Below are 1,106,162 nucleotides of genomic sequence, written 5' to 3'. Positions count from 1 at the left end.
TCCTTGTCTGTAACTTATATGTGCCAGCCTTCACATAATGTATTATGCTGTGTAGGTAATGTTTCTCAGCAAGAAGGGAAAGGGGAGGGGGGGAGAGAAGGGGGGCTGGTTAGGTTTTAGCAACTCAGCCTGCTACAGCTAGAGATTTCTAAACATCTTTAATATAATAAAGGAATATAATTCTACTTCTATATATTGTATTTACCATCTGTAATAGCAACGCTAATGAGCCCTAGCTCACACCATGACCATAAAATAAACCCAAATGGATAGAAGCCAGCTATACAAGCACATACCTGAGGATCATTTTACTTCTCCTGAAGGAAACTGCTCATGGACCTTAACTAAGATTAAAAGCGTGGGAAGATAGTAAATGATGACAGACAAAGACCATTGGACCCACTCTGCCTGAGTGCCTTATTTTCTGGGTTCCTACCACTTGAGTAGATGAGCATATACATTCCCCTACTTTAAAACATCATCTCTGCCCTTCATCATATTTTACCCAACTTCTCAGTCCTGTCCCCATGACTGCCCCCTATAATGTGTCCCAAGCATGCTCATGGATGATAAAGTTATAAGCATAGCCCCTCTGTGCAGATTGCCCTAGCTATCTTGGAAACTCTATACTACTTAAATCATGCATGCTCTGTGTACAACATCACAGCTTTCTTGGAAGCCTAATGCAGTCATACTGTTTTATGATATGAGAGTTGTTACCTTTGCAGCTCTGTGCATGTTACCTCGGCCTTCTTGGAAACCTAATGCAGTCATACTGCTGATGCTAGGCTTTTAGACTGTGTGCATAGAGAAAAAGAATTAAAATCATAACATTCTAGCTCATTCCACAGTTTCCATGTCAATGGTGGAATATCCTCAAATGCAGAGAATCCAACAGGACTGTAGGATTCCAACCAAAGAGCCTACTGAAACACTCTAGCAGTGGATTGAGTTTCCAAAGGCCAACCTATTGTTCTTCATTGTAACCTTGGCATTCAAGTGTTAGCATCTTTTGATTAAGTGACATTTTAAATAGCGTCTAAAAGACCTACACACTCAAGGCCCCATAGGAGGAAGAGTCAATTTTCAGTCATCTCTTGAGGAACACATTTTGGGGACAAGTGCAGTAGAGCATGAAGGACAGGTCATAGTAACATATCAGCAGAAAAAGACCCAAGTGGTCCATCCAGTCTGTCCAGCAAGCCTTGGGTTTTTTGTTTTTGTTTTTAATAATTTTTAGAGTAATTGTTGTTCTGTGCAAGTTACCCTCATCAACAAGTTACCCTTTTCTTCATCTCCATGATTTAATCCTCTGTGCTTATCCCGAAATGCATTGTATTACATAAGAATTAACATATTGGATCAGATCAAGGGTCCATCAAGCCCAGTATCCTGTCTCCAATAGTGGCCAATCCAGGTCACAAGTACCTGGCAAGATCCCAAAGAGTAAAGAGATCCTATATTGCTAACACTTGGCTTTCCCCAAGTACAGACTTCTCCTCCAGGAACTTGGCCAAAACATTTTTAAAACTAACTACGCTAATTGCCTTAACCACATCTTCTGGCAATGAATTCTAGAGCTTAATGGTGCACTGAGTGAAAAAGAATGTTTTTCTTATCTGTTTTAAATATGCTACTTGCTAACTAGCCTTTGTATGTTTTGAAAGAGTAAACCACTGATTCATATTTACTCGTTTTAATTCACTCATGAACTTTTAGATCTCTATCATATCCCCCCTCAGCCATCTCTTCTCCAAGCTGAACAGCCCTAACCTTTCCTCATAGAGGAGCTGTTCCATCTCCTTTATCATTTTGGTTACCTTTCTCTGTACCTCTTCCATTTCAACTATATCTTTTTAGAGATGCGGTGACCAGAATTGCAGACAGTACTCTAGATATGGCTTACCATGGAGCGATACCAAGGTACTATTACATGCTTGTTTTATTCACCATTCCTTCCCTAATAATTCCTAACATTCTAATTGCTTTTTTGACTGCACAGTACACTGAGCCGATGATTTCAATGTATCGCCCGTTATGAGGTCCAGATATTTTTCCTGGATGGTAACTACTAATATGGAGCCTAACATCGTGTAATTACAATAGGGCCAAATCAGTAAACCGTGCGGGAGAGTGGCCGAGTGCCCGCTCTCCCGACACGCGCCCAGGCCACTTTCCTAGGTGCACGATTCAGGAAGCAGAGGTATGCAAATTAGGGCCCACGGTAAAAAGAAGGTGCTAGGGACACTAGCGCGTCCCTAACGCCTCTTTATTGATAGAAGCGGCGGCTGTCAGTGGGTTTGACAGCCGACGCTTAATTTTATCGGCGTCGGTTGTCAAACCCGCTGACAACCACGGGTTTGGAAAACGGACGCCGGCAAAATTGAGCATCCATCTTCCAACCTGCGGGCCAATTTTTAATTTTTTTTTTTTTAAATTTTTGGAGCCTCTAACTTAATATCGCTATGATGTTAAGTCAGAGGGTGTTCAGAAAAGCAGTTTTTTCTGCTTTTCTGTTCACTTTCCCTGTGCCGGCTGAAATTAACTTCTGCCTTTGGGCAGGCTTTAATTTCTGAAAGTAAAATGTGTGGCTTCACTGCACATTTTACTTTTTGTTTCGCGCGGGAATAACTAATAGGCTCATCAACATGCATTTGCATGTTGCAACTGCTATTAGTTTAGGGGGGTTAGTAGAGCGTTTTCCACGTGCTATTACCCCTTACTGTATAAGTGGTAAAAATAGGGTGTCGAAAACGTGTGGCCAAATGGGGGCTAAAGGTGCACTCAGCCGAGTGCACCATACTGAATCGGCCCAAATGTGGGTTACTTTTCCCTATGTGCATTTCTTTGCACTTGTCTACATTAAATTTCATCTGCCATTTGGATGTCCAATATTCCAGTCTCACAAGGTCCTCCTGCAATTTCTCACAATCCGCTTGCGCTTTAACAGCTCAAACTAATTTTGTGATATCTGCAGTTTTGATTACCTTTTATGTCGTTTCTCTTTCCAGATCATTTATAAATATATTAAAATGGACTGGTCCCAGTAACTGATCACTGAGGCACTCCACTGTTTACTTTTCTCCACTGAGAAAACTGACTATTTAGTCCTACTCTGTTTCCTATTTTTTAACCAGTTTGCAATCCATAACAGGACATTGCTTCCTCACCCATGACTTTTTCATTTTCTCAGGAGTCTCATGAGGCACTTTGTCAAATGCCTTCTGAAAATCCCAAATACACCATATCCACTGGCTCACCATTGTCCATGTTTATTAACCCCTTCAAACGAATGTAGCAGATTAGTTATTTTTTTGAAGGACAGAGTCAAAATAGACTTTTGTTTCAACTAATGTAGTAATGAAGGTCAACAAACAAGCTATAGGTGAGACTTTTGATTTGGACTATTGCCTGCAATTGATTTGTTGCCCTTTTATTTTTGAGTATCTGTAACTGATAGCCAATTTTAGTTACCAGTAAGCTCTGGGTGAGTCCTGTTTCTAGCTAGAGCAATGTAGGTCTGTAGGATGCCATTCAAATTCAACTCCTCCCTTTGAGGGGTCTGGAATGACCGTCCTCCCTGGGAGGTTTTTTTAAGCAGCAACCTAGGGGAAGTCTGCAGGAAGTCTCTTATGGTTTGCTTAAGATTTAGAAGGAAATCGGGAACTTAGCCTTTTTGGTTTTTTTTTCAGGCCCAGATATGAAAAGCAGGTTAACCCAGTCTGTGGAAGCCGACCAGGATTGGAAGGGTTTCCAATCATTCTACTCACTAGCTGATTGGGATATCTCTCTGGGTATATTTTCAGGGGTTTTGCATTTTCTTGGTAGGAGGCCTGATGCGACCCTGTGCACCACCTGCACGCAGGAATTGGGGAACCCTGTTTTTTGGGGCTGCCCAGGTTAGGGATGAGAAGGGAGGTAGTGACCCAGTGCCAGGACCCTCCGGCGTTAAATTGCTTTTTGAGGGAAAAGATGATTTGTTTTGAGCCTCTGCAGGAAGCATTTGACTGCCCCTTCCAAACTGAGGGGAACATCAGGAGCTGCTGTTCCAGTAGGGTTCCTCCCAAAAGGGATCCAAACACCAAGAGATACTAAGAAAACTATGAACAGTGAGTAAAAAGCCACTTGTGAACACTGAAGACCCCCACATATAGGAGTCTTTGCCCTGGGGGAAAGAAGGAGAGGATCTTACAGCTCTCTGTACCAAGAATGTTGCTTATTCTATCCATGGTTGGAAGAGGGTACCTTTTCCACCCAGGGCCTCCATTTTCTACTCCCTGGAGAATGGGGATACTTCTGCACAGATCGAGAGAAAGAAATGTAAAGGGAATAGATTACTTGTGGTACTGAGAAATAGATAAACTGAACCCATACACCCTGGCTTAGCTGCAAGTAAACTTTAATTTTGGACACCATCTTAGCACATAGGGTGGTTTTTACACAATGAGTTCACCATGTGAACTTTCAAATGGGATACTCCTCTCTCGGGGGGGAGGGACCATCCAAAGACACCCTTAGCACTTGGAGCCTGAAAGGATAACTTTCACCCCATCCAGCAAAGTACCCACACCCTGGGGAAAAAGAGTCTATGTCTACTGCTGGCCAGGGTTCCTGCCTCGAAGAGACTATAAATAAGTGCAGGATAGGCACAAAGGGTGGGGTTACATATCCAAAGGGACCAACAAGGCAATCGCCATGCTGTTTTTTTCAAGCCATAATGAAGGACTACCTCTCCAAATGCAGGATACCTGGTCATCCTACCCTGAAGGGCAGTATAACACTCTAGGAGTTTAGGTTGAAAGAGAAAATTCTTTTTCACTCAATGCACAGTTAAGCTCTGGAATTCATTGCCACAGGATGTGATTAAGACAGTTAGTGTAGCTGGGTTTAAAAAAGGTTTAGACAAGTTCCTGGAGTCCGTAAACTACTAACCAAATAAACCTAGGGAATGGCCACTACTTATCGCTGTGCGATAGCAGCATGGGATCTATGTAGGATCTTGCCAGATATTTGTGACCTGTGTTGGAAACAGGATACTGGGTTTGACCCAGCATATATATGGCATTTCATATAATGTTCTTGTTATGTTCTTATGTACTGATTTTAAATAAACATTCCACGTTGCAGGATGTAGGATCCTGTATTGGCAGAGGGCTTCCTGAATTCTAATTTCAATTTGTTTTCTTTTAGAAGGGGGAAAAAAATGTCTTTATCCCACCCAAAGAGGATTCCAGGCCAAGCTCCAGGCCTCTTGCTCTCTGTCTCGCAGGCATTGTTTTTCTCCATGTCTCTGGCTTCTCTTCCTGGACAGCACTTTGTTCCAGGCACTGATAAGTAGGGCGTTCTCAGAGCAATGGAGTCAGTCAGCAGAGGAAGCAATGGAGTCAGTCAGCAGAGGAAGCAGATGCAGTAACGAATGGGACTTTTCTACAGGGCACAAGAAGAAGACGGACTCTGCCAAAGCACACAGAATTTTTTGTGTATAACTGTTAGCATCAGATGAAAGGACTTTTATAGGGTCTCCAAAATTTCTTGTCAGCTCACATGTTTTCCTGCCTTAACTAGAGCAATTTGCTGCACATTAAGACTCCAAATAAAAATTCACCCAGTGCCTGCAACTCGTATGTAACACTGCAGCAAATGTGCTGCTGCACACAAAGAAGTTTGAAAAGAGCACACCTATCTTAAAATCCCTACACTGGCTTCCAGTAGTTCCCTGAACCAAGCTAAAAAATCCTGGTCCTAGCCTTCAGGAGCCTAAATGCTTGTGCCTTCCTCTTCTTGAGCCAATAGCCAAACCTTTATATGCCACCTTGCCCTCTGTGGTATTTGCCACAAGTGCACCTATGGTGCTGATTCTAAGTGGCAAACGCCTCATTAGTACTGGAGCAAGGACTTCTCAAGAGCAGCTGCTATGCTCTCAATGGCAGACTGACAACTGGTCTTGTGGTCAGGCCACTACTGAAAACATGGCTGATCAAAATGCCCTTCTCCTCATAAGATGCCTGACAGTTTACCCCCCTTACTTGTGAGTCTGAGAAACTGAAACAGCTACACAGTGTCAATACCAGAAAAACTGCCCACCATTTATTATCCATGTGCCTTGCTTTATCATTTAGTTCTCATTTTTACTTTATTTCAGTGCATGCGTTATGTATCCTACTGTATCCGAAACTGTCCTTGTTATATGATGACCCTATATTCCTACTCGGTGTGTATTTGGATCTACTGTAATATGCATTGAGCTCTCCTGATGGAAAAGTGTGACATAATTGAACAATGAGGAGGATGATGATGAACAACATCTTTGGATAATTGCTATGTTGATCCCAGCAGAGAAAGTATCGTCGCAGTCTGCAAAGATTCACCGTTGCCTCATAGACTAGAGCTCTGAAATGAGAGAGCTATGGAGATTCTCCAGCACCAGCCTCCTGGGAACATGCAGCTGAAAGGTAAGATCAATACTTAACTTTTTGGAAATATTAAATAATCAGTGCAATAAGGTTGGGAAGGGAAGAAAGAGAAAATATAGGGACAGGGAATGATGGTTAAGGTGGAGCTTTGGGAGGGGATGGGAAGGGCTGTGTGTGGATGGAAAGAGGCATGATATGAAAAGAACAGTGAAAGGATGAGGAGGCTACAGGAGAAGGCAAGAAAACAAACAGAATGGTGGTGGGGGAGGGGATAGAAGTGAGGGGAAAGGTGAAGGAAGGACACAGGGAAAAGAATGGTGAAAGAAGTGAAGATATTAATACAATTCAGGTTACAAGCTGCTTCCATTTTGTCTGAATAAGCCGTGACTGTGCTGGTTTTTACCCACATTGCATTTATGATATGGATTTCAAGTTCTGTAAGCTGGGAGGATGCAGCTGCGAGCTGTTGGTTAGTGGCGATCCATAAATGTAAAAGTACAGCAGGGAGCTGTAAGCATGAGAGAACTTAGGTGAAGAAAAGACAGCTCTTTGCATTGTGCTCTAAATACCAGATGACTCTCAATATGCACTGGGTGTATATAAATTCCTATAATAAACTCACTTATGTAAATAACACCTGGAGTCTCTGTATTTGGAGTCTGCTAAAGAAATACACTTTTATAACTCTTTTTTTTTTTTTTTATTATGGTCTCATCCCCGATTTTAAAAATCTTTAACTGCGTTCTCTGTTTGGATGTCCATGCAGTATTCATGCGTTATTTACATTAGTGTGAATCTTGCATGGGGTTCTGATGAAGATCCACTCTTCAGCAGTCCATGTTGTATTCATACATGTATGTATCAGTATGAAGCCTGCAGGGTACTCTGAACGTTCACGCTTCAGCTTCCTGTGCTGTATTCATGCTTTACATGTACTAGTGTGGTGCCTGCATGGGGCTCTGATGGAGATTCACTCTTCAGCTATCCATTCTGTATTTGTGCTTTAGGAATCGGTGTGAAGCCTGAAGGAGGCTCTGATTGTGAACTATTCCCCAGTTTCCATCCCCTATTCTGATTTACTTTGATTCCTAACAGCAGACTTGATTAGAGAAGAAGAACTTTCTAAAGCTTTAAACACTTGCATTGACCCTTTTGGGTTCATTACCAGTGTTGCTACGGGTGTAACTCCTTTAGCTAGGAACATTGCACGTTAGTAATTAGGGGAAGCATTATTCGGTACAGCCCCTCTCTTTCAGGGAGGTGGAATGGCTTTCCCCCTATGAGTTTATAAAAGCGGCTCTCTCCTTTAGAGAATGAGGCAATGAAGTTTTGGTTTTGGAGTTAGGAGGAGTCAGAAGTTTATACCTCATTAGTTATTGACCTTTCTCTGGACTCAGGTACCACTTGCCTGCAGTTTAGAGGTCGGGACCCTACTTTTCAGTTCACTCTCTGGCTGGTTATGTTGGTCTTCCAGGTTGTTTTGAGGGATTTTTGTTGTAAGAAGCCTTGCAAGATCTCTGGGTTTTTGTTTTTTTTTGGCCTGGAGGAAGATTACGGGGAAGTAATCTGCTCCTTTGCACCCTCATCGAGGACAGAGAATGGTGGTGAATTGCTGCAAGTGTTTCTGATGTTAAGATCAGTTTTGAAAGAAGTCGTTTGGTTACAAAATCTGGGAGGAACATGACAGAACACTGTGAGAGTTGTGTGTTCCAGAAGGGATCTTTTTCCATCAAAGATGAGAGAGAGAGAGAGAAACATTGGGAGAAATGTGAATAAGACCAATTTGAGATCTTTGAGGACCTCCACTTGGCGTCTTCTCCATGGGGAAGAGGTAAATTGGGACTCTGTGCACAGAATGTTTTACCATTTTTACCAGCATTGGAGGGGTTTTTCCTGCCCACACAGAGATACTCTGTCCACCTGGGAACCTCATTTCTCCGTGCCCTGGATGGTGGCTGCTTCCTCTGCCCTGCTAGAAAGAGACCCTTGCACAGATAAAGGAAGGATTGTAAACAGCACAGATAAACTGTGCACAGATAAACTGTGCCATTTACTTAACTAATTCACCTTCAGTAAAGTTTACTTTTGGACACTCAAAATCTGGGGCTCCTGCATATTATTGGCACCTATAGCACTCGCAGTAGCAAAAGAAGTATATCTGACCCAGGGAAACTGGTTACTGTACCATCTCTGTCACTCCGGGCCTTGAAGGAGGAATTCAGGCCCTGGGGAATGACACTTGTGAGAGAGCTAGCATGTGTAGATCTACCCCAACAAACACAAATACTTCTATGGCCCCTGTGGTATATAGTTGTCATTGTAAGCAGTGGTTACCTAAAATGGTGCCTGGGAACGTGGGGCTTGGAGAACAGGGAGTGGCATGTGAAATGTTGGACTTAAAACTGTTTTGCCACTGTTGCAATGTGGCATGCTGTGAGAAAAAAAAACGTGAAACTGCGCACAACGGTCACTGTTCCTGCCAAAATTGCAAGTGCAAGATAAAAGCAAGCAAAGCGATTGGAATAAGGAAGGAAGTGCACTTGCATGTGACATCATCAGCTGGATTAGCGTCGGAACGCATGTAAAGTGTCAGCACGGCCTTGACCATATCGCATGTGGAGCGGCCTGTGAAGAGCGAGCTGCTGCATCAGAAAACGGTGAACTGCACACCTTTACAGAGAGTGAAAGCTGCCTGTTTTGTGATAGTTTCTACACTATGCTGCATGACATCTAAACTGGCATGTTTGAATCCCTGAAGTCTAGGGTGGGAAGAAGCCCTCCACTGCTGCACCCAGAAAATGTCTTTTGTGGATTACAAACTGGTTAAAAGACGGGGAACAGAGAGTAGGATTAAATGGACAATTTTCTCAGTGGAAGGGAATGGGCAGTGGAGTGCCTCAGGGATCTGTACTTGGACCAGTTTTTTTCAATATATTTATAAATGATCTGGAAAGGAATACAATGAGTCAGGTAATCAAATTTGCAGATGATACAAAATTATTCAGAGTAGTTAAATCTCAAGTGGATTGTGATAAATTGCAGGAGGACCTTGTGGGACTAGAAGATTGGGCAACCAAATTGCAAATGAAATGTAATGTGGACAAGTGCAAGGTGTTGCATATAGGGAAAATTAACCCTTGCCGTAGTTACACGATGTTAGGTTTCATGTTAGGAGCTACCACCCAGGAACAGGAACTAGGCATCATAGTGGATAATCCATTGAAATTGTGAGTTCAGTGTGCTGCGGCAGTCAAAAAAGCAAACAATGTTGGGAATTATTAGGAAGGGAATGGTGAATAAAATGGAAAATATCATAATGCCTCGGTATCACTCCATGATGAGACCACTTCTGTGTATAGTTCTGGTCACTGCATCTCAAAGATCTAGTTGCACTGGAGAAGGTACAGAGAAGGGTGACCAAAATGATAAAGGGGATGGAACAGCTCCCCTATGAGGAAAGGCTAAAGAGGTTAGGGCTGTTCAGCTTTGAGAAGAGACGGCTGAGGAAGGATATGATAGAGGTCTTTAAAAACATGAGAAGTCTAGAATGGGTAGATGTAAATTGGTTATTTACACTTTCGGATAATAGAAGGACTAAGGGGGCACTCCATGAAGTTAGCAAGTAGCACATTTAAAACTAATCGGAGAAAATTCTTTTTCACTCAACGCACAATAAAGCTCTGGAATTTGTTGCCAGAGGATGTGGTTAGTGAAGTTAGTGTAGCTGGGTTTAAAAAAGGTTTGGATAAGTTCTTGGAAGAGAAGACCATTAACTGCTATTAATCAAGTTGACTTAGGGAATGGCCTCTGTTACTACTGGCATCAGTAGCATGGTATTTTCTTAGTGTTTGGTGCTTGCCAGGTTCTTGTAGCTTGGTTTGGCCACTATTGGAAACAGGATGCTGGGCTTGATGGACCCTTGGTCTGACTCAGCATGGCAATTTCTTATGTTCTTAAGACAGAGGCCCAAGTCCACAGGGAAATGCTGGACATACTGTGAGCGCTGGATCAACCTCCCATGCAGGCCCCCTGAACATGAGCAAAATGGGTGAGATGAAATTCTTTATCCCATGGGGGAGGATGCACTTGACACTGTGAGGCTGCCAGCTGATGAGGGCGTTGGAATGCGCAAATTGTTACACTCTACAACAGTCGCAGTCTCCAGTGCGGCAGTTGCTCACACTTACTATATTGGGATGCCAAGCCTGGCACTTGGCCTGCTACAGCCATGGGCTATCAGCTGGTGACCATTTTGGAGAAGTTGGTTCAACAGGTACGCTCTGTTTCACTGTCTAAGGGTTCAGACAGGATTGGGGAGTGCAGTATCAAAGCGACAGCCAGTATGGAAGGAGATGATGGGCGAAAAAAAGAGCTACCTGTTTATCCCAGCACGAGAAATGTCACTGTGTTGATCAAAGAATTGTTGGAAGTTTTCCCACCTAAACCTTCAGACATAAGTGCAGTAGTAGACATGGTCCCTGGGCATTAGGGCACCATCGAAAACTGACGGTGCAAAGGGTTGGGAATCGACCGCGAAGTATGAAAAAATGCTGAAAAAAAGGGTACCTACCGAGACAGAAGGACACTGACCGCGAAGGGGGGGGACCTGACGAGGAAAGACACTCGAGAACCAAGGAAAAAAAATCTTTAAATGATTTTGAAGGAGTTTGGAGCTTCACAACCACGAGGCTACTGCACCATGGAAAAGAAGAGACTGAAGAGGGACCTTGTGTGGCTGCTCGGATAGCGGCAGGCTAAGTTTTCCGTGTTGGGTTCCATTGGATGATGTCACCCCACATGTGAGGACTACCATCCTGCTTGTCCTAGGAGAAGGATATTGTACTGCTTGGGGGGTGGCAGGAACAGAGAGGGGGACATTGGTGGGTTGAGGGAGGGGATGATGGTGTAAGAGTTTGTGTATGCACACACGTGTGAGATACAGCATGAGTGGAGGAAAGAGAGAGAGCATGTATGTGTGGGGAGAGAAGTGAGAAAGAGAAGAAAGTTTGTGTACACCCAACACACACACCAATCCACAACAATCTCAGGGTCAGGATGAATGGAAATCCCAAGTTCCCAGGTCTGGCGAGCAAGCCATTTTCTAAAATCCTTATTAGTTTTACTTATTGGGTGTTTGTGTCCATTGTATTGAAATGTATTATTGTTGTTTGGGAAATGTTTAAAAATATGTTAATGAGGTTTTAATTATTAAATATTATTCTATTGGTAGCTGTTTTGAAATATGCATTTTTTTATTAGAATGGTTTTACTATTAATGATTTCTTGATTTTGTTTTATTACTCCTGGGGGAGTTCTGCACACAATTTTAAAATTCTGTGCACAAAAATTGAAAAGTCTGCAAAATTCTGCATACTTTCTGTTAGTCAAAATAACACAATATACAGAAAAACCTTTAAGTAATGAATTTAAAATGTAATACAGAAAAAAGTTATTACATTAAAATATTTTGAGCAGAATGTGCCTAGAAGTACATCCTAAGAATGTCCCTTCCACCCTTTCTCCATGCTCCCCTGGCCAGTCTCCTTTCAGTTTGCCTTCTCAGGCCCCCCAACTCCTCCTACTCCATTCTCTCTCCCTTTCTCCGCTAGGCTCAACCCCTTCCATTCTATCTCCATTCCAGAATTTGACCCCTCTCTCAGTACTGCCCCTCACACAGGGTCCCTCTATCCCTTTCTCTCACACACACAGGCTCCCCCTCTCTCGTGCACATACACACCCTTTCATAGAAGCTCCCTCTTTCTCTCACACACAAACACACACATCCTCCCAAGGATCCCTTTCTCTCTCATGCATACACTCTCATATAGGCTACTATTCTCTCTCTCTCACACACACACACACACACACACACACATTCCCACACATTGGCTCCCTCTTTCTCTCACACACACCCCTACACATAGGCTCTTTCTCTCACAAGCAAGCACCCTCACTCCCTCACATACACACATTCCTTCACAATCTCTTCACAAAGACTCCCTTTCTCTGCACACAAAACACCCTCACTCATGTTCTCTCTCACACATACATAAAACTATCATGCACACACAGCCTCGCAGTCTCTCACACAAGCAACCTCTACACACACAAGTCCTGTGTACGCCGGGACTTGCACCTCCATCTTCGCTGTGAGCAAGATGGGCTCCGCTTGCAGCACACTGGGACCTGCACCATCTTTGCCTCAGGTGGGATGTGCTCTGCTCACGGCACACTGGGGCCTTTTCCCTCTTTGCTGCAGTGCAGCACATCGGGGCCTGCTCTTTCTTCGCCATGAGCGGGATAAACTCCGCTTGTTTCATGCTGGGGTCTGCTCCATCTTTCCTGCAGCAGGATGGGGTCCACTCGTAGCATGCCAGGGCCTGCTCCAAATTCTGTGCAGAAACTGAAAATTCTGCCCAGGAGGGGAATTCTGTTCAAATTTGGCACTCCGCAGTAACACAGAATTCCCCCAGGGTTTGTTTTTTTTTTTAATGTTTTCTGAGGAATGATGATGATGATACTGTATTTCCATTATTGCATTGCATATAGAGACTGGCTTCTTGGGGTTTCTACTTCATTTTTTGCCTAATGTTTCTATTTATATGTTATGTTCTGTTTATACTCTATTTAGTGCATTATCTGGTGGATTTTAAAAGCGCTATGCTTGTGACTCAACCCGATGTGGACCGTGCGGATTTTAGAAACCGTGTGAGTATGTGTGTATCTCCTGGCATGCACACAAATCAAAGAGTTCAAAAAAGGGATGGGTTGTGGGCAGGACATGGGCAGGCCTATTCTGTAACATAAAGTCTGCATGTAAGTATTTATGCGCCCTACCGTATAACTTTACTTCTGTTATAATGGGATGGGTTGTGGGCAGGACATGGGCAGGCCTTTTCTGTAACATAAAGTCTGCATGTAAGTATTTATGCGCCCTACCGTATAACTTTACTTCTGTTATGGACGGCATGTAAATAATAAAATAACAAAAACTAGGCTAGTCAGTGGGGTTTTAAGGGTCGGTGTTGATAGGGTAAAAGGGAGGCAAGTTAGGGGGTTTAGAAAGTCCCCGCCTTTACTGGCATGAACTGGGAACAAACTGGGGAAACAGGAAATTACATCGGCGCGCATATCTAATAAAATCCCTCTCACTTAAGCGAACAAGGCGGCATTTACGCGCACATACATGCATCAATATAAAGTCATGCACATGTACGCATGTATAGCCGATTTTATATCAGGCATACGTATATGCACGTATATACACATATGTTATAAAATCGCTGCGCACCTGTGCACACGTATGCTGGCCTTAAAATTCACTATGCATTAATGTCTGAGGTGAGGAATTCTGCTAATGTGTAGTTTTTGTGTAGGGATCTCTAGCATTCTGGCATGTCTTTTTTTTTTTCTTAATAGGAGGTATATTGGTGTTTTAGAGCCCTGTGTAAAATTTGCAGGGTTGTCTTTTCTTAGGCTTGTTATTGTTACTGTTTTAGGCAGGCTTGTTACAGTTTAAGTGCTGGCAACTAGTGCTCTTTTGGTATGGAAGCTGAGGTTTACTATGTTGTGATGTTAATTAAGGTTACTCGTGGCTTTCTGAGGGCCAGGCCCACACTCAACACATATTACAGTAGGTCTAATAACCATATAGGTTCCAAGTGTCTGTTGTTGGTTTTTTGTTTTTTTTTGCAGTCTCTGGTTATCCCAGTAGTCTATGTAAATATATGCATGTTGAAAGCAATAATTTAATCTCACTGATCTTTTTTCATATAAAATGTTATAAATGCATAATTGTAATTGCTCATTAATTACTGTACCTCATAGCTCATGTTGTAGCCAGGAAGGTGAAGCATGAATGCATATGAAATGAAATGCTATGTGTCAAGAACAATTGCTGGTGACTTGTTGCAGTGAGGTGCTGAGAGCAGAGCCCAGGTACTGGTCTAGATCTGTGTGTCAGGCAGTGATAACTTTTCCGTGGCACGCCTAATGAGGTCTGAAAGCACATCGGTGTGCACATGGCACACTGCGCTAGCTTGTTTCTCAAGCTGATCCTGCCAACGTTGTATGTAAATATCTCATGCATAATTCATATTTTGAAGTTAATTTAGTATTAGAACATTTTGTAATGAGGTTTCTTTTAACATGAATGGCATCTATCTTCATCAATTCTATTCAGGTTAATTATTCAAGCTTCTTTTTGGCACAGTCCTCCAATCTTATAATAAAGGCCACCCACCAAAGCTGATTTTTTTTACCACAATGCTTTCTATACTGGAAACTTGGCACTTTGCAAAGACTTCTCTGCTGGAGTGACTGGATGTAAACACCTTGGTCCCTTTCCTGGAAGGAATCCAGGAGCATCCTTGAGTTAAAAAAAAAAATAAATAAATAAATAAAAGAAAAAAAGTAGATAATTGTTGGCGCCCCAGTATGCAGCCTTGTTGTGAGCTATTTGAGACTAGGAAAGGGTCAGAGAATTTGTCACAATCCTGCACCTTGGCCAGCACCCTATCTCTTTGTGGAAGGATCTGATGATGAAAACAAACTTGTTTGGCCAGTTTCTAGAAGATTTTCCATAGCTCATTGCAGCTAATTGTTTCAAAGGCCTTTGTCAGATCTATAAAGACCACGAATAGATCTTGATTTTACTAGAAGAACTTTTCCAGAAGTGTGTCTTGTAGTGGAGGGAGTTTGTGCCACTGTTAATAAGGTTTCATCAGAATTTGAACTGTGTAAGGGGGTACTAGAATAGTAGGAAGTGTTAAAAGACAGGACTGAGGTGCATTGGCCGAGCTGTTTGTTGGGGTCTTGGTACTAAGAAAGCAAAGGGTGCTACAGGCCAGGCCAGGTTCTGGGCTTGATTCTGCATGCCCAGGAACTTGAAATGCCACCGGAAATGAATTTTGAATACCAGTACAAACTATTATAGGAAAAAAGGACCAAAGAAGATGATAAGGCTGCTACAGCTTGGACTAAATGGCTTCATTCAGACAAACCAGGAACATCTTCGGACCTGGAGAATGCATGTCAACCTGAGTGTGAACATTTCTGGATATCTACACAAAGCACTGAAGATAACGTTCCACCAGATTATTATTATTTTTTTTTTACAGTGAAAGCAAAAATGCATTATTGTATTTCCCATGTCTCTGGTTCTCCAAAGATTCAGCCTCTTTATTTTCCAAAAAAAGCTCAATGATTTACAAAATGGAAACAGCTTAATCCTAGAATATCCAATCATGAGTCATCATTACAGCACATTAACTGCTGAACATCTTGGTAGATTTTTGAGAAAAACTTTTGAAAAAAAATCTAGTGGCCGGAGGGCTGACTGATGATTGCTTGAAACATCATCAGTATGATTCTGAAGTCTCCAAATGGCATCACATTCTAAAAGTGATTCTGCGAGCAATAATTTTTTGTGCCAAAATTAACATAGCACTTTGTGGTTCCTGTGAAAGAATTGGTGATCCAACTTGTAGAGGTTTTTTGAACATTATTGAACTAGTAAGTCAGTATGATAGTGCTTTGAAGGAGCAGTAAGGTGCTGTTTCCTATTTTTCACTCCAGATGCAAAATGAGTTCATTAGCATCTTGGTTTCAAGTCTCGCCCGCACCAAGACTCTCCCACCGCTTGCCAAGATTAGGACAATTCAGTCCCCCTTGGGCCATAGGCCTCATCAAGACCCTCAATACCACCCATGCCCTTTTCCCATTCTATATAAAATCCTGCACAATTCTGTTTATTTCCTTAAGGTCTTTATGATTTAGCCATATTGGGAGCATACGCAGCAGACAGAGCCTCTTGGGAATCTCCTTTATTTTCAGCAGATGAAATCTACCAGTAGGAGATAATGGCAATGATCACCAATGCGATAGAGATTTGGCCATACTTTTTAACAAGGGTTGAACATTCACCTTATAAATCGATGTGATGCCCACAAGTATCTTAATCCCCAAATACTTTAATTCACCCTCCACCCATCAGAGAGATAATTTATCTCCCCAATTCTCCTTTAGGTCGCCAAATATTATGAAGGTTTCTGACTTATCCTGGTCAATTTTTAGGCCAGCAAATTGATCAAAAGCCTGTTGTTACTCCAAAACGTTCAGTAATGATTCTACTGGTTTTGTAATAAAGATTACGGTAGATTAGTACATCGTCGACAAAAGCTACTACCTTAAAGATTTCCCCTCCTTTAGTAAACCCCTCTATATCATTATCCCTCTCAATTTTCCACAGCAACGGGTCTATTGATAATATATAAAGCCATGGCAAGAGGGGGCATCCTTGTCTAACTCCTCTGTGGATCTTAAAGTCAAACTATTTGTATCCATTGGTAATAATATTTAATACTGGGTCTTTATAAAGAAGTGAGATGTTCTGAATTAGCAATCCGAACCTCTGGATTGCTAAGAACATGTTTGGCCAGGTGACTCAATCAAAGGCTTTTTCCATGTCAAAGGTAATGGCCATAACACAAATTTTGTCCCTTTTTACATAAATGCACAGCAGATACCAATTTGGCTATATGGGTACCAGCTGTTCTCCCTTTGACAAAGCCGATGTGGTTGCTAGATATAATGAATGGAAATGCTTGGTTAAGCCTATCTGCTAGAATTTTGGTGAAAATCTTTAGATCATAATTCAAAAGTGAGATAGGCCTGTAAGAAGATGGTAAAATTGGATCTTTCCATGGTTTGGCCAAAACTGTAATATAGGCCTTGCTGAAATCCTTCGGGAAGACCCCCCCAGAGGAGAGTATCTTCATACAATTTACTCATTGGGCCTATCATCTGCTCTTTCAGTAACTTATAATAGTCATAAGAAAATCCATCTGGGCCCGGAGTCTTTCCTGACTTGCTAGTACTGATCACGTTCAATATTTCATAGGCCTGAATCGGTCTGTACAAGCACTCCAATTGTTGGACTGAGGCAGATGGAGATCTTGAAAAAATACATTTTCCTCCCTTAATCCACCTGCTCTATCATCATATCTGGGAACTATCCGGATTTGGCCCGGAGACTCCGGAATTCTAAAAGAATTACTGGGTCTCTGGACCAATACCGGAAATCTCCAGGTGCTGCAGCAAAACCAATCTGCTTGGACCCAGAAAGAAGAAAGGAACAACATTGGTCTTGCGTGGCTGAAAAAGGAGGAACTCGACCATGATTTCTGCCATCTCCGGACCTTTTTAATTCTTAACTTCACTTCCTCGTGACACCACCTGCTCCTGCACAGCCTGTTTCCTGTATCCAGCCACTTGCCCGCCCCATCCTGTTTGCCTTGGCCAATCAACATTGCAATTTCCTGCCCGTGCATCAAACGAGGATAAGAAACAGGCAGCGTCCACTTCCGCAGCACAGGAGGAGAAGGAAGAAGAGATCTGAGAGTGTATGTAGGTGAGTAGGAGAGAGCTGAGTGAAAGTGAGCATGGGTGTGAAAATGAGTGGGCATGTGTGTATGGAAGAGGGAGAGATGTGAGTGTGTGTGTGATGGTGGGAGAATGGCAGAAGTAAAGGTGTAAATGGACATGTGAGAATGTGAGAGACTGAGCAGTGAAAGTAAGTGTGAACATGTAAAAGTGTTTATGAGAGCAAATTTGTGAGCATTTGGTCCTGTCCCGCTCCCCCCCCCCCCCCCCCCCCCCTCGCTAATCCATGGTAATCTCAGGGTGACTGGAAGTCAAAAGTTCCCAGGTATGTCTATCATCTGCATAGACAGTCTCATAAAAGGATTTTAGCACTTCACAGATCTCTGCTTTTTTTGTTCACTATCTTACCCTGCCCAAATTTCAGACTCTCTATGTAAGTTTTCCCCCTCCAGACCCTCACTGCATTGGCTAGGAATTTTCTGGATTTGTTTCCAAATCAGAAGTAGTTATGTTCGGAATGCTGCAACATTTTTTGTGCCCTCTGTTGTAGACATGCATTTAAACTTTCTACAATGTTTTTGACTTTTGTTTTGTAAAGTGCCTTATCATTTTTCTCTTTAGCCTCCACAACCTTTCTTCTGGCTGCAGAATAGTCTTGTTTATAGAGAGTTCCTTCCACTTAAGTAGGATATAATTTCTCCCCTCATGAAAACGTTACTGGCTTCCCTAAACAGTCTAGGTGAATTAGTAAGTTGGACATTATTATTAGTGAAATCGTTCCATTTAGTTTACAAAAACTGCTGGAAGTCAAGGAACCCTTTTAACTGGTTTGGGAATTTCCAAATTATTTTTCCCTTTTCTAGTTCTGATAGCTGGAAATCTGACCAAACAGGTGCATGGTCCATGACCTCCATTAAGCCAATCTCTGCTGATATTACTTAAGAAAATAAATTCTGAGAGGTAAGGATACAGTCTGTTCTTGACATGGAAGTATATGCCCTAGAAACATGGGTAAAATCTTTTATCTCTGAATTCGGGGTTCTCCATATATCCATCACCTGCAATTTTTGACAAAGAAATGAAATTCTTTTCTCCTTGTTTTCTCTCCACTTTCTTGGTACTGGGAGATTAACCTATTAATGGGTCGTGAACACAGTTAAAGTCCCCTATTATCAAACAGCCCTTCTGGTTGCAATTAAAAAATTTTGCAAGTTCAACAAAAAAGTTATGGTCATAATCATTAGGGGCATATAAGTTGCAAATTGTTATTTCTTTACCTTGTAATTTCAAAATAATTATATATCTCCCTTCCTGATCTTTGAATTCCTTTTCAACTTGTAGATTAACATTCTTATGTACAATAATAGCTACCCCAGTTTTTCTCCCCTTTGTTGCTGGGAAGTAGCAAGACCCTACCCAATCCCTCCTCAATTTTTTACTTTCCTCAGCTGTAAGAAGACTTTCTTGGATACAGGCAATTGCAGCCTTATTCCTTTTTAGTAACTGAAGAATTGTCGTCCTTTTAAATCGGTGTGCCTAACCCATTAACATTTAAGGAAGTTATTCTTGTTGTATCACCCATTAACCTGACCTTCCTGCCTAATTAGCAAAAGATTGCTTCTGATTTCCTCTGTGCAGGACGCCCGGCCTTGCCCCACACCACTTCCTCTTAAAATTTATCTCTGAAATGCCAGAAATTGGGTAATTATGAACATTAAAGTACAAGATGTGTAGATCCAACTGAGAAATTGCCCCATGTATCAGACCTTTCCCCGTTCCCCCATCTTTTTCCCTTTGAATCTTCCCAATTCATTTTCCCACCCCAGAACTCTGTGCCCTCTCATAGAAAGCTGGAGATACGTGTGGATGGGTACCCCCCCCCCCCCAACATAGAAATCTAAACATTTCAACTTTTTAACCAAGATTAGAGAGTCTGCTAGTCAAGGAACAAGAAGGTATACATAGTCCTCCTCATCTCATTTGGCCTCTTTTGTAGAATTTGTCAAGCTGAGACCATCCTCTCAATGTGTCTATTTTTATTCCCAAGCAGGCTACCTCCAGTGTGACCCACCGCCCGTCTTTCTGTCTCGGACAAATGACATTGTTGCATGGAACTTGGGATGCAGCCTTTTGGCCTATATCATTCTAATGTCACTTTAATACCAGCCTTCTTGCACCATCTTCTGAAGGATTCTTTACTTCGACAATAAGCCGTACAGTTCCATTTCCTGATTCCCTCTGTTTACCGCAAAATCATACATATCTCCCATACCTTTTCTTGCAGAGGTTAGTAAAAGTCAGTAGAGCAGCTTCTCATGTAGCCTTCTCCTGAGCAAAGCAACCACTTTTTCTTTTGCTGATCTTTGTTTCAGAGGGGTTGTTGTTTTCCATTTATTCAGTGAGTTAGGTCGTGTGCCTAAGTCTCTCAGTCCACATCGCTCTCCCCTCTGATCATCACGGCTCGCCCAGTACTCCCATATCGGGCAGGCCGCGTCACTGAATTCAAATAATAAAAAAAACTAGAAAACAGGAACAGTAAGAATAAAAGATTACCACCTCTAAACTTGAATATGAGGGTTAAGGAGCTTTATAGCTTATTAATAAATGGTCACTCCTTCTCTGGTTCCTCAAACACCTGGGCTTTGTCTTCTGCCCATACTTGGAGAGTCGTGAGATACTGGAGAGCAAATTTTATCTGTTTTTGAGCTAGCATGGCACACAATGGATTAAATGCCCGTCCTTTTGCCAACATGCTAGCAGAGTAGTCTTGAAATGTATGCGTGCTTCATTATATTTCAGCTCTGGTGGCTTCCTGTACTCTTGCATTATCTCCTCTTTATGGACAAAATTCAAAATCTATGCCAGAGTAATTCTTGGCCTGGTGTCTCCTTTTTAATGCCACATCGGTGCACTTGTTCAATTTTGAAGATGCTTTGTAGATTTGGGCAGTGATAATTTTTCTGGGCTCCATTTTTCAAGAAAACTTGACAAACTGGCACCTGAAATCTCCTCCTCTGAGAGCCCAGTGATCCAGATATTATTCCTCCATGATCGATTCTCCGTGTCATTTCTTTTCTCTTCCTGTGCCTTTTGCCATGGTCTCTAACTTGCAGAGTCTGCTTGCCTGTGACACTGCCCCATCCTCCAGCAGAGAAATTCTTCCTTCCACTACATCCAGACGCGTTAAGATCTGATACTGTAGACTTGACATCTGTGATTTGCTCTGATATAGAGAGGGTACCTTTTCAAAGCTGAAACAACTGCTTCCATAAGTTCTGCTATGGTTTCGCTTGACAGGCTAGGCCCCAGTGTGCTTCCCATTGCAGCGGCCATTTTCCCTTCTCCTGCTCTGATTTTTTAAAAATCTTTTTTAGCTCCTTTTAATGGGCATATTGCAAGGAGATTTGTTCATAAAATGGTTTATCAACATAAATGCCACTCTCTCCTTTGAGTTTGTTACCAGTTTTGATTGTTTTTGAAGTCTGATTGCGGAGGATTAGAGAAAGTGGTACCTGGAGCTCTGAGATTTCCATCCTCCTGGGCTCACCACATCACGTGACCTCCCTTGATTTTTTTTTTTTTTAAACTAGTGGAAAATCATCCTCACTCTCAAGTGTAGATCTCCAAAAATGTGCCCAGCACTTGTGTGACTGAACTTGACAGAATTCAGTTTCTGAATGAAGTGGACTACTTCAAACATCAAGTCATTCTCTAGTGATTTTGAAACCTTGAGACATCTGGATATTCTGAATGGTATGGACGAATATGATCTGCCCAAATCATACCCTAACCTAACCTTGGCATTAAGGGTTTTTCTAACTCGACCAGTGACAGCTGCATCTTGTGAAAGGAGTTTCGGCAAATTTAAAATGATCAAGAAATACTTAAGGTCAACAATGGGACAGACAAGACTGTCAGGACTAGCTATTCTGTCCATGAAAATGACAAGATAGAAGAAATTCATTTTGATTCTATTATAAATGATTTTGCTTAAAGGAAGGCCAGAAGGGTTTCCTTATAAGAAAATGTACTGCAACCAACAGTTCAATAATGTAACTTACTTTGCATTATCCTTTATTTTAGTATTTATTTCATTTACTACATCCTTTATTATTTTTTTGTATCTATTCCTCATGTTTCTCAGTTTTATTTTTTTTATCATGATAGTGTTGCATCCGTCGGTCGCAGACTGCTGCGACCTCTCATGCTCTCGTCTTTTTTTCCCTGCATCGTCAATCATTGGGAGAATGGCGGCCTCCGCCAACCAATGCCGACCTCCCTGGTGTCCCCGAGACGGCATGGGCACTGCCGACTGCCATCTTACTTCCGGCAACGTATAGGCACGTGCGCACGCGTAGGGCCTCCTTATGTATACGTCATGGCAGGAACCTCGGGGCGTCCCCTCCTGATGACATCAGCCCGCTAGTGTACTTAAACTGACTGGCCCATTGCTAAGACAAGTTAGCAAGGAGTCCTTTCGTTGTTAAATCCGCTCTAACTTGGATCTTCTATTCCAGAATCTCCTCATGGCATTCAGACACTGAGTACCTGCTCCATGGGGGCTCTTCCGCGTCTTGGCTATCCGCTCCTCAGAGGTGCTATCTGTCTTGGACTTATGCTGACCCGATACTTGGGTATCTCTGCTGGAACTTCCTTGTGTGAGTACCTTCTTCATCTTCTTCAACACTGCTGAAGTCCCCCATGCTGTACCCTATGCCTCGGGCCACTATCATTCTTCAGCATCTCTACTCTATTCACCCTGTGCCTAAGGGTATTGCTTCATCTACACAAGATCTACGGCTTGGTTCCTGTATTACTGATCTCTGCCACCTTGGCACCTACAGTACAGTTTCCTTGGCGTACCCCGCGCTGTGGGCCACTACCAGATCTTCTCATCGTCAATACCATCTTCACTACTTTATTTGCTCAAGAACTGTTTGCTGCATTTCCCACTCCTTGGGTTATGCATTATCTTTTCTCCCTCATAAAGTCTCTCTCACAGCTGTGTCTTATGTTGCCGAGACCATGCTCACCGATGATGAGGCCCACGGGGCTCCTCCCTGTGGGCAGAGACATCTCTCACCTCTGCCTGGGGTTCACAACTTTCATCAAAACCATGACAGGTATTTATTTATATCTCATGTAGCAAGAATCAAGGGTCAGTCCTTATAGAGGATAAAGATCACACCCTTACTGTAAGGATTGTGGACCCTTGTTGCTGTGGGGAGGTTGACTAAACCTACAGAGAAAGCCCTGTAAGTCCTCCCCAACAGCTGGTGGGACTGGGCTGGTGTGAGACTGGTCTAAGGTTTCACCTTTACCAGCCCCTTTTCACTTAGACTGAACCTTTGGGTTCCAGGGGCCAGCAGAACTTAGGTGATAGTCTTGTAGAAAATAGTACAATGGTCGATCCCAGTTGTGGCTAGGGTCAGAGACAGGTGGCAGTTAAGGATGATTGTGGTTCAGGCTGAGGTCGGAGGCAGGCTGTGGTCAATCTGAGAGTCAGTCTGAGAAGAAGCTGGGTAAGGAGGGATGAGGCAGGCAGGCAGGCAAGATGAAGGTAGGATCAGGTGGACAGACAAGGCTGGAGAGATGAAGGCAGGATCAAGGAGACTTGGAGAGATGAAGGCAGGAATACAGCAACTCATACTACCAATGGTAGTCAATCCATTGCTGAGGTGGTGATCTATTTTACATCTGGGGTTTAAATATCCAGTCATGTGATGTTATCAGGGTGTGCCGGGAGGAGCAGCTCCCACCACAGGGCTTACATAGGTAGATGTGTGCATAGAGGAGAGGTCCAGGAGAGTGATGGCAGCGGCATCGCAGCTGCGAGGTAGGCCCCAGCATCGGCGCAGGTGAGTGCACCAGCTCGCGGGAGCAGCCCGCAAGCCAGCAAACGTAACACTTAGAGATTTGAAGGTAACACTTTTGGGACCAGGGCACATGTGTTTACTTACATATTGTAATAGTGTTATGACTTATTGTAAATTAAAAATTGAAGAGTCTTCCAGCAGGGTGAAGGTGCACTTTTTCACTTGGATATAGGCGCTAAATTGCCTGGTGATGGCTTTGCATACACTCTGTACAGTTATATAGATAGTTAAAATTCTGACTTAGTTCATATACAAGACAGGCTGCTTCTTAACACCAGCATTTATTAGATTTAACACAAATACTAAACTTGCAGATAATAACAAGAGAAGGGCAGTGGAACAGTCTTTTAAGCAGTGTTACAGCAAGATTAACTTTCCATGAATATTACACTGAACAAAAAAGTGAAAAGCTGATGCTTTTAGTGGGATTTGAGGCATAGACCTGTTGCATTCAATCACAGTCAAGAAAGAACACCCATAATGCACTGTTTCCCATCTCAGATCCAACCAATCAGTAACTAGGGTACAGATTTCTCTATTAGACAAATACATTGCAATGCTAAGGCAGTTTTTAAGTACTACCCTAAAGAGGCATCATAACATATAAACACTATAAAAAGTATCAATATAACATCAGAGGTCTGTTATCACAGAATTCCTGTCAGAAAACAATGTTGAAAAGTAAAGTATTGGGATCTAAACTAAAATTCCCCTGAAAGTCATTAGGAATGAAATGCTTTCTGGATGTTGGCCATGTTAGAAAACTTGGAGTTTGTTAAGGATGGTAGTTTTTGGCATAGATGTACCTTGAAAACAGTGAACTCATGAATGGAATGTTTTTGATCTTACATTATCATTATATAAACATCCATCACTAGTGGTGTAACAGATTCAGATAACATTATTAGCTTGGCAATTTTATATGTGTGGCTAAAGTTAATATACAGAATAATTAAATGGATAGGAAAAGAAGGGAAAAAATTTAAAAATGAGGTGGCTACAGGATTGGAGGGGATGGGCTTTGATTGTATTATGATTTATTATGTATGCTTTGATGCTTTCAATGTTTTTGAGTTATGATATTGGATATTATGGTGCCATAATTGAGTATTTTAAATGTTTGTTTTATTTGTTATGCTTGTACATTACTTTGATTAGCTGCTAGAATAGATTAATAAATGTGATAAATATTTAGAGATTAAATTAATGTGTTTCTGGAACACTCATATCAAGAATAATTCATCAACAAATTGCCCGTGTATCCAGTTTTATACTCATGGTTCCATAGCAGTTCATTACTCTTTGGTTTTAAATTGCTCATAAAATTTCTAATAAAAGATGTGAACAAATACACATTACCCAACATGGCTCCATATTTTAATATGTCTTCATCAGGGACTTAAAAATATTCAGTTCCCATCAATGTCTTTCTTTCCATCCAATTAGATGTGTTACAAAGAAGAATCTATTTTAGGATTAGGTTGTAATGTTTTCTAGCTAGCTTGACTAATATAATAATAATAGCTGTAATTAAAAAAAACAAAAACCTACATTTATCAAATTGGTTCTAGAGTACCCCCTAACCAGTCACGTTTTCACAGGGAATATCCTCTGGGATAGTAAGGGAATTGCCTAAGATTTCACTAATCCTCTCACTGCATTCAATCTGCTTGTAATGTAGGTATATATGAACAATTAGCTGTTTTGTAATAAAGGACCAGCTCTGCCTCAGATCACACAATATCCCATGCATCATCCCAAGATCCAGCATCCTGACACTATTTTTTTTAAATCACACGGGCATTTCAGGTAACTGGAGAGTGAAAGTAATCTGTACTGCCAGTAACAACAAGCTTCAAATAGAACTGGAGACCATGGTTTACAATACTCTTTTCAGAATACATGCATTAACAGCTGATAAATTATGAGCTGCAGGTGATTTTTTTTTTTTTTAAGGTCTTGAATATTCCAGGCTATGAATGAGGCCCCTTACAATCACTTTCCCCACTGTCAAACCATAGAGGAGGCATCTCTTCAGTCCTGGAGCCCATGAGGGTCACTAGCACTATCTGGGCAGGAGTGGGGGCAAGAGAGACAGCTGAAGGTTAAAAAAAAAAAGTTGTATAAAACATGGGGATTAAAGAAAAGTCAACCAAAATCTTGTTCAGTAGCTTACTGCCTTGTGTGAAACTCACATTCATACTGCAGAGAGAAGAAAGGGCAAAGGGGACCTTCCTCCACCTTCCTAGCGTTTTAAGTCTGGTAGCTTTCAGTGGAAATAGTTTCTCTGTAAAAACTTAAGCTATTCATTAATGTGAAAAAATTAGTGACAAGCTTCTACTTGCACAGATTTCCTTTCCTTCCCTTCTATTGATCTTCATGTGAAGGCTTGGTTGAAAAAAATGGCATCTAATCCGGGTTTCTGCCCTCTCTTCACTGCCTTTCACAAACCCCTTTTCATTCATTTATTTTAATTCAGGAGACAGTGCAAACACAGCAAATGTGGGTTTTGTGGGGAATGTTTTTTTTTCTCTTTCTGTTGAAATCAGCACTGAACGTGAAAAAATACACCAGTGCATGAAAACAGTTAGGCCCTAAAACACTGCTGAAAATGTAAAAAAATAGTTTTTCTTTTTCATCGATCCTGACTTTTTCTGATTGGAAAACTACATTTTATACATTTAGCAAAATTGAGTTGTCTCCGTGTCCTCCCCCTTGTCCTGCCACTCTTTCCCCTGCCTTCTGGTTTTCAACTTTGAAAAGAGCACAGATTATATAGTTATTTCAGGGCATATCCAAGGATGTGAGGCTTTACTGGGTTCCAGGTTAGTGGTGCCATTATGTGCCGCAGCTTCAGCTCAGCAAAGCCAGCCTGTTCCAGATCTTTCCAGGTTTCTCGTGTCAGCTGGCACCCGTCAAACAGTCGGGACCAGGTGGGGTCGTAGATCTGTTGGAAGAAGAAGATCCAGCTGGAAGCATCTCCAGTCACATGTTCCATGAAGTAAAAGGCACCGCCCTACAAAATACAATTGTTTCAGCAATATTTTATTTACTTCCAGACATTTGAAATTCAGCTTTTTTCTAAACTAGCCTCAAAATGTGATGACTGCTAGACCTACAGTGCCATCTTAGTCCAAGGGTAGTATGCCTATTAGGTATACAAATAATACACTTATTCCAGGGCCATCTGCAGTTCATTGCTTCAGTCTCAGCATCGTGAATATTTTTACCACTAGGAAATACACTGTGGAAAGGCCTGGATGAACAGCCATGCCTTTGCTTTCTTCCGGAAGGTGAGGTAGGACGTTCAGGGCAAAGAGGTAGTGTAAGGTAAATTAGTCCAGATTTTGGGCGCATAATAGCTGAAGGCCTAAAGTCTTGTACTGACCAATTTCATGGACGCTAGAGGCAGGGAAGTTTATAGGACATTTAGGAGGATCAGAGTTTAATGTAGGCAGCCAGGACCACCGTTTCCCTCCGCCAACGCCCTTTACAAACTCTAACCACTCAAACATTACAGGACAACTTTTGGAATCAACAAGACCGCAGCGAAAAAGCCTGTGTTTATTTTTGGTGACCCTTTTTGGGACTGAGTTGTAACGTGAGCAAGATTCAGAAGTGTATTTTTGGACTTTGTGTTTTCCCTGCCAATCAGTCAGTAAAGATTTTTATTTTGAACAGAGCTCGTGTTGTCTTTTTTGGAGTGCTTGACTGGTGTACAAGAAGAGCCCCCATGAGTACAAAATCCCAAGGGCCTTGAAAAGAGTGAACTCCCCCCCCCCCTTGAATGAAAACCCCAGGAAAGCCATGGGGCCTTGCATGGTCTGTGATCCTGTGGCATGGTAAATGAGCGGTCAAGGCTTCTTTCAGTGGTTTTATTTACAGTGCATATTAAATACAGCCTATCTGCTTACCTTCTGCAATAAACACAGATACAGTCACCATTCAGATACAGGCTTCACCTTTGGGACAGTAATGTTGCACGGGAGCTGCCTTCTCCTGGAGATCTGGGCCTAGCCTACTGATCTCAGCTGGGCTCTGCCTCTCAAGGTCCTTGTTGGGTCTCACCCACAGGACTCTTGCTGCCCAGGGTCACGCCCACAGAGTTCTCTCTCTGTGGGATTTAAGGTAGTCTTGCATAGATTAAAGAGGGAAAATAGGGTCACTTAATCACATATCCTCCCCCTTAGCTTGAACTCATGGGGGCAAGCATCCTTACTCACCCTGGATCCCATCCAGGGAAGTGGTTTCACTTCCCAACAGGCTCTTTCTGGCCTCCCATCAGCTAAACTGTTGGGTTAGGCTATAGGGTCGTGCTCTCCCCTTCTCACCACCACCACTGCCATTACAAACTGTGCCCTTTGCCCAGTGTCCACTCTGAGTCCTTCAATTGAGTCATTATATAGCTCTAGGTTCCAATTCTCCTCCAGCCAGACTCTCTGGACTTTCCTTGGGTGTTCTAGTGCTGGCTTCTTTTCCAATCACCTTCTTTCAGGAATACACTCTCTCTTTACTGTTGCCAAGGTGCCTTCTAACTCTGCACCATCTACATGTGCAGCACCTCTCTCTGGCCATTCTGCAGTGGCTGACCTTGGGCACCCTACAGCACCTTCTCTGGCCTCTCTGCAATGCTGTTGTCTGGGCTCTCTGCAGTGCCGCCTCCTGGTTCCTCTGCAGCACCCCTCTCTAGGCTCTCTACAGCTTCTCCCTGAGGCTTGTCTGCCACACTGCCTGCCATAGGCTACTTTTGATCAGGCTGTATTACCTCTTTTGGGCCAAGCCGTAAAGCTCTACCATGAGCTCTTGTGTCTCAGTGTGATCCAACAGCTGACTCTCCTTTTCTTTTGGAAGTCAGGTTTCTCTTCTGCCACCTGTTCTAGTGGTGTGCTCACTGGTTCCCAGACAGGTTTTCCTGTCACAGCACCCACAGGTTTTTCTCCATCTTCAGCATCATTGCTGCTTTTATAAATCTCTCCACCTATGTTGAATGATGTTGCATCTAGTACTGACTGTACTCCTCTCATACTAGCAGAGAAGTACAGTGTTGCTGCCTTGCATTCTGTCAATGTAGAGGCCCAGGTAATCTGGATTCTCCTAACAGTTTTGCACTTGCCTCTGTCCTTCCATGAGACTTTGACACAGCACTAGTTAAGCTTGTTGGTTATGAAGGTGCCACACCCTGTTTCAAACACAGTCTCTCTGTACAACTGATTTTCTTTATTTTCTTCAAAGGTAAAAAAAAAAAAAAAAAAGCCTGCCTTTCTAGCATGAACTTATTCACCTTTTTTTTTCTGACTCAGGCAGAACTAGTTTCCTTGGCTTGTTTCATAACACTCTTATGGCTGTCGGCTGTCCCTAAAGCTAGGCCCATTCAAATAATTTTCTCTCTGTTCTAAAACCTTTAGACTGACTTTGTGCTCTTCCTTCAGCCACATTCCTTTTATACTTGCAGTGCTCTTCAGAGCACTCCTGTGCTCTGTACCTTGTTTAGAGCCACAGGCCCCTATGCTCTGTACTCTGTTTACAGCCATAGGTCGTCTTCTCAGCTCTCTGGGTAGGGTGGACAACTACCCAGTTTTGGATGGGACTGTCCGGTTTTCAAGCTAACTGTACAGTGTCCGGAGTGTAAGCTGCTTGCATGGCCCTAGGACAGCCACCGAGTTGTGCTGGTTGCACACAGCCAATCAGAGCTGGTCTGGCATCAGTCCTCCAATCAGCTGCTTCTCCTTTGTCTCAGGCACCTGATGCAGCCACAGAGGTGCGGGAGGGAGAGGCGTGCAGAACCTGTGCCTCCACGCTGGAGCTGAATCCACAGGTACATTTCTCTGCCTCTATTTCCTTTAATCAGTCATGCTGCCCCCACCACTGCCACTGTCCTTCCCCTTCCCGGCCGGGACCTGCACCGCCTGCCACCATGGCTGCCTCTTCAAGACACATGGCTCAGCCTGTCAGAACTGCAGCCTCTTCTTCCCACCTCACTGTGGCTGTTTGTGAAGCTGCTGTGCCAGTGGCAGTCTCTCGGCTATTCACTGTATACTCCTGGGGGGATTCTGCGCAAAAAAATTGAAAATTCTGCAACAAACAATTGAAAATTCTGCACCCACATTTTCTAAATTCTGCAAAATTCTGCACATTTATTTTTCAAAATTACACAATATTTTTTTCAAATTCTTCTGCATTTCAGTACAATCCAGTCCCTGGCAACTTGACACTGCTGGCAGAAGAGCCAATTGCTGCTGGCAGATGAGCCAAGCTGGCAGGGACTGCTGCAGTTGTTGCTAACTTCTCCACCTGAGTATCCCTGCTCACTGTCTCTCTTACATATCAGACATATGCTTTCTCTCACATGCCTTCTGTCACACACATGTTCTGTCTCCCCACATACAACTCTCTCTCACACACACTCTCCCCCATACAGACTCCCAGGTAGACACCTACCCACTGGCTCACAACAAACACAAGGGCTCAAACATACACTCACAGGGCCAGGGCCTGGGCCTCTTCTTTAGCCCCTCTCCCCCCCCCCCTTCTTTCTCTCTTTCTCCCTTCTCTCTTTCTGTCCCCCTTCCCCTCTGTTCCTCTCCCTTCTCTCTCTCTCCCTCTTCTCCTCCTTGCTTGCTTACCTCGAGCGCCGGTGCCGTGCTGCGATGCCCCCACATCTCCGTGCGCCACCTGACTTCCCCTCCCTTCTCTCTCTCCTCCCTCCTCTTCTCCTCTTTTTCCCCCTCTTTCCCTTCTTTCCCCTTCTTTCCCCTTCCTCTCTCTTTCCCCTTTCTCTCTTCCCCTCTTCTCTTCTCCCTTCTCCCTTCTCTCTTTCTCCCCCTCCCCTCTGTTCCCCTCTCTTCTCTCTCTCTCCCTCTTCTCCTCCTTGCTGTTTGCTCCTCGAGCCGCCAGTGCTGTGCTGCGATGCGATGCCCCCACTCTCCGTGCGCCACCTGATGTCGCTGTCCTGGATTGGCCGCTGTCCATGCGCGGCATGCTTCCGGATTTTTTTTTATCCTTTTCCGGCGCGGGAGGAAATCGCGAGGGCAGCGAGGGAGGAAATCGCGAGGGCAGCGAGGGAGGAAATCTGTGCGGCGGCATTGAAATCTGTGCAGCAGGAATGAAATCAGCGGAAACTGCGACGAGTGAAGAAATCTGCGAAGTAAGGGAGGAATTCTGCCCAAATTCTGCATTCCGCAGTAGCGCAGAATTCCCCCAGGAGTAACTGTAGACTCTGCCTTCCACTCTCTCCCGCTGGCTGCTTTAGCCTCTCATCACTATGGGCTGGCAGACCCCCTCCCTCCCCTTAACCTGTTTTATTGTTTTTTTGTTCTACTTCCTCTGCTGGCACTCATCCTCCGTCCCTCCCATGGCTGGTTATTAACTCTTCTCCTGACTGCTGCTGTGGCAGCTGGAACCAGACAAATCCAGCTACCTAAACAATCATTTTTTGTAAAAAAAAAAAAAAAAAAAGAAACCAAGGAGAAACCATCTTAACTTGTCCCTTAGCAAGTTGGAATTACCTAATGTTAAACAAAGATGTAGTGTACTGCAGTGACCCCCTCCCTAACCAGCATCCCCTCTATTTCCTTCTCCCTTCCCAGCATCCCCAGCTCTGAACCCAGTCTCCCACTTCCCTATCTAGTGTTGCCCTGCTTTCCTGAGATTTGTTACTGGGCTGCCCTGTGCCCCAGGCAGTCTCGGGGTGCATGGCTGGTCATGTGGGGTGCCTCCCTGGGAGACATGACTAGCCAGCTGAGTCAGCAGCTGCAGACCTTGTACATTGCATCCCTTCTGACAGTCCTGGCTCACACTCTTTTCCTCCTTCCCTGTCCAGAATCCCTTTGACACTCTGAGAGCATGTGTGAGTGTATGTGGAAGACAGTATGTGCGAGAAAGAGTAGGCGAGGAAGAGAACATGTGTGAGTGTACGTGGAAGACAGTATGTGTGAGAGAGTGGGTGAGGAAGAAAGCATGTATGAGTGTGTGTAACGAAGGAAGCAAGTGTGTTTATGAATGACAGAGAGGGGGTGTGTGAGTGAATGGGTGTGTATTTAAGAGAGAGGAGACCCTCCTACACACACACCTCCTCCAATAATTCACACCAATCTCTGGGTGACTGAAAATCAAACATTCCCAGGTATATAGAGCAGGGAGTTTTAAAAATCCTTATTAGTTTTAATTATTGTGTGTTACTTGATGTATCAGCTGTTTTGAAATACTTTATGGATGTTTGAGGAAATTTAAAAACATATACATTTTTGATTATTGGATGTTCTATTCATCAGCTGTTTTGAAATATTTTTTTCTGTTTATTTGTATGGTTTTACTGTTATGATTGATGTTTTCTATTTCTTGCTTTTATTGTATTATGAGGAATGGTGATGTTTCTGTTTTTCAATTGCACTGCATACAGTCCAGCTGGTTGTAGTTTCCAGTTAAGATTTTGTCTGCACGTTTGTATTTAAACTTTATGGTCTCTTTATTCTGTATTTGGCGAGGGGCTGTCTATGTTCTCCATGTCTGACCGAGGTGAGGTATTCTGTTAGCTTGTAATTTCTGTGTAGGGATCTATAGCAACCTGCCCCATGGAGGAGAGTAGCTGAGTGGCAGGGGATCTCCTTCATTGCCTTGAGAGACTGGAAAGTAGTTCATAGACAGGATTTAACTTTAATGTAAATTTATTAATATTTATGGAAATCAGCATGTAAACACTACCCTTCCCCCCATTCCTCCAGTGTCCAGTCCTGGACTATGGAAAAGTTGGCAACCCTATATCTGGGGCCGATGAATACCAAACGCAGTGGCTAGCACACAGTTTAACACGTGATTGGATGTGCGTTTTGAACGTGCGTCCATAATCCCTGATACAATACGGGGATTAATTAGTTTGTTCAAAATGCACGTCCAAATCACTGCATAGCTAATAGCGCTTATCACATGTAAATTCCATGTAGATAGTTGAGGCTATTAGCTAATCCACGTGATGCAAAAAATTTCCTGTGCAGCCAATGAGCCTACTGCAACGCGGAAAGTTTTATGCCAGCCCTGGGCTGGTGTGAAAGGGCACATTGAAAATAAAGAAAAATTCTGCTTTCTATGATTTCTCCTAATAGTATTGCAGTGATACTAAGAGGAATCAAATAAAGGAGATTTAGTTTAAAAAAAAATAAATTTCTGGATGCCCATGTATCTTGTGCATGTCTATGGTGGTGGCGGGAGAAAACAGACGCTCGTAGATTGAGCGTCTGTTTTCCCAGCCCGCTTGACAGCCACCTCTCCTGTGTGCCCAATGCCAAGGAGTAGCTAGGAATGCATACATTTTCCCTAGCAGCTCCTTTTATACACAACCCCTAATTTAAATATTGCATCGCATGCCCAGGAGAGGTGGCTGGGCGCATGTTAGGAAAACGGGCGCTTAACACAGAGTGCCCGTTTTCTGCGCACAAATATTACATCGGCCCCAGAATTTTAATCAATCTTTTCTTTGCAGACTGCTTTGCTTCAATGTGCTCCCTGAGCCACACCCTTTAAACTTTTCAGTACTGCTTTGCCTCCAAACGTACATGCACTTCTCTCTCAATCTCCCCCAAGACTTGGGATTTCTCTATGCCTTGCATAGAGAAAAAAAAAATCCCAAAACCTGATACTATTTGTGGCACAGTAAATGAGTGGTCAAGGCTTCTTTCAGTGGTTTTATTTACATCAAATATAGCTTATCTGCTTACCTTCAGCAGTAAACACAGATACAATCACCACTCAGATACAGGCTTTACCTTTAGGACAGCAAAGGGGCACAGGAGCTGCCTTCTCCTGGAGACCTGGGCCTAGCCTTCTGATCTGACCTGGGATAGGCCTCTTAATCTCCCAGTTTGGGTCCACTCACAGGCCTTTCTCCCTCAATGGGGATTTAAGGTGGACCAAGCATTTAGCCTCATCCCACACAAGGAAAATAGGGTCACTTCATCACAGACTCTCCCTGAGTGCCTCCACGCCCAGGACCAGAACGGGATGGGGTCTAGAGGAGGCTACAGTGCTAGCTGGGCCAGGTCTTGTCTGGCATTGCTGCCTCCTCTGGACTCCCACTTAACAAGCAGTACAATGGGCCAGATTAAATTGCACTGTGGGCTGTAGGGGTGGCTGCCGATTCCAGATTTTCAGGACAGGATGATCTAGTCCTTGTGTTACCCCCCCCTGCCTGCATGGACTTGTAGTTCTGGTATCCCTATTGATTTCCCTAAGAAAAGCAAGACTACAAGTTCATTCAGGCAACAGGATAAAGCCAGGACTTGGATCAGCCTGCCCTGAAAATCTGTAGCCAGCTGGCAACTCTAGCAGGCTGAAGTTTGGGATACCCTGCTTTACTGCATTTTCGGTGGTTTAGATACAGGGTCAGTGTAAGAAGTAATGTGGTCACTATATTGGTCCACTTAAGAACAAAAGAACACACGAATTGCCATGCTGCGTCAAACCAGGATCCATCGAGTCCAGCGTCATTTCTCCGACAGTGGCTAATCTAGGTCGCAAGCATCTGGCAGATCCATAAAGTAGATACAATAACTGTTACTCGCTCCCGAGGATAGCAATAGTTTTCTTTAGTAGATCTGGATAATTATGTTTTATGGATTTTTCACTCCAGGAATTTGTCCAAACCTCTTTTATCAGTAATCTGTTGATTGACATCATACAGGAAAAACAGAAATAGCCTAAAATATATGATACATATTGTACCTGATCCATACCACATGTCCTGATGCTGTTTAACATTATCCAACGTAGGAAGTGAACCTGCTCCTTCCCAACCTCCTTTTCTATACAAAAACTTTAAATAATAAATAATAATAAAAATAGAATAGTTAGCCAAGGCAGGGGTCAGTTACCAGAGGTCAGTCAAGGAGAAGTCAGATCAGGCAAAGATCAAAATCCAGGCGGCGATCCAACATGGTCCATAGACAGGCAATGGTCAGTACCGAGAGATCAATCCAGGGGGTACTACCAAGGAAGACGCGGAAAAGGAAACACTGGAACAGAAGACACTGGAACAGAAGACACTGGGATAGGAGATACTTGGAACAGGAGACACAAGAGTGACGACCCGGCAAGGGTGCTCGATGAAGGTCCTGCTGGACCAGTGTCCCCACTACCTGGAAAGGAGCCATCGGACGGAACGGTACTCCAGAACGGTCAGCAGAGAAGACGATCCGGGGTGAGCAGCTATCAGGCAGGAGTGACCCATATCCTTAGGGAAGAACGACCTGATTCCAAGGCGAAGGTAGACTGAGCGAGGAGCCCTTATGTAGGGCTGAGAAGATAACTCCCTGGGAGCAGCTTGCAGGTGGGGCCCAGGGAGGATCTGGCCGCGGGCCCTTTAAATCTCCAGAGAAGCCGCGGGTCTGAAATGAGGAATAATACGTTGTGTATTGTTTCTCTGTTCCTAATGAGGAAATGCTGACGGGTTGTGTATTGAACCTCAGACTCTGAACAATCAGAAGACTTCCTTCGTTAAGATATGCATATGCCAAGTAACACATAGATATCAAGCACTGTGATGGCTATGTACTCAGGACTTAAGAAAGTAATACACATCAAAGAAAGGCAGAGGAAATACCTTATATGGTCAAAGAAGAAATGTTGGTGTGTTCAAGATAAGAAAAGGTATAAAGGTGTGACTAAAGCAGATGATCAGTGTTGGTATTCACTTCTGCTAACTTTTTGACTGGACAGCATAGCAGATTGGACATTAGTCCCTACAGAATCTTATCTTGTACTTTATTTGCCTGATTGATTTTATTTAGTTTTTATATAACATTCTGTAGTGCTTTCTTACATCTCTTGCTAATAAAGTGTTTTGCTTAAGTTTAGACTTTTAGACTGTCTGAACTCTATATTTTAGACTGTCTGAACTCTATATTTAAGAAACAGGATTAACACTCCCTGGGAGCAGCTTGCAGGTGGGGCCCGGGGCAGATCCGGCCACGGGCCCTTTAAATCTCCAGAGAAGCTGTGGGCCCGCCCCTAGGAGGACGTTGGGCAGGACCCTGGACAGCGGCCATGCTGCCGCTATAGCAGAGGAGCAGGGGAAGCCGGAGGAGGGCCGCAGAATAGGCTGCGACGTCATCAGCGGCATTCCGCCACGAAGAGGAGATCCGGGGGTGGCAAAGGTGCAGCAGAGGTCCCAGATTCGGCAACCTCTGGGCTGCGAAGCGAGTAACATCGCCAGCGGCCTCCTGCTGCATTGGAGAAGCCCGGCACGGCTCCTGCCATGCCGGCAAGATGGCAGCTGGGCTGCAATGATCCATGGCCTCGGCGGCTCCAGCCGCGAAGGTAAGCGGCCTCCCGTGGCTCCGGCCGCGGGAAGAAGCGCAACACCTCACCTATGATAAGGTACATCGCATAGAAAGGAAAACAAATATGTAAAAAAAAATAATACAATCCCAATGTAAGATACATGCCTCCTCAGCACTGAACCCTCAAGAGAATTAAACCCAAAAAAAGCCTACAGTAGGTGAAGGAAAAAAAACAAAAAATGTGCTTCCCGATGGTCAATCAAAATAGGTACAAATAAGCCAGTTCAGGCATATTATTTGTGGCCCTCCCCTCTAGTAGCAGAAGTCTAAACTGAATAAAACAGTGCCGCTGGAAAAAAAAAAAAGGAAAGAGTCATCCATATGAAGAGTAGAGAAAGTTTATAAAAAGTAAGAAGGAAGTTCAGCCAGAATCAGCACTAAGCCCTTGCAAAAAAAAATCTTGGGCTGCTGAAGCAGAGTCAAAGAAATTAGTCTTCCCATTATAAAAAAACCTTTTAGTTTAGCAGGGAAGAGTAATGTTGATCTGATATTCAAGCTGGCCAGTTGAGAACAAACCGGTGCAAATGCCTTCCTCTTTAAGGCTACCGCCGCTGAGTAATCCTGAAATAGTAAAACTTAGGGTTTTCTGCCGGCGGTATGCCCTCAAAATGGCGACTTTATGTGCAAAGTTGAGAACACAAAATATGACCGCCCTGGGTCTGGACTTATTGGGGTCTCCAAAGATTACAGATCCCTGACGATGGGCTCTCTCAATCCTGAGAGCACCATGAGTGTCCTCCAGCTGCAAGGCCTGTGAAAGTCAGGTCTCCAAGCAAGGCCCCCAGATCCCATTCAGGAACAGATTCAAGGATCCCTATTACTGAAATTATTCCCACGTGATCGATTCTCAAGGTCGATCACCTTGAACTGTATGGAGTCGCATTGAAATTTTAACTGTGCCATATTAACTAGCAGGGAGGCAGCGAGTCTTCTACATCAGAGGTTCTTTGCTCTGCAGTTTGCGGTTGCTGCTGTATATCTGTTAGCTGTGTGCTCACCCGAGAAAGATGAGTGGATAGCTGGAGAAACTTGCCTTCTAGCGCAGCAAGCGGAGCTCATCGGGTCCGAGTTGTTGGGGGTAGGAGCGGGATCAGACACGTCAGCCATCTTGGAGTCGCCGTCTTTTGCCTTCTCTTTCTCCTTTTGCAGGTATCCACAACCCGCTGCTCTGCAGAATCACAAGGGTTCAGACACTGCAGAGGTAGTACAGGCAGGAAACCGAAGACACTGTGAAAAATGAATAAGAGGAGAGGGCCCTCGGAGAGATCAGGCGATGCGTCCGCTCTCCCTCACAGCATCATGTCTCCAAACCTCTTTTAAAACCTGCTATGCTAGTTACCTTGATAATGTCCTCTAGCAACAAATTCCATAGCTTGATAGTGCACTGAGTGAGAAAGTACTTTCTACAATCTGTTTTGAATCTGATAGTTGTTAATTTCATGGAGTGTCCCCTTGTTTTAGTATTATTTGAAAGGATAAATAATGGTCCTTTATTTACCCATTCCATTCCACTCATGATTTTATAAACTTCTGTCATGCCCCATCTCAGCCATCTGGAAGTGGAGGAGTAGCCTAATGTTTGAGCAGTGGGTTACAAAACAGGGAAATCAGTGTTCAAATCCTACTGCTGCTCCTTGTGATCAGCTAACTTTAGACCTGCTATAGGTCATTTCTAGATTATCTGGTTAATTAGCACCAACCATCCAGTTAACTACTTAGCCAGATAAGTGACTTACCTGGCTGAGTAGCATAGCTGAATAGGCAGTGGTGCCACTTAGCCAGCTAAGTAGCATTTGAATATGTACCCCCTTCATGTTTTAGTTCTGTAGTGGATGCCATCAAATCCTGGTAATTTATTACTCTTCAGTTTGTCAAGGTTCAATTAGATCTTACCTGCTTTTCTTCATAGTCCTGACAGACCAAGCTCCACGAATGGCTTGCCTCCTCTGGCCAGCAGATAGAGGCAGAGACCTAAAGCTCAGGGCTGACTTCACTCCCCATATAACAGTCTGTTGCTGTCTTAGCTGCTCAGTATTTCGTGCTATAGCTAAAAAAACCCCCAAAGACAATTGTTAGTTTTGATTTCCCAAATTATCTGTAACATTTGTTGCTCGTGGGGTGTCCCTGCAAGCAGCTTCACTAAAATATATTTTTTAGAGTATGGATATAAATTGGCTCATTAGTGTTCTTTTTTCTGTCATTAGATATTGTTTCATTTGCGGAACACTTTATTTTTTTGTTTTTTGTCTATTCTTTTTCTCACTATTGTAGATTATATATACACACACACACACACACACACACACACACACACACTCCTTTTCTTCCCTTCTTTTGGAACTACCATTCTCTTCCTGGGGTGGGGCAGTAGATTGCTCTGTCAGTACTAAAGGAAAGCCAATTAGCAGGTAAGATCCAATTGAACCTTCCTTATCATCCTGCCAGACCAAGCTACACAAATGGGATGTGCCTAAGTGTAACCATCCCGAGTGGGAATAACTTGGACCTGCTTCTAGGACTTTCATGGTAAATGCTGTGTCCTTTTCTGAAGGTTCAGCCTCAACTGTCTTGTAAATGGACGCAGAGCTACGCTTTCAGCCGTCCCGTCAGGTCTCCACTAGGCCCACTCATGTACACACTGCCCTTGATGATGTCTTCTTACAGGCCATTTATTCTCCGAGGGCACCTGTGACTGACCCAAGTCTGACTGCCTTCCTGACTCATCTGTGTCTTGCTAATGCCACCTAAATGCACTGCGCCCATCTAGTGATCTGAGCTTCCGTGTCTGACCTTGACTTTCCGTTTTTATAATGTCCAGTAATGAAGTCTCTTGACTTACCAGAAACAATATTTTTGGAGAAGAGGGAGCCTCCTGGGCACTGTGATATTCATTCCTTTAGTATCTCCTAAGTTCTTCCTCTGGAGATGGATTCTCTGATCAGTCTCTGAGCTGCTACCCTACTCTGACTGAGAAAAAAGGGGGAGATGGCTGATTCCTCCCTAAGTGAATTCCCTTTTCAAATGAGGGAACATGTGGTATTGATTCCTCAGAAGAAAATAAGCTGAGAGTGTGAGGAGCTTTGTTTTCCTATGTCTCTTGCGGCCAAGCAGAGCCTGACTATATCCTGTTTTGTCTGTGGGTTTTTTTTTTTTGTATTCTGCTTTTCGACACTTCAAGCAGCCTACATCCAGGAACCTGCAGGCATCTCCTAGTTCGCTGAGGGCCCACAACCCAAGTCTGTACCTGAGGCCCCAGAGGGAGGCCTCCACACCAGGGGAGGGGTGGTACAAAAAAAATTGCCTTGACCAAGACCAAAGGGAGTGGTCGTGTGATCTGGTCCCTGGTCCGTAGCCTGCAGCACTAGCTACTAGGTTACTCCCTTGCTCCTTTGTGAACCTTGCACATCAAGCCTTCCCCCTCGTAAGGCCAACCTTGCAGAAGCACCAGAGCTCCTAGGCTTGCTACGTGATCTGCCTTTGCAAAGTGGCCATAATGCCTGTCATTACTTAACCGCCTTATGTTGCTGCTGTTCTTCACAGCCGTGGCTATGAAAGAGCAGACATGGCTCTTCTAGGGAAGATTTATTTGCCTAAAGTGGAAAATGACACCCTTGTGTGCACCTCCTGGCCTAAGTCCAGGAAATGTGTGGGTTTCTGGCTGATCCATCCTTCCAGAACCTGGATGTCAGCTATGATTCTCCCAGGCTATTTGAACCCCCTGGTTCCTAATTTTCCTTCTTGGCCTGGGGACTTGTTCGTCTAAGAGCTATTGGAGTTAACCCAAAGAGAATACCTTTAGAAGCCCCTTACTTGACCCTTAGTATGGCAGAGGCCCCGTCTGCCAGACCTTACACAGATATCTGGAGTCCCTTGTTGCTTTCATTGAGAGTTCTAGGAGCAGACATCTAAACCACATTTGGACATGGGTGTATCCTGGTACTGGGATTCCCCCTATGGTATTATCTCACCCAGAGGTGAGGCTCCCCAAGCTTCTGCGGCTGAATATCCTGGGACCTGAGTGTCCCGCTAAGGGCAACAGATGCCTGCCCAATCTCATGTCATGTCCTAGTTCTGAAGGAAGAGACATAAAAAAATTACTTCCAAATCAGCCCTCCCCGCTCTATTCAGGATTTAGTTGGGGGGAGGGGCACAGAGGAAGCTTCTGGTGAGGGGTCCTCTACTCAGGAACAGTCCACAGAATGTTCTTTTACCAGGGATTCCTGGATACCTGTTCCCAGAGGGACTCAATGACCCCTCTTGACCTTGTTCTAACCAGGAGAGAGGGGGGCCTCTAATAAGGGGAATTGGATTCAGAGGACAACCAACATGGACTCTTACTTTTACAGTCTGGGGTACTGATACACAGACATAAGGGGAAAAGAACAGGATTGCCTCTATGGCCAAGTTCAGAAGCAAAGCATGTCAAGCAGCACTGTCTGAATTTTCAAGACGGCTCCTTACTCAATAAAATTGTTGCTTTGTTTATATATAGGCTTGGGAGTAACCTGCACGGATCAGTAGTTGCTATCCTTAACAGAAACTTGGGGGTAACCTGCATGGAGTGGTAGTTGCTACCACAGGAATCTTGCTGGGCAGACTGGATGGACCATTTGGTCTTTTTCTGCCATCAATACTATGCTACTTTGTCTGACTCCCCAGTGGCGACTCCATCCGGGTCCTTATGTAAGGAGGTTCCAGACCTCCCCCTCTCTGTCAAACAATACCTGCAGGAAGGTTCACTCTGGCCTTCCCCGAGGGATGATGGGCCCAACACAGGAGGATTTGAATCACAAGACCCTCCTTCATAGTAGCCTGGGGAGAGAATAAGAGAGGGAAAGACAGGTCAAGCGGAGTCTCCTTCTATCTAACCTGGCCGGGCATCTTTGAGCATTCCGCCCTCCTCTGCCAGCTATGGTCTTCCTAGCTGAAGGCAAAACTCATTTATTGACTCCAGTTTCCTACCCTGGGGAACTTTTCTCCCTGTGGGAACAAGAATACTGGCTGGTTAAATATAGACAGTCAGGCAGAGTTAGTTGATCGACTCATCTTGCTGAGCAAGATACCTCCAATAAGAACATAAGAAATTGCCATGCTGGGTCAGACCAAGGGTCTATCAAGCCCAGCATCCTGTTTCCAACAGAGGCCAAACCAAGCCACAAGAACCTGGCAAGTACCCAAATACCAAGAAGATCCCATGCTACTGATGCAATTAATAGCAGTGGCTATTAGCTAAATAAACTTGATTAATAGCAGTTAATGGACTTCTCCTGCAAGAACTTATCCAAACCTTTTTTGAACCCAGCTACACTAACTGCACTAACCACATCCTCTGGCAACAAATTCCAGAGCTTTATTGTGCGTTGAGTGAAAAATAATTTTCTCTGATAATTTTCCACACACGTTTTTTATTTTTTACACAGTTACTGACACCCACTGGAAGTGGATTACCATATTTCATCATCCACAATCCTTTTACAGCTTTTGACATAATGAACTTACCAGACCTTTTAGGAAGCCCTCCCCCCATTGAGAAACATAGAAATGACGGCAGAAAAGGATCAATGCTCCATCCAGTCTGCCCAGAAAATTTCCCATGTATCAGTCAGTTTTGTTTGACATGCTGTGCTTAAGGACTTGGCTGTAGAAGCAGTCCCGTGTTTTTTCCTTAATGTCTGAGCATCAGTACCCCAGACTGTAAAAAAAAGTCATAGCTCATGTTGGTTATGCCTGAATCCAAATTCCTCTTTCCCTCCACCCCCATCCCCTCCTTTGAAGCAGAGAGCAATGTTGCATTTGCATCAAAAGCATCAAGACTTATTGGTTAAGGGTAGTAATCTCATGCCTTCTGTTAAGGGTAGTAACCGCTGCTCTGTGCTGCTTGCCCCCATACTCATCAGTTCCCCAGAATGTAAAAGTCGGGGCCCTCGATGGTTGCTGTCTAAATCCAATTCTCCTTTTTCCCTGCTGTTGAAGAGAGAGTAATGTTGGAGTTGCATCGAAAGTATCAAGGTTTATTTGGTTAAAGATAGTAACCACTGCACCAGCAAGTTATCCCCATGCAAGCTTTCTTCATTTCCTTTAGGACCTGGCCATAGAAGCAATCCTGCACTTTTTCCCTTATGTCTGTACAAGCCGTTAAGCCCGTTAAAACGGGCTACATCCCTCTGTCTCTCACCTCCCCCTCATTCTCTCTCCCCTCACTCTTCACCACCCCCTACCTCCCTCCCTCCCTCCCCCACTCCTCCCCCCCCTCCCTCCCCCACCCTCCCTCTCCTCTCCACCCTCCCTCTCCTCTCACTCAGTCCCTCCCTCCCACTCAGTCTCACTCCCTCCCCACTCTCTCCCTCCCTCTCACTCACTCAGTCCCACTCACTCTCACTCAGTCCCCACTCCCTCCGTCCTCTCCCTCAAGTCCCACTCCCTCCCTCCCTCTCTCTCCCTCAGTCCCACTCCCTCCCTCAGTCCCACTCACTCCCTCTCACTCAGTCCCCCCTCCCTCTCACTCAGTCCCTCCCCCCCAGTCCCTCCCCCTCACTCAGTCCCTCCCTCCCACTCAGTCTCACTCACTCCCTCCCCCTTCCCTCCCTCCCTCTCACTCACTCAGTCCCACTCTCACTCAGTCCCCACTCCCTCCGTCCTCTCCCTCAGTCCCACTCCCTCCCTCCCTCTCTCTCCCTCAGTCCCACTCCCTCCCTCAGTCCCACTCACTCCCTCTCACTCAGTTCCCCCTCCCTCTCACTCAGTCCCTCCCCCCCAGTCCCTCCCCCTCACTCAATCCCTCCCTCCCACTCAGTCCCTCCCTCCCCCCTCTCTCACTCACTCAGTCCCACTCACTCTCCCTCAGTCCCACTGCCTCCCTCTCTCTCCCAGTCCCACTCCCTCCCTCAGTCCCACTCCCTCTCACTCAGTCCCCCCTCTCCCTCTCACTCAGTCCCACTCACTCCCTCCCTCTCACTCAGTCCCACTCCCTCACTCAATCCCTCCCTCCCACTCAGTCCCTCCCTCCCACTCTCTCTCTCCGTCCCTCCCTCCCACTCAGTCCGTCCCTCCCTCTCTCTCTCTTCTCCCTCCCTCGCTACTGGCCGCTACCGCCGTCGCCCGCTACCACCGTTGCCGCCGCTCGCTACCGCCGCCCGCTGCCGGTACCGCCGCCGCTCGCTACCGCCGTCGCCGCCCGCTGCTGCCACTGGGCGCCGCCATTTTTTTTTCTGACGCTGGCTCAGATCGACGTGCTCACCCGCACATGCGCGGTAGAGCTGGTCTCTACTGCGCATTTGCGGGCCGTCGGTCAGAGCCCATTTATAAGGTAGATATCAGTATCTCAGACCATGGGAGTCGGGGCCCTTGGTTGTCATCTAAATCAGATTCCTCTCATCCCCCTGCCATTTAATGGGGAGCAATGTCACAGTTGCATTAAAAGCATCAAAGCATATTGGTTAAGGGTAGTAATCTCCATACCTTCTGGTAAGGGTAGTAACCATCAGCAAGTTACCCCCTGCACACTTATCTCAATTCTGTCTTCTAGCCTTTATAGATCCATGGGGGCAGATTTTCAAAGGGTTACGCGCGTAACCCCGAAAACCTGCTCCTGTGTGCGCCGAGCCTATTTTGCATAGGCCCAGTGATGCATGCAAGCCCTGGGACGCACGTATGTCCCAGGGCTTGAAAAAAGGGGCGGGGCGTGGGCGGGCCCAGAGGCCTCTCCACTGCCACTGGGCCCGGGGATCGCGTGCCGGCACTTGGCCGGTGCGCGCAAGTTACACCTGCCCAGAACCAGGCGTAAATAATGAAATAAAGGTGTGGGGGGGGGATTTAGGTAGGGCTGGGGGGCGGGTTAGATAGGGGAAGGGAGGGGAAGATGGGGGGGGGGCCGAAAGAAAGTTCCCTCCGAAATTGGAGCGGCCTTGGAGGGAACAGGGAAAGCCATTGGGGCTCCCCTAGGGCTCAGCGCACGGAAGTTGCTCAAGTGTGCACCCCCTTGCGCTCGCCGACCCTGGATTTTATAACATGCGCGCGGCTGCATGCGCATGTTATAAAATCGGGCGTAGATTTGTGCGCGCCGGGTTGCACGCACAAAGCTATGCCCGTGCATAAGTTTTAAAATCTGGCCCACAGTGTTTATCCCATGTCCCTTTGAATTCTTTCACTGTTTTCTTCTTCACCAACTCCTCTGGAAGGGCATTCCAAGCCTTCACCCCTTCTCCAAGAAGAAATATTTCCTGAATTTGGTTCTGAGTTGTCCCCCTGGAGTTTAATTTCATGACCCCTAGTTCTATTGTTTTCTTTCCTATGGAAAAGGTTCAAAGTCCATAGAAGGGCAAACAGCTAATTTCCACAGGCTGCTCCCTCAATTGCCTCCTTCGCAGGGAGAGTGGAAGAGGAGAGCTCCCTTGTGTCTGGCATTCATCAGCTGCAAGCAGTAGGGTCTCCATACTTATAGGCCAGACTGTCGCGCGCCCAATGGCACCTCTCCAATAGAGTGTGGGAGGGAATAAGGAGATATAGTATGTGTAATGATTGTCTGAATATACATACATACAACCTCTATATAACTCTTTGTAGATTATCTATCTATCTATATATCCACACACACATATCTCCGCATATTTATTGTTAGCACCAATGAAACAGCAAAGAATCGGTTGAACCTGGTCAAACTGGGTACATATACCTTCTAGGCATTTGGAGGTTTGGCTCTTTCTGTTGAACCTCAGGATGTCTCCCGGACCCTGGGGGGGGGGGGGGGGGGGGGGGGGGGTGTACTATAAGGCGCTGTACTTGAAGTCAAGCCAGGTTTTCAAAAATCAATTGCAGCCAAGGCCACTGCAAGGCAGGCAGCGCCCCCTGCCTCAGCTCCAAAGCCCAATCATTAGGGCTCCTAGGCACTTGCTCCACCCCTAACTGCCTTTGCCAGCTGTTGCTATGATACACTCATCAAGGAGATTCTCACAGCTGTGCCAAATCAATGGCGGCAGACCCTGCAATGAGCCACTTTTTGAACCACACATAGATTTATGGGGCGTTTTTCCCCCTTTGCAGTGAAGCGAGAAGATAGACACTGCTGGGATCTGAATCCAGGATCCGCTGTCTGTTAGGGATGGTGCTTTACCCAACTAGCCACCACCCTGCCCCTTACTGAGCCCCCCTCTGATTACCCGATTCACCGGGATGAGTTGTTCAACCAGCCCAAGCCCATCACAGCTGCCTCCCTGCATGAACTGGGGAGCCCACCCAGTCATGCTTAAAGTATTGTGCACACAACATGCTAAAAGAGGTGAAGTGACTGTACAAGGTCACAAGGAGTGGCAGCAAGCTTTGTGTAAGCTTACCTGCAGTGTTCTCTTTCTCCATCTTCGGCTCCTGCCCTACCAGGGAAATCAGTGTCATGACTGGCCTGCCGCTCCTGCCACTGAAGCCGCAGTATTTGCTCCTGGGAGCTGGAACTCTTAACTCCACAGAGTAGTTTCCCACAGGAGGGGAAGGAGAGACTGACCATCAGTACAGCCTTCCTTTTTCAATGAAAGAGCTCCTGGAAGCCCTAGTGAGACCAACCCTCCTAGTTGCTCTGGGGAAGGGAAAATCAGCCCTAGGAGGATGTCCCAGATAAGGCCCCTCCCAGCCCTGGCTGCCCTAGGGAAAGTGACCTTAGGAAGGCCCGTGCCCTGTAGCCACTTTTCCTTGTTTGCTCTCTGTAGCTACAGCACCAGTCCATACATCTGTACATCCTACGAGGCATTGACGAATACTGAGGAGCTAAGGCAGCAGCAGACCCTTATATGGGGAGTGAAGTCAGAGCTAAGCTTTTGGTCTCTGCCTCTATCTGCTGTTTAGCGGAGACAACCCATTCTTGCAGACTGGTCTGGCAGGATGCTAAGGAATCTGATTTATTACATCCTCCATTGCGATATAATTTGTTTTAGTTGCTCAGAATCTCCACCATCACAAGAATGCTATGGGTGTGGGGATGTTCCCGAAATCCTCCTCTGAAAAGACCACAGCAATGAATTAATTCAGTTTTTCTACTATTTCCTTGTCCTCCCTGAGTATCCCTTTTGCCCCATTGTCATCTAGCAGCCCAACTGACCCCCTCACTGGCTTTTTGCTTCAAATGTACTTGAAAATGGTTTTTATTATTAGTTTTTGCCTCGCTGGCAAAGGAGAAGCGAGAATTGATATATTTATGATGGGGTTCATATTCAGCCACTGTGTGGCTTGGTAAGTTAGCTGGATACACTTATTTGACTAACTTAGCTGGGATATACCTGGCTATGTTAAATTTAGTCGGATAAGCTTATCCTGCTAACTTTAGGACAGCCCTGTGACCCAAGCAGAGTTAGCCAGATAAGTTATCCAGCTGACTCAACTCCTTCCCGTTGCACCCATTTCCTGCCCCTGACATATCCAGTTAATACTTAGCTGGATAAGTGATTTATCTGGCTTAAGTGTGGTGCCTGCTGACTCCAGCCAGATATACAGTGTGCCACTTACCTGGCTAAGTTATCCAGCTAAGTACTGTTTTGAATATCAGACTGTATACTGCTAGATTGTCTCACCTGTACTCATTCGAGGCAATTTATAGTATAACATTTAAAACAACACATTACAAAAACAGTTTCTTCTCTTAAAATAATGCCCTAATTATAAACACAATCAGCCCATGATAACAGCAAAATTTGTACAAAACAAAGATTTGTTAAACAATAAATGTATTCCAGATCAAAGATGCCATCCCCGCATATAACCACTGGCTTCCCTATAGCAGGCATCATCAGCACTACCCATATACAGATTCAGAACAGAAGATAGTGTACCAACATCCTAAATCCATCAGCTGTCATAATACCCTTTCAAAGGCAATAGCATAGGCAATATTCATTATGCAGTGAAATATTTATCACACATTTTTTAAAGTAAGGAAAAAATACTACACAGCTCTCTCACAGAAGTAGAACTGATTTGCTCCTTATTTCACCACTCAGTCCTATGAATTCTCCCCATGCTGTCCACTCACCTGTCTGAGCACTCTCTTGGCCTCCCTCAGCACAGCCTCTGTGCTTCTCACCGAGCACAGCACCAGGGTACAGACCACCACATCCACCGAGCCAGTGGCCACCTGGGCCATCTCCTCCCCGGAGGTCACCAGGAAGCGCTCGCACTCCACGTGGTCATTCTCCTTCAGGCTCTTGCTCAGGAACTGCTGAAAATGGGGGTTGGGGTCCACGCAGGTCACCTTGCAGCCCCGCGGGTAATACTGGAAGTTAGCGCCCGTGCCACAGCCAATCTCCAGCAGGGTGAGCCGCCCCGAGGGGCCCACGAAGTCCCCCAGGTTGCTGAACAGCTCTCGTTTGTGCTGTTGCATTTTCTTGTTGTAATCTACAGCGAGTTTGCTCATAATAAAGGGGAAAAGTCTTTTGCAGATGGGGTCCCAGAGTCCCAGGAAATTCAGCACATAGACCGGCAGGGCCAGGAAGCTGACCCCCAGCTGGAGGGCAGCTATGAGCAGTGACATGACTTGGGAGAGCGGGGCAGACTGAGCTCTTCTGGCTGCAGGAGGGCGGCAGTCCGGCTGGGCGAAGCGGATCCTCTTGGCACAAGGCTGCAGGATACTTGTCAGCTTCCAGCCAGGGCTCACAGTCTAAGAATAACGAGAAGTTACTGTTGCACAGATTGGTTGTCCAGGCTGTCCAGTAAGATTCTCCACCCCCTTTGCATGGAAACCAAGCCCCCTCTGTGCTGGGATGTGTGAGGCTGAGTTGTTACGGCTTCCTCCTCCTCCTCCTCCTTGTCCCGCTCCTCCCCCTTGTCCCGCTCCTCCCCCCTCGAAACAATTGCCCTTCTGTACGTTATCGTAGAAAACGAAACATTTCCACCCCTCCCTTTCAATGTCACGAGCATTGTAAAATGTTGGACTTCATTTCAAGTTGAAAAGTGAAGGTTAATCACAGGTCGTGAACCTTATAGGTGCCAGGGTTCATGGGCTTCTGAGGCTGGCCGGGTCGGGGGAGAGAAGGGCACAAGTTTGATAGTATTGTGGGTTATCAGAGTAGAATAATTCTGATGTAACATAATTCCCTGGCCACATGTTACATAAAATATTTTTATATCTCATGCCTGCCGCAGGAAACATAAAATTACAGGGCAGGAGAGGGACCCAGGGAACAGAGACGGCTCTACAGTATTCGAGGATATTTTCTCATAGATGTCTGTGGGTAAATTGCCCTCAGAAGGCTGCTGGGGGGTACCTCTGATTACCCCTTCTTCACTCTGGCCGAAAGAGAAACACATTTTCTGAAATTGAATTTTCCAAGATCTTTCTGCCACTTGCCCCCTATTGTTTTAAAAGGTAAAGAAGGCCATTTCCCTTCCCCCCCTCTCTTTTTCCAACCCTCCCCCCCCTCCCCCAGTTTCCTTCTGCTCCTTTGGGCTTCCAGCTCAATTACCTGGAATATTTCCCAGGTTTAAGCCCCCCCCTCCCCCCACTCCAATAACTCACCCCTCAGTGACAGTCTTCTGTCCATGGTCACAGAGCGAGGAACCCTTTACACAGGCACCTCCAATCTGACCCTTAGTTGTTGTTACTGTTGTGGGCTGGCTGGGAGTTCCTCTCTCCTGGGGACTGGGATGGCTGCCTCCACGGTATCGCCAGCCCTATGTATTCACACCAAGGAACAGAAGCCAACTTCAGGAGCTGAACCCCCAGACCTTTTTTTCTGTGTGCTGGGCCACCAGGATAACAAAGAAGGACCCCCTTCAATAGAGTAATGCCTTTAAGCGACCCAGATCCTGAAGCAGACTAGTGTTAACTGTGGTGCATTACCCCAGAACCATCCCTTTTAAACTGTTAGCTACACTCACATATTCAGAAAACCGAAGGAGGAAGTTTCTCTTTTTTTTCTGCATGCACAGAACTTTTACAAACATCTTTTGCACAGGAAACAGAGCTGTGGTGTGAGTCTTGTGGTCTACCCTTTTCTGCTGTTACCCCCTTGAACCAATGAGAAACCAGAACGCAATCACATCACTAGAAAACCAACGTCAGTGCACCAATTGGGGAAGAAGGGAGGATGGGGTGTGGGGAAGTCTATTTTTGAGACTCTGCATCTGTAACTTGGGACGACTTCGCATCAGACAGACAGTGCCTTCTGGCCACACCACTGACTATACGTTTTCCGGAAACACTAGCAATGGCGTTGTCCTCGGTCTACCAGCACAAGCTAGCAGAGAAGCTCACCATTCTCAACGACAGGGGCAAGGGGGTCCTCATCCGCATGTACAACATTAGAAAGGTAAGGATCGGGGGGGGGGGGGGTGTGAGAAAAAGCATGGGCATGGCTGAACCCTTGAAAGTGATTGTTTTTCCTCACCTCAGTAGCTCTTCCTTTTCAGTGAGATGTAAAAAAAAAACCAAACTGGAGGTGGTAGAAGCCATGGGGGGTGGGGAGCTAGTGATATGTGATGGGGGGAGGGGGTGTTGGAGAGATAAGTGGAGTGAGAGCCAGTGGTGGTGGTGGTGGTGATAATCTATATAAGCTTCAGATGTCATTTGGGAGTCAGTAAGGACACACATGTCAGCAGCATCTGAAAAGGCTTCAGAAGGAGATATTGGCAAGAAAGATATGGCATGCACTGGAAAAAAAAAAAAAAAAGAGAGACCTTTGGGAAAGTAAAAGCAGGAAAATGATCAGGTTTTTGTTTCAAGTAAGTCTCACTTCCAACGCAGAAGCTTTGCTTACTCTAGAGACCTGGAGTAGGCCTGGAAATCCTGATAGGGCAGGTCATTTTCAAAAGCATAGGTAGATGCTTTTACCCCCAGAAAATAGCTTTTTTAATTTGCCTAGCTAGTTATGCAGGTACCCTTATGTGTATATATCCCATTCATGCTAAGTTCACCTGGACTGAGAGGAGTATTTCCTGGGGGAAGAGTTGGGGAGGGCTTTGCATGGGTATGCATACATTTGAAAATTCAAATGTAGGTGTGTAAATGTTATTGAAAAATTTCTGTGGACTAAATTAAAGTGTAGGTGGATGGAGATTTGATGGGATCATTTTCAAAGCGGACTAATGCTCATAAATCCCATTTGAAAATTAGTGTAATTTATGTGCATATTTGCCAGCTAACCTTATGCACGATGTTACAGAATTACTCCCTAAATGCACATCTGAGGATTCCTCGTGAATCTTAATGTGGTGCGGAGTTCTGGCAGCAGTAAACTGGAGTCCATGCCATGCAGACTGAGATAGTTTTCCTCCCGCTCCATTACACGGTACTGTGGCCTCCATAAAATCCAGTTTTCTAGATCTCATCAAACTCACTGACCTTGGAGGAAGGAAACACTGGGCTCGGGCTCCCTTGACCTTTCCAAACACTTCTGTCACACTCCTCGCCCTGCTGAGTCACGTCCAAGTGATGCCATTATAGTCATTTTTTTATAGTGTTATTGGATGTATGCAGTGCTGCATAATAGTGATAAGCATTCAGGTACAAAAGTCCCTTCCTTTAAGACCTTACAATCTTAACAGGCCAATGCAGGTAGCTGAGAGTTAAAAACATTATGCGTTTGATTTCAGTGCAGTTTTAACGCTCAGCTTAAAATATTTTTTAACACCCATTGCAATAATGCTAATGTTATACAAATGCATCGAGAGTTAAAAAATGCGCATTTTAATTCAGGAAAGAGGGGAGCAAAACATCCTTGAAAGGCCATTACTTGGGTAAGTGGCAGGAGCTGCCGCCACCACGTACCCGGATAAACAGCAGCTGCCAGATAGCCAGATAAGTCAGCACTTATCCAAGTATGTGGTGTAGCTCGCTGCTACTTAGCCAGATACTTTATCTGCTGCCACATAATCAAATAAGTCAATATTTATATAGATAAGTGCTGGCAGCCACCACCACTTACCCAGATAAATCAATATTTATCTGGTTAAGTGGCAGTTGCTGCAGGTACTTACCCGGAATGTTCTTGACATATTTCCCCCCCTTTTTAAAAACGTTTTCTTCACTATTTTTTAGTAGCGCTGGAAACTTAACGCTGGCTCTGATCTAGGAGTTAAGTTTCCAGTGCTAAAAAAGGTGTGCTGGCCAGGTGCAGACTCTGTGTCCGGGAGTCCTGTTTAATGCCCTCAGTTGCATGGGATTTATTTCCATTTAGGGATGTGCATTTTCTGCGCGCAAAACTCCTTGCTGCATTAGTAGTAATTTTTTTTGCCTAACTTTCTGTTTACTAATTTTCAAAATATACAAAGTATAAACTTTGCACAGCAATTTGAGAGAGTTTTATAGAAGACTTAAAAAAGCCAATATAGCAATAAAGATAATCAAGTAGTATGTTTTGTGCACAGAAAATGTGCGATAAACTGCAGGCAGAAAGGTGCGTTTGGCTGAATGCATCTTTCTACATCAGCAGAGGCAACAGAAGATAGTGACCTGTCCATGGTCTCAAGGAGAAGCGTGATTTGAATGCTGGTTTTCCTGGTTCCTAGCCTATTAACCACTAGACCACTCCTGCCCTCCCCTGTTTTTTGTTTTTTTTTGTTTTGTTTTTAATGTTATACTTGAAATAATTCTTTTGTAGAGGGAGATGCTGATTCCTACCAATGAAATCTGTGGGTGGGAGGGTGCCTTGGCTATGAGGACTGCTCTCCTCTCAAGGTGAATGGAAAAAAGATGAACAAATAAAAACAAACAAAAAATATACAAATTGATATCTTTTTATTGGACTAATTTACTACATTTCTTGCCTAGCTTATGGGAGGTAATACTCTCTTTCTCAGATCAGAACAGACTGAGTAATAAAAATGAAATTTACCAAAAAATAAAATGAATCCTAAAAGGCATTCCAATGACAGTGTAGAAATTTAGAAACATTGAGGTTCATATTCAAAAGCATTTAGCTAGCTAACCTAGACGTTATCCAGCTAAAAGAATATTTGGGCACATATCCTGCTAAATTCTAGCCAGGTAATAAGTTAGGAAGCTAGAATTTAGCCGGCTATGTTAGGGACGTTCCGGGGGCGTAACTGGGAGGAGTTGAGTTAGCTGGCTAAATTAACCAGCTAACTCCAATTTTCAGAGTTAGTCGGATGACTTGGCCAGCTAAGTCTGGTCAGGTCAAAGAGGTGGATATAGTTAGTTGGCTATCTTTAAGATAGCTGGCTTGACCCTAGAGCAAACAGAGGTCTCGATTAAGCCACTGCAGCTCCAGAAATTGCAGAGAGGTATACAACAGGCACAGTTACTCAAGGCTGCAGGATCAGATAGTCTCCCTGTGGAATTCTACAAGTTATCGCTAGGCCTTATTGGCATTGTTGGGAGAGATGTTTGTTGCACTGGTGGAAGGGGTTCATTTTCCATTGTCCCTTAATGCGGCCCTAATTACGGTATTGCCAAAACTTGGGGTCATATTGGCTTTTTTCTCTGATCAACTTTGATATAAAATTCCTAGCAAAGATGATGGCAGACTGCTTGTCCAAAGTGATTACTGGGCTGGTGGGATGAGAACACATTGGATTTGTGCCAAGGCAGTGTTTGGCATATAGTCTTCATAGAATTATAGTATTTATTTATTTAATGCTTTTTTATACCAACATTCATGACGTTGGTCATATTTATTTATTATTTTTATATACTGACATTTGATCTCAATTGAGATATCACATTGGTTTACATTCAGGTACTGTAGGTATTTCTCTATCCCTAGAGAGCTTACAATCTAAGTTTTTGTACCTGAGGCAATGGAGGGTAAAGTGACTTGCCCAAGGTCACAAGGAGTGACAGCAGGACTTGAACCCTGGTCTCCTGGTTTGTAGGCCACTGCTCTAACTACTAGGTTATTCCTACTCCCTCAATCAAATTGGTTTACAGAAAAACATAGTGTCGTAACAATTGACACTAACAAGAAGAAGAAAAAGTTACAATCAAACAGGGGAGTGGAACTTGGGAGGATGTTAACTAAGAATCTATGAACTAAGTATCTAACTTAGGCCTGGATTTATCAAAATGTGGTAAGTACTGCATGTGATAGCAAAAGGGGTGTGGTTTATGCTAAGTGCCAGACCTGTATTCAACCACTGGGGGACCATTTGTAATGATCCTGAGAGAGAGAGAGAGAGAGAGAGAGAGAGAGAGAGAGAGAGAGAACCTGGCCATAATATCATGGCCCATAGGCAGGTATTTGTATCCCTATGGTAGGCCCACCTAGTAACTCGAGGTGGGGATTAGGTAAGAGTGAAGGGGGTTAGGGGCCACTTTGACATTCTACGTGACACCTACGAACAGAACAGTGGTCTCTTGTGAAGATTTGCTGGCCTTCGGAGTGAGGAAACTCACTCCAAGATGAGATTTGGGCAAGGTTCTCTCAACCTAGGGCATTGTTGGGAGAACCTTGCCCAAATCTCATCTTACCTAATCCCCACCTCGAGTTACTAGGTGGGCCTACCATAGGGATACAAATACCTGCCTATGGGCCATGATATTATGGCCAGGTGCTCTCTCTCTCTCTCTCTCTCTCTCTCTCTCTCTCTCTCTCTGCTTTTCGCATGCGAAAACACCTTACCACATTTTGATAAATGACCCCCTTAGTTAACTAAGTATCTATTGAAAGTAGAAAGAGGCAGCATCTGTACTCTGTATTGTTAAGCTTTGATGCTGAAAAAGCTGTTGATCACGTGGGGTGGGCAACACTTCAAGCAGAAGGGATGGAGGGTTTCTTTCTGGAGATGGTGAAAGTTCTATACAATAAGCCTATGGTTTCAGTGTTAGTCAAAGGAGAGCAAACTCCATATTTTGAGTTGTAAAGGGGCATGCGTCAAGGGTGCCCATTGTCACCGCTACTTTTTATTCTTTCTCTTGAGCCATTACTCAGGAGAATTCAGGTGAACAAGCATTTTAGGTATACCAGTAGAAGGGCATAGTATGCAGAAGTTCAATGACTTGTTGATGCATATAATGAGTTCTTGGAACTTGCTGGAGCCCCTGTTGGAGGAATTTAATGCTTATGGACAGGTCTCAGGGCTAAGTCTTAACTTGGATAAATCGTTAGCATTGCCAGTGATGGATTCTATGAGGGAGGCTTGTGGGGCCGAGCTTCCAATTCCATGGGAACGGGAGACTTTCAAGTGTTTAGTGGTTCAGTTGCACAGAGATCCTATGCAGTTGCATGCAGTGAATTTCCAATGTTTGTTTACAAAAACTAGCACTATTACTCGTAAGTAGATGGACTTCCCTTTGTCGTTAGCTGGGAGAGTGAATAACTATTGTATGGCGCTTTTCCCTAAATGGTTATATTTATTTCAAGTATTGCCCATAAGTTTGAGGAAAGCTGAATGGAGTAAATTAGATTGGCTTATTCATCAATTCCTTTGGCACCATAAGAAACTGCGAGTAGCACTTACAAGCTTAATGAAACCATGGATAGTGGGGGATGGAATTCCCAGATTTAAAACCACTAGTGCACATTCCATAGTCTTACCGAACCCCTGTACATAACTTCCCCCTAAGACCCTTGTATATATGTTATCCATACGTACATAACTTCTCCCTAAGACCCTTGTATATGTTATCCATACAACAAAGAGGATTATTTATTGTGTATATGTTACTCCATTGGAAAATGTACCCAGTTTACTGTTTCACTGTTCGCACTTTCTTCTCTTATTTTTTTCTTTGATTACTTAGAGACCTTCCCTCTTTTTCCCTGTTCATTGTACTTTCGATATTTCAGTTATAATGTAAACCGGTATGATGTTTGCATACTAATATCGGTATATAAAATAAATAAATAAATAAATAAAAGCATACAACATGGCATGTGGGCAATTGGATTATGGGCTCAGATTTTTACACTCCAATGGATATGGAGAGGGCGATTTCCCATTATGATTTAAGATATATTCTTCATGTTAATATGCCGCGCTAACCAATACAGTACAGCATAATGTATTGGTTCAACCCATTATCCAGGCCTGGAAATGGCAATGCATGAAGTTAAACATTAGCAGTAAAATTTTGCATTTCTTGCCAATAATGGGGAATGGAGATTTCTCACTGGGATTGAGATCTCCTCTTTTTCAGAGTGGGCTGCTAAAGGGATTCAAACTATCTCAGAAATGTTGGGAGCAAGAATGGTCCCATTATCTTTTGCTGAGGAACAGCAAAAAAAATGTATCCCCCAAAAGAATTTTTTTGCCTGTCTTCAGTTGAGTCACTATATTCTATCCTTAGACAAGGGAGAATTGCAGAATGAAAATCAGGAGTTTTTGCTAGAGATCTTTGATTGTGAGGATCGTGAAGATCTGCCTAGATGTAGCATTTTCTACAAATATACATTTATAAAGAAAAATGAAAAGCCATTAGACTTTATTAAAATCTTAAAAGGGTGGTGGTTAGACTTGGACTTTTCATTGGCCTCCTCCCATTATCAGAAGTGCTTCGCAAGGATCCGTTCTCTCACTATGAACCTCTCCTTACGAGAGACTCAATATAAATTTCTTATGCGAGCTTTCTACTCTCAGAAACTGTTGTGTCAATGGACCCTTGGACTGGGATAAGATTGGCTCTACCTACAGGGAGGAGCCCTGCAAGTTCTCACTGCCAGCAGGTGGAGCAGAGATCAGTCAGGAGCTTCATCATTACAAGCACACATTCCCCCTAGGTTGACCCTTTGGGTGCCGGGGCTGGCAGGACTTAGGCAAAGCTCTGTGATGAATAGTGATAACATGGTCCAAGGGCCAGCTATAGTTAGGCGTATTGAGAGACCAGACCAGGTTCGAGGCAGGCAACGTTCAAGCATATCAAGAATCCAGGCAAAGGTCGAGGCAGGCAGCGTTCAGGTGTATCAAGAATCCATGCAAGGGTCAAAACCAGGTATCCTTCCGAAGGAGAGGAAGAAAGAAGGATAGGGCAGAGGCAGGCTGGGTAAGCAGCAGGTAAGGCTGGAACAGGCTGGGCAGATGAAGGAAGGGATGAGCAACATCACTACTGGATGCAGCTGGCCCTGTTACTAAAGCAATGGGAGAGCATCTGAGGCAGTCTTAAGAAGGAGGAGATTGATGACATCATCAGAGGATGCTGTGGAGGCTTTCTTGCCGAAGGCCCTTTGAATCCTTCAGTGTTGACACACATGCATGCTAAAGAGGCTGGCAATGTACTGCTGCTGCTGGCGGCATTCTGTTGTGAAGATGCTGCGGACATAACAGTACCCCCCTCTTAGGCCCCTCCTTGAGGCCTGGGGTTTGGGTTTTGAGGGGTACCTCTGGTGGAACTCTTTTAGAAGGCTGGGGTCCAATATGTTGGATGATGGTTTCCATGAGTGTTCCTCTTCCAGAAAATCAGGTACTCAAGCTTTTTGTCTCTCTGGCGGGAGTCCAGGACTTCTTGGACTTCATATACCTTGTCTTCCTCTGAGCAACCTCCTGGGATTCAGGCAGTACTCTGAAGGGCCAGGAAAGTATCGATGGCTTGAGTAAAGAGACATGGAACATGTGAATCTGTAAAGGGGGCAGTAGCTTCAGTTGGTAAGTGACAGGGCCCACTTGTTGTAACACTGGGAATGGTCCAATGAAGCACATTACCAATCGTAGTGAGGGAAGCCGAAAGCGTAAGTATCTGGTGCTTAGCCAAACTTTCTCACCCATTTTGAATTGGGGGGAGCTGGTCTCCTTCAGATGTTGGCAATTTTCTTGACTCATGCAGCGGCCTTTTCAATCAGTACATTGGTTTGCTCCCATAGGCTATGTAATTCTTGTGCCGAAAGTTGAGTTGCAGGTAAAGGGACTGTCATCGGCAAGGGCAATGGAAGCAGGGGTTGCTTCCCATAAACAATCTGGAAGGGGGACGAACCAGGAACTGTGTAAATGAGGTTGTTGTGGGAAAACTGCCCAGTTGTACTGGTACTCATTGACATAGGAGTGAAGGAATGTTTTAAAGTTTCAATTAGTACACTCTGATTGCCCATTGCCTTATGGGTGGTAGGCTGTTGTGTAGCCTTGTATGATGCCAAATTTCTTGCAGAGGGCACACCAGTACTGGGTGGTAAACTGACCCCTTCTGTCTGATAAGATATGCTTTGGTAATCCATGCAGGCGGAAGATGTGAAGGATGAAGAGACATGCCTATTCAGGTGCAGAAGGAAGACTGGACAATAGGATAAAGTGCGCCATCTTGGAGAAACGATCGAGCACTATCCATATCATGGTGACGCTGTTAGAGAGAGGAAGATCCACGATAATGTCAGTCCAGGGTACCCTGGGCTGGCAATGGCTGTAACAGCCCCCAGGATCAGCCATGCAAGGCTTTTTGCCTTGCACAGGTAGGGCACAAGTCCAGCTTCACTTGGGGCCACCAGTAGTGCCGTTGAAGCATTTTGAGAGTTTGTGCCTGTCCAGGGTGTCCTGCTATATGGGAGTCATGGCCCATTTCAACACTTTTTCACACAATCTGGGACAGGTACCGCTGTGGTCAGGAGTATCTTAGGGATCAATTATGTGTCCTGGAGCTTCCGGGACATCCTTGGTCTGGAAGGAGTGGGAGAGAGTGTCTGCTCATTGATTCTTGAGCATGGAGCATATCACAACTCAAAATCGAAGTGGGCAAAGAACAGGGACCAACGAGCATGTCTAGGGTTAAGTTGCTGAGCTTGATGGAGATATTCAAGGTTCTTATGATCTGCATATATGGTGAAGTGATGTTGAGCCCCCTCAAGAAGATGATGCCATTCTTTTAGGACCAACTTATTTATTTCTTTTATTTATTTGACAATTTTTCTATACTGTCATTTGGGGTGCCATCACAACAGTTCACAATTCACATACAGTAGAAAAAATACAATCTTATTAGTCAATTAGTTATAAAATAATAATCAAATATTCAAATAAATATGAATATCCAACTAAAACAATCATAAGAACATAAGAACATAAGAAAATGCCATACTGGGTCAGACCAAGGGTCCATCAAGCCCAGCATCCTGTTTCCAACAGTGGCCAATCCAGGCCATAAGAACCTGGCAAGTACCCAAAAACTAAGTCTATTCCATGTAACCATTGCTAATGGCAGTGGCTATTCTCTAAGTGAACCTAATAGCAGGTAATGGACTTCTCCTCCAAGAACTTATCCAATCCTTTTTTAAACACAGCTATACTACCTGCACGAACCACATTCTCTGGCAACAAATTCCAGAGTTTAATTGTGCGTTGAGTAAAAAAGAACTTTCTCCGATTAGTTTTAAATGTGCCCCATGCTAACTTCATGGAGTGTCCCCTAGTCCTTCTACTATCTGAAAGAGTAAATAACCGATTCACATCTACCCGTTCTAGACCTCTCATGATTTTAAACACCTCTATCATATCCCCCCTCAGTCGTCTCTTCTCCAAGCTGAAAAGTCCTAATCTCTTTAGTCTTTCCTCATAGGGGAGTTGTTCCATTCCCCTTATCATTTTGGTAGCCCTTCTCTGTACCTTCTCCATCGCAATTATATCTTTTTTGAGATGCGGCGACCAGAATTGTACACAGTATTCAAGGTGCGGTCTCACCATGGAGCGATACAGAGGCATTATGACATTTTCCGTTTTATTCATCATTCCTTTTCTAATAATTCCCAACATTCTGTTTGCTTTTTGACTGCCGCAGCACACTGAACCGACGATTTCAATGTGTTATCCACTATGACACCTAGATCTCTTTCTTGGGTTGTAGCACCTAATATGGAACCCAACATCGTGTAATTATAGCATGGGTTATTTTTCCCTATATGCATCACCTTGCACTTATCCACATTAAATTTCATCTGCCATTTGGATGCCCAATTTTCCAGTCTCACAAGGTCTTCCTGCAATTTATCACAATCTGCTTGTGATTTAACTACTCTGCACAATTTTGTGTCATCTGCAAATTTGATTATCTCACTCGTCGTATTTCTTTCCAGATCATTTATAAATATATTGAACAGTAAGGGTCCCAATACAGATCCCTGAGGCACTCCACTGTCCACTCCCTTCCACTGAGAAAATTGCCCATTTAATCCTACTCTCTGTTTCCTGTCTTTTAGCCAGTTTGCAATCCACGAAAGGACATCGCCACCTATCCCATGACTTTTTACTTTTCCTAGAAGCCTCTCATGAGGAACTTTGTCAAACGCCTTCTGAAAATCCAAGTATACTATATCTACCGGTTCACCTTTATCCACATGTTTATTAACTCCTTCAAAAAAGTGAAGCAGATTTGTGAGGCAAGACTTGCCCTGGGTAAAGCCATGCTGACTTTGTTCCATTAAACCATGTCTTTCTATATGTTCTGTGATTTTGATGTTTAGAACACTTTCCACTATTTTTCCTGGCACTGAAGTCAGGCTAACCGGTCTGTAGTTTCCCGGATCGCCCCTGGAGCCCTTTTTAAATATTGGGGTTACATTTGCTATCCTCCAGTCTTCAGGTACAATGGATGATTTTAATGATAAGTTACAAATTTTTACTAATAGGTCTGAAATTTCATTTTTTAGTTCCTTCAGAACTCTGGGGTGTATACCATCCGGTCCAGGTGATTTACTACTCTTCAGTTTGTCAATCAGGCCTACCACATCTTCTAGGTTCACCGTGATTTGATTCAGTCCATCTGAATCATTACCCATGAAAACCTTCTCCATTACGGGTACCTCCCCAACATCCTCTTCAGTAAACACCGAAGCAAAGAAATCATTTAATCTTTCCGCGATGGCCTTATCTTCTCTAAGTGCCCCTTTAACCCCTCGATCATCTAAAGGTCCAACTGACTCCCTCACAGGCTTTCTGCTTCGGATATATTTAAAAAAGTTTTTACTGTGAGTTTTTGCCTCTACAGCCAACTTCTTTTCAAATTCTCTCTTAGCCTGTCTTATCAATGTCTTACATTTAACTTGCCAATGTTTATGCTTTATCCTATTTTCTTCTGTTGGATCCTTCTTCCAATTTTTGAATGAAGATCTTTTGGCTAAAATAGCTTCTTTCACCTCCCCTTTTAACCATGCCGGTAATCGTTTTGCCTTCTTTCCACCTTTCTTAATGTGTGGAATACATCTGGACTGTGCTTCTAGAATGGTATTTTTTAACAATGACCACGCCTCTTGGACATTTTTACTTTTGTAGCTGCTCCTTTCAGTTTTTTTCTAACAATTTTTCTCATTTTATCAAAGTTTCCCTTTTGAAAGTTTAGCACGAGAGCTTTGGATTTGCACACTGTTCCTTTTCCAGTCATTAAATCAAATCTGATCATATTATGATCACTATTGCCAAGCGGCCCCACCACCGTTACCTCTCTCACCAAGTCCTGTGCTCCACTGAGAATTAGATCTAAAATTGCTCCCTCTCTCGTCGGTTCCTGAACCATTTGCTCCATAAAGCTATCATTTATTCCATCCAGGAACGTTATCTCTCTAGCGTGACCCGATGATACATTTACCCAGTCTATATTGGGGTAATTGAAGTCTCCCATTATTACTGCACTACCAATTTGGTTGGCTTCCCTAATTTCTCTTAGCATTTCACTGTCCATCTCACCATCTTGACCAGGTGGACGGTAGTATACCCCTATCACTGTAGTCTTCCCTGATACACAAGGGATTTCTACCCATAAAGATTCAATTTTGTATTTAGTCTCATGCAGGATGTTTATCCTGTTGGACTCTATGTTGTATGTTCATCATAAATCATATTAAAATAAATCATTAAAAAAACATGAAAAGGAAATCCTAGTAAAATAACATTATAAACCTAAAATTACATAAAATGCAGCTTGTTTGCTCGTTGCTACTCTTACCATTTATTTAAAAGCCTGTGTATATAACCATGTTTTCAAATCCTTTTTAAATTGCTTATAATCCTGTTGCAGTCTTAAGTTAGCTGGCATTGCATTCCATACTTGGTCCAGCTAGTGAAATGGCCCTTTCCCTGACCTGTGTAAGACGTGCTGTCTTTATTGATGGTATCGGCAGTAATCCTTTATTAGCTGATCTGAGTGTTTTCTGTGGTGTATGTAATCGTATAGTTGTGTTGAGCCATATTGTATGTTCATCATAAATCAATTTGTGTAAAATACTGAGGACTTTATACTGAATGCTGTATTCCACTGGGAGCCAATGTAGTTCTGCTAATACAGGCGTTATGTGATCTTTTTTTCTACTTCCTGTTAGTATTCTAGCTGCTGTATTCTGCAGTATCTGTAATGGTCTTATAGAGGAATCAGGCAAGCCCAGTAGTAGTGTGTTGCAGTAATCAATTGTTGCGAATATCAGTGCCTGTAAAATCATTCTAAAATCCTTTAGGCTTAATAGTGATTTTAGTCTTTTTAATAACATTAGCTTTCCATAACCTTCTTTAGTCTTTTGTGCTATATGTTGTTTTAGGCAAATTTCATTGTCGATTATTACCCCTAGATCTCGTACCATTTCAGATGGTTTAATTGTTAGGTTACCATTGAAAGTTATTGATGTTTGGGTGATTTTTGAGGCTTTTCTTTCTAAATGTATGAACTCAGTTTTCTCGATATGTATGATAAGTTTCATTTGTGTCAATAGCTGTTTGATTATGTTTAGATACATCGCTGCTAATTTCAATGTTTTATCTAGAGTAGACCATCTTTTACCTGTAAAATCAACTGAATATCGTCCGCATAAAAATAATGGCTAATCCCCTATCCCACTAAAAGGTGGCATAGTGGTGTCATATAAATATTAAAAACTGGAAACTCTGCCAAGAGTTCCTAGTCTCCAAGGGTAGAGGCATCTACCTCCAGAGTGAAGGGCCATGTGGGGTCCGGGTGGCGCAGATGAGGTCCATGGGAAGAGGCTAAGTTTAGAGCTGCTATTGAGCAGGTCTTAATTTGTGTTTGCTTTATGTGGTCTTGCTCCTGACCCTTCCACAGTGAATACCCAACAGAAATATTTGTTAAGCAATTTTGTTTTCTCCTCATCAGCTTCTACATGTTCCTCTCCTTCACCTTTGAGTCTCTCAGTGCCACTTTTGCACTTCCTTCTATGACTAACTTATCTAAAAAAAAGGTCTTGTCCCATTTTACCATATTTGCTATGTTTTCCATTTGAATTTTTGCATTCCTGACTCCCAGCTTCTCCAGATATTGTCACCTGTCTTCCTCCTGCTGCAATCTTTTATAGTTTATGAATGCTAACATTTTCTACCTTACCTTTTCAGCTACTTCTTTAGAAACCACAGCAGCTGCTTTTTCCTCTTTCCTGTATTTATTCTACTAGCAAAAAGATTAGTTGCCCTTATAATAATCTCCTTTTAGTTTTGCCACTGCTCTTCTACTTCCCCTAGATTTTTCTATTCAGCTAACGACTCCTTGAGGTACTGCCCCATTTTAGCAAAGTTAGTTTTCCTGAAGTCTAGGATCCTTGCCTTTGAATGAACCTTCATTCGCTACACTCTAATTGCGATGGAGAAGGTACAGAGAAGGGCTACCAAAATGATAAGGGGAATGGAACAGCTCCCCTATGAGGAAAGGCTGAAGAGATTAGGGCTGTTCAGCTTGGAGAAGAGACGGCTGAGGGGGGATATGATAGAGGTGTTTAAAATCATGAGAGGTCTAGAATGGGTTAATGTGAATCATTTATTTACTCTTTCACATAATAGAAAGACTAGAGGGCACTCCATGAAGTTAGCATGTGGCACAATTAAACTCTGGAATTTGTTGTCAGAGGATGTGGTTAGTGCAGTTAGTATAGCTGTGTTTAAAAAAGGATTGGATAAGTTCTTGGAGGAGAAGTCCATTACCTGCTATTAATTAAGTTGACTTAGAAAATAGCCACTGCTATTACTAGCAACAGTAGCATGGAATAGACTTAGCTTTTGGGTACTTGCCAGGTTCTTATGGCCTGGATTGGCCTTTGTTGGAAACAGGATGCTGGGCTTGGTGGACCCTTGGTCTGACCCAGTATGGCATGTTCTTATGTTCTTATGAAGCACACTATCCGGTGATCACTGGATCCCAGATGATTATCCACTACAACATTAGAGATACTGTCCCCATTGGTAAGCACCGTTACCAGCTGATAGAACAATTCTCCTTGTAGAGAATCCAGGATCTCCCTGACTCTAGAAGACAATGTGGCCAGGATGTCCCAATCAAATTCTGGCAGATTGAAATCCCCTAGCAATAGCATCTCCCCTTTCATAGCAATTTTGTGAATAACCTCAATTAAATATCTTTTCCATTTCTTCGGACTGTGATGGAGGCCTGTATATTATACCAATATAAATTGATGTTTCATTCCCTCTTTCCAGATGAACGCACAGTGCCTCTGCCTTTCTTCACAAACCCTGTGTGAAGGGGAAGGGGAAGTGAGAGGAGGGAGGAATGGGGATGGTGGCTACTTATTTCCTGGTTCTATTTATGAGGTTGTGGGGTGAGAGGGGGTGTTATTTCTGCTTTGCTTCCTCTTTCACTGCCAGCAACAGCTGCTAGATATGGAAGATAATGAAAAGAAACAGATCTGGTGTTTTTTTTATAGTAATGGTACTTATACACAATCTTGCAATTTTGTACTAGCTAGCAATACAATAAACCAGGGGTGTCGCTGGGCCACTGACAGAGGAGCATGTGCCACAATTCAGTTTGATAGTGCCCCAAATCAAGGGCCATGCTTGTGGATAAAGTTAACCAGGGTGACTTTTCCAGGCCCTGTGTTGTGATCCTTTTACCCCCAACCCTCCTTCACTGAGCACGATCTTCCCCCTAGCAGTCCAGGCACAGTCCTTTTCCTCTCCCTTTCCTTCCCACTGGCAATCTGATGTTGGAACAGGTTAGGACTTGTAGTCTCAGGGGACAGGCCAGCTTCAAGAGGAAATAGATACTGCTAATGTTGCAGCCATATGTTCAGGGCCCCACCACACTATGCAGCAATTGGCTATTCCACAACTGGCAGGCTCAATTTATGCCAATGTCACTAACTTTCTCTTTTGTGTTTCTCCTTTTCAATTCCAGACATGTTCCGACCCAAAGTCAAAGCCAGTATTTCTCACAGAGAAAACTATGGAGTCTTCCATCAAATACATCAATAAGAAGTTTCCCAACCTCGACGCTCGAAGCAGCACGGTGAGGAAAGGGTTAAAAATAATTCCTGGTTGTTCAAAATCCCTCTCAAAATACCATCCTTACTCTTGACTACTGTTAACCAGACAGAGCATATTCCCAAATATTTATTTATTTGTTTACTTATTTATTTGTTTACTTATTTATTTATTTATTTATTTATTTAAGGGTTTTTGTATACCAGGATACGTTGGGAACATCATCTCGGTTCACAGATAACTAAACATAGCAACAGGCTTTACATAGAACGAGTTACAAGGTGAACGTTAATAAAGGTAACCATGATAAACTTGAGCAAGTAAAACAATAGGCTATATAGAGAACTAATTACAAAGTGAGCAGCGTTGATATAAGGAAGTAATGCATGATTAGATTAATGACAGATTAAGTTTTATAGAGAATAAAATTGCGACATGTGAGTTAATAGTGGGTAACAATGTATGATAGCGACAAGTAATATAAATGGGGGCTTAAGCAGAGAGAGTACACCTGGAATAAATGGTGGCTGGGAATAAAGTGGGGGGGGGGGGGGAGGGGGATAGGAGGAGGTGAACTAGCTGGGGCATATTGAATAATGTAATAATATTTCAAAGGAGCGAAGAGGAGGTAATAATGAAATTATGCAGGGGGGTTAGGTAAAAGCCTGTTTGAAGAGCCAGGTCTTGAGGTTCTGCATGAATCTTTTATGACAAGATTCTAAGCGAAGGGTAGGAGGCATTTTGTTCCAGAGGGTGGGTCCGGCTAGGGAGAGGGCACGTGCCCTGGTGGATTTGAATTTGGACAGCTTAGGAGAGGGAGTGTGCATTGTGGCAAGGTGTTGCGCCCTGGTGGGTCTGTTGTGATCGCGGATTCGGAGGTGATCTTTGAACCAGGACATGTCGTGATTGTAGGTGGTTTTGTGGATGAGTGTAAGTGTTTTGTAAATGATCCTGGAGTTGATAGGCAGCCAATGAAGGTGCTTGAGGACGGGGGTGATGTGGTCTTCTCGGTGGGCATTGGTGAGTATGCGCGCTGCTGAGTTTTGGAGCATCTGCAAGAGGCCGAGGAGGATGGCATTGCAATAGTCGAGCTTGGCAAGAATGGTGGCTTGCAGGACTGTGCGGAAATCATTGATGTGAAGCAGGGGTTTCAGTTTTTTGAGTGTGTGGAGCTTGAAGAAACCCTCTTTCAAAGTGGAGTTAATGAATTTCTTCAAGTTGTAGTGATTATCAAGGACGACACCAAGGCTTCGCACTTGTTGAGTGAATGTGGAGGGGGGAAGAGGAGGGTGGAGGGTGGAATATTTGTTGCTGTGGGGGGGGGGGGGGGTGAGATGAGGAGGAGCTCCGTTTTGGAGGGATTGAGGGCTAAATAATTGTTGGCGAGCAGGGTGCTGATTGTTGCGAGGGCAGTTTCCCAAGTTTTCATTTTCAAGAGATTTTCAAGAGAAAGATTTTCAAGAGATCTTTCCTTAAGTTGAATAACTGTTATTCAGAGCTCCTCCCTTACTTCACTCAGTGACGCAGGCTTTGGCTCATCAGTGTGGGATGGAATTACGTAATGTGACATGACAGAAGGAGGCATAGGTTTTATAACTCCACAGGTTCTCAGAGATACAGGGGATGGCTGAAAATACCTTGACCAAACTGTCAGCCGTGCTGCTGTTAAGATGCTGCTGGTGGTGTTGATAATCCTCTTGCTGTAATGACATTCATTATCTAATGACATAGCAAATCAGGCCCTAAGAGGCAGATATTCAAAAGATCTAGGCAATTAACTTTAAGGAGCTGGGTGCCTAGATCTGGCAGATTTTAAAAAGGTTTCCTTATCTCAGTGCCTAAATTTAGGTACCTATATTTATAATGTACCCATATCCCAGCCTTTTCTCGGTGACAGAGGGTCATGTGGGAGGTTATGGACCATTGCAACTCCTAATTTCCCGGATTATTCCTGCATTGGCGGGTAGGGTAGGAAAGATGAGCCTTTCAGGGCCCTTAGGGTTTTTCTGAAGGTCCTCTTTAAAAGTTCAACAGGAAAAACACATACTGCCACTGTAAGTGTTCAAAATATACATTTCTACTGCTAAATCTGATTACATGTATAAATCACAGAAAGTACACTTGTGTTTCGTGCAAGGTCAATACAGAACAATAAAGTTTCAAAAAATCAGAGTCTCAATTCTGTGCATCCTTGGCAGTGGTTACTCTTGTTGGGGAAAATCATCCCTGTGCACATCCGCTGGCAGTTCCTGCAAATTTGGATGCAAATCCTGAAATCCAGTTAATTAGACGTTGCTCCTCTGCTGATGCTTTCTTAGAGAGCAATTCTAGAGGCTTTATCCCTGGAAGGCAGTCTTCCCTCGGACTCCCCACCAAGATAATGCTTTACTGTCTTCTTCTTACAGACCTCTTCCTTGGATCTCCATGAAATATTAGAAATTCACCCTTGAACCCCAAGACAAATGTTTCTCTAATCCTAAAAGGCATGAGCACCCTGATGTTGGGCCCCAGGCACCTTCCCAGGGCAGAAAGAAAGAAGTCCTCCCGGAGAGTTCACCCCAAGAGATCTCTCTCTCAGAGACACTGAACCACGAGGGCTCTGGAGTTTTGTTAAAACATTGACACCACCCATTGGGGAATGCCAACCACCTCTACCCCTCCTATTCTGTTCTGACCCATTTATAACTAGGTACCTAAAATGTGGGCAGGGCTAGAGGAGGGGCTTAGGTCCAGAAGTTAGGAGAGTGAATAGTAGGCATAAATTTAGGGAACTCAATTTTAGGTACTTAAAGGTAGGCATCTATTTATTCACCTAGCTTTAGTTCTTTTTTCAGCTTCCAAGCTTTTCTCCTATAGACTTTGAATGGGTGAAAAGCCTTAATAAATCAGGTACATAGTTGGTTAGCTTGAAAGACCAGGTCCATGGAGTCTAACTTCCTTTTGCTGTCAGACAGCTCTCTGTAGTTCGTAATGTGGGGGAATCTTTAAACGGTCCGCCAGTTCTACAGCTCGGAGAAAATGAAAATCCTTCCTTTCCCAACTCAGATGGTTGGCTTAATTCCCTGGATCAGCACTTTTCTACCATCATTTGACTCACTGATCACCTTTGCAGCTACCGGTAGTTTATTTTTCAAAGGTCTTAAGGACAAGCTTTATTAATCATTTGCTCTAGTGCAAACATTGCTTCAGATTTTATGAATGAAGATATCCCAGTAATTTCAATTGGGAAAACAGCTGGGCAAAACTTCACTAAATTTGTCCGTTCCCTCCCCCCCATGAGTGAAATGATGGGGTTGTCATGTTAGCTTGGGTAGCTGCCTTATCTGCCCTGAGGGAGATTCATCCCTGCCATATGCACACAAATTCCTGTGACTCGACTTCTCCCCTAAGATACAGCAGGTTTATTCCGATTTTCTGGGATGAAACAATTACAGGGAATAACAATTTCTTGTTGGTCAGGTCCCCTCCTAGCACACAGCAATCTGAAACAAAATGGAGGAAGAACATAGGGAGCAGCATAAATTACAAGTGCCCCTGAGTGCATGGCAACATGGTGAAATTACCAATTTTGGTGAAACTGCTTAAAAATCATTTAAAATAGTGCTTCCTGAACATTTATCCAATATGACTCCATTTTATCACATGAAATTTCGCATGACCTCAGATGTTCGCCAAAATAGCAGACCTGCCCTCTATTCCTCTCCACCCTTGTTCACCCGAAGCAGGGAAGGAATGGTAGCAGTAGCAGCAGTCAATGTCTGGGGCCTATGAGTCAGAGTCCACCCCCAGAGAACAGCCCTCTAACACAGATTTCCATCCTAACAGGAGGAGAATTTGAGGCCTAAGAGTGTGTGCTGCTTACCTCTGCCAGTTGGAAGGGAGGGCCATATGGAGTGGAACGGGGAAACAGCCCTATTTTTCATGACTCCATCCACTGATTTTGTGATCCTCATTTGATTTTGATTTTGTGCTCGATGACATATTCATGGACTCAGTATTGGGGTAGTTGAACTCTCCCATTATTGTGTTGCCAGTTTTATTAGCCTTTCTAAACTGTGTTAGCATTTCACTGTGTCTTACTTTATCCTGGTCAGCAGACAGTAGTATACCCCTTCTGCTATACTCACATGGTGTTACATTTGGCAGCTTACAGGAGGGCCCCGCAAGTCGACTCATTCACCCCCCGACGTGGCTGGGACCCATCCCGTGATCAGCCCATAGCCTCCTGCTCTGAACCCCACCCAGTGCAGCCCAAGATGCCGCCAGCTACTGCTCCTGCTGCTACTGTCCATTAGACGTGTTCATTGCATAGGTCCGCAGTGGGAAACACTGAGCGGCCCCCTCTTATGAAATCAGGCTGACCGGCCTAATTAAACAAGTGCCTCGCAGTATTTCCTCACCTCAGCAACAGGTCTCCTGCCTTAGCAGTGTTTGTTGCCTTTGGGTTCCTGTTTCCTGTGTTCCTGATTCTTCATTCTGCCTTGCCTCATCCAGCCTTGTCTCATTCAACTTTCCTTGTCTGGTCTTGCCTTGTATTGCCCATCTCGTCCAGTGTCTTCCATGCATCTTTGTCCACCCTTGGCCTGACTTCAGGATCTCACCTCTTGCCTGGACCTGACCACGATTGCCTGCCGCCTGGACCTGACCTCTTGCCTGGACCTGACCACGATTGCCTGCCGCCTGGACCTGACCTCTTGCCTGGACCTGACCACGATTGCCTGCCGCCTGGACCTGACCTCTTGCCTGGACCTGACTACCTTTGTCTGACACATGCCCCAACATTGGCCTTTCTCCAATTCCATTAGCCTGCTACCTGCCCTGGCTTTAGCGTGCCATTGGACTCTTACTCTAGCCACTGCCCTAGGGTCCCACCTAGACCTGCCAGCTGCCGGAACCCAAGGACTCAACCTGCAGCAGAGGCAGCTGGTAGAGATGAAGCTCCAGTCTGTCCCAGGGCGTGTTCGTCAGTTACTGGCGTAGGTTGCATCATCTGTACCGCAGCACAAAGGGCTCACACCCACGTCACCCTTCACAAAATGGATTTTCATTCTATAAAGATTCCAGAGTGCAGTATGTTTTTTTTGTAGATCTTATTTATTGATTATCCTACTTGACTCTTTGCCATCCTTAACATGTAGTGCTATCCCCATCTCCAGTTCAGATATGTGCCTCTGAATTATGGCATGGTCATAATCATTTTGGTGGAAGGGGTGGCCAGAGGAGATTTTCTACATTTGAGTGGAGGTCTCAGCTTGCAGGAGGTACTCTGATTGCAATATTCCTTTCTATTGTTGGCAAATTGTGCTAACTTTTTCGTTCTTTACATTTCGTTTACTGAATCAGATTGATGAAGTACCTTATAAAAAGTGTATTTGCTTTTGATTTCAGTACTGGCTGTACTTTCAATGGAGGGTCTGTGTTTACTCAGTCACTATACTGAGCGGTTCTTTGCTTCTCTACGTTCACAGTAGTTGATTGTTTGTTATCCACCAGGAGCTGAAAATGGAGAATCATTCAGTGTAGTTTGAGACTCCTACAGGCAGTCACAGCCTTCTTGATTTTGTAAGGTTCATGGACCCTATTCATGGGAGGTTGGCTTAACCTACAGGGAAGGTACTGTAGGTCCTCCCCAACAGTTGGCCGGACTAGGGTGATAGGAGACTGATCTGAAGCTTCACCTATACCAGCCCATTTCCCCTTGGATTGAGACCTCAGGTCCTGGGGGCCGGGCAGGACTTAAGCGTAAGTCTCATTGTGTTATAGTTAGTGAGGTTTGGGTGGACCCTTGGACACTGTGGCAGTTGACCTCGCCCACAGGGGGAAGTCCCGTGAGGGGCCACAGGTCAGCCTCAGCTCTGGACACACAACACAGATAGTTCTTTATTTAGACAGTTTGAGAAACCACCAGAGGTGGCAGTAGTGAGTAGATGTTATAGCCCTCTGGACTAGTATTCCCCAGGGCGCTGGAACAGCAATTTCTCTGGTAGCAGTGCTGTAGTGGAGAGAACTGAGAAAGTGAGTACAATAGCACATTCACAGAGTCTCAAGTATGGAGAAGCCCAGAGATAGGAAAAGCTGGCCCTCGAGGAGTGAGTACCAGAACCCTGGAGGTAGAAAGACTTGTTGGCAAAGTACTCACTCAGCGGTTCCACGTAAGAGATGGCACTGGTGCTGGAACGGGGGCAGGCCCTCGAGGAGCGAGTACCTGGTTCCAGCTCTGAGGAGTGGATGATAGTAGTACTCACTGATGGTGTCTGTAGTGAATTCCTCCAAGTAGAAAAGGAGATAGATGCAGGCAGCGGGTCAGGGAACATGGGCCCTCGAGGAGCGAGTACCGGTTACCTGACAGTAACTTGAAAGAAGCAAAGAGACTCCCGAGGAGCGGGTACCCCGTTAGCAGAAAGAGTCCAATAGAAGTTGGAAGGCAGAGTAGCTGGGTACGGAGAGTGAATCCCAACTCTTGCTAACTCAACGGCTAGCAATAAACAGTAGGCTTAAATATCCGGCAGCGTGATGTCATCACAGGGGGACGCCCCTGAGGAACACGCCAATGAGGAAATAAGAATGAGGGCCTCGCAGCGCATGCACCCTAAGGTACCTGGAGAGCATGGTGGGAGGCAGCGCCCAAGCCAGTCCAGGGACGCCAGAGAGGACGGCAGATGGACGCCGCGGCAGCCAGGCGTCCATCAAGAGCAAGAGGAGTCGCAGACAAGGAAAGGTAGGCGGAGTGAAGCCATCGGGCAGCGACGGTCGCAACATGGTGTTGGTAATGGCATAGGTCCTAGTCATGGCTAGGGTCAGAGGCAGGTAAGGGTGGTCAAGGTCCAGGCTGAGGTCAGAGGACGTGGCTGATGAGAATAGTCAGAGTTCAGGCTAAGGTCAATGGCAGGCGACTGGCAAGGATTTTCAGACTTCAATCTAGGTTTGAATCCAGTAGTCAGTCCAAGGGCAGGCGTGGAAGACACTGAGAAGGACGAAGACAACAAGGCTGAAAAGACAAGGCTGGGCAGGAGAGACAAGGCAGACTGGGCTCAGAGAGATGAGGCAGTCTGAATCAGGCACGCAGGAACGCAGGAAGCAGCAACTCATGCTGCATAAATGCAGGCGACCCATTGCTGAGGCAGAGAGTAAGTGTCCAGGGAGGACCTATAAAGGGCTGGGGTCCTGACATCAGCAGTAGGTGCCACTAGGGTTTTCTCACCGTGGACCCTTTAAGAAGGGCTGAGTCTGGCACACTGGAGGAAGGCTGGAGCGGTGGCATCTGGCCATGAAGACTCTCGACGGTAGTGTCCCACTGCATGGCCGGTTGGCCCTTGCGGGTAGGTGCAGCTGCTTGCAGGTAGGCCCCACAAGCCACAAAATGTAACAAATGTCTCTGCATATATGCCCTGAATCTAGTTGCAGATGCTGTTTATGTTGTAATTTATTTTGCGATGACATTTGTAATTACTGTATTGATATCTTGCTCATATGTTTTACCTGTTAGGGTTGAGGGGAGGTAGAATAGGGAAGTGGGTGGTAGAGTTGGGTCAACAAGAGTATTTTAATGTCTATAAGTGATCCACCCTTTTGGTCCTGATTTAGTTCCCTCCGGAAGGTGGCAGGGTCTTATGTATTTTTAGATGGGTTTGGGGGGTGGGTTGTGGACTAGTGTTAAATACCAGGGAATTAGTTTGGAGTATAGATGGGTTGGGGTTGAGGCCTATTTTAAAATATTCTCTTTTGGGGGGATTACCTACCGATCTTGCAGCTGAGCCTCTGGCTGTTCCATCAGGCATGGAGGTGATCATCTGGGGTCCTGTGTTAGCAGGACTTAAGCGGTGTGCCTGCAGTCTATCTCTGGGGATTATCTACCTATCTTGGAGCTAAGCCTCCAGCCATTCCATAAGGCATGGAGGTGGTCATCCGGGTCCTGTGTTAGCAGGATTTAAGCGGTGTGCCTGCAGACTATCTCTGGGGATTACCTACCAATCTTGCAGCTGAGCCTCCAGCCATTCCATCAGGCATGGAGGTGGTCATCCGGGGCCCTGTGTTAATAGGACTTAAGTGGCGTGCCTGTAGCGAGCTGGCGCGCCAAAGGGGCGCACCTCTTCTGACAAATTTCTCCCTTCATCAATATGGGAAAAAAAGAAAGGGGAAGGTTTTTTCAATTCCCCCAACAAATCCACCCACAATTGGACCTTTAGATCAACATTTCACAAGATCAACTGCTCCGAGGGAGAAAAGCGAAATGGAAGAAATTGGAATTTCAGGTGAGCTTTCTCTAAGTATGGGTGGTAGGACTCCTCCCCCTGCACCTCTTTTGGAGTCATCAGAAGGTTTGACGATTTCAGGGACCCCCTTCAATGTAGGCTCATTGGATTTGGTGCTTCAAAAATCTCCTCAAGATGATTGCTTTGTATTAACATCTACTAGCATTCCAACTGTTATGGGTCAAGACTTGGTTATGTTGGCTAATATATACCATCATATTGAAAATGAAAATGCTGGATTGAGGGTCCTGACTCCAAAACCTGTTGCTCTGTCTTCAGAGAATAAGATACAACTACCAGGTGATCCGGAAGAACCAGAAAATGCAACTTTAAGAGACATTTGGAGAGTAGTTTCGTGGACTGAGACTGCTTTATCCTCTACTGTCTCAATTATCTGATTACTCTATAAAATCTCCAATAAGTTCTTGGACCTGGAACACAGAGTAGCTGCAATAGAGGGGCAAATGTTTATTACTAATCAGACCACTAATAATATTCAGTCTGTTTTTGAATCTAACATCAAAGATAGCTTATTTTTACATAATAGAATTGAGCAGTTAGATAATGTTATGAGACATAAAAATGTAAGGCTTGTGAATTTTCTGAAAACTAGATTATTGTCATCTATAGAATTGTTTAGGAAATATATAAATGAGGTCTTACAGATAGCTCATGATAAAGAAATGAAGTTATCTAAATGTTACGACCTTCCGGAATTTAAACATATACAAGGTCCGGGGGGGGGGGGGGGGGCTATGATAATCTAGCCCTAAATAATAGTAATAGTCTTGATGTATCTATGTTCCTTCAAGACTCTCAGGATATTATATCTAAGAGAGCAACTTTGTTGGTCACCTTTGTCACAGATATGGATAAGGATTTAATTTTTAAACAATATTTTAAATTTAAATCCGTGGAATTTTGTGGTCAAAAGGTTTTTGTGTACCCAGATGTCTCCCGTGAAACAGAGCTTTGTAGAAAATTATTTCTTTCTTATAAACAGTGTACTATTTCTCTTGGGGCTACTTTTTTCCTTAAATTTCCTTCTAAATGTTTAGTGACCTACCAAGGGAAATCATATGTGTTCCTCGATCCAGCTCATTTGGAGACCTTTTTGAATGATAAATCTTCTGTAAATATTGAAGATCAAGCTACTTAGCAGGGTATAGTAGTCATTTGTATGTAATACATAGCTGCAATGGTCAATGAAATATTTTTCTTCCTTTTTTGTCCCCCAAGATGTAGGCTAGAATTCTGTTACATTCAGAAGTAAATCCTATTAAGATTCATTCCTGTTATTATATTTCTTTATGAATGTGCAAAATATACCTTTTGTTGTTTATTCATGTATATGATAAATAACCAATAAAGATATAATTTTTTTAAAAATTCTCTTTTGGAGAGGTCACGTGAGGTGGTGAGCCTGGACAGACGCTGAATTCCAGGCTCTGAACGTCACCCCCACAAGATCTGCATTTATCGTTGCCATCAGGTGTTCAATTCAGCACATTTTCTTCACTAGAGATCCCTTACATGTCAATAGATCGCTATAAGCGGCGATCTCATGGGGTAATGCCCATAATAGGTGGAAAAAAGATAAAGAGCTTTCTGGGGCAGGACCAGCCAAAATGGCAGCTGTGACAAATTTTTGCACAAACAGAATACTATGCAGCCATACTGCAAGCAACAAGACACTGCTTATCAATCGCAATGTATCAGGATTTTTCAGGCCTATTCTTTGAAAGTATGTCAACAGAAAAGGTCTGCTCATCTCTAATTTCAAAACAAATGTGTTTTGTTCTATAGTTCTCAGCATGCCTCCACATATGGTATGAGTGCACTTCTATGCTTTCTGACACCGCTGATTCTGCAAAACAATTTTTGTTAAAATTTAAGAAGCCAGATGTGGGGATGTAAGCAATGGCAGGAAGCCCATCAAGTACAAACTTAGAACATCATCTTAAGACGTGTCTTCCCCCCTATCCAGTTTGGAAAAGAACAGTAACAGGCCCATATGAGATTACAGAAGGGATCTGTCTTAGATTTTTCCAATTAGAGAAATAATGAAAGGCTTCAGGGGAGATCACTGGGAATGGTCTTTCCCTCGCTGTTAAATTGGGATTCCTAAGTTACTTGTTATAGAATATCGCTTCAGCAGCGAAGACAATGATCTTCAATTTGGCAGAGGAGACAATGATTAGATTTCACTGGATATTATATTTTGCTTGAAAGGTTTTGGCATTCCTGGATCATAAATTCGAATGCAAAATATCTATGTTTTGCCTGACAGTATCAATCATGCTACTATACAGTGGGTGATGTTTGATCTGGGTAATTTTAAGTCTGATTGATGTTCAATATACATTTTGCAACTGCCATTAGATTACATGATAGGTTTGGGTTTAAGTTTAATCAATCTTTACATATTGTGAAAAAATTCTGAGGAACGTACCCTTTCATGTACTTGTGGAAGACAAGGTGGATGTTCAAATTGGGACATTGTATATTAGACCGGATGGGATGGTTAAATCTTGATAAAGCTAGAACATAGCATTTTTGCTTAAGTTATGTTTTTTTGGATGAAGTTTAGAGTTTTGAGGGGATTTACAATGTGAGGTTTTCTTTTTGCGTAAGGGAAGGGGGAAGCGCTCAAATGCCTTGAAGTGACCTCCAGCTCTCCAATGGAAAAGCAGCTTGTAAAAGGGGAAGGGAGGGGGCATGGGATTGGGGAGTTGGAGAGGTCAGGGGAGGGTGGGTAGGAGAATCAGTACAGGTTACTGGGTACAGGTTCTTGTTGTGGGTAGGGAAGGGGAAGGAACAGGTCTGGTTATCAATATTCAAATGTGGGAGGTGGAGGCTAAGTGGAAAAATAAAATAGCATGAACCTTAACTATGCAGTGCAGTTGTCTCAATAAGCTGTTGATTTGGGTTGGAGAGAAAGGAATGTTCAAGCTGGGGAACATCCTCTTTGGCAAACTTGGAAAGATCAGTGCTCATAAGTGATATCGACAATTAAACTTTTAACATGGAATGTATGTGAGGTAGGTTCAGAGGTAAAGAGATACAAATTATTATGTGCCAGACATTGCTTTCCTTCATGAAACTAGATTAACAGATCAGGAACATGCTAAGTTGAAGCAACAATGGGTGGGACAAGTATTTTTCAGTTTCTTCAGCAACTCACAAGACAGGGGTTGTCAATCAATTGCTGTCTCTTTTCAAAATCAGAAATTAATGCAAGACCCAGTATTGGGGTCCATGTATGCTCCTAACACTTATCAACATATATTTTTTGTAATCTTAATCTTCTTGCACAATACTCTGACACCTCTTATATTGGGAGGAGATTATATTTTTGATCTTGCTTTTGACAAAACACCTGCCAATTTAAGAACTTCTATTTCACATAACTGGGGGGGGGGGGGTAAGCTATGTGATTCCCTTAATTTAACAGATGTTTGGAAATGTCTACACCCAGGAGAAACAGACTTTACTCATGTCTCAAGAGCACATAATACCCTCTTCATAATAGAAGATAATTAAACAGTCCAGATGGACTGCCAGGAGAATTTTATAAGCTGTTCTCTGATGAGGTAAGCAAATCATTAGTGACGATCTTTGAAGTTCTATTAAAAGTTGAAGAAATACCTTATGGGGCAAATAGGGCTCCTATAATAGTTTTATCTAAACCCGGACATGATCATAACCTACCTGGGGCGAACGACCAATATCTTTGCTGAACTATGATATGATGCTACGTGTAATGGCGGATAGGCTAGCTCCCTTTTTAAAGGATCTGGTGAGCCCAAAACAAGTGGGCGTATTGAATGTGTGGAAGATGCTAGCTACAATGGAGTATGTTATCCGGAAGCAAATGAAAGCGCTGCTGATTAGTTTTGATGCCAAAAAGGCATTTCATATGATGGACTGGAAATTTGTATTTGAATCCTTTAAAATGTGTGGATTTGAAGGATCGTTTAGGCAATTCCTTTACTTGTTACACAATAACCTGAGGGCCAGTGTTTTAATGAATGGAGAACTGTTCCTGGAATTGGTTTTTAGTTGAGGTACCAGACAGGGATGCTCAATCTCCCCCCTGCTGTTTGCTTTAACTTTAGACCCCCTGATCTGTTGCATTGGCAATAATGTGAATGTAGAAGGCTTCCACATGCATTCCAGCCATTTTAAACTCTCAGCCTTTGCTGATAATTTATTATTACACATTCTGGAACTGGAGCGGTCGCTGACAACTGTATTACATGAATTTAGACTCTATGAGCAATTGGCAGGATTTAAACTAAATCTTGAAAAATCTGAAGCTTTGGCAGTAGGGGACTGGCCATTATCGCGATGGCAGGGGAATTTTCCATTGAAATGGGCTGATGACAAACTACAATATCTGGGGTTTTATCTACCTAAAAATTTGAATCTACTTTATTCAGTTAACATACATAGACTTTTAGAAGTCACAAAAAAAACCCTTAGCAGCCTGGACTCTTAATATTTCACTTATAGTAGAATATTCTTAAAATGGTACTCCTTCCCAAGTGGTTAAACATGTTTTGGTTACTCCCTCTTTATCCGAAGAAGCACACCTTGGGATTATATTGGACGGCAATGAGACTGAACATATGGAAGGGAAGGAAACCTCGAGTAGCAATAGACATGCTGAAGACATCTTGGGGAAAAGGTGGACTAAGGGTTCCAGACCTTAAACGTTATAACACGGTGGCAAATTTACGCCATGTAGGGGATTGGCTCCAGGGGACCACATATTATATAGACAAGGAGTTTGAAGATGGACTGGTGTATCTCTTTTCTAAATCATATGTAGTACACCTAATCAAAAGTCAATTACCTGAATTCTTGAAGCATCATTGTTTGATCGAGCCGATATGTAAAATGTGGAGGTGATTTCTGGGTAAACTATACTTAAGTAGGATCTGTTCCCCTTTCTTACCCTTAGCAGGTAATGCACAATTTATTTTGGGACTAGACTGTGGCCGTTTTATAGAATGGCAGACCAGTGGGCTACAGCTAGTGAATGAGCAAAGGAATATCCTTTGCTCATTCACTAGCTGTAGCCCACTACAGCTCATTCACTAGCTCATTCACTAGCTCATTCACTAGCTGTTTAAACAAGCATCTGGGAATGCTTGTTTAAACAAGCATTCCCAGAAAGCTAAAAGCAGGAAGAAAGTCATGTTTCAGACTATTCGCTCTCTCCCCATCCCACAGCATATAACTTCACAAAGAGACCAGTTGAAATAATTGAGTCATTTATTTATCTTATACCTTTATAATCATATATATTATATTCAATCATGTTAGAACCTTATAACCACGCTATTTATTTATTAGGTATTATTTATAACTGTCAGCAATATATACTAATTCGTTAATTTAATTAATATGTTCAATGTTTATGTTCAATGTCCAATGTTCAATGTTAATTAATATGTTCAATGTTCAATGTAAACCGCTAAATGAAGCGATAGTTCTTGTTTCTTGTAAACCGGGGTGATATGTATTTTATACAGGAACCTCCGGTATATAAACCCTATAAATAAATAAATAAATAAATATCCTCACTGTTGCTGAGTTATGTGATGTTTTTGATTTGACAGAGATTACTTTCCCTAACTGCAGACCCGCCACTATGTTAGATCTTTGTTTCCTTCTGAATTTACATTGGAACATTTGACATTATTACAGGATTGGTTTGTTACGATCCCCCCTGTTGCTGCGCTACAGGAGGTATCTCACCTTCTCCTCCGGAGGCCGCTTTGAAGCCAGGGCCTCGCCTGGGTACCATCCAGGATTTGCTCCAGGGCCTGGGAGGCCTAGCTGTTCTTGAGGCCTGCCTGTGGCTTGCTTGTGCTTGCTTGGACTTCCTGGTTCTGGCCACGCCCTTCTCCCTAGGGGCCGGCCCGCGGCACTCCACCTCAGTTATAGGGCCCGCAAGGGGCGGTCCAGGTGAACTCCTCCCAGGGAGTTGCCCACATCAGCTGTATAAAAGGACTTTCATTCCACTTCCTGTTGCCTTCAGATTGGGTTCCACAGTTGCCTGTGACCTCTCCCGTCTTTGCTTCGATGGCTCCCTGTCTTGTCTATGAAGTTGCCTTGATGTCTGTTCCTGATGTTGCCTTGATGTCTGTTCTGGATGGTGCCTTGATGTTTGTGCCTGACCCGGTTCCTAATCCAGTTCCTGATGTTCCTACCTGCTTTAGGCTGCCAGGAGTGTAGCAAACCTGCTTTAGGCTGCCAGGAGTGCAGCAACCTTCCTTGACTGCCAGGAGTGCAGTATCCCACCACTTCCTCTTCCCTGCACTTGTCCGCTCCCGCGTTTGTAGGACAGGGTGGTCCGTGACCAGTCCAGCCGTGCTGGCTGTGTAGGGCGCCCTGAGAGACAGTGCCCGTGTCTTGCTTCTGCCCTTGCCTTTGATGTCTTGCTTCAGCCCTTGTCTTGGATGTCTTGCTTCAGCCCCCGTCTGATGTCTTCAGTGTGTGAAGGACTCTATCTGCCCTTGCCTCTGTCCGGCCTGCCGCCCTATGCCGTTACCCAGCGGCAGGTCCGAAAGGGCTTGGAACAGTCAGAGGACCATTCATCAATCAATATAGCGTTGTTGGTTGCCATTGGCGTGCAGGTCCGGCTGAGGGTCAGACTCCGTTCCTTACTCCTATTTCCGTACCTGCCCGGCTCACCATGCCTGCATTGGCTCACCTCCCACGGTGTGGCTTGGGGCTCCTCCCTAAGTCTTGCCGTGGCCCAAGGGCTCACCACCTGCTTTAGAGGCGACCGCGCTCCTCGTGCTCGTAACAACATGGTTTGATATCAAAGATCCTGGGAGACGTCCCCTGTCCACTCTTTATAGGTTACTAACTCGTAATGATCTTGAATGGGATCTTAAGAAGCTTAAGAATAAGTGACACAAGGGAGGACCCAAGATGGCGGATTGAAACAGACATGGTCTCAAGTTGCTCCGCCATACCTGGTTTACTTGCTGATTTTTTTTTCTTCTTTTTAAATATTATGCCACATGAGGAAGGGTAAAGTGAGGATTTATCCCTCAGAGTCCTCACTCCCACCGGATCAATGGGTGATCATGGACTTCATCACTTCCACCCCCAATACATTGCAGGTAAGCCCCGCTGGCAGAACTAGCAAAAGAAGAGTGCTGTTCTCACCTGGGGAAGTGTCTCTTACACCGCCAGACCCTAGGACGTCACTATTAACTACCCCTGTGAGTGTGACCACTGTTCGGGGAAAACCGGATGATTCTGAATGCTCTCAGTCTGAGGGAGGCACCGGCCCATTCCAGACTGGAGGTTTTGTTGGAAACCCTCCACGGGATTTATTCCCAGCGGGAGAGGGGGCAGCTGGGGGAGTCTTTCAATTAGCTCCCCTCGGTGAAGGGGAAGTTTTCTCTGGAACTGTTTCTTGTGAAAATCGAGCTGCACTAGGCCACTTTGGGATTTGATAGCGGGCCTTTCACAGGTCTTTAAAGATCAGTCCCAGCGACTGGACAATGTATCATCGAGATTAGATTCTGTAGCTCGAGACCATCAAAAGATATTATTGGAACATTCTTCATCTTTGCACGCAATGGAAAATGATATCAAGAATCTGCAAGCAGTTAAGGCTTCTATGATTCGAGAGCATTTTGCCACTATCAGAACTGAATCGCTAGAAAACTACTCCTGGCGTCTGACTCTAAGGCTTATTAATTTCCCCAAAGTTTCTGGAGAACCTTTAATTGCTACAGTGAGGAAATACTTCTTGGATATTCTACAAATTTCTTTGGAAAAAGTTCCAGCTCTAACTAAGTTTATGTTTATTCTGTTTAAACAGAAGGGGGATCAATCGTTGATCTCTCCTAATGTAATAGATATGTCTAATTTGACTGCTTTTTTGGAAAATTCAACGGAAGAGGTGTTTGATAGATCTACATTACTGATATCTTTCTATTCACAGCAGGACTTAAATTTAGTTATGAAGCAATATTTTCAACATCTTAATGTCTCCTTTCTTGGAGGCCAAGTGCAGATATTTCCTGACTTGGCTAAATCAACCCAAGAGCGACGTAAACCTTTTTGTGTATGCGACAAGATGCTTTGGATATTGATGCAAATTTCCTTCTTCGATACCCTTGTAAGTGTGTCCTTAAAATAAATGTTAACACTTTTATTTTTTTCAGCCCAGACCAATTGCGAGACTTCTTGGAGGCCAAAAAGAATGCCCGCTTAACAACCCAAGAAAATTCCTAGGCTATAAATATGATGGGGTGTTATTAAAACCGCCTTTTCCAATGTCTATTATTTTACTAATTGTAATGATCTCTTCTATATGTTTCTAGTTCTCCCCCATTTGACTAGTATTTCCATTTTGGAGATAATTTTGTTTCCCGATTAAGCAAATTATGTTTCTTGAATTGTTTACTTCTCCAATGTTGCTGTACAAATTTTGTATATATAAGACTTGTTTTGTTACGGAGGTGGACCCTTAGCCTGAGGTGGAGTTGGCATTACCCATGGGGAAGCCCCCACGGGTCACCGTCAGGAGTTGAAGCTGAATGGGAAGGGGAGGCCAACTGCAGCTTCACCAATACCAACCCTCGTTCCCCGCAGGTTGAGCCCTTGGGTACTGGGGCCGGCTAGTCTTAGGTGGGCCTTCGTGTGGTTGATCCCAAGGAGAATGTCCTAGGCAAGGATCCAGGAAGAGGTGGAGATGCAGGGTCCAACAGAGCTGGGCTAAAGACAGGGCCTGGTTCCAGAAGCCTGGACAAGCTAAAGCAGGTCAGGAGTCAGGAATACTTTAAGTCTAGGCTTGTAAGTAGGCAAGAGCCTAAGAAAGGCCAAGTCCAAAGCAGTCAGCTGGAGGCAGGGTCAGGTTCAAGCTGGAGTCAGGGTAGGCGGCTGGAGACAAGGTCAAATTCAAGCTGAAGTCAGGGCAGGCAGCTGGAGGCAAGGTCAAGTTCAAGCTGAAGTCAGGGCAGGTGGCTGGAGACAAGGTCAGGTCCAAGCAAGGGTCAAAGCCAGGGAATCCATCCAAAGCGTGGTTAGGAACAAGCGAGGGTCAAACCAAGGAATCCGTCCAAAGCATGGTCAGGAGCAAGCAAGGGTCAAAGCCAGGGAATCCATCCAAAGGGTAGTCGGGAAACAGGAAGCTGGAACTGGAGCTCAAGGACTAGAACAGGAACACAAGCCTGGAACTAGGTCAGGTACAGGAACAGGAACACGAAAGAGTAGCAACTAGGCACACAACTGTTCTGGATCTGCTAGGGAGTTAGCAATCTGTTCTGGATTTGCTAAGGAGTTAGCAATCTGTTCTGAATCTGATGCTTGATGGGAGGAGCAATCAGATAGTAGTTAGCAATCCGTTCGGGATTTGTAGTTACATATGAGAGTTGAGGGGGGATCCTTGGACCAGTGGCAGATTACCAAGCCCCCGGGGGAAGATCCTGAGAGGGACCACCGGTCAGGCTCAGAGTTAGGAGACAAACACACACTAGTTCTTTATTAGACAGTATACTGAACCAACAGAGATGGCAGTAGTGAGCTGGTAAGCCCAGCTGGGCTGTAGTCCCTCAGATACTGGAACAGCTATCCCTGGAGGCTGAGCTGAAGAGAGACTGAGATATAGTGAGTAGGCAGGGTATGCAGATGGTAACACTCACACAATGTCCCAATGAAGCCCATGAGCTGGAAAGTATAGTCCCTCGAGGAGCGAGTACCTGGATCCAGGGAAAGCTGAGAGAGAATGATGGTAACTCACTGATGTAGCTGACATAGTTGGTAGTGAAGACTTTCAGGCAGAGGAGTATACGAAGCAAGTCTGGGATCAGGGCCCTCGAGGAGCGAATACTGGTTCCAGACTGTCACCTGAAAAAACAAGGAGAGAGCGAGGCCCCCAAGGAATGGGTACCTCTGATAAGTCCGGGGAGGCAGAGTAGCTTAGGTAGCAAAACCCTTGCTAATTCGATGTGTTAGTAAATTCCAAGACCTTAAGTATCCGTCGCGGGTGACGTCATCTTTGGGAGACGCCCCCGAGGTTCACGCCAATGCCGGAACTTCAATCGGGGCCGCGCCGTGCACGCGCGCCCCTAGGCCTCCAGGAAACATGGCAAGTGTAGCGTCGAGCTGGTCCGGGAACGCCCAAGGACAAGTGGCAGGAGAACGCCGTGGTAGCCAGTTTTCCCGCGGATGGAGAGGGAGGCGCCAGAGAGGTAAGGAGGGCGGAGAGAGAGCATTAGGCACCAACGGACACAACAACAACAGGAAGCATGGAGACCTTTTGCCAAGGCAAAGACCGAATGGCGGAGCCTGCCTTAGGTAGTAAGGCCTGGAAACGTCATCATCCAGGGCTGTGGGAAGGTTTCCCACCGTGGCCCCTTTAAAGTCAGTGAAGGTCCGCGCGTGCGCGCCTAAGGCGGACAGATTGGAACTAGGTGATGGCGGCGTCTTCCCTCGACGTGCATGGGGAGACCCGACTGAAACCGGAGGAAGCTGCAGAGCTTCCGGAGGAACCTGGGAGCATAGCAGGAGCACGAGCACATAGGCGACTGTCTACCGCGATCACGGGAGCACTTCCATCTCCTTTCTGAGGCAGTCCTTTACCGTGGCAGACCCAGGACAGATAATCACCAGATTTCCCCGACAGCCGTGAGTCAGGAAATCCCCGCAGCCGCATTCTCAGCGGGAGACCAGGAAGTGCGTGACACACCGGTTGAGAGCCACTGTTTTAGTCGTCCAGACATATGTTTCATCTTAGTCTTGTAATTCAGGCTTTTAGATCCCTTTGGATTTTTGTTGTGTTTTTATAGATACTTTTCTTTTTCCTTTGTGAACTTTGGAGGGCGCAGGCAACAAGTCCTTTCAAATAAATATATAAATAGATAAAATGGCAAATAAATAAATAGATAAATAGGTGAAGTTCCTGACCAGTCTCGGCACAGGGTATGTCTTCCAGCTGTCAGTGTAGGCCTAGGGAGTTTACTTCTTAAGCTGCACCAAACACACCACAGCAAGAAGGATCCTCTTTCATTTCAACTGCATCCCCCTGCTGTTTTCTGGATTGAACCCTTGTGGGAGCACAAGGCTTGTCAGAGGCTTCTGATGATTTCTTTCACATGGGAATACATTACTGCTTGGTTTCAATGCAGCCATTATTTGTCATGTCTTTATCAGTAAAATGTATGTCCATAATTATTAAAGGCATTTCTAACACTATTAAGCAGAAATGTTTATTGCAACTAATTCGCAGGAATAAGGCTCACCTTACCAAATCTGATCATGAAAAACTCAAAATGGGGTAGATAGGGCAAGTATACTACTCCTCCTTTAACTCACACAGCAGAAGTGTGTAATTCTTAATAGAAAAAAAAATCTTCCTCTCCATGTCAATAGGTCCTTGACTGACTCGGAGGGTAGATGCCTATTCTCAGCTTGCTTATCCTGCTCTATTCAGTTCACCCTGGTTAAAGTCTCACTGACAAGATAGCTCTACTTCAGGTGGGAGCACTATTACTGGGTGGGGATTGAAATGTGTGTTCTAACCCTGCTATTGATGATCATGGACTTAATTGATACCTTTTATTTATTTGATGTCTGGAGGATGCAACGCCCTGATAAGAGGAAGTACACTTTTTACTCCCCTAGACACAAGGAGGCCAATATTCAAAAGCCAATTAGATGGATAACTGAAAAGTTATCCATTTAAATGGTTAAACCAGCAAATTTAAAGACTTATCTGGCTAATTTCTAGTCAGATAATGAGTTAGAGGTGTTCTGGGGAGGAGCGAGTTAGCCAAATAAGTTAACCGACTAACTCTAATATTTGGAATTAGCCATTTAACATGCAGCTAACTCTAATTGTACCGCTGACCTGTCCTAAAGTTAGCTGGATAAACATATATGGCTAATTTTAAGATAGCCAGGTATATTCAGTGGTGCAACCATGCTAGTTAGCTGGATAAGTTTATTTGGCTACCTAGCTAAACTGCTCAGCAACTGAATATTGCCCCTAAGATGTATAGTCGTATTGACTTTTTCTCTCCAGAGATTTTTCTGTTGGTTTATGAGAGTGACATTCTTGCTAGCTCTGAATCTGACCATCATCCTGTAATGTTGGACATTAACTCATCCCAGGGTATCCTCCTGGAAGCTTAATACATTTTTGCTAGTAATCAACACTTTCCCACACTCCTCAAAGAGGTAATTGCTGAATTTGATATGCATAATCCAATGCAGGAATATTCACCAATCTTGCGGTGGGAATCTTTCAGTGCCTACTTTAGAGGCAAGAACATTTCCTATGCCAGTTGCACAAATAGAGAGCATGAGAAATTTTCTCAAAATTAAAGAACTTGAGGGCCAACAGAAAAAAGACTGCTTCATTCCTACTTTGGACTTGGTAGAAAAGAATAGGCAGGAGTTAAAGAACTTGGAGTTCGTTGTAATTGAGAAGGCACTGAAAGTTCTATGAGCATGGGAACAAGTCAGGGCCCTTCTAGTCAGAGCTGTTAAAAAGTGGCTGGGGAGATCTGCTATTTTCAGGATCAAAAATAAAATTGGTAATACTGTTTGTGAGCCTATTGAGATTGAGAAGGTGTTTGTCAGTTGCCACTTACCATAAATCATTTTTGGTTTCCTTAAACCTACCCAAGCTTCAAGATACTAAGATCATTAAACTCATTAGCCCTATACATCTGACTGAGATCCAAAATGCAAGGCTTTGCTAGCAGGGAAAGATCCAGGTCCAGATGGATTTCATATTGACATTTATAAAAATTGTTTGCCAGAATTGGTGCCCTTCCTTCTGGATATGGTCAATGCCGCAAGGGTTTAGAAAGCCTCTGAAAGTGATTTAATAGAAACAGTGATTATCTTAATTCTTTAAAAAAGGGCAGGATGAAACAGATCATAACATATCACCCTATATCCTTATTGAATTCAGATCGCAAGATCCTTATAAAGGGGTTGCAATTATGCTTAGAGTCTTTTCTTCCCACTTCAGTGCATAGTGACCAAATGGGTTTTGTGAAAGGTAGATCCTCCACTATGTACACGCAATGTCTCTTTAATGTCCTGCATATGGCCCAATGGAAAGATTTCTCCAGGTTGGTCACATCCCTAGATGCAGAGAAAGTCTTTGATGGGCTTTCATGGTCTTATTTATTCACTGTACTGGAAGAAGTGTGATTTATAACTTGGATAAGATTTCTGTATGAAAGGCCTGGAGCACAATTGCTGATTAATGTTTCTCTGTACCCCTAATTTGATATTGCAAGGAGCACAAGAATGGGGTGTATGCTGTCTTCACTCTTGTTTGACTTAGCCATAAAGCCTTTGGCAGTGGCAATCAGGCAGCATCCAGTTATTAAGCGGGTAGTGTTGGGTGATAGAAAAAAATAAGATCTCATTATATACCAATGGTGTTCTCCTCTACCTAACTGAAACCCAGAGATCAGGCCCAGCCCTTATGGACCTGTTGCTTGAATAAAGTACTTACTCGGGTTACAAAATCAATTTTGACAAATTGGAGATTCACCTGTTTGGTGGCCATACCCAATCTGCTTTGGTTGCCATACCCAACATTCATGTGTATTTCCATGTGGCAAGGTTCGTTTGTCTTAAAGCTTGGTTTAAGAATGGAGATTACAGTTGATTACCTATAGAAAGAGAGCAGGCCTCCCTAGTTGAACTAACTACTTTATTCTTCTTACTGGCTTCTTCCCCTATGAGCAGTTAGGTCTGCACATACACATATTTTAGGAGTTTGATGACTGATGCAAAGCTACTTTGGTTTGACTGCTGAGCTTTTCTCTTGAATTGCTCCAGTCTATAAAAAACACTTTTATCGAAGTTCAATGGGACATATTTGGTAGTCTTGTCTGGGAATTCCCTCTTATTGGGACATGATATGATCCTTAGTTTATGTATTTATTTAAAATCTTTTATATCTCCCTTTTGATGATCCAGTCTATCTATGTAGATTAAAATACAATATCAATCAACATACAATAAAGTACAAGTTACAATCAAATATTACAATACCTCAAAAACAAAACATATAAAAGAAACACAAAATACAGAAAATAAAATAAAAATCCAGCATACTCACAACCTCATGCTGCCTCATTACAAAGCTTCTCAAAAGCAACTCCAAAGAGATGAGCCTTCAAACGTTTCCTGAACAATTTAATATATGAAATATCCTACAAAATGGCAGGTAATGTATTCTGTAGCAGTGTGGCAATAATAGAAAAGGCACGATTACATGTCTCACATAAATGGAGCATTTTAACCGAAGGAATAACAAGAAGACCCATGTCTTGGTAACGCAAAGTTCTGATAGGATTATAAGGTTTCAATAAGTTCCTCAAAGAACATGACCATCCATTTTTAAAACTTTAAAAACCAACACAAGAATTTTAAACTGAATGTGTTGAGGCATTGGAAGCCAATGCAAGTCAAACAAAACTGGTCTAATATGGTCCCAGGAACGTCCACACACCACTAATCGAGTAGCATCATTCCATAATATACAGTGCCCGAACACTCAAGCAGGAAGGCCAACAAAAAGACCATTGCAATAATCAATTCTTGATAGTACAAAAGACTGCACCAAGGTCTGAAACTCACTTTTGTCTAACATGTAAAAGTAATTTAAAAAAACCCAGATTTCAATACTGCTCTCAAAGGATATTACACAATTTACTTTGGACAATGACCCAATGGTATTGCTACTCTTGGCATTTGCTGAATAAGACTGAAGGTCTAGTGACTCAAATATTATTGGCAGCAAGATGTGAAATAGCTGCTCACTGGAAGAACAAAAACTCAACCAGCAAGTTAGCTGTATATAAAAGATTCTTGTATATTTGCCAGATGGAGAAACTGACGGCAAAACGGCATAATAATGAGAAGATTTGGAGTGTCTTTCAAGCCTGGGATAAGGAAAAGAGTTCCTTATTTTTAGAGAACTAAAGGACTGGGAATAAGGGGAGGGGTGGGATGTATTGGTTTATTTGATTTGTGGTAACAGTTATTGTTTATTTTAAAAAACCTTAATAAAACTTAAATTAAAAAAAAAGCTTTTATTACTAGATTTTTTTTTTACCCATCCTTCAAGCAAGGAAGAGAGAGTGAGCTCTTTCTTATAGTGCACTTTTGGGATGATAGGGGGGGGGTTTCAAGGATTTTCATGAGCTTAGGGAAGAGTATGATATATCTGAAGATTCCCAAAGCTCCTACAGACAACTGAAGGAGGTGCTAGGTAGGCTTTTCGAATGGCTTAGAGGAATTTTTGTGGGAGGCTGAATCTTCGGCCAAGGATATTTCCATTATATAAGGGGGAGTCAAACACACTAAATAGGGCATGGCCACTCCTCGACCTTTAATAGATACCTGGAATGATGACCTTGGCCTTCAACTTGAGGAGACAGTTTGGAAAGCAATTTGGAAAGCTAAACATTGGATTTCTATTTGTATTAGAAAAGTGGAATTCATCTTCAAATTACTCTATCAAACATAATGTACCCCAAACTTTTTCCACAAATTATTCCCAGGTGCTGACACTCAATGCTGGCAGGGATGTGGGAGCAGGGTTCATATGTGGACATATAGTGGCATTATACAAGGGTGTGACAATTCTGGCCTGTTTTATTTAACTCATGAGATCTCTGATATTATTGCAATTCCCTTTCATCTGACTCCCCTACTCGGCTTGCTAGAGAAATAGGAGTGCTGCTTAATACCCTCATAATGCAGATCCATGATAACCCATCTTCTTGCTGCAAGATTCACTATTGCTAAATTCTGGAAGTTTAACCCCTGCTTAGACCATTGGCATGCACAACACAAGGCCACAGCAGATACTGAATACTTGCAGTTCATGATGAAGGGACACAGATTTAAATATGAACAAATATGGGGATGCTGTAGACAATTTTATGGACTGGCCCAATGATTCTGTTTAATTGGAGATTTGTATTGCCTTTTGTAAATGGTGTATTATTTTGTGTATGGCGATATCTGTCACATTCCTTTTTTTGGATGTATTTAAAAATGTTACTACAAATAAAGAGTTAAAAAAAAAGATAAGTGGTAGCAGTAGTAGTAATAATGTGTATTTTTGTTTGATAGCAACACCTGGGTCCTGTGCACAAGGAGAAAACAGAAATCTTGAAAACCCTATCCAGCTATTACCTATCTTTTGTGGACGTCATGGAGTTCAGGGTGAGTTCTCTCCACTGGCATTACAGCTTCTGAGAGGCCGATGTAATAAGCTGTGTCTTAAGTGTGAGCTGAAAGTCAATGCACAGTTTCTTAGTGCACAGGCTAAAGAAAATTTAACTCCCAATACAGTAAGTTAATAGTAGTCCTGGGGAAATTTCCTTTCTGCGCAGCAAAGATGAAGCAGGCCCAGGTGGGCCGCGAGTGGAGGCCATCCCGCTCATGGCAAAGATGGAGCAAGCCCCGGTGAGAGCGAGTGTATGTGTGTTTAAGACTGTGAGCCTGGGGGAGTGAGAGAGAAAGCATGTGTGAGGGTGCATGGGTGTGGGTGTCAGAGAGGGAGCCTATGTGAATAGATTGTGAAGGAGTGTGTATATCTGTGAGAGAATGGGAGCTGGTGGTATGAAAAAGGGATTGTATGTGAGGGTGCCTGTTTGTGAGAGAGAGGGAGCCTGTGTGAGGATGTTGTATGTGTAAGAAAGAGTGTCTGTGAGAAGGGATGTGTGTGTGTGTATGTGTATGTGTGAGAGAGAGAGAGGAAGCCTATGTGTGGGGGGGGTGAGCGAGACAGGGAGCCAGTGTGCAGGGGTCTGTGAGAGACATAGGTAGTCTGCATGAGAGTGTATGCGTGAGAGAGAAAGGGAGCCAGTGTGTGCAAGAAAGAGAGGGAGCCTGTATGAGGGGGTATGTGTGTGCGAGAGAGAGAGAGAGAGAGGGTGCCTATATGAGGGTGTGGGTGTGTATGTGTGTGTGTACATGAGAGTAGAGAGGGAGCCTGTATGAGGGGATGTGTGTGCACTAGAGAAAGGAAGCACACGTGTGTGTGAGAGAGAGAGGGACAGAGGGAATCTGTGTGAGGGGCAGTACTGAGAAAGGGGTCAAACTCTAGGAGTGGAGACAGAGTGGAAGCAGTTGAGCCTAGAGGAGGAGGGGAGAAATAGTGGCAGGTGGAGGAGTTGGGGCCTGAGAGGACAAAGTGAAAGGAGACTGGCCAGAGGAGAAGGGAGAGAGGGTGGAAGAGACACTCTTACAGTGAGCTTCTAGAGAAATTCTGCTCAAAATATTTAAGTAATAACTTTTTCTGTATTACATTTTAAATTGGATATTGTCATATATATTGTATTATTTTGACCAATATAAAGTATACAGAATTTTGCAGAATTTTAAGTTTTGTGTGCAGAATTTTACATTTTTTTGCACAGAATTCCCCCAGGAGTAAGTGTGCAATCACATATGGAGTTTAAGAAAGTGTGTAGACTTTAAACAAGTGCACATGTTTTATGTGCACAAAACATAATTGGCGTGCATAAAACATGATTTATGTTTACAAATCATGTATTATGCACATAAAAAAAAAGTTGTGCTCATAAAACATGTTTTGTGTGCAAAAAATATGTTTTGCAAGCATAAATCATAGGAACAATTTTCCCTTCCTGCCCTCCAGTCATCTTTAAAAATGTTAAAAAGTGCCCTCCTCCCCTCCTGGGGATACAGCTTTCTCCTCTCCCTTCTCCCACCTTTCAATAGTTTTGAAATCCCTCCCCCCCCATCCCACAGGACTGAAATCTCCTCTCCCTCTATAGAGAAACTTTACAATTAGCAGAGTATCCAAGGGGAAAAGTAAAGTAACTCCCAGCTCACAAACTTCTGAACAAAGAGCCAGAAAGGATTTTTTCTTTTTAACTGAGTTATATGAGAGACATCAGGCAAAGTCTATCTAAATTATGAGGAAAAAAAGCATAGCTGGTTTTTTTTGGTCTGGCTCTAACATAAAAGTGACTAAGAGTTCCTGGAGTTCCCTTCAATCAGTAGTAATGACTTGAAAATGTGAGAAAAAATGCTTTGGAAGAAAGCTGGTGTTCGACAGACTGGAGCCTAAGGCAGAAACTAAAGAGAGGGCCAGCTGGGGCCTGTTGCCTTGAAGCTCTGCCTCAATGACATCACTTGGTTTCCCCAAGAGGGTCCCTTGTGGTGCTGGGCTCCTGAGAAACTGACCTCCTTCCCCCTTCTCCCTCAGAACCATTTCCCCTACAAATTGATAAACAATCCACAAAATAGTTAATGAAAATGTATTTATAAGTTCTATAGGCAAAATAATATGAGATCTTGGGAAACTGATAATACAAACATTTCTAAATCAAAGAGCATTTTTATTATTTCCACTTTTCTTGTGGTGGCCAAGCTATCCTTCGTTATTTTTTTTTTCAAGTTAAATACATGGCCAGGGAGAGAATGAATGGAATTTTGTTGGGCCTCCAGTTTCTATTTTAAAGTTATTTTTCAAGTGGCGAACAGCAAAACCACAAAGTCTCAAGTGTAAATTGTGAGGTCCTACTGCTGCCTCATTCCTCTGGGACTTTTGGGAGGAGGCTCCCATCTCTTATTTCTTGGTGGCTGTTTCCGCATTTCCTGCCACAGATGACATGGAATCTCTCCTCTGTTACCCTACAGAAATAATTCATAGTTTCCCCTCTTCCCTTTATATCAGTGGAACACTCTGCTGTGCTCTGCTCTAATGCCCTGCAGCAATCAGTTACCACAGTCTGTGCACGGAATAAGAGGATATGGAATGATCTGACTGGGTGAATGTGCTCTGAGGAAGTGCTGCTAACTTTCTAAAGAAAAAAAGGCACCAGATAAGGGCCATCAGCAGCCTTCATTTTCCACATCAGATGAAATGGGGGAAAAATAGAAAGAAGGTTCAAAAAGATTCCAAGTGGATGGCCTGTCATTTGGAATTTCGGACTCACGTTTGGGCACCTGCAGCTGCTGTCCTGTACCAGGCCCTCATGCTTTGCTGTGCGTATGGATTTACCAGGCCAGTCAGAAAGTAAAACATAAATGTGATTTATGCCCTTTGCAACTGCAGGACCATGTCTACGAGCTGCTGAATACGATTGATGCTTGCCAGTGCTACTTTGATATTGTAAGTATCTTCAAGGCCTAACAGCAGTCAGCCCCTCATTTTACCCTGTTCCATCTGTGGACTGGTAGCAGTTTCTTAAGGAAAGCAGGAACAACAGGCCCATAGAAGATGCAGTGGGGCAAAACCAGGCATCGCTCAGATTGTGCAAGATTGTCTTCAATGGCAATGGATGAGATTAAACTGGGTAGGCAAATTTAATTGTAACCTACTTGGGGGTATTAATCCTGACACAAAGTTTGGGGTTCTTCAGTAGTCAGAGTAGAGCAGATGTTGTTCAGCAGGGTGAAACCATCTGCTGAAATAGCTGACCATTCCCCTCTGTGGACAGGGAACTCCTATCTGGAAGCTATCATCTAGATATATACTTAGTTTTTCACTCCCTTACTCTATCAAGCAGGCTGAAAACTGACGCATTGAAGTCAGTCCACTCCAGGCAAAGCCAGTCATTTGTATTTACATGAAGAAGTTATCTCCACAGGAACAATCAGCAAGATGAAATTACTTCTTAAACTAAGACTGTGCAAGCAGCAAACACATTACCACATTTATTGGCTCTTCTTTTTGAGTAAGCTAAAACAGTTCAAATTACAGATTCTCAAGCACTTCAAGGGTCACTACAGTTGTCTGAATGCCTGCATCTAACTCCTAGGGGCTAAGCAGTTGGCCAGCCTAGGAGTGGGCAGGAGCTAGCATGCAAAGTTGTTCACTCTTCAGCTGATCCCTGCAGATCTGAAACTGCTGATCTTAAGTCTTAAATCTCTAGGAGTCTCTTCATACACACCAATGAATTACACTGTCTCTGAATCTAATTTGCAGAATCCTCCAGCCCACACAGCTATTAAAATGCCAAACACACCCAGCATGTTCATACTACTATAAGAATAAAAAAGACCGCCACAAAACACTTTGGCGTACCTAGTTCTAATGCAATGGTGTTTTATCATTTTTGTAGGGAAGGGAGAACAAGGGCATATGTACCCCTCAGTGGCCTTCTTACCCAGAAGGGATCCTCATTGCAACCCACTCCTCATAGTCCCAGCTGAACCTGCCATACAGAGGACGCCACAATACGTCACCAGGGTTTGCTGTGCAGACAGCATTGCCGACTGTTACTTGAAGAATCTCACTAGAAATGTTATGAAACCAAGTAGACTTAAGAAATAGCCACTACTCATCACTGTGCGATAGCAATATTTACTGTTTGGGATCTTGCCAGGTACTTGTGACCGGGATTGGCCACTGGTGGAAACAAGTCTGACCCAGTATGGCATGCTCTTATGTTCTTATGTCTCCAGACTGGGCAAAATGTAGCTCACCTACAACCGCAGAACAAATAGTGAGCACAAAGGGGAACAGATTTTAAAATGATCTTTAAATGACACTCACTATAATGTATGGCTCTCTCCAGCAGTTCTCCAGTAATCCTTCTGAATGTGCCCATATTCCAAAGAAAGATAATTTTGTAATCTTAAATTTTAAACTTTTCAGACCATTAAACTATAAAGGGCAAATTTTAAGAGCGTTGCTCGCGCTAAAGAGCCCATATACACGAGTATCTGGGCCATGCGCAAGCAATGTGGATTTAAAAAGCTGAAAATTATGCTCATATATACACATGCTTGAGTTAAAAAGGGGGCGGGAAAGGGGTGGAGTGGGGGGGCGGGGCATGGGCATTCCAGGGCGGGGCCAAGTTACGCTCATAACTCTATTTTAAAACCGGCCACTGCAGAATATGGAGACCTGTTAGCTGCTTATATTTACTGTTGCTCCTGATGAAGTATAAATCTGTAGAAATCGGTTTAGGTCTAACATGCCAGGTGGAGGGGGTCTGGGTCAACTTGGGGGGAGTACAGAATGAAGAACAAGATAGACTGGGTAAACTGGTGGACCAGTTGGGAAATCTGGCTATGTCATTCACACAAGCATCTTTTAATATCTGCGTGCTTCAGCTTTAACACGCGCAGGTAACACCTTAAAATTAGGAGCACACACATGTGTGCTAGTCGTATTTTAAATCTTATATGCGTAAATGTGCACAATTTAAAATTCCAGTGTATGCTTGCTCACGCACCCATATGCACACACTTATTTTAAACTTAGCATCCAAGTGCATTGTTGCTGTAGACACAAAAAGGTCACTAATCCAAGTACGTGTTCAACCTGGTCCTCTGCATCCTGCCTTTTATTTTCTCCTTGCATTCTCTCTGTGTGGCTGAGTTCTTTGTGCCCCTGCATGTGCAGGGCAATAAAAGTGGCAAATCTGAGTTGGAAGAATCATCCCATCCCCCTAGCTGGTACCTCAGGGACTCCTCACTGGCAATGCTAGTGCTGCTGCACAGCAGCATTGCTATGGAGTGGACCCTTGGGCTGGCTAGGAGATGATGAGAGGCCGCTTGGGGGGTGGCCCACAGTGGAGTCTGTAGCCGGGAGGTGGATCAAGGCCAGGAGAGTAACTGGAGCTTCACCAGTGGAAGCCCGAGGTCTCCCCAGGAGGAGCCCTTGGGGACTCGGGCCGCTTGGACTTAGATACGGTCTCCTGGTGAAGAAGAGTCCGAAGAGAAGTCCGGGTCGAGGCAGGCGGAGAAGAAACGCAGTCAGAGAAAAGTCCAGAGGTCGTGACAGGCGGCAGAGAAGCACAATGAGGAAACAGACTAGTAGTTGGGGCAGACAGCAGAACAGCGAAGGCCAGAGACGGGCCAAGGATCAGGACGGGCAGCAGACATGGAGCACCAGAAGCAAAGCCAAAGTCAGGAACCAGGCAGACAAGCCGAGAGGAAGCTGGGACTGGAGCGAGGACTCGAAAGCAGGAACTGGAGCAGGATCAGGAACAGCAGGATCAGGAACGCAGCAACTAGTGACTCAGAAGAGTGAACCTCGTTGCAAGGCAAAGCATAGAAGCAGCTGCTGGGTTTAAATACCCAGTGATGTCTGATGTCATCCTAAGGGCCAGGCCAGGGTTTCCCGCCACGGCCCCTTTAAAACCCGAGCCCTTGTGCACGCGCACACCTAAGGGGCAGGGTTTGCAGCAGGAGCTCGGCAGTGTCTCCCTTGTGGAGATGCCGCTGCAGAGAGGCCCAGCCATGGCCTGGGGAAGGCCAGAGAATGCCGCAACTCAGCAGGAGCCGACAGCAAGGCAGGTGAGAGCCCGGCAGCTTCCCGCGGCCGGGATTCATAACAGTACCCCCCCTTACGCCCCCTCCTTGGAGGTCTAGGCTTATCCGGATGGTCATCTTTAAAAATGGTACGGGCCATCCAGTGCTCCTACCATGTGACAGGGGCCGGCCAATGGCACGGATACCCTGTCACATGGTAAGGGCAAAGGGTCATCGGCGCCATTTTGATTAGTGGCAGCCGACGGCCTGGGAGCGGGAGATCGCTCCCGGGACCCCCACTGGACCACCAGGTACCTGTGAAAAGTTTTTTTTGGGGGGGGGGAGCTAAGGGATTAGTTTTAAAAGGTCAGGGTAGGTTTAGGGGTTATTTTTGTGTGCCGTTTTTCCCGCCCTCCCCCAAAACGATAAGAGAACCCCCACAAACAATATTGTGGGGTTTTTCTATCGTTTGGGGGAGCCCCCGATTTCTGATGATTTTGAAAATATCGACGATATTTTCAATCGTCCGAAGCCAGATTCACATCCCTATTGACAGCAGGCTCCCAAGTGTTGTCCTCAGGACCACAGCCTTCCCAAGACAATAAGTATTCCCATCTTCGATGATGGTAGCGAACATCCAACACCTCCCTTACTTGATAGATGGTGTCATATTCAGCAACTGGTTGCGAGGGATCTGGTGGTTTCTCGTGGAATTTCAAGAGAATTAGAGGTTTAAGCAAAGACACGTGGGATACGTTGTAGATCTTCAAAGTACTGGGAAGACGTAAACAATAAGAGACAATGCCAACTCTCTTTGAAACCGTGAAGGGTCTGATAAATTTAGGAGCTAAACGCATTGAAGGGATGTGGAGGTGGATGTGTTTTGTGCTCAGCCATACTCTATCTCCTGGTTGAAATACTGGGGTTTGATGACAATGTTTATCGGCGTTCTTCTTAGAGATGGCAGCTGTTCACTGTGAAGTTGTTGAGCAGATAGTTGAGCCACAGGAGACGGCACTGACAAAGGAAGAGGTAGAAGAGGCTTGGGTTGCCTACCATAGACAAGCTGAAAGGGAGATGTCCCCGTAGCTGAATGGGCATGATGGTTGTACGAGAACTCAGCCCATGGTAATAGAGCACCCAGTTATCTTGCTTGTCCCCGACAAAGGCTCAGAGAAAGGTTTTTAGTGAGTGATTGGTTCGTTCAGTTTGCCCGTTGCTCTATGGATGGAATGCAGAGGTAAAATCCAGGTGAACTCCAAACATTTTGGTCGATGTTCCGGCAGAAGTTCAGCCATCTCTTTGGAAAATACATCCTTGTATTCAGAATATTGCGATGGTAATGCGAGGGACGTAACCAACAAAGGTATACTGGATCGGGGTAGAGCGGGTAAACAGGAGGAAAAACATTGTGGACTCCATGCCGCTCTGGTGTCCCAGTGGATGATAGGAGAGTGCTTTTGAAGCCAAGGTAACCCTAGCACAATAGGGTGGATAGACGTCTCCAATACCAGAAACGAGATCTCTTCTGTATGAAGAATTCCAGTACGTAAAGTCACAGGTCTTGTCGTAGTGGAGACACACCCTGGAAGTAATGATCCATAGATAGAGGAAATTCATAGTGGTGGTTTGCGAGGAAGCACAGAGAGTTGCAGCTGTTGCACCAGGTCAGCAAGAATGAAGTTCCCTCCTGCTCCGGAATCCATGAAGGTGAGGGTGGAGAAGGTACCTCCAGGATATTCGATGGTAACAGGCACTGTACATTGAGGAGCGGGATTGACACAGCCTAGGGACAGCTCCCCGATGAACCCTAGGCCCTGGAGTTTCCCGGCCACTCACCACACTGAACTAGTAAATGGCCCTTGCCTCCACAATACAGGCAGAGATCTAGTGATCGGCGATGTCTCCTCAGGCGTAAGAGGACTATGCCCCAGTTGCATGGGTTCATCACCCTGATTGATTGAGGGGGAAGAGGAAGAAGACATAGGCTGGGAGAAGGCCGGAGCCAGCGTGACTGGCCTTCGGGCTGGTTTTACCTCTTATGCCCATTGTTGGATCCTGCGATCAGTCCTTCCTGCCAGATCAATCAGGCTTTTGAGATCATCAGGAAGATCTCTTGCCGCAAGTTCATCTTTAATGCGAGAGGACAGCCCTTCCAGAAATATGCTGCATGGGCTGTCCTCGCGCCAACCCAGCTCGTTGGACAGGGTCCAAAACTCAACGGCATAATCCGCCAGCATTTGAGAGGCTTGTCGTAATTGCAGAAGTTCCGCAGCTGCGGTGGACTGACGAGCTGGTTCACCAAATACTTGTTTGAAGCTGTGTACGAATTGTTGAAGACTTCCCAGCAGAGGGTCATTACGCTCCCATAACGGGGAGGCCCAAGCCAGGGCTCTCCCATCCAGCAAGGATAATATGTAGGTGGTCTTCACCTGGTCAGAAGGAAACTGATTTGGTAGGAGAGCAAACCGGATGAAGCAATAATTGAGGAAACCCTGTCACTGCTTAGTCTCCCCTGCATAGCGTGGAGGAGCGGGTAGATGAGTAGAAGCCGCTGGTCTGGGAACAGGAGCAGGTGCCGGAGGCGGTTACCACCAGTGGAGTAGAATCCAGGCGGTTCAATAACCTTTCAACGGTACCTGCCAACACATCCCAGCAGTGTTGCTGTTGTTGTAACCTTTGAGCGATACTGGGTATTGCTTGGAGGCCAGAAAGGTTCGCCGGGTCCATGGCCTTGCAAACTGTTTTGGAGTGGACCCTTGGGCCGGCTAGAAGATGATGAGAGGCCGCTGGGGGGTGGCCCACAGCAGAGTCCGTAGCCGGGAGGCAGATCAAGACCAGGAGACCAATTGGAGCTTCACCACTGGAAGCCCGAGTTCCCCCCCCTGGGAAGAGCCCTTGGGGACCCGGGCCGCTTGGACTTAGGTGCGGTCTCCTGGTGAAGAAGAGTCCGAAGAGAAGTCCGGGTCGAGGCAGGTGGAGAAGAAATGTAGTCAGAGAGAGTCCAGAGGTCGTGGCAGGCGGCAGAGAAGCACAATGAGGAAACAGACCAGTAGTTGGGGCAGGCAGCAGAACAGCGAAGGCCAGAGATGGATCAAGGATCAGGACGGACAGCAGACACGGAGCACCAGAAGCAAAACCGAAGTCAGGAACCAGGAAGGCAAGCCGAGAGGAAGCTGGGACTGGAGCGAGGGCTCGAAAGCAGGAACTGATCAGGATCAGGAACAGCAGGATCAGGATCAGGAACAGCAGGATCAGGAACGCAGCAACTAGTGACTCAGAAGAGTGAACCTCGTTGCAAGGCAAAGCATAGAATCAGCTGCTGGGTTTAAATACCCAGTGGCGTCTGACGTCATCCTAGGGGCCGGGCCAGGGTTTCCCGTCATGGCCCCTTTAAAACCCAAGCCCTTGCGTGCACGTGTGCCTAAGGGGCGGAGTTTGCAGCAGGAGCTCGGTGGTGTCTGCCTCGTGGAGATGCCACTGCGGAGAGGCCCAGCCATGGCCCTTGGAAGGCCGGAGAACGCCGCGACTCGGGAGGAGCCAACAGCAAGACAGGTGAGAGCCCTGCAGCATCCCTCGGCTGGGATTAATAACAACCACGTACTCCTTTGATCATGAGGGCCAACCTTTCAAAATGATTGGGGATGCTAAACTCAACATAAATTACCCCCTCCTTGAAGGCACTTGCTCAGTATTGGGGTGCTCAAGCACCCACTGTACCCAAATCGTTGGCACCTATGCCCCTGATTGCTTGCTTTGGCTGACAGCTTCCAAGGCAAGGGTGGAGCAGGGAGAGGGAGCAGGAAAAAGTTGCTCTAATCTCCTTTTCCTCCAGTGGCCTCAGAGTTTATGATGCCCTGGGGAGCTTCTGCTGGAGACAGCGGGAGAGTGACAGCACCTGGGCTGGCAGGAAGCAGCCCATTGTGTGCCCAGCTCCAGCAAACTGCTTGCTGGCATCCACAGGCTTTGGCACATCGCCTTCCTCAGGAACAAACATACTTTTCCTTGACTTTGGTCTGGCTAAAGTAGTCCACCTGAATGCATGAAAAGAATGGTTGACAAATAAAAATGAAAATACATTTTGTTCCATTAACTTAATTCATTTCTTGACTTGCTTTTAAGAGCTAATACTTGCTTCTTCAGGTCAGAATAGAATGAGCAAAAGATAACATTACCAGAAAATAGAAGTGAATCCTAAAAAGCGATAAAGTGATAGTGTGAGTGGGGAGGGGTTTGAAGGGCGATCAGAAGGTGACAGGCAGTTGAATTTTATGATTCATAATGAGATAAGAAACCTATATCTTTGAGTCCTTTCTTGTCAGTTCTGAAGTGTCTGATCTTTTTACTTCATTCTTGGGTAGTGAGATTCTAAGTCCCGTTCCCCCCCCCCCCCCCCGGCCACCCAAAGAAATGCACTGGAGTTAGTTTCTGGAGAGTAGAAATAGAAAAGGGGTCAGTTTTGTGCTAGCTCTGACACTTAGAAATGGCAGTATAGGGTAACAGAGCAGGGGCCACCAAACTAGAGTCATCTATTTCATCCCTCTACTCACTGTGTGATATTGAGACAGTTAACCTGCCTCCGAACAAGACTTGAATTTTAAGCTCTTTGTGGTAGGGACATTAGTAAATGAGGGTGCATGCAGCAATATGTATGCCAATGGTGCCACATGAATATAGTAACACAATAAATGTTTTCATGCCCACAGAACATAAACTATGACTTGACTAAGAACTATCTGGACCTCATGGTGACCTACGCCTCCGTCATCCTGCTACTGTCCCGCATAGAGGACCGGAGAGCTCTCATCGGGATGTACAACTGTGCCCACGAGATGCTGCAGGGAAGCAGGTGAGACCCTGCAGCAGTTCTCAAGGGACAGGCACACAGATTTTGCTTTGGTTGGATACAGGGTCCTAGGCGTGATGCCATCCGCCATGTGTTTATGTCATCAGTAACCCCAGAAAACACAGAGATCAAGAACTTCATGGACAATTGTCTTTTCAACACCAGAATGGGTTCCCTCCAGAGCAGGGTAGGGACAGGGCATTTTTTTATTTTACAGAAAAACTCTAAACCAGAAATAACTTGCTCAGATTACGTGGAGGTGGATGATAACCCTAAATTTTGCGTGCAGGGGCAAAGTGTGTGAGGGAAGCTTGCATTGCTGCTGTGCGACCTGTATCTGTTCTGTGTTTGGACTAGTGAGATATAATAAGGAGCTGGATAAGAATGCAGCACTATAGTTTTAAAATACAAGTGTGATCAAAGGAATTCTGTCTTTATTTAAATAATTCTTTTTTTATTTTAGTGATACTAACTTCCCTCGGTTGGGGCAGATGGTGCTGGAATATGAGAGCCCGCTGAAAAAGCTTACTGAAGAGTTTGGGCCACACACCAAGGTGTGACATTCTATCCGCGATAGGGCAGGTATTGTTGGTGGGAGGGGGTGAGGCAAAAGGATGGTGAGCTTGGAAGTAAACAGGGCATTTGCCCAGGACCCTCAAAGCAACAAGGAACCTTCATGGCAAAGCTAAGTGACATCATCCAGCTCACTCAGAGCATCTGCTACTAGCTGGATCCAGGGAGAGCTTCTATCACTGCGGGTGGCCAGCCAGTGCCCAAGTGTAGAAACTGGCACACAAATTTTCTAAATGTTTTTATACTCCTAGGTTACGGGGCCTGCCCAGAAATGAAAGGGGTCATAACAGTGCTCTTTCCCTGCCCTTGGAGAGAACCTGAGTTGCAGGCCGAGGATCTGGGAAGGGGGCCACATGGAGGTGGCAGAGATAGGAAAAGAAGAAAGGACCCAGGATCAGGGTGTGGGAGAGAAGGGGGAGGACTTGAGAACTGGTTGGGAGGAAGGAAAAGGGAACAGACATGCTTGGGTGGGGGGGTGGGGAGGTGAAAGGTCTGGGATTGGGAGTGAGAGAGGATGGACCTGTGATAAGGGGAAAGGAGGGAGAGGACCCCAGACCAAGGGGTGGGGAGAAGGAGGGAGAATAGCTGGGATTGGAGGAGTGAGGGGAAAAAGAAGAAATCCCTGGATGAAAGCAGTGTTTCCCATCCCTGCCCTGGAGGCATGTCTTGCTATCCAGTTGGGTTTCAGGATTGCCACAATGAATATGCATGAGACCTATTTGCATATACCGGTTGCCCAGTGTATGTAAATCTATCTCATGCATATTCATTATGGATATCCTGAAAACTCGACTGGTTAGGTATGCCTTCAGGAGAGCGTGGGGAAATAGTGGATTAGAGGGTGGGAGGGAAAGGAGGGAGAGGACCTAGGATTCGGGGAGGAGGAGGAGGACTCAGAATAGCAGATGTGGTGGAAGGGAAACAGTAGACCACAGACAGAGGGACCCAAAAGTGGTAACAATATCATGTCCTGTTCACTTCAAGCTGAAGAGTTTACTTCTCCCCATTTCAGAGATCTTTTTCCTATGTGTGGTTAACGTAGTGGTTCCCACCACTTGGCACTGAGAACTCCAGTAGGTTTTCAGGATGTGCATGTGCTTTAAGGTCTGTGTACTGGTTAATTTGGCTTTTTGTTGTTGTTGTTGTTGTCCTGAGAACCAGGCCTGTGAACCACTGCTCTGAATGATGACTTCCTTATCTATATAGTAATAGAGTGTCATTTTTGTGCAAACAATATTCCAGCACTTCCTATCATTTGTCTGATTTGGTGGAGTTCTAATTTAATTTGGTTTTAAAAGAATAAATGCTGTAGTTTTGCTGAGAAATAATGTTTTTCTTTTTGCAGAACTGTGTTCCAAAAAATCTGTTACAGCCACTATCCTCAGTGCACCCACTGATGGCGTGTGTGTGCCAATGAGGAATGGAGTTAGTCTTAGTGTTATGATGTGGCCCTCTGGCCACTTCTGGGAACCCTTTTGGACTCGTTCCTCCCTGGCTCATTTTTGTCAGCATGCCTCTATGCAGTACCGTTTCTTCCTGGACTACTGGCTCCCAAAGCCCTGGTCTTTAGCTATCAGCTGCAGGGTTTAGACCTTTGCCTGACCCGACACCGTTGTCTCTTTGTCAGAGGCTCCTCTTGGTATGCCAAACAGCAAGAAAATCCTTCCAGTTTCAAGGTTCCTTGGTCCTCCAGTTCGCAAGGCCTTCACGCTCTCTTCTTTTCCAGACTTCCTTTTCTCCCACGCTGCCATGGCTTTCGTAGGCTTGTAGGTATGAGGCTCAGTCCCTCTCTCTCACAAGGCTCTGCCCAGGGACTCCCTTCTGTGCTCCTGGGTCTCTCCTTTTTTTCTCTCTCTCTCTCTTTGCTGATCTTTATTGGCAAGCTTTCTTCTTTGTCCCTGGGCTGCTGTGTTGTGACTGGCTTGCCTATTTCCCTTATCTCTCAGGTATGGGCTATATATATACCCCATAACAAGCCTCCTCCCATTTTGGGAATGTTTTAGCGTTACTCTCATGAGCAATGCCCCCTCCTTCCTGGGATAGGAAGTTGGATTTCCAAGTTCTCTCTCTCCCTGGTCGGTGCTGAATACGAAAATGATCCAGCTCCATTTAGTTGCTTTGCTTGATGCAGTTTTCTAACCCAGGGATCTAGGCACCTAGGTCTCTTTGTATATTGACCTCCTCATCCCTTAGCTACTATCAGTCGCCATTTTGTTTCCCAGCTACTGACTAGTCATATGGGCGGGCCAACTTGTTTGACACTTCCCATCTTTGTGTGTCTCTTTGGTTTTTTCTCGCTGCAGGTGGTCACGAATGCCCTTCTATCTCTGTACTTTCTCTACTGTCGAAGGAATCAGTCTGCAGAGCAGTGGCGTGGTGCCCAGTTACTCAGCCTCCTCAGCAACCCTGCTGCCATGATCAGCCCTTCCTTTTCTGATACGGTGAGTCAGGTCACCCTAACCCTTCCCAATGCCAAATGACAAGCAGAATCAGGGGAAGAATGAGGGATTGGTATTTCAGGTTTGTATGCTTATATGATGGGGGTAAAGGGATAGAGACTGACTGGTATCTCAACAAGCAGCATCGAATAAATCTTAATGAAGTGCAGGCACTGGAATGTGCAACTATGAGTGTACTGTAACTATGGCTCCTCACAATGGTTCCAAAAGGAGATTAGTGTGAGGAACAATGAAAACAGTCCATTATGAGTAAAAAATCATGAATATTAATCCAAGCAGCGATGCACAAAATTATTATTCAAATTTTCATACAAGCAATGGTGCACAAAATATCGATTATAATTCAAACATCAACTATTAAAGTCTCAGCATCAATGATTCAAGAAAGTCCACAGTAGTACATTCAGGTCAAACTACAGGCCTAGCACTAGCAGTTGTGCCAACAGTGCAGTTGCACAGGGTGGCACAGCCTGGGGGCAGCAGTGGCAGCCATGAAAGTGAGGGTGCCTATTCTGCTGCTTCTCCTCCTGCTGGACCCGTGGTATTCAAAACTTGTGGAGCTAGCACTTCCTCTATGCTGATCTCGTGCATCATGAGATCAGCATATTTATTTTTTATTTGTTTTATTTATTTATTTACATATGTTTATATGCTACAATTCATTACCAAACAATGTTCGAACCAGATCACAACATTCATATAAATAACAATCTTATAATCTTGTAAATAATAATAAATAATTATTTATAAGAACATAAGAACATAAGAAATTGCCATGCTGGGTCAGACCAAGGGTCCATCAAGCCCAGCATCCTGTTTCCAACAGAGGCCAAACCAGGCCACAAGAACCTGGCAATTACCCAAACACTAAGAAGAATCCATGCTACTGATGCAATTAATAGCAGTGGCTATTCCCTAAGTAAACTTGATTAATAGCAGTTAATGGACTTCTCTTCCAAGAACTTATCCAAACCTTTTTTGAACCCAGCTACACTAACTGCACTAACCACATCCTCTGGCAACAAGTTCCAGAGCTTTATTGTGCGTTGAGTGAAAAAGAATTTTCTCCGATTAGTCTTAAATGTGCTACTTGCTAACTTCATGGAATGCCCCCCAGTCCTTCTATTATTCGAAAGTGTAAATAACCGCGTCACATCTACTCGTTCAAGACCTCTCATGATCTTAAAGACCTCTATTATATCCCCCCTCATTTAATGGTGATTAAAAGCCTTATTTAAAAAAAAAAAAACATTTTCAATTTTTATCAGTAATCTATCAGATCTCTAAAGGAAAACAATTCAATAATGTTGATGCTACCTGAGAAAAAGCATGATGTGAGGTTTGCTCTAAGCACATCTCTTTGGCCCCAGGGATCATTAACATAAGAACATAAGAAATTGCCATACTGGGTCAGACCAAGGGTCCATCAAGCCCAGCATCCTGTTTCAAATAGAGACCAAACCAGGCCACAAGAACCTGGCAATTACCCAAACACTAAGAAGATCCCATGCTACTGATGCAATTAATAGCAGTGGCTATTCCCTAAGTAAACTTGATTAATAGCAGTTAATGGACTTCTCCTCCAAGAACTTATCCAAACCTTTTTGAACCCAGCTACTATATCTTTTTTGAGATGTGGCGACCAGAACTGTACACAGAATTCAAGGTGCGGTCTCACCATGGAGTGATATAGAGGCATTATGACATTTTCCATTTTATTAACCATTCCCTTCCTAATAATTCCTAACATTCTGGTTGCGTTTTTGACTGCTGCAGCACACCGAGCTGAATATTTTAAAGTTTTATCCACTATGATGCCTAGATCTTTTTCGTGGGTGGTACTCTTAATATGGAACCTAACAACGTGTAACTACAGCAAGGGTTATTTTCCCTATATGCAACACCTTGCAGTTGTCCACATTAAATTTCATCTGCCATTTGGATGCCCAGTCTTCCAGTCTTACAAGGTCCTCCTGTAATGCATCACAATCCGCTTCTGATTTAACTACTCAGAATAATTTTGTATCATCCGCAAATTTGATAATCTCACTTGTCGAATTCCTTTCCAGATCATTTATATATATATATTGAAAAGCACCGGTCCCAGTACAGATCCCTGAGGCACTCTACTGTTTACCCTTTTCCACTGAGAAAATTGACCATTTAATCCTACTCTCTGTTTCCTGTCTTTTAACCAGTATGTAATCCACGAAAAGACATTGCCTGTTACGTAACGGGTGTTTTAGTGTGCCCTTGGGCCTCAGCCCGACCCCAGACGGATCCAGGACCGAACCGAGGGTTAACGGCGTGTCCCAGCATGGCAGACGGTCTTACCCTCTGCCAGGCCTGCAAGCTCCCAAGGCCAACAACATGAAGATGTTGGAAGTTGAATGGTCCTCTGACCATTCCGAGCCCTTTCGGACCTGCCGATTAGATCGGCATGGAGCAGCAGGCCTGGCCTGAGGATAAGGGCAGACGGGCCTTGACATGAAGACATGACACCAAGGTCGATGCTACGGCATCGCAGACGAAGACATGACACCATGGCTGATGTGGACGGCATCAGAGACGAGGGCTGGAACAAGACATGACACCAAGGCTGTTGAAGACATGACACCAAGGCTGATGTGAAGATATCACGGACCAGGGTCGATGCAATGGCATCCCGGACCAGGGTCGATGCGACGACATCAGAAACATGAAGAGGAACTTGACGAAGTCCAGAGGAGACGAGAAATTGGGCAGAAGGACATTGGCACTGTCTCTCAGGGCGCCCTACACAGCCCACCTTCACGGGCGGACCCAATGGGCTGGTCGCGGACCACCCTGTCCCACTGCGCGCCCTACACAGCCCGAAGAGGCTGGTCACAGACCACGCTGAGAACGGGACGAGCGCAGGGAAGAATCCAGTCGAGGTGGAACTCCGACGACGGAGTCAGATGTCGCCCGAAGCACCACAAAGGCTGGCAGGTCATGAAGCTCAGGAGCGCAGGGACTGAGTCCACTGCCAGCATCTCCCACGACGAAGAAGCGTCACCTGGAGATCCACGGCCAGCAAAATGGAAGGCTCAAGAGCATTGAAGCAAACACCAAGAAGGGCAGGACACCAGGAGGTGAAATACCAGGAGACGAAACACCCGGACACCTGGACGAGGACCTCAGGCACGAAGACTTGACTTGACATGACATGAAGATGAAACGATGAGGAGCTCCATGAAGAAGACTTGACGGAGCTCTGGCAGGCAGGAGCCTCCAGAGTGAAGTAACTCCGATGCAAAGCAAAGGCTGAAGTGACGGAGCAGGCCTTTTATAGGGCTCAAGCAGGAAGTCCAATCAAAGGTGGGCCCAGCACACTTCCTGTGTCTGGCACTTTAAATGCAGCAGAGAGGCACGGCCGCATGCCTAGAGGCAGGCAGCAGAAACTTGTGCAGGTCCGCGGACAGCGGCCTGCACAAGTAGCAACGGGGCTGGGCCTGGAGGCAGGCCCGAAGACGGCAGCGGCTCCAGCCACTGCAGGAGGCCCCGGGGGTGGCTCCAGCCACTAACAGACGTCTGCGGCGGCTCCGTGCCACATGAGGAAGAAAGTTTGCGGCTTGGGCCGCAATAAAGGCAGGCGATACTGGCGGCCTCCGGGCCGCGAAGGGCAACAAAGTCTGCGGCTCCAGCCGCGCTGGAAGGCCCGACGTTGGCGGCGTCCATGCCGCATCGGGTGAAGAGAGGTGAGCAGTGCCTGCTCGCAGGAGTTAGCTCCATGGGCAGGGTTCCATAACATTGCCTCCTATCCCATGACTTTTTAGTTTTCTTAGAAGCCTCTCATGAGGGACTTTGTCAAACACCTTCTAAAAAATCCAAATACACTACATCTACCGGTTCACCTTTATCCACATGTTTATTAAGCCCTTCAAAAAAAGAAGCAGATTTGTTAGGCAAGACTTCCTTGGGTAAATCCATGTTGACTGTGTCCCATTAAATCATGTCTTTCTATATGCTCTACAATTTTGATCTTGAGAATAGTTTCCACTATTTTTCCCAGCACTGAAGTCAGGTTCACTGGTCTATAGTTACCCGGATCATCCCTGGAGCCTTTTTTAAATATTGGGGTTACATTGGCCACCCTCCAGTCTTCAGATACAATGGATGATTTTAATGATAGGTTACAAATTTTAGCTAATAGATCTGAAATTTCATTTTTTTAGTTCCTTCAGTACCCTAGGATGCATACCATCCAGTCCAGGTGACTTGCTACTCTTTAGTTTGTCAATCTGGCCTACTACATCTTCCAGGTTCACGGTGATTTTGTTCAGTTCTTCTGACTCATCACCCCTGAAAACCATCTCCAGAACTGGTATCACCCCAACATCCTCATTAGTAACAACTGTTGATTAGAGTTGATTATTCAATGTGCAAATGTTACAATTTTAAATTAAAAACATGACTCAATAGGGAGCCAATGTAACTCTTTTAAAACTGGGGAGATGTGGGAAGACATGGGGCAGCCAACGATCAATCGAGTTGCAGCGTTATCAATATCTGCAACACCCGTATATAACATTTTGGAAGACCTACAGAAAGGACACTGCAGTAATCTAAACAAGATAACACAAAAGCCTGCATCACCATCCTGAAATTGTTCATGTCAAGTACACATTTTAATCTCCGAAGACACAAGCAGGTTCTCATTCATGCACACACATCCAGGCAGGTTCCCAATCACACACAGACACCCCGGCAGGTTCCCATTCACTCTCTCACACACACACCCCACCCAGGTAGGCTTTCATTCACACACACACACACACACACACACACATACCATCGGAAGCAGACAGGGGAGCCCATGCTGCTGCTTCTCCTTGTGTGCCAGCCTCTGTGCTAGTTGAATCCCGCGGGGCTAGCACTTCCTCTATGCTGATCTCGTGCATCGTGAGATCAGCAAAGAGTAGTGCTGGCTGCCCGTGGTTTGAATACTGAACGCTGGCACAGAGAAGCAGGAGAATGGGCTCCCTCCTTGCAGGCTTCCTCTTCATTTTGGCTGCTGAAGGGATGGGGTCCATCGGTGGTCTTGCGGCCCTCCTCCTCTTCTTGCCCATTGTCGCCCCCTCCGGGTTGCACATCTGGTAGTGCTGGGCCTAACTGCGGGCCTTCCGCCAAGTGGGATGGGATCCCCCGGTGGCTGCAGGGTCTTTTCTTGGCTGGGGAGGATAGGATCCCCTGCCCCCTCCCAGTCACCCCCTACAACATGGCACCTGGTGTGACAATACAGGAGTCAATATTCAAAAGATTTAGGTGCCTAATTTAAGGAGTTAGGAGCCCAACCTGGCCTCTTTGAAAACTGGCTAGTTCTGAGACCTACATTTAGGAGCCTAGGGCTGTAGGGATGGTATTAGGGCAGGCAGTAAAGGTTATGTCCTGAGCACTAATCTTCAGCACTAAGCACCTAAATCTAGGTAAATGAGTTGCAGATCTAAAGTTAAGAACCTAAGTTTTAGGTGAATTTTCAGCTGAAAAAAACTGAAGTTCCTAAAGCCAGCTGAACACCCCCATACATTTATGTGCCGTGTGGATGCAACATTTTTTGATCATTAACCCCATGATGACTGTGGTTACTGACCATGCTTGAGATGGAGTGGCTGACCATGGTATGTGACAGCACTTTGTAGTAAATGACTGTGGTTAGAATTGTCTGAGCATTGTGTATTTTTTTTCCCTTCCCCTGGATTGTCATGTAAGGAGAGGAGTCAGGCAATCAGGAGGAGGCTAGACTCGACGGACCTCTTGTTGTCCTTCAGTCTGAGTGGCTGTATAACTATGGCAGTGGTGTGATGGTGCTTTTTGGCTGTGGTGTGACAGTACTCTGACTGTGGTTTGAGAGCTTGAATCCCAACTTTGCCGCTTTCACTGTGATGCTCGGGAAGTAACTTGACCTGATTTCTGATTCCCTTTTTGGTTCCTTTAACCTGTCTTACCTTTGATTGTAAGCTCTTTCTGGCAGGACCTTTCAGCCTTTATTTTCTATGTGCACATGGTATAATAGTCCTCTCCTTTGTGGTCTCCCCAGATGCCCTGTGAATACCTGTCTGTGGAGGTGATGGAACGATGGATAATAAGTAAGTTCCATATTACTCTGCTTCTGGATCCCTGTCTGTGGAAATCACTTTTTAAAACTGCACAAATTTATGCTAATAGAAAGCTAAAGAGACAGATGTTGCCAGTTCTCAAAATCAATCCAAATCAAGGCACATTCTGGCAGAAGAGTGGCCTTGTCCGCTCGCTCGTTATTACTGGCTAATCTCTGCAGCAAAGAGCTCCTACAGGCTGCATGCTCAGAACTGAAGATTTTGTGAAGGACTTTATAAATTCTTGGCTATGACCTTCCTTACCTAATTAGGCAACATGCAAGTACAGCTTACAGACACAGGTTCTGTTTTCTTTGCTGCCAATATTGCTAGACAGTACATTTTTAATTTCTTTCTCTCACTGCCTGCAGTTAGTTTGACAAAATGCAGCCTCCGGGGAAAATTCTGGACATGGCTATTGGTCCAGGGGATTTAGAAGGAAGCCATAAAGGATGGATGAGTTCTACTTTAATCCTTCCATCATCTTCTTTAGAAATTAAATTTAGCTTTCTTCCATGGAGGAGCTCCTTTTTAAATAAAGCAAAGAAGCAAATACAGCAGAATTTCCTTCAGGGTCAATCTCTGGCTCAGACTTAAGGGAGTCCACACTGCACAGTGTGCTCATTCTCCAGGGTTCCTCCTTTCATGATCTTTCTTCACCTCTTTTATTTTGGTCTATTTTTTTCCCTTTGCCTCTTTCTTTTATTCAGTAGAATCATACAGGGAACATTCTAGGTCACTTTGTCCTAAATTCCCCAGTCTTCACCAACAAAAAAAACCTCTCTAGGAATTCATTGCAATCTCTTTTGAGACAAAATTATTCTTAGCTTCTTCATTCAGCATTCAGCTCCATTGCCCTATTGGTCCTGAAAAAAACCAGATCCGTCATAGGCTATGGTACCTTTTTACTGATCCTATAGAAAGTTTGCTTATCATAAATGGTGTTCTCCATAGATAGCAGGATGAGATATGAATGATGTCATCCGGTGGCACCGAATGGACCCCTCTTTCTTAGCTAGTAGAACTTTTGCTCTACTGAGCATGTGCAAGAATTCCCATTTCGGTAGTGAATGTAAGCCTCTCTGAGTTGATTTTAGAGCTAATTCTAGCTAGGCAGTTGACTCTCCAGGGAGGAGGGTAGGTATTAAGCATGGATAATTCATCCTGCTATCTACGAAGAACACCTTTTATCGTAAGCAAACTTGTTTTCTCTTTAGACAAGCAGGGCTGAATTAGCCATGACATGTGGGGAGCTCCAAGCAGAGGGTTGTGATGGAGTGTTTATTGAATGAGCAACCCAGACCTCACCAAGGAGAGTGAACAGGCTACACAGAACGGCTCATCCAAATTTACTGTCACTTCTTACCAGACAGTAATGGGACAAACGGAGTGTAGTGACAATCATGTTGTTGCTTTACAGATGTCTTGAAGAGATACAAATTAACCACTGATGCAGCCATGGATCTACCATATGTATTTGTGTATAAGTCAAGAAATTTAAGTCTCAAAATTCTTCATGAAAAACAGGGTCGCCTTATCCATGGGTCAATGGTCTGTTCACTCCTTCCCTCCTCCCCCCCCCCCCCCCAGGCTATCCTCGGTTATTCATTCCTTCTCTCCCTCCCCAATGCCTATCCCTAGTCCATTCACTCGTGGGTTGAAGACACAACCAAAGCAGCTAGAAAGAAGCCAGTGGCAGTAGGACAGCTTCCACCCTCCAGATCGCTTAACTCACCCACTGCTAGCAGGACAACAATGGGAGTTGCAGCTGCTCAGGAGTGTCCTCCTTCCTCCCTTGTGGGGTCCCGGTGTCGTGCTTTGAACCATATGATTCTAAGTATGCCAATCAGGCCCTGGCAAAGCAGACCTGGGATAGCCATAGGGAAAGGATAGAAGTAGTGAGTGACTGGAGATAGCCATGGCAGAGGGAGGGAAAGATGAATGACTGTGGATACCTTCAACTTATCCTTGAGTCATAGCAAATTTCTTAATTTTGGGGCCAAAAACTACCCTCGACTTATCCATGAGATCAATTTATACACAAGTATATATGTTAACTTGATGAGTCTTGATTAGCCATTGATGCAGCCATGGATCTAACTTGATGAGCCTTGATGGTGTTGTTGCGGGCGTGGACCCCTAGGCCAAGGCAGAGTTGACACTACCTGCAGGGAAGAGCTCTACAGGTCCCCACCGTCAGCTGGTGGAGCTGGCTTTGGCAGAGGACCAACTGGAGCTTCACCTATACCAGCCTTGGTTCCCCTTAGATTGAGTCCTCAGGTGCCAGGGCCAGCAGGTCTTAGGCACAAGCCTCTGATGGGGAGATGAAGATCAGTAGTCAAGTTACAAGCCAGGATCCAAGCAGTCTGAATCAGAGTCAGGCTAAGATCTGGGTAGACAGAGTCAAGTCAGGCAGTGGTCAGGGCAGACAGCATTCAATCGTAGATGAGAAGCAGGCAGTGGTCAGTTGCAGGCAGAGTTCAATCGATGTCAGGTAAGCCAAAGTCAGAGCCAGAGATCTGAGGGCAGGCATGACGAGTAGGCAGACAGGGAGGCAAGGAACAGCACAAGTGGAGGAGAAGACACTGAAGAACCAAAGACTGACCACGAAGACAAGATGAAGGAATTCGGGAACAAGGACCAGGAACTGACAAGATGAAGACCAAGAACACAGGAACAAAGACCAGGAGCACACTGAGGCAACTTGCTTCTACCAAAGTAGTCGACCTATTGCCGAGGCCCTGATGAATGGGAACAAGACTCTTTTAAGGATTGATGGCAATAATATCGTAAGTGGGCCCTGCGCCATGGGCCCTTTAAGTTACAAGCAGACATGTGCACACCTCCCGGGACCCCCACTGGACCACCAGGTACCTGTTTTTGGGGGGGAGGGAGGGTGGGGGAACTAAGGGATTAGTTTTAAAGGGTCAGGGTGGGTTTTTTGTTTATCGGCTCGGGCGCAGCCGATAAACAAAACCGCGATCGGGCCGGACGAAAAAAACCCCACGATGTGAATCGGAACCGGAATCCGAACCGATTCCGGTTCCGATTCACATCTCTATTTCAAAGTCCAATCATACCAAGCTTCCCTTCAAGGGCTCGCATTTGGCAGTGAATTGGGAAAAAAATGGCAAGTAAATGGAGAGAAACCCAGGTCCCTCAGTTGCCAGAGGACAAGAACCTGTTGCCCTGTCTTTTTGTTTGAGTGGTTGCTCTTGAGGCTACCAGCGTTTTTGGCCTTATAGGGGAGGTTCTTCCTAGCAGTCCCATCCTTTCCACAGATCTCAGTCCTTTCTTCCCAAAGGAACTCAAAAGAATGCAGGCTCTGGAGGTGGAGCTCCTCAGTCTTCCCAATGAAGGTTAGTGGGCTCACTTGTTGGTGCAGGAGACAGGTGGTTGTCTATCCTGTTTTTATTACAGGTTGGTCCAGATTACTTTGGATCAATGGATTCTCAAAGTGATTCGAGATGGGTATGCTCTGGAATTTCTTCACATTTTTCCAGATGCCTTCATGGTCTCTCCATGCAACTCCCCTCAGAAGAGAGTAGAATTGGAAACGACATTACAATGGCTTTTGAACCTGAAAGCAGCGAATCCCATTCCTGAATCGCAGAGAAATACAGGCTGTTATTCCATTTATTTTGGCATGCCCAAGAAGAAAGGGTTGTTTGGCCCATACTGGATCTCAAGGGCGTCATCTGATGTTTATGAGTCACACATTCCAGAGTGGAAACAGTGTGCTCTATCGTAATGGCAATTAAAGCAGGGGAGTACCTCCTGTCTCTGGATCTCTCGGAGGCTTAGCTGCATATTCCCCTCCATCAGGAACATTGGGATTCCTCTGATTTGCTATTCCGGATCATAATTACCAATTCCAGGCCTTGCCTTTTGGGCTAGCCATGGAGCCCAAGACCTTTTCCAAGATGGTAGCAGCAGCTCTCTGCAAAGAGGGCATTCTAGTTCACCCATATCTGGACGATTGGTTGATTTGAACCAAGAACATGGAAGAGAGTCTTTGTACTTCCCACAGGGTGGTTTCCTTGCTACAGGAACTAGGCTGGGTGGTGAATCTGGCCAAGAGTAATTTGCAGCCGCCTAAGACCCTGGAGTATCTCAAGGTTCGATTTGATACAAGGCAGGGCAGAGTATTTCTGCTGGAGTCTTGGATCCACACGTTGATGCTGCGAGTTTGATCCCTGCAGAACTTTGTTTATCTGACCATGTACTCTTATCTGCAGGTCCTGGGGTTGATGGCTGACACATTAGAAGTGGTTCCCTGGACAAGAGCACACCTCTTTAGCACATGTTGTTCTTCTGATGGAGTCCACAGTCGCCGAACTTTGCAGTGAGGCTGCTCCTCCTGTTATAGGTGAGATCTCAGTTGGACTGGTGGTTACAGACAGATCATCTCAGGAAGGGAATTTCCCTGACAACACCGGCTTGGGTGGTACTCATGACAGATATGAGCCTCTGGGACTGGGAGGCTCACTGTCAGGAGTTGGTGGTATAAAGGCGCTGTAATGCAGCAGTGGAACATCAACAAACTGGAGGCACAAGCGGTTCAGTTAATATGCCTGCAGTTCGCCAAACGGCTAGAGCTGCCTTTCACCTAGCTGGAAAGGACAATATCAGAGCTGATTTCCTCAGCAGCAGAAACTTGGACCCAGGAGAATGGGAGCTAGTGGACGAGGCCCTTGGCCTACCACATGTAGATCTGTTGGCGAACTTCAACAACGCAAAAGTTCCATGCTTCAGTTGCAGGCAGGACCCAAAAGTGATGGGAATTGATGCTCTTGTTCAGGAATGGCCATGCGGCACCCTTCTGTATGTGTTCCACCCTGGCCTCTGGTAGGTTGGCTGGTTCAGAAGATTGCAAGTCAAACCAACATCATCCTTTTAGTGGCTCCGGATTGAGCTTTAAGGCAATGATATATGATCTCCAGAGACTTCTGGTGGGCAATCCCCTCAAACTACCATATTGGACAGATCTGTTAAGTCAGAGGCCCATTCTGCACAAGGATCGGGATTGATTCTGTCTTATGGTTTGGCCATTGAAAGGGCTTGGTTGTTGAAGCAGGGTTTTTCGCCTGCTGTACTTTCCACTCATCTTTGAGCCTGGAAATTTTCTATTACTCTAGCCTATGTGAGAGTTTGGAGGATCTTTGAGGTCTAGTGTTCTAAGTGAGGTTCTCAACCACTCAAGGTGGATATTTATTTGATTCTGGAATTTTTACAGGATGGCTTACTTAAGGGTTTGGCCCTTAACACCTTGAAGATTCTAGTTGCAGCCCTGAATTGTTATAGGGGGAGAGTCAATGGAGAGCCTTTGTCTTCCCATCCGGACATGTCCCGTTTCTTGTAGGAAGTGAAGCATATTCACCCCCTGTTGCAGCTTCCAGTGCCTCTGTGGGACCTGAACTTGGTCCTTGAGGTTTTTGGCAGGTCTGACTTCAACCACTGTATACTCTTTCCTTACAGACAGTTTTTCTGGTAGCAATCTGTTCGGCACGTTTGGTCTCTAAGCTCTTTCCTGCTGTGAGCCTTTCCTCTGTATGACTCCGGGTGCAGTTCAACTTCGGACTATGCTTTCTTTTTTACCCAAAGTGGTTTTGGAGTTTCCTTTGAATCAGTCCATTTCTCTGCCTGCCTTAGACAGGGACAGAGATGAAGCCGAGAACCCATTTTTGGCATTCCTTGGATGTCAAGCGTTATTTACTGTGGTATCTGGGGAATTTCTCCAAACTCTGTTCGGAAGTCTGGTCACCTGTTTATGCTCCATGCTGGAGCTAAACGGGAGCTCCAGCAACGCGGACAACGATAGCCCGCTGGGTTAAGAAGGTCATTACAGCAGCCTATATGGCTGCTGAGGTTGCCTTGCTGAAACAGATTAGACTGCACTCCACAAGGGCTCAGGCGGTGTTGTGGAAGGAATTTTGTTTCTTGCTGTCTGCTGAAATTTGCTGAGCAGCAACATGGTCATTTTTGCACATCTTCTCCAAGCATTACTGCTTGGATGTTAGGGCTAGGTAGGACACCGCGTTTGGGCAGGTGGTTTTACTTAAACTGCTGGTAGCCTCCTGCCCTTTTTGAAATTAGTTTGGGTAATCACACTCTTTGGGATTGACCTACCTACATGCTGAGGAAGGAGAAACTATTTCTTACCTGATAATTTCCTTTCCTCTAGTAAGGGTAGGTCAATCCCTCACCTGACCTCAACTGCCGATGTTTACATTTGTGGTTAGCCTTCTTCAGGCAAGCTATGCAGAGTATGATTCCTGTGCTTCGTGGAATTCTGATAAGTGGCTTCTCTAGCCCTTAGCCTTCTAGGTATGTTCCTTCTTTTGGCTGAGTTCAGTATTCCTGTTGTTGCGAAACATGAATGGTTGGCTGTTGATAATAATGTTCAAATATAATCTGTTTTGTCTACAGTATGGCTTTTCCAGAGAATACTGGTGGTACTATATAGCCATGACATCAGCTTTTGCTCTGTCTCCATCTGCTGGCAGAAGTGTATAACCCATTCGTTGGGACTGGCCTGCCCTTACTAGAGGAAAGGAAAGTATCAGGTAAGTACTAATTTCTCCATCTGGAGCATGGGGTGTAGTCCTGGCCAATAATAATAATGGGAAAATCTTGCATATGTGTTTTTTTATTCTAATTTTTATTTCATTCATGAATAGGTATTATTGGGTAGAGATCTGAAAGTTTCTTTTATTTAACAGTTCCTGCCATTACAGTAAATCAGAAATGCTGCTGGACTGATCATCATCAGAACTTCATGCAGGTGTTACATGGTTAAATGTAAACTGGGAATGCATTACAAACAGCTGAAGTGGGAACTTGGGGAAAGGAATTATAAAAATCAGGAAACGTGGCTATAATAAAGGGCATTTACCTTTTGTTTCCAAAAAGAGTTGTCAAAACATATGAAATAAAATGTAATAGGTTAGAAACAAAGAGACCTAGGAATAAGATCAGGAAAAGAGTTAGTTAAACAAAGAAAGAAGCAAGTTGATATATTGAAGACTCTTGGTAATCTGCTGCTTTAAAAGGAGCCTGAAATCTCACTCCATAACTAGTCGGTGGTCTCTCCTTTTCTCCACAGTTGGCTTCCTGTTGTCTCATAATGCCCTTAACGCTAATCCGCAGTGCCTGGAGCTGTGGAAGATGGCACTGCAGAGCTCGCTTTACATCACCCTCCTCCGGGATGAGACATTGTACATCCACAAGGTCATAGAAGACTTCCTGGGAAATATGAAGGGGTACGTGTGCTTTAACCCTGCCAGAGAACACTTCCAGGAGCATCTGCATAATATTTAATTACTAATGTATGCAATATATATGACACCATCAGTGTTCAGAGCTACATACGTCATGTATAATGTACAATCTATTACCAACTCCAAAGCAACATTGGCATACAAGGTGCTCTAGCAGATAATTCACACTGTTACAATGTCCCAGTCTTGAAAAGCTTATATAAGTTTGGGCATGGAGAGGGTTAAGAGTGAAATTTTAAAAATCTGTTGTAAGTTGGCTGTCTGCAAATGGCCCATCCTTTCGGCAGTTAAATTATGTGTGGGGATGAACAACATGCATACTTCTAACTGTGGAAAAAGTAGATGGGATCAGAGGCAGGATTAGATCATGGGAGGCAACAGCAAGCGTGGTTTTGCATTTTCAGAACTATGTGCATTATTTTGAAGAGAAAAAGTAGCTGCAGGAAAAGCAGATGCAGAACCCTCTCTGGTACATTTTTTCTCCCCAGGGTACTTTCCCTTTGAGAGCTGCAAAGTCTGCAGGTAAATGTACCTGTGAACCATGCAACTCTGTAGGCTCCTTTGAAAATTCTCCCCTAGGTGACTTGTGAAAGGCAACAAGGTAAGCAGTGGAATGGATTAGCATTTATTAATTTTATTTATTTATTTATATTTTTATATTCCGCTTTTCACACTTTTTTCAGCACTTCAAAGTGGATTACATTCAAGTACTGTGGATAGCATTGTAAGTCCAGACTTAAGAACAGGGCAGGTGAAGTGACTTACTTAAGGTCAGGCACAGCAAGCAATGGAAATGGAATCTGAGTGCTGGTTTCTGTTTATGACTGACTCGTCCTCACTGCCAGTCCTGTCTAGTGCTCTTCCAAGTCCCTCTCTGAGCTTAAAGGTCACAGCTGTATTACGCTGACACAAGCACTCCATGCTCATTATCTAGTGCAGGGGTTCCCAAATCCAGTCCTCACAGATCACTTCACCTGGTTTTCAGGATATCCATAGTAAATATCAATGAGAAATAGTTGCAAATATTATGGTCTAAAAATGAGGATAATTTGTATACTTTGGATACTCTGAATACCAGATAGGTTGGGAGTTTGGACTGGACTGAATTGGGGGACCATTCCGCAGGCAGAGAACTACAGTGCCTTCCAGTGGTAGTATGAGACAGATAGTGCTAAAAGGAAACTATATTTCTGAATACTATTGACCACTAGAATCACTAGAAGATCATCATGCAACCCTCTTTATCCCTCAAGAGCTGAAAGTGCTCCTTCAGCAGAGCCCCAGCCAGGCCAAGGAGCAGGAGCCAGTCATGTTATTTTTTAAGTACATCTCCATGGCAGTCCAGCTGGAGCATGAAATTCTGCTGTGGGAAGGTTCGCACCTGGCTAGCCCTCCTCTGATACTTGGGCTTCCAGCCTAATGGAATCTGCTTCAACTGCATTTATTCATTAGTAAATAATGCTCTCCAGATAGAATCACTAGCCCCAATTTTGGTGTGCACAAAAGCAAAATCAGTTTTAAAAAATACAATTATTACTTAACGTGAGCAACAGACTGTCATGTAACACCTCAGCGCCACTCCTAATACCCACTCAGGGTAATTCCTGTGGACACCCAAAGAGTCCTGCCAAGTTCAACCCATGTTTGCCTGCACCTACACACGTGTTTCTACTCTGGTAACCTCACACCCACCAACTGGGTCTCTCTTGCCTCTGGCAAGTTCCCCACCCACAAGCTATCCCCTGGTTATTTCTAAGGACACTGGGACCCCATACAACCCAAGGGTCACACAGTTCCTAAATACACCCACAGACCAAATACAGAAAATACGGAGATTTTGAATCAATCCAAGACAGGCAGAGCTAACAAACTATTGAGGGGACAGTAAACAGAAGAAAAATTGATTTGCAATTAGCAATAGATACATTGTTTAATCCTCTTTATTGTAAGTTAGCTAAACATTTTCACTACTTATCAATGCCTGAGAAGCTTTACGAAATGTGCTATCCATCAGAACTGGAAAAGAGTGTCGATACACAGATCTGCTCTTTCAATACTCCCAGCCTAGACTACAGAATTCTAGAGACTTAAGGGCTAGTTCTTTGTCTGAATGGCCAGTCAGGGCACAAAGTACTAGCAATAGCTCTCTGACCAATGGCCTTCTTATTAGTAATAGTTTTCTAGTCAGTGGTACTGCAGGATGTTACAGCTTCCCTGAGGATACTGGGATATGTATGCTGTCCAAACCTCATTCTGAGTTAAGCCAGCATCCCACGTCTGTTTGATTTACAGTGCAAAGATCAAGCATCGCCTGCAGGACAGCTCAGAGGAAATGAGCTGTCTCTGGGGAGAAAACACAAGACCTAAGGCAAAACAAGAAATCACAGTGTACACAAGAAAGCTGTTTCACCACTTAGACTTTTTATGAGGCAAACTTAAATTGAAAGCTTGTAACCACTGTTTCTTATTGTTTTTGTGGTTTAATTTGCCATTTTTTTTTTTGTTTTATGTTTTTAAATACAAAGACCCAGTTTTATTGCAGGTTCCTGCCAGTGATTTTGTTGGGGGAAATGGGGGCATTTTTTGTATGCTGGCTCTTCTTTGCCGAAAGATTGGCCTGTTTTTTGCCTACCTCCTTCTTCCCCCATCCCATGATCCTCTGGTTAATCCTCAGGCCTTCCCCCACCAGCAGCAGAAAAGTGGTGTTTATCTGCATTTTCTTTCTCCAGCTGGATTCAGTTTTACAGTTTAAATCACAAGACTAGGGGCCACTGTGTAGTTCAAACTGCAAGACTGAAACCAGTCAGTAGAGGAGGTGAGCACAGGTAAGTTGAGCTGTCTAGGGGGTGGGAAGGAGGCCCAGTGATGGATCAGGGCAAGTGCAAGGATATTAGGTGTCCAAGGCAAACTTTACAGACTTGCATACCCTCTGTCTCCCCCAGCCCTGCTCTTGAACCCACCTCCTCCAGCCCTCCACACACACTCAATTAAAAATTATACATTTATATAACAGATTTTACACGAAAAGGCAAAGTACAGACTTTTGAAATAAACATATCATTTACCACATGATATTATAATTACATGCGCTGCTGTGGTGCCAATTAGAAAACCCTGAAGAAAAGCAAAAAAAGACACTTGGAGCCCATATGATATTTTGCCTATTGTAACTTGTGTTGAGTGTGATCTTGGCCTCCAGAAAGCCTTGAGTAACTAAATTGCAATTACAATATAGTAAACCTCCCATAATACAACAGCACTTATTGCCAGCAGACCAACAGTAACAAACCTACCTTTAAAAAGGCACATCCTACACCAGGCCCTAAAACTCCTAACCTCCTATTGGGAAAATAGAACAAGTCAGGCTATTATAGATCCGTATACAAAAATGAGATACTAGTAGAATAACTCACCTCAGTCATACATGGAGAACAAAGCAAACCCTCACTAAATATAGAAGAAAAGTGACCATAAGAGAAATGTTATGCATAGGCACCTTCATTTTCAATTTTTATTTTATTTTCCCTGGGAATTTAACAGTGTTTATTACAACAAGAATACAAATTTATATTTACCTGGAAAAATATCTCCCATTTTTTTGTTGTAAAACTGATAAACTCCCAGGAAAAATGAAATAAAAACTGATACCAAGGCCCCTGGTAATGCACTACAAATGTGGTGTAATTGGTGTTTAAGAATGTCTTTATTACTCAAACTATTGTCAATCAGAGTTCATTTTTAATTAGCACAATGAAGCATTAAGGTTATCTGAATTTAGAGATTTTAATGAGTTTTATCATTTAAAATATAATTGATTAATATAACAATTATTTTAGTGACTTAGACATTTAGCTGCACTTTCACAGCTTCTAAATTAGCATAACACATAATTTACCAAAAATTTGATAAGATTTAATTCAGCAAAATTACAGGCTATCTACCCCTAAACTAAGAATAACTTCAGACCTTCTTAATGAACAGTTAATTTGTTCTCTCACCATGCTGGTAAACAGCAGGAGAGGGCTAGGTTCTCTCTGTGAAGACATCTGCATCTGTGTTCATTCATGTGCAGATCTGGAAGGCTCAGTACCTGGGTGCAGGCATCTTAGGTTAGCGTCTATTCAAATACCAAGATCAGGCAAGGATGCAAGGCAGGCTCATTGATCTGGTTCTGCGATTCATTTTTATTGGCAGGAGCTCTTTCTGATGGCAGACTTTTTGCCTTCTTTGTTTCACTTACTTTTATGGAAGTGAATAGGCATAGTCAGTGCATATGGATGAGAGCCAAGCACAACTCTGATTGGAAGTTTCACACTTTTTGTAAGAATTGAAGAGTTCATGTGTGCATAGAGAACTGCATGGTCTCAAAATACATTAGAGATAAGAATCCTCCAATCAGTATCTGAATGCTTTGTTTCTATCAAGCCTGATGTTGCGGGTGTGGACCCTTAGGCTGAGGTGGAGTTGACGCAACCTGCAGGGAGGAGCCCTGCAGGTCCTCACTTAGAAACATAGAAATGACGGCAGAAGAAGACCAAATGGCCCATCCAGTCTGCCCAGCAAACTTTCGTACTTATTTTACTCATACTTATCTGTTACTCTGACCGCTGAGGTCAGGGCCCTTATTGGTAACTTTTTGGTTCCAATTTCCTTCCACCCCTACCACTGATGTAGAGAGCAGTGCCGGAGCTGCATCAATGTGAAATATCAAGCCTAAATGGCCAGGGGTAGCAACCGCCGCAATAAGCAAGCTACTCCCACGCCTATTTGTTTACCCAGCCTGTGCAATTTAGTCCTTGTTGGTTGTTGTCTGAATATACATCCTCTTTTCTTCATTCCCTCCTGCCATTGAAGCAGTGAGCTGCGCTGTTTATGTATTCAAAGTGAAGATCAGGCTTGATTGGTTCAGGGTAGTGACCGCCGTAACAAGCAAGCTACTCCACGCTTATTTGTTTTTCCAGCCTGTGCGATTTAGTCCTTGTTGGTTGTTTGGATATAAATCCTCTTTTCTTCATTCCCCCTGCCATTGAAGCAGAGAGCTGCTTGAATATGCAATGAAAGTGAAGCACCAGGCTAATTTGGTTTGGGGTAGTAACCGCCGCAACAAGCAAGCTACTCCCACGCTTATTTGTGAATGCAGATCTTTTTCCTACATTTCCTCTTGCCGTTGAAGCATAGAGCAATGTTGGAGTCGCATTAACCTTATGAATGTTTATTGAAAAAGGGAAGTAGCCATCATTCCCGCAAGCCACCCCCATGCCTCTTCTCTTCATTTCATTTCACTGTCAACTGATGGAGCTGGTTGAAGCTGGAGCTTGGCCAATACTAGTCCTTATTTCCCTTATGTTGAGCCCTTGGGTGCTGGGGCCAGCTGGACAGGTGCAGGCCTCTGCGGGGGTGAAGATCCATCACATAGAAGACGTTGCAGGCCAGTACAAGAAGAGAACGGAGTCAGGGCAAGCAGTGGCCCAGGCAGGCGGGAGGTGATCAGGGTCCAGTTCAGGCAGTGGTCAGTGGCAGGCAGAGTTCAGTCAGAAACGGTAAGCAGGTGGTGGTCAGAGGCAGGTGGAGATCAAGCAGCATCAAGGTCCAATTGGAAGACAAAGCCAGAAGTCCATCCAAGGAGACAGAGAACGAAGAGGAGGGAGGACTAGGATCTCCACAAGCAGGGAGAAGACACTGAAGATAGATGAGGAGAAAGACTGACCACAAGGAGGATGAGAACTCAAACAGATCAGACTGTCACACAGGAACCAGGAACAGGACACAGAACTCAGGAACACTGTCAGGAATGAAGAACAGTAGGAAGCAGGAACATATGGAGGCAACTCACTACTCCAGAGGAGTTGACCTATTGTTGGGGCAAGGGGAGACAAGAGAAGTGGCTTCTTATAGATCCAGGACTGTGAAGTCATCAAAAGGGGCCGTGGGGTTCTCCCCTCCTCAGTTGCTTTAAATTCAGCAGGGAGACACACGCGTCTATGGCGGCCATGTTTCATCAGGCAGAGCGGTGTCAGCTGGTGGTGGGATAGTTTCTGGCAGCATCCAGCCACAGAGAGCGGTATGCCGCAGAAAAGGCTCACTGCGCCGGGACGCAATGTTACAACCGGACCAGGATAGAGGTGAGCTTGGAGGTCCATGGGAATAGCCAGCAGACCACTGAGCATAACAGTACCCCCCCCTTAACACCCCCTCCAGAGGCTTTGAGTTTGCAGGGATACAGGCCATGAGGATTCATTCGGACCCCTACACGTCTCATGACTTGAGAGGTAGTTCCTACAACCAAATGAACCATAGATGAAAGAATTGTCTCCTCTGGGCTGCCTTGGCCAAAGACAGGTCCCACAATTGGGGTAGGATTGATCTCGTTTTATTTCAGGATCCAGGCTGGCATGAATAGACAGAATCATAGACTTCTTATTCATCTCTTGCTGAAGGAGGATGTGCAGGGCTCATATCTCGGCATCTTTCTTGGTCACCCAAGATTCTATTGTTTTCTTCCAGGCTTTCACGTGCAGGCCCTCTTTTGTCCCAATTGCTATTTTAAATGTCCAAAGACAATTTTAAGGGTATTCTCCTGAAAGTACAATGGGGTAGTTTGAGTTCCTTGGGTCTCTCCTCTGGAGGTTGGAGAGTCGGGAGTGAGGAGGCCATGACCATCGAGTGAGATGAGTCATTTGACTTCAAACAAGATTCTATGCACCTGGTCCCCAATGAGTGAATTCCGTTGAGGACCAATTGAATTGTGGCTGATGTTTTCACAGCCATGGCAGGCCTAGAATGACTGGGCTCATGGCTCTTCGGAGAACATGGAAACTAATGGTTTCCAAATGTGCGGGTCCTACCCTTAACGTGAGAGTACGGTCATGTGAGACCACCATTCCTGGAGGGGGTCTCCATGGATGAATGAACATGCCAATGGTGGTATCAAAGGAATTGTGAGAATTTTGAACCAGTCAATGAGCTCCTATTGCACAAAATTCTCCCTGGTACAGGAATCCACTAAGCTTGGATGGTAAAGCACAATGGAGGTTGTCTCAGGGAAACAGGAAGACTGGGGAGATGGTATAGCCAGGCCAAGGGTCACTTGCTTCAGGACTTCCGGACATACTACGGTTCCCCTTCTCTTCGAGCACTGAGCTAATAGGTGACCCAGAGCTCCACAATAAGAGGTAAATTTTAAGACCCGCACAAAAATGGCGACTCGAGCGCATAAATAGGGGAATTTTAGAAGATGCGCACACCGACACAATTACCTGTTCCCCATTCGTTCGCAGTTCGCCCCAGTAAAGAAGAGGACTTCTAAACCCCCTAGCTAACTTGCCTCCCTTTTATCCTATTAGCCCCAACCATTAAAACCTTTTTGACTAACCTAGTTTTTTTTGTTACATGACTTACATGCCGTCCACAGCAGAAGTAAAGTTATGTGATAGGGGACCATGGCGTGTGCTTGTGCACGTAAATACTTACACACAGGCCGATACAGTAAGGAGCAGTAGGAAGAGCTGCGTTAGTGCCGGGCACACCCGCGGCTGCCGCATGCACAGTCCAGCTCACCTACCGCTCGATACTGTATGTAAATAGCTTGCAAATGCAAGCTGCGTCTAAGAAGCGTCCGTGAAGCGTTAGGCCCGCGCAACCCATTTTACTGTAATAGAGCGCTATACAGTATCCTGGGTGCGCTGGCCTAACGCTTCACGGACACGCTGGTATCTGTCATTTCAAATGTCATTTCAAATGAACATTTGAAATGACAGGTACAGGAAGTGGATGGTTCTCCGACGCTCGGGATTGCCAGTCCTCTCTCCCCTCCTCCCGAAGCAAGCAACGAAAGCGGAAAAAAGCGAAAAAAGCGAAAAAAAAAAAAGTAGCAAGAGAGAGAGGGGGAGAGAGGACGGGCAATCCTATGCTCGGGATTGCCAGTCCTCTCTCCCTCCTCCCGAAGCAAGGCACGAAAAGCAGCCTTGCTTCAGGAGGAGGGGAGAGAGGACTGGCAGTGTAAAGCAACGAAGCGACTTACTTTTTTTGCAGCCCCCCACGCACAGGGGCCGCTTTCGCCCGTGCGATGCGTCCATCTTCGCGGGCAGCTGGAGGCAGGGGAGCCGCGGTTGTCTTCGCCGATGTCCGTCTCCGGAGGGGGGCTGCAAAAAAAGTAAGTCCGCTTCGTTGCTTTACACTGCCAGTCCTCTCTCCCTCCTCCCGAAGCAAGGCTGCTTTTCGCGCCTTGCTTCGGGAGGAGGGGAGAGAGGACTGGTAATCCCGAGCGTAGGATTGCCCGTCCTCTCTCCCCTCTCTCTCTTGCTACTTTTTTTTTTTTCGCTTTTTGATTTTTTCCGCTTTCGTTGCTTCGGGAGGAGGGGAGAGGACTGGGGCTGCCCCGGAGACCAGCACCCATGGACGCGGCCAGGGCAGGTGAGCGGGGGCTGGGGGAAAGTTTGCCGCCTACCCTTACCCCTGCCTCTAACTCAGGGGTAAGGGTAGGCGGTAAGTTAGCAGGTTAAACGCGCAGCAAAATGGCAGGGTAAAAAAGCGATAGTCGGGGCGCGCGTTACTGTATGGAAGGGAATAGCTAATTCGATCGTTTACATGTAATATGCATGCCGCGGGCAGAAGGGGTTACCCAGTGATTTAAGGACGCAGTAAGAGTAGGTTAAAGGGGATAGTGTATCGCAGGTTGGACTAACACGGCCAAAAAGTGGGTAGAAAGCGGGTTAGGAGCAGGGTAACCGTAGCCACACTTTACTGTATTGACCTGACACTGACTTAATTTTACAGACTCAGCCCGCCCATGCCACCCAAGCCCTGCCCCTTTTTGGATATTTGTGATTTGTGCACATAGCAGGAGATACGTGCGCACCCTTGAGGGTTTTAAAATCCCTCCAGCATGCACCGGGCAGAGTCACGCATGTATCTCTCGGCTTTGGTGCAGATAGGGGCTTTAAAATCTACCAGTAAAGGCAGAGGCCTAATTGACAACTTCAATTCTTCTCTTTGGTGGAGAGATGGGACCAACCCAACTGCATGGGTCATCTGGTAACACCCTCAGTGGCAAGATGGGGTCATGCATGGGAAGAGATGATGTCCTGGAGAGAGCCTTTTGTGCCAAACGTGCTTTTTGGGCCCGCTCCTGGAGTCATCTATCATTTTCCTCTTGTGGCTTATACAGGCAGGAAAAAAATGGAGGAGCCATTGCCATGGTCCTGCCAGCCGTTGCTGTACCACCCTGCCCCCAAAAACACTGCTGTTCTAGGCAGCCACCTTGTCTGCCTAGTTTTACCACCAGCCCTGCATGAGATGGATCATGAGATGGGGAAGAAAGGTCTTGGAAATGGGTGCCGGAGGAAATTAAGCCAGGGGACATCTTAGGAATGAGGGGGAGAGATCCAGCTTTTTGTGTGGAAAGCTACCTTTTCGTTGGAGGCTTGCTTTTTTTTTTTTCAGTCTTTCTTGTGTTCTTTTTTGGGACCACGAAAATCAGGTCTCTTGCCTATAAATCCCTACATGTGTTTCCTTGACTTATGAGCAGGTGTCACTATGCTGTGATAGTAGGAGCAGGGATCGCTGCCTGCACTGCACTCCCGGCCAGGGGCGGATTGGCCTATCGGGGGATCGGGCATCCCCCGGTGGGCCGGTCGCTCCCATCACGTGATTTTTTTTTTTTTAAACTTCCTGGCCAAAGACAAGAAGAGGGTCTGCTGGCGCTGCGGCCCGAAGAGAAACCTGCAGGCAGGGCCGCCGGAAGCACTAGGCCTGGGCCGCCACGAGCAGTGGTATCCCGAGGGGAGCCAATGCCCCCGGGTGCAGGGAGGCTCATGCGGCGCAGCGACAGGCAGATGGGCAGGGCCGTGGTGAGGCTCATGCCACCACGGTCCAAAGAAAAAGATCGCATTTAAACGCTCTGATGCTCCTCCTCCTTCCTGCCTGTGTGGCCCTGGAAGTAAACGTTGCCGGAGCCGCGTGGGCAGGAAGGAGGAGGAGCATCAGCGCGTGCAGAAGAGGAGCAGCATGGCCCGAGAAGAGGAAGAGGCCCGGCAATAGGGCCGCTGCGGCTCGAGAAGAGGAGGCCCAGAGGTGAGAGAGAGGCTGAGGGTCTGTAGAGTGTGTATGTCTGTGCGTGTATGAGATGAGTTGAGAGATTGTGTGTCTGTGTGTGTATGAGATGAGTTGAGAGATTGTGTGTGAGTGTGAGGACCTGAATGTTTGCAAAGACAGCATGTGAGAGCCTGTGTGTATGTGTGAGAGAGACAGCATGTGACAGTGAGAGCCTGTGCTTGAGCAAGACAGCATGTGGGAGTGAGAGAGAGCCTGGGTGTGTGAGAGTCAGACAGCATGTGCCAGTGAGAGACTGTGTGTATGAATGATTGTATCAGAGACAGCATGTGACAGTGAGAGCCTGTGTGTGTGTGTGAGAGAGACAGCATGTGACAGTGAGAGCCTGTGCTTGAGCAAGACAGCATGTGGGAGTGAGAGAGAGCCTGGGTGTGTGAGAGTCAGACAGCATGTGCCAGTGAGAGACTGTGTGTATGAATGTTTGTATCAGAGACAGCATGTGAGAATGAGAACCTGATTGTGTGTTTGAGGGAAGAAGATGGAGAGAAAAGAAATAGAAAAAAAGACAATATAAAAGGAATTGAAAAAAAAAATAAGAAAGGGAAGGTGGGAAAAAAAAGCCTGTGACCAATCAATTAGAAAACTAAGATCAGACAGCAAAGGTAAAAAAAAAATTACTTTTTAGTGATTGGCACATGTAATCTTTGGGAATGTGCAAGAATAGCACTTTCTCTATGCGGATCTCACAATATATGAGATCAGTATGGAGAAAGTGGAAGCCCACGGGGCCTGCACAGAGGAGGCAGCAGAATGGGCTTCAGTGCCAGTAGCAGCAATCGGCACCTCCCCAATAGCCACGCGGCAGCAGTGACAGTGGCAGCAGAGGAATGAGAGAGGCTCCAAGGTTGCTGGCAAAAGAGAGGGGGGTCTGCCTTTAGTGTGTGCATGTGTATGAATGGGAGTCTGCCTGAGGATGTATGTGAGTGAATGCATGGGTGCCTGCCTGGGGGTCTGTGTGTGTGAGAATGAATGTGTGGATGCCTGGGGGATGGGAGGAGGGGTGGTGTGAAAATGAATGGAAGCCTGCCTGGGGGTCAGTGTGTGTGTGTGTGCGTGTGTGTGTGTATGTGAGGGAGCCAGTGAGTGTGAGAGCATGAGTGTGTATGAGAAAATCCAAGGGAGTAAGCGTTATGTGTGGAGGGGGAGAGAGTGTCTTAGAGCCTGAGAGTGTGTCAGTGTCAGTGACAGCGAGAGGTTATGGTGGATATAAAAGCATGAATGTGTATGTATGTGACAGTGTATGTGTGAGAGAGAATGGACATGTGAGTATGTGTGAGAGAGAGGATAACCTCCTAATCCTCGACAATATCAGGGAGCTTGGAAATCAAGAGCTCCTACAGAAGGGGACAGCAGGGGCTTTTAAAATCCCTATTAGTTTTAATTATTGGGTGTTATTTGATGTCTGCTCTTTTTGAAATATTTTATTGGTGTTATATACAAATTTTTGAAAATTTCCCTGAGTTAAATTACTGGAGGTTCTATTCATCAGCAGTTTTGAAATATATATTTTTAGTATGATTTGCCTATTGTGATGTTTTATAGTTCTTGATTTTATTGTTTGATGTTTTATGAGGAATGATGGTATTTTCTGTTTTTCCATTGCTGCATTACATACAGTCTAACTTGTGATTTCCAGTTCAGTTTATCTGTGCATTTCTGTGTATATTTTATGGTCCCTTTATTCTGTATTTGGTGACTCACCAAATTGTATGTGTAATTGGGTACCCATGGGCCAGTATGGAGAAAAATCCCCCGGGCCACTATTTTCCCACAATCCGCCCCTGCTCCCAGCCGCTTCCAGCACAACAAGCATGAGCACATCTGGGTATAGTTCTGCTGTTTAGATATGGTAAGGAATACAAGTCCCAGAATGCCCTGAGTGTGCATTTACAGGTCAAGACTGGTTCAGTAGTGTCCATCCGTAGATAAGCGGCTCTATACTCTAATGCAGTGAAAGGGCAAGAAGATGAGACGGATGGATACAGACAGAAAACAGCATTTCTCCATGCTATTGAATCATTGAAAGATGGGGTTGAAATGGACTTTGTGAGATCATCTCGTCTATGCCCTGCCTGCATTCTCTGTTAGATCAAGATTCAATGTTTTCTTACTCTCTCTCATTTCAGCTATTCGAAACGAGTGACTGATGTAAAGGAGTGCAAGGAAAATGCATTGGTTAACAGGTAAGAACATTATTTATTTACACATCATTTTTATCCTGCAGCATCCACTAAAAGTGATTCAAGGTGGTTAACAATTAATATAACACACAGTAAAACATAGTCAAAAAATACTTATTATTGGTTTCTTATTCATGTTCTCATTATTATCTTATTCTTTGGTCAGACAAAGGATATTATTCTCCCAGACAAATCTGCCAATGCACCTCACTCCCGCTCTGCAGCGCCCTCTGCTGTTCCAGTACAGAGACCCACACACAGCTTTGTCAATGCACCTCACTCCTGCTCTGCAGCACCCTCTGCTATTCCAGTACAGAGATCCACACACAGCTCTGTCAATGCACCTCACTCCCGCCCTGCAGCACCTGCTGCTGTTCCAGTACAGAGACCCACACACAGCTCTGTCAATGCACCTCACTCCCGCCCTGCAGCGCCCTCTGCTGTTCCAGTACAGAGACCCACACACAGCTCTGTCAATGCACCTCACTCCCGCCCTGCAGCACCCTCTGCTGTTCCAGTACAGAGACCCACATACAGCTCTGTCAATGCACCTCACTCCCGCTCTGCAGCACCTGCTGCTGTTCCAGTACAGAGACCCACACTCAGCTCTGTCAATGCACCTCACTCCCGCACCTGCACACCCTCTGCTGTTCCAGTACAGAGACCCACACACATCTCTGTCAATGCACCTCACTCCCCCTGCAGCGCCCTCTGCTGTTCCAGTACAGAGACCCACACACAGCTCTGTCAATGCACCTCACTCCTGCTCTGCAGCACCTGCTGTTCCAGTACAGAGACCCACACAGTTCTGTCAATGCACCTCACTCCCGCTCTGCAGCGCCCTCTGCTGTTCCAGTACAGAGACCCACACAGCTCTGTCAATGCACCTCACTCCCACCCTGCAGCACCCTCTGCTGTTCCAGTACAGAGACCCACATACAGCTCTGTCAATGCACCTCACTCCCGCTCTGCAGCACCTGCTGCTGTTCCAGTACAGAGACCCACTCAGCTCTGTCAATGCACTTCACTCCCGCCCTGCAGCACCCTCTGCTGTTCCAGTACAGAGACCCACACACAGCTCTGTCAATGCACCTCACTCCCGCCCTGCAGCGCCCTCTGCTGTTCCAGTACAGAGACCCACACACAGCTCTGTCAATGCACCTCACTCCTGCTCTGCAGCACCTGCTGCTGTTCCAGTACAGAGACCCACACACAGTTCTGTCAATGCACCTCACTCCCGCTCTGCAGCGCCCTCTGCGTTCCAGTACAGAGACCCACACACAGCTCTGTCAATGCACCTCACTCCCCCCTGCAGCGCCCAGTGCAGGAAATATTGTATCAGCAGCACTCTAAGGTCTGAAAGCTGCGTCATGCCTCTAAAAATGTTTCATTGAGCACGGAGATTTACATAGAACCTTCACGTCGCTGATTTTTCTTTGATGTGCAGCACCGTAGTGAATCTTTAATTGACTTGCTAAAAGTAAAGCAGATGGCATTGAACAGATGAGAGCAGTAACTCACAGCATGTTCTGCACAGTGGTCACTTTCGCCGAGATAGACGGATATTCCTGAGGGGTGCCATCCGAGAGCTACAGACAATATTAGCCGACCAGCCAGGACTCCTGGGGCCAAAGGCAAGTGCTACTGTACCTGAATTGTAAATCATCTTGAACTTGGAAAGGGGAATACTTAAATTTAAAATCCAAATCTAGGTATCCTGAGATTGCCAATACTACATTAGCATGTGGATGGGAATTAGTACAGCAGTGTTCTCATATTTGCTCAACATCTTAGGTAGCCTTTTTGTTGGCTTCATAGTATTCTCTTTGGATCCTATTCCTAGTTCTTCGTTCTCGCATGTCACAATATATATATATATATATTGTCACCTTTATTTTAAACTTTTTTTTTTTTAAATAAAAAGTGGATTCCCTTAATTATGAGCCTACCTCAATGCTTTTAAAAGCTGTGTTCTCAGTTGTAAACTGCTCCAAGCATTTTTGTAATGAATGCAGCAGGATATAATTCTAAATAAATAAATCCTTCTGAAGGACCACGCTTCAGCTGTCTGTACTGTATTCATGCTTTACATGTATCAGTGTGACATTTACATGGGGCTCTGATGAAGATCTGCTCTTCAGCTCTCTGTGCTGTATATATGTTTTACGTATCTCAGCGTGACACATGCATGGTGCTCTGACAATCTTCTCTTCCACCGTTTGTGCTGTGTTCATGCTTCACATGTATTAGTGTGATGCCTGCATAGGGCTCTCAAGATCCGTTCTTCAGCTGTCCGTGCTGTATTCATGTTTTACACACACACACACATATATATAATCACTGTGACACCTGACAACAGCGATCTGATGGAGATTAGCACAATTGTGCTCTGGATCCATTTGCATTTGTAAGAGTGGATATGGTAAAGTAGGAGAAGCATGTGAAACTTTGCAAACATCCCTTTGAGAATGAAATGAATTTTGCCTGTTCTGACTGCCTTGCCTCACCCTCATCCATTTTTTGCCCTCCCCAACCTTCCTGTGCTTTCCTTAATCTTTCCCCGATCCTCCTGATTTTCATTCCCTCAACCTGCATTCCTACGTTCGGACTTTCTTTACAGGGCTAATGCAAGGGTATTGCATGCCCTAGGCAAACCTTTAGCTTTGCACCTCCTCTCCCCCCAACTAACTTTTAAGTCTGTGGGATAACCGAGCAACTTCAGGCTGGAGACATCCTGACACATACGACTCCAGCCTCTTTCACAAAAGGTTCTACTTTATTCTTTATAACAATCAGCAAACAAAATAGTAGACTGCTTACCTCTAACAATGTACACACCCCATTACCTTGTCACAGAGAGGCTTCAGGAGCTCCTTCTCCTGGAGACTTGAGGGCCTCCTGATCCCAGCTGGGCTCAGCCTCAAATTCTGCCCCAGCAGGGTCCCGCCCACAAAGTTTTAAGGTGGACCAGGTATCTAACCTGGTGTTGCTCAGGTTAAGGGGGGATAGTAAGGTCACTCCTTCACATACCATCCCACTCAGCTTGAACCCATTGGGCATGCGTCTTCACTCACCATGGATCCCATCCAGAAAAGTAGCTCCACTCCCCAATACACTCTTTCTGGCCTTTTGCCAGGTAGCTACTTGGTTGGGGCTATAGGGTTGTGCTCCCCCCTCCTCTAGCTAAGGTTATCCCAAATACTACCATTACCACCACCCACTGGTCCTTTGCCCAGTGTCCACCCCCAGTCCTTCAACTGAGTCCATCTGTCTCTCTGAGTTCCACTCCTTACCTGACTGGATTCTCTGGACTTTACTTGGGAGTTTCTGTGGTGGCTTCAACTCTTTACTATTTAACTATGGCATCTTCTGACCCCTCTGCACCATATTCACCTGCAGTACCGCTTTCTGGCCATTCTGCCATGGTTACATCTGCATACTTTGCAGCACCTCCCTCTGGGCTTTCTGCAGTGTCTCTCTTGGGACTCCCTGCAGCGCTTCTCTCTGGCTCCTCTGCAGTGCCTTTCTCTGGCTCCTCCTTGCTGCCTCCCTCAGGCCACTCTGTGCTGCTTCCCAGAGACCACTTGATACTTTCTCTTTCTGGGCAGTCTTTGTTACCTCTTTTAGGCCAGGCTGTCAAGCTCCACCATGAGCTCTCATGGATAACAGCCACAGTCTCTGCAAGTTCATTTACCTGGCACTTATTCTTTTCACTTGCATTCAACTCTGCCTGTTCTTGTAATTCTGGCTTTGTGATTCTGGCTTGTCTTTTGCCATCAGTTAAGTGGTGTATTCCTTGGTTCCAGGTTTTCCTGTCACACCATCCACAGGCTCTGCTCTGCCTCCAGCACATTTGCTGTTCTTTTTTTTCCTCTGCACCTTTGTCCCTTTGAAGGGGAAAGCGTCCATCAGCTGCTGGGTTTCTTATGGTTCCAGCTTTATTTCTGCCGGCTTGGCAATTATGGATGCCCAGGTTGCGTCAAAATCTTTACCAGCATTGGCCCAGGAAATCTGGCTCTCATAGTACACTCTTGTAATTCCAAGAGGAATTGAACTACAGCTTGCATTTTGCCTTCCTTGTTAATCAAAAAAATTTCTCTGCTCCTCCCTGAGCCACAGACTTTTACTTTTCAGTGCTTTGTGCCTCACTGCAGCATTGGTTCTTTAGTAGGCATCACACCACCATATACATCATTTTCTTCTCTACTGTTTTTTCTCCACTGGAGACTTCGGTTTCTCTCTGTGCCAAATGTACAGCAGAAATTTCACTTTTGACACCATATGTGGGATAGCCAAGTAACTTCAGGCTGGAGACTGCAGTCTCTTTGACAAAAAGTTCTACTTTATTCTTTATAACAATCAGCAAACAAAATAGTAGACTGCTTACTTCTGGCAGTGTACACCCACTATTACCTTGTCACAGAGAGGCGTCAGGAGCTCCTTCTCCTGGAGACATGGGGGCTTCCTGATCCCAACGGGCTCAGGCTCTTATCCTGCCCTAGCAGGGTCCCACCCACAGAGCTCTCTCTCACTATGGGGTAGATTTTAAAAGGGTGCACGTGGGCGTACATGTGCTCGCGATTCCCAGCGCCCGCACATATACTCCTGATTTTATAACTTGTGCGGTTCGGCATGAACAAGGGAGTGCACGCCAAGCCGTGCTGCCTTCCTCCGTTCCCCCTAACCTGACCTTCCTATCCCTTCCCCTAATCTTTCCCTCCAACCCTACTCTAACCCCCCAAAATGTTTATTTTACTTTCTGCGCCTACCTCTGGGCAGGCGCAAGTTGCATGTGCCGGCCAACTGCCGGTGCATGATCCCCAGCACAGCGGCAAATGGCCGCTGTGCCAGGAGCCGCTGACCCCGACCCTCCCCACCCTTTTTGCAAGCCCCGGACTTACGTGCGTCCCGGGGCTTTATGCGCACCACTGGGTCTTTTTAAAATAGGCCCGGTGCGCGTAACCTTTTTTAAATCTGGGTTTATGGGTTTTAAGGTGGTCCAGGTTAAGGAGGGGTAGTAAGGTCATAGACCAAATCTACCCTCCCCAAAATTGTCATAATTCAACTGGACAATCATGACAACCCCTATCACCAATTCTCCAGGAACAATCCTGTTTCTGATCTTTGCCACTTCCCCTCGTCCCAGATATTGGCACCTTAGGCAGTTGCCTAGTTTGTCTAATGGTTAAGCTGGTTCTGCTTCCTTAGCTCTCCCTGACTTCCACTTCCTTTCCCCAACCTATCATTGTTCTCTCTGATCTTATCTCCCCTCCCCACACTCTGGGGCACTTTCTCATTTTTTTCTTTTTTGCTTCCTAGGCTGTATTTGCATTCATGGCTTTATCCTTTGCCGAGATGAGATTAACTGGCTGGTGCGGCACGCTGAGAACGTCACCAAATCCAAGACCCAGGAGGATTACGTTGATGTGTAAGATATATAAACCTTCCATCAACTGGTAACAATTCACATTGTGATGGTAAAGTCTTCGGTGACCTTGCCTGTCCCTGATCTCTGACATTTTGACATTAATCCATTTGCCAACAGATCCCTGCTTTAGGTTAGACTCCAAAATTCCTGTGCAGTGAAGAAACAAATCTATGTTAAACATACCTTGGCAGACAATTAATAGATATGATTCAGCGATGACCATCCTTCTGTTTGTTGACAAACACAGTAACAGTAAATGACTGCAGATAACAACCAAAATTGGCCATCCAGTTTGCCCAGCAAGGTGTTTAGGGTTCTAACTGCCACTCTGTGCAAGTTATGCCCATGTCTTCTGTTTAGGATTTTAACTGTCGCTCCTTTCAGGTTACCCCTTGCAGAAATGTTACACCAAAAGTTTCCACACGTTACCCTGTTTCTTCACTTACATCCTCTCTAGCCACTAGGGATCCTCTGTGTTTATTCCATGCCCTTTTGAATTCCATCACCGTTTTTGTCTTCACCACCTCTTCCCAGGTGAACTGTTACATTTTCGAGGTGTTTGGTGGATTCTTAGGGCAACAGTGGTAGTGACTCCCTTGGGGAGGAGCCCTGCGGGGAACTGTAGCACCAGGCTAGACTCAGATGCACAAACACAGAGATAATAACTTTACTATGCAGCTTGTAGAGCTCACCAGAGATGGCAGTAGAGAGGAGTTTCTGTAGCAACAGTCTGGGATCCTCTGCAAAGGAGACCCGTCCCACAATGGTGGTGTAAGGCTCCGATGCAGGTATTCAGTGAGGAGCTGTAGGTGAGACAGACTGGAGATGTTATTACTCAATCTCTTGTAGCTGTAATGATAGAGTTACCAGCAGGCAGAAGAGTTGGTAGCAAGCAGCAGGATAGACAACACAGGCCCTCGAGGAGCGAGTACCTGGATTCAGGATAGGCACCTGGAAATAAGCAAAGGGCCCCCGAGGAGCGGGTACCCAAGTTAGTAGAACCCCGGAGGGTGTAGAGAGCTTCCAGAAGCAGCGAGAAGCGGCAGAGCAGCTTAGACCGGACGGATCCAATCCTTGCTAACTTAATGGTGGTTAGCAAATGGGCAGGCTAAATAGTCGGAAGCATTGACGTCAATCGAGAGGGACACCCCCAAGGTTCGCACCAACACTGCAATAAAGATGTGAGGCGTGCGCGCATGCCCTAGGAGGCCTTCAGGTAGAACATGGCGGGACGCCGCGCCATAGCCGCTCAGGGGACGCCGGAGGGTGCGGCAAGGAGACGCTACAGGCGTCATTCTCCTGAGGCTGGTGGAGAAAGCAGAAATAGAGGTGAGGCATGTAGGACAAAGCTGTCTGAGTCCGACGGATGCAACAAGAACATTCTATGCATCTATCACCCTTTCCGTGAAATATTTCCTGAGGTTATTCCTGAGCCTTGGACAACAGCTCAAAAAATAACCATATTCTAAGTTACTGATTCTGTTGTCTTATACTTTTAACCGGTAAATTAACTGTGAATAGGAAATCTCAGAGCAGCCTCATAGAGGCAAACCCAAACATCTCAACCATCCAGAGACTCTTGAAGATTTGTCAGCTGCTCCTTTTTTGTTTTGCATATTTCTTAGCCACAGGCATTCCATTTAGTTCTGAATAGGCAATGGAGGCTCCCCATTTAATCAGAATGGAGGGGTGGATACTCACCGGGGATCAGGAAGAAGAAGCGCAAGGCATGAAGAAGCCAGGTATGGTCAGGAGTAGCAATGGTCAAGGCACGAAGAAGGCTGGCGTGGTCAGGCGTAACAATGGTCAAGGCACGGAGAAGACAGGCGTGGTCAGGCGTAGCAGAGATCAGGCTTGGAGAAGGCAGGCAAGGTCGGAAGTAGCAGAAGTCAGACTTGGAGAAGGCAGGCAAGGTCGGCACCAGGAGGTCAAATCAAAGGTCAGGCGAGACAAACGAGGAAGCAGGAACTTGAAGACAAACTGGAACACGGATCAAGGAAGCACAGAGACAACTAGTACTCAGAACCAAACAGGGAACCGAGGAGACCTGTTGCAAAGGCAACGCTTCAGTGCGAGGCCTGAGCATTTAAACGCTGAAGGATCTGACGTCAGCATCTCGGTCCGCAGCCAGGTTCCCACTGCGGGCCCTTTAAAAGGTTTACTGATGCGCATGTCTAGGGAGGGACGCAGCGCTACTGGCGGCATCTCTCCGCGAACCCAGCGGAGAGGCCCGACGGATGGAGGCATCCTGGATGGAAGTCCCGGGAAGTGGAGCAGGGCCAGAGGCGCTGGCGGGAGTCCGAGGTCGGAGCCGGCGGCCCACTGCCACAAGCAACGGGGAGCTGGAGCCTGAAAGTTGCTTAGAAAGATGAGAGGGAGGCATCGCGGGGCTGCCGTGGACAGCAAGCGTAACATCCAGTTTACATGGTTACAAGCAACTGTTATCTAAAGCATTTATAACCAATTGTAAAGTGTCTGAATAAATCCACATTATAGTCAGGGTTCATTTTGCTGTCATGGTAGGCTATAATGTTAGCTTTTGGGTAGAACTGTAACACACTGTCCTTGGTAGCTTGTGCTTTTGATCTCCCAACATGTTTCATTCCAAATAAAAACTGCCTGTTGAGGTTGCTAACATCAATACTATCCAGATCAATCACATCCAGGTTGGTGAAGCCCATCAGCACCACGTTCTTGAGGAGTTCCCAGCCGATCTTGCCATACCCTCCCCCCCCCCACACACCACCACTACCACCACCAGAAGCCAGCAGCTGGAGATGGCGTCCACCAATCTACGAAGAGTTGGTGGTTGTCAATCTAAGGTCAAAGGAACATTTTCCTTCTACTATAAAAACACTGCAGCTCAGTCTGCTAACTGAGGTGCCAATGTAATAAAAGCCATGCATTAAGACTGTACTCTGAAATTCAGCACAGTTTAATGCACACACACAAAAAAAATTAACTCCTGATGCAGTAAACAAATGGTATGTTAATGTATCAGGAATCTAAAAAGTGCGCAAATACAAAAATGTGCGAACAAATCTGAGTTAAAATGTGCGCTCAGCCTTTGCATAGCCTAGGCACACTTGTGGGCAGAATCATGACGTATGCGCACAAAACAAGCACAAATCATTGTTTTGTGCACAGAAAAGTCTCTTGTGTGCACAAAGCATGATTTGTGCTTGTTTTGTGCACATAAGTCATGCGGCAAGAGAGGGAAGAGTAGAACATGGGGGATGGAGACTGCAAGGGAGGAAGTGAGAGGACTTACCACTTAAGGTAAGGCCCTGCAGGACTACTGTCTTCTTCCCTCTGATGTAAATCTTGCAGGCATCTTTCTCCCAAAAAGGATTCCCCTCCCCCATCCAGCAGAAAAATACGACTTGTCCTTTTTTGGATGGGAGATCCTCAATTTCTCTGCCCTTTTTGGGAGGAATCTGTGGCCAGCAATGCTTTGTGCTTAGGAGGGAAGGAGAGAGTAGACATGTGGGGATGGGGGTATTTTAACAATTTTTAATGGAGAGAGGAAGAGGAAAAGAAGATTTATGCATACAAATCACCTTTTGTGTATATAAATCCAGAGTGCCTGTCCCCTGCACCGGAACTCTCAATCAGCCCCACACACTAGCACTAGCACCAGAAACTTTACTCCAAGGCCGACCAGGAGTAAAATTTCCAAAGTTAACAGAATGCGAGTTAAGCCAGCCCAGCTCTCTGCACGGGGTGGGGTATTATCTAATACTGACATTAACATGGGGTTTGCATCAATGGGTGCTAATCTGCATGCACAACTGTGGGTTAAATTGTGTGCTCTGCTGAGTAGGAGAATAAAACACATCAGACCCACCATGAGCACATGGAAAAGGATGGCTATTGTGCCTGAATGGTTCACCCACCATCTTTAGTCCTTATCTTTCCTCTCTGGATTACAACAGAGTCCATTCATTTTCCCATTAGCAGGATGCCTTGAAGAATCATGCCTTGTACTGGGAATACCTGGCTCGTATGGGCTACTCTTGGAAAAAAGCCTTCCACTTTTTGGTTTCTGTTTCAACTGTGCCCCACCCTCTTAGTTCCGCATGGAAGAATTCACCACCTAAGGAGGACAAGCTGCTTCCTGGCTTTTCTGGAGGCAGTGACTGTATCTCCATTTCTCTTCCTTGGCAGGAACATCGCTGAGCTGATCTATTACATGGAGGAACTGAAAGCCCTGATGCGCCGCCACCAGGGGGTGATACAGAGATATCATATCCAATACCTGTCCAGGTTCGATGCCCTGGTGCTGAGCGACTTCATCCAGGCAAGCAAAAAAGCAGAGTGTTCTTCATTTATAACATTGACAGTGAGAATAATGTAAGAGGTGACTGGATCTCCAATTGTGCATAAAAAAAATCTGTAACTGTATCAATGGCATCTAGTGACGTGGAAGCAGGAGATTAAAGGGGGCACTCTCAAGAACATCAGAATGTGATTGGGGAGGGATACACTCTGTAGAAATTTGCTTTTTGTCATTGCATTTCCCCTGAATTTTTAGCCTTTGCGGTGTCTCCTTTCAAATCTTCTCTTCTACCTTTCCTGCCCATGTTATGCACCCAAAGTGGGAACAGACACTTTATTTCTCGGTCCTGGCCGTTTCCTCCTGCTTTTGAAGGTTCCCAGCTGGCCTTTGTTGGGTGACAGCACAAGAAGCCTTTACTCACAGCTTCCTTGGGTTCTCTCTCATTCCCCACCCCATCTCCACCCCGTCCTCCTCCCACTTTAGTTCAGACATTGCAGTTATGGTCCTCCACCAGGGGCCACAGATGTCTCTGAATTGTGGTAAGCGTAAGCGTGGGCACTGTGTCTGGCCACTAGGCTTGAGTGATGGCTGAAACTCCCTCCCCCTGGGGGTGGGTTGTGAATGTTAATTCCATAGTATTCACAGCCCAGGCTGGTCCAGGGAGAAGATGCCGGGCATGGGAATCCGATCTGTTTCTTTCTCATGAGCCACCAAGCTGGTTCATGAAAAGGAGAAATTACTACTTACCTGATAATTTCATTTCCTCTTCTGAGGGCAGGCCAATCTCCACCTGTGGGTTATATACCTCTACCAGCAGATGGAGACGGATATATAGAAGAAACTGACGTCAAGGATATATAGTCTTGCCCCAAGATCAGCCCATCAGTATTTTCTGGAAAAGCCAAACTGTGGACAAACTTATTAAACTCAAAAATGATTATTAACAATCAACCACTTATGCTTCCAAACAATAGGGAACACTGAGCTCAGCCAAAAGACTAAACTTATTCACTAAACTGATGGGCTGGTTAAGCCACTTACCAGGCTTCAAACGAATAGCAGGAACAACAATCTGCAATGTCCGCACCAAAAGGCGATCCAAAGGTAAAAATGCAGCAGCCAAGGGCGGGTCAGGAATTGGCCTGCCCTTATTAGAGGAAAGGAAATTATTAGGTACGTGGTAATTTCACCTTCCTCTGAATTCAGGCAGGCCAGTTCCCACTAGTGGGATGTACCAAAGCTACTCCTGAGCAGGGTGGGAGGTTGCCCGCCATCCAGTCAACTCCGCCTGCGCAAATGCTGCAGCGTCCTCCCGAGCCTGAACATCCAAGCAGTAATGCTTAGAAAAGGTTTGCAAAGATGACCAATAATCGAAGTTCTGACCACGATACCACTTGAACCTTCATGGAATGTGATCTAATCTGCTTCGGCAAAGGAATCTCTGCAGCCATATAGGCGGCCATAATGACCTCCCGGTCATCCATATTAAGTGGGCCAGGGGTGCACGCTCAACTTCCTACAAATCAAACAAAAGTTTGTGTGGATGTTCTTTAGGGTCTCAAAGAAAACCATACTAAATTGTTCACCTGGATCTCTACTGGTTGGAGGATGGTACTCGGAGGTCACCTCCGAGTACCATGCTCTGCGCAACCTAAATTGGCCATTTCCTGTTCGTACCCCAGATCAGTCCAGACAAGTGGGTTTTGCATCCCTACAGCAGATTGAGACAGAACTACAAACGTTGCGGCACCGCTACATAACCGAGAGTGCCACCTGCAGTCCCTCAGTATTTCTGTCTCCAGCAGATGGCAGAGGTGCAAACCTGAGGTTAAGAAAAAAGAAAGAAAGAAGGGACAGAAGAAGAGAAGTCAGAAGACACTCCCTGAGGTGTTTAGGTTCCTTCGTGGGCCATCCCTTAGGTTGAGCCGGGTGAGCGCTGTGTTGTCAGGCCCTGATCAGCTTTAGCCTGCAACAGATACAGGGGTCTGGCAGCCAGGGGTCTTGGTTCCCTCTCATCCCCTGAAGGCTCCTTCCCAGAGGTGTTGCCAGCAGCAGGGAAGTATTCCTGTTTTGCTTCAATTTCTTCCTTTGCTGTGGCTGCTGTTTCTTTAAAAAAAAAAAAAAAAATTTTAAGTGTTACATTTTTCTTTCAGCAGCAACCGCTTGGGCTGTTTCTGATTTGATCATCAAAACTGTCTTCAAGGTAAGCAGCTGCAAAGAAAGAGCATGCAGCAGCCAAAAGGTCAGATCTGCCAAGAGTTCCAGGATCAGATTAAGTTCCTGTTATGACTGTCGCTGCCCGACGTCTCCACTCCGCCCTCCTAACCTCTTTGGCGACTCCTCCCGCGGTTGATGGATGTCTGGCTGCCGCGGCGTCTTCCTGCCGTCCTCTCCGGCGTCCCTAGTCCGGCTTGGGCGCTGCATCCCGCCATGTTGTTCTGCTGCCAAAGGGCGCGTGCGGCTCTGCTTCTTATTCCTTCTGTGGCGCGAACCTCAGGGGCGTCCCCCTGTGATGACGTCACGCATCCCGGATACAAAAGCCTACTGTTTGCTAGCTAATCGAGTTAGCAAGGGACTCCTTACGGATGGGATTCGCTCTCCGTACCTAGCTACTCTGCCTCTCCTTGTTGGACTTACTTTATCGGGGTACCCGCTCCTTGGGGGCCCCTCTCTTTTCTTTCAGGTCGCTATCTGGAACCGGTACTCGCTCCTCGAGGGCCCATGTTCCCGGACTCGCTGCCTGAGCACACTTCTGCTTGGAAGAAACCGCTGCCTACACCATCAGTGAGTTACCATCTATATTCTCTCAGAGCTGTTCCCTGGAACCAGGTACTCGCTCCTCGAGGGCCTGCCTCTATTCCAGCTTCTGTGTTACCTTCTGGGAGGAACCGCTGTGTGAGTAATCAACCAACAAGGCTCTATACCAGAACTCTGTGTGTGCTCCACTGTACTCTCTATCTCAGTTTCTCTCCACCACAGCACAGCTATTGAGGGATCGCTGTTCCAATGTCATGAAGGACTACAAGCCCAGCCAGGCTTCATCTCTACTCACTACTGCCACCTCTGGTGGCTTCTCAACTTTGTTTAATAAAAGATAATTCTGTGTTGTGTGTCCTAAAGCTGAGCCTGACCTGTGGCCCCTCAGGGGACTTCCCCCCATGGGCGTGGTCATCTGCCACAGTGTCCAAGGGTCCACCCAAAACCTTACAAACAATAACAGTTCCCACAGAGGCACTGGAAGCTGCAAAGGAGGAAAAAGATGCTAAACTTCCTTCAGGAACCAGGACACATCAGGATGGGAAGACAAAAGCCCACCATTGACTTGCCCTCTGTAACAAGTGAGGGCTGCCACTTGAACCTTCAAGGTGTTAAGGGCCAGTCCTTTATGCAATTCATCCTGTAAGATTTCCAAAATTAAAGGAATATCCACCTTGAGAGACTGAGAAACTCGCTCAGTATACCAGGACTCAAAAAATCTCCAAATTGTAACGTAGGCCAGCGGCATAGAAAATTTCTTGGCTCAAAACAAAGTAGAAATCACAGCAGGCAAATAACCAAGTTTCAACAGTCTAGCCTTCTCAATGGCCAAACCATAAGACAAAATCGACCCAGATCATCGTCGTTCTGTTTTTCTCCTTTTTTTTTTTAACAGGCAATCACTTTGTAGGGAAATGCATATCCACCATCTGCTAGATACAGAGAATACAGGTGGGCTGATATCGGGGCAGGACTGTATATCCTTGATGTCAGCTTCTTACTCTATCTCCATCTGCTGGCAAAGGTGCATAATCCACTGGTGGGGATTGGCCTGCCTGAATGCAGAGGAAGTAACTTTAAAAAAAAAAAAAAAAAAAAAGCTCCTTCAGAATAAGAAGCCAGTGGCTTTGCGAGGTTAGCAGTTAGCAGAATATATCATGGTAGATATCCCATTCTCAACATCAGGTGGTCTTTCTCTTTCAGAACCTGACTGTCTGCCCCGAGGAGGAGTCCATCATTATGTCTTCGTTTGTCAACGCTCTGTCTTCCCTCAATGTTAAACAAGGTCATATGTGTTTCTTATTTATCTCTACGAGGACAAGTTCAAAAAATACTCCTTGCTTGGAATGGGTCAGAAAACTTGATTCAAACTCTTATAAAATATTCATTAGAGATTTGTTTGAAGGGTCTTTCCAGTTGTAAGAAATGCAACATTTTGTTCCAGATACATTAGATGCTCTGTGTAATGGCTCCCTGTGGAAAACTGTATGGGAAGGAGCAAAGAGAGCAGCCATGTACATGATGAGAAATGGAAATAAAAAATGAGAAGGGAAAATGTGGCAGTGGAGTTATTGAGTTCCTATTTATGCTCCATGTTAGAGCCATTCCTGTCTCAGATCTTGCAGACAATATTAAGACAAAACAATTTTAAAAATTACATTCTTCAATAAAGGATATTTTTTCCTTCCTACAGTTGACAACAAGGAGACGTTTGAGTTCATGGCTGTGAGACTCGACTGGTTCAGGCTACAGGTAATATCCCATCACTGGGTGAACATGCTCAAGGGGACCGACATGAGTCACCAGTGCCTGACCAAAATCGTTACCATTTTTCAATACTGCAACGCCACAGTTGCTGACCATGGCTGGGAATGATTGACCATGATCTTACAATAGATTGTGGTTGCTGGTCATTGTGATTGCTGATAGTGGTGCAACAATATTAAGGCAAATTTCAATAAATGCTTGAGCGCCTAACTTATTGGGAGAAGCATCAAACCGTGGTAGGACTCTAACGGGCGTTAAACAGCATATATTGCATAATATAGCCCTATTGGGGCAATATTTAGCAATATATGTGATATTTTGCATAATTCTGCCCAGATTCTGTTCCCTATTACTATGAGCTACTTTGCATGTGATTTGCATGTATGAATAATGCAAATACATACAAAAAGCTCATTACTAGGCCATTCTATGTAAATAATTTATTGCGGCTGAGTTAGAAAGTGGTCAGCAGCGATAAAATAATAACACGTCCTAGGGAATCATTAAATGTAGCACAGGACCCTAATGTGGGTCCCAAGGCTCCCGCATTACATTTAAAGGGCCATACAAAATTGAAAAAGTGCCACAGCAAAAAGACAAAGTTAAGCAGGGTCACAGCTGACCCCAACTCAACCCAGGCCAACACCCAAAAATATTTCAAAAAGAATGACTTCCATTATGGTGATGGTCCCCCATCCCCCAACCCTGTCTTCACAAAATAAATTGCTGCTCCCCAGCCCCCTTTCTGAAAACATATGGACTGTGACTGCTCCCCCACCCCAATAGAACCCCAAAATTGTTGGGGATATAGTGACATCCTTTCCCAAATGAATTTAGAAAAGCATTGGTAGTTCAGTGGAACCCCCCCCCCCTGACCATCCTCCCACACCCCAAACCCCCAAATACTTTTCTGGATCCCACAATGGGGCCTGGGGCGATGACTTGACCTTGCCCCTGTCATGTGACTGGGCATCCCCCCCCATGATAGTTGGACCCCCTCCCATGAAAAAATATCGTGGCTTGATTTGGGGTAGTAACCGCCGTAACAAGCAAGCTACACCCATGCTTATTTGTTTTACCCAGACTATGTAATTCAGTCCTTGTTGGTAGATGTCTGAATATAAACATCTTTTCTTCATTCCCCCTGCCGTTGAAGCTGGATATGCATTGAAAGTGAAGTATCAGGCATTTTTGGTTTGGGGTAGTAACCGCCGTAACAAGCCAGCTACGCCCCTGCTTTTATGTGGATGCAAATCCTTTTTTCCACATTTCCTCTTGCCGTTGAAGCATAGAGCAATGTTGGAGTCGCATTAACCGTGTGTATGTTTATTGAATAAGGATATTCATCTCCAGGTAGTAGCCGTCATTCCTGCAAGCCACTCCCATGCCTCTTATCTTCATTCACTTTCAATTGTGGTAATCATGGTTACCCTGCAACATCCAGATTGTCAGGTCTGGTTAGTGCTGTTTTAAAAGTGAATTGCTCAGGACATTCTCACCAGCTTAATTCAATTGTTATTTGATGTGACATGAACCACCATGACTGACAAGGACTGGCTGCCATGAGCAGCAATTTATTTTTATTTTGATTTTTTCTATACCGGCATTCGTGATAACATCACATCAAGCCGGTTTACAGTAAACAATGGGGTAATAACTGGAACAGTTATTACTGGAACAGTTATTACTGGGGTAATAACTGGAACAGCAGCAATGGTACTGTTTCTCACCCATGGCCACAACCATTGCTGAAAGCAGAACTAAACATGTTTCAGCTGTGCTGCTGCCACTGGGGTTGCAAAATGATAAAACCATAATGTAGGAGCAGGGACTACAGAGATCATGTGGCAGGTTATGACCATGACGCATGGACACAGTGAACATTGCATTTTACAAGGCTTAGTGATGGTAGTAGTTCTGAGAGGTTATGACAATGATGCATGGACACAGTGAACACTGCGCTTTGCAAAGCTTAATGATAGAAGTAGTTCTGAGCCCTTCACCCTTTATCTTTTCTCATTCTCTGTCAATTCACCAGGCCTACACCAGTGTGTCAAAGGCTCCCCTGCAGCTACGGGATAACCCGGACCTAGGAAAAGTCATGAACACGATCATGTTTCATACTAAGATGCTTGACTCCATCGAGGAGCTGATGCTGGAGACATCAGACCTCTCTGTCTTCTGGTTTGTATCATTATTTTCATGTTACTCTGTTTTTCTTGCGACAATCCATCAGTCTGTTTCTGTAGCACCTGCCACAGATGAACTCTTAGCCATGGACCTCTGCTCAGTATTTTACCCACATTAATAACCCTACCCAGGTGCCCTGGCAATCTTTCCACTGGTATAGTTTGGTATAAATACTCCTTCAAACCAGGTTCAACAATTTCAGGAACTCCTTTCCACATTAGTGTGGACCATTTAACAGAAGTGATACCATTGTGGAGGCAGTGATCACAGCCCCCAGGGGAAGGGAGAAGGGAGTCTCAGCCATTGCATAACTGATGCCTAATGGCTAGGTTCAGGGTGCATGTCTATTGGCCTCTGGGAAAAAAATAGGAAAAAAAAATTGTACAAACCATACACTGTGCAATATTTTAAAAGTATGTGGCTTGTAGTAACACTTGCCCCGAGTTTGAAGTTGTTGGACCTTGAAATTCTTTGCTTGGCTCTCCTGCATCCCTGGAAGTTGCTGTGATTGGAAGGAGGCCACACGTGACTTCACATGTGAATGTTGCATGAATCCTTCAGATGCCAGTGTGATTTGTGACTTCAGGTAGCTATCCACAAGGGTGGACTGGGAAGGGTGCTGTGCTCCAAACCACATGCTGCTCCACAAAGGGGCAATGCTTGTACCCTCTCCCAGGGCATTGGAGAAGATGGAGGCTTTTCCAAGGAGCAGAGTCTAAATGTGCCACTTAGCCTCTTTAGAGGAGTAGTTAACAGTACACTCATTTAGGAAAAACATAATGGTATACTGCCCTCACTTTAGGCACAGCTCTCAACATAGTTTGAGTTGCTTCTTCTGGCTACTAGCACAGTCCATAAACGTACACCATCCAAATATATCAGCAATAGCTTAGCAATTGTGCATAACAGGGGCTCTAGGTGCTCAGCATCCTTGGTTTCTTTGACTTATAGTGCTAGCCTTGGTTAAGCTTCCATCATGCTGCTTTCCAATAGCAGATTTGCAAGCTCTCTCCCCTTCAGTACTGCTTCCAGTCAGCTTTCCCCCCATGTACAGCCTCTACCTTTCCTCTCTCAGGCAGCCTACAGACTGTCCCTTAAACTCCTTTAATTGGGCCTGCCCTACACCTAACTGCTGCCAAAAGGAGCTCTGAACTCACCCTTGAGCCCTGTGTCAGAGAAATTTCTCTGTCTCCAGCAGATGGTAGAGGTGCAAACCTCCAGTCTGAACTGTTTGATGAGAAGATCAGGAAAATTTGGTTCCCTGAGAGGTTAGATTCCTTCGAGGGCCATCCCTTGGGTGGAGCAGGGCAAGTGGGGGGTTGGTGACCCCTGTGCTGATTCAGCCCTTTTTTTGGCAGGGAGGGTTGATATCCAGGGGTCCTGGTTCCCTCACTCCCTCTGGGCCCTTCACTCCCTTTCTGTCCCTGGCTCTCCTTCAGCACTCTGCCTCCAGAAGCAGGAAAGTGTTTTATCTGTCTTTTGGCTGAGCTGTGACAAAAAAAAAAAGCTGAGAAGTCAGCTGTATTTGAAAAGGACCAGGGCTGAGGCAGTGATAAGTGCCTGAGTTGTTTTCCTGCCGGGAGGCAGGCAGGAGGGGGCGGGCTGAATTTGGCCATGTCGGTCAGGGCTGGGTGCTGCTGTCCTTCAGCACCGGACATCTGTGGACAGCATCTTTCAGTGCTTTTCTGACAGCAAAGCCTATTTTTAGGCCTGACCGCGTGTGTAGAGCCCATTTTTAGGCCTGACTGCGTGTGCAGGCCCGACTGTGCCATCATGCCAACACCCGCACAGCGCGGCAAGTTTTGTTGCGGCAGCGGGTTGAGGCGAGGGCGACTGGATTCAGCCTCCTTTTGTAGGGAGTGTGAATCAGGGGGTGCTGGGACGTCCGTGGGACCCCTGGGGGGTGGCAAGGACGCAATGGCGGCGGGGCCAGCTCTGGAGACCCTTGGGGGGGAGTCGGGGAAGATGGCGGCATTTTGTCAGCATTTTGTGCAGGGACTTAGGCTGCCAAGTTGGAGCCTGTAGACTCTCCTCCCACGCTTTTTCCTGCTATGCAGGATCCTGCTGGTGGCAGAGAAAGGGGAGAAGCTCGTGGAGTGGATGCTCAGGACTCTTGCTCCTCAGATCCGGAGGAGTTTTCTGCAGATTTTGATCTACTCCTTCATAAGGCTTATTTAGCCAGGAAGGGGTTAGGGTCCAAGCAGCCACTATCCAGAAAGCCCCAGGTGGGCAAGAGGGCTAGGGATTGGGAGCCTGTGGATGCAGGTGGGATCCTGCGCTCGTCGAATCTCAGGCGAGCTGCGTTGGAAGAGCTGTCCTCGGAGAAGACGGATGATCCTGAGTAGATGCAGGGGGTCCGGTGGGTCTGGGCGGAGACCCTGTGGGTACCGTGCGAGACCCGATGCTGGATTCAGTGCAGAACTCAGTGGATATACTGGGAGATCCAACGCCTGAGGAGGTGCTGATCACGGAAGGTGATGATCCGTGGATAGTCCGTCTGTTCTGGAGGGAGGAACTGGGTCCGCTGATTAAAGTCACCCAGGAGGACTCTGATAACGAGGGAGTGAACCTAGTCCTGGAGGGATTAAGGGGTCCACCTAAGGCCTTTCCGTTGCCAAAGATGGTGAAGAAACTGGTCGATTGGGAGTGGGAATCTCCCGAGCCAGGCCTCAAGTTTGCAAGGGCGACAGTGAAGTTATATCCCTTGCTGGAGCAGACCTTGGTGTCATGGAGAATCCCCAAGATGGATGCAGCGGTGGCTGCGGTTACCAAGAAGACAACAATTGCAGTAGCGGGGGTGGGGCGGCCTTTAAAGATGTCCAGGATCAGAAACTGGAGATTCTGCTCAAGAGACTGTTTGAGGTTTCAGCTTTGAGACTTCAGGCAGTGGTGTGCAGAAGTTTGATGCAGAGAGCCTGCCTATGCTGGGTGCAGAAGGCGCAGGACAAGCGGTTGGGGTCAGTGGCTGAGTCAGTGCAAGCAACCTGTTTGGAAGCGGGAGTGGCCTATGTGGCCAATGCTTTTTATGATATGATCTGAACATCTTCAAGAAGTATGGTCTCTGTGGTGGTGGCATGGAGGCTCCTGTGGCTGAGAAATTGGTCAGCGGATGTGTGGTCCAAAGCCCAGCTGTCAAATCTCTCTTTTAAGGGGAAGCTCCTCTTTGGGGAAGACTTGGAGAAACTTGTGAAGCAGCTGGGGCAGACAAAGGGCAATAAGTTACCTGAGGACAATAAGGGCACTTGGAAGCCTTTTCCGCCGTGAGCTCGTTTTCAGGAAGCCCGGAGGTTTTGTGCGGGCAGGAGCCCAGGATCGACATTGTAGAAACAGGGTCCTGGTAGAGAGCAGTCCTTTATCAATCAGCGCAGACCCTCAAGAGACGGTGGTTCTCAAGGGAGCGGCAGAAGCAAGATTGGGCAACGAAGGCGTGTTGGTCCGCTCTTTCCCGGATGCCATTCTCGATCTGTAAAAGGTCAATGCAGTGGTTCATTTCTTAAAAGGGGCAAAACATTTGCCTCCTCCTGTTAGGAAGATCTGTCCAGCATGGAATCTAAATTTGGTTCTTCGGGTGTTGTATGGTCCTCCTTTCAAGCCAATGTGAAGGGTATCCTTGAAGGATTTAACCCTGAAGGTTGTTTTCCTGGTGGCTATCTGTTCGGCTAGGCAAATATCTCAGCTTCAGGCGTTGTTGTGTAGGAACCCTTTCCTGCATTTTTCGAGGATGGAGTTTCCTTATGCATGGTTCCTTCTTTTTGCCTAAGGTGGTATCTTCCTTTCATCCTAACCAAGTTGTGATGCCGGCCTTTCCAAATTTGCCACTGATGATCTGATGGCGAGGGAGCTTCGTTTACTGAATGTACGTCGGATTTTTTTGCGATATCTCAAGGTGACAAATGCCCTTCGGAGGTCTGATCATCTATTTGTCCTGTTCAGTAGGGCAAGGAAAGGAAATAAGGCTTCCAAGGGCACTATTGCTCGATGGTTGAAGGAGATGATAGCTTCCGCTTATATTTGTAAAAGCCAGTCATTGCCAGATAGTTTAAAAGCACATTCCACTAGGGCGCAAGCAACCTCCCGGGCAGAGTGTCAATTACTTTCCCTCCAGGAGATTTGTTGAGCAGCAATGTGGTCTTCTCATCACAATTTTACCAGACATTATCGCTTAGATGTGCGGGCGCCAGAGGAGGTGGCTTTTGGGGAAAGTGTGTTGCGCACAAATCTTTCGAGTTCCCACCCAGCATAGAGGGACTTGGGTACATCCCACTCATCTGGACTGATCCAGGGTACAAACAGGAAAGGAAAATTGGTTCTTACTGCTAATTTTCATTCCTGAAATACCACGGATCAGTCCAGAGATCCATCCCCTTCTGTTCGAAATAGTTCCTCGCTTCTGGATGTTGCGGTGCTGGTAGTTGATATGCTCAGAATAAGGAATAGTTGTACATAGTTGTGTATGTGTTATCTGTTTGGTCAAAGGGGCCTAGTTTTTTTTTGCAGGGGGCTGCAACTTTATTCTCTGTTTGCTCTATCCTTTATTGGGGGGGATTTGCTTACATAGTCATCTTGGCTTGGGTACAGGTCCATACTGAGGGACTGCAAGTGACACTTTCAGTTATGTAGCAGTGCCTCAAGGTTTTGTTCTCTGCCTCCATTTGCTGGAAGGGATGCATAAACACACTCGTCTTGACAGATTCGTGGTACTGCAGGAACGAAAATTAGCAGGTAAGAACCGATTTCCCATTATAATGCTTCCCTGGAGTTGTCCTTTCAACTGAATTTACAAAATCTCCTCCAAGGGCTCTGCATGCCCTGTCATAGTCCACAATCACAATTAGTAACTTGAGGTATTACTGCTACCTCAAATAGTTAATTTTTTTCTTTTGGTTTTTTTTTCTTGACGTTGTTACACCTCCCCCCCCCCCCCCCCCCACACTTCTTAAATATGTTTTTGGTTTTCTGCAGCTTTCACATTCGCACCTTTGAGAAGATGTTCTCACACACCATGGAGGAGCCCTCAGCTTTACGTTACTCTCTCTCTTTTCCTATGGCCTGTGCACACTTTGTGAACTGCACCCATGACATGTGCCCCGAGGAGGTCAGTAATAGAATTTGAGTTGGGGGGGGGGGGGTGTCAAAGAGTAGCAGTCCTGGTTTCAGAGTGGCTTTGGATGGGAGAGGGTTATTGTTTGCCTGCAAGGTACATTGATAATAACATAATCATTTAGATTTATATAGTGCCTTTCATTAATGGAACATCCATGTGCATCAGCCACACCGGGGTGGAAGGTCTGGCTCTCAGTTTCAGCACCTAATCTCTGAAAAGGCAGCAGGAAGATGAGGAAATATTATTACAAATTTACAGCTCAATCCCGAGAGTGCAGTTTTCAAAGGCAATGATGCATGTAAATGAGCAGTTTGAATATTGCCCTCCCTCAAGACAGCTAAACGTAGGCGGAGCATTCCACAACGCATGTAAATTTTTTTGCGGCATTTACAGGAAATATTCCCAAGGGGGGTGTGTTTAGGATGAGGGAGAAAAGTAATACGCATTGATCTGCATTTTCAGTTCCACACTAATTTTTTAAAAAACATTATATAGCACTAATCCATTGTCCTAGAAGGCTTACAAATTAAAACATTCATATTTACAGTAAGACAAAATAACATACATGCGGATACTCTTGCACCCCTGGAATGCTTCAAAGTAGAAGGATGCACATGTTTTGTCTTTGAAAATTGGTCAAAAAACTGAGGTTAAAAAGTGGCCTGTGTTGAATTTGTCTCAATGCAAGAGATAAAGGGCCCGATTTTGAGCGCTGGTCAGTTAAGTAACTTAGCCAGCTAAGTCAATGGCTATGCCGCTGAATATTCACCCATATCTAACTACTTAGCTGGATAAATTACTATCTATGACTGGTCTAACGTATTCAATTTACTTAATCATATAAGAGCAAATATCGCTAATTATCTGGTTAAGTTAACTGGAAAAGTAGTGCCGCCCTGATCCACCCACTGCCCACCTACACATTGACCAGCTAAAAGCTGGATAAGTGGCTTATTAGACTAGCGGCCACTGATTTTCAGCAGACTGCTAGATTGCCGAATAAGTCCTACTTATCTGGCTATCGAGCATTGAACGCGCTTTCAGTATCGGGCCATAACTTGACAAGAGAGAGGCAGTGATTAGAGCTGAGGGCCAGGGAGATAAAATGATTCACCCTAAAGGTGCATAAAGAACCCTTGTCAAAATGGAGTCTGAATGTAAGTACCAGGACCATTTCCTGTCCATGTAGCTCAGTGAGGGGTAACAACTGGACCACTCCTCTTCCCCATCGGTATACTTCTTTTCAATCAGTCTTTCCCACACCCAGTTTCTCTGGCTTCTGACCCATGTGAATCTGTATGGTTTGACAGGTTGTAATATAGATTTCTCTATTTCTAGGGCTTCAGTACCACTGTTCAGATTTTTGGACATGTCACATGATCCATCTTTTCTTAATACATTTGGGCTGTGTAAATCCCAGAATCAGTTTGTGCATGTATAATTCTTACCACACTGCCTAAATCTACTTCTGGATGAGGCCCTCAGGATGTACAGGGTAGCATTTCCTCAACCTTCAGCATCACAGAGAAAAGTTAGGGTCAGACAGGAGTATCGCTTGTGAAAAGATAAATTTACACAACCATTCACAGCCCCTTTCAATCAGCTGTTTTCTACATTAAAATACAGAAAGTGGTAGTGATTTAAACTTTAGTGATGGCAAATATTTGAAATTTCAATAAAGAGCACAAGAAAACATTTTTCACAGAAAAAAAACCTCTAAGTCAAGGGGTTATGGCATGAAGCTGGAGGGAGACAGGCTTGGAGGAATGTCTGAAAGTGTCACAGAAAAGTAAAACAGTGCCAGAATTCAAGCATGCCTGGGATAAATACAGAGGTTGGTAGTCAGGGCAAGGGAGGGAGCTGACTGGAGATTGAGCTGGTTCTGTTAGGAACACTGGGTAGGTCCAGAGATGCTTTTCTACTGACACTGATTTAACAGTTTAAGAGTGATCTTTATATTTCTGATAGAAACTGCATTGAAATCTATGGGGGGAAGATGAAGTTGATGGAGGTGGGGAGATGGAACATTAGTGCTCTTTTGTAACCAAGCACTGCTTTTTCTCTCTTGGCAGTACCCCCACCTGAAGAACTGTGCTCTTGGTTTGTGCAACACTTTCCTGGAGGAGATTAGCAAGCAAGCATGCAACTACATCATGGACATCTGTGCAGAGCAGAGCAACCTCAGCAGCCAGGTAAGCCATGTCCCATACAGAGTTTAGGGAAGAATCATTAAGAAAACAGGAAATGAGGTGAAAGCAGATCTAAAGGGTATGCTGCAAGCTGCCATGTCTGAAGACAGGCTTTGGGCCATGTCTGGTTTTAGAAACTGCATCACAGTGCACTATGGGATTTGTAGTTCTGGCCTAAAGTTAGGGCTACCGGATGGCTTCAGGTCATTAGGAGCAGGTTGTTATTATTTGTGCTCTTTTCCTCTATTGCCAACTCCACTCTTTCCACTATGGAATTAGAATTTAAGACGTCTTCAATTTGGGACGTCTGAGATTCTTGGATCTCTAATTAGGCCAGCTAGATGAGTGACACAGTAGAAAATGTTTTTAAGCTAGGCTAAGAATGCTGTTTTTACATGCTGCTGTTTTATGATATAACGTTGCAATCATGTGCTGTCTGGATTCTAGGGTAATTTTAGATTTCCATTAGGAGCATAGCTAGAACAAAACTGAAAGGGATGAAAAACAATTTTTTGGGTTGTGATAAAGAAAAACATCATATGATGCCTTCCACAAAATGGAGCATAAGGGATATGTAACCTTGAGGCCTAAGATGGCTGATAAGGGATACATGACCTTAAGATCTAAGGAAGGGATGGCGAACTCCAGTCCTCGAGTGCCACAAACAGGCCAGGTTTTCAGGATATCTACAATTAATATGCATGAGAAAGATTTGCATGCACTGCCTCCATTGGGAAAAAATGGGAAATAAATAGATTATTGGGTTGGGAATGGTAGACCGTACCCCGATTGGTTAGGGGCATAGCAACTGAACATTAGAATATGATGCCCGGAAATACATAATGACATTGCAACATATTGATTGGTTTTGAGATATATTCAATTAAATATATGATTTATAAACTGAGTGTCAGTGCTTAGAAATTCAGAATAGCTTTAGGGATTGCCACTGGTTCTCTTTTGATATCTTTCACAATAAAATAAGAAAAAGGGAAATTTTGGTCTGATGTGAAATTTTTCTTTTAAATTACTTTAATTTGGACATAGCCCATAACCGTTAGCTGGTCTCCTGGAGGACTAGGGGGCATTCCATGAAGTAGCATGTAGCACATTTAAGACTAATCGGAGAAAATTCTTTTTCACTCAACGCACATAAAGCTCTGGAATTTGTTGCCAGAGGATGTGGTTAGTGCAGTTAGTGTAGCTGGTTTCAAAAAAGTTTGGATAAGTTCTTGGAGGAGAAGTCCATTAACTGCTATTAATCAAGTTTACTTAGGGAATAGCCACTGCTATTAATTGCATCAGTAGCATGGGATCTTCTTAGTGTTTGGGTAATTGCCAGGTTCTTGTGGCCTGGTTTGGCCTCTGTTGGAAACAGGATGCTGGGCTTGATGGACCCTTGGTCTGACCCAGCATGGCAAGTTCTTATGTTCTTAACTGGTTCTGGGGGACTTTTCCCTTAAAAAGGGTCCATTTTGGTAACAGAAACGACACCATCTTGCTGTGCTGCATGCCAGAAGCAGCCTTCCTGAGCTGGGTGCATCAGGGCCCCTTTCTGGTCATATTCATGACTTGCCTGGAAACCCACCTTTCTGAGGTTGCTTTTAATATTTCAATTCTGGCTCTCCTTGATCATATAGCCTTGTTGATTTTAAGCATCTTTACTATAACAGCAAATTCCTGGTCTCTTATTTATTCTTGTCGGAGTGTCTTGACCAGACTGTAAGCTCCAAGGAGTTGGGACTGTTATATATATTCGTGCATTGTTATGTGCGTCCAGTCCAGTAGCACTATAGAGAAGCTAAGTGATAATATTGCCCCCCATTGCATCTATGGATTTGTGCTTACAACTGCATGATGAAAGCTCACTTCCTGCTAGTGACCCCAGCTGGCTTCCTTTTCCCAGGGCTGGTTAAGCCAGTCCTTCTTGTACTCTCATTGCATTCCTGGATCTATAGCCTGGTTTTCTCTAGGGAAACATATGCAGTGGGGTAAAACCAGCACTGAATCAACCCCTGTCTTTCAAAAGTGGAGCCAGCCAGTTATGTTGCTTCCTGCCCTATCTTTCCCAATCATAAACTGTGCTATGCCTCCTGTCTGTCCGTTTCTTTCCAGCTATTGCCCAAGCACTGTGCCCGAACAATTAGTAAAGCGAAGAATAAGAAGCTACACAGAGCGGCAGCCAAAAAGGGAGAGGTGGAGAGTGAAAAGCCAGGGACGGAGAGCCAGAGGAAGAACAGGAGTCTGGTGACCAAGTATGACCCAGATCTATCTAAAATAACAATAAGAACAATTGGTTTTACTTTGTCCCTTTCACTGAAGCAGAATCCCTAAAGGAGCCCCTGTCTGGTTTCATGAGAGCATTAGTGTGGTCAGTACACGCTAGATGGTAATAGAAATGCATGCTTGGTGAGTGGAAGGTGAAACTTGCAAGGATTGCAGTCCAAACCTATATCAGTCATCTCAGGAGGGCAGCCATCCCTAAATCTGCTGCTGCTTCTATGGCACTGCATTGATTCTTATGCTATTCTAATTCATTTGAACCTAAATTTATTTGCAATGTTAGTATGTTGATTACAAATGAGTGCAAAAAGGTTAAAATGTTCAACCAGTCCTTCAGCAGTCAGCAACAGCTGAGAACTATGTACATCGTCAAAAACTTAGATAGTTCAATATTTGAAGGTATCTAGCTGGTTAACTTGTAAATTATCTGACTAAATGCTAAATTCTGAATATCTCCAGCATTAATTTGTCTTCAGACACATAAGCGGCATTTTGGGAGTGTTCTGGGGCATAGCTGAGAAAGCCAAATAACTTATTTGGTTAACGCTGATATTTAGTCTGCTAGTGGCAATAGAGTGAATCTGAGGGCCTCGACTTTTTCGGGCTGCAAAACTGATGAGTATGGGGGCAAGCAGCACAGAGCAGCAGTTACTACCCTTATCAGAAGGCATGAGATTACTACCCTTAACCAATAAATCTCGATGCTTCTGATGCAACTGCAACATCGCTCTCTGCTTTGAAGGAGAGGTTGGGGGCTGAAAAGAAAGAGAAATTTGGATTCAGAGACAACTAACACGAGCCATGACTTTTTTACAGTCTGGGGTACTGATACACAGACATTAAGCAAAGCACGTCTAGCAGCACTGACTGATACACGGGGGTAACTTGCACGGCGCAGCAGATACTACCATGGGAAGCCTGCTGGGAAGACTGGATGGAGCATTGGTCCTTTTCTGCAGTCATTTCTCTGTTTCTATGAAATTCAGAAAATTATTGAAAGCAGAACTTTCATAGAGCTTTTGCAGAGAATGATAGAGAAGTGTAGAGATAGCCATGGGTGAGCATGTGCTGGTATTTTGTTGCAGATTTAATGATTTGTGGTGTTTTGTACATTTTATGAATGTTTTATTGTAATCCGTGTTTGAATATTTTTAGATTATGTGGAATATAAGTGCTTTAAAACAATAAATAAATAAATAATGAATATTTGGCTGCGTGTAGATGTGGGTCCGGGAGGTGCATAAGTTATCAGAGCAACGCTGGATTCACGAGAGTCGGATGCCAGTTCCAAACTCCTGGTTGTTTTTTCAGATTTGGGGGCTTCAAGCAGGACAGGAGGAGCGGGGTGATCTTGGTCAGGGTAAGGAGGTGGGAGTAGCATCAAGCTGCAGGGCTTGCATTATCTCATTTTTTTCATTTTGGGAGGCAAGGAAGGGAGAAGAATGCTTTTTGACTAAAGGCCTGCAACGTGGGGGCTCAGGGAAGGGGAATCAGCCATTTCCACTGTGCTGGGGGATCAAGCCGCGAGGCCCACCTCCAATCACTGCTTAACCAGTAATATTCTTTCAATATCGCTGGTACGTTAAAATATTGGGAACACATACCCAGATAACTTGGCAACCTGTCCAATAATATTCACACCTAGCTGATGGAAACTATCCTGCTAACTTAGCTGGATAAATTATCCACTCAATGTTTTTTTTAAATTGATCTAAAGGGTAATATTATGTTTTTCACTACCTTAATTGTAAATGAAGGTCACCCCCCCCCCCCCCCCCCCCCCCCCCCACCCCCCCCCCCCCCCCCCCCCCCCCCCCCCCCCCCCCCCCCCCCCCCCCCCCCCCCCCCCCCCCCCCCCCCCCCCCCCCCCCCCCCCCCCCCCCCCCCCCCCCCCCCGCATTTGCAACCTGCATTTTGAAGTGAATTGTAAACTGAAGCAGCCCTTATCAAAAATGTATTTTTAAATAACATCAAAAACATTTGGCCCATTACATCAACAAGTGCAGTGTGCTTTCATTTCAGGAGATTGTTGTCCAGCAAATGACGGAAGAAGTCATATAACAATGTCACTGCTCAATGTTTAGAATCTTTTACTTCCTGCAGAAACTTCCTAATCTTACAGAGATTATTGTCCAGATTCGTAAGAATGATTCATTGTAATGCCTGGCTGACTGCTGTAGCCACATCGTGGCCAACCTATACTTATCCAAACCATCGCTTTTAGAAAGCTCTCCTTGGGCACGTACACGATTTCTGTACATATGGGCCACGCGATGAGAAACTTTCTCCGGCACCCAGTGATGACTTCAGGCTTGCCCGGGGGTTTAAACGCCAGTGCCACTCCATTCAGATGCCTCAGCAAGAGATCATCCTGCATTCAGCCGGTGTTTATTGCTAGTTCTTGTTCCTGCCTTGTTCAAGTCCAGCCTTGCCTCCTTGTCCCAGTTCCTGCCCTGCTCCTCTGACCCTGCCCTGTCTTCCCAGTCCTGTTCATTGCAAACTTGGACTGCCTGCCTGGATACCGACATTGCCTGACCGCTGCCTGCTTTGACCCTCTGCCTGGATACTGACCCTGGGACCACTCCTCTAGCTGTGGAAATTCTCCTAGGTCGTGCTGACTTCAGAACCCAAAGGCTCAACCCACGGGGGAAGAGGTTGATAAAGGTGAAGACTCCTTCACTGCCCCAGCCAGTGGCGTGCCTGCCTCATGCTGGCGTGAACCCAGCCTCATGACCTGGGCAGTAACAATTCTGCCGCAGTCCAAGAACTCACACCCCGTGACACTCATTGAATGTCATGTATCACAGCTAAGTGGCATAAAACCTGCTGGCTGCAGTACAATCAAACAAAATTTGAAAAGGTAAAAACTGGCAGGCCACCAAGAAAACCCTCAATAGCCCAACTACTACAGAAAGAGCAATTCACACGATCAATAACTCCCAAGCCTAGTAGGAACGTTTGCGTCATTAGTGAAGAAGAAGGAACAAGAAACAAGCCTCTCTTTAATACTGCAACCAATCAAATTAATGCAAAATTTAAGCAGTGGGAAAAGGAACAGAGCAATGATAGTCAATATTTATTTATTTATTTGCTTTTTTATACCGACATTCAAGTCAAAATATCACATCAGTTTACATTGAAAGAAATTGTCATCAAATACTAATTCAGTGATTCCCATCCTTTTTTGTGTCACGGCACACCCGGCACAGGGTTCACTTCGTTATAGCACACCATCATCTTCTCTTCCCTCTCCTCGCACTTCTGGCATCATCACATTCCCTCTACCTTTACCCCCTGGCATTATCACTCTCTCTTTCCTTTTACCTGTTACACTCCACTCTCTTTTTACTACTTTGGCTCCATTGGGCAAACTTGTGGCCTCTGCCAGCTACCACCGGCCTCCCGGCCTCCTTTCCAGGGCCTACCTGAGCAGCATGGACGTTGCCGATCGCCATCTTACCCTTGGGGTTCCCTTGGCGCGCGCGTCTCCCGACCTGCTTTAACCACGTCATGGCGGGAATCCTCAGGGACATCCCCATCAGATGATGTCACTCACCTTCGGTATTTAAGGTCGCCAGCCCAGACAGCCGGTGACGAGTTCACTTGCTGTATCTACCTACTCTCACATCAGCGTTGTTCCAGTTCCTGATTTCGTGGTGTGAGACTATCGGCTACCCGCTCCTTGGGGGCCCTTCCTTGTCTCTTGGCTATCCGCTCTTCAGAGAGCCTTTCACCCGGACTCCTGCCTGCCTCGCTTCCCAAGACTTTCTACGGAACTACTACTTGTCTTCAGTCACTGTGAGTATCACGCTGTGGAACCCTGTGGTGTTATCTACGTGGGAATCCTCTCCGGTGTACCCCGCTCTACGGACCATTGCCGTGACTTCATCTGAGGAACCATCTCAGAATTTTCTCTGCTCTGCGGACCCATGCCACGCTATCACTGGAGGGACCCTCGCTGGTGTACCCCACTCTGCGGACCACTACCGTGATTCTCCACAGAGGGACCCTCTGGTGTACCATCTCTACGGACCCAGTGTAACTTCAGCGACTGTAACTATCTCCCGACATTCCCGCTCCTCGGATAGTGCCGCAACTATTGCCTGACTCCAGGCTACCGAGCTGAGTCTGAAGCCAGCACCTTCGCTGTTGCTCCGTGGTCCGCCTCCTGGGGTCACCCTCTCTTTCTCCTTTTCTACCTCTGCTGTATTTCCATCCCACAGCTGAGACTCCGCCTCCTGACGGTGAGGCCCAGCGGGGCTCCTCCCCCTGGGCGGTTCCATCGCACACCTCGGCCAAAGGGCCCACATACTTACAAATCCTAACATTACCCAACCCTGCACCATCACCTTCTTTTCTCATCCCTCTACCTTCTATCCCCCTGGCATCATCATCATCACCTTATCTTCCCTTCCCCCCTCCTCTCCTCACTGGCATCATCACCTTCTTCCTTTCCCTCTCCCTCTACATCCCCTGGTATCATTACCACCTTTTGTTCCCTTTCCCTATCCCTCCACCCTTCTGGCATCACCACCACCTTTTCTCTCTCTCTCTTCCTCCAACCTTCTGATGACATTGCCACCTTATCCTCCCTTTCTCCTGATATCATCACCTTCTTTCCTTTCTGCTGCCCAAACTCTCTCCCTTCACATATTGGCATCATTTCCACCTTCTCCCTCCAGCCTCTGGCATTATCACCACTTTCTCTTCCGTATCCCTCCACCCCGTTAGCACCATCATCACCTTAATCTTCCCTCTCCTCTGGCATCATCACCTTCTTCCCTTCCTTTTTCTCTCCCCCTCCACCCCCTGGTATCACCACCTTCTCCCTTCACCTCCTGGTGTCAAAAACACTTTCCCGATTAATATGCAAATGGATAACATCGAGCTAGGGCTAGGAGCAGCTCCTGTATCTCCTAAAAAAAAAAATCTTCTCTTTTTCTGGTCCTACCTTTAAATTTACCAAGAGCTCTCGGCAGGACTTTAGCGCTAGTAGCCCCTGACTCTCCTATTTCCCTGAACTCAGCCGGGGAGAAAATGTTCTCCTCTTTGTATATCCAGGTCACTCCCTTTTAAAGTGCCCTACTTATCCACACTCAAAACAACCTGCTTGATTAGGGTTCCCTGAACCCAGGGATTGTACTGAAGCCCCTGCCTCTGTTATATAAAGGAAGTTTCCCCTGACCTCCTTACCCTGGCTTCCTATATTTGTTTCTTCTAACAATGTGACAGAAAATTGTTCTCCTTTACTTCTTGGAAAACCATCAACTTTTGAGGCATTATACTGACTCCTACTGGTAGGTTTACCACTGAACATCTGGCTGCTCCTGTATCCACTAAAAGATTATTTCCTCTTTCTCCGGTCCTACCTCCAAATTTACCAAGGGCTCTCGGTAGGACCTAAAAGTAAGTAGCCCCTGACCCCCTCAATCGCTGTCATTTTCCACCACTGAGAAAACTTTCTTCTCTCAGCATTTCAGGACCCTCTCTCTTAAAGTGCCCTACCTGCCCGCAATGAAAGCACCTTGCCCGATTAGGATCCCATCCTTCTCAGGCTTCCTGGTCGAGGGGATCCCATCCCTCTCGAACCGGGTGGGGCGAGGGGATCCCATCCCTCTCAACCCCCTTATGCCAGGGGTAGCGAGCCCCTGGACTTTTATTGAAGTTTCCTTGCCGGGAGTAGCGAACTCCTGGACTGAAGCTTCTTTCTCTCTGGCCTCGGGATCCCATCCCTGTTGCCCTGTTCCTCTAGCATTCCCTTTTCCCAAAGGAGCCTTTTTCCTGTTTGCTTTCTTGCAGGCAAGTAGGGTGCTTTTTCATTATCTCATTTACCATAATTTGTGCTTTCTGTCTCTGTTTCTCTTCCTCCCTCCTTACAAACACTTTCTGTGCTTCTTTCATAACTCCTCTATGGGTGCCTCCCTCAGGGGATACAGGGGTCTGAGTTCGCTGGTCGTTCTGATCTTTTATCTTTTCTCCTAGCCCTAGATTCCGGAGCATCTGGGAAAGATACTGCTCTATATCCTTTAACTGCTTTAATTCTTTATCTAGCCCCGAGGCACCATGCCAGTGCCTTTGTTCTTTTTGCCTTTCCTGTTCTCTCTGTGCCCTGGCTGCAGCTTCTTCTACTGCACCCCAATCTACAGGACGATTCAGTAAAAACACGGGAGAGCGGACGAACGCCCGCTCTCCCGGCGCGCACACTGGCCACTCGCCAGTGCGTGCGATTCAGTTTGTAAATTAGGTGGTGCGGTAGAAACAGGCAAAAGGAGGTGCTAGGGACACTAGCGCGTCCCTAGCGCCTCCTTTTGACCCAGAGCGGTGGCTGTCAGTGGGTTTGACAGCCGATGCTTCAATTTTGCCGGCGTCGGTTCTTGAGCCCGCTGACAGCCACGGGCTCGGAAACCGGACGCCGGCAAAATTGAGCGTCCGGTTTTCGACCCGACAGCCGCCGGCCCATTTTAAATTTTTTTTTCTTTTTTCTTTTTACTTTTTTTACTCTTCGGGACCCCAACTTAATATCGCCATGATATTAAGTCGGAGGGTGCACAGAAAAGCAGTTTTTACTGCTTTTCTGTGCACTTTCCGGGCGCCAGCAGAAACTAGTGCCTACCTTGGGTGAGGGGAAGAGGCACTACGGAGTGCATACATTGGATCTAACTGTGGCAAGTGATCCGGGGGGTCCCATTTCTTTCCCTCTATTTCCCAGGGAGGGTCATTTTAGGAACTGCTTAGGCTCTGATAGTTAATGGGCAACATGTGGCATATTCTGCCTCTTCCTGAGAAAACGGTGTTTTCCAATTTATATACATTTGTTTATTTATTATTTAAAAATTTTGTATACTGTCATTCGTATAAATACATCATAATGGTTAACAAAAGGTAAAACATAAAACACAAGGTATACATCGAAAATTATAAATACAATAAAATTCGTACATTAAAAGGGGGAAAAGGAAACCATTGTCTAGAAAGACAGTATAAGGCATAAAATAAGATTATAGATCTTAATACCTTATTATTATTAGTCTTTTCTTAGATTGGCTGAATAGGCTTGTTCAAAAAGCCAGGTTTTCAAGGCTTTTAAAAAAAATTTTAAACTTGATTTCAAGTCTTAGTTCAGCTGGCCAAGGTGTTCCAGAGAGTGGGTCCCTGCAATAGAGATAATTCTCTCACGTACTAAAGTAAGATGGGCAGTATTTATGGTAGGAATCTGGAGTAATCCTTTATTAGCAGATCTTAAAGTACGGTGAGGGGTATGTAATCGAATGGTAAAATTCAGCCAGTCATTTTTTTGGCAGTAATTGCTTTATGGAGCAAACAGCAAGTTTTGTAAAAAATTCTGTGTGTGATTGGGAGCCAATGCAAATTTATCAAAATGGGCGTAATATGGTTGCATTTTCTGCAGTTTGTCAGAACTCTGGCCGCGGAGTTCGAAGTACCTGTAACGGGCATAAAGTGGTTTGTGGGAGATCCAGCAGTAAGGAATTGCAATATCCAAAGAGGAGAAAATTAATGCTTGTATACAGAGCGAAAGTCATTCATCTCAATGTCTGACATAACCAATTCTCAGCTGCCCCATATGTTGGCCATAACACTGCCAGCTGTTTTAGACTCTGTCTGGGCTATTTAAAACAACAATATTTTATCATTTTCTTTTCATTTTTATTTCTTGTACAAGACCTGTCCTCCCAGGACCCTTAACATCCTCCCCTATCTGGAGGAATGTCTGAGGGGTCTTCCCAAGTCCGGCCCCCTTTCTTCTTATCTCTGGCCATTTTCTTTCCCATTGTGAACTCTCTGAAGCCCTCTAATCTCCACTCCCATCGTAGCCATCTCTGGATTTCCTCCCCGTGTCCACGCAAATCCCTTCACCCTTCAAGTTTCACAATCCCAACCAACAAGGTAATACTTAATAGTCATTTCTCTTACCTTGCTTCGTGCACGAAGTTGCCCAGTTGAAGCTAGCTGTGCCTACTTGTTGTCCTTTAAAATTGGTTCACCAAGTTCACTGCCATGGGACCATTTGCCAGTCCAGACACCGACCCTGGTACCGACTCGAGGACTGTTGAATATGCAACAGGACGTTGCCAGGTTCTTATGGCCTGGATTGGCCACTGTTGGAAACAGGATGCTGGGCTTGATGGACCCTTGGTCTGACCCAGTATGGCAAATTTCTTATGTTCTTATGTTCTTCCTTCCCTCGGCAACCCGACCTTCGGGTAACTGGATGGCTCAAATCCCGGGCGAGCCCCCAAGCTGTTAGAAATGGTATTGCATCTTTTTAGAAAAATTATATAGTGAACACAAACGTTTGGCAAAACAATTAGTATTTATTGTACGACTTGCAAGCCCGGGTGGCTACTGACCGTAGGCACACATTACATTGATCATTTCACAGATTAAAAACCCTTCTTCAATCCCTGCGGTCAGCATTTTAGCTGTATCCTATTTCTTGCCATGTGTGGCAGGCTGCTCTAATTTGCTGTTTCTGCACAAACATTTAAGCAAACAATGGGGGTTCACAGAGGGGTTGCTTCTCAGCATTTTACACTTTATTCCTCAATACTCAGCAAGACTAAGAGGAGATTTCTAAATTTGACATTTTGACCTCTGACGGCTCCTGCAGAAAAAGGGAAGTGCGACACAGGCTGGGCAGTTTTTGGTTCTACGCCTCTTGTTACGGAGAGGCCTGTATTTCTTTGCTCTTGGGATCTAACATGCCTAGACAATGGTTTCAAGCATCAAAAAAGAGTTTATGGAGGTATTCAATACCAAGCCAAGAAAAAAGGGGGAGGGGATGGGGGGCTAATCTTGTGTCTTCCACTAGTGCTTCTGCCAGGAAGAGATATGCGCCCCCTTCCTCTTTAACTCTAGCTGTCTGCTCTAGCAGATGCATTCTGTGGTTTACTAAGGAAAAAGGGAAAGGGAGGGAATGGCTCAATCTATCAGTGTTTTTATACTGTGTTTAACAGCAGTGTAATGAAATTGCAGCATGTATAAAAATCATTAAGATTATATTTTAATCTCCTGCCATATTATTGAAATAGCAGCACCTGGAGTCAATTCTCACACTGGTATCACCACCACCTTCCCTTCCCTTCCCTCTCTCTCCACCCTTCTGGTATTATCATCTTCTCTCCCCTGGCATCATTACCACCTTCCCTCCCTCCATCCACTGGCATCATCACTTTCTCTTCCCTCTCTTCTACTCTTCTGGCATCAGCAGCACCTTCTCTTCCTCTCCCCTGGCAATCATCACCTTTTTCCCTTCCCTCTATCTCCCCCCGGTATATCATCACCTTCCTTGCCCTTTACCCAGCTCCTCCCTGCCCCTGTCATCATCACCTTCCCTCTTTCCCACCCTCTGGCATTATCACTTTCCCTGCCCTGTTTCCACAACACTTTGTGATACATTCATCTCCCCTGCCCCCGGCCCATTCAGCTATTGCTTCTTCCTGTCCCTTTTCTCTCCGGAGCTAGCAGAGATCTGAGCAGTAGGTACCTGCTGCTCCTGCTTCCTCCTCTGCCGGCTTGCCTCTGCACCGATAACAGCATGAGGCCAGCATGTCTGGCAAGAGAGAACTGACAGAGAGGGAAGCAGCAGCAGCAGAAGCAGATAGGCGCTACTCTCTGACTCCCTCTGCTGGTTGGAGGACATTCTGCAGGCAGGAAGGAAAGGAACAAGGCAGACTGCTGGCGGCTCAACCTTCCATACCCGGCTCTTCTCGCCGCGCACCTGCAGGTCAGCCATGGCACACTGGTTGGGAAACACTGGTCTAATTTTCAAGCTAATGGATAGATATATGATGGCAATCAGTGCAAAATACCCCAAGTGTTATAATGACATCTACAAGTCTCACAGAACAAACACCAGATCGTTCCTCCACATCTGAAGACATGGTAATGTTTGAAGGCATTGCTTTTACTGAAAGCATGGACCACATGAAAGAAGCAATGAAAATTGTTAAGGATTCCGTTTGTATGTTCAAGGTGAGTGAAATAGCCCAGGAATACCTTAAGCTTTAAGAAATAGCTTAAAGCTATTCTAGTGCTGAACGTAATGAAGATACTACACACCATACAACTATGATTTCATGTTTTGGCATACTTCCCTTTTCTAACACCATAGAAAGATGGGAAAGAGTAAAATTGTAAATAACAGCAGATAAAAAACAAAAAAGCCCATCTAGTCTGCCCAGTGGAAATTTTATGTACATTTACCTGAAGTAGATCAAATTCCACATGGAATCCAATCCCTGTTCCCACTGTGACTCCTTTAGGGTTACAACTGCTGCTCCATGCAGGTTACCCCCCATACCTTCCAGGAAGCACAATTCAGCCATATTATTGCTGACCCAGGCTGCAGCCGTCACTAAGCGAAGGCTGCCCAGTGCTTCATTACCATTCTCTTGTGATTAGGGATCCTCTGTGTTTATTCCATGCTTTCTGAAGTCTGCCACTGGCCTTATCATCACCATCTCCTCTGGGATGACATTCTAGGCATTCTCCACCCTGTCTGCGAAAAAATACCTCCTGACATTGTTCCTACATCAACCCCCTTGGAACAGTGGTGTAGCCAGAACTGGTTGGTTTTTTTTTTGAGGGGGGGGGGGATGGGGAACCAAGGTTAACATGGGTGGGTAGTAGGCATACAGGTGTAGGCCCTAGTAGTTGTACTCTTATCAATAAATAATGCATTACAATGCACCCGACAATGGATTTCTAAGCTGCCTGCAACAGTCATCATGCATCATGAGTGATGCTTTAAAATATTTAAATTTAATTATTTCAAGCACTTACTGACATTATAAAATACCTTATTAATCTGTATTTATTTTATATTTATTGCGGTTTATAAATTCCCAATATCATGTAAAAAGTAAACAAAGAACACTTAACAGAAATATCAAATCCAATCATGTAATAAAACAAATATCAATGTATTATTTTATGAATCCTCTTTCAAATACCATAGGGCATGATTTTCAAAAGCATTTACACTCTTAAAATTGGATTTTACTTGTGTAAATGCACTTTACCCATGGAAGTGGGCTTTGAAAATTGCTACAATCCTATTGGTCAATTGAATTGTCCATAGGATTTACCTGCGTAAGTGCACTTTATCACAGCATCTTTTTATGGTATGCGTTTCCTCCTGCCAGCCTCTTAGAAAGTGACTGCATCCACTGGGACATTGATAGAACCGAGTCACTAGGCTCAAATATCATCAAATTCCTTTAGAGGCCATATTCAGCTGGCCATGTCCGTGTCCAGTCAAAGTTGTCCAGTTAACTTTATGCATTCAGGCTGAATATCTGATCTAAAGGTAATTGGACAAACTTGGTGACAGGTTGCCCAGAAAAAATGTAGACAGCAGGGTGGGGTATTTTAAATGCCAAGGTTTGTCCTGCTGACTTCCAAAATTCTCCAGACAGACCTATAAATATGGATCTGTTAGCACTGTGGAAGGAGTAACTACAGACATATAAACAAAAATACTTACCTGTACATACAAATGCACATGCATACATGCATGCATGCCCTCATACTTGTGTCACTCTTATGCACATTCCCTCTCACATGTACAGGCTGTAGGGTGACCAGGTGTTTTGCTTTATAAGGGACAGTCCTGGGTTTTTAAGAAACTGTCCTAGGTCCTTCTTAAGCAAGATAAGGATGCAGAATTGTCCTATTTTTAATCTGACCATACATGGAAAAAGAAATTTGACTGAATTTCATGCATGATCCAGAAGGGCATATATGGGATTTTAAAAAGATGGTGCGATGGTCGAGATGGTACGAAGCATCATCATCCCCTTTCCTCTTCACTCTCAACTTCCCTTCTGCTTTTTTCTTCTGTCTCCTTTTCCCTTCTGCTCCTTCCAGATTCCTCTCCCTTCCCCACCTATCCCCTCTTCCAATTACCCTCTTCCCTACATACTCCACCTCCATCTCCCACTTTACGATCTTTCCACCTCCTTCTCCTTCCAGCACACTCACAGGTTCCTTAATACTGAATCTGGAGAGAGAGAGAGAGAGAGAGAGAGAGAGAATCTTTATAGTGATTTCCTTAATCTTGTCATGTGCTTGGGAATCTTGGACAGAAAAAAAGATCCAGGCTGCCCACTGATAATTCATAGGAAGACAGATCTAACGGTTCTATTGTATTTCTTTTTGGTTTTGTTTGTCCCCCAGCCTGGACAAGCTCCATGTGAACCTATCTGAACTCTCCTTGACCTTGAGCACAGTCTCCAGCCTGAGTGTATTTGAGCACATCGTTACGCCCACAGAGTACTTGAGCCTTCACCTGGAGATGCGCCTCAACAGGTACCTTAATCTCATTCTTCTGTCTTTTTCCTGCTCAGCCTAGGTTTGTAAGTGGTAGTATGCTTTTGTAGTCTATTGATATTTTTTCACTCTTTGGTGGAGCTTTTTTTTGGGGATACAGCCTAGGTTTGTGGCAGGAGCTACGCTTGCTGTCCATGGAGCCTCACGGCTGGCCTCACTCACCCAACGCCACACCATTGCGGCTGGGCCAGCCCCGGGCTTCCTGATAGCGGTGGGGATCTGCTGCCACTCTTCTTCACGGTTCTGAGCCACCAGCCCAATGCCGCTGACTCCTGCTTCTTTGTGGCCTGGGTGCCATTGATGCCTTCAGCCACTGACGCCTTCAGCCATCTGTGGCTGGAAGCCACAGCCAAGTTCCTTCTCGCGGCCAGGGTGCTGCCAACGCCTCCAGATATTTGTGGCTGGAACACCGCTCCTGCATCCGGCGTCCTCCTAGGCACGCACACATGCCCGTCTTCTAAATTTAAAGGGCCCATGGTGGGAAAAGCCCACCGTGGCCCTAGCTGATGACATCATCAATCCAGGCCTTATAAGGCTGGATCCTGCCTCTAGCCTTTGCCTTGGAAATAGGTCTCCTCGCTTCTGAGTAGTGGATTGCCGTTCCTGAGTTCCTTCTTGCCTCCTGTATTCCTCGCCTTCCTTCTTCTTTCCTTGGACTGATCTTGGCTTTGACTTCAGACTGGACATCGACCATGCTGCTTGCCACAACCCTTGCCTGGACCTTGACCACAAGCTACGCCGCCTACCTCAAACCTTGCCTGTGTTACGCCCGTGGGTCGCAGTCATCTATCTGCAAAAGAAAGACGTCATCGGCAAAGATCAGGTCTTTGCATGTATTGTGGCCAGCCAGGTCATGCGGTACCCTCCTGTCCACTCTGTCCGGAAAACTCCCAGGCCTAAGATCCTCCAGAGGAGTCCTCCTAGGCCTGACCACACTATCTCCTCCACTAACACTACCTGTCTCCATTAACGCGGACACCTTAGTGTTTCATACTCTAGCTCTGGTCGACTCCGGGGCCGGTGGGAACTTTATACTCAGACAACTCGTGGAACACCTACAAATCCCCACCGCTTGGATGCCTACACCCTTGCTACTGTCTTCAATTCACGGTGAGCCGTTACCAGGCGAATTTACTTTCTCCACTACGACAATTCAACTTTGCACTGGGTCACTACACATGGAGACCATTCCCTGTGGTGCTTGGACTGCCATGGCTACAAATGCACACACCACAATTCGATTGGGAGCACCTTACAACTATCCTAATGGGGCAAATCCTGCTATGGGAAGTGCTTAGAAGTCGTAACTCCTATGCCTTGTCTGACGACTACCACTTCCCTTCCAGGTCTCCCCCGGCAGTATTCCTCTTTTAGTGAGTGTTCTCCAAGAAAGTGGTATACACTCTACCACCTCATCGCTCATTTGATTGCGCCATAAACTTGTTACCCAATACCGTACCTCCCAGAGGAAGGGTGTACCCACTTTCTCCTATGGAAACCAAAGCAATGTCTGAGTATATACAAGAGAATTTGGTGAAAGGCTTCATCCAGCCTTCTAAATCTCCCACTGGAGCTGGGTTCTTTTTTGTGGGAAAGAAGGATGGTTCCCTTCAGCTGTGCATAGATTACCGCGGCTTAAATGAGATCACCCTGAAGGACCACTACCCATTGCCATTAATCTCTGAGCTTTTTGACAGGCTCCAAGGAGCCAAAATATTCACTAAATTGGACCTCAGAGGAGCATATAACGGTCAGGATATGCCGGGGTGACGAATGGAAGACCGCATTTAACACCCGCGACGGCCATTTTGAGTATTTGGTAATGTTGTTTGGCCTCTGCAACGCCCCAGCAGTATTTCAAAATATGAATGAAATCTTCAGGGACATGCTTTACAGCTGTGTAGTGGTATAACTGGATGACATTCTGGTTTTCTCGCAAGATCTACAGAGACATCATTTGAATGTCGCCGACGTCTTACAAAGATTGAGAGACAACCAGTTATATGCAAAACTGGAAAAATGCTCCTTTCACCAGGAGTCTGTTCCCTTCTTAGGCTATGTGGTCTCCAGCTGGGGGTTCCAAATGGATCCACAAAAAAACAAGAGTATCCGGGATTGGCCGCAACCCACAGGTCTTAAGGCACTGTGAAGATTCTTGGGTTTCACTAACCACTACAAGTCGTTCATTCACCATTACTCTACACTGACCGCTCCACTCACAGCCATGACTTGAAAAGGAGCCAACCCCTCACAGTGGTCTCCTGAACAGTGACCACCTTCCAAGAGCTCAAGGAGGCGTTTCTCCAAGAGCCGTGCTTGTACCACCCGGATCCCCGACGACCCTTCATCATCGAAGTGGACGCTTCTGACGTCGGCGTTGGTGCAATCCTTAGCAAACACTCAGCCAATCATACCTTGCACCCATGCTCGTTCTTCTCCCGACGCTTCTCCCCTGCCTCTACCTCCTTTACGCTTCCTCTGTCAGTTCTCTCACCGGCAGCTCAGAAGACAGCAGAAGAGCTGAAAAAACTCTGGAGCCATATGCAGCAGATGCTGCAGAAAGCGGGCCTAAAGGCCAAAAAATTTGCTGACCTCCACTGTAAATCCTCACCGCAGTTCAAACAAGGAGAGAGGATATGGCTCAGCACCCGTCATATTCAACTCCGAGTTCCATCGATGCAGCTCACTCCTTGGTACATCGGGCCATTTATAGTGTTATGACAACTGGGGCCAGTAACATATCAACTTTGCTTACCCGCATCCTCGAAGATATATAATTCCTTCCGCATCGCTCTCTTAAAACCCCTGATACTCTCATGGCCCTCTCGGAAGACGCCTCAGCCACAGGAGATTGCCTTTGAGAGTGATTCCACGTACCAGGTATGGTAGTTCTGGATGTGAGAAGATGTGGCTGGAAATGAGAGTATTTCCTCTCCTGGGAAGGATACGGACCAGACGAGAATACCTGGGAGCCTGCCTCCAATATTATAGATAAGAACCTGATGAAGCAGTTCTGCACCTCCCATCCCAGGAAGCTGAAACCCTCAGGAGGGCGGCTTAAAGGAGGGGGTACTGTTATGCTTGCCGGCCACAGATCCTCACTCATCCAATACTACACCATTGCAGCTGGGCCAGCCCTGGGCTTCCTCATTGCGGCGGGGAGCCACCACCACCGCTACCGCTCTTCTTCGCAATCCTGAGCCGCCAGCCCGATGCCACTGACTCCCGCTTCTTCACAGCGTGGTTGCTGCCGATGTCTTTAGCCATCTGTGCAGCTAGAAGCCGCTGCCACGTTCATCTTCACAGCCAGGGTGCCACCAACACTTCCAGGTCTTCGTGGCTGGAACATCGCCAACTTCCTCCTGCACCCAGTGTCCTCCTAGGCGCCCACATGTGCCCCTCTTCTAAATTTAATGGGCCTGTGGCGGGAAAAGCCTGCAGCCCTAGCTGATGACATCATCAATCCAGGACTGTATAAGGCTTGATCCTGCCTCAAGCCTTTGCCTTGGCAATAGGTCTCCTCGCTTCTGAGTAGTGGATTGCCGTTCCTGAGTTCCTTCCTGCCTCCTGTGTTCCTCGCCTTCTTTCTTTGCTCAGACTGATCTTGGATTTGACTTCGGACTGGACATCGACCTTGCTACAAGCTGCCTGCCTCGACCCTTGCCTGGACCTTGACCACAAACTACACCGCCTGCCTCAACCCTTTCCTGAATTTTGACCACAAGCCACACAGCCTGTCTCAACCATAGACTGACCCCGACTGAGAGCTTGCTGTTCATTCCAGACCTCGGCCTGAGCGCCAGCTTCATTTCTACACGAGGACTCCCATCGCCGCAGAGACCCCACCTAAGTCCAGCCAGCCCCGGCTCCCAAGGGCTCAACCTAAGGGGAACATGGACTGGTAGTAGTGAAGCTCCAGATGGGCCTCTGCTTGCCATCAGCCTTACCTACCAATGGTGGGGACCTGTGGGTCTCCTCCCCACCAGTAATGCCAACTCCCCCTCGGTCCAAGGGTCAACCAGCATAACAGGAGCAGACAGTGGTACCTTTTTCTTGTACCAGCATTAAGAATTATCCAAAGATGTTGTAGTCCATAAGTTGGCAATGATTTTAGGTACATCACTGTTGCAGGAGTGGACCTTTGGACCAAGGTGGCCATGGTCCGAAACTGAATGGCATAATCCATTAAGAGCCAATTGTTCCAATGAGGGTGTAGAAGGTCCTACCTACTGTGGCAAGTCAGCCGGATTTGTCAAAAATGAGTTTGAAGGCCTTGACAAATTGTTGCTGATCTTTCAGAAGGGGATCCCCATGCTCCCACAAGGGAGAGGCCCAGGCCAAGGCTTTCCAATCCAGAAGAGAGAGTATGAAGGTAGTCTTGACAGAATCATTGGGAAACAGTGCCAGCTGGAGGAAGAAGTGCATGAAACATTAGTTCAAGAACTCACGGCACGGCTTCAGATCTCCAGCTACTGGGGAGGAACTGGTAGGTGTATCATGGGCGAAGCCAGTATGGTTGCAGGTGCTGTGGCAGCTGCAGGAGGCAGAGAAGCAGCTTAGGCTGCCGTTGCACCCAGGCAGGCACTGAGTTGCTCCATGGAATCCGCCAGGAACTCAAGAAACTGCTGCTGCTGCTGGATCTTGTGTGCCAGGCAAGGAATGGCTTGGAGGCATGAAAGGTTCGCTAGATCTATGGCCTTGGCAATATGTTGCAGAAGTGGACCCTTGGACCGAGGTGGGTTTGTCACAACTCACAGGGAGGAACCCTGTAGGTCCCCACTGTCGGCAGGCGGAGCTGGCTGGAGCAGAGGCACAGCAGGAGTTTCACCAATACCAGCCCTCGTTCCCCTTAAGTTGAGCCCTCAAGTGCCAGGGCCAGCTGGACTTAGGCACGAGCCTCTGTGGAGATGTTGATCTGTCACGTAGGGTGTTACAGGCCAGCATGGAGAGAAGCGGAGTCAGTATGAGCAGTGGTCGGGGCCAGCAGCAGGCAGCAGAGACTGGTGCAGGCTGTGATCAGAGGCAGGCGGAGTTCGTTCAGTGTCGCGGTTCGGGCAGAGGTCTGGGCATGCAGAGTTCAAGCAAGTCGATGAGCAGGCAGTGTTCAAAGGCAGGCGGAGGTCAAGCAGCATCAAGGAACAATCCGAAGTCAGAGCCAGGAGTCCAATCTGAAGTGGCGAGGAGAGGAGGAACAGCAGGACAGATGAGATGCAGAAGACAGACGAGAGAAGGCAGACCAAGAAGACAAGAATTCAGAATAAGACCAGACTTGCGAAGGAACCAGGAACAGGATACAAGAACTCAAAGACACACAGTAGAACAGGAATCAGGAGGCAAGGATCAGGAACCAGGAATGCAAAGGCAAATCACTACTCCTATTGCTGAAGTATCCGAGGAGCCTTAAATACGGGGTGGCTCCTGATGTCATCAGAAGATGCCGCGGGCAATTTCCCACCACAGGCCCTTTTAAAAGTTCTAACCACCAATCATTTCTTGCTGTGTGACTTTGGGCAAGTCACTTAACTTGCCCAATGTAGATTGTAAGCTTATGGGGTAGAGACATTTGAACCATAAAGATTATTTCATATAGTGCTGTGTACACTTCAGCTACATAAACAATGATAATTACTTATTACTTTCATACTTGGGTGCCTCAAGTTCATGGGAGTCTTGTCTTCCCAGCTTGAGGATTAAAACGCTGGGTCATCAGGCTAGCCGTACCTCAGGGATACTTCAGTGCTTCCCCATTACACCTCCCCTTCAGTAAAGCTGTGTCTGTCTCTGTAGAGCCATTGTCTGGATGCTAAGCTACAACCAGAGCACAAAGGAAATCCGACGTCCATCGGAGGTACTGGCCAGCCTGGGTGCATACATCACCACCGTCCACTCCCTTGCGCACCTGGCGAACATCGATGTGAGCCACGCCATCCGCAGTGCCCTCCTGCAGCAAACCCAGCCACTGAGCTCCAGCGGGGAGCAGACCATCACCACAATCTACACAAATTGGTAAGCGGGGGGGGGGGGGGAGTTGGAAGTGGAGCAGGGCAAGGGGAGATGCAGCCCCCATTGTCTGCTGAGAAGGGATAGGAATGAGCGGGGGAGATGCAGACCCCATTGTCTGCTGAGAAGGGATAGGAATGAGCGGGGGAGATGCAGACCCCATCGCCTGCTGAGAAGGGATAGGAATGAGCGGGGGAGATGCAGACCCCATCATCTGCTGAGAAGGGATAGGAATGAGCGGGGGAGATGCAGACGGTGCGTTAGGAGGAACTTTCTGACTGTGAGGGTGAGTGAGCAGCAGGAACATGTTACCAGTAGGAATGCTCCGCAGACTGTGGCAACAGGGACTAAGATCCATCCCTGCTAAGTCGGGTCCTGTGCAGCTACTGCTGCACCTGCATCTCTGTTGCTTTAGTTTGCATGGTTTGTTTTTTTTTCTGCTGCACCAGAGCTGTGAAGAAATGTTTCCTGCTGCACTGTGGCCCTGAGCCATTCAGATTTTCATTGAAGAGGGCACAGCACGTAAAACCCATTTCTATGTCCAACCCGCCAAAATGGGTTCAATTTAGCCAATAATGCATATATTTTATAAGCAGTTTTATACCTCCAAAATTAACTCTTTAAATAAGAAGTTAGATTAAACATACAAATAACGTTTATCTAAACTGCAAAAAGATTATACAGATTGATATCACTTGAAAGCCAATATACTTTTTATCACCGCAATTCATATATTTAGAACATCCCCTATACATTTTGTGTGCTTACAAAATATTTCATACACTAAGAAAGCATAGATAAATCATAATAATAGAGATAGACAGTAACAACACAATACACCATTGATTTCTATAAACATCAATAAAATCTCTTCCATTTCAAATTCTCCTTAGAACTCTTCAGGGAACTTTTGGTTTTCTCCCATGTTCTCCCAAATCTTCTTTAAACTACTTCCCTATATGAAGAACATCTCTATAAAGCCACAGCATATTCTTATGCAAAAAAAATCCCGGTTATCAAAACAATCCAAACAGAAACACCCTTTCACAGTCCCATCTCTCCTCATCACTTGGATACATTTTTCTGAGGGCAATTGTGAATAGCCCCTGTTGCTTGTGGTGTGTGTGGCCACTTTTAGCCCAGGTCACAATGCAGTCAGTTCTGTTCCCCTTTAAAAATGAGCAGCCTCAGTGTCTGTGCTCTAAAATCGTCTGTTAATGTCATATCCCCTATTTATGCAGGCACCTGAGTAGGGGGCAAAATATTGCACTTGCATTAAAAAAAGTGAATGTCTGTACACCGCTTTGCTAAACCTGACTTAAACATACCCAAAGGAGCCTTGCCTCTAAATACAGCCAAAGGCACATGCACTTTCATCTGGGCAGAGGGCAGCGGCTTTCAGCCAAGCCATTCTACTTGAGCGGGTGCAGTGGAAATGAGGGCCAATCCCTGATCTGCAGACGCACTGAAGCAGGCTGATTTTCTGGACAGCTCTGATGATCATGCATGAGATAGATTTGCAGTACCTTATTCATTTTTTTAATGTATTTAAACATTTAGGACATGTGCTGATCCAAAGTTCTTGGTGGAGTACAGAAAAACATAGATATTAGTAAAATAAATAAGACCAAATATCATAAAAGCAATAAGGCAATACATAATAAGCACATTACATATCATAAAATCAAATAATAACATAAAACAAATAAAAGCTGAATGTCTCAAACATTCTGCAATCTTAAAATACTATGTAAAAGAACATAAAGGCTACCATAGAAAACACCATATAAAAGCTTAAGGCCTACTACCTCCAGAGAGAGCACTAATATAATATATTTGCTGCTAGATTTCGCCATATGCCTGTGCAAACAGATACATTTTTAATGATTTTTTTAAGGTATTTAAACAGAGGATTATATATAAATATTCTGGTAAAGCATTCCAAAAAATGTGACCAGCAACAAAGAATGCCCTGTCATGTGTCTCCCCCAAATGCACAGAGTGGAGGGAGGGTTTCTCCAGAAGGCTAGAATGAGAAGATCTTAATACACGTGAAGGCTTATAAATACGTAACAGTGTATTAACCCAGGGGGAAGTAGACTGGTTCAAGAGTTTATGAATGAAAGTGACAATTTTATACCTGAGTCTGAACTGAATTAGCACCCAATGTCAAGAACAAAGAACTGGTGTGATATGGTCCCGCATCTTGGAACCTGTCAGTGTTTGTGCTGCGGAGTTCTGATCTATCTGATAAGCCCAAAGGAATGATGCTGGGAGACCAATAAAACGTGATTACAGTGATCTAATTCGGTAAGCACTAAGGACTGCAATATAGTATGAGAATCAGGTGGATGCAGTAAGGGTTTAAGTCGGTGGAGCATCTGCAGCTTAGAAAAAGCAGCCTTAACCACATATTTAATGTGGGGACACATAGTAAGATGGGTGTCTAAGATGACACCCAAGTTTTGAACCCGAGAAACAATAGTAATTATACAATCATCAAACATGATGGAGGAGGGAGCTTCAGGTAAAACAAAATGGCCTATTGTAATACATGTTGAGCGTGGGCTTGGCCTTCAGAAAGCCATGAGTAAAATTAATAACCTCCCATACCAAACTAACTGCCAGCACTCAAACAGTAACAACACTACCTATGAAAAGACAACACTACAAATATTATACTAGGTCAAAAAACACCAATATACCTCTTATTAGGAAAACAGAATAAGCCAAGCTGATATAGAATACTCACCTCAGTCATAAATGCAGAATACAGACAGACCTTCACCAAATACAGAATAAAGAGAAAAGTAAAGTAAATAGAAATGTGCAGACAAAAAGTGAACTGGAAACCGCAACAAGACAGACTCTGTATGCAGTCCAACAATGGAAAAACAGAATCACCTCCATTCCTCAGAAAACATCAATAAAATCAAGAAATATAGAAAATGTCAGTGATAGTAAAACCATACTAATAAAAAGAAAATTTCAAAACAGCTGACGAATAGAATAACATCCATTAATTGAAAATTAATTTAGAAATTTTTAAAGATTATCCAAATAAAATATTTCAAAACAGCAGACACATTAAATAATACCCAATAAAACTAATAAGGATTTCAAAATCTCCTACTCTCCATTCTTGGGAACTTTTGATTTCCAGTCACTCTGAGATTACCCTAGATTAGTGGGTTGGGGGTCACACAAACTTTCTCCACTATCTCTCACCTACACATACAAACACACACACATGCTCTCTCTCTCACATGCTTTCTCACACACCCTTCCTTTTTCTCCCACATGCTGTCTGACACATACTCTCTCAAACTCTCACATACACGTTCTTTCCTATATGCTCTTTCACCCCCACACATGTTCTCTCCCATGTGCTTTTTCACCCACATGCTCTCTCACCTACATTCACATGTTTTCTCTCCCACTTGCTCTATCACCTACTCATACCATCTCTCTCTCACACACACATATGCTGTCTCTCTCATGAGTTATTTTTTACTGTACAACATTTGATTGGTAATCAAAAGATCCATACATTTCTTGTAGTAGTATCCTTTACTCTACACATTGCGATGAAGTTGCACAATTTTTCCACAACAAAGTGCACAATTATGTAATAACTTTCCCTCAGAGGTATCTGTTGCCACTAGACTTTCCCACCCTGAAGATGAGACCTTGGCAAGCGTTTTCTTAGTGTCGTCCAAGCTGGTATTGCTGGTAGTTGGTAAAATTAATAATTCTTCTTGCCCCCTTGTTCAACCACTGTTCTAAAATTTCTGCGCAATGATATTAATGACTCCCTAGCTAGAATCGGTAATCTTTCACTTGAATCTAAGGTAGTTCCTCCGCCTTTTAAGTAGGCCTCAGACCTGGCTTAAGAAAAGATCCATTGTCATTGTTGAACTACAATCCTATTTCCTCACTTCACTTTTTGTCCAAAGTCCATGATGTAATCATATTAGAAAAGACTAATGATTTCTTCAATGTTTATGTAATACTTGATCGTCCACAATCTAGTTCTCATAAACACTACAATACAGAAATATTGCTTTTATCGTGTTTTGATACCATTTAACGTGGGTTTGATAGTGCTACCAGTTATATCATGGTTCTCCTGTTATGTTCATGGACCCTTAGGCCGAGGCAGGGTTGACATAGTCTACAGGAATGAGCTCTGCAGATCCCCACTATTGGCAGGTGGACCCGGGCAAAGCAGAGATTCAGCTGGAGTTTCACCTTTACCAGCTCACATTCCCCTCAGGTTGAGCCTATAGGTTTCAGGGCCGGCAGGTCTTAGGTGTTGCTGATACCTGGCTAAATAACCACCAATTATCTCATCCTAACTATGATCTATTCCATATTCCTCAACAAAAAAGGAAAGGTGGAGGCCTACTAATAATCTGCAAAAAAGAAGTCAAATTAACACTAAAGAAAATCAAAATTGACCCTCCATATGAAGTAGCTATCTTAAAATCAAAACAAATTAATAACGGATTGGTATATTGCCCACCTGGCTTACTCCAAAAAGATTGCTCACCCATTATCGAACTCTTCATAAAAGAATTCCGTACTTCAGAAACAACAATAATCTTAGGAGACTTTAATCTACACGTAAACATTTCACCAAGATCTCCTGCTTGTGATTTGTTCCTTGAGGCAATGGAAGCCTTAGGATAGACTCAACACATCTCTGAAGCCACACACAAAGTTAGCAACATACTTGATTTAATATTCGCAAATCCTTATTACTACAGAATAAGTACTAAATACAAGACAATTCCATGATCTGACCACCATATAACAAGGCTGATCTCATATATAAAAAACTAATAACTAAATACTCTGAGATGAAAAACAACATAACATTCAGAAAGAAAATAAAAATAGAAACACTAACTAAATCATTAGAGATCAAATTTATGATTTAAAGATAAACAGCTGCTACGATGCATTTAATTCATGGGAAAATATGATCAAAGAAATTGCAGATGAACATAGCCCCATACAAACAAAAACTATAAACAAAAATAACGAAAAACTGAAAGAGTCCAAAAAATTATTAAGAAAACTAGAAAAAGATGGCGAAAAAACCCTACTGATGAATCACTTAGAAGATACAAATCTCAGCTATCCCATTACAGAACACTAACAAACAAATCAAGAAATGAATATTAAGCAAAACAGATACATGGTATAATTTTCGACTTAAATCTTCTGTTTGAAACTGTTAAGAGTCTAATTAAAGACCCTTCTTCACATCATATAGCGAACATCAATTTTACATAATCTTCATATAATGATTATGCAACAGCACTAACAGAAAAAAATCAAAATGCTGAATCAACAAATCACTTATTCCTACCCTCTAATAGGAACAGAAGATCCATCTGCACAAGATAAATGGTCATCATTTGACAGAGTATCAAAACTGGAGAAAAGCAAAATTATAACCAAACTAAAACCTACTACACATCCTCTTGACCCGATACCAGCCACCCTTCTAAAACAAGTAAACCAGACAGTAAACCCTACAATCACAATGCTAGTCAACCTCACCCTTGAGGACGGTTATATGCCCAAAGGACTAAAATAGGCAGCTAAGCTATAAAACCAATTTAAAAAAATAAATGTGGAAGACCTGATGATTGGAATAACTACCGCCTGATCTCCAACTTAACCTTCATTGCTAAAATACTTGAAAAAGCAGTCCTTAACCAACTGGAAAATCACCTTGAAGATAATAACCAATCCTAACCAATTTGGATTCTGGAAAAACCACTCAGCCAAAACTTTTCTTCATTCCTTAATAGGGATGTGAATCGTTTTTTTGACGATTTAAAATATCGTCCGATATATTTTAAATCGTCAAAAATCGTTAGGGCCACGATACAATACCAATTCCCCCGATTTATCGTCAAAAAATCGTAAATCGGGGGAAGGGGGAAAGCAGGAAAACCGGCACACTAAAACCCCCTAAAACCCACCCCGACCCTTTAAATTAAATCCCCCACCCTCCCGAACCCCCCCCAAATGCCTTAAATTACCTGGGGGTCCAGCGGCGGTCCGGAACGGCAGCGGTCCGGAATGGCCTCCTGCAATTGAATCGTGTTGTCTTCAGCCGGCGCCATTTTTCAAAATGGCGGCGGCCATAGACCAACACGATTCGACTGCAGGAGGTCGTTCCGCACCCCCGCTGGACTTTTGGCAAGTCTTGTGGGGGTCAGGAGGCCCCCCCAAGCTGGCCAAAAGTCCCTGGGGGTCCAGCGGGGGTCCGGAAAACGATCTCCTGCCGTGAATCGTTTTCCGTACGGAAAATGGCGCCGGCAGGAGATCGACTGCAGGAGGTCGTTCAGCGGGGGTTCCAGACCGCCGCTGAACGACCTCCTGCAGTCGATCTCCTGCCGGCGCCATTTTCCGTACGGAAAACGATTCGCGGCAGGAGATCGTTTTCCGGACCCCCGCTGGACCCCCAGGGACTTTTGGCCAGCTTGGGGGGGCCTCCTGACCCCCACAAGACTTGCCAAAAGTCCAGCGGGGGTCCGGAACGACCTCCTGCAGTCGAATCGTGTTGGTCTATGGCCGCCGCCATTTTGCGCCGCCATTTTGAAAAATGGCACCGGCTGAAGACAACACGATTCAATTGCAGGAGGCCGTTCCGGACCGCTGCCGTTCCGGACCGCCGCTGGACCCCCAGGTAATTTAAGGCATTTGGGGGGGGTTCGGGAGGGTGGGGGATTTAATTTAAAGGGTCGGGGGTGGGTTTTAGGGGGTTTTAGTGTGCCAGCTCACGATTTTCACGATTTTCACGATACTTTAAACACCCAAACGGCAACAATACGATTCCCTCCCCCTCCCAGCCGAAATCGATCGTTAGGACGATCGAGGACACGATTCACATCTCTATTCCTTAACTGATCCCATTTTACAAGGTTTTGACTCAAACAAATCATACTGCCTAGTCCTAATTGATCTAACAGCTGTCTTCAAAACTACTGACCATAACCTGCTATGCCAACAGTTAAAAAACATCGAGATAGATGGAAATGTACTAAAATGGTTCACCTCTTTCCTCGCAGATAAATCATTCCAAGTAAAACTTGACAATTACTTGTCCAACAGCTTCCAAAGCACAACTGGTGTTCTACAAGGATCAGCACTATCAGCAACATTATTTAATATCTACATGCTGCCCATATGCAAATTGCTAACTGACCTGAGTTTAAACTTCTTCCTATATGTGGATGATCTACAATTCTATATCTCTCTCTAACTAAATTGTTTGAAAAAACATCTCAAATTTCTGAATATATGACTAAAATAAAAGAAAAACTAGCTCAATGGAAACTCTCAATGAACTCCCAAAAAACTGAAATAATTTGGTTAAGCCGCAACTCACAAAAAACTATACCCTCAGGAATAGATCTCGGATGTTGCCAAGTAACCCCTGCAATCCAAGTGAGAGATCTAGGGGTCCAAATCGATGAAAATTTTACAATGAAAGCCCACATAAGCAAAATAATTAGATCTGAGGAGTTTGAGCCGATTGAAAACTCTACTAAGCACAACAGATTTTAGAACAGTTTTACAATCTCTCATTTTCTCAAACCTCGGCTACTGTAATTCATTACTTCTAGGTCTTTCAACTAGTTACTTAAGACCCTTGCAACTTCTGCAAAATGCCATGGCTAGACTATTATCTGGAACAAGAAAATTTGACCATAACACCTCAATTCTGATGGCTCTGCATTGGCTTCCTGTGCAGTCAAGAATATATTATAAAGTTCTAACTGTAATACACAAGAGCATTAACCTGAACAATAATGATCTACTAGGAATAACATTTAAACCTCACATCCCCCAATGAACTATCAGATCACAGAACAAAGGACTCCTAGAAATTACGAACTTAAGAAGCTCTCATCTAATACTAACTAGAGATAGAGTGATCTCAGTCATCGGCCCAAAACTATGGAATTCCATGCCAGAAGAACTTCGAACACTAACAGATAAAAAGAAATTCAAAAGCGACTTAAAAACTTGGCTATTCAAAAATGCCTTCTACTTGTCTGAAACACCCAGTTCCCTATGACTCAGATAACATTAATAATTGAACAATATCCCCCCCCTCGCTCACTCTTTAATCCAGCTCTGTTTTTATGTTAGAAGTCTACCATTGTATTACTTCCATTTCTATGAATGTCTATCCACCTTATAACACTCATTTTATTTATGAATGATTTACCTGTAAACTGTTATGAACTAGTGATTCTCACATGGAATGATGGCATATAAAACATTTAAATAAATAAATAAATTTGCTGAAACTGATCCAAATTGATTATGAAAAGTGCTGACGCTGATATGTATCAACGGGGATCATTGACAATACCCTACCAGCTGGGTTTGCCTAAGGACCCCCAGTCAGTTGATTGCCCTACCCTGTAATTGTTGGTTGGGACTGCCTGAATTTCAAGACTCTTTGGAAACAGCTTTCAGCTGATGTGTCCTGCCATGCCCCTGAGGAGTCGGAGTTTCCATTAGAGGACCCTGATCTCTTCAATAAGGACTCTAAGAATCGGCCACTGAGTTATTTCCTGATGACGTTGAGTGGTCCGCCTGTGGTGAGCCTCTCCTTTGGATTTCTTTCTTTGAAATTGCCGCCCTCTCTGACGTCAGTGGGAGGAGCTGGGACTGCCACAAAATCTGTACGTCGCCGGCATACAAGCTGCCGCTGAGTTATTTCCTGCTGAAGTTGAGGGGTCCGCTTGTGGTGAGCCTCTCCTTTGGATTTCTTTCTTTGAAATTGCCGCCTCTCTGACGTCAGTGGGAGGAGCTGGGACTGCCATAAAATCTGCATGTCGCCGGTGCGATGCCACCAGCGCGACGTCAAAGCCGCGCGCGGCTAAGGGGCATGCGGCTTTGCCCGGCTTCGCCGGATTGGAACGGAGTGGAACGGCTTGGTTATTTTTATCAGCGGTTTTGAGATCATTGGGAAGATAAGTAACAGTTTATTGTTAATTGTCAACTTGAAATACAATCACTACTGGGGTAATTCTATACGAATTATATTTGCGTTATACTGCTTTAGTCTTTTCCTTCTTTCTTTGCTATGCCTCATATAAAGAGGAAAGCAAAAGTGAAAGAGTTTTCTTTAACCTCTACTCCAACTCTACAACTAAATCAACCTCGGATAGTGGATTGTTTTCAAAGAACTTAATTTACACCGGAGGAAGTCGCAGGTAGTTCGGGCCAGGAGCAGGAGCTGAACTCCCAGACATGTGAAATATCTCTAAGTCCCGGTGCTCCAGCAACACCAGACCCCCCATCTGGAAAGATAGAGCTAGATCCTGGTAATCAGGACTTTAAGATAAAAACAAGTATCACTCTGTTAGATTCCCAGAAAGAAGCTGAAGGACTAGTAAGCATCTTGGAGAACCTAGAAAAACAAGGTTCCAGGGAATTGAATGAAGTATTTACCTCCTTTACAAATGAATTTGGAGGGACATCTGTGCAGAAAGGAACTGAGAATCTACAGCAAACAAGGATTCTTAAGGATTTTTCTGTAATTACCCCCAAAAAATTTACAATTGAAGAACTCAGGACTATGTTGATTATGATGCAGAAATCCATAAATAGTCTTACAGATACAGTACAGGAAGCTTTAAATAAAAACACACTGATACAGAACAAGATAGAAACAATTAACAATACTGTTAATTTGTTAGAAAAGAAAGCAGAAGATATTCAAAAAATACAGACTACTTTAATAAAATCAGAGAAAATGCAAGAGGATAAGTTTGAGATGTTAGAGAATCAGTTTAGGAAATTTAATCTTAGGGTGCTAAACTTTCCTAAGATACATTTGGCCTCCCCAACTGATGTATTTAATAGTTATCTGAAAAATATACTAAAATATTCAGAGTCAGCTATTCCTATTTTGTCGAGGATTTATTATCTCCCGCAACCTCAGACTCTAGATAGTAATCAAAAGCAAGAGAATCCGGTTGAAACAGATTTTAATCTTACTGATTTTTTAGAAAAATCATACGAGATGAATATAGAATCAAGGGCAACCTTGATAATTCAAATTTCTTCTCTGCTTGAACGAGATTCTGTACTGAGGTTATACTTTAGATATCAAAACCAGGATTTCTATGGCCAACGCATCAGGATCTTTCCTGATATAGCACGTACGTACTACTCAATTAGGACGAAGGAAATTTATAGCTATGAGAGCTGAGGTACTAGATAGAGGGGCAAAGTACTTCTTAAGATACCCTTGTAGGTGTCATATTAGTTATCAAGAATCGAGATATATTTTTAATCAACCAGATCAATTGCGTATATATCTTGATTCACATTCCTAGATTCTGCATAGAGCTGGAAAGAAAATGTGTTTGACGAAGGAGTTTAGACAATGGTATAGAATATGATTATTTCTTAATTACTGCTTCATTTTAAGTTACTTAATAATCAATTATCTCTGATTTCTTTATATTTCTTAATGGATGTATATATAAATCTTGATGAGAACTTCATATAGAACTGCATAAGAGATATTTACCAATATACATCTGTATAATTATTATTGTAATTCATTTATAAAAATGCAAATAAAAATAAAATAAAAAAAAGAACTCTAAGAATCATAAGGCATGACAGCAGCGCTGTCAGGACAAATACACTTATGCTGCTAACTTAGAGCCACCTGGGGAGGAGGAGTCAGAATTAGAGGGAAAACAACCACCTGCCCCGAGTGTTTTACTGGGCCTCTTGGAGTGGGAACGGCCTGATCCGAGGAACTTTAGGTGGGCTCAGAGGGAGGATGCATCCTTAAAGTGAACCCTCAAACAGGTACAACGGGTGGACGGGAGGATAGTCCCGGGGGCACAGAGTGCAGACTCTGTCCCACCCTATTTTGCAATGAAAGGGTATTTATTGTACAGAGTCAGAAAGGGGAAATGGTAGGGGAAGTAGAACAACTTCTGGTGCCCAAGCTCTAACAATAGTAGGTTATGTAGTTAGCACACAGTCACCTGCTGGGGGCCACCTGGGGGAGGAAAAGACCCAGGAAAAGATTCTAGCACAATTCTATTGGCTGGGCCTTCATAAATAGGTCCACTTGTATGTCATTCCTGCCCTACCTTTCAGCCCATAAAACCTGCTGGGGTATATTTTTATTTATTTATTTATTTATTTATTTATTTAGAACTTTTCTATACTGGCATTCAAGTGAATATCACATTGGTTTAAAATGAACAGGGGTAACCAATAACTTTAGGAAATAAGAAATTACATGTAACGAAAGGGAGCTAGAACTGGGGGGAGAAAGGGCTGGAGTAGCAAAGTCAGGTGCATGCGAGGTATGGTAACAAAATCGAATGTTAACACTTGTTTACGCTAAAAATAACCATTATTTACAATATATACAGTATATACAATCTGCAGGGGAGGAGGTAGCTGAGATGTAGCCGGGAAGTAGGGTCTGCGAGGTTAAGTGAAGGCTTGAGAGAAGACCCAAGTTTTAAGGTTTTTTTTAAAGGTTTCGGTACAGTACAGTATAGGCAGCATCTTTCATATCCATGCCAATAATCAAGACCCCCTTTCAAAGAGTGGGCATGGATCTTGTGAGGCCACTGGAAAGAATGTTTCAAAGGAATAAGTATATCCTTGTCATATTGCACTATGCCACAAAGTATCTGGAGGCAGTGCCATTATGGAACATGAAGACCCTGGCAGTAGTGACTGCCCTAATGGAGGTGTTCTCATGACATGGGCTACCCAAGGAGATCCTGACAGATCAGGATACCCCTTTTGTCTCCAAGGTCATGAAACAACTCTGCACCTTGTTCAAAGTAAAGACTTTCCGGACCTCAGTGTATCATTTGCAGACAGATGGCCTGGACAAGTGTTTCAATCAGATGCTAAAACAGATATTAAGAAAATATGTGACTGAAGATGGGAGGAACTGGGACATACTACTACCCTACATGCTGTTTGGAATCCACTTAGTACACAAAGCTCATTTAGGTTCTCCCTGTTTGAGTTATTATATGGAAGGAGGCCAAGAGGAATTCTGGATATAACTCATTAGACCTGGGAAGAGGAAGCGAATCCCAGACAGAACATAGTGGGCTATGTGCTCAGAGTACAAGATTGCTTAAAAAAGGCTGGGGAGGTGGCTCGCCTGTGTCTGGAAAAGGCTCAGAATTCTCAAGCTCAAGCTTATAATTGCCCCATAGTCCAGCGAGTATTCCAAATGGGGGACAGGGTCCTTGTCCTCCTTCCATCATCAGAAAGCAAACTATTAGCCCGTTGGCAAGAACCCTATGAAGTTCTGGAGATAACAGGGCTTATGGTCTACAAAACATAGCTCAAATATACCACATAAACCTCCTGAAGAAATGGGTGCCATAAGAGTGGCATGGTTTAGAATGGAAAATTTGGCCCAGTAGTCGGACTGAAACTTGACCAAGCCCAAGTACCCTTCGGAGATGAGCTGACTACCATACAGATAGCAAACTTGAAGCAGTTGGTTGAGAAAAATAGAGATCTTCTTGAACCTGCCTGATTATACCCAACTGGTACAACATGATATTATTATGTCTCCGGGAGTGGTGGTACGCCAGTGACCTTATTGGATCCCTGAGGCCAGATGTTGCGTCATTAAGACCAAAGTGAAGGAGATGCTCCAGCTCGGCATAATTAAGGAGTCCAACAGTGACTGATCCTCACCCATCATATTGATGCCAAAGCCAGAAGGCAGCATCAGGTTCTCTATCAACTTCAAAAAGGACAGTGAGATCTCAAAACTAAACGCCTATCCAGTGCCATGAGTGGATGAACTGAATGAGCGTCTGGCATCCTCCCAGTTCATCTCTACTCTCGATCTTACCAAGGGATACTGGCAGGTGCCTCTTACGCCTTCGGCGAAAGAGAAGACAGCATTCTCGACACCCGCTGGGCTGTTCCAGTTCACAGTACTCCCGTATGGCCTTCAAGGTGCTGCCACCATTTTTCAATGGTTGATCAACTGCTTGCTCCATCCACATCAAAGATATGCCGCCATCTATTTAGATGACATCGTGATCTACAGCCATGACTGGAAGACTCTTGTTAGCCAACTCCAGGCTGTATTAACCAGTCTGAAGAAAGCAGGGCTGACAGTTAATTCCAAGAAGTGCTTACTAGGTGGGCAAGAGGTCCAATATCTTGGCTGTACCTGGAGGGAGGGCAAGGTCCATCCACAGACCCGAAAGATCGAGGCAATCACCTGGGTGCCAGTCTTGCAAACGAAGACTAAAGTGAGAATGTTTTTAGACCTTATGGGATATTATAGGAAGTTTATCCCTAACTATTCATCAGGATATGCTAGAGACATAAAGTTCCTGGTTGTAATAAACAACTACTTCATGGAACAATTGGTTCAGGAACCAACAAGAGAGGGAGCTATTTTAGATTTAATTCTTAGTGGAAAGCAGGATTTGGTGAGAGAGGTAATGGTGGTGGGACCACTTGGCAATAGTGATCATAACATGATCACATTTAAACTAATAACTGGAAGGGGGGCAATAAGTAAATCTACAGCTCTAACACTAAATTTTCAAAAAGGGAAACTGATAAAATGAGGAAAATAGTTAGAAAAAACTGAAAGGTGCAGCTTTAAAGGTTAAAAGTGTTCAAAAGGCATGGACTTTGTTTAAAAATACAATCCTAGATGCACAGTCCCGATGTATTCCATGCATTAAGAAGGGTGGAAAGAAGACAAAATGATTACCAGCATGGTTAAAAGGTGAGGAGAAAGAGGTTATTTTAGTAAAAAAAAAAATCCTTCAAAAACTGGAAAAAGGATCCATCTGAAGAAAATATGAAAAAGCATAAGCATTGTCAAATTAAGTGTAAAACATTGATAAGACAGACAAAGAGAGAATTTGAAATGAAGTTGGCCGTAGAGGCAAAAACTCATAATAAAAACTTTTTAAATATATCCGAAGCAAGAAACTTGTGAGGGAGTCGGTTGGACAGTTAGGTGACCGGGGGGCTAAAGGGGCTCTTAGGGAAGATAAGTCCATTGCAGAAAGACTAAATTAATTCTTTGCTTCCATGTTTACTAATGAGGATGTTGGGAGATACCAGTTCCGGAGATGGTTTTCAAGGGTAATGAGTCAGATGAACTGAACCAAATCACTGAGAACCTGGAAGATGTAGTAGGCCAGATTGACAAATTAAAGAGTAGCAAATCAGCTGGACTGGATGGTATGCAACCCAGGGTTCTGAAGGAACTCAAAAATGAAATTTCAGATCTATTAGTTAAAATTTACAACCTAACATTAAAATCATCCATTGTACCTGAAGACTGTAGGGTGGCCAATGTAACACCAATATTTAAAAAGGGCTCCAAGGGCGATCCGAGAAACTATATACCAGTGAGCCTGACTTCAGTGCCAGGAAAAATAGTGGAAACTATACTAAAGATCAAAATCACAGAGCATATAGAAAGACATGGTTCAATGGAACACAGTCAACATGGATTTACCCAAGGGAAGTCTTGTCTCACAAATCTGCTTCATTTTTTTGAAGGGGTTAATAAATATGTGGATAAAGGTGAACCGGTGGGTTAGTGTATTTGGATTTTCAGAAGGCATTTGACAAAGTCCCTCATGAGAGGCTTCTAAGAAAACTAAAAAGTTATGGGATAGGAGGTGATGTCCTTTCGTAGATTACAAACTGGTTAAAAGACAGGAAACAGAGAGTAGGACTAAATGGTCAATTTTCGCAGTGGAAAAGGGTAAACAGTGGAGTGCCTCAGGGATCTGTACTTGGACCGGTGCTTTTGAATATATATATTAATGATCTGGAAAGGAATACGACGAGTGAGTTATCAAATTTGCAGATGATACAAAATTATTCAGAGTAGTTAAATCACAAGCAGATTGTGATACATTGCAGGAGGACCTTGTGAGACTGGAAGATTGGGCATCCAAATGGCAGATGAAATTTAATGTGGACAAGTGCAAGATGTTGCATATAGGGAAAAATAACCCTTGCTGCAATTACACGATGTTAGTTTCCATATTAGGAGCTACCACCTAGGAAAAAGATCTAGGCATCATAGTGGATAATACTTTGAAATCATTGGCTTAGTGTGCTGCAGCAGTCATAAAAGCAAACAGAATGTTAGGCATTATTAGGAAGGGAATGGTTAACAAAACGGAAAATGTTATAATGCCTCTGTATCGCTCCATGGTGAGACTGCAACTTGAATACTGTGTACAATTCTTGTCACCGCATCTCAAAAAAGATATAGTTGCAATGGAGAAGATACAAAGAAGGGCAACCAAAATGATAAAAGGGATGAAACAGCTCCCCTATGAGGAAAGGCTGAAGAGGTTAGGGCTGTTCAGCTTGGAGAAGAGACAGCTGAAGGGAAATATGATAGAGGTTTTTAAAATTATGAGAGGTCTTGAACGAGTAGATGTGAATCGGTTATTTACACTTTCGGATAATTGAAGGACTAGGGGGCACTCCATGAAGTTAGCAAGTAGCACATTTAAGACTAATTGGAGAAAATTCTTTTCCACTCAATGCACAATTAAGCTCTGGAATTTGTTGCCAGAGGATGTGGTTAGTGCAGTTAGTGTAGCTGGGTTTAAAAAGGTTTGGATAAGTTTGTGGAGGAAATGTCCATTAACTGCTATTAATCAAGTTGACTTAGGGAATGGCCTATGCTATTACTGGCATCAGTAACATGGGATCTTCTTAGTGTTTGGGTACTTGCCAGATTCTTGTGGCCTGGTTTGGCCTCTGTTGGAAACAGGATACTGGGCTTGATGGACCCTTGGTCTGACCCAGCATGGCAATTTCTTATGTTCTCACATAGCTACTAGTAAAGAAAGAACCAAAGAAGGTCCAGTGATTGGAGGAAGCGGAGAAGGCCTTCAGAGCCCTGAAGGAGACTATTATTCTTAATCAGCCTGAAATTCACTGAACTCTTCATGGTGCAAATTGATGCCTCAGAGGTCAGCTTGGGGGTCGTCTTGGCCCAGAAGGATAGCCAAGAACATCCTGTGGCATACATCAGCTGGAAGCTGACACCACATGAGAGACTATACTCAAATGTTGAGAGGGAGATCTTAGAGGTCAAGTGGGCCTTAGAGGCTATATGCTACTACCTGCTGCTCATAATGGACCAACAGTTGCTCTTACCGATCAATAGGAATAAGGAATCCAATGTTAGAGTAATGCGGTGGTACCTGATTCTGCAGTCTTTTAACTAGCGGATTCGACACAGGGGAGGAAAGGAGAATGTGAATGCAGATTTCCTGTCACGAAAGTTGTCCCTTGTACAGGCAAACATTCATCGGGCAAGGCTGAGTTGAGGGGGAGGTATATGAGGGAGTGTATAGGAAACTCCCTCAGTCTACCTTAAAGGATGGGCACAGCTATCCCACCCGGTCCTACTTAAGGGTGAAAAACCGCAGGGAATTGGGTGAAGAAGGAGCCCTTCCTCAGAGCATAAAACCTCAGGGCCTGGAGGCCCCAGGGAGCGTGGAGAGAGTTCCCATATGCTAGGATGTGTTATGTCTGAAGAGTAACTGTTCCCTGAAGCTAAGGTGAGCTGTACTATTGGTTTTGAGACTTGTAGCTAAGCTGTGCTCTTTGCTTGTTGCTGTTTTCACATAAAGGGTCCAATGCAATAAAAAAGCGTGGAAAGCAGGCGCTGACTTTTCAGCGCCCGCTTTCCTAACGCGCACATGGCGCCCGCAAGGGGGGTGCCATGCAATACCCAAATTAGGGGGTCGCGATATCAAGGAGGCACATGGGTAGCTTGCGTGACCTTAGCGCCTCCTTGCTAATGAGACTATGCCCTATCTAACCCACCCCCCTTCCCCTACCTAAATCCCCCCCACCTTGTTCGATGCAGTAAGTTGCGTGCGCTGGCTGGCCAGGCCCCAACACAGGCCGCTGTGTCGGGGCACTCGGCCACGCCCCCGGACCGCCCCAGACCGCAGACACGCCCCCCTGAACACGCCCCGGAAACACAGACACGCCCCCCCGAACCGCCCATTTTAGCAAGCCCTGGGACTTACGCGCGTCCCGGGGCTTTGCGCGCGCCGGCGGCCTATGCAAAATAGGCATGCCGGCTCGCGAGTGCCCTGTGCGCGTAAATTTTAAAATCTACCCCATAACTTTTACAATAATGGTAAGGGGGGGTTTAGATAGGGCCGGGGGTGGGTGGGTTAGGTAGGGGAAGGGAGGGGAAGGTGCAGGGGGGAGGAAAGTTCCCTCCGATTTCGGAGCAGCCTCGGAGGGAACAAGCAGCGCGCGCAGAGCTCGGCGCACGCAAGGTGCACAAATGTGCACCCCCTTGTGCACGCCGACCCCGGATTTTATAAAATACGCGTGGCTATGCGCATATCTTATAAAATCCAGCGTACTTTTGTTTGCGCCTGGTGTGCGAACAAAAGTACGCACGCGTGCTGTTTTTTAAAATGTACCCCTTTATGCGCAAAACCCCAGGTTTATACTAATTAGTAGCCTTTTAAAAATTACCCTGCAAGTGAGGGGGGGGGGCGGTGTGCACATAAAATGCCACACACAAGTTATTTTACATGTTCTTTTATGCACTTTACAAAGAGGTATTCTAGGGAATGAAGTTGGAGCAGAGACAGGATTTACTTGCATACTTTCAACATTTGAAGTATGCGTGCAATCATACACACACAAAGTTACACCTTTTCCTAAGCAGGGGTAAATTTGTGCGTGAACGTCTGCACTAGTTTTGTGCACACGTGCACATTTTCAGAGTATTTATATGCATTTCTTCACTTTGGATGTTTGGCACTAAAGTTTGCGGGTAAAAAATCTCCCCCAGACTTTAGCCTATGCGGATTGCTTGAAAATGAGGAATCTGCATGCACATCCTGCCTGTATGTCTCTAAGCACCAGGTGGCACTGCAGGACCATATTCAACTCGATTACTTGCAGGACAGAGGAACCTTCAAACAGGAAAGATCCCCGCTGTGCAATATCCTCCCTGCCACCCCTCTCTAAAATTGGTCCTGATGGCATTGCCCCTTTTCTTCCACATTTGTAAGCTTCAGTGCCCTGGTGATGAATTATTTTAATTTTTATCATTCTTCTCAATTTACTGCTTAACTGAGGAGAGAGGCTTTGTGATTCTCAGTGCTATGTCTAAAGTAAGGTTACCAGACGGCTCTTTGAGACAGGGAACGCGGCTGAGCCAGCCTTGCATTTCATTTCTTTTATTAAAATTTGGTCTTTGGAATGGGGAAAAGGCGAGAATTCCTTTGAGGATATTGATGCAGCCCATAGCACAAGGAGGTTTAAACTGTCCAAACCTGTAACTCTATAACTTAGCTTGCATGTTAAGCCATGTAGCAGATTGGATATGTGATATTTCCCACTTTTCAAATCGGGAATGTTTACAGAGTTGGTTTGGGGTGATTTCTTTAAATGTATTACCTTTAATTGACACGGGGCAAATCCCAAAATACTTAAGATCTCACTTATTGGTAAACTCTTGCAGAAAAGCTTTGACATTGTTTTGTAGGATAATACAGTATAAAAGCAGGGTTTCGTCTTGTATGCACTCCTGTAATAATCCACTCTTCCCTCCGGGTGTTGATGATAACACTTTCTAGGGTTGGTATAGGAAGGGGCTGAAAAGCATTCAGCAATTATTTGTTGAGAATTCTAACGTTATTCACAGTTTTCAAGAGCTACAAGAGAAGTTCTCTCTCCCCACTAAGGAGATTCTTATGGGAGATAAGGTAAAGAAGCCATCTGTAACTATATATATTAAAGTCTTAACTACCATAAAGTCTACAGATGAGATTATAGAGCGGTATGATAAATAGAGTAGATATGGTCAGCTTTCCATTTGTCACTGAAAGAATTCAAGTTTTGTTTCATTCACAATTATGACATTACAGAAAATCCCATGTCAAGAGAAACACAATATAAATTCCTACAATAATTTTACCTATTGCAAGAGAAAGCATATAGGGCCAAGTTGGGTACTTCAATTTTGTGTCTTAAGTGTAGTAAGGAGGAAGGAAATTACTTCCATGGTTTCTGGATGTGCTGAGAAATTCAAAGATTTTCGGAAAAAGTAAGGGAGTTTTGCTCCATTCTATTAAGGGTATCTATTCCGGCTGATCCACATATTTGGTTATTCGGGATTTTCAAAGATGTAAACAGATTTAGGGCCGAGTAAAAAAATGGTTTATAGAAAAGATAGGACTACTAGTGAAGAAAGTAATTCTATCCTCATGGTTAAATAAGAAGATCCTGCAGCTAGCCCACTGGCATGCTAGAAAGGTGAAAGTGCTCACTTTTGAATATATCAGAAAATGGCCAATGAAATTGACATGTCACCCCCAAGCAGCAATACAGGAAGTGGAAGGAGAAAATAAAATCAGTCACCTCAGCCAACCTGAAAAGGTGACTAGGAAGTGCAACAAAACAACAAAACAAGAGAGGAATATTGGAAAGCGAAGACTACAAATGCTCGCGGTTTGGGCAATAAAATCCCAGACTTGCAAGCCCTAATGGTGGAGGCAGACTTGGACTTTGTTGCTATTATGGAGAATATGGTTCACGGATTATCATGATTGGGATACAGCTATACCGGGCTATAACTTGTTAAGGAAAGACAGAGAGGACAGAAAAGGGGTAGGAGTAGCTATTTATATCAAAAACAATATCCAAGCAACTGAACTGCAAGGAATATGGGGTAGAGAAGAAGCATTATGGGCCATCCTAAAAAAAGAGGACGCTGCAAACATTTATTCTGGAGTGGTTTACAGTAGGGATGTGAATTGTTTTTCTGACGGATGAAAATATTGTACAATATTTTCTAATCCGTCAGATATCAGGGGGTCCCCGAAAGCGATAGGAAAACCCCACGAAATTTTCGTGCGGTTTCCTTATCATTTTTTGGGGGGGGTGAGGGCGGGAAGAAAGGGCACACAGAAAAACAACCCCCAAACCCACCCGACCCTTTAAATCAAATTATTTAAAATCTCCCACCCTCCTGACCCCCCCCAAAACTTTTCTAAAATACCTGGGGGTCCAGCGGGGGTTCCGGGAGCGATCTCCCGCTCTCGGGCCATTGGCTGCCACTAATCAAAATGGCGCCGATGGCCCTTTGGGAGATAAGGTAAAGAAGCCATCTGTAACTAAATATATATATATTAAAGTCTTAACTACCATAAACTCTACAGATGATAATATATATTAAAGTCTTAACTACCATAAAGTCTACAGATGAGATTATAGAGCGGTATGATAAATGGTAGATATGGTCAGCTTTCCATTTGTCACTGAAAGAATTCAAGTTTTGTTTCATTCACAATTATGGCCCGTGCCATTTTTTAAGATGGCGCCAGCCATCCATTGCTCCTACCATGTGACAGGGGCCGGCCAATGGCACCGATAGCCCCTGTCACATGGTAAGGGCAAAGGGCCATCGGCGCCATTTTGTTTACTGGCAGCCGACAGCCCGAGAGCGGGAGATTGCTCCCGGGACCCCCGCTGGACCACCAGGTACTTTAGAAAAGTTTTGGGGGGGTCAGGAGGGTGGGGGATTCTAAATAATTAAATTTAAAGGGTCGGGTGGGGGTTTTTTCTTTGGCTCAGGACAGCTGAACAAAGGCGCTCAGAACCGCGGGCAATGAAGGTTTCCCTCGGTGGTTCTGTGAACACGATACTGGAAACGAGTCCAGTACCGATTCACATCCCTAGTTTACAGGCCTCCGACTCAGTTGGAAGAACTGGACAGAGATCGGGTCAAGGACATCCAGAAAGTGGGAAAGAAGGGAGAAGTGTTGATTGTTAGAGATTTTAATCTGCTGGATGTAGACTGGAGTATTCCTTCTGCGCAATCCCAGAAATAGAGAGAGATAGTGGATGCCCTGCAAGGGGCTCTGTTCAAACAGATCGTAATGGTGCCCACGAGGGAAGATTTGATACTCGACTTGGTGCTCGCTAACGGGAATAATGTCTCTAATGTCCAGAAGGGAGCCCACCTCAGCACTAGCGATCATCAAACGGAATGGTTTGATATTGCAAACAGGATGCAGAGAAGTCACATAAAGACCCTGGTTTTGAATTTCAAAACTACAGACTTTGTCAAAATGGGGAAGTACCTGGAGGTAGAACTAGAAAACTGGGAGAAAATGGGAGATGTGGAACAACAGTGGGCCAAATTAAAAGGAGCAATTACAAAAATAACAAATCTATATGTTAGAAAAGTAAACAAAATTAAGAGAAATAAGAAATCAACCTGGTTCTCAAAGGAGGTGCCTGATAAAAACAAAAAGTACAGCGTACAAAAAATATAAAGGATCCCAAAAGGAGGAACACAGAAGTCAGGCGGAAGAAAGGAATGCCAAAGAGCTAAAGAGAGGTGACAAAACATTTTTCAGATATATCAGAAAAAGGAGAAATGTCCAAAGTGGTATAGTGAAACTAAAAGTTGACAATGATCAATGTATGTAGAGAGATGAAGAAAAGGCAGAAGTATTAAACAAATACTTCAGTTCGGTGTTTACTAAAGAAGACCCTGGAGAAGGACCATTGCTGGTTGACAAGACCATTGGTGGAAATGGGGTAGATGAAACTCCATTTACAGAAGAGAATGTATGGGAAGAACTAGGAAAACTGAAAGTGGATGAGGCCATTGGGCCAGATGAGGTTCATCCCAGGTACTGAGGGAGCTCAGAGATGTGCTGGCGGATCCGCTGCATGATCTGTTCAATAGATCCCTGGAAACAGGAGTGATTGGAGAAGAGTGGTGGTGGTCCCACTGCACCAGAGTGGTAGTAGAGAGGAGGCTGGAACCAAAGGCCGGTTAGCCTCATCTCAGTGGTGGGTAAATTAATGAAAACTCTGCTGAAGGAAAGGATAGTGAACTATCTAGTCAGGAGGATTGCTGGATCTGAAACAACATGGATTCACTAGGGGAAGGTCCTGTCAGACAAATCTGATTTATTTTTTTTAGTGGGTAACTAAAGAATTGGATCGAAGAAGAGCGCTCATTGTGATCTACTTGGATTTCAGCAAAGCTTTTGATACAGTCCTGCATAGGAGGCTTGTGAATAAAATAAGAAGCTTGGGAGTGAGTGCCAAGGTGGTGGCCTGGATTACAAACTGGTTGATGGACAGAAGACAACATGTGATGGTAAATGGAACCTACTCTGATGAGAGAGCAGTGTTAAGCGACGTGCCACAAGGCTCGGTGTTGGGACTGATTCTGTTCAATATCTTTGTGAGTGACATTACGGAAGGGATAGAAGGTAAAGTTTGTCTATTTATGGATGGTACTAAGATCTGCAACAGAGTGGACATGTCGGAGGGAGTAGAGAGAATGAGACATGATTTAAGGAAACTTGAACAATGGTTGAAGATATGGCAGCTGGAATTCAGTGCCAAGTAGTGTAGATTCATGCATTTGGAGTGCGGTAATACAAAAGAGCTATTTGTGTTGGGGGGGGGGGGGGTGAAGGGCTGTTGTGCACAGAGCAAGAGAGAGACCTTGGGGTGATAGTGTCTAGCTATCTGAAGATGGCGAAGCAAAGTGACAAGGCCAGAAGAATGCTGGGCTGCATCGAGAAAGGAATAACTAGTACAAATAAGTGAGGTGATAATCCCCTTATACAGGTCCTTGGTGAGGCCTCACCTGGAGTATTGTGCTCAGTTCTGGAGACCGTATCTCAAAAGAGGCAATGACAGGATGGAGGTGGTCCAGAGAAGGGCATCCAAAATGATAGGTGGTCTCCATCAAATTACTTACGAAGAGAAGTTGTAGGACCTAAATATGTGTACCCTGGAAGAGAAGAGGTGCAGGAGAGATATGATACAGAGCTTCAGATACCTGAGAGGTTTTAATGATGCACAATCAACAACAAACCTTTTCAGTGGGAAAGAAATCAGTAGATCTAGGGGTCACAAAATGAAACTCCAGGGAGGAAGACTCTGAACCAACGTCAGGAAATATTTCTTCAAGGAGAGGGTGGTGGATGCCTGGAATGCCCTTCCAGAGGAGGTGGTAAAGACAAAAACAGTGAAAGATTTCAAAGAGGCATTGGATAAACACTGTGGATCCCTAAAGGCTAAAGGATGGAAATGAAGACATGAGTGCATGGGAGTAACTTGCTAGGGTGGCAGTTACTACCTTTAACCAATAAGCCTTCATACTGTTGATGCAACGCCATCATAGGTCTCTGCTTCACAGCAGGGGGAAAAGAGGAAAAGGAGAATTAGATTCAGACAGCAAGCAGCAAGGATACTGAATTTGGCAGTCTGGGAAAAGAAACATAGGGGTAACTTGCTGATGCGGCTGTTACTATCCTTAACCAATAAGCCTGAAACTCTTAATGCAAATCTAACATTGCTTTTTGCTTCTATGGCAGAAGGTAATGGGGAATTGGACTCAAACAGCAAGCAACAAGGGCTCTGACTTTGACGGTCTGGGAAACTGATAAGTATGGGGGGTGACTTGTATGGCGCGGCAGAAACTTCCACGAGCTTGCTGGACAGACTGGATGGACCATTGGCCCTTTTCTGCCATCATTTCTGTTTCTATCACAGCAAAAAACTGTTCAAACAAAAAATACAACATTATGATGGAAGTTTGCAGAATTTTATGTCCCCCACTGTACGGAATGTGATATTGACTTTGTAATCTTGAATATGTAGCAATGCTTTTGTAGTTTGAAATCTGTTTTACACATTTGCCAATAAGTGCTTGATGGAAGCAAGAGAAAGTTCTGGGATTTTTATCCTACTTACACTAAGAGAAGTAGAATTAGGATTGTGCCTCAAGTCCAAGTGATGGGCAGGGTGGGGGGAGGGAGGAAGAGAAACCATGAATATACCATAATTAAAAGAAATTGTGTATGTACATCTTTGGTTTATTACGATAAAAATGATGTATTGGGTTTGCAGTTGTATTATTGTATCTCATTGTTTCAAAATACAATAAACAAGTTTGGAAAAAATTTGAGATCCTGCCTTTAAAATATATTATCCAGGTCGTTGAAATGTAAAAAAAAAAAAAAAAAAAGAACATTCATAAATCAATCAAAATAGACTTAAAAGTTATTAAAACAATCAAAATCATGCAAAACACAAAAGTTTCTAAAACAAAATACAAACATATAATACACCAGTCTGCATTGCTTATGCCCTCATTGCATCTATGGACTTATATTTCCAATTTCTCCAAGTCTCAATGAATTGAAAAAAAAATTCACTTTAAACGCCAGAAAAGCTGAAAACGAAGGATCATAAGTTCAGCATCTCGACAGCCAGGCTCAGCTGGGCTCACAGTGAGACAATACATGAAGCAAAACGCTTTTGTCGACTGATATTTCTGAAGAAAAGAGCTGCAAAGCAGCAAAGGCATAGTTTTTAGAGGTCGGCACAGCAGAAAGATCTCAAAATCCTTTCATAGACATGTGCGAGGCAGGCTGAGTGGCTCAGTGGCAGCGCTGTCTGGAGGAACCTGGGTTCAGATCTTCCACTTCCCGAGTCAGCCAGGGGGTGGAGGAGCGGCACACAGGCTGACCCCAGTCCTGGTTTCTTCGGAGCTGGAAGCCCAAAACAGCAGAAGGAATCTGCCAGATCAAAAAAAAAAAAAGAAAAGAAGAAACAGTTATGTGTCAAAACCTGTGCAAGTCAGGATGTGTCACTATTACTTTAAACAGAGACAAAGGGCCTGATTTTCAAAAAAATTTACACACTTAAAAATAGGGTTTACAGGGGTAAATGCACTTTACACATGTAAGTGGGCTTTGGAAAATTGCTACAATATATGCCAGTGATTGGTCAATAGGTTTTACCCATGTTAAGTGCACTTAACACAGATAAATGGCTTTTTAAATTTGGCTCAATAGTAGTTACATGTACAACTGTCATCTTTAAGAAGCTTTGCCTCGGCAGCCCCGGAGGGATGTCCCAGACAACATGGCTAATTCAGCCTGCTTATCTGTGGGGGAAAAGTGAAGATTTTCTTCCTTGAAGCTTGATAAACTACCAATGGGTTTTATTTTTTGACAGGGGTGTGGCCAGGCACTTGTGGTGATGTCAGTTCACAGCTTGCTTTCATCTCCAATCCATCTAACAAAATCAGGACCTTCGAGTCCCTGAATGTAGTGGGGTTAAAAGCAGACCTGGCTCAGTCTGTACCTGAGGACCTAGAGCTGTCTGTTTGCCTGACTGTTCAGGGGTCATCTCAGTGGGAGAAAACACTGCACCCCCTCACCTCCCTGCTCAGCACGTCCCTTATATCCAGAATGAGTTTGAGTGATGGCACTCAGTCAGCAGTGAAAATCTGTCCCCCACAAAACAGCTTTTCTCTCTTATTAACATCCCCGATTAGTTGCTTTACCTTAGGGATTCCCAAACCTGTCCAGATGACCCCGTAACCAGTCGGGTTTTCAGACTATTAGCAATGAATATTCATGAGACTAATATGCATATACTAGATAGCCTGAAAACTTAACTTAATGTGGCGTCACTGGGACAAGATTGGAAAGCCCCACAGGGGAAAGCAATACCAGTTCAAGAGCCACAGACTTCTCTAATTTTCAGGGTAACTACAACATGCAGATCAGTTGAGCTCTTAGACCAAGAACTCTGGTCCTCATGGGCCGCAGCAGGTCTGGTTTTCAGGACTTCCATAATAAATATGCATGAGGAAGATTTGCAGGCACCACTTCCATTATATATAGATCTTACCTCTTGCATGATCATTGTGGATATCCTAAAATCTAGGCTTGTTTCTGGCACTACAAGACTGGAGTTGTCTACCCCTGTTTTGGACTGGGTAGCCTGAGAACCAGGTGCGTGATAGAAATTTTTGTCTTCCTGCAGTACCCTAATATCAAATGGCCTGGGGCGTGCATGGTGCACATGAGGATCACTGCACAGGGTTTTCCAATGCTGTGAATATGCACACGAGAGAGATTTGCTTGCTGGCACTGGAGACCCAGCACATGCAAATTATCTCATGCATGTGACTATTCTGAAAGTCCAGCCAGTTGGCTGTGCCTCCAAGACAAGTTTATAGAAACCTCAACGATGTGCATGATGGGTAGGGAACCTTCATTCTCAGTTTTTATTTTATTTTTCCCAGCTGTTTATCAGAGTTTGTTATACTGAACAAAAAAAATAGGAGAAAGTCAGTGGAATAAAAGAGTCGTTTTTTTCCACTGATTTGTTTTTCTCCTTTTTTTGTTTGTTATAACAAATGCTGATACATTCCCAGGAAAAATAAAAAGACAATTAAAAGGAAGGTCCTTAATGACGGGGGCTCAATGGTTCTCAATCTCAGCTTGTCGGGTGTTCAGGCTGCCCATAAATATTCATGAGATGCATTTGCATACATCGGCCTAGCCCATTGTACCCAGTGAGGACCATATTCAAAAGGGTTTGCTGGCTAACGTTTTTGGGGTTAATCAGACAACCCTGACGTCTACAATTCCCTCCCCCCCCCCCCCCTACTCACTGGCTAAATTTTCCTCTGGACAAAATTTAACTGGATAAAAAAGAGGCAATGCTGAGGTCATTCCCGGGGTGTGATTTTACTTTGTCCGGCCAGTACTAATATTCAGCAACGCCAGACAAAGTTACCTGAGTAAGTAACTTTCTCTGGGTAACTTTAGACCCAGATATTCAGCCAGTATGGCTTCCAGTTGTCCCATTAACTTTGTCCGGTAACCACTGTCTGAATATGAACCTCGGTGCCCTTCTCCTGCATATTGGTCAAGGGCAGCCTGAGCTACAACCCGGCCGGGTGGGCCTGCAGGAGCAGTCTGGGAAGTGCGGCTCTGAACGCGGCACCTTGGCTTTGTGTTTAGGTACTTGGAGAGACTCCTTCGGCAGGTTAGCAGTGGCCTCATCATCCATTCCCCGGCCGTGCAGAGCTTCGTGAGCGTTTCTCAGGATGCCAGCGGGGACCAGACGTTCCGGGCCGAGGAGTATTCAGATGTTTTAGGTGAGTGAAAGACGGTCTGACGAGTCAGAGCCATTGGGATAAACATAGGAATTGCACTAAAGACAAAAAAAAATAAGAATTGCATTTAAAATGGAGAGGAGGGTTGGGGGGACGACTTTCTCCAGCATCTCCCATCCAAAGAATATCCCAACCATGCGGTGCAATCAGAGTTCCTCAGAAATGTGCAGCCATCTCTGGCGTGCATGATCTTAGCAGCACATTCAAACACTAGAGACGCTCCTTTCTTTGTAACCTTTGGGAAAGGGGCCGTCCCACATCTGTAAGTAGATGCTAATTATGATATCATGTAGAGGTGGGGAAAATTGAGGACAGCTTAGGATCTGGGTACCCTGGCTTCTCATATCGATGTTTCCATTGACTGGGGTTCAGTCAGTCCCTATTCTAGCTCAGTGGTGTTCAAACTGGTCCTCAGACCCCCCTCCCCTCCCCCACCCACTCATTTCTTCAGGATATCCCTCATGAATATGCACGAGATAGATTTGCATGCACACATATCCTGCCTCTAGTGTATGCAAATCTATCTCATGCATAATTCATGAGGGATATCCTGAAAGCATAACTGGCTGGGGGAGAGAAGCAAGGACTTATTTGAGCACCATGAATCTAGATCGGATTCTCAAGCCAGTCCTCGGGACACACCTAGCCCAGTCAGGTTTTCAGGATATCAGCAATAAGGAAGTAATTTTCAAAAGGATTTACACACGTAAAACTGTGCTTTGGAAAATTTGTTACTTTTACATGCATAACTCCTTTGACAATTCACTCCTAAGCATGCAGGCGACAGATTAGCATGCACTGCCTCCATTGTATGGCAATCTATCTCTTGTATATTCATTGTGGATATCCTGAAAACTGGACTGGCAAGGTGTGTCCTGAGGACTGGGTTGAGAGCCCATGATCTAGCTCAACTAAACCATATGTACAAATTCAGGGGAATAAATGAAAAAGTAAGGACACTTCTTAGCCAGTAGGTGACCTATGTGAAAGGAGCTGGTGGTCACAGTTCAGCTCCCAGAGGACAAGTGTTCACATGGTTTGAATGGCACTCACTGTCACCCTGGTCTATTCATCGGCCCTTCATAAAATATTTATACATGCCTCATTTTTCATTCTCATTGTATTGTTGTAATTTAAGTACGGTTCTCTGTCTAAATTAGTAATCAGTACTTGGAAATCTCAAAATCTCCTTTAGAATTAGGTAATTTGTTATTTATTCTGTGTTTTTTGGCCCAGCAGTTTTTGTCCTGCTCCTTTTGGGGTTTCTAGCTTAATCACAGCCTGGCCTCTACTGGGCTACAGTGCCATGAGCCTTCATTCTCGGCTGCGCAGGGATTTTCCCCTATTCCCCTCCCAGCTCTACCCAGTACTTGAGTGGGGTGAGGGTGAGGGGTGGGGGGGGGAAGGTACAGACCACACTTCCGGCCAGACCCCAACCGATGTGGACCCTAACTTTATCTGCTAGATATCACCTACTGCCACTCCACTACTACTTATTTCTATAGCAACATGGCACAGATGCACATAAAACAGTCCCTTCTCCATACAGCTTGCAATCTATTTAAGATAAACAGGACAAATAAGACTTATGGAGATTCATTTATTATGGAAAATGGGTAAAACCAGCAAGGGTATGATCAGGAGAATTGGGGGGGGGGGGGGGCGGTGATTGGAAGCCTCAAAAAGGTGAGTTTTTAGGCTGGATATGAATGCAGCCCAGAGAGGGAGCATGAAACACTGACTGAGGAAGTCTTTTCTAAATGTACGGAGCGGTAAGATGGAAAGCACGGAGTCTGGAGTTGATGGACAAGAAAGACATAGGTAAGAGTGACTTGCCTGATGAGTGCAGTTCGCGAAGATGAATGTTGAGGAGCTGCAGGATGACTTAATCTGTAGGCGAACAAGGGGAATTGGAATTGTGTGCTGGAATGGATAGGGAGCCAGTGCAGTGACTTGAGAAAAGGGTCTATATGAATGTAGCAGTTTTGGTGAAAGATAAGTCATGTAGCTGAATTTAGCAAAGATTGTTGTGGAGGGAGATGGTTCACTGGAAAACCTGTACAGAGTAGGTTGCAGCAGTCTATGAGGGAGGTGATGAGAGTATAGATAAGGGTTTTGTTAGTATGTTTAGAAAGGAAGGGACAGTTTTCATGATGTTATATAGAAAGAAATAACTCATTTTATCAGTTTTGGGCATGTGTAGAAAAAGAGATGGGGGCTGATGACGTCAGCGGCTCGAGTGGCAGCCTAGCCTGGAGCTCCTGGCTATGCCGGATAGCATCCAGATAATATCGTAGCCATCCCTCCACCTTTTGATGCGGCTCCAACACCAAGCTCACCCCCGAAGGCTGCTGATGGCGAATCGGGCCCCCAAACCCGACTTTTGCAAGTTTTCCTACCAGAAATCGGCCCGGGAAAATTCTCCTGAAAAAACAAAATGGCCACCGTGACGGGAGAAGCGATCTCTGAGGCCTCAGCTGCAGCACCGGCACTCCCCGATTCGGAAATCCCTACTCGGGGTGAGTTTAAGGCTTGGTTTGGGGAGCTCAGCCACGATCTCAATTCTTTTAAATCTGAGATCCGTGAAACGGTGGGTGAAATGAAGGAGGAACTGTGTGAAATGGGGAGGAGGCTTTTTGAGTATGAAACCCTCACTGAATCTCAGGCAGATAAAATGAGCTCGCTGCAGAATAGCCATAAGGAAATGGCTAGTGAAATTCAGCAACTCTCCTCCAAACTGGAAGATTTAGAAAACAGGAATAGGAGGGCTAATCTGCGCTTTCGGGGCATTCCTGAGACCTCTGACTTTGCTAACTGTGTGCAAGTTATTACAGAGCTTTGCACTGATTTATTAGAGCAAGATGCAAACCAAAATGCTGCAGGCTCTGGAGGGTCTCTAGTGGTCAAGCTGGAACGGGCTCACAGGGTCCAGGGTCAGAGAGCTCCTAATCAACCCAAGGATGTGATCGCTTGCTTCCATGATTTCCCTGTGAAAGAGAAGATCCTGGCCCTGGCGCGCCAGAGGGGGAAGGTGCAGCTGCAGGGACATGATGTGCAAGTCTATGCTGATGTTTCCCCGACTACTATGAAGAAACGCCAGGCTATGAAACCTATTACTGCTGTTTTGATTAAAGAAAACATCCGGTACCGCTGGCTCTTCCCCTTTGGCCTCAGCTTTACTGTGCAAGGTACAACGCACAAGGCACAATCCGTGCATGAAGCGGCGGGCATCTTGAAGGACCTTGGCTATACTGTGACGGATTTGCCGCCATCTTCCTCGCCACGTGCCGACCGCAAGGAGGAACCTCGCTGGCAGCGGATGGGAAAGGGGGGAAAGAGACTGCGACGCACCCCGGATCCAGATATCGCGAACAGAGCCCCTATATGATCTGGCTGCTTTGGCTCTGAAGGCTTTGACACTGTTTCTTGTTAAGCCGCACCGGACGTGGAGGGTATGGTTACTGGTTATATGTTTGATAATATGCTGATGCTGCCGGGTGGGACGGCACCTGGGACGCTGTCTTCACTCACCCCTAGATAATGGGGGACCCAAGAGATGATTGTGGTTCCTTTGGGAGGGGGGGAGGGGGGGGAATGGGGAATAGTGGGGATCTCCTCTCTGGGAGTGCATTGCCTTGTTGTTTACTGCCCGGCTCACTGAGGGCTACGTGCTGCTTGGTACTATGTTTAGTTGTCTCTTGTTTCATGGGGGGACCTCTCCTGCTCTTATCTCTGTCTGCTCTATATACGCTGGGGCACTTGAAATGCACCATCACTTGTCCGGATGGCTACCTTTAAGGTACAGTCCTTTAATGTTAAGGGACTGAATACGCACCGTAAGCGTAAATTACTATATAAAGATCTGCAGCATGCTGATATTGCGATTGCTTGTCTCCAGGAGACACATTTAAAGCGGCGCTATGAGCATTTAATGAGCTCTGCCCTTTACCCGCATCAGTATTGGGCGGCTAGCTCTAAAGCTGCTAAATATGCAGGTGTGGGGATTCTATTTCACAAGGACTTTGCTTTTGAATTGCTTGACAGTGTTGCTGACCCTTTGGGTAGATATTTATTGCTGGTCCTTAATATTGCTGGGGTCTCGTATACATTGCTTAACGTATATGCCCCCAATGTTCACCAAGCCAAATTTTATGATGCGCTGGTGAAGCTGGTCCTCTTGAAAAAAGTGGGTCACTTGATGGTGATGGGAGATTGCAATCTGCCCTTAGACCCTGGTCTTGATTCCTCGGGGGGGCGATGTTCTACTTTGAAAAGAGACCGCAATAGCCTCCTTGCTTTTTTGGACCACTTTCAGCTGGTAGTTGTGTGGCGCTTTTTGCATTCCACCCAGAGGGATTATACTTTTTTCTCAAACCCCCATAACCTATACACTAGGATAGACTACGTTTTTGTGGATAGGGGAGTGATCCAAAATGTGCGCAAAGGGGTTATAGAGTCGATCACGTGGTCCGATCATGCTCCGGTGTGGGCTGAGCTGACTTTCCCTAATTATGACAAAGGCCAACGCTTTTGGCGCCTAAACGATAGCTTACTTGACAGTGACTCCTTTGTGGATCAATGTCGGTGGGTACTTACAGATTACAGTTCTCATAACCTTCACCCTGACATTTCGCCCATCACTTACTGGGACTGTTTAAAGGCAGTGCTTAGGGGGACTTTTATAGCTCGGGCCTCTTGGGTTAAAAAGGAGACCCAGCGGGAACGTTTGCTCCTGACTGCCAAATTATTGGACTTAGAACAGCGCCACAAGCAAACCCCCACTGAAGTGCTCCGTTTGGCCTTAGCTGACTACCGATCGCAACTTGGGGCGCTGGATGCGGCCAAAATTGCGCATGAGCTGGAGCAAACGGAACAAGTATACTTTGAAGGGGGCAATAAAGCGGGGAAGTTGCTTGCGCATAAGTTGAGAGCCAAACGCTTACAAAACACTATTACTAAAATTGTAGGTGCTCATGGTGCACCACTTACCTCCAATGATGCGATCCGTGACTGCTTTTTACAATTTTATTCTGCACTGTATTCCCATAACCACTCTATAGAGTTCAGGGACATACAATCCTTTTTACAGGACACTCCCTTATCCCAGTTATCAGAGTCCGCCAGGGATACGCTAGACAAGGATATCTCAGAATCTGAGGTGTTATTTGCCATTAAGCAACTTAAGGCTGGCAAGTCCCCGGGGCTGGATGGGTTTACTGCCCGGTTTTATCAATGCTTTGCCGGTGATTTACTTACCCCACTTTCGGCCATGTTTAATGCCTTGCGACACGAGGGGGTTTTGAATCCTAATTCTAATGTGGCGGGTATAACGATCATTGCAAAGCCGGGACGGGACCCTACCAAGTGTGGCTCTTATAGGCCCATCTCATTGCTGAACATAGACCTCAAGCTTCTGGCTAAAATTCTGGCTAACAGGCTTAACGGTTATGTAGCACAACTCATTCACCCGGATCAGGCCGGTTTTATCCCTGGTCGCATGGCGTCCGATAATGTGCGGAAGTTGTTGGATTCCCTCTGGTGGGTTAAGCGCCATCATATCCCCTTTCTTTTTATGGCTATGGATGCGGAAAAGGCCTTTGATTTGGTTCACTGGCCTTTTTTATTTCAAGTCTTGCATACCATGGGTTTTGGGCCTTTTTTCATTACCTGGATTCAGAAATTATATGATAAACCGAGGGCCTGCATTAAGGTAAATGGGGGCTATTCCCCGTTCTTTATTGTTGAGCGGGGCACCCGCCAAGGTTGCCCGCTCTCTCCATTACTATTTGCCCTATTTATAGAACCTTTGGCCCAACGGATCCGGTTGTCGAGGGACGTGATGGGCATTAGTGTGGGGTCATATTCCTCCAAGTTGGCGATGTTTGCTGATGATGTCATTCTGACCCTTGCGGACCCTCAGCAATCGTTGCCAGCCGTGGTAGAGATTATTAAAACCTTCAGTCAAGTGTCTGGCTACTCCATTAATTGGGACAAAACCGAAATCCTTAATATTACGTTACCGGAGGACCAGGCACGGGATCTGAAAGCCCGTTTTGCTTTTAAATGGGCAAAGGAGAAAATTAAATACCTAGGTATATTTATAGGGGCTCATTCTGATGTTTTTAGGCTTAACTATCCACCTCTTCTCGCTAAATTGTACAGGGAAATGGAGGAGTGGAATCGATACCACATTTCGTGGCTGGGACGAATTGCTACTTTTAAAATGAACATCCTGCCCCGGATTGGATACCTTTTCCAGACCATTCCTTGCGTCATACCAACTGCACTGCTTCTCAAGTGGCAACGCAGGATTATGAAATTCCTGTGGCAGGGGAAGCACCCCAGGGTGGCCCAGAAAGTATTGTTTCAACCTCGGGTGCGGGGGGGCCTTGCAGTGCCTAACTTATTACGGTATTATGTTGCGGCTCAATTACGAGCTGTTGTTGATTGGCACAGAACCACCGCCCGCAAACCTTGGGCGATTCTGGAGCAGGAACTTATCGGGCCACACCTGCTGACTAATATCCTCTGGCAACCTCCTAGCTCTGGGCCCAGATTGGAAGGCCTACCGGACACGATTCAGTGTACCTTACACCTTTGGTATAAATGGAAGCCTCAGGTGGTGGGGTCCAAGGTGGGGTCGGTCCTTTTTTCCCCCTTTCACTCTGGGTCATTCTTGGGGGGTACAGCTCCGCAGGTCTTTGCAGATTGGTTGGCTAAGGGTCTTTATAATTATAGTCGCTTCTGGGAGCACTCCTCGTGGGTGACGTTCTCCACTCTCCAGGCCCGGCATGACTTACCTCAGGGGGATTTCTATCGCTACCTCCAACTAATGAGTTACGCAAGAGCGACCCATATTTCCTGGGATTTACTCCAGCCAATTGGTCTCTTTGAGAATTTCTGCCGAGCGGCTGACAAAGTACAGCACTTAATGTCCAAAATTTATAAGCTGCTCCTTCAGGGTATGGGAACGCACCCAACATACCTGTCCGCCTGGGAGGCTGATCTGGGGTCCCCGCAGGGTGACGACTTTTGGGACACTATCTTTACAGTGGGGTGTAAGGGTCTTATCTCAGCCTCCTACTTGGAAAATAGTTTCAAACTCCTTTATCGGTGGCATTATACCCCCGCTAAACTCCATAAAATTTATTCCACGGCCTCGGATCGGTGCTGGAGGGGTTGTGGGGAGCGAGGTTCCTTTTATCATATGTGGTGGGAGTGTGCTGCTGTTTCCCAGTTTTGGCAGGGACTGGCTGTGTGGCTTTCAGACATATTGCATGTTTCTATTACTCTAACCCCCATAGTTGCCCTGCTTAACTCAGACTATCCACAGCTCGACACGGCCTTACAGCGTTTTGTTAGATTGGTGGTCACCTCTGCTCGATGTGAGATAGCTTTACACTGGAAGTCTCAGGGTGTACCTACATTATTGCAGGTTCAGTCACGGGTGGCAAAGGTTTGTACCCTTAGTAAGATTACGGCGCACCGTCGGAAACAAATAGGGGCCTTTCAGCGTACCTGGTCTTTATACCTAACATGGCAACAACAACAGAAGACGATATGATTTCCTTTTATGTTTGATTTTCTCTTATGTTATTTGTTCATACTACCTTTGCAGGAGCTCCCAGGGATGGTAGGGGAGAAGGGTGGGGGGTGAGGGGAACAGAAGGGGGGGGGATATGTTTACACAATAACTGAGAAAAGCAGAGAATCTGTTGTAAGTCTTTATTGCATCTATTCTACTGTCAATTTTGTTATTGTACATGCTTCACAGATGCTGTATGGTTTTGTATTGTCGGTATTATCTTTCTCTAATAAACCTTAAATTTCAAAAAAAAAGAAAAAGAGATGATCCCAAGGTATCAGGGTGTGTCTGGTTGCTAGCAAATCGTACATTAGAAAGAGATGCACCGGGGGCGCTAGAGAGCATAGGTGGACATGGACACTTTCTATTAGAAATCTGTCAGCAGCCCCAATATTGTCCTACAAAATCGGTGGCAACTCACTTATCCCTGAAAGATACGATGATATAAAATGATGGGAAATGTTAACAACCAGAAGGATGAGGAATTTGATGGAAAATACAGATTAGATTATAGACTATTTTAAAGAAGCAGAAGAGGCCAGAGAGCATAGTAATATAGTAATGATGGCAGATGAAGACCAACTGGTCCATCCAATCTGCCCTTCAAGTTGCTTATGGTAGTAATTGCCACTCCATGCAGGTTACCCCCTTGCATCCCTCTCTTCATTTCCAACGTCTAGCTTCTGCAGATCCACAGTGTTTATCCCATGCTTTTTAAAATTCATTTACTGTTTTCATTCTCACCACCTCTTGTGGGAGGGCATTCAAGGAATCCACTACCCTCTCTGTGAAGTAGTTTTTCCTGATGTTGGTTCCAAGTTGTCCCCTGTGAACTTTCATTTCATGGCCCCTAGTTCTACGGTTTCCTTTCTAACAGAAAAGATTTGGTTCATGCATCATTAATACCTTTCAGGTATCTGAAGATCTGTATCATATCTCCCCTGCACCTTCTCTCCTCTAAGGTGTACATATTCAGATCCTTCAGCATCTCCTCATACGTTTTCTGATACAGATCCCACACCACATTTGTCGCCTTTCTCTGAACTGAAGACAGTATTCCAGAAGGGGCCTCACCAAGGATTTGTACAAGGACATTATCACCTCCTTTTTATTACTAGTTATCCCGGCCTCTTTGCAGCCCAGCATCTGTTAGGTTTCAGCTCCTGAGGAAAGGAGGAGTTAGCAATCTTTATGCTTTGGCTCCTGTGGAAGAGGGGAGTTAGCAAACTGTTATGATCTACTCCTCAAGAAGGGAGGAGTTAGCAATCTGTAATTAATCTGATCCTGCGGAAGGAGGAGTTAGCAATCTGTTATGCTCAGCTCCTGTAGAGGGAGTAGTAAACAATCTGTTAGGGTTTAGACTGCGGAGTAGCAATCTGTTATGAATCTGTTGCCTCAGACTCCTGATGGAGAAGGGAGTAGCAATTTGTTACCAGCGGAGTGCTTGGAGAGGGCACTCAGCTGTAGAGGAATGTAGATAGGTGGATCCTTGGGCCGATGGCAGATGACTGCGCCCCCCGGAGGATATCCTGAGAGGGACCACTGGCTAGGCTTGAGTACGGAGACAGACACAGATAATTCTTTTATTAGACAGGTTAGTAGAACCACCAGAGGTGGTAGTAGTGAGCTGATATGCCCAGCAGGGCTGAAATCCCTCAGGTACTGGAACAGCGATCCCAGGGTTGAGCTGTAGAGAAACTATAGACAGTGAGTAGACAGGTTATGCTGTGTTCATAGCCAGAACTGGATTACAAAACTCACATAAGGTCTTTAGGAAGCTCAGTAACTGGAAAGGGTTAGGCCCTCGAGGAGTGAGTACCTGGTTCCAGGGAAAGCTCTGAGAGAGCGATGGTAACTCACAAATGTCTGTATCTGTGATAGCTTCCAGGCAGTAGAGAATCTTCAGAGTGTTCAGGAACATGGGCCCTCGAGGAGCGAGTACCGGTTCTTATCTGCAATCTGAAATAAAGAAAAGAGAGCGAAGCCCCCGAGGAGCGGGTACCCCTGGTAAGTCTGACGAGGCAGAATAGCTTGGGAGTAAAGCCGAAGCAATCCCCCCTTGCTAACTAGATTCGTTAGCGAATACTGAGACCTTTTATATTGGAAGCAGATGACGTCATCTCAGGGGATGCCCCTGAGGTTCGTGCTCTTGCTGGTACATCAATCGGAGCGCATGCGCGCCCTACATCATCAGGAACATGGCGGATCCGCAGCGTCATGCTGGTCCGGGGACGGCGGAGGGAGATGACAAGAAGACACCGTGGCTGCTAACCGTCCATCAGACCTGGAGGGAGTCGCCACAGAGGTAAAGAGGGCGGAGTGAGGTCGTCGAGCAGCGACGGACGCAACAGCATCCTTCTGTCTTAGTTATCACCTTGTCACATTGCTCCAGGGACTTCAGATTGCCAGACATCATTACCCAAAGTTCATCTCCTGTCTGTGCACATTAGTCTCTAACCCCCATCGCTTACAGCTCTTTTGGATCACCCCATCCCAGATGCATGACTCTGCACTTCTTGGCACTGAATATCAGCTGCCAAACCTTCAGTCGCTCTTTGAGGTTTCTTAAATCACTTTTTCATTCCTCTACTCCTTCAGGCTTGTCCACTCTGTTGTAGTTCTTAGTATCATCCACAAAAAGACAAACTTTACCTTCTGTCCCCTCCGTAATGTCACTCACAAAGATACTGAATAGAACTGGTCCCTAAACTCAGCCCTGTGCATGTTACTACTTAACACTGTTCTCTCCATTTACTATTATACACTGTCTCCTGTCAGTCAACCAGTTTGTAATCTACTCCACCACCTTGGCGCCCACTCCCAAGTTTCTCTGTTTATTCATGAGCCTCCTATGCGTGACTGTATCTAAAGCTTTGCTGAATTCCATAAGAACATAAGAACATGCCAAACTGCGTCAGACCAAAGGTCCATCAAGCCCAGGATCCTGTTTCCAACAGTGGCCAATCCAGGTCACAAGTACCTGGTAGGATCTCAAAAGGTTGATAGATTCCATGTTGCTTATCCCAGGGATAAGCAGTGAATTTCCCCAAGTTCACCTTAATAATGGTTTATGGACTTTTCTTCCAGAAACTTGTCTAAACCTTTTTTAAACACAGCTACACTAACTACTTTCACCAGCCATGAATTCTAGAGTTTAATTATACATTCAATAAAAAAATATTTTCTCTTGTTTGTCTTAAATGTATCACCTAGTAACTTAATTGGATGTCCCCTGGTCTTTGTACTTTTTGAAATAGTAAACAACTGATTAACATTTACTCGTTCCATTCCACTCATTATTTTATAGACCTCTATCACATCTGCCCTCAGCCATCTCTTCTCCAAGCTGAAGAGCCCTATCCTCTTTAGCCTTTCCTTATAGGGGAATCGTTCCATCCCCTTTATCATTTTAGTCACCCATCTCTGTACCTTTTCTAATTCTACGATGTCTTTTTTTCAGATGCAGGGACCAGAATTACACACAATACTCAAGGGGGCCGGCCTGCATTCGGACACGGGTTAAATAGGCGCTAATCCACCCCCTAATGCAATAGGGGATTAGCGCCTATTTAATGCGCGTCCGATGCGGTGTGAATGAGATAGCGCTCATCACATGCAAATGCATGTGAATGAGCCTATTACTCATTCACTCCGCATGCAAAAAGATAAATGTGCGTCTCAGATGCTCATTTATCGCTCTGCTATTAACGCCTCCTGGGGGGGGCAGCGCAAGGGTCGCCTAGGGCGCCCAATACCCTTGCACTGGCCCTGCTCCAGGGGCCTGTCTAACCCCTCTGGGCCCTGCTGTCTTATCCCCAGCTGAAGGGAACCTCCCTGACCCAGACTCCTTTGCTAAGTAATGGGCTGATACAGTAAAAAAGATGCGCAATACAGTAAAAAAATTTATTTAAATTAGGCTCAGCGGTTTGACAGCCAACGCTCAATTTTGCCGGCGTCATTTCTCGAGCCCGCTGACAACCACGGGTTCGGAAACCGGACGCCGGCAAAATTGAGCGTCAGGTTTTCAACCCGCAAGCCACGGGCCTATTTCAATTTTTTTTTTACTTTTTTAAACTTTCGCCATGATATTAAGTCAGAGGGTGCACAGAAAAGCAGTTTCTACTGCTTTTCTGTGCACTTTCCCGGTGCCCGGAGAAATTAGCGCCTACCTTTGTGTAGGCGCTAATTTCTGAAAGTAAAATGTGCGGCTCGGCTGCACATTTTACTTACTGAATCGCGCGGGAATACCTAATAGGGCCATCAACATGCATTTGCATGTTGTGGGCGCTATTAGGTTCGGGGAGGTTGGACACGCATTTTGGACGCACTATTACCCCTTACTGAATAAGGGGTAAAGCTAGCGCGTCGAAAACGCGCGTCCAAATGCCGGCTAACAGTGCGCTCCGTCGAAGCGCACTGTACTGTATCGGCCCGTAAGATCTTAAGGAGAACCATGCCAGATAACTATGGCCAGTTTTTTAAGGTGTTCTGAGGGAGTTTCTTATAAACTCTCTCACAGATGCCCAGTCTCACAGTCTTGCAAGGTTCTCTTGCAATTTCTCACAGTCCTCTTGTGATTTAACAATTTGAACAATTTTGTATCATCTATTTATTTATTTAAAATTCTTCTTGCCCACAACTTCACAAACATGTCCAGCTCAGGTTATGTTACATTCATAAATTCAACATAATAAAACTAACAGACACGATAATTCATTTGACATAAAACAATAAAATCCCATCATAAAAACATCATGTGTCAATTAAAAGCTTCTTCAACTATTGAGTGCCCTCTGATCTCAGCGATCGTTTAGGAACATACAGCTCAATCAAATTTCTTAACACACAAGGCTCTTTAACAGCTTAAAAACAATTGTCATCAATCTAAACCTCACTCTCCACTTGACTGGTAGCCAGTGGAGGTCCCTCAAGACCCGAAGTAATGTGCTCTCTTCTTGAGAGCTCAGGCAAAACATGAGCAACTGAATTTTGCACTCGTTGTAAGGCCTAAGTATAAAGTGATACAATAATCCAGATGGCTAAAGACCAGAGCCTGTATCACTGTGCAAAAAAGATCTTGAGATTAAAAAAAACCTTTTCAGCGGTCTTGAGCTTATAAAAAGCTACTTTAGTTACATGACGTATCTGTTGCTTCCTTGTCAGCTGAGAGTCTAAAAAGACGCCCAAGCTTTTTACTTCTGTTTGAATTGGCAGGTACACACCATCACTCTCCTCAACCGCAAAGTTAGAAACACCTGCAAAGCCCTTACCCACCCACAAATGTTTTGGGTTTTTTTTATATTAAGGAATAGAATAGATGGTGATCATTCAGCCACTCTCTTACCCTATTAAAGATATTCTGTAACCTAATCTCTGGAAACTCGCCCCTTGGACCACAAGACAAGAAAAACTGAACATCATCGGCGTACATAAAATATTTTACCTCTAGCGAATGTAATAATACACCGAATGATGAGAGGTAGACATTAAACAGTACCACCGAGAATGCAGACCCCTGGGGCACTCCCCACTGACTTCTTCACCATGAAGAGCACTTAGCCCCTATCTGAGCCCTCCGTGTTTTGCCTGTAAGGAAGGACTGAAACCAATCAAGCACTGTGCCCCGCCCCCAAGCCATACAGAGCCAGATATTTAAGTAATGTCTATCTTTTTAACCAGTTCTCAAGCCACAGCGGAACATCGCCTCCTATAACATGACTTTTTAATTTCCTCAAGAATCTCTCATGAGGTACATTGTCAAACGCTTTCTGAAAATCCAGATACACTTTATCAACTGGCTCACCTTTACCCACATGTTTATTCACGCCTTCAAAAAAAATGTAGCAAATTGGTGAGGCAAGATGTCCCTTGTCTAATTCCATGCTGACTTTATTCCATTAAACTATATGTTCAGTAATTTTGTTCTTTAGAGTACTTTCAACCATTTTTCCTGGCACTGACGTCAGGCTCACCAGTCTGTAGTTTCCCTGATCGCCCCTGAACCCTTTTTAAAAACCACTGTTACATTGCCCACCCTCCAATCTTCGGTTCCAGTACGTACCCAGATCAGTCCAGACTGCTGGGTTTTGTACCCCTGCCATCAGATGGAGACGGATAAAGTTTTATTGAAACTGCTATATAACCTGCAGTCCTTCAGTATTTTTTCTGTCTTTAGTAGATGGCAGATAGAACAAAACCTGCAGTCTGAAAAAAAAAAAAAAAAGGAAAGAAAGTAAGATAGAGGATTTCATGTGGGAACCTCCCAGGGAGTTGTAAGATCCTGGTGGGGCTATCCTCCTTGGTCGAGACGGCCAAACAGGGGGTTGGTGACCCACCCTTAGCTCGCTCCAAGTTCTATGGGGCTGATATCTGGTGGTCCAGATCCCTCAGCTCACACCAAGCAGCAGTGTGATAGGCTGGTGATCCTGTCCCTTCCACACGGATGCAGGGAATTATTTATTTTTGTATTGTTCTTCCTTTGTTCGTCTGGTTTGGCTTAGGTTTTAAAAAATAAAATAAAATAAAAATAAAAGTTTCTTTTCCCAGCCAATGAGCACGGGGGAGTTATTGCAGCGGACAGGTTTCTCAATCCTTGTCTTTTTTTTTTTTTTTAACTCTTCATTTATAACATTTTATTAACAAAGCATTTCAACTTTGTAAAGAAACAACAGGACAGATAAAGAAACAATAAAAGAAAGAACCATATTATTGAAGAAAACAAATATCCTAAACTTTACTAAGAAAACAATATACCAGGAAGGGGCAGAGAGAATAAGGGAGAAAAAGGAAAAAGTTAGAGTAAAGGCATTAGCTAGAGCAGGGGTCGGGAACCTTTTTGGCTGAGAGAGCCATGAACGCCACATATTTTAAAATGTAATTCCGTGAGAGCCATACTAACTACAACCCCCCACCCTCCTGAGCCCCCCAAGACCTACCAAATTAATTTACTACAACCCCCTTCTCTCCTGACGTCCCCCAAGACCTGCCAAATTAATTTACTACAACCCCCCACCCTCCTGACCCCCCCCCAAGACCTGCCAAAAGTCCCTGGTGGTCCAGCGGGGGTCCAGGAGCGGTCCGGGAGCGATCTCCTGGACTTGGGCTGTCGGCTGCCAGTAGTCTCATATAGGCTATACCTGCCTTCTAGCCTGAAGATATACAACACCTTTCATGTTTCCTTGCTAAAACCCTTGGTCCTTTCTCCTTTTTACTGTAAACCCCCAGAATCAGCACCTGTGGTTTCCGAAGACGACCAGATCTATCAAGTCAGCGACATCTTGGATGTTCGGTACCATCACAGAAGGTGGGAGTACCTGATCTCCTGGAAGGGCTTCGGTCCAGAAGAGAACACTTGGGAACCAGCTGTGAATACTCTGAATAAAACCCTTCTCCAGCAATTTCATCAAGCTCATCCTGACAAGCCTGGTCCTTCTGTGAGGGGGCGTAAGAGGAGGGGTAATTTTGGGAATCCTGCCCGCGGTCCCCTGCAGCCGGCTCCCCTTACCTGACCCAGCAGGCCCCGACACAGAGTACCGCCCGCTGGTGGCTCGAAACGGCTGCTGTGCGTCCTGGCCGCTGCAGGCCTCCCACGCGGTCCAGGACACCGCCAGCAGGCTTCCTGCGCACGCCTCCCTAGGCAGCATGCGCAGCACCTGCCACGTCTTAAAGGGGCCATGGCGGGAAACCTCGGGCCGGCCTCCGAAGATGACGTCAGACGCCCTGGCTATTTAAGTCCAGCTCAGACCAGCATTCTCTGCCTTGGCAACAGGTCCTACTTACTGAGTGTGTGTTGCTGCATTTCTGTTCGTTCCTGCCTATTCCTGAGTTCCTGCCTGCTCTGGTGTTTCTGCCTGTTCCTCGCCTGTGGTTCCGCTGCCCCTGGCTCCTTGCCCCTTGGATGGTCTTCTCGGTATCGACTTTGGCTTGGCTTCCTGGTTTCTCTTTGTCTGCTGCCCGTCCTGACCCTTGGCTTGTTCCTGGCTACTCAGAGTCTGCTGCCTGCCCTGACCCTTAGCCTGGTTCCGCGTTCAGCCTGCTCTCCACTTGCCCTGATGTCTGGACTGCCCACGGTGCTTCTGTACTCAGCCTGCCTTGACCTGGACTTCCTGACACCGTCTTCTCTGCTGGTTCACCCTGCACCGGGAGACCCCCGCCTAAGTCCTGCCGGCCCCGGCACCCAAGGGCTCAACCTGAGGGGAACGGGGTTGGTATAGGTGAAGCTCCTGCTGGGTCTCCTGGATCTGAACTGCCTACCGTCCACGAGGTCCCCTGGGGGTCGTACCTCGGGGATGTTATCAACATTCGTGCTGGCCCAGGGTCCACACAGCTAACAGCTGTGGCCTCTCAAAGTTCTGTTGTATGTCTTCCCTCCATGGCCTCCGGTGGGAAAGGTTATTCAACGAGAAGAGAGGTATCTCGGTCACATGATTTTAGTGGCTCTGGAGTGGCCACGCTTCCTTGGTTCATGAATCTTATCAACATGACCATAAACGGGCCCCTAAGGTTCAATCACTGGGGAATCTTCTTCATTAGGGCCCCATATTTTCAGACCAGGCGGTTCATTTCTGTCTCGCGGCTTGGAGTTTGAGAGGAGGTACCTGTCGCAACAGGATTATCCTGAGGCAGTTATCACTATCTTTCTGCAGGCCAGGTGGACTTCCACATCTTTATCTTATGTTTGAGTCTGGAAAATCTGAGTCCTGGTGTCTGGATCGGGATGTGGGAGCTTTGCAGGCTATGGTATTGTCCTTTCTGCAGGAGGATTCAGTTAAAGGTTTGGCCTTTAATTCACCGAGGGTTCAGGTAGCAGATCTCTCGTCTCTGGAGGCAGGTACACGGTGGTCCTTTGTCCACGCATCCAGATGTTGTACGTTTTCTTCGAGGGGCAAAGAACTTGCGACTTACGGTGAGGAAGTTTGTCCATCTTGGAATTTGAATCTGGTGCTTTCAGCCTTATGTGCAGCTCCTTTTGAACTGCTGAGGAGAGTGACTTTAACTCTTAAGGGGTTTTTCTAGTGGCTATTTGCTTGGCAAGAAGGATTTCAGAGCTACAGCCTTTGTCACGTCAGTACTCTTTTCTGTAGATTTCAGAGGCAGGTGTGTCAAAGGTGGTGTCAGAATTCCATATTAACCAGACTGTGGAACTTCATTCTTTCAGACCTAGATCCCTGTGCTCTTCATGCAAGGGAGCTGAGGCTTTTGGATGTCCAGCGGGCATTGTTGAGATATCTGAAAGTAACTAATAATTTTCATTCTTCAGACTACCTTTTTGTGATTTGGAGTGATCCAAGGAGGGGACGTCAAGCATCCAAAGCTACAATTGTGTATTGGCTCAAGCAGGCGATCGGTTCAGCATATATTTCTAAGGGTCGGCCAGTGCCTACAGGTTTGAGGGCTTATTCGATGTGTTCACAGGCAGCTTCTTGGGCGGAGGCCCAGCAGGTGTCCCCGCAGGAGATTTGCAGGGCAGTGTCTTGGAAGTCATTGCACATTTTTGCCAAACACTAACGAGACTTTCCAGGTCCCACCCAGTTTGGGTACGTACTGGAAAGGAAAATTGGTTCTTACCTGATCATTTTCATTCATTTAGTACCACAGATCAGTCTAGATACCCGCCCATGGTAAGAAGGGGGAGAATCGTCAGTTCGGTTTGTCTGTTGGTTTTTTATAGTTATTTCAGAATTGTTAGCTGGTCACTATGCTGTTGTTTTTTGCTGGGGTTCCTTTCCCAGGGACACCACCTTTCTGTTCGTGGGGTATAGGTTGGGCTGTTAAATTTCGTTGATTTATTCGCATCTTGGCTTGGATACAGGTCCATACCAAAGGGCTGTAGGTGGCACACTTGGTTATATAGGAGTTTCAATAAAACTTTATCTGTCTCCATCTGCTAGCAAAGGTATAAAACCCAGAAGTCTGGACTTATCTGTGGTACAAAAGGAACTAAAATTATCAGGTAAGAACCAATTTTCCTGTACCATAGCTGATTTTAATGATGGTTTACAAATTACCAATAGTATATCTGTAATTTCATTTTTTAGTTCTTTCAGCACTCTGGGATGTATACCATCTATGTCTTAGTACATCTTCCAGATTCACTGAGATTTGTTTCATTTCCTCTGGATCATCACCTTTAAATATCATTTCTGGCATGAGTATCTGCCTTACATCTTCCTCAGTAAAGACCAAAGCAAATAATTCATTCAATCTCTCTGCTACGGCCTGGTCCTCCCTTAGAGCCCTTTTTACCTCTCAATAATATAATGGTCCAAATGACTCCCTCTCAGGCTTTTTTGCTTCGAATGTATCTGGAAAAGTTTTATTATGAGTTTTTGCTTCCACAACAAGTTTCTTTTCAGATTATTTCTTTGCCTTCCTTATCAATGCTTATGCTGTTTCCTGTTTTCTTCATTCAGATTCTTTTTCCATGTTTTGAAGGATGTTCTTTTGGCTAGAATAACATCTCTCACCTCACCTTTTAATCCTGTCGGCAGTTGTTTGGCCTTCTTCCACCTTTTTTAATGCATGGAATACATGGGTCTAGGCTTCCAAGATAGTGTTTTTAAATAACGTCCATGCCTGATATAAAATTTTGACGTTTGCAACTGCTCATTTCAGTTTTATCCTAACCATTTTTCTTATTTTATCATAATCTTCCTTTTGAAAGTTAAATGCTATCGCAGTAGATTTCCTTTGCATCCTCCCTCCAGTTATCAAATCAAATTTGATTTAAAGAACCCACGGTGGCAAAACCCTTATGGCGCCCATAGATGACATCACCAGCCCTCACTATAAGAAGACAGCCTGGATGCTCACCCGATGCCTCATCAACATGTCCAGCTATGTTCAGTAGTACATGTTGCTTCTCATTTTCGTTGTCCTGCCTGTTCTAGTCCTCGTTCCCCAGCCTGTTCCAGTTCTGACTGCTTGACCTACTCCTGCCTTTCTTGCCTGCTTCAGTCCCATCCATTCCTCTTCCTTTTCCTTGAATGGATACTTGGTTTTGACCCTTGTCTGGACTCAAGTATGGCTGATTGTTGCCTGCCTATGACCCTAGCCTGGCCTTGGACCACCTCTCCAATCATCAGCAGAGACCCTCACCTAAGAACTGCTGGTCCCAGCACCCAAAGGCTCAACCTGAGGGGAATGTGTGTTGGTAGAGTTGAAGTTCCTGACTGGTATCTGCTTTCCCTGGGTCCACCTGCTGACTGTGAGGACCTGCAGGGCTACTCACGGCAGGTAAAGCCAGTCTCACCTCAGCCCAAGGATCCACAGATACAACAGTTTGCTGAGGCCATGGACTTGGCAGGCTTGACTTTGCTGCAAGCCATCCATGGCATTGCTTGCAGGACCAACAAAGTGCCTTGGAGCTCCTGACCGCAGTGATGGACTGCCTCACCATGCACTTGGATGCCCTGGACTGCCGCACATCTCTGCCTGTAGCAGTACCGCTACCTCCTCCAGTGCCCAGTCGACCTGTTCCTCAGCTGCTGGCTCCTTCCCGGTATGCAGGTGATACCAAGCAGTGCTGGGGATTCTTCAACCAGCGCAGAATGCACTTTCAGTTGCAGGCTCCATTTTCCCTGACGACCAAGTTAAACTACGTATATTCTTTCCTTACTAGACGGAACAGCACTGGCCTGGTCTTCCCCACTCTGGGAAGAAGGGGAACCCATTCTTCTTGATTTCCAATAGTTCATGGAACATTTTTGCTCTGTCTTTGAGTAGTCAGGTCAAGCAACTGCAATGGTTTCCAATCTACTCCACCTTCGCTAGAGCTCCCAAACCCCAGGCGAGTATTTGGTGGAGTTTAGGACTCTGATGTCTGAATTAAATTGACTGGAGGACTGCCTGGTCGCCATCTTCCTGGAAAGTCTATCAGGGAAGATTAAGGATGAACTTGCCACCAGGAAGCTCCTACTTCATTAGAAGTCCTTATTGCCCTAACTAGCAAGATAGATAGACACTTGCAGGAAAGGCTCCAGGAGACTTGCCCGGCACACAGAAGCATCTCTTTGGCACCTCGCTTCCAGTGCCTGATCTCACCAGCTACTGCCATGCCCCTAACCTCTCCTTCTTCTCCAGAAGAACCAATGCAGTTGGGTCATTGCTGTCTAGCCCCAGAAGAGAGACTCTGTCACAGGCAAATGGCCTCTGTCTCTACTGCACAGCTCAGGGCCATCTCTTGGATCACCGTCCCGAGAGGTCAGGAAACATCAATGCTGAGGGTCATTTGGGGAAATGACCCTAGGCCTCATTGTTCCGGCTCCCTAACTCCTCTTGCCAACCACACTGGAACTGGGCCCAACTTGTTCCTCCTCCCAGGCCTTAGTGGATTCTGGCTCAGAAAGAAACTTCATTTTACAAGACTTGGTCAACCAGTTGCAGATCCCCACTGGCCAGACGACTCCTCCACTCTGATCCTATACATCAGTATCTTGCACCCTGAGAAGATCAGCTTGCATGTTATCCCTAGAGCCATTAACCCATTATACTCGACCTGATGTGGCTCCAAAATCAACCTCATTTTGATTGGACCACCTTGGAGCTCACCTACTGGGGGCATGGATGTACAGACTTCTGATTGTTACCCGTAGAACAATCAGTCAAACATCAATAATACTCAAAGACAACCAGAAAATTGAACTAGCAGAAAAAGTACGTAACCTGGGAATAATAATAGACCCTGAAATCAATCTGAAACAACACATATCACTAAAAGTAAGGGAAGGTTATGCAAAACTCATAGTACTCAGAAAACTTAAACCACTGCTAACTCAAAATGACTTCTGAACAATACTGCAGGCACTAATCTTCTCCAGCACAGATTACTGCAATGCCCTTATGCTAGGACTACCTAATATAACATTAAGACCACTGCAAATACTTCAGAACACAGCAGCTAGAATACTAACTGGAAAAAGAAGGAGGGACCATATAACTGAAACCCTAGCAGAGTTACATTGGCTACCAATTGAACACAGAATTAAATAAAAACCCTACGTATCATTCACAAACTAATTTATGATGAGAAATCAGACTGGTTGAACACAGCATTACGGGTACACACTCCACACAGGAACCTCCGCTCAGCAAATAAAGCACTCCTAACCATTCCATCAGTTAAAACAGCAAGACTGACACAAGTGAGAGAAAGAGCCCTATCACTAGCAGGACCCATAATCTGGAACACAATGCCTCCAGAGATCAGGCTACAAAGTGATCTCAAGACATTCAAGAAAAACCTAAAAACATGGCTTTTTAAACAAGCATTTTACAAAGAGACAGGAGAATAGAGAGAAATATTTCAGGAAAAGACAGAAAGGCACCGACATACAGTCCTTAGGACTATATAGTAGATTAGTCTACACCACACCACAATAAACCATAACTATAATACTATGTGTAATAAAACTACCGGTGTAAGTACCTTGGTACAATTGGTCATGAACTACTTCGCTAAATGACTATGTCTAATGATATATTGTAACCGAACCTTTGACGGCACCTGTTAGAATGTACTATTGTACACTTTTACCTACATTAAATATGTGCCTACATGTAAACCGTTGCGACAGTATTTAACTTAGCAACGGTATAGAAAAGTTTTAAAATTAAATTAAAATTAAATCTTGCCTGGTGACCGTGGCTTCCACACTTCTGGGACTCCTACCGCAATATGCAGATTATAAAGATGTCTTTTCCAAGAAGAGTGCTGAAGTCCTGCCACCTCACCATACAGCATTGGGCAGCATTGGGCTCATTCCTGGAGCTACGCCTCTGCAGGGCCAGATATACCCTCTGTCTCCACCAAAGGCTCAGGCCATGTCAGCCTACATCCAAGAAAATCTGCCCCGTGGATTCATCCCGCCTTCCTCTTCTCTGACAGGAGCTGGTTTCTTCTTCATTGCAAAGAAAGATGGATCTCTCAGACCATGTATCAACTACCATGGCTTGAATGCCATTGCTAGGAAAGACAATTACCCTCTGCCTTTAATAACCAAGCTCTTTGATCACCTAAAATGCGCTAAGATAGTCATGAAACTGGACCTCAGGGGTGTGCAACCTCATCCAAACAAGGTTGGTGATGAATGGAACACAGCTTTTAACAGCTACGAGTATTTGGTCATGCCCTTTGGGCTTTGCAATGCCCTGGTGATTTTCCAGAAAATGGTCAACAAGATATTTTGCGACCTGCTGTACACCTGTGTGGTCGTATACTTGGATGGCATACTGATTTTTTTCCCAGACTTTGAGCTCCCATCATAAAGATGTTCGAACCGTCCTGCAGCTCCTTTGGGAAAATAACCTCTGTGCCAAACTGGAGAAATGTCTCTTTGAGCAAGAGGAACTCCTCTTTCTTGGGTATATGGACCCCTCCAAGGGTATATGGATCCTGCCAAGGTAAAATATGTCATGGAGTGGTCTCACCTGGTGGGGCTCTAAGCCTTACAAAGATTCCTGGGGTTTGCTAATTATTACTGCCAGTTTATTCTTAACTAATTCTCCTTGGCAGTTCCCCTTACCACACTTACCTGCAAGGGCACTAACACCAAGGACTGACCAACAGAGGTTACCAAGACTTTCCAGAAATTAAAGGATGCCTTTGCTCATGTACCTTGCCAACACTACCCGGATCCCACACAGTCATTCATTCTGGAGGTAGATGCCTCTACCTTTGGGATAGGGGCTGTCCTCAGCCAACACAACTCTGAAGGGGTACTTTGTCCATGTTCCTTTTTCTCCAAGAAATTCTCCTTTGCAGAGTGCAACTACAGTATTGGAGATCGGGAGCTCTTGGCAGTCAAGTTGACTCAACATCGGATCACCATTTACACAGACCACAAAAGCCTTGAATATCTACATCAAGCTCAGCAGCTCAATACTAGACAAGCCCATTGGTCTTTGTTCTTTACCCGCTTTGACTTTGAGTTGTGATATTGCACTGCACTCAAGAATCAATGAGCAGATGCCCTCTCACATTCTTTTCAGACTGAGGACATTCTGGAACCTCCAAGGCATATCATCGATCCTGCTAAGATACTCCTGGCAACAACGGTATCCATCCATCCAGGTAAAGTGGTAGTACCTTCCAGATTGCACAAGAAAGTGTTAAAATGGGCCTATGACTCCCATGTAGCAGGATACCCTGGATGGGCACGAAGCCTTGAACTGCTTCAATGGCACTACTGGTGGCCCCAAATGAAGCAGGACATTAAGGTCTATGTCAACTTGTGTCCTACCTGAGCACAGCAAAAAGCTTTACATGGCCAACCCTGGGGGCTGGTACAGCCATTAACAGCTCCCAGGGAACCCTAGACCCACTTGTCCATAGACTTTATTATGGACCTAATTGATCGATTCTCCAAGATAGCACACTTTGTCCCATTGCCTGGTCTACCTTCCACCCCAGAATTGGCACATCTTTTCACCCTCTACATCTTTCGCTTACATGGCTTACCAAATCATATTCTATTGGATAGAAGAGTCCAGTTCACCACGCGATACTGGTGCTCTCTTTGCAAGACGTTTGGTAGCACGCTTGACAATACAATGACCTATCATCCACAGAGCAACAGGCAAGTGGAGCATACTAACCGAACACTTAAAACATTCCTTCACTCTTATCTCAACGAGCGTCAGGACAATTGGGCCATCTTCCTGCCAGGGGCTGAATTCTCCCACAACAATCACGTTAGCATAGCCACTGGCTCTTCTCCTTTCCAGCTGCTTTATGGGAAACAACCTCTGCCTCCACTGCCACTACGCGTGACAGTTTTTTCAACTGCAGCTCAAATTTTGGCACAAGAATTATATGATCTATGGGAATAAACCAATCTATTGACTGAAAAAGCTACCATGCAAGCCAAGAAGATGGCAGATGCCCGAAGTAGGCCAGGTCCCCAATGCAAGACAGGTGAGAAGGTTTGGCTAAGTACCTGACACTTACATCTGTGGCTTCCCTCAATGTGTTTGGCACCGTGCTTCACTGGGCCTTTTCCAGTGTTACGGCAAGTAGGCCCTGTCACGTGTCAGCTCAGGCATGCTGCCTACTTTAAAAATCCACAACATGTTTCACATCTCCCTTTTCAAACCTGTAGTGCATTCTTGGCCTTCTAGAGTGCTGCTCAAACACCAAGAATGTGTTGCTGATGGAGACACAACATACAAAGTCCAAGAAGTCCTGGATTCCTGCCAGAGGGGAAAGAGAATAGAGTATTTGATCTCCTGGAAGAACTATGGCCCAGAAGAAAATTAATGGGAGCCATTGTCCAACATATTGGATCCCAACCTCTTACAGGACTTTCATCAGAAGTACTCTAGAAAACCCAAAGCCTTAGAAGGAGCTTAAGAGATGTGGTACTGTTGTGTTTGGAGGTCCACAGGCTGCCCCTGTGAACCGCTGCCCTTACCTTCATGGCTGGGCTGGCCGCACTCCCTCGTGGCACGGCAGGATGCCGCCCACACCTTCCTCAACGCAGCTACACAACGCCATCCCCCACTGGCATGGCAGGATCCTGCACGCCAACAGGCCCCAGCTCCTGAAGGAGCTCCGATACCGCCTGAATGCCGTCATGCTCCTGACATGGCTCTGACACAGCCTGAACACCGCCATGTTTCTGCTCCTCCCTGGGGTCTCCATAGACATGTGCACATGGCACACATCATCTCTTAAAGGGCCTGTGGCAGGAAAAGCCCTGCGGCGCCTTTTGATGACATCAGGAAGCCTTGATTATATAAGGATTCCCTGGTCATCCTAATGCTGCCTCAGCAAAGGGTCTCCTGCCTAGAGCAGTGCGTGTTGCTCCTGCATTCCAGTTTTCCAGCCTTGCCTTGCCCAGCCTATCTTATCCAGCCTTGCCTTGTCCAGCTCATCTCATCCAGTGTCTCCTCTCTGCTCCTGTCCTCGTTCATCCTGCGACCTGATTTCCTGGTACTGACGCCTTACCTTGGACCTAACCATGCTTACCTGTCGCCTGGACCCGACCATTGCCTTGGACCTGACTCGTTTGCTTGCCACCTGCCCCGACCATTGGTCTGTTCCCTGTATCTCCAGCCTGCTGCCTGTCCTGACCTCGGTAGTCCTAGAGGCAGCTCTGTGTTCCTGTGCCCATCCCCTAAGCAGCTCAGTCCCTTGGACTGAGCTGCTTAGGGGATGTCAATAGATGCTTTGTGGAATGCTTTGTGGAGTCAATGCTTAGGGGAGTCAATAGATGCTTTGTGGAATGCTTTGTGGAGAAAGCTTAGACCCACAGCCTAGCCCTGGTGACATGGAGCTCTATGCTGGACCTTTCATATATATTTTTTTAAGTTTCTTCCCAAGTTTTTCAGGTGACATCATGACGCATGCATCATTCTACAGACCCTCAGCCTCCTGAAAGTTGGAGAGGGGTTGCTTTTATGTCAGTCATACCAATCCATTCCATATCAAACAAAAAAAAAAAAAGAAAACCTCTTGCATCGACTTGCAGCCCTTTTGAAGATGACCCCTGTAACTAGCTGCTGCTAAGACCCCCTCATACCACGCTTTCTTTGCATGGTGCAGCATCCTAACATTGGTCTTCCCATCCTGTTGCCATAGTAATGGCTCAGGCCTCCGTTCTGTGCAAGAGATGTAATCCCTGTCAGCTGTCTGTAATCTACAGGCGTATGGGGAGGAAGGGCAGAGAACTTGGACCCTCACCCTGCCACTGGGTTCAGCATTTCCCACTGGGGTACATTTTTTGGCTGTAGGCAACCAGAGAAGCAGGCGGGGGGGATATGGAAATTAATCCTCGTGGATCTGAGAGCCCCGGCCAGGATGTTACCAGTAAAGAAGAACTGTATTCAGAACAGGAGCTGCCCTGGGCTCCTCACCTCTTTTGGATCGCCTCTCCACCTTCACCCCTCCTTGTAGCAAGCCCGGAAGCTGCCAGGGACTAAACAGAGAGAGAGAGTGTTCTTGGAAGTTATAGGTCAGGCCTCTTGGAAATGGCCCGAACGTCAGACCTGCTGGGACACCTAATGAGAGAGGCGGCCTGTGCCTTAGACAGAACACCCCCCCCCCCCCCCCCGATGGGACTGCTTCCCATTACTTGTGGAAGTTAATGTCCTTTTTGACACACCACATTTGAAAGGTTTTAAGAGGGAGAGTGAGAGGAGGAAAGCCAGAAAGTGATCTTAGTTTCCCCTTTGAGTAAAAGTAAAATTTAAAAGGAAGAAAATAGAAAATGAACATTATCTAGTCTAAAGAGAGAAAAAGAGATTAGGCACCTCCACTGCTCGGTTCACTGGTTAAAATCACAATTATTGCAGAGCGGTAACAGACTAGGAAGCCCAGGCTGTGTTTCTTCCAAACTGCAGGTCATGATAATCACTAGACGACGACCGTGCCTTCCGTAAAATTAATTTTCCTTGTCTATAGCTCCTGCTTTTCCCTTGTCTGTCCCCCCGTCTCTTCTCAGCAGTTCCTGTAGCTCTTTATTGCCCTCGCTTTTTTTTTTTTTTTTTTAATCCCGCCTGACTTTCTCTCTCCTTTCCATGGCTCCTGTACGGTTTTTTTTATTGCCTCCTCAGCTCTCTCCTGCTGCCCCCTTCTCTCCAATCGTATGATTAAGACCAAACATAGAGGAATGCAGTTAGTCTGACATTCTGTCTTGTAGCTGGTGCAGCGACACACTGTGCAAAACCGGCGCTGTGACATTACATTTAGTGTGGCAGAGATTGAATGGTTGCGGGACCCAGGGTAAAGCTCTGCTGCAGCAAAACTGATCTTGTGGGGGGGGGAGGGAAATGTTGTCTTAACACCTCAGTGTTGCTAAGAGAACAGTTACTACAGAATGCAAGCCTGTATTACAAGCCCTATTAACCACCGCCATGCTGTGCCATCATACTATTCAGACTCAGCATAGACTTAAAAGAACATCAGTAGCTAAAGAGGGTGAAAGCTGATGGCGAACCACAGTGACAGTGTTGACAAACCCTGGTCAACCGTTTCCGGACCAGGTCAGCCACCACAGCCACAGTATGGTCGCGACCGGTCTGTCACCTCAGTCTCGCAGTACGGTTACCTCATGTTATCCTGATCCCTGTGTCCTCGAGGCCTAGGGAAGTATACATGGGAGAGTATAAGCCGGTGCTTCCCAACCTTTTTTGTGTCGTGGCACACCTGGCATTGAGCTCACTTCATCCTGGCACACAAGCACCTTCCCTATCCCCCCCACCCCTCCACTCCTCCAGCATCATCATTCTCTTTTCTTTCTCTCCCCCTGGCATCATCACCTTCCCTTCATTCTCTCACCCTCGATTCATAACCTTTTCTCTTCCCTCATGTCCCACCCACTCAAATCATCACCAGCTTTTCCCCTATCTTCCCTCTCTCTTCACGCCACTGCAATCCTCATCTTCCCTCCACCACCCTTGGCAACATCACCTTCTCTTGTCTTCCCTTCCCTTTCTTTCCCCTCCCCACCATCTCTGATGTCATCAACTTCTCCTCCTGTCCCTCTCCCCCTATCCCTGAGCATCATCACCTTCTCTTCCCTTTCTCTGTACCCCCTGCTTCATCACCTTCTTTTCCCTTTTCTTTCACCTCTATCTTCTGCATCATCACCTTTTCTTTCCTCTTCTCTCCCCTCATCCCCTGGTATTATGACCTTCCCCTCCCTTCTCTCTCCCTCTACCCCATTGGGCCCCAACCCTGTCCTGGGGGCTCACCAACCAGTTGGTTTTTCAGGATATCCACAATTAATATGCATGAGAGAAAATTTGCATGTTGCATGCAAATGTTCTCATGCATTGCGGATATCATGAAAAACCCAACTGGCTGGTGGGCCCCCGGGACAGGGTTGGGGACCAGTGCTCTACCCCACTGGAATCATCACCATCTCCATCCCCTTCCCTTTCCTACCCTCTCCTTCCACCCTTCCCCCAATATAATCTCCATCAACCTCTCTCCTACCATCTCCCCTCCTTGGCATCAGTACTTTCTCTTCTCTTCCCTTCCCTTCCCTCTCCCCAACACCCCCAGCTTCCTACCAATTTATTCAACTGCCTCTTCTATCAGCACTTACCTGGTGAGCTTTTTTCTTCTATGCCTGTTTCCCTCTGTAATCAGAACTGCATGGGCCCAGCAGACTTGTGAGCCTACAGAGTCCCCCATGCTGTTTCAACTGCGGAGGAGAGCCAGCAGAGGGGAAAGCAGAAAGCAGCAGATAAGTGCTGCTGTTTGACTTCCCCTACTGGTGGGAGGATATCCTGCAGGCCAGCACGGGGAAAGAGAAACTGAAGATTGTAGCGGAACCCCAGAACTACAGCTACTGCGCAGCGGTTGGAAAATGCTGCTCTAACGCCTGGGGAACCCCTAGCTCTGTTGAGCGTTCTACACTGTTCCATTCCCGACTTGGTCAGTCAGATAACAGGATGGGTGTCTGTATTCTCTTTTCTTTCCTCCCCAGAAATGCAAGCATTAGCTGAGCTGCTCGGCCCCTATGGAATGAAATTCCTGAGCGAGAACCTTTTGTGGCATGTCACCTCACAAGTCGTTGAGTTAAAGGTATGTCCCCACCCTGCACCTCAGGGCAAGCGGTGTATTTGCGATGGCTAATTTATGTTATGTTTGTTTTGGTCATTTATTTGTCACCGGGGACTCATGCACACTGGTACCTCCTTAGAGCATCCGTTGAGTTTAGCCTTCTTCAAACAACTCACATTTCAGAAATGACAGTCTTTGTGTCGATCCAGAGGGAGGTAGTTGCTACAAAACTTCACCCCAACTGCATAAAGAAAATCATGCCCTCACAACCTGAGCAAATCCCTGGATTATCACCTATTGTTTGACATGCAAATAAACCTAAAATAATCTCAACAAACCTGTAAACCCAGAAATAATCTTGTACCGCTAGGAATTTAGGCAACTATAGTTAACAGGCACAGAAAGGGGTTGAATTACCTTAGCACAAGTTTGAATCTTGTGGGCAGTTGTGCATTGTTAGAAATGTTTCGGTCAGCAATGTGTTTCAGAACTCAAATCAGCCTCAGCCTTTAAATAACCTTGAATTACTCTTCCCAAAATCTTATTGAGCGACTCCTTTACTCCTGGCGGGATTCTGCGCAACTGTGCGCAATGCAGAATTTGTTCAGAATTCCCACTTAGTGCAAAATTAACCCTTTTGAGGGCAGAATTTGCAAGCAGCTGCAGGAGGAAGATAAGTAGAGCTGGTGTGGCTCTCTCTGAAGAGCAAGGCGCAACAAGCCTTCAGGATGAAGAGGAAGAGGAGCTGGTGTTGTCATCTTCCTGCACTGGGGGGGGCGGGGGTCTCAGCTAATGTGAGTTAGGTGGCACTCAGACTTCCATGCTGTTCTCACAAAGACTTTGACAACAGTGCAGGATTTCAGGTGCAGCAGGGCTCACACTGTTTGAGAGCTGCATAGTGCAGGAAGATGACCAACTGCTTTGCGGTAGTGCCTACATCACAGGTCAGTGAGCAGAAGAGAGAGGTAAAGGAGAAGAGCTAGTGGAGGCAGATGGGGGTAAGAGAGATTGGAGTTGAGGTTTGGGGGATGGTGGTGAAGAGGGTATGAGGAAAAGAGACATGTTGGGTGGAGAGATGAGCCGAGAAGAAGCCTGTTGAGGAGAGAGAGAATGTGTGGGAAGGAGGAACAAATGTTTTGGGAGAGATGAGCTGGGGTGAAGGGGAGAGGGCATTGAAGGGGTGAGCTGGGATGTGGGGGAGTGAGGGAGTATGAGCTGAGGAAAGAGAAGAAGGGTCTGCTGACTTCTGGTGGCTTTTGATTTTCAGGAATTCAAAATTTGGTAATCTGTGGAGCCCAAGAGTAGCTGCTGGCAGCTCTGATTTCCTTCAGCTGTTGACATTTGTAGTAACAACCATGAACACCAATGTGTTGCCGCAAATATTGCCAACTGCAAGAAGTCAGCACTGCCTGCAGTGTAGTGCTTCTCTTGGACTCTGTGGACTGTTAAAGTAAAATCCCCCAAAACCAGAAATCCTAGTTATGGGACACTATTACTGTCCTCCAGAGGGAATTCTGCACCAAAAACTTTAAAATTTTGCATCTTTGAGTTAGAAACTTTTTTCTGTTTTGAAGTTTAAATTAATTACTCTTAAAGACAGCCATGTTTAGAAAGTATTACTTTTATTCCCTGTATGTACCCTGATCAGTCCAGACTGCTGGGTTTTGCCTCCCTTCCAGCAGATGCCCTGTAAACACCTTCATACTTCCTCCCAGCTGATGGTGTCAGCAGTCTCAGCAAGACGGCTTTTCTGGCTTGGCAATTGGTCAGCAGATGTGTCCTCCAGGTACAAAAGGAGTAATATGTACAGGTACAAGAGGAGTAATATGTACAGGGGTCGAGAGATTATTGACGTATACATAGGTTATATTATTGACATCTATATACATTGGCAAATTGACATAGGTTATATTATTGACATATACATAGGTTATATACAAAACTGTATAAGCATGTAGTAAATAAGAAATTGAGGTGAGAAGATGGGAACGGTAGAGCTATGTGTCATATTATGTGCTAAAGGTTAGGTGTGGGGTTTGTAAGTCCTTAGAGGGTATGGGAGTAGGTCCAGTGGAGGGGGTGTTATTCAGGTAGCCCCAGACTGGCCCCGGAGGCCCTGATTCGCCGACCTAGTCAACCTCGCAATGAACTGACATCCTACGACTGAGTCATCTTCCAAACTGCTGCGGCAAGGACCTATATTTTTCGGCCACGTGGATCGCCTTTGTCTAGCGGCCTGGCTTTTGAAAGGAAGCAGTAAGGATGAAGGGCTATCCGGAAGATGCTATTTCTACTCTGCTTTGGGCCCGGAAGATCTCTACTTCTTTAACTTATGTCCGAGTCTGGAAGGTCTTCGAATCTTGGTGTCACGAGCAGAGAGTCTTTTCCCCAACAGTCCTCGGTGGCGCAAATGATAGCTTTCTTGCAGAGTGGGCACAGCAGAAGATTGTCTTGCGGCTTTGGGATGCCTGAGAGGAAAGCTTTATGGGGCATCGCTAGCGGCTCATCCGGATGCAGTACGTTTCCTCTGAGGGGTGAAACGCTTGAATCCCCCTTGTTCAGCTGGTATGTCCATCTTGGAGCCTTAACTTGGTGCTAAGAGTCTTGTGCGAAGCCCCTTTTGAACCTCTTAAGAAGACCACCTTGAAGGATTTAACTCTGCAGATGGTGTTTTTGGTGCAATCTGCTCAGCTCGGAGGGTGTCAGAGCTCCAAGCCTTTTTGGGCAGGGAACCTTTTTTACAAATTTCTGAATATGGGGTTTCCCTCAGAACGTTTCCCTCCTTTTCTACTGAAGGTGGTCTCAGCTTTCCACTTGAACCAGTCAGTGGAGCTTCCAGCTTTTACCGATGTCGAACTGGATATGCCGCACGCTAGTGAATTGAGGCATCTAGATGTTAGGAGGTCCCTCTTACCTCGAGGTTACTGATGCCTTTCAGGTATCCGGTCATCTTTTTGTTCTCGGGAATGGTGCTAAGAAGGGGCACAAAGCGTCAAAAGTGGCCATAGCTTGTTGATTGTAGGAGGCTATTGCTTCCACTTATATTTGTCATGGACATCCTGTCTCTGAAGGTTTGAAAGCACATTTCATAAGGTTGCAGGCAGCTTCCTGAGCAGAGTGACATTTGGCAGGGCGGCAACCTGGAAGTCCTTACACACCTTTGCCAGGCACTATCATTTGTATGTCCAGGCTCTAGAAGTTGCCAGTTTTGGGAGCAGTGTCATTCGAGCAGGACTGTCAAGGTCCCGCCGCAGATAGGGAAGCTTTGGTACATCCCAGCAGTCTGGACTGAATTGGGTACGTACAGGGAAAGGAAAATTGGTTCTTACCTGCTAATTTTCATTCCTGTAGTACCACGGATCAGTCTAGACACCCACCCTTTGAGAATGGACACAATTCTTCTGAGAGTCCGCTCAATCTGTCTTCATAACTGTTGCGCTTCCCGGCCGCGTCCGCTCCACAGCCGGGCCTGCTTAACTGGCCCGACCGTCCACCAGCTCCACCCTGAGTCCCTGCACTGCTCAGCCGCGGCTTCCACAGGCGTCCCCGGCTCCTTCACGGCCTTTCTTGTCGCAGCTGTCCTTGCACTGGGGCTCGGCGTCCTCCTCAGCGTCTGCCCGCCCCCTAGCACGAGCGCGCGGAGCTCTTCCCAAGTTAAAGGGCCAAGCGCGGGAAAACCTTGGGCGGCGCCCAAGTCTGACGTCATTTGAGCAGGGTATTTAAACTACAGCTCAACCCCTAGCTCATTGCCTTGGCAATCGGGTCGTACACTCCGGTGTGTCTAGTTTGCCTTCCAGCGTTTCCTGTTCCAGAGTTTCCTGTTCCAGTGTCTCTTGTTCCAGCGTCTCCTGTCCAGCGTCTCCTGTGTCTCCTGTTCCAGCGTCTCCTGTTCCTTTGTCTCTCCATCCCTGGTAGTACCCTCCAGACTGATCTCCTAGTACTGACCATTGCTTGCTCCTGACTATTCTTGATTGCTGCCTGGACCTGACCTCTGCCTATTCTCTGACTACTCTTGACCGCTGCCTGGAACAGACCTCTGCCTGGACACTAACTACTTCCGGATTGACTATAGGTACTGACCCCTGCTTCAGCTGACCATTCTGAACTACTACTCTGGCCTTGATCCTTGCTTTCCATTCGGACTCTCTGTTCTGGCCTCCTGTGACCGCTAGACATTCTGGTTTGGACATCGACCGTGCACCCTTGTTTGTGGTGGGTACTCGTCTGCACTTCCGCTCCAGTAGATCCTGCGAGGCCCACCTAAGACCAGGCAGCCCAGGTAACCAAGGGCTTAACCTAAGGGAACCCCAGGTTGCTATTGGTCTCCTCTGTCTCCTCCTGTGCTCCGCCTCCTGGTGGCAGGCGCTCTCCGGGTCCGACCGGAGGGCCGTACCAATCCTGAACTAGGCCAAGGGTCCACCTCCAGCGCAACAATAATCTTCTTTTTCAGCTCCACTACAGGATCCATTTTTTTCTTATCCTGATCACAGGAGTTCAAATGTACATAGTTTGCTCATTTTTTCTTGTCCTTGCTTGTCTTTCTTGTTGAATGATTGAAATACATTTTCTGCTTTGAGAATTCTAATACTGAGGAGAGGCAGGTGCTACACCCAGTTAAGAGGGGGTGCTCTCGAAGTTTTTCTCTGTCTCCATCTGCTGGAAGGGAGGCAAAACCCAGCAGTCTGCTGATCCGTGGTACTACAGGAACGAAAATTAGCAGGTAAGAACCAATTTTCCTTTATTTTGGTACATATAGAATGCTAAATTTTGAAACGTGCGCAGAATTGGATTTTTTTTTTGTGCACAGAATTCCCCAGGATTACTCTTTGTTCCCCATTATTATTCTTTAGAATTTGTGTAAGCTTGCATAATACAGCTGTGCAAGGTCTTTATGTGATCACCTTGAGATTTTAACAATGGCCATCCACAGGAAAGGCTGCAAAATATCCTTTTACCATTCCTGTCCCTATTTGCACCTACGGGGAGCATTAGTAATTGAATTTCACTTTATCTCTGTTGCATTCCATCCTGTGCAATAGCTGACTGACCGGTGCTTTGGATAAGAGCATTATGCAGATAATTAATAAAAATAATGTGTGTTTAATGTTTGGGGGTTATTGGTTTTTAGTGATCTATTTTGTAACTGCATGTGTAATAAAGGGCTTGGGAAAGAGTTTTTAGCTGTAAAACAATTACTCTTGGTTATCTTAACTAATTATGGCGCACAATCAAGAGCCAGCCTCAGGCAGTTTCACTTGATATAGAACAAATTCTTATATGTATAACCTAATGTTGTATTCTGGTAAATATGCCAGAATTGCTGCAAGTCACTTATTCGTAAAACGAGTAAAGCTCCTTAATGTCTTAAGCCATGATTCATAAGTAGTAGTATATTTTTTATCCTGTCCGTTTCTTCCTGCTCCTTTGGGCTTCACTGGAATCAGCCTTAACTGAGCTATAGCACCATGAGTCTTAATGTGCAGATACTTGGGAATTTCTCACACACCCCCCAGCACCACCACCAGCATTTTATAGCCTCCTCTTCTAGCCCTATCTAATCTAGCTGTCGCAGTGGATTTCTTTGGCCAGGGGGCCATAGACTGTGTCCTTTCAGAATCCAATTTGCATGCATCAGGAGACTGGCTGGCTGGCTGATAGGTGGCGCTGTTGTGCAATAGCCGAGGCTCTCTTTCCTGCCCCAGGAGTTGGGAATGCTGCCTCCCCTGCATCCCCAGCTCCAGCTAGCCTGAGGAGCAAAAGCCCATCTCGGGAACTGAGCCAAGGACTCCCTGTAGCAGAGTGCAGCATTACCACCGCTCCAGACCAGATTCTTGAGAATTATTACTGAAATGGTTTGTAAACTAAGGGGGATGCTGCTTTTCAATAAATCTGCTTACTTAAGATAAGAAAAAACTGTGCCAACAGATGCCACAAAAAATGAAGAAAAACATATTTGTTTTCAAAGCTATCAGCAAAATCAAATCAATGAGGTTACAGACGATGCAATTAGAAAGTAATTCTGAGGTACATATTCAAAGGCTAGCTGGCTAAGGAAGGTAGCTGGATAAAAGCTATCTGGTTAACTTAGCTGGAATTTTCAACAGTACAGCTGCAGTGCTGTATATACCCGAATACATTTTTAGTTAGTCAGATAAGTTTATCTGGCTAACTTTAGATCTGCTGAGCAGGTCTAACATATCTGACTAACTTATAGGGTCATTCATCAAAATGCGTTATGGCGTTAATGCACGCAATAACGTATTAACGCATGCATTAACGCCATAGCACATGCGATAATCATGTTACCGCACGGCGCAAATGCAAATTTTTTTGAAGGGGTGGGGTTTGGGCAGGATTAATTAAAATGAGGGCCAATATCGCACCGTGCAATAGCATAATGCATGCTATCACATGTTTTTTAACACTGGAAATAACTACACCTTTTCCTGTTGTTAAGCTATGCGATATGCCCAAAATGGCCAGAACGCAATTTGCGATAAATATTGAAAATTGCATTTTGGCCATTTCTGGGCTTGGAGAGGGAGAGGGGAGAGGGAGTGGAGTGGAATGGAGAGAGAGAGCTTCTGGGGAGGCCTTCACAGTGTTCAACTATTTATGTCTCTATAGGAGGGCCAGCTAATAGCTCAGTAAACCTTGATGAAGATTTGATGTCATTTAGAGTGAGGAAAGTCTACTCCTGGGGGAATTCTGCGCAAAACATTTTAAAATTCTGCACACAAAAACTTAAAATTCTGCAAAATTCTGCAAACTTTATATTGGTCAAAATAACACAATTTACATGACAGTCCTGCTCTCTCTCACCCTCCCCTCCCCCTCTCCTCTCTCTCACACACACACACACACACACACACACACATACACTTTCTCTCTCACCAGGGCCTTCCATCTTTGCCATGAGCGGAGCACACTCTGTTCGCGGCACATGGGGCCTTCTATCTTTGCCGCGAATGGCACGCCGGGGCCTTCATTTTTGCCGCGAACGGAGTGCGTCCCACGGCACATGCAGGATGCGCTCCATTTGCGGCATGCCGGGGTCTCCTCTGCTATTTTCTGTGCAGAATTTGGCAATTCTGCACGGGGGGGAGGGAATTCTGTGCAAATTCTGCACTCCCCAGGACTAAAAGTCTCACAAAGTTGAGATTATTTCAGTGTTCTCTCACCCTAGATTGATAGTACTCTATTATAGAGTTCATCAAGCTAGGGCGAGAGAACATTGTAGAAATATCATCTCTGTGCGACTTTCCTCACTCCAAATGACGTCAAATCTTCACCGAGGTGTACTGTGCTGTTCAAACGTCTCACTCTGCCAGTAAAACTGGCCCCTAAACCCTAAACCACCACCAACACCTCACCTTGAGCATTTTGATGAATCTAGGGGTTAGCCAGATAAGTCTCATATTGTAGCTCCTATCCGTTATACCTTTGTCCTGCCAACCATTTAGCTGCTAACTGCTTAGCCAGATAAGTAGTTATCTGGTTAAGTGGTGGCCGCTGAATGCAGCTGGATATTTAGATGCCGCCACTTAGCTGGATAGATTGGAACATAGCTGAATATTGACCTTTCTGTGACTGGTGAACCTTGCTTTGGCAAAAAGTGTCGCTGCGCTACAAAAGCTAGGCTAGGCAAAAGTGAAAGGAAATTTGCATCTATTTTCATGTACAGGAATTACGGTTAATTGCAGCGGCACAAAGTAATTATTCCAGGTACTTTTGCCCTGTGGATTTATAATTACCAAAGAATTATTTCTAATGCCTTAGATGCTGCTCAGTGGGAACGCATTGATTGACCCAGGCTTTGTGCTTTCCTATTCTTGAGATCATTAAGTATGAGCATACTGTTTGATGATGTCAGAAGACAGCTTGACAGTCATGATATTGAGCAGCAGGAACTGGGAGGGTAAAAAAATACAATAGGAAGACTGAGTGTGACAGCAGGTGCAGAACCCAAGCATTATGCATTTCTGCAAAGTGACTTTAAGTGCTGTGGAAATGTGCAGAGCTGAACCAGCATGGCCAAAAGTGTGTCTCAAGGAGAAGGAGTCAAGAAGTGCGAGCAGTTTTAGAAAGCACTGTGCCTTGTCTGGAATTCAAGATTTCAGTTCTGATTTCAATCCAGAACCTCAAGTTGTTCCAAGAAACATTCTAAACATATAAAGTCAAAAGGGAGCTATGGGCAAGGCCACCTTCTTAGTGGAGGAGTCGGAAATAGAAAGCTAATCAATGAGTGTAACAATACAATTAGACATGCTTCTCCTTCTGCTAACTCTCTCGGGGTCGGTTCCACTCTTATCTCCCATGTAGGGTTGGGAAGGTCCCAGGTCATAAACTTCTCCCTAGGAGTTGAATTTTTATTGCTGTTTGCAATGTTAGACTGCTCCAGTTGGGAAAAAATAAGGACCTAGGAATTCTAATATTATTATTATTATGAAGTTCTAGAATGCAGCCAGAATGCACAGGAAATGGTCAGATAATGGAGAAAATGATCTTTTTCTTTCTGGATTCTCTTCTAGAAACTAGTGGTGGAGAACATGGATACCCTTGTCCAGATACGGTCCAACTATGATAAGCCTGAGCAGATGGTGGTTCTGCTGTCCAGACTGACTTGTAAGTGATGTACTGACTGGATACCGTCCAGGATGGCTAGCATCATTAATACCTTCTAGAAGAAACTGGTTTTGTCCTAACTATCACAATGCTTCTGCTGTCTGGGAATTTAAGGGACACCTGTGATAGCCACAATGGTAGGCAATTCTGTGACCAGGGCTGTGACTTTTAGAGAAGTCTGTACTGCAGATATTCAGTCTTTACAGAAGTCCTGTGATGCAGACATGTCACTTTTAGAGAAGTCTGTGACCTAGTCACAATTTTTAGGGGAGTCCCATATTTTCCAATAGTTTTATAATAGTAGACCTAGGAAGAACAGGCTGGATAGCGGGGGCCCGGATCGATATATCTGCAGAGTGGCATACTTGGAACAAATATCTCTGTATCTTTGCCCTTTAATTCCTTGAAACCTGGATTGTGAGTTTGTCAAAATCCCACAAGCGTATCACAGGGTCTCCTCAAAACATTCATCTAAAATTAGTGATACTTCCAAATGTGCCTCATGCTGTGGTGCTGAGGTATTACAGCGGCTTCATGGTGCACATGCTCAGGCAGAGAATGACCTGGCCAGTACTTACATGCTGAGGGCTGTTGGATCACCATGGAACCTAATCCTGAGGTCTTTCTTCATTCACCCTTCCAGCCCAAGAGAACTTGCTGAAGAGAATGACCATCATTGGTGTCATTCTGTCTTTCCGCTCCATGGCACAGGAAGGTCTCCAAAAGGTGGGTAACATTAGTAGAAGAAGCTGGAATAGATGTATAGTGCTGGTCGTCGGGATCAGGATGGTCCAGGTCTGGGTTTAATTACATCACATCCACATAATGTCTGGTCCTTATAGCTCTGATTTCCGTTCTTTCTTTTACTCATCTGTCACAGAGTGGCTTGGGGTGAAGAGCTGGGGGTGACCTTCAGGGTCAGTTTTAACACCATTTTCCTCTGCCTTTTTCGTTTAGGAGCCCATCCTTGGTTGTACTTTCTGGAGCAAAATATGAGTTTGAATACTAGCTTCAGACACTACATAATGGCCCCATATAGGTCACATGATAAACCAGCCCTGTGCTGGGCTTTATGCCCTAGGCCCAACTAGGTATGTGGAGGGAAAAGGTGAATCCATATGGGATTATAGCTATGACAAGAGGTTTTTGTTTCTATATTGGCACGCATTGAGCCGTGCCATACTACTTTTAAAGTGAAACTCAAGACTTGGCTCTTCCGTCAAGCTTTCCCAGAGAGCTAAAAGCAAGAAGAACAACAACCATCCTTGCCTTACAGCAATAATCTAATGTTTATATTACTTCAGTTATATGTTTCCAAGTTGTGTTCTAAGTTGATCTTAGTTGTTTTTCCCAATAGATTGTACTTTATTATATATTATCCGTTCATTAATTCGATATGTTCCATGTAAACCGCCTCCCCGGCGATAGTTATTTCTGTTAAATGTGAACCGGAGTGATATGTATTGTATACAGGAACTTCCGGTATATAAAAACCAAAAGTAAATAAATAAATAAATTATGAGTTGGATGTCAGATTTAAGATCCACCCTTCCTCCACCTACTCACTGACTGTCAGTACCTATGGTAAAGATCACCCCTGTGTGATACTGCTGGGTGAGACAGTAAGTGATGAGGATGTGATACGGCAGCAGTAGATATTTGACTTCTTTGGTGCATGACTTTTATTGGCTGAACTCTCAGCCTGCTCTGGTAATGAAAAGATTTGATTCCATGATTTTTAATTGGATTGGCTGACTGCGATGCCTTTATGTTGACTTACGGTATGGAAAGGCACACTGGAGAGATGTTGGGAAGCTAATAATGATTTCCCAACAGATACATCACCCGTGATTCCTTCAGTACCTGTTCACCTTTAAAAACACTCTTGTCTTCATCACCTGCTCTTGGTTTATTTATTTTGCCACTGGAAAGTGTGTCTAACGCTTATAGATATACATATTAAATGATTTAATATGACTGGATGAGCATTAAGCTTTTGGTATCTAGTGCTTCATTATTTGACCAGCAGGTGGTGCTAGTATGGTGCCAAGAAACCACTCACATTCTCCAGTGATTTGAGTGCTACCTCAACAGCACGCCTAATACTAGCTTGACTGAGGAGCTGGAGCCAGGTCTGGGAATCAGACCCACACCTCCAGCACAGCAAATGACTGATTAGAACACATAAGCAGCTGCAGTAACAATACTCCATACCTAAGCATTTGGGTAGGTCAGTCCCAACGAGTGGGTTATGCACCTCTGCCAGCAGATGGAGACGGAGCAAAAGCTGATGTCATGGCTATATAGTCCCGCCCCTACATCAGCCCGTCATTATTCTCCGACTCCAGCAGATGGTGGACATGCATTTCTCGTCAGGGGATTGCCAGTGAGATAAAAAAAAAGAGAAAAAAAAAGAAAAGAAGAAAGAAGTTAGAAAGGAGATGTCTGTGTAGCAAAACTTGCCGCCTGAGCTCATATCGTGTGATCCCTCTCTCAGTATAGTGCCTCAGTCCAGTAGCCTTGACTGGTGTGGATACAAATTTCAATTGGTGGTTGCAGGCTGAGAGACGGCTCGGTGGTGAAGGCTTTAGCCCTCTCCTCTCGCAGCCGGGACCTGTTCCTGCTCTCAGTCAGGGAGGGCTGAGCTCAAGTGAAATTTTTTTACTTTAAAAAAAAAAAAAAAAAGTCAACGACAGGAAGAAAGCAGGAGAAGGGTCTGTTTCCTCAGTGTTTGGCTGTCCCGCTCACATCTCTGGGGAGTTCTATGAGGTGAGGAAAGAGTGCAGGCATGGTGGGTTGAGCAGCCGCTTGGCTAGGCCCCACTTCCAGGCTTCTCCTATGTTGGGTGTGCAGTAGGCCATGGGGTACTTTTGCATGCTTTTTTGCTTCAGACCGTCGGCGCACATTTGCACATCTGGGTGTGCGCCCATTCTCGTTTGTACATACAATTGGGCATATTTCCTTCTTCACGTACATATGTGCCCAGTTTAGGTGTCAGTCCTGGGTGTCCAGTAGGATGAGCGGCCTAGGCATGTGGGCTTGTGCGCACATTTTTTGTTCGTACATATTAGGCACTTTTGTACATGCGGGAAAGCTAGGTGCAAACCCTCATTGGACTACCTGCTTATAGCATGGCACCCGCAGCGAAAAAACCGAATTGCTTATCTATCTTCTGTGCGGCCTGCCAAATTAGAGCCATTTAGCCCGAGCTTTCTTTAAGCCTGTGTCAGCGCTGCCTGGATGCTTGGGGAGATTTGCCTCCTTCCAATTTTGCCAACAATGGCCCATCTCCTTGGTCTGAGGGGAGTGGGGCCGAGGGAGACACTGCAGGGGTTTCTTCACCTCTGATTGGTCCATAGGTCAAGCCCTCAGGGAAAATTGGCACGCAGAACATCAGGTTCGGGCCTATGGAACCTGGAATGGACCCGGCCTCATTTTCCTGGGTGGAATTTTTCCAGGGATTGCAGACATTTTGACAGGGCTGGTCTACTGAAGCGGCAGTTCCTACTAAGGTAGGTCCAGGCGCTCCAAGTGCTCCTCCTCCTGTCTCCATGGTCAAGCGCTGTAGCGCAGTACTGTCTGACGGAGCTCAAATGCTGGGGGATCGGGATGATTATGATTATGATGGTAGGGGCTCTCCTGGTGAGGAAGGGGATATCCCCCCAGATTTGGAGCTATATAGAACACTTCTATGTTTCTTTCAGAGAGATGAGTTGCCAGGTCCTACTCCTTGGGGATGCAGAAGAAAGACCCTATTTTGGTCACCATGCACAAGGTTTCTTGTTTCTTTCCCCTCTTGGATGTGATCCAGAAGTTGAATGATCTGGAATGGAATGTGCCAGGAGCATCCTTTAAATGAGGATGCATCTTAGCAGCTCTATACCCCTTAGATCTGCAAGTCAGAGATCAATTACATTTCCCTAAGGTGGATGCCTTAGTGTGTTCTGTCACAAAACATACCACCATCCCGGTAGAGGAAGATGCAGCTGTGAACGATGTTCAGGATGAAGGATTGAGAGTATCCTGAAGCAAGCCTTTGATGCAGTGACAATGAACTTGCAATTTGCTTCTTGTGTCTTAGTAGCATGGACTACCTTGTGGCTTTGTCAAGGGTCTAATGGTATTGGGTCTGATCTTGGGCCTATAGTAGAACCAGGAACCACCTTCTTGGCTGATGCGGGCTGTGACTTGGTATGCACAGCCACCAGAGGAGCAGCTTTGGGTTATTGTCACCAGGCAACAGCTGTGGCTGTGCAACTTGTCCGCAGATTCTATTTAAAGTCCAATTTGACTAAGCTTTCAAAGGCTCACTCTTTTTTGGCAGTGAATTGGAAAAAATGGCAAGTAAATGGGGAGAGACCCAGGTCCCATGCTTGCCAAAGGATAAGAAGCCAGTTTCCTGAGTGGCCGCTCTCGAGACTACCGGCATTTTCGGCCTTATAGAGGAGATTCTTCCCAGAGATCCTGTCCCTTCTGCAGATCTCAGTCTTTTTACGCCCGAGGTCCTCGAAAGGATATGGACTCTGGAGGTGGAGCCCCTCAGTCTTCCCAGTGAAGGTTTGTGGGCTCACCTGATGGTGCAGGAGATAGGTGGTCATTTATCCCAGTTTTATCACCTTTGGGTCCAGATTACTTCAGATCAATGGGTTCTCAAAGTGGTTCAGAATGGCTATGCTCTAGAATTTCTTCACATTCCTCAGGATGCCTTCATGGTCTCTCTATGCATCTCTCCTCAGAAGAGGGTAGAAGTGGAAGCAACATTACAACGGCTATTGATTCTGAAAGCGATGATCCCTGTTCCAGAATCATAGCAAAATACGGGCCAATATTCCATTTATTTTGTTGTGCCCAAGAAGGAAGGATCATTTCATCCCTTACTGGCTCTCAAGGGCTTCAACCGACATCTCCAAGTCATGCATTTCAAGATGGAAATGGTGCACCCTGTCATAATGGCAGTTCAAGCAGGGGAGTACCTCACGTCTCTGGATCTGACAGAAGTATATCTGCATATTCCCATCCGGCAGGAAAATCAGTGGTTCCTCTGATTTGCTTTTGTGGTATCTTCTTGGTCCTTGAGTTTTTGGCAGGTCCAACTTTTCGACCGCTGTGTACTCTTTCCTTGCGGCTGCTTACTTTGAAGACAGTTTTTCTGGTAGCAATCAGTTTGGCTTGTCGGGTGTCTGAGCTGCAGGCTGTTTCCTGCCATGAGCCTTTTCTCCATGTAACTCCAGATGCGGTTCAGCTTTGGAATGTGCCTTCCTTTTTGCCCAAAATGATTTCGGACTTTCATTTGAATCAGCCCATTTCTCTGGGACAGGGACAGAGATGAAGCTGACCACCACCTTTTGCGCTCCTTGGACGTCAAGCGTCATTTACTGCGCTATTTGGAGGTGCCTAAGACTGTTCGGAAGTCTGATTACCTGTTTGTGCTCCATGGTGGAGGTAAGCATGGAGCACCAGTGACGTGGGCAACATTTGCCTGCTGGGATAAGGAGGTCATTACAGCAGCCTATGTGGCTGCTGAAGTTGCCTTACTAAAGCAGATTAGACTGCAATCCACAAGGGCTAGGGGCAGTATCATGGATGGAGCTTCGTTTGTTTTCACCAGCTGAAATTTGCCGAACAGCAACATGTTCATCTCCTCAAAGCTTTACCACTTGGATGTTAGGGCTAGGGTTGATGCCTCTTTTGCACAGGTGGTTTTGATTGGGCTGCTGACAGCCTCCTACCCTTTTCAGGATTAGCTTTGTACATCCCACTCGTTGGGATTGACCTACCTAAATGCTTAGAAAGGAGAAATTACTACTTACTTAATAATTTCCTTTTCTTTAGTGAAGGGTAGGTCAATCTGAGACGTGTCAGTGGTTGCTGGATTTGGATTTTGTAGTTAGCCTTTTTTAGGGTGAGTGATGCAGAGTATGATTCTTGCTCTTCGTTGATAACTGGTACGTGGCTTTGCTAGCTCTTAGTTTTCTAGATATGTTCATTCTTTTGGCTAAACTCAGTGTTCCTGTTGGTAGGAATTATGAACGGTTGCCTGTTGTTAATAGTATTCAAGTTTAATCAGGTTTGTCCACAGTTTGGCTTTTCCAGAGAATACTGGTGGGCTGATGTCGGGGCAGGAATATATAACTGTGATGTCAGTTTTTGCTCCATCTCCTTCTGCTGGCAGAGGTGCATAACCCACTCGTTGGGATTAACCTACTTTTCACTAAAGGAAAGGAAATTATCAGGTAATTAGTAATTTCTCTTTTCTCCTCTTCCCCTCCTCTAGGTCTTCTCTGACCACTGCCCGTACTTGATGGGCCCCATTGAATGCCTGAAGGATTTTGTCACTCCAGACACAGATATCAAGGTACTGATTCCTTTGTTCTTTCTGCAGGGGAGCAGATCCATATTTCAGACTTAGATTTAAGAATAACTGGGATAAGCAGAAAAAAATTATGAAATATGCTTAGCACTCAGGATGTTAGTGCAGAGTAATACAATTTTTAACCAGAATTAGAACATGTGGCCATCAGCTTCAGTCACTACCTGGCTGTTTATAATAAACAGACATATACTGTGCTATAGTCATTCACAACCTTTCTGTATCTCACCCCTATGACCGTCATATCCATTCACTCCCCATTTCTATATCTCAACCCATGACATCCCTACTTCTGTATCTCACCCCATGACACATCCCCATATCCTTTTATTCACTACTTCTGTATCTTGCCCCGTGACACGTCTACTTATCCATTCATTCCCCATTTCTGTATTTCACCCCGTGACAAATTCCCATATCCATTCACTCTCCACTTCTGTATCTCACCCGACACGTCCCCCAAATCCATTCACCCCACACCTTCTGTATCTCACCCCATGATACATCCCCATATCCATTCACCCCCACCTTCTGTATCTTACCCATGACACATCCCCATATCCATTCACCCTCCACTTTCTGTATCTCACCCCATGACACATCCCCATATCCATTCACCCCCACCTTCTGTATCTCACCCCATGACACATCCCCATATCCATTCATCCATCACTTCTGTATCTTACTCTGAGACACATCCCATATCCATTCAGCCCCCACCTTCTGTATCTCACCCCTGTGACATATTCCCATATCCATTCATTACCCACTTCTATATCTTATGCTGAGACACATCCCCATATCCATTCATTCCCTATTTCTGTACCTCACCCCGTGACATATCCCTTCTTCTGTATCTCACCCCGTGACATGTCCACATATACATTTATTCCCCATTTCTGTATTTCACCCCATGACAAGCTCCCATATCCATTCACTCCCCACTTCTGTATCTCATCCCGACACGTCCCCCAAATCCATTCACCTCCCACTTCTGTATCTTACCCCCTAAGACACACCCCATATCCATTCACCGCCCCCCCCCCCACTTCGTATCTCACCCCGTGACATATCCCCATATCCATTCACCCTCCACTTCTGTATCTCACCCCATGACACATCCCCATACCCATTTACCCCACCCACTTCTGTATCTTGTTAATTGTATTCCTTGTTAATTGTAACTTTGCCTTATTCACCTCTATTGTTATTTTCCTCAGTTATTGTCTTAGTTATCCCCTTGTTCTTTGTAAACCGATCCGATATGGTTTTACTATGAAGGTCGGTATAAAAAAGTGTTAAATAAATAAATAAATAAATCTTACCCCGTAACATATCACATTATCCATTCACCCCACCCACTTCTGTATCTCATCCTGTGACATATCTCATTATTCATTCACCCCCCACCTTCTGTATCTCAACCTGTGACATATCCCATTATCCATTCACCCCCCCCACCTTCTGTATCTCACCCCATGACATATCCCCATATCCATTCATCCCCCACCTTCTATATCTCACCCCGTGACATATCTGCATATCCATTCACCCCCTACCTTTTCTATTTCACCCCTGTGACATATTCACTTATCTATTCATTCCCCACTTCTATATCTCACCCCTGTGACATATCCTCATATCCATTCACCCCCCACCCTCTGTATCTCACCCTGTGACATATCCCATATCCATTCATTCCCCACTTCTGTATCTTACCCCGAGACACCCCCCCCATATCCATTCACTCCCCACCTTCTGTATCTCACCCCATGACACATCCCCATATCCATTCACACCCACCTTCTGTATCTCACCCCGTGACATATCCCCATATCCATTCACCCCCCACCTTCTATATCTCACCCCGTGACATATCTGCATATCCATTCACCCCTACCTTCTGTATTTCACCCCTGTGACATATTCACATATCTATTCATTCCCCACTTCTGTATCTCACCCCTGTGACATATCCTCATATCCATTCACCCCCCCACCGTCTGTATCTCACCCTGTGACATATCCCATATCCATTCATTCCCCACTTCTGTATCTTACCCCGAGACACACCCCCATATCCATTCTCTCCCCACCTTCTGTATCTCACCCCATGACACATCCCCATATCCATTCACACCCACCTTCTGTATCTCACCCCATGACATATCCCCATATCCATTCACCCCCCATTTTCTGTATCTCACCCCATGACATATCCCCATATTCATTCACCCCCCCCCCCACCTTCTGTATCTCAATCGTGACATATTCTCATTTCCATTCATTCCCCACTTCTGATTCTTGCCCTGTGTAACATCCCCATATCCATTCATCCCCCATACACACTTCTGTATGTCACCCCGTGACATATCCCCATATCCTTTCACCCCACCCAGTTTTGTATCTCACCCAATGATATATCCCATTATCCATTCACCCCCCCCCCACACACACACACACACACACTTCTGTTTCACCCCGTGACATATCCCCATATCCATTCACCCCCCACTTCTGTATCTCACACCGATGACATATTCCCATATCCATTCACCCCCCACCTTCTGTATCTCACACCGGTGACATATTACCATATCCATTCACACCCCCCCCACACACACACACCTTCTGTATCTCACACCGGTGACATATTCCCATATCCATTCACCTCCCTCTTCTGTACCTCACCCCTTGACATATTCCGATATCCATTCACCTCCCACTTCTGTATCTCACCCCGTGACATATTCCCATATCCATTCACCCCCCACTTCTGTATCTCACCCTGTGACATATTCCCATATCCATTCACCCAACCCTCTGTATCTCACCCCGTGACACATCCCCATATCCATTCACCCCCACTTCTGTATCTTACCACGTGACATATTCCCATATCCATTCACACCCCACCTTCTGTATCTCACCCCATGATATATTCCCATATCCATTCACCCCCCACTTCTGTATCTCACCCCATGATATATTCTCATATCCATTCTACCCCCACTTCTGTATCTTAACCCGTGACATGTTTCCATATCCATTAATTCCCCACTTCTGTATCTCAGCCCTGTGACATGTCTCCATATCCATTCACCCCCCCCCCCCCCCACACACACACACTTTTGTCTCTCAGCCCTTTGAGACATCCCCATATCCATTCAGTCTTATAGCTCATCTCTTTGACACATTTATGGAAGGCAGATGCATGGAAACTGTCGTAAGACTGCCTGTGTCTTGGTTGCAGCCTAACATCCAGGTAAAATCTTGGTCTGAAAATTGCCCTCCCTTAGTCTATCTTGAAAGACGACCAGAGGTGCACGCAGACTCTTAGCAGGACTGCAAGGAGATATCATCAGAGCTGTGCTGAGGAGGAGGGAAGAGAAAATAATGTGAACAGATTGGATCTTCATATCTACTTGAAATATTTTCCACTGAAATTTTGCTCTCACTGAAAGCTGGTACGAAGTCCACAATTACTTTCTACCTGTGGGCAGTTTCAAAGTAAAATTAAGCGTGTACTTTCCCTTTGGAAATTAGGTACAAGATGTGTGGGTACAACATACCTACAGACATTGCACCTTGTTGGGGAAATTGAAAATTGTTCCCCATATATGACTATTCTTATCTTATCCCACTGTATGCATGAAATTGTAGTTCTGATCATCCTAAGAAGAGCAGGATCAAAATTCCCTGCATGCAACAGGGCAAACCCGGGATTGGGTCCATGTGATTAGCAGAAACGGAGCTAGTTGGCATCTCTGAGCTTTCTAAAGCTTGAAATCAACTCTTAATATTTTCTGAAACCTCATCACTAAGCATTGCTGGGTGTTTACTGAAGCCCGTACTGGCCCACAGTGACCCCAATGGGTTGCTAGCTTTTTAGCATTCCGGTTCTTGTTCAGCGGGCTTTGTGTAAGCCTCCATGACCGGTCATTCTGGAGTTCCAGATCCAGTTAAAGGCAACGGGGTATTAAGAAATCGCTCAGTGATAGACTGGGAACATCTTCTCCAAGAACAGGAGTGGGTATGAGAAGGGACTGCTTCTTACTTAATAACCTGGGCTCTGAAGGCTGGTGGTTTATTAAGTCTCTCATGTGCCTCCTTGACATATTTTCCCATCAGCCGTCACTTAAGAGCTGCAAGGGCTGGACTCATCCAGCACTGCTGAACTTTTTAAACAGGTTTTGAGAACACGCCGGAGGGGAAAAAAAATCAGTCATGCATCGTCTGTTTGGACACCTTAAGAGGCAGAGTGTTGACCCCGATGGGCTAGGTTTCTGCTTCACCTACCTTTCAGCCCGTGAGCAATTTTCTGCGTTATTCTTTTGAGGAAACACAAGCAGCTGGTTCAGCAGCTCCAAGCTGCACCTAGAGAGGGTCGTTCTCCAAAGGGATTTCTGCGGGTAAAGTAGTGCTTTACCCACAGAAATAGCCCTTTAGAAAATTGTGTATCTGCATGTATAAAATCACATGCACGCGAACACACACTTTTATGTGTGCACTTTTAAGCACACAGGGGAGAGGCGTTCCAGATTGCAGAGTTGGGCGGGTGTTGGGCCGTAGGTGCATACTTTTTGATTTTTAAAAAATATGCGCTTTAATTGTCTCAGCAAAGCTACCACGCACCGAGTAGCAGGTTCAATTGTGTGCACGTTTGCCAGGATAATTTTCAAAGCAGGCTTCACTCACGGCTAAGTTTGTTTTGAAAATTGTTACAACTTGGCCGCACAACAGACTGCAAATTTACGTGGTCTATGATAAAATTACCTCCTTAAAGGGATCGCCTGGTGAAAGTGAGGCCCTGCTTAAAACCATCCTTCCTGTCAGACTTCTTCATTGTGTGAGCCACAGTTATATTGTTAGTAAGGTTGAAAGGCGATCAGAGGTGCATCGAGTCCAACCTTCTTCCGACTGCCTGGCACCTCTCATCTGGGGCTGATGTAACAAGCTGTACTGAAACTCAGTGCACAGTTTCTTAAAGCACTCGATAAAAACAATGTTTAACTCCTGATGTAGTAAGCCAATGGTATGCTAATGCATTAGGAGTTGAGAAAGAGGTGCACTAACCCAAAAATATGCTTTAAAAAATTGCTTAGTGTGCATAAAAACTTGATTTATGCACACAAAGTCACTGGGGGCTGCCTGCCCAGCCCCAGACAGCCACTGGTGTGGAGGAATAACTCTGTGGCCCTCGTGGATTGTGAGCAGGCTCGTTTGCAAGGCCAAACTGGGCCAAGGATACCTTGAAAAAAACACAATGTTGACATCAAAGTTGTGCTCCAAAAGAAAAAATTAGTTTACCTAAAAAATAACGAGTTCAGCAACACAAACAAAATTTCATGATTCTCAGTCCAGTATAACTGAAAATGCAGAAAACAGTACAGGCCTCAAAATCACAGTCCACAAACATTTCTCCAAAACCGGATCTTCTTCTTTTCACCCTCCCAGTTCCTCTGCAGTCCCAGAAGCAAAACACAAAGTCACTCTTTAATAGTTCCAGTTACTCATGACAATTCACTCATCCACATGTTTTAAGGTAGACACAGCTTCCCACGCAGACACCGCACTCTTTTCTGGTCCTGCAGATCTCCAGCACAGTCCATGTCAGACTTTTTTTGACAAGAAAATCTAAGGAACACATTGGTGGACAAGTGCATTTTGATCCAAATAAGGAAAGATTTTTTTTTTTTACTTTATTTTTATTAGAATTTATAACAACTTCAACAAGTAACTTGTCGACAGAAATACAGCCAGCCCCAAGAATACAAGTTTTCTGGCATATACTCTGAAAAACGTTTCTTCTCTCCTGCGAGGCTCTTACTTCATCTGGAAAGATCCAGACTCATTGCCCCATAAAAGAAACTTGGGCTTTTTTAAAGTTTTACTTCATTATGTAATTTAGATCTTGTTTGAAAACAAACAAAGCTAGTAGCATAGCTCTCTCCCATTCTTCTAACATTGATTTCTCCAGTAAAAAAGTTAAATCCAAACTATCAGGCGTAACTGGGTCTGCATTCTCAAGCTGCAACTATCCACCTCCAATTCTTTTCTTAGGAGGAGGGATCGATTCTACAGTTACTCCCATAACCTCCATCAACTACTTCTTGCAATAATTCTGGCTGCTAGGCAGCCCTCCCACCAGCAGAGACCTTCACCGAGCCATGCTCACACGCACTCTAGCTGCTGCTTTGATGCCCACACGACTCAGCAAGCTCAGCCCTATTTAACCTTGCCTCTCCCACAACTCTGTGCTGAGTCATTGAGTCACTTTGGTTCTTTGCTTTGGCCCATCTGTCTTCCTACTGCATGGCCTCTGTGGCCTTCTTGTTTCGCTTTCCCTTGTGGCCTCCTTGGCCCTTTTGCCTTGCCCTGTGGCCTCCTTGTCCCTCTTGTTTTGTTCTGTGGCCTTCTTGGCCTTCTTATCCTGCATTGTGGTCTTCAGGCCTTCTAGTCTTACCTTGCCCTGGTTTGTGGCCTGTTTGGCCTCCTTGTCTGTAATTTCCTTGTTTGTCTTATATGTGCCTTGCTATGCATTAGTCCTGTTTTCCTTTGCTAGTTTATTCCTTGCCTTGTTCTCATGGTCCTGTCTAGTCCTAGTCTTGTGTTGTCCAGTTCTTCCTCGTCTGTCCTGCCCAGTCCTGTCCAGTCCTAGCCTTGTCCTGACCAATCCTAGTCATGTACTGCCCAGTCATTCTTGTGGCCCCTGCTCCTTGTGGGCCTCCAGTTCCAGCCCTAGTCTAGAGTTCTTGCATTGCTTCCTGTTCCATCTTTCATCCCCAGCTCCTGCCTGTTGCCAGTTCCTATCTGCCTCCAGCTCATGTCGTGGTCTCCAGTTCCAGCCCTGTCTTCATTTCTCGCCTTACCTCCAGTCCCTACCTAGTCCAACTGCCACCATTCCAGAAAGTTCTGCTAGCCCCCAGAATCTGTGGGCTCAACCCAAGGGGGAGGGGGCTGGCCAGGTAGAAGATCTCATCCTGTCCAACCTTGAAGCCCTGTACTGCTCCTGCAGGGGGGATTCCCAGTCCCAGTCGGCCTGTCCGTGACACTTCTTAAACAGATCTCTGAAGGTTCAGATGCCTGAAAATTTTCAAATTGTTCCATTTTTCTTTGAAGCAAAACTTTTTTTTAATAATTTTCAAACTTAACATTTTCACATCTTTAATTTCTTTAGACAAGGCATCTATCTTCCCTTTGTATTCCCTAGTTGTTGAATCATCACGCTCAAGTGTCATTTTGTCCACTTTTTGAAAAAGAAATTTTATAGCTGAAGAAGACTTTGAAATTGAAGTATTGAGCCTTAGCAACCAGCAGCTTCTGTAGGAGAGGAGAATTTCTAGGCTGCCCAAGGCCTGACAGCCCTTCCACAGCCTCTGATGGTTCAGCAATTCTCAAATGGCGTTTCAGTTCTTCCATGGCCTGCCTCTTCTCCACTGTGCTTTCTCCCACATCTCTGGCAAAACAATCAATCCCAGAGACACCGACAGCGGGGTAGCTCCCTCCTTGATAGTGGCGACTACATCATCAGATAGCACCGGAATTGAGCTCCTTCTCGTGTTGCTCGCTCTGCACCCTGAGGGACGCGTTACTGGAGGGCTCAATGATGTTTCAGCCCAAGATGAAGTAAAACGTTTTAAAAGTTGAATCACGACTGAGCCCTGCAGACTCCAGATGAGAATCACGTACACCGTAGGAGCTGATCTTCTGGGGACAAGAGAGGGGCTTCAGGTCCTGAGGGATAAACCCAAACCCTCCCTCATTCCCGCGGCAGGTGCCACTTACCTCAGCCTCCGCTTCGCGGCAGGACGCCGCCGATGTCGTCGGGGCCTGCCCTGAGGCCCAGTTCCAGCTTCTGCTACAGCAGCAGCATGGCTGCTGTCCAGGGTCGTGCCCCTTCCTTCCTAGGGGGCGGGCCCGCAGCTTCTTCGGGATTTAAAGGGCCCGCAGCTGTTCCGCCCCGGAGCCCCACCTGCAAACTCCTCCCAGGGAGTTGCCTTCTTCTGCCTATAAATAGGCTGCCTGGTCATTCAGGCCTCACTTCGGCAAGGGGCTAAGTCCTCCCAAGGACTCCTCATCTACAGCTCCTACCCAGGCATTTCTGATCTTCATCCATGGATCTTCTTGTATCTTCCTGGTCTCTGTTCTGATGTCCCTGATGTTCCTGATGTTTCAATGATGTTCCGTGTTGTTCCTGATGTTCCATGATGTTCCTGAAATTCCTTGTGATCCCCAGCCTTATGTATCTGGTCCTAATGCTCCAGGTCCTGTAGGACCCGTGCCTCTGGAGATTCCTTGCTTTTAATCCGAGCTTCCAAGTTTTTATCTTCGTCTTTCCAGTCCCGACTCCAGAGGATCCGAGGGGTCACTGCAATCCTACGCTGTGAGACTTCCTGAGCCTCCCGCTCCTCTCGTGGTCCACGACCAGCCGCCCGGCTGTGTAGGGCGTGTAGGGGACAGTGCGGTTTGCGACCAGCCCCACGTGCTGTGTAGGGCGCCTGAAGGTTTTGCTCATCCCTCTCTGTTTCCTGTTTTCATCTCAAGCTACGTCTGAGTCTTCATTCCAAGCTCCATTGCCTTCGGCCTTCTCCCACTGTGACCTCTGTCCGACCTGCTGCCTCTGCTGCACCCCGTGGCAGGTCTGAAAGGCCTTGGAGTAATCGGAGGACCACTCAGAGACCACCATTGCGTTGGTGGCCTAATGGGCGAGCAGGTTGGTGGAGGATTCGAGGCTCCTGACTCTCAGACTTGGACTATCCACACCGCAAGGGCACACACTCTCCTCATCCCACGTTGGAGAGCTCCCAGTTGCGCTCCATTCCATCGTCAGCGCAACAAGACCTATACAGGGGCAATATCACCTCCCTTTTTCTGCTAACCACTCCCCTCCCTATGCACCACACATCTTTCTGGCTTTTGCCATCGCTTTATCCATCAGCTTGGCCACCTTAAGATCATCAGATATGATCACCCCCAGATCCCACTCTTCTGTCATGATTAGAAGAATTCCAATACTGTATTTCTTCCTTGGGTTTTTTGCAGCCTAAATGCCTTACTCTACATTTTTTCTAGCATTAAATCATGCTCTGAAATGAGATCCAAACTCCTCTTTTATTTTAACAATACTACTGACAAAACTCTCACAGCTAGCTGTAAAGCAAATAGATTGGTGTTAAAACATGATTCACTCCCCTGAACCAATTTAATAAGTCTGTACATTTATGCTTCATCCTTTTGGTATCTCACTTCCTGATGCAGCCATTCTGAATATTATTACCCCATGTATCTTTCTCATGATAAAGCCCACAGTACTTGTAATTCCTTTGCAGTTGGTTCTCCTAGAGGAGCAGGACATCAACTGGTTTGCAACATGGACCCTCCTTAGGCACTAGCAATGCTCGATAAGGAGCTGGAACAGCTCACATGAGCAGCATTTTATTAACTCAGTTTCGTGAAAACTTTCTAAAACTACTTCACTGACCTCCCAAAACCTGTGCAGGGCAGCTCTTCCTCTTTCTTCACCAACTCAGTGATTTCTGAGCATAGTACAGTCAGCTAAGCAATACCAAATTAGACCTGTGAGATCAGGGTGACTGGATCCTGCCACTTAGCCATGGGTTACACTAGTACTATTTGAAAGGGTAAATAACCGTTCTCTGTGAATCTGATTCACCCCACTAATGACTATATAAACCCCCCCCCCCATCATATACCCCCATCTTCAAGCTGAAGAGCCCTGGCCCACGCAGCCTCTCATCACAGGTTAACCGTTTCATCCCCTTTGTTGACTTTCTCTGCAGCTTTCTACTTCTGCTATGGCTATTTTATTTATATTCTGCTTTTTGACACTTCAAAGTGGGTTACATTCAGGTACTGCAGGCATTTCCCTATCCCCAGAGGGATCACAGTCTAAGGGCCTGATTGACTAAGACCTTTCTCCCATTCTGCGTCTATGGGAAAAATTCTTAGTAAATTAAGCCCTAAGACCCATATTTATCATTTTGCTATATTTATATAACAAGCATAGCACCCGTGTTAAAAGAAAGGGGGTGTGGCTAGGCAAATTTCCCATCTATAGGTATTTACCACAAATTGCGATCGTGGTACTGGCCGAAAATATTTTTTGAGAGAGAGAGAGAGACTCAACATAGCAGAATGGGTCAGTTTACTATTTATATCAGTGTGATAGGGGGACCTTTACACTCGAGGTGAGGAAGGCTTGGGGGGGGGGGGGGGCAGTTTAAGATACAGGTATGTACAGCACAATATACACCTGTCAAGATTTGGTGCCATTAGACACCCCTTGCCCGAGTTTAAAATTCCCCGTCACACTGTGGGGGAGTAGGAGCTCCTGAACAGCTTCTGAGAAGTTGTGTGCACACTGCAAAAGCAGACAGTGTTGTGAAGTTTATTCTGCTGTGTGAAATTAATAAACTGAAATTGCAAGAGGAAAAGCTGAAGTCAAGGTGTTTACTGCTCCATCCCAGAGGATTTTGTTCGGCCAGTCCTCTCAGTGCCATCATATGGGCTTTTCTCCTTACTCCTCCTCAGCCAGCGCCATTCAGGGAGATTCATCAGCCTCTGTCTTAAGTATCAAATTATATTGCATGCTGAGACCTTGCTTGAATGTAAGGTGCTTGAATGTAAGGTGCTATATAAATCCAAAATAATAACATCCTTTTCATCCAAAACACTCTTTTACTGGATTACAGGTGGCATTGGGTATCTTTGAGTTGGCGACAGCAGCGGGCATTCCCTGTGACATAGACCCTGCCCTGGTGATGGCCCTGTCCAGTCTAAACACAGGTATAAAGTGTAGCCTCTGTTTCGTAGGCCTGCTATCCGAGGGTGGTAGCCGAGCTTCCAAGTTCAGACTCCTGGCCCATGCACCTCAGCCTTTCTGTGGACCACTTTTAACTGGGCAATGATCATAACAATTAGCCTGCCCATGAGGGGGCCGATGCAATACAGTGCGCTCAGCCGAGTGCAATGTTTAACTCGTGGTTGGATGCGGGTTTTGGGCATCCACAACCCAAAACGCACATTGGATGCGGGTTTTGGGCATCCACAACCCAAAACGCACATCCAAGACCTGTGAAGCTAATTGTGCTCATCACATGCCAAAGGCATGTTGATGAGGCTATTAGCAATTTTCCCCTGCTTTGAAAAAAAAGAGTGTGCCCGACGTGCACATTTTTACCCTCAGAAATTAACTCCTGCCCAGAGCAGGCGATATTAAGTCAAAGGAACCAAAAGGACCAGAATGTTTAAACAAAATTTTTTTTAAGTAAAAGTGTGCCAGAGGTCAGGTTAGGACAAGGGATGCTCATAAAATTGAGTGTTCGTTTTCCTAACCTGCTAACAGCTACTTCTCCTGGGCACCCGCTGCCAAGGAGGTGCTAGGGGTGCACATTTGTCTGAGGCACCTCCTTGGCAGCGTGACCCCTCGTTTAAATATTCGATCACGTGCCCAGGTGAGGTGCTGAGCGTGCGTTAGGGAAGCTGAACGCCCGTTTTCCGCAGAGATTTATTGCATCGGCCCTGATGAGTGCTGTTTTAAAGATGATCTTATCACTCCAAGCCAGAAAGGACAGGCAGGATCTAGCCCTGGTTTTTACCTTCATTACATCCACAGAGATATCATTCTGAAATCCCTAGGAAGAGCAGGACGAAGACTGTATGCATCAATGGGGGTAATACCAGGAATGACTTAGTCTGTCCCTTATGACATGGAACAATCTGATCATTTTATACCACATCAGTAAACTACAGAGTCCATCTTTCAGATTAACCTTGGTTATGGCCAGCTGCAGTCTGCACAGGACCCTGAAGTCACTCTCCCTGTACAGGATTCACTGTAGCGTTGGATGAAGACTGTGCTGTGATTGGTAACAGAGGCTGCGTTGTGATGCAGTGGCTGGACAAAACTGCCAAGTGTGTAACATTGCAAATCTTTAATTTGACATAAAATGCTGATGACCCTTTATATAGCAACATTTCAACCAGGCTTGCCATCTCATCCCAAGTCAATTGAACAGGCAGATCCAGTCCTGGATTTTCTCCATGGGAATTCACGCGTGGATTTGTAGAAAAATCAGAAAGAGCGCCATGCATGCAGTGGGGCAAAACCAGGACTGGATCAGCATGTGCAGCAGACCTGGAGTGAGGAGGCAAGCCTAATTTAAATTGCAGTTGTGTCTGCTGGGGATCTAGCCCAGTGCTTCTAAACCCAGTCCTCGTGGCATACCTAGCTAGTCAGGTTTTCAGGATATCTACAATGAATATGCATGAAATAGATTTTGCATGCACTACCTCCATTGTATGCAAATCTATCTCATGCATATTCATTGTGGATATCCTGAAAAACTGTCTGGCTAGATGTAACCTGAGGACTGGGCTGACAAACACTGCTCTAGCGTTATGTGATATTAGAAACACAGCAGAATCAGGTTTGGTCAATGTGAAATACCAGAGGGCTCTAGGTATTGCACAGACAAGCTCTGTGTCAGGAGTGGCCAGGTTTGGTCCTTGAGAGCCACAAAAGGGCCAGGTTATCAGGATGTTCTCAATGAATATGCATGAGATAGATTTGCATGCAATGGAGATATCCTGAAAACCAAACCTGTTTGTGGCTGGCAAGGACCAGAGTTGGCCACTCCTGCTCTGTGTCATCAGGGACAAATTGAACCAGTCCTGCTTTTACCCCTTTCCGTCAATGAACTGACAGTGTCCTGCTGTTCTTACAGACATTGGCACTTCAAGCCCAGCGCTTCCCAAAACTGTGCTGGTGACCCCACAGTCAGTTGGGTATTTCAGGATATCCAAAATGAATATGTATGGGATAAACATACCGTACATACTTTGAAGAGCCAGCATTTACCATATGCATATCCATTATGGATATCCTAAAAGCCCACCTGGCTTCCCACAGGTTTGGGAAGCCCTGTACGAGCCCATAAATGCAATGAGAATAAAACTAGGACTGGCTCAGCCTGGTCCTTTAGGAAACAGAGCTTATTCCCAACTCTGTGGCTGAGGAAGGGATCTCCAGCTTCCCTTTCCTGGTCACATGGTTACCAGATGACTGCAGATATATATGGGCTGGGGAGTTGTGAATGTTTTGTTTGTATATATGACCCTTTTTTTGGATACTGTGGATTGTTGTACTCCAGGGGTGGCCAACTCTGGTCCTTGAGTGCACTGCCTCCATTGTATGCAAATCCATTTCATGCATATTCATTATGAATAGTCTGAAAAACTGGACCTGTTTTTTTTTTTTTGGCTCTCGAGAACCGGAGTTGGCCATCGCTTTGCACACCGTCATGGCCTTCTTTTGTCTGGTATGACAGGATACAGTATATAAGAAATAAATGAAATCATCTAGGGTAGGCTAACTCGGTCCTGTTTTCACGCCACTGCATGCACAGAGATCTAGTTCTGACCTTACAAGGAGGACTGCGATTGTGCAGGCAATGGGGGTAAAACCAGAATGGGATTCGCTTGGCATGGAGTCTTTGGGCAACTCCAGTCTGTTACCATATAACTGTCTATTGTCAGTAGAGAGAGGCTGAGCCGGTCCTGGTTTTCCTCTTGCTGCATGCACAGATCTAATTCCTTAAGAAACTAACAGCCTGTGCCTGCAAAGGATAGAAAACTAGCACTGGCTCAGCCTCTCTCTACTGACATGGATCAATATGGTAACCCCCTTCCACTCTTACCAGGACAGATAAATATGTGTACAACACTGCCAGTAATTCTAAAACAGATACGAGTTCATATAATACTCAGCTTTCCAGGTCTAAGCATTGTTTCCAAATAGCCCATATGCATGAATGAAAAGACAGAAAGAAAAAAAAAATCTCAAACAAAAAAAACAAAAAACAGACGCAGCCTCATCCATCAAAGCATTTGGCTGGCTGTCAGCGCTGGAGATACCCTCCCACTCCCACTGCAGAAAACAATTGGCAGCAGGCAGGAACAAAGCTCATTACAGAAATCTCTCAGTGGCTGTAATTGTTTCCCTGTCTCCTGCAGACAGCACCTCCCCCGAGGAAGAGTACAAGATAGCCTGCCTGCTCCTCGTCTTCCTGGCCGTGTCGCTTCCCAACCTGGCAATTGATCCCCTGTCTTTCTACAACATCGAAAATGACGGTAAGGGATGGCAGTGACCCCTCCACATACCCCTACGCCCCCCTCACCCACCCACATGCCCCCTTCCTGCTGGCGCTGCTCTGATGAATGAGTCTTCCGCTCTCATCTCTCTCCTAAAGAATTCCAGGGAAGGCTTAGAAGCGAGACAGAACGGGTACAGCACAGGGAGCAGCAGTGCAGGCTTCCCTCATACACACAGTGCTGAGTGCCCCACCACTGGATGGGTCTAAGAGCCCAGAAGATTTGTACATTTTGGTAACTGTGAGAGTCTGAGCTAAAAAAAAAAACCAAAAAAAAAAAACCCACTGAGAGCCATTTCAAAGTACGTGAGTGCCATGTTCCAAAACAAACCTCCAGGCTGGCATCTGAAGTGCCTCTACCCTTGGGACAGGCCATGGTATAAAGTGCCATGGCAGGAGAGGGTAGGTGGGGGGGGGGGGGGTGCAGCGGAATAAAAAAAGAATTCAAACCAAACGGCTTGACTCTTGTCTCTCTCTGCAGGATACGGCAACAACATCCAGTGCCTGGCGAAAGCCATCATTAATGTGTCAGCAGCGCTGTTCACCAACTACAACAAGAACATCGAGGCTCATCTAAAGGAGTTCCTTATGGTTAGCTGAAATTTAATAACAATTAACAGCAATAATAATAATAACGTTCAGTGTTCTTCATCCAAACAGAATGCCAGCTTGCTTCACCACCAAGTAAATCAGCAACATATCTGCAGCCACTTCTGGAGTGAAGTGCCTTGTACTACATTTCTAGTGTTGCACTCTATAAAACTGTCTAGAGGGGTGAAGGAAGGAGCAGTGGCTTTATTCTTATTACAGGAAGAAAACTGAGGCACACAGAGTCTGTGACAGAGCTGGGATTAGAGTTCAGGCACAAGGAGATAAAGTGACTCATCTTAAAGTCACATGGTGCCAATAATGGAGTGTGGATAAGAAATGAAGCTGAGAAAGAGAAAGGGATCATCCTAAAACACACAAAGGGACAGTGAAAGAGTGGGGAGTAAAACTGAGGCAAAGGCAGAGAAAATCACTTGCTCAAGGTCAAGCTGCAGAGGGCTTCTAATTCATAGTATAATGTTCTAATTACTTGCCCACACCTTGCATTATCACTTACGCCCCTACGTTATTTCTGCTCATAGATCTTGTGGATTCTAACCATTTTTCTGAGTCTTTCAGAGTTGTGTTTTATTTAGTTTAGAGGTGGATTCTTGCTGCTAACATCAGTTTAGATTCAAGTTTATTTATTTTATTTATTTATTTAGATTTATATAATTCCGCTTTTTTGCACTTTTTTCAGTGCTTCAAAGTTTCGGGTACATTGCAGAAGCTGTGTACAAGCCTCCAGAGGCCGGTGTGACTTGCAACAGTGTGATTCTTTGGTTTATCAAACCAGAATCTTTTGTGACTTCCTTACCCAACCCCAAATCCCACCTCCCACAAAATAGAAAATATTTCTGTATATTGCGTGCCTGACACATCGATGATCAGAGATGTGAACCGTGGGGGGAGACAGGCCATATCATTCTGTATCAATCAGATCCTGAGTTTGCCTTGTAGTCTGAATTGTGATCTGCTGGGTACAAATACAAAAATCCAAAAGACGCTTGAGTCACTTACTGGAAACCATGAGAATATGGCAGGGACTGGATCACTCCACACTTGCCCTGTCTCTTATATGCTTCCTATGAGCACATGCTGCTTGCCATCATCAGAGACAGGATACCAGGCTAGAAGAACCATTGGTCTGACCCAGTATAGCAGTTATATTTTTTATTGTTGGAAGATTTAGAGATTGAAAGTTCTGGTTTACATTTCCCAAATGGCCAGGATAAAACTGGGAGTCAGGGGCTCTGCTGAATGCTGTCATGCAGTGGATGTAGGTTTGTGTAAGGAAGGCAGCCCTTGCTGCTGTCAGGGGGATAGCCCTCTGGCCCCTCTGTAAACCCTTTCAGACTGACTGTAGGCAGTATGGACCCCTGTATGGTAAAGTAACCAAAGAGCCACACGAAAGGACCCAAGTATTTACCTTGACCACAGGCAGAGAGACTCCAGCTCCACACACTGAATGAAACAGGCAGCAAGCAGTATAGTCAGATAGAAGAACCAGAGTTCAAGTAGGCAGCAGACAAGCAAGCTCCAGGCAGGCTAAATAATCTTGAGCACATGACATCCTCATTGGGGCGACTACCCAACTCTTCCGTCAGAATGCGCAGAATTGTACACACAGGTGCGCACGCATGCCCTATGCATCCCTTCGCTGGGTCCTAGTAATGCATGCATCAGAGCATACAATGGCAGCTCCTGCCGCTCAGTGAGTGACTGAAGCCGAGAAGTCTGGGAAGGCAGTTGAATTCTAACAGTACCTCCCCTTCAAAGGGGAATCAGCGAAGAAAATCCAGGATTAACTGAGGCGTTTATAGACTAGACACAGGCTCCCAGGAGCTCTCCCTGGGCCCACAGCCTCTCCAGGCTAAGAGATACTGAAGTTTTTTTCATATCCTTCAGACCCCTATACGTCTCTTGGCTTGGGAGGTGGTTCCTGCAACCAAATGATTGGTTTTGTCCTCTAGTTCATGCAATTCCGGGGACTAAAATTAAGCCGTAGATGAAGGGGATGATCTCCTCTGAAATGCTTGGGCCAAGGGCCCAATATAGGTGTAGAATTGATTTCCTTCTGTTCAGGATCTAGGCTGGCAGGAACAGATAGAATAAAAGACATCTTATCCTTCTTTTGCCGAAGAAGGGTAAGCAGAGCTGCTTTCTCTTCATCTTTCCTGGTAACCAGACATTCAAACCTTTTCATGGCATGGTTTTCTTTTTCCAGTCTTTCACGTTTAGCCCTTTCTTGTCCCAGCTGTTCTTTTAATTGTCTGAAGACTATTTTAAGAGTATTCTCCTGGAGGTAGTGTGGGAAGTAGTGTGAGTTCTTCGGGATTCCCTACCAGAGGTTGGAAGTGTTGGAAGTGTTGGGAAGGCAGAGGTCACAATTACCGGGTGAGCCCTGTCATTGGAGGCAATACAGGAATCACTGCAACCAGGGCCCTAATGTAGAAGTTCTGATGTGCCGGAGTCAGGGCAGGTCCAGGACAATCGGGCTCACAGCTTGGGAGAGTACATGGAAGCTGATAACCTCCGAATGCAAGGATTCCACTCATAGAGTTAGAGGCACAGTGGATCGAGTCACCTGTCCTGGGAGAGGTTCCCCATATATGGAGGAGAGTGCCAGCGAAGTCATCAGGACTGTGGGAATCTAGAAGCACTTCACCAGCTCTTGCCAAATAAAGTTTTCCCCGGAGCTGGAGTCCACTAGGGCTCTAATGGAGAAACGTATGGCGGAGTGTTCTTTGGAGACCAATAAGAGGACTGTGGAGTTGAAGTAGTCAGGCCTAGAGTTACCTACCCAGGTGACTTTGGGCATGAAGAAGCCTTCCTTCTCTCTGGGCACTGAGCTAATAGATGACCAGGAGCTGCACAATATAAACAGAGGCCAGACTGTCAACGTCAAACCTTTTCCTCAGGAGACAGACAAATTCGACCTAACTGCATGGACTCTTCTGGTGACAAAGTTACACAGATGGGCATTTCAATCGGAGCCGGGGTTTGAAGAATCGATACCGAAGACCTGTCTCTTTTTTAGGGCCGTGCGATCCTCGTAGGCCCTCTTCTGAAGGTATCTATCAATCTTCTCCATAAGGTCAAAAAGATCTTCCAAGGAAGATGGCAACTGCTGGGCCTGCTCATGGAAGCGAAGGTCTAGCCAAATGGCCAAACGAATGAGCTCCTCCAGTGATTTAGGTATTTCTTGCTCTATTAGCTTATCCTTAATGGTCTCCGATAGACCCTGCCGAAAAATAGCTACCAGGCTGTCATCATGCCACTGTAGTTCCATAGCCAATTTCTGAAATTGAATTGCTTACTCTCCCATGGTTGAGGAAACCTGGTGAATTTGTAAAAGGTCAGCTGCAGCCAAAGATGTTCATAAAAAATAAGACAAAAGTCGTGGAGGAATCGAACTAGGTCTTCCACAATCGGATATTCCCAGCAGAGAGGCCCAGGTGAGTGCGACTCCTCCCAATAGAGATAATATGAAGCCTTCGTAGGTAGGGAAGAAGGCTGCCTGCAGGGTGAAGTGCATATGGTATTGATTGATGTAGTCTTGACATTCTTGTGGGTCACCGTGATACCTTGGTAGAGGAGGTAATCGCGGAAGCATTGAAGTAGGGGGTGCTGAGTTTGGTAATGGAGGAACTACAGTTGGTGTTGCTAATGGGGAAAGGGAATCCATCTAGGCTGCCAGTCTTTCCAAAATCCCCTGTTGTTGCTGGATTTGTTGTACCAAACCAGGAATGGTGTGGAATGCGGCCAACTCTGCCGGGTCCATGGTCTCACTGCAACCAACTACATAACAAGGTAACTGCTCGTTATGAGGATTTTTGTGCGGGTGCCGATCCTGAGGCAGCCTTGAGTTCTGACTGCCTCCCTAGGACGGCTCCCGTGTTTTATTCTTTATTTGTTTATTCAAACCAATTTTTGTATCAAGTTTTCTTTGCTTTTTACTATATTGTCCATTACTCAATTCTCCCATCAGTTTACCCGTCTGGCGGACCGACCCTTTACCTTCTATTTCTTGCAAACTTATGTTCAATTGTTACATAACAAAACATATAGTAAAAAGCAAAGAAAACTTGATACAAAAATTGGTTTGAATAAACAAATAAAGAATAAAACACGGGAGCCGTCCTAGGGAGGCAGTCAGAACTCAAGGCTGCCTCAGGATCGGCACCCGCACAAAAATCCTCATAATGAGCAGTTACCTTGTTATGTAGTTGGTTGCAGTGGTATAGCACAAGGCAACGAGGTTAGTTGATATATAGGGTCCATGGTCTCAGCAAACTTGCTGGTGTCAGGGGCATAGCCCTCCGGCCACTCTGTAAGCCATTTTGGACTGACTGTAAGTGGTGTGGACCCCTGTGTGGTAAGGTAGCCGAAGAGCCGCATGGGAGGACCTAACCTGAGTATCTACCTTGATTACAGGCAGAGAGACTCCAGGTCCACGCACTGAATAGAACAAGAAGCAAGCAGCAGAGTCCGACCAAAGATCCAGAGGCCGGACAGGCAGGAGACAAGCAAGATCGAGCACAGTCCAGGATTGATACAGGCAGAATCCAGAACAGTACAAGGTCGAGGCAGGCAGAGGTGATATCCAGAACCAGGCACACACCGATCAAATCAAGATCCAGCACAGTCCAGGATTGATACAGGCAGAATCCAGAACAGTACAAGGTCGAGGCAGGCAGAGGTGATATCCAGAACCAGGCACACACCGAGCAAGGCAGGGGCCAGAAACAAACCAAAGAACTATGGAGTCCAGGTCCAGGCAGATTTAAGTAGCCTTAAGTGTGTGACATCATCACTGGGGCAACTACTTGACTCTCCTGCCAGAGTGCACAGAATCGTGTGCACAGATGCGCACACATGCCCTATGCATCCCTTTGTCGGCTCCTAGTAACATGTGCATCAGAGCATGCAATGGCAGCTTCCTGCTGCATAGTGAGTGTCCAAAGCCAATGAGCCTGGGAAGGTGGCTGAATTCTAACAGTCTGCGTCTCAGGTCAGGTCTTCCTCTCCCTGGGCCAGCCAGTGCTGTGGTTGCCGCAGAGACAGTGTTCACAAATCCTGGGAAAGAGGGGTCTCCCAACTATTTCACAACAGTGATACCTAGTGGCCAGTCCTAGGGCCCACAATTGCAGAGTTCTGGAAGGAGCAGATCTGATCTTGCAATCAAAACCAGGTCCTCGACATGGCAGTAGTGCAGCCCTTACCACTAAGCTGTCAGGACAACCTGTAAACACCATTTTTAAAACTCTGTTATAAAACCTAGCAGGAACAAGTGTTCTGTATCCCTGGGCTATTATGGATCTCCCTGTTCCCCAATTTGAATAATTCATTCTTGGCAACAGCTTCAGCCCTGGAAGAGATATTTGCTAGAGTCGAGGCATCAATGGATAGATAAGCACAGTGTTGTGTGCCAGTTCTCAGAGACTGTTTCAGCATGACACAATTCTCCTGCAGTTGCTTGTAATTACAATTCATGGGAAGCACCCGAGGAGCATCGGGAGTGCAGTGGTGTGAGTGACACTAATGAGAATTACAGTCAGCCGCGATGAACTGGGAATACTGAGAGGATGCAGTCAGATAAAGCCGAGGCTGGGGTCTGGCCATTTCCTGCACCCTGGAACTTTGTGTATCAAGCACGGGGGCTAGAAACGAGGCCATAACCAGAAAACCGTATCCACGATGGAAAGTTTCAAAAGCTCATTTGGCAAGAGATACCCACACCGTATCAGTAACAAAGCATACTTTGTTAAAACCAAGCAGGTAGTGGTGCAGTGTGGATGCCTTCATTAGGCTGAGGAATGTCTGCAATCTTTCGGGATGGCTGAGTCCCTTCCTCAGGCAATGTACTGCTAATGAAGCTGAAGAGCCTTATGTAGGACAGACTGTGAATACGGGATGAAGATCCAGTGCACTGGGAAACATCATCCATATGTAGATGGAATGCCAGGGATTCTGCTTGTTGATTAGAGATTTGCTGGTGTGAGACAAAACGAACAAGTGGTGAGAATGGTGGATTATGATACTCTTGCAAGCATCTGAGCCCCTGCTGGGTGTCTGTAATCTTCCCTCCAACCCCCAGAGGAAACAGGAAGTAAAATATGCAGGGAGGGAGTAGGGGAAGATAGTTGCTGGCCAGCATAAGTAGGGTGGTCCAGTTTCCTGCTTATATAGATCCTGTTTTTTGGGGGATTTTTTAAAGAAATTGTCCCATATCCTGCCTAAACAAGAACAGGAAGCACAAATGTCCTGTTTTTCAGTGTGGCCATATACGAAAACAAAATTTGACTGAATTTCATACATGATACACAGGCAGGCCTAGAATTTAAAAAAGGAAAGGTACACATGGTGGAATGCATCTTCATTTCCATACTCTGTTTCCCCGTAACTCTCATTTTCACTTCTCCCTCCCACCAACTTTGTATTTTGTCCAGGTTCTTCTACTCCTCTCTATCATGCCTCCTCTGCGGTTTTTCTCTGCCTTCCTCTTTTCAACCTTCCCATAGATACTGGACCTAGCCTTTTCCCATCCTCCTTAAATTTCTTTCCATCTTCCTCTTTAAGATTTTTCCTCCATCTCCTCCTTCTCCACTAGGGTATTCTCTATCTCTCCACAACTTTCCCTTAGGTTCATCTCCATTTCTCCCTTCTGCTTAGATTCCTCTCTCACATTCCTGCCTAGGTTCCTCTACAGACCTCTTGAAAGGGGTAGGCAAGATGGGTGACAGCAACAAGCCAGACGCCGGGAGAGAGTGCTTACACGCCATGCTACCATTTGAAGTCACTGGAGGAAGCCGCTGAGGCTTCCCTTGCATTTCTTCTGGCTCCCTCTGTTGTTGTCAATATGTGAGCAGGAGCCATAAACAACACAAGTCAAGCTGCAACCCGAACTTTTCAGCAGTACGCCATCAAAAGCCAGCCTGCAGCTCAATTAAAAGTTACTGTTGCATCAGCCCACAGAACACCAGTGAGAATGAGAGAAAGAGAGAACGGCCTAGCACAGAAAAGCCCCCTTGCTAGCCAGGCAGCTAGTTCATCCCAGCCCACTTGCTAGCCCAACCAACCAGGATAGCTCAACCAATCCTTCTGGGGAGCGAGAGCAAGTAAGCCAGCCTGTCAAGAGAGTAAGAGATCCAACCGGTCCAGCTGCTTAATCCGTCAAGACAACCAACCGAAAAGACACGTCAGAGAGAGCCAGACAGCCAGTCTGCCCATCTTGAGTGCAAGAGAGAGTCAGCCAGTTAGCCAAAAAAGCACACCGTTAGAGAAGTCGAGAGAGAGAGCCAGCTAGCCTGTCTGGAGAGAGAGAGTGAGATGCAGACCGTCTGTCAGGAAAGCGGGAGTGAGCCAGCCAGCCAGCCAAAAAGACACACTGTCAGAGAGAGAGCCAGCCAAGTAGCTCAGCTAGTTAGCCAGCTCATTCAGTGAGAGAGCAAGAGAAAGCCAGCCAAGTAACCCATTTAGTTAGACCAGTCATCCAGCCAAAAAGATGCATCATTAGGGAGGGAGTGAAAGAGCTAGCCAGTCCTCCAGAGAGCCAACTGAAAAGAAACTGAGTATCCCACCCCATTGTAAGAGAGAACTAAAATATGTTACTTATTTATAAGCTTTTGATATTCTACTTTTCCTAAAGTAGGCCTACAATGGATTGTATAAAATAACAAGGTATTGAGTACATAAATAATAGATACATAGAGATATGATATACTGTATAAGGTAGATTGAAAGTAAATAGATAAAAAGTAAGGTACATTAGTTAGAAATGAGGAAGTAGGAGCAATAAATTGCATATATGTAGTAAAGAAGTAAGTTGGGCACCAGAGACTTGAGAGATATTAAGAAACAGTTGGATAGAGGTAGCCTGGAAATTGGCAAATCTTGTATGATTCATGGTCAAGAATATAAGAACTGCCATACTCGGTAAGACTTAAGGGTCCATCAAGTCCAGTATCCTGTTTCCAACAGTGGCCAATCCAAGTCACAGGTACATGGCAGGATCCCAAATAGTAGATTCCATGTTGTTTATCCCAGAGATAAGCAGTGGCTTTCCTCAAATCTGCCTGGTTAATAATAGTTTATGGATTTTTCCTCCAGGTACTTGTGCAAACCTTTTTTAAACCCAGCTATGTTAACCGCCTTTATTACAACCTCCAGCAATGAATTCCAGAGCTTAATTGTGCATTGAGTGAAAAACTATTTTTTCTGACTTGTTTTCAGTGCTACTTAGTAACTCTATGGAGTGTACTAGGTTTTTAATTTTTTGAAGTGATTCACATTTACCCTTTCCACTCTACTCATAATTTTATAGACCTCTATCATATATCTCTTTAGCCGTCAATTCTCCAAGCTTTAGTCTGATCCAGTATGGCAAATATTAAATCATCCAACAGGTGTGTTGCAAAATAGGTAACAATGGTCCAAAACAAGCAATTAGACAGGAAAAACATTCAGTGATTCCAGTATGCCAAATATTTATTGAGAAGTCAATCCCTGACTTCCTGGAATCCTGGAATCATTGAATTGTTTCCCTAATTGCTTGTTTTGGACCATTGTTACCTATTTTGCAACACACTTCTTGGACTGATTGGCTTATAGTGTGTTTGCTCATTGTTCCACACTCTGTTGTGGCTTTATCCCAAATAGTAAATCATCTCCATTAAATACTGTTTCCAGCACGGGTTTCCCCAACATCTTCCTCCATCAACACTGAAGCAAAAAATGTATTTAGTCTTTCCACTATGTTGCGAGCGTGGGATGCGGCCACTTGCTCAAGAGAGCGTGAGCCCTTGGATCATGGCGCAACCTCAGGGCAAGGCTCCAAGGAAGACACCGAGAGATGCGAGCATATCCAGGCCTGGGCTGAACTTGGAGCTCTCAGGCCTCCGTTGAACCTGCATGCACGGAGTGAGACCCAACAGCGCAATGCTGGTCTCTAGGGTAGCCCTCTGGCCATTCAATAGCCCTTTCAGAACTGCCACTTGGGAACTGCGAGCTCGTCAGGACAGATGAAGGCTGAGGACAGGACATGGCATGACAAGGAACTTGGACAGAGACACTAAAGGCTTGGAACTTGAATGAAGACTTGGAAATTGGACAAAGACTAGAATCCGAGGAACATGGATGAAGGATATGGAGATGAGGAGCATGAATGAAGGCTCAGGTCCAGGAAAGAGTTCAGCTTCCCGGGGCACTGCAACTCAGTGTGCCCTACACAGGTCCCTGTGGGCTGGTCATGGACCACACTGTCCCGCTGCGTGCCCTATACAACCTGCACAGGTTGGTCGTGGACCATGCGGGGAGCGGGACAGGCTCAGGACTGATACCAGGACATACCTTGGAATGAGGATCATGGCTTGGAATGATGAACAAGGAGATCCACTGGCTGGACAAGCTGCACGAGCCCTGGAACTAGGAACATGACTAGGAACTTGAGACTTGACTTGAAACATAATTTGGAACTCTAAAAACACAGATGGATTCCAAGGACTTGATCCAGCGAAGACGGACTTGGAAACAGGCCCTGTGCCAGGAAGAGCCCTACACAGCTCCCCCTGGGCTGGTCATGGACCATGACACTGGCACACCTAGAGGAAGAATGAGGGAGAATCCAGAAGGCTGACCTTGGAACGAAGACCAGGACATCAGGAACTTGATTGAAGATTCAGACGAAGCGAAGATTCAGAAGACTTGGACGAGGAACTGATGAGAGACCAAGAACACAGAACAGGCAACTTGAAGGAACTCCAACGAGGAACAAGGAAACCAGGAACATGGAACATGAACAGGAACAAGAAGGTCAGGAACATCCAACGAAGAACATGAAGACCATCAAGACAGGAGTAAGACCACGGAAGACCTTGCAGGATGAAGAGCCATGGACGACGATGAGGATCCATTGTGAAGGTCCCGAGGAATTGGCAGAGAGCCCTTTTATAGGGTTGAAGGACTGATGAGTCGGTGATGTCATCAGCAAGGGCAGCAGGACTTTTCCTGCTGCGGGCCCTTTAAATCCAGAAGAGAGGCGTGCATGCCTCTGACATCTGGTGCTGAAGGAGGATGTCGGCGGTGTCCCTAGCTGCATCGAGGGGCCTGCATCGGCGACATCCCAGCAGCGAAGATCAGCAGCAGCAGTTCCCCAGCCCCAAGGATGGCAGAGGCAGCAGCAGTGGCTTGATCAGCGAATAAAGAAACGCCGGTGGCACTCGGGCCACAAAGAAGCAGGCGTCGCTGGCACCAAGGCCGTGAGGAGCTTATGGCAGCAGCTGCGGCCCTGCCGCGAGTGAATGCACAGGACCGGTGTCCTGCCAGCGGAGGTGAGAGGCCACTCACGGGCTTGTCCCGTGGCGGCATAGCAACATATCCTTTTTCCATTTTTGAAAGAAGCTCTTTTGGATATAATAGCCTCTTTCACCACACTGTTTAATGATGCTAACACCGTTATTGGGCCTTCCTTCTGTCTTTTTTAATGTGTGGAATATATCTGGTCTGGGCTTCCAAGATGGTATTTTTAAACAATGTCACCACCAATGTCTCAAAAACACTATCTTTTTATTATTCTATATTATCACCATCATAATAGGCACAACCAGTTCATGACTTTCATTGCCTTTGAATAATGATTTGGCAGATATAAGTAATGTCCCAGGAAAAAAATGGTTTTTTACATTTTTTTTTTTGTGCAAATAAAAGGACTTATCTTAATGTTTTACTTCGGTTAGTTCCATCACCTCAACCTCATCCGCGTTTCAAAATCATGTTTCTGCATTAGGGAGCCAATGCTAAATATCTCTCTGTGAATTATATTTTGTACATCCTTCAAATCTCAGCATCTTTTGTCATTTTAGTGCCATTTTATTATTTCTTTTATTGCTATGGTTTGTTAATAATTGTGCTGTTCTGTGCTGCATAATAGCTTAATTTGAAATATATTAAAAACAGATGTGTTTTGTCTGATCACTCATGTTTTCTTAAAATGCTACACATCTTACAAATTCTGCCAGGGGTGTGTAAACTTATGAGCACAACTGTATATGTGCTGCTGGGTTCTGGAGTAATTGCAACTGTCTAAATCTAATCCCTGCAATCCTGATAAAGGGCACTACAATAATCCAGCCTCCCCAGCACAAGATCATGTGTCACCAACATCAGATCCTTCATTTCCAATATAGCCCATAGCTGGCGGATATATCTAAGGGCCATGAATGTACTCCTGACCATCTGAGATATCTGGGCATCAATTTGCGCTTGAGAGCCTAAACAGACACCCAAACTCCATACTGCCTCCTTCAGCTGCAACCCATATCCTAAAACTTGTAGAAAGATGCAACTTTTCTGGGTGAAATATCTTCACTATAGAGATGAACCATGTACCAGTAGTACTTCCAGCTGTCCAGAGCCAAATGAAGAACAAACAGAAGAAAACACTGAAGATTTCTGAATCTGACGAGATATTAGAGGAAACTACCGACTCATTATCATCTGTTATTAATGAAGCAAATTAAATTTCACAAACAACTGAATGTCAGTTCTTCTGATGGTGAAAATGAAATGATGAAATGACAAGTCGTGTGACAGTGTAGCTTAATCTGCTGAACTATGGATTTTAAGTACAAGGTATACCCTGCTTTCCATGCATCAGATCCCTCCTTGTTGCCAGTAATCATAAATTCTGCGCTGAAAGATTATTTTGTTTTGAAAGGGCTTAAAAATCGATACTGATATGTTCTTTCCATTATACAATGGAAAAACACTGATTTTCCATCAACCATCTTGAAAGAAAGCTCAACAGCTGAGAAAATAATCAGTCTTTGGTTCATTTTTTTTATAAGATGTACTGTTTTTGTTGTAAACTATTTAAAAGGAGATTCCAAACTGCTCCTTGCACAATCTGGGCTATAACAATTGGAAACATATATCCAACTATTTGAAGCACCATGAAAGGTAGTCAAGGCATTTTGAGGCTTATTCTCAATGGCAAGAAGCTGGGAAAAAGCCTCAAACTTGGCAAATTCATTAGTGCCCAACTCCAGAAAATTACTGCTGTGGAGACCCAACATTGAAGGAATATCTTCAAGGATCTTACTGCTATTATGCAATCTCCGTCTGATTCTTACTGATGGCTTATCCACTGAACACAATGGCAACTTTCTTGGCTTGGTCCAGCTCCTTGGCCATTATGATGATATCATTTGTGAACTCTTGCTGTCCCGGGCAGCTCCCATTACTGTAATTTGGAATCTCAAATTGAGTTGATTATCCTAATGGTGAAAAAAAGACGAAAGAAAAAATATGACATAATATAGGCTTTTCTCAAGCTATAAGTCACAGTGAACAGATATCATGTACTATGAGATGTATTGATAATGAAGGAGGTGTTGTGTCCTATGTTAAGGAACATTTCATTAGATTCAAAAATGTTTCCTAGTCCATTGTCAAAGTCAACACCAAAGCTCTGATAAAGACTTTTCAAGAAAAAATAAGCATCCAGAATTGCAGAGACCAATAAGAACATAAGAAATTGCCATGCTGGGTTAGACCAAGGGTCCATCAAGCCCAGCATCCTGTTTCCAACAGAGGCCAAACCAGGCCACAAGAACCTGGCAAGTACCCAAACACTAAGAAGATCCCATGCTACTGATGCAATTAATAGCAGTGGCTATCCCCTAAGTAAACTTGATTAATAGCCGTTAATGGACTTCTCCTCCAAGAACTTATCCAAACCTTTTTTGAACCCAGCTACACTAACTGCACTAACCACATCCTCTGGCAACAAATTCCAGAGCTTTATTGTGCATTGAGTGAAAAAGAATTTTCTCCGATTAGTCTTAAATGTGCTACTTGCTAACTTCATGGAATGCCCCCTAGTCCTTCTATTATTCGAAAGTATAAATAACCGAGTCACATCTACTCGTTCAAGATCTCTCATGATCTTAAAGACCTCTATCATATCCCCTCTTCAGCCGTCTCTTCTCCAAGCTGAACAGCCCTAACCTCTTCAGCCTTTCCTCATAGGGGAGCTGTTCCATCCCCTTTATCATTTTGGTTGCCCTTCTCTGTACCTTCTCCATCGCAACTATATCTTTTTTGAGATGCGGCGACCAGAATTGTACACAGTATTCAAGGTGTGGTCTCACCATGGAGCAATTATAGAGGCATTATGACATTTTCCATTCTATTAACCAATCCCTTCCTAATAATTCCTAACATTCTGTTTGCTTTTTTGACTGCTGCAGCACACTGAGCCGACAATTTTAAAGTATTATCCACTATGATGCCTAGATCTTTTTCCTGGGTGGTAGCTCCTAGTATGGAACCTAACATCGTGTAACTACAGCAAGGGTTATTTTTCCCTATATGCAACATCTTGCACTTGTCCACATTAAATTTCATCTGGCCATTTGGATGCCCAATCTTCCAGTCTTGCAAGGTCCTCCTGTAATGTACCACAGTCTGCTTGTGATTTAACTACTCTGAATAATTTTGTATCATCCGCAAATTTGATAACCTCACTCGTCGTATTCCTTTCCAGATCATTTATATATATATATATTACAAAGCCCGGGTCCAAGTACAGATCCCTGAGGCACTCCACTGTTTACCCTTTTCCACTAAGAAAACTGACCATTTAATTCTACTATCTGTTTCCTGTCGTTTAACCAGTTTGTAATCCATGAAAGGACATCGCCTCCTATCCCATGACTTTTTAGTTTTCGTAGAAGCCTCTCATGAGGGACTTTGTCAAATGCCTTCTGAAAATCCAAATACCGGTTCACCTTTATCCACATGTTTATTAACCCCTTCAAAAAAATGAAGCAGATTTGTTAGGCAAGACTTCCTTTGGGTCTTGCCTAACCCTCCGAGGCCGCTCCGATTTTGGAGCGGCCTGGTGCACGAACAAAAGTACGCCCGTGCGTACATTTATAAAATCTACCCCATAATTTCTACTCAGCCAGCAACAGAATGAAATGGCGCCTCTTTTGCAGTCTGCAGTTGGCTGAACTCTTCAGAGTCTTGCTTCCTGAATCAGTAAGAGTTCTGATTCGCTGTAACTAGTCATACGACCTCCGATGTAGCTTCACTACTTCAGCGTGACTGAGGAGGGAGGGCCAAATCTCTCCCTGGTGAAGTTTATTCCTGAAATCCCTGGCTCTGAAGAGATAGCAACTGTTGCAATAACAAGTCCTGTCTTTCCTCAAGACAGTTCCCTTGAATTTATTGCATCCTTTTCTTACAGCAGGGACTGCCAGCAGATTGTGCATGCAATCCTTTATCAAACCCATGAGGCTCAATGTAGCTGTCCAGTAGTAATTATTGTCCATGCACTGCTCAGTCCCTTCAACAATATAAGCTCACAGGGCAGGGACCTGAATTATAGCACCCTGTCACATTATAATTAAGTCATTTACAAATATACAGTTATGCAGTGTGAAGTATTTGTGTGCATAGGATAGATTTATGAAATATGTATAGAAGTATGACCAGTTACATAAATTCTGCCCATGCAATCCCCTGCAGTGCAAGGGAAGCCCAAGGAGGAAGCAGACCCCACTTGCAGCCACTCTCAGATCCTTCTGACGTGGATGCACCCTCTTCCCCCAAAAAGCTGGGGGCTTTTTCTGAAATTGTTACTTGGGAGCGCTTTAAACTTGTGCCAGTGTATATGACCATATAGCTTCCAAACAATTGTGTTTCTGAGTGGCCAATACATTTCCACTAAAATATGATGCATGAGGGACGCAGATATTTGAAGCTACATTAGGGTTCCACTTTGTCCGGCAGCTGCCTTGTTCCCCTCCATCTTTCCCTCCTCTCCTTCAGGTTCCTCTTGAGTTTCTCGGGGCACAGTCCTAGAGGCAGAGTAAGCGGCAGCAGGGCGTGTGCTGCTTATTGCGTCTCCCACGCTGCTCGCCCTGCCGTCTCGCTGCCACTGAGCTGACTGCTAGGGGGGAGAGGAGGGGAGGCAGAAAAAGGTCAGCCTTTTAAAATGGTGATGCTTTGGTAAGGCTTTTACCAAGGTGAAGCCCTGCATTCTGAGAGTGCGTCAGTGACCCCTCTAGGCCTAAGTGGCTGCGCAACGTGCTATTATCATGCTGACAGTCAGAATGGGAATTGGGCTGGCCCGATGGCAGCACCTGCGCACTGCTGTTCAGGAGAGCTGGGTTCGTTTCCTGAGGCTGGACTTCTGATCTTCAGGCCAGGGCTGGGGCTGCTGCGATTGGAAATATCCAGGAGGCAGGGAGCCCGGGTGGTGGCTCTGCAGCAGTTCCTGGTGGCCAAAACAGAGAAGCATCGGTGGATTCTGTGGGTCAGTACCTCTTGCCCAAGGACTTTCACTCTGACTGCCAGGCTGAAGGAAGAGGGGAGATAATTTAGGGGGAAAACCCCGATAACCTGCAAACAAAGGTTGGAGGCGCTGAAGAGGGTTGCTAAAGATGGCATGCCTATTCTGAGCAACAGAAAGTTGCAAGGAAATAAATAGCAGTAAAGAAGGAAACTGAACTTTTATGGGGGTGATTTTCATAGTCATTTATACAGGTAAATCGTCCGTTTGAAAATTGAATCTAAAAGTATGCACTGGGTTCCACGCCAGGTGGACTGTAGTGACGGAAGTATTTTTTTTTTTTAATGAAATTGTTTTAGTTGTTCCCATCATTACAGGAGGGCTATTTTATTAAACAGTAAATAATACAGTGTTTCCCAGCCTTCTCCTGGAGGCACAGCTAACCAGTTGCTTTATCAGGATTGCCACAATGAATATGCATGTGATACATTTGCATACATTGGAGACCCAGAGTATGCAAATTTATCTCATGCATATTTGTTGTGGCAATCCTGAAATCTAACTGGCTAAGTGTGCCTCCAGGAGAGGGCTGGGAAACACTGCTATAATATATTGTGTAGAAGTTTGCTGATATGGTCCTGCCACTTGTTGATGTGACAGATAAATCGTAGCCCCTGTAGGGATTTTCCATAATCGATGTGACCCTGTTATGGATCTTCATGCAAAGTTGTGAACTGAAGAGTCCCCTCTCTCTGTCTTGCTCTTTTTATTTATTTATTTATTTATTTTTTACAGCTGGCATCTGTAAGCCTCTTGCAGCTCGGACAAGAGACTGACAGGATGAAATCAAGGAACCGGGAGTCCATCATTCTGCTCTTACATATGGTGAGTACCAGACAGGGGAAAATGGCAGCGCCGGAGCAGACTAGCATTCCACTGAAAGTGGTGAGAAGGGAGGGGAAAAGAGTGAATGAGAGGAGTGCGTGAAGGGAGGGGAGGCAGTGAGGGAGGAGGGAAAAGGAATGAAGTGAAAGGAGGGGAGGGGGATGGCTAGTGAATGGGATGAGTGGAAATGAGAGAGAAGGGAAAGGGAGGGAAGGGGATGAGTGAGAGAAGGGAGGGGAAGGGGTGAGTTGATTGAAGGAAGGAAAGGGTTGAAAGGGCAGGAGAGGAAATGAGAGAAGAGTGAGTGAGTGGGGAAAACAGGGAAGTGAATGAGATGGAGGGGAGGGGGTGTGTCGCATACACACTTCAGGGGGCAGATGCATGGGAAGGGGAAGCCAGGGAGCAGGGTCCTCAGGGGTGTGGCAGGGTTGCCAACTTCAAAGAAATGTAAAAATATTATTACTGACCCTCTATCTAGCACATCCCCGGGAATCCTGTCCTCTGCCTCTGTTTCCCAGGACCTGAAAGCATCCAAAGGGCCAGATATGCCCCCCCACCTCACCCACTCAGCAAACTCCCAAGGGGGACAACCACCCCAGCCCTCCTGGTGATTTCAGATTTGCTATATGGCCCTTCCCTTGAAAGGTTTAGGGACTCCTGGTTTAGGGGATCAATAGGTGAAGCAATGGAAGATGAGTCTGATATATAAAAAGCTACTCTTGTAGGTGCTGGCATTCACTATTGGCATCCAGAATCGCAAATGACTTAAAGATAGCCCTTGACTGTACTGAGATTAAAAAATTCAGAAAAGATTGAGGAACATCTGGAACAGATTATTAGCAGACATGATAGGAGTTTAAAACAAGGGCAACATTGAAGCATGGGTGGGCCAGGCACAAAGAGACCTTAATGAAAGGGCAGAGGGAGGAGGTACAGCAAAAATCCAGCAGGGGATGAGGCAACGCAATAGGCAGCATCAAACGGGTGACTGGCTGGAGCAAAAGGCCCTTTTCTGCTGGCACCATCTACACTGCGTAGTGCGTACAGCACATTTCTAGGTGATGATTTTTTTTCTCTCCTGATCCAAGGAAATGACATCAACCGAGCTGTGGGAGACTGTAGATTTAAAAAATGGGGGAAGCTGCTGAGACATTCTAGATGTCATGGCCTTTTTTTTTTTTGTCCCTTAGCAATAAACAGGATTGCCTTTGTGGTTTGCACAGTCCCAACGGGTGGATTTCCATCCATAGTGGTCAGTGAACTTCTCATGGATCTCTCCAGGATCTCTCTGTGTTCTTACATCCAAGAAAGCTTCAAAGTTTACTCACCACACAGAAAACCATACACATATATATATATATATTTCATTCTTCAAATATAAAGCCGGAGACACAATATATGTTTCCAGCTTTATATTCGGAGAGAGAAACTGGATAGCAGCAAAGCAATTTAAATGCAAATGCTTCAAGAGAGAAACAGCAAATGAGTAAGGACAGCTCTTGTCATCCTTATTTGGGAAACAGGAGGGAGAGCCTGGATTTAATGTCAAGGAGTTTATCAGCTCGCTTAGGGCTTTGAGATGGAAAAAGTGGCCTCAGGTCCCAGGGCTCTGTTCATTCAAGCCGCTGGCCTTTTTGTGTCAGATGTGGTAAGGCAAGGAAGCAGTTATTGTGCTGTCAGCAAATTTTATGTAATTTTATTTATTTATTTAAAAACTTTTGTATACCGTCATTCATAAAAATACATCATAACAGTTAACAAATGGGTAACATAAAACACGAGGTATACATCGAGTATTATAAATACAATAAAATTCTTGCATTAAAGGGGAAGGGAGACATATTTTTTTAAAAAGCAGTATAGGCACAAAAACAAGCTTCGGTCTTAATATCTTATTATTAATAGCAAAGGAGGAGAGGTTTTCCTTATGGTTTTAGTCCTGTGATAAGAGATGGGCAGCCCAGGCAGAAGAGACTTGCTCTCCCTTCTCCTAAAGGTGTTTCGTTTTTCTGCCCAGTTGTGCCAATCTATATGTACGGGCTCCATGGGGTATTATAAGGCACAGAACAAAACCAGGTGCTCAATAGAACCTGATGGGCATTATTCTCATTTATAAAATGTTACAAAAAATGCTCAAGACTTCACTGAAAATTAAACATTTTTTTTTGTAAATAAAGTTTAAAGAAAGATAATAAGTAATAATATCTCCAATATGTTGTTAACATGAATTTTCACTGTAAACTGAATTTTTTCTTCTGCAATAGAAACCTTGATTTAAAGCAGCAGTATGATGCAAATTGTTGTTTCTTGCCTCTGGTTGCTTTTTTGTTTTTATTCTCCGATTTCCTTTCCATTTTTCAATCTCAATTCATTTTATTTCTTCTACTTGATCCTTAAAAAAAAACAAAAAAAACATGTGCACTTGTCTTAGCGAAATCTCTATTGAACAATCTCTTATCCCGAGTCCATTCTTCAGCTGTATCCGTACTTCACATGGAGCTGTGCATTGCTTGCACGGAGCTCTGACAATGACTGGTACGGCAGAGTCACCTTATCTTACCACACAAATGAAATAAAAGGGGAAGATTAATTGTTTTTATGCATCTACTAATTGCAACTGAATTATTTAAACAAAAGGTTAGTATTGTTTCTGCTGTGAAGCCTTTCCAGGTAGCACTGCTAAGCAGGGCAAGATCTGTAGGCGATGGCCTGCCTTTCATAGAATAAGCTCCCGTCACCAGCAATCTGCTGCTCTGTATACAGCTCAGCAAAACTGGACAAGTGATCACAAAATACCAATTTATTTTTAGGGAAACAAAATAGTTTTCTGATTGAGTGAAGGTTGGTTTTCAGGTGGGATTAGGATGGGGTGACCATCTGGACCCCGGATGTTCAGGAACAGGCAAGTCGGACCAGAAGGTCGGGAATTTTAAATTCTATTCTTGTTTTCAGAGAATTCTTAATAGGAAAAAAAAAGCATGGCATGAGGAGTTATACTGTACATTGGACTTAAATCTTTCTTCTAAAAGTGTAACTGTAAAATCTAGTTCCCTTAGTGCAGCCCCTTTTCCATGGACAGATCATGTTCTAATTCTGTTTGATCTGAATATGTCAGTTCCTAATAGACAATCACATAGCAATAATGTACAATATAGAGATCTAAAAAAACTCAATTTAGAATTGTTAGCGGACACTTTACTTGAAAACGCTAAGACACTTTAAGTGAACAAGTCGATTCATCGAATAAGGTCCTATGGGAAGCCATTGATAAAAACTGCCCCTTTGATCACTAAACAACATTCTCATCCTAATGACCCATGGTATCACCCAGGACTTAGATTGTTAAAAAGACACTGCCATGAATGTCTGTTAAGGAAAAAAAACTTTATTAAATAAAATAAAATGGAGAGAAGCCAATAAATCAATCAAGTAGCCATTCTAGCTGCTAAGAAAACTTTTCTCTCTAATTAACTTGTTATGGGAGCGCTGAGGGAGCGGTCCCACTCGAGGGGATTGTGTGCCCTTGAGCTTCGGCACAGTCTCAGATGAATCCAAGAAGCACCAAGGGTAGGCGAGGCATGTCCCAGCATGGGTGGAAGCTGACAGTCCAACCCTCTACCAGACCTGCATGCTTCTGGAACCAACAATCATGATGTTGGTAATGAACAGTCCTCCGACTGTTCCCAGCCCTTTCGGACCTGCTGCTGGAATGGCAAGAAGCAGCAGGCCGGACTCCGGATGAGGGCAGACGAAGGCTCAGGACAAGGCACTGGAAACGAAGACACAGGAAGAAGGCACTGAAGACAAGGACTCAGACGAGGCAAGGTTCAAGGTATTCAAGGATTCAGACAGTAATTTATCTTCTACCTTGCCATGTAGTTTTCTCCACTAAACTCCTTAGTTTCCTCACAGTACCTGAATGGCACCAAGTAAACTCCTCTTCTCCCTTCCAGTATCAGAATGAGACTCCTGTTACTCCTCTTCTCCAGGTCTCCAGTAGATCATCATGGGGTCCATCCCAACTCCTTTCTCCCTTCTCTCCTTCCTCTCCTCTGAATGGCTGTAAGACATACTGACGATCCACAAGTTCCTTCTCAGAGAAGAGAACCTCTTCATTTTAAGGTTCAGGAACTTAAAACTTGAATAGATAGGGAGGGTGGAATAAAACTCCCAAATCTACAAACAACTGAAAATCTCCATGGAGGGTCAACAACTTAAATCAATTAGAAAAAGAGGGGACGGGCCTGACCATGCTGCCCCTCAAAAGAGAAACAGAAAACTCCACACCCTAAGCCGGTGGCCTGGCTTTATATATCAGAGAAACTTTCCAAAAACTCTCTTCCTTCTGGGGGAGCTATACACCCACACTATAGTTATTATGTGTCCTCCTACAATGGTTCCTGGTAGGAATCCAAGGGATCTCTACACGAATAAATAAACAAACTGGGATTTTTATTTTTTCAAAGGCAAACAGTGGCCCTTAGTAGTGGAATTGTCCTTAAGTGTAATAGCCAGAGTGTCTCAACAGACCTGGGGTGCCAATAGCGTAGAGTCGGTGATCTCAACAGATCCTGCCCCTGTTAGTGAGTTCAGTGAGCGTGGGAATGTGTTAGGAGATTTGGCACTCCCCAGTGGGAGGTGCCGCAGGGTTGATAAAACTGTTGTGCCCATGTGACAAATTCAGAGGGAAAGAGAGCCCTGAAAGGGAGTTAGAGGGATACCCCTGGCGGGGCCTGGTCCCTCCACAGGGAGTGCTGAGAAGCTGAAGTGTTCCTGTTTGGAGAAAGCCCGGGTGCTCAGGCTTTCATTTGAGATAAGGAAGGAAGAACTCTTACTGACCTGGGAAGGTGCTGAGGCCCAGGATCATGGTTGCCAAGTATTCAAGGAAGGAAGAAGTGTCTTGGAGGGATCCCTGAGAGTGTTCTAAAGAAGTGTTAGGTGCCTGAAGGGCCAAGAAGGATTGCTTCAAAAGCAGAGTGATGTGAGAGGATTGTCCTTTGGGGGCTTCAAAGAGAAACCACCTGCCAGAGGAAAGTCTTACAGGGTTGCTGACAAACCAAAGAAGTCAGCCAGATGCTCATCTGAGTGTAAAAAAGAGAGAAGTTCCAGAGGGAAGGAGAGTTGCATCCTGACACAGGTACTTGGGGAGGGTTAAGAGAGAAAGGTTCCTGCCCCAGACAGCTGTTTGCTATTGAAAGAGGCTGAGGTTTGTAGGGTTTTTTTTATTTGGGACTTTCTTTTAATGTCTGGTGCACTAGCCATTGGTGTAGCACTGCTTTTGGATTTTGTCTTTCCTGCCATCAGCACCAACAAAGAACTCTCATGTTTTATCAATAGCTGTGGTATCTGTGCGGTGTTTTTGGTACCTAGGCTGGGCTAATGAGCTGAAGAGCCTCGATGATGAGAAACCCCCCCAAGGGCCTTGAAAGACAGATTTCTTACGCCACCGTGCAGGAACTCCATGACGTCACAGGGCCAGTGCTAGGTCACAAGCCTCCCTGTCAGTCCCTGTGCCCAAGACCTGATCAGGGCAGGGTCTACATAAATGTTTCAAATAGTTGGGATGATCCTGGAGAAGGCTGGAGATTGATTCGGGAGTTCAAGAATTTGCACATTTTTCAGTTAACATTTATTTATTTTTATTTTTGCTCACCTGCAGATCTCAAATGTCCCATGTATGGATGAATGTGGAAAGGGTATTTTTTTAAGTGTTTTTTTGCCACAAGAACATTGAAGGGAGGACTTTGGGGGGAGGTGTCATGTTGTAGTGAAAATGTCGCCCCCTTGGCAGCTCTGCTCCAGGACATGCTGTCTACTACCTGTTCACATCCTTGACCCACTTTTTTTTTTTTAAATTGTATGATTATTATTTTTTCAGATTGTGGAAGAGTCCTCCTTCCTCACTGTAGACATGATGGAGTCCTGCTTCCCCTATGTACTGCTCAGAAACTCCTACAGAGAAGTGTATCGGGCCTGCATCATGGCAGCTGCAGCCACCGGCTGAATACAGTAATAGATGCTACTAACCTGCCCCTCTGGAAACGCATCTGTGTGAATCGGGGACTAATATAAAGACTCCTGCCGTATAAGCCATGCCAACTTCTACCTTAATTCCAGTTGGGCAAGCCGGCACAGGCATGGCTAGAGGCTTCTTACTTGTTCAGGTGTGTTAGGGAAATTCTGTCTCCTGAAAGGCCCTGGCATAACTCTGTACAAATGGCCCCTATCTTCTCTCCACACATCTCAGTGTTTTCTGAGTCTACCAGACAAAATAATGTTTGCTCTGAGTCTCCCACATAAAAAAAACAAACAGTAGGTTGCTTTGAAAATGTTGATCATGGCACAGTCTGTCCCAAAAGTGTATGAGTTCTGAGTTGTGCTTTTATTTGAATGTTTAGCTGCATCTGTATCGTATCACAATTTAAAATGCACCAGCTAACAAATCCCAAAGATACAAGAGCGTCCAGAATTTGAAGAGTTAACTGTTTTTGATTTCCTTATGGTGATGCATTTACCTAGGTCATGTTGGTTACCTTTATACCTTTCTATCATGTTTATATAGTCATTTAAGACAAATACTAATAAAATAAGACAGATTGTTTTATGCCTGTCTGTAACAGCTAATGCTGAATGAATAAAACATTGACAGTTTTCCAAGTATCTCCTGTCATTCTTGCTAAGTGTACACAGTGAGCCCAGTAATAGGATGAAGATGTGAATAGGAGAAGGAAAGCAATTAGGTTAAGACAGATCCTGTTTGGATCTTCTACTAGCTCAGTTAGAGGGAAGCTGCTCCTTTGACTCAGTGCTAGAGTTTTTTATTTTCTTGTGAGTTCAAATCCCAGCGGCACCAGCTGGAAAAAAAAGAAGTAGAAGAGTACCCTTCTGGTGGTAGTAGTAGGATCCTAAAACTGTCCATAGACAAAAATGGTGGGGCATCTGGTGCTAGGAGTGGAATAGTATCCTAGTGGTTAGAGTAGCAGGCTATAAAGCAGGATGCAAATCCCGCTAATAGTCCTTGTGACTTTGGACAAGACACTTCAAGTCTATTGCCTCCTTTACTTAGGGACTGATGCAATAATTCTGTGTGGAAAACGGGCACTCAGTGTTGAGCGCCCGCCTTCCTAACGAACATCCAGCCACGTCCCCTGGGCATGCGATCAAATATTTAAATGAGAGGTTGCACTGCCAAGGAGGTGCTACGGACAAATGTGTGCCCTTAGTGCCTCCTTGGCAGCAGGTGCCCAGGAGAGGTGGCTGTCAACGGATTAGGAAAACGGAGGTTCATTGAGTGTCCCTTTTCCTAACCTGACCGCCAGCACCCTTTTTTTTTTTTTTAATTTTCTGGTCCTTCTGGTTCCTTTGACTTAATATCGCCACAATATTTTGGGCTGCTCAGAAATTAACGCCTGCTCAGGGCAGTCTTTAATTTCTGAGAGTAAAAATGTGCGCATTGGGCGCATATTGTTTTTCAATCGGGGGAGAATAGCTAATAGCCTCATCAACATGCATTTGCATGTGATGAGCACTATTAGTTTTGCGGGGGTTGGACGCGCGTTTCAGACGCACTGATCTCCTTATAGAATATGGGCAGTTGTCCAAAACCCGCATTCAGCCATGGGTTAAACAGTGCACTCGGCTGAGCGCACTGTATTGCATAGGCCCCTTAGAATGTAAGCCCTGTGGGGACAGAGAAGTATCTATAGTACCTGACTGTAATCCCCTTTGAAGTAAAAAAAGGGCAGAATATAAATTCTTTTAAAATATGGTACAGTGATGTTACTTAAATACGCTTGCTATGAGTAATGGTGGCTCCATTAACCATAGCTGTAGTGCCCCTGCTTTCCTAGGTAAGAACATAAGAAATTACCATGCTGGGTCAGACCAAGGGTCCATCAAGCCCAGCATCCTGTTTCCAACAGAGACCAGGCCACAAGAACCTGGCAAGTACCCAATCACTAAGAAGATCCCGTGCTACTGATGCCAGTAATAGCAGAAGCCATTCCCTAAGTCAGCTTGAATAATAGCAGTTAATGGACTTCTCCAAGAACTTATCCAAACCTTTTTCAAACCCAGTTACACTAACTGCACTAACCACATCCTCCGGCAACAAATTCCAGAACTTAATTGTGCGTTGAGTGAAAAAGAACTTTCTCCGATTAGTTTTAAATGTGCTACATGCTAACTTCATGCTAACTAGTCCTTCCATTATCCGAAAGAGTAAATAACTGATTCACATTTACCCGTTCTAGATCTCTTATGATTTTAAACACCTCTATCACATCTCCCCCTCAATCGTCTCTTCTCCAAGCTGAACAGTCCTAACCTCTTCAGCCTTTCCTCATAGGGGAGCTGTTCCATCCCCTTTATCATTTTGGTCGCCCTTCTCTGTACCTTCTCTATCGCAACTATATCTTTTTTGAGATGCGGTGACCAGAACTGTACACGGTACTCAAAGTGCGGTCTCACCATGGAGCGATACAGAGGCATTATGATATTTTCTGTTGTATTCACCATTCCCTTCCTAATAATTCCTAACATTGTTTGCTTTTTTGACTGCTGCACCACACTGAGCCAACAATTTCAATGTATTATTCACTATGATGCCTAGATCTTTTTCCTGGGTGGTAGCTCCTAATATGGAACCTAACATTGTGTAAATACAGCAAGGGTTATTTTTCCCTATATGCAACACCTTGCACTTGTCCACATTAAATTTCATCTGCCATTTGGATGCCCAGTCTTCCAGTCTCGCAAGGTCCTCCTGCAATGTATCACAATCTGCTTGTGATTTAAACTACTCTGAATAATTTTGTATCATGTGCAAATTTGATAACCTCACTCGTCTTATTCCTTTCTAGATAATTTATAAATATATTGAAAAGCACTAGTCCAGGTACAAATCCCTGAGGTACTCCACTGTTTACCCTTTTCCACTGAGAAAATTGACCATTTAATCCTACTCTCTGTTTCCTGTCTTCTAACCAGTTTGTAATCCACAAAAGGACATCGCCTCCTATCCCATGACTTTTTAAATTTCTTTGAAGCCTCTCATGAGGGACTTTGTCAAACACCTTCTGAAAATCCAAATAGACTACATCTACCAGTTCAACTTTATCCACATGTTTATTAACCCTTCAAAAAAATGAAGCAGATATGTGAGGCAAGATTTCCCTTGGATAAATCCATGTTGATTGTGTTCCATTACACCATTTCTTTCTCTATGTTCTGTGATTTTGATCTTTAGAATAGTTTCCACTATTTTTCCCAGCACTGAAGTCAGGCTCACTGGTCTATAGTTTCCTGGATCACCCCTGGAGCCCTTTTTAAATATTGGGATTACATTGGCCACCCTCCAGTCTTCAGGTACAATGGATGATTTTAATGATAGGTTACAAATTTTAACTAATAGATCTTAAATTTCATTTTGTAGTTCCTTCAGACCCTAGGATGCATACCATCCGGTCCAGGTGATTTGCTACTCTTTAGTTTGTCAATCTGGCCTGCTACATCTTATTTATTTATTTATTTATTAGTGGGTTTTATATACCGCTTATCGTTTGGAACATCTGATCAGTTTACATTGAAACAGTAAATTCAGCAACAGGCTTTACAAATAACTTATAGTAAAAAACAAAAGTAGTAGAGGGACGGGGGAGGGAAAATCTTCCAGGTTCACAGTGATTTGGTTCAGTTAAAAAACCTTAGTAGTAATTGAATGCTCATGTTACCATAGCCAGGATTGCTATCTCACCTGAGGTCATCCAAAGAGGCTGAGCCAATCTTGGTTTTATCCTGATGGATATGTAGGGACCTTGTTTTATGTTACACCTAGCTTAAGCCCCAAGTTAGGATTTAGGAAGAAGGAGTTGGCAGACCATCCCTGGCAGTCACTTCTTGTGAGGATGCCTTGGATTAGTCAGCCAGCCTGCATAAAAGCAGGTAGTATACAAGGAGCAGTGGTGGTAATTTTTGTGTTGGAATTTTTGAAAAGCGGGAAAGTGGTGCAATGCTCCCCAAGTTAAGCCCCACAGCCTGATCCACGGGAAGACACTTGTCCAAGGCCAGTACATCCTAGGTCTGGAAGAGTGATTTAAGAAGAGTTTTCTTTTTGGAGCCTGGTCATATCTAGAAAGATTATATCCCCTCTCTGTGGGAGGTCAGGACAGGGTGCTGGTGATTCCCTGCTGACCAGCTAAGGAGAGACGTCACTGACCTAGCAGAGAAGAGAGGAGCAGTTTTGAGCTTTGAGAAGACTGGTGCCTTGTTTTCGGAGGGATTTTCTGCCACCAGTCCCTGCCCACAGAGAAGAAGAGACTGGATTTTTGGAAATTTGTTTTTTATGATTTCTAACTCCAGAGGTCCAGAATTAGCATCTAGGAAAGATAAGGAAATCCAAGTCCCCACTAGGAGCCCACATGCCACCACTGCAGGAGGGTGGTGGACTTTCACCTAGTGATTGCCACATAAGGGACACCGACACAACCAAGTGGGATTGAGCCTAAGGCCCTGGAGGTTGAAACCTCCTCCCCGCTAGAAGAACCCCTGCATCCCAAGACCATTAGACTGTGTGGACTGGGAACGCAGGACAGAGTGGGAATAAAAATGGCCCGGGAACAACCTCGTGCTCCTGCATTCCAGATGACCACTGAAAAGGGGGGTTATGCAATCATGGGTCTGTAGCTCTGACATTCTCACTGATTTCCCTATGAACAATGAGAGCTACAGATCCATGCATGCACTGGAGCAAAAGCAAAACTGGTTCAGTCTGTTCAGTTGACTTGGAATGAGGTGGCGCACGTGAACAGTTTCTGCACATCAATTTCCTGCATGTGGAGTTTAGGCACATAAAGTGTGCATATGACAAAGGACACAGATGGACACCATCGTCCGGTGCAGAACGCGTTGATTGAACCGGAAGCTTGAAGGAGCAGGAGGAAACTGCTGAGCCAAAAAAACTAGTTGTAAATGAGACCTTTTTAATTAATGACAATGCATTTGTGCCTAGTTTTCAAAAGCCATACTCCCTCCATCTGCTGAGTACTACATGAGCCAAGGATGATGATGTCTGAATAGACAAGTCAATTGTTGCTTGGATTTTAGCTTCAAAGCTGTGAAGCATTAGGAAGCCAAAGAATGGGTGTGGGGACTCCAGGTCATTCAACACTCCTCTCCCACCTTCTGGAGGGGACGTGAAGAATAAAACACGAGATGGAGTCTGACCTGCACTATTGCAGAGGGACGAGGAAATGGACACATGAGATGATCATTATCTTCCACCATGGACTGCCTTTCTATATACCTTTTAATATTGGAATGTACTTGGTATCTTTGAAAAGTGTACTTGTTACAGTAATATATTATTTATTCTATTTGGTACATTTGATAGCCTGCAATTTCCAATAAAACAACTGAATAAATAAAAATAGTTTACGAGAAAGACTTTCATGGAAAGGGCAGGCAGACTGAGTGGGAGCCTGGCCAGAACCACCCCATTGCAGAGAAGATACTCGGTGGTTAAAGACCTGCCCATGCATTACATGAAAATTAAAGATTCTGGGAGTTTTTTTGTAGCTGTTCTCTGTAGGCTTTCTTGTCATTTAACAGAATAGCCCTCCCCCCTCCCCCAGTAAAGATAATGGCAAGGATCAGTGCAGTCTTTGCTAGAGATAGCTGTACAATTTTAGGAATGAAAGTATGTAGTCAAACAATCCCAGGGAATAGATATTGATGTGCTTACAATTGAAATCACCTCTGTACAATGCAGCAACTTGGGACTTTGCAAATATAATAACTAGAATTTGAGGTTTTGCAGCCCCTTTCATCCAAACAGGATCCCAAAGCAATTTACAGACATATACATGCAGGTGGATGTCCTGACAGCACATTTCTGAAGTCTGGACTGCATGACAATGAGGAAAAGGAGAGAATAAACATTTATTAAAAGTATCAAATTATTTGGCGAGGGAGAGGGTAAACTGAGACAGACCGAGCGAGATAAAGTGTCCTGCCCAAGGTCACAGAGAAGTCAGTGACACAATTCGAACTAGAATGAGTCTAAAGGATTTAAAAGCAAATTGCATAAGGGTCACAGAAAGAAACAGTGGAAGACAGGATGTGAACACATGTCCTAGCAGTTCTCCTTACTTGTAGGACCGTCTTGCTGCATCCACAGGGCAAGGAAAGCTTTAAATTACGGAGAGCCATGGTAGCCCATCCTGTCACCTTTCCTGAAGAGGGAAAGGGACCATAGTGTGTATTTCTGAATCTCTGTGTAAAGGAGTGGCCCTATACACCCCCTCCCCTCCTTTAACCTGAATGAGACAGCCTGATCACTTTAAAACCTATAGGGACTGATGCAAAACACTGAGCGCACTGTTTAACCCATAGTTGGATGCACGTTTTGGATGCGCATCCACAACTCCTTATGCTATAAGGGGATTAGCGCATCCAAAACGCACGTCCAAGCCCCTGCGAAACTAATAGCACTCATCGCATGCAAATAGATGTTGATGAGGCTATTAACTATTCTCCCCAGATCCAAAAAAAAAAAAAATATGCGCCTGACCCGCACATTTTTATGCTCAGAAATTAACGCCAGTCCAGAGCAAGCATTAATTTCTGAGCAGCCCAAAAAGTGTACAGTTTTTCTGTACATCCTCCGACTTAATGGCCTACTTAGTCAGAGAAACCAAAAGGTTTAAAAATAAAATTAAAAAAAATAAAATGTGCTGCTGCACAGGTTGGGAAAACGGACACTCGTAAAATTGAGCGTCATTTTCCTAACCTGACCGCCACCTCTCCTGGGCACCCGCTGCCGAGGAGGCGCTAGGGGCGCATATTTAACCCTAGCGCCTCCTTGGCAGCGTGACCCCCTCATTTAAATATTCAATCTCGGACCCAGGAGATGTGCTGGACGCGCAACACTAAGGGGCGGATTTTCAGAGCCCTGCTCGTCTAAATCCGCCCAAATCCGGGCAGATTTAGGCGAGCAGGGCCCTGCGCGCCGGTGGGCCTATTTTACATAGGCCTACCGGCGCGCGCAGAGCCCCGGGACTCGCGTAAGTCCCGGGGTTTTCGGAGGGGGGCGTGTCGGGGGCGGGACCGAGCGCAGCGGCGTTTTCGGGGCGTGTCGGCAGCGTTTTGGGGGCGGGTCTGGGGGCGTGGCTACGGCCCGGGGCGGTCCGGGGGCGTCGCCGCGCCCTCTGTACCCGCCCCCAGGTCGCGTCCCGGCGCGCAGGAGGCCCGCTGGCGCGCGGGGATTTACTTCTCCCGGAGGGAGGCGTAAATCCCCCGACAAAGGTAAGGGGGGGCTTAGACAGGGCCGGGTGGGTGGGTTAGGTAGGGGAAGGGAGGGGAAGGTGAGGGGAGGGAACGGGGGTAGGCTGCGCGGCTTGGCGCGCGCCGGCTATACAAAATCGATAGCCTTGCGCGCGCCGATCCAGGTTTTTAGCAGATACGCGCGGCTCCGCGCGTATCTGCTAAAATCCAGCGTACTTTTGCTTGCGCCTGATGCGCCAGCAAAAGTAGGCCAATTCGCGCTATTTGAAAATCTACCCCTAAGCGCCCGTTTTGCGTGCTGATTTATTGCATCGGCCCCATAGAGGGAGAGAGTGTGTGAGCAGGGCCCTGCTGGGCAGAGTAAGAGGCCGAGCCCAGCTTGGAATAGGAAGTCCTGGGTATCCAGGAGAAGGCAGTTCCTGAATCCTCTCTGGTAGAAGGTAATGGTGGAAGTACACAATCCATGTATTTGTATGCTGATAAAGTGATAATTGTAAATAAAGCTGAAATTAGTAAGAAGAAAGGATGGAGTCATTGCGGTTCCTGCCTCCAGTCTAAAGCAGTTACTCAGCTGTCCCACACTCTGGGGCCGATGCATTTACTGTGCGCAGAAAACGGGCGCTCAGTGCTGAGCGCCCATTTTCCTAACGCGCGCCCAGCCACCTCTCCTGGGTACGCGATTCAATATTTAAATGAGGGGTCGCGCTAAAAACGAGGCGCCAGAGAAAAATGTGCATCCCTAGTGCCTCCTCGGCATGGGGCGCACAGGAGAGGTGGCTGTCGAGTGGGTTGGGAAAACGGACGCTCAATCTATGAGCGTCTGTTTTCTCCCGCTACCGGCATAGACACGCACAAGATACGAGGCCTGGACAATGTATTTTGTGTGTGTATTGGGCATCCAGATTTTTTTTTTTTCTTCAAAAACTTTTTTTTTTTTTTTTTTAACTAAATGCTGCTTTATGTGGTTCCTCCTACTTAATATTGCGATGATACTACAGGGTGGCCCATGGAAAAGTAGCCCACCTCCAATACCAGTGCCAGGAGGCAGGCTACCTTTCCATGGGCCACCCTGTATTAGGAGGAATCTCAAAAAGCAGGATTTTTCCTTTTTTTTTCAATGCATCCTTAAAGTGTGGCATACCTTTATGCCAGCACCAGGGTGGCATAAAATTTGCCACATTGCAAGGGTGCATTGGCCATGTGGAAAATTTATTGGATCATGGGGATTACAAGAATTTACATGTGATGAGTGCTATTAGTTACACGGTGATTTGGATGTGCGTTTTGGATACACTGATCTCCGTTTTGGATCGGGGTTATGGATGCAAGTCAAAAATGCGCATCCAATCGCATGTTAAGCCGTGCGCAGCGGCTAGCGCACGGTATTGCATCGGCCCCTCTGAAAGTAAGTGTTTAAGGGTTAAAAAAACAGAGGTCGGTGATGTGGGCAGTAGCTAGAAGGAATTTCTTCCGAGAGACAGTACTGTCAGTTGATTTCCCAGGTGTATGGAAACGGACAAAACTTGTTCACGCCCTGTTAACTCTAAATGTTGGCATTTGCTCACTGTCACAGCCTCTGGGGACATCGACACCAGTGCCGTCTTGCCACTGCCTGTCCAGCTCCCACCTCGCCTCCTCTTCTGCCCTGGCACCCAGCCTGCCGCTGTCTCCGAGCAGCCTCGATCCCTGGAAGGAGAGCCCGACGGCAGGAGGGGGCACGGCTCACAGCCTTCTGATTTCCAGTGTTCTGTAGAGTTTTCATTAAGGCCTTAATGGCATTTAATAGACAATGCGGTAACTGCTCAAGCAGCCCGAGCTTTATTAACAAAGACAGTAATAAACTCAAATGAAGTCAGATTAATTTCTATACTGATGGGTCTCCTTAGGTACTTCAAAATGAATTTCCTTGCCGTTTAGCAATAACAGAGCAGCCACTGGTGTAGAAGTGCTGCGCATGGTATTATGCAGAGACACTACTGACCAGAGATACTCCCTGTAAAGGGCTTGCTTTGGATGCCTGGGGGATTGTGGGGAGGGTAGGTAAGTGTGTGGGGAGGGTGGGGGGGGACTCCTCCTCAGAGATGCCTGACTTGCACACCTGTGCTCCATTAATGGCTGTGTTTGAAGTGGGGACTGCAGCGGAGTCTCCCAGGAGCACCCTGAAGGATTTCTTTTCACACAGCAGTGGGCACATAAGGCAAGCAGAAATCAAAGTCCGACAGACCCTCCAAGCAAGGATGATGGTTGGTTTTACATGCAGTAATCCTTATCTGATGGCACTAAAGTCTACGGTGGTTATGGGAGGTGGAAGGTGGTATAGTGACAAGAGAGACTTAATACAAAAAAGATGCAGTTGAGATGGGAGTATCTGATTCGTTAACCATGAGCTTCTAATTCATCATTTCATTACTTGTTTAGAATTGTGTTTAGAGATAAGGACAGCAGGAAGCCCTTGCATGACTCAGCTCCCTTCTGGTCCTTCGTACCCATCAGTAAGATCGTAGGAATTTGGGCCAGTGTGGTGGTGGCTCAGAGGCAAGTGATAAACCACTGCCTTGTGGGAAAGCTGTGTCTGATTCTTGGGCCAGGCTTCTGCTCCCTGGGTTAGCCTGGGCTGGGAATGCTGCGTGCACAGCATTTACAGCCCCTGGGGGAGGGCAGAGCATGGGGATGAGGAAGCCTCAGCCATCACTCAGTGCTGCCCCCTAATATCAGTCTTAGGGGCCACGTTTGCAGGGTGCCAGAGTCTGTGGCCTCGTACCAATGATTCCTTGTCCTACGCTCCACCAGTCCAGAAACCACGTGGATATTGTCCCTTGTCCACCAGTGCTTGAGGCAGAGTTGTAAACTGTTTTGCTGACATCATGTATGTATGTCATCTATGGAATCCCAAATAGCCAGTGATCTCTGCTTCCAGCTTCTGGAAGGTTAGTTGTAGTACAAGCAGATCAGATTTTTCAACGTAATTTGAATTCTTTTTATTTTATCTACAATTTAGCCTGATATTTGGGTCTTTATATTTGGTCTGTAGCTTTACCTTACTTAAAGGCCAAGCTCCTGCAGATCAGCTCTCCTGCAATGATGCAAGCCGCCCACTGATTAACTGACGCATATTTAATTTCGGGTGAAAACTTTGAGTCTGAGCTCAGCACTCCTACTTTGAAAGAGAGGGGCAGAATGAATTTCGTAAGCCTTCCTTGTTCAATCCTTCCCGTCGGGTAGGATGCAGGGAGTTTGTTTTTGAATGAAGTTCTGGGTTTCCCTGTGTTTGCTGGGTTGAGGCTAAAGTCAGTTTTGCCTCTGTTTTCGAAACAGTATCAGTGGTAAGAACCCCTCCCTTAAATGGAGTCAGAATGCTCCTCAAAGGCATCTCTGCCTAAGATGGGAGTTTCTAATGAATCAGGGGCAGGAAAAAAAGGAAGCGCTAAGCATGAAAAAGCCCATTTTAAATAATGGCTCAGCGGCTGCTAGGGATGCAGCGGCCATTTTGAAGCCATCGTGTGAATCAGCTGCTGTGAGCAGGGGAAACTACCCTTCAGCATGGAGCTCTCCGAAGTTGTACCCAGAGCACGCTTTGCACATGAGCTCTGCAAATGATGGAGAGGCTGCAGAAAAGGCTGATTTTTCCCCTGAATATTTTAATATCCTGCATCAGACATTTCAAGCTTTGCAGAACAAGGGAGATTCAGAAGACACTGCTGCGAGATTTTCTTCAGCACTGTTTGGCTCTAAGTATCAGAATAAAGGGAAGACTGAACCTGAGGAGCCAGGTCCAAGTACACAGCTTGATATTTATCCTCCAGTTTTCCTGGTAGAAGAGGATTTGAATGTTAGCTCTTCAGGATCCTTGGAAGAGGGTGAAATTTGGGGGGGGGGGGGGGGGGGGAGATTCTATTAAGCAATTCCATAAGGAAGAAATGCCGGCCCTGATTTCACAGGTAATGTCAGCTGAGAGAAGGGTGGAGGAATACCCCAAATAGGACCCAGTTTTAAAGGGTTCATGCAGATCATTGTCTTCTTGTCACTTACATTCAGAAACTGAGTCTATGATGTCTGAATGGGATTCTCCTGAAGCTGGTTACAGACGCCCAAAGGTTTTCAGCAAGCTTTACCCACTGCCTACAGAGTTGCAAGATTGTATTTTTAAGATGCTGAAGGTGGATGCAATGGTCTCAGCAGTGGCCAGGAGAACCTCCATACCCTTAGAAGGTGGGGCTGCCTTAAGGGATACACAAGACGGAAAGATTGAATTAATTCTTAAAAACATATTTTTGGTAAATTCCATCCCATTACAGTCAGCTATATACACTAGCTATGTGGCAAGGGTGTCCCCACCATCGGTAAGCGAGGCCGGAATGGTGCAGAGACCCCGCAGGATCTTCACCACTACCAGCCCACGTTCCCCTCAGGTTGAGCCCTTGGGTACTGGGGTTCAGCTGGACTTACATGCCAACTCCACCTTGGGCAACGGGTCCACCCTCCAAAACATAACAGTAGGGAATCTTGGTATATCCTTGGACGATTAGCTGGTTCGCAGCAAATCTTATGCAGAGGGTTTGTATTCAACCGACAAGATAGTTTCTCTGCTTCAAAGACTGGGATGGATCATCAATTTTGGAAAAAGCCAATTAATACTCTCAAAATTTAGAGCATTTAGGTGCCCAATTCAGCATTCAAGAGGGGTTAGGAACCTTATCATGGAAGAGGATCTCAAAGATAATTGTGCAGGTGAAACAATTCCAAAATAAGCAAACATCTAGAGCATGGGCACATGTTCAGCTGCTAGGAAAGATGGCCTGGACGCTGGACTTAGTACCACGGGCAAGAGCTCACATGAGAACACATCAACTAGCACTGCGTACCCATTGGAAAGTACGGTCTCAAGTTTATGATGTCCGACTTCCTCTTCCACAGGGAGTAAGGGAGAGATTGCATTGGCGGTACAATCCTGTGAATTTACAAAGAGGTTTTCCATTGGAGGGCCCAAACTGGATTCTCATCATGACAGACGCTAGCTTATCAGGCTGGGGAGCACATTGCCACAGTTATTACACTCAGGGCTAATGGACCCTGCTAGAAGAGCAGCAGTCAGTAAATCAACTAGAAACCAGAGCAATATAGCTGGTTCTTATTCAGTACCAGAATATAGTCAAGGGTCGTGCAGTGCACATTCTCTGCCACAATTCTACAGCAGTAGCCTTACAAACATGCAGGGGGGGGGGGGGGGGGGGGGGAATCCAAAGTCAGGGAATGTCAGGTATTCTCTTTGCTTGGGGAGAGGAGAATTTGTTCCAACTCATTGCCCTTTGCACTGCAGGGCAAGAGAATGGCCAAGCAGGATATTTCAGCAGGAACAGGTCAGACCCCAGAGAATGGGAACTGAATCTGAATATATACTAAATGATACTGAGGATGTTTGGGAGATCTGCTATTGGATTTAATGGCAGCAAGAAAAAATGCAAAATCCCTAAGATTTTACAGTCGCCGAAAAGGCTATGGCCGTGAGGCCATAGATGTGCTAGCTCAAACTTGGCTAAAGGAGGGGATGCTTTATGTTTTTCCTCCGTAGCCACTAATAAGTCGCATAATAAAGAAAACGGAGAAAGAACGTTGATGTGATGATGGTGGCACCAGGTTTGCCTCGTAGACCATGGTATGCAGATCTTCACAGAATGCTATTAGACAGTCCTCTATGCCTGCACAACAGGGACCCATTCTGATGGCAGACCTTTCTCATTACTCTCCTACTACCTGGCACTTGAGATGGCAAAGTTGATTAAAAGAGGATACTCTCCTTTAGTTATTAATACATTACTGAAGTCAAAGAAGTTATCCACTTCTCTAACTTACACAAGAATATGGAGATGTTTTGAAAGTTATTGCACAGAAAACAGTTGCTCTCCTTGGTGCTCTCAAATTTGCGATATGCTATCCTTCTTGCAAAGGGAGCTCGACAAGGGACTATCTTATAAAACTCTTAAGGTGCGGTGATTTCCTGTTTTTGAGGGGAAAGTAAGAGGCATGTCGCTGTCAGCTTATAAAGACGTTGCTCATTTTCTGTAAGGAGTGACGTGACTGAAACCTCCAATCAGAAAGGAAGTTCCATGATGGAATCGTAATTTGGTTATACACGCTCTAAAAGTGGCATCTTTCGAGCCAATAAAACATGCTACTTTAAAAGCTCTGACTTTGAAGGCAGTTTTCTTGATGGTGATAACTTTGGCGAGAAGCATTTCTGAATTACAATCGTTATCATGCTGCTTTTCATATTTAAGGTTCAACAGGGAGTCAGTGGTCTTGAAACCTGTCCCATCATTCTTACCAAAGGTGATTTCAGCTTTTCCTGTGAATCAGAAAATTATTTTATCTTCATTTAAAAGAACAGATTACAAGGGGTCAGTGGACGCATTATAGCTTGTAGATGTAAAAAGATGTCTTTTGAGATATTTGCTGGTAACAATTATAGAAAGTCAGACTGTGCTCTTTGGTGGCTCACGAAAGGGTGAGGCCACAATTAAAGCTACTGTTTCTCACTGGATTAAGGAAACTTTCAGTTCAGCTTATTTATTACAGGGGAAAGGAAGCTACATAGGGTTTAAAAGCTCATTCAACCCACACGCAAGCTTCCTCTTGGACTGAGTTTGGAGCAGTAAGTCCCCTGGATATTTGTAAAGCAGCTACTTGGGCTGCTAAGCATTATAGGTTCAATGTTTATGCCACGCAGCATGCCCATTTTGGGGCATCGGTGTTGAAGGCAACTTTAAGATCTACCCACCCCTAATATATGGGCTTTGGTACTTCCCACATATTTCTGGACTGGTGGAGCACAGAACAAGGAAGGAAAAATTAAGACTTATCTGATAATTTTTTTTCCTTTACTTATGCTTCACCATTCAAGAAGCCCAACCATCAAGCAGCTTGAGATAACTATCATCGGAAAAAGATTGGGATAGCTACCATCAGAAAAAAAATGTTAAGGAAGGATTAAACAGAAATGTTAGTTTATGCCTGTTATTTTGGGCAATGTTATCTGTTTATGCCTGTTATTTTGGGCAATTTTAAATTCTTCTAACACTCTCTTTTCAATTTAAGAGTGCTTGTGTTTTTTGTTTGTAATTTATTGGATATTTACAATGTTTAATCTATCTAAGTGGAAAGGATTTACGTTTGGCTACAGAGCTGTTTACATGAGAGTTTAATGGCCTAATTTAAGGTAAGCTGTGACAGGAGAATAGTGGCTATTTGGGCTTTTATCTTATGTAGATTGTTTTAAAAATGTAAACAGTTGTGATGGCATGTCTGAATGACTATAGAAAATTTGACAAATAAATACATTAATTTCATAGATGATCTATATACATGATGTCATCAAAAGAATTTACAATTCTGCCTCCAAGCGCTGGACGAGAGACAAAACCCACATGTTTCTTAACTGGTGGAGCATAAGTAAAGGAAAGAAAATTATCAGGTAAGCCTTAATTTTTCCTTGTTGCTGCAATAGCGGAGCTGAGTTAGAAGGAAGATATAAAATTAGGGAGAAAATCCCTAGGTAGCTGTGAATTAAGCTGTGTTAATGGGGAGCGGCCTTGACTTGGGATACAGCCAGGAGGACATAGGGGGGCAGACTCTGGCTGTTTACCACAAACAAACTTTATTTACAAAACAGAAAAATACAGAACAAAAGGCTGCTTACCTTTGCAGACATTATAGCAATTCAAATTTCAAAGTCCTTAAACACAAGTTATATACCTGTACGATGGCTTCCTGCCTTCTCCCTGGGCCCCCCCTAATCCTGCTAGGCCCTGACTTCTTATCCCCTGGTTAAGGCACCGTCCTGGGACCATAATCCCTTATTAAACTGGTTCTTAAAGAGGACCAGCAGGTACTTTAAGGTGTTCTAGGTAATGTCCTATATACTCACTCACATAAGCCTTATTTGCCGTATCTCAATTAAGGCTGGTACCAACTGAATTAGAAGCCTCCAAAAGAGCAGAAGAAAAGGAACATTTCTGGGCTCAAAATATGAAAAAAAAACAACGCATGATTTTAGCTCTAGAGTGGCATATCCCCCCCACCCCTGCCACAGTATGAAGTAAGCTGCAATTTAGTGAATTTTAGGATATGTATTATAATTTGTAATAAGTTAAGTTTTAAGTTAATGATGTATGTATATTTTATTTTTGATGAAATAATGTATTTTATTTGAATATTGTAAGCCAATGTGAAGGTTTGGTCCATACACCGGTATAGAAAAATGTGATAAATAAATACCATCGCGCAGAGTCCTGCAAGAAAGAGATTGAATCCTGCTGGGATTTCCTAATTGCGGATTACAGCTTTGGATGCTGAAGCTGCAGCAATGTAGCATGTTCTGCAGTGTAAAGGTCTGATTGATAAACACAATGTGTAATGTGGAAAACTTGAGTTTCTGAAGTGCAGGATGTGGGACCCACATGGATACAAGCTGCTGCCTTTTTCAGCCTTTAAACAGGCATTTCAGATTCTGTGTACAGGGCTACGCTGTTTGGGATTTACCCTGTGTTCTACATAAAGTAACTTTAAACAAGCAGGGATCTTCGTTAATAATGAAACCATTTTTGCACATCATTTATCATGGGGTATAGCAGCCAACAGGCTTGTCTTAGTAACAGAAATCATATAAACTCAGGGGTGGCCAATGGTAGTCCTCAAAGGTCACAAATAGTCTCAGGATACCCACAATGAACCTCCACAAGATATATTGACATACAATGGAGGCAACATTAGGTTTGCCAACTGTCTTTTGTCCCCAGACTGTACCAATTTTTGGGGTACTGTACTAGCATCCGATCCTTGCCTGCAATTTATAGTGTACGATTGGTAGCTACTCTACATTCAGTATGCATTGGATACATTCATTTTGTGTCTCCTACATAGCTGAGGCCATAATTTAATCAAAGACCTAAAAAATGTTTACAAAACAGTAGTTTGGCTCCTGGGCTGCTAAGAAAACCTGATTTGGAGTGAAGAAGTTCTCAAACAAAATGCTCATGATAGGAGGCTCCAATATGGTAGACTCAAGAGTGACATGACAAACAATTTCTTCACAGAGATGATGGTGGATGCATGGAACAGCTTCTCAAAGGAGGTGTGTGACACTTTCCCTGGTTCGACCACCGTCTGCTTGCATCCGTTCCCAGGTCCAAACATTGACCGAGCTTCCCTGGTCCCTTGGAAACTCAAATAGCAGTTTAAACGTATTTATCTTAAAAGTCCCCAAGTGGGATTTGCACCCTCACCACCTGGATGGAAGGGAGATGCCTTTCCCACTGAGCCAACCACTGGCTTCAGAAGTCCCTCTCAAAGTTCAAAAGTCCAGCCCCACTGGGCCTAACTGCCACCTCCCTCCGTACCTCTGGGACCTCAACCCTTCCCCAGAGGTACACCCACCCACTGGCAGTTCTCCAGGCAAAGTATCCTTGTCGTTCATCCAACAACAGAAGTCCCTGCGCTCACCTTCCTTGTGATAGTTGCTGCAGTCCTTCACACGGTCAGGGAATGTCCAGCCTCAAAGTCTCCCAGAGCAGACAGGAAATCTGATCCTTCCTCCTCAGTCCCCCGCAGGAGACTGAGACTGTTCTACTTTGGAGTCCTTTTTATCCTGTGGAAACTCCTCCTCCTCTGCCAGCTGATTGGTTCCAGGGAAGTCCCACCCTTAACCTCCCACACCTGTGGTTCTTCTGTCCTTGTAACATCCGGGGGAAGGAACCAAGGGAGGTCTCTAGCCTGGTGTTGCTGTATTTTCCTTCCCCCCCCTTCTAGAACTTTGGTTCTAGAGATCCAGTCTAGCATAGTGACCCCGTCACAAGGTGATAGAAGCAAAAACAATAACATTTCAGGAAAACAAAGGACAAGAACAGAGGATCATTAATTGAAAAGAAGAGAAGGGAAAACCAGTTTGGGTCTATGGGCAGACATCTGCTATTATATTCTACGTTTCTGTGCTTTTCTAAGGTGAAGAGAAATTTGTGAAACATTTCACAAATTTCACATTTGTGAAAACCCCATCAGCAAAGATATTAAAGAGCATCTCCAATGGTTCAGAAATTTGATAGTTGGAAATTGGCAACCCTAGACAGCGAATGCAAATATGTTTCATGCATCTTCATTGTACAGATCCTGAAAACCTGACCTATTTGTGGCCCTTGAAGACCAGAGTTGGTCACTCACGGCATAACAGCACAACTTGTCCACTGGGGCAAGCAGTAGTATTCTTATTATGTATATGTCTTTGCCATAAAGGCCTGTTCCTTGCTCCAGTACCCGCTCCAGTCTCCTGCTCCTTCTACCCTTTGGACAGATCTCCCTGGCTTTGACCCTTGCTCAGACCTAACCTTGTCTCCAGCCACCTGCCCTGACTTTTGCTTGAACCTGACCTTGTCTCCAACCGCCTGGATCCTTGCTTGGACATAGTTTTGTCTTTGGCTTTGCCTACTTACAGTTCAAACTTAACTTTGTTCTTAACCGTGCTGCCTGCTTCAGTCTGTCTGGACTTTGGAACCCAGCCTCGTCTTCAGTTCTACCTGTCTTGCGGTTTGGACTTGCCTCTGCTCCAATCAGTTCGACCTTGCATCTTGCCTCTCCTCTGCTTCCTAGCACCCTGCCTTGGGCACCTGCTCTGGGATCAACCACGCGGAGGCCCAACTAAGTCCAGCCGGCCTCGGTACCCAACGGCTCAACCTGCGGGTAACAAGTGCTGGTATTGGTGAAGCTCCATTTGGCCTCTGCTTCCCGTTTGGCCTCACCTCCCGACAGTGGGGACCCGTGGGGGCTTCCCCCATGGATAGCGCCAACACCACCTCGGGTCAAGGGTCCACCTCCGCAACACTAACAAGAGTTTTATTGCATAGAGTCCAACAGGATAAACATCCTGCATGAGACTAAACACAAAATTGAATCTTTATGGGTAGAAATCCCTTGTGTGTCGGGGAAGACTATAGTGATAGAGGTATACTACCGTCCACCTGGTCAAGATGGTGAGACTGACAGTGAAATGCTAAGAGAAATTAGGGAAGCTAACCAAATTGGTAGTGCAGTAATAATGGGAGACTTCAATTACCCCAATATTGACTGGGTAAATTTTGTTTTTTCATGTTCAGCCTATTGTTTTTGGTTACTGTTCTTGGTTCAGTTCCCCAATTCGATGTAAACCGATCTGATATGGTCTCTACCATGAAGGTCGGTATAGAAAAGTGTTAAATAAATAAATAAATGTATCATCGGGACATGCTAGAGAGATAACATTCCTGGATGTAATAAATGATAGCTTTATGGAGCAATTGGTTCAGGAACCGACGAGAGAGGGAGCAATTTTAGATCTAATTCTCAGTGGAGCACAGGACTTGGTGAGAGAGGTAACGGGGTGGGGCCGCTTGGCAGTAGTGATCATAATATGATCAAATTTGATTTAATGACTGGAAGAGGAACAGTGTGCAAATCCAAGGCTCTCGTGCTAAACTTTCAAAAGGGAAACTTTGATAAAATGAGAAAAATTGTTAGAAAAAAACTGAAAGGGGCAGCTACAAAAGTAAAAAATGCCCAAGAGCCATGGTCATTGTTAAAAAATACCATTCTAGAAGCACAGTCCAGATGTATTCCATACATTAAGAAAGGTGGAAAGAAGGTAAAACGATTACCGGCATGGTTAAAAGGGGAGGTGAAAGAAGCTATTTTAGCCAAAAGATCTTCATTCAAAAATTGGAAGAAGGATCCAACAGAAGAAAATAGGATAAAGCATAAACGTTGGCAAGTTAAATGTAAGACATTGATAAGACAGGCTAAGAGAGAATTTGAAAAGAAGTTGGCTGTAGAGGCAAAAACTCACAGTAAAAACTTTTTAAAATATATCCGAAGCAGAAAGCCTGTGAGGGAGACAGTTGGACCATTAGATGATCGAGGGGTTAAAGGTTCACTTAGAGAAGATAAGGCCATCGTGGAAAGATTAAATGATTTCTTTGCTTCGGTGTTTACTGAAGAGGATGTTGGGGAGGTACCCGTACTGGAGAAGGTTTTCATGGGTAATGATTCAGATGGACTGAATCAAATCACGGTGAACCTGGAAGATGTGGTAGGCCTGATTGACAAACTGAAGAGTAGTAAATCACCTGGACCGGATGGTAAACACCCCAGAGTTCTGAAGGAACTAAAAAATGAAATTTCAGACCTATTAGTAAAAATTTGTAACCTATCATTAAAATCATCCATTGTACCTGAAGATTGGAGGATAGCAAATGTAACCCCAATATTTAAAAAGGGCTCCAGGGGCGATCCGGGAAACTACAGACCGGTTAGCCTGACTTCAGTGCCAGGAAAAATAGTGGAAAGTGTTCTAAACATCAAAATCACAGAACATATAGAAAGACATGGTTTAATGGAACAAAGTCAGCATGGCTTTACCCAGGGCAGTCTTGCCTCACAAATCTGCTTCACTTTTTTGAAGGAGTTAATAAACATGTGGATAAAGGTGAACCGGTAGATGTAGTATACTTGGATTTTCAGAAGGCGTTTGACAAAGTACCTCATGAGAGGCTTCTAGGAAAACTAAAAAGTCATGGGATAGGTGGAGATGTCCTTTCGTGGATTGCAAACTGGCTAAAAGACAGGAAACAGAGAGTAGGATTAAATGGGCAATTTTCTCAGTGGAAGGGAGTGGACAGTGGAGTGCCTCAGGGATCTGTATTGGGACCCTTACTTTTCAATATATTTATAAATGATCTGGAAAGAAATACGACGAGTGAGATAATCAAATTTGCAGATGACACAAAATTATTCAGAGTAGTTAAATCACAAGCAGATTGTGATAAATTGCAGGAAGACCTTGTGAGACCGGAAAATTGGGCATCCAAATGGCAGATGAAATTTAATGTGGATAAGTGCAAGGTGATGCATATAGGGAAAAATAACCCATGCTATAATTACACAATGTTGGGTTCCATATTAGGTGCTACAACCCAAGAAAGAGATCTAGCTGTCATAGTGGATGACACATTGAAATCGTCGGTTCAGTGTGCTGCGGCAGTCAAAAAAGCAAACAGAATGTTGGGAATTATTAGAAAGGGAATGGTGAATAAAACGGAAAATGTCATAATGCCTCTGTATCGCTCCATGGTGAGACCGCACCTTGAATACTATGTACAATTCTGGTCGCCGCATCTCTAAAAAGATATAATTGCGATGGAGAAGGTACAGAGAAGGGCTACCAAAATGATAAGGGGAATGGAACAGCTCCCCTATGAGGAAAGACTAAAGAGGTTAGGACTTTTCAGCTTGGAGAAGAGACGGCTGAGGGAGGATATGATAGAGATGTTTAAAATCATGAGAGGTCTAGAACGGGTAGATATGAATCGGTTATTTACTCTTTCGGATAGTAGAAAGACTAGGGGGCACTCCATGAAGTTAGCATGTGGCACATTTAAAACTAATCGGAGAAAGTTCTTTTTTACTCAACGCACAATTAAACTCTGGAATTTGTTGCCAGAGGATGTGGTTAGTGCAGTTATAGCTGTGTTTAAAAAAGGATTGGATAAGTTCTTGGAGGAGAAGTCCATTACCTGCTATTAAGTTCACTTAGAGAATAGCCACTGCCATTAGCAATGGTAACATGGAATAGACTTAGTTTTTGGGTACTTGCCAGGTTCTTGTGGCCTGGATTGGCCACTGTTGGAGACAGGATGCTGGGCTTGATGGACCCTTGGTCTGACCCAGTATGGCATTTTCTTATGTTCTTATGTTCTCATGTTCTTATGTTCTAGGGCCTGGTGTAATATGTGCAGTGCTGCCTTTTCATAGATAAGGTTGTTAGGGTTGTTTTGGTATGGGAGGTTTACTATATTGTAATGGTAATTCTGTTTATTCATGGTTTTTCTGAGGGCCAAGCTCACATCCAATACGCACTGAAAAAAGTTGAATTCCATAGGAGTTCCAAGTGTCCTTTTTTCAGAGTTTTCTGGTTCGCACCACAGAAGTGCAAGTAACTATGTATGTTTTAAGTGTTATTTTTGCCTGAGCAGACTGTACTTTTTCATGTAAAATTTATTATAAATGCATAATTTAATTGTGTGTGTCTGTAAAGGGTGTGGGATTGTGTGTGTGTATAGGGGGGGGGGGGGGGGGGGCGTGAGTGCAAGCCTGTAAGGTTTTCCTAGGGTACCTACTACCCTTTCCTATCCATGGGTTCTGGGCGGGGGTGCGTGTCAATTTTTAAAAATATAGATATTTAGAGGGAGCTGGGCTTTATTTGATGGGCCCAGGACAGGCACTGAATGAATTGGGGGGGGGGGGGGGGGGGAGCACAGTAATATTTTGCACAGGGCAGCAAACAAGCTAGCACCGGCCCTGTCGCTGCTGGACTGTATGTACATAACTGTCTGCCTTTGCTAGGAATAGTAGGATTCAAGATCACTAATTGCATTTGTGTCCACTCTCTCACTGCATTGCACAGGTTTGGTTTAGTTACACAAGAAGGAGTGCATATTTTTTTTGTGTTTACTACGATGTGGGCAGGTCTTTGAACAGGCTCTTGTTTAGCCATTGCAGCTGCAATGGTATTTTCCTGAGAACCTCATCTCTCCTTTCAAGATTTACAAAAAGGTTTCTGTACTTTTGAAGAGAATATTAGTTAGTGAATTGTAACTGGTAAATTTGCACCTTTCACAATAGATTTAAATACCCAACCAGCTGCAATTCAAAGTGAATGTTGCAGGGCATATCGAATTGCATGGAGTTCTGCATCCTGGGTAACAGTGACATTACACACTTAGTGCATATGATGAACTTTTTAAGAATTCCGCTAATCAGTTGTGGTATCTTTATTTCTGTCGGATGACAGTTTTCTTTGGTTAGAAGAATCTCACAGATCACAGAACTTCATCTCACTGTCACGCATATTCACTGTGGATATCCTAAAAACCTGACTGGCTGCAGGACAAGCTTGGGAAGCCCTAGGATAGGTGGAAAGGGGCAGTGCTTCTGGAGGCAGGCTTACAGATGGACAAGGGCATGGTTTCTCAGACCTGTCCTGCTGACCCCTAAGCCAGTCAGGTTTTTGGGATGTCTACCATGAACATGCATGAGATAAATGTTCATATACTGGGTATCCAACATAACTAAGGTCCTTCATTTTTGATTTAAACCGATTTTCACCCATAAGTTCACAGATTTTTTCAAAGGTTAAAATCGGTTTAAACCAATTTTCCACCCAAATTTGATGCGACTTGAAGAGCCTTTGGGTGCCGGAGCTGGCAGGACTTAGGCAGGGTCTTTGCTGATGGCAGGAGAGGTCCGTTGTAAGCTGGGTCATAGGCAGGTGGCAGTCCCAGACAATGGTTAGAGGCAAGCAGTGGTCAGGAGAGTCCGAGGTTCGGGCAATGGTCAGAGGCATGCAGTGGTCAGTCGTATCTGGGGTCCAGGTTGAGGTCAAACCAGCTCTCTGTCCAAGGAAGGAGAAGAGGGATGGTTAGGCAGGGCAGGCAGGCAAGGAGAAGGACCAAGCGTACAGCCTGATTGGATTGGAACAAAGACTGAAGACAAGGCTACAACGAAGACTGGAATGCTGGAAGCAATACACTCTGCTAAGAAGTAGTAGCACCTGTTGCTGAGGTAGTGAGGGAAGGAGTGTCAGCCCTTTATAGGGCTTTATATTTAATGTGATTATCCAGCGCCACAGGGCTTTTCTCGTCACTGGCCTTTAAAAGGCATGAGATCTGGTATGCACACGCCTAAGGAGGAGCTCATCAAGATAGGGCCAATGGCATCCTGCTGCATGAGGAGTCTGTGCCTCGTCCCCATCAGAGAACAGCAGCCTGCCGCGTGGAGCACCAACAGTGCTTGGCCGCGTTAGGAGCCAAAAGAAACGGCCCAGTTGGAGAGGTGAGTGCAGCAGTTCGCGGGGGAAGCCCCCGGACTGCCACATGTAACAGCCCTACCCCCTTCCCTCCCCCAAACAGCCAACATATGCCTCACACCTTCTTTCGACAGCAGCCATGCTCTCCTAGAGGAGTTGAGAGGAGCCGCACAGGCTCCATTCTGTGTGACCTCATCTCTGTGCACTGACTTTCCTGGGAGAAGAGTTTACCACTGGAATGGGACTAGAACTGAAGCAATGGCCAGAGCAAAGCTGCGCAATCACCCACCCATAAGCAGCTGCCCTCCCCCCACCAGAAAAACTTCTCAGTAGACTCCCTGCCTCTCTGGCTCTGTGCAGGGCTGCACTGCAAAGCATGGGTACATGAGCATGCTACCAAAAATGGGGGGAGAAGAAGCCTGAAGTCACCACAGCCAGTAAGGATGAATAATGTTAGGGGGTAGGGAGAGAGAGGGGGAATTCTGTGAGGGGTAAAGCTGGGGAATTCTTTAGGCGTTAGGGGTGGAAAGGAGATTTTTGGAAAGAAGGGAGAAAATGATAGGGCAGAATGAGAGTGGGAGAAAAAGGGGAAAATGCTGGGGAGAGGGGTAAAAGGATCAGGATTACCTGAATCATTTGAGGGGAGGTTGTATAGGCGGGTTGGGAAGAAATGGGACATTGGGAGGCTTCTCCCATAAAAATAATGAATAATTATTTTTCCATTGATTTTCTCCTGTTTTTCTCCTTGTCATAAGAAATCCTGATAATTTCCCTGGAAAAATAGAAAAAAATATAAAAAAACCCAAAAATGAAAGTTCCTAAATGTATCTCATGCATACACATGGTGGATAGCCTGACAACCTGATTGGCTGTGGGGCCAATAAAAATTGTTTTTGAAAGCCCTGGGCAAGGGAATATCTTGCACTGGGCCGTGATCTTGGAGATGGATGGAGGCAGGTTTACATGTCTGTTGGAACAGGGTACTTGTGGACATTGTCATGCAGGCAGAAAGAGGTACATTACTTTTTCCTCATTTCTTTACGCCTATAATGCAGGAACATTAAGCGAGACAGAAGAGCGTGCTGTGCTGCAGCAATATGAAAACACACCGAGGAAAATGAAACCGAGCAGGAAATCTATTATTGTGGGAGCCTGGCACACAGCACGTGACAGACCACAGGGGCAAGCCAAAGCAAAGGCCAGCACTGCCAGTGGCATATAATCTTAGAAACATGGTAGATAATAGCAGGAAACAGCCATCCAGTCTTCTCAGTGATTATAATATTGGGTGCCAAAATAATGTACTCGAGGAAAGAAAATCCCAGCAGGACTGATCGTTTCTCAGATAGGAGGGATGCTGAAACTTATGTCAGCTGGCATTAGTAAGAAAGGGGTGTGGGAGATGGAGGATAAGCCCTCCCTTAGGTTTCAGGAGAAGGTTCAAGAACAGATAAAGAAAGGAGAGAAGCCTGCCTGATGTCGCAGAGTGAGTATGTAACCCCTCTTGGGGCACATAAAATGATGAGCGGTTCTGACACTGTTGAATTACTAAGTGTCAGGTGCTCAGGATTTTAGAATTCAGTAATCTGGGTCATGCAAATGGCAAAGTGGACATGGGCTACAGGCTGTGGAGTAGGTTGCTCCTCTTGGCCTGGTCAGGGATATTGCTCCTTGGATCTCCCCTCTGTGAACCCTAGTCTCTCTATTTGTCTCAAGAACTTCGTTGCTGACCGCCCAAGGCATGTCACAAATCACAAACTGTTGTGGATCTGCTCCCCCAGAAGGGTGGAGCTAGCAATCTGATATCGATTAGCTCCTCCCGAGGGGAGGAGTAGCAATCTGTTATGGATCTGCTTCCCCAGAGGGGAGGAGTTAGCAACCTGATGTAGATCTGTTCCTCAAAGAGGAGGAGTAGCAGTCTGTAATGGAATCTGCTCCCCCGAGGAGAGTAGTCAGCAGTCCGATGTACTCTGTAGATGGAGTTAGTAATCTGTTGTGGGTTGGCTCCCCACAGAGTGGCAATCTGTTATGATACCGCTCCAATAGTGTAAGGAACGAACAATTAATGTAAATTGGTGAATCCTTGGGCCGATGGCAAATGACAGCGCCCCCAGGAAGATATCCTGAGAGGGACCACCGGCTAGGCTGGAGTATGGAGACAAACACAGTTCTTTATTAGACAGGAAGTAGAACCACCAGAGGTGGCAGTAGTGAGCTGATGTGCATGGCAGGGCTGAAGTCCTTCAGATACTGGAATTGCGATCTCTGGATTGCTGAGCTGTAGAGAGAGACTATAGGTAGTGAGTAGACAGGGTATGCTGGATACATAACCAGTAGTAGATGATACACTCACAATTGTAGATATCTATAATGGCTTCTATGCAACAGAGAGTCTTCAGTATATTCAGGAACAGGAGCCATAGGCGAGTACTGGTTCCTATAAGCAGTCTGGAATAAGAAGTCACAATATCTGTGTATGAGATGGCTTCTGGAATAGAGAATCTTTGGAGGGTTTTAGGAACATAGGCCCTCGTGGAGCGAGTACCGGTTCCTATCTGTAATAGAATTCAGTGTTCACGTCTGCGATTGCTTCCAGGCAGTATGGAGTCTTCTGAGCATTCAGGGACGTAGGCCCTCAAGGAGCGAGTACCGGATCCTGTCTTAGCAATCTGAAATCAAGAAGAGAGAGCGGGGCCCCCGAGGAGCGGGTAGCCCTAGGTAAGTTTGTGGAGGCAGAGCAGCAGACAGAGAGATGTTCTTCTTCCTATTCCCTTGCTAACTCGATTTGTAGTTGCAAACAAAGACCTTTTAAATTGGAAGCGGATGATGTCACTACAGGGGGACGCCCCCGAGGTTCATGCCCTTGCTGGTACAAAGTCTGGAGCGCGCGCCCTTACATCATCAGGAACATGGCGGATCTGCAGCATCAGGCCAGCCCGGGGATTCCAGGGAGAAGCGGCGAGGAGAAGCCGCGGCAGCATCTGTCTGTCAGACCCGAAGGGAGTCGCCACCAAGGTAGAGAGTAGAGATGTGAATCGTGTCCTCGATCGTCTTAACGATCGATTTCGGCTGGGAGGGGGAGGGAATCGTATCGTCGCCGTTTGGGTGTTTAGAGTATCGTTAAAATCGTTAAAATCGTGAACCGGCACACTAAAACCCCCCTAAAACCCACCCCCGACCCTTTAAATTAAATCCCCCACCCTCCCCAAATGCCTTAAATTACCTGGGGGTCCAGCGGCACACTAAAACCCCCTAAAACCCACCCCCGGCACACTAAAACCCACCCCGACCCTTTAAATTAAATCCCCCACCCCAAATGCCTTAAATTACCTGGGGGTCCGTAGCGGCGGTCCGTAGCTTAAATTACCCCCGGGTCCGTAGCTAAATCGGGGGAAGGGGGAGAGCAGGAAATCCGGCACACTAAATCGTGGTGTCTTCAGCCGGCGCCATTTTGCAAAATGGCCGCCGCAAAATGGCGGCGGCCATAGACCAATACGATTCGACGCAGGAGGTCGTTCAGGACCCCCGCTGGACTTTTGGCAAGTCTTGTGGGGGTCAGGAGGCCCCCCCAAGCTGGCCAAAAGTTCCTGGGGGTCCAGCGGGGGCCCTGCAGTCGATCTCCTGCCGGCGCCATTTTCCGTACGGAAACGATTCGCGGCAGGAGATCACTCCTGCCCTCCCCCTTCCCCCGATTTACGATTTTTTGATGATAAATCGGGGGAATTGGTATTGTATCGTGGCCCTAACGATTTTTGACGATTTAAAATATATCGGACGATATTTTAAATCGTCAAAAAAAAAACGATTCACATCCCTAGTAGAGAGGGTGGAGGGAGGGCGAAAACAGGCACGAACGCAACAGTGTGGTAGCTTAGACTTGACAGTCACCCTGGTGTCCTGCCAGTGATGTTTCAGCCAATCTACTGTCCTGGTCATCACTGATATTTGGTGATGCTCTCCAACTACATCAGAAAGTCCTTCTCTTGCTCCATGAAGTGCATATTGTGTTGACAATGCTTCTCTTCCAGCTGTTGGCTGCTGGTTTTCACTTGCTCATCACTCCCAGATGATGACTGGTGCGGGTCCCTACCTTCATGAGCACTTCTCTCACTGACTTTCCCATCCCCTCCCTCTGACTTCTCCATCCACTTTCTTTTCTTCTCCCCCTCTTAACTGTACCATCCACCACATGCATGCCACTCTCTTCCTGCCCCATCTCCCCTCCTTGGCTACACCCCACTGACCATGCAGCATACTCTTCCTATCCTCTCTGTCACCACTTGCCTGCAGATCATGTTTATCCATTCCCCCACTTGCACTCCTAAACACACAAGTGGACAAAAAGACAGACAATCACAGACCAATAATCAGATGCACGGAAAGATTCACTCAGGAACACAGAGAAAAGACAAAAGGATGGGAAACATCTTTTTTAAATGTCCTAGTTTTAAATTTGATTTAAAAAAAAAAAAAAATATATATATATGCAGTGTGGCTATGTACCTGTTTTCAACTTGTGTTTTTAATATGTATGATATATTCCGATTTTAATATGCTTTTAATACGTTTAATATGTTCTGATTTCAAATGTGATTTTAATAAAATTATGTTTTTAAAGACTGACAGGTCTGATTCTTTCTTTGGTGTGACTCCATTTTATCGCAGGCATGTCATCCTCTGGCCCAAGGAGGCACAGCCTATGAAACCCGTGACAGGCTGGAGGTTTCCACTCCAGATGGATAACTATGTACCACTAATCACACCACAATTCTGCTCAGATCACTTCTATCAACAAGTAAGGAACATTGCAGTTTTTTCCAAATTAGCATTGGATTTTAACACCATTTTTTACAGTTTTTTGCATCTCGGCTTTAGCACCAATTTTGGAAAGCTTTATGGGATTATCGCAGATTTTTAGCCCTGGTTTGATTTGTATCTCATTAGTTTATAGCATCTTGTGGGCCCGTGTGTTTTTAAAGTACGTGGTATGAAAAATTGGTGCAGGTTACATCGGCCCCACACTTCACAACAACAACAACAAAACACTTTTCCTCCTATGAGGCCCAGATTTAGTTATAGGCAGTTGCCTAGGCAGGGGACCAAATTATGAAGGTGCCAGATATCCAGAACAAAGGGAAGTGCAATTGTGCATAGGAGGCGCCTACTCCTGCTAGTTATGTCAAAGGGGCACTGCTATGGCACTCTGAGACTCTGGGGAACGTGGGGGTGAGGGTGAGAACAGAGTAGTTTACCTGTAACAGGTGTTCTTCAGGGACAGCAGGAAGTCAGTCCTCACAAGTGGGGTGACATCATCAGATGGAACCCAGCACGGAACTTTTAGTTCAGAGTTTCTAGAGCTTTGACCATGCCATACTACTACATGTCCCTGCAGGGACCTCTTCAGTCTAATCCCTTAGTTTATACTTAAAAAAAGCCAACTCCAAGAGAAGGCAGGTGGGTTTTGTCAGGTCTGACATCCTGTTGTCCTTGGAGAATACCTGTTACAGGAAAGCAACTCTGCTTTCTCCGAGGACAAGTAGGATGACCATCTTCACAAGAGGGAAATCCCTAGCTACAGACTCTTCCGAGCAAAAAAAAAAAGAGGAAAAACCCAAACTGAGCCAACGGGCAACAACAGCAGCTGGCTTTGGTGGCAACGTCATTTTTTTCTGTATATTTGTCTTTTATAGGAACAGTCTGAAACAAAAACAATGGGCCTTAGGAGGAACAGAGTTGGGAATCAAAGAGATTCCTCAGGATAAATTGTCTGACACTACTGGCACTTTTGGAGTCCTTGTCCAAACAATAATGGAATGTGATTGTGTAGAGAGGAATCCATGACACAGCCTTGAAGATCTCCTCCTTGGAGACCAATTGTAGATAGGCTTCCGATGCTGCCATGGCTCTGAAACTATGAGCCTTGACATGACCCACCAGTTTCAGGTCTGCCAGGGCATAACAGAAGGAGATGCAATCTGCTAGCCAATTTTATAGAATGTGTTTGGCAACAGCAATCCCAGGTTTGTTGGTGTGAAAAGATAAAAAAGCTGGGTGGACTTTCTCTGGGCTTCAGTCAGCTTCAGGCAGAAGATCAAGGTTCTTTTGCAGTCCAAACTGTGCAGCTTCCATTTGCCTTTCTGGACATGAAGCCTGTGAAAAAAATGTTGGAAGGACAATTGACTGATTAAGATGGAAAAAGACTATGGAGCTAAAACTTATATAAAATACCGGAGTAAGGTTAGCACCAAAACACCCACGCTACAACTGGAGTAAAAACCCATGGTAGGATCTGCAAGGCTTATCACATCAACCCATCCGTGTTGTGTGAACCTGTGATCCTTTAAGTATCAACATTTTTTTTTAAGTTACCGGTATTCTTTTCTGAGTGCTGGAACCCCACACTAGAAACAAAGATGTTATTATTGGAAGATACCTTTTGAATGAGTCTCTCCTTAATCTAAGGTGTGGATTTGTGAGAAGCATTTATCTGTCAACAGAGGAGTGGGATTGAAAATGGGGGAAGTAGTGTTTTAATGGTGTTGCTTTCCCTGTCTAATATGAATAATATAGCCCTTGCCTCTGGGCCATGTCTCTATACCACTTGTTTGACCATACTTTGCTTATTTGAAGTCACAGAGGTTGGTGCTCAACTCCTAACAAGGTATCGGAAGCTCTATCATTTTATGTACTTCAAAAAACAGAGGTTACAATATTCAATCCAGAAAAAGAGAAGAGGAACGCTATGTTGGCAATACAGGCCAGAAGTTAAAGATGAGAATAAACCTATACAGAAGCAAAATAGCACATAACAAAGGAACACCAGGCAACACTGCCATTGGGGGGGAACATTTTTAGGGACCAGACCCACTGCACCAGTGACCTTATGATGGGGAAACTAAAAGGGAACAAATCAGGAAAGTAAGACATCTGAAGTTAAAATAATGAAACACCTCACTATTAACATAAAAGGATTTGCCAGAGCTTTGGATTTTGTAACTCACTACTAGGCATAATTTCGTCTCTCTCCACTAACATATTTCCTTCTTCCCTTCACACCACCGTTGTAAGGTAATCTATGAGTCACTTGTATATTCAGGCAATATCATCTTTTGCTCTGACTTGCTCATTTTGGGGTAGATTTTAAAATAAGCGCGCGCGCGCGCGGCCTACATATGCGCCCGCTATCCGGGGCGCGCGCATGTATGCCCGATTTTATAATATGCGCGCGCAGGTGCGCACGTTATAAAATCGGGGGTCAGTGCGCGCAAGGGGGTGCACAATTGTGCACCTTGCATGCGCCGAGCTGTGCTGCCTTCCCCCATTCCCTCCCAGGCCTAACTTCTAACCCCTAACCTCTAACCCCCCCAACATTATTATCTTCTCCTTTTGCACCTGCCTTGGGCAGGCGCAAGTTGTACGCGCCGGCAGCTTGCCAGTCGCAATCCTCCGCCCCCAGTCCGCCCCTTTAGTAAAGCCCCGGTACTTACACACGTCCCGGGGATTTACGCGCGTAACCCTTTTAAAATCCAGCCCTTTATTTTGACCTGAGGAAGGGAATGTCACCTCCTTCAAGTTAGTCAAGAATTGGATTAAGTTTTCCCAGTGGAAAGGTATCACCTATGGCATTTTTGTTGTCCATCGACCTTAATTTCTTTGCATTCAATTCGCTGGAAATTAATCCCTGCAATTATGATTATTTTTTCATTTATTTGCTATTTCTGTAACCCTTCTGACGGCCTGCTTCTCCGCCATAAATCCTTTTTATTTAAGGAGATAAGAGAATTGACTATAAATTACAAATGTGTAGACAAAAACTGAAATGGAAACCCCAAGAAGCCAGACTCTACATGCAGTACAAAACTGTAAAATAAAAAAGCAATACATTTCTTCTATGCTTAAGCCAAGTCCCCATCATCATTCTTGTGGGGAATAAGGGGTGTTATGTTGGTGCTGCCAAGCTCCTGTCATTGTGCTTGTGGAGAATGAGGGGTGTTTTGTTACAAAATACCCACCCCTATCCACAAGGACAGGAACTTGGTGTCCCAAATTAAAAAACAGAAATAGGATGGCAGAAAAAGACCATATGGCCCATCCAGTCCGCCCATCCCGGGGCTCAGCATCCATAGTACACAGTGCTGCTCAGGCAGCAGCAGCAACTTGCACCACCAACCTGAGACCAAGGCTCAGGCAGCTTGCCAGTCTCTTGTGGCAATTCTCTTCCGGTTGCTTGCCTGCTCCCATCTCCCCTTGAAATATGACTGCTTTATTGAGATCATTAGAGCTGTTTACAGGGGACTCAAAAGGGCATTTCAAGAGCTAAGTAATGCGGAAGGGGCCAGACGTTTACCTTCCCCCTACAGAGAGGTTTGAGCTAACACCTGTTGAGAACTGAGCAGATATTCCTTTGCCTGAGATGTGTGCCTCTGGGACCCCGTCCAGACTTATCCGTCTGGAATTTATATTTCTAATATTCTGTAGCCTTACAGCTTTACAAGAACTGAAAAGAACAGCTCCGGCTCTCTCAAAACTTCAAACTAAAAAGCCACACAGATAGAAAGGGTCACTTGCATTTATGGAAGTGGAAATAAACCATTACAGCAGGCTCTAGATGGTACATTGCTCTTCTCCACACTGTGTTGACCTAGCTACTAAGCCAGACTCCTTCATAGAGATCCCAGTGTGGCCTTGCATGTGAAACTGGAAAAGGCACTGACTGTGTCGCATGTTGTATGGATTCACAATATTAGATTAGTCCATGTTTTATTAAATTAAAAACAGCATTCATTTTTCTTGTCTGGATACATGTTTTGTCAGCAGTGTTTGATACAGTTGCTTGTAGCCCCGGGCACACTAAACTTTTAACCAGTATGACCCCATTATACACTTGAATATTCGCATGACCCCCAAAAAATGCCCAAAACCAAATAAGCAGGGGTACATTCCACTCACCCTCACTGCACTCCAGATGATGCTCTCTCAATATTCACCCCCTCCAAAGGACTTCCTCTCCTAACCTGCGCTCCTCCAGTTGATCCTCTTTTACATTTCCCAGCTCCTCTCACCAGCTCAGCACACCTTTTCTCTCTCACTCTGTTCAGCCCTTTTTGCATTCCCCTAGTTAATCCTCCCTCATCCCAAGCCCTTCTTATAACCCCCAATTCTGTTATCTCCCTCTCACCCCATTCCCTTCTCACTCTCATCCCCATCCCCTCCTAGTCTCACCTCCTCTCCAACACTTCCCTACCATTTCCCAGCTGATCCTCTCTCAAGCCCCAGCTCCTCTCTTATATCGTCCAGACAATCTTCTTTCATTTCCTCTCTCTCACACCCTTCACAGCCAATCCCTCTCCAGTTAAACCAACTCTCAAATGCCTCATGCATCTGATCCTTTCCTTGAAATAGTCCCTTCTCTAAACATCCCCAGTGCCAGTAGCAACATTTCCTACAGGCAAAGGCCAAAGTTTGATGACAACTGGTGAGAAGAGAGGGTACTCTGATGACAAGGGCAACCTTTTTCTCTTGGGTGGATGAAGATGCAGGCCCCACCCTGTCTTCTACTACTAATGTTTCTGTTTCTGGTGCCTGAATAAAGCTGCCATTTGAGGCACTTGTGACCCCAGTGATCCCATTTGAAGTCCCAACCCACAGTTTGGGAAACCCTGACCAAGTCAAAGTAAGAAGAAAGGGCAGGACATCCTAGTGCTTCTGGCCATGTGGGTGCTAGCAGAGCCATGAAAAAAAAGGAAAGATTTGCCCTTACAAGAATAGAGAGGATGCTAGCTCTACATAGAGCAGATCCATACTCCAGGATCTCCACGCTGTTTTCAGGAAAGTACTTTTAGCAGGTCCAGAAGCATTAGTAAATAAATAGGTGCGATATATTGGAAGGAGGGGCATGCAGGAAGATATATTTCTTAAGAGAAGTCATTTCAAGCAAAGAATGCCACTGATTTTACTCAACAGTTCATTAGCAATTATATCCTTGCATAATTTAAATTTGCTTTCCACTATGTTTTATTCCCAACTGTAAGTACTTTTTAAAGGATGTTACACATTTAGATATATTTCTGTATGTTTACTGTTTTATTTGTTTGATGTTTTATTACACTTTCTACCATTTTATAGGTTACTGTATGTTTCCAATGATGCTATGCGCTATTTTTTTTAATTTTTAATTTATTAAATTATATCATTTATTACAATGAAACAATCCAAGAAAAAAGGAAAATATACATATCATAAACATTGAAATATATCCATACATTAAATCTTATTAGCCCACGTCTAGAGGGAGGAGAGAGAGGACAAGATTCACAAGTGTGTCAGTTAGCTTTGTTACAGCCACATTATACCCTTCTAACCAAATTAAAATGTAAATACATAATCACTTAGAAAGCGATCTAACTGCACAGGATCCAGAAAAACAAATTTATTATTCTGATAAGTTATTAAACATTTACATGGAAATTTAAGGAAAAAGCTAGCACCTATATCTAAAGCTCTTTGTTTAAAAGAAAGAAAGTGTTTCCGACGGGCTTTAGAAGCCCTGGAAACATCTAGAAAGATCTGAATTTTTTTGTCCACAAAAAGCCAGATCATTACACTGAAAGTATTTATAAAAAAACAGATCTTTATCCTGCTTCAGTGAAAAAGAAACCAGCAAAGTAGCTCTAGTTAAGGTATTATCTATAGAGTCTTCTAGGAAAGTGGAGATACCAGGACTCTCCAAAACATCCATTTCCCCTTCCTGAGCAGGAATCGCTTTCTTATTGGGAAGATAATATATTTTTGAGAAAACAGGAATCTTATCTTCATCAAAAGATAATATTTCACAAATATACTTTCTGAATAATTCTCTAGGTGAAAGTAATCTAGAGAAAGGTAAATTTTAAAAAATGTAGATTACATGATCTCATTTCATTTTCCAACACCTCAATCTGATTATGAAGAATAAGATTATCCTTAATAAAGTATGTACAAGCAATTTGCAAAGGAGCAAACTGAGAGTTGAACATAGAAATAGAACTGTCCACACTTTTAATCCTAATATCCTGATCTTCAAACTTAGCTCTCGTTTCTACTGAAAAAATATGAATCTGAGACATTGAACTAGACATCTCTTTATCTTCCCCTAGCAACCAATCTCCACATATCTAAAAGAGTAACATTTTCTGGTTCTTCAACTCCCTCAACCAATTCACTCATAGAGGGAATTATTGAGGGAAAAGGTACTATTGAAGGAGTACCTTCCAGTGCCAGTGATGCTAAAGAGGTTGGTCCAGGTGATTTTCCACGTCAGAATTCCCTACCGCCTGTAGAGGTTGAGAGGTAACCAATGGAGTGACAGTAGTAGTCCTAAACACAATCAAATCTTCAGAAAGTTGCACTGCAGCAGGTTGAAGGGGTGGTTGAGAGGGCCCAGGACTTAAAGATATCCCTGAGGGTGAATTAATCCCCATACAGTCCCTAATGGATGACTCACCCACACGAACAATGTGGTCATCCATAGGCCCATGCCTTGCTGATGAGGAAGATACAGGAGAGAAGGTCCAGGTTTTAGATTTCCTTTTTCTCCCCATTTCGCGCCTAGGGGCCGCCCCTTTGGCACGCGGCTTTGGCTGCATACCGCAGGGCCCTGAATTTGAAAATGTTCCAGGCGCTTCTTGATGATGTCGATAGGGCCCGACTAGGGGATGAAGCCTCTCCCTCTTTCTCAGAACATCAGCATGAGCGTGAGCACCAATTCATCCAAGGGTCCTTCCAGCACATAAGTCCTTCCTCTCCTCCCCAACCTGTGCACCGCAGGGCCCTGAATTTGAAAGTGTTCCGGGTGCTTCTTGATGACGTCAATAGGGCCTGATTAGAGGATGAAGCCTCTCCCTCTCTCTCAGAACGTCAGCACCAGCGTGAGCGGTGATTCGTCCAATGGTCCTTCCAGCACACATGTCCTTCCTCTCCTACCATGCACCAATTTGTTTCTATGCTATGTAATGCTGCTTTGAACACTGGAAATGTGGCTTATAAAATAGTGAATTGAAAACTGAAATTGAAAAGGCGACTTTTGAACCACCAATTACCAAATGAAATCAACTGTAGGGGATATTAATGTTACTTAAGAGAAGCACTAAATGATGATATGTGCATTATGCAAAGGGTGTGTTTTTAGGAAATATGCTATTTTTATCTTCTCTTTTTCCCATTATTTCTGACCTCTACACAGAGTCTAATCAGGAACCAGCTCAGAAGCAATCTCAGGGTTACTCTCTGACTGGACCCTGCAGGAAGATCAGGGGCAAAAAAAGAAATAATAATAAAAAGTCAACAAAATGACCTCTCTTTGTCATTGTCTGCAGGTGTTTGGGGATATAATGCCTTAATGTTGTCAGGGCACTGCTGCCAGTAAGGTAGTAACTCCAGGACAGGAGCAGCACATGATTCAGGAATAGGGCAATACAGGATCTTCTGCCTGACCGGCTACCTCCCCCTTGGGTTGAGCCTGCAGGATCTGGTGGCCGGCAGGACTTAGCTCGAGGTGCACTTGAAACAAGGGTACTGGAGGGCACCCACTAAGGCAGAGCTGGCTGCAGGATACAGAAAGGTACCCACAAGACAAGGAACAGGGAGTGCACCAAAGAGACAGACAAGGGAATAGGCAAGACAAGAACAAGACTAAACAAAACATAAGACATGACAAGGACAGGACAAACAAGATTGCCAAAGGCAAGGGCTAAGGCCAAGTAAGCAAACACATAAGGCACAGATAAGGAAACAATCAAGGACCAAGAAGGTCACTATAACAGGGCCAGCACTAGGAACTCAGGAAAAGCCAAGGACGAAAACAGAGGCCATAGCCAGGAAACATGGATCCAGGATGAGGCAGGGAGCAGTGCATGAGGCAGGCTTTAAAGCAGGGATGGCAAATTCCAGTCCTTGAGGGCTGCAAATAGCCAGGTTTTCAGGATATCCACAATGAATATGCATGAGAATGATCTGCATGCACTGCCTCCACTGGATGCAAATCTTTCTCATGCATGCTCATTGTGAATATCCTGAAAACCTGGCTTATTTTTGGCCCTCAAGGACTGGAGTTCGCCATCCCTGCTTTAAAGGTATGGCAGTGTTGATTTGTGTGCCTTCGTGTTAAGCCTGTGCAGCTTCGACTGCGGCCCATTGAGTGCTCCTGTAGGATGGAGGGTTGCACTGCAGTCAGGAATCTCATGAATGTGACATGGTTTATTCAGCTGAAATCATCTTGGGGAAGGAAAGTCAATCTTAGTTCAGAGGGACTCAACTGTCAACTCTGTGGTGAATAAACCTTCACTGAAGAAGTCTTGTATAATGGAAAACTTGGCTGTTTTCCATTATACAAGTTATTCCCCTGGAGTACCTGAACTTGTCACAAATAGGCAAATTGATGTCATCTTTGAAGCTGCTTCAAAAAAAAAGACCTTTTAATCTTGAAGAAACTTGATGATCCATCATTATTGTGATAATGTGACACTACATCAGGTCAAAGGTGGAACCGTGATATCAAAACAAGCGAGCACCTTTATTAAGACAATGGTGATGGAATTCTTTGCAAAACAAGCCAGGAAGGGAACAGACATGGAGCATCTGTGGAAGTAATTAGTTTGTGATGGGCTGGAGGTAGGAGGATTGTGGTTTTGGCCTCTACCCTTTGTGAGAGAGGGGTTGGAGGTAGGGCTGTATTTTGGTAATGTTGTGTTACGATGTGTTTCATACTTTATCAATTTTACTGAATTTGATATTTGTATTTTTTAATATTGTAAGCTACCTTGGGTTCTTTTGGCATAGGGTGACATATAAATGTGAAATGAAATATCTTAATTTCCCTGGTTCCTATGCTGCACATCATTTTGCACCTGAGATTCCCTTATGTGTGTGAGAGTGTCTGGCACAGAAAGCTGACCCACCTGATTGAAGGAGGGCACCATTCAAGTTTATCATGAAACTGAGTGATATGAGTTTGTAGTCTAGAGGTGAATGGCTCTGCTAGGTATTCAGATTTGTAAAGCTTTTGACTGATAGAAGTGAATCTCTGGGTCAGCACCTATCACTAACTTTGGAGGTAGAAGGGATGCTATAACTGCTCCCTGATTGGTGAAATTCTTGGCTTCTGTGAAAACATTCAGTCTGATGGATCCGACTACCTGTCCTGCAGAAATGCATGTGGGCAGCTTTCAGAGTGTGCAATGTCCGTGCCACTGTGTGCGTGCTGCAGGCAGGCACACAGAGTGTGCCTGCCTGCAGCACGCACACTTTTCTGGGATCGTTCCAGCAGCCTCCTCACATCCATGCAGTTTCTTTTCATGTCAGCCTTGGAGTCTTCATCTATTTCTTTTTTTTTTTTCGGGGTGGGGGGGGGGAATGTTGCCATTGGATCAATATGCAAATGAGGTTTATATCATGAGCCCATCAGGCATAAAATTACTTTAATAGTTAACGCTTATGCCTAGAATCAAAATCTAATGTTACTTAGTTTACATTTCAAATCAGTCTGCTACTGAAGCAGCTTTCAAATGCTAATGTGTAGGACTCTGGGTTTTTAATTCTTTTGTTTGTCTTCAATAAGGCTGATAGCATTCACAGTACTGAAAAACATCTCTGAAGGTGTCCGTACAGGGCCACAGTGAACAAATAACTCAAGTCATAGAAGTATAGTATAGTAGGAAGTTCCACATCAATCAGCTTCACAAACCACAAACTAATGGATCTTTGTGACTTTCTATGCTTATGATTTTTAAATGGCTGAAGTCGTTGAAGTCTCTGCCGGTAAATGTGGTGGGAAAGAGGACATTTTTTATTCAAGTAATGTCTTCATTGCAAACAGCCTGCCTGCTGGCATAGAGGAACAGATGAACCATGTCTTCCGTTGTAATTACTTTTTTGCTATCTACCTCAAGTAAAAGAATTCTTTTGGGAACAACAATCCAGAGTGCTGTGTTTGTTTGGGTTTTTTTCATTTGTTTGGATATCAGCTGGTGTGACCTGTGACTGTGCTTCTCCACCAGAGGGCCCTGAAGAAAATTCTTCTCCCCAATGGACAAGAACCCCTTTCGCCCGTTTCACATTTATATAGACTCAGTCAGGACTACAACTTATTATACTATCCTTTTTCGCACAAAATAGTTCCACTGAATTGTAGATTTCTACTTTGTACGCCTTGTTTATCTAGTCCTACTGCCCATGGAGTTGTAATTTCCTTAAGAACACATCGATGATGGAGACTGATTGTGGGTTTCCTAGGGTTTAACAATGTTGTGTAAACCAGAAGCAGACTCTACTTTCAAGCTAAGATCAACACCTGGCTCCTGGTTATAAGAAACAAGTGAGGCAACCCTGACTTTTCTGCTCTTCTTTCAAAAAAAAATTCAGTCACTCCTTTATGAAAAGCCTTGAAACAGGAGTTGAAAAACTCAGGATTGACTCAGCGAGAGCTGCCAAGTACAGGGGGCTCTCAGGGAGGGCAGCAGATGGCTCTGATTTTTCAGGCTATCGCTGTCCCCAATGGGACGGTCATCGGATGTATTTGCACACATTTGTAGTCACTTCTCCGGCAGAGGGTCCCTGATGCAGGGGCTACTGCAAAGTCTCGAGCCTGTCTTTACTCTTCCGGACTTCTACCACCCTCTTTCACCAATCAGCCTTGGGGGACAGGGCTCTCCAGCGGGGAGAAGGTCTGAGTCTCCGGGGCTCTAAGGTGCTGTGGTGGGGGAACCAGGCTGCAATATTCACTCTCACTCCTTACTCAATACTCACAGTGAGGGGGCTCTGCCGATCCAAAAGGGCACACTTGAATGAAATGCTCAAGAGTCCAAAGATGGAGTTCAAATAATAAAAAGGTTTACTTAAGCTTGAAAACTATCTAGGCAATGATGCCAAAAATCATGAAAAAAAAATGAGGAATCTACAAATCATTAACAATTAGGTTTCTATGTCCATAGTGCCTCTTTTGATGACCCTCCTTCTCTCAACTGCGTCCTGGTCCAAAAAGCCTTCCCCAATAAGGGTAGATAAGTTCTCCTCCAGTTCCAACATTCACCAGTGATGATGGAATAACTTTCAGTCTATTTTTTCAAGCTGGGGAATCTCCAAAGTACTTTTCAAAAGTCTCAAAAACTTCAATCTGTCTCCCACCTTGCTGTTAACTGGGCACAAGATGCAAAAACAGGGATACAGACCTTCCTTCCGGGGGGGGCAGTCGTCCTCCTGTCAGGAACTGATTTAAAATATCAAAAACCACTCTTTAATCTTCTAAAAAAAACTCTTCAGTTTGACTAGATCTTAACAATCTACTCAAAATCTCCTCCTCAAAACACTTCTCTTTACTGTGAGATCCAAGATTGATCTCTTCACTGTACCACTAACCCACTGCAATCTCTCCTAACCCTCTGAGTATCTCCTCCCCTTTGACTCTCTGCAATTGCTCAGTGGCCATTTATACCACCTGAGACCCATCCCAAAAAGAGAATGCCCCAAAAGCTGGGAAGTGCAGAATATGCAAAATCCCAAGATTTGGGGAAAATGTTGGTGCAGACTTTAACCCCCAAAACATTTTAGTCCAAACATGGCTAGTGTGCATAACTTGGTTGCCCTGAAAACCAGACCTGTTGGTGACCCTCGAAGACTGAGTTGAGAACCCTAGCCTAGAAACTCAGCTTTATTCAGACAGACATTAGTCCAGTTTTAGCTTTCTATCACCCATCCTCCTGATGCATTTTGGTACTGGAAGGGCTGATTTGAAATGGGAAACATAGGACAACAAATATCACAATCAAGTTAGTTTAAAACTTTTGAAATGACCATAAGCCTTTCATCAGGAGCAGGGCAGCTCTGTCTGCTTTTTCGTTTTGTGAATTCTCCCTCCCTTTAGCAAGGGATCAACTTCCAGTCCCTGCTTAGCACTGACTCATTCGCTGCAGGGTTGGGAAACACAGATTCTGAGATGGAAACAGAACCAGGTAGGCCCTAAAGGGGATCTCACCTGAAATCAACCAGTCCACAATCAAGCAGTTGTGTTCCAAACAAACTAGATTTTATTGAGAAAAATAAAAAAAAAAAGTCAGCATACACAAATGGAGACAGTCCAGAGTACAGAATCACAAAAGGAAAGTTTCTTAAGTTCCAAAAGTCACAAAAGGTTGCACACATTTCCTTATGCATCTTAAGTCACTTTTCAAAGCACATTGGATCCCCTTATTCTCAAAATGACTTGACTCTTCAGATCTCCACAAGAAAGTTTGAGAATTCTCATCTTGTACCAAAAATACTCACAGATGGCTGGATTGCCAGGAACCAGCCCTCTCCCTGTTGTCCAAGGGCTGGATCTTCCTGTCAGCCCCACACCACGTACAGGAAGGGAATCCCCTCTCCTACAGATCCCAAAGGGAGCTCCCCAAGGCAGAGAACTGCCTCTTCCAAGAGGTCTCTTCACATCACTCCTCAGATTCCTCCTTGTAACTCCTCGAGTCACCATTTATATTCTTCCTCTCCGATCCTATCAGGTTTAGGAGATGGACTCACCTTGTCACTCCTAAGTGACCGCTGCTTCTTTGGAATCTCTCAATGCTGGAATATTTCTCTGTATCTCCTATGGGGAAACATAACCTCCTCTACATTTATGACTCAATTTCAAGGTCACCCTGTGGATTTACATAAAACAATGCAGTGAGAATTAGCCCAACTGCTACATGCAACTGCAATTATCGTCTGTAGCTGCAATTAACAGGCTCCCTGCTGTAGGAGGCTGCAGCAACCGCACAAGGCTCCTGTTGAGTCGGGGAGGGAGGGGCAGGGGGTCCCTGTTTTTACCCTCTCAAGCCTCTGGGCTCCCCCCCTCCCCCAAGAAACCTCTCGGACTCCTGACAGACTGTGGTGAAACAGTTTAATCTTGTGATGTTGATGCTGAGCCAAGAAGCCTGACCCTATGAAAGTCTGAATTCTTCCACTGCAAAAAAAAAAAAAAAATTATCAATCATTTAATTATTAATCATCTTAAATTAAGCTTCACATTTCCTCATGCAAACTACCCGTGAGAGGACACGTTCTTTTTCAGCAATATTTTTAGCAGCAAACATCTCAACATAAATGAAAACAATATTTATTATTCATGGCGCAGCATCTGTGCTCATGAGGGTCTCTGCCATTAGATCTGTTTAAGTTATAGGAGCAGGGACAAATCAGAGAGTCTCTCTGGGGATAAAAGTCTCTGTGTAACAATAAGACACTCTTCTCCCCCCACTCCCACCAATCGGTTGCCCGTGATTTCCTTCTCCCATCTATTCGGCTCCTGGTTAAAAATCACTTTTCTTTTGTATATAATTCTGTTACTCTTCCAGCAAATGGAACATGAAGCTCAGGATGTGGTATTAGGAGATAGAATAGCCACCCTGACGTTGCCAGCCATTGACATCAACTGCAGATAGAAGCTTCCGGTGCCCTGCAATCTGCTTACTCTGTGCTGTGACTGCCGGTAAAGAAAGTGACTTTAACCAGGAAATAGAAATATCTGAACAAGGAGGTCCTGCTCGAGTAGCCACACAGGCATTATCCAAAAGGACCATTTGCATGCAGTTCAAAGACTCTAAAGCAGCAGTAGTAGCCCTACACTCATGAAATATTATTACCCAGTTTCTTGCTTCTGAGCATCCTCTATGTGTCTTATTCCTAGTTCTCCTTTGTTTTATTTCTATATTTAATTTTCCCCTATTCTCAGGCCGATACAGTAAGGAGCGGTAGGAAGAGCTGCGTTAGTGCCGGGCGCACCTGCGGTTGCCACACGCACAGTCCAGCTCACCTACCGCTCGATACTGTATTTAAATTGCTTGCAAATGCAAGCCACGTCCAAGAAGCGTCCGTGAAGCGTTAGGCCCGCGCAACCCATTTTACTGTATAGAGCGCTATACAGCGCCTATACAGTATCCTGGGTGTGCTGGTACCTGTTATTTCAAATGTCATTTCAAATGACATTTGAAATGACAGGTACCAGGAAGTGGACGGTTCTCCTATGCTCGAGATTGTCAGTCCTCTCTCCCCTCCTCCCGAAGCAAGGCGCGTGACGTCAGATGACATCTGACGTCACGTCTTGAGCGGCCCCTTGCACGCACAGGGGCCGCTTTCGCCCGTGCAGGCATCCATCTTCGCCTCCGGGAGGCAGGGGAGCCGCAATCCGTCTCTGCCGATGTCCGTCTCCGGAGGAGGGCTGCGAAAAAAGTAAGTCGTTGCTTTACACTGCGAGTCCTCTCTCCCCTCCTCCCGAAGCAAGGCTGCTTTATGCGCCTTGCTTCGGGAGAAGGGGAGAGAGGACTGGCAATCCCCAGCGTAGGAGAACCATCCACTTCGTTGCTACTTTTTTTTTTTTTTGGCTTTTTCAATTTTTTCGATTTTTTCTGCTTTCGTTGCTTCGGGAGGAGGGGGAGAGGACTGGGGCTGCCCGGAGACTAGCACCCATTGACGCGGCCAGGGCAGGTGAGCGGGGGCTGGGGGTAAGTTTGCCGCCTACCCTTACCCCTGCCTCTAACGCAGGGGTAAGGGTAGGCGGTAAGTTAGCAGGTTAAACACGCGGCAAAACGGCAGGGTAAAAAAGCGATAGTTGGGGCGCGCGTTACTGTATGGGAGGGAATAGCTAATTCGATCGTTTACATCTAATATACATGCCCCGGGCGGAAGGGGTTACCCGGTGATTTAAAGAGGCGGTAAGAATCGGTTAAAGGGGATTGTGTATCGCAGGAAGGGCTAACACGGCCGAAAAGTGAATAGAAAGCGGGTTAGGAGCAGGGTAACCGTGGCCGCACTTTACTGTATTGACCTGTCTGTAAGCAAAAGTATGCACTTTTTTTTTTTTTTATTAGGATCACACTTTCCGGCTTTAAAAAAAAATATAGCCTGAGGGTGCTTTTTTAACAATTTGTACCGTACTGATGCATATCCATGTGAGGCCTGCATGGGGCTCTGATAAAGACTGGAATAAACTACCTACAGATCTACGCCAAGAACCATGCTACAAAAAATTTAAACAGAATTTAAAAACATGGCTCTTCAAAAAAGCATACAATTTGTGAACTATATCCATTCTGTTTTCTTATATCATTTCATGACATTGTATAGAATTTCCCCATTCTTTCTTTCAGTTTATTTGCCATCTTCTTTTAACACTCATTGGTAATATTTATTTCAAATTATTCTTACTATAATAGTAATTATCAGTCTGTTAATCTTGTTTTTTAAGAAATCATTAATTAGTATGAGTTACCCTCACATTCTGTCATAATTGATCTGCTATGTCTATACTGATATTCTTGATCTCCTTGTACCCTACCCCCCCTTGGAAGTATTGTTGAGTTTTATTGTGTATTATCCTAAAGTATTAGTTACGTTTTTATTGTTTACAAACTTGTTTCGCCTTAACTTAATTTTGACTGTAAAGCTCGTTGCTAATTTAATGTTCTCTGTGAACCGAGGTGATGTTTGCTAACGAACCGCGGTATATAAAAATCCTTAAATAAATAAATAAATAAAGATCTGCTCTTCAGTTGTCCATGTTGTATACATGCTTTACATGTCTCAGTGTGCAGCCTGCATGGGGGTCTGATGAAGATTTTTGTATTGGTTTCTTTAACTGACTAGCAGAGGAACACTATGGGCCTGACTTTAAAAAGCATTTACATGCGTAAAACTGGGTTTTACTCTAGTAAATGCACTTTACTCAAGTCGGCTTTTGAAAATTGCTACAATAAGTGCCATTGAATTGTCCATAGTACTTATTTCTGTAAGTGCACTTTGAAAATTCTACGATAGTATGTTAAATTTATGTGCGTAACTCCTTTGAAAATTCACCAGATAGTTAATAAGTCAGAGATAGCTAACTCCTGTCTTCAAGAGCCACAAACTGGTTTTCAAGATACCCACAATGAATATGCATGACATATATTTACATACAGTAGAGGCAGTGCATGCAAATCTATCTCATGCATATTCTTTATGGATATCCTGAAAAGCAGGCCTGTTTGTGGCTCTTGAGCATCGGAGCTGACCACTCCTGGAATAAGGGGAGAGCTGAGCTCAGCTTAGCTTGTATAGTTCTGAGTGGGAGCTCTAAACCTTTACAGCAAACCAGTCCCATGACTTGCTACTGATCTACAGTTCCAGCACTGATTAAACATGATTGACCATTCCTGACCCCCATTACCAAGACTGAAAAGATTATTTTAAGGTAGATGTGTTCTTGATCAGTTTCAGTTTATGTCCTGTCTATTTCCATCTATCTTGAGTAGTCTTGTATAAATATGGGCTTCTCACATACATACACAACTCAGTTTCTTTGGTAAGGAAAGCTTTCTCTTGCTGTTTGTAATTGTATGGGTTGATTAGGAACACACAGTTTTATTACTACGAGTATACTACAATTACTATTAATCATTTCTGTAGTACTACAAGATAAGTGCAACGTAGTACAGACACACATAAGAGACAATATTTGCGCCATGGAGCTTATAGTCTAGACAAGACACACAGACAAGACAAATACAAGGTTTGCAGGCAAGTTTGCTGAAAACAGCATGGACATTCCAGAGGGGATCATGAGAAAGTGAAAGAAAATGGGCTGCTGTGCGCCAACTGGACTGTAATGCTCCATACCTCCCCCAGCAGCACCCTCTGGCTGCAGGCTCCTCCGACATAGCTCCCTTCAATGCGAGCTATCCGGTGGCTCTAATGAGGAGGCAGACTGCAATTCCTGAGCCCTGCAGCTGAGACTTCCTGTGGCACTGGCTGATTATACCTTAGAGGTATAAGGAAACTCAGTGCACCTAGGCAGTGCCTTAGCAAAAGGGCCTTCTGGGATTCTTCTGCTAAGCTGTTGGTGGGAGTGCCTGGGTATGCTTGCGGACCAGCCTGTTTACCTGTTCCTGCCTCTGCACTAGTCTTTGCTGTTTACCTGCCTTGTACTGCGCCTGTCTCCTTGCCTGTCCTGGTTCCTGCTTGCCCTGCTTCTGCTTTGCTTTTGGACTTTCTTGTTGCTGACCCAGCCTGGCCTTTTGATGTTGCTTTGCTTGCTGCCTGCCCTGATCTCAGCTTGCCTCCTTGTCTCTGCCTGAACTCTGCAAGCCCTGACCTCAGCCTGCTTTTTGCTTCTGCCTGAACGCCGCCTGTCCTGTCTGCAGGAATGGTCTGCTGTGGAGAAATAGACTGGAGATGAGATAGTTCTTCCAAAGGTGGAATTTTAAAAGGCCAGGTTTGCTAGAAAACTGTTAACTAAAATGTTCCTTTCAAGGTTTAAGTTAGAGGAAATCCAGGCTGTACAATAATTCTGCAAGGTGAAAATCCCTTTCTTTTGTGTCTGTTACCATGTGTCCAATATAGGCACATGTATTTGTCTGTGTAACTTAAAAAAAAAATGGTTGTTTGGGAAACATTCTTATTTTTGGTGATTACATGAGTTCATTAGTTAGTTGCTTGGCTACATAGTTGGTTGCTAAGAATTTTCATAAACCTTTAATAGAAGTCATTATGTATGAAGAGCTCCAGGAGGAGTATTGGTCCTAGAGAAAGGCAGATTTGTTGGATGAATGTGAGAATTCTCCGGAGAAGGGGCCTGGATGGTTGGGAAGGCTCAGGTACACTGTCCTCGTTGGATAAGGCTTGTGCGGGTCCCGTAAAAGGAACCTTGGTCTGCAAAGAATCCAGCTATATAGAATTGTAATACCGGATACAAGGAACTAAATGTGCTCATTTAGTCTCTTCCAATTTATCCAGGTATTAGGCTGCAGAAAGCTGGGGGGGGGGGGGGGGGATTAGGGATTTATAGCTTCTACTGGCCTTAGATCTTCCAGCCAGGGAAGGGACTGAAGGTGCGACCTCTCTGCTGTCTTTACTTTTTTACTTAAGATGGCCTTGGAACCGCCGAGGCTATTGGCGCAACGCACGCGACATAGATTGCTGGGACTTTTTTGACAGATTCAATTCCACATGACATCGGAGATGTGCTAGAGGGGGCTCCCAGGAATCCCTTTGGAATTATTTTATGAAATCAAAGAGTGTCTCACTGAGGGGAGCAGAGCTGACGAGAGTGCCTTGATAAGAAATTGGTAGCACATCACTGCATGACATGCTTCTGCCAGTGCTAGCAGCAGCGGGGATTCAGGCAGGACTGTATAAACAGTTAAACACCTGTCATGGCTCATGCATACCAGGCACCAGGAAGCTGCATCTGCTTCTGTCTATCTGTCTCACACACACATGCTGGAAACAATAGGTCAGAAAGCCTAATCTGTGATGGGGGAACTTAAATCCTGCTCATGATCTGAACATTTCATATCTGGAAGGCATGGGGAAGGGTTCGGGGGACTGTAATCCAAGATTAAGATTAATCTGATATAATAAAATGATATTTGGGAGTTATTCCCCAATTTTACTGGGTCTTGTATGTTGTTCAATTGGATCCCACCTAATCGTAAATAGTCTGACTGTGGGCAGGATTTAGGTTTATGATGTGTGAACTCAATTTTGTATCCACCCTCCATGCAGATGTATATCAGACAACAGGAGATGCTGTGTGTGTGTGTGTGTCTGTGCATGAGTACAGGGAAATGAAAAACAGACAGACACACAAACACTCTCTTACGTTTCCACATAACAGATTCCTGTTGCCTGCATTTGTGTGCGTTTAATGTTTAAAACACTAATATCCTGCATTATAGGAAAATTGGTTCTTACCTGCTAATTTTCATTCCTGTAGTACCACGGATCAGTCCAGACAGCTGAGTTTTGCCTCCCCTCCAGCAGATGGAGACAGAGAAGTTTTGACTGACTGTACCCTGAGGTGCAACTTGCAGTCAGTCAGTATAGAACTGAACCCAAACTAGATGAGTAAAAACACCAAACACTAAATTCCCCTTAAAAACAGAAGGAGAGGAAGGTTTGTAAACTCAAACACCATCACCAGACACCAAAACAAGTGGTGTGGGACCAGAACCTGTGCCATTCTTAACGTGTGCCATTCTTCTGATTATAACTGAAAATGAGCGGGCTCTCTATCTTCTCCACTCCGAAAACTGGGTGGGGCTCTGGACTGATCCGTGGTACTACAGGAACGAAAATTAGCAGGTTAGAACCAATTTTCCTTTCCCTGTACGTACCCGGATCAGTCCAAACAGCTGGGATGTACCAAAGCCTCATTACCCAGGGTGGGACCTCGAGAGCCTTGCTCGAAGCACGCTGTCTCCAAACCCATCCTCATCTGGGACCTGGACATCCAAATAGTAATGCTTAGCAAAAGTGTGCAACGACTTCCAAGTAGCCGCCCTACAGATCTCCTGTGGCGAAAATTGTTGGCATTCTGCCCAAGAAGCTGCTTGCAACCGAGAGGAATGAGCCCGAAGCCTTGAAGGGACTGGATGGCCTTGAGCAATGTATGCGGAGGTAATAGCGTCTTTCAACCATCTGGCAATAGTGGCTCTAGAGGCCTTCTGTCCCCAACGAGGACCACTCCACAATACAAAAAGATGATCCGACAGGTGAAAGCTATTCGTAACCTCCAAATACCACAACAAGGCCCGCCTTACATCCAGCCACCGTAAGTCACTCGACTGAGGAGAAGTCGGATATGGAGGCGGAAATGAAGGGAGCTTCACCAACTGGTTCAAATGGAAAGCTGATACCACCTTTAGCAAGAAGGACGGAACCGTTCGCAAAGACACTCCTGCATCCGAAATCCACAGAAAAGGCTCCCTACATGATAATGCCTGGAGCTCAGACACCCTTCGGGCAAAAGCTGTGGCCACCAGGAAAACCGCTTCAATGGTTCAAATGGAGGAGCACACATGGCTGTAGAACCAAGTTAAGGCTCCAAGAGGGACAAGGATTTTGAAGTGGGGGATGCAAATGCTTTGGCCCCCCTGGAGAAAATGGGATATGTCCGGATGCGAAGCCAAGGGGCCCCCACCTACCTTACCACGAAGACAACCTAAGGCTGCGACCTGAACTCTCAGGGAATTAAAGGACAAGCCTTTCACCAAATCTTCCTGTAAAAAGGCCAACACACCCCCAACTGAGGCTCTAGTGGGATCCACGTGGCGTTGAATGCAACAGGACTCAAAGAACTTCCACACACGGACATAAGCCAGAGAAATGGAAGCCTTCCTGGACTGTAGGAGGGTAGCGACCACAGCATCTGAACAACCCTTTGAATTCAAACGCTCCCTCTCAAAACCTATGCTGCTAGACAAAAGCGATCCGTTTGATCCAAACAAACGGGCCCTTTACGCAGGAGGTTGGGCAGGTGTGCGAGACGTAAGGGGCCATCTGTCACCAGAGAAATCAGGTCTGCGAACCAGGGGCACCTTGGCCACTCTGGGGCCACGAGGACAATGTCGCCCGGATGTATTTCTATGCGGCGCAAGACTTTGCCGAGTAATGGCCATAGAGGGAAGACGTAGAGGAGGACATCCGATGGCTAAGGGAGCACCAGGCTAAGGGAGCACCAGGGCATCCACCCCTTCCGCTCCCGTCTCCCTGCACTAGCTGAAAAACCATGGGGCTTTGGCATTGCAAAATGTCGCCATCAGATCCATACATGAGGTGCCCCACTCTGGCAAATGAGACAAAACGCGCCATCTGAGAGTTCCCACTCTCCGGCATTAAGCCAATGTCGACTCAAGTAGTCCGCTTGAACATTGTCCAACCCGGCGATGTGAAACGCTGCCAATCTGTCCAGGTGAAGTTCTGCCCAGGTGATTAAGGGCCGGGCCTCCTGAGCCACCCGGCTCTTGGTGCCTCCTTGGCAATTTATGTAGGCCACCATTGTCACATTGTCTGACAGTACTCTCACTGGCTGTCCCCGAAGAAGAGGAAGCAGAGCTTGCAATGCCAGATGGACAGCCCTGGTCTCCAGACGGTTGATAGACCAAACCACCTCCCTCCTTGACCAATGGCCTTGGATGGACTTCCCCTGACAGACTGCCCCCCAACTGGAGAAATTGGCATCTGTAGTAACCACTGTCCAAGAAGGAATGTCCAAATCCACTCCCCGTCGCAGAGATTGCGGAAGGAGCCACCAGGCTAGACTGGACCGAGCGGTCTCTGGAGGGGGAAAAGGTAGCTGGAATTGTTCGGACCTGGGGTCCCAGCAGGAAAGTAATGCATATTGAAGAGGTCTCATATGAAAGAACACCCATGGAATCAAATCCAAGGAGGATGCCATGGATCCGAGGACCTATATGTAATCCCAAACTCTGGGCAAGCGGTTGGCTAACAGGCTGAGGACCTGAGCTTGCAACTTTGAGATTTGCTCTTCTGATTTCCCCTGCCTGGTATCGAACTGAGCTCCCAGAAACTCCAGCGTCTGGGAAGGGTTCAGGTAGCTCTTGGCCCAATTGACGATCCATCCCAATGAGCTCAGGCGTCGCAGGATGAGATCGACTGAGGTTTGGCAGTGATCCTCCAATTTCACCCAGATCAACCAATCGTCCAAAATAGGGATGTACAAGGACACCCTCTCTCCGCAGGCTCGCCACCACCACCACCATCACTTTGGTGAAGGTCCTGGGAGATGTGGCCAGACCAAAGGGGAGAGTGCGGAATTGAAAATGTTCCCCCAGAATCATAAATCTCAGATACTTCTGATGGTCGGACCGGATCCCGATGTGCAAGTACGCCTCTGTGAGAATCAGAGATGCCAGGAACTTCCCTCTGTATACTGCTGCAATCACAGAGTGCAGGGTTTTCCATACAGAAGCTAGGAACTTGCAGGACTTTGTTCTCCTTCTTCAAGTCTAATATGGGTCGGAAAGAGCCCTCTTTCTTCGGCACTACGAAATAACTGGAGTATCGGCCTGTTCTTTGCTCCTCCCGGGGAACCGGAACCAAAGCCCTGAGGTCGCTGAGACGATGAAGCATGTCCCACGCAGCTCTTTGCTTTTGTTCATACGAGCAGGGGGATACCAGAAACATTTCCTTTAGAGGCCGAGTAAATTCTAACGCGTAACCGTGTTTTATCGCATTTAGGACCCACCAGTTCGACGTGATGTTGGCCCACTCCTCATAAAATAGTGGAGGCTAACCTCCTATTCTCGGAACCGAGGAGTGGACCTGCATCCACCTCTTCATTGGGAAGATTTGACCCGAACAGATCCCTGGGCGCCTTCTCTGCCAGATTGCCGACCACGAAAGGACTGCCCCCAGGAGAGCTGCTTGCCCGAAGGCTGCCTAGTAGAGGAGCCTGATGATCTGGATGCCCGAAACTTGCGGTTACCCTGGAAATGGGGGCGCTGAGACGAGGAGTTTCTCGCCTTTGGCTTATCCTCTGGCAACTTATGTACTTTGCTCTCTCCCACAGACTTCATCTCCTCCAAGTCCTTGCCGAACAGCAACTTCCCCTTAAAAGGCAGGGATCCAAGCTGAGCCTTGGAAGCAATATCTGCCACCCAATTCCGTCACCACGGGAGCCCGCGGGCAGAAACTGCGGATACCATAGTCCTGGAGGAGGTCCATAGAATACCTTCGACCACGCTGAGGAAGCTGAGCCCCGGAGACACCTTCAAGAGCTGGGAGAGAGGCCCGCGCAGCCGGCGCTTGAGCCCATCGGGGTAAGGCCTTAGTTCTCGCCCTACCTCCGTGGGCCCCCGCGCCGACCTCGAGGGAATCGGGGTGTCCGTCTTCCGCATTCCTCCTCCTCCGCTGCGACGACAGCCGACCGGTACGGGCCCTCCCGCCGCCCAGCGCCACCCGAATCCAGCAAGGGAGGAGTCCTCGGGGACTGCCACTCCTCCTGCCGACGGCCGCAGACCGACGCCCCACAAACCCAGCGAAGTCGCGCCGGTGACGTCACGACAACGCGACTAAACGTGACCCGAATCGATTCAAAGGGCCGGCAAGCTCTAGGGCGCCCCTTCGTGCAGCCCTAGGGCGCCCCTTCGTGCAGCAAGCTCTAGGGCGCCCCTTCGTGCAGCCCCTGAGAAAGCCCACCCCATCTGACCGACGGTTATAGCTTTCCCACCCAGGATCAACCCTATCTAGGCCAACTGCGACTGCGAGACCTCTCGCCCCCGACATACCCAGGCCCTATTGTCTCCTGGGTCCCCTGGGTACGTCTATTAACTTCGCCCAAACCACCAAACACACAACCACATCCATCCCCCACTCAGCCAGCTGTATGCAAGTCCCCCCAGATCCCAGGACACATCCAACTGCAGTCAGTAACAACCCTTCAACGTCCAATACCCAATTCAGCCACATCCAGGACATTTTCAACACCATCCAACAATCAACTCTACTGCATCCAGGACCCAGTCAACTACAATCAGTACCCACTCAGCTGCAGACAACAACTACCCAGCCACAATCAGACTCATCCATCCAAAACCCTCACCTGAGCGCAGAAAGACGACGTATTGGAAATAGAAGATAGATAAAAAGAAGAACCAATAAGAAATCTTGTACACCTCAAGGACCCCGAGGACCAATTTACATAGATGTGAGGACATTCACCCCAACATTACACACTCAAGGACAACTCCTCATCTAGAAGAATACCCCGCAACACACCCTCTGCAATCAACCACCTCTATAACATGCCACCTCAATTCACCATCGTTCCTACCATGATCAACCGGCCACGCACATACAAATCACTCATTCCAATCATGATCTCACCGACCACCCAATTTCTAGGACTCACACTGTTCACCATCATCCTTTTCAACGCTCAATCTCTCACTAACAAAATGCTGATACTTAACGACCTTCTTCAAGACAATAATCCAGACTTCTGCGCCATAACTGAAACATGGCTCAAAACATCAGACATCGCCCTCCTAAACCAACTACCCACTCAAAGCTACGACCTCTTCTCCATTCCAAGGAAAAAAAAAAGAGGCGGAGGTATTTTCCTTGCAGTAAAAAAATCACTGAGATGTACTCATCAACCAATCATCTCATCAACTAAAATAGAAATAGGCCTCTTTAAATCCGAATCTCTGCAAATTCTCTTAGTCTACGCCCCCCCAAGCATCCTAGAATCCAATACCTCCCCTATCCTGGAAATCATAGCAACCCATCTAAACTTAGACTCACCAGCCATTATCCTGGGAGACTTTAATCTACACGTGGATAAGTCTCCTCTCTCCCCCAACTGCGAAGCCTTCCTAACGGCCATGACAGCCTTGGGTTTCAAACAACAAATTAACGAACCTACCCACAAAGCGGGTCATACATTGGACCTTATCTTTACTAACACCGGTATTGACCTCCCAAAACACCCGGAATGCAACAAAGTTCCATGGTCAGACCATTCTATTATCTCCGCTGCGTTCTCATTGTCAAAACCGACCTATAACCAACCCCCCCTCCCACCTCAATCATTCCTATACAGAAAAACATGCCCCTCTGAGCAACTCGCAAAGTGCCTAGCACCAGATCTATCCAGCATCGACACCACCACTCCCAACGCAGCCATACTATCCTGGTCTAAAATAACTGAATCTATAGCAAACACACTATGTCCTCTAACAACAAAACATATTAAACACAAGGCAACAAAGAGGCAACCTTGGTTCAATGAGGAACTACGAAAACTTAAACAGTCTCTACGACAGAAGGAAAAAAAATGGAGAAAATCCCCGTCACCCTGCATCACTAGCTGAATACAACGCACCCTCCACCTCTACAAAAACAGTACACTGAAATCCAAAAGGGACTACTACTCCAGTAAGATTCACCACCTCATATTTGACTCGAAAGCTTTGTTCAACTACGTTTCCAATCTCACAAAAACCTTGGCACCAGACATCCCTATGGACACAGCACAGACTAAAGCAGACGAACTGGCTCACTACTTCAATAGAAAAATCTCCGACCTGCTCAAACAGTTGACACCAAACCATAATCCATCACTCAATTCCTCATATCTCCACCCAAACAAAAACTCTACGCTCAACTACTTCGATCCCATCTCTACTGTGGAAATTCAAAAGGCTCTGAAGAAAATGAAACCATCAACTCACCCATTCGACCAAATCCCCACAAAAATTCTCCTGCTAATCCCAGACACTATTTCCAAAACCCTAGCTGACATAATTAATTGCTCCCTAGCCCAGGGTATCTACCCAGAGGACCTCAAAATGGCATCGATCAAACCTCTACTCAAAAAACCAAACCTTAACACCAATGATCCCAGTAATTTCCGCCCCATCTCCAACCTCCCGTTCATAGCAAAAGTCATGGAGAAACTAGTAAACACACAATTATCCAACTACCTTGAGGATCACCAAATACTGTCCCCCAACCAATTTGGATTTCGCAGAGCAGCAAGCACGGAAACGCTTCTACTTTCCCTCACAGACTTCCTCCTAACCGGCTTAGACAAAGGACACGCCTACCTTCTAATTCTACTTGACTTTTCGGTGGCATTCGACACGGTCAACCACCACATTCTACTAAACCAATTGGCAAACATCGGAGTGCAAGGCACTGCACAGAACTGGTTCAAAACCTTTCTGGAAAACAGAGGATATAAGGTTAAAATCCACAACAAAGAATCTCAGTACCATCCATCTTCACTAGGGGTTCCACAGGGCTCCTCTCTTTCCCCCACCCTTTTCAATATATACTTGCTCCCACTCTGCCACCTCCTCACTAAACTAAACTTGAAACACTTCCTATTCGCAGACGACGTACAGATCGTAATCCCCATAAAAAAATCCATTATAAACACATTAGAATTCTGGAACAAATGCCTGACTGAAATCAAACTCCTCCTCAACAGTCTTAACCTTATTCTAAATGCCTCAAAAACAGAATTCCTCATTATAGCACCCGAAAACAACAACATCACCACAAACCTACCAGCCAACCTGCAAACCTCGCACGTAAGAGACCTAGGAGCAATCATCGATAACCGCCTAAACCTTAAATCATTCATAAACCAAACAACCAAGGACTGTTTTCACAAGTTATACATCCTCAAAAGAATCAGACCACTGTTCCACTCACAAGACTTTAGAACAATTCTTCAAGCAATAATCTTCTCAAAGCTGGATTACTGTAATTCTATTCTACTAGGTCTCCCTGCCGCTCATACAAAACCCCTTCAGATGGTGCAGAATACAGCCGCCAGAATTCTGACCAACTCTAGAAAATTCGACCACATCACCCCCATCTTGAAAACCCTTCATTGGCTTCCCATTCACTACAGAATCATGTACAAATCTATAACCATCATTTTCAAAGTCATACATCAACTCGCACCATTAAATCTACAAATACCACTCAAGAAACACACCTCTGTCAGACCAACTAGAGAACACTACAAAGAATCACTTCATGTTCCAAAAGCCAAAACATTCCAACACAAATCTCTCGAAGACAGAGCTCTATCCACAGCAGGACCGCGCCTATGGAACTCCATCCCTTCAGAGCTTCGCCAGGAACCATGCCTACCTACTTTTAGGAAAAGACTAAAAACCTGGCTTTTCAAAAAAGCCTACCAGAGTTCAGATTGATCCAGGTTCCCTTTCAACCACCATCTGTCACCCCTAACCTCCCTCTTCCCTCTATCCTAGTGTAAACCCCACCAGCCCATACCCCTCCCCGTCCTTGACTACATTTAGCTCTTGACATCCTCTTGACACAGATCCTTTATTGCTTACTATGTAAATATTCACTGTAAATGCGTTTTACTATGCAAATATTCCTGTCCCTTTTCTCTTTTCTCCTCCTATCCCAGTTGGTAATTTCCTTGTTCATTGTAACTATTATTTTCTGCACCAGTTCAATTACCCTAGTTCTATGTTTATTACACGACTTGTTAAATGTAAACCGACTTGATGCAACCTTTGGTCGTGAAAGCCGGTATAGAAATTAATAAATAAATAAATAAATAAATAAATAAATAAATAAATCATACAGAGCGTCCGCGCTATAGGCCACCACGGCTTCCTGCCTCTCCGCCTGGTGAACATCAGAATCAGACAAGTTCCTGTCCTGCTGCAACTGCTGAACCCAACGAAGTCCTGCGTGCAGCATAAAACTGCTGCACATGGCTGCTCGAATGCCGAAAGCTGACACCTCAAAAATCTTCTTAAGGTGTGCTTCCAGCTTCCTATCCTGAAGGTCTTTGAGGGCAGTAGCCCCAGTTGTTTCATGCTGCGGGCAGATTCCTTACCTTCTGCCTTGTCGAGCATGGCAGTCCGCCGCTGCCACCATCCCCCGCGGCCCCGAGGCCACGGCAGTTTCCTGCCCTGCGTGGCAGAGCTGATCCCGCTAGGAGCCGCTGCCGGGGTCCCCTGCCTTGCGGCAGGGAGGCCGCAAGTCGGATGTCTTCAGCGGCAAGGAGCTGCCATCGCTGAGGCCTTGTTCTGAGGCCTAGTGCTGCCTCTGCCTGTCCCTCGTGGCATAGACGCCGCCACTGAGCTGTCCCTGCCTCTTGCGGTGAGGAGCCGCTGCCGAAGTCCCTCCTGAGCAGGCGGGAGGCCACTGCCGTTCTGATGCGATCCTGCAGCCTGGAGGCCACTTCTGAAGCCTGCCTGGAGCACCGCTGTCCATGATTCTGCTTTCATCCAGGGCCCTCCTCTAGGTGCTGGCGCGCATCTCTTCAGCCCATTTATAGGGCAAGCAACAGGAAGTGCTTGCGGCCCCGCCAGAAGCCAGCTCCACCCAGTTTCCTGCTTCAGCCCTATAAAGGGCCTTCAGATCGGGTTCCACAGACGTCAGTGTCCTTTCTTCGGTCCAGGTCTTCTGTGGTCTTCTCCTGCTTTGACGGCTTGTCTTTGTGTTCCTGATGTCCGTCGTCCGTGCCTCCAGATGTCTTTGTGTTCCTGATGTCCTTCGTCCGTGCCTCCAGATGTCTTCGTGTTCCTGATCTCCTTTGTCTGTGCCTCCAGATGTCTCCGTGTTCCTGATGTCCTTCGTCCGTACCTCCTGATGTCCTTGTCTTTGCCTCTGCTTCCAGTTCCTTGGTTCCTGGATTTCCACTTTCCCGAGATGCCATTGTCTTGGTCTGTGACCAGCCCACGGGCAGCCTGTGTAGGGCACCTCATGGCACATTGCCATCTTCATCTCCGCAGTGCTAACCTCCGGAAGACTTCTGCTTGTCCCCTGTCTCTTGAATCCCGAGATGTTAGAGAATCCTGTATCTTAAATCCTGAGCTTGTATCCTGTCCTTGTCTTTGGATCTCCTTGCATTGCGGCCGTCCATGTCTAAGACTCTGTTTGAACCTGCTCCGCTTCAGCGTGTTCCGTGACCAGCCTCAGGTGGCTGTGTAGGGCGTGCCCTAGTGCAGGCATCTTCGGGATCTTCGCCATGTTCCAGTCTCATCTACTTCACACCTCATCTAGAGCCTGCTTCGAGTCCAGCGTGGTCTGCGACCAGCCCCACGGGTGGGCTGTGTAGGGCGCGCTGCGTCGCAGTCTCAACTCAGTACTTGATCTTGCTCCTGTATACTTTTGCCTGCAGTACTTTGCTCCTGAACCCTCGTCTGCTGTACCTTGCTCCTGAGTCTTCGTCCAAGAGTCTTCGCCTATGTTTACGTCCAAGAGTCTTTGCCTATGTCTACATCCAAGAGTCTTCCATGTTCCCAGACTTCCGTCTGCCCTTGTCCTATGTCTGGCCAGACGCCTATTGCCATTAGCCAGCAGCAGATCCAAAAGGGCTTGGAACGGTCGGAGGATTGTTCATTGACCAACATTGCATTGCTGGTCTTCCTGGGGCGTGCAGGTCCGGTGGAGGGTCAGACCTTCAGTCTCCTTGTCTTCGCTCCAGCCTTCTTCTGCTTCTTGTCTGCCTGTGCTTGCATCGGCTCACCTCTCACTGTGCTCTCGGGGCTCCTCCCTGAGTGGCGTAGCAATCCAAGGGCTCACATCTCCCGCCAGAAGTGACTGCGCCTCCGCGCTCGCAACACCAGTGACAGGAATGGTAGTCTTCCTTGTAACCGCTGATACCGAGGCATCCACTTTCAGGACCCTGAGTAAATCCAGAGCGTCCTCCAGCAACAGGTACAACCTATCCATAGCTCGGCTGACCTTCAGCCCCGTATCTGGAGTGTCCCACTCCCGTAACAACAAGTCAGAGATTGACGCGTGGAATGGAAAAGAACTTGTCGGACCTCTCAGGCCCACCATGACCAGATCCACAGAACCGAGTTTGCTAACCTCCTGAGGGCACTCAGGGGAACAAGTTCCTCTCTGCTAAACAACCACACCACTCTAGCATCATCCCCCTTAACCATAGTTGGGTTGTCCGGCGCCTGGTCACCCAAGACCGAGGCCGAATCCGCTCCTGAGGGATCCTGCCCTGGTGAGTCCTCCGGAGCTGAAACATGGGATGCGCTTCTGATGCCCCTCAGGGCTGTCCGCATGTCGAGGTCCCTGACCTCTCTGGATACCTGGGCTTTTTAGGAGTGCGGGAGGAGGAGTCATCTCCACCCTGGTGCTTCGCAGATCTCCGGGCCTTGAAGGCCTTATGCAGCAGCAATATAAAATCAGTGGAAAAACTGGAAGAGGAATCTGAATCCTCTCCAGTGTCCCCCTCATCATCTGCTGCGGAGATATCAGGCTCTGGACCCCCCACCCCCCGGAGGCCCCCGCCTGAGGAGACAAAGCCGGCGGGAAATCCTCCTCCCCTACCCCCACGGTTTGCATGGGAGATCGGAAGGCAGACAAAATGGTCTCTGTTCCCATGCTGAGGGGGAAGGGATCCCACGTGGTCCCGGAGGACTGCCGCACCAGAGAGAGCCACCCTGGCTCCCGGCGCTTGGAAGATCTGTCCCCCGACGCATTCCTTGATGTCCACTCCCCCCTGGGGAGGCATCAGGAACAAAGCCCGCCACGCAAGAGCATCCCCACAAGCGGAGCACACTGAGCCCCGCGGCATCACAGGGGAAGACCGGCAAGTAAGAAGGCCGAAAATGGGACCAGAGCACCTTAGCCGAGCCGCCCACACTGCCTGAACCCAGCGGGTCGCGAGAGGGAAGATAGAAAAAACAGACGCTCGTTTTTTTAAAATCAAACTTTAAAAACGTCAAACCTCCCTGCAAGCAATAGGCTCTATTATGGTCCCGCTGGGTGAGTGAGCCGGGCTCCCTGGTATCACCCTGTCCCGGCTGCTGAATGAAGAGCGCACAAGGTCCTGACCTTCCGCTCTGAAGCCTCAGATACCAGGGAGAATGGTTCCACCAGAACCTAACAACCCCCTGGGAGGCAGTATACACCTTTTCTTCTTTGTTTTCCTTTTTTTTTTATCTCTCTAGACTGTAGGTTTTGCACCTCCACCAACTGCTGGAGACAGAGAAATACTGACGGACTGCAGATGGCACCTCAGGGTACAGGGTACAGTCTGTCAAAACTTCTCTGTCTCCATCTGCTGGAGGGGAGGCAAAACCCAGCTGTCTGGACTGATCCGAGTACGTACAGGGAACTTAAACTTTAAGTGGTTTACAAAGCTACATTCATAAAACTAGTAAAAAAAAATAACACAACATTTAATTTACACAGATAAAAACAAATGGATGTCAATGACTGCCTGTGTGCCTTATGATAACACTTTCTTAGATAGGGTTTTAACTTCTTTTTACAGGTCTTAAAACACAGTTCCATCCACAAGAATTCTGGTAAACTATTCCAAGCATTTGCACCAGTAACTACAAACATCTTTTCTCCTAAATCTGTAAGCCTAACTTGGCGTACTGTGGGAATATCTAAGAGACACTTCCCAGAGGATCTCCAAGGCCTATAGATCTTGAATAAAAATGTATACACTGGGGGCTTTGTTATTCAAAATCTTATGAATAAGGGCAGCGCTCTAAAAATTATTCTGAAACAAACTGGAAGCCAATGCAAAGAGTAAAGCATAGGCCTAATATGGTCATAAATGCAAGAACTTGTTAAAATCCGTGCTGCTGAATTTTTAAATTACTTGTATTGCTCGAATTGTAGTTAGAGGAAGACCTTAATAAATCACATCACAGTAGTCAAGGGATGTTAAGACTGGAAACTACATGACAAAGTGGAAATTGCAGGGTCACAGAAAAGGTTTAATTTTGTGCAACATCCATAACTTAAAAAACAAACTCTTCAGTACCACTCTGACATGAGGTTTAAAAGAGAGTGCGTTGTCAAAAACAATATCAGGTTACAAGCTTTATTAGATATCCAGGTTTGCACTCCCTCAAATGTCAAGGTCTTTGGGAAATCTGAAGTTATGTTTATTACTCGAGACCAAATGCGGATAATTTTAAGGTGAATAGTAATAAACCCCATTATAGTTTTAGAATCAGATTAAATCGGGGGGGGGGGGGGGGGGATGGGGACGGGCTGGATATCATCCCGATGTATTCTGACACCAAGGCCAGCAAGAAGCTTACAAAATATCTGTACATATATGCGTATGAGAGAAAGACAGCTGCACGTTTTAATCAAGCAATGGAGACCTCCATGTTTTTGTGACACACACGTGTTGGTGAACAGGAATCTGTCCCTTCAGAAAAATGCCTTAATTAAGAAAGATTCTTTCCATAGGCACAGAATGGGAAAACTGCCCCTTTTAAATAGACTCCAGTGTGTGCTGATACTTTATACACAGAACTATTGGTTGAACTTCTTAAATAACACACAGAGTCTAGCATTATGAGGGCTGGGGGGGGGGGGGGAGGGGTGGACATTGCCTGCTTCCATCCAGTCTTTACCTTATGTCCCTATCCATGTGTGATCTTTTCTCATCCTGCGCAGCCATCCTTTCTTCCCCAGATCCCATCTCTACTATTATCCTTTCCTCCTACCTCCAGGACCAGCTGCCAGGAGGAGCATGGCCCTTTATAACTAGTTAAACAGAAGCAGGTGAATATGTTGTTGCACAGGTTATTGGTAAGACCTTACCTGGAATATAGTGTTCAGTTCTGCAGGCTGTGCCTCTGAAAGGATACCGACAGAATAGAGGTGGACCAGGGAAGAGCTACCAAAAGCATACATAATCAGTATCAGAAGTCCTATGAGGTGAGAAATAAGAACATAAGAAAATGCCATACTGGGTCAGACCAAGGGTCCATCAAGCCCAGCATCCTGTTTCCAACAGTGGCCAATCCAGGCCATAAGAACCTGGCAAGTACCCAAAAACTAAGTCTATTCCATGTAACCATTGCTAATGGCAGTGGCTATTCTCTAAGTGAACTTAATAGCAGGTAATGGACTTCTCCTCCAAGAACAAGCCTCTAAATATGAATACCCTAGAAGGCCAGAGCTATTCAAATATCTGAAGGTTATTAATAATGCCTAAGAAGCAAACCTTTTTCAGTGGAAAGTACATTTTAGAACAAAGGGTTTTGATATGAGGCTCTGATGTGATAAGACTAGGAAGCAACGTCAGAAAATATTTTTTTGACATTACTAAGACAGTTACAAAGGGTTTGGGATAACCATAGATGATCCTTAATTGCAAGAAAAGTGAAGAGGTAATGAAAGAATTAGTTAGCAGCTAGGTCTTATTGATAGGCTGCAATTACAGTAATAACTGATGTTTCCTGGCAGAAATACAGATGCCCATATAGTCAGGTCTGTCTGGTAGGATCTAATGGCAGAAAATTAACAGTGCAAAAATAACTAGAATACTTGCCAAAAATACAGCCAGGTCTGCTGGCTCCTCCTGTTGATTGGGTCAATGCAGTGGGTTGGTGGTGGTGGCAGGGCTCAACCAGGACCTAGGGACCTAGGAGGCTGGATGTTCAAGAGGCACCCACCCTTGTGTGGGTGACGGATTGTAATATTGCAGGACTTGTGGTACAATATGGGAGGGTAGGGCTACTGGGTACAAACCAAATAGGGGATCTTGCATGATCAGGAGAATAGAGTTGAAAGAGAAGATGACAAAAACTGTCTTGGACAAGGAGTGATATCTTACAGGTGGTCGTGCTCCATGGCTGGCAGCTGAGATATATCCTTGGCAGCATGGACAAGAATTAAGGCAGTTGGTTTTTTTTTTCAAATTGAGATTATTGTGAAGGTTGAGATTACCATCTGTTTAAAAGGATTTTCAAGCAGTAGTTCAAAGCTTTCTATTAAGTCAACTGGATTATTGTAATGCACTTTGCATGGGCCTCCCCAAGGAACAAATTTAAGCATTACCACTGGTTCAAAATGCAGCAGCCCTATTGCTTACAAGCTACCAGCAAGGTGAACATGCAACCCCCTTCCTGAAAGACATGCATTGGTTGCCGGTGGCCTTAAGAATGCATAAGATCAGAAGAATTTGCCATACTGGGTCAGACCGAGCATCCATCAAGCCCAGTGTCTTGTTTCCAACAGTGGCCAATGCAGTTGTGTGCGCGCCTTTATAAAAAAAAAAAAGACTAGGAAAGCAGGTAATGCTAGTGTATAAATTCTTGCAAGAGGGGGCTCAAACATATTTGAAGAAGCTTTTGCTCTCTTTCCCTTGCTCCCTTTGTTCAAAAGATAAACATTTGCTCGGTGTACCCTCATATGGGAAAGCAGACTGCAGAAAATTTGCAAGCGCGCATTCTCAGCCATAGGTCCTCTATTTTGGAACGACCTGCCCTTGGAGATTAAGATGGAAGGCGATGCCAAAAACTTTAAAAAAAAAAAAAAGGAAACTGAAAACATTATTCTTCAGACAGGCATTCCAAGAATAGAAATGATAAAAGCAAGATTGACTGAAACCAGGGAAAGCTGCAGTAGGCTAAGGATTTAATTTATGCTCTTCTTGTACTGTATGCATTGTTAGTGTTGCCGAATATCATTTTCCGAGCGTTTTAATACCATGAACTGCCTGGAACAGGCGAAGCAAAGGCAGGGGTATAAATGTTTTACATACAAATCAATAAATAACTAACAGACTGGATGGGCCATCATCTATCATGTGGCTATGCTACTATGTTTGGGACCGGATTGACATCTCACACACCCCCGGGGACAGGATCTTCATCGTCCTTCCCTCCCTCCCCTCCTGTTGGCAGAAGGGAGGAAAGAATCACACCACGGGTAATGAGGCGAGGATCATGCTGACATGTCACTGACCCCAGACCTACAATGCCCTGCACAGCACAGGCACCCTGGGGCACATGCCAACACTGCCTAATGGGCAATCCAGCCTTGCCTATCTTACCTTGTTTCCTCTGCCAGCCGGCTTTATTGCTGGTTTGAATGCACTGGGCCCTGTGTTCTCGCAGGACCAGTTGGCATTGCACCTCCAAAATGCAAAGGTCAAACAGACCAATGGTGAAGGCAGAAATGCAAGAAGTGCCCCCTTCTCCTAAAAGGCTGAAGCATGGAATATGAAAGGGGGCATGAGAGAGAGAGACAGTGTGGATTGTGCAGGGAGGGAAGAAGGGGGTGTCCCCCTGTACCGATCCTCATAGCACACCTAACCACATTTTGCATTATTATTGTATTTTCATTACCCGCTGCTCACTTGCTTTTGAGAATGTGCCGGGAAATGTACTTTTAACTAAACTAAGACATGTTTAGAAAATCATATAGGGATGGGGATCACGGCTGAATCTGTGGCAATATTCTTGCAATATTTTTGTAATTTTAGCTTCATTCCTCAAGTCAGGTTCTCAGCTACATTTTTATTTAACTTTTTTCTTCTCAATCGTCTTCCCTCTCCCCTCTCTGGATAGTCACATCCCCTGCAGGCTTTCACTCCCTACTGATACTTACATTTCCTAAGAGTGGTCTTTAGGATCTCCAAGCTAATGCACACCCAGCCTTTTTGATCTGGGGATGGCGAATGAGAGGAATAACGCAAGATTTGCTTGTATTTTTCATACAACTTTTTGTGTTAATTGAATTGTGCATGTTTATGAAAGATATATGAATGTACAGCAGCCAGGGTTGAAGTCTTGATGATTGGCACTACCGCTCACCAATGTCAGATCTGAGCTAATTCCCCTCTGGCTTTTCACCGATGGATCCTCTTCCTCTGTGTTTTACACAGGTCCCTAACTTTTCCTCCGTGTTGCACTTTGTCGCTCCTCCTTGTGTCTCTCTATCCTTCCCTCTCCTTCTAAACCCTGTACCTTTCTCTCCATCCCTTCACTCACAGACAGGGACTGTCTTTCTGCAGCACAAAAAGTAGGTTGTGCAGCACTGAGGCAAAATTACAGAATTAAATAGGCTTTTCCCCCTAACCTTTCAGTGTCTGTTTTTTCCTCCCATCTCTGCTCTTTCTCCTCTTTGTCTACTCTTTTTTTTTCTTCGTTCTTGTTTTGCTGTTTTGTCATTTCTTCCTTCGGTCTCTTCTTCTGCAGACCACTCACCTTCGATGTATTCCTCTCTCCAAAACAACCCTCTCTCTTTTCCCACAGGATCCCTTTTCCTGTCTCCTCATTCTAGCCTGCACCTCCTCAGTCTCGTGCGCTTCAGAACCCGCTCTCCCTGCAGCCTCTTCCTTGCCACCATGTTCCCCCCTCTGTGGTCTCCTGCCTTTGCCGCCAGCTTTCTCTTTTATAGATTCTCCCTATTGCCTCCTTCATCTTTCTCTTTCAGAAGTCCCTTTCCCCTCATTGTTCCACCTTTGTATGAACCGGGTTTCTCCCTCGCCTTCATCCTTCTCCCCCCCCCCCCCCCCCCCCGTCTCTCCTGCCGCCCTCTCTTTCCTTGCATCATTGTTCCATACAGGTTTCTCTCCCCTACTGCAATCTCTCCCCTGTCCCACTGTGGTCCAGCCTACTCATTTCTTCAGTCTTTCATGCTATCTCCCAGCAGGGGCAGCGGAACTTCGGTTCAGTTGGGGGGGGGGGGAGGGGGCAAACAAAGCAACTTCTCCTCCGCCCCCCTCATTCTGAAGCTTCCTAGTTGCTTGCTGATGCCGTGTGAGGCAAAACGTTGGTTGGGCCATGGTGCTGGTGACCCACCCTGTTTTGCTGCCTATGCGTTCCATAGCCTCAAATCTCCCCCACCCACCTTTTTTTTCCTGTATCCCACTGGTGTATTTCTCTTCCCCCTCCGCAACTTTTTCTCCCCTTTCCCTCCTGCCAGCAGGAATGCTTCTTACATGCATCTTCCTCCTCTGCGGGCTTCGGTCTGATCTATGAACACGTGAGGCCCCAAGGCCTTGCTGGCCCCCACATCAAAATGAAGCTGACAGACAACACAGACGTGTAAGAAGCCCTCTCCTCCTGCTGGGGAGAGGATTGTACCTGGGTACCACGGTGCAGGAAAGGTTTCACCAAGGCACACCCTTTGCAAAGCCGTGCCCTGCCTATAGTAACAGGATGCCTGAGAAATCCTCAAGCTGAGGCTGGCCCGAATGTGCACAGAGGTGGAAAGAGTGCATGGGCCAGTGTAAGCCCGGCTATTTACCAATCACTATTTTTAAACTCCATCCTTTAGTTAGAAAGCAGACTTTGCTATTAAATAAGATGTTCCCTTCAGGAAGTTCATGTTACATTTGAGCCAAGCGCTCAAGGCTCTCTGATGGCATGACTGAGCAGGCAGCAGCAGCCAGAGCTACTGCAAGTGGTGGGCAAGAAGAGTCCTGGGCACCAAGCCACCCTTCCCTTTTGAGTCAGTCTGGGAAAAGGGGGGTGCCAAAAGCAACCCTTGCCCTGGGCACTATTTTGGCGAATGTCTGCTTTTATACCAGCCCATTGTGTCCGGCAATAGTACCCTGGGCATTTGACACTGCTATTACCATGTCTCCTGCTCTTCCCTGCCTTTACAGATTCCTTACCCTTCACTGCATCCCCACCACGCACTCGTTCTTTTTTCCTCCACTTTCTTTCTCTTCTATCAGAGGGTGGTGCAGATAGGGGTAAATACCCATAGATAAAAGGAATGTAGTAGCTGGTGGAGGTTGAAGTAGGGGGTGGCCAACACCACTTCTCGGGCGCCACAGGCTTATTGGGTTTTACGAAAGAACATGCAATGTGCCCTACTGGGTCAGACCAAACGTCCACTGAGTTCAGCCATCATGAAAGCGGCCAATTCGGGTCCCAAAGAATAGATCCATTCAGGATATCCCTAATGAATAGGCATGAGACAGAGTTCCATACAACTGGGGTAGTGTGCATGCAACTCTTCCCTCATGCCTATTAGGGATATACTGAACCTCCGACTGGTCTGAGGCCCTGGAGAACTGGAGTTAGACAGCCCTGCATGCATGGATGAGGTACAGCCTTCCCATGAAATCCTGCACTGGAGCTTGGCCAGGTCTCACTGAGACATTTGTTGGTAGGACTGCCAGTGTGATCCATCCTTTGTGTAGCCTCTGAAGTTGGTCATCTCAGGGGCACATTGGGAGACTCAGGGGAAGAAGAAAACAATTTTTGAACATCTGTAGGGCAGGGCTTCCCAACCTTGTCCTGGGGATTGTTAAGCACCAGGCCATTATGACGCTTATATCCAGAGATACAAGAACACTTAGATTTCGTAGAAAGTATATTTTTTTATTGAACACTATAAGTATTCTTGGGAGATGCTAGATGCCATTTCTCTGACAAACTGCCTACCAGCATCTCATTGTATACATGAATTGACCCTTTTTTTATAGGTAAAATAATATAGTACTAAGTTAGAAATTATAGAAGTGCGTGACTACCCAGAGAATAATTTACATAGGTTGTCATGTCAACAGCATGATAAGATTATCCCGAAGCTACCCTGAGTATTTCTCCAAGGTGGGGCCCATTTACCATCACTCTTTAGATAGTCTTTTGTTCTGTTAGAATCTTGTTGGTCAGGGCAATTATCATATCTTAAGCTGTGTTTACAGATGCCCCCTGGAAATGGTGCCTCTATTGTGACTATAGCCTGAAGTTTCCAACTGTTGCCTTTTGCTTTTGTGACCCTATAATTAGGCATCTTGATATGGCGCCAGCTTCAACTGCTGTCCAGGTTTCCTGGGAATTCCTGGGAATTCCTGCAAGTCAGGCCCAGTAAGTCATTTGGAGCCCACATAGGCTAAGACAACAGAGGATTCTGGGTCAGCTGCCCTCTCCATGTTGGTTTTCAGGCTCAGGCACACACATCAAGATCCTATAGCCAGTCTGGTTTTCAGGATATCCACAATGCGTATGCAGGAGAGAAAATTTGCATAGCATGTAGACAGTATTTGCAAGTTTCTCATGCATATTCATTGTGGATATCCTGAAATCCAGACAGGATGTGAGGTCTCCAGGCCAAGTTTGGGAAGCCCTGCCTTAGGGTTTTTCTGACACAGGGGCTCTTCTGCTCACCAACCCAGTCACTTCAGAAACCACCACATTGACTTAAGTTGTTGGTCAAAAATAAAATTTTTACTGCCATTTGATGAGCAGGTAAAACAGAGTCCAAAAAATAGTGTAGCGCCCTCAACAGGCAACCGATGTAATAACTCTCTGCTTTGGTGGCTAAAGTGTTCAACTGGTGTTGGGGTATGCGGGTGGTATTGGAGTCAAGGTTTCAACCCAGAGGTTGTCTACAGGTGGCCCCCCCACTACCACATAATTTTGAGTGTTGGGGAAATCCCACCCAGCCACTGATGCTCCCGGAGGTTGGGAAAGGAATTAGGGAGTAATAAGTGGTTGGGTAGCTTCCATTATAAGAAATGAGGTTAAATAGAAATAAACAAGCAAACAAAAAAAACACATTTATCAGTACCAGTTCTGTCAATACTGATTGTACCAGTCTCTAGTTATTGTACAGGTTTTCACTTCTCATCAGACAAGAACAGTACAACAAACTGGCTCAGATAAGTATCTAATATCTATATTATCCACTCAATAACCGCCCTCTACAATTCACTGCAGTATGTGCAAGAGTACGTGAGCTATCAGGGGAAACCCAAGGGTTTAATACTTGTATATTTTCCTTATTTGACTCCAGATGAAGGCAGTGTTAACAAGGTTCACCTGATGAAAAGAAAGTGCTCCCTGCAAGAAAACAGTAATTTGTTCCCTGTCCTTCTTTCTTTCCGTGGTTTACTTATGTGTTTGCTTTCTCTGTAATGTCTGTCCTTTTCCTCTCTTTCACTAGAAGGTGAACTTTAAAAGCCGGGAGATACGTGCAGAAGTTGGGCCAGCGGATTTTATAAGCTGCTCATGGACGTGCGTATCTCCTGCTGCGTGCACAAGTGAAAAGATTCAAAAGGGGCAAAGCGTGGGCACGTCAGGGGGACGGGCAAGAGATGTGTGCGTAAAAGGTTACGCACGCTGGGGGTCCCCTGCCACGTAACTTTACCACTACTATATGGATGGTGTTTAAGTCATAAAATAAACAAAGAAAAAAATAAACAGATCAGTGAGGTTTTAAAGTCGGGGCTAACAGGGGACAAGAGAGGCTAACTAGTGGGGTCAGGAGGTCCTATCCCTTACCTGGGTGAACTGGGAACGAACTGAGAAAAGCTGGTAATGGCGTCGGCGTGCGTCCCTTATAAAATTCCACCACTTACATGGTGGAATATCACATTTAATGTCACATTAAACTTACTGGCTGATGGTTAATTTCCTTTCCTTCGGTACTGCCAGACCAGTCCAGCCAAGTGGGTTTATGTCCTCCTACCAGCAGATGGAGGCCGAGACCAAAGCTCCAAGCTGACCTCATTCCCCCTATAAAAAGTGTAGTACTGCTCTCAGCTCTTCAGTATTTGATGCCAAAGTTAAGGCAGGTAAAGGAAAATGGTTAAGTTTTCCTTTTCAAATTGCTATTATAACTACAGCCTGGTACCTCCACAGAGTTCTTTCCATGAAACAAGAATCCTTATCCCAAGATCCCAATTAAGTCCGCTGCTTTCAGCATGGACATTTAACATACTCGCTGTTACATTATTTTAGCTTAACCAGCTCTGCACCCCGTATGTTTTAGCTTCCTTCGATGGGTTCTGAACTGGTCTGGCAGTACTAAAATAACACGAGGACTCGCGACGATCTTTCGGCACACACTCGGCTTCCCTCTCCCCCTTTGTAAATAAACATCAACAGACAATTGTATGGTAATAAATAAAGGCCGCAGTTTATTAAACCTAACCCGAGCCTTAACACTTTAACAAAATTCCAAACCACAACAGTTCCTCCACCTCCTCCGCCGCGTGTCCTTCTTCGCTTACCACCGCGGCCCAATGATAAGCAAGCATTGCCCCCCCCCCCCTACTTACTCCGCCACATCACCAGCGAGAGTAAGCTTGCGGCCTGAGCATCAGCCCCCTTCTTGCTCTTTAGGCCTTCCCGTGTAGCAGCCCCAAGCTACACGAGCATTCCTCCTCCTCCTCCAAAATGTCCTTCACAATGTCCCACAATACAATCCAAAATATGGCTCGGGTTATCCGCCACCCTGCGACAAGATAAAATGCACAATCATTTGGAACCCGGCATGCACGGGAGGGAGGGAGGGAAGCAAAAACCCCTCTGCCTGCACTGCTACCGAAGTCCCAACTGCCCCTAACTCGCCTAATTGTTTCTGCCTTAATCCCTTCTCAACCAATAGCAGCGCAGCATTCAAACCAGCTACGCTACTATTGGCTGCCACTCCTTTACCCCTCCCCCCCACCCCCCCCCCCCCCCCCCCCCCCCCCTTGTTCCCTCGCGCCGCCTTGCCGACCGCACGAGCCCATGTTACTGTCCTCGCCCCGGTACAAGCCCGGTTCGCCTCCCTTAACATGAGGACTCGCGACGATCTTTCGGCACACACTCGGCTTCCCTCTCCCCCTTTGTAAATAAACATCAACAGACAATTGTATGGTAATAAATAAAGGCCGCAGTTTATTAAACCTAACCCGAGCCTTAACACTTTAACAAAATTCCAAACCACAACAGTTCCTCCACCTCCTCCGCCGCGTGTCCTTCTTCGCTTACCACCGCGGCCCAATGATAAGCAAGCATTGCCCCCCCCCCTACTTACTCCGCCACATCACCAGCGAGAGTAAGCTTGCGGCCTGAGCATCAGCCCCCTTCTTGCTCTTTAGGCCTTCCCGTGTAGCAGCCCCAAGCTACACGAGCATTCCTCCTCCTCCTCCAAAATGTCCTTCACAATGTCCCACAATACAATCCAAAATATGGCTCGGGTTATCCGCCACCAACTAGGACAACTCGTTTGTCCTTGTTCCCCACTGCGGCCCGACCTATAAACATTGTTGTTGTAAACCCTCCTCCAAGGCATCATTGAACAAATCCATGCCCACTTCGGACAGGTGAACGCCATCCCCCATAAAGTAACCACCCAAAATTTCCCACGACCACTGATGCCGAATCCAAAACCCGCCTTCCCGCAGCAACCATTTCCCAATTTGCCTGTTCAATTTTTTAACACCATTGCGCCAAATAGGCTCCGAATGGTGCTTGAACCGAATGATCACATCCGACCATCCCAATTTAGTGTGCGGCAGGCGATTCATAAGGAACGCCAGATCCTTACGGACTATCTTGATTAACTCCCGGCAAGTCAGTTTGCCAATATCGTTGCCCCCTAAATGAATAAGAAGCCATCGTGGCGCTCCCCAACATTCAATATTGCCTTGCAAAAATGCACATAAATCACCCCATCGCATTCCCCCTTTTCCGAACCAGCGCACACAGATTTCCGTTGGATTGAGGTTCAGGTTGGTACCGCAGGGCCGCTTCTTAGCCCTCCGCTGAGCCCGATGAATAAAGGAATGGCCCACGATCCAAGCACACTCCGGCTTCGACACCTCCCGGACCCGAGCTGAAAAACAAAAGGGGCCGTTAACTACCGGAAACAGGTGGCGGGATAATGTTTATCATGGTTTAGTTTTCTTTTTTTTTGTTTGTGTGTCTGGTTACGTGGTTGCGTGACGGGCAGGATCGCTATGACCGCACGTACCCGCGGAAGACAGCGGACTTCCATCTCCCCAAAGCCTGAATTCGGGCTGCCGGCCACCCCATTTCCGCTACGGTTGTAGCCGCCCCTATCCGAAAGGAGTGAGAAGTATACTGGCGGACATCCCACCCTGAAGAGGCGACAACGCGGCGTAAGACCGCACCAAATTGATACCTGGTTAAAGGGGATCCATCCCTGTGCACCAAAAAATGCCCCGCAACCGGACCGAGACATAAGTCAGCGCCAACCGTACCGGACATACCGCAGCGTCGCCCGCACGGGTTAAGGAAATCCATGCACCTTTACCTTTCTGATCCGTTTTGGATTTCCTAATACGCAGGGACACCCGATGGGCATACACGCAGACATCACCAACTAAAAGCCCAACCTCCCCGGCATCTACCTTGGATTTCGCGACTAGTTCCCCCAAACGGAGCGCGCCGAAAAAAGCCCAGGAGAATGCCAGGCGAAATAACGATAACTCATAATCGGAACGACACGCCGACGTTAAACCGCCCGCCAAAATAATCAAGTCCGGATATCGAATAGGTCGACGCTTGTCTTTACGGACACCGCCACCCCTGGCCCAACCAGCCAACAACTTTTGCACTAAGAAACTCCGCAACGGATTCCCGTGACCCGCCAACTTATGAAAGAAAGCGAATCCCGCCAGCTGCCTCCGGACCGATGCTAAGGAGTAACCCGCTCCCTTGGCCCACAGGATAAATTGCACCACCTCCCCCTCCCGCACGGCCCCCCCTTTCCAACCCGACGATAACAAAAAACGAGCTACAACTGATCTGCCTGCCACGTAAGCTGTCCACGTCGCTGGCGCCACGGATCGCTGAATCAAGTCCTATTGTTCCCGGTGCCAAGGTTCCACAGGTGTACTGGGACCGGTTCTCCATGAGGATTCGCCTGGGGAGCCGCTGCTCGGAAGACGTCCCACTTGAAACGAGAAAGAGCGTCTGCAATCAGGTTGAAGGAACCTGGAACGTGTCGTGCCCGAATGGTAACATTCCACTTCAGGCATAACATGACCATTTCTCGTAACAACGCAGAAACCTTACAGCATTTGGCAGACTGTTTATTAACCACGAGCACTACTCCCAAGTTGTCGCACCACCACAGTACCCGCCGGTTGGCTAACTCCGCCCCCCATATAGTCAAGGCCACAACGATCGGGAAAAGCTCCAAGAAAGTGACATTGCGCACCAGCCCCTCGGCGGTCCACCACTCAGGCCAAGGCTCGGCGCACCATCTGCCCTGGAAATATAAACCCAATCCAGCAGCGCCCGCTGCATCAGAATACAGTTCCAACTGAACGGTGGAAACTTCCGCCTCAGGCATAATGCGAATCCCATTGAAGGAACGTAAGAAGGCCTCCCAAATGGCTAATTCGTCCCGAACTGGTCTCGTAACTCGAATAAAATGATGACCCGCACGAATACCGGCAGTCCTAGCCGCCAAACGACGAATGAAGGCCCGGCCCATAGGTATGACTCTACAGGCAAAGTTCAACGAACCGATTAAGGATTGTAACTGCTTCAATGTAACCTTAGCTGAGCCCTTAACCAGGTGAACCAAATCCCGCAATTGTGCTAGCTTGTCATCCGGCAACCTACAACTCATCGCTACCGTGTCTAATTCTATACCCAAAAACGTCAGTTTAGTTACCGGCCCTTCGGTCTTGTCTCGCGCGACTGGAACCCCGAAAGACTCGGCTGTCAACAGGAAACCCCGTAACTGCCGCAGACAGGCATCCGAATCGCCTGGTCCGACAAATAAAAAATCATCCAGGTAATGCAAAGAGTCCTCACAAGCATTTCTTGACTTCGTAGCCCAATGAATAAAAGTACTGAAAGTTTCAAATAAGGCGCAGGACACTGCACACCCCATGGACAGACATCCATCGATGAAATAGCGACCCTCAAAATAAAACCCCAGCAGAGGAAAACAAGACGGGTGAATGGGTAGCAATCTGAAGGCTGACTCGATGTCCACCTTGGCGAGCAGAGCGCCCGGACCCGCTTTGCGGACCAAAGCAACCGCCTCATCGAAAGATGCATACTGCACTGTGCACGCCTCCCGAGGAATATAATCATTTACTGATAATCCTGCTGGAGATGACAAATTAAGGATCAACCGGAATTTTCCCGGAGCCTTTTTTGGGATGACCGCCAAAGGCGACAAGTGCATGTGCTCATACGGTCGAGACACAAAAGGCCCAGCTATACGACCCAAGTCAAGTTCATCCTGTAATTTAGCCCTAACCACTAGTGCCAGTCTATAAGCCGACCTGGAATTCCTCGCCTTCCCGCCGATACCCGGACCCTGATACGGAATAAGAAAACCTGCACGAAAACCCTCTTGCAACAAAACAGCCGCACCGCGGTCGGGGTAAAAACGTAAACTGTCAACTAACGCCGGTAAATTAATGGGTGAATTCGCTTTCTCCAGCAAAAGAGCCCTACTTGACACCTTTACCGACTCCCACTGCCAACCCTGAACACCGGAGGGCCGAATGAGGTCCTCCGCAGGTGGCGCATGCATGCTTAAATTTGCACTCGGGGAAGAGACACGTATGCTTGTTAAACCGCCAACAAACGTCTGGCGGGCCACTAAGGGTTTTGTTGCCAGGCTCGCCGGATCGTGGGGCGCGCGCTCGAAAGGAATTATCCCGGAACGCTGGCACGGCCGGAGTAAGCGTGGAAACACCGACCCCACCTCCCACCGCCCCTTTCCTACCAGCCCCAGTCCCCTTGTTGGTCATCTGCGTCAACCATAAGTGTACGTCCTGAGAACCCCAGGACATGAATCTATTCCCTGCCATCTTGTCCCTGAACTTCTCATCATAGTTGAGCCAAGCCCAACCGTCGTAATCCTTGAAAGCTCCCAAAATGTTGTCCGCGTAGGACAACAAAGCACCGTACTGTGAAGGGTCAAAATGGCTAACTACGCTGGCTAACCTTAAAAATCCGCGCACCCAATTCACTATGTTTTTAGCAATTCGGGGCCCTGATCCGTCTGTCCTATGCCGTTTCTTAGCTTTCTTGGATGATTTCTTTCCACCCCTTCTGCCCTCTAACAATTTAAAAATGTTAACAAATTTTCGCTTTTTAATTCTCTTAACTAGCTGCGTTGGAACCTCCTCCCACAATTCCGTGAGGGACGCTAAAGCGGGGGGGCCCGCCTCGCATTTCGGACCCTCGCCTAAGGCAGCACCTCGGCTGTGGCTCTCCTCGCTAGAGCCAGTCGAAGAGGACGAGGAACTGGACTCAGAGCGTCCTCGGGATTTCGCCCTCTTGCCCCTTCGGCTCCCCCCATCCCGCACGGATCCGTCGCCACCCATACCTGCATTGGCATCGCCATCATCTCCATCCCGTCGAGCGCTGGCGACATCCGCCGTCCCGCTTCCCCCGATCGGCATCCGCTGCTCCGCTGTAACGCCGGGGCCAGGTACTGCACAGTCTCTCCATGCTTCTCGGCTGGACGGGCCTGGGCGCTCATCGTCGACATCCGCTGTGAAAAAACCCTGTGGAAAACTGGCCACCCCACCTGCACGGGCATCCGGACCCGCCGTCCCTGTACTCGCAGTTCCACGCTGCGCGTAACCGGAACCCGAACCGGCACTGAGTCCCATTGACGCATCGAACTGCTGCAAAGTACTCGGGCGACTTGCATGGCCAGGAAAAAACTGCTCTCCTGTAGGGACCTCTAAGCCCGGCTGCCAACCCCCAATCGCTGGGTTACCGGTAACACCCGCTCCGTGAGGCGCAGGCACCAACACGTACCCAGACCTAGCCATGTGCTGTAAGATATCCGCTATCAATGCAGCAGACACGGCCTGACCCTGCGCAGGTAGGGTAGGAGAAACCCGGGGGGGGGGGGGGCGCGCTACCGGGAGAGTGAGGATGGCTGCGATCACGGCAGGAGCTAGGCCTGCTCCTGGAAGGCCCGAGAGAGGCCCTCTGCGGCCCTGCTGCATGGCCTCTACGAGGTCTGGGAGGGGGGGCACCAGGAGGGGGGGGAAGGGGCGGGAAACGGCCGGACTGCGCCGCGTGCGGACGGGGGGGTGAATCCTGGGGTGGAGGGGTCCCCTGCCTCGAGCGCCGCCTATGGGCGGCGCAGGCTCCCGGAGGGGAAGAGGGGGTGACACGGAAGGCCCTGCCGGCGCGCAAACCGCACTGGCGCTACCCGAGGGGGCCCGATCCGCCGATTCCAGCTGGGAGCAAACCCAGGGCACGCCGCGCTGCACACGAGGCTGGGAGGAAACAGCCTCAACTGCGGACGACACCCGGAGGGCCGGCACAAGGCCAAAATGGGACCCGGGGCTGACAGGGCAGGCCAGGGAATCCGGCTCCGGCCCACTTTCGCCGGAGTCGGACAAATAAGGGACAGGAAAGGCAGGAAAAGGAACCTGAGGGGGCGCGGGGGCAGGAGGCGTTATCGGGCGGGGGCACGAGCCGAGGCCACTCACCGGGGGAACCGGCACAGGGTTCGCCGCGTCCTTTCGCGCTCCGGCTGCCCTGGCCGCCGTCCGGGAAGAGGATCCCGCCTGCTGCCTGACCGACTTTCCCTTCTGCCTCCGCATGCCGAACCGGATAAAACGGCAAAAAGTCGAGGAAAAAATCGCAACGGCCCGCAGTTGGCACTTCGGCGCACAGCAGCAAAAACCCCTCTGCCTGCACTGCTACCGAAGTCCCAACTGCCCCTAACTCGCCTAATTGTTTCTGCCTTAATCCCATCGCCTCCCTGGAAATTAACCTGCAATTAACTGGCATGCCACGTGTCTAAACATCACTCCAGACAAGTGGGATGGACCAAAGCTTCACTCAGTCCGGGTGGGTGGAAGCCAAAATTGGTGTCAGAGGTCCTGCAACCAAAGGCATAGTCTCTTTCTTCCTGCTCACCCTTATTGAGGTGCTTAGGGCAGAGGTGCTGTGAAGCAAGGGCGATGCTCTGCCATCATTCTCTGGAAAACCGGAGGAGGATTCCTTCCCCTCCTTGAGCAGGTTCCTTAAGTACCGCAAACTCTTGCTAGAGTGGACCCCCAGGCCCCTCTCCTCAGTTACCTCTGAAATTGATGACCTTAGACTTCTTTGTGCTTTAACAGGACCTATTAATAATCCAAAGGCTTATCTGTGAAGAACTTATTCACTTATCAACATCCTCATGAGATGAGATGGACGTGAATTCCCCCTCTCAAGTGAGGGACACCTTATTCTGAAAGACGTGAAACACTACACTTGAGACAAATATTGGGCACATAAGATTACCTTTATCCTCTAAATTACCAGTGGCCATCACCGGACTGAAAGAGATGCTACCCTGCAAAGCTTGTAAGGAAAGGATGGCCAACCCATTCATATGCCAGTAAACTTAGTCAACTTCCAGGCTGAGGAGCCATCCCACAGCGGAGGATTTGTGATCTTGACTCCTCAGAAGAAAGTATTTTGTTTGAGAGAGTCATGAGGTAGCAAGCTTGAGCCTGACTTGGCCTTTCGCGAGACTTAAGCATTATGCCTTCTTCCCAGTCTTCTCTGGTGAAAGGCCAACTCGACCAAAATATATAGTACTCCTTATAACTATTTACCATAGCCACCCCTGCCATTAAATATCCTCAGCTTGTAGCTTGTTTCTCTTAGTAGTCAAGGATTAAAAAAAAACAAAAAACCCACGAACAGTTGGGATCTTATCAGGCAAAATGTTTTGATTGAGGTGGAGGGTCACCCCTGCCTGCACCTCCCTGAATTAGTCCAGGAAATGCATTAGCTTCCCGCTGATGTACCCAGCAGCAGCTGCGAGCTCCTCTAGGCCTCGGCGTCCCACAGTGGCGGTCGTCGGGCCTTCCACTGCGTACCAGGCCTCACGCCGGAGTTCGGCATCTCCAGTGGCGTTGGCCACGTCCCTATGCGCGTGCATGCAGATCACCCGGCCTCTTGTAGGGCTGGGATGCAAGGAGCAGGTGCTGGAGCAAGCCAGGAGAATAAGGTTCTGTGGCTTGGAATGAACATGGTCTTCTTCCAGCCTGTGAAATCTGCATAATGCACCCACAAAACAGGGACACAACAGTAGTATGGTGGAATTGTGATCTCTTTGCTGTAGTTAGGGGGTTAGACTCAGTGGAGTAGTCACGAGGGGGGGCCGGGAGGGCAGTTGCCCGTCCAATTTGGACCCAGGCCCACCCAACCAGAAGAGGCCTGTTAGAGCAATGCCATTGAGGAATCCCATCCCTGCGAAGGAGAAAAGGAGCACCTGAGCTGCAAGGTCATCATGGCAAATGATGGCAAAGAGGAGAGCCAGAGTTGTAAGGCCAGGTCTGGTGCGACCAGGTGTGCATGTCATGGCTCCCTCCCCCCCCCCCCCCAAGCAGGAAGATCAGTGGGCCGTACGGTCCAAAGATAGCAGGAGGCTGTCGGGGCCGTGGTGGGGCTTATCTCACCACGGTCTGATGATAACAGGAGACCATGATGTGTGTGACTTGTATGTATGTGTGTCTGAAAGCCTGTTTGTGTGTGCATGTGCGTGTGTCTGTGTGAGATCCTATGTGTCTTCAAGTGTGTGTCTGTGTGACAGCCTGTGTGCGGATGGGTGAGAATGGGAGCTTGAATGTGTGTGTGTGTGTGTGAGAGAGAATGGGAGCTTGAATGTGTGTATGTGTGTACATAAGAATGGGAGCCTGGGGGCAGTGAGAGAGTGAGAGCTTGTGTGTGTGGGTGTGTAGAGAATGTTAGCTTGTGGGGGGGGGGGGGGGGGGGAAAGCAAATGAGAGTGAGAGCTTGTGTGTGAGGAAGTCTGTGAGAGAAAGCGTGTGTATTAGTGTGAGGGAGGAAGGGAAGAAAACAGAAGAGAGACACTGAAAAAGAATTAGGAAATGAGCAACAAGGGAAAAATGGGAAAAATAGACCAGGACCAACTGATTAGAAAAATACAAAGATCAGACAAGAAAGGCAGAAAAATAAATTATTTTGAGATTTTAGCAATTTGAATATGCCATCTTTGGGAATGTGCATTTCTTATATTTTTGTATTTTGCTCTTTCTTCAGTATTCCACTGTTCAGAGACTAGTTTCTCAGGCTTTCTATTTTGGTTTTGTCTTCATGTTTCTGTTTCTAATTTGTAGTCTCTTACGTCTATATTAGGTGTGTCTGTGAGATGATGTCTGTGTGTTGCTGTGTCTGAGAGCATGTTTGTGTGTGTGTGAGAGCATGTTCTATGATTGAGCATGTGTGTTTATATGAGAGAGAGAGAGATTGGAGGAACAATCCCATACCTATATTAGGTAAGGGTCGGTCTCTGTTTTGCCTGTGTGTGTGTGACAGAAATGCAGTATTTCTAGCGTGTAGTTTCTCTGTAGTAGTCCAGCTTGTTCTGTTATTCCAGTAAGTGATATATGAATGTTCTATGGCCTGGTGTAGTATTTGTATTGCTGCTTTTTCATAAGGTTGCTGTTATTTGAATCCTGAGAGTCAGTGCTGTGACTGTATGGTATGGCAAGGTTCTAGATGTCTCTTTCTTTGCAGGAGTTTGTGTTACTTCACAAAATAGCAGTGGAGGGATATATTTTGCTGAGGTGACACCAGAATTTGAATGTCTTTTTCATGTTAGTTGTAATGTGAATTGTCCTAGCTCTGCTCTGCACCTGTTCTAATGATTAATGATATTTTATTGTAGTTATGATGATTCATGAAAGAATACATTAATTTGTGTTTTATTACATGATTGGATCTGATTGTTTTTTTTGTTTTTTTACATGATATATTTGTGCATTTATAAAATGCAATAAATAATAAAATAGAGTAATAGAGATTAATAAGGAATTTTTAATGCTGGTAAGTGCTTGAAATAACCAAGGTAAAATATTTTAAAGTTTCATGCATGATACATAATGGCTGTTGCAAACTACTTAGAAAGCCATTGTAGGGTGCAGAATATGGCACTATTCATCAATAAGAATACAATAGCAGGTCTCAGATCTGCAAGCCTACAGCCCACCCAAAAAATCAATTCTGGCTAGCCACTGGTTAGACTTGCCCAGGGGCGGATTGACCTATCGGGGGATCGGGCTTCCCCCGGTGGGCCGATCACTCCTGTCACGTGATTTTTTTTTATATTATAAAGTTTCCAGCCAAAGTGAAGTGGGGCTTCTGTGGCCCGAAGAGAAACTTGCGGAGCCGGGAGAATGGCCTGCAAGGCTGCGCGGCAGAGCCCATCCTGCCGCGGCCAGAAGAAAGCCATTCCGGGGTCGAGAGAATGGACTGTAAGGTCGCGGCAGAGCCCATCCTGCCGCGGCCAGAAGAAAGTCATTCCGGGGCTGGAAGAAAGAACTGTAAGGTCCCGGCAGAGCCCGATCTGCGAGGCTGCTGAAGAGGACCTGCGTGCAGGGCCGGTGCGCCACCAGTCTGGGGGCGGCAATAGCATGACTTCTCCTTCTTCCTGTCCTCACGGCCCGGAAGAGGAAGTGGTGGGTCCGCGTGGGCGGGAAGAAGAAGAACACTGGCCGTTGCAGGAAAAGGTAGCATTGGCTCAAAGTTCACACGGCATCCAAGAAGCAGCAGCAACAGCGCCTCAGCCCCCACCTCCACGTAAGCGCATCCCCTGGGCCATCTCAGGAAGAGGCATCAAGGGCCAGAGGAAAATCAACAGCGATACTTCCCTCTCCCCCCACGGCCGCAAGAAAAATGAAGAGGTCCTCTGCCATGGGGGCTGAAAGAGGAGGCTGCTGCTGTATTTCTACTGGGGAGGGGGGAGGAAGTGAATGAGTGAGAGCATGTGTGTGTGTGTATGTCTCTGTGAGGGCATGTGTGGGTGAAAGAGCATATCTGTCTGTGAGAGCATGTGCTTATGCGCATGTTTTTGTGCATGTGTGTGTGTGAGAGCATGCATGACTATGTGTATGACTGCATGTGAGACACATGCCTGTGTGTTATCTATGAGATCATGTCTGTGTGTGTATGTCTGTGAGATTATGTCTGTGTGTGTCTGTGAGATGATGTGTGTGTGTTGCTGTGTCTGAGAGCATGTTTGTGTGTGTGTGAGAGCAAGTTCTATGATTGAGCATGTGTGTTTATATGAGAGAGAGAGATTGGAGGAACAACCCCATACCTCTCCCCTGCTAATCCACAACAATCTAAGGGCATCTGGAAATCAAAAGATTTCAGGTGGCAGGTATGAACAACCAGGGAGTTTGTTATCCTTTTAAAGTTTTAAGTATTGCATAGTGTTTGAAATATTTTATTGGTGTGGAAAATGTATATGAGTTTTCAATTATTAGATGTTATTCTATTTGTCAGCTGTTTTGAAATATTCTTTTTATTTGTATGGTTTTACTTCTATTGATCCTTTATATTTACTGATTTTGATGTTTTTTCAGGTATTGTAATATTTCTGCTTTTCTGTGTTGCACTGCATAATAGTCTGGCCTGTTGCAGTTAACAGTTCAATTTTTGTCTGAATGTTTGTAATAATACTTTATGGTTACTTTATTCAGCATTTTTGTGAGGGTCTGTTTGTATTTTGCATCTGTGACTGAGTTGACGTATTCTTCTAGTGTGGAGGTTCTGTGTAGGGATCTGTAGCAATTTGGAGTTTTCTGTTTTCCTAACAGATGTATTGGCTTTTTACGGTCTGGTGTAATGATCACAGTGTTGCCTTTTCATAAGTAGGGTTGTTAGTGTTTGCGTGCTGGCAGTTATTGCAGTTTTGATATGGAGATTTACCTTATTTAAATTGTAATCCAGTTTATTTGTGGCTTTCTGAGGGCAAAGCTCATACCCAATACACATTACAATAGACCTAATACCAATTCCAAGGATCTTTTTTACTTTTTTGCAGGGTTTTTCAGCACTCCATACAAGTATAATATACATGTTGTAAGTAATATTTTTACCTCACAAGATGTTTATTTGGGAGATATTTTAGCTCAATTCCATCAGGTTCCAGAATTAACATGGCGTGCTTTTGGGAGCTGTTGATATATGTGCTGCAGGGAAAGGGCTGGTTTTGAAAAAATCCCCCAGGCCTATATTTTCCTGCAATCCACCACTGGTGCATATATATGTAAATTATACTGTATGTGTAATTGGGTATCCATGGGCCACTTGGAGAAAAATCCCCCGGGCCACTACTTTCCCACAATCCGCCCCTGGACTTGCCTGCCTCTCGGCAGTAGCTTTCTTCCTATTTACTTTCCTATCAGAATTAAACTCTCTTCCCGGACCGAAACAAAAGTAACACCAGTAAACCATGAAACAAAGTGTAAATATGGAACGGTAAATCCGTGGCCGAGGGGGATTCAAAGATCGGCGACCCTCCCTCTCTCCCTTAACCATCCTCCGCAGCGAAGAGAGAAGCCCGGGAGGCGCGGGGCGGAGCCTCGGAGGGGCCCTGGGGGCGGAGCTCCGAACGGGGAGGGGGCGTGGTGTTGGGCGGAGCCTGGGCGGGGAGGTTTAGCGGGAACGCTGCGGAGGAGCGGTGGCGGCACACGTTGGCTTGTTGCTACCTCTTCGTTAGTGTCCGGTTGCTGACGCCGGAACCGCGGTGGTTTCTCCGCAGGTTGTTGAGGCGGCGGGTAGGCACGCCTTGCATATGTTATTGGTTTTTTTTAGCTGTCTGTATTTCGGAGCGAGCTCTCTGACACGGTAATTTTTTTTTTATTTTATTCCTTTCCACCTCCCCCCCCCCCCCCCCCCTCCACACACACACTCCTCCCCGTTTTTCTGGTTCCCTCCGCAGGCAGCCATGGACTCCCCGAGCTCGGAGAAAGAGCTGCTCGAGTGCTGCCAGTCACCACTGGAGCTGAAGTCGGCACCCAGCAAGAAGATGTGGATCAAGCTGCGAGCGCTGTGAGTAACGGGATCCGTGCTGAAGGGTCAAGTGTGCGCCCCCCACCCCCGGTCAAGCCCTCTCTGCCACTATTTTCTGCCTTTGCCCTCTGATCAGCTCCTCTCGATCTAACCACCCCACTTCATCCCGACCAGCCTTTTTCCCCTCTCACCTGGCCATTCGTTCCTCTACTCCTTTCATTTCTAGCCCTTGCTTTCTCTGCATTGCCTTGGATTCTCCTCTGGCATTTCCATCTCTGGCATTTCCATCCCTTGCATTCAGCTTGTTGCTGGAGTCGCTGGCCCAAAAGGAGGAGGAGGTTAGTCCCTCTTGTGTTTTCCTGTATTTTGCTGGATTAGGTTAGGTGGAGATGCTCTCCACGGTTGTACAGTGCTAAAATATTGCTCTAAACACCAACAGGAGAAGAAACTGATTTTTTTTTTTGTTGTTTACAAAAAATCTGCAGCTCTGCAAGTTATCGAGCCACAAGCATTTTCCAGAGACTGTGTGACAGTTGCTTGCATGCCTATGAGTACTCCATATGCATGGAAATAGCCACCTGTTTGGTTGATGTCTCCCTTTGAACTGATGTCCATTGGAGCTAGTACTGCTGTAATCACTGAGTTTACTACAATAGTAGCTGTTAAAGGGACATTGAACCACTCGGGCCCGCAGGCAGTCTCCAATCCTACATATTCTGTTGCATTCTACTTCACGCTATTCCATCTTGTCTTTCCTTATTATATAATATGCATCAAAGTGCAGGTGTTGATGTACTGGGGAAAGGACATGAAGTCACTCCTACTTACTTTAGGGTACCTGCTTGCTTTCACATTGTTGATTCCTTCATAACATGGTTTTGTGATGGAGTAATTGTGATGTTAATAAGGATGATGTTTATTAAAGCATTGGAGAGAGATTATGTGGGGCAAGAGTCTTGACTGTTTTGTGCCTTATGTCCAGGAAGAAACCTCCTTCCCAGATGAAGAAAGATATTGAGAAGCGCTCTGTTATCTCTGTGGGTGGGATTTGAAAGCTTGAAGGACTTTTGGGAGGGGAGACAGGGTGCCAGTTCTTGTTGTCACACACCAGACAGGCCATTTTTCTTTAAATTAAAGCCAGAGCTGTCACTTGTGCTCCTTGACAAGGACTCTCCCTCATGGCTTGCTGTTTTTATCTTTGTCTTTCCAGAGGGTTCATTTGATTTGATGCATTTCTGCTCTGCCATGCCCTCTCTTATCTCTGTTTCTGTCTAACAGTTTGCCAGTTTCTGCACAAATGTGTGTAGGACTACTAAGGGACAAGTGTACCAGGCATTTTCTCCTTAGATACAGAATGGGGAAAAATCTGTTAGCCGTATGTTAGTAACACTTGCAGAGAAGGTGGCAGCAAACAGCTCCCTTCTATACTCCAACTCTCACCCTACCTCTCCACTGCCACAGAGGACCTGGGCAAAGCATCTCTGCTGGAAAAAAAAAGACGAAAAAACAATTGGGGAGAGATCAGGGAAAGCTATCTTCACAAATGTCGTTTTCATGCTTTGTTTGGGGGATTTTGTTTGTGATAAAAATATTTATTTTAGAAACATAACTGCTGTTTTGTGGTGTCGAGTCATGGATGACCACAGGGTTTGTGCACAGATGAAACAGATGCTTGTTGTAAAAACCTCAGATATTGGTGAGGGATTGCAGGCAAGGTTTGTTCAGGTTAAAAGTTTTTTTTCAGTGGTATCTGGAAATGGTTAGTCATGCAATAACATACAAATAGCATATTGTTTAGCTCTATCCAATGCGTCTGTCTATACTACTGAAATAAGGGAGCGATGTAATAAGGTGTACTCGGCAGAGTGCATGGTTTGACCCGCAGCTGTGCACCAACTTTACTGCTGATGCTGCACGGAGTTTTACACACACAGAACAAGTGCATACAGGTTAGTGCCTTCTCATGCAAATCCCACACTAATGATGGCATTTGGTAATACCCTTCCCCATCCCACGCAAACAGCTGGCAACTTAAATGGAGTAAAGTTTCCAAGGCTAATGTTGGTCTATGGGCAGAAGGTGGAGTTCTGGTGCCAGGACCTGTAGTTGGGATTTTATGCGCAGAAAACAAGCTTTGTGTACACAAAATAGGATTTAGGTGTACCAAAAATGCTTTCTGCATTGAAATAATTTTTTGTGGACATAAATCATATTTTATGCACAACAGACATGGCTAGTGTGCATAAAACTTGTTTTTAATGCACACTAGGCATTTTCTTCACACACATTTTTGGGCTCGTGTCATTTTTTTTTTTTTAAACTCCTAATGCATTAGCATACCATTACCTCACTGCATCGTGAGTTAGAAAAATTTTAAGAGGGTGCGTTAAGAAACCATGCACTCGCTGAATGTCAGCACACAGTTTTAGTGCTCAGTTTAAATGTTGGCCCCTGAGTGAGGTGACTGGGGAGGGGGGAGAGGATGGATCTTGAGCCCCTCTAATGTGGCAGGGCCATGCTTGCGGCTTCCGTTTTCACCTGAGAGTGGCCTTTCCTTCTGTTTATCCCAGTTAGTCTTGCATGGTTCCCAAACTAATGCTAGCTTGCCACTTCCCCTTGTGCCAACATGAGCTGCTTGCCTTGGGTGTATGCTTTGGGATGGGGAGGGGGGTGCACTATTTTTGGTCAACTGTATCAAAGCCTGATTGTGAGAGCAGCTTTGAATAGCTGGTAAAGGTGGCATAGTGCTGGGTTTCTGTTGGTTATGGATTATTTTGGGTGCGGCATCACCTCGGGTGAAGATCCTGTACCCTTGGGTAGCCCTACGTTAGGTTTGCTTGGGTCATGGTCCAAAAAATGGACAATTGATCTCGAAGGGAGAAACACGTCTCCAGTAGATATTCTTTCTTCTTTAGCACAGCCAGTGTTGCATTTTTGTTTTTTTTTTGTTTGTTTTTTACAACTGCTTTTTTGTATGTACTGTGCTGATTTTTTCAAACACCTGTTTTGTTAACTTGAGCAAGAAATAAACAAAATTATTCAGTCTAAGGCAAAATTGTTTTATTTGCTAATAATTATTTACATTCCGCTTTTAATTTTCTCTGTTAATTTGACTCTCTATGGCAGTGGAACACGATATATATATATATTTTTTCTTGGAGATAACAGTACAATGTATTGACCAAACCCTGGCCCCTAATAACAGGAGATGTCCACAGACCTGAACTATAATTTAAACTGTTGTGTCGTCGATGTGACATTTGTGCATTCGTGGTTCAGTCTGGTAAATGTATGAAAGGCTCTATTCTTTGCAAATGTGAGAGAAACTTATTTCTTTTAACTGAATCCTATATGACCTGCCTCGAGAAAGGAAAACCCTAAACAAATAAAGAAAGGGAGGCAAGAGGAAAGAATAAGAGCTTAATGATCCAATGCGCAAAAAAAAAAAAAAAAAAAAAATAGAAAGCAGTGCAAATCTTACATTCAGGGAAATGCAGCAGAAGGCGGTGAACTTGGTGCATCCTGATGATGGCGTCCTTCACTTCTTGACACTTGAATAAAGGCTGTATTGTGTAACGACAATGCCACCATATTCATAGTGCTACTGCACTTTCACATTGCTGTACAATGGTGATAAATGTTCAGATATAAGAAACCCATGCCACACATATGGGTGAATTTTCAAAAAGATGTACATGTTTGTTTTTATTTATTTGTTTTTATATACCGGTATTCGATTTACACATCTCATCGGTTTACATGTAGCTTGAAGGTGCAGGAGGAAAGGTATTTCCTTTTGCCCAGGTCCAAACACAATTGGAGAAAAGTAATATGATGTTGTTATAGTGGTAACATGAGTAACAAACAATGCTGGTAATGGCAGTAATCAGTATTGATAGGGGAATGGACAGCATAATTTAAAAAAATAAACAGTAATTAGCATTAGAGTAACAGAATAACAGTAATATTAGATAAGGAATAGACAGCATGAGTAAAAATAGAATAACAATAATTAACATTAGGTATATGTTGTATCAGAGATAGTAATGAGACCTTAAATATATGTAGTAATAAGGGACTTATGTTGGACGGATCGTGATGGAGAGGAAAATGTGTTGAGGGAGCATGCTGTCTATTGTGTGGATGGATAGATTTGTTGGTGTGGTGGTGGAGGGCGGTGTTTACCCTGACTGAAGGGTTAGGGCCTGTTTTTTGGGGTTGGTTCGCGTGTGTTGTTGGGGAAAGCTTTGCGGAATAACCATGTCTTAAGATTTTTCTTGAACGATTGGGTGGATGGATCTGTTCTTGGTTCTGTGTGGAGTTTGTTCCAAAGGATGGGGCCGTCAATTGAAAAAGTTCGATCCCTTGGAGATATCCATTGAGTGGCTTTAGGGAGCGGCGTTTGTAGGAGTCCAGGGTTTGAGGAGCGAAGATTCCGTGTGGGAGTATGGAGGAGAAGGGGGGAGGGCAGCCAGTTAGTTTTGTCGTTGTGGAGGATTTTGTGAATGATGGTTAAGGTTTTGTACTGTAGTCTCTGAGGGAGTGGAAGCCAGTGTAGGTCTTTTAAGGATGGGTGTGATGTGGTCTGATCTCTTTCTGTTTGTGAGGGCTCTGGCGGCAGTGTTTTGGAGTAGTTGAATGGGTTTGAGGTTGGGAGGCCCAGTAGGGCATTGCAGTAGTCAAGTTTAGAGAAGAGCCTGTAGAACTGTTCGAAAGTGTTGTGGGTATAGCAGTGGCTTGAGCTTTCTTAGGATTTGGAGTTTGTAAAATCCATCTTTTAGTAGGTTGTTGATGTGGTTTTTTTTTTTTTTTTTTTGAAGTTTAGTTGATTGTCTAGCATGATGCCAAGGTTTTTGACTGTAGTGAGTGATTGATTTGTGAGAGGTTGTGTGGAGGGGTCGGTGGCGGGTTTGCTGGATATGTATAGGATTTCAGTTTTAGTGTGATTGAGAGTAAGGGATAGTTGTGATAGTAGGTGCTTTATTGATGATAGGTGTGTGTCCATCGCTCTAGGGTGTGTTCGATGGAGTCTTTGATTGGGAGTAAGATTTGTACATCGTCAGCATATACGTAATGTAGCAGTCCTGTTTCGTTGAGGAGTTTGCATAGTGGGGTCATGTAGATGTTGAATAATGTATGTATGTGTAAATTAACTACTATTGTAGCAACTTTCAAAAGCCATTTACCCACGTTAAGTGCACCTACGTAAGTAAATCCTATGGACAATTCAATGGCGCATATTGTAGCAATTTTCAAAAACCCACTTAAATGGGTAAAGTGCATTTACATGTGTAAACCCCAATTTTAAGTTTGTAAATTATTTTGAAAATCAGGCCCAGAGTGTGTACAGCCTGAGTGCAACAGGGAGAGATAGTGACTTCCCTAACATCACAAAGGAGGGTTGGTGTGAGAAGTGGGATTTGAATCCTGGTTTCCCTGGATCTCAGTCCGCTGTTTATTTAGACATTTTACATACCATCGTTCCATGTATAGATCACAATGGTTTACAAGATGACATTCATTGTTATAAATTCAACAGACAAACAAGAACAAAGCAATTGGTTATATTTGTATTCCTATGTACGGTAGGTATTAATTTTCATATATCTAATGATTGTTTCTGGGACATATTGAAACATAAATAACATAGAAATGACGGCAGAAAAAGACTAAATGGTCCATCCAGTCTGCACCAGTCGTGCCATACAGTCTCCCCCATAAAGGTATCATACTTAGTTTCCCAAACCGTTAAAGTAAGGGCCCTTGTTTGGTGTGGTCATAGCCCAATTCCCTGTTAACTCTTGCTGTTTGAAGCAGAGAGCAATGTTGGAGTTACCTCACAAGTATAAGGCTTGTTGGTTAAGGGTAATAATAATTGCATCAGCAAGTTCCCCCCATGGTTATTTGTTTTCTCAGACCATAGAATTCATGTCCTTGTTGGTTGCTGTCTGAAACGAATTCCCCTTTTCCTCTTTTCCCCCTGCTTTTAAAACAAGAGAGCAATAGTGAGTTGCATCAACAGCCTGAAGGCTTGTTGGTTAAGGAATTACAACTAGTATGTAAGGCAAGGAGTATGGGTCATCCCAAATAAAATGGTAGTTTTCTCATCTTAGTCTGTGGGCTGTTTCAGAATCATGCATTCTCTCGTTTGAATTATTCTTCATGATGCATTTATCATTTGTCCTTCTTGTCATTATGGCTCTGTATATTCTGAGTTTTTAAGTTAAATTATGTGTGTTTATGAATAGCCATGTCTTTTAATTCACTTTTTAAATTTATTTCTGTCTGGTAAGATACGTAGTGTTTCCGGTATGGAGAATACTCTGTCTCTTATTTGTGTCAGGTGTGTGCTCCGGATTGTGGGAATATTTAGTAGTCCTTTAATTTGGGATCTTGGTGTTCGTTGACTGTAATGTCACTCCAAACAGTCTGGTGTTATTGGAATGAATGATGTTTAATATTATCATTATTACTTTATAGTAGATTCTGGATTGTACTGGTAACCAATGCAGTGCCATCAGGGAGGGTGTAATGTGATCATATTTCCTGGATCCTGTTAACTGTTCTAACCACTAGGCTACTCCTCCTTCGGAACATTTCAGTACTTGGGTTTTATCTATTCCAAGACCAAACCAATTGAGTCAAAAGTCTAATTTACATAGTCAAGGTGGTTGGGGAGTCCATGAATTAGAAATAAGCATGTATTTCGGTTTTCTGCATTGGTTTTCATCTATTCAGATGAATGCTGCCAGCCATTCAGCTCTCTGTTTCTTTTCTTGAGTTTGTGCTTATCCAGGGTACAGCTTTATCTTTACTTTTCAAAATGAAGATGGGATTTATTATTGCTTTCAGAATTAAAATTGGATTTCACAACCGTGTAGAGATCTATAAACCATTACATTTAGAGGCAACCCCCTACCTCTCCACATCCATTTTACAGTGCCATGTGAAACTAAGCTATTTTCTTTTCTAGAAAGATGTGCACTCATTTTTGAAAAAGAAAATATTTGAACGCAACTTCAATTCCCTCGTATTGCATAACAGTCCCCGAGATTTGAGGGAAGGATGGATGTCTGTGTACCGAAGGCTGCTGATCAGGGGTACGCCCAGCAGGAACATTTTGAGATAATAATCATTCCAATCATCTGAATGGTTAAACAAAATCCCAGGGTGGTGTGTGTTTTTGTTTTTCGATTCACAGACTGTTCTCATCTCAGTGGGGAGACTCCCTGGGGGGGGAGAAATGTGATCTGGCCACGTCTCTTGCGTGACTTCCCCTGGGGATACCACTGGTGGGGTTTGATGCTGGAATACGGGATTGTAAAACCACTCTGTTCAGTGATGCAAGCGCTTTTGTGGAAGTAGGGTGACAATCGCACAGCACGTGCAAGTGTGCTGCCTGCTCATTGCCCGTTTGCAGGAGCTGGTACAAGATAGCTTGCCATATGCAGCTGGTATTGTGTTTCTGCCAGCCCCAGCGATCTCTTGAGTTTAGAGACAGATTGTAACCTAGCTCTAGTAGAATTTGCAGCACTTGTGGAGCTTTGCACAGGGAACAAAAACCTTACTTTGTAAAGGTTGAATTACTTTCCTCAATAGAACCTTACTGAGCTACTTTTGAGAAATTCAAGCTCTGATACTGGGGATTATTTTAACCGCTACTGGCGAGAGAGAAAAATAGAACACCAAGGAGGGGAAACGTGCGCAGTGTACCTTAGCTTCATTTGCTTGACATAGTGGTAAATTCCTTTGAAAGCCAGAGCTCAATTTGAATTGTATTAAAAACAAAGAATGGTAGATGGCGGTGACCGCCGCCGGAAAGGGCCAAAAGCAGTTCTTTAGCCCAAGCATGAAATCTGAGTTTATGGAAATTCCCCACTGTGCGATCCTCCCTGGCTTTGTCCCTTTGCAGCAATACACTTTTTTTTTCTCTTTTTCTTTTAGCAACCACAGCAACCTTGTGGTTGACGTTGAAATTTTTTTAAGGACCCCAGCATCTATGTGATTTTTGCTGCACTACATGAGCCAGGTTAAGGCAGCAATACTAGTTAATTCTCCATTTAACATAATACATGGCGCGGCCTCGGAGGGGACTTTCCTTCCACGCCCCGCCCACTTTTTTTCAAGCCCTGGGACTTACACGCATCCCGGGGCTTGCGCACGTCGCCAGGCCTATGCAAAAATGCGCACAGGGACCAGCCAGTGGTGTAACACCCCCCCCCCCCCCCCGAATCGAAAATTCAGTCTTATGTGAATTGCTGTGTAGCAAGTAGATCATTAAGCAGTTTTTCTGCAAATCTAACTAGACAAAAAAAATGGTGTTAGCTGGTGATTACAGGCGCTAACTTGGAGCACAGCAGCTTTAAAAATGCTAACTGACATCACAGTGTTCTCTGAAAGTAAGTTGACCAGTTTCCCTATATCATATTTTAAAAAGTTGAGATTAGAAGTGTCAGGGGTACATGGAAAGTTTGAAGCTGGGTGGTCACTGGGTGCTCTAGGATCTTTAGCACAAATTTTTGAATGAATGTGGAAAGTTGTTGTGGGTTGTGCCTTATCAGCTCACGTTACTAAAGATTCCGAGTGCCAAAGAAACACCCATAGAGGTACATCTAAGTGCTTTTTTTTTTCAACAAAATGCTCTCATTTTCATAAGAATATTTTTATGCAGTCAGTATGGAGTTATATTTCATTTTATTGTTTGATGTATTATGTTTGTATTTTATGACATTGTATAAGTTGGTGTTGTACACCACTGCGAACACTAGAGTGTTAATGCTGTGGTATAGAAATTTTTGTAAATAAATAAGGAAAAGACAAGAGAGATCTCTATAAAGTCAGTTTCCCTATAGGAAAGCAGCCCAAAAATAAGTTTGCTTTGACTATGGTTTTCTGTATTCTGCTTGTACGGTGTAAGTTAAGGCTTTCCTTTTACAGTCCTGTGTGTGTGTGTGTAATATAATGTTTTTAATTTTTTCTTAAAATTTATTTTCCTAGCATGCAGACAGATGGACTCAGGACCAGAGGCTCCCCTGCCAGCAGATGGCGATGGAGCAAGCTGATGTCACAGTATATATAACCCTGCAGTGACCCCAGCTGCCAGTATTCTCTGTCTCCAGCAGATGGTGGATGTGCATCTCCCTATGGGGATTGCTTTGAGCTTTTTGAAACGAGAAATTTTGAAATGTAAATCTAAGTTTGTTTTTTTTTGTTTTTTGTTATCCTTTAATATCTTTAATTGACTATTACTTGTAACTAGTTGTAAGACAAGTTCTTTGATTTATCTATAATTTCATACGAAGTTCGCCTTGTTATTTGTACCCACATGTTCGATGTAATTTCCAACTTTGGTTCTCTGTAAACCGACGCGATATGTACTAGTACATGAACATCGGTATATAAAAGCCTTTAAATAAATAAATAAATAATAATAAATAAATTCTAAATTTGGAAAAAGAAAGCTCCGCTCTCCTGCGTTGATACCTAAAGGTCCCTCCCCAGTTGAGAATTCCTGAGGTGATTTCCGTGGTCCCTCAGAGGTGTGCTTTGGTCCAGTAGCTGGATTTCCTGGTGTGGACTTAGCTGCTAGTTCAGCTGGAGCAGGAGGCTGAATCCCTCTCCTCCCCGCCCCCCCCCCCCCCCCCCCCCCGCCAGCAGGAGACCATCTCTGTACTCGGCTGGTAAGTGCTGAGCTCAGGTAAGGTTTAAAAAAAAGAGAGAGTTTTCCCTGAATCGGAGACAGAGGGGTTTCAGGACTTCCTCAGGTCTCCATTCTCGGCGCGCCGTGCCGACATTGGTTCCCGCTCCTGTTGGGGAAACTGGGCAGCCTATCGGGTTGAGCTGCCCCCATGGGCTAGGCCCTGCACTGAGGCTTTTTTCTTGCACACTGCATGGTAGGCCACGGCAGCCATTTTTTGCGCGCTTTTGTGCGTGTTCTGCTTCCCTGTATAGGCCATCAGTGTGCACAGTGTGTCGTCTGCGCACGTGTTGTGTGCTCAGTTTTTGGGTGCGCTTTTTACGCATACAAACTCTTTTACAGTTTATCTTGGTGCACAGGTTGTGCGTGCACCTTTCTCCGCTCATTTTCTGGGGGCATTTCATTTTTGAGCGTGAGCTGTTCCAATGCACGTTTACCGCAGTGATGGCGCCGGTAAGCAAGAAGCCTAAGCGTCTTCCTATTTGTGTTGCCTGTCATATTAGGGCTTCAGTGGCATCTAATCTTTTCTCAGATGCTCAGGGAGAGTTGTCTTCCTCGGATTTTGCTAAACGTGGATCTTCCAATTCTGATGATGGGTTGGTCACGGCCTTGACTGGAGGGATGCCGGATCCTGGTACTCCCTTGACTGGCTTTTCCACTGGCGAGGGCAGTTCTGTGGGACCAGCTCCAGTTCCTTCTCGGCTTAGTCTGGACCTGGCTACTTTTTCTTGGGTAGACTATTTTCAAGACTTACAAGCTTTTCTTCAGGCGGAGTTCTCCGCTTCCCCCATTTCTGTCCGGTCAGACCCTCAGCCGGTGGCTCCTCCCTCTTCCAGTCCTATGCTTAAGCGCCGGGGCTAGCCTCAGCTCCCTGCAGGTGTTCCCGACAGGAATCCCGATGGCACTGATGTGGTTGATCCTGATTCCCTGGAAGATGGGGAAATTCTTCCAGAGCTGGAACCATATCGAACCATGTTGTGGTTCTTTCATGGAGATGAACTGCTGGCCCTGATTTCCCAGAACTTGAAACAGTTGAGTGTTCCTGGTTCGAATGCTGTGTCAGAGCCGAGAAAGAATCCCATTTTGGTTTCCTTCCGTAAAGTCACTTTCCCCTTCTCCCTCCCCACCCCCCCCGGTGATGGATGCTATCCAGGAATTGATTAATCTGGAATGGGATGCCCCAGTGGCAAATTTTAAAGTGGGTCAGATATTGGAAGGCCTTTACCTCCTTGATCTGGCTGCGAGAGAGCGTTTGCATTTTCCCAAAGCAGATGCCCTGGTATGTGCCGGGTCTAAGCGGACGGCTATTCCCATAGAGGGAGGAGTGGCCTTGAAGGATTGAGGCTATTCTTAAGCAGGCCTTTGAGACAGTGGCGACAAATTTACAGATTGCCTCTTGTTGTGCCTTAGTGGTGAGATCTTGTCTGCTTCTCTCTCAGGAGGTTGAGTCTGGAGGGAATTCCAGAGCCTGCTGCCGCCTTTTTCGCAGACGTAGGCTGTGATTTGGTCTAGAACTCAGCCAGAGGAGCCGCTTCGGGATAGCGGCCAAGCGTCAGCTCTGGTTGCGAAATTGGTCAGCTGACAGCTTCCAAAGACACTCTTACCAAGATGCACTATAAAGGCTTCCTCTTGTTTGAGAGTGAGTTGGAGAAACTGGCCAGTAAGTGGGGCGAGTCTCGGGTGCCTCAGTTGCCGGAGGGTAAGAAATAGTTACGACGCCCCTTTGGTATGAGGGGTCATTTCTGGGGTTACAGAGGGAGGACCTTTCAGGGGACGCTGCCTTTTGGTAGGTTTCAGTCCTTTTGTTGCTGGCAGCCCAAGAGAGGAGTGGACTTAGGTGGTGGACCTTCCCGAGCTTCCCAATGAAGGTTTGCCAACCCACCTTCCGGAACAGGAAATGGGGGTGAGTGTGTGTGTGTCTCTTTTTTTTTATTGGAGGTGGATCGAGATCATATTGAACCAGTGGGTCCTGGAGGTGGGACGTGAAGGGTATGCACTGGAATTTTGCAGTATTCCTCTGGATGTGTTCATGGTGTCTCCTTGCCACTCCCCACAGAAGAAGCAGGCAGTGGAGTTCACACTTGAAAGGCTCCTCAGACTGAGGGCTGTGGTTCCGGTGCCCACGTCTCAAAGTATGGGGTGATATTCCATTTATTTTGTTGTGCCCAAGAAGGAGGGCTTCTTTTGTTCCATCTTAGATCTCAAGAGGATCAACCATCACTTGAAGGTGACTCATTTTCGAATGGAAACCTTATGCTCTGTAATAATGGCGGCATAGTCAGGGTAATTTCTGACCTCCTTGGATCTGTCAGAGGCTTACCTTCACATTCCCATCCGATTGGAACACCAACGCTTTCTATGCTTTGCGGTGTTGTGGGTGCCATTATCAGTTTCTGGTGCTGTCTTTTGGTCTAGCCACTGCTCCCAGAACATTTTCCAAGATTGTGGTCGTGGTGGCCTTGTGAAAAGAGGGAATCCTGGTGCACCTATATTTGGATGACTGGCTGATTCGAGCCAAGTCTCATGAAGAGAGCCGCTTAGTGACACACAAGGTGATCTCCTTTATTGCAGGAGCTCGGTTGGGTGGTGAACCTGACAAGAACAATCTTCAATCATTCCAGTCATTGGAGATCTGGGGGTCCCGTTCAACACGGGACAGGACAGAGTTTTCCTACCGGACGTGCGGATCCAGAGATTGATGTAGTCTCAAGTGTGTCAGATGATGAACACCATATGGCCAACAGTGTGGTACTTGGCTTGATGGCAGCTACCCTGGAAGTGGTACCTTGGACAAGGGTGCATATACGTCCTTTTCAGCACTCTTTGCTATCATGTAGGAACCCGCAATCTCAGGATTATGCGGTTCAGCTCCGCTTGCCAATGGAAATCTGCTCCCGCCTCCAGTGGTGGTTGCAGGAGGATTATCATCTCCAGCCTGGTTGGTACTCACGACAGATGCGAGTCTCCATGGTTGGGGGTGGGGGGCTCACTGTCTGGAGTTAATGGCCCAAGGGCACTGGAATGCTAAAGAGTCGGAGGGAGGGTGGGGGAAAGGGGGGGAGGTGGGAATTTACTACTGTTGTTCTAAATGTTCTGACAGTTGTCACTGTGTACAATGTATAATAAAACTTCAATAAAGAAAAAAAGAGTCCCGCTAGAACATCAGTCTCCTGGAGGCCCAGACGGAACGGCTGGCATGGTTGCAGTTCAGCCACAGGCTGCAGGATCAAGCGGTCAGGCGATGTTGGACAATGCAATGACTGTGGCCAATATCAATCTCCAGGTAGGAAGCAAGTGTCGCAGGAAATAGACCAGCTGGTGGAATGGGCAGAAAGTCATCTGCAGATGATCTCAGCCTCTCACATTGCAGGAAAAGACAATGTAAGAGCAGACTTTCTCAGCAGGGTGAGTCTGGACCCAGGAGAGTGGCTGTTGTCAGCCGAGGCATTTCAGTTGATTGTGGATTGCTAGGGCCTTCCGTTCCTAGACCTGCTGGCGACTTCTCGAAATACGAAAGTTTCTCGTTTCTACAGTTGCAGGAAAGCTCCATGGTCCCTGGGAATAGACACTCTTCTACAGATCTAGCCAGAAGACATATTGCTTTATGCCTTTCCTCCATGGCCCTTGCTGGGCAGGATAATTTGCAAGATCGAAGGCCATAGGGGGCTAGTACTCCTGATGGTGCCAGACTGGCCCAGGCCTCTGTGGTATGTGGATTTGTGACGACTCCTGGTGAAGGCTCCCCTTTGTCTTCTGCCTTACATGGATCTGCTTCAGCAGGGACCTGTTCTTCATGAGGATCTGACTCTATTCTGTTTTACTGTTTGGCCCTTGAGGGCTCGCCTGTTAAAGCGTGGTTATTCCTCTGTAGTGATTGCCACTTTACTCCACGCTCACAAGTTCTCCACTTCCTTGGCTTATGTGTGGGTTTGGAGAGTTTTTTTGAGGTCTGGTGTGAGGAGCTGGGTGTTCTTCCTAGTTCATTCTGAATTTTTTTGCAGGATAGATTAAATAAAGACTTAGCCCTTAATTCCTTGAAGATACAGGTTGTGGCTATTGCTTGCTTCAGAGGCTTGGTGAATGGAGATTTCTTCTCATCTCATCCTGATGTGGCCCATTTTTTGAAGGGAGTAAAGCACCTTAGGCCTCCTTTGAGGTTACCAATTCCATTATGGAGTCTTAATTTGGTGCTGGATTTTTTGGCAGGCCCTACATTCCAACCATTTCGTAGCCTTCCTTACGGTTGTTGACTCTGAAGACAGTATTCCTTGTGGCTATATATTCTGTGCATCGTATTTCTGAGCTGTAGGCCTTGTCTTGCCGAGAGCCATTCCTTTAGGTGACTCTGGGGGTGTTACAGCTGCGTACCATCCTTCTTGCCCAAGGTAGTCTAGCACTTTCATTTGAATTAGTCCATCTCCTTGCCATCCTTGGATAAGGTCAGGAATTCGGAGGAGTTTCGCCTTTAGTTCTCCTTGGATGTTAAGTATCTTGTCGTATAGTATCTGGAGGTCTCTGAGTCTTTTCAAAAGACTGATCACCTGTTTGCTCTCCATGGTGGAAGTAAGCAGGGTACTCCAGCTTTGTGGGCTACCATAGCTGTTGTATTAAGGAGGTGGTCACAGCTGCATATGTGGATGCTAGAAAGGTTAGAGCCCATTCCACTAGGGATCAAGCAGTGCCATGGGCAGAGGTTAGTCTGTTGTCTCCCGTTGATATCTGCCGAGCTGCGACGTGGTCCTTCTTACACACTTTTTCCAGGTTTTATCGTCTGGATATGAAGGCCCGGGAGGATGCAGCCTTTGCACATGTGGTGTTGACTGGACTGCAGGCAGCCTCCCACCCTTTTGTCTACATGTTTAGGAAATGGAGAAATTACTTACCTGTTAATTTCGTTTTCCTTAGGGTAGACAGATGGACTCAGCTTCCCGCCCTCGGATGCCGCATGAGTGTGTCAATAGTCCTCCTGTGGGGCTCTGGGTCCAGTACCTAGAATCTTATGTGAATTCAGTGTTTATAGTAGGTTGAGGCCAGTTATGGTTGACTGTTTTTAATCATGTTTTTTGCTAGTCAGTCCACAGTTGCTTTTGAAAAGAATACTGGCAGGCTGGGGTCACTGCAGGGTTATATATACTGTAACATCAGCTTGCTCCGTCTCCATCTGTTGGCAGGGGAGCATAAACCCACTGATCCTGAGTCCATCTGTCTACACTATGGAAAACAAAATTATCAGGTAAATAATTTCTCCAATAAAAGTTCAGCAATTGAGGAAACCTGCAAGCAACTTTTAGGTTCCTTGGAATCAAAAAAATGTTAAGAATTGGTTAGAGAGGCATCAAAACCTTGCTCCAGGAATGGGTCATAAACTGCTTTATAACTGAAGAATTTTCCTGCTAATAACTCTGAAAAGCGATGAAGGCTGGCAGAGTCACCACTTGTACTGAAACTTTAACATTTGCCTCTCGTTTTCCAGGGTTCCTTTTTATTTCAAAATTTTAATTGCAAGACAGAACATACGATATCGGGTCATGGCCTGGTTTTCCAGGACTCTTATCAGACCTATGGGAAAGGTCCAGGTAACGTATAGGTGGGATGTTCATGCTAGCCATCTTGGACTGGGGCTTTTGTGTTCAATTTTTTTAATGTAATCCTTTTTGATGTGGCTGAAAATTGGAATATAAATAAAATAATTGCCTTTTTGGCTAGATGTAAAAATGCCCCTGGTTTGTGTCTTGTTTTTTAAACTTTTTAATTGTGAAAAACCATAACTATATTTCAAAGAAACTTGATATAGAAATCAAGAATGGCATATTGCATAAACACAATTCCAGCAAAATTAACAAACCAGAAAACTAAAAAAAAAATGTTTCTTCATATCTAGCCAAAGTATTTATTGTGGCTTTTCTATACCGACGTTCGTTTGCACATCACATTGGTTTTACATTGAAACGAGAGAAGAAGAAATTACATCTCAAACAAGTGGATAGGGGATTACATTTCAAGAAACATTCACACTGCTCAAAACATTTCAGGGCAGTTGAGGAAGTTAAGTTACAGAAGGTAAGCATAGATATATAAACAACTAACAGTAATGCTAATAAATATAGAGTACAGTAAGAACGTGTATACAGAGGGTGTTATTGAAGAATTTTGCGTTTAGTGTGTTGCTAGTTGGTATGTGGCGGGTGTCATGAGAGAGCCTGCTTAAACAGCCGTGTCTTTCAATTTCTTTTTGAAGTTTGAAGTGTTTGGCTCAAGTCTTAATTCAAGTGGCACTGAGTTCCATATGGAAGGGCCGGCAATTGAGAGTGTTCATTCTCGAGTCATGGTGAAGCGTATGGATTTGGGAGAGGGTATTTGCAGAGTTCCGTTACTTGCGGATCTGGTGTTTCTTTGCGGGGTTTGAAAAAGGAAGGAGTTGTTTTAGCCAGAGCATGTCTTCATTGTGCAGGGATTTGTGTATTAGTGTTAGGCTCTTAAATAGTATTCTAAAGTGGATCGGAAGCCAGTGGAGGTCTTTTTAGAATGGGGGTGATGTGTTCGGTTTTTTTCGGGTATTTATGAGGATTCTGGCGGTGGCGTTTTGTAGCAGCTGAAGGGGTTTGAGAGTTGTTGCTGGAAGGCCTAGAAGTGTAGTGTTGCAGTAGTCTACTTTGGAGAAAATTACTGCCTAAAGGACGGTCCTAAAATCATTGTGGTGTGAGAGTCGGTATGAAGAAGGGATTTAATAAATAAATAGAAGTACTAGATATTAAACACACAAAAAAACAGAGGAAAAGAGAAAAAAGCCAGACAAGTGTTATGCTCATAGGGGCGGATTTTAAAACAATACGCGCGCTGGCACTTTTGTTCGCGCCACTGGCGCGAACAAATGTACACCAGATTTTATAAGATATGCGAGTAGCTGCGCGTATCTTATAAAATCCAGGGTCAGCGCGCGCAAGGGGGTGCACATTTGTGCAACCTGCGCGGGCCGAGCCCAGCGCGGCCTGCCTGTTCCCTCCGAGGCGCTCCGATTTCGGAGCGGCCTCTGAGGGAACTTTTCTTCACCCTCCCCCCACCCCCCCCGGCCCTATCTAAACCCCCCCCCCCCCTTAACTTTGCGCGCGTCGCCGGCAGCCCCCTCCCTCTCCGTTTCGAAAGCCTCGGGACTTACGCGCGTCACGGGCTTTACGCGCGCCGGCGGCCTATGCAAAATAGGCCGCCGGCGCCCTGCGCGTGTAAATCCTGTCGGATTTATGTGCGCAGGGGTTTTAAAATCCGCCCCATAATCAATAACATGCATTTTTATAAGAATGCTTAATCGGCCATTTACAGCTGAATAAAAGAGAAAATTCTGTCCCAACACTTCCGGGTTTATTTTGGTCTTACTTTACATTTACTGGCACTTCGTGTATGCCTGTCTTTTTGTAGAGTAAAGTTAGGGATGTTCATTTTCAGTCTTTATTTTATTTTTCCACTGATCTTCTTTCATTGTTGTTGTTCCAATAAACACAGATAAATTCTCAGGGGAAAATGACATAAAACTGAAGACGAGGGACCCTAAAAGTAGCAAGAGTGTGTTGCTTTGGTAGAGATACAGATGTGTGGCTCCCTTCTCTGACAGTGTAAAATGGTAAAAGCAAGGAAGTAAGGGAGTCCTCCTTGTACTACATAAGCTACTTGGCAAACTGCCTTTGGAGCTTGGGGTTCAGGAGAGCCACATGTTAAAGAAGGGGCCTCCAAGCTAATGAAAGGGGGGCACAGGAGCTTACATGGGCTGAGAGATTGTCCACACGGAGGGGAGGGGGGAATGTCTCCCCTTTGAGAACTGGCTTGAGCAGTGTTTTGGGTGACAGTTTGCTTAGATTTTCCTGATCCCTTGTGAGGGAAGGGGCAGGGAGGACATGTTTTTTGTTTATGCTTTTTATATATCTATGTATTTTATGCAGTTTATTTTGTATTTTTATGATGCTTTTGTCATTTGTAATTTTAATGCTGTACTTTCATGTGTTGCAAGCAGCCCCGCATCCTTTATTTGGAGGCGGATGACATAAATGTAAAATGTAATGAGGCATTTAAGAAGAGGTTTGACACCATAGAAATATATCACGATACCCCCCCCCCCCCCCCAGAAGGATCTCTTATAGGTGAACTTTTTACTGAAGGTAAAAAAAATTAAAAAATCATAGGTGCATCCTCTAAGTAAGATTAAGGGGTGATAGATTCCCTCCACGTCAAAGGAAGAGAGGTGTGTGTTGTTGTGTTGTGTTTGGTTTTTTAAACTCCAAGCAGTGAAGTTTTTTGCTAGCAGATGTGCTTGATTCGCTGAGCATTTTCTTCTTTTTTTTCCCCCACAAAGACACAGAATGAGAGAAGAGCCTTAGGGAATTAGGCCCTAAGTCGATTTAAAAAGCGAAGTGAACCTTTTCTTCAAGAAAAAGCTATTGGTGGATCTGACGATGTGATGTAACACACTAGGAAGAATATCTAGTCTAGGGATTCTGAGGTTGATCGCAGGGGGTGGTGTTTGCAGCTAGGAAGACTATTTTGTTTCACTGCTGCATACTGGACTACAAATGCAGAAGGGACATGTTTTTATTTTTTTGTTGTCCTACCCTGGATTACCATTTAGAAGCAGTTTTAGGCAATTAGAGGAGGGTTTAAACTGGCAATTTCATTTGAGTTCTGCTTGTATGTGTGAATAAGTTTTTAAGTGAATTCTTTGCGGGTTTTGATACTTTAATTGGCCCAATATAAAAATGTGTGTTAGAAAGGATAACCACTATCTTTTGAGCCCTTATTTTGAGAGCTGGGCCTGTGTGGCCTTAAAAGCTCATAGAATATTCCATTTTATTTCGATGTAGATGTTCTGCCCTCTTGATGCTCCACAAAGTGGATTAAAATAATGCAGTTACAATCATTATATTAAATATTCAGGCTCCACCCAAACCTCATCCATTTGCAGCCGTGCCAACCATATTGCTATCATTTCCACCCAAGACTTGATTGTGTCCAGTAACCAATTTTCAACATACATTCTTCTTGACCCTATACATTTTTAAGGTTTATTGTGTCCTTGCCATTGGATCACAATTCAGCTAATGCTACATTTCCCACATAGATTGTCTGTCTAATTCTCAAAGTCGCAGGAAGGCCTGTTTCCAAGAAGCATGTTCTCAGTTTTTTTTTTTTTTTTTAAATGTCAGATTGAGACTATGTAAAGGGATAAGGTTCCATAGCCACGGCACATGGCAACCTAACTCTGTATGCCGTGTCGCTGATACCTTTACTTACTAATAGTGAAGTTGTGGAGAAAAGGCGAGGAATTCCTGCTGGAGTGCACTGAGTTAATAGTTCAGCAAGATACCCAGGGACTGTCTGAGAGAGACATTTAAAAACCGTCAGTAGGATTTTAAGTGTGATTCTCCAAAGGGCTGGTAACCAGCTCTTATCTGTGTTACATAATCATGTGCCTTAGCACCCGCAAGTATCCTGTCATCTATATTCTAAAGAAGTTGTAGCCATTTTACCAGTCCCGTTGGGATTTCCTGGTAGAAGGCGTTACCTTAGTCCATTCTGCTTGTAATTAGAGTATGAATAATGGTTGACAAATTGGACTTCATTAGATACAGGTGCATTTTATGAATCCTTTGCAAATAAATTATAGATCTTATAACCAGTGATACCTGGGGTTTCCATTGGAACCCCAGACTCTGAACTACTGCCTTTGATTCTTATGTTGGGCCTACAAAATATATATAGTTGACAACAGAACCCACCTGAATAGCATCTGTACTAATATAGTACAGATGCTATTCAGGTGGGTTCTGCTAAATTAGATGCCAGCTCAAAGTTATTGGAGTAGGTATATGTCTTGCATTTTTCATTTTGTACAATTCTTGATTAATATTTTGCTCATTCAAGAACATAATCCTTGAATTATTCTCTCCCTTTTTGTCTCTTTGAAATGGCTTTTCTCTTAGATCTTATTTTGGTTGCTTTTGATAACAGAACTATAGTGTATGCAATGCTTTGATAATTCTATTTCTGCTCAGTTTTATTTCTTTCTACAGATGATTATGTATCTTTTCATGTTCAAAATGCAAAAACTATAAAAGTGGCTTCTCTTCCAAGAATCCATGAAATTGTCATCTGATTCTTAGAGTTAATGCTTGTTCTAACTATATTTATTGGTTCAGGTATAATACAGCTCCTTTCATAGTGAACTGGGATAGTTCTTACATTTCTATATATAGACCAGCACAGGAAATGTAAGAACTATCCCAGTTCATTAAGGGGCCGATGCAATACATTTCGCGGAAAGCGGGCGCTGACTTTTCAGCGCCCACTTTCTTAACGCACACATGGTGCCCGCAAGGTGGAGCACCATGCAATAGGCAAATTAGGGGTTCACACTAGCAAGGAGGTGCTAGGGTTGTTTGTGCGACCTTAGCGCCTCCTTGCTAATGCGACCCCCGCCGAGTTTACTGGCAGACAGTCGATCCTGAAAACTGATGCCGAGTTTACCGGCGTCGGTCTTCAATAACTCGGCGGTCTGCCGCGGTTTTTTTTTTTTGGTTTGTTTGTTTTTTACTGAAGAAGTACAGAAAAGCATTTTTTTAATGCTTTTCTGTACTTCTTTTACATGCGCTCAGCTATTAACGCCTGCTCCAGGCAGGCATTAATATCTGAGCGATAAATGTGTCTGAGACACACATTTATTTTTTTGAATGCGGAGTAAATGAGTAATAGCCTCATTCACATGCATTTGCATGTGATGAGCGCTTTCCCAATAACTCTGCGTCGGATGCGCGTTAAATAGATGCTAATCCCCCCTATTGCATGTGCGCTCGTGTGAGCGCACTGTATTGCATCGGCCCCTGTGAAAGGAGCTGTATTATACCTGAACCAAAAAATATAGTTAGAACATGCATTAACCCTAAGAATCAGATGGACTTAATTTCATGGATTCTTGGAAGAGAAGCCACTTTTATAGTTTTTGCATTTTGAACATGAAAAGATACATAATCATCCGTAGAAAGAAATAAAACTGAGCAGAAATAGAATTATCAAAGCATTGCATACACTATAGTTCTGTTATCTAAAGCAACCAAAATAAGATCTAAGAGAAAAGCCGTTTCAAAGAGACCAAAAGGGAGAGAATAATTCAAGGATTATGTTCTTGAATGAGCAAAATACTAATCAAGAATTGTACAAAAAGGAAAAATGCAAGAGAGACATAAACCTACTCTAATAACTTTGAGCTGGCATCTAATTTAGCAGAACCCACCTGAATAGCATCTGTACTATACAATTGAATAAATTCCTCCATAGAATATAGGTACTGATTTTCTGTAAATAACCCTATAATTGGCTTTATACTTAAGGAAGAGAACAGTCCCCGATGTCTATACTTGAGGCTGCAAAAATAAAACTTTGTTTCTTTCACCCTGTGTAGGCCAGGAAACGTATTATTTATTTGAGTGTTTTATATACAGTCGTTCCATGTGACAACGGTGTACAGGGTTGACACTGGCACAAGTAGGATGAATTTCCAAACGCAGGCAGGAACACAGGTGAACAAGGAGAAACATTCTAAGACCTAGGGTGTACTTCAAAGACAGTGGTACTACTGTTACCATGGAAACGTACTAATGTTAAGTGACAAAAAGGGCCTATCTTTCTGCTGGACTAAAGGAAGCACAAACTCAACAACTAATGTTGCCTTATCTGGGGAAAGAGAAAACAGAATCTCTGAAAAATTAGCCGGCGTGATATCAGAAATACTTTCTAACAAATTATCCCTTTTAAGACTTTCTGCTAACCCCTTGTTCTTGTAATACATTTCCGACTTATCAAGACTGTGAGGAGAAGGCTTATTTTTTTTTTTTTTTTTTTTTAAAGAAACTGGCAAAGAAAAATACAAAACAATTTACTCTTACATTCTGGAAGTCTGTTGCTTGTACTTGGGTTATTTTAAATGGACAGTACTGAACAGCTGGATTAGTTAAGAGGAGTTCTGCTGCTTTGGCCTCTGCACTTGAATGATGAGACAGCTGCAGACGTTGCAGTGCCCTCAAAGATAGACAAGCTGTGACTTTTTAAAGGGAGTCCAAAGCGTGGAAATGAGAATAAAATCCGCAGTGATGTGTTAGGGAGGGGAAACTGAATATGGTGAATGGTCCTACGCCAACAGTTGCTCGGTTCTTTTTACTACGCTATTGGCAAAGGATCTGCTCTTCCTAGGCGGAGTAACAGGTGCCACTGGGCGCTATCAGAAGCGTGTGTGCTTTTTGGTTGCGTGCTTCCAGAGTCCCCTTCAGTGCTGTGTGTCTTTTCTCTCTTCTGCAGTATGAAGTAATTAATTATTATTAATCTTTTCTTGTCTGTCAGCTGAGATGATGGCTAGGCTATGTTTACTAATGTAAGCACACATTTTATGGATGAAAGGGAAGAGTTAGAACCAGTGTAACCAGAATACTGTTTTCTGCCATCAGCATATATTGACTGTGGGTTTTTGTTTTTTTTTTAATTTGCTTTTGGTATTAAACTAATTTAATAAGTAAATCAACAGAACAGATTGGGAGCAAGAAATACCGCATGCAGAGTTGAAGCTGTACATTTTTTAATAAACAGCTCTAAAAGTGTATATTTTATTCCTAGCAATCTGTGCCAAAGGAATGTTCATTAAAGGAATAAATAAGGATTGCTATAATGCCTCCCAGTGCCTGTGAGAATAATCCCAAGGCTGAGATGCAAATCTCGTTGCTGGGAGTGGCAAAGCCCAGAAGAATTTATTTTGCCTATGGTCACTGGAGAGTTTAGTGTTATGTCCCCAAGTGTTTCATTATATATTCTTTCCACCCTAATGAGAAGTCAAAACAATAGCACGTTCTCATTTTACAGTCCTACACTGCCACACAATAAATGATCTTCTTGATAACAGCTCATCCCAGGATCTGTGCAGTGCTGGGGTGGTTCTATTTTAAATTTATGGGATCTAAGATGTTTCTCGAGAAGAAAATACTTTTGTGATGCAGCGCGACTTTGTAGAGCGCACACCTTTCTGTGCAGATAGACTGGAAAGGAGGAGGGCTGTACTCAGAATCTGTTGAGTCTGGCGTAGCGCTTTTTTTGGTGGTAGACCTGTATGTGTATTCCAGGGGAAAAGCAGGTGGGAAAAGGCAGTGCTACTCGGTCTGTTTCATTTAGAGCCGTTTCAGCTGGAAGCAGATGCATGATCTTTCAAAAATATGAATTTTTGTCTACTGTGAGACCTTTCGTAAAGGATCAACCAGAAAGATGTAGTACATGAGTGTTCAAGACCTCACAGGTCGCCTCTTCAGATGTTAAAACAGGACAAATTAAATTGTAAGTCAAAGCAGTCGCACGCAGACAAAGCAAGAGTTTCAATTTTGCAGGATAATTTGTATCACCAGGGGACTGCGTTTAAAATTTTTGGGCAAGCTCTGTCAGATTCAGCCCTCCTGTTTTTCTGCCACCCAGATTGCTTAACAACTATTTTTTTTTTTTCCTTATTACATTAGATAACCTGGATGACTTGGGCAAGCTCCGCCAGTTGTGTTCTTAGTCAGGGGAAGCATGGTAGCGGAGTAGTGTGACTCCTGTGACCCTTAGGTTTAAATCTTGTCCTTCGTTCCCCAAGCGGTCATTGAAACTTTATAAATAATAATTTGACTGTTTGGGTCTGAGCATGGACGACTTTTATAAATGATTATTTCTCTCACTGTATAGTGATAACACTTTTTATACTGTGAATAAGAAGCATTGCTCTGACTGTACTAGTTACCTTGGAATTGACCAATGAGCTACTGGGCTAGTCTATTGGGTTAGCCCCCTCTGAAGGTTATTCCTGTCTGTGCAGACCATGATACTTTATTTATTTATTTATTTATTTATTTTTTTGTCGGAACGACAAAAAATGAGGAACGTGAGCTTCCCAGACCACACAGGTCCTGTCTCCAGATCATCCTAGAGATTAAAAACTGCCCCTCTTCTTGCCTTCTGGCTTCAAGACCAATGTTTTCCTGCCGTTTTTTTTATTAGCTAACATGTAGAATCTGTTAATATATTACTATTTTGTGTTTTTTCTTTCCTAGAATTCAGAATTTATAACAAGAGCTTATATGTTCCAAGAAGTGTCTCTAATCACCAATTCCCATTTGGTAGTGTCTTTCCTCTAGCACATCGCTAGGGCTGTTACTGTAATTAAAAATGTAATAATTAAACGTATACTGGGTGGAGATCATGCCCATATGCCTGTCAGGGTGAAAGCATACTCCAGCTGTTCAGGTTTAACAGACAGTGGTGATAACTGGAAGGATCCCAGCCTTTATTACTGATTGGTAATGTAATAGCATAGCCTGGATTATCAAGGGTTTCTCCTAGAGACACAAAATGGTAATAAATGAAGTTCAGAGGGAGATGGAACTTGAGGTTCATTAAGTGTATTTTGCACAGTAGAGGGTGGTAACTAATGTAGATGTAGAATTTATTTATAATGTTCTGATTTGGAACCACTCTTAAAATTGGGGGTATTTATTAGGAATGTTTTAGCTATGAGTGTCATTAGTACAGGGCACACGGGGTGGGCCCCCCAAGTGTCAACCATGGTCCCACTAAGGAAGAGACTGCTGATTTCAGCCAGGCCTGCGCGGGGGGGAAAAGAGGAGACTGCAGCTTGTCAGCAGGGCTGCCAGGCCTGGATTTATACACAGGAACGCTAGGGGGTGGGGGGCTAAAATTCTTGCTGTGGCATGCAGAGCAAACGTTTAGCTGCCTCCTGTTCCACTGCCCCCTTAAGCCGAGGGGGCAGAAATAGAAAAGGTATCCACCGCCCCTTCCCCCTCCATGCACTCTGCAGGGACGGGATGAGAGCCATTGCTGACCCCCCTCAGATGATGAAATTTGAGGGGTGACCCTCCTGCCATGGAGAGGGAGCCTGCTTGGCTCAGTTGATTTGAGCCCTGTGCACTTTCGAGTTAATAGAGCTGTGCAGGGGCCCTGTGAGCGCCGCAGGGTCCCGATTCAGGACCCCTGCAGTCCCTCCACCGCCTTTCCGGGTGTGGCCCTGTAGGGGCCCTAGGAGAGCCCTCGCCGCTCACCCTCGAGTAACAGACTGCTGCTGCCCCACAGATACAGCCTGAGGGTGGGGCCTGAAGAAGGGATCGGTGCCGCTCCTCTTTTTCCTGTGACCCTTGGGGATAAAGACTCGCTGCCTGACTAGTTTCCTGCGCCTGGGGTGAGGTATTTCAGGAATGGGAAACTGAAGGGAGAGAGAATGATATCAGACGTTGGAGGGAATGAAAGAGAATGGAATTGGAGGTCTCCAGGTGTTGTCGGGGATCTTATGGAGAAGGGAGAATATTGAAGGTTGGGGTTGGAGGGAAGAGAGGGGGAGAATGGAAGTGGAGATCTGCTTTTTTTGGGGGGTGGGGAGGGAACAGGTTAAGGGATCAGATTTTAGGCCAGAGGGTGGGGGAAGAAAATGGAATTGGAGGTGGGGTGTGGAAATTGGAATCGGAGATGTAAGGAAGGGGCACAGACGGGAGGTGTTAAGGGATTGAATCTGAAGTGAAGGGGCAATGGAAGGTGCAGGTGGGGGTTGAGATGTCAGATTTCAAGGTCCTGGGGAGAGGGAGGAAGAATGGAGCTGGAGGCCTGTGGGGATTAAGAAATCAGATCTGAGGTCTGTGTGTGTGTCAGAACATCTGTGTGTAACTCCAGTTCAGTTTGTCTGTTTAATCTGGATGGGGTCATAAAATCAAATAAACAATACAACCCCTGGCTACTTCTAAACCTTTCACTTTCACGTGTCCTGTTGCCCCTGGGGTGGGGTGGGGGAAGATGTTCTTCAGGGCCCAGGCGTGTAAGTGGAATCCCCTGCTCTTGTGTGTTTCTAAACCTCTTGCTGGAAATGGTGATACATGGGCACAGATTTAGGTGTTCCAAGATCCAAGTTTACTGAGATTTCTTCAAATTTAAATAAAGCCATTCCAGTTTACATTTGTATTCAGATTGGTTCCGTCATACTCTGGACTCCCGTTCTTTCTCTCTGTCTGTGTGTGCCTGGTACAGGCTCCTGAAGTGAATAGGTAAGTGCCCCAGTTGGACAGGGAGATCCCCCCCCCCCCCCCAAAAAAAAAAAAAAAAAAAAGCATATTGGAGGTTCATGAGTCCAGTTCTTCCAACCCCTAGCCTGTGTCCCAAAGGGTAGAGAGATTAGTGTCAGGACTCCAAAGGCCTTCTGGGGGAAACGTCTGATGGTGAAGGAAGCAGGGCTGTTACAACCCAGCTTCAGTGTGAGGAAAGGTGGTAACGGTTCCTCCCAAACCAAAGAAGGGGGGAAACGCTTCTAAAGTCCATAAAACTTCCCCTGAGATGATGATTCTCACTGATCCTTCCCCGATTAGTGAAAGCAGATATTCATGCCCTTGGCCCCGGAGCCGTCCTTACTATAGCAGAGCCAGGTCCTCACCTTGGGTAAAAATCCCGGGGTGTAAACAACAAAAGAATCTTTTAACTTCTAACCAAAGTAGAAGCCGATCCTAACAGGCCAGGGATGCACTGAAAACACCAAGTCAAGCTGGGAGGCCCTAACTCCAGAGAGAAATGAAATGGCTCCTCACTCATCAGAATCAAAGTTACTGATCTTGAGGATATCCTGATCCAATCGTAAAGTGTGTCCCAGCAGGAAGGCAATTGCCAACTGCAGGTGTGCAGTTTCCTGGCTTTGGGGGAGTTGCTGGACCCAATGCAGGGCTGCCCATGCCACGTTCCCCCCCCCCCTTCCCCCCCCCACCCCCCAAATTGAAGCCTGAAATGCCATAGGTCCCATGGCGAAGACCTATTTGAGCATGGATTCAGTTTTCCAGTCCTGCGGATCCTTTAGCACTGTGCCTCCCTGCACTGCAAGGATTGTCCTGTGTGCTATCGCAGAGACCATCATGTCCACTTTTGGGATTTCGGCAGCCCTTCCTTTTCTGCCATGGGCAGGTGATGCAACTTCCCCATAGCCCTACCCCAGGGCTTCCCAAACCTGTCCTAGGGACCCCACAGCCAGTCGGGTTTTCAGGATATCCACAATGAATATGCATGTGATACATTTGCATACCATGGAGACTCAGTATATGCAAATTATTTCCCCTTTTGAGACGCCTTAACGGAGAGTCCCATTCTGCTAATGTCATTTGCTTAAGAGCGCCGTTCGGGGGGGGGGGAACCTTTTAAGGGCTCTCACCCCCTTGCAAAATGGGATCCTCCTGCAAACTTGCTATATTTGGTGCTTAAGATATTTAATGCTCCCTGCACTTCTGCAATGAACGCTGCAAGATCTTCCTGATAATTGCAGAGCTCTCTTCTTCCGATAAGACCTGTTCCTCGTCCTGAGAGAACAGGGTCAGGAACACGCCCCCCCCCCCCCCCCCCAGTTTTGAATCCAGCAATCACCACCCCTCCTCACCAGATTCCAGGGTGGGAGTCAGGACAGTCCCAGTCTTGGGAGCATTCCATGAAGTTAGCAAGTAGCACATTTAAGACTAATTGGAGAAAATTCTTTTTCACTCAACGCACAATAAAGCTCTGGAATTTGTTGCCAGAGGATGTGGTTAGTGCAGTTAGTGTAGCTGGGTTCAAAAAAGGTTTGGATAAGTTCTTGGAGAAGAAATCCATTAACGACTATTAATAAAGTTTACTTAGGGAATAGCCACTGCTATTAATTGCATCAGTAGCATGGGATCTTCTTGGTGTTTGGGTAATTGCCAGGTTCTTGTGGCCTGGTTTGGCCTCTGTTGGAAACAGGATGCTGGGCTTGATGGACCCTTGGTCTGACCCAGCATGGCAATTTCTTATGTTTTTATGTCCATGCCCTTTATATGGACCCCTCTTCTGGGGCAGGGACCCTGGAACAGCCTCCAAGCTTAGGCTTCTTCATGCATCACAAGCACAAATGGCGACAATATTTTCTGGGACTCCGTGGCTGGTTCTACCTCTGAGCTCAGCCCTAGGGCCTGTGTACTACTTGGCCTTTCCTCTGGGATTTTTTCTCACAGGGGAGGCAGATGCCCTGCCTATCCCAAGGGCAACTCTTCCTCTTCCTCAGGGAACACCTGCCCTGCCTCAGCTCCCACCCATGGAGCTTCTCTGGTGACAGGGGCTTCAGGAGAGACCCAGTCGGTCTCCATATTGCAGACCGGACAGATGGAGTCCTCCAACATGGGGGAGTCGCCTGCTCCCACAGACAGGATATCAACGGCCCCGCAGTATTGCCCACTTCTTTTCTCTCTTTTCTCTCCTTTTTTTACATTTTTTTTTTTAATCTCTCTATCTGCTGCCTCTCACGGCTGCCGAGCCTGCCTCAGGTCAGCACAGACATCCTCCTGGCCTCTGCTCCCCTCTTCAAGGGTGTTCCAGTACTCGCCCCACCAGAAGATCCTCTTCGTGGTCTGCGGCCCTATGCCGTGGTGGTTCCCATGGCTCCACTACCACCAACGTGCTCCGACATCTCTCTCTCTCTCTTCCCCTCCTCTTAATTTATTTTTAATTTATTTTTTTTTTTAACTTTACTGTGCCCGGTAGCACAGAGAAGGTAGTGCAGCCGGAATCAGGAAGAGGCAAGAGAGAGAAGGAAGGGAGACCACAAAACCTTTTTTTTTTTTTTTTATTTAGTGGCCTAGGGCTCTCAACCCCTGTTTCCTAGGAAGAGTGGGGTTCTTCCTAGGGCGATCCTAGCCTAAGAGCCTCAACTGGGGGGGGGGGGACCGGAAGGCAGCTACACTGGGGGAAGTTATCCCAACAGCTTTGGGACTCAACCAGACCGGAGCGCTGGTTTGGTTTTTCTCTTCCATCACACTTGTCCACTGCTGTCGCCTACAGAAAGCTACAGGCAAGGCCTACGACCGCTTGAAGTCATCAAGAGGGCAGGCCCTCTGTCTCCGGCAGCTGAAGAGTGGGGAAATCCCTAGTGTAATGGATTGGTTTAGCAGACTAAAAAAAAGGTGAGCTCGCACAGGCCAGCTTTGGTCCGCCAACCAGATGCACACCCACAACAGTCTGTTGGATCCTAGTCCCTCTTTGTATACCAGGAGCTCACCACCCTAGCAATGCTACAGGGAGGTGCTGTTGGGAGAATAGATTTGTGTAGAGACCCCCCCCTAGGTCTCCACTAGCTGGCCCTAGATCCCAGCCCTTGGGTTAGCCAGCTGTAGAGCGGCATACCATTCCCCACAGCACCTTCCCATAGCATTGCTGGGGTGGTGAGCACCTGGTACACAAGGAAGGACTAGGATAGAGGAGACTCGTGTTGTGTGTGGGCTTCACCCTCAGCCATGAACCAACTGAATTACGATTACAATATAGCAAATCTCTCATACCAAAACTGCGCTATCTGCTAGCACCTAAACAGTGACAGCCCTACCTATGAAAAGGCAACACTACAAGCATTACACCAGGCGCTAAAACATCAATTCCTCCTATTGGGAAAATAGAACAATCCAGGCTGTATTAGATCCCTGTACAGAATCTCCATGCTAGCAGAATACCTCACCTCGGTCACATGCAGAATGCTGAAAGATCATCACCAAATACAGAATAAAGTATACATAGAAACGTGCAGACCAAAACTGAACTGGAAACCACAAGCCAGATACTGTATGCTGCACAACAGTGGAAAAACAAACATCAAACAATAAAATCAGAAATATAAGTCAATAATAAATCCTTGCTAATAAAAAGAATAAATATCATTGCAATATTAAGTAGGAGGAAGGAAAACTTTTTTTTTTTTTTTTAAATTTAAAAAAAAAAAGTTTAAAAAATAGGGCTGAACCCGTGGCTGTGTGCCAATTAGGAAAACGGACACCAATAAATTCAGTTTTTAATTAATGGATGTTGTATTCATCAGCTTTGAAATATTTATTCTTTTTGTTAGCAATGATATTAAGCAGGATGTACAGAAAAGTAGTATTTTCTGTACAACTTTTGGGAGGGCTCAGAAATGAACGCCTTATTGCTTAAGGGGATTAAGTGGTGCTTGCTCAACCCACGTCCAACTGCGGGTTAAACAGTGCACGGCTCCAAAAAGTGGGAGAGAAAGTCAGGAGAATGCTCCTCGCTGCTATGGTGCTACAGGGGGAGGAGCGCCTAAAGAGAGCAGGCTCCAGGCCCTTGCTGCTGCAGCGCTGGTTAGGGAGGAGAGAGAGGGGCTGGCCCCTGATGGCTGTGACCATCGCTGCTCACATAAAAATTTAGAAAGTAGACAACTGGAAGACTGGGGAAAGTTTCACTCTGGGAAAATCTATTGCGGGCCTGGTGTTTGGTTGCAGCAGCTCCACGAGCATAGGGCTGCTGTGAGCAACACCAGTCCATGTGATTGGGTGGACCGACCCACTGGGGCATGTCCGAAGCCCCAATAGGCCAGTCTGTGCCTGGCTACGAAGAGCCAGGGAATTTTTATCCTTATTTGTTTTCATTATTGAGTATTGTTTGCTGTTTTGAAATATTTTATGAATGTTTGGGAAAATGTTTAATTATTGGATATTCTTTTCATCTGCTCTTTTTGAATTATTCTTTCTGTGAGAATGGTTTAACTATTCTGATGACTTATGTCTTAACATTGTTTTATGTGGAATGTTCTGTTTTTCTGTTGTTGCACTGCATACAGAGTTTGGTTTGTTGTGGTTTTAAGTTGTTTACATGTTGCTATTTATATTTTATGGTCTTTTTAGTCTGTGTTTGGCAAAGGTTTGTTGGTATTCTGCATGTATACCCAAGAAGAAGTATTCTGCTAGCATGTAGTTTCTTTGTAAGGATATTTAGCAGCTTTTAATATTGGCAGTGTTGCCTTTTCAGAAGTAGGGTTTTTACTATTTTGAGTGCTGGCAGTTTGTACTGTTTGGTACAGAAGATTTACTATATTGCAATCCACTTTTTTTTTTTTTAGAGAAATCATTGCCAATTTGTTTTCAGCATCAGATTAAAGACAATACAGTTTTTAAATCTCTACAATACTGTATCCAAGAGGCTCTATGTTAGGGGCTATGTGCCCTGCTGTGCTCTGTCTGGGTCCCTCAGCACAACTGGGAGTGCACCTGAAGAAGAGATCATTGAAGGGTGAGGGTCGTTGCATTCATAATATTTCTGTATCATTGGGGAAAAATGAGCAATGTACCCATAACATACACATGTGTACACAATTAATGGAATGCCACTGTCCTGGGGATGCTAGAATAGAAGGAATAGAGGGGCGAGAGAGAGAAGTCAGGTTCAGGGGCAGTGGTGGCACATTTATGTAAATGAGAGGAAGGTCAGGTGTGTCTCTCTCCTCCTCCCAGCCCTCAAATGTCCAGTTCTGTTAAGTGGAAAAGTTAGCAGCCTTGGATGGGAGGAGAAGGAAAGGACCTATGGGCCTGTGTCCTGGATCTTAGAAGTATGTAGCAAAGCCCCTGGACCTAGCACTTTTATTAATGAAGAAAAGGGTCCTTTTGTTTTCAGTTTAAACCAATAGAGTCCTTTGTTTATGCAATGGTGAAAATCAGTTGAAGCTGATATTCACCCTAATTAAAAAAAATAGCTGCAGGCCTATAATGCTTTCCAGCATCTTGTCCCCTAGAAGACTGACAGTGGGGTATGCATAGGAACTAGGCCTGGATCGTACACGCTGCAAAAATATGTGGGCGCAGCATCCACGACTGCATACCCACGCTGCAGGAAGAAGAATGACTTTTGTCAGTGGAGGAGGGAGATCAGCATCCTCTGCCAAAAGATGCAATAACTACTGGATTCACACCGGAGGAGAGAAGCAAGAGCTGCTGCTGCCGAGGCTGCTTGGAGGGAGGCTAGATTGAGCACTGGACGTGTGCTGGAGGGAGTCCCAGAGCTGCCTCTGGAGCATGGGGAACGGGCCTGGGACAAGAGTGTACTGGGAGGGGTGATGGAAAAAAGGTGATGCGACAGGGGAGAGGAGCGATGCTACGGAGAAAGGGGAAATGGAAAAGAGAGATGCTGGAAGCGGGGAAGGGATGTTGTGAGATAAAAGGGGAGATGCTAGGAGAAGAGGTCATTAAAATTTTCATCTACCCCGTCAGTCTATGATTTTGAAAGCTATTTGGCTGTCTTCATATAAAATTTGGGAATCTCTCCTCTAGGATCCCCAGTCTGCTTAATTTTTTTTTTTTTTACTGTCTGGCTTCTGTCCACCAAAATAAACTCCGATCTTTACCCAGAAAAATGTCATTCTTTTACATGGATTTCCTCTCGTTTTTGTTTTCGTTGTAATAAAACACTGCTAAATTCCCAGGAAAAATAAAATGCAAACCGAAACGGAAGGTGCCGAAGGAAGAACGTCGCTTAATGACTGTTGCTGAAAGCTTGGTGGTCTTAATGAAGCTGGCATAACCAGCTGCAGTCTTAGTGCAGACTTTCTGCTGTTGGTTGCACAGCCTGCACCTTTTGAATTGAGATTTACAGTGTTGTCAAACCACAGTACCTTATTCATTTTGCAAAGTACCCGTTCCATCAAGTTTGACCCCAAAGTACAGTTGTTCCATTTTAATAATGGGAGCAGATCTGTTTTTCAGAGCAGTAATTGCCAGTTGTGTTGGGGAAAGCTAATTTTATGAGTTCATGACTGTGTGAATGTGTACTGGAGATTAATTTATAACATTGCTTGACTTTTTTTAAAAGTTGAGATGTGAACTTGAGACTACTTTTCTAGAAGGAGGGTGATGCTTCAGACTTTTTTTTGTGCTTTTGAAGGTGAATTTTCAAACGTTGGGTGCGCAAACATGAGCAGATATTGCATGTAAAATAGCATCCATGTGAGTGCGTGCTATTTTAGAACCCTCAACATACAGGCGTAAATAAGGGCGCGCAAGTACATTTTTTTTGTGTGTGTGAAAAAAAAAGGGTGGCTGTTCTGGGGAGAGGCCAACATTTATGCGAGTTGCTATTTTATAAGCAAATTACCCATGTACAGTGTTCAGCTTACTCGTGTATATTTACACCTGTTTGGTATCTGGAGTTAAGTGACTCTAAATGTCTTAAAAGTGAAATACTGACTGAGTGGGGGCTTTGGGTGAAATGGGGGGGGGGGGACTTCAGATCCGAAGATGGACTGGGGTGAATTGGTAAAACTGGCACACATATGTTAGAATATCTCCCGACTTGCGAGCATAGAAGCCGACTTACCGGTGGGGGGGTAAATGCAACTAATTTATGCTTTTATCTAGCTTAAGTTCCAAGTTATTGGGATAAAGAGCTTTGATGCTACTTATTGGGATAAATTCCAATTATCCAGCTAAAAGAATAAGTCTTAAAATGCCACTTATCTGGCTATATGATTTAGCTAGATAACTCGGAACTTATCCAGATAAGTTCCAAAATGTATTAATGTGTTTGGGTTTTTTTTTTTTTTTTACACGTGTGCACATGTTTTGGCATACATTTATACATTTTTACAACCTGTCTATATCATATACGAGCCGAAGCAGTTTTGCGTACGCCTATATATTTTCGTAAATAGCGTGTGTGAGTGTGTGTGGGAGGAGGGGGCACTGCACCCAAGTTTTGCATTCAGATCTTTTTGTTGGACAAACAGAAACAACATCAACAGGCAACTGGGCAGTCAAAAAAAAAAATATCCAGCCTTTAAACTGGCAAATGAGCATAGCAAAGCAATGGAGTCCACATTTTGGAATAAAATAACAAGCGATCAGCAAGTTTAGCGGCAGCCCTCTCGTACTTACAAAGGTAGAGTCAGCATTCCACCACGTATGTATACTTAAAATGGTATTGTCTTTCCAATGTAATAAAACAATGTGCAAAGCCACAGATAACACAAAATCAAGCAATTCATATATATATAGAGAGAGAGAGAACATGAAAGAGCTAAGGGTTTCCCAACAAGAAGGGCACAAGCATGTTTTAAAGTGATCCTCTTGATGTAAAATGCGTACATTGCAGTAGTATTTTTGTTTATGTATGGACATTTGATATTCTACCTTTTCCCCAAGGTGGCTTAACGACAAATTTTAAATGAACGGTGGCATTATAGCTTACAAAATGGAAGTGATATTTGGTACTCCATAGACTGGCAGGTAGCCCCTTCCTTCCGTTACTGCTAAGTCAATCTTTTAGCATGTGCTGGGGGACTTTTAAATTTGTTATAATAGGTTCAACTTGTTTAAAAAAAAAAAAAAAAAAGGTGCATATGTGACCTTCCTTCACATTCGTTTCCAAATTCCATTTCCTAAAACCAGAAAACCAGTCATTTTATTTCTTTTGCTGTGGTGACTGTGGATATTCCATTTGTGGCCTCCTGCTGATATTCAGATTTTAAAGTGACTTGTGCCTCTTGTAAAATTTCTTTTTTATATAAATGGGCACTGTCGTTCAGTCTAGCCCTGTAGCCTTGCGGGCTTGGACTAGAAGACTGAAGCTTCCCTTCCTCGGTTAGGTACAGTTTGTGTCCTGTTGGAAAGAAGGCACTGTGCTTGGACTGGCGTGAAAAGGGGCTTACACTATAGCTGCATCTCTCACCTTGCTAAGAAAACAATGATGTGTAGCTTTAATGATATTTTGAGAATGAGGATGTTGAAGACCAAGCAGCTGAATAACCTGGTTAGGAGGATCATTTTTTTCCGATGAGTGTTCACCCCTTTTAGTGAGGGGAGTTTTTAGATTTTGTGCAGATGAACCTTCAACGGCTACAAATGTCTGTCATATTATTCCAGATGTTGTTGTACACATGGAGCCCTGTGGGTGGCAGCATAGCTGAACCAACCTCATTAAACTGGATGATCTTCTCTGGACAAATGCAGCAATTTAATAGTCTTCAGCTTCAAAATAAACCTTAAGAAGGATGCTCACATTAACATTTCTCTTCCATTCTAGAAGTTTCAAATCTAATTGGGATCATGCATGAAGTAGTGGAAAAATGGTGTGTGTGGCAGGTCAGGATTGAGATGTGTTAGCAGAGCTACGTGTGTGTGTGTGTGTAAGGATTTAGGTATTAGAATAGCAGATGGTGCTGCAGGGCAGGGTTTGAGGTACATTGGCAGAGCTGTGTGTATGGGGCGTGGGGGTGGCTGGGGGTCTTATTATTGGAATAGCAGGGGGTAGTGCAGGTTAAGACAGAGCTCTGTGTGGGATTCATTGCTGGTTTGTTTGTGTCCTATGATGCCGTCCTCATATTTTACAGGTGACAGATTGGCTTCAGTCTCCTGGCTTTATCGTCAAGTACACACAAATCACCGGGCCAAAGTTGGGATAGGAAGGGTCTATCTGAGTTGTATTATGGGGTCCCGGTTCTGGAGCAGCAGGAGTGCTGCAAGTCAAGAATAAGGGTCCACTGGCAGGCACCTTTTTACGAATGTTCGTTCTCTCTCTCTCTCTCTCTCTCTCTCTCTCCCTCTCCCTCTCCCTCTCCCTCTCCCTCTCCCTCTCCCTCTCTCTCTCTCGATATAAGTTAGTGACTGAGGTATGCAGTGGAAGTCACAGATTCATAGGAATCTGACCGGATCCACATGGTGAATGGTTCTGCTATGGCCTGTGGAACTGGACTGAGGTTACTGTCCCATTTCATATAGGCCACCTCAGCTTGGTAAGTAGATATTAGAGGTTCTGTTGTTGCAGTCTAAGGTTACATATTTACTTAGGCTCTGATATAATAAGATATGAGGAAAACATGCATGTTGAACTTCACACTATTTATTTACTTCTATGCTTAAAAAAAAAGAAAGCCAATGCAGTAGGAGTTGAAGAAAAAAAGCACTGTAATACAAAAAAAGTGTGCACGAAAACATGCTTATTGCACATAAATCACGTTTAATGTAGACAGACCACGTTTTCTGCACAGAAAATGCGTTATATGCAGAAATCATGTTCTGTGCATAAATCCATGTTCTTTTGCACAATGCACGTACAGGTCCCCCGCAACATAAGTTTAAGGTTCGTTGACCAATGCTATTCCCAGAAACTGTACTCCACCTCTCACCAGGAGTTGTTTCCAGCTAAGAAATCCTGTGTTACTTCCCAGTGCAGGCAGCTGCAGAGGCTTAACTAATGCCTTTATTAATGTGGGGTTTGCACGGAGGAGTGCCAATTTGAGTCCACAGTTTTACTCACATTTGTGCGCATGTTTTTTTTGTGTGCTAAAGTCCTTGTTACATTGAGGTTGAAGCTGTGCGTGCAGACACAAGCACATCTTATTAAATCTGGGGTCAGTGGACCTACTGTATTTGTCACCAATCACAAAATGCAAAGAAGTTAACGAGGAGTCCTCGAGAAGAGGGCCATTCTCAAAATGCGCAAATAAAACGTTTCATTTTTGTAAACCTCCCATCCACGATGTGGCTGAATGTTCATGCATTCTGCGCAGCCTTTTAGCATCATTGAGAAGGGAGTGTTTAAGCCATGGGAGGAAAAGTGCACCCATAAATCGTGGTACTTTCAAAGTTCCTGTTCCTTCCAGCAAGATTCTGCCTGCCCAAAAGACAGGTGGAAGGGTCCTCCCATGCTCTGTATCCACGGCACGGTGCAGAGAGAAAATACACCTGCCCTTAGGCTTTGAGAATTGGTGCGAAGCCAGTGGATGAAGAGCTCGCATGGTCTTTTGTCCTAGCGTGGGCAGTTTAAAAATTGCCCCTCCCGTGGAACTTGTTCGTGGCTGGAGGGTGAGGGTTTGGAACAGTATTCAAGACATGGACCTTGCACTATGCTTTAGATGTCGCCCATTGGGATTGTCATGGGGTCCTAAACAGTAACATAGGGGATGTGACGTTCTGACATCATTCTGTATGTGCAGGCAACAGTGCAAAACGTAGCAGTATAATTGCATCTACATGGAGGGATGGAGTCACCAAGACCTTGCCTCAGTTGCCTGCCTTTTTTTGTTTTGTTTTGTTTTTTTAATCATCGCGTGTTTTGTCCCGAAGCAAGGTCGTGCTTTTTGCTGTATGCGGTTGTCTATGTTGCAGTTTAAGAAGATGCCAATGTAGCTGTGTGCTTCCTGGTTGTACCACTAAGGACCAGATGTACCAAGCACTTTTCCCATTAACACATTTTAGGACACCTGTTTCTGAGCTTGATAAAAGCTGCTCTAGCTTTGCTTTAGTCGGAAGGCCTCACTGGTATACGGCTGCCTTCCCTTACAAGAGCCTCCATGACTTCTGACCTGTGTTTCTGGAAAGCGGACACCTCATAGAGGGTCTGAGATCATATGGTATCTTCCTCCCAGATGTTTGGAGCTTGCCCTCCCTTGTTAGGCTGCTGCCAGTCCTACTTCTCAAGGAGCTTCAGGAGGCGCAGTGCTCGTTACCAGAGGTACCATTAGATCTTCGTAAAAGCAGCGTTTTAGAGAAATGCTTGTTATTTCTTCTGACCTCATTGAGAAGCTCCTGTCCTGCTAAATTGCATTTGAATGAGAAAATTAAAAAAAAGGAAAAAGCCACTGAAAACCATTTTAGTGTGTGCGCTTTATTCTTATTACTCAAATCCATCAGCTCCGTTTCAGTGGGAAACTGCTCTTCTAAGAAGAGCTTTTCAGATTGTATTAATTCTTCTGCTTCCCAAGGGAACCGTACTCGAAGCTTTGAGCTGCTTTTCTCAGGCTGCGCACCCTCTGGTTTTCGGATGATGGCTGCTTGATATTTTATTTTTCCATTTGGTTCCTGCGGTGAGGAAATTTTAGAATACGACGCTCACCGTGGGGTCTGACAAAGTGAGATGGCTTTCGTGCTTAGTTTGAGACCCGACCTAGCCCGTGGGTTGTCTCTCTTCTTTTGCTTCTGTTTTGAAAGACGCATTTTGCCTGCTCGGGACTGGACATGGAACCCTAGGGCAGCACACGCTGACCTCCCATGGTTAGGGTACTAGAGAAGGGCTCTTCTCTCCTCGTTTTCCCCACCAAACGAGGTGCAGTTCTTCACTCCTTTGAGACCCTCAGATACGTGATGTCGGTGCTCCCAGGCTCCTCTTCACATCTCTTGTCTTTCCCTTCTTCCTTCCCAGCGGACACACCCATTCTCTCTCTCTTTACCCACCATGTGTGTGTGTGCGGCTCTGGTCGAGGGGAGAGTCTGCACTGCCAGTGTCATCAGTATAAAGTCACTGGCGAATAGCAACCAGAAATGGTTTTTAATCCCCTTTTTCTAGCTGTCTTAGAAATCTCTAAGGCTGGATATCTTGGTACCGGGCTTATGTGAATGAAGCTGGTTTGTTTCTACGGTTATGCATTGGTTTGTATGTTGGCCTGATGGGACTGACATGTTATGCTTCTTGTGTAGGGTATTTAGTTTTAATAATTTTCATTATACTGCCTTTCTTACAGGTGTATCAAAGTGATTTACATGCTGTCAAGGGTACAACAAGAAGCAGGAAAGTTAAAATAAATCTCTGCACCCTCACCAAACTCCTAACATGCTACCGCTCTCTCATAATCAAAATACAGATTTCTGTTTTATCCTCGAGGAAGGACTGAAACTAATCATGTATTTTTAACTCTGACCATAGAGACCAAGACAAATGTCTTTCCCTTCGTCTCCTGTTAGTGCCATCAGAATCTGTCGCTGAAGGAACGGTTTTGATGGCACTAACAGAAGATTCACATCAGATTAGGATCGGAGCAGTATGATGTAGCAAAAATCTTGGATTTGTAAAAAAATGTTATTCTTATGTTGTGGGTTCTGCAGCCATGACTGGTTTACAATTTTTTTTTTTTTTTTTAAATCCTAGAGCAAACTTTTTAAAACCACTCTACTAAATGTATTTTTAGGTAATAACTGCTGGCACTTAAAACATTTTATACATTTATCAGCTCTTCCTTTATCACTCTGATTCTTATTTCGTGCCACAGGAGATTTGGGTGCTCAAATATTTTGAAAGATCCACCTGTTTTTAGTCACTTCCACCATGAAGATGGCAAGGAAATTAGGGTGCTGCTGTGCTGTTCTTTATCAGCACGCAATGTAGATTTTGCACGTTACATCTATTGTGAATATATTATGAGGAAACCATTACCTCTGGGAAGGTGGGATTTTTGTAGGGTGTGTTTGGGCTTCTGGCTAGCCTTTCCTGTGAATCTTCATGTACATCTGTCTGAGACTTTCCCCCCTCTCATCTGGCTAATCTGGCAGTCGGTCGCGATTCTGTAGCTGAGGAGCACAGATTATGATTGCATCTGGAACATGGCCCAAACGCACAAGCTCGCCAGTGGGCTTCACTGTCGCATGCTTGGAAGTACCTCCCTTTGGAGGCAAGAATACTTCGGCAACATCCCCATCCCAAGCTGGGCCAAGGAGCGGAAACCAGGATGAAGAATCAAACTCTGGGTCATGCATTTGTAATAAATAAAGACAGACACATTTTGTGAGAGAAAGCATACGCTGGGGCAGGGGAGTGTGAGGAGAGGGGGGAGTGGGGATGTTGCATAGGACTCCCATGATCTCTCTGTCGGATAGCGTGCATTTACAGTTGCCATGGGGACAGTCGGTGTGTTTCTGCTTTGTCTCTGGCTGTTAGTGCACTTCTGTACTGGCTTCTCTCCCTTCCGTATTCCAGCTGTGTTCCTGTTTACAGTTCCACAAAAGCACATTAGCACCATTCTTGAAATACCTATAGGAGGAGGCTTGTAACACTGAAGTACCTCAGTGGTTCTGTAAATGGGCTGAGGTGGGGAAGAGACAGACCAGACCAAGGTTGTGCAGGGGGGAGGGTGGAATGGGGAGCGGAGAGCAAGGGAGGGAGCAATGAGTCAAGATTAAAAAAAAAAAAAAGAGTGGGGGTGAAGAAACATTACTTGCAATAAATTATACAGTCAATAAATTTTTACTGTTGGGTGTTGATGTGTCCGTTTTGGCAGATCTACCCAATCACAGTTATAAACTAGTAAAAATGAATTCCAGATCTCACAACTTTAATGCTGGATCTTGCGGGGCGGATTCCCGCTGACGACCGGCCCGGGGATTCGCCGCCCAGGAGATACCACGTGGTCTGCCAAGCGCGACTCTGTCACAGCCGCGCTCTGCAGACCACGTGACTAGAGCGACCGGCCCATCAGGGGATGTCCGATCCCCCAATAGGACAATCCACCCCTGATCTTGCATATCTGAAATCATTATTTTCTATTAACATAATGACCCAAGCTCTTCTAAACCAATTGTTTAAGGTTGTGCCTACTGGGATTCACCACTAGGTTTCTCCCGAGATACGGGCAGGTAGTAATATGTGTGCAGATTCCTCTGATTGGGAGACCAAGCCAGAATATTTTTGGAATTAATGGGTGTACTTTTAGGTGTAATTAAATAAACTTTATTCCAAGATCCATCTAATTACCTTCTATTCTGCAGTTCCTCCAGCATACATTGGCTATACTAAGGGTCATCCTAAATAGCCTTTAAGATATCAAGCGGCATCACATAATAATTGAATGTGCATTTTCTATCACTGCTGTAGAGGTGGCTGTTTTGCTTTGCTCCCTTTCAAATTAATGCCCGTTTGGTCAATATCCAATTTGTGTTTTTAAGTCTCTGTCCCCTTTGTTTGGTGCAGACTTCAGGAAGCTCATCCGGTGAGCCTAGAAGACCATGCCTGTATTTACTTTCTGATTAGTAAAATATTTTCCATTGACTATACATTTTCTGGGTCTTTATGTATTGATGGAATGAGATTTGTTGATCTGCATCATAAGCCATTGTCATTTGCAACACATTTCTCTCATAAGTCAAGAAATTATAATAGCTCTTTCTCTTGAGCAAATGGAACAGACTTGTCTAGCCATTCAGTTTCCAGTTTCTAAACACCCTTGAGGATATTCCCCGAAACGCCTCCTACCTGCCCGGCTAGAATTTAGTTGGATAAATCTATGCTGGTTTTGCTGTTTAGATGGATAACCTTTCCATCCAAATGGCTTTTGCATATCGACCTCAGGATTTCCCAGCTGCTGGAGACAGAGGGCACACCTCCTTCATGACATCATTACTTGCCATAAAAGAGGTGTGGCTTCAGGTCCGTGCCAGCAGTCTCTGCCCTCTGCAGCTGTGGACAAGTATAGACAGATTCTGCTGCAACTCCCAGAGCCGGTGTGCGGCCTTGGCCTGGTTGAGCCCTTTTGTTCCTGGGGCAACAGTCTTGTGGGGGCTGCTTTCCCCAAAAGATCAGCTTGCCAGGAAGGTTCCTGGTAGAATGCATCCTAGGAATTTACACCAGTACACCTAGAGGACTGGGGAGCACTCCTAGAAAGGGTTCCCTGTTCTGAGAAATAAGGTAACCAAGAGGTTTTGCCATCCAGGACTCCTCAGCGCTTTCCCTTATCCTTCGCTTTCTTCCTCCTCCTCCTCCCCCCCCCCCCCCTTTGCCCTCTAGTTCCTCCTGTGTTTGGGCTCAGGAGGGGGAAGGTAAGTGACAATGGCAGCAGCTTGTGCAGGGGGCCTACCAGAGGTTGTGAATAAGTCATGTGGTCAGTGTTGGGCTCATGCGGCTCTCATGATCATTTAAAAAAAAAAAAAAAAAAAAATTGCTCTGAGGTTGTAGGTGCATTGCCTGCAGAACAAAGAGAAATCCCCAGTGTTGCTGGATCTTTCTGCCCAACATGCAATAGAGGACTCAACCCAATCTCCCCAGTTAGGCTCAGTGAAAGATTGAATCCTATATTTCATTTATTGAAACTGATGTGAGAGATCCTACGAACGTCGGTATATAAAAACAAGTAAATAAATAAATAAAAGGTGCTCTTTCAATAGGGGAAGGCCCTTTGGAGGGGGCTGAGCTGGCCAGGCCCCGCCTCCTTCAGGAGCAGAGGATTTTCTGCCTCCAGGCCTGCCAGGACCTGCGGCCCCTCCCCCTCCCCCATGGAAAGCAAAATTGTGCACTCGCAGGATTGCTGGGGCAGGAGCCACCGGGGAACCCACTCGGAGCAAATTTTACAAGGTTTTGCTCCAGAATTTGTGGTACTCGTGTACCAGGCCTTCTGCACTTTGCAGAAGCAGAGGTCTTTTTCCCTTTCCATAACTCCGGACTAGTTTGGGACAGAGAGAAAAGGCCAAATGCCTGAAGGGCGCCTATTAGAACTGCAACCTCCCCAATTCCAACACCCATCCCTGACTCCCTGGAAAGGAGTCTGGTTAGGGGATAATTCTAGTCAGCGCGGAGCCCTTGCTCCCAAGAGGAATGGCACTGTGTCATGGAGGAGGAAGAATCAATAGTCATGTTGTTTTACAACTTATCCAATCCTTTTTTCCACAGGAAGAGGGTACAGTACAGCTTTCCCATAACTCCTGCTCCCTTTCAGGTCCTTTTGTGGGGTAATCCCATTTCATCAGCACCATGCATTTTAAGGCTTCATGTAGGGGAAGGCTCTCAGATATTTCCTTAATCCCTGTAGAATAGGGTCCCCCCCCATCCATCTGTGCCCGGTATCTTCAGGGCCGCCAATGCTACAGGGATTAAGGAAATATCTGAGAGCCTTCCCCTACATGAAGCCTTAAAATGCATGGTGCTGATGAAATGGGATTACCCCACAAAAGGACCTGAAAGGGAGCAGGAGTTATGGGAAAGCTGTACTGTACCCTCTTCCTGTGGAAAACAAAAATAATCTACTATGAATCCCAAGGGTGGATGCGCTGGTGTTGGCCATAACCTGTAAAACTACTATTTTAGTTGAGGGAGGAATAGTGTTGAAAGACGCACAGGACAGGAAGATGAATCCTATTCTAAAGCAGGCCTTTACAACTGGGGCTGAGGCAGTCCACATCTTAGTGTGTGGAGGTTATGTGGTCCATGAAGTTTTATGCTGGGTACAGCATTTACCAGAGATTGCAGATATGGTATGCTTAAAGTTGGGCATGACTTTCCTGGCTCATGCAATGTATGATCTCATTAAGATGTCCTCCAGAGCAGTACTTTATGTAAGAACATAAGAAAATGCCATTCTGGGTCAGACCAAGGGTCCATCAAGCCCAGCATCCTGTTTCCATAAGAACCTGGCAAGTACCCAAAAACTAAGTCTATTCTATGTTACCGTTGCTAATGGCAATGGCCATTCTCCAAGTGAACTTAATAGCAGGTAATGGACTTCTCCTCCAACAACTTATCCAATCCTTTTTTAAACACAGCTATACTAACTGCACTAACCACATCCTCTGGCAACAAATTCCAGAGTTTAATTGTGTGGCATCCAAAATACTCTTTTGGCTGCAGAACTGGGCAGCGGATATAGCTTTTGTCGTGCCTCTTCAAACTTTCTTTGAAAGGGGAATTACTGTTCATGGAAGACTTGGAGAAGTTAGTAAGAGTCCTGGGGAGCGAACCCCAAAGACTCCTGGAGGTTAGGGCCTGCTCAGGGGCATGGGGTCTTGGGCATCAGCTTTTCTGGGATCTGTGTAGGGATAAAGCAAATGTGTGGGCCTTACCACATACACTGTGCAATAAGGTCCATTCCTTATGAAGGGCCAGAAAGTCTAAGGCAATCTCCCTACAGTGGTAGGAGGTAGTTGTCCTCCCTAATAATACTCAGTGGGTCCTTTCTTTGGTAGTACCAATAGGTGACCACTTCTCAAGGTAGTATGTAGGGTGGACCCAGATTAATGTGGACTGGTGAGCCTTAGTTTTGATCAAAGGGGATATACACCAGAGAGCATTATACCAATCTTAAATTCCTTTATGATCTCCCCCAGTGCCTCACAAGACCAAAAGGAAGTGGCAAGAATGAACCTCCTGAAATTGCAAGACCTATCTTTGGAACAGGGACAGGGGACATACTTAATTTCATGATTCCAAAGAAGGACAGCACGTTTCGTCCTGCCCTAGATCTATAGGGGTCAACAAGTACTTGGATAATAACCCCACTTCAGAATGGAGACTTTCTGCTATGTCATAGCAGTGGTAAGAAAATAATTTGTCTACAATAGGTTTGGAAGATGCCTATCTTCCTGTATCCATCAGGAGCTCCCACCAAAACTTCCTATTCTTCTATGCTCTAGGCAAACACTTCCAGTTCCTGGCCTTATCCTTTGGTCTTGCAACTTCCTCCAGGACCTTTACCAAGGTAATGGTGGCCATAACAGCAGCCCTGCCCAAAAGGGGATTATAGTACATCCTTATCTAGAGATTGGCTCATCGGGGCCATATCTGCCCAGGAGAACCAGCAAGCATCATCCACTGTGATTCAGCATTTAGAGCGCCTAGGTGGGGAGGTAAATAATATGAAGAGCAATCTAGAGCTGTCTCAGATCTTGGAATTTTTGGGCTTCCTCTTTTTGAAAGGGCAGGTGTCCTTGCCCTCCAAGAAAGTACCAAAATCCTAGACCAATTGTTATCATTTCGCTCTTAAAGTGCACTCGGGGTTTGGGACTATCTTCAGCTGTTTATGATTGATGGCAACCACCCTGAGTTTAGTCCCATGGACCCAGGTGCATATGCATCCATTACAGCAATATCTCCTGAAGCATTGGTGCCCCACCTCCCAGAGCTATGATTTTCACCTCCAAATTTCTCAGGTAGCAGAAAGGAGTCAAGGATGGTGTGCAAATGCCCACTCATTTTCAAGAAGAGACTTAAGACTCTACTGTTCAGACAAGCTTTCCCATAACATCTCGCCGTTCACCACTTTCCCATGGAACCTATCATCCCAAGCTTAGATTCCTAAATTCATCTTCCTCATCGCCCTAGCTTGCTATTTTTTGCTCCTGATCCCCTTTAAAATTGTAATAACCCTTTTTCCTTCCACACCCCCCTCTTTCAGGCCATTCCTCCCTCTCCCTGATTTACCAATTTGTTTAAGTTGCTCCCACGTTATCTCCTCCCTTGTTCTATGTAAGACAACTTTTGTTACTGTCAATTTTTTGTTTGCAATGTAAACCGGATTGATAATTAACTCTGTTAATTGAACTTCGGTATAAAAAGTTATAAATAAATAAATAAATATATAGAACTAGAGCCTCTTAATTGGATTATTTTAACCACTGATGCTAGCACATTTGGATGGGGAGCACAATGTCAGGGTCATCTGGCTCAGGGGCTCTGGAAACAGGAGGAGGCATTATGGTCAATAAACAGATCAGAGACCAGAGCCATCAGGCTAGCACTGCAGCATATCCTTAATGATAAAAGGGAAAGAAGTCAGAGTTCTCTCAGACAATGCCATGGCGGTGGCATATGTGAACAAGTAAAGGGATACTCGCAGCCCCAGGCTTGCAGAGAAAACAGACATGCTATTCAGGTGGGAGGAGAGAAATTTTCTTCTTCTATCAGTGTCTCATATTGTGGGGAAAAAAAAATATGACTTTCTCAGCAGGAACAGGATCAACTCAGGAGAATGGGAACTCAGCCAGGATGCCTTCCAGATGATAGTGGATTGCTGGGGTTCCCTGGTCATAGATCTGATGGCAACCCAAAGCCAGCATATTCCTTGGCCAACAGGTGGAAGCAGCATCCAGCAGAAAAGATTCCTTAAACTGTGGCTAAGGGGCGTACTGCTTTGTATTCCTTTCCTGGCCGCTCATTGGCAGGGTGATAGAGGATCATCCCACAGTGGTTATCCTTGTAACCCCAGACTGGCCAAGTAGGCCATGGTACACAGACCTAATAAGATACCTAGCCTGAGTCCTTCTACAACTTCCCAGGGAGTGTGGTCTGTCATGGCAGAGTCCAATACCAATGGAAGACCTGACTCCATTTTGTCTTGTGCCCTCTCTAGGCCATATCTCCGAGAGAGAGAATGGCCACTTCCAGGCAAAGGTAAAACCTCAGTGTCATTAGCCTATATTTGGTGCAGTGCATATTTGAAGGATTTTGCAGGTAAATATAGTTTCCCCTTGGAAATCAGCCATCTCACAAATTCTAGATTTCTTGCAAAGAGACCTGGACCAGGGTTTAGCTCTCAACTCTCTGAGGGTACTGTTGCATTGATATCATGCTATGGGGCCACATTAGGGGTGCTTAGGTAGCCGCGCACCCGGGTTATCTATATTTCTTTTAAAAGGGGCAAAGCATATGTGACTCCCCTCCCTTTAGAACAGTCATACCTCAGTGGGATCTCTATCTGGTCCTCGAAGCACTAGTAAAAACACCTTTTGAATCAATAAAATGGGCATCACTTAAGGACCTATCACTGGAGACAGTCTTCCTGATGGCAACTTACTCTGTTGAGCACATTTCAGAACTACAGGGGTTCTCATGCAGAGACCCTTACTTAATACTTTTGCCATACTTGGTCACCTTTCGACTAGTTCTGTCCTTCCTTCTCAAAGTTGTGTCCCCCTTCCGTTTGAACTGGAAGGTATCTCTTCCAGCCTTCAAAAGAAGTGAATACAAGGGTAAAAATGAAAGTCTGCACCTCCTTGATGTATGGTGCATTCACTCAAGGTACCTGAAAAGCAGACCTTTTGTCCTCTTTGGTGGACCTCGAGAAAGAGAGGTGTGGTGTATAAAAACGTTTAAATAAATAAGGCCACGTTAGCAAGATGGAGTAAAGAAACAATATCTTCAGGCTGTTTACTCAAGGGTAAGCAAGACCTATAGGTACTCTGTGCCCACTCCACAAGGGCACGGATGTCTTCTTGGGCAGAGCATCTTTGGTCACACCAGACAAAATCTGCAACGCCACCACTGGAAGTCTTTGCACTCCGCCTTTAAATATTAAATGCTGGACATGCACGCCAGGGCAGATGCAGCCTTCAGAGCAGGATTCCTTAAGATAGCCCTGTCTTCCTCCTATCCTGCTTAGTGGCAACTTTAACGCCCAAGTGTAAGGACTGGTCTAGCAGGAAGAAAAGGGAGATGAAATCTGTTCTTATCTCATAATTTATTTTCCTTGCATCCTGCTAGACCAGTCCAGGCCCCACCCAGGGCTGTGCCTAAAAATGCTTCAGGTAATGCAGACTCACTCTCTCTCGCTCTCTCTCTCTCTCTCTGGGATACAGCCTTGAGGGGCCCAGATATGAAATTGGGAAAGAATGGTAGGGTACTTGGTATCCTAGATAGGTTCTTGCTCTGGCAGTAGACTACTAGCAAGCACCTAGAGCTTTTTCTCTTTTATGGCAAGTGTTGAGGTCATGAAAAAGGTCTGATTTCTGTCTCCTGCAGCTGAGGAGCAGGGAAATCCCAAGTGTAAGAACTGCTCAAGCAGGACTCAAGGAAAGGAAATTACTGGGTAAGAACAAATTTCATCATGAGGAACTTGACTTCAGATTAATATTAACTGGAGCAAGAAAAAGGCCTAGTGATATTTTGAGGAATTTAGAGCTAGGCCTGCTGCTTTAAATTATGTGGGTCTGTTACTCTTTATAAAACAAGGCTGCCTGTCATTGGAAAACTACTGTTCTTAGCTCTGCTTGTCAAACAAAAGGTTCCAGAGAGACGTTCACTGCAAACTGCATTAGGATTTTGAAGTACAATGTCCCAAAGGAGGTACTCTTAAAGTACTTAAAAATGAAGTGGAAGACAACATATGGAACAGAAGCTGAATTCTGTCTAAATATTACAATTTAAAAAGTAGGCTTGAGGGATTTCTTTCATAACTGTAAGGTTACATAGTTCAACTTAAGCCATTTATTATCTGTATTCATAATTTTTTTCCAAATTAAAAGCAGCTGCAAAAAAATTTTTTGTATAATTTATAATTTATTTATTTTTAATTTTTATATACCGAAGTTCTTGTAAGGACTACAAATCACTCCGGTTTACATAAAACGATGGTATGCCCAAAATAGAGAAAGGGGCTTTACATGGAACATTAGAACAGAATGCCAATTTAACATAGAAATATTAAAATATATTATAGATACAGTATAAATACAATATAAGTAAGAGAAACGTTTGAACTCAAAATCTTAATCTGGAACTGAGTTGTTTGAGACTTGAAGTTGTAATGTTTTGCTTATGACGGCACCATCATGTCCACAGCACCTAACTTCAGTTTCATATGCAGCTGGGACTCTCTTCGTGAAGCGTGTAAAAACAAAAGGTATTTTATAAAGATAGATTAAAGTTTCAGGTGTGGAAGTGAACCTTTGTTTCACTTTGGGTAGGTTCCCAACTTTCCTTTACATAGGCGAGCATGTCCCCAGAACCCCTCAGTAAAAGTATTTTAGGATATTTCCTGGTTTATTTTTCCTGTGGTTTTGATGCCTGTTGTGGTGTTCAGTATAAAGTATAATCTAGCACAGTGTTTCCCAACCAGTGTGCCGTGGCTGACCTGCAGGTGTGCTGCGAGAAGAGCCGGGTATGGAAGGTTGAGCCGCCAGCAGTCTGCCTTGTTCCTTTCCTTCCTGCCTGCAGAATGTCCTCCAACCAGCAGAGGGAGTCGGAGAGTAGCGCCTATCTGCTGCTGCTGCTGCTTCCCTCTGTCAGTTCTCTCTTGCCAGACATGCTGGCCTCATGCTGTTCTTATTGCAGAGGCAAGCTGGCAGAGGAGGAAGCAGAGGCAGCAGGTACCTACTGCTCAGATTTCTGCCAGCTTCGGAGAGAGAAGGGACAGGAAAAAGCAACAGCTGAATGTCCGGGGGGGGGATGAATGTACCACAGAGTGTTGAGGGAAGAGAAAGTGATGATGCCAGAGGGTGGGAAAGAAGGAAGGTGATGACAAGGGCAAGGAAGTGATGATATACCAGGGAGGTAGAGGGAAGAGAAGAAGGTAATGATGCCAGGGGAGAGGGAAGATTAAGATGATGATGATGCTGCCAGAGGGAGAGGGGAAGGAAGAGAAAGTGGTGATGATTCCAGGGGATGGAGGGAGAGAAAAATGATGGGAAGAAGGTGATGGTAGGGGAGAAGAAGAGAAGGTGCTGTTGATGCCAGAAGGGTAGAAAGAGAGGGAAGGGAAGAGAAAGTGATGATACCAGATGGGTGGAGGGTGAAGGTGGTGGTGATGCCAGTGGATGGAGGGAGAGAGGCAGGGAAGGTGGTGATGATGCCAGAAGGTGAGAGAGAGAAGGGAGGGTAGTGGTGATGCCAGGTGTGTGGAGGGAGAAGATGGTAATAGAAGGGGGGGGGGGGGGGAGAAAAGAGAAGGGAAGAAGCTGATGATGCTAGGAGAGGGAAGAGAAGGTGGTGCTGATGCCAGAACGGTAGAAAGAGAGGGAAGGGAATTATTAGGAAGGATATGGTGAATAAAAGAGAAAATATAATATCTCTGTATTACACCATGGTGAGACCGCACCTTGAGTACTGTGTACATTTCTGGTCAGCACATCTCAAAAAAGATATAATTGCCCTGGAGAAAGTACAGAGAAGGGCGACCAGAATGATAAAGGGGATTGAACAGCTCCACTATGAGGAAAGGCTAAAGAGGTTAGGGCTGTTCAACTTGGAGAAGAGACGGCTGAGGGGGGATACGATAGAAGTCTACAAAATCATGAGAGGTCTAGAACAAGTAGATGTGAATCTGTTATTTACTCTTTCAGATAATAGAAGGACTAGGGAACACTCCATGAAGTTAGCAAGTAGCACATTTAAAACTAATCGGAGAACATTTTTTTCACTCAACGCACAATTAAGCTCTGGAATTTGTTGCCAGAGGATGTGGTTAGTGCAGTTATTGTAGCTGTGATGAAAAAAGGTTTGGATAAGTTCATGTAGGAGAAGTCCATTAACTGCTATTAATCAAGTTTACTTAGCTAATAGCCACTGCTATTAATTGCATCAATATCATGGGATCTACTTAGTGTTTGGGTACTTGCCAGGTATTTGTAGCCTGGATTGCCCACTGTTGGAAACAGGATGCTGGGCTTGATGGACCCTCTGAACCAGTATGGCAAGTTCTTATGTTCTTATGATGATGATGCTGGGAGAGAGAAGGTGGTAATGATGCCAGGGGAGAGAAGGTGATTAATGCTAGAAGGGTGGAGAGAGGACAGAAGGAAGGGAAGGTGGTGGTGATACCAGGGAAGATTAAGGTGATGGTGCCAGAGGGGTGGAGGGAGAAGGAAGAGAAAGTGGGGATAATGCCAGGGGGCTAGAGGGAGAAGGTGATGATGCCCGTGCGTGAAGGGAAACAGTTTGGGGAGCAGGAAGGAAAAAAAGGTGATGATATCAGGAGAGAGGGGAGAGAAGGTGGTGATGATGTCAGAAGATTGGAGGGAGAGAGGGAGAAAAGAAGGTGGTGGTGGTGATGCCATGTGTGTGGAGGGAGAGAAAAAGGAAGAAGGTGGTGATGTCAGGGGGATGGAAGGAAGAGGTCCGGGAAGTGAAGGTGATGGTGCCAGGGTTGGGGTAAAAGGAAAGGGAGAGTGAGAATCCCAGGTGGTAAAGGGAGAGGGGAAATGACTATGCCAGAAGTGGGGGGAGGGGGAAGAGAAGATGATGGTGTGCCACAATGAAGTGAACCTTGTACTGGGAGTGCCACGACACAAAAAAGGTAGGAAAGCACTGATCTAGCGTGTGCACTTTCATACTGTTCCGTATTAGCAGAAGTTATTGTCAGTGCTGCAGTATCATTTATGTGCTACAGAAATCTCACTTTGGGCCAGGTTAAGAATCATTTTTCACATAGACACAAAATGGGGAAATTCCCTTTTTAGCACCTCTGGCCTTTTGAACTATAGGTGACAGCTGATTAGTAAGGATGTGCAGAGGGACGCCATATGTTGCATTTGGGATTCGGCTTCGTCGGGGAGGCAGATACGCTGCATTCGGCAAGGGCCCCCCCCCCCCCCCCGGTATGTTTATATGTAAATTCCTATTAGTTTCCCTGCTAAAATTAAATTAACTACAACCCCCCACCCTCCTGACCCCCCCCCCCAAGACTTACCAAAACTCCCTGGTGGTCCAGCGGGGGGTCCGGGAGTCATCCCCTGCACTCGGGCCGTCGGCTGCTGGTTTCAAAATGGCACCGATAGCCTTTGACCTATGTCACAGGGGCTACCAGTGTCATTGGTCAGCCCCTGTCACATGGCCATCAGCGCCATCTTGTGCTCCTACCATGTGACAGGGGCTGACCATTGGCACCGGTAGCCCCTGTGACATAGTAAGGGCAAAGGCTATCTGCGCCATTTTGATTACTGGCAGCTGACGGCCCGAGTGCAGGAGATCGCTCCCGGACTCCCGCTGGACCACTAGGGACTTTTGGCAAGTCTTGGGGGACTCTCCTGACTCCAAGACTTGACAAAAGTCCAGCGGGGGTCCGGGAGCGACCTGCACTCCGTCCTTTATGAAAAGATTGACCTGCGGTGAGCTCAGTGGTAAGTGGGTGGGGTTGTAACTATGGATTCCAAGCCTTCACAGACAAAACTGTGGCAGATGATACCTGCATGAAATAATTAGTCCAAAAAACACGTGCAATATGCCATATACAGGAGGAAGTGATCTACTACTACTAAACATTTCTATAGCACTACATGACATACACAGGACTGTACAAACTTACAAAAGGACAGTCCCTGCTTAATAGAGCTTTCAATCTAGTAAGACAAACATATAGGACAAGAGACAATTAAAAGAAAAGAAAGTCAGTCAAGACTAAAAGGAGACAATCAGACATACGATTTAAAAGCGGTTTCAAAACGTTGGGTCTTTAGATGGGATTTAAACATGGCAAGAGAAGGGAGCATGACACACCAGTTCAGGAAGACTATTCCAAGCACTCTGTGCAGCCATTTGGAGAGCACGGAGTTGGGACTTGGCGGTAGAGGAGAAGGGCATGGATAGTAGCGACTCATCCAACGAGCTGAGTGCACAAGGAGAGGTGTAGAGAAAGATAAGAGAGGAGAGGTAGTGAGGTCCTGCAGAGTGAAGGCATTTGTAGGTGAGAAAGAGGAGCTTGAACTATATGCAGGAGCCGACAGGGAACCAATTCAGTAACTTCAGAAGAGGGGTTATGTGAGCATAGCGACTTTAGCAAAAGATAAGTCACAGCTGAATTTAGGACAGATTGCAGTAAAGAGAGATGGTTTGTTGGAAGTCCTGCGAGGAGCAGGTTGCAATAGTCTTAAGCGGGAGGAGATGAGAGCGTGGATAAGGGTTCTGGTACTGTGTTCAGAAAGGAAGGGACTGATTTTGGCAATGTTAGAGAAAGAAATGACACGTTTTAGCAGTGTTTTGGATATGAGTTGAGAAGGAGAGTCAAAGAGGACTCCAAGGTTATGAGCTGATGGGACAGGGACGATGACCGTGTTATCCACAGAAACAGAAAGGAGGAAGTGGGGAATGGGCTTGGGGGTGGGGGGAAGATAAGGAGCTCCTCAGCGCAGATATTTAAACGCTTTTGGGTATCCACCCTAAGAGTCCTGCAATTTCAGTCGTAGGTCCAGAAAACCTCCTCCCTCCCTTATTTTAAATTTTATTGAATTTCTAATTTTTCTTATAAATTCACCAAAATCTTTTTAAAAAATTGCATATCTTGTCAATGTCCAATAATTAATCTTGAATTTAAAAACTTTTCTTCTTTGCAAAAAAACTTGTCTTATATACAGGTGCCGCTTACAAACACTGGCTGTTGTCCATTTAGCTACTATATCTGTTCAACACACTCAGTTGATGATATTCTTTCAACTTAAACTAAATTGTAATAAACTTATTTTTGTTGTAATCAAAAATGTTTTTTTGGTTGATCAACATTCATGGGTTTGCACTTTAGTCCACATTAAAACTGCTATGATTCACCGCACCCGACGCTGACAGTGTTTCGCCATAATGGCTGCTTTAGAGTATGTTTTTTAGGTATTCTCTGCAAATACATAATCCCAAACCATCAACTTGATATTCTGTACTCACAAAATCTTTTTCATGGATAAAATGGCAATAAGCACTTATTACTTCACGAACCAGTCTGTGATCAATGGCAGCACAGTTCAAAATGAGCACTTCTTGCTCTATTTACAATCAGCTGAGCCTACACCAACCAATCATTTCTTTTCACAAGCAACCAATCAGACAGACACCATTCGCTTTAGAATTATTCCATTGGTTATTTTTTCAAGCAGTTCATCTTGAGCCTCACTGCACAGCCAAATTCAGTTCTCCTGGTTCCACAGATTTAAGACGAAATATCCATTGCTGCTCTTTCCTCATTAGATATGCAACTGTGTTACCCCCTTCTAGAATGTTTGTTTTTTTACTACTTCGATTACATGGCATTGAAGCTGCTCAAAAATATGATAATTTTTAAGACAATGATCTTGGTCAACCATTGGCACTGTACTCTTTCTTATGCCTTAAACAACTTCTGCGTTCAATTAATCTTGTACATAACATTCTTGTTGTTTGTCTTTTTTCCCCAATATAAATGAGATCACAAGGACATTTGACCAAATATACCACAGAAGCTGTTGCACAAGTTCAAAACCCTTTCAATTGTTGTTTGTTGTTGGTCTTCTGATCTCTAAAAGATTTCACCTGTCTAATACAACACTCAGTGCACCATGCACATTTATACTGTCCCAATAAAGAAGTATTAGATGCTGTTTGCAAACCGGGGACGTGAATCAATGGTAAGTCCAATGGCGACAGATATTCTTTCAAACTATGTCCTCTCGTGTAAGCCATTCTTACTGTCGATTTTTGAAAAGGAATGGTCTGTACCATTCCCCAATGTTTTTTAATAATTCACTGTATGCCAGAGGATACCTGTAATTATCTGTTTCAGCATATCTTCTTTATCATCTTTCTCTCTTTTTTTCAATAAGAAGTCCCTGTTAATAAACTTTGCCCTCTTATATGCATTTTTCCTACGCAAGCAACAGGATAACCTCTAGAAATGAATTGATTGCCAATTTTGTTAGCTGCTTCTTTGTAGGTGCTCAAATCTGAATAACATCTGAAAAATTGAGATACAATGGTCTAGGGTGAAAGCTGTTATAATGTAACCCTTGATTCTTATCAGTTAGTTTCACATACATTGTGGATTTTAAGAAACCATATATATCCTTTCTGATTTTTAAATCCAAAATGGAATAGATGCTTAATGATATTCCATACTAAAATGTATAGTTTCTTCACAAGTATTAATCCAACTATGAAATGCTTGAAATTATTGACTCGTCCCAGACCACAGCATCAGGAAGTCATCAGTATATCTCTTCTGGATACTTATTTTATTAAGTATTGGGAAGTTTGAACCAAACCCTCTCAAAATGCGCCATGTACAAATTAGCTAGGGAGGGGGCAGAAGATGCCCCCATAGCTGTTCCCAATATCTGCTTGTATAGATGTCCCTCAAAGGTGGGATTTTTCTTTCAGCCCAATCCGTTTTTTAATTTAATAAAAAATTCAGTTTTTTACTGTATGAGGTCGTGGACGCATCTCTAATATCTCTTATAATTGTAATAGCATTGTCTTGAGGGATACTGGTATAAAGTGAGGAAATGTCCATAGTGACCAACAAACATTCTGAATACCGATCCCCCAGTTCATCTAACACATTCATTAAATGTGTAGAATCCCTAACATATGAGGGAAGAGAGAGCACAAAATTCTTTAAGAACTTAACCACATATATTGATAGAGCTTCTAATAAAGACTCGTTGGCGGATACAGCTGGTCTCCCTGGTGGTCTCTCTAATGTACTTTGGGTAAAGTATATATGTCTGGAATGCGGGGGGACCTTACATTCATGAACTCCCTCTTCGTTAGATATCCCCGAAGTAAACCTTTTTTTTTTTTGTGGTACACTTAATAATCGCTAGTAATCTCTTAGTTGGACCCAACTTAATATGTTCATAATGTGTCTGCTCCGACAATTGTTGATTCACTTATTCCACATAATCCGATCTGTTCATAATAACAATTGCCCCACCTTTATCTCCTGGACCTATGATTGAAATTGCAGGACTCTTAGGGTGGATACCCAATTGAGTTTAAATATCTGCACTGAGGTCTTTGCACATTTCATGTATTTTTGGAACTGATTTTTTCATGTGAGTTGTGGTTTCACATTAGTTCCGTTCTCCTCTATATTTTGTTTTGCAGATGATACCTGCAGCCTGCTTCTGGGCATTGATGTTAAATGGGAGCGACTCTGGCAGTGTTAGCCCCTTCTTGTGTGTTCAAAGAAGTGTGAAAATCCACCCTTTTTACAGTTCTCAATCCCACAAACAGCTCCCTGGCCTCTCTTCTAGTAACAGGATTATGACAGCTCTGTGCTGTAAAGAAAATGTTGTTGGGTTTTTTTTTTCTCCCCATAATGTTAAACACTGATATTGTTAATGCATTATATTTTCTAAGTGTTTTTAAATATTTTCTTTCTAAATATTGACTTTACTTGTCTCTCCTTCTCCATTCTCTTGCTAACTGTGTCTGATCCTCACAGGCCCCAGTTGAGAGATTTTTGCATGTTTTTTTTTTTCATCCCTTGCAGCTGCTTTTTTATGGTAAAAAAAAAAAAAACAAAACAAAAAAACTGTTGGCAAAGCTTCAGAAGTTAATTTGAAAATAATCCTTTCCTGCAGGCAGAAATACGTCTCGGCATTAGTGGCCATATAGCTAGCCAGTGATGAAAATTAGTGAGCATCGATTTCTGTGCTTGCTCTCTGGATTTCTGCTACACTGATGCCACATATCAATTGCAATGACCATTTTTCTTTATAAAGTCTTTTAGAAATGTTCCCTTTTATCACTGGTGCTCTCACCTCTCATGCACACTTTTTTTCATAGTAACATAGTAATGATGGCAGAAAAAGACCAAATGAGGGTAATATTTTGCCAGACTTAAGAACCCTGACAAATGACATCGCAACCATGCTTTCAAGCTGAATGGTCCCTGCACTACCGGTAATGTTGGGTACATTGTATCCTGCCTAATTGGTTCTCCCATGGTTGTAAGAGAATAGCTTAAAGAATTTCAGAAGTATAAACTTGGCTGTGAAATATAAAATTTGATTCAGTAGAAAATGGCTGCTTTTTAAAATATTTCATGTAAAGTGGGTTGTTTTTTTTTTTGTTTGTTTTTTTTTTACTTTTGGAGAAGGAAGGTCCCCGTATGTGGGGCAGTTGATTAATTTGATACAGAGTCTTGACGGTAAGGTAGAAAAGCCTTAAGAGCTGTCTGAGGTGCTGAAAGATGCACGGTTTAAAACCATTCCCATTGTAGTCTCATGCACAGATCTTTTTATGCATGTCCTTTGCACATCCACAGATGGGCTTGTAGGCTGCATTTGCAATCTATCACTAAGAAACCAAATATATATGGCTGGGTTCTGGCAACTGATCAGATTTTGCTTGACTGTATAAAGTTTAAAATGTCTTCCCCCCCCCCCACCCCCCCCCTGCCTTGAAGCCGTTCATCCATCACAGCATTATACATATGCCAGAAATTCCAAACACTGCAGCCCATGATATGCAGTGAGTTTTTGCCATACTACGGTGCAGAAGACCTAACAATAGTCATGGTTAGTTATATCTCTTCAGCACACTCTTCTCTTAAATATTAGATAAAAAGACTTAAGGGTGGTTTGAGGGATACCTATGGTTATGTTTAGGTTGTATTAGTAAGACGGGGAATAAACTAATACTCCTTATGAGTGGGGGTGTAGGGGAGAATGGGCTTTTTCGTTATTTTATCAGTAATCTGCTATGGATATAGCTGTTATAGACCAGCCAGCCCTGGAATGCTTTTCTTTTGGCCTGGGTTGATCCCATGTGTTTTGGCCTGCACTGTGCTTCCTGTCCCCACTGCCTCTCAGTGTCTCCTTTCTGCCAGCTTCACAATCAGCTGTTCCCACAAACAGCTGATCTTTTTTTTTTTTTCATTGCCATGAGCCTATAAGTTGGGCAAGCAGCGAAATTTTTTTAAAACAATCAAAAGATTGGCTCTTTGAGCAGTTGATTTGACAATTCATGCATATCCAGCATAGCCCTCTGCTTCAACGGCAGGGGAGCAAGTCTGATATTTCACTTTCAATGCAAAGCCAGCATAACTCTCTGCTTCAGTGGCAGGGGAGCAAGACCTATACTTCACTTTCAATGCATAGCCAGCATGGCTCTCTCCTTCAACGGCAGGGGGGAATGAAGAAAGGTGGATCTATATTCAGGCAACAATCAACAAGGACTGAATTACATAGTCTGGATAAACAGATAAGCATGGGTGTAGCTTGCTTATTGCGGTGGTTAATACCCCTAACTAAATTAAGCTATTTCACTTAGATGCAGTTCCAACACTGCTCTCTACATTAATGGCGGGGGTGAAAGGGAAATAGAATAAAAAAAGGTTACTAAGAGCCAAGAGAAACAGATAAGTATGTGAGAGAAAAAAAAAGTGCGAAAGCTTGCTGGGCAGACTGGATGGGCTGTTTGGTCTTCTTCTGCCGTCATTTCTATGTTTCTATGATAATGGACGCACGCGTGGACAGCCTCCTGCTTTCCTGTCAGGACTGGAGGCATCCTTCCCAAGTAACTACCGTAACAGCATCGTGCCCGGGAATCTGCCTTACGATGTGGCTTGGGGTGGGATCGGAAGCCCTTGCCACTGTTTTCCGGATGGGTCTGCTTTAGCCAAAGCACTCCTCCTGTCCTGTGGCAGAAGTTCACCTTGTCAGTGTTGCTGTGGGCTCGAGCAGCTTCTCTGTGTTTGGTTTGGGTTCTCGTTTTTTCTCCCAGGAAGATGATTAAAGCCAAAGATTTTTTTAGGAGCCAGGGAAATTGGAGGGTTTGTTTTTTTTTTTGGGGGGGGGGGGTTGTTTGTTCTTCTGTTTTTCTCCCTATATTTTATATATAAAATATAGGGGGAATTTGTTTGTTTTTGTAAATCTTTTGATTTAGTTTTTCTATTTTTTCCTCCATTTTTTTCCAGGCATGCGTCTGTACTGGAAGGCCTTCTGCGGAGGCTACCTTCACCCCTCCCCAGCTCCTCAGCTGGAGCTCTGGGGTGGGGAACGGACAGCCCCAGCCCTCGGTGCAAGCAAGGGACACTTTTATATATCCCAGTGTAAAAAATAATAATCACCCACTCTGTGGTAAAGGCATGCAGCTCATTTTCTGGTGTGGGTAGAGTGGGCTCTCATCACACAGAGAAATACCTGCAAGTGCCATCCACAGCAGTTGAGTTGTGGTGCAGACTTACTGTCTCGGGGTAGTTACAGAAATTATGTGCGTCTGTGCTGTAAGTTTCTTAACACACTGGATTCATATAGAACTTTCTGTGCTGCTTCCAATGTGATTTCTGGTAGCCTTGTGGAAATAGATGGCTTCATCGGTAGGGTGACCAGCCCACATGATACATAGCTGATAGCTCAGCAGGAAGAGGAAGGTTATTTATTTCCGATTTTTGTCCAAACTGAGTACTAGGACTGACTCACCTCTGGTCTCACCAGGGTGCAAGTGACCAGAGTCCGGATTAGTCATGGGGGGGGTCCTCCCGCCTCGTGGTTCTGCGCACCATTCCGCTCTGCCATTTTAGGGTGGAGAATTTGATAAAATGTAGTAAGAGTTTGTGCATTAGTTTATTTATATCTGTTTTATTGTGACAATACTTTCTGTGAGTGTGCGGCTCGGCAGCTGAGGCTTTGGCAGGGGTCTGAAAGAAGATGAGATCCCAGAACGGGCGAAAAACTCTGCAGGGGGGGGGGGAGGGGTGCGGTAAGTCCTACGCATGACTGCAGCGGCCTTTCATCTGCCAAAAATCTCTTTGGTGTGCTGTATTTGTAGCCTCAAAGTCCTCAATCTGTCAGGCATTTTGAGATGTCATGATTGATTATAAATATTTAAAATCTGTTTTAGCTCTGCCTGTGATGGGGGGAACCCACCCCAACCCATCTTAGTATTCTTTCACATGTTGTAGTGTGAGCTCATCAAATAGTCCCGCCTTTCTATCTAATTTTTGTCTGTTTGCTTATATTTCTTTATCCCCCCTCCGTCCCCTATTTATTTATTTGATGAGTTTTATATACCGTTATTCGGTTGAGCCATCATAACGGTTTTCAAAAGTGTATAATATCTTGTAATGTTTGTCCATTTATTTTTTTCAAAAGATAAACGGGTTCCTTTCCTTTGGTGAAAAGGGAAGGTAGAGACACACTGTCTGTCTTTCTTTAAAGCCCAGAGAGCATGAATTCTCCTTTCTGACTCTTGAACGGCATGAACATGGGATTTTTTCTTTCCGTGACGCCTCTTGCACAGGAACTCCAGACCGAGGTCCCCCGGCTCCGTTGTCAGCAGAGTGTGTGGCTCTTGGTGATTTGGAATCCCAGTTCAGTGTAAAAGATCTAGTTATTTATTTCAGCTCCCTTTCGGAGGATGGTGGTTTCAGCGCCTTGTCAGCTCTGGGGTGGTGGGTGACTGCTGAAGTTGGGAGGGGGGGGGGGGGGGTGCGCTTGAAAATTTGTGTTGCCGTGTGAACGTCTCTCTGGGCTGCCTCCCCAGCCCGACATTATCAGAGGCTGGGCCTGAAATGTCCCCTTTCATAATGATGCCAGGCTGGGGGAGTCCGTTCAGGCCGTCGGCAGCCTAGTGTAGGAGCAGAGCTTTACTTTGTCACTAACTGGTGCCAGCAGTCGGAGGCAGCACAAGGCATTCGCCTGCCTGAGGCAAGAGATGAAATTGTGCCCCCCACCCCAAAAGGAATACCAACTCTCCATGCAAAAAAAAAAAAAAAATCAAATTCTGGTGTCACACAAACATCTTTCACTGCTAGAAACTTTGTGAAGTAACACAAAACTCTGCAAAAAAAGACACTTGGAACCTATATAGTAAACCCGCTATAATCATAATAACACCAACTCTCAGGACTGAAATAGCAGCAGCTGTACCTGGGAAGGGGCAGCACTGCAAATATTACTATAGGCCCTAGAACACCAACACACCTCCTCTTGGAAAAACAGAACAAGCCAGACTTTACCCGTTAGCAGAATCCCTCACCGCTGTCACACAAACAGAACACAAACTGACCCATATTCCACTCTAAAAAGTGAAAATAAGATGTTTTCTACCTTTGTCTGTGTATTTTATTTTTGAGACTGGGTTAGTACTGGTCTCGATCTTCAGTCTTTTTAATTCCACTTTCCATTTTTCCTCTCCTCCTGTCATCTTTCCTTTCTTTCCTACCTCTGTCTGACATTAATCCTTCCATTTTTCCTCTTCTTTGCCTTCCTATTCACTCGTAGTTAAATTTCACCCCTCTTCTTCCCCTCTCTCACCCTCCAGACCTCAATCTCCCTCTTTTCATCTCTCTCCTATCAGCTTTCCATCTCCCACTCTCGCCACCCTCCAGCCCTCCCATTCCCCATCTCTAACTCCTACTGCACCATCCTATTCCCATTCACAATTCTCCCATTTCCACCATGATCTGTACTCCTCCTATCTTCATCTACCTTTCTGTCACCCATCGTCCCCTCATCAGTCCCACTCCTTCCCTGTCACTCATTCCCTCCCTGGCCTTCAGCCCGGCCTCCTATTACCCATCTTTCACCATGTCTCCGGTCCTATTCCCACCCTCACCCCTTTCACAGGACCCCCACCCTTCAGCAGCATCCCAATCTGCCTTTCACCCTTTTCTCCAGTCCTCCAGGTCATTCGTAACACCTTTCAATCCCTCCCCACCCTTCAGTCCACTTCTTACCCCCATTTCACAGCCTCATTCATATTCCCCCCCCCCCCCAGCCAATCTAACATCCCCCATTAGTACCCACCTAACTGCCCAAGTCAGAGTTGCAGTGGTTCCCGCTGCCCCCAGTACCCCAAGTCCATGCATTTCCCGAATCCCTGCTTTCCCCTCCAGTGGCTGCTCTCTCCAAGTCCCTGAATCCCATTCTTCCCCTGCACTATCCCCCCCTCCCAGTCCATGCTTCCCATTATTCTCCTGTTTTCCTCCTACCAGTCCCTGCCTGCTGTTTTGTTTCCTGCTCTCCCCCTCCTCCATCTCCCCTGCACTGTCCCTTCTTTCCTTCTGCCCCTCTAAGCTGGTCAGACTGCAGCTTAAACCCCAACCTCCTCCCTTCTGCAGCTCCGCGGTGAAACATCCCCTGTTTGAACTGCCACTATGGAGCCCCGCAAGGCTCATTCTAACAGCAGATGTTTGACCCATGAGGGTTTCCATAGATACAAAGTCCCCCAGTTCAAACAGAGGACGTTTCACCAGGGAGCTGGAGCTGGTGTTGAAGGTGCAGCCTTGACTGGCTTAGAGGTGGAAAAATGGGAGGCAGCTACAGGTGGGGGCAGGGGTGACAGTGTGGAAAGTCAGGGTGTATGGCACACACCCCCTTTTTTTTTTTTTGTAAGTTGGCAGTGCTTCCACCTCACTGTGCACTAGGGACGCTACGCCCCTATGTCAACTGACCTTTAAAAGTGGATGGGCTGGTAAGTCTGAGTGGTTTTTGCAGGGTGCGATCCAGGGCGAGTGACCAAAGATGGGTCATGGCGCAGTGAACCTGAGGATTCTTTTGGGAAATTGGTCATTGTTATTGGGGAAACGCAAGTATCTTTAAAGAGTACATTGGAAAAAAAACAAATTGTACACAAAGTTGGGGCCTGTACTCTTTAAACTTGATGAAGGCAGAGCTCTTTGGTTGGCAGATGAGCGAGGCTTATGAATGCTTGCGCAGGTTACCCTTTCAGATTACTTGCCTAATAACTAACTAGATGGCCTCTTTCTTAGGTAACGCACTTGTCAGGGCAGTGCACAGTCATTTGCTACAGGTATCTAATACGGGGTCCGATACAGGAATAGTGGGTTCAGACAGCTCTTGTGTTGCTTGTGGCAGGGCAAGTGCTGACAGATTCTCCCTCCCTTCCCCACTCTTTGGCTCCCTACCTCCCATCGACTCAACCCTAAGCTGGGGGCTGTCTGATGTTAAATCTTGGTTTTGCAATGAATTCGGTAAGAGCTTTCTTCACCTTTTGCCTTAAAACTGAACCCTCTTGATTTTTGTGATGATCCAAAAGGTACACCTGACCAATCTAAATAGCCTGCATCAGAATGTTGCGGTTTATCCTTTTTCTTTTCTTTTTTAATTAATGAAATAGTTCGATTTGCTTTCTTGTAATACTGCTCCCGTCCCCCCGCACCTCTGGATGCAGCCATATTGGCCGGATACTCACAAAATGAGTAGCTGGCACCTGTGGCAGTCGGGTTACTCTGTATGTCTTGTGACGCCACCGTGTTATTGTGTACAGGGCTTTGGGTGTCTGTAAGTCCTGCCCTGCGGAGCGAGAGGTCAGGTGGACGCATGCAGTTAACGGCTTTTATGAGCAGTGTGGCCTTGGTTAAGATTAGGCAGCGGTGCTTGGTGCCCGCTAACAATCAAATAGAAACACACGAGGAGGAGGAAAGGGCACGGAGTTTTTATCTTTGGGTGTCAGCAATAAACTGAAAGAGAGCTTTTCTAGTCCCTGTGGTGGTTTGCTATAAGAAGATGGATGTGTCGGCAGCGACACAAACGAAAGTGCTCTACAGTCTTCGCTTTGTAAATAAAGATGCTTTCATGAGGTAGCCCTGTACGCTTGTTCCTTGGTGCACAAGGAAATGTTAGATGAACTCCTTTGCCTAGTCGCAGGCAGCAGTACAAGCTACTGTTGCACTATGGAGCAGGTACGGCACAGACAGCAGCACTGCGGGCTGCACACGCTTACACTACTTTACCACAGAGCAGGTACAGCACGGGCAGCGGGTGGTCTGGCTTCTAATAGTATTGCCTAACTAGAAATCCTCAGTCTTTACCGTCTTGGGGTCATTGCTTGGATTAAGAGGTTAGTTCAGTCTCAGAGTCTGAATACTATTCAGTTCTCCATCTCTCTACTGGGACTTCCAATTAATATGCTATTTATTTTGCTAGTTTGCTCTGACTCGCTTCCCCCTTTCCGTATTGCTCTTTCTGTGAATAACACCCTGTTCTCTCAACCTGCAACCTTGGTCATCTTCGACTCTGGCTCCTTCTGCACTTACATTCCATACACTGCTAAAATGTGGTTTTTCTTTCCGTACTATCACCAAAATCCACAATTTTTTAAAAACCCTCTAGCAAAACCCTTATCCACTCTTGTCGCCTCCTGCTAAGACAGGTTTGCCACTGCAGTCTATCCAAAACTCAGCTGAACAATTTATCTTCCTCCATGTCTCCTGTCTTCTCATGGCTCTACATTAGCTCCCCATATGTTTCAGCATTTAGTTCAAATTATTTCTCACCTACAAATGCATTCACTGCCAGCTCCATACTGCCTTTCCTATCTCCACCTGTGTTCCCCTCTAGTGACTTCTGTTCGTCTGGCAGGATGCTCCTATCTGTACTCTTCCCCCCTCCATTGCTAACCCTAGACTCCACACTTTCCATCTTGTTGGCACAGTGTGCCTGAAATGGATTTCCTGAGTTGGCGCATCTTTCTCCATCTCTGGCCGTATTCAAGCTCCACTTAACAACCCACCTCTTCGAGATTGCTTTGAAATCCAGAAACTCTCTTCCTCTTCCTGATCTTGGCCCTCTAAAATTAACCATGCTTTACTGTGATACTTAAGCAATTGCTATAAATGATGGGCCGGATTTTAATATCTAGGCGCGGGTATAGATTTGTGCGCGCACAAATCTACGCCTGATTTTATAACATGCACGCGGCTGCGTGCGCATGTTATAAAATCCAGGATCAGCACGCGCAAGGGGGTGTACACTTGTGCACCTTGAGCGTGCTGAGCCCTAGGGGGAGCCCCGATGGCTTTCCCTGTTCCCTCCACCACCCCCCCCCCCCATAACTTTTTGTTTATAAACTTGCACCTGCCTCTGGGCAGGTGTAGATTGTGCCAGCATGCAATCCCCCGGCACAGTCGCTGTGCTGGAGGCCTCAGTCCGTCCCGGCCACTCCCCGCCCCTTTTTTCAAGCCCCGGGACATACGCGCATCCCGGGGCTTGCGTGCATCGCTGGGCCTATGTAAAATTAGGCTCGGCGCGCACAGGAGCGCGTAACCCTTTTAAAATCCGCCCCGATTTGTCTTCTCTGTGCGTTTCAACTAGATTCGTAAGCTCCATGGAGCAGGGACGGTCTCCTGTGTGTATTTGTAGTGCGCTGTGTGGATAGCTAGTAGTGTGTTAGAAGTGTGTAGTAGTTCTCGTTGGGATAGCGACTGCTATCATCTTTATTTCCCAGGGTATTGATCCAGTCCTGGTTTTCTATCCCCCACGCTTAAATATTCCACAGAACAAACTGGATGATGATAGATTTATTTACATAATAAGGACTGAATCAGAATCTCAGGATAACCTGGGAGCAGTTACTGGTCCTAGTCTGTTGGCTCTCACGCAGCAGCCTTAAAGGAAAGAGCTCTGTTTCCAGCTGGCAGCCTGTTGAGCCATCCATTCCTCAAAGCTTATAAACAAAAGGTACATTGTCTCACAATGGTTACATTATTAGATTGTTCTCTTAAGAACAAACTATGAAGAAGTGAATGTTAAGCATGCTGTATTTTAATATCTGTGACCTAGAAAGGTGATTTCCCCCCCCCTCCTCCTTTATTCAGAGAATGTAATTATTCAGTTCGCATAAGTGACTCTCTTCTGGAACTCCTTGACAGAAATAAAGTCACAGGGATCATATTTTATCATAATTATAAATTATAGAGATGATCAATAAAGTCATAATGTAACGAAACAGGAGGAAAGTTAAAAGGCCATATTTTGCAAGAGACTTTCTGCTAATCAGTTGGAGAAAGGGAGAAACCTATATGCCAAACGGGGGGATGTGTGCCAGTGAATTATTCTGTATCGTGAGTGCCTGTACTGGGGACCGGCTTCCACCGTGGTAAAGATGCAGCATTGTCAGAGCAATCGCCTATAAGCTTATCCCCCCATGTGCCAGATTGCCAGGGTTGACAAGGACGACTATATCTGTTTGCTGGTGAAGAATGTGGTAACTACAATACAACAAAATGTAAATGTAGCCAAGTCCAATAGGTGCCGGTCCAGGAAGGACACCCAGTTGCAAAGACCAGCTTTTGGACTTGTACACTGTGTGTGACTAGATCGCTCAGGGGTAGATTTTAATGTTTTTTGTGTATGTGAAATTGTAAGCTGCCCAGAACAGATGTCTGGTAATTAGGTGGGTAAGAAATTTGCTGTAAATAAGAGGGACGGGATTCTAAAACTTATAGCTTTATTTCTGTCCTACCCCTTTTGGCTCAGACATAGACATAACTCTTGCTTCCACCTCACAATGCTGCTGCCTCCTGCTCCATGGCCCTGAGTGGGTTGAATGCCACTGCCATGTCCTCTGCAGGCACTGGTCTGTGGTCTGAAGACGAGGTAAATTTTTGAAAGGTGCTTCATCTTTTAATCAGCCCAGTACCATGTATGCATACTCCGAGTGAGAAGACCAACATAAAAACTTCAAGTTAATCCCCCCTCCATAGCTTCTGTAAGCATCCTTTCTCTATAGGCATAGTAGAGTACTATGAGAGTGTAGCTAGCCATTAGAAAAAAACCACTGATAAATTGTCAAAAGGATAAGGTAATTGAGGTTAATGGGGTAAAATACATCAAGCATCCATTAACAGCAGCTGTTCTTAACATCTGGCACATTTCTCTGAAAAAATGGGTTAAGGAAGAAAGTTTAATGGCATAAGAGATGTCAAAGAGGAATTAACATTTAAAAAGTCAAAATGTGAATGCTGTTAGACTCTGACCTGGTTTTCTGGTAACTTTGAGAAACCTGAATTTTTTTTTTTTAATTGTGGGATTAGTAGAGGGTAGACAGATTTGAGCAGAGTTTGATTGCAGGGTGAGAGAGCATTTCTCACTTTTTATGCAGACGATTGCTGAAACTGAACTGGCCCTACAAAATGCAGAAGATTACATGTGATAGAGCACCGATAAAAGTATTGAATAAATAATGGAACATAACCATGAAGACATATATTTGAAAACAGGGGGACAGGGCATGCCCACATACCTGTGAATTAAAGACAACTAATGCAAGATGACGATCTGTGGAACCTGCCCGTGGTAATAGTGATTGCCCCAAAACACGCTTACGATCCCTGGAAAGAAGTGTATAAATAAAGCAGCAGTAATTGTATATACAATAACATAAAATAAATATGTAAACTATACAAAAAAAATAAAAAAAATGATGAAAGTAAAAAAATATTATAACACAAATAAGAATATATAAATAATAATAAAAAGTTTGTAGCATGTATATATTTAAGTAACTTATCTAGTAAATGTTTTCCTTCAAGAGGTCAGATATGCTTGGCACAATTGTGATAGCCAAGTAAAGAAATATACTAAGTGCAAGCTTAAATTTATTCAAGCAATCTGAAATACAGATTTTAAGCCCTACTGAATATATTTCAGATTTTCATACTTGATGGTATATCTGGAAAGCTTTCCGTATTTGTCTAATCATTCCAGGATATTAGAGCCAGATTTTTTTGAGATTTGTTAAATAAATGAGGACAATATTCATGCAAAGTGAGATCTTGTGCTGGACCCTTATCTATTTCTCATATTAAGTGGGCTAGGGGGTTCAATTGTTGTATTAGAAATGGTGGGAGAGGGCAACAGAGATGTGTGTTTCTCCTTATCTGAAAAAACTCAGATTTCCATTCACTAATATCGTGATATTAGGAGATGCATACAGAAACTGTATATACGTACTAGATACACTTTGGAGGTAAACCAAAATGCTTTAGTGCATAAAATAGATATGACCAGCTAATTCTATCACATGCTTTTATTCGCATCTAAAGCTAACATCAGGCTGGGGGTCATTTTCTTATTAGCCATTGAAATCTGATTGAATTGCCTCCTCGTGTTGCACACTGACAACCTGCCATTAATGAATTGTGTCTGATCCCTATTTATTATAAAAGATAGCACCTTTTCAAGTCTCAATTGCAAGATCTTTGCATAGATTTTAACTTCTGCATTAAGGAGCGAGATAAGTCTGTATGAATCGCAACTATATTTTTCCATATTTTTTTTCCTTTTTTTTTTTTTTTTTTTGTAAATCAACATAATTGCATCCAGCAAATAATGGCAAGGGAAATATATTCCAGAGCTTACTTTTGAAAATATTCATTCTAAAATGGGTTCTTGATGGACTTTTATAAGAAACTTCCACATTTTCTGGTCCCCATTTAGCCCTGGGCATTTCTCATGGACTATTGACTTAATGGCCAATACTACCTCTGTTGCTGAAATGGTCCTATTTAAGAAGTTCACCTGTTCTTCACTAATTTTTGGCTCCTGTTTTCCTCCAGTGAGTACTCTTGAGAATAATTCCTTTGAAATCGGTCACAGTTCCTCGGGTATCTGTTCTGCTTTGTCCATTGGGATCGCTGATCCCCCCCTTCTGTATGTGAATGAGCCTGCTTTTTCCTGACCAGTCGTGCCATAAAGGTTTAGGGCCTCTTCCCCATTTGAAAAGCGCCAGGCCCTGGGAGGGAGTGACTGGGAATCGCTCTTGCTCTCTTACAAGCTGCATCTGGGAAAGGGGGGTAAGTGGGAGCTCCCCAGCCCTGGAAATTTCTCACAGGGGGAGGGCTTGGGCCTGGTGCCTAGGCCTAGGCCTCTGCACCAGGCCCAGGCAACCTTTTGGTTTGGGAAGGCCCAGACAAGGACTTCCGAGGCCCTTTTTGTTTTTTTTTGAAATACCACAAATATGAAAATACTCAACAATTTTCCTAGGAGGCTGTTTGTGGTTCATTCCATTTGGAACAAACTCAAAATGGCCTCATTTGTTGCTTTTTTTTGGCATTTGTTAGAAACAAACGCACATCCCTAATATCCTCTCATATCTGCATTGCTCCATGTGGAGCATGCAAGAAATCCCAAAATAAAACACCAATTTTGATGGCTGCATTTTTTTTGTTAAGCAAAGTATAATCCCAACAGTGAAATCCTCTTTATGTCAATGGATTTTACAAGAATATATCTATTAAAATCACCATATGCACGGAGGCTGCGTTTTGAATGATTTCTCATTGTATTCAAGCTAAGGAGTGAAGGCTACTTGATGGAGACTTGGGTATCATGGCCATTTCTTAAACGTCATTTTTATTTTTAACTCCAAAATTATTAGCTTTGCAGGCCAGAACAAGTGTTTGATGTTGAAGACATAATTTGCCCCAATATGTTTCATTCCATGCTTTCTCTGTCACCTGACAAAGTGGATGCCATTGGGCACCCGTTCTTCTTCATAGTTTTGATGACTTGGTTTTCCTGTTAGCACCCTCTGGAGCAGTGAAAAGGTACTGAAGCATCCTATGTGTTTTGTGTGTAGGTTTGTTTTATCCCTGGTGTTTACGTTGCTGGCTAGATCTTGCTTAAGTTGGATAAGAGAGACCCCCCACCAGAAAATGACAATTGTCCTTTCTGGGATTGATTTGTTCCCAAGAATTGTCTTTCCTTCTAGAAATTAGAAGGCATAAGAACATAAGAAAATGCCATACTGGGTCAGACCAAGGGTCCATCAAGCCCAGCATCCTGTTTCCAACAGTGGCCAATTCAGGCCATAAGAACCTGGCAAGTACCCAAAAACTAAGTCTATTCCATGTTACCATTGCTAATGGCAGTGGCTATTCTCTAAGTGAACTTAATAGCAGGTAATGGACTTCTCCTCCAAGAACTTATCCAATCCTTTTTTAAACACAGCTATACTAACTTCACTAACCACATCCTCTGGCAACAAATTCCAGAGTTTAATTGTGCGTTGAGTAAAAAAAAATTTCTCCGATTAGTTTTAAATGTGCCCCATGCTAACTTCATGGAGTGCCCCCTAGTCTTTCAACTATCCGAAAGAGTAAATAACCGATTCACATCTACCTGTTCTAGACCTCTCATGATTGTAAACATCTCTATCATATCCCCCTCAGCCGTCTCTTCTCCAAGCTGAAAAGTCCTAACCTCTTTAGTCTTTCCTCATAGGGGAGCTGTTCCATTCCCCTTATCATTTTGGTAGCCCTTCTCTGTACTTCTCCATCGCAATTATATCTTTTTTGAGATGCGGCGACCAGAATTGTACACAGTATTCAAGGTGCAGTCTCAACATGGAGCGATACAGAGGCATTATGACATTTTTCCATTTTATTCACCATTCCCTTTCTAATAATTCCCAACATTCTGTTTGCTTTTTTGACTGCTGCATCACACTGAACCGATGATTTCAATGTGTTATCCACTATGACACCTAGATCTCTTTCTTGGGTTGTAGCACCTAATATGGAACCCAACATTGTGTAATTATAGCAGGGTTATTTTTCCCTATATGCATCACCTTGCACTTATCCACATTAAATTTCATCTGCCATTTGGATGCCCAATTTTTACAGTCTTTACAAGGTCTTCCTGCAATTTATCACAATCTGCTTGTGATTTAACTACTCTGAACAATTTTGTGTCATCTGCAAATTTGAGTATCTCACTCGTCGTATTTCTTTCCAGATCATTTATAAATATATTGAAAAGTAAGGGTCCCAATACAGATCCCTGAGGCACTCCACTGTCCACTCCCTTCCACTGAGAGAATTGTCCATTTAATCCTACTCTCTGTTTCCTGTCTTTTAGCCAGTTTGCAATCCACGAAAGGACATTGCCACCTATCCCACGACTTTTTACTTTTTCCTAGAAGCCTCTCATGAGGAACTTTGTCAAACGCCTTCTGAAAATCCAAGTATACTATATCTACCGGTTCACCTTTATCCACATGTTTATTAACTCCTTCAAAAAAGTGAAGCAGATTTGTGAGGCAAGACTTGCCCTGGGTAAAGCCATGCTGACTTTGTTCCATTAAACCATGTCTTTCTATATGTTGTGTGATTTTGATGTTTAGAACACTTTCCACTATTTTTCCTGGCACTGAAGACAGGCTAAACGGTCTGTAGTTTCCCGGATCGCCCCTGGAGCCCTTTTTAAATATTGGGGTTACATTTGCTATCCTCCTGTCTTCAGGTACAATGGATGATTTTAATAATAGGTTACAAATTTTTACTAATAGGTCTGAAATGTCATTTTTTAGTTCCTTCAGAACTCTGGTGTGTATACCATCTGGTCCAGGTGATTTACTACTCTTCAGTTTGTCAATCAGGCCTACCACATCTTCTAGGTTCACCGTGATTTGATTCAGTCCATCTGAATCATTACCCATGAAAACCTTCTCCATTACGGGTACCTCCCCAACATCCTCTTCAGTAAACACCGAAGCAAAAAAATCATTTAATCTTTCCGTGATGGCCTTATCTTCTCTAAGTGCCCCTTTAACCCCTCCCCCCCCCCAATCATCTGTCTAACAGACTTCCTCACAGGCTTTCTGCTTCGGATATATTTTAAAAAGTTTTTACTGTGAGTTTTTGCCTCTACAGCCAACTTCTTTTCAAATTCTCTCTTAGCCTGTCATCAATATCTTACATTTAACTTGGCAATGTTTATGATTTATCCTATTTTCTTCTGTTGGATCCTTCTTCCAATTTTTGAATGAAGATCTTTTGGCTAAAATAGCTTCTTTTAGCTCCCCTTTTAACCTTGCCGGTAATTGTTTTGCCTTCTTTCCACCTTTCTTAATGTGTGGAATACATCTGGACTGTGCTTCTAGAATGGTATTTTTTAACAATGACCACGCCTCTTGTACATTTTTTACTTTTGTAGCTGCTCCTTTCAGTTTTTTTTCTAACAATTTTTCTCATTTTATCAAAGTTTCCCTTTTGAAAGTTTAGCACGAGAGCCTTGGATTGCACACTGTTCCTCTTCCAGTCATTAAATCAAATTTGATCATATTATGATCACTATTGCCAAGCAATGGGGCACATTATCTCTGCATATCTTGCCTTGTTTCCAGTCACAAGTTTTTGCTTTGTCTGGGTAAAACCGTCTTTATGTTTTCATTGAAAAGATGAAAATGCTCATGTTTTCTTTCACTAAATGGGGACATATCCCTCTGATTTTAGTTTGGTCGTTTCATATAAATTTCCTTCTCGGTGCTAAGATTAGTTTGCTGATGTGATCAAATAAATCCATGCAGTTTTTCTATTTTGTATATGTTATTCTGGATAGCCTCTCTTATTCCTTCCTGTTTTGGTTTTGTTTTTTTAATCGGGACTGTCTCTTTACAGTTCTTTATCTGAGAGCAATCATGCATTACCTTGCTTTAATCCATGAACATAAGAAATTGCCATGCTGGGTCAGACCAAGGGTTCATCAGGCCCAGCATTCTGTTTCCAACAGAGGCCAAAACCAGGCCACAAGAACCTGGTGATTACCCAAACACTAAGAAGATCCCATGCTACTGACGCAATTAATAGCAGTGGCTATTCCCTAAGTAAAATTGATTAATAGCCATTAATGGACTTCTCCTCCAAGAACTTATCCAAACCTTTTTTGAACCCAGCTACACTAACTGCACTAACCACATCCTCTGGCAACAAATTCCAGAGCTTTATTGTGCGTTGAGTGAAAAAGAATTTTCTCCGATTAGTCTTAAATGTGCTACTTGCTAACTTCATGGAATGCTCCCTAGCCCTTCTATTATTTGAAAGTGAAAATAACCAGTTGGCTGACAGGTTCCTGGTACCTGGTTCTGCAAGGTGTAATTGGTGGCATAGTTTTATTAAAACTGTTTTGGGGTTAGGAGCCGGGGGTATGCAGGTACTGAGTACCAGCACTTGTCCTTCATCCTGCTTGAATTGTCCTATCATCCCCCAGAAGCATGCATCTGGTGCCACCTCTGCTTCCTGTATTCCCTCTTCTGCATGGAGAAAGAGACTTTGGGAAGAGGACAGATATTTGGCTTGTGGGGAAAGAGGGTATTCAGTTTGCCTGTTAAGAGGAGGGAAGTGAGAGACTGAGATGATCCTGGGGATAGAGGAAGAGGGCAAAGTAGAGTGAGGAGGGTTGGAAGTGTTATGTTAATGACAGTCGTCATTGTGTATGTGTGTGTGTGGGGGGGGGGAGGGGGGGTGGTCTCTTTTAGATCCGTTGAGCCCCTATCATCCATTTGTGTGTGGGGGGGAGGTCTTATTTGGAGCTGCTAAGCCCCAATTATTATAAGAGGGGACTTATGTTAAGTTCTCCCATCTTGCTGCAGAGCACCTTGATGAGGTTTTCATTTTGCTTTTGTACCTTTTCCCAAGTGGATGAACTTACATCATCTGAAACTTAATCCTGCAGAGACTGAATGTCACGGTTTTTCTCATGTGTACTCTGTCATGCTGCCAGTTGCCGGTGAAATATTCCATGACAGCATCCTGCTGATTGCCTGTTAAAGAAGCATTTATTTGAGAGGGGTAGAGTAGCATGCCACGTGAGATCCTTCCAAGCCACAGCGTGTACAAGAGCAGCATTGGTAGCATATTCTCCCACCGACATAGACATCTTGACTTAGCTAATGCTTAACAAGGCATACTACTATGTTAACATTCTTCACCCTTGCTTACTGCTACCTTTCCGATTGCTTAGGCAGCTTAAATATTTATTGCTATGGAGGACTGTAGTAAAATACATGGAAATATTTCTGTTGACATCAAATAACTTAAGAGAACTGTAGTGATTTAAAAAGTCATTTGAGCTTGATGATGTAACTGTAGTTGCATTTCTTAGGGTTTGGTTTTTTTTTTTTTTAAACTACTTATGATCTTAACACTTCCTATCTCTTTTCTTTGTGGAAAGTGCAGAATAATTGAAAGACTCTTTTCTTTTCTAGTTTATAGAATCCTTTACTATTGTTTTGCAGTTTAGATAGATATTTCTTTTGGATAGTTCAGTAGAAAAACAAAAAAAAAACACCAAACTTTTCTCTTGAATGCTAAAATGAATGATCACATGTATTTTATCCCATTACATAATTTAGGATCATATAATTTACATTCCTTGTATACCAGATATAAGTTAGGATTTCAGGTTAGCCAAGCCATATGTAGGATAATCCTTATTTGAATCAGACCACTGTATGCAAATTTATTGAGTGAGTATGTGTGTATTTGCTAAATGCTGAAATTGCAAATAAAAAAAAAATGCATTTTTAAAATTTCCTTTTATTTTCGTGTTCAGTGCACTGGAAGCCTTAAAATAATAATAGTAATCATTGGTTATGTGTATGTAGAGCCTTACTGGATCACACCTAACCAGTCGGGTTTTCAGGATATTCATAATGGGGCGGATTTTAAAACCCCCTGCGCGCGCCAGCGCGCCTATTTTGCATAGGCCGCCGGCGCGCGTAAGTCCCGGGGCTTTCGAAACGGGGAGGGAGGGAGCGTGTCCGGGGGCGTTTCGGGGGCGGGCCCGGGGGTGTGGCACTGGCCTGGGGGCGTGGTCGAGGCCTCCGGACCACGCCCCCAGGACCGGAGGATGGAGCAGGGCTGCCGGCGACGCGCGCAAAGTTACGCCTGCTGAAAGCAGGCGTAACTTTGCCGACAAAGGTAAGGGGGGGGGGGGTAGATAGGGCCGGGGGGGTGGGTTAGGTGGGGGGAGGGCGAAGAAAAGTTCCCTCCGAGGCCGCTCCGAAATCGGAGTCGGAGCGGCCTCGGAGGGAACAGGCACGCCGCGCTGGGCTCGGCGCGCGCAGGTTGCACAAATGTGCACCCCCTTGTGCACGCCGTCCCCGGATTTTATAAGATACGCGCGGCTACGCTATGCAAGAGATTGCAGGCGCAGATTTACCCTCATTAGGTTGTGTTACGGATTGTATGAAAAATGGGCTTACACACAGAACTATATTCTACTATATAATCACCTGCCAGTAAAGTGTTGTTATAAGCTTATCATTGAGTTCAGAGTGATTATTGCTATTTGCTGTAGAGACACTGAAAGGACAAAGCCCAGGCCTAGGAGAGAGTCTAATTACATTGCACAGCTGTATTAGTTTACCCTCAGACCTCGTCTTTGGAGTAGTAACATAGGGGAATTCCCTGAGGGCAATAGATTTCCTACCTTTGGTAGGGATTCTCTGCTGACAGAGTGGGGAAATTCTGGAACATTTTGGCCATGTGAGATAGTTCCACCTAAATTACTAAACACAAAAGCAAACTGACAAGATTTTAGTAGAAAAAAAATTGGTGAATATGATGTAGTTAAAGTTCTGATCCCGAATGCAAACACAAAGAACACATTGCAGTAATAAAATACAAGAGAAATTTAAAATGGAAACAAAGTAATAACCTTTAAACTCCTATCCCCTTCCCTAAGATTGAAAAGTAAAACCCCAAATCTAATAATAAATAGCCATCTATACAAATCCCAACAGTCTGTCCCATAGCTGAAGCAAAACAAAGTGTATGAGAACAGTATTAAAAGTTAAGAAACTGAATAACCAAGGCTAGCAGACACCCCTAGGCACAACCCATCCCTTTCTTATCTATCAAGTCCAGAAAAAGTCTCCAAATGTTTGCGACATTGTGATGTCTAAATTGATGCAGTAATCTCTCCATAGCCTAAATGTGCCTTAAGTTTTGAAATCATAAGGAAGGTTTAGAAAGGGAGTTCCAGTGTAGAGCAATAAAAAGTGTCTTGCTGACCACTAACATATGGATAACTAATGTAGGATGTTTAGCAGAACCAACAATGCAAACGTTTTAAATTGCGACCTAACAGTACTAATGCTGAATCCGAGGGGATTTTCACCTTCGCTATTTGGTGAATCCACGAAATAGACTAAAATATTGTAATGATGGGACATTCTCACCAGACGAAGAAAGGTACCCTGCTTGCCATACCCTCTCCAACAAAGAGGGGCCTTCTTAAATCCTATTTTAACCAATCTTGCTGGGGTGCAATACCAGTGATAAAAATTGTTGTACCCATTCTCTTGAATAGAAGCATTGATCGAACTCCCTTTGCACAGCCTAAGAAACATGTCTGCCCAGTCTTCCTTACTTACCTTGTAAGCTAGGTCCTATTCCCATGTCCTCTTGAGATCAAGTACAGGCAAATCCTCCTCCATTAACAACTTGTAAATGGGAAGGATCCAAGATGGCGCCGTCAAGCAGCTAGTGGGTGCCTTGGTGATTTCTTTTTCATGTGTACCGGGTTCTCCCGGTTACTAACCTTTTGAATGCCGCATACAGCCCGGAAGTGCTGGGCCGGCGAAGGAGAGGGCTGTCCCCCACAGTCCTCTCGGGAACCCCTATGGACGCCCACGTACAGTGAGTTAGGTCGGAAATGGCGTCCATGGAGGAGGAGGCAGGAGGAGAACGATCTGCTTCTCCCCCGGACTTAACATCTCTTTCCTCGATCTTCAGGGCTCACAGGCTAACCCGGCTGCCTCCAGAGCCCGAGGTGAGTCAACGGGAGGGGTGAATGCTGAAGATGCAACCGCCTTACGATTCCAGGTGGGGTTGGGGCACACGGTGAAATCTGGAGAGGAGGCCGGAGAAGGCCCCGGTGTGGGTAATGCTGGCTCATCGATGGTAGGAGGAAATCAGAAACAGCAGGAACAAAAAACTATGGTTTCGAACCCGTTAAGCAAGACAGAAGTGCCTACTCTGGTAAGACCAAGTTTGATTATCTTGGATACGATCTGGGAAGCCATTGTTAACTTGGAAATATCCATGACATTGCAGTTTAATCTAATAGTGGATAAAATTAATAATATTGAGGGCAGAGTTGCCATGATAGATAATTCAAACTGTTCCCTCTTAAAAGAATTAGGAGATTTAAAACAAGATGTAACTAAATGGAAACCTATTCAGGATACTCTTTTTTATAAAAGAAAATCAACAGCTTCGTATTAAAGTTTAAAATTTGGAGAATGTAATAAGAGGGAAGAATCTTTGTTTCATTAATTTTCCCAAGCTTCCACATATACCACCAAAGGATATGTTTAGAAGATATCTGAGATTCTTAAAGTCTCAGATGAGGCTATACCACCACTATCTAGAGCATATTATTTGTCTCCATTCAAGAAGCAAGAATATCAAGAGAAGCAGGATGGAGTTCAAGAGATGGATCATTTAATTTCGAATTTGGATGTATCCCAGTTACTGGAAACATTAGATAGTGAAATGGTACAGGCAGCCACAATGTTGGTAACCTTTACCCTTGAACCTGACCGGGACTGGGTTTTGAGGCTATTCTTCAAACACCGTACCCAAGAATTTCTCCATTTAAAAGTTGGAGTTTACCCTGATGTTACTAAACAAACGCAGGAGAGGAGACAGTTCCTTTTACTAAGACCCAAAGTTTTGCAGACAGGGACTCTGTTTGTCCTGAAATATCCTTGTAAATGCGGTGTAAAATATAAGGGTCATACATATCTTGTCTTTTCTCCTCCTCAATTAACTTTTTTCTTATGTGATAAAGTAACCGTGCAGAGTAATGGGAATTGAATCCTTAGCTTTTGTTCTTCCTCCTGAACGGTGTGTGTCTTATTAAGTAAATATACTCGCTGTTTAAATACTACTTTTTCTTATTCAATTTTTGGTAATTGGATCCTATATTGTGGACTTGTAGAATTGAAGAACCTTGTACTCAATTTCCTATGTATAAGTATGCCTTTTTTTTTTTTTTGTTCTTCTTTCTTTTTCTGATCAAGATCGAAAATCTGTAGAAAATTTACATAAATAAATAATTAAAAAAAAACAACCCAAAACAACTTGTAAATAATGGAAATCAAGTTTTTGTTTCCTGGAGTATTTAGAAGTAAGCCAAAAATCTTTGCCAGAATCTTATCCTAATTTAAAAACAAGATTGGTCTGTAAGAACTACATTCAGCAGAATCTTTACCTGCCTTGTGTATTACCGAAATAAAGGCCAATAGGGAAGAACACACCAAAAGTCCCCCATGCAAGGGGGATTTATTAAGCAATGCAGCTAGTCTGAGAGCAACAGAATCCAAAAAAAGTCTCATAAAGCAAGCGAGAAGCAATCTTCACCCGGGCTCTTACGAATACTCGGAGCATTGATCACATTCTTAATCTCCTGAATAGTAATAAAGACCTCTAATCCCCCAGCAATTTACCCTGATAGTTCAGGCAGAGCCAGATTCCTCAAAACCAGCTATCTCTTCCCTACCAGCTACCAAATCAGGTGGTCAAAGACATGTAATACTCTGTAAATGAATCACACATTTTCCTGGCATCACAAGAAATCTCACCAGATGGAGTCCTAATATCTTTTATCAAGTTGGAATTTATAGAAGCCTTCAACTTATGTGCCAACAATTTGTCTGCCTTATTCCCTTTTATCCCTTTACTAGAGTTGAAGGCAGGACAGGCTGTATACTTTGTGTTATATGATTGTGTCTTTCATCACATATGTCATTGTATGCTTTAAGTTGTGTGCTTTTATCGCTAATGTAATCCACCTCGAACATCTCATGCATGAGCGCGGATAATAAATCCTTTTAAATAAATCATGGAGCAATTGCTGAACAAGTCTGAGTCTTACCAACATTCTGGGTAATAGTAGATTTTAAAATAGCTCTTTTATGTGACACTACTTCTTGGAAATAAGTGAAGCAGTATCTTATTTACCAACTCAACCTTCTATAACTCCACTCTAGAATTTCTTTCACTTCGCTAAAAGAGACGTTTCTTGCAGCACTCAGTTATTGGCTTCTCTCGAATAGTTGCTTTAGCTGGTTCCCATAGTGTAGCTCCACACAATTCACCATTATCATTTATCTCAAAAATTTCCTCATTGGTGTTTATCATGGATACGCACACTTTCTCATACTTCAACATGCAGTCATCTTACCTCTACCCTCTTAAAGTTTGGTCCCTTTTAGCCAAAGTACATTTCAGCACGATAGGAGCATGATCGGACCATTCAGTGAGGCCCATGTCTGCGGAACAAAGTTACTCCAACTCTCGCTTATCAATGACTATAAAGTCAGTTCTCAAATAAGAGTAATGAAGAAAAGAAAGTGAAATCCTTCTTATTAGGTTAAAGATATCCAAGCATCAACTAAACCATTTTAAGTTAGCAAATGCTCAAACAACTGAGTTTTTTTTCCTTAAGACATTAAGAATCAGACCAGTTTTATCTAACTCAGGAGACAGATCCAAATTAAATTCATGCCCAAGAAACACTCTCCCTGACAAGAAGGACATAAGTTCAGAGGGACATGTGAAAATGAAGTACAATTTGAGTAACATTTGGCTGAGGGGGGGGGATATGAATACCTGAGCTCTATAAAATTATGAGTGGAATATAACAGATAAATGTAAAATGGTTACTTACTCTTTTTCAAAAATTACAAAGACTAGGGAACACTTTGTGAAGTTGTTATAGAAATCAAATAATTTTATGTCTAGTGAAAACATTTTCTGTTAAGCTCTGGAATTCATTGCTGGAGGATGTGGTTAAGGTAGTTAGCGTAGCTGGGTTTAATAAAGGTCTGAAGAAGTTCCTGGAGAAGTCCATATATTGTTACTAACCAAGTAGACTTGGGGAATAGCCATTACTTATCACTGCGTGCTAGTAGCATGGGATCTGTTTACTGTTTGGGATCTTGCCAGGTACTTGTGACCTGGGTAGGCCACGGTTGGAAACAGGATATTGGGCTTGATGGACTCTTGGTCTGACCCAGTTCTTATGAGCGTAAACAGAGGGCAAAGTTAAGGCATAACCCACCACTTCACATTTTACAAAAATATATCATCCCCTCAAATCCTTTCTAACATTACTTACAGTAAAAGGGACATTCCTTGCAAACAACATATTCACTCCTCCCTTCTTAGCGATAGCAGAAGCAAAATAAGTAGCAATATATTTGTTTTTAAGACAAAATGCTCTATCGTTTTAAAAAGCGTTTCCTGAATAAAGCATAGCATGACTTTTTTTTTTTTTTAAATGCTTCCCCAAAGAGCATGCTTCTTTTTAGCAGGCAACTTAAGCCCCTGCACATTAAACGAATAACAAGAAAATTCAAAAGACTGTGAACTGATTTTACAGTAATAACAGTATCATCACAAGGAACGAACACATAGGTTGTACACAGAAGAAAATATTTTAAACCGAGATAAAACCAGACTAGAAAAAACCAAAAACCCATACATGCCATAATATAGTACTCAAGGTAACAAGCCTGACTTGAGAATTCAGCCTAACTATACCAGTCTGATACCAAAGTTCAGAGAACAGGAAGAACCCTCCCAAACCCATACTTAACCCACCAAAAGACAAAGTCAGAATAGCCCCTATTACTGAAAAGGTGAGAATATGTGAAAGGGACAGAGGCACGCCACACAGATCTTAAGAGAAAAAGGAAAAAGACAACAGACTTGGAAAATCCTGTAAAAGAAAATATACTAAGCCATACAATTCTGATACCATAAGATAGCCACACCCATCAACAACAAAAAAGATAAAAAGAGAGCGAAATAGGGGAAACCAGAAAGAGGAAACTACCAAAAAAATATGCATATAGCCCTACCCATCACTATCAACCTCCCGATATACATGAACATTTGTGTGCTCTCCCACATAAATAGAAATACACCAACCCAAGTGTATCTCTCTCTCTCTCAATATATATATAGATGTAGACAACCACTTACAAAAATATGCACAAAGAAATTATTGCTTGATTAAGTATAAAAAACAACATATATAACTCCTTAATATATTAATAATAGTAGCAGATGCAATTCAAGAAAAATTTAAATCACTGCAGCTAAGCACTAATCAGCCAGGAGTGGAATGCTCCAGCTCCTTATCCGAATGCTCTGGAGATGAAAATTTCAACCTCTTCCCTTGATTGGGTCGTCATCATTTTCTGGGGGAGATCTTCGACCACTTAAATTCTGAGGCGATGGCTTTCTGGCTGGAAGGTCTAAATCCAGGAGACGATAACAACATCCTTGCATTCCTGCAACTCTGTAATACAACAGGCCTTTCTCTCATATGTAAATTTTAATACAAATGGGAAGCGCCAGTGATATTTTATTCCTTTGTCACTCATCAGAGATGTTCGCGGGCTTAAACTTCTTCTCCTTTTGTGAGTGTACCTTGACATTTCTTGGAATTTTTTTTTATCTTTTCATCTTTGTATCCAAACAATCTTTACTCCTAGTGCAACTGAGAAGAGATTTTGTCCTTGAAATAATGCCCAGACGCAACAGTAACCTTAGATATCTATGGCCTTCCACATGTGGTTTACAGACCCTATGTGGTCTGTCAAGTTTAATATACCATTCTCCAAATCCAGAAAAACAGGACTGAAATCTATTGTTAAGCAACCTAGCTGTATCTGACCTCTGTGGGGATCAAACTAATGGAATCGCTGCTAAAACAGAGGAGAGTGCAATTTTTGGAATCCAATAGATTGCAAGATCTGAGGCAGCATGGGTTTACCAGAGGTGAATCATAAGAACATAAGAAAATGCCATACTGGGTCAGACCAAGGGTTCATCAAGCCCAGCATCCTGTTTCCAACAGTGGCCAATCCAGGCCATAAGAACCTGGCAAGTACTGAAAAACTAAGTCTATTCCATGTTACCATTGCTAATGGCAGTGGCTATTCTCTAAGGGCCGAATTTTAAAAGCCCTGCGCACGTAAATCCGGCCGGATTTAAGCGCACAGGGCACTCACGCGCCGGTGTGCCTATTTTGCATAGGCCACTGGCGCGTGCATAACCCCAGGACGCGCGTAAGTCCCGGGGCTTCGTAAAAGGGGCGGGAGGGGGTGTGTCCGGGGGCGGGACCGGGGGCGAGGCGCCGGCCCGGAGGCGTGGTCGAGGCCTCTGGACCAGCCCCCGGGTCGGGTGATGGCGCGCACAGATTTACTCCTGCTTTCGGCAGGCGTAAATCTGCCAACAAAGGTAGGGGAAGGGAGGGAAAGGTGAGGGGAGGCGGAGGGAACAGGCAGCGCGTACCGGGCTTGGCGCACGCAGGTTGCACAAATGTGCACCCGCTTGCGCGCACCGCCCCCGGATTTTATAAGATACGCGCGTATCTTATAAAATCCAGCGTACTTTTGTTCGCGCGCGTAAATTTATAAAATCTACCCCAATGTGAACTTAATAGCAGGTAATGGACTTCTCCTCCAAGAACTTATCCAATCCTTTTTTAAACACAGCTATACTAACTGCACTAACCACATCCTCTGGCAACAAATTCCAGAGTTTAATTGTGCGTTGAGTAAAAAAGAACTTTCTCCGATTAGTTTTAAATGTGCCCCATGCTAACTTCATGGAGTGCCCCCTAGGTCTTTCTACTACCCGAAAGAGTAAATAACCGATTCACATCTACCCGTTCTAGACCTCTCATGATTTTAAACACCTCTATCATATCCCCCCTCAATCATCTCTTCTCCAAGCTGAAAAGTCCTAACCTCTTTAGTCTTTCCTCATAGGGAAGTTGTTCCATTCCCCTTATCATCTTGGTAGCCCTTTTCTGTACCTTCTCCATCGCAATGATATCTTTTTTGAGATGCGGCGACCAGAATTGTACACAGTATTCAAGGTGCGGTCTCACCTTGGAGCGATACAGAGGCATTATGACATTTTCCGTTTTATTCACCATTCCCTTTCTAATAATTCCCAACATTCTGTTTGCTTTTTTGACTGTTGCAGCACACTGAACAGACGATTTCAATGTGTTATCCACTATGACACCTAGATCTCTTTCTTGGGTTGTAACATCCAATATGGAACCCAACATTGTGTAATTATAGCATGGGTTATTTTTCCCTATATGCATCACCTTGCACTTATCCACATTAAATTTCATCTGCCATTTGGATGCCCAATTTTCCAGTCTCACAAGGTCTTCCTGCAATTTATTACAATCTGCTTGTGATTTATCTACTCTGAACAATTTTGTGTCATCTGCAAATTTGATTATCTCACTCGTCGTATTTCTTTCCAGATCATTTATAAATATATTGAAAAGTAAGGGTGAATCTTAACAATTTTTTTGATTGGGTGACCAGAGAATTGGATCAAGGGAGAGTGCTAGACATAGTGTTCTTGGATTTCAGCAAGGCCTTTGGTACAGTTCCACATAGAAGACTTGTAAGTAAATTCAGTGCCCTTTATGTATAGAAATCTGCCAAAGAGTCAGTCAGTTCACCAATGTGAATTTTGTTCCAAGAAATGTTCTTTCAAGCCTTTGACTTCCTCTTTAAGGTCACTGATGTCATTGCTGACATGTGATCTAAGCTTCTTAATTTCCTTAAATTCAGATATTACGGACTCTGCCACTATAATATCAGATCCCTCTGTAGAATCCAAAGACATTTAACCTCAGATACATCAGAAAATGCTTCATTATGGCTCTTAGAACCTCTTGTTGCTCTATTACATTTTGTAAGAGTGGCAACATAAAAAGGTTTCTGTTTCATCTTCACAGAAACAAGAAGCGAGAAACAAAAAAATAATCAGCAGAGAAAAACAGAGCAAGGATCCAGAAAATAAATTTCTAAGAGAAAATACATAGTCACTTGAACCGGAATCCACACTAGGCTTTCAAATCCCCAGGAAACACCACACAAGCAAGGACCATCTTCAAGAATAGAAAAAAAGACCAAAAACAAAGAATATAGTACAACTGAGTACAAAAAACCCATTATGTACCTCCAACCCAACACAGATATCAGTATTTGAGGAGGCCTAATGGGAGCACTTCACTGTAGCACACTTTGATTCAGCTCATAGGTCGAACACAGCATGGCTTCCCTGAAGATTAAAACTTCTGTCCGTGCCAGTCTGCAAACACTGCATCTCCACCAGGCCATCAGAGTCCATGAGCAGCAATCACATCTACTCTGAAGCAGGCTAATCAGATCGTGGCCTGTCCCTTCACTGACCGTGCCACTCCCGCGACGTGCCTATCCCCATGCACCAGTCAATTGAGCCGCCATAGATCAGGCCCTCTTTTCAGTGCAGCACTTCCAATGGCCAAAGCACTGGACCTGTCATGTAGCAACAAAGGGAATACACAGCAGTATCCAGGAAGAGGAACTCTTGGGAAGCATAAAAACAGTCTGGTAATAGTACCAAAATGAAACCAAAAATTGAAGGATTTTGACCTGGGAGGCAGGAGAGAAATATTTAGGCGCCCATCAAGATCCAGCCCTGTAGCAGCAGCACGCCACTACCCCCCAATAAGAATTTTCTAATTGTTTTTTTTTGGTTTTTTTTCTGCTGCCGCCTCCGCCTTCATTACCAAATAGAGCTGGTAGACAATTAAAAGTTTGGTCACAGTGCACTTATTGGTCTAACCAACTATAGAGCTGTGGAGTAAGGCTTTAAAATACCCCTCCCCCTGCTTTTATACATAACTGGGCCTGCATGCTCTTCCTCAATTACTTCTTTCAATTCTGCTAATCTACATTGTCTTTCAGTATTTTGTTAGATAAAAAATAATAGACTTGAAAGTTCCATTTTCATCAGGATCTGGACCTACCTGCATTATCGGGGGAAAAAAAATCCTATTGGTTTGAGACTCCCTTTCCCCCTTTCTCCTGCCTGATTGTGTGCACCTTAGCATGAACGAATATGAGGAGGACACAAGGCACATTACGGGGAATATAGAGGGGACGATGGAAGAAGAGAAGGAAAGAAAATAAAAAGGCATTCTGGTCAGCTAACTCCAAATTATCAGGCACGCTTTGTTCAATTGTTTTTGGCTTTGGATTTTAGATTTAATATTTTAAAATGTGTACATCATTCTGAGACGACTTGGTTGCATGCACGCTTGGAATCACCTGTTGGCCAATACCTCCGCCAGTACCATCTAGCGCCTCACCCTGAACCCCCCACTAGTTCACCCATACTTCCCACCCAAAAACTGCAGCCAAAAGACAAGTCTGTTTAATTGCAGGCGTCAATTAGCTGGTATAAAACTGTTAGGAGCAGTGTGGCAATGTCTGTGTGCATATTTCCTTCAAAACAGAAACTTGCATGCATACTTCAGATACCTGCCCAGATACCTAGGCCACCCTTTTTTTCCCCTGTTGAAATGTACATGCGATACTGCAAGTACGCATGTACTCTTGTGGCTTGTAAAATATCATGTACATGCTGCGTATGTGCTATTTTTATGCACGCAATCACTGGGTAACACTTTTTCGCTTTGTTTTGTTTTGAAAAGTCCCTCTATAAAATACACAGACCAAGATGTATTCTTATAAACTATGAGTTAGGAGCACAAAATATGATTTATGCACACAAACCGTGGTTTATGCACATAAAAGCTGTGCTCCTGAACGATATGTGCACAAAACACACACATTACGTTTTATGCATGTAAATGCCAACTGCAGGACCCCACCCCGAGCTGACACCGTGAACTCCCTGTTCAGTTCCATAGAATAACGCTGGATCTAGAAACGACTCTACCTCTGACCAAGAGTCAAATTTCCAGCATTAAGAGAGCCTGAGTTAGGCCTGTACTCTGCCTTGGGGGGCAATAGCTAATGCCTTCATTAATATGGGATTTGCATGGAGGGTTGCTAATCTGTGTACACATTTTACTTAGGGTTGTGCGCGTATTTTTTTTGTGCGTTAAACTCCTTGCTACATCCGGAGTAAAGCTGTACACACAGATATGTGCGCAGAACTGCAGACTGATGTATGCACATGGCCTCGTGCACCTTATTACACTGGGGCCTAAGTTGTTACTTGGGGGCAGTGGAGGGTGACGTGAATTGCCTAAGGTCATAAGGTTCATCGGTGGGATTTGAACCCATGCTTCTCTGCCAGCTGTCTAACCGTTAGGCGGCTACTCCACGCCCATCTTTCTCTCTTCTTTGTTACATTTATTTTCCGAAGCCAAGCAGCAGGTACATAAGCTGCAGAGGTGCATGTAATCGAAACGGTGTTACAAACAAAGGTAACATAAAAGGCTGGGAGTCTTTATGAACGGCAGTAATTATAACGTGCTTGTACCAAGTATCTCAGGCAGACCAGGCAAGAAGAAAAAAGCAATTCAGCAGTGATGTTTCCTTAAGAGCCCCGATGTTACAGGATGCTGAAACTCACAGTGGCACCTTGCCCTTATTTACCAGGGGAAACGCCCACCTGGATGAATTAATCTGAGCAGTTTCCCATTGTTTGACTAATCCCCTGATTAGGGGGAATAAAGCTAAGTGAAATAAGATACAACAGCTTGTGTAGTAGGAAACAGAAGTAGCCTAGATCTCAAAGAGAAGTAAGTGGAGCTACCAGTGCAGCGCTGGCTTCAAACTGTGCAGACCCAGTCCTGCCCCTACAGCATCACTTATCCACATTTTAAATGGCTGGTGTTTTTGTTTTTTTTAAGGAGATAAGTGAAAGTTGAAATCTGGCCCAAAAGGAAGGGAGTAACATGTCCGTGTGTGTATATATAAAACTGCGCCATCTAGTCCTATTCAGGCGGAAGTGGGATGACCAAGCCCGACCTTTGTAGGGTATAAATGGGATTGCCTCTTGTTCCTGCCCGCTCCCTCAAGACAAGAGGGTCCCTTATCCTCTGAGACGTGTTTCCCTGTCCACGAGGAGCTGCTTTCCACTAAACAACCCTGATAAATGCTTCTGATTATAAAATAAGATAGATAGGTCTGTAAATATGTCATAGCAAGTACACTTCAGGCTGCTATGTAATGCTTAGCTGTGTAAAAAAAAAAAAGTCCCAGCCTATTATGAAATCTTGAAATGAAGTTTAAAGTAAACCAGAAAGTTGCAAAGGGCAGAAAATTGCAGGTATCCACTTGTGTGAGAATCTGGCAAACATTTGCCTCGTTTGGCACAGCCACTGCGCTAGCCCATGCATTTATTCATGCATTAAATATACACAATTCAAGAGTCCATCTCGTTAGGCAGTGACTGGAACTGAAGTTAACACACACAAGATAAAATAAACTTCAGAACTAGAAGAAAGAGAACCTCCTCCCCCGCCCCCCACTCATCCAAAAATCCCGAGTACAGTGGGGGCGCAAAGCATTCTGGGGATTTACACAGAACAGGAGGACAAAGGCTCTAGCTAAAGCCACACCTCATTCTTCTCCATGGGAAGGAGATCAACAGTTATCCCTTGAGTCTGGAGGCTAGCACAAGTGGTAGAGAAGCTAGCTGGCACAGTTTATCACTCAGAGAGAATGCCAGTTGAGCAGGATTTTAACAAATTACATATTTTATATTGTGATATTTAAACATGGAAATAAAAAAAAAAAATTTAAAAAGTCACCTATCTGTAAGACTCCAGGGTGCCAAAGTAAACATTGTCTACTTTTTGAGTAACATTCTAACCTTAAAGTTTGCAAATAACTCCCTCCTATGCTTAGAACCTGAATGCTGGCGCTATGCTTGATCTGGCTCCAATATGAAATTTGCAGTCAAGGTTCTAGGAGTAACTGTTATAAAAGGATGTTCACATATGAGGTGAGAGGAAAAAAATATACATTTGCAAACCACCTTTCAAAACGCATTGCATGGTCTGGGAACATTCTGTTTTTCCCTTCTTAAACTGCTGAAAAAAAGCCGCAAGGTTGCTTTGAAGTGATTTGTACTTTGCAGTGAGTTTGAGTGACTGGCAGCCAGGGAAGAGGTTGAAGACTGGGGCTGCTGAATGTATCACCTTTCTGGGGACAGACGCCCTGAAAGTAGCAGAGGGGGTGTAAATCTGAGGCCTGCATTAACTGTTCATCTGTGTTCTTGCCTGCTGCCTCCCATTCTGTGTGGCAGCTGAATGCCAGCTGCAGTGCTCAAGGACATTTTACCCTATGCCCAAAATGACTGACTGCAGTTAAACGGCACAGATGCCCTCATCCCCGCCAGGAAAATATATTGTCAGGGCTTTGTAGGAGATTTCATAGTTATTACCGTCTAAACCGATTTCCCATCGAACAGCAGGGCTCTCAAATGACTCTCCTGAAATCTTCGTCCAACAGGTAAAGGCTCTGCTGCAAGATCTATCTGTGATGCGCTTTTGCATTCATATCAGTATCCCACAGACTCCAGACAGATGGCTCTCTAAGAGGGGTTTATTAACAGGAAATGCAAAATAAAAGCTTTAACCGTGACACAGCCATTTACTCTCATGCCCTGCCTTCTGTCCTCCTTACAGTCCTACGGTTTAGATGTCCCCTTCTGTTTTTTTCTCCTGCTTTTTCTCTATTGGCCTCCTTTTTAGTCTCGTTCTTTGATTTTCTACAAGAACTATTTAAAAACATACCAAGTGAATATTTGTCATGTGTAAATAGAGCTCTTCATTTGTACAGATGGCGTTGAAGAATGTTTAGTTACTCGTGTTGGTAAAGCAGTTTGTCAGTTATCTATTTCCTACATGCAGCTTAACAATGTTGTGTTGTGGCGCACAGATTTCCACCCCACTAAGGTTAAGAGATTATGCTGCCGTTCGTTGACGCAACGTTTCACATAATATATCCAGGTTTCAGAGTAGCAAACAACATACCATGTCTGCAGATCAGGGTCGTTGTGCATTCTTAGTCTGTCTGATCGCTTCTAAGTACGCTGCTCTGGCTGAGTGTATTTCTCAGCTGTTAACTGTACAACATTTGACCACCTGAAGGATGGGAAACGTGGCCAAGTCAGCCCCGTAGTCCATGCCAAGGAACTTGCAAACTCCCCCTTGAGTTATATCTAAGAATCTATCAAAGCCTTGGGGCTATTTCATGGTGGTTGACCTTGGCCGCCGTTTCTTGGGAGCTTGATGCGGCCATGCATCCGTTCTTGGCAAGTTGGCTTTGTCTTCTCTTTGGCCCTCTGCTGTTCCGTATGGTTTGAGCATATGGATTTCCATCAGTAGGTCCAAACCCAGACAGCTCCCCGGGTTCCATTGCTCTCACCTGAACTTTTATTAAGGTGTGGGCGGCTCTCTTGATTTGTTGCATGTCTGCCAGTGATTTTCATAGGCATACGCTTAGATTCCTAAAGTGCAAGTCATTTTCTTCATTTCATTAGCTTTATTCATCAGGTCCTGAAGTGAGATTGGAGGGTGTCTCCTGTTTCAGGCTGCACAAAATTAGACAACATTGGCAGAGAGTCAGTGACTGCCATCTCTTTAATTAAATACTGTTCATCTGCAGCAAGTCATTTGTCACACATGCTTTTGGGCCCAAAACCTGTGTCTTCTGGATGTTTCTCTAAATGTTATAGCCTAAAGTGTACTGTTTGTGGGTATCGCTAAAACACACTTGCATATATTCTAATTGTGTTATATCCTTTCCAGCACTTGTGTTCAGAGCCGCACACTGCTGGGATGGGGTCCTGAACTATATCGAAACTGATATTTAGCACTATTTAGCCAGCTAACGGGTTTGGCCACATGTTTTCGACGTGCTAGCTTTACCCCTTATACAGTAAGGGTAATAGCGCATCGAAAATGCGCGGCCAACCCGTTCCCCCCCCAAAAAAAAACTAATAGCGCCCGCAACATGCAAATGCATGTTGATGGTCCTATTAGTTATTCCCACGCGATCCAGAAAGCAAAATGTGCAGCAAAGCCGCACATTTTACTTTCAAAAATTAACGCCAGCCAGTGCCAGGGAAGTGTACAGAAAAACAGAAAAAACTACTTTTCTGTACACCCTCCGACTTAACATCATAGCGATATTAAGTCAGAGGCCCCAAAATAAAAAAAAAAAAAAAATTAAATTAAAAATCTGCCCTCAGTCCGCGGGTTGGAAGACGGAGGCTCAATTATGCCTGCGTCCATTTTCCGAACCCGTAGCTGTCAGTGGGTTCGAGAACCGATGCTGGAAAATTGAGCGTCGGCTGTCAAACCCGCTGACAGCCGCCGCTCCTTTTACCGCGGGCCCTAATTTGCATAGGCCACCCTCCTGAATCGCGTGCCCAGGAGAGCGGGGGCTCGCCGGCTCTCCCGCGCATTTTTCTGTATCGGCCTGTAAATAGGGACTTATCCTGCTAAGTGGCAGTTGCTGAATATCCAGCTATGTTCAGCAGCCACCACTTAGCTGGATATCTTGGGGGGCGGGCAGTGGACGAGTCAAGGTGGGGCAACTTATCAGGTTTCTTAACTGGATAAGTGCCGATATTCAGCCTTATTGGGTTAAGTTAACCGAATAAGTTAGACCTGCTCAATGGCAGCTCTAAAGTTATTTATTGTATTTATTTATTTTTGTGTACTGATATTCCTGGAAAATCATACCGGTTCACATGGAAATAAGTTATCCGGATACAACCTATCCAGCTGACTAGAACTTCAGTTTATATTCAGTGGCTTAGCCATGCCACTGAATATCCCTTCCAAGTTATCCGGATAAGTTATATCTGGATAACTGGATATCTTTTGAATATTGGGTCCATCGTGTATTGCTTTTCATTGGAGGCAGCACATGTAGGAGAATCGGTTTCTTCATTATATTAATATTCAGTTCCCAGTTCTACCTGTCTTTTGTCAATAAAGTTGTATTTGGACTATCCCCTTGGTACATAGCATTGAGGAAATAATGTCTAGCTGGAGGAATATTTTGAAATCTGTGACTCGCCTTTGACAATTTCTTTAAATCCGATCTACCTGTCCCATTTATTACATAGGAGTAGGTAATCAAACTACATAGAAATGAGGGCAGAAGAAGACCAAACGGCCCATCCAGTCTGCCCAGCAAGCTTTCACACTTGTTTTTTCTTATACTTATCTGTTACTCTGACTGCTCAGGGCCCTTATTGGTAACTTTTTGGTTCTAATTTCCTTCCACCCCCGCCATTGATGTAGAGAGCAGTGCTGGAGCTGCATCAATGTGAAGTATCAAGCCTAATTGGTTAGGGGTAGTAACCGCCGCAATAAGCAAGCTACTCCCATGCTTATTTGTTTACCCAGCCTGTGCAATTTAGTCCTTGTTGGTTGTTGTCTGAATATAAATCTTCTTTTCTTCATCCCCCTGCCATTGAAGCAGAGAGCTATGCTGGATATACATTGGCAGTCCCTATGGGTAACTTTAACCTGCAGGGTTTGCTGCAGAAATCAAAGCTATACAGGTCATTTTGCTTGCCTCTCAAAAATACCCACACAAATGTGCACCTAGGTTTTTGTCCCTCCCCCCCCCCTTTTTTTTTTTTTGTAGGCGAAAAAAGTAGCTTTGAATATCCAAAACTCCTTGTTTGCGCCCCGGGACTGCCTACAGAAATATGTTGGTAAAAGTACATGTGGTGGTGTCATAAATGTATACTGTTACCTGTGTAGAGGATGGGCAGTAATCAAACAGCTCATTTCTGTGGGTAAAAGTGTTCTGTGTGCTAAAATGGCTTTCATTATTGCCTTCACTATGACTAAGCAGTGAAAAGTTAGAAAGAAAATATCTTTATCCAGTACAGATTCAGCATGAAGTTGTGCATAGCTCTTAAAATTAGCTCCATTATATAAGTGCACCATCCACTGCAGATCCTTGGATAAACTCTGGATTACAGAGAAACTCCTTTTAGTATAGTTATTTGTCATGCCTCCCATCCTTGCAGGTTTTTCTGTGCACTGGAGAGCTTACAGTCTAAGTAACTAATTCACTCAGGGTTTTCCCCATAGACACAAAATGGGAGAAAAGCCTTAATGAATCTGCTCTAAGGGCCTTATTTTCTAAACTTTTTTTTCCAACAGACTCTGAATGGGGAAAAAGTAAATCAGGCCTTAAGTTTATACCGGAGGCAGTGGAGGGTGACGTGACTTGCCCAAGGTCACAAGGACAGTTGGTGTTAGAAGCAGGATTTCAACCCTAGATTCTCTGATTCTCAGCCTGCTACTCTCACCACTAGGCCAGGGCTGGCCAACTCGGGTCCTCAAGAGCCACAAATGGGTCTGGTTTTCAGGATATCCACAATGAATATGCATGAGGTAGATTTGCATGCACTGTCTCCATTGTTTGTGGCTCTTGAGGACTATAGTTGGCCAGCCTTGAATTAGCCCACTCCTCGATTCCTTCACCCTACACTTTTTAGCAAGTCTATCGGTCACACATTCATCCCCTGAAGCAGGACCCCCTTCCTTGAGGTCCTGCTTCAGGGGATAAACATTTCCATATTTCTTCTGTGACAAAAATAACCAGTTAGAAAAGTTCGATAGCTAAACAACGGCCATCCTCGTTGGGATCGCGGCTACAAAAGTACAAGGATTGAATGTAGCTATCGAACACGCGATCGTGTTGGGTGATGCAGATAAGTACTCTTGCAGAATACAGTGTTTTCTGGAATTAAGTAAAAGTGACAACTTTCATATTGGACTGTGTTTGAAGGTTTCATCAGTTTCTTGATAAAAGTTTTAATACATATTGAAAATGTGGTGAGAAAAAAATGGGAAAAAATATCCTAAAAAATATAAAGTAAAATGGACCAAATACCACAAGATAGAGTCTGGTAAAAATACCATGACCCTGTGAGGAGAGGTCCTACAAATACATAGTAGCTAGTCTTCAATTAATTTAGAATAGACGATCAGGTGTACCGATTATTTAATAATAAAATAAAATACATCGTTAATGCACCTGGTTTGAAAAGCATTTGATCCATTCTTACACTACATTGATCAAATCCAGTATAACACATTTATCAGTTCGGCAGCTGTTATCCTCCTTCCCTCTTTGCATATTGAAGATATTTTCATTTATTATTGTGGCCATTTATTGCGTAAATGTTAATATCCTCCTATTAATTTGTTTTAAAAAATGGTTCATGGAAGCAATACATAGCTAGATAATAGCCACTGCTATTAATTGCATCAGTAGCATGGGATCTTCTTAGTGTTTGGGTTCTTGGCAGGTTCTTGTGGCCTGGTTTGGCCTCTGTTGGAAACAGGATGCTGGGCTTGATGGACCCTTGGTCTGACCCAGCATGGCAATTTCTTATGATCTTATGGGCTGACAAGGATCTGGGCCCCTGGGCGTGTCATTAGTCCCCTAACCACCCATACAAGGCTAAGGGAGAGCGCTGTGGGCCCTCCGGCACTTCTCTATCGCACAAATTGTCAGTCCGCCCCTGATATATATAGAGGGACTGGAATAAGTAGAAAAATCTAAGTAAAACGTTCATATTTGAAACCTCCTGGCTTTCCCCTAAGAGTGAGTGGAAATACATCCCATCTGGATATCTTTATTTGCTTCTCTGATTGGTACATGATTATCTTTAAACAAGTCAGCAGTTCCGCTAGAAATGCGAATACTATAAATCTTGTATCTTAGGGAATATATCATCTGTGGAGCCTTTCAAAGAACTATGGACTTAATTTTATCCACTAGTCATTTGGACCTTACGTTTTTTGTGGACCTCATTTTAGCCCCAGTAGTTTCCTTCTGCTCTTCGAGCTTCCAGCTAAGTCAGAATCCGGGCTGGGATCTGGGGCCATGAAGCTTCATTCACAAATAACCTAGCCCAGTTATTGCAGAAAAAGCCCTCGGCCAGGGGCCATGCCCCCCCCGCCCCCCTCCTTCCAGTCACTAGGTGTTGCCATTAGTGCATTGACTGAAATGTCCTCCCCACAGGGGCTGTGAATGCTCCTTCCACAGGGCCCTCCAGTCATGGCGATCTCGAGAGGTGGAAGACCTCATATGAGAGTGAAAACCAGGTCCCCTCTATATTTAGCCACTAGGCCAGCCCTCTACTAGTTAGGGAGGCCAGTTTATAAAGCAGTTTACCTGATTTCCAGAGCTGCTCTGTTTTTTTTGCTTCGGCATACTGCTACCTAATACAGGCATCTTTTTTTTTTTTTTTTCAAAGCAGAAGCAGCAGCTCTGGGACTGGGAAAATGGGTTTTTCCTTTTTCTCACTGCACCTCCGTGGCACATTCTCTCCCACTATGACTCTGAACAACTGGACTAAATGATGCTGCTGCCTTCTGGCCAGCAGGAAACAGATGATGTTTCCTCTTATTTACCACTGCGGCCTGGCACAGTTGATTGTAACTGAGGCTGACCTCCACTGCTCGCTTTCTCTCCCCACTATGCGGCCCAGAACAGCTGATCAGGCAGGTGGTTTTCTGTCCTCCCCATGCAGCTGCGTTCCATTAAAAAAACAAACCAAAAAAACCAAAACCCAAATATCAGGCCACCCCCAGCTCTGAATAATTCGCTTACTAAGGCCTCCTCCCGGGTGTCCTCCTTAGCAGGAAAGAAGCAGATCCTCCAGCCTCTGTGGCCCTGAGGAAGGAAGAAGTTTGCGCCGTTCCAGAGGAGGAAATAAGGTAAGGTTGCCACCTGGCTCCATGTTATAAGGAACAGGTTACTCCCATCCTGATTTTACCCTGTTGCATGTAGGGACTTGTAGTTCTGATTGTCCCATTGGTTTATTTAAAAAAAAAAAAAAAAAAAAAATCAGAACTACAAATCCCTACGTGCAATAGGGCAAAACCAGAACTGGATTAGCTTTTCCTTATGGCATGGAACCAAGTGGCAACCTTAAACTAAGGCTGCCTCAGAGGTGAGACGGGAGAAAGAGGGAGTGTCTTCATCATATTGGGGAGGGGGGAGATCATGCTTGGGTCTGGAAGGAGAGGATGAAGAACGCTGGGGTCAGACTGCGAAGAGGCGAGAGTGTGCCGTGGTCAGGGAAGGGAGAGAGGTGCTGGGGAAGGGAGAGTTTTTTTGTTTTGTTCATTTCCTATCCCTTTCCCCCTCTCCCTCCCCCAATATATTGTGCCTGCCGGTGTTAACCTTGGGCCCTGTCTGAGCCCCACCACACTTCTCTCTGGGGAAAAAAAGCACTGGCGATTTTTCTCAAGGTAAACTTGCCTGTCTGGAAATCGCTCTCCCCTGTCTGACTAGAATTACGATCAAGCTTCCACAATACGTGTACTTTTAGCTTTATTTCAAAAGAGGCTTTCTGGGGGGGGGGAGGGGCGAGGAAAGCTATTTTCCCAGCTTCGAGCTGTTGGCCACCTGCACAAATAGTGGATATAAAATACGCAGGTGCTTTTAGTGCACGTACTTCTCCTAAATTCTCAAAGAGAAACTACCTGAGAGCTTGCCGTTTGAACTCTCTTGAATCTAATCCGCCCATCCGCAGTTTGGAAAATGGAAAGCTGTAATGCATTACACCTTCAATTCAGTCTACTATTGATTCTGGCATGGCGATCCCAACTTAAGTCTTTGTGACCCCTGGCAGTACACTGGCTGCCTCTTACGGGCTCTTCATTTTAGGTAAGACTGTCAGGAGACCTTTTTTGGGACCTGATTATCAAAAAGATTTACGTGCATAAAACCCAGTTTTATGCGCGGAAATGGGTTTTGGAGAATTGCCCCGGGTATTTTACTGCGTAAAAGTCCACGCAGTAGGAAGAGGCATTCTCGGAGATGGGGGCGGGGGGAACCCTTTACATGTATACGTTTGTTTGTTGAAAGCGTGCATGCAAATTCTACACGTGTACGTTGACACCTGCTAATGAACAGCTGGAAAATTATTATTATTATTTATTCAATTTGATACACTGCCTGTAGCGAACGCATCCAGATGGTTTTGCATTTGACAAGTGCATACATAATTTAACAGGTAAACAAAACAAAACCCAAGACAGGGTGTGAATAAAATAAAACCATAAGTAAAGACGCAACCAGCCGTTGCTCATGCTTAAACAGCTTATTCGAAGCATCCTATTCACAAAATTAAACCCTTGCCGAAGATTAGGATCCAAAAGCCCTTCCAACCAAAGAGCGTGTAACCTAAGTATCTGCCTTATAAAAGGGCTAGTTGCCAAAAAGCTTGGCTAAAAAGCCAGGCAATCCACGCACAGCCGCTGATTTTCAAAGCTGACTTATGTGTACATCCACTTTGAAATTTCGGGCTTAATTCTGTGTGTACGTTGTCACCAAAATCTTTCGTCCTATGCAGCCCACCGAAATGTACCATCTTTATGTCCTCTTCTGTTCTCCTACCTGGCATGGTCTTCGCCTTTATTTTTTTGTGCATCTGCGCATCACACTCTCTGGTTTTCTTCCTGGTTTCTCTTTGTATCTTTTGCTCACCTCTCCTCCTCTGTCCCCCTGTGTCCTTGTTTTGATCCTTATTCCAGACTGCAAGCAGATTTCTCTCACTTATTATACTAATTAATTCTTTCAGAGAATATTTCATGCTGTCTGAAAAGAACTTTTGGATGAAAAGACAAGGTCTTTAGACTAAATGGTGCAGCCGTTCAAGTCTCTGGCATTTTGGCTGAGAGTGGGGTGTGTCTAAAAGATTTTTCTATCCTGAATTATTTGCCTGTAAATGGTAACATTATTGTAGATCTTTATTTAATGGGATCCACACTCATTACTTCATGACAAATATTCAGTTGAAACTGGGAGCTCACAGTAAACTAGACAATTATAATACACAGAAATGAAGGCACACTAGACATACCTAGGGAAACTGGAATATTAAATTTGTCTATATATGCCCAGTGCCTTTCTCCAAACAGGACTGCTTTGTGCTTTGCTGTCAGACTTTCAGAAGCAGCCATCTTTGAAGAAGATGCCTAGTTGGCCTTTTTCAGACTTGGAGAATAAGCCCTCTTCAGAGAGAGAGGAAGAGAATAATATCACCAGACATTTACCCAGTTGGTGGGGGGTAATTCTGTATCAGCTTGCATACATTTGATAGCAGATAGGCACCTGTGTTACACCAGTTTTCAAAGCAAACTTGCGTGTATGAGGTCGCTTTTGAAAATTAGCCTACCAAAACTAGTGGCATGCAGTTTCAGCAGTTAATTTGTATGTAGAAATTTTGCATAAGTATTCTTGAAAATGGAAGTGCATGCACATGAGGGCAACCCCTACCCCCAGGAATGCCTCTGCTCAGACCGGGTAAACGTTCTTGTGTACCCAGCATCTGTGCATAAATTTACTCGCATATGAGGCAAGTAATTTTATAATCGGCCGTTTCCACGGGTAAAGAATTGTTTTACACATGGAAATGCCATTTGAAAATTACTTTCCCTGTGTTAAGGTAAATTTATAAACGTCCACAGAGAGACAGGCCTGGATTTTGCCATACACAATGCAGGCAAATGTCTCCAGCAGCAAATTTTGATAGATGATGGCGACACCATTCGGACCTGCCGCCCCTGACCTATTCAGTGGTGCCCGCAGCAATAGCAACAATTTGAGTAAAAGTCAGTGTAAGGCCTGTGAGTAATCCCTACCCCTCACATGGAATTCTATGGTAACAGGAAGCCTGTGCATGAGGAAGGGGCCTGACAGCTGTAGGACATGTTGGGCATGTATTTGCTTACAGACCTCATGCTGATTTTTAGGCCTGGATGACCTCTGGAGGTGAATCAGGATGCAATGCCAAAGGGACGAGCTGGGCAGGGGCAGTTTGGATGCCTCTTTCCTGCACATTCCCCTCTTCACTTCTGATGATGTCTATTGTGTGGGAGGGACACCACACACACACGCTCCACACCACACATGCCCCACATGCCCCACACGCTCCACTCACTCCACCCCTCTCCACACACACTCCTGTATCAGAGATTAGAAATGAGGAAGAAGGAGTCGGTGATTTCTTCCAAGAACACAGAGTCAGGCTGAACAGGGATTACATTTAACAAATAGTCCAAACTTCCTTTTCTTCATATTTGTGATAATGATGGGCATTTTCTGTCACATTTAACTGCGTGCAAAATTAAAAATGTTGGTTAAAATGAATCCTGCTGCATCCACCTTTCTGTCTTTAGTGTTTGTTTTTTAAGTTTAAATATTTTTATTGAAATGTAAAGCATACAAAGATACAACAGACAATACACCGTGTCATAAGAAAAGTGGTTCAAATACATAGATACTTTTAGACTTACATAATGCTTCAAAATTGCATAAGGCATGTAGAAACACTGGTATCAGTTAAATATTAAATATAATGAAATCTGGAAAAATTCTGTGGTGCTGGTCGATGGGGGAGGGGCTAGTTGCCATCAGAAACTGGTCGCAAAAACTAAAATAAAGTATATACATTCATAGCATAATGACGGCACATAAAGACAAATAGTCCATCCAGTCTGCTCAGCAAGCTGCTTTTGGTTGTAACTGCTACTTCACGTAGGTTATTCAAATCCATGTAAGCTTTATTAGTTCCTAACTATGGATAGGGCAGATGTCAACACTGGTAAAGTATTTATAGGGGGTAAGGGCAAACCAATGGCTGCATGTTGAAACAAATTAAAGGTTTGCAAAGTAATCTGGTGATAAGCCATGCAACGAATAAAACGTACATTTTTTTTAATTTCCATTATTTTAGGAGCTGTGAATGTAGCGCAGTATAATGGTCATTTGCCTGTTGATTTCGGTGCAGGATAGAGCCATCATTAACTCATCACAAGAACATAAGAATTGCCATGGTGGGTCAGAACAAAGGTCCATCGAGCCCAGCATCCTGTCCCTGACTGTGGCCAATTCGGGTCACTAGGAAGTTACCTGGCAGATCCCAAGGAGTAGATTCATTCCTTGATGCCTGCTCCTAGGGATAAACTGTGGCTTTCCCAAGTCTACCATGCATTTTTCCTTTTCCATATACAGACTTTTTAAAGTAGATCAATTTAACCAGATGATTGAGTAGATTTGAACTGCAAGTCTCAGCAGAGTGGCACACACACACACACACACACACACACACAGGCAAACACCAAACACATTTTTTTTTATATAGTGACTTAGCACATGAGTGACACTTAAAACAGCAGTACTAACTTGATTATTTACCATGTCAAGCGTTTTTGTTTCTTGGAAGCAGCTTCTCCAAATGGGTTTCTTTTGCTCACACCTTGAACGAGTCTGGTTTTTTAGGTTATCCGCAATGAATATGCATTAGATAGCTTTGCATGCACTGTCTCCATTGTATGCAAATGTATCTCATGCATATTCATTATGAACATCCTGAAAACCAGGTCTGTATGTAGCTTTCAAGGACCAGAGTTGGCCACCTTTGCTCTAGCACCCAATCAATGTAAGACATAATAAATAACACAATAAATATGCAAAACTAATATAGCTCTTTAAAACAACATATCCAACCACAAACTTTTATAGTGAAAATATAAACAAACCTATCCAGTATGAAATATAAATAATAAATCGTAAGCTGATCATATAAGAAATGATAAAACCTAAATACTTGACCCATCAGAAGCCATAATGCTCTCAAATTAAATAGATGTCAATCAACAGTTAAAAATCTGCTTAAATAACCATACATCATGTCTAAACTTTAGCTATTTTAATTGGAGGTGTATCACCCTACATAGATACGGGGTTATTATTGAGAATGATATATCCCGAGTTCTAGCCTTCCCCTAATTTCTAAAGTGTTCAATCCAGACTCAGCCCAACTGATGGGACGTTCGCACTAGTTTCAGTACTATTCATATGTATTTTTACCCCTAGTTAATTTTGTCTTACTACTTCCTGGCTACTCTAGCCCCCAAGTTCAATCTCCTTGTTATATGTAAGTTTGCTTCAGCTCTCTTGTTTGGTTAATGAGTTATATCCCTAAGTTCCATGTAAACCGGCTTGATATGAATCCCTTCATGAAGACCGGTATAGAAATATGTTAAATAAATAAATAAATAAATATTTATGTCACCGAAGGAATATGAAGCAAAACATCCTGTGGCGATCTTAAGTAATAGCTTGGTGGTTTAGCACGATGTTTGGGTCCTGATTTATTAATGGTAAAAAGTCATCCTGAAGATTGCAGCTTGGGCCCAGAGTCTGATCTGTGACAACAGCAACTTCACTAATGTAGAAGAGAAACCTCTGAAATTCTAATCTGCACGTACCCCAGTTGCAGTGTTTTGAACTAATTGAATTTTCTTCAGGGATCTTTCTGGCAAGCCAATGTATAGAGCATTATAGTAGTCTAGGCTTACTAAAAGTTCTAAATCTAACCAGCTATATTTAAACATGGCTGGTTAGGTTTGCAAGTTTAGATTTTCTAATTTAGATTACCTAATGCCCTTTTAATGAGCCTTCCAGCAAGAGTTTTAACAGGTGGTGAAAAATATGACCATATCACTCCTACATTAACTGCATTACACTGGTTACCGATAAAATTCAGGATCAATTATAAAGTCTTATGTTTATTACACAAATTATTGCATAATGATAAGGTTGAATGGCTAAATGCAGCCATTTATTTGCATACCCCTCAATGGAATTTAAAATCTGCCAATAAAGGCTTGTTGACAGTTCCTTCAGTCTGAACTGCACATTTGAGCGAAGTAAGAGTGAGAGCTATTTCAATTGCTGGTCCTAAATTGTGGAATTCACTGCCTGTGGGATTAAGGCTACAAAAAGACTTTTCTGTTTTTAAGAAAGGATTGAAGATTGAGACTAATCTTTAAAAGAAGGCAGTTATTTACACTGGCTGGCATGATGTTTTGGAAACTGGACTACTGAGTGAGGCCTACCTTTTATTTTTATTTATTTTATCTTAACTTTTTTTTATCCTAATTTGAATTTTTTACCTTTGATTTTTTTTACTTTTGCACTGCTTGTTTTATTGATGTTATTTATTTGTATTTCCTGATTTTATTTAACTTGGCATTATGTTGTCATTTTATTTTGTAAACTGTTGTGATTGATTACAGAACAGTGGTATATAAACACATTAAATAATAAATCCAGTAAATGTTACCCAGATTACTTTATTCGTGTATATTCACTGGGACATTTATCCCACTGAATATCTCTGATAACATTATCTGGCTAACTTTATCCTACATCACACGTCTCACTGTATCTTTCTAGAATGCTCAGACTGCCTTCTTTTTCCTGTGCTTGCAAAATTATGAGCATCTGTAAAGGCTGTCCACCATAAATTTATTTTTGAGTCAGTACATATGTTCTCACATTCCTTATAATGCAAAATCATACCTTCTCCATTTTGTCTTTCACTATCATTTTTTCATATGTTCCATTAAAGCATTAGTTGCTTGATAACATTTGTTGGTTCACAGTTAAATGATGGGTGGGTCTGGTGACTCAGTGGCAGTGCTGTGGAAAGATCATGATTTGATCCCAGGTTGGCTGGGAATGAGGTGAAGGCAGTGTTCACAGCCACGGGAGTAGGGGTTGAGGGGGGAGAGAGCTGTGGTCACCTCTCATGGGTCACATCTGGTGACCATATTCAGGGCCCATGATTGCAGGAGTCCAGAAGGAGCCCTAGTGCATGGTCCCCTGCAAAAAGACTGCTGGAGCTTCTAAAAAAAAAAAAAAGAAAAAAGAGGACAAATCCCTGGGTAGTTGTGAATGAAGGCTCATGGCACCAGGATCCTAACCCTGGTTCTGATTTGAACTGGAATCTTAAAGGAGCAAGAGGAAAAAAAATAGTGAAATGATGCAATAGCACACATCTGTAAGATTTCCGTATAGACTTGAATTATTACAATGTATTCTCCACATGTCCGTTACATTTCATGAGCTACTCATGGAAGGTTTACACATTGTGTAGAGGCACTACAGAATACACACACTGACTTCACAGTAGCAAATCTGCCTGCAGACCTGACACTCTCTCAAATTAAGCACGCTTCACATGAGCAGTAATTTTTCCTAAGGCTCTTGGGTACTCTCAGATTTTCTGCAGTTAATCCAGTTGCAACCAAGAAGCTAGAACAGAGAAAATCAGAAATCAGTACACAATCTCTTAGACAAGAGTATAGTACTTAAAACGGTTTGTTTGGGATTCTGCATTTGTCCTTTTCTTCCATGCCCATGAATCACAGACTCTCTCATTATGTTTTCTGAAGGAGACTCATTATAACCTTGTAGTTCTTTAGGACTCTCAAATGATCTTATTTACAGTGACTTTCATCCTTGCAGGATAGAACAAGCCAAATGTCATTTTCGTCTATCTTAGTTGCTCTTGCATTGCCAGAAACCTTTTCCTTTTCTGTGCTGTAACTTTACTTAGATCCATCACAATCAACATTTTTTCGATTTCCCACAGTGTGGGTGCCTGCCTGTACCTTGGCTTTTTTCAGAGTTTCCTATAGTTGAGACTGCCTTAAGATCTGAATCACCCGTTGGTCTCTCTGTTTTGTTGCTGGAATTATGGGAAGGCACTTTGTGCTCTTTCAGTCTCAAAGTCCTTCATAAACTAAATTTCTAGAAGATTTAGAAGAAATGTCTCCATAAATTTCACTGGGTCATTTTCAATTCCCTCTAGAATCCTCCAGATTCACAAATTGTTTCTCCACTTCCTATGACTTATTTTAATCTTAAGTCCTTTTCAGTTCAGCAGTTGTTTTGACTTTGTCCACTAGCTGTGTCTCGGTGTCTTCCAAATGTACTTCCCTCCGTTCATCCACTCTCTTTTGAAATAGAGAGTTGCACCTTAAAGGACTCCACTTTTGTTTAAATTTCCTTAGATGTGCCATGATTCCCATCTTATTTATGTATTTGAGTTATATTACGCTTTTTGACACTTCGAAGCAGATTACAATCAGGCTATGGCTCCTTCATGATCATGGCAAGGGAGGTTTCAGTGCAGCAATCTGTTTCTGTGGTGACGGGAGAGTCTCTTGTTTGGACCTTTTAATGACAGGATTCATTGCAGAAGCTGCAAGACTGCATTGGGGTTTCAAGACCAACGTTGGGGGTAACCTGCAAGGAGTAATGGTTACGACTGTAACCACAGTGGTTTACGTAGCTGCTTCAGGCTTCCAATAAAGCATTGGGGTAACCTGGTTGGAGTGACCTCGGCTAAAAAAAACAAACTTCAGTGAGCATGTGAAGGCCAGATGTTCTAACAGTGGCTTTGTTGGTATTGGTAACTAGTAGTAAAAGTCTGTCCAAGGACAGGGAAATACTGTTAAGCGAAGGAAGTGCATAACTGATAGTGGTATTGAGTAGTAGTAGAGAGTGCAGGCTCAGATAAGGTATGCTGTGTGATAGAGGAGACTGGACAATTCAAAGAGAGAGAGAGAGGGGCAGAGCTGGAGAGTACAGACAGAGGGGCGGGGCTTAATTTCCATATGTAGTAGTAGTGAATGGCTGGGGCGGAGCTTGAGAATATAGGGAAAGTGGGTGGACTGGGGGCACTCACTGTCTCAACACATAAGCAGCAGCACAACATTACCTTGTCAGAGAGAGAGATACACACATCCATACACACTTTGTGTGTGATAGTGTGTGTGTGTGTGTGTGAAGGTAGGTATCTTTCTCTCTGACGCAGTCTCACACACTCTGTGTGTGGGTGTGTCTTTGTGTCTTAACATACAGGCCGATACAGTACAGTGCGCTCCAACGGAGGTTGCACGCGCGTTTTCCCTTACCCCTTATTCAGTAAGGGGAGGAAAACGCGCGTCCAACCTGCGGCACCTAATAGCGCCCTCAACATGCAAATACCTGTTGATGGCCCTATTAGGTATGCGCGCGGGATACAGAAAGTAAAATGTGCAGCCAAGCCGCACATTTTACTTTCAGAAATCAGCGCTGACCCAAAGGTCGGCGCTAATTTCTTCTGGCACCGGGAAAGTGCACAGAAAAGCAGTAAAAACTGCTTTTCTGTGCACCCTCCGACTTAATATCATGGCGATATTAAGTCGGAGGTCCTGAAGAGTAAAAAAAAAAATAATAATTTTGAATTCGGCTCGTGGCTGTCGGGCCGAAAACCGGACGCTCAATTTTGCCACCATCTGGTTTCTGAGCCCGTGGCTGTCAGCGGGCTCGAGAACCGACACCTGCAAAATTGAGCGTCGGCTGTCAAACCCGCTGACAGCCGCCGCTCCTGTCAAAAAGGAGGCGCTAGGGATGCGCTAGTGTCCCTAGCGCCTCCTTTTGCCCGGATCTACCGCCTGACCTAATTTAAATACTGCATCGCACGCACCGGCGAGTGGCCGTTCGTCTGCTCTCCCGCGGACTTTACTGTATCGGCCTGATAGGAACTTAAGATTTGCTATAGTAGGTCAGACCAAAAGTCCACTGTTTCCAACAGTGGCCAAGCCAGGTGACAAGAGACAGGATCCCAGACACTTGTGCATGTGCCAATAAAGTTTCTGCAATCTAAAAATCTTTTTGTGACAGAGCGTGTGTGTGTCTGACACTGGCTGGCAGTATCATTACTTGTAACTGGTTCAAGAGCTAGACATGGAATCCAGGATATATCTCTGTAAGAGATATAAGCAGATGTGTAGGGGGACCAACCAATTTGCATGGATGGAACGGGGGCTGCGACTGCTCACCCATGGTTTCTAGAATTTGTTCAACTTTTTAGTTGTTTAGGAAAGATGAAGCTTATTTTGGAGATATTTTTGCTCAATTCTGCCTGATTCCAGGATTGCCTTGGCATGCTTTTGGGAGCTCTTGACACGTGCGCTGCAGGGAAAGGGCATGAGGAAGTCAGATACCCCATGGGCCAGTTTTGAAAAAATCCCCTGGGCTGATATTTTCCTGCAGTCTTCCCCTGTTCATAATGTTGGGAGAGGCCAAGTAGGAGGCAATCTTTAAACATTACTATTTCCTTAGGAATAATTGGGGTAGAGTCTTGCATGGAGACCTTTAGAAGTTTTTTTCCAGTCAATGGTCAGATAGATGAGGTAGTGGACCAGTGGGGTGACTCTGCATAAGGCTGTCTGGGCCGCTCTGTGGCTGTTTACTCAAATCCAGATCCACAGGTAAAATGATGGCGAATGCATTTCCATACTTGCTCTGAAACAGCTGGTTCAGCGGTAACGCACATAGAGGGCAATCTTCAAAAGGTATTTCTGCAGGTGAAAAGCATTTTACCTGCGTAAATAAACTGTTCAGAATTATCCGACCTGTATGCGGTTAAAAGTCCATGCATAGTTCGGTAGCCTGATTTGTAGTGGACACATTCACGAGAGAGGGTTAGGTCAGAGGAGAAAACCATTGCCCACAGTTTTGGCTGAATAAAGTGTATGCAGGGAAAAACAAACAGGTGCAGATCTCCACAGGTACTCTGTAAGTAAAATGATGCGTGCACTTAACCTTTTGAAACGAGGACAAGTGCAAGGTGATGCATATAGGGAAAAATAACCCATGCTATAGTTACACAATGTTAGGTTACATATTAGGTGCTACCACCCAAGAAAGAGATCTAGGCGTCATAGTGGATAACACATTGAAATCGTCGGTTCAGTGTGCTGCGGCAGTCAAAAAAAGCAAACAGAATGTTGGGAATTATTAGGAAGGGAATGGTGAATAGAACGGAAAATGTCATAATGCCTCGGTATCGCTCCATGGTGAGAGCGCACCTTGAATACTGTGTACAATTCTGGTCGCCACATCTCAAAAAAGATATAATTGCGATGGAGAAGGTACAGAGAAGGGCGACCAAAATGATAAAGGGGATGGAACAGCTCCCCTATGAGGAAAGGCTGAAGAGGTTAGGACTTTTCAGCTTGGAGAAGAGACGGCTGAGGGGGGATATGATAGAGGTGTTTAAAATCATGAGGTCTAGAATGGGTAGATGTGAATCAGTTACTTACTCTTTCGAATAATAGAAAAACTAGGGGGCACTCCATGAAGTTAGTATGGGGCAGTTTTAAAACTAATCGGAGAAAGTTCTTTTTCACTCAACGCACAATTAAACTCTGGAATTTGTTGCCAGAGGATGTGGTTAGTGCAGTTAGTATAGCTGTGTTTAAAAAAGGATTGGATAAGTTCTTGGAGGAGAAGTCCATTACCTGCTATTAATCAAGTTGACTTAGAAAATAGCCACTGCTATTACTAGCAACAATAACATGGAATAGACTTAGTTTTTGGGTACTTGCCAGGTTCTTATGGCCTGGATTGGCCACTGTTGGAAACAGGATGCTGGGCTTGATGGACCCTTGGTCTGACCCAATATGGCATGTACTTATGTTCTTATGAGGTGCAAATACTGTAGGGTAAAAATTACCCATGGACTCTGCAGCAATGTGGGTCGTTCAAAAATTGCCCTGTTGCTTCTCAGTTATTGCCCCGGGAACTAAAGCTATGCCAGCTTAATCGTGCAGACTCGCCAGCAAGGGCGGTGAGAATGAGTGGCTGAAGTCCCTGCCTCCATGAGCTTAGAAGAGTCTCTATACAACACTTTAAGTACCAGACAGAAAACCTCAGGACCTGCCAATATCACATGATTTTTGTAACGTGATATGTGATATTGTTTTGCAAGCAATCTTTTCTGTATTGTAAGAACGGAAATTGGTAAAACTAAGGTATTTTTCCCTTGGTGGTGTGGTTTTAGTAAAAATAAGTGTCCTGCATGGTGGATTTTAAAGTTTTGCTTTTGTGTGTTTTTTTTTTTGTCATTCTGTGGATGTGAATTTAAGGGTGCGGTCTATATGTCCTATTAGATTTTTGCTAAATTTTTTTATTGAAAACAAGGAAAAAAATAATAGACATTGTTAGAAGTATCCTTGTTTTTTTTATTTTTCTCTCTTTCCCTTTTTTGTGTTTCCTATTTGTTGGGAAAATTAGTTTTACCTTCTTTTTTTTTTTTCTTTACCTAGTATGATAACTAAAACAGTATATAACGTGTTCAAGTTCGGTTTGCCAACTTTCTGCCAGGAGAGGAGGATAAAAAAAAAAAAGGAAAAGATCATGCCCATAGCTTATAACGGGAGCTGCAGGGCTGCAGCGAGGAACTCCTGAGATACTCCTGCCCTGGGCTGAGGGCGCTGGAAGGCAAATAAAAGCCAATGGGGATGGATAACTCTGTGGGTCGAGTGGAGGGCATTCATACAACGTTGTGCCCCAAATGTTTGTTTTATTGAACTGGGCCAAATATATCTACGGGGATTGCGTCCACCCTGCCTGCACAGGTTCCATGTAGACACTTTCATGGCAGTTGTTTTTTTTTTTGGCGTAGCCCAAGAATCTGAAGATGTTTGCCCTCCAGTATCCAGAAACAGCCGGGGGAGGGATGAGGTAGGGGAAAAAATAAAGAGACCTAAATGATTCTGGTTTTAACTGTCAATTAAATTATTTATTTTCCCAGGACTGCCATTTGACATATCTGGGGAAGTATTCTTCACAAGGCTGATTGATAAGCTGGTGAATTGCCTGTCCTTAGATTTACAGTAGCAATGATGATTCTTTACATTCAGTCTAAATGCTGTCTTACTATGACTCTGCTAATGTAGTCCCACATGACATTTTGGGTAATTATTGTGAAACACTGCCTGCAGTCATCTGTTAGTTTGACTGATTGTGCGCCTTCCTACTATATGAATTTTGTCATGAGCTTTCCTGGCCTATATGGCAATCAGGAGCTGGAATATAGGTTGCTGAAAGCACCTTAGGGCATGAATTGGGGAATAAAAATTATTAGCTATGCAGAGTTAGAGATTCTTAATGGTCCTTGAGGAACTCTTTGTATATTCTGTACACATGAATCTGCAATAGAACAATGATTTTAATTAACGTGTGCCATAAAGTTCAAAGAGCAGAGGAAATAGACAAGTTTGTTGGATCCAAATGAATAAAACAGGAACAATAGCACTCGACGGCAGGAGAGGAGATAGCGGCACTCTGAGACACACACAGTGTATGGATACGGTCCAAAGCTGAGGAGAGACCTGGGGGGGGGGAAGGGACAGCTGCCCCCGGAGGCACGCACAGCGTGTGGATACAGAACGAACAGTTGAAGAGGACCTCCAGGAGAGAGAGGAGGAGAGACCTTTACAAAGACAAGGTGCAGTGTTATATAAAAAAAAGAAAATCTAGAGGAATCATTTGACTCCATGGACTGGTACAGAAATACCAAGCCTCTCACCTCTAAGATGCTTCTGTAGCTACCGGATTAGGTCATAGTGACTGAAACTCATTAATATCTGAAATTTTGTTCTGAGGCCTACATGAAGTGAATCAGCCTTTGTCTGTCCTAGTGGGCAGGTATTCACATCACCATTCCCATCTCCTCCCCATACAGATATATCACAATTAGCAGTAATTATTACTCTTAGTGGCAGTCTTAGCCAACACCCCAAGAATTCAGTGGTGACCTAGTTTAAATTGCCCCCTCACCCTGGGGGGGGGGGGGTAGGTGGTTTTTCCTAACCAGCAGGCGGATTCAGTAAAGTCCGCAGGAGAGCGCACAGGCCACTCGCCTGTGCGCGCGATGCAGTATTTAAATTAGGTCCGGCGGTAGAAATGGGCAAAAGGAGGCGCTAGGGACACTAGCGCGTCCCTAGCGCCTCCTTTTGGCCCGGAGCAGCGGCTGTCAGCGGGTTTGACAGCCGACGCTCAATTTTGCCGGCGTCTGTTCTCGAGCCCGCTGACACCTACGGGCTCGGAAACCAGACGCTGGCAAAATTGAGCGTCCGGTTTTCGACCAGACAGCCGCCGGCCGACTTCAAATCTTTTTTCTTTTTTACTTTTTTTTACCCTTCGGGACCTCCGACTTAATATCACCATGATATTAAAGCGGAGGGTGCACAGAAAAGCAGTTTTTACTGCTTTTCCATGCACTTTCCCTGTGCCCGGAGAAATTAGCGCCTACCCAAAGGTAGGCGCTAATTTCTGAAAGAAAAATGTGCGGCTTGGCTGCACATTTTACTTATTGAATCGCGAGGGAATACTTAATAGGGCCATCAACATGCATTTGCATGTTGAGGGCGCTATTAGGTTTGGCGAGTTGGACGCGCGTTTTCCTCCCCTTACTGAATAAGGGGTAAGGGAAAACATGCGTCCAATGACAGGTTAACAGTGCGCTCTGTTGGAGCGCTCTGTACTGTATCGGCCTGCAGATGTGAGATACCTCGGCAGAGTAATAGGAAGCTGACTGTTGCTGCATTTCCTTTAGCTGTTCTGTGGAGTTCTCTTGGCTGTTGGTTTAGAGCAATTTACAAACACTAAGAGATCCATATTCAGAGGCACTAGAAGTTAGCTGGCTAAGTGAATATTTGGGCACTTATCTGGCTAAAATTTGGCTGGACAACTTAAGGGCATTTCGGGGAGGAGTTACATTAGATGCCTAAGTTATCCGGCTAAATCTGGTCGTGCCAAAGAGCGAACCTAAAAGTGGCCGGATAAAGTTTTATGTGGCTAACTTTTAAGATAGCTGGCTATATTCAAACTATTGAATTTGCCTCCAAAGGTAGCCGGATAAATTTATCCTGCTAACTTTGCTATCCAGACACTGGCTAAATATGGACCTCCACGTTTATTAAAAAAAAATAAAAATTTTTTATAAAACCTTTTGAAAATGAGCAAGGAAACGGTCTTAAGAAGGAAAAGGGCGGAGTGATATTTTGAGGCACCTACTTTAGGTTGTGATGCTGTTTCACACAGGCTTCTGGAAATGTGCAGGCAGGGAGGTGATGAGGGCAGCAGCACAGTGGGGAAAGGGGGCGCCAGTTTCCCTCCACGTGAAGGACATGGCTGAGGAGTATGACCCGAGCGCCTCCGTCGTCTTTTCGTGAATATAACCTTATCTGGTGAAGAAGCTGTGGCCAACGGACTCCCGTTCTCGTCAAGTGAGGGAGAAGCAGCTCTGGATTGCCAAACAGTTTTGTCTCCTAAAAAGGAATTGCCAACCGCGGTTGAATGGGAGTTTGGCCTATTAATCTTGCGCTCTGCATGCGTCTCTTGAAAATAACAGTCCCGGGCAGATTGTGCAGAAGCTTCCATTATAAAGGCACGTGGTTTACATTTAATGAAGTTTTTCCTCCCCTGCCTTGTTTGTTGATGCTACTGTTTTTGTTTTAAAGGCAGATTTATTGGGAGGAGGTGAAGTATAGTGTCTAGAGCATAGAGCTAAGAGTCAGGAGGACTTCCAGCCTGTGAGTTATTACCTTATTGCTGCCAGTGGCGAAGTCATTTTAGCTCTACGCCTCAGGTTACCAAACTGTAATTGGTTTATAGTGGTAATAATTTTTTCTTTTTTCCCCTTACCCTTTTGCAGGCTATCGTGCCAGAAACGAGTGGCTGTTGACTTTGCTTCTCGGATCTGAATTCATGCATGTGTCTTAACCAGGCAGGCTTTTGTGGCTGAGGCCCTGGTTTGATGTGGATGGGGGGGAGGCCACATGGGCCAGGTCTCTCTGCATGCACATGATTCACTGTGGTTGGCAATCGACAATGAAAGCCTTGACATCAAATGCATAGATGCGAGATTTGTCAGGCTTGTCCGATCGTGTGCAAGCTTTGATCATTTGAACACGTCAGTTCTGTCAGAGCTTGATAGACATTGCATTCGCATCTGTCTAATATTTTTTTAATGGTATTGCATGAAGGGCCCTGCGTTATGTGCCCCCCAGTTCTACAGGGTGCCCTGGATAACTTGCCCTTTTGCCCGTAGGATAAAGCAGCCATAGTTTTAACCCCTGTGATCCCTATTGGGATCATGAGTGAATAAATCAATATTGTCACTGGAATTGGTATAAAGAGCAGTGTAATCTGGTTAGAGCAGATGAGCTGCCGGCTTCTGATCATTTGTCTGTCATGGGCTCGGTATAATCTTGAGCAAGTCAGTTATTTTCTCCCTGTGTCTGTTTCCTTGAGTAATTGGTTAGTAATGTCATCTTTACCCTTCTTTTCCTTGGAAGCTGTCAGACAGTTCTTTATGCGCTTACCTTCCAACTTCTGCTTTGAACATGTCTGTCTGTATGGCATCTCTTTTTACATTTTGTTTTCTCTTCTCTGAATTGACTCTGTAAACCATGCACCCTTCATCTGGTGTTTGCCCATGGCTGTGACGAATGGCCTGGCATTTTGAAATATTAAAGACCGTTTTGTCATGCCTTGGCCCAGAGTACTTATCGTTTTATTTCAAGATCTAGTTGCCTTTCATTCCTTGTCTGTTTCCTCTGATATTACTGTTCTGATTAGCTACTTGCCCAAGAATGCATGGACCTTTCATGCACTTTGTGTGCGTTCACCCAACATATATGCGCACTCTCGCTCGCTCCAAATATAATGTCAGATTTTTGTATTCATGGATTCCCAAGTGTTCAGGAATTTTAGAATGAACTTGCCTTAAGAGTTCTTTAGTAATCTAAAACTGAGATGCTAGACCTTTACCTATCTCATTGAGACACCTGTTTTTCATGGCATTTTGCCATGTTTGACCAAATAAATCTAAGGGAAACTTAGGAACAAAGCAGCTCTCAAGAGAAAATCTGCAGGATGAGGCTTTTATGGATTAGAGCACAAACTATTCAGACACACATTGTGTTTGCTAGACAAAATAATATATTGGCAAGGCAAAACAACATAGGCCTCTTGGGCATATTGAGTCTAAGATGTGCAGATAACTTCAGCAGTCGATTTCTTTTGTTGTCATCACACGTGCTAAACAGTGTGATAAGCTGGTGAATGGAGAAGCGGATAAAACTAAGGAGGCACGAGGGAGCTGAAGACCTACAGTGTAGGTAGGATGGGTTGCCCTGGTATGCACTGCCGGAGCTGCTAGGATATTGAAGATCAAATTCCTTCTGGCAAGCCTACTGCGTTGAGCTTTTTCCTTTTCTATAAGTAGTCCCAAGGCTTGCCTGCTGATTTGTTAGACCTTTGGATTGGTGGGAAAGAGGAAACTGAAGAAAGCAACTGATGCACAGCTTCCTTTTGTCTCACATCATCATCATCATCATTTATTTATATCCAACCGGAGAGTCAAAGCCTGTTACAGTATAAGTTTACAATGTTCACAATTAAGATTGTTTTACAGTGGATTAGAGCTGTGAAAGTAATATAACTAATAGGGCAAGCAATAGGTCAGGCAAAGATAGTTAAACAGAGTTTGAATTTGGTTTGAACCAGAATATTCATTATGGGCATAGTCTCTTTGACCAATGTTAGTGTATACAGAAGGACTAGAAGATGGCAGTAGGTGTTAAGGGTATGAGTCTGTAGGGAAAGCTTTTGCAATAATAGTTTGTAAAAACAGTTCAGTCATCAGCCAAGTCTTCAGTAGCTTCATGAAGGCAGAGAGGTCAGGAGGTAGTCTGATGCTGGATATAGTTGGGACTGATGCCTAGAAAGTCTCTTCCTCTTGCTGGTGAGATGTATTTCCTTCAGAGTTAGGGCACAGTGCAGTGAGCGTAGAGGGGTGAGTTGGTGAGTGTGGTTTAGGGCACCTGCTTAGGTAAAGCAGTGCCCAGCCTTTGAGAGACTTGTATGCCAGGGGCAGCATTTTGAGCTTGGTACAGTGGAGGACTTCGAGCCACCAGAGGGATGTTAGGACTTGAGAGCTTCTGGTGTATCTATTGACTTTTTTTTGCATTATTCAAGCTGCTGCATTTTGGATGAGTTTGTAGATATTGGTTCAGTTTCTTAGGGATTCCAGTGTAGAGTGAGTTGCACTAGTCCAAGCAGGAGATGATTATGTAGGCCTGGATAACTGTAGCAAAGGATGAGGTGTCAGAGTGGGTGGAGATTTTGTCACTGCATGGAGTTGGGCTTGCATGGTAACTTTGGAGTCCTGTATGATGTCCAGACTCTTGGCTTGACCAGTGAAGGGGAAGTTCTGTCCCTTCAAGGGTCACTTTTTGAGTGTAGGTTCCTTTTTGCTAATCCATAAGACTTCTGTCTGTTGTAGGTTCGGTTTTAACCTGGTTATGCAAAAATAAGCTAATACTTCCTCTAGGCAGCTGCTATGGTTTTTGACAGCTTCATTTGGGTTTGGCTGGGGAAACGAACAGCAGCAATCACTCACTGTCCCATTCCCTATGCTGATTAGACTTGAATGTACTAAGCAAACTACTTTCAGATATCAAGGGCCTTTGCTGTTGAATTCTCTTCCATTTGAAATTTGTCTGGAGACCAATTATATGAAATTTAGAAAGACAATAAAAAAAAACATGGCTTTTTTTTTTTTTTTTAATCCGTCCTTTAATGAATCATAGAGAATCAATTATTTATTATTATTATTATTGGCTGGCTGCTGTACTTTTATTATAAGTTGACAGTTGTTTTTAAAAGGATACTATGATTTTGGTTCTGTTTGCATTTGTCTATTTGTATTTATAATGTTTGTCTATTTAAAAAAAATAAATTGTTTATTGTTTAATTAGTATCATAGATCACTTTGTTACTCCGGTGTAAAAGGAGGATATCAAATAAACGTGAACACTGAATGTCATCTGCGTATGAGTGGGAAGTAATACGGTGGATCCTGATGAGTTTGCCAAAGAAGGGCTCAGGATATGTTGAAAGCATTGGCGACAGAATGGATCCTTGTGGTGAGAAAAAGATGTGGAGCAGCAACCATTTGCTATATTTTTTTGGGGTCATGTAGGGAGGAGGGATATGATGGATCTAGTTCAGTGCTTCTCCATTTTTTTTTTTTAATTTTGTGGCACACTTTTGAGTTTCATCAATCCTCCTGACATACCCAATCAAATTTTGCACAACCCTCTTTCCCACGCCCTCCCCACTCCCGGCGTGGCCCTGTCTCTGTCTCTCCATCCTCTCTCACACCTCTGTCTCCATGCATCCTCTTCCAGGTGGCATATGAGGTCCCCCAACCCACCCTGTGCAATCTTCTGGGGGCTAGCGGTTGAGGGGGAAAGGTGAGATTTGGGGGCCAGGAGTGTGTGCAGCCCCTCCACCAGCGATCCATTTTTATTTACAGGGATTGGGAAGAATGGGGGAGACCTCAGACAGCTTTAAATTTGTATTCACAGGGATGGGGAAAGAGGTGAGTGGGCACTTGGCCAATTATTTTTCTTTTATTGGAAGGCTAAGGGAGGGGGTGGCTGTTGTTCTCTCCTTTTTTTTTCTTTTTCAGTTATCACATAACTTAGATCCATGTCTTTTTTTTTTTTTTTTTTAACCCCCCCGACCAGAGTTAACCAGATAACTGTACCTGGCTAGCGCTGGTATTCAGGCAAATTTAAGCCTGGCCCCAGAATGCCTCTGCCCTGCTCCTTTTTCATCTGGCTAGGTTTTAATTGGGTAGTGACTCTGCCTGGCCAAAACGTAGCTGTACAATAGGGGAAAATATTTAAAACCAAAGATTTGTCCAGCTAAATCCCAAATTCAGCTAGACAAATCCGTTTGATTTTAGACTTCTGAATTTTGTGCACCAGTGGAAATATAGAAACAGAAATGCATTTTGTCCTATATTGAGCAACATACAAATAGATGAACTAACTCAGTACATCTGTGATGGCCAGTAAAGGAGCAGCATAGTTACACTGGATTTACATAGTCCAGAGTCAGCTAGGCATGAGGTTGTCTACATAGACCTAGTTGACTGTACTATTTAAACCCAATGTAATGATGATGTCTTTTCCCTGACCTGATGAAGAGAGAATAGCTCTTGAATTGAAGCTAGTCAAAAATGTATTGTTCCAAAAAAAAAGCTATCACCTTCAACTTTTGCTGACCATTATTTCTACACATTCATGTGGACTTAAATGATGAACTCATAACAAAGGAAGACAATATTTTATCTAACACATCCCCCACACATACTTCCTTCCCAATTGCTGAGCTCTCCTGAGTTGGGACCCAATCCCTGATTCCCCACTGTGCCCTTCAGAGCTTCGACCCTGTTCCTCTTGTCTCCCGGGCTGCCTCTCTCCTGTCTCTCAGCTCCCTGTGCCCTACCTGAGCCCTGGATGATGGGAGAGCAGCTCAGCACTGATAACCCGCTCCTCCTCCTGCCAGCATCTCTCGCTCTCAGTGGTTCGAGCTGCAATAATCCGTAATCTGAATTGTGTGGTGCGCCCCGGATTTAGGTAGCACCATGCAGTTCAGTTGGTCTGTGAATTTTGCTGCTGGCAGGAGGGAGAAGGTAGAAGTGCTAGGCTGCAGCTGGCTTATGGAGAGAGTTGGCACAAGGCCGGCTGGTATTCTCTGAAACTTGAGGGGGAGAGGCCATCTATTTTTTTTTTTGGGGGGGGGGGAGGAGGTGAGATACTTGCTCCTCTGTGGGGATGCCACTGTTGGAAAGGAAGGGGGACATCATCGAGCTTGGGCTGCCACTACCAGGACACAGCCAGTTAAGCACAGTTGTAGGCGATGATTACTAATTTAGGATGCTTTAGTTTGAATGAGGGATCTAATGGGTAATGCTGTGGGTGACCTTTTCTAAATCACGTTGCCAGACCTCTACGTTTTCAGCAGGGATTGGGCGGTAAGGTTCTGGTTTCCTCCTAAGATCAGTGCACATTTATTTATTTATTTCTACTTATATCCCACCAGTGGCTCCAGGCAGCTTACAGAGTTACATTCACAATAAAATAAATACAAAACATAAGAAACAATCGGAACAGAGTAACTATCACTCAAACTCTAAAATAAATAAAATTGATAATGGGACCTTCTCAAAATATCAGTTGTATGCCAATTTGAAAAGATGGGATTTCAGTGCAACTTTAAAAGTTCTGGTACAATTTGTTAGGTGCAATTCCTGTGACAGAAGGTTCCACATAGTAGGTGCTGCTACCAAAAAATGCCCTTTCATGTACATGCGGAACAATAGGAACATCAAACAGGCCACGTTGACTAGATCTCAGGGCCCGCGATGGATTATAAATCCTCAACAATCAGTTTGCCCAAGGAAACGAGTGAAGCGCCAAAAATCTATGCACAAGTATAGCGATTTTATACAATGCACATAATTGTATGGGTAACCAGTGAAGATTTGCCAAGATCGGAGAGATATGATCCCTCATATGTGTTCCAGAGATCAGCCACGCAGCTGCAATCTGAAGGTGTTGCAGTGCGTGCAAAGAATAAGCTGGAAGGCCAAAATAATAGCGCATTGCAGTAATCCAATAATGGCATTATTATAGTGTGCATAACTGAATGAAAATCAGAGCTGGACAGCAACTACTTTAGACCTCTTAATGTCTGCAACTTGAAAAAACCAGCGCAGACAACTTGTCTGATCTGTTTCTTAAAAGACAGGCCAGAATCAGTGATAACACCCAGATTTTTAATGCTGTCAAATGGTTGAATGTCACAGTTCTCAATTCGAAGTGAAGGGGGGGGGGGGGGGGGGGGGGGGGCAACAATAGAGTCACCAGGATGGATAATTAGCAGGTCTGTTTTTTGCAAGCCCGAGTGCTAGTTTATGAGTTAACCATTGGTGGATGGTGACATCACAGCAAGAAATCAGTGCTGAAGTCTCCTCCCAAGACGAATCAATTTGAAGGTAAAACTGAATATCGTCAGCAAAAAAGGCAATACCCCAGGGTTAGCCTTGCCAGCAGCTTGCCAAATAGGTTGCATGTAGGTGTTAAAAAGCAACCCTGGGAGATGCCATGAGGAAGAAACCTAATCCAGTAGTACCATTTGTGAGCAACCTGATAAGCAGGAGGTAAACCAGCTGAGAACTGACACTCTCAGGCAGCATAATAGAATCTGCTGGTCTACGGTATCCGATGCTGAAGAGATGTCTAGTGTATTCAGCACAGATATAGAAGGGACACACACATTACTTAGGAGAGCTGCGTGCTCGCTCACATGGAACTTTATACCACAAGGTGGTGGTAGAGCTGTTGAAATTAAACTGCCCCTCCATTCCTGTTCTCTGCTTGCTTCCTGGCAACCGTGTCCTTATTGTGAAGGGCAGTGTCGGCGCAGTACCGTTTCTGTATCTAATTAAGAAATCACTTTGGCATGCAGGTTGTTCGAAAAGTGATACAACGTCTGCAGCTTTTTTTTTTTTTTTTACTCCCTGTTCTCGCTTGTAAGTTGACAGGATCGTGCGTACTTTACAATGTTGAAATCCATTCCTATGCAAACCTAAGCGGTGTGAGAGCTTAGCGGACAGTTTTTCAAAGGGATTTAGCCAGGTAACTAACTAACTAGTTACACAATGAGCTTGTTTCCCTTTTGAAAATTAGTTACTGAGGTCTGCAGGTACAAAAGTCGTCCTGTGCTGTGCAGCTGCGCGGGCTACCAAAAACTGCCCGCTTACAGGACCGGTTTTAAGTGCAGCCACTTGCATGAAAATAGATGGATGCGGCTAGCTGGGGGCCGACTGAAAATGATCTTTTCCCCCTCGATGCGGATAGAAGTGAGTGCGCTCTTTCACACATGGCGGAAAAACGTGCAGGCGGCCCGAGGGGAGGGGGAGAGCTGGAAATTATCCCCTTAATGTGCAGCTGGTTGTGACTGCACAAAGCAACGGGGAAGCCATTAGCACGTTTGTACTTGCTTTCTTTTTTTTTTTTTTCAAATGGTGGGGGAAGAGCAACAGAGCTCATGTTTTGGTAGAAGGTTAGAGAAGGGCTTCTGGTTATCTGACCACGAGGGCCACCCTTCCTCCCCTCCTCCTGCAATCTCCTCCTTAGGTACCTAACTATTGGCGGCAGCTCTGGCACAGCACCCCCTCCCCCGATCTGCTCAGTACCCACTTGTTGCTCTCCTCTCGCCGTCTCTTTCACGACCGCGGCGACGAAAGCCAAGCTGTGAAAGGGAAGCCCGCCCAGGCCTCCTGCCCGCCCAGGCCTCCTCGTGGAGCACGTTAGCTCGGTCCCTGGCCTGGGCTGCTTCACGGCCCTGCCGCCGGTGCTGAGGCAGCTGGGACCGGGAGTCGCGCTTGGGTTGCTTTCTGAAAGAGATGGTCGGTGGGTTGGTTTGGGGAGGTGGGGTTAGGGGTGAAGCTAGTTTTGTAGGGCTGCGATGGAAGTGCCATATCGTGGCGTTGAGCAGACTGGTTAAAAATAAAAAGCATTCTGGGCTGTATTTTTTAACACACCTGTGTTCCAGTTACAAATGACTCCAGTTCCTCAGGGGCCAAATGGGACAGTGCTGGGTGTTTTCCCTCTTGTACTTTTACTTCCTTAAGAAATCCAGATTTGTCCCTTTTTTTTTTTAGTTACTGAAGGTATTTTTATTTTCCCTGCTTCAGAAATCTTTCTGAAAAACGAGCAAAAGTTTGACTATAACTAAATGTGCCTTGTGCCCTAGCAGACACTCCCCATGTCTTCCCCCCCAAACAAACCTGGTATTTGTCTTGTGCGCATCATTTGATCTTTTTTGAATGTATTTTATTTTTTCACAGTTCCTCATTGCTTCAACATAAGAATAATAGCCTTTGGGCATCCATGATGGTCTATGAATTTATATTACAGAAACTGAATAGCTGTTAACAGAACGGCAGTGTAAAAAAAAACCAAACAGATGTAGCAACTTTGGCTAATGGGCTGTTGCAGGTGATGCATGTGATTGATGGTTGGTCCTTCCTGTTGGTCTGATTCCCTGCTAATGTACACGAACCATCTCTGAGGCTAAAGAAACTCTCTCAGGCCTGTTTTCCAGGTAGAAGAGGAAGCAACTCCCAAGCAAACAGAAATCACAGAGAAGGTTTTGCTTAGGGGTTAAAAGTGAGTTGAACCAGCCATGGTGCATTGGCATTTCTGCATCCAGGGCGGATGAAACGGCACCAGGCACCCTAGGCAATCTTTCAATTTCATGTCCTCCTCCTCATGTACCTACTTACCAGTGGCCGTTCTGGCACAGTATCCTCCTCTCTCGTTCTGCTCTGTACCCATCTCTTGTTCTCATTTCACCCTTCTGCAAAGTCCCGCATACCTTTTCTCTATCCCCCTGTCCAGTAGTGATGTGCATTGGCGGCCATTCGTTCATTCGTTTCGTTGATACGCGCGCACCGCAGTTACATGCATAACCACGTTGGCGTGTACTTTGAGCTATGCATGTAACAGCAAAATGTACATCCCTATTGTCCAGCATCTCCCCCTTTTTTTTTTCTTCCGCCAGCATCCTCCTTTTTCTCCCCACTCCCATACCTTTAAAAGTGGGTAGGCATCACCCAGAGGTTTCTGAGGATTTTGCTGCCCCCCCCCCCCCCCCCCCCCCAAATTTTGGAGCCCTAAGTGACTGCCTAGTTTGCCTAATAGAAGAACCGGACTTGTCTGGCTACTCCTAGGTAGCAGGATGCAGTCAAGAATGGCAGTAGCTTTCAGGCAGCAGCATCAGAAGGGAAAGTCAGCACCAGGCCTGTGAACCAGGGTGCACTAAAAGGCCCTGTAGCAGCCCCATCTTAGGGGCTTCTTATTGTCAAAGAAACCAATACAAAGGGTAGGTCTGATGCAATGCTATTAGACACTAGGGGTGTGCATTCGTTCCCTATGAATTGGCAATCCGCAACGTATAGGGACATATTCGTTGTATTCGTGGGGAAGCGAAACGTATCACGATTCCCCAGGAATACAACGAATCTTCGCCGAATTATTCGGCTGTCTAAAGGAGCCAATTTAAACAAACCCCCCCACTCTCCTGACCCCCCTAAGACTTACCAAAACTCCCTAGTGGTCCAGTGGGGGGTCCGGGAGCCATCTCTTGCACTTACACCCTCGGCTGCCGGTTTCAAAATGGCGCCGATAACCTTTGACCTACTAATGTCATAGGGGCTACCGGTGCCATTGGTCAGCCTCTGTCACATGGTAGGAGCAATGGCGCCATTTTGAATACTGGCAGTCGCTCCCGGACCCCCGCTGGACTTTTGGCAAGTCTTATGGGGGTCAGGAGGATCCCCCAAGACTTGCCAAAAGCCCCTGGTGGTCCAGCGGGGGTCTGGGAGCGATCTCCTGCACTCGGGCCATCGGCTGCCAGTAATCAAAATGGCGCCGATAGCCTTTGCCCTTACTATGTCACAGGGGCTACCGGTGCCATTGGTCAGCCCCTGTCACATGGTAGGAGCACAAGATGGCGCTGGCCATTCATTGCAGGAGATGGCTCCCGGACCCCCCCGCTAGACCACCAGGGAGCTTTGGTAAGTCTTGGGGGGGTCAGGAGGGTGGGGGGTTGTAGTTAATTTAATTTTAGCCGGGACGAATAAGAATTAACATATAAACGTATCGGGGGGCCCCCCTTGCTGAATGCAACGTATCTGCCCCCAGACGAATACGAATCCCGAATGCAACGTATGGCGTCCCTCTGCACATCCCTATTAGACACCCTAGGCAAACCTTTAGCCTTGCAACCCCCCCCCTCCCCCCCATTATTAACTTTCAGGACCATAGCCTCACCCCCTGAGATTTTGATAATTAAACTCAACAATAATGAGCACACTGCTACCACCCCTTCCAGAATGACCCTGTAAAAACACCTAATCAGACTTTTAAATAGTAAACTTTTGTTTCATATCTACAGTATATCTATAATAGAAATGTTTCAGAAATCATGTCAGCATCTGAATAATCTGTGATTTTTGGGGGGATAGACTGCAAATAAAATCAAGAAATACATACATTTATAAATGAAAAGAAATCCATACTACATTGACTAAAGGTAATCTCTGAAAAAGCTAACTGGGCTGCACTAGGATGTTTCCCTTGCTACTCACCATACAAAAAAAAAAAAAAAAGTCAAATTGTGGTATCACCTCAGTAACAAGTGACAGACTCCCTCCATTAACTAACTTTTTGTGAAGTACCCCAAACCATAAACCTGCCATACCAAAACACTATTGTTTTCCTGGGACTGCAGCTGCTCCTTGGCGACCATCAGAAGCTGCTCCCCTAGGTGACCGCCTTGTTTGCCTAAAGGTTAGACCGGCCCAGAAGGGGAGTGCCCTAAAGGGTCTGTGAGTGCACCTTGGCTCACAGGCCCATGGTGATTTTCCCTGCTATTGCTCTTACCTTTCCCATCTAAACATGGCTGCATCCCCCTGGTCCAGGGTTCAGCTAAATGGGGTGAGAAGAGGGCTGGTGTTGGGGGGGCAGGGAAAGACCTAAGAAAGGGCCATTAAGGGAAGAGAGGACCTTAGAAGGGGCCATGGGCTCCTGATTTTTTTTCCCCCCAGTTGCTGCTCTATCTTTGGAGGGGAGATCTTCAAAGGGCTTGTCCCCTGCTCCCACAGCTTCTGAGGATAACCTCTCTCTCTCCTTAGCTTGGGGGCCCAGAATTTGAATTTATGCCACTGGATACAAGACTGCACTATGCAAGGGATTCTTAAAAGCTCTTTACACACACTCACAGTTATTAATTGGAAAAGCATTACATGTTCATTTTCTTTTCTATGTCTGATTACATTTTATTGAGGGTTCATTTGCTTTTATATGTATGTTTCTTTTTATGATGTACGTACACGATTATAATCTGCTTCGGGCATATTCTGCATGAATGCGTAATATAAATGTTTTAAAACAACTAAACATTGCTATTGGGCCATCTGTTCTCTTGTTTCCCATTGGCGTGATAGCTTGCCTTTTTTTTTTTTTTGAAACCTTACTTTTAAGAGAGAAAACTAATTTCAAAGAGGCCTTGGTCTAAAAGGAAACCAGTTCCAGGAGAGCATGGAAGCGCGAGCATCTTAAGGGATCAGAATGTTTATTGTCTTCTTTTCATAAAGCTAGTACTTCAACAGAACTTCGTTGTCCTCGTGCTGCTCTGGGCTCTGACGGGTTTTTGCAGGTTCACGCCACAGTTTGTGGTTCAGACAGAAAAGTGAGAACTGGCTAGCACCGTTTCTTCTAAAGGAAGTGAAAGATTGTATAGTGACCTGCTCTAACAGTGTCTTAGCAAGGAAGTTGTTAAATAAAACAAAACTATGATTTCGTAGTTGCTAATTTAACAAAATTAACTTTTTTTATAACGATGCAGTACTGACATCCTTAAGTAGGTGAAAACTCAGGCCGTGCATGGAAGCAGGGACCATGTAAAGGGAACCCTCCTCCCTGCACGAGCTGCCGAGAGAGAGAGAGAGGAAAGCATCTGGAACGTTTCCTGCACTGCCACACTTTCGGGCCGATACAGTAAAGCTCGGCCGCGGTTACCCTGTTTTTAACCCGTTTTGGACGCGTGTGGCTAACCCGCGATGCAGTATCCGGTTTTACGCATCCTTACCGCTTGCTGAAATGGACGCGTATCCGTCTCCGCCTGCCGCATGTTAATGATCGATTTAGCTATTCCCTCCGATACAGTAATGTGCGCCCAGATTATCGCCTTTTTAACCAGCTATTTTGCCGCGTCTTTAACCTGCAAATTTACCGCCTACCCTTACCCTGGTGTTAGTGTGGTGTTCGGTCAGCTTTGTACCGGACAGCGCCATGGGCAACATGTATATTATTGCTCTGGCGATATTTTTCATTCAGTTGAGAAGCAGAATGAGAAACGCTCCAAATGCTCGGCAGATTGGAGAGGCGAACAGGGGAGCCCAGCAGCAAGGAAAACCCATCTGACCGGAGAACCCAGCAGCAAGACCGGAGGAGGTATGTGATATGTTTCGGTTCAACTGTACCATCCATCCATCTCTGGGCCTCTCTGAGGCTCCAGACACGGATGCCCCTACGGATGCCGGAGAGATGGGCGTCCGAGGTTGCGGCGTCCGTTCGTGGACCGTTTGAGCCTTAAAACTGAAGTAGCAGTATCACCAGATATGAAACACTGTGGACTTGTTTTGATGAGATCCTGTGTGTCGGCGTCCCTGCAGGGGGTGAGGGCAGGGGAGTGCCAGATCATACATACTGCACAGTAGTGAGAGAGAAAATAAAGTTCAGGATGTATTATCTTCCAAGCTAGCTTCACTCTTCTATACTGGTTTGCCTCTCTGCTTTTTTGGCTTACTAAAGGGCTGATGCAATACAGTGCGCTCAGCTGAGCACATTGTTTAACTGGCAGTTGGACGTGGGTTGTATAGGTGCTACCTAATCCCCCTGTTTTGGATAAAATTGCATGATTAAACATGCTTAGCTTTATTTGGTGTTGCTTTCTAATTGTAATATTTCTTTTTAAGACTGTTTTTTGGTTTTTGTTTTGTTTTTTTTTAATTAACAAATGAGAGAGAGAAACAGACACACACACTTGCTCAGATTTTTTTCTGTTTTGACTTGACTTCCCTGTGCATGGAACATAAGAAATTGCCATGCTGGGTCAGACCAAGGGTCCTGTTTCCTACAGAGGCCAAACCAGGCCACAAGAACCTAGCAATTACCCAAACACCAAGAAGATCCCATGCTACTGATGTAATTAATAGCAGTGGCTATTCCCTAAGTAAACTTGATTAATAGCAGTTAATGGACTTCTCCTCCAAGAACTTATCCAACCTTTTTTGTGAACCCAGCTACACTAACTGCACTAACCACATCCTCTGGCAACAAATTCCAGACCTTAATTGTGCATTGAGTGAAAGAATTTTCTCCGATTAGTCTTAAATGTGCTACATCATGGAATGCCCCTAGTCCTTCTATTATCTGAAAGTGTAAATAACCGATTCACATCTACTCGTTCAAGACCTCTCATGATTTTAAACACCTCTATCATATCGCTCCTCAGCCGTCTCTTCTCCAAGCTGAACAGGCCTAACCTTTTCAGCCTTTCCTCATAGGGGAGCTGTTCCATACCCTTTATCATTTTGGTTGCCCTTCTCTGTACCTTCTCCATCGCAACTATTATCTTTTTTGAGATGCTGCGACCAGAATTGTACACATTATTCAAGGTGCAGTCTCACCATGGAGCGATATAGAGGCGTTATGACATTTTCCATTCTATTAACCATTCCCTTTCTTTTTTGACTGCTGCAACACACTGAGCTGACTATTTTAAAGTATTATCCACTATAAATGCCTAGATCCTTTTCCTGGATGGTAGTTCCTAATATGGAACCTAACATCGTGTAACTACAGCAAGGGTTATTTTTCCCTATATGCAACACCTTGCACTCGTCCACATTACTTGTCATTTGGATGCCCAATCTTCCAGTCTTGCAAGGTCCTCCTGTAATGTATCACAATGTACTCTGAATAATTTTGTATCATCTGCAAATTTGATAACCTCACTCGTATTCCTTTCCAGATCATTTATATATATATTGAAAAGCACCGGTCCAAGTACAGATCCCTGAGGCATTCCACTGTCTACCCATTTCCACTGAGAAAATTGACCATTTAATCCTACTCCCTGTTTCCTCTCTTTTAACCAGTTTGTAATCCACGAAAGGACATCGCCTCCTATCCCATGACTTTTTAGTTTTCTTAGAAGCCTCTCATGAGGGACTTTGTCAAACGCCTTCTGAAAATCCAAATACACTACATCTACCAGTTCACCTTTATCCATGGAATGCATACGTCTGAATTGATTTTCATCAGCATACTGAGTGAATGTGGGCAGAGGTTTCACAGCAGCAGACTGTAAATCTGCAGGTGGGTCACAAGAGGAGTCTTCGGTCTCTTGTGTCTCAAACCCCTGTGCCAGCTCAAAAACGCTGAAAAGCTCCATTGGAGAATAAGGCTAGAATCCCACATTGGTACTGTTGGATGCAGCACTTGATGTTTGAGGCAGAGACTATAAGTGATGGAAAAAATTGTCCAGTTGTTCAGATTTTATTCATAATTTAATTCTCCCAATATTATCTGATCTGCCTTAATCAGGCAGATAGCTAAGAAGTTAACACTCTGAGCATATATAGCTAAAGAGAGACCTCAGGGGAGGGGACAGCAGCACCCCGAGACACCAAAATATGAATACAGCAAGAAGAGTCCTCAGAGGATGAGACACCCAAAGTATGAATACAGCACAAACAGCTGAACAAAGCCAGGAAAGAAATATTTTTTAAAATGTTATAGCAGGCATGCATCCTTTTCTCCAAATGTAAAAAAATTAAAATGATTGTGCAGTATATAAGGCTGAAAGAGAGGATGTGCCCCAACTATAAAGTCCTTCTGTTGGGAAAATTCTGCTCAAAAAAATTAAATTACCTTTTTATGTATTGCATTATCAGTTATTACTTAAAGTTATTATATTGTGTTTAAACACAGATTCATTCCTGGTGATGTTCTCCATCAAATTCAGGCATTCACTTTTCACTAGCTGAGATCCCTATCACTGATATTTGCTGAAAAATGCTTCATTGCAAGCCGCAAAGGTGACAAAATCTATGTATAAGGTTGTTGGACTACTCCTCCTCCCTGGAGCTTAGGAATGCCCCACAGGGAGCTGGATCCATTAGAACTCCATACTGAGCATCTTTCCAGACCTTGCCAAAAACCGAAGCATGCTCAGAATAACAAATAGATCAGTCCATCAGCAATCTCTGGATGGGGGTGCTGGAATGAACCACTTCAGTAGGGAGATGGGATGATTTGGACAATGGCGTCACTTGTTTTGGGAGCTGTGTGGGTTATTGGTAATGAGACATGGAAGGGGGACCTGGGTGTTGGATTTAGTGTTGGTCTTGTAAGTACCATGGAGAAAGATGCCCAAGTCCTGAAACGGGCTACCAGTGGTGGAGGCCAGCACCTTATCAAGTTCTGGATGTGCTTGGGCTGATTTGGAAGGCAGTAGTAGGAAAGGGGTTAAAGGTTCAGGTTCATGAAGGATGGAGAGCTGATGGTGGATTGAGCATGGGGATTTAGATGCTTTGTCTACCCTAAGTGGAAGAGTTGTAACTGTGCAGACTGGATGGGCCAGTTTGCTCTCCTTCTGCCATGGTTTCCTATGTTACTGTGCAAGATATAATGAGAAGGAACCGGGACAGTTTTCAGATAGGCCAATTTACCCGGGTAAATGTCTTAGAAGCTTGCCCTCCCCCCCTTGGCAACACAGGTACAAATGGTCACGTCAGTAAAGTTTCTTGAATCTGAACAGAACCAAGGAAAGGCAAGCTGATATTTTCAGGCAATTGTGTGGTGGTGGCAACTGAAATCAAATTAATAGAAATGTGCTCTTTATCTTTAGGCTCCTGAGGTGTACGGTATTGCTTAGCTCCCATCTGCAGCCATGACAAGAGTAGATTAACACAGTCTGATTGTGTTCAGACTGTCCTGTTAATGATTTTTATTATCAGCTGAGCACAATCGGCAGCAAATTGAGCTGTTATGTCATCTTGATGCACTGGAGCTGGAGTCCATTGGCAGTGTGCAGAATGTAATAAGCACGACAATTAAACTCTGCAGCAGCCGTGTGTGAAATGCATGCAAATAGAGCAGGGAATTAGGATATACTGCTCACTGAGGATTCTTGTTTTTGCCTTTTATTGTTTTGGGTTTTTTTTTTTTCCATATAATTTGGCTAATAACTGAGCCATATTAGCAAGAACAATTCCAGGTCCTCAGAATATATAATACCTAAAGCACAGCAGGATGAAGACGTCTTGAGGAGCTCAAAGCTTTTCTGCCACTGAACTGGCAAATGAGGAGTAAAGTCTTTAAACTAGTGGACCAAGGATGAGAGGAAGCTTTGGTAAAATGAGCGTTTTCTAGAATCTGATAAATTGCATTTCTTGATATGACACAGCCCGGGGTGCCTGCGCTGTGCAGGGCACTGTGGTTTAAAAGTTACCGTGATCTATTCTTCCACCACCTCCCTCCCCTCTCCCTTATGCCAGCAGGAAGAATTGGAGAGTCGTGCTTCTTAGGTGCTTCTGTGCCGCCTCTGCTGCCTTCAGTCTGAAGTCTGTACCCTGCAGGGCACCACATGTTCTGACTGCAGATTGAAGCTGGTAAGAGGCTGTTCTCCTCCTGGCGAGAGAGAGGGGGCTTTGCTTATCATATTGGGGAGGGGGTTCATAGTGGTACATGAGATGTAAATTTGGCCCTGGATATAAGGAGTATTTTTTTATTAAAAATATGGTATCCTATAAAAGTCTTCCCACTCGTCTACATTTATCACCATTTACTGTCTAAAAAATACAAATCAAAATGCATTAAAGCAGGAGTTTGCTTCCCAGGCATGGTGCTTCCATTATGGGAAAACTAGCCGGGCACCTAAACTGCAAAATGATAGTGGGTGGCAGGCTTACCAGCAAGAGCCCCTTGATGCTGCCGGAGCCCACCCCACTGGCAGCTGAAGAAAAGGAGAGGCCCAGTGTGGCCAGCGAGGCCCAGTGTGGCCAGCGAGGCCACACTGGGCAGTCCAGGGACCCGAGGTAGCAGTCCAGGGACCCGAGGGTCCCTGGACTGCTACCTCTCCCTATACTATCACAGAGATAGTATAGGGAGATCCGGATGCAGGTTCCCAGTGCAGCAGAGCTGTAGCAGTCCAGGGACCCTCGGGTCCCTGGACTGCTACCTCTTGATCACCTCACTACTGCCACCTCTGGTGGTATACCTCAGCTGTATAATAAGACGAATCTCTGTGTTTGTGCATCTCGAGTCTAGCCTAGTACTGTGGCTCCTCACGGGGCTCCTCCCTGTGGGCGTGGTCATCTCCACAGAACCCAAGAATCCACTCAAACACCTCAAAACCATAACACACTGACACACGGACTCTCCTTCTCTTACACACACAAGCTCACTCTCACTGACACACGGACTCTCCTTCTCTTATTCTACCCCTGGCAGTATAGGCACTGGGGCCTCTCCTCCTTTGGCCACCTCACTACTGCCACCTCTGTCTCACAGAGATAGTATAGGGAGATCCGGATGCAGGTTCCCAGTGCAGCAGAGCTGTAGATGAGACAGACTGAGAATGCTAGATTACTCACTAAATTGGTAGCTGTATAGGTGTAGATCCCAGCAGGCAGAAGTAGTTGAATACAGGCACCGAACCAGGGAGAGAAGGCCCTCGAGGAGCGAGTACCTGATCCCAGATAGGCACCTGAAAGAAAGCAAAGGGCCCCCGAGGAGCGGGTACCCAGGTTTGAGAAATACCCCGAAGGGCAGAGAGAGCTTCCAGCGGCAGAGCAGCTTAGACCGGCGGCGTATCCGATCCTTGCTAACTCGATAGGTAGCAAACAAGGGCAGGCTAAATACCCGGATGACGTGACGTCACTCGAGGGGGATGCCCCCGAGGTTCCCGCCATGACGTGGATAAAGACGTGGGTGGCATGTGCGTGTGCACCCTAGGAGGCCCTCAGGAGAGACATGGCGTGAGGCTTTGCCATTGCCGTTCCGGGGACGCCGGAGAGAGCGGCAAGCAGACGCAGCGGTAGCCATCTTCCCAAGGCTAGCGGGGAGAGCAGAGAGAAAGGTGAGGCACAAATGTCGAAGCCGTCTGAGACCGGACGTAACACAGTGAGAGTGAGCTTGTGTGTGTAAGGGGCTGGCTGAGTGTGAGTAAGAAGATGTGGGTTATATGAGAGAGAGAGGAGAAAGTTTGTACGACAACTCTTCTCCTCTCCCTACTAACCCACGACAATCTCAAGATGACTGGAAATCAAACGTTTCCAGGCATGGAGAGCAAATAATTTTTTTAATCCTTGTTAGTTTTAATTCATGGACGGTGTTTGAAGTGTCTGCTGTTTTGAAATATTTTATTGGTGAATGGGAATTTTTTGAAACATTTTCATATGAAAATTTTTATTTGATGATCAATTCATCATCTGTTATGAAATATTTATTATTTTTATTAGTATGATTTTACAATTATAATATTTTCTATTCCTTGATTTTATTATTTGATATTTTTTGATAAATGGTAATGTTTCTGTTTTTCATTATTGCACTGTTTAGAGAGTCTGGCTTAGAGAGTCAGTTCAGTTTTTGTCTGCATATTTCTATTCATTCTTTATGGTTTCTTTATTCTGTATTTGGTAAAGGTCTGTATGTGTGACCGAGGTGAAATATTGTGCTATTTTGCAGTTTCTGTGTAGGAATCTATAGCAGCCTGGAGTGTTTTCTTTTCCTAATGAGGTGCATTGATGTGTTAGGGCCTGGGGTAATAATTTGCAATATTATCTTTTAATAGGAAGGGTTAAGAACATAAGAAATTGCCATGCTGGGTCAGACCAAGGGTCCATCAAGCCCAGCATCTTGTTTCCAATAGAGACCAAACCAGACCACAAGAACCTGGCAATTACCCAAACACTAAGAAGATCCCAAGCTACTGATGTAATTAATAGCAGTGGCTATTCCCTAAGTAAACTTGATTAATAGCTTGATAAAGTAAACTTGGTCTTCAAGAACTTGGTAAACTTGATCTTCAAGAACTTGGTAAAGTAAACTTGATCTTCAAGAACTTGTCCAAACCTTTTTTGAACCCAGCTACACTAACTCCACTAACCACATCCTCTGGCAAGAAATTCCAGAGCTGTATTGTGTGTTGAGTGAAAAATAATTTTCTCCGATTAGTCTTAAATATGCTACTTGCTAACTTCATGGAATGCCCCCTAGTCCTTCTATTATTCGAAAGTGTAAATAACCGAGTCACATCTACTCGTTCAAGACCTCTCATGATCTTAAAGACCTCTATCATATCCCCCCTCAGCCGTCTCTTCTCCAAGCTAAACAGCCCTAACCTCTTCAGCCTTTCCTCATAGGGAAGCTGTTCCATCCCCTTTATCATTTTGGTTGCCCTTCTCTGTACCTTCTCCATGACAACTATATCTTTTTTGAGATGCGGCGACCAGAATTGTACACAGTATTCAAGGTGCAGACTCACCATGGAGCGATATAGAGGCATTATGACATTTTCTGTTCTGTTAACCATTCCCTTCCTAATAATTCCTAACATTCTATTTGCTTTTTTGACTGCTGCAGCACACTGAGCTGACGATTTTAAAGTATTATCCACTATGATGCCTAGATCTTTTTCCTGGGTGGTAGCTCCTAATATGGAACCTAACATCGTGTAACTACAGCAACGGTTATTTCTCCCTATATGCAACACCTTGCACTTGTCCACATTAAATTTCATCTGCCATTTGGATGCCCAACCTTCCAGTCTTGCAAGGTCCTCCTGTAATGTATCACAATCTGCTTGTGATTTAACTACTCGGAATAATTTTGTATCATCCGCAAATTTGATAACCTCACTCGTCATATTCCTTTTCAGATCATTTATATATATATATATATATATTGAAAAGCACGGGTCCAAGAACAGATCCCTGAGGCACTCCACTATTTACCCTGTTCCACTGAGAAAATTGACCATTTAATCCTACTCTCTGTTTCCTGTCTTTTAACCAGTTTGTAGTCCACGAAAGGACATTGCCTCCTATCCCATGACTTTTTAGTTGTCGTAGAAGCCTCTCATGAGGGACTTTGTCAAACTCCTTCTGAAAATCCAAATACACTACATCTACCGGTTCACCTTTACCCACATGTTTATTAACCCCTTCAAAAAAATGAAGCAGATTTGTTAGGCAAGACCTCCCTTGGGTAAATCCATGTTGACTGTTAGGGTTAATTCGGAAATCATTAGCTTCGGTGATTTTTTTACATATAGGCACATGGACTATGTTTGCTTTTAATGGAACCTCTCTGTTGGGATACCCTAACTCTCCTGTTTCATTAGTATCCTTCAAGGATACATTTCTCCAAACCATGCACTGCTTAGTGACTGTCTGCTTTCCCCCTTGTTCTAGTTTAAAAGCTTCTCTATCTCCTTTTTGAAAGTTAGTGCCAGCAGCTTGGTTCAACTCTGGTTAAGGTGGAGCCCATCCTTTCGGAAAAGTCTCCCCTTTCCCTAAAAGTTGTTACTGTTTGAGTGGTGGCAGTTAGTGCTATTTTGGTATGGGAGTTGTAATTCAGTTTACTCATGGCTTTCTGAGGGCCAAGATCACATCTAGCATGCGTTATAATAGGCCTAATGCCATATGGGCTCCAAATGTGGTGTGTGTTTTTTTTTTTTTTAGGGTTTTCTGGTTGATACAACAGCAGTACATGTAAATATAATATAAATATTGTTGTAAATTATGTTTTTATCTCAGAAGACTATATTTTGTCCTTTTTCATGTAAAATCTGTTATGTAAGTGTAGAATGTATTTATTTAACAGCATTTATTAATTGCTTTACAGATGTCACCTAAAACCATATACAAAATAAAATTCACAAATTGCAATAACATTCAGTTTTCAACACACATCCTCCATAATAAGGCCTCAGTCCTAGTACTTACTCACTCTGCTTACATCTGGCCACTAGGTATTAAACATTAAATGAAGTTGACATTAACCGCATTTTCAGCTTCTTACGAAACTTCATCAGGTTGCATTCCTCTCTTAAATCAAGTGACAGGGCATTCTACAAACTCAGAATGGCAGCTGAAAAAGATTTATTCTGTAGACGAATCTGGCGGAATGTTCTTATGGGTGGCAATTGCATTTTGATTTTTCCCCATTGATCTCAAATTCCTACCCGCCTCATACCAGTTCAGCCTATTCCTCAAATGAGGTGGACATATTCCTCTCAGAACTTCAAATGCCACCACTTTGACATTTACAGTGAGCCATAATAGGCAACCAGTGTAATCTCCGAAGCTAATGGTATGGCCAGTATTCTTTGGGAATCACCAGTGACAATATATGCAGTTGTATTTTGGATCAGCTGTTAACCCTATATAGACTGCATTGAAATAATCAGCATGTGAAAGCGCCAAATGTTACGATTCTTCTCGTAGCTGTGCTATGAGAGACCTCTCACCTTTTCTCTGGAAGCCACACCAAAGCTGGGGCCTTGCCTGGACAGGCTATCCCGGTTTTGCTCCATAGCCTGGGAGGCTGCCGTTGTCATGTGGGCCTACCCTAAGGCCTGCTCTGCTTCCTTGACTTTCAGGTTTGGGCCTCGCCCCCTTCTTCCTAAGGGGTCGGCCCGCAGCTATTTTAAAACTTGCCCCCTCAACCCTAACTCTGTACTGCTTCTTAACAAAAGGGCATGTTCCACTAAGTCAAAGGCACTGGATAGGTCCAGCATCACCCAAAGAATTATCTCATCTCCATCCAAATGGGGAAGTGCTTCACCCATCAAAGACAACCATGAGGGTCTCTGTACCTCTTCTTCCGCTAAATCCTGCCTGGACCACATCTACTTCATCATAACAGTCTAAAAATTCTGGTAATTGCTTTTTCCACTGTGTTTGCCCCAAATGGCAAATTAGAGACTGGTCTGTAACTATTACATTCCTGCAGATCTAATTTCTCATTTTTCTGGAGCAGGTAGATGACCTCTGTTTTAAAAACTACCAGAACACTTCCCTTCACTAAAGAGAAATTAACTAATGTCAACAACATCCACGTACCAAAATTGAAGAGCAGGGATCCAATAGAAAATTGGCTGATCTAATTTGATCCACACACAATTTTACTGGCTCACCTGCATTGCCCACAGCTTTTGTTGCTGCATTTTTTTTCTTTTAGGGATAGATTATTGAAACAACTCCTGCCTTTAATGCATTTTGATTTGCATTTTTTTTGACAGCAGAATGTGAAAATTGTACAAGGGTTTGAAGACTTTACAAGGTAATATAAGTCCCCCTTGTAACGGACCCTCTGCATAGCCCTGTGCAAAGGATTCCGCCTTTGAGAAGTAAGGAGAGAGGCCTTGCATGAAGGATCTCTGAGAGAAGGTGTAAGAGCAGAGGCGAGATGGATGAGGACGAGTAAGAGTGGGGGTCATGTATAATGGCTTCTCATTTAGAACAGGCTTGGAAGGGGGAACATATTAATAACCAGAAGCAACAAACAGAAAATGAAGAATCGGAATCTGGCCTTCAGTTTGTCCTGCTCCTGCTGTAGCTTTTATCCTAAGGTTTGCACCATTAATGTCCCGGCATCCCTCGTGCAAGGGGTTACTGTGCACATTCAGAAGGTAAGTCTGCTTTCTGTTCTATTTTGAACAGCAGACAAGCCCATAGTTTAAAACTGGGCCTTTCATAAATACCTTTTTTTTTTAATTTGACAATTTAATAATTACAATAATAGTGGCCTTAATCAGGCCTAGATAACAACTACACCAGTGCAAAACGATTTGGATCCCCTCTTATAAATTTTCAGTTTTTTCCCTCCCCATATCCCTCTTTCTTCCCACCCACTCTGTTGACATAACGGCTAAGCCAAAGTGGTATTATTCACCACGATGATAAAAAAAATAAAAATAAGCATATCAACAATATATTCACTAAACAATAGAGTATCAGAAATGATGATAAGGGCAACAAGATTACTAAAGATTTACACAGCCCAAGCTCATTTTTATTGATTTCAGTTATCTCGGGCACTAAGGGAGCAACCATCCAGCAACAGGGGGAGCCAAAGGGCCTCAAATTTGGTCATCTCATGCCTTCTCAGGGCTGTCAGTTTCTTAAAATAATAATACAGTCTCTCCATACCATGCTGTACAGCATCCAGGGACGGGGCTGCTGGTCTCTTCCAACTTTTAGCTATTTCACATTTAGCAGCTGAACAGAACTATTGTGTCAGCCGCTGGTGTGTAGAGCTAGCTGCCCACTCTCATATAAATTGAGCAACGCCCTCAGTAGAGAACCAACCACGCCACTTCCAAAACTATCCGTATCAAAGCAGTGCTTCCCAGAAATGGGCAATGGTGGCGCAACTCCACCAAATGTATAAAAGGTCCCTTTCTCTTCGCACCCCCTCCAACACTTATCAGCCTTGGCCAGAGAGAATTTTGTATCCTATCTGGAATCGGGTACCGTCTCAGCAGAACCTTATACCCATTTTCTAGTAGAAGAGCTGAGATGGAGCCCCCTACTTACATTTAGGAAAACAATATCCCTCTGGGACTCTGATAAAACCACACCTAGATCCTCTTCCCAGGCTTTTAAATGTTTCGCGTATCAGCAAATTCCTGATTTAGTAATGAGCACATTTTTTAAATAACCACCAGCCCTTTGCCTACTTGATCACAGAGACCTACAAATAAATATTTTTATTTGCAAAAGTGGATAAAAGTGCAAAAGTGGATAAATCATATGCTTCCATTAATCACTCAAATGGTGCAACCTTTCCTTCCTCCCAAATCGGCTCCAGTCTTCGCATCTGTGAACAACCCTCATTTACCAGATGTGTCTACCTCCAGACCCAGGGGGGACAATCACGGTTGCGCAACAATGCCGATCTATAAAAAATATTCTCTTACCCAACCCCAGTGTCCTCCACTGTTTTCAAACTCTCTTCGTGTTTAGGGTATATGGTGACATCTCCTGAATAGGCCTCCATGTCTGTATAGGTTGCCATGTTAACGCCCACAAAGGCATCTTCCCAATGAAATGTTGCTCCAAGTATGTCCATTGCTGCTTGTTCCTCTGAAGGTGCCAGTCTATAACAGCCTTCAATTGGGATGCTGCATGATACCAACTAAGGTTTGGTACCCTAGACCCTCCATATTTTTCGGTTGAAACGTGATTGTCCTAGTCACTCTCAGGTAGATTTAAGTGTTGCTCGTGCAAAAACGGCCCCATGCATGCACATGTGGGCTGTGTGCAAGCAACAAGAATTTTAAGAAGCTGGGAATTAGGCGCGTACATATCTGTGTGTGCATCAAGAATGAGGAGGCAGAAAAGGGGTGGGGCCTAGACTTCTGCGTGTAACCCCCGAATTTAGCAAGGCTGAACATGGCAACATGCACCATGTTGCCTCTGTAACTTTACTGCCGTTCCTAATGAGGCGCAAATCTGGAGATTTTGGGCCAGAGGGAACCTGAACACTAGGGGGCGGGGGGAGAGAAAGAGTGAAACTCTGTTATAGAGACAATGACACTCTATATATCTCCCACTGTAAGAGGGGCACTTTCAACTCAGGGTGGGTTTTTTTTTGGGGGGGGGGGGGGAAATGGCTGTGTTACATTGGTCTACCTATAGCGCAAGGGTCTGTAGACCCTTGTAACACTGGCCCCCTCCCAAAAAAAGCCACTCTGAGTTGAAAGTGCTCCTCTTACAGTGGGAAATAGAGAGACAATCTGACACTCTAGATATCAGTTTCACTCTGTCTCTCCCCCCTCCCCCCGTCACTTGTGAGTATGCACGTAAAGACTGCACACACACACACACACACGGGATATTTTAAATGATATGCACGTACACGCACAATACGTGCCCAATACACGCACGCTCCTTTTAATAAAATTTACCTGTCTAGGAGGGGAGTCTGTGCCACCAAATGAAATAAAAAATGTGCCTCTGCCAGAGCTTAAGTAATTTACTGGGAATATGAATTTGGAAGGGTGTGGAACAGATAGCAAAACCGGAGCAAGATGTTAATTTTAATTGTTGCAGTTCTGCTGAACCAAGACAGCTCGTATCTATCTCATTTTGCCAGATCTCTCCCGATGAACTCCATTCATAAATATCTTTTTGTCCTAGCTGTTTTCCTTCAGCTCATTCGGAACCAGGGCTGGGATCCTGGTACCATGAGCCCTCTATTCACAACTACATGGGGATACTTCCCCTATTTTATAACCCCTCTCCCCCCTTACTGCCACCCGCCTAGTCTGCTCATTGCAGTCCTACTCCTTCTAGCCAGTGGCCATGCACCTGGACTCCCTCCAGAACACTGCAGTCGTGGGCCCCGAATCCTGCTGTCTGGTGTCTCCTTTGAGCGGGGGAATGGTGGCGGTGAACGATGCTTCTCCAGTTTCCCCAGCCAGCCTGAGCAGTGGAAGACCCGTCTGTGATGAAACTGGTGACCTTTTTGCATGCCGTTGCACAGCCCCTGCCATTGAGCAACTGGCCCGGCCTTTTAGATTTCAGACAGAGCATTAATATCTCTGGAAATGTAACAGCCGGCTTGTATTAAGATCCACAGATGGAGGAAAGGAATGTTCGCCCATCTGACAGAGACTCGCTTCAGATTAAATCTAGCTACTTGCTAACTAACTAGCCTAGGTTTATTAGGGGGGGGGGGGTGGGGGCTGGAAAGGTTTATTTTCTGAGATTCCCAGCTGGCTAAAGAGATTTAAAATGGCTGCATTGGACGTTTTGCTCTTCCACCTGCTGCTTTTGCCGTCTGGTCAGAGAGATTTTCCCCGGCTTGGCTTAGAGGGCTGGGATTCTGCCCTCTTGAGCCTGAGTTTAACCTGCCGGCCTGTGCCGGGTCTGACCATCAAGTGGAATTAACATACTGACAGAAAACCTGCTGGAAGGATGCAGGGACAGGTCATTCACTTGTCAGTTCACTCCTTTTGCTTCTCTAACAGAGAGCTGGCAGGCTCGCTTTGAACATGAGGCATTCACAAGTGTTTGAGTTTTCTAATCCCAGTGTGGGGCCAAATGCACTATGAGTGCTGAGAAAAGAAACGGCAATTTAAAGCTGAGCTGCTGCCCTTTCTCTGTCTTCCCTCCCTTGGTTTTGTTCTTCCCTCCCTTGGTTTTGTCACTTTCTGTTCTAAAAAAAAACGGACGAGTTAAAAGTGCCCGGTGCAGCAGTGGCATCTCATTTGAGTATATATATGTGTCAGAAGCCCCATTTTCTGTCCTCCCCGGACTAATAACATATCTAACAATGTTCGTGCTGCCTTTATGTCATTTGGTACAATTGAAATGTTCTGTGCTTGAATAAAATGAAATAGAAACTTACCTGTGTCTTTCATTCAAATTGCTTGTGCCATTTTCGTGGCAGATTTTCATCATCTGATTAAGCTTTTTTTTTTTTTCCCATTCTAGATCGAAGATAGTTACCTGCATTAGCAAAGCCAAAGGAGAACAGGGGTGTGCGTTCTCAGTAATCCCTAAACCATCTTTATTTATTTGATTTATATTCCATCTTTCGGCACTTCAGAGCGGATTAAAATCGGGTACTGTAGGCTTACAATTAAAGGGGGGGAGGTCATTCACTATGCTGCAGTGTTTTTCCCCACTGGAAAACACTGCGTCAAACCACATGAGGAAAAATATATAGTGCCAAACTACATGCAATAGTAAATGCCGGGCGGTGCCATTTTGGAAAATGGATGTCTTCAAGCCTAGACGGCACTCTGGGGCCCCACTGAGCCACTAGGATGACCTTTATTAGGTAAGGGGGGGGGGATCCAGGGGTGGGGGTTGTTTCTCTAGAGTGTCAGGAATCTTTTTTGTGTGTAAGGAGAGGGTGGGGGGTGGAGCTGTCCACTGAACCTCCAGGGCAATTCTTTTCCAATAGGGGGTTCCGGGGGGGGGGGGGGGGGGGGGGGAGGATAGGGGCCCTGGTCTTCCAGGGCCAGACTTTTTGAGTGAAGGAGCAGGGTTTCGGTGGGGAGGGGGTGGGGGCAGGGAGTGAGGCTTGCATCATTCTTAAAAAGTTAAATGCTTTTATTTTTACAGCGGGCCACCTGCAAGGGGTAGCGGGGGTGGAGTAGGAGGGAAGAGGGAGTCTGCACAGACCTCTGGGTGCTTTTTTTGACTACTGTGCGGGGGAGGGGGTGTCATGCTTGGGGCCCAACAGCCCCTTTAAGACAGTGCCCCAGGAACCTTGGGATGTGTTACCTAAACTGTAGGATCATTAGGCCAAGAATATAGTTTTTACTTCCCTGTAAAGTAAGGTAATATATTAATGGTAGTTTAAATCCCGATTTGGTAAGTCTCCATGTTTAATTGTAGGTTGCAGAAATGAGTAGAGATGTGCATTGTTTTTTGTGTTCGTGTCGTTCTTTGTTTTTCAGCCGCCATGGAAAATGTAGGTTTTTTTCGGTTCAGATCTTTTTTTTTCATGAAAAATCGATTTTTAGTTAGTGTGCGCTAACTCCCCGTTAGTGCGCACTAACAAAAACCATTAGATTTAGTTACTTTTTGTAAAAGTAACAAAATCTAATGGAAAAACAAATTTTTGCAAAAAAACGGGAAAATCCCGATCTTTTTCGGGCTCCCTGAAACATGCCGAATTGGACAATTTCGTTGAACTTTTCCAATTCGGCAAAAACGAATGCACATCTCTAGTAATGAGCTCTCTTTGATACCAAAGCTATTTGACCAAGGAGTGCAGTTTCTCAGTTTTAATGGGACTGATTGAAGGGGGGGCGATCTCTGTGAGCATATTTTCATTTCTTCATTGACAAGCTGTCTTATATATATATTGAGGTCTGAGAGGGAGGGTGAGCTCCCTTTTATTCCTATTTTGTTCAGCCTCCAGATTGAAAACTCTCTCTTCCTGTGCCCACTCTGTCCCATTAATTAGATTTTTCCATGTGGCTAGTGGTCTTCTGGGGCAAAGCCCATGTCTGTCTTTCTGTGTCTATTTGGGAAAAATCTTAGTTCACATTTCTGCAAGCGCTTTATCCAATATTGTAACATTGAAGGTCTAGATGCGTGTGATTTGGGCAATTCTCATTCTGCCTGTTTTATGAATGATGGTAATTAAAGCTGAATAAAAGAGTTAGGCGATAAGTGTGCTATGTAAAGTATAGTAATACAAGGATTTTAAAATGTCCAGCATTAAAGCCATTTAACCCTGAAGAAATGTTCTTTTTTTTTTTATGCTTTTAAATAACCTTCAGCACCTCTTAGCAAACTGGAGGAATGCAAAGCCAGTGAATTATTTTTGTTAATTTACGAGTGGTCTGGAGATTAGTGAAATAAATTGAGTAATTTGGCTGGCGAGTGCTGTGGTGATGTAGAAAAAAAATTCTTAAAAATATTTGAATAAAGAAATGTGTTCCCTTGCTTATCTTTAATAGGGGAATTAAAGCTAAAGGGGTGGTAAGCGCTGATTAAGCTGGAAACATCGTGCCCAGTTTGTTGCTATTATTAAAATAACACTGGTATACAAATTTTTAGAAGTCGTCTGCTTCAGCAGTAAAATGCACCATTTATTATTGATGATGATGATGATGATGATGTGCTGAATTCAAATATGCCAGTTAAACCAGCTGAGTGGCTACTGTTTGTATGCTATTTTTTTTTTTTTACATTTTACATGTACATAGTGTGTAGATAGAAGAGTTTTAATCATAAATTATTAAACGTAGACTCAGGACTAAAAGTTTCCTCCTCTTCCTCAGCTGACTCAAATAAGAATGATTCTGGCTCCTCAGGAACAGCCTCTCCTGGGTGCAGCAGGAGGTGGAATATTTGGATACCGTACATTCCACTCTTTCTTCTTTGGCGATCCTTTCCCGACCGAAGGGCACCCTGCAGAAGTAACAATTCTTGATGTGATCTCTTGGCTCACTCCAAATCATTGACATTGCAAAAGGCATAATTTTCCTTTCCCTGTTCAACCCTGTTGCACAAGTGTTGCAGCATATGGGTTTATTTATTTACTTAAACATTTTACATACCGTTGTTATTTATTTATTTATTTATTTTGGATTCTTATATACCGATATTCTTGTATGATATACAAATCATGTTGGTTTACAATACAACAGAACAATCGCAGCATAGGCGTTACATTGAAACATAAAACAAAGTGTCTAATAACAAATAATATAGTACAACTGAGCAATCGCTGCTAAGGCATAACATGAACCTTAGTGTCTGAAAGAATATAAATATAAAAATAAGCAAACATATATGCAAACATATGTACAATGCTAATATAGCATGAGGGGGTCCTAAAGAGCAATGGCACTTTGAAACTTGATGCAAAATAATCAACATTCACATGATCCAAGGGAGGTAAGGGAGGAGAGGGGGAGAGAATAGGAAGGTGTTGTTGGGAGGGCGAAAGAAGAGGATTTGGGCTAAGAAAGGGAGAAGGAGAAGGATCTTGGCTCTCAGTGGTGACCTGTTAAGTCCTTTAACCGGTGTCAGAGTACCGTTGTTCCATGTATAGTTCACGATGGTTTACAAAATGACATTCATAGTTATAAGTTCAGCAAAAATCAGGAATAAAACGATTGGTTACAGTGGTGGTAATCGTCTGTAGGTATTAATTTCCAAATGTCTAAAGGCTGTTTCTTGGACCAGTGGAACTGGGCTAGTGCAATAGGCGTGGAGTATGTATAGTTTCGGATAAGAATGGTAGCTTTCACATCTTAGTCTGTGGGTTGTTTGAGAATCTTGCATTCTCTCGGTTGATTTATTCTTTGTGATTCGGTTATCTTTTGTCCTTCATGTCTTTGTAGCTCCATATATTCTGTGTTTTTAAGTTAAATTATATACATTTATGAATAGCCAAGTTTTCAGTTCATTTTTAAATTTCTTTCTGTCGAGTTACATAATGTCTCAGAGAATTCCAGAGCTTTGGACCTGCTATGGAGAATACTCGATCATATTTGTGTTCAGGTGTGTGCTCCATATTGTGGGAATATTATTCCTTGTGTACAATTCTGGTCGCCGCATCTCAAAAAAGATATAGCTGCAATGGAAAAAGTACAGAGAAGGGCGATCAAAATGATAAAGGGGATGAATCGGTTCCCCTATGAGGAAAGGCTAAAGAGGTTAGAGCTGTTCATCTTGGAGAAGAGATGGCTGAGGGGGGATATGATAGAGGTCTTTAAAATCATGAGAGGTCTAGAACAGGTAGATGTGAATCGGTTATTTACTCTTTTGGATAATAGAAGGACTAGGGAGCATTCCATGAAGTTAGCAAGTAGCACATTTAAAACTAATCTGAGAAAATTCTTTTTCACTCCATGCACAATTAAGCTCTGGAATTTGTTGCCAGAGGATGTGGTTAATGCAGTTAGTGTAGCTGGGTTTAAAAAAGGTTTGGATAAATTCATGGAGGAGAAATCCATTAACTGCTATTAATCAAGTTGTCTTAGAGAATAGCCACTGCTGTTACTGGCATCAGTAGCATGGGATCTATTTCGTGTTTGGATACTTGCCAGGCACTTGTAGTCTGGATTGGCCACTGTTGGAAACAGGATGCTGGGATGATGGACCTTAATCAGGGTGGAACCAGACTGCTAGCGCTAACCTTTAAAAAGGAGACAGAGCAGCTTTTAAACTAAATAAAAGGGAAAAGCCGACAATTACTCGGTAGCGCATGATTCGGTGGGAGGTATCTTCAAAGAATACTAATGAAGCATTAAAGTTATGGCATCCCAACAGAGAGGTTCCAATAATAAGAAAAGTGCCTATAATTAAAAACTCACCTGAGCTAAAAGACTTCAATTTATCCCTGACAATTGAAAAGCAGAATGTTAATACAAACAAAAAACACACTTTGAAATCTTTGTATGCTAATGCCAGAAGTTTACGAAGTAAAATGGGAGAATTAGAGTGTATAGCAGTGAATGATGACACAGACTTATTTGGCATCTCAGAGACATGGTGGAAAGAGGATAACTGATAGGATAGTGCTAAACATGGGTACAAATTATATCACAATGATAGAGAGGAGCATCTTGGTGGCAAGGTGGCGCTTTGTCTGGGATGAGTCCATCAGGATAAAGATTCTGCATGAGACTAAATGCACAATCAAATCTTTAAGTGAAGAAATCCCTTGTGTGTTGGGGAAGAGTATAGTGATAGGAGTATACTACCATCCACCTGGAAAGATGGTGAGACAGACAGTGAAATGGGGAAGCTAACCAAATTGGTAGTGCAGTAATAATGGGAGATTTCAATTACCCCAATATTGACTGGGTAAGTGAAACATCAGGTCATGCTAGAATAAATAAATGACAGTTTTATGGAGCAATTGGTTCAGGAACTGATGAGAGAGGGAGCAATTTTAGATCTAATTCTCACTGGAGCGCAGGATTTGGTGAGAGAGGTAACAGTGGTGGGGCTGCTTGGCAATAGTGATCATAATATGAGCACATTTAATTTAATGTCTTCAACCTCTCCTTAATCCCTCCCCCCTCTCCCCCCCCCCCTACTCACCTCCCCCCTCTCCTCCTCCCTCTGGACATACCATGTTAACAATCGCCTAGGCAAATCTCTGTTTATGTATCACTAATATATTGTTTTGTTGATTATATTTTTTTGATTATATTTATCACTCTCCAATTGTTAGTTTAAAATCTGTTCTGTCTTCCATCTCCCATGTTTTTTTCGCTCCCTGTTTAATTTAACTTTTACCTTCTACCTAGATGTTATTTGGTTTCCCCCTGTTCCATTGTAAACCGGTCCGATAAGACCTGGTCTTGAGTATCGGTATAGTAAAAGAAGTTAAATAAATAAATAAGGGGGACAGTAAGTAAATCCATGGCTGTAGCACTAAACTTTCAAAAGGAAAACTGATAAAATGAGAAGTGCAACCAAAATGATAAAGGGGATGGAACAGCTCCCCTATGAGGAAAGGCTGAAGAGGTTAGGGCTGTTCAGCTTGGAGAAGAAATGGCTGAAGGGAACATGAAAGAGATCTACAAAATCATGAAAGGACTTGAATGGGTAAATGTGAAATGGTTATTTACTTTTTCGGATAATACAAGGACTAGGGGGCACTCCATGAAGTTAGCAAGTAGCACATTTAAAACTAATCGGAGAAAATTCTTTTTCACTCAATGCACAATTAGCTCTGCAATTCATTGCCTGTGGATGTGGTTGTGGTTACGGCAACTAGTGTAGCTGCCTTTAAAAAAAGGTTTGGATAAGTTCCTGGAAGAGATGTCCATAAACTGCTATTAATCAATAGGGAATAGCCACTGCTTGTTGTCAGCATTAGTAGCATGGGAATGTTTAGAAATTTGCCAGGTACCTTGTGACTTGGATTGGCCACTGTTGGAGACAGGATACTGTGCTTGATGAACCCTTGGTCTCATCCTGAATGGCAACTTCTTATGTTCTTATGACTCATTTTAGTCACACATACTGTGAATGAAGTCACCTCTGGTAAAAAGGTGGGAGGGAGTGAGGAAGCTTTTGTCAATCGCTGGCTATGGTCAGTGCCGCTCGGGGGGGGGGGGCTGGGGGACAGAGGGAGGGAGGGGAGGTGGAGGAAGGAAGGAGAAAATTCCTAATGGTAAGGAGGAAGTAAATGCCTGAAAGGAAGGGAGGAGGAGAGGTGGAGGAAGGGGGGGGGGGGAGTCCTGGGATTAGTGCCTGAGAGGAGGGAGCAAAGGAAAAAAGAAAATTAAAAAAAAGAAAGAAAATGTAAACAAAATTAAACTAAGAAAATATAATCCCCCCCATAAAATAGCAAAAAAAGGCCAAAAAAGGAAACAAATTCCTGGCTTTTAAAAATGTTTGGCTGGCACCTACGTTTTGTAAATGTTTCCACCCCTGCCTTATGGCCTGAAAGAAGAGCTGCAGCTGAGCGTGCTGGGGGCAGACAGTGTGTGAGGGTGGGAGAGAGAGAATGGGTGCAGAAAAAATACATCCTGGCTGGGGATCAGGAGGGGGCGCCACTGGCAGTTCTCAGCCAGGGCACCATTTGTCCTAGAGCTGGCCCTGGATGTCACATTGCCATCACTTATCGACCGGACCAGAAGTACGTCTGCTTTATTGGTGGGAAGTGGTGTCAGTCTTGATTCAAAATCCACAGGGTGAAGTACTACAGTACTCGCCAACGTGTTCTGAGCAGGGCCGCAATCAGGCCCTGGCACAAAGTGAAGATTCGAAGCCTCGGATTCCACGTATGTGTCTGTCTTCCAGGATGCAGCTGTCCAATTATTCCTCACCCAATGAAGGAGTTTTCAGTGCCCTTGCAGTAGTAAGAGGCCTCAGTTCTCCTGTAGATCCCGGGCTGCAGATATCCAAGGCAGAAAAAGCCCAAACTGGGTATGAGCAGGTTTTATTTGCCACACATCACAAATCTGCAAAACAAGCTTTCATTAAAAGTAATTTTTCTCTCTCAGAAAGCTTAGATATTATATAGAAATGCTGAATTTCCAACGTATGGCTGCTTCTGCACTACGCGCTAGGTGCTGATGGCTGACAGCACTATTATAATCATGCAGTCACTATCTGTGCTTAGTACACACTGCAGGGGTAGCTTTACATTGACAATTCAGCAATTCTATATGATACCTAAGCTTTCTGAGTGAAAATTATTAAGATGAATCTTAAGACCCGGGTGCAGATGTGCGCACGTTTGTCAGCACGCGCACGTGGACGCGGCAATTTTATAACGTACAAGTGTGTGTGATAAAATCGACTATACATGCGTATATACACGCACGATTCATCTTGAGCACGTGAGTGTGGGTGGGGGGGATTTTAGTAGCTACACGCGCCAACGCAATAGCTCTTTTTCCCAGTTTGCCCCAGTATAGGACTTCCTAATTCCCCTATCTATCTTGCCTCTCTCTTATCCTGTTAGCCCTGACCCTTAAAACCCCGCTGACTAGCCTTTATTTTTTTTTGTTACACAACTCACAAAGCAGAAGTAAAGTTATGCAGTGGGAGATCCTGGCGTGCGCTTCTGTACGTAAATACCTAGGCGCTGACTTCATTTTACAGACTCAGCCTGCCCCCGCGCCGTCCATGCCCCGCCTCTTTTTTTTATTTTTTATGATTTGTGCGCGGAGCAGGAAATAGGAGCGCACCCACGCCAGGCCGAGTCGCACGAGTATCTCCCAACTTTGGCGCATGTAGGGATTTTAAAAGCTTCCGGAATACTTTAAAGGGAAGATCGTTTTGAAGATCTGGGATGCGTCTTTGATTTTGCTTGACGCTTCTTGGTGTGTACTTTGCATCTTCCCCTCTTGGTGTTCTTGTGAACAGTTTTTGCTGTTCTCTTCAGACTGGGCTGGTGGGATACAGGTGAACGGGGATGAATGAGCTGCTGCAGCTTTCTTGCAAGGCCAGCTGCCTAGTCTCGCTAGTGCCCGGACCTGTATTGCGTCCCTGAGAGTCAGGATGGCTCTCCCACCAGCAAGTGCAGCAGTGTCTGCATCCTATCGCGTGGTAAACTCCCGACTCCTTTTGCAGAAAAACCCCATCCAAGTTGAGTGAGAATAGCTGGGCTAGTGAGCTGGTTCAGCCTTCCTCTGTACTTGTTAGCTTGCTCTCTTGCCAAACTCTTTTGCTCCCGCCTTAGCTGGGGCACCTCTTGGGGTCATTTTATGGATTTTGAAAAATGCTAATCAATCAACCTGTAAGTTTAAGACTCCGGATCACCAGGGCTTTTTCTTTCAGTCACGAGCGGGAAGAATACAGTAGAGGCACCATGATCATGCTTATCACCATGGTCCCCCGTAGAGTGAAACCTTGTTTAACTCGCCTGCAGCTGTCTCAGCTTCCTGCCCTCAACTGGTGTTTGCTGGAGCTCAGTTTCCTGTCTTGTGGTTTAAAAAAAAACCCCAACTTGCTCTCCCCTCTGATTATTTGCTGCCATTTTGCACAGATTGGGTGAGGGCAGGGGCTGGAGTCCATGGCCATCATTTGGTAAACATGGGCTATGGCTTAAAAGCTGCCAGAGAAAAAAAGGAATGGCAGATCTTGTAGACTTTTTTTCCATTCCTGCTTCAGCAGGTACACAATGGAAAATATTTGGTTTTGCTTTGTTTTCTTGGCTTCTGAAGTTGTTCCAATTTTTTTAATTTTTTTTTTTAACCTTTATGTACCCCCGTCCCCGTCCCCCCCCAAGATGAAAATCTCATTTTGCATTTTTCCACTGGCGAATTTAAAAGTAGCAACAGAAATATTCCCAAAGCAGCGAGGGTTGCCTTGGTGGCAGATGTGTGCCGTGCTCCCTCCCTTAGCCAGTGGAAGCCGTGCAGTGCGCCACTCGCCTGTGTGCGTGCAGTGCGCCGCTCGCCTGTGTGCGTGCAGTGCTGCTGCCCATGCTGGAGCTTTAGGCTCCGAGCAGTGCTATTTCTGGAGCGCAGTGTGGATGCTTTGTTACATATAGGAGCAGCACACAGGAATTAGTAATTCAGCCTGATGCAGGGCATAGGATTATGGGTTACATTGATCTGAACTCTGTTAACAGATGGGGTTTCCATGTGTCATAGGATTTTGACAGTGTTAATGCCATTGCAGTTTAGTCTTCCACTGATTTGATTTTTAGCCTGAGGAAATATCAATAGTCCTTTTAGCATTTGTATAGATTTGTTTGTTTGTTTTTTTTAAACCACATTTTATTAGATTTATTATTTTAATTTTACTTCTGTAAGAGAGAGCTCAAGAGAGCAAGTAACATGCCAGGCACAATCCATTTACAAAGATACCACAAATAAAATGGCTATATATTGATAAAACAATATTCATTCATTATTTAGCAAATGTACAAGGACTGGTTGCTAGACTTTTGGAAGTTATTCTCGGATGCATTTTTCTTCCCAGCCATGTTGTTCTGTCTCCTTTTAATGCCCACCAGGTTTTGTTGGTAATCTACATCAATTGATGAGCCACTTTAATAATTACTTAAAAATTGCTTTTAGCACTAACATGAAATTACATTATATTTTGTATATTCTGAGGTATGCCAAGCTTTAGTTAAATATTACGATAGAAAAAAAAAAATCCTGCACAGAATAAGGCTGGATATAGAGGCTGTTCTTTTTTTTTTTTTTTTGAACACTGCTTTACCACTGGAGGAAAGAGGAAGATTTTCCTTAATGGTCCAGCAAACGAGCAGCCTTCATCACTGTGACGTGCCCTGTTCTGGAGGCTCCGTTTGCAAACAATATTATAGGTAGAGTGGAAGCAGTGCAGAGAGAGAGGCTACCAAAAATGGTGCAGGGCCTGCACCAAAAGCCCTGTAAGGACTTAAATGTGCTTACACGAGAGGAGGGGAGAGACCGGGGGGGGGGGGATATGCTAGAAATTTGGATACCTCAAAGGTTCACTGTGACTACTGCACAAGAGGGATACGCATTTCAGAGGAAAGGAAGTTTTGGAATAAGAGGTCACAATATCAGATTCTTGATTCGATTCTCGGATCAATCTTCTGCACCCTGGGTCAGCTGGGGGTGCTGGAAAGGCAGCATTCACAGTCCTTGGACGAGGGAGGGGGCGAGGAGGAGAGATCCGCAATCCACTGCTTAACAGCAACACCAGTTGATCGGATTTGGGGCCCGTGGAAGGGGAGGGCCCCCCCCCCCCCCCCGGCGCGTGGCTGCTGGTCTTGGCACCGTTGCTGCAATGACCCAGAGCAGGAACAGGGGGAAGTGGAATCCATCAGATTCCTGGGTAGTGGTGAATGAAGGCTTATGGTGCCAGGATGGGTGCCTGTACTGGTTCCCATTGAGCTGGAACAGAAAGGGAAAAAGGAAGAACTACCGGATCCACCCCTCTCAAATAAAGGGGTGCTGAATACATAAGAGACTAAAGCCATTTTTGAATAAAAGAGAGCCTAGGACAAGCACAGAGGATGCCTGGTTAGGGTAAAACCGGAGATCAAGTAGGGTATGTAATACTGCAGTAGGAAGGGGGCAAAGGGAAGACTTGCAGGGGCCTTGTTGTCTTTATCTGCCGTCCTGCTCTTCCAAATGTCCATCTTAAAACTGCACAACAGTTGACGCAAGCACCGATGGAAATTGTTCTTTTCCTGTTTTCTAGACAAGCAAGTCTGACGACGCGGCAGCGTGCCAGGATGGGGCGGCAGAACCACAGGGCCTTCATGGCTTCTGTACTCTCTCTCACTTGTGCAGTTCTGCCCTTGTGCTGTGGATATTGGGCAGTAACTGCGGTGCAGGATATTTATGTTCATTACAGAATATTATCCAAAACTTTCTTCTCAGCTGTCGCCATGATTTTCATTGCGCCAGTATACATACATTGCATGCTAATTCAGACATTTATTTGGCAAGTGCTATTATAATTGGGCAATCTCTCCCCATCATTCTGTTTAAAAAAAACCCCAAACCTTGTAAATGACGCATTTGATTATTTGACCATAATTATTTTATACAGCTAAGGTTATTATTTGATTTCCTATTTCATTACTTATTGCACAGCTGTAGAAAGACAGAGCTGGAAGGGACAACCAGAGGTCGGCCAGTCCATCCTTCTGCATCTGGGCAGCATCCACTGGTCCCAGGAAATATTTCAAATGTTTATGTGGCCAGGCTAATCTGCCCCTTACGTTTCTTTGCGGGGTTTTTTTGTTTTTAACGATGTTATGCGTACGCCTGGTGGATGTTTGGAATTCGTTTTATATGTATAGAGCCACTGTACTGCCCACCCAAGAAATATTGTTGGGGGATGAGGAGGAGGAGGGAGGTGTTCAAAGGCGGGCAGGTGCAGCATCCACAAGTACTTTCACCTGTTCTTTCTGAAAATCATTCCAGGAAAGATGTTCCACCCAGGTTTGCGCCTTTTTTTTTTTTTTTGCGGGGGGGGGGGGGCATAGTTTCCATGACACTTCCCCTGCTGCGAGGCCACCACGGAAATGTGGGTAAAAGCACACGTGCGCTGAGCAGCAGCCTGCCTGCTTTCACCCACGTGCAGGGTGGACAGCTTTTGTAAGCCCTGTTGCCCAGCTAACCAGCCGGTTCCACAAGTTAAATAGCGTTTTGAAAATTGCCCTCATTATCCCGGACAAGAGCTTGGTTTTCCTCCTCATCGGAGATCTGGATGTGATCTTTCGGCCATTGGGCCAGTCCCCAGCTCTTATAAGAAAAACCGGCTCCTGTTGGACTCGGAGCACTCAGAAATGACCTTCAAGGACAACCCCTAGGAGCTTTAAGGAGAAGTAGCAGCTCCTCATTTCATTTTTGTTCCACCTCCAGTGGGTAGCTTTTATTTTGCGGTTAAAAAAAAAAAAAAAAAAATTGCTTTAAAAATGTTTTTGGGATCTTGGATTACTGTCATTAGGAAGCAATTATTTTCATTAAAAAAAATTGTATCAAAACTCTTTGTGACTTGCAGTACGCGAATGTATTCCTGACCCATGATTATAAATTATTTTGGCGCTCTCGATGAAAGGCATGAGACACTAAGCCCGTGGTGCAGCCTGCTGCTTTTTTTTTATATGAGGTCTTCCCTTAATTTGTCATGCTCATGATTAAGCCGAGTGAAATTCGTGTATACGGTATGGCCTTTTTCACTCAACGGGTATCCTGTTTGATAACATTCACAGCATGAGCGCAACCACCCCCCTCTGGGGACCCTAATCCAGGGAGAGGTACTTGGGATCTGGGTTATAAATAATGAGGATTTCTGCACCTCCGAAGCCTGCATCTTTAGGGGATGGCCGAGCCCCCCTCCCCCACAGCTCCGAAGAGATGGCAGCACGGCTGGGAGCTCCCAGAACCCACAGCTCGGTACTGCCAGTGCCTTCCAGCTCCCCTGCACAGTGTCTAAAAGCTGCTTATGGATGTGCTCCCGGCCTCTCTCCCTGTGTTTAGCCCAAGTGGCTCCATCCGCATGAGCAGCATGAACGCCAGCAATGCATCGCGCAGCCAATCAGTGGTAGCCTTGCACTGGCATGCTCCGCCCGTGCCGCTGTGATGCGCTGGCACCTACATTTCCGATTTTAAAGCATTTGAGCTGGTGGTAGCGTTGGAATGAACTCGAGGCTGCTGCCAGTGTAGGCCAGAACAAGCTCCTCCTGTCATACAGGCCAGGTCAGTCTCCTCCTTCTGGGTGCCGGATGCAACTCCGCCAAGTGCCTTGGGTCATGGTTTAGGGACCCCTCACCTTAAGGTTTATTATGAACACCCCTCAGGAGTTGGATGTACACTTCAGAGCTGAACCCAGGACCAATCAGGATCCAGCATTGGTTTATGAATATTGTACATGATGGGCATATCTTGAACTAGGGAAGATTATTCAGACCATCGTTTCTGAAACTTTCATAACAACTTTTAAAAAAAATCTTTTAGTTTACATAGTCCCCTGAAGCAGGCATGTATGCTGAAACGTGACTGTTAGGTCTTGGCAAGGTAGACTCATCTGTGCAGATCGCTGCTGCTACTTGTTATCTGAGAAGGTGTAATTGCCTTCCTGTAATTGTAAATTCTCTGATAGCAGAATCACAATAATTCTTACAGCTCACTTAATCCCCCATTTGGGAGTGGCTTCTGCTCCAGCTCTAATTAGTTAATTAACTAAACTTTGCAGTTAGCAGAAGAGCAGCAGGCCTAGCAACATGTTTGGGGACTTTTCGTGCCACACGCAAAGCTTTCTTGGAAAGCTCTGGGAGAGCTCTCCATTTGGGGTATGTGGTGCAGCTCACGTGACCGATAAGTGTGCTGCTTGTTTTGCTAGCCGGGAATAACTGCATGTCCTTTCTTATCTCAAGAGAAAATGGAGAACTGATCACCGTGCCCTTTGAATAAACCTACCCATAGAGCATTGGTGTCAAACTAACATTCTGGAGGGCCGCAAGCCAGTCTGGCTTTCAGGATTTCCCTAATGAATATGCATGAGGCATTTATATGCAGTGGAGGCCCTGCATGCAAATGTATGCCATGCATATTCATGGGGATAGCCTGAAAACCTGACTAGATTGCAACTCTCCAGTACTCCAGCCCCCCCCCGGCTTTAGAACAAGAGGCCCTAGATACAATACAGAGGAGGGTGTGGTGTCTATGCAACCTGCCTGTCCTAAAATGTTTCTTTATAGTGCTTGTTTTTTTAATAGTTTGGAATGAGGTAATTCATTGTAAAGATTACCACTGAGCTGTCTGCCACAGTCTTCCTGGGCTTTGGTTACGGCAGCAATTGCTCATAGGATAGCTGTGCTGTGTGTTTTGGTGTGACGCTATTCGTTATGCAGGTAAACGTACACACACACACACACGCCCATGTCCTGTGTTGCAGGTAAGTTTGCCTGGACTGAGCTGGAGGTGTTCCTGGGGATGGAGTTGGGGCTGTACATGCATACTTCGCAAAATTTGACTAGAAATTTCCAGGAAAACAGTGCGCGCACCAACATCAGGCATAGCTTGCATTTGGTGGGATAATTTTCAGTGTCAAAGTCTTTGAAAAACTGAATAACTTCTATACGTATTTCTGACATTTATATGCTGTTTCACCCAATTGCCCCCTCCCTGTATAACGTAATTACCGAGACAGCATCACCGGTGTCTCAAGGTAAAACAGCAGAACTGATTTTCTCATCTAGTGTAGATTTGAAAGAAAAAGGAGAAATGGTAGCTGTATCGGTAATGTAACGCCTATTCCACTCGGGGTCACCTTCCCAGCCTTGAGCAGCACGGGGGCCGCCCTCCCAAGGTGGAGAAAAATATCTCTGGGGCCGTGAGTTGGGGGCAGGATAACTTACTGGGCCGGGGACCCTCCCAAGAAATAAATCAATGTCCACTCAGAATAAAACATAGTGAAACAGCAAAAGTAATGGCAGAAGAAAAAAAAAATCACAGTTCCTAATCAACTCTTCACTTCACTTCTCTCAGCAAAAAAATTAATTCTTTCTCTCTACATCTTTGGCCTACCCTGGTCGTCTTTCCCTTTCCATTATCAAAATTACTCACAATGTCCGGATCAGCTCAAGGAGACAATTCTTCTGTTCAGTACACGGGAATCCTCCGAGCCTGGCAGCAAGTCTCTGCTGGCACACTTTGTCTCTGGTCCAGGCAAGTTCCCACCACAATTAAAGTACAGGTTGCTTTCTTCAAAACAGCACCACAAGCTCTTAATTTCCCTCTCTTCAGGCTTCCTGAGACCCTGGGTGAGAATCTCTGCCCTAATGCTGCTTCCCTGTTGTAACCCTGGGACAGGGTCACAGCTGCATCCTCAGTTTAGATCTGCACCCCTGGAGAAGCACCACACCAAGTCTAGTCTGGGTTTTTATAACCTTCCCCTTAAACCAAGCCCAAAGGGGCTGTAACAGGCTGGCTGGCAGAACATTTGTGCAACATCCTCTGACCAAAAGGTGACCCCTAAGCACTAGAACCTTCTCACTTTACTTCAATGCAACCTTTTAGTCCTGGGGGAATTCTGTGCTACTGTGGAGCGCAGAATTTGCACAGAATTCCCCCCCCCCCCCTGCAGAATTGCCAAATTCTGCGCAGAAAATGGCAGAGGAGACCCCAGCATGCCGCAGAGTGCGCGCCTTTCACACTGAAGATGAAGGCCCCGGTGAGAGTGAGTGTGTGTGTAGAGAGGTGTGTGGGGAAGAGGGAGGGAGGTAATGTGAGAGAGGAGAGGAGGGGGAGGTGGTGTGAGAGAGGGAGCAGAGGTGTGATCATGAGAGTGTGAGAGCAGGGTCTGTGTCAGAGAGACGGGAGGGGGGTGAGAGAGCAGGGGGAGTGCTTGAGTGTGGGTTTCAGAGAGAGGGGAGCCTATATGAGGAGATTGTGAAGGTGTGTGTGTGTGTGTGTGAGATTGGGAGCTCGTGTGTATGAAAAAGGGATCCTGTGTTTGTGAGGGTGCTGGCCTGTGTGAAGGGATTGTGTATGTGTGAGACAGAACTTGTGTGAAGGAGTTCATGAGAGAGAGACATAGGGAGCCTGTGTGAGGATGTATGTGTGAGAGAGAAAGGGAGCTTCTGTGGGTGTGTATGCAAGAGAGATGGACCCTGTATGAGGGAATGTGTGTGTGTGCAAGAGAGTGAGGGAGCCTGTATGAGGGTGTGTGTATGTGTATTAGACATAGGGAGCCTGTGTGAGGATGTATGTGTGAGAGAGAAAGGGAGCTTCTGTGGGTGTGTATGCAGAGAGAGGGCCCTGTATGAGGGGATGTGGGTGTGTGCAAGAGAGTGAGGGAGCCTGTATGAGGGTGTGTGTATGTGTATTAGACATAGGGAGCCTGTGTGAGGATGTATGTGTGAGAGAGAAAGGGAGCTTGTGTGTATGTGTATGCAGAGAGAGGGCCCTGTATGAGGGGATGTGGGTGTGTGCAAGAGAGAGAGGGAGCCTGTATGAGGGTGTGTGTATGTGTATTAGAGAGAGGGAGCATGTGTGTGAGAGAGGGAGGGACAGAGAGGGAGCCTGTGTGAGGGGCAGTACTGAGAACAGGGTCAAACTCTGGGACTGGCAATAGAGTGGAAGGGGTTGAGCGTAGAGGTGGAGGGGAGAGATACCAGCAAGTGGAGGAATTGGGCCTGAGAGGGCAAAGTGGCCAGGGGAGTAGGGAGAGAGATTGGAAGAGACATTCTTACAGTGAATTTCTAGGGAAATGCTGCTCAAAATATTTAAAATTCTGCATCTTTAAGTAATAACTTTTTTCTCTATTAACTTAAAATATAATTATTTAAAGACTGTCATGTACATTGTGTTATTTTGACTTATATAATGTTTGCAGAATTTTAAGTTTTTGTACACAGAATTCCCTCAGGAGTAAACCTTTGCACCCTTCGTAATTAATGCAACCTTTGCAGACTTCCCATAAGGGGAAAATTTCTACTCTATCATAATACATCTTTAGAATAGCAGCATTTACACTTCTGTGGTACTCAGAGGTCACATATGCATGAGAAGAATAGAATGGATAAAGAGATACTGAACAGATAGGAAAAATGAAGGCACAGAATGAAAGGCCAAAAATATAAAACAGCAGCCGTATCTTAGTTTGACGCATTGCTCACAGTGGGTGCAATGTTTAGTAGCCCATGGCGTTGCCAGGTGGGCATGCATTTTAGCTTGCATGTGGCCTAGAAGTTGATTTTCAAAGAAAAACATACCTGGGTAGTTTCCTTTGTGTGCAGATTCTGTTTTATTTTTCTCAGGAATTTGTCAGTATTTGATATAACAAGAACAAAAGTGGGGGAAATCAGTGGAAAAACAAATGAGGTCTCAATTTCTTTCCACTGATTTCTCCCATTTTTGCTGCTCTTGTAATAAGCCCTGATAAAGTTCCAGAAAAAAACCCCCAAAAACTGAAAATGAAGGTCGCCACCTACAAGGAATATCTGCATTTGCACCTGCCGTCTCTGACGAGTGAAACTGTGCGGATCTCTGGGTGCTGATTTCCTTCTCTAACCTGAGTGCAGAGGCTGGGGGGGACGGCGCTTCATAATGCGACTGAAAGTGCGCGAGTCGAGAGGTCAGGCACTGCTTTTGGCTGCTGCAACGGGGGGGGGCAGTATACAACCCCAGTCAGTCGACTTGGGTGAGCGTCTTTTGAAAACTGTCTTCAGTCGCCCGTGTCGAGGTTCGCGCACTACCGCAGCACGGCAGATACTGAGGGAACCTAAACACAGCCACAGAAATGTGGTTGTAGCATAGTTCGAGTGCATAATTAGCGGGTCAGTACCCAGATAACGTTTCCAAGGATTTAGATTGTTTCATAATCTGTAAATATCGGGGCATGGCAGTTTCCTTTTTTGTTCCTTAGGGCTCCCGGCTGAATTGGGACTTGGATCCGCCATCAGGAGTCTTTATTCACAACTAGCCAGGGATTTTTTTTTTTTCCTTTAAAAAAAAAAAAAAAAAAAAAATAGTCCCTTCATGTAGCCCAGTCATTGCAGCAGTGCACCTGGGCCAGGGCTCTTTCCAAAAATCTGCAGTCATGACCCTAAACCCAGCCACCAGGTGTCGCCGTTGTGCAGTCACCGTCTCACTTCCTCATGGACTGTGAATGTTGCCTCTGCAGTATCCCCTGGGGATTCAGCCCAGACGCTCCACGGGAGCCAGTGGACCAGGCCAAAGGATTGTTTGATTGTACATGGAAAAATTTTAGTTGGACACATTTTTTAATAAAGTAATGGTTGTCCAAACAAAATGGTCCTTTCTTGAGACCGATCTCTGTCATGTCCAGTGTTTTCCAGTGCCCACAATTAACATTCAGAGCCACATCTATTATCTAAGTAGAGACAACACATTTATGACCAATAAATCTTTTTGTCCCTGTATTTCCATTGACATTATTTGGAATTTCACCAAATCAGACGACATTGGGAGCAGCTGGAACATCTGAACTGATAGATTTCATAAGAAAATTGAGTAGCAGATTCCCTAAGGGGATAATGTGCACATGCTGCTGGAAGCAGTATATGAGAAAACCATCTGAATTTTTACATTTATTGCAATATTGCTAGTGATGGAGACTCTTCATGAATAATATTAGTTGTAGCAACAACATACATGTGTAATCAAATTACAGTTATTTTCCAAATACCACATTGCATTTTATTATCCATTGCAGCTGAGAGTCATTTTTTTTTAAAGTCCTCTCAGCAATAGCTTACATTTTCACTTTAACAGTATACTAAAATTGCAGGATTTTTTTTTCTGTTCTTGCTCATATTATTTTTGAATGATAGAAATGCATTGGATATGTATAATAGTAAAAACATAAGAGAGGCGCTTATGTGGTAAACAAAATGATGCTCCCCATAAGTTAGATTGTCTATTGAAGCCTGACATACAAAATATTGAAAACAGTTAATTATTTTTGTTTGATTTTGTTACACAGCATAACTTGGAATATTTGAGTCTGCAGGAGAACAGGGAAAACATTGTGGATAAATGGGGTTTCTGTTTGAAAGAGTTGATTTCTGAGCGGTTCTGTGGTACAGATGATTACAACCTGGGTAGGTCGTTCCCCATTTAAGTAATTCACACACAATCACTGTGTCCCCTGTAACATCCTGCAAATAAAGTGAAGAAGATCAACAGTCTTCCCACTGTCATTACTTGTAGACGCCCAGGGACATTATGATGGTGACATTTAGTTTTTATTTTTCATAGTATCTAGGCCGGGGTTAGATACACTAGGGCCAAGCCAAGTACTAGTGCCACAATCAGCTTTACCAAGGAGAGCCCCCTTGTAGGGCTCAGGTTCCAGGCTATTGCCCTGCCTGCCACTCCCTAAAATCAGTCCTACATGACACCACTGTTTCTATTATTTTATGATGTATGGTTTTCTTGTAAACCGCTATGATGTACTGAATAGCAGTATACAAAAAAATGTTTAAATAAACAAATAGTATCCTAGAAAGATGGGTCTGAAAAGGACCTCAAGAAGTCATCTCGCCCATCCCCTGCCTCCAGACAGGCCCACTTCTACCCTAACCATCCCAGAGAGATGTGGGTTTAACCTGCTCTTATAAACCTTCAGTGATTGAGGATCCTCCACTCTCTTGGGTACCTTGCTTGGTTGCAGTTATATTTTGAAAGTTCTTCCTAATGACTAACATAAACCTCCCCACTTGTACTTTAGGACCTTTAACTTCTTGCCCTGCCCTCAGAGAAGATGGAGAACAACTGATGACAGTTTCCATTATGATTCCCTTTTTATGTATTTCAATACTGTTGTCAGTTCACCCCCTCGGTCTCCTCTAGGTCTGTGGTTTTGAAACTTTTTTTTCTCTTATCCCCAGGACTGGATGTGTGTGTGTGTGTGTGTGTGTGTGACCTCTGTGGTTGCCTAGGGCACGGCTGCTTCAAAGGGTTGCTGGTGACCATATTGCATTTGAAGGACCACCTGCCCGACCACTGTTTCTGCTGCTTGCACAGGATGCCGCCAGTGCTAAAGCTGGTCCTGGTCATCCCTTCGTTTCCGGCCTCCTCTGCTCACTCTTAATCCCTCCTTTCCCCAACCCTGCCCCATTGCAATAGTGGGGAAGTTTGAGAAGTGGTCATCCTGAGATGATGGCTGTTAGTGGGAATGGGGAGGAATGCATATCAACTTTCTCTCTTCCATGCCCACCTCCCCCCTTGGCAGTCAACACTGTCTCTCCCGCTCCATCACTTACAGCTCCCTGACTCTGCCCTCAGCTGCAGAGAGCTGCATGCTGGACTAAGTCTTCTCTAGCTCCTCCCCTCCTATTTTCCCCTTCATGCTGCCTGTTGAGACAGGAAGGGAACAGGTGTGGCTGGAGTGCACAGAGAGCAGAAAGTAATCGCACTCCTCCCTTCCCCATCCCTTCCTTTTCTATGACAGGAGGGGGAGGTGGTGACATTCTAGCAAACCTTACAGAGCAGAAAACAATTTCTCTTCTCCGTTCTTCAGCCCTTCCTCTCCTGTTCCCTGCATACTTCCTGAAGGGGAGGGGCCAGAGCAGCAAACAGTGAGGCCCCTGACCAAAGCTTTCCCTGGAGACCAGGCAATTTATAGAGGACCTAAAAAATCTCTGCCAGCAGAATGGTCCATCTAGCTTGGGGCACGGAGGGAGATATAATTAGCTTACAGGGGGTTGCAGCTCTCCCATGTGGGAGTTTGGCAATGGCTTGTCCCACTTCAGTTCCTTAGTTTCCTTAATTGAGTATGGGATACCCCAGGATCCAGGGGCTCAGATATTTTTATTTTTCTGTTCTATATCAAGAGGCAGGGTGCCTTTCACTGAGAGAGGACCATAATATTAGCATCCTCCAGGAGAGGCTGGGAGTCATCCATGGGGAGGAAGCGTAAAATGGGAGAGGGGGGGAGACACTGTGGAAGCACTCTGAGATTCGCTAACATCTCAAAAAGGTAATGGGAGAAGAGGAGTAAGACCGCTACCCCTCAGGTACTACCACCAGCAGGATGCAGAGAGGAGAGAACTACAGGAGAAGTAGATAAACTGGGATTTTCCGTGAAGTACACCAAACTGACTAAAGAGAGATTTCTTGTCAATTAGCAGGGAGTTGCCCCCACCACCTGATTGGACAGAAGAATAACTAAATTTGACAGTTGGCATTCAGCGAGCATCAGAGGTAATTGGTCACAAATTTTTTAAAAGAAAATATTGGGAACCTGTACATCATGGTCTGGGATTAACAAAAGCTGTAAAGGACTTTTTAGATCAACCATAAAATTCAATAGTAAAAGTAATGTTGGAAACCATAACCATCTCCAGAGTGATTATTGCTGTTTACAGCTAAGAGACGGTCGGAGCTATATACAGTGAACTGTAAAGTGGGATTTATTTGTTTTATTCATTTAAAGCAGTTCACAGGGCCTAGAAGAATAATCTCCCCCCCCCCCCCCCTTCCCAAAATTGGGACATTTTAAAACTGTGCTTGAGGGTGTGTTTCCTGGGGCCCTGCCTGAAATCCGCGAGCTCCCAGGTATTCCCCTTCCTCTCACGCTTCCCCACAGCCCCCATGGCTCACGCTCTCTCTCTAACCCATCCTTCAGTTACTCCGCTGGCCGTCTCTGACACCCTAACCCGGCTGGCTCCGTCACTTTGGCTCCGTCATGTGGTGCTGCTGCTCCTTTGCTTCTTGGCAAGCCTCGTGGGCACAGGCGGAGGGGGAGCATCTGCAGCGCAGAGCTCTTACGATGCTGCGCTTTTCTCCCTCTTCTTTCCTGGGCCCAAAACAGCCACAGCATGCAGGAGGAGGTAATGGGAGACCACAGAAGTGGGGCCCTGGGTGCACAGTTGCAACCTGGAAGCAGCAGAAGCCTGTTCGGCCCTGGAGGGGAGGGGATATCTTCAGTCGTGATCCAGTGCTGGGGGACGGGGGGGAGGGTAAGGGGAAGAGGCTGCATCAGGGCCTAGGAGGAAAGTCAGAGGGCTGCGAGGGGGGAGGAGGAGAAAGTAAGAGGCTGGCAGCGGGGGAGGGAGGAGGCTGCGCTGGATGGGGATGGAGAGAAAAGGCGCGCGAGGGCTGCAACCGAATGTCGGGATGTTGTGCAGGCATCATGTATTCCTGCTACAGCTACCAAACCACCCACCCACCTCAAAAAAAAAAAAAAAAAAAAAAAGATATAAATTGAGGGACAGAAGGCAGGAGTACGTGGCGAGTGCATTTCGTCTCTGGCAAGATAAATCCTGGAGAAATTTTAGAATCCCTAAGTCCCGTTCTGAATTTTTTGGGTTTGTTTTATTTTGTAATAGGACTATACTGATGATGCATATCTAGTTTTTGGTCTGCTTTAGCTCTGAGATCTTTTTCTGGGGTACTGTTGCCATATTCTTCATTTTCTATTTATACAATTCATTTCTCCTTCTTTATTGTCGTTCCTTACATTTGTCCTTATTGAATTGCATGTTTTTTGGTTTGTTTTTTTCTGACCATGTCTCTAAATATGCAAGATCATTTTGAATTCTGATTCTGTCCTCCACTTGTACTGCAGTATCATTGCTATAGTTTGTTTAATGATTATGACGCATAATAGTTTAATTTGAAACACATTAAAAATAACAGACGTGGTCTGCGTCTGATCCCTCATGTTTTCATAAAGCGCTGCACATCTTACAAATTCTGCCAGGGGTAGGTGAGCTTATGAGCACAACTTTATATCACCCCCTTTCACAGGGCACCTCCTCTAGAAAGCAAGGGGGTCACCTGCAAGTGCTGCAGAGTCCAGGCAAAACTTGCTACAGCCCTGGAACAAGGTTCTGGGGTGGGGGATCAAGCACAGGCATTCAAATAAGTTTTATATGGTGAATTATTCCAAATCAATAATTTGCTGTCATAAAAACTGAAGTAGTCAAAGGATACAAGAGAGAGAAGAACACTGTTCTTCAGAATTTCATAGACAAGAACTCAAAACCCAGGTCCTCGTACTACTTGAGCAAGGTTCCGGGACTTCCACTGGTTCCTATAAATCCAAGATCCCTGGTCCAAACACAGAAATCCTCTTTTCCCATTTGTAGCTGCCGTCACAATACCTGGTTGGTGCATCCAGCTTCCCAGGCTAGTCTCCCTACAAAAAGCCACCGCTCCATAGCACTGCTTAAAGAGCCCCTCCTGGAATTCACTGCAACCTTTATTTTCCAAACACCGGAGAACTAACTCTAGTCCTCTCCCTTCCTCTGCGGGACAAAGAGGGGCACAGCTGAATGCTGCCTCTTCCTTGCTCCCCCTCTGTCCATGTCTCCTCTTTATAGAGCTAATTAGCAAAAAAAAAAAAAAAAAGGACCCTTCCCGTAGAGCTGGGTCATGCACACCAACTCACTCCCACTGCTAGAAATGTCCACATTAGCTACAATAGTAGAAGCCTGGTGGCCTTAGATAGATGGAGGACTTTAATCTGGAATCAGATGTTGAACATAATGAATAAAACACACAGATTTTATGGAGCATATCACCTGATGATTGTGAAGGACAAGAAGATAGAATTGTGACAGAGCATCTTTCAAGGGCTGGAATAAATCTGTTTTTAAATGACTGCCTTTGAAAATGTGTTTACGATGCTCCCTCGCATAGTAATTCTGCTGCAGCAGCCCATGTCATATAACCAGCTTTTGGAAGTGGCATGAATATCATGCGCTGCCATTTGACTGCTTTGTAAAGACCAGTGAGGTCCTGAGTGTCATCTGTAGCGTAGCAGTCCCCCTAGGTGAAGGGGGGGGGGGGGGGGCATTTACAAGTTGAAAGAATGTCCCAAATAAGACTGATCACTTTGTTACATCCCTATGCAAAGGGACTGCATCTTGCCATACAGCTATGTTTTTCCTCCATCCCCCCCTGCCAATTTAAGTATTTATTGAAGGTTTTTCCAAAGTCATTCACATTTCTTCTAAGGAAGCTGCAAGAATCCATAGCGTTCCTTCAGAGCAGCCAGCCCGACCTGCTTTCCATACTGCCTTATATAACAGCTTGGAAACTTCTCTTCTTCTTCCTCCGACCAGATGGCCAGCCAGTCATTCATTCAATCCTCTGGAGCAGTGTTCTTTTTACAGAGTGGCATGACAGCTTCCGCGGGCACTGCTGTAACCGAGCAGCCGAATTGTGCCAGAGGGAGTTCATTGCTTCTCTCTTATAATAAATGCTCTCAGACCCTGAAGTTGCCCTGACAAAAAAAATAAAAAAGACAGACAGATCTGCTTCCTATAGCGCACTGCATTGCACTCATGAATTGTGCTAGTTATCTTCCTTCCCTGCTCTGGCGAGCAGATGCACATTTTCTGCTGCCATTAGACGGGTCTCAAATAGCTTCTTTCCAGTGCTTTCTCTGTAACATTTACTGTTTGTTTGCTGGCACTTCTCTCTTACTGCAATTTATTGCTAATGCTTGCTTCTGAAAAGCTACCACTGATTCGAACCTGGTGTTGCACCCGATGCTCCTAAATGGAGGTCTGGTCCAACTCATGCAGTGCAAAATGGCTGCTTGCTGGCTTGCAGAATAAAAGATATACAGCAGCCCCCCCCCCCCCCCCCCCCCTTGATGAGAAACGGGCTGGAAGCTGGCAGACTTGTCTCTAAACTGTGTATTGTAGCAGAGTTTGACTGATATGAAAAATTATGTGCAAGGTCTACATTGGGAGACTGTGTTAGCATTAAAATGTCTTCTTGACAGGTGTTAGTCCTTACCTCTACCCTTTTGCTTTTCATTAAAAAAAAACAAAAATGCAAAGAGAGACCCATGGAAAGTTTAAAATGGATTTTTCTCCCCCCCCCCAACACACAATATGATGGCAAATAGGGATATCAGCTCCATCCAGTGTCTGCTCAGTTGCCCTTCCTGATGCCATATTTTACTTTTGTCATCTCTTCCTCTGTCGCTGTCCCAGACTTTCTTGAATGCTCTTACTGTTTCTACTTCCACCGAGAGGCCATTCCATGCATCTACCACACCTCCGATGAAGAACTACCTCCTTACGCTACTCTAGGCTCCTATCATGACCCATTGTTAAAGCCCGATATGGCTACCTCATAACCCACAGCAATGTCTTCACAGAGGAATGTATGGACCACAGAGGCCCTGTGGCATTCAAGGGTGACTTCTCCCTTTTCCGCCCTTCGTGTTCTCCCCTCGCCTTAATAAAGTAGGAAGGTGCACCTTTTATCTTTCTGGTTTACGGGACCAACGATGAACCATATAAGCTCTGTATGTATGGCCGTAAGCCACACCAGTGCTACTACTTGGAAACATCTGCTAAGCAGAGAAAAAATGCCAAGTTATTCGGCCCCACTGCACTTTTCATCTGAATTATATTTCCTTGCGAGCCAGTGTTTATACCCAAGACCCCAAAAAGTAGACAGTCTATGCTGCTTAACCCAGGAAAATGTTAAGGCTTTCCTTAAATCTACCTGCTTAATAATAGTTTACAGACTTTTTTTTTTAAACCCAGCTATGTTAACTGCCTTTATCACATCCTCTGGCAGAGCTTAGTTGTGCATTGAGTGAAAAGGTATTTAGCCAATTTGTTTAAAATGTGCTAGTAACTTCATGGAGTATCTCACTGGTCTTTTTATTTTGTGAAAGAGTAATCAGCTGATTTGCATTTACTTGTTCCTCTTCACTCATGATTTTATAGATTTTTATCATATCTTCTCTCAGCCTTTCCTCCTAGGGGGAATTGTTCCATTCCCTTTATCATTTTGGGCACTCTTCTCTGAATCTTTTCCAGTTCTGCTATATCTTTTTTTTTTTTTTTTTTTGAGAGGTAGCGATCAGACTCGCGGAGAGTGGGATCCTTAATCTTGTCCTTAGAGCATTAGTAGGGGCCCCCTTTGAACTCTTGAAGCAAGCATTCATTAAGGATCTGCTGTTAAAGGCTACCTTTCTGGTAGCCATCTGCTCTGCCAGATGCATTTCAGTGTTGCAGGCCCTCTCATGCAGACAATCTTACTTAGTAATTTCACTCCACTCGGCCATGTTTAAACCGATGCCCTTAAACCTTCCAAAGGTGGTGCCTTCGTTCCATCTGAATCAGGAGGTATCACTGCCAGCATTCAAGAGGGCTGAATGTTGGAGGACGACATCAGCTTTCATGTACTGGACTTGCAATGCATGATAGTAAGATACCTAAATGTGGCAACCCTTTCAGGAAATCTGATGGGTTATTCGTGCAGGTCGGTGTCCTGTGAAAGGGAGAAGCAGCCATGATAGCTAAATGGATGATAGATGTGATCACTTCAGTCGACATACTCAAATGGTAGGCAGGCACCAGTGGTGCTCCACGCACACTCCACGAGAGTGCAAGCATCATCTGTCTCATCAGGAAATATCTGCAGTGCCATCACCTGGTCATCCCTACATTCTTTTTCCAAACACTATAGGCTGGACATACAGGCGATGGAAAAAATTACCTTCAGGTACAGGGTTCTTAAGGCAGCCCTGTCTTTCTCCCACCCAACCTATCTCCCAAGTGTAAGGACTGGTCTAGCAGGAAGAAAAATAAGGTAAAATTGTTCTTGCTTGGTAATTTTCTTTGAGTCCTGCTAGACCAGTCCAGACTCCATCTGGGAATACAGGGGCTGCAAGCAGCGATAACCAAGATAATTTGACTTTCTCTTGCTCTCTTCCTCCTTCCCTCCCTTTTTCCCCTCTCTTGAGAGGGGAAATAACCTAAAATAAAAAGGGGAAAATGGCAAAAAAAAGTGAAAGTGAGGGTCCTTGTCCAGTTGCTTTGATATTAGACTGTTGGCAAGGTCCTATGACCACTCCCCCTTTATGGTCATGATGGAGTGTCCTCTGTCTCTGGCAGCTGAGGAGCAGGGACATCCCAAGTGTAAGATCTGCTCTAGCAGGACTCAAGGAAAGAAAATTATCAGGTAAGAACTATTTTACCATGGCACCAGAGCACCCAACTGTGAGGTTTTGGATAATACGGAACAGTTTCAGGTGGCAGTAGCTGGCTATTTATTTACAGAAGGACGATTTTTACCCAGACAAATCAGTAAAGTTCTATTTAGTAGCCTAAACATAGGGTATAAAAACACGTCTTTGTCCTTCCATCTCTAACATTGGAAATTCTGCATTTGGTTCTGAAATGAAGTGTGGCCACTTACAGTTTAAGTCTTGGTTGATCTCTGCATTTAATAAACATTGCATGGTTATGGTCGGCTTACCAGCTAATGGGCAGTCAGGCTGAAAAGTTGGATTGGCTTAAAATATATTCCTAGGAGGGCGACCAGTGCTAAATTATAATGAAATTTATAGCCTTGCGAGTAGGGAATAACTTAGCATTAGTGCTATTTTCTACTGTAAAGTACGTGCGTGTGTATTTGTATGCTTGTGTGTACATCTATATCAATATCTAGTTGCCTTCTGGCTTCCCCTTTCCCAGCCTGCTGTGCAACTCCCCATGATCGGAGATGGACCCACAATTGCAATCGGTTCTTCCTGGTATTAATCATTTAAATGGTTAACTTAGGAATTTAAGCTGTTAACTTTTTAAATGATATTTATATCCTTTATATATAAAATCACTACTTTTTAGATGTGCGATTTAATGCTGTGCATTTCGGTTCAGCAAGCCAGCATGATCCAGCTAGGCCACATTTTGTTCAGGTTGATGTAAATAGCATTGGAGTTTCTTTTATTTTTGAGTACCATGTTGTTTGCCAAAATATTTTCATGTTGTTATTTTAACTCCTGTCCCAATGCAAAAACAAAAGTTGTTTTTTTTTTTATTTTACCAGCCTAACTGCTCTGTACTCTTCCTCCAGCATTTCTGGGAACTGCCTGCAGTTCGCATGAGACACATTTTTCTTTCAGTTTTTTTGGCAGTAGTATCCTTGGCATAATGTCGCCAGATGGCCCTGGGTCACCAGGGACAGCTGTGCCAGTCCAATCGTTTAAATAATCCTTTGCCATTGGATTCTGAAAACCGTGGCTCTATTTTTAGCCTCCCTTCTGCAGGGCTTACAAGCTCACCATGTCTGTATGTGTTCCCCCTTCTAATAACTTTGTGTGTTTTTTGTGTGCTGTCCACACTGAATTTTCAGGACATGTTTGGTTGTCCAAGGAGATCCACTTGTGGACATCCCAGAAATTCAATTTCATTAGTTTGCTGCAGAACCTCTTGTTTCTTGGAGCGTAACTGGTGATATCTTGGTGGGAGGCTCAACAAGTTCTGCTACTCCTTTACTGTGGACTTGCAGTCTGGCTTATTTTATGGGAAATGAGAGCCTCGAGGCCCTTAAATTAGTAGAAACCAGGTCTATCTGAGACTGTAGCCAGGGCTGGATTTAACATTGTGACACCCATGGGCAGCTGCCTGCCACCCCCCAGATAGCTGTTGTCCTAGGCTTGTGCCTAGGACAACAGCTATCTGGGGGGTGGCAGGCAGAGAAAAAATAATCCTGCCATCCAGTAGCAAAAAAGCCTCTGCCATCCCTCTGATATCATGTCAGACCCTGCATCATGCTTACAGCTTTTTTCCCCGCGATGACTTCCTTTCAGGGGCGGTTCTATCATGAGGCAGGGTGAGGTGGCGCCCTCAGGTGGCAACATTTTTGAGGCAGCAAAAAGTGGCCCCAAAATACTTCTGCCACAGCAGCCTCACCCTGCCTTCTGGTCAACACCAGTGGCACAACTTCAACAAACTGCCCGCAGGGATCCCACCCCCCACAGGCAAAAGAACCCTTGGGCTGGCGGCACATCTTATCTAAGGCACCCATGGAGTTCTCAACCCCATGGGCAGAAGAAAGTATCCACCATGGCACAGTTTAAATGACGCCACCTCTGTGGCGCATCTTCAGTGACTTAGTCCATCCCTCCCACGGTGCAACTTAGAGTGACGTGGCCCTTTCCCCTCACGGCCATCTTCATTCACGTGGCCCCCTCCCCTTGCGACATTGTCAGTGATGCGGTCCAGCAGCAAAACATGAACCTTGTCAGCCTAGCTTGAATGACAGCGCCCCCGCGGCGCAGCTTCAGTGACGCGACCTACCCCTCCTGCAGTCTTGAATGTGTGTATGAGAGAGAAGGAGAGTGCCTGTGTACATGTTTGAGAGAGAGAAGGAGCATGTCTGTGTGTGTTTTGTGAGAGAAAGTGTGTGGGTGAGAAAGGGAGTGCCTGTGTGTGTGTGTGTGTGTGTGTGAGAGGGAGCCACTGAGTAAGAGAGAGTGCGTGTGAGGGAGAAGGAGCCACTGAGCATGAAAAAGTGCTTGTGTGCATGAAGGAAAGAGCATGACTGAGTGTAAGAAAACACCTGTGTTTGTGAAGGAGAGAGAGAGCGAGCCACTGAGTATGAGAGAGTGCCTGTGTGTGTGTCTGTGTCTGTGTGAAGGAGAGAGAACCACTGAGTGTGTGAGAGCTTATGCATGTGTATGAGAAGGAGAGAATTGGTGAATAAGCATATGCGTGAGAATGAATATGTGTGGGGGAGAGAAAAAATTAACATTTCTTATGGTGTGTATATGAAAGAGAGAGGATAAAGTTTGTGCACCCTTCTCATCCCCCTCTACCTCCCTGCCTGATCCAGGAGAATCTCAGGGTGGCTAGAAATCAAAGGTTTGCAGGTATGGAAAGCAGAAGATTTTTTTCCATCCCTATTAGTTTTATTTAATTGGATGTTATTTGATGTGTCTGCTGTTTTGAATAATTTTATTGGTGTTTGGTAAATTTTAAAAAAATTTTGTATGCATTTTTTTATTACTGGATATTTTACTGTTCATCAACTGATTTGACATATTTATTCTTTTTATTGGTATGGTTGATGTTTTATATTTCTTAATTGTATTTCATGTTTAACAAGGAATAGTGATGTTTTTTTTCCATTGTTGCATTGCATACATATTTTGGCTTGTTGTGGTTTCCAGTTCAGCTTTTGTCTGCCTGTTTCTATTTAAACTGTATAGTCAGTTTATTCTATTTGGTGAGGGTCTATCTGTGTTCTGTATTTATGACTGCAGTGAGGTATTCTGCTAGTGTGTAGTTGTGTAGATCTATAGCAGCCTTGTTGTTCTGTTTTCCTAATAGGTGGTGTATTGGTGTTGTCATAGGTAGGGTTATTACTGTTTGAGTTCTGCCATTTAGTGCTGTTTTGGTATGGGAAGTAATCAGGCGAAGTGGCAAGAATTTTTAAAGAAAACTTTTTTTACGGAAGATCATTTATATAGACTGAATCGCTCCTTACACACACACACACACACACACGGTAATCAGTCATCCCCAAATCTGGGAGGGACCCAACCATGATGTTCTCCTATCGCCCTATCTCTTTGGTAAACTTTGATCAAAAGTTGCTTGCAAAGATCATAGCTGACCGTTTAGCAACAATTCTACCTGAGCTTATAGTCCATGGTCAAGTTGGGTTTGTAAAAGGCAGACATCAGTGTTAGAAATAGCTTACCACCATGAATGGAGCACTTCGACGCTGGAAAAGCTTTTGATAGGGTGGATTGCAGTACCTATTTGACCTTTTATGAACTATAAATTTACAGGGCCCATTTTTGCAGGAATGCAACTGCTATACTCTAACTCCACAGTGGAGGTGACTGCCAATGGAAGTATTTCTTCTCCTTTTCCAAGGCTGTCCACTCTCTCCCCTTTTGTTCTTCTTACCTTGGAACCCCTGCTTAAAGCCATTTAGCAAGCACCAGAGATCAAAGGGTTTCCAGTGAAAAAGTCAATTTTTAAATATTCATCCTTCGCGGATGATTTATTAGTCTTTCTGATAGACCTGTTAAACTCCTTAACATATTTACTTCACTTACTGGAGGTGTTTGGCGCCATTTCTGGTCTCAAACTGAATAAAGATAATTCTGAAGCGCTGGTGTATCCAGATTCATTCCAAAGAGCTTGGCTGGGAACTTTCCCCCTAAAGTGGGTGCCGGGCTCCTTTAAATATCTGGGTGTTAAAGTTGAATTAGATCTGTCCAAGTTATATAAGCTTAATATCGCCCCTTTAATTACCTTTACTAAAACGAAGCTTGAAATATGGCGAAACTTACCACTCTCCTTAGTAGGAAAGGTGAACTTATTTAGGATGACACTTTTTCCATGATGGTTATATTTACTTCAAATGTTGCCTCTTCAGCTAGCCAGTATTGATGTCAAATATCTGAATCAGTACTTGCCTAAGTTCCCATGTGCGAGGAAAAAACCAAGAATTGCACTCCGCAAACTACAGGCCAACTGGGACAAGGGAGGACTTGGGCTCCCAGATGTAGAACTATATAATATGGCTAGTCTTCTGCAGATTGTAAGAGACTGGTTACTTGGAGACTCAATTTATATGGACCTGGAAGTGGATAGTCTTCTGGGGTCCCCAATGGACTTGCACTTTTTTCTTCAGGTAGAAGGCAAATTGTTGCCGAATGGGTTAGCGCAGAACATTTTGTTAAGTCCCTTTCGTTGGGCTTGGAGACGTCTCATGTCGCTCTTTCAGCTTCCCAGTCAATGTTCTGCTTATATGCCACTACATGGGAATTTAGATTTTTCACCTGGTATTCACTCTCCGGGTTGGCTGAAATGGAAACAAAGAAGTATCTTTACCTTAACCCATGTTCTAAATTTAAGATGGTACGTTGCTCCCATTCTCTGAATTACAAGTAAAGTATGATTTACAGGACCCTGATATCTTCGACTATCTGCAACTCTGCCATTATGTAGACTCTTTATCTAAGAAGGCCTTAGAACACCCCAAGACAGAAACATTAGAGTGAATTATATATCCAGAAAGGTCAAAGGTCTCACTTTCCCTTATTGACAAGGAATTGAAATGGTTGAGGAAAAATGATCATATTCTAGTCTTTTGGAATACCTGGAAACAAGAGACCAATTTGTCATTATCCCAAGTGGGCTTTATGTCCAGTTTTTGTTTGCTGAGGCATATATCGCCCAACATGAGTCTAAGAGAAACCCAATTTAAATTTAATCATAGGGCATACATTCCCCCGAAACTGGCTTCCAAGGCGGGACTTGCCCTGTTTTGGGATTGTCCTAAATGTGCGGAGAAAGAAGGGTCTTTAACACACATGTTGTGGGCATGTAAACTGGTGATTTAATTTTGGGCCAAGATACTGCGGGATCTGAGTAATATTGTTCAGGTCCGTCTACCCTCAAATATGGAGGTTGTACTGTTTGGAGTGGGGTTTCCAACTGCAGTAGGACGAGAAGGTGACAGACGTTTCTTATGGAAAGCACTGCTGCAAAGTAAGAGAGTCATTTTAACTGCTTGGAGAGAGCCAGAGCCACCATCCTACTGGCATTGGCGGAATGTACTCCACAATACGGAAAATTTATTTATTTATTTTATTTATTTATTTAAAAACTTTTATATACCGGTATTAGTATGCATACATCATACCGGTTTACAATGTAACTTTAAAGGTAGAAATTACAATGAACAGGGAGGGCGAACAAGGAGGAGTATACAAAGAGCAGGAGGTGGAGGAATTAAAGCAATAAATAAAAACTGCAACGGACTATTTACAGGAATATACAAGGCGTAGGCAAGATACTTGCAGAAGTCGGTGTACTTAATCAGGGTAGGCTTGTCGGAAGAGCCATGTTTTAAGTTTTTTTCTGAACTTGGCATAACATGGCTCTAGCCTGAGAGTGGTAGGGAGGGTGTTCCATTGTTTAGGGCCTGCAATGGATAGTGCACGGTCCCTAGTAGAGGAGAGGTGGGCTTTTTTCAAAGGGGGAATGGAGAGGGTGCCTTTGTTGACAGTGCGAGTGGGTCGTTCAGTGCGTATAGGACGAAAGGGTTCATCCAACCAATTGGAATTGTGCGAGTGGATGGACTTGTGCACTATGGTTAGAATTTTGAAGAGAATTCGGGATGCGATGGGGAGCCAGTGGAGTTCTTTGAGTATTGGGGTAATGTGATCAGCTTTCCTTGAGTTGGTGATGACCCTGGCGATGGCATTCTGGAGCATTTGTAAGGGCTTGGTGGTGGAGGAGGGTAGGCCAAGGAAGAGGGCATTACAGTAGTCCAGCTTTGAGGAAAGGGTGGCTTGGACGACGGTGCGGAAGTCATGATAGTGGAGGAGGGGTCTGAGTTTCTTCAGGATGTGAAGCTTGAAGAAACCTTCTTTGAGGATGGAGTTGATCTGTTTTTTGAGATTGAGTTGTTGATCTATGATAACCCCAAGGTCTCTTACTGTGGGTTGGGGTGTTATGACGTTGAAAGCTGGATCGTTGGAGATCGGTGGTTTGGGAGGGAGGTGAGGAGAGATAAGGAGCAGCTCTGTTTTGGAGGAGTTTAGAGCGAGGTGGATGTTGGTGAGGAAGTCATTGATGTTGGCAAGACATGTGTTCCAGAAGGCAAGGGCATCTGAGAGATGGAATCCCTTACAGCAGCTAAATCGCCATTGGTCAAAAAAGAAAGATCTTACTGTATGGGATAGCTACATTCAAAGTCTATCAGGGAGGGCTAGAAGTCTAATGTTAAATCACCGATAAGGATTAAATCATTGAATGCTGTTCAACTCCTAGGGTCTTTATCGTGTTCATGTTAAACCATGGTAATATTTGATGCATCTTGAGGATGGGTGGTATTTTTGATTAATCCATTGTCCCCGTTCTTCTGAACTTCTTTGGTTATGGCTGGACCAGAACAAGACAGCCAGGCCACGAAACCTCATAGAGATAATGTGACTCTAACTGACGACCCGGTACATCATCTGAGTTAGATGCTAGAATTCTGATTACCTTGGGGGGGGGGGGGGAGGTAAAGGATTCGATCTATATATATAAAGTTATAAATATGCAAATTCTTTTTTGTATGCATGATATGGTAGTGGTTTTGCCTTCCACCAATCTAGCACACCTTGTGTTCAATTATTTGTAATTATCTGTGATAATGTTTGTTCCACTGTATCATCACTTTTATTCAATAAACAAACTTTAACTACAAATATGAACATATTTCAAAATGAATAAAAGCTCAGAAAAAAAAGACAAATAAGATGTCTCTGATTTCTAGACACAATACCTCACCACAGATCAGGAACAGCATGGGCAGCAGCTAAGACACGCGCACGCACACACACAGTGTAGCTCAGGCAGTAGTAGGGTGTTACGGTTTCACCTGTTTCCCAGGCTTTCCGTGCCCTGGTTCAGCCTGTTGTTGCAGCCTTCCCTCCACTAGAGTCCTTAGTGAGCCTCATCTCCAGCCTTCCCAAACTCCTCCTTGATGCTCACACCACACCCAAGCTCCAGCCCCATTGAATTCTGCCTTGCCAGAACCTCCGTGCCTCTTCATGGAGTCACCCTTGGCTCTCTGATCTGGTCACTCGTATCTTGCTTCATGCTTTGTGGACTCTGGGCCTTCTTGTACCTTGCACTTGTCTTGCGGCCTATCTAGGCCTTTCTTTACCTTGTGGCCTCCGGGCCTTCTGTTAACTTGCAACTTGCTCTGTGGCCTATTCAGGCCTTACCCTGCTTCGTGGCCTCCTGGCCTGTACTGCTCCCTTCAGACCTCAGTGCTCTGTATTCCATGTTGTCCTTGTCTGGTCTTATCATGCCCTGCCCAGTCCAGTCTCTAATATACATTCTGTGCTTTGCCTTTGCCTTGTCTTGACCCAGTCTGTATCTAGTCCCAGTCCCTGTTCAGTATCCTGCCCAGTCTGTGTCTGTAACCTGCCCCGGCCCTTACTCAGTATCTCACTACCCTCCTGCTCCAGAATCCGGTCCTTGGGTTCAGTCACATCCAGCCTATCCAGTTGCCCAGAATGTGTAACTTGTCCCGTCTGTCCAGCCTCGTTGAGCTTATTCAGCTCCTGCCAAGCCCAGCACCAGTCCAGCTTCCAGTTATGATGTACTGCTGCCGCAGCCAAGCCCTACCAGCCCTCAGAACCCAAGGTCTCAACGTGCAGAGGAGAGGACTGGTTAGGCAGAAAGACCAGCCTTTGCCTAGCTTTGCAATCCTGCACCAAACCTGTGGGGGTGTACCCCATCTGTAGCCCAGCACCACATGACATAGGACTAGCTTCTCTCATATTGACTGCCTCACCATAGCTGAGATACAGCATGGGCAGCAGCAGGGCAAAGCTATGCACACACACACACACACACACACACTTCAGCACAGACAGCAGCAGTGCAAGCTCCCCTCACACACACACACACACACACACACACACACAGTTCAGCACAGACAGCAGCAGTGCAAGCTCCCCTCACACACACACACACACACACACACACTTCAGCACAGACAGCAGCAGTGCAAGCTCCCCACACACACACACTTCAGCACAGACAGCAGCAGTGCAAGCTCCCCTCACACACACACACACACACTTCAGCACAGACAGCAGCAGTGCAAGCTCCCCTCACACACACACAGTGTTCAGCACAGACAGCAGCAGTGCAAGCTCCCCTCACACACACACACACAGCAGCAGTGCAAGCTCCCCCCCCCACACACACCACACACACAGTGTTCAGCACAGACAGCAGCAGTGCAAGTTCCCCTCACACACACACAGTTCAGCACAGACAGCAGCAGTGCAAGCTCCCCTCACACACACACACACTTCAGCACAGACAGCAGCAGTGCAAGCTCCCCACACACACACACACACACACACACACTTCAGCACAGACAGCAGCAGTGCAAGCTCCCCCCCCACACACACACACACTTCAGCACAGACAGCAGCAGTGCAAGCTCCCCCCCCCCCACACACACACAGTTCAGCACAGACAGCAGCAGTGCAAGTTCCCCTCACACACACACACACACAGTTCATCACAGACAGCAGCAGTGCAAGTTCCCCTCACACACACACACACACAGTTCATCACAGACAGCAGCAGTGCAAGCTCCCCTCACACACACACACACACACACACACACTTCAGCACAGACAGCAGCAGTGCAAGCTCCCCTCACACACACACACGCACACACACACACACACACACACACACACACACACACACACACACACACACACAGAACAGGTTCAGCACAGACAGCAGCAGTGCAAGCTCCCCACACACACACACACACACAACAGGTTCAGCACAGACAGCAGCAGTGCAATGTTTTCCCAATGCAAGTATTAAGCAAAGCACTAGCAGTAAGTGTAAGAGATTAAGATCATACCTGGCTAAGTGTGAGATTCTTTGTCATGGTATACGCTAAACCAGGGATGGCCAAAAGGCACCTCGTGAGCTGCATGCAGCTTCCTGAAACTAAAGATGTGGCTCTTTAAGTGCAGTAGCAGCCACTGCCCACCTGGATTAATGGAGGAGACTGCAGCTGCAGTGGCCAGTGCAGGCCAATTGCAGGAAGAGATTGGATGAGCAGAGGAGAAGGAAGGTGGGGTTGGAGCATCAGGGTCCGTGGGGGACAGAGGCACCATGTCAGTTGTGGGCCGGGGTCAGAAACATTGTCAACTGTCCATGTGGGCCAAGTGGCGGGGGAGGCAGGGTGAGCAGAGGAGGAGCAGGAATTGTCATACCTGGGAGCTTAAGTGTCATGAGCACCCTGAGATTGCTCTTGATTAGTGGGAGGGGGGTGTGAGAAGGGGAGAATACTTTCTCTGTTCGACCCCATCCACCCCTCCACATTCGCTTGCTCTCTTTCTCTTTCTGTCCCACTTTTCTCGCCTCCAGGACTGACCACAGCAGTCTCCTTTCCCCCTACCCCCTCTGTGTCACAGTTGCCTGATTTGTGCTCCCTCATTGTAGCTCAGGGACTTAGAATTTAACTTAAAAAATACTTTTTGCTTCCTCTGCAGCAAGGACAAATGGTAACTTGAAGCAGTTCCTAAATCTTTCATTTTGTTATTTACAAACCAAATATAAATGCCAAATTGTAGGACAGCAAATGTTCTTTTTAAATGACAAAGGATATGTAATCAACTGTTTGTTTATGGTCGGATATTATGCCTGCTGCTCTTTTGAAGTGCCTGGTAAATCATTTTTTTTATTTTTTATGGTAGCAGGGGGTCTTTTGGCTGGGAGCCAGTGCTGTACTCTTTGCTAGACTATGCTGACACCATGTGGACATTGCATGAAAAAGAGGATATTAGAAATTATAATTAAGTTTTCTTGGTCAGCCTACAGGACACGATTCATTTTAAAATGGTTAATTTTAGACTTTTGCATCCAAGCTTGGGTGGGTGATACGTGCCTGGAGCCAATGAGAGAGAAGGGATTGAACGCTGATGAAACTGATCACTGATGTCTCTCTTTAAAAAAACAAACCAAAACCAAAAAACAGAGGTCTTTGAAGAAAGGAGGGTGAGGCAGAAGATAGTCAGAGTGAGAGGGATGCAGGGAATAGAGAACTATGAGGTGAGGTGTACCTGCAGCTTGACTGCAGAACTGAGAAAAAAAAGTGGAAAATCAAGTTTCTTTCTTTTGCTGCAGAGTTTACCGTTAGGGTACTCCCGTATTCAGCTAACTGAAACAACCATAGTCCCTTTGTTCTTTTGTTAGCAAGAGTACTTACACTGATTTTTTTTTATTTTTTTTTTTTAATTAAGATGCATTTTGTTTTGTTTATTTTCCAGTTACCGTAGCTTTATAGTCTTATAATAGTTGCTATTACACTATTAGTATTAGACAAATTTAGCTTCTGGGAATTTTTGAAGATTTGTTGAGATTTTATTTGGAATAGAGCAGGATTGTTTGTTTAAGTTTGATGAGATTTTGCGGACATCTCTGTGAGGCCAGTCTGATCATTTGGGATTTATGTGAAGTGCTGAAAAGAACCACAGATTCCTCGGAGTCCCCACAACTGGATTGCAGAGAAATTCATCTAAACATTTAACTATCAAGTAAGGTTGAACTGAAATCATAAGCTAATATTCTGACTAGAATTTAGGTTGGACCTTTAGGAGCTCATTCTTAATTTGCCTGAACTGAAAACAGGGAGAGGTCAGGGTTTGTGTCTTGGTTTTTTGTTTTTTTTTGTTCATAATTTACAGAGAGCTCATTTTTCTGTTTTTCTGCTATGCTAATAAATTCTGCTTTTCAGTAAAGCCATGTTCTTCGTGTTTCCTGTAATCTAAATGTTGTGCAATTACTGGATTTGCTTATATTACTTGCAATAGTAATTTCTTTTTTGTTTTTGCTCCAGACTATCATCCCTGTGAGAACCTTTAGTTGATAGGGTGGAGTTGTTATTTAAAAAGCTTGTATTCTGAAACTTCCAGAAGATTTCCTCCAGTGCAAATAGCAAAAAAAAATCATAAAATATAAAATATATATGCACAATACAACCAAATAAGCTAGAACATTAATAAACAATAAGACGTAAAATACAAGTGAGACAAGAAATAAAATTAAGATAAATAAAAGCCTCATCACCCAAATGCTTCTCTAAAAATTATAGTTTTAACTTGCTTTCTAAAAGGTTTCAAGTCTTACTCATCCCTTAGCTTACGTTTGCCATTGTGGACAAGGATCAACCTGGTTCTAGGTTCTTACCTATGTAACCTTAAACCCCAGTCTAGAACATAGTTCACGATCAGGATCTAGAACAGTCTAGAATGTACCTAAAAGAATTTAGATGGTATCTTGAACATATTCTAAAAAGTGGTTTTTAAACTGATTTTCCTTGAAATTTGTACTGTGCTATATCTGAGCCTGTATGTTAAAGAATGTCTTCTCATCTGGGGTAATTGGTCTTCTTGCTGAAAAGAATATCTGGAGTTCAGGAGCAACCGGGCCACCTCATGGAGTGAGAATTGGCCAGGTTGACTGAGCCAAATGTCATAATGCCTCTGTATCGATAAATTGCAGGAAGACCTTGTGAGACTGGAAAATTGGGCATCCAAATGGCAGATGAAATTTAATGTGGATAAGTGCAAGGTGATGCATATAGGGAAAAATAACCCATGCTATAATTATATAATGTTGGGTTCCATGTTAGGTGCTACAACCCAAGAAAGAGATCTAGGTGTCATAGTAGATAACACATTGAAATCGTCGGTACAGTGTGCTGCGGAAGTCAAAAAAGCAAACAGAATGTTGGGAATTATTAGAAAGGGAATGGTGAATAAAACGGAAAATGTCATAATGCCTCTGTATCACTCCATGTGAGACCGCAGCTTGAATACTGTGTACAATTCTGGTCGCCGCATCTCAAAAAAGATATAATTGCGATGGAGAAGGTACAGAGAAAGGGCTACCAAAATGATAAGGGGAATGGAACAGCTCCCCTATGAGGAAAGACTAAAGAGATTAGGACTTTTCAGCTTGGAGAAGAGACGAGTGAGGGGGGATATGATAGAGGTGTTTAAAATCATGAGGGGTCTAGAACGGGTAGATGTGAATCGGTTATTTACTCTTTCGGATAGTAGAAAGACTAGGGGGCACTCCATGAAGTTAGCATGGGGCACATTTAAAACTAATCGGAGAAAGTTCTTTTTTACTCAATGCACAATTAAACTCTGGAATTTGTTGCCAGAGGATGTGGTTAGTGCAGTTAGTATAGCTGTGTTTAAAAAAGGATTGGATAAGTTCTTGGAGGAGAAGTCCATTACCTGCTATTAAGTTCACTTAGAATAGCCACTGCCATTAGCAATGGTAACATGGAATAGACTTAGTTTTTGAGTAATTGCCAGGTTCTTATGGCCTGGATTGGCCACTGTTGGAAACAGGATGCTGGGCTTGATGGACCCTTGGTCTGACCCAGTATGGCATTTTCTTATGTTCTTAAAAGACGGAAATTGTGGACTTGTGTATGCAATCTGATGCATTGGTACCTGCAGTTCTTGCCTTGTACATCCCTCGAGATAAGAGTCCTAAATTTGATGTAATATCTATGTTAAAGAGTGGATAATGCAAACCTGGAATGTGTTACGGATTCTCCATCTTCCTCAAGACTTTTAGATAGAAATCATGAAAGACCATATCAAGGGCCAAGGAAAGGACACAGTATGTTTGCTGGTGAAGCCAGATGAAAGGCATGTTCATGCTATTGAAAGATGTATATGATGACAAAGTACTAATTGGTCTACGACAGAGAATGTTTTATGACAGATGCTAATCTGGAAAAGAAAGCGTTCAAAGTTTCATTTTCTATCATTCAGGATCTATTGGCCAAAGTAGTACCCTGTGGCAGAACATACATCAGGGAACTGGAATTAATGCTGAAACAACAATCTGTGATGGGGCTTAATGATGAGCATATCAGAAAAGAGGTGAAACATCTATGCAAGTCAAACCCTCTCATCCCATTCTAAGAGCTAATGCAAGAGGCTTTTGATTGGACAGAAGAGTACCAAATCCTATTACCCATGGAATACAAGACTCCACCATGAGTTGCACAAAGGGAAATGGAGAAAGGGAAATGGTGTGAGCCATCGCTACTCATGTTGATTCCACAGTGGCATCACTCATTTCACTTAGGATCGTTGAGAAGCTACGAGAAGAGAAATTGAGACAACAGGAAAGTGGAACAGAAACAAGAGATATTGAGCTTCCAGCAACAGGAGTTTTCCGGGAAGTTGCAGCTGGATGGGTCAACCCAAGATCCCTAACAAGGTATCCAGCAAAGGGACTGGAGAGGATACAGTTCACAGGATCTCTTCCAGAAGAGCTGATCAGGTAGAACTGATCTACTATCATATGCCATATGCCAGGTCACTACAGCCAAGAGTGCCAAAGCGAACAAAGAGAGGAGATAAATTGGGGAGGTCTACAAAGCAACCAATGGGTAGGTGAAGAGGCAGCTAATCAGAAAACTGAAACTGTTGTTCCTGATAGTATTAGGTCAAGACTTTCCAGGAGGGTGGGTTTTAGACTACTACACCCGAATTTGTGTCATCCACATCCAGAGTTAGAAGGCAGATGGCAGAAGTGAGGAACAAGAGAGAGAGGGGAAGAAAAAGGGTAAGGGTTTTGGCAAGAACCCCCATCCTTGTGAAAATAAATGATATGGAGACAATGGGGTAGATTTTAAAACCCTTGCGTGCGTAAATCCTCTCGGATTTACACGCGCAGGGCACTCGCGCGCCTATTTTGCATAGGCTGCCGGTGCGCGCAAAGCCCTGGGGCTTCGTAAAAGGGGCGGGAGGGGGCGTGTCCGGGGCATTTCCGGGGGCGTGTCCGGAGCAGGGGCGGGTCCGGGGGCGTGGCGACGGTTTGGGGGCGGGCTGGGAGGGCAGTCCCGAGTCCCCCGGCACTGCGGCCTGTGCCGGGGGATGCCGGGGCGCCGCGCGCAAGTTACGCCTGCTTGAAGCAGGCGTAACTTGCCCAACAAAGGTAAGGAGGAGGATTTAGGTAGGGCTGGGGGGGTGGGGAAGGGAGGGGAAGGTGGGGGGAAGCGGAAGGAAAGTTCCCTCTGAGCCCGCTCCGATTTCGGAGGCCTCGGAGGGAATGGAGGCAGGCTGCGCGGCTCGGCGCGCGCAGGCTGCCGATTTTGCGCAGCCTTGCGCGCGCTGACCCCGGATTTTATAAGATACGCGTGGCTACGCGCATATCTTATAAAATCTGGTGTACTTTTGTTCGTGCCGGTGGCGCAAACAAAAGTACGCACGCGCGTATGTTTTTAAAATCTACCTCTAAGTGTTATTTGGACACTTGCTTTGATGTCATAACTATCCTTGAAAGCCATCGCTACAGAAATTTTGGAGCAGCTAGAATGGAAGATGCTGACTGAGCTGGATAACCTCAGCTACTGGCATGGAATTGCCTGTGATTGGCTGTATAGAAGCCAAAATGGAATGCTTTGGGCATAGACTGAAGTCCAGAAGCATTTTTATTCAGACTGATCCAAAAGTCAAGGAAGAGGTCCCAGGTATCCTAGGCATGAATGTGTTGCAGGATTTAGAAGGACTAATAGAAAATGCCAAGAAGAAAGGCAGTTGTGTATTCTGGGCTGAAATCAAGCAGCACCCAAGTGCTGACAGACAGAAGAGTTGAACTGTAGCAAGTTTATATGTATTTGAGGCACAGTAGTATCTACAGCTGTCGAGAGGTGCGCAAAGTTGCAACTGACTGGTAGTGGTACAGCAATCCTTACTGAGAAAGAGAAGAACTAGATGTTCTGGACCAGAAGCAAGGGGAGGGACCAAACCTGGATAAGGCCTACCCTGGAGAAACAAAGCAAGACCCTGATCAACCAAGGAAAAGGAATCTTAATGTCTGAACAGGGAATTGTCAAAAACAAAGATTTAGAGGAAGAGGCTCTCTAAATAAAGGAAGAAGAACCTGGAGGGAAAGAACTGACTTGTAAGCAAATATGGCCAATACTGAAGTCTTTATTGTAAGGAAAATTTGTCTTTGGTTTACAAGGTATTGGTGGAAAGAAAGAGAACAGTTACACAGAATACAGTGTCTGACTGCTCGCCAAACTCCTTCAGAGAGCTATTACATCTCTTTCTTATATACAGTATTTTTGCTATAGGCTCCATACCCCTCCATTCCCCCCTCTTCCGTCATTCTTTACTCAGACCTCTTGTAATTTGTCACTTGCCATGTACTAAAAAAGAGCATTGAGATATACTCTTCCCCCCCAAGCCCAGTATAGCCCCCCCTTCGGGCCACAAACGTCCCAGCTCTGACTGGTTCTGCATTTCACCCCGGCGCCTGGGCAAACTGCTTCATGCTCTCCACTAACTGTTGTCAGTCTGGCATTCACTGGTTCCTCTTTTGTACATGCTGCTGCAGTGCTGTCTGTCTGTGCCTCTGTAAAGATGCAACCAGCGGCGGATTCCCGAGGACGACTGGCCCGGGTATTCGCCGCCCAGGCCGGCCCAGGACACATCACGTGATCTGCCGAGCGGGCTCTGTCACGGCCGCGCACGGCAGACCACATGACTGGAACGACCGGCCCACCGGGGGATGCTCGATCCCCCGATAGGCCAATCCGCCTCTGGATGCAACTCTCCCTTTGGTTGGAGGTTTGGACACAAGAGCATCTTGCCTGACCTTTGGTGCTTGTTGCCAGACAGATTTATACACTTCCCTCTTGAACAGAAGGATGACCAAAGGTCACTAGCACGAGGGGAAGCAGCAAAGTCAGCAGGGAGGCAGGGCCAGGAGACAGCAGAGACCAGTGGACTGCAATGGAGAGCAGCACGGAACAGCAGTTAATGATATCAGAGAAGGAAGGACACAAAAAGGAGGAACGAAAAAGGGTCAATACTATCCACCACCCCTAAGCCTAAATCCCAAATTTATGGCCACATCAGGAAAGCTGAGTGCCCAGAGGTCCATTGAGTCCGTGTCGGAGGGGCGGGCAACAAAAGAGAAATAAACCTAGAGAACACAAAGACAATAAAAAAGTTGCAAAATATAGCTGGCAACTTATGAAATGTATATGAAAATAATAAAAATAAAAGCTAAATAATGAGCATAACCATATCCAAGAAGAGCTAGTAATGATAGAATGAAATATAAATGCTCAGTATAAATGAGTAATAATAAAAAAAAGGAATATCTAAATAAAAGAATAAGCAAGTAATATAAAAGATATATAAGCTAAATATGTTAAATGGCAACTAAAATAGAAGATACAGGGCAAGCTAATATATGAAAATATGATGCAGTACTTAAAACTAAAATAAACTAAATGGCAGGGCGGTAGCAATAAGAGTGATGTGAAAAAGTATATAATAAATCAGCAATGTGCCACCATGAAGCAGCTAAAAGCCAAAACAAGTCAAGAAAAAATAGTATAAGCCCGGGTGACATGCCCATCAGGCAATGGGGGAATTAGGGCATAATGAGAATAAGCCTGGTCAGATAGCATGAAACAAGCTCTGTCATAGGTGGGGAGGGGGGAGGTGGCAAAGGGATGTCATCAGGAAGTAGTGGAGGAAAAAGCTCAACAACTAGAAGGAAACGGTGAACAGCCTGCTGAAATAAGGTCTTAACATAACAAACAACAAGGCATAATGCAATACAAATACCAATATATATCAGGATCTTAAATCCCCACTCAGGGCCAGCTAACCAATTAGGGGGTAAATTATAATTGTCTTCCAAGTGCTGTGTCAAGTTGAAAATAATTGGGGCATGGTAAACAATATCTAAACAGCATTGTTTACCATAGATGGTTTTAATAACATGGCAAAGACCTCCCTGCGACATACGAGAAAAGTCAAGGGCAAGACATTGATCCTGCAAAGTGTGTGTGTGTGATCTCTTATCTGTGCAGCTGTGTGACAGAGATCAGCCTCAGTAATATTTTTAAAAATTTCAACAATAGCTTGTAAGCGAGGCACACTGGTGGCCAACCTAGCAGTTGCATGACCAGCACCTAAAATAAGAGCAGAAGCAGCTATTAACAACTCATCCCTTTCAGTGTAAGTAAGGGGATTCCATGTAGCTGCCGCCTCTTCAGTAGCTTGTCGGTAGCGGGTATGCCTGTGGTCAAAAGTCTGGGCTAGAAATAAGGATGCCACAGGAAACCCAAGGGGTGGTGGTATAATCTGGCAAACCTTTGATGGTGATGGGTAAAATTGGACCAATAAGTTTCAGTTCTGTCAAGATCAGCCATTGCTCTAAATAATAACAGCAGGAGCAATAGCCATGGAAACTCATAGGCTCCCTGCTTACAGGGACTGCGAGAAATGTTTTGAACTATACGAGCCATAACACCTGACCAATCCGTGGTAGCATTAGTAAGATTGTCACCAGACACAAAATCTCAGTCACAAGGTCTAGAAATGTGGCTACCTTCTACGTCTCTTACCACTACCACTGCTCTTTTCTGTGGGATTGTTGGTAGGACGATAATCTGAGCGGCCCCGCTGGAGGCATTGAAGTAAAAAGGGCGGCCAGAAAGCCACCCAGCATGTGGTGTTTCAATAAACAGGGGTCAGTAATGGTAGCCTCGTTAACCCAAAATTTAGTAAAGGGAGTAATGGGGAAGAAAAGAGGTTCTGTAGTATTAAAAGTTAAAACAGAGGTACATGGGGGGTTACCAGGGATTGGCGTAAAGCCAGGACTGCTAACTGTCTGACTCTGGAAATTTTAAACAGGTCGGCGTGGGGTAAGGGAGAACTGAAGCATAACTAGTTTGAGTTCTAGGGGGTCCGGGCTCCACACCAAAGCATATCACATTGTAGGGTGGCTAGCAATGGCACAGGGTGATTAGGCAAGGATATCAGGGTGTTATCAGCAGAGGAAAGCAATGGGGAACAGAAAAAACAGTCGGTGATATTAAGCTGTTATCAGCTGCATAGGAGAGTTTGTACACGCTAAACTGTGAAGGTGGCAGACGCTTATGATATCTTCTTTAAGGGAAATCCAATCCTGATCATCATAGCATGTAATAGTACTAAAGATCTGTAAACCCATGCACACAATAAAATCAGAAAAAGAAAAACACTGACTGTAGCCACAGATGTAAACGCTAACAAGAGGGCCACAATAACTCTCGTTCTGTCTGGATAAATGAACAAGGGCGAATGTCTGCAAGGTGTTAGGACCAGAATCTTCCAGCTGAACTGCTGTCAGGGTGATAGTGGTCAGCTTGCATGGCCCCAAGTAGACCAGCTCCTTCCACATCTTATGGGTGTAATTATTTCGGTAAACTAGATCTCCTGGAGCATAGGTGGTGGCAATCTAGAGCCGGTGCCCAATCAGTCTGCAGGTGATGTGTCCTCAACTCAGACAGGACTTTCTGTGAAACAGATACAACTCTGTATCCTGATATTTATCAGGGGCATATAGATGATCCCCAATTGCATAGGGCAACCAGTACAAAGTTGGAATGGCGTAAGCCCTGTTTGCTTCATGGGCAAATTTCTGATAGCCAGTAATGCTGCAGCCAAGTGCCTGGTAAGGCATTGAGAATTTTCCTCATTTGAGTTTTCAATAATCCATTAAACCTTTCCACTAAGCCATTTTAAGAGGGGATGGTACACAGATACAAATCTGCATTTAGGGCCAGATTTTAAAACTTGCTCGCGGGCGTAGATTTGGGGGTGCAACCCGGCCGTACAAATCTACGCCCGATTTTATAACATGTGTGTGCAGCTGCGCGCATGTTATAAAATCCGAGGTTGGCGTGCCGAAGGGGGTGCACACTTGTGCACCATGCGCACGCCAAGCTCTACAGGAGCCCCGATGGCTTTCCCCGTTCCCTCCAAGGCTGCTCTGAAATCGGAGCGGCTTGGAGGGAACTTTCTTTCCCCCCCCCCCCCCCGCACCTTTAATATTTAAGTTGCGCCTGCCTTTGGGCAGGTATAGGTTGCACGCGCTGGCCAAGTGCTGGCGCGCAATTCCCCGGCCTAGCAGTCCTTCGGAGGCCTCTGGCCATGCCCCCGGACCCGCCAACATCCCACCCCTTTTTTCAAGGCCCGGGACATATGCGCGTCCCAGGGCTTGTGCGCGTCACCGAGCCTATGCAAAATAGGCTTGGCGCTTGCAGGAGTGGGTTTTCGGGACTGGGATCCTTGCCTAATCTATAGGATTTCCAGTGCTTTGGAGGTTGTGCACCCAGGCTCATTGAACTTCTGTGGAAGCTCTCCCTTTCCCAAATGGGTGAGACCCTAGTCAGTGCAGTGCTGCTCATCAGGGAAAGAATGTCACTTTAACCCGGTCTGTCGGGAAAAAAGATGCCTGTAACTCAAATTGCATCTGACATTGGTTGAGAAAGCAACATTTTAAGGGATCTCCTTCATACCTTGGAGGAGGAGGTAAGTAACGTGTGGAAGTAGGCCGGACTGGCAGTGTCAGAACTGGAATTATCAGAAGTGAAGGGGTAGCTATAGTCCTCAGGAAACTGGTGATCTGATCCAGTTGACTTTGCTGCTGCTGCAGCTGGTGGGCAATCCCGGCCATGGCAGAGACCTGGGCCGAGTTTGCTGAGCTCATGGCATCAGCAATCTGTGTTGCAGGTCTGTGAGCCCTTAGTGCTCTGGCTTAGTTGACGCAGCCTCGTTGGAGGAGCTACAAGACCTACACCAGCAGCTGATGAACAGACTCGGTAACCTTCCCTTTGGGTTCTGGTGGCCAGCAGGACATAGGGGGGGCCCTGGGAAGGAGTACAAGATGAGTCTATGCACTGGGTTCAGAGCAAGTGCCAGATTAGCAGAGTCAGAGACGGGCCAAGGTTGGGGCAGGCTGCTAGCCAGAGTAATCAGGGCCAGGCAAGGTGTCAGATCCAGGCAAATGTCAAGATCTGGAGAGGCAAGCCAAGGTATCCAGAATATTTCAAGCCGCCAGCTAGTCTTTAATGCGATCTGAGAGTCCTTGGCTAAGAGAGAATTTGAAAAGAAATTTGCCGCCCCCATAGAATTTCCAGATATGGGCGTGTGGATTGGAGCATTCTCACCAGATATGTGGGCCAATCAGAGGAGGAGGAAATAGGAACTGAGATGTCAGTGGCCATGAGGGCCAAAGGAGGAAAGCTGTTTTCTTGTTATTTCAAGACACAGTAAGTGAATGACTAGGGGAAAAGAGGAAGCTTGAGTGAGTTAGATTGATGAGCATGGTGGAAGGGGATAAGAGAGCGAGACTGGTGGGGATGAGGGCCTAGGTTTGAGAGACGGGGGTGGTTGAGAAGGAGTGGTTAAGAAGGAGAGTGCTCAGGATGAAGTGGGGATGAGGTTTCAGTGACAGAAAGATCGCTGAGGATGATAAGGGTTTGAGAGAGGGACACTGGTGGGGACCAAGGGGGGGTTTAAGAGAGGAGAGGGAGAGTGGTAGGGATGGAGGAGGAAGGGATTTGAAACAGTGAGACTGGTGGGAAGGGGGGAAATTGAGAGAGATAGGAGACTGGTGGGGACAAGGTTGAGCATGTTGGACCTTTCTTTGGTGAGGCCATGGGGGGGGGGAAAGGCCTATCTTGCCTCTTTCCCCCCCCCCCCCCCCCACTCTGCAAAGGTGATACTCTGCTACTGCACAGTATGGTATCTTGGCTCTTGGTATATGAAAGGCTGGCCACACCTGCACTAAACACAGGGCCAGAGGAACCACTAGGCGAGCTAGGCCTGTGCCTAGGGCGCCACGATTTAGGGGGCGCTGCGGCAGGCAGCAGAATTTTGAAAGGGCAAAAAGTGCCCTTTCAAAATTCTGCCAGCCCCCGCCTCACCTTGCCACCCTCCCGACGCCCCCCTTGTGGTCCAGCGGAAGGCCCGGGAGCGATCTGCCGCTCCCAGGGCCTCGGCTGCCACTAAGCAAAATGGTGCTGGCACCGGTAGCCCCTGTCACATGGGAGGGGCTAAAGGCCACAGGCGCCATTTTGGTTAGTGGCAGCCGAGGCCCTGGGAGCAGCAGATAGCTCCCGGGCCCCCACCTGGACCACCAGGTATTTTGTAAGTTTTCTTTTTTGGGGGGGAGGAGTCGGGGCTGCGACCGGGGGCGGGCCTGGGGGGCGGCACAACAGGGAGGTGGCACAAGGCTGAAAGTGCCTAGGGCGCCCAATCCCCTTGCACCGGCCCTGACTAAACAAACCTATTTGGAGAAACTGAGCTGCAGAGGACATCACTAGAAGGATAGATTAAGGGTATCTTGAGCCCCGATTGCTCCCTGTCCATGGGTCCCTACCAACTCTCATTAAAGTTTATCATTACCTTGAATTGGAACCTACAGGGGTCCCCTCTTTGTTTGGGCCACAGGTGAGCCATCTGTCTCCCCCCATAATCTCTCACTGAACCACTACAGTGTATTGGTTTTTATGGATTATATGGTCTGAATTTAAACCCTTGCAAAGCTCCATGTTCCCCAAGTCTGTTTCCAATGTCCTAGTTCCAACTCTAATAAATCTGATGTGGACTTGCACCAACCATTTCTATTATGGTCTGGAAATGACAGCAGGTCTGTATGAGTTCAGATCCTACTTTGGACATACTTCTAATAGTTTTGCTCTAATGGAAAATAGTGTTAACATGAACAGCTGGGTTTTATTAAGTTTGGTATGAAGCTTTTCAAAATCTCTGGTTAGTGCTGTATGTTCTTTGTTTTGCATATTATTTGCTATATTATGCCTACAGCTGTTTCTTTTTGTCCTATGTATGCGATGCTGATTGACTCAATAAACATCTTTAAAAAAATAAATAATGTCTGGTTAGAAGGTTCCCTGTTTATGGAGATCGTTCCTCTGTTGTTTACAGAGTAGTTTTGTGAAGTGCCAGGAAACCCAAGCATTGATTCCGGTTGAGCTGGAAGAGAAAGGAGGAACAACTGTGCAGACAGAAAAAAAAAGCATGATGCTTACGACATGGACAGGAAGAAAGAGAGAGCAATCTTATCAGCATGTGAATGCCTCAATGCTTTAACGTTTTACAGATCATGGAAGAATGGATTACACAGTATTAAAAGTGTGAAATGTGTGTTGCTCCCTTGATAGAATTTTGTTACCGAAAAGTAATAGGATCTCAGATTACTGAATAAATGAGAATGAGTGTCTAGAGCCATCATGAATATATCGTCTTGTGTCTTTTTATCCTGGACACTTTGGTCAGCCAAATGTCCCATGCAGGCTGAGGGCTGCATGCTGGCAGTCTGGTCCCCTGTCAGGAAAGGACAGGCTTGGAGCATGTTATAGTCTGTTCTTCTGTTGAGTGCTCCAGTTCTGCAGCACTTTAAAACTCTACTAACCTAAGAGAGTGAAGATCCAAAGTAATCTCTTTTATGGTCAAGCATGATCTCTGCTTCTAGTCATAGAGGTGACTCACCATAAGATGTTTTAGTAGAGAGTGAGTGGTTTGGTTAGGCAAGGTTGCCATGCCCAGCTATTTTCTAATGATAAACAGCAGGAAAGCCTGGTTGGGTTGTGACCCAGACGGTAAGTCCAGTTCATGGAAAGCCAAGAGAGATAAGTAAGTACACCTAGATTTTAAAAAAATTCAGTTGTAAAGGTCTCTACTAAATTTATTTTGAGATCCACACTCTAAATCAACCAGGGGTTATGAGGACTTCTAGAGGGATATTGAGTTTCTCCTCTAGGTTGGAGAGGAGTAAAAAGTGCCTTCTGAAGTTGAAAAGCTGCAGAAGGTAATCACAGAGAGTTGTCCATAGATTGAGACTGTAAAGGGCTATAAAAGCTTGTCTCAGGAGAGAGCATGATAAATGCAACTCAAGTTTTCTTGTTGCTTCACTTAGATCACCTGCAAGCTGGCAGAGGGAATCCAGTTTGATTTGTGAAACGTCACCAGGACATGGGCATCTTTGGGAGGCTTTTCAGTTGCATCCAAGCAGTGGTATTCGTTCGGGATCAGGGAACTGACCCACGAGTGTTGCGTGGATGTCCAGTTAACCCTTTTATTGAATTGGCGTCTTGGGCTGGAAAAAGGTGGCAGGTACACAGTGCAAGCAAGAAGATCCTCTGTATATACTCTGAATCTGCGTAGCCCTCCAAGGCTGAAACTGGGAGCAACTCAGAGTGCCCATTTTTAAATAGCTTCCTGATAGGAATGAAAGACAGCCCTTTTTAAATTACAGTATATGACTCTCTGAGTCCTTAGCAGTAGTTACAGTTGCAGACCTGTGGTAGTTCTTCATTGGGGGATGCTATAATACGCACTCTGGTTGGTTCTTAGCAGAGACTTCATGCTTCGTGCTCTTCTGTTAGTCTTGTTGTTTTACAGACCTGTTTTTATTCCTCTGTATAGTACTGCAGTTGCATTTCAGCCAGACCTATCTGCTGCTCACAGCATATAATTCATGCAGTTTTTAGAGAAGCTGCGTTTACCACATAAGGGTCCTTTGAGGGCCGTTGTGGTGGGCACTGTTGCACCACTGTCTGTGGTTTTCTCAGGCTATGAGAATAACAAAATGTAAAAAGGGTGACTACTGGGACAGGAAAAGACTCTTTAGCATTTAGTAGTAGTTACTGTGAGCGAGGAGGAACCAGCCCAGAAGAGCGTGGGAAGGGACTGGTTTTTTTTTTTTTCTCCTTACTGTCCTAATATTTCTCTCCGCAAGTAGAAAAGAAATGTCTTCTAAATGGGAGCTGAATCTAATTGAACTCATTAGTCATTGTTACTATTGAAAGGGAAGCATATTCTGTTGGTTTGTTCTAAAAGGCTGCTTTATTAAAGCAATAAAATCTTTGGGATAGTTACATACGGCTGCTCTAAGACTTTCAGATCATTCTGATTTAGTTTCCTACTTAAAACCATATTAATTGTTTAGCTCCCACTGTAAAGCGACGATAGGGGTAAAACAATGCAGTGGGACTATTTAAAATGCAGGATTGTCTTCTCCCCTGCACTGATGGCAGATAAGTAGTTACGGAAAGAGTTTTGGTGGCTTCAGTAGCGGTGCTGATTGCTGTAATGTGGAGGGCCTGGGTTTGATTCATGGGGCCAACGGGGGCTGGGGATGCTGTGGGAAATGGCCATTACTGGCCTTGGGAGGAGGGCGTCCTAGGTGCATAGCTTAACAGTGGTGCTTAGTGTGGCCAGCAAACATGCATGGGGTTCCCGAGGGAGCTGTGGGCTATGAGCCCCAGGACTGTTCCTGTGATGATTGGGCTAGGTGGAGGATTATAAAAGGGGAAGACGCCCAGATAGCTGTGAATGCTTGTTGCACTGTAGCCCAATTCAAGTCGGTTCCAATTGAACTGGGAGACAAAGGAGCAGGCGGAAACTGCTTGGCCCCCCCCCCAAAAAACAAAACAAAACCCAGGTAACTAAATATAAAGAATGCATCTTGAATGTCATTTTTCATGTTCTTATGTGTTACCCGAGTGTGCCAAAAAGTGAATTTCAGCAGATCGAGCTGACCATGGCAGAGTAGCTGCGCACAACAGTGCTGCATTGGTCTCATTTTTACCTAGCGTCTTGTCACCAGAGAGAGCAGCACTTCCTCACCTGCAGATAGTGATGTGCAAACTTATATCCAAAAAGAATGGTTACAAACAATTCAGGGAACTTGGAAAAAAATTTCCAAGGTTCCTTGCACTGAAACCGCTACTCCACAAGCTGCCAAAATTGGCAGCAGATTTTGTCTGGATGTGCTTTGGGTTTTTCCCAGTGGCTCTGAGGAAAATCAGAAATGGCCACCGCGCTTGAACCAGGTAGCCTGGAATCCACCTGGTTGGACGTAGGCTTTGTTCTCACATTTTTAAGCACTGGGGCCAAATTAGAAGTCGAGGTGGTAGAGTCCCAAGAAGGCGCTGTGTGCCCCTCAGTGAAGAAGGTAGCTATCCAGCTTGTTTTCTGCATAATTTCTGGGCTGTCTTATAGACGTGGCGGACTTGGATTGCCTCATGCCCCCAGCTATGGCTCTTGCGGAGCTGTTCTGCAAGTATCATGTACAGTTTGTCTCTACAGGAAGCTGGAGTTCTGCACAGGAGGAGGATGTTTAATTTTTCTCAGGTCTGTTCTGTGCTCTGAATTTACTTACGGGCCGATACAGTAAAGTCCACTCTCCTGTGCGCGCGATTCTGTATTTAAATGAGGCCCAGCGGTAAAAACAGGCAAAAGGAGGCACTAGGGAGTCGGGACACTAGCGCGTCCTTAGCGCCTCCTTTTGGACCGGAGCGGCGGCTGTCAGCGGGTTTGACAGCCAACGCTCAACTTTGCCAGCGTCGGTTCTTGAGCCCGCTGACAGCCACGGGCTCGGAAACCAGACGCCGGTAAAATTGAGCATCCGGTTTTCGACCTGACAGCCGCCGGCCGACTTCCAATTTTATTTTTTTTTAACCCTTCGGGACCTCTGACGTAATATCGCCATGATATTAAGTCGGAGGGTGCCTTTGGGTAGGCGCTAATTTCTGAAAGCAAAATGTGCGGCTTGGCTGCACATTTTGTTTTCTGAATCCCGCGGGAATACCTAATAGGGCCTTCAACATGCATTTGCATGTTGAGGGCGCTATTAGGTTCGGGAGATTGGATGCGCGTTTTCGGCCCCTTACTGAATAAGGGGTAACGCTAGCGCGTCAAACGCACGTCCAATGGCAGGTTAACAGTTCGCTCCGTTGGAGCGCACTGTACTGTATCGGCCCGTTAGAAATGAAAAAATAAGTTATTTCTGCTAAAGATTTGTAGCGTTATATTTGATGCTCTATATCCTTGAGGAACTTTTCAGGGTGGCTAACTCTTGTGTTGAACTAAATCAAAGCGCTCCTTTAAAGAAAATCCTAGTGTGTGTACTCCCACTGGGTGGACACAGCCGTGGTTGTGATCTGTTATCATGGGGGTGTTTTCACTGCTTTAGGTAGAACTGTAAGTCTGTTACTTGAGTAGTGTGACTTGGACAGGCCTTGATACATTGAGAGGTACATGGTCGCCACGCCAACTTTAGTGCCGGGCTTCAGTTCCCGCTGCTGCCACTTCCAGAGCCACTGCCCCTTGCCGTCTGGGGGGGCTGTACCGTGAGGCTCTCTTTAAGGTGCGAGCTGCCCACACTTCTGTACTGGCCTGAAGTCTTGCGATACCACTACAACAACTGGGACACCGCGCAGCTCAGGTTCACTGAGAGCCACATGGCGCAGGCCCCACTGGAAAGAAAGAGTGGTTCTAGTGTCAGCAGCCAGATGATGAAGAGGAAAGGGGTTATATTTATTTATTATTCCGCTTTTCGGATTACATTTAGGTACTTGTAGGCACCACTGTTAAGCCATGCCTAGGACGCCCTACTCCCAAAGCCAGTTGAGAAGGGAGACTACTGAAGATGAAGGGAGGTTGAAAGAGGGAGACAGCTGGGGGATAAGATGAGATTGAGAGTGGGGACCAAGTGAGAAAGACTTGGTGAGGAAAAATTGGGGGACTGAGAAGATGGGAGACTGGTGGCAAACAAGAGTCGGGGGGACAGAGAGGTGGAGGGGCCCTGAACAAGCTGCTATGCTTGTGTGTGTGTGTGTGTGTGTGTGTGTGTGTGTGTGGGGGGGGGGCCTGATTTACTAAGCCTTTTTCCCCCTATAGACATATAATGGGAAAATAGCCATAGTAAATCAGGCCCTAAAAGAGGGGGACACTAAAACCTTAGGAGCCAGCGGCTGAGAGTTCTCTCAAACTCTTCCCTCTGCTCTCCCTCTTCCAGCGTTTCAGCTTTTTTTTTTTTTTTTTTTAATTTTTTATTTATGCTGATTTTAACAATCTTACATAGAAGAAAATAAACAATTGGTTACAGATTTTCCATACTGTTATCAATAATAACTGAGGTATACATCTCTAATCTGCAGTAAGAAATGTAAGAGGTAATGCTCCAGGATTGAGAAAGAAATTTGAGCGGTTTAAGGAAAACAGGAATACCTTTTACAATTGAAAAAGGAAAAGACAAACCTAGATATATATTTTTTTTTTATTTTTTGCGTTTCAGCTTTAGTGGGGATAATGGGGAGGGCTGAGAGAGCTTTCAGCCGCTGGCTCCTTCTGGGCTGGTACCTAGAGCCAAAGAAAATGAGCAAGGCCTGCACCTGGAAATGAACTGAGCTTGTTTAACGGCTAGCAGATTGTGTAAGCCGGCTGTAGAATGTGTGTCTGGTTTCTAAACCTCTGAAATAGATATTGAAATCTACCTTGAAGTCCCCGTGCTCACTGTTCTTGTCTGTCAAGCCAGGCAGTGTGCTGATTCCTTGTCTGGGTGTGCAAGGCAGTACCTATCCGTCTCTCCTTCTGTCCCCCCACCGTTTCTGAGGTAAATCACTATCTCTCATCCTCTCTCTCTCTCTCTCGATTATTACCTAATAACTTTATTTTCTCATGTCTAAGTAAATCCAGAGTATAGAATAGAGAAAATCGAGCATCCTCCCATGCAGTGCCTCAGCAATAGCTGTGCCCAAACACCAGTTCTGTGCTGTCGTGCCACTAGGCATCCGTCTGCAGCCCATTCCCTTGCTCTCTGTTAGGCTTGTGTCTGCAGGGGAGACCCAGTTTTTTTCCGGAAGAGCTCCTCTTTCCATCTCTTATCCTCGAACCTCTCCTCTTTTCTCTGCTTGGCCAGCTACTGGCGCCTCATTTTTTTTTTTTCCTTCTGGCCTGATGCAGTTCTCTTTTTGTCTGGTACTGGGGGGGGGGGCCTGTGTGCACGCCTAGTTTATTCCCCTGTCCCGGACTTGCTCTTCGTCTGAACTTTGAGGACTGGAGTGCTCTGCTCTGTGTGCCATGCGACCCCCAAACCCTCTCTGCTCTTCTGTTCCACCTCCGCTTCTTTTCCTCCTGTCTGTCGCGCAGCATGGCTTTGTCTCCGGTACTTGTCCCACGCCTTTTCTTCCCCGCTGTCCTCTCTCCTCCACTACCTGTCATGCAGCTGTTTTTTTTTCCCCCCTCTGTTCTCCGGGTTCCAGTATCTGTGGTAGTCAGTACAGAATGGACAACAGAGCAATCATACGGGCCGATACAGTAAAGTGCGCTCCGGTGGAGTGCAATGTTAGCCTGGGTTTGGATGCGCGTTTTTGACGCGCTAAAATGCGTGGCCACCCCCCCCCCCCCCCCCCCGAAACTAATAGAGCCCGCAACATGCAAATGCATGTTGATGGGCCTATTAGACACTCCTGCGTGATACAGAAAGCTGTACACCCTCCGACTTAATATCATAGCGATATTGTCGGAGGCCCCAAAAATTTAAAAAAAAAAAAAAAAAAAAAAAAAAAAAATTTAAATGTGCCCGAGGGTCGGAAGATGGACGCTCAGTTATGCCGGCGTCCATTTTCTGAACCCGTGGCTGTCAGCGGGCTCGAGAACCGACGCCGGAAAAATTGAGCGTCCGCTGACAGCCGCCGCTCCTGTCAAAAAGGAGGCGCTAGGATGCGCTAGTGTCCCTAGCGCCTCCTTTTACAGAGGGCCCTCATTTAAATTCTTGATCGCGCGCCCAGGAGAGCGGGCGCTCACCTCTGAGCGCTGGCTCTCCCGCGGGTTTTACTGTATCTGCCCGTTTATGAACAGTGGCAGTAGTAAGACATGACACGGTGTACTGCGGACATCAGCAGCTTCCCTGGTGTAAGAGCTGAAACAAGTTTGCAGAGAGACAGATGGGTGGACATGATCTGCCCCATTAGGCATTCTTTTTTACTGTGTTACTTTCTAACCTGTAATAGAACCGCTAAAAAGGAAAAGTCATGGGGTGAGGGAGTTTTTTTTTTTTTTTTTTTAAACAAAGCACCATTAGCATGCTCTGCCTGCAGACCGTGGTTATAATGTTTTTACCTCTGCTGCGATGAAGATCTTGTGTGTCAGCACTCCTGCTGCATATTTTTACCAAGGCATTATTCTTAGGAAAGGAAGAAGCGATGCTCCGTGAGGCTGTGCATACATCAGCCAGACGAATTACAATCCATGGCATGGGGAGGTTAGGATCTTTTGCAGAGAAATGCTGGAAACCGTGCATGATGATTCTATATGATGCCTCACTTCCAGACTCCATCTAGATTTTCTCCTCCCAAAAAAAAAAAAAAAAAGTAAAATGCAGAGATGTAATAGATCGAGATTGGGCCTGGACTAAAGGGTAATGTTAGAAATTCTGGACAGAGAGTGCCCACAGGGAAGAAAACGATCTCCCTCTTTAAGATTGTCTGTGCTTCAGAATTGCAAGAGCCTTTTGGCCTTAGCTGGAGAGAGGTTTCAGTTAAGTAGATTTGTATCCACGCTTGAAAAGCCTGTAAGTAAAAGGCATTAGGGAATGATCAGTTTCATTTTAGGAAGCCTCATTTACCAGGTAATGGTTGTAAAAGTGTTTTGGCATCTGGGTCCACAGCTATCTTGATTAAAGACTAGAGATGAGAACCAGAAGAGATAGAGACCAGATTTAGCACTCGGTAGAAGAGGACAAGTAAGGTGTTGGAAACTTGTTTATTTTGATCAGATATGAGCAAGGTATAGATTGATCTTCTGTTGCCCTTGTTCAATAATTGTCAGGTTCCCTCCCTGCGGATACTCACGGGATAGGCAGCTGGAGCTAGGAGTCCGGCGGATTGCATACAGGAACAGCAGCGAACATGAGTAGCATGCTGTGGTTGATGGCCAAAGTCTAGAGTCGGGAAGAGTTTCTACAGGAGCAGGCTTATCTGGGAAGCTGGATTGACAAGCCAGAAACTGGAGTTAGAGACAGGGTCACAATGAAGCCGGCTTGAACAAGAAGCTGGACTCAAGGCCAGAAGCTGGATTCAGGAACAAGTTGCACTCTCAAAAGTGGCTTGTTCTGTAGCAAGAATCGGTTCAGCCTTCGGATTGCAGCAAACGGCTTCCTGCCTCCCAGCAACCTCTCTTGGCTGAGCCTCAGCCCGGTTCTGCTGCCCAGGAATATAGACCATAGAGGGCCCTCTAAACCAGACTTATTTCTTACAACTTCTCTTTGCTGCCAGTGGCCAGCTGGTCTGAAGGTTAAGACTCAACTCTTAAAACCCAGAGCTGGCGCTGGGGGCTTCAAGCCCCAGCGGGGTTTTGCCCCGACAGTAATCCAATTGATTATTTTCGTCACATATTTCTTAGAATTAGCAGGAACATGTTTGTAAGAATACTTTTTTGAGGATTTAATGTAATTATGATTGCTAAATCTATTCTTTTATACTAATACTCCACCCTTTTAATATTGTCGTAGGACCGCCCAGCATTGTTTATAGCAAACAGAAATAGTTTCATAAATACAGATTTCAAAATATAGCCAATGAAAAATTCAGTTCATAAGTACATATACAGTATAGTTCAGAGAAAACCAGTGTTAGTGCATGTCGTCTTAAGATTTTTCCATTTTGTAGCCATATAACGACTGGAGTGAGTGCCTAGGGGTGTGAGGGAAGAGTTAGGCATATTATAGATGCACCAGGTAGAAATGGAGAAGGAAACATGACACCCTCTGACTTGAGCAGAGCAACAACAAAAATACTCCCAAGAGATTTTTAGGGAAAGAGATCTTAACCTTCCATTGGAGTTTTAGGAGGGGAAAAAGCTGGGAAACCCGCCCCCCCCCTAGCAAAAATGGTCACCTTAGCTAATCTTCCTCTCAGAAGAGGGGAGAGTTTGTAAACCTAAAAAAAAAATATAACTAGATAAAACTGACAGTCCATAGCCCAAGTGAGGATAAGTGCTTTATTTTACAAATAGCTTGCACTTCATGGCCATCAGGTTGGCTGTGGGGAATTAAAGGAATTGGCCCAGCAGGGGGGGAGAGTACTGTGAGCTAAGAGGAGTGTTTGTAGCTGGTTTGGAAGAGCATCCACAGCATGTGTCCTAGGAGCATTCCTCACTTACGGCTGGCATTAGTTTGAACCTAACAAAATAAGTCCCGGATAGAAAAAAAAAATAATACACACACTAGTTTGAACCTAACATTTTTACTATATGTTGATATTCGATATTATAGTCATAAATTAATTACATCATATAAAATAAAAATAGATAGATCAAAATGGCAGCCATGAAATAGCACTATTCTGACTGCTCTCTGATTTTCCTCATGATCTTCCTTTTGCCTGTTTATGCTAAGTTTCCTTTTTTTTTTCCCCTTTGCATAAAAGGAAAGGCAAGACTTACACGTACCCTTCTGTGTCTGGGACCAATGCTGCCAGTGATTTGATGGATAAGTGGGTGGTCACTGTGCTGCAACCCTGAGAGAGAGAGTGAAATTTAATGTGGATAAGTGCAAGGTGATGCCTATAGGGAAAAATAACCCATGCTATAATTACACGATGTTGGGTTCCATATTAGGTGCTACAACCCAAGAAAGAGATCTAGGTGTCATAGTGGATAACACATTGAAATCGTCAGTTCAGTGTGCTGCGGCAGTCAAAAAAGCAAACAGAATGTTGGGAATTATTAGAAAGGGAATGGTGAATAAAACGGAAAATGTCATAATGCCTCTGTATCGCTCCATGGTGAGACCGCACCTTGAATACTGTGTACAATTCTGGTCGCCGCATCTCAAAAAAGATATAATTGCAATGGAGAAGGTACAGAGAAGGGCTACCAAAATGATAAGGGGAATGGAACAACTCCCCTATGAGGAAAGACTAAAGAGGTTAGGATTTTTCAGCTTGGAGAAGAGACGACTGAGGGGGGATATGATAGAGATGTTTAAAATCATGAGAGGTCTAGAACGGGTAGATGTGAATCAGTTATTTACTCTTTCGGATAGTAGAAAGACTAGGGGGCACTCCATGAAGTTAGCATGGGGCACATTTAAAACTAATCCGAGAAAGTTATTTTTTACTCAACGCACAATTAAACTCTGGAATTTGTTGCCAGAGGATGTGGTTAGTGCAGTTAGTATAGCTGTGTTTAAAAAAGGATTGGATAAGTTCTTGGAGGAGAAGTTCATTACCTGCTATTAAGTTCACTTAGAGAATAGCCACTGCCATTAGCAATGGTAACATGGAATAGCCTTAGTTTTTGGGTACTTGCCAGGTTCTTATAGCCTGGATTGGCCACTGTTGGAAACAGGATGCTGGGCTTGATGGACCCTTGGTCTGACCCAGTATGGCATGTTCTTATGAGTTTTTGGTATTTCTGATGGACCGGATGCTGTTGGCAGATTCCTTGGACAACCTCATGCTGAGCACCGGAGGGTACAAGCTGCCACCAGTTCCTGGCAGTGGAAGCATCACTCTACGACAGTGCCCTGATATGCAGCAGGCAGGGGCAGAAAGGAACCACACTGAGCTGTGTGCCACCAAGAATTCTGCAGCAGGGCAGAAATGGGAGGCCAGTGTGATAGAGAGACTGGTGCCATCCAAGGGAGTCTATGTTAAGGACCTTCTGGAAGTCTGCTGGAGAAGTAATGGAAGCCTTTGGGAAGATCTGAGGAGAAGTGTCTGCAGAAAAAATAAGCCTTTTCAAGTTAGCACTCCTTATCCCACAAACCATTCAAATTGTCTGCCTTGAGAAAATTTAGAAGGCAGTGGTCTATCCTTTGGGGTAATTTGTGGACTTAGTCCCTTGCAAATTATTTATTATGTCCAAGCTTGCTTCAGTTAAACAAGAAATTCAGAGCAATACAGAACATTTCAAATCCCTGGAAAGAAAGATGGAGAAAACAGAATTTTTTTTTTATTATTTAAAACACCTATAAGCCACATTATCCTATGTCCTATGCGGCTTACAGTTTAAAACATTCATAAAATTGCAGATACAGCAGTCGACGTACCCATACAAGTTGCAGATCGAAATCTAATATGATGCTTTCTCTCAGATTAAGGATGATATGGCTATGCTTAAACTGAAGAATCTGGAAAATACAGTTAGGAAAAAGAACTTGTTTTGTCAGGTTCCCCAGTGTTCCAGCAATAACTCCAGGCGATATACTTAAGCGGTAACTGTGAGCTTTCCAATGCTAGCCTGAGAGGGTCTCAGTTTCTGAATGTACCTCAAGGTAGAGTGAACTTCCACCAGCAGGCTCTAGTACGTTTTCTAACCTGCTGCATGGCTTCCGCTTTCGAGAGAAGGCTTGTGTGTTTCCTGTCTTATGTAAACGTGCTTCCTTGCCAGAACTTGGACCAGCACTATGCTAGCGCCTGCCTATGTACTTCCAGTCTTCCTGTAGTGGTCCTGCTGCACCCTGGGTCTCGACCCCTTTGTGGTGACGCCTTTTGACCCTGTCGCATCAAGGGCCTTACAAGTGAATATATTCTGCTGTATTTTCTTTGGGGCTACATTTGTGTTTGGTCTCCCAGCCCCCCAGTACTGGCCCTGTATGGCTAAAGGCCAGGTGGCTGTTTGCACTGGGAGGGCTCACTCTGAAGGTAAGGTGGCTACTACAGGAGAAGTACTGCACCTTCCTTGTTCCAGTACAAGGGGGACTTCATTGAGCAACTTTCCTTACCCCGACCTTGGCTGCCAACCTGCTCACCATCTTCGGGTCCCCTTGTACTGACAAGTATTTTTGCGTCATCTTGTCAACCTTTTTAAGATGTTAGTGCACGCTTTTCCTCCTACCACAAGAGCATGTTACCTACGCTCTCTGAAGAAAAAGGGTGAGGGGTGAGGCAGACACGAGGAAGCCAATATATCTCTCGATAGCCTTAATATTTCAGCATTTTTTGAGAAATCGTAAGAACAATTGATGAGAAGTGCTATGTTGATTGTGAACTTCATACTGGAGCCAGACAGAATGGATCCTGAAGTTGTATTTTCGACATATGAATGGGATCTTTTTGAGCATGAAGCTTCTTATGTTACCAAAATGTTATGAGAGCTACTCAAATGTAGAGACCCTTTGGGATCTCCACTAGATAGCCCTAGTAACAGACCTGGGATAGAGTATAGGAGTGGAGCAAACCACTTGCTACAGCATCCCAGCTGCAGTGATAAGCTATAGCCTACTCGAGGGCAGGCTGTATCAGAGATATAGGTGGCATTTTTAATTAATCAAAGAAGGATCTATATTTTGCCCCTGGTTTCCCTATCCCTGGTGGGCTAGGCCTTACAACCATTGCTAATCAGGATAGGAAAAGAGAGAACCTGCTTTTTCCCTCACATCCAGTGATTTGACTCTGTGTTTTTGGAGTCTGTTCCAAGCTATTTTTGTGAGTTTTGCCCTTTGGTTCAGGAGGACGTTTGCCTGCTACTATGCCTGCCTACCCAATGGTGGGGAAGAAAAAAGTTTTCTCTGTTATTCTATGAGGAACTCTTCCTCAAAAGGAGAACTGTGAGTAAGAGTTGTGTTTTTCATCTGGAGTCTCCCACTGGAGTTTTCATCCTAAGAAAAGAGAATAGTATCTCAGGTATTTTTGAGAAGGGAATTCTGACCATTGTCCACCTGAAATTCTTACTTTTTCATGCCCTGGAGGATGAGAGAGTCCTGGGATCTCAAATACTGAGGGACGCTTACATAGATAAAGAAAGGTTTTGGAAATTTTGAATGTGGACATGGACGCACAGGAATAAATGAGTATGGTGCCAGTTAATTTCATCTGAAGATTTCGTAGCAATATTTTAAGTTGGAGCATTCATCCAGAATGTCCAGCCTGTTTATTCTGGTACCCACGTTTTATCAGGCCTACGCCCTCTGATACAGCACCCGCAGCAAGAGCCGACCTCTGCACCTTGGGCCCTGGAGGTCTCTGATTCCCCTCTTTAGGGGAGAATCCATCCCCAAGGGTTGTTGGACTTGGTGAAGACTTAGTCCTGGGATTAAGTGTGACCCATGTCTTTCTGGGTAATGCCAGAAGAGAGGCTACACAAAGAAGATCCTTTTTGGATCTAAGAAGTAGAAGCAAGCCCTAATTATGTAAATCTTTCTTAAATTTCCCTGTAAATACATAATTACTTGTCAATGTCAACATTTTTTGAGTGACAAACCTGTTAACTTTTGGGGCAGTGCAACTATTTAGAATAGTTAAAGAAGCTAGAGTTCCTTGAATAATATGGATTTTGTTGTTGTGGCTGCTTAATTTGCTGTTTTTCCTTTGTAATTTATTTTGTTCATTTTTATTGAGATTTATATAAGTACAGCGGTCAAACAAAATAACTTTCCATATTTAAGGCCCTGTACATAGAGTTCTAAGTGGATACTTAAGCCCATTAAATCCCAGTTCCAAAGCCCATCTGCCCATTAGAGCCGCCCACCGATATGTACAGCAGGCACAGGAAGAAAAAGACCTTTTGGACTTTCTCCTCTCCATTTTATGTGAACTTGACATATATTGATTGATCTTTTTATTACATAGAAACAGAACATGATGGCAGATAAAGACCATATGGTCCACCCAGTCTGCCCATCCTCAGCTCCTGCTCAGCTTTATATAGTCCCTTCCTCTCCCTCAGAGATCTCCTGTGTTTGTTCAGTGTTTTTTTTGTTTTTTTTTGATACTGTCCTTGTCTCTACCTCCTCTTAGGGAGACTGTTCCATGTCTCTGTAACCCCTGCTTTGGGGTTTTATCTGTGAAGGAGGAGGTCACACTCAGTCCTGGGGCTAAGTCCCTACACACAGTCACAAGTCCAGAACAGCCCTGGGAATATGAATATGAATTCTCTGAGAGGGGAAGGGTAGGTCTGCAGGGCCCAGGGCACAAAAGGGGGAGGGAGAGAGGGGGAAACCTATTTCTGTGGTGATGCTCTGCCCCTGAGCCAAAAACCATGCTGGATCCTCGAGTGGGGTGTTCCAAACATAACGTTTGCTACAGAAAGTCTTCGATGGCCGTCAGCTAGCATTGAATCACATTTTCTCACTGTTACAGCCACAGTTTGCCCACAGTCTCAGTCCTGCTGCTATGAATGGCTGGCACTAGGGTAACCTCTCCTCCCAGGTTTTGGAAGCAAGGATCCTAGTAGAGTTTAGGGGTTTCCTATCTGGAATGGGTCTCCCCTCCCAAGATGGGAAAAAGTGCAAACTGCAAGCCACCCAGTCCTCTGTGCTCCTGGGATAGAGACTCTGATGGGGGGGGGGGGTTCTTCAGATGAACCTCCTGGCACTTAAAACTCTCGTCTCTGATATTACACTGGATCTTTTGGATGGAAAGTGCCAACCATCAGCACTGCAAAGAAAATTCCCTCTCCTGGGCAGGAAGGGTGAGCAAAACTTGCTTCCAAAGCTAGAAAGGATAAAAAGTTTCATCATTTGCGAAAAACACTTCTCTTGTGTTGAGTCACTGCTCTCCATTCACGTTATACGATGGAAGCAGTGGTTCCTCTGTACCCCTGACCTTCCTTGAGAAGAGATGAGCTCTCCGGAGCCAGGAGCAGGAATTCACAAAAGAACAGCTACAAAAACAAAACAAAAAAACCTCTTCAAACTGATGAATCTCTTCTCAAATAATAGCAACTTAGCAAGCCCTTCAAATCGGAGGAATCACTAAAGCACAAAAAAAACCTGCCTCCTCATTAGGCTTAGAGGTCATAGGGCCTAGCCAACAAACACAAGACAATTCCTACTTCTCAGAAAGCAAAAAGAAAGTTCCTCACCAAACTCTATCCTCACCTGCAATTATGCAGACAGGATCTACAACTCCCAGCATCCTCAGAAGAGGGGCTGGTTCAGATTGGCATGCTCCCTCCTCAACTCCATGACCTGTAGTCTAAGCTAGGAGTTTCTACACCTCCATTGCCCTTTAGAGGATGGGAGCCAGTATTGATGTTATGCATGCAGAATCAACTTATTCCCATCACTACGGTGCACCTCCCACACATTTCATTACACCCTTATGACTGTCACAGAAGTGCAGCTGGGAAACTATTGATTTGCTACTTCCGGGAAATCTGTAGCCCTTCTGAACGTATCATACAGATATTTGGAATCTTTTTTTCCCTTTTAGTTGGTTTTCTGATATTCAACATGTAATTTTGTTCAAGATTATTTTCTTGTAAATATCATTTGTAAGGTTGATAAAAAATAAAAAATGTTTAGGTAAGGCTGTCATGTCATCTCAGGATTTAGCTTTCTGGTGCCACCAGAAGTCTTAACTACATTGCTTTGTAATTTAGTTGTGTGTTTTGTAGGGATGGTACATGGCACCTTGCCATATGTTAAATAAAGAACGTGTTAAATATTTGCAAGTACTCCAGCGTGGAGTAAGGTATTACTTAAATACCTGCTGGTAATTTTTTAAGAAAGAATTGCTTACTAATAGGTTGCATACAGCACATCTGGATTTTTATGTAATAAAATTGTGGGCTTTCAGAGACGATGCTGTAAGATATGTAGTTATACTTTTATCAATGAACAGTTTGTCAGATGACTAATTTGGTTAGCTCGGTGAGGGCATTTATAAATTGTAGAGCTCCCCATTGTAGTGTATTTAATTTATTGTGAATGTCGAAAATGATATGTTGGGAGGACCATTAAAACAGTAAATTAAGGATAGATAATTAGCAGTAAGTTATCCAGTGGCAGTGCATGCAATTACATGTCCTTACATTGTATTGGCCTTGAAGATAAAGCCTTTACGGGAGGGAAGGGAAGAGATTAAGACAGATTCTTTACACATGTTTAAATAAGTTCATTCCGTGATGAAGTTCCTCATATGAACTGTTGTGATGAATTGAATCTTTTAATATCATGAATATCTTTACAGACTAAAAATATAAAAAAGGTATTAAATACAAAACATCACTTGGCATTAATAAAAGCATATTTTCAGGGCTATTGAATTAGTGTGAGGAAATTCATGGATTTTGAACAAGCATCACACCCATTTGTATTTAGTTAGATTTGTTTTAAATGATTTGTAATAATTGATGATGTTGTGCATAAGCAATCGGTTCTCTGTAGGTCCTATGCTTGAGAGAGCTCTTTTTGCATGAAATGCAGGCAGGCAGTGCTGATTTTCTTGGACTGCTGTGACGAGTTGAGTTTTATACATTTTGTGTGTGTGTATGTGAGATCCACAGAAATGTAGAATATGACCGCAAATAAGGACTGCTAGGCCCACCTAGTCTGCCCGGTTAACTTCCTGGACGCAGTGCCTCAGTTATTCTTAACTTCTGCATAAGAGGAATCCTAGTCTAGGCAATCCCCAAGGCTTTCTTGAAATCTGTTACTCAGACACCTTCAATGGAAGGCTGCTCCATGCATCCACCACCTTTCTTTTTGTGAAGAAAGAGAGACTTTTAAAAACTATACAGCTCTAATGCATTCTGCTTTGTATTTTTTTTTTAATGTTGTAGGTTTTCCCCGCGTTGACCATGCAATTATTTTCCATGCAGGTGTGTTTAAAGATAATAGAAACACTACGCACCCAGGACAGTTCTTCTGAGATGATCTCAGCAGCACCAGCAATGAAATAAGCAGTGCCACAACAGCACAAGAGGCCTCAGAGTGATCATATCTGATGAGAAAAGGCGGGGGGCAGAGGAATGCTAGGGTGGAGTGGGAGAGGTATAACAAATACAGCAGGAAAAGGAGAGGCTAGCGCCTCCGCACAGGTCGACGGCGAGACCTCATCTGGAGTACTGTGTCCAGTTCTGGTGATCGTATTGCTGAAAGGTTATAAAGTAGAGGAGGACCAGAGAAAAAGGCTACTAAAATAGTGCAAGGTATGAGATGAGGAGAGCAGCGGCAGACTACGACACGCATGTTCAAATACCCTCACGGCGTCAATAATGCACAAGAAGGTAAAAACATTTTTTTCAGTGAAGAAAAAGTTCTAGAGCAAGAACTCACATTTAGAAAATATTTTGGTCTTTCATATACAGAAAATTGGAAATTTGGTCTTTTAGCCTTTTTGACTAATTTTTATTGCGCATAATATTTTTTACAAACAATTTTAAAATCTATGTGTCTGCTTTTGTTTTATCAAGAAGGTGAATTTTGTGTACAGACTCTTCAAGGTCTGGGTTTTTAAAAAGGGAAAAAAAACCCTCTTGGTCATACAATCCATTTTTGGCATTTTCATTATTTTTTCCTAAGTATGTTGCTTGAAATGAGTCTCCCCACACCAAACACATCCTATGCAACACCATCCTCCCCATCTCTCTGTGCCCTGTCATCAGTGTAATCCTTTCAGTCTTTGTGTTGAAATTAGAAAAATAATCCTGTATACAGTTTGCAGTGAACTGGATACCTAGTATTCTGTAAAAATAGAGGCCCACAGGAAATCCTGCTGCATATTCTACTCCATGAAGCTAGTAATTTCCAGCTGGAAATAATATTTTGCCCTGTGCTTAACACCTGCCTGCCAGATGTTAGATGTTTTGGCATAAACTGGAAGAAGTAAGCATGAAAATTTTTTTTTCTCATCCTTCTCTCTTTAGTTTTTAATATTCAGGGGTCCTTGATTTTTCTCATTCTCGCTACAAAATAAATCTTAATAATAATAATAATTTTAGCTGAATGATCAGATTTTTCTCTCACTGCTCAATTTCAGAACTCCAAAATATCCTTTTTTAGGGCTTTCCAGCTGTAGATTAGTATCTAATGCTGATTTACAAATAACCAGCTAATAACAATGAGCAAAAATTTGGTAACTAGTTGTGTATTGCTTAGTGGTTATGATATAGTCCATGAGTGCGCCAAGGAGTTGAATTCAAACAAACCAGTTGTGAAGGTGTTATGGTTTTGAGGAGTGGATTCTTGGGTACTGCGGTGATGACCACTGCCATGGGGAGGATCCCCGTGAGGAACCGCAGTTGTGCTGGCTCAATAAGAAATACACAGATTTCCCTCTTCCACACAGCTAACTTTTCCTCTTAATCAGTATTCAGGCAAAGATCTTTTAAGTTTGAAATTATTTATTGTACAGATAATTTTCCATCACTTACAATTGTTGCTTCCAAACGTATATATATGCCCCAGGCAGAGATCTTTGTAGCTGGAGATAGGCAGGAGAAGGGAGATGTAATTTCTTGGGATTCAGGGTGAGAAGGCAAGGGGTTCTGAAGCTGATTAGTCTTTAGAATTAAAGCGATGAGAAGAAATGTAAAAAAGCTAATTGTATTACAGAGGCTGCAGGTACTTCTAGCCTTTAGGCAGCATGCTTGAGACTGACCAACAGTCTTGGAGAGTGATTACAGGAAACAACCCAGCAAGCTGGGGCTAGTGGGCGAGATCCCATGGTAGTGAGCCTAGGATCCATGTGACGCAGGGGGGGGCATGAAGGGCAGTTCCTTGAGCCAATAAGGCACTTAAGAAAACTCAAGTTAGATTGAGAGGGCATGCAGACCCTTCACAATGAGAGAAGCAGTGGGGAGGGGGTTTCTCTTAAAGGCAAAACTCCCCTTAAAGGCAGGGCTCACAGGCTTTTATCATGGGTTACAAATAAGGCCCTCAGGAAAATCATGGTGAACACAGTCGCTGTTGCCGTTCAGGGGACGCCGGAGAGAGCGGCATGAAGACGCGGCAGCAGCCATCTTCCCAAGGCTTGAGGAGAGAGAAGGAAGAAAGGTGAGGCACAAAGGTCGAAGCCGTCTGAGACAGACGGACGCAACAGAAGGCCTAATGTCATTTCAGCATTATAAGGAACATCACAGAGTATTCATAACTGGAATAACTTTCTCAAGAAGAGAGAAATGGGGCAATGACAAAATGTTAATAGTCAGGGCCCCTGATCTCCTTATGCCACAGTGTGGGCCACAAAATTCAGCCCCGCTATATTGGCCAGTCCTAGCCAAATTGTCATTAGAGACCGGGCACGCTCTCAAAACAAAAACATTAAGTGGCAATGGATGGTGCATTTCTCCTACATCCCCCGCTGTCCCGAAAGGGAAATGCTGGTGGCAGTGGGATGGTGCAATCTAATCCTCCCACCCCCCCCACCCACCCCCCACACACAATTTTTTCACTCACCGCTCCCACAGTGAAACAAGAGGAGGACAACAGCCTTGCAGCATCCCGGATGTGTTCTCTTTTTCTTCCTCCCCTGCCAGGCCTGAGCATCACGCTCTGGTCCAGCATGGGAGAAGGAAAAACAACTGCCCGAGAGGCTGCAAAGCTACCCATCCTCCTCTTCCTGTTTCTCTGCAGGAGAGATGAGCAGAGGGACCACGAGGGGGTGGGGGGAGAGAATGGATTTGGGAATTGTGGGGGGAAGGGAATAAACTGGGGATTGAGAACCAGAGTGAGTGAAGGGTTCATGGGGGGGGAGGAAGGGAAGCAGTGCAAGTGCGGGGTTTGTGGGGGGAGGGGTTCTTTGGGGAAGGAAGCAGTAAAGCAGTATGAGGGGGGTTAGTGGAAGGAGAAGGGAGTGAGCCAGGGGTTTGTGGGGGAGCAGGGAGTGTGAGTGAGGGGCTTTGGAAGTCTGAATAAGGGTTAGGAAAACGGACGCTCAATTAACGCATGTCTGTTTTCCTAACCTGTGGCTGTGCATCCATTTTCCTAACCTGCACTGACAGCCACCTCTCCCAGGTGTCCGAAGCTGAGGAGGCGCTAGGGATGCCCAGTTTCCCCATGCACCTCCTTTTTACTGTGGCAGCCCATTTAAATATTAAATCGGGCGCCCGGTAGAGGTGGATTGGCGCGCGTTAAGAGAGCAGGTGCTCGATCATTAGCGCTCGTTTAACCAGCGCCCATATTGCATCGGCCTGAAAGTCGTGCAGCGCTCACCTTTTCGTGCTGTCTTAATCTGTCGTGCATGTTGAGCGGGTACAGCATGGAAACTCAACACGCTTTTCTTTTTTTCTGGTTGTCGTCGCCCCATTGCGATTTTGTTGTAGGTCTCTGGGCTGCAATTTTTTACATTTTTTTATTTTTTTGTCCTAATAATTTGGCCACAAAACATATTGTCAAGGAAACCAAGAAATATATCTTACTGGAAGAGTTCTCCAGAGAGCATGCAAGATACTGAGGGATTAGGAGGCAAGAGGATGGTGGGAGATTCCGGGTGATAGATTCATAGTCCGCAGAGGATGAAGGATGGATGTCCGCTGTGTGACAGGAATTCTTACAATGTCTGTGTCCTGCTGACAGAAAACAATGGTTTAGTTAGCAATGCTTTTTGATATTACAGCAGGTCTGTTGTGCCTGGTAGGGCCTTCATTATTCACCATCTATTATCAGTGTGGCTCTTGTATTAGAATGTAAATTAGTTTGCAATTCCTACCTATGATGTCACATTAGAGCTAGGTTTCTGGAGATGTGAAAGGTGAAGGTAGTATGTGCTGGGAATCACTTTCCCAGCCTTGGGGAGCATTGGGGTCGCTGTTCCAAGGTGGGAGATTAAGTTTCTGGGTCAGTACTGGGCCAAGAATACTCCCAGAATAAAAAATAACAAAACAATGTCCAGACAGAAGGTGTGCTCCAAAATAAAAATAGTTTACTGTAAAGATGATCAACCACAATTTACAGTTCTTTTTTTAAATATATTTTTATTAGTGAGTTAATATAAACCACACAATGTAATAGCATATGCAATCCAAATAACAAAACATATCAACACAACAAAACATCCAGATAAAATTACAGTGGCAACCCACTTTTTGTTATATATTTTAAACCCCAAACAATAGTTTCCACTTCCCACCCCAGCAAACACCCATTCATACAACCATTCAACCAAGCATCTCTCAAAAACCATTCACTTCCACTACAATAAACCTTTCATTCGTTCCCACAATAGAAAGTAGTTTTTTGTCTCAGAATTAATTTATAACTTTGCATTTTTCTGTTTGAAAAGTTCCATCACAGCAAAGGTTCTCATTTCACTTTTCCAAAGATTTACAGAAGATAAATCATTTGAATTCCAACATAATACCACTCTTTTTTTTGCAATTGTGAAAGCTATACTTAATAGTTTCCTTCCCCCTGCTGGAAGTTGCATTCGTCATCAAACACCAGCAAGTAAATCATCCTTCTGTTCCATTGAATCGAATTATGAAACAGGGTATTTAAAATTTCCAAAATCTGCTTCCAATAAGGCTGCAACCTTGGACTTTCAGTGAGCATGTGACATAAGGTTTCACTTTGAAATTTACATTTAATGCATATCCCAGAAGCCCACAAATGCATTTTTGTACCCCTTTCTCTAGTTAAATAACTTCTATGCAATATTTTAAAATGAATTTCCCTCAAATTCACAGGCTGCAAATATTTGTAAAACGCAACAAAAGCTGTTCTCAGCCTACCCACCTCCAGAGAGACATCGAAGTCCCATCCCCAAATTTCAGCCAAAGTGGCTAAATAAACAATATCATCCTGCAAATTAATGATACATCCAAATACGTATTCTATTGAATTTCAGCACCGTTTCCAGGAAAGTTTAATCTGCTTCCCACAGAGTAGTATTTTGTAAATCACCTTTATTTCTGTTTAAGCAATAGTTTCTAACCTGAAAAAAAGTGAAGAAGTCTTTATGTGTTATTGACCATTGCTCCTGCAGTGATTGAAAGGAATGTAACTGGTTTGGCTCAGAATGCACAAATTGTCCCAAGTAATATAAACCCTTTTCTTTCCAAAGTGGAAAAATATTATTCACCAGTCCCCCTGGGAAATCAGGGTTTCTGACCAATGACAGAAACTGTGAAATGGTCCCACTTTGCTGATGTACATGTTTCTACCATCTCCAGGCATTCCTAAATAACGGGAACCAAAACCCCCCATTAGCCAACAAAGGAAGCTTTTTTTCTAGAAAAATATATTATATTACCTGGATGACAGAGCTTAGCCATTTCTTCTAAGAGATTGTCTGAATCAAATTTATGATGACGTGAAACCCAGTCCTGGAAATAACACATCAATACATTATACACTCTCAGATCAGGTAATGCTAGCCTTCCATGGTCTTTATTATGAGTTGATGCCACATATCGTATTCTAGCTCTCTGAATATGCCAAATAAACCTAGTTAACAAAGATCTAACTTTTTGGATATCTTTCTGCCTAATCCACATAGGCAACATTTGCAAACTGTAAAGTATTTTTGGCAGTATCACCATTTTTACCACAGCACATCTGCCCATCAACGAGAGTGGATAGACCATCTATTTATCGAGTAGTCCCACAATGTTATCTAATACTGCAGAAATATTATGCGCATACAGCTCACTGCCGGAATGCGCCAATCAAATGCCTAAATACTTCATAGATGTTAAGTTTGAAGTTAATGGAAATAACCTGTCCCAGTCATCCCTCAGATATCTTAATAGGAAAGGCTTCTGATTTACCATAGTTGATTTTAATCCTGAAAAAAGATCCAAAATTCTCAGTTTCAGCAATTATGTCACTCAGAAACTCTCTGGGATTGCCAATATATAATAACATGTCATCCGCAAAAAGGCTTAACTTTATAGATTTCCTACTAACATAAAAAACCCCTTAAACCTATCCATATTACATAATTTATTAGCGATTGGTTCCAAGGACAAGATGGTCAACATCTGTGATAAGGGACATCCCTAACTGGTAACCTGATATAATTGGAAACACTCAGACAAGGCTCTATTTATCCTGATTTGAGCCATGGGATTAGCATATAATAACTAAACCCAACTCAAAAAATGCTCTCCAAAAGCACACTTTTCCAAGATCCACCAGAGGTATGTCCATTCCACTTCTGCCAAACGCTTTCTCTGAAACTAGGCTGACCAACATTCCCTCGTCATTCCAATCATCCTGACCTTGAATTGCCAAAATTGTCATTAAAAGATTAGAAGACGAAAAACCTGACTAATCCAAAGACACTATAGTTTGTATGACTCTATTAACCCGGTTCTCTAGAATCACTGCTAGAATTTTTATGTCTTAAGCACAACATGGGCCGATATGATTCTGGGAATAACTGATCCTTATCCGATTTGGGAATTGAAGTAATCCATGCCAAATTTTGTCCTGCCTCAAAATTTCCTGTCTCCCTAGCTTGATTCAGCATTGCTTGAAGAGGTTGTACTACATCATCACACAAGGTTCTACAGAATTCTGGTCCATATCCAACTGGCCCAGTTGCCTTTCCCAATTTTAACTGTTTAATCCTCATTTAATCTCCACCTCTTGAATTGAGGAATTGACAGCTTCTCTTGAGCAGTTGTTAAACAGGGGAAAATCAGGTCTCCAAAAACTCCTGAGGTGAGATCTCTGCAGACTGATATCCAGATTATAACTTCTTATAATATCTCTCAAACATTTTCAAAATGCCATTAGTATTATTTGCCCATTCCCCATTGTAAGATAGTCTGGTGATCCCATTCCTAGGAGCATGACTTTTAAGTAATTTCACCAATTTGCCTGATTTATTGCCCCATTGAACAATTTATATTTGTAACATAAAAGGATTAGTGTGAGCTTTCTGTTCTAACAAAACATTCAGTTCTGCCCGTAAAATTTCCATTACATGTTTAGCCTAGGGTCCATGAAACTTACGTGCTTCCTTTTGAGTTGCATCATTTTATGTGAAAGTTCCAAGATAGCAGCATTGCATTTTTTGGCCTTGCTAATTTGAAATGCAATAATATGCCCTTGGAGGACAGCCTTTGCTGCATACCAGTACATCATTGCATCAATATCTAGAATATCATTCTCTTTCCACCTGTCTCTAAGAAATTTTATAAACTCCTTGTCATGGAATTAAAAAGGTGACCTCTTCCATCCCGTTCTCCCAGTCCCTTTATTTGTCAGTTGTACTTGGGTCGAGATAATCGAATGATCTGAGTAGGGCTCATCAACTATATCATTGGTTACTATATTATCAAACCACTCTTGTAAAAATAAAAATGTAATCCAATCGGGAGTATACATGGTACATATGGGAATAAAAGGAGAATTCCGTATCATTTACATATAAATATCTCCAACAATCCAAAAGATGAAGTTCCTGTGACAAAAATCCCGCACCAATATCTGATATTTTTTGGGAGTTTTTGCTGGCATACAATTCACTACTGGATTATCCGTAATATTTAGATCCCCCCCCCAATAATATATTTATAGTCTGACCAAACAGATTTTAAGACGTCATAAAAGAGAAAAACTTATGAGAATACCCATTAGGGGTGTACATATTTGCCAATAATAATGTGATGCTATACAAAGATACCAGGACTATAATGAGCCTGCCATTGACATCCACAATTTGATTTTCCAATTAAAATGGTAATGCTTTGTGAATTAAAATTGCCACTCCCCTTTTGCCGAGCAGAGAAGACTGAAAAGAGGCACTGAGTAATTTACTGTGCTCCTTATCATCCAAGTGAGTCTCCTAGAGAAATGCGATTATCAGCCTGCCTCTTCTGCAGCCCAGCCAGAGCCTTTTTTTCCTTTTAATAGGAGAGTGAAGGCCATCCATATTTAAGGAACAGACCTTAACTGTCATTTTAATAGCCTTAACAGTTTACGTTATTTAGCAGATTAATATTACAATCCGTCAGTGGGAAGGCTCTCCAGCCTAAGCCCCCCCCCACCATTTCTGAGTGGGTTGCCAACTGGCTCTAGATTTTCAGGACAGGTAGATCCATTCCTGGTTTCACCCCACTGCATGCAGGGACTTGTAGTTATTTTCCTGTTGAAATCCATAAGAAAACTAAGACTACAAGTCCCTGCATGCAGTGGGGTGAAACCAGGACTGCATCTACCTGTCCTGAAAATCTGGAGCCAGTTGGCAATCCTAGTATGTATCCACTATGTAAGTAATCAATGCCTTGTTACTTTATCATTCACCTTGGGCCGACCTTTAAGGAAAGGAGGAATATCAAATGCTTATAAATAAATACATATTTTCTGTTCAAAATGGATTCTAATTCCCTTCATACCTATAATAGGTCAGAAAGAAACAGACACCCTTGGGAGTAGAAAGCATTCCTTTGGATTTTGGTGTCTGATTTGTCAGGGCCGGTGCTAGCTTTTTTTGTGCCCTGTGTGAAAAATTACTGTGCTGAGTACCCCCCCCCCCCCCCCCCCCCCGTCTATCCCGGGCCCATCAAATAAAGACCAGCTCCATCTTGCAATCTGTTTTTAAAAATGGACACCTGCCTCCTCCCCAAACAGAACCCATGGATAGAGAAGGGTATGAGGTACCCTAGGCAAACCTTACAGCCTTGCACACATGCCACTCCCACCACTCTCCCACCCCTATGCATTTATAACAAATTTTACATGAAAAAATACATTCAAAATTTCAGTCATCTGAGGAAATAATATTTACAACATGCATATTATATTTACATGCACTCCTATGGTGTGAACTAGAAAACTGCAAAAAAAGACCCTTGGAACTCCTATGGAATTAGACGTTTTGCATTGCATGTTGGGTGTGAGCTTGGCCCTCACAAAAACCATGAATAAACAGAATTACCATTACAATATAGTAAATCTCCCATACAAAAGCAACCTCAACAACCTTATATATGAAAAGGCAATACTGCACATATTACACTAGGCCCTAGAACACCATTAAAAGCTCTTATTAGGAAACCAGGCTGCTATAGATTCCTACACAGAAATTAATTGCCAGCAAAATCTCACCTCAGACACATAGCCAGAACACAGAGAGACCCTGAGCAAATACAGAATAAAGAGATCAGAAAGTATAAACAGAATTGTGCTGAGAAGAACTGAACTGGAACCCACAACAAGCCAGCCTCTGTATGCAGAGCAACAATGGAAAAAATACAGAAACATTACCATTCTTCATAAAACATAAATAATAAAACTAAGAAATATAAAACATTAATCATAATAGTACAATCATATTCATAAAAAGAATATTTCAAACCAGTTAATGAATAGAATATCCAAAATTTCCCAAACATCAATAAAATATTTCAAAACATCTGAGTAAAAAAAAATCCAATAATTAAAAAATGTTCTATTCCCTCCAAAAAATTTAGTATTTTGAAAGAGTAGAACCATCAGTTACACCCAATAATTAGAACTAATAAGGATGTAAAAATCTTCTGCTCTCCCTACCTGTGATCTTCTGATTTCCAGTATGAGATTGTTGTGGATTGGGGGAGGTAGGGCCGCATAAATTGTATCTTCTCTCTCACCCGCACAATAACACATTCATTCCCTCACACACTCCCTTTCTCTCCCTCACAGATACATTTTGTGTGTGTGTATATGTCTGTGAGAGCCTATATGTGACACATGGACTCTCACAAGCACACAGACATACACACACATGCATACAAACACCGGCTCTCACACACACAAACAATCTCACACACATACACACATGGCCTCCTGTTGTCATTGGGCCTTGTTGGGATGAGCTCCACTATGGCCCCATGGACCTCCTGTGGCTTTAGGCCATGGTGGGATGAGCTCCACCAGGGCCTCACAGGCCTCCTGTTTTCAGGCTGTGGTGGGATGAGCTCCACCATGGTCCTCTGGGTCTCTTGTTGTCTTTGGGCCATGGCAGGTTGAACTCCACCGTGGCTCCATAGGCCTTCTGTTGTCTTCAAGCTGTGGTGGAATGAGCTTCTCCATGACCTACTGACCTTCCTGTTTTGCAGGGGTGGGAGGTGGGCTGTGCGCAGAAGTCCCCGGCCTCTCATTTTCAGCTGCCAGTGGGTTGAGTGCCGGCAGCCTGCAGAATCAATCCTTTAGTTGCTGGCAGGTTGAGCGCTGGTGGCCTGCAGCCTCTCTTCTCCTTCAGCCACCTGTGGGTTAAGCTCTGCCAGCGGCCCCGCGGCCTCTCTTGCTACTGCCGGCCCACTGCTCCCCCCACCTCCCCTCCTCGGGTGTGCCGCCCCATGTAACTGCATGGTATGCACATCTAGTCACGCCAGGCCTGTGGTTTGTATACTAGTTGCCAAATTAGTAAAGAATGACGTTAAAATCCAGTCACACATGAGTAAAGTGAGGCCAAATCACTTGTTAGGCGCTTTGACTAAGCAACTTCATCATAAATGTTTGCTAGTTGAGTAACTACAGGACAACTGTTGGGACAGTGCACAACCAGCGGGCCCACCCTGCTACCACAGAAAAGAGAAGTAATTCCTGTGCCCTTTCAAAGCTGGAAATGCTGGCCAGGGTGCCAATTAGTGTCACTTGTGATAATAACTGTTGAATGCTTGTGAGTAATTAAGAGGCTAGCCCCCCTGCCTTGCTAGCTGGCAGGAATGGAGGCAGCTGGTATTTCAGCTCTGGAACTTCTCAGCTGGAAAGGAATTAACCCATGGTTGCTTCAGCCTACAGAAATGAAAGAACAGCAAAAGTCAATATATGCCGACAGTTTTCACATCTCTCTGTAAATACCAATTTATGTAACATTAAAGCACTAGTTTTCCTAAAAAAAATAAAATAAAAAATCACCTGGTTTTGGCTATTTCTATGTTCTGCAAGTCATATTCATGTCTTTTTTTTTTTTATCATCTAAAATATTTTATTTCCAATGCTGTAATTTATGTTTGGAAGACTTGCTGTCTCCTCCTCTGAGGTTTCTAGTACTACTGCTCCTACCATTACTTGTAATACTACTATTAATACTACTACTACTATTTTTTTTTTAGTGTTACTAGATGTTTGCTGCATTGTATAAATATGCATATGAGACAGTCCCTTCTCCATAGAGCTTACAGTCTGTTCAAGACAGACAAACAGGACAAATAAGAGACTTAGGGAGTTTCAGTTAGCATGGAAAATAGTTAAAACTAGCAAAGGTCTGATAAAAAGAACCAGGGGTTAAGATTTCAGAGCTGCCTCAAAAGACAGGGGGAGCTTCAGGCTGGATTTGAAGAAGGTCAGGAAGGGAACCTGATGTACTGACTCAGGAAGTCTGTTCCAGGTGCATTGTGCTGCCGGGTGGAAAGCATGGCATCAGGAACTGGCGATGGAGGAGAAGGGCATAGATGAGTGACCTGCCCAATGAATGGAGTCTGCAAGAAGGGGTGTGCAGGGAATGATAGGAGAGGAAAAGTAGTGAGGAGCTACAGGAGGCAAGAAGATGATCTTGAGCTGTTTGCGGGAATGGATAGGGAGCCAATGTAATGAAACGAAAAAGAGGGGGGTTCTATGGGTGCAGTGCTATTGGCGGATGAGAAATCGTGCAGTTGAATTTTTAATAGATTGTAATGGGGGGAGAGAGACTGTTCACTGGGGAGATCTGTGAAGAGCAGGTTGCAGTAGTCCAAGCGGAAGGAATGAGAGTGTGGATAAGAATGGTAGTGTGTTCAGAAAGGAAGGGACTGATTTTGGTGGTAGAGAAAGAAATGACACTTTTTAGCAGTGTTTCAGATGTGTATAGAGAGAGAAAGAGGCGTCAAAGAAGGCACCTAGCTTTAATGGCTAGCAGCTGGCCTATATGTAAGGCTTCTGTTTTTAGGTTTTAACCAATAAACAGAGTGGCTGCCCCCACTACTCGGACAATAACTGACTCCCCTATATTTTTTCAGTAGGCTGGACGCCACAGCCCAGGAAATGGATTGGGGGTTAGGCCTTCCACCATTGGCAAATGTTATATCGTGGCCTATGAGATTCCACTGTATTTTACTGAGCTTCTGTATTTGTTGACAGCATTGTAGGTTGCATACTGAGTCTCTCTGGTATGCAAATTTATCTCATGCATATTCATTATGGATATCCTGAAAACCCGACTGGTGGGGAGGGTCCCCAGGACAGGTTTGGGAAGTCCTGCCTTATTGACTTGAAGTAGTTGATATCCCACAAAGGGAAATCAGCTCCGCATCTCTTCCAAAATATGATGCTGTGTTGGGAGAATGTTGCTACATCTGCTGACTTTCAGCAGATGTAGCAACTTCCATTGAGCCCTGGGCACCTCCTCGCTCCCGAGTCCTGCTCTTGAACTGTCCCTTTCTTTAAAGGCCCATAGTGACAAGATATATAGGGACCTTCATTTTTCAGTTTTTATTCTATTTTGCCTGTAAATTTCATTGTTGTCACAAAAAAAAAAAAAAAAAAGGAGACAATTCAGTGGAAAAGTCCATTTTTCTACTGATTTCTTTTTTGTTGTAAAAAGTGAAATTTCCAGGCAAAATAAAATGAAGGTCCTTAAAGATAAACCAACCTGAAAATAAATGTGTTGTATGTAGCACAGTACTGATAATATATTAGATATTGCATAGCTGGAATCTTTTGATTGTCATGGCGGGGAGGGGCATTGTGCACAGCCTTTCTCCTCTCTCTCTCATACATTCTCAGTGCTCACTGTCACACTCCTCTCATTCTCCCCCACACACTCGTACACACACACTCTCACTCATTGTTTCATACATACTCACACTCTGTCTCTCTCTCACACATTGACTCATTTTCTCCTCCTCTGGAACCCACCAGTGGCAGCAATCTCCTCCTTCGGGCCTGCGCAGCCATAGGACGACTCCACTGTCTTCAGGCCGTGCGGGCCTTCGCAGCTCCTGACTCTTCTTGGGTAGTGCAGGCAGGTGTAGGAATGATGACTCTTGCAAATGCCAGAACTGCCCCACTTTCATCCTGCTCACATGAGCCCACGTGACAGGCTTTCCTCTTACAGGGCCTGAATGGGTGCTTCACTTGTCGCATCCAGAGTTTTCCCGGAGACCCAGCAATTTCTTAAGAATCGGAGCCTCTGGATCAAAGGAGAGTTCCCAGGTATGTCTGTTAGTAGCAATGCTGTATATGGCATGTTACTATGATACACAGACAGACAAACACACTCTTTCCTATTCCCAGGCTTGACCCCACCATCCTCTAATTCTCTTACCAGTTCAGCCGCAGTTGCTTCCTCTTTCAGGCCTGTAAGTTCTGGTGCAACTCTTCCTGTTCTGGGTCCATGTGCCCTCACTTCTTTGAATTCACGTGGGCTGATAGGACCGTTTATGGCCTACAAAGGCTGGTCTAGTGCTAATTCCTCCTCCTGGGCCTGCTTTGGCCAGTTCAGCATGAGCACCCAGAGCTTTCCAGTGTTTTATCAGAGACCTGCCAATTAATGCAAAATCTTGGAGTTTCTGAATTAGACCCAGAGAGATCCTAGGTATAAATATTATGTAGCTTTTACATTGTACTTACTGGTTGTGCCCCTGATAATTCAGCAATTCATGCCTCAAAAGCTGAACTCAAATGCCATACCTCTTTCTGTCTTCGTCCCTATTTATAAGAAAGATCCACCCATTCAGATAGCCTCTGGAGGTGGTGATGAACTCTGGTATACTTTCTAGCTAACTAATATTTGACTTAGTTTTGGGTAGTTTTTGCCCACACTGTATAATTATCTGGGGTTTCTCCGAAGCACGGAGTGGACCCTTTCCCTGCTACCAGTCAGGCTCTGTAAACTGCGTGGCCCGAAATGTTAAATGTGATAGGTCAACGCTGATCCGCCAGCTCCCAAAGTTTTGTTAACTTAGCCTCCGTGTTCCTGCTTTGCTGCGTTTTAGATGGATTCTTGGTTTTACCTTGTCCCTCAATCTCTTAGGATGAATGTCCAGGTCCTGATCATAAGTAGCAGTTAAGCCAGGCCTGGTTTGTTACTGTTTGTTTCAAAGCATGCCGAACATTTCTGAATATGAAAAACATTGAATTAGTTAAAAAAAAAAAAAAAAAACTGGGGCCGACTCAGCTATTCCTTGGGACCTGGAGTCGGTGTCGCCTTGTATCACCCAGCCTTGGTACACTCAACTGTCTGCCTCTGTAAATTGTTGCAGGCTGTTGGGTGGGCTGGTACAGTTCTGGACGAGAGTGTGTTCCTGTAAGCTCCATTACGCATGCACACCCAAAGCCAGATGCCAGACTTCTGCCAACAGAGCCACCTAAAAGAGCGGTTTGGCATGCGTTTCGGAGTTTCTGCAAATGCCTGCGACCTCTGGAGCACGCCCATTGCCTTTTACATCATGCTCACCGTGGAAGGCCCAGGGAGAGGGGGAAAGGGGTCCTAACGAGGGCCTTGCCATTGAAAACTGGCAGGATCTGAACTGGGCAGAAGATGAAGAAAATTAGCAAGCTAAGAGTGATGTTGCACCACCGTATGTACTGATTGATGTCAGGCAGTGTCACACACACTTATCAGTGCTGCTTTGTCTTGGGTCATCTTTAACTGTCACTGCCAGACCTAAAAAAAAAAGGGCCTGTGGTTGTGCCACTGCCGGTGGTGACGAGCGCTTTAACACTGCAGCTTCTGCTGTGCCAGTTGGCGGGTACTCAGCTGGGTCTCACTTGTCTGCTGTAATTAGCTAGCCCAGAGAGATCGCTGCTCTCTGCCACCCTTAGACTGAATGGAAAGTCCTCCTTTAAAATAAATAAATAACAAAAACATCCTCGGCGGCGCAGCTGCTGGAAATTGAGGGCTGGCAGAGTTCCAAGTTGTAGTTTGTGTAGTCTGAGGAAAAAACTTGAGAGCCTGACTCTCTCAGAAACACATTACACAGTTCCTATGTGCGTGGTTTTTTTTTTTTTTTAAAACTAACTTTCTTATTCTCCTCCCCCCGACATACAGACACGCACACACAGAGGCCGCTGCTGCTGCTCTTTCTGCTGCTTGCTGTGGTTGCTTCGAAGAAGAAGACGGGTGGAACTTTTGCTTGTTACACAGGCAGAAGCTGTGGGACCCAGCAGATGCTGTGGTTCTGCAATGGGCAGATTAAAACTTGCATCCTGGATATACCACATCTAACCCCCCGCGTCAGACGGGCCAGTGCTGGCTTCAAAACTTGGCTGGGAGGGAGCAGAGGAAATTGTATTTCCATGGCTAAATTTATCAGGATCCAGAGAAAACATCTGCATGCCCCGGTTCTAAGGTAAGTCATGCCACACCGCCCCCCAATGTTTCGGGCAGTGCCCTGAATGTGCCCTGCTGTGTCACAGTGAAGAAAGGGGCCCTCGGCACTGTAGTATTTGTTAGAGGGCTTGAGGGCGGGAGAGGTAGTATAGGTGGGTGCTGTTTATTACTTTTTGTTTATAAGTTTGGACCTACATCTGGTTTTCAGGGGAGCATTTTCGGCATGCTGGAGTCTCAGACTAGAGAGTGTAAAAACTGCTATGTGCTGATTAAAAACAAGGCAGGCTTGTTTTTGTAGCTGTGACCTGGGATCTGACCTGTGCCTAAACCAGAGAGAGCTTACCCACCCTCAAGCCCTCATCCCCCTACACTACAGCATGCAGATTGCTTATTGTCTGGGGCTAGCGCTTTCTCAGCGGTGCTGGCCCAGCCTTGTCCTTGAGAGATTTCTGTTCAGGCTAGGTTAGGTGGGCCCCTTCTGCTGTTCCCGGTAGAGAGCAGGACATCGTGTTCGTGGGCACGGTACCAGCTGGGGATAAGAGAAGGGACCATTTCCCTTTTTTACGTTTTTAGATGTTCACCTTCTAACTAATGCTTGGGATGAGGGGGACAGGCTGTCTCACTAGGTAATGGTCCAAAATCATTTAGCATTGATGCTCATGTTCTGAATGAAAAGTGGTGAGGGCCGGGATTGCCAGCATTTCAGATGCACAAGGCATGTATTTCATTCATAGCACGCTTACAAACTTTACAGAAACTGGAAGGTCACAGGTGTACCTGCACCCTTACTTATCACTAGGAAATGCTCAGAAGCTAAGCAGCTGGGGACAGATGTCTTCGTGATAAAAGTTTCCAGCCAAAAAGCTCTTTAGATTTTGGCTTTCACAAACTGTTACAAAAATGTTATTACGGTTATACCTGGCTATGGAAGGACATTTTAAGAAGAGCCCAGCCTATCCAGCGAAGAGGCCGCTATGCCCAAACCCATGGCCAAATTGATGGGACTCCAGGGTTTTGTGGGTAGGGGGTAATGTAAAAGACCAGGGACCCTAGGAGCTGTCTAGATCCCCTGAAGACTTACACTTTTTGATAGTCTTCACGTACAGTCTGAACCAATTTCTGGAACTTAAAAAAAAAAAAAAAAAAAATATATATATATATATATATATATAACTCTTTATCATGAACTCCATTCATCCAGCAAGTCACTCTTATCTGTGTCCCTTCTCCACCGCCACCCTGCTTTTCATCTTACTATGTCGTATGCCCGGAATGGACTCTCTAAAGTTAGTGTGCCATGCTCCCTCTGGCTGTAGTCAAATCCAGTTAAAACTCACCTTCTTGAAGCTGCTTTTAAATCCTAACCATTTCTCTACAGTAAATACACTTCCCACATGCTCTGGCTTGCCATGACTAGATTGTAAGCGGCAGGGGCTGTATCTTTTATGTGTGTCTGTACGGCGCTGAGTATGTCTGGTAGCACTTTAGAGATGATAAATGGTACTTAGTACCGAGAGGATCAAAAACTTTTAACAAAGATGACATGTAGTATAAGCAAAAACAGCAAAAAAAAAAAATTACAATTAGCTGTAAACAAATGAGCAATCATATAGCCTTAGCCACCATTTCTGACGTATAGGTTGTACAGACGTAAGCCCATTTCTCAGGCGTTCCCTGGGAATGGGCAAGGGGCCACCTAAGCGTGCTGCAGGACCCAGGTCAGGAGTCTTCCACACACGCAGTCAGTAAAAGAATGCTCTTCACAAAAACTTCTTCTTCCTAAACAAAGTTTATGGAAAATTAGTAAGGTTGCAGAAAACAAAATAATCCAGCTCAGACTTTTGGGTTTGCCCCAAAAGTTGCAGTTCACAGTCCAGCAAGAAAATAAAAAAAATGTTTTACAGAGAAATGGAAGAAATGTCAGGTGTCCCTCATGGCCTCCCTTGCCTCCGAGATACTTGCAGGATAATTTTTGCCTCTGCAGTCCCAACTTTCAGGTTCCTTTCTCTCCTCCCCGAGTTGGATACCCACCAGTGATTGCACCCACAGAGTTCTCACCAACTTCTCTTGCACAGACATAGAAAACAGAGCACAAAGTTTGGGAGAGCAAGATGGCTGCCTCTGCCAAATGCACCGGCTGAGGCTTTCGTTCTGGCTTGTATTCTTTTCCTGTAGTGTTCCTTGTCTGAATCTTTTTTTCATTTTTAATGGGGAGGGGAGGGTCTTGGAACCCCAGTCTGTCCTTAGCGTGAGATCCCTTGGGTTCACATGTTCAACGTCCAGAAGAGAAGCTCATTTTTGACCTAAGTGCTGAGGCCTTTCTTTGATCTAGGCCCTCCTTGATTCCAGGCGCCAGCTTAGCGCCCTTGCAGCTGATGAGTCAGCCAAGCGGTAGCGCTTCAACGCTTGATACTGCCCATTTGCTGTCGGTATCACTCCGATGTTTGAGAAGGATACTGGGATGTTTTATCAGATGCCCTCGGATGCTACATCCAGTGCGGAGCCCTTGGTATCATCATGTTCGGGGAGGGGACTAGAGGAGGCTGGAGTCCCGAATGCCAATCATCTGGAGCATGGGAAGCTGTTTCTCATGCAATTGGTGAACTCTGGTGCTTCGGTAAGGAATGCTCATTGTACTTTGGACCCCCTCCATATTCTGGCATCACTACAAAGGTTCCTGTTTAGCGGCCATTTTGCCTCCTAGTGAGTTAGCTGGGAACCCTGAGAGCCTGAGAATATACTCATTTCTCATTGATGCATGAAGGATGGTTATGTGCATGAAGAAGACCGTAACCCATTCCATTTCTCAGCTTTGTAATTTCACTGGAGGTGCTATGTCCATGTTAGGGGACCATGAGAAACATTTGAGAGAAGGTGAGGTCTCATTATCCAACTTAGAATCTAAGATGACTTCTTTACAAGTTTTTGGAGTGGCTCAAATAAGAAAGTTTGGTATTGCGCAATCTCTTAGGGGCAGATTTTCAAAGGGTTATACCCGCGCCAAGCCTATTTTGCATAGGCCCGGCGACGCGCACAAGCCCCAGGATGGGCTTATGTCCCGGGGCTTTGTGAAAGGGGCGGGGCGGGACCAAGGCCTTTGGCACAGCAGCCGTGCCGGGGGATTGCGCGCCGGCATACACAACCTACGTCTGCCCAGGCGTAAATAACAAAATAAAGGTAGGGGGGGATTTAGGTAGGGCTGGGGGCGGGTTAGATAGGGGAAGGGAGGCGAAGGTGGGGGGGTGATGGAAGGAAAGTTCCCTCCAAGGGAACAGGGAAAGCCATCGGGGCTCCCCTAGGCCTCGGCGCGTGCATGTTATAAAATCGGGCGTACATTTGTGCACTCTAGATTGGGCGCACAAATGTACGCCCGCGCGTATGTCTTAAAATCCGGCCCTTAGAGTCTATGGAAAACAATTTGAGAGTGAGAAATCTGTGGTTCTTAAATTTTCCTATGATAAAGTTATTATCAGCAGAAGAACTTTTTAAGAAGTATTTGCAGGAGGTTTTGAATGTCTGTGATAAGGAACTACCCCTCTCTAAGATTTATTATATTACTAAGTTTAAGAAGGCATAAAATAAGTTGGAGAGGGGGATGGATGTTTTATGTTTAGACTTTTCTTGAGGCATCTTTGGATGATTTACCAACAAGCGCTACTCTATTGGTCTCTTTCTGTGCAGAACAAAACAGGACTGTTATGTTCTGGTATGGTTGTGGACCTTGGATCGTAGTGAGAGCTGTCTCCACCCACAGGGAGGAGCCCTGTGGGGACTCACCATGATAGGCGTGGCCTCAGCTGAGATGGACACAGATAGTAACGAGACTTTATTAGACTGGAACGTATGTGAAGTACCCACCGAGTGGGAAGGAAGACTCAGTCCAGAGTAATAAGGTGGCTCAGTGATGGTGTCCCTGGTAGTGGCCCGCAGCGCAGGGTATGCCAAGAATCAGCACTGTCATTGATAAGAGAAGTGTAGGAGGGCAGCAGAGCTGGGTAGATGAAGGTACTCACTCTGAAGTGTAGAAGATGGTTTGCTGAGGTGAGCATGATAGTAGCCCAAGACATGGGATATACTGGAGGTTCCGTCAGCAAGATGGTAGCAAACGTGAAGCAATCTCACAAGGCTGAACAAGGCTGGGTCCCAATCAAGAGTAGATGGATTCTCCAGGCAGGAAGGCCTTTCGAGGAGCGGATAGCCCAAGACACGACAAGGCTCCCGAGGAGCGGGTACCTAAAGCATCCAAGTCCCGGAGTTCTAGAACAGTTCAGTGTAGCGAATAGCGAAGCGACTCCAAGTGGAGTGGAATTCAACAAGAAGGAAATCCTTGCTAATTCCCAGCTGTGGATTCTCGAGGACAACCGGCCCCGGTATTCGCTGCCCAGGCCGGCCCAGGACACATCACATGGTCTGCCGAGCATGGCTCTGTCACGGCCGCGCATGGCAGACCACATGACTGGAGCGATCAGCCCACTGGGGGATGCCCGATCCCCCGATAGGCCAATCTGCCCTGCTAACTCCTAAGAAGCATAGGCCAAATAGCTTAAATACACTGGCAGGTGATGTCATGCGGAGGGGACGCCCCCGAAGTTCCCGCCATGATATGTATAAGAGAGGGCCTGGCGCACGCGCCCTAGGAAATCCCCGATTCAAGATGGTGGACAGGATTGCCCACGCCGTCCCGGGGACGCCAGGGAAGGTGGTGTTTGCAAGTGGAGGCCACCATTCTTCCAATAATCGCTGGTGTAGGGAAAAGAGAGGTGAGCAACAGAGGTTGCAGCCGTCTGCGACAGACAGGTGCAACAAGGACTTGGTCTTCCAGAGGTATTTCTAAAATAAGGATTTTTCTTTTGATGGACAGAAAAATCTAAATTTTTCTGGATGTTTTTCACATGACTCATTTACAAAGGAAATGGTTCTTTCTGTTGAAACAAAAAATGGTGGCCCTAGGGGGCCATATTTTTCCTTAAGTTTCTCTGAAAATGTATGATTACTTATCAAAATAATTGCATTTTCTGAGAAACGTTTCTTTGTGATAAGAGTTTGGATAAGTGAGGACTCTGTTATTCTGACCATTTGATCTATTTAGCAATGTGTTTGGTAGAATGTGATTTTTGACTGGCATGCCTATTTCTTAAATTTTTTTTCTGGTATTTTCTTTGCTTATTTCTCTCTTTTCTTTTTTAATTATGAGGACTTGATGTGAAATGCCGATTATGTTTTTTTAAGTGTTATTTTCTCTCTTGTTAATTTTCTCAGCATATTCACGATTACTTGGTATTATTTCATTTGGAGTTAATGATTTACTGTATATGCCAATACAAATTAAATGATTAAAACAAATACAGCAAAGAGTTTATAGATTTCTAGCACCTCAATAGAGATCCTTTTGACAAAGAAAATTTTGCAAAGGGTTGAGCTTTCCCTCCTGTGCTGAAAAAACACCCACGGGGAAAAGTCTCCCACTACCACAAAATATGAAAACACATGAGAAACAGGCTCAGTCAAGTGGCTTTTCCACTGGAAAAATGAGAAGCAGAGTTTACTTGCCGCTTCTCTCCTCACCTCTAAGGCATGGAGATACTTAATGGATACCAAGACGAGGAACCTACCAATAGGGGTTGGGGGTATCTAGACCGTATCAATCGCTCACAGCCAGATATACTCCCCTTGCACACTACCTGCTGTAAAATTTCCACATGTTAGTCTGTGATGAAGCCTAGTGGGCTTTACACAGAAATACTGAGCTTGCCAAAGCTTTTGTAGGCTCTTCTCATTTCCTTTAATTGTGTCTCCCCCCCCCCCCCATACATTCGTTCTCTTGTATCCATCCACACAAACACATTTTCTTCCTGTATGCCCATCGCACCCAACAAGAGTCAAGACGCATGTTGTAGCCCAGTGAAAAGATGGTGATTCACAGTCCATTTTACCACTGAAATTTGGTCATAGACTTCTTAATTAATTAATTAATTCAAAATGACTTGTTGCCAGCACCCTCCAAGGTTTGGGGGCAGGATAGGTAAAAACACACCTAAAATAATGCTAAAACAATAACATGACTTTCAGATGGACAATGACATATAAATGCTGCTTAAATAACAAAAATGTCATCACAGCTGCATCAAACACATCACAAAGCTGGATGTTAGATAAAGAAGAGCTGAGGAGCGCTAAGGCATTGTTGGGAATGTTGCCGAAAATAAAAATTTTCAAAGGTTTAAGGATCTTTCGAACTGCAGAAAGGAGGAGAGAGAGAATTCCATAAAACCGACCCTGCTATAGGAAAAGCCATTTCGCATGTCAGAGAAAGTTGTGATGTATGAGGAAGTGGAATGTCCAGGAGATTTTGACTGGAGGAGTAGAAGTTTGAAGCCTTAGGGTTGAGCTAATCCAAGGAGAGAGGGGACCGTATTGAGGAGATTGTGTATTATGACAGCCAACTTATATTGCATTCGCCCCTATATTAGCAACCAGTGGAGTAATTATAATACAGGGGAGATGTGGTCATGAATGTTACTGCCAAGGAGCATGTGTGCAGCAGCATTTTGGATTATTTGAAGAGGTCTAATTGTGTTCTAAGGGAGGTCTACATATAATGAATTTCAGTATTTGAGACCTGTGGGAACTAATGACCGAAGGACTGTTCTGAAATCAATAGGATCGAGAAGTGATAACGTTTTATACCTGGAGAAAGTCTGGAATTTTGCAGCACACTGAGACATAATCAAAAGTTTATTAGAAGTCAGATGACTTTGAAGTTCAGTGTTTCTCACGAAGATTTCACGATGAACTTTTCAGCATCTGTGTCATGTAAGAAAGGTTTATCATCCAAGCAGAACCTGTCAAAAGTAAAATAGTTCGGGATTAGCAATTCAGTACACAAGAGGTTTATGGGGAGTTCAGGGGAATCTCCCCATGGAAATCTTTATATAATTTTACCTCAAAATAAGGAATTTTTCAGAAACTTATGGAACATGTTTTACAGATCTTATACCGCAAAATCCCACAAAACAATTTTTTGACCCGGTAGTTTCCTTCCCCTCCTTAATACTCCCAGTTCAATCAAAACCAGTGCCATGAGCCTATTTTTGCAACTACCTGGGCTGTTTTATAACCTGCTTCCTCTTTGAGTTGACCATCCTGGCAACAGTCCTTGATCTCAGGTTGTGCAATCATGGTCCTTGAGTCTGGCCACTAAGTGTTGCCGTTGAATGATGGCTGAAGTTTCCATCCCCTGGGGGCTGTGTTATAGCCAACCTACTCCCATCCCTATTGTCTGTGGGTATGGACTAGGGTAGCAGAATGGCTTTTTTGGGGGGGCACCCAAACCAGCCAACCTACCCCACACTCTTCCACTCGCCTCTTTCTCCCTGTTCCTGTAAGTAAAATTAGTTTTACAGTTAATCTTACTTGTTTAAATAAGATGAAATGTGAGCCAAGCTCGAATAAAGAGGTCAGAAAATCTTACAGCCTTTGAGGTAGATGATGATTTTATTAGAGCAGCATAAGATGTGCAATGGTTTTAGATATGGTAGATATTATTTTAACCTAGCAGAGTAAATCAGTCTTCTTACAATGTTTTGAAAATACTCTGTGCCTGCCCTTAATCCAACTTGCATTTTAAAGACACACTGCAGTAGTAAATAGCCAATCTTACGTTGATCAGGAGTGCTGAAGAATTCTGGGCAGTCTGTCACTCACTCTCTTTGCTGTGGCCCTGCTCGTCCCTCTGGAGGGTTAGGTCAAGATCACGTCTTGCCACGGAGAGCAGCCTGCAGTACCTCCTGGCTGGCAAATGACAGGTTAACTCCAGAGTCCCAGGGGCAACGGTCTCTGAGCTCTTACTAATGGCTCTGCACATTATACGCAGACAGGAGCCAAGAATGAATGTTAGCTTGGCTTGCAAAGGCACATCAAGGAAGATTTGGCAGATGCTCCAAAGCCAGTGGAACAGGGCTGGGCTGAGCGGGGAAGCTCAGTCTCTAAGCTTAGGCTGTAAGTCAAAGCTGGAAGTTCAGCTGGAAGCTTAGGAGGAAAGATTCGTTAGAAGCCACAGAAGGCCATGCTGGAAACTTTATTAGAAGTGTTCTTTGTTAAGCCACTTTTAAGGTGGCTTCTTCTGGCTCTCTTCAGGACTTCATGCATATGCATAGGATCCAAAAGTTGATATTGTGACTGGATGTTAGCACACTCCACTGGCATAGGATAGGTAGGTTTCGGATACTGCTTCTTTCTAGCTGGTACATGTGTACTGATTTCATGTGGATGGTGACTTGCTGGTCAATCGAAATGAGCCTCACGACTGGATACAAAGAGGTCGATATTCAAAGTACATTCAGTACTATTTAGCACATAAGTGGTGGACCGCTGAATATGTGTCTATGTTCAATGGTGTCACTTAGCTACATAAGTGACATTTGCTGCTAAACTTTTAAGTGCATAAGTTTTGGGCGGGCAGTGGGCAGATCGGTGCGGAGCGACTTAGCTGCATAAATTATGCAGCTAAGTAGCAATATTCAATCTTAGATTCATAAGTTAACTGGCTAAATTAGACCTGTCATAGATCAGGTCTAATTTAGCCGGTTATAAGTTATGCGGCTAATATATTTAGCAACATAGTTGTGCCGCTGAGTATACCATGTAACTTAGCCGGATAAGTTATATCCGGCCAAGTTACTTAAACGGCCAGCTTTGAATATTGACCTCAAAGTTGTTAAGGCCACAAAGCTCAGCAAGTTTGTGTCCGGCTTGTACCAGCCATATTGTAAGGTGAAGACAGATTATTCGACATGGAGGACATTAGCAAACGTCTTCAGTGCATTCTCACTGTCATTCATATGCAGGGACCATCGTGTGTTACTCTGCTTCCATTTTATGTTGCTCAGCCTGCAGTCAGTTTGGGTCACAGTTGCGCGCAACCTTTTATTTATTTATTTATTTATTTATTTGTTTGTTTATTTATTTAGGGTGACTGGCTAGTCCTTACACCCTTATCTCTCTCTCTTTTCTTTCTCCCCCTGCCTCACCTGTTTTTTTTTTGTTGGGGTGGTAAGGGGGAAGAGAGGATGGAGAAAGGGATTATAGTGTTCAGTGCTGGGAAGAGAGGATGGGGAGAGAGGGTTAGGGGAGGAGAGATATTGGAGGAGAGAGAGGAAAGACAGAGGGATAAAACATGAGGAGAGAGGTAGATGAGGGGAGTAGAGGGATGGTTGAGAGGAGGAGGATGGGGGATCCAATCACACCCGTCCTCTCAACACCAGTGCCTTCACTCATCCAAACATACCCCCTCCACACCTCTCTAATTCCCTCATTCATTCTTCTATTTTCTCTGATTTCCTCCCTCTCCCTGCACCTTCTCACTCAATCAGACGCACACTCCACGCTTCCTCTGATCTCACCCTGTCCACACAGCGCACAGTCCCTCTTAACATTTCACATTCCTTAAACACCAGGGGCCAGAGACATCCAGTAGAAAATTACACAGCACATCTTTAATGCTTGGTTTGTAAATGTTGGAGTTTAAGAACATAAGAAATTGTCATGCTGGGTCAGACCAAGGGTCCATCAAGCCCAGCATCCTGTTTCCAACAGAAGCCAAAACCAGGCCACAAGAACCTGGTAATTACCCAAACACTAAGAAGATCCCATGCTACTGATGCAATTAAAAGCAGTGGCTATTCCCTATGTAAACTTGATTAATAGCCATTAATGGACTTCTCCTCCAAGAACTTATGCAAACCTTGTTTGAACCCAGCTACACTAACTGCACTAACCACATCCTCTGGCAACAAATTCCAGAGCTTTATTGTGCGTTGAGTGAAAGAATTTTCTCCGATTAGTCTTAAATGTGCTACTTGCTAACTTCATGGAATGCCCCCTAGTCCTTCTATTATTCGAATGAGAAAATAACCGAGTCACATCTACTCATTCAAGACCTCTCAATGATCTTAAAGACCTCTATCATATCCCCCCTCAGCCGTCTCTTCTCCAAGCTGAACAGCCCTAATCTCTTCAGCCTTTCCTCATAGGGAAGCTGTTCCATCCCCTTTATCATTTTGGTCGCTCTTCTCTGTACCTTCTCCATCGCAACTATATTTTTTTTGAGATGCGGCGACCAGAATTGTACACAGTATTCAAGGTGTGGTCTTACCATGAAGCAATATAGAGGCATTATGACATTTTCTGTTCTATTAACCATTCCCTTCCTAATAATTCCTAACATTCTATTTGCTAGGCAAAATGTTCTGTGATTACTGTGAGGTGCTTTACTTGCTCGTGGAGGAAAGATTGGGTAGTGATTGTTCTTCACTGTTCCTGTCGTAATTGAAGCCTTGAGTTGCTTTGTACAGCACCCTCCCCATAAAACACTTACCCACATCTTTCTGATGATAGCATAGATTAGTTTTATGCATGGTTGGCATGAAATTCAAATCTTAACGTGGAAGATACAATGCCTGGAAGATTTCCTGGTGTGCATTGAGTCCTTAGTCTGATTTTTATGGCTCATCATTGACCTTATCCTGTAAGTGTTTTGAGCTCTAGCTGTCAAGATTTGTTTTCCTGAGTAATGTTTTTATGCCTCTTTAAGGGCAAAGAAAAAAAAATGGGATTGTCTTTTACAGAGGTAAAGAATAGACTCCAGGGACAAAGCAGTGAGTAGCGGGCAACCGTGTGAGACTAGCAGAACAGGAGCTGGGAAACTGAACAGTGCTTTCCTCTCTTGTCCTATTTCCTATTCTGCCTTTCCTCTCATCTAGCTCCTCCCAGTTCCTCTTCCCTAGGCTGCAGTAGTTGGCTGGGAGACTGGGGAACATGGAGCGTATGCTCCTGTTCTCTGTTACTGTTCCTTTTCTTTAGCACATGAGCAGGCATTAGTGGGGATCGAGAGCACTCAGTCTAGGCAAGGGAGAAGATGGAGACACTTGTCCTGTTTAGTCTATTTAATAATTTTGATATACTGTCTTTCTACATTAAACCAAGGTGGTTAACAGCAGATTAAAAAAAATAACACAAATAAGTTTTTAAAAACCCTCTACCTCATCAAAACCGGTCATAAATTTACAGCCAGTCGTCCAGAAGATATGCCCTGCTCCCTATCCTTGCCTCATAAAAAAGAATTCAAACAAAGGTTCTCATCCAAAGATCTTAGATCAAGAGGAAATTATTTGGCATTCCCATAAGCTTGATTTAGTAACCAAGACATAATTTTCTAAATTTACTATAATTGGATTGTAGTCTCACATACAAATTCCATAAAATGGTGCCTGATATACAAATGATGTCTATCGAGATTTCCAGTTGAATCTCTGAAGGTGTCGGAATTATTAATATTGCCTAGCTACTAGAGTGTAAGCCTCTTGATCCTTGATAAGGGGTTAGCAGTCTCAAGAGATAATCAGGTTGCTCTCTAGATATAGAAAAAAGAAAGAGGCCCAACTATTGCAGAGATATGATTAGAAAAGGTCAACTTAGAAGACCCCTAATGCAGATTCCACTTCCTTTAGAGATATTTCCATCCTTCCCATAACTAAGGCATTATTCTGCTTTTTTGGCTTACTACCAGTCCGTATCACCTCACATTTAATAAGATTCACCCTGAGTTTATGTCAAAACAGCCAGTTTGCAATCCAATTCAAAAAAAGCATTTATTTATTTATTTATTTATTTATTTAGGGTTTTTATATACCGACATTCTCGATATACATATCCCCATTTACACTGATAAGATCGGGTTGCAAAAAAATCTACTACCTGAAGATGATCGGCATAAAAAAAAGCCTAGAATCCTGAACCATGGTAGTCAGTAGAGCAAAACAGATACTTAAAAAGTACCGGCGTTAATATTAATCCTTGTGGAACACCACATGGCAAATTCCTAGGTAGAGAACTCTTCGAATCCCCGTAAAGCTGGAATGTGCATTCTAGCAGAAAACATTTAAACCATGCTAATAGTGTCTGAAAACCCTAATTCCACTAAGCATTGCAATAAATTCATGATCCACTGTAGCAAAGACTGCATATTATATTAATTAAGTTTATTAGTGTAACCTTTCCAGCGTCTCCCTAACCCTAATCTCGTTTAATAAAGACACCATTGCTATTTCAGTGTTGTGAGCAGCACAGAAACCAGACAAGGGTGGAATGCATTTATTTGTAGCAGCACAAATGTTAACATTTTTGCAGTCTTCTCAGTCAGTTTCCCAAAAGTGGAAATCTGAAACCAGTTGATAATTGTTCATATCACGTGGATCTAATTAGGGCTTAATTGGTAGACAAAAAGGAAGTGGAAGGGGAGGGCACCAACATAGTAGGGCCCAGTGTGACTTGTACAAGGGAAGCAGGAATAGGGAAATACATGTGTTCTCTTTCACACATATACATACAAACACACTTTTCCTCGTTATTCCAGTGATTCTTCATCCCAAGCTCCCTTGAGTGCTCAACTCCAAGCCATTCCACACTTAATGGGCACTAGTGGACAAAGGGCAGCTTTACTTTCTTATTAAAATGTTTATAGGCCATGTTATCCACAAGAGGAGTGGCCTAGTGGTTAGATCAGTGGGCTGCAAACTTGGGAAGCCAGGGTTCAAATCCTGCTGTGGCTCCTTATGACCTTGGGCAAGTTACTTACCTTCCATTGTCTCAGGTGCAAAGATTGTTTGCCCTCTGTGGACAGGGAAATATCAACAGTCCCTGAATGTAATCCACTTTGAAGTGTGTGAAAGGCAAATCATAAATCAAAATGTAAATAAATTCTAAGTGGCTTCCATGAAAACATGCATAAGTACAAATAAAAACAATAGTAAAACAAAAATAAATTACACAAGTCAAATACATTAAAAGAAATAAAAAAAAATATACCAAAATGTGACAAGTCAAGTACAAGCTAAACCAAACTCAAAAGCAACACCTATGTTATACTGCTACAGAAAAGAGCCTAAAAGACCCTTCCTTGTGCTTCTAAAACCTTTGACTAAAAAGATGTTTTCACATTCAGCCCTCTGCTCCTGCTTCCCCAGGTTTTCTGCTGTTCCACAGAGGAAGTTACAGAGTCTCTACTCTCAATTCAGTAGATGACCCCTGGAAAATCCTCCCAGTGGTCCAAACATCCCAAGTCCCACTTCTGGACTGTCTAAAGAAGGGCTCTTTTCCTTCCAAACGGGCTGATTCAGTAAAGTCTGCGGGAGAGCGGGCGAACGCCCGCTTTCCCGGCGTGCGCACAGGCCACTCGCCTGTGCGCGAGATTCAGTATTTAAATGAGGCCCGGCGGTAGAAACGGGCAAAAGGAGGCGCTAGGAATAATAGCATGTCCCTAGCGCCGCCTTATGGCCCGGAGCAGCAGCTGTCAGCGGGTTTGACAGCCGACGCTCAATTTTGCCGGCGTCAGTTCTCGAGCCCGCTGACAGCCAGGGGCTCGGAAACCGGACGCCGGCAAAATTGAGCGTCTGGTTTTTGACCCGACAGCCGCCGGCTGACTTCAAATTTATTTTTTTTATTTTTATTTTTTACTTTTTTTTACCCTTCGGGACCTCCGACTTAATATCACAATGATATTAAGTCGGAGGCTGCACAGAAAAGCAGTTTTCACTGCTTTTCTGTGCACTTTCCCGGTGCCCGAAGAAATTAGCGCCTACCTTTGGGTAGGCGCTAATTTCTGAAAGTAAAATGTGTGGCTTGGCTGCACATTTTACTTACTGAATCGCACGGGAATACCTAATAGGGCCATCAACATACATTTGCATGTATGTTGATGGCCCTATTCTCAATATTCTCCCTTACTCAATAAGGCGTAAGGGAAAACGCCCGTCCAATGGCAGGTTAACAGTGCGCTCCATCGGAGCGCACTATACTGTATCGGCCCGAAAGATCATCCAAAAGCTGGAGAGTTGGGCTTCCCTTCCTCCCAATTCTTTTCTCTTTACCAATACACGTCTTTTAGATTCAAACGCCATCAACCAGTTCCTTTAAAACTTCCCTAAGAACTCCCCTTGTGTGCCTTGTGTAGGTGGTGTTATACTTTTTTTTTTTTCTTGTGCCATTCCCTCTGGAGGAAGAACAGCCTTGTCAATCCAGTAAACCACATACACCCCCTGAATTCCCTGTGAACCTCCTGCTGCTAGAAGATTCTCAATAGTAAGACCAAGACGCTCCAAGGAGGGGCCACACACTTTATATGCTTGGAGGCAGAAATAACCGTTTATAAAGATATTCCCCTTGCCTGGCTGCAGCCTTGAGGGTGCCTGAACTCCTGCACTGCTCACGCTCACAGGTTCATGCAGACATAAAAAAGCAAGAAGGCAGCCAAAAAGTAATAACTTTTTTTCAAAATCTATTATTTTGTTCTCCATGGGGTCTTTGTTTTGTTACAAAATGGCAATATACATCTATAACTGGGAATTTAATGGAGCTGATGCAGCAGTCATTTGCTATGCAGCCTGTTTATGGTAATTTGAATTTTATATGCCTAAATAACAATCTTGTGAAGTGCCCTGTTTAAATTATTTCATTCAGTACTGTACTTAGCTGTGCTGGTATTCTGTTTGTTTGTTATGTGTGGGTTCTTTCATTCTTCCCTCTATTGGAGGCCTAATGCAACATGAAAAGGCACCTTCTGACTTTTTTAATCTCATTTTTTTTTTGTTGGCTGAGACCATTTAATTTAAGGCTCAGTATAACAGATGTTGAATGTATTTTGTTAGCTACAGATGCTGTAGGGGCAAACCCATCGCTTCAGTGGACAATAATGCCCCTTCTCCTTAGGACATAGCATGTCAATCATATTTTCATGCCTAAGGGAAAAACTTTCCACTGTGGCACTCCCTTCCAGTTGGTATTTAATATAAGTTTATAATAGCAAGACACACAATTTTGCTGTGTAATCCCAGTGTTGGTGTACGATAGAAACCCCCTGGTGACTCCCTAACTCTGTGCTACAATATAGGAGGGAGTCTGTGCTCACTGAATGTCGTCATTGCTTTTGGACCCAGCCGTTTCCTCCACTCTGTGCGTCCAACTTAATCATGAATTGGCCTCTGTTGGACTACAGCCCATGAGCTTTATCATTTTATGAGTATTTATTCTTTTTATGTTTTTGTGCGTTTCAACCGCTGTGATCTTTATTTATAATGATTGTATAGAAAATGTTTAAATAAATATTCTCAATGCCTGGCTCTTTGCCTCTGTTTTTTATCCCTTTACCTGATTTCCATCTAACCCAGCCATTGCCATGAGAGTCTTAGGCCAAGAGTCATAGACAGTTGGCTCCTGGTTCTTGCAGAGATGTATTTAAGATTTTATGTTTGACTCATAAAGTCGTGTCAAAAGGGATACCAGACTACCTTTTTAATCTGCTTATTTTGCATAACACTTCATGGACTTTATGATCTTCCTAAAAAGGACCGTTGTGGTGGCTTTTCCCTGAAGAAATCTGTTTAGAAGGAACTAGACAGTCTACTTTTGACTTGGAGCTCACTGCCTGTAGATATCTGGTTAGAAAGAAACTTTCTTAAACTTAGGCAGCAGGTTAAATCTTGGCTATTTACACCAGTTTTGGATTAATGGCCTTAAAGCTTTAGATCTGTGCAGCATATCTGTATATGTTTAACTTAGTAATGGGATTTTAAGACTTTAAGAATTATGCTCATTACTAATGACCATTAGGTATCAAGAATTTAATGAATTGGAATGGCTTTCTAATTTAAATGAATTGATTTTTTTAATGCTTATTGTATGTAGGCTTTTTTTAAATGATCATTATGAAATATTATATTATCTTATTGTTAAATGTATTCTGTACACTGTTTTGAAGTTAGACAAAAATCGGTATATCAAAGTAAAGATTACTATTCCTGTTACAGCTGCTTTATCTGGAGCCCAGTCCATTTCACATGCACTCTTAAGCTGGCCTCTAGGAATTGCTGCTGTTCAGTAACGGTTATCCCCTTCCCCTCTCCCCTGCAGCTAGCCTAACGACACTGGGCTTGGAAATCAAACCCAGATCTCCTGCATAGCAGAGCACTGCCAAGGAGCCATCAGGCCAGGTCTGACATCCCCTTTTCCTAGTTATTTGCTCCTCTGTAGGGCATAGATTGCTGTATTACAGAGCTATTCACTTATAGGACTGCACCTGAACCAAGTGTGAACTTGAAATAATGGACAAATGACATGAAATGTGCTTTTCCCCCTTTCTTTTCATATAAATTCTGTATAGTGCCAACAATATACATAGCGCTGTAGGGAAGTAAAGCAGACCAGGTACATAAAGTTATACAAGGAACTCAAACAGAAATCAGTTGCAGTGTGGAACGGCCCTGTCCCAAAGTAATCCTAATCTCCAGGTATGTCAAGAAGATGGCAAGATGTAAAGCAGGAGGGGGTGCCAAGCAGGGATAACATGAAATGGATTTATGACCCTCTTCTGCAGGAGAGGGTGCAGATGCTTGGATCTTATTTCTCTACAAGCTTATTTTTTCATCGTTAGCTGTACGGATCACTTGTGGAGGAAGCAAGAAGTTTGTGTATGCTCAGAAAAAAGGAAGTATTTTTATTTTATGAAGGCCTGTAAATATGACGTTTCTCACTGGCAATCCGCATTTGTTGGACAGAGATGATGTGTACTCATGGGTGCCCATGGTGCAGGGGGGGGGAGGGGCAAGAGAGGTCTTTCCTCTTGGCCCCCTGGATTTTAATGACCAAATGTTTTCGGTTTTGTGCATCCCTCTTTCTCTTTTTGAGGCCCCCTACTCCTTGAAAAATTTTCTTTGGGCACTCATGTATACCTTAAATGACTAGAAGTGTCAAATAGCTCTGATATTAGTGACAGCAGATATGATCTTTTTATTTATTTATTTTTTACTTAATTCTTCCTGTTTGTAATTACTTGGCAGTTCTCATGTCAATATTATTTACAGTTGTTGAGAAGTTACTTGCCTTGCCTTCACATCAGGCATAGATGCTCTTAAAGAATACCATTTTTGGAAGCCCTGAACTACTCCTGGGGGAATTCTGTGCACAAAAACTTAAAATTCTACAAACTTTATATTGGTCAAAATAACACAATTTACATGACAGTCTTTAAGTAATATCTAACAAACTAATGATATACACTGGCTCAAAAAACCTCAAATGTATAACTACAAAACAAAAACAGAACGTTACAACTTGAGGTACTGCAAAATAGCAGATGTGTCCTTCTATTGCTTTTAATGTGTAATTAAAAAGACTTACCAGAGAGAGTGGTATCAGAAAGGTGTCAGTGTGTTCGCAGTCTCATGAGCTCTTGCCCTTACAGGGCTACAGCCCCTCTCTTGACTTCACCACTTATTAATCACGTCATTTACCTACTCTCTTCAGGTTTGTCGATTAATGTTATATTTTTATAAAGTGCAAATATGCCTCCCTTAAAATCCCTAAAACCACCCGTATTTGACCATCTAACATGCCACAACTAGTCATTAGAACATTATGTGTTTCGATTTATGCTTATCTCTCAACAGTGTTTCTACTATATTTCTTCGCCGTGTTTCTTCACTGCTTCAGATAAATCGCCCGACATTGGCCATGTTTCGGCGCGCTCCTCGCGCCTGCTTCAGGGGCTACCGTTCCTTCACAAACTCTGTTACAAAAAACATAAGTCTATAAATACCTTTAAAACGATGTCTATATATATCTCACTCTACTAATGCATTGCTACTTACGATTCAGTGTGGCACAGGTTCTTCCTACCGCTTTATCTTTCAAAAAATGGCGCTCAAGCGCTATTCTTCCGTCTCTACCGGATATCAGCTGTTTTATACTCTAACCTCGAATCTGGAACTAACCTATCCACTACAAGAAGACCGCCCAGTCAACTTCCTTATTAAGCCCAGCAGGGGCAATTGTGTTCAATTTAAAGATCCAGCGCTGTTCGCGCTGTAATAAACAAAGATTTAAATCCCCTCCCCGCTCATCCTGCTCAATACAGTCCAAAACCGTACTGTGTAAAGTCTCAAAAACATGGGATTGTTCAGCGCAATGCTGAACTAATGGAGCTTCCATCCTTCCTCGTTTCAGTGCACTCTTGTGCTCTATCAAACGTGTTTTTAATGCTCTCGTGGTTTTGCCCACATAAATGAGCCCACAAGGGCACCAGATGGCATATATAACATTTCGAGAGACACAGGTAGTTGCTCTGATTGGTTTAAATTTTTTTAGTTTCTCAAGAGGAATATTTATATTGGAATGAGCAAGTGGGCACATTGCACACGACCCGCACGGGAAATGACCATTCCCTTCTTCGGATCTAGTTGCTGGAACTTTAAAATGTGACCTAACCACCTGATCTTTAATGCTCATTCCTCTTTTGAAAGCTATTAAAGGCTGAGTTACAAACACATTATGAACCTGTAATACGTTCCAATGTCGTCTAATACTCTGCACTATCCCATTCACTCCCAAAGAGTACGGTAACACACATGTCAACCTATTGTTTATGGATTTTTGCCTCGGTTGCAATAGATATTCTCTATGATTCCATCTAGCTCGCTTACAAGCTTTTCGTATTACCCCCAACGGGTAACCCCTATCTATGAATCGCTGACTCATCTCTCTTGCTCTTAATTTATATTCTTGAACTGATGAGCGTAGTTTCCTCAGCCTCAAAAATTGGCCGAAAGGAATGCTGTTATGCAAAGTTATGGGATGACAGCTAGAGTACTCTAGTAATGTATTTCGATCCGTTGGTTTCTGAAAAATCGTAAAACAAAATTTATTGCCATCCAAAGAGATCCTTATATCCAAAAAAGGAATTGAAACATGATCATAGTTATATGTAAACTGCAATGCCTGTTCACAGGAATTTAACCAAACCATAAATTCTTGAAAAAGGACCTCGGTCCCGTGCCACACTATGAAAATGTCGTCGATGAAACGGCGCCACACTATGATGTTGTTTTTATATGGAGAAATCTCTAACCAGCGTGCCTCAAAATGTCCCACATACAGGTTTGCGACACTGGGGGCCATAGTGGCCCCCATTGCCGTGCCACCAACCTGTTGATAATAGCTTTGCTCGAATAGAAAAAAGTTTTTTTTCAACGCCAAAGTGGCTAAATCTATAATGAAAGCTATGGGAGGACGAATAGATGTTGCCTGTGCTGATAAACTGTCCCTAAGCACCTCTAATGCCGCATCCTGCGGTATATTTGTGTACAAAGACACAATATCTATTGTAGCTAGAAGCACACCATCTGAAGGAACATTTAAAGTCTCCAAAAATTGAATTAATTGTCCTGAATCCCGGACATAAGATGGCAGAGATGGTACAAGTGGTCTCAAAAACGTGTCGACATATTGGGAGAGTGGTTCCAGAAGCGAACCTTTAGACGAAATAATAGGACGCCCTGGTGGGTGTACCAGATCTTTGTGAATTTTTGGAAGATGATAAAAGGTTGGTACCCTAGGATGTTCTACCTTTAAAAACCGGAATTCTCTCTTGGTTAACCAGCCTTGCACAAGGGCATCTTCCAACAATTCGTCAATTGATTCTTTCAACTGTTTAGTAGGATCTTCTTCCAGTTTTTTATAGAACTTCTGGTCCGCCAGCTGTCTCAAAGCTTCCTCTCTATAAAAATCCTGATTCATTACTACCACCGCTCCACCTTTGTCGGCACTTTTGACCACCAGAGATGTATCTCTTTTTATTTCTTGCAGAGCCCTCTGCTCTTGTATTGATAGATTCCATTGACCCTTTTTAACATTTCTCTGCGTGTTATCAATATCCTTTGCACTAGCCTTGCAAAAGTATGTATGATAGGGTCCATATTACCGGGAGGGCACCATGTGGATTTTGGATGTACTACCGACTCATCAACCACAGTTCCTGGTGGCTGTTGAGCAAAAAATAGTCTTAATCTAAGATTTCTCAGAAATTTTTGAAAAAATTTATTAATTTCAAAGTGATCAAATTGCACCGTAGGTACATAGGTTAAACCTTTCTGCAGTACTTGGATCTGTATTTGAGTAAGAGAGCGTGAGGAGAGGTTAATCACTGTGGAGTCGCTGACCTCCCTTTCCCTTGAGAACGGGTCCATCGTTTCTGTGATCTCTGTCCTATCGGTGGATCTTGAGTATGTGGATGAAATCTGACTTTGCGGTCTTGCTTTGCCTCGGTAAAAGGAGCAGTGGGTTGCCCGCTTGTTGTTGCCACATTTTGCCCCCGTGGTATCTCTTCCCCAGAAGAATCATCCGAACTTAAGTCAAAGGTTTTTTTCTGACCATACGATCTTTTAACTTGTGGATTCATCCAGTAATAAATGGAGCCTTTCTTATAATCTTGTTTATCTCGAATAAATTTATTTGCTTTAAATTGTTTCAGTTCTTCTGTGAAATTATTAATCGTATCTTGGAATTCCTTCCATTTATCATCAAAAGTCTCCACATTTTGACTTTTAATTTTTTCAACCATCTCATCATGTTCTTTCTGCAAGGATTCCGCTAGTGTTTTAGCTCTTTCTATAACTAGCAACATCAAATCTAGAGAACATTTATTGAGGATTTGATTCCATTTAGTCAAAAAATCCTCATGTTCTACATACAACTTCGGTTCCTTCATTATCCTTAACCCTCTCGGTATTCGTTGCGCTCTACAATACTCAATCAGGGTACCATGATGTAAACTAGTTTGTACTAGTCTTTTATTCAAGCGAACAAGATTATCCCAACTGTCCCCCTGGATACCTGGCAAGCTCACTGCTGGTGCTGACAGAACTTCCAGTAAATGTGACTGTGAAAAACTGAACGTATCGTCCCAATGCATCGCCATATTTACTTATAGCCAAAGAAATTATATTCTTCTCGAATATCTAACAAACTAATGATATACACTGGCTCAAAAAACCTCAAATGTATAACTACAAAACAAAAACAGAACGTTACAACTTGAGGTACTGCAAAATAGCAGATGTGTCCTTCTATTGCTTTTAATGTGTAATTAAAAAGACTTACCAGAGAGAGTGGTATCAGAAAGGTGTCAGTGTGTTCGCAGTCTCATGAGCTCTTGCCCTTACAGGGCTACAGCCCCTCTCTTGACTTCACCACTTATTAATCACGTCATTTACCTACTCTCTTCAGGTTTGTCGATTAATGTTATATTTTTATAAAGTGCAAATATGCCTCCCTTAAAATCCCTAAAACCACCCGTATTTGACCATCTAACATGCCACAACTAGTCATTAGAACATTATGTGTTTCGATTTATGCTTATCTCTCAACAGTGTTTCTACTATATTTCTTCGCCGTGTTTCTTCACTGCTTCAGATAAATCGCCCGACATTGGCCATGTTTCGGCGCGCTCCTCGCGCCTGCTTCAGGGGCTATCTTATAAAATCCTGGATCGGCGCGCGCAAGGCTGCAGATTTTGGGCAGCCTCCGAAATTGGAGCGGCCTCGGAGGGAACTTTCTTTTGCCCTCCCCTCACCTTCCCCTCCCTTCCCCACCCCCCCCGGCCCTATCTAAACCCCCCCCTTACCTTTGTGCCTCGATTTACGCCTGCTAGAAGCAGACGTAAATCTACGCGCGCCAGCAGACTGCTGGTGCGCTGTCATCCAACCCGGGGGCTGGTCCGGAGGCCTCGACCACGCCCCCGGGCCGGCACCACGCCCCCGAAACGCCGCGCCATTCGGCCCCGCCCCGACACGCCCCTTAAAAAAAACCCCGGGACTTATGCGCGTCCCGGGGCTCTGCGCGCACGCCGGCGGCCTATGCAAAATAAGCACGCGAGGGCCCTGCTCGCGTAAATCCGGGCGGTTTATAGCTACATGATGGCAGTTTATAGCTACATGATGGCAGTTTATAGCTACATGATGCAAGGTTCTACAGTTACCACCCAAGAAAAAGATCTAGGCATCGCCATGGATAATACATTGAAATCCTCTACCCGGTGTGGCCAAGAAAGCAAATAGAATGAAAGGAATTATTAGGAAAGGAATGGAGAATAAAACAGAGAATATCATAATGTCTCTGTATCGCTCCATGGTGCGACCACATTTATTTATTTAAAATATTTCTATACCGGACTTCATGAATGGGATTCATATCAGGCCAGTTTACATGGAACTAGGGATAAACCAGAGTAACCAAAACAAGAAGGCCGAAACAAGCAAAGTTACAATATAACAAGGGGATTGAACTTGGGAGCTATAGTAGCTAGGAAGAAGAGAGATAGTAATTAACTACATATAAATCATATAAGATAGGTTATGAAATACACATCTTGAATACAGTGTGCAGTTCTGGTCACCGCTTCTCAAAAAAGATATAGTGGAATTAGAAAAGGTACAGCAAAGGGCAACCAAAAAGGCTAAAGAGGTTAGGGCTCTTAAGCTTGGAGAAGAGACTGAGAGGAGATATGATAGAGGTCTATAAAATATTGAGGAGGAATGGGTACTTCCAAAAAGTACAAAGACTAGGAGACATGCAGTGAAGTTACTAGGTGATGTATTTAAGACAAATAAGAGGAAATACTTTTTTACTCAACACTTAATTAAACTCAGAAATTCATTGTCTGAGGATGTGGTAAAAGATATTAGTGTAGCTGGGTTTAAAAAAGATTTAGACAAGTTCCTGGAAAAAAGTCCATAAACCATTATTAAGGTGGATTTGGGGAAATTCACTGCTTGTCCCTGGGATAAGAGGCATGGAATCTATAGAACTAGGGAATCCTACCAGGTACTTGTGACCTGGATTGGCTAAACAGGATGCTGGGCTGTTTAGCCAATCCAGTCCATAAACCATTATGGGCTGGATTACCATAAACCATGCTGGGCTGTTTAGCCAAAAGTCCATAAACCATTATTAAGGTGGATTTGGGGAAATTCACTGCTTGTCCTGCTTGGAATCTATAGAACTAGGGAATCCTACCAGGTACTTGTGACCTGGATTGGAAACAGGATGCTGGGCTTCATGGACCTTTAGTCTGACCCAGCATGGCAAAACTTATAAACATAGGATATAGAACAAAGGCTAACAGCACAAATTGGAAACTTGTGAGCAGTAGTACCAATTGTCAAAGCTTCAGCAGAGGTTGAAGAGCTGGCAATTGGCACTACTGCTCACAAGTTTGAAACATGAGCTAACCAACTGTTTGTAGGCCATTTCTCAAAGGGAAAAAAGGTTTAAGATCTCGATCTTTGTGTATGTCCCCAATAGTTTTCATGTTTGGTATTCTATCCATCCCAAATTTGCAGGACATAACAGGGGCATCCTAGAGGATTCTCACAGGATATTTATTTTATTTTTATTCACTCGTTTGCACAGACATGCATGTGAGAACATGCTTCAGAAAGTAGGCTCCATTAATTCTACCCAAGACTTACTATTTTGTGAGTAAATCGGACAAAAAAATTAAAAGTGAAATGCACATTAATGTAACTTATTGTCTTCCCCTGCCGCCCACCCCCCTGTATTTTTTTAATCATAGCAGGAATTTTTCTCTTTTTGGATACAATGTAAGTACATGAGTTTTCAGGAAATTCACTATAATGATGGTCATTGTACTTTTTTTTAAGGTTTCACTGGAAAGATGGCAATCATAGCACATACTTCATGCAACTGAAAGGAGCTTAGAGGGCAGCGTGTCCCCTAACCCACGGGCCGATACAGTAAAGTCCGCAGAAGAGCGGGCGAACGCACAGGCCACTCTCCTGTGCGCGCGATTCAGTATTCAAATTAGGCCCGGCAGTAAAAAGGCACTAGGGACACTAGCGCGTCCCTAGCGCCTCTGTCTACCGCCTCTGTCAGCGGGTTTGACAGCCGACGCTCAATTTTGCCGGTGTCAGTTCTTGAGCCCGCTGACAGTCACGGGTTCAGAAACTGGACACCAGAAAAATTGAGCGTCCAGTTTTCAACCTGCGAGCTGCAGGCCAACTTCAAATTTTTTTTTTTTTTTAAACTTTTTGTAAATTTCGGGACTTCCGACTTTATATCGCCATGATATTAAGTCGGAAGGTGCACAGAAAAGCAGTTTTTACTGCTTTTCTGTGCACTTTCCCGGTGCCCGAAGAAATTAGCACCTACCTTTGGGTAGGCGCTAATTTCTGAAAGCAAAATGTGCGGCTTGGCTGCACATTTTCCTTTCTGAATCGAGCGGGAATACCTAATAGGGCCATCAACATGCATTTGCATGTTGCGGGCGCTTTTAGGTTCGGGGGGGTTGGACGCGTGTTTTCGACTCCTTACTCAATAAGGGGTAACACTAGCGCATTGAAAACGCGTGTCCAATCGCGGGTTAACAGTGCGCTCCGCCGGATTGCACTGTACTGTATCGGCCTGACAATTCTCTAGGACATGGATTACAGTACTGGCTCAGAGGGAAGAGTACCTCCCTAACTGCTCCACCAAGATTACAGTATGCTGTCCCACACCAAGTATTTTCTGAAGACCCCCTATGTAGGCAATGGCCAGATCTAACTATGTTTAGCTTATGAAATTTCAGAATCCAGAACTGCCTGGCTGTGGATAGAGTAACTATGATTCCTAACCATCAACTTGGTTGTATTTGTGCATGCAGAAATAGTGATGGATTTGTAAAGGTATATACTGCATATATGTAAAGTGCCATCCATGCAGGCCAGCAGCGGTTTATAAAGTGATGCAGTAACACTGAAGCATCACAATCTGGTTTACATGAAAGATTCTAGGCATACACATTTCTATATGCCTTTCTACCGTTGTTTCAGTGGTAGCTGCCATTCTGTTAGTTTGCCTCCTCCCAAAATGTATGTTCAGCAGCCTAATATCATAGGTTACATGAACATGTTTGGGCATATAATCTGCAAACGATCCTGCAGGAACGTTTGCAGATTGTGTCATATGAACATTTGTCCTATATATAGGTAATCTCATCAACAATAGGTATTGTGCTTGATGAATATATGTGTTTTGCACATTAATCCTTTTGGATTGGTTCAACACCATTGTTTTGGGCCTCCACGTGGCAAACAGCAACAGATTTAGGTTCTTCTGCATAGGGAACTTTCTGGATTTGCCTTGAAGACTCCAGATTTCTAAAGAAATTGCTCGGTCTCTGGGCCAACACCAGAAAACTCCCTGTATAATAGGAAAGGGCCTGTGCAGGTTCCAGAAGAGCAAATCACCTGAGCCCGTGCAGGCAGAAAAGAGAGAGAGTGCCTGCTGGGCTGGTGGGAAGAAATAAGAAAAATCCTGTTGGCTTGTGCAAACGGAAGAAGCAAGAAGAATCGTGTTTACACCTGTGGCCAGAAGAAAAAGCAGAGATAGAATCAGTCCATGCAGGCCAAGGAAGGGAGCTTCTGCTGTTGGACAGGTCCGGGTGCGAGATAGGGGAAATGAGTGAGCATGTGTGTGTGAGAGAGGGAATGTGAATGGGTTTGTGAGTGTGGGGGGTGTGCATGTGAATTAGTGTGAGTGGTCGTGTGTTTGTGAGGGGGTGCATGTGAGTGATTGGGGGTGTTGTGTGTGCATGAGAAGAGAAGATTTGTGCACATAGCTCTTGTCACCCCCCCCCCCCCCCCCCCGATCACCTCCTGCTAATGGCTATTTCGGGGTGACTCTATATCAGAAGTTCCCAGGTATGATAGTAACCATTGTCAAAGTCAGTTCAAGAGAGATTCAACGTTGACAACGTTTTCACTAGGGCTTGCAGAAAGATATTCAGGGGTAGCAGCAGGCGGCACTACCATAAACATTCCATTGCTACCATTCCTTTCCGAGCTACCACCAGGGGTTATTCAGCTACACAATTATTAGGGATTTATTCATCATCTGGAAGTCTCCATCTCTACAGTGATGGAATGGGTCTTCTTTTGCCTTGCGGCTCCCAGTGGAGGCCTGTTGCAGCTGCGTTGAAGTCCAAAAAAGCAGTGCGCAAAGTGAAGGGCAAAAAAGAAACCCAAAAAGCAACTTATTTTCTTTTCTTTCCCTGGACGATTATGGGAGCTGGGCTGTGCTACCTTCTGTTCTTTTACTCTTCCACATTCCAGTACAGGGGCTGGGGAAGAAAGTGTAAAGTCAGATTTCAGCGGGACCATTTTAGTGGCCCTTTTTGCGGCTTTCTGTACTGGAGATCGGGGTAATATACAGGTTTCTCTAAGTCAGCTCTTTGGGAAGAAGCTCACACATTTTCTTCTTCACACAAATAAGAAAGGACAGGCTTGTATCATTTTACATGCTTAACAGTCGCATGTCCCTACTTCACAACTTGCTTTTAGTCATGAGTTTTGCTTGCTAGTACGCAGGCTTCCTTTATATAGTGGGCATTTCAAATGGACAGCCAAGTTGCAACCGTAGGCTTGTCTGATCCTCTGCAGTATAGACTCTAGCCCTGGCACTTTAATCTGGCCTACTGCCAGCTTCTCAGCAGCCGACTTCTCTCTAATTACATCGTGAACGGAAACTTTACTGATGATTGTGCCCTTGGGCTCTTAGCTCACTGCAGGGACTGTCCTTTACAGTTTTAGGACCTTTTATGTCCACATTTCTCCCTCTTCTGCCTCAGCACCAGCAGTCTGGTGTTTTACCTTGTCTGAAGCTTCCCCACATTGATTAGTCATCTTCATTTGGGCTCTGAACTCCAACTGCTTCAAAACTACACATCTTAGAAGGTTTGCTTTTCTCCAGCATGAGCTCACTTATTGGTTTCTTATTAATTACTTTCATAATTCAAAAAAGAACAGTCCTAAGCGATGTACAATAAACACATGCATAATTAATACACAATCATAAATCTACCATGTAACACAAAAACTGACAATTACAAAATTTAAAAATAATAATAACCTAATAATAACTTAAAAATAACTGAAGCATAAAACTTAAAACCCTCTCATTTCAGCAGCCTTGCTAGCATGAATAAAGGGTACCTTTCCTAATACCCTTAAACCAGGCTTTTAGTACTGATCATTGAGAGAAAAGCCAAGTCTTGACTTTTTTGCGAAAAGCAAGATACCGTATATACTTGTGTATAAGTCAAGACATTTATGCCAGAAAATCAGCCCAAAAAAGCCAGGTCAGGTTACACATGCATAGTATCCGCATATACTTTGTGCATATACATACACGCCACCCACTGAAATGGAGTGGAGTTAGCTGCATAAGTTAAGTGGCTAACTCTGATATTAGCAGTTCGCCACTTAACTTAGGTGGCTAACTCTGGTTGTGCCACTGACCTGTTTTAAAATTAGCGCACCCAGTGACGTTTTTCAGAATGAACATGGCTTTTCTTGAATTCTTATCTTCCTGATAGATTTCTCATTTTAAACCTCGACTTCTACATTTGTCAATGCATTTCAATAGGTTTTTGTCTCAAAATAGCCTATTGACTTATACATGAGTATATATGATGATTGCATTCTGACCTAATATCTACCAGCAACTATAAAGTTAGTGCCACAGTTGAAATTGTCCTGACCGGTAGCTGAATTTGTCTTATATCTCTAAAAGAGGGCATAGGTAACAAAGCCCCTAATTTATTTATTTTATTTATTTATTTATTTATTGGCTTTATATACTGTCGTTCAGTATTCTATCACAACTGTTTACAAATCATAAGACATTAAAGTAAAAAGATATATATATATACATTGCATGGTAAAACAAATATTTAAATACAATATAAATAAAGCAAAATAATAAAACAAAAATAAAAAATAAAACTCAAACTAAACACAAAAAGTAAAATAAGTGCCTCAGAATCTATATTAAAATTTCAATAGTAAAACTGATATTTGCTTCTCAAAGTGCTTTCTTGATCTTACTCTGTTTCCTGGAATGCTTTCATAAAAAGCAATGTTTTAAGATGTTTCTTAAAGATTTTTAAGTTATTTTGAAGTTACAATTCTACTGATAAGGTGTTCCATAGTTTAGGTCCTGCTATCGATATTGCCCTTGATCTGACCTTGCATAAATGTGCTATGCAAATTGATGGAAAGGTTAGTAACCCCTTATTTGTGGACCTTAAGTTGCATTGAGGGGTGTGAAGGTGGATTGCGTGTTTATCTACTCTGTCTATTATATAAAATAATATACGGAGAGCAAAGTACTTTATAGTCAATGCGATATTTAATGGTGACCAGTGTAATGATATTAATATGGGAGTTATGTGGTTGAACTTTCTCGCTCCTGTCAATATTCTATCGGCTGCATTTTGAAGTATTTGTAAAAGTCGCAGAGTGTCATTAGGGAGTCCAAGCAGTAAGGTGTTGCAATAATCAATATCTGAGAATATTAAGAGTTGGAGTACAGTTCGAAAATCGTCTTGCGTTAAGAGGGGTTTCAAATGCCTGAGTGTTAGAAGTTTGTGGTATCCATCCCTCAATTTTGTGTTAAATTTAGATCACTGTCGAAAAGTATATCTAAGTCTCGGGCACAGGATGTCAATTTAATATCTGTTTCTGGATCAATGTTTTATAAGACAGGATAATTGGTGCACATTAATTTCCGGTTTAGTAAAATAATTTCTGTTTTTCCGATACTGAAAACCAATTTCATGTGTTAGAAGTTGTTTAATGATGGAGATGTACTTGGAAACTGTTTTTAATGTCTGGTCCTAGACTCCATAAAGCATGAAAAGACAGTACTGTAATCTTGTATTGAGCCCATGCTTTAATTGATAGGCAGTGTAATGTGTACAACAATGGGGAAACAGAAGACACCCTGCTATCAACTGAGCTGCTGCATTCTGGATGACTTGTAGCCTGTGTGTGAGACTCTAAGGAAGGCCTACACACAGGCTTTTACAATAGGCCTGTATTACAGTTTTGAAAATCTGAGCATTCAGAATGGGCACACTTTCTTGACCACTTTTAAACTTCCAGAAAACATTCTGAGAAATAAGAATCTATGACCACAGCAACTGATTTTACCATCTCTGATCCCACATTAATCAGTACAGGAGACAGGTTAATAACCGGGCCTTCGGTCTTTCACAACTTTCTTTTCTTAGTGTTCAAAATTAATTTACTTCTCCGAAACCAGTTAGAAATTTGTCATCTCAGGGCACAGAGCCGATGCTTCTATTAGGTAAACTAGGTGGTTGTCTATAGTGGCAAAATTTTGGGGGTGTCAAAATCTCATCATCATGAGGCCCAAGGGGGAAAGTCGTTACTACCAAAGAAGGGAGCACTGTGCTGGAGCTGCTACCAATAGGTATGTTGGGGGTTGAGAGTGCATGACTGAAGGTTTTCCTAGGATGTCACTGGCCCTATCAGGACCCTTGCAGATTCTATTTTCCAGCCAGCCTTGCTTTGGAGTGAGCTCACTTCCTGTTAACACAAAACACTCGCAGGCTCCAGTAGGCTCCAGTATGCTCACTTGAGCTTCCCTGGTAGCAAATTGTTTCAAGACTAGAGACAAGCTAATTTGTCACATCCCATCACTCATTTTTTTTAAAAGCTCTTGAGCAGACCGTAGCTCCTATACAACTCACCTAACATTTGCACCAACCATATGGCCTGACCTCTCATTTATACTTTATCTGCACATCTTCTCTCACATATAAGGTACATACACCAGCCATGCTCTTGCACTCATACACATCCTTCATATTCATATACCACTAAATCTAACAGAAAAGACAGAAGATAAAATTGAAAATGAGGGTGAAGTATAAATGTATAAAATAGGTCAGCAGGGGCAATTTTGAAAATGATGGTGCTAAGCCCAGAGGCTTAGGGGGTGCTCTGGGCCTCACTAACCCATCCAGGAGTCTTAAGGTGTGCAGCATGGGGGGGGGTTGGAGGCACTGGGGGTAATTTTGAACAAAAGGGGTAGGGTTTGGGTAGGTAAAAGGAGCCTGCACGGGTACATTTTCATTGGGGGTGGGGGTTTACATTTGGACTCTGAGACTGCCTCCCTCAGGGGGTGCTGAAGGATGGGTCTTGCTAGATCCCACTAGGGTGTTTATTCAGTACTTGAGGGGAATTGTTTGAGTTGCTTAGGCCCTTTAAGGATAGGCTGGAGAGTACTGAGACTCCTGTTATTATCTCGATGATCCTAGATATAGTTAGCTACAGTTTTTGAGTTGTAGCTAACTTTCCTGAAAATAATGTGGCTTGAAAATTTTTGAGCAAGCTGATTTTTTTTTTTATTTGCATGAGATATTTGCATCCATTTACATGCGAAAAACTCATTACCATACTCACTTAACACTTGGTTTGCCTGGGGAGATAATACTCGGTATTTGAAATCCCATGCGTTATTGCTGTGTTAAGATGCTTACTACATGGTGAACATCTAACACAGTTTTATAAATGACCCCCCCCCCCCCCCCCCCCCCCAAGCTTGTACCTAAGTATTTGAAGCCTTGGAGGGTTAAATGACTTGCCCAAGGTGACAGGGAGCATCAGTGGAAGGAGTGGAGTAACAAAGGAGGATACACTATCTCCAGAAACTATGACAGAGTGGTTGTCTGGCATAGTATATGAAAAGGATAGGATGGTAAATGACTGTATAGCCAAGCACCTAGCTATGTTTTAAGTAGCTTCAAAGACTAGTACACCTGGAGCCTACAGTAGACTTAAATTGCCAGTTTTACTCTGTGCCAGGGTCGGCTTGGTCTTGGCTAAGCTCAGTGCAAAACCTCACCATTTGCAGCTGCCCAACCTCAGAGATGGATATATCCCCTCAAATTCCTCAGAAGGTTGTATCAAAGAGGCATACGCTATACCATTCATCAGTTCACGTGTTCCTTCCCCTGTTTGAGTCTGATTCAGTCAGAACACTCATAGGAGCTGGATTATAACTCCCAAGAGCTATAGTCAGATAGGGATGACTCACTGGGGCTGCCTTCCGCCCTTTCTCCCCCTCCTACGAGGAGCTCTTCCCATCTGGAGGATCTCTTTTCTAGTATTCATTAAAAGAACTTTCTAAGTCACCACCTTAGATCTGCAGGAGAAGTCAAATGAGCTCCAATGCTAGGAGTCTTGAGGTATCTAAATGTACCTGAATATTATGGCTATCCTAGTTCATAAGATCCTTAATTTTCAAATGAAGATCTGGGAGACACTACTTGCTATTCCTCTGGGTTAAAAACACTGGATGTCAAGTACAACTAGCTCCAGGGTTTGAAAGAACTCAGTTAACATATACCGTTCAGTAGCAGTAAAGTTGGCTCAGAATATTTTAAAAAGACATTGTCCTGTGCTTTGGTTATGCCAGATAAAAATATCCAAAGTTGGATCTTTTTGGCAAACACCTGATTCAAAATACTGTGCTTTCTGCACTCATATCAGTATACCAACTTTGGTTTGGGTTATTTGTCTGATGTCCCATTTTTAAAACAAATTAGCAAAGTGGCTTACATTACAAAAATCAACAAGTAACATAAAGAAAAAGAATTTAAAGGACTTTAGCACGCAAAATATAAATAACTTGTATAACAAGATATATTTTTTAAAATCCATTAAAATACCAAAACAAATGAATGTTACAGGCAGTTCAAAGAAAGTAGTCATTTAAAGCTTGGTTAAAAAGCCATGTTTTTACTGCCTTCCTAAATTTTAGGTTGTTTCTTTCCATAAAGATCCCATAATTTGGGACTTTGGTAGCTAAAGATAGATATTCTAGTATGCTCTCATCTAATCATAGTGAGAGCAGGACAGATAAACAATTGCTGTTAAAAGGACCTTAACATTATCACTGGCTGATATGGTGTCAGCATGTTTTATATAGGTTGGACAGTCTGTATGGAAGGATTTAAAAACCAATGATAATTTTGTTTTATTTGAGCAGCAACTGGAAGCCAATTAAGATCTTTTAGAAAACATGATCAAATTTCCAAGCACCAAAAAGAAGTCTAGCAGCAGCAGTATCTTGCAGAAGCTGAATTAATCTCAGAGCTGTTTTCGACAGACCCAAATTCAATGAGTTATAGTAATCTAGACAGGTTGTTAACAAAGAGTGCACTAGAATTTGTAGATCTGATTTATCTAAAAATGGTTTGATATAACACATTAAAAAAAAGATTAGAAATGCCGACCAAATTATTGGGCAGTACATGCACTCTACTATAGAAAAGTAAAAAAAAAACAACAACTTTGTAGATTTTTCTCCCTCGGATATGCAAGTTCCTCTGTTTACATCTATGGGAGATAAATGCAATAAACATCTGATCTGCTTATGTTTCTTTTGATATGGCAGCAAGAAGTTCTGCCTTCTTCATAGGAGCCCTTGCTTGACTGAGCATCAAGTCCAAGGAAGGATGCATGTGAAAGACTGGAAAACGTGACAGTTGTCATCTGTGAGTTTCCCAAGAAACAAGTGGCCAAGTGCCGGGAGACTCAAATCCAGGCCACCAATGGTAGAGGGACTTCTGCCTAGGCCAGCCACCTTCCCTTCAGGTTGAATCCTCTGGGGATGATGGCCAGCGAGGCATGAAAAGCAAGGTTAGACCCTGACACGATCAGGGAACGAGAGGCCTGGAGCAGGCAGGGATTAAGAACAAACCAGGAATCCAGGTACCCAGTAGGCAGAGCAAGCAGGCGTGCAGAAAGTAGAATTTGAAGGCGTATAAATAGAGCCAGAGTACGAGGACTGGAAGGTAAGACCAAGCTTTGGTAACTGACTGGTGAAAAATGTCTCTGTATAAATACAGATCTACACAGGAAACAAGATGGATGTCAGGGGAAAGCAGAGAGCACCAAGCTAAGAGAAATAGGCCAGATAGTCTAGGCAGCCCACAGTGCCACCTGAATGTCAGAGGAATACTGGGCAATGGATCTTAACAACAAATGCCTCCTGTATAATAGAAAACCTCTTTGGCAGTAAAGAAGACTGTGCATCATACAAAGGAACACTGCTCCACATTGTAAAGTTTCTACTGCAACTATAGCCCCTCTAGCAACTGCTAGGAGGTTCCAGGCTTACTCACAGAAGAGGCAGGTTTTTTTTTTTTTACCATAAATAATGATCTGGTCATTCTCAACCTCAAAGAGCAAGGCTATGATTTTATTTATTTATTTTTATTGAGACATTTTATATACCGTCTTCCCAAATGAAGATCACAACGGTTTACATTCATATTATAGATCAACACAACAGGGATTAATATAGATCTACATCTATTGTTATTTTATAAAACATGTTGACTAAAGTCTAGGACAGTAGTTTGATATATGAGTTCTATTTCTGTAGTTCAAACCACAGATTAGTCTTGAATTGTTCACCTCTACTATAGTGTTCTTCCTTTTGGCCTATCATCAGACTAGTCGTCTTCACAAAGTGCCTAATGGTAGTCACAGCACACTTCAGATGATATGGAGTTTATCTATTCCTTTATTTGGACAATTGCTTCATCAAGAGCCATTCATGCTCCATAAATCTGAAAGCATTAAAACTCACTATTCAGCTCCTGGAGAATCTAAGATTTGTTATAAACTATTCTAAATCCACTCTGAACCCAACACTGCAAAGGAGCCCTACTTGATTCTCAACTAGTTCAAATTTTCCTTCCCACCAAAAGAATATCAAATTTTATGTTCACGGTGCACACAGTTTTCAACAGCTCAATAGCCAAAGCATAAGGATTTTCTCAGGATGTTAGGCTACATGGTATCCATAGTTCACATTCTTTCCATGGCCAGATTCCATAAGCGACAATCCGAGTGGACACTGAATTTCCATTGAAATCAATCTTCACTAAACCTCCACTGTATGCTATAGGTCACCTGGTGGCTTCACCATTACAATCTCACTATTGTCTCCATTTTCACATACCTCCCCATCAGTTTGTCTTAACAACAGAAGCATCACATTGAAGTTGGGTTCATACACCAAGGGCCTTCAAACAAAGGGCCTCTGGTCTCCTCAAGAAAGGCATTGTCACATCAGCTTGTTAGCGCTATAAACCATAAGACTTGCTTTTATAGCTTTTTGATATCCAATGTCCAACTAAATCATTTTAATCCAAATGTACAATCGAGTGGCAATATTATACCTCAACAAGCAGGGAGAAACTGAGGCTTACTTCTGATGCCTAGATCAGGATATTTATTTTATTTATTTATTTACGATTCTTATATACCGCACAATGGGTAGGGGACTATCCGTCTAGGCGGTTTACATATTAGTACATACACAAGCAATATTACGCATTAACAAACAGATCATAAAATCATATACAAACACATTAAAATTCATATGGACCTGAGCAATAGCTTACACTCTATTCTTTGAGCCAACTACTTGCCCATGCTGACATAGCAGACAAATGGTCTCTGGGCAACCAAGTAGCAAATAGTATATTCCTCAGATGGGAGAACTCTGGACATTGACTTGTTTGCTAACCACCTCAACAATAAGGTTTGAAAATTTTGTTCAGGAGAAACTTACCGCATAGTCTAGCTTTGGATACCTCCACAATTCATTGGGGAAAAGATCTGCTATGATATCATATGCATATTCACCATTATCCTTACTACCAAAAATCTTAACAAAACTGATGGAAGATGAGGGAACCATGATTTTGATAGTGTTAAAGTGTACATGAAATACAGGAGCAAATTGAGGACTTTGGTACAATTACACTTCATTAGGTAATATCCAGTATAGAACAATAAACACCAGTAAGCTTTCTACACACCCTTTTATATGATGCATCGTCACAACTAAATACTGCAGTTTAGCCCTATTGTTGTATAGCGCATCTACTATACCCAGCTAAGTGTAAAAGTCTTGACTGCTTAGGCAGCCTCCCTGTCAGCAGAGGTCCTCTCTGAGCCATCCTCTCTCCCACTCTAGTTACCTCCTTGATAGCCCCGTGACTCAAAAGGGCCAGCTCTATTTAATCCTGCCTCTCCCACAAATTGGTATCTCATCACCGCATTACGTTGGCTCCTTGCTTTGGCCCACCTTGCCTTGATACTGGGTGGCCTTATTTATTTTATTTATTTATAAAATTTATATTCTGTTTATAGCGAAATACATGTGAAGCAGATTACAAAATATCCTTGTGGCTTACTTGCCTTGTTCTGTGGTCTCCTCAGTCTTCTTGCCTTGCCTCGTGGTCTTTGGGCTTTCTAGTCTTGCCTTGTCTTGTGGCCTGTTTAGGCCTCCTTGTTAGTTGCCTATCTTATATGTACCTTGTTTGCCTTGATTCCTGTTTACCTATGTTTGTGGAAGATCCTGCCATGAAGCCCTGTGTTGCTTCTGTACTGGAGATTCCTCAGACTTGGCTGGCCGGTCCCTGATACTAAACTTCCCTAAGAATAAAGAAATTTCTTACTCTTCCAGTTTGATCTCTCACTCTAGCCAAAAATTTGAAATCAGGGTTGCCTTTGTCCTCTGTTCTGTTCTTCCTTTCCTCCTCCTGCTGTTTGTGATGCTGTGGATTGTAGCATTTTTTAGATGGAACAGGCATCTCATATGTGGATAGTTGTTGCACAGCATCATATTACAAGACTAGAGTTCTTTGTACTTGGTTATTGAGACATATGGGGAATGCCTATCTTGCCTGGTCAAGTTTCCTTCTATATTCATTTCCATTATCCTTCGGCAGATGCAACAGCCTCTTCACGGTTCCATGTGCAAACTTGCAAACTTTGTATGGGACAGAGGCGGAATGTGTCCAGAGAGAGAGTTTGCTGCTCTCATGGCTTTGCTTAGTGTAGCCTAGCAAGGAACTTAGTATTTCTCAGTAAAGCAATCTCTGTTGACACACATACTAACTTTGGCAGGAGGGGATGGCTTTGGCACGGAGCATGAGAGGCTGATTTCTTAGCTAGCTGAACTGGATATGCTTCACTGCATTCCACCCAGGCTCTAGCACTAACCGACACTAACAATAGCTCCTGCTTAGCCAAGGCAAGTATGATTCTCTCCTCTTTTCACTATCGATAAAGGATCCATTCTGTCTGAATCCTCTTCTATCTTGGAAATCGCATCATTTATGCTCTTTCTTCCTCCTGAATATCCCCTGGCACTAACATATTGGATGTTGAAAGGAAAATGATTTCTTCCTTTTTCTGTTCAGACAACATTTCTCAGGTGCTTTGTGCATCAAAGAACACAGTCAACCGAATTCTCGTATACTTTCAAACGGAAAAGGTTCTCTGTGTGGTGTAGAGATAGAAATTTGTCTTTTTTTTTTTCTGTCCTATTCCACAGTAGTTATACTGTCTTCTTCACCTGTTTGGCTTGGAAAACAGATTCAGTCAGCTCATCTAGTACAGTAGCAGCTTACCTCGAGCAGGAGGCACGAAGATTGCTTTCTTCCTGTCCTCTGGTAACTTGCTTTATGAAAGGTGGCCTTCACTTGAAGCTGCCTATAAACCTACCTGCACTGCCCTGGGGAGGAAGCTGTGTGATCCTGACTCACCTGAAGAGACCTCCTTTTGAATCAATAAATAATTGCTACCTTTAAGTAGGTAACCTTAAAAGTAACATTTGATTGTGAATTTCATTTTACATCTGTAACTTTTTTTTTTTTTTTTTTTAAGCAGCCTGCTGCAAAAGATGGAATATAAACTGTACAGTATTCCTCATCACGCCTACATCTGACAGAACAGTGAGCAAACTTTCAAGTGCTAGTTCCATATCTGCTATATACAAAATTGTTTCACAACAGAGTAATTTTGTGCACACGCCCTAAATTTCTTCCAAAAGTGATCTCAGACTTCCACTTAAATCAGTCCATCGTTCTTTGAACTTTCTTTCCCAGATCTCATGCTCTCACACCTTGGGTTGGTTATAAAAGAGCTCTTTGCTTAGATGGAAGGATTTTTGAAATTCCACTCAACTCTTCGTCTCTTATGACCTTAGTAGACATGGACTGGCTATTATAAAATGCACCAGTTCAAACTGGATCACCAAAATGTATATCGATTTGCTATACTAAAGCAAGCCTGTCCTTAAAAGGCCATATAAAAACTCATGTCGTCAGAGATATGGCAGCTTCTGTAACTCACCTTGTCTCTGCCGCTATTGAAAAAAATATATAAAGCTGTTACATAGAGTTCAGCACATATATTTACTGCCCACCATTGTCTAGATGCTGACAATCATCAGAATAGCATAGTTGGGCAGTCCGTACTGAAGAATTTATTTAATAATAAACTTAAAATGATCTCATCTCCTTCCCACCATACATCCATTTCTTCTGTGTTGTGTTAAGGAGGACATGAGAAGAGGACTTAAAGACAGACTTTAGCTTGGATATCCCCACATGTGGGATACACTTTGCCTGTTTATGGAGAAAGCAGTTGCTTACCTGTAACTGGTGTTCTCCATGGATAGCAGGATAAGTCAGTCATATCCATCCACCTCCCCTGGGAGTGCAAAAATGTTTCCTTTTTCTTAAGCTGTATTATATGGCCTTGTAGTACATGTGTCTGCTGTGCCTGCCATGCATGAGCAGAAAAGCCTTCTAGGCTTTTCTTTTAAAAGCTGAGACAATGATGACATGTGGGATTAATTTATCATTCAGTACACAGAAAGCGCCATTTACAAGTAAGCAACTTTGCTTTGTTCTTTCTCCATTGATTGTCAAATTTGATTGTATTATGATCACTGTTGCCAAGTGGCTTCACCACGGTTATCCCTTGCACCAGGTCCTGCTTTCTACTGAGGACTAGATCTAAAGTAGTTTTAATTCTCGTCGAGTCTAGAACCAGCTGTTTCATGAAGGAGTCATTTTAGAAACCTGAATTCCCTAGCATGCCCTGATGAGACAATCACCAAGTCAGTATCAGGGTAATTACAATAATCCATTATTATTGTGCATTATAGAATTTATGCTGATGACATCCAGCTATGCTTGTCGCAAGTTTTGGATAAAGCTTCTGCTTTTGACGCCCTTACCAGAAGTCTTGGGGAGGTGAATAGTTGGATGACATGCAACAAATGAGGTTCAGTTCTGAAATTTGTTGGATTGATCAGTTCCTTCCTCTGAAAGACTTAGCTCTGGGACTGAGGAATTTTTCTTTACCCGTATTATTTAAGGCTAGTGTTTGGGGATCCTTTTAAAATCAGATCAGGTTAAAGCAGTCACAAAGACTGCTTTTCACGAACGTAGAATAGTAAGGCGCTTGAAATAAATTTTGGACCTGGCTGATTTTTGCGTTGTGCTTCAGTCTCTCATCTTAAGTACCACCGATTACTGTAGTGCTGTGTGTTTGGGGCTCCCCAAATTCTTGTTTGAGATATTGCAGTTTGTGCAAAATGCAGCAGCCAGGCTGGTGATAGGGTCCAGAACCGGAGATAGGATTACTCCTGAACTGTGGGATTTACACTGCTTACCTGTCGCTGAATTAAAGATCTTGACATTAGTCCCAAAGGCCATTTTAGGGAATGGTCCTCAGTAGTACATGTTCCCATTTGTTATCGCGTTCATGTCAGAAAGCGCTTCTTGCAGACCCATCTTTTCACAAAGCACTGTTGTAGGATACCCATCTAAAAGCCTTTTCCATTACCTGGGCCTGTTTTGTTGAATTATTTTCCACATGAACTTTACAAGATCCAGATTACTTTAAGTTTTTACGTGCCTTTGACCTAGATCAGGGGTCGGGAAACTTTATGGCTGAGAGAGCCATGAACACCACATATTTTAAAATGTAATTCCGTGAGAGCCATACAAGACCTACCAAATTAATTTACTACAACCCCCTACTCTCCTGACGCCCCCCCAAGACCTGCCAAATGAATTTATTACAATCCCCCACCCTCCCGACCACCCCCAAGACCTGCCAAAAGTCCCTGGTGGTCCAGCGGGGGTCCAGGGCTCGCAGACAAATCTTTAATAAAAAAGTAAAAATCTGACAAAACCCTCCACCCTCCTGACGCACCCCCAAGACCTCCAAAATTAATTTACTATAAACCCCCCCCCCCCCCAAGACCTGCAAAAAGTCCCTGGTGGTCCAGCGGGGGTCCAGGAACGGTCCAGGAGCAATCTCCTGGACTTGGGCTGTCGGCTGCCAGTAGTCAAAATGGCGCCGTTGGCCTTTTGCCCTCACTATGTCACTGGGGTCGACCAATGGCGGCGGTAGCCCCTGTGACATAGTGAGGGCAAAGGGCCGTCGACTCCATTTTGATTACTGGCAGCCGACGGCCCTTTGCCCTTACTATGTCACAGGGGCTACCACCGCCATTGGTCAACCCCAGTGACATAGTGAGGGCAAAGGGCCGTTGGCGCCATTTTTACTACTGGCAGTCGACAGCCCAAGTCCAGGAGATTGCTCCCGGACCCCCGCTGGACCTCCAGGGACTTTTGGCAGGTCTTTGGGGGGGGGGGGGGGTCAGGAGGGTGAGGGGTTGTAGTAAATTAATTTTGGAGGTCTTGGGGGGCGTCAGGAGGGTGGGGGGTTTTGTTAAGATTTTTGCTTTTTTATTAAAGATTTGTCTGCGAGCCAGATGCAGCCATCAAAAGAACCACATCTGGCTCGCGAGCCATAGGTTCCCTACCCCTGACCTAGATCCTTGATTTTTTTTTTTTCGTTGCTGATTTGTAGGATGGTTCTGTTTGTTTTAGGAAGAAGTAGTTTTTGTTTTATTTTCTTTAATTTTTTTGTTTTGTCATTTATGATTTTATGTGTTCTCTTGTAATCTGCTATGGACAGGATACCGGATAAAGCAGAATAGAAGTATCTTTTAAATAAGTAAATAAATAAGTAACCTTGAAGTCCAATACAAAACCAGTTTACACAAAATGCTGAAAATGCTTTAGGGCCAGCCCTGTGACAGTGCTGGATGTTGCCATGTGGCAGGTCCCCAGTCCAGTTCCTGGATTGGGCCTGTTGGACTTTGCAGAGGCAGCATTCACAACCCCTAGTGGGGAAGGAGCTGTAGTCATGCTCATTGTTAAGGGTGACACTTGCCAGCTCCTTCCAGAACCCATGATATTGGGTTCTGGAAGGAGCTGTGGGGCATGGCTCCCGACCTTAGGGCCATTGCTGTAATGACCAGATTAGGAATGAAGGCTCATGGTCACCAGAATTCCAGTGTTGGTTCTGAGTGAGCTAGAAGGAAAAAGAGAAAGGGAGGAACTACCTAGCCAAGCCAAAAAAAAAAAAAAAAGAAAGCACATAAACAATCTAAGGGGAAATTGCAGGAGATACAAATCAGTCAAATTGAAAAATCTTTGTGTTATTCTTGAGAAGTGCAGGGAGATGGGAAGTAAGCCAGTTCGTTATTGGCTAGAATGTTGAGGAGAAAGCAATAACCATCTGTTGATTCTGGTATCCATCATAGATTAGGTAAGTCATCTTATCTTTTGTTATCAGTCAGGATTTCCGAGTGTTGTTTCGACATGCTTTATTTTATTCCATAGTCCACAGCGGCTGTGAAAGCTGTTGCACAGCTAGATAAGGAGCAGAAATTCGTGTTAGGGGAAGTAGGATTCCCGGGAACTGCCAAGTTTCCTTAATAACGCATTCAGTTTTTAATTTACATGCAAACAGATAACAGCATTCTTCAAACTAGATTGCACATGACTGAAGCTCAGCCCTCTAACACTTCTATGTTGAATCTAAGTAACTGCACAGCCACATGGATACTGTTCTGAGAAAGAGTGGCACTTCCAAAACTCCCTGTTTTTATAGAACTGTCATGTTTCTAAAAGGTGAGCCCTTGGACTGCTGTCTGGTTGGGACAGCCTAGTTTGTGCAAGCATGGGCTAGGCCCTGACATGCGGTGGCTGGCATGTTGCAGGCTGAGGGCAGGGAGTAGGCAGAGACAAAAAGCAGGCTAAGGGCAGGCAGTAAGCGAAGCAACGTGAAAGGGCCAGGCCGGGTCAGCAACAAGAAATCAGTCCAAAAGCGAAGCAAAAGCTGGGCAAGGGACAGGCGAGGAGACGAGCAGGGCAAGGTGGTTAAACAACAGGGCCTGGGGCAGAGACAAGAACAGAATTGATGACAGCACCTTGGCAGAAGAATCCAGAAGGACCTGTTGCTTGAGGCACTGGCTTGGGTGCATTGAGCTTTCTTATATCTCTAGGCAGTAACAATGTTATTGGCCAGGACCACAGGAAGTCCCAGATGCAGGGCCTATAAATGTTCAGGGGTTGTGATCTGCCTCTTAGTCAAAGGTACTGGATGCAGCTTGGTGCAGGGAGCCATGTTGGAGGAGCCTGTAGCCAGAGGGCCCTGCTAGGGAAGTATGGAGCATTACAAGAAATGAACCACTTTTGGCAAAAATGAACTGCCCGTAGTTTATAAAATATGTAAATAAGTTTAGTTTTATAAACATTTGATGTTTTGCCTTTTCCTAAAGTTGGTCTCAAGGTGGATTACAATAAATTTAAATGAACAGAGGCATTAGAACAGCTTCCAGTTGAAGCAGAATTTGCAGTTAACATAGAATTTAGGATCCGGCTTTGTGAATAGTTTCAAGTCCCAGTTGTGTCCCTGTTGTGTATAACACAGTTCCTTGTCAGGAGTTCAGGAAATTGGGCTAAAGATGTGGGTCTTAGGGGAAGGTCTAGCTGAAAAGCTCCCACGCTTTAACTTTTTTTTTTTTTTCCTGAATTTGAGGTAGCATGGCTCCAGGCACAGGATTAGTGGTGCTGCATTCAAAATGTTTGGTTCATAACAGCTGAAAGCGTGCAGTCTTGTGCAGGACACTCTGGAAGCGGTGTCATGGCTGTGCTGGCCGATTTGAAGGTACCCATTAGGTCAGTGATGGCGACCTCCAGTCCTCGAGTGCCACAAACAGGTCAGGTTTTCAGTATATCTACAGTGAATATGCATGAGATAGATTTGCATACAATGGAGGCAGTGCATGCAAATCTTTCTCATGCATGCCTGTTTGTGGCACTCGAGGACTGGAATTCGCCATCAGAGCACTAGGCAGAGGTCTGCAGTGGTCAGGAGCAGGCAGGACAGATGTAGGTTTTCTGATTGACCAGCCAATTTCCCTTCATGCTGGCTGATAGGTCTTATGGAGGACAGTGTGCAGGGACAGGGCATCCAGTGGAACCGGCAAGCAGCGAGAATCAAGGGGGACGGGAAGGTGCCCTGGCCACAATGAACACAAATAGGGGTGAGCACCGACAAGAGAGGGACTGGCAAATAAGTACAAGGCAGGGTAGGCCCAGAGACCAAACAAGGAACCAAACAAAGCATGGACCAACAATAGACAGTCCAGGGGAAACAGACAAGGGGACCACTGGAAGGCCTAACACAGGACAGGAGCAAAGCTAGAAACACACAGGGAAGAAGGGCCACTGAAAAACCTAACACAGGACAGGGTAAGGCTAGGAACACATAGGCAAGAAAGGCCACCACAAGATCTAAACAGAGCAAATAACCAAGTAAGGCAAATAACCAAGTACAAGATGAGGAAGGCAAGGGGCCACATGCAGAGTTTCACTGTGAGGGAGGGTTTTATAGAGCTGGTCTTGCTGCGTCATATGCAGCCTTCAAGGCTAGAGCAGGTCTGCACGTGGCCCAGTGAGGACCCCAGCTGGCAGGAGAGCTGCCTAGCAGCCAGTATCCTTACAAGAGTTCAGTGGAGGAGAGTAAAGAAGAGCCTTTTTTTTTTTTCCACACCCGAGTTTCCTTAAGGAAGTGTATGGGGAGAAAGAGATTCAGAGGTCTGTTTATTCAGGCATTTAAAGGCAAAGCAGAGTTTTTAACACTTTATCCTGCTCTCTACTGGGAGGAGCCAGTGAAGATGATGTAGACTAGGCTTGATATGATCGGTTGCTTCGCACCTATCAAAATTCTTGCAGCAGTACTTTGTAGGAGCTGGAGGTGCTTGGAACTGTACTGTAAGATGCCGTTATATAGGGAATTGCAGTAATTAATTCGGCTGGCGATTAGCGAATGAATTTATTTATTAATGAAAATACTTCTATATCGCATTATCTACAATTCTAAGCAAGAAAGCCTGGGATAAATGCAGGGGGATCTCTGAGGGAGTGATGGGAATTATAAGGGCTAGATAAATTAGATGGATAGGCAGTCTAAGTGGGCCATATGGTCTTTTTCTGCCACCATATTTCTCTGTTTCTAATTAATACATAAAACACAAACTCATAAATTAATACATAAATGACAGAAGGTAAAAATAGAAAACAATGTAAAAGAATAGTATAACAGACTAAAAATGAAATAAAATACAGAAGCCTGTGATGATATAAAACACTATAAAACCAATAAAACCAAACACTCTGAAAAACAATTTGTGCCACTGAGAAAAGCATCCTGATTCTCAACTAGCCTAAATGAGAAAGAAAAACTTCTTAAATATATCTTCATATCTTTCTTAAAAGAGTTAAAACATGGCTGTTTACTTAAGGCTTCAGGGAGGCTGTTCCATACAAGAGGACCCGCTACCACAAACAGCCTTTCATATGATTTGGCAAACTGCACTGAACATACTGATGGAATAACTAATAGAGACTGATCAACTGAACACAAGATTCCTCTGTTGTCTGTAGATTTTCAAAATAGTATTGGTATAAAAGGGTGCCTCGTGAGCAAATGATTTATGGACTAAAGAAAGTAACAAGTAGCAAAATTGTGTTTATCAAATAGCGTTGGCAGATCTGACACACATAGATGAAGGAGAACCTTCCTACTTTGGAGGTGTGGGGGTTCCATTGTGAGGTTTTGGTTGAGTTGGACCCCTAGGCTTTGTACTGATGCCTTAGGATGTAAGGCGGTACCTGCTAATGGAAATAATTGTAGGGAGTGACCTTGGCGGCTGAGCTAGATGAGTTCCGATTTGGATGGATTTAGTCTGAGTTTGTGTTGACTAAGCCTTATTGAGAATGGTAATAAGTAAAGTTTAGTAAGTTCCCATTTTAATCAGAGTTGGATGTCATCCGCAAATATGTGGCATGTAATATTGAAAGATTGGATGAGGTGGCAGATAGGATGCATGTAGATGCTGAAAAGTACTGGGGAGAGGCACCCCGCAAGGGAGCTTTCTAGGGCAGGATACTTTGTTGGCCCATGTAAACGATTGCAGTCTGTTGGCAAGGAATGTTTCAAACCATTTTAGGGCAGTGCCATCGATGCTGATACCCTTCAGATGCTGGATCAGGAGATGGTGATCAACTGTATTGAAGGCCGAGAGATCAAGAAGGACAATAAGGGAGTCACCATCTTGATCCACATGGAGGTGGATTCTGTTTGCAATGGCCTACATGTCAGATTCTGTTCTGTGGCCTTTCTTGAACCTGGATTGGTAGTGGTTTAGACTATTGTACTGTTAAGTAATGGAGCACCACAAATTATAGAGTAATCATTAATTGGAAATTCCAAATGTAAAGTATAGCATTTACGAATATTAATTATGCAAACTATTGACGATCAGTTTTTTAAATCAGAACAAGAATTCATTGTTTAAAGTTAGAGATTTTATTGATAGTTTTATCAATTAAAATATAATTGATTGATACAATGCTTGTTTCAGTGATTTAGACAGTTAGATGCACTTTCACAATTTCTAAAGTAGGACAACAGATTATTGACCAAGTTTGCACAGATTTAATTCAGAGTAATCTCAGGCCATGTACCCTAAAACTAAGATTAATTTAAGACCTCTTAATTAAGAGTTAATTTGTTCTCTCATCATGCTGGCAAACAGTTGAGGGATATTGGTAACTTTTCTATGAAGACATCTGCATCTGTGTTCATCTGTATATAGATCAGAAAAAGTTAGCAGCTGGGCCCAGGCATCTCTGGCTAAGATCTGTTCTCACCGAAGATAAGAGAAATGCAAGCACTCTTCTGGTCCCGAGTGTGTTGTCTGTTAGTATTGTGGGAGATCTCTGATAGCAGGCTCTCTCTGATATCGGGCCTCTGGCTCCTTTGTTTTGCTTATTTTTATAGAAGTGAATGCGCACAATACATGTATAGTCCTTGCATATGGATGAGGGCCAAACCCAGTTGTCTGGAAGTTTCACTATAAGACATGAGTTAATTTTTGCATAGAGAACCGCATGGTCTCAAAATGACATTAGAGATAAGAATCCTCCAATCAGTATCAAAGAAAGCTCTTTGTTTCAAGCAGAGCTAATGGAAAACAGAGTGTCAGCAGTGCCAAGGATATGTTTTACATCCTAGGTATTCTTTCTGCAAGGCCTGCATTTCTCAGTTCTATCTCACATAGTATTATGTCCATAATGCTTTGTTGACCTCCTTCCATTTTCTTTGGTTCAGAGAGAACAAACTCCTTTAAAATGTGCTTAGGAAAGGATGGCCTGAATTGTCCCTATAGTAATATATCCAAAGCAAGAAACCTGTGAGGGAGTCGGTTGGACCATTAGATGACCAAGGGGTTAAAGGGGCTCTTAGGGAAGATAAGGTCATTGCAAAAAGACTAAATGAATTATTTGCTTCCGTGTTTACTAGTGAGGATGTTGGGGAGATACCAGTTCGGAGATGGTTTTCAGCGGTGATGAGTCAGATGAACTAAACAAAATCACTGTGAACCTGGAAGATGTAGTAGACCAGATTGACAAATTAAAGAGTAGCAAATCACCTGGACCGGATGGTATGCATCCTAGGGTACTGAAGGAACTGAAAAATGAAATTTCTGATCTATTAGTTAAAATTTGAAACCTATCATTAAAATCATCCATTGTACTTGAAGACTGGAGGGTGGCCAATGTAACCCCAATATTTAAAAAAGGCTCCAGGGGCGATCCAGGTAACTATAGACCGGTGAGCCTGACTTCAGTGCCGGGAAAAATAATGGAAACTATTCTCAAGATCAAAATCGTAGAGCATATAGAAAGACATGATTTAATGGAACACAGTCAACATGGATTAACCCAAGGGAAGTCTTGCCTAACAAATCTGCTTCATTTTTTTGAAGGGGTTAATAAATATGTGAATAAAGGTGAACCGGTAGATGTAGTCTATTTGGATTTTCAGAAGGTGTTTGACAAAGTCCCTCATGAGAGGCTTCTACAAAAACTAAAAAGTCATGGGATAGGAGGCGATGTCCTTTCGTGGATTACAAGCTGGTTAAAAGACAGGAAACAGAGAGGAGGATTAAATGGTCAATTTTCTCAGTGGAAAAGGGTAAACAGTGGAGTGCCTCAAGGATCTGTACTTGGACCAGTGCTTTTCAATATATATATATATATATATATATATATATATATATACAAAAAAACCCCCAACGTAAAAACTTGGGAGAAAGAACCAAGCACTCTTGTTACTCAATAAACCATTTAAAAAAATGTAGTTTTTCTTAAGATTATTACTGTTTTATTGAAAATTTAATAACATGAGTTTATCAATATTTCATGAAATAAATCTTTAATGTATCATTGATTACTTCGTTGTCAATAAATCTAGTATTAAGTCCACATAATCATTACCCTCAACCCTGTCCTACTTCTTACCTCAATCTTGCCCTAAATGGACTTTATATCCCCTAAATATATTAATGTTGTGGTTGGTCTTTTATGATGGATACACCATTTTAATTGAAAAAATTTTAAACTACTCAGATCACATTACTATGTTCTTTTGTTAATAGTGTATTCCATTTAGATGGTTCTATCTTCTATCCCGACAAGGACCTCGTTTCGCCAACCTGGCTTCTTCAGGGGAATACTCTTGATGAGACCAAACATCAACAGAAAGTAATCACTTCCACCTCTTGTTTCTATAATACATGAGACAATATTGAGATAAGCTACATTCCCCATGTCCTAAACCCACATATATAATGTATCCCCAAATTTACAAAACATTATCAAATCTTCCTTTAGGTCATTAAACATATGTTAAATTTTTGTGAACCATAAATTACTATTAATAAACATTTCAATTTATATATAATGTATATGGTAAAATACCTCATACCGAACCCATTCCTACCTGAACATTAAAGGAGTGGATCAGAAAAAGCACACTCAATTCACTCCGGCTCAATAGCTCCTATTGTTTTGTTTAACAAAAACTCCCGAATACAAGTGTGCACCTACAAATTTACAATTTACTTTTATTGTACATGAAAGATCCATCTCCTTTTTGGATTTGCAGGTGTTTAAACAGGATCAACAATTGGCCACATCGATTTTTGTAAAATCAACTGATCGCAATAATTTACTACATTTTAATAGTTTCCATCCACAGAATCTTCGAACCAATATTCCAGCAGGACAATTTCTTAGATTACGACGTTTATGTGTTAACATTGAAGAATATAAAAGACAAGCAGTCACAATGCGGGATAAGTTTTTGGCAAATAGAATGTTAGGAATTATTAGGAAGGGAATGGTTAATAGAACAGAAAATGTCATAATGCCTCTATATCGCTCCATGGTGAGACCGCACCTTGAATACTGTGTACAATTCTGGTCGCCGCATCTAAAAAAAGATATAGTTGCGATGGAGAAGGTACAGAGAAGGGCAACCAAAATGATAAAGGGGATGGAACAGCTCCCCTATGAGGAAAGGCTGAAGAGGTTAGGGCTGTTCAGCTTGGAGAAAAGACGGCTGGGGGGATTTGATAGAGGTCTTTAAGATCATAAGAGGTCTTGAATGAGTAGATGTGACTCGGTTATTTACACTTTCGAACAATAGGACTAGGGGGGCATTCCATAAAATTAGCAAGTAGCACATTTAAGACTAATCGGAGAAAATGCACAATAAAGCTCTGGAATTTGTTGCCAGAGGATGTGGTTAGTGCAGTTAGTGTAGCTGGGTTCAAAAAAGGTTTGGATAAGTTTTTGGAGGAGAAGTCCATTAATGGCTATTAATCAAGTTTACTTACAGAATAGTCACTGCTATTAATTGTATCAGTAGCATGGGATCTTCTTAGTGTTTGGTAATTGCCAGGTTCTTGTGGCCTGGTTTGGCCACTGTTGGAAACAGGATGCTGGGCTTGATGGACCCTTGGTCTGACCCAGCATGGCAATTTCTTATGTTCTTATGTACTCCTCTAGGAAATCTAAGAGTTGGAGGTAAATTATTTTTCCCACCACCTTGGATAAGGGGAGGCCAGAGACTTGAGCGATAGTTGTTGATTATTTTAGGATTAGTGCTAGGTTTGTTTAGGATGGGTTTGATAACAGCTTTTTTTTTTTTTTTTTTTTTTTAGTGAACTGGGTAGTGAGCCTTGGGTTAGAATGGCATTTATTATGTTGGTTAGCCAGGGGCTAGATTATGTTTCAAGTTACAAATTAATCTTATGTGAATTGGGTCTAATGGGCTTACAGAATGGCTTATTTGCTGAAGTCCAACAATGGGATCAAATCTGGAGAGAGCTGAATATAATTTACCTGTGTGATTGTTGCATTCATGGGGTGATTGGTGCTGGGAGTGAATGAGGTGGAAACATAAAAAGAGGAATGAATAGCTTGTATTTTTTTCAGCAAGTTTTCAGTTATGTGACCCTCTGTGTTTGTAGAAGGAATATGGATTTCTGGTTTGGAGAGTTTCCATACCGGGTCAGGAAAGTTTACTTGGATGATCCATGGATAGTTCTAGTTGGTAAATGTAATCGTTTTTGGCTTGCCGGATGGCAGTACTCCTTTCAGAGACAAAAGTTGATATCAGTTTTTTGTTTCCACAATGCCCGTTCAAGTTGTTGGGATTGTTTTAGGGAGAAGACCTTCGTGGAGCCATGGAGAATTCTTGGGGGTACTGAAGGATTGGATTTGAGAGGGGCTGGAGTTTCAATCACTGTAGAGAATTAATTGTTCTATTGCTGGACTAGAAGTCTGAAATGGTAGTTGTGGGTATGTTGATGAGATTGCTTAGGTTTTTGCTTATAAATACAGACTAGGTTCCTGATCGGAGGTTTGGATGTGGGAGCACTGAAGATTTTGAGATTGGGATTATGGCCTGGACAGCTTTATGGTCCGCTCAGGAAATGGTGACCATTGATATTGAGTTGGAGTTTATCTTGGTGCTGGCAGATTGTAAAATTTAGTGTGAGACTGTCTGTTCGTAGAGACCTTGATTAGTTGGGCGAGGCCAAGGTGATCCAAGTTGTGCTAGAACCTGATGGCATGCTCTTTGAGGATGGCAAAAATTCAGTAGGATTCCTGTGACCTGCAAGGTACCCTGGGGATGCAGGCCTCTGAATCTCCTGATCTTAAAGTTTCAGACTTTATTTACTATTGCAATGTCTTATCCTTGGTAAGATCTTATCTACCATTGTATGACATTTTAAAGAAAACTTAGGAGTCCCTGCACTTTCAGGAATCAATGATAATTTTTGGAATCATTTTTTAAATTATCTTTGGGTAAAAGGGAATCATACTTCCAGGTACATCTGAAGGACAGTCACAGGTTTGTCTGCCCTGTCACTTTTCTGGATGTTCAGAAGACTATAGCCAGCCTGTCTTCTGGCAAGTGTCTGGTGCATGAAGTTACTATCTAGCTTTTTACTTGTCCTTAGGTGTGATCTAGTGAACTTTGTTTGAGATGTCTAGTGATAAGACCCAGTGTAGTTCTGGGCATGTTCTGAATGCTTAGAAACAGAACAGATCCTGAGGGCAAAGCAGCAAGAGCTGTTGAGAGGAGTTATTGTAACAAAGGTGTATGCTAGAGCAAGGAGACAACATGAAGCAGGGAAACCCTATCTAGTTTCCATACTGGGTAAATTAAAGCTCCTGGGAGGTTATACGGATGAACTCTTTTGGAATTTTCATCTTGAAGGATGTACAAAGCCCCAGCCACAGAAGCGTGAATACTGTAAGGAGGGCCCTTCCGGACCCTCGCTCTGGAATAACTTAACATCACATCTAAGGCTGGAAACAACACAATCCTTCAAAACATGGCTTTTCCAAAATGCCTTCACAACCACCTAATACCTATCCACCCAGTGCACTAAATTGATCCCCCCTATCCCTCAATCCTCCTAATCTTCTTCCCTCCCCATCCTCTGAAGCAACACACTCCTCTACGTCCCCCAAGCCCCCCTCTCCCTATAACTAGTTATTGTTCTCTGTACTTCCATTCCCTGCCCCTGTTCATTGTACTTTCTACCTATTGTTTGATGTAAACCGACATGATGTACCCTCTAATGTCGGTATAGAAAAGCCGCTAAATAAATAAATAAATAACACACCCTCGCCTGATCAGATTTAAATTACAATTACACGATGGCATACTTCTGACTCTTATACTAATCAATGTCAAAACTACTACTCTACATGCTACTCCAGACGAACCACCGAAAACAATGCTAATCCTGCTCCAACTTTTTCTACTGAAGTTATACCCTATTTATTATAAATTACATTTTCGATGCCACCATACAATAAGATACTCCGTAGGACATATAAGTTAGAATTCAATATTCACGTTGTTATACGACAAGACACTCCACAAGACATATTGTCGTGACTGTTTCAGTTTTAATCTCCTATGTAAGAATTAATTAAGTTTAAAGTTACAATGTTAAATAAGAATTAACTTGAAGTTATAATGTAAAACAAGAAGACCTCGACTTCTTAGAACACAGTTACAATGTAAACTGATGTGATATTCCAGATTGAACAGCGGTAAATAAAAAACAAATAAATAAATATAAAAAGAGTATAGAGTGACTAAGTCAGTAGCACTGGGTGCATAGAAATAGAAGCTAGCTCAGTTTATCTAAAAAAATGTCTCTAAGTTGTGGAGAGGAAGCTACTCCGGTTTATCCCAAGAATGTGGCCCTAAGGTGACACAGGTTGCCCAGATGTGGCATAAGGCTATCAACATTTTGTTAAGAGAATTTTAAAGCTGATATTGAAAAATAAGGAATAGAATGGAAGTTAGTACAGATCTGAAAACTGGATATAACATAGTTCAACTCCTGTTTACAGAAACTGAGATCTGTTAAAACTCATTGCTACCAGTGAAAGAGCAGGCTGTTCAGTTAATTTCTTTTGTAGATAAAGCTGGCTATGTTGGTGGTTGTTTGGGTTCGAGGATTGGAGCTGTGTGTTTGCCAAAAAGAGGATTTCTACCAATGCACCATCTGATAAGACTACTGAATGTATAGAACCCTACAGCTGATCAGAACAATTTCCTTGCTACACAGACTAATACAAAAAATATTTTTCTCATCTCTCCCCATTGTTATTTAATTACTAGCAAAAAGTGCTTGGAGTTGTTGAGTAGTCTGGTCTATAACAGGTGTGAGGGCCTGTGCCTGTATGTATGTGGATACCTCTGCCTGTCTGTGTGAGGGCCTGTGTATATGTGAATGCCTGAGTGTCTATGTGCGCATGAGTGAGCCAGTTTGTGCGCTTGTGTGCATCAATGTGTGTGTGTATGCCTGCCTGTCCCTGTGTTTGGAAACGTGAGAGATTTTCCAGACAGAGTGCATTAGTGAACATTACCCAGCGTTCCTTGGGTTGTCTGGTTAATAACAGCCTGTTTGTATGTGTTCTTCTGTGGGTATGTTTGCCTGTGTCTATATGTGTGCCTCTGCCTGTGTTATGTGTGTGTGGGAGCCTGACAAACAGGGCTTTGCAGGTGGAACATATTGTCTTTATGCCATGCATCTTCCACTGTTCTGGGTGCCACCTAGTGGCCAACCACAAATACTAAAGTGTGACAGTCTGACCGACATGACACATGCCTTTTATGTATGTGTGTGTGTGTATTTATATATAGACAGCGAGAGGGAGATTTCCTTATTAAGTAATTTAACAGATGCAAGAACCAAATTAATACATAAGACAATGAAGGGCAGTCTTTAAAATTCTAAATTTGTATCGCCTTATTTCTCTGATCAATTCAGACATTAAATGATTGGCTAAAGTGTCACAGTTAAGACTTGAAAATATTATGCTAACTTTAATTGGACAGGAACAATCCGAGTTTATAAAGAGAAGGCACTCTATTTCAGACACTTGCTGTTTGTTTAATGGTATTGATTTGGACGAAAGAGAGAGAACTACTGAAATAATTGTTGCACTAGATATGGATAAAAGCCTTTAAGAGGATTGGTTGACTCTTTTTATTTGGTCAAAATTTGTTTTCCTGTCTTTAAAGTGAATTAGAGCCCTACATGTGCATCCCAAAGCTAAGACTTGAAAAATGGATTTCTTTCTCCCTTCCTCCCTGTAGTGTACGGAACAAGGCAGGGCTGCTCCTGTTCACCTATGCAATTTAATCTGGTAAAAGAGGTGTTGGCCCAAACAATACATCTGGATTCAGTGATAACAGGCTTTAAATGTAATGATGAGGGCCACAAAGTACTGTTATATGTGGATAAATTCCTGTTGTATTTAAAGTTAAATTGATGTCAGGTTACGGTATGGTGCCAGGTTACAAAATTTAGCTGTCAAAAATCTGAAATCTTCCTAATTTTTGCATGTTTCGATTTAAAGGAGCTCTTAAAGTCTTCAGATACTTAGGTATTCACATTGCCAAAGACTGTGGACTTGTATAAGTTAAACTATGCCCCGGTGATACAAAAATTCATGTTGATTTAAGGGAATGGGATACCCTTTCCTCTCAGTGGCAGGAAGGGTCAGTGTTATTAAAATGAATATTCTGCTTCAACTCATTAATTTCAGCATGTTGTGCGTAATATGATTCATAAGATCTTTGCTTCATCAAACAGTGCCGTATCTAATTTTATTTGGCAACATAAATGATCTTACATTAGCACTCTACTGAAAATGTGTGTGTGGGTGGGTGGGGGAGGGGTGTTAAGGAGGCATAGGGCTGGTCAGTCTTCAAGAGGATTACTGGGTAGCCCTGCCTGTCTTTGGAGGAGTCCCAGCAAGGTGATTGGGTCTGTTCACACAATCAAGAGCTGGTTTTGTGTTTGCAAGCACTTGATAATTCTGGCTGAATATCCATCAACCCAGGGGGCGCCTCAGCTGCCTGAGGAGAGGGTTAAGATTGTGCCCCCTCCCCCCTTCTCCTCAAGGCACAGTACAGGACAAATCATCAAGAAGTCACTTAACCCTCTATTGCCTCAGGTACAAACTTATAGGCCGATACAGTCTCCAGTGGAGCGCACTGTTAACCCGCGATTGGACGCGCGTTTTCGACGCGCTAGCATTATCCCTTATTCAGTAAGGGGTCGAAAACGCGCGTCCAACCCCCCCCCCCCCCCAAACCTAATAGCGTCCGCAACATGCAAATGCATGTTCATGGCCCTATTAGGTATTCCCGCGTGATTCAGAAAGGAAAATGTGCAGCCAAGCTGCATATTTTACTCCGGGCACCGGGAAAGTGCACAGAAAAGCAGTAAAAACTGCATTTCTGTGCATCCTCCGACTTAATATCATGGCATTATTAAGTCGGCAGTCCCGAAAGTTACAAAAAGTTTAAAAAAAAAAAATTTGAAGTCGGCCTGCGGCTCGTGGGTTGAAAACCGGACGCTCAGTTTTGCCGGCGTCCGGTTTCCTAACCTGTGGCTGTCAGCGGATTTGAGAACTGATGCCGGCAAAATTGAGCGTCAGCTGTCAAACCCGCTGACAGCCGCTGCTCCTGTCCAAAAAGAGGTGCTAGGGACGTGCTAGTGTCCCTAGCGCCTTTTTTTACCGCCGGCCCTAGTTTGAATACTGAATCGCGCGCACAGGAGAGTGGCGTTCGCCCGCTCTCCCACGGACTTTACTGTATCAGCCCATTAGATTGGGAGCCCTCTGGGGATAGGGAAATACCTGCAGTACTTTGAAGTGCTGAAAAAAAAAAGTGCAAAGGGGGGGGGGGTTCTCTTTGTAGACTGGCTCTGGTGATTTCGAATGCTGCAGAAGGGGGAAAGCAGGGGGTCAGAGTTCCCAGGGGACTGGCATATAGGGCGTCGGTGAAAATGTTTCTAGGATGCTGGCAACCCTGCCACACTCCAGGAACCCCAAGACCTGCCTCTCCCACCTTTTCTGCAATGTTTTTCCCTGGAGAAGTAGTGGGGATCTTTGGCAAACTCTCTCTGGGCCGGTGCAAGGGTATTAGGCAACCTAGATGCACCTTACAACCTTGGGCCCGTGCCTCCCTACCCTCATCACACACAATTAAAAATCATGCATTTATAATAAGCGGTGTTACATAAAAAAAGGACATTGAGAGTACAGATTTCTGAAATAAAAAAAAATCACAAAATATCACTACCCTGCAAAAAAACCACACTTGGAATGCATCTGGTATTAGGCTTATGGTAATGCATGTTGGGTGTGGACTCTGTCCTCAGAAAGCCCAAAATAAACGGAATTGCAATTACAATATTTGGAAATCTCCGATACTAAGAGCACTAACTGCCAATCTTCAAATAGTAAAATCCTTAACTATGAAAAGACAACACTGCAAATATTACATGGGCCCTAAACACCAATACACTATTAGGAAAATAAAACATGCTAGCTTTGTATAGGTCCCTACACTGAAGCTTCATGGCAGCAGAATATCTAACCTGAGTCACACAAGCAAAACACAGACAGACCCTCACCAAATATAGAATAACGAGACCATAAAGTATAAACAGAAATGAACTGGAAATCTCTTCAGACCAGACTGTATGCAGAGCAATAATGGAAACATAGAAATGCCATAGCTTAAAACAAAATCAAAGATTACAAAACATCAATCATAATAGTAAAAACATACTAATAAAAAGAGTATTTCAGAACAGCAGATGAATAGAATAACAGTCAATTTAAAAGTAATAAAATTTATATAATTTCCCTATCATATTTCAAAATATCAGACATCAATTTACATCCAATAATTAAAACTAATAAGGATTTTAAAAATCCTAACTTTCCATACTTGGGAACTTTTGATTTCCAGTTGCCTTGAGATTGTCCTGGATTAGTGGTATTAGGATGCACAAAACCTTCTCCTCTCTTTAGTATATATCTACACACACAAATGTATATATGTTTCTTCTCACACACCTGGGCGTCTCCAGCTCTTCTTTGGAATCTGCCGGCAGATCCCTCCTCTCTCTTTCTCTCTTTCGCACATGCGTACCCACACAGGCTCCCATTTTTTCTCTCACACACGCACACACAACCTAGGCAGGTTCCGATGCTCTCTCATATAACTCAGGCAGGCTCTAATGCTCTTTCACACAGACATACACAAATTTATTTATTTATTATTTATTTAAAATCTTTTCTATACCGTTGCTAAGTTATCTACCATCGCAACGGTTTACATGTTGGCACATAAATGAATGTAGGGAAAAGTGTACTATACTACATTCTAACAGGTGCCGTAAAAGGATCAGTTACAATAAATCATTAAAGACAAATTGTTTAGTGAATTAGTTCATGACTGGGTGTACCCGGAGGGTATTGTTTACAGGTAAAATTCATTATTCATAGTGTTACAATTATGTTTATAGTGATGTAGAGTTCATGGATCCCTCTACTACACATTTCTAATTGTTGTGTGTCGGTGCTCTTCGGCCTTTTTCCTGAATGTTTTCTGTTTTCCCATCTCTTTATAAAATGCTTGTTTAAAAAGCCATGTTTTCAAACTTTTCCTGAATGTTTTGAGATCTCTTTGTAATCTGATCGCTGTAGGCATTGTGTTCCAAAGTGTGGGGCCAGCTAATGATAAGGCCCTTTCTCCTACTTGGGTTAGTCTTGCCGTTTTTACTGAAGGAATGGTCAAGAGTGCTTTATTTGCTGATCGAAGGTTTCTGTGTGGGACATGTACTCGTAATGCTGTGTTTAGCCAGTCTGATTTTTCATCATGTATTAGCTTATGTATGGTACATAAGGCTTTGTATTTTATTCTGTGTTCTATGGGTAGCCAATGTAATTCTGCTAGGGTTTCTGTTATATGGTCCCTCCTTCTTTTTCCAGTTAGTATTCTGGCTGCTGTGTTTTGTAGTATTTGAAGTGGTCTTAATGTTGTATTTGGGAGCCCTAGTAAAAGTGCATTGCAATAGTCAGTGCTGGAAAGGACTAGTGCCTGAAGTACTGTTCTGAAATGATCTGGTGTTAGTAGTGGTTTTAGCCTTCTGAGGATCATTAGTTTTGCATAACCTTCCTTTACTTTCAGTGATATGTGCTGTTTTAGATTGATTTCAGGGTCCATTATTATTCCAAGGTTACAAACATTTTCAGTTAGTTCAGTTTTCTGGTTGTCCTTGAGGATTATTGGAGTTTGGCTGATTTCGGTATTTTTCTGTTCTAAGTGTAGAAATTCTGTTTTATCAATATTAATCACAAGTTCCATTTGGTTTAGTAGTTGTCTTATAATGTTTAGGTACATGTTAGCTAGATTTAACGTTTTCTCTAATGTGTCTTCTATGAGTAGGATTAGTTGAATGTCGTTTGCATAGATGTAATGTATGATTCCTAGTCCTGCGAGCAGATGGTATAAGGGCAGCATGTATATGTTAGAGGGTTGCAGACAGGGCAGATCCCTGTGGTACTCCTGTTTTGAGATTGACTTTTTCTGATAATATGTTGTTGACCTGGACTTGGAAGAACCTATTTTTTAGATATGAATTGAACCAGTGCAATGTTTTGTCATGTAAACCGATTTCTTCTAGTCTATTTAGTAGCATTTTATGGTTTACTGTGTCGAAGACTGCTGATAAGTCTAGCATTATTAGAATGTAGTGTTTACCACTGTCAAAACCTCTTAGAATGTTATCTGTTAGCGAGAGAAGTAGTGTCTCAGTGCTGTAGTGCTTGCGGAATCCGTGTTGAGATGGGTACAGTATGTTGTTGTCATCTAGGTGTTCAGTCAGCTGTTTCTTTACTGTTTTTTCAATTAGTTTAGCTATTAAGGGAAGATTTGATACTGGGCAGTAGTTGTTCAGGATAAGGTGGTCACATAACCCAAGCAAGTTTCCTTGCTCTCTCACACACAACCCAGGCAAGCTCCAATGCCCTCACACATATATACATACAATCCAGGCATACTCCAATGATTTCTGACATATATATACTTAATCCAGGCAAGCTTCCACGCTCTCTCACACACACACACACATATACACACACACACACACACACAACCCAGGGAGACTCCCGTGCTCTCTGACACACATACACATAATTGAGGCAGGCTCCCATTCTCTCTCTTATACACACACACAGACACACACACACCAGACATTCTGTAGAAAATATATTAATTAAAAACCAAGTTTTACCTAAGGCCATGATACTGTTGTATGTTAAAAAGTTTAATCACCTGTGAAATCTGAGCCCTCAGATTTTTTGGGTAAGGCCATGGAAATCAGAGTTTTAGATAGCCATGATGCCCTTGTTTAGGTCCATCTGTGATGCTGTGCTCATAGGGTCTCTCTTTCTGTAGGTCTGATCTGATGGTTAAATTGTTACGTTGAACCTACAGGTATCCTCTCTTTTCTTCTGAGTTTATTCTTAATTCATCAAGATTATGCTGGGGAGAATGCGAGCAAGATGAGTCTTGGTTCCATATGTTGTGCTCCTGTGCTTTTAGTCAATTTTTATGGGGAAATATAAACTTCATATTTTAGCTGTTTTGGGAAGATCGATTGCCTTTACATCTGTATTATGTCTTTTGGGGTATTAGAGAAATGTTCCCTTGCCCTTTCAGCCTATGTGTAACCTGGCCTCCTTTCCCGGTTACCCATAAACCCTGGGACCATTACATTCTAGTGCAGTTAGAGAGATAATTAGGGGGGAGGATCCATTCATTGGCAGGCCTTCCCATTGAGGGTGCTCTACTGGATATCCCCTGCAGGAGGTTTTATAGCAGAGTTCTGCACAGGGCTCTGGGGGCAGTCTTAGTTGGCAGTTTGAGAGGAAGGGTGGAGATTTTTCTGAGTTGTATTTTTGACCTACCTGATGCCTTGGAATCCACCCGAGATCCTCCAGTGCAGGTTAGGGCTCCACTGCTGTTCTCTCCTCCAGAGGTGCAGAGTGATTGTCCAGGGACTAATTTGGAGTTTGGATTGGTAGGAGCCGTGCTGAACTCCTGGGCCTTTCCGGGACTCAGGGAGTGGGGCACCCTGTGTTCAGGACGCCCAGAGGTAGGGAAGACCTGCCTCTGAAGTGGCGGTAACCTGTTGCAAGAGATCTCCAGTGGTGTTTACTTTTGGGGGAACTGAAGAAGTTAAGTTTGGAGACCTGGGAGGAAGCATCTTTTCTGCTCCTCTTCCTACCCATCTGTGGACCTGTGAGACCTGCAGTTTCATTCTGGATCCCTCCCACCAGGGATTCCCATCAAGACCAAGGACAGCTAACTATGAGTAAGAACTCATCCATAACAGGAAGACACCCATCCAGGGTCTTCACAACCCATGGGGGGAGAGAGAGAAAAATCACTCTCTGTGCAGAGACAGTTTTACCATCTGGGAAGATTTTTCCCTTCCACTAAAGGGGCTCCGACCAAGGGGGATCACCACTTAACCTAAGCCAGGAAGGTGGCTGGATTCCTGTTCAAAAGACTCTTGAGCGAATAGAGGACCAAGATTTGTACTGAAGAGCCAGAAAGACTGGTGCTATCAGTTATATTCATTGTGCCATCAATCCATCATTGTCTACAGTAAAGTTATTATTTTGGACACTAATCCAGTGGTCCCTGTGTCGTCTTTGGGCACAGAGCACACAGAGAGTATTCACCTCACCCAGGGAGTTCAAGGGAGGAAGTCAGTCACCCCGCACTAGGACCTGAAAGGACCTCTTTCTTCCCCAGGTCGAAAGGATCCACACCTTGGGAGTTAAAAGGGAAGAAGAGCTAATCAGGGTCCCTACCTGAAAGAGATGTGAAATACTTTTATGGCCCCCATTGGGCAGCAGGCCACACCCTGGCATGGGGTTACATATGCAGTTGGCAAATCAACGTGTTCATGTAGCTAGGCTTTCTGTTGCCACTTTTTGGAAACAAGAACCTTCCATGGGTCATTGGCACAGACAGATATTTGAGATTGCACTGACCGATGAGCTCAAGTATGTGTTGAAAAAAATGATTTGGATAAATACAATAGAATAGGGAATAGATTCAGGTTCCGCCACAGACCAAGCTGATCTTGTTATTATGACCAGAATTAGGTTACACTGCATGTTGAATCTAATGAGTGTTTGGATTATTTCATGTTTTGCAGAGGTAATTGATTTTATTTCTGCATGGGCGAGCCTCCACTGCAGAGATTGGAGGGAGGACGCGTTGAAAGATTATATTGTGTGTGGTTTTACCTTTCTTTTTCCATAATGGAATTGAATCCTGTGTGATCTTGCGTCTCTGGGGGTTAGGTTTATAAATACAACATTGCTAAACAAGCAAGTAAACTATATACATTTCCTGAATGTGTTTTAAATAATTTTTTAATTTCCTCTTTTTTTTTTTTTCCCCCCTAGTCTCTTCAAGGGCGGTGTGATGTTAGTTTCTTTGGACGTGCCACGCTTGACATGTCTTGACGCACGTTATTCCTTCTGGAGGCCACTTTTAAAAGCTATTTAAAATTGCCCTTCCGTGATGCGGCCATAAAAGTGTTGAGCGTTTCCACAGCACCTATACTTTTACCTGAGAGGAGACGTTCCTCCCCCTCCCCCCATATGTTCTTTATACTCCTGGAAGGCTTCAAAGGAAAATGATGCGGATGCTTTCACTTTAAGAGGTGGTACAAAACCCCATGGGTAAAACTGTACATGCTCCCCCCCCCTTAGATTGTTTTATGTTAGACAATAAGGAAACCAGTGTTGTGGTTGAGTTAGCTTTGACGTGTGCAAGGCTCTTTGCGTGACCCTTGCTAGCCACTGTGGTAGCCTTGGCTCTTTGCTCATAATTTCTCTTTCCTTGTGACTCGGAGAATTTGACTTAGAAAACTGCAGTTGGTAAATGATGCAGTCTTGATCCCAATATTGAAAAATTGCCCCCACTATTTCTTGAAACATTGGGAGGCGATCAGTGCTTTCGGTCATAGAATCTCATTTTGCCTAATCTGGTTGATGGGCAAAGTTCCAGAGTCCTTGCAGGGTTGGCGTAAGTGAAGGCAAGGCCCCCTAGGTGTCAGCATGACTCCTGCAGTGGAGAGGGAGCCCTTCTGTGGGACACAGGTGTCTCCATTCCCTGTTATCCCCTGCTGTTGATGTCCGTTGGAGACACTGTATGCAAATGTATCACCTGCAGAGTCATTGTAGATATTTTGAAGAGTTGACCTTGAGAATAATAGGACAGGTGTGGAAACGTCTGGCGTAAGAGCTTGAGCATTAAACTGTGAGTCAGGAGAACACCCGAGGCACATGTTTTAAGTTCAGTCTCCCATCTCCCACTGGTTCTGTATGGGACCTTGGACAAGATACATACCTCCTAGTGAATTAGTTCTCTAAAATGCAATTGTAAAGGAGCCTATGGTCCCTTAACTAACAACTTCAGCATGTCCTCTGATGGGCGGAGCATAATCTTTAGTGTAGTGAGTGGACTAAACCATTTGTTATAGTACTTTCCTCTAGGAGTGGCCACAATGGTGTAGTCCAGGGGTTGCTCAGAGAAGCCTGAGGGAATGTTCTGGTCAGAGGGTTTGCAGCTGGGAGAGAGAAGGCCACTCTGTCATCTCTCTGCAGGAGTTTTGGGGCAGGGGAAAGCCTATCTTTTATGTCTAGTGTTTCCAGAGTTATTTAGTGAATATAGAGGCCACACAGAAAAATCCTTGTGGTGGTGCTTCTGATACTACACTATAAGATACTGTTCCTGAAGACTCCATAAGGTGGGAAGAGTATCATTGCTCTGAGGGAGCAGACCTGTCTGTTTTTCTATGGTGGAAAGATGTCTCTGATCAGAGTTCTGAGTGTGAACAGGAAAAGCAAAACGTGAACTTCAGATTCTTGTCCAGGGGTGCTAATCAGTGTGGAAAGAGAGAAGGAGAAAAGGAATCCAGAGGAGTGAAGTAGGAAGATGTGCTGGAGAGATGGAAGTAATTGGTGAATTGGATATCAAAAAGGGTCTTTGGGAGTCAGGATGGCCAGTAACCGTCCAAGGGAGCCGTAAGCCTCCAGGAAAAAGGAGTGAGGGGATCCCAGGAGGTTGTGGCAACAGGGCCTGGAAGCCCTCTTGTGAAATCTCAGTTCTCGTGTTTTGATTTTTCCTGCTGAAAGACTATACATTGTAACTTTCTAATTTGAACCTTTTAGTAAAGACCTTTATTTTGGACACCAAAACCTTGTGTGCAGTGTCTCCTTGGTGCTATACCATCTAAATACCTTGGGGCTTGTAGATATTCCTTCCCCACTGTTGGAGGATCCATGCCAGAGTTTGCAGGACTGAGTCGAGACTAAGCCCTGGTATTGAGTGTGCCCTCCAGTCTTAGAGGTATACCAGGAAGAGGGAACTACATAGTTACATAACAGTAACATTGTTTTGACAGCCCTTAGCCCTTTAGAAGCCATCATAGAGCTCCAGCTGTCAAAACCTAGACATCATTGACAGAGATAGCTGTGTGTACCTTTCTGCAAATTGCCTTGCAAAGTTTGTCTGGATCCAGGTCAGGTATAGAAACAACAATATATTTTCTTCTACTAGTAATGATACTGCTCAATGATTTTCTCACACTGACCAGGTTTTTTTTTTTTTTTTATTATTATTATTATTATTATTATTATTATTTTTGTTTTTACTAAGATTAACCTCTAGCAGCAGAAGCAAATCATTTACAGCTAATACGTTTTCAAAAGTATTTCGTTTAGCTCTGTTGATGTTGGAATCCATGAAGTCTCAATGCTTTATTTTGTTTTGTTTAATATTTTTGTTCTCCGAGGGCTGTTCTGTGAGAGAATTCTCTTCTTTTTTTTTTTTTTTTTCCCATTGATAACAGCCAGTGCTTGTTTCTCTGGTCACCCAGGATTTCTCAGCGCCCTGCAGGATCCCAAGTGCCTTGCTGCTGTCAGGAGGTTTTTATATCACACGGGAACTGTCATTGAGAAAGTCAAGGGAATGAAAACTTTTACAGGAGGGGCTGTAACCTGTACGCAGTGTTAAATGAAGGAGAGCTGTGGTTGCTTAATGAGGTAAACTGTGCATCATTAAACCCAAGAAACCTGTTTCTTCTCTGTTGAAGCCTGGTTCTTCAGGCTGCGTGCAGCATTAATCAAAAAAGAACGGCTGTGGGTTTTTTGTTGTTTTTTTTCCAGGCTGTAAGTGGCATGCAGTTATTAGGAAAGATGTGAAGGGATGGAAGACCCGATGGGCAAAGGGTAGAGGCTGAAGGAATAGATACTGGATGGCAGAAAATAAATGGAGGAACAAAGGAGGACTCAGGGGGGACTTTACCACTTAAGACGAAACACGCACCCGAAAATCATCAGAGAGTACTTCTGTGCGTAAAACTTGTGTTTAATACATCTGATGCCAAGTGAACAACCTTTGTATGCGTCTAAGAAAGCTGTGCAAGGCCACGATGGTGATTTTCTGTCTTCTTTTTCCCCCACCGCAGCTGGAGTGGAGGGTGGAGGACGCCGCTGGCCCCTGACCTGTTACCTTGGATTAGAAAATCGCTACAGCAAGGGCCACATCTTGTCGCTCTACCTTCACAGTTCTTGTACTGAAAAAGGAACATTTGGGACCACTCTTGCCAAAATAAGAAGGTTCCACTTATTGTAGAGCAATGATATTTACGCAAACCGTATAGTGAGCGTATGGCACCTGGGCCGGTCACAGAAGTACCGGTTGCAGATTCTGAAAGTCTCGTTTTCACACCATGAAGGCATTTTAAGGATTTAGGGCCTACTTTTGTCAGTGAAGGGGGCTTATGCTTGATGCTTTTCAAGGGCAGCGTGTTATTTGGTGCCTGAAGCTCTGCTAAGGCTGCGTTTCTCTGGGAGCGGTGATAATGCCCGGTAATTGGTGCCCTTGGGGTTCACACTGGCTCTGTACTGAGTTGCCTGCTAAGGACAGCTGCTTTTGCTTGTGATCAAATAGGTGACTGCTGGCAAGGGCAACACTGGCATGCATTGTAATGACTACAAGAGCTGCATATCCAATAAGGGAGGGAGTTTCTGATTTCCTTTCATGTTGCTGAGTAACAGCTCATTCAAACAGTATAGGATGAAATGGAGTTCTTTGCTTCCTGCTTCTGATTTCAGGAGTGGTAGCCTCTGTAGGTTTTTATGCATCCAAAGTATGAATTATTTTGCTTGGTATTCTGTAGGACAGGGGTCTCAAACTCCTCCGGTCCTTGAGAGCCGCAAACTTGTTGGATCTTCAGGATATCCTTAATGAATATACATGAGACTGATTTGCGTGCACCCTGCCTCAACTGCATGCATATTCATTATGCATATCCTGAAAACCCAACCAGTTTGCGGCTCTCAAGAACCAGAATTTGAGACACCCATGATGTAGAGTAACAGGGTTAACACTAGGGCTGGCTCAATCTTTCCTTTATGACTTGGAATTTTTGACAGCCATAGTATTACATGCCATGCCTCATATAAAAATACATCATGTCTGTCGTGATCACAGGGTATGGTGCATTCATTTGTCAGAAATTTAATTGGTTGATGAAAACTTTTTAAGAACGTAAGAAGTTGCCATAATGGATCAGACTGAGGGTCCATCAAACCCAGCATCCTGTTTCCAATAGTGGTCAATGTTGGGTACAAGTACCTGACAAATACCCAAAACATTAAATAGATCTCATGCTACAAATGCCAGTAATAGCAGTGGCTATGTCCTAAATCAATTTGATTAATAGCAGTTTATGGACTTCTCCTCCAGGGTCTTGTCCAAATCTTTTTTAAATCCAGCTATGCTAACTGCCTTAACCACATCCTCTGGCAATGAATTCCAGATCTTAATTGTGCATTGAGTAAAACAAATCATTTGAAACTTTTTTTTCAAATGTGCTACTTGGTAACTTGATGGGGTGCCCCCTAGTCCTTGTATTATTTGAAAGAGTAAATAGCTGATTCACATTTATCTATTCTACTCCATGATTTTATAGACTTTTATCATATCCCCCCTCAGCTGTCTTTTCTCCAAGCTGAACAGCCCTAACCTCTTTAGCCTTTCTTCATAAGGGAGCCGTTTCATCCCCTTTATCATTTTGGTCACCCTTCTCTGTACTTTCTCCAGTGCAACTATATCTTTTTTGAGATGCGGCGACCATAATTGCCACCAGTACTCAATGTGTAATCTCACCATGGAGCAATACAGAGGCATTATGACATTCTCCGTTTTATTCCCCATTCTTTTTCTAATAATTCCTAACATTCTATTTGCTTCTTTAACCACTGCAACACACTGAGCCAACTATTTCAATGTATTGTCCACCATGATGTCCAGATCTTTTTCCTGGGTGTTAACTCCTAATATGGAACCTAACATTGTGTAACTAAGTGGGTTACTTTTCCCTATGTGCATCATTTTGCACTTGTCCACTTTAAATTTCATCTGCCATTTGGATCCCAGTCGTCCAATCTCACATGGTCCTTCTGCAATTTATCACAATCTGCTTATGATTTAACAGCTCTAAATTATTTTATGTCATCTGCAAATGTGATCACTTCATATTGTTCCCCTTTTCAGTTCATTTATAAATATATCAAAAAGCACTGATCCAAGTACATATCCCTTAAGTTCTCCACCTTTTACCTTTCATCACTGAGAAAATTGAACATTTAATCCTACTCTGTTTCCTGTCTTTTAACCAGTTTGCAGTCCTCAAGAGGACTTCCCTCTTATGCCATGACTTTTTTAATTTTCTTAGGAGTCTCTCATGGGGGACTTGAACAAACGTCTTCTGAATATCCAGTGCACTACATCTACTGGTGCACCTTTGTCCACATGTTTATTAACCCCTTAAAAAAAAAAATGTAGCAGATTTATGAGGCAAGACTCGAGTAAATTCATGCTGGCTATGTCCCGTTAAATCATATCTTATCTATTTGTTCTGTGATTTTGTTCTTTAGAATAGTTTCTATGATTTTTCCTGGCATTGAAGACAGGCTCACCGGTCTGTAGTTTCCTGGATCACCCCTGGAGTCTTTTTTTTAAGTATTGGGGTTATATTAGCCACCCTCCAGTCTTCAGGTACAATGGATGATTTTAATGATAGGTTACAAATTATTTATTTATTTTATTTATTTACCATTTTTCTATACCGAACTTCATGACAAGCTTCATATCAGGCCGGTTTACATCAAACTTGGGGTTAACTGAACAAAAACCATATAACAGGAAGGCCGAGGCGCAGATACAAATAACAGGGAGAATGAACTTGGGGGCTAGAGTAGCCAGGAAATAAAGGACAGAAAAAACTGGAGAATGAGAACATATGAGTATACAGTGGCTGGGTAATTACTAGTAATAGATCTGAAATTTCATTTTTTTAAATTCTTTCAGACCCCTGGGATTTATATCTGGTCCGGGCGATTTGCTACTCCTCAGTTTGTCAATCTGGCCTACTACATCTTCCAGCTTCACTATGATTTGGTTCAATCATCTAAATCATCACACTTGAAAACCGTTTCCAGAACGGGTCTTTCCACGATGGCCTTATCTTCTCTAAGTGCCCCTTTAATGCCTTGATCATCTTACAGTCCAACCAAATCCCTCATAGGCTTCCAGCTTCAGATATCTTAAAAAAAAAAATTATGAGTTTTTGCCTCTATGGCCAGCTTCTTCTCTTTCTTAGCTTGTCTTATCAATGTTTTACATTTAACTTATGCTTTTTCCTATTTTCTTCAGATGGATACTTCTTCCAATTTTTGAAGGAAGTTCTTTTGGCTAAAATAGCCTCTTTCTCTTCACCTTTTAACCATGCTAGCAGTTGTTTGGCCTTCCTTCCACCTTTCTTAATATATGGAATACATCTGGACTGCACTTCTAAAATGGTGTTTTTAAACAATGTCCACGCCTGTTGTACATGCTTTGTAGGTACACCTTTCAGTTTTTTTTAATTTCCTCATTTTATCAAAGTCTCCCTTTGAAAATTTAGTGCTAAAGCTGTAGATTTACTTATTGTCCCCTTCCATTCATTAGTTCAAATATTGATCATGTTATGATCACTATTGCTAAATGGCCTCACCATCATCACCTCTCACTAAAACTTGCGTTCCACTAAGAATTAGATCTGAAATAGCTCCCTCTCTTATCAGTTCCTCAACCAGTTATTCCATGAAGCAGTCATTTATTCCATCCAGGAATTTTACCTCTCTAGCATGTCCTGATGTTATATTTACCTAGTCAATCTTGGGGTAATTGAAATCTCCCCTTATTACTGTTCTGCCAAATTTGTTGGCTTCCCTAATTTCTCTTAGCATTTCATTTTCCATCTGATCATATTGACTAGGTGGATGGTTGTATATCCATAATGCTATACTCTTCCCCAATACACATGGGCTTTCTGCCCATAAAGATTCTATTGTTCATTTAGTTTCCTGCAAGATCTTTATTCCGTTGGACTCTATGCTATCCCAAACAGAGTGCCATCCTTCCATCAAATTCATCCACTCTGATATAATTTGTACCCTGGTGTAGCACTGTCCCATAGTTATCCTCCTTCCACCAGGTTACTGAGATGATAATTACATCTACCTCTTCACTCAGTGCTAACTCTCCCATCTGGTGTTGGCATACAGACATTTCAAAGTATGTTTTTTGTTTGTATTAACAACCTGCATATTAGCTGATAGGAATAATTTGGAATATTTTAACTCAGGTGGTTCAGGCACATGGACTACTTTTGCTTTTATTAGACCTCTCTGTTGGGATGCCATAACTCTCCTGTTTCATTTGTTTCTTTCAAGGCATGGAAAAACCTCTGTGTGAGGGGTACGTGCTGGCAAAAGATTTAACTCTGGATTTGTCTTGACTTGATTTTTTACCTTTAAGAATAGACCCAGATTGCAGTGGGTGAGATTACACTGGATCAGCCTATCAAACCGTGACCTAGCATAGGTGGAAATTACTGTTCTCCGTGCATTGTGTGCTGTTATGCTTTGCTTATTCACTGGGGCAGTAAGGTTCATAAACTTCAGAAAGCCAGCCCAACTTCTCAGTTGTCTCTCAAATTCCTAAATGCCATGTATTCATCCAGCAGTCTTTGACCTAATGATGCCTGCTCTTTTATGAATAAGTGAATGCTTTGCAGAGCCAGGAGAAAGGGGAAGAGTGCTAGAGGAAGCCAGGCACAGGGTTGTGTAGTAAGCAGGTGAATGTGGCTATGAGAAACCTTGAGCAGGTTGTCATGTCTCCTTACTTACCTGATGGTCAAACAGGTTAAATATTTATTATGTGCTTGCAGCTATGATATGACTTGTACAAACCAATAATACAGCTAAACCTAAAGAATTTTCTGAAACTTCTTTCTGTCAGTCTCCCCAGCATATCCTCAAGCACCGAGACTGAAAAACATTTCCCTGGCAGCTCTGTGACTCCCTAGCAGTCAGTCGAGTACCAAGATTTGAAAGAATTCAGAGGGGGGGTTATATTCAGCGGCATTTAGCTGTACAACTTATGCATTATCTGACTAAGTGCTGACTTAGAAATATTTCTGCCATTTATGTGTCTAAATCTGAACAGGATAGCTCATCATCCAGCTAAAATTTAGCTGGATAACATAGGACCATTCCATGGGTGTTCTAGGGTGGAGTTAAGTTAGCTGTATATGTTATCCAGCTAATTCCGATATTAAATTATCCAGCTAATTCTGATCTGGCTAAGTCTGGTCATGCCGTAGAGTAGTCATAGTTAGCCTAGACATAAAGGGGCAGATTCTTAAAAAGTACACGCAACTGGCACAAGCAAAATCCGAAGTCGGCGCGCGCAAGGCTGCACAAAATCGGCAGCCTATGCGCGCCGAGCCACGCAGCCTGCCTCCATTCCCTCCGAGGCCGCTCCGAAATTGGAGCAGCCTCGGAGGGAACTTTTTTTTTTGTTCCCCCCACCCCCCAGCCCTAACTAAATCCCCCCTCCCCTGTCTTATTTTGTTAAGTTACGCCTGCCTCACTGGCTCCCTGCCCCGGCACAGGCTGCTGTGCCGGAGCACTCAGCCCTGTCCCCGGACCGCCATCACGCCTCCGGAGATGCCCCCGAACGCCGCGCTGCCCCCGACACGCCCCCCCAAGCAAAGCCCCGGGACTTATGTACGTCCCGGGGCTATGTGCGCGCCGGCGGCCGATGCAAAATAGGCGCGCCGGCGGCCGATGCAAAATAGGCGCACCAGCGCAAATGCCCTGCGCATAAATCCAGCAGGATTTACTCACACAGGGCTTTTAAAATCTACCCCAAAGTTAGCTGAGTAAAGTTATTTGGTTAACTTTAAGGTAGTTGGCTGCTCTGCTGACGACCCTACCAGAGTTAGTTGAATAAGTTTTGCATGCCAGCTAGTGGCTGAGTATTACTCCCAGAGTGCCGCCTTGTCACTCCCTCAAGGGCTGAGGCTGTGGCAGAGCTCAGAAAATTTCACCATGGTTGTAATGAGTTTCTTGTCTGTCCTGTTATATGTAGCAACATGACGTCATAAGGAATGCAGACTGCCAAGAGGAAAAGTCTGTGAACTGTTCTTAACTGCAGCCAGAGGAGAAATATACAGGAAATTGAACAGCCTTCATTTGATCTTCACAGTTAATCCTCAGGGGAGATCAAGCATGATAGATGTGCTCATAAAAAATAGCAAATCCACTATATAAACTGGAAACCTATTATTTGTCAAAGCTCACAAGGAACCATTTAGAGACTGAATCTGCCGGTAAACTCTTATAATGATACAGGAAACATTCCCAAGGGCATAAAAACTGTTCAAAAATACATATTAAACAAGAGGACTGGTCTAGTCTTGGCTGGAGCACTTGACTTATGGTTCTGAGAATGAGACTCTTGGGTTTTAATCCCAGCTCTGCCACTGATTCTATGTGACCATGACAAGTGAACATACCTTTCTGTACCTTAGTTGGCTCAACTGCCAGTTGGGTTGTAATTAGAGACGGGGGCACAAAATTGCAGTTAGCTATCAGAATCTAAACTCTGGGCTTACCTTGGTGGTCAAGATTTCTAGGATTGTGATTCCAGATCATGCTAAGTAACCTCACCCAAGGGAGCTTACTACACTCTGGTGGGGGCCATAAATGATTTAACTCTTCAGGGCTGGAACTACTCCTGGCTAGTTCTATCATTTTGCTCTTTCCACTAGGGTCAGGATCCTTTGGTGGTGGGGGAAAGATCTACTTTCAAGGCCCTGATTTCTAAGGATGACCCTTTGTACCGTTGTTCCCATCCCTGGGAGAGGGGTACCTTGCTTTTACAATGGATGCTATGTGTGCCAAATAAAACACTGGAGTGACTGGGTTTGTGTCAAAAATTAAAATGTTTGCTGTTGACAAGTATGGCACAATAAACTTAATGCTAAGTAACATAAATTTCTCTTTGTTCACATTCTTTCCCTCTATCTGTGCAAGGGTTTCCATCACTAGAGCAAGGGATACTTCTACCCTCCAGGACTTGGAAAAAGAAAATAGTCCCCCAAGTAGGCAGGGAGTCCTTTGGATGGACAGGACACCCTTCCAAAATGGTACCAAGACAAAATTCCTGTCTCTGCACAGGGAGTCCAAACCTCTCTCTCCCCATGCTATGAAGACTCAGATGGGTATCCTCAATGCTCTTAAGAGTCTCTTTACTCACAGTTAGTAGCTACTCTTCTTTCTCTTTTCTCAGACTTTATAGAAATCCCTGATGTAGGGGATCCAAGCTGGATCAGCAACTCCAAACGTCTTTAGAATGGGTAGGAAGCGGGGCAGCCAAACTTCCTCCCAGATTGTCTAACAAAAATCTGCTTCCCAAAAATGAGGTAAACACTGGAGTGTCCTGGCCTGGGATCACCACCTTCCTCAATCCTTGTCGAGGATGTAGAGGGGCAGGCCTTCCCTAACCTGGGCAGCCTCAGACACGGAGTTCCTCGTGCCCTGTGCACAGGGTTTCACCAGGCTTCCTACAACTAAATGTTTTTTTGTTTGTTTTTTTAAATATTTGTTTGAGTCACATACAACCATCACAAGTACAAATATAGAAAATAGTCCAACTGAACTGATAACAAGAACAATTAGGCTGTATATACTCAATTTAAGTTCTCCAAACCATGTTTTCGCCTCACACACTTTCATACTATCACTTTCTCACTCATCACTACACCTTCATGGTTGTCTTATACAAACTTATTAGTGGGCAAAACATATACTGCTCACACACTATTCTCCCTCAGCTCAATAGAGAACAGTTATAATGATTTATACATCTTAAGCCATAGTTGATAATACCCTTTCAGCTTTGCTGCTTGATGCGGATTAGCAATCTCCTTATTTCACTGCATTTCAGACATAAGAACATAAGAACATGCCATACTGGGTCAGACCATACAGGTCCATCAAGCCCAGCATCCTGTTTCCAACAGTGGCCAATCCAGGCCATAAGAACCTGGCAAGTACCCAGAAACTAAGTCTATTCCATGTAACCATTGCTAATGGCAGTGGCTATTCTCTAAGTGAACTTAATAGCAGGTAATGGACTTCTCTTCCAAGAACTTATCCAATCCTTTTTTAAACACAGCTATACTAACTGCACTAACCACATCTTCTGGCAACAAATTCCAGAGTTTAATTGTGCGTTTGTTGCATTAACCCAGTCCAGGTATTTCGACTCCCTTCTAAGCAGAATTATTTTCTTGGCTAACAGAAGAGAGATGGACAGCAACTTTACCCCTCCACTTTTTAATTTCATGTCTTTGTCATATTAATGTAAATAGCTAATCTTGCCCATCCAATCAATCTTTCAATCAAAACTCTTTTCTATAAATGTGCAGACTTGATGCCAAAACTCCTGCAGCCTATGGCAGCCGGTAAACATATGACACAGTGTGCCACTATGAGTGAGTATTACGTTTCAATCAAATGTCAGTGCTCCAAAGCTTCATTTTTACCTCCATCTCTCTAGCAACATAATTTCGCTGAATCAGCTTAAACAAGATCTCTCACACGTGTTCGTAAATTTGTGAAAATGCTTGGTAGATATCCCCATCCTCCATCTGTACACCTGATTCAGTACCCCATTTAGTAGCCAGCATAGTCAGATAAGATGTCTGTAAACATTTTTTAATGGTGCGGACCCACGTGGTAACTCTATATTTGGGAATGGCTTAAAAAAAACGATTCCTTATCCTCCAAAAACACAAAATGTTCCAACCTTGCTTTGCCTAGACTTGAACAATAATGTCTAGCCTGCATATATGGAAAATAGTGGCAAGTTAGGATAGACCAATCCTTTTAAAGATTTTTAAATGAAAGCATTCACTTGGTTTCTGAGTCAGACAGTTGACCTATACTAATAGTCTCCGGTTAGTCCAGGGATGGCAAACTCCAGACCTCGAGGGCTGCAATCAAGCCAGGTTTTCAGGATATTCACAATGAATATGCATGATAAAGATCTGCATGCACTGCCTCCATTGGATGCAAATCTTTCTCATGCGTGCTCATTGTGGATATCCTGAAAACCTGGCCTGTTGCGGCCCTCAAGGACTGGAGTTCGCCATCTCTGGGTTAGACTAATAAAATAAAATTGGGGAACTAAATCCCACAGGAAGGTCACCACTACCTGCCCGGGACAAAAAAGATGAGACAGGCAGTGCTTTATCGATTGCCCATCACCACCACTTCCAGACCCTTTTAATTCTCACATGCCAAAATGGAATGCTGTACTTGCTGGCTACTAACCCTCTAGGCCTATACAGCGCATTAATAGAATTGTAAATCCTCCAGGTCATATTTATGACCAAGTGATACCTGGAGGAGAGACGAAACATTATATATTCTTAAGTCAAGCAATGCCAGTCCACTTTTCCATTCTCAATGTTTGAAAGCAAATTCTGGCCTTTTTCCCATTCCTAGCAAAAGATGCAGTGAGGGATTGAAATTGAAAAATATCTTTTTGCTTAAGCCATATGGGTGGTATCTTATATAATATAACAATTTTGGTAGGGTTACCATTTTAACTACTGCACAGCGGCCCATTATTGATGCTAGAAAGTGCTGCCATTGTTTCAGGAGCAATTCAACATTGTCTAGCCCTCTCCCAAAGTTAATTTGTATAAGCCATTCACGGAACGTGCTAGGGCAGTGCTAGGGCAGTGCCCAGATATTTCAGCTATGTGAATGGAAAGGGCTCCCTGCAGTCCGTTCTTAATGCCTCGTTTAATGGAAATGCTTTAGTCTTAGCATAGTTGATTTTTAACCCAGAAAAAGGTCCAAATAGATGAATCATTTCCATAATAGAGGCGAGACTGTGCTTCGGGTTCCCTACAAACAGCAGCATATCTGCGAACATGCTCAGTTTGACTGCCTCTTTCCCCACAAGAATACCTTCAGATATCTGTCTGTCTCAGTTTAATTGCAAACGGTTCCAGAGGTAGGATAAATAAGCGAGGAGACAAGGGTCAGCTCTTCTTCATGCCCCTGCTCAGCTCGAATTTACTGGATAAGGCCGCATTTGCCGGAATGTGAATTGAGGTTTGGTATACATGAATTTTATCCATGCCATGAAACCCTGTCCAAAATTAAACTTTCCTAAGACCTAAAGCAAGCAGGACCATTCTACCCCTTCAAATGCTTTTCCTGTGAGAAGGCTGAGTAACATTCCCCTCCTGGTGACCCCTTTGTTCAAACAGGTGACTGATAACACTTTGGCCATATTTGTGGAAGGGACCCTCTCCTTAACAAACCTTGACCTAGATTCATCAAATTGCTATAAATATTGTGGAAATAGTGCCTGCAATTTAAAAAAAAAAAAAGGGGGGGGGCGTGGTTAGGCTAATTTTCCTGATATTGCATCGGTATTTTTTGCACCGCGCGATAACATTTATCGCACCGCTTGTTATTTTCACATTGCACACTGAGTAATTTACCGCAGGCGCATTACCAACCGAAAAGGTTTTTATCATGAATGGCGGTTGGGGGAGGGGGGGAGGGGAGAGAGAGACTCCGTAGAGGCTCACAAAAAATGTAACTATTTATACCACTGTAAGAGAGGCACTAGTAACTTGGGGTGAGGTTTGTGGGGTGGGATAGGTTTTGGGAGGTGAGCTTTACATGCACAGTCATACGTACGAACAGCACAGTTGTCGTCGGTGAAAAATTGATGTGATTTGGAGTGATGAAAAGTAAAAGGAGTAGATGTATACCATTTACTATCTACCTAGCTTAATTGCATCTAGGTAGAGAGAACATGGTACAAATCTATTCTTTTACCTTTCTTCACTCCAAATCACTTTAAATCTTCATGGTGTTATCGCTGGCATTAGGGCCCTATTGTGTGTGATAATGCCCTAACGCATTTTGATAAGTGACCCTCTTTGATTGATCTGTGGCTATCAACCCCTGAATTGCATCAGTCATTCGCTGCCAATATTTTGATATCCTGATTCAAGAGCGAAATTGGATGATATGCTTTTTCCTAGGACAAGCAGGATCTTAGTCCTCACACAATGGGTGGCATCATCGGATGGAGCTCAGCACGGAAATCTTATGTCAAAGTTTCTGGAACTTAGACTGTGCACATTGAGCATGCCTAGCATACCCAATACAACACGTTCACGCGGGGTCCCTTTTCAGTCTGTTCTTTTTCGTAGAGCTTTCACCTCGCTATGAAGTGAGCTCGTGGCTTTTCTTAGGAAATTACCATGGAAAACTTTTCCACTGATCATTTTTTTCACATGTTTCTTTGAAGCAGTTCCCCTTAGCCTCTCAGGTTTCTCGGCAGTTCGGTAAGTTTATTTTCACCAGCATAGATTGCCCACCATCACTATCTCTCGATTTTTTCTTCTTTCGTTTGTATTGTCATGGCCTTCTCCGGTTTCCATCTACACCCCCAGTGCCCGAGGACCATGTCCATCATGGAACCACACGAGATGTATATCCTCTGCCTGGGGGCATCGCATGACATCCAGGGTTGCTGCTTGTGCGACCAGATGACCCCAAAGAGACGTGTCACTCCTCTTGATAAAATGGAGAAGCTCTATGGATTGAGGAAATCCGAGCCATTGACATTGGCATCAGCAGTATCAGCACCGAAGGACCTTGGAGCCACACCGAGCCATCGACATTGGCAGGGCCATTGGTTCTGTCGATGCCTTCAGAAGATAGGGCATTGGGGACCGGCTCCTGTCAGGTTCTTCCAGGTCGAGGAAATTGGATTCATTGTTATCAGCCTCAGCACTGGGGAAAGACCAGATTGAGCACCGAGGGAAGCCAAGGAAGCATCGGCACCAGTCACCTTTGATGCACAGTGCCAGGCTCAGGATGGCATCAGAGCTTGCAGTGATGCCCCAAAGCGACCCCGCAGCAAGGAGTGCCCATCTTCCATTGATGCTGGGGGTCCATAATGGTCTCCACCAGTCCTGGTGTTAGTCGCCGATCAACCTTGGGGATCAGAGGAAGATCTGGCCATCCCTCCTGCCTCCCACTCTGTTTTGGCATCAGCAACTTTCAAGGAGGAGTTGAAGCGCAGAGTCCAGCTGGCGTTAGAGCAGGCCTTGCGGGGCATCGAGCCAGTAGCACTGACGATGCTGATATCCATGCTGTCCCTGCTGGATCCGCTGTTGGAACAGCTCATTATGCTCATCGGTCTGTTACTGGTTTGATTGGCATCATTTCCCAGGGAGGCCATCGATGCCCAGCGGGGCACCAATGCTTCCCCCAACCAAAATCTACCATTTTACGGGTTAATATACTATGTTAAAGTTACTATCTTTTCTTCTTCTTGCTCCTAGTTGTACAACTCCTTGTTTTATTGTAACTGCATCTATAGTATGTTTAGTACATATTATCTCGTTCTCTGTTACGGTTATCACCCCATTGTTTATTGTAAACCGGCTTGATGTGACATTTTCACGAATGCCGGTATAGAAAAAAATCTAAATAAATAAATAAATATAGTGCTCATTGCCGGTTCCTCTGAGGAGGAAGCTCCATCGAGGCTGGCAAGGGCACAAAGACCTGCAGCCCCCCCATCCAGCTTTGCCAGGGCTGGTACCAGTGACACCAGTACCCATGCCTCTGGATGAAGGCAGAGCACCTAGAGCCCCATCCCCTGTGGATTACAGTGAGGATGAGGTTCCATATGACCCTTTGGAGGATGGTTCTGCAGAATCCTCCTCCAAGGATTTGGAGGGACTCCCCTCAGAACTGTCTCCTCCAGAGGAATGAAGGATATCTCCACTGGAGGACCTCACCTTCGCAGGTTTTGTGAGAGCGATGGCTGAGGTCATCCCTTTTCAGTTGATGATGGAGAAAGACGCCAGGCACAGGATGCTGGAAATCCTCCAGTTAGTGAAGGTTCCTATAGAGATCGTGGCAGTCCCGGTGCATGAGACCTTTATGGAGTTGCTGCTGAGGATCTGGGAAGACCCCCTCACAGTACCTCAGATGGGGGTTTACCTCGTCCAACAAGGCTACCGGATTCGAAAAACATCAGCTGGCACACCAATCGGTAGTGGTTGAATCCACTCTCAAGTGGGCCAAGTGCTCTCAGACCCATGCCTCGGCACCCCTAGGGGAAGGATAGCAGAGTGATGGACTAACATCCTGCTGTCGTAGGAGAACACCTGTTACAGGTAAGCAACCCTGCTATCTCACATCTTTACCTGACTTGGGAAGGAAAAAAAAAACTTGGCCAAATTGTGCCCCTACTCAAACCCTCTATGCTCCCTAACTATATAGAACATATCCTTAAGTTGAATGGATATGGAATCTCCCAAACTTTTATACAATTCAGGACCATACATATCAGGTCCAGGTGCCCTGGCCAGCTTGAATTGCGAGATCATTCTCCTTATTTCAAGCTCTGTATTTGGAGCTTCTAGTGCACTCTTATTTTCCCCCTTCAATTATGGAAGCGTCCAATGATGAAAGAACTCATTTGTTTCGGCCTCCGAAGTCATGCCTGCTGCATATAACACCTTGCAAATAGGCTTCAAACTCTGATAGAATAGCTTTACTTGTCACATGAAGTTTATTATTGGAAGAAAGGTGAGTAATCACATGCTTAGCCTTTGCATTTTGAACCAGGCTGGTCAGCAGCTTCCCCGGTTTATTTCCCCACTGATGTAATTTATATTTGTAAAACCATATATTTGCTTGAGTTTTGCCGCTTAACGAGGAGTTCAACTCCTTTTTAATCTTATTTATGCGCGTGTGGACAGCAGGCTCTAACTTTTGCACAGGTGTTCATTTTAAATCTGCTAATTGTTTGGTAAGTGCCAAGGTCTGTTTGCTCCCTCTCATCCATTTATGGGAGCAATAAGAAGATAGCATGCCCTCTCAGCACTGCTTTGGCAGCATCCCAACATAGGCCCTGTATCTACTTCTGGGGTGGACTTATTTCCTTGTGGTCCTCCCAGCACTCTTTCAAAAATCTAACAAATGTTTTGTCATCGTACAGCCAAGGTGGCATTCTCCAGGCCTTGCTAAGCACTTCACCCCCTCCCAGTGAAATGAATAGTTATCATTGCGTGATCCGTGAATACCAAGTCCACCATATTACTCCTCACACGCTTATAAAAATAAAAAAAAAATCTGATAATATGTAGTCAGTTCTTGAATAGACTTGGTGAGGGTGAGAAAAAATAAGAATATGCTAAGTCATCAATATACAAAGTACTCCATGCATCAAATCATTGTAGTACCTGTGATAAAAATACTTTTCCCCCCTCAGCCTGTTGTGTTTTTTGAGTCTGGGGGGGGGGGGGGTCCTACAGTCAATAAGTGGGTTATCAGAGCATAATTCGCCTTCTGAGATACCTTGGTAATCAAACGTGAAAAGAAGTTATGTGAATAACAATTTGGTGCATATATATATTAAGCAATATTCGTTTCTGGTCACAGACTGTACCAGCGATCAATATATGTCTTCCCCCCCCCCCCCCCCCCCCGGATCAGCCGACCAGTGCTTAAGCTGAAATGGAGTATTTTTGTTAATTGGAATTGCCACACCTCTTTGCCTAGCCATGAATGACATAAAGTAGCATTGCTCCACCCACTCTCTACACAATATTTTGTGTTCGGAATCTGTTAAATGAGTTTCTTGTATAAAAGCAAAATTTGCTTTCCTTATATGAAGCTCTGTCAACATTTTTTTTTCCTTTTTATTGGTGAGTGCAAACTAGCTATATTTACAGAGCAAGTAACTATGTAATTCATAAAACCTTAAACCTAGCTGTGTAGAGTGGGTGAGAGAGAGAAACGTGCTGCTGCAAGAGGGAGGCCCTGGCGAGGTCGCCAGTTTTGCGGGAGTCCATCTGCCTGCTCGGCTGTCTGGGCCTCCATGCTGATCTCATCTGGAAGTGACTGGGATACATAAGAGCAGCATCCCAGCAGCGTGACACTGCCAAAGCCATGCACCTAAGGGGCACGCGCCCCTTATGGCAGGTTTTTTTTTTTCTTTCCTCACATGGTTATAATATCTGACTTTATTGGGAAGAAAAAAACAAGAGCAAGTGTTGGACTTTCTCTCCCATCCCTTCAACAGTTTAGGGGTCCATGGATGACCACCTCAAGGGGTTGATGCAGCAGCCCTCTGCAGGCATGAATGGAGAAGCCTCAATCAGCTCTGGTGCCTCCTTGAGCCCAGGGCAGATTCTTCAACCACTACAACCTGTAGGTCAGACTACCTTGGCGTCTGAATTACCACTACCTGGTGCAAGTACAGTGACTTCCCTGCCATCAGTATTCCAGGATGGGAGAGAAGAGATTGGAACATTTAGAAGAACCTTTCCAGGTGACATTAATGGATGTTTGGAGAGCTGTAGCTAAGGTGGATAAGACTTTAACCAATTCAGCCCAGCGGTTTTCCAAATATAAAGAAGACTCAATTGTGAAAATGAAAAATTGTGAGGCTTTTATTACCTCTCTTGAGGCAACTTCAACTACTCTATCTAATCCGGTTTTTACGTTGCAAGCATCTGGCTCTTTCTTTGTTAAGGATAGTTGTGTAATCATATAGAGGCTTTAGGGAATGTTCAGAGGGCTAAGAATTTACATTTTCATAACTTCCCCATCGTAAGACTGTTGTTACTTCTTGAACTATTTAAAAGTATATTCATGATATTTTGAGTTATCCTTTAAATAAGAGTTCTTGATTTGGGAGGGACGTTTTACATTGTTTTCTTGCAGATGTTTGAGTATTAAAGGAGCAAGTTTATTTTTATGGATCCTTTGCATCTGCACATTTTTTTTTTCTGAGAAGCATATTAAGTAGCATTCTTCGAGTTTAGGAATGGTGATGTATAATAGCTTGATTCCTACAGATATGTTGTCTCTTGCTGTGATGTGTAATAGCTTGATTCCTACAGATATCTTGTCTGTTGCAGTGATGTGTAATAGCTCTATTCCTATAGATATGTTGTCTCTTGCTGTGATGTATAATAGCTCGATTCCTGCAGATATGTTGTCTCTTGCTGTACTTATTTGAATCTTTTTTTTTCTTTTCTTGTCGTTTCCATCTCCCCTCCCCCCCACATTTTTCTTATTTGGTTTTGGACTATGAGGGAAATACAGATTAACGTGTTAAAGTTTACTTTGTATTGGATATGTTCTGAGTTTTTCCCATTTCTAATTGTATTTTGAAAAAATGCAATAAAATATAAATTGAAAAAAACCTTAGCTGTGTAGTTAAATATAACCAGTAGCAGAGGGAGATCCCCACCACTCTACCTTATCTTCTGCCCCTCTCTTCTTGAAAAAGTAGGACATCATCTCTCAGGCTCACGTTCATCCTTCCAGTCACATCCTTCATTCAGCCCTCACACACTCCCCCATCTTACCATCCTCTCCCCAAGCGTTGTCCATCACCCCTCAGCAAAGTTTCTGGAATCTTCCTCTCTGCACCGTTATATGCTTGTTGTAGTCGCCTGCTCTTGGCATCAACGTGTTTCCAGCCCCTGCAGTGGGGGGTTCCAGGGATCAGTAGATTAAAGGAATCGCACACGAAACATGTAACTGAACCACATCTTAGCTGCACAGCCTCATTATTGACACCAGGCCCATGTTTAGTTGTCATTCTTTAGTTATCCCTTCCACACATTCTTTGGCCTCTTCTTTGGTAGCAATTATCACCCGAATTCATGCTGGAAATTGCATTGAGAATTTATCCCTTTCTTGTGTAACCATGTGCAATATGGCATCATTTCCCTTTGGGCAGAGAAGACCTTAGCTGTGAAATCTGGGAGTGTCAGTATTTTCAGATTTTTATAGCTCAAGTTTGCTTTTTTCATATACTCTGCAATTATTTTCATCTTATCAGTAAAACTCAAGTATTTTGCAATTACTTGCCTTGGCTTCTGGACAGTCCAAGACAGTGCACACGTTCCACCAAGATGGGTGGGCCCTGAGTTTCTACACCTAGCAGTCCCAGGAACCCTTGCTCACACCATCTTTAACAGCACTTCTCCCTGCAGGCTTTCCGGCAGGCCCAAGACTCTCACATTATTCCACCTACTGCGGTTCTCCAGATAGTTAAGTTTTTCCTCCAGGGCCTGATTCTTTTTTTTGAAGCTGTCGCCATTGTGTCCAAAATATCTAAGCCATCATCATGTCTGGCCAGCTTTTGGTCTATAGCATTGATGGCATTTTGATTGCCCAGCTTATCATGTACTTCATCTAGCGATGACTCTAGGTTTTGTAGCTGGTCCTTGATAGCTGCAGATCCTACGCTTGGCGATTCTCGGGAGTGTTGATTCGGTCATTCCTTCCATCAGCACTATTTTACCCTCCCGCACCGCAGCCCTCTCTGCTCCATCTCTTTGTTTTGCTCACAATATCGCCGGTTCCTTCACCACAAAATTGACTATAAAGGATACAAAAGATAAGATTCCAGTGTTAAGTATGTGAATTTTGCAATTTGTCCTTTGATACAGCTAGGATGCTGCTGATGCCAGAGGATCTCTGACCCAGGACATCCACTCGTCCTTACATTATTGCCTGAAGTTCCCCCTACAAGTAAAAGTCTCTTAAAAGCCTAAAAAGCAACCTGAGATCAGTCCTTACCCACCAGGGAGTGGATAGGTAGGACACGTCCCTGACCCAGCTCACTGAATTCCAGCAGGGTTTGCTGGAGTCCTTTGAGCAGCCTAAAATCCAAATTTCGGAAAAGCTCCTACACACTACCTATAATTTCAAAAGCAAACTACACTGCCCCCCACTCTCCCGAGCTCTCTGTAGAGGGCCGCTTATAAACTTCACAGAAGGGGACATCCATTCCAGCACCCTCAATGGGGAGGGGCTATACTAAATGAATCCATCCCCTTATTATTCTTTCTAACTGCATACCTCTATAGGAAATACCCAGGACTTAATGGCAACGTGACCATAGGGTCTATTACCCCCCTCCACCAGCCTCTAATCCCCACATGTTCAGCCGCAGCTGCCTCCTCTGTCTTTTGGCTTATGTGTATCAACACATTGTCACCGCCTTCCCCTTTGGCCAGTGTGTGTGAGCCCAGCAGCTCCCAGATGTGCCCCCTCATTCTTGGCAGAGGTGGAAAGGGAATTACATTTAGGGACACAATGCTTTTCACTTGGCCTTCTGAAAGATTTTGAAAGTAAAACTTTATATGAAGTGAGACCTTGTGTAAATGAAACAGACTCATGGAAGATTTGTGAGTGAGTGACAAGGAGCAACCAGCAGGATTGGTAAGAGGATGGTAAAATACAAGACAGCAAATTTGAAGCTTCTCTTTTAACTGTGGATTGAAGCTGTCAAGTTCTTTAGTTGATATCCTTTGAGGTGTATTCATTTTGCAGTATTTGCAATAGAAAACGGCGGACAGAGTCCAGCCCGTGGTATAATTCACTGCACAGAGATCTGAGTTTGATCCCCCATTGGGCCTGGGTGTGCTGTGGCAGTGGCATGCTTAGGGCCTGGGGAGGGAAGGCGGCTGCTGACCAGCCAGTAGCACTGTGAGACCTGCTTCAGAGTTGGTGCTCTTCCATCCCTGGGGCCGACCAGGGCTTCTGAGCGCTAAGGCATGACCTTCTGGAGGGACACAGACTGCTGAAAGGTACCAGAGGTAAAAGGGAAAAAATAAAAACGACCTGTGAACTGAACTTCAAAGTGATGAACTTGGAAGGGTTTGATGTTATCGCAGGCTCTGTCAGAGTGCTGATGCTGGAGGTTCGTTATGCTTTGGTTATTCAGTGAAATACTTTCAGTTTTACTGTGTATAACTGCTGCATAATGGACTAAGGGTTTGATTCACTAAGCTTTCCCTCCCCCCCGCCAAGACAGAACATGAGACAAGTCTTGGTAAATCAGGCCCTAAATATATACGGTAACTTCTGTCTTTTAAAAGAGAGGCTGCGTTTGCACACCTCAGTTTCCAGGCACTGGTGTGTGGAACAGAATCTGCCCTGTGGTATTCTGGGGCATTTTCCTGTAGGAGTTCTGTAGACCTGGAAGGATCAACTTTTGTTTACTACTTATAATAGAACATCCATTCTAAGTGGTTTAGAAATAAAACATATTAATAAACAGAGACAAATAAAACATACAGAAAATAAAACAACAAACATATCTTCAAATAATTAACATTAAATAAGTAACAAATATACTGCTTGATTCACTAAGGCTTTTCTCCCATTTTGTGTCTATGGGAAAATTCCTTGATGAATCAGACCCATAGTGTCAAAGAAAAGCCAATTGGAAGAGCTGTGCCTTGAGCAATATCTGATAGGACTTCAATTTTCTGAAGTTCTTGTAGCAACTCATCAGCCCTGGCACTGAGAATGCTTGGTGGTAGGTAGATTGAAGATGTAAAAATTTATCTTCAGAACACAGAGTTGGAGATGGAATCTGTTTAGAAAGCTGATCAGCTAAATAGGAGAGACATTCTTGAAAAGCTTTAAAAACCAATGTGATCATCTTAAACTTAGCTTGCTGTGCCACAAGTAACCGGTGCAATTTACTGAGAACAAAAACCCTTAAAACTCCAGTTCCCCTGATGCAAACATATTCAGAATTAAAATACGTTAGGCTACTTTTAAGTTATAGCAGACTGAATATTTGGGGCATGGATAAGGAAAAAAAATATTGCCCACTTGTTTATTTTATGTACGTTATGAAGTCATGTATAAACCTGTTGTAAATGTATTCCTTTGCTAGTAGTCTGTGGAAAGCCCTCCTGATATTGGGTCACTCTTACAGACTTGATTTCAGCCGTCCTGGCCGTTGTCTTGGCCAAAGCAGCGTGTATTACACCTTGCCATCATCGTTACACCATGAATGCGCTGCGCATGTTCTTGTGGCACCTACTCCTCCCCTTGCATATGCTGTCACAGCTTGTCCAGAAAGTTGAGAAAAAGCAATGTCCTGATGTAGGAAAATCAGACAAACGACATTAAGATGGGGAAAAAAAACAAACCCTTGTAAATGTGAACTTCCATGTAGTGTAAAGTCCTTAGAACCAGGCGTTGTGTACCCAAAAGCTGAAACTGAAGCAGTAGCCTGGAATCCCTCTTGGTGTAATTTGGGAAATAGTATCACGCTTGAAATATTTTAGCAGATGATGTGGGAGTGGTTTCTTAAACATAAATGATACACCTGTAATAAAGGTGTCAGCATTTTCCATATCCGGTGGTTGTTTGCTTGTTATCTTTTGTTCAGCAGCTTAGGGCTAAAAATCCAGGAGCAGTTTATTGCATGCAGTCTTGAAATTTGCAGGGTCATGTTTTATTTACTCGAGGGATGAGCTTGTTATAGTAGGTTCCATATCTTGCTGCATGTGTCTGCAGTAGGACCACCCCCTGCCATGGCATTTGCCACCTCTTACTCTGTGATGGCATTATTGTCTCTCTTGGAGTGCACAGTGGTGTATGGTAGACCTAAAAACGCTTAAGGAACTATGATCCTCTTCTGGACAAAAAAGGTGGCAAGGAAACTGAAAGGAAAACCATCATGAGTTTTGCCACCAAAGAAAAGGCATAGCCAGAGTTCTTGGAGGAATAATTATTTCTAAGCAGTTAAAAGACTTTGCACAAAGTTAGTAATTTTCTCATCTAAGGATGGGCAGACTGTTTACTGTGAGCAGCTTGCAATAGTAGCACTGGTACTGAAAGACCCTCCCAACATACACACGCACAATACATGCATCCTCAAATATTTAATCAGTTATACAAGACTGTGGAGATGTTAAATTAGCCATTTCTTTTCACTTTGCATGAACTTTACTTTGACTGTTTTTAGTACTATAGTGCTACAGGATCGACTCGGTACTCACTCACCTTTTCTCTACAGGGGCAAAACTGGAGCAGATTTAGACTCTGTTACACCTGTTTTAACAAACAAGAAAAATCATGCCTGTGTCTAGATAAGGATTCGTCGGGATCATTGGTTTTACTTGAGTGCATTTCCAGACTTGGACTTTCTGCTGATCTTGGAGGAACCTTTTGGAGAGTGGTTTTTGGTTTTTTTTTTGTCCTATTTCTTTCTGAATATGAATTGTACTCCTGTTATCACAGGGGCAGTTCTTGTGTATAAGCTCCTCTGACCAGCCTGCAGTTGCTCATACTGTGTGTGTTCTTAGGGGCCAATGCAAAACAGCCGAGCGCACTGTTTAACCCATGGTTGGACGAGCGTCCACAGCCCCTTATGCTATAAGGGGATTAGCGCGTCCAATGCATTGTGAAACTAGTAGCACAAGTCACATGCAAATGCATGTTGATGAGGCTATTAGTTAATCACCCCACATACAAAATAAAATGTGCACCAGACCCGCACGTTTTTATGCTCAGAAATTAATGCCTGCCCAGAGCAGGCGTTAATTTCTGAGCAGTCCAAAAAGTTGTACGGAAAAGCAGAAAATACTGCTTTTCTGTACATCCTCCAACTTAATATCATGGTGATATTAAGTCGGAGGAAACACAAGTTTAAAAAGTTTTAAAAAAACTAAAAAAAAAAAGTGCCAATGGTCAAGTTAGGGAAACGGACACTCGTAAAATTGAGCATCCGCTTACCTAACCCGCGCATAGCTGACCTCCTGGGCACCTGCTGCTAAGGAGGTACTAGGGGCGCACAATCAACCCTAGTGCCTCCTTGGCAGCACGACCTCTCATTTAAATATTGCATTGTGCCCCCAGGAGGGGTGCCTGAACAGCGCATTAGAAAAGCAGGCGCTCGACACATTTTTATTGCATCAGCTCCTTAGAGTGTAATGCCTGCAAAGGTTTCTTAGGAGGACAAGATTTGCAAACTTCAGTTTATTAGGGTAGATGTTGCTAGGTCAGAGGAACTTTCAAAAAAATTAAAAACTCAAGCGACTTCCAGGAATTATTAATAAATCAGAAAGATAAAAGGCAAATGTTGATGGATTGTTTTCTGTTAAATCAAATGGCAGTTAACTTAATGACATTTTTTTGCTATAGACAAAATCTCACCATGGATTGCAGTTAGGATCAAAGTGTGGTTTCCAGGCATTAATGGCCCTGGTAAAAATATTTCTCTGTGTAAGAATGGCAGTAATCCTACTTTCCTTTCCTCCTGATAGATCAGTCTGTTACACTTGAGACTTCCTGCTCCTCAACCACTGGAGACACATGCAAATGCATGTTGATGAGGCTATTAGTTAATCACCCCACATACAAAATAAAATGTGCACCAGACCCGCACGTTTTTATGCTCAGAAATTAATGCCTGCCCAGAGCAGGCGTTAATTTCTGAGCAGTCCAAAAAGTTGTACAGAAAAGCAGAAAATACTGCTTTTCTGTACATCCTCCAACTTAATATCATGGTGATATTAAGTCGGAGGAAACACAAGTTTAAAAAGTTTTAAAAAAACTAAAAAAAAAAAAAAAAAGTGCCAATGGTCAAGTTAGGGAAACGGACACTCGTAAAATTGAGCAACCCGCGCATAGCTGACCTCCTGGGCACATTCCCTTCATGACTTCATTCTTGGCTATAATAAGGGAGTGGCTGCAAACCCTTAACAGTAGTCTCTGTCTCCTGCAGCTGCAGACAAATATTAATGGACTTTAACAAAGCCTCCCACCACCAGGGTGTGGCCTTGGCCTGGTTGAGTCCTTAGCTCCTGGGTCAACAGTTGCTTGGGGCTGCTTTCCCCAGTTGATCTGCCTCTCAGGAAGGAGCATAGTAGAGGCACCTAGGAGATAGGATCTCTGTGTCCCTAGGGAGTTGTGGATCCCTCCTAGTGGGAACCTCATTCTCTTAGGAGTAGGCCATTATGGAAGATTCGGCCCTTTAGCTCCAGCGGTAAAATTCTAAGGTTCAGTTTCCTTACAATATGACAAGTCATCTCATTAAATTCTTTGAGGAGCCTGACCTAGTAGCTCAGTAGTAATGCTGCTACCTGCAGAGTGTCCTCCAGTTCAATACCCAGACTGGTTCTTCTACTCCTCTGGTTGGCTGAAACTAAGGATACTCATAAGCCTCTTGGAGATGGAGAAAATGAATTGAGGGCAACAGCTGCTAGCTAGATTTAGAGTCCATGATACAGGGTTCTATAGGAGTCCTGGTGCATGGCTCATGGCCTCAAGATTGTTGCTGTAGTGACCAGAATAGGAAGAGTGAGAGGCAGAGGCATTTATTAAAGTAGTGGAAAAATCCCCAAGTAGCTTTAAATGAAGGCTAATGGCATCAGAACCCAGCCCTGGTTCTGAATCAGCTGGAAGAGAAAGGAGGAACTTCCAGGTAAAGAAACACAAAACTGTGTGGGCAGTGCTTGAGAACCAGGAAAAATACAGTTTCTAGGGATATTTATTTGTTTGAAACAAATCTGTAAAACAGGATGAATGAGCCTTTTTTCGGTCTGTTTCAAAGGAACCAAATTTAAAGAAAAAAAATTTCACTTAAATTCATTTTTGGAAAATAGTGCACCACATTTTGCATATCGTGCACCAGTATTTGCCAAAAAGAAATTTGAACAAAAAAATGAAAAACCACAAAATCGAAAACCGAAATCCCCAAGCAACAAATGAATGAAATGGAAACAAATTTTTGTCTTTGAAAATCCCTAACAGTATCTCTTCGGTTCCATTTTCTCCAAACTTCTGCACAGGCCTGCAGCCACTGCCTTGGAGCAGTATTTTTTTTTTTTTTTTTTAAAGGTCCTCGCTGCTGATGAAATTTGTAGTGCCGATTTTGTGTGACTTGCAGTAATTCGGGTGAATTTTCAAAGGCGTTACTCATATCGATGTAACATTCCATCCAGGGCCGGTGCTAGGTTTTTTGCTGCCTTGTGTAAACAATTACTGTGCTGCCCCCCCTCCCCCGCATTTATTCATTGTGTGTCCCAGGGCCATCAAAGAACGCGCAGCTCCCTTCAGTGATACAAACTTTAAAAACTGACACCATCTCCCCCCTCCCCTGAATCCATGGCTGGTGCAAGGGTGTTAGGTGTCCCAGGTGAACCTTGTACAACACCCCCCCCTGCTCCATTCCACACACACAGTTAAGAGTTATACATTTATATTTTACATGAAAAATATCAAAGTACAGTATTCTGAGGTAAAAATATCACTTACATTATATTTACGTGCACTGCTGTGATGCCAACCAGAAATTCCTGCAAAAAAAGACATTTGGTACACATGGTATTAGGCCTATTGTGATGTGTGTTGGGTGTGGGCTTGACTCTCTGAAAGCCCTAAAACTCTTAAGAGGCCAGACACTCTCTGCAGTGCAACAATGAAAAAACAGAACCATCACCATTCCTCAAATATCAAAGAAAATAAAAAAATAAAAAAAATACATAATCAAAATACTAAAAACATACTAATAATATTTAAAAACTGATGAATAAGATCAAATAATTAAAACCCATGTACAAGTTTTTTTTTAATGTCTGAAACACCAATAAAATATTTCAAAACAGCAGACACAGCAAATAACACCTGAAAAATAAAACTAAAAAGGATTTAAAAAATTCATGCTCTCCACACCTGGGAATTTTTGACTTCCAGATGCCCTGAAATTGTCATGGATTATCAGGCAGAGAGTAACTGGGGTAGTTGTGCACACACACATGCTCCCTCTCACTCTCCCACACACATGCATACATGCTCTCTCTCACTCACGTCCCTTGACTTAGCATGCAGCAGCAGAGTCACCTTCTTCAGTCCCTGTGACCAAGGGAACAACTTCCGGCCACGGCGCATTGGAATACTTCCTGCAGGACGCGTTCCTCTTCCTCCTCAGCAGCGCAGCCCCGCCAAAATTGATGGCTTGGTCGGCACTGCCTTTAGTAAGTGGAAAAGCAGCGCAGCCCTACTGGCAACGCTGCTGATTCTGGCAGGGCTGTGTTGATTCTCCACTTACTAAGGCAGCGCTGACCATGCCGGAATAGTTGGCGGGGCCGCGCTGCTTTTTCATGGCAGCAAGGATCTCTTTCTTCTGCTGCCGGTGGGATCAGGTTCACCGGCAGCAGCACGGGCTTCTCCCTGTTCACTACGCCACCCCACTGGATGTGCTGCCCCGTGCAATTGCATGGTTTGCACACCCAGTGGCGCCGGGCCTGATTCCAATACAGCAGTTTTCAAAAGCCACTTAAGCAAGTAAATGCTATGGACAATTCAATGGCACCTATTGTAGCAATTTTCAAAAGCCCACTTACACAGGTAAAATGCATGTACACCTGTAATACTAATTTTTAAGTGTGTAAGTGCTTTTGAAAATCAGGCTTTTAGTGTTTGAATTGCGAGTCACCATGGAAATGGTGATATGTGTGTGTATTAATAACAGCAATTAATAATTAAAACAAAATACAGAAATGGTTAATATTATGCATGGCTGAAATCTTGGGAATGCTGCTGCAGCTGTTAGCCAGAGCCGATCACGTTGAAGCCAGCTGCTGCATGCTCTAGACTACGCTTAGAAAATCTTTCCAATCTTCCCTGTTCCTTTGTGTAGAAGTAATTCCTATTATAAAATTGGTCTGCTCGTTAGGGTATTCTTTTCTGCTCTTACGATTCTTATTGAACAAATCCTGTGCACGCTCGAATGCCTATTTTTCGGTCGGCCTAATGACCTATCAGCAGAACCGGGTTTGGGCTGGCTAAGGAGGCAGTGTTTACAGCCTGCTTCGAGCGTGCACTTGTGCTGGGTTCTGGAGGGATCCATGATCCAAACCTGTCAGCTGGAATACTGTTGCTGCGAAAACAGGGCTGGTGGGGGGGGAGGGAAAGGGGGCAGAGTAGTTGTGACTGAAGGCTAACGGTGTCTTAGCCCGGTAGGGGATGGTTTCAATTGAGTTGAAAGCTTCAAATAGCAGGAGGAAGCCGCCAGGCCAAGACAAAAAGAATTCAAGTTCTTATTTGAATGTGAAAGATTTACAAAGAATTTATATTTAGCTGGATTCCGCTATAATCTAAAAATGACAGAGGGTTGGTATTTTTTTTATTTTTTTTGCCCCGTGTATGCAGCTGCTTCATGCATATTTGATCAGAGCTGCCTTTGCACATTGCACACACATTATAACCTCTGAGAAGAGAAGGCAACCAAGGAGGTTTCCTGTTTGCAAAGCGCTCTCCTCGCCCAGTTCGGCATTAACGGCCCTGGCAGAATCCAGCCTCCCGCCAGTGGCCCCCATTACATGCAGTGCGTGCCCTCCCCTCCCCCGCTCTCAGCGACCTTGCCGGGTCTCCACCTTTTTCCAGGAGCGGGTGAGACTGCCGCCGTGCTCTTGCGAGGTGCCCCCAGACGCCAGCCCATGCAATAACGATCCCGCCTGCGGTCTCCCGCCGTACGGAGGACTCCAAGGCCACATTCATAAGTTAAAAAGAGAGCTATGAAAGAATTAAACTGGAATGAATGCTTGTTAAAGCTTTCCTCTCCGTTTCGGTGCTGTCTCTTAAAGCCTTGCCAGGCTGCCTGCCGAGCTGGACCCTTGGGCTCCCTGATAAATCCTTCCTTATGTGATCCGGAGCTGATGCCGTGGCGCAGCAGCAGGTGTGTTTCAGTAGATAAATGACTAGCACAGGGGCAGTTACGGATGCTTTCAAAGGCAAAAGAGGCATAAATTGTAACCTTTAATAATGAAACAAGTCGGAAAGCTAAATTGCCGGGCTAGCTGGGCCTGTCTCCCCCCCCCCCCCCCCCCTATTTGAGCTTCCCCTTCTATAAAGGTCAGACTTCATCATTTTCCTTGTCCTATTAAAAGTGTGGGTTTCTGCTTCCGGCCTGCTCATGCATCTCCCGAGCTGTCTATAGTCGTTACCCCCAGCCGCGCGGCGCCCTGATTTGTTGAAAGCCGTTCAGTTAAGGCAAGCGAGCATTTACTGCGCCTCTGTCTGTCTGTTTCAAAAGCAGATTTAAAGCAGCCGAGCAGAATGCCAGCCTGGCTCTTTGGGTATGGGTTTGAGCAATCCTGTTGCTTGTTGTCTCAAGATCTTATTTCTGATACTTTTACGTTATATACCGTTCTCTGTAAAGGCTATGCCTATATATCTTCTGTTGTAAGTTACTTGTAAACCGGCACGATGTGCAAACGGTTGCCGGTATATAAAATAAAATAAATAAATAAATAAAAATAAAAATAAAAAAAACGTGTACTTGTTTAAAATAATGATTGTGCCTGTGGCCGCCTTCTGATAGGTGGCTGAGAAGGCAGGGTTCACCCTTGCTCCCGGGGCTAACCCGGTCCCTCGCTGCCCTGGGCTGGATTTTCCAGTCGTGGGCAGAAGGGAGAGGATAGACCTCCAGGCCCCAAGGTGCCAGGGGTGAACCTTTTCAGTACATGATATTTCAGCAAGTGAAATCTGGGTGGATGTAGATGCCAAATCGCCAGATGGGACTTTTACTTCTGCAGATATTCAGCTGTAAGTCATTGGCACCGTACACACCTGTCCTTTGTTACATCCATGTCCAAACTTATTTTCCAGATTTCTCTTTATCTGGGTCCTGAGATGTCCAGGACATGGAAAAGTAAGTGTAACCCTTAGTGGGGTATTTTAAGTCCCAAGGGCACACAGTCTTTTCTAAAGTATATTTTCCGGGGCTGCTCCGGCTATCCATTCACTCCCACACTGACGTTTAATCCCTGGGGGGGGGGGGGGGGAATCCTTTTTATGGGGGAAAGCTCTCGCTTATGGCCCAGACGATGAAAGAAGGTCGCCAGTGTGTGTGCTGTACCTTAGGTGCTTCCCATGTGGTGAGAGGCTTTAAGAATTAGACAGGACCAGGTCTGGGTGTTAAAATAAAGTTTACTGATTCATAAAGTTAAATAAAGTCCATTTGTCCAAAATGAAGAGTGCACCTCTGACTGTAGTTACAGGGTTATCTTTCTGTGCAGGTAGGTGTCCTTATTACAGACCTCTGGGTACAGCCCGTGCTGATTTTAAATGTGCATAACTCTCCCAGCGGCTGTTCTGTGGGACTCCTAGTGGAGGGGTCCCCTTTGCTTTGCAGAAATCCTCCCTTTAGACATCTTCTTTCCCTCAGACCCCCAGCCTGTCCTGGTTCCTTCTTGTGCAGGGATCCGGGTGGGGTCTCCTTCTCTGCTACTTCCTTCCTTTGGTGCAGCGGTTCTTTTATCCTCAGCTGTTACTTCAGGTGATTTCTCTTGTGGAAAAATCTGTAGGATCAGGCTATTTCTCAGCACTGCAATCCCAGCGGGAAAGGGGATCCCAAAAACCTCCCCACTACTCTTTAGTTCCAAAAAATACATGAAATCTTAATCAGGATATCTTCTCTGCCCTGACTGTCTCTCGCAGCAGGATCCATCACTGGTGCTTGCCTACCTGGGGAGCAGAGTAGGCTCACAGGCCTGTGGTCCCCTGCAGAGAGCCCCTCGCCCCCAAAAGGGGTATCAGGCTTAAAAGTCTATCTCACTGTAAATTATAAGAAGGTCCCTCAGTCAGGGAGTGCACAGGAAGGTGTCACTTCTAAAATGAACTCCTTTGGGTGAAGCTGGGAGGCCCCACCAGCGTGTGGAAAGCACACATCTTTACTGCTTGGCTGCTTCCTCAAACTGATCCCCCTGTGCGTTAAGATGGCTGCGCTAAATAGCACTGAGTCACCCAATCCAAAGCCTCCTGGTGGGAGGGCCTGAAGGGATGGGAAGGCTCCTACTAAGTACACTAAGTGTGTTCTAAGGACAAGGATAGTGGCACCTAGTGGCCAGACTTGGTAGGGATGCCACGTTAGGATCCCAGCCTTCCCCTCCCCCGCCCTCCCAAAATAACCTACCAGAGGCACATGTGCTCTCCCTTACTTCATGCCTCCAGTTTTCTTTTCTCTTCCCAGGGCTGTGAATCAAGCATGTGTTTTTGTTTTGTTTTTTTTTTGGGGGGGGGGGGTAGAGGATGTGAGGTCTCCAGATTAATTCCTCTTACTCTCCATTCTCCTCTCCAGATGGTATAATGGGATCATTTTTTGACTGAAAGCTCCAAGGACATCAGCAAGGAAAGAAACTCCTCTTACTTTCCCCACTCACTCCTGGGCAGGAAGGGGGTGCAAAACTTTCTTCAGAAACCAAAAGGCAAAAACTCACTCAAAAATACTCGAGACAGATTTACAGCACACAGTCACCACTGTCCAGCCACTGGGTCAGAGATGGATTTCAGCAGGTCTCTCTTCCTTTTCTTCCCAGGGCAGGGGATTTACCTCCCTGAGTCTGGAATAGGGGATCCAGGAAAAAAAACAACTCCCTCCAAAATGCCTTAAACAATTTCAGAGACCCTGAGATACTCTCATCAACCAGGTTGTAGACTAGCAAATTACCTGTCTTCTTTCTGCCATGTGCAGCCAGGGATGCGAGGCCTAGCCCACCAGTAGGGGACCCAACAAGCTTAGCTCCTTCCGCTTCCAACCAAAAATGTCACACAGATCTCTAACCCTGCCTGAACTTAGAAGCCAGGAGCCTACCACTGCAGCCACCTCGCAGGCGTTGCTGTAGGAAGTGGTTTGCTCCACTCCTAACTTTCTATCCCAGGTCAGACTAGGGCCAGCTAGTGGAGATCCCGGGAGGGAGTCTACATGTGCGCCTGTCCTGCTATTTTTATCTATTTTTTTAAACATCTTTCCTGGAGTCCAGACTCAGGTTGTACATATTGTGTTTAAATAATTAGGCACAACAGGGAGTTTGGGGGTGGTGTGCATGAGCCTCACCTCTCCAGTTCGCCTTCCGCTTCGTGCCTGTGACCACCTAAGGTGTGCTTATGGTCCAGCGTCAGGATACATTGAGGAGTGCCTGACTGTGAATAAAAGTTTTATTTTTCTAGCGTTTGGTGATCCTGGAATAGTGATAGGGTGCGTTACCACCAGAGCCAGTCCTGGAGCAAGCATCCTTCCTGCCTTTTTATAATGTGTTACAGGTAGCAGGTTGATACCTGAATGGCTTTCTCATAAACACCAGTGCCCTGATTGTCTTCCTAAGAGTGAGGAAGTGCAGAGCATGAGGCTTGCAAAGTGTTGAAAGAGTGCATCTTTTGGCCAAGGTTTTAATTCCCTGCTGCTTTAGGAAGGGACAAACCTAAACAACAACAACAAAAAAATAATCCCTAGAAAAAAAATGTACAAGCAAAAACATTTCCCAAAATGCTCCGTGGGTCTTTTACCTGAAAGCATTACATTTAAGAATGGGGACACATGTCCCAGCAGTGCTTATTGTACATGTTTTTACTTGCATGATTATTTCCTAAAGTGTAAAATCAGGGAATGTTTTGTTATTACAGGGAAGCTGTTATATTACTTGATTGAAATACTTAATTTATTTTTTTGTAATTAATATTTTTATTGAAATTTTCATAATATACAAATTAAATATCAATTCAATTAGACAATAACAATATCAATTCAATTTTCTTTAAAAATTTTTAATTTAGCTCCAATTTCCTTAATCTTGGTTCCCAACATGTTTCCTTAATACGAGAGATGTAAGTTGTTTTTACCTCTATGTTTGCCTCTAATTATAATTTCTTATATACTCTTGAATTCCTAATCAATGGATATTGTATTATATTCTGAAAATGCAAAATAAAAATTTAAAAAAAAAAAAAGCTGCATATTTCAGAACCAGCGGCCCAGCCCTCATGCCAGCCATCACTGCCCGTACTCACCCCAGTCCTCGCTCTCTCCTCATCCATCTCTCCTGCTCTTACCTCCAGCCACTGCTTATTCACCAACTCTCCCCACAGCTGTCCTACTCTCTCCTCCTCTTGTTTTCTCTCTTTACTGATGTTATTTCATTTGCTTATTTTGCTAAATGTTAAAAGCTGCCTAAATGATAGGTTGAATTAGTACATGTAAAAATATAGCAACACATCCAGAAACTGTAACCATTCCATACTCTGTATATTAGGTTTGTCAGCAAACTCCTTGTCATCACAGACAGGCTGGTTTTGCCCCCATTTGTTTTACAGACTCGTTTTTTTCAATTTCTACTACTACTACTGCTACTTATTTTTAAAGTGCTGCTAGACATAGGGAGCACTGTACAAAAGGAGGATTACACAGGCAAAGATGCAAGGAGGTAAAACCAGGAGTAGCTCAGCCCGTCCCTAATGACATGGAACTTGTTGTTGACCCTACATACAGGCCGATACAGTACAGTGCACTCCGGTGGAGCGCACTGTTATCCCGCGTTTGGACGCGCATTTTCGACTCGTTAGCTTTACCCCTTATTCAGTAAGGGGTAATAGCGCGTCGAAAACGCACATCCAACCCCCCCCCCCCCCCCCCCCCGAAATTAATAGCACCCGTAAGATGCAAATGCATGTTGATGGCCCTATTAGGTATTCCCGCGCGACACAGTAAGTAAAATGTGCAGCCAAGCCGCACATTTTACTTTCAGAAATTAGTGCCTACCCAAAGGCTGGCGTTAATTTCTGCCGGCACCGGGAAAGTGTACAGAAAAGAAGTAAAAACTGCTTTTCTGTACACTCTCCGACTTAATATCATGGCGATATTAAGTCGGAGGTCCCAAAAGTAAAAAATAATTTAAAATAAACATTTTAAAAATTTAAAATCAGCCCGCGGCTCGTGGGTTCAAAACCGGACACTCAATTTTGCTTGCGTCCAGTTTCCGAACCCATGGCTGTCAGCGGGCTCGAGAACCGACGCTGGCAAAATTGAGCGTCTGCTGTCAAACCCGCTGACAGCCGCCACTCCTGTCAAAAAGGAGGCACTAGGGATGCGCTAGTGTCCCTAGCGCCTCCTTTTACCGTGAACCCTAATTAGCATATTTTTATTTACTGGATCGCGTGCCCAGGTCACTGGCCTGTGCCCGTGCCGGGAGAGCGGGCGCTCACTCACTCTCCCGCATTTCTTTCTGTATCGGCCTTTATATAAGGTTGGAGTTGCCAGCTCAGACAAGCTGATCCACTCCTGCATTTATTCCTCTTGCATACATGGACTTGTAGTTTGTGTAATACATTTCCATGCATGCAATGGAGCATAACCAGGACTGTTTGGGGGCGAGTAGGCAACCCTATACAAAGTCCACAGATCAGAGCTGAGATGGCAGCAAGAAGCACGCAGAAGAGTAATACCAAAGCAAAAGTAAAAGAAAAGACACTCTTCTTTAACAGTTACTGTCCCTTCTTAACACACTGGCAGAATATAATTTCCATCTCTTGTTGTATAGTGTTGGCTGAGCATTATCATATCTGCCCGAGTCTGCAGTTGAGCCAGGCCTATGGTACTGCTTGGTAGCATTCCTTTCCATGTGTTTAAAAAAAAAAAAAAGTTTGGTGGGAACACAGGAATCCTTTTATGGCACGGAAATCTTTACCTTTAAATAAACTCCAGTAAATCCTTGGGAAATATTTATAAGAAATAAAAAAAAAAAATAAAAAATACAAACATAGTTAACTGCTGGAAGAGCTCCCGGCCTGTGAGTGAAAGTCCTCCTGTTACCAGGCAACCTTCAGTGCATTACTCCCTTCAATTATTTCATTACTTCCTTGGCTAGTAGTTTTTCCTTTTTTTTTTTTTTTTTTTTTTTAATTCCCCAGCGTTTTAAATCCTTATCTATACGATGAAGTGAATTGCCCTTTTAATCAGTCTCAGCCCAGCAAAGCTGCTTCTGAAGAGAAACCTGCTTCTTTTAAATGGCTGTAGCTTCAGTATCTGCATTGCTTAGGGGGGGTCACCTTGCCTTTCAACAGGGGCTGCTGACTCAGCAGTGGCCGCATCCCTGTTCTGCTATTTTAAGGGGGACAGTTGGTGGAGTTGGGGGTGTTTAAAGCGAGTTGGCATGGTGTTCACTGTTCTGCTGGATCGTTTGCAGCGAGCTGCTGCTCAGTGTCTGCTAGCTTGGTTTTGCATATCGTTGCTGCTCCACCATAAGCTGTCAATAGAAGTCACCGTGTGGCCCACTTTTGGTCCTTAAAACTTTACAAGTTTCATTCAAGAGGGTAAAGATCCACCAGAAATTTAAAAGGCATAGTCAACTGGAGTAAAGAGAAACACCTATCTCTTTACTGTCAGTGCTGATAAAACCTCCTGTTTTATCAGCACTGACAGAGGGCCAAGTAAGTTAAGGGTCAAGCATTCCCTTAACTTACTTAGTCTTCCACAGCTCCCATAGACTGTTTTCATACTGTTGACGTCCAGAACCTATGCTCATGTTTTTACTCATCAATAAGAAATTTCTCCCTCCTCCCCCCCCCCTCCACGAACAACCTTCCTTCCCCCTCCCCCCCCATTAGCAAACCTCCCTCCCCATGTGCTAGTCTCGCTCTAATAGTGCATACTGCTACTGTTCCTAGTTATGTTATGTTATATTATCCAAGTTGTTCACTCCCTTGTTCATTGTAAGACACATGTTGTCATTGTTTTCTACTTGTTATAATGTAAACCGGAGTGATAAGTAATTCTGTTACCTGAACTTCGGTATAAAAAAAGTTATAAATAAATAAATAAATAGTATTTACTAAAGTTGACGTAAAGGCAGTATTTACTGAAGGATGCTGAGCTCTTGGTTAAATACTGTGTTAATCGCTTACTACTGCTGCTGGGAAAATGTGGATATTCCGTCCGTGTTCCTGCTGCCAGGAAGGTGCAGTACCCTGCTGGCAGTAGCCTGAAGTAATCCCCACCCTCAGACATTTTGCTTTTCTCAGGTCAAGTAAATGTTTTTTGTGTTATCAGTGGTGTTTAAAAAAAAAAAAAAAAAAAAAGGTGTTAATGAATGCATGTATTAACGCAAATTTAATGCATGTTAAGCACCAAATTCAGCACATAAGGTGTGTTAATGCATCTTAGTAAATAGGCCCCAGAGTCACTTGAAGCTGCCATATTCATCTTAGGCAAGTTGATATCCTTCAACAAGTTATATCTTGGCTCTCTTTCTTCCTCTTTTAGCTCTGTTTGTAGGTTACCACTGTTTATGTTCTTTGGGTTCATATTTAATATGCATCGTCGTGAAACATGGGTGGAATTCTGAGAATGGTGAACATCACAGCATCCTGATTTACTTAGAGATCCTAAATGATGGGAAGTAACTTTACTTGTTCAGAAGTTTCATTAATTGTATTTGTTAAAGCTTTGTCCATATGTATATAATACTGAAGATTTGATGCAGTTAGTATGAGGAATAATGGAGGAGAGGAAGGGCAATTTGCAGGGAAGGAAAAACAACTTGTTACAGGGACACAGAGTAAGCTCAAGTCTAATAGGGGACAGTTGCATATACTGCACTGTGACATCACAAGAGGAATTGGACAAGGAGAACATTGTCACTATAAAGGAAAATGTTTTTTTATACATAATACATGGGCAACAGCAGCTCCCTCATACACACTGCCCACCACAGTGCAGGTTCAGCACAGACAACAGCAGTGCAAGTTTCCCCTCACACACATGTACTTCACCACAGAACAGGTACAGCACAGGCAGCAGCAGTGCAAGTTTCCCTCTCTCTCTCACACACACACACACACACACACACACACACACTCTGCCCCTCCACAGAACAGGTATAGCACAGGCAGCAGCAGTGCAAGCTTACCTCACACACACACAGCCCCTCCACAGAACATGTACAGCACAGGCAGCAGCAGTGCAAGCTTCCCTCACATACATATTCTTAAGAACATAAGAACATGCCATGCTGGGTCAGACCAAGGGTCCATCAAGCCCAGCATCCTGTTTCCAACAGTGGCCAATCTAGGCCATAAGAACCTGGCAAGTACCTAAAAACTGTCTATTCTATGTTACTGTTGCTAGTAATAGCAATGGCTACTTTCTAAGTCAACTTAATAGCAGGTAATGGACTTCTCCTCCAGGAACTTATCCAATCCGTTTTTAAACACAGCTATACTAACTGCACTAACCACATCCTCTGGCAAGAAATTCCAGAGTTTAATTGTGCGTTGAGTGAAAAAGAACTTTCTCCGATTAGTTTTAAATGTGCCACATGCTAACTTCATGGAGTGCCCCCTAGTCTTTCTATTATCTGAAAGGGTAAATAACCGATTCACATCTACCCATTCTAGACCTCTCATGATTTTAAACACCTCTATCATATCCCCCCTCAGCTGTCTCTTCTTCAAGCTGAAAAGTCCTAACCTCTTTAGTCTTTCCTCGTAGGAGAGCTGTTCCATTCCCCTTATCATTTTGGTTGCCCTTCTCTGTACCTTCTCCAACGCAATTATATCTTTTTTGAGATGCGGCGACCAGAATTGTACACAGTATTCAAGGTGCGGTCTCACCATGGAGCGATACAGAAGCATTATGACATTTTCCGTTTTATTCACCATTCCCTTTCTAATAATTCCCAACATTTTGTTTGCTTTTTTGACTGCCGCAGCACACTGAACAGACGATTTCAACGTGTTATCCACTATGACGCCTAGATCTCTTTCTTGGGTGGTAGCACCTAATATGGAACCTAACATTGTGTAACTATAGCATGAGTTATTTTTCCCTATATGCATCACCTTGCACTTATCCACATTAAATTTCATCTGCCATGTCGATGCCCAATTTTCCAGTCTCACAAGGTCTTCCTGCAATTTATTACAATCTGCTTGTGATTTAACTATTCTGAACAATTTTGTATTATCTGCAAATTTGATTACCTCACTAGTCGTATTTCTTTCCAGATCATTTATAAATATATTGAAAAGTATGGGTCCCGATGCAGATCCCTGAGGCACTCCACTGCCCACTCCCTTCCACTGAGAAAATTGTCTATTTAATCCTACTCTCTGTTTCCTGTCTTTTAGCCAGTTTGTAATCCACGAAAGGACATCGCCTCCTATCCCATGACTTTTTTTACTTTTCCTAGAAGCTTGAGGAACTTTGTCGAACGCCTTCTGAAAATCCAAATATACTACATCTACCGGTTCACCTTTATCCATATGTTTATTAACTCCTTCAAAAAAGTGAAGCAGATTTGTGAGGCAAGACTTGCTTTGTGTAAAGCCATGCTGACTTTGTTCATTAAACCATGTCTTTCTATATGTTCTGTGATTTTGATCTTTAGAACACTTTCCACTATTTTTCCTGGCACTGAAGTCAGGCTAACTGGTCTGTAGTTTCCCGGATCGCCCCTGGAGCCCTTTTTAAATATTGGGGTTACATTAGCTATTCTCCAGTCTTCAGGTACAATGGATGATTTTAATGATAAGTTACAAATTTTTACTAATAGATCTGAAATTTCATTTTTGAGTTCCAGGTGATTTACTACTCTTCAGTTTGTCAGTCAGGCCTACCACATCTAGGTTCACCGTGATTTGGTTCAGTCCATCTGAATCATTAGCCATGAAAACCTTCTCATTATGGGTACCTCCTCAACGTTCTCTTCAGTGAACACCGAAGCAAAGAAATCATTTAATCTTTCCGCGATGGCCTTATCTTCTCTAAGTACCCTTTAACCCCTTGATCATCTAATGGTCCAACTGACTCCCTCACAGGCTTTCTGCTTCAGATATATTTTAAAAGGTTTTTACTGAGTTTTTGCCTCTACAGCCAACTTCTTTTCAAATTCTCTCTTAACCTGTCTTATCAATGTCTTACATTTAATTTGCCAACGCTTATGCATTATCCTATTTTCTTCTGTTGGATCTTTCTTCCAATTTTTGAATGAAGACCTTTTGGTTAAAATAGCTTCTTTCACCTTCCATTTTAACCATGCCGGTAATCGTTTTGCTTTCTTTCCACCTTTCTTAATGTGTGGAATACATCTGGACTGTGCTTCTAGGATGGTATTTTTTAACAATGACCACGCCTCTTGCACACTTTTTACCTTTGTAGCTGCTCCTTTCAGTTTTTTTCTAACAATTTTTCTCATTTTATCAAAATTTCCCTTTTGAAAGTTTAGCACGATAGCCGTGCATTTGCTTACTGTCCCCCTTCCAGTCATTAATTCAAATTTGATCATATTATGATCACTATTGCCAAGCGGCCCCACCACCGTTACCTCTCTCACCAAATCTTGTGCTCCACTGAGAATTAGATCTAAAATTGCCTCCTCTCCCGTTGGTTCCTGAACCAATTGCTCCATAAAAATGTCATTTATTCCATCCAGGAACTTTATCTCTCTAGCGTGTCCCAATGATACATTTACCCAGTCAATATTGGGGTAATTGAAGTCTCCCATTCTTACCGCACTACCATTTGGTTAGCTTCTCTAATTTCTCTTAGCATTTCACTGTCAGTCTCACCATCTTGACCAGGTGGATGGTAGTATACTCCTATCACTATAGTCTTCCCCGACACACAAGGGATTTCTACCCATAAAGATTCAATTGTGCATTTAGTCTCATGTAGGATGTTTATCCTATTGGATTCTATGCCATCCTGGACATAAAGTGCCACACCGCCTCCCGGGTGCTCCTCTCTGTCATTGTGATAAAGTTTGTACCCCGGTATAGCACTGTCCCATTGGCTGTCCTCCTTCCACCATGTCTCTGAGATGCCAATTAAGTCTATGTCATCATTCACTGCTATACATTCTAATTCTCCCATCTTACTTCTTAGACTTCTGGCATTAGCATGCAAATATTTCAAAGTTTGTTTTTTGTTTTTATTTTTATTCTGCTTTTTAATTGATAGGGATACGTTAGAATTTTTTAGCTCAGGTGAATTTTTAGTTACAGGCATTTGGACGACTTTTCTTATTATTGGAACCTCACTGTCAGGATGCCCTAATTCTAATGCATGATTAGTATCCTTTGAAGATACCTATCTCCAAACCATGCGCTGCTGAGCGACTGTCTGCTTTCCCCTTTGTTCTAGTTTAAAAGCTGCTCTATCTCCTTTTTAAAGATTAGCGCCAGCAGTCTGGTTCCACCCTGGTTAAGGTGGAGCCCATCCCTTCGGAAGAGACTCCCCTTCTCCAAAAGGTTCCCCAGTTCATAACAAAACTGAATCCCTCTTCCTTGCACCATTGTCTCATCCACGCATTGAGACTCTGGAGCTCTGCCTGCCTCTGGGGACCACGCGTAGAACAGGGAGCATTTCAGAGAATGCTACCCTGGAGGTTCTGGATTTAAGCTTTCTACCTAAGAGCCTAAATTTGGCTTCCAGAACCTCCCTCCCACATTTTCCTCTGTTGTTGGTGCTCACATGTACCACGACAACCGGCTCCACTCCAGCACTGTCTAAAATCCTATCTAGGTAATGCGTGAGGTCCACCACCTTCTTCCCAGGTAGGCATGTTACCAGGCAATCCTCACGGCCACCAGCCACCCAGCTGTCTACGTTCCTAATAATCGAATTACCTACTATGACGGCCGACCTAACCCTTCCCTCCTGGGCAGTAGGCCTTGGAGAGATATCCTCGGTGAGAAAGGACAATGCATCACCTGGAGAGCAAGTCCTTGCTACAGGATCCTTTCCTGCTGCACCAGGTTGATGTTCTCCAATCATGAGACCTTCTTCCTCCAAGGCAGCACCAAGGCTGCCAGTCTGAAGTTGGGACTTGGCTACTATGTCCCTGAAGGTCTCATCTATAATAACTCTCTGTCTGCCTCAGTTCCTCCAGGTCTGCCATTCTAGCCTCCAGAGATCGGACTCGTTCTCTGAGAACCAGGAACTCTTTGCATTGCATGCACATGTACAATTTCTCACGGGCGGGTAAAAAATCATACATGTGACACTCGACGCAAAAGACTGGGAATCCCCCCTCTTGCTGCTGGACAGCAAGAATCAAAGAACAGGTACAGCACAGGCAGCAGCAGTGCAAGCTTCCCTCACATACACGTTCTTCCCCACCAAAGAACAGGTACAACACAGACAGCAGCAGTGCAAGCTACACACACACACACACACTGCCCTACCACAGCACAGATAGCAGCAGTGCAAGCTTCCCACACAAACACACACACACACACACAGGTACAGCTCTTTAGAAGTGATGTGAGAGGAATTTATTTGTCATGCCCCTTTAGTCCTGGGATTCTCTTCTGAGATAACCAAAATGGATACCAGTACAGCTGTGACACTGAAGTCAGCTTGAGTTGCTACCTAGCTGGGATTTACCAGAAGTCATTAGTTTGCTTTTGGGTTTTTCTGATGAATGCATCCTCTTATAGCTTGTCTCAGCACAAAAAGTAGTAGTTTAGGGAGATTTGTACCTTACTGCAGCAATTAATCTACATGGCTGCTCCCTGAGCACATAAGCTGACCCCTGTCATTGAGGTCCACAGTAAAAGGGTTATCATATTAATAATATCTTGTCCAATCGGAGCAGTCTGACAGCCACTAAGTGTTTCTGTCAAAAAGTGTCCGATTGTCTAAGATGCAACACGCCTATGGCTGTATGACAGTGTCCTTGAGCTGCTAAAAGCTGACACTAACCTTCCTCTTCCCTCTTCACCCCCACCTCCCAATTCCTTGCTACCACTGACAGTCTTTTAGCACATTCAAAAAGTATGCATGAGTTGGTCTGCAGTGAAGATTAGTTGATGCAGAGCTGTGATGAAATGAAAGGTGGGCTGGAAAAAGAACAGTTTACAAACTACTCTGCATTAATGAAAACTGCATGCCGAGAAGTGATTATATGAGCCCTGAGCCGGAATGAACCGAGATGCAGAGAGAAGATTGTAGCTCTTGCAGCCTGCTGGTGTTCAAAAACAGATACTGTTCGGGTCATTGCATCTGTCTATCAGGAGGTGTGTGTGTGTGTGTGTGTACATACGTGTGTATAAGTGCTGTATATTGCACTATAATGTCTTCAGAGCTTTATTAGCACACGTTGACCTGTGTGGGGGGGTCTGGTGCTCTTTGAGTGACCTGCCGTCACATTTTTCTTTCAACATTAGTTTAAAGGGGCATGGCAGGTTGAGGTGCCAATTTTTTAAAGAATATTTTTTACAACTTTTTATAAGTTGTTATTGGGCAGCCAGGTGCTGCTTAGTAATAAACTAAAAGTCTATATTCAGTCACACCTGCCCTCTTCAGAACAGTATTGCAAACACTTATCTTTTCCAGCACTGACTACTGCAATGCACTCTTACTAGGACTCCCAAGCACATCGATAAGACCACTCCAGATACTTCAGAATACTGACGGGAAAAAAGAGGAGAGACCATATAACCGAAACTCTAGCAGACTTACATTGGTTACCCATCGAATACAGGATAAAATACAAGGCCTTATGTACCATACACAAACTAATATATGATAAAGAAGCAGACTGGCTAAACACAGCCTTACGAGTACACGTTCCACAAAGAAACCTCCGCTCAGCAAACAAAGCACTACTAACAATCCCTTCAGTAAAGTCAGCAAAATTAACCCAAGTGAGAGAAAGGGCTTTATCATTGGCTGGGCCCATACTATGGAACACGATGCCCCCTGAACTCAGATTACAGAATAATCTCAAAACTTTTAAGAAAAAGCTAAAAACATGGCTCTTTAAAAAAGCCTTCACTAAAGAGTGTGGAGGCTAGAGAATGAAAGTACAGGGTAATGCAGATGAGAATGAATTTACTCAATCCTACATTTAAGAAGTAATATCTCAAAGAGATAGTAACTCAATAATATACCTGGACTTGATCAACATTACTCAAATAATGATTTTATTTATGAAATTGTAACCAAACTTTATTGGCACCTGTTAGAATGTACGATATCCTACATTTACTTACCTTAGTCTATGTGCCTATTTGTAAACAGTTGCGATGGTATATAACTTAGCGACGGTATAGAAAAGTTTTAAAATAAATAAATAAATAAACTATTTGGATAGCAAAGTTAGCCGGATAAACTTATCCGGTTAACTTTGAAGGTATATTCAATTGTGCAGCCAAACTATTGAATCTAACCAGCTATTTTAAAGTTAAGAGACTTAGCCATCCAGTTAACTCAAAATATCAAAATCAACTGTTTAACTTAGCCGGCTAAATCAGCTCCTCCCAATTGCACCCTAGAATGGCTCTAACTTAGCCAACTAACTTATCTGGCTAAATTCTAGCCATCCAATAAGTGCCAAACTATTAATTTAGCCAGCTAAATGCTTCTGAATATTCACCTCCACAATTTTATCTTAAATTGCAGTTTTAGGAATTCTAATGCTTTCTAGCTTGTCAGCTGCCTCCAACCTTGAATGCTTCCTCTCTCCCCAGGTACCTCTTTTTTTTTTAATTAAAATCTTCACTGGAAGAGGAAGGTGATGCACGGCATTGGAAACTGGTACCATAATCCAGTAGAACTTTTAGCTGAAAATTTAAGTTGCGCTGCCTAGTAATAACACACAAAGTATCGAACTGCAAAATTTTCAGAAGGGGTATTTTAATTTCATACAATAAAGGGAATCCCATACAGTTCCTCTTATCTTTTTTTTAACTTGGCAGTTTCCTCTTTCGCCTTTGGCCTTTCAACTCAATGAGAATCAGCCTCTGTTGGGCTGTGGCATTGCCAGCACCCTAACTAGGAAGTGGGCGAGAGGGGCAACTGCCTAGGGCGCAAAGTCCTTTGGGACTGAAAACTGTCTGAAATGCAAGCGTGACTCTCAGCAAATGAGAAGCTAGGAAGAGTGCAGTTTTCCTCCTAGTTTCCGGGTTGGTGGCGGGAAGAGGGGAGAGAATGAAAAAGGACTGGGGGCATCTGAGTGGACAGGATGGAGGTGGGTTGGCTAACTGCCCTGACTTTTTTTTTTTTTTTTTCTGGACTGTACAGAGGTTTGGAGCATTGTATAGACTATAGAGAAATAAGGGAGGTCTAAAAATGTTTGGAAATGTCCTGATCTTAGCTCTCCAGCTGCAGCTTAGCATCTGATTTTCCACGGTGATTATACAATACAGGGTGCGTTTGGTAGCTGTTCTTTCTTCAACATTTGTGTTGGATACATTTATTTTTGTCACTTATAATGACCTAAGTGCATGGTTTAATCGGAGGGCTAAAACATTTTGCAAAATTGCAGTTTGGGCCCTGGACTGGTTAAAGCAAACCTTTTTTTTTTTTTCTTTGGAATAAAGAAATTCTAGAACTAGTCGTCATGATATAAGGCTCCAAAGGGATAGACTCAGGAGTAACATCAGAAGATATTTCCTCAAAGAAAAAAGCGATGCATGGAACAACAGTCTAGGGCAGATGATAAAGGCCGAAACAATAACAGTTCAAGAAAGCCCGCGACAAATGCAGAGGATCATTAATTGTATGATTCTCCTGAATAAAGGGGGTGACACAGTTCCCCGGGCTGTTCCTCAAAGTCCCGGAGCCTGCTCATGCACTCTCATCTATATCTCACAAGAACCTCTAGGGACACTGGGGGTTCATCTGATAGAGAGGAGAGAGGATTAACCCCCTGGGCTCCTGGTGCTATGGTGGATAACACAATCTCTGTCCTTAACTCGCACTCCACTTGCTCAAACTGGTCAGTGCCCTCACTGTGAAGGATGTCTTCTGATAGGAAAGGCACATTGGAATAAAGCACAGAGTCTGATGGTGGTGTCAGCTGAAAAAACTTTACTGTGTCTTAAAACGGATGTTCCAGGATAACTTAGCCAAATCATAAATAGCAAGAAGAAAATCATAACAAAGAATGAGGTTGGTTTATTTATTTATATATTTATTTGTGTGTTTTTATATACCGAAGTTTGGTACAAGCCTTCACTCAGGTTTACAGATATAACAACTTCTTACATTAAAGGTCATAACATTGATATAATATATTAACAGATACACGTTAATATTAATCTTTACTAACGGTAGTATGGTAACTTTTAACTTTACTATTGGAAACATGGTGACATTTAACTTTACTACATTAAAGGTCATAACAATGATGTATATTAACAGATACACTTTATCCAGGCTGCCATATCTTCTCTCTCTCTCGGCACTGAATCAGTATCCACTTTCAAAATACCTTCCCCTTGGAGGATAGGATAGGGTCTTTCAAGTTCCAGCATTAAGGGTGGGATGACAATCCCCCCCCCAAAAAACCCTCAAACTCCAAAATAAATAACTCCAAAAATGCTCAACGCAGCAACAAATACCCAGGTCTTCTCCTCTGCTATCTGAGGGCAAAGGGAAGAAAACCCCAAGAACTCAGCTCTTCAAGAGTGGGGAGGACTGCCCCTCTCTCAGTAACTGGTCCAAAGTCCATCAGTAGCAAAAACACCTCTCAAAAATCTTCCAATCTTCTTCATGCTTTTCCAAATCCTCCATAAATATTCCAGCTCCTTACCTTTTGCAGTTAACTGGGCACAAGAATGAAAATCAGAAACTCAACCCTTCAAGATCAGGGGGTTTGCCATTCTTTTGGGAACTGGTCAAAAGTCAAACAGCAACACTCTCCAAACTCCAAAAACTAACTTCTCTGGAGATCTAATGATGATCTCCAGCTCTTCAAAACACTCTCCATGCTTCTTGATCAGTCTGCTAGGGATGCAGAAAGACCCTTACTTTGCCGTATCACCTGCCTTCTGCCTCTGAGCATGCTCACAGAGCAAAACTACCAGATAAATCTTCTGAAGGAAATGGGTGACCCAGGAGTGCAGAGTGGTGAAAGGAGGAGAGTTTGGTCCAGAGGTTGGATCTGAAGTGGACAGAGCCCAAGTTCCTTTTGGAGAGCAACTATCCACTGCAGACAGCTAATTTAAAGCAGCTAGTAGAGCGAAATAAGGAAATCGTCTAGAACCTGCCAGGTCGTACCCAGCTGATGCAGCATGACATCATTATGCCTCCTGGAGGAGTTGTGCAGCAACAACTCTATTTGATTCCCGAGGCCAGGTGCCGCATCATTGAGACCAAAGTGAAGGAGATGCTCCAGCTCGAGCTTATAGAGGAGTCTAACAGTGTTTGGTCCTCACCCATAGTGTTGGTGCTGAAGTCAAATGGGAGCATAAGGTTCTGCTTTGACTTAAGAAAAAGAAAAAAAGTCAGTGAGCTCTGAAAACTCTATACGTACCCGATGCCATGAGTGGATGAACTGAATGAGCGTTGGGATCAGCCCAGTTCATCTCTACCAAGGATCTTACAAAAGGCTATTGGCAGGTACTCTCATGCCAGCAGCAAAGGAGAAGACTGCATTCTCAACAAAAGGGGGACTTTTTCAGTTTACCATCCTCCCATTTGGACTCCATGGCACCCCCACAATGTTTCAATATTTGGTTGGTTGACTGCTCCACCCACATCAAGGCTTTACAGTCGTCTACTTGGATGACAAAGTAGCATACAGTCCAGATTGGAAGACACATCTAAGCTAGATCCATGCTGTGCTAACCATTCTGAGGAAAGCAGGATTAATGGCTAACCCTAAGATGTTCTTGTTGGGAGGGCAAGAAGTCCAGTATCTTGGCTAAACCCTGGGAAAGGACAAGGTCCATCTGCAGACTAGGAAGATTGAGGCGATCATTCAGGTGCCAGTCCCAATTTCAAAAGCATTCTTAGGTCAGAAGGTATATCCCCAATTATTTGGAGAAGGCAGAGCCTCTCCCAAGGCTGTTGTTGATGAAAGCACCAGAGAGTGTCCAGTGATCAGCTGAAGCAGAGAATACCTTCTGGCCTCTGAAAGACGATATGTTCTGAACCTGTCCTGATAAGTCCAAACTTCACTGAATTCACAGTGCAGACCAATGCCTCAGAAGTAGGCTTGGGAGCAGTCTTAGTCCAGGAGATGGATGGCCAAGAATATCGTGTGGCTTACATTAGCTGGAAGCTGATGCCATAGGAGAGGCCTTACTCAACAGTTGAGAAGGCAGTTTATTGGGCCTTAGAGGCCTTGTGCTATTACCTGCTGGGATAGCAGTTCACACTTGCAACTGACCACTGACCACTCCTATGGATGAATAGAAACAAGGACTACAATGTGAGGGTGATGAGATTGTTTCTGGCCCTATAGCCTTTCAATTATAAAATAAAATAGGCAGGGAAAACACCAATGCAGATTCTTTGTCTAGAGAAGTGTCCCTAGTACGGCAAGTGCTCATCCCAACAAGACTGAGATTGGGGGGGGGGGGAGGGGGAGGGTAAGTGAGGCAGTCTATAGGAAACGCCCTCAGACTACTTTAAGGGACTGGGTACAGCTGTCTCGCCCAGGCCTTCTTAATATTCAGACCCACAAAGAATCCTGGGTGAAGGGAGGAGCTCGTCACTAGAGTATAAAGGCCCAGAAGGGTTGAGCAGGCCCTGGAGAGAAGACAGAGACCCACCGTACACCAAGACCTGTTATGTTTAAGGAATGTGTATTACTTGAAGTTAAGGTGAGCTGCACTGCTTGTTTTGAGTTTGGCTTTTCCACTGTAAATAAACTGCACCTAAGGAACAACCAGAATCTGCCTCCTTATTCCTCTGGCTGTTTCCAAGCCGCTATTGTCCAAATTACCACAGATCTGTTATGGCAGGACTGGCCATCTGGCATCACATGAGCCGCATATGGCTTGAGGCAAGTCCGTGTTTTTTGAACATGAGTGGGTGGTGTCATCATTGGCTGCAAAGGCTGAAAGCAAGAAAAGAAGTTATTGGCTGTGAGGAGAGGGAGTTGTCTTCAGCCCATGTGAGCCAAAAGTAGAGGTAGCATTGACATCGACCTGTGTGGCCATGTTATTGCCCACATGGGCGATAAGCAGGAGGCAAAGGTGTCGTCATCCCTGAGGAAGAGAAATGCTGCTGGATTAGAGGCGATTACTAGGGATGGAAGATGGCTGTTAAGAGAGACTGGTGCGATTGGGGGGGTTTGAGAGACTGGTGGGCACAGAGTGAAGGAATAAGGAAAGATAGACTGGTGAGGTCAGGGTGAGAATGAGACAGAGAGACTGGTGGAGACAGGGCATGAGACAGAGAGAAAATTGTTGGGAACAGGGTGGGAAGATTAAGAGAAAAAGGAAAATTGGTGAGGATTAGGGGATTGAGAAAGACAGACAGACTCAAAAGTGAGGCTCTCTGTTACTGTGCATTCTGGTTTGTGGCTGTGTGAAAGGTTGGCCACTTCTGTTACAAGATTCTGCCGGGCTTATTTTTAACTAAAGGTATACACAGCTTGGCTTCGTTTGCGGACGTCAGTGAACACTTGGGTACATATTCTATCATAGAAGGTGTCAAGTAACTCGGGCTGCAATTCTTGATGAAGTTAAATGTAATCATGAGGATTTTAAAATATTTGCCCTCCAAGGGTTTGGGCGTCAAGGGGGAATCCTTTAGTGCAGGTGAAATATGCGTACACCAGCGGCCAGAAATGATGTGGGCTGCAGCATTTTGGAGAAATTGCAGTAGCTGCAACATTTTAGTGGAAAGACCCAAAAAATGTTATATTAGTCAGTACCTGCTAAAACCAAAGGCCTTGCATAATCAATCTTAAGCGATTCCTAAAAATAAGATGACAAATTATATGCAACGGAAAGAAGACGTGAATTTCCATAGATAATCTATAATCTATCCATATTGCTAGATACTAGGAGCTACAAGGTGTCACAGTTATTCAACGGCTGAGCCTCCCAACCCCTCCAGGAGCCATGGACACTGCATCTGCAGCCTCCCTGGCAGAGCCGAGAAGCAGGAGCAGAAATTGGGCCCTGGGAATCAAACTCTGCTCTTCTGCACGCCATTGCATGCACAGCCGCTGAGCCTACGGTGCCTTTTATCCATTGGATAAAGAGAGACTACACTTGTAAGGAGAGCTAGACATGTTTGTGAGTTTCTTGTTCATGTGTGCCTGGACGTGTGCATGCTCACTTAGGCTGCCCCTCCCAAAGGCTGATTGGCTCTTCTGTTGCTCAGTGTGATGTAGGCTTGGGATGCCAACATGTCACACTTTATTACTGCACCTGCCGATCCTGGAAGACCGTAATTGGAGTAAATGGTGCAGAGAAAATGCACAGAATGGAAATCAGGTACATGAAATAGGAGCAACTTTCCCAGTCTTATTTTTCTTTTGGGGGGGGCGGCGGCAGCTGATTTATTGTTACTTTATCTCCTGTTGCATTGTGCATTCAGTATTCACAGTGAAGTCAGTAAATATTATCCCTAAATTCGCGCTTTATAATGTGCTTGATAGCGGTACTAAAGCAGCGATGAGACTGTGTATATAATACCCGGTGCTTACAGTACTCCTACCCTGATTTTGAGTTTGGATGGGGGGTTTTAGTGACCAAGTTCTCTGTCCAGGTTTATAGCTCTGTCATTTCTGTACTGCCTTCTTATGGTATAAGAGATGTCATCTCACACTGGTTGAGGGAGAAGGACCAAAGTAGAATGAGATTTCTTGGCCCGAGTGGCAGTGCTGGGCGGCGCATGCTGGTATAAATTAAGTGAGAAAGGCTGACGTGGGAAGGCCTGTAGAAGCCGATATTCTTCAGTTATATAGGACCTGATCAGGGAGTTGGGTACTGATAAAGGATATCTAAGATTTAGAAGATGTGCAAGAAATGGGCCACCAAGCTAATAAAATAGGACCCAGAGGGTTTTGTGTGTACTGAAAGGCTGTGATGATTTTCAGTTAGAGAAGAAGTGATTAAGGGTGGATTTAATTGAACTGTACAAATGTATCATCGCCCCGCTCTCTCCCCCAGAGGGGCCTTGCAAAGGCTCGTTTTATCCCTGGGACAACAGACAAGGCAAAGGAGCATCATCTGAGGCTAAGGGAAAATTGATTTCAGTATCCTCTGAGAAGAAAGGATTCCTTCCTGTGTGTTCTTCCGACTTCATTACAATTCCAGTACAAACAAGAGCGCATGGTGACATCATTAAGCATTGAGGTGAGTTGACTGGGATTTAAATACTCTGAGACGCAGAGTCATGATTCTCGCTGACAGATTACTATAAGCCCAGGTCCTTGTTACACAAAAGGAAGTCTTTGGAGGTTCTTTTTTTAAATTTTTTGTATTTCTTCTTAAAGGTGGGAAGGGGGCACGTGATGGAGGAGGAAAGGGGGCAGAGGATGGATCTTCCAAGGCTGACTGGGGAATTGTATGCTTGCACCACTGGAAGGTTGCAGGTGTGCATCCTGCTGTGTGGCAACATATTAGGGACGTCTGCTGGTCTGAAACAAATTTGCAATTCGAACCAAAAAAAACTTCCTTTCAAACTGAAGATCCAAAATAATCTTTTCTAACTTCAAAAGGAAATACCAATCAGGAAGTCTCTTCAAACTGCATAAGCCCATATCCCGCTGAATTGGGCCCCAGGGTTTCTACACAGAAAAGGAAAATTGAAAATCACTCCTCTCCCTCTCTTCTACTCAAAAGATCCACAACTCTTCTAGAGGTCTCTGTTTTATATAGACACAGGAAACAACCATTGCAGCAGCCTCATAAGGGGGTGCTGTGGCATAGATGGCATGTTCCTTCTGTAAATGCATAGCCCTTTTACAAGGCCCACACCTTCATAGGGATCTTAGCTTGTACACACACACAATCACATCCTCAAAGATGTAACTCACCCCCCCACCCTACACGTACTACTTCTCTCGCGTAGAAGAATTTGTATACAGCTGTACTTATACAACCCACCCCCATCTATACACAGACAGCTTCTTACTCTTCCATATATACATAAGCAACATCGGGAACAATCATATGCAGACAGATCATCCATAATGACTGTCTCTGTTGTACACATGCAGACACACAGGCTTCCTGCCTAACGCAAACATAGATACAGCAACAGAAACACAATGCGATGGCAGAAAAAGACCACCAGACCATCCAGTCTGTGCATTTTCAATTCCTGTCAGAATACCACAGAGCCTATTTGATCTGTGGCTTTACATATCAAGCCACAGTCCCGCTCCCCCCTCACCCACCTCGTTCACAAACCTACACATACTGCCTCCCATGTCCTCACTTATGCACACATACATTCAGCAAGTTTCTTTCACTCACTCACACACACAGTCTCTTTCTTTCCTTGTCACCTATTCTGTTCATGTCTTCCTCTGTCGCTTCATACATTGTCCTCACCTCTATCTTTGTTCTTTTTTTTAACCTTATTGCTTTCGTCCAGGTTCCTCTTTCACTCCATCTGTACTCGAGGTTCCTCTTTCTCCATCTCTCCTCCCCCTCAGCTACCAATTCCAGTCTTTTTCCATTTAACCCTCTCGTTCTCTAGTTCTTATTATTTCACTTCACAATACCCGCGCTACACCAGAGAAAGCTCTTCATCCTTTTACAGAACTGAAGCTCCCTCTGTATCCTTCCGCCTCCACAGGAAGAGACCAGCACCTTTACAATGTGGAGTCACTGGCCACCTTTGCTGACTATTGGACCTTTCCAGCACAACCCTATGGGTTGACTCCATCTAACTCGTGTTGCTGACCAGCATGAGATGCACAGAGTCCCATGTGGTTCAAACCACAGGGTGGGCTGGAATCATTAGGGTTGCCAACAGTGGAAGCTTAGTGGTTACACATGGTAAAGCAACACTCTCTACCTTCTGGTCCATGGGAACGGGGGGGGGGGAATGGCAGCAACAGGAAAGAAGTAGGACTGGGGTCAAGACTGAAATGAGGACGGGAATGAAGGGAGTGCTGGAGCCAGGGAGAACAAATGAAGCTGGTGAGGTATTCAGTCAGAGGGTACAACAGAAGAAACGTGGCACTACTCGACCCTCCAGGCCTCTTTCTCAGCCTCCTGAGTCGAGGACCTGGTCGACTGCCAGTGTGATGATGGATTCAGGTTTGTTAAGCGCCAAGCCATTCTTTATGACGCTTATATCCAGGGATACAAAAACACTTAGATTTTGTAGAAAGTATAATTTTTATTGATCAATATAAGTATTCTTGGGAGATGCTAGATGCCATTTCTCTGTCAAACAGACCACCAGCATCTCATTGTATACATGAATTGACCCTTCTTTTATAAGTAAAATACAATATAGTACTAGGTTAGAAATTCTAGAAGTACGTGACTACCAAGAGAATAATTTACAAAGATTGTCACGTCAACAGCATGATAAGATTATCTCTAAGCTACCCTGATTATTTCTCCAACGTGGGGCCCATTTACCATCACTCTTTAGATAGTCCTTTGTTCTGTTCGAATCTTGTTGGTCAGGGCAATTATCATATCTTAGGCTCTGTTTACAAATGCCCCTGAAAATGGTGCCTCTATAGTGTCAGTGTAGCCTGAAGCTCCAACTGTTGCCTTCTGCTTTTGTGACCCTATAATTAGGCATCACAACTTGTCGCCAGCTTCAACTGCTGTCCAGGTGTCCTTGGAATTCCTGCAGGTCAGGCTCAGTAGGGCATTTGAAGTTCATATAGCCAAGAAAGGCTAAGATAGCAGGGGATTCTGGGTCAGTTACCTTCTCCATGTTGGTCTCCAGCTCAAGCACATATAACAGGTTATGGAGCAATTACTAGCAGAGACCACCAGGCAAAGCAGCAGGAGCAGGACAAGCCAGGGATCAGGATGCCAGGAAACGAGCTGAGGTGCCTGAGACTGGCAATGTGGGCCGGGCCCAGGATGGGGTGGGGGGGGGGGGGATATGATTAGGCAGTTGTGGCTCATAGAGGGTTTACCGGCCCAGACTAAACAGTGGCTCAGTAACAGCATGGGATGGCACATGGTCAGCTCCAAAAACTGAAAGCTTCCACCTCATTGCTGCCCAGCCCCAGAACAGGACAGCTTGTCACCATGTAGCCTGCAATGGCATTGGCCACACTTGAGCTGAATCACAAGTGAGGGCTGGATGCTAAGCTGCAGTGAGAGAAGCTAAAATCAGGACACTGGCAAACAGTTTAGCCAGCCCTCTTTCTTTCTTTTTTTTTTTTTCTGTGCAGTATCCCAAAAATCTGCACAGTCTAGAAAAATTCCAGACAGTTGGCAACCCTAATCCCAGGACTGGGGATGACTCTCCTCGTCTCTCACTGAAAAATGCAAAGAAAGCTTTCCCATTCTAGGATCAGTTCCAGCTCCTTCTCCTCTTTTTTTACCACACACCTTTCTGGCAGAGCCACAACTTCGGGAGTTAGAATCCTAAACTGGGCCTTTAGATAATTTACTAGGGCTAAATCCCTAAATTTAGGGACCTAAACAGTGATTGGCTACAGGGGCAGAGTTAGGGCAGAGAAAAGAAGGCTCACTAGTTTCCAGCAGTCAGCACCTAACTTAGAACCCTAAATCGAGGGGGGTCACGATTTGAAGCTCCAGAGAGGAAGACTCAGAACTAATGTCAGGAAGTATTTCTTCACGGAGAGGGTGGTGGATGCCTGGAATGCCCTTCCAGAAGAAGTGGTGAAGACCTGATCTGTGAAGGACTTCAAAGGGGCGAGGGATAAACACTGTGGATCCATAAAGTCTAGAGGACGTGAATGAAGAGCGGGTGGCTTGCGGGAATGATGGCTACTACCTGGAGATAATACCCTTATTCAATAAACATACACACGATTAATGCAACTCCAACATTGCTCCAAGCTTCAACGGCAAGAGGAAATGTGGAAAAAGATTTGAATTCACAAAAAGCGGGGAGTAGCTTGCTTGTTACGGCGGTTACTACTCCAAACCAAATAAGCCTGATACTTCACTTTCAATGCATAACCAGCATAGCTCTCTGCTTCAACGGCAGGGGAGAAAGTCTGATACTTGTCCATATCCAGCATAGCTCTCTGCTTCAACGGCAGGGGAAAAAGTCTGATACTACGTGTATATCCAGCATAGCTCTCTGCTTCAACGGCAGGGGAGAAAGTCTGATACTTCGTGCAAATCCAGCAGAGCTCTCTGCTTCAATGGCAGGGGGAATGAAGAAAAGTGGATCTATATACAGGCAACAACCAACAGGGACTGAGTCGCATAGTCTGGGTAGACAAATGGGCAAGGGTGTAGCTTGCTTATTGCGGCGGTTACTACCCCTAACTAATTAAGCTAGATATTACACTTAGATGCAGCTCCAACACTGCTCTTTGCATTAATGGTGGGGGTGGAAGGGAAATAGAACCAAAGGGTTACTAAGAGCCAAGAGTAACAGATAAGTATGAGAAAAAAAAAAAGTGCGAAGCTTGCTGGGCAGACTGGATGGGCCGTTTGGTTTTCTTCTGCCGTCATTTCTATGTTTCTATGTTTCTATGAATAGGAGGCTTAGATTTAGAAACCTAAGCTTAGCTTTCTAGATGTTTATGTATAAAACAGCCAGCATGGTTGTCCGTGTCGTGGTCTGTTTCAGGTGGCCCTCTGTGCTAAGTGCTTTCCACTGGTGTCGCAGTAGTTACCGTTGGGGGTGGGCCCAAGGATGAGGTGCCCCAGGCCCAGTGGCAAGGCTGGTGCACACAGTCCAGGCCCCGCTGGCTGCTACAGAAGCGCTGGGCCTGCTGTCTGTAAATAAACTAACACTGGCCCCAGAAACTTAACTCCGCTTCTGACCAGAAGTTAAATTTCCAGCATTAAGAAAAGCTGAGTTTAAGCCTCCGTACCCCTTTGCGTTGGAGAATAACAGCAAATGCTTTGATTAACGTGGGGGGTTTGCATGGAGGAGCGTTAGCTTATGCACTAAACTCTCTTTGATAAATTGGGAATAAAGCTGTCCGCACAAATAACTTGTGCATGCCTGCACGTACCTTATTACGATGGGACACGGGGAAAGAGCAGAACCCAACCTTTTTCTTCAGGATCTTTCACTTCCAAGCTAATCTGTTAAACGTGTCTACTCTCCCTCTACTGGCAGAACACAACTACCAGCAGGGGACATGCCGCGCACTCTGCTAGGGAGTACAAGGTTGCTTTTAAGTAAGGCCAGTGGGGCTTGACATGCCAATCTTTTCTCTTCTCGGCCATTTTATTAAGAAATTTTGACTCTGTCATCTGATGCCATCTGACCAATCACAACCCCCGGGCTTTTCTCAGCCATTGTTATAATGGAATCGTAATGCTCTTCTGAATTAACACCTTCAAGGCTACTCTGTATTCTTGCTATTCTTCCTTTTTTGTGTATTTTTCTGAGGGAGGCATGCTCCTGCTCCACCTGAGTGGAATAACCCATTGCTGTGCTCCTTTTTGAATGAGACTACATGGGGCGGTAGTCACTCAAGTGTTATGAGCAGCTGAACGGTGCTGCTTTGCAGTATCTCACGGAAAATATCAGCTCTAGCTATAGTCTTCTCACGGGGCTTGGATCTTTTATCTACGACTTTTTTCTTTTCCATTACCTCTTAATTGTTGATGAACAATGAGATGGTGCAACCCACAGACGGCTCAGGAAAGGGAAGTGGCTAATTATGTTCTGCGGTTTAGACTTCAGCCAGTGCCGGTGTGTGCATCGGCTGCCGTCCCTTCCCCTTTCTGCATCCTGCTTAGGAGGATCTCTCCTGGTTTCAGACGGGGGCTCCCTTCCGTGACCCTGTAACCCCAAGGAGGGAACCTCTGCTCTTCAAGACTTTATGGGAGCACCTCCTCCTCTCCTGTGCTGGCCTACCAAGAGCCCCCGATGGTGAAGGGGGAGAGGTAAAACCTCTCCTGAAACGGAAGCCTCCATTTATTTGCATTTGTCAGTAGGGCTTACCCCTGCCACTTGCAACTGTTGGCCCTCTCTGGCCTCAGTGTGTCGTCTGTACAAAGTGTCTAGCTTCACTGGCCGAGAAGACCCCAAAATACCTAAATCCTGCAGTTTCAGGTCACAGGGCTTGCCTGATTTGTATAGGATTTTCATTTTGACAAGAATTAGTCTGCAAGGTCCTGATATTCTCTTCACACACACTCATACTGTCCTTTCCTAGTGTGCACCCTGGGTCACTGACATGGGACCCTTGCAGCTAGCAGAAGCATGAAAGTCACTAGTGCCATATGTGAATGTTAATTTCAGGATGCTTGTGCTTCATGTTGTCTTCCTAGTGTTGCCTAGTGACCTGGATTCTGGAGAGAGACTTCAAGCCAGTCCCGACTCTCTGACTTCTCCCTCCTGAGGCATTTTGGCCCTGCAGTACTGATTTCAAACAAACTGAGCTGGACCCCCACTCCTCCCAAAACACGGAGATGGGGATGTCCCAAAGGCTGACTTCAAAAGCTGTCATTTGGGAGCTCTGCTTTCAGGAGATTCTGTGCAAAAGTTCCTTTCTTCTGCGTCAAGGCTCCTCTTTCCTTTTTTGTCTTATAATTTGCCTATGACTTTTCCACCTGCCTGCTTTGTTATGACCTTGCTTTGAGTGCTGCTCACTCTGGATGGAGAAACACTTTGCCCTTCATCAGTAGCAAACCCAGGCATAGTTATGAGAAAACCCAGCATGGCCCACACAGCTGTACCGTGGGAGTCGCAGTGTTTTCTCGGTTTTACTGCATGGAAACCTCTGTTTTGCTGGGGCTTTTGGTTTGCTGCCAGCCATTCCATTAGCGAGGAGGAACTGAAAGCACAACAGGTGCTGGGTCACTTACGGATTCCACCAGAGTTTTTCTGCAGCTCACAGGCGCATTGAAAGCACAGCCCCCAAGAGGAACTGAAGAGTTGTTTTGGAATTTAAATGCGTCCGTCAAAAAAGGCTTCAGATTCAACTATGGCGGGTTTTTTTTTTTCTTTTTGCAGAGATTTTGCTTCTCTCTTGTTTGAGGCCAGGTGGCATTTGCTGAATGTGTAAGGGCTTTTGTATCGAGAGCGCTGGCTGACCCATTAATATAATCCCAAGCAGAGTAACTGAAGCTCATATTTGCTGGCAGAGAAGGAGCTTTGGTTGAAAGTGGAAAGCAGGGAGTGTGTTAAGATGAAAAGGAAAGCTCGTGTTTGCTTCATGTGAAACAATCCCAAGGCTGAACTTTTAGTCTTGCATTTTGAGGGCTAGCTGAAGGGGAAAGATCTCCTGGAAATCTGATGAAACACCTTTTTGTTGGGGGTGGAAGGGTTAGCTTCTCAGTCTTGGAAGTGTCCCGAATCTCCCAGGAGGTTGAAGAAGTCTCTTTTATGACACCTTCCATCCCTGGTCATCCTAAGGAGCTGAGAAGGAACCACAAGTCATCAAATCGCATGCATGAATTAAGGATCAGTTCATGAATAACTAGGAGAGCCTCTGGGGTTACAAGTTGAAATTTTAGCTCTGTCACTGACTCCCAGGGGTCAGAACACTGACAGTACACCATCACGATATGGACCAGGGCATCCTATCTCTTTGCAGTCCTCGTGCACAGAGTAGCTCTTATACAAATAAGAAGCACCTCTCCTAGCCCTCGTATATAGAGGGCTTAAATGGCAAAATAGGCATATTTAGCCAGATAGAGGCGTTTCAGAGGCATTCTGGGAAGGGGTTGAGTTATCCAGCTAACTTAGTTGAATATTGCATATAAGGTGGCTGGATGACTTTAGATCCTTAGAGTGGCGCTGGAAGGGCCAGGAGCAGGGCAGAGGATCCCTTGCTCCCTGTATTTAAAAACAAAGGGAAGGGAGGGAGGGGAGGGTCTGTATGATTTATAATTGTTGCGGGTGGGAGGGAGGGAATGTAGGGGGACATTCATTTATTAGAAAAAAAAAACAGAACAGGGGACCTCTACTTGATTAAGAGATTGGGGGGGGGGGGGGGGGGGGAGGAAACCACAGTCCAACTGGGCCCTTTGTAAAAGATTATTTTGAGGAGTGGGAGGGGATTGGCCTGCTGGCCCCAGTTTATTTGATTTTGCTTCCTAATGACAGCTCTACTTAGCTAGATATCTTGTAAAAAAAAAAAAAAAAATATCCGGTTAAGTAGAACCTTATCAGGCCATACAGCCTACCCAGCTGTTTTCAAATATAGCCATTTAGGTTTCATAGTTATCTGACTACATGTAGCCGGATAACTTTAAGCTAGTATATTCGGCGGAAATAGATGGGGCAAGTTATCCGGCTAACTTGAGCCGGATAGCTCGTCCCCTAGTCTGAATAGCAATCCCTGTAAGCGGTTTTAGGGCCAGCTTGCAGGCTGTGAGATACCACATGATAAAAGCAGATTACCGATGAACAGCTGATGCAGTTAAGGGGGATCTTTAAAGGAGTCGAGAAACATTTGAGGCTTGGACATCTGTTTGTGGCTGTAAAGTCTGGGAAGTTATGATGTTGTATTACACAGAGACAGTTGTCTCTGTGTATTGAGATTTGGTTGAATGCTTCATTCATTTTACTGAAATGTTCTGCTTATCCCCCATGGGCAAGGCAATAAAGATAATCCTGCTGTGGAATTTCCTGTCTTGCGAGGCTGGCACCTTTCTCGCAAACTTATGCCTTTCAGTTGTCTTTCTAATGACTGGGTTTACTAGGTCGTTTCTCCCGGGTAATGCCGTTCTGTTTTGGCTCGAGACAAGGGGCCTAAATTCCGGCCTGCTTTCCTGGCAAACTGAAGCCCCGTAACCCTGCATATTCCAATTTCCCTCTGCTTGCATCAAATTGTTGTTTTATACAGAGTTACAGCTGGTAAATTATCAGCTTATATTGCCTGTGGTCTCATGATTTCCCATTCGACAGGGCTTAGTTTGCTCGCTGGTTTCTACGCTGGCTGTTGTTGCTCTGAAGAAGATTCAGTTTTCTGTTTTTTGGCTGCTTTGCAAATTGCGGGCTGGGAATGGCACAGAAGTCCTACATGTTAGAGCAATTTTGTGTTTGTGCTTTTCAGTTTGTTTGCCTTGGAAGAAGCGTGTGAGTGGTTTAGAGTTTGTTGTGCTGGTTGTGTTTATGAATGCGTGTGTTATATGTAAAAAAAAAAAAAAAAGCCAGATATAGCTCACCCGTTTTCATCGGCAGCTTAAAGCAAGTTACATTCAGGCATTGCAGGTATTTGCCTGTCCACAGAGGGTTTACAATCTAAGGACCTGATTTATTCAGCTTTCTTTTTTCCCCATGGACATAGAATGGGGAAAAAGCCTTAGTAAGTCTGGCCCTAAGTTTGTAACTGAGGCAAGGGAAGGTAAAGTGACTAACCTGAGGTAACAGGGGACCTCAGTGGACATTTGTCCAAAACTGAGATTAAAATATAAAACATGAAGCTTATATTGCCAGTTTTTCAGTTTCAGGTTCTTCACCCTGTTGTCTGCTTGTTAAGCAGTGTGGTAGTTCTTTATAAATTTTTGATATGCAATGAATACACAATTGAATTATGAGAAAGACTAAAGAGGTTAGGATTTTTCAGCTTGGAGAAGAGACGGCTGAGGGAGGAATATGATAGAGGTGTTTAAAATCATGAGAGGTCTAGAACGGGTAGATGTGAATCAGCTATTTACTCTTTCAGATAATAGAAAGACTAGGGACACTCCATGAAGTTAGCGTGTGGCACATTTAAAACTAATCAGGGAAAGTTGTTCTTCACGCAATACACAATTAAACTTTGGAATTTGTTGCCAGAGGATGTGGTTAGTGCAGTTAGTGTAGCTATGTTTAAAAAAGGATTGGAGAAGTTCTTGGAGAAGTCCATTAAATGCTATTAATTAAGTTGACTTAGAAAATAGCCACTGCTATTATTAGCAATGGTAATATGGAATAGACTTAGTTTTTGGGTACTTGCCAGGTTCTTATGGCCTGGATTGGCCACTGTTGGAAACAGAATGCTGGGCTTGATGGACCCTTGGTATGGCATGTTCTTTTGTTCTTATCTCCTTATATACAAGGGAAGCATCTTCTGCAATGAAAGAAAACACATTTTTCAAGTTCTAAAAAAAACAAACAAACCCTAAAATGCTCACCTAGCGATGCTGCAGGAAACACATCTGATGAAAGTTGGGCATGAAAAGTTAAACTGAAATGATGGGGCAGGTACAATATGCATCCTGTAATACCAAGAGCTGGAGTGTGGGGGCAGGGAGGGAAGGGTTTTTGTATTATAATTCATAAAGCAGTAAACAGCAGGTCTTGATGTGACCCTGAAGGCTGTTTTGTGATCTTAATTTTACATTAGATTCTAGGATTGTTGTTTTTGCTAATCCATAATGTTTTGTTATTTTTAAGGTTTATCCTGTAACGTATTCAGTTTCAGCCAACTAGATATAGCATGTAAGCACGCATTAAGAGAGGTGGGCAGTCTTTCATGATCAACACCAGGGGGACAATATATTTGGATGACATCAGCATATAACGTTACCTATACGCTTACTAGCAAAGTATAAGTCTTATATTCTGGTAGCGGAAGGAATCTTCTGTCAATGAGAGATTCCTGGGGAGTTAGTGTTATTGGTGATTGATAGTTGCTGTAGCTGGGAAGAAGAGGCATGCATGATTATACCTGTTCTCAGAAAGGAGCTCCTAGAAGCTTGAGAACCAGCGCTGGAGTATCTTGATGCTGCAAGGTGCTGAGAGCCCCACGTGCTGACCTGGATCTGAACATCAGGCAGTGGTGACTTTTCTGTGGCACTCCTGATCGGGTCTGATGTTTGCCATCGCACACATCAGACCCGATTGGGTGTGCCATGGAAACACTGGGATAATTCACAAGTTATCCGGCTAAATGCCTTTGAATATTGACCCCAGGGTATCTACAAAGGAGTCTTTTTTAGAACCCAAATCAACCAAAAAAGAACATGGATCCAAAAAACAGGAGCTTGATTATAGCTTTAATAGAAGCTCGGGGATATTCAAGATTCAGATAACTTTATTGGCATGACAATTGTATATGTGTTTGCCAAAGTAATATGCACAATAATTAAAATAAAAGGGTGGAAAAAGCTACAAAATAGTAATACAATCTTGCTCATCTGCAACCAGGATCACAAGGGTTAATCTCAGTACAGTCTAGGGGAGAAAACAAATCCGAGCAATAAGAGATGAGTCTTTGGTGTGGAAGTCCTATGACCCATTTCCCATGCTTGGTCTATCAACTAGGCCCTTAATTCTGAACAATGTCTGAGGGTTAGAGAATTTTAGCTGAAAAAACAGAAAGCCTTTTTGGTGACAGTAACCTGTTGGTTGTAAATCTTTAACCTGCTAACATAATACTCTTTGGAATCCATTGAGGGATTCTTTCCCTGTTTACGTCTGTCCCTTCTCCTTTCACATGCAGAAGAACCAGAGAAAACCAGCTGACTCTTTATTTTCAAACTTAAGATGATTTACCCTCTCTTCTGTGGCAGCGAGTTCCATATCCTGGGCCGGAGTCTGATTCCTGTACCTGTGGACCATTCAGCTGTGGGGGGGTGGGCTCTCTGCTTTCTCCATTCCACTCTCTCTCGCTGCTAATTCACACTCTCTCTCTCTCTCTCTCACCATCCAGTCACCACTTTCCTGCCCCCCCCCCCCCCCCACTCATCCAGGGATGACCCATTATTCTTCCCTCCCTGACCCCGGCACTCTTTGCTCCTGCCTCCCTTATAAGTCACAGCTGGCTGACCTATGCACCCTCACTTTACAGTCTAAGTCCCGAGCCCTGCAGTCACAGCTACAGATTGATTTGTCTGAGGCAGCCCCTGTCCGGTCCCCCCCCCTCCCAACGCTGCTTGAGGTTTGTATGGTCCAAGCTTACCACTCCCCCCCCCCTCCTGTGGCCTGCAGGCTTGCTGAAGCTGCAAGCAGGGAGGCCTCAAGTTTTTAATGTTTCCCAGGGACCTAGCAATTGATACAAATTCCCAGAGTTCAACCATCTCCAAGGCCGAATTTACAACTTAGGTCCCTTTCTCCCCACCCCAGGAACCACGAAGGGAGCTGGGCAGGGGGAGTACTCCATTGCCCCCAGGTCGTCCCCCTCTACCCTTACCTCCAGGTCTGCCGCCCCTTTCTTCTTTCCAGGTCCACAACAAGAGCTTCTAAACTCGGCGCAGGGCCTGCATGCCAGCACATGAGCGCTCAGGCCTTGTGCTACCCCACCCTCTGCTCCCAGCATAGGCTTCCTGTTACTCAGGACGTATGTGCTAGGGGTAGACTGGTCATCTGACTACCCGAAAGGAGGATATTTGTCTGCAAAAGAGAGGATAAAATGCAGGACACAAATATGCATTGAATTGCACATTAATTAGCAGAAATGAATTTGAATATACAAAAACATTTACATAGATATGGCTATAAATTATTGCTGTAATTTAAATGGAAATGCTGTTCACCGTATTGTAGAGGGACTCTAAGTAATGCAGATTACAGAATATATGGAATTCCGGTATAATATTTCCATGCCCCAAAGAGCTTGCAGTCTGTGTAGGTTCCTTGACCCATATCTTTTTCTCTCTCTTACTATCTATGGGGTACCCTGCTCATTCCGCCCTCCCCCTCTACTCCATTTTCCATCTCTCTTCTTCCCTCCTGAATCCAATCCTCTCTCTCCTTCTCCTATGCCCAGCACCAGGTCCTAAATCCCCTCTCCCCATGTCCAACAGCAGATCCCTGTGTTCCCTCCCCTTGGCCAACAACAGGTACAGGTCCCCTCTCTCCAGCATCAGATCCCACTCTCCCATCCGTCTCCCCATCCCCCTGCCTAGCAACAGATCCCGCTTCGCCCTTGCCTCTCTCCCCCTCCCCCACCTAGCACCAAGTCTCTCTCTCTCTGATACACGCGGACTCTGTTTCTGGCACGCGGACTCACGCACTTAGCTCACACTCTTTTTTGCTGTCGTGCCGTTGCTCGGATGCTCAATCAGCAAGTGCTTCCACCCTGCCCCCCTCAAAATTGGCGCTGCAGCAGTGTCACATCAAGTTCTTGTGCTGGCTGCCAGCCCTTACCCAGCATGTTATAAAATCCAGGGTCGGCGTTCGCAAGGGGGCGCACGCTTGTGCACCTTGCGCGCGTCGAGCCCTAGGGGAGCCCTTATGGCTTTCCCCGTTCCTTCCGGGCCCCCACCACCATCTTCCCCTCCTTCCCCTATCTAACCCGCCCCCCAGCCCTACCTAAATCCCCCCCCTGCCTTTATTTTATAAGTTGCGCCTGCCTCTGGGCAGGCATAGGTTGCGTGCGCCGGCTGATGGCCGGCCCGCGATCCCGGGCACGGCAGCAAATGGCCGTTGTGCCTGGAGGCTCCAGCCACACCCCGCCCACTCCCCGCTCCTTTTTTTCAAGCCCTGGGACATACGAGCGTCCTGGGGCTTGCGTGCGTTGCCGGGCCTATGCAAAATAGGCTCGGCGCGCGCAGGAGCGGGTACTCGCGGTTACGCGCCTAACCCTTTTAAAATCCTCCCCAAAGGGTGCTGCTGGGTCATCAAGATGAAATTTAGCATAGCAAGATAACATCTAAAATTGAGCCACCCCTCAGCAGTTAGAGGCAGAGCTTTAAAGCTCACCTTCTACCAATTAGAAACTTGACTAATGGGTTGATTCTTTTCTCATTCTGAGGGGTACAGGCTTAATGAATCAAGCCCATTAGTCATTGATTTTGAATGTCTTTAAGCTGCTTCCAGGTAAATTCTTCCTAGGAGCAGTGTCCCAAGTGACCTCGGGCAGTATGGAGTGTGATTTGGGTGCCGCATTATGTCTGATATCCTTTGTGACCTCGCAACCAATAAGAATTTATTAATTAACTTTAATGTTCTTAAGGTCATTCCTTGCTTTGCTTGCCAATGTTGCTGCAAACCAAAGTTTCAGGATAATTTGCAGGAAGCTGCTGGAAGAGCTGCCAGAGCTGGTCAGGTTTTTGGTCCTTGAGTGTGTGTTCATTATACTCTGTAAACTGGGTATCATCAGTCAGGCGGCAGCATTCATTTGTGCCATTTCTTCGGGTACTGTTGTGTCCCTTGTTGTTTGGTAGAATTGACTGAGTGCCATTTTGGGTACTGCTGTCTTAGGTTTCCCCCTCTCTCATAAATATATTAATATTTCTGTCATTAGACAATATAGCATGTCTGATCAGAATTAAGATTTGCAGTTGTCCGGATGTTAAATACTTTGTACAAAAAACCGCACCAATCAAAACTGCAAAAAAGCACAAGTGGAGTACAGTGGTAGACCATTGGCATCATTTCCCACATCCAGTGCTCACTGTCCAACCTTGAACAAATTTATCTGAATCACCCTTTTGCTCAAAGTAGATTGATAAGGTCTTAAAGGAAGAAATATTATAACCGGATAGATAACCTGCTATAGATCTTCTCTTGCACCAGATAAATAGCATTGTATTGTATTCCAGCTTTAGGCAGTGGCATAGGCTGACTACATAGCTCTGTGTCAAAAGCAACAGCCTAATCCAGTCCTAGTTCCCCTCTCCCCCAGCATGGATGGAGCTGCAGTTTTGTGTTAGGGAAATCTGAACTACAATTCCCTGCATGCAGTAGGGGTGGAAAAAAATGCAGGTTAGGATCAACTTGTCCATTTTGATATAGCACCTGACAAAAGGCGCCCTTGGAGTTTTCCACAGCGGCTGACATATTTTACTGAGGCAAAAGAAGCAGAAACAGACAGACAAGAGAAACAAATTGTAGTGGTGGTGGTGGTGTTTGCTTTGATTGTCTTATTTAAAATAAAAAAAAACAGCATATCTGCTTTCATTGCACTCAGCCAATTAAGATGTTTTAATGAAATAGCACCTTCTGTGTGAACCTAAACAACCGAAATGTGTAATTTCTAATGAAATGCAAGAATAAAATATATTCCTTGAAACCCATTTTAATTTAAACCCTTTGTTAACACACCAGCAGATTTAATGGAGAGGAACTGCTGTCTAGCTGGTAACTGTTTGTTTAAAATGTTAACGCTGTGTTTTCTGCCATTAGTTTTTCTTTGATCTAAGGGGTGTTTTTGTTTTTGTTTTTTAGATTTTGTTTTGTTTTGTTGTAAATTTTCACCAGTAAAAGCAAAGATTTCTGAAATCATGAGTGTAAACAGGGAGTCTGCAAAGAGGTTTTTTTTTTTTTTATAGGGCTGTTCTTCCAAAACAGTATTTCCTGTTTGTAAAAATTGTAGCACTTTTGTACTTTTTAGAAGGAGTTCAATTTTCTTACGCTACTTCTCATGTCTGTAGCACTACCAGGTGAGCGCAGTGCTGTACAGACACACCTAAGAAATGGTATTTTTTAAAATTATGATCCATGTAGGTGAAATGTGGAATGCGGAATCCATAGGTGGGCCTTTTTTTTATTTTTTAATTGAAATTAGGTTTTAACAGTCCTCAAAAATCAGAGTTTTAGTTGTTTGGAGATCATTAGTATCCAATTGCAAATATAGAACGGGCCCCCACCCAGTGCCCCAGCTAGAGAATTCAGCACCCAGTGGGAGGCACAGCTGCCACCACCACGCCTCTGTCAAATGGATTGTTCTGCCTTTGCATGCCATCCCCGACAGCTCAGTCTATGCCACCCTCATAGATGTGCCCCGTGCTGCAGCACTGTCTGCACTCATTAGTTACTTTCCAGTGGTGATACCAGGAATGTATCTGGATTAGGACCCTGCTAGTTTGTGAATTGTGATAAGAGATGACTCATGGGATAGGAGTCAACTTCTATTGGCTGGATAAGAAAACCAAAAAGCAAAACAGAGCATGTGCTGTCTTCTGTAACCTGCTCAAAATGTCGTCATCTTCTCTCGCTCCCTCTCGTTTTTCTGTTTTGGTTACTTATTTATATGTATTTATAGGCATTTGATATTTGGCCCTTTTCTATCCAGCTCTGTTCAGGGAGCCACCACACATGTCTGTCTTTTTATTCTTTCCCCCCCTGGTTCTCATTAAGCCATCAGCATGTTTATTATTTTATCCCATATCCCCCTTCACAGATAGGCTAAGTACTGCTACAACTATGTTGGATGTAGCTTCCTATATAAACATTCTTTAATTGGCCCTTTAAATAGTGACTTCTCTCTCCTATCATAGACTGTGGATAGGGCTTCAGCAGCTTTCTCTGCCTCAGTCAATCTGAGCAGAGCTCCACTGCCCACTCCACCAAGCTCCTCTTTGGTGTCTCCAGCCACTGTGGCAGCCAGTGAGGATGAGCCCATCTGGGTGTCAGGAGAGGATGTATCTCAGTCTACTCCAGTGTAGAAGGCCCCTCTGTACATGGCAGCCCAGTTGCCTGAGGTAGGGATTTTCTTTACCTCTCTATTTCCTGAGGAAAAGAGAGGAAGAATGGAACTTCCCCTGTGAGGAGATTTTCCTGTTTAGCAATCTTCAGTGGAGTCTCAGAGATGTCCAGGTGTCCCAGAGAAAGTGAGACCACTGGACATCACAGCTGGTTCCCCCTCCCCTCAGGGCATTCTTCCTTTGGGATTCAGAGGTGGAATTGACTGGTCAGACTCCTTGCCTGTCCTGTCTTTATTGGAGCACCACACATCCTCTCCTTGGCTTCTCTTCTGACTGTCTGAATCATGGATAAGTGTCTCACATTGATTGGATGAGAAGGGGTCCACAGGGATGTCTTCTGAACCTCTCAAGGACCTTGGTGGGGTGGAAGCCTTGTTGTCTGTCAAATCAGTCTCTCTACAGCACAACCCCACTGATTATTGCTGACTTCGTCCTGCTTCTCAATGGAGAAAGCACAGTTGCTTGTCTGTAATGAGGATTCTCCATGGACAACAGGATAAATCAGCCATATATGTATTACCTGCCTATCTCCTGGGAGAGTTGACCATCAAGCTTAGGCTTAAGTTCTGGAAACGACCGAGGGACCCCTGAGGGCAGCGACCAAGTGTGGAAACTCTCACACCTCTCAGAAAGCTGCCTAGGTTGTGAGAGCTGGGTCCATCGGAGAACCCTCTTTACAGATAAGCAACTTTGTTAAGTTAGCCAGGTAAGCCTTTGACTTTGAAAAGTTTCCCCCACTGAGCAGCCAAATTTGTTTACCCAAATTCGCATTGTGCACTCATAGGAATATCTCTGGAGACGTGCTGGGGGTGGGTTTTGGATTTAGCCAGTTAGCACAGATAGGCAGCACTAACTGACTAAGCTTAGTTGGACAATTCAAGTTATGTAAACAGATGGCATAAATCTAGTCAGATACATTTTGTCAGGCTAGATTTAGGAAATTTAAGCTGAAAACCTAACAGGTTAGGTGTGCTTGAAAATTCATCTAAAGGTAACTGGGTAAAATGTACCTGCTTTTGCTGCTCAGTGACTTACTGAAAATCGATCCCTTGGAAACTCTGTGATTGAGTACCTCACTCGGATATTAATACCCTTGGTCTGTCTCTTCTCTCCCCTTTTGGAAACTGTCATGGTAACAATATGTACTGTCAGGCTGCTCATCCCAGAGATGGCTGCATGCACGTTTCTAAAGTTCTGTAATTGTAAAGCAGCCTTGTATGCTACTTGGCTGAAAGATACAGTATAAATTACATTTAATTATTTAAACGGTTTTAAAAGTGTGAAGAATATGGAAATGGTCCAGAAATGTTACAATATGTAATCAAGGTCATGAGAAATTATGTAAGCTGTTACTTAGAATATATACCGGACCCAAGATGCCTTTGTGAAAATAAGGATGGTGCTTGCTGGAGAGGGTGCGGGCAAATTGGGACCTACACACATATGTGGTGGAGATCTAGGGCGATCCAAGTTGACCACTTTTCTGGGGATAAGTGGGCCATTGTTGCATTGCTGCTTTGGGAGAAGCCTGCGAAAGGGGCTCTCGCTTTCTGCCGGTGGGACACCGGCTTGGTTGCTCTCCACCCCGCGGTCTGAGCCACTGCTGATGCGGCCTGCCCCTTCACGGCAGGAGTGCCACTGCCGCTCCTGCTGTCATCCTCGTTGCAGCAGGCCCGACGCCAACTTCTTTGCGGCAGGCGCGACATCGTCGCTGACTCCTCTTTGTGACTTGGATCTTGGGGCCTTGCCTTTGTCTCCCTGACCACCAATGTAAGTAAAAACCTTTTTTCTTTTATATTTGTTCAGAGGGGAGAAGAGAGAGAGAAAACAACTGAGTTAATGAATGTGTGTGTTTGACTGAATGAGTGTGTGTCAGTGAGTGCTGTGAGAATGCATGAGTCAATGAGCATGTGCAATTGTGAGCAAGCATGTGAATGTCTGTGAACAAGTGAGTGTGTTTGAGGATGAAAGAGAGCATGAGTCAGTATGTGAAAGTCGGTGAGCATGTATGTGTGTGGGCGTGAGAATGTGTGTGAGCAGGGAGTGTATGTGTGTGTGAACACGTCAGTGAGTCAACGTGTGTGTGTGTGTCAGGGACCCATTTGTGAGTGAGCATATGAGAGAGTGTGTATAAGAATGTCTGCTGTTTTAAAATATTTTATAGATATTAGGGACATTTTTAATACTTTTTCAATTTTTGATTGTTGGATGCTCTATTCATCAGTTGTTTTGAAATATTCTTTTTATTAGAATGGTTTTAATATTATAATTTATATTTTGTGTTTTTATTGTTCTATGTTTTATAAGGAATGGTGATGTGTTTATTTTTCTATTGTTGTACTGCTTGTCTATCTTGGTTGCGGTTTCCAGTTCAGTTTTGTCTGCATGTTTCTATTTATAGCTTATGACTTCCCTGTTCTGTATTTAGGAACATAAGAACATAAGAAATTGCCATGCTGGGTCAGACCAAGGGTCCATCAAGCCCAGCATCCTGTTTCTAACAGAGGCCAAAACCAGGCCACAAGAACCTGGCAATTACCCAAACACTAAGAAGATCCCATGCCACTGATGCAATTAATAGCAGTGGCTACTCCCTAAGTAAATTTGATTAATAGCCGTTAATGGACTTCTCCTCCAAGAACTTATCCAAACCTGTTTTGAACCCAGCTACACTAACTGCACTAACTGCACTAACTGCATATCCTCTGGCAACAAATTCCAGAGTTTTATTGTGCGTTGAGTGAAAAAGAATTTTCTCCGATTAGTCTTAAATGTGCTACCTGCTAACTTCATGGAATGCCCCCTAGTCCTTCTATTATTTGAAAGGTTGGTGAGGATCTGTTTATGTTCCGCATGTGTGACTGAGGTGAAGTATTCTGCTAGCACGTCCTTTCTGTGTAGGGATCTATATATTTATAAATGATCAAGAAAAGGGAACAATGAGTGAAGTGATCAAATTTGCAGATGACACAAAAGTGTATTCTGATAAATTGCAGGAGGACCTTGCGAGACTGGGTGACTGGGTGTCCAAATATCCACATTAAATTTATCTGCCAAGTGCATGGTAATGCATGTAGGGAAAAATAACCCATGTTGTAATTACACAAATTTGGGTTTCATGTTAGGAGGTACCACGCAGGAAACAGATGTAGGTGTCATAGTGCACAATACATTGAATTTGTTGGCTAAATGTGCTGTGATGGTCAAAAAAGAAAACAGAATGTTAGGAATTATTAGGAAGGGAATGGCAAATAAAACAGAGAATATCATAATGCCTTTGTATCACACCATTGTGAGTCCGCACTGTGTTCAGTTCTAGTTGCCGCATCTCAAAAAAGATATAATTGCACTAGAGAAAGTACAGAGAAGGGCAACCAAAATGATAAAGGGGATGGAACAGCTCCCCTATGAGGAAAGGCCAAAGAGGTTAGGGCTGTTCAGCTTGGAGAAGAGACGGCTGAGGGGGGATATGATAGAGGTTTACAAAATCATGAGAGGAATAGAACGAGTAAATATGAATCTGTATACTCTTTTTAGATCAGTGGTTCCCAACCCTGTCCTGGGGGCCCACCAGCCATTTGGGTTTTCAGACTATCCACAATGAATATTCATGAGAGAAAATTTGCATGTTATGGAGGTAGTGCATGCAAATTTTCTCTCATGCATATTCATTGTGGATATCCTGAAAACCCGACTGGCTGATGGGCTCCCCAGGACAGGGTTGGGGACCACTGTTTTAGATGATACAAAAACTAGGGAGAATTTTGTGATGTTAGCAAGTAGCATAATTAAAACAAATCAGAGAAACATTTTTTTTCACTCAACACACAATTAAGCTCTGGAATTCGTTGACAGAGGAAGTGATTAAGGCAGGTAGCATAGCTGGGTTTAAAAGCTCCTAGACTTAACTAGACATAACTGCTATTAGTCAAGTTGGCTTAGGGAATAGCCACTGCTTATTACCAGCATTAGTAGCATGGGATCTATTTAATGTTTGGGTACTTGACAGGTGCTTGTGTCCTGGATTGGCAACTACTGGACTTGATGAACCCTCAGTCTGACCCAGTGTGGCAACCTCTTATGTTCCTATGTTCCTGGCTTGTTCCGCTTTCCTACTAGGAGGTGTACTGGTGTTTTAGGGCCTGATGTAATATTTACAGTGTTGCTTTTCATGGGTAGGGTTGATACTGTTTGAGTTCTGGCAGTTAGTCTTGTTTTGGTATGGAAGGTTTACTGTATTGTAATTTGTAATTCAGTTTATTCATAGCTTTCTGAGGGCCAAGTTCACACCTAAAGTGCTTTACAATAGGTCTAATTCCAAATGGGTTGCAAGCATCTTGCTTTTTTGCGGGATTTTTCCTGGAATATCTCTAGTATTCTTATCTGCCACTTTTCTGGGAATCCTGACCCTCACATTCCTCCTTCCCAGCATTTCAAATCACTAACAGGCCGATACAGTACAATGCGCTCCGGTGGAGCGCACCGTTAATCCACATTTGGACACGCTAGCTTTACCCCTTATTCAATTTTGCCGGCATCTGTTCTCAAACCCGCTGACAGCCACGGGTTCGGAAAACGGACGCCGGCATAATTGAGCAACCCGCAGGCCGATTTTTAATTTTTTTTTTTTTTAACTTTTGGGACCTTCGACAATATCGCCATGATATTAAGTCGGAGGGTGCACAGAAAAGCAGTTTTTACTGCTTTTTTGTGCACTTCCCCGGCGCCAGCAGAAATTAACGCTAGCCTTTGGACAGGTGTTAATTTCTGAAAGTAAAATATGCGGCTTGGCTGCACATTTTACTTTCTGAATCGCGCGGGAATACCTTATAGGGCCATCAACATGCATTTGCATGTTGCGAGCGCTATTAGATTCGGGGGGGGGGGGGGGGGGGGGGGTGGACGCGCGTTTGACACGCTAGCTTTACCTCTTATTCAGTAAGGGGTAAAGCTAGCGTGTCAAACGTCCTGAATCGCGCACCCAGGAGAGTGGCCTGAGCGGGCACTCGCCTGCTCTCCCGTGCGTTTTTCTGAATCTTGCCTGTAAGAGGGCTAGATTCCAAGTGGGATAACCCCCTCCCCTCACTCTGCTATTGGACCTGCTCCATGCCTTGGGGGGGGGGGTGTTGGGGGTTTTTCTTGTTTGTTTTTTGCTCTCCTTAGGCAGCAGATTGCCTTGAGCCACCCCTGTTGGGCTTGGCAGGAGGAAGAGTTGGAAGGGTAAGATGGTGGTGTGAAGTTAGGGTTCATGAGAGTGAGGTTTTTTGGGGGGGAGACTTGGACACAATGGAAATGCAGAGATGGGATGCTTGAGTTTTTGTAAGATTGTGATGCATTGTGTCATAGGAGTTATCTGTTTTTGCATTACAAGAAAATTACTTAAGTACTATTTCTCCATTGAGAGGAAATTTTGAAAACCTGCGTGTTTTAAGTGCCTCACATTTTTTTACATTTTGAATGTGGTTGCTTGTGTTTGTGGAAAGTTAGCTTCTGTTTCCTGGTGCATTCCTGCGGGCACATCCCTGCATCTGTACCCACGGAAATGCATTCCTGCAAACAGCGGGAGTGGCGCGTAAGTGGACTCATGGTTCCTAAGGTGATAGCAGAAACCATTTCTGCTATTGTAATAGGGAGTTTTCAAATGAAAAGTTTAAAAGTAAATACAAAACCTTTTACATTTCTCTTTCATTCGTTGCACAATTACATACCAGAATGCTATGAATGAACAACTTTTAAACCAGCTTTGTATTTATCTAGCTCTCCAGAATTTTATGCTTAAGCATGCAAGGTATTATCCGTCAGCAAGATGCCTTTGTCTATCTGTCTTTGAGTAATGAAGAGTGCAATTTGCCCATTTAGGCAGGACTGTTTTCCAAAATTACAGCTTCCCAAGGTACGAGCACAGCATGGGCAGGACAATTTCAAAAGGTATTTACTGGGCCAGATTGCTGTAGTTGGAAATCGTTCCCCTCACAGTAGCTAAAAGTACGTGCTGGCTTTCACAATGCGGAGAGGCTTAACCAGATTAAAAAGGGGGTTTCCTGGGGGGATGGGAGAGGGGGGTGATTCTCAAAACTATGTCTGCAGTTTTGATCCGACTGATGTATGTGTAGCTTTGGATATGTAATTCACTCTGAATTACTTGCACCGAAACAGAGAGAGAGATCATATACGATGAATGAAATGAAAAGCACCTGGGTTATTTCCCTTTGATAATTAGCTACGGGATACGCGCGCCCTAAAGTGGACGCAGACCTCGCAGCACCGTGGTCTATTGAGAGCTGCCGCCCCCCGATCTTAACGACCAGGAGCAATGCACTGTGCTCCTGTAAAAGTCCGTGCCCATGGCAGACAGGTACAGTGGTAGTGAGGGAGCCCATTGAGGTATGGAGAGCAAACCTGGGCATCAACTGCAGACTCTGCGGACCCGTTTCCCATGCTGTGCCGCCACACAAATGATGGTTGGCCTGTCCTTTTCCTAAGTTGTGACAAAAAAACTCCCCCCACCCCCCTTTTCTGATTAACCGTGCCGCTGTGCTCTTATTTACTCTCTTTAATTAAGTATTGACGCGCTCTGTAGCCATTTCTAGAAACGCCGCGGCAGCATCAGTCCCTGCAGAGAAGGGGACATAATAAGAAATGAAAAGCAATCAAAAGGCTACACAACAGATTAGAATTTTTTTTTAATACATTTAACAGAGGCTGTTTTTCTAAAGTTTTGCTCGCCTTGCGTTCTTTGTTGCCAAATTTTAGTGTCTCTGGTTTATGAAGCCTGTGTATAAGCGCTGCAGTGTTTTGATGTCATTTGATTATGAATTATTTATTGTATCCGTTTCAGATCATATTTTTGTTGCATATATTGTACAGCACATCGGACATCATTATATATGATGATGGAGTTACAAAACTAAATAAACTCAAAACGGTCTTTAGTACTTTAGTATTACTTTAGCTGTGGAAGAAGAATAACAGGGCCCATCCTCCTATAATATTTGTCTAGTCTACACGGTATCATTGTACGGTACGTAGTGATGGTCTTAATGAGTAAGATGCTATTTAAACATCATCTGTGGAACCCCTTTGTCCTCCTTGGCTGCAGTGGAGGGCTGCACAGCCTAAGCTAGCTTGCTGCAGATTCTAGGGGTTCCTGAAGCAATAGTTTTGGGGCCCAGAGGATTAGGAGAGCTACACCACATTGGGGGAAAATATGCACTCCCTACACAAACAATGTTGTTCCAAAATCAAAACCATTTACTGATGTAAAAAAAATGCAGTTTATTCCAAAGGCAAGTGGTACGTATTCGGATATCACAGTTCAATACAGCAACATAACAAATAATTCAAAACAGGCATACGGACATCAAGCACAGACTCTCGGTGGGTTTTCACCCCCCCTCGAATGTTTCCAAGGACATCCTGGGATTTCAGGGACTTTCCAATTTAGTACCCTGAGTAAGGTAGCCACCTTCCTCTCCTGGCTGGCAGTAAAATGTCCTCTCTTTGGTCGAGGATTCCTCAATTTAGAGAATCCTCTGAAACACTCTGGTAGCATCTTCAACCACTCATTTTGTAGATCAACATGCCTGGTAAGTTTGTAGATCTGTCTCTTAAAACAGACAAGGTAATCTCCGCTGGAAACTAGGAGTATAGAATGTACATCCTTTTTACAAGTATCATCTTTCATTATTTCAGTCCAAATCTTCCTGGCCAACTCAGTCCTCTAGAGCCACAAATATGCCTAGTTTTCAGGATATCCACCGTGAATATGCATGAGATATACTGTATTTGCATTCATTGGAGGCAGTGCATACAAATCTTATGCATATTCACAGTGGATATTCTGAAAACCCAGACCTGTTTGTGGCTCTTGAGGACCAGAGTTGGCCACCCATATTCTACTTTCTCTATGCTTGAGCCCCAGCCATATTCCCTAGGAGAGCTAGAAGGAAAGAACAGAGAACATATACAAACTTCTTCCTCTCTCTAATTCCACTCCCAGTGGGAAGCTACTGAAAGCACAATAACTCCTCATCCTGACATCATCCATAAGTATCTGCAGACACTTGGCTAAATAGTTAGTGATGCTTTTGGGACACCCTTATACCTATTTTCTTATAGGAAGAGTACTTGGACAATGCCAGGAGATTTGTGGTTTTATAGATCAGTTTAGCTACCTTTGAAAGCTAAGTTTGTCTGTTAGTTTACCTCTGTAGAGTTTTAATTTTTGCTTTTTTTTTTTTAAATTTGTGGGCTTGGCATTTTCTGGCAGATGTACTCAAGGCGATGTCACAGACTGGAAGTGATGGCATCATGTCAGCCAGTGTCTGAAGTGTGAGCAGTTGTCCAGGTGTAAGTGGCCATCCTTCAGTTTGATTGCAGTCATGTGACCTTCCCTGCCAACCAGTGCAAATCTGTCTGACGTATTCTGTATTCAGCCATTGCCTCTGGGTGCCTCTCCCATAGAAGGGGAATACACATATCAGACAATGATCAAATTTAGTCACATGAGTTTCTCGCTGCAAGTAAAACCCTGTTTATTTTGATCAAAGTTAGTCCCCACTTGTGTTGGTATTTTGATGAAGTACTTTGTCTATGAAAGTAGTGATGATTGTTTAATGAAGAAAGATTATAATCACCAAATGTATGGTGTTTTGTTGCAGAAATATATTATTTGTAAGATACTCTTATAATTTAAGCGATTGCTCTGGGCAATTTGTATCAACTCGTGTGCACTGAAATAAATATGGATATATATATATATATGCTTTGTATCCTGTCAACACATACACTTGCATGGCTATATTATTTTTGTCAACCCAGAAAAACACCCCAATACAAAACATTTTTTTACTCTTTTGACTATCAAGAGGAAATGTTAATATTTAAAGGAGAGCGGTGTTGGTTTTATACTTAACCTGGCTGCTACCAATCATGACTATCTAACATACTAATCATTAACCTCCATCAAACCCCCCCTCAATGCCTTGCAGTCAATAAGAGTATAAAAAAAAATATTTATATTTTTCTCAATGCATATAAAATTTTCCTTGAATTTACTTTAATAAAATTAACTTTTTTTATGCACAAATCAATGTTCCATGAATAAATTCTTTTGTTGAAAAATAAAAATTTCTCATTTCTCTATTTATGAGTACATTTAACTTATGATTGATTCCTGCAATAATCTAAAAATTTAGCTTTGATTCCATTCCAGCTTTATAATTCCATTCTGATATGGCTGTGTTCGAAGAATAATCCTTCATCAGGGGATATCACAGCCTTCTTAAAAATCAAACTGAGTTAATTCCTCAGTCCACAGATGACATTCAGTTCTCTGAAAAAATAATCCCATGTGACCCAGAAACAGCAAATCCCAAAACTGGAAGACAAAACATCATATTCCACAGATGTTAGATTAGAGATAACCAATCAAGGTCCTCATACATTCCCAACAGTTCTAATGATTTTAACGTAAAAATCCAAAATAGTGATAATTTAAACGAACTGAAAGGTCTCCTCCTCGAGCTATATTTTGTACTTGCTCTATAACAGTCCATTGTAATTAAGAACATAAGAACATGCTATGCTCAAACCAAGGGTCTATCAAGCCCAGCATCCTGTTTCCAACAGTGGCCAATCCAGGCCATAAGAACATGGCAAGTACCCAAAAACTGTCTATCCCATGTTACTGTTGCTAGTAATAGCAGTGGCTATTTTCTAAGTCAACTTAATTAATAACAGGTAATGGACTTCTCCTCCAAGAACTTATCCAATCCTTTTTTAAACACAGCTATACTAACTGCACTAACCACATCCTCTGGCAACAAATTCCAGACTTTAAATGTGCGTTGAGTGCAAAAGAACTTTCTCCGATTAGTTTTAAATGTGCCATATGCTAACATCATGGAGTGCCCCCTAGTCTTTCTATTATCTGAAAGAGTAAATAACCGATTCACATCTACCTGTTCTAGACCTCTTATGATTTTAAACACCTCTATCATATCCCCCCCTCAGCCGTCTCTTCTCCAAGCTGAAAAGACCTAACCTCTTTAGTCTTTCATCATAGGGGAGCTGTTCCATTCCCCTTATCATTTTGGTCGCCTTTCTCTGTACCTTCTCCATCGCAACTATATCTTTTTTGAGATGCGGCGACCAGAATTGTACACAGTATTCAAGGTGCAGTCTCACCATGGAGCAATACAGAAGCATTATGACATTTTCCGTTTTATTCACCATTCCCTTTCTAATAATTCCCAACATTCTGTTTGCTTTTTTGACTGCCGCAGCACACTGAACCAATGATTTCAATGTGTTATCCACTATGACGCCTAGATCTCTTTCTTGGGTTGTAGCACCTAATATGGAACCCAACATTGTGTAATTATAGCATGGGTTATTTTTTCCTATATGCATCACCTTGCACTTATCCACATTAAATTTCATCTGCCATTTGGATGCCCAATTTTCCAGTCTCACAAGGTCTTCCTGCAATTTATCACAATCTGCTTGTGATTTAACTACTCTGAACAATTTTGTCATCTGCAAATTTGATTACCTCACTCGTCGTATTTCTTTCCAGATCATTTATAAATATATTGAAAAGTAAGGGTCCCAAGGCAGATTCCTGAGGCACTCCACTGTCCACTCACTCCTTCCACTGAGAAAATTGTCCATTTAATCCTACTCTCTGTTTCCTGTCTCTTAGCCAGTTTGCAATCCATGAAAGGACATCGCCACCTATCCCATAACTTTTTACTTTTCCTAGAAGCCTCTCATGAGGAACTTTGTCAAACGCTTTCTGAAAATCCAAGTACACTACATCTACCGGTTTACCTTTATCCACATGTTTATTAACTCCTTCAAAAACATGAAGCAGATTTGTGAGGCAAGACTTGCCTTGGGTAAAGCCATGCTGACTTTGTTCCATTAAACCATGTCTTTCTATATGTTCTGTGATTTTGATGTTTAGAACACTTTCCACTATTTTCCCTGGCAATGAAGTCAGGCTAACTGGTCTGTAGTTTCCCGGATCTCCCCTGGAGCCCTTTTTAAATATTGGTTTACATTTGCTATCCTCCAGTCTTCAGGTACAATGGATGATTTTAATGATAGGTTACAAATTTTTACTAATAGGTCAGAAATTTTATTTTTTAATTCCTTCAGAACTCTGGGGTGTATACCATCCGGTCCAGGTGATTTACTACTCTTCAGTTTGTCAATCAGGCCTACCACATCTTCTAGGTTCACCGTGATTTGATTCAGTCCATCTGAATCATTACCCATGAAAACCTTCTCCATTACGGGTACCTCCCCAACATCCTCTTCAGTAAACACCAAAGCAAAGAAATTGTTTAATCATTCCGCGATGGCCTTATCTTCTCTAAGTACCCCTTTAACCCCTCGATCATCTAATGGTCCAACCGACTCCTTCACAGGCTTTCTGCTTCGGATATATTTTAAAAAGTTTTTACTGTGAGTTTTTGCCTCTACAGCCAACTTATTTTCAAATTCTTTCTTAGCCTGTCTTATCAATGTCTTACATTTAACTTGCCAACGTTTATGTTTTATCCTATTTTCTTCTGTTGGTTCCTTCTTCCAATTTTTGAATGAAGATCTTTTGGCTAAAATAGCTTCTTTCACCTCCCCTTTTAGCCATGCCGGTAATCGTTTTGCCTTCTTTCCACCTTTCTTAATGTGTGGAATACATCTAGACTGTGCTTCTAGAATGGTATTTTTGAACAATGACCACGCCTCTTAGACATTTTTTACTTTTATAGCTGCTCCTTTCAGTTTTTTTCTAACAATTTTTCTTATTTTATCAAAGTTTCCCTTTTGAAAGTTTAGCACGAGAGCCTTGGATTTACACACTGACTTCCAGTCATTAAATCAAATTTGATCATATTATGATCACTATTGCCAAGCGGCCCCACCACCGTTACCTCTCTCACCAAGTCCTGTGCTCCACTGAGAATTAGATCTAAAATTGCTCTAAATTGCTAAAATCTTCTCTCCTCCTGTGCTTAGGGTTGCCCAGATGAAACCTGACAGGATCGTGCAGGGGGACTGGCTGCTTGCATGGCAGCCCTACTAGTATTGGTAGCTGTTTAGATCATTACAAAGCTTTGTAATTCAGTATGAGAAGGGAAGAGGAAGGTGTGTGTGTGTACAAAATGGGGAATTTGTATGCTCCTCTGCCCAGGATGGTGGAGCACAACGGAAATGGTCTGGATAAGGAGCTGTGTCCGGCCATCATACTCTCTAGCTCTCAACTGTGATATAATGTTACAGTGTGCAGAAGGCTAGCTGGGCAGATTGGATGGGCTTGTGGTCTTTTTCTGCCGTCATGTATATTCTGTTTCTTATCTCTCCCTTTCTCAGTAGTGCCTCTAAACAGACGTACTTTTTTTGGGGGGGAGGGGGAGCCAAAGTGACCATTTCCACACATCATGTCCATCTGCCTTTAAATTGACTCTGAGAGAATAAGAAGAGCCTTCTGTGCAATTTTTTTTAAAACCTGGGCAGTTTCAACCTCCCTGTAAAAATACCATTAGAAGTATTTGATAACGTCATTCTTGTATATGAATGTGAGAGTGAAATCTGGAGTCTGTGCAGGAATGGACAGAATGTTAGTATAAATCCTGAACCCATTCCACATCCACAGAAATTCCCTAGGACATTGCCCCTTACAACTCACTGTACAAAACAATATATATTCAAATTCTGGTGTCACCTCAGTAACACCACAAACACCTTCTGATGCATGTGAAGTAATGCAAAATAAAAACAAACAAACAAAAAAAACCATTCAGCACCTATATAGCAAATCTATCATACTATAACAGCATGAACTCCAAGGACTGAAGAGTAACACTGGGCAGCACTGTAAATATTACGCTGGGCCCTAGAACACCAATATACCTCCTGTTGCAGAAACAAAATGCACTCAACAAAAATGTAGCAAACCTGCTATACTAAATCAAAACTGGCACCCAGAATTCAAAGAGCTACAAACTGGCCTATAAAATTGTAGCAATGTAAACATTGCAATGTGCTCTAGAGAGCACCAATACACTGCTTTTTGCAAGATGTAGGAAAAAAGAACAAGCTGGATTGCTGTATATGCCTACTCAGGAGCTACACACTAGTAGAATTCTTCACTTCAATCACAAACACAGAATAGCTAATACAAAATAAGGGACCACAAAATAAATGTTATGGATGTGAGCCCTTGGGCTGCAGCGTGGTTGACACAACCAAATAGGCAAAACCACTAGGGCCCACCTGACAGCAGGTGGACTCGGTCTTACAAGGATTGGGACAGGAGCTTCACCTCTACCAGCCTCATTCCCCACAGGGTTGAGTCCTTGAGTTCCGGGGGTCGGCAGGGTTTAGGTGGGAGTCCTATAAGGAGCAGTTAGACAAAGTTGAGTATTGAGCTGAGGTCAGTGCAGGCAGTCAGCCAGCAAGCAGTGTCACGGTGCAGGCCAAGGTCGGGGAAGGCAGAGATCAGAGAGTGTTGAGATCCAAGCTGTGGTCAGAACAGGTGGCAGTCCAAATGCATAGTCAGGGTCTGAGGCCAGGGTCAAATCCATTAGTCAGGCAGAGACAAACAGACAGACAAGAGTAGGGAACCTAGGCATGGCAGGTGCAGACAAGCAGGGCAACAAGAAGACAAGGTGAAACGACAACAAGGAAGCAAGTCAAAGAGACAAGGCAAGCACAGACAGCAAAGGAACATACACTGCAAGAGTAGGAGGACCTTTTGCAGAGGCACTAGCTGGAAGCGCGGCTAGGATTTAAATCCTTAGCCCATGTAGACGTCATCTGCCAGCACCTTTTCTGTTTCCACCACAAGGTCCTTATCATTCAGTGCATGCCTCCAGGGACCCACGGAAGAGGCAACATGGCTGCATGTTGAAGGTGAGTGGCCGGCTAAATATTACAATAGAACCAGAAACATGTAGACTCTGGACAAAAACTAAATGGAAACTCCAAGAAGCCAGAGTCTGAGCAGTGTACTACAGAAGAAAGAAACAGAAATGCATTTTCTTCTGTACTTTGCAAGATACAAACTAGAAGAAATGTATATTTTCCAGAATTGAAATATTCCAATCTCTAAAAATAAAAAAATAAAATATTTTCCTTTCTGTCTTTGTTGTCTGGGTATCTTTTTTTCATATTTGGGTTGGTCCTGGTCTCTCTCTTTCACTTTCCTGGGGTCTGTCTTTTCCAGGACATCCTACCGTTTTACATTTCTTCTTCCCTTCCTTCTCTACAAGTCTCTGATATTGATGTTTCATCCTTGTCTATTTCTAGCCACTCCTTTTATCCCTTATTCTACCTTTCTCTCACCTTCCAGTATGTAGTCTCCCTCTTTGCAGCTTTCCATCTCCCACTCCTGCTCTGTCTCTTCTTCTTCCCCAGCTTCTCCCCCCACTCTCTAGTCCCCCATTTCCACCCTCTTTACTTATCCCCTCCCAGCACTTATCTACCTTCATCTTTTACTGTAACTCATTCCCTCCTTTCATCCTTCTTTTACTTCCCTGCCCAGCTTCCCATTCCCCCACTTTCACGCCCCCCTCCAGTCCCATTCCCACATTCACCCCTTTCACAGATCTGTCTTTCCACTGCTTCTTAGCCCTTTCTCAGCCCCCCTAGGTCCTGCTACCATTCTATGCAGATCCCTCAGAAATATTCGTTGTGGATATCCTGAAAACCTGATCTGTTTGTGGCTCTCGAGGACCAGAATTGGCCACCCCTACTTTAGAGATTCTTCCCTCACTACCTCTGCTCTTCCCCCCTAACTTCTCCCTCCCTCAAGAAGCTCTTGCCCCCTCTTCTCACCCTCCCTCCCTCCTTCTCTTCTTCTCTTTTCATCCCTTCCCTATGCTTTTCTTCATGTTCTCCCTCTCCCCTCTGTGATGACTGGAGGTCATAGAGCGACCTCTGGCTTATAGGGGTTCTCTTCTGCGTGCTTGGCTTGCTTGGAGAAGGACCCTATGCCAGTATAAACATGTGGTCAGGGCTGTCAGAACTCTAAGGAACTGGGTTTACCATCCCCCCTTTCCACAGCATCTTCTACTTTCAGGGTATTCTGAACCTTCACTGTATCCAGAAGCGAGTACTGCTTCCTTATCAATACTTCCTCTAATGGCGAGGCTCACTGTAAGTGCTCCTGTGATTAAAATTCTCTTTCTAGTCTAGCAGTGCAGTTCCCTTCATCTGTTTGTCCTCTCTCCTACAGAGTTCCACCTTTGATTACCACTTCTATTACATTTATTTCAGCTTCCTCTTGAAAAGGAAAAAACCTAAAAAAAACCCCACCTTTGTTTTATTTCCATATTTTATCCTTTAAAGCACTTCCATTCTATTCTTATCAACAACAACTTTCCACATTTAAGAATTTATTAAATGGAACAATTCGAACTTTTTTTTTTTTTTTTTTACAGTCCCTAGGTTTCCCCAAACAATATACACATTTTGATTTTTAAACATTACATCAGAAAGCATTCACTAGCCATGGCTTAATTGCTAACAATGGTGCTAGCTCTCTGTAGTCTCCCTGTAACTTTCTCCACTTTCAACCATCAATTAGACAAGAGCAAGGCTTCTAACTAAATTATTTCCCCTTTAACCTACTTTTGAGAAAAAGGTACAGCTGACAAATCTGAGGCAGGTCTTTAGTGCTCTGCAGAGGTTCAGTGCACAAGCTTTCACTCTGCAGCTTTTTTACCAGTGCTTCTATGGAGGGAATTAATGAATAGTTTTTCTTTTCTCAGGCTATCCCACCTGACCCTCTTAAGCTTGAAAACAGCCACACTAACGTTCACTACCTGGAGGTATTATTCCTTTATACCAGGAGCCACAATCACCCAAGCTGGTTTTACTGTCTTCACAGTAACAAACCACAATCTGTGACTTAGTAACCAGCTTTTCCTATTCTTATCCCCTAATGAAAGGATGTCCACTCTGTTTAACCTAGGTAACTCCCAGCTTCTTTTTATGACACCATAAGGTAGCTTTGTAACCTTAGTTCCAAATATTGCCTAGCTCAGTTTAAACTGCACTTTTACTTTGTCCTACTCTCACACAGCATCTATACTGAACACATTTCTTTGTCCCCTCCCCACTCAGTGCAAAATGATTCTGTGGTAGAATAAAATCTCTGTTAACAGTAATCAAAAGGAAGTTATTAGCTTAAATGCTGGCGGTGTTCATAAATCAGGCTGTGTGGCTCATCAGCAGCAGAGCATCCCTCCATGCTGGGGCAGTGGCGGCAGCTTCTGTTTCATTCTGCCTCTTTCTAGCAGTAGAACTCTCCCTCTCTTATAGGGCCCAACAGCCTATAGCAACCAGACTGCTGATTCATCATGCGTCAGCTGATTGCTAGTTTTCTGGAATTCTGGGCAATGCAGGCCCAGTGGCTGCCATCTTAGCTTTGTTTATTCCAGCCTGCTTTTTTTTCCCATTAGCTCCTGTCTTACCATGCTACATGTTCTTTCTGTGCAGGGACTAGCCAAAATAAGTAGTGTATATCCATCCTACCCTCCCTCGGCTCTTTCCATCTTCTCACCCTCTCCCTGTGCCCTTCCTTCACTTTCTCATCTTCCTAGGCCTCACCCCCACCCCTCAAGTGCTAGGACTCACCATGATCACTTACTGGCATTCTAGATGTCCCCTTCTTCTTCCGAGAGCCAGCAGCAGGAGCCGTGGTTCAGTGAAGTCATCTCCTGCTGCCGTGGGGCTGGTCTTGCAGTGGGAGCTGCAAGATCTTGCCTCCCACACATTCCACTTAATCTGCAGGTGGCTCTTCTAAAGTTTTTTTTTTGCACATTGAAAATGCCTTTGAAGAGGAGGCTATGAAAAAAAATGGGCATCTCATTGCTGTAAAACCTTTTAGAAGCATCTGGGTTAATGTCATAGTCCTCTGATAGGTGTCCAGTCCTCAATTTGTACCAAGAAATTATTAAAAATAAAATCAAAATATGTATAATTGGTTTTTGTTTATAGCAGGAAACAAAGTGAATGGATAATTTTGTTGGATTAAAGATTTTGTCAGGATTTGGTGTTCTCAGATGCTTTTATGCCATGGCTTTCATACTCGTTCCCCTGTCACATTTTCCCTTCCCCCGATACTGCACATCTCCCTGTCCTGGGTTCTCATTTTTCCTTTCCTTGAATGCATCAGAACACATCTTGCTGCGTTACATTTCCTCTTTATCTGTACCTCTGAAACCACTGAGCCACTAATGAGCAAAATCTTTGCGACTTTCTGATCTTTAAGAGGTTGACGCCATTAAGTTTCTGGCAGTGAATGAGGGGAGAGAGAGAGATTTTTCAGAAGATGAAGCCATCAAAGAAGAGGTGGATGAGGTGAGGAATAAGAGACTTGGCTCTGTCATAGCGCATGAAGACCTTTCTCCTGTGTGAATGCATTCCTTGCTGTCCCTTTTTTGAAGACTTTAGGTTGTGAATTGAGATTTCACTCCCAAGTGCATTTTCATTGGGTTTCGAGAATATTTTCTCCAACCTGGGGAAAAAGGAGGTAGCAGAAGTGACTTTCTGCCCCATATGGGAGGAAGAAGTGCTGGTGTATAAGAAGAAAAAGTGAGTGAGTAGGCTGTGGGCAGGGTGGAGGAGGAGAGATTGCTACACTTGGGAGAGACAGTGAAAGGGCCAGGGAAAGTCTGTTATTGAAAGCTGTGATCATCTTTCTTTCATAAAAATCCCTTTGAATATTCTATAGTAGATTCTTCTCATCCCTTAATTATGTGCTTAATGCTAGATCTCAGAAGAATAAGGTCAGTATACTCCATGATTTAATTGCTGAGGAGAGCTTTTCTTTAGTTTGTGTTACTGAGACCTGGGCTTTAACTGAGGATGTCGCAATGTTTGTGCAGTTGGGCCTCCTTGGATTTTTTTTTTTCCCAACAAACTAGGCATGGCAAACAAGTTGGGGGAGGGGGGTTATGTTAGTGTTCTTAGGAGAGTTAGGTTTGTCTCTCTTTCTCAGGCCGATGCAATAAAGTGCGCACAGGTTTACGTGGGGTTAGACGCTCTCTAGACTGGCGTCCGATGCAATAAGGAGATTAGCGCATCCAAAATGCGTGCCCAAACAAATGCGTAGCCGATAGTACCCATCACATGTGAATTCCGTGTAGATAAAACTATTAGCTAGTATCCCTTGATGCAGAAAATTTCCGGTTGCCCACGCCCACTTTTAATACGGCAAATTTAACTGCAGCCCCAAAGGTGGCATAAAGTTTTCAACACGTTTCTTGTTGCATCAGCCCCTCTCTCTCTGTCTCCTTCTCTCTCCTGTTATTCAGTTAGTGAGAGTTTATTGATGTGAAAGAAAACAGAGACTGGTGTAAGGGTAATTGGCATTCTTTGCTCTTGCACCACCCCTACTCCCAAGACATATTTACTGGCAGCAGATCTATACTTTTTTTTGGCTGTTGGCGGGATGAGCTGCTGGTGGCCAGGGGTAGCTTCTCTCTCTTTGACCGCCCACAGGATGGGCTTGGCCACTGGCCCCAAGCTGGGTCTCTTCCTTCTCTATGGCCACCAGCAGGATGGGCTCTGTCAGGTGCCGCTCATTGACGGGGTTTTGCTACCCCTTCAAGATTTAATGCACTAGGCAACCATCTAGTTTGCCTAATGGAAGTACCAGCCCTGGGAAAAAATGTACCTTTTGCTATTTTTGGATCTATTGAAGGCACTGGTTGATGTAGTTTTTCAGTATCCCTATAATGTTGTTATTGATGACTTCCATATTCATGCTGAGCTGGTATCTGTGGGCTCTGCCTGTGAGTTTTATCTGATGATATAATCATGAGGTATTTCACAGATAGCAAATGTTCCCACACATGTTGCTAGATTTAATGTGGTTTATTCAATTCTTTGAAGGTGTTCCCTTTGATATTGATAGGAACTATGGAAAGTATGTGGGGAAACAGCTATGTTTCTCTAGGATGTGCTGATGATTGTATCCATTTTTTAAAGAGCGTGCTAAAGTTATAACCAAAATAACTCCCTAGTTTTTAGAGGAAATAACTAGCTTAAAACAGGCAGCAAGCAACTAAAAAGATGTTGGAGGAAAATCAATTTTGATAAGGAGAAAACTTAGATATTGGATTTACCTGCAGATGTATAATTCAACTATTTTAGCTACCAAAATGTTATTTTACTGTCACTATTACAAATGCAGATAATGCTTTAGGGAATTGTTTAAAGTGATAAACTCAACAACCACTGAGAACTGGCTGATAAATGTGTGTTTTGGTAATAGTTTTCATTCATAATTTGTTTCGAAAATTACTACTATTCATGCATCTCTTGATACTTTTCTTCACCTATAAATGACAGTAGGTTGATTGATCAACCTGCTCTAACTTATTCGAAGTTAGTGGAGGGCTAAACAAGTACTCAAGCTTCTGGTAAAGGTGAATTCAACAGCATGTTGCCTTGATCCATATTCATTCTAGCTTACAGCTGGTTGCTTTTGGTTACTGAATCTTCGCACACTGAGGACTAGATTTACAAAGCCATAATAAGGTGATGTTGTGAGTTAAACAGCATGTAACAGTATTTAATCTCCTGCTTCTGGGTAAACTAAAAGATTGTGCAGTTGCAGAATTAACTATAAGATTATCTAGGTGGATATCACTGGTATGATGTGTTACAATCGGGCTTTAGACCAGGCGTTTCAACAGAAAACACTTTAGTCTCATTGATTGTCAATTGTCTTTACCAGCTGGACCATAATTCCACTTTGTTTGTCCTTTCAGATCTATTGGTGTCTTTTGATTCTATAGCTCTTCATGTTCTTCTACCATATTTGGCCAGTATGGGGAACTGGGGAAATAGTATTACAATGGTTATCACGATATCTTCCCGGTAAGACTCGGTAGCAGGTAGTGTTAGGAAACACCAGCTCCTGGTTCTAGCCTCTCTTCTATGGTGTACCTCAGGGCTCTATAATAGCTCCTATGCTATTTACTATTTATATGGCTTGCCTCTTCAGGAGAGGGGATTTGGGGTGCTGAGCTCTCATTTCACTGCTATGCTGATTTCAACCAGCTACATATTCCTCTTCAGTCTTAAACCAGTTAATGACCGACAGAGCAAAGAGACTGCCCAATTTAGAAGGAAAAAATTGCAGATTTATCCTAGTAAAACGGAAGTCTTGTGAATTAGTACATTTAAAATCCCAAGTTGGTCTATTAAGCTTGCAATGGAGGGGTAATTTACCAGTCCGCTCCCAGGTTCATAGTTTGGGAGTCGTTGGATTTGAGTCGTTCTGTGTAACCTCATATTTCTATAGTTGGTAAAACTTGCCTATTATGTTTGTTCTTAAATAAATCTTTGTTTATTAGGCTAGTATATGTTTTAGTTATATCTGTTCTTCATTATTTAAAATTCATTGTTAACTGGCCTGCATCAAAATTATATTTGAATGCAATTTGTACAGAATGCGGCTGCTTGCTTGCTGGTTGGTCTTAAATACTGTGATCATGTAACTCCATCATGCATCAACAGCATTGGTTATGTATTGCTTTGAAGTTAAAATTTAAAATTATTACCCTGGCCTAAATGAACAAGGACCACTTTACTTAGCTTCCAGACTCTGACCTTATATTACTACTAGAGCACTTTGTTCTGCTGTAGATGCTTACTTGGTCTTCCCATCTTTGACTGCATAATGTCTAGAAGGACCAGGAAGAATATTTTCTCTGGAAGAGTGCCAGAGTTATGGAATAGTTTGCCATGGGATGTACAGTTGTCCAACAATCTTTACTTTATTTCAAAACAAGTCAAAGTTGGCTGTTTCTCAAGCTTTTAGCTCCCTTCTCTAATGACGGGTACTTTTAACTTTTATTATATTCTCTAACTTTTTTATTTAATTATTACTTTGAATTAGTTCTGATGTTTTGTGTCAGAACTTACAAATTAGGATACAGTATTTAGGTGTGTTCTGTTTTCTTCTTGTGTTACTTTTATCTTTGCATTTTTTATATACTATATCTTTTGTGTTTATTTGAGGACATTATCTCACATAGAATGTAGGAAAGGTGGTTTTACAAATAAATTGATTCAAACCTCTTATTTAGGTCTCACATTAAAAAAAAAGTAGTTCAGTAGTCTTTTTAGAAACTTAGAATTATGCAGAAACTCAAGTCATATCTTGAACCCCAAATGATTTCAAAACAGGCCTGCAATCAACAGTAATCTCCAAATTAGATTATTGTAATTTGATCTATTTAGGATTATTACAGTACACATTGTAATGCTCTCCAGGTCATTCAAATTTCATATTGCAGAGTTTTAACTAGCACTTCAAAATGTGAACATATTTTACCTGTCTTATCACCACTGTACTGGCTTCCAGTTGAACAGAGAGTTCAATTTAAAATCCTTGCAATGGTCCATAAAGCCATGAATGGTGAAGTCTCCGTAGGTATCAACTCCTTGCTCAAAATCGATCAGCTCTTAAGGAATCTAAGATCTGACGGTCATTGTTTATTAGATGTACCAGGTCATTGCCTGATAAAACTAGCAGAATCCAGCGACAGGTGCTTTTCTGTATGGACCCAACTTCTGTCACATGCTGTGAAGAAATCTGTTGTAAGACCTTCAGAAAGCACTTGAAAGCATTTTTATTTAGGGAAGTGTTTAATTTGTCCCTTTAATTCCACTTTGGGCATCTGTTTCTGGTGTACTAGGTAGTAAGGGTGAATTTTAAAAGCCAGGTGCGGGCCAGACTTGGAAGATGTGTGAGCATCTAGGACATGTTCGCATCCACCCGATTTTAAAAGCCTCCCATATGCGCACACAAGCCCTGACAAGTCATTTGACTCTCTCTCTCTCTTACCAGAGCTTTCTAGGAAAGATTTTGGATATGCCTGGGCAATTCCTGTACACCACTGTGTGCGCATGTCACATCAGACAAAAAAGGGGCAAAATGCTGGCATGGTGTGGGTGGGGCAGGGGCATTCTGGGGTGGGGCCAGGAGCTATGCACGCAAGTACCTAAACGCCTGGGCACGCACCCAGTTCCAGTGCTGCATAACTTTATTTCTGCTATTGAAGAGGTGTAAGTCTTAATAAAACTATTTCTAGGCATCCAATAGGGGGTTTAAAGGGTCTAGGGTAACTGGGGGGGGGGGGGGAGTGCAGGCTAAAGAACCAGGGGGTTTGGAGGACCTAGCTTTATGCTGGGCAAACTGGTGCATGAACTGGTGAAACTGGTTATGGCAAGGACACGCGCCTGGTATAAAATTCCCTCACTTAAGTGGCTCAAACCCAATTTATGCTGCTGGGGGCGCACAAGCTTACAATTAGGCCCACAAATATGCGCGCTTAGGCTATTTTATAACATGCACGCGTATATGTGTGCATATTATAAAATTGCCGCATCTCTGGGCATGCACCAGTGCACACGCGTATACGCACCCGCGCGCCTGTTTGAAAGTTACTGTCCCTGAATTTATTCACATCATAGGATTGCCAGAAATTATATATTTTTTCTTTTGTGTGTGTGTGCATTGGCCCCGTTAGAAGTCTTATACTGTATACTTCTTATGTATGCTTTTATTGGAAGCTGCTTAGGTTCTCAGGTTACTCAACCTGTACATTTTTAAAATAAATACAATTAATCGCATCACGGAGGGGTGGAGTAGGTGGAGAGAGTATGGAATGAAGGAGGGAGAGTGTGAGGGCTGCACTGGGGAGTGGTAATGGGATGTACAGTCAGCAGGAAAGAAATGCACCTGCATTCCTGTGGCCGCCACCACCACCACTTCTTCCCCCCCTCCCCCCCCCCCAAAAAAAAAAAATATTGGTGGCAGGGTAGAAGGCAAGAGTCCATGGCAAGTAAGTCTTGAAGGAATTCTAGTATCCACACACCGCTTCTATTGCCGCTGTGATAGAAAAGGCCATTTCAGCTATAAATTGTTTGTGATCAAATGAAGGGAAAGAAAACACAGTGATGCTTGCCAGGATTCTTCATTAGAGCTATGAAGTGATATATACCAAGCCATGCCTGTAACCTGCTGCTCCCGGTTAACATTTATCTTTACTTGCTTTTATTATCTTGATTGGTTTTATTACTTTAATTAATTTTAGTGCAGGTTATTATCAATTTAAACTCAGTGGTCCATTAGTAGACATGCCATTAGTTGGCGTGCTCTGAGGGCGGCAGCGGTTTACCTGCTGTAGAAGTGTGTGAGCAATGTAGCACCTGGAAAAGACGGGATGACAGGACAGCCAGAGGCTTTCTTGTGTAGGGACCCAGGGAATCTTTTTTTCTTTGCTGGAAATCTCCAGGAGACCTATTACTTTATGTGTAGTAGACTGGCCATGGGATGCCTCTTTACCAAAAAAAGAGAAACTTGTCATGCTTTAACATAACAATATAGCACTTCACTGTTTCTGGGCTGGGTGGCCTGGAAGTACATCTCTAGCATCTAGACAACTTCCAAGGGGAAAAAGAAAGAAGCAAAACATGCTAGAATTAGTCAGATCCAGCTGTGCAGACAGAAGGGCTTTTCTCTTTCCGTTTGAATGTGTCTGCTGAATCTCAGTTCCAAACGGAAATATCAACCTGATCGTGATAATGAAGGCATCCAATCAGATGTGTTCATTTCATAATGTGCAAGGCCCGCTTTTTCCATAAGCAAATCTCATGTGGCAGGCAGAGGATGTTGCAATTGAGCACTGTGGGTGAGAAATGTCAAAATCTTCTGTATTTCCATTTGAATTTGATTATTTTTTTCACTTCTCATTATTAGTGAAAATTGCAGATCCGCTTATTTTAAAAAGGGTATGCATTCTTTGAATATCTGAAGTCAGGAGCAGTTAAATTACTTCCTGTTTCTGATATCAAATGAAGAAACCTCCCTGCCTTATGAATGGTACAGCCTAATTGGTTTTCTCCTAAAGGAAACATACCCTCACCTCATACTCTTCGTCATATATCAGCTAGTCTGATCAGCAAAACACCATCTGGTCCTTTTATTAACAGAAAATACGAACTGTTCATGGTCCCCATAGGAGCAGCAGCTGCATCTGCAATAAACTACATTCTCTATTTATCACTATTTGTTATGGTCAAAGTGGGACTGGCCTTGTTTATGGGAACCAGTTATTGAAACCACAAATGCACTAGAGCTTGATTTCTGTCTGCCCTTTTATCTGCCTCTCATATATCATTTAGTAGCTTATTGCCCATTAATACTAAAAGAGAGAACAGACTCAATCTGACATATTAGCGAACCCCCCCAAAAAAAGGAGGATAAATAGAAACTTGCCCATGAAGGCAACGGTGGCTGTAAAGAAATTGAGAGCACCATTATTTCTTTGATAATGAAGGTGCAATAAGTCATTTGACTCTCTCTGTCTCTTACCAGAGCTTTCTAGGAAAGATTTTGGATATGCCTGGGCAATTCCTGTACACCACTAAAAATGCTGCAGCTCAGCTTCTGCTTTTTCCATCGAAGGAGGAAGAGGATGGACAGACAGCTGCCTTCACCATTTTCAACTGCCAGTTATTTTACCTCACTTTTGAGCAGATTTAAATCAGGTTTTATAGCTTAGTTTCTTCCTTGTAGTCCTCTTAGCGAACACCTTTCAGCTCTTTTCTGAATTGTATTTCTTTTGTGTTGCTACCAGACTTCTCAGTGTGTAAGTCAGAGCTTTGGCTCTGCTGACCCCTGTTCTGTTGTACTGGCTTAGTAATGGTGTTTTCTTTATCAGACTTTCTATAACTTTGAAAATTTCTTCAGCTTTTGATTTTTGTGTTGACTGTTTTTGATATCATGGCTGAGAAGTAAGCCAGCAACTTCAAGAGGTACCCATAGTGCTTGGAAACGATGTCCCTCACAGAATTTCATTACTGCAAGTGCCCGGGCAAAGGCCACAATATTTCTTCATGAACCTTAGGCGCAAAGATGTCCCTGGGAATTGTTTAGGCCCAACAGAAGAGACTCTACATCTTCTTAAACCAAAAGCGAACGTCCAGGAAGCTATCCAAGACCAAGCTAGTGGCCAGGTCTTGCTGAAATGGTTCTCTGCTGCTTCAGCACCAGTTTAAAAATAGATCCCTGAACAGGGGCAACTCCTGCTCCCGGCTCAAGTCAATCCAAGGATTTGAAATATTCATGAGTCAGAGCAAGCAAGTATTGAACCTTGAGTGGAGGCTTTGTCCCAAAGTGGTTGCACCTGGAAGACCATCCAACCTCTCATACTGATGCTGAGCCCATTGGTCTCCAAAGAACCATCCAACAGGCTTCAAGCCATGCCTCCACTCAACTTTGGTGGATATACAATCCCTTCTAAAGTGTTTCACGGTCTTTGTTTTTCTAGCAAAGCTCAAATTGGAGATAAACATCTTGGTCTTGGAAGCATTCAATCAATGCTTCAGGAATACTGAATCTCAATCATTGAGTGCACTGAATGACTGCTTTTAGCATTCTTGCATGTTGATGCTGACTTGGTCTTTCGTACCTGTGTCATTTTGATCATGTTGAGCATACAGTCAGCTTCTTCGGCACGAGTGCTCGTGCTGATAATCAGTACCTCCTCAATTTCTTGCAGGTTTTTTAAACCTGTGCCATCTGCATCTTTGCTGTATGGACTGGCTTTCCCTTGGATGCCTTGAGGAGTTAGAGGAAATTAAAAAAAATAAATCTGCTATTTTGTTCATGCTTGAGCAAAAAGGTAGAAAAGATGACCAGGAAGAGCAGTAGGCCCAAGGGAGAAAAGCTGGAAAGTTATAAGCACAAATGCTTGTAGTCTGAGTGATAAAATTCCAGATCTGTAGGCTGTAATGGTGGAGGCAAACTTGGACATTGTTGAAATTAGAGTTCTGGTTGAGTGAGTCTAATGAATGGGATATGGCCAAACTGGGCTATAATCTGTTGAGGAAGGATAGAGATGACTTAGAGGGAGGAGCTGCTCTTTATATCAAAAACAATATCCAAGCAACTGAAATGCAGGGTGCATGAGGAAAGGAAGAAGTGATGTGGGCTGTCTTTAAAAAAAAAAAAAAAAAGATGATAGCATTTCCATTTACACTGGTGTGGTCTACAGGCATTTTACTCTGACAAAATAACTGGATAGAGATTTGGCTGAAGACATTGAAACATATCAAGAATGGGAAAGATGTTACTTGTCAGTATTTTTGATCTTCCAGACATGGATTGGATTATTCCTGCTGCAGAATCTGTAAGAAGTGAAGAGATTATGGATGCCCTTCAAGGACCTCTGCTCAGGCAAATGATGATGGAACCCGAGAGGAGGAGCGAATTTGGATCTGGTACTCATAAATGGAGGTAGTAACTCTAATGTTTGGGTAGCTGCCCATCTGAGCACCAGTGACCATCAGACAGTATGGATTTGATATAGCAACCGAGACAAAAAGAAGACACACAAAACCAAAGTTCTGGATTTCAAAAATACAAACTTTGGTAAAATGGGGTTGTACCTTAAGGAGGAGCTAGAAGGCTTGGAGAAGATGGGTGAATTGGAACAACAGTGGGCCAAATTAAAATGAGATATAATAAAGGCAGCAAATCCTTATTTAAGAAAAATAAATAAAAGTTAAAAGGAATAGCAAAATCAATGTTTCATAAAAGAGATGGCTTAAAAGTAAAGGCAAAAAATGCAGCATTGAAAAAGTTCAAAGGAACTCAAGAGGAACACAGGAAAGAATATCTGGTGAAGCTGAAGGGGATGAGAAAAGAAATCAGGATATCAAAATCTCAAATGGAAGAAAGGATTGCCAAAGAGGCAAAGCGAAGTGACAAAACATTTTTCACATATACCAGAGAAAGGAGGAAGGCCAGTGATGATATTATAAGATTGAAAGGAGACAAGGAGCAATGTGTTGAGAACAGTAGAAATATGAAGGAAATGCTTCAGTGTTCACTAAAGAAGACCATAGAGAAGGACCATTGCTGGTTGGTAAGATATTGCCACATTTACAGTAGAGAGTGTTGGAATTAGTAAAACTCAAAGTGGATTAGGCCATGGGGCTGGATGACATACATCCTGGGACACTAAGGGAGGTGCTGACTGGTCTGCTTAAGAAGCTGTCCAATAGATCCTTGGAAACTAGACTGATGTTGCAAGAATGGAGAAGGGTGATTGTGGTCCTGCTTCACAAACGTGTTAGCTGAGAGGAGGCTGGAAACTACAGGCTGGTTGGCTTTACTTCAGTCGAGGGAAAATTAATAGAAACTCTGCTGAAGGAAAGGATAGCAAACTATCTACAATCCACTGAGTTGCAGGAGCTGAGTCAACATGGTTTTACCCTTAGAAGGTCGTGTCAAACGAACCTGATTGATTTTTTTTCATTGGGTGATTAGAGCAAGGAAGAGCACTTGATGTGGTTTACTTGGATTGCATCAATATTTAAGATCGGGTCCTACATAGGAGGTTCATGAACAAAATGAGAAGCCTGTTCATGGAGTCTTAAGATGCATTGGTCTCTTCCACCTCACTATGAGCCTAAGAGTCTGGACATAATTAGAAAGAGGTCTTTTCACAACACTAGGCTCCTTCCACATAGCAGACTATAAGACCTATATGGTCAACTACTTGTATGCCTTTGGGATGAAGGGCAGACTTTTGCTCATTTTCTCCCTCAAGAGAAGCAAAAGGAATTTCATTCCCCTGTGGTTAGAGAGGAGGGAGTGTGAGATGCATCAGGTCTATTCAGCCTACATTTGAGACAGCATCAAGAACCATGGCCATATACACCCACGGAATAGCATGGCTAGTAATGTCAAGTTTTAGGGAAGACATTCAGTACCTGATGTAATCTGCTGTTCTGGATTCTGACCACAAACACTATAAGTTTTACCCAAGGAGTTTCTGCCTGCATGCCAGCAGGACTATACATTGGGTAAGCTCCCCAAGGTAAGCACACACCCACAATTATTGGGATTATACCTAGGGGCTTAAACCCAGGAGCTTATTCACCATACAGATACTCTTACACACACTCTGACAGTACATCAGAGTTCCAGGTATTTCTGATAGGTTTATTTAAGAAATAAAAGGTTAGAACAGGGAATAAGTAAAATCAGATAATACTAAAGAGCATACCTTCATATGTACATATATCTAAATAGATATACAGCAAAGCTTACATTTCCAAAGGATCAGCCTCTTCTATCATGTCCAGAAAGCAGTATCTCCTCTCCTCTAGCTATTATCAATCAGTTCACTACTTGCTGCCTGTCCCTCTGCTAGTTATACCTTAGCTGTGTATCCAAAATTGTTATGAGAAAATGCATGCAATGTTTCCAAAACACAGTCTAGGATGTCTCTTGTAATTTTAACCCCCGCCCCAACCTCAGATTCTGCGCACCTGAGATTTACCACTTATTCTCACAATCATGTGTGAGAACTTTGAGTCCACTAAATAGATCCTCAGCCAGAGAAGTCAGAAGTAATTCCATTATATTTGCTTTGAAGTGCCTGAAAGGTAGAATATAAATCAAATAAATAATAATAAAATAAAAGAATAATATACTTTCAAGAAAGTTTCATAGACATGTCAGGCTCAGACGATATTTTTGCAAAGCAGATGAAGAAGATTGTAGACCTCATTAAAGACCATCAGATGAGACTCTACTTCCACCTCTGACCTTCCACATCTCAGAAAATCCAAAATAAATTTCATAGGATGCAATCCTTTTCTCACAGAATATGTTTCCAAGAGACCTTTCAGCCACAAATGTGTTACAAAGATTCAGGGCATAAGCACATTTTTCAAAGCCACCCAGTCAGCACTGGGTTCAGAGGAAATAATTTTCTATATGCTGTAATACCTTGCTGTAGGAAAGAGGCTAAAGTTTTCTTCAAACTCTTGGCCCTTTGTAGCCTCATACAGTTGGTTCCTTTGACTAAAGAAGACTTACAGATTGTGATTTTTGAAAATCCCTCTAAATTGTCCTGCCCAAAGGACATTTAGGCCCTCTCTGTATCAGGACCTAGTCAGGTTGGAAATCTCCTGCCTTTTTTTTTTTTTCTGCAGCTCTATATAATTGAGATTGTCTCACCACAGGAAAAGATGCAGGGATTTAACTTTAAGTACTTCCTAGTTCCCAAGTAGCCTAGATGATTCAGACCTGCCCTAGACCTGAGAAAAAAGGAAAACATCAAAATGGGTTCTGTACGTATCATTCGTCTCCCTACTAAATCAGGAAGATTGACTATGTTCTCTGGTTTTCAGGGAGGCTTATACTTGCGTAGTGATACACTCTACACAGACACACAGGAATGTAAAATTGTGTCCTATCTTGTGGCCTCTTATCAACTCTGCAAATTTTACCAAACTGTCTAGCTGTCATCTTAGCAATTTTGGAATCATGTTTCCATATTTGAACAATTGACCAATCAAAGACATGTGTCAAACACGGACAAAGAAATCACTACAGACAGAGCCCAAAACTTCGTGTCTTCAGCAATGAAGATAATCATTTAGTTGATATCAACCCACTTCATGTTGAGGATGCTGGGACTCATAGCCTCAACAGTTCAATCCACTCTTATGTTTCCACATGAGTCCACCCAAAATCTCAGGGGTAGATTTTTAAACCTGCATGCGGGCGTACATGTGCGTGCACTACTCGGCGCGCACACATGTACGCCCAATTTTATAACATGCACGTGCAGGCGCACGCATGTTATAAAATCAGGGGTCGTCGCGCGCAAGGGGGTGAAAAATTGTGCACCTTGCGCATGCCGAACCTCGCTGCCTTCCCCCGTTCCCTACCCCCCACCTTCCCTTCCCCTTCCTCCCCTGCCCCTGCCCCTTCCCCCTTCCCCCTTCCTTTTTCTTTTTTTAACTTCTGTTTTAAAACTTACTTCAGCCCTGGGCCAGCAGCAAATGGCTGCTGTGCCGGGAACCTCTGACCCCGCCCCTGGACCGCCCCTTTAGTTAAGCCCCGGGACTTAGACACATTCAGGGGCTTTTACGTGCGTCACCGGGCCTTTATAAAATAGGCCCGGTGTGCGTAACACCCCCCCACGCACGTAAGGCTTTTAAAATCAGCCCCTTTGTCTCCCTGGACACAGGCAATCTTCAGATTGTAACTCGGTCATAAAAGAGCTGAAGGACTGCATGTGTTGTGGTTATTCCATTCAAATTTAACCAAACTTCTTTTCCAAATTCCTCAGCATCAAATTGTGTTGCCCCCAGGTAAATCCAACACTCTAAGATGGTAATTTTAAAACAAGCCTGCGTGTGCCCACACATGCGTATATTGGAGCATGAGTGAAGATATGCTGGAATTTTTAATCATGTATGCACGTGTGCGCATATGTGTTAAAATACACCAACCATATATAAGTATGCTCCTAATTTTAAGAGGTTACTTGAGCACAGCTAGCACGCATGTCTTCCATAGGATTTTGTCAGCATGTACGCACGTTATGAATGCAGATTTGAAAACATGCTTGTCAAGCCAATTTGTCCATTGAAGTCTTTTTCAGGCTCCTCTGGTTCATCCTGCATGCCACCAGGACGAGATCAGAAAGCATGTTATTAGCAGACACCATCTCCCTTCTTTGGGGGAATTGGCATGCTAGTACTTCTGGTAGCCAGAACTTTGGAAAAACTCAGAAGAGACAGAGGATCCAGGATGCTCAGAGCTGAATTGACTGAGACAAATATGTATCCTCCTCCTCTCCTCACAAAGCCTAACAACAAGGCTTCTCATTCCATCCTGTTACTACAATATAACCACCTGAAACTGTGGCCAGAGAAGTGGACTGCCACTTCTATCTCTGGATATGGTACCATCTTTCTTGCACACTTCCTACTGTCTAATGCATCCCCCATGATCTTCCCACCCCCTGGTGATGTCACTGGATACAACTGTACAAGGGCCCGGGTGGATGCCAGAGGCATTCCTGCATACCTCATTCTGTCGCACACATGAATGAATGTGAAAGCAACCTCCTTTGTGCACATCTTTGTGCATCCACTCTTTTTCTTTTTTTTCATTAATCTACTGCATGATGGCTGAAGATACCACCACATTTAAAGCTATATAATCAATTCCTGTCATTACTTGACATGTTAGGTATGGAAGCCTGCTTTATTATAACCATAGTAATCTATTCGAACTATGTCATGTCTAATTCCTATAACTATTCGGTGTTTCTCTCTGATTTTAGTATTACCTCCTTTGACTATGTTGTTGGTAAATGTACAATCAATCTGCAAAACATTTCCAATTATTTTTTACTTATTGCATGATAGATCATCTGATTGCCTTTATGGAAACTTGGTAAACAAATTCCAATATCTTTTTATTAAATGGAATGTGTTCTCTAGACTGCTACCTGCTCGCACAAACATGGAATCTCAGGCGGAGTAGTGATCCTTTGATCACCTTCAAGTGCAATCTACAATCATCACCCCTAGCTACTGCTACTGCCTCCTCATACGAGGTTGTCTTATTGTTTTCACCACTTAATATTTGCTTGACTTATTGGCCATCTGGATTGCTCTCATATAATGCCTTCCCTCTAGTTGAACTAGTAATGAGTACCAGTATCAACCCGAGTTTACCATTGCACTTGGGGACTTGAATTTACACATTGACCAGTGTTCATTGTCAGCAGGGCTGCTACTTCTGTTGGGCAAACCAGGTGGTCACCTAGAGTGCCAAAATTTGGGGGACAGCAAAATCCCACCAGCACAAGGCACAGAGAGGAGCTGTGCCAGAGCCTCTAAAGAGAGAAATTCTGCGCCGTAGCCACTTCCACTGGTAGTAAGGAGCGCTATGTTGGAGCTGCTGCCGATAGGTAAGTTGGGGAGGGAGGTGCATGACTGAAGGGTCACTTACAGCACAGCATACTCATGCACTTGCCCTGATTGTCCGCACCTTGTAAGGCATTGCTAGACTCTGATTCTCATTATAATGGGAAAAAATTGTACACCATCGCACTCATAAATATGGTCATACTTTGGATCTAATGTTTCTTAACCCTTCTTTTTTTTACCCATGATTCCCCAAACATCTTAACTGAGGCCATACCTTGATCTGAACACTGTATTGTTCTTGAATGTTTCTGTTCCACTCAGTGAAAAGGCAACTCGAACTGATCACCATATCATTTTTAAATGTGGGCACATTGAGTAAATTGCAAACTCTATGCCAATGATATTCAGTTTTATATTCCAAATTTGTCATCTTGGTCTGCAAACTTCAAATTTGTTTCCATTTTGTCTATTATCAATTAAGTGCTGGCTATTTCATCATTTGCTTGCTGTTAATGTAGATAAGACAGAGGTGATATTCCTAAGATCACCCTCTCCCCTGATGCTCCCTGTTTTTGTTTTTAAAGGCTATGAATTAACAATTATGAAGTGAGTATGAAATCTAGATGTTAGATTCTGATTTCTTTTTGCATGCCCATATTAAGACACTGGTGTGGCCTGTGGTTCGCCAATTTGCATATGCTTCATAGGTGACACTTGTACTGTGCTTCAGGCCCTCATATTTTCTGGAATTGATTACTATAACTCACTATCCATTACTATAACTCACTATCCCTTAGAGAATTTCATATTGTCCAGAATTCTACTGCTTTTATATTAACCAGATCTAATATGAGAGTCCACATTACTCCTGACCTCTATTCCCTCTACTAGCTTCCTATCCAATGGAGGACGAAATTCAAACTCGCCATGCATATTCACAAACTATTAAATCATGACCCATCACCTTGGATTAGCTCCATTTTTTTGTGCATTTATTCTCCATCACAAGCACTAAGATCTGCTCACTGGGATCTGCTAAAAGTACCCACCTCACGATCTTCCCTACTTGTAGAAACAAGTGATTGGATATTCTCTGTTGCTGGCACACTGTTCTGGAACACATTGTCTGAACAGTTGTGCATCATGACAGGTACTCTAGAATTAAAAAAAACTTTTTGTTTAGATATGTTTTTGAACAGAATGCTTGATTTGTCAGACTGAATTCTATACCATTATTATAAAGAAGTGATTTTGATATGACTAATCAAAAATGTTCCCCTCGTGGTCAGAACTTCGCAGTATTTGCAGGATGTTATATTCCCTCCCCCCTCCCCCCTTTCTAAGTGTGTTTCCAGATTGATACCTCTGAGCATCCTAGCTTTTGGTAATTTATTTCTTAGATGTGATCTTGATTAGTCTCATGTTGGTTATTTTATGTGTGGTACATTTTACCCTGCCTTGAACTTTGGAGTGAGTAGGTTATAAGTCTTTTAAATAAATACCTATGTATTCTGTAGTGCTACTTGATGTATGCAGCACTTTACAACAACATAGACAGTCCCCTCTCCATAGAGCTTAAAATCTTATTAAACATAAAGGGGAAAAGAATTTGGAAATTTCATTTATTAAGAAAATTGTTAAAATCATAAGGCTGAGAGCAAGATGATAAGGGTTTACAATTTAAAAGCAGCCTCAAAAAGGTGGGTTTTAAGACTGGAGATGGAGAATACCTACGGTATCTGAAATGTAACTAGTCTTGAGTGTGGGTTTGGAAAGGTGAGTAATCAGATCTAAAATTCAAATCCATTTTTAATCCAATCAATTGTCCTTCCAACATTTTTCCTTCTGACATCTGCATATAGGAAAAGTTGCATTTAATTTATTGAATTGCAAGAAGGCTTTTGCCTTTTGTCTGGAGTGGACTAACACCCTTAGATCGTTCACCCAGCTGTTTTTTCTTTTCATCCCAACAGGCTGGGCCTCTTGGTGACAAAGAACATTATTTCTAATTGCATGACTGATTGCATCTTTCATTATTATGCTTTTGGCAGATTGACCCTCAGAGGCATATACTATCAAGTTCACGGTGACTTTGGTTGCAATCTAAAGTTTATTTTCTTAGAAGAGATTTGCAAGGCACTGCCATGGTGATCAGTTCATACATTCGCCAGCCACTTCTGTTTAGATATGACTGCTTGTCAGGATGCTGGGTTTGAACAGTCTGTCTCAGAGGCCTTTTTGTGGAGTACAGCCTAAATCCCACTTTCCTTGAGCCCATTTCTGATTTTAAGGTTGTCATCTTTATCTGTGTGTTAAATGTTGTATTATATAAATTAATTAAAAATAATAGTAAGAAAAGATGACAAAAGGATCTCCTCCACAAAAGGTTATTTTAATTTCACCTGTTGGTGAGTGTTCTTATCTTCCCCTTTATTTGACGACAACTCTAAACTGGAGAATCCCATCTGTGTGGCTCGTTGCATCTGTTTGCCATCAGAGAAAGTGAAATTCCTTACCTGTTATGAGTGTTCTCTATTGGCAGCATTGCAGTGAGTCACAGAGCCTCACTTCTGCTAATTGTTCTCTACTTTTATAAGTAGCTTAGTTATTAAATAAACTGAGGAGCTGCAGGTCTGTCAGCAAACAAGAAACCCTTCATGCTCTAAATCTTTCTTAGAAAGATCTGGAAGATGGTTTCTTTACCGGCCCAAGACAGTGATATGATTTATACTGCTGTTCTTGGAGAATCTTCCATTACAGTTTAGCAATTTGGCTTTATTATTGGAACAAGGGATTGCTGTCAATGGGGCCAATGCAATAAAGGTGCGAAGAAAGCGGGCGCTGAACAGTCAGTCTCCTCTCTCTTAGCGCGTGCATGGTGCCCCAAAGGGGGGGTGCCATGCAATATTTAAATTAGGGAGTTGCGCTGTCTGTCTGCCAGTAATGAAAACGGCCCCCGAGTTTATCGGCGGCCATTTTCATTACTGGCAGACGGCCTGTTATGAAAACAGACACCAAGTTTACCGGTGTCGGTCTTCATAACTGGGCGGTGTGCCGAGTTATTTATTTATTTATTTTAACTATAAAAAAGAAGTACAGAAAAGCAGTTTTTTCTGCTTTTCTGTACTTATTTTCAATGCGCTCAACTATTAACGCCTGCTCCAGGCATTAATAATATCTGAGCGATAAATGTGTATCTGAGACGCACATTTATCTTTTTGCATTGGGAGTGAATGAGTAATAGACTCATTCACATGCATTTGCATGTGATGAGCGCTATCTCATTCACTCCGCGTTAAACATGGGTTAAATAGGCACTAATCCCCCTATTGCATTAGGGGGTGGATTAGTGCCTTTTTATCCCGCGCCCGACTGCGGGTTAACAGTGCGCTTGGCTGAGTGCACTGTATTGCATCGGCCCCTATATGCCAGATGTCTAAAATTTGATGCTGATGTTGAAAAATGTCAACCAAGGGCAGCTCAAGCAAGGCATGTACTGTCAAAGCTTCTCAGCTAATTGTATGTTTGCATAAGGGACACAACCTATGGTGGGCAACCAAAAAATATAGAGAGACTAGAGGAAGGCCACAAAAATGGGGCAGATTGCAATATAAGCCTTATGAGATGAACTGTAAGGACCTAAAAGCTGTGTATCCTATAGGAGAGGAGATATGATAGTGACGTTCAAATACCTCAAAAGTATAAATAATGCAAAAAAGGTAGTCATTTTTCAGTGGAACAGAAAGTTCTGGAGCACAGGGTCATGGTATGAGTTGGCAAAGAGAGAGACTGAGAAACAACATAAACATGTATTCACAGCATGAGTGATGGGTACATGAAAACAGTCTTTCAGTGGAGAGAATGGAGGCAAAAACTGTATTGGAATTCAAGAAATCCTGGGACAAGCAAAGGGGATCTTAAATTTTTGAGAAGTGAAGATAAAGCTGGAGATCAAGTAGGGTCTGCACTATTGCAGTGGAAAGCATGGTTGCACTAGGGCTGTGTGGTTTCTGTCTGCCGTCAAATTCTGTATTTTTGTCTAGCCATGCCTTTTTAGCACATCCTGGAAGAACAGGCTGATTGGGGCACTAAAATCATGCAAGCTTTAGTGTGGCACTTTTGTATTCTTGATATATATATTTTTAAGGAGAGACTGAGTGAAATTTAGCAGGGTTCGTATACTGCATGCAAAACATATTTCCATTATATGTGACATCTGTTACCTGGGGAAAGTAAGTAGCACTGTGGCCACTCTGCAGCAACAAAACTCTCATTATTTAAAAAAACACAGAAATCTCTTCCTGTATCTGAATATACAGAACATGAATCCCCTGTAAAAGGTCAGGCTGAGTGGTTATATATTACATCATAGAACACACTGTACAAAATCTGGTAAAAGCAAAACTTAGTTTACTAAATACAGTGAATATATGTTAGAAAATTGTATAAACAGTGGACAATATCAAAAGCAAGTATCAGTAATAAGCCCACAGCAACAGTAAGCATTACATAGATTAATCAAGACAATTAGTTATTGCAGTAACAAAAGGATAGGTCTAAGAAAAGATTTTTTACAAAGAATACTTCCTTTATAGTCCTTCCTATATATGAGTAAATGTATTCCGTGAAACTGAAGACTACGAGCCTGGAGATTCCACACACAAGCTACCTGCTCATATCATGGCTCATCTAGAGAATGTTGTCACTTACAGCTTCTTCTATCTCATTCTCTCTGGCTTTAATCCAATGTCTGCAAGTTAGATGTTTCAATTTGCACCCATACTCTGACATTAGCCATCTGGAGCGTGTTAAATTATGGCAATTAAAGATTCTGGTACTGCCTGTCAGATAGTGCCTGATTCCCAAAAGGTTCAAACACAGGCATTCACTAGCCTTATCTCTTAAAATAACAAATGTAGAATGAACAGAGTATACTGGCTTATCTTTTAGCTCATTAGTATCATGTAGTCTAAAAAAAAAAAAAAACAAAAACCCAGACGACAGCATGTCATTTTTTCAGACCTTCCTTATGCTAAGCTATGTGCAATGTACATATATTGATCTACATTTATCAATTATTGGGCCCTGTTTTGATCCATAGCTAACCATATCTTTTGCATACAGTATCTTCCAGAAATCTTGCTAATTGCCTAAAATAATCTTCCTACATTCTACCCACAATCTCTTAGATCAAAACAAAACACCCAAAAATTGTCAAGAAAAATGTGGATTTGTTGATACCTTATATGATAATAGCAAGCAAGTTAAATGAGTTTATTTCTACTACTTTCCTTTAAAATTATCCCATACAGCATACTGTAATATATACTCTCTCCTTAATATAAATTCTCAGTTCTTGATTTAAGTAGTGCTCCATATATAGTAATGGGCATGAGATAAACTATAATCCTTTGTAATAAAGGCTACTGCAATGTAACATGCAAATCCTATGAGGAAATAGATTAATACTGTTATTCCCATAAAGGTAAAAACTTTCATCACTCTGATTCAACTAACTAGTCGGGGGCAGTTTATAATTTTATTCTAAATGCTTGCTTAAACTAAGAATTATAGGGGTACAATCAGTAACTTCTACACAACACTGACAATCATAAGTGTTAAGGAGTGTATGGCAAAGGTTTCATGGTATTATTTAACAGCAAGGCCAGGGCCAATCTATGATCTTGTCAAGTAGCTGTTGATTTTCAATGACAAATGTTTTGTACAGTTCTCGCAGTACTGCACTCTATCATTAAGTCAGATGTGTGTGCTACGAAATAAGACTTGATAGAAGATCAATTAAAAAAATTAAAATTAAATAATAAAGAAAAATGTCAATAACTTTCTTTCTTTAATAATTCCTACATACTCTATTACTATCTATATAATGTTTATTTATTAGGCTTTTATATATCGTCACTAGGGATCCATCGTCACGCTTTACAACAAAAATAGAATACTTATTCTCACATTCTACTATAAGCCAACATACTGGAGTGGATTTTCAAAGGGTTATGTGTGTAACCTCGAAAACCGCTACTGCGCATGCCGAGCCTATTTTGCATAGGCCCGGAGATGCGCGCAAGCCCCAGGACGCGCATATGTCCTGGGGCTTGAAAAAATGGGCGGGGCAGGGGCGAGACCAAGACCTCCGGCACAGCGGTCGTGCCGGGGGCTCGTGCGCTGGCCGGCACGTGCAACCTATGCCAGCCCGGAGGCAGGCACAACTTCATCAACAAAGGTCAGGGGAATTTAGATAGGGCTGGGGGGTGGGGAAGGTAGGGGGCAGAAGGAAAGTTTCCTCCAAGGCCACTCCAATTTCAGAGCGGCTCCCCTAGGGCTCGGCACGCGCAAGGTGCACAAGTTTGCAGCCCCTTGCGGGCGCCGACCCTGGATTTTATAACATGCACATGGCTACACATGCTTGTTATAAAATAGGGTGTAGATTTGTGTGTGCTGGGTTGCGCGCAGGTTTAAAAATCTGACCCACAGTGTCCTACATCCGCAACTCATCTCCTTTTCTGTCTGCTGTTAATTCTTCAACTCGCTGTGTCCTTACAGATTCTAAATCTTCAGCACTGTTAATTGCTTCTACAAAAATGGAATCGTTAAGAGCCTCACCAAAGAAATTTGCATATTTCTTTGTGACCAGATTTTGAGATTTGATCCCAGGATCTGGAGCTGATTCCTGATCCGAGATTTGGGCAGACAGCAGTTCTTCAACTCGATGCTGTATGTAAACCACTCCCTGCTTAAGTGTATAATCAGACAAAAGCATAAGACATGATCGCAAACAGTTCCTAACATTTTCCAACTTTGCATTAAATTGTTTGCAACTAGTCCAGACTGACACGCTATGAGAAACCTGATTACTGGTATTTCTAGACTTACACATGACCCCAGCATTAACAGAAAGAAGGACACATGTTCTTTGTCACTCGCTGAGTATATCTAACAAAACTAGAAACAATCCATGAATCCCATCCCTAATAAAGTGTTACAATGACATAAGATGTAAGATCCTGTTCGTGATGCCAAATGTAAAAGGTTAGGCTGAGTGGTTATATATTACATCTAGAATAGACTGTAGAAAATCTGGTAAAAGCAAAATTTAGTTTACTAAATATAATGAATATATTGTAGAAAACTGTATAAACAGCAAAAACAATACCAAAAAGCAAATATTAGCAATAAGCCCACAGCAGCAGTAAGCATTACATAGATTAATTTAGACAATTAGTTATTGCAATAACAAAAGATAGGACTAAGAAAAGTTTTGTTTTTACAAATAATTTTTCCCTAAGGCCTTCCTGTCTACGAGTCAATGTATTCTGTGAAACGGAAGTATGCAAGCCCAGAGATTCCACACTTGCAGCTTCTTATTTCTCATTCTCTCTGGCTGTAATCCAATGTCTGCAAGTTAGATGTTTCGATTTGCACCCATAGCTCTCAGCCATCTGGAGCTTGTTAAATTATAGCAATTAAAGATTCTGGTACTGTCACAGTACCTGACTTCCAAAAGCTTCAAACACAGGCCTTCACCAGCCTTATCTCTTAGAATAATAAATGTATAAAGAACAGAATATACTGGATTATCTTTTAGCTCATTAGTATCATGCAGTTTAGTAAGAAAAACAAATGACAGCATATCATAATTTCAGGCCTTCCTTGTTCTAAGCTATGTACATATATTGATCCACATTTATCAATTACTGCGGCCTGTTTTGATGCATAGCAAATCACATCTTTCACGTACAATGTCTTCTGGAAATCTAGCTAACTGCCTAAAATAATCTTCACACCTCCACTGTAAAATATTTGTTTACTTTTTATTTCTTTAAATAGGTTTAGGGATTATCTTAAGAGGACCTTGAGTGATATAAGCCAATTTATAAATAAGAAACATGGAATCTTTCTGTTGGCTGCTGTAAGATCTACAGGTCAGATCTTTTCAATTCACTGCTTAGTTATCACTTTATTTTTCCTTTTAGCTTTAAATGCATTCTATTAATGAACACTAAAAATCTTTTTTTGTCTTAAGATGATTCTTTTAGGAGCTGTTATCACTAGACAAAAACCCTTCCTATTGTCTGAAAGACTCCTCCAGGAGCAGGCCTTCCTTTGTAGTCACTTTTACCTATGTCCTGCAATAGTCTCTCCAGAACCATTTAACTCATGGAGTACTGCTGGAAAAGGTGCAGCCATCGGTACTGTGGGAAAATATGAATACAACCTTTCTCATTGTGCACTACAGAATTCTGAGGCAACTCTTTCTAGAGAAATGTCTGTTCCAAGTTGCATCTTAATTCTGATAAGTATGAAGTTTATGTTGGGACCTGAAATAATTTTGGTTACTTAATATAAACACTAGGAAAAAGTGCCTGGTTTTACTTGTGCGCTTGTGGGTGTGGGGCTCTATGCCAGTAAGTGTATGTGGAATCATTTGCCTGCCTGTGTGTGGGTGGGTGTATGTGTGTATCTGCCCATATGTTTGTGCCTGCCTGAGTGTGTGCAAACCTGTGCACACTTTCACATGCTTGTGCAAACACATATATACATCTGTATGTGTCTACCTGTGCCTGCCTATCCCTGTGTCTGTCCCTGATCCTTCACAGATAGAGCATATTCCCTGACGCTTCTTGGGTTTTCTGGATAATAATGGCTTGTTTGTATATGTAGTAAAGTCATCGGGTGGATGTCAACCCTCACATAGATATCCAAACTTAGCAAAGATGTGAGTAGTTTTAAATCCAAACTATCAAGTTGAAATTCCAGATGCTCAAATAAATCACAATTGCCTTATTTCAGTATTGCATATTTATTGGTAATTCAATAAATTGTAGTTCCAACAGTATTATCACTGTGCGAAATCAAAGTTTCAAAAGCTGTTTGTATATGTGCCTTTATGTGTGCTCCTGTGAGTGTCTCTGCCTGTGTGTGTGTGGCTGCCTTGTGTGTGTGTGTGTGTGTAGGCATGTGCTTGTGACTATCTGCCTGTATGTGTGGGTGCCTGTGTGAGTGCAAGGTGATGCATATAGGGAGAAATAACCCATGTTATAGTTACACAATGTTAGGAGCTACCACCCAAGAAAGAGATCTAGGCATCATAGTGGATAACACATTGAAATCATGGGTTCAGTGTGCTGTGGCAGTCAAAAAAACAAACAGAATGTTGGGAATTATTAGAAAGGGAATGGTGAATAAAATGGAAAATGTCATAATGCCTCTGTATCGCTCCATGGTGAAGACTGCACCTTGAATACTGTGTACAATTCTGGTCACCGCATCTCAAAAAAGATATAATTGCGATGGAGAAGGTACAGAGAAGGGCGACCAAAATGATAAAGGGAATGGAACAGCTCCCCTATGAGGAAAGACTAAAGAGGTTAGGACTTTTCAGCTTGGAGAAGAGACGGCTGAGGGGGGAATATTATAGAGGTGTTTAAAATCATGAGAGGTCTAGAACAGGTTAATGTGAATCAGTTATTTTCTCTTTCAGATAATAGAAAGACTAGGGTACACTCCTTGAAGTTAGCATGTGGCACATTTAAAACTAATCAGAGAAAGTTCTTTTTCACTCAACGCACAATAAAGCTCTGGAATTTGTTGCCAGAGGATGTGGTTAGTGCAGTTAGTGTAGCTGTGTTTAATTAAAAAAAGGATTGGATAAGTTCTTGGAGGAGAAGTCCATTACCTGCTATTAATTAAGTTGACTTAGAAAATAGCCACTGCTATTACTAGCAACAGTAACATGGAATAGACTTAGTTTTTGGGTACTTGTCAGGTTCTTATGGCCTGGATTGGCCACTGTTGGAAACAGGATGCTGGGCTTGATGGACCCTTGGTCTGACCCAGTATGGCATGTTCTTATGTCTTTATCTGCTTGTGTATGTGCCTGTGTCTGTGTGCATGAGCTTGACAGGGCTTTGTAGATGGACCAAATAAATTGTCTTTGCACCATGACCTTTACACTGTTCCAGGCACTACCCTTTTGCAAAAGACAGATGGACTGACTGACATGACACGAGTCTTTTATAGATAGATTACTTATTAAATGATTAGGACTAGCTAAAGCTTACTTGTAGTAATATTTTTATAGAAAAGGGTTGGAGAATAATAAAAAAAAAAATCATCTGGGCTCTTGGTTTTGAAAATATTGGCTATAGCTATAGAATGGAGAAGGAGAGAGCATCAGATAGGGAGAGCAGTGAGGGGGGATATAGTAGAAGGAAGTGACTGAAGAGGAGGTAGTGACTCACTTGTTGGGGAGGCTGAAGAAGAGGAGCGGGAAAGTCTCCACTCCAACCCAAAAAAGAAAATTGTGAGAGTAGGGGAGGGCAACCTATACAGACTCCAGTTTTCTCCAGCACCAGTATGGTTACTTGAATTTTACATTATTGTTATAATGATGAAATTCCAGTTTATCACATATCATGATACAATAAAAATAGATTTTCAAAATCAAATGTACTGAGTCAATACACATTAGAGTCTACAAACCAAGCAAAATAATCCTCATCCTATCCACTGCTTATTAAGCCTTGAATTTGTGGTTTGCCAATTTACCCTAGTAATTGTAAGCACCAAAAAGTGCACGCAAAACTTCACTTGGTCAGTGTTTCAGAATGTAGTAAGTTTATTATTCAATATGGTAACTCCTTGCGCATTGACACCACAGAATTCTGCCACAATTCTTAACAGCAATCCCCGACACGGACCCGTGTTTCGCCTGTCCGGCTGCTTCAGGGGGAATTTTTAACAATATCTGTGTTACAATCAGTCATGCATGTTGGCAGAAGCAGCCGGACAGGCGAAACACGGGTCCGTGTCGGGGATTGCTGGTAAGAATTGTGGCAGAATTCTGTGGTGTCAATGCAAGGAGTTACCATATTGAATAATAAACTTACTGCATTCTGAAACACTGACCAAGTGAAGTTTTGCATGCACTTTTTGGTGCTTACAATTACTGGTGTAGAGTGCACTTGAGCTCCAGTTCTTGCTTGGACTTGCCAGTTTACCCTGTCATGAAACAGTTAACTTTCAATATAGTGGTTTCAAATATTTGTATTTCTTGATATTCTGGTGTTCTTATCTTTTTCCTTTATTTCTTTCTTGATCCTCCTTCAATTCTTTCCTATTTTCTTTATTATTTTCATTTTTTCTAGTCCTTATTTATTCCTTCCCCTCTTTCTACATTTCCTCTCAACTTTTGATTTCTTAGGTACTACCTTCTGTTATCCATTCTAGTCTCTTGGAGCTTTTATCTACATTAGGGATGGCCAACTTTGATCTTCAAAAGCCACAGACAGGCCTGGGTTTCAGAATATCCACAATGAATATGCATGAAATAGTTGCACGCACTACCTCCATTGTATGCAAATCTATCTCATGCATATTCATTGTAGATATCTTGAAAACCTGGCCTATTTATGATTCTCAAGGACTAGAGTTGGTCACCCCTGATCTATGTTGTTCCATTCTGCTGCCATCTTTCTTTCGTTTTGTTCCTTTAGTTTCTCTTTATCCTATCTATACGCTTTCATTTTCCACAGTCGTCCTTTCTCTCATGCACACCCCTTCAGTCAAAAAAGCAAACAGAATGTTAGAAATTATTAGAAAGGAAATGGAGAATGTCATAATGCCTCTGTATTGCTCCATGTTAAGATCACAACTTGAGTACTTTGTGCAGTTCTGGATGCCACGTCTCAAAAAAGATTCAGATGTTCTGGAGAAGGTACAGAGAAGGGAAGCAAAATGATGAAGGGGATGGCTAAAGAGGTCAGGGCTATTCAACTTGGAGAAGAGATGTCTGAAGGGGGATATGATGAGGTCTACAAATTCATGAGAAGACTAGAACGGGTAATTGTGAATCAGTTATTTACTCTTTCAGATTACAGAATGACTAGGGGGCACTCCATGAAGTTTAACAAGTAGCATATTTAAAACAAATCGGAGAAAATTCTTTTTCACTCAACTTATTGGAATTCATTGCCAGAGGATGTGGTTAAGGCAGATAGCTTAGCTGGTTTTAAAAAATGGTTTGAACAAATTCCTGGAGGAGAAGTCCATTAACTGCTATTAATCAAGTTTACTTAGGGAATAGCCACGGCAATTAATTGCATCAGTAGCATGGGATCTTCTTAGTGTTTGGGTAATTGCCAGGTTCTTGTGGCCTGGTTTGGCCTCTGTTGGAAACAGGATGCTGGGCTTGATGGACCCTTGGTCTGACCCAGCATGGCAATTTCTTATGTTCTTATTATGAAGCACTAATAAAAATCATTCAAGATATTTTAAAAATATGTTGCATGAAATCACACTGTAGATCATCCCCTACAAAAGAACTATGAAGCCAATATTCAGCAGTGCGGCAAGCAGACAACTTATCCAGCTAAAGTTAGCTGGATAAATTGTCACAGAAATTTAGCCGAGCACTGCCAATTATGTGCTCTGCAGGATATATCTGAATAAAGTCCTACCTAGTAGCTAGATAAACTTATTGAGTAAACTGAGGGCCTGCTCTCTGGCACATCTACACTTAGCAGCATACATTAACTGGCTAACTTAACTCTGTCCTGGAATGCCTCTAACTTATCTGGCTAACTTTTATCAGACTAAATAGGAAGCATTCAGAGCAGTAGATAATTTAAAACCCACTGTTTGTCCATCTAAGTCCCGAACTTAGCCAGACAAACTGTCTAAATATTGACCCCAGTACCCCTACATAACAACTCCATCTTCCTGGGTATCTGAACATGCAAGATCCCTTTTTTAGTTTACAATCATCTCTCTTCCCTTCCTATGTCCAAGCACAAAGAAGGTCCCACTATAATTGAAACAGCCATCGGCACCAGCATAGGTATCTTATCATATGATCTTCATTGGCTTCCAGTGAGTGCCAGATGTAAATTTAAACATCTGATTTTGGCATTCAAGTTGTTGAGAGATGAAGGTTCACCTCAGCTACATAACCGCTTAACTTGGTATAAACCCACTCGTCTTTTGAGATCAATGTCAGGACATCTGCTGAATGTTTAGGATGTTAGATTGTTTAGGCAATCTTGCTTGAGAGCACAATCTTTTTGCAGGAATGATCCCCAAATTTTGGAATGATTTATCACCATTTTTGAGAGAAGAAATAGAATTGCTTAAATTTAGAAAAGCATTAAAAAATTGCTGATGAGAGAATATTTTAAATATTTTCCTTTTCTGATTTTGTTTTATTGTTATAATATTGTTTTTGATTGTATTATTTGTATCATTTTATGTTGTAAATCGCTTAGGAAGATATTTGTTTTTTGTTAAGCGATACATAAATGATTTTAAATAAATAAACAAATAAATCTAGCCTCTTAGGTCCTTGTGGCCTTTCCAGTGACTCTCGGCACCACCGGCCTACTGCACCGATCCAATTAATCTTTCCTCCAGGTTCTTTTTGAGGGGTAGAATCCAACTTCAGCCCCCTTAATGCCCGTTATATTATTGTGTCTCTTCCAAACAAAATATTTCATCTGCTTGTTGGCAACCTTGTTGCAAATTGGAAGGCAGCCTTTAACTAGGGACTCCCATTTGTGTGGCTGATTAATCCTTTTCTTGTTCTTCAAGAAAACAAAGAAACAAAGTTACTTACCTGTAACAGATGTTCTCCAGGGACAGTAGGATAATCAGCAACATATATGCAATCTACTTCGCTTCTGGAATTGATTTACTCTAGCTCTTATGTAGAACTGAGGGGGGCATCGTAACATGCTGACTGGGCGGGAAGTTCCATGAATGCCTGGGATATCTTTTCCAAGCTTTCCCTAGGAAATGCTCCATGTTGGCACCATTGGGTGCCATCACCTACTTATGTGACTGATTATCCTGCTGTCACTGGAGAACACCCATTATAGGTAAGCAGCTTTGTTTTGCAGTAGCAAGTATCCTGCAGTTTCTGCATCTTTTTGCTGTAATTCTAGGTTTAAGAAATACCTCGCATTTCCTGAAGTTTCCCCGGGGTGATCGGATATAGTGTAGGCACCCGTGTCTTTGCTTTTCTTCTTTTCCATTGCCCTGGTTTATTTCTAAAACTCTTTATTTTGTTTCTTAGCCGTATCCAGCAGCTAGTGTATCAGATGCGCTTCACAGAGCCCATTATAGGATTTTTCAATTATGCATGAACACCCAACACATTCCTTTGGCAAAACACATCTCATTTATATGCACCCGAAAAGCAGCGTCTGAAGACGAGCGAAAATTTAACTAGTTAAGTTTGCACGGGGCTTCCATAGCATGCTGGTGTTGTGATTAGTGTACCTTGGGTTTGCTGTGGTAACTTTAGAATATAAAAGGTTAGCAGCCAGAAATGTATTGACCTACAAGGTTTTATCTTTATAGAAGCATGCATTGTGTTGGATGGTCAGTTGGCTAGACAGAAGGTTTAAGCTTTTAGTTAGTAGCTGATATTAGCCTTCCTGTTTTTCACCAGGTTTCTTGCTGTGTTTTGTTTTAGGCAGATGGTCTATTTTTTAGTGTTTTATGAGATCTGGAGTGAATCCAGAAAGTAGCACACACTAGTTTTAAGAGCCTGCCTCTGTGGTATAATTTTGACAGACATGCTTTCGTGATGTGATTTTATTATTATTGCAGCTGAATTCTGTGTAGAAGGACATCTTGGTGATAATGAAATTGCCCACCCCCTTATCAAGCTGACCCTTTTATCCGGAGCAGGTTAATGCCAGAGAGCAGAGAATGTCCTAAACGGCAAGTTTCTTTCCTCCTTGTTCCTTGTTAGTAGTTTTATCCATAGCTAAGATGAAAACTAAACAAATGTTGGTAAAAAAAAAAAACTAAAACATGCTCTTTAAACATAAAATAAAAGTGCTGAGCATTTTATTTTTTTTTAGCTTTCCATGGAGGTGACTGAGAAATGTCCTTCCAAAGCAGTGAGAACAGCGGCAGGTGTCACTGACCCCTGTGCCAGGGTGTACTGCCAATGTTTTACCTCTGGAATCAGAGCGGGACTAGATGCTGGCAAGACTGACTTGTGCAGAGCAAGGATCAGCTATTCTTTTGCCTGCAATGGCCACCTCCCCCCCCCCCCCCCCCCCCCCCCGAATTGGGCCCTTGGATGCTGGTGGTCAGCAGGACTTAGGCAGGAGGTGCACACCTAGGAACTGAAGCTGAAAGGTGCCCACAAAACAAACAAGAGACAGGGAGCGCATGACAAGACTAGGGGCAAACAAATAAAACAAAACAGACTAAGACAAAGGAGGCCATAGATTAGGGCCAGTAAGACAGGACAAACAGCCAGTAAGACAGGACAAACAAGGCGAGAAGGCCTCAAATTAGGGCACACACAGAACAGGATAAACCAACAAGACAGCACAAATAGAGCAAAAAGGCCGCAGAATTGGGCCAAACAAAATCTTAAAGAACAGACGTAAGGCCATAATTCAGGCTAACTAGGACCCAAGCTGAGGCAAGGTATTTATTGTGAAGCCGGCTTTTAATGGGAGACTGCAGCAAACATAGCTGCAAGCATAACCTCCAAGCTTAGAGACCTTGGCGGGACTAAGCAGCTGATATTCATGGCTCACTGAGGACCCCTGCTGGTGGGAGGCAAGAACAGCTCACAGACGCTCACACCCTGCAGCCCATGGAAATGTACAGTGCAGCTTAATTTAGAAACTAGGGATGTGCCAAAGCAATTATCCATCAAATCAGTGCTCTGTAATGTGGAGTATAAAATGTTAAATATTGTGAAGTTGTCATTGTGCGTGCAGAACCCTCTTATTTCTGTAGGAGGGTTTCACATCCAATTTAAAATCACAGTACTAGCTACAATATTCAAAGTGGGCAGTTTTCAAAGGGGCTTTTTCAGCAGGTAAATGATGGATGAGTTCAGTTGCTGATTTTAGCTCTATATTTAGCAGCATGCTATACTCTACATTCCAGTGAGGAAAAGGAATGGTGCCGGGGATGGGATTAGGGTGGGCCTCCTTAAGTATGTAAGGGGATTTAATTGTGAAATTCCTGCATGTTCTGTACCCCTCCTGTTTTGCACCTGCAAAATGCATGGGGGTGAAGATTTGGCACGGCACTGACTTGCTGCTGGATTTTCAAACGGGGAGTTTCCCCTTGAAAATCAGCTTGCAGGTCTATGGATATAAAGTAGCTGGAGGCCTACAAGGTTCCTGCGGAGCGGCCTTTCACAGTTACCCTCAAAATGCCAGAGCAACACCTGGGCAGGACAGATCCTATGAACTGCACCGAAGGGAACATCGGAAGAGAGATGGATCCTTTCTAAACACAGTTCTCTCAGTTTCTCCATGGATAGCAATTTTACTGAGTTTCAGGGCCTCCCTCTGGGAGGAGGGAACAATAGTTCCAAAGCTCTTTTGCAGTAGTCCCAGTACAAGCTCCTTTCTGTCCTTGTAAACAGCACTAACAATGATCACACTCTTTTATATCCAAACAACACACTCAGAAGCAAGGTGGTTTCTGTCATTTTACTGATACTTGATTAGATGACTGAAGAATATTTACAACTCTCAATTCTGTTTTCAAATAAAGTCAATAAATAATAGAACATCAGGAAGACTAATAAATTTGTGACCTCACTCTTCTAACAAAATCTCTTAATTCCTTGGAAGCTCGCTTCTTAACACTTGATCTCTTTCTCTTCCCAGTTACTGAAATTCATCAGGTTACAGCAAATTACTCAGATTATATCAGATTACTCAGATTGAAGATAGTTCAATCCTCTTTTCAATTCCCAATGTTATCACAGCTTTCTCCCCACTGTGCAGCGTTTAGACTAAAGTCCTTTTATCAGAGTGTAAGACCCAATTCTCATCCCTTTCCTGAAATCTTCTTCAATGATTTTTTTAGATCTCCGTATGAAGTACCAGATGGGTACTCAAGTGAAATCACCCCTGAGTCAACAGCAAGCACAGACTTTGAATACTCTACAGCTCCAACTCCTTCCCACTTCTTAGATGAAAAAAACCTTCTCAGGCTCTTCTTAGGTGAAAGAAGCCTCTTCCCAGTAGAATGGAAATGGATTCCCTGCTACCAAGGGCACTCAGCTCCAGTTGGCAAAACAATAGTCTCTTACTCCAAAAATAAGGAAAAATAAACCTGAGATAGGAAGGGTGGAACAACTTCCTTGCCTCACAACTGAGGAGAAATTTACATACATTTTTATAAATGTAAATTTACATACATTGTTATAGTTATGTACGTTATAATGTATTGCTCACCCCTTGTTTTATGTAAACCGACATGATACGAACCTCCGTGAATTCCGGTATAGAAAAACACAAATAAATAAAAATAAACATACAGAAAACCCGAACTGAAGTTTGAAACTTTGTTGCATCAGGTCACAGACAGGTCCCAACCCTGGAGGAGTTATGGCACACTGTCTGAATCTTCCGTTCCCTTGATTTAACCATGCACAGGGACACCCCAATCCTCTGTACATAGGTTCACACAAGAGTCTCACAAATAGAAGTCTCCCAAAATGGATTAAAAGAGTAAAAACTGTTACAAGTCAGGTTGAACAGCTGACCTGCCAAAAGGGAAAACATACAGTCCCCCTCGAATAAATTAGAAAAAATAAAGAGGAGGAGACAGAGAGCTCTGGCGGAAATCCAAAATAAAATCTACGAGGATTGATGGTGCTTGAGGATGATAAACAGCTAGAACACATCATCTGCAGCTCCCATATGATTTCTGTCTGAAATCTCTCTAAACCTCTCCAGCTGGTTAGTACATTCCTTTTAGTAAGGAAAACCAGAAGTTCTCTACACCAAGTTACCTATTAACTTGACTCTCTTACTTTAGGTGTCCTATTCCCATGTAATTCATCGTCCAGTAAATATATTTTATTTCTATTGATACATTTTATTTCTTATAGTATGTTTGTACATTTTTCAGAGCCTTTTCTTGTGTCTTTTTTTATTATGGCGACATCACGTCTTTCCTAAACATTTTTCTTTCTCAAGTTCATTTTTCAGTTGTTTATGTGATGCATCTGGCTGGGAGGTGGGAAGGAGGGGGGAAACCGGCGTCTTGATGATCAGCACAGCAGTGACTTTCAGTTTACTTAAGATTCATAATGGTGGGAATGATTAAACAGGAGGAGCTTTAAACGCTAATTACCTTGGAAGTGAAATGCAAGTCAAAATGAAAATGAGGTCCATTAAATATTTTGTTTGAAAAATCAGTACAAAAAAAAAAAAGTGCTAGCAAAATTAAACGACAGCTATTATGCGCTTGGCATCTCTAGTGCCCAGCCAGGTGGGAGTGTATTTCTGCATGGATGCTATGAAGTTTGTGCTATAATTTTGAGGGGTGTTTCCTTTTTATGGATGATGTAGCAGCAGGGTATTGTTATGCCATGATGTTTGTTTTTATTATTATATATGTTGTTCAATGTGTATGCCACTTTGGCTGGCCTTGATGGGTGAGGGAAGAGGTTAACGAGAAATTGTAAGGAAATATAAATAAATGTGGCTAATACATTGGCTTGAAAATTGAACTTCTCAGTTAGTTGGGTACCTTCGTTGTCTGCCCAGCCGTGGGATTGCTGATGTTACCTCGTGCGCACACACCCCCTTCACTGGCATAAGGACTGTGCTGACATCTTGATGACAGACCCACAATAAATGTAACCCCTGTAGCTGGCGGAGCTCAACTTTCAAAAAGGATTTTGTCAGCAAATTTGTTTAAACTAGCATCCAGTCTGAAAGGCATTCAGCTTTTTTGATTAATGTTGCCTGTTCATGCTTTTGCTGTTTCACTGGAAGAGATGAAAAATGGTAAAATCTTCCCAGCTGGCATTAGGTTTTTGGCACGATTTCCTCACTGTCGTCCATTACAAATGATGCCACACTTTAGGGGCCCTGTGGAAATGATGCAGGCTGTTCTAGCAGCACAAGCAGTTTGGCGATGTCCATGATGGAGCCTGTACAACTTGTCAAAGGGAACCCATGGGGTTCAGAGGATTGTCAGCACCGAGGGGTCCCTGGTACTGAAGGACCCACAGCTTCCTGAGATTTCTAGGCAGATGTCTTCACAGAGGGTTAAATTCCAAGTTCAGAATTGCAGGCAGGCATCTTTTTAGGTAGCCAACACCTTACCTTTCAAGTTGGCCGGTAAATATTTAATTTTTCTTAGCTGTTTTGAAATACTGTACCTTTATTGTGCAGTTAATGTAAAGGAAGGAAAGTGATTTAAATGCATGAACCTTATTCTTTATTCAATATAAACTCCTGTTGTACCAGAGGACTGAATCCTCCTATTTTGCACCTGCAAAATGCATGGGGTGAAGACTCGGCACGGCACTGACTTGCCGCTGGATTTTCAAATGGCGAGTTTCCCCTTGAAAATCAGCTTGCAGGTCTGTGGATGTAAAGTAGCTGGAGGCCTGCAAGCTTCCTGCAGCATTTAGGTAGACTTACAGCCCTTGAAAGGAAACAAATACCCAAATTTGTAAAAACCCGGGATTGCTTTGTTTTGTGGCAACAGAAGGATTCTATTGTTGTTCAGTGACTTCTCTGGAAGGTTTGGTCGTCTTATTATTATGCAGCGTAAGGATTAAAGGGGGTGGGGGGTCACAGGGGAGAGGAAAATGTAGGTGGGGTTGTAACTGCACTTCTATTGTGCAATGTTATAAGTGCACAATAGAAGTTTAATGTGTATCGCTATACCTGTCACTGTTTGCTGTTCTTCCTATTACTGTACCAGTTTTTGCACAGGTCTTTTATACTGAATATGATTGGATATGCTTTAATAAACTAAATTTAAAAAAAAAGGCAGGGTTTTTTTATATACTATTACACCATCTTGAACCCTTTCCTACCTCCGAAGTACCCAAATCCTGACACCTCTTTCCACTACTGTAAATTTGTCAAAATATTACAGTCAAGTGTTCTTTGACGCAGCTTGAGGATTTTGTGGAGTCAGGAGGATCATAAACCCAAGTCCCTTTCCAGCCCAAGCATTATAAAACCAAACCCTCCCCCCCCTTTTTTTTTTTTTTAAAGAATATTACTCAATATCCACCTCTGCCAATTCTGAAATAAATTGTTGTGCTGATCCACTTTAAGGATAAGAATAAGATGTGCACTTTTGCCTGGTCCTGGGGGTGGAAGATAATGAAAGATTTTCAGGGCTCCGTCATATCTAAAATACCAGAAAGCACTGATTGTACTGATCAACTTGAAAGAAGTGACTGCTGGGGACTGATTGGCAAGCAACTGATTCACTAAAAGCTGACGCGTCATGTGTCGTGCTCTGCCATCTTTGCACGTATGGGCTTTTTGAAGATTATTCTTGTTACTGACTTTACTGGGGCAGGTTAGCTTAACGCTAATTTGCTGTGACTGTTGTTTCAGTACAGTACCTTGTGAAGCTGGAAGCTGCCCATTCATTGGCTAGCTGCTGGGCAGAAACACAGACAACTCTGCTGTCAGGTCTGCCAAATGGTCACAGGATCCTTGTAGCCTATTGAGCAACTGAGGATTTTTAAATCCATTTTAGAACGGAGTTTCCCAGCCTGAAAATCGTTCTAGTACATAATCGCTCAGTCCTTCCAACCGAGACAAAAAAAGCAGCCTCATAATCGCAGAGACTCATCTTTCCAATTAGCTTGTGAGGAAGCAAGAAGGAAAATCAATTTTAAACCTGCTGCCAACCCCTGTGCAAGGACAAATCTCAAGGAGAGGCACACACTGTCTTTGCATTCTGGGTAATGTTCATTCCCTCACATCAAATTTACTCTTGCTGTGTACAGGCGCCAAGCCTAATGATACATGCTAAGCATGAACAAGTCTGTTTTCATTCTCTGGATTTATGTCTGGCTGCTTACCCTGCATGTGACTGCAAAATCATATTTTTTTTGTTTTGAAAATAATAAACGTTCTACCATTTATTGCTCCTCTTTTAAAGAAACTGTCATTAGCGTTGGTGTAAAATGTTGGCTGTTGTGATCTTATGCAGTACAAGGATATAAATTCCATGGTTTAGATCAGGGAAATTAAGAGGTCGCTATCAGGATACCAGCCCTCATGCTGTTCATGCTCCCTTCAAGGAACAAAACATCAGGCACTGGGGACCAACCAACCATTATAGCATGATACCTGCACAATGGGTTATACTTTGGTCATCCATGAAGCTCTGGACTAGACAACGGACCAAACAAAAAAATAAACAGAAGCTGCTCTTGACTTTGGAGGTATTTCTGAGTATTTTGAGTGGATGTGTCTGGGAGTTTCGTTAAGGATTTGAGTGATTTGGGCTTGTCCAGACTTCTTGTCATCAGTGCTTTGTGCAATGCAGGAGGTGAGATAACAGGGCCTTGACGAAAGGGAGGAGCAATAAGAAGCTTAAGGGGCAGACATTTTGCAGCACAGGAGCAGACAAACAGGGCTGCAGAACAAGGAGTTAGAGGGGGAACACCGTTTTCTATAGCCATTTTGGGCAAGGCAAGATTTAGGCACAGGCAACTTAGGCACATGCCTAGGAGCCAAATTCTGTACCGGGAGGTGCCGGTGGATGGGGAGGGGAGGCGTCTGGACTGCTCATGAATGCTACAAAGTTCTGCATGTTGAATGTTAGGGTGAAAATCAGTAAGGGCTAAATAACTGATGTTGTAAACACTAATTTTCTTTCGGTAAATTCTAAAGAGGGAACATGAAAGAATCAAAACTGAGCATTCTGATTGAATGATATAAAATTGGTACTGTATTTGGCAGCATCTGACTTGCTTCTTTTTTTGTAATTTATTATCCCCAGCATTACCACCTCCTTTTCTCCTTCCCCCCCATCTATCTTATTATCATTAAGCATATAACTTTATTCCACCTTCTCTCCTACATATGGCCTCTGTTCTTGCTCCTTCCCTAGAAACAAATCGGAAACCGATCCAGTTGGCTGTATTAGAGTGAAAACAATAGGAATCGGATGATCACATAATAAAGGGCTTCGTGTGATCATCCGATTCCTATTGTTCTTGCTCCTTCCCTTCCAGCACATCCAGATAAATGAAAAAATTCACATTTCATGTATTGCGTTCCAAAACAAGAAATACGCTTTGTGAAGATAAATGTTAACTCAGTTCAGCATTACACAAAGCAACAGAGTTCGGGCAGGGCCAGCTCTATGTCAGATGGCGCCCTGTGTGAACATCATCTATGGTGCCCCCCAGACTGGCATTTCTTATGTTCTCGTGACCACATAACACCCTCGCTGATCTCAATGCACTGGCTGCCAGTACAATCCCAAATCTATTTTAAATTAACATTAATATCCAAAATCATACGTTCGAGTAACACAGATTTGATTGGCATGACATTACAACCACACATGGTGCAGCGAACACTAAGATCTCAAAATAAAGGGCTACTGACTGTTCTCACAATACGGGGCGCGCACCTGACACATGAAAGAGATCGTGGTTTCCACAGCGGGCAGTGCGCACATGTTATAAAATTGGGTGTACATTTGTTTGCGCCGGGTGGCACTCACAAATGTACCCCCATGCACGCAGATTATAAAATCTGCCCCTTTATTACTGAACTCCTGGGCCGATGTAAAAAAAAACAAAAACCCAAAAAAACACTTTCTCTACTTTCTCTAAAAACAAACAAAGCTTTCTAGTGAAGAATTCTCTATGACGTTCATAGTTCCCATAGCTGTGCAGCATGCCTTAGTTTGCCTTTTCCCCCATAGTACTGACTGTCGCATTCCTGAGCGCTGCTCGTTCTTGCTGCTTCTTGCAGTATGTTTGGTAGTTTTTCTCTGTCCAGCTTCCCCTCTTAGGCAATGGTGAGCCTTAGTATTTCTTCTTTTCCCTTAGTTCAGTTTTTCAGCATCTTTAAGATTCACTACCTCTCATTCAACACCCTCACTGCTGTTATCTCTGAAGGTCCAGCTTTGAGCTTATAGGACACCTTGAGACAACCTGAAGAAAATCAGTCATCCTGCTGAGTCCCATTGATCCTTTGAATCAGCAGCATCGGAGTCAGGGCTATAGCTATGGGGGAGAGGGACTCAGTGGCCTGGGCCCCCCCTCACATTAGGCTCAGGCCCCCTCTCCTAGCAGCAGGATCATGTTTCTGAGTCCGCCCTTAAAGGTGCAGCAGTTAGAGAGCTTGGAGGCAGTGGAATCACTGCCAGGCCATGATCCCCTGCCCTTTAAGGAAGCTCACTTGAACAGGGAAACAACACTGCCCTTGAGCTGGTCCTGCAAAGATTTCAGACCCTCAAAATCTTTGTTTGCTTTTGGTAGGTAATTATCCTCCCTCCTCTCAGCATTTTAAAACTTCAGGAATGCCTTGCATAGTTGGGAGCCTGTTTACATATTTGCTGTGCAGCAGAGAGGTGAACACCTCTATAAAGTAGCCACGGCAAGGAGAGAGTGAAAAGATAGACAACACAGAGTGTTGTCAGAAATTGAAAGGGTTTTGTAGCGACTGCTGTGAAGACCCAGATAGAATGGTGCAGGGTAGGGGGCTAGCACAATGGTTCTCCAAGCTAACCTTGAGCTTCTTCAAAACTTTCAGTTCTGGCTACGCCCCTGCTTTGAGTAGGAGCTTCAGAGACAAACAGCAGAGGCTCAGCGTGTGAAGAGTATGGAGCTGCGTGTGCCAACCAATTTGACACCACTTAGAGTATCGAGGATGCTGTCGAGCACTTTATTTATTATTTAATATACTGATATTCATGGTAGCTTCATTGAGCTTCAAGGATTGACGCCAACCCTAAGTGCATCAAATCATAGCTGAAGAGCTTCCAAGGCAAGCTGTTCTAGATAGTCATCCAGGGCTGGATTTAAGATCATGATGCCCATAGGCAAAAGACATGGGGTGGGAGTTTTTGCCCCCCAAAAAACAGCGAGCTGCAGGGAAGTACCAGTTCTTTTAGTTACTGAGGCATGTGCCTATGTTACCTGTTCCTAAATTTGGCCCTGCATTCATCAACATTTGGCTCTGATGCCTTGAGGATCATCTTGTCAGAGCCAAATAGCAGCCGAGTCTAGGATTAGAACATCCTCAGAAGTCGCCTCCAGTTGATTTACTTAAAATTTCTGTCACCTCCTCAGGCTGGATGCTCAAAGCAAGGTACAGACCAAGCAAGAAAATAAAAACAATATTTTAGAAACCCGCTCCCAACAGAAAGATGGTATCAAAATGTTGCCCAGTACTAAAACAAATGACCGTAGCATCACAAATGGATAATGATCACAACAAGTTTGTACCCTGTCCTAACAGAAAAGTGGGACATATAAACCAACCACTCCCCCATTAAAATAAAATAACATTTCTTTAATGGGCAAATCTAGCTTTCTACCTGGAGCCCATGTATGCTGAGTATCAAGATTTAGCTAACTGAGGTGTTACAACCCTATTGGCTTTTGTGTTAGCAAATGCATTACACATCCACTCTTTTAATCATTGCGAGAACACAGGGCTTGGCAGTAAATATTTTTGTCTTTATTTACAAATCAGGCATTATATTCATACGACACTTCCATTATGTGCACAAGGTATAACATCGTATGCATTCAGATTGCTGATACAGCTTTACAAGAAAAATAAAGGTTCTTTATCGAATCTTTTTAAATCTTTGCATTCTCATTCTTTGTATTTCTTGCTCTCAGCTTTAGCAGATGTCTGGAGCAGGGACATGGGGGTACAGATTGGAGAAGAAGATTTGAATGCCAGTGCTCTGTTAATTAATCAATGTTCTGAAAATGTCTTGTTAAGAGAATTACAATTCCGAGTATTGCATAGAACAATAATATCTCCATTACATGCCCATATGATAGATAGGACACCTTTTAGCAACTGTCTGAAATGTCAAGTTGTAAATGCTACTTTATTGCATTGTCTTTGGGGAGTGTAAGTTTATTGATCATTTCTGGCATCAGGTAGTGGGAGAATTGATACGTATGACAAATAAGTCTATTCCCTAAACTAAAATTTTTAGTATTTTGGGTCATATTCCAGATCATATCTTTTTTTTTTAGTAGGAGTCATAAAATGTTTTTGATAAAGGTGTATTTGATTACCAAGTGGTTTATATTGCTTAAATGGTTAGACAACAAACCTCCTGATATACCCATGTGGAAACTTCAAATGTACGATTTGGTATGTTTGGAATTTTGTATGGCTGTTTTTACAGTTAAGGCTAAGAAGACATTCTATGCAAAATAAATAAATAAAATATGGGAGCCCTTTTTACAAACAATATCTCGTCCAGGTCAAAAAAGACTAAGCTTTTCTATTCCGTAAACTTTACAAAGAATCTGGCCATAGAAGTGCTGGAGTGCTGATACTTAACTCATTCTGGTTACATCACCTCCTGTACACATTCTATGATGGCTCTGGACAGCCCCTTTGCTCTTGGGGGTTATATGTTTTCCTTTGATCAGTTGTCTTGCTTGGTGTTGCTGAAACTACTGCTGTATTGATCATTGATTTGTTATCTAGGTGATTTACGTGCTCTGTATACTCTCATAAGGAGGGGAATTGTGACAAATTTTTGTGTGTTTCTGCCCCATATCACCCTTTGTTTTAAATTTTGGATGAGAGACTTGTGGGGCTTTCAGTGCTTCCATATGCTCTTTTTTGGCCATATGGTCCCTCTTCATGGCTGCACTACCTGTCCCGTGGAAGATGATTTATTTATTTAAAATATTTGTTACCTGCCCTTCCACAGTTCAGGGCGGGGTACAGTAAAACATTCACAGAAAGACTAGGACAAAATACAGCAGTAAAATGTACAAATATGGATCCTAATGGACTGTAAGGTTGGTATTAGAGAGGTCAACTCAATGAGCTATATGGCTTACATAGGAATTTTATTGCTGATTATATTTTAGGAATGTATGTATGTTCTCTCTTTGTAAGCCGCAGTATATACATTTTTAATAAACCATAAACCTTCTGAAATAAGTGTATTTTAAGAGCTTTCTGGAAAAGCTTTGGGTCTGAGATAGTCCTTATCTCCATGGGGAGAGAGTTCTGCAACATGGGTCCAGCCATTGAGAAGGCATCTTCCCTGGTGTCATCTAGATGAACAAGTCTCAGGGAGGGAACATCTAACAGCCCTTGATTTGAAGATCTCAATGTCTGGGATGGAGTATAGAGTTGTAATGTAGCTGTAACCCATGGTAAAGAGAAATTATTCAATAAATTGTGAATTGTGACTGCAAGTTTATTTTGAGTATGGTAAATAATCGGGAGCCAGTAAAGTGATTGCAACACAGGAGTTTACCTGTTAAAAGATGGACTGCGGAATTTTGTATTATTTGTAGAGGTCAAAAAGCCTAGGCAGGAAGATCAATGAGAAGGCCACAACACTTTTGTTAATGTAGGTGTGCCTTGGGCTTGAAAACGTTGGGAAACACTGGTGTACTCTCTATAAAAGAGATTAATCTCCAAGGGACTTGAAGGAAGGGCTTTTCACGTGCCAGCTTTAGCATGTAGCATTCTATCCCGCGGGTTCCTAGACGATTATCTAATTTTAGCAAACATAACATTTCATACTTGTAGAATGGTACGAATAAAATACAATAAAATACAATATATTAAAAATGTCCCTCTTAGTGTTATGCCTGCACACACTGTTCAGTTGTTCATCCTCTGTTCGTGCTTTATATACACTATCTCGGTTAGAATTTTGCCTGGAGCTCTGTTAAAGATAAACACAGCAGCACCCACTTTAGTTTGAGTCCAAATGATGGGAGCTGCCTAGTAAGAACTTTAAAAAACTTCAGAGAAATGAAATTAAACAAGAAAAGGAGAGAAGTTAAGGATTTCTTTTTGTTTAACTGACACTATTCAGCAAAGAAAAATGCCAGCATTGCTGCTTTAATTTTTTAGAGCATGGTTTTTCCAATTGGTTTTTGAATGACTTTTAGGTTATCCTGCATTGTTTTTAGATCCTTACCTGTGATTAATATTAATATTATTGCTTGGTTTTTATAGTTGTTTGTGTATCAACTGTAGACAGTTTTACATTATAGTATTTGATTTGTTTGTGATCTGCCGTCTAAATTATTGTCAAATTTATTGCAGTATTTGTATTAATTGAACTTGCTATACTGCAATTCAGTATGAATTAGCAAAGCTGTTCACAAAAGAAAGTAAAAACTATACAAACACTTTGTAGCTTAAATGAATACATTATCATAAAATACATAAGGGAAGCGAAGCTGTTGTCACCTGGGCTACCATCCCGACTGGCTGTTGGGTGGTTGGCTATGGCATCTGGCATCATCTGCAGAAGCTGAGCTGCTTCTGTGGCATCTGAGGCATGTGGGGGAGGAGACACTGTTGTCACCTGAGCTGCTATCCCGGATTGGCTGTCCTCCTCCTCCTCCTCTTGGCTGCATGGTGACTGGCTGGAGCATCTGATGTCATCTGCAGACACAGAGTTTTTTTTCTGTGGAATCTGGGGCCTGAAGAACGGGGGGTAGAGGCAAGTGGGCAAGGAGACTCTGTTGTCGCCTGAGCTGCTGTCCCAGATTGGGGTTCATGTTTCTCTCTTGGCTGTGTGGTGGATGGCCGCGGTTTCTGATAACATCTGCAGATACTGAGTTTCTTCCATAAAATCCGAGGCCTGCCGCCAACTTACCCTGCATACAGAACTGGACTTGATGATCTTGCAGTAGATTTTTTTTCTTGCAAGATTTCTTGGATTGTTGGGATCTGGTGAAGAAGAGGGAGGGAAGCATAAGCCCTCTTCCTTCACGGATCTGCTCCTCTAGCCATCTCTAATCAGCCCTCCATCCAAGGTGTTTAGTCTGCTTCAGGGTCAGGGACTTCTCACCTTGGCACTGCTAATGCTGCTTCAACAGGGCTTCCATCTCTCTGAGCCCCAGTGCTCACTCTCCTTCCAGTCTGAGATGTGAGTCAGCTACTCTGGGAAGGCAGTGGGTCAAGCAAGGGCTTTGCTTAATCTGGAAGAGAGTCCTGAGGATGATACCCTGTGAGCCTTAGTAGCCACTTGACACTCTCTCCCCGTTAAACCTCCTTTAATGACTTTAACCACACTAGGGGAGGCCACCTCTAAATATCATTACCTGGCAAGATTGATTTGGCCCTTTCTGGCCATGGGATCTCAAAGGTCAGCTTCTTGTTTATAATCAAACTTTTAAGACTCATGAGAAGAAATTTAAGGATTGAGAATTATAGGGGCAACGTCTGCTGAAAAGTGATCAGTCCTTGATTAAGAATAGAAAAAAAACCCAGCCCTGAATTCATCACCAGCTAGAAAATTTTGATAATTATATGAGAATATCCAACCTTAGATTTTTGAACTTTGCTAAAATTAGTTTGATCTCACCATTGGATATGCTGAAGAGATTTTATGTAGAACTTTCGAAGGTTCCATCAGAGTCTTTTCTGCCAATCTCTAAGGTTTTCTGTTTTCTAGTGAGGGGGTTGGGGATTGGTCACTCATCTGTTTTGTTTTTTGTTGTTTTTTTTTACAAGACTCAGAAGTCTCTACAGGGCAATCCTTTTGGTCAATTATGCTCTTGAGCCAAATAAGGAGTGGACTTTAAAATTGCTTTCTAAGTTAAAATTATTTTCTTTTTCGGTGATAAAATAGCTATCTTCCCAGAAGTGGCCAGGGCCACACAATATAGAAGAAAGCTATTTTTTTTATAAAGAGCTAGAGGGTTTTAGCCCTCTGTGCAAATTTTTCCTTAAGATTTCCTTCCTTGTAAATGGCAAATTAAAATTGATGATGTTAATTAATGTTTTTATGAATCTGTTCAGTTGGAGCATTTTTGATGCAATAAAGTTGCCCAGAATTTGACTCCTATTTCAGTGTGTGCTATGTGTTAATTACGAGCATAAGATATAATAGACAATATGTCTCTTTGAGATTGTTTCTTTTAATCCCTTCATATATTGTGGTCTGATATTCATTTCTATGTCCTGACTCTTAAATTTCTTACAATTGTGTGTTGTTTCCATATAACAAGGACTTTTGTTAAAATTAGAAATTGCAACATAATTCAAACTTTATAAGAAAATAAATAGTATAACATGCAAAACGTAAATTCATAAATATCCACTTTGAGCATGTCCTATGGAAAAATGGAATATAAATGTAAATAAATTAAAAAACAAACATTATCTAATTGGATAGCAGAATGCATATCTTTCACTTATGCTCAAGCAGGTTTGATCTTGGAGGGGCATGCCAAGCTCCATAATGTCAGTGTCATGGCTGTGTTTACGGCCAATCAAACATCAACCTCTACTGAGGAGATACATTATGAAGGGCTGTGATGTGGACTTCACAGCATCAGCACGTGTGGGCAATTTGTTTTACAGGGTCTCTTTTAAGGTTAGATCCCAACTCCACTCCTCTAAGGCCCATTTTTATTGTTTTGGATTGACTTTCTGTTTTGTTTTTTAAACGAGAGTTTAAATACCACCAAAACCAATTCCGCCCAGTTGGTGGTTTGTCTGTTGTTTCCTCTTTGCTGAGGAAGACAGCGTGAGCTAGGGAGTCCCACCTGTATGTCTAGGTGAACTGCTTGTCTTTAGAGCGAACAAAGTTGCTTATTTCCAGGTGCTCTCTGAAGATAGACAGTTCACAAGTCACACATACCTTCTCTCTTCCCTTTCTGTTGTTAAGCCCTTCTGTTCGGTGTTTTCCAACCAGAGTGCCAGGGAAAAGTCACAATTGACTCATGCTCAGACCCAGCCAGCACTAGAGCTCTGCTTTTAACACCCCATCAACAGCAAGAGAACATGTGTAATCATGCATGCCTCTTCCTCCTAGCTGGAGCACAAGTCCAGGGGTGTGGTAATTAATGGACAGCATGCGGAAAATACATAGTTGGACCACACTTTGTGCAGCACACACAGTACACACAACACCTTCTCATCCTCATCCAGAGCCGCTGCCTCTGAGTTCTTCCAGTCTATGTCCTGTCCCCAGGCTGAGTGAGATTAGAAGAGTGTGCGCTGACCATTGGATGTGACTTACTCTGAATGTTGAGGGTAATAGCATTGAAGGAGGCCTGGCAGCCAAGCAAACTAACCAAGCCAGTTGCCCATACCACACCATCTCCCTTACTGTATATAAAGCCAGCTGGTCCATTGTAATGGGTTCATACATGTCTCTGCCCCCCCCCCCCCCCCCCCCCGGGCCTTTGTTTTAAAATTTGGAAAATCAATAAGATAGTCAAATTTAATATCTGAAGATTTATATAAGGTTGCTTGGACAATACCTTATGAGTTATTTAAAGATATTTGGTAGAAGCATTACATATATCAGTTGAAGCTGTTCCATTGGTTAATAAAATTGACTTTCTTCCTGTTGATAGTCGGAGGAAGGTTCAAGGAGAAGACCATGGAGGGGTGCAAACATCTATGGATTCACTTGATTTGACCTATCTGGAGAAGTCCATTCTGGATGAGCAGAATAGAGCAACAACTTTTGTTTCTATGGCTTTTGAACAAGATTTTAATGTAACTATGTATTTATATTTCCATAAAGCTATAAATATTGTTGGAGCAAAGGGTTTGGATTTATCCAGACCTGGTGAAAGTTCTTGGGAGTATGCCAATAGATTAGGGCTCTTGGCACTTCCTATATATTACATTATCCTTGCAAATGTTTAGTAAAGTATAATTCTACTGGTTATGTTTCTTTTCCACCTGAGCAATTAAGGCTTTTCCTAGATGCTAATGTAACTCCTGGGTTAACGTCCCTTCCCAGTACCTCAAAGACCACATCTCAATTAAATTTTAAATTATTAAAATCCTCTCTGAATGACAACTCCATCTGATGTCCAAGGTTCCCTTTCTGGTGGGGGGCAGGCTAATGCCCAGGAATAAGTAGTAGTTTTCCCTAAATCTACTTGGTTAATATCAGTTTATGGACTTCTTCAGTAACTTGTCCAAACCATTCTGAAACCCAGCTATGCTAACTGCTTTTACCACATCCTCCAGCAATGAATCTCAAAGCTTAATTGTACATTAAGTGAAAATCATTTTTTCCAGTTTTTTAAAATATGCCTCTTCCTAACTTCATGGAGAGTCCCTTAGTCTTTATTGTATGAAAGAGTAAATAAATGATTCACATTAACCTTTCTATTCCACTCAAGATTTTATAGATCTCTATCATATCCTCCCTCAGCCATCTCTTCTCTAAGCTGAACAGCCCTAACCTCTTTAGCCTTTCCTTGTAAGGGAGCCATTCCACCCCCTTTATCATTTTGGTCTCCTTTCTCTGTACCTTTTCCAGTTCAACTATATCTTTTTTGAGATTCGACGACCAGAAATGCACACAGTACTCTAGGTACGGCTTCACCAGGCAGCGACAAAGAGGTATTATGACATTCTCTGTATTATTCTCCATTCCTTTCCAAGTAATTCCTAATATTCTTTTTGCTTTTTTCACTGCTGTCGCACACTTAGCCAAGGATTTCAAAGTATTTTCCACAATGATGCCCAGATCCTTTTCCTGGGTCGTAACTCCTAATATGGAACCTAACATCATGTAACTGCAGTGGGAGTTACTTTTCCCTAATGTATCACTATGTATTTGTTCACTTTAAATTTCATCTGCCATTTGGATGCCTAGTCCCCCAGTCTTGCAAGATCCTCCTGCAATTTCTCACAATCTGTTTGTGATTTTCTATATGCTCTGTGATTTTGATATTTCAAATAGTTTATATGATTTTTCCCAGCACTGAAGTCAAATCACCAGTCTATAGTTTCCCAGATCACTCCTAGCACTCTTTATAAAGATTGGCGTTATATTAGCCATCCTCCAACCTTCATGTACAATAGACAATTTTAATGATAGGTTACAAATTACTAGTAAAAGATCTATAATTTCAGTTTTTAGGTCTTTGAGAACTCTGGGGTGTAAACCATATGGTTCAGGAGATTTGCTACTCTTTAGTTTGTCAGTCTGTCCTGTTACATCTTCCAGGTTCACTGTGATTTGTTTCAGTTCTTCCAAATCATCACCATTAAATAGTTTCTGGCACAGTATCTCACCCAACATCATCTTCAGTAAACACTGAAGCAAAGAATTCATGTAGTCTTTCCTCTATGGTGTTGTCTTCCCTAAGTGCACCTTTAACCCCTCCATCATCTAACGGTCTAGTTGACTCCCTTACAGGTTTCCTGCTTTGGATATATTTTGAAAAGCTTTATTATGAGTTTCTACCTATACAGACAGCTTCTTTTCAAATTCTCTTTTTGCCTGCCTTATCAGTTGTTTACATCTAACATACCAGTGCTTATGCTTTTTTCCAATTTTTGAAAGAAGTTCTTTTGGCTAAAATAGCCTCTTTCACATAATCTTTTAACCATGCTGGAAGTCATTTGGCCTTCCTTTTACTTTTTCAAATGCATGGAATACATCTGTCTGGGATTCCAAGATGGTGTGTTTAAACAATGTCCATACCTGATGTAAACTCTTAACCTTTGTAGCTTCAACTTTTAGTTTTTTTCTTTTTTCCTCATCACATCAGTCTCTCTCTTGAAAGTTAAATGCTAGAACAATAAGCTTATTTTGATATCCTCTGACCGGTTATTAAGTCAGATTTCATTGTGTTATATCACTGTTGCTGAGTGGCTCCACTACCATTACCTCTCGCATCAAATCCACCATTTCACTAAGATTTAGGGTTAAAATGACTCCCTCTCTCATTGGTTTCCAGACCAACTTCCATGAAGCAGTCATTTATTTCATTTAGAAACTTTATCTCCCTAGCATGTCCTGATGTGACATTTACCTAGTCAATATTGGGGTAATGGAAATCTAATACAAAAGATCTCTTAATGGGTAAACCCACGAGTACAGTAAACTAAATTGAAATACGTGGTGTTTAAGATTTTGAAAAAACTTCAACGCTGTGCATATCAATATTTACTTATGAATTTAAGGACCATCATACCACCCCAGTGCTCACAAGTCAGACTTGCATTTCATGAACTTCATTAGGGTCACTTTTAATCAATTGGTCCACATAGCTCAGTTCAATTTTTATGAATTTTTTCGTTATAAGTTTAAAAAAGAAGAAACAACTTCCCTTATTCATCCGTTGTTGGGGTCATTCATCCCGTAGCTGTCGGGGGAAGTTGTTTCTTCTTTTTTAAACTTATAACGAAAAAATTCATAAAAATTGAACTGAGCTATGTGGACCAATTGATTAAAAGTGACCCTAATGAAGTGCATGAAATGCAAGTCTGACTTGTGAGCACTGGGGTGGTATGATGGTCCTTAAATTCATAAGTAAATATTGATATGCACAGCGTTGAAGTTTTTTCAAAATCTTAAACACCACGTATTTCAATTTAGGTAATGGAAATCTCCCATTATTACTGTGCTGCCAAATTTATTAGCATTTCTTCATCCGTCTGTTAATTTTGGCCAGGTGGATAGTAATATACTCCCAGTGTTATACTATTCCCCATTAAACATGCAATTTCCACCCATAAAGGTTCTACTATTTATTTAGTCTACTGCAGGATCTGTATCCCATTTACAATGTCCCATTGGTTATTCTTCTTCCACCAGGTCTCTGAGATGCCAATTATGTCTAACATTTCATTCAGTTCTACACATTCTAACTTTCCCATTTTAATCTTTTGATTTTCAGCTCCTAATACTCCTCCCCGAGAATGAATGAGAGCTTATTTCTCTACAAGGACATTGATGGTTCATTGGTTCGGCCTCTCCCTGAAAGACACCACTTCCTCAAGATGATAAAGAAACTGAGTCCCTGGGCCCTAGATTATTCAGACAGATAACCAAAAATAGATTCAAGAAACAGGGGAAACCAAAACCAGAGAAAGGAAGGGTGGACAAACCTTCCTCTTCGAAACCAAAGGTTTCTAAAAGACATGACACAGTAGGCAAAGGCACCCTTTCTTTCTCACTCTACTGAGGTCTCATCCTTAGAGACCCAAGGGTCCTTTCCTAAGAAACTAAAGAAAACAAGGGACAGCATCTTGACATGCTGCCCCTACCAGGGATAACCAGAGTCCACATCCTAAGGTGGTGGCATGGGTTTATGTACCCTGGGGACTCACCAACTTAGTCTCCAACATGGGAGAGTTACAACTCACAATGTACTACTTCTGTTCCCGTTTCAGTGGAATAATCCACTTTAGCAGAGATCCTTTAGACTGCAATAAGAAGCTTGCCATTTTGGTATCAGTGATGGTTAGAACAGATTCAGGGTGATAGAGTTGCATCCAGAATATGTTGGGTACAATTTCAAGCTCTCAAATTAGCGGCTAGTACCAGGGCTGATCTTAGGGGTGTGTTGGATACCAGGGCAAATAAGTTCCAGCTCCCCCAGAGGTTGAAGAGCGTTCTCCTCCCTCAGACGCGGGGCCAATACATACTGCCAATGTGGAAATGTCTACCATGTTGAGTTCAGAACAGCCCCACAGGGAGAGGGAGAGAGAGAGGCAGCGGCACTGGGCAGCTAGCAAACCCGGAAGCAGCGGCAAGAGCATTGTAGATAGAAGGAACTATGTCAGTTTTGTTCTGCCAGCTTTATGGATGTCAGTAAGAGGCCATCTAATGCTTGAGACCTAGGACGATCACCCTGGTTCATCCACATCCCCCACCCCCACCTCAAGGATATCCTTGGCTAGTTCTTTTCTTAGTACTTGCCATGCATTAAACAGAATTTCATTCTGGAGCTTGTGAATATATTATTACAGGCAACATTTATTTATTTATTTATTTATTTATTTATTTATTTATTTATTTAACATTTTTCTATACCGACATTCGCACGAGACATCACATCGGTTTCCAGATAACAGCAAATTCAGCCAACAGGGCTTTACATTGTAACTGATATTATAACTGGGGGGGAGGGAAGGGATGGGAAAGGGTAGGGCAGTAACTTGGAACTATATGAATCAGCTGGGATAGGTGGCGGGGAATAGGGGGATTATTTACAGAGAGGCAGGAGTTAAGTACATTCTATGTGCATTCTATTATATACATTCAATATACAAGGCGAATATATTGCAGTGCAGTTGGAAGTTCTTTTTAATCTGGGATAATTTGGACTATTTTTGTTTTTGCCACATTTTTCTGGTCTCTGATGTCACCATACATAGTACAGAATAGTTTCTTGGTCCTCATACTTCTATTAGCAGCGAAGTTCTTGTGTGCTTCTCATTTTACCACTGTGTCTGGTTTTCTGACCCTGAGCTTTTTTATTGGTTATTATGGCAATGTCCCAGCCTAATTCTTTGCATTTCCATTAGGGGCTTGATTCCAGTGTGTTTCTGGTACTGTGATGCTGTAGTGTTTCCAGTGGATGAGCTGTGCTACCTTATTGTGCCTCACAGACCTTCTGTCCTTTGCACTCTGCTACAGGATGGGTAGCTCCCTCCAGTTCTGTCAGCAATCTCACAATCTGGTATGGCAGATTTCATTCGGCATAATCTCTATAACAGCACAGGAGGGAGACTGCATTCACTGCAATGTGGAAATTGTATTCCACAAATGAAAAGTTAAACATTGAATTTGCTCAGTCCTCTTCCACTAATTCATGTTTCAGTCCAAATGAATTTTTCACCCATGCAGTAAAGACTACAAGAAAAATCAATTTAAGGGTTTTTGGTGGTAGTGGTGGCTATTTGTTTTTTATATTATGATGGATTTATGATGATGAATTCGAATGACGGTATATAAAACCCGTTAAATAAATAAATACATATAAATTCCCAAGAGGGTTGTTTTTTTCCTCATTGTGTTTTCATCTTGAGTGATTGCTGCTGAGCCTCAGTTACATCCTGGAAAGAAAAAATGCCATGTGTAACATTAAAACTCCTTTTTGTGACAGTGAGAGCCCTAGAGGAAGATTTAACCTTTGATCTGCCAGGATTCAGAGACCATCAGTCACCCCTTCCCTGTCAAATCTACTTGACTTTGACTTGGTTAGATTGGGAGAATAGAAATCTTTATAGCTAAAGGGAGATGTACAAGTAAATAATCACTATAAAAAAAGCTGTACAAAAAATTAATTTTTTTTAAACAAATGTATTTGTTGGGAAACTTTATAGAAGTGCTTCTAGGACAATCATATCAATGGGTGGTGTGCTTTTTATCATCGTCCTAGCATATAATCATTGGTCCACAGAGTTCTTTCAAATTTTTATTTATTTTTTTTTAATTTACACTTTATTGATTTTTCCAAAGTATACATAAATCATACTTTTCAGGCAAATAATACAGAAAGACATAAAAGAAAATAAATTTAAACTTTGCATATTCAAATGAATTCCATCTAATCGCATATATGCCCTTCGAAGAAACAAAGAATTTAAGTGGGGCCTGAATCCAATGGGAGAAATTGCAAAAACTAACAAAGTAGAACTGGCTTAACGTTACAGGTGGTGTCTAATTAATGATTGCCTCTATTTACTTGCTATGGGACTGTAGTCACAGTCCTGGCATTTAAGAAAGACTTAAGTTGTTCTACAGCAGTGAATGCAAAACTTTCCCCTTTTCCTTTAATAAGACATCTGCATGGATATCTTAATAAGAATGTGTAGCCTAAAGCTACCACCTGAGATCTTAATTTAATAAATTCCTGCCTTCTTAATTGGGTGGGTCTAGCAAAGTCAGGGAAAATTTTTACCAATTGACCATAGAAATTTTCTGACATATTTTGAAAGTACGCCTTCATCAAATTGCTAATATCTATTTCCGTAACAAAAGATACTAATAAAGTACCCCTGCCCAGTATCTCAATCGCAGAACTTTCTATAAACTGAGTAAGATTCTCTAACATTCCCAATTGGTTTCCTACAATTCTCCTCTCCATCTTTGTCAGGAAATAAGCTTTATTCACAGTTGGTAATTTTGATTCTTCAAACTTTAAATTCTCTAAGAAAAACGTTTTTAATGTGCTTTGGACATCCTCTCCTAAAGCACGTGGAAAGTTCAAGAATCTCAAGTTCAAATGTCTATTGAAATTTTCCAAGGACTCCAGTCTTTTGGACTGGGATCCCAAATCTTTGATCATTTTAACATTGACCATTTGAGCTTGCATAGATGTTTTCTCAACTTCCTTCAGCCTATTTCCCAAATCTTTAAAATGTCCCTCCGCCTTAAGATTTAGGACTTGCATTTCTGCTTCCACTTTCTTATATCTATCATCTGCTTCCTTTACAAACTGGCCAATGTTGGCCATTAAGTCCCAGAGCAAGTCCAGCATCACCGTGGCCAGTTTAGGGGGAATAGAAAACTCACCCCTTCCCTGCTCCAATGTGGCAGCTGTAATTCTCACCGAGGAAACCTCCAGCAGTCTCTTCTCCTCTTCACTCGGGCAAACAAGACATCGATGGCTCCGGATCTTCTAATCCCGGCATAGCTGCTGCTCCCAGCAAGCTAGAAGAGAGTCTCAATGGCAGCACTGCTCCAACATCTCGGCGTTCCCCCTCCGTCGAGTGTATGATGTCATCCGAGGGCGCCAGCTGCTGGAGGTCCGCCTGCTGCACAGGCGCCGGTGGAGGTCGGCAATCCGGGGGACTGAGGCTGACCTCCCCAGGCAGCGCAGGAGCTCCCTCTCCTAATGCCGCAGCGGGGACTTCGTCTCCCGTTCTCACCACCGTGGCAGACGCATAGTCAGTAATCCGCCTCTGTATTTCGGGCAAAGGAGGGTCAACGGGGAAAACCCTGACTTTGCCTTTCCTTTTCGCCGGCATCTTCAATTAGTTAAGAACAAATTCGAGAGCGTCTTTCTGTGCGACTGCTCATGCCGCCATCAAGTTCTTTCAAATTTTTATCTTTTTATATCTTAGCTATCTGTATATCAAAATTGAATGGAATTTAACTTAGCTCATGTAGCCTGGCTTGTTCACATCAGCAATTCTCAACTTCTTAGAAACAACCTCAGTCACAGCAGAAGACCCATCTTAACATGGTCCATGTTTCAGAAAAGTTCTTGCATCAGGGGAATACCTTCTAATCAGTATTTTTTATAAGAGAAAGAAATACACTGCCATCGTTTAAAATCCTAAAAACCTCCAATAAAAACTTGACTCTTGGCTCATTATGATTGGTTGCCATAGTCCTGCAACCAGTCATAAAATTTTAAAGAAAAATTAACGGCTTTTCCAAACAATTCTGTAACAAAGAATACCACTCTACTTCTACATTTAACCTCTTCGGGTTGACCATGTTTAAAATGTATATCCATAATTTTTTTCTCATATTCAACATGGCCTCCTGGTTTCCATTTCGCTGCTCGTCTTGCGCATGGTCTACTGCAAGCCAGCGTAAATCTGCAAAGAGATGGTTCACAATGACAGTGTTGCACCAGGGGCGCTGCAGATTTCTTAGTGGTGATGCAGCTTCTGTGTTCATTCAGTTATATTTTGACTGAGTGCTTAGTGCGCCCAATGCACACCAGATCACGTGGACAAATTATTGCATATATTACCTAAGAATTTGAACGTGTGTTACATTTCATCCCTGTCTTAAGAGCTCTAATCAAACACAGCTTCTACCGAAACTTCCAGGTGGTAAACAGTTATCAGGTTTTTGCAGATGGATCTAGGAACAAATTTAGAGTTCCAGTAAGAAATATCTATCAGCTAAAGACCAGGAAGGGCAGGAAAAGCAAAGAGCTTAATTACTCATACAAAGTCTGCAAATGTTTCTTCTGTATTGACTAATATTGGGCTTGATTTTGGCCTCTGGGATGTGAATAGCTTGAGGTATTTCGGGTTGTCTAAATAGCAAATGTTGTGTAAATAAAAAAAAAAAAAAGTAAAACTAGCTTCAGCAAATTGTCATCTTTCACTTTTGCAGTGCTGGTACAGCAGACTGGGCCAAGGGGAAACCATTTGATGACTGTGCTTTTATAGCTCAGTAGGTGACAGACACAAAAATCTAAACCCAAATATCCTGGAGGAAAGGAGGGAAAGGGGAGATGATTGAGAGATTTAAATATTTACCTGGAATAAATACAGAGGAAGCGGGCTTCTTTCAATGGAAAGGAGGCTCTGGAATGAGGGGGTCTTAACAAAAGAAAATAAGAACATGCCATACTGGGTCAGACCAAGGGTCCATCAAGCCCAGCATCCTGTTTCCAACAGTGGCCAATCCAAGTCACAAGTACCAGGCAAGAACCCAAACATTAGATAAATCACAAGCTATTATTGTTTATTAATTACTGTAATAGCAATTTATGGATTTTTCCTCAAGGAAGTTATCCAAACATTTTTTAAACCCAATTACACTAACTGATGTAACCACATCTTCTGGCAATTAATTCCAGAGCTTAACTGAGCACTGAGTGAAAAAGAATTTTTTTCAATTTGTTTTAAATGAGCTACTTGCTAACTTCATGGAGTGCCCCCCCTGGTCATCCTATTATCTGAGAGAGTAAATAACCAATTTACATGAACTTGTTCAAGTCCTTTCATGATTTTGTAGACTTCTGTCATATCCCCCCTCAGTCGTCTCTTCTCCAAACATCCCTAACTACTTTAGCATTTCTTCATAGAGCAGGCGTTCCATGCCCCTTATTTTGGTCGCCCTTCTCTGCACTTTCTCCAATGTAACTATATCTTTTTTGAGATGTGGCGACCAGAACTGCACACAGTATTCAAGGTGCAGTCTCACCATGGAGCGATACAGAGGCTTTATGACATCCATTTTTTTATTTGTCATTCTCTTCCTAATAATTCCAAACATTGTTTGCTTTTTTGATCGCCACAGCACACTGGGCTGATGATTTCAATGTATTATTCACTGTGACACCTAGATCTCTTTCCTGGCTGGTAACTCCTAAGACAGGACCTAACATTGTGAAACTATAGCAAGGGTTATTTTTTCCTATATGCATCACTTTTCACTTGTCCACATTCAATTTCATCTGCCATTTGGAAGCCCAATCTTCCAGTCTCACAAGGTCCTCCTGCAATTCATCACAAGCCGCTTGAGATTTAACCACTCTGCATAATTTGGTGTTACCCGCAGATTTGATCTCCTCACTCGTCGTACCCCTTTCCAGATCATTTATAAATATATTAAAAAGCACTGGTCCAAGTACAGATCCCTGAGGCACGCCACTGTTTACCTTTTTCCAGTGTGAAAATTGACTGTTTAATCCTACTCTCTGTTTCCTGTGTTTAACCAACTTGCAATCCACAAAAGGACATCACTTCCTATCCCATGACTTTTTAGCTTTCTTAGAAACCTCTCGGGAGCGGCAGGAGTGAGCAGGAGAGGAGGACAGCCGAGCTCTACAGGCGTGCGGTAATTGAAAGAACTAACAGCTGAGCCGTGTGACATCACTGTCTGACCCGGGGCTTCAAAACCCCGCGAGACTGAGCACACATTGGAGCGGCAGGAGTGAGCAGGAGAGGAGGACAGCCGAGCTCTACAGGCGTGCGGTAATTGAAAGAACTAACAGCTGAGCCGTGTGACATCACTGCCTGACCCGGGGCTTCAAAACCCCGCGAGACTGCGGCGCGGAGTCGACGCCGGTGCGTCGCCTAAGCCGCGCGCGCCAAAGGGGCGCGCGCGGCTTAGACCGGCTTTGACCGCCTTTGCTGCCTGTTTGCCTGGAAACTTTATTGTTTGTTTTATTTGATTCTATGGGGCGCAAAAGGAAGGCCAAGGCCTACACCTCATCACTGATCACTCCTAAAACCGGACCAATGGATGCACATTTGAATAGGCTAAATACGCCACAAGAGGACAGTAACAGAGACGTCTTTGAGGTCTCGTTAAGTCCTGGCATCAGACCCACACCATCGCAGCCCCCAGGAGCAGCAACCGTGGATAATACCATCGGGAGTGAGTCGGCAGATGTTAGTAGAGAGGAGGCAATACCGGAGGGGGTAGGTGCCAAACCTCTACATTCTTTGTCTTCTTTACATCTGGAAGGTGAGATTGGAATACCAACTCCATCTCACGGGAGCATCCAATCAGTAGGTTTGGATGCATCCAAAGTAACAATGGGGGATCTGTGGAGGATGCTAGTTAAACTGGATACTAATGTTACCCAGATGAACTCTTCCCTCTCATTGATGGTGAATGCTAATAAAACAACTATAGTAGAACAGGGGAGGAAAATGATGGATATAGAAATTAAAGTGAATAAATTAACATCAGATGTTCAGAGTATTCAAAATGTTGAATCTGCTCGTGTGTCGGATAATGTAATTATACATAATGACGTAGAAAATTTAGAAAATGTTTTTCGAATTAAGAATCTGCGATTTGTTAACTTTCCGTATACGAGATTAATGTCACCACAGGAGATGTTTATTAAATATCTCAAAGAGATATTAGCATATAAGGAGGATGAAATTCCTCTTATTTCAAAAATTTATTATTTTCCCTTAAAAGTGATTGGTGAACCAGGTGGAATGAATGATTTGCATTCCCCAGGGATATCAACATTTTTGGAGGACTCCCTGGATATAATCAACAAGCGTACAACTTTGTTTGTGTCATTTGTTAAAGAGAGGGATAAAGAGTCCATATTTGAAAAAGCCCTAAAAAATCGTGCAATTTTATTTTGTGGACAGAAGGTTTATACTTTCCCGGATGTATCTAAGACCACGCAGGGTCATAGAAGACAATTTCTTAGACTGAAAGATAAAACACTGGAACTAGGGGCAACTTTTTATTTAAGGTTCCCCTGCCAATGTTTTGTAAATTACCAGGGGAATAAGTTTATCTTCACCACTCCTTCTCATATGGAGAATTTTTTGAGGGATAAAGAATTAGAAAAGATTAACCAAGCTTTAACAACAGAAGTGGGCATAGAATAAATGAATAATCCTTCTTCTTCTAAATTGTTATGTAGTAAGATTATGGTTGACCGCTCTCCTTATTTGACATAGGTACAAAATTGTTTGTTATGTAATTATGATTCCTGAATCTCTTAAGTTAAGTGTACCTGTATTGCCTTATTTTTTCATTTGAATAATATGTTATCACTTGAGTGAGACTTGGAAATTAATAAAGTATAAATTACAAAAAAAAAGAAACCTCTCATGTGGGACTTTGTCGAACACCTTCTGAAAATCAAAATACACCACATCTACTGGTTCACCTTTGTCCACATGTTTATTCGCCCCTAAAAAAAAACGTAGGAGATTTGTGAGGAAAGGTAAATCCATGTTGGCTATGTCCCATCAAACCATGCCTATCTAAATGTTTAGTGATTTTATTCTTTATAAGAGTTTCCACGATTTTTCCCGGCATAGATGGGATGAGGGTGAAAGGGAGTAGACTCTGGAGTAATCTAAGGGAATATTTCATTACAGAAATATGGAACAGCCTCTCAGTGTGGGTGGTGGAGACAAGGATCAGATTGGAATTCAAGAGTTCATGTGACAAGCCCAGCGGATCTCTGAGGAAGAAACTATAAAGCTGAGCAGGAGATGTGGATGAGCAGATTGGAAGGGCCATGTGCAGGGGTGTTGCTAGCCATGGGCCCCGCAGAGCTCATGCTCCAAATCTATTGGCCGGTGCCCCAAATCTCAAACAGCTGTTTTGTTTACTTCTCTGAGGGGAACAGGAAGGGAGGGGGTGGAAAAGGGAGCAGAGCATTTGTTTCTTCTCTCCGGTGCAGGGACAAGAAGGGGGGGGGGGGGTGTGAGACTGAGCACATACTGCAGGCCGCATGTGGAGAGAAACAGGAACAGAGGGGCTGAACAAAGGAAACAGTGCAAGTTTTCTGTTCTGCTGCACTCTAACCTTATTCCCTCCCTCCCTTGTTTCAACAGGAGAGGAGGGGCTGGGACCAGATACAGACACAGCCCCAGCTTGTGCTCCCAGGATTCAGCTGAGGACAAAGTGAGTGAGGAGGAAGGATACATCTTAGAGCACAATCTGTAAGCAATTGATAGCGAGGGAAAGGTAAATGCTGAAAGTGTATGGTGCTAGAGGGGAGGTGGTGGGAGAGAATAAATGTTGAGGAGATAAGGGTGTTGAATGCTGGGGGGGGGGGGGGGGAAGGAGGGAGCACAAGAAGGGGAGGTGAATGCAGTATCTTCCCCCATCTCCCTGAAATTAGCCATGCAAACTTGGGCTATCAGAGGTGATGAAAGAGAACCAGGGTATGGAGGTGCATGAGAATCATGTGGTTGGAGAAGATGTGTGTGGGGAAATGAAAGGGCATGATATAAAGGAGGGGGGAGGGAGTGCAGTATAGAACCGGAGGGGGGAGGGTCATTATGAATCAGTCAGAGGAGGTGATGGAAATGAAGAGAGTCAGAGAGAGGCTGGAGTGGGGGTGGAGCAGATAGTGATGGCCGTTGCGTGTGAGAGAGAACTAGAGATGGTGATAGGGTGAGGTGAGAGAGAGCTAGAGGTGTGATGGAAATGGAAGGGGTGAGAGAGTGCCAGGTCCAAAGATTGGGAGAAGGAAGGGATTGAGAAAGAGGCGTGAATTGATAGTGTGTGAGAGCCATAAGGGGTTAAAGAGCCAGAGAAGATATTTGGGGGTGGCTGGCAGGGGATAAATGGGGATAACTGGGAATGAGAGTGAATCAGAGTGTGATGGGGAGAACTATGAGAGGAAATAATTGAGGTAAGGGGGTGAAGGGGACAAACTGAAGGGCTGGGATAATGTGAGAGGAGATGAGTAAAACAAAATGATTGAGAGAGAGTGTGAAAAGTCAGTTTGGGGATAATGGGGAGTGGTGTGAGATAGGGGAGAAGGGAGCTAGGTAGCAGGAAATTGATTGGAGGGTGAACCAAGTAAGTATGAGATAGAGGGTGTGAGGAGCATGGAGACAAGGGTTGGATAAGTTACATATTGCAACAGGGAGATGGATCAGAGAGAGGGAGAAGGAGGAATGAGATCCAGGATAGAATGCTGATATAAGGGAGAGATTTAGAGCAGAAAAGAGAAATGAAAGAAAGATCGATGTCAGGAAGTAGTAAAGACTGGACAGAGAGAAAAAAGTACAATAGAAAGAGCCTGGAAAGGGAGTTAGGAAATGATAGATGATAATATCAGGAAAATGAGACAGCCGATGCAAAAGAAACTCCTCCTAGATAACAAAGGTATCAAAAAGCATTTTGTTTTTAGTAGAGATGTGAATCGGAACCGGAATCTGTTCGGATTCCAGTTCCGATTCACATCGTGGGGTTTTTTTCGTTTGACCCGATCGCGGTTTTGTTTATCGGCTGCGCCCGAGCCGATAAAAAACCCACCCCGACCCTTTAAAACTAATCCCTTAGCTTCCCCCCCCCCCCCCACCCCCCCCCCCCCAAAAAAAAACATTTTACAGGTACCTGGTGGTCCAGTGGAGGTCCCGGGAGCGATCTCCCGCTCTCGGGCCGTCGGCTGCCACTAATCAAATTGGCGCTGATGGCCTTTGCCCTTACCATGTGACAGGGTATCCGTGCCATTGGCCGGCCCCTGTCACATGGTAGGAGCACTGGATGGCCCGCGCTATTTTTAAAGATGGCGCCAGCCATCCAGTGCTCCCTCCATGTGACAGGGGACGGCCGATGGCAAGGATACCCTGTCACATGGTAAGGGCAAAGGGCCATCGGCGCCATTTTGATTAGTGGCAGCCGACGGCCCGGGAGCGGAAGATCGCTCCCGGGACCCCACTGGACCACCAGGTACCTGTAAAAAGTTTTTTAGGGGGTCGGGAGGGTGGGGGAAGTTAAGGGATTAGTTTTAAAGGGTTGGGGTGGGTTTAGGGGTTATTTTTGTGTGCTGTTTTTCCCGCCCTCCCCCAAAACGATAAGAGAACCCCCACAAACAATATCGTGGGGTTTTCCTATCGTTTTGGGGGAGCCCCCGATTTCTGACGATTTTGAAAATATCGACGATATTTTCAATCGTCCGAAGCCCGATTCACATCCCTAGTTTTTAGTTTATTAACTGGGATATGTTACACAGCTGTATGGCACTTAAAGCAAACTGGATTCTCTTCATGTTGTGATTACTTTTATTGGATCAATGTAAGTATTATCCAAAAATGTTATGCATGATCTATCGAGGCCACACAGGTCCCTTCTTCAGATGTGAATAATGTCTCTGTGATAGCGGGACCTCTGTGGTTTCAAAAGCTCATGTACAATATTTTTAGGTAATTCATATGCTGATCCAGTAAAGGGTTCAGAATCTGCCTGGAATCCCATGTTTGGGATATAATTTTCAGTGTTACTGTATATTCTATTTAAAATGTATTTTTTTGTTATATGGAGAGGTGGTAGAGGGCTAATAATTTTGTGGTGTGTCTCACCAAGTGGAACAGAACTGGTGAGAGCCCTTTGATTAGAAACTATGAACACATCACTGATCATACGGAAATCAGCCAGTGAGGGTCTCTAACAATACTGTTGGAGCTGATTTCTTAAACTGTCCCCTTAAGGCCTGAAGAATCTCGGTAACACTAGTGTCCTGTGTTTTGGGGGGAGTGAGGATATTGTGTATGTATGTGGGGGGGGGGGGGGAAATAATCTGATCATGATTGTTAAATGTAGTTATCAAAATCTCAGAGGGAGATTGTGTAGGCTGAGTCTTTTAATACCTAGCTATGCTTTTGTTTGTGTGGTCTTTATCTATTGTCATGTTCTGCATTTCTTTGTTTCTATGGTGTAGGCAGGCACTTGTGCTTTCAGGGATAGACTCTTGTAATGCTATATACCTAGGACTCCTGAATTTGCTATTTTTGTGTACTATAATTCAAAAATTGGCTGCTTGCATGATCACCGGTTGTAGTTAATTGTGACCATATCTCTCCGGCTTTATGTAGTCTACACTGGCTGCCGGCTGCTTGGAGAATTACATAAAAAATTCTCATGCTGATTCACAAAGCGATAAATGAAGATGCCCCAAGTTATTTAAGGAAGATTCTTGTAGAATATGAGGTCTTCTGGGAAAGCCACTTTTCAGATTCCTTTGCTCAGAGCTTCACACTTGATGGAATCATGAAAAAGATAATTTTCAGTGGCTAATCTGTCTGAAACACACTTCCCCCGTGATCCTTGAGGCAGGAAAATATTTACAATATATACTCGTATAGGTCTATCTCATGTATAAGTCGATAGGCGATTTTGAGACCAAACTCCATTGAAATGCATCGACTTGTGTATAAGTCAAGATTTAAAGTGAGTGATCTGTCAAGAAGATAAGAATTCAAGAAAAGCCATGTCTGAACTAAAAAATGTCATGCAGCGTGCTAACTTTAGGGCAGATCAGCGGCACAACCAGCTAACTCCGCTCCATTTTGGTGGTTCGCACGTACAGATGCGCATATTTCGGGGATTTTAAAGTATGCATGGAAAAACGGATAGTATGCATGCATAAGTCAAGCCAGCTTTTTTGGGCCTGCTATTTTCTAGCATAAATTTCTCAACTTATACACGAGTATATACAGTATCTTTGCGTTTGGAGGAAAGTAAAGGCACATCTTTTTGAACATGCCTTTGGGAAAGGTAGTAATAACAAATTGATTAAAAAGTTTATCCTAATATCAGATATAATATTTAGGTCGGGATTCTCGGGTTTTGTTATCTGCCTTTTAGCCATGTTTGTTATTTTTTCTGCTGTATTTTTTTTTTCTAATTATTACCTGCCAAGAGGATTTTCTGCTGTATTTTTCTGCTGTATTTTTTTTTTCTAATTATTACCTGCCAAGAGGATTTTAGGATTGGCAGGTTTAAAGTTTTCAAAATAAATAAGATTCTATGATTGTGGTCTTGCCAAATGCACAACAGTTCCTGCGGCTGATTGAATGGGTTGATTGGAAGGAAGGGCTGTGCATATACTACATGGAAAGGGTTGACTATTATGTTCATCCTAATTAGTTTATGTAAGCACAATTAAATCTTCATGTGTGTGGTCCAGGATGGCAATGCATTTCCATGGTCTCCTCCTCTTCCTGTGATAAGTTGTTTTGAATTGTGCTGTGTAGAACTGTCAGCGTATGGCATCCCCACCTGCCCTCACCCTCACCTTCACCTTCCAAACTTTTGGAAACCAGAATGGTCTCTCTTTCTTCCTACACATATTTCTTTTCCTAACATAAAGAACCTTATTGGACCCCTATGATTTTCGCACAGTACTTTAGTCACTTGGGTTATTGTAATGCTCTTTAGAAACATAGAAGTGACGGCAGAAGAAGACCAAACGGCCCTTCCAGTCTGCCCAGCAAGCCCCCACACCTATTTGTTTTCATAATCTGTTACTCTGACCGCCGAGGTCAGGGCCCTTACCGGCAACCTTCCGGTTCCAATTCCCTTCCACCCCCACCATCGATGCAGACAGCAGTGCCGGAGCCGCAGCCAGCTCTGTACATCCATTACAGTTATTCTAGAATGAGAGATCGTATTGTTCCTGTACTGGCAAGCCTACATTGGCTTCCCATCAGATGGCGAATCTGGTACAAGATTGCTGTGGTTATCTTTAATTTGCTAAGTGTAGACCATCTTAGCTGGATGAGCTCTATTTTAAAAGTGTGCCGCTGTCCCAGTCCCTACAAAAGAACTTACGTCAAGTTCCAGCAGTAAGACTAGCCCATCTTAATATCACCAGGGATCGAACCTTTTCTGCAGCGGGGCCCATATTTTGGAATTCCCTACCTGATGAAATCGGAATGGAGCCTTGTGTAAAATCTTTTTAAAGGGCCTTAAAAACCTACCTCTTTAAGAGGTCCTTTAATGAATAATGAATAATTAGCTGAAACTATATGTTGTTTACTGCATTTTTATTTTATCTTAGTTGTCATGATTATTTTGTATGTTCCTGTTGTGAACTGCTCCAAAATGTTTGATATATGCAGTATACAGATTTTAATAAACATAAACGTAACTTTTAGTTTACTTCACTGTTGACCTTCACAAAGCGCTTCCCATCCTGTCAGTGCCTCTCTAATATACTCCCCCAGACTAACAAAGTCTTTACCCTCCAAATTCATGACCTTGATCTTTGTGTGATTCCTTTTTTACTTTTCTCTTTACTATTATTATTACTTTTATAGTTATCAAGTTTACAAATAATATGAAAGACATATAGTCTATACAGAAACAGACATGGGGAACCTACAACTTCAATAGAACGTATGAACATTGAATACTCATAGTGGTGTCATCACTTGCTCTTCCATCAGTTTGGCATCAGAAACAGAAGAGCAGAGCCAATGGCCCTGCACATCTAATATGCTATGGTTCCTTCTGACAGCATTACTGCATGCTCTTGCATAATCCAAACATGTCAGTTGTTTGAACCATGCAGTGCTCCATAGATTTACAGAGCACCATGGGTTCTCATTGTTGTGGCTTCAACTGTGCGAAGAGAGCAGTGGTACCAGTAGAAGGAGCTGCGGTGTTTGAGACATGCCAGCATAGGGCTGGAGGGCATTTCCCTGGAGATGAGAGAGGCCCTAACAGGCAGCATTTTGAAGCTTCAAACGCGGGAGTGAGGCGAGGGCAGGAATTGGCTACTGGGGCTTGGTAGAGAGTGGATATCTAGTTGTTTGGGGAGGGAAAGAGACTGAAATTGGTTGGCGGGGTGTGGGAAGAGCTGGACCTCAGTGATTGGGTGACAAGGTGGGGATTTGCCACTTGAGGGAAAGAGAGTGGGAACTCAGCAATTTAAGGGAAGTGAGAACAGGAACTCAGCTATTGGGTGGAGGGAGAGTGGAAGCTTGACTATGGATTGGAGGATGGAGAATGAAGACTTGGCCATTGAGACTGGAAAGGAGAGTAGGAACTCTGCAATTACATGGAAGATGAGACCTGTGACTCACCAATTTGAAGAAGAGCAAGTTGAGACTCTGTGATTGGTAGGGGAGAACAGGAATATAGCTGTTAGGTAGAAGGTAGAGCAAGGATTTGTTGTTTGGGGTAGGAGGGGAGAGTGGGGACTAAAGCTATGAGAGATAGATGGCCCAAGTATCCTGAATTTTCTGGGAGACTCTTGGGCTGTCTGCTCTGTCTCCTGAGTTGCCACCTGGTTCTTGCTCCATAATAGGGATGTGAGTTCAAGTTTGCAAAGGCAAGCAATTAAATCTAAAATCTAATCTAGTCCAAAATCCAGCTCATGACCTCACTGTTCCTCCTGTTCTCCCTGTCTTTGAAGGAAAATCCCAGTATCACAGGGACAAGAATATTGAACACACACAAGTATTTCAGGCTCCACAGATGCTCTCTTGTCTTCTGTCTGAGATATACTTCCAGTTTAGAAAGGAAGTGTCATGGGATCACACTTCCATTGCCTTACAGAGCACTAACCCACTCAATAACAGGGATAAGGACATGGCTTCTGTGATTTGAAGGACAGGATACACCTGTAGGGCCACTCAGAGGATTCTTTCACATTTCATCAAAATAATAATCCACATGTAAGGTGATGTGTTCCAAAAAGAAAGAAAGCTTAACTTAGAAAATATAAGTTTCAAAATCAATAGGTACAAAATAAAAAATAGTCCAAAAAATAAAATCCATAAAAATGGAATACGGTTTCTTCCAGTTATCTCAAAATCAACATACTGCATAAAGTAACTCCCAAAAAGCCTTTGATGTCTCACCTTTCCAGAAAACATGCTTCACCAATTTACTGACAACTGGCTGGTTTGCCCAGAACAAATCGCCCCACAGTTTTCTGGTGGTAAGGTCTTCTTGAGTTGACTTTTTGCCATTTAAAGAAGAGATCCCCCCTCTCTTCCATGGATTAGTTGGAAGTCCAGAGCAGAGTACAGCCCTTGGCTGCTCTCCCTTTCTCCTCAAGTCATCTTACTGCTTCAAAATCTCACTTGATTCTCAGAGAATTCCTCCCACTGACTCATGGAGTCACCATATATACCAGCTTCCTCCTGAACTCACCCAAGTATCGCCATGGATGTGGGAGTAGTGTGCACATAATTCTCACTGTCTTTGCAGGTGCCCACCTCCTCCTCCCTGTAGGAGTTTCTAGGCCCTACTAATGAGCAACACCAAGAATGTTCCAGTAGTGGGTAGGCAGTGTCACCAAGAGAGACAGGACAGGCCATTTCCCAAAAGGGTGAGTTCAGGAGGAAGCTGGTATATTTGATGACTCATGGAGTCTGAAGGTGGGGGGGGGGGGTAAAAGATGGTGTGAAGAATCTAGAAGACTGGGAGGGCAGCGAGAGAGAAGAAAGGGTCAGGACTGTGGAGGAGGTAAGAGAAGTTGGAAATGGGATAATGGAGAGGTGTGACATAAGGGAAATAAGAAGCTAGATAGAGGGTAAAAGAGAAGAGGCAAGAGATGAGGTGAATAGTTAAGGAGCTGGGGCTGGTGAGAACATAAGGAATGGAGGGAAATAGATGAGGGCAGGGAAGGCTGAGTACAAAGAGTGGAAATTAGGGATTATAGCGTGTATAAAATGGGAATAGACTGGGGAAGGAGTGAGACAAGTGGGAATGGGGGAGTTGGGGAAAGAAGTGAAAAAGCTGGTAGGTACATGAGAGGTGAAAAGAAGGAAATTGAGGTCTGGAGGGTGAGAGCGGGAAAAAGAGGGGTGAAATCTAGCTTTAGGCAGAGAAGAAAAAAATGGAGAAAAGAGATGAAGGTGTCATGGTTTCCCTGATCAGAGTACACCACCCTTGGACTGCAAGGCAGGACACTGGACTTGACAGGGGCCGGTCTTCCACCTAGACATCCCTCTCTCCCGCAGGTTGGGCCCTTGGGTTCTGGGGGCCGGTGGTGGCAGTACTCATGGTGAGTACTCATGGATGGGCTGAGCAGGCTGGAGCAAGGCTGGACACAGATACTGGCTGGAAGCTTGGACACGAAATGCAGGTCAGACTTGGACACAGAGTTGCAGGCAGGGCTTGGCACAGGCTGGGCAAGGCAAGGCTTGAACTGTGGACAGATAGGCTGGAGCAGAGTTGGACTGGATACTGGGGCTGAGGAAAGATCGCAACAAGGCAAGGTACTGAGCACAGACAGGGAGCGACACAGGCAAGGCAGGATACCCGACTACCAGATTTAATTTTGTTTTTTCTTTTGTCTTTGACAAATAAAATGTAATGGTTAAAGTGATTGATATGTATGAGTACAGGATGTGAGATTGGGAATTGCTGGAGTGGGAGGTAAGGTTAGTAGATATGAAACTGGGAGCTGAACAGAGACTGGAACTAGATACAGGCTGAGGAAAGACAAAGTAGTGACAAGACAGGGAGTGAGTACCAGGAACAGAACTGGGCTGGGCACAGCAAGACCAAACAGACACAGAACCAGACAAGACACTCCAGGACAGGACCGGACCAGACAAGGCAAGATAACACTGAACTAGGAACATAGAAGCCCAAAGGCAGCGAGGCTGAAAGCCTTGAAGGCCCCTAGGTATAGAGAGGCCTGAATAGGCCACTAGGCAGGGTACTAGAGTAGAGCAGGCCCAAAAGCTATACACGATAAGGCCTGAGTAGGCCACACAACATGGAGCAAGGAGCAAGAAGGGCCCAGAGGTCATAGGGCCAAGGGTGACGCCACGAGGAGGCAAAGGTGTACTGGCAAAGCTGGGTTACATAGGGCTGGAGCTTATCTGTGATGCGAGCAGTGAGGATGAGTTTGGTAGGCTGAGAGTTAAACTGACTGAGGTCACCTGGTGGAGAGGAGGCTACACCACAGACTGAGTCAGGTAGTCAGCGAGGAGATAGCTCAGGAAGCTCGGAACAGAGCACACTGGAGGTCTCTGCTGGAGGGGAGGCATCATTGCAAGTAGATGTGTAGGGCACGATGAACCTGTGAAACGGACAAAATCCTAACAGAAGAGGAAATCAGGGTTAGACAGACCCAGGAAGAGAAATAGAAAATTGAAAGGAGACACTGTAAAAGGACTTGAGAAGACTAAGAAGAGGAAAGTAGAAAAGTAAAAAAATAAAATTAGAAAAATATAGAGGTCAATATTTACACGTTATCCATCTAAATGGCTACTGCGGCAAATTCATTCCCTTATCCTCAAAAGTAGCTGGAAAGTACTTATTTGGCTATAATTTAGTCATGTAAAAAAAACAAAAGGGCATTCTGGGGAGGGGCTGAGATAACATAGAAACATAGAAACATAGAAATGACGGCAGAAGAAGACCAAATGGCCCATCCAGTCTGCCCAGCAAGCTTCCCTCATTTCTTCTCCCATACTTATCTGTTTCTCTTAGCTCTTGGTTCTAATTCCCTTCCACCCCCGCCATTAATGTAGAGAGCGGTGGAGGAGCTGCATCCAAGTGAAATATCTAGCTTGATTAGTTAGAGGTAGTAGGAGTAGGAGTAGGAGTATCTGGCAAACCTAGCTCTAAAGTTATCCGGCCTTGTGTGGATGGATAACGTGCTACTTATCCGGATATCTTGAAAAGATATCCGGATAAGCAGCGCTGTGAATGTAAGAATAAAAACGCTGAATAGGGCCCACAGCTGCTTTAGAACTTTCTTCCCTTACCTGCAATGCTGCCTTTTTGGGCCATTCATCCCAACCCCCTATACAAAGTGCAATAAAATTGGGGGTGTTTGACGGGTGATCTTCCTCCCATCCCTTTCCCGAAATATTCAGAAAAGAAAATGTTTTGCCTCTTGTCCCTTCCCCTTCTCTCTCCCCCACCTTGAGATATGGGCATGTCTTGTGTTAACCCACCCCGAGCTATGGAAGTTCCTGCCGAGAGCGAGATAGGCACTTACCTCCTCCTGGCGCGGCCCAGTGTACCTTCTGTCAAAGCTACACTGGAAGTGTGAACTACACACGGTTTATGCTTCCCTTCTAGCCGGATAAATTGTCCACTAACCTCCCTACTGAATATGGACCTCATAATATTCAGACAGCAAAAGTAGAAAAAGCATCCTACTTTTCAGTTTTTAGTGATGGGAATTTGTCGGCTTTGGGCGTGGGTACTGCATGTATCCTTATATTTTGCCCAGTACAGGAAGAAATGCATGTCTGTTTCTCCTTCTCCAGGTTGCATTACTTGAGCAGAGTTTGGCATCGTGGGGTTTTCAGTTCATTTGTTTCCCCTGCATGCTTCCATTTCTAATTTGTGGTCCCTTATTCTGTGTTAGGTGAGGGTTGGTCTGTGTTCTGCATGTGTGACAGAGGTGAGGTGGTTCACTAATGTTTTACTTTCTGGGTAGAGCTCTATCGCAGGCTGGCTTCTTCTGTTTATTTCCAGCAAGTGTTCTAGGGCCTGGCATAATGTTTGCACTGCTGCTATTGGAGCCCTGGGTGTTTTATTTATTTATTTTATTTATTTGTATGTTTTTATATACCGAAATTTGGAGCAGTCCTTCACTCCGGTTTACAGTTATAATAACGTAATACAGAAACTAAAACAGGCATATTGAACATTGGAAACAATGTAAAACAGTAATTATAACTGGCATCATGGGTGTTGGAGACGGCATGATGCGGTAAACTATAACAGGTGGATATGAACATTTGAACGTATAAATATAATAGGATGTGGGACATTGGTAACAAATAAATATAATAGAGCAGTAACATTTTGTATTAAATAACATTGATAGCATTGATGACATTGATAATAGGTTCTGAGTGCCTTGTTTTTCAAGGTTTTGTGTTGCTCTACAAAGAGTCTGGCAGTACAGTGAGTTTGTTTTGCTGTTATTGAGGTGACATAAGAATTTAAATGTGGGGTTTTTTTTGTGTTTTTTGCATAGCGAGTTGAAGGGGAAAGGTCCTAGTTCTGCTCTGCATCCATTGTTGGGGGGAATTTCTTTGGACACGGAGCATGTGTTAAAGAACTGGAGGCACAGGGTTTATATTTTATATTCTATCCCATTCTGCACCACCTCCAGACTTCACTGCCATATAGATAAATTGGTTTAATTATGCTGTTGAACACATTTATTGGTAGTTTACTGGGTGGTTGAACCTGGCCAGCATTGGGACTTTTACATGTAGTATCTTTTATAGCTATTTTTTCTTCCTCTGACTCTCTCAAATTTCATGCAACTGAGCAAACACTCAGGTTTCCTCCTACATTTCTTCTACCTGCTAACCCCCACTATGCTGAATTCTTCCTCAGCATGTATAAACTCTGGTTTTGGTTGCCATGACTTCTGCCTGTAGTCTCTTTCAGGCATCCACCATCCTCTTGGTTAAAAAAAAAAAAAAAAAAGTAATTTTTCCTGTTTCCTTTGAACTTTTCTCCCTGCAACTTCATTAATCTGTGGAAAATTTCACCTTTCCATACTTTAATGAAGCCTGCCCAATATTTAGAAGTTTGTATCAATTCCTCGTGGCCTTCCTTTCCTCCAGCGAGCATATTTTAAGTGTCTTAAGCCTTTCTTTGGAGGTTTGTGTTGCAGGCCTTGTGTGATTTTACTTGCCCTTTTCTGAACTGCTTTCATCATTTCAATGTCCTTACAAAAGTCCAAACTCTAGAACTGAACACAGTACTCGGGATAGGGGCTTTGCAAGTGGCATGTATAGAGATATTACCACCTCCAATTTCCTGCTACCTCTCTTATACAACCATGCATTCAGTTAGCTTTCCCGGCTGTTCTACCTTGCAGCCATGTGTAATAACTCCTAGATCTCATTTGAAACTTTCCAGTTTGTATCCTTCTAACTGACACACAAAGCTAATTATATATTATTTGATAATTATGAGCAAAAGAGATGTACAATTCAACGCAAGGGGTTTTATTCAGTTTTCCTGTGATACGCACGGCATCTGAGCTGGATCTTTTGGCATAAGGTATGATTTATTTTTAACTGCTAAAACTGTGGAATATTTTCTGATCTTGTGTTTTTCTAAGTCAGGATTTTGGGAGAATCAAGCCCAGTGTGAATAAAGGCACAAACTGGTCTTTGAGAAATGTTCGAGAAGATTAAATTAAGCTCTAAAATTAAAAGTTTTGAGTATATTTCATAGCTGGATTTCGGCATTTTTCTCTTTTCTGCTCCTTCCTGCCCTCCATCTTAATTGGTTTCAAAGAGCAGCTGTCAGGTCATATGACTCTGGCACCTTCCTCATATTTCACAGGTTGTGGATTGAAGCCGACTCTGGTTTTATGGTCAAATGCATGGAAAAATCCAGCAGGGCAGTGAGAAAGGAAGCATCCTGCTATACTATGGGCTGAAGTGTGTAGAAGGTGCCTCACAAATCTGTTAGGCATGCTCGCCAAGTAAGCATCCATGGCTTGTAAGGAAATGGCAAAGTCAAAGCCATAATAATCTGTCAAGTTCAAAGCTAGGTGGCCTCAAAGAATAAACCCTCTGTGATCCATCTTGTTTGCCATTGATGCAGAAAACAGGCGTTAGGAGAAAGACCCTCAGATACTGCGTTCAGATAATGCGGCTGCTCGGCCAAAAGACACACACTGCCTGGAGCCTCCGAGTAAGTCAACTAATATAGATAACTAATCTAAGAAGCCCCTCTAAGGACGGGGAAATACTGTGAAGTTTAGGTTGTGCACGATTGAGATATGTGATGGTAAAGTGTGCATGCTGAGCTCGGGTGTACTGTATGGATTGACTCTTCAGAGAGAGAGAGCGGGGCAGAGCTGGGAATACAGCCAGAGAGACGGAGCAGAGTTTAGTTTCCATATAAGAACATAAGAACATGCCATACTGGGTCAGACCAAGGGTCCATCAAGCCCAGCATCCTGTTTCCAACAGTGGCCAATCCAGGCCATAAGAACCTGGCAAGTACCCAAAAACTAAGTCTATTCCATGTTACCATTGCTAATGGCAGTGGCTATTCTCTAAGTGAACTTAATAGCAGGTAATGGACTTCTCCTCCAAGAACTTATCCAATCCTGTTTTAAACACAGCTACACTAACTGCACTAACCACATCCTCTGGCAACAAATTCCAGAGTTTAATTGTGCGTTGAGTAAAAAAGAACTTTCTCCGATTAGTTTTAAATGTGCCACATACTAACTACATGGTCCTAGTACAGAGTGGATTGGAAAATACAGAGATAGTGAGATAGAGTTGGAGAGTGGGATGGAGGTGAAGAGATGGGCAGAGCTTAATTCCCATACAGAGAGGGGCAGAAATGGAGGGTACAGGGAGGGAGGGGGCAGAGCTCAATTTGCATACCAGTTATGCAGGTGCGGGGCAACTTTCCTCTTTATTAGTTAGGTGACTGGGCTTCAGCTCAGCATGTTGTATTATGTTGAAAGCATTGCTGATTATAAAGACTATCAGTAGGAACAATTCTGCTGACACATCCTGACACCAGTCCCATAGTATTATTGAGAGCTCTGTTTGCTTTATGTGAGTGCTCTTGCACCAGATAGGAGCATTTCATCCTGCCCGAGAGTACACGAGTACCAGAGCTGATGTACAAAGTACATTAAAGCTGGCACCCCATTGAAAGCACAGAAGGCAGTGAAGCAAATTAACAGGCCGATTCAGTACGGTGCGCTCAGCCGAGTGCACCATTTAGCACCTGTTTGGCCACGCATTTTCGACGCGCATCCATTACCCCTTATACTGTAAGGGGTAATAGCACCTTTAAAATGCGCAGCCAAACTCACAAAAACTTATAGCGCTCATCACATGCAAATCATGTTGATGAGCCTATTAGTCACCCAGAATACTGAAAGTAAAATGTGCAGCCAAGCCGCACATTTTACTCTCAGAAATTAATGCCTGCCCAGAGGCGGGTGTTAATCATAGACAGCACTGGGAAAGTGTGCAGAAAAGCAGAAAAAACTGCTTTTCTGTACACCCTCTGACTTAATATCATAGCGATAATGTCAGAGGTCCCAAAAATTAAAAAAAAAAAAAACCCCAAAAACTTAAAAAAAAAAAAAAAATCTGTCCACCGGTCCGTGGGTTTGAAAACGAACACTCAGTTTTGCCGGCGTCCGTTTTCCGAATCCATGGCTGTCAGCGGGTTAGAAAACAGACGCTGGTAAAATTAAGCGTCAGTTGTCTGACCCGCTCACAGCTGCCGCTTCCACTAATAAGGAGGTGCTAGGGATGCACTATTGTCCCTAGCGCCTCCTTTTTAGCACCAGCCCTAATTTAAATACTGTATTGCGCGCCCAGGAGAGGTGCCTGGGCGTGCGTTGAGAGAGCGGGTGCTGAACACGGAGCGCCGGCTCTCCCGCACTTTATATTGAATTGGCCTGTATATGCTTAGACGCTGCCTGTAAGCTGTTCAGAATGCATCTTGTAAGTCACGGAGCAATCTAACATCACTCCCACGATATTTTGTGCAATGTACAAAGGGAGCAAAACTGCCTCCAGTTTCTCTAATTTGGCATTGGCATACTAGTTAGCTAGATGGAAAATGATACTGAAGGTCTTAGACATACTCAACCTTAATCTCCAGCTGCAGAAATAGATTCTCAGGAGACTAAGATCATTGGAAAAAATCTTCTCAGGATCTGCAAAGACTTTGTTGATGAGAGCCATTTCTACGTAGTAACCCCGTGAAATGTCTTAGTATGTCAAAGTGCTCTCAGCTTCGATGTGGATGCCAAGCAGAATAATGAAAGCCAACGATTTGGCTTTTTTCCAACTCAGGTGACTCTTAACCACCTTCAATTTAATGTAGAAGGCTTGACACAAACCAAGTATGAAATATGACATTTTACTAAGCAACTTCTAGTGGTTGTGATTTTGCTTCAAGAAACACACTTGACAGATGACCAGATCTTGCACATCCTGGTTTTACCCTGTTCAGCGTTTGCATTATGGTGTTTCTCTCTTTATCAAGACTAATTCTTCCTGTAAAATAGTGGTTGGATCATTGGGTAATGACCCAGTTTTACTGAACTGCAGTGGCTGTTGACAGAATAACCATTAAGGGTTTACAAGCCACAAACACTCCTTTCATGGGTATCCCTATTTTTCTCCTTCCTATGATCTACTCTGTGTAATTGTCAACACACTAAGGTTATCAACAGAACTTTCCAGTCAGTGAAGCTCTTGCAAACTGAGTGTTTTCAGTGGGTCTCACTGTATTTTATGATGCTAAACGACTTGGATTTTTATTCAGCCTGATGGCATACTGATACAAATCCAAATCTGACCTTTGTCAGTTCAGCCTCTATTCTGGAACCTCTTCCTTCTAGGATAGTGCTGGACAGTTTTCCACATTTGTACATCAACCATCAGTGATTTAGCACCGGCACTAGTGTGTCCAACTCACAGCCCCCTATCCCATATTGAAACGTTGCAAAAATAAATTGGGACAGGTAAATTTACAGCCACTCTTCCTGAGCCAACCAGTGCTCATATTCATGATGTAGTTTAGCATCCTTAAGATTGTGACAGATAATATCCTCCAAGGGTTCCTTAAATATTACATCCCAAGATGGGATTCTGCATGCAGAAAGCTGCTACCCCAGAGAAGGTTCATGATTCTGCCACCTCACTTCTTGACTGTCTTGATAAATGAAGGCGGGAGAGATGGATACAAACTCTCATGAAGCCCAGTTTTACATATTCTCCCAGAAAAGTCTGGTTCATTATTAATTGCCCAACAGTCAATACCGAATGATCTACACCAACTCTAGTAAAAGCTGGAGACATAGCCAGACAACTCATAAACCCCAGAACAGATTGAGGCCTTCCTAGAATTAATATTCAACTGAAGGAAACGATGAATTCCCCTTCATTGAATGTGGACCTTAGTAATGCTTTTCAGTTTCCAAATTACCTCATATAAGCCTGAGAAAAGTGCTGGCCCAGACCATTTGCATAAAGAACTTTGTATCCATCTTGATGATCCTGCTTTTTTATGGCTTTAAAAATTCTACTTCAACTATCTAAAAATCCCTAAAATTTGTTGACATTCCAGAGTTATGGCTGCATGTAAACTGAATAAACCAGCAAAGGATCCCAACAGCTATTAACCTATTTAGCCTCTTCTTGGCTGCTTTCAAGAAAGCTACTTTACAACTGCCTTATTGCATTGTAAAGCCCCAATTACCTGACGAATAAGCTGGGTTCCAACTGGACACATCCCTTGTCAACCGAGTGTGCTCTTTAACTTCAGACATTGCGGCAGCCTTTGAGGAGGGTAAAAAGTAAGGGATCATTTTTGTGGACCTAACTGCATCATAGGATACAGTATGGCTCCATGGTTTCATGTTGAAGCTATTCTGAATGACACTTAACAAAAAAAGATGGTATGTTTCTATAAGAGCTTTAGTGTATTTGGGCCTGCTGCAGCTGCAGGAATATAATAAGACTGGACCAGCTTAGTTATGGTGCAGAGATTTATTTACAGTGCTTCAAAGATACAAGAATCAAGATAGTAGCTCACCTTGCGTCAGGCCCAACTAACAGGGTGTATGGTGAGGGCCTCCCCAAGCCTTTCTTGGCCTGGTTTCTTATGGTAGGGTGAAGGAAACCTCGCTTCACACAGAATCCCTAGCGGCGTTCTGCCCTAAGGGAGGACTGGGTTAAAACCTTGAACTGGGCTCCTTAAGGTAGAATGAGGGAGTTGTCAGCACACTCCTTCACAAGCTTAATTCCAACCGTTGTTTTATTTTGGATGTAGACCAAGATAAGCCTGATAAGTGCTTGTGCCACTTTTATTAAATATCTAGACTTCAGATCTGCCCTAGCTGCTTACTAGAAAACATATTTTTGAGAGTTCGAACTCTCCTAGTTTTGCGCTATACCTCTCCTTTCCTAAACATCAGAGGCTATCAATCCAGCTCCAAATGCAATGTAAAATACTCGTACTTTTGTACTGGGCATTCCATGGCCCTGCTGCTCTCTCCCCTCCCCCCCCCCCCCCCCCCCCCCCCCCCAGCCTCATTTCTCCTTATACCCACTCCCTCCATTCCCAGAGGGCTTAGCTCCTCGCGCTGTCCTTCTCTTGCAGTTAGCACGTGTCTTTATTACTTTACCCAGTTCACTCCTTACCCCCATTCTGCTTTGACCCTCCCAGTCTTCACACTCAAGGCTCAAAACACATTTTCTGTAGCGCTCTCTGCAGCTCTGCATCTTCGACTGTTCCTCTTCATGTTCTTCTGTTTTCAGTTTTCGGCTGTCTCTGTCTGCATAATCTAGTTTAATAAAAGTGTCTTAGAAATATTATTATTCTGACTGTAATTATAGTAAAATAAACTTGAATGCTCTAGAGGGAATCCCAGTCATATGGCAAGTTATTGGTTTCTCCCTCCAATCTCTTCTAATAGTAAGACATTTTTATTCCTAAACTCTTCAGCTACGGTTCTCACACTCACCAGAGCATTTTCTTTTTCTAAATTCAGTTTTAGAATTCTTGCTCTATGAAACAGGACAGTAAGTTTTAATTTAACCTGATAGTGTGATGTGACATTACTAGGACAAGTCTCAAAGTGCATCTATGTGCGTGAAATGACTGTGTCTGAGAATATCCCTCCATTTAAAAGTACGCCCAGATTCCCACAACGCATTTAGAGGAGGTGCACCTGGGCATGCGTTTATGTCAGGGGAAGAAAGTAACACGTGTAGATTTGTATTTTCAAATCTACATGCGCTGTTTTCCATGAACAAAGTGTGTGCAAATGCAAATTTCAAAGCAAAAGCATGCACATGTTTTTGCTTTGAAAATTAACACAAAGTCTGCAGGCAAGAGGTACCCACGAATTTCATTCCAGTGCGGAGAGTTTTGAAAATTACTCCCCTCTGGAGAGACTCCCTGCTTTTCGGGTTCCTGGCTCAGGAAATAGAAAGAATAAACCAAATTCCTTGTTTCCTTTCAAGACAAGAAGGGACGCCCAACAGTTCAAATAAATGTTTAAGAAGAGAAATCAGTTTAAAACCTCAGTGCCGAAATTAACTTTACATTTAGCAAAAGGCTGGAGCATTTCTCCAGGCCGTACTTTAAATATGGCGCTCCAGTTTAATGAAGTCATTAGGCTCTGAGAAAATGTCTGGCGACAGCATCTCCCACTCCCTCTTCCTCTCCCTTGCCATGCTTCCTCTGCAGATCAAAAGGTTAAATCTGCCTGTAGGGCGCTCTGCTCTTTCTCCATCGCTTGCCAGCTGGGAGTTTTTGAAGCGACTCCCGGTTAATTCTTCAGAGCCCTTTTGGCTCCAGATTTACATTTTTACAGCAAGGGGCACTACTGAAGTCTCTGCCCTTGCTCCTCCTGTCATGATGTGGGGATTTTTCAGGATACTGTATGCAGCTACGTGAGACTCCAAGAAATGCAGGGTGTTGCCCAGGGGTGCTCCGGTCTCTGGGTCCCACACACCCACCTCCAACAAACCTGTGTGGCAGGAATTTTCTTCTCTTCTGCAAAAACAACTGCCTCATGGACGTTATATACGTAATTACAGGATACCCATCCCTTTTTTTTTGTTCACAAAATGATTTCAGCAGTGCTGTCTGGATGTAGTGCTGTTGCTGTCTAAAGCTCTTAACAAATTAGTTGTTCTCACTGGTTATTTACAATCAGTCCTCATTGTGCCTACCTTAGATAAACTGAAAGGCTGACTTGATTGTGATGGAACTGAAATCTCTACTGTATATCTTGTAAAATCTCATGATGATTTTGAAAAATACAAATCTGCAGGAACAGACCCTAGCCCTCTGTCTAAAAGGAGAAATGTAATGCCTATTAGTGGCATTGCTTCTGATTTTATTGTGCAAAAATCAATGCAGTCTCTTCCCATCCCCTCTCCCCCACCTCAATGTGGTATCAGCTGTGCAATTCAGTTTGTTATAATGGGGCAATAATTCACCTATGAAAGAAAATTGAACCCTTTTGATTTACAATATTTCAAAATTGTGCTTGACAGCTGTGTCGATTTAAAAAAAAAAAAGAAAAGAAAAAACCTACTGCTGTCATTATTCTTTAAATTCTTAAAGCTGCTGCTTTACAATTTCCCTGCTGCCTAGTGTTACAAAGGTGGCTGATATCCAGAGGATCTGATTGGCCCATAGCTTCAGTGATGTCACAGCTGAATTGATAGCCACTGATGTCACATGATATCGTATGTAAAGGTTTTGTATCTTAATTTCTTAATCTTAATTATCCTATATTTTACTATAACTATGTATTTATTTTCTTAATTATGTAAACCGTTGTGATGGTATAACTGAATGACGGTATAGAAAACCTGTTAAATAAATAAATACTTTGATAGCTAATCCATGGCACTGCCCACGGTTGCTTTCACATGCAGAGGGGTCAATTTAAAATAAATTAAGGATAGTGACTGAGCAACATTATTACTATAGGCAACTATTAACTACTTGCAATGTAATGGGTGCGGGTGGCTTTACTGTGAATGTTACCTCTGCATATGCGATTAATGAGTTTATTTATTATTCTATGTGTTACTGCAGTATTAATCTTTAGAAATGCTAGCTCTTTTTCTTTCTTTGAGAGAAGCAGGCATATGAAGCTCTGTATAAACCTATAGGAAGTTAGTCAGCTTAGAATTTCAGAAGGGTTTCCAGTTTAGTCTCCAAGGAAAATAAGTCTCTGCAAGTTATCAGAGAAATGCCAGAGTGCTGCATATTTGCAACTTTCGGCAATCACTTGACAACCTGGAGATACTTTTCTTTATATTCTGTTCTATTTTAATAAAAGTTGCACATGCCTTGACATACCATCTCTCCTTCTGCCCTGTGCATTGTTTTCAGCCTGCAATCGAAGGGAATCGCCTAGCTGCAATGCACTGCCTTTTAGGATCGTGCTGCCTGAGCAGCCTCCCGTCCCTGATCACATCAGCATGGCTCCTGAATTGAATGATTGCCTTGTATACTATTGGGTGTCATGTACTATCTCTTATTGTTTTGCCTTTGTTGTTATTTTAGAAGCAAGGGAGAGCATAATCAGTGGAAACATGATTGAGCAAAGCATGCTGGGATATTTGATTAATTGTAGAGCATCATGCAGTAGGTGGCTGGTCATACTGCTGCTATAGGCTAATGCAGTAACCCTTTCAGTCTCTGTGTGGAGTAATTTAGGATACAAATTAGGGAAACGATGCTATGGTTTTCTTTCTATTTATTTCCAGCTGGTATGGGTTTTCCAGCACAGATTTATGAAATTTGCTCTTGAAATTTGCCTGCTCACCCATTGGCCTTTCACTAGCTCCAAGGAACATTGTACCCATGGGATTTCTCTTTGTAAAGTGATGTGTCCAGTTATAATGCTATAGAAATATTCCGTATTGCTATCATGTGTAAAGGGATTTGGGATACAGAAAAGACATGCGATCTCATGGTTGGCTACTGAACTTGGAATCTGTAGAAAACCAAGCAAAAGCTTTCTGATTCTGGGCATAGAGGTGCGAAGTCCCCCCACCACACTTCAAGCACCATTTACCCTTAATGGGACTTTCATTCTAAACACAGGTGGCAGTAGAAGAAAATTTTGCACCAGCTGTTTCTTATAACCTTATAAGATCATCCTTATCGGGGAAGAAGAAAAGCAAATGCAGTGCCTCAATTCTTATCCCAGCTCTGCCACTGACTCTGTGTAATCATGGCCAAGTCACTTTATCCCCCGTTGCCTCCGGTTATTGATCTGTAATTGGGTAATAATACTTAGAACATTGTTTCTTCCTCCTTTTTGAAGCTTTCATTCAGTCTGGCGGACAGAGATGTGCTGCTAGGCAGTCTGTTTCAGAGAGAGCCCCATGTATATTTGTGAAATGCTAAACTGAAGAGCAGTGGGGTTCTGTTTTGATGAAAGGTTTCATACAGATCCTGCGTGATGCCCTAAGAGCACCGTTACATACTGTCCTGTAAAATAACCCAGATATGTCTTCTGGGTTATGGAGGAGTAACTCCCTTCTCCAGGTGCTGATTGCATGCCAATGGGGCCAAAAAAGAATTGTATTAGTCTCTTTGGGGCTGGATCATTCCTTATAGCTTTTCCACTGTCTCTTACCCCCAGAGCCTGAGTCCTTTGCTGGTGGGGGGGGAGACAGAGTTTCTCTTCCTTGACCCAGAGTGACAGGGGTGACTCTTTTTATATGTTCTGTTCCCTGGGAGACGGGTATAATTCTTTGACCCAATATTGTGTATGCTGTAAGTGCCAATAGCCACACGGGAGGCTTCGGTCTATTTATTTATTTATTTGTTGGGTTTTATATCCCATCGTTCGGTATCACCATCACAACGGTTTACAGGTTTTGTACAATCTACGACCGTTTACATATATGTTGCATGGATAATAAACAGAGAAAGTTACATGTGCGATTAGCTAAAGACAAATTATATAGCAGGAGGTGAGAAGGTCCAGGTATGTATTCATGTTGGGTAGTAGATGAATATCGGGTTGATTTTAGTGTTTGGCATTCTTGGGTGATCTAATTATCTGTTGTTTGGGGGATAAGGTTCTATTTTGGCCAGAAATAAAGATTTACTGCCGGTTTTCAATACCTCCTTAGCTCTACTTAAGTTGATTGTAACTGTACATATTGTCAACTGTACATAGTTTCCTCTATTTTGTTTTTACTTCATCTATCTTTTCTGCCTTTCCCATCCCCTCCTTATCCCTTTCCCATCCCCCCTTATCCTCCCACCCTCTCTCCTTCCCCGCTTCCCCTTCTTATCCTCCTTCCCTCTCTCCTCCCTTGTTTTATTGCTCCATTGTTTTGTTTTATTGTTTTATTTTTCCGCCTGAGTTCTTTGTAAACCGGCATGATGTGCTCCACGAATGTCGGTAAATAAAAGTTAATAAATAAATAAATAAATAAAGAATCCGCTGGAATAAAGACACGAATAACAAGGTCCTCAGCACCACAGATAGTTTCTTCTCTTCTCTATCTGGATATGGGTTTCATATACGCGGACGTGGGGGACACTCGCCCTTAAAGGCTTGGCTAAGTGAGGTCGCCAAGAGGACAGGGTATTCCTTTGTATGGGCAGGAAAGACCCCTCCAAACAGGCAAAAATAGAAAATCCCAAGCCTCTTTTTTTCCCCAGGGGGTGAGGACTCCAGTAGGGGGGTCCTCAGATGTAACTTACTGATACCTTTCTCACGGTTGGTTCTCTCTCTTTTTCCTTTATTTATTTCCTTACTTTGATCTCTGAATTTTCTCGAACCCCCGGATGGGAGGGATCCACAGAACGTGCAGCTCTTGATCCTCCTCCAAAAAAAGATAGGAAGAGGGGCAGCCAAACACTTCCTCTCCGATCTCCTCAACAAAATTCTTCTTCCCCAGACTGAGGCAAAACACCAGCAGGCCGATTCAGAAAGGATCGCGGGAGAACGAGCGCTCTGTGTTGAGTGCCAGCACCCAGCCACCTCTGCTGGGCACGCGATCCTATATTTAAATGAGGGGTCGCCCTAAAAGAAAGCGCTGCTAGCGTCTCTTTGGCCCAGGAGAGGTGGCTCTGTCAGCGGGTTCAGGAAACCAATGCTCAATTTTCGAGCGTCGGTTTTCCGAACCCGCTGACAGCCGTCGGTTAGAAAAACGGGCACCGTTAAAATTGTGTGTCCGTTTTCCTAACCGGACCAGCCGGCACATTTTTATTTATTTATTTTTGTACATTTTTATTTTCTCCGACTTAATATCGCTAGGATATTAAGTCGGATGGTGTACAGAAAAGCAGGGCGGGCGTTAATTTATGAGCGTAAAATGCGCGGATTGGCCACACGTTTTACTTTCAGAATCCTGGGTGACTAACTAATAGCCTCATCAACATGCATTTTGCCAAGCCCGTGATAAACAGTGCACACGGCCAAGCACACTTTACAAATTGGCCCGCAGGTTACCGCCAATCCTTTGACCCCCACTGAGGGTGCAGAAGGGGCAAATCTTCCCTAACTTGGGACTCTCAGAGAGAGGCTTCCCATTCCCTCTCCCCAGGCAGTGTCCAGGGGGCTCACAAATCAGTCTCTGAAAAAATCCCCAAACAACCTGGGATACAGTCTCTTCCCACCAGGAAGTGGATGGACAGGGCAGGTCCTCGACCTGTCTTACAGACACCAGGCAGGGTTTGCCTGAGCCCCTAAGAGAAGGCCCCAAAATCCAATTCAAGAAAAACTCTACAAACCTCCTAAAACTCCAAAAATCAACTACACTGCTTCCCCCACCCCCACCCAAGCTCTCAAGAGAGCTGCTTTTAAATCCTATCCAGGGGGATGGACATCCCAGCTGCATATAAATGGTGCCTCCCCCTCACTCTCTAACCTATGCTGTCCCTAGCTAAAGAAGCTAGGGACAGCATAGGTTAGAGAGTGAGGGGGAGGCACCATTCAGTAAGGGGTAATAATGCGCTGAAAATGCGCGTCCACCCCCCTCCCGAAACTAATAGCGCCCTCAACATGCAAATGCATGTTGATGGCCCTATTAGGTATTCCCACGCGATTCAGTAAGTAAAATGTGCAGCCAAGCCGCACGTTTTACTTTCAGAAATTAGCGCCTACCCAAAGGTAGGCGCTAATTTCTCTCGGCACCGGGAAAGTGCACAGAAAAGCAGTAAAAATTTAATATCATGGCGATATTAAGTCGGAGGTCCTGAAGGTTACAAATACTTTCAAAATTAAAAAAAAAAAAAAATTTAAAATGGGCCCGCTGGTTGAAAACTGGGCGCTCAGTTTTGCCGGTTTCCGAACCCATGGCTGTCAGCGGGTTTGAGAACCGACGCCGGCAAAATTGAGCGTCGGCTGTCAAACCCGCTGAGAGCCACTGCTCCGGGCCAAAAAGAGGCGCTAGGGACGCGCTAGTGTCCCTAGCGCCTCTTTTCACCACGGGCCCTAATTTAAATAAATTAATTTACTGAATCGCGCACACAGGAGAGTGGCCTGTGTGCGCGCCGGGAGAGCGGTCGCTCGCCCGCTCTCCCGCGATTTTTACTGTATCGGCCTGAGAGAGACTTTTAATGCATCTTTCCCACTTCACCTGCTGGCTGCCTTTAATATGGCATTGAACTCAGTCCCAGAAGGGGTGAACATCTGACCTTTCAGTGAGAGTAACCCAGTCTGGGTCCAGAGCTGTCTAGGGGAGGTGGGAAAGGGATTCATGAAGGAGAAAAAGGAAGCCATCCGTGAGACCAAGTCTTAAGGGAGTCCATTTGGGCATTCCCCCCTTCCCACTGCCCCCCCCCCCCCCCACACACACACACAATTTCAGTCGCTAGTTTTAGGCCCAAGAAGCCTGTGCTTACTGCCCCAGCACGTGGATTTGAGGGTGGGCTACCCAGGTGGAATCCCTGAAGTAGATAGGGCATAGGAAGGTGGTGTGGGAATATAAAATGAGAAAGGTACTCTATCAGAGTCTGAATGAGAAGTACTCTGTTATATGAATGCATCTTGCTTTCCTGAGTAGCCCAGGGACAGTCCTGCAGGATGAAATGTCCTACTGCAGTGGGCAAATCTCTGCTCTCTGATGATAGTGGCTGCGGCAGAAATAAATGACACTGGATCAGCACCATTTATTTTAAAGAGACTTTAGTGCTGTAAGAAAAACCTTTTATTCAAGAGGGACAATTTTCTAATGACAGAAAAGAATGGATGCTATTCAGAAGGGGTGATAGGTGCCATCAGTTTGAAATGCAGGGTGCTGGGGGGGAGCGGGTGGGGGATTTATCTTCTCCTCCTCGTTAGGCACCATTCTTGTATTCAGTTTGGGTTGCTGCTGTTTGCTTAGACATGAGTATGCAACTGTCTCTTTCCTCCCCTGTACAATATATTTTACCTGGCAGCAGCTACCAGCATGTTCAGATCACTGACTGACTAGATAAAGAAAGAAATCTTCATCTCGCCTCATTCTCTCACAGGGGGATGTTAAATATATGAATAAAAAAGTTTGAAAGGGTCTGAATCCTTGACCAACCCTTTGCCATCCAGTCCTAGAGGTGAGGGGCTCTGTATCCCTGTACCCATCCCCGAGCCATCCAGTCCTAGAGGTGAGAGGCTCTGTGTCCCTGTGCCCATCCCCTGAGCCATCCAGTCCTAGAGGTGAGAGGCTCTGTATCCCTGTGCTCATCCCCTGAGCCATCCAGTCCTAGAGGTGAGAGGCTCTGTATCCCTATGCCCATCCCCTAAGCCATGCAGTCCTAGAGGTGAGAGGCTCTGTATCCCTGTGCCCATCCCCTGAGCCTTCCAGTCCTAGAGGTGAGGGGCTCTGTATCCCTGTGCCCATCCCCTGAGCCATCCAGTCCTAGAGGTGAGAGGCTCTGTATCCCTGTGCCCATCCCCTGAGCCTTCCAGTCCTAGAGGTGAGGGGCTCTGTATCCCTGTGCCCATCCCCTGAGCCATCCAGTCATAGAGGTGAGAGGCTCTGTATCCCTGTGCCCATCCCCTGAGCCATCCAGTCCTAGAGGTGAGAGGCTCTGTGTCCCTGTGCCCATCCCCTGAGCCATCCAGTCCTAGAGGTGAGAGGCTCTGTATCCCTGTGCCCATCCCCTGAGCCATCCAGTCCTAGAGGTGAGAGGCTCTGTATCCCTGTGCTCATCCCCTGAGCCATCCAGTCCTAGAGGTGAGAGGCTCTGTATCCCTGTGTCCATCCCCTGAGCCATCCAGTCCTAGAGGTGAGAGGCTCTGTATCCCTGTGCCCATCCCCTGAGCCATCCAGTCCTAGAGGTGAGAGGCTCTGTATCCCTGTGCCCATCCCCTGAGCCATCCAGTCCTAGAGGTGAGAGGCTCTGTATCCCTGTGCCCATCCCCTGAGCCATCCAGTCCTAGAGGTGAGAGGCTCTGTATCCCTGCGCCCATCCCCTGAGCCTTCCAGTCCTAGAGGTGAGAGGCTCTGTATCCCTGTGCCCATCCCCTGAGCCTTCCAGTCCTAGAGGTGAGGGGCTCTGTATCCCTGTGTCCATCCCCTGAGCCATCCAGTCCTAGAGGTGAGAGGCTCTGTATCCCTGCGCCCATCCCCTGAGCCCTCCAGTCCTAGAGGTGAGAGGCTCTGTGTCCCTGTGCCCATCCCCTGAGCCATCCAGTCCTAGAGGTGAGAGGCTCTGTGTCCCTGCGCCCATCCCCTGAGCCATCCAGTCCTAGAGGTGAGAGGCTCTGTATCCCTGCGCCCATCCCCTGAGCCATCCAGTCCTAGAGGTGAGAGGCTCTGTATCCCTGTGCCCATCCCCTGAGCCATCCAGTCCTAGAGGTGAGAGGCTCTGTATCCCTGTGCCCATCCCCTGAGCCATCCAGTCCTAGAGGTGAGAGGCTCTGTATCCCTGTGCACATCCCCTGAGCCATCCAGTCCTAGAGGTGAGAGGCTCTGTATCCCTGTGCCCATCCCCTGAGCCATCCAGTCCTAGAGGTGAGAGGCTCTGTATCCCTGTGCTCATCCCCTGAGCCATCAAGTCCTAGAGGTGAGAGGCTCTGTGTATCCCTATGCCCATCTCCTGAGCCATCCAGTCCTAGAGGTGAGAGGCTCTGTATACCTGTGCACAGCTCTGTATCCCTGTGCACATCCCCTGAGCCATCCAGTCCTAGAGGTGAAAGGCTCTGTATCCCTGCGCCCATCTCCTGAGCCATCCAGTCCTAGAGGTGAGAGGCTCTGTATCCCTGCGCCCATCTCCTGAGCCATCCAGTCCTAGAGGTGAGAGGCTCTGTATCCCTGTGCCCAACCCCTGAGCCATCCAGTCCTAGAGGTGAGGGGCTCTGTATCCCTGTACCCATCCCTGAGCCATCCAGTCCTAGAGGTGAGAGGCTCTGTGTCCCTGTGCCCATCCCCTGATCCATCCAGTCCTAGAGGTGAGGGGCTCTGTATCCCTTTGCCCATCCCCTGAGCCATCCAGTCCTAGAGGTGAGAAGCTCTGTATCCCTGTGCCCATCCGCTGAGCAACCATTTTCATCATTGACAAACATTTATCCGTATATTTGTACTGCTGTTCTACAATTGTCTAAGGCTATAGAGAGTTTCACACATGGCATTTGGAATTCATTTTTGTTTCTCATAACTTTAAAAGGAATACAGCAGAGTTGTGAAAAAAGAAATAAGAACAGAATAAAGCAGCTAACTTAGAGACTGATGTAGCAAGGTTTCTTTTCCCATTCTGTGTCTATGGGAAAAAAGCTTTCTAAATCAGACTCCCCTCCCCCCAGGGATTGGAACATTTATGATGTGGAGGGCAGATAAGAGCAGCTAGGAATGTTTATCTTGGAGAAGAATAGTATAGTTACAGAAATGTAGAAATAAAGGTCACCAAATAAGCTATAGGTGATAGGGATGTGCATTCATTTAAAACAAAATAAATAATGCAACATTGTCTTTCATTTCATTTAATTATAACTATGAAACAAAAGAAAAAACACCAAAATTCCATTATTTTTTTTGTGTTAGAGTGCACTAACTGGACTTAGTGTGCATTTAACCACAAAATTAGGAGAAAATAAAAGAAAAAAAAAGTTTAAAAAAAGAAGTCAAGCAAAAAAAAAAAGACACAAAATGGTAATGACACAACTTTCCCCTCCCCCCGGACATCCCTAGTAGGTGATACCTCTTTATCAGACTTAATACAGAGAATGCAGTCTAGTAAGAACACCTGGGCATATCACCGCCTCCCCTTCTTTTTTTTTTTTTTAACTTAACAGTGCTTCAATTATTAAAAAAAAAAAAAAAAAGTAAAAAATATCTAAGAAAAGTAAATTGTTCATTTCCTCCCCTCATCCTTGGATATTCATCCATCATTGTCCTTTGTTTTTCTTGCACTGACTTGATGGAGTATTATTCTCCAAAACTAGTCTCTCAAAATATTTTGTGTGTCCAGTCATAAGCTTTCACTAGCAGCTTTCTTCTCCTTTATTTCTTGGAGAAGAAGAAACCAAAAGGTGCTATGATTACGGCTTACAAATATTTAGAAAGTGGATCAGTTGTCAGACAATATGGGAGTGATTTTCAAAAGCACTTACGCACATAAAGGGGCAGATTTTTAAAGGAGAATGCACGGGGTACATTTGTGCGTGCTACTCGGCGCGCACAAAGGTACACCCGATTTTATAACATGCGTGCGCTGCCGCGTGCATGTTATAAAATCCAGTGTCTGCGTGCGCAAGGGGGCGCACACTTGTGCACCTTGCGCGCGCCGAGCCCTAGGGGAGGCCCGATGGCTTTCCCCATTCCCTCTGAGGCTGCTCCAAAATCGGCCGCTCCAAAATCGGAGCGGCCTCGGAGGGAACTTTCCTTTCGCTCCCCCCCCCCCCCGCAGCCCTACCTAAATTCTCCCCCCATCTTTGTTCTCTAAGTTATGCCTGCACCAGCCAGCTGCCTGCGCGCCGTCCCCCGGCACGGCCGTTATGCCGAAGGACTTGGGACCGCCCCCGGACCGCCACCCCACCCCTGCCCCCTTCCTGCCCCTTTTTCAAAGCCCTGGGATATACGCGCGTCCCGGGGCTTGCGCGCGCCGCCAAGCCTATGCAAAATGGGCTCGGCGCACGCAGGAGAGTTTTTAAAGGGTCACGCACGTATATCACGGGCGTAACTCTTTGAAAATCTACCCCAAAATGCATAAATAGGCTTTTTTGAAAATTACCCTAGGGGTTGTGTGCATGAAAGTATGCATGGAAATGTCACTGGTACTTGAAAGGGGAGCTGGGGGTAGAGAAACCATTTATGTGCATATTTTTATTTTGGAAAGTATGCGTACGGATGTACATATATACGTCTTGGGTCTGCCACCAAGCAGATGTGAATGTGTTTGTGGGGTGTGTACCCCTCTGGGTCCCCCGTACACCCACTTGCTTTAAAAGAGGACTTGTGTAAGTCTGCTTTGAAAAATTAGGTCTGTGGGTACTTTCCACAGGTGGACTTCAGCCTTACCTGGACTATTTTAAAATGAACCTTCCTGTTCTGCATTGGATAATATGGGAATGGTTCAGGGCCATAATTTGCAGATAGAAAGAGAGAGATGATGCAGATTTAAAGATAAGACCATTTGCTGTAAAGCTTGCTCAGGGGGATGGAGTCTTCTGCCTGGAGAGGTTAATGTGAAAATAAAGGCGATATTGTGAAAGTTTCCTGGTATCCAGAAGCGGAGAAAGTGATTTAAACCATTCAAAATATGGAATGATACCTGTTTTTAACAGCATTGTATAACATTTTAAGTGCATGACCAACCACAAAAAGGTCCATATTCATAAGAATTTAACCAGATAGCTCAGACATTATCCAGCTAAAGGAATATTTGGGCACTTATCTGGCTGAATGCTAGCCAGATAACTTTTTATCCAGCTAAAAGATGGCCAGATAAGTCAAGGGCGTTCCAGGAGCGTAACTGGAAGGAGCTGAGCTATCTGGCTAAATCTGGCCATATGATAGTCCAGTCCTAAAGTTAGCCAGATAATGCTATCTGGCTACCTTTAGGATAGATGGATATATTCAGCAGTGCGGCTATGCCACTGAATAGACTAAGGGGGTCATTTACCAAGCGGATTGCACGCGAAAAGTCCCTTATCGCGTGCGATACCAAGATGGGGGCGGAGTCGGGGTGGCGTCAGCCCCGGAAGAGGAGGCGTCAGCCCCGGAAGAGGGGCGGCACCGGGAATGACGCCGCGAAGACTTCGCCCACAGTGAAAGGTACACTTGTTTATCACTGTCAGTTTCGCGCCGAATAACTACACCTTTTATGGTGGAGGTGCGATCGCTGCCGGCAATCGCAGGACAGCCCCCTGCTAACACGGGATTCACTAGGTCTTGTGGCATTTGTAAATCCAGCCCTAAGTTAGCCAGATGAGTTTATCTGGTAATTTGATGAGCCATACAGCAGCTGACGGTGGACCTCATAGAGTCCAACTTCATTTAATTTCAGAAAATTCAAAAGAAATCTCATAGAAAATAATGCCAACATTTGGTTGTTCCTGAGTCCATCTTCGTCATATAGTATTAGCAAACCATCCTCGAAATAAAGTAATTATTTCAAGACCGAAACAGTCTCAGAAGGGACACAGCAGAGAGCTATATTTAATTATGGGCAAAAACCAGTGGAAGAGATTAAAAAGGCCTAGCGAGAAAACTCAAGTTATAAATATGGCTGTCCCACAAATCTTTTAGTGACGCTGCACAAGCAAGCTAGTTCAAGAAAGCCTGCACCTGGGAAACCACAGACTCTGTTCACAGCAATTACAATAAAATATCGCAAACACTTCTGAGAAAATTTGGATTGAATCTTGCTAAATGAAAATGAACAATCTTCACGGACTTTTGTTTTGAAATGGGGAGCTTTTTAGAGCAATGTAACCGCATGTGTGTTTGAAAAGTTCTCTCTTATTTAGCAAGATTTGAAACTGTTTCAGTCTTGAAAAAATTCCTTTATTCTGTGGATGGCTTGTTGATAACTACTCTGACAAAGATAGACCCAAGATGCAGGGACATAGGAGATGCTGAAACAATGGCTACTGTTGGCTTTGATATACCGTAATCCTTTTTTATTTTTTTTTCATCTCAAAAGTGTTTAGGGATTTCTACTTCCAAGATTTAAAACATTGTTTCAAAAGTGACATTTGGCCTAAAAGGATGTGATTTACGGGAGGAAATTGTTGATCTGTCTGCAAAGGGACAAAATCCATGCAAAGACACAGACTTTTAGCCATGTTGAGGGAGGGCAGTTGTCGGGCTGCTGCTGATTAACATGGGTGCAATGCTTTTTACGTGCAGTAATGACTTTGAAAATTGTCTTGATTGTGGTCGGTCAGGAGCTTAGAATCATGCACTCTCATTTCAATGTAAATCTCTTTCACCTGTTATGGACATTAGGATATCATCAGATCTTACTTTATCTTCGTATTCCTTGCTCATTCTTTTGCCTCTGAGATGGGCAATTCTTTTTTGCCTTACTTTTTTGATTTAACGAGGTTATTATGAACAATCACTGGATATTTTTTTTTTTTTTTTTTGAGAAACATGACTGTTTTTCCGAGTATGTGTAGTAGTAATGGAGCTGACTATGCATGAACAGGATTAAGAAGCTTGACGACCCCCCCCCCCTCCCCCGGTCGATACTGGTCTTTTCCTCCATTAATGTGCAGTTTGTTTTTGTGTCTCCTGCAGTCTAAAGTACATGGTGAAGCAACTGGAGAATGGAGAGGTGAATATCGTGGAACTGAAGAAGAACTTGGAGTACACGGCCTCACTGCTGGAAGCCGTTTATATTGATGAGACAAGGTGAGGTGGCATCAGTACCATGAGGTAAAAGAAGCGCCAAGTTTAGAAAGGAGCATGATTTGTTTGCATTGCCCCCTTGGGCTGCCAGGATTCAGGCAAGCTGCAGATGTGGAAGGTGCCAGAGTTCCAAAGATTAGACTCTTATCAGGTAAATTTGAAAAGGCTTATGTGTGCCGAAGCCGAGAGATACGCGCACAAGTCTGGCCGGCCTGCGCTGATTTTAAAAAGTGTGCAAGTATGCACGTATCTCCCTGTACACGTGCAAAAAATTGTGTTCAAAAAAGGGGCGGAGTGTGGGTGGAATCTGGGCGGGGCATGGGTGGGACAAGGGCATTCTGGGTCTATAACTTGACGTATGCACGTAAGTATTCATGCGCACAAGTGCGCGCCGATGTCCCCTACTGTGTAACTTTACTTCTGCTATGGATGGTGTGTAAGTTTTAAAATAAAAAAATCAGGACTAGTCAGCAGGGTTTGAAGGGTTGGGGGTAAAAGGAAGGAAGGTTAATTAGTGGGGTTAGGAAGTCAGGAGCCTTTAACTGGGCAAACTGGGAATGGACTGGGGAAACTGGTAATTACGCCGGCGAGCGTATCTAGTGAAATCCCCCCCACTTATGCGGCAGAGGATACAAAATTGCATGCGCATCTACCGCATGTACAGCCAATTTTATATCGTACATGCATGCGTTTTAAAATGGTCGTGTCCATTTGTGCAAACTTACATACGTGCGTATATGTGTACGCCCGCACGGCTGTTTAAAAGTGACCGTCTGTGTACCTGCAGCAGCTCTTGCTGGCTCACCTGTGAGCAGCATTGGGAAGATCAGAGGCAGTCTCCGCCTTCTTCCTGCCAGCCGCCGAAGTAACTTCACATTTATATCCCTTAGGGAAAACCCTCATGAGGGTTTTTTTTCCTAACTGCCTTTTAGATCCAAGGAAAAGCTTTATAAATAACTTCTAGAAATACCGCTAAACAGTAACAATTATGTCATCGTCAACATGTTTTTGTTTATAGTGGATGCTAAAAGGGATCTGCTAATTTCTGGTTTTAGCAGCATAATTCTGTCTTGTGTAGAAAGTCAGTCATATATGGGGCAAGCTTCCAGACCCACGTGGCTAGTGCAAAGTGCAACAGGCACTGTTTCCCCATAACTTTGCTCCCCCATGCAGATTTGAGCCTGCTTGTTTCGGTGGATATTTTTTTTTCTTTCCATGGAAAGCAATGACTGTAACTTTCAAACCAGCACCCAGGTGAACATTTGCGTGCGGCCGTTTGCTGACATACTCGTGCACATGCACGCATGTTATAAAAAAAAGTCTGGCCGCACGAGCACGTGTGCACAAATCCTGACTTTGCCACGCAAATCGGCGGATTTTAAAAGGGGCGCACGCTGACGCCATTCTCGGTTTTACCAGTTCATCCCCAGTTCACCCAATTAAGAGAGAGGTCCTCCAAAGCCCCCTAGTTTGATAGCCTTCGCTCCCTGCAGTTAGCCCCGACCCTTAAAACCCCGCAGATCTGGGTAGTTTTCTTTATTTTCTAACTTGCAGGTCATCCATAGCAGAAGTCAAGTTAGGCGGCAGGGGGCCTCGGTGCGCACCGAGACATGGAAGTATTTCCGCCCATCTCTTGCTTCACGCCCTGACACGTGCATCCCCCACCCAGACCACGACCATGCCCTGCCCTTTTATGAAATCTCTGGAGATGTGCGCACTGCGGGAGAGATAAAGTCTGCTCGGCAGCACGAGCCTGACTTATTCACGTATCCCCTAATGCATGCACGTGCCAGGCTCTTAAAATCCCCCTCGATGCGCGTAGTCTTGAAAATGGAAAACTAAATGCGGCGCTACCTTCCCCGGCGTAATGCTGCCATGAAAATGCAGCTTAAAATTACACAAACCACGAAACGATGCCCTTGCCTTTTTGATGCAACTTCAGCATCGCTGTCTGCTTCAGAGGGAGGGTAGGGGGGTGATGGGAAAGAGGAGTTGGATTCAGAGACAACCAACACGAGCACAGACATTTTTATTGTCTGGGGTACTGATCCGCAGACATAAGGGTGTAAAAAGGGGTGAACCGGCCCAGGCTGGAAACAGAGCAGGTCAAAGCTCCCATGCCCAGCAGTGGAATCCCAAGATGTTAAACTCAAAAGAATTGAATTAGCATCAGTCCATCTCCGGGAACCAATTAGAACACAAAGAGGTATAGCTCGGCCAAAAAGACCGAAGGGAAAAAACAAAGATAGAAACAGAAGCCCTAAAACGCAATATCTGATATAAGATTTAACACACAATCACTATACACTGTACAAGGGCAAAAAAAACACGGGACTCTTCCACCGCCAAGTCCATAAGTAAAGCACGTCGAGCAGCACTGACTGATTTTTCAAGAAGGCTGATCACCCATCAAAAATGTTGCCAGCAGTAAATGTCTATGTTTAATCATAAGGCTTAGAGATACTGCAAGCAAGCAGCAGTTGCTACCCTTAAGAGAATCATGGGGGTAACCTGCATGGCACAGCAGATACTACCATAAGAAGTTTGCTGGGCAGACTGGATGGACCATTTGGTCCCTTTCTGCCGTCATTTCTATGTTACTGTGTTACCTGGGGAAAGTGCAGTTTTCCAAAAGCCCCTTTCCCCAGGCAAATGGCCATTTACACAGGTAAATGGATTTTGAAAATTGCCCTTTTTGGGGGCAATTTTTAAAATACCCACGTCGCTTGCAGACCCACGGGTACAAGGTACCTAGGGACCTGCAAGCACATTGAAAATTTGGCGGATACTGCAGGTGCTTCCCTATCTGCAGACTTTACCCCTACCGTGCACTGCAATCCCCACACGTTGCTCCCTGTCTCTGCCCTGCCCTCCCCTGGCCCCGTCCTTCGCCGCACATACCGTGAGACAGCTCACATATGTTGATCTTTTTGACAAAAGGTGGGGAGGGGGGGGGGTGCTATATGGCAGTTTTTAGCATCCCATTTTAACTGGGTAGATTGTCCTCATGGTAAGCTGTTGGGCTGCCCGGAGAACATGCCAGACAGGACTGCGCTGGCTAAGAGAAAATGAAAGGCAACTTTTAAAAATTTTTCATCTGGGGCCAGATGTGCTGTTAAAACCAATTACTTTGGAATTACTGAAGCTCGAAATTAGAAAGCACTTTTGGATTCTATTTGGGCGAAAGGCACTATCCAGATCTAAATTATTACGATCACTATGATTGTAATACAAGTTCTTCTGCCTTTTGGTGGGAGAGGGGGGGGGCCCATCTGTTCCCTCCTTTAGGTTTCCAGCTGAATTAGAACTGATCCGAATTGGGCTACAATGCTTTGAGCCTTTGTTCCCCATGATCTAGGGGTGTTTCCCTGTTTTATCTCTCTTCTCCCGGCTCAGGCCATTCCTTGGCCATGGGTCACAAACCGTGGCAACCTCCAGACCCTGGCTACTGTGGATCCTAAGTCTGATTACTAGTCTAGATGTTGCCAGTGACTAATGGCTTCTGCAGCGTTCCATGCCGCGGCCTACCCGGAGACCTGAAGCCTAGTCAGAGAATCAAACCCAGGTTCTTTGTAGTGCACAGCACTACAATTAAGCTGCCGGGCTGGTCTCTCTAACTTGTAAAATGACAGAAGTTAATGACTACATCAGCACCTATGTCTGGATGTTCCCCGCTGTAGGTAAATGTATGCAAATGAGCATGGTAATCTCCAGAATTGCACTGTTACCCTCCCATAGGATGACATAGGATTGCCAGTGTCTATTAGGGTTTTTTTTTCAGAGGTCAGGTTGTTTTTATTTTGCAGGTTTGGAAACTCATTTCCAAACTGGCCCCTTGTTGATATTTTTATATACATCACTTTTGTTTTTATTAAGTATTCTTTAGACAGTATATTTGTGCGACATGGAGATTATGAATGGAGAGTTTGGAAATTTCTTTTTTTTTAATTTGTGATCCACTTTGAACAAAGATTCTCTCTAGGAAAAGCAGAATATGAGTTTTAAATAAAATTATATAGGCAACCTTCCTCCCCCCCCCCCAGGAAATTTCACTATGACGTGTGACATGTATCAACTTTTCTTCCCCTGCAGGCAAATTCTGGACACAGAAGATGAACTGCCAGAAATCCGCAATGATTCAGTACCTTCCGAGGTCCGGGACTGGCTGGCATCCACCTTCACCCAGCAGACTAGGTCGACGGGACGTCGTTCTGAGGAGAAACCCAAGTTCCGCAGCATTGTGCACGCAGTGCAGGCAGGCATCTTCGTGGAGAGGTGAGAACCCCCCCTGCGGGGAAGAAGTGACCAGAGGCCAGCCTCTTTTTCCCAGCACTCGCTAAGCTTGTTTGATAGGGACTATCAGAGGGAAGCCACATATAAGAGTGCGCGAACACAGAATAAAAACCCCTGGTCCAGTTCATAAACCACAGAAGCACTGCTACACTTGTTACATAGAGGGAGAGACACGAATGCAATCATACAAATCCAAGAACCGTGCGGCATTGTAAAAGGAAAGGAGAAAGCACAGACTGGATGAGCCTGATGATCTTTAGCTGCCGTCATGTTCTGTTTCTAGGAATGGCTCATCTTATTAAGTACCCTTTGTGTAATTACATATCATCTTATTCTCAGTCAGTTTGCTTCCTAACAATGCTCATTTATGAAACCTGGCATATTTTCACATTTCATGACCTAGAAGGTCACATTTCATGACCTAGAACAGCGATTCTCAACCAATTTGTTGTGACACACCGGTGTGCCTCCACGCACCAGCAGGTGTGTCGCCTGCTACTCGCAGCCAGCAGGGCTGAAGAAATGAAGACCGGCGCTGCTAGCCGCCGCCGGAGACCAGGCCAGCAGGCCATAGACGAGATGTTCAGCTGGGGGCCGGTGTGTGTGTGTGTGTGTGTATTTGAGATCAGAAGGGTGCTTCTGTGTATGTGAGAAAAGGAGGGTGCTTCTGTGTGTGTGTGATGTGAGATAGGGAGGGTGCTTCTATGAGTGTGTAATGTCTGTGTGAGATAGGGAAGGTGCTTCTATATGTGTGTGGTGTGTACGTGAGTCAGGGAGGGTGCTTGTGTGTGTCAATGTGTGTGTGCAAGAGAGAGATGGAGCATGTTTTTGGCTGGCTGTGGCTGTGTGAGAGATAGAGAGGGGGCATGTGTGTGATTGAGAGTTTGTAAGTGAAATAGAGAGAGCATGTGTGTGATTGAAAGCCTGTGTGTAAGTAAGAGAGAGCGAGAGCATTGTGTAATTGAGAGAGACTGGTCAGAGAGGTGACGTGTGTACGTGTGAGTAAGACTGATCAGGGAGATGACTAGTATGTGTGTGCTTGTGTGAGAGAGAGAGACTGGTTCGGGAGATGATTGGTGTGTGAGAGACAGAAATTGGTCCTGAGGATGTGAATGGTGTATGTGAGTGTGAGAGAGAGAGAGAGAGAGAAGAGACTGGTTTTGGTCCCTAAGGAAGAGGACCACGAGGACAGCTTCAGCAGCTACTACTGCTTCTGGTGTGGCCTGCAAGGGAAAGGAGTAGGAGAACTGCTGGAGAGGGTAAGTAAAGGTGGCTTTTTAAGTTCATTTTTCTTGATTGACTACCATTTTAATTATTGGGTAGTATGTGATGTGTCTGCTGTTTTGAAATATTTTATTGGTGTTTGAAGAATTTTTAATAATTTTTAAGAGTTTTTAATTGTTAGATGATGATCTGTTCATCAGCTGTTTTGAAACATTTTTTCATATAGTTTACAATTATTTCTGTGTGGGGATCTATAACAGCTTGGCTTGTTCTGTTTTCCTAATAGGAGGTGTATTGGTGTTCAGGGCCTGATTTAATATTTGTAGTGTTACCTTTTCAAAGATAGAGTTGTTACTGTTGGAGTGCATGCCATAATGCAGGTGTAACTTTGTGCACATTAGTTTGTGTGCATTATTGCATATCCTGGGACTATGTTAGGTGCTATGTTTGTTTCCATTTCTCCAGGTTCGCACTGCATGCAGAATGGCTTTTTTTGGGTTTTCATTCCAGTTTGTTTCCATATTTATAATTTGTAGTCTTTCTGTCCTTGGTGAAGGTCAATCATGTGTGTATGACCGAGGTGAGATATTTAACTAGCATGTAGGCACATAAAATACCTTATTTTATTTGTTGTGTTTTCTCAATTGGACATGCACTGGTGGTGAACTGCTGTCTTTTTATAAGTGGGGCTATTGCGCCTGGTAGTGGAGTTTGTGTTGCTATTATTGAGATAACACCAGAATATCTTTTTTTGTATGGTGAGATGTACGGGAAATTTTCTAGTTCTGCTTTATACCCATTACTGAGGGTAATGGGTATAAAGCAGTGTGTCTCGCATGTGAGAACCATCTATCAGGTGTGTCCTGACAGAAAAAAGGTTAAGAACCACTGACCTAGAATATGACCATGAATATCGATAATGTAGGATGAAAGCTCATTTATGGAAATCAGATTGCTCTTTTAGTGAGGTCAAGAGATCAGTAGGCAGACTAAGAATAGATGCTTTCTCCCTTTATTGGGGGAGAGTTCTCTTGCATGCATATTCTTCTGTACCATTAGAAAGCAAAATCTTGGTAAAACTCAGAAGAGACAGAGGAACTATGTTCCAGGTAGCATTGCTTTGAATGAGACATGTGCCTTCATCTCCTGGAGATGTCCATTAAGAAACCCATCAGGCAGGATGGTCTTCAAGCTTAATCACTGAGTAGTACTTTTGCTTCTCTGACTTTTTGAGAGGGATGTAATAAGGACATTCAAACTTTGACAGAAAATACCTTGAGTTCATCTGACTTTACCAAGAGGTTTTATGGGTTTAAATTGAAGAGATTTTTGGAATAGCCTACCGGATGAGGTGAGATCTGTAACTTGTATGAAAGCTTTTAAGAAACTTTTAAAAACCTTTTTCTTTGAGCAGGAATTTTATTAGAGATATCTTATTTTCTTTTTTAATTTAATTGTTGTATTTTCTTTTTTATTTATTCCCCTCTGTATTTCGGTTGTTGTACTTTTGCCAAACTGTTTTTGATTTGATGTGATTTTATCATATTGTTTTTATTATTGTGAGGCTTGTTATGCTTTTTATATGGTTTTAGCTTACTGAATTTATTCATGTTTTAGTATGCTGTATTTTTAATGTTTTGTGTATGTACAGTTGTGAGCCACCCTGGATAGGGACAGCATATAAATAAAGTTAACCATAACCATTTGGAGTGAGGGCAAATGCCTGGATCCTTCGTCTTGCTCCACACAGAAATATCTTATACATCTTTCAGAGTTTGGTATCAAAACCAATTCACCTTAGTGCAATTGGCATGTATCGCCAACATGCAGAAGGTACCCCAATTTCTGTTCAGCCTTCAGTAGTTAGGTAGGTGACCTGGCATTAAAAACACCACTGTGTATCCCTTATAACTTTTGCGTTTGGTATCCTAGCTACACCAGATTTTCAGGACATGTTAGAGGGAACAGGAGGATTTTGGCAGGATAGGGGAAGTTTTTTTGGAACCACACATAAATAGTTCTGAATGGCACTTCTCCTTGTTCAGTTTTGACTGAGTCAAATACTCAGTCACCCATATAATAGGAGCAGTATTGCTTCCAAGAGTCTTACTGTAGTTAAGAGAAGTGATGAGAGTGCAATACAGGAATCTTTCTGGTTCCTTCAGCTGAAAAACCCTGGCCATTCTGAATTGGTTCGCTTTAAAAATCCAACACAGTTCACTTCACAAACAAAACAGAGAGATGAACCTGGCTAATATTAGCCTGCCCAGAGCTTTAGGACTATATTGGCTGCCATGCTACAGAGAAGCTCAAAACCCTAGAAAGAATGCTTTCTGTTAAGAGCATAAGAAGTTGCCCTGCTGGGTCACACCGAAGGTCCGTCAAGCCCAGGTTCCAACAGTGGCCAGTCCAGGCTACAAGTACCTGGCAGCTACCCAAATAGATCCTATGCTACTGATGCCAGTAATAGCAGTGGCTATTTCCTAAGTCAACTTAATAGCAGTTTATGGACTTCTCCGGGAATTTATCCAAACCCTTTTTAAACCCAGCTGCACTAACTGCCCTAACCACATCCTCTGGCAACAAATTCCAGAGCTTAATTGTGAGTTGAGTGAAAAAGAATTTTCTCCGATTTGTTGTCCGCTATTATAACAGAAATTCCAGTGCCATAGGACAGGTTCAGAACCATAGCATGCTTCCATGTAGTACAACACACCAGTTACAAAAACATAATGCCTGTCCTTTGTGTGCTGTCTGTGGGGACTGTTCTGGCATTTTATGGTACTGTGGAATCTGTCTCCCATTAGTATTAGGTACAAAAATAACCACAAAACTATGAGAGAACTAAAACATGTCTCTGTCTTTATCTCCACAGAATGTTCCGGAGAACATACAGTGCAGTGGGACCGAACCACTCTCTGGCTGTGGTGAATTCCTTGAAGGTATAATAAAAAGTTCTGCGTTCAGTGTCAGGACCCCTTTCACAGAGACATCTTTAAAGCAAAGACAGTACCCTGCTAGCAGTACCAAAAGGGTTCTGGTTATTTGGACAATGAAAAATCTGTTGTTAATGCAGAAACTTCCTTTAGGTCTGTTATGGGATCCTGTGGGAAAACGATCTCCACTGTAATGCATTGGAAGTCCATACGATAGTTGGATTCAATGTGGGAGAGAATGCAATGTTATAATTGAACATATACTCATTTTATTATGGGTGTGAGGCAGCCTTAAGATTACTCTGCTGAATTGTTCTGTACTTCTGTGCACAACTTTAAATGTCAGTTTCAAAGGGACATAGTTGGATAGCTATCGAGCTAACTGGCTAGATCCCCCTGGGTGAAACTTGTACCCTACAGCATGTACTTTCACAATGCGCAGACGTTTTTGTATCTGGATGAAAAAGAGGTATCACTGGAGGGGGGCGGGTGTTTTTCATGCGTAAAATTGAATTTTCATATGTGTGTGCCAGCTATTTCTACTGGCACAAAGCAGGGCAAGGTACTTTTGTATCTGTGCATTAAGCATATTTTCAAAGAAGTTTGTTTGCCCTGCTTTTATTTATTGTATTTATTTATTTATTTAAAACTTTTATATACCATTGTTCCAAGTACTATCACAACAGGTTACAATAAAAATTTAAAGATATCACACAATATAAGCAAAAAGAAATTTAAAAAGTATAAATACAGACTAAAATTAGTAAGAAATACAATTTAACAAGATAAATAATGTCATAAAAATCAATTAAAATAAAAGAAGATAAAAACAAAATAAAAAGGTAAAAACAGTTGGCCTCCTTTGAATAACAGCTCCTCAAAATGTCAACATCACCATAAAAACTCACTTACTTATCAGCAACAAATTAGATGGATAAAAGAATCGCTCATATCAGTCGCTGCATTCAAAGGCTTTTATTGTTTTAATTGTATGATGATTTGTTTTTAAGCATTGTGCATTACTTTGGGTGATTCTTTTTAAATCTGAAAGGCGATTTAATACATTTTAATAAATAAAGAATTTTCAATTTGCTTAATAGTTATGTAGATTCACAAATTCACATAGCTTTGCACCTGCCTGGCTGGCTAGAAATGACCCTTTTTATTACTTAGCTAAATTCTTGAAAATGTTCTGCAAATGATATACCTATAAATGTGTAGTTATATTAAAAAAAAAAAGAGGCTCTGTTGATACAGGTTGCATGTTACCTCTGGGTATTTGCACATAGTACACAGAGGATGCAGTTTCCGCTTATTGGACCCTTTTTAAGCTGAAAAAGCACAGAATGAACTGGCATGCCACAATCACCAACCTTCATACCAAAGATGGCGCTTGATGATGATGATAATACACTAATAGGATAGGTTGCGCCCCATGCCCAGCCCCCACCAGACCCTACCAAGCATGCTGTGAAATGAATTCCCCTTGTATTATGTTTCCAGAACCTGGACCTCTGGAACTTTGATGTCTTCTCCCTGAACAGAGTGAGTGAGGATCATGCACTGAAGACCATAGTGTTTGAGCTGCTAACCAGACACAACCTTAACAGTCGCTTTAAGGTCAGAAAACCTGTGTGTGTGTCTTACCTCTTTGTTTTTTTTTCATCTCTTTCCATGTATTGTCCTTCTTTTTCTGTAATGACACTTTCTTTTTATAAATAATTTTATGGGATGGGAGACTTTTCAGGATAGTACTGTAGTTAACTAAAGATTAAAGGACTGGTTATGCCCAAGATGGTGGCATGAACTAGTCACGACATGGCAGTGTCTGTCCTTTTTGGTTACCTTTGGATGGTCTTTTTTTTTCTCATTATGGGGCAGATTTTTAAACTTATGCGTGGGCCTAGATTTGTTTGCACAACCTGGCGCGAACAAATCTACGCCTGATTTTATAACATGCCGCGGCCCGGGAGCTGGTTCGGAGGCCTCGGCCACACCCCTGGAAAGCCCCCAGGCTGCATCATGCCCATGGCTCCCGGCTGGATTTACACGCGCAGGGCTTTTAAAATCTGCCCCTATGTCTCCTAAGAGGAAGGGGAGAGTTTACATCTTTCCCTCCAAGTCTGCGTGCTCTTCAGCTCAGCCACTTATCACCTCGTTCATGACTAGTGTAACCCTAAGTGGGGTGTTTTAAGTCCCAAGGGCACATAATCTTATTTGTATCATTTGAAGTTGCTCCGGCTAACTGTTCACTCCACACTCTTAATCTCTGGACGGGGGGGGGGGGGACGGACCCTACCCTACCCTACCCTACCCTCTTTTTAATGGGGGGAAGTTCTCACTTATGGCCCAGACAATGATGAGGTCGCCAGTGTGTGTGCTGTACTTTAGGTGCTTCCTGTGTGGTGAGAGGCTTTAAGAATTAGACAGGACCAGGTCTGGGGGTTAAAATAAATTTTACTGATTCATAAAGTTAAATGAAGTCCATTTGTCCAAAATGATGAGTGTGCCTCTGACTGTAGTTACAGGGTTTCTTTTGGGTAAGTACATGTCCTTATTACAGACCTCTGGGTAGAGCTCATGGTGATTTTAAGCGCACATGTTCTCCCAGCAGCTGTCCCGTGAAATCCTAGTGATAGGATTCCCTTTTAACTGCAAAAATCCTGCCTTTAGACATCTTTCCTGTGGGCACCCAGCCTGTCCTGATAACTTGGATGGAAATACAGATGGGATCTCCTCCTCTTATCCTTTCTTCCTTTGGTTATGCTGATCTTTATTCCTCAGCTGTTACTTCGTGATTTCTCTTGTGGAAAAATCTGGGGACCAGGCTAGTAATCTTGTGCTGAAATCCCAGTGGGGAGGGGGGATCCAAAAACCTCCCCATTATGCTTTAGTTCCAAAAAATACTTTAAATCTTAATCTTTCCCTTTCCATGGTTTCAGCCCAACCCATTATATATGCTCATTCCATTGTTCATGCCCGTTCCTTTGTTTTGTAATTTAGCAATTGGTTTATCCACTCCCCATGCTATCTGATAGCATTTTATTGCATTTTATAACGTTTTATTGCATTTACACTATCTCTTGAAACTCCTTAATCTCCTTAACTCCATTGTTACCATTGATCCAGTTTTTATGTAACTCTTTTTCCTGTTAACACTGTTGTCTTTAAACCGGCATGATGTACCTACGAATGTCGGTAGATAAAAACCGTAAATAAATAAATAAATAAAATAAATAATCTGGATAATTTCTCTGCCTCACAGTCTCTCTGCAGGATCAGTCACTGGTGCTTGCCTACCTAGGGAGTAGAGTCCCCTGAAGAGAGCCTCTTTGCCCCAGAGGGGTATCAGGCTTAAAAGTCTATCTCACTGTAAATTATAAGAAGGACCCTCTGGCAGGGAGTGCACAGTGAGGGGTCTCTTCTAAAAGAAAACTCCTTTGGGCAAGGCTGGGATGCCCTACCAGAGGGTGGAAAAAATACATGCTTACTCTGCAGCTGCTCTCTCTAACTGACCCCCCCTGAGTGTTAAGCGGGCTGCGCTAAATAGCACTGAGTCACCCAATCACAACCTCTAGATGGGAGGGACTGAAGTGTATGGAAAGCTCCTATCTAAGTGTGTTCTAAGGACAAGGGATAGTGGCATCTAGTGACCTGACCCGATAGGGGTACCACACTAGTAACCCTGCTGATGTAGGGGGAGAGGGGGGGGCTAGAGACGCCGTTGCAACCGCGAGTGAGGGAGTGCTGGGATTGCTAGGTAAAACATCACTGAGCCCCCTGGATCTCCGACCCTCAGCGTCGGAGCGACACGCTAACCTGAGTGGGCTGCATGCAACTCTGGGAGAAGATGTCACTGGCATTTTTGCTGTGGAGGGAGCCCAGGCAGTAATGGCATCTAATGGGAATATTGGAGTCTGAAGCAAATCGGCACAGGATCAGCATGGAGATTATCAGTCTGCCTCTGGAGTGCCTTGTGTTGCATCTGTTGGTCACAGATGGCTGCGACTGCTCTGCCTCACCTCTCTTCTACCCTTTTCCTCCTCCCTTGGAAGGATGGCTGCCTCCGCTGTTGGTTGCCGAAACCCTCGGCGTCTCCGAGACAGTATGGGCGTCCCCGTCTGCCATGCTTCTTCCTGAGGCCTCCTAGGGCACGCGCACGCACGCTGCCTACGTTTTTGAATATGTCATGGCGGGAACCTCGGGGGCGGCCCCACCGCATGACGTCAGTACCTCCGGGTATTTAAACCTCCGCTTCGATCCAATACGAGTTAGCAAGGACTTCGGTTTTGCTACTCTGACCGCTTCTAAGCTGCTCACTTGGATTCCTCTCTACCCTCTGGAATATCTCGCTCCTACGGAAGCTCTGGATACCCGCTCCTCGGGGGCGTCTCGCTTCTACCTGCCCTTTGGGGTTCAACTGCCTAACCTTAAGGACACCCGCTCCTCGGGGGTCCTGTCTGCTTTCTTTCAGGAACCCTCGGCGTTCCTAGGTACTCGCTCCTCGAGGGCCTTTTCTACTCAGGGTATCCTGCACCTCGGCCCACGGGTTCTTCTCTTCATTCTACTACCGAAGGAAGTTTATCAGCACTGCCACTCTGTGAGTATCACTACACTCCAGCTCTTCCTATTCCACCCTTCAGGTTCATGGCCTATCCCGCGCTGCGGAACACTACTGGACCTTTGCTACATCTGGGTGAGACCATCTACTACAGAGACTGTCTGAGCTTACTGTGATATCGCTGGACTACAGTACTGTCCGTTCCTTGGGCAAGATTCAAACTTAGCAACAGCAGTATAATAAAGCTTTCTTTTCCTCAGTGTCTGCTTCCTAAGAGTCTAGCCAATCGTTGTGGTTTCCCAGGGGGCCCCTCCCCTTGGGAGGAGTCATCGCCAATTAGACCAAGACTTCACAAATATGCCACAAACCCAACACTTTCAAGTGAGGTTGGTTTGGTATCAGTGGCTCAGAACTTGGTTTTGTCCCCGAGTTCAGTATCACCGTTTATTGATTAGACTCCTAGACCCATGGTGGTGACTCCACTCACTTTGAGATTTATTGTCTCACCATGGGAAATTAATATCAAAATGTTCCACTAATATTTCCTCGTCACAAAAACTTCAAGGGAATTATCAGTTACATGGGGAACAGCTTAGTGAACATGGTGATAGAATTTCTAAGCTGGAAAATGAGGTCCAAGAAGTTTGTTCTCTTAATCTTTCTCTGGTTAAAGAACAGATGTCCCTTTCAAGACGTATGCAATATCTGGAGAATCAGGAGAGACACCTGAATCTTCCTTTTCTTAACTTTCCTAGGATGATGGGAGAGCTACCTAGAACATAGGACATATCTTGAAATTTTCTATGTTTCTGAGCAGAATATCCCTGCATTTAATAAAGTTTATTTTCTTCCTGTTGGCTCACAAAGGTCTCAAAATTCTCCTATTTCATTAGATATGTCTAATCTGACCAATGTTCTAGAAAATTCTCATGTTGAAGTTTCTGAATGATTAACTCTTTCAGTGTCTTTTTTTTTTCTCTGAGTCAGATTTAGGCATTGATATGAGAATGTATTTTCGCAATTTAAATGTTAATTTTCTAGGACAGTCTATAAGAATTTTTCTGGATTTAGCTAGATCCACCCAGGAAAGGAGGAAAAAGCTTTTGATTACGAGACCCGATGTTTTGGCTTTGGGTGTTTTCTTTTTATTAAGGTATCCCTGTAAATGACTTATTAAGTATATCCAGGATTGTTAAGTTTTCTTTGCTCTTGATCACTTATGTTCCTTCTTAGATTCTAGAAATTTGACTGTTGAATCCCAAATTGAGTCTTCTGGAGATGTATAGTAAGTTTGTGGCAGGTAAAATCATGTAATAGCTATTTTCATTTTTTTTTTTAATTTCCTTATCTCACTCTATTTTCTGCTGTTCTCCCTTTCCTAGTTGCTTATTTTAATGTGCAGAAGAAAACATGTTTTGTGTTTTTCTTTTGTATTTAGATTCAATATATAATGTTTCTTTTTTTTCTCTATTTTTCACAGAGTTGTTCATTGACCAACTTTGTAAGATTGTAAATTCGTAAATAAAAAAAAAAAGTTTAAAGGGACAGGGCTGATATGCTCCGTTTGAAAACAAGGGACATTTATTTTGCAGTTAGTGCTTAATATGTTAGAGTTGCAGATTGCAGCTATCCGGATGAACTTGGCTGCTTTTGAACTGCCTTTGCATGTTTTAGTTTGCGTGTCTTTACTGTTGCTCGGTGCCTGGGTGTCGCCCGTGGCTTTGTGGCCACATGGTAGCCCTAAATATTTTTTTGAAAATATAAGGGAAAGATCCATAATAACCACAATCTGCAAGTCATGCTTTGTATAAGCTCTTTCTTTTTTTGTATCTTTTCCTTAAATCTCCATTTATGAGAAAAAGAAAGCCCCCCCTGGAATTTAGCTTACTGTCTTTAACCAGTCCAATATTCCATATTAAAGACCCAGTTGCTGAGGTCCTTCTCTACCTGTCTTCAGCAAGCATCTAGTTCTTCAGCCTGTAAACATTTTGAATCTGTCAACATTGTGTTTGTCTGAAGAGACAGCCAGGGATCAGTACCAGGAATGAAATAGGGCAGACTAGATGAGCCTTAGGGTCCTTATCTGCTATCATATTCTCTGTTTCTGTGTTTGTGGTTGAGAGCTCCCTCTGTAGGATCCTCTTTGGCTCACTCGTGAAGTTTGCTTTGCCTTCAGTGGTTACCTGAGAGTTTCGCTGGTTGTGCCAAGGATCTCTGATGGGGATCTGGTGAACATCCGGCATCAATGGCTGCTGAGGATCAGTGCGCTTTGATTTTCCTGGTTTACACTGGAAGGTGCTGGGAGTTTGCTGCAAGGGTCGATGGATGAGGCTGTGGCTGGAATTGTTTACTGGAAGAAATTTCTAGAATCACACCCTTTATTTCTTCCTCAGAGCCTTTGATAGCTTTGGCAGTTAAAATGGGTACCTTATTCCCTGCCGCAAATTCCCTGGCTTTATATATAACGAGAAATCGTATGGTGCGGCACCGGGGACCGATTCTGTTTTCAAGGAGCCTGTTTCACTGACTGAAATTACTTTAGAGACTTCATGGAAGATGATGGCCTATAGTGAATATGCAGTTAATGGAAAACATGTTGATATTCAATCTGATTTGAAAAAAAAAAAAAAAACCCAGAAGGAAATTGTTCTACATCAGACAATTGCTCTGCAGGAAATGGAAATCAGATTTGAGGATTTAAAAAGCAAGACTATGGGGACAGTAGCAACAGCTTCTTATCTGATTGAGGACAATGTTTTTCTTCAGAAGAAAACAAAAAATTTAGAGAATCTTGTTAAGATTAGGAGTTTAAGAATTATTAATTTTCAAGACTTGATTCTGTTTTTCCTATTGAGTTATTGCCATTTTTTTAGTAGAAGTATTGGGACTAGTTAATGATTTGCTACCACCCATTATTAAGTTTTGCTATTTACTTAATTCTGAAGTGTGTTTTAAAAAAGTGATTAAAGAAGCTCCAGTTGTGAAATCGCCAAAGATTTCAACTCCTGTGAGGACTAAGAATGCAGATTTGTTGATTTCTGTGGCCTTCCTTCTGTTTTCAGTGTCTAGGTCTACATTATTAATAACTTGTTCACGCCATTTAATCTAGAGTTTAGTTTAAAAGATATATTTTGTATGTAAAGGTGAACAATCTTTTGGTCAGCAAAGTAAAATCTTTCTGGATAGGACTGAATCTACACAGGTCAGGCAGATAATTTATAGACATATATGTCAAGAAACATTACATACCATTGGTCTCTCTGCTTAAAGGTACCTGGCCAAGTGTAACATTATCTGTTAAGATCAATATTGTATCTTTTTTTTTTTGTTCTGCATCAGCTGAAGCATCAGGAACAAGAAGACCCAGCCTTTACCAGTTCTCCTCCATTACATTTTCTCCTTGAGAAGCTGAAATCATTGTTGCAGCGGTTTATTTTCTCATTGGCCTTTTTTATTTTTATATAAAATGATTTTTTTTTTTTTGTACACCTAACATGGTTTTTGTTTTCAGTTTTCTTTTTACTGTTAATTGTAAGTTTGGATCTCTTTTTAGGTGGCCTTTCTTTTGCTGAGAGCCAATTGTGTATAACTGTGAGCATATATGCATATGCTTTTTTGTGTTGTTTAATTTATTCTTTCAAATAAGACGTAGCATTTGTCATTGAAATCTGAAAGCAAAAAAAAAAAAAAGGAAATGAATTAAGCAAAAATAATTGTGTATAATTAGTTTGTTTTATTTAACAGGGGCAATAACCAGATATAACTTTTAAGAGATTATCGGAATTGGTAAATTGGGAATTTGAAAATATTCTTTTAAGTTTAGTCAGATTTGCCATTTGGCCTACATCAATGTGGGACAGTGGTGATGGGGCAAGGGGTAAAAGCTCTCACAAACAGTAGGATGGTGGACTCAGTAAATAACTGGAATAAACAGACTTTTCTAAATTTATTATGCAGGCGTGCAAAATCTCCACCTTGCATCTGTGATTATGATCTTATTGCACTTGGCTGTGAGTTGTCTTTAGATAAGAGCAGAGGCAGTGTGCCATGCTAAGTGGGTTTCTCCTTTTTTTATGCGCTGTCTTCTTACATTCAGTGAGCTCACAGATTTGGGTACAAGGTGGGACTAATATATAATAGCACCGTGACCTTTGTCCTGTGACTTTCCTAGAAGTGAAGGTCAGGTATAGAGTCCATTATGATGGAACAGAAATACTGATGAAATCTCAGAATTTCACGGCTCTCAAATTTTCTCTCATAGCGTGCATGCATCTTTCATTGAAACACAGATTTGACTTGGTAGAATGTCTTTTCCCATATTCAATTTGTGCAGCTTTTTGACTTTGTTCAGCCTGGCCAATGGGTTATAGATGTTGTGAGTGAAATAAAATACACCTGTGAGTGTATATTTTTAGTGATTACTTACGTAGTCAAAAATACAAACAGAAAAGTATTGGGAAAGGAGAATAATATGGAGAGTAGGGATGTGAATCATTGTTATAACGAATTGAAATATCGTACAATATTTCTTAAGTTATATATCGGTTACAACAAGAACCGAACACTTTTTCCCCTGAATTTTCGTGAAAATTGTTTTTGGGTTAGTGCGCGCTAACAAAAAAACATTTATTTTTATCATTTTTTGTTACTAAAAAAAAATGCCAATCCACGGGAAGACAAGATTTTCCCACGGCCACCCAAATCCGAAAATGATCGGGCACCCGATGCATATCCCTAATGATCCCTATGATCCCTAATCATAATTCCTCTGGTAACCATGTCTAAAAAAGATATAACTGAGCTGGAAAAGATAGAGAACGGTGACCAAAATGATAAAGGTCATGGAATGGCTCCCCAATGAGGAAAGGCTAAAGAGGTTAGGGCTGTTTAGCATGGAGACGAGATGGCTGAGGGGGATATGATAGAGGTCTATAAAATCATAAATGAAGTGGAATGGGTAAATGCAAATGATTTATTATAAATATTTATATTCCGTTTATATCAAGATAATGTGCTAAGCAGATGACAATTATTAAATAACAGAAAAATATACTTACAGATCATATTCAAAATAAAACAACAATAAATACAAGACAATTAAGAGCAATTGAAATAATAGAAATTGAACATTAAAAAAAATTGGTTGTTTGGCATTTTAAAATATAAAAAGACTAGTAGACACTCCATGAATTACTAGGTAGCACATTTTAAACAATTCGTAGAAAATATATTTTCACTCAGTGCATGATTAAGTGCTAGAATTCATTGCCAGATGATGTGATAAGGGCTGGGTTTAAAAACAAATATGGACAAGTTACTATAGGAAAAATCCATAACCATTACTAACCATAAGAACATGCCATACTGGGTCAGACCAAGGGTCCATCAAGCCCAGCATCCTGTCTCCAACAGTGGCCAATCCAGGTCATAAGAACCTGGCAAGTACCCAACCAGGTAGACTTGGGGAAGGCCACTACTTATCACTGAGTGTAAGCATCATGGAATCTATTTACTATTTGGGATCCTGCCAGGTACTTGACGTGGATTGGCCCCTGTTGAAAACAGTATACTGGGCTTGATGGATCCTTGGTCTGACCCAAGATGGTGGTTTTGATGATTTTATGTCTGACACCTTTGAGAAGAAAAAAGTCCAGGTATAGACTTCTCCATTTCTCACAATTTTCAGACATCTGAACATTGTGATTACCAGATTATAGGGCAGGTTTATATTTGAGGTCCTAGATTGTCTTTCTTTGGCCCATCTCTGCTTGTGAGCGGTCATTGCATTGTCTAGTCTTCTAACGTTGATAACAGTTAGAAAAGTACAAGAGCAAATGATTAGGCATATAGATTGTGTTTGTAGCAAATACTAGGGTTGGAGTAGGCCTTACTAGTGGAACCCAAAACAGTCTCTTTTGATGTTTTTTTTCCTTCCCAGATTCCCGTGGTATTTCTAATGGCCTTTCTAGACTGTTTGGAGAGTGGCTATGGAAAATACAGAAATCCATATCACAACCAGATCCATGCAGCAGACGTCACGCAGACGGTTCACTGCTTCCTGCTGCGTACAGGCATGGTGGTATGTACTTTGCAGTGGAGGGGCCCATGGGGAGGATGGAGGGCATTTGTGCATTGCTTCTTGCTATGTACAGACATGATGGTATGTACCCTGTGGTGGGGAATGTCTAAGAGTAGAAGACATTAATACACTGCTTCCTGCTGTGCTTTGCTGTGGTGGTATTTACACTGTAGTGAGGCAGCTTGAGTGTAAGGGAAGAGTGCTACACTCCTCCTTGCAGTGTACAGACGGGGTTGACTTCTTCAAGGCCATTCGTAGAGCATAGGTTCTAGTGAAAAGGCTAGCTACATCTTTACAAGTATTGAGATGTTAATGAGTTGCGAGAGTGTCCTTGGGGTTACCAGATAGCGCCAGGTTATCAGAAAGAGGCTAAACCACATCTGATTTTACCCTGTTTCATCTGTGTACTCATAGTTCTGACTTTTTTTTTCTTAGAAAATTGTAGCTACAAGTCTGTAGATGCCACAGATCAGAAAAGATGAAGTCAGCCTGACCCTGATGACCTGTTAACCCTATCTCATATGAGTCTGGTTCTCTCCCATCAGCATACAGAGGAACCCTTTGGTCCTCACCTGTTCTGAAGCAAAGTTACAGCCTGCTTCCTCCCTAAAATGATACATTAGAACAGCCCATTATTCAGCCTCTGTGGTGCAAAGGTTTATTTTTCACCCTCCAATCATGCATTTCTTTGCATGAGAGTACATTGTACACAGATAAGAGAGCATAGCTAATCCAGCAAACTGGCTGCTGTGGTTTTTTGTTTTGTTTTTTCCAAATTTCCTGTTCTCATGAGTGCTCACTTTATGTGATGACGAGGTCAGTAATTTACAGGTTCACTGAAAGGTCACAATGTAAGCTGTGTGACTGGGGAACACTGCAGGCCAAGAAGTAGCCAGACTGGAACCAGTAGACTACAACTTTCCAGAAAGCAGCTGGGTCAATGTCAGCAGGTGGCTGAATACCATCCTACAAATCCATGGAGACCTGTGCTGCAGCCTTACTAGTTTTAATAGCTATTTAGATTGTTTCATAGTTTGGTGGTCAGACGTGGGGAAGTAGAGTTGATTAAATATAGGAACTTGTATGTTCATCTACCCAGGATAGACAACAAAAACTGAATTGTTTTATTTTATGCATCACTTAGACCTTTTTGCATTAAGCGATCAATACATTTTAATAAATGTAAAAAATGTAAATTGGATAAGGAACAATATCCTTCAAGTTCTCAAGCTTCTAGGACTGACAGCTAGGATATATGTTAGCAATATGGACAGGAAAACTGGGAGGACTGGGTGAGCCAGTTGCTCATTATCTGCCATTATCTACTACGGCAATGTAATCCTGATCTCCAATCCTTCTGGCAGAAGGGGTTCACTATTTGGATGCTCCTGAGACCCATAGTAACTCAGCACAGTCCTGGTGGTTTGTCTAATTAAGGTTAGAAGCAAGTGCTTTGGGCCTTCGAAGATCAGGATCATTGTCCAGTAAATAAAGGTCTTCACACATTAGGCAGTAGATCCAAGTGAGCAAAGGTTTACTGATGCAAAAAGTGACTAAGATGACAAAAATTACGTCTAGAATTATAGTCCAGTGCAAAGCACAAGCAGTCATAACTGCAAGTTCCCAGGCCTCTCTTCTCTACAGAACTTCCCTAGAACCTGATATAGGATTTTCTGTTGCTCCTCTCTTCCGGCTGGGATGGTAGCATTCCAGTGGCTACAGATGCGGGACTCTGAGTAGATGTAGGTAGCAGATAATTTCTCCTGGCTCACTGGATAATTAGACCTTTTTCTTTGTGCTCATGAAAGAGGAAGGCTGATATTTTCCTTTCCTTTCCAACTCCAAGCTCTTTCCAGAGAGCATTCCAGTCCCTTTCTTCAACTCCCCTCTCAACTCCTACTCCCACATAACTACTCCCTTTAGCATTTTTTTTTGGGGGGGGGGGGGCACTTTTATATAATTTTATATAATTTTGAAACCCTCTCTCATTTGGTGATTCCATTCGATAGGGCAAATTATTTTAGAGACGCAGTCCCTAACAGTGCTACCCCGTCCATACTCTATAGATCGAACAATGAAATAGTTAAAGTTAAATAAATTTTAAAAAAGCTGGTTTTAGATCTGCTGGTTCCACCTTCTTCCCATAGCGGTGATCAAAGAGCAATAGATGCCTGAGCTGCCTTCTGACTAGTCCCCAGCCCAGGGATTTAAAGGAAAAGAGAGCTTGTGCAAGTCATGCTCAGCCAGGCTTGGGACGTTATATTTTGAATGAGCTGCATAGTACCAAATCTCTCTCTCTCTCTCTCTCTCTCTCTCTGTTTAGAAGGCAGTTGGTCTTTTATATGGTCACACAATTTAACTTTCAGCTTTCCCATTTCTGAATCTCATCTTTCACCAATTTATTTTTGTGGTAAATTAGATTTCTTCCACAGTTTCTCCCTTGAGTGCAGTTGAACGTTGGCGTTTGTATTTCGGCTAATGGACTGCAGCTGGAGCCTGGGAAAGGGTTAAGTTATTCTGACCGGGATTACAGTCCCACCTCCCTGCTTTGATCTCTCTCTCTCTCTCTCTCACTTCTTTTTGTCTTTGCACAGCACTGTCTGACAGAGATTGAGGTTCTGGCCATCCTCTTTGCGGCTGCTATCCATGACTTCGAGCATACGGGCACCACAAACAGCTTCCACATCCAGACCAAGTGAGTGCTATAACTCTGGCGCGGGAGTCGGAGGAGTTGTTTGATAAAGTTATGTTTGTTACAAAGTTTGGAACCCGCCCTGAGCACTGGAATGTTGGGTGGAAAGCAAACAATGCAATACATCAATAAACAAAAAAACCAAAATCATCCGTCATCAGAATTTAGGAATTAGCAAGCCTGTCACAGAACTATATCCAAAAAGAAGAACAAGCCGTACTTGGAAATGCAGGTGCTAGACCATTAATTAGTGTAGTGTCACCCATGATCAGTGTCCTTGACTCCTCCCCCCTCAGGGGATGATTTACAGCCATTACTCAAGAAAATGCCTGTCCTGATTGGGAGTCTGATTTGTACAGTTTTAAAGTAAAATGGATGTTTAAATAACAGCTGAGCCTTGGTGCTTCCTGACACACCTTGCTTTTCCTTTGGAAAGTTGCTCCACCGCACATAGGGGGTCTTAAGATCAGCCAGGGAGTAGCTGCTTGGGCTCCTGAAACAATGCAGCGGCTGGATGAAACTTGCAGCTAACCTACCCTTACCCTGTCGTCAACGATGCTCCTGCGTAAAACTGTCTGCACTGGATGGTGTCACATAGTGCTGCGCTGCACTCAGTCTCGTCTCTTCCCTCAGGTCTGACTGTGCTTTGCTCTACAATGACCGCTCTGTGCTGGAGAACCATCACGTCAGCGCAGTGTTCCGCATCATGCAGGAAGACGAAATGAATATTTTCATCAACCTTACCAAAGATGAATTTGCGTAAGTCATTCCCCTCTTCTGCAGTATGCAGCACCTTTCTTCCATTTCTGCCTACTTTCTCTTAGTTGTGATTTAGTGTGCCCTCCAAGGCTTCAGGTTGCTAAAGACTGTGTAATCCATTGAATTTTAGAGCAGAACAGAGCTGGATTTGGTTACAAAGGATGCATTTTTAAGAATGGATTCAGCTATAGGGTATCCAGGCATGAGCTGGTCAGGCTGGAGTCAGTGGCCGGTGCTGCCTCAGCTCTTCCAGTAGAGGGTGTAAGCATATTCCAGGGAACCATTGAAGCAGATCTGCATAGAAATTGGTAGAAGGGAGTTGGACCGAGGCTAAAAGGAGGGGTTAGTAGAACATTTTTGTGTTGATTGTGGTATAATTTGATATCACATGTGCTGCTATGAAACAATTCCCTGGGCTGATATTTTCCTACAATTCATCCGGAGCCCCATTCAGCCTCGGTATCGCAAGACATTGGGAACCTAGGATGCCCCAGGGAGCTTAGGGATCAGAAGTATTACTCATATTTTACCCAATCATAATCTACTTACAGGGAAAGGAGGTACAATCTAGTAGTTAGAGCACCAAACTACGAGGCAGAAAAAGCTCTTGGATGTGGATTCTAACTTCAGTTCTGCCACGGGCTGTGTGATTCTAGACAAGCCACATTATCTCTGTGTCTGAATTAATCCTACTGTATTTGGATAATAGGGGTGTGCATTGATTTTTTTGGGGGTCTTTATCTGATTTTATTTTCAAAATGGTTCAGGGTGTTTATTTGGGTTTCCTAATTTTGGAATTAGTGCGCGCTATCAGGACTTAGTGCGTGCCAACTGGATGTTAGTGTGCACTAACTGAAAATGTTACCAATAAGTTAAAAAGTGTCAATTGGGGAGCAGTTAGCTAGAGGTATGGTTCTGTATTCTTACTGGCTGCCTCCTTAGTTACTTGTTTGTGTTGCCAAGATTGCAAATTGATGTTTGTAGTGGGATGGACAGTGCCTGGTAACAAGTGAAACAAACAAGTGATGTAATAATAGCATCAAGTTTTAGTCAGCAAAAGCATGTAATACAAATGCATATTTTAAATTCATCAATCCCTTTGTATTTTAGGAAAGGGGCCCTGGCATTTTGGGATATGCATACTCTGAATTTCCCTGGTGTGTGTCTGTTTGGATTGGGTAGGGGTGACTGGTGAGAAGGGAAGTGACTCGGGCGACTGTCAGGCGATGGAATATTGGTGCGTGGAAAATGGGCGCTCATGATTGAGTGCCTGCTGTCCTAATGCACGCCAACCAATGTCTCCAAGGCACCTGATTTAATATTTAAATCGGCTGTCGTGGTAAAAAGGAGGTGCTAGGGGAAATTATGTGTCCCTAAAGTCTCCTCGGCAGCGGGAGCCCAAGAGAGGTGGCTGTCAATGGGTTAGGAAAACGGACACTCAATTTTACGATCATCCATTTTCCTAACTTGTGCACAGCCACAGCACTCGTTAATTAAGCGTCCCTTTTGCTAACCTGACTGCTGGCACCCTTTTTTTTTTTTTTTTTAAAGGTTCTCCTTCTTTTTGTTCCTCCGACTTAATATTGCCACGATATTAAGTCAGAGGAAGTCCTGGTCGGCCTCCAACCTGCCCCATCCCTTTTTCAGGGCCTGGCACTTGTGCATAGCAGCACTTACGCGCGTGGCTGAGCCCTTTGGAAAATGCACGCGCAGGGCCCGGCCGCGTGCATAAGTGCCGGTATTTGCACGCGTGGCCGTTTTTAAATTCTTCCATTAGAGTGTATAGCACTGGATGAAGAGGCAGATATAATTGGCATTTCAGAGGCCTGGTGGAAGGAGGATAACCAATGGGACGTTGTAATATCAGGGTACAAATTATATCAAAATGAAAGTATGGATCAAATTGGTGAAGGGGCAGCACTATATATTAAAGAGGTCCTTAAGTCAAACAGGATAAAAGGTCTGCAGGAAACAAAATGCACTGCACAATCCTTATGGATAGAAATTCCAGGTGAAAAGGAGGATAAAATAGCATTGGGGGTGGAGTACTGTCCACCTGAGCAGAATGAACAGGCAGACAATGAAATGCTAACAGAAAATGGAGAAGCTAACCAAATTAGCAACACAGTAATAATGGGTGATTTCAATTACCCTGGTATTAACTGGGTAAATGTCTCATCAGGACATACCAGGGAAGCAAAGTTCATAGATGAAATAAATGACTGCTTTATGGAGCAGCTGGTACATGAACTGACAAGAAGCGGAACTATTTTTATTTAAAGGTCCCTGGGTTACTTAGGCATTTATTGCATCTTCACTATCAGGTTGCCCTAACTTCCTTGTTTTGTTTGTATCCTTCGAAGATGCATCATTGCAAACCCTGCGCTTCTGAGCGACTTGTCTGCTTTCCCCTATCATCTAGTTTAAAAGCTGCTCTATCTGCTTTCAAAGGTTAGCGCCAGCAGCCTGGCTCCACTTTAGTTAAGGTGGCGCCCATCCCGTTGGAAGAGGCTCCCCCCTTCCCCAGAATGTTCCCCAGTTCATAACAAATGTAAAACTCTCTTTCCTTGCACCATCGTCTCATCCTTACATTGAAACTCCGGAGCTCTGCCTGCCTCTAGGGGGTTCTGTGCATGGAACAGGAAGCATTTCTGAAAATGCAACCCTGGAGGTTCTGGATTTCAGTTTCCTTCCTAAGAGCCTAAATGTAGCCTCCAGAACCTCCCTCCAGCAGTTTCCTTTATCATTGGTACCCACAGTTGACTCCTCCCCTCACTCTTTAAATCTTATCTAGGTGGCGCATAAGGTCTGCTTCCTTTGCACCAGGCAGGCAAGTTACCAAGTGATCCTCATACCCACCAGCCTCCCAGCTATCTACATTTTCTAATCATCGAATCACCCATTATAGCAGCTGTCCTAACCCTTCCCTCCTGGGCACATGGCCCTGGAGACCCATCCTCATTCAGGAGGATAAGGCAACATCTAAAGGGCAGGTCCTAGCTACAGGATCACTTCCTGCACACCTAGGTGGTCCATCTGGTGACTTTGCTCCTCCAAAGCAGCACAAGTGTTGCTTGACTAAAGTTGGGACTGCTCTACTATGTTCCTGAAGGGTCTACTCTATATTCCTCTCAGAATTGCCTCAGTTCCTCCAGGTCTGCCGCTCTGGCCTCTAGAAATGGGACTTATACTTTGAGAGCCAAGAGCTCTTTACACCGAGTGCACACAGGCAACACCTCACCAACAGGTAGACAATCATACATACGACACTTAGTGCAAAAGACTGGATTGCCTCCCCACTCATTGCTGGACTTCTGTCTGCACCTTAGTGTTATCAAAATGCAGGCAGGGATCAAGGCCCAAACGCATACACACTGAAAGAAATCACTTACCCGTTCTAGCTTTTAATCAAGGCACACACACTAAAGATTGCTATACCTCACAATGTCATCTCCCCAAGCAGTACTCACTGATTCTCTTCAGCCACCAGCAAAATCTTCTGCTCTCAATCAGGCTGATACAGTACAGTGCGCTCTGGTGGAGCGCACTGTTAACCCGCGTTTGGATATAAACAAAAGCAATATTTTGATAAGCACATTAATTATACAAGGCCACTTATGAGAATGACCCAAGAAGATAGAGAAAAAAAAGTATTTATATTGATATGTCGTCGATGATTTCTCTTAAAGCAATTATATGAGTTCCGATCCATCACTTGGCCCCCTTCAAGCAAGTAAAGCAACTTCAGTTGGTTGTTTCCTGCTGAAAGTAGGGGTTGTCTCTCCCAGGAGGTTGAGGGCTTCAGCGCTGGGGTCAGATCTGTTCGTGGTCTCTTCCATCTGTTCCATTTTTCCTGCCTGCCTGGCTTACTTTTATAGGGCATCAGAGGACACATGAATGGCTCTTTCTTCGTTGTCCCTTACAAATAAGCCAACTCCAGAAGAACAGAGGAGCTCAGGGGCTGAATGTCTTTACATTTTACTGAAGTAAACTATAGTTCCTCATTCTCTGATAAAGAAAGTCTTGCTGTTAGAAGCAATTAACTATAAAAGTTCAAAGAATTTCCTTATCTCTGGTCTGCAGAAAACTATGCAGAGGTTCCCAATAAGAAGGCACATACATCTACATAATATGTTAAAAGCCGCTTTCTATCACATTTGCATCTTTTACTGCTTGTTAGTGAGACATCCCTTCTGAACAGACAGCCTCACATAACTTCCTCTTTGACCACAGCAAGCAAAAAGGCCTCATACAACATTTTCTCTGAATACAATATGTGGCATTTCCATAGTCATTTATTGCTTAAGCAATGCACTTAATTTTTTTTAATGTGTATTTAAGCAAAAGCAATGCAACAATAATTATTTCTTCACCATATGTAAAGCAATGTTATCTCATATATGCAATTCTACTGTTCTCTTTTAAGCATAGCAGATTCATATATATCACTTAACGGCGTCCATTTTACGTATGGGGCTAGATACGATCCCTGCGAGCCTCGTGTAGGTGTTTTGTGACCCACTGTCCCTTAATATTCTAATACAAACTTCTTCTCTACAGACATGGCACATCTCTTCTAATTGCTATCTGAGTGAATTAAATGAAAATACCTGTGGAGAAAGCATAATAACTTACTCATAATTGTTGTTTCTGGAGGTAGCATTTGTATGGATATAGACAGCCCACCTGCTTCCCCTTGTCTGAAGCATAAGTTATCATAAGAGCATAAGATTTGCTATGCTGGATCAAACTAAAGGTCCATCAAGCTCAGTACAGAGGCATAGTGAGGGTCTCTGGCACCCAGGGACCAATGCATTTGTGTTCTCTCCCCCCCATTACTGACCAGCACATCACCACACGGCACCACCATGCGGGGTCTCTCTTCACTAGGGAGATGAGGGAACCCTCCCAGTGCATCCCCATAGGGCACTGCCATACAGGGCCAGTGCTAACTTTTTTTGCAGCCCTGTGCAAACAATTACTGTGATGGCTCCTCATTTTTTTGTTTTTGTTTACATTTAATTTGTATTCTTTCTCTAGTCAGGATCAGTGCAAGGGTATTAGGTACCCTAAGTGAATCTTACAGCTTTGTGCCCAGCCTTCCCCCCCCCCCCCCCCCCCATACACACACACACATGGCCCTCTCCACACACCATTTTGAATTATGCATTTATAATATGATTTTACATGAAAAAGGACATTCAAAGTACAGTCTCTTGAAATAAAAACATTACAACAGCAGGTATATTTTATTTACATACATTGCTGTGGTGTCAACCAGAAAACCCTACATAAAAGCCAAAAAGACCCTTAGAAAACATATGGTATTAGGTGCTATTGTAACGCATGTTGAATGTGGGCTTGGTCCTCAGTAAGCCATGAGCAATCTAAATTACGATGGTGTTATTTTGACGTTTCCGAATGATGGTATATAAAACTCATTAAATATAAATAAATAAATAAATCTCCCCTTCCAGAACAGCACTAACTACCAGCACTCAAATAGTTACAACCCTATGAAAAGGTGACCCTGCAAACATTACACCAGGCCCTAAAATACCAGTATATCTCCTACAAGGAAAACAGAAAAACCAAGCTTCTATAGATCCCTACATAGAAATGACATGTTAGCAGAATACCTAACCTCAATCACACATGCAGAACAGAGACAAACCCTTACCAAATACAGAATAAAGTGACCATAAAGTGTAAATGGACATAAACTGAAATGGAAACCGCAGCATGTCAGACTCTGTATTTAGTGCACCTATGGAAAACCAGAAACATCATCATTACTCAGAAAACATCAAACAAAATAAAGAAATATAAAGCATCAATCATAATAGTAAAACCATATTAATAAAAATAGTATTTCAAAACGGCAAATGAACAGAATAACATCCAATAATTAAAAACTCATATCTTTTAATTTTCCAAACTCAATGCAATATTTTGAAACAGATCACATCATTCACAGCATACACATCAAATAAAACCAGATTAATTAAAATCAATAAGGATAAAAAAAATCGCACACTCTCCATACCTGTGAACTTTTGGCTTCCGGTCAACCTGAGATTGTAGTGGGAGGGAAAGGGAGGTGCACAAACTTTCTCCTCTCTCATATACACACATGTTCATCCTTATGCTCACACAGACACAAAAAAATGCTCTTTTCAAACACACACACTCACACATAATAGATCCCTTTCTCAGGCGTGCACACCACTGGCTCCCTCTCACTCTCTAAGGCACAAGCTCGCTGGCTTCACTCCCTATCCTCCACACACACACACTCTCACTCACTCACAGGCTGGTTTCACATACGCACACTCACTCTCAGGCTGGTTCTACTTCCTCTCCTTCAGTGAGGCCTGCTGGGTGTGATGGGATCTCCTGGCAGCTGCAGGCTTTCTCCTTTTCTGCCACGGGGCGGGATGGGATCCCCCGGAAGCTGTAGGCGGCATCCTCCACTACTGCCGCCGGGCAAGATGGGTTCTCTTTGTGGCCATGGGAACTTTTCTTGGCTGGACGGGATGGGATCTACAGCCTACAGCCCCCTACAGCCAAGCGCCCAGGGGCCTTGGCCCTCATGCCCCCCCTCCCTTGCCTCGCTACTGGCCTAGCATCCTGTTTCCAATAGGTCACAAATACCTGGCAGAATTCCCAAAGATCATTAGATTTCATGCTGCTTATCCCAGGGATAAGCAATGGATTTCCTCAAGTCCACCTTAATAATGGTTTATGGACTTTTCTTCCAGGAACTTGTCCATTTTTAAACCCAGTTACATTAACAACTTTCAGCATATCCTCTGGCAATGAATTGCAGAGCTTAATTAGGTGTAGATTTGTAAATAGGAGAAATTCAAGCGTTGGGATCGGGACCAGTTCTAGTGAACTGGCACCTTGTACAAAACTGAAATTGGGTGCCCCCCTGATGGCAGCTCTGGAACAGTACTCCCTCCTTCAGTGGTGGAAGTGATTCTGGCATAGTATACCCATCTCCCCTACCACCCCACACATTTGCCTTACCAACTACCCAGCACCAGTATTCCCTTTGCCCTGCCCTCTTTCCTCCTGCCCACAGTGCCCGACATACCCCTCTCTCCCTCTTCCCCCCCTCAGCATTCTCCTTTCCTGCCAAGCAGCATTCCCTTTTATTCTCAGATCCCCTCCTCTCTGCAGACTGATCCTTCATCTGTCACCACAGACGGAAGCCTCCTTTCTCCTGCACAGTGTTCCTGAGTTTCCTGCTTGTAGATATCATATGGAAGGGTGCAGGAGGGAGGGGTCAGCAACGCCCCCTTGAGCATGGGTGTCTTGTGCAGCTGCACATGTCACACACTCCAAAAGCCACCCCTGTTTGTAGCACCACACTAGAGCTCCTGCAATCATCAGTGGGGACCCGTGAAATATTACCTTCATTGAACATCTGTTTATAGGTAAAGTCATTATCTCCCTCTTCCTGTTTACCTACATTTAGTAAATAGTGAGGTCCATTTTCAGCTGCTGTGCGGCTTGGCTAGTTAGCTGGATAAATATTTCCCACTAACTAGCAGGGTATATTCAGCAGTGCAGTTGCGCTGCTGAGCTGAATGCACCCATCTACATTAAAGTTAGCCGGTTATGTGTAACCGGCTAACTTTAGGACAGCCCTGCAGCCCAACCAGAGTTATCTGCATTGGTTAAGCAGTTAACTCCGATCATCGGAGATAGTTACATAACTTTGCGGCTAACTCTGGCCTGCCCCGATACGCCTCCCGCCCACCTCCACACTGCCTCCAAATTACATGGCTCAATTCTAGCGGCATAATGAGTTATGCCGCTAGAATTTAGCCGCATGCAGCTTCAAGTATCGCCGCTTGCCATTTAAACGGTAAATGTTTCAGTTATCTGTCTAAATGGCGTCTGAATATCGGCCTCAGTATTGTCATAATTATTATCAATAAAAATAATAATACTGAGTTCGATATTTAAAAGGGATTGTCTGAGTAGTGTTTGAGTTACCTAGGCAAACTCCAGGTTTTAAGTTCCCCACCCCGTAGCAGCAAAGTTTTAGCCGGGTAAGTCATTACCCAGATTCAGTCTGGTCGGTGAATAAAACTTCCCTAAATTTACCCGGCTAAGTTCTGCTGAATATCTGACTAAAGTTACTTGGGCAAACTTTCCTGCTCCCTGACTTGCTCAATATCAATTTCATAAATAGTAAGTATTATGTCATCTGTTTACCCTTTGAAAATTGTCTTCAGGCACCAACATTGGAAGAATGATGTCATGAAGTCACTTGAACAGGGTCCTGCTGAGTGACTTGGCTGTAGTTCTCCTTTCTTGCCACTAGAAGGGGCACATCGACACGCTGAGCTCCACAGCCACCGCATTTAAGATTGTGCCCGAGGCCATTTGTTAATAGCAGGACTTTGCACTCATCCAGTTAATAGAGTACATAAAACAGAAATTGCTTTGCTAATTGCTGCTTGTCTGGCAGAACTGTTACTGTGTTGTGTCTTTCTTCACGGGGGGGGGCGCAGAGAGCTGCGGTCGCTGGTGATCGAGATGGTGCTGGCCACAGATATGTCGTGTCATTTCCAGCAGGTGAAGACCATGAGATCATCGGCTCAACAGCTAGAGACGTGAGTAGCCCGGAGTGTGCTTTGTCTGTCGCAGACAGACGTGAGGGGCGGGAGGAGTAACCCAAGAAAAACAGCAAGACTCTGAGTCAAAGATAGAATGGGGAAAGCGAAGAGAGCAGCTGTCTCGCGGCTACTGCTGCTGTCCCCCAGCAATGTTTCTGTGCTGTAGGCAGCCGTGATCCCTGTAAGCAGGTTCAGAATGGCAGTTTGATCTAGCACAGTCACTGTGTTTGCTATCAGTGACAGTGTTCGTGGAGGCTGATGACTAAATGTCTGTATCGCCTGCACATGCATTATTATGAGCACCTTGGGTGGAGTCCATCATCCTGCCACAACCTGCCTCTCCCCCGGACAATGTTCCTGCCTAGCAGCTTCCTTGTATCATAGATTTTTCCCTCCTTCCATTGGCAGGATCGATAAGGCCAAAGCCCTCTCCCTGCTGCTGCATGCAGCTGACATCAGCCACCCTACCAAACAGTGGACCGTGCACAGCCGCTGGACCAAAGCTCTTATGGAGGAGTTCTTCAGACAGGTGAGAGGAGGAGCTCTGGCCTGGCAGGTCTCAAGTTTTACGGCCTGGGGTGAGATTTGGCGATTGCATGGTTTGAGCTGGGATGTGACAAGAAAGCCACAGCATTATAACACCTGCACCTGGTTGTTAACATTAACAGCAATAGATAAGACACACCTCGGCCTTTCAAAATTACTTCTGGATATTTTTATTTCTTTTTTTTTATTAGACTACTTTCCAAAGGGAGTGAGGCCTGGGCTGTGAGTGTGTGTGTGTGTGTCCCCCTAATAATTTTCTCCTTCAGCATCCCGTCAACACCAGATTTTTAGGGCGTGTCGAGGGATTAACAGGAGTCAGACATAGGCATTTTATTTTTTTTTTTGATTCTTATGGCATAGTTGTTGTCGTCTAATGACTTCGCTTTGCCTCCATTCTGCATCTGATTTACTCCAAGTTTTTACCACATATTCAGGGGTCGCATGAGGATCATGACTGCCAGGGTGTTTGCTGAGGGAGGGATCGACACGATGATGCCACCTAATTTTTTTTTAGAAATGTTGCCACCCAGTAATTTTGGTTTTCCATCCATTCTATACCTAATTTTCAGGACACGGCAAAGGGGACAGGAGGATTCTGACAAGGGGTAGTTATTTGGGATCCAGACATTCCATGAATATGTGTGTGGGCATTTACACCTTGTAATACATTTTTTGTTTTACATCCAATCCACACCAAACTTTCTAGACACGTCGAGGTTCCACAAGAATGATGAAGAGGCATTGTCTGGGAGATTCACATATTTGGAGAATATGGATGTGCAATTGTGCCACCAAATAAGATTTTTACTATTATGCCGCCTAATAATTTAGAACAGAGGTTCCCAAACTTGCTCTGGGGAACCCCCCCAGCCAATAAGGTTTTCAGGATATCCACAATTAATATGCATGAGATAAAATTTGCATGTACTGCCTCCACTGCATGCAAATTTTATCTCATGCATATTCACGGTGGATATCTTGCAAACTTGACTGGCTTGGGGGGGGGGGGGGGTCTACCAGGACAGGTTTGGGAACCAGTGATTTAGGCGGTTTTCCATCTGATCCACATCAGATCATAAGGACATGTCAAGGAAGACATGAGGATTCTGAGAGGATGAGCCTTTTTTGGATCCCCATATTCCATAAAGGCACGGATGCAATTGTTGCGTTCTAACGTTATGGTTTTGCATCCAATACACACTAGATTTTCAGGACCTGTCGAAAGAGGGGGAGAGGAGAGGGGATATTCATGAGGATCATGACAGGGCTGTATTTGGGGGTCCACATAGTCCACAAATGCGTACTCTCTGTTACTTCACCTAATAACTTTCTTTTTTACGTCCATTCCCCACCAAATTATGGGCTATAAGAGGATCATGACAAGGGATTTTTTTTTCTTGGGGGGGTGGGGTGGGGAAGTGTTCACATATTCCATGAAGAGGCATGAGCAGCTGCACCGCTGAATAACCTATTGGTTTTCAGTCTGATCCACACCAAGTTTTACAGGCACATCAGGAGGTCTGCGAGAATCATCAGAGGGATATTTTTTGGGGGGGAATCCACATATATACAGTTTAGAAAGAATATTAAAACAAGCATTCAGTCAGTTAGGTAGAAGACTGGGGGACTATTTAAAGAAGAAACTTACAAAATTTCTGAAGTTATCTTACAAGGGGAATTTTAATGAAACAAGGGGTTAGGTCGAATGTCCTGAATGGTTAACCGTACTGATGGATTTTCAAAGGATTGCTTATTCTGACTTATATAGTAGCTTTAGCTTATTTTATTAATATGTAATTTTATGGATTGTTTATTCAAATGTGTGTTATAATGTTTGATGGAAATTAAATGTTTGCAATTTGTAAGGTATGAAATATGTACTATAATTAGGATTGTAAATTGTTTCATGCAAATGGAAAAGGGGCAGTTCATAAGTGTGCAGTTATATACCACCTAATAACTTTTTGATTTTGCATCCCATCCACACCCAAGTTTCCACAAATTTGAGGGGGACCAGGAAGGAGTCAGACCGGCGTATTTTTTCTCCCAGATCCACAGGAGTGCATGCTTTCCAGAAAGCAGGCTCCATTAGTTCTGCGTGTGTATAATTATTTTTTTCCCTAAGTTTTCAAACATGACACGACATCTTCTTAAGCATTCAGTCTCAACCGACATCATGTCCTAACGTTCAAGCTTTGCCATTGATGGTCCTGTACACATCTCACTGCAAGCCATTTGTCTTAAATGTCCATCCTGTGCCTCTTCCAGTACCCTCCTTTCTGTAGCCATCTCTTTACAAGATCGGTGCAGTATTAACTCACATCACAGTGCTGGAGCCATCCGTGTCATGTCTTGTAGAATTCATTATCAGCAGGCCCTGCGGTGGGTCTTACCTTTGACCCTGAATAGTTTTTAATAGAGTGATCCAGTCCCACCACATTTGATCCTAGAGAAAACGGGATTCTCTGAACAGCAGCTTGGTGAGCCAGGCTGATGGGTCATGTGACTTTTGCCGTGTGGACAGCTGGTGGGCAGTTCTGCTGTTTTCCCAGAAAACGTTTGAGCATGTGCAGAAATTTCCCACTTGCTGTTGGACCTGTTGCTCTTCACTTTTCTTCTTGATCTGTTGAAGGAACCATGGCAACCGAAAAATGTTCGTTTTTTGCCTCTTTGACATACCAGCTAGGCTTTTTTTTTAAGCAACTTTTCACATTTTCTTTGTTTTTATTCATTGCTTTTGTCAACTCTGTTTGCTCACATACGGTGCTTGCAGCTCAGTAGTATTTTATTCTCTCAGAAGCTCTTTATTTGTTTAAAACATTTCATCTTTTGATTTTCTGTTGAAGCAAATTGTTTAGGATGGCAGGAGAGACTGCAAGCCTACATAACCACAAGTAAATCCAGCTTCAAGCTGGTCTTACAGGTCCATATTGAGCCGCTATGTGGCTCAGCTAATTGTCTGGATAAACGTATCCAGCTAATTTAGCTCATATATTCAGTGGTGCAGCTTCGGAGTGACCAGACCTAGCTGGATAAGTTATCTTGCTAACTCAACACCTCCCAGTTAAGCCCCTGGCCGAATATGCCAAAATCTCCTTTTAGTTAGATAACTTTTGTATTATCCATTTAAATAGCTTTTGAATATGGACCTCAAAGTCTATAGATATGCTGATGGCCAGGTCTCAAAGTGATCCTCAGCAACTTTGACTCCTCAATTTAAAGATGGGTCTTTTATCAGGGATGATTCCCCACTGTTCAAATCACCATTACAGATGTTCAAAGGACTTGGCTTATAATTTTAAGAAGGCAAATACCAAAGGGCATTCCCAAAGGGTAGCCCAAAGGACATTCCCTGGGCTTTGAGGGGTATCGCCTTACTGCCTTCATAGATGTCCTGTTGCTTGCAAAGCCTAATGCCTGCTTGTTGCTTGAGATGTTTTGATCAGAGTTGGACAATTTAGTCAAGAAGACATCTGACCCATGTCTGAAGGAGTCCAAGATACTTGTGTTGAGCACCTCAACATCTCTGGACAAAATAAGTTCACCATCTATGGTGACTTTACCATGTGCGTCAGGTGTGTTGACATCACTGGCCATTCAGACCCCCATGCTAATAATGGCCACACAAAGATACAGCTTGGTCACCTTGGTGTGAGCAGGCACATCAGAAGCAGTCCCAGGAAGGTTTACTATGAACATGCAAAAGGAAAGAGGCAAAAAAAAATACTGAAAGATAAAATACAGATGAAAAGTGGAAAAAACAGCAACAAACTTTAGGGGGTAATTTTGTAACTTCCCACATTGGAGCAGAGTCCGGGGATATATTTTTTCTGCAGATTTTGCAGCAGTTTTCAAAGTGCAAGAATGCAGGGAAGACCATCCACAGTCATTTGCACTTGCTAATATGTGCAGATAGCTTTTGCAGGAAAACTTAAACGTGCATGCTTTTGAAAATTCTAAAGTGTGCACATAGGCGGAAATGCCATTCCCGAAGTCAGGCGTACAAGCTATCCCGCACGCAGCAAGGATAGTTTTCTAATAGTCCCTTGCTGTGGGTAAAGCACAGCTTTGAAAATTACCCTCCCTGTGCAGAATGATACATAGCGATGCTATAAATAACAGGATCTGAAAATAAACTGTATACAATAAAAGTTTTTAAAATCCCTTATGGAAAATAGAATTGCAAAGCGTGAAGAGCAAGATATGAGAAGGACAAACTTAGATAAACTGAACGTTTCTGGCGTAGCTATGTTTTGGCAAGACGTCTGCTTCAGGGGAAATTGCCATGGAAAGTTGAATATGGTTTCTTTGGGCAAACCATCCTGCTCCTTCTAAATTGGGGAGGTTGGTTTTGTCCTCTGGATCTCAAGGGAACTTAAACTAACAGAGAGAGAGACCCCCAGTTAGAAGGAGGTACCTTGGATTCATGATAGTGTCGCAGCTTGTCCTAACTTTTGACCCGGCATCAGCACCTCCGCTCATCACAGTCATTGTGATTATATCTGCACAATCTAGAAGTGTGTGTGTCCCCCCTATCAAGTGCCTGTCGCATTGATTGGCACGGTGGCTGTCGTCATGCTCCCCGGCACTCAGAGGCCCCAGCAGTGATGCAGTCCCGGTCATTGGGCAGTGGCCACACCCGGTGCCTGGTCTTAGGTCCTGTGTTTGCAGGGCTCCAGAAGGAGCCTAGTGCGTGGCCCCCGGCTGAAGATTATCGCTACAGTAATAGGGGCTAAGTAAGTGGGGAGCGGTGTACAATTGAAGGGGAAAAATCCTCAGACAGCTGTGACTGAAGGCTCCTGCCGTCAGGCCCCAGTGAAGGCTGGTTTCAGTTGAGATGGAGCCCCCCAAAAAAAAAACAGGAGGAAATTGCCAGGCCAAAGAGAAATGTATCGGGTAGAGGCAGAAACGTAATTTCAGATCACTGTCCAGATGTTGCAATCACTTAGGGGTAGATATTCAAAGCTAAATCCCTAAGTATCTGACAAACTTGCAAGGCGTTTTCAGCAGCAAGGCTATTCTGCTGAATATCCCCCAAAATATCGCTAGTTAGCCAGAGAAGTCTTATCCAGCTAATTTTAGAACTATTGAGCAGATCTAAGTTATTTGGTTCATACAGCCAGATAGCTAAGTTTAAATACCGCTACTTATCTGGTTGTGTTAGCCGGATAAGTAACTCCTCCCCAAAAATGCCCTCTAAGGTTTGTGACAAATGTTCTCACATCATAACTCCTGTCACCCCAGTTAGAATTCATGACTCGGGCCAAGCCCTGCTTCCCAGTCAGAGAGCATAGAACGTTATGGCCTCATCACGCCCGATTTTATAACATGCGTGCGGCTGCGCACGCATGTTATAAAATCGGGCGTACATTTGTGCGCGTCGGGTTGCGCGCACAAATCTATGCCCGCGCGTACCTCTTAAAATCCGGCCCATAGTTTTGCATTTGAAAAACTGTGCACATTGTTTTTCTGGGAAACGCATCCGCAGAAAAAAAGCAGGCACACATCTCTGCAGGCACTTTTTTTCTAGGCCATGTTGAAAGGGAAAGTGCATGCTTGATCTCTCTTTCAGAACTGGTGCAAAGTCCGTGGATGCTTTTTTACTCCGGACTGTCCAACAGTGTGGCTCCTCCTTAGAATTGCGCCCCCCCCCCCCCCCCTTAATGCATTTAGAATAGCCTTTGTCTCCTAATGGTTAAAGAGCTCTTTACTCTTGGAGGTACAGGGACCTTGGGGATAAAGTGGTCCGGGGAGTTCCTTGGCTCCGATTGGGTGTGCCTGTGGTCAGAATAACTTGATTATTGGAAGATAAGACCCTGGGTCAGATGGTGATGGGGCGGCCACCCCAGCTCAGACAGCCTCCAGGCTTTTCCATGACCTGGATTTGGTTCTGGGGTGGGTCCACGTTGACTTTAAGGTCCACCGGACTTGGCCACTCTGGAGGTGTGCTGTGGCTGTGATGTTAACTGTCATGGTCATGTGGGCCTGCATTCTTAAGACTGACCATGCTAATTTAATATAATGTGAGATTTCTATTACACCTTTCCTGACTAAATCAGCCACTCCAAAGTGGATTATAATGATTTAAAGCATCAAAAGAAAAACCTGTTACATTTCTGTTACTTTCCAGAGTTTTCTTCCTTTCTCTATCTTCTATGCCCTTTGCTTGCAAAAAACAAACAAAAAAAAAAGATTAAAAAAAAATGGTTTCCTTTGCCAGAAATTCCCAGAAGCTGCCCCTCTACTCTATGTTTTACTGTGTTTTTCACCCATCGCCATTGTCAATGTCTTGTCCTTGCATAGAACCCTTAGCTAGAAAGTCCCAGGGGAGTGGCTCACTGAAGCTGCTTGTCCTCAGAGAAAAGGTCCTTGCTTATCTGTAACTGTTATTCTGCGATGACAGCAGTAGGGCCAGCCACGCAGCCCACCCACTTCCCCTTTTAAAAGCTGCTCTTCTTCCTGTTGTACAAGTTAGTTGTTGAGCTGAGTTGTTTCTTTATTTTCTTATTTCCTTCCTTTCTGTAAAAATGTTCAATACCGCGTTATCCTCCGAGCCGCTGAAGAGCAGCAGGTCTGGTGGCACGTGGCAAACCTCTGCAAGAAACAAAGTGTCCTCCAGTTCCACACACACGACATAGGCGACCCACCAGCACGGCTCAGCGCGTGCTGTCATCGGAGACGTCCCCCCCCCCCCCTCCCCCCTTTTTTTTTTTCTCTCGGCAGATTGCGAGCCCTTCTGTTGAGCCCCGTTGTAAGAATTGTGCAGAGGCGAATTTGCACGTGACCTTTGGAGACCACATCGGTCCTAGATGCTGTCCCTTCCCATCCACCGTCTGCTGCGGATAATGCACATCCCCTGGTGCATCACAGAAATACGGCGCCACGCTCTGGCAGTGAATTCCCTGACGGGGGAGTGCTTAACTCTCAAATCTAGCTGCGGTACAGCTTTTGCGCGCAAGTGGACATGGGAGACTAATGCTGGTGTTTTATACGTTATGTGGCAGGAGCTGCACAGCTTGTAAAATGCTGCATATTTTCTGCTCCAAACGTCCGTGCATATGTTTCAGTGTGCACGAATATTTCCAATGCAGGAAATCGCATACTTAACTACCCATTTTATAAACGTATGTGCATTTATTTAACACGCAAAATAATTGACACCTGCGCGAATGAACACCCAGAATTAAACCTGGAGGCAGGTATTTTATAAAGTATGCCCGTATACCATTTTGAAAATACTTATTTGCGTACGTACTTGGAATCACCAGTTCGCCGATACCTCCACCAGTTCACCCAGTCCTTTTCCAGTTCACCTGGACTCTCTAGCACTTCACCCTGAACCCCTCCCCAGGTCACCCAGACCTCCCAGCCAAAAACTGCAGATAAGACAAGTCCGATTTTACTTGTGCAAGAGTCAGTTAGCGGCTGCATAGTTTTAAGCCCTGCTCCCAGACCGTCCCTTCGTTTTCCCTGGTTGGCTTTACTAACAAAACTAAAAGTATGCATGCACTCTTGACATTTATGAAATGCACGTGCAAGACCTTTTTGAAAATTCTCTTCTAGGTGACTGTTTCTTGACACCTTGATTCCTTCTGATGTGTCAGCGAAGCAATAATCCTTTTGTGGTTTGTGAAGTCTCATTGTTAAAGATCATCCAACAGCCTCACATGTCAATAGGCCTTCCCTTTCTCAAAGAGCTCTTCTAATACATTTTCCTGTTAAATAATGAGGAGTGTAATGGTTTGCCTGTCTGGTAGACAAGGCTCTATTTTGTTATAGTAGTGACCTGCTTACAGGGCAAGGGACTTCCTCTGGTAATGAGGTAGCCATTCTGTTAAAGTAGAGTAGATGGTTTTTTACAGTCAGAAGTCTGCCCTGGGATGCATGCGTGCGCGAGTGTGTATGTACATCTGGTCTCTCATGCACCATACTGTGTATCTGGAGTATGTGTCTGGTATGTGCATAGGTCTGACATGCTGTGATTCTGTTGTGTGTGCCATGTGTGTTGTACCTCATACCACCATGAGTTCAATATTGAATTGCTACTTAGCCAGATAAAGTAGGACTTATTTGGCTAAGTGGTGGCCGATGAACATCCAGCTATGTTCGGTGGCCACCACTTAATCGGATAAGTCACTTATCTGTCTAAGTAGATAACTGGACAGTCAGTGATCTGGGAAGGGGCAGGGTGGAATGGCTCTATTTATCTGGCTATCTTAACCAGATAAGTGCTATATTCAGCCTTAAACAGTTAAGTTAACAAAATAAGTTAGATCAGCTCAATAGCAGGTCCAAAGTTATCCTTTGCAGCTGAAGATCCCTTCTAAGTTATCCGGATAAAATATATCCGGATAACTTAGATAACCAAATATCTTTGAATATTGGGCCCCATATTTTAGTGTATCTGCCTTCCATGTCTACCATACATTTAGTATGTTTTGTCTTGTGCAACATGTATGTCATGTGCCATATATCCGGTGTGTTTCTTGTGCAATGCGCATCTGGTATATATGCCTTGTGTTTCTGACAGGTTAATGGGGGAAACTACAGATTTTCATTATGGTGAATTTTTCCTAAAATAGCTTGTTAGATGTTTTCCCTTCCTTATTGGTCATCCACAGTTCTTGCTTTCAGGGTATCATCCACAGTGAATATTTTTGAGAGAGATTTGCATGCCTTCGTAACATAGGCATAAGGACAATGTTGGCAGATAAGGACCAGTTGCTCATAAGTCTGCTCATTAGTACCTGCCTACGGTGTCCCTGCAGAGCCCACTCAGTCTCTGGTCCTCTCCCTCCCGGCCCTGCTGTGAAGACCCCTTTGTATCTGTCCCAAGACCCCTTTGTATCTGTGAACTGGGCTAATTGGCATATTTTGGTTATCCTTAAAACCGGACCTGGTGTGGGCACGTGAGGATCTCCGTGATCTCAGTGTCCGCTGCAGAATGAACCTTGCCAGTTGTCCCATTTGCCATGGTCTGGCTCAGGAGCTGATAGTGTAACTAGCGATTAAAGGTACAGTGTGATCAAAGAGTCCTGGCGTGGTTAGACACGGGCAGCCTCAGAAGGACAGACCCAGTCTCCGTGAGTTTGGTGGGCTGAGTCCATGCTTGCTGGAACAGAAATTTGTTTTTACCCTTGCTTCTGCTTTTCATTTCTCTTAGGGTGACAAAGAAGCAGAGCTGGGCCTCCCTTTCTCTCCATTATGTGATCGTAAAGCTACACTAGTAGCTCAGTCTCAAATAGGTGAGAAAACTACTGCTATCCCTGCTATCCCAATGTATGTGTCTTTGGGCACATGCACTGTCTGCGTGTGCGTATTTTCTGTGCTCTGCGAGGTCTGTGTTCAACTGGCAGTCGCTGGACTTTGATTATCCAGATATTCATCCCAAATCCATGCTGACTGAATATCTAGTTTAAAGTTACCCAGAGCTGTCTAGGTCATTTTAGGACAGCTATTTACCTGGGCAGAGTTATCTGGGCCCCTTTGTTCAGCTAGTGCCGAATATCAGTGCTGCCTGCTCAGAGTAAGACCATGTCCCGGGAACAGCTCCAGCGTTGCCTCCTTTTGTCCAGATACATTTTGCTTGGGCAACGATTTGCCCAGGCAAAATATAGTGGGTGAGGGGAGGGGTGGGATTTAAAATGTTTGAGCTTGTCCAGCTAACTCCAAGAGTCAAACGATTGATTGTGTGTATGCTGTATGCTTAGAGCAGTATGTGCGTCCATGCAGTGCGTCTGTGTGTGCATAATGTATGTCCTTTGTGTCTCTGTGTATGTGCTCTAGAAAAAGTAATTTTCAAAAGCCATTTACGCAGGTAAATCAGCCTAAACACATGGAGACATCAGCCTAAACACATGGAGGTTTGGCAACCATACGTGATCTGGAGGACAAGTGTTACTCTGTAACCACATGTTATGCTCCCAGCTGAGACTTTATTGATGAAAGATGGAACCCACTGCTTGGAGTTTTAGCCATTGACAGCGGGGTTTTGTAATGGAGAATGATCGTAAGAGGCCCTGTATATGAGTTAATAAACTGAGGTTCCTCATGTCTTACCGACCATTCCTCTTGCAACCACTATTGACACAAATATGTATGTATGATTTTGATATACCTACCCAGATGCTTATGAATAATGATGAAAGTTCATACCATTCTTGTGTAAAACTGACGGTTATGTTTAATGTTGGAAATGAACAATAAAATTTAATTGAAAAAAAAAAAATACCTGTGTTGCACAATGCATGCACCACCAGCACTAGTTTGTTGTGCCCGTTGGCACCTGGTTAATGCTGTTTCTTCTGTGATTGTTAGGGAGCAGCCTGTAGATAGGTATTCACCCACATGTGAGGACTACAGTCCTGCTTGTCCTAGGAGAAAGCAGAGTTGCTTACCTGTAACAGGTGTTCTCCTAGGACAGCAAGATGTTAGTACTCACAAAACCCTCCCGTCACCCTGCAAAGTAGAGTTTCTCTTTGTTATTTTACTTTTGTCGTAATTATATGTTATGAGACTGAAGAAGGACCCCGTGTGGTCGCGTGGCTAGTGACATTCTGGGCATGCTCAGTGTGCTTAGTGAAAGTTCCAGAAACTTTGACAGACGTTTTCTGTGCCGGACTTCATTTGATGATGTCACCCATATGTGAGGATTAACATCCTGCTGTTGTAGGAGAACTCCTGTTACAGGTAAGCAACTCTGCTATATTTTGTATGCTCTGAATGTGTCCGTGAATAGAAACACAGAATGTGGTGGCAGATAATGACGTAAAGGCCCATCTGGTCTGCCCAATTTAATTCCTTATGAATGCTATAGATCACAGTTGAGTTCGCCTTCCCTTTACTTCTTGAATTTGGATTTATAAAAAAACACATGTTGGGCATTTTCAAATATCTGCCATGAATTTAGGGAACAAAAAAAAAAAGGCTATTAACATCCAGCTTATGCTATATTATGTGTATATACATCATGTAGTAGTAAAGTTTTAAAGACTTTGGGGCTTATGCGAAAAAACTTGCACTAAAAATGTTCGTGTAACTCAGTAAATATTTTGCTTGCATGTTAAAATGAGGTTTAATGTGCCGTGCAATAAATTTTACTAAAGGCACATTAAAAGCTTATGCTCAGTAGCATGGCCTGAGTACTAACCCGATGTTAGCACAGAAAAGTTCCAGGTCCATGCAAACTGCTGCAAAGTTCTTGATTCTAACTATTTCCTCCTCCTATCCCCCTCCCTCCCCCAAATTTAAGAATGTGCCAATCTTTCCCCCTGTATCACACAGTCCCTTCTCCGCTTACATGCACTACCTTTCTGATCCCACTCCACTCCTGTCCCCCACCAGAAATAATGTAAACCCTCCCCCCTTAAGGAGCTACCCAAGATCTTCTTCAGCCCCATCCGACCTTGCAGAATGAATATTAACTATTCCAGAAGGGCCCACTCTTTTCTCTAGCAGAACCTTCCTGCTGGCATGGCTGCCGAACTGCAAATGACGCCATCTAGTGGCACTTCACTACATATCGAGCATAGTGTCACTTGATATGTAATGAAGTGCTACTAAGTGGCATTATTTGGAGTTTGGCTGCTATGCTGATGAGGATTTTGCTTTCGCATCTACTGGTGAAGAAAGTAGGCACCTGTGGAATGGTAATTGCCCTTTGTGGAAAGGTAGATAGGGAGTGGTGTACTAAAGGGGAGGGTGAAGGAGCGGTTCGCCCCGGGGGACAGCCAGGAGGGTGGGGTGCCATTGAGACACAGAGCGGAGATACCCAGCACACCATGAGCAAAGCCCATTCTGCTCGCGGCAGAAGATGGAGGCATTTCAGTGTGCCACGAGCAGAGCCTGTCCCGCTCACAGCAGAAGATGGAGAGGCATTCCAGTGTGCCACGAGCAGAGCCTGTCCCGCTCACAGCAGAAGATGGAGAGGCATTCCAGTGTGCCACGAGCAGAGCCTGTCCCGCTCACAGCAGAAGATGGAGAGGCATTCCAGTGTGCCACGAGCAGAGCTTGTCCCGCTCACAGCAGAAGATGGAGAGGCATTCCAGTGTGCCACGAGCAGAGCCTGTCCCGCTCACAGCAGAAGATGGAGAGGCATTCCAGTGTGCCACGAGCAGAGCCTGTCCCGCTCACAGCAGAAGATGGAGAGGCATTCCAGTGTGCCACGAGCAGAGCCTGTCCCGCTCACAGCAGAAGATGGAGAGGCATTCCAGTGTGCCACGAGCAGAGCCTGTCCCGCTCACAGCAGAAGATGGAGAGGCATTCCAGTGTGCCACGAGCAGAGCCTGTCCCGCTCACAGCAGAAGATGGAGAGGCATTCCAGTGTGCCACGAGCAGAGCCTGTCCCGCTCACAGCAGAAGATGGAGAGGCATTCCAGTGTGCCACGAGCAGAGCCTGTCCCGCTCACAGCAGAAGATGGAGAGGCATTCCAGTGTGCCACGAGCAGAGCCTGTCCCGCTCACAGCAGAAGATGGAGAGGCATTCCAGTGTGCCACGAGCAGAGCCTGTCCCGCTCACAGCAGAAGATGGAGAGGCATTCCAGTGTGCCACGAGCAGAGCCTGTCCCGCTCACAGCAGAAGATAGAGAGGCATTCCAGTGTGCCACGAGCAGAGCCTGTCCCGCTCACAGCAGAAGATGGAGAAGGCTCAGTGTGTCATGAGCGAAGTCCATCCCACTCGCAGCAGAAGATGGAGTGCCCTGCGAGCCACGAGTGGATCCTATTCCACTCACAGCAGAAGATGGAGGTCCAGCACACCGCTAGAGGAGACCATCTGCTCATGGCAGAAGATGGAGGCATCCTAGCACACTGTCAGTGGAGTCCATCCTGCTCGTGGTGGAAGACAGGGAAGAGAGGCACCAGATAACCGCAGATGGAGTCCATCCCACCTGCAGCTGGAGGGAGAGGCCCAGAATGATCGCACATGAGTCTGTGATTGAGAGAGGAAGGTGTGTGTGTATATATATATGTATGTGAATAAAAGATTGTATGTGTGTGTGTGTGTGTGTGTGTGTGAATGGGAGTAAGGATGTGTGTGTATGAATAAGTGATTAGGAGCTTGCAAGTGTGTGTATATGAGTAAGAAACTGGGAGTGTGTGTATGTGTGGGTGCATGTTTGTGTGTGAAGAGGGTTTATGTGTGAGAGAAATGGAGGGAGCCTATATGCAGGGTTGTGTGTGTGTGTGTGAGAGAGAGAGAGGGGAACCAGAGATCACTGGGGAGGGATGGAGGAATGAGACTTGGGCAGGGAGGGGGGGAAGGGGTCCCAAAAGAAGTATCCACCCTGAGTGCCAAATGCTTTAGGTAAGCCACTGGTGTTGAGTAGCCCTGTCCAAGATTTAGTCACAAACAATGTGGGCAACTGCTTCCAGCGTCAAATTGTGATAGACGTAGGGGTGTTGCTTCTGCTGCCATGCTACCATCTGGGCCTGCTGCTGTCCCTTGACCAGAACTCCTGGACTAAGACATAGCAAGGGGCCTGCAAAGCCTCACACACACACAGGCCCTGTGGGGTCTTTGCCCCTTTCATGAATCACCATGATGCTAAGAAGCCCATGCAAAGGAGCAGATGGGGCTGCCATGACGCCTTAGAGGCCTCACAGGCCCCCGTGCTGAGGTGTGGTCTAGGAGTTGCTGCTGCTGCGTAGCTTTGTTGTTCTAGGTGAGCTGCCCCAGGAAGAGGCCAAGGGGAGAATCTGGACAGGGGCAGTCTGTGGGGAGACCCTCCCCTGCACGCTTTGTAAATTCATGTGAATGCACCCCCCACTGCCACTCCTGATAGTCTATGGGTGCTGATATTTTAAATCCAGTCCTGGGAGCTGTATCACTGCTCATAGGGGGAAGTATAGGGAAGGGACACGGGTGGGGGAGGGGGCCAGGGCTTGAATTCTCCATACTAATGGTCCCTTTTATTTCAGGCTGGTTAGCATGGGGGATTTCATGACAGTGGGTTAGCTAAAACGTTAACACCCTGGTCCAAGGCAGGTATTAGGTTTCTGGCTTTATCAGGTCCATGGTAAAGTAGGTAACCATACCTCACTTTTTTTCCATGAGCCTAGTAGAGCTACATTTTCATATCATGCTCTGTCATTTACATAGATTAATTTTAGCGCATACCTGCTAATGCAGCGTGGAGCTGTTTTTAACATGCATGATAAGTCAGCAAGGAGTGAAGGACATAGGAATGGCTCACATACAAATATATGTGTGGTCTGTGTGCAGATCAACCACAAAGGAAAGCGCGGATAACGATAAGAGAATGGATAGAACTCTCAAACAGTTCCTCCGCGCCTATGTCAGTTCACGTCAGAATGATTGGACTGAACTGTTGCCCTGGGCTGAATTCACCATCAATTCTCATCCAGCGTCATCTACTGGATCTACACCTTTTGAAGTGATCTACGGATGACAACCCTTACCACCTTTATACCACTTCCACTTTCTGTGTTTTTTTCCTCTGCTACCCTGCGTTGCCTACCATCTACTCGAGTGTGGGACTGGTCTCCTCTGCTGAGGACCCCTGGACTGCGTCACTGGGTTACCTCATTGCTGTCCGCCCCCTGGACAGTACCATCGAGCTGTACAATAAATACAAATTCTCTGTGTCTGCGTGTATAGAGTCTAGCCTAGTACTGCGGTTCCTCATGGGGCTCCTCCCCGTGGGAGTGGCCATCACCGCAGTACCCAAGAATCCACTCCAGCACCTCACAACCATAACATAATGTCATTAACAATTCCTTAAAAATACTGCATTTGGACATCGATTGCAGCTGAGCAATTACCCTCTCTCATACTACGATAATACATGAGATGATCGCGGAGAAGATGCTGCCTTTGTCTTTCTTGTAATGGTTTCACATGGAGAAACAAACAAGGATGTGGTCAGCACACATTTGCCTGGCCCTCTTTTGAGAGACTTCGGTTCTATTTTAAAGTTGAACATAATATTTGCCACTGTATGGTAATGGGGAGGGGGGATAAGACCTGAAATATATTTAGCAACAAAAGCCTGAGAAGTTGTTTTTGTTAAATTCGTCTATGACTTATCTTTGACCTAAGTTGGGGATCAGAGTCTGCCAAAGAATGCTACTAGATGTTTACAAATAGAGCAGAATACCTCAGCCATATTGCTTTTAGGAAAGAAGGTTTTTGATCATGTAACTCCTCTATTTTTTTTTTTCAGTTGCAATATTTTTCTATATATGTAATTAAAGATTTTGTGCATGTTTTTTAAGGCAGTTTACCAGGGCACCCTGTCTGATTCTGTTAGAGGTTATCACGTGATGCCTTGGGTTTAACCCTGTAGACACATAGGAGGGGCCTGCCCTGCTAAGCATTGCCCAGGCCCACCTCACCTGTGCACATGCCCCGCCAATCGGGTTCCTGCTTGCTTCTGGGAAGGCATGCTGCCCGCAAGCTATCTCCTGGTAGGTTCTAAAGATAGTGAGATCCCGCACAACCGAAGGGGTCACACAATTCCTAGATATGCTCCTACAGACCAAATACTAAAAGCACTGGGATTATGAATCACTCCAGGAAAGAGCTAACAAACTGAAGATATGATTAACTAAAAACCACAACAGTGAATGGAAAACGGATTCAATTTACAAATAGTAACTGGTAAAGAAACAAAAATTCATTGAGTAAGGTCTAATTAGACATTTTTTACTGTACTTATCAGTGCCTGGGGAGATCAAGTAAAAGGCTGTTCACACAAACTAGAACAGGGCTAGTCTCTGTACTCCCAGCCACGACTAGTGAATTGTAAAGGATCAATCACACAAAGTAAATAGCGCAAAGTACTAGCAATGCGCTTTCTGACCAATGTTAGTCTTACAGCTTCCTAAGGATACAGGGAGGTATGCTATCCAAGCCTCACGCTTAAGTTGAGCAAGCATCCCAAGCCTCAGTTTGAACTACAGTTTTGTGAAGGTCAAAACACCACCTGCAGGCTACTTGAAGGAAATGATATCTCTCTAGGAAAAAGACAAGACTCAGGGCAAGGCAAGTCGCAGTGTACATAAAACCCCTGTTTCACCACAGTGACTCGTAGACCAGTTGGACTGCTTCATTCTTCGCAACTTACCTTACTTGCTACTCCAGGTCTTGCAGATGTAAAGGTGACTTATGTGAGGCAGAAGGCCTTTGCTTATTTTGGTTCAATCATGTGGAATGTGATGCCAGGAGAATTACAACTGGAAATGAATTATTTGACATTCTGAAAAAAAACTTGAAGCCTGTTTTCCTACACAGGTCTTCCAAAAATGAATGGGAAACAGAACACTATATTTTTGGGGCTTGGAAAGATAGTTGCTTTGTTAGTTTTTATTAATGTGTTGGGGTGGGGGGTATAATCAGTGCCCCTAGCTTCCCACAATGTGTGACCACAGGAGAAACCACATAATTAGCTTGTCACATAATTGACAACCTGCATCAGAACCAATGTACCTGAAACTTTCCCCACTCTTAATTCAGTCTTTTGAAGAAAGCTACAGGGTGCCTGCCTTCAGGCTCCACACTCTCTACTCCTGCTCCAGCCACTCCCCTCATAGACCGCCTGAAGGAAACGAGTGGTGAGACTAAGGTTGTAGCAGATGAAAAAAGAGGCACTTTGCTCCCTGACAAAGCCAGTTTTCTTCTGTTGTCCCCCCCAACCCTCTTCCATGGCCGCCACTTCTCCACTCCTTAAGGGAACAGGTGGAGAGAGCTGAAGTTGGAGTGGACAGAGAAAGCAGTCAGAATATTTGATCCCTTAGAAATCTCTTCAATTTGTGGTGTATTTGAATTTTCAGAAGGCGTTCAACAAAGTCCCGTATGAGAGGCTTCTAAGAAAACTAAAAAGTCATGGGACAGGAGGCGATGTCCTTTTGTGGATTGCAAGCTAGTTAAAAGGCAGGAAATAGATAGTAGGGATGTGAATCGTTTTAGGACGATTAAAATTATCGTCCGATAATTTTAATATCGTCTTAAACCGTTATGGAACACAATACAATACAGATTCTAACGATTTATCGTTATAAATCGTTAGAATCGTGAGCCGGCACACTAAAACCCCCTAAAACCCACCCCCGACCCTTTAAATTAAATCCCCCACCCTCCCGAACCCCCCCCCAAATAACTTAAATAACCTGCGGGTCCAGCGGCGGTCCGGAACGGCAGCGGTCCGGAACGGGCTCCTGCTCTGAATCTTGTCGTCTTCAGCCGGCGCCATTTTCCAAAATGGCGCCGAAAATGGCGGCGGCCATAGACGAAAAAGATTGGACGGCAGGAGGTCCTTCCGGACCCCCGCTGGACTTTTGGCAAGTCTCGTGGGGGTCAGGAGGCCCCCCACAAGCTGGCCAAAAGTTCCTGGAGGTCCAGCGGGGGTCAGGGAGCGATTTCCCGCCGCGAATCGTTTTCGTACGGAAAATGGCGCCGGCAGGAGATCGACTGCAGGAGGTCGTTCAGCGAGGGTTCCGGCGCCTCGCTGAACGCGTTTTCGCACTATTTTTACCCGTATACAGTAAGGGGTAATAGCGCGTGGAAAATGTGCGGCCAACTCCCCCCCCCCCCCCCCTTAACTAATAGCGCCAGCAACATGCAAATGCAGGTTGATGGGCCTATTATTTATTTATTTATTTGTTGAGTTTTATATACCTTCGTCGGTGAAGCCATCACAACAGTTTAATTATTATTAATTATTAGTTATTCCCACGCGATACAGAAAGTAAAATGTGCAGCGAAGCCGCACATTTTACTTTCTGTATCGGGTTGGAAGACGATGTTCAATTTTACCGGCGTCCGTTTTCCGAGCCCGTGGCTGTCAGCGGGTTCGACAACTGACACCAGTAAAAAATAAGCGTTGGCTGTCAAACCTGCTGACAGCCAACGCTTCTGTCAAAAAGGAGGCGCTAGGGACGTGCTAGTGTCCTTAGCACCTCCTTTTTACTGCGGGCCCTAATTTGCATACCTTGGCTTCCTGAATCGCGCACCCAGGAGAGTGGCCTGGGTGTGCATCGGGAGATCGGATGCTCGCTGGCTCTCTCGCGAGGTTTTCTGTATCGGCCCGAATGTTAGGTTCTAGCTTAGGATTTACCACCCAAGAAAGAGATCGAGGCATCATAGTGGATAATACATTGAAATTGTTGGCTCAGTGTGCTGTGGCGATCAAAAGCATAAACAGACTGTTAGGAATTATTAAGAAGGGAATGGCAAATAAAACGATGGATGGTCATAATGCTTCTGTATTGATCCATGGTGAGACTGTGTGCAGTTCTGATCGCTGCATCTCAAAAAACATATAGTTACATTGGAGAAAGTGCAGAGAAGTGCAACTAAAATAAGGGGCATGGCACAGCTGCCCTATGAGGAAAGACTAAAGAGATTAGGGCTCAGTTTGGAGAAGAGATGCTTGAGGGGGGATATGATGGAGGTCTACAAAATCATGAAAGAACTTGAACAAGTTATTTATCTATTTATTTATTTATTTAGAGATTTTTTTATATACCGCGGCACGTTAAGAACATCACCTCGGTTTACAATAAACAATAATTCAGCAACAAGCTTTACAATCTATAGACCATCGAACAGGACATATTTACTCTCTGATAATAGAAGGAGTAGGTGGCACTCCATGAAGTTAGCAAGTAGCTCATTTAAAACAAATCGAAGAAAATAATTTTTCACTCAGCGCATAGTTAAGCTCTGGAATTCATTGCCAGAGAATATGGTTACAGCATTTAGTGTAACTGGGTTTAAAAAAGGTTTGGATAAGTTCCTAGAGAAAAAAATCCATAAACTGCTATTAATTAAAAAGCAATATAACTTGAGATTTATTTAATGTTTAGGTACTTGCCAGTTACTTGTGACTTGGACTGGCCACTGTTGGAAACAGGATACTGGGCTTGATGGACTCTTGGTCTGACCCAGTTTGGCATATCTTATGCTCTTATGTTATGTTATTTTGATATAATTCCTGGATGAAGTGATGTCTAGAATCTTGCACCTGAATATGTGGATCTGGATGTGTTTTGGAACTGCTGGGGTCCCACAGCTGGCAAAGAGAGCATGAATTTCAGTTCATAGAAACCTTTGTTGACTGACACTACTGGTAACAAGTCTCAAACTCGTGCTAATTTAACCCCTTTAAAAAAAAATCTGTTACCATGTGTCCTACACACACATTATATATATATATATCTGTATAATTAACAGCGTGACAGAAACTGTTGAGGTGATGCTAAGGACAGTTTCAGCATACAGAAGCTCATATACTAGGAAAGTTCACAAGGACTTTCTGAAGAAAATATAAAAAGGATGGTTGCACTCTTTCAGTTCAAAACAAAAGTAGCATTTCACAGTTACAAGTTGGTAACTGGTGTCTTCACTTGATAAATTGTTGATTTTTGTGCTTGGTACATTGAGCGTGTAATACAGTTCAGATAAATAATAAGTACTTGTGGTGTAGCCTGTGCTGTTGGCCGCTTACAATGAGGCTGCTGGTTTAGGCAAGCAGGTTAGCAGTGAGCACATACCCGCACTACTTGATAGGCATAGTCAGACTTGCAGAACAAGACATGTGGCTGCTCTGGAACCTTTAAGCAGAGCTTCTGGACATTTTCATCAAAGGGAAGGAAAAGGAAGCAGGTCAACCTCCTACAAAATATTGAAATAGAAGTGTAAATGTTATATATTATATGTTAAATAGAATGCTCTGTTAGATTTAGAGTAAGCTAATTGGCTGTAATGATGCATAGTATTGGAAGCAAATGACCTAACATGTGAATACATACGGTGGCAAATTAGGACCCAAAGACCCATGTAGTCTGTCCAATTAAGTTCCTATTGTAATGCCGGAGATCCCAGTTGACTTCTGGCTTTTCCTTCACTTCTTTGCCAGGAATTTTCTCTCCTTATCCCAGGATTTCTTGAATTCTGTTACTGTTTTTCCCTCAACCACCTTTAACTAGAAATACAAGTCCCAGCATGCTCTGGGGCAGTACTTAAAAAAAAAATCACCACTCTACAAACCTGTGGCATAAAAATTGTATGAGGCAGGAACAAGAAATAATGCCTCTTGCGGTTCATGTGCTGTTGTTGTTTTGCAGTAATGGGGTGGGGTGGGGGGAGGAGTTAAAAAACCAAAAACAAAATAAAGCTAAACTAAACAAAGAGTTTGAGCTGGAAGTCACAGAGCAACCATGCACACTGTCCAAAGGTCCCAGTTTCCACTGGGCCTTTCATCGCAAGAGGGATGCTTGGGCCCTGTCACTGATTCCAATCCTTATCAGTCCCTGTGGTTTTATATTTGCAGGTTTCATCGAGTTCATCGTTGATCCAACATTCTCTGTCCTGACGGATGTGGCAGAGAAGATTGTTCTTCCGCTGATAGAGGAGGGCTCTAAGTCCAAGTCCCCGGCCAGTCAGCAGTCCAGGTACACGCCAGTCTGCCGATCCTCGTTGGTTATATTCAGCTGCACCTTGGTCATCTGTGGTTCTGAATGTATTTCTTCCTGCAGGAGGAGGTGCCAGTGTTTTGTGTTCACCTATGCTTCTGAGCAAAGGCACCATCCAGGCAGAGGCATCCATTTTCTTGTCCCTGGAATGGCATTCTTACCAGCATGAAAGTCTCCCCTGCATGAAGTGATATAATTAACCATGACTTCCACCTTCCTTTTCTGCCCCTTCCCTGGAGTGCGTTCAAAAACTGCCTTTTTACTCAGGCGATGATCGTAGGCATTGTGGAAAGCAAGAGAATCACTATGTAAAGAGTAAAAAAAAAAAAAAAAATCTTCCATTCCCCAAATTTTCCCCATGCAATCTAATAGCATTGTCATTGATGACACATACAATGTCTTATTTCCCTGTAAACCCACTGAAGCAGAAGCATTTCATTTGCCTTTTACTACAGTACAAATGTGCCGCCTGTTTGCAGTCTTGCAGAAATCTTTGCATTGGATTGAAATGGATGTTGCTACTGTGTCAGAGCTTTATAGTCAGAACATTGCTAGCACCAGGCACACAGGGCCCATGCCTCGAGTGTTAACATTAGTGCTCCGAATCTCAGCCGTGGCTCCCGCTAAAGAGGAGACTGAGTCGACGAGGCAAGGCCCGCGCAGCCAAAGAGTTAGCACCTGTGTTGACCTGCAGCGCGGTGAAAGGAGGAGGCTGCAGCTCTGTCAGCAGGGCCTGCACACCCAAGGAGGCTAAAGCTGTATCAGCAGGCCCGCGTGAGGAAAGGAGGAGCATGCTGAATTGGCTGGGCCTGCGCAGCCCAAGGAGGAAGCTGATCAGTCAGCTGGGCCCATATGGGAAAGGAGAGTGCTGCATCAGTTGGGCCCATGCAGCCTAAGGAGGAAGCTGCTCCATCAGCGGGACTGTGGGACGAAGAAAGCAGGCTCCTTGCTACCTGCACCCTGCACAATTGGGGGAGAGAGAAAGAGGATGTGTGTATTTGTGTATGTGAGAGAGAGAGAGACAGATGGGAGAGAGTGTGTGTGTGTGTGTGTGTGTGTGTGTGTGTGATAGAAACAATATTTGTGTGTGTGTGTGTGCGTGTATGTTTGTGAGACAGCATTTGTGTGTGTGTGTGTGTGAGTGACAGTGGGTGTGTGTTTGAGAGAGAGAGAGAGACACTGCACAGGCCCAAGGAAGAGGCTGCTGTTGCTGGAATGTTCCATGGACAGAGAGAGCATGGGTGTGAGAGGGCATGTATATGTATATATATGTGTGTATGTGTGTGTAATTTGAGAGAAGAATGTATGTGTGAGTAAGCCAGAGTGTGAGTGTTGGAAAGGGTATATATGAGAAAAAGAGAGAAGAACATTTGTGAATCCTCTTCCTCTGCTAATCCATGACAATCACAGGGTTGACTGGAAATCAAAAGTGCCTAGGTATGGAAAGCAGGGGATTTTTTAAATCCTTATTTGTTTTCATTTTTGGGTGTTTGTTGTATCTACTGTTCTAAAATATTTTGTTGGTGTTTACGAAATTTAAAAACATTTTTATATTTTAATTATTGATATTTTCATTAGCTGTTTTGAAATATTTATTCTTTCTTTAAGTATGGTTTTACTGTTATGATTTATATTTCTTGATTTTATTGTTTGTTTTATGTGGAATACATAAAAGTACCTGAATGTAATCTACTTTGAAGTGTTCGAAAGGCAGAATATAAATAAATTGGATTAGAATGATGATATTTCTGATTTTCCATAGTTGTACTGCATACAGAGTCTGGCTTGTTGTTTTTAAGTTGAGTTTGTCTGTATGTTTCTATTTATATTTTATTTTCTCTTTAGTTGAATTAGGGTTTGTCTGTGTGCTGCATATATGACTAAGATGAGATATTCTGCTAACATCTAGTTTTTGTGTAGGGATCTATAGCAGTTTGGCTTGCTTTATTTTCTTAACAGGAGGTGTACTAGTGTTTTAGAGTATAAAGTATATTTGATGTGTTGCTTTATCATAGGTAGGGTTGTTGCTATTTGAATGCTGGCAGTTAGAGCTGGTTTGGTAAGGAAGGTTTACTATAGTGTAATTGTAATTCACGTTTTTCAGAAGATTCATTGCCAATTTGTTTTCAGTATCAAATTTAAAACAGAACAATTTTTAAATCCCTACAGTACTGTAACCCAAAGGCTGAATGAATGTAAGTGGCTGAGTGCTGTGCTGTGCTTTGCCTGGATATCTCAGCCAGCACTGAGTGGACTGTAAGAAGAGATCAGTGAAGGGTGTGGGTGATTGATGCATTCATATTTCTGTAACATTGGGAAAAATGAGTTATGCACCCATAATACACATATGCATACACAGTTAATGGAATGCATGGGTCCATGTAGATTGTGCTCTGTCATTCCTATGGTGTTTCAAATAGATTCCTGAGGTCATCATTGATAGCCCTTTTGGTTCTGTTGATCTAGTAGTAGATTGTCCATTGCCACTGTCCTGGGGATTCTAGAATAGAAGGAACAGAGGGACAAAAGAAAGAAGGTTCAGGGGCAGTGGTGACACATTTATGCAAATCAGGGGAGAGTCAGGTGTCTCTCCCCTGTCCTCAAGTTTCCAATCCTGGTCTATAGAAAAGTTGGCAACCCTGGGGGGTGGGGGAATGGGAAGATAAGAACCTCTGGGCCTGTGCCCCAGATCTTTGAAGTACCTAGCAATGCCCCTGTTTATAGTGAAATCAGATGTATTTTATGTCGTGAATGGCTCAGATAATCGAATGTAAACATTTAAAGAGCCAACTGTGATTTGATGGTAGTTATGCTGTTCCCGCCTTGAGCTGTCACAAGCTGCAGTAAATGAATTTTTAAAATGGGATGGGTGCGGGAGGCCCACCTGATAGCTTAGCAGTTCTGCAAGAAGTTGCAGGTTTGATTCCTGAGCCTGGCTTCTGCTCCCTGGTCTGGCCTGGACCGTGAGGATGCTGCAGGGAGCTACATCGAAAGGAAGCCCTGAGAAAACTTGCACGATCAGGAGCGTCTTTTCAGTTAGTGGTAGCTGACCTGACTGGGGTGAAGGGAGGAGGCTTTGACGCCAGGCCAGTGCTCGTTTTGTCCGTTCTTTGCAGTTAGGGCTGGCATCTCACATCCTGCTGACTCGTGTCTTCACACAGCTCCCACTGGAGACAGCCCTCGCTAGATGAACAGGCCGAGCTTGGAGACATCAATGCTGACATCACTAGCTTCCGATCCACCTGGACCAAGTATATTCAAGAGAACAAGCAGAAGTGGAAGGAGAGAGCAGCAAGCGGTGAGCACGGAGCGCGTGCGTGTGTGTGTGTGGAGATCTAGGATGGTGATCATTTAAAAAGAGAGAGGCATGCAGAAGGTGGAAAAATGCTTAAAGCAGAATTACTAGCACTTGATTTTAGATGAAATGGTTGAGAACCCCATTTTTCATTCTGCTGTTTATTTTGTTTCTGGAAGAGATAATAGTTTCCACATTTTTGTAATCTTTTCCAGTTTAGCTATTCCCACTGTTACGAATAACAGTGAAGCATGCCTAATGTAGAGATAGCTAAAGTGATAAGGACTAGGGAGCAAGATGACCTAAGAACAAGTTGGAGTCTGCTGTGACTTTGTAGACAGGGGTAACTGGGTAGGCCAAGATATCCTTATCGGCTGATAATTACTGTGTTGCTATGCAGAAAGAACTCGGCAGAAGGAAGTTTTTAAAAACAGAATGTGATCCTTCTGAAAAAGTACAGCTTTTCTTTAAAATATATAGATGGAAGTTAGTACAAAAAGTCCTTGGAGTTAGATTGAATCAGAAACCAACAAAAAGAGAAATTGATATTTTAAGGAGTCTAGGTGGTTTTTGCCACTTTAAAAGAAAACCTCCTTTCTCTGTGCTGGTAGCATGTAAATTACATTTTTCACTTTCAAGGGACTTGTAAAATCCTGCTACCCATTGCTTTCTAAGGGATGGATTTGCTATAATTGTAATTTAGAAAAATGAATGACCAAAAGATATTAAGCAGATTTCCTCCTATGTTTAAAAAAAAAATGGCTTAAAGCACCTGCATATTTCCTTCCATGTTTAGCTGCCTTCCATCCAGCCAGGCCACCGTAAACAGTCTTGTACATGAGGCACAAGCCATGGCTTCCTCTGGGAACCCTAGCACAAGTGCTTTCTCAGCCAGCCAGAAGGTGTTTGGGGCTCCTGAGACCTGTGAGTGCGGCCTCTGCAGCATTCATGGCTTGGGCCGAGGAGCAGGAGCTGAACTTAAGAATCTAACCCAGATTTCTGGTACTACCAGCGAGCCATCGGGCTGGCCCTAGGGATGTCGTTTCTAACACGGCTGTTGCCAGTGTAATGGCTTCCAAGAATTCTCATGCAATAGTTGCAAACACGGTTAACAGTGAGATTTGAAATATTTTGTATTGGTGAGTCAACCTAGGACATTTATAATCTTTATGCATTTAATTTTAATTTAATTTTATTACAATTTATTAATCAATTCTCCCATTACAACTCAAGGCAGTTTGCAACATGGTTAAAACAAAATCATATACCTTTTATGCAACTAACATACAAACATCACATTATAGGGTAGATTTTCAAAGGGTTACGCGCGTAATATACGCGCATAACCCCCGAAATCCTACCCCTGCGCGCGCCGAGCCTATTTTGCATAGGTTTGGTGGCGTGCACAAGCCCCAGGATGTGCGTATGTCCTGGTGCTTTGAAAAAGGGGCAGTCCGGGGGCGGGGCTGTGGGCGTGGCAGCGGTCCGGGAGCAGTCTGGGGGTTGGCCCGAGTCCTCCGGCATAGCAGCTGTGCCTCTGTCAAATAAGGTAGGGCGGGGGATTTAGGTAGGGCCGGGGGTGGGTTAGATAGGGGAAGGTGGGGGGGAATCGAAAAAAATGTTCCTTCCAAGGGCTCAGCGCGCACAAGGTACACAAGTGTGCACTCCCTTGCCTGCGCTGACCCTGGATTTTATAACATGCGTGCGGCAGCGCGCGCATGTTATAAAATCGGGTGTACATTTGTGCGCGCCAGGTAGCACGCACAAATGTACCCCGCGCACGCTCCTTTAAAAATCTGGCCCTATATGTATACAAATAAGCACAATTCATCACTGTAGTATTTTATAAAAGATGAAGAGCAAAATACAAATAAAGAGTAAATGACCAACATTCCCTGATCAGTCCTAAATAATTATATCCATGCTTGGATCTCAGTTCCTGTCCAAATAAGTCCATATACTCCTAGCGCTGAAAAGCCCTGCTGAAATAACCATGTACAGGAGGGGCACAGGAGATCACCACCTCCTAAGAGTGCGCAGTTGGAGTATGCTAACAGGCTGATGTAATAAAGTGCGCTCAGCCTAGCTCACAGGTTTATGCGCGCTTCGGACGCGCTAGACTAGCAGCCAATGCGATAAGGAGATTATCGCATCCAAAACGCGTACCCAAAAAATGCAGAGCTGATAGCACTTATCACATGTAAATTCCATGTAAATGAGCTTATTAGCTATTCGTCCTCCCCACCCGATGCAGAAAATCGCTGGGAGCCCAACGCACTCCTTTTAATGCAGCAAATTTAGCTCCAGCTCCAGAGCTGGCATTAAATCAATCCGCGAGTGAGTCGAGGGCCCAGGAGAAATTTAAAAAATAGTGTCCTATGTGGTTCCTACCTAAATGTTTAAACACTACTGCTTATGGTGTTTAAGAATAAAGGTATAATGTTATGACCTGATGAGAAAAAATTCTGGACGCATAAAATACACGCACAATAGACACACTCCAGGCCAATCTCGCCTCTTGCTATTGTGCGTGTATCTTGGGTGTCCAGAAATCGACCTGAAGTGGGATAAAATGGCTGCTCGTATTGAGTGCCCATTGCAATTGTGGACACATAGCCACGTCTCCTGGGTGCCCGATGCATTTGAGCGCTAGGGACACATAATTCTTCCTAGCATGTCCTTTGTAATGCAGCAGCTCGTTTAAATTTTGCATCAGGCACCCAGGAGTCGTGGCTGTGCGCGTGTCAAAAAAAAAAAAAGGGGGCACCCATTTTAGATGCATGTTTTTACACACGTCTTATTGCATCGGCCCCTAAGTTTGGGTCTATTTTTCTGGTTGCAGACTCGGCAAACTTTGAAAAAATTGAAAAAATTAAAAAAAAAATTAAAAAGCAAAAAGTTTTAAAAATAGTGCTGACGACAGGTTCGGGAAACCGACACTCAATTAGCAAGCGTTTGTTTCCCGAACCCATGGTTGTGCGCTGATTAGGAAAACAGACACCGATAAATTCAGCATCTGTTTTCCTAACCGGTGCTCGGCTGCTGACAGCTGACTGCTCGCGGGCTCCCATCAAGAGGTGCTGGGGCATGCAAGCGATCCTAGCGCCTCCTTGACAACGCAACCCCTAATTTAAATATTGCATGGTGCCCCCAGGAGAGGTGACTGGGGGCGCTCTAGGAAAGTGGGCGCTGCTTCAACGTTCTTTTTTTGCATCGGCCCCAGAGACTGTATCAGAGGTGGGAGGGCAGTCACTATTTGCAAGACAATTTACAAGCTGGAGTATCTACGTGCCTGCTGCAGCCAGCCTGCACTAAGAGGAGAGGTGTAGCAGTCCACTAGACAAAGCCAGTGAGTGTGTGTGAGAGACTGGGGAAGGACCAGATTAAGGGGCGGGCCAGCTGGGCAGGTGCCTGGGGTGTCAGCCTGTATGGGGTGTTGTGCTGCTTCCTGACTGAGTGGAGCTGTAGCCTAGTGATTAGAGCAGCGGGCTGTGACCCAGGGAAGCTAGGGTTCAAATCCCACTGCTGCTTCTTGTCACCTTGGGCAAGTCACTATAGCCTCTGTTGCCTCAGGTACAAACTAGGATTGTGAGCCCTCTGGGAACAGGGAAATACCTGCAGTATCTGAATGAAAAGTGGAATATAAATCATACAAATGAATATAAAATTGGCAATGCATATTTAAGCAACTCGTGTCAGCCTCTCCACCCAGCTTTGGGCTGGGCTGCTAGCTGAATAGTGCTGCTGCCCTCCCTGTAACACACGTCTGGAAGCTTTTTGGGTAAGACCATGGCTGAGCGCTGCCAGAGGCACTGCTAGAGCTAGCATGCGGTGCAGGGAGTGATCGCATCTCTGGGGTGGAACTCCTGCGCGCACTACTCCTGTGCTCCCGCTGCATTCAAATTATTATCCTGCCCGGGGCACCCATATGTTTCCATCGGAGGGGGGAAGGTGGCCGCAGCAGGCTGGGGAAGGACTAGTAACCAGCACAAGATCTCTGAGGGGGTGTTCTGGGAGCACTTGCTGACTAAGTACAAAAGCAACAGTTTTATATGCATGTGTGTGTCAGAAAGTGAGGGGTTTCTGTCTATTTATTTAATATTTAAAATGTTTTATGTGCCACGCTCTACAAAAGCTCAGAGCAGCTTACAATAGGTAAATATACACAACTAAAGACAAATTTACATGTAAAATCAGAATAAAAACGTAGCCATACAAAGCTCAGGGCGTTCCATGGGAATGCAGGGGCCTGAGCTTTGGAATTACTTTAAGGACTGAGGGATTGCACTGAAAATGTAAGGATAGGCTAAGGAGAATAAGCAGGTCTTTAAAGCCTTTTTATTTCTCCTAATTCATTAGGGGGAGAATTCCCCAAGCATGGACCTGCTACAGAAAAAGCCCGATTTCTAGTTACAGTCTTGGAATTTTAGGAGCTGGAATCTCTAATAGGTTTTTCTTGGAGGAACAGAGCTGTCTTGTGGGTTTATAAATGCGGAGGATGATACTTAACCAGATAGAAGTTTCATTTTGGAGGAGGTTATGAATCATGAATATAATTTTATATCGTAGTCTGAAAGCTATTGGAAGTCAATGAAGGGAGTAGAGTGCAGGGGGATATAAGGTCCCTTCATTTTGTTCCTGTAAGAAGTTGAGCAGTAGCTTTTTGAATAATTTGGATTGGATGAACCATAAATGCAGGCAGACCGAGATATAGGGAATTACAGTAGTCCAGGTTATTGAGGATTAGAGATTGTAAAACTAGTCAAAAGTCTTGTACTTCAAGCAGAGGTTTCAGTTTTTTTTAATAAATGTAGCTTGCAAAAACATGATTTCACAACCATAGAAACATGATTTTGCATCGACTGGTTTGAATCAAAAGTAATTCCCAGGTTTTCAGCTTTAGGAGTAATGGGAATAGTATGCTTGTTGAATGAAAGAGACGTAGGAAAGTGAGGTAATGGAGATTTCGGTGTTGGAAGCAAGATTATTTCTGTTTTTATATGTCAGAAAGAGACCTACAGATGGGGATAGGGAGTGAGGCAAGAGGAAAGGGGGGGATCTGCTGCTGGGCAGAGAGGAGGGAGAGACAGACTGGCCAGTGGGACCCGGTGCTGGGGAAAAGGGACCTGTACCTCCTGCTAGCCAGGGGAAGGGCACAGAGATCTGCTGCTGGACAGGGGGACAGGGGGAGGGGTTGAGGGACCACACTGGGCAGGGGAGAGATTAAGAGGAGGAGAAATGGAGTATAGAGAGAGAGGGGGACGGAGCAGGGTACCTCCATAGGTAGTAGGAAGGGTGTCAGAGTAAGGAGCTAGAGCCAGAGATGGGACAGTTCCCTTTGGGGCAGGGAATTATTGCACCTGAATTTTAAATATGCTGCAATTTGCATTACTTGGTCAGTCTTCTCCAATGTGGTGAGTTGTATTTCTGTTTAAATTCTAATAAGTTGTGATGTTCCATCTATGTGCATGTAATTGGCACATTCAAATGAATTTCTGCTAATTGGACATGCAAATTCAATGCAGATGTTTGTCTTGCATTTTGTCCTCCATTTAGGAAGTGTGTCAGCCTTTTGTCCTTTTTAAAGGTGAATGTCTTTTTTTTGGGTACCCCGAGTCGGCCACCTTACCACAGATCAAAAGCCAATATTGAAGCTGAAATGGTTTTGTTTTTTTTAATAAATATAATAAATATATTAATATAATATATATAATATATATATATATAATATATAACATATATATATATAATATATATATATAATAAATATATTATTTAATAAATATAAATAAAGGGAAATCAAACCAAACTCTGACACATCTGAGGAGTGTCATGAAATGAAAATGTGGTGCCGCTGGGAGGTGGTTTAGGATCTGCATCGATTCCTTCCTTTTAGTAAAGGTTGACTTTTTGATGTTTGAATCTTTGCACAGCACTTTCTGCCTGCATTGATGTGTACATGGTTGCACTGTGATTTCTGCTTTTCCCATGGTACCAATTACATCCTCGTAGCCCTGAGCCTGACTCTCTTGTAGCTTAATATACGACACGTCGGGCGTGCCAGGGAGCAGTCAGAAAGGCAGGCCACGGTCCCCGTCTTGTTAAGAGTTGCTTGCATTGCCTTTTCTGCCATTTGATTTTGGCAGATTGGTGTTCCTGGCGTACCGCTGACGCTCCTTCATCCCGTTAGCAGTGGGGTCCCCACAGGAAGCCGACAGCCACGTCTGCAGCTGGATGCTCGGATAATGTGGCTGTGCCTGCAAGCACAGAATAAGGAGAAACATCAGGCTAGGCAGCAAACAATAGAATGAAAAGGAAATAAGCATTCAGGGGTCAGCTTTCAGACTGTCTGCTTTACTGCAAGGCCTGTGGGACACTCTTTACCTGCAGATTTTTGCACCAGATTTTTAAAAGAAAAAATACATGCTTTCTGTGCGGGTCAATTATTTCATGGAAAATAAAGCACACGGACTTGAAAATACAAGATGCGTAAGCTTATTTTCTAACCCTGCCTGGAACAGGCCCATCTGGGAATACCCCCCCTTCTCCCCCCCCCCCAGTCCATGTTATGGCAGCAGGCCTGTGCTTTTAGGTGGCTTCAGGGCGGGCTGTTTCCAGGCAGCCAGTTTACATGGCTAGATCGCTCTTCACTCACATGAAGGACTCTGAAATTTGTCCTCTCCAGCATGATCTCCGCAAACACGTGCACATATCTGTAAGGCTGCACAAACTGAGCTGATCTTTTAAACTAAGGTTTACCTGGGGGTCAATTGCTCTGGTCGAAGATTTTCTCCCCTCCCCAGTGAGTGGCTAAAAGCATGCAGCAGGGGGGGGGGATGGCGTCATTTTTGCACAGTGTGTATTTTTAATAGGATTAAAAGGGGCATTCGCCTGGGGGCGGGGAGGCGTTAGATTGGAATAGGAAAGCAACCCCTGTAGGTCTGATTTTCAGACCTATGCATGTTGCTTTGCCCCAGTTCTGTTGCCTGCAGAAGTAGCAGCTGCAAATGTCTGCAGTGACTTTACGTGCCCTATAGGCAATTTTCAAAAGGGAAACTTCCCAGGTAGTTTCCCTTTTGAAAACTGGCTGCGGGGTACGGTGCGTACCGTGCAACAGTGCGGGCTGCTCAGAATTACACCCAAATTGTGTAACTACAAAACTAAATCCAGCAGGTTGTTAGCTAAGCTTAAGTAGAGAGGGAACCAGATTTATCTCAGTAATCAAAGGTTCACATGCGTGAAATACCATTTGGCGATGGCACACAATGATGCACATAGAATGTATCACTAGTCATTATATTCACAACGACAATCAAGGTCTAGACTAGAGGAACAAGATGCATTCTTTACACAATAGTCACATCGTAAACGTCCATCCATTCTGCCCAGCAAAGGTGTCCAGGGTGGTAACTGCCGCTCCGTGCAGTTGCCCCCTTGCAGAATTGTTACACCTAAAATTATCACAGATTACCCCATTTTTTTTTTTTTAAATGTTCATCCCTTAGCCACTAGGGATCATCTGTATTTGTCCCCTGCCCTTTTGAATTCTGTCACCATTCTTGTCTTCACTACCTCTTCCGGGAGATCATTCCATGAGTCCACTGCCCTTTCTGTGAAGAAATATTTCCTGCCCTTTTCACTGAGTCCTACCCCCATGGAGTTTCCTGTCAAGAACAGTTTATATACATGAGAAAAGGTTTGATTCTTATGCATCAGTTATACCTTTCAGTTATTTAAAAGTCTGTATCATATCTCCCCCGTCTCTCCTGTCCTCCAGGATTTACATATTTGGGTCCTCCAGTCTCCTCTCATAAGTCTTTTGGTCGCTCTTCTCTGGACAGCCTCCATCCTGTCTCTATCCTTTTTTAGATGCCGAACACAGTACTCCAGGTGAGGCCTCGCCTCATTATCTTTATATGTAATCCTTTGTTTAAAATTATGCAATTTCCAAAGGTAGTATGATTGTTGCTCAACATTCAAATAACATTTTCCATAATCAACTTTTTTTCTCAACCACGACAAGAATCGAACTTGTCTGTGTATTGCATTAACCAATGCTGTCCTTCTGCCGGGTGTGCTTTAAATCAGTTCATTATTCTTAAAACGCTGACATCAGCTGATGTTTCGCGGTGAGGCTGCTTCAAGGCAGTTACTGTATGAACATAAAAACAATGTTGAAACTCAAATGTTTGCAGCAACTTGATCAAATAGTCTATTATAATCTTTACATACCTCCTGGATCACGACAACTAGCATCTGAAAAGTTCTCAATGCAGTCTCCCACTGCTAATGGCGATTCAAGTCAGAAAACGCCAGCGCATGCGCCTAGTATTTTAGAGATGTGAATCGGAACTGAAATCGGATCCGATTCTGGTTCCGATTCACATCTTCAGTATTCCACCAATCACCCTTGTTTATTTTAAAATGACCAGATGTAATGATTAAATCTCATCAACTATATAGAATCCAAACGGTGGGAAACTCTGATTGGATTGAATCAGGAGATAGACTGGTTTCCTTTCTATTGAACATTTCAGAGAGTTTCAATGGGATTACCAGGTGTCTTTTTCTATATAGTTGATGAGATTTAATCATTACATCTTGTCATTTTAAAACACAAAAACATTGTTTTTATGTTCATACAGTAACTGCCTTGAAGCAGCCGTACGGCGAAACATCAGCTGATGTCGGCGTTTTAAGAATAATGAACTGATTTAAAGCACACCCGGCAGGACAGCATTGGTTAATGCAATACACAGACAAGTTCGATTCTTGCCGTGGTTGAGAAAAAAAGTTGATTATGGAAAATGTTATTTGAATGTTGAGCAACAATCATACTACCTTTGGAAATTGCATATTGCATAATTTTAAACAAAGGATTACATGGAAAAGTTGATTTAAGGACAATGAATTGAATGGAAATGGATTGATTCAACAAGTATCTAGTTACATACTAGAATTTTTTGCACACACAAACAAGGTTTACAATTTTTTTTCTTGTTGTGTTGTGATTAGAAGTCACCACAAATTGATTTTGGGAGAAAAGAATTTTATGAAAGTTGAATGGTAACGATAGCCAACTTTTTCCTTCAATTTAATGCACATGCTTACTTTTAAGAAAAATTAAGAAAATTGATTAAAAAGATTTAAAATTAATAAATCAATTAAAAGTTTGGAGGTTGGAGGTTTTTTAAGGACCAATGATTACAACTACCTCTTATATGTTAAAAGTTCTATGTAGAACATAACATGAGGTCCTGAGATCTTTTTTCCTCTGATTTTTTTTCTGAACATCTGTAAGTTCATGTTTAATAAAGATGATTGAAACATGATATGGTGAAGTTTTACATTTTTTGTGTTGGTATCAATAGCTTCACGTTTGTACCTTGATTTTTTGGATTGATTCTTAGCTTATTGAATCCCAGCTGCCAGATCTTCAACTACTCCTCGAGTTTTCTGAGATGGCTTTTTGGTCTCTCTTCTCCTTCAGTGAAGTCCACTCTGTTGCAGATCTTAGTGTCATCTGCAAAAAGACAAATTTTACTTTTGCTGTATTGCTGTCAATGATATTGTACATGACCGGTCCCAGAACCGATTCTTGAGGCACTTCACTTAACACCATTCTGTCTTCAGAAAAGATTTCATTTACCATTGCTCACTGTTGTCTTTCAGTCAACCAATTTGCAAGCCATTCTACCACCTTGGGACTCACTCTCAGGCTTCTAAATTTATTTGGGAGCCTCCTGTGTGGGACCGTATCAAAAGCTTTACTGAAATCCAAGTAAACCACATTGAGTTTAATTTTATTTCAGTCTTAATTTACTGCAGATTCACTTAATGTATCAAAGTAGTTTACAATAAAATAGATAAAATACACAATTAAAAATAAATGTAGTAAGTGACTATAAAATCAATATAATAAAATGACGAAAAAACTTTTAACAGCAGATAATCTAAATATCATTGAAAGTGTGACGCTGTCAAGGAAGTAGATCTTTGTGGCTGTAGCACGGTTAGTGCCACCTAGCGAGCGAACTCACTAGGCTCATGCTGGCAGTGGGAGGAGAAGCCCATAGGTAGGACCGGCTAGAACTTAATCTATAGCTCCCGCCTTCCCCGCATGGTTGAGGCCTTGGATTCTGGCATCCAGCAGTTAGGTGGGTCCCTGGGGCTAAGCTGAGTGAGAGTCCAATCTGAGCAAGGGTCGTGGCAGGCAGCAGAATGGGTAACGGGTGAGAGGTCAGGGCTGGCAGCAGACAGTGGAAGGACAGGGGCCAGGCCAAAGTCAGGATCCAAGTAGTCAGTCCGAGACTAACAGGTTACACAAGACAGACAGGCCCAACAAGGAAGGAAAACAAGCAGGGCCAGGAGCCAAGGGCAGACAGGCAAGGAACAGAGCACAGGGAACGAAGGACAACACAAGGAACTAAAACGGGAACATAGAACAAGGCACAAGGTGAGAACGAGACAAGGATAGCAACATACACTGGACCGCAAGGACACCAGGGGACCTGTTGCTAAGGCTCTGGCTAGTTGCAAGAGACTTCCTTATATACTCCTGGAGGATGTGACTTCATCAGCCAGCACCACAGGAAGCCCTGGCTAGAGGATCTATAAAGGCAGTCCAGAGTTGGAGAAAGTTCTGTTCCAGGTCCTTGGAACAGCATGCTGCTGGAGTCTCTTCAGATCAGAGACGAGAGGTTTAAAAAGAAGCTTGGTGAAACAACCACGCCTTCAGACTTTTATCTTTTTCTAAATACAATCCAAAGTGCTCTTTGATCTAATTCTCTAGTTGCCCAATCAAAAAAATCAGATTTGCTTGACACAACCTTTGTCTGGTAAAATCATGTTGTCTAGGATCTTGCAATCCACTGGATTATTGATAGTTGCTATCCTTTCCTTCAGCAGCTCCATTAATTTTCCCACCACCGAGGAAAGGCTTACCAGCCTGTAGTTTCCTGGCTCTCTTTGCTACCACTTTTGTGAAGCGGTATCATATCACTCTTCTCCACTCCTGTTTCCAAGGATCTGTTGACCAGGTTCTTCAATGGACCTGCCAATACCTCTTTGAGCTCCCTTAGTATCCTGGGATGTATCTCATCAAATCCCATGGCTTTGTCCATTTAGTTTTCCTAGTTCCACCCAAACGCTTTCATCTGTAAATGGGGTTGTATCTATCTCACTCTCATCCCTACTCTTGCCAACCATCAGTGGCCTTCCTCCAAGGTCTTCTTTAGTCAACATTGAAGTGAAGTATTTGTTTGATATTTTTGCTATTTCCTCTAAATATAAAATCTAATTCTGCACATTGCTCCTTATCTCCTTTCAATCTTACAATGCCACCTTTGGCCTTCTTCCTTTCTTAGATATATCTGAAAAATGTTTTGTTAGGCTTGTCAAAGAGATAAAGCAAGATTTCTTCCACTATTGCTATCCTGGTATTTTTTTTCTTTTTTGAATGCTCATCTTTTTGCTTTTATTTTTTTCAGCACCGTTTTTGGAGAATCATATCCTTGTTTCCTTTTCTTTTTACTCTTATTTCCTTTTCTGACAAAAAAGATTTGTTGCCCTTATTTTAGCTCCTTTTCATTTAGCCCACTGTTGTCCCACTTTACATAACTCTTCTCAGCCTGCTAGTAACTCCTTAAGATACTTCCCCATTATAGCAAAGTCAGTGTTTTTGAAATCCATGACTATGATCTTCATGTGACTTCCATCCCTTTTGGACACTATCTTAAACCATACCATCCTGTCACTGCTGCCCAGATGGGCACCTGCTCAGACATTAGAGATACTATCCCCGTTTGTAAGTACCAGGTCCATTAGCTATCCTCCCCTTGTGAATTCTATCACCATTTGTCTGAGCAGAGCTCCTTGATGGGCATCCTCAATCTCTCTACTTCTTACAGATTCTACTACTACTTAACATTTCAATAGCAGTACACGACATACGCAGCACTGTACAAACATACAGACAGTTCCTGCTCAATAGAAATTACAATGTAATAAGACAAACATACAAGACAAGGGACTTGGAATATTTCATAAAGCAAGACAATGGTTAAAAAGAAAAGAAAGTTAAGACTAAAAGCAGACAATCAGGCATAAGATTTAAAAATGGTTTCAAAAGATGGGTCTTTACATGGGATTTAAACACGATAAGAGAGGAGCATGACGCACTAGTTCAGGAAGACTATTCCAAGCACCCGGTGCAGCCAATTGGAAAGCATGGAGCCTGGAATTAGCAGTAGAGGAGAAGGGCACAGATAGGAATGACTCATCCAACGAGTAGAGTGCACGAGGAGGGGCATAGAGAGAGATAAGAGAGGAGAGGTAGTGAGTTGCAGAGTGAAGGAATTTGTAGGTGAGAAAGAGGATTTTGAACTGTTTGTAGGAGCAGATAGGGAACCAATGCAGCAACTTCAGAAGAGGGATTATGTGAGTATAGCGACTTTGACAAAAGATAAGTCTGGCAGCTGAATTTACGACAGATTGCAGTGGAGAGAGATGATTGCAAGGAGACCTGTGAGGAGCAGGTTACAATAGTCTAAGTGGGAGGTGATGAGAGTGGATAAGGGTTCTGGTAGTGTGTTCAGAAAGGAAGGGACTGATTTTGGCAATGTTATAAAGAAAGAAACAGCGCATTTTAGCAGTGTTTTGGATATGCGTAGATGAGAGAGAGAGAGGAGTTGAAGAGGACTCCAAGGTTATGGGCTGATAGGACTGGGATGACCGACCGCGTTATCCACAGATTCTGCAGCAGGGATACTCCAATCCACGTCTGGCAGATTAAAAGCTCTGACGAGCAACTCCTTTCCTTTTCTTCCCACTTTCTGGCTGTTTTTGGCTAGATCTCAATTCCAGTTCTGTCTGAGTCAGATGCCTCTAGACCACACCAGTGCAAATGGAAGTTGCAACTTTTTAAGTCACCCCTCAGCGCTTTTTTTCCCTCACATCGTCTGCATTTCAGTTGCGTGGATATTGTTTTTGACATAATGAGCTACTCCTCTCTTAAAATTCCCTCAAATACATCCAGATGAGTTAAGTAGACTTAATGTCCCTATTACCTTAGAGGAAATCACAACAATCAAGAGTCTGAAACAGCTTAAGCCAATGGATCCTGAAGGATTCAATTTGAAGTTATATAAAATTTTAATAAACCAAATTGCTCTTTGTCTTTGGGACCAGTTTAACTCTGCATTTAATGGTAATTGGCTAGATTGACAAACTAAAAAGTAGAAAATCACCTGGTACAGATAGTATACACCCCAGGGTCCTGAAAGAACTAAAAAATGAAATTTCAGACCTATTAGCAAAATTTGTAACCTATCATTAAAATCATCCATTGTACCTGAAGATTGGAGGATGGCCAATGAAACCCCAAATATTTAAAAAGGGCTCCAGGGGTGATCCAGGAAACTACAGAACAGTGAGCCTGACTTCAGTGCCAGGAAAAATAGTGGAAACTATTCTAAAGAACAAAATCACAGAACATATAGAAAGACATGGTTTAATGTAGCATAGCTAGCATGGATTTATACAAGGGACTTTTTGCCTCACAAATCTGCTAATTTTTTTGAAGGGGTTAATAAACACGTGGATAAAAGTGAACCGGTAGATGTAGTGTATTTGGAATTTCAGAAGGTGTTTGACAAAGTCCCTCATGAAAGGCTTCTAAGAAAACTAAAAGTCATGGGATAGGAGACCTTTCATGGATTACAAACTGGTTAAAAGAGAGGAAACAGAGAGAGTAGGATTAAATAGTCAATTTTCTCAGTGGAAAAGGGTGTACAGTGGAGTGCCTCAGGGATCTGTACTTGGACCAGTGCTTTTCAATATATTTTATAAATGATCTGAAAAGGAATATGACGAGTGAGGTAATCAAATTTGCAGATGATACAGAATTATTCAGAGTAGTTAAATAACAAGTGGATTGTGATAAATTGTAGGAGGACCTTGCGAGACTGGAAGATTGGGCATCCAAATGGCAGATGAAATTTAATGTGGGTAAGTGCAAGGTGATGTATATAGAGAAAAATAACCCATGCTATAGTTACACACGGCTCGATCCAGTAAGGCCGCGGTAAAAACAGTGCGGTAGTGTCAGGCGCACCCTTCCTCCCCGCACGCACAGTTCTCTTCACTAACTCCCCGATACTCTCCTCTAATCGCATGCAAATGCATGCCGCGGCTTTAAAGCGGTAGGGAAGGGTTATGGCTGCGTAACCCATTTTACTGTATAGGCGCTTAATACAGCGCCTATACAGTAACCAGGGTGCGCTGGTACCTGTCATTTCAAATGACATTTGAAATGACAGGTACCAGGAAGTGTAAAAATCAAAATTTTTAAATACCTGTCGGAGGGCCGCGTGGGTCCAGGCGGCCGGCGGGATCCGGGGGGCCGGTGGTCGCGTGTTAAATCTAGGCCGCGGGCGGGTGGGCGCCTGTTCCGGGCGGCGGCAGCGGCGGCGGGGGGACACGCATTAGTTCGAGACGGCCGGTGGGTGGTCGCGTGTTAAATCTAGGCCGGGTCCGCACAGGCGCGCATTCACTGCCGGTGGGGGCTGCCGGGAGAGGCAGCCCCCACCGGCAGTGAATGAATTCATTCATCCAGGCGGAGGAGCCGGTGGCGAAAGCAGCCGGCTCCTCCGCCTGGATGAATGAATTCATTCACTGCCGGTGGGGGCTGCCTCTCCCGGCAGCCCCCACCGGCAGTGAATGAATGCGCGCCTGTGCGACCCCTGCGATTCGGCGCTCAAGGCAGTCACATGCCGTGACGTCACGCCTTGAGTGCCCAATCGCAGGGGTCGCACAGGCGCGCATTCATTCATCCAGGCGGAGGAGCCGGTGGCGAAAGCAGCCGGCTCCTCCGCCTGGATGAATGAATTCATTCACTGCCAGTGGGGGCTGCCTCTCCCGGCAGCCCCCACCGGCAGTGAATGAATGCGCGCCTGTGCGACCCCTGCGATTCGGCGCTCAAGGCAGTCACATGCCGTGACGTCACGCCTTGAGCGCCCAATCGCAGGGGTCGCACAGGCGCGCATTCACTGCCGGTGGGGGCTGCCGGGAGAGGCAGCCCCCACCGGCAGTGAATGTGCGCCTGTGCGGACCCGGCCTAGATTTAACACGCGATCGCCCGCCGGCCGTCTTGAACTAACTCGTGCCCCCCCGCCGCCGCTGCCGCCGCCACCCGGAACAGGCACCCACCCGCCCGCGGCCTAGATTTAACACGCGACCACCCGGCTCCCGCCGCCTGGACCCACGCCGGCCGCCTGGACCCACGCGGCCCTCCGACAGGTATTTAAAAATTTTTATTTTTTCTTCTGACAGGTTTTATGTGTCCCACATCATTACATTTTCTCGATCATCTCTGTATCGCTTTTTTTTAAATTGTGTTTTATTGTTTTTGAGTATCTTAAGCGGTGTCGATGGATTTATTACTAGACTCACAGTCCTAACTCCTACTAGGGGGAGGCGGTAAACTAACACGTTACGGCCGCGGCAAAACAGTGTGTTACTAATGAGAGAACCTGAGCGCGCGTTACGGTATCGGAGGGGAATAGCTAATTCCTTCATTATACAGCTAATTCGTTCATTTACATGCCGGGTGCGGGAAGGGTTACGCGTCTGTTTTAAGAAGCACTACGGATGCGCAAAATTGGAGACTGTATCCCTGGTTTGCCTTACGCGTCCGAATTGTGCGCAGCGAGCTTGTTACAGACGAGAAATCTTCAACTGAACTTTACTGGATCGACCTGACAGTTAGGTTCCCTATAAGAAGATTCCACCTAGGAAAAAGATCTAGGTATCAGTGGACAATACATTGAAATCATTAGCTCAGAAAATGTCATAATGCCTCTGTATCGCTCTATGGTGAGACCGCACCTTGAATACTGTCTACAATTCTGGTTGTTGCATCTAAAAAAGATATACCGTAGTTTCACTGGAGAAGGTACAGAGAAGGGAAACCAATATGATACTGGCATCCCTATGAGGGAAAGGCTAAAGAGATTAGGGCTGTTCAGCTTGGAGAAGAGACGGCTGAGAGATAAAATCATGAGAGGTCTAGAATGGGTAAATGTGAATGTAGCAGTAATGAAGAGGCATCAGGCAGCTTTCATGGCAGGCAGGTAAAAGAGACCTGAGCACACCTCAGAGTCCTCCTTTATTGTACATTCATACAAAGGCAGATGATGTGTCATTACATGATTGGCTACTTTCCCCATAGCAACAGACGTATCACCACACTATTGGCTTGGTTCAGGGGGTGTATACGGATCATTTCATTGGCTGCTGAATTCTATACCTCCTGACTCCGTCCTGCCTCCGACTAGGGAACACCCAGCCCTTATTTCAGGCAATCAGGATTAATTATACATGACAGTCAGGTATCCTTTCCTAGGCAGAGAGGCTTAAGCACAAGTGATGCTTTTATTCAGGCAAAGGTCAGGGAGAAGGGAAGTTAGTGTTTAACCCTGATGAAATGGCTTGCTGGCAAAGCTTATAATTCCCACAGTGAATCTGTTATTTACTTTTTCAGATAATAGAAGGACTAGGGGGCCCTCCATGAAGTTAGCAAGAAGCACATTTAAGACTAATTGGAGGAAATTCTTTTTCATTCAATGCACAATAAAGCTCTGGAATTTGTTGCCAGAGGATGTGGTTAGTGCAGTTAGTGTAGCTGGGTTCAAAAAACGTTTGGATAAGTTCTTGGAGAAGTCTATTAACTGCTATTAATCAGTTTGACTTAGAGAATAGCCACTGCTATTACTGGCATCAATAGCATGGGATCTGCTTAGTGTTTGGGTACTTGCCAGGTACTTGTAGCCTAGATTGACCACTGTAGGAAACAGGATGCTGGGCTTGATGGACCCTTGATCTGACCCTCAGTATGGCAGCATTTTATGCTCTTAAACCCAAACCCTTCCCTAATAAAGCTTTCATCTCATTAATTTAAAAAAGGGCAAACCTCCCATTAATCCTAGATCATATCGGGCAGTTTCATTACTGAATCCAAACATAAAGATGTACATAAAGATTAAGACTACTAAAATCAGGAAGATCATTCCCTTTACTGGTCTCAGGAAAGCAAGCAGTATTTGTCAAAGACAGACACACAGTGATTAATATGAGAAAACTAATTGCAGCAATCAGAGCCTTTCAAATAACTTTTGTTATATAGAGAGGGAGTATAAATCCTTTCAATCAGTAAGTGAAATTCTGAATTCAGACCTGTGTTAGTCAGCGGAGACACTTGACCCCAGGCCTTTGATGGTATCTTGCGGTTGTGTCTTTGGGGCGTGTTGGAGAATTTTGGATTGGACAGGACCGCTAATAGTTTTGCTTCTAATATTGCGTGCAAACCCCCTAGGCTTTGCTAATGAATTGTCAAGCCTCTCAGGAATTCTCTATTTGGTAAGGGGTCTGCAGCAGGGCTGCTTGTTGTCTTTCCCCTTCCTCGTTATTTTGAGCTCACGGCTGCTGGTTATTTAAGGGTGGCGAGCACTGAGACAAAGACCGCGTGGTACTTTTAACCTGTGGGCTTTGCGCCAGGTTTCAGAGAGAGAGAGTACTCACATGCTTTTGCTTTGAATCTTGTTGTGGGTACAAATTGTGTACAGTTGCTTGCATCGGCTTCTTCTGTTGGGTAGATTTTTTTTTCTTGCTAGAAAGGTATGCGCAAAAGGTATGAAAATGGCATCCACGTGCATAGTTTTCCTCCACCAACCTGAGCCCACCCCTGTGAGTGCCGCTAAATGTGTGCGCGTTGCGGAAGAACCTGCAGACTTGTAGCAACCTCGAGGAAGGGCAGCTTTCAGATAGCCGGTTCACCCCAGGCAAAATACTTCGTATTCACTTAAACTGCTTTAAAAATTGAAAGCGTACAGATAGACAATGAAGAAATTAAAACAAATTTGTTTGCTGACAATATCCTCCTCCCCCCTTTTTTTTTTTTTTTTTTTTAATTAATCTAATCTGAAACATTCCCTCCCTGTGGCATTAAAAATAATAAAGGCGTTTGCAAATTTTCGGGCCTAATGATAAATCTTGAAAAAGCTTTAGACTTGACAGGAAAACAAGAAAGCAATTGGTCTGGAACATTCCCCCTCAAATGAAAAAAAAAAATTATACCAAATATTTAGGCGTGCTCATTCTATGAGAATGATTCACTTTGCATAATTTATATATATCTCCCCAATGAGCAGCAGTTTTGAGTGACTCCTAACCGGGCCTGTTGCCAGGCAGTGCAGGGGGCAGGGTTGGCTATGGGAGTGGGACCTCTTTGGATTATGCAGCCGCATGCTAGCAGCCATATAGGAGCTCAACAGAGCTCCTGCTGCTATAGCAGTGGTATGGAGCACTAATATCCCAGTCCCCTGAAGAGATTTGCTTATACCCCCTTGCCCGTCATCAGTGCCATTGATTGCCCGTCTCATCCGCCCATTCCAACAGCCCTTCTCCTAACTCTCTTGCTGATTGGCAGAGCTCACTTAGTTATGATGGCAATCCTGCCAGGTTGGCTTATTGTATCAGTTGCTAAGAGACTCCTATAGATGGTTTACAAAGCTATTTCCTTATTTCTGGAGAAACAAGAAATCCAGAGAGTTCAAGAAACTGACACTGGAAGGAAGAAGGATCTGCAATGCTGAATCTAAAAAAAAAAAAAAGCATAATAGTAGCAATACAATCAGGCAGGTCTTTTCAGGCACTGGCATAATTTGTTTAAAGGCATGTCTGTTTCCTGCTCTTTAAAAACTGAACAGACAGCTTATATTTAGTCTGAATTATATTACTACACACAAAGGCTAATGCTCTACCAAACTAAATGAAACAGTCTTCTGATCAGATACAGCCGCAAGCTAGCGGCCACACAGGAGCTCAAGAGAGCTCCTGCTGCTATAGCGGTGGTATGGAGCACTAATATCCCAGCCCCCTGAAAAGATGTGCTTATACCTCTGTGCCCGTCGTCAGTGCCATTGGTTGCCCGTCTCACCCGCCCATTCCAACAGCCCTGCTCCTAACTCTCTTGCTGTCCGAAGGGGCGGAAGGCAATCCCTGTATCTTTCTGGGATCTTATCTACTTGCAGGAATGCTGGTTTTAAACCTGGATTTATATCAGATATTTTCAGACAACAGGCAACCCGAGGAATTAGATTCAGTGAAGGCTGCGCAAGTCCCTGATAAAACATCTAAACACTCTTTCAATATCTGAAGGATTGATATTACAAAATAAAAAAAATTCTGTGCTTTCCTTCAGGATATGCCACTGTTTGGAGCCATTATTGCAGAAAAACAGAGGCGCCTTACTTTAACACTTTTAGTTGCTGGCTTCACTATTTCTCAGGCCTATAAATGACCGTGAAATGACCAGATGACAAAGTCTTCCATCCAAAAGGAATGCAGAGGGAGTGGTTGAGATAAAAAAGAAAATAAAACAGATCTTCTGAATAGAGGTTTCTGCAAAGTTTAAAAATAATAATAATAATAATGGAAAACATCCGTTTGTGGAAATGGCAATACATAGAATGTACTTTCTGCCTGCTAGAGATTTCAAGGCCATTATTACCCAGACGGAGAGATGTAGCAACTGTTTTGAAGGAAAGGGCAGATTGTACTGTGTGTGAGATTTTCTAGAGCTAGGTGCTGACAAAATCTCCAATTATAGAACCCTATATTGTCTATTTTTGATCAGGCAGAGGACCTATAGCCTCATGCCTTATGCTTGTTAGTACACAAGGGCTTACTTATAGCTAGAAAAATGTATTATACTTACATCATGGGTTGACTCTTCTCTTGATAAGAGTTCTCTGGATTATTCAAATGCAACAGATGATGGTCATGGAATAAACAGGTTTCTTGTCGTCTTAGAACTTTCTTTCATTTTTTGCATGGCAATGTACTGTATCAGTATCGCTGCATCAAGCGGCATCGGTAGAGTATTTGTTAAAATAGTCATTTGATTTTTTCGTCCAATGTCCAGAAAGGAGAAGAGAACCAGTGGCTTCAGCAAGTGCCCCCCAGTCAGGGCCGGCTCAAGGCAATCTGCTGCCTGAGGCGAAGGATGAAATGGAGCCTCCCCCATGGTCAGGGTAGGGGGAAGGCAATAGAGGGTGAAAGGACTTGCCCACGATCACAAGGAATGGCAATAGGATTTGAACCCTGGCTTCCCTTGTTTGCAGCGCACTGCTCTAACCTCTCATTTTTTGGGTCTGTTATTTTTTTGTTCTCAGTCTTCGACATCCACGTTAGGGGGTGCCGGAGAAATGTTTAATGGGGCAGGGCGGTCTTTGGCTGCCCCACCTCCTGGGTCTAGAAACAGGACTCCTGCATTCCCTATTGCCTGCCTCCCACCCTTCTCCAGGATCTGCCCCCTGGGGGTGTGAGAGGTGAATGGTGGGAGTGTGTGTGTGTGTGTGTGTGTGTGTGACACACTCTCTCTTAGGGCTGATACAAGGGTATTCAATGCCCTAGACAAACTTCCCCTCCCCACATAATTAAAACTTATGCATTCTTTTCCATTTTAAAATGTATTAACTTCCCCAACCTAAAAAGGCAGATTGTATATGGAAAATAGACATTTAAAGACATTTAGGAGTAGATTTTAAAAAAATGCGCGTTTGCGTACTTTTGTTGGCGCACCAGTCGCAAACAAAAGTACGCTGGATTTTAGTAGATACGGCGCGCACAAGGATCGGCGCGCGCCGAGCCGCGCAGCCTACCTCCGTTCCCTCCGAGGCCGCTCCGAAATCGGAGCGCCCTCGGAGGGAACTCTCTTTCGCCCTCCCCTCACCTTCCCCTCCCTTCCTCTACCTAACCCACCCCTCCGGCCCTATCTAAACCCCCCCCCCCACCTTTGTCCACGGATTTACGCCTCCCTCTGGGAGGTGTAAATCCACGCGCGCCAGCGGGCCGCTGGCGCGCCGAGACGCGACCCGGGGGCGGTTCCGGAGGGCGCGGCCAGGCCCCCGGACTGCCCCGGGCCGAAACCACGCCCCCGGGCCCGCCCCCAAAACGCCACGTCCCGCCCCCAAAACGCTGCATCGATCGGCCCCGCCCCCGACAAAAAACCCCGGGACTTACGCGAGTCCCGGGGCTCTGCGCGCGCCGGCAGGCCTATGGAAAATAGGCGTGCCGGCGCACAAGGCTCTGCTCGCGTAAATCCGGGCGGATTTACGCGAGCAGGGCTTTTAAAATCCGCCCCATAAAGTACAATCTTCTGAAATAAAATATCACTTAAAACAACATATATATTATATAGGCATACACTGCAAAAAACCACACTTTCAGTAATAATAGTTTAATAGACTTAATAAACTACCTTTCTCATAGTAATCAAGGCAATTTACTGGATCCCATATGGTATTAGGCCTATGGTAAAGTGCACTGGGTGTGGACTTGACCCACAGAAAGCCAGGAATAAATTGAATTACATTTCCAATATAGTAAGCCTTCTATATCATAATTGCCTTCACTCAACCTATGAAAAAGCCATACTGCAAATATTAAATCAGGCCCTAAACACCAATAACCTTCTAGTAGGAAAACAGATTAAAGCCAGGTTGTTGTAAATCCCTACATAGAAACCACATGCTAGCAGAATACCTAAAGCCTCGGTCTCACAAGCAGAACACAGATAGACTCTCACCAAATACAGAATAAAGAGACCATAAAATATAAATTGAAACATGCAGACAAAAGCTGAACTGGAAATCACAAGAAGCCAAACTCTGTAAATAATGCAAACACAATCAAGAAATATAAAACATTAAACATACCAATAAAAAGAATGTCAAATCTACTGATGAATTCAGCCAATTAAAAACATGCATAAAAATGTTTAAAATATTACCAAACACTAATATAATATTTCAAAATAGCAGATATCACATCCAATAATTATAACTAACAAGGATAAAAAAAAACAAACCTCCCACGCTCCTTACCTGGGAACTTTAGATTTCCAGTCCTCCTGAGATTGTTGTAGATTGGAGGAGGGTGCACAAACTTTAATCTCTTTCACACGCATGCACACACATGGAAGGCCCTTTTATCCTCCCCTTCACTAGCTTCAGCTGGATTAATATGCTGCTCTGCCCCTCTAATGCCACACCTGGAAACTTGTTACCTCTTATTTTGGAAAAAAGTCTACATTTGGCTGTTTAGTCAGGCCTTCCCCTAGACTCCACAGCAGAGATTTATTCCTCTACTACCGACCTACCTAAACTTTTTCTGATCTCGTCTCTTAAGATTCACCCACTTCTGAGTCATTTCTACCCAACTATTTCTTAATATCCCTCACATCTCCAATAACTAACTTAACTGCAGATATGAATTTTGTATTGCCTATTAAACTGCATCTTTATTACTACCCAGTGTATTTCACTTGTACCTATATTTATGTCTCATTTATACCTAGGGACCTTCATTTTCAGTTTTTATTTTATTTTTCCTGGGAATTTCAAGGTTATAACAAAAAAAAAAACAGTGGAAAAATTACTTTGATATAACACACAGGTGAAAATCTGTGAAGTCACTTTTCCACCGATTGATTTATTTGTTTATTTGTTGAGTTTTATATACCGTCGTTCGGTAAAGCCATCACAACGGTTTACAAGCATCAAACATTAAAGCTAATATCACATTTGCTAATCAATGAAATAATGGGAGGGGTCAAGGGAGGGGTGGAAGGAAGCTTCATAATAAAGCTATCATAATGGATTACAAACATGTGAAGGTTACAAGCATATGATAGTTAACAGCGAGAGGTGACCGTTCGTAGAGATTTTTAACTAGATCTAGCACTGCGGGTTGCACAAAGGGGAGTACCCCTTTGACGCACCTCTTCGGCGCGCAACGCCTGATGGCATGGCGCCGTTTAACGGACCGGTGCTGAGTCTGATGACTTCCCATCGGGTCTCTCATTGGCGTTTCCTCACAGTGTTTGCTGACATTTGATTCCCGTTTATTTTCATTTCTTGAGGTGTTGCAGGGTGCCTTTAGATGGTGGGTGGCCCCTCTCAGCCTGGACGCCTGATGGCATGGCGCCGTTTAACGGACCGGTGCTGCGTCTGATGATGTCGGGGGGGGGGGGGGGGGGGGGGCGGGACTTCCCATCAGGTCTCTCATCGGCGTTTCCTCACAGTGTTTGCTGACATTTGATTCCTATTTTGATTGTTATAACACTGAAATTCTCAGGTAAAATAAAAGAATAAAAGTTGACAACTATTTGTACCAAATGTACCTGACTTGCAGTCTACCCCATATTTATTTATGTATTTATTTAAGAACTTTTCTATACCGGTATTCGTGGGTACATCATATCGGTTTACAGGTAACTTAATGTATTACAGAGAACAAGGGTGGGGGAAACAAGGGAACGAACGTGGAACCAAAGAACAAGGGGGATGGGGGGGAAATAGGATAAAAGGAGTAACTAATATGAACGAGGAGGCTGGAGGAAGGTAACCCGGGAGGAAGGGTACTAAAATACACAGGGGAAGAGGATTAAGACAAAATGAGGCGTAACTAATAAATAACGGTACAGGGGTACAGGGGTAACAAGGCCTAGAAAATACTGAAGAATGGGGCATAAAATATACTGAGATACAAGATGTAAGAAATCTCTATATATCGTACCTGTATACGCTTTCTTCTATGCTCAATGTTCCTTCGTTTTTTTGTAATCCGACTTGTGCCTACCTTTAGAGATAGGCGGATTATCGAATGCCTATAAATAAATAAAGGAACTTCTGTGGGTAAAAAAGTTTCACATGCAGAAATGGCCTTTTACAAAGCCACCTACCTGATATGCTGGCAAATTTAAGTGTGTATGTGACTTATCCTCGCAATTTTAACTGGACTGAGTGGATGCATTCCCAGGGGCGGGGGCTGGGTAGGGAGTTAGACCTTCGCACATACTTTGGAATTTTAAAAAATATGCACATACATTTTCACAAAAAAAAATTGTGAGGACATTTTAGCAGGCGTAACTTTTGTGGATAGATTTTTGTGGGATGATTTTCAAAGCGAATTAATGTTCGTAAGTCTGCTTTGAAAATCAGTTTAACTTATGCACATTTTTGTCGACTTTCTATGCTTGGTGTTGTAAAATTACCAAGAGGCAAAGGGTATTGCCAACTATTTTAAGGGTTGTCCTTTCAAAATCTAAAAATATAGGCATCAGTGAACTACATCAACAGTCATTTTTAATGCGAAGTTTCAAAACATCAGTCATTGGTCCCCCTGACACAGAGCCGTGTTTCGCCCTGTCAAGGCTGCGTCAAGAGGGACAAAATCATTTAAAAAGGAAAGTAATAAAATAGCATAGTGACAGATCCTATAAAGGCTGCACAATGCTAACAAGAGCTTAATGGTCGACAATGCATACCAAAAGACACATCATTTCAAGCTGTAAAAAGGTTATGCTTTCTAGAGTTCTTGCATGTAAAGCGAACAAGACTCCTAGACATATACTAAATATCCTAAAAGCATGACAAATTAATCGTGTTATAGGAGTGATCAATCAAAACTAAGGAGGATAAAGCAGGAGATAAACATGAATTAAAAAAAAAAAAACAAACACATGACAGGAGAAAGCCAATCGGAGGCCAGTATCGGGCTTAAATCACATCCCTACTGAGTTGTAAGTCCAGAGTGTGAAAGAATCAATGTATGATATAACTAGAAGGTGACAGAAGGGAAAACCTTGACAGTATTGTACACAAATTATCAGTTTCCTGATTGAGTCCATACGGGGGCCAAAGAATAAATGTGCATGATCATCACTGATGTTAAAAGTATACAGATCACTCATTTTCCTAGATTAGTTCATCTGAGACCAGGGACTTAAGGGTTCATATCCACCCACCCCCACCACCCTTTCATACACACACACACACACCCTCCCCACCTCGATCCCCAGGACTCTGGGCTGCAGCCACCACGCTTTACCATTCTCTCTCCACCATGCTGCACTCAACTCCGGCACCGCCACGGGACCTTTCTTTTGCTGGCAGGGAGAAACCAGTTTGTCAGCATGAAGGGTGAGGCGGCTGAGGCAGGAAGGTTTTAGGGGGCAATTTTGCTGCCTTGAAATCTTGTCACCTGAAGCGGCTGCTTCACCCTGTCTCATTAAAGAACCACCCCTGCCCCCAAGAGCCAAAATCACAGCTACCAATACAACTCAGGTAACCCAGAAAGATGAGACATCACCTCTTGCTGTTTACATCAGTAATCTTTGAGGAGGAATTAAACAGAGTCTGGAGGCAGTAGGTCTCCATTTGTATCATATTGGTGTATCGACGTTGATGCAAACAAATGTCCAAACCAACCTAGAAACTCTCGGAGCACCAGTAGCAATTTCATTGAAGCTAGTGCCAAGAGGCATATTGACATTTGTGGAATCCTCCTCAATGTTGATTCCTAGTATGTTGGGAGAGGAATCTTCACCTCAACATTAGAATGCATCAGGGTCTAGAGCTCCTCAGCCATTTGAGGACCTCTCAAGGTTCTTGGCTATCAAACAAGTGCAGACTGGGGCTACTTTTTCAGTTCAAGAGAGCTGAAAGATGGGAATCTGAGCATTCAGAGGTATATAAATATGGATCCGTGGACTTCTTTAATCAGCAATAGTCAACAGGTAACTCCTCAGATGTCTCTCCTCAGCAAGGAAGGAGAAAGTACCCATCAAAAGACCATTCCTTCACCTACTTTATTAAGAGAATGTCTGAAGATATTCCTTTTCAGTTAAAGAAGAAGAAAGTACCTAGGACATAAAGTTGGACATTCTCCAGTTCTTGATTTCCCCCAAAGGATTTCATGGTAATGTTCATCCATCATATCCTCAAGGATGTATAGATGAGAATATGGGACACACCACTTTCTATACCCCCCTATTAATAGAAAGACACACAACCATGTCTAGAAGGCTCCAGGATCTGACAAATAACAGCTTCCAATCAGCCAAACATCTTGTAAAATCAACTCTCAAGAAGTCCAAGAAATCCAGGACACATTCCTCTGTGCCTTTGGGAAGGACTCCTGCACCCGCGATGCTCTTGGGAGATGGTTTATCAGAATGCTATGCTCACTTCATGCATATTATCCTACCAGTTCTTCATGAGCTAATATTTGCATCATAATCTGCAAAAGGTAAATGATTTATTATAACTTCTCCCTAATGAGAAGTCAGATGATCTGACGTCACTAGTGTACAAAGGGTAAGAAGCATAGACAATACTTGATCAGATTGACATTGATCAAATGGCATCGTGTTCGTAGACTCTCATGGCTATGGGCTTCAGATCTGAGGACAGATGTGCAAGGCAGGTTTGTTGGTGTGCCCTATAAGGAGAGAATCTCTTTAAAGATAAGGTTAATGAAGCAATGGCTTAAATTAAAGATCATCATTTGATGCGTCACTCTGCAGCCATTACTGACCCAACTTCCACACCCACCAAGAGGCATTTGAGTGGGGCATCGAGAAGAGGAGTAGCCTTGAGGTTAGAGCAATGAGTTACAAACCAGGGAAACCAGAGTTCAAATCCCACTGCTGCTCTTTGTGACCTTGAGCAAGTCACTTTATTTTCTGTTGCCTCAGGTACAGACTTAGATTAGGGAAATACCTACAGTACCTGAATGTAATCCTGCTTTGAAGTGCCAAAAAGCAGACTATAAATCTAAAATTTAAAAAAGATGTTATCCTCCACCCGCCTGGCAGCAACAGGGGCCTCGTTCTCATCCAAGAAAGCAGAGGTCTATTAAGCTATAGTCAACTTCCCAATCAAAGCCTGGGATGGGGTTTTTGACTAGATCTGGGAAACCTTAGCCAGAGTTCCTGTGTCCATTCTGGAAGCATGCCTGTAGGGGGAAGGCTGAGGTTTTACATAGGTCATTGGCTCAGAATAACCTTGGATAGCTAGGTTTTAAACATAGTACAAAATGGATTTGGATTTCGCCTATTGGAAATCCCAGCAAATTGCCTAATATCACTATTCCGCTCAGCATTAGGATCTACTACTGATGTACCACTTCTCCCTCTTGGAAACAAGGAGGTCTGACCAATTCCACCAGGGAAGAGAGAGCAGGGATTTTATTGCAAGTACTTCCTGATCCCAAGGAAAACAGGAGGACTCCATCCCATTCTAGACTTAATGGCCTTGAACAAATTCCATGTTAGAAAAAAGTTCAAGATGGTTTCCTAGGGCACCTTAATTCCCTTCCTTCAAAAAGGAGAATGTCTGTGTTCCCTACATTTAAAGGATACTTACACCCTCACTGAAATACATCCAAGTCACAGGAGGTACATTGAATTGGTAATAGTAAAACAATACTTCCAGTATCATGTACTGTCCTTTGGCCTAGCAACAGCACCCCAAGTATTGACAAAATGTCTAGTGGTGGTAGCAGCACAACTTCACAAACTGGGGGATGCATCCCTATCTGGATGATTGGCTGGCTAAGAGCACTTCTCAGGAAAGTGCAAAAAAATCAGTGTACAAGACCGTCTGTGGATTGGAGGTGCTAGAATTCATAATAAATTACCCCAAATCCAATCTGATCCCATTACCTCAATTGGAAGTCATAGGAGATCTGCCAGACACGATTCGGGCAAAAACCTTTCTTCCTCAAGAAAGGATCATCAAGAGTCAGCAGACATCAGCATGGGATATGTTGAGGAAGTCGGGTCTTATGCCATCAACACATGAGACAAAACTCTAATGGCTGCAATCCACCCAAGATCTAAGAAATAGCATCCAAATCACTCACCAGCTCAAGAACTCTGGTGGCTAGTCCAATTATATCTGTCAAAAGGAATACTTTGATATCACTGAAAGAACAGAGTCTCTATGGAAATTGCATGTCAGGTGGTAGTCAATCAGTACAAAACCTACTGAAATGTAACTATTGCACCTCAAAATTCACAAAAGTTGTATTTAAATAGTAATGACCTTCATACTGGGCATCATTGTAAATCTATTGCATATTTAACTCTGCCGTTCTTTATAATCACTGGTCATATGTTTCTTTTTTTCTTTCTTTTTCTTGTGTGTGCAATCCAAACTAATAAAACGTAATTTTAGTGTGCAAAAAAATTAATGTTGTCATTTCTCTAGAATAATGTTTATCAATTTCAAAAGGAAGCCTTCAATATAATTCTCAAAAATGAATAAAGTTCATGAACATATTTTCACTATATTTGTAAGTTATTGAAAAATATATTTAGCTATACCTTTCCATATTCCTTCTACACAAATTGTTTTAACCATGGACACTTCCAGCCTGAGATATGGAGCTCATATGGAGGGGCTTCAGACCCAGGGCCTGTAGTCCTCTCAGAAAAACTTTGCCGAATAAATTTCCTGGAGCTAAGGGTAACTCTAAATCTCTAAGGGCTTTCAGAGATAGCTGGCCAAAATAAATTATGCTAATCCAGTCAGATAATCAAGTAGCTCTGCTCTACCTAAACAAGCAGGGAGGAATGGGTTTGTATCACCTGTGTTGAGAAGCTGTAAGAATGTGGAAATGGACCATCTTGAAAGAGATGATCCTCAGAGCCACATGTCTGCCAGGCAAGGAAAACGTCCTAGCGGACAAACTGAGCAGATTCCTGCGAGCACATGAGTGGTTTTTAGACACAGAGGTGCAATCCAGATATTCTATGATTGGGGGGCACCCATGGTGGATCTGTTTGCCTCCTCTGAACAAGAAGGTTCCTCAGTTTTTTTTCAAGGAGAGGGTTGAAAGATAAACTAGCCTCAGACAATTTCTCCCTACATTGGGGGTAGGGTCTTCTGAATTCATATCTTCCAGTTCCTCTAATGGCAAAAACACTTCTTCTAAAACTTAGAAGAGACCAGGGGACTATGATTCTCTTAGCTTCCGATTGACTGAGACAGGTTTGGATTCCACTCTGGGAGTTATCCATCGGTGTATCAGTCCAGTTGGGAAATTCCCCACACTTATCTTGCAGAACCAAGGGACATTATTCTAACCCAATTTCAGGTTCCTAACTCTCACAACCCTGGTGTTGAGAAGGTAGTATTTGATTACCTGAATCTGCTGCTTTAGTGTCTCCTGTTCTTCTGGTTTCTAGGAAAACATGGAATAGACTTAGTTTTGGAGTACTTGCCAGGTTCTTATGGCCTGGATTGGCCACTGTTGGAAACAGGATGCTGGGCTTGATGGACCCTTGGTCTGACCCAGTATGGCATATTCTTATGTTCTTATGTGGCTGTAGGTGAAGGTTTGCTTTCTGGTATAAGGGAGTAGCCCTAGATCCTTTCTCCTGTTCCACACAAAAACTACTGGGATACCTTCTACCTCTCTTAGAGTCTGGTCTCAAGACGAACTCTTTTAGAATTTACTTCAGCATAACTGGTGCTTATTACCACCATGTAGAAGGTAAACTCATTTCTGTAGTCATTACTTGTCAGGTTTGTGTTTCTTGGGACCTCAACATGATATTGGCTCAGCTAATGAAAACTGCCTGTGAGCCGTTGGACTCTTGTGAACTGAAGTACCTAACCTGGAAGATAATATTTTTGGTGGCAGTCAATTTGTCCTGCAGAATTAGTGAACTCCAGGCCCTAATGATTTATCCACCAGTAAAAAGCTTTTCCATAATAGGGTGGTTCTTCACATGCATCCAAAGTTCCTTCTAAAGAAGTGTTGGATTTTCACTTTAACTAGTGAATCATCCTGCCGACATTTTTCCCTAGGCCACATGTCCTCAAAGGAGAACAAGCCTTGCACAGTTTGGATTGCAAAAGAGCCTTAGTCTTCTCTCTGGAATGGATTGAAGCACTTAAAAAGTCCACCTAGCATTTTGACCCAGACCAGCCTTGGATTGCCGTAGCTAAATGAAGCTGTATGTAATTGGCTAGCAGAGTGCATCTCTTTCTATTATCTCCAGGTAGGCTTGACTCTGGAGGGGCTTACTGTGTTAGAGCTATGGCGGTGTTGGTGGCCCATTTGAGATCAGCCTCCATAGAAAAAATTTCCAAGGCTGTGCCATGGCGTTCACTCTACACATTTACATCCCATTACAGTTTGGAAAGGGATGCCCAATGCAACGGTAGGTTTGGTCAGTCTGTCCTGAAAGGTCTTTTTGAGATTTAGAATCCAATGCCATCCGCTTCAGGGCCCATTTTTATTATTTCCAAGTTGCCCTAAACGCCTCCTCCCCCAAACTGTAAAAATGACTTGTTGCCAACAAAAATATCATCTCTAGTGGCGCTATTACTGGTTTCCCCTCCCCCCTTCGCTTTTTTGTTCAGGACAACCTACCGTTATGGATTTTCCACATGTAAGGATTACATATCCTGCTTGCCCATGGAGAAAGCAAAAGTTGCTTACTTGTAACAGGTGTTCTCTAAGGACAGCAGAACCCACCCACCTCTCTTAGGAATTAGCTTCTCTTTTAAAGCTATTTACTGATAGATATAATACAGGATGCCCTGCACATGCTGAAAGCATGAAGAAAGCTCTGCGATCATCAAACCAATCAGGGATCTGTCAGATGACATCACTCACCTACCTATGAAGACTGACCCCCTGCTGTCCCCGAAGAATGCCTGTTACAGGGGAGCAAACTTTGCTTTATTGTTCCGAGGTGAAAGGGGGAGAATACGTTTATGAATTTTTGGGAAGATGTATTTGTATATTGAATTGAATAACTCTTATTCCTTAGCTATGTTTGATTCTTTAGCTGAGCGAGCTTGTACAAGAGTGTTAAGTCACTTTTGAAAAACAATAAAAAAAACCAATAAAACAATAAAAATCCCCGAATTAGGTCTTCTGCTTCCCGGATTGGCTGGGGCTAGGGATGCTGCAGAGATCCCTGAGGGGGAGAGATTTATGGTCATTGTTTAAAGACGAACACCTAGTGGCTGGATCCAGGGCTTTATGAGTGCAGGGTTCCAGAAGGAGCTCTTGTGCCCTGCCCCCGTGATCCAGGACCATCCCTGTATTGACCAGACTGGATACTCTGGGGGGAAGGGGAGGGATATAAATGCGAGGGAATCCCTGGCTAGTTGCAAAGGAGGGCTCTTGGCACCAGATCCCAGCCCTCGTTCCAGTTGAACTGGAAGTACAGAGGAACAGAAACAAACGGAAATAAAAGCAATGTCTGAAGATACCACCATACAATATATTGGGGGGGGGGGGGATATGTCCTGCAAGATTATCCTTTTACCCTCTTGAGGAGACAAAAGTGTTATGATCACAAACAGCTGTTAATTAATTAATTATATTGATCTATGTCTAAAGATGATGTAGTCTAGTATTGACCGGCTCAGGAGTTGTGCTGTGAAGGGAGATACTCTCACCTCTATCACTGACTTGGTCTGACTGTGGGCAAATCAGTGTATTTCTTTTGTAGCTGTGATTACTGAGCGGTAACAGGACAATAGACATGATCGTGACATCGTTCTGGAAGTTTTGATGCAATTCAGGCATTAGGAATTTGTTTCTGCACCATCTTCTACACGACGGTGTCTACATTTTGTAAAAGTATGAAACTTGTTCAGATCCTGTTTGGATGGACCCCTGCTGTGTAAAATCAAAATAATGTTACTAGTGATGTGTTAGCTCCCTCCATAAAAGACATCTCACGCCACTCTTCATCGCTAAGCAGAGGCAGAGAGGCCGTATTCACAAAATCTCTTCCATTCCCAGGGATCACTAACCAGGCTTCTATTGATGAGCTGTCGCCATGTGAGGAGGAACACAGTACAGAGGAAAATGGCAATGTGGATTAGCACGCAGGATTTCTACAGGAAAAGGGTAGGTCTAAAATCTTAATTTATGTAATGAGGGGGGGTTATCAAAGAGAAACTAACATTGCAGGTCAGTACTGTGGGAGGAAACTGCACCGCAGACAATATTGTTCCTTCAGGGGATGACGCTGCAGGGCAGTGCTAGGGAAGGCATTGCGCTGCTGATTGTGCTGTCTGTCCAGGCCTGATCCCACAGAGCACTACCGGCAGACAGTGCTAACCTGCTAGAAGGAAGTGCCATCCTTCCAGAGCTGACACTGCAGAGCACTACTAGGGTAGGCACCATCCTTCCAGTACTGTGCATTCGCGGCAGTACTGAAGGAGGTGCTGCATTGCTGAGAGGCGATGACACTGCAGGGAAGTTCTAGGCGCGGGGGCGGGGGGCACTGTATGGCTAATGATGCTTTCCTTCTGACACTGCCGGTGCAGGGCAGCAATAAGGGAGGTGCTGCACTGGTGGAGCTGACATTACCGAGAACCAGGGTTGAACAGCTCCCCTATGAGGAAAGGCTGAAGAGGTTAGGGTTGTTCAGCTTGGAGAAGAGACGGCTCAGGGGGATATGATAGAGGTCTTTAAGATCATGAGAGGTCTTGAATGAGCAGATGTGAATCGGTTATTTACACTTTCGATTAATAGAAAGACTAGGGGGCATTCCATGAAGTTAGCAAGTAGCACATTTAAGACTAATCGGAGAAAATTCTTTTTCACTCAACGCACAATAAAGCTCTGGAATTTGTTGCCAGAGGATGTGGTTAGTGCAGATAGTGTAGCTGGGTTCAAAAAAGGTTTGGATAAGTTCTTGGAGAAGTCCATTAACTGCTATTAATCAAGTTTACTTAGGGAATAGCCACTGCTATTAATTGCATCAGTAGCATGGGATCTTCTTAGTGTTTGGGTAATTGCCAGGTTCTTGTGGCCTGGATTGGCCACTGTTTGGAAACAGGATGCTGGGCTTGATGGACCCTTGGTCTGACCCAGCATGGCAATTTCTTATGTTCTTATGTGTGGGTTAAAACTGTCAACTGAAATTCAGCACACCTTTTCTTAACACATAAGTCAACATTTTTTTTTTAACTCCCGATGCAGCAAGCTAATGCACTGGGAGTTTAAAAAAAAATAAAAAAATGAGCTGACTAGAAATGTGCACACAAAGCCAAGTCAGAATGTGCACTTAGCACAGGCTGAATGCACATTTTTAACTCGTGGGAGTCTCTTTGTTGTGATTTGTGCACATAAAATATGATTTATGCGCATCAAAATGCTTTCAGTACAGAAAGTATATTTGCGTGCACAAAGCATGTTTTCTGCACATAAATCTTGACTACAGGTCCCAATGACGGAACTTCAGCTTCTGCCCATAAACTGACACTAGTGCTGGAACCTCTGACCAGAATAAAATTTCCAGCGCTAAGAAAACCTGAGTTAAGCCAGCGCACCTCTCTGCACACAGGGAGGTAATGCTGAATGCCTTCATTTGCACGCAATTTCCAATGCTAGGGTGCTAAACAGAACACAGCTTTAGATGCACAGACACTTTGCTACATCAAGAACAATGTTTGCACACAAAAAATGTGCAAACAAACTGTGCGCTCTGCTGATCACACCTTATTGCTTCAGCCTCATTGAAAGGGGAGGTGCTATTGTGTTAAAGGCTTTCATCCTCAGATAAGATGTAACCCTCCCTCAAGGAAAGGGGGCCACACTTCCCAGTCCTGGGGTGCACTGGTTACTCACCAATACGAGGGAGCCGATGCAAGATCAGGCACTTAGGCTAGTGGACAGGTTAACCCGTGATTGGAAGTGCATTTTGGACGTGCTAGGCTAACAGCCGATGCAAAAAGGGGATTAGCACGTCCAAAATGTGCGTTCAGAGCTAATAGCGCTCATCGCATATAAATACCATGAGGATTGAGGATATTAGCTATTGCCCTGATGCAAAAAAACATCACAGTGCGCCCGACGCGCACTTTTTTACGTGCAAGAATTAATGCCAGCCCCGAAGTTGGCGTTCAGTCTTGATGTGCGTCAAGGGCTCAGAAAAACAGAAATTACTGCTTTTTTTGTAGTTCCTCCTACTTAGTAGGAGGAACCATAGGAAGCAGCATATATTGTCAGCATATATTTTAAAATCAACTCCCAAATCTTGCAACAAGAGGCATAAAGGATGCATATAGACATTAAAAAGGAAGGACGAAAGGCACACCTGAGGTAATCAAAGACCAAGCCGAACAATTTTGGCCAATGCTAATTTTCTGATATCGATTAACTAAATAAGAACAGAACCGGTTTAAAACAGCCCCACCCAGGCCAGGTTCTGTAAGGACCTTGAATCGGGATGGAATGTGATAGTGGGTTCTCTGGAATGGGGGCAGGAATAATTCTGCAGGGCCACTTAGAGGGTTTCAAACAGAAAGAGAGCTCACTGCGTAGCAAAAAGTAGTTCAGGTTCCAGAATTTATAGGAACGATTGCAAAAAATTCACCCCAATCAAAGCAGAAACTGGAAATAGCTTCGTTCTTTTCAGAGCCTCAAATTCACTTAACGCAGACACAGTTCTTATTCAGCTTAAGTCTTCTTACTCACCGAAAACACTGCATTTCCTTCCTTTCTGCTGTTTACCCAGAGAAAAAGGTAAAGAGGTCCATATTCAAAAGCATTTAGCAGGCTAACTCAGACGTTGGCCTGCTAAATGAAGATTTAGGGACATATCTGGCTAAATACTAACCTCTTAATAAGCTAGGCGACGAGAATTTAGCCAGCTATCGGGCCGATACAGTAAAATTGCGGGAGAGCGGGCAAGCGCCCGCTCTCCTGGTGTGCGCACAGGCCACTCCCCTGTGCGCTCGATACAGTATTTTAATTTATTAAAATTAGGGCCAGCAGTAAAAAGAGGCGCTAGGGACACTAGCGCGTCCCTAGCGCCTCTTTTTTCACAGGAGCGGCGGCTATCAGTGGGTTTGACAGCCGACGCTCAATTTTGCCGGCGTCGGTTCTCGAGCTCGCTGACAGCCACGGGTTCGGAAACCAGACACCGGCAAAATTGAGCGTCCGGTTTTCGAGCCGTGGGCCTATTTCACATTTTTTTTTTCTATTTTTTTTACTTGTTTTTAACTTTCGGGACCTCCAATTTAATATCGCCATGATATTAAGTCGGAGTAAAAACTGCTTTTCTGTGCACTTTCCCGGTGCTGGCAGAAATTAACGCCTACCTTTGGGTAGGCGCTAATTTCTGAAAGTAAAATGTGCAGCTTGGTTGCACATTTTACTTACTGAATCGCGCGGGAATAACTAATAGGGCCATCAACATGTATTTGCATGTTGCGGGCGCTATTAGGTTCTGGGGGGTTGGACGCGCATTTTGGACGCGCTATTACCCCTTACTGAATAAGAGGTAAAGCTAGCACGTCGAAAATGCGCGTCCAATCGCACACTGTACTGTATCAGCCTGTTTGTTAGGGGTGCTTCGAGGGTGTAACTGGGAAGAGTTGAGTTAGCCGGCTAAGTCTGTTTAGGCCAAAGAGATTTTCCTAAAGTTAGGCGGCTATAGTTAACCGGCTAACTTTTAAGATAGCCAGCCATATTCAATAGTGTGGTTTCCTGTTGAATCTACCTCCAAAGTTTATCCGGCTAACTTTACTAGACGGACTATGTCTGAACATGGACCTCATGGAGTTCCTCTTCGAAGTTCCTCAAAATAGTGACAGATTGGAACGACTGGACCAAGACAAATCCTCCCCACTTGGTTCAGGTGGTTAGAAGTTCCCCGGGAACTTCCACAGATCCAAACTGGAGCTCCAGGCTAGGCCACAGCTTCTTGCTTTTCCCTTCTGGCTGCCAGCATGGCGCAGCACCACACCACATACCAGCAAACGCCTGCAGAATCCATTAGGTTCCTCCCAGCGCCTCCTGGAAAGCACTTTCATCTCGTTTCCCTTTGTAGGGAAAGAGCCCTCCTATGCATCACTCCCTAACTCACACCTCCTTCGACCTCCCATTGCTGGAAAGTTCTTAGCATTAAACATAGCAGACACTTTAACCTGTAGTAAGGCCCAAACACACTGCACTTAGGCCTGCCTGGCTGATACCGCCTTTCTCTGTTATAATGATGAAATGAAGTTTATTAGCATGGATACGGTTCCAAACTGAAAACTGACATGTTTTTCAGAGTTTGCTCTCTTCTAGTTTGATGTCTGCTTGAACATTTTGCTTCAAGTTGATTCTAAGCATCCGTGTCTTCTGGGACTAAACATGCTCGTCACGGATGCTCCTCAGAAGTGATTCTTCGGACTTCCTGCTTGAATGATTTCCATGGAGACATGAGGGTTCTTTCATATAGCACCTTCCAGCACAATTTACACATTAACAGGCCGATTCAGTAAGGATCGCGGGAGAACAGGCGCTCCGTGTTTAGCACCCGCTCTCCCAACGCGCGCCCAGCCACCTCTGCTGGGCGCGCGATCCTGTATTTAAATGAGGGGCCGCGCTAAAAGGAGGCGTTAGGGATGACTCCTTGGCCCAAGAGAGCTGGCTCTGTCAGCGGGTTCGGGAAACCGACGCTCAATTTTACGAGTGTCTGTTTTCTGAGCCTGCTGACAGCCATCGGTTAGGAAAATGGACATTGTTAAAATTGAGCGTCCATTCTCCTATATATATATATATATTTTTTTTTTTTTAAACATGTTTGGTTCCTCTGACTTAACATCGCTAGGGCAGGTGTTAATTTCTGAATGTAAAATGTGCGGATTGGCCGAACATTGTCGTTTTGGTATCCCAAGTGACTAACTAATAGCCTCATCAACATGCATTTGCATGTGATGAACGTTATTAGTTTCCACTGGGTTTTGCTGTGCATTTTCGACACACTAAACCCCTTATAGTATAAGGGGGTAACAGACGCCTGTCAAACACGTGGCCAACTGCATGTTAAACACTGCCTTTTGCTATTATATGCACTGCCTTTGTCTGTTGTAAAGGATTATTTTTGCTGTTGTATGCTGTGAAATTCTTAAAGGGGCGGATTTTAAGAGCCCTGCTCGCCTAAATCCACCCAAATTGGGCGGATTTAGGCGAGCAGGGCCCTGCGCGCCGGTGAGCCTATTTTACATAGGCCTACCGGCGCGCGCAGAGCCCCGGGACTCGCGTAAGTCCCGGGGTTTTCTGAGGGGGGTGTGTCGGGGGCGTGTCGGGGGCGGGCCCGAACTGCGCGGCATTTTCGGGGCGTGTCGGGAGCGTTCCGGGGGCGGGCCCGGGGGCGTGGCTACGGCCCGGGGTGGTCCGGGGGCGTGGCCGCGCCCTCAGGACCCGCCCCCAGGTCATGTCCCGGCGCGCTAGCGGCCCGCTGGCGCGCGGGGATTTACGTCTCCCTCCGGGAGGCGTAAATCCCCCGACAAAGGTAAGGGGGGGGGTTTAGACAGGGCCGGGCGGGTGGGTTAGGTAGGGGAAGGGAGGGGAAGGTGAGGGGAGGGCAAAAGAAAGTTCCCTCCGAGGCCGCTCCGATTTCGGAGCGGCCTCGGAGGGAACGGGGGTAGGCTGCGCAGCTCGGCGCGCACCGGCTATACGTAATCGATAGCCTTGTGCGCACCGATCCAGGATTTTAGCGGATACGCGCGACTACGCGCGTATCTACTAAAATCCCGCGTACTTTTGCTTGCGCCTGATGCGCCAGCAAAAGTACACGAACGCGCCGTGTTTGAAAATCTACCCCTAAGTGTTTAAAAAAACCCTCCCAAAAAACCAGTGAATGAATCAGCTCACCGTCCTGTGTTCACAGGCACGGGCAGTGTCCTTGGTCCCCTTCAGGCTTCTGTGCGGGAGATGGGGCCTTGAGCCAAAGGGGCCACTGGCTGACTCACTGGGAGGGAAAAGAACTGAAGGTCCAGGGTTGGAGAGCAGTTTGAGGTGGGCATCACATATAGATCGGAGGGGGGGGGGAGGTCACATGATTGGGCCTGCTATGGGGGAAGGAGCAGCAGAATTGAAGGTTGGTGAGCTGGCAGGGGGGCAAGTGTTTGTTGCCCTTAATATTTTGCCACACTAGACACAGGTCTAGATTACATGTGCGGAGACCCAGGCCTGAATTCCTTGCTCCTTGAGTTGGAGAGAGGAACTAGGAGAGGCTGCCTGCTCCCGCCCTCTTCTTTTTGCTCTGTTGCTGGAATTCTTTATGCAAAAGCTCAGAAATAGTCCTCGCATTTCAACTGTTAGAGCTGGAAAAGTAGATCATAAAGATTTCATTACCGCGAATGATGTCCTCCTAATCCTCTCAGCCCTGATCAATTTCTACTTTACCAAATTTAATAAGAGAGGAATCCTATGCTAATGTTTCTGGGTTTAAAGTTAATTATGAAAAAAAACAGAAGCCATTACTATCAGCTTAACATCACAAACCTTTAAATGTGTCTAAGAGCATTTCCTATTTAAATGGGAAAATAAATGTATAAAATATTTACAGGTAAAACATTACTAGTTTTAGAAGTATGATATATGAAGGCAACTGCCTTTATGTTAAAAAGAGATATAGCTATATGGTCTGTTCTTAATCTCTCCTGGTTTGGCAGGATAGACAGTATAAAAATGAATACTTTGCCCAAATCAATGTACTTATCTATTCATAGTAAAAGATTTATTATTCGCCACTCCATAATTCAGGGCAGCATAAAGCAGAAACATGCATAGAATAATATAGTGCAAAACAATAGTCAAACGGTCAAGGAGAATCAGGTGGGTTTTTTAGGCAAAGCCTTCAGGGTTATTGGCAGAGGGAAATCTATTTTGCTAGTCCAAGCACATTTTCAAATAGAAGTCTTTATTGCTATCTCAAAAGTTTGTGAAGGAGAGATTACACGGCGTGGGCAGGGAAGAGAGTTCCCCAATGTACATCAGGCGCTTTCCCGTGTCTCTGTGAGGTGTACCTGAGAAGTTATCTCTATTTTACAGTGTATCTGGAAGTATAGTATAGAAAAATAGAAATGTGTCGGCAGAAAAAGACCATACAGCCCTCGGCCTGTCTAGTCTGCCCATCCCCACACAGCTGCTCAGCTCTACAATTCCTGCCGCTCCCTGCTGACAAATCTGTTCTATACAGAGACGCAGCAGAAGAAGGCATAGGGTTTCCGAGTGCGGTGCTCCATTACAAAGCGTATTAGCTGAGAGATTGAATGACCTGAAACCTGGATAGGTAATGAGCAGCTCAGCGGTAGGGAAGGGCGGGCTAAGAACACTGCCATGACTTCCTAGATTTCTGCTGCACAAGGATGGTGCTCAGACCGGCGTGAATTTTAACCAAAAGTATGGGATTCCACTATTGGCTTCACCTTTTAGGATTCCATTTGTACTAAAGGGCACATTCAGTATAATGATTCCACCGGGAATATGTTTGCTAAGTGTGGGAAAAATGAGGTGTGCCACACATTTGGGCAGATTGTAGAAGGGAGCACTTTTTTTGAGTTGTGATAAGTTCAGTGAAAACCTTCGATTGCCTCAGACGAATCTCTCTTCCTTCTTACCGTAAAAAAAAAAAAAATTAAATAAAAATTAATTAAAAACGTGGGGGGGGGGGGTATTGAAAGAAATGGGCATTAATAGGTCTATATTGAAAAAGTTTGCCCAGTTCAGGACTTAGCCAGGCAAACCACAAAATTAAAAAAATGTCACCACTCTGAACCCCTCAGACTTATCCGGGTAAGATTTTAGTCTGGTAAAACTTACCTGGATACATTGTAGGAATGCCAGGCGGGGGCTAGTTTACCCAGGTAGTGGCGAAGAGCAGTCCTAAAGTTATCCGGATGCCCTTACCCTGCTATATGAATGCATAACCCACTAAGTTCCCCCCCGATTGGACGAGTAAAGTTATCCGAGTAACTTTACCTGGATAGCTTCCTGCTTCCTGCTCGCCGAATTTGCACCTCCAAATATATTTCCGCTGGAGGTCTTTATTCTAAATTATACAGTTTGTTAAAAATTTGCATATGCAAAAAATACACACAGACTCAAATGGGAGCAAGAATTAGGTGTTAAGTACAGAGAACAACAATTGGAAATGTATAGAGCAAAACAGGCATAAAAACATTTGAAGAGAGTCGTAAAATACTTTATAGACTGTATCTATCCCTGGCCAGATTACTGCGTGGAGGGAGTAGCTTTAGTGATTAGAGCAGAAGGCTGAGAACTGGGGAAAGCCACAGTTCACATTCTGCTTCTTGAGACCTTGGGCAAGTGACTTCAGCTTCTGTTACCTCAGCTAGAAACTTAGAGGACCACATTCAGAGGCACTTAGCCAGGTAACTCACTAGTTATTCCAGCTAAACGAATGACTGGCCACATATCTGGTTACATTTTAGCAGGATATAGCCAGATCGTTTAGGGGCCTTTTGTGGAAGAGTTATCCGGCTGAGTCTGGTCATTCCAAACAACTGTGTCCTAAAATTAGCCAGATAGTTATCTGGCTAATTTTAAGATAGCTGGCTATATTCAGTAACGAGGCTATTTATCCTGTTAACTTTCGGGGCTGATTCAGTAAAATGCGCGGGGGAGCCGGCACTCCGAGGCGAGCGCCCAGGCCACTCTCCTGGGTGCGAGATTCTCCATGCAAATGAGGGCCCGCGGTAAAAAGGAGGCACCAGGGACACTAGCGCGACTCTAGCACCTCCTTATTGGCAGAAGCGGCGGCTGTCAGTGGGTTTGACAGCCGACGCTTACTTTTATCGGCGTCGGTTGTCGAACATGCTGACAGCCGGCAAAATTGAGCATCCGTCTTCCAACCCACAGGCCACGGGCAGATTTTTTTTTTTTTTTAAGATTTTTTAATTTTTTTTTATTTTTTGGGCCTCCGACTTAATATAGTTATGATATTAAGTCAGAGAGTGTCCAGAAAAGCATTTTTTTCTGCTTTTTTGTACACTTGCCCAGTGCCGGCCGAAATTAACTCCTGCCTTTGGGCAGGCATTAATTTCTGAGAGTAAAATGTGCGGCTTGGCTGCACATTTTACTTTCTGTATCGCGCGGGACTAACTAATAGGCTCATCAACATGCATTTGCATGTTGAGGGCGCTATTAGTTTCGGGGAGGTTGGGCGCGCATTTTCCACGCGCTATTACCCCTTACTGTATAAGGGGTAATAATAGCGCATGGAAAACACGTGTCCAAATGGGAGCTAATGGTGCACTCGGCCTGAGCGCACCATACTGAATCGGCTTGTTTGCTATCTGGACAGAGACTGAATATGTGCTCCTAAGATTATAAGTCGTCTGGGACAGGGAAATACCTAGAGTACCTGAATTTAACTCGCCTTGAGCTACCAATGAAAAGGCAGGAGCGAAATCTTAAAAAAACAAACAAACAAAAAAAAAAGAACACCTACATGGGATTTTTCCCATACATTGCCAACAATTGCTGGAGATTATGTAACAATATAGGTACCCGTCATTTGTGGTTGAAATGCCTGGAAAAAAGATCTCGTTTTGGAAGCTGATACAAAACAAAATTAAAAACCTTTATTGGTGTGGGACCCTGCCCCTCCCCAAGGTTGTTTATTTTGAGTCCTGTCACACAGAATAAATGAGGTAATCATATTTTAGTAGCTGCTGGATGTTCAGTGGCATCCTTCGGGGAAAACTCCGTGTGGGCCCCCTCTGTCTCCAGCCGTTTCAGAAGAATGTGGGCTGTCTACAGAAAAGAAGCATTCACAGCTGAAAGGCAAAACAGAGAGTAAGCCACGTTCACAGAATGTGGCAGCCCTTCCGAATGACCTCCTCGCGGTGGATCTCCTCTTGCCTTTGTTTTCTCTGTCTTTTTCTTCCTATTTTGGATGGACCAGACTTCTTGGCTGTGTCTGCATCATCTATGTATCTTTTAAAACCCAAAAAAAATAATATACTATAGAGAAAGAAGCAAAGGATGTTGATGATGTCGGTAGCTGCCTTGAGGCAGTATATTCTGCTGGAAGCTTTCAGTGTGTGCTCATTTTGGAATTTGCCATAGGTTGTCGCTATGCTTGTGCCACTCTAAAATGATATAAAATGATTTTGGTCAGGTGTAAAAAAAAAACAAACAAACAAAAAAGTGGGAATTCATTGGAAATGTGGAGTAAAACAGCCATGACTGAATCCAGATCCGTACAGGACCGCAGGAAGGCGTGTGCAGAGCGTTGTAGGAGCGCAGTTGCATTGCTCCCTCCAAGAACATCTCCCATCCATATCTCCCAGGGTTCATCTCTGTGGAAGTTAGAAATCTGAGGGGGGGGGGGGGGGGGGGAGATTTTGGTAAGCCTGCTAGGTGCATGGATACTTTTGAATCCACATAACCTTGTAGCTATTTTTTTTTCAGTTTTCTTTGAAATTTAGCCACAAGGTGTGCAAGTATAAATGGAAAAAAAAAAAAAAAGTGTCCACATTCTTTGCAGCTGCTGTGTCTGCAGGCTGCCCACGGCTGGAAAACATGCAGATATTGTCCCTTCCCCCCCCCCCCCCCCAACCCAAACACGCCTCCTGGAATGCCCATTTTTTTTCTGTGGCTGTCAATATTTATTTTATTTTAAGTATTTATACAATTTTTGTATACCGTGGCACAGTAATTCCATCGCCACGGTTCACATAGAATAAAACATAAAATTGGTACAAAATATTAAAATGAAATTCAAAGTATTAATATTACAATTATAAAATCTTAAAATGACTTCTAACGTCTCAAATACAAAACAAACATATTATACTAATAGTGTGGAACTCAGACTCCTTCTTTGCTGTCACTCTCGTATGCCTTACCAAACGTCCCTGTTTTTAATTCCTTCCTGAACTTCTTTATCGCTTGCTGAAGCCTCAGTTCTGTTGGTAACTGAAATGTAGCCACATTGTGAGACAGCGCCTCTAGATTTGGCTGCTGTGCCTAGATGTACTTTTCCAGCCCTGGAGTCCTAGTCACTTGGAATCCTTTGAACCTCGATCTCCTGCCTGCCGGGTCGAGTCGGGTCCCTTCAGGCCGGCCTTCTGGCTTTAACCCACCTCCTTCTTGTGTCCTCGCAGGTCCGTTGCAGCTTGAGCGATGCAGTCCGGTCCAAAGTCTTCGATTTCCATTTGAAACCCGCCCCATCCGCATCGAAGGACAGCCCTGTTTTAGAGTCGGCAACAGAACCCGCAAGCACCAGAGCTTAGAAGACAACACTTCCATGGACTCTGGAGAGCCGCAGGAGTCCTCAGCGGTGCGGCGGGGAGGGGGGGAGCATCGCAGCACCTTCTCCCACTGTGTGACTTCAGCAACCCTCCATGCTCATCAAACTTCTTGTCTGTTCGGGTCCAACGTTGCCACCATTCAGTCCTCTCTTTTTAATCACAGCGGATCCAGCCAGGCTGCTTGTCAGGTCAGCAGAGCAGCTTCGTCTTTCACTGTGTGTGACCCAACTAAACTGGAGGTGGACGAGGAGGGGTTTGGGGTTTGGAAGAAAAAGGTTCCTTCTTTTCTAGGTCAAGGGGGGGGGGGGGGGGATGAAAGTTAATTAGGGCTTTCTGTAATTGAGGGGAGAAATGGAGACTTGTGGGGTTTTTGTTTTGTTTTTTTTTAAGGGAGTGGTAAAATCTAGATGTCTCAGGAATCTTGAGAAAGAAGAGCAGAACCCAATTTTATAGGTTGGAATAAGCCCTGGGCTTTATGTGACTTTTTTTTTTTTTTTTAACTCAACACAGCAGCACTGAGCCAGGATAACTGCCAGCAGCAGTGACGCTGTATACCACTGCTCCACACAGTTATTTCCTCTTGTATGTGGTTTTTTTTATGTGTACACTTGCCTCTCCTTTGTTTTTTTCTTAAATATTTTCTTTCTCAGTGCTTTCTGCCATTCCACCCTTCACAGGTGTCATGCCCTGGGGAACCTCGCTGGCACAAGGGCTAGAGAGAGGGGGGGCACATCTGTTAAGGTGAGCACCGGTAGTAGCAGCAGCAGCAGCTGTCTTCCTCACTCACCCGGCCTGAGTGCAACTCTCCACTTCCTTGGCAAGGCACTCGGCTTTCTCAGACATTTAACACCTCCAGTACTGCTCCTACTCCAGTGAGGGGGGGCATGTAAGCTGGGTATGCTCCCCACCCTTTCCCTCAGGGCTCTCTCTCAAACAGGAACATCAGATGCTGGTCTTCCGGCATTTACAGTGCTTCCACTATTCACCCCCTCTGGGGCATTCAGAACCATCATTTTTTTTCTAGCGTGCTGGCAATGCACGCCTGGGTAAGATAATACAGGGGTACACTAGCCATATAGATAAGGGAGGTCCGTGCCCCACCGCTTAAAATACAAGTGGGAAGATGACACAGGAACGACATGACAATGGGGGTTGTTGCAGAAGCGGAATGGACAGTGGTAGTGATGGTGGGTTTTATGGAGGCCAGTAACATGCCTTTCTGAAGACACGTCGTGTTGGGGGATGGGAGAGGCGGGTCAGGGCACTTTGCACGTGGGTGTGAGTTCTAGAGGTAAGGAGGAGAGCCATGAAAAGAAAAAAAAAACAAACAGGTAGATAAGAGTGACCTGAGGAGTGAGGGCTGAGTATAAGAAGGTGCAGAAGAGCGCTGGACTTTTCACACGGCTGTATCTCTCTCATTTAATGCAGAGGTGGAGGGGATGCAAGGAGAGGAAAATTATTCCTGCCGCATTCTGGAGGCATTAAAAGTGGCGAGGTGGGGCAAAGGCGATCTTAGCTCTGCTGTGGGGTAAAGGCCTGGCTATGGGGGTTGAACGCAGCTGCTTTTTACCTATGGCTGTTTGTATGTTACCATATTCCAAAAAGCAGATAATAAATCCAATTAAATACTGGGCAGAGGTCAAATGAGATGCCCAGGATTATAGACCTGGGATACAGGGGAGGGGAGATGATGGTGCTTTGCAGGGGTAATCAAGGAGCAGGAAGAGCTAGAGAGGATGGAACAAGACCTAAAATCTCCGATTTTTGCCTCTTGTGTTTAAGGTGGTGGTGGTGGGATATCCATGAAGAGACAGCAGAGTAGATGGTCCCAAATCGAGGAATGAGACTGACAGGGGGAAAGGCAGGGGCTAGAGAGATCTGGGTATCATCGGAAACAAGGAAAGGTGTCCATGCCCGATCATGATGACTTGAGATGGGCGTTAACTCTGGATGACACTGCCCTCGCAGGACGCCTATCATCGCTGCAGCAGAGTGCAGGCGTGTCTTCAAACAGGACATGATACTGCCTACTGCAGGGAATATAACAATTTCAAAATTGTTGAGACACAGTACATATCACAATAGCACTATAGTAGTTTTGCAATATAAAAGGCCATTGATGCCCAGAGCATTCCAGTATGCTACTGGGCATTGCCATGAAATTTCGGTAGACGCCGTGTGAAAAGTCACAGGTCCCTAGATCCTGTTTGAAAGCCTGCCCCCCCCCCCCCCCCCCCCCCCAATCTAAAGCACCTCCGAGGCGTCTGTATAGGACGGGATTTCTCAAACTGTCCTGGGGCCCTGGCGGCCTGTCAGGTTTTCAGGATATCTGCGATGAGTATGGACATGATGAATGCGTATACGCTCCAGTGCATGCAGATTTATCTCATGGGGTGTATGCAGATTTATCTCATGCATATGTAACCTGGGTTTTATGACAGGGTCTGACTTTTCTGGCTCTACCCATGTGCTACGCCAGCTTCCCCACTGATAAACCAAGGAAACAAAGGCTGCACACTTAGTCAAAGTAAGGAAAGGTGTATTTAATTGTTACAAAACAAATTGATTGCCTGCGCCCTTGGAACCAGCAGCATACACTGTGACCTTGCAGAACAGAATTATTTTCACACTGTATGCAAAATACAGTTTTTCTCTTTGAATTATTAGAGACAAAACCGTGTACAAACACCCCTTTTTTTTCCCTCTCTCTAAAGTCCTTGATTTGTTATTGATGATTCTTTTGGAGTTTCCTCGAAATCTAATTCCACGGGAAATCTCTCTCCACGTCAAAGCATCCACAGGTTCTGCTGGGTCTGCACTTTAGCTGCCTACGTCTAGGACGAAAGCAGTTACAGCATGAGTCCTGCAGCCCTCTAAGGTCCCGGCTAGGCCGCAGACCTGCAGCTTGCCTGGCTCCTGCTCTCCGATCTGCTGCCTTCCTGTTCAGGGTCTCAACAAGATGGAAGCCACCTCACCCCTCAGAGTAGAAGCCATGCGGCCTGCAGTTTTTGTCTGCACTGAACACGTGCAATGCCCTGGCCATGAGTGCATATTGAATAAGTACCTTGCCCCCCCCCCCCTCACTTAAAGGGGACTTCGCCAGTACTGATGAAAAGTCAATGGGGGGGTTACACATTTCTCATGGATATCCTGAAACTGCGACCGGCTGTGGGTTTCCCAGGACAGATTTGGGAAGCCCTGGTTTAGGCAATATAGAAAAGCATGCACTTTACAAAATGTATAGTATTTAAAACAAAACAAAAACCGCAAGGAGAGTTACACCCCAGCAGGTGAGAAACAGACGCCTAATGTGTTTTGCTACATTCATGCCCTTGTAGCACTTTAATATGACTTTCTAAAAAGTCCATATTTCTGAATATTTGGTTGAGAAGCCATAGTCTGTGATGTGTGCCGGCTGTCTCAATTCATCTGGCTGATTTTAGGCTTGGCACCACTTCAAGAATACCCCCGGGTCCTGCAGTTATTTAGGTGCTGTAATTTATTTGGGAACTAGGTGTCAGCTGAGTGCTAGTCCACTGGTGCAATCAAAAGTAGTGATGTGTTTAATCACTGAGAAATCTCTGAACATTATGCAGAGCAAGATGAAAGGGGAAGCGAAAGTGAGGCGAGCCAAGCTCGGGGATAGGGGGCAGACAGTGTCTTTCATCTGCCCCTTATTGGGTTCGGTGCAATGATTATCAGCAGCAAGTAGGGCACAGGCTTTGGGCCATTCTTACTCTGACGTTCAGTGCGACTGGCAGGTATGTGTGTGATTGAAAGAGGATCAGGCTGTCTGCTCTGGACTCTTCCCTGTCTGTTCAAGTAGATGCATTTTTCATAGGCTGATGCTGTGAGCTTTATACCAGCCAGCACTGGTATACGTACAGACACTATGGAAATCATAAACATTCCAGTATGATTGGTAACCCTAATAGAATCAGAAAGAGTTAGCATACATGGAAGATGCAATTAATCACTCATTTATTAAAATGCATCTTCTGTAAGGTTAGGCAAATTAATGCCCCTCTTCTGTGTACTGCTCCCTGCCTTCTATCCCCTGCCACCTGTCATGGCCACCACAGTTTCTCAACCAGCTTCCATCCAGTTCAAAACCGCATTGTTCTGAATTTCAAATTCTACTGTATAGCTTTTTCTTCCTTAATAAAAATGATTTAACTCCGTTCTAGTAGTGAAACACACTCATGGCAGATCCAGCTGGATTTGGCATGGACCCTCTCCCTTAGTAGCTCAGGTGTGGGATTCTCCTTCTGCCGCTCACGGGTAGCTCTGCCCTGGCTGCTGCTGTTCCAGGGCCTACTCAGCAGGCAGCCAGAACCTCAACTCCTCAGCCAGGACTGGCCATGGATGAATGGAATTTCATCCGAGAGGAGATCCAACCTTGTTCTCCTGCCCTGCTCCAGATGGGTGGCAGCAATTATTGCATTCAAAAGCGGCTTCCACAACCCTGGTGGTGTGTTAAATTCCCCCTATCAGCAACATATAGTGGAGGAACAGGCCCAGGTTTAGACAATAAGCAACTGCTTCCGGCGGCACCCGGTTTTTTACAGGTGCTGGAGTATTTGCTGCCGCCGTGGCACCAGACCTGCGATAACAGCAAGCGGAGCCAGGAAATTCAGCAGGGGGTCTCCCGCATGCTCCCTGGCCTCGCAGCGCCCTTCACCCTCGCATAGGTTTCCCATGGTAAGAAGCCCATGCTGGAGGAGGGATGGGGGCCTAGCAAGGCTGGTCAGAGCAGGAGGGCTGCAGAAGGCCCCATTGCTAAATTTCGGGCAAGGTCACCACCACATGGAGGTGAGGGGGAAGTTGTATTTGAGCTGAAGTGATTCAGTGGGGGGTGGGGTGGGGGAGGGGCAGCAGACAGCCCCTCCATTGCCTATAGGTGCAGGCAACTTAAATCCGGCCCTGGTGCCAAAGATGCACCGGGCTGTTCTTCTCCAGTTTTGATCTGGTGCAGAAACTGCGCCGGAGTTATTGGCGAAAATATCCAGGTGTTTTCAACAGGAAAACCCTAGGGTAAAATCCAGATAAATATGTCCCAGTGAAAGCTTGATAGTGGAGGCAGGCGAGACGGTGCTTTCGTAAGGGGTAAACCGAGGAATCACGAAGGACTGTCTGGGAAATAAACGTGACTCGATTGAGAAAATCCATGTATTTGGCACAAACTGCACATTTAATTATATATATATATGAGGGGAATGATTACATTTCCATTGTTTTGCCAGAGTATTTTTTTAAGGCATTCTGAGAGAAACTAGCACTGTTTTTCACAGGACATCGAGATTTAACATAGCAGAAATTGGCGACTTTAGTAAATAAATTCCCTTGAATGCATTTGTTCAGTTGTAATTCTAGCGAGAGCCAAAGGAATCTTTGCCTCTGAAAAAAAAAAACAAAAACCAGGCTGTCCTCTAGCAGCTTGCACAGTCCTGTCTGCAGCAGAGAAACGGATGGAAAGGACAGTTCCCCTTGCCTGCCTCTTGCCAATATCTTTTCACAGAGCAGCCCACGGAGGCCTGGCTTCCCCCCGGACGAGGTTCCCTGTGGAAGTCAGACTCAGCACTGCTTTCTGGATTAACCCCTTATCCCTCCCACCGCAAGAATGGGGGAGGCCGGAGAAACGAACAGGCACTTAAATCATTCGGGGGATTCAGTAAGGGCTGCTCACTTGTGAAGGATGATTGCTCGTTAATTTCTGAAACTGAGGGATTAGAGTTAGGAAGGGAAAAAAAAAAAGGCACTTGGAGCCTGTACAAGGCAATAAAAGCTGAACTGATAGGAATGCGAGGCAGCCGGCTCATGCATTAATTCACTTGGTGATGGCTGGAGCAGCCCGTGCAGTGTGACAGATTTACGCGGAGGAATCCCTGGGGAGGGCCTGCACCACCAGCATCAGTAGGTGATTATGTGTGTGCGCCCGGGGCAGCTACTTGATAGGGGTTTTTCTTTGCCGCTGCTTAGTCTCTCTATGCACACTGAGCCGGCATAGTTCTCACCTGCAAACATTTATCTAGCTCTCCCCTGGCCCAGGCTCCTCTGGAAGGGAACCGCGCAAGGCTCTCTCCCCAGGCAATGGGGAAAGAGCACGAGGACTCCCATTAAAGAAAAAAAGTCCTCAGGTGTTCAGAGACAGCAAATAAAACCCAGGCCCTCTATAGGAATGTAAAGCAGGCCAAAAAAATCATCAGCACTTGACCTATGAGCCTTCCTCCTTCTCATTAGCTTTGCACTGCTCTCATTTCTGTTTGATGTTATTGCCTGGTGAGATTGCCACATGACACCTAAAATAAAGATAAAATTCAAGCAGCCGGTTTTCCATTCTGTAGCATGGCCTTCATCTGCCTGCTATAAGACCAAACATTAGCTGGTTGGCATTGTCATTCCTTAATAAGTTGTATTTGTAGCATACATAGATCTTTGACAGCCGATATGGACAGCAAGGCCCATCTAGTCTGCCCATTCCCAATGCGTAGCACACAGCCCACCCGATCTCAGGCTTCACCCCCCCCATCTCCGTAGCTGGAAATCCTCTCTGCTTGCTCGGAACCGTTTTGGATTCTGTTACTGTTTTTCCCTCTGATACCGCCCCCCCCCCAGAAAGTTGTTCCACACAACCACCTCCCTTTCCATGAAGAAACATTTCCTTATGTTACTCTTGAGTCTACCCCCTTGGGTCTTCTAGAACGTTCTTTCTTTTGCAAAAGGCTTTCTTCTTGTGCATTATTTATACCTTTGAGGTATTTTAATGTCTCTATCATAAATCTCCCATCATTCTGCTCCTCTAGGTTCCTAAATCTCATCTCATAGGATTTGTGTTCAAAGACTCTGCACCATTTTGGTAGGCAGTCCATGCTCTCAGGAAGTGCCCAGGGTAACCTTTGGGTGATATACAGTATGGAGGGGCAAATGATATAACTTGGGAGTACCCACATTTCAGTAAAAAATAATGCCTTTAGGTATGCACTAATTTTTCAGTCTTCCTAAGTGTTCATGGCATCGTCTGGTCATATCAATTTAGAGCCAGGCAACATGTCTGTTTATGGCTGCGCTCCCTGATGCGTTCGACCTCCTGCATTACAATCAAAGCAAAGTCAGCAGAAACATATGGAGCCAGATGTACTAACCAAATGGGAGAAAGCGATAATACAGTGACTAGAGTGTTTAAAAAGTATAAACCTGGGAAAGATGTGCCTGCCCTAGCAATGGCGCCACTCTAATCTAGACTTCCCGGCCCATCTTCCCAAGACTCACTCTTCGCCACAAATACACGTCCTGCCCTCCCTCCTTTAACATGCCACATACATACAGTGCAGCCCATGCATTATCAAACAGATTTGTTATGTTCACTATAGTTAAGGAATGCTGAATACCTTTTGTGGTGGGTTAGGTTGTGCAAACGCTCAAGACAGCAATGACTCGGCAGGCTGAGCTTTCCCTTTACTATACTTTTCAGGAAGGTCTCTGTCACAGGGCTGAGTGTGTCTGTAGACGATTCAGACAGTGTCTAGAATGCAGAGACTGTGCAAATGAATACAGCATCCTCTCTTTCTCCCACTCCCAGACAATGGCAATCCCATTTGGTTCTGCAGGGGAGAGTGATGAGATGATTTTTTTTTTTTAACAAATCAGCACCTTATGTGCATGTTTTAAACTATTCATCCAATCGCTTGGGAAAAAAAACAAAACTATGCAGACAAGTTTGTTACTACAAATCAAGTTGTGTAATTGCTGTGTTAGTCCACTTGCATATGTAAAAGTATCAACAAACCAGTTGTAATGATTCCTTTTTATGGCACTAATTCAGTACCTTAATGAGAAGCTTTTCAGTGCTTTGCAGTAACCTGATGAACAAAGCAAACTGAACCGAAGATGATTTGGCCCAAATATACCACGGATTGTAGGTGGGATTACAACATCAGCATTTGTTTCCGAAGCTCTAAAACCCTGTAAAATAAAAGGACTGGGGGAGAGGAGGGCTGCAGCGGCAGGGGGAGTGCTGCGGAGGGGGTTGTGTTTGCAGAAGGGCGACAAACTGAGGAATTTACAGCTGCAGAAGGGGCGTATTTGATAAGAGGCACGTTAGTTGCCCCGCCCATTAAGTCCCCTTTGGTTTGTTTCAATGGTTTATGTTCTTATTTATTTATTTATTTAAGGCTTTTCTTTACCGACATTCGTCAGAGACCTCATGCTGGTTTACATCGAACAGGGGGAACAGAGAAATCAGTTACATAAAACAGGGAGCAATAATAATAATAATAATGTTGACATCCCTTTCCGGTATCTTGATTCTAAAGAGGGATGCTATGTGTGTGAAATGGGTCAGGGAGTAAAGACAAGAGCAGACAGGGGACAGTACACCACAGGAAGAAGAGTAAAGGTGATAACTTGTGGGGGAACGTTTTTCCAGACCACATTACTTCATCAATGACCTTACGACCAGGATACTTTCAGAACTACCGAAGAATGGAAGACATTTTAATTAGAGAAATACAGTACCTGAATGTAAACCGGTGTGATATCTCAATTGAGATCGAATGTCGGTATATAAAAATAATAAATGAATAAATTAAAATGGCGAAAGTCTTTGATACCACCACAAAGGGATTGTAATAGGGGCACTGCTTTCTTCACTGTTTGCAGGCCTAACCCCTCCTGCAGCTGTAAATTCATGGTCTCCCTCACTTTTCTCGCCCCTCTGCAAACACATCCCCTGGCTCCAGTCCTTTCACTTTACAACTCTATACAGTTTTGAAAACAAACTCAGCCATTATAATGCAACCTGTAATTCACTTGTGTAATTGGGCAATCCCATCCTGACTCGTACTGCAATGGCCTGATGGAGGGAGCACAGCTCTTAAAAAGTAGTTACTGGTGCATTCAGTGAGTCTAATAGAAAGGTCTCACCCACAGCTCGTTTGTTGATCGTTATAATAACAATAAAGCAAAAGTCATGCGAGTAGCTGAACCTTGGGTTTCCATGATGTGGCTCTTGTCTAGTCCTCCATCTTCACGCTTGGGCTGTACATGCGTCTCCTTTTGTCAGCTTGGTAGCTGATTTGCTGTAAAACAGCTGGGGACTGTGCAGAAGGGTCACGTTTCCCGGGAATGCATCTTCCATGAAGTAATAGTGACCTCCCCTGTAACACACCTGACTTGAAATAGGGAGGTATTTTGTAGGAAAGTAAAATAGCCCTATAACCAGTAAGAAGCTAACCCTTTCAAACCTTTGCCTAGCAGAGCATCACAGGTGTTATGCAAATGGTCACGGTTCTTGTTCTCTCCTAGTTCTATAAATATCTCATGTACTTTGTTGTAAATATCCAGCATCTGATGCATTCGTACTCTGTATATTCTATGTAGTGTTTGTACTTTAAACATTAATTTTCTAACATTGCAGTAATTTTTTTTTTTTTTGTGTGCCGAAAATTGGTGGGCAGCACAAAAACCTACTCCTTAGTAAAAGACAAAACACATGAAAGATGCAGAATGCAAACTATGCGCATGTATAAAGAAAATAATAAATTAAAAAGAGAAAAGAAACAAACAAAAAAAAGTCTGGCTTTTGTTTTCCCATTACTACTGCATTTACACAGCCCCTAAAATGTGTCCCAGGAGGTTACTGGAAGTGCAATAAGTTTGAAGCAAAAGGGAGTGGAACAAATGATGGTAACTTTGATCAACTAAAAATCAATTTGCCTTCAAGTAAACGAAATTACAGTTACTCGTGCTTTCCTAATGAAAGGATCTCTTTGAATTTCATTGGAACGATTGACTTTTTTAAATTTATTAACTGTTGAACACATTGGGGTAGATATTCAGACATTAGCTGTTTTTCGAAGTTAGTCAGATAGACATATGCGGCTAACTTAGACGCGATATTCAGCAGATCTGCACAATCATATAAGTTAAAACTGGCTAAGTTTAGACTAAATTTAGCCACATAACTTATGCGGCTGAGACTGAATATCATTAGCCACATAACTTATACAGCTAACTCACTCCGCCTACTACTTGCCATCAACTTATGCGGCTAAGTGCTGGCTGCTGAACCTAGGCACATATTCAGTAGCTGCTATTTAACCGCATAACCTGTACTTACGCTGCTAAGTTGTGCTGAATGTGTTTTGATTATTGACCTCATTGTGACTGTTCAAAGCACTCAGTCACGGACATGGGCTCTTGCTTTGAATTGCTTCCTCAACCCTTGGCTTGTTCTGGAGTTTAGCATTATAGTGGATGGGGAGTTTGGGAGCAGTTGGCCAAGACATAGGGGGTCATTTATCAAAATGCGCTAAGGCATTTTCACATGCTATAGCACCATATCGTATGGTGCACTGCAAATTCAAAAAAGAGGAGGAGTTAGGGGCAGGAGTGGGCTGGGTTTACCAGTTTGCGAAGTCCTATCACACGGACTTAACGTCGATTTTAGTGTATCCCTATGGGAGGCCCACCTAGTAACCCGAGGTGAGGTTTACGTATTAGTGTAGGGGGTTAGGGGCCACTTTGCCATTCAACGTGAGACGTACGAAGAGAACAGTGGTCTCTTGTGAAGATTTGATGACCTACGGAGAGAGGAAACTCACCCAAAGATGAGTTTGGGGCAATGTTCTCTCCACCTAGCTTGATGGACTCTCTACCTGGGTAACATCAAGCTAGGTGGAGAAATCTTCACAAGAGACCACTATTCTGTTCGTACGTCTCACGTTGAATGTCAAAGTGGCCCCTAATCCCTACACTAATATGTAAACCTCACCTTGAGTTCCTAGGTGGCCTCCCATAGGGATATAAATACCTATCTAGGGCGAGGACATTATGGCTAGTCTCTCTCTCTCTCTCTCTCCTGGGATGTTGCAATTTGCCCCTTTTGCTATCACATGCGATACTTATCGCATTTTGATAAATCCAGGCCATAGTCTTGAAGTCTTCAGAAATCAAGGCCATCACTAGCCATAGCCATTGACCTTCAGTTTATTTAGTCATGGTAAAATCATAGACTTGAGCCTAGCATGTTTTAAAGCAGGTTTCTAAAAATAAAAAGTGCTTCACTTCAGTATTCTAATTCTGTTTGCAGTATTCACTGTGTTTATCTGAGTTAGCTCAGTGTGTGGCGACAGTCAATAAAATAAATAGAAGGTTAGAAATATTCAAGTCTGTATATTAACCTACACATGTCACGCACAATGCCTCTGTATAGATCCATGGTGCAATTGCACTTTATTTATTGAACATTAGGTGCAGTTATGGTCTCCCATCTCAAAGACGTTAGCAAAACTACAAAAGGTACAGAGAAATGCAAGAAAAATGCTGAAAGGAATGGAACAGCGCCCTTATGAAGAAAACCTACACAGGTTTGGGCTCTTCAGCTTGGAGGTTTCTAAAATCCTGAGTGGGGTGGAATAGATAAATAGGGAATGGTGGTTTATCTTTTCAAGTAGCACTAGGAGGCATTCCATGAAACTGGTAAATGTAAAACAAATTTAGAAAGTATGTTTTCATGTAATGCACAATTTAGCTACGGAATTTGTATTCCCAAGTGACCTTGACTGGCCACTGCCTGAGACAGGATGCTGGGCTCAGTGGATCATTGATCTGACTGACCTGGCATGGCACTTATGCTCATATGTTCTTAAACTTGACTTCATATTTACTCCTCATGGTTTTTTTTTCCTCCATTTTTCCTGAGATGGACATAACAGTGAAAACATTGGTACATTTGTAACGAGCTCCCTCTAGTGGCCTGTAGTGACAATTCACTACTACTACTTAACGTTTTTAGAGCACTACTTGATGATGTACGCAGAGCTCACAAAACAATGCCAACGTCACACAGTCACGTGTAGCTCTGTGATGTTGTTTACCCTACTAGATGCAAAAAAGAAAATAAAAGCCCCCTCATGTCTATAAACTAGTGCATCCTTTAGACAGCTCTTCTCCAAGATAGTGCACTCCCTCTCTTATGCAAGACTTTTGAAACTTACAAAAAACTCAACAATATCCTAGAGTTTCTATCACATTATGAGCCATAAAATTATATTGCCTGTCTGATCACCCATCAAACCATCTCCTTCATCTGATCACTGGAATGCCTTTTATGGTTCTCTTAAGGCAGCTAAAATATTTTATATTTTCTAGTAATGTCACCTTTTATTCATTCAAATTCTGATCTGAAGAAACAAGATTTAGCTCTTGAAAGCTAGAAAAGAACTGTTAGTCCAATAAAAAGGTATCATCTTATATACATTTTGTATTTTTATTTATTAACCTTTGTTTCTCTTCTTACGAATTTAAAAGTAATGGTTATAGTTGTGCTACAGGATTGACGACAACACCACAAGATCCTCTGGAGGGAGAAAGGAGCCAACTTTAAAAGAGGTTCATACAAATGGAAGAACTTCAGAAAAATTCCAAGATTCGTCAAATTTATTTAATAACCTCTTTTAAGGAAAAAGCAGTTCACCATTCCCCACCACCATTGTGCCTTTGCCTGGTGCCTTTCCCCTCTCTGAAGCACTGATGCCTTTGCTCTCCTCTCACCTGGGGACAGGAAACATGGAGGAAGCTGGAGCTGTGACGGAAATGCACAGGAAAGTGTCCCATGCAGCAGAAAACAGAGAAAATATACACACTGCAAGGCTCGGGCTATTTAGGTCCACCTTTCCAAAATAAGCCACATTTTTCAGTGATCAACCCTCACACTAACCAGATTGCCGGCCCAGGACTAATCTTAACACCCCTAAAATGTATTGAACACTGCCCAAGATACCCATCACACTCTTATTGCTCTGAGCATTAAAAGTACCCCACTCTCCTATCCTGCCCTACACAATCCCTTGACTTCATTATCTGTATTCCCCTTACCATACTGATCTATGCTATTCCATAAATTCTTACCATTCTTGTAATGATCTATGTACTTATCAATATTGTATTGTTTCTTGCCACCGTTATATTATACTGATCCATGCTGTATACCGCGCTGAGCACCAGTTTGATGTAGCAATCTATACAAACAATAAATAAATACATGTTGTGACTGGGATGAGGGAGAAGAAGGAGCAGATGAGAGCAATAGTGCCAGAAGAGAGAAATCAAATTTTCTCAAGATTCACTGGGCAAAATGTAATGCATTTCCCACATCAAACCTGGAGAAACTTTGAAGATCTGTCCAGCTCTAGCTACGCTGAAATTCACCCAATTTGTTTGGTCTCAAATTATTCCACAGCACTGGGCATGCCTAGCCTGAGGGTCATAGTCATGGTGGCTGTCCACAGATAAGGCCACTTAGTTTGCCCAGCTGTCCCAATCTAGTACCTCATATACAATAACATCTTAATTTGTTTTGTTAAAGCCAATAAAAGATATCACAACCTACAAATATCCTAGCATTGAGAAGCCAGAAATTCCCATTTTTTTTCAATTTTCTCCCTATGGAGAGGTTCCTTGACTGTAGTGCGTTTTACTAGGTGGGAGAGAGAAGAGATAAAGCCCAGTCAAGCAAGGAAGTTTTTTTTTTCTTTTTTAAGGTGGCAGTGATTGGGGGTGGGGGGGGGGGGCCTCCAGGACTAACCACACCTGCAATGTCTCTGTTTGTTTTATCTTTTGTTTCATTTTTAGAACAAAATGAAAGCATATCACTATTCAGCAAGGCATTACTGGTCCAAGCAGAGATGGTGGAAGGTTAGCCTCTCTCTGAGCTGTCCTGTTGAGATTACTGTCAAATTATCAACCCACTTTGATTTATGCTTGAAATACAAGAAAAAATTTAGCTGAACACTGGTTTATCACAATGCTGGGGAGTTTCCAGAGGAAACAATGCAAAAAGTGGCCTGGTGCCACCACTAATACACCATTCTCACAGGTGGCCAGTTTCTGTAAGAAGGTCTTGCAATGTCAGTAACATCCCATGTCCTATCTATGTCAAAAGATTGCAGATTTAGATCAATAATGTTAAGAAAGTCCAGTGAGGTGTGTAGAAAGAGGGAGTGATGGGAGAAAAAAGTTACAATTTGTAGCATGTTAGAAATGCACAATATAAGGATAACTTTCAAATAGCTGCACACGCACCCATGAGGAAGCGCAAAAATCTACTCCTGTATTTTATAACCTGTGCATATATGATATATCCAGGTTATAAAATACACACGAATGCACCCTGCAACGGGTGCACATAGAAAAAAACCCCAGGCAAACACATATTGTACTTATCCGAATAAGTTCCGATTTTGCAGCTACTTATCTGGCTAAGTCAGATAGCTGGATAGTGGTTTATGGACATCCAGCTATCTGACTTAGTTGAAAAAGTAGCAACTTTGCCTCTACTTAACTGGATAAATTGGAACTTATCCAGATAGGTGCCACTTTCAAGATTTAGGTGCATAAAACCGCCCCCACGGCGATAGTTATCTCTGTTAAATGTGAACTGGAGTCATATGTATTGTATACAGGAACTTCCGGTATATAAAAACCAAAAATAAATAAAATAAATATCCAGATAAGTAGTGTGCAACTGCTATACTCGTATATGCATGTATCTAAAAATATATGCGTGGAGATTTTGCCTGCGTAACTTTATACGCACGTACCCCCCATGAGTCAGCTTTCATGCACTTAAGTCAGGAAATTTTCTAACATGCATGCGGCAATGAGATTACCAATTTTACCAATTAGTCTACCTGCTGGCCCAGTCCATCTACAGGTCAGCAAGACCCTCCTGGCTCTTCAGCCTGAAGACCCCCCCCCCTCCACCCATGCAATATCTCACTGTTAAGACATTCACAATCGATTACTCCAGATATTGAGCCAGTGTAAACAAATATATGCAAGCAAGGTGCCAAATTTACATGCATAAACTGCTTATAAAATTGCAACTCACATAAATGTTGGCCCCGCCCCTCTTTTACAATCACACATTTTCTCGCATACCCTTACTTGCATGTGTATTTTGAAGTTTATAAAATAGCAGTCACAAGTCTATGCTATTTTACACCCATATATGCTGATTTTCCTGCGTGCAACCTGTGAAAATTTAAGCCAATTGACAGGGCGGCTGAAGCCTATGGATGTTTACCCATCATTCCTGGCTTTGTGCTCTACAAGGACTTCAGGAGGTAGGAGAAAAGTGTGGGATTACACCAGACGGCTAAACCGGGCTTGCTTTTGTCCCACTTGCGTCTATAGATTTGTATCCTCTGTTTTCCCTAAGAAAAGCAGGATCTAGAGCTGCTGTAGGCATCCCATCTCAGGATGTCCCCAGTGACCTACAGCCATCCGATTAGCCTGCTCACAGTGCTGACTGTAGTAAAGTTTGGTAGGTGGCTTCAATAGGAAGGGGCACACTTTCTTCAAAAACACTGTCTACCTTTATGAAAAGGGGGGTTGAAAGTACATACGTAAGAGGAAACTGGGAGGGAAGCAGCTGGGCATGGGCAGGCTTCAGAACTCTGAGGCTGCCAGGTCGTGCAGCAAGGAGACGAAGCCATGTCCATAGGAAAGATTTAGGAACTAAACTGCGCATCGAGAACAAGCATGAATTATAAGGTGGGAAAGAATATGGACAGAGGAAGAGTGAATCTGCTATTTAGACTGAAAAACTCATGTTTGTTTGTTTTTGTGGAGGGGGGCGGGAGGGAGTTAAAATTTGACTTCTGTAGGGAGGGTGGGCAAGTCAGGATAGGCTAGATTCCAAAGAAAAGGTTTCTGTAAGTCTGTTGGTCAACCCATGCTCGTAGTTGTTGGAAGTACCTGCATATATTTTATTTTTTCTCCTTTTCATACTCCTGTTTTTCTAAGCAACACTCAATGGAAAAACAAATGAAACCCTTTAAGACCGGTTAAAAGGGTGTTAGCCAGAAATTAATGCAAAAACATGTAGTCGTGCACTTGAGGTGAAGAAATCCAGGAATCAGTAAATAAGGAGGGAGGTACAGCTGAGCGCCTGTAAGAGGGATCTGGGAATGGATTATATTTGATAATCTCAAGGTAGCAAAATAGTGCAACAAAACAATGGCCATGGCCAGAGGAATTCTAGATTCCCTAGAGAGAGGCATAACCAGTAGAAAAAAAGAGGCAATGCCTGTATAGTCATGGGTGAGTCTTCATCTACTGTATTTTGTCAATGAAGAAACAGACTATGACAGCAGATAAAGACCATAAGGCCTATCTACTTTGCTCAATTGCTGTAGTATTTTCTTAGGCCCTGTTTGATATGTTTCCCCTTCACTACTTCATAATTAAGGCTCCTCTCTGCTTGTCCCAGGAATAGTAGAGGTGTTACCCCCCCCCCCCCCCCCCCACGCCACATAGGCTGGGAACCTTTGTCTAGCCAACACTCTTTCTCCTTGTTCAAAAATTTCCTTTTCACTGGAAACTATTAGCTTCATATGCATTAATTATATTTTTGTAGTATTTAGATGTATCGATCATATCACCCCTCTCTTCCCTAAGATATATGTAATGGAGAAATTACTTACCTGATAATTTCATTTTCCTTAGTGTGGACAGATGGACTCAGGACCAGTGGGTTTTGCTCCCCTGCCAGCAGATGGAGACAGAGCAAGCTGATGTCACAGTATATATACTCCTGCAGTGACCCCAGCCTGCCAGTATTCTCTTCAAAAGTAACTGTGGACAGATTAGCAAAAAAAACATGATTAAAAACAGATAACCAGAACTGTACTCAACCAACTATATAGACACTGAACTCACATAAGATTCTAGGTACCCCAAGCTAGGGACTGGATGAACACTTACCAGTAATCCCTTGGGACCCAGAGCCCCACAGGAGGACTATTGACACACTCATGCGGCAGCCGAGGGCGGGAAGCTGAGTCCATCTGTCTACACTAAGGAAACTGAAATTATCAGCAAAGTAATTTCTCCATTTTCTAGCGTGTAGACAGATGGACTCAGGACCAAAGCTACTCCCCAACAGGGTGGGAGGCTGCACGTGGTCCAGTCAACACCACATGTGCAAAGGCTGCATCCTCCCGGGCCTGCCCATCCAGACGATAAAACCTGGAAAAAATGTGTAAGGAGGACCATGTCATAGCTCGGCAGATCTTGACAAGAGACAACAGACTAACCTCTGCCCATGACACTGCTTGAATCCTAGTGGAATGAGGCCTAATCTGAGTAAGCAACGGCTTTCCAGTATCCACATACATGGCCATGACCACCTCCTTAATCCAACAAGCTATGGTAGCCCACAAAGCTGAAGCACCCTGCTTACTCTTGCCATGGAGAACAACCAGGCGATTTGTCTTTCGAAAAGACTCAGTGACCTCCAGATACTGCACGACAAGATGCTTAACATCCAAGGAGTGCAAAAGGTGAAACTCCTCTGCATCCCTGACATTATCCAAAGATGGCAAGGAGATGGACTGATTCAAATGAAAGTCCGAGACTATCTTGGGCAAGAAGGATGGAACAGTATGCAGCTGTAATGCCCCTGGAGTCACCCAAAGGAATGGCTCCTGGCAAGACCAGGCCTGCAGCTCAGAAATCCGATGCGCAGAACATATAGCCACAGGAACACAGTCTTCAAAGTTAACCATAAGGAAAGGCTATGCAGTAGTTGGAACGTAGGGCCTGCCAAAAAGTCCAGCACCAAATTAAGACTCCACAATGGAACTGGTAACCTCAAGGGAGGCCTAAGGTGCTTCACTCCCTTCAAAAAATGGGCTTCATCAGAATGAGATGACAAGGAAACACCATTCACCAGGCCTCTGAAATAGGCAAGAGCCGCAACCTGCACCTTCAAGGAATTAAGGGCCACGCCTTTATGCAATCCATCCTGCAAAAAATCCAGAATGAGAGAGATCTTAATTGAACGAGGAAGAACACCGCTCCTTACACCAGGCCTCTAAAACTCTCCAAACCTGCATATAAGCCAAGGAAGTGGAGAACTTCCAAGTGCAGAGTAAAATGGCAATCACTGCAGATGAATAACCATGATTTAACAGGTGAGCCCTCTCAAGGGCCAAAACCATAAGACAGAATCCAGTTGGATCCTCGTGAAGAACCGGTCCCTGCTGAAGCAGATCCATGTGTGGTGGAAGACAATGGGGGCCTCCACCATGAGTCGTCGCAAATCCACATACCATGGATGCCTGGGCCAGTCCGGCCCCCTGTGGCCTTCAATCTTGCGAATTATTCTGCCCAGCAAGGGCCACAGAGGAAAGGCATAAAGCAATCTGTCTTCCAGCCAGACCTGTATGAGAGTGTCTATTCCCAGGAACCACGGATCTCTCCTGCGACTGTAGAAGCGAGGAACCTTCGCATTTCGAGAAGTCGCCAGCAGGTCTAGGAACAGAAGGCGCCAGCGATCCACAATGAGCTGAAATGCCTCACTGACAACACCCACTTTCCTGAGTCCATACTCTCCCTGCTGAGAAACTCTGCTCTTATGTTGTCTTTTCCTGCAATATGAGAGGCCGAAATCATCTTCAGAATACCTTCCACCCATTCCATCAGCTGGTCTATTTCCTGCGACACTTGCTGGCTCTTGATTCCTCACTGGCGACTGATATAGGCTGCCATCTTCTCGTTGTCCAAAATCATGCAAACCACTTGATTCCGCAGCCTGTGGCTGACCTGCAAGCATGCCAGCCACAGCACCCGGGCCTCAAGGCGATTAATGTTCCAGCAGGACTCTTTGGCATTCCAGCGCCCCTGGGCTGGTAACTCCAGACAGTGAGCCCCCACCCATGGAGACTCGCATCTGTCATGAGTACCAACCAGGCCGGAAAGGACAAGAGAACTCTCTTTCTCAGATGATCCTCCTGCAACCACCACTGGAGGTGGGAACAGATTTCCATCGGCAAGTGGAGCCAAATCGCATAATCCTGAAACTGCAGGTTCCAACGAGATAGCAGAGAGCGCTGAAGAGGATGCATATGCGCCCTTGTCTACGGCACCACTTCCAGGGTAGATGTCATCAAGCTGAATACCTGTAGGTAGGACCACACTGTCAGGTGTATGGTGTTCATCAACTGACGCACTTGAGACATCAATCTCTGGATCCAACTTCCGGTAGGAAAACTCTGTCCTGTCCCATGTAGAACCGGACCCCCAGATACTTCAATGACTGGGATGGTTGAAGATTGCTCTTGGTCAGGTTCACCACTCAACTGAGCTCCTGCAATAAGAAGATCATCTTGTATATCCAGGCGGTTCTCTTCCTGAGACTTGGCTCGAATCAGCCAATTGTCCAAACACAGGTGCACCAGGATTCCTTCTTTTCGCAAGGCTGCCGCTACCACCACCATAATCTTGGAAAATGTTCTGGGAGCAATGGCTAGACCAAAAGGAAGCACCTGAAACTGATAATGGCACCCACAACACCGTAAAGCATAGAAAGCGTTGGTGTTCCAATCGGATGGGAATATGAAGGTAAGCCTCTGACAGATCCAAGGAGGTCAGAAATTCCCCCGACTGCACCGCCATTATTACAGAGCGTAAGGTTTCCATTCGAAAATGAGTCACCTTCAAGTGATGGTTGACCCTCTTGAGATTCAAGATGGGAAGAAAGGATGCCCTCCTTCTTGGGCAGAACAAAATAAATGGAATATCACCCCATACTTTATTGGGACACGGGCACCGGTATCACAGCCCTCAGTCTGAAGAGCCTTTGAAGCATGAACTCCACTGCCTGATATTTCTGCGGGGAGTGGCAAAGGGACACAATGAATACATCCCAAGGAATACAGTGAAATTCCGGTCAATACCCTTAGCGTATCACCTCCAGGACCCACTGGTCTGACGTGATCTTGACCCACCTCTAATAAAAGAGAGAGAGACATCCCCCTATTTCCTGTTCCAGATGGTGGATCGGAAAACATTCATTGAGAAGCTCGGGAAGGTCCACCACCCGAGCCTGCTCCTCTCTTGGGCAGCTGGGGATGAAAGGACTGAGACCTACCAAAAGGCCGAGTCTGCTGAAAGGTCGTCCCTCTGTAGGGATGAAATCGTCGGGAACCCTGGAAATGGCCCCTCATACCAAAGGGGCGCTGTAACAGTTTCTTATCCTCTGGCAACCGAGACACCAGAGACTCTCCCCATTTACTGGCCAGTTTCTCCAACTCGCTCCCAAATAAGAGGAAGCCTTTAAAGGGTGTCTTGGCAAGACTGGCTTTGGAAGCTATGTCAGCTGACCAATTTTGCAACCAGAGTTGACGCCTGGTCGCTATCACCAAAGCCACTCCTCTGGCTGAGGTCCAGACCAAATCACAGCCTGCGTCTGCTAAAAAGGCAGTAGCAGGCTCCATAACCGTTCTGGAATTCCCTCCAGACTCATCAACCTCCTGAGAGAGAAGCAGACGAGATCGCACTAATAGGCGCAACAGGAGGCAATCTGTAAATTCATCATCATTGCCTCAAAGGCTTGCTTAAGAATAGCTTTAATCCTTCTATCATGTACATCCTTCAAGGCCACTCCTCCTCCTCAGGGATAGTCATCCGCTTAGCCACAGCACATACCAGAGCATCCACTTTGGGGAAAATGCAAATGCTGTCTCACAGCCGGATCCAGGGTATAGGCCTTCCAATGTCCGAACCCCTTTAAAATTTGCCTCTGGGGCATCCCATTCCAGATCAATCAATTCCTGGATGGCATCCATCACTGGGAAAAAACAATACGTAAGGAAATCAAAATGGGATTCTTCCTCGGCTCTGACATAGCATTTGAACTAGGAACACCCAGCTGTTTCAAGGTCTGGGAAATCAGGGCTGGCAGTTCATCTCTATGAAAGAACCGCAACATAGTTTGAAATGGTTCCAGCCCTGGAGGAATCTCCCCATCTTCCAGGGAATCAGGATCAACCTCATCAGTGCCATCCGGATTCCTGTTGGGAACACCTGCAGGGAGCCAAGGCGAGCCCCGGTGCTTAAGCATAGGCCTGGAAGAGAGAGGAGCCACCGGCTGAGGGTCCGACTGGATAGAAATGGGGGAAGTGGAGGACTGCGCCTGAGGAAAGGCTTGTAAGCCTTGAAACAATTCCACCCAAGAAAAAGCAGCCAGGTCCTGACTAAGCCCAGGAGGAAATGGAACTGGTCCCACAGACCTGCCCTCGCCAGTCAAGTGAGAACCAAGATCTGGTGTCCCCCCAGTCAAGTCTGTGACCATCCCATCATTAGAATGGGAAGAACCAGGCTTAGCAAAATCTGAGGAAGACAACTCCCCCTGTGCATCTGAGCAGCGCTGACACATGTTAAGAAGTCAAGTCAGGCTGAGAAGCCCTAATATGACAGGCAACACAAATAGGAAGAAGCTTAGGCTTCTTGCTTACTGGCGCCATTGCTGCGATAAACGTGTGTCAGAACAGCTCACGCTCAAAAATGAAATGCACCCAAAAAGTAAGCGCGACAAGGTGCACATGCAACCTGTGTGCCAAGTTAAGTGTGTAAAAAAGTTTGTGCATGTAAAGAACTTGCCCAAAAACGAAGATGCACAAAGTGTGCGGCCTATAGAGGCACACTGACGGTCTATAGAGGGCAGCAGAATACACAAGAGAGCATGCAAAAACGGCTGCCGTGGGCCTACCACACAGCATGCAAGAAAAAAAGCCTAAGTGCAGGGCCTAGCCTACCGGGGGCCGCTCAACCCGCCAGGCTGCACAGTTTCCCAACCCCAATGGGAGCGGGAACAAACGGCACGCGTATCGAGAACGGAGACTAGAGAAAGTCCTGAAACTTCTCTAACTGTCTCTGATTAACGTAAAACTTTCTCCTTTTTTTTTTTTTTAAACCTCACCTGTGCTCAGTAGGGATGTGAATTGTTTTTTGACAATTTAAAAAAATCGTCCGATATTTTTAAATCGTCAAAAATCGGAACAGTGCGCGATACAATAGAAATTTTCACGATTTATCGTGAAAAATCGTTACTCCCATTAGTGTCCACTAACAGGAGTTATTTGGGGGGAGGGCGGGAAAACCGGCACACCAAAACAACCCCTAAACCCAACCCAACCCTATAAAACTAATCCCTTACCTTCCCCCACCCCCCCCCGAACCCCCCCCAAAACTTTTTATGAGTACCTGGTGGTCCAGTGGGGGCACGGGGACCGATCTCCCGCTCTCGGGCCATCGGTGCCATTTTGGCTGCCACTCAAAAATGGCGCCGATGGCCCGATTTAAAAAAAACAAACCACCCCACCCTTTAAAGATGACCCCTTAGCTTCTCCCACCCTCCTGATCCCCCCCAAAACATTTTAAAATTACCTGGTGGTCTAGTGGTGGTCCCGGGAGCGATCTCCCGTTCTCGGGCCGTCGGCTGCCAATCATAAAGATGGCACCGATGGCCCTTTGCCCTTACCATGTGACAGGGTATCCGTGCCATTGGCCGGCCCCTGTCACATGGTAGGAGCACTGGCTGGCTGGTGCTCCAATTAAGGAGTGGAGTGGGAGGGAAATTCCCACCCCCCTACCCTAACCTCCCTTCCCCCTTCCCCTATCCTACCCTCCCCCTATCCCTATCCTAACTACCCCAAGTTGCGCGCACTGGCACAGCGGCAAATGGCTGCTGTACAGGGCGCCTCTAGCTCCACCCCACCCTGAAAACACCCTCTGGCCTGCCCCTTTCAGGAAGGCCCGTGCTTATGTGCATACCAGCCTTTACGAAAATAGGCTCGGCGCGCGCTAGGCCCAGCTACGCACGTAAAGGCCGGATTTTACACGCGTGGCCTTCTGAAAATCCGCCCTTTAATCTTTACGGTCCACCCCAAGGCATCTGTCATATGCCCTGCTCTGTTTTCGTAGCCCTTTTCTGGCCATTCTGCAGTCTATCTATATCTCTTCAGAGATACAGCCTCTTGAATTGGAGACAAAGGATATAGACAGTGTAAAGATGATCCAGTGAATGGCCACCAAACTCTCAAGTCATACCTGAACTACTGGACAGTTCCTTTATACTGACACTTTGGACTGTACCATGATCAGGTACAAACAAATAGGAGAAACCACCACACGTCTTTTTTAGTTTTCTTTATTTAAAGTAAATGTTCTCATGAAATCCAAAATTATGAATGTAACCCCCCCCCTTCCCAAAGTATATTTGCCCAAATCAAAGATGGACACCAAAGTCTTCAACAGCAATGTCTCCGCAGGGATTAAATCAAAGCCAGAATGATTTAAAGGGAGTCAAAATGATGCTGGTTTGTCTTTAACAGCCAAATGAATTATCATCATGGGGACAAGATTCAAATGTTTTTACACAGGTTAATGCAAAACTGAAGATGAAATACTACTTCTTCCACACACTCTCCACCCAGCCCCTGCCACGTACAGGTACAAGTTAAAACATATATATTCTATCTGCATAAAAAAGTGAGCAAGAATAGGTCTAGGGTGCAGGAAGGGAAGTACATGCAATGACTGAACTTTCCAATGAATGTGCATGCTTTCTGGTGCATCCTTTATATCCTGCTTCAATGCAAGTACAAAGTACCTGTGATGAGTGTGCACCGTTTACTTATTCAGAGGGAGTTTCACTCTGAAAATAAGCTTGCAGGTCAGTGTTAAATAGGGACATTTTTGCTGATTAAAATCTGGTTGTTTTGATTCCTGCATTACATCAGTACACTCAGCAGGGACTCTGGATCCGCCGTTCTTATCTAATAAAGTTGTGAAGAGTACATTTGATCCTATTTGTCTTCTATAACTATGCAAATTTCTAAAGCAGTTCTGCATCAGGGAAACAAATGAAAAAGAAAAATTACAGGGAGACCAGAGATGCGATGAGACCCAGTTCCCATAGGAAGATTTATATGCCCAGTCCTGGATTTGAACTTGTGTCCAAATGTATTATGGTATTCGTAGTCCTTGCCTCTTCCATTTGACTTCGGCACCAGACGTACCATAATGCATTGTGAAGGGTATCAAAACTCCCAAAACAAAATGGTACTGGCGAAAAGTCTTGTGCATAGGGATTGTATTTCTCCCTCTAGATGTGCTGGTGCTCTTCTGACTCTCCGCTGAGATAAACCAATGAAGGAGGGCGCGCCGGTGCTCTGCACGTGGCCATTTCCCATATGGGACATCGGTAAAGAAAAAAAACGTTACGGACTACACACAGGCACTCAATTACAATTTCTTAAAAACTGTTTCCAAAAACAGGACAAGTGTGGTCTTCCTTCCTTCCTGCTCTGGTGGCATGGTTCTACTACTGCCCTGGAACAGAAACAGTCGCTGCTTGTGGTAGCCAGTCCCTGGGGCGAAGAAAGAAGAAGAGAGCAAGAGAAAGCTGGATAGAAAGAGGGAGAAGAAATGCAGAATGGAACAGAGAGACAGAGTGAAAGAGAGAACAATAACTACAGTATTAAGAATTAGTGTATAAATCACTAAATTTGAGAACTGCTAATTAACCTGATTCTTAGGAAGGAGTCTGAAACCATGAGTAGATGCCATACTTGTGATAAAAATTGATTCATTACTAAAATCATGACCTGAGCCATGCTGTAAGGACCAGTTTGAAAATACCCAAGTTCCTTGGATACACTTAACTCAAAAGTTCCCAGGTATGCCAATCCCATCGCTGGTATGGGCCCGGAGCGGGTAGCAATCCAACATGGTGCTGTACCCCTTCCTTCTCCACCTCTCCTCAGTCTGGCCTACAGCAACAATGGTGAAAAGACACCTTGCCCCCACCCCACCTTGCCTGTGTTTTCAGTAAAAGGAAGCCTGTTGTGGTGGAAGAGGTGTGACTGCCACAGGGCCCGTAAGCAGGCATCCACTCACAGGTCCTGTACTAACTTCTTTCTGTAGAACCCTACTGGGTCTCTACTAAGAAGATTATTCCATCAGCATAGGTAGAGGGAAGCATATCCCTTATTTTCCAGCTCCCCCCTGTGAACTAACAGTAGTGGTTGCTGCCTACTTCTATAAAAGGCAGAGGGCTTGGATTTTTGGTTCGGGTCTGGCAGGTGAGAAAGCATTTCTTTAATTCCCCTTTCTTCTCTTCCTTTATTTTTTTATCCTTTTTGAAAGAAAATCACTTCTAGCCCTACCTTTTAGGGGTCTAGTTTTGTGCGAGAGTAGAGGTTTTCAATTCATTTTTCCTAGTGGAGTAGTACAGATTTTGTCCTTATTTTTGGATTCACTGAAAGAATTTACTATCCACCCTTCCTTCTATTTTTTTTTTTTTTTTTTAGTTATTTTTGGTGCTACTCGAGTTTCTCACTCAGTGAGACTCATCTACTCAGTAGAGGTTTGGAAGGACGACTGGGTATCCAACCAGTTACTGGGAGGAGTGAAAAGTGACACCCAACCAGTGTAGTTCCATAACTATCTACCAGATATTCAGGAAAAGGAATAGGAAGAGTACGCTACAGGTACAACCAAGCCTGAAAGGAACCAAGAAGGGGAGTAGGAGACTTGACTACCAAGACATCTAATCAAAGGTATTGTAAATTGGCAATTGAATTTGGTCATTTGCTCACTGGTATAGTTGTGTCTTGGAGAAAGTTTTACAACTATCCATCCCAAATCTGGGAGGAAAATCTGGCTTGGAATAGCATGTAGAACAAAATTATAGAGTCACAAATTGCCAGATTTATGTTTGTGTAATGGATTGACAAAAGGACTTGTATTCAGTAAATGGACTAATTTAATTACCATCCATCAGTAAAAGATGTTGGAAGCCTATATGTAGAGTCCAGCGTGTTTCTTCAAATTTAACATCAGAAAGCCAGAGACTAGCACCAAGGCTTAGAGAGAGTTTCTCACCCCCTCCCCACCCACTGGCCAGGGAATCCCGGAGAGCCTGGGGCTAATGGACTGTACAGAACAATGGATTAGAAGCATTAACACTAACAAAATAGAAATAAATGAGAAAATCTGCCATGATATTGTAAGACACCTGCTCAGTCAAGCACTCTGCATGTGTGCAGAATCCCGCCATGCTATATGGCTCGTCTGCAGGTCCTGGTACAATCCCTCGGGTCTGATCTCTTTAACCTTCCAGCTGACACTTCACCTAAAAGGAAAAAAAAAAAAAAAGAATTGTTTACACATTGTAAGAAATGTTTTGTGATAAAACAGTGGTTCTCCGATGGATAGCAGGATGTTAGTCCTTACATGTGTGTACATTATCCAATAGAACCTAGGCATGGAGCTTTATTTCAAAGCTTCTAGAAGCTTTGAGGCGTGCTCTACTGAGCATGTGCAGACCCAGCTCCTTCCTGCCTCACAGGCTGGGTCCCTCAGCACATATAAGCTATGGCGTGGAGAAACCAACTCCAAGGGAAGGCTGGGAGAGTTTCGTGAGGACCAACATCCTGCTGTCCATTGAGGAACCACTGTTACAAGGAAAGTAACTTTGCTTTATCCGAGAACCAGCAGGATCGCAGTCCTTATATGTGGGGACTCCCAAGCTACAGGCTGCCTCAGCCGAAAGGGAAAAACTAAACAGTGCCAAAGTCACTACCGTTTTGGGTGGTGACAGGCTAACCTCACATTATCTGTTTTTCTTTTTTTTTTTTTTGGCAGTCTGACCAATAACAGGCCCTAGGAAGGAATGGAGTCGGGTTCTATACCACAAGGGGACGCCATAGGAAAGACAGTTTAAAAGTCAGTTTTGTGTTAGGAACCAAAACAGGGTTGCACTGAATTTGTTTTACTTATTTATATTCTGCTTTTTTCAGGCACTTCAAAACAGATTACATTCAGCTACTGCAGTAATTTCTCTGTCCACAGAGGGTTCACAATCTAACCAGGGGACATTCATCAAAATGCGTGAGGGCATGCAATTATTTAATCGCATCACGAGATGTGTATGCAAATTTTAAAATTTAGTCAAAGGGAAGGAGTTTGGGTAGGATTTAGGAAAATGAGGGGCATTTAACAGTGCTTTTTCCTGGCGTTAAGCTGAGCAATATGCCTGAAACAGGATTTGCCATATTATTACAAATCCCATTTTGGGCAGGGGATAGGGGGTGGGGTGGAGTGGAGTGGAGTAGAGAGAGAGCCTCTGGGTTTTGGTGGTGGTCTAGGGTTTTGGGACCAGTTTTACATTCCCAGTGAGACATACAGTACACATCAGTGAACATTTGATGTGATATGGAATGAGGAAAGGTACTCAAAGATGAGATTTGTGCAATGTACTCTCGCCCTAGCTTGATGAACTCTCTACATAGGTGCTATCAACCTAGGGCAAGAGTATATTGTAGAAATCTCATCTGTGTACTAGTTTTTTAGGGTCAAGAAGAAAACCTGAGTTAGACCATCTGAGGCTTTAGAGCCCTCCAGATGAAGATTATTTGAATCCGAATAGTAAAAACGGTTTGCCTTTATAGACTTATACATGACGTTAGTCAGTGACTAGTAATGTGCATATTAACAATTTACTAGGAGAAAAGTTTGAAGAAGGCGTAAAAGGCACCAGGGTCTTTGGCAGACCTCACCTGCTAAGTGATTACTAACAAAAATTTGACCTTCCAGGTCAGATATTATGCTAACGAGTGCAGAGGCTCAAAAGAGCTTCTAACCACTGGGTGATCACCTTGCTAGGATTCCATGACACAGTGGAAGGCTCGGCAGTGAGCTTTGACTGAAGCGCGCCCAATATAAAGCGTAACTAAGATCATCCTTTCATGGACCTACATAGCACAAGGTGGAGAAAAACACCAATTTCATCCAAACGAAACTCAATTGCATCGGTTATCATATCATCATGTGACAACGCAGAAGGCATTTTAAACAGGTTTCTGGCAAAATAGGGAAACTATTCTAGGACTCTTCCTCATAGCCTTTCATCAAGACCTGTTCTTTCTCCACCATGGCTTCCCTACTGAAATCCCTTCTGGGTGCCAGAGGAATAGGAGATGTATTACCAGACAGATTCTGGGGCTGCAGAGGATAGAGAGGCAGCCCCTAAGCTCTATAGATCAATGTTGGGCAATTCTTTAACCTTACTAAATCTTTAATGAAAGTTCACTCAGGTATTTTCCATTTAATCTATCTCAACCAATAGTAAGCGATGAAGATCTTAACTGCCTAGCTTTTCTCAGTATACACAGGGCCATGTAAGCTGAGTGAGTTAAATAAAATCCAAGAATCTAGTCTAGGACAAGGATATACTGAGGTGGAAGTCCAGGAACCTCTCTGCCATAGGATTTTGCCTATGTGGATATCCAGACACCACCCCTGACCCCAGGGGGTTCTAGACCAGCAGGACAGACTCCTCCACCATTTGGCATAGGACTTAAAGCCCTACTGCTAAAAAGAGCCTCTTTCTTCAGTATGACAGCTTCCTATTGCACAAGGTGGAATTAATATCTGTATGGAGAAGGGAGACTTTGTCAGTCAAATGAACCCTCAAAAACTTCAGGTTAACACTTTGTCTTCCACTGAAGGAAGACAGTGGAAATCCCTAAGCAACATCCAAGGATGCACACAGCCATGGATGCACACAGCCATGGTTATGGTAAGTTGTACTAGACAACTTTAGAATAGATAAGCCATCAGGACAGAGTGTCTCTCATGGCTGAATGCTGCAGATGATTAACATGCAGAGTAGATGGAACCATCCCTGTCTTAAAGGTCAGCATACAACCTAAGCATGATGTTGACTTGTCTGCAGACAGATGCAAAGCAATGTGTTCATGTTTTTCACAGCAGTTATTTGAAATGCACTCTCCTTGGGACCAATGCAATAAAGTGCGCCCAGCCTAGCACACAGGGTTATGTGCGGTTTGGACATGCTAGACTAGTACCCGAAGTAATAAGGAGATCAGTGTGTCCAAAACGCACACCCAAACAAATGCGTAGCCAATAGCGCCCATCACATGTAAATTCCATGTAGATGAGGCTATTATTTTTTATTTTTATTATTTTTTATTATTATTTCCTTGTACAGGTCCTTGGTGAGGCCTCACCTGGAGTACTGTGTTCAGTTCTGGAGACCGTATCTACAAAGAAACAAAGACAAGATGGAAGCGGTACAGAGAAGGGCAACCAAGAAGGTGGAGGATCTTCATCGGATGACGTACGAGGAGAGATTGAAGAATCTAAATATGTACACCCTGGAGGAAAGGAGGAGCAGGGGTGATATGATTCAGACTTTCAGATACTTGAAAAACTTTAATGATCCAAAGACAACGACAAACCTTTTCAGACGGAAAAAAATCAGCAGAACCAGAGGTCACGAGCTGAGGCTCCGGGGAGGAAGACTAAGAACCAATGTCAGGAAGTATTTCTTCACGGAAAGGGTGGTGGATGCCTGGAATGCCCTTCCGGAGGAAGTGGTGAAGTCTAAACTGTGAAAGACTTCAAAGGGGCGTGGGATAAACACTGTGGATCCATCAAGTCTAGTGGGCATAAATATAGAGGAGGTGGTAAAACACTGCACGGAGCGGCAGTAGCCACAGAGGCATTCACGGAGCGGGATGCCAGTGGCAAGTAGTTGTTCCACCTTCAGGCAGCAAAATACTGCACGGAGCGGCAGTAGCCACAGAGGCATTCACGGAGCGGGATGCCAGTGGTTTGTGTTCCACCTTCACGGAGCGGAAGGTTGGAGGGCTGCCATCTCCAAAAAAACAAAAAACAAAAAAACAAAAACAAAAAAACAAAAAACAAACAAGCAAAACAGAGGTGGGTAAGAGTATGGGGCAGGGGTGTGGCCATTTATTGTGGCAGTTGCTACCCCTGATTGAACTGGATGTTCATTGGGATGCGGATACGGCACTGCTCTCTGCATTGGTGGAGGGGTGGAAGGGAATTGGGGCCGGAGGGTGCTGGAAGCCAATAGTGACGGGGGAGGGGGAGAAAAAAAGAGGTGGGGGGGAAGATAAAAAAAAAAATAAAAATGGATAAACTGCGTAGCTTGCTGGGCAGACTGGATGGGCCGTTTGGTCTTCTTCTGCCGTCATTTCTATGTTTCTATGTTTCTATATGTTTCTATCCCCCGATGCAGAAAATCGCTGGGCGCCGAACACACACTTTTTAACACAGCAAATTTAACTCCAACCCCAGAGTTGGCGTAAAGTCGAGGGCTCATGAGAAATTTAAAAATACGGTCCTCTGAGTATCCTCCTACTTAGTATCATTAAAAAATAAATGTCTACTGGCTTGATTTAAAAAAAAATAAATCTTCTGAATTTACAAATTAGATGCCCATAGCAAGGGACGCTTAGCTATAGGCGTCTTCAGCAACCTCTGCAAAATCGGCCTGAAGAAGTGGGATAAAAATGGACGCCCATACTGAGCATCCACTGCAACTGTGGGTGCCCAATTCATTGAGTGCTAGGGACACAGTTCTCCCCAAGAGCATCCGTTTTTTACGCAGCTTCTCCTCAGCAGCGGATATGACTGCTTGCACATTAGGAAATGAGACGCAATATAAGTGCCGGTTTTCAACGCGTGTCTTATTGCATCGGCCCCCTAACGTGGGAGTCCTTTCCTGCCCCTTGGGAGCAGATCTCTGCTTCCAATACTGCAAGATGGCACATCTTGCGACAGCATCACTCGTCTTGTGATATACGGCCTGAGCGCCTGCATGAAGTAACAAAGTAAGTTTTTCCTCCCTGAATCCGGCAGCACACTGAGGATGGTTCAGGTAGAAAGCAGCTACTCAGAAGCAATTTTGGCAGGAGAAGGGAGAGTAAAAGCATCCCCTTCCCTGAGAAGGACATAAGGAGCTGAGGGGAAAGCTGTCTAAGGTTTCCCTTAGCAGGTCTTATTTAATGCATCTACATTCAGGATGGGACTAAGTTCTCAAAGTTTTCAGGGTCAGCGGCATGTGTGTGACCGAAATCCATTCCCTTTCTTTGGATGTAAGGTGTTTGACATGGTACTTGACATCGAGAAGCTGCATAATCATTTCTCAGAGAGAAATTGGGTGGAGTATCAAATAGGGATACTGCTGCTCTTGATAACCTGAGTACTGCTGAATACTAAAACTCTCATCCCGCCCTTATACCCAGAGGTGACACCGCTGCGATATTGGGATCTGGGCCATGAACCGCTGATTCACTGAGTCTTCTGTACGAGAGTGAGAAGCTGCTGCTGATGGGTGGAGAGATCGAACGAAGGACCTCCCCTTCGCTACAGTGCTCTCCTGGCACTAAAGCAAGCAGCTGGTGACCCTAACACTACATCACTACTGCCACAAAGGAGTTCACCAGCAAGGAGAAAAAAAAATGATAAAGTTCTAGCAGACCCTCCTTTTCCGCTCCCTAGCTCCATACTGGAGAACTGTATGGAGCTGCTCCAATCCCGGGGTTGACCAAAGGTTGTACGATATCAATCACAAACACCGCCCAAAGTACACTACGCGTATTCCAGAAAACCTTTTAGTGGTAACACAAGCAATGCTCAATTGGTTTCACTGGTATATCTTTCATGCCATTTCAAATAGCCAATAGTCCCGGACTCAGGACTTTCATTCAATGTTTTGAGAGGAGAATTCTCCTTATTACAAATGAAAATTGAGATCTGGATTGGGACTCCGGACTTTCATTTAATGCTTGCCAACTGAAATGTGTATTTACATTGAGCATTCATCCCATGATACATGATATTGAAGTTTGTCAGCATACCGTGAGATTTTTGCATATATTTTAACAAAAAATTCAAAATAAAAAAATAATAAAACAAAGTGGATTGAAAATAAAGTAAAGTGACCAACTTTGAGTTTGATTGATATACAAACTCTGTGAGTGTGGGTCCCACATCAAATGATAGAATCATATATTAGAACCTAAGAAAGCCCAGCATCCTGTTTCCAACAGTGGCCAATGCAGGCTACAAGTACCTGGCAAGTACCCAAACACTAAGAAGATCCCATGCTACTGTTGTTAGTAATAGCAGTGGCAATTTTCTAAGTCAACTTGATTAATGGGCTTCTCCTCCAAGAACTTATCCAAACCTTTTTTAAACCCAGCTGCACTAACTGCATTAACCAAATCCTCTGGCAACAAATTCCAGAGTTTAATTGTGTGTTGAGTGAAAAGTAACTTTCTCCGATTAGTTTTAAATGTGCTACATGCTAACTTTATGGAGTTCCCCCTAGTCCTTCTCTTATCCAAAAGAGTAGATAAATTCACATTTACCCATTCTAGACCTCTCATGATTTTAAAGACTTCTATCATATCTCCCCTCAGCCGTCTCTTCGCCAAGCTGAACAATCCTAACTTCTTTAGTCTTTCCTCATAGGGAGCTGTTTCATCGCCTTTATCATTTTGGTCACCCTTCTCTGTACTTTCTCCATCGCAATTATATCTTTTTTGAGATGCGGCGACCAGAATTGTACACAGTATTCAAGGTGTACAATTTATAATATGTAATATAATATTTATAATAAGGTGTACTTATTTATAATATGACTATTTGAAATGGCATGAAAGATATACAAGTGAAACCAATTGAGCATTGCTTGTGTGACCAAAAGTTGTGCCATCATCAGGCATTGCCTCTGCAAGAGATCAGACAGCTTGTGATTGTATAATTCCTGGAAGCATCCAGGCCACAAGCCATCAAAGGAAGGATACTTTAGAGAATCTTCCCCTTCTCATGGGGGAGGTAAAATATGGCTCGAATTGCTAATTCTACTCTCTTGGTACTCATCCCAACTGGGTGGTCCAACCAGGAGAAGGCAGGAACTCACTCATGTATCTAGGGGGCTTGGCTGAAGGTCGGCTGACCCACACAAGAGACATATCAGTGCACCAGTGATTTTGGTCACTAATTAGCGCACAGAATATGACAATAATTGTCAATAGCAGAGCAGGGTTCAGCATTAATGGGTGTCTGAATCATTTTGCATCATTGTGGTGGTGCCTGACCTTGCAGTTGCTGGCACAGGTGTGCCCAATGTTGCAGGCTGAATACTGGTTCATCATTGCCATTGCCATCTATACCCATGCTGCAGCATGTTTCCCTCGCCATGGTGAGAACCATTGATTCCACCAGTGCCCATAGTGGTGCACTATGATGGTGCTGATGGTGCCTGGTGTCCATACTGTATTTCACCCCACTGATTCCCTCGGTGTGGAATTGAGGGTGCCCGGGACCTCACAACATAGGAGGCGCCAACTGCATTTGATGACAATCATGGCACTCAGCCAGATGGTATTGATGGTGCCCATGTCATTTATGATAATCCCGGTGCTTAGCATGGAGGGTGCCAATGGCATTCACTGTGCCAGTAGCACTAAAGGTGCTCAGCACCCACAGTGCTTGGTACTGATAGTGCTCACTGTGCTAATGACACTTGGCGCCAACAGCGCTCACAGCACCAATGGTGCTCAACAGTGGCCAGAGTTGATGGCTCTCTGTACTCCCATGGCTGCATCCATGCCTGATTCTGCCCAGCACCTATGGTGCTCACAGGCACCCTGCACCCTTGGTGCACATGATGTCGACACTATGGTACTGATAGCACCCCACTCAATGCCGCTGGCTTGGCAGTGCATGCTGCTGGATAGTGCATGGCATTGATGCTGGATGTCTCCCCACACTGCTAGGCTTCATGGTACTTGACAGAGCCTCAGTCAATTCCCATCATTCATTGCCCTAGCACTCGGATGTGCATGGGCATCAAATGCCTTTGGGGAATGGCACTATCAGAGTATCAGCAGTGCTAGATACCCATGCTCGAGCTCTCCCACTTTTCCTTAGGAAACTGCCTTGCCAGAACATACTGGCAGGGAAGAGAGGGCAGAGGTGATAATTATCTTGGGCCTGTGGAGACTGGTGTGGTTCCCAAGAGTATGGGGACAATGAATTCTCCTCCCCACGGGAATGTTCCTTCATCTAGTACCAGTAGGCTCCCTTCCCCTAGTACCAAGGGGGAGAATCGATTCTGAATCCTTCATTGTCTAAACCTACATCGATACCTAGCAGATAGATTAAATCTCATGGAGCTCCTGCCTAGACTGAACTCAGGCAAGTCCCCAGGCTAGAGGCCTAGCCCGATTAGACAGGGACCCTGAAAACTACAGGTCGCACATTTCAATACACAAAGGCAAAAAACATTCATGAAGGCTAAGGAACAAAATAAAACACATAAGTTGCTGGGCAACATATTTATTAGTGAATAACAAAAACCTGATCAGGTTGTGCTGAGCATTAGGCCTACATACCTTGCAGTTGGCAGTAATAAAGTAGAAAAAAACGAAACCTATCTAAAGGTACGTAAAAGAGAAAATAAAATCTATAGGGCCCTGCAATAAAAACCAACTTCTGCAGCTCCAGAAACTTTCACTGCAGTAGCTGTGAGAGAGATCAAAGAATAGTGACTTGCAGGTTCTGTGGAAAAAATGAGATTTAGGGGCCCTGCCTGGGAGGCAGGAAGGAAGCTAGGGCTGCACATGCTCAGTAAAGCATGCTCAAGCTTCTAGAAGCTTTGACATCAAACTTCCGTGCTGGGCTCCATCAGATGATGTAACCCATATGCAAGGACTGCCATCCCACTTGTCCTCAGAGCAAATGCTGTGGAAAAATATCTGTGGATAAAGATGTATTATTTTGGGACACCAATACCTTGTATCAAATGTCTCCTTTTTTCTATACCAGGGATGACTAACTGCAATCCTTGAGTGCCACAACTAGGCCATTTTTCAGGATATCTACAATGAATATGCATGAGAAAGATTTGCGTGCTCTGCCACCATTGAATGCAAATCTATTTCATGCAGTATTCATTGTAGATATCCTGAAAACCTGGCCTGTTTGTGGCACTCAAGGACTGGAGTTCGCCATCACTGTTCTATACCATCTAAACATCTTGGGCCCTGTAGATAATCCTTCATCCCCCTGGAGGAGCCATACCAAGGACTTGTAAGAATGAGTCGGGACTAAGTCACGGTATCTTATGTGCCCCCTGCTAAAAGGCAGAATGGGAAAGGGGGATACACATTGATGGGGTAAGGACTGGCTCAACCTGTTCTCCTTGACCTGAAACCATCTCATAACCCTGTCTGCACCTCTGTTAGAGCTTGCTTCAGTGTGGCCCTCTGATCTTTATGGCAGGTGGAGGCCTGTTGTGATTCCCCTGCTTTTTTGCCTTTCTCCTCTAAGTGGCTCAGCTGTCGCAATATGAATCTTACGGTAGGGGCAAACAGTTCGTTTACTGCCACAGTGCTGAAGGACATGAATCCCTGCACCCTTTCAGTGCTAGGAGACACTGTTATCTCCCCTCCCCATTCACGTTCTCTGCAGTACTTGGGGGCACAAATCCCCAGTTCTCTACAAATCTGGCAGCAGATGCCATCTTTCCTCAGGTGATAACATGAGCGTGTACAGGGCCGACTAAGTGGCAGTGCTGAGCACTTCCAAGCAGAAAGACCTGGCTCACATCTTCTGATTGTTGGGCTGGCTGGGATGCTGGTGTCTGCATTCAGAGTTCCAGTTGTTGCACAACAGTGACACCTATCAGCCGGACTGCTGACCAAGGACCATTGCTGGAATGGCTGGGTTAAACTAAGTTGGTACCCATTGAACAGGAGGAAACTGCTAGGTCAAAAAAAACCCCCATTAGCGATTATTTACGCACATTTGAGAGGTTCCAACCCTCCGCTTTCTGTTACAGTCAGTCTGTTATCTGCTTCTGCGTGGTCCTGTGCAAAGTGGCTGTACGTGTCTGTCTTGGTGGGGGCAGGGCTGGGATCCAAGTGACCCTGGCAGCAGCTCTCAGGGCTAGGTATCTCTGCCGAGCTGTCCTGGGACTCAGAGCACCCGTCGCCTTCAACTTCCTGTTGCTGTTTGCACAGATGGTGCTCCACCATGAGCTGCAGCTCTGCAGAGGAGAAAGGCAAACACTAATCAACATCTCCCAGCCTGCGGACCCCTCCCCATAGTACACAGCACACAGGCACTGTCTCTATACTGCAGATCTGTATCTTCCAACCTGCGGACCCCTACCCAAACCAGTACCTATCAACTCCTCGTAAGGCCTTGTGACTAAACAAAAAAGAACAAGGACCTTCAGTGGAGCAACACACACCATATGTGAATCTCTCTTCACTCCACCTTGCAGGCCAATAATGACTACATGACATTGTTGTCATCATCTGAAACTGTGGCTCTAAAGCCAGTATGATTATGCCTCCAAACCTACTCCCTAGGCAAATCAAGCAGATAACCAGACTTGGCCATTGTCCTCACATATACCACACCTTAAGAACATGCATTAATTCCCATTATTATTTACCCTACCAACATACATAGATTTTCAGCCTTTAATGTCTATACACGCTTCCTGTCTCCCCCTTAATTCAACCATAAGTCTATTGTAATCTGTCTTTAACTGTATCACTGCTACAGTTTGTTCTCCATTGTAACCTGCTGCCGGCAGCTCTCCTAACATTATTGTAAGCTGCTGTCCAGTCACAAAAGGTGGAATAGAAATAAAAAATTAAATACACAGCACAGGCGTTGACATATATTGCAGCTCTGTATCTTCCAGCCTGTGGACCCCTCTCCATAATACACAACCTTGGTTAAAGGCAGTATCTTTCTGTCTAATAATGTGGAGAACTCTTTGAGGCACAGGAATCTGCATTTCATAAATTTTCCATGTCTTCCTATGGTTTATAAGAACATAAGAACATGCCATACTGGGTCAGACCAAGGGTCCATCAAGCCCAGCATCCTGTTTCCAACAGTGGCCAATCCAGGCCATAAGAACCTGGCAAGTACCCAAAAACTAAGTCTATTCCATGTCACCGTTGCTAGTAATAGCAGTGGCTAATTTCTAAGTCAACTTAATTAATAGCAGGTAATGGACTTCTCTTCCAAGAACTTATCCAATCCTTTTTTAAACACAGCTACACTAACTGCACTAACCACATCCTCTGGCAACAAATTCTGCTAAAGATATGTTTAGAAGATACAGTACATGATGGAAGCCCTTGAGTTTCTAAGACTGCATTACCACCTATTGCTCGGATTTACTACCTTCTGCCTCTTGAGAGTAAAACTAATACAACGCAGGGTCTCGTTCTTATATCTGATAACCCCTTTGGATGTTACTGCTCTAATGGAGTCACCTAATTCTGTTTTGGCCAGACCTGCTACATTACTGGTCCACTTTGGTATTAGAATCCAACAGAGACTGGCTTCTTAGGAAGTACTTTAGACATCAGAGGTCGCATTTTCCTGCAATGTAAGATTATGGCTTACCCTGATGTTGCTAGATCAACACAGAGGAAATGGAAAGCTGTTTCTTTTGCTGAGACCTAGGGTGCTATAATTAGGAGCACAGTTTTTTCTTAAGCTCCCTTGCAATTGTTGTGTTAATATAATGGCATTATGTATGTGTTTTTTGAGCCCAGCCAACTTTCCTTTCTTCTCACTGATAAATTTATATGCGCAGACCTTGCCCCCCCCCCCCCCCCTCGTTGTGAGCAGCATTCAATTTTGTAGCCCTCCGAGCTAACTGCCATGTTCCCTTATTTGTTTTGGAATATATTATATCACTTTCTGGATTGGGATCTTCTCAGTTTGTGGACTTGATCTATGAGCTGATATATAACTTTCTTTGTTCATTGTAGTCATTGTTTTGCTTTTCTTATATTAGCTTGAGATTTCTTTTTCAAGTTTATTTTGAGATATGTATTTTGAAATTGCATAAATAGTGAAAACATTTATTTAGAAGTTCTAAAAAGAAAAAAGCAATATGGCTTGGAGGACTGAGGCAGATTACATGGCTCACTGAAGGCCCCTGCTGGCAGGAAGGCAACACTGCATACAGAGTCCTCACAATGATTCTCCAAGGCTGTATCTGGAAAAGGTTTGGACAAGTTTCTAGAGGCCAGGCTCATTAACAACTATTAGCTAGGTGGATTTGGGGGTTCACCTCACTCTACTTCTGGGAGTGATCATCTCAATAATATCTGCTAGATACTTCCAACTGACTCAGACTGGTCACTGTTGGAGACAGGATACTAGGCTCGATGGATCATTGGTCTGACTGTTTTTATGTTGTTATGACTGGACCCTGCAGTTCTGTATTTGACAACCTGCTAGTACTGATTTAAAAAAAAGGGTGACTCTCTTGTTAAATTCAATCATTGCTTCCTTGAGATAGCTACTTGGCTTTGGACTTCAAAACTTAAGTTAATCCTGAAAAATCTGAGGCCATTTGGTTCACTAGAAATAGTGTTTCTTTGGCTTTACCTACTCCTATCTCATGGCTGAAACCCAAATACCTCTGAAGAATACAGTTACTTCTTTAGGGGTTCAAATAGATTCTTCACTCAATTTTTCTTCATATGTTTCTACTCTAATTCAGCATTCCTACTTTTTCCTAAGCTTCATCAGAAGACTCAGACCATTATTAGATATTAAAGAATTGAAGATGTTCCCCTATTCTCGAATACTCAACAGGTTAGACTATTGTAATGCTACACTACATGGCCTCTCTTACAATTAAGTTCTCAGACTTCAAACAGTACAGAATACAGCATCGAAAATAATTTTTGGTAAGAAAAAATTAGATCGCATCACGCCACTTCTCATTGAATTCCAGTGTCTTACAGGATTCAGTTCAAGTTGGCTGTTTAACGTTCAAAGCTTTCCATTGGCGTACTCAGTCATGTTTATCCACTCTTCTTATCCCATACCTGCCTACACGCAGAGTACATTCTTCGCAACAAGAGCTATTAGAGTTCTCCCTTTGTTCAAGTTGATAAGACTGGAACATACTTGTGAAATCTGTTTTTCTTCTTTGGCTCTCAGTCTTTGGAATTCTTTTCCTTTGGTGTTACTCCTTGAAAAAGCCTATGTCAAATTTAGGAAGTCCCTCAAAACCTCTCTTTTCACAAAGGCCTTCCAAGATTAATATTTTTCTGACTTTTTGGGTATTTTCAGTTTAATTTTATACATGTATTTATGGTGGGTTTTTTTTTACTATTAATATAATTATTATTTGCATTTGAGTTTGTTTTCTGGGTTTTTTTTATTTTCTCGTTTTAAGGTTTTGAATTTTAATTTTATTTTAGTTTTAAAATTCAGAATTTTTACTTTGTTCTATTCACTATTAGCTTTACGTATGGTATGTTTGTTTTTTATTATGTACATCACATTGATATACATATGTAAGATGTGATTCATTAGAATTATTAATAATAATAATAATAATAATAATAATAATAGTAATACTTCACCTGGATATTCAGAGTAAATGTTCCATTGAATATAAACCGATTAAAGCTACCTGGGTAACATTAGGTTAGTGATTTTTCTGACCAGATTTACCTGGCTAGTGCTGGGACTAGGCGGATACATTTTAGCCATACCCCCAGAATGCTGCGTGCTCTGCTGCTTTTTATCTAGCTGTTACTGGTGAGGGGGGTAGGAAATTCAAATCTCAGGGATTGTCCAGATAACCCAAAAGCTACCTGGACAAACCTTTTGAATGTCAACCTCACTATGAATAAAACTGTTCTTCAGAATTCCTGAGATTAAAAAAAAATGACTTGGATGAACTAAAAAAAAAAATGGTCTTGCTCATTTCCTATACCTTAGCAGCTGTTTAGGAAACTGCAGTACCGACTTCCCCCCTTAGACAGCTCCCCCTAGTTTACTGAAATCTCTGGACACTGATAGAATTAGAGTAGGAGCTGCAGTGAGGTTGTAAGGCGACAGTAATCCAATTAAAGATAGTTTAAGAGGAATTAAACCAGGCTAAGATAAAATCTTTCTCCTGAGGCCATTTGCTGTGGCTCTCCTCACTGATCTGTGTGGTACTGTAAATTACAGGGACTGGGATTTATACAGGAAGTCAGAAGGAAGAGGAATTAAGTTACGGAATGTGCAGCTGACTGACACAATACTACCTGCTTCTGTAACTTCATGGTTTGGAATTACATTGGATGGGTTTCTCGAGGCTAATGGTGTTTAGTAACATACACCATAGTAACTAGCAGATAAAGATTCCTTGGCCCCTGCCTCCCCTCCAGTCTGCCGTAACCTACTGAGATTCTACTTGACCTGCATTCATCTCCTTCCCTCACCAATAGGGGTGTGCAGCCAAAACATTTTATTATTTTTTTGGTTTTATCTTCTTTTGTGTCATTGCATTTTAGTACATGCTAGTTTTTTGTAGTGCATATTAATTCGATTTAACGAGCACTAAAAAAGTTAGTGTGCAGTAATGAAAACAAACGACAACACATCCCTACTTACCACCATACTGTGCATCTTTCCCAAGCATGTTTGAATCGTGTCATGGTTTTGATTCTCACTGGGTTTTTAGATTTAGTGAGATTCTAATAGACAAGGGCTGGTGTATGGCATTGCTTCGATAGCTGCATTGTTAGGACTGGGAAGGAATTTTTTCTTTTACTCCCATGTATCTTAAATGGATGCCTTCTCCTGCATTGCCACCAAAGCTTGCCCAAACCTGGAGAACTCAAGACTGGGTTAGACTGGATGGATTGAAGTCTTCTTGCAAACATACTATTAAGATATTGGGAAAAACAGCTGAAGTGAAGAGTTCTAGTAACCAGCTTGGTCCTTGCAGTCAGTGATACTTCTTCTTGGGCCAACATAAGAGTCGTCCAGAGATGGCAACGTGCGTACGTGCACTCTTGAGATTACATAAATCTCTTGCCAGCTCACATACAGCAACATCCAATGCTAATCCCAGAAAAGGTTTGACGTGAGATGAAGTCCCTTTCCACTGGGTCGCTCTTTACCTTTCATGGTTGGTGTGATCCGGGTCACCTTCGTTCTCTGTCTAGGGGACATCACCAGGGTGGACTGCAAAAAACAGAGGAGGAGTTATAACAAACTTCTTGAAATCCAAGCCGTTAATGACAGCACAGGGAACCACAAAATCTGATGCTAAAGCAGTGCTGCTGAAATATTTCTTAAATCATGTTCACCCGTATGCATGCCTGCCTTTGTAACTCATCCTTTGTCTGTGAGTGTTAAACCTGTACACCGCTGTGATCTAGTGATTCTCACATGGAATGATGGTATATAAAACACCTAAATAAATAAATAAATAAATAAATAAAATAAACAAATAAAATAAATCTAGGATCAAGGCCTGATTCTGAGAAGCCAAGCAGGGGAGCTCAGCCCTGCACCATCCACAGAATATACTCAGCCTGATGGAGAGTGATATACATCAGGGCTGCTGCCAGTTAACCATACCAAATACCATTTCCAGCCTGCTGACTCCAGCCACATAGGGCCAAGCACATTAAAGCCCTCTTGTAGGCATGGGAAGCTGCTAGAAGGAGCAAAATGGCTCCTGGGAAGGGGAAGCTGAGAGAGACAGATCAGGGGTCCGGGAAGGGGAAAGCTGAGAGAAAGTAGGAAGTCGGGTGGGTGGGGAGAGCCAAGAGTAGGAAACTGAAGGGTGGGTGGAGAGTTATAAGAGAATAGGGGTGAAAGAGGAAGATGGTGACTGGAAGTAAGGGTGAAATGGGGAAGAAAAAGATTTATTGGGAGATGATGGATAAGAATAGAAGTGGAAGCGGAAATGAGAAGCAAGAGACATGAGGAGTGGAGGACAGAGGTAAAAAGATGTTGAAAAAAGTAAAATAAAAGAAAAATATCAGAGACAGAGAAAAATGATAAATATGAAAGGTAACATAGAAAACCAAGGAAAAAGAGTTGGAAGACTAACAAGAAGAGAGGACAGCCATGTATGGACATTTAAAATCTGCCCACTTGAAAAACAGACAAAATGGACTCTCTCTCAATCATTTTGCCTTCCATATTCCCCTTCCTATCACTCAGTCTTCTCCCCTCTCCCCTCCCCCTTTCTGCATCCTCTTACTTCCTCTTTCCCAATCCTACCCCTCTTCTCTAGTGCAGGGTTGTTGTACTTTTGCAGTTATTTCTCCTTCCGTGTGCAGGGCCAGCTCGGGGGAACCCTGCTCCCTCTCACATACAAGTCCTGGTGCGCTCGGGCCCCCCTGCGGAGTGCCGAGCAGGCTGAGCACCACATAGGCTGATTGGTTGGCCTGGCAACCCCTCCACTCCAAGTGTCAGCAACCCTGGGTTAAACCATAAGGAATCAAAAGCAATTGCAAATGCCACCATTTCTCAGCCCATGCTCAGGGTCCCTCCATGGCCCTCACACTACTTCCTTTGTGTGCTGTAGCCCTTGGCTCAACAGCCATGTGACTAACAGCCTATCCAGTTATGATCTAGTTCCAGTTTACATAATTGCCCTTCGTTTGTGCCATACGATGGCGGAACACTTATTTCAGCCTAAGATCATGGCAGAGGAGTCTACCTCCCCCATAGAGAAGAATCCCTAATAAAGATGCTGTTTTCAATTAATTACCCTTCCTCCACAGATAAATACTCTCTATAGCATTATGCAACAATTAGCAATGCGACTCTATGGGACGCTCTTTTTTGGCGAACAGTATTGAGTAAATGCTCTTTCTTTACCACCAGGGGGAAGACTTGGCTTGCTCTCTAAAAGTGGGTGCAGACATGAAAGAGGAGCTTCCAGAAATAGCCTTGCCATGCAAAGACTTGCTTTAGATTTTATGCTGGAGTCGCTGCACTCACAAATTTTCTCAAGAGTAAAAAAAAAAAAAAAAAAGCTTCTTTGCTTTCTTCAGGTAATATTCATATTTTTAGAAAATGGGCCAAAGTCAGGGAGAATCTTCTTTGACACACTAGGAAGCGAGCACATTCACGCTGCCCAAGTCCCCATAGCAGGGTGTCTGAGGGAAGGAAGGATGCCTGGAGTTTGCCCAAGTCCCAGAGGAAGGGTCACCACTTTTGTCCAAGAAGAGGGAAGGTCCAGTTTGCATAGAATTTTCCCCAGGTAGAAAACTTAAGCTCTCTCAGATCCATATGGACACAGAGGGTCTCTGCGAGACCGGCTTGGAAGGATGAACCAAGAGCCAGCTTGGATGACTGAAAAAGAACAGACAGAGAAACTGCTGTGGATTTTACTCAAGCCCAGCTGGTTCCTGCTTAGGAGCAGGTAAGATTTTTTTGTTTATGTGACCTTTGCTTAAAGTATTATAGGAATAAAGTGGTCTGTTTCTCTTTTCCCGTGCCTACAGATGCTAGTGGTAAATCCCAGTGCATGTGATCTGTGCATGTGAGGAGAATCTGATCACAACACACCAGAGGGAGGGAAGATGCGGGGCCAGCAGAGCATGAAATGTAATTAGCAATGTTCTCTAAAACGTTTTGTGGGGATTTACAGATGTGCCCTACCTTTCTGCACATCATTTCACTAGTGAATGGGAGGGGGTCCTCCCTCCTCCCATCGTGTGCTGCTCCTCCGCTTCCTTCCACCATTGTTTGTTTCTCCGCTGGGTGAGGGAGGGAAACGGGAGGAGTAGGAATGCAAACCAGATTCCTTTATTGTACGATTTCCAAAAATTAAGCTTAACATGCAACAAAATTATATCAGATGACTTATGAGCAGCAAAATCATTAACTAAAATTGCACACATCAGAACAGGAGCAAACAAAGAGCCCTATATTATAGGTCGCTTATAGTACAGATAGCTAGAACCTAGAAATAAAAATGACACTACAGTACACCCAAGGAGCAGCGGATCCCCAAGAGATTGGTCACTAAAGATAAACATTAAGGAAGCAAAGATGTTAACTCATTGCGCTGCAGAGAATTTCCTGGAGCCTCCTGATGTCTCTCTTTCTCAGACTGCTACCATGAAATGAAAATGACTGGAATTGGAAGGGATGATGAGCCTACCTTGCTCAAAGGTCAGTGGTACACAAAGGAAGGTAGGTTTGCTAAGGGCTCTTCCCAGGAATGAAGAAATAGAGAAAATTCATGATAAATTTGGCCTAACACAAGTTAGAACTGCTGATAAGATGATAAAGAAATATGAGAGCTAAATAGGTCTATTAATTATTCAAGGAAACCTGTCGAAGGCAAGAGATCTTTGAAGGACATGCCTGTGCTGCTGATAAGTTTCCTTTAATTCCTCTCGCTTTACAGGAGGCTATTTTGAAGAGTTCCCAAGCAGAGTGCAGGTCCGTTGGGTACAAGCTCATTTTCAAAGGGAAACTCCCCTCGAAATTTCCATTTTGAAAATGGGCTGGCATGCACACCCAGGCATTCTAAAGTACCCATGGGCTTTGCACCTGCATTGCAAAAGGAGCAAAGAATGTGCTGGAAGGTCTGCACGATGACTTCAAAATGGATATCACTGCATGTACTTTTCCTCAATCTAACTCTGACTTCTTTTACCCGTACTGAGGGGGTGGGAGCGATTTTCAAAAGTCCATTTTACACAGGTAAAAAAACGGGTTTTTGTTTATCCGTATACAAGCCTTAGAAAATTGTCCTCTAGGGGGATAATTTTATAACAACCTGTATAGTGGTAGCGTGCAGTAGTTTGCTTTGAAAATTCTCAGGCAATTTGTCGAGTGTGCACACAAATTAGCTTACACAAAGTTACACCTGCTCCAAGTAACTTAGGCTCTTACTTTTGAAATTCAAAAGGTATGCATGTGTGGCCCCTGCTTGGCCACTAGATGGCATACTGGTATAGAAAAGAATGAGTCCTATGTTTAATAATACAATTTTTCCCTCAGGGAAAGGCCACTGGGAAAGCAAAGCTAATTTTTATAGTGTGTTCTATTCTTTATAATGTGGAGCTTTCTGGAAGAGGCAGTTCAGTCAGAGAACAAGGGGTATGAAAGCTATTAATTTGAGTGACATCAGACCAAAGGTCCATCAAGTCCAGTATCCTGTTTCCAACAGTGGCCAATCTAGGTCACAAGTGCCTGGCAGGATACTAAAAGGTTGATAGATTCAATGCTGCTTATCCCAGAGATAAGCAGTGGATTTCCCCAAGACCACCTTAATAATGGTTTATGGACTTTTCTTCCAGGAACTTGTCTAAACCTTTTCTAAACACAGCTACACTAACATCTTTCACCACATCCTCCGGCAACTAATTCCAGAGTTTAATTATGCATTAGGTAAAAAAATAATTTCTCCTATTTGTCTTACATGTATCACCTTGTAACTTCATTGAATGACAAGTTGGTCCAGCTCAGTAGGGGGTATGTGCTAAAGGGAAGTATAAAATATGCTTTCCACAAGGATTCGGAGGTTCTGGAGAGGGGAAAGACTAAGAGAGGAGAGAGATATAGTATCATCCACAGTGTGCTACTTATGATGAGTAGCTGAGGTGCTTCCACAAGCTCTCAAGGACTTTGAGAAAAAGGGAGTCGAAGAAGCTGGAGATTTCAGTCAAAGAAAAGAACCTTATTGGAGGTCTGCAGGACCAGAGGAAGGGTGGCTCCTGTCTGGAGCTTCAGTGCAGGGTTGGGGAAAACAACTTGGAGCCTATCCTGATGCTGTGTGAGTAACTGAAAGGAGAACTTGGGGAAGAGAATGTGTTTGGATCTGGAACTGCAGCGGACCTGGAAAATTAGAGAAAAGAAGAGCTGATCTTGGGGAAAGTATTATTGAGGGCAAACTGATTTTGTGAGATTTGAATTGTTTTTCCTGCATTTTTCTGGTGTACTGAAATGTGGACTGTGAGATTCTGTTTATATTGATGAACTGCTTTTTCTTTTGGAGCCCAACTTTGGTGTGGACACTATGTTTTTGTTTAGCCTTGCAGATGAACTTTACCCCCAACCCATGCACCTCAAGAGTAATTTCCTCCACCCTAGTGAGTGCTCCCAGAAGTGCTCTGAGGCTGAGAAAGAAGCCACTGGTAAAAGGGGGGTTACACATGTAATTTACAAAGTCAGAACTCTACCCCAACTCCACCCCCAGAAATGTTTCTCCTCAGTGGAGCAAAAACATGTGTGAAAACTCGGTTGTGCACATTCTAGTATGCACCCAGGTCAATTGTAGAGCATCCACTTACATGCATAAAGCCAGGTTTCATATGCATAAATGGCTTATTACCCCCCTCAATGTATACAGATCCTTAAAATCAATTCTCCCCCCCCCCCCGCGGACAGAAGATGTACCTGAGTCCCATAACACCTTAAGGACCGGCTCCAGGTATTTGGCCCGGTCCACTTTAAGGGTGAGTGTAGCAAGGGATTATGGTCCCCGGAAGGATTCCTCAGCTGAGGAAAAGAGCTAGGGCCTTAGAAGGCTTAGACAGGCCCCTGGGGCTCCTGAAGGCAGCTCCTGTAACATGGCTGACCTGAATGTGGTGTTTATGAAGTGAAGTGAAACTATGTGAGTACAGAGGGGTTAGGCAGCCCCTGAGAATAGCTGGCCTGAGTTATTTTGGAAGTTGTGAACATAAAATGTGTAAGCATTTTGCCACTGTAAATAAAAGCAAAACCTTGACTACTTAGGTATGTGCCACATATAGTGGCAGACTGGCAGCAGTGGGACTTCTGCTCTAAACCAGAAATTCACGTCTCAAGGACAAAAGTGTTTAGAAATGTCATAAGGGAGGGGGGGGGGGGGGGGCATGTCCATGCAGTCTGCCTGCGCGCATGCTTCTCTCTCTCGCTCCCTAGGAACTGGCGGGGTTCCTTCATTTTATCCGTTTCTTGATCTCCACAATCGTCGGATATTGTGATATAGAAGAGTGCTGAACTACCTTACCCATGCACTGAGCTTGTTGGCGGAGATGGCTGGATGCCCAAAGCGCACAGGCCTTGACCAAACTGTTGGGGGCGACAACAAGATGGCAGTAGAAGGCCCATATTTGGAGGGGCCCTCTCCAGGCCTCTCTGAGGCGGTACTAAAAGACTTTACTCAGGCTGTCTCTACCGTTCTCGCGGATCATGTGTATTGCATCCAAACCTCGGTGGATGAAGTCTGCGACAAAATGGAGGCTTATGAGTCCTTGTCAGGGGTGCAAAACACATTAGTGGCACATGAGGAACGGCTGACAGTGCTGGAATTGGGTGCGCTCGAGCTAGGAAAACGACACAGATCCTTTGAAAATAAGCTTGAAAATCTGGAGACGCGCAACCGCAGGAACAACCTGCAGATAGTGGGGGTCCCCAAATCAGTATCTGAGGATGATCTGGTGCTGCTCTGTGAAAAATGGATCCCTGACCAATTGCAGCTCAACATGGCTGAGAGGCCTATCCTGGTTGAATGGGTGCACCGGTTGGTGCAGGGAGGCCAAATCAATTGCAGTCCCGTCAGGTCATTGTTCGCTGTTTACATTACACGGACAAGGTAAAGATTCTACAAGCCTATCGCACTCTGAAAAATCTCACATATCAAGATGCTAAATTACTACTCTTTCCGGATTTCTCCAATAAATTGCAAGCGGCAGGCAAAGAGTTTTCTCCTTACTGCACGCAGCTGTATCAACGTGGGATCAAGTTCACTCTACAGTACCCGGCGAGGCTGCGGGTTTTTCTTCAGGGTGAGACCAAAATGTTTTCTTCGGCCTAAGCAATCAAAGAGTTTATTGCCCAACTTCCGGGATGAGGACGTGCGCAGCTCTGTATCTTTCTCCTTCATGTTTTTGAGTGGCGGTGCTGCCTTTGACGTGCTTCCTTGGCACAGAGGCCCTTGCTCTGCTTGATTTGGATTTACTATTTGTTGGCTTATTCTCCATGGACTTCTCCGAACTTGTTTGCTTCTTTTTATTTTTCTGACAGCATTTTTTTTTCTGGCATTGGAAAGGCTGGATTGTGATCCCTTTAATGCCTGCTGCTGGATATGGCGCCTTTGCTTGGTCCCCTCTGGTGCCTGTGATTTTTCTAGAGACTTTTTTCTTAGTTTTGTGCCTGGTAAGGGCTGGGGACGTTTAGTCTGGAATCCCACTGGTTCCGGAAGCCCCTGGTCAGTAGTGGGCATCTCCTATTGGTGGGGAGAGAAGGATCCACCTCTTCGCCGTTTTTTCTGTTTTGTGGGGAGGGTGCTTCTCCTGGCTGGGGGACTGAGCGTTAAGGTTGCCTGTCATGTTGAGAGGTTTGTTTAGTGTGTGGCTGATTTGTGTACATGGGTGTGAATGGGGCTGTGTGAATGTTGACCCACCTGAACCCCATGTTTACTTGCTTGCTGCGATCTCGTGTTTCTCTGGGAGGGGAGTGGATCTATGCTGGGGGATCCCTTCCTTCGTGACTGCTTATGTAAAGCTTTGGACATATGCTGATTTTTGCTCTCATGGCTAATCTTGATTTTTCCACCCTTAATATAGATGGCTTGCATTCACCAATTAAAAGGGAAAAGCTCTTAACTGATCTGCAGAAACATGGGGTGCTTGGTAGCTTTCCTTCAGGAAACCCATTTGGATGATGGGGGAGCATTGAAAACTGCAGAGGGAATGGGTTGTCCATTGTTTTTTTTTCTCATCGTTTATCTCTCAACCGCGAGGGGTGGCCATTTTGATCAGTAAAAGGATCAGCTTCTCCATGACAAAATGTCTCTCTGATTCTAATGGCTGCTTTATTATTGTGGTAGGGGAGTTGCAGGGAGTCAAGGTGATCCTTGTCAATCTCTATGCCCCCGATATCTATTCCCATTGATTTTTTTCTACCCTTTTGGCCAAGGTTGCTGCCGGGGATGGCTATGCGGTGATACATTGTTAGGCTCATTGATAGGCTCAGCTGTGTACAGCTGTGTACAGCTGTGTACAGCTGAGCCTATCAATGTGATGGATGTGATGGATAATCCCCTGGTGGATTGAAGCCATCTAAGACTCCCAAGAAAGTACAGGCTGATCTGGGAGTGGGCTTCCAGTCTCATGAGTTGCAACTAATTGATGCTTGGCATACCCTCCACTTACAGGACCAGGAATATACTTTCTTTTCTCATGTTCATAATGTACACTTTAGATTGAATTATATTCTCATCTCTGAGTTACTCTAATAAGTTGGTGGCCAGTGAGATTCATGATATCCCTTTTTCTGACCATGCCTTGGTGCTTGTTACACTGAACTTGCTTCCCACACCTCTGGGTCAGTTTTGGTGGTCTATGCCACCTTATTTGTATAATGATAAATGCTTTGCTGTTTTCCTTCAAGATAAATAGAAGGAATATGTTGATTTTAACCTGACCCCAGAAATTGACTGTATCATTTTTTGGAGTGCGGCCAAGGCTGTAATGCAGGGCCATATTTTAGCCTATCAAACTTTCTCTAGGCGAGATAGGGACTTTGCTATTTTGGCACTCACAAAAAGATACATGTCGTTGTGCCGTGCCCATATGCAGGATCTCGGTAAGGATACCAAGATGAGTCTGGAGGTGGCCCGCAGGGAATTGAATTCTCTACTAGACATAAAAGCACAACAGATAATTCTCTATCTTAAATATTAACTCTACCAATGGGGGATCAAATCTGGTAAACTGCTGGCTCAGCTGGTGAATTCTGTTGGCCGTCCGAAAGGGCTTATTTCTCAACTTAGGGACAACTCGTTGAATCTCACTACTTCTTTGATATCTAAAGCATTTGTATCCTATTATAAGTCACTGTACACAGCTGAGCCTATCAATGAGCAAGCATATCATGATTTTTTTCAAGGCTTGGACCTACCTGTGCTGAGCAACTTGTAAAATTCCGGTCCAAGCCCATCAAGCCCTGGTGTCTTTAAAAGCTTCAGCTGCCGGATAGTCCTGCGAATTTCCGACTCCTGAATTGGCAAGTCCTGTGCAAGAGAGTCTTGACCTAAGTAAGGTACAGGCCAGACAGAAGCAGTGCTGCTAAGTGTGGGCTCAGAGCACTGGGAAGAAGTAAAAGTTGTATTGTGTGGGTCCTGCACAGAGAAGCAGTGAGGTGCAGAACCAGTTTTGCTTGACACAGAGCACTGAAAAGAGTGAAAGAGAGTGGCTCAGGCAGAGCACAGAGAAAGAAGAGAATTACCCTGTAGCCTGGGTGGAGTAATAAATTGAAAGGTTTGGTATAGTGGATAAAGGGGCTAGTCCTGCCTTGCGTAGTCTGGTGACCAGTCAGTGAGTCACTGCTGGACAAGCAGGATTTTTTTTAACTTTTTTTTAAAGAGAAAAAAAAAAGGAGAAGACGTTTGCTGGTGTGTGTTTGAACAGGGAATGGCCCTTGAAATAAAAGTTCTGCTGCCAGAGTGTTTTCTGAAAAAAGAGAGAAAAATTGGAATTGCAACAGGACGTAGCCCTTGAAAAACGTTTTTGCTGTCAGAGTGGTTCTCTGAAAGAAGGGAGAAAAGGAAGACTGAGGTAAGAGCACCACACTTACGGTGCTAATACTCCACCGCCATCTTGCAGTGCAAGGATCGTTCTATTGACACTACTGCAAAACTAACTCACTCAAACTGGCTTACCTTCTGCCATACAACATTGCTACAAGTCAGGGCTTTCTGTCCGTTCTTGTAGTTCAGTCTCTAGCATGGTGACCTCTCCAGTGAGCTGCATCACCAGACTCCCACCATCTTCACTTATACCACACTGACTCTGTTCTGGATGTACTATCACCCTCTGCTCCAGTGATTCCACCCAGCCTCCTGGTAGCACCCTTCACTTACTCTTCATCTTGGGTTTTTAATGCTCTTGGCGAGTACACCTCCAGTCAGTTGACTCACAGGGCTGCTTTGCTTCCATTGCCAGGCTGGCAATTAGGAGCATCATCCCTGCTCCCCACTCTCTCATGGCATGGCCCCAGGAACTCAGAGATTTTTCAAGGCTCTTTTGAAAAAACTCTGAGTTCCTGGGGCCAGCGTGAGATCCAGCAACGGTTAAAGAGGGAACTGTCTCACAGGGAGAAAGGGAATTGGCCTACTGTCACTGAAAGAACCCCTAATATTGTCTCTTGTGGTGGTTCAGGTAAAATGCTCCAGTTTTTTCAAAATTCCCCAATGTGAAGTGAACACTCCTAAGTCCTAGTATAGAAGGAAGGGAACTACTAAAGGAGTCCTCTATCCAATTACTATATTAAGGCTCATCTGCTCAACACAAAGACTGAGAGATGCTACAGTTCATTGTTTGCTGTGGAAAGCAACCAGATTATCTACTGCTTGGAAATAGACCAGTTTGGAACCACACCCGCTAACTATGCTGCTGTTATTTGAAACTGGTTAACAGAATTTGCTGCATCTGCACGTGAATACAAGTCACAGTCCACGTGGTTTTATGGAATGCTCTTCCAGTGGAACTGTGTATTGAGAAGGATATTAACATTTTTAGAAAGAAATTGAAAGTGCAGCTTTTTTTTTTTTTTAATGAAATGTTCACAAGTGTTTCAACATTATTTGTTGATAATGTGAAATCTATATATTTTAATATTTGCTGTTTTAATTGCACGTTTGTGTTTGTAGTTTTATGAATGTTTTATTGTTCTCTCGGATAAGTATTGGAAGATGTGGACTATAAAACGTTTTAAATGAAATAACTAAATACATCAATTAATTAATTAATTAAATGGAGAGGAAGTGTTCCTTTACTCAGTTTTTTTTTCCCACCTGAGGTACACTTATCTAAGAATCCCTAAGACCAATCAGGCCGTTTCCCTGAATAATTAGTTCCATTTACTAGTTACCATAGGCACAAAATGTTCCGTAAGTACTGTTCTCACAGGACAAGCAGGATGGTTGTCCTCACAAATGGGTGACATCGAGGATGGAGCCCACCACGGAAAACTTCTGTCAAAGTTTAAACAGAACTTTGACTGGCCCCTACTGGGCATGCCCAGCAAGGCACTGACCCTGCAGCCAGCAGGGGTCTCCCTTCAGTCTTCTTTTTTCCGCGCAGCAGTTGCCACGCGGTGAAAGGAGCTCTCTAACCACGTTCCTGACAGGAATTTGGAAGTTAATTTCCTAAGAAAATTTGCCCCTCAGGGGTCTCCCTTCGACAAATTTTTAGTCATCTTACGGAACCCGGTAAGTTTTTTGCCTTTTTCCATCGACTACCGTCGAATTTGGCCCTTGAGGCCTGTTGGCACTTACCGATCCCCAGCCTAAATTTTGGCTTCAGGCCATGGCAACGGGGTTCCGCCGTTGTCCGGATTGTACCCGGACTATGTCCATCACAGACCCCCACAGGGTTTGTGTGATGTGTTTGGGTAGTGAGCATGATGTCCTGACTTGCACCAAATGTGCCTTAATGACACCCAAGGGTCGCAAAGCCAGGATGGAGAAGATGGGGCTCCTCTTCCATGCACCCACCCCAACGCCATCGATAGCATCGACGTCATCGGAACCGGCACCGTCGAAGTTGTACCATCATCGTCAACCCTCCGGTGACCGTCCGCCATCGATCGCTTCTCGGCCGTCGACTCCCGTCCCTTCCCCGGATGGGCGAGGGGATCGGAAGGAAAAGCACCGCTATCGACGGCACAAATCTCGGCCTGTCGAGGATCCACAGCCATCGACCTCTGCTCAAGCCGAGCCACCGACAAAGAAGCCGCGAACAGACCGGACACCCTCCACGTCTCGTTCGCAGGCATCGAGGAAACCCTCACCCTCCCGGGGTGCGGGGGCCGTGATCCCACCGGTTACAGTGGTCCCTCCGGCCCTGCCTCAGCCTCCCTCTCCCGTCGAGCCGGGTATGGTTACCCCTGGTCTCCGGGCAGAACTGGACCGGCTGGTCCAGGAGGCCATCGAGAAAGCGATGAAGAAATTGCAACCTCCATCGGCACCGTCTCCGGCACCGGTTCCAGTGCCGCCCCCCAGCACCGACACCGGCACCGGCTTCGCCACTGAGGAGGGAACCGACCACCGAGCCGTTGATACAAGCGCTAGCACCGCTACTGAGCCGCATGGAGGCGCTCATGACGGCCCTTCCATCGGTGATTCCAGTGCCATCGACAACACCACCGTCTCCGACTGGATTTTCATCGGCAGGAGAAACACCGTTCCGGATTCCCCCTTCCGGGGTGGTTCCATCGGTGCCTTCTGGTATATCTCCACCGATATATCCTTCGGTTCCATCCATTCCACGCCAGGCACCGATTCCATCGACAGCACCGAAGCCATCGATGCCATTTCTGGTTCCACCTACGGCACCGATTCCACCTCGGTTTCCATCGATGCCTTTAGAGCCTCAGCCAGGTCCATCAGGGTTACAAACCCCACTTGATCCCTACGATACCTGGGGTGATGATGATGATACATCTTCTGACACGGATTTGCCTTCGCCTCCATCTCCTACAGAGAGTAGAAAAAGATCTCCTCCTGAGGATCTATCTTTCATTAATTTTGTGAAAGAGATGTCAGAAGTTGTACCTTTTCAACTACAATCTGAAGCTGATGACAGACACCAGATGATGGAACTCCTTCAATTTCTGGATGCTCCAAAAATCATCGCTTCCATCCCTATACACCAGGTGTTTTTGGATCTGCTCAAGAAAAACTGGGAATCTCCTTCATCAGTGTCCCCAGTTAACAAAAAAGCTGACTCCACCTACCTTGTCCAGTCAGCACCAGGTTTCCAAAAACCTCAACTGGATCATCGCTCTGTTGTGGTTGAGTCCGCGCAGAAGAAGGCCAAGCGTCTTAAGCCACACTCTTCTACCCCACCTACCAGGGACAACAAGTTCCTAGATAGTGTTGGACGGAAAGTCTATCATGGAGCTATGTTGATTTCACGCATAGCTTCATATCAACTTTATATGACTCAGTACAACAGAGCCATCCTTAAGCAGATGCAAGACTATGCTGACACGTTACCAGACCAATACCAACCGCAGCTTCAAGCCCTTCTTCACAAGGGATTTGAGGCAGGGAAGCACGAGATTAGGACTGCCTACGACATATTCGATGCTTCCACAAAAGTTTCAGCCACAGCCATCTCAGCCAGACGTTGGGCTTGGTTAAAATCATCCAACCTTCGCCCAGAGGTTCAGGATCGTCTTGCTGATTTACCCTGCTTAGGCGATAATTTGTTTGGAGAGCAAATTCAGCAGATTGTGGCGGAGTTGAAAGACCACCATGAGACGTTGAAACAACTCTCATCTGTCCCACCTGAGCTGACCTCCAAGCAACCGCAAAAGAAAGACTCTAAGAAGTCATTCTTTCGACCACGCCGTTATTACCCTCCATCGGCCAGGCCTCGTCCAGCTCGATCCTCTACTAGGCCTCAGCCGCGTCAGCCTAGGAAACAAAGGCCTACTGTAGCCCCTCCTCCTGGGCCTGCGGCTGGCCTTTGACTCCCCTGTAGGGAACACATGCCAAACCCCTCTTCCGGACATCCCTGTAGGAGGTCGACTGTACCATTTTCTACAACCTTGGTTGCAGATCACCTCAGATCAGTGGGTGCTAACAATTATCGCACAGGGTTACCACCTCAACTTCGTAACTCTTCCGGCAGACTCCCCGCCTCTTCAAGCGTGGAGTCTATCCACCCATTTGGCTCAATTACAACAGGAAGTATCCCTTCTTCTGCAATCAAATGCTATAGAACCTGTTCCTCCCTCTCAACGAGGCAAGGGATTCTATTCCAGATACTTCCTAATACCAAAGAAATCGGGGGGACTACGTCCCATTTTGGACCTTCGAGCCCTCAACAAATACCTTCAAAAAGAGAAGTTCAAAATGGTAACCCTAGGCGCGCTGCTCCCTCTGCTACAAAGAGGGGATTGGCTGTGCTCTCTCGACCTCAAGGACGCTTATACCCACATTGCGATCACACAATCCCATCGCAAATATCTGCGGTTTCTAGTTGGCCACGACCATTATCAATACGTGTCCTCCCTTTCGGTCTAGCTTCTGCCCCACGAGTCTTTACCAAATGTCTCGTAGTGGTAGCAGCATTCCTCAGGAAGGAAGGTGTCCACGTCTACCCATACCTGGACGATTGGCTAATCAGGGCCTCCACCCAACAGATAGCTCAATCCTCCCTAAAATTGACAATTCAAACACTCCTTTCCTTAGGGTTTCTCGTCAATTACGAGAAATCTTGCTTAGTCCCGTCTCAAACCTTATCCTTCATTGGGGCAGACTTGGACACCTTACAGGCAAAGGCTTACCTTCCTCTTCAGAGGGTCCACACCCTAATGTCCCTGGCTCGCCAGCTCCAGTCTCAGAACACTGCCACGGCTCGCCAGTTCCTCATTCTCCTAGGGCACATGGCATCCTCGGTTCAAGTCACTCCCATGACCCGACTAGCCATGAGAGTAACACAATGGACTCTACGACACCAATGGATTCAAGCTTTTCAGCCTCTGTCCTCCATAGTCACAGTCACACAAGCGCTGCGCCTATCCTTAACCTGGTGGACGACTCAGGTCAACCTCCTTCAGGGCTTACCCTTTCTTCCACCGGATCCGCAAGTAATCCTAACCACCGACGCTTCTCACATCGGTTGGGGAGCCCATGTGGACGACTTTCAAACCCAAGGGTTATGGTCCAAAGAGGAAGCCGAACACCAGATCAATTTCCTGGAACTTCGAGCAATCCGCTATGCGCTCCGCACTTTCAAAGATCATCTCTTTCATCAGATAATCTTAATCCAGACGGACAACCAAGTGGCCATGTGGTACATAAACAAGCAGGGAGGCACCGGCTCCTTCCTTCTGTGTCAGGAAGCTGCGCAGATCTGGGCGGAAGCCCTCTCCCACTCCATGTACCTCAGGGCCACTTACCTGCCGGGAGTAGACAATGTATTGGCAGACCAGCTGAGCCGTGTCTTCCAACCGCACGAGTGGTCACTCGATCCTCTGGTAGCGACCTCTCTGTTTCACAAGTGGGGTTCTCCCCGCATAGACCTCTTTGCGTCCCCTCAGAACCACAAAGTGGACGATTACTGCTCTCTCATTCGGAGCCAGCACTCTCGGCCGAGGGATGCATTCTCCCTCAAGTGGACAACCGGTCTGCTCTATGCATTCCCTCCACTTCCTCTTGTGTCAAAGACTCTCGTGAAGCTACGCCAGGACGGGGGAACCATGATCCTGATAGCACCTTACTGGCCACGCCAAGTATGGTTTCCAATACTCCAGGATCTCTCCATCCGCAGGCACATTCCTCTGGGAAAGGACCCGCAGCTGCTCACTCAAAACGACGGATGCCTCCTCCATCCCAACCTCCAAGCCTTGTCCCTGACGGCATGGATGTTGAAAGGTTAGTCCTTCAGCCTTTCAACCTTTCAGATTCCGTTTCTCGGGTCCTGATAGCTTCACGAAAGCCTTCCACAAGAAAGTCTTACTCATACAAATGGAAAAGGTACACATCATGGTGCACTTCTCAGTCCCTTGATCCCCTTTCCTGTCCAATCTCCAAATTCTTGGACTATTTATGGCATCTCTCTGAATCAGGTCTTAAAACCTCTTCTATCAGAATGCATGTCAGTGCGGTAGCCGCCTTCCATAAAGGTGTACAGGGTGTCCCTATTTCAGTACAACCCCTAGTAACACGTTTTCTTAAAGGCTTGCTCCATCTGCAGCCACCCTTACGTCCTCCGGCCCCATCTTGGGACCTTAACCTGGTTCTTGGTCGTCTAATGAAACCTCCTTTCGAACCTCTGCACTCTGTGAGTTAAAGTATCTCACATGGAAAGTGTTATTCCTTTTGGCTATCACTTCAGCTCGCAGGGTTAGTGAATTGCAGGCCCTAGTTACCTATCCGCCTTACACTAAGCTCCTGCAGGACCGGGCGGTACTTCGCACTCACCCTAAATTTTTACCTAAGGTAGTTTCTGAGTTTCATATTAATCAATCCATCATACTACCTATCTTTTTTCCCAGGCCCCACTCCAACTCCGGGGAACAGACTCTGCATACCCTAGACTGCAAACGAGCTCTAGCTTTTTATCTAGACCGTACAGTTGCTCACAGGAAGAGCACTCAATTATTTGTCTCTTTTCATCCTAACAAGTTAGGACATCCTGTGGGTAAGCAGGCTCTTTCCTCCTGGTTGGCGGACTGCATTTCTTTTTGCTATCAGCAAGCTGGCATTCCCTTTCAAGACCGTGTGAAAGCACACTCTGTGAGGGCCATGGCGACGTCAGTGGCACACCTTCGATCGGTGCCGCTTCCTGACATCTGCAGGGCTGCAACCTGGAGTTCTCTCCATACCTTTGCAGCCCACTATTGTTTGGACAAAGCTGGAAGACAGGATTCCATCTTCGGCCAATCTGTCTTGCGTAACCTTTTTCCAACGTGATGTACCAACACCCTTCCACCTTCCCGGTAGGGTGCGGATGCCCTTTACCAAATTCCACCCCAATTGTAGTGCCTATTGCACGTCATTGGGTGCATTTGCTGCAAGTCAGGACATCCTCAGCTCGGTACTCACCCATTTGTGAGGACAACCATCCTGCTTGTCCTGTGAGAAAGCAAATGTTGCTTACCTGATGTAACAGGTGTTCTCACAGGACAGCAGGATGTTAGTCCTCACGAAACCCGCCCGCCACCCCGCGGTGTTGGGTTTGTTTTGTTTTTACTTTCTAGGCACTGCCTGTAGCTTTGAAAATCAGACTGAAGGGAGACCCCTGCTGGCTGCAGGGTCAGTGCCTTGCTGGGCATGCCCAGTAGGGGCCAGTCAAAGTTCTGTTTAAACTTTGACAGAAGTTTTCCGTGGTGGGCTCCATCCTCGATGTCACCCATTTGTGAGGACTAACATCCTGCTGTCCTGTGAGAACACCTGTTACATCAGGTAAGCAACATTTGCTTTCTCCTATTAACTGTCCTGCCATCACCTGCATTGATTTACATGTTCCATCACGTAAATCAGTCTGGATGCTGGCACTGAAGCTGTACGGCTGCCTTTTGTGTGAGATTGTTTTCACCTTATGTCAATTCCTCAATCCCAGTCCACTTCGCCACATGGGTGAATGACCTGGAAGGGAGAAACATCCCCCCCAGATACCTGCCTTATGCTGTAAGACGTTAGTCCTGGTTGGAAAAAAAGGGCTACTGGTTTTCCAAATAGCTTTAACTCATCAGGAGGAAGCTAAACTGGTCCTCGTTTTATCCTATGGCATGTAATTCTGATTTCACTAAGAAATGTACACGGGAGTTGGCTCTGTGAGAGTGCGCCGCACTGTCATTTATTTATTTATCTTTAACTTTTTTATACCGACGTTTGTGTAAAAAAATACAAATCACACCAGTTTACACTGAAACTGAATTGTCGCATGGGAGCGATTACAGAGAACTCGAAATGCAAATAACAAGTACAAATAACAGAGGAGCAGAGAACTGGAAATATCTGTAGTTAAATACAATCAGGGATCCTATATACATATTTCAATGACGTAGCAAACTCAATACAAAAATATCAGAAAGGAAGAAGTATAAGGGTGAGGAAGGGTGAAAAGTTAACAACAAGAAAGATCTGAACAATGTACAAAATAAGCAGAAGTCTGGATCCGAGAGAACAGAGTAAAACTTGTGGGACATATTCTCCTAGAAGGTGTTGAGATAAATTTCAAGTCTAGGAAGGATCAATGGTAGGAACATGGTGAGGAAAACGAATAATATGTGGAAGACCACGTGGAAGATCCAGGTTTGATTTCCAGGCCTGGCCTCTGCTCTTCAGGCCGACTGGGGCTGAGGATGCTGCAAAGGCACTGCTCACAGCTCCCAGACCAGGGCATCTCAATCGTAGCCCAGTGGCAAAAGGTAGTGGCAGTGTTCGGGGTGCACATCCTGGGCTGCACAGGGAGCCATGGCCTTTGGCCAAGGACTGCCAATTTGATGGCTGGACTAGGCAGAGAGGTTATAAATAGGGGGGGGGGGGGGGAAATCCTGCATAACTGCGAATGAAGGCTCATATCACCATAGGACAACAGATATCAGTTCTGACTAAGCTGGAAACGCAAAGGAGCAGGAAACTGCTGGGGGGGGGGGGGGAGGAAGAAGGAAGTGTGCATGAAGCCCAGCCTGATGGCTCGGTGGAAGCACTGTGCAGGAGATCAGGGCTCAACTCCTGGACACAGCTTCCGCTCGCCGTGTGCCAGCAAGGGCTGAGGGATTATGCCCCAGGGAAGAAAGTGACGCACACTGCTTTGGAGTCAGGGAAGGAGCCAACGGAGTGTGGCCTCTGGCCAAAAGACTGTCACTGCAATGGTGGGCCAAAAACAGGAGAGGGAAGTTAGAAATAAAGGAGAATGGATCAGCTCAGCAGCAGCGCTGCCCACTACCACATGGCGGGACCAGGATTCGATTCCCGGTTCAGGTCTTCCACTCCCCAAGTCAGCTGGGCCCGGGGATGCAGCAGAGGGGCAGGGTTCACAGCCTCTGGTGGGGAGGGAGTCCCAGCCACTGTGCAATGGTGACACTTAGTGGCCAGATTCCTGGCCCTCGATTGCAGGGTTCCAGGAGGAGTTCAGGTGCATGGACCCCCTGGCTGTCACTGCAATGACTGAGCTAAAATAATTCAGGAGGGAATAAAATCCCCAGGTAGTTGTAAATGAAGGCTCATGGGATCGGATCCCAGCTCTGGGTCCGACTGAACTAAGAGTACGAAGGAGCAGGAGGAAAACTGCCTGATCCCCCAAAATGAGAGTTATGAGAATGTAAGAACATAAGAACTGGTTCAGACCAAGGGTCCATCAAGCCCAGCATCCTGTCTCCAACAGTGGCCAATCCAGGCCATAAGAACCTGGCAAGTACCCAAACACTAAGTCTATTCCATGTTACTATTGCTAGTAATCTGATTTATCCAGCTTTCCCACCATGCAAAATATTAGCTGCTATTTTCAAATGTGGTTAAACTGTCAGCAGGTATTATGACACAGCAGATTGACTATTTAGTTGGTCTACAGCTCTCAAAGCATCTTATAATGGGAGATTTAACTTGGACTTGGATGATGCTTCCTCTACTCGTGCTAGGGATTTTTTTTTTTAACTGCTATGTTTATGATACATTGTGTACGGTTAATTGATTTGCTGACACACAAGAATGGGCATATGTCACCCTGATTGGGAGAAGACGGTGACGCATCCAAAGGTACATAAAGTGATCTGGTCTGATCATTATCTGATATCTTATAAGATAATTCGCCAGCATGGGCAACAACCAAATGCTTGACAAAAGAAATCGATCCAATCTCATGTGGAAGTGGAAGGATTTTAAGTCTGAGTTACTGGCTATTACTGCTGATGAAGCCTGGGAGGGTTGCTTGGTTGAGAAGGTGATAGATAGATGGTATTCCAGCCTGTTCCCCAAAGGGAAGTTTTAACAAGGGATTATGGTAGAATTGCCCCCTGGTCTACTCAGGAGTTGATATCACAAAGAAAAATATTAAGGCAAGCAGAAAGAAAGTGAAGGGAAAGTAGAGATGATCTTAGTAAGGAGCACTATAAGGTGGTGATGCAGAATAACAGTATAAATTGTTAAAAGGCTAAAAGGAACTATTGTCTGAGAGTAGGAAGCATCTATTAATCACCCTTTAGTGTTGTTTACTATTGTGAGGAATTTAACAGCTATGCCTCAAATGGACTTTAGGTGTTATGTGAATTGTGAAAAGCTGGTTGATTTTTTCGAGGAGAAATTGATTAATATTCAATGTCCGCTTGTTTTATCAAACACTCTTTCTACCGTATTAATAATCATCTTGCAAGCTGTATGTTTCTAAAATGGACAGAATTTAGGGCTATGACTTGCTGCATTGGAAGTAAAGTTTGCACACAAAAAATGTGTGCAAAACTGCGGGTAAAACTATGCAAAATCTATTACACTGAGCCCCAAGAATCACACGGTGCTGGAGGAAAACAGCCACAGAGCTGTTTCTTCTTTTTTCTCAGCTGGTTTTAAGTTCCCCTGAGACATGCTAGGGGGAAACCCCTCTCTCCTGGGGTTTCCTTAATCTACAATAAAGTTGAAAATCATTACTGTAGACCATGCAAGACTGATATTCAAATGCCAAGAAATAGGACATGGCAATAACATTTGTTATGTCCCATCGACTGGTGTTGCAGGGGGCATACACCCCTGGATTGTAATGCGTGGCAGGTCTATGCTGGGACCAGTGTCATTTTATATTTTTATCAGTTATCCAGAGGAAGGAATAAACAGCAACACTGCCATTGCTGCAGTTCACTCCTCAACTGTGTCATATTGTAAACGCACATCAGAACTCATGGACTTTATAAAAGGATATAGATTCTCTAGGTGCATGGTCAAACAACTGGCAAATGAGATTTAAAGTAGGCAAACCCAGGAAATACGGAATAAACAAGTACCGTACCATATTCTTTGGGGCAGTACTTGTTAACACTTGCCAGGAAAAAGACCCAAGTATTTGAGCAATAACAAGGTGGGAGTGCGTGCGCAACACCAGAGAGCAGAAGCAGCCAACACTGAGTGCTGATTGATATATGGGGACAAAGGCCATTCCACCCCCTCCATAAGGCTTTTGGAGTATGGGGTTCAATTTTGAGTATCCATCCTCGAAAAGGAAATTCAAATGTTAGAAAAAGGTGCAAAGAAGGGCCACGAGGGCTTACATATGCAAAAAATGTGCCCAAATGGAGTGATGTTTAATATACAACAATGTATTTAATAGGGCTTCACAAGGGATCACTTTATTCAAGGAGCATTGAGCTGCCAACTCTATCCAGTCGTCGTCCCCCTCCAAAAAAAATAATGGCCTCATGCTGCACTCCCTCCCCTCTGACATTAATATTCTGCCCCCTTCTTTCTGGTCTACCATGCACCCCATCTGACGTCAACACCACCCATCTCCAATCCCCCATCTTCCCTGCCCTATTTCATTTGAACAATCGGGGGCCTCCTGAGGTTTGATTCAGGTGGTGGCGGCAGCACTGCTATCTCTTTTTTAAGGCACAGAGGCCAGAGATTGAGCCAGCACATGCTCTGCTCCCAGGTCCGGCCTCCTGTACAGAAGTCAGGAGGGGGAGGGAGCCTGGGATTGGAGCACAGGCTTAGGTTTCTGGTCACTGTTCCTTAAGAATGAAAGGCCCTCGCTCGTGGAAACCATCACAGAAACCTGCACCCTCGGAGGTTCACCAAAGGGTTGAGAAAATCCATATTTTGGCCGAGATATCTGCCTATAAATACAAAACCAGCCAAACATTTGTGAAAGTTTGGAAGGCCTATAAGGAGTGGAAGGCGGACTCACAAGGCACTGTTTCATAATTCACATCGGTGACCCCTTGTTGTAGAGAATTACTGCCTTTGTTGATTGTACCACTTACCTATACACCCCAGAAACAAAAGGAGGGAAGGGGAGAGGGAGGGAGAGGGCTTGGTAAAGAAATTGCAGCTATTGAATCGGGTTGTAATACTACCCATGTACGTAGCATCCGGCCAGTACCTGGCTAGCGAAATTTGTGTTATAAGGTTGAGTTTTACAAGCTGGTGGAGACTGAATTGTAACAACATGACGTAATGTGTCAAATTGTATAACATTTATTTACTAGCATTGATGTACAGAGTTGAACTTAACTGATGTGAAATACATAATAAAAATACTTTAATTACCAAAAAAAAAAGAAAGGTCTTTGGGACCGGGGAGAGGGAGGAAAGGAGTCCTTGCTGATCCGCTGGTCGGTGACAGGCAGAAAACCTGCACTTATTTTGGCCAGTTTTTCTCCCGGGAAGGAAGCTGGCCAGGCTGGCCAAATACTGGCTGGTTGGCAACTCTCAAGCAGCAACTAATGTGGCTAAGGGGAGAGCGATTTCATTACCTTCAGACGGAGGATTTCTGTGCTCACAGGGGAAATCGTGAAACATTTTGCCACTGAGCACGGTCATGTCCATAGCATTAAATAATTTCAAAAAGAAAGCCAGGAAAGTTTTGGAATGAAAAAAGAGCTGGTGAGTAAAAGTAACCCAGGGAAATTTGCTGATCGTCAGATTTGGGTTTCAGGAAGGAAATGATTTTTCTCACCACTTCAGAAGTAGAGGGATTTTCATCCTCCCCCGAGTTACTTTTACTTTACTTTATCATCAATGCGGTTTACATAAAAATAACTAAATATACAAGCAATAAAATATAATGCAAATCAATACAATAATAATCACAGCCCTTTAGTTAAAAATTACATACAATAAAAGCAAATTTAAAACTATAAATATGCTATAAAAATATTTAAAAAAAAACAAACAAAGCAAAACAGTAAAAAAGAAAGCAAAAAACTTAGAGAAAACTCTTAGGCAGTCAGAAGGCTGAACTTGATGCACCTTTTGGTCTCCTTACAACATAGTGTGTCACTATGTTTAATTGTGGCTCACATTACAACAAAAAGAATATGTGAGCCCTTCATTGGCGAAACAGAAGCCCACAATGTCTGATGGGAAGGAAGACCCATCCTCATTCACTAAGCTTTTTTTTCACCATAAACACAGGATGGGGGAAAAAAAGCCTTATGAAATCCAGCCCCTGAAAATTTTGTAATGAACAAAGCAATGCAGGGCTATCAACAGTGATGTCAGCACATACAATACAGGGACCACGTGTACTGCACGGTGGCACTCCTGCCAGCATGGACTCTCCCAGTGGAGCCCAGTGTATTTCTGGGCATCTAAGACCTTAAAAAAAACCAAACCCAACCTAAATGTTAACTAAGTCATTTGGATATGCAATGCATTGGGTGAACATCTAGTCTCCCAATGCAGTGCCCAGAACTTCCTGTTCATCCATAATCTGAGCTCGGAGTCAGAGCAGCCCACAAATACAGAATCATTAGGTCTCATTTTCCAGATACATTTTAATATCAGCACTTACATTCCTGTTAAACATTAGGAGGCCAAAATTCAACACTGTCTGTCTGGCTAAGTTAGGACTTAGCTGGACAAATGGTGGGATTTGAAAATCCCACCAAACTGAGTGGTCCTGAGATATATGGATAATGCATTATCCAGTTACCTTGGGAGCAGAGCCAGTTATCTGGCTAAGTTAGCTGGATAAACGCTGATTTTCAGCGAATAACATAGCAGGGAAACTTTAGGACAGGTGATAAGCAGTTCTAAAGTTATCCTAATGAACTTATCCGGTTAACTTTAAGATATTCAGATATATTCAGTGGTGTGCTCACACTGCTCAATATCCTGGCTAAATTAGCTTGATAAATGTATCTGGCTAACTTTTTCCTAGCCAGCAAGTGGCTGAATATGGGCCTCTAGTGTACTGGAGAGAAGCTGGCTTACCTTGAGTAAAGGGTTAGGCATCCTGTCTTCATCAATCTCTGAGTGAAGAGAAATAAATAAGGAGTTACTTCAAAGCCATAGAAACTATATATGGGGAATAGACTAACATAAGAAATACCATAGTGGGTCAGATCAAAGGTTCATCAAGCCCAGCATTCTGGCTCCAACACTGCCCAATCCAGGTCACAAGTGGTTGGCAGGATCCCAAAGCATAGACTCAATCCCTCTTGCTCATAACAAGGCAGTAGCTTTCTCCACGGCTAATAATGGTTTATGGACTTTTCTTCCAGGAGCATGTCTAAATCTTTTTTAACCCTGGCTATACTAACAAATTCCACAATTTAATTGTGTGCTATAGAAAATTGTTTTAAATATGCTACCAAATAGCTTAGTTCTAGTGCTATCTGAAAGGGTAAATAACCGTTCAGTGTTTACCCATTCCACCCCACTCATGATTTTATAGACCTCTGTCATATGTCCAGGCTGAAGAGCCCTAATCTTTTTAGCCTTTCCATTGCCACCCTCTTTATCCTTCTGTTCCTCCTTCTCTATATTTCCAGTTCTGTTATATCTCTTTTGAGATGCAGTGACCAAAATTGCACAAATGTCTCAAAGAGCAGTAGTACCATGGATTGATACAGAGGCATTACGATATCATCTGTTTTATTTTCCATTCCTTTCCTAATAATACCCAAAATTCTGTTTGTTTTTTTTTAACTGCTGCCACACACTGGACCAAAGATTTCAAAGTATTGTCCACAATGATTCCAAGATTTTTTTTCCTGGGTAGTGACGCCTAATATGGAATCCAGCATCGTGTACCTATAGTTTGGATTATTCTTCCCTTTATGAATCACTTTGCACTTGTCCACATTAAATTTCATTTGCCATTTAGACACCCAATCCCCCAGTTTTGCAAGGTCCTCTTGCAATTTCTCACAATCATCTTGTGATCTAACAACTTTGAATAATTTCGTGTCATTTGTGAATTTGATCATCTCACTCATCACTCCCTTTTCCAGATTATTTATCAATATATTAAAAAGCATAGTTCCAAAACAGATGCCCTGCATCACTTCACTATTTAGCTTTCTCCACTGAGAGAAATGACCATTCAGTCCTACTCTCCATTTCCTATCCTTTAGCCAGTTAGCAATCCACAACAGGATATTGCCGTGACTATCCATGACTTTTTAATTTCCTGATGAGTCTCTCACGAGGGACGTCAGACACCTTATGAAAATCCAGATACATTATATCCACATTTTTGTTGGTAAATCTAATAGATTTGTAAGGTGATATTTCCCTTTGCGAAATCCATTTGGCTCTGCCATATTAGTCTGGGTAAATCCAAATGATCAGTAATTTTGTTCTTCAGAACAGCTACTACCATTTTGCTCATCACCACTGTCAGGCTCAACGGTCTGTAGTATTCTGGAGCCCTTCTTAAAAATGGGTTTTACATTGGCCACCCTCCAATCCACATGTACCATAGCTGATTTGAATGAGAAATTTGAGATTACTAGTAATAAATCTGCAATTTCATTTTTATCTAGAAACATGATGACAGAAAAAGACGGTATGGCCTATCCAGTCTGCCCACCTCCACAATCCCTCCCAGCCCTTCAGAAACTCCTTGTGCCAGTCCCATGTTTTCTTGAATTCAGGTATTGTCCTTATCTCCACCATCTTACTGGGAGGTTGGGAGGTTGTTCCATGCATCTACCACCTTCTCTATCAAGAAATATGTCCTTCGATTACTCCTTTCATTTCATTCCATGACCCCCTCATTCCAGAGCCTCTTCTCTGCTAAAAGAGGCCCGTCTCCTGTGCATTGATATCTTGGAGGTATTTAAATGTCTCTATCAAATCTCCCATCTTTCCTCTAAGGAATATATGTTTGATCTTATGTTTGTTCCCATATACTTTACGATGAAGACCACTGATCATTTTGGTAGCCACCCTCTGGATCAACTCCATCTGGTTTATATCCTTTTGAAGATGCAATCTCTAGAATTTCACACAGTATTCCAAATGAGGTCTCACCAGGGATGTATACAAGAGCATTATCACTTCCTCTTTTCTGCTATTCATTCTTCTCCCTATACACCCAAGCATCATCTTGGTTTTTGCTATTGTCTTATCCACCTGTTTGGCCATCTTGAGATTATCAGATATGATCAACCCTAGATCCCACTCTTGATTTGTGCAATGGAAAATTTCACCCTGAGACTCAGGGAATTTGCATCAGTTGCAGGGTCTCAAGGGAAACATCGAAATCTCAGAGCTTCTCTGTATACAGAGAATTCTGCAGGCTCACTCCCCTTCCTTAGTAAGCCTGTAGGAAACAGGAGAAGTGGGGTGAGTCTGGAGCAGATATTACAAACAGCATGTGGGGAAAAACTGGAGAGGGGATGCAACACACCCAAAACTCGGTCTGTAGCTGTGATTCCAGGACTTGGTAATCACTCAGCTAAGGGTAGAATGACGATGCATAAGTCATGGAGCTGTAATTTATAGGAGGTGGAAACAAAGAGAGTGCTGGAAGAGGAAGGGGAATTATAGTGAGATTGTCTCTGGAGGGGGGGACAGATGATGGTGGTAGGAGGAAACAAGAGAGAGAATCTGTGGGGGTTGAGGGGTAGAAGAGAGAAAGCTGGTGGGGGGAGAGTGGAAAAGAGAAATCTGATACATATTATTCCATTGCTTCCCCCCCCCCCTTTTCCATCTGCTAATCAACAGCAATCTCAGGTGACCACAAATCAAAGGTTCCCAGGTATACCTATACTATACTGCTCACTTGGGTTTTTGCAGCCCAAATGCATGACTGCATTTTTTTAGCATTAAATCTTAGCTATCAAATTCCTGACCATTCCTCAAACTTTGCTAGATACCTCCTCATATCTTCTACATCTTCTGGGATGTCTCCCCTATTGCAGATTTTGGTATCATCCACAAAAAGATAAACCATTTCCTACAGGCAGTGGCGTACTAAGAGGGGGTACGGTCCGCCCTGGGTGATAGCCAGGAGGGGGTGCCATCGAGGAAGGTCGGTGGCCCGCTCGCGGCAGAAGAAGAGGGAGGCTGCTGGGCCATAAGCGGTGGATGCACTAGGCGGCCGTCTAGAGCGGCATGGCTCTGGGGGCCACAGCTGCATAGCCTTTTCTTTTTCCCACCTGAGCGGCCCAGAAGAGGAAGTGGTGGGTCCGCAGGGACGGGAAGAGGGAAAGTCTAAGCAGTTGCAGCCCAAAGTAAGAAGAAGATCAGTGTGTGTCCCAGGCATTGCAGGAAGAGGTAGCATCGGCGTTTGAGTGCACTTGGAGCAGCAACAGTGCTGCCAGTGCCCCCCCTCTTCACTGTAGGGGCAAGAAGCAGAGCTGCACCAGTCCCTGCTGCCTCAAGAAAAATGAAGAGTCCCCCGTCTATCGCAGCCACTAAAGAAGGAAGCTGCTGCTGTACTTCTGATGAGGAGCAGGATAGGAAGTGAAAGAGAGTGTGTTTGTGTCTGTGTGTGTGTGTGTATCTGACTGGGATAGTCTGTGTATTAGAGCATGTGTGTGTCATAGCATGTCTGTGTCTGTGTGTTAGAGCATGCGATAAAGCATGTCTGTGTGTGTAAGTGTGTATCTGTCTATGACAGCATTTTTGTGTGTGTGACTGAGAGCATGTCAGTAGCTATCGGGCGGATTTTAAAAGCCCTGCTCGCGTAAATCCGCCGGGATTTACACGAGCAGGGCCTTGCGCGCCGGCGCGCCTATTTTCCATAGGCCGCCGGTGCGCGCAGAACCATGGGACTCGCGTAAGTCCCGGGGTTTCTGAAAAGGGGCGTGTCGGGGGCGTCGCTGAGTGACGCCGCGTTTGGGGGGCGTGTCCCGGCATTTGGGGGCGGGCCTGGGGCGTGGCACCGGCCCAGGGGCATTCCGGGGGCGTGGCCGCACCCTCCGGAATCGCCCCCGGGTTGGGTCTCGGCGCGCCAGCAGCCCGCTGGCGCGCGTGGATTTACATCTCCCTCCGGGAGGCGTAAATCCATGGATAAATGTGGGGGGGGGTTTTAGATAGGGCTGGGGGGGTGGGTTAGGTAGAGGAAGGGAGGGGAAGGTGAGGGGAGGGCGAAAGAGAGTTCCCTCCGAGGCCGCTCCGATTTCGGAGCGGCCTCAGAGGGAACGGAGGCAGGCTGTGCGGCTCGGCGCGCGCCGGCTGCCCAAAATCGGCAGCCTTGTGCACGCCGATCCAGGATTTTAGAAGATACGCGCGGCTACGCGCATATCTTATAAAATCCAGCGTACTTTTGTTTGCGCCTGCTGCGCAAACAAAAGTATGCGATCGCGCAGTTTTAAAAAATCTACCCCTATGTGAGTGTGTGTGTGTGCGTGAGAGCACATGTCTGTGACTGAGCATGTGTGTATGTATGAGAGAGAGGAGAAAGAATGTGAGCAATAGCCCCTCTCCTCTCCCCTGTTAATCCAGACAATATCAGGGCATCTGGAAATCAAAAGATCCCAGGTATGGACAGCAGGGGATTTTTTTTTTTAATCTTTTTTTATGTTTTAAGTATTGAGTAGTGTTTGTGTCTGCTGTTTTGAAATATTTTATTGGTCTTTGGAAAATTTATATGAGTTTTAAATTATTGAATGTTATTCTTTTTGCCAGCTTTTTGCAATATTCTTTGTATTAGTATGGATTTACATCTATTGATGTTTTATATTTCTTGTTTTTATTGTTTGTTGTTTATGAGAAATTTAATGCTTCTGTTTTTCCAATGTTGCACTGCATATATATTCTGGCTTGTTGCGGTTTATAATTCAGTTTTTTACTGCAGTTTTTTATTACTACTTTTAGTCACTTTATTCTCCATTTGGTGAGGGTCTGTTTCTTTTTTGATGTGTGACTCAGCTGACGTATTCTGCTAGTGTGTAGTTCCTGTGTCGGATCTATAGCAGCTTGGCTTTTTCTGTTTTCCAATTAGTAGGTGTATTGATGTTTTAGGGCTTGGTGTAATAATTGCAATGTTGCCTTTTCGTAAGTAGGGTTGCTAGTGTTTGAGTGCTGGCAGTCATTGCAGTTTTGGTATGGGAGATTTACTATATTGAAATTGTAATTCAATTTACTTGTGGCTTTCAGAGGACCAAGCCCGTACCCATCACACACTACAATAAACCCAATACCAGTTCCAAGGGTCTTTTTTTACTTTTTTACAGGTTTTTACAACACTGCATGTGAATATAACATACATGTTGTAAGTAATATTTTTACCTCAGAAGACTGTACTTTAAATGTTCATGTAAAATCTATTATTATAAATGCATAATACTTAATTGTGTGAGACGAGGGTATGACTGAGGGGGGGGGGGGGGGGCAGGCTGTAAGTTTCGCCTAGGGCATCTAATAACCTTGCACCGGCCTTGGGTGGAAGACAGTGAAGAGAGCAGCCAGATAGCCACAAGCAGCGGACCAGAATGACTGCACATGAGCCAATGTGATTGAGAGAGGAAGAGGTGTGTGTGTGTGTATGTAAGTAAGAGACTGGGAGAGTGTGTGTGTGTGTGTGTGTGTGTGTGTGTGTGTGAGGGATCCTCTGTGAAGGGTTGTGTATGTGTGAGGGAGAGTCAAATGGAGGGAGCCTGTGTGAGGGAGAGGGGTACCGGAGATCACTGGGGGGAGGACAGAGAAGTGAACCTTGCGGAGGGGGGTGCCAAAGGAAGTATCCACCTGGGTGCCAAATACTTTAGGTATGCCGTTGCCTATAGGCCTTCGTTATATTGCTTACAAAAATGTTGAAAAGAATCAGTCCAAGGACCAATCCCTGTGGCATTTCCTCTGTGCAACTTAGATAGCTTAACTTGGTCTTTACTCACAGACAGAGGAGGCCGCTTCTTCAACTCCAAACTTTATTAACAGGCAAAACAAATAAAGTCTTACTGTGCATAAACTGGAAATAACAGCGACCAGTGCAGTCTGGGCCACAGAAATAAAGATAGGTAAAATGAGGAGTGTTCTGCTGGCTGGCCAGATTAGCTGCAGCATCACACAGGGCACAACAAATTGAAGACATGAGAAAAAATACCCAGGAACCCCTGCTTCCAAGTCGGAGGTTAACCTTTCAGAACCAGCTGCACTGAATATAGTAGGTCAGCCTACACTGTGAATGTGTAGGCTGACCACCATTTGGCAGTGTAACAGAAAACAAAGAAACTTTCAGGCCGATACAGTACAGTGTGCTGCGGCGGAGCGTACTGTTAACCCCTGGCTGGACACGCGTTTTTGACGTGCTAGCTATACCCCTTATTCAGTAAGCCGCTCCTGTCAAAAAGGAGGCGCTAGGGACGCGCTAGTGTCCCTAGCGCCTCCTTTTACCGCGGGCCCTAATTAGCATATTTTTATTTACTGGATCACGCGCACAGGACACTGTCCTGTGCACGCGCCAGAAGAGCGGGCACTCGCCCGCTCTCCCGCGTTTCTTTCTGTATCGGCCTGTTTATGCAGAATAAAAGCATGAAATAGAAAAGCTGTTGTGGAAGCAGGACATTGTGAAAGCAGGACAACAGTGAATAAACAGAAAAACATCTGTGGAGATAGGACACTGTATACTACTAGTAACACCCCTCTCCTTATAGTGGACTCCATTTACCACTACTCCATTTACCTCTAAATCAATTTCTAACGCATGCAAATCGTTTCAGGGCCTATACCAAGGGCACTCAGTTTATTTATAATTTGCCCATGCAAAACCATGTGAAAGGCCCATCTGAAATCCAAGTACATTATAACGCTACATTTTTTAATTCTTTCAGAATTCTAGTATGTAAACCATCCGATCCCAGTGATTTGTTACTGTGTAGTTTGTCAATCTGCTCTTTTACATTGTGATTTGATTCAGTTCTTCAGAATAATTATCTTCAAAGAATGTTACTGGCATGCATATTTCCATAACATCTTTCTAAGTAAAGACCAAAGCAAAGCATTCATTTAGTTTTTCTGCTATGACCTTGTCTTCCCACAGCTCCCCCTTTACCCTTCAGATATTTAGTGGTCCAAACAAATCCCTTACAGGCTTCTTACTGTGAATGTAACTTGAAAAGATTTTAATTTTACTTTTTGCCTCTCTGGCAAGTTTCTTTTCAAATTCTATTTTGGTCTGCCTATGGATGCTTTGCATCCAGCTTGTCAGTGCTTATATACTTTCTTTGTCTAGTGTAATCTACCAGATAAGAGGCAAAGTTTTGATCGCCTTTAGAGAGAGAGAGAATCACATACTTATCTATTTTTACTTAGCTAAAAAAAGATAACCAGCTATCTTTTGCAATTGTACTTAGCTGTGTTGTATTTACTGTAAATATTAAAAATGACAGCTAAATAAAAATAATCTTAGTTTGATTTAGGGAAGCTTTTAACAAGCTCAGAGTTAGATGGCCAAATTTGGGACCCAGTGCAATAAAGGAAGCATTAAAACTGTATGCTAGTAATGCCATGTGGAATATTTTATATAGCATGTTGGACTTTCAATTGGTGTACAATTGGATTCAGTGAAAAACTGACAATGTCATATTTGATTGTCTGTTATATTTCTATTCTGCCAATAAAGACATTTATACAAAAAAAAAATTGTATGCTGAAATTCAGCACACAGTTTCTTAAAGCATTCACTAAAAAAAATGTTAAGTCCCAATGCAAGTGAGCCTGACTTCAGTGCCGGGAAAAATAGTGGAAACTATTCTCAAGATCAAAATCGTAGAGCATATAGAAAGACATGGTTTAATGGGACACAGTCAACATGGATTTACCCAAGGGAAGTCTTGCCTAACAAATCTGCTTCATTTTTTTGAAGGGGTTAATAAACATGTGGATAAAGGTGAACCGGTACTTGTAGTGTATTTGGATTTTCAGAAGGCGTTTGACAAAGTCCCTCATGAGAGGCTTCTACGAAAACTAAAAAGTCATGGGATAGGAGGCGATGTCCTTTCGTGGATTACAAACTGGTTAAAAGACAGGAATCTAAAAAGGTTATACTCGCCGGGCCTATTTTAAAAAGGCCCAGAGGCATGTGTAAAGCCCCGGGGCACACGTAAGTCCCGGGGTTTGCAAAAAGAGGCGGGGGCGTGGCAGGCGCAAAAGGTAAAATAAAAGTTTTTGGGAGGGGTTAGAGTAGGGCTAGGTGGGGGAAAGGTTAGGTTAGGGGGAAGGAAATGGGGGAAGGCAGCGCGGCTCGGCGCACACAAAATACACAATTGTGCACACCCTTGCGTGCGCGCCGACCCCTGATTTTATAACTTGCGCGCGCACATGTACGCCCGCGCGCAGCCTTTTAAAATCTACCCCTATGCGCACTAATGAAAAGTTCCAAAAAAGGGGCGGGGCTTAGCCGTTCCCAATCTGCACTGAAATACACGCACAGGCGCGTGCTAGAGGTCCCCTGCCGCATAACTTTGCTTCTGCTATGGATGACATGCAAGTTATAAAACAAAAACAAATAGACTGATCGACAGGGTTTTAAGGGTCAGGGCTAACAGGTGAGAAGGGAGGCTACTGAACTAGGGGCGGGGTTTGGAAGTCCTATTCCTTACCTAGGCAAACTGGTAAAACAGGGAATGGGGTCGTCGCATGTGTGTTTTAAAATCCCTCTGCTTACGTAATCAACGCTGCATTTGCATGCATAGACACACGTCCACTTAAGATTGTGTGCACATGTGCACATGGTCAGCTATTTTGAAACACGCACGTATATATGCACAAATGTTATAAAATGGCCGCATCCCTGGGTGCGGGCTGACGATCGTGTGTACATGTGCACCCGTGCGCCTGTTTAAAAGTTACCATCTTAGCAAGCACATCTGTGAGTTAAACTGTGCACTCTGATAAGTGCACCCACCGATCGTTTTCTATGCGCGTCTATTACCCTTTATACTGTAAGGGGGAATAGCACCTTGAAAACGTGCGTCCAAACTCGCGAAAACTAATAGTTGCCCAGGATACTGAAAGTAAAATGTGCGGCCAAACCCAAAGGTAGGCGTTAATCATAGACGGCACCAGGTAAGTGTACAGAAAAGCAGAAAAAACTGCTTTTCTGTACACCCTCCAACTTAATATCATAGCGATATTAAGTCGGAGGTCCCAAAAAAAAAAAAAAAAGCTGTCCGCTGTCCCGCAGGTTGGAAAACGGACGCTAAATTTTTCCGGCGTCCATTTTCCGAACCTGTGGCTGTCAGCGGGTTCGAAAACAGATGCCGCTAAAATTAAGCGTCGGTGATCAGAACTGCTGACAGCCGCCGCTTCCGCTAATAAGGAGGCGCTAGGGTCGTGCTAGTGTCCCTAGCGCCTCCTTATTAGCGCAGATCCTAATTTGAATACAGAATCACGCTCCCAGGAGAGGTGCCTGGACGCGCGTCGGGAGAGCGGGCGCTCAACACGGAGCACCTGCTCTCCCGCGGGTTTTTTTTGAATCGGCCTGATAATTAATCTATGTGACTAAAATTTAGCCACTCAGCACTGATTAACTTTTGAAAGGCTTTGATTTAGTTGGCTAAGTTCTTACCTAATTGGATAGATCCCTTTGAAAACTGACCTCCAAATTGTCTAATCTTATGCCAAAACAAAAAAATGGGGCAAAGGATAAACATATTCAAAACATACATGAATAGACAGAAACCTTACAATTCCAACACGTCCATGTTTCAGAAGTGCTCTGCCTGTTTCAGGCAGAATGTTAAAATATGGCATCAGAATATACGAAAAGCAAACAGCAAGAAAACAAAAGAAGAAAAACAAAACCTTTTTTAAAAATACTCTTTTTTTTTTTTGTTACAGCGACTATTGTTGTAAAGGTTACAGTCACCTGATTTCTCTTGATTTTCTTGTGAGATATGCCCTGCTGTCCTTAAGACAGTTCTGCAATCAGAAATGGCACTGGGTTGACTATGATGCCCCCTTCACAAGGGACAAGCCATCAGATACATGTATAACATTGGTTTCAAGTCATATCATCAATCTTTCTTTGAACTGTGCAGATCATTTCAGCACTCACTCATAAACTAAGAGTGTGGCGATGAGCAGTTTGATCCTCTTAGACAGATGTAGTTCTTTCTCATTCTCAACAGGAAAAAAATGTTTCAGATGCGCAGTGTTCTTCGCTGACGAGATGAGGTTAATCTTGTTTTGTTATTGCCTCTTGTGGCTGCAAGGTACAGACTCTGCTCTTGCTACATCTGGTATATTAAACAGATCAACAGAAATATAAACACCTTCCACCTACTGTCATCCTTTTTCTCACAAATTACAGCACGCCCACTGGCACACCGTGAAGTCACTCATAAAGTCAATATTACTTTCCTAACTGCCAAGTCCCCACTCCCTACAGTAATCAGCGGGACCACAGTCTGTGAGAAAACAGCAGTTACAAAAGTAATACTGACTTTTATATCCTTCCCAAGGGGGCAACTTGGTTTAAATAACAATGTTGACTCGGTATTAGAGTGCATGTGAGAACTGGATACAAGTGGATGATATAGCAGTCTTGCTTTCCAGTATCCCCGGCTAAATGTTTCCGTTTGTTTCTTTCTATCTGCTCTCATTAAGAATCTTAGTTCGTTATTGGCTGATTTGATAGCTATGGCCACCTTTAATTGGATAGTTTCACATTATGCAAAAACATTGGTTTTGTTGTTTTCCTGGGTTTGCTGATTGGCTGCTATGCTGGCAGGATGGCTTCATTGTTGGGCCCTCCTCTTTGCTTCCTTCAGATGCCAAGCTTACCGGCAATGATGCTTTACTTTTATCTATGACACCTGGTTATCTGCCAGGTGTCATAGATTACTGTGAATTATGCTCGCCGCCTTTTGGGTTTCTCGTTGCGTTCTTAAGATGCGATGTCATTGGTATTCTTAAGGTATTGCGTAAAGGAAAAATTTTGGATCAACTTGTTTACTGCTTGCCCCTTGTGGAGAAGTTGTTACAGCTGCATGAAGTGTCTCTTCTCAGCTTGAGCACTCCCCTGTGTCAACCCCGGTGACTGTTTCTGATTATAGGACGCTTCTAAGGACAGCAGGCCAGACCTCTTAAGAAATCTGAGAGAAATAAAGAGCCATCAGCTAAGTGTAGAATTTACTACAATAGGACCTGTAAACGTTTTTCTACCAAGGAAAATGTTTTCTTTTTCTATTTTTGTGTGTTTTTTCGTGTCCCAATATGGCCCAATATGGCCAAAACTTGGCCATATTGGGCTTCTGTATGTTGATGTGTGTGTCTTTTCAATACAATATATACATTTTTCCCTTTTTTTTAATTCTTTTTTTTTCTGTCTACTTGTTTTCTTTTTCTTTTCTTTAGCCAATGATTAGATATTTGGAGGCTGAAATTCAAAATAAAAAGCTGAGTTCTTGATTTAGGCTTCTATTTTCAAAACTTAGGCACCTAAGTATGCTGAAAACAGGTGCCGAAATTTACCCTTGCTAAGTTAGGCACCTAGTGCTGAAAATTTATTTATTTATTTTATTTATTTAAACATTTTTGTATACCGTTGTTTAGTGATACCATCACAACGGTTTACAAATAGGCACAAAAATAAATTCGAGATAGATTGTACTTTAACCAGGGGGTGCCGCAGTTGTTCAGATACATGATTTAATATTATAAGCTATATGTAAAGTGTATTAAAATTCCCTTTATGGGCTAACCGTAGATGCGGTATACTGTAATTCTTTAACTTAATACTTAAGTGTGATAAAATAAAAATAAAAACACATATGTTTTCAGGTGACTTTTGCTTGTGCGTATAAGTCCTTTTCTTGTTTCTTAGTACTACCTATTTCCCATTCTCACTTTGAAAGGCCTTTTTGAAAAGCCATGTTTTTAAGCTTTTTTTGAAGAGTTTTTGATCCCTCATTAGTCTTATTTCGGGTGGCATTGTGTTCCATAATATAGGGCCGGCTAATGACAGTGCTCTTTCCCTTACTTGTGTCAGTTTAGCTGTCTTTACAGAGGGTATGGTTAGTAAGGCTTTGTTTGCTGATCTGAGATTTCTTTGGGGAACATGTAGTCTTAATGCAGTGTTTAACCAATCAGTATTTTCTTCATTAATTAACTTGTGGATTGTGCAAAGTGTTTTAAATTGTACTCTTTGTTCGATTGGCAGCCAGTGTAATTCGGCAAGAGTTTGAGTGATGTGGTCCCTTCTGCTTTTTCCAGTTAGGATTCTGGCTGCAGAGTTCTGTAAGATTTGGAGTGGTCTTAGTGTTGAATGTGGTAAACCAAGGAAGAGTGTGTTACAATAGTCTGTGCTAGCGAAAATAAGTGCTTGGAGAACGGTTCGAAAGTGTACTTGGTTTAGTAGTGGTTTTAGCCTTCTAAGGACCATTAGTTTTGTGTACCCCTCTCTGACTTTCAATGATATGTGTTGTTTGAGGTTGATTTCATTGTCAATTATTACTCCTAGGTTTCAAGTTTTTTCGGTTAGTTCCACTATCTGATTGTTTCTGAGTTTGATGGGATTCTGGGTTAATTCAGTTGTTTTTCGTTCAAGGTGTATGAATTCTGTTTTTTCAATGTTAATTACTAGTTCCATTTGGCACAGCAGTTGTTTAATTATGCCTAGGTATAACATTGCTAGGTTCAACGTTTTTTCAATTGTTTCGTCTACTGGTAAAATTAGCTGGATGTCGTCCGCATATATGTAATGTATGATACCTAGACCGGCTAAGAGGTGGCATAGGGGCAGCATGTAAATGTTAAATAGAGTCGCCGAAAGTGCTGATCCCTGGGGCACTCCGGTTTTTAGCTGGATTTTGTCTGAAATGGTGTTTTTTATCTGTACCTGAAAGAATCTATTGTCTAGGTAGGACCTGAACCATTCAATTGTTTTGTTTTGAAGTCCTATTTCTTCAAGCCTGTTTAGTAGTATGTTATGATTTACTGTGTCGAATGCTGCTGATAGGTCTAATAATATCATGATGTAGTGTTTCCCACTGTCAAACCCACGTAATACATTGTCTGTTAGAGAGATAAATAAGGTTTCAGTACTATAGTGTTTTCTAAAGCCGTGTTGTGAGGGGTAAAGTATGCTGTTGTTGTCTAAATGTTCAGCTAGTTGTTTTTGTATCATTTTTTCTATTAATTTAGCGAGCATGGGTAGGTTTGAAATAGGTCTATAGTTACTCAAGATGTTTGGGTCGCTGTTTTTTTTCTTCAGTATTGGTTTAATTATAACCCCTTTAAGAGAGTCTGGCATAAGGCCTTCATTAAGCGATAGGTTAATTATTTTTGCTATAGTAGGGGAGGTTATGTCAGCTAGTTTTTTTATATCCATGGTGGGAATAGTGTCAATTTTATGCGAGGTTCAAATTTTTTATCATGGATTCCACTTCAATTTGGGATACTTCGTCAAATTTGGACCATGGTTAGATTTCTTTGACCATGGTGTCAAAGAAATCTAACCTCATTCCCGAATCTGACCCCGTCCCTGGTCCCACCCTCTTTTTAGGCACCTATATTTTAAGTGCTTAAGTAGGGAAAATTTTCAGTTTTAGTTTGTTGTGGGTTTTTTGTTTGTTTTTTTTTAAACCCCAGATGTTATGAGAGCCCATCCTCCTCTCTCTCTAATTTCTATTAGGTTTATTAGTACTTTTCTATGTTAAATGCTTTCTACACCATAAGCAGCTTCCTATGCAGACTGAATGGACCATTTGTTTTTTATCTGCTGTCATTACTAAGTTACAGAGATATGCTTAGTTCCCGTTTTCCTGTCACCTTTTGCTTTTCTGATTGATACAATTACTTCATTCGCTTGCATCAGAGAACACCTGTTATGGGTAAGCAATTTTGCCTGTGCTTGCAGTGTTACCTACTGTCTGTGTCTGGCTACAAAGCAATGTTGGAAATAGCTCTTACTATCAGACTGCTACCCTGCAAGACTAGCAGGATCAGTGCTTCCATTAGGCAAAGCAGGCTGTCGTCTAGAGCACCACGATTTTGGGGGTGGAAAAATCTTAGTAGTGTGAGGTCCAGAGGGGTGCTGTACAAGAGCCAATATATTCAAAGAAAGGAGCAGGGTACTGGAGTCACTGCTACCAGTAGATAAATTGGGAGAGCGGGTGAATGATCAAAGGTTCACCTAAGGTGCCAAATATGCTTGCACTGGTCCTGAATATTGGACCTTTGTATAGGAGGGAATGCGGAAGAACGCCATGCAGATTAGCACAGAGATGAAATCCAGCAAGGCAGCCATGTAAGGCCACATCACAAAGAAGACCAGGCTTGGACATGGCTGTCTTAGGAGTGCTACCTCCTCCTGCGGCCCCAAAGACTTAACTGCCTTTTAATTAGGGTTCTTATGTTCTCTTATCTCCATGTTCAGGGGGACAAGCTGAACCAGTCCTGTTTTATCCCACTGCATGCAGGGAGATGCAGTCCTATTTCTTTCTCGTAAGGTTAAGCACAATAACATATCCCTGCGTGCAATGGGGTAAACCCAAGACTGGCTCAGCTTGTTCCTCTAGACATGGAGCTATATGGTCACCCTCCTTTTAATCATCTCTGCAAAGGACCCTGTTACCTTCTCTTTATTAACTTGCTTTGGATAGATGGATCACAGAACTTCAGATTTTCTCCTCCCACATCACAGGCCCTCAACAGCATCCTTAGCTCAGCCTGCTGCCATCACTAATTTTACCACATACCTTAGAAATAACATGCTTGTAATACCAAGGTTACATCAATGATCACCCCGGCTCCATCCCATGTTTGCTGAAGAAGAAAAATGGGGCATACTATAACTGTGTCATGGAGGTTCCCAGAACAAAAGGACATGCTATATTTATTAGGCAAAAATCAGCAAGGATTTGTAACCTGTGGCCTATCTTAAGCAGCTACTAACCTGAAACACTCATTTACATATAAGAAATTAATTAAAGCTTAAAGACAAGGTGTGCAAGGATCAGTGATCAGAAACAAAGAATGTACACTCCCTTCTGAGTTCCGGATGATTCAGGCAACACAATAAAATGATAAATCTTATGGGTACAAGCACTTACAATCAATTTGAGTGCACCAAGATTGCATGGGTTACTTAAGGTCACAGGTCAATCTCTAGGTGCCACAGCTCTATGCTTCAATCACTAGGATATGCTGCTAACGTGACCATGACTGGACATGGCTGATCATGGAATAATAATATTGTAACTGTAGTGGCTGGCAGCTATAGTTGAGCATGGTGTGTGACAATACCCTGACCGTGGTTATGTTTATCCCGGCACACAAGCCGGGAAAACTATTTCTTTTTTAAACAGAAAGCTGGCATCGGTTTTCAAAGAGCAAATGAATGGTGAAGACAGAAAGCTAATTTTAACTGACTAGGAAAGCTTTCAGCCACAACCTAGCCAACAAGATTGAGGCCGAAAGGTACCTTAAGTTTTCTTGGCCAGGAAAAAGTCTAGCCGGCTGCTGCTGAGTAGCTTACTAAAAATGTAGCCCTTTGCCAGGCTCTACCTGCCTATGTCCGTTAGTCTGGTAAATAATCCTCTGCAAAAATGACCCTATCCCCTCTTCCCCAAACCAACTCTACTCCCCCCCTCCCTCCCTGAGATTTTCAAGGTGCTTTCCATACTCCTTACCTAGGGTGGAACCAGGCTGCTGGCACTAATCTTTAAAAAGGAGATAGAGCAGCTTTTACACTAGATGATAGGGGAATGCTGACAGTCACTCAGAAGCGCAGGGTTTGGAATGATGTACAACTGAAGGATACTAACAAAACAGGAAAGTTAGGGCTTCCCGATACAGAATTTGTGCTAAATGCCAAAGTGGCCCAGGTGCTGTTAAGTAATGAGCAGACAGAGCAGAAAGATTGCAAATTACCTCTCTCAATTGCAGGAAATAAAAATGCGTTGTGCGCAATCCTTACGGATAGAAGTCCCATGCGAAAAGGGGGATAAAAAAGCATGGGGGGGGGGGGGGTGTCTTACCGTTTGCCTGGCCAGAATGAAGAGACAGACAATGAAATACTAACCGAAATTAGGTAAGCTAACAAAATTAGCCACACAATGATAATGGGTGATTTCAATTATCCCAGTACTGACTGAATAAACGTCACGTCGGGGCATGCTAGGGAGGTGACGTTCCTAAATGAAATAAATGACTGCTTCATGGAGCAACTGGTACAAGAACCAACAAGGGAGGAGTTATTACATAGAAATAACGGCAGAAGAAGACCAAACGGCCCATCCAGTCTGCCCAGCAAGCTTTCGCACTTTTTTTTTCTCATACTTATCTGTTACTCTTGGCCCTTAGTAACCATTTGGTTCTATTTCCCTTCCACCCCCGCCATTAATGTAGAGAGCAGTGTTGGAACTGCATCTACCGGTAAGTGAAATATCAAGCTTAATTAGTTAGGGGTAGTAACTGTCGCAATAAGCAAGCTACACCCATGTTTATTTGTTTACCCAGACTATGTAATTCAGTCCTTGTTGGTTGTTGTCTGTATATAGATCCACTTTTCTTCATTCCCCCTGCCATTGAAGCAGAGAGCTATGCTGGATATGCATTGAAAGTGAAGTATCAGTCTTTCTCACCTGCCGTTGAAGCAGAGAGCTATGCTGGATATGCGTGAAGTATTTTAGTCTGTTCTTTAATGAAAGACAGGATTTAATGCAAGATGTAATGATTTTGGGGCACTTGGCAATGGTATCCTAACTTGATCAAAACTGACTTAATAATGGAACACAGGATTTGTTGCAAGAGGTATTTTGGGGCCACTTGGCAATGTTTATCATAACATGATCAAATTTGACTTAATAACTGGAGGGAGAACACTAAAGAAATCTATTGTAATAGCATTTAACTTTCAAAAGGGAGACTATAATAAATTGACAAAAATGATTAGGAAAAAAATGAAAGAAGCAGCTGCCAATGTTACGAGTTTACATCAGATATAGACCTTGTTTAAAAATACCATCTTGGAAGCCCAGACTAGATGTATTGCATGCATTACTAAATGTGGAAGGAAAACTAAATGATTACCACCATGGTTAAAAGGTGAGGTGAGAGAGGCTATTATAGTTAAAAGAATATCTTCCAAAAATGGATAAGGGATCCAAATGAAGAAAACAGGAAGCAGCATAAGCACTGGCAAGTTATATACATAGCACTGATAAGAAAGGCAAAGACAGAATTTGAAAAGAAGGTTGCCATAGAAGCATAAACTCATGATAAAAACATTTTCAGGTACATTCAAAGCAGAAAGCCTGTAAGGCAGTCAGCTGGACTACTAGCTGATCAAGAGGTAAAATGGGCACTTAGGGGAGAAACTAAATGAATTCTCTGCTTCAGTCTTTACCAAGGAAGATATAAGGGAGAATCTTATGCCAGAAATTATATTAAAGGTGATGATTCAGAGGAGCTGAAGCAAATCTCAGTGAACCTGGAAGATATAAGACAACAAATTGATAAGCTAAAGAGTAGCAAATCACCTGGACCAGATGGTATACATCCCAGAGTGTTGAAAGAGCTGAAAAATGAAATTGTAGACATACTATTAGTAATTTGTAAACTATCATTAGAACCATCTACGGTACCTGAAAATTGGAGGGTTGCCAATGTAATGCCAATATTTTTAAAAATGTTATGGTCGCCGACCGCAGCGGTCCATGGTCAGGACCGACTGTCATGGCCACCAGTCGCGGCAGACCGCAACCGGGGCAAAAGCTACCTGTGGGGTCAGGCAGTCTCCCAGGCTCCAGCGGGTATGGGCAGTCCTCTTCCGCGCTTCCCTCATGGCCATTGCCGCTGACGGCATCTGGCCGCATGGCTCCTCTCCTGCAGGGTTGACTCCACCCCCCTCTGGGGCTGACTAGGGCCTCGCGCGCAGCTGCAGGCTAAATTTAAAAGAACCACGACAGGAAGTTGTCGTGGTTCCTCCCTTGGACTCCTTCCTGTAATTTTGGTATTTAAGGCAAGGTCTGCTCCTCAGACCTTGCCTTGGTATTGAGGCTTCCTGGTTGGTCAAGTTCTGAGCTCCGAGTTCCTTGGTTCCTCCAACCGAGCCTGTTCTTGTTTGTTTGCTCCCGCTTCTGCTTTCTTCCTCCTTGGTTGGATTCTTGTGGCATTGACTCTGGACCAGGTTCCGACCTCTCTCCTGGCATTGACTCTGGACCGGCTTACGACCTCTCTCCTGGCATTGATTCTGGACCGGCTTCTGACCTCTCTCCTGGCATTGACTCCGGACCGGCTTCCAACCCTTCACCTACTTGGACTACAGGACCTGCTTTCGACCACTCTTTGGCTGTCACTACTGGATGGACATGATCTGCTGGAGGCGCTAGTGGTCTGGAGACCACGACCCGCAGGAGGGGGCCTGCATCCAGACCAACTCTCCATCCTCTGTGATTCACCTAAGTCCAAGTGGTCCTGGTCCCTACGGGCTCCTCCTGGGGGGACCAAGGACTACCAGTGGTGAAGCATCTCTTCAACTTCTGCAGTAGCAGGCCTCGCCTTCCGACGAGAGGGGTCTCGAGGGTTCACTCTCTCTGAAGTAGCCCTTACCCTTCCTCGGACTAAGGGTCCACTTCCAGGTTCATAACAAAAAAGTTTCAGGGGGTGATTCAGGAAACTACAGACCAGTGAACCTGACATCAGTGCCAGGTAAAATGGTAGAAACTATCATAAAGATCAAAATTATTGAATATATCGATAGTCATAGGACAAAGCCAGCATTGATTTAGCCAAGGGAAGTCTTGCCTTATCAATTTGCTACATTTTTGAAGGTGTAAATAAGCATGTTGATATAGGTGAGCCAGTTGATATAGTGTATCTGGATTTTCAGAAAGTGTTTGACAAAGTTCCTCATGAGAGACTTCTCAGAAAGTCAAAAAGTCATGGGTTACTAGTAGTGGCAAGAATTCTCCAAAGCAAAGTGAAAGGAACAAAGCAGCAGAAAGAGTGTCAAGAACACCCAAAGGCTTCAAAAGTGGAAACTGATAAAATCCCAGGCATTTACAGAGGGACAATGTAGAACAAAGAGTGGCATGAAGACTCAAAGCATCATGAGAGGTGCAAAGCAGCTACCCACAGTGGCAAGAACACCACTAGGTATAGAATCCGGGGTATGGCGGCAAGCTAGAGAGGCAGAAAGAACCCCAAGGTGTAAAGTCTGTAGTGGCTGCAAGGCTGAGCGTTAAAAAGACCCCCATAATGTAGCATAAGTGGTATAGCAGAAAGGATGAATGGCAGCAAGATTCCCAAGGTGAATCATCAGGGAACTGGATGGCAGCAAGACCCCAAGATAAAGAGTCTGGGGGTATGGCAATAAGACAGAGTGGCAGCAAGATGCCAGCAGCAAGGAAGAGTGGCATCAAGACCCCCTAATGTCTAGAGTCTGGGGCATGGCAGCAAAGCTGAGTGGAGGCAAGACTCCCAAGGTGAGTATGGCTAGGAGCAGAGCCACTTGGCCTTGATTGGTTCTCCATCCTATCTACTTGCTCTCTTCTCGTACCTCAGCTCTGTCCTGGCTATTACCTCCATCAGGAATTTTTTGGTTGCTATACTTAAGAGTCTCACTGCAGCACTTTTAAATCGGTCATACAGTTGAATGGGAAACATAAACAAATAAAACTATAACTTTTATTTCATTCATGGACATCCTCCATTTGTTTTGGGGTCCATGAATGAAATAAAAATGGTCTCATTCATTGCATTTTACCTATGAATGCACACCCCTAGTAAAAAGTGACCACAGAATCTAAAGCAGGTGCAGTATATGCAGGTACATAGTACTAAGGATGTGCAGCCCCAAAAATGTAGTTTCATTTTTTATTTAGGTTTTTTTTGAGAATATTTTTCTTCAAGTACCACTTTGTTTAATGTTTATTTCCTTTCAGTTCCTTTACTGAAACAAAAAGTAACATTTAAAAACAAAACCAGAGGGATCCCCCAGGAGGATCCTAGCCCCTGCCTCTGCCACTCTGAAAATGGAACCAGGGCTGAGAGCCACCCCGGCCCCAAGATGCTGGGCTTGATGGGCTCTTGGTCTGACCCAGCATGGCAATTTCTTATGCTCTTACCCCTGTCGTAGGGGGTCCACTCTGAGTCCTAGGCATTCCCACTCACCTCCTGCCCCCTTTGATGGTCTCTTTAAAATGGTACCAGTCGGCCCTAAGACTGACACCATTTTAAAGTCGCTATGGGCCGTCTCAAGGCTGATTGATGCCATTTTAAATATTCCAACAAGGTGGTAGGAGAGAAGTGGGCGTACCTCCTATTCCTCTTACTGCCCAGGTCTAGGAGTGCTGCAAGTCCCATAATGCATCAGGATGGGGTTGTCAGAAATCCAGGACCGGCCTGTAATCTTCCCCTCCTGGAACTGGGTAACCTGGCAGCTCTGCAGTACTGATTTTCTACCAGGTCACACATTGTTGACCTGACCTGGAACCTTTTTGAACTTGCTTCCTTTTCCCCGTTGCAACCAGAGTGGAAGGTGAAGGCCACCGATGGCCCCGACCTGCAGCCATGAGGATAGATTTTAAATGGCCGATGTATTCAGTTTTGATTAGTAAGCATTATTTTATATTTCAAATATTATGAATGATTCGAGAATGCATATCATTATTTTTTTATTATGGCATATAACTGCATACAAAAAATTTAAGAGAGGCAGGTAGGAGTCCACAAAAGATTTTAGAGAATAAAAAGAGGTCTGCACTCTCAAAGTTTGCTATAGGGAAAAAGGCCAGTTTATTTGCATTCTCAGGGAGATCAGAGCCCATTGTGAAGTTGCTGAGCATTATTAAAACTACCCTTCTTCTGAATGCAGAGAAATAGAGGTTAACAAATACAAACAAAAAAAAATATATATATATACCAGGTGATACCTCGGACTAACTTAATACATTTCTTGATATCAAGCCTTTTTAAAGCTGCCTTTCCATTGGTTACTCCCTGTGGTCACTCTCAAGCCGATTCCATTACTTGCCTAGTTTCCTAGAGGGAAAATCTGTCTCTAATGTTTAGTGACGTGCTCATTTCTGTGCCAAAGGAAGCAACTAACTAGGCATCATGCAATGTTCACACATCTCCTTATTCACACAAGAAATAGTCCCAGGGAGAAGTTAATTATAATTCATGTTGACTGAATAAGCCAACATTTTGTCCAGAAGGGTCTCTGGGGTAGAGTTCTGGGAAAGATGGTGGGTTTGGAATGACCACAGCACAGCGGGTGTGTCTGACGATGTAATCAATGGAGCGTAAGAGACACAAATTATGAACTGCTTAGAAGAGAGAACACAAAAAGAGCTAGTTAAGGTCCCTGTTGCTAAAAAGCTGGCTAATGTTGTACCCTGCTGGAAAAGTAAATACTGATTGCTATAAAGCTTGCCTGGAGAATAATAAATGCTGTAGATGAGGAGCAGCTGGTTTCCTTCTATGGTAAGGTCATGCCAGTGAACCACCATGTTTATTACAGTCCTGATATAAGGTCAAGGCTATTCTGCATGTGTTCTGTAGATTTTAAAATATACCTAAACAGATAAATACTTGGTTTAGTTGGCTTACTGTAGACTTGTTTAAAAGTTTGGAAGCCTATGATTTGTTCCAATTTCTAATGATATTGTGCCGCAAAGTACTTACATCATAAAAGTGAGCCTGACTTTCTTTTGTGAAGTTGTTCCCCAACCAACCACTGTGTTTGAGCCGGTTACACAGTGCATTAAAAATTGTTGATTATAGTCATCATTCTGATTCACCAAACTACCATGGAAGTTTAAAGGTGGTTTGATTGGAATCTACAGCAGGCACAGCAAGCCGCATAACATGTTAATTGGTTCTTGGCCTGGTGCAAATGGCAGTGAGGCAGATTATCACACACTCAGCATCTCCATTATGTTTCTGTAATTTTTGTCCCACGCATTCTGTGTCATGGAGGGAGTCACGTAATGCCTCATTGCTAACACTAAGTGTTTAACCCATGGTTAGCCCCATGGCCACTTGGAGGGTCCTGGTGAGCACTACCCAGGCTTGCCTGCCCATGGCCCTACATTGGCAGCTTCCCATTTACCAACTGTTTCTGCTTGCCTCTGAGCAAGTACTCTGTCCACAGGCTACTCCCAGAGCATTTTCTGGGGATACGACAACTCCACAACCCTGCAGTCTCAAAGTTTCCAGAAAAATACTCACAGACCATACATCCAAAATACTGGGAATACCCAGCATCTCACCTGGGATAATAGCCACAAACACAATGCTGATTACAAAGTTAATTGGATAAACTTATGTAGCTAACTTTGAAGGAATATTTTGTGGTGCAGCTGCACTATTGAATATAGCTGGCTATCTTAATGATAGCTGGATAAGTTCATCTGGCTATCTTTAGGACTACTCTATGGCACGACCAGAGTTAGCTGGATAAGTTATCTGGCTAACTCTGAATTTCTGAGTTAGCCAGATAACAGACGGCTAACTTAACTCTGCCCAGGAATGCCCCTGGAATGCCTCTACGCAATCTGGCTAAATTTTAGACAGATAAGTCTTCCAGCTAAACTTTAGTCGAATAAGTGGGGGAAATATTGAAAAGTTGACATTTAGGGCCTGATTTACTGAGGCTTTTCTCCCATTCTGTGCCTATGGGAAACATTCTTAGTAAATGAGACCCTTAGTCAGATAACTTGTGAATTATCTGGCTAAATGGCACTGAATATTGACCCCAAAGTATTTATTAAAAAGTCAGACAGTGAATGTTAATGATTTAAAATAAAGCTGCATTACAACAGGCAGGAAAAAGAAAAGGTTTTACAATAACATTAATTAGTTAACTGAGTCCTTTTGCAGGCCCCTGTCTCACTCCACAGCTCTCCAACTGCCACTTCCAGCAAAGACTAGAGAATCCTATCAACTCTGGGGCTATATTTCTGTGAACTGTGTCTGAACAGCCAATCAGTGTACAAAGTACTAATGATAGCTTTCTAACCAATGGCACTACAAGATGTTACAGTCTTACAGCGTCCCCAAAGATACAGGGATATGTATGCATCCCAAACCTCTATTTCAACTATAGTGCAAAGATCAAGCAGCACCTGCAGGCCAGCTCACAGGCAATAAACTGTCTTTAGGGAAAACACAAAGCCTAAGCCAAAATAAGCAATCACAGTGTACATAAAACCCCTGTTTCGCCACCCCTCCCCTCTTAAAAGAAGACTCCAGATGGTGGCCTGTTCTGACTCCTGGTCACATCTCAGCAGTCTAGTGTCAGGGCAATCCTGGCTCATCCTTCCTGGAGAGTCCATCTGCATCGCCATGTTCACTGCCCTTCCGGTGCTGTATAGTGAAGTTGTACATCTGTAGGGAGAAACACCAACAACGTAATTTTCCATGCTCTCCTGAGTGTCTTTTTAAGTCAGATCAACGGATTGGGATCTGTGATACCAGTGAAGTCCCGTCCATACAGATATAGTTGCAGTTTTTTAAGGATCCACAGTAAGACCAGGTATTCTTTAATAGCCAATATAGTCTTTAATGCCTGAAAGCGGTTTCTCATTCTGGTGGCCAGGAAATGGTTTGTTGTCGTCTCTTTTTAGTTAGTCAGGGATTTGGCTATTGTGCTGTAGTGGGGCACAAGCTTTCTGTAATACCACTCTGTGTCCTAAGTACTGGACTTCTGCCATTCTCACCTGACATTTGTTGGGTTTGATAGTCAGTCCTGCTTCCTGGATCCGGTCTAATACTCCAGTTAAATGAGTCAGATGGTCATCCTATGTCTGACTGTACACAGCCATGTCATCTAGCTATGCCTTAGCATGTTCCTGGAGTCCATCTAGCAGTTGGTTTATCAGGTGCTAGAACATACCAGGGACGTTATTCATACCCAAAGTCTTAACAATCAACTCAGAGAGGCCAAATGAGTTAGTAAATGCAGGTCACTCCCGAGCAGCAGTCAGTAAAGGAATCTGTCACATCTAAGATCCATGCTCAGATATTGGACCCCAGGGTAGTGGTCTAGCAATTTGTCCACTTGGGACATCAGATACAGAGCATTAATTGAGTTTCCTTTGCTCTACACAGAAGCAGGCTGTTACGGCTATGGCTGCTGTGCAACCGCCTCACCACCAGGGGTCCCTCTAGAGCTGGCTCTCCTGACAGGCCCAGTCTATCTCCCTTCTCCTCTCTATGTTCTGGGCTTTCCCTTATAACCCTGCCTGACAGTTCCCTCGGGGCTTCGGCATCGAGCTCGCCTGGGCTCCCAGCTCTAGCCTTCCTTCCTTGCTTGCTGTGCGTGTGGTCCTTTGCCTTGCCTTGCGCGGCCTTCGGGCCTTCTACCTTGTCTTGCCTTGCGTGGCCTTCGGGCCTTCTGCCTTGTCTTGCCTTGCCTTGCCTTGCGCGGCCTTCGGGCCTTCTACCTTGTCTTGCCTTGCGTGGCCTTCGGGCCTTCTACCTTGTCTTGCCTTGCCCTGCCTTGCGTGGCCTTCGGGCCTTCTGCCTTGCCTTGCCTTGCGTGGCCTTCGGGCCTTCTGTCTTGCCTTGCCTTGCCTTGCGCGGCCTTCGGGCCTTCTGTCTTGCCTTGCCTTGCCTTGCGCGGCCTTCGGGCCTTCTGTCTTGCCTTGCCTTGCCTTGCGCGGCCTTCGGGCCTTCTGTCTTGTCTTGTCTTGCCTTGCGTGGCCTTCTGTCTTGCCTTGCCTTGCCTTGCCTTGCGTGGCCTTCGGGCCTTCTGTCTTGCCTTGCCTTGCGTGGCCTTCGGGCCTTCTGTCTTGCCTTGCCTTGCGCGGCCTTCGGGCCTTCTGTCTTGCCTTGCCTTGCCTTGCGCGGCCTTCGGGCCTTCTGTCTTGCCTTGCCTTGCCTTGCGCGGCCTTCGGGCCTTCTGTCTTGCCTTGCCTTGCCTTGCGCGGCCTTCGGGCCTTCTGTCTTGTCTTGCCTTGCCTTGCGCGGCCTTCGGGCCTTCTACCTTGTCTTGTCTTGCCTTGCCTTGCGCGGCCTTCGGGCCTTCTACCTTGTCTTGTCTTGCCTTGCCTTGCGTGGCCTTCGGGCCTTCTACCTTGTCTTGTCTTGCCTTGCGCGGCCTTCGGGCCTTCTACCTTGTGCTGTGTATGGTCTTCGGACCTTCTGCCCTGCCCTGCCTTGCTTACTGTGCGTGCGGTCCTACGGGCCCTCTGCTCTACTGTCTGTGTGTGTTTGGCCTACGGGCTCTCTGCCCCGCTTACGGTGTGTGGCCTACGGGCCTTCTGTGTGTGTGTGGCCTACGGGCCTTCTGACCTGCCTTGCCCCGCTTACGGTGTCTGGCCTACGGGCCTTCTGTGTGTGTGTGGCCTACGGGCCTTCTGACCTGCCTTGCTCTGCCTCCTGCCCTGACCCAGCCTGGACCCAGACCCTGCTACTGCCGCCTGCCCTGACCCAGCCTAGACTCAGACACTGCTACTTGCTGTCTGCCCTGTCCCAGCCGGGACCCAGACACGGTTTCCAGCCCTCCCTGTCTCTCTCCACCTGGAGCCACCCTTTTGGGTGGTGTTCACTACCCCAGAACTCAGCCCAAGCGTAACAGTATGCCGAAGCCATCAAATTTCCAGGGGAAGAGATAGGTCTGTGTGCTAATCTGGTGAGTCAACTTTTTTTTCCCTATTACAAGATGCCTCCTTCAAAGTTTTATACCTGCAATTCCTGTCAGACCTTGAATTACCTAAGCTATCAGAACTGTCTAGCCTGTCAACTTACTGGTCAGGAACACTGGTCGTGCAGTAACTGCAATAAGAGAAATGTCTCTGTCTATCAAGAGTGTTTAAACTGTTCTACTCCACAGCCAGGATGGTGGAAATGTTCATGTCTTCCGTGCCTTTTGCCTCCAGGCGAACCCTGCCCCCGCTGTAAAGCTAACGGGCCATCTGTTTCTCCCAAAAGCTCAGCTAGTTCTACTACCGGGCGTTCAGCTTCTGGCTCAGTTAGCAACAGTATTTCATGTAACAGTTTATGGATTAAGCATTCTAGCACTTCATCTCTGGACACTTTGGAAAAAACTTGCTACCAAGAAACAAGTATTAATTCTGAAAATCTTAGAACTCACCGGGTTAAGAAGCCTTCTATAACTTCCACGCTAGAGCCTCAGAAACGAAAGCTGAGAGAAGTAATTAACTCTAGCAGAGCTCTGCCTCCCACAGCTGCAGTTAAGACACTAACGAGCACCTTCCCTAGACGTCCTAGAACTGCCTGTGCCCTCTCTAAGCAGCTCCTCCAGAAACAAAAGCAGGAGCTTCTGACTCAAGGTATCAAGCCCACGGCAGTACTATCTTTGTCCTCCCTGCACCTTAGTTCTAACCTTGTTGCTCTGCCATCCAAGTCTGCTGCATCTCCCCGCAAGGGGTCCAAGTCTGTGGCATCACCCCGCGACGGGTCCAAGCCTGTTTCATCACCCCGAGAGGGGCCCAAACCTGTTTCATCACCCCGAGAGGGGCCTGAGCCTGTTTCATCACCCCGAGAGGCGCCTGAACCTGTTTCATCACCCCGAGAGGGGCCCAAGCCTGTTTCATCACCCCGAGTGGGGTCCGAACCTGTTGTATCGCCTCGAGTGGAGTCCGAGCCCGCTGCTTCACCCCTGGAGGGGCTCGAACCGGTCCTGCTGCTGGCCCCGGAAGGATCTGAACCGGTCCTACTGACAGACTGTGTCTCTCAGCCGTCTGAAACTGCCGAACCGGTCTTGCTGCCGCCCCTGGAGGGGTCTGAACTGGTCCTACTGACAGACTGTGTTTCTCAGCCATCTGACACTGCCGAACCGGTTTTGCTGCCGCCCCTGGAGGGGTCCGAACCGGTTTTGCTGCCGCCCCTGGAGGGGTCCGAACCGGTTTTGCTGCTGCCCCTGGAGGGGTCCGAACCGGTCCTGCTGCCGCCCCCGGAGGGGCTCGAACCGGCCTTGCTGCCGTCCTCGGAGGAGTCCGAACCGGTCCTGCTGTCGTTCCCGGAGGGGTCCGAACCGGCCCTACTGACAGACTTTCTGACTCAGCCATCTGAGTCTACTGAACCGGCCCTGCTGCCGCCCCCGGAGGGGCTCGAACCGGCCCTGCTGCCACTCCCAGAGGGGCTCGAACCGGCCCTGCTGCCGTCCCCGGAGGGGTCCGAACCGGTCCTACTGACAGACTTTCTGACTCAGCCATCTGAGTCTACTGAACCGGCCCTGCTGCCGCTCCCGGAGGGGCTCGAACCGGCCCTGCTGCCACTCCCAGAGGGGCTCGAACCGGCCCTGCTGCCGTCCCCGGAGGGGTCCGAACAGGTCCTACTGTCAGACTTTGTTACTCAACCATCTGAGCCTGCTGTACCGATCCAGCTGCCGACTCGGGAGGGGCCCATACCGGCCCTACGGTCGCCGACCCTGGAGGAGTCTGTGCCGGTCCTGATGCCGACCCTGGAAGGGTCCGGACCGTCCCTGCTGTCGTCACAGGAGGGGTTAGCACCTGCCCTGTCGTCTCAAGAGGGGTTATGGACTATTTCACTGCCCCAGGTGGGGTTTGTGTTCCCCTTGTCACCCCAGAAGGGGTTATGGACTGTTTTGTTGCCTCAGGAAGGAATGGAACCTGCCACCTTGCCCCAGGAGGGGTTATGGACGATTTTGCTGCCCCAGGTTGGGGTTGTGTCTGCCTTATCACCCCAGGAGGGGTTATGGACTGCCTTGCTGCCTCAGAAAGGAGTTGAACCTGCCGCATCGCCCCCAGAGGAGTCTGACTTTATTATTGAGTACCCCCTGCAAAAATGGGACCCTGGAGGAGGGGGAGGCCTTGAGGGGGGGGTACTGTTACGGCTATGGCTGCTGTGCAACCGCCTCACCACCAGGGGTCCCTCTAGAGCTGGCTCTCCTGACAGGCCCAGTCTATCTCCCTTCTCCTCTCTATGTTCTGGGCTTTCCCTTATAACCCTGCCTGACAGTTCCCTCGGGGCTTCGGCATCGAGCTCGCCTGGGCTCCCTGCTCTAGCCTTCCTTCCTTTCTTGCTGTGCGTGTGGTCCTTTGCCTTGCCTTGCCTTGCACGGCCTTCGGGCCTTCTACCTTGTCTTGCCTTGCGTGGCCTTCGGGCCTTCTGCCTTGTCTTGCCTTGCCTTGCCTTGCGCGGCCTTCGGGCCTTCTACCTTGTCTTGCCTTGTGTGGCCTTCGGGCCTTCTACCTTGTCTTGCCTTGCCCTGCCTTGCGTGGCCTTCGGGCCTTCTGCCTTGCCTTGCCTTGCGTGGCCTTCGGGCCTTCTGTCTTGCCTTGCCTTGCCTTGCGCGGCCTTCGGGCCTTCTGTCTTGTCTTGTCTTGCCTTGCGTGGCCTTCTGTCTTGCCTTGCCTTGCCTTGCCTTGCGTGGCCTTCGGGCCTTCTGTCTTGCCTTGCCTTGCGTGGCCTTCGGGCCTTCTGTCTTGCCTTGCCTTGCGCGGCCTTCGGGCCTTCTGTCTTGCCTTGCCTTGCCTTGCGCGGCCTTCGGGCCTTCTGTCTTGCCTTGCCTTGCGCGGCCTTCGGGCCTTCTGTCTTGTCTTGCCTTGCCTTGCGCGGCCTTCGGGCCTTCTACCTTGTCTTGTCTTGCCTTGCCTTGCGCGGCCTTCGGGCCTTCTACCTTGTCTTGTCTTGCCTTGCCTTGCGTGGCCTTCGGGCCTTCTACCTTGTCTTGTCTTGCCTTGCGCGGCCTTCGGGCCTTCTACCTTGTGCTGTGTATGGTCTTCGGACCTTCTGCCCTGCCCTGCCTTGCTTACTGTGCGTGCGGTCCTACGGGCCCTCTGCTCTACTGTCTGTGTGTGTTTGGCCTACGGGCTCTCTGCCCCGCTTACGGTGTGTGGCCTACGGGCCTTCTGTGTGTGTGTGGCCTACGGGCCTTCTGACCTGCCTTGCCCCGCTTACGGTGTGTGGCCTACGGGCCTTCTGTGTGTGTGTGGCCTACGGGCCTTCTGTGTGTGTGTGGCCTACGGGCCTTCTGACCTGCCTTGCCCCGCTTACGGTGTCTGGCCTACGGGCCTTCTGTGTGTGTGTGGCCTACGGGCCTTCTGACCTGCCTTGCTCTGCCTCCTGCCCTGACCCAGCCTGGACCCAGACCCTGCTACTGCCGCCTGCCCTGACCCAGCCTAGACTCAGACACTGCTACTTGCTGTCTGCCCTGTCCCAGCCGGGACCCAGACACGGTTTCCAGCCCTCCCTGTCTCTCTCCACCTGGAGCCACCCTTTTGGGTGGTGTTCACTACCCCAGAACTCAGCCCAAGCGTAACACAGGCTGCACTATCTTTCTTGGAAACAAGAACTACTGGAGAAGTTCAGGGACTCTGAGACTTCTTTATAATACATAGAGCTAGCATCTCATCAATCTCCTTTCTCATTTGCTTCTCAATCTCAGCAGATATTTGATAAACATTCTGCTTCAGAAGTTTCTCATTACCAGCATCATATTGTGAATAGCAAAGTGAGTAGTTTCTGGTTTAATAGAGAATATATCAGCATAAATGTGCAATACTGCTTCTAGCTGTTATTTCTAAGTAGGCGTTAATTGCTCTCTGTCAAACCAGGGTCATTGGTCTGGTCAGTGGATTTGTCAGGCAAGTCAGGCTCTCCTTTACTCAAAGCCCTGGTCACATCAGGAACTGGTTCATCTGGAATTACTGAAGGCTTCTACCATGCTGCACACTCAGCTGGTTCCACCTGGAACAGAAGGGGGCAATCTCCACCGGTACTACTTGTTGGGCTGCCCGAGTCTGATGTCAGGTTACCATAGCAGAAACGTTAACTCTTTTGTCAAGGGTAATATTCATTGGACCCATGTCTGTCCCAAGCAACATTGATACCAGCATGTCTTCATCATTCCTGCTTCTCTTTATCCAAGTTTGGTACTCTAATCCATGCATACTGGAGCAATGGGTAGTCTCTTGGGTTCCATTGGTCAAGATTACATCTGCAGTGTGCCCTGAAAACATAGGATCTTCCGGCAACAGCTCTGGTTGCAGTAAGGTCATACTAGAGCCAGGTCCACAAACCCTGGGTCTGATTTAAGGTTTCTGGGGTGCTGTAGTAGCTCATGCACCTCCTTGCTTGATGAACAGCCAGTAACACCTTGTGTTGCTGCTACTGTGTAGGTCTTTTTCTAGGAACTGGGACAGAAAGCTGCCACTGCAGCAGCTGGAGTGCTTTTCAGCGCAGGCAAGGTTGCCCAGGAAATCCACCTTGACATATCCTGTACACACACACACTGGTAGCAAGGGTGTTCATAAAGTCCTTAGATTTCTAAAGAAAACTGGAGGATTTGGGGCCTTGACTGCCATTAAATCCCTGCTTTTGTGGATATGGGCGGCTTCTCCTGGTCAATCAGGCATGGTTAGCCACAAAGATGTCGGCCAGTTCCGCTGCCTTCTCTGGAGTATGGGCCTGGTGATCCTGAACATGCTCTTGCACCTCTGGATGGCATTATTGTTGTAACCTCCCTTTTCTTGGGAGGTTATCTTCAGGTGCTGAAGAGGTGGTGAGTGACACTGCTGCAGCCTTGGGAGCAGTCTAAGTCCACCAGGGATCACCAAATGGGAACTAGAAAACTGGGAGGCCTAAGGGGGAGACTTGCCAAAGAAGGTCCAAGTCCACACAATTTGTTGGTTCCAAAAAAGGAAATAATTGATCTTTTCAAGTTCAAAGAATTTCCAAGTCTCAAAGCAGAAGTAGCAATAGTCCAGGTAGTTAAAGGTAAACCAGTTCAGTTTGCGACAGCAGAAATCTTCTTAAATAAAAAAAAAAAAAATACAAGACAGTATTTAACTCCAAGGTGTTCGGGGCAACATCTCCTCAGATGGAAAAATTCTCTTAAGGTCTTCACCTTAGGCTTCCCCAGCAAAGAAAAACATCCCTGATCTCTAGGACTGAATTGCCTCTGGCTAGCTCTCAGTGATCTTAAGTAGCAGAGTCGTCAACCCCACCACCCCTCTCTCTCTCTTGGGTAGGAGGCTTTGGACTGCCACTACGCCTGTTCTCTCTTCAGCTTTGCTATCCTCTCATCTCTCCCTGCAGCGCCTATGAAAGCACCCTTTCTCTCCTCTCAAAACTCCTACTAATGAACCTCCTACTAATACCCAACTCCATCTACACCATCCTATTAGATGACACCTTATCTAATCCCCTTCCAAACCCTCCTTACTGCAAGAAGGATACTTACATAATGCAAGAGCTCTGCATGCACAAAGCTCTCCAATTTCTTACTGAGCCCCAGAGAGCAGGACTCTTCCAGCCCTTGGTAAGGTTACATTGTAAAAACTGCTCCAGGATTATCAGATTTCAAAAGTCCTCCAGGGTTTTAACCTCAGATCTAATAAGCCATTGGTTGTGCCGGGATCTTAGCTGGATCACAAACTCGCTGTAAGTATCATCTGCTCCTTTCTGCAAATTCCAGAACTTGGTTCTGTAGGCCTCAGGGGTAATGGTATAACAGTTCAGCAAGGCCTTGCACACCTCCTCAAACTGGGAGCATGTCTCCATGAACAGTCCTTGGAATGCTTTGAGTGCTCTCCTAGTGAGCTTGCCACCCAAATAACATCTCCAGTTTTTCTCTTAAAGCAACTGATTTTCTCAAAAGCAGTTACATACCCATTAATGTCACCTCATGTATTATCAAACTGTGCAAAATGTTGGACCTTATCTGGGCTGTGGAGCCAAGTCTTTGTCTTCTACACAGAAAATGGGTTAGAGCCTTGGATAAGAGTTTCATTTTTTGTAGCTGAAACTCCTTGTCCCTCTCTTGCTATCGGTTCTCTCTCTTCTTACCAATATCAATCTTCCCACACTTGATGTTGCTCTTCTTCCTCTTCCTTATGCAGCTGCTTGTAGATTTGCCAGATTTCAGCTGGCATGGCATCAGGCCCTATAAATTCCTGGGTCTGTGCCAAAGGGAGTCTGGTCTCCCGCCAGGAGTGGAACTCAGGATGAACTGATACTCCCTCAACAGATCAGATGGGTCCAGAAACTCCTGGTAAAGGTGAACATCCATATACTCCTGTGTTTGGACAGGCATATCCAGAGTCTAATGGCCAGTGTGAACATCTGCCATCAGCATGCTGTTGAACTCCATCTGCATGCAGCTAATCTTCTAACTCTACCAATGAAACTGAATAGGGGAAGAACACCCTGCTAGTGTTGCAGGGTGTTCTTCCCCTATTCAGTTTGGAGGTTACAGAGTAAAAAATACTCTGAACCACTCGGGGGAAGTGGCTCTCAACCCACACACTGAGCTTGATAATCTCACCACTAACACCAGAAATGAACAAGGTCTGTCTCGTACTGCCTCAGTGCTAAAACCAATTCAGGGTTAACTTTGTGGCCACTCAAATGGTCTTGCCAAATATTGCCCAGGCCCACTTGCACCTACATATGTGTCCCTACACTGACAACCTCCCATCAATGAACTGGGTTTCCACTTACATCTGGACAAGTACTCTGCTCACAAGGATTTTTTGGGGACAAAGTGACATCTGAACAAGAACTCTGCAACCAAGGATTTTTTGGGGACATAGTGACTCCACAATTCTGGGGTCTCAGAGTTCCTAGACTCACAGATCACATATCCAAAACACCAGGAACATCCAGAGTCTCATTTACCTGGGATACTAATCAGCAACAAACACAGCGCTAATAAACTAAAGGATTTATTATTAAACAGTTGGAACAGTGAATGATTTTAAATAAAACTGCAAGGAAAAATAAATGGATTTCCCAATAACATTAACTAGTTAACTGAGTCTATTTGCAGACTAAATACTGCTTCTGTCTCAGTCCACAGCTCTCCAATTGTCACTTCCAGCAAAGACAAGAGAATCCTACCAAATTTTGGGCTAGCTCTCTGTAAGCTGTCTGAATGGTGAATCAGTGTACAAAGTACTAACAATAGCTCTCTAACCAATAGCTTTCTGACCAGTAGTAACTTTATGGCTAAAGGCACCACAGGATGTTAAAGCCTTATACCTTCTCCAAGGATACTGGGAGATTTGTGCTGTCCAAACCTCCTCCTGAGTCAAGCTAGCATCCCAAGCCTTTGTTTGAACTACATAGATCACATACAACCTGCAGGCCAACTAGAAGAAATAAGCTTTCTCTGGGAGAAACACAAGGCCTAAAGCAAAGCAAAAAATCACAGTGCACATAAAACCTCTTCTTTGCCATACAAGGATGAGGGTGGAGACATTGTCTCCGGTATTTTCAGCATTTCAATTCTGCATTGCATTTAAGTCTTTGCCTCTGTCATCATCAAAATTCTGCAAGGTTGACCTCAGCAATTTTAACTACTAAGAGTTCATATTGATGTATGTAAGTTGCCAAGAAAATCAGTTCTCTGGCCAAATTATTGATAACCTTCAAACTGATCCCTGAAAAGCCTAGGAGTATATGTTTGACAGAGAAGAAAATAGATTAACTGTAGCACGTTTTTCTGTTTGACTTTCTTAGTTCCTTTGGAAGTCATTGAGAAGGAGTCTTGGATGGAGGTTTTAAAGAACAGGCAGAGCATACTAAGGGAGTAAGAGAGAGAAAAAGTGTCTCTGTGTGTGTGTAAGCAAGATCACAGAGCCAACACGGTAATGAGGGAAGATAAATGGTCCATCCAGTTTGCCCACCAAGCTGCTTATGGTTTTAAATGTTGCTCCATGCAGGTTACCTCATGATTTCTATTAAGGGTAGTAACGACGTTACCGCCATGCACCCTTTTCTTCATTTCCATTCTCTAGCGCAGTGGTTCTCAACCTTTTTTCAGCCGGGACACACCTGACAGATGGTTTTCATATGCGTGACACACTGAACATGTGACCATCAAGGGGCTATATGTAAACATACACTCTGCATCCACAGGAATTCCCTCAACCCTCAGCAATGGGCCAGAACAGAACTAGGCCATTACCCATACAACTCACCATACAAAAAAAGATATTCTGGTTCTGGTGACATCTCAGTAAAAGCAAAACAAACTCCCTTTACTACTAGATACGATAGCCTTCCTTACAGGGCCGGTGCAAGGGTATTGGGCGCCCTAGGTGACCCGTGCACTGCCCCCCCTCCCGGTCGTACCCCCCCAGTCATGCTCCCTCCCCCGGTGGCGCCCCCCCTACCTGTTTCAGCACCAACTGTGTCCTTCTCAGGGCCGGGAGCATCGCTGCTCACGGCCCTAAGAAGCATATTGTCTCTATTTCTCTTTGTTGCGAGTGGGATAGGCTCCACTTGCAGCACCACGTGGCTGCTCTTCGGTGTCCCCTACGGCTCAGCGCCCTAGGTGACCGCCAAAGTTCGCTTAACAGACGCGCCGGCCCTGCTTCCTTATGAAAAGACAGTAATTTACCAGTAATGCATATCCTATTGAGAAAACACAAAAAACAAGCTTGATACAAATGCCCACATGCTAGTAAAATACCTCACGTCTGTCACACATAAAGTCGACCTTCACCAAGGACAGAAAGACCACAAATTATAAATATGGAGACAGAAACTGGAATGGAAAACCAAAAAAGCCACTCTGCATGCAGTGCGAACCTGGAGAAATGGAAACAAATATAGCACCTAACTTTGTCCCAGGATCTGCAATAATGCACACAAACTAACCCGCACAAAGTTACACCTACATTATGGCATGCACTCCAACAGTAACAACTCTAGCTTTGAAAAGGTAACACTACAAATTAGGGATGTGAATCATTTTTCTGGTGGATGAAAATATCGTACCCCATGAAATTTTCGTGTGGTTTTCTTATCATTTTGGGGGGGGGGGGGCGGGAAGAAAGGGCACACAGAAAAACAACCCCCAAACTCACCCTGACCCTTTAAATCAAATTATTTAGAATCCCCCACCCTCCCTACCCCCAAAAAACATTTCTAAAGTACTTGGTGGTCCAGCGAGGGTCCCAGGAGCGATCTCCCACTCTCGGGCTGTCGGCTGCCACTAATCAAAATGGCGCCGATGGCCCTTTGCCCTTACCATGTGACAGGGGCTATCAGTGCCTTTGGCCAGCCCCTTTCACAGGTAGGAGCAATGGACGGCCGGCGTCATCTTAAAAAATGGCGCGGGCCATCCATTGCTGAACCCATCCTCCCTGCAGATCAATGAAGTATCATCGAGTTTGCGACCCCCACAACGGAAATGAGGGCATCTTCCCCTGCTGGAGAAATAGAGAGAGGAGCTCTGTTCTCTCCTGGGGAAATATCTCTGAGCCCTCCAGACCCTCGACAACAGCTGATAGCTTCTCCATCTGGCGATGCCTGTGGCGCTGAGGCCCTGAGAGGAGACTCAAGTGATCGGCCTCAGTCGGAAGGAGCCGATGGTGCTGCTTCAGAATGGGCACTGCCCCTTAATCCATCCCTGAGCTTGAAGGCTCCCAGGGAGAATGTTGGAGGGAATGGAGCGATTCTCCCAGAGACATCTTGTGGGAGTGCCGGAGCTATGGGAAGTAGAACAGCAGTGCATTCGCCCCAGGAGATTATGAGACCGGCTGTTGTGACCCTGGAGTCCCTTTGGGACTTAATAGCAGGTATGTCCCTAATCTTTAAAGAACAAACTCGACGCTTAGATACTGTGTCATTAAAATTGGATACAGTCGTTCAAGACCATCAACGAATGTTACAAGAGCATTTGTCTTCTATAAAGAAATTGGAAGATGTTAAAAGTTTGAAAAACATGAATGCTGTAATTATTCGAGAGCATATTGCATCTGTAAGGAGACTGGAAGTTTTGGAAAATTCATTGCGGCATTTGAATTTGTGGTTGCTTAATTTCCCCAAAGTTGTGGGAGAACTGCCTATTCTTACTTTGAAGAAATATCTAGTTGAGATACTAAAAATTCCGGAGGATACTGTTCCAGCTACTAAGAAGATTGTGTTTCTATCTCAGAAGCAAACTTTGCCACAGTCTAACAATGAAGGAAACATCTCCAATTTGACTGATTATTTGGAAAACTCAGCTATAGAAGTTACTGCAAGACAAACGTTGCTAGTTTCTTTTTCCATTGAGCAAGACATAAGTTTAGTTATGCGTTATTATTTCAAAAGTATTAATGGTCCTTTCCTGGGAGGTATAGTACGTGTCTATCCAGATTTGGCTAGGCCTACCCAGTTACGCCGAAAGGCTTTTTTGGATATGAAGTCTGAAGTTGTCTTGCATGGAGCCAGTTTTCTTTTGTGTTACCCATGCAAATGCATGGTTAGGCTACAAAACAACACCTATAGTTTTTTAGCCCTGAACAGCTGAGAGCATTCTTAGACGTTAGGGTACTAGTACCAGCTACGAATTTGGGTATTACTGGGTCATGAGTGAATGTAATGTGGGTGAGCTCTCATGTAGCAGTTTCTTTTATAGGAAAGTTTATTGATCACCTCCTAAGGTTGCTATTATTTTTGTCCTCCAGGTTACCTCTATGATGGAGAGAGTGTAATGTAATATGGCACAGAAGTGTTTTGTAACATGAGATAGAAAAGGATAATTGTTTGAAAGCAAGTTACTTAAATTGTACTCTCTGTAATTTTCTTTACAAAGTATTACTTTGTGTGTAATGAATAAGATTAATAAAGAAAGAATTTTACAAAAATTGTCCAAATACCAATTAAATATTTCAAAACAGACAGATTACATAATACCCAATAATTAAAATGGCAGTCAATCAAGAAAAATAAACTTAAAAATACACCTTTACTTACCATCTCCAGCAATTCTCCTACTCCTTTCTCTTGCAGGCCAAAAGCCTAAGCAACAGCGGCTGCTGAAGCTCTGTCCTCACGTTCCTCTTCTTAGGGCCAACAACCAGTCACTCACGCACACGCCAGTCATCTTCCTGACCATTCTCCCTCAATCAAATAAAGGCTCTCTCATATACAAGCTCAAAATCACACACAAATGCTCTTGCACCCATTCACACCCACACACGCCAGCCCTCACCCAGGCACACATTCAAACCCACACACACCAGCATTCACCCAGGCACCCACACACACACCAACCCTCATCCAGGCACCCATTCACACCAGCCCTCACCCATTTACCCATTCACACCCACAACACACCATCCCTCTCTCAGGCTCCCAAGCACACTCACATACACCAGCACTCACCCAGGCAACCATTCACACCCACATACACCAGCCCTCACCCAGGCACCCATTCACACCCAGGCTCCCATTCACACCCAGGCTCCCATTCACACATGCATGCATGGGGCCTCACCGCCAAACCTCTTCTTCCTTCGCTGCAGGGATGGGCTCCAGTTCCGCCATGGCTTTACTCCAGCAGGCCTTCTTTTTTGCCGCCACGAGGATGGGCTCCTGTGGCGGCCTTGCTTCGTCAGGGGTCAGGTTTCCTCTTTGCTGCCATGGCGATGAGCTCCCGTGGCGGTCTTGCTTCATCAGGGGTTGGATTTCCTCTTCACCGCCACGGGGATGAGCTCCCGTGGTGGCCTCGCTTCGACGCTGCCACTCCTCCCAAACCTTGGCCTATGCTATTTCCCTTCTTCCTGCCTCACCAGCCAATCAGAAGCTTCCTTCCTTCTTCCTACTCCCACTGGCAGGTAGAAGGGAGGAGGCTTCCGATTGGCCTGCGTGGGGGCAGGAAGAATGGAGGAGGCTTGCCATTGGCACGTGGGGGCAGGGAACGGGGAAGCACAACTGGGGCAGTGGGACACCGGGATCCGTGACACACCTGCCGGTGCTTGGAGACACACTGGTGTATTGCGACACACCGGTTGAGAATCGCTGCTCTAGAGATCCAAAGTGTTTATCCCATGCCCTTTTGAATTAATTTACTGTTTTTGTCCTCATCACCTCTTCTAAAAGGGCATTCCAGGCATCCACTACCCTCTCCGTGAAGAAATATTTTCTGATGTTGGTTCTAAGTCATCCCCCCAGAGTTTCATTTCATGAACCCCTAATTCTACAGTTTCCTTTTTAACAGAAAAGGTTTGAAGTTCATCATTAAAACCCTTCAGGTATCTGAATTTAAAGATAAAAATAAACCTCTACAGATACATGATAGCACATCAGAGAACAGCAAGGTGACACTCCTATGAAGAAACATTCTTCCAGACCTTGTTTCATGTGGAGCTCATTTTGCATTGAAATGATGAAGGAAGCATAGCTCTTGAAAGCTAGTCACAAATGTATTACACCATTAGACCAATAAAAGGGTATCACCTAGAACAGGTTGTTTGACTTTATCCAATAACAAATTCTAATTAAGCTCATGATGCCATGGTTCCATCAGTAAGAATTAAATCTAATTTCCACTAAAGGAAGAAACAACTAATTCTTCTACAACCACTCATTTAAAGAAAAAAAATATATACCCATTTTCAAACTTTTAATTGTGAACCGATGTGATGTTACTAAACAAATGTCGGTATATAAAAACTTCAAATAAATAAATATATATATATCTTGCTTTTTACATTTTCTGTTTTTGTCTTTTACACATTCATTACTGTGCTCTCACTTTCACGTTTTCTCTTTCACTCTCCTGTTCTACCCCAGTTCTGTCTTAACACCCGACCCAACCTCTATGAGAAGAAGATTACTCACTCTGTTTAAACTGAAGTAGTAAAAATATAATTCCCAAACACTGTCATCTGCTGGTCAGAAGGCAAAACAAAGGTTGCTGCATCTTGATATCCCCTTGGCAAATGGTAGCAGAAGAAGAACAGTCACACAAAAAGCAGGCACATTGCAAACACAGAATAAAGGCAAAGGGTTTCTACCATATTTCAGTCGATCAGAAGATCAACTTCTGTCTCTTATGTATTAATCAAAATCTGGGGTGTCAGCAAGTCGGGCAAAAGTGTAAGACCTTCTTATTATCGGAGATTACCCGAACCTCTCAATCATTCCCCCCCCCCCCCCCCCCAACCCGACACTCGTGCTATGAAAACAAAATTCATCCAAAAAACAATTTTTTAAAGCTCAGATGTGCTCTGTCAAAACTGGCTCAGGGCAGATTACTCCTGCCACCTTCTATAGGTTGAAAAGTGCAGGATTTACCGCTTACAAATGTTGACACTGGCTGATTTGAATTCAGACCCAGATTTCTCCATGTTTTTATGAACTTTCATATATTACATTAATATGTAAATGTAGAGTGGTTTGCTTTGGTGTTTGTGTTCAAGATGGGTTTTGCTGACAAAGTTTTTCTGTTCAAGACAGTTATGCCGGTGGGTGATGATGTCATTTCCTGGTTGAGACTGCTTTTAAAAGCTGTACATGGTCGTGTCAAAATGCCTGTTTTGTTTTTTTTACTTCATGGAGATCGATTGATCCGATTTGAGCGACTTACCATGTGATATCACATTTAAGATAAGTCCCCCTGATGCTGGAGCTCCGAAACGCCAGCTGACATCGGGGCTTGGTTCTCTTATGTCATCGTGATTATCTTACACTTTTGCCTATAGGTTTTTTTTATTTGCAATTATAAAGCTGTGCTTTAAAACATTGTTTTTTGGATGAATTTTGTTATTCATGGCACGTGTATCGGGCCAGGGGTGAATGACTGAGAGGTCCGGGTAACCTCCGATAGTGAGGTCTTACACTTTTACCCCAGATTTTCATTAATACATTGATCTTCTGATCAACTGAAATGCAGTAGAAACCTTTCCCCTTTATTCTGTGTTTGCACTGTGCCTACTTTTTGTGTGACTGCTTTGATATCTAGGACAGTTTTGCAGCGTTTGTGGTTCTAAATTGCTCAGCAAAATAAGAACAACAGGGATCTGGGAGAGCTGGAAGGAGGGTCAGGAATGAAAAGGAGGATGAAAGGAGCAGAGATCGAAAAGGAGAAAGAAACAAAAGCCTGGGTGAGAGAATAATAGCAAAGAAGAGGAAGAAGAAATGAGAACGAGAACTCCGTCCAAGACAAAAGTAAAATCCCCAGGGAGAATAGTCAGAAGCTGAAGAAAAAGAATTCACCCCAAATTTTATTTCAAAATGCCAGTTTTAATCTCGACACATTTTTTTTTCTGCCTGAAAAGGCTGCAGCGGAGCCCCCGCCACTGCCGGCTGCCTACCCAGGGGTCCTGCTGCCAACTAAGAGAAAGCACACCTGCCTTCTGCTTGTTTGGTTTGCTTTAGACTGTGAAGAAGAGCTAAACAAATCCCAAAGCCCTGCAGGACGGCCCATTGCCATCATGGGTGCAGCAGCCTGACGGATGCCAGAGGTATGTGTGTGCTCCCCCGGATACAGCACAGAGGGAAAATAGAATCGGTATCCGTCACTATAGTCTCTTAAGGTCCAGTTTGCTTTCTTTTGCAAATGCACAGACCCCCAGTTGATCTCTAGTTTTCCCTTCACTTCCTTGCAGCTAAGGATCCTCTGTGCTTACTCCAGGCTGTTACAATTTTGCCTCCACAACCTGGGAAGGGTTGTTCCATGCACCCATCACCTTTTCCATGAAGAATTATTTTCTAGTATTGCGCCTGAGCCTCATCTCAGCCTCAGGGGTTCCTAACCTAGGGTCCATGAATGGCCATCATAGTCATATGGATAAACCTGGCTCAATGAGGAAGAGCCAGCATGAATTTAACAAAGGGAGGGCATGCCTTACTAACTTATTAAAATCCTCTGAAAGTGTGAATACGGTAAGTATGTGGATAAAGGTGAGCCGACTGATACAGTATAGTTGGATTTTCAGAAGGCATTTGATAAAGTTCCTCTTGGGAGACTCCTCAGGAATCTAAGAAATCATGGGATTAGATGATGATGTCTTGCTGTAGGTTGGAAACAAAAAGTAGGAAAAAGGTAAATACTGGAGTATCCCATGGATCTGTACTGGGACCAGTGTTGTTCAACTATTGGAACAATGATCCGGAAAAGGGAGCAATGAGTGAAATGATCAAATCTGGAGATTTATTTATTTATTTTATTTATTAATGAGTTTTATATACCGTCATTCGGAAACGTCAAAATAACGCCATCATAACGGTTTGCAAAATAAGGTTACAGGGATAAGGGGGGGGGGGCGGGGGTTAAATAAGGGATGCAAAGTACAAACTGTTATTAAGCATAGGGGATAACATGTGTAAGAATTTAGTTCTGTTTTTTGTTTCATTTCTTATTTATGAAAACCTAGATGTGATGAATTTCATTTAGTTATTCATGAGGTTGACTTGCAGGGCGATGATGTTGTGTTGTTCATTGGGTGAGTTGGTATGCTTTGTTGAACAACCACATTTTTAACACCTGTTTGAAGGTTTTTAGGTGACAACAATATTCAAAGTAGTTAAAACATAAACAGATTGTGATGAGCTGTGGAAGAACCTTGCAAGACTGGGGATCTGGGCATCTAAATGCCAGATGAAATTTACTGTGGACAAGTGCAAAGTGGTGCGCATAGGGGAAAAGAGTCCCAAACACAGACAGGGACACACAGTGCTGGGTTCTTTATTAGGAATCATCACCACCACCACCCAGGAAAAGAATACATTCAAATCCTCAGCTCAGGGTGAGGCAGCAGTCATGAAAGCAAATAAAATTGGTATGCCACTAAGCGTGGTTCAACCCAGAGGCAACTAGCGGGAGGTTTCAACTGTAAAGGGCACAAACGGAAGGAGCTGAGCTGCCGTTTCTTTTGCCGATACCCACCCTTCCTGTAGCTGCCCGGAGGATCTCTAGAAGCAGCCCCATCATTGCCCATAAGGCCCAAGTTTGGAGGAGGCTCTGTAAATAGGTGGGGATTTCACAGACAGCTTGCTCTCCAGTGATGCCTTTGCCTAAAAATCCTTCTCCCTCGTACTGTTCCTTTTCTCCTGATATGGCCAACTGGCAAAAATGGGGTCTGCGTAATATCTGGCAGTTGTGGAGGGGTGACAACCCAGTGGCCTCTAGCAACCTGGTCTACCAGTACCGGATTGCAGAAAGCACTCACCATCTTTATTTACAGATGAGAGATTCTTTGGAGAGGCTGTCAGCGGGTTCGAGAACAGACGCCGGTAAAATTGAGCGTCGGCTGTCAAACCTGCTGACAGCCGCCGCTTCTATCAAAAAGGAGGTGCTAGAGACGCGCTAGTGTCCCTAGTGCCTCCTTTTACCACAGGCCCTCATTTACATATTTTTATTTTCTGAATCGCGCGCCCAGGAGAGTAGCCTGGGCGCACGCCGGGAGAGCGGGCGCTCGCCGGCTCTCCTGCGGGTTTTTCTGTATCGGCCCGATAGAAAGTATTTTTTCACTGAAGGCACAATTAAGGTATGGAATTTGCTGCTGGAGGACGTGGTGAAGACTACTAGCATAGCGGGGTTTAAAAGAAGTTCAGACAAATTCTAGAACCAGTTTTTAAACAGAAACTCAGGGAGAGAGCGACAAGGAATGGATCTACTCTTTGGGAACCGCTGGGTACTTCCTGATAACCCTGACTGGCAACCGTCAGAGAGAGGATGCTGGGCTTGATAGCACATTTGCTGTTATGCAGCATGGCACACTTTATGTTCTTATATGGAAGCGTTAGTGTCTTTTCAATGAGAAGCTCCCCCGTTCTCTTTGAAAATTCATCAACACGCAGGCAAGCTAGTGCAATCAGATAGCAATGCTCAACGGGGAATGATTTTGATATCGCCTGAATTAGCAGGCTAGATCCCTCATAGGGGACAATTTTCAAACTATGTACATTTGGACAAAAGATTTTAAGAATTTTTATTTTTACCCATGGATTTTGTCCCGCTTTTCCCAGAGAAAATCCTTTCACTTTGAATTAGCTGTTTTTCCCACAGGAACTTTTACTCCCGGGACATACGTGCAGTCTTCCTCCCCTGGATCTAAACACGCCCCCCCCCCCCCCCCCCCAATCTTGGGAACGCCTCCTTGCAATGCAACTGCAAACCCATGCACTGTGGGACGCTGCACGTGCTCTGAGCCATTGCCAAGGCAGGGCGATCACGTGCCTCGGGGGACAGAAATGCATTCAGTGGCTCTTGCGCCGGGTTGGATTTGTTAAACTAGTTTAAGGACTCTGTTTTTGACAAGATTAAAAGCAGACAGAGAGATCCCATCTGCTGTGCTGGCCAGTGCCGGTGCGATGCGTGTGACCCCTCCCCCCCCCCCCCCCCAAGCCACTGGAAAATGTGGGGTCCTTACCTGGCGAGGACTGGTCTCCGCTCAGCACTAAGGTGGCAGGGGTTGGGCGACGCCTTCGAATCTGCAGAAGTAACAGTAAGGGAAGGAGCGTTAGGGAGGCAAAACCGACAAAGTTGCTGCTTTAAGGCATTCATACAAAATCTGACTTTCCTTCAAGACTCCTAGGAAGGGGAAGGTTGGAGGGGGTAATTTTGAAACCCCACGGTGGGTGGCTTCGGGCTCACTGGTATTTTGCACCCACAGGGCCTGTGGGTGAATTTTAAAAAGAAGACTCCGCATGGAGTTTGAATATTCAGGTGACATTCACCAGAACGGCATGTTTGCACCTGCGTTCTTGGCCCCTGCATGTGAGCAGGTGTAAAGTACCTGCCAGAAAGTGAGAATGCAATCGTGGTCGTGCAGACTCTTCCTCCGCAACCTAACTCCACCCACCTTTTTATGCGCTTGAAAGTGCGCCGGCTGTTTACTCATAAACCATGAGAGGGAGGGGGAGCAGCCATCTTTTAATCCATATCAAAAGATTTGAATATTACTGCCCTGAATTTAATGAACAGCTGTTCTAACTTTTTCCATCCCCCTTCTGCAAATAACAGTAACCTATTCAGCTGTAGTCAGGAAAGGTTGACTATGCAGTAGTAGCATTGTGACAATAAATATGGGAAGAAAGCTTACATAGCTGCCACTGACTGTGCTGTACCTATTCTGTGGTGGGGCAGTGTGTGTGTATGAGAGAAGCTTGTGCTGCCACTGACTGTGCTGTACCTGTTCTGTGGTGGGGCAGTGTGAGTGTGTGTATGAGAGAAGCTTGTGCTGCCACTGACTGTGCTGTACCTGCTCTGTGGTGGGGCAGTGTGAGTGTGTGTATGAGAGAAGCTTGTGCTGCCACTGACTGCTGTACCTGCTCTGTGGTGGGGCAGTGTGAGTGTGTGTATGAGAGAAGCTTGTGCTGCCACTGACTGTGCTGTACCTGTTCTGTGGTGGGGCAGTGTGTATGTATGTGTGTGTGTGTGTGTGAGAGAGAGAGAAGCTTGCACTGCTGCTGTCTGTGCTGTACCTGCTCTGTGGTGGGGCAGTGTGTGTGTATGAGAGAAGCTTGTGCTGCCACTGACTGTGCTGTACCTGTTCTGTGGTGGGGCAGTGTGTGTGTGTCAGGGAAGCTTGCACTGCTGCTCCCTGTGGTGTACCTGCTCTGTGGTGGGGCAATGTGTGTGTGTGTGTGTGTGTGTGTGTGTGTGTGTGTGTGTGTGTGAGAGAGAGAGAAGCTTGCACTGCTGCTGTCTGTGCTGTACATGCTCTGTGGTGGGGCAGTGTGTGTGTGTATGCGTGAGGGAAGCTTGCACTGCTGCTGTCTGTGCTGTATTAAGTCAGCGATGGGGCAGTGTGTGCTTAAAACTTGCATTGCTACTGCCCGGATTGTACCTGTTTTTCGACGGGGGTTAGTCGGTATGTGGAAGCTTGCCCTGCTGCTGCCCCTTCTGTACCTGATCTGTGCCAACTCTGTGCACACTGCAATTTTTTATGTATTTTATTTTGGAACAAGAAAAGTAAGTCTGTAAACAAATTATAGGTTGTAAACATGTCATTTTATCTAATTTGATTTTTCAGCAATAAGTTGGATATTTGCACTGTAAAGTTAATTGATGCAAATACTATGGTCACAGTCACTTAGGCAAAAGCTGAAAGTATTTAAGTAGGTTAATTGCGATTGAAACCTTGCATTATTGCGGCAGGGAGTATTCTATTGGAAGCTAACAATCTAAAGAAAATGTGCTCAGGGTTCCTAATCCAGTTACAAAAGGCCAAGTCCCATTCCATCCTTTTTACTCAAAGGGTAAGCCATGTGTCCCACTGTCCTCTGGTTATTTTGGCTCAGTTCATCCTGTCCCAAGATCATTGGGCTTCAATCCAATATGCAAGGAATGAATCCTGGCAGCGTGTTCAGGAATATTTCATGACGCCTAGCTGGAAGAGTCCCATTGAGCAACTGGTACAAAGTGTTTACTTACAAGGGAGGTGGGGCAGAGAGGCAGAGGGCATGCCATTTGGAGGAAGACACACATGTTCAGATAGCATGCCTTCTACTGCACATTCGGGCCGATACAGTAAATCCCGCAGGAGAGCCGGCGCTCCAAGGCGAGCGCCCAGGCCCCCTCCAACCTTCCCCTTCCTAGGAGTCTTGAAGGAAGACAGAAGCGGTGGCTGTCAGTGGGTTTGACAGCCGACGCTCAATTTTTCCAGTGTCGGTTCTCGACCCTGCTGACAGCCACGGGTTCGGAAAACAGAAGCCGGCAAAATTGAGTGTCTGTCTTCCAACCCGCGAGCCGTGGGCACATTTAACTTTTTTTTTTTTAATTAAAATTTTTTTTTAATTTTTGGGGCCTCTGACTTAATATCGCTATGATTTTAAGTCAGAGGGTGTACAGAAAAGCAGTTTTTTCTGTACACTTTCCCAGTGCCGGCAGAAATTAATGCCTACCTGTGGACAGGAATTAATTTCTGAAAGTAAAATGCGTGGCTTGGCTGCACATTTTACTTTCTGTATCGCACAGGAATAACTAATAGAGCCATCTACATGTATTTGCATGTTGCGGGAGCTTTTAGTTTCGGGGGGGGGGGGGGGGGGGGTTGGCCACGCGTTTCGATGCACTATTACCCCTTACTGTAAAAGGGGTAAAATAGCGTGTCGAAAACGCGCGGCCAAACGCGGGCTAACAGTGCGCTCCACCAGAGCGCACTTACTGTATCGGCCTGATTGTGTGTGTCAAAATGATGCTGAGAACAGCGAACATCAAGAGAAGAACAGGGCTGGGGCAAACATATCTGGTGCCCTAGGCGAACCTTTGGTCATTCACACACGCACACCCCTGCCCCGACTGAACTACCAGCGGCAATGACTCCAGCACAGTACTTCCTTCTTTGATGGTATTGGCACTCCTCTAGACATTTTATTTAGCAATTCTTATCTTCTGCTACTTCCACATTATCGGGCCGATACAGTAAAGTGCGCTCCAGTGCATATTGATGGGCCTATTAGTCATTCTCGCGCGATACAGAAAGCAAAATGTGCAGCAAAGCCGCACATTTTAATTTCAGCCGGCACCAGGAAAGTGTACAGAAAAGGAGAAAAAACCTCTTTTCTGTACACCCTCCGACTTAATATCATAGCAATATTAAGTCGGAGGCCCCAAAAGTAAAAAAAAAAAAAATTAAAAATCTGCCCATGACCCGCGGGTTGGAAGACGGACGCTCAATTTTGCCGGCGTCCGTTTTCCGAACCCGTGGCTGTCAGCGGGCTCGACAACCAACGCTGGTAAAATTAAGCATCGGCTATCAAATCCGCTGACAGCCACCGCTTCTGTCATAAAGGAGGCGCTAGGGATGCGCTAGTGACCCTAGCATCTCCTTTTACCGTGGGCCCTCGTTTACATAAATTTATTTACTGGATTGCATGCCCAGGAGAGCGGGCGCTCGCCCGCTCTCCCGCAAAGTTTTCTGTATCGGCCCGTATGTTTGGCAGGATTTTGCCAAACATACGGGCCAAACATAGTTTGCCTTATGGAATCACCGGCCCTGGAGGAGAACCAATGAATGCGGCTAAACATCTTTCCTTTCACTTTCTTTTATTTTAAAGTTGTCTGTCTCTTTCTCCTCCATCCTCTTTTCTCATGTGTTTCCTTGTTTCTTGTTGGGAGGGAATGACAGTTCCTTGTGTGTATGGACTGGTAAATTGCAAGTCTTGCTCAGAAGAATGAGGCTAAGGGGGTGGACCAGGTGAAGAGGGCCGCAGTGTTGGGAAGTTTTTACTCTGGTTGGAAAATTCTAGATAGGAGAGTTCCGGGAAATAGGCCCAGCTTCCCTTCTAGCTCCAGCAACATCAACAAACCAAGGTCAAAAACCATAGCCACATATGATGGTGATAATGCAGAAGCACAATGATGCAATGGCACTTTTGTTAATCACTGACTTCCGTCTGTATTATCACTGACCATTGTCAACTAAGGTGGCCTACATTATGTCTCACCAAATGCTGTTATTATAATGGCAATGATTGTAGCATCATTAGCACTTGCAAAGTAATACCAAACAAGGAGACATCATTTCATTATCATTCCTAACCATGATTAGCAGTCGCAATATCGTCACACCGTGGTTAGTCTATCCCAAACTGGTAAGTGATGACAATCATGGTATTATCAGATCACGGACAGCCACAGTAAGAGCAGAATTAGGACGCTTCCCCGGACTAACCATACAAAAAAAGAATACTCAAATTCTGGTGTCATCAACAGCAAGACAAACTCCCTCCCACTACCAGGCTCTCTGTGAAACAACACAAAATCCTGGGGGGAAAAAACCACACTCAGCACATATGTAGCAAATCCACAGTGCCAGTCCAGCACTAACATCCAGATGTCAACCAACTCCAACCTGGCCTTGAAAAAAGCAGCAATGCAGACACTGAAATGTGCCTTAGAACCCCAATACACCTCCTAGCGGGAGGTGCAGATAGGAAAGCAGAATAAGCTGCACTGCTACAAATCCCTGCACAGAAACCACCTGTTAGCAGAATCCCTCACCTCAGTCACACACACACATGCAGACCTTCACCAAATACAGACTGAGTGACCACAGATTAGAAACAGAAATATGCAGACAAAAACAGAAATGGAAACCAGAATAAGCCAGACTCTGTATGCAATAGAATACCAAGAAATAGATACAGACATGCATCTGATGTGCAAAATACAAAGAAATGAGAGAGATGTTTCTCAAAGCTGACAGAGGAAATCAAAGACCAACCACAAAAGAATGAGAAGGAAAAAGTCTATATAATCCTGGGAGAAACAGGAGCTAGAGCAGCAAAATATGCAGATTCCTGCCACCAAGCCAGAAATGACACCTGACCAGCGACAATACGGACCAGCACTGAAACCAGAAAATTGTCCATGTCTTTGTCCTTTCTCTATCTTGTAATTTTATTTTATTGTTATCAATATTTTGTCATTTTCTCCTTTTTATTTTAATCATTGTGAGGGTAATGACAAAACCTTGTACAGAAAATTATTCCGGCAAAACTACTCACACTTGGTGTGGGCATGTTTGCCATGAATATTTACAAATATTCTTTTTAAAATCAGTGAGGAATCGCCTAAATGAAAACCCTATCCCTGGGGGAGTGCCTTTCTCAAATGTGAATAAAGGTGTGCAAATACAGGGCCTTATGCATGCACTTTTATTCACATATTGGGCAGAGAAGGGCGACCAAAATGATAAGGGGAATGGAACAGCTCCCCTATGAGGAAAGACTAAAGAGGTTAGGACTTTTCAGCTTGGAGAAGAGGCGGCTGAGGGGGGATATGATAGAGGTGTTTACAATCATGAGAGGTCTAGAACAGGTAGATGTGAATTGGTTATTTACGCTTTCGGATAATAGAAAGACTAGGGGGCATTCCATGAAGTTAGCATGGGGTATATTTAAAACTAATCGGAGAAAGTTCTTTTTCACTCAATGCACAATTAAGCTCTGGAATTTGTTGCCAGGGGATGTGGTTAGTGCAGTTAGTGTAGCTGCGTTTAAAAAAGGATTGGATATGTTCTTGGAGGAGAAGTCCAATCAAGTTGACTTAGGGAATAGCTTAGCCACTGCCATTACTGGCATCAGTAGCATGGGATCTACTTAGGGTTTGGATACTTGCCAGGTTCTTATGGCCTGGATTGGCCACTGTTGGAAACAGAATGCTGGGCTTGATGGACCCTTGGTCTGACCCAGTATGGCATGTTCTTATGTCCTTATGAAAGGACATCTTTGTGAGCAAAGCATTGCTTTACCCACAAAAAAAGCCTTTTAAAATTACCTTCCATAAGCATTATTTGGGCAACAAATGTAAAATAGTCACATTAATAAAGTCATCTGAATCTGTACTGACACACTAGAGCCAGCTATTCACAGCCACAGTTATTACTTAAGTCATTGTTTTATCACATGAATTAGATTTAATAAATGACTACTGCATCGCTGTATCCTTAGTACCCCCCCTAACAGCTATGAAGTTATCTAGTTTTCCCTCCAGTACATCCAATGATTGCTTTAAACCAATCTCACTAGCTAGGTAATTCCAGAGCCGGTTACCCCAGCGGTAATTAGCTCTCTCTTAAAACTAAATTGATTTTCCTTGGATTCAAGTCTTATCATTTTGTTTTTTTCCATGTGACATAGCATAAACGTTGTCCTATTTTTACCCTTTGTAGTATTTATAGCTAGACTACAACTGTGTGGAGCCACTAGTACCTTGTATAAGGAAGACCAGCAGTGCTATCCTGACATGTCATTCTACGGGAGCATGTAATAACAGCAAATGATAGCAGATAAATACCAAACTGGCCCATGCAGTCTACCCAGTTATTTCCAATCACTTCCAAGCATAATTTCAAACTCTGTGTATTTTTTCCTTAATGATCCTGTTTAATGAGGCGAACCCCCTCCTCCCAGCAGGCCAAAACACAGAGGGGTAGATATTAAAAAAAATATCTGTTTAAGATAGCTGAATAGGGTTATCCAGCTAACAGATGGGATATTCAGCAGCAGTTGTGTGCATGGCTATGCTGCTGAATATCCCAGGATAAATGGCTACTAAGCCAGATAAGTATAACCTGGCTATTATTTATTTATTTAATTGTTATAATATTTATCATCTGCCTATATCATTACAAAACATGCAGGTCTAACTTAGCCAGATAAGGCTCCATATCACTACTTAGCCAGATAACTTATCTGGCTATGTAGTGTGCCCAGTTACACCCATTGCCTGCCTCCAAGTTAGCCAACTAAGAAATTGGCCATTTAAGTCACTTAGGCCTGGATTCACCATTCTATCGCAGAATGGTGAATCCAGTGAAAATGGGGGGGGGGGGGGGGGGGGTGGCGAAGGAGGGGCAGGCCTGTGAAAGCCGGCAGCCTTCACACCACCATGGTGTTTTCGCTGCCAGCTTTCGCACCCAATAGCGCGACCATGAAAGGTGGTGCTATTGGGTGCGCTACTGGTGACTATAACGTTGCTTACCTTATCGCCACCAACGAAGACACCGCCGAGTCCACCTCCTCACTGCCCTGACTCCTCCCCTTGCCGCCCCAACTCCGCCCCCAGCATGCTATCGCGTGCGATAAGCATTTGAAAATCACCCCCTTAACTGGCAAAGTTGTGGTCTGTTGTGTCCATCGCTTCTCGACGCCCTCCTTACCGCTTTGGTGACTCCCTCTTCGCCCGCGGGAAGTTTGGCTGCCGCGGTGTCCTCCTGCTGAAGTCCTCTGGCATCCCCGGACCAGCTTGATGCTGCAACCCACCATGTTTCCTGGAGGCCTAGGGGCGCGTACGCAGCGCGGCCCCAACTGAAGTACTAGCATTGGCGCAAACCTCAGGGGCGTCCCCCTAAGATGACGTCATCCGCTACGGATATATACGGTCTTAGAATTTGCTAACAGATTGAGTTATCAAGGGTTCGGGTTACTCTACCTAAGCTACTCTGCCTCCTCGGACTTATCAGAGGGGGCCTTGCTCTCTCTTTATTTTCAGATTACAGTCTGGAACCGGTACTCGCTCCTCGAGGGCCCACTTTCGCAGACTTGTTCCTGTATTACTTCTGTCTGGAAGTCATCGCTGCCTACTACATCTGTGAGTTACCATTGCTCTCTCAGAGCTTTCCCTGGAACCAGCTCAGCCTTCCAGGGATCGCTGTTCCAGTACCTGAGGGACTACAGCCCAGCCGGGCATTCCAGCTCACTACTGCCACCTCTGGTGGTTCAACATTCTGTTTAATAAAAGAACTAGTGTGTGTCTGTCTCCAAACTCTGAGCCTGACCAGTGGTCCCTCTCGGGATTTTCCACCGGGGGGTGTGGTCATCTGCCACCGGTCCAAGGATTCACCCACTCTCCAGCATATCTGATGGCTAACTCCCCAACAGATTGCTTCTCCAGTAGCTCCGTTAATAACAGATTGCTACTCCCAGCTTTATCAACAGAGCTCTAATAACATGGTCACTGAATATACAGTGGCTGCTACGTAGCTGGTTAAATCTGACTGTTTCAGTATCGGACTCAGAAAGCTTAAGTAAATGGTAGGCAAATTTAGCTATTTGTAATGAGCTCCTAATGGCAGGGAGCAAGAACTGCAGCTAACATCAAGTAGAGCTTTGTACTGCTGTGGCAGCCTTGGATTTAGTATTTAGCAGGGCCAGAACCACTTATTAGCCAAGTGAAAAAGATTGTCCTCATCCTATATTCAACATATACAGTATATAACACAATAAATAATGAAGAAACTAGAAGCCTACACAGTGGCAGCATGCAAGTAAGTGTGGGAGGAGGTGGAGCTATGAGCCACCCAGGCAAGCACCCTCAACACACAGTCCTCACACTGAGACGGGACAGGGTGAACTTACTCAAGGCCACAGACATATGTACTCTTATCCCTATCCTAAATTAAATAGAAAAAGAGATCCTTTTCCATCCCCCACATTATTGTTTCACAAACCAAAATACATTCATTTATATTACTATGGAATTCAGATACATCACCCAGCTGTGAATGTTCTACACTTTTTATTTTATTGATCTATAAAATATGTACCATGGCAGAAATACACAATTATACCTTCACAGGTGAAGTACAGTGTACATAATATACAGTTATACACACTCTGGTGTCACCTCAGTAACAGCACCACAAACTCTCCACTGTCAGGTACTTTGAAAATAGCACCAAACCTGCAAAAAACATATTTCCAAACCTATTTCTAGCAAACCTGCCATACAAAGCAGCACTGGCTCCCAGGACTCAGTGCTTCTGAGGTAAACAGGTCAATCACCAGCTTTCGCCAGTGACTGAACAAATTGTCCACCAGAAGCATTACTAGGTATCTAAACGATCCGGGGGCGGCAGACCCTCCCCTCCCCCCAGATTTTGATAATTAACTCATAGCAATCCTGTAAAAACACACAATTGGCCAACACACTTTCAAATGATCTCTCTTCTATGCTCCCATGCACTGTCATCAGGGAGTCATCTTATATGATCTGTGACAGGAAAGCCATCCAATTCCATCCCAGTGGGGACCCAATGGCTTTCTCTAACCTCCGTCTCTATGGAGACTGAAGATCCCTGCTCATAAGCCAGGAGGCACTGCTACAAACATTTTGCTCATGCAGCACTGGTCATTTGTATGAAATGTACCTGCATGAGCGGAATGCACTGACAGTCTATATGAATCTCTTGAGAAAAATTCCACCTGTAAGGGCATCTTGCACCGAATAAACATAGCCTTCATTCTGTAATTAAATGTAGCCGGCGGGACAGGGGGCTGACAGGGCTCAGGGGCAGCCTTGGGGAGTGCTGGGATCACATTCTGAGCCATTCTCCTGGGTTCTTTTCCCAAAAGGAGGGGAAAAGGTAAAGTTCTTAGGCTTCCTGTAGAGGTTTTTTTTTTGCATCATACAGTAATAATATTAAAAATAAAAAAAAACACTTCATAAGTCAGCTGTTCAAAAATAAATTCTTTGAAGTTGAAAAAGTCCCAGAGGGTACCTTTTGCAATGGTTGAGCTCCAGGAGAAAATGACAGGTACAGTCACTGGTAAGTCTACACTCCATGGCAGTGGATGCTCTTCACAAGGGGCCCTTACCCCTTGATGGACCCTTCCCCAGTGGTACTTGCAGACTCCTTCCCCTGCTAGCAACACTTTGGAAACTCTTAACACCCATGCTTTCCTGAAAGCAGCAGCTCGGCGGGAACTTCTCCCTGCAAGGCAGCCTTCCCTCCAACTCCTCTAAAATCACTTAAGAAATACATTTCTCTGACAGATGAGGAGCATGGGACTAACTCCCCTCTTCTTAAGACCTCGTCTCTGGTCCCTTGGAGGCGAGGGGTGAGATGGCACCCACCCGTCCCAAAGGCAAATGCACAGGTCAAGTCATCGAGAGGGTCATGGGGGGGCAGAGCGTCCCCTTGGAGTCTGGCCCTTCCGGTGATTGGAAATGCTGCAGAAGGGGGGAAAGGAAGGGTCAGAATTCCCAAAGAAATGACAGACAGTGCATCACAGATGATGTTTCTTGGAAGCTGGCAGCCCTGCTACACGCCCAGGAACACTACAACCTGCCTCCCTCATTTCCACAGCATTTGCCCCCAGGAGAAGTGGGAAATGGGTGAATAGTGTGTGTGGGTGGGGGGAAGGGGGGATTAGTGTGTGGCACACTCTCTCCAGGTCGGTGCAAGGATATCAGGTGCACTAGGCGAACTTTACATACTAACCCTCACCACACACACAGATACAATCTGTTATTATAAATGCACAGTTTTTACATGAAAAAAGATATTCATAGTCTTCCAAGGTAAAAAATATCACAGCAACATGTATATTATTTTTACATGCACTTCATTGGTGCCAACCAAAAAACTCTGCAAAAAAAACATTTGTTATTAGGCCTATTGTAAAATACATTTGATGTGCGCTTAGCCCTCAGAAAGCCACGAGTAAACTGAATAACAATGATAATATAGTAAACCTATTACAATGCTATAAGCGGTCTAGAAATATTTTAAATAAATAAATAAACATCCCAGACCAAAACAGCACTAAATGCCAGCACTCAAGCAGTAAGAACCCTACATTTGAAAAGACAACACTACAAATCTGACACCAGGTTCTAAAACACCAATAAACCTCCTATTAGGAAAACAAAGTAAGCCTGGCTGCTGCATCCCTACACAGAAACTACATGCCAGCAGAACACGTCCCTTTGATCACAAGTGTAGAACACAGACGGATCGACACCAAATATAGAAGAAAATATAAACAGAAATGTGCAGACAAAAACGGAACTGGAAACTGCATGAAGCCAAACTTGTATGCAGTGCAACAATGGAAAAATAGAAATTCCATCATTCCTCATAAAACAATAATAAATCAAGAAATATAACAATCATAATAGTAAAATTATACGAATAGAATAAATATTTCAAAATGGCTGATGAACAGGACTTCAACATTTTTTTTTAATGTTCTCAAAAAAACAATAAAATATTTCAAAATAAGACACATCAAATAACATTCATCAATTGAATCTAGTAAGAATTTAAAAAAATTCCCCACTCTCCATACCTGATATCTTTTGATATCCAGTCACGCTAAAATTGTTGTGGATTGAGGGGGGAGGGCGCACAAACTTTATTCTCTTTCTCTCATACTTACTCGTATGTCCATTCTCTCTCACACATACACTGTCACATACACACACATACATAAACTTATACACACCCACAACCTCTCTCTCTCACAGACACTGACACACTCTCAGGCTCTAAGACACTCTCTCTCCCCCTAATCCCCACACACAAGCTCTTACTCACCCAGATTCTCTCATACACACACACGCTCACGCTCTCACCGGCTCCCTCACATACACACACCCAGGCATGCTCCCATTTATTCTCACACTGTTCCCCCCCCCCACCCCATAGGCATGCACACATTCATTTTCATACACACACACACACACACACACACAGACCCTAAGCAGGCACCAATTCATTCTTACACACACAGACACACACACACATACACAGGTAGGCACCCATTCTCACACAGACAGACCCCAGGAAGGCACCCATTTATTCACTCCCCCCCCCCCCCCCCCCACCCAGGCAGGCTCCCATTCATTCTCACACTGCTCCCTCCACACCCCAGGCAGGCACCAATTCATTCTCACATACACACACACCCCCAGGCAGACTCCCATTCATACACATGCACACACTGAAGGCAGAGACCCCCTCTCTCTCTTTTGCCAGCAACCTCAGAACCTCTCTCATTCCTCTACTGCTGCTGTCACTGCTGCCACGTGGCTATTGGGGAGGTGCCAATCACTGTTACTGGCACTGAAGCCTGTTCTGCTGCCTCCTCTGTGCAGGCCCCACAGTATTAAAAATGTGTGGGGCTTCCAGGTCCTCTACACTGATCTTGTACATTGCGAGATCGGCACAGAGTGCTACTCTTGCACATTCCCAAAGATAACATATGCCAGTCGCTAAAAATTCAAAAATAATTATTTATTTATTACCTTTGCTGTCTGAGCTTAGTTTTCTAATTGGTTGGTCATGGGCTTTTTTTCCCCCACCTTCCCTTTCGTTACAGTCTCTTTTTTTTTCTGTTTCTTTTCTCACCACCTGTCTTCTTTACTTCTTCCCTCAAACTCACATTCAGGTTCTCTTTTTCACATGCTGTCTCTCTCACACACACACACTCAGGCTCTCATTCTCATGTTCTCTCACTCTCTCTCTCACACACACACATATTCTATGGCTCTCTCTCACTCACACACACATGCATGCACAGACTCTCACACTCACATGCTGTCTCACTCACACACACAGAGGCTCTCTTATTCTCACATGCTGCCTCACACACAGGCTCTCACACTCACATGCTGTCTCACTCACACACACAGAGGTTCTCTTATTCCCACATGCTGTCTCACACACAGGCTCTCACTCTCACATGCTGTCTCACATACAGGCTCTCACTCCCACACAGGCTCTCAAGTCACTCAATTTCTCAACTCACTCTCATACACCCACACATAGGGCCTCTGCCTCTCTCTTACCTCTGGGTCTCCTCTTCGCGGGTTGCCACAGGATGGGCTCCACGTCGGCCCTGATCTCCTTGGGCCACTGCGAGGTGGGATCCACAGAGGCTCTACTATCGGCCTCTTCTTCTCGAGCCGCCGCAAAGTGAGATCCGCAGCAGCCCTGCTATTGGGCCTCCTCTTCTCGGGCTGCCACGAGGTGGGATATGCGGCAGCCCTACTACCAGCCTGCACTTCTCGGCCTCCGCGCCACAAACGCAGGACACAGCTCCTCTTCTGCATGTGGTGGATGCTCTTCCTCCTTCCTGCCTGTGTGGCTCTGGCAACGTTTTTCTTCCGGGGCCGCACAGGCAGGAGGAGCATCTGGAGGTGACTTTTTCTTCGGGACGTGAAGGTACCACAGTCCTGCCAATCTTCCTGCTGTGCGCTGCACCCCCCTGGGTATGCCACTGAGGCAGTGTGAGGCGGACACCATAGCGGCGTTCTGAGAGGGGCATGTTTTTGCCACCTCAAAATTCTGCCGCCTCACCCTGCCTCATTATAGAACCGCCCCTGCTTGGAATATCTCAGAATTCTACTGTTGGACACCAGGACAAATCTCTCTGGTCCTATGGGCCTGAACTCAGGCCACCCTCTCAGGACAGAAGGGACCGAACTCGTCTGAACTTCAAACCAAATGGGCTCATGAGTTTTACTTCAGCTGGATGCCTCCCCTGGGGCATTGGGTCCTTTCTACGACCTCATCTACCAGCGTGCATGGAGACACTGAAGGCAACGGTAAGGGACACTTTGATGTCACCCTTGCATAAAAAAGTAGAAGATGTGTTAAGTTGACAAGACTTCCTTGTTTTAGGCGTGCCCTTAAAATTATTTCTGACAAATCGTGTGCTCAGTTTGCACTTTCACCGCTATTTGTTTCTTGAGCTTTGATGCATGGCGATTCTTGGCCTTTTGTACTGTGATTTATTTATCTTCTTTCTCTAATGTCACAACATCTGCTGCTGTTAGCAAGAACAAACTGAAAACCTTGTCTGCCCTGTTCCTTTACAAATTGCTTTTTTTTTTTTTTTTTCAGTATTTGTCTTCTGAAACAATTCCTTTCCAAGCATAAAGTGCTAGCGTTTAATGAAGCAATGAAAATGAAGACCTTGAGACTGGGCATAGGAGGAGGGACTTCACCCAGGATACTGGATGTCTCTATTATTAGAGCTAACTGAGATGTCTTCCAGAGAAGGATTTGGGTGTTATGTTTTTTTGGCTTGATAGTTTTCTCCTTTCTCCTTCCATCCCAATTGGAGTTGGCCTCACTGAACTACGGCTCTATGAGCCTTCATTTGCAACTACCTGGGGTATTTTACCCCATTTTTACATCTTCCCCTTCTTTTTTTACGCTGGCCAGTGCAGAGATAGTGCTCGGCGAGGGGGGGTCACACCACCGCGCTTCCCTCAGGGCGTTCAATAGTCCCTCCCTAAGACCGGCCACTAGGTGTCTCCTTTCAGCCATTTCTAAGGCATCCCTCCTGCAGCCTCCCCAGCCAGCTGGAGGAGCAGAGTCCTGCTGGGGAAATCAAACCGCGTGGCAGCACACAACACAGACACTGAGACAGCATGCCAGCCTTCAGAGAAGATTGTAAGCGGAAACTTAGCACAGTCTGATCGTAGCTGCTAAATTATCGACGGGGCAGAGAGATGTATGCAAAGCAAAATGTGTGGCTAAAGCACTCAGAAGGCTGGGCATGATGAACTTATGCCTTTGTTCAGTCTAACAACTGAGTAACTGTGTAATTGTGGTAGGAGAAGGGAGAAGAGTTGGAGCCGAATAATAGGAAACAGAGTGATCAACTCTTAAATGTTGTGTTGAGGAACATTTTGGGGACATGTATAAGGGACCTGGGGACCCTTACTGTGTCCCAGCAGATGACATATTGGAGCTGGCAGAGTAGAGTAAGTGAGCTGAACCATGTTACTAGGGCCTCCTCCACAGGAGCAGCCTCAATGGTTCAAACTTGTGTTTTATGGAGTAGTTTCAGACAAGATTTTTTTTTTTTGGGGGGGGGGGGGAGTTAGTAGTGGAATTTGGAGAGGGAGGAAGGCAGGCTCATGCAGGTGGTGCCATGCAAGCTGCCCTTGTGGTGGTGTTTATTGGCAGCCCATTGTAACTGTCCGCTCCTGCTATAACACCTGGAGTAGAGAATCTCCCCAAATCTGAAGGAGTAAATCTCCACCTTGCTGAGTTTGTCTCCAAGAGAAGAGAACCTCCTGGCCAATGTGCAGGTCTGACCTGAGATCTCAGGCAGTGATCGAGGCAGTTAGGTTCATGGAGAGGTGGTATCAACGTATCCAGTGGACACCACCAAGGTGACAACGAGTAGATGTGACTCGGTTATTTACACTTTCAAATAATAGAAGGAATAGGGGTATTCCATGAAGTTAGCAAATAGCACATTTAAGACTAATTGGAGAAAATTCGTTTTCACTCAATGCACAATAAAGCTCTAGAATTTGTTGCCAGAGGATGTGGTTAGTGCAGTTAGTGTAGCTGGGTTCAAAAAAGGTTTGGATAAGTTCTTGGAGGAGAAGTCCATTAACGGCTATTAATCAAGTTTACTTAGGGAATAGCCACTGCTATTAATTGCATCAATCACTAACCAACCTCTTTCCCTTTCAATAATAATAATCCAACAAAAACATATAAGGGAATAATTGCTCGGTGGTAATCTTGTACGGAGGTAGTCCTGTGAGGATGACCAATTTATGGTTATCCTCTTGTATACCTCCGTCTATTATTCTTTTATTAGGTTTTATTTTACCAACACTTTCTACTTTTTGAAATTTTCAGTTTTTCTTAAAATCCCTTCTCCCCTGCTGCTTTTTCCGCCCCACTGGTGTTTTGTTTTATACTTATCGGGTCGTCACCTCTACAATGTCTCATGGGCACGGAGCTGCTCGTCCGACACGGGCCATGTTTCGGCACGAAGTGCCTGCTTCAGGGACTGTGGGAGAATAAGCTGTGTCCTACTCTGGTTTCACAGCATTTGGCAAACTGTTATGCCGCTTTCCTTTGTCGTACTCGGGACGCCCGTAATGCTTGTCGTACTCGGGACAACATGTCCCGAGTACGACAAAGGAAAGCGGCATAACAGTTTGCCAAATGCTGTGAAACCAGAGTAGGACACAGCTTATTCTCCCACAGTCCCTGAAGCAGGCACTTCGTGCCGAAACATGGCCCGTGTCGGACGAGCAGCTCCGTGCCCATGAGACATTGTAGAGGTGACGACCCGATAAGTATAAAACAAAACACCAGTGGGGCGGAAAAGCAGCAGGGGAGAAGGGATTTTAAGAAAAACTGAAAATTTCAAAAAGTAGAAAGTGTTGGTAAAATAAAACCTAATAAAAGAATAATAGACGGAGGTATACAAGAGGATAACCATAAATTGGTCATCCTCACAGGACTACCTCCGTACAAGATTACCACCGAGCAATTATTCCCTTATATGTTTTTGTTGGATTATTAATTGCATCAATAGCATGGGATCTTCTTAGTGTTTGGGTACTTGCCAGGTTCTTGTGGCCTGGTTTGGCCTCTGTTGGAAACAGGATGCTGGGCTTGATGGACCCTTGCTCTGACCCAGCATGACAATCTCTTATGTTCTTAACCAGATACTAAACTAAAGGAGAGAGCTACCCATCTGGTGCTCAGCCAGAAAAGCAGAGCGCAGCAGAGACCATCTTAGGGGAACCTTAATTCTAGGGGGAAGAGAAGGGATCCCAGAAGAGGTGCAGAAAATGATCAGAACCCACGTTATCTACTGTTATACTGTATAATGGATGCCACGCCAAACAAATGTACCAGGTGTTAAATTAATGTTGAAGAAGGTGCACAGTAAAAAAAAATCTTTTTGGAACATTATAACTATGTGACTGTTCTTTACTGAAAGGTGAATTGTCAAACACCTAAGGCCTTGAAGGAAAAATTCTTCCTCCCTCCATTGGAGAACCCCACTGGGGTAATGGGGAGTGAGTGCAAGTATCTAGTGAGCCCCCTCCTCTTAGGAGGTATGCAGGAAGGGGTTGCATATGCAGGAAGGGACTCAGAGACACTTCCTAAAACCTAATTGAAATTAATGGGACTGGATGTGCTTTTTTTGCAGGCAAAGTGAAATGCAAGGCTCTTCTTTGTGGCAGTTACAAGGGGACAGCACTGCAAGTGCAGGCCGGTTGATCATCCCTAAAATGGAGGAGAAGCTAGCTTGGTTGAAGTCATTGCGATAGCAATAGGGATCACAAGCCCTTCTCACAAACACAATACCCTGCACAATTTCTGACACCTGGAGTGCACGTCAGTTCATGAGGGTAAGAGGGGAAAAAGCTGCATCAAACTTCCATTCCCTTGGTTTCAAAGTCTAAGAATAACTATAGCATGCAACCGTAACAATCTGCCAATGTGTGCATAAAATTAGGTAGTGCTAGAAATGGAGAATGTGAAGGGGGTGAAACAGAAAAGGAGAGAGAGAAAAGGAGGAATAAGGTGAGGGAATGGAGAGAGGGAGAAACAATAAGGGAGAAGGCAGGGCCAGTGCAAGAGTATTTGGTGCCCTAGGTAAACCTTCAGTCGTGCACCTCCCTCCCCCAGTGGCTGCAGAACAGGGCTCCCTTTTTTGATAGGATTAGCTCTGGCACAGCACCCCTCCGGTCTCCTGCTGGCAGGATTTTGCTGTCCCCCCCCCCCCAAACCTTGCTGCTCTAGGCGACCGCCCGGTTTGCCTAACGGAAGCACCGGCCCTGGGAGGAGGACGGGGAAAAAAAGGACCATGAGAAAGGGGGGAGAAGGGGAAAAAAAAGAAAGTGAAAGAAAAGGAAATGGGAGGGAGGGAGAGGGAAACAGAAGAAAGGAGGAAGGATCAGGAAGGGAAGGCATGTACATTTTGCAGTGATGCCTACTTTTAGATCATATAAAATCTGTTTTGTGCATTGTTACTACGGCTTGGTGGGTAATGACTGACAACAGGAATATCAATATACCATACACACCGACTGCCTTATTGTGGTGTTTCCCTGATAATTATTGTAATTGTCTCTAATGACTGGCGTGTTTACCACAGAGAAAGGATAGCTACTAATACGCTGAACGAGAAAGCAGGACTGCAGAGTTCTCTTTTGCGTGGCTGTTTGGGGGGGAGGCAGCAAGGCGGAAGGAGAGGAGCGACAGAACAGAGGGTGCCGGAATGGTTTACGTGAAGATAACGAGAAGATGGTCCAGTGGCTTCTCTGTTATGCTGGGGGGGGGGGGGGAGGGGGTTTGACGTAAAGAAAGAGGACACAGGGAAAAGTGTGTATACATTAAAAAAAATTAAAGAAATACCCCGGGGAGAGGAGGAGAACTTGTTTTGATAAAGGATTTTGTATAATGGGAAAAGCCGGACTTAAAAGGAGGATCCCTAACTGGGAACGAGAGGCAAGGAAGTGGTGAACGATTCTAGCCCTGAGGTGCAATAGGCGGAGTCCCCCTCAGGGGTCGGGGGTCTTGGACCTGCCACTGTACAACCCGTGCACACCGGTGACATAAATCAGGGTGCAGAGATGGGGGGCGGAAGCTGAAAGCGGGCCAATACAGTACAGTGCACTCCGGCTGAGCGCAGTTATCTCATGTTTGGACGTGCGTTTTCGACGAGCTAGCTTTACCCCTTATTCAGTAAGGGGTAATAGCGCGTCGAAAACGTGTGGCCAACCCCCCCCCCCCCCCCGAAACTAATAGCGCCCGCAACATGCAAATGCATATTGATGGTCCCATTAGTTATTCCCACGTGATTCAGTAAGTAAAATGTGCAGCCAGGCCGCACATTTTACTTTCAGAAATTAGCGCCCACCCAAAGATAGGCGCTAATTTCTGCCAGCGCCGGGGAAGTACACAGAAAAGCAGTAAAAACTGCTTTTCTGTACACCCAGAAGTAAAAAATAATTTTAAATAATAAAAAAATTTTTTTTAAATCAACCCGCCGCTCCTGTCAAAAAAAGGTGCTAGGGACGCGCTGGTGTCCCTAGCACCTCTTTTTACGGCAGGCCCTCATTTGAATACTAAATTATGCGCATAGGAGAGTGCCCTGTGCGCGCACTGGGAGAACGGGCGCTCGCCCGCTCTCCCGCGACTTTTACTGTATCGGCCCTGGGAGGGAGAATCGGATGTTCGGTCAGGAGAGCGAGTCCATCCGGGTCTGGAATACTGCTCGCTAGGACAAAACAGCACATGAAGCACAGTCGGGAAGGGAGGCCAGGCGGTTTATTTTTTTTATTTCAGACTAAATCGATGCGATTTAGGGTTCAAAGACTTCGTGTTAAAATGGAGCCCATGCAGAATGATAGAGACAGAGAGAGAGGACAGAGAAAGGAAGGACAGGGTAATGGGCCGGGACGCGCTGGTGAGGAAGTTTATACATTGCTTAGAGATGGGTTCTAACCTGGGAGGGTTTGATAGGTTACCTGCCGGTTTTGCTTTCCCTAGGTAATATTGGTGCTGTTGCGCCCCTCCTCACCCACCCCGGAAGGAGCAGAAGGTCTAAGGTACATGACCCCCGCTGTCTCCTGTGGCAGCTCTGGGGCAGATTCTGGAGCAGGAATTAGAAAATTCTGAAGCACCTTTACCAGACCTTTCCAGTTTTTGTTGTGCATTACAAATGTAAAGTGGCTTTCCAACCTTGCCCATGTCTGTATAGTTTATTTTCTTTTTCATGGGTGAGGACAAAGTATCTCAACCATCGGTAGAGGGAGGAGAACCAGAAATGGGTTAAGGAGGTGGGTGAGGGGCCTGGGAGTGCGGGGTTAAAGAGGGAGAGAGCATTGGGGGGGGGGGGGGGGATGAGAAATCTTGAATAAAGAAAGAGGAGTGAGAGGAGGTTCTGGAATTGAGGAAGGGGAGGGGAGGAGGGAGTAGGAGGAGATGAAAGGAGGGAAGATCTGGGATCAAGGGTTGGTGGTTGTGGTGTGTGTGTGTGTGTGGGGGGTGTTCCAGGTTCTGGGGAGAAGGAAGAGGTAGGAAGGAAAAGGAGTGTTCTGGATCTGGGGCGTGGAATCCAAGATCAAGAAAGGAAGGATCCAGATTGCAATTGTTAGGGGGAGGGGACGAGAGAACAAGGAGGTGTCCCTACCATACTCTAGTCCTGCTGCTCCTTGCATCCCCCCTCTCTAACCTCAAACCAAATCTGGCACCTACACACACATACCCTGGCAACAGTTCCCTTTCTCTCTCTCTCTCACACACACACACACACACACACACACACACACACACACTGCCATCCTTCCTTCATTTCCCCTCTCTCTGACAGACAGACATGTCGTCCCCCCCCCCCCGGTCAATCTTTTCTCAACCCCTAGTCCATCCCCAATGATCCCCCCCCCCCCCTCATCCCTCCTTAGCTCTCCAAAATATCCCTTTCCTCTCTTCTCTCTAGGCTCACTACTTCCCCTTCCTGCCCTTGAATGACAGGAGAGGAGAGGCTGGATTAAGGAGCAGAGTAGCTCTTCTTTGCCCTGTTCACGTTTCTCCTTTCTTTGCTCCAGGCTCACCTCTTCCTCTCCTGTTTCCTGCATGCTGGCTAGGAGAGGAAAGGCTGGATCAAGAAGTAGAGGGTTGTTCTCTACTGAGTGAGACTGAGCACAGCTGGAAGGCAGCAAAACTTCAATCATCCTGCTGCCTTCCAGATTGGCCAGCGGGGGTATATGGTATAGGAGATCTTATTGAGAAGAGCCCCTTTATTTCACAAATTGATCATCAATTCTGTATCATGGGCGTAACAATTTTGGTCTTCACTTTTCCAGAGTTATGACCTTTTCTGGATTCATGCAAAATGTAATTCTTTAGGCCTTAGGGGAATTTACAGCAGATATTTTTCAGACAGGAGATTTTGAAAAGTGCCAATCCCAAAGCTACATTTTTATGATCTCCAAAGTGAGGTAAAGTTTTTTGTTTCAGCATAAGTGAGAGAGTAATTCGGGAACCAATAAAACAAAATCTCAGTGGGACAGTACGGAGAAATGTCAGAGGTATATGACCCATTTAGATGCTCCTTAAAAAAAAAGTATATCAATCCTGTTTTACCCCAGCCCTGTTAAATACGGTTTGTCCAAAAACGGCTGATCCCTGTTAAAGGGGATGCTTGCTTCCAGCATGCATGTTGGGATTGTCCACTGATACAAGGAGGTCCGCGTTCAGCAGTGTAGGGAACGGGGCTTTCAGTGGCACTCACCTGGGTAGGTCTGCTGCGGAACACCATTCGCTTAACGTTGTCCGGAGAACTCCGAGACGGCGTTTCTTCAACCAGACTGGCTTACCCGGTAACTTTATCAGGGTGGTGCTCAATGACAGCGCTACTCTGCTAAACTCAATCCCCACCCCTGGAACGCCCCTCCCTTCCTCCTCCTCCTTGGATACATTTTACCTGCGTTGTAAGGTACCCAGATAAAATGTATCCGGGGGGGGGGGGGGGGTAGGGAGAATTATTAATTTCAGGTTTTTGTCTGGGCAACTAAAAGGTTACCTGGGTCCAAACCCTTTGAATATGGACCTCATGTTTACAGGAAGAGGGCCACCGAATGAGCTTGTCGGAGTCATAATTAACTCTCTTCCCTGGTCGGATTGCCCAGTTACTGTTAGGATGGGCGGAGGGGGTTAGGTTTTCGTTCCCCCCCTCCCTCCCCCATACATTCTGGGAAGAAAAGATCCTTAAGGGTAGAGTGAAAACAGGAGTGACAGGACAGCTCCCAACAGGTGGGTAAAAGAGCTCAATGTTATAAAAGAGTCCTGGCAGACATTTTGGAGGGCGCCAGGGAAAGGCTGTGCTCTCCCTTGGGAGCTCCCTCGTGCAGCAGGCGAAGGATGTTCTCTCTGCGGCTCTGACTGACGGCTCAGCTCAGGAAGGCAGAAACGTTAAGAGGTGAATTTTGCAAGAGTTGCTCGCGTAAAAAGGCCCCTGTACGCGAGTACAGGGGCCTTTTTACGGCAGGGGAGAAGAAAAAACTGATACTACACACATCCAGCAGAGCTCTCTGCTTCAAGGCAGGGGAGAAGAAAAAAGGGTCGCACTCACAAAGCGGGGAGTAGCTGGCTTGTTACGGCGGTTACTACCCCAAACCAAATGTGCCTGATACTTCACTTTCGATGCATATCCAGCATGGCTCTCTGCTTCAACAGCATGGGAGAAGACTGATACTTCACGCGTATCCAGCATAGCTCCCTGCTTCAACGGCAGGGGAGAAGAAAAACAACCAATAAGGGCTGTATAACATAGTCTGAGTAAAACAAATAAGCATGGGTGTAGCTTGCTTATTGTGGCGGTTACTACCCCTACTACCCCTAACTAATCAAGCTAGATATTTCACTTGGATGCAGCTCCATCACTGCTTTCTACATTAATGGTGGGGGTGGAAGGGAAATAGAACCAAGAGCTAAGAGAAACAGATAAGTATGAGAGAAAAAAGTGTGTGAAGCTTGCTGGGCAGACTGGATGGGCCGTTTGGTCTTCTTCTGCCGTCATTTCTATGTTTCTATGTTTCTATGAGTATGAAAAAGGAGGTGGATTTGGGGGCGGGTCAGGGGTGTTCCAGGGCGGGGCCAACATTTAGGCGCAGAAATCCCGATTTTTAAATCCGGCAAACGCAGCGAGCGCAGGGCTGTTACCTGCGCATATTTACTTCTGATCTTTATCAGGTGTAAGTCTGGATGGGTGAGGGGTCCGGGAGGGGGGAACACCAGAGGGGTCTGCATGACTTAGAGACTGACTGGGCAAACCTTGATGGACTAAGTTGTCAAACTGGGAATTTCCTTCACGTGCACACGCTTTAAAATGTGCTCACTTGCATGTGTAAAAGCCGAGTCCTAAGGAAACCCGGTGAATAACGTTTCCTTGCAAAACTGCTTACAGTTATTTTATGTACTGCCCGTGCACTTGTGCGGGTGATTTAACATTCCAGTGCGTGTGCATGGGCACGCACGCGCTCACTTTAACACTACCATCCCTGCCATCGGGGTCCCTGTCAAGCCTATAATCTGGGAGTAACTTTGAGGATAAGAGGAAGATTTGTTAAAACGCACTGGGGTTTGAAGCGACAAGTGCCTTTGTGGGATTACTTAGGAATTCCAGCGTTCTTCAGTCTTGTTTAACTTCCAGTGTATATTTTACGATCAGTACATTTATTTTTTTGTTTGAAATAAAATTCTGGGAGTGTGAACTGATTGTTGTTTGTTTGTTTTTTTGTCTTTTGAGAATGTGCTTTTTTAAGGCCCTATCTGTCCCCATCACAGAATCCGTGTTTCTAACATTACAACGGAAGGGAGAGATCAGGGATCAGCACTGCTTGGAAGGTGACCCCCTTAAAATGGGAGGGTTACGGTTGCAATTTCATGGAAAATCCAGATTATGATATGCAGGAGAAGGCTGGAGTATTTTCTATGAATGGCTGCAATAATGGCCTCCAGATGGCAGTGTATTCAGCCTCCAGGGTTGCTTGGCAAATTCTAGAAATGGAATATTTGTCCTACCAAATCAAGGATGAGCTATATTCATTATGACCATCAACGAGGGCTGTTTGAAATACTAATCCCATGATCTCTCTCTTGTGGCTGCTTGTTTACTTTCAGACTCAATCTTGCATGCACCTTGCAGAGCAAATGCTAAACTGGTACAACAAGAAAGCAAATCTGAGAACAACGTGGGCAGTTTTCCCTATGGACTTTGTAACAGTACTCAAAGGGAAAGTTTGCATCTACTAGGGAAAATTCCCTTGGAAATAATTTGCTGACAATGCAAAAGTGTGTGGATTATAGTATTCGCCGCCCTAACCTCACCCCTGGGAGTGCTTCTGCTCAGTGTGGCTGTGAATGTATGTGTATTGTGGGGATTGTGGGTGAATTTCAGACAGCCAATGGGTAATCAGTGTCAATGGCTTTGGGAATTTGCCCTACATATATATATGTTAATCATAGCCAAATTTTTCTCTTACTTGACTTTTTTCATTCCTTATGCAGTGATTCTGCTGTCGTACTATTTTGTGACTTCATTTGATAAAAGTAAAGTCTGAAAGAAATGGGCTTGTGATCCACAGCAGTTCAGGACCCACAAAAGCCCTCAGAGCAGTGACCTACGATCAGTTTTGTCTGACAGCCTGCCTCAAAAACTGGAGACAGAATGGTAACCCTACACCCAAATACCATGAGAATGCTCGTCTGCGGTCGGGGGAAACTCAGAATCACCCTAGTGATTTGAATACCCCTTTATTCTCCCCACCCCCCAACAGTTTTTTTCCCAAATTGGATTAAGTCACTATACCTCAGAGTGAGGGGGCTGCAATGTCTACAAGAACCTTTCCCCACTCTTCTAATCACAGGCAGGACGGGTAAGAGGCTTGGGGAGCTTAAGCCTTCCCAAAAGTAATTTGCCTGAAGCAAAAAAATGTGCCAGTCAGCGCAGAAGCTGGCTGGCAGGTGCAGGCCCTGGGAATCGCCTCTTCTTCTGTAACTGAGTGGAGGAGGAGGAGGAGGAGATGGCCAGAATGCTGCAGGGTCAGCGAGCACTAGGGATGTGAATCGTTTTTTGACGATTTAAAATATCGTCCGATATATTTTAAATCGTCAAAAATCGTTAGGGCCATGATACAATACCAATTCCCCCGATTTATCGTTAAAAAATCGTAAATCGGGGGAAGGGGGAGGGCAGGAACTTACTTACTTGCCCTAAACCAATGGCAGGAAAACCGGCACACTAAAACCCCCTAAAACCCACCCCCGACCCTTTAAATTAAATCCCCCACCCTCCCGAACCCCCCCCAAATGCCTTAAATTACCTGGGGGTCCAGCGGCGGTCCGGAACGGGCTCCTGCAATTGAATTGTGTTGTCTTCAGCCGGCGCCATTTTGCAAAATGGCGGCGGCCATAGACCAACACGATTCGACTGCAGGAGGTCGTTCCGGACCCCCGCTGGACTTTTGGCAAATCTTGTGGGGGTCAGGAGGCCCCCCCCAAGCTGGCCAAAAGTCCCTGGGGGTCCAGCGGGGGTCCGGGAGCGATCTGCCGCGAATCGTTTTCCGTACGGAAAATGGCGCCGGCAGGAGATCGACTGCAGGAGGTCGTTCAGCGGCGATCCGGAACCCCCGCTGAACGACCTCCTGCAGTCGATCTCCTGCCGGCGCCATTTTCCGTACGGAAAACGATTCGCGGCAGGAGATCGCTCCCGGACCCCCGCTGGACCCCCAGGGACTTTTGGCCAGCTTGGGGGGGCCTCCTGCCCCCCACAAGACTTGCCAAAAGTCCAGCGGGGGTCCAGAACGACCTCCTGCAGTCGAATCGTGTTGGTCTATGGCCGCCGCCATTTTGCGGCCGCCATTTTGCAAAATGGCGCCGGCTGAAGACAACACAATTCAATTTCAGGAGCCCGTTCTGGACCGCCGCTGGACCCCCAGGTAATTTAAGGCATTTGGGGGGGGGGTTCGGGAGGGTGGGGGATTTAATTTAAAGGGTCGGGGGTGGGTTTTAGGGGGTTTTAGTGTGCCGGCTCACGATTTTAAACGATTTTCACGATATTTTAAACACCCAAACGGCAACAATACGATTCCCTCCCCCTCCCAGCCGAAATCGATTGTTAAGACGATCGAGGACACGATTCACATCTCTAGCGAGCACAGGCCTGCGTGCTCCTTCGCCAGCTCCGCTGTACACACTCGCTATGTCCCACTTTGGAGGGAAAGCACCGGAGGAAGATTAGTAAAGGGAGAGCAGTGAGAGAGGATTATTAAGGATAGAGGGGCTCGGGGGGGGGGGGGAGGATGAGTGAGGCTGAGAAGCGCTGGGGGAGGTGAGTGTGGCTGGGTTGGGGGTAGCACTAGAGGAAAATCATTGAGGCTGGGAGAGTAGAAGTGGAGGATGAGTGAAGCATGAAGGGGTGTGGGGCTGGGGAAGAGGGAGGTCTGGGAGAGGAAAGCACTGGGGGGAGGATGAGCGAGACTTGGGGGAGGGTATACTGGGAGATTAAGAAGAGATGCTGAGAAGGGGGAAAAGATACAGTTGACGGTAGGGAGGGACTGAAAGGGGAAGATGGAGGACTGTTCACTGAGAGCAGGAGGTAGAAGGTAAAGGGATCAGATATAGTTGAGAGCTAGAGATAGGTAGGAAAAGCAAGCAGTGAGGAAAAGTGAAGGGGGGAGGTGGGACAGGAGACAAGGCCATGGAAGCTAGAGGTTAAGGAGGAGGTGGAAGGATTGAGGTGAAGATGAAAGATGGGACAAGATGGGGAGAACTGCACCGCAGGAAGACAGAGGTGGAGAGCAGCAAAATGAAAAGTGAGATGAGAGAGAAAATGTTAGCAAGAGAGATGGGATGGGAGGAAGAGAGAGAGAAGGGAGAAAAGCAACATAAGAAAAGATAAAATGGGAAAAAAAGGATTCAGAAGGCAGAGAAGAGGAAATGTTGCTAAACATTATGATGGAAAACAGTCCTTGGTCAACAAAAGTTTTGTTTTTGGAAGTTGGAGTGGTAAATGATTATATTTTCTGTCCAATTGTTTAAAACTCGATGGGGTAGATTTTAAGAGGTACGCGCATGTTATAAAATCAGGGGTCAGCCGAGCCGCGCTGCCTTCCCCCGTTCCCTCCTCCCCACACTCCACGTTCCCTTCCCTTCCCCTACCTCCCCCGTCCTTTCCCCCCTACCTTTTTCTTTTTTTTCCTTTTATTGCAAAACTTACTTCAGCCCTGTGCCGGGAGCCGCTGACCACGCCCCGCCCCCTTTAGTAAAGCCCCGGGACTTAGACGCGTCCTGGGGTTTTACGCGCGTCGCCGGGCCTTTTGAAAACAGGCCCGGCGTGCATAAGGCACTCTCACGCGTAAATCTTTTAAAATCCGGCCCTATGTGTAATAACTGACAAGTGTCTACTGTACAACTTAAATGAAATATTTTCCATACACTATTTTAGACTGGAACTAGAAAATCTTGCTGGCTACTAAATCTTTTGAAAATTGTAAAGCACTGCTCAGTAGACTAAAGCAATATCACTGAGAAGTACACTACTAAAATTTAGTAATCACACCCAGTAAGGGACCAGTGCAGGGTATTCCTAGGCCATAAACAAGCTATTGTCATTCTCTGATGGTCCTGGGGTTTAGCTGCAGGAGACGCCTTCTCCGTTCTTGTGCTCACACTACTGGCCTGAGCACTGAGAAGATTGATAAGTTCATTCCAGACAGGTAGAAGTGTGCAAGCTTCCTACTGATCCGAGGAGACTTTCCACCCCCCCCCCCTCAAAGGGCCACTTGCCTTAGGTTGAGCCTGAGCCCCAAATCTTTTAAAGTATTTAGCACTGCTTCTTGTGGTGGAAACATAGAACAGTTTGCCAGTGGAAGTGGTGAAGACCAAAGCTCTGGAATTTGTTGCCAGAGGATGTGGTTAAGGCAGTTAGTGTAGCTGGGTTTAAAAAAGGTTTGAATAAGTTCCTGGAGGAAAAATCCAGAAACTGCTATTAATCAATAGGCACTAGCCACTGCTTGTTGCCGGCATTAGTAGCATAGGATTTATTTAATGTTTGGGTACTTGCCAGGTACTTGTGACTTGGATTGGCCACTGTCGGAGACAGGATACTGGGCTTGATGGACTCCTGGTCAGACCTAGTATGGCAAATCTTATGTTCAGTAACAGAATACAAGAAAGCTTGAAATAAGTACAGAGGATCCTAAGATATGAATCAGGAATGGGCAGATTATATGGGCCTTGCCTTCCTTATATGCTGTCAGTCTCAAGAGCCTCTCCACTTGTGATCTATTTCTATATCTATATGACCAAATTATGATACCGTAACCTCCCAGTGAAGCCCGCTTACAGGTGACTTTTCAAACGTTGCGTACAGATTGTGCACATAAAATAGCGCATACATGAATACATGCTATTTTAAAACCAGCCAAAGTGACACACATACGTCTTTTAATCACGTATATTTATTTCTGCTCAATATCTGGTGTAAGTGATCAAAAACGTCATTAAAGTGAAAAAATGTCAGCATGGCTTACATTACGTTTTCTGAGTTTTTGAAGGAAAAATGGGAAAATATTTGAAGAAATTAATGTACAACATAAGTCTGATCCTGTTTTATTTTGGGAAACTGCTTGTGTTGAGAGGTGAAATCATAAGTTACTTATAGCTAGATTCATCATTTTGGCTATATTTATAGCAGAATGATGAACTGCGGTAAAAAAAAACAAAAAAAAAAAAACAGTGGGGGGTCAAATTGTGCAGCCGGCCGCATCACGGTGGTGCGTTTTTGCTTGCTGCGGTTGCGGCTGGGCCGCACACTTTGGCATAGTGCCACGGAAAAAGGTGGTATTTCCCGCAGTGCTGCTGGCAATAATGTGGAAAACATTATCGCCTGCAGCACTGCCGGGCCATAACCCCACCCACACTCCTCCCCTTCCCCTCGTTTCAATAATACCGCCGCGATGCGGCCGTTATCGCCACATCGCGTTTTGATAAATGACTCTGTTAGTGAGGAAATAAAAAGAGAATTAGATTCAGAAATTACAGATCTAAACAAGACCTCAAACAGAGGCAAAGCAGGATTTAACCTTGAGAAAATCTAGGGAACCTGAAGAGAAACTTTGGGATATTGAAACGCATCTCAATGAAAACTTACACTACAGAATTACGGTGCCACTGTTTTCTTTAAAAATAAACTTTTTCTGTATGGCAATAAAACTGGTAGATTATTGGCGAACCTGATCCAAAGCAGGGGGTGCGGTGCACATTTTGACTTTGAAACATCCTTCTGGTAGACTGAATTCATCAGAACAAATCTGTGACATTTTTATAAATTCTACCAGCATCTATATACTGTGGAGAAAGATGATGATGAAAAAGGGAGGCATTTTTTTAAAGAAGTCGATATTATCAAAGATTAACCCTCAACAACTAAAGTAACTTAACCACCCTATACATGTTTCTGAAATTACTGAGGTCATTGCTGGTCTTAGCAGTTTTACATTTCCAGGACCAGATGGTCTGATGGCTCATTATTACAAGGCACTCGAACCAGTTGTACCAGAAACTCTTAGATGCCTTTTTGAGGTTACAATCACTAATGCGCAGATGCCGAACTCTTTGAAAATGGCGAACATAGTGGTGTTGCCCAAACCTGGTAGGAATGATATTTATTTATTTATTTATTTATTTATTGTTTTTGTTATACCGAGTTTCATGATAGGCATCACATCAACCCGGTTTACAAATAACAAGGAGTGTAAAGCATAACGTAACGTAAAAAACAATATTTTCAATAAGAACCTTGAACTTTAAATACAGTGAATCAGAAAAAGGGAGAGGGAAAGTTACAAAAAACAAGGAAAATAAACTTGGGATGGAAGGGGAGAAATTGAACAGCACAATATTTACATTTCAGCCTACTGATACATTAGAATAGCAAGTGAAAAAATAAGACTATGAAACGGTACATAGGTAATCAAATGAATAAATATGACACAGTTGTGAATGGTAATAGTATGATAAATATTCAGCAGGAATTAGTGAGAGAGGGTTTGAGGTTGGTTGATTCGTGTTTACATTCCATTATTGCATACGAGTTAGTGCTAGTGAGAGGAGGTTTTATTCAAGGCTTGGAAATGCTTTTTTGAAAATATTGTATGGGTTCCTACCCTACAATATCATTATTAAACCAAGATATTTAAAATTTATGCTAAGCTTTTAGCTAATAGACTTAAAATCGTTTTGCCAAATCTTATATCCAGTAGGCAGGCAGATTTTGTACAAGGCCAGAAGCCAAATGTTAAAGTCCACAGAGTTCTCACATGGTTGGAACTTAATAGCCAGGTGGTTACAAGGACTCTATTAATTGATGCTGAAAAGGCATTTGATCGGGTATCCTGGACTCTTTTGGCAGATGTTCTCAGTGCCTTTGGCTTTGTTGGTCATATATTTGAGGCTATTCAAGTTTTATATTCAAATCCAGAAGCCCGTATCAAAGCCAACAATTCCTTATCAGCTCCATTTTCACTTCCTAGAAGCACCCGACAGGGGTGCCCTATGTCCCCCGTTATTGTTTATTTTGACTTTGGAACCTCTCATAATTAATTTAGAATTGCAGCTTAAAGATATATTGAAGATGGGGAAAGACCCACCTGCTGAAGCTATGCTCTTTGCAGATGATATTTAATTATTTCTCCCGGATGCTAAGCACCGATTGAGTGGGGTGTTTTTCATCTATGGTAGCTTTTCCAGTTTAAAACTCAACCTGGAGAAACCCGGCTAATTTCCAACTTATTCAGCTACTACTTTCCTGCTGCTTAGACAGACACATTTGAATTTATTTGGATAAGTAGCGAACCTATCCAGCTATATTCCGATTTATCCGGCTATGTAGCAGCAGGCCTACATAGCAGGATAAATCTGAAAAGCACTACTTGACCGCCTAAGTAGCTCTTTTCAGACTTATCTGGCTACGTTCCTCTACTTTGTCAGATAAATCGGCATTTATCCGGATAAGTCTGAACTTACACGGCTTGTAGTTTTTACATAGGTTAGCATTTGTGCGCACACACACACACACACACACACACACACATAGTTGTATTTTATAGTCTTTCCTCGCTGGTTATAAAATACAGTAGCAACTTTGCTTGCACCCATATACACATGTAAATGGGTGCATGGAAGCAATTTTGAAAGTTATCCCCTTAGAGTACATAGACCTAGAGGCAACTTGTGAAGTGAAGGCAGTTTGTCTACTGGTATCCTACATTAGGCTTTCCAAATAAATTAAATAAGCCAGAGGTATCCAACTCCAACTCTCGAGAGCCACAATGAATAGGCATGAAAAAGATTTGAATTCAATGGAAGCACTGCATGCAAATCTATCTCATGATTATTCTTGGTGGATATCCTGAAAACCAGACCTGACTGTGGCACTCGAAGACTGGCATTAGCCACTCCTGAAATAAACACTACCCAGGGCCAGTAACTAGCTCTAACCAAGAGTCTGGATAAAACAGCAAATAAGAAGAAACTTAGTTTAATGGGGTTCCGTTATTTCTTTATTTTAAGACCCAGCAGTTTCCTCCTGCTATGCTCGGCTTAGGGCTCAACTGGAATCAGGGCTGGGATCAGGTGCAATGAATCTTCATTTGCAACTATTTGATATTCCCTCTCAACTCACTTTTGTCCCAGTCTTCGCAAGCAATTTCAGTTCTGGGCCGAGGGCCACACACCAGAGCCACATCTGGACTCCTGCAATCACGGGCCCTAAATTCAGCTACTAGGTGTTGCACTTGCACTGTGACTGGGATTCCCTTCTCCCTCGGAGCTGTGAGCCCCACCTCTGCAGCACCTCCAGCTTCGGCCAACCCAAGAAGCAAACCTGACCCGAGATCGGAACCCAGGTCCCACTTAGAAACATAGAAACATAGAAACATAGAAATGATGGCAGAAGAAGACCAAATGGCCCATCCAGTCTGCCCAGCAAGCTTCACACACTTTTTTCTCTCATACTTATCTGTTTCTCTTAGCTCTTGGTTCTATTTCCCTTCCACCCCCACCATTAATGTAGAAAGCAGTGATGGAGCTGCATCCAAGTGAATATCTAGCTGATAAGTTAGGGGTAGTAGGGGTAGTAACCGCCGCAATAAGCAAGCTACACCCATGCTTATTTGTTTTACCCAGACTATGTTATACAGCCCTTATTGGTTGTTTTTCTTCTCCCCTGCTGTTGAAGCAGGGAGCTATGCTGGATATGCTTGAAGTATCAGTTTATTCTTCTCCCATGCTGTTGAAGCAGAGAGCCATGCTGGATATGCATCGAAAGTGAAGTATCAGGCACATTTGGTTTGGGGTAGTAACCGCCGTAACAAGCCAGCTACTCCCCGCTTTGTGAGTGCGAACCCTTTTTTCTTCTCCCCTGCCGTTGAAGCAGAGAGTTCTGCTGGATGTGTGTATCAGTTTTTTCTTCTCCCCTGCCGTTGAAGCAGAGAACTATGCTGTATTTGCATAGAAATTGAAGTAACAGGCTTATTTGGTTTGGGGTAGTAACCGCCGTAACAAGCCAGCTACTCCCCCCTTTGTGAGTGCAGATCCTTTATTCCACATTTCCTCTTGCTGTTGAAGCTAGAATGATGTTGGAGTCACAGTAAGCATGTGTACGTTTATTGAATAAGGGTATTGTCTCCAGGCATTAGCCATCATTCTGGCGAGTCACCCACTCTTCATTGGCGGCCTCTTGACTTTATGGATCCACAGTGTTTATCCCACGCCCCTTTGAAGTCCTTCACAGTTCTGGTCTTCACCACATCCTCCGGAAGGGCATTCCAGGCATCCACCACCCTTTCCGTGAAGAAATACTTCCTAACATTGGTTCTGAATCTTCCTCCCTGGAGCTTCAAATCGTGACCCCTGGTTCTGCTGATTTTTTTCCTACGGAAAAGGTTTGTCGTTGTCTTTGGATCATTAAAACCTTTCAAGTATCTGAAAGTCTGTATCATATCGCCTCTGCTCCTCCTTTCCTCCAGGGTTGTACATATTTAGATTCTTCAATCTCTCCTCGTACGTCATCCGATGAAGATCCTCCACCTTCCTGGTCGCCCTTCTCTGTACCGCTTCCATCTTGTCTTTGTCTTTTTGTAGATACGGTCTCCAGAACTGAACACAGTACTCCAGGTGAGGCCTCACCAAGGACCTGTGCAAGGGAATAATCACTTCCCTTTTCTTACTCGATATTCCTCTCTCTATGCAGCCCAGCATTCTTCTGGCTTTTGCTATAGCCTTGTCGCATTGTTTCACAGACTTCATATCATTTGACACTATCACCCCAAGGTCCCTCTCCTGCTCCGTGCACATCAGCCTTTCCCCCCGCATCGAATACAGTTCATTCGGGTTTCCACTCCCCATATGCATGACTTTGCACTTCTTGGCATTGAATCTCAGCTGCCATATCTTCGACCACTCCTCCAGTTTCCTTAGATCCCGTCTCATTCTCTCCACTCCTTCCGGCGTGTCCACTCTGTTGCAGATCTTAGTGTCATCTGCGAAAAGACAAACCTTGCCTTCTATCCCGTCCGCAATGTCGCTCACAAAGATATTGAACAGGACCGGTCCCAACACCGATCCTTGCGGTACACCACTTAAAACCGCTCTCTCTTCAGAGAAGGTTCCATTTACCATCACACATTGTCTTCTGTCCGTCAACCAATTTGCAATCCAGGTCACCACCTCGGCACTCACTCCCAAGCTTCTCGTTTTATTTACCAGTCTCCTGTGCGGAACCGTGTCAAAAGCTTTGCTGAAATCCAACTATATGATATCGAGCGCTCTTCCTCGATCCAATTCCTTGGTTACCCAGTCAAAAAAGTCAATCAGATTTGTCTGACAGGATCTTCCCCTGGTGAATCCATGTTGCCTCTGGTCCATCAATTCTCCGGACTGTAGATAGTTCACTATTCTCTCTTTCAGCAGTGACTCCATTACTTTTCCCACCACCGAAGTGAGGCTGACTGGTCTGTAGTTGCCAGCCTCCTCCCTGTTCCCACTCTTGTGAAGCGGGACCACCACCGCTCTTCTCCAATCACTCGGCACCACTCCCGTTTCTAGGGATCTATTGAACAGGTCACACAGTGGAGCCGCCAGAACATCTCTGAGCTCCCTCAATATCCTTGGATGAATCCCATCAGGCCCCATGGCTTTGTCCACTTTCAGGTTCTTTAGCTCTTCCCACACATTTTCTACTGTAAAAGGATTTTCATCTATTCCACTTCCCACCAGTTTTTTGTTGTGTAGAGATGGTCCTTCTCCAGGGTCTTCTTTAGTGAACACAGAGCTGAAGTATTCGTTTAATATTTCTGCCATTTCTTCGTCTCCCTCCACACATTGATCATTACCACCTTTCAATTTCACTATACCACTTTGGATCTTTCTCTTTTCGCTGATGTATCTGAAAAATGTTTTGTCACCATTTTTTATCTCCTTGGCAATCCTCTCTTCCGCTTGACTTTTTGCCAACTTGATTAATTTCTTTGTCTCCCTCAGTTGATACAAATATTCTTCTTTGTGTTCCTCCCTTTGGGATCTTTTATATGTCTTGAATGCTGTTCTTTTAGCTTTAATTTTGTCCGCCACCTCCTTTGAGAACCAGATAGGTTTCAATTTTCTTTTGCTTTTCTTTACATTTCTAACGTATAGAGCAGTTGCCTTGGCGATTGCTCCTTTTAGATTGGTCCACTGCTGATCCACATCTCTCTCGTTCTCCCATCCTTTAAGTTCTTCCTCCAGGTACTTCCCCATTTCCTCAAAGTCTGTGTTTTTGAACTGTAAAACTCGGGTCTTTGTGGTTCTTTTCCCTATTCTTTTAGTGATATTAAACCATACCGTTTGATGATCACTGCTGCTGAGGTGGATACCCACCTGGACATCTGAGACATTATCTGCATTAGTGAGCACTAAGTCGAGTATAGCTCCTTCTCTGGTGGGTTCCAACACCATTTGTTTGAACAAAGATACTTGCATGGCATCCACTATCGCTCTGCTATTTTTAGTTTCTGCAGATGGGATTTTCCAGTCTACATCTGGCATATTAAAGTCACCCACGATCACCACTTCTCCCTTCTTACCTATCTTATGGATGTCTTCAACCAGGTCTCTGTCCAGCTCTTCCTTTTGGTTTGGAGGCCTGTAAACCACTCCAATATAAATGGACGCTCCGTCATCTTTTTTTAGGTCGAGCCATAGAGCTTCTTCCTTACCCCAACTTCCTTGTAGCTCAGATGCTTGGATGTTGTTTCTGACATAAAGAGCCACACCTCCCCCTTTTCTATCCTCTCTGTCCTTCCTTAACAAGTTATAGCCTGGTATTGTTGTATCCCAATCATGAGATTCTGTGAACCATGTCTCTGTGATAGCAACAATGTCCAATTCTGCCTCAGCCATTAGGGCCTGCAGATCTGGGATTTTATTTCCCAAACTATGAGCATTTGTGGTCATAGCCTTCCAGGTACTCTCTTTAAGGTTATTGCTTTTCCTGGACTCCTTATAAGATATTAGTTGAGATTTGCTATTCACTTCACTCTCTCTTTTTTTAGTTGTGCCTCTGTTGACAGAGTTATTCTGTCAATGGCCACCGGGGCCTTCACCATTTCTAAGTATTAATTAGAGTTGTCTGCAGTTGGTGAAAAAGAGTTTGGAGGAATTCCTGCTAAGTTATATGGCTAAATTTATCCAGCTAACTTAGCTGTGATATTTAGCAGCACGGATATGCCACCAAATATATTTTAGGACTGCTCTAAGGCAGTCGTGAAGTTAGCCAGATACCTTAGCCAGATAATGGAGAGTGGAGGAGTAGACTAGTGGTTAGAGCAGTGGGTTAGGAACCAAGAGATCAGCGTTCAAGTCTCAATGTCGCTCCTTGTGACCTTGGGCAAGTCACTTTACCCTCCATTGCCTCAGGTATAAACTTAGGGGGTTATTTTCTAAAGCTTTATCTCGTGCGTTAGGGCCTTTTCGCATGCGATATAATGCAAATTAGGGGGAGGGAGCAGAGTCTGCGGTGGCTTCACTGCCGGCGATAACGTTACTAACATTATCGTCAGCAGTAGTGCAACGAATAGCATGTCTTTCACAGTGGCGCTATTCGTTGCGGCAGCCGGCACACCGCCGTGGTGCGAAATCTGTGGGCTTTCACAGGCCCGCCCCTCGTTTTCGCAGGATTCATCATTCTGCAAAGAATGATGAATCCAGACCTTAGATTGTAAACCCGCTGGGGATAGGGAAATACCTACACTACCTGAATTCTAATCCACTTTGAAGTGCTGTGAAAAGTGGAATATAAAAAGCTAAATATAAAAATAAATAATACTGAATATTGGTGTTATCCAACTAACAGGATCATTCATCAAAATGCGTTATGGCGTTAACACATGTGATAATAGCAACTGTGCGAATGCACATTGGGACGGGATTAGGGAGGAATTTGGGCGGGAGTTATGAAAATGAGGGGCAATATCGCAGGGTTTTCACACCAGAAATAATTACACCTTTTTTCCTGGCATTAAGCTGTGCAATATGACTGAAATGGCCGTAACACAATTCACGATAAATTTTTTTAATTGCATTTTGTCCATTTATGGGCTGGGGGGGAGAGGGAGAGAAGGCCTCTGGGGAGGCCTTTACAGTATTCACCTATTTATATGCCTATAGGAGGGCCAACTATAGCTCGAGGTAAGGTATTGGTGATGGTTTAGGCACCACATTTTCTTGCTTAGTGATATGTACGACCACACAGTGCACCTCGGTGAAGATTTGATGTCATTTGTTATCTCGCCCTAGCTTGATGGTACCCTGTTATAGAGTGTTTAGGCGTTAGGCCTGCGATATTACAGCATTTTGATGAATCTAGGGGTTAGGTAGCAGGATAAATTTGCTCTACCTTGCAACTCTCTCCCCCCCCCCCCCCCCCCCATCTTGCCCTGACTTATCCAGCCAAACTCTCTGAATCTGTATCTCTTGATCTTTTGGCTACCCAGCGTTTTATCTTCCAATGAGTTTTAGTCTTGGCACAGAACATGCTCATCCTTCTGACAGTTAGGCTCTCTGTGTTTTGTTTGGGTCAAACCCAGTTCTCATCAGACAGCTATGATATGCTCAGCAAGTCCCATTCTTCAAATGTTTGGAGAAGGTAATTTGTAAAGGGATGCAGCTGTACCCTGTGGGAGCTGCTCGCAGTACACAGTTGGAGAGGGCTCAGCTACAGGACTCATTCTATGTACAAATCATATAACCCTGTTTCAACTCACCCAATCTCCTGGGTTGCTAATTCAGGGGATTTGTGGGGTTTTCAGGCTCAATTATGACATTTTGCAGCCATTCTTGAAGGGGCTCAGTACAAGCAGAGGTATTTTTCAGACTTTTGATTCAAGCGCTGTGACATTTTTTAAAAAGGGATCATTCTTACATTTCTTTTCAGTTTGCTGCATTATTATTGCTGCTTAATTTATAGAGAGGAATTTTAGGAGGTAAAGGATTGAATTGTTGAGAGATTTTCTTTCTAACTTAAATATTATAAGTTAAAAGGAGAAGGTTGTTTGAACTCTTCGTAGTCTGAAGGAGCTGGTTAGCTGTGTTACAGGCCGATACAGTACAGGGCGCTCCAGCGAAGCGCACTGTTAACCCGCGATTGGACGCGCGTTTTCGACACGCTAGCTTTACCCCTTATTCGAACCCGCTGACAGCCACGGGTTCGGAAAATGGACGCAGGTATAATTGAGCATCCATCTTCCAACCCGCAGGCCGCGGGCAGATTTTTAAATTTTTTTATTTTTTATTTTTACCCCTTATTCAGTAAGGGGTAATAGCGCGTCGAAAATGCGCGTCCAACCGCCCCAAACCTAATAGCGCCTGCAACATGCAAATGCATATTGATGGCCCTATTAGGTATTCCTGCGCGATTCAGAAAGCAAAATATGCAGCCAAGCCGCACATTTTACTTTCAGAAATTAGCGCCTACCCAAAGGTAGGCGTTAATTTCTACGGGCATCGGGAAAGTGCACAGAAAAGCAGTAAAAACTGCTTTTCTGAGCACCCTCCGACTTACTATCATGGCGATATTAAGTCGGAGGTCCTGAAAGTTAAAAAAAAGTAAAAAAAAAAATTTGAAATTGGTCCGCGGCTTGAAAACCAGACACTCAATTTTACCGGTTTCCGAACCCATGGCTGTCAGCGGGCTCGAGAACCGACACCGGCAAAATTGAGCGTCGGCTGTCAAACCCGCTGACAGCTGTCACTCCTGTCCAAAAAGAGGCGCTAGGGACGCACTAGTGTCCTAGCACCTCTTTTTGCCGCGGGCCCTCATTTGAATACAGAATCGCGCGCACAGGAAAGTGGTGACTTTTACTGTATCGGCCCGTTAGTGTTGTTAATTGCATTTGCTGACTTACAAACAGCAGGCCTGAGTGCTATAAATAACTTAGCAAAGACAAGAAAGATCTGTCATTCTTGGAGGGGCTTAACACAAGTAGAGATATTTTTCTGGCTTTTGAATCAAGTGCTGTATACCCTAGAGGAAAGGTGGGATAAGGAAGATATGAGGAGACATCCAAGGTTTCTATGCACAGAAGGCAGGCCTCTTTCAATGGAAAGGAGGCTCTGGAAGAAAGGATCATGGGATCAGGTTGAAAGGGGATGGAGTCCGGAGTAATCTAAGGAAATAGTTATTTACAGAAAAGGTGGTGGATTCATGGAAAAGCCTCCCAGTGGAGATGGTAGAGACAAGGATAGTGTCTGAATTCAGGAAAGCATGGGACAAGAGCAGATCTCTGAGTGGGGAGAGGTAGGGATTGTAGAGTTGAGCAGTTTGTGTCAATGGGCAGACTATGTTCATTTTTCTGCCATCATGTTCCCAAGTTTCTATATAGTACATTATGGAGAATCCTAGTAGCCAGGCCTGGATTTACACACAGGCCTGTGCCTAGGGTGCTACAATTTTGGGGGCATCAAATTTTCTGCCACCCTACAATCCTGCTCTGGACCTCTGAAGGGCACCCCCAACCTCCAATCCTTGGCTCCAGTAGTGATCCTCATAAGGTCAGTGAGCACAGGAACTAGCATGTGCTTACAGGTTCTGCCCCCTTTCAGCTTTCTCCATGCTTACTGAGCTATGAGGATCATCACTGGGGGGGTTAACACCATAGTTTGGATGTTTGCAGGAGAAGGGGAGGGGGGGGGTGACATGCTACAGCACTGAATCAGTATTTAGAGGTGGTGGTGGTGGTTGAAATCCATTCCCACTAGTAGCATACTGGATCCTTTGCAGGTCTGTGATACCAAACAAACAATGCAAATTTGGAGCTGCATATGAGCTTTTCAGAGCACACATCCCCCTTTGTCAGGTGGTTGCTTTAATGACTGTGAGTCGTTAATCCAGCAATTCTGAGTCAATCATCATATTTTGAGGGTCAGGCAGGAATTATCTTTCACTGCCACACAACTGGCTACAGGAGCAGAGTGTTTTTCAGCCTCCCCTGGATTACCAGGTACATGGGCCGATACAGAAAACTTCGTGCCCAGGCCACTCTCCTGGGTGCGCAATCCAGTAAATAAATTTTTGTAAATGAGGGCCCGCTAGCGCGTCCTTAGCGCCTCCTTTTTGACAGAAGTGGCAGCTGTCAGCGGGTTTCACAGCCGACACTCAATTTTCCCGGCATCGGTTCTCGGGTTTGGAAAACGGACGCTGGCATAATTGAACGTCCATCTTCCAACCCGCAGGCCACGGGCAGATTTTTAAATTTTTTAATTTTTTTTATTTTTGGGGCCTCCGACTTAATATCGCTATGATATTAAGTCGGAGGGTGTACACTTTTCTGTACACTTCCCCGGTGCTGGCCGAAATTAATGCCTGCCTTTGGCAGGAGTTAATTTATGAGAGTAAAATGTGTGGCTTGGCTGCACATTTTACTTTCTGGATCGCGCAGGAATGACTAATAGGCCCATCAACATGCATTTGCATGTTGCAGGCGCTATTAGTTTCGGGGGGGGGGGGGGGGGGGGGGAAACGGTTGGCTGTGTGTTTTCGACGCGCTTTTACCCCTTACTGTATAAAGGGTAAAAATAGCGCGTTGAAAACGTGCGGCCAAACGGAGCGCAATTTACTGTATTGGCCCGACAGAGAGGTGTCAGACAGTCAGAAGAAGGTTGAATTGGATGGATCTCTGGCCTTCTTTTAACATAACCAACTTGTAAGTCTGTCACTATGCAAACTGACGGGCCGATACAGTAAGGAGCGGTAGGAAGAGCTGCGTTAGTGCCCGGCGCACCCGCATTTGCCGCACGCACAGTCCGGCTCACCTACCGCTCGATACTGTATTTAAATAGCTTGCAAAGGCAAGCCACGTCCAAGACTTACCTAAAAAAGCAATTTTGTTAGTGTTGTTACTTTAAATCCCTCTTATGTATCTCTTCCTAGCCCATGAGATGCTCATAGGTACATGCATTACGGAAAAGAGCTGGAATAGGCTGCCTCAGCCCAGAGCTTGAAAGCATGCTTACTTTTTCTGGCTCAAAAATAACCTACTTAAATCTCAGTGTTTAGGGAGAAGGGCCTTGGCGAAGCTAAAATGCGTAAGAAAGCCCAGAGAATCCTGTGTTCTCGCCCCTGCCCTCTCTGCTGTCTCATCTACCCAGCGGCAAGTAATTCACTCCCCAGGGGGAAAGCCAGTTCTGACAAGGCCTAGGCAACAGCTCCTCCTTTGCAGCTGCACAGCTTTTATTTATGTAAATGTCACATCCACAGCAGGGAGCACAGCTATTACATCTGAGGATGATTAGGATAGAAGAGGTGCTGGGAAATTAGACAAACATCTCCTTTCAGCACAAACTGAATGTGTGCTAAGTACTAAACCAGATGCCAGGCAGCGAACCCCTCTCTGCAGATATCCTCTGGCCAGTCCTGCTTTTTGAATTTACAGCACCTGTGAGAGGTGTAATTCTGCTACCTCTCTTTTTGAAAATAGGACTAGTACAGGTCCCAAGGTGCCTACAGCCTCCAAGACTGGGTCACCAGGTAATTCTGCTGGACTGTGGCAGGGCAGACGAGAGAAGTGCAGCTATGGTTACCAGATGGTCCCAGATCAGGAAATAGGCTCTGCTAGTGCTGGTCTTTTCCCCCCCATTGCATTCATGGAGTTTCCTTATGAAGGTAATCATGCAGCGACTTAGCCGGGGCCATATAACCTGTGCTCCATACTCTTAAGCAGAGCGCCGGGTTCCAATCCCAGCTCTTACTTGTGTGTTTCCTGAGACCAGGAGTAACGTCAAAGTAGCATATGCTCCATGGAGCAGGGAGAGCTTATTCAGTGCTGGTGCAAGAGTATTTGTCACCCCAGGCAAACCTTCGGTCATGCATGCCCTTTCCCCTACTTACCTATTATAGGAACTTCAGCACGGTGCTCCCTCCTGCAGACAACAGTGGCTACAGCAAAGTGGACCCTTCTTTGCCAGTACTGGCTATGGTATAGCACCTCTCTGGGCCTCTTGCTGGCAGGATTTTGCCACCCCTAAAATTGTGGTGCTCTAGATGGTGGGGACCTATGTTGTCCTGGAAGCTCATGTACAAGAACATCCATGTATAATGTTTATCTGGTTGATCCAAAATAATACTGCAGCCTCTATCATATCCTGAAATATCAGCAAGCACTTGCTTAGCTCATTCAGTTTTGTAAGTGGCATCTGTAATCTGCTAGTTTGCTGATACGCTGTGGGTTTACTACTGCGTTTTTCTCTACAGCACCATAATGTGCATGTATTTCCCCTGTGAACATATGTCATTGTCAACAATTCAAAGCAGAGAAGGCAGCCTGAGAGCAGTAGCACGGGAGCTAGAAACCTAGGACTGGGGCACTATCTCCTGATGACATGGAGTCAGGCTGATGCACATCTTAACAACCCACAGTGCCAACTAAGTCCAAGCCCTCATGGATACTTTGAACTAGTCCTGGATTTAAAACTACCCTTGTTGGGCTGGCCCGGTGGCCCGGTGGCTCAGTGGCAAAGTTTGAATCTGGGGACTGGTTTCTGCTCCCTTGGTTGACTGGGGATGCCGAAGAAGTAGTGTTCACATAGGCCAGACTCAAAGTCCACATGTGCAGAGCTCTAGAAGGAATTGCGGTCTGTGGCTCTTGGCCAAAGATTGTTGCTGTGATACAGAGCTAGATGGAAGGTTATAAAATAGGGGGGAATCCTGATTAGTTATGAATAAGGAAAAGTAATTACATCCAAATGAGAGCTCATGGCACTGTAGCCCAGAAAAGGCTAGTTCGGATTCCGCTGGATGCCCAAAAGGAGAAGAAGGAAACTGCAGGGCCAATCCCTTCTCCCAGCTTAAAAAAAAAATCCCTCTGCCATTACATGTTTTATATTCTTGCTTGCATCAACTCCAAATCCCAACACATTTAGAGATGGAGGTCAGAACCCAGCGCTGGCTCATAGTCAGTTGTAAGATCTTTTCATATTTGTTCTCTGCAAAACCTGCTGCACAAGGTGATACCAGAGGACAAATTTTCTGCTGACTGGTTCAGATTTAAAAATAGTAGTGTGACGGGCAGGAGTGAGACAGCCTTTGTTTCTGATCACATGTACTGCTGGCCCTGCTGCCTTAGCAAAGATTCCAGTTCTAGCTCATTAAACAAGAGGTACCTTCCTGGTGTTTGTCTTCAAATTGTATCCTGTCCATTTCTCTTGGCTAAACCTTCTTAAATCAAAATAATTTCAGTAGAGGGTTAAGACATCTCTTTTCTTTTCTGTTGATCCTTTGAGCTATCATAAAATGTGCGATACCAAATTTCATCACAATGATAGGGTGGATCAAATTGGTGGGGGGCGGTGGCACTATATGTTAGGGATGGCATAGAATCAAACCTTTTCGGATAATACAAGGACTGGGGGAACTTCATGAAGCTAGCTAGTAGCACATTTAAAACAAATCAGAAAAAATTATTTTTCACTCAATGCACAATTAGGCTCTGGAATTCATTGCCGGAGGATGTGGTTAAAGCAGTTAGTGTTGTTGGGTTTAAAAAAGAGTTGCATAAGTTCCTGGAGAAGTCCATAAACTGCTATAATTATAGGGAAAAGCCACTGATTATTGCCGGCTTTAGTAGCATGGGATTTAATTATTGTTTGGGTACTTGCCAGATACTTGTGACTTGGATTGGCCACTGCTGGAGACAGGATACTGGGCTTTATGGATCCTTGGTCTGACCACTATGGCAAGTCTTATTTTCTTATGTAGGATAAAGATTCTGCAGGAGATTAAATACACAGGTAAATCTTTATGGATAGAAGAGTGTAGTGTCATGGGGAAGAGTGTAGTAGTGAGGGTATACAATCATCCACCTGGCCAGAATGAACAAACAATGAAATGCTAACAAATTATGAAAGCTAACAAACGGGCCGGTACAGTAAAAACACAGGAGAGCGGGTGAGCGCCCGCTCTCCCAGCGTGCGCACAGGCCACTCTCCTGTGCGCGCGATACAGTATTTAAATTTATTTTAATTAGGGCCGGCGGTAAAAAGAGGCGCTAGGGACACTAGCGCATCCCTAGCACCTCTTTTTGGACAGGAGCGGCGGCTGTCAGCGGGTTTGACAGCTGATGCTCAATTTTGCCGGCGTCGGTTCTCGAGCCTGCTGACAGCCACGAGTTCGGAAACCGGACGTCGGCAAAATTGAGTGTCCGATTTTCGACCCGTGAGCCACGGGCCTATTTCAATTTTTTTTTTCAATTTTTTTTACTTTTTTTTAACTTTCGGGACCTCCGACTTAATATCGCTATGATATTAAGTCGGAGGGTGCACAGAAAAGCCGTTTTTACTGCTTTTCTGTGCACTTTCCCGGTGCCCGGAGAAATTAGCGCCTACCTTTGGGTAGGCCCTTACTGAATAAGGGGTAAAGCTAGAGCGTCCAAAACGCGTGTACAATCGTGGGTTAACAGGGTGCTCTGCCGGCGCGCACTGTACTGTATCGGCCCGAAACTTAGCAACAACCTAATAATGGGAGATTTCAATTACCCCAGTATTGACTGGGTAAATGTCACATCAGGACATGCTAGGAAAGTAAAGTTTCTAGATGAAATAAATAATTGTTTCCATGGCTGATGCTACCAGTTTTGCTGCTTTATGGAAACAGTTACTTTGCTGTCCCTCCACCCTTCCGACCAAACTCCCATGGATTCTAATGGACCTATTCATGAGCTTCAGTTTTTCCCTAACAATAACTGAGTGTCTGAACAGTGGTTATAGGTTTGGTAACGTAGAGTAAGGTGACCAGATTTCCAGTGGGCAGATATGGGAAACCTCTTCCTCACAGTGCCAATAGTGAGCAAGTAGTTTATTGGCGTGAAGGGCTGGTTATCTGGTGGACTGGCCCCATGGAAAATTATAGTAATCTACTTTCAAACTGTACCTTAAAAGCACATGCTTTGAATTCTGAAACCATTAAATATTTCAGCATCATAAAAAGCCTCAGGGCTAGCGGGTATGTCTTACATACAAGGGAATTAATTATGTGCCAGAAAAATTCAAATCAGCCAACAAAATCCAGCTAACATGTAAATGCTATAAAAAAAAATGAATAGAGAATAAATTACACCCTTCCTTCCTCCAACAATGTCATTTCTGAGTGGGAGACACGTCCTGATCAGAGATTTTGAATTGGGTCCCAAGATATTTTACACCAGGGCCACTGAAACGGTATTTGGTGGCCTAGAAGAATCTTAAAGCCTTGCACCTTTCCCCATCATGGCCCTCTCCACACACAATTAAAAATCATGCATTTATAATAGATTTTACATGTAAAAAGGACATTCAAAGTACAATCTTCTGAGATAAAAAATATAACTTACAACAACATATATATTATATTTATAAACACTGCTGTGATGCCAATCACAAACCCTGCAACAAAAAACCCCATTTGGAATCCATATGGTATTAGGTCTGTTGTAACGCATGTTGTGTGTGGGCTTCCTCCTCAGGAAATCATGAGTAAACTGAACTGCAGTTACAATATAATAAAACTCTTATACCAAAACAGAACTAACAGCCAGCACTCAAACATTAACAATCCTACCCATGAAAGGGAAACACTGCAAATATTACACAAAGCCCTAAAATACCAATGCACCTCCTATTAGGAAAACAGAACAAACTTGGCTGTTATAGAAACCTACACAGAAATTACACACTGGCAAAATATCTCACCTCAGCTATATATGAAAAACACAGACAAAGAAACCATATAGTATACACAGAAACTTGAAGAAAAAAACAGCAAAGAGCCAAATGCTATGTGCAGTGTGACTATGGAAAAACAATACATCACCTTTCCTTGTAAAACAACAAACAATAAAAACAATATAAAATATTAATCATAATAGTAAAACCATACTAATAAAAAGGCCACATATTTCAAAACTGCTGACAAATAGAACATCCAATAATTAAAAACTCATTTAAATTTATTTTTTAATTTCCCAAACACCAATAAAATATTTCAGAACCATCAAATAACACCCGATAATTAAAATCAGAGGATAAAAAAATCCCCCGCTCTCCATATCTGGATTAGTGGTAGAGGATTGGGGGCACACAACTTTCTTCTCTCTCTCTCTCTCTCTCATATACACACATGTTCATTCTCTCACACATAAGCTCATCACTCACACTCACTCTCTTTCTCATACTCATGCTCACACATACATTCACACATACCTCCTCACACATACATGTTTGGTTTTCCTTCCACCTTTTTTAATGCATAGAATACATTTTTTCTGTGCCTCAAGGGTGGAAATTTTAAACAGTGTCCAAGCTTCTTGCATGGATACTGTTTTTAACCTTGTAGATTGCAATTTTCAGTTTTTTTCTAACAAATTTCCTCATGTTATTATAGTCCTTCTTTTTATAGTTAAACACTACTGCAGTAGATTTTTGTAGTATTCACCCTCCATTGATTATGTCAAATTTTATTACATTCTGATCACTGTTGCCAAGTGATCCACCATCTTTATCGCTTGGTCTTTTAGATCCACCTAGTACTGTAGATAGGTGGTGTTAGGGTAGTGGACCCTTGGGCCGGCTGAGACTGCAGGTGTTGCGCTGTGGGGGCTCACAGTGGGTGTCGCAGCCAGGAGGCGGCGCTGAAGAGGTGTTCCAAAGAAGGCTTCACCACTGGAAGCCCGAAGTCCCCCCAGGAGGAGCCCATAGGGACCCAGGCCTCTTGGACTTAGCAATAATATCATATCAGCATAGGTGTTTATTTTCGACAGCAAAACTGTGGTGTGTCATGGAGTCTGGAAATATTTCACATACTGTGGTGTGTCATGGAGTCGAAAATAAACACCAATGCTGATATGTTATTATTGCTAGGTTTTACAAGTGTTTCCTGCAACTTAACCTAGCAATGAATGTATTCTCAATACACAATAACTTGTGAATCAGACAAAAAAATTGTGTGACTGTGGAAGAGCCAACAAACATGGCTGACAAGCCTCTGAGGCAGCTCCTAGAAGAGCGAAACTCGGCCAGAGTCGGGCAAGATCCAATAAAGTCTTTTTTACCGATCCTTTTCTTTGTGTTCATCACTCCATGGTGCGACTGCATCTAGTGTATTGTGTACAGTTCTGATCTCTGCATTTCAAAAAAGATATAGTGGAACTAGAAAAAGTACAGAGAAGGGCAACCAAAATGATAAAGGAGATGGAACTGCTCCCCTATGAGGAAAGGCTAAAGAGGTTAGGACTGTTCAGCTTGGAGAAGAAACGTCTGAAGGGAGATATCTATAAAATCATGAATAGAGTGGAATGGGTAAATGCAAATTGGTTGTTTACCCTTTCACAAAATAGACACGCCTTGAAATTACTAAGTAGCATATTTAAAACAAACTGGAGAAAATATTTTTTCACTCAATGCACAATTAAGCTCTGGAATTCATTGCCAGCGGATGTGATAAAGGTTGTTAGCATAGCTCGGTTTAAAAAGGGTTTGGATAGGAGCTAAGATGGTGGCGTAGCCGGTGGCTATGTAAAAAGCTGGCTCCCGACTCCTATTGACACTACTGATATAGAATCTTTTTCCCTGCACTTAAAATTCCACAAAAGGATTGTTGCCAATGATGCGGGAAGATCAAAGAGTCAGACCTAAAAGAACCTCCAGAAGACTGACCTCAGAAAAATCTGTATTGGCAGAGGGGTCTATGTCTGACGAGGAGTCTCTGGGAGAGTCCAGCCTACCAGGAGATATGTTGAACACGATCAGAGAAGTCATGAGCAAAATCAAACCCAGCTGAAATCCAGTTTAGAAAACCTGTAGGCCGGGTGTGCATTTGCATGGGGTGGTACACTTAGGGGGGGGGGCATCGTCGCTAGATCAGCTGGCTGGTGACCTGCTGGAGAGCCGAGCACCGGGGAGCCAAAACAGTCACAGTCGCCGATGGTGTGTGCAGGCAGTGGTGTGCCCAAAAAAATTGATTCAGGGCCTTGGGGGGGTGGGGTGGGAATGTGCTGTGCCAACATAGCAAATGTCTAAAAAAAATATTGCTTATCTGATGAATCTGCAGCATGGCTTAACAAGAGATGGCACTGAGGCACGGGACCCAATAACAACAGGCAGCCAATGGTTAGTACTGGCAAGGGAATGCACCAGCAGGGGAGGGTGGGAGGTACAGCTCACCTGCATGGAGGCCGGCCAGTAACAAGGCAGGAGGAGCAGCAGCAGAAGCTTTCTGGCAGGGAGGGTCTGTGTCTTGTGCCAGTCTGCATGGGACTGGGGGTGGCAGCACAGCAGCAGCTTTGCTTTGGGCAGAAGAGAGGGGGCTGGGAAAGGTAAGCTGAAACAGAATATTGAGCTGGGGGAGGGGGGCATGGGGCAGGGAGCAAACTGGGCAGAGCATTAAGCTAGGGGAGGGGGTCATGGAGCAAACTGGGCAGGGCATTGAGCGGAGGGAGGGAGCATGGGACAGGAAAGAAACTAGACAGGGAATTGAGTGGAGTGAGGGAGGGAGCAGGGGGCAAACTGGGCATTTAGCTGAGAGAGGGGTTGAGCCTGGGAATGGGGGGAGTAAGCTGAAAGTTGAGGTGGGGAAGATAGAGTGAGATGATTTTGAGCCTGGTGAGAAGAAATATTGGGGGGGGGGGGGGGCAAATTTAAAATTATGGCTCCCACAGGCGGAGAACCAGGGATGGAAGATTTTGTTCCCTGAAATCTGACAGCAGCAGGGGGAGTCCCAGTTTGTGGGTACCTTTAGAAATTGGTGCCCAAAACACGTGCCTATGTTGCCTATGCCTGATGCAGTTTTACACTATTCCTGGGAGAATTCTGCATCTTTGCGTACTAAATCAAATATAATACAGAAAATGAATTATTACTCAAAGGGAATGATTGTACTGTGCTTTGATTTTAAAATATTGATGGTGCTGGAGGCTGGCTGTTTGGCTGTGAGGAGGAAACATTAGTAAATTGTAATTTGTAGTTAACTATTCTGTATTTGGTGATGTTCTGCAAGTGTGATTGAGGCGAGCTGATGCTTTCTGCTGTTCTGCAGCCGTCTTGTGCATTGTGCTTTCCCCACAGGAGGTGTATTTTTTTGTAGGTCCTGGTGTAATCTTTGCTGTGCTGCTCTTTCATAGGTAGAGTTGTTGCTGTGTGAATCCTGCGACCTAGTATTATTGCTACGATATGGCAGGTTTGAGGTTTGCTTCATATGTCCTGAGTGTTTGTCTTCTTTTTGCGGGATTCTGCAATTATTTCTCAATGTCATCTGGACTTTTACAAATAATTTTTTCCGCAAATAGGCCCATTAATATATAAAACTTTTCCACACCTTCAAATGCACCCCAACTGTCCTCACACAGTGATGGGCATCACTATTGTGTTGCTTCCTAAAAAGGGCAAGGATGTGCTGGATCCAGGGTCTTATCGACCTACTTCATCGTTGAATGCAGACATTAAAATCTTTGCCAAAGTGCTTCAATTGCGGTTAGAAAAGATAACGTTAGACATTATTCATCCAGACCAGATAGGTTTCGTTAAAGGGAGGAGACATCAGCTACTACACATAGGGTTTTTAATATTACAGACATGGACAGAAAGTGTGACAGGTCCATGGTCACAGTAGCACCGGATGCTGAAAAGGTCTTCAGTCATCTGCACTGGTCATTTCTCTTTGCCATCCATGAGAAATACAAGATTGATCCCTAATTTTTTTGCATGGGTTCAGGCTCTATGTGCCCATCCGGAAGCCAGAGCCTGACTAATGGCAAACCTATCCACTCCTGAAGGGTACCCGGCAGGGATGCCCACTGTCTGCTCTTTTATTTGACCTCGCTATTGAGGCACTGGAACAATTAATACAGCAAGCCAGACACACAAAATATCGCTTAATGCGGATGATGTCTTGTTATTTTTGACCAACTCTAAACGCACTGTTCCCGACTGCTCGAGGTTCTTGCCGAATATGGCAGAGCCTCCAGGTATAAAGTAGATAATCAAAAATCTGAGCTCTTCCTGTCACACTAGGTATATTGCTAGAACCATCTTTGCACTTTCAAAGGGCTCCCGACAGATTTCGACACCTGGAGATTTTCATTCCTTGGAATTGGGGGGGATAGATGGAAAACAAACTATGCTTCAGTCGTTGGCAGGATCCACAGCGATCTCAAAGAATGGAATGGTCTGCTGCTCTCTTGGGAGTGCAGAATAGGGGTATTAAAAATGAACATCTTGCCTAGATTAATTTATTTGTTGCAAATATGTTCCGTGCTCCCTGCCTAGAGGCTTCTTTTTGGCCCTGGAGAGCAGCATTCAACATTTATTTGGCAGGGTTCAGCCTCCAGAATTAAGTTAGTGACTTGTACCAGTCAAGAGAGGCGGGGAGGGGGGGTGGCTTTTCCTCACTTTTTGGGGTATTGCTAGGCTGCCAGATTGAGTTGTACTAGGGACTGGCTCAGTTGTGATCCTGACTTAGCAGGGCTATCTTTAGAGAGTGGGGCAATGGAGGGACTTGACCTTGCTACTTGGCTTTTCCTCCCTCTCAGCATCTGAATAGTCAAAAAGGTGACCAGATCTCATCCTCTGACTGCTCGCACACTCCAAGTTTGGAGAGAAGCTTGCAAATATATGCAACTTCCTGAGGGGGTTCTGTTACCTGTTCCTTTGCTCAGTCATAATCCAAGCCTCTCTATTCATACCTTTAATACAGACACACAGGATTGGAGGGACATACTGTATGGGGCAGCTCTGAGATAGCAAAGAGTGGCTGTGAGGGGGTTTTGATATAATGACCTGAATCTCGCACGCTGTATACTAAATAGAAGAAGGCGATTCTTAAGTTGGAGAGATCCGGCTGGGTGCGGAGAGTGCCCTCAGCTTTCAAACTAACTTTAATGGATGAAGACCTTACTAGGAAAATTGTCTCCATATAGTACAAGACTGTACGGGCTGTAGGGGAATCTCTACTTCCACTAGTGGATAAGTGGAATAACGATTTGAAGCTGGTGTTAGACTGGACTATATGAAGTTAATATGGAAAAGATTTTTCAAAGTATCTATGTGCAATCACAGGATCCAACTAATGTACAAACTCCTTCATCAGGCTTATAGATACCCTGTTTATTTCATCAGATTCTCCCCTTCTTCATCACAGCTTTGCTGGTGAGATTTTGGCCAAGTAGGCATCTACTTATATATGTGGTGGTCCTGTGTGTGTGTGTGTGTATATATATATATATATATATATATATATAGATATAGATATATATATATATATATATATATATATATATACATATGCAAGTTTTCTGGAAAGAGATGCAGGCAGAAATTTCCAGGTGTTAGGATTTGTAGGTATGTGGGCCCTGGGCCAAGGTGAGAGATGGTACCGCCCACAGGGAGAAGCCCTGTGAACCTCACCGTTGGGAGGCAAGGTCTCAGCCAACGTCAGACACAGCTGTGGAATACAGTCTTTATTAGAGGGACAGAGAAAGGCACTGCCCAAGGAGCGGGGAGTGCAGGAGAAAGTCACAGAGTCAGTGTGGTGGGGTATACCCAGAGGGGATACCTCAGTAGTGGAGATCCGGCAATGGTTCGCAGAGCGGGGTACACCGATGAGGTTCCACTGTAGCGATGACTCGGTAGTGGCCAGCAGCGCAAGGTACATCGAAGGGGTTCCTCACTTAGAGATGGTACGGTAGGGCCTGCAGCATGGGGTACACCGGTGTGGGTTTCACAGTAGAGGTCCACAGTGTGAGGTACACCAAAGAGGTTTCCAACTAGAGATGGTACGATAGTGGCCCACAGCATAGGGTATACCAGAGAGGATTCCACACTAGAGATGACATGGTATTGGCCCGCCGCACGGGGTACACCGGAGAGGATTCCACACTAGAGATGGTACAGTAGTGGTCCGTAGAGTCAAGGTACTCACAGTGATGTATGTTCCAGCAGAGGCCCCGGGGAACAGGGATAGGCAGCAGTCCAAGGCAAGAAGGCCCTCCGAGGAGCAGATAGCCAGAGATGAGGAAGGGCCCCCGAGGAGCGGGTACCCAGAGCGTCTCATGCCAAATGTGCAAGAACTGGAACAGGAGATCCGTAGTGAGCGAAGCGGATTCAGCAACAAGTCGTCAGTAGGCAGGGCCAGCCGGCTTAAGTATTGTGGATTGAAGACGTCATCCGGAGGGGATGCTCCCGAGGTTCCTGCCATGACGTGCTTAAGACTGGCCCATGCGCGCGCACGCACGCCTAAGTAATCCCAAAGGCAAGATGGCGGTCGGCAGCACCCACGCCGTCCCGGGGATGCCAGGCAGGTCGGCGGTAGCTGGCGGAGGCCGCCACTCTCCCCAACGGTGTCAATGCAGCAAAGAAAGAGGTGAGCATTAGTGGTCGCAGTCGTCTGCGACCAATGGGCGTAACACCAGGATTATGGCTAAAGATATCCAGTTAATAGCAGTCGTCTGCCTCCTTGGAGAACTTGGAGGGCTAAATCTTAACAAAGATCAAAGTAAACAATGTGTCCACATGGTGCAGGCAGCCCGTTTCACCCCAACTACCTTGTGGAAGCCATTACCCCTACTCACATTGGCGCAAACAGCTACGAGATACTGCTCTCGTAAAAATGCTTTAACTATTCTTTAAAAAATGTTCTCCTTGTATGATAAGGATTGGCGCCCCTAGTGGGCATCTCTTTAATATAAGGCCTTCTGCTTAAAGTCAATTTCTGTATTTTTAAGTGCCGGGGGAATTATTGCTGAATATTGTCCTGCATTGTTGGTTTTTGCTGAGTGGTATATTTTCTGGTCTGAGTCCATATTTAATATGCTTTAACTACTTTCTGTATTGTCTGCTTCTTGGTTAAATACGTTTTTGGTTTTTTTAAATGCTTAGATGAGTTCCTGTACGAAAAGTTAATAAATTGTTATTGAACAGGTAGACTTGGAGAAAGCCACTGATTAGGCCTGGGAGTAAGCAGCATGATTAAATCAATGTTTGGGATCTTGCCAAGAACTTGTGATTTTGAGTGGCAACTGTTGGAAACAGGGTACTGGGTCTGACCCGGTATGGAGGTCCTTATGTTCTCCCCATTCAACAAAACCAACTGTTAGAACCTGCATCAAAACCTCTTGTGATGTGCTCCACTGAGAACTAGTGAATCGTTTTTCTAACGAATTGAAATATCGTACAATATTTCTAAATTCGTTAATATATCGGGTAAAAAAAGAAACGATCACTTTTCCCCCTGAATTTTCGTAAAAATCGTTTTTCGGGTTAGTGCGCGCTAACTCACATTAGTGCACACTAACAAAAAAACATTTATTTTTGTTATTTTTTGTTACTTTTTGCTATTTTGTTAGTGTGTGCTAATTCCCGTTAGCGCGCACTAACCCGAAAAACGAGTTTTCACTAAAAAAAAAAAAAGGGGATCCATGGGAAAACGAGACTTTCCCACAGCCAGACGAACCCGAAAGCGGGAATGATTGGGAACCCGATTCACATCCCTACTGAGAACTGCAGTGTTATGAGATGGTGATTACTCTATTACAGCGGCATTTTCAACAAGTTCCACTTTCTTTTCTACCAACTGTCCTCTTAATGTTGTTGGGTCAAATCAGAAAGCAGCTAGTTCAGGGCTGGCCTCTGATACTCATCACTGACGTCACACACTGCAATAGAGTCTCCTTCATACCTCCCATCGCTGCTTCTAACAGTGAAATGGGATGGAGTCTCCCTCATTCCTCACATCACTGCTTCTAACAGTGAAATGGGACGGAGTCTCCCTCATTCCTCCCATCACTGCTTCTAACAGTGAAATGGGACGGAGTCTCCCTCATTCCTCCCATCACTGCTTCTAACAGTGAAATGGGATGGAGTCTCCCTCATTCCTCCCATCACTGCTTCTAACAGTGAAATGGGATGGAATCTCCCTCATTCCTCCCATCGCTGCTTCTAACAGTGAAATGGGATGGAGTCTCCCTCATTCTTCACATCACTGCTCCTAACAGTGAAACGAGATGGAGTCTCCTTCATTCCTCACATCACTACGTCTAACAGTGAAATGGGATGGAGTCTCCCTCATTCCTCACATCACTGCTTCTAACAGTGAAATGGGATGGAGTCTCCCTCATTCCTCACATCACTGCTCCTAACAGTGAAATGGGATGGAGTCTCCTTCATTCCTCACATCACTACGTCTAACAGTGAAATGGGACGGAGTCTCCCTCATTCCTCCCATCACTGCTTCTAACAGTGAAATGGGATGGAGTCTCCCTCATTCCTCACATCACTGCTCCTAACAGTGAAACGAGATGGAGTCTCCTTCATTCCTCACATCACTACGTCTAACAGTGAAATGGGACGGAGTCTCCCTCATTCCTCACATCACTACGTCTAACAGTGAAATGGGATGGAGTCTCCCTCATTCCTCACATCGCTGACCTGGGATATTAAGTGGCTGCACAACTTCCTCAGAACAGGCAGAAACCTGAAGTGATGGAAACACAGAATATGTCAGCAGGAACGGAGTCTTCCCCCCTCCCCCCATCCCCAAGTGTATGTGTGGGAGGGAGGTCACAACCATGGAGGTGCTGTGACACTGGGTTGGGAAGAGATGGAGGCTGGTGGGAGGGCTGGTGAGCTCAACTTAAGGCCTCTCTTTTCAGCATTTATTTTTTGTTTGGTAAGATTTATGTTCTCCTCCCCTTTCCACTACTGTGGCCTACCTTGCTGCTAATCTCGCTGAGGCCTCTGGTTTCCTCCAGCTCCCATCCCCTTTCTTGCTGGCGGCCTCAGTTAGCCTGGATTCTTGCTTTGCAGATGCGGGCTGCCTATCACAGCCTGATAAACACAAAAACAAACCCACAAACAAATGGTGCCTTCCTTAGGCAGAGAAGGATGGCGGGCTGTCGTAGTTCCCATCCTCCCATGGTGGCATCAGGCGCACCTACAGTTTTTCCTCTGGCACTAGGTTGTGGCTGCGGTGGGGTGGCAGCAAGAGGGCCCTTTGTGGTCAGAGTTGAGGGCCTTCAGGCATCCATGACTGTGGTGGGATGAGTGCGATCACTGGCTCTGGCATGTGAGTTGAGGGAGGCATAATTGCTGATAGGCTTATGGCCCGTCTGCCAGTGCAGGGCTAGAACAGGTTCAGCAAGGGTGGAGGTGTGTGTGCCATCGCCACCAACACCTATCCTCTTCCTTGTGGAGTGCGATTCTGTGTCTTGTCTCAAGCGGCCCGAATACAGGCCTTATGTGTGATTAGTTGAGCAGGGAGCAGCATTCCTTATCTCTTCCTAAGGCTGCTGAGCAGCAGGGAAGGTCAGGTTCCAAGACACCTACTGGGATGTGCTGCAGCAGGCCAGCTTTCATCCCAGCACCACGCAGAGAATACAGGAGCCAGTAAAGGAGAGAGATTGAGAGTGTGCAATTTGGGGGGGCGCTGTTTGGCAGTCGATGGGAGAGGACGTCTAACTGCGTGGCTCCATCCTCCACAAGCCTATAAACCCAACTAAATAGTGCTTTTGCCCTAAATTCTGGTCTGCAGATAAGCACAGGCGTCTGATTCATCATTTGAGACACCGAAAATGACTACAAAATGTAAGACCACCGATTTAAAGCAGTTCGCTTACAGAAAAAATTCCCTGGAGCCTGGCCAAGATGGCGAGGACCAGGTGGTGCTCAATTTGCGCGAGACCGTGTCCCTGGAAGGGGAACGCGGCGAGCCTCACATTATGGAATCCCCTCCTTCTGTGGAACAGCTTACTTGGGACGAGATTCGGCAGTGGTTCATGGAATTACGAGTGGACATAAAACAAAATCGGACAGAAATAATGGCAGATTTAAAAGAAGACTTAGCGGTGCTGGAAACGAGAGTAGGCGACATCGACATCCGGGTCGATAGTCACAGGGACACTCTTAATCATCTGAACAACCAACAGTCTTCTCTTAATACTGAAATTCAATACCTGCATGAAAAGGTGGAAGATCTCAAAAAATTGGAGACAGAGGAACAACTTAAGAATCCGTGGGGTCCCGGAGTCCCCTGACTTTTCTGACACATCTCAAACAGCTCAACAAATTTGCTCATATACTATCCCAGGACGGTGAGCAATCTACAGCCTTGGATTCCCCAACACCAGAAGTGTGTTTGGAGCGGGCGCATCGCGCACTTGGACAGCAATGGGATCAGAAACCATGTGACCTCGTTCTATGCTTTCACAGCTTTTCTCAGAAATAGGTTTATGCTATCGCATGGAATTTGAAAGAAGTCAAGTGGTTGAACCATGCGCTTACCATATATCAAGATCTCTCCCCAATTACACTTAAAAAGCACTACGAACTGTGAGAAGTCACAACCAACCTCAGAGTATGTGATATTCGTTACAGGTGGACATATCCGTTTGGGCTGCAGTTCCAGGCCCACGGTGTGACATACCGCATCAAAAGCATTGCAGAGGCTCACAAGGCCTTTCAACAGGCGCAGCTTCAGATTAATTTTCCAGCACCCAAAATGGCCGCCGCTCCGCACAAACTTGAGAGTGTGAAATTTGGGGTGTGCACCCACCACCCCATTCTGGGTGGTAGCAGGGGTCCTAGCTGGATAGGAGGCATCACGTGCAGGGCCAGTATGGTCTGAGGTGAGAAATGCATAGGGTTGAGAAACCTCCACATGTGTGTGGCAGCCATGTGGTGTATGGTAAAGGGGCATCCATAGTGAGTGAATTCCATGGGTGGCTGGCCTTCCCCCCAGAAGGAGTGAACATGGCCTTTGAATGGCCAGTCGGGGTGGCTTTCATGCTGGACTGGGATAGCTTTGGGCCCAGGGCGGCTGCCTGGTTTACCAACTATGGCCTTGTCAAATCCCATTAAGGGCAGGGCAGTTGATGCTTGCTTGCCATTTGCAGATGTCGGTCTGGGTGCAGGTTTGCAGTTGTGGGAGGTTATCTTTTGCATGCTGCATTTGCCACTCCTGAAATAATTGCCACCAGGACAAAGGCACTACTGCTTTGGAGGCCTGTGGCCCAGCAGCGCACACATTACAATGGTTGATGCCTTGCAGGTTGCTGGGTGAGTTCTTGTGGGAGGGGCCCTCTAGTGGTGACCTGCCTTCAAATATGTAGTTAAGGCACCGTCATATATCTTGTGGCTTCAAGACCTCAAGCGCCGGTACCACGTCCAGCAGAATCAGGTCCAGGGTCCTATTCCAGTGGTTGACATTGCGATAGTCAGCGTTCTGAGTCGGCAGGTAAAAATAGCTGGCCAGTGCTTCTGTGTGCAGGGCCTCCTGGTTGTAGGAACGGACCTCAGTTGTTAGCCAGGGTATGTTGGAATGATCTTATTCTCTCAAATTGACTGATAAGGCTCTTCCTTATCACTTAAGATGTGCCTGGAAATCCTTCATAATCAGGCTAGTTGTGCCCATTACAAGGGGAGCCACTCCGGTAGAATGCTGCCTGTCTCTTGGTCTTTTTAGGATACTTGCTTTCTCATATGATTCGCAGAACAGTGGATGGGGGTAATTACCTCTCTATCGGTAATGCCAAGCTTTTGTCACAGATATTGTTAATGAGATCCTTGCCTGCACAGGAGAGAAGACCTGATTGTTTCATGACTTATCTGCCATCAAGAAGTGCTGCTATTAGGAATCTGGAAGGCCTGGCAGTTAAACGCTCTTAAGGTGACTCATTCAGAGGTTTTGCAGTGCTTTCCTCTCAGTTCCCTTCTTCAAAATAAGGTGCTAGCTGATATTTGTCAGTCACGTGAATTTGGCCATCCCTTGTCCATCTCTCCCAGAGACCAGCACTCCCTCTCTGCTATACCAACTAGGATCAAGGGTTTGGATGCATAATGCCCTGTCATTAATAATTCGCTAGTGCTGGGCTCTATCCCTTCTCCCAAGCTTGAGTGTATCCTAATATTTTACTTTCATGCCACACTTTCATGTACTGGGAGTGAGCAGCAATGGAGGTCAGGAAGTATCTGTGCTTGTGATGCCCAGCCTGTTCCAACTGCACACGCTTATCAGCCTTCTCTGTGCTGCCATCGGTTTCTTTACCAACTCATTTACTGAATGGGATCAGCTCTTTTCACTGCTATGGCTTCCATAAGGTGGTGGTGTATGAGTCACTTTTCCTTCCAGGCAGCAGGCGCAGGGCATGTTTCCCAGCTGTATTAATGCAGACATCATGATGGCTGATTTGTGTCACCATTTCAACGCCCTAAGGCTAGTAAGTAATCTAGTTAAGGGTATCGATTATCCCTATTTTCACTATCCGAGTTGTTTAGCTCGTAGCTAGACACCCATATGTAGGCAGGTTCTAATCACACAAAATGGTAGTGGACTTTTGAGGCTGGCATTCAGACGCCGCATTGATGACTGCGGTTTCGCAGCTAGTTCCACTCTGTACTAAGAGCTTGGTTATTCATGCAGACATTCCAAGGGGAGAGGGAATCCACATTTGTGTATTTGCCCTAGAATTGTGTAGACTGCGGTCAGCCCTAAAAGAGTTAGAGATATCTGTCTTCAGAGGGAGTCAATATTTTCAGTGGCCCTTACAAAAAGCATGATGGATTAACATCAGTTGTTGAGTTACTCTGCCATAGCTTGCCAAGCAGTGGCACGTGCCTGGTAGCAGTACATGGTCGCGTGGCCTTTCTGACGCACACTTAAGTCATCTTTAAAGCTGCCTGGTTCTGTGTTTAGCAAACCACTTATTGAATCCAGGTACCTCCTTTGTGGTGGCTAACCGTCAGTGGTGCTGCTCGAATCGCAGTTCCTTTAAAAGAGCTAATGCATGCCTGACTTTCTGTGCAGAGTGAGATCTCTTAACTCCACCATCATCTTTTGCTCAGAAAATCCCTTCTTGCTTCTCTGCATGTTTGCTCAGAATGCCTGTGCCATATGTCCCAGCCATTCTGGTGCTCCATAACCCCTAGATCCTCTACGCTTGTCCTCTGTCCAATCCTGCTAGTTATGGCAAAATTATGCTGAAACCCTGGACCCACAAATGTTTTCCTGAGTAAAATTCTACAGTTCCTGTGATCCCTTGGGGTCCCCAGCTGGCTGGAGGGAGATGCTCCTGTCCTGAACCCTGGAGCTAACCTGCCTCTGATACTTTCATGGAGTCTCCGTCAGTTGCCACATCACTGACCTCACATATTACGATGGAGTCTCCCTCATTCCTCTCATCACTGACCTCACACACTGTAATGGAGGAATCTCCCTCATTCCTCACACCACTGGTCTTGGCTACATCTGGTCACTAACAGCTCCAGCACACCATCAGGTGGCAGCACAACTTCCCTGGAATAGGCAGAAACCTGGAGTGACTGAAACACAGAATATGTCGGCAGCAATAGCTTGTGTGGTCCACCCAGTCTGTCCATCTGTGCTGACACAGAACCCACTCAGACTGTGGTCAGTAAATCCCAGAAATTCCTTGCCAACTTCCCAACCGGGATTATTAGTGGCCTGAGTCCCATAAAGTGACTGAAATGGAGTGTGTTTCCTATGGCGGTGCTCGTGTCTGGGTTTCCTGAGTGCCCAGACATTTTGACCAAGGTCAAAACTGCTGCTCTCTCCTTTCCTAGTAACCTGGCTCCCCCTATTTTTCATTAGCAGTTGGGGATATATTCTCAGATATGCACTGATGATGGCAGGGGAGATTTATATATCCTAAAAGTGATAATAAAAGGAGAAAACACTTAAATGAGAGAGATCTAATCTAATCTAATCTAAACTGATGTCTTTCACAGCCAATTCCAGGGAATGTCACTTACACCCCAGTGTAAGTGACAGTTTTGAAATGCATAGCAACCTTGTGGTCCCAATTTTTAAATTCAATATGCAAATATTTTTTATTTGCATAAATCCCCCTTCCCCTGAAATATTACCGCGTAAATATTTTTCCACACATCTCTGAAAATTCATCGAGCCAAGGCCTATGTAACTATATATATATTAAAAAAAAAAGTTACACGGCATGTGACTATCGAAACCAAAGCCAACACTACCCAGGCTCAGCGAGGCAGGACAACAAATTTCATCCAAAGTCAAATCAAAATCAGCTCCAGTTGTGACAAACCAGGTTGGGACAGTTTGAAACTGAACTGCAACCTGGCTTCCGCCTCTGCGGCCCTGAGAGTCAGATACGGTTTGAACTGAACATGGAACGACTTTCCCCCTGCCAAGTTTCTATTGGCTATCCCATATGTAAATGCAGCTGACAGCCTCTTCCCCACCGCCTGGACACTCACTACATTTGACTGTGGGCATGAAACTTATCCAAAAGATGATGACGCACATGAGCCGCGGAGACCTTGGAGCTGCTTCTCCTGTGGGCTTGTGGCACAAACTCTAAGTGAAAGATTCTCAGCCAGCAAGAATCCAAAGTGATTTGCAAGATGACATTTAACTGGGAAAACTAAAGAAGGAAGCACTGCTTCTCAGCCTTTTTGGCAAAGATCAAGTGTAAGGTCTCAGCTGTGAGCTGTGGACAGTCCCCTTTTCGGACTTATGGCAGAGCTTGAGAACCAGTTCAGTATTAACACCCTGCCACCTGGTTCCCACTGGGAAATGATTACATTATGACCTTTGCTGAAGCCGAAGAGCTAAATCTCTAAAAAATGATATTCACCTTGCTCTGAGGGTCACACCCTCTTAATCACATCATCTGCTTCCGCTGACAACAGCATCGCCTTCCTAGGCTTTTATAACTACTACTGTGTCACTACACCCCCACTCATCAGTGACTCAGTGGGTTGAGTTGTGTAGGCTACATTGTTGTTGGGGGTTGGTTTTTTTTTTTTTTAATATTGTCTAATCCTGAAAGTAAATGTTAGCTCCAGCTGTGTCACCCCACCAACAGCTGTCACTGCAGGGCCAACTGCACTGTCATATTTCTCATCAAGTACAAACTCAAATTGCTACTGGAGGAATCAGACCAAGCTTCCCAACCTAAAAACAGTCTGAAAAATATTCCCAGCGCAAAAGGCAGAAGCCAGAAATGGCATGATATTGATAGGCCAGCAAGATACAGACATTGGAGGAAAGGATTAAGAATCAGGAGAATTGACATTGACTCACCAGGCACAGTGCCGTGACAGCAGTATCAGCACTAGATGAGCTCCCAACATGATCATCCCAGTGTTACTCAATATTTTACACTATTTGTCCAACATAAGAGCCATCCATGGATGCTCCAGATCATGAGCCCATAGAAGTCCCTTCTTCTGATGTGATTATGACTGTACAAGTGATTTTCGCCTGGTTAGATATTTACATAGGCCCAGAATAAGGACCTCTGGACCATGGTCTTACGTTAGCCATAGTCCCTCTGGTACATGTTCTAACTGTTGGAGCCCTATCTTCTTTATTTCCACCCCTTCCCCCATTATGTAACAGTGTTCATTAATTAATAAACTCGTGCCCTGGTTCTCCAGCAAGAGCCCTGCATCACATCACGTTGTAACTGAGCTGTGAAGAAGTCACATCTGGTATGTGCGGCAGGATTTATTTCAGTAAAAGCGCTGCAGTAAAGTTCAAAGAAAACTGGCCAACAGTAATCTTTGCCCTTTGATTCTCTTAGGTCCTTCTATCTTGATCAGCTTTGTCGCTCTTCTCTGAACCCCATGTCCATCCAGCAGCAAGGTGACTAGAACTGCACTCCCCATTCTGAATATCTCTCTCAACGAAACTTTACAACAGTGGAAACATCAAAACCTTCTCTTCTCTCTACCGGTTACTGCCTATTTCAGGCACTTTAGGACAACTCTCATGCCTGGCCAGCTGTCGCTGAACTCCATGATATCCTCTAAGCTGACATTAAGAGACAGTCCTATAATAAGATGTGATGTCACAGCGTAAAATAGTAAGAAACATCCCTGCAATGTAACTGACTTCCAGACGTTGTGACCCCTCATGTCTGTTCTGCAAGCTGTGATACCTTTTACTGAAGCAAACCTACCATGGCCAACACCAGTAATCCAAAGACAGCGCTGTAGGTGAGTTTTCCAGACCACATTGTGTCAGCCTAAGCAAAGGTATCGCACCCTGCAAAGATCCAGTTTCCTGCAAGGCTGATGCCACCAAGAGACTGCATTGCCAGGGTAACTGGATTTTTATTCCTTTCAAGCTTTGTTCCAGGAGTGTGGGACAGAATCGCAGAAGAATAATAGCCGCCTCCTGCCTCTCCTCAAATATTGCTCAGCTGCAAAGGGAACAATTCTCAAAAGCTAATGCTTTCAAGAAAGCCCAGGTACCAGAGGTGAAAGGACCTTCGCACCTGCGCTGCTGGCTATTGCATGCAGTCTGTCGTGCCCGAGGGTCAGAAAGCAGCAGGGCCAGTGTTCACGGCACAGAATAACATTTCCTTTTAACCCACTTCCATTTCCCTATCCTACCCCGGCCACACACACACACACACACACACACACACTTCCTCTCCCCACACCCCCTTCCCCTCCAGCTGTCAAAAAGGCTCTCACTGGAGCTATATTTAGAACCAGGACAGCATTACCGTAATCAGTTCCTCGGAAGGAAAAAAAAAACGTTTCAGAGCAGAAAAAGAAGGAAATTCTCCTTTTATGAAAAACTGAGTCCCAAATACATAATTTACTTTTTTTTTTTTTTTTGCCTTTAATCTGTCAGTTTCCTCTTGCTCCTGCGGGCTTCCAACTCAATCAATACATGACCCTGCTGGGGATGAGGCGCTATAAACCTTCAATTCACAGCTTCCTGGTTTTTTCTCCCCCATTTTTAGCACGCCCTCCCTCCCTCTCCTTTTAACCCGGCCTCTGCACTGACAGCATCTGGCAAGGAGCTAGAGAAGCCGGGCTGCGAGCTGTGAGCGGAGCGCGAGGGCTGTGATGCCTTCTCCCTCAGGGCCTGGGAACCTTGCTTCCGCAGACACCCCCAGGGAGCAGGATCCGGGCTCAGGATCTCCCCCCACACGGCAGCACGTCATTTAGCAGCTCGCTGGGAATGTAGGTCATGCTGAATACCTTAGGAGGAGGCGCCTGCATGTTACAGGTACATCTTTGCGTGTGTGCCCGCCCTATCTATGTGTCTTGCTGTGCATTTTTTTCTCTGGTTATCTGTGTTTGGTTTTGGACGTTTTGTCTGCCTGTGTACCTCGTCCATTGCATCCATGAAGCTGTAGTCGCTGCTGTTAATAGAAATATTGGAAATACAAGTCCATTGATGCAACTGAGGGTTAAAACCAGGACTACAGGACTGGCCTGGTGGCTGCCTATGCCAGGGACTTGGGTTCAAATCTTGACACCTGTCTTCCGCTCCTGGAGATGCTACGGAAGGAATCATAGTAATTGCAGAATGGTGACACCTACTGGCTGGAGGCCCATGTTTGCATGCCCCTGCTGAGAACTGTCGCTGCAATGAATGAATTAACTTAGGGTTGGGATAGGACATAAAAACAGCTGAAAAAAGTCCCCAAAGTGCCAGATCCTAACCTTGCTGTCAACTGATCTCAGTCCAAAAGGTTCAAGAAGATACTACTGGGTCAAAAATAAACAAACCAGGACTGGCTCAGTCTGGCCAATGATCTGGAGCCGGTCGGTATCCCAGTCTGGCCTAAGAGCAATGGTACTCAAACTAGTCCTCAAAGACCACCTTGCCAGTCTGGTTTTCAGAATATATATCACAGTATATATTACTCCTAGGGCAATTCTGCGCAACTACACAGCACAGAATTTGTGCAGAATTCCCCTCCTGCACAACATTTTCATATTCTGTGCAGAATTTGGAAAGCAGCCTGGCAACCATCCCGTCACGCTTGCAGCCGAGAAGCAGAGAGGCCCAGCGGGCCGTGAGCGGAGCCCATCCCGCTCACAACTAAAGACACAGTTGAGAGAGGCCCGGGACAGCCACAGGTGGAACCCATCCCGAATGATAGTGCAGGAGGGGCATATATGTGTGTGTGAGAGAGAAAGAGAGCTTGTGTGAGGGAGTGTGTATGTGAGTTAGAGATTTGAGTCCATGTGCCTGAGTAAGGGTGTGTGTGAGAGAAGGATTGTGTATATGTGAGAGAATGAGGGTGCATGTTTGTGTGTGAGAAGGGGTAAGTGTGTGTGAGAGAGAAAGAGCTTGTGTGAGGGAGTGTGTATGTGAGTTAGAGATTTGAGTCCATGTGCCTGAGTAAGGGTGTGTGTGAGAGAAGGATTGTGTATATGTGAGAGAATGAGGGTGCATGTTTGTGTGTGAGAAGGGGTAAGTGTGTGTGAGAGAGAAAGAGCTTGTGTGAGGGAGTGTGTATGTGAGTTAGAGATTTGAGTCCATGTGCCTGAGTAAGGGTGTGTGTGAGAGAAGGATTGTGTATATGTGAGAGAATGAGGGTTCATGTTTGTGTGTGAGAGAGGTAGCCAATGTGAAGGGGTAAGTGTGTGTGAGAGAGGGACAGAGGGAGCCTGTGTGAGGGGGTGTGTGTTTGAGAGTGGGATAGAGGGAGCCTGTATGAAGGGCTCTATGACAGAGAAGTCAAACTCTGGGAGTGGAAAGCTAGTGGGTTGGAGCTAGAGAGGAATGAATTGAGCCTGGAGGGGGAGGAAAGTGATACTGGAGGGTGGAGGAGTTAGGCCTGAGAGCACTGTTCCCTCAAAGCGGCCACAACTTTTTCATGGCCGCGCACAGCTTTTACCACCCTGTGCAGGGATAAACCAAAGCCCTGCCCGATCCAATCAGTGGCATCACACCTCCTTCCAGGCAGCAGGAGTCACGTTTATCCAAACATCGTCTTGTGCTGCTGCGGGGCCAATCTCACAGCTCTTACTGCGAGATCAGCCCCCGCGGCAGCAGGAGATGACATTTGGATAAATGTGACTCCTGCTGTGGCCCACCCTTCAACTTGGCTCCACGGGGGCTGAAGAGAGAGGATGCAGTGGCTGCCAGTGGACCCCATTCTGCTGGTGGCCAAAAAAGAGGAAGAGGAAACAGAGGCCACCAGCAGACCCCATTCCACTTGCAGCCAAAAAAAGGAGGAGGACATGATGGCCGCCAGTTGGCCCCATCCCACTGGCAGCTGAAGATGAGGACCTGGTCCTGTGTGTGTGTGTGTGTGTGTGTGTGTGTGTAGCTGGGTGAGAGCCTGGGTGGTAGGATGGTGACTGCCTGTGTGTGTGGGTGACTGCTTGTGTGTGTATGGGGGGGGGGGGGGGGAGTGAAAGCCAGGCTGTGTGTGTGTGGGGATGAGATGACTGCCTGTGGGTGGGTGGGTGTGAATGACTACCTGGGTAGGTGAGATTCTGTGTATGTGTGGTTGAGCAGCTGTGTGTGTGTGTATGAGAGATGCTGTGTGTATGGGGATGGATGGATGGGTGAGAGGCTGTTCATGTGTAAGAGAGGCTGTGTGTTTGGAGATGGGATTTGAGAGCCTATGTGTGTGTGGGAGTGGGTGGCTGGGTGAGATCCTGAGTGTGTGTGGCAGGGTGAGAGCCTTTGTGTGTGATAGCCAGTGTGTGGGTGTGGATACAGAGAGGAAGGAAAGAAGACAAGTGGAGAAAGAAAAAAAATGTGACCCTGTAAAAGGAATTGGGAAAAGACCAAGAAAGGAAACGTGAAAAAAAATCAGGATCAACCGATTAGAAAAATAAGATCAGACAACCAAGGTAAAAAAAAATATATATTTTTTTAATTTTAGTGGTTGGCATATTTTATCTTTGGGAATATGCATTACATATTTGTATTTTTTTTTCTTTCTTCAGTATTCCACTGTTCAGAGTCTGGTTTCTTGGCCTTTCCATTTTATTTTTGACTGCATGTTTCTGTTTCTAATTTGGAGTTTCTTATTCTGTTTTAGGTAAGGGTCAATTTATGTTCTGCGTGTGTAACGGAGGTGCAGTATTTCTGCTGGCATGGAGTTTTCTGTAGGGCTTTGTTCTGTTAACCCCAGTAGGTGGTGCATTAGTGTTCTAGGGCATGGTATAATATTTGCATTGCTGCCATGACATAGATAATACGATTTGTTTGAGTCCCGAGGGGTTTGTGTTACTTTTCAAAGTGTTTGGCAGTAAAGGGTTTGCAGTTACTGAGATGAGTGTCTATGAGTGGAAGAGGAGGTGAGTGAGTGTGCATGCACATGAGAGACTGGGGCCTAAATGAGAGTGAGTGTGTGTGTGTGTGTGTGTTTGTGAGAATGAGCATGTTTGCATGTGAAAGAGTATGTGAGTGAATGTGTAAGTGAGAAAGTTTGTGTGCATGCTGCTCCAATGTTCCTCTAACAATTGGCTTGCCGTGAGCATAAAATGAATCGGCTTTTTGCATCAAAGAAAGTAGCGTTCATAGGGTAATGAAACCAAAGGTTTGCACACAGCAACCCAATCCTCACAGGAAAGATTGCCTGAGAGGGCAAAATGAAAGGGATCTAGCCAGGGAAGTAGAGAGGAGGGGTGGAAGGGACACTCTTAAAGTGTACTTCTAGAGGAATTCTGCTCAAAATATTTAAAACTCTGCATCTTTGCATAACAGATTTATGATGTTTTAAATTAATTACTTATACTGTGATACATATTGTGTTATTTTGACCAATATAAAGTATGCAGAATTTTGCAATTTTGTGTGCAGAATTCCCCCAGGGAGTAAATATACGCATACAATGGAGGCAATGCATGCAAATCTAGCCCTACATATTCGGTGCGGATATGCTGAACACCAGACTGGCTGGGAGTGTCCCAAGGACTGGGTTGAGAAGCACTGCCCTAGAGGAAGCAGCCTTCTCCAGCCATCCTAGAACCAGACAACTCCAGCCCTCAAAGGCCAAAACAGGTCTTCTTTTCAGGGTCACCATGCGACACCAGTTAGCCTTCTCTTAGACCATATGTATAAAAACACATCTGGTGAATATCCCCAAGAATAGACCTTTATCTTTATTATTCAGAATTTATTAATTGCCTACTGCTAGGCAATTTACAATTTAACATACATAAAATGAAACATATAATTGTTAAACGCGAGCTAATGTAGATTAAAATAGGTTAAAACATAAAATAGTTAAAACACACTGCATATAATAATAAAAAAAAAAAATACCACAAAACAGGCCAGATTGCAGACCTCTCCGAGATCCCCTGTTGAAAGCCCTCCTCTTGTTCAGACACAGAGCTCACGAATGAGAAAGCTCTTTATTTAAGAGGGACAGGTCTTGTTTAATTAAAAAGAAAACAAATGGACCATTTTCCTATATAACCTCACCTAAAAGCTGCCACCCTCCCCACCATGCCATACAATAAATGATGAACAAATCTTCCTCTCAGGAGCCTTCATAATAAAGATGGCACAGCTTGTTTCTGCAGATTTAGAACCCTCCAATAGTTAATGCATTTGAGTTTCTGCAAATTAAAAGCAATATTAATGTATGCGCTTTGCATTCCCATGTAGTTGAGTTTGACAAAAGCTGGAAAATAAAAGAAAAAAGTAGATTGATAGATACTACTGGGAGAATAGAAGACACAGGCTGAGGTAAGATATAAGGGAGCAAGATGATGGTTATTACTGGGGGTGTAGGGGACATGGGGTGAGGAGGGATAGGAGAGGGCAGGGTGATGGTTATTACTGGGGGTGTAGGGGACATGGGGTGAGGAGGGTTAGGAGAGGGCAGGGTGATGGTTATTACTGGGGTTATAGGGGACATGAGGTGAGGAGTGATAGGAGAGGGCGGGGTGATGGTTATTACTGGATATGGGCAGGGTATGTAGTGGATATGGGATGGGATGTTAGGAGGATTGGATAAAAACTACCAAATGATTCTTTTCCTACAGGGAGATGTTAGGCCAGGCCTCACTTTCTGACTTCTCCCTCCTGAGGCGTTCTGGTAACTCCAATGCTGGTTTCAATAAGAGGATGGAGGGACAGTAAATCCCACAATGCACTGTATTAAAAGTCTTGCAAAAAGAGTCCTTGGTAAAACCTGGTGGCTTAGTTGCCATGCAAAATGTAGGGTGGACATGAGTGGTTGATGCAAGAAAGGACAGAAGAGTGGTGATAAACACAGCAGCAAGTGACAGCAAGGAAAGACTAGAATGTTCCATCAAATCTGCCCAGCAGAGGTTCATCCAAGCTAGGTTTCTGCATGCACAAAATCCCTTATGCAACCCAACACCAACTCCCTCCTGTCCCCATAGCTCTTTTCTCACCATTTTCCCAAGCATGCCCCAAAGCTGCCACAATGATGGCAGCAGGAGAAATGCTGTAGGGCAGTAGCTTGCACATCTCTCCTCGGGTACTTCGAACCAGTCCAGGGTTCAGGATATCCACAATGAACATGCTGAGATATATATATATATGTGCAGAAACCACCTTCATTGCACGCTAATATGTCTTACGAGTGCTGGTCCACTGGCTAAGCAGGGGACCTTGGCTTGATCCCTGGGTCGGCTCTTCTGCTCTCCAGGCTGGCCAGGCCTGGGGATGTTGCAGAGGAAGCATGCTGTGGAACTGCTACTGACAAGGAGCATGGATGTCACTGCTAGTGACAAGCATGGATATCCTTGAAAGCCTGACTGGGACACACCCAGCCTGGCTGGGTGTGTCCTGGCAACCGGCTTGAGAGCCACCACTCTGGAGGAAGCAGCCTTCTCCAGCCACTCTAAAACCAAGCGTTCTCACCTTCAGTCCTCCAGGGCCATAAACAGCTTTCATTTTTAGGGTAACCAACCTATGCAAATTAGCCTTATTCTTGAGCCAGATGTACAAAAATACATCTGATTAATATTTTTTGTGGATCATTTTGAATGATGGCATCAGAGGGGCGGGATTGCTCCTGTCCCTAGTTGGAGGGGGGGGGGGGAGGATCCTGATTCTTGATAGCAGGATGAGGGGGACTGGAGGTGGGCGTACTATCGGGCCGATACAGTAAAAGTCGCGGGAGAGCGGGCGAGTGCACAGGCCACTCTCCTGTGCACGCGATTTAGTATTCAAATGAGAGCCCACGGTAAAAAGAAGTGCTAGGGACACTTTTTTGACAGGAGCGGCGGCTGTCAGCGAGTTTTGACAGCCGATGCTCAATTTTGCCGGCGTCAGTTCTCAAACCCGCTGACAGCCATGGGTTCGGAAACTGGACGCCGGCAAAATTGAGCGTCCGGTTTTCAACCCGCAAGCCGCGGGCTGATTTAAAAATTTTTTTTTTATTTTTAATTATTTTTTACATTTGGGACCTCCAACTTAATATCGCCATGATATTAAGTCAGAGGGTGTACAGAAAAGCAGTTTTTACTGCTTTTCTGTGCACTTCCCCGGCGCCGGCAGAAATTAGCACCTACCTTTGGGTAGGCGCTAATTTCTGGAAGTAAAATGTGTGGCTTGGCTGCACATTTTATTTACTGAATCGCATGGGAATAACTAATAGGGCCATCAACATGCATTTGCATGTTGCGGGCGCTATTAGTTTCGGGGGACAGGGGGTTGGCCCCGCATTTTTGACTCGCTATTACCCCTTACTGAATAAGGGATAAAGCTAGCGAGTCAAAAACGCGCGTCCAAACGCGGGTTCACAGTGCCGGAGTGCACTGTACTGTATCGGCCCGTTTGGGATTGTGGATGGCTAAGTCGTTTCAGCCAAGGAGCAGGGCTTAACTGTTTACATTGACTGTGTGAGCTGTACTGGGGGGAGGGACTAAATAAATACACAGTAGAGTGGTCTACATACTCTACACCACTATAAACATAATTGTAACACTATGAATAAATGAATTTTACCCGTGAACAGAACCTTACTGGTACATTTGGTCATGACCTACTTCACTGAACAATTGATTGTCTTTAATGATATATTGTAACCCAACCTTTAATGGCACTTGTTAGAATGTACTACTGTACGCCCTCACTTACACTAATTTATGTGCCTACATGTAAACTGTTGCGATGGTATATAATTTAGCGATGATATAGAAAAGATTTTAAATTAATTAATTAATTAATAATAAAAAAACAAACAAACCCTGGTAGTTGTGAATGAAGGTTCATGGTGCCCAAAAGAGACTGAAGGCAACTGACCTGGAAGCCCAGAGGAGCAGGAGATGACTGTCAGGCCAAATAAATAAATAAAGGTAGACACAGGGTCAGAATTATATCTTACTGCAAGTACTGGGGATAAAAGCAGAACTAGATCAGCCTTGTGTTTAGTTATAAGCTTATTACTGTAGGTACCTGCCTTCAACCACAGATATGTGAGGTAAAACATTTTTTCAAAATAAAATAAAATAAAATCTGTCTGGGGAGACCTGACAGACGTCATCAAATATTTTCCCGACGCTAGGGTTGCCACCTCACCCAGGCCAACCCTGAGAAGCTGATCTAGTTCTGGGTTTGCCCCCTGGCATCTATGCACTTGTTCTTCTGACTTCTCTATGATGAGCAGGTAGTACAACTCCAAAGATGCCAGCAACAGCAAAAGTGGCTCTGCCGCTCAGTACTGTCCTGCCCTAAGTGCCACTCTCCCCGCGACTTGATGAGGATCAGGTTTCACAAATCAAGAGTCCATGTTGTTGCCCCCAAACTTCTAATCTTGTTTTCCGAAACGTAACCAGTAAGCAGAACCCAATTTAAACAGGGTTAAAAGGAACGATCCGTAGACGTCAACAAAAATTGCCTTTTGGCGTAAATGGGTGAGGCAAAAGATGAAAAGAGCAGAAACTGCCTGCTGAGAAGTCAAGTAAACCACGGTCGCTGAGGAGCAATTTCTCCCTCAATATTTTCCATCCGCCTGGCGAATTTCAAACCATTTCGTTTCTTTTTCGGGCTGTCGAGTTTTGCAGATTTTCTAAAAATGGCTTTTGCGAATTAACATATCCCCCCCCCCCCCCGGGCCCTAGGAAGGCTCATCTTGCACATTACAGACCGCGAGACAGTGCAGAGCGCCGGCAGGAGAGCGGGGCACAGATCTCCCCCCCCCCCCCCCAAACTTTTCCCCTTTGCAGATGGCTTTTCCTTTCCCTTCTGCATCTTATCCGCCTCTCTCCTCGACAAGGAACGAGAGCAAGTTTTCAAATAAATAAAGACTACGTCTGGTCTTCGCCCCTCCCCGACCCCTTGCGGGAGGTCAGGTTAGGACACAGGTGCATCGCGCAGCAGGAGCCCCGATTTTTATTTTATTTTTTTGTTTTTGCGGGTTTTAGGCATTCATCGCCGGCTGACAAAGACCTGCTCGGCGGGGCAGACTCAGCAGTGAAGTGCGGAGAGCGAGATCCGGGACCCGAGCCCTGACTCGGCTGGCCCTTGAATCCAATTCCTCCCCCCCCCCCCCCCCCCTTCTTTCCCTTCGGCAGGCGCGGATCTCTGGCTTTACCTGCTCGGCCGCCTCCGGGTCCAGATGTGGCTCCAGCAGTGGGACGGTGAACTGTATCTTCCTCGGGCTGTTTGGGTCCATTCCAGGCACCGGATCCAGGCTGCGCTGTGCGAGCGTGCGTGTGTCTGCGGCGGCTTTACCTCGCCTTCCACCTCCCTCAGGGGGAAAATAATAATAATAATAATAATATACGGTAAAGAAGAGTAGGCGAGAAAATAAAGGCGATGGGATCTCTCTCTCTCTCTCTCTTTCCCTGGCGCGCACTGAGCCCCCTGCTCTCCTTCCCCGTCCGAGCTTTCACTCAAGCCCCGGTGCTCCGCATGGCGGGCGGTGGCGATTGGCTGATCAGATCTGGTTTCTCTCACTCCCCCCCCCCCCCCACCCCCCCGGCATCACACCCTTACAGCCGCAGATTAACTCTTCCTATCCCACACCGCCTGGACGAGCAAGTGAGAGGAAACGCGGAGGGAAGCGGCAGAGTCACCCTGTCCACTTGCGGTTTCAAGCCGCAGCAGCTGTAGGGGGGGCATTTGCGCCTTCACTTTCACCAGACCCAAGTGGGAGGGCTGAGCTTCTCCTGCCCGGTGCTTTTTCCGCCATCCAGCCCCCCCTGCTTTTTCTTTCTGTACCACTCTTGTCATAGCGCAACTGCCTACCTTTGCCTTGAGGTTTATTTATCTAAACTTACTGCCTTCCACCACCGCCACCCCATAACATTTCCAAGGAGAGGCTCCCAGTCAGTAACAATAAAACCAAACATCGCAAAAACCGTGTAAAATTGCAATAAAGGTCAAATCATCAACTATACCATAAATTTCTGCAGAATAACAATGCAAGAAAAGAATAAATCTTTTTCCCCCCAGATCAGAGAGATCAAGATCTAGTTTTACTTCATTGCTTACATGGGGTTGTAGTTTTGATTTCCCTAAGAAGAGAAGAGCTGTTTGGACCTTGTGTGCAGAGTGGTAGAACAAGGAACTGGACATGCCTATTCTGAAAAAATGGTGCTAGTTGGCAATCCTAGCCTTGCCCTCATCCCCTATCTCAGCTCTCATCTCATTTTAAGAGCATAAGAAATTGCCATACTCTGTCAAACCAAGGGTCCATCAAGCCCAGCATCCTGTTTCCAAAAGTGGTCAATCCAGGCTACAAGTACCTGGTACGTACCAAGATCCCATGCTACTGATGCCAGTAATAGCAATGGCTATTTTCTAAGTCAACTGCACTAATAACATCCCCTGCACAAAATTCCAGAGCTTAATTGTGCGTTAAGTAAAAAATAATTTTCTCCAATTAGTTTTAAATGTGCTATTTGCTAACTTCATGGAGTGTCCCCTGGTCCTTCTATTATCCTTAGCCGATTTACATTAACTTGTTCAAGTCCTTTCTTGATTTGTAGACTTCTATCGTATTCCCCCCTCAGCCATCTCTTCTCCAAGCTGAACAGCCCTAACCTTTTCAGCCTTTCCTCATAGGGGAGCTGTTCCATTTCCCTTGTCATTTTGGTTGCCCTTCTCTGTACCTTCTCCATTGCAACTGTATCTTTTTTGAGATGCGGTGACCAGAATTGAACACAGTACTCAAGGTGCGGTCTCACCATGGAGTGATACAGAGGCATTATGACATTTTCCGTTTTATTCACCATTCCCTTTCTAATAATTCCCAACATTCTGTTTGCTTTTTTGACTGCCACAGCACACTCAGCCGACAATTTCCTGTCATCCCCCTCTGTCTCCTGCCACATCTCTCACCTCTTATCTTTATATCCCCTTCTTAGCCACCTTCCTTCATCTTCCCTTCTCTGTCTCCCAGTTTTGACTTCCCCCTCTGTCTCCATCTGTCCTCATATCCTCCCTTTCAGCTTCTTACTGCAGCCTTCATCTCTGTCTTCCTCGTCACTTCCATTCAGCCATCAGTCCTGTCTCAGCCCTCATCCCCAGCCATGGTCCATCTCTCCCCTCATCCTTCATCTCCCCAAATCTCAGTCCTTCATTTCACTTTCACACTTCGGGGAGGAGTGAATCAAGCCTGAGTCTTCTGGAGCAATAGAATTTGCACTGCAGAGCCATAGTGCTAACAAAAAAGCAGTTAACAGGTTCACAGGGAATCTAAAAGAGCATACGTGCTTACAGTCCCTCTGTCGGCCATTACTCCCGTGCCTCTTCACCCTATGGCACCTGCATGGGTTTCTTTTCTGAACTGAAAACAGACACAGTAGGGTGAGACGGGGACAGTGAGCACCTACATGTTTTCAGGTTCTTGTTAAATATACAGCTTATTTGATTGCACTTGCTGCTTGCATGTCCTCCATAGGTATTTCTGCTCCTGGAGACCCAATAGTAAATCTGTAGGCTCTCCTACTATCATTGCCTAGCTGATCTTGAACCAGCAGCCTTCAGATCAGGCAGAAGGAAATCTCACAAAGGAGCCAGAGGGCCAAGAAGATCTCTGACCCTTCAGGTGAAGTTACCTTTTAGCTGATGACTCTTTGCAACTGCTGGCTCATTAGTCCAGCTTGATTGGCTGCAGTATATAAAACCAAGGCTGTGAATCGTTTTTCTGACGAATTAAAATATCGTACGATATTTCTTAATTCATCAAAAATTCGTGAAAAATGAGAAACGATCGCATTTCCCCCGAATGTTCGTCAAAAAACGTTTTTCGGCTTAGTGCGCGCTAATGGAACTTAGCGCGTGCAAACTCCCGTTAGCGCGCACTAACAAAAATAGCAAAAATAAGAAAAAGTAACAAAAAATGAACGGTTTTTGTTAGTGCACACTAATCCGAAAAAACGATTTTTCACTAAAAAAAAAAATAAATGCAGATCCGCGGGAAACTGAGATTTTCCCGCGGCCACACGAACCCAATAGTAGAAACGATGGGGCACCCGATTCACATCCCTATATAAAACCCTCTGCAGCACTGGCATCTTGCGGGTACAATGAATGGCTGGAACGACCTGACTTCTTAAACTCTAGCCTGTTCCTGCCTGCCTGGATCCTCACCTATTCCTGTTTCTCTGCCTGCTTGTACCCTCTCCTTCTTCCTCTTGTGCGCTACATTCCTGACTTCTATGCTTCATTCATCCTTAGACAGACCTGGCTGTGGCCTTGCCTATATACCTGACCATGTCTGAGCCTGCTCATCTTCGGGCCGATACAGTAAAGTCTGCGGGAGAGCAGCACCAGCCACTCGCCGGTGCGCGCGATTCAGTATTTAAATTAGGTCCAGCGGTAGATCCGGGTAAAAGGAGGTGCTAGGGACACTAGCGCGTCCCTAGCGCCTCCTTTTTGACAGGAGCGTCGGCTGTCAGCGGGTTTGACAGCCGATACTCAATTTTGCCGGCGTCAATTCTCGAGCCCGCTGACAGCCAAGGGCTCGGAAACCGGATGCCGGCAAAATTGAGCGTCCAGTTTTTGGCCCGACAGCCGCGGGCCAAATTCAAATTTTTTTTTTTTTACTCTTCAGGACCTCCGACTTAATATCGCTATGATATTAAGTCGGAGGGTGCATGCAGACAAAAAAATCTTAAGGAGTTGCCTTGGGAAATTGAAATATCAATAGGGGAACAGTTTGCTGGTGGGTGTGATTGTGCATGGATTGGGGCCTGGGAGGAAAGGAGACGTTTTTAAAACTAGCTGGGATGCAGTTCTATGGAACGGAGCTAAAAATCACAAAAAGTACAACAAGAATCACCCATTGCCACCAATTCTGCCACAATCCTCATCCTCTTGCTGTGTACATTTCAAAACTTGCTTGACTAGATTGTAAGTGTTGCAGAGCAGGTGCTATGTATTATGGGTACCCCTATAGCATTGCTTATGTCTAGTGCGCTGTAGAAATGCTAAGTAGCAGTGCTAGTAGGACAAAGCCAAAATCATTGCAGAACTTCAAAGATGGAAATACTAGGAGTCAGAGACTCAATTAAAGAATTTTGGAAATTCCAGAAGGAATGGACGGTGAAACGTATGGGCCAGTTCTTCCACAGCTACTAGAAATTCAGCTTATGAAAGACTTTGAGGGAGAAAGTGCAGATGCCTTCCCATAATACCCACAACACAATGTTCTAGAGTCCAAAGGATATTCATATCTTGAGGTGCCCTCAACTATTGGAAATCCTGATAAAAGCCCAGGTTCAGGCATCTGTACTATGGGAAAAAAAAGCACATTTTGATGCTACAGATCTAAAAAAAAAAAAAAAAAAAAGTCACAGCACAGAAAAGGAAGACGTTTCTGGCAATGTAGGAGCAACTAAGAAATATGAAAGCAAGTATTGTTCTGTCTTGCGTGGATGAAAGTCTCTGAGATTAGCGTAGCAGAGTTAAATAAAATAATAAATAATGTATTGCTTGAACCCCTGAAGAATTGATCCACATAGTAACATATTAATGACGGCAAATAAAGATTAAATGGTGCATCCATTCGGCCCAGCAAGTTGCCCATGGTAGTAGCTGCCACTCTGTTCAGGTTGTTCCATGCATCCTTTTCTTCATTTCTAGTCTCTAGGGTAGCATTTATCCCATGCCCTGAATTCATTTACTGTTTTAGTCCTCACCACCTCTTCCAGGAGGGTATTCCAAGCATCCACCACTCTGTTAAGTAATACTTCCTGATGTTGGTTCTGAGTTGTCGCCCCTGGAATTTCATTTCGGGACCCCTAGTTCTACAGTCTCCTTTCAGGTATCTGAAGGTCTGTATCATATCTCCCCTGCACCTCCTCTCCTCCAGGGTATACATATTCAGATCCTTTGGCCTATTCTCATAAATCTTCGGATACTGAACCCACACCATTTTGGTCCTCATTCCCTGGACCGCTTCCAATCTATCCCCTTTGAGATACAGTCTCCAAAACTAAACACAGTACTGTTGCAGATCTTAGTATCATCCACAAATAGACAAATTTTACCTTCTATCACCTCTGCAATGTTGCTCATTAAGATATTGAACACTTAACACTGTTCTCTCTTCAGAAAGATCAACCAAGAGCATTTTTTTAATACAAAAAAAGGTCAAAATTATTTTTGGGATGCCGCTAAGAAGAAATACATGAGGACATTTAATGTTAATATTTTTCTTAATCCCTTGAATACTGTTATTAGTATGTTTGGAAGTTGCAGCTATGAGATTTTGCTGCACTATAGATTGACAAATCTAACAGGAAATTAAAGAAATCCTATGGATTAATTTCTGGTAATATGTATTTTTTAAGTTAATCGTAAATATGATTATGGCTATTTTATATAGAGTGTGAATGGTTTCAATAAAGGAGAGAATAGTGTTAAGTGGAGTGCCACAAGGATCAGTATTGGGACTGGTTCTGTTCAATATCTTTGTGAGTGACATTGCAGAGTAGATAGAAGGTAATGTTTGTCTTTTTGTGAATTATATTAAGATCTGCAACAGGGGGGACACGCCTGAAGGAGTAGAGAAAATGAAAAGCAATTTAAGAAAGCTTGAAGACTGGTCTAGGATTTGACACCAAGAACTGCAGAGTCATGCATTTGGGGTGCAGTAATCCAAAAGAGCTGTATGTGATAAGAGAGGGATAATCAAAGCTGCATTAGCCTTAACAGAGAGAGCCTCTGTTTTTTGTTTTTTTTTAATTAATTGTTTGCTTACCTGTAGAGCCTTCTGCAGGAAGAAAGTGTAACCATAAAAGCAGTTGGACAAAGAGGTCAGGGGAGAAAATAAAATGAGCTGAGCAGTGCCCTATGCTTATTGCTTCTGCAAATGGTAAAAGAACTAGTTTGGAGATAGACTGGAAAGAGACTTTGTGAGGAGAAGAAGCAAATCAAAGTAGCTGCATCTAGTTAGAAAAAAAGTAGGTTTTTTTTGTCAAAAAGCAATAGGAATTGTTTGACTAGAGAAAGACCCTTGTTCCTTGGCAGACATGGGTTGTATTCTGACCCAGTGGTACAGCTCTACTAGAAAAAGAGAACCATTTAAAAGGCTAAGCAAAAATAGAAATTTGTGTGGAAGGAAATGTAGGCCTGGATTTATCAAAATGTGATAAGTATCACATGCGATAGCAAAAGGGGTGTGGTTTATGCTAATTTACAGTTTATTGCAATTTGCACTATTTACCTATGTGAAGAGCTAAGTTAGTGCACATTGTGCTAACCCTTTCAGACTTTGTGATAAGTGCCAGACCTGATTTATTTCCTGCATTCAATGAGAGTTAGAGAGGGAGAGAGAGAGAACCTAGCCATAGTGTCTGCTCCCTAGATAGGTATTTGTATCCCTATAGTAGGTATTGGTGTAGGGGGTTAGGGGCCATTTTGACATTCAATGTGAGACGTACGAACAGAACAGTGGTCTCTTGTGAAGATCTGAGGACTGACAGAGAGAGGAAACTCACTCCAAGATGAGATTTGGGCAATGTTCTCTCCACCTAGCTTGATGTTATCCAGGAAGAGAGTCCATCAAGCGAGGTTGAAAGAACATTGCCCAAATCTCATCTTGGAGTGAGTTTCCTCTCTCCGTCGGTCCTCAGATCTTCACAAGAAACCACTGTTCTGTTCATACGTCTCACATTGAATGTCAAAGTGGCCCCTAACCCCCTACACCAATACCTAACCCTCACCTCACGTTACTAGGTGGGCCTACTATAGGGATACAAATACCTATCTAGGGAGAGGACACTATGGCTAGGTGCGCTCTCTCTCTCTCTCTCTCCCCCCCCCCCCCAGGAGCTTTTAAATCTACTCAAATAGGCCTTTCAGGAGACATTGCAAAATGCGATACAACCTTACCACCCGGTAACGCAAGCTATCGCACAGCTTAACGCTATTCAAAGAGGTGTCGTTAAAATCGGCATTAAGTCTATGTGATAGCATTTCACACACTGGCATACCCAGCCCACTCCCCGCCCCTAACTCCTCTTCTTTTCCAAATTTGCATCGCACCATACGATATGGTTCTATCGTGTGCGTTAAAGATGTTTTCGCATGCGGTAAGGGCCTATCGCATGCGTTAATGGGGCTTTTCGCATGCGATAAGCCCTTAACGCATGCGAAAACGCCTTAGCGCATTTTGATAAATGACCCCCTTAGTTAAAAGTTAAATTATTAGCAGAGATACACAGAAAATGATCTGTTGTAGCTGAGTGAAGTAAAGCATAAATTGAATCTGTTTAATTGTGAACTGAGACATAGATCAAATAATTTGTTCAGTCAGAGGCTGGTATTGGAAACAGAAAGTGCAAAAGTTGACTGGAATGCGGTTTCAACTACAGGCTCTGCACAAATATCCTGGCAGAGTGAACTGCTGGTATAAAGGGCAGTTTTGAGACCATTACATTTTTTGGATTAGAACTAAATCTCTTAGAGCTGGATTTTCTAAGGTCGTAGACCTTAGAAAATCCGGTGGTAACGGGGGGCAGGGGGGTGGGCCTGCGAAAGCGATGTCTGGAGGCGAAAAGTAAGGACCCTTATCACCACCAGTTCGCTTTTGAAAATGACCCCCTTAGTTAATTTTTAGGGAGAAAAAAAGTAAGGAAGATTTCTTGTCTAACTAAAGCTCTTCTCAGCTAGAACTGTATGTATACTAATAAGATTGATATACATATAATCAGAGAAAGATAATTAAATGTAAGTAATTGATAAAAATTAGATAAGGACCCATGTTTTTAATTGTTTGTTTTTTTTATTAGATAGCACATAACTCAGTTCAGTGGTTCCAGCGAATGAGGCATAGTCATGCATAGATTTTCCTGGAAAATATTTTGCATAAAGTATACATAGTCTCCCTTTTTGATTTTGTTAAAGCTCAGGATAGTAGATGCTGCACTGTGGCCAGAGGAACTGACAGCCAGAGGACCAAAGAATTCAAGAAGAAGAAAGCACACCTATGCACTCCAGCAGCACCAGCAAGAACTGCAGTACTGTGAGTTATTTCTTGCACAGACAGTATATTTCTGGCCAGAAACACAGAGAAGCACAGATAGAAATACACACAGAAAGTGGTGCACAGCGTGAGGCCCAAGGAAAGACTGACAGAAATTTAATATTCCCACTTCTTGAGTATTAAAAATAATTTATATTTACCTGGTGATTTTCTGAGTAAGAACTGAAATCTGCAAGGGTCACAAAGTGAAAAAACTTTGACAACAGAATCATATTCTTGATTTAAGAAATTTGTAGTACAAGTTTGCATTTATTTGAACTGAAATTTATCAGATTTTTTTTTCTGTTGCTGATTCCTTGTACCTGCGAGATAAAAGAAAAAGGGAAGTTAATATTTGAAATTCTTTGAAAAACCTGAAAAGGGAAAAAGAAATAGTGAATAGTGAAAGGCAAAGGAAATATACTAACCTGTTGTATATTTCACTTGGAGTTGTTAAAGTTGTTCCTGGAAAATATTTATAGAAATTGTACCTGATACCAAAAGTTGTTTCTTCAGTTCATGTTCTTTTAAAACTAAATTCTACTGAATTTGAGAATTTGGGTCATGGTATTTATTACTGCAAATGAACACCTATTGTATTTCAGAATTGTATTATTGATTATTTTTTTCTACAACCAGATCTTATGGCACTTACTTCTCTCCCCTACCTGTGGGGAAATCCCTGGTATTGTTAATAATCACAATTCAGAAAAGAAGGGTTCTTTTATGTGTGACTGCCCTTGGAGGAAAAGTGAGGGAGAGAGGTTATTCACGTTGGCCCCATGACAGTTCAAAAGCTCTCCCTTTCCTGTTCCTCACTTGGGGGTACACTAGCAAGAACAAAACTTTTGAGCATTCTGAAGAACTGCACATTTATTCTGATTCACTTTCAGAAAACAAAATGGAGACTCTGTGGCTCCTAAGTGCAGAAGAAGGAGACAAATGGAAAATATCAGAGTGAGAGACTCCTCCTTTTCTGGGGCTGACGCCACCCGACTCTGCCCCCATCTTGGTATCGCAAGCGATAAGGGACGTTTGGAAAATGACCCCCTTAGTGCACTACACTTACAGAAACAGGAGGCAGTCTGAGAATTCCAGAGATATGTCGAGGAATTCATCAAAGAAGTATTGCTGCTCATGTGCATGCGATGATGATATGGTTAGTTAGTGAATTTGTGACTGATGGTGAATCTGTGCTGGGGATTGAGAATACTGTATATGCCAATTTAACTGTACAAACCAGAAAATGACTTGTTTGGTTTATTTGCAAAATGTAAAGGCTTCCAGAGAATTCGTAGGAAATGCACCAGATACATGGAGTATCAACGTTGTGTGTAATAGTGGTGTACATAGACATTTTCTCAATAGTTCTGTTCTATTTATTTATTTATTTATTTATTTATTTAAAAGTGCTTACATTACGCAATTTCCAATTTTAAAATTTGCCCAAGGCGGATCACATAAGTACATACATAATGCATAAGTATCACAAATATATAACAAATAACACCCATAGATTGCATAAACATTACATAAAATTAACACATCTCATCAATACCATATGCTTCTTGAGAAAGATGTGTTTTTACCCACTTCCTGAAGTCTTTCACATCCTGCATTCCTCTCATTTCAGCTGGCAAATTATTCCACTGTGCTGGAGCAACAAAAGAAAAAGCTCTGGATTGAGTTTGAGATAACCTGCCTTCTTTCACTAATGGCACATTCAGTAAGTCCGTGGACTGTGAACCCAAAGTTCTGCTTGGGTTATAATAGTGTAGCAACCAGAAGTAGAAAGATTGGTAAAAGGCATAGATTCTTTATTATCACAGTATGTAGAAATTAGGCCCGACTCTGGCCGAGTTTCTCTCTATTCAGTGAGCTGCTTCAGGGGCTACTATAATTGTAAAATATATATATTAAACATATAAAAACATTAAAAGATACTCATACATCACAAAAACATAAATTATACTAAACAGTAGCTAAAAACTAGTTTTATGTAAATGGAAAAACTTGTATATAATGCACAAATATATACGTGTGATGATTGATTTTGTTTTCTCAAGTTTTTCCATTTACATAAAATCAGTTTTTAGCTACTGTTTAGTATAATTTAAATTTTTATGTACATTTTGTGTGTGTATTTCTGTTTTATAATTTTGTGTCATTTTAATTTATATTTAATTATGATTGTTTATTATTTATGTAGGGAGTACTCAATGAAACTCCATTTGGGTGAAGCTGTAAAGTCTCACCAGAGTGCAAAAAATAGACCTCTTTACTCTCTGACTGCTTCCTTAAACTGATCCCGAAGTGCCTTAACATAACTGGGCTAAATAGGGTTGAAGCATCCAATTCAAACCCTCCAGGTGGAGAGGGACTGAGAGGTATGAATGCTTGGCTCCTTCTAAAGTGTGTTGTATAATACATCCGGTGGCCAGACTGAGCAGGTCTGCCACACTGGTATTTAATGAAAGGATGGATGTTTATAGGAAAGGGAAGGAAAAATGCAGGAAAATATGTTAGTCATTAGAGATGCCATACTAAGTCAGACCAAGGTCCAGCAAACCCATCTTCTTGTCTCTGACAGTGCCCAATCCAGATCACAATTACTTTGCAGGATGTCAAAGAACAGACCCTACTCTTCTTGCTCATAACCTACAACAGGAACAACTCAAGAAAAGAATACCACAACATCACCAGACCTCGCTCCCTTACCACAATCCCTACCCACAACAACCCATACCTCACAGCCCTAACCATCCTCTCCCTGACACTAATTAATGCACAATCAATCACAAATAAACTGCCACTGATACACAACTTCCTAACGGATAATCACCCCGATCTCCTCTGCATCACCGAATCATGGATCAAAAGCTCTGATACAGTCCTCATCAACCAACTACCCAAAAAAACCATACAACATATTCTCCCTTCCCAGACCCCCCAAAAAAGGAGGTGGCCTGCTGTTCATAGCAGCAAAAAAACCTCAAATTCAAACTCCACCCCTCCAACCTCTCTCTCCCGATTAAAATAGGGCTCTTCAAATCAAATACCCTCCAAATCCTCCTCCTCTACTCACCACCAGGAATCCTCAAACATAACCTATCCCCACTAATAGAAACCATTGCCAACAATATAGACATGGAAAAACCTGCAATAATACTAGGTGACTTCAACTTACACATGGACCAATCCCCCCCAACCACATGCCAACTCCTCACGGACTCCATGAATGCAATAGGATTTAAACAAATAATAAAACCCTCCACCCATAAAGCGGGCCATACACTCAACCTCATCTTCACCAATGAAAAAATCTCAAATTTTACACTCTCAACAGCAAAGCAATTCCTTGGTCAGATCACAAACTAATCTAAGCCAATCTACAACTTGTAAACCCTCCCCTGGAACCAAAGAAACGCAATAAACTAATCGAGTTCAACAAGTCATGCACCAGTGAAGACTTAATCGAAATACTTCCGAACGCTCTGAAATCCCTTAACACAACAGACACTAACTCTGCCATAGAATCATGGCTCAACATCAACACAGAAGTCGCCAGAATTAAATGCCCACTCATCAGGAAAGAGCTCAAACCATTTGCTAAGCAGAAGGCACCATGGTACATCCCCGAACTGAAGAAGACTAAACTCCTCCTAAGAATTGGAGAAAAAAACCCACTCTCCAACGGAAAGACAGCTTCAGAACCATACTATTCATCTACAGAACTGACATAAATAAGGCCAAATGCGATTACTATGCGATGAGAATACACAACCAACAGTTCAACTCCAGAACCCTCTTCGCTTATGTCAACAACCTCACCCAACCAATCCAAAAACTCTCTCAGAACAGCTAAACAGACAAACACCAGCGACGAACTAGCCCAATTCTTCAATAACAAAACACTAAACCTAATCACAAACAATCCCAATACAAACATCGAGGATACAAAAACAATTGGACACACTTCGACTAGTCGCATCAACTAAAATTGAAACAATCATAAAAAACATCAATCCTGCATCTCATCCCATTGACCCAATTTCTATAAAATTCCTCAAATACTTAATCACATAGCCAAACCAATAGCAAATATAATCAACCTCTCACTTGAACAAGGAACGTTTCCCGATGAGCTAAAATGCACCAGCATCAAACCAATACTCAAAAAAGCCTCATCTCGATGAAACTGACCTAGCACATTTCAGACCAATCTCGAACCTACCCTTCATAACCAAGATCCTCGAAAAAATTGTAAACCGTCAACTCTCTGAAACCTGGACACCCACAATATACTCTCCGCTGCCCAACATGGTTTCAGAACCTTGCTCAGTACCGAAACTCTACTACTATCCCTATCAGACACAATCCTCAAAGGACTGGACTGTGACACCTCCTATTTACTCATCCTTCTTGACATTTCGGCTGCCTTTGACACCGTCAATCACAAAACACTGATTCACAAACTAAAAGAAATCAGACTTCAAGGCACAATGCTCAACTGGTTTAAATCCTATCTGTCCAACAGGTCATACAAGGTCAAATTCAATGATACTGAATCCAAACAAATCCCCCTCCCCCACAGAGTACCACAAGGCTCATCCCTATCCTCTACATTGTTCAACATCTACATGTCCCCACTGTGCAAACTCCTAAACGAAACAGGACTGCTCCACTATATTTACGCCAATGATGTGCAAATTTTACTTCCAATCAAACACTCCATTGAGCACACTCTAAAACTATGGAACTCTCACCTAGTTTCAATAAAACAACTACTCTCACAACTATCCCTCACTCTCAACCACACCAAAACTGAAATCCTATACATATCCAACAAATGCTCCCCACCCCCACCCACTGTCTCCGCCACAGACCAAACACTCCTCACAGTAAATTGCCTTGGTGTCACCCTAGACAACCAATTAAACTTCAAGAAACACATCAACAACCTGCTAAAAGATGGATACCACAAACTCCAAATCCTAAAAAAACTAAAACCACTCATACCCACAAGATTTTCGTACAGTTCTACAGGCTCTCCTCTTTTCCAAACTCGACTACTGCAATGCCCTACTACTAGGTCTCCCAGCCTCCACCCTTAAACCTATCCAACTACTCCAAAATGCAGCGGCCAGAGCTCTCACAAACAACTCATGATCAGACCACATCACACCCATCTTCAAAGACCTACATTGGCTACCCATCCCTCAGAGAATACAGTACAAGACGCTAACCATAATTCACAAAATTCTCCATAACGACAAAACCAACTGGCTTACCACCCCCATTCACCTACATACTCCCACTTGGAATACGCGCTCCTCAAACTCTGGCCTTCTACAAACAACGTCTCCAAAAATCACTCAATGGATATCAACAAGGGAACGAAAACTATCTATTGCCAGCCCCACCCTATGAAACAAACTCCCTGCAGAACTAAGAACAGAACCATCCCCCCAATCGTTCAAGAAAAATCTCAAGACATGGCTATTCCGCAAAGCCATCCCAACAACAAACACGAACGAATCCCAAACCAAGCCCTAACCCCCACAGGCAAGGAAAACTCCACCCACACCCAACACACTGTAATTAAATGTCTATCCACTAAATAGCCTTTATACTTTATCTATCAGGTCATTACCCGTGACGTTTCTCCCTAACACCTAATATTGTAACATACTAACACTGTCTCAGACTCACCAAAAATGTTTTTATTTTATTTTATTTATTATATACCGACATTCGATCTGAGATATCAATTCGGTTTACATTCAGGTACTGTAAGTATTTCCCTAACCCCAGAGGGCTTACAATCTAAGTTTTGTACCTGAGGCAATGGAGGGTAAAGTGACTTGCCCAAGGTCACAAGGAGCGACAGCAGGACAGAAACCATGGTCTCCTGGTTCGTAGCTCTAACCACTAACCACATGTTCCCCATGCCATTGCTACAGATACACCCTACATCAAATGTTACTTACTGTTTATTACGATTACAGATGCTATTTATTGTTCATTACTAGTACTACCATATTGTTTATTATGATCACAAATGTTATTTAACTGTTTATTACTATTACTACCATCGTTTTTAATCACGTTACTGTTACTCCGCACGTTAGTTTCTAATGTTCTCTTACCAAACAAAAGGAAATGCTTGACTTCCTGCACTTTTTAAGTTATATGTAAACCGATGTGTTTTGCAAATTGAACACCGGTATATAAAAACAAACAAACAAACACATAAATAAATAAATGACCAGGGATAAGCAGTGGCATGGCCAAGTTTGGGTAGCTAATAATGGTTTATGGACTTTTTCTTCCCATCTAAACCCTTTTTAAACTCAGCTATGCTAAATACCTTCACCACATCCTGTGGCAACAAGTTCTACAGTTTAATTGTGCACTGAGTGAAAAAATACTTCCTCCAATTTGTTTTGAATGTGCTACCTATAGGCTTCATGGAGTGCCCCCATAGTCCTAGTACTATTTGAAAGGATATGGGTCTGAAATAAATAAAATGATGAGCCTGGAAAGAGAAGGACGAATAGAAGTAGCAAGTGTTTAACTTTTTAAAAGACCACCTCCAATATATAGCATTACAGCACTGGCTTTTTTTTTAGCTCTGTCAGCAGGAGCTAGGGACTTCTATGGGAAATGCCCAGTGTGGGATGAAAAGGTTGAGTAGCAGATTCCCTTTACAGGTCCTCTGAATGTAGCTTTTGGGGCCAAATGTTTGTTCTATCATCCTTTGTTCATTGTTCGTTCTGGGAAGATTGAACTGTAGAAATTGCAAAAGACATCTTCAAAATATGTTAATACTAGCCGTTAATCCCATAACAACGGGCTACATTCTTTTTTTTTCGGCCCATTTCCTTACCCCTCATTCTCCCTCACCCTCTAGTCTCCCTCCCCCCCCCCTTCATTCTCCCTCTATTCTCCCTCCCCCCCCCTCATTCCTCCCTCCCCTCAGTCACTCCCCCTCTCAGCTCATTCACAACCCCTTCGGATGGCGCAGACGGAAGATCTCCAGGGGAGGTCCCTCCCTCGCTCCCTCCCTCCCTTGTGCGCGCTGCCGCCGCTACTGCTCCTGCTCCTCGCCACGCCAGAGGTCCCTCGCGCGCGCCCCCGCCACTACTGCTCCTCGCCACGCCATTTTTGTTACAGGCAAGCTCTGACCGACGTGCTGCCCGCGCATGTGCGGTAGAGTTGCTCTCTACTGCGCATTTGCGGCACGTCGGTCAAGCTTCATTTATCTAGTAGATTGTTTAGTTTAAATTGTATGCCCCCCTCTTCAGCTGTAGGCCCTAATGCAGGGGCTGCATTGAGCCCCCAGGGCAAATGTTATCTTCCTGGACCTCTAATTTATATTGAAGCCGAATGTCGATATATAAAACCTGATAAATAAATAAATAAATAAAATAATTTGCTTTGCCACTGCGATGTGGGGCTCCACCTGTTGCAGTCCCGGTCGCTAGGCTAGCGACCGGGTCCTTACCTTTCTCCTGCCTCCCCCGGTCTCGCTGCAATCCGTTGCTCCTGGGGCCTGCAGGGCCGCATGGCAGCGTCTCTCTCCACGTGGAGACGCTGCCGAAGGACGATTCTGACTCCTCCCACTGCCAGGCAACGCGCGCGCGTGAGCAGGGGGCTCTTAAAGGTCCAGCACCCGGAAGTGCTGAACCGCCCTGTTCCTGACGTCAGACGCTGGCTGGCTATTTAAACCATCGTCTGACTTCCTTGCTTTGCCTTTGCAACGAGGTCGCTCTCCTGAGTGCTTAGTTGCTTCCCAGCGTTGCTTTCAGCCTTGGTTCCTGCTTGTTCCAGCCGTGCCTTGCTTCCAGCTCTGGTTCCTGCTTGTTCCAGCCGTGCCTTGCTTCCAGCTCCGGTTCCTGCTTGTTCCAGCCGTGCCTTGCTTCCAGCTCCGGTTCCTGCTTGTTCCAGCCGTGCCTTGCTTCCAGCTCCGGTTCCAGCTTGTTCCAGCCGTGCCTTGCTTCCAGCTCCGGTTCCAGCTTGTCCCAGCCGTGCCTTGCTTCCAGGTCAGGTTCTGTTTGGTCCTGCTGTGCCTTGGCTCCAGCTCTGGGCTCCACTTGCTGTCTACATATCCTGACTCCAGCTCCGGTTCCTGATTCTCCTTTGTCTTCAGCCAGCCACGAACCTTGGTCTTCTTCACGATTCTCCTTTGTCTTCAGCCAGCCACGAACCTTGGTCTTCTTCACGATTCTCCTTTGTCTTCAGCCAGCCACGAACCTTGGTCTTCTTCACGATTCTCCTTTGTCTTCAGCCAGCCACGAACCTTGGTCTTCTTCACGATTCTCCTTTGTCTTCAGCCAGCCACGAACCTTGGTCTTCTTCACGATTCTCCTTTGTCTTCTGCCAGCCTCGAACCTTGGACTCTTTCACGATTCTCCTAAGTCCCAGCGACTCGGACCCCTACGGGCTTCTCCTGGGGGGGTCTCGGGTTTCCAGGGTGAAGACGCCACCAGTCCGCTCCAGCTGAGTGCCGCCTCCCGGCTTATTAACTCCTGTGGACGCTGTCCACCTCAGCCGGCCCAAGGGTCCACTATTGACTTTACTCATAACATAACAGTTTGCAAAGGCCATGGACTCGGCGGACTCCGCTCCTATGCAGGCCATCCCTGGCATGGCCCAAAGAATCCAGCAGCAACAGCAATGTCTGGAAGTCTTGGCTGCTACGGTGGATTGCCTAGCCAGTCGCTTGGACGCCAATCCTCCACCGCTGGCACCACCCCCCGCCTCCACTGGCGGTTTCAAGCTCCCGCACAGACTCAGCTTCCAGCGCCTACTCGATACTCCGGGGATGCCAGATCGTGCAGGGCGTTTTTGAATCAGTGCTTCATCCGCTTCACGTTGCTACCAGGGCAGTTCCCGTCTGATGCCGTCAAGGTAGCATATATTTTGTCTCTGCTCGATGGGAGGGCTATGCTATGGGCCTCTCCCATGTGGGAGAAACAGGACGCCATGCTGCACAACTTGCAGGATTTCGTGACTCACTTCAAACAGACTTTTGATGAGCCAGCTCGTGCTACCACTGCTACCACTGAAATTCTACAGCTACGACAAGGATCCCGCTCTCTGGCGGAGTACGCTATTGAATTTCGTACTCTGGCGATGGAACTCGGCTGGCAGGATGACTGTTTGCGGGGGTATTTTCCTGGAAGGTCTTGCAGGTCGTATCAAAGACGAGCTGATGGCTCGCGACCTGCCCCTCACTCTGAACGGGGGTGATAGACTTGGCCGGGAGGATTGACCGGCGATTGCAGCAACGAGCTAAGGAGGGTCGAGTTCCTCGTCGGCCTGTCTCATTGGCACCCTCCTTCTCCAGGTCTCTGACTGTACCTCACAAGACACCATCAGCCTCCCACAGCTCCTCAGAGGAACTTATGCAGCTTGGACGGGCACCGCTAACCGAGGAGGAGAAGACACGACGCCGCACTCTGGGCCTGTGCTTATACTGCGGCACTAAGGGTCATTTCCTGGGTCAATGTCTTGCGAGACCGGGAAATGCTCGAGTCTAGGGAGAGATGAGGAGGTTCCCCTAGGCTATGTTAATGCTACTCCTCAATGTACAGTTCCTATAACGCTGGAATATCCAGGTGGCTCCTTGCAGACTCTAGCTTTCATTGATTCCGGAGCCGGAGGGAACTTTATCTGGAGAGAACTGGTACACCAATTAGGACTACCTACTAAGCGCCGGATACCTCCGTTACGGGTTACCTCTATCCGGCGAACCCCTCTACCTGGATCCATTTCTGAAACCACGATGCCTCTCACTTTACGGACGGGAGTGCTTCACACTGAGACAATCTCCTTTTTGCTACTGGATAAATCGGTGCACCCTGTGGTCCTGGGACTCCCTTGGTTGCAACAACATGCTCCGGTGATCCATTGGGACTCTCTCCAAATTGCGCAATGGAGTCCTTCCTGTTTCCAGAATTGCCTGGATCCCGTTCCTAGACCGGAGATATTACTCTCTCACTCTGCCCTGGACCTTCCTTTGCCGTACCAGGATTACGCTGACGTGTTCTCCAAACAAAAAGCTGAACTGCTTCCATGCCATCGGCCCTTCGACTGTGCCATTGATTTACTACCTGGTTCCACTCCCCCGCGGGGTAGGGTATACCCTCTTTCTCTGCCAGAAACCCATGCAATGTCAGACTACATTACGGAGAATCTTGCCAAAGGGTTCATTCGCCCTTCGCACTCTCCTGCAGGAGCAGGATTCTTTTTTGTGTCCAAAAAAGATGGCTCCCTCCGGCCGTGCATAGACTATCGAGGTCTGAACTCCATCACTAAGAAAGATCGCTATCCCTTGCCTCTGATCCCAGAACTGCTCGATAGACTTCAGGGGGTCAAGATCTTTACAAAATTGGATTTACGTGGAGCATACAATTTGGTTCGTATTCGTCCCGGTGACGAGTGGAAGACAGCGTTCAACACGCGAGATGGACATTACGAATACTTAGTAATGCCTTTCGGCTTATGTAATGCCCCTGCTGTCTTCCAGAATCTGATGAATGAGGTACTCCGAGAGATGCTTCATTCTTTCGTCATAGTGTACCTTGATGACGTTCTGATCTATTCCCAAGATCTCTCCTCCCATCGCCAACACGTCAAACAGGTCTTACAGGCTCTAAGAGACAATCATCTATACGCTAAATTTGAAAAATGTCAGTTTGAGCGCGAGTCGCTTCCGTTCTTAGGATATATTGTTTCCTCGTCCGGTTTCCAGATGGACCCAGAGAAGGTGGCGGCCATTGTCAAATGGCCTCGCCCGTCTGGCCTGAAGGCGCTACAGCGATTCCTTGGATTCGCCAATTTTTACAGGCATTTTATACCACATTACTCCCAGAAGGTAGCTCCTCTCACGGCGCTTACTCGCAAAGGGGTTAACGCTCACGATTGGTCCACTACCGCCTCGGCTGCCTTTGAAGACTTAAAACAAGCATTCCTAGACGCTTCCTGCCTACGACACCCAGATCCACAACGACCCTTCATCCTGGAGGTCGATGCCTCGAATCTGGCTGTTGGAGCGGTGCTCAGTCAACACGATACTTCGGGCAAATTGATGCCATGTTCTTACTTCTCTAAAAAGTTTTCGCCTGCTGAATGTAACTATGGCATCGGAGACAAAGAACTCTTAGCCATCAAGTTGGCCTTCGAGGAGTGGAGGCAATGGCTGGAGGGGGCTAATCATCCGGTGACAGTGTACACTGATCACAAAAATTTATTGTACTTGGCCCAAGCTCAACGACTAAACTCGCGGCAAGCAAGATGGTCACTCTTCTTCAGTCGTTTCAATTTCATCCTCAAGTTTCGACCAGCTGAGAAGAACGTTCGAGCCGATGCTCTATCTCGTACCTATCAGCCGGAAGAAGAGGACGACTCTCCACGAACCATCCTGGATCCTGCCTGTGTTCAAATAACTACCACTTCCATTGCTTCCTCAAATAAGACTACCGTTCCTAAGAGGCTTCGGAGGAAAGTCTTGTCTTGGGGCCATGACTCCTTGACCGGGGGACATGCTGGTAGACTAAGAACATTGGATCTTATAAATCGTTTCTATTGGTGGCCTGGTCTTCGACGTGATGTTTCCCTTTACATGAATTCTTGCCCCACTTGCGCCCTGCAGAAACCGCTTAATGGCCCTCCGAGAGGGTTTCTACAACCGTTACCTATACCCACGGAACCCTGGACACATATTGCTACTGATTTTATGGTGGAACTCCCGCCTTCGCAAGGCAAGACTGTGGTATGGGTCACGGTGGACCGCTTCTCTAAAATGGCTCACTTTGTGCCTTTGCCCAAATTACCTTCCGCCACTGAACTGGCTTCTCTGTTCACACACCATGTATTCCGTATTCATGGTCTGCCTCAGGACATTGTATCTGACAGAGGCCCTCAATTCACAGCCAGGTATTGGAAAGCCTTATGCAAAAAATTTAAGATCCAGCTGAGTTTCTCCTCCGCTTTCCACCCGCAAAGTAATGGGCAAACCGAACGCATGAATCGTTCATTAAAGTTGTTCCTACGAGCGTTCATTAACCACAAACAAGATAATTGGGTGGAGCTTTTGCCTTGGGCAGAATTCGCCTATAATAATCAAATACATACGGCGACGGGGAAATCCCCTTTTCAAATTGTGTACGGTAAACAGCTCAAACCACCGTTACCTCTACCAGTACCAACCTCCTCACCAGCTGCTCAATTGACCGCGGACCAATTGAGTAAACTTTGGTCCTCTACTCAACACCGACTTCAGAAAGTCGCATGCACTTCTAAACGCTACTATGATCGACACCGAAAACCGGCATTCGCTTTTTTCCCAGGCGATCGAGTGTGGCTTAGTACAAAGAACATTCATCTGAGGCAACCTTCCAAGAAGCTCTCACCCAAGTTCTGTGGTCCTTTCCGCGTTGCAGAGAGGGTAGGGCTGGTCTCTTACCGTCTACGACTCCCAACCACTTTACGCATTCATGATGTCTTTCACGTCTCCCTCTTAAAACCAGTGATTCTTTCCAGGTTCCACCCCAGGCCTCTTGAGGACGCTTCCATCACTACGGATGAGGATCCTACGTTTCAGGTACGAGAGGTCCTGGATGCTCGCTTCGCCAACAGACGTTGGGAATATTTGCTAGCCTGGGAAGGTTGTGGAGACGAAGACAATACGTGGGAGCCTGCCCGCAACATCTTGGACAAGACTCTTCTGCAGCAATATCATCTGGACCATCCTGACAGGCCAAGCCCTCTGAAGAGGGGGCGTAAAGGGGGGGGTACTGTTGCAGTCCCGGTCGCTAGGCTAGCGACCGGGTCCTTACCTTTCTCCTGCCTCCCCCGGTCTCGCTGCAATCCGTTGCTCCTGGGGCCTGCAGGGCCGCATGGCAGCGTCTCTCTCCACGTGGAGACGCTGCCGAAGGACGATTCTGACTCCTCCCACTGCCAGGCAACGCGCGCGCGTGAGCAGGGGGCTCTTAAAGGTCCAGCACCCGGAAGTGCTGAACCGCCCTGTTCCTGACGTCAGACGCTGGCTGGCTATTTAAACCATCGTCTGACTTCCTTGCTTTGCCTTTGCAACGAGGTCGCTCTCCTGAGTGCTTAGTTGCTTCCCAGCGTTGCTTTCAGCCTTGGTTCCTGCTTGTTCCAGCCGTGCCTTGCTTCCAGCTCTGGTTCCTGCTTGTTCCAGCCGTGCCTTGCTTCCAGCTCTGGTTCCTGCTTGTTCCAGCCGTGCCTTGCTTCCAGCTCTGGTTCCTGCTTGTTCCAGCCGTGCCTTGCTTCCAGCTCTGGTTCCTGCTTGTTCCAGCCGTGCCTTGCTTCCAGCTCCGGTTCCTGCTTGTTCCAGCCGTGCCTTGCTTCCAGCTCCGGTTCCAGCTTGTTCCAGCCGTGCCTTGCTTCCAGCTCCGGTTCCAGCTTGTCCCAGCCGTGCCTTGCTTCCAGGTCAGGTTCTGTTTGGTCCTGCTGTGCCTTGGCTCCAGCTCTGGGCTCCACTTGCTGTCTACATATCCTGACTCCAGCTCCGGTTCCTGATTCTCCTTTGTCTTCAGCCAGCCACGAACCTTGGTCTTCTTCACGATTCTCCTTTGTCTTCAGCCAGCCACGAACCTTGGTCTTCTTCACGATTCTCCTTTGTCTTCAGCCAGCAACGAACCTTGGTCTTCTTCACGATTCTCCTTTGTCTTCAGCCAGCCACGAACCTTGGTCTTCTTCACGATTCTCCTTTGTCTTCAGCCAGCCACGAACCTTGGTCTTCTTCACGATTCTCCTTTGTCTTCTGCCAGCCTCGAACCTTGGACTCTTTCACGATTCTCCTAAGTCCCAGCGACTCGGACCCCTACGGGCTTCTCCTGGGGGGGTCTCGGGTTTCCAGGGTGAAGACGCCACCAGTCCGCTCCAGCTGAGTGCCGCCTCCCGGCTTATTAACTCCTGTGGACGCTGTCCACCTCAGCCGGCCCAAGGGTCCACTATTGACTTTACTCATAACATAACACCACCAGCAAGGAGCAGAACAAGCCTCCGGGTCCTTAGGTACACGAACGTGGGGAATAGTACACATTCCCCCAGTCCTCATGCAATAGTACTCACTGTTATAGATCTCAGCAAGCTTGTTTTTGATCTTCCAAACTAGGCAGGACACACGCAAAGTGGTGTTCAAACAAAAAAAAAAAAAAAAGTTTATTTCAACTCATAAAAAAAAGCTTGATCCAAAAAGTAAAAACTGAAAATCACAAAAATTGCCAATCTCTTGACGCAGATGGATTAAACTTCCAAGTGCCTTAGTCCCGCTCCTTAGACTCACTCTCTTCCTTGCTAACTGTCTCACTGTCCCTTCCTGGGGATAGAAAAGTAAAACTCTTTCTTCCAAAACTGGGTAGGATAGTGGTGGTAAAAACGTCCTCCCCTCCGAGAATAAAGAAAAAAAACTTCTCCAAACTGCTGAGCTACTACAGTCCCCATTTCAGTTGAACGCAGGTCGAAGGAGCACCTTTTCCCTATCCCTTCAGGCAGGGAGGGAATATTTACCCTCTTGAGATAGGAGCAGGTCAAAAACAAAGACAAAAAAAGACAAAACAATTGAGCTTCTCTTCTCCACTTGCCCAAGGCAGCGCCTTCCAGGTCTGTGAGGGCTCTAGCAAGGCTCCTGCCCTTGGTTTTCCCTTAATTCTGCAGGCTGTGGTGGGGCCTACTGGGATCCACCAAAAGATACTCCCTCTGCCCAAAACCAAAATCTACAACCAACCACACCCTGCACGTGCACAACCCGGGTTATATAGGGGGAGCTTGACCAATCCCAGCACCCAAGGTGGGAAAGAGTTTTAGAGGTGGCCCCCAAAATGCAAACCCCTCTCCCCGGAGATGGAAAAGGGGACGATTATTAGTAAGTACTCCTTATATTCATAAACATTTATGTGAATTCAATAAAAAGTACAAAAACCACACAAAAGCTTTTGCTTTCCTGGTTCTCCACTCTTGCTGCTGAGATTGTTTTCAGCTGATATGTGACTGTGTCCTTCGGCAGGTCTTGCTTGCAGATTGCTAGCAGTGGAAGTCAGCTGGGCATAAGACAGAAGAAGAAGAAGAAGAAGGACCTCATGTGGTCCTGAAAATATAATTGTATTTATTTACCAGTACTTACTGCTTTATTATGATGGATATTTCCCTCCTAATATGTTGTGTTCACTTATTGTTTGTTACTTAATTGTATGTGCATTTATAGATGTGGTACATCACTGTAGCATTTTATACGGGGAGCGATTTATAAATCCCATAAATACATAAATCAATCCTTATATTTATATCTAGTAGAGAGTATCACATGAGTTTGCACTACATGCAAGTTTTGCTATGGTATACATGCTCAGAGGGGCCTGGAGGGGGCGCGAGAAGCTGCTGAAAGTTAGACTCCACCGAAGAGGAGAGGGAAACTCTGTCAGGGGTCTTGTTTGCCCCTCCAATCCACCAACCTCTATAGTCAATGTGCAAACTGCTCTCCTGAGACACTGCCTTTGTGATATCGATCGCAGCGAACTGGCCACATGTGGGCTCCCACACCTTATTAAAATGAATGAGCATATCAGTCACAATTTAATTTGTGAATGTATTATCACGTTTCCCTTCCTTTTCTTTGCATTAATACATTTTGTAATTTTCCCAAATTATTATTACTTTTTGGCCAAGCAAATTGATGAATATACTTAAAAAAAAATATATGTAAGTTAAAGCGTCCCTTTAGTGAAAATGTGACTAACAAAATGGCCCAACTCCAGAACACTGTCAGAGATCAGGAAGGCATGGTGCAATGTCAAAAATTACGGAAAGAAAGAAGAGCTTTCAGTTTCCTCCTGTTCCTTTCCGCTTCCAGATCAATCAGAAGCAATCTCCACTGAGCGGCAGTACTATGAGCCCTTATTTGCAACTACCTAGGGATTTGCCCCTATTTGATATCCCCTGCCCAGTCATCACAGCAACAAGCCTTGGGAGGGAGACCCTGCACCCAGGCTCCTCGGGACCCTTAAATACTGCCACCGGGTGTTACCATCGCACTATGACTGGGATTCCATTGCCCCCGGGGGCTGCAATCCCTGCCTCCGCGGCATCCCCAGGCCTGGAGAATGTAATAACCTCACACAGGAATCAAACCCAGGTCTTCCACATGGCAGTGCAGAGCACTGCCACCAAGCCCACCCAGGAAG

The 1,106,162-nt window shown here is 44.3% G+C and overlaps 4 protein-coding genes and 3 long non-coding RNA genes across 10 annotated transcripts; 3 read left to right on the top strand and 4 right to left on the bottom strand.

Annotated features, from left to right (window-relative positions):
* Nucleotides 1-23,933: 23,933 nt before the first annotated feature.
* On the bottom strand, nt 23,934-47,707 carry LOC115087673 (methyltransferase-like protein 7A). The gene is made up of 2 exons (XM_029595129.1): nt 47,012-47,707; nt 23,934-26,687 (listed from the first exon to the last, which is right to left on the bottom strand). The coding sequence occupies exons 1-2, from the start codon at nt 47,507-47,509 to the stop codon at nt 26,451-26,453; spliced, it is 735 nt and encodes a 244-aa protein (XP_029450989.1). The 5' UTR covers nt 47,510-47,707; the 3' UTR covers nt 23,934-26,450.
* A 1,371-nt stretch (nt 47,708-49,078) lies between these two features.
* Nucleotides 49,079-280,217, top strand: NCKAP1L (NCK associated protein 1 like). Its single transcript, XM_029595128.1, is given in 32 exon segments — nt 49,079-49,286; nt 63,971-64,081; nt 88,455-88,547; nt 91,414-91,470; nt 99,269-99,411; nt 99,872-99,962; nt 102,285-102,422; nt 108,499-108,547; nt 115,662-115,818; nt 128,073-128,129; nt 129,664-129,760; nt 133,446-133,473; nt 133,476-133,554; nt 137,722-137,854; nt 141,794-141,875; nt 142,284-142,342; nt 144,396-144,541; nt 149,510-149,642; nt 151,724-151,843; nt 153,956-154,095; nt 166,322-166,453; nt 172,262-172,480; nt 199,378-199,514; nt 227,550-227,647; nt 236,158-236,251; nt 236,895-236,977; nt 242,526-242,606; nt 253,337-253,430; nt 256,659-256,775; nt 257,277-257,386; nt 273,477-273,566; nt 279,445-280,217. Coding segments are annotated over 32 exon segments (3,396 nt in total). The 5' UTR covers nt 49,079-49,184; the 3' UTR covers nt 279,571-280,217.
* A 79,738-nt stretch (nt 280,218-359,955) lies between these two features.
* On the top strand, nt 359,956-905,495 carry PDE1B (phosphodiesterase 1B). 4 transcript variants are annotated; one of them, XM_029595125.1, is made up of 16 exons: nt 359,956-360,070; nt 360,235-360,344; nt 806,713-806,826; nt 810,916-811,098; nt 815,216-815,282; nt 816,780-816,896; nt 825,776-825,916; nt 828,511-828,611; nt 829,242-829,367; nt 837,896-837,997; nt 838,409-838,529; nt 847,710-847,791; nt 858,838-858,958; nt 862,141-862,277; nt 893,952-894,059; nt 905,072-905,495. In XM_029595125.1, the coding sequence occupies exons 2-15, from the start codon at nt 360,241-360,243 to the stop codon at nt 894,032-894,034; spliced, it is 1,599 nt and encodes a 532-aa protein (XP_029450985.1). In that variant the 5' UTR covers nt 359,956-360,070; nt 360,235-360,240; the 3' UTR covers nt 894,035-894,059; nt 905,072-905,495. The 4 variants fall into 4 exon arrangements, with proteins under 4 accessions (XP_029450985.1, XP_029450984.1, XP_029450987.1 ...); XM_029595124.1 differs by lacking the exons at nt 359,956-360,070; nt 360,235-360,344 and adding an exon at nt 574,853-575,146; XM_029595126.1 differs by lacking the exons at nt 359,956-360,070; nt 360,235-360,344 and adding an exon at nt 611,594-611,641.
* Nucleotides 561,396-567,299, bottom strand: LOC115087670. The gene is made up of 4 exons (XR_003855573.1): nt 565,135-567,299; nt 563,303-563,449; nt 563,097-563,215; nt 561,396-561,914 (listed from the first exon to the last, which is right to left on the bottom strand). It is a non-coding gene; the product is annotated as an uncharacterized LOC115087670 (long non-coding RNA).
* On the bottom strand, nt 868,402-870,550 carry LOC115087671. Its single transcript, XR_003855574.1, has 3 exons — nt 870,507-870,550; nt 869,997-870,426; nt 868,402-868,531 (listed from the first exon to the last, which is right to left on the bottom strand). It is a non-coding gene; the product is annotated as an uncharacterized LOC115087671 (long non-coding RNA).
* Nucleotides 905,496-928,198: 22,703 nt separating the features above from the next.
* Nucleotides 928,199-1,082,409, bottom strand: PPP1R1A (protein phosphatase 1 regulatory inhibitor subunit 1A). The gene is made up of 6 exons (XM_029595122.1): nt 1,082,065-1,082,409; nt 1,012,088-1,012,148; nt 969,090-969,127; nt 945,865-945,928; nt 940,719-940,961; nt 928,199-931,202 (listed from the first exon to the last, which is right to left on the bottom strand). Exons 1-6 carry the CDS (start codon nt 1,082,143-1,082,145, stop codon nt 931,129-931,131), a joined length of 561 nt encoding a protein of 186 aa, XP_029450982.1. The 5' UTR covers nt 1,082,146-1,082,409; the 3' UTR covers nt 928,199-931,128.
* Nucleotides 1,073,668-1,091,089, top strand: LOC115087668. Its single transcript, XR_003855572.1, has 3 exons — nt 1,073,668-1,073,801; nt 1,089,831-1,089,948; nt 1,090,842-1,091,089. It is a non-coding gene; the product is annotated as an uncharacterized LOC115087668 (long non-coding RNA).
* The last annotated feature ends 15,073 nt before the right edge of the window (nt 1,091,090-1,106,162 follow it).

This window comes from Rhinatrema bivittatum, chromosome 3 (assembly GCF_901001135.1).
Source record: "Rhinatrema bivittatum chromosome 3, aRhiBiv1.1, whole genome shotgun sequence".
Taxonomy (NCBI): domain Eukaryota; kingdom Metazoa; phylum Chordata; class Amphibia; order Gymnophiona; family Rhinatrematidae; genus Rhinatrema; species Rhinatrema bivittatum.
Note: the sequence above shows the minus strand (reverse complement) of the source record. Positions and strands in the feature narration are given on the sequence as shown.

Bases quoted from the DNA above. Each gene is read 5' to 3' on its own strand.
- LOC115087673 (XM_029595129.1), bottom strand. From the start codon at position 47,509: ATGTCACTGCTCATAGCTGCCCTCCAGCTGGGGGTCAGCTTCCTGGCC. The intron at 26,688-47,011 runs GTGAGTGGACAG...TGTATTTTGTAG, and splicing joins CCAAGAGAGTGCTCAGACAG to GGCGGTGCCTTTTACTTCAT.
- PDE1B (XM_029595124.1), top strand. From the start codon at position 574,965: ATGCTGTGGTTCTGCAATGGGCAGATTAAAACTTGCATCCTGGATATA. The intron at 828,612-829,241 runs GTGAGTGCTATA...CTCTTCCCTCAG, and splicing joins AGCTTCCACATCCAGACCAA to GTCTGACTGTGCTTTGCTCT. The intron at 838,530-847,709 runs GTGAGAGGAGGA...CATTTCTCTTAG, and splicing joins TGGAGGAGTTCTTCAGACAG to GGTGACAAAGAAGCAGAGCT.
- PPP1R1A (XM_029595122.1), bottom strand. From the start codon at position 1,082,145: ATGGACCCAAACAGCCCGAGGAAGATACAGTTCACCGTCCCACTGCTG. The intron at 945,929-969,089 runs GTAAGCCAGCTT...TGTTTTTTGCAG, and splicing joins TGCCTAACCCTTTACTCAAG to TCCACCCTGGTGATGTCCCC. The intron at 940,962-945,864 runs GTAAAGAGCGAC...TCTCCTCTGCAG, and splicing joins GATCACACCAACCATGAAAG to AGCTGCAGCTCATGGTGGAG.